At 48.9% G+C, this 1153433-nt stretch overlaps 8 protein-coding genes, 1 non-coding gene and 1 pseudogene across 13 annotated transcripts; 5 read left to right on the plus strand and 5 right to left on the minus strand.

The window, feature by feature from the left end:
• Nucleotides 1-36755: 36755 nt before the first annotated feature.
• LOC144158887 (neurocalcin homolog) lies at nucleotides 36756-135633 on the minus strand. 4 transcript variants are annotated; one of them, XM_077690066.1, is made up of 5 exons: nucleotides 135537-135633; nucleotides 115886-116006; nucleotides 60473-60609; nucleotides 54773-55045; nucleotides 52614-53041 (listed from the first exon to the last, which is right to left on the minus strand). In XM_077690066.1, exons 2-5 carry the CDS (start codon nucleotides 115938-115940, stop codon nucleotides 52844-52846), a joined length of 663 nt encoding a protein of 220 aa, XP_077546192.1. In that variant the 5' UTR covers nucleotides 115941-116006; nucleotides 135537-135633; the 3' UTR covers nucleotides 52614-52843. The 4 variants fall into 4 exon arrangements, with proteins under 4 accessions (XP_077546196.1, XP_077546192.1, XP_077546194.1 ...); XM_077690070.1 differs by lacking the exons at nucleotides 52614-53041; nucleotides 54773-55045; nucleotides 60473-60609 and adding exons at nucleotides 36756-43794; nucleotides 50233-50710 and having other exon boundaries at nucleotides 135537-135556; XM_077690068.1 differs by lacking the exons at nucleotides 115886-116006; nucleotides 135537-135633 and adding an exon at nucleotides 81308-81610.
• A 533-nt stretch (nucleotides 135634-136166) lies between these two features.
• Opa1 (Opa1 mitochondrial dynamin like GTPase) lies at nucleotides 136167-140382 on the plus strand. Its single transcript, XM_077690071.1, has 2 exons — nucleotides 136167-136924; nucleotides 137490-140382. The coding sequence occupies exons 1-2, from the start codon at nucleotides 136304-136306 to the stop codon at nucleotides 139704-139706; spliced, it is 2838 nt and encodes a 945-aa protein (XP_077546197.1). The 5' UTR covers nucleotides 136167-136303; the 3' UTR covers nucleotides 139707-140382.
• Nucleotides 140383-157212: 16830 nt separating this feature from the next.
• LOC144158894 (uncharacterized) lies at nucleotides 157213-227814 on the plus strand. Its single transcript, XM_077690077.1, has 24 exons — nucleotides 157213-157405; nucleotides 177706-177790; nucleotides 180381-180451; nucleotides 183652-183781; nucleotides 186851-186960; nucleotides 188288-188378; nucleotides 189535-189677; nucleotides 190914-191054; nucleotides 195249-195342; nucleotides 196118-196272; nucleotides 197229-197336; nucleotides 198407-198499; nucleotides 200433-200559; nucleotides 201982-202100; nucleotides 211334-211400; nucleotides 213639-213753; nucleotides 216125-216225; nucleotides 217418-217536; nucleotides 217982-218036; nucleotides 218207-218485; nucleotides 220169-220414; nucleotides 224503-224748; nucleotides 225365-225442; nucleotides 226416-227814. The coding sequence occupies exons 2-24, from the start codon at nucleotides 177715-177717 to the stop codon at nucleotides 226565-226567; spliced, it is 2916 nt and encodes a 971-aa protein (XP_077546203.1). The 5' UTR covers nucleotides 157213-157405; nucleotides 177706-177714; the 3' UTR covers nucleotides 226568-227814.
• Nucleotides 227665-234480, minus strand: LOC144158896 (kelch repeat and BTB domain-containing protein 2-like). The gene is made up of 3 exons (XM_077690078.1): nucleotides 233301-234480; nucleotides 231452-231682; nucleotides 227665-229022 (listed from the first exon to the last, which is right to left on the minus strand). Exons 1-3 carry the CDS (start codon nucleotides 234178-234180, stop codon nucleotides 228556-228558), a joined length of 1578 nt encoding a protein of 525 aa, XP_077546204.1. The 5' UTR covers nucleotides 234181-234480; the 3' UTR covers nucleotides 227665-228555.
• A 142-nt stretch (nucleotides 234481-234622) lies between these two features.
• On the plus strand, nucleotides 234623-237424 carry LOC144158895 (lysine-specific histone demethylase 1A pseudogene; annotated as a pseudogene).
• Nucleotides 237425-249396: 11972 nt separating this feature from the next.
• On the minus strand, nucleotides 249397-251541 carry LOC144158890 (uncharacterized). Its single transcript, XM_077690074.1, has one exon. It carries the CDS (start codon nucleotides 251314-251316, stop codon nucleotides 250027-250029), a length of 1290 nt encoding a protein of 429 aa, XP_077546200.1. The 5' UTR covers nucleotides 251317-251541; the 3' UTR covers nucleotides 249397-250026.
• Nucleotides 251542-251760: 219 nt separating this feature from the next.
• On the plus strand, nucleotides 251761-259547 carry LOC144158891 (calcium and integrin-binding family member 2-like). Its single transcript, XM_077690075.1, has 6 exons — nucleotides 251761-252134; nucleotides 252232-252266; nucleotides 252802-253049; nucleotides 254321-254436; nucleotides 254973-255061; nucleotides 257330-259547. Exons 1-6 carry the CDS (start codon nucleotides 252084-252086, stop codon nucleotides 257349-257351), a joined length of 561 nt encoding a protein of 186 aa, XP_077546201.1. The 5' UTR covers nucleotides 251761-252083; the 3' UTR covers nucleotides 257352-259547.
• An 852-nt stretch (nucleotides 259548-260399) lies between these two features.
• Nucleotides 260400-361256, minus strand: LOC144158889 (CDK5 and ABL1 enzyme substrate 2). 2 transcript variants are annotated; one of them, XM_077690072.1, is made up of 14 exons: nucleotides 360461-361256; nucleotides 313158-313205; nucleotides 307243-307469; nucleotides 305983-306127; nucleotides 291011-291097; nucleotides 284657-284789; nucleotides 282559-282672; nucleotides 281706-281781; nucleotides 278035-278174; nucleotides 276379-276485; nucleotides 273915-273951; nucleotides 271511-271573; nucleotides 270343-270447; nucleotides 260400-268318 (listed from the first exon to the last, which is right to left on the minus strand). In XM_077690072.1, exons 1-14 carry the CDS (start codon nucleotides 360856-360858, stop codon nucleotides 268178-268180), a joined length of 1821 nt encoding a protein of 606 aa, XP_077546198.1. In that variant the 5' UTR covers nucleotides 360859-361256; the 3' UTR covers nucleotides 260400-268177. The 2 variants fall into 2 exon arrangements, with proteins under 2 accessions (XP_077546198.1, XP_077546199.1); XM_077690073.1 differs by lacking the exon at nucleotides 313158-313205 and having other exon boundaries at nucleotides 360461-361255.
• A 35375-nt stretch (nucleotides 361257-396631) lies between these two features.
• Nucleotides 396632-958807, minus strand: Mib1 (E3 ubiquitin-protein ligase mind bomb 1). Its single transcript, XM_077690076.1, has 22 exons — nucleotides 958392-958807; nucleotides 954793-954964; nucleotides 949649-949883; nucleotides 948557-948623; nucleotides 946513-946643; nucleotides 940994-941070; nucleotides 936518-936719; nucleotides 933651-933798; nucleotides 930903-931036; nucleotides 929702-929809; nucleotides 927335-927532; nucleotides 925051-925202; nucleotides 433292-433424; nucleotides 430289-430375; nucleotides 426446-426664; nucleotides 423960-424141; nucleotides 417383-417644; nucleotides 411894-411972; nucleotides 408626-408712; nucleotides 406478-406591; nucleotides 400241-400359; nucleotides 396632-397477 (listed from the first exon to the last, which is right to left on the minus strand). Exons 1-22 carry the CDS (start codon nucleotides 958630-958632, stop codon nucleotides 397337-397339), a joined length of 3288 nt encoding a protein of 1095 aa, XP_077546202.1. The 5' UTR covers nucleotides 958633-958807; the 3' UTR covers nucleotides 396632-397336.
• On the plus strand, nucleotides 530403-530475 carry Trnat-cgu (transfer RNA threonine (anticodon CGU)). Its single transcript has one exon. It is a non-coding gene; the product is annotated as a tRNA-Thr (tRNA).
• Nucleotides 958808-1153433: the final 194626 nt, after the last annotated feature.

The raw sequence follows: 1153433 nt of genomic DNA on the forward strand, positions 1-1153433 counted from the left end.
AAAAACAGCAAGAACTCTGTGCAACTTTTGTATGTTTCCATCTGGACATACAATTCGCCTGAAGAACGTAACATAACTTGGCTCCGGCAAACGCATTGCACACTGATTCACAAGCAAATATTGACAGATACCTTGCCTGCAATCTTGCTCATTTCTCTCTAAATATCAGTTTCTTCGTCCCAGTACTCCCTAGCGTCCTGGTAATTTTCAAGTGGGATGCCCAGACTCCTGACCGGAGTTGTCGTTCAAGGAATGTTGTCGAAAAACGCTGGCTTACTTTGCCAGTCACCGTGCCAAACAAAATCATGTGCACTTGTTTCAGTTAACTGCCCTGGCAGACAACTCGCAAAATCGCTTGAGATCATTTACCACCTAACTCACACTTTTCTTATCCCTACAGAAGACTGCGATTGTCGCCAGCATATGACAGAATTCTTACTCATGGTGACTAACGGCAACGTTCGATTACAAGATGATTATTATATTCCGACTATAGCCCTGGTATTCTGAGTCCTTCTGCCACTCGAGACTCCAGTGGGGGACATCCTTTAAATTGATTTCCCCATGCATATGCATCGCGGAATCCTCCCCTCGGCCGAGTTGAGAGAGCAAATGGAGTGGAGGAGGGACTCAGAATACGGCCCCATAGGTGTAGTGAACGCACTCCACAACAGCGTTCAATGCGAGTAAGTTGTTGAATTGTACGTTTGAACTGCGCACTGTCTGGTCAGTTGACTAGTATGCGTCACGTTGTCAGTTCGCAATTGTTGTAAAGGCTGCCACAAAATTTTTGGTTCTGTCTCGTTTTCTTTCTGTCTCATTAAGGTAAACTACAGCCAACTACCCCAACTTTATATTCTAATTTATATTGCGGCTTTATCTTTGTGGCAGTTTTAATAGAATTTTTAATTTCATGTAGTGTCTGGCACTCCGTACAGCTGTAGAGATATGCGCACATGATTGCTTAGCTGTACATATCAAGTTTTTGTACAAGTACAAGCTGTACAAGTACAACAAGCTGTACAAGCTTTTGCGGAGAGCAAGAGGAAACCTTGAGCGCGAAATTCTTGAAGCTCATTTTATCGGACAGGCAGGGGATAACCGCGTTAGTACTCCGTCCATATCGCTGCCAGATAAAGAAGTGGCCTTTTTTAGAAATGTGATGCATTTTGACGTCACAGTGCTTTTAGTATTTTAGTTTTGTGTAATTAAGCAGCGTCTTTTTTCAATAAAATATAGTTGAAAGTTTGGCACTGTGTTGCGTGTTACGTGTTTCTTCTTCGTCCCTGTTTTAGCGCCAAGTAATTTTTTAGCATACTGTACATATCAGCTTTACATAATAAAGAAAAGATTGTACCAATGACCGGCGCCTCGCGACAGCGGCAGTTTAAACACAAGTTCATAAATACTGAGCCAACGCAGGCCAACTCTTCGTTGAGTTCGGGTTAAAGAGGAATAATGACGAAAACCCAACACTAGAGTCGGAACTCCACACAGATCATGAAAATGAAACTTTCCCAGCGAATAGATTTTAAAAAGCACCCAATGGAAATTACTTCCGCGGGAACTTAAGAGGAGCAAATTACGCCAAAACGAACTCACCGGGGAGTAATTTTAAGATGAACTGAAGCTTTAAACTTGAGAGGCAGCTTTAGAGTGCCAGCGCTCCGAAGTTTTTCTTTTTAGGGCACTTTAATCGAATCGACTGAACAACCTGTTGTGTGTTATCTTTTAAATTACAGCTTTATGAAGACGGGGCGAACGAAAACCTACCTCTGCTCCGTTCCCAAAGGAAACTCAGATTACGACCCCCTCTTGCATTGCAACGAAGCGAAGCACAGCCATTCTAGGCTTTTATCGTGTTCCCCTTCCGCTGCCTAAAGCACAAGTAGTTCTTTTAACAGTGCTCGCTTTTGTCGGTGGAGAAGAAAAGATTCTATTACGCTCTACCCCAGAAGAGTTTTTGGCCATTGGAAGTGCTTTTCCAAAGTTTCAGCGTTCTTCAATCACTTTCATGAAAAGTTTTGGGTCTTTACGGGATTAGATTTCCAATTAAAACTCTATGAGTCACATTTTTAAGACTGAAAAACTGGAGATGTCATTTATCAGGATCATTTGAAAAAACTATTATTTTGCGAATGATGGCCATTAAAGAATCCTTGAAGATAAAATATAACCCTTTCCCATATCAAATAACTAGCCTTAGTGAACTCACTAAGCTCCACCGTGCCAGCCACGAAAGACGTTTTCTCTACCCGGAAAAAAAAAAAACGAGAAATAGTATTAAACTTTTAAATTCCGCGCTACACAACATCAGCAGTGACGCAATAGAAGAAGAATAATTAACAAACACATTTAACCCGCCGCGGTGGCTCAGTGGCTAAGGCGTTCCGCTGCTGAGCACGAGGTCGCGGGTTCGATTCCCGGCCTCGGCGGCCGCTTTTCTGATGGAGGCGAAAAGCAAAAATGCCCGTGTGTACGAGGTTTCGGCGCACGTTAAAGATCCCCAGGTGGTCAAAATTAATCCGGAGCCCTCCACTACGGCGCGCCTCATCGCCTGCGTTGCGTCGGCGCGTTAAACCCTACAATCTAAGGAACACGTTTATTTGCGAGCACAGTTAGTTGACGATGGTGGCAGCCGTTTCGGCAGCGACCGCGGCCGCCCGGCCGACCAAGGAAGATTGAGCCTCCTGGTCTGGACAGCGCAACGCCTCCTCCCACTGCTCACACGAGATTATTTTTGGATAGGGATCTCTCGGGCATCCCCACATAAGGTGCTGAAGGGTGCCGAGGGACTGGCAAGCTGTGCAGTTATTAGGATAATGGTATACGGCTGGGTGAATTAGATATAATTGATCGGGATTGGGAAATGTGTTCTTTTGTAAAAGAAGCCATGTGTGTTCTTGATGGATGGTGAGTGGTGTGTGTACCGGGGGGTAGACACGGCGAGAGAGGCGGTAAGGGTGGTAATTTCATTGTGCGTGACCAACCGGTCTCTAGCGGATCGTAAGGGAACGAGCTGGGCCCGGCTAGGATGGTGAGTTCTCGAGCCATACTGTGGGCAACTTCATTCCCCTACAGGCCAGCGTTCACCGGAGCCCAGATGATTTCTAAGGGGGACGTTAGAGTTGCTATAGATGTTAACACTACAAACATAGCTATCATTGTCTCAACTGCACGTTAGCGTTCAAGTGATGCCATCTAACGCAACTAAAGACTCCACTACAATTGAACAGTCATGTTATTGGCGGTGCACGACTGGTCTACAGCCGCTAATCGCACAAACAAAATCTTATACGTGTAGCGAGTTCGCCAAAAATGGGCCGGGCAGTCGCTATTGCTTCATCTGTTTTTTTAATATCTGGATAAACTGTTGGAAATTTGAAATAAAATTACGGACTCGAGTATTGTTACCAAAATAGTACTATTGTACATTTCTCGGTGAGCCATCATGTTATGGCGCATCATTACACCATGCTACAATACATGGAATTGGCGTGTTATGATACGACACCGAAGAAAAAAAAGTAGTGTATCGACAAACAGTGAACTTCCCTTAAGACGATCTCGGTTAAGACGAATTCTCGCTTATGCCGACCTCCGCGGGAACTTTTGTTTGATTTTCCATAGACCCAATGCCAAAAAAAAAAATCCGCTTTAGACAAACAGCCTGCACGTACTCTTCGGTTAAGACGAACAACTGTCGGGGTGACCGCCACCGCTGGCGATCCTGGATAGCGAACATGGCAGTCTTGGCGGGGTGCGACGGGGCATTCACGCGACCACGGAAAAGAACAGTAAAAGATAACCACAGCACGGAGCGAATTCGCGCCACGGAAGAATGCAGGGAGCTAGGAAAGAAAAGACACGCGAATAAAGCAGCCACTTATCCCATCCTTCAAGCCGTGGAGCCAGCGGCAAAATAAAGAGAAAAAAAATTAGCAGTGGCTTTGCTCGGCTATGCTAGAATATACGTATCGTGAGCTAAGGTTCAGCAATCCAATCCAATCCAATCCAATCCGGTCCAGTCCTGTCACTGCTCCTCGCGCATGCGCAGCACGGCTCTCCAGGAGCCACGCGAAACGGCTATCAAGCGGCTCCGGCGCAGCGTCAGACTTGGCTACTGCGCAACGGAGGCGCACAGCTGGGCACGCGCCGGCGTCAGTCTGCCGCGGCTGTGACGTCGATCCTCTAGAATGCGCAGACCGGCGAATGTGCAGACCAAATTCTCTACACACCCGTACTCCAATTGGATTGGATTTCCAATCCAATCCGATACAATCTAATTTAATCGAATCGAATTTGTGGCCGTTCTGCTCTGGAGGGGAGAGGCGCCAAACTAGGAGGGAAAAAAGTTAAAAAAAATTGGGCCCATCCCCCCGCGAGGGGGACTCGAGTAAATGCGTCGCATAGGGGGTGGGTGTATTGCGTTAACGTTTAGTGTTTGGGGAGTTGGTGGTAGTGAATGCGTTGTATCAGCAGCTTCTTGACGTAGTTTGAATGAGTCAAGGATATAAGGCGCGTTCGTAGCCTCCCATTCTGTGTCGGCTTTGTGGCGCAGTGGGTCGAGCACCATGTACATTGCGTTCCGCCCGCAGGGTCGAGGGATCGAAACCAGGCGCCGGATAGTATTTTTTTTATATAGTGTAGGGGGAGGGGTGCGGACAACGACGGTGCGGACTACGACGGACGTCAACGCGGGTGACATCGTGAGTTACTGAAATGCTCTGCATTTTAAAAAGAATGCGCCGAAGGAGACAACCTGTTCGCTAACGCGGCAGCTCTCCTGACACTGCTGTTTCTTGAGGGAGCATGGGAGTTCGCGTCGGTTCGCGTGGCGACTCCCATCGCGTCACCGCCGACTAAGAAAGGAGTTCCCTCTCTGTCTCTGCTGCGTTGTCGCTTGGAGAGCGGGTGTACGCTCTCTGTCGCCGCTTCGACTGGACCAGGAAAAAGCACTTGAAGACAGTCTTCTATTAAGTTGCGCACTCAAATAAATTATTTTTGTCTTTTTCCTCCATTGTAAGTATTTTATTCACCGTCTTGAAGCAAGATTTTGCAATGCACCAGGGCGTGTTGCCGATTATTTTTCTTGGGAGGGCTTCTGATAGGACGAACAAATCATCATAGTTCCTTCGAGTTCTTCTTAATGGGAGTTCACTGTATTTTACTTCTTACATTCTCACCCGGACGTCTGAGACCTCACACGCACAGTCCGAAGGACAGTGTAGATAAGCGTCCATGCCGGAAATATTAAATGTGCTTTTTTTACATCTTATAAAGCACCAAACAACGTTGCACTAAATTCCTCTCCCTACCGAGAATCATAACACCAAAGATTAGACAAAGAATGCCTGAGTATCCAGGAAATAAAAACTAAGCTTCCAAGGTTCTGCCGGCCCTTCCAACAACGAGACTTTCCATGCCAAGATCTATCTCCGGTATTTATTTTGAGCACCCAGCGAAATCATTTGGTAGAGCGTGGTTCGTTGGATAATTATTACGTACATGGACAGCCTCTAGACATATTCTTTATTTTAATAAACAAAGACTAAGGGTGCGGGGACAAAAAGTACACATAAGTACCTGACTGGGTCCCTGCTCCCTTTGAGACATCAGCAGCAGCACAAAGTTACAAGACGAGAAAAAAATTCAGTACAACTGGTAACCGAGCCAAAAAAAAAAAGAACATTTTCAAGCACTCGCAACACTTCGCTTAACAGTGTGAGCATAACACAACATATCATCACGCAATAACATATATATAAACTTACAAAGAACGGAAATTCAAAGGAAATTATTTATACAAAAAAGAGAGGTACATATACAACACAGGATGCCAATAGCTAAATTTACTTATAAAATAAGTCAAAATAGAGATCTTGCAAAACAGTATTCTCGTAATATTCGTTTAAAGGATTTTGGAGGACATGTTTCGATAATCTCACCGATATCTGCATTATCATTTAGGAATTTAGGAATGAGATTGGCGGTGAGATGTTTGAGTGGCGCCCCCTGGATCTGACGTCAGCTTAGGGACCCGCTCCGCTGTCGTCTGCTACACTCGCCCCGCTGCTACACCCATGCCGCGGTCGTCCGGTTCTGACTGGCAGCAGTCCCTTTGCTAGAAATCGCCCGCTTTGATGCTTTGGTGCTTTAAAAAGCGTGTTTTCAATCAGATTCTGACGGCTCTGAATAATTTCAAGCTTTTTCCCGCACAATTTTACAACACACGAGGAGAGAGAGAACGACTTTCAGAGAGCATCGCTCAGACAATCGTGTGTAACCCGCCCTCGTCCTATCTAGCGTATTTGCGAGTTTCAGCGCTCAGAGCTCCTCGATAAGTATTCAAAATGCGTATGCTTTCCTTAACTATTTCTGAGATGCTCTTATGAAGACTCAACAGTCTAATGCTGCGCATCAAGCAGCGGGTCGCACAGCAGGAAATAAAACAGGTGTTTTCTCTTTCTTTCGTTGTTGTTAGATGAACGTTTTTTTTTTTTCTGTGCCCAACGCATTCATTTTTCTGCACCGTCCTAAACGTACTAGGAGGTTTGGGGATGTTTGCGAGGCTCACAAAGTTCGTCTCAATATTCAATGCAATAAGATCTGTGCTACGGCGCAGATAACGTTGTCCACAGTACTCGAAGGCGGCTTTTGTGCACCTAATTTCTATCGAACCATCGATATCGTAACGAACTCGATCTCAACCCGAAAAGTTATGACATGATTACGGTGTTGAAAACTTGATATACTTGCTAACTAACGCAATAGATAGTATACATGCCAATTTTCAGTATAACACAATTCGAAACCAATGAATATGTCCAGACAGCTCTTTATTGTTTTCCAACCCATTTAGTCGCAAAGAACAAATCCTGGCCTACTCGGGATGACGTTCGGTGAATTGAAGAATGAATCTTACTCTCTCGTCTTGGACTGAGGAGCCTGCCCACTAACCAGCTCGATTTTACTATTAAAGTTTTCTCCTCCTCCTGGTCCTCCCCCTCTTGAGTGCAGTTTTACTATAACGCCTATCTGAATATTGGGATGATATGGCTGTGGTAAATGTACCGAAATATCCCTCCAAATCTGAACAAACATAGCCTTACTGTATGTTTGCCTTACAGGTTACTCGTTTTGCTCAATAAGCCTGCATACTGGTTAGAAGCCTGGTATAAAACCAGCACGCGCCTATACACACAACAGGTTATTTGGAAATCAACCTACATTATTTGTGCCCCATAGTGCATGACGGCACACTTTCATGTCGTGACAACGTAAAGTGACTTGATACAATAGTTTCGAGTGTTAGGCAAGATTGCCAAATCTGTTTTACCTTACATACGATTAGCTGGAATCGTAATGCCTTCTGCCAAAGCCGACAGCCCCGAAGGCCTGGAATTTGTTTTGGTCTTCCATTTTCGCTGTTGTCGGTTGTCAGCCTGCGGCTGTTACCTTTGTTCGAAGACTGCTAAACACAGAGGCTGACGCCTAGCTCCGACTCTTCGCGCTCCGCACAGGACCAGCTTCGCAGCAATGCATGGGCGACGCCGGCAATGTTTTTTTCCGGAGCGGTATCAAAAACTATACTTAAAATCACGCCTTGAGCTAGTTTACGCTGTTTTAAATCTTTTGTTACGAAAAAAAAGTTGCGCATTCGCGAGATCTGCTGCGGACAAGCACAAAATCTCAACCGCGCGCAAAGAAACAGCATAGAGAGCGAGCCCGAGTGAAGCAGACGACAAATGCGAGAATCCCTAAGCCGACGTCACGGAGGCGCGCTCCGCAGCGCCGCCCGTGGTCGCGCTCACCGCCAATAGTGCATGGTCTTTAAGCCATAGTTTGTTCTAATACGGGGTAACCTGTAGTTTAATTTTTCTGAATTGAAAACTGTCATTCATTGATAGATATGTTTGGTGAAATTCATGACGATTTATGCGCATTTCTTTGTAGACATATAATGCTAAGTTGTACATATGTAGCCGTTGTATATTCAGTATTTCATGTGTTTCTCTGAACTGTCTGGTACTGTGTCGGGAACCTAGATTTTCTAGAGCCCGAAAAACTTTTTTTCTGCGTTATAGTTAGCTTTAAAATATTAGAACGATTTGTTAAGCCCCAGACTAAAAGGCAGTAATTTAATTGTGATTGGAACATTGCATAATACACAGTTAGTCTGAAACTCTTGGGAATTTTATCACGGAGTTTCCATAGTGCGACAGTAACCTTAGATAGCTTCAGTAATAGTTGATTAGTATTAGTTGATTAGTAGTTGATTAGTTGATTAGTATGATATTAAAACAGTTTAGGCCCTTATTCTAAAGCCTGTTCACGGCTCTACGAAAACATTAGCCAAGAAAGAAAGGCCACCAAATTGTTGCTATCCATAAGGAGGTCTTTTTTATGCTAGGGAATAAAACCGCATGTTCTATTTTTATCTCGTCCAGCATGAAGGATATGGCTTTTTGATAGACCCGTCCAGGCGGTCAGACCGCCATGGATATGCAAGTTCACAACTCTCATTCGAGGAGAGGATCTCCTAGATTGTGTTGTTAACGGAGTAACATTAGCGGACATGTTGAGGCAGTTCGAAGCTGAGGCCAGAATGAGGATGACTCCACAACCTTCAGCAACAGTGCGGGCTAGACTCTCCTTCGCCTTCGTCGGTCTTTGTGGATGGTTCGCATAACGCTACGTATCAGTGACCACTTCTGTGTCTCGTTGCAATATCGATACGTGCACAAGTTTCAAAAAAGATACGAGTCAATCTTCGGGCGGTACTTACCGAGATGCAAATACACGCCTGTATTAAAGGGACACTGAAGTGATATGTAAACATTGCGGGATTACTAGCGCAAATTGTAGTCCGGAGTCCCCAGGCCATGTTTCGACCACTCTAGGCGCGTTTACGCGATTTTATTTAGTAGAAAAACTAATTCGAAAACGCTGTCCTCCTCTCTTTACGCTCGCCCATTTTCTGTGGCGTTTTCGTGTGACGTCAGGAGGGGATGAGCTGGCAATTGGCTGCGCCACGGCTGCGCTACTGCACGGCTCCCCGGCCGACAGAGTCAGTCGGCCCAGCGTTTCGTCCGCCGGCCGCCGGCGGGTCGTCGCAATCAAGGAGGTTAAAAAAAAAATTGCTTGGTCGCAATTCGTTCGCTTAGTTGAAACGAAGCCAGGACACGTTTGTGAATGGAAGAATGTGCCTTTCTTTACTTGGTTTGTTTGTACACTGTATCTAGCTCCAAGTCAAGGTCGCTTCACACAAGCGCTGCACATGCGACGCTTCGCTGACTGGTACGCCAGTAGGAAAATATAAGGCCTCTTGAAGGCGGGAGAAGAGTCAGCGAAGTCAATATAGGTACTAAGCAAATAAAATCAACTGATATTTTTACCGTACAGCGTAAAACTAGGGCGCGGGAAGCACTTTTTTGCGCTGGGCGAACAAGCACAGCGGTCAGCAGCACGACTACGCATCTGCGAACGCTTTTCCGTCTACGAAATGCAATTGCTAGACGGGAGCTACTGTGGAAACTCGGGCGACGCTTACTGCACGATCGCAGTACAACAAATAGTCACCTAAGCGGCTTGAAATGCCAAAATTAAATAAAAATGTAAACCGGTTGTACAATATATACCCTATATTAGCAAGACATCCCCGTTTCGCTTCGTGGCCTAGCGGTCTGGGGCGCTGGGATTCTACCGCAAATGTTTTGCGAGTCACGGGTTCGAATCCCCGCGGGTTCGTGCTTTTTTTTTGTAAGTTAACTTTTTTGTTTTCCGCCGATGTTTTCTATATTGAGTTCACCTTTTTTTGGGCCGCAACGTTCATGGCTACACGAACTAGTTCACAAAACGCGCGCAGGCTGGCACTGGCGCGCTAGCGAGTTCTCGTTGGCGTGCTGTTGCCATAAGCACCGACTGCTTGCAGGCAGTGGGCACAGGCCAGAATGAACAGACCCTTGGCCTGGTGCGAACACGCTTTTTACGATACAGGCATGAGGGAGGCAAGCTCCAAATGTGGGGGAAAAGCGCATGACATTTGGGCGTCTGCGGGTACGCGGAGGGCGTTCATGCACTGCGTAGGTCTCGGCTAGTGAATGCTACGACTACAAGCCGTCCTGGGAGGCTTATCTTGTGCATTTTACAGCCGACAACATGGCAGAAGCGCGGTACGATGATTACTGAGATATTGAGAATGCCCATCCAACAAAGCCATTAGTTATGTTTTACAGAACCGAAACCGAAACCGAAACCGAAACTTGCGTGATTGCTAACCTTGGGCATCGTCCAATCACGGCGCCCCTCCTCTCAACGTCACAGCCTTAGTTGGTGCGGCCGCCGCAAACCGCGCATGGTAGTTTTTCTTCTTTCGCGCTTTGTAAAATAATTACCGATTTGTCAACCGGATAAACGATCAAAAGTGTGCTAATTTGAGCCAGTCTACGTAGTGCAAGCAAAAACGGGAGCTTGACAAATTCACTTCAGTGTCCCTTTAAGAGATCCTGTATGCAGATTCCATAACAAATTGGTTTAGTTGCGGAAAATTCCTCGGAGCGCAAAATGTTTTAACATGTGCTTTGGAAGAGAAAGCACTATGGCTTCCCCTGGCGATGCTTCTTAAAGCGAAGCTTTATCGTCGCCACTGATGCCGTTGTACGCCAACACGCCCTGCAGTAAAGCCAACTTTCTCTGACGACGATAATGAACGATCGGAAAACGCTTCCCGTGGCCAAAACTGAACCTGGGTCCCCCTTCGCGTTATGACGCCGGCGTTTATCCGATTGCTCCATTTCGACACGGTCGAAGCGGTTTGATGATCACAGACAACCAAAGAGTCCGTCACAAAAAGAGTGGCGTTGCTCTGAATGCCGTAAGGCTGTTAGCCACAAAATGTCAGGCCTAACTTCCTATTTTAAGGTTTGGGACGTTAGGCCTAACGTCGCATCTTGGGGTTTAACACCTCAAACCGGCACCCACTCAAAAAATTGCTCGCTGGACTCCAAGAAGCAGGTACTGATTCGCGCCTTACACGTACCCCAAACCCAAACGTTAGGCGGAGTGTACACCCTAGAGTTGCAGTGGGTATTCTGGAAAAGTGGTGCGTACCTTCACAGTAGCAAATACTCGCTGTGTGCGATTGGCCAAGCAAAGAATTCATCACGAGAAAGCTACGCGTTCATCCATCGTCATCGTTAGAAGGAGGGGTGCATGATTTTTCTTTTGTTACTGTTGCCAGCTCGCGAACCAGGCTATGCCGTTGAGAACTGTTGGCTACACAAGGAGTTTACACACGCACACATACACGCCCACAAACACAGACACACACACGCACGCACGCACGCAGACGCACATACATACACACAGACACACACACGCACGCACACATACACACACAGACACACATGCACGTACGCAGTAGTAGTAGTAGTGGTTTTGTTTGGAAAAGGAAAAGAAATGGACTGGGGATCATTTTGAGCCCATCTGGGGGCTCCCCTGCATACAACTCAGTCCGGGGGGTTGGGAATATAGAAGGGCGTGAATAGGATAGTGTAGACAAAAAAGTAGACAGGTAAAGATAGAAAAGAGATTTGCCACTGTCACTGGGGACACCGCGCACAAAACACATCACAAACTCAGGTCCTGGAGTCATGCTGCGTCCGGGTGAAGTTCTTGAAGGGGAGCGGTGAAGCGTAGAGGCCGGGCAGACTAAAAAACGCACGTACGCACACACACACACCGACGCACACACGCACGCACAAAGAGGTCAAGGTTTCACTCAAAAAATTAGATTGTGCAGTATCTATAGCGCATACAGAGACGTTTGGATCAATAAGTTACTCTTTTACACACTTCTGTTTTTTTTTTTTTTTTCGCGTAAATGTGAGTAGCTTGAGCTTCTTCCGAACTCCTCGAATGGTCACTTCGAATCGACCCGTCCTGTAGTTTTCTTTTTTTCGCAAGGACGCAACCTAAAACACGAATTTGTTTTCTCCGCACGTCGGCATTGGTAGTGCGGGAAGTAGTGTCCTCGCCTTTTACATTTACATTTCACTCTGAAGAACACGAACTAAGTGTACAACGAAGTTTAGGTCACGCTGCACACCGAATGTAAAAACAAAGCCATGCCAGTGACACAAAACTTAACTATAGCAGCTCTCGAGGGGAAACGCTCGTACCCTGACTCTGCATCATAACAAAAAGCCACGCAGTTTCCGGGCGTTGAGGACACAAAATTGCGAAATCATGTCTCGAAAGAAAAAAGGGCTTGAAGCTAACCAAAGAATGTAGTTCTGTAAGCGTATAATGTTTTGTTGTTGTTTTACGCCGTCGTACGTAGGCAGTGTATATGTTTACCCGCAAGCTCTGCCAGCGTTTGGCTGTGTCAGGACATTCCCTTTGCCATGGTCGTAGAATTGCCACAGAAATGCCTCCATCCGCCGCAGAAGGTCCTCCGGTCTACCAGAAGGGCATCTGGAAGAAGTTATTTCCGGAGGTTCAGTTGCTTTACGCCGAAATGACACAAGCCGTACAGAGTCCCAACCACGCACTGGTGAGATGGCGCCACGACGAGCTCACAGCCCGACGGGCCAGCGTAAAGCGCGAGGCACATGGACGACTGGTGCACGCGATTCGCATGCGACGGATCGTTACGACTGATCATTAGGACCGGTTTCGGCGCCGTTCGCTGGTCGGAGGAGGCTCACGGCGTGCGACTGGCAAGCCAGATGCAGTCGTGACATCATTGCGATCGTCGTACGGCCACAGACAATCACAGCCCGAAGGTTTCATTGCTGAGAAAGTTTCTTTCGAAGCCCCGAGGAGGCGACTGTGGCAATTCCCGGTATTTTGTGAGGAGCAGCTCTCCGCCGCTGCCGCCTCCGACCCGTGCGCTCTCCTCCTGGTAGACACATGTTGCCTGCGGTACCTACAGCATGGACGAGCGAAATCTTGGGTGTAAATGTTCCCACACCCCTGTACTGAACATATAAAAATGCAATGTATAACGTAATAGTACTATTTATTTTCACTTCAAGTTGATAAATGGTTTCTTTTCCTTCTCGGATTTCTGTAGGACATCTCTAAATCGGCCGGAATGCGCATAAACAGGGAAGCCACCATGGAGTGACGCATCACACGCGCACTTCGGAGCATGTGTCTCAAATCCACGCGTACGACTAGTCGCGGCGACCGTCGTAACGATCAGTCGCATGCGAATCGCATGCGCCAGTCGTCCATGTGTCTCGCGCTTAAGCCTGACGCCATGGTTAAACGCGACGACGATCCTTGTTGGGGTGTTCACGTTCACCAAGTTCACGTGGGTTGACGTCACGTGGGGTGTTCACGTGACGTCACCAAGCCCTCCATGCCCTATTATAGATGACCACACGCGATCCTGAACGAGAACCAGCTATGATAAAGTCGCCCGGAGTGCCCTGAACCCGTGTTGGCGGCAACCTCTTATTTTTTACAACACCATTTTTTATAAGGAGCCGGGAAAGGAGGAAAATACTCGCAAACCAGGTCTATCGGCGGCCCGCGCGTCTTCCGCTTCCGGCGGACCAGCGTTGCCTGTGCGCGCTCTACTGTTAACATTACTCGGCGCGGTGTGCTCCGCTGCACAGTACAAGAGTGTTTCTCCGCGTGTGCTTAGGCTTTGCTGAACTTTCAACTGTTTTAGTCAATAGTCAATGCTGGGATGCCGTTCAAGGCGCAAACGTCACTTGGACAGCACAGTGCTGTGATAGGTTTGGGAACAACCAGAGAAAGCGAGAAAAAGTCGCCGACAGCACACATCTGCACGACACTGCCTGGAGAAAATGCAGTGCCGTTGCAACGTGTTTTTGCTGCATCGTTTCCCAACGGACACCGAGTTGAGATATCGGTAAACGTCGCTGATAAACCGCAACGACTTCGTACCAACGACCAATTCTAGGGTTTGTTCGGTGCACTTCTTGGACGGCAAGCAGACGGAGCAAAATCAATTTATCACACCCAAAGCTGCGACAGGGGCGACAAAACGGAACCCCCTGAAATTTTATACGTTACTTTATCGTTTACAATACAACATTGATTAATTAACTGATTGATTATGGGGAATACAACATTGATTGATTAACTGATTGATTATGGGGTTTAACGCGCCGACGCTTCACAGGCGATGAGGCGCACTGTAGTGGAGGGCTCCTGATTAATGTTGACCAACGGGGGATCTTTCACGCGGATCGATACAATACAAGACTAAAATCTCTGCTGGTTCCTTGAATCCAATTTAAAATAACATATATTGTTTGCTCATTATAGCCGAGTGGCATTAAACAATCCCATTTTCAACCAATCTAACCTTTGAATCACGGCGTTTTGTTTATTTTTTTCAGGCCGGCACATTACACTGCCAAACTATATGAAAGGGTAACTTTCTGCATCGCTTGGAAAATAGCTCAGCCTGTTTCCAAAGCGGCCAAAGGGAAAGTTTCTCGCCCTTTTGCGTTGTCACGGAATCTAAAGTACTACAGTTACAAAACAACCACTGGTAATCGCGTAAAGCATTCGTGGTGGAAGCAGAGGGTCCATAAAGGTGGGCTCCGAGCGACAGGGCACATGCGCTGCGCAGAGTTAGGCCGATCGTGATCACAACCTTCGGTTAGTAATTTGACTGGTTGTGCGGTCGCGTTAGTTTTCCGCCCAAGTAATTTATTTTCGTCAGTAACTGTCATAACATAACCCTGGAAAATCCCAAACAGATATCGGCATCTCCCTTTACAGGCGCCTTGCATGGCCTAGACGAGAACCAGACACTTTATTGATGGCACTGCGAGACACGACAAGACCGACTAGTTGTTTCTGACTGGACAACCTTTGACTCGCTTGTTCAACGACCCCTGCTATACAACCACATGGTTCAGGTCGTGTTTGGATGTGGTCTTGGCCACAAAATGCTTGTCATTACAACACATAATCATCATCATAACCATCGTCATCATCATCATCATCGACCTATTTAGATACCCTTCAGGACGAAGGCCTCTCCCATTGACCACCAACCGCTTCAGCCCTGCGTGGTCAAAATCCATTCTTTGCCCCGGAATTTTCTTAATTCATCCATCGAGCTAAAGGGGCCCTGCAGCACTTCCCATCGCTTACTAGGAATGTATTTTGGAGTAAAGTCTATTGTCCCAGCAATCTCCTCCCCCAAGAATTATGAAAATCCGTTCCCTATCACCGAAACTAAGCGCGATGAGAAATCGTGCATAGTTGTTCCCTCTGAACTCAACCGCGGACAACGCAACGAAAGCTGCGCGCTCTTTCCCGGAGAGGGGGGCGGCTCGCGGCGTTCTCTTCCGCGGCCTTTGATATATCACAGGGCGGGGAGTTTTCTCCTTTTCTCCGCAACGTGGAGGAGTCTATTACTGGTCTGGTGCCACAAAAAAGCAGGCATGGCTGCCTGCTCGCTAGCGCGCGCTCGGGCTGATAGAGCGTTTTTGAAGCAGTAAACGTTTGTTGTCGAGTGGCCTGGTTGAAAGGGAAGTATTGAGCTCATCACTCAAACTCCGCGCACACTCAAATCACAAAAGAAAGGCAAAAACTTTGCGTACAGCCTAAGGCATAGAAGAGGTTGGTACACAGCGCCGACAACGGCCGGTCGTCACAGGAAATGCAAAAAAAAAGCCGCGAAGCTCACCAGCGACAGCGAATAGGCAGCCGTGGCCTCAATGACGTCCTTTAGGCCATGCCAGGGGTGCATAATGAGGAGAACTGAAGAGAGTGCGGTTGGTTTTTTCGTGTCTTTCACAGCGATTTGCGGGCTCACCACTTCACGTACACGTGTAATTTTTCGGCTCAAGTATCCCCGACAGTGTAAGCTAAACGTCACGCAGGTTTACTTGCACTGCTCAAATAGTGTTGCAGGGTCCCTTTAACCTCAATTCCCATACTTCTAGTGTCGTCTCTAGGTAACCACTTACACCTACCAGTCCAGAGGTTGTCGTTTCGTCTCACAGTATTACATTGCCAGCCCAAATTCTCAAGTTCAACTATGCTACATTACACCGTAGTTCGTACCCTGATCCAGGACGCCTGTTTCCTGTCCCTAAGAATTACTCCCAACGTGAGAGTGCTTTTCGATTCACCCCAGCACCAACCTATTTCGCGCCGGATTTCTTTGTTTTGGTCGGGATCAGCACTGACAGCCTATACAACTTAGTTATACTCGTCTGCTTGTCCTAGCATTTCGCTGAATATGGCACTCCTAAAACGTTTGTTTCGCATTACTTTAGATTTATGCCTATTTATGTTTAACCCTGCCGCCTGGTCAGTTTACTCTATAGAGTATTGCATGCCCCTCCAGGTGTTGCATTGGGCTTGCAACACTGAACATCCACTTTCAAGGTCAGTTTCTTTTCCTTTTTTTTTTTCTTCTTTTCAGCCTACGTGGCACCCCCGGGGAAACATAAGCTAGCTACCAAGTATATGCCTTAGCAGATACACGTCGAGAACAGGGCTTACAGCTTAACAATCGGGTTTTATCGATTGTGATTGTATTCTGGGAAATTATTGTATTCTGGGAAAATACCAGGCACTCACACCTAAGATTCGAGGCTAACGCTATTCATTCTCGTTTGCGCTCTAACCCCTCCTGTGTGCATGGCTGGTCATAAAGCCAGCTCCTCTTCTGCGCGCCCGCCCTAGGGCTGCGAGGCGGCAACAACAGCCGGTTTATTTTCTTGGACAGACATGAAGTGACCAATACGCACACCACGTTTCAACCGCTTCCGGTCATTCTGCGTCTAAACACCACCAATATTCGGTGAGCTGTCAAGGTCCTCTTAGAGTTGTTTGCGCTTTAAACGGCCACAGAGGACCTCCCGGCGATGGTCTAATTAGTGTCCCATCATGGCCGCCATAGGAGCAGGCATAATTGGTTTCACCCAACGGGACCAACCGCTTCCGCTCACTGGCTAGCCAGAGACACTGTTAATTATTGATAGTGACGCTCGCTAATCAGTGAGGGGAAGCGGTCTGTCCGGTTGGGTGAAATCAAGACAGACTGATCACTTGCCATCGCGAAACGACATCAGCGGGGATTGCCGTACTGGATTGGTGCAGTCTGTCTTGATTCTTACCCAACCGGCCAAGCCACTTCCACTCAATGACTAGCCAGCGTCACTATCAATAATTAACAGTGACTCTGGCTAGTCAGTGAGCGGAAGTGGTTCGACCGATTGCGTGAAATCAACTATAACTGCTCCCAAGGCCGCCATGATGCGACACTAATTGGACCATTACCGGGCCCTTTCTCCTCGTGAAAAACAGCGAAATAAAGACAAAAATGAAAAAAAAACGTGAAGCAGGAAAGAGCATTCCTAGCAAAAAATAATAATTTCCGGCTTCATTTCTGACTAGATTATTAGATTCTAGCTGGAATCGACGGCTAGAAAAATTCTTAGTCTAGCTAGAGACAATTATTTTTATCATGTGGGTTTATCTTCTAGCTGCACTGATGCTAGCTGGAAGTAAATCTCAATCCAGCTACAAATGAACTAGAAGCTGTATTTCTAGCTAGAAATTCTGCTATTTCTGGCTAGATTATTTCTAGTTAGAGGAAATTTCTTGTTCAATATTCCAGCTAGAAAAAAAAACATATATTTTCACATGGGAAAGTCCGCCGGGGAATGGAATTGTGTGGGTGGGGGTCATTAATCTCTCAACTGACTTTGAGGACAATCCAAACGGCGAAGCTCCAGAGACACTTTGCAAGGGAGATCCTTTCTTTCAATCTATTCTTGCCATGTATGTGTCGGTTTCTGGATTATTCTCAGCAGACTCTCCGTATAGCTCTCGGAAACTCCTGGCGCATTTTTTTTTGTTTCAGTTTTCACCAAGGAGTCCTAAACGACGTGAAGTTAGGCAAGCTAAGGGATAGACCTCATTTGTCATTTCGCCTTGCTCTTCTCTTTTGGCCAATAAAACTCAAGCTTGAAAATGTGGTCGCCTTTCGCGGTTTATAGACACAGATTCAGCTTTCTCGTTTGTAATTCACCCTGGCGATCAAAAATTAAAAAAAAAACGCCGCGTATTGACAACAGATTGACTAGGACAGATTCTGTAGAGCACGTTGGACAGAACACTAATTGGGGCTATATAGAAGATTCAAGCAAAAAGGACACTTAGCGGAAACGTACTGTCTGACTCGCCTAATCTATTATTCTGCAATTTTATCATTCATTCATTGTTCAGCCTATTTAAGTGCACTGCTGGCCGAAGACCTCTCCGGATATTGGAGGTTTCCGCCGAATAGTATAACACCAGGATGGCCAATTTCCCTTCAGGTGAGGGTGCTGTTTGTTTTTTGTTTTGTTCTGTTTTTTGTTTTTTTTCTAGAAGGTCTCTCTAGTTAGGGTGCACCTATAGTATATTCAAACATTTCATGGGGATATTTTTGCGAGTGATTAGCATGCTAAAATTGCTCATGAGGTTTCTAACCCGCATGTCTCTAACCCACATGTCTGTAACCCACAAGTCTCTAGCCCACGTTTGGCGGTCTGAGGTCCCAATGCATTCACTATTGGGCCATCCAGCCGTCATGACGTTGAGGATGCTTGCTTGTGTCGCATTCCGGAGGCCCTGCGACTAAGTCCCATTCAGACCAAACTACACCATTTGTTTTTCAACTCAACTACTTTACGGCACCCTCGGCAATTTGTATGCCATCTCTTGGTACCTACGCCGAATTTTTTCGCCATACGCAGTCAACTAACGATTTCGCGTTAAAAAATAACGGATTTTTCAGCGACCTACACAACTCTAGGGCACAGACGTAAATGCGTAGGCCAAGCCGAAATCCGAAAGTGCATCACGAACTGTGCGGTGTGTACAGTGTTGTTCTTCCCAAAAATCAAATAAATGAGCAACCAATATCTTTCCCCCTGTTATGGCCGCTGATATTTGGTGACCAGATATCCAGTGTGAAAGGTTTTCCATTAGCGGATATTAGTTCAGTGCGCCCGTTTTCTGTTTAACGTCTCCGGCTTCTGCGTACTACTCACGGGTTCGCCGCCACCTGGTGACCTAAACATGAATGACCGCAAGTTCGCGGACTGTACTGTTCCTAGATGACGCTCATCTAATGGAACACAGCGTCTCTTCCTTCCCGAACCCTGTCGTCTGCGTGACCACGGAAGGAGGGAAGGAATTTTGCAGTGCAGTCCAGTGAGCCTGCTTTATTGATCCGGCTTTGTCGAGCCTGTGTCCAAGTCCTACGAGCGTCGCCCTCTGGAGCCCAGCAGCTGCATTTGGGGTCCTTTCGCATCGTAGCCTCTCCGCCAGATGCCGCGACAATTTTTCCTTTCAATGTCCTTTGCGGCCTTATTTATTCCTTACGTGTCGTCTGCTAGGCGCCGGTAAGGTCATCGGTAAAGTATATTTGTGCCGTTAAGCCTTTAAGCTTGAGCGCAAGTTCAACGCGCTTCATAGATACCTCAACTGCGCAGTCTCTACTTTGGCGTTGGCATCATAAGCAAAATTGGTGTGTTTTTCCAATTGTATGCCAAATGACGTTTTCTTTATTATTTTTTGTGCGCATGGACTCGAGGCCGCTCGGTGTTATGGTGAAAAAAAATTGGCTAGCGATTACGATACTCCCTATTGCGATATTTGGGCGCATCAGCAGTGCGATGAGGTAGCACTCACTCGCGGGTTCTCTCGACGGCAGCGATGATGAGCCTCTGCCTCGGCGGCGCGAAGTGCGTGTCAGGAAGGAACCGCGACCCGCGTCTTAGGCAGAGAACGCACACCATTGTCACGCGCACGCCCCCTCACGTTTTTGCCAGCGTAACGCACAGCATACAGCGGGCACAGCATACTGCCCCCCCCCCTCCCTCCCTTACCGCACACTTTCGGAGAGCACTCGCACCTCCACGGCGAACCTCCCTCCCCTCACAATTTCGCGACACTCTCCTCCTTTGCTTTCTTTCACTATTCGGTCGTGCCATCGTTCACTTGGTTACGATGGGGACGCGGCTCAGCCCAGACACGGCCGCCAAAAGGCTGCGCCCTAAAAGGGAACGGAGCTAAACCACCCAAGTACGCGCGCAGATTGTGAGTCCTTCAGTTGCGCGATGTTCCCTAGAAAAGGAATATAGGATATAGTGTTTTGGTTAAAGTCACTGATATTTCAAGTTGGAGTAAAAGCATAGTACTACAACCACGTGCTTAGAAGACCACAATAAGGCTTGTGACGTGTTTCAAACATGTAAAATTGCGAATTTTGTCATTTTCCCTTTCAAAAGTCAAATTTGGCCCTAAGCCCAGAAAATAGTGGCATCCTGAGAACATGCTAAGGATCTCCTGTCTGAAAGCTGATGGATGTCCCAGGGACATTAAACCAGGTCCCGACAGAAATATCCTAAGTGGAACAAGAAAAACCGTGTGGGAGAGGTGCTTATAGGATGTTACTGGGTCGTCAAACATTCTAAATGGAGCAAGAAAGGCCACCTTGTAATGTCCCTCGAAGCCTTTTGGGGGGGGATTTTGAGGAATCATCGCACCGACTAGTACATCGACATTGCGGAGCTTTGAGACTAGGAACACTGCCAGAACAGCGTACGAAAAGTAAATAACTTGCGAATGCCCTCAAAATAATGTAGCTTATGCCGCTCAAAATAGCAGCGCACTGGCAATTACTATTCACTTTTGATACAAAAAATAACTAATGATTACTACACTGCCTGATGCGCAGTTTGTGCGCAGAGCGAACTGCAGTCTTCTCGGTCACGCCGTATATCTGCTGCGTCTCAGGATGTGATCACATGATCAGCGAACGCATGGCGGCGCGCGCTACTCAGCCGTTTGCTCTCGGCGTGTCGATGCCGCCGGCGAGCATGTTGTTGCAAATCGTGTTTGAACCTCCCGCGCAAATATCACGTGGTTCGGATGAGCCACAAGTGCAGCGCCTGGCGAAAGTGTGAGAGGAAGCAGTGAGAGATGACGCTATAGCAGCGCACTCCCCATCACACTTTCGTCACACTTTCCTCCGCCGTTTTCTTTCGGTCTCGCTCGCTCGGTAACAACGCCGTCGCCATCGCCGCCGCCAAGCCACGGTAGCGGCCACTAAATGGCTGAGCAGTAAAAGTACTTTACATTGTTGTGCACGATTTAAGCTGCCGCTCTGTCTGAATATACCTCGCCTCTTAAGAAAGTGCAGTTTTAACAGCAGGTTAAATATATTCTGACATATATTCACAGCCCTTTCCATGCGAACGATTTCTGTTCCCAGAAAAAAAAAAAAAAAATCCTCGGTGCAGTTTAGTCTGCTTGCGTTTTTTGAAGGTGAAAGCCTGGCGATACTTATAAACTTCTTTGCCGCTGCATATCACCTGCCTCTCTTTCTTCGCTGTCGTGTCTTTGACTTGTGGAGATCGAATGACATCGCGCCTGACAGAAGAACTTTGCCTGTCCTCTTGAAAAGAGCGCATTCGCTCGGGAGTAGCGAAGGTCCGCAATACAGTGTATTGAAAAGTAACTACTGTGATCTTGAACAATCACTTCGAACCGTACAGCTTCGTTATCAAGACGAAGACCCTAGGTGCCGCATCAAATGCGAAAAGTGACTGCAGTCATCGTCAACATTAATGGAACCGAAATGGCCTACTCTGTAAAGAGAAAAGAAATTAGAGAGTTTTAGAATAACGTACGCAGCCATACGCAAATAGTTAGCGAACGCTATTTCTTTGCGTCGTTCGCACTGCGCATGCGCCGTACGTTAAGCCGCTTCTACGTTTAGCGGACGGAAGACGAGCGAACGCTATTTCACCACAATAGCGTGCGTACGTGAGGCCTCTTGCGTTTCCAACATTGCGGCAAGTACCGCGACAACCATCCACGGTTCCGCTCATCTGTCGGCAGTAATTTGCTACCGATGGACCAAGGTCTTTGCTCCTGCATGCGTTTTTAAATACGTCGAGTGGTTAGTATTTCACCCTCGCGCAGCTCTGTATCGTCGTGACATCGCTGACTGTCCGAACGAAGCTACGCAGCCAAGCCAGCGACCGAAGCTGAAAATTTTGCTAGCGGCACTATCTCCACGCTAGCCTGCAAAATTCTGCTTCAAAATTCAGCCCTCCACCATCCTACGGAGCTCATCTCGTTAGCGGAACACACGGGACTAGTTGGCGCGCAGTGGGCTCATAAGGCGGCACGAGCAGTCGTCACCCGTGCGCCTGATGATACCACTTCCGTCAAGGAGTTTACTCCACCAGGGACTCCCTCACAACTTATACGCCTCGAGATTCGCGATCGCTACGCCGCCTGCCGCCGATTCTCCGCGGCGTTTGCGGGATTAGCGCTGCGTGGCTGATAGGTGGTCATACAGTGTTTTGGTTCTCTTTCGCTTCTCTTTGCCTTTCCGCGCACTAAACAACTTGTTATGGTGACATCTGTAAGCCAACTGCACGTTTAGGGCACTTCAAAAAAACAGGTGCGTCTTGGTAGAGCGCTCTAACGCCAACAAGAGCTACCCGGGGAGGCGGTTCTGCGCGTTTCTTGGCCGCTCTTGCGGGCGTCGGCGACGGCGGCAGCATATCACCGCTGTCACCTTGGAACACGTCAGCACAAGTGAATTCTGTTTATTGTCGCCTCGTTTAGACCTGATATTGGCACTGTAAGAGGTTGGTTCGTTTTGCAGCGCAGACAACAAATGCGGCTTTGCTTCGAATATGCACGTCGTAGAAAAATATGTTTCGGGGATGTGATAACCCAATAGCTGACAAAAACTTGTGCCTTTTATGGGAATATAAGCCACGCGAAAATGTTAAGCACACTCAAAGGCTGTGCATTGTCAGATATGTGCCCACTCATGCCTTATAGTAAGAACCAAGTTATATGTTAATGAAACCCCGGGAAAATGAATGGTCTGCAAGTCAGGAATAAATAGAATAGTCGTACGGGAATTAAAAAAAAAAACTGAGTGCAGCTTCTGCAATGCTAAAGACGTTTGGTTGAGCAAGGTAGTATTCACCAGACCAACTAGATGCGAAATGCACTGATATTTCGCTAGACATTGTGGGGGGGGGGGGGATGAGGAGGAGGACGCTCAACTATCGTTGTTTACAAATGCGGAGCGAAATCAACGAATGAACGTTTTAGTAATCACACACACAAGCTGTGTGTTCACTTTTAGTTTGTTTTTCGCCTTCAAAGAACGGCTGACAACTCGGCGGACGCATTTTTTGAAGAATACAGGGTAGGCAGTTCACAAGCTTTACGAGGTGTCGTTGGAAGAGTTGATTGATTTATTGCAGGGTTTAACGCACCGACGCAACGGAGACGATGAGGCACGCCGTAGTGGAGGGCTCCGGATTAATTTTGACCACCTGGAGATCCTTAACGTGCGCCGAAATCTCGTACACACGGGCTCGTTGGAAGAGTGTCCTATCTGATAAGGGTCTCTGATTTCGGTTTATGCTAGATTCTGCAGTCTACCTGTGCCATATGACGATGTTTCGAAGAAGTTTGGTCACGGACGCGGATTACTCTATAAGCCCATCTTTGCGCTTCTCGTGGAGGATAAATATAACAGATGAATCTTTGCGAGCGCTCACCTCGGGACAAGACGACCCAGCATTAAATTTGTCGTCGTGTGCTGACTACGGAGTGTAATTTTGCATTTATCCATCGTACTTCTTTGGTACAATGTTTGTGAAATTTATACCGCATTGGCTTGTTCATGGTACTGATCAATATCTCATATGTGATATTGGCAGGCGTAACTTGCGTGCTGTCTGGTATGAGTGCTCCGCTGGATTTTGTAAGTGCACAAAGTCGATTTACATCATAGTGTGTATGGCCGAAACATGACACTCGGAGGAAACACTGCTTACGGAGACACTACCACTAAATTTCAGGGCAGCGGAATTGCAATCAGCTGCATGCAAATGCTGGCTTCGGGACGCCAACCTGTGACACGCCCGGCGCTCATATAGATCTCACTAAGATCGCGTCATAAACATTTATACTCTCGTGAACACACCACGCTTGCAAACAGAGTGCCTGCTCTACGTTATTCGGTATTTCGAACGCGAAAAAACGGTAAATCGCTGTCTTAACGAGCCCCAAAAGCAACGGCGACAGGGGGGAGCGGGCCGGGGACTCCCGCGCCTGCTTTCGAAACGAGCCGCTAGGGGGATTTCAGTGGCGCCCCTACAGGCCGCGCTCGAGGCGTATAGGGAGGTTACTGACTACTACCCGCCTCTCCCGCAACACGCTGCCACCGGCTCACCCATCCCTAACCCGCTCGGAGGAACGGCTGTGGCGCCTCCTCCAAACGGAATCGCTCCCCAACCGAGCCCTCCTTCATCATATTTACCTATCCGCCTACTCCTCTCCGCTCTACCCACACTGTGGCGCTAAATCTACAGTGCAACACCACATGTGGGCCTGCCCCTCTGACCCCCACCCCACCATAACTTCCCCTGACCACTGGACGGAGGCCCTGGGCCGCTCGGACGGAGACTCCCAGCGCCCACTGGTCACCTGAGCACAAGCAGTGGTGGCGGCCGCTTAGCGCAGTGGTGTCAATAAAAGTTTATCTCTCTCTCTCTCTCTCTCTCTCTCTCTCTCTCTCTCTCTCTCTCTCTCTCTCTCTCTCTCTCTTCCTTTCGCCTGTCAATCGCAGCTCAGACTTGCAACGGATGTTGTGACGTTGTGTTCGTTCGAAACGCATCTCTGGATCGTTTTGAAGTTGAATACAATGTATGCGTCACACCCGGGCATTCGGTTCAGGGCGTTCTGTGTGGTTGCACGAAGGAAGTGCCACGGGGCTTCAACGCTTTCTTTATTGAACGTACTCAAGTAAGAGAATAGTCATGTGTCGTGTTGTGATCGTGTTGCATTGAATACTAACGGGAACGCGTTTGTTTGCACTTGTTTGGATAGTCATAAAACATCAAGGCACTCCGGCACTCCGCTGGACGATCAGCCGGAGATCCATTTACACAGACGTAATTATGAAGGTGATCATCATTATCATCACCAAAATGAACATCATCATTGTCATCATCATCACAAGTACTTGAGCGCTGCAACTGGGGGACGAACTGCTGGGCGGGGCAATATTTCTCCAGTGTATGTCCCGCGATATTCCGTCCCTAGATAGGTACAAGTCGGGCACTTCCGGTACGATGCAGAAGGTCGAATAAATGTGTTGGTGTGCCGCGCCCTGCCTCTCAACCGACCTAAGAGATACCAAACCACCTTTATTTACGAAAAGAGTGCATGACATCTAGCCAAGAGAAAATTTTACTGCAAAAAAAAAAAAAGGGGGTTGTGGCAACACGAGGCAATGGAAACGCCGAGCCACAGAACACCACATATATTAAGAACACCTCAACAGCTAACGGGCCAGCGGCGGCTATGCCTGGCCGAACGCCCGGAGTTCCTGGGAGCACTGACCGCTCGCGCCACGAGGCTCGCGCAGTGAGCCTCAGAGTGGTGCTTCGTCGCCTTCGTCTTCGTTGATGCTGCTACAGGGTCTTCCGAAAATGCGCGCCAAAACCCGCGATTCTACTCCTATGCCACTGAGGCCGAACAGCAATGTTCATTTAGCCCTTTATCAAAACAATAGGAGTGTCCCAAGCAAACCGGTAGGTGGCGCTCGGTGTGTACAGGAAGTTGCGGGCTCGTAGAACAGTATCTCGCATGTGTCCCATACACAGGCCTAGGTGCTGGCCGTGCAGGGCAGAACAGGTGCCTGCATCCTTACTTGTAAAAGGCATTGCCAATTTTTCGACGGCCATCTGCTGAGTCACGAGCGAGCCAGTTTTAAGCAGGAAAAGAACGAGTTGGTTTATTCAGAAGCAGTGTTTTATTCTGTGAAGGGAAACGACAAACAATAAGTGGAATGTTCGCAGAGCATGCGCGATGATAAGCTCAAACATCGCATGCGTCGTGATCTGTTTAGATCAGTCTGCCGATACACCTTCCTTTCTCCAGAGAAACTGAATAAAACGTAGTAGCAGCATGGTAATACGACAGTCGATTCGACAACCCGCGACATGTGTCCTGAACAAAGTTGTGGCCTTAGGTTAGCTGTTTCGGGGTTCTTCTGGCACGGGTCGACATCCTCAACACTTGGATGGAGGGGGCCGTACTACTTGGCGGTGGTCGACATTGAACTTCTGCCTCATTGTCAGATTCTTCCTCTGGCGAGCCGTCTTGAGTGCTGTTGCCGGATCCTCCGGTGGCGAGCAGTTGTTGGCAGCTGCGTCGTACAGCATTGCCCTTCTCTGTAATAACCAGATAAGATCTGGGCCTCATCCTGTCGACTACCTTTGCCTTCGCTGTCCGTGTGTTCCCTTTAATACGGACAATTTTTTCCGTTATGTGAGAGTGGTCCGGACGTGTTTTCTAGTCTGCAAAGACTGCTGGTGCTAGTTGACAAACGGTGTGTTCTTTCGTTGAAGTCTGGAATGGGCGCCCGCAATGGTCGACCTTGAAACAGCTCCCCTGGTGATTGGCCAAGGGGTGTTCGCCGTTGCCCTGTGCGAGAGTAATACAAGTTGGGTGCACTGCGGTGAAGCTTTGTGTGTGGCGGTAAAGACCTTCTTGGGCAGGTTTCAACCTGTCGGAGAAGCGTGCGCTCGAGTTCTTTGACTCATGCCAGCGGCGACCGTTGCGCGCATGGCTCATCTTTCCCGAACCTCTCTTCGGCGAAAAATGCTGCGGTGCCTGGGGACATCACCGTTGATTCTAGAGACATTCGAACACTGCACCTAGGGAAGATGCGCTTCGTATATTTGTGCTTTTCTTGCCATGAGCAGTGCGCTGGATGCCTCGTTGACCATTGGGACTTTTAATGGTGAATTCTCGCCCTTCGGCGAGCCGAGTAAGTACGTCGTCGGCATTGGAGCAAGACGTTACTCTGCCCGAGTCACGTTGTAAGCACGCCAGCGGACGGCCTTCTGTATCATCACTGCTCTCTTCTCGCCATGTATTAAACAAGTTAAGTTTTGCTCTCGGCTCTTCGTCGTTTGGAAGAGAGGCAGCTCTCCGTCTCGACGCTCGTTCACCCCTCTACCACTATACATGACGGAGGCGACTGAGGTCGGTTCTGGGACGCCTTCGCGCATGTAACAACCGCTAACCCTGTTATTGAGCAAATCGAGCCAAAAATTATTCTTTCCTTCTGTCGTTTTTTTTTTTTTCAATCTTTTTGGCAACTTGTAAACCTCTTTCAGCCAACCCGTTTGAGCGTTGAAATTTAGGGCTTGAAATAGTGTGTTTGAATCATGATTTTTTTGCGCAGATCACAAGTTATCGGCTGCTGAATTACGACTAGCGTGCTGCTATTGCAGCGAATCCCGAAATGATTTCTGCCTCCGCATAGCCGACAGGTGTGCCGGAATGCTTGGCAAGTCCGTGTTGCGCGCACTTGAACCTTGTGCCTGCCTCGGAGTTACTGGACGCCATCCTCGCGGAGTCGACATGTCTTTCTTGCATTTCGTCGTCGTCGCCGTGTGCCACGTGAGGTTCGGGAATCGGCGTCGTCTTCAGTGCGCCAACTTGACGTTCTCATTCCCGGAGCTATAGTTCTCGGCGGACGACAACTCGGCTGTCATGCATGTTCTGCTTTCGCCAGCGTAAGGTTGTTATGGCATCAAAACTTTTTCAGCCCTTTCCTGTGTTTCTTCCGAAAGCAATTCGGTCACGTATCATCGAGTCCATCAATGTGGCGAATTTGCATGAATTTGTGAGCTTCCTTAAATATCTGATGAATGGTTCTGCTGGCTTGCCTGCACTCGTTGGCGAAAGAGGCAGCGCTCGTGCACCTCGTTCAGCTGCAGTGCGCAGTACTCGCACAATTTTTTGATTGCGGTGTCCTAATCCCGACGGTGTTCGCCTGGATTGAAGGAAATACTGCTACACCCCACGCTTGGTAGCAGCGCTGACCCACCTTAGAAGCGCGGTCTTCGTGAGCTGTTGGACGCCGCCACCTCCTGCAGAGTGCACGTTGCCAACACCACCAGCCCCACTTTTGTCTGCCCTTGTCGTCGTCGTGGTACGGTCCAACAGTCATGCATGCATCGACGTAACCCTGGTGACGTAGCGGTCCGCCTTTTCCTCGGTGACCGCCGCCAGCACGTGGGGGTCTGACCACTGCCCCATAATGGTCACCCCGGGAACCACCGCAAGCGAGCCGACACCTGGGTTTATGCACTCACTATCTGGGTCGACTTCCGTAAGGAGATCACCAAATGCACTGAGGACCCGGAAGTCGACTTCCTCGCAACAGTCGTGCGGAGCGCCGACAAGGCAACAGTACGGAGAGAGGTACCTCTCTGCACGCCACTCCCGGACATGAGATGCTTCGGCTTCGGGCCCGCCGCAACCAGCTACAGGGGAAGGCCATGCGAAGCAAGCGCCCAGAGGACTGGACGGAGTACCGGCGGGCAGGGCAGCGTCGCAGGCAGGGCTAGGAGTCGCCATGCTCGTCCATGGACTCTCGCAGGTACCCGGGAAGAGCCTGGCGTATCTTTAAGGCCCTCCTGGGGCCTACCACCACCAACCGGCGTCCCCTGCCCGTGATCGCCATATCCGAGGGCATCACCGAGGCGCCCCTGGCGGAGTTGTTCGCCGACCAGTTTGCCTGGCCGCTCAAAATCCTCCTCCACTTCCTGCGGCCCCGCACGACCAGAGAGTGGTGTCCCTCTGTTCCACAGCGACATCACGCTCCGCGAGCTGCAGCCTGCAAGCCGCCTTGAATCGCTGCCTCAAGCGGCGGAGCGTTCGTCGTGTCGACGGGGTGACGTTTGAGACTTCGAGATGCAGCGGAACCTGGACATGACCCAGCTGGAGCCGCTTCTGCGACTGTTTAATCGGGTCCGGCAGACTGGTGTCCTCCCGTCACCCTGGCTTGTGGGGCTCATCTTGCCAATCCTCAAGGTAGACAAGCCACCAACGGAACCAGAGTCCAACCGGCCGGTGTCCCTGCTCTCTTGTAACGTCCACAATGCAAAAAACCTCTGCTTAATTTCTGATAATACAAACAAAATTTTACGGTCCCTTAATTCTTGTTCGTCTTAACGGGAGTCTACTGTAGTTCTGAATGAGACTGTTCTCCAAAGTGTGCCTTTACTGTCCGACATTAGGGGTGCCCTACGGGCAGTTACACATCTTTGATTGATAACAATCCTAATTAGATATGTCTGCAGCAGTATGCGCAGCTGATAAAACTAACCTTTTTGGCTTTCATTTCAAACATTACTGCCCTCCCCCTTTTCTATAAAAATCACCTGAAAAGGCATTTGACTTATCATCCGGTGTCCACTGCCGAAACCATGTTCTCACGCAGACAGGCTGTGTGTATCGTTCTTCTCATAGTATTTCCATAACAGTTCATCCTATAAAGAAGTAGTTTTTTAACCACTGCTATGTTGCGGCCGTGGCATCATTTCAAGCGAAACAGTAAATGGGCAGACTCGCAAGCACCTTAGGGAAGAACGGAACTTTATTGGCATGTAATCTACATAGCGCGATTCAAAAATGTACAGTTTGTTTGTTTGTTTTTGTTTCAAAGTACACATAAAGAGTGCAAGAGGAACTGTGAAGACGAGACAGAAATTAAATACATTTCAAGTGACGCCTCACGCTCATATAATTCGCAGCTGCGCACAGAGAAGATAAGAGATGAAACTCACTTCACACACATCATGTGCGAACAGGACGACGGAGCGAAATGACGCTGGGAAAGAAGTCGGCAGTGCCGAAAACTAAAGAGTTCTATTTGATTCAACTGTTTGAACTAAGCAGTATCCTCGTTTTGCACAAACACTTGCACCTGCCAGATAAATTAATACCAGAAGTATTATATGGCCGTTATTTGTTTATACTTGCTTTGGGTAGCAATTAAAAATGCAAGTCCACCAAAATATAACGTTGCAAGCAGTTGTTTTCGACGGCGGTGTCACTGTGCCATTGATCCAACATAATTAGGCTTAAGCATAGTTTTGCTTCCTGGAAAACTGATATTTCATTACATTGATTCGACACCCAAAAACTATCGACAAAACTGCTGAACACAGTGTTAGACTGGCACGACCACTCGAACAAACCCAGCACACTACTTTGCAGGTGATTGTGCTGGCAGAGCCAAGACGTGTACGCACTGCAAACACTTACCAAGCATTAGTTTTTACAGTACTGAATTGCCGCCACGAAGTCCCAAATTCATGTGACAACTCAGCAGTAGATGAGCTTGAAACCACTTGCTACGTTGAAAGTTTTCTCTCCATAACAGCCACTGTTGAGCTATGCTCCGAGAAGTAGATGACTGGCAAGTCCACCTATTCCACAAATGCTACGCATCCTTTACACCATTGCAACCTTCACTGCAGTGCACGGAAAGCGTGTTTATGCTCCCGAGGCTCACACACGCTAAGTCAGAATGACTGCACAGACAATTCAATTTTGCATATTGCAGTCAGTTCGCAGTGAGCCACAATACTAAACTTCGCAAAAAAACTATCTTAATGACCACCTCGAGATGTCGATGTTTCGCCTCCTCCAGTGTGGCAGAGAGAGAAAAATGCCCATTCCTCTGAAAATCCCATCTACATATGAAGAACCTGAGAGAATGATCCAGCAGCGTTTAAGCTACATGACTAGAAAGGCAAAACGTTAAGAAGTGCTAAGCCTAAGTGTTCATGTGGCCGCCAATAGGAGTGATGGGCAAGCACACACTGGCCCTTCTTGAAGGAGAAAAACAAAACAGAACCAAGTTTAATTTTTCTCACTTACTGCAGGGATGGAAATTGCCATTCTGTGCCTGAACAGTGTGGCCATGCAGACGGCCAAATACCGGGACTTTGCGTTAGCACGCCACAACAGGTCACACCAAGGATAGTGTACCTAATTCTGTAAGAGAGTTGAATGCTCCACAAACAGCAATTTTCCATACCCCCACTAGATGTCCAAGGATAGTGTAACTAATTCTGCAGAAAGTTGAATGCTCCACAAACAGCAAATTTCCATACCCCCACTAGATGTCCAAGGATACTGTAACTAATTCTGCAGAAAGTTGAATGCTCCACAAACAGCAATTTTCCATACCCCCACTAGATGTCCAAGGATAGTGTAACTAATTCTGCAGAGAGTTGAATGCTCCACAAACAGCAATTTTCCATACCCCACTAGATGTCCAAGGATAGTGTAACTAATTCTGCAGAGAGTTGAATGCTCCACAAACAGCAATTTTTCATACCCCCACCAGATGTTGCGGGTGGGTTTCCTCCACGATATACAAAGACGATTACTCTACGTTCTGACCTAAGTGACGGCAAAGTATTGTTTCGTGTGCCGAAATCACTTTTGACCTGCCTCATAGCTAGTTTTTGGCTATCTGGGCTACGATGTACAGGGTGGTACGACGATAATTGGAACCTTCAAACTTTTTTTCCTGAGCGAACTGCCGCTCTGTTCACGCTGAAACTTCACATGAAGGTCGCATTTTGTGGTCTATTTTGCTTGGCACCGGGAACGTACTTACCTGTTTATTCTGAAAATAAATAAAAACCATTATCGCCTATGGAAAAATGGCGGCCGATCTGAACTGGCAAGCCAGTGCAAGGGGATCTTAGAACGACGGCGCCACCTGGGGTATGCAGAGCGAAACGGACAATGGAGATTCACGCTCCTTCCACGGCAGCAAGGAACCAATTAGGGTGGCAGACGATGAGAAAATCAGAGTTAATTCGAAGAGCTCTGCAAAAAATGTGAAAGCAGGTGAGGAAACAAATTATTGGCTACGATGAACCATGGGAATATTTTATTGTGATTGGTATCAACTGTTATGCAACTATTTTTGATCAGCGTAAACTAGGGATGAGGACTTTTCTGATCGTTTGCTTCCTCATTTCGCTCCTTCCTACCGTGAATCCCCATAGTCCGTTTCGCTCTGTATACACCGGGTGGCGCCGTCGTTTCAAGATGAACTTGCACTGGCTCGCACGTTCAAATCGGCCGCCATTTTCCCATAGGCAAAAATGGTTTTTATTTAATTTCAAAATAAACAGGTAAGCATTGTCGCTGTTCCAAGTGCCAAACAAAATAGACCACATTGTCGCTGTTCCAAGTGCCAAACAAAATAGACCTTCATGAGAAGTTTGAGCAGAAAACAAGCAGAGATTCGCCCAGGAAATTTTTTTAAAGTGGTCCAATTATCGTCGCACCACCCAATTCAAATGGAGTGCATCACATCATTCCGAGCCACTTGGGGATTTTTAAGACCGCCGACAACACTTGCGTCGGCTTGCATATCACAAAGACGACTGATCAGTTCCATCCCTAAACTATCTGTTCACCACAGCAGAAACTAGGTACTCTTTCCAATTATCAGATAGAGTTACATGCTGCTAGATTGTTAACTGTAAACTGACTGAGTTTGGTTAGATGAACATCTTGCCGAAGAGCGTATTAAAAATGTCACACTACCCACAGCAGACGTCTAGAAGTTGAAGTCAAAGCTGCATTTCTGCAAAGAGAAGTGCACTAGTTGTCACTGCATATTTCACTACGCCGTTCCAGAACTCTCCGCATCTGGAAAGCTTTAATGAAATAGGTGCTAAGCCTAAAGCACCAATGTTTTCCCCAAGAGAGCCCAAAGTATGGATAAATCACAAAAGGTGAGCGTATGTGCTCTACACATTGAGCAAACCAAATGCCACCTGGTGACCTTCTGAGAAGTTAGAACACATTAGATTGCCCAAGTCTCTGGGCAAAAAGATGACATCGCAGATAAATCTTTCCTTTCAGCACAGCAGTGTGTTCAACACCAGTGCATTTTTTGCAAGTGCTGCACCATGCACATTTTAACGAGAAAAAAGCAGAAAAGATAGCAGAAGAAAAGCTGACACCCTATTTTAAAAAGAACTGCTATGTTAGCGGCGAGAAATGCTGGTGATTTAAAGATTTATCGGGAAAAAAATTCACAACTACATTTATCTGGTATACTTCTATGCATTGGCATATGCAGGAGAGGGGGGCATTCCGAAATTTCACATCTCGTGGCGGGAGACAAGGAACGAACGAAAGGTCTTTTATCAAATAATTATGGCCAATATATATTTTGCTGCTGCGAGCTACACCCCAAAGTATGAACTCTGACACCTGCCCTCACTGAGAACGTAATGGAAAAAATAGCAACCAGAAAGGTCATACACCTGTGAATAAAACAAAATAACAATTATACGGTGCTGTGGAGTTACACCCATGGCATTCCGAAGCTAGAATTTAAATTCAATTGATCCCTTGTTAAAGATTTTACAATTCCTCCATTTATCCTCTTCTCTATTTGTTTAATTGTTCTGCCCTCCCTTCACACTTCTTTCTCCTTAAAATACCCCCCCCCACCCACCTCCAGAATGAAATTCTGCATACAGCACTGCTTTTGTGATCTCAATAATGCAAAAAAAATGTTTTTGCCTGCACTAGGTGGACTTATTATCCTAACTCATTACGATAAAATTATCCTTTCACCCTCCTCCCCTCAAAGAGAGAGAAAGTTACAAACAATGCACAGGTGGCCATGGGATTTTTACACCAAGGCAAGCATAATTAACCCATCACTTTCATATTCAACTGCATACAGCAAAAGGTCTGCTCACATGAAAAAAAAAAAAAGGTGGAACTGGATGCAAACACACAAAAAAATACTCAGCCATGCATCAATGACAAATGTAGCAAGCTCAGCTTGGCCAAGCACAAGCATTGCATGTGTGCGCTGAATAAGTTGTGGGACAGGCAAACCACCTGTAAACTTAAAACTTGAATAACACAAGCTCCAGTCCACTAGGCAAATCATTGAAAGACAGTGCATTTGTCACAGACACAAGCGTCCCTTTATTCGGCGCAATGCCCACCACAAAGAACGAAATGCTTGAGTATCGGCTGAACACAAAGCTCATCCTAAAACGCAAAAAAAAAGGACAGAAACGTGATCTTCCATGGTGTAATTAATAAAACACACTGAACTCAGCTTTGGTAAAACGGTCTCCGGCAATGCCTTAATTAACGACAATGAAAACAAAAAGACAAGTCTCACAGATTGCAAAAACTCACACACCGTAGATCAAGTCCTTTTTTTCATTACGTCGTTTCCAGCACATTCACACATGACACATATCACTGTACAATACGGAAAAAAGAAATGTCACACGAAAGCAGGGCTATTAGACGTGCGCATTTGAAGAAAAGAATGCGCGTACGACACTGTATTAGTAGATGTCTGCTTATTTATTGATTAAACAACTTGTAGAAGCAAAATACACCCTGCAACAGCGCTTCCAAGACATCAGCTGGAAATTGTGGTGTGCGATGCACCTCTACGACACATAGACGCAAAGTTTTCAAAGGCGGGAAAAAAAATTTAAATTAGTCCAAAAGTAGTTTAGTGGGGCTGAATGCACGTCTTCGTGCACCGTTCATATATTATATATTTATATATATATATTGTTCTTTCTTTGCAGTGCAACACTAGACGCAAACTATGCGACGTTTCCAGAAGTGTAGAGTGCACTTGGGGGGGATGTTGCAAAATATCAAAACGTTCGGTTAATTTTTTTATTATACAATTATTTCACAATAAATGGTGTGCCAGCATACGACAGCTGTACATTTATTTTCTATGCAAGCGCAAGAAATAGTCATGCGTGAATTCGGGACGCCTCAGACACACGTGTGCAGAAAGACAAGTATGAGAAGTACATTGCAATCATAAGATTTCAGAAAAAAAGACCCGGGCAAAAGAAATGCACAAGACAAGAACGTCTCTGCCCAATTAGCGCATAGCAATAGGCTCTCACAACGCATGCCTTAGGGGGAAGTTGTGCATGAATAACGACGTGGCAAGCCAATTCACCGATTATCTACAGATCTATGAGCCCCCCATCAAGACCAAGCTGTCGGCTGCGAACACGAAAGACGCTGAGAATAAAGAGCTTTCACGGGAATCAAAGTATCTAGCCAGCGTGAGGACACAAGCAATAAGTGGGCGACATAGGCGTCTAAGTGTACCTGCAAGTTGAACTGCCACGCCGCATCTTGGCTCAACACCTCTCACTTCAAATTCTAAGCAGTTACAGACGTCGCACCTGTATTGCAAGCTTTGTTTCACTAACAGGTGCCAACCAGCAACGTTCTGCAAACATGACGACAGAGAAAGAAGAGCTATGCCGCTTGTTTGTGAAATCACAGAGAAAGAGAAACGAGCGCTCAACAAATTTTCGAACCTTAGAATGGGAAACTCCTGTACTGTGCACTCCTGTGGACCGAAACTCGGCTCTAAGAACTTTAAGAAGCTCGAGATAAATAGTTAGCAGACCACCCGCGTTGCTCACTTAAAACAAATGCTCTGTAATGTCTGAGGCCGAGCGCACAACAGGACAGTACTGAAACTCGCAAAGGTAAAGCACCCCACAAAGCAAGTGCCAGGTCTTTGTCACCAAAGTTTGTAGCAAACAAAAGAAGCGTTGAGATAATTCTGAAACTTCCAGTTTCTCTCCTACATAACGACGTGTTAGGCACGTTTGTTTTACTGCACGACTACAACTCAAAACAGGGCTTCCCTGCAACGTTCTATGCCCTAGAGCTTCGCTTGGGGCTATTTAGAGTACGTCATCAGCCAGATGTCGGCACAGACATAAAAGAGGCAGCCAAGAAGAAGACAAGGATTAAGAGCCCACACCACTGCAATAAATTCAATAGTGAATTCATTTTGAAACTGAATTCACGACAGAATGTGTATTTGCGTGGATCTTTAACACTGCCTTTTCCACATCATAAACAACCAACTCGCGCAAATGTTAGCTATTCCCCATTTGCGTGGACCTTGTACAAGCACCTCGTGAGAAAAGCGACTACTAAAGCAGTCAATGTGCAGGCATCGATAGAAATCACTCTTTCGGAATTACCCTTATGGAAGTTATTAAAACAGAAACACATCTGGCATTGCACATGCTGAAAGTATGAGTGGCCCTTACAAAAACAGCATGCACTCCGAAATGTTGACCTGCTTACGGAAAACCAAAGAAGCAGGGAGCAAAGGCAACACCATATTCCAATGTCAGACTGCTTACGGAAAACAAAAAAAGCAGGGAGCAAAGGCAACAACATATTCCAATGTTAGACTGCTTACAGAAAACTTATTTCAATGTTGGACTGCGTACGGAAAGCAAAAGAAGCGGGGAGAAAAAGGCGGCACCATATTCCAATGTCAGACTGCTTACGGAAAACAAAAAAAGCAGGGAGCAAAGGCAACAACATATTCCAATGTTAGACTGCTTACAGAAAACAAATGAAGCAGGGAGCAAAAGACTGCTTATGGAAAGCAAAAGCAGCAGCGAGCAAAGGCAACACCATATTCCAATGTTGGACTGCTTATGGAAATCAGACGCTGCGAGCAAAGGCAACACCATAAACGACGGGTGACCATAAAGCCAAGCCGCCTGTATAGACGACGTCTTGCTGTACGATGAATATACGGGGAACGTATTGCTTGAACATGCTGGCAAGGTGTGCTTTTTGCAAGAAGGGTTCGAGGGCAGTGAGCTCCAAACCAAGGGTGGGAGCAGGTTTTGTCAGAGAGACACTTGTGTACGCAACAGCGCCCAGCAACACACAGAAGCACAATTAAGTTAAGGATGACGTCGGTTGATCTTCGCCGAGTTACCTCGCGTTTGACGAAGCTCAACCAACAACCCTTTCCAAGTCCAAACCAATGCCTGTACAAGAAACAGACAGCAATGTAAGCACCCATGTCAAACAGAAAAAAGCAAAGCACCACTTCTTTAGACTGCGCACACCAACGTACCTACTGGCGCTACCTACGGTGTCAAAGACCGGAACTGCTTCAAAAGCGCGTTGCTATTGGTAAGAGGTAGACTTGATTACAGTGCCGTGTATATAAAGACAGTCAGCACAGTCCTTCTAAGGCCAGTAGACAGCCTGGACATTACAATCTCAAAAGCATGCTAGACTGTCAGCATACAACATGAAGTTCACATGGAGAATAGAACCCTACCGGTGACGAGAAACTATTAGCTTGATTTCAAGAGGTCATTTTTCTTACTCTACACCAGCAAGCAAAGAAAGCACACACAAATATCTGAAAATGTTTTACAGTAACTGATCTTACTATAACGCGTCAAAGTGTAGTCACCAAGCAAATTTTAAAAGACATGACGGCACATTTTAAACATATGCTCTTCTTTGTTTTCGAGTATTGAAGCGCTTTGAATGGACCATGAAGACAACGGGTAGCCCTTGTTTTATTTGATGGAATTAGCCCTCAATAGCCCCATCTTAATATCAAATAACACTATTTTTCCTTAAAAAAAGAGAGATTACAAATATTGACACTTTCAAATTTCCTGCCACACATCGGCAACGATATTAGGGGGTAGTTAAAACAGTGGTAACTAAGCGCCAGCACTCGAGCGGTGCAATCTAATGAAAACAGAAGCACTACTTCAATCCACCAATTACGCTTTTTGGAAGCAACTTTTGTCCGCAGCCACCAATTGCACAAATCTGTGACACTAGTGTGGCACCAGTGTTGCCCCAGTGTCACACCAGCGTGGCACGAGTGTCAGACGAGCACGGCTGGCTCCTTGCTACTTTTTCATTCGTCTATTTTATCATCTAGCATAACTTATTGCCGTTTGCATTCAAATTGTCTCGACTGTAACATCAAACACGGAATTTTGAATCAACCCAACTTGTTTTAGATCTTCATGGTCCCTCTATGCAACCCCAACTCGCAAACCCACCAGAAGAAATGAGAATACAATTAACACAAAGAAAGAGCTATTACCCACAATTTCTGAAACAAACTATGCAGCTGAAAAGTGAAGCTTAGGTCCGTGCCAGAGAGAATTAAAACAGTTTAACAGGGTGGCCCATTCAGCCGAGCTTTCAAGCGTTACACAGCTCATCGATAATTTTAAGTTTACAGAGCGTACTGTTAGAAGAAGTGTAATCTGGTATCATGCTAGCTTTTTTTTTCTTACCTAAACACCCAAAGATGCAAACAGAAAGAAATGTACGACAACAGGTTTCATTTAGAGTTGGCTTGCCAAGATGCAAAAGATACTGGTTCTGTATCGCGTGATTTTTTTGTTTCCGTGTTCGCTGTAGACTAAACACCCCACCACACCATTATAGAAAACGACCAATTTCCCACGGGGCAATGGTCTCTCTCAACAACTTTTGGCCGCGACCAAACGAGCAAATTGCTGCCACTTTCGCCAGTTGAAAAGAGAACGATCAAACCAGCACCCAATGCGTCCTGGCAGAACCACACCCTACACCACGCGCGAAGATGAACGCAAGAACTCAGCTATTGACTACCGATTACACTTCCGAAAGAATTTTTTTTTTTACGTCGTCGGCTGCCTTCCAACATGGAGCCCTTGGTACAAAGCCTTGGGCGACAGTGGGCAATCCATGGAACGACTGGCAGATCGTGGAAGCCGGACTTTTTCCCAGGAAGGGTGTTCACATGCCTCGCTTTCCGAGATGCTAGATGGACACGGCCACCACAATGGGTGCGGGTGTTATCACATGACTGTGGTGCGTGACAGTCGATCACATTTCTTCTCAGAGTCCCTGGATCACTCCGTGTGAATTATTAGTGAGTAAAAGAATAACTTATTACAAACATCGTGAAAAAATCAGTCTTAAAGTTGAAGTTTTCTTTACAGAGCGAGAGAGAGCTGTTTTTCTCCATCACCTTAGAGTCTCTCTCAAAAAAAAAAAAAAAAAACTTTTCTTCATTCCCAGGTCCATAATTCTTCACACTAAGCCATTACATGTTAAGCAATAACTGGCAATAATAAACACAACCTCTTTTTACAGCTATGTATTCAACATTTGTCGTTTCTCGCCCAGATTTTCATAAATATGCAAGCATGCACGTGCTCATGTACACTGGTATATTGGAGCTGAGATCAGTTTGCCATCAGCTGAAGTGATACGGGGCTGATCAGGTCACTTCCAAAAATCATTTGTTAATTCCATACGACAAAAACCTGCACTCGACATTCGTATAACCATGTGAATCGCTACAACCAGGCCTTTTAAAGGTTCTCATTTGACCTACAGTCCTTTTGTGCAAACCAACTGTCCCCCTTCTTCTCTCATTCAAGATATCGCCATATTCAGAGGACAGAAAGAAACCTAGCAGCGCAAGTGAACGTCACAGAGCAATAGAAGCAGGGAAGACGGCAGGAAATACTGTTTTCGGGTGTAAACCCGCAGAAAGATAAGCGTAAGAAGAAAGAAACGCTTTATAGCCCTCAATGCCGAACTCGGTGCTACAAATTCACTCGCGTTAATGTCAGTAAACTCTTTAACCTTTGCCGAGGTGCTACAGTTGCACATCGCTTGGTAATGAACTGCATTTCGACTTCAAGTACACACCAGCGGGTGTGTCGTAGCCAGACAACGTGCAATCCTTGGCATGGGCGTGCGACCCCTGATCACTTCCTAAGAGCTTTATTTTCAAAAACAGGAAAGGCAACCCTGTTGCTTCCACACAATTAGGTATACCCTTGTGACGTCGATAATTTACACTGCTTTCCAAAGCAGCCCTTTCAAAGGGACACAACCTCCTTGCAAATGCTCCAGAACAAAACTGGAGCCTGTTTGTGGTATGCATGCGGTGTTTGCGGTACACTAAAAACGAACACCAGCATCCCAATCACACATTCAGGTGCAACACTCCGATCGAGAAAAAGTTCATCGCTGCCCCCCAAAACACCTCCCAAAAATGAGGAATGTCAATACTGACACAACACACAATTCTGGCAACATCGGCACATCCCACTTCAAAGTGTACGGCACTACTGCATTCAACGAAGCGCTCATTAGAGATAGACGTGTGCTCGATATTAGTGAAACGGTTTTAAGGCCGTGGAGATGTTGAAAGCATGAAGGAGCCGCACTTGAAAGAAAAAGATTTCAATACAATTCTCAAATATCCATGCATGCAAGCATACGGGTTGACAAAGAATGTTCAGTTACAATCCCCGTGCCAATACCATAAATCCGTAGGGGTTTACGGAGAATCTTTTCCAGAAAAAAAAAACGGCACTGCAAATGGAGCGAACATCATCGACAGGCGTAAGCCCCATTACGATTGACAATAGAAGCCAAGCAGCAGGAACACCGAACACATCAGAAGGCTTTGCCAATCAAGTGCAGGTGCTTGGGTGCATATTGTAAAACAGTAACAAACATAGCTTCGAGTACGAGAACACACGCTGATACAGTAATCCTCAGAATGACAACACAGAGACAATTAGAGTTTATAACGTTGAAACCGCTTGAAAAGTGAAACAAAGAGAGCACCAGCATCCCGCAGGGGGTGAACCGTCTCTCCACATGCGACACAAAACTTGCTCGTGAGATTCGACAGACATCGTAAAAGGGGGAGCGATACGGACAAAGTCTGAGCAGTTCATTCGGCGGCAAACGGTCAGATGCAAATTGTGCCCCCACGTTTATTAAGGCAGCAGCAATTGGCTGCGTTGCGAGCACGACACTAAACAAGTTGACACGTCGACTGCGACAGCGAATAGCGTGTTGCTCTTATACGAAACCATCACGTGGCATGTCTGCGTCTTCCGACACCGTCGCAATGCTTGTGTGAAGTCCGAAAGGCAAGAATTGGAAAAAAAAATGGACATTTCATGTCACAAACTAATACCTGTTTGCATGTGTGTGTAACGCAGTGTTGCCACAGAACTCTTCCAAGACTAAAGTTTCTATCTGACAAAAAAAGAAACATCCAGCTCAGATTCTTGTTCGCGCAAAGCAATGACATTTCACATTCAAATGAGTTACCAGCTGACTTTTCACAGTTCAAGCCCAGCGCTTCCAGCTCCACGTTCGAAAGCACGCAATATCACTGCTGCCTCTCCTTATCCGACCCAACTCGCACAGCCTTGAGCAAGGCCTGAAGCCGTCTGTTTTCATGCACACCTTCCCTTTCCTCTTTGCCCGCCCCTGTTTAAAACACCAAGCAACGTCAGCGCAACGCCTCGACGCCAAACACCGAGTAGAGTCCTACCGTCGTCGTTTCCGTACAAAGTCTTACAAAAACAGTTGCGCGAAAGACTGCGCGTCACCGCGTCGAGCCAACGGGAAAGGCGCCATCAACGCAAGAACCAGTCTATGCCACTCTCCGATAGCCTTTCACCTCCGCCTAAATTGACGCACTCCAGATGGACTTCACAAAAGCACCTTTTGCAAATTCGCTGCCAGGCACTACGTCCGAGCAAAGACTTGGTGGGGGGACAAGAGGGTAGGGGCCGGAAAACACTGCCAAGTCAATGCACAAGACAAAAAACCCGATCCAGGAAACAATGACCAGCAAATTCCCATTGTCCAACGGAATTTCTGTCGTAAGCTGTAAAACTTTCGTCGTAGATTGGCAAACCTCTTTTATTTCGTACGGGTAAAATTTGGAGCAATTAAGGGCCCTCCGTAAGACTACTGCACCGAAGCGAACTATTCTCAGATCTCACTTGTGTGGCTACAAAACAAAAACAAAACCGCCCCGTCCTTTATATGTGGCCTAAGAACAGGCCATGACGTTTTGCCGTTGTCGCTCCAAAGTGGCCTGAAAATGTTGCGGTCGAAGTTCCCCATAGTCACAGCCTCTTCCTCACTATTCCCAACAAGCTTCCATTGCATTGCTCTGTTTATGACTGTAATGTCAAATGTGAACAAAAATATATTAACTGAATGTTGATTATGAATCCCCAAGATAAGAGTTTAATAAATTAAAAGGCCCCCAACTCGCAAGCCCTGCCAGCCTGGCTAAACCCTGCAAACAAACTGAAAGGCAGTCACAACTAACTGTTAAAAATTAAAATTTCCACATACCATATGCAGTCCCGATTATTGAAAATAAAACTGTCACGTACCACTCCTCTGAAAACTAAAACTGCACCAAAATTCTGGCCATCCAAATATCCTCCTGCCTGTAACTAACTCCCGACACTTACTCAGCCCTTGCATAAAATCTGCGCAAAGCAGACCACTGATTTCAATATTCTGAACAAGTTGAGCAAAACAGCAATAAATAGAAGTTAACACAGCAGGCAGGTATCTGCATTCCCGAACTGCAAAATAAAGTTAAAAGACAATGTTACCCGCACTTATTTGACTGTGAAGAAGCTAAAGCGTTTCAGGCGCATACAAGACAGCTCAGGGCTCTAACACAACAGCTTACGAAACAAACCCAAGCACTACCTTCAGTCCATCTGCCATCAGTCTCGACAGCATCAAATAATGTGTGTCCATCCAAACCACTGCTTACTGCTACAATTTCAATTTGCTCAATACAATTGTAGAAAATTTTTTTTGCCACTGCAAAAAAGCAACTGTCTTGTGCATGTTTATTGTGTGCAACAATTTAACTTGCAGCTGGCAACTTCCACAGGAAAGCCATGTAAGGCAGGGAGGTTCACGGATGTTGAAGCAGCTTTTGAGAACTACTCAATTCTTCACACAACCTGCCCAGCCTTCAGATTCACGCCATGACAAGACTGAATCAGGTTTGTCTTTTTAACTTTTTTTTTGGAATTTCAAAATCTCAGTCAGCTCCCTTGATCACACTTTAAATGCTGACAGAACTAGCACGCACACTTTTTCGTTAACTTTTCTGTACATGAATGAAGCTAAAACAAGGGTATTTTGAGAGTTAATCAGTGGCTCATTAGGACATTAGTGCAAGACGAAAGTAGGTTGGTCCAGTGACCAGTAAATATTCAAAGTCACAATCAGAAAAGTAATGCATTTCGAATTTTTTTCGTTTGTTGTTTTTACAGATCAAGGAACCCTGGCCAGACCAGCAGTGCTGAAAAAAAAAAAAAACTATAGTCTAAATGAATTGCAACAGCTGATCAACCACAACACCACCACTGTCAAAACCATGTTGATCACCACTCAACTGCGCTAATGTATTTTGCGGCAACACTATTCTGTGCCCAAGCGGTGCTGTCGGTGCGAGATACGCCCAAAACAGGTAACAAAAAACGAGGTGCCCTTAACTCGACTGCCACTCGGACTGATGCGCAAGCACACGCACTTGACCGGTTTTACCACTGAGAGCACAATTTCTGGACGCCAAGAAGTGTTTCGTGACTGCCACAACAGGTGACGCAAGCCCCTTCAACGTGCCCCCGCTTTCCACGCTAAGCACAGGGCACTGACAGGACTTGAACAAACCAGCTTTACACAATTTCCTCGGTCATCCCAGTCGGCAGACCCGGACACTCGTAACACTGAACATGCGCGAGGCAATGACGTCCGGCAACGCAATCCCCGAACAGCGCCGTCGAACGGCGACGGCGCACTGCGGAAGCAGCAACGAGCTTGAACTCAACGAACGAACTCTCTTGGGTCAACCAAACGCCGAACAGAAGGCGAGGCTGGAAGCTTGGTGCAGTCGGGGGGGGAGAAGAAGGAGGAGGAGGGGAGGCAGCGGCTGGCCGCCGGCACTGGGACGGCGGGGAGGGAGGGGTCAAAGGTCGCGAGAGGTCAGTGTGAGGACTGAGGGTCGCACTGGAGTAGCCGCACAATGGAGGGGTCGCTCTTGGCGCCCTCGATAAACTCCTCCAGGGAGAGTTTGCCGTCCATGTTCTTGTCCATCTGGCGAAAAATCTTGTCCGTGCGCTTCTCGGGCGTCGACTCGTCTTCGGGCATCTTCATCACCGACCCCACCATCTTGTAGATGGCCTGCCAGGGAGCAAAGAAAAAGGGAAATTATTAGGCAGTTTGGACGTGCTAATTATATCGTGCTTGTAAAGTGCAGTCCAACACCCCATCATGGGTACGCACTGCTCTATGGGTATGTATCACGTTACTATACTCAGGCACAACTTCAAAACAACAACGAAGTTGCTCCGGAGCCTCATTGTCACAGCCAGCTGTTCCTCTAGGTGGCACAAAAAGCGCATTACTGCAAGTGTTCTGAATGCGGCACGGGTTGTTTCCATGATTTTTCTGGCAATCTGCTTATAAAATACTGTAATGGCAACAAACTACACAAAAAAAAGCAGCTAATGTCATGCATTAAGCGCAATCGCCTTTCAAAATGCAAGCATGCATTGACATCTGGATCTGTTGTTTCAGCAGAGTGATAGAATACATGAGCTATTGTCAACTTCTACCACTGTCACGTATGCGTTCATTTAGGCCTAATGTTTGGCTTTGAGGTCTTGCAATGTGAACTCATGACAGAGAACAGGCACTTTTTAAAAACCAGCAGAAGTGGGGTAAATGTGCTTTCACACTAAAAGTCCACACGATGACTACATGTGCTGCAAGTTTCAGCAACAGCCAAGAGTGTTTTTTTTTTTTTTTTACTGAATCGCATTCCATTGGATGAGCTAAATTTCAGCTGTTACAGATGCAATCCAGAGCCATGATGGATAATACGAACGGACAAGTGCTTCTTTAGCAATGCTCTTGGAAACGCTCCAATTTGCGGTAGGATTCGTGTATTTCAAAACAAAGCATACCGCATTTTGTCACTAGGACAACTCTACAACGGTGCAGGATTCTGCTTAATTCCCTACCGCAGGTAATCAGCCATTACAGTTGCAAATATAATGCAATACCGCCACCACTTCCACAGCCATTCAGCAGCTGGAAAGGGGGCACAGAAAAAATGGCCGCAAAATAAGTTGTAATACTAATTCCCTAGAATGTATTACTGCATGTACATTTTCTATGATAAAGCGATATAACTTTAGCAAGTTTCATCACACTCACTAACACAGAAGTATGCAGAATCAAGGTTTGAAAAGGATATTATTTTAGTACAGTTGAACCTCGATATAACGAACCTCGATTTAACGAAATTCGCGATATAACAAATTTTTTCAAGTTTTCTAACAAAATTTTGCTAAATGCATGTATTTTTGTCTCGATTTTACGAAGTAATTTTGTGCGGCGCTTTCAATTTAACGAAGTCACGGCAAGAAAGGAAGAACGAAATTCCGGTCGAGGCACGTTTTATTTTGCCTCTCAGGCCCTACATTGAAAAAATTCAGTACTCAAATTGACTCTTGAAGGCTAAAATGAAAGAAACGCGGTGAAATCTACGGTTAACAACAATTAAAAGCGAAGAACGAAGCTGCACAAACCGCTAGCGGTCATTGACGGTTTAATAGTGCGGCCACTATTTTGACGTCTCCATCGTTGCCTACGCCAGCGCCCTCTATGCTTAGGCTACCGAAGCCTACTTCAAGCTTTTTTTTTTTTTTTCTACGCGTCATTCCTCACGGTGCTGCTGCCCTAGGTTGTGCTCGCTGATAACCAAATTAATATTTTGTTCGTGCATCGTTAGGTGAGTCTTGTAAGCAGCATGAGCACTCCAAGAGAAAGAAAAGTGTTCCGAACAAGAGCCTGAGGAAGTTCGGTGAAACTGACAGCCACCGAAGTGTGATGGATGCCGTCAATGTTCTGCGGAGGCACGCAGGTGCACACGAATGTTTATAAGACCTTGTTAGCGCTGTCAGCATACGAGCGTCACGTAAAGCCCGCCATGGTCAAGAAACGCCAAGCACTGCTTACGGACTTCTTCACTACGGCTTGAACATCGAGTGCTGGTGGCAATAAATTGCTCTCTTTGAACGTGGTCATCTTCGTTTCACCAGCGTTCATTAGACAGCTGCGGTGCGGAGAAATCAGTTTCGTAAGGGCTCAGTGGACATTAAAGTAATTGCTTAATCGAATTTGGCCGGAAGATTTTTAATGTAAGCTTTCCGCTTTCCGGAGCACGTAAGCGCTGCTCCACACAGTGAAGCGGTCCGCGTGTACTCCGCTCAACTCGCAATCATGGCTTTATCTCGAGTGTTGTGGTTGCATCACGCGCCCATACTACAGAGCCTTTGTACATTAAATAAGTCTTTCGAAAGTTTCACAGCAGCCTTCCGCTGTTGGCCTGCCGCGCCTAAGCCTACCACTGAATGGACGAAAAGAGGCGTAACTTCGAACGAGCACCTCGGCGGGGTGAAGTTCACGGGCCATGGACGCGGGTTCAGTTGACTAACAGCGGCATTTAGTAGTGACCGAAATGAAAAAAGAAAAAGTGGAAACCTAGTCTGCTATCATATTTAATAAGGCGTTGCGAAAAAAGCACCGGTTTTACGATGACACATGAACTACCGTCGGCTATCCGAATTCCATTGCCCAAGTGTTGAAACTCTTAATTCACACAATTTTCGCGGCCAGTTTTAGTACAAATTTCGCTTTAATTGGAGAGGTAACTACATAGCAGTTGTTGCCTGGCGAGGGCCAAAGTGTTAAAACCCCAATAACTGGTTAAATGAACTGTAAAATCAAAACCTCGATTTTACGAAATTCTCGATTTAACGAAATTTGCGGCCCCAAGTACGACTTCGTTATATCGAGGTTTAACTGTAATATATCCCTTTGGTCATCACTATAACAGCATCCCGTTAGTTTTAGTCTCGTTTTGTAGTGGTGGCTTAGCTCTTGCTGCCACTATCTAGGCAAAAAGTACGTAGCATGTGAATTTTATGAATCCTCAATAAAACAAATGCAGTTCCTATTCTAAATCGGGACAACGTAGCTAAAATTCTCTTTTAAGGCACAACTCTACTCTGTTTAGGGAATAACTCCAACCCACCGCAGCGTTATCTATTATTTCATCGCCTGCTGTGCACCCTAAGTGTTGAGCAGTGATAGTGGGTTTGCAACGAAGACAGCATACATGCGCACATTATAAACCAAAGTTGCATTTGGGGACTGGCACTGCCACATGCTAAAAAAAAATTTACCATAACTTCCTACAGAAAGCTGAGAGAAGTGCAAAAACCATCTAACATCAAAACAGCACCAAAAGTGCGTCAACACCTTCCCTATAAGCGTGTCGAACCTTCGCTGAGGGTGCGTCCAATCGACTCTCAATCGACTGCCAAATCGCAAAGAAAGAAAGAACCCATGCGATGACTTTCATGCATAAAGTAAACTTATCTACAAACGATCTAAATGTATATCGATCCGTGGTTTATGAGATAAAGGCATATTCCTTCTTCATGATCGATGCTTGTATTGTCTTAACCCCAACTGTTCCTTTCTCGCAATTTTCAAGTAACCCTTTTGACAGAACGGAAGAAGCCCGGTTTCATGCACACGCCGTGTGTCCCAAGATCTTATCAGAGCTTTTCGGTCAACCGACCCGTCTATGAGGAAATGAATTAGTTTTTCAACAGGACGCCACCGGTCACCCAAGAAAGCTTTTGCTTTAAAAACCTCTTATCGTCACACCCTTACTCAAATAGTAGTACTTTGAGGGCATGTCAAAAAACAAGAAAAATAAATGGGGGGGGGGGGGGGGGGGTTAAGGGGGGACACTGCTCTTAAAAGTATTTCTTAATTTTTAAGTAAACTCAGTGAAACTTGTCAGTCTTGCTGCTTTTCCCCCACTGATTTCAAATATGGCATTACTTTTTAGTTGGTCAATTAGTTCCCGAGATAATTAGAGGTAGTAATTAGCCATTTTTGGTCAAACAATAGACAAAACAGTGTTGTTCATAAAACTGTAATCTTCACATTTTCCAACACTATGAACCCTGGTGAGTGCAATAAGACAACCAGTTTTTTATGCATTGCTTGGAACTAATTTTACAACTCATTAAACTTTGGTGTTTGAAATGGGCACTCAAAATAGTTCCTTGCCACTGGTGCCTCCCAAGGTTTAATGAGCTGTAAAAGTAGTTCCAAGCGACACATAAAAAAACTGATTGTCTTATTGCACTCACCAGAGTTCATAGTGTTGGAAAATGTAAAGATTAGAGTTTTATGAACAACACTGTTTCGTCTATTGTTTGACCAAAAATGGGTAATTACCTCTAATTATCTCGGGAACTAATTGACCAACTAAAAAAAATAATGCCATATTTGAAATCAGTAGGGGAAAAGCAGCAAGACTGACAAGTTTCACAGAGCCTACTTAAAAACTAAAGAAGTTTTGAGCAGTGTCCTCCCTTAACACACAGGAGCGACACCCCCGATATGGGGTGTGCCATAGTGGAGAGCAGTGGATTAATTGTGGCCAATTGGGGTCTTCATCGTGCGCCAAAATCTTCACAAACAAACATTTTCACTTTTAGCCTCCACCTGAACGGCAGTCACCCACAGCCGAGATCGAACCCGCGTCCTTGGGCTTAGCAGCTTAACGCCTCAGCCACTGCGGCACCACGGCAGAAATGTCATTAAAAACAGCTGCAGTTTTGTGAGGAGTGCGTATTTCCCAGCCTCAAATTGCCACAGATCACCGCCATCTGATTTAGGATGCGAGTGCATTGTATGAGCACCTCATCTATACTTGGGGGCAACTTTCTGTGGCAATGGAGAGAAAGCTATGGGAAGGAGGGGGAGGGGAAGCTAACTGCTTGGTGTTACTGCGCCAAAGTAGTTCCCAATAAATTGGTTTCGCTATCAGTTTTGGCATGACAGATGTGCATTTGATACAGTTCATTTACTCTCAAAACTGGGCAGCACTACCGGAATGTGCAGCATACTTACATAGCGCGGGCACGATATACCGAAACAGCAGCATGTACACACACTTACGCACACGCTCGCTTATGCCGACAAACTGGCTAACCGAACGGATCGCGAAAATGACAGAGAGTCCCGGTTGCATCAGTTTCACTTGGGCGTACACTTAGCAAACCACTCGCTTAGTTTGTTTAGACAGCGAAGCTTTACAAATCATATGCAGAGAATGAAGTGGCAAGCTGCTGAAAGCCGTCAACAAGGATGCTATGTTTTCTTTTCTTTTTGTGGGGGGGAGGGAACCATTGCAATGCCAGCGGCGAAAGCCACAACCAAAAAAAAAAATCCGAAAATGTAAAAAAAAAAATGCGCCCTGCTTCACACATCTGACAAGCAACTTAGCGGCATTATCAACAAAGTCTAAAACATAACAGCTATATATTCTTGAATTGCTGAGGTTATCGCCAGCCAATTATTTTTGTTGAAATACTTCCAGGTGCGCAGCGAAAAGGCGCGGCTCAGCTCTGCAGCCTTGAATGCATTGCCACAGAAAGTTGTCCCCGAGTACAGACACGATAATCAAATGTCAGTGCTGATACTATGACAGGCTGGCTTAGCCTTGCAATGTGTACTTGCCCCCGTCATGATGATATCGGCCCTGTTTGGAGCGTAAATGTTGCAGCAAATTCTATTGCAGGGATAACATGACTGATTGCATTGATTGGCCAACAGCCACGTAGTGCTTTTTATGTGAATGTGAGCACCCCCAAAAGGTAAACACGGTGCAAGGCTCTGCATGGTTAAATGTGGGCACAGACAACTAGTGAATGACCCACACCAACTGAAGTACCAAGTCGGGCCAGTTTTTCCAGTATGTCCACACTAATACCTTAGAGCAAGAACAAAGGTAAAAAAGAAAAGAAAAAAAAAACAATAAAACCTGAATGTAGGCGTGTTGCCCATGGAGAAACAGCTGGCCAACAAGCGTTGCTTTGACCCTGAATGAAACTTTAAACAAGCACGAGCTGAAACCAAGCATGAGCTGGATGCGAAATTTCGTTTCCAAGTCAATGCAAGCAGGGCACTTCCCATGCGATGCCAAACTTCAATTAAATATCGTGATAGGCTTCTTCTCTTGGCACTGAAACCAACCTGAAAATTACTAAACCACCCTTATTCACAAAACTGCGCAGAACTGATCAAAGGCCACTTTTTCAATAAGAAAAAAATAAAATCACAGAAATAAATAAAAAGCAGAAGTGCTGGGACTCCAACTCTGTATGTAAGTGTTAGATGCTGCAACGCTATCTGCTAGGCCAGAGAGACCCAACAGCCAGCTTGTTTTAGCAGTTAATCAGGGCAGTTAGTCGACCAGATTTCAGGGAAATCCCGAAGGTGGGGTAAGTTGTAGTATGGCTGAATAAGCTGTAGCCATATGGCTGCATTCAGGTGGATGTCAAACTTTCCTTTGCGTAATCAGGGCAGTGTTCAAAGCTAACCACTAGACGGCGCCGAGCGAAACATCAAGCGCCCAGCCTGCGCTGACTAGGAAACGGAATGCCACGAGCGCAACCGCCCGCAGTGGAAGCGAATGAAGCGGCCAAGGAGAGACAGAAAGAGAGAGCGAGAGGCCGAGAGACTGACCGTGACTATCTCGAGCATCTCCTGTCGCGAGATGTAGCCGTTGCCGTCCAGGTCGTACATGCTGAAGGCCCACTTGAGCTTCTGCTCCAGGCGGCCGCGCGACGTCACACTGAGCGCACACAGGAACTCGCGGAAGTCGATGGTGCCGTCCCCGTTGGCGTCGAAGGTGCGGAACACGTGCTCGGCAAACTTGGACGCGTCCCCGTAAGGGAAGAAGTTGCCGTAGATCTTCTTGAACTCCTCGATGGACAGGTGCCCGCTGGGGCAGTCCTTGAGGAAGCCCTTGTACCACTCCTGGATCTCCGCATCCGAGAACTCCGTGTTCTGCCGCAGGTCCTCCAGGACCTCCGGCTTCAGCTTGCTGTTCTGCTTGCCCATGGCGTCCTCCGGGGGAGGAGGAGGAGGAGGGCCTGCTTCCCGCTGCTGCTTCTTCCTCTTCCGGGCACTGCTGGTGGTCAGAGCCTAGAGACGGCGGCCACTGCGCGATTCAAGGGAGAGAGTCGAGATCACTGCAGACAAAACCGGCACCACCCTACAACACGTCCCTACAAACAGGTTACAAGAAGAAAAGGATTCATTAGTTGACGCAGACTTCGTTGTGCTGCACTAGAACAGCAATACATCATGCTATCACACTGCCAAAGCGATAGACCACAATGTCACTACGTCCGCTTTCTAAACGGAGATTTCCTTTAGTGCACGACATCACTGCAATAGTTTACAAGCCGATTAAGCTTAAAAAATCACGGGAATTGCTTTCCCCTTTGAAATACTCGCACTAACGACACTTTGCTCCGTGCAGAAGAACGGCTGGCTTTGGTGATCGGGTGCAGGGGCAACGTCTGTTGTCGTTGAGCTGTACCCAAGTATAGTAGATTAGGCGATGAAAAATGCGAGTGAGGGTGCTGAAGTTTTTGTGACACCTTGTCTGACACACCTTACTAGAAACTTTGGAAATACAAAACGTTAGCACTGGCAAAATGTCAGAGCAAAGGAAGAGACTGGAGTTCCTTGGATTACATTTACATACCCTCGTGCAACTGGAGACCGATGACATAGCCAGATTTAGCGTTAATTTGGGCAGCCAAGCATCAAGTGTTTCATGGGCCTGCACTTCCAGCGACCGGCGTCCTACGCAGTCTTCTCTTTTACTGCAAGCAATCCAAGTGCACTGACTAGATGCTCGGCAACGATGAGACTAATCAGTAAGCTCTTTCCAGCTATTTTGACATTGACTGCACCAGGCGCAGTACATGTATGAAGTGGACACATCACCATCTGTGAATCTACTTTGGACTTGGAGAGCCAGAGAGAATGAATAAGAGCAAACTCAGTCCTCATTCCTGTGGTACTCCAGAAAAACTTCATCCTGATCTCACACTGTGGGGTTTTCCTTTTTTTTTTTTTTCTGTGCTAGCTGCATGCTTCAGTTCAGAGTTAACTACGTCCCACTGATAAGACTCACCGCGTAACTCCAGGACAAACTGCGGTACAAAAGACCTGAAAGAAGTTCTTTTGACATACGTACCAATAGTGAGGAATTTGCAGTGTCCACAGAAAAAAAACAAGAAAAACATGCCAGTCAAACTACGCGATTGCCATATGAGCTCGTGGGAGGGTGGAACTCTTTCCCCCGCACCGAAACCGATGACATGCAACTACAGTTGCTCAGATAACTGAAGCAATGATGAGCAGCGCTGTGCTATCAACATTTGAGAGAGCTAGCTCAATTTCATTGCAGCTGTAATCACACCAAGCCAACACCCTCTATTCCAGCAACACAGACACATAAACAAAGATTATGAAAATTTAAAAATCTGAATTTTTTCAACTTTCATTTCGCTTCCAATTAGAGACCACAAGTTATCTTCTTACTATCGCAAAGGTGTCACTTGATGGCACGCTCAAGATCTTCACATTAATCAGAGCTCGCGACAAATGTCCCTTGCCCTACCGCTGAAATTGGATTATGTTGGAGTGCAAATAAGGTAACGCCCCTCACTGCATTTCTTCTGCTGGAAAAGATTGTCATTCCTCAACTCTTTGCAACTCTGTTGAGAATTTTCAGGCTCAGAGGTGTTCCTTACTGTCCTTACCTAGGTATATACAATGCCATGCAGCACATTGCAAGAGAAAAATTTTGGTTGCTCACTTCTGCGATTTCTCTAACATGAACAGTATTGTGAACTCCAAAAAGCCTGCCAAGTTCTTGCCACAGTCTCCAGCCTGGATGCTTCCCCATGGGTCGCTTATGCAAATCAAACTTACGCATCTAATTACTTCATTACTTTTGACAGCAATGGCAAGACATAGTAGCCTTTGTGGTGGAGAAAAAACAAACATCTGCCTTTCTTTCCGAACAAAAGTAACGAAACGCAACATAGTGGGAGTAATGTACACCTTTTTATTTCAAAGACGACAAAGTAGCCTCGAGCTCATGTACAAAAAGGTATGCAGAAAACGCACGACACAAAAGCTTTTTAAATTACAACAAAAAGGCACTTTAAGAAGACGAAGGAAGGTCCAGATCTCGAGAAAACTGGCAGGCTAGTTGACGCGACAAAAGAAAACAAACATCCAAGAGAGCATCGCAAGCGGCACGGCTGGCCAGCTATCTCGTCTGCAGCGACGTGTTTGCCGTGAGCAGGCCCGCCAGCTTCCGGTCCTGCATGCAGCCATCGAGGAACTCCCGCAGCGTCAGCTTGCCGTCGCCATCGGTGTCCATCTTGGCGAAGACGGCGCCCGTGCGCTCTTCCGGCGTGTCCTCATCGGAGGTGGCGGCGCCGGGCCCCAGCATTTCATACAGGGCCTGCACAGGGGAGGGCACAGTTTGAGACCCCGAGGTACTCCCGATCAATTCCTGTAAACAGCACACAGGTAGCAAGGGTTCAGCACTAAAAAAATTCCCCAGGGCACTTAAGTCTCCTTTTGTGCATTGTAGGCATGGGGTAAGAAACAAAACAAGGATGGAAACTTCGCCTCCTGGGGTGGCTTGACAATGGCACAAGCTGTTGGCACAGATTAAGCTAGCGCCATCTGTTGTCGTGGAAGAAACTGTACCGACGCCGCAATCGGCATTCTGCTGCGCAGCCAAAACACGGTGGCATGGCCACTTTCACCGCATCCATCAGGTGCCGCGATCGCATCTTCTGCTCTCGCAACTGCAAAGCTTTCTAGATAGAGTTAGTTTGCACTGAGACATTATGCCGCTCGCCTGCATCAGCTGCAATGGGTGTTCCGTCTCCTGTATATTCTTGCTCCATGCTTGAAGGCAAAGCATTATGGCTTCCCCTTCCGTACTTATCAAGGTCTTCTTAACTGCAATGTTGTGTTAACGTCTCTCTTTCGGCGTCAATTACTTTGACAGGCAGACCGGCAACCCTTTACGGCAATGCTTCGGCCAAATCAGAGCATCTTCATGGCTGGGGTGCACTTGTTCTAATCACACGCCACTATGTTCACCTGTCGTGCGATATGACCTATGCATCGCATGCACTAAGCTAAGTCTTGTTCCGTTGCTGGCAACATGCTGAGGCAGCTTGGTGGTCGCAAGAGCGCACTATGCTCCTACTCTGGAGACCCAAGTTTTGCTCCTACACAAACTCAAATGTGTTTTTTTAAGATGGCTGCCATTATTTACTCAATACTCCCCTTTCAACCAGACCACTCAACAACAAACGTTTATTGCTTCAAAAACGCCCTACCAGCCTGAGTGCTTGCTTGCGTGCCTGCTTTTTTGTGGACCCAGACCGAAAATAGACCCCTACACGTTGCGAAGAAAATGAGAAAACTCCCTGGCCTGTGATATATCAAACGCCACCAAAAAAACGCTGCGAGCCGTCCCCCCTCTCCGGCAAAGAGCACATATTTCGTTGCATTGTCTGCAGTAGAGTTGAAAGGGAACAGTTATGCGAGATTTCCCATTGCACATAGTTTGTGATAGTGAGTGGATTTTCATATTTCTTGCAGGAGGGGATTGCTGGGACAATAGACTTTACCCAAAAATACATCCCGAGTAGTCGATGGTAAGTGCTGCAGGGTTCCTTTAAGCTAACGGCATGAGTCGCAGGAGGTGAAGGTGCACCGTCAATGTGATCGGCATAACACTGCGCCGAACTGGAATGAATTGTGGCCGCAAACATTTTGTCCGTCAGCTGCTGCTACCCTCTTCTTCGCTGTCACAGCTATGAACCTTTGTAGTCTGCGTTGGTTTTCACTGCGACATCACCTGGTCTCTCACCTGCGACCACTGCAATTGGCCATTTCACCTCCTATATACATATTCCTGCTTCGTGCCGCAGAGCTAACTTGTTCATAGTTGTGCGCGTAATCTCCCTGAACTCGAAAACCTCAAAGGGTAATCGAATCAAATAAGCGATTTCCCAACATTAAACAAACATGAGCACTTTGAAGAATAACCGTCCCCCGATATCGAATAGGCCATCAAAAACTACCCGCAAAGCGTAATGCTTTTGAATACTCGTGCCGCTCGTTTGTACACCCAGTTGGCGAAACACCCCAGTATGCCATCCCCACTTGCCTGGACGATCTTAACCATCTCTGCGCGGTCGATCTTGCCGTCGCCGTTGATGTCGTACATGCGGAAGGCCCACTTGAGGCGCTCCTCCGAGCTCTGGCTGCCCGTCACGCCGATGGCCAGCAGGAACTCCTTGAAGTCGATGTGGCCGTTGTTGTCCGCGTCAAACGTCCGGAACACGTGATCGCAGAACTTCTCCGGATTGCCCGTCGTGAAGAACATGCGGTAGATCTCCAGGAACTTGGAGCGCGACAGCTTGCCCGTCGGGCAGTCTTGCTGCGAAAGGAGTGGCACACGGTCAACAACGATGACGACGACAGTTGGATGGATATGTATGAAGGATGAGGATCTAAACACTAAAATCACTCAACAAGAACGAATGTAGAATCAGTAAAAGACAACGAGAATGACTGGTGTAGAAGGTCAGGTTGCAATTATGCGTGGTATGAAATAAGTATAAAACTTTTGCTTCTGCTAAATATTTGAAAACACTAGACAGAAAACATGGGATCGTCAGAGAGGAAAAGAGCAGGGTGTAACCAGATGTGTATTCAGTTGTGGGATGTGTTTCAGTCGTGTTGCATGAAGTGCTTTGCATTGAACGCGTATGTGAACTACGGATAGGGCCTCTCCACATCTGCTACACGGAGGTCTTGAAGACCCTGTGAGCAGATACGAGTGTTGCATGTGTATGCCCTATCCGTAGCCTAGCAAAGGCAACTTCTGTGTCTGTTGTGTGTGTCAGTGGTGTATGGTCCCAAGTGTGGTTTTATTACGTGTAAGTTGTCTGTCTGTCCACTCCAGTGTGTTTGCCACGTTTTTCGAAGTTTTTTTCTGATGTGTGGCTTCATGTCGGTGTATGATACTGTTATGTCAACTGTTGTACCAAGTGCAGCAGCAGCGGCCAATTTATCTGCAGTCTCATTGCCTGCAATCCCAGAGTGACCTGGCACCCAGCACACGATCACTTTGAGGTCTAACACACATAAAGACAATGGTGCTAATCAGAAGACTGACTACATAGTTTTTGGAAGTTTTTTGCGCTGACAATGTCCGCACAACACTTAAGGAATCAGTATAGACTATGGACTGTGGAATTCTAGTGGATATGGTGCAAGACAAGAAGTATACCGTGAGCCTCGGCCGTGAAGATAATACACATTCATGGTTTTACTAGTATTCTAGCTGGCTCCGTGCACAGCACAGGACACAGTGGTAGCAGTTTTTGAATTCTGCACACTTGTATTTGTGTTGAAGTGACAAGAAGTGTTGCAGGATCGCACTTCTTAACACTGTTTTTGTCGATATGTATAAAAGATAAGTCACATGGTATAGGACGAAGATGCCATGGGGTATAGATTTATAACAGTCGTTTTCATGGTATCTAAAGGAGACAGTTCTGATGCTTCCTCTCTAGCTCTGTATGAGAATGGAGAAGAAATAGATGGGCAGTTTAAAAGAAGCTGGGACATGGATGTATCATAAAAGACTGACTTAAAAGGATGGTTAGGCATTGACGAGATTTTAAAAGCATAAAGAAGGCCCCAAGTAGTTTCGCTGACGTTCTAGGCTCCACTTGTTACATTCTACATAGAGGCTTTCAACTGGGCTAGTACAGAAAGCCCCACATGCAAGACGGAGCCCAAGGTGCAGCATGGAGTCCAGCATTTTCAGGGATGTTTTAGTCGCTGACCCATAGGCAACACTGCCATAGCCCAGCCGGGATCCTATCAGAGCATTATACACACAATGAAGGAGTTCTTCATCGGCACCGTAGGATTGGCTTGAGAGTACTTCAAGAATGTTTATTGTTTTTAGGCATTTGTGTTTCAGCTGTTTCAAGTGAGGAATAAATGAGTTTACTATTGAATATTAGAGTTTTAGCAGTCCGTCCGTTCCGTCGCGTACGTAGCTAGCGTGTTGACCGGGACCCATCTGGGCACTTGGGCATTCGTCACGGTAGGGGTATTAGTTCCGCTGGCCTGCCTTCACCATGTCCGTGCCTCCTAGCCCTTCCTCTTCGCTCTTCCGCGTGCGCAGGCGCAGACCGGTCCCGGTCAACCTGGTAACAACGTAACGAACGGAACGGATGGACTGCTAAAACTCTCTATTATGCCTAAAAACTTCTGTTCAACTCTCACAGGAATTACAACGCCATTGACATCAGGGTCTGCATGAATCCCGCACTTCCGGGAGAACATAAGTATTTTTCCAGGGTTCAATTTAAAACCATTTGTGCCCGCCCAGCCTGCAAGTTTTTCACCCCAAGCTGGACTTCGCATTCACAAATGGAGAAGTTACAAGACTTAAAAGATATTTAAACGTCATCTACATATATAGAACAGGAAATGGTTGGTGGCAATGCCTTCGGAAGCGAGTTCATCTTAACAATAAATAGTGTACAGCTCAACACACTGCCTTGAGGGACGCCATTTTCCTGCACATATACATCAGAAAGTGCACTGCCAACCCTCACTCGAAAGGTTCTTTAAGACATGTAGCTAGCGAGGGCGTACAAGTTGCCGGAAACGCCAAATGACTTGAGGTCACTCGAGATGCCATACCGCCAGGCCGTGTCATAGGCCTTTTCCATATTGAAGAAGACTTGTGCAAAACAAGGCATCTTTTACATACGATTCCAACGCAACCAGTTGATTGTTGGTGGATCTTCCCACCCTGAAGCCAGCCTAACAGCTGGCTTCAGGGCGGTCCCTGATCAAACGTGACCAGGGACCGATCACGTTTGAAGAAAGGGGGGAGGGGGTGAAAATACCATACGCTATAGTATAAAGCAGGGTACTTTCTCAGCTTGAGTTACCCTGATACCGAAAGAGGTCCTGCCTGGTAGACAGGCAGGGAGCCCATTCGCCGAAGCTTGACCTGGGCTCCGACGGCCACCGTCGTGGTTTCTCACCCTCCACCCAATAAACACTGCCATAATTGACTAAACCTTATGTTTGGGGGCTTCGGGCCAGCGGTGTCACCAATACCGTCACCAAGATTACTCAAGGTACCCTGTGTAGGGCAGTCAACAACAATTCACTCGACGTTACCATCATTATATACTCAGCCTTTCTGCTGTGGACGAAAAGTGGGGCAAAATCAAAAGCCACTAGAAACTAGAATGATCACAGGTGGAGCTTGTGCGGATATGAATGAATGAATTTAATTTACACAGCACTGTCCGCACAAACACAGACGTGTTAGCAAAATTCATCGCACACACACACACGCACGCACACACGCACGCACGCACACACACACACAAAATCATTCACGCCACCTGTATTGAAGACAAAATTTGACAATACAAATAAAAAAACAAAATTCATCTATACTAATTCTGAATTCCTATTTAAAAATATGAAAAGCAGAATTGACAGCATGTTCACGCGAAAGCATATTCCTTTTTTTCCCAAGAAATGATAGGATCCATAAAATTCTACCACTCTAAATTAATTTTGCCTTTAGTACATTTTCGCCAAGCCTTGGCAGTTTTTAGAACTGTTATTGTTACTCTACGAAATTCAAAGTGTTTGGAATGCCACATTGTCTGTGCTGACATGAGTGACTGGTTTCTGTGTTTTTGGGATGTTACGTTCCATACTGTCATGCAAATAATTTTATACCCTTCTCAAGAAATGAATAAATTTGGCCTGTTGTCAACAGTGTTCAATAAATAGTGGGCTCGCTCCCAGATGCTTTAAGTGGCCATGATGTCTTTCCCGTAATGACATTTATTGCCATTAATGCCTCTATTTACAATTGTCATCTTGCCCCAAACCAGACTAAACTATATTTCACATTTCAACAAGGCAACATATAAATTGTTCTTCAACCCCACTGGCACATCCAAATTCAACTTGTCGAGACAAGGAATTGCCTCAGGTTGAGTGGGCAATCCTGCACTGTACAAATTCAAATATAAATCTTCCAGAAACAAGACTCCTAAAAAAATTTCCACGTGCAAAAAAAATTTTCCGTTCATAATGCGCCCTGGCCATGCTCCCTGAAATTGTGTACCATTTGGTGGCCTATTAATCAGTGTGCATAGCACGCATGTTATCTCCCTAGTTAGACGTATTCTTGCGGTTCAACCTGTATGACAGAATGCTTAATTATTAGCGGCAGTATGATGTTAACTGAAGAGCGTATGTTCATTGTCGCCGTGCATTATTATTTGCGGCAAATTAATTTCAGTGATATTCAAGTTAAGTTTCAAGTTTATTCACTTTCCAATTCTGGAAAGTGAAGCAATATTCAACTCTGTGGGTTATTGGCTGGCCAAAAACTACCGCTCAAATCATACTGTCACGCCGGAGACGCGTAACGGGAGATTGTAGCCACGCCAATTGAGAGTTTTAGCATAGCGGGTTCCATCCGCTAACGCTACGGCGGCGGGTAGTGGGGCGCGACTGGCAAGGTGAAAATTCGTTCCGGTGGGGGGATTAGTTCCGCTGGCCGGCCTTCGCCATGCCCGCGTATTCTCTCCACAGAGGGGCAACCTCCTCGCCCTCACCGCGCGCGCATGCGCGGTCGAGTCCCGCTAACCCGCCACCGTAGCGTGAGCCTCAGCTAGCCGCTATGCTAAAACTCTCTAATGTCTTGCGTTGTCCGCCTCGCGGTATTCGGTGTCCTGGTGGGCATCGCGCTTACAAGCGGAGCCTGCAGCCCGATCGTCGTCGGTGGTTCCCTTCCGCCGCTTTTGCGCCCCCCTCCCCCTTTCACCTATTTTATCCTTAACACGAGTAGGCTGAAAGGGGCAACTCACAATGCGGGAAAGACAACTTACAAAAACCAAGCGTGCACAAATTTCCTTAAAGTCGGCTTCACTTCTCAACCCACACGCATTGCTGGGAAGGCATTTTTTAAGGAGAATTTGCGCCGTGTTATATCCAAATATGAAGCGCCGGAGCCGAACAGGTGGCCGAAGTGAGGAGGAGGAGGGCGGCCTTTCTCAGCCTACGCACGCAAAAACGGCGGCATTTCAGGTCGGACTACAACAGCTCCGCTCTAAAATGCGCTATTCAGTAAAGAAAAACAAACAGGAAGTGGAAATTTAAAGATCCCCTTCTTGGGAAATGAGAACGCGAAAGGGTTTCCATTAACTCAGTTGGCCGAGTCTTCAGCGTAAACACTGTGATGCATGCCTACAATTTCAAAATTGGACCCATTGGAGAATCAGTATCCGTGCTGCTCGGTCACTGCCTACACCGAAGCTGAAGATAAACCGAGACTGCAGGCGATATGTCTGATGCACGCGATAGAGAACCCGTCGCAGCCAATGGGACTTGACCGCGCACCAAAGGTTAGGCGTTGATTTTGTGGACGCCAGGCGGGTGCGCGCATTTGCCAATTCCCTTGTAGGGCGCTCAAAAGCCAGGAACAGAATTCTTGTATCATATATCAGGTGGTTTCTTATACGCGGAGGCCTTCACTTTCAGATGTCGGGAGCGCAGCGCGCTATCAACTCATGTCGCGACATCAAAAGAGGTCACACAACCGGTACCGTGCTCTTCCGAATCCATAGGAGAGCATATTACAATACAACCGCTGTGTTCAACAGAAGAACGCGACAATGTACCGTCAACGCTTCCGCCTGCGTTTTTACGAACACAAGCGGTGCATTCATTAAGCGGGCCAATACAGTAAACACTTGCGACTCCGAGAAATGCGATTTCTTCTTTTTTTTCCACCACTCACCTTGAAGCCCATGTACCACTCGCGTATCGTGGCGTCATCGTAGTCGGTGTGCTTCTTGAGGAACTCGAGGTCCTCGTTGGTCAACTCCACAGCTTTTGTGTTCGAGCAGCCCATGGCGAGTAGCACATGAGAGGTCCCTGCAAGTCGCACCACACACTCCGTCAGCGACCAACACGACGACAGGCAAAGAAATTGGGACTCAACAATCTCAATCACTTTAAATTGGCGAGGAACACCGCCCGCTAATTGCTCAAGCTTTAGTGGAAGCACGTTAAGAATTCACGCTCTCCCTTGGTAGCTGGTTCTTGACAGCTGGGACAGGCAACCTATTAATGTCAAACAGCGTACTGAAAACAGGATGTAATATTCAGTAGGATATCAATATGAAATCACTATGAATCCCCCGTGAAAATGGAAAGAGCATTTCTAGCAAGAAATCATAATTTCCGGCTTCATTTCTGACTAGATTATTAGATTCTAGCTGGAATCGACAGCTTCTAACTAGAAAAATTCTTAGTGTAGCTAGAGACATTTCCAGCGTGTGTTTTTTTTTTTTCTTCTAGCCAAGGACTGACAAATGCTAGCTGGATGAAAATCTAAATCCAGCTAGAAATGAACTAGAAACTGAATTTCTAGCTAGAAATTCTGCTATTTCTAGCTTGAATATTTCTAGCCAGAGTAAATTTCTGGTTCAATAATCCAGCTAGAAAAAAATATATCTTCATATGGGAATAACACTCTTTTGCCCACGAGAAGCCAATGACGGCGGACAAACTTCAAGCATTACGGTACGCGCCAAATCGTCTACAAGTTCGAGAACGACTGCTTCTAAGCCGGCGCAAACTGAATAATACAAGTTTTCCTAACCTTCCACAGCGTTACAAGTCAAATCGAGGCGTGCTACGATGGGCCCCCCACATAAACGTGTTCGTCTTATCACTTACCACCAGGCCTCCTGGAACTACGCAACACGCGCTTTTTTCAACTAGACCTCTACGAACACCAGCACGTTGAGACTCGCGAGAAATCTCGCCCTTCGGCGCGCACGCACCCACAACGTGCTCACGCTACCGGCGACCCAACGACCAACTGCGCACGGGTGCACGTCGACAGATCATCGAAGCGCCGTGGAGCCCATCAACCGCGACAATGTAGGCGCAGCGCAAACAACACCTGGCATCACTAACCTCGCAGACAAAAGCGACCATCGCGCTTATACGCCCGCAGTGCGCGGGCAATGCCATTGTTCTGAAACAATGCATTCCTCCCGTGCCCACGAAGTAAGAATAGTGACGGCGGCGTAGACGTGTCGATCGCCGACAACGCGATCGCGAACGATTCACTCGCGCGCAGACGAGAAGCCAACAACACCGTCGCGCGTTCCGTACGGGTCACACGTAGCACCTGCTCGTTGTGCTAAAATTAGCTCGAATCAAGGACGACCGACCAGAGCGCGTCACGGGCCGATTACCGACGCGGAGCGTAGACTCACGAAGACGCATCCAATCGGTTACAACCTAATCGCTTTAAAGGGATCATGACGACAAAAGAAAGCTTTAATCCATCACAGCGTCGAAAGATGTCTTTTCTGACCCCCTCCCCCCCCCCCCAAAAAAAAAAAAAACGTGAGGTATTGAAAAACTCAAATTTCGCGCCACAGTTACGTAATAGGGGCCGGTAATAACCTTTATTAAACGCGTTTTAGCTGCACGTTAGTCTTGCAGTGATTGAAGCGATCAAACGGAACTACAAGCCCAATCGCCCAGTTATGTTTCTTCGCCGTGGATTGGCTACAGAGTATTCTAGTACACTGTAGTATGGCTAGTATGGCGGTGGCTTACGTTAAAGTCGCTTACGTCGGCGGCCGGCATTTGCACAAACGAGATCTTGTGACGTCATGGAGAAATGTCCGCGAAGTGGCCGCGGAGTCGCCTCTGCTCCATCTGTTTTAAGAATATATCTCGATTGTTCGTTTGGAGTTTGCGGTACAACTGCTATCATTGCTATCGGGACAACGCGGTCTTCTGAATGAAGCTAACTTGCATTTTGGCCCCTTCCTTTCCACGTTGGAAGTCGACAGAAAACGAAAAGGGAATTATGATGGTTGATTTTAATGGCGCAAGGCCAACTAGTGCAAAGAGCGCCAAAAACATACTTAGCTAGCAGAGATTAAAAGTGAATACTAAAATTGATTAGCAACAGGGCTAAAAACAAATGAAGACAATGGAGATTGCTGGTGTAGAGGGCCAGGTTGTGGCTATATAAACATATTCACGCCCTAAGGCGTTTTATTGACATTTTCTTGTGCAGCTAAAGACGACACGTCTAACGTTACAGACGGACAGACGGATTTCCCATTAAGTACACATGCAAGCGCTCACGCATTCAATCTAGCTATGCCCCGTCCTGCACGATATAATGATAGCTAGAGAATGAAAAGGGCACGTTTATTGCTTGACACACGTTTTTCCCAATGGGTCGCACGAGCACTCAACGTCTTCACGAACCTCCGGCACAGCAAATAAAGGTAACGCCTGCAGTGCTGAGTTGAGCGGAGATCGCGGTGTCATGTCAATATACGCACGAAAGAAACACAGTAGCGCACACAAACACTTGTACCTGGCAAGCTCGGCCCGCACCCCTATAGAGTACAAAGCGATGTTTTCCTTCAGTGTTCGCACGCAAATACGACGGTGTCGCCCTTTGCCCACACAAGAATCTCCGGTCGAAACCGAGCCTCCACGAGTCTTGCGGGTTGGGTCATCCGCAGGGGCGCGGTCGACACCCGAGTGCCGGACAGTCGTAAAGAAGACAAGAAGAAGCGGCTTTTTCTTTCAGAATGACGTCCACAGATGACAAGACCGCGACCGTACAGGTATGGCGACCGAGGAAGTCACGCAACGTCTTGCACAGCGCAGCCCGCAGTCGGTCATAGCGGACCCCTCGGTGGACGTAAGAACGTAGCAACGGAAAATAGGTGCTACGAACCCAATCACAACGGATATGAATAATAGAGCGCGAGTCTGACCTTGTTTGACTCCTTCAATTTAAAAAGGGATATTGAGACAGCGTACGTCGAGGGTTATAGAAACGACCACCGGTCACGGTGAAAGAAATTAGTGGGGCGTTTACTGCCGTATATATTCTGATGCACGACTTCGCCTAAAACTAAACTATATGTTTCGATCGCTGGAAGATAAAAGGTCTCTTCTAGTTGGCCCAAACTTTCTGGAACAGTTCACGATTAGTTCGGCGCAGGTTCCACCACTGCAGAAACGGTCCTGCACTTTTTTCGTTCTGCTTCTGCATCTGCTTTCTTTGGAGAACAGGGAAAGCCTTGAAGCCATCATGCACACTCTGCAACGTCGGGAAATCGAAGCGGAAAGTGCAGGCGCCGCGCGCTGCACTCGAAAATCGAGGAGGCGGGTGCTCGACCGCCTGAATGAGTTCAGTGAGTGCAGCCACATCGAAGGCACTTAAAAAGGCACTGTCAAAGAAGCGCCCTGGAATCTCGGACAATCGTAACAAATTTTCCTTTTTTTTTTTTTTGCGCATTTGCGATCAATCATTCGGTGCTGTATGGGGCTTCCTTACAATAGTGCGCGCGCGCGCGCGCGCGCGCGTGCGTGTGCGCGTGTGTGTGCGTGCGCGTCTTCGTTATTTTTAGTAACACTTGGCACAGTCGCTGCGCAAATTATTTTCCTCCAAAATATTTCAATTTCCGCACACGTAGCCTTATTCAACCGGCTTTCCTTTGAATAATTGCACTATACCTTCAGGCCACAGTTTTCCTATTCCACAACCTTCGCGAGCATGCGGCGCAAAACAATCGTTTTCTGTGATGTTCCGCCGACTACGCGGTATTGCTTACTATTTCCTTCGGCCTCGACAGCGTAAAATTCTGCCCGCTTTTTTGGGGGCGTGCGTGTTTGCCGCATACCTTATCTATGCCAGCGTGCATTAAGCCCCGCCATTCGTAAACAATTCGGCCACCCACGCCGTCAAGCGCTCCGCCCTATAATTATTACCAACGCGCAGCACCGACTCAGTTCAGCAAGGCAGCAGGCATTGAATTTTCCGTGCGTGCGCCACTAACGATCCACCGCGAGCATTTAAAGCCGATCAATTGCAGCCGACTTCCCAGCTGCACGGTCGATGTGCTTTAGAAAGAAAGGGAAGGGGACGAAACAAAAAAAGCCCACTGAGCACCCCACTACATGCACCCGCTAGTAGAACATCGGGAAAGTTTTCGGGAGTCCGGGCACGCGACAGGAAATGCCAGGCTTGGTGGTGGAAGTCTGTCGAGTCCCGAGATGGCGTGCCCGGGTCAGAGCCTATCAAAAATCACTTTGCGATGTCCCCCTGAATTATTTGGAAAGCGATCGATCGCTTAGTTACCGCCCGTATTTCGTTACAGCTAACATTTGAACGCTGTTTTCAACTTTAGGTTCTTTTTCGAGAAAAAATGACGCTTGTCACTCGCGTACTCAAATGTACTTTAAGTACAACTGAAATTCGAAGTCATTTACAGCGGCATTACCTCCGTCTTTTCTCGGTACAAGGCTGCATGCAACCATGGATGAAAAAATATATCTCATGAGGGGTCCTCCCCCATGCGCATTGCAAAATATGTCTTTTTTTTTGCCATGCAGCGCCTAAAAGAAAGTTTCATCATCATCACCACCACCAGCCTATCTGCGCCCACTGCCGGGGAAAGTCCTCTCCCATTATTCGCCAAGTATCCCGGTCCTGTGCTGCTGCGACCACTTTATCCCCACGAACTTCTTGATCTCACCTGCCCATCTAACTTTCTGCCGCCCCCTGACACGCTTGCCTTCTCTAGGGATCCACTCTGTTACCCTTAATGACCAACGGTTATCTTGCCTTCGCATTACATGTCCTCCCCACGTTCATTTCTCCTCAATTTCTACGAATATGTCCTTAGCCCACGTTTGTTCCCTGACCCCACTCCGCTCTCTTCTTGTCCCTTAATGTTACACCTATCATCTTCCGTTCCATTGCTCGCTGAGTCGTCCTCAAATAAAGTTGAACCCTCCTAGTGAGCCGTCAAGTTTCTGACCCGTAGGTGAGTACCGGCAAGATGCAGCAGTCATACACTTTCTTCTTCAGGGACAATGGTAGGCGGCCATTCATTATCTGAGAATGTTTGCCGTATGCACTCCACGCCATTCTTATCCGTCTAATTATCTCTGCCTCATGGTTGGGATCCGGGGTCACAACTTGGCCTAAGTAGATATATTCTTTTACCACTTCCACTACTTCGCCCCCTATCTCAAACCGCTGTGCTGTCCCGAGGTTAGTGATCATTACTTTAGTTTTCTGCATATTAATTTTCAGGCCCACGGTTCTACTGTTTGTCCAGTGCGTAAAGCATGCTTTGCAATTCGTCCCCCGAATTACTTAGCAAGGCAACGTCATTAGCAAATCTGAGGTTACTGAGGTATTCCCCGTTAACTCTTACTACCGCCTGTTCCCAACCCAATGTTCTACATACTTCTTGTAAAGATGTGAATAACATAGGGGAGATTGTGTCTCCTTGTCTGGCGCCCTTTCTTATAGGTATTTTACTGCTCTCCTTATGGAGGACGATGGTAGCTGTGGACCCATTGTAGATTTCCTCTAGTATTCTTACATAATGCTCGTCTACCCCCTGGTTCCGTAATGCCTGAATGACTGCTGAGGTTTCGACCGAGTCAAATGCTTTCTCGTAATCTATGAAGGCTATATATAGGGGTTCAGTATATTCAGCGTACTTCTCTATCACCTGATTGATCGTGTGATTAGTCCATTGTTGCATAGCCTTTACGAAACCCTGCTTGTTCTTTAGGTTGCCTGAAATCTAAGGTGGCAGAAATTGTTAGCGATTACCTTGGTAGACGACTGACAGCAAGGTGATCGGCCTGCAATTTTATGTCATTTTTCTTATGGATTAGGCTGATGTTCGCGTTCTTCCAAGATTCCGGTACATTCGCGGTCATTAGGCATGGAGTATACAGGTTTGCCAGTTTTACTAGTACAATTTGCCCACCACCCTTCAAGAGGTCTGCTGTTATCTGATCTGCAGCAGGTGATCTTCACCAGGTGCATAAAAAGAAAGTTTATGGGGAGTCAGTGCAGCTTCGTTCCCGACATATATCGCGACCTCCGCCGGTTCCTTCCTTCCGTGTTTGTGGGCCATACAAACTGCTAACCGGAAGTAGTACCGGAAGTGGGCTTCAGGGACATTTAGGCCTAATATGGCAGGGACATTTAGGCCTAATATGGCAGACCGACTTCACAAAACTGGCGCCTGGGCCTTTGCTGAGTATTCTTTCATTCAACCAAACAGGGGAATGCCGGGGCCAGAATGCAAGGCGTTCCTGTGCGCCTAACGTGCCACTAACACGGCGAAAGTGCAGCGATCCGGCGGAAACGTTACTAGGACTAAACTGGTGCGTGCAAGTATGTATACGACCACGGTATTCGTCGATTCCGACGCTTAAATGCAAACAAATAACATTTCTCTATCTGGCTGTGCAATTCCAGAGAGGGAAGTTCGTTGCTACAACAACCTGCAGGCGTACTTCGCCACCCAAATGCGAGAAAAGTTCACAGCCCAAGTTATCACAACTAGGCCCCATACGTAACCTCCCCCTCCTTACAAAAAAAAAAATGTGTTCACGCCTAGGCGGTAGATCCTTTTTTCTCTTCTTCGAAGCCTCTCTGGTTCGATAACGAGATCAGAGACTTTTCCTGCGTGGTCAGAGAGCGGATCCGAAACCGCGAAACAAAATGGCCGCCGCTTCTAGCATTGCCGAAGCATACTTCGAACCGCAGTATTTCAGACTGACATTGCCAAAAAAAAGGTGCGGCATGCCGTAGTCATACCTCCTGCCTCCGCAATCGCCTCCTGTCGGGGAGGGCACTAGGTTTGCGCATAAAAAACAAGTCCTGTCATTCCATCACCTACCCCTTCCTTCCTCAACTATAGTCCTCGATCGCTACCGCTTGGGAGACACTACTGTGTTTCAAAGTATCCAGAGTGCATATACGGTGGACTCCCGTTAAGAGGAACTCGAAGGGACCGTGAAAATTTGTTCGTATTATCAGAAATTAGTTTCCAAGAAGAGGTTCTTGCATTGTGGACGTTACAAGAGAGCAAAAGTGTTGTTTGTCTTAACCGGAGTCTACAGTATTTGTAAAGACCACCCCAGCAAACGACGGCTGTTGACGGAACGATAAAATACTAACGCAATGCTAAAAGTGCAAAATTTGGAGTGCAAAGGTCATAATTACGGCGCGAGGGGGGAGGGGGGGGGAGGCAAAGGAAAGAACAACCGATGCTTGCACCGTCGTCGTAATTTCACTCCCCTCCGCGCTGTGCAATTGCGCACTGAGCGGCCCAAATAGTCCCCCCGACGACAGCACGTGTTCTTCGCTCCCCGCTACAGTCGTGCACGACAGTGACGTTTCGCAACCGATGCGACGATGACCGAGCGGCCAGCAACGAACAGGGCGGTCCCAAACGCGGCCACTGATCATTGATCGCGCCTCGGCCCACGAGGCACGCAGACCTCCACGCTCCGCACGACAACAGGTCCGTGCGTGTGCACGCGCCTTCCCGGAGTGGCTGCAAAGCTCAGCGACCCCGGCGTCAGCGAAAGAAGTTGGTCCAATGTTCAGAGACACACATGAGCGACATTGCCTCGAACGGCGACTGAGCGAGAATTTGCCGACGCAATAAAACGAGAAAAGTTACGGGACCATAACGCCAAAACACAAGTTCTATGGTATATTAAAAACACCGCTTGGCCTAGATGACAGCGATACAAATTTAGTGAAAACATCAAATAATCCAGAAACAAAAAAAAAAAAACGTCCAAAGCAGCGCCGACTCCCCCGTCACTTCCCGGCTATTTCTCTATGACGTCAGAGAATCCAATTTGTGCGATTGCTGAGCACGAGGTCGCGGGTTCGATTCCCGGCCGCGGCGGCCGCTTTTCTGATGGAGGCGAAAAGCAAAAACGCCCGTGTGTTCGAGATTTCGGCGCACGTTAAAGATCCCCAGGTGGTCAAAATTAATCCGGAGCCCTCGACTACGGCGCGCCTCATCGCCTGCGTTGCGTCGGCGCGTTAAACCCCGCAATCAATCAATTTGTGCGATTGGCGGACGTCGGCCCAAGTTAGGCCAAGACACATGACTAAGCGATTGTGGTGGGGCTTCTGGTTCCGATTGGTCGTATCACTCGAATGCGAACGGGCACTTAACGTATACTGATAACTGTCTGTAGTGCTGGCCCTTATTACGTCACTCCTGCCTATGATACGGCGCTGCACAGCGAAATTTAAGTTTGCCAATATTTGATTGATTGATTGATTGATTGATTGATTGATTGATTGATTGATTTTTTGATTGATTGACTTACTGACTGGCTTACTGATTGATTGTAGGGTATAACGCGCCGACGCAACGCAGGCGATGAAGCGCGCCGTAGTGGAGGTCTCCGGATTAATTTTGACCCCCTGGGGATGTTTCATCATCACCACCAGCCTATCTACGCCCACTGCAGGGCAAAGGCCTCTCCCATTAATCTTTAACGTGCGCCGAAATCTCGAACACACGCGGGCGTTTTTGGTTCTCGCCTCCATCAGAAAAGCGGCCGTCGCGGCCGGGAATCGAACCCGCGTCCTTGGGCTCAGCAGCACAGCGCCTTGGCTACTGAGGTTTCAATATTTCAATGTTTCTTGCGTTCCTCCAGGTTAAAGGAGCCATGAAGAGAAAACACAAGTTTGGTTCATTCAAAAGATTGTTTCGTTAGAATCATACTGACACCACTTTTAACGTAAACTTCGCTCAAATAAGCTACATAATTAGGAAAAACGGGAATGGTCATGCGACCCACCAGCTCATTTCCCGCAACAGAACCTGTGATGTCACATGGGCTAAGCTCTGCGATTGGCGGAGGCTGGCAGAAGCAGACGCAAATTAGGTAGAGCTTACAAACTAGACGAACGAGAGATTTGCGCTTAAATTTAGGGCACATTCTTTACAAAGCAATAGGAATGATGGGACAAACAGTGGAAGTTACGAAAGCACATGTAAACATAGAAGTACTGATGCGTTCTGCTGTTCGTACTGCGCACAGCATGCTTTGGTTTAGCTGCACAACACTATGGGGCTTGGGGTTGTCTCAGACGACACTGGCCGATTGACGCAAGCAACGGTGTCTTACGTGACCCCATTTGTCGAGCGAGCACTGTTTCAGGGAACGAATATTTTCTCCCAGAACAAAAACAAGCCAGGTTTAAATGCGGGCAAAAACAAACCAAACGCTTGCCACGGTATGGTGGCGCCATCTAGGTTACGGAACGTAAAGAAACGTGGGAACAAACTAACACCGCTACAGGGTGGAGACAACCTTTGAACGGTCCCGTGCCGCCACAATTGGGCCAACGGGCTCAACGCGTTATTCTTTTCGTTTCCCACGAGACCTAGCAACGCGAAACAGACAATATGATTCAAACTTCTTCAGTAAACCGCGTTGCGGCGATAATTTTAGCGCGGTTTTGACACAATAGAGAGTTTTAGCATAGCGTGCTCCGTCCGCTGACGCTACGGCGGCGGGTAGCGGGGCGCGACTGGGGAGAGCAAATTCGTCACGGTGGGGTGGATTAGTTCCGCGCGGCCTGCCTTCGCCATGCCCGCTCTTTCCCTCCGCTGAGGGGCAACCTCCTCGCACTCCCCGCGCGCGCATGCGCAGTCCGCTCCCGCTACCCGCTAACCTTTGCGTAGCGTACGGGAGCCGCTATGCTAAAACTCTCTAATGACTTGCTTCGGCGGCGAGCGAGCAACTGAACATGGCGGCGCCAGCGTTACGTGTCTCTACCCTGTACGGCGGATGCGTGAATGAAGGTACCCTAGGCTGCAGAGCGGTCGGTTCCCGTGATGTCACTTGGGATCACGAAAACGCACGATTGAGCGGGAAAATCAAAATTTTAACCTAAATTGTTTAATTTCTCAATGAATAAAGCACCGTTTGTATCCGGACAAGCGCTGGGGGCACTATAAAACACGAAATCTTTCGAATAAAACCAACTTGCATTTTCTCTTCATGGCTCCTTTAAAGTTCTTCGTCGCTGGAATGGTAGCTCAGTGAGTTACCAAGGGTTAGTTCTTTTTATAATTGAACAAAGTTGTACTCTGTTTTCACGGACGTTTTCTTCGTTTAACACGAAAGTTCGTCTAACCGTGCACTTCGTCATAACCCAGTTTGTCTTCACGAGAGTGTGCACTACCTCGTTAGAGAAGCCCACCGGTATAGAACACTGATGTATACGTAACAATCTTCAGATCACAATCTCGATGACAGCAACAGCCGCAACAACAAACACCAGCAAAGGTTGACACATGTAAAGTAAACGTATTCAAAATAAGACGCTGCTTCAGGAGACGCAGGCTGCCAGTAGGGTGGGTGGGGGGGGGGGGGGGGGGGGGGGGCGTACAACAGAAAATTTCAAGGGCTTCATACGTTCGATGCCGTACACACCCTATGTGACGCATGATAGATCAACGGTCAATCGCTGTCAGAGCACGCCTCGCCCCAATCCACGTTCGGGACACAACATGGGAGACTTTTAGCTCAACAAGCACTGCTGCATCTACAATCAAGGCTGGGTGTTTTTCGGTTGGTAAGGCTTCACTATATGACATATGATTTAACGGCGACACACATTTGCGGATAAGGAAGCGTCTGCAAACGCATTTTCCGCAATTTACACACGCCACGAAGTCTACAGCCAGTACGTCAGACTGCTGACGTAGTGCGCGGCTGCTCAAGCTTGAGTGTTATAAATACCGCATGCCGCTGTCACAACCGTTTCTGAGGATGGTTTTTATGCATGGCATTCTCTACTCTGACCAAGTCCCCCCCCCCCCCCCCCTAAAAAAAGAAACTTGCGCCCATTTTTCTAACTCGTTAAAATACATAGTTTAGGATTTCCTAAAATCGTTATTCCGCCACTTCTGCTCAAGCTTATGAATACCGCATTCCGATGTTACGGACGTTTCTGAGGCTGATTTATATCACAGGCATGACATTCTCTACTCTGACCAAGTCCTTCCAAAAAAGAAAGTTGCTTTTCGAACTGGTTAAAATCCATAGTTTGGAATTCCTTAATAGTTATTCCGCCATTTAACATCTTGAAGGGCAGCGTAATGGACGGGCACACGAAACTTCTCTCGGGTTATCTTTTTCTCGCCTTTTTTAATAGTGTATTCGTCAACTACCCTTCAAGACGGTAAACCAATACCAACTTGCCCAAATGTCGATTCTTTTACAGTAGATTTTGTTCTGCCACAGACACACTAAGTGATCGTGCCCACACACACGCACGCACGCACACGCACGCACGCACACTATTACCCCGTCACAAGACTGATTGCGCGATACAGACGGGTGCCCTTTTCGGCCCATAAAACGGATTGCCCCGAAACAGGGAGGGCAGCCGAAATTCCGTTTATTATTGATAGCACGACGAGCAGCGCCGTTTCGCCAGTCAACCGCGACCAACGATACCGGCCGAAGTCGGCGACGCGTAAATGTTATACGCTGTTGCTGCGGCCGCGCACGACCGACGATTAAGAGGGCGGGGATATCGAAATGGCGCGGGGGCGGTTTGGCGGAGTTATACGTCGCGGTCACAACGCTGCACCCCGCAGTGTACACACAGTACGCCACCGCCAGGGCCCGCTTTTCAGCGACCGGTAAAGTGTTCGAATCTACCGCGCTGGTAGGCGGCGGTTCAAACGACACGAGACCCGAGCCGAGCGAGAGCGCAACAATTCCGCCAACTTTCACCGCAACAAAACACTGAATGCCCGCTCCCGCACTAAAATGGCCCACAACCAACTAAACGTTTATTTCTACTCCCGCGGGTGATTTCATGGTCAGTTTTTAAACCCCGCACGCCTTTATGGCTTCGCAGTGCTTATGGCTACACCCATATCTGTTTCTTCACATCTAACCTTCCGCATATTTGCTGAAGACAGCTTCCTATATGGCTCCGCAATACCGAAATGGAGATCCGCCGACACACTGTAAAAAAATTCTGTAAATTTACAGAGTTTTTACATACAATGTCTGTTGCCCTACAGAAGTTTTCTGTGATGGTTAGTAAACAGAAACCTGTTAACAGAAAAAACACACATTTTCTGTTATTTCCTCGTCTTGACCAATAACAGGCGTGAAATCGTGAAAATATTGTACTATTAATTTGCATAAAATAGAATAAAATATGAATAATTTTTTAAATGTTTAACAAGAATTTACTTAACCGTCGAACAGCGCCCGGCCGACGTCATTTTGTTGCGCTCCTGCAATTCTGAAATGCGGCCCTTTGCAAATGGCCGTCCTGTAGGTACCAGCACAACGATACAGCGGCGGGCTTCTTTCTTCAATTTTTCATCTTCCCAGGGTGAGTACTAAATTTGAACTATGTCGTGTGGAGGCTGCGCCTAGTTCCTGTTTATGCCTCTCTTTTTCGTGCCTGCACTGTTGTTTGTTGGCTTGTTGGATGGAAATAGATTGTTATGAAGTGCTCGCCCCGTAGCGTAACGATACGTCGCCTCGTGGGACAAGAGCGTTGTGCCGTGCCTATGTAGTGACGCTCGCCTTAATATGAGTTTTTTTTTTTCTTTTGATGATACGCACGACGCAGCCGCCGTCCTCTCCTTTTCAGATGCCGTTTTCCGTCGTGGAGTTTAGTGTAAAGGTTACGTCTTTGCTTACGGATGTTATAATTACGGGTTCGAGTCTCCCCAAGCTTTCCTCTTTCTTTTTTTTCTTTTTGTGGCCGTGGCTTGCCTTTTGTAACAGCTGTAGCTATACTTCACACCCCGTATGAACAGACCGCTACTACAAAAAGTTCCATTGGGCCTTTTTCCAGTGGCGACCTGCACATGCGCGGGCTGCCGGTCCACAATAATTGGCAGTTGCCTCGGGTGAAATAAACAAAAGCGCGCCCCCTCAGCTTGCTGCTTGGGGAGCGGCTATGCTTCTTAGGGCTGCACGTTTTTATTTTCTCTTTCCGGGAAGTTCGCAGTGAGTTCGTACATGCACACAAAAAAGGCTTTCAAAGAAAGGGCCAAAAATGTTTGACGCTGCGCGCTGTGAGCACTTGGCTACCTGTGAGGGAGCAAGGAAAATGGAAAAAAAGTAAAGAAAAGGGGGTGCTTCGGCCACTGCAGGTTAGTCATGCGAGCGTGCGCCTGCTACCGTGGCATTAATTTGAGAGGCACGGGTGACAGCTGGGTGCGGGAGGGAGTGCAGGACCAGGATATTTCGCGCACGGGTTCCCCGAAAGCCAAACATTTTTGGGGACGTGCCTTACAGCCAGTTTGATTAGCCGTGGCGGCCGCCTGGAGGGCCGGAACTGGACAAAGATCCATTCATTCCAAAGATCACTCCGCGAGGAAGGTCGGTCTTAATTTTTATTCAACCGGCTAAACCGCTGCCGCTTAGGCTGAAGCCAAGGCTGATGTAGCCATTGATAGAGCTACGTAGGATAATCTGCAAATATTAATAGTGATTAATAATTAACACTGACTGGCTACTCAGTGAGCGGGAGGAGTTTGGCCCTTTGGGAAAAAATCGAGGTTGACTGCTCCCGCTGCGTACTGTGAAGCGGGTAGTGAAGAAATGCAGTGAGCTGTATTTATTCACCCCCTTGCAAGCAATGTTGATAGTCTGCTATATATATTCAGGTGGTACGTCTGGATCGCCTCAGTAGCACAAGACAACGGAATGTAGTTATCAAACACCTGAGGCTAGCTTAACACTTGATTTCAAACAACTGGCAGCTATTATTACAGCATGATACCATACATAAAACCCCGCAAACGATGTTGTTTTGTTGGTGCACATGTATTTTATATGCGGAACGTATGCTATTGTTGTTGCAGGGTTATTGCAGCCATCAACCCTGACATGGAGCAAAGGTGGAGAAGTCAAAGCAAAAGCAGCATTTCCTGTTTCCAAATGTCGCATCCCTGGTCACTGTGGTGGAAGACCATGAAAATCTACTAGGCCCTCCACTCCAATTTCCCTGAGCAGCAAAGAAAATGTCTGTGATGGAAGCGCCTAGCACCAAATGTGCCGCATTCTTGGTTACTTTGCTATTGTATGAATCGACATTTATATGTTCTCTGCTTTTTTGTGATTTCATTAATGTGGAAAAGATGTTATGTTCCTAGCCTCACAAAACTTCTTCCCTCATTTTTCATTACCGTGGTATTTGCGTTATGTTGCATCTTTCTGCTTCCAGAAAGCAGGAAAAATGTAGGATGTGATTTTATTGATGGTCTTTTTTTTTTTTTGGAAGTAGAAAAAAATGTTTTCCTAGTCCTATCGGAGCTCTCACCGTAGTATTATTGTACTGTAGTAATATGAGATGTGAACATTTTGTAGCTTAATGTCACTGTAGAAAAAGTGTTCTTAGTTTAACGTCACTGATTACGTTCTGTAAATAGTTTGTTTTGCCTCAGTGGCGTGTTTGTGGGAATTTCTGAAAGTTGAAAAAAAGGTGATCTTCCTAGTCTAACAAAACCTCTGTCACTGAAAGTCTCCTTTTGTTCACTGTGCCACAATATCATGAATTGTGATTTTGTTTTCATACTCAGATCCTCATATTTGAGATTGTTGATACGTTGTTCGTAACTAAGTTAATTCTTGGTAGCAACAGTTTTAAGTTTGGCAGAAAAATAAATAATGTTAATGATACTTTCACCCTGCTTTCTTGTGTGCCTGAGTGGTCACTTTATGCTATGTACTGCACACCAGTAACTGTGTGGGCAGTTTCAAACAATATGATACAGGGTGATGTTTTATTTCCAAGGCATGATTATTGCCACCCATGAAGCATAAAGCCGCGAATTCAACTGCAGTACTTTCAAGATGTGAAAAGTAACAGGACATGTATTTTATGAAGCACCATAACCGAAATTGTGTCACGGCGCTGAATAATTTTGCTTTGACTTATTTTAGCAGAGATTGATGTCAAAATAAGTCAGAGCAAAACAATTTAACCTTACTTGTTAAGTGAGGAAAACAATTTAACCAGAAACGTGAAACAGTACATTATTATAATTTTGGTAAAAAAACGATGTTGCACAACACAAGTAGTCTATAAAAAGCTGCCAGTGAAAAACAGAAGGTTCACAGATTTTCTGGAGGAAAACACAACCTTAAAAAACAGAAAATTTTTATAAAAAAGCAGAAAACTAAGAACCGAAAACAGGGAATTGACATAAATTTTCTGTAGTGAAAAACAGAAAATGCTTGTAAAATAACAGAACCACGAGAAACCGAAAACAGGGAATTGACATAAATTCTCTGTAGTGAGAAACAGAAAATGGTGTAAAATAACAGAAACATGAAAAACAGAAAACATAACTTTACAGAAAATTTCTGGCAAGACAGCTGCCAGAAAATTTCTGTTTTTTCGAGCAAAAATTTTTTACAGTGCAGAGATCGTGCGTCCCCTTCCCCAATACGCGATACGACGGAATAAAACGCAGGGGAAACACGCCCTAGAAGAGGACTGCTCGCAAAGGCTACTCCAGTCAGATAGCTGGGCTAAACCGTGCAGCTAAACGGCGCTTGCCGAAGACGGACTTGTCATCTGAATGTAAATAAGTGTGCAGTTTTCGTCGTGGGCAGCCCGAGTCATTCACCTGGAGCCACTGGGGCTCGGAGAAGCCCCGGGTAACGAACCGAGAAGCCCAATTTGCGCATGCGCCCAACAGTTTTCACCGCCCCTGCGCCCGAACGATTGTTAGTTAATGAAAACACGCCGTTCTGAACCATAACAGTTTGCACTGCAGGTGGGGGCGGAAGACATCCAACGAAAAGGTTCATGTGAGACTGCTCTGCCGTGCCTAACTGCACACGTGGGTGCCGATTCGCTGCAATAGTGCCCGGAGGTACACCCACGATCATAAGTTTACGGACCACGAAATCAGCAATTTCGGGTTATTTCTCTGCCGCGCGGCACCCAGGGGGCCGGGCTATGTGCCATATTTTTCATTAGTTCAGTCACTATACGACATCTTACATGCACTCGGCAGTTGGTCGGTCTACTGCCGGAAGAGAAATAACCTAAAATTGTCATTTCCCTGGTCCGTAAACTTTTGATCGTGGCTGTACATTAGATATACACTGCAAGACGCGTTTCCTTACACGGTCAAGTCAAACTGACCCAACGCGCGCTCTTGCGTAGTAGCGACGAGTCCAGCCCGAAACATTTGCCTCATGCTCAGACGCATTTTTGACCAAGGCAATATGTATTCAAGACACGCATACAACTCCTAGCACACGTTGGATCCCAGGCATAAACATGCGGCACATTTCTGCGCACGACGGTTCTTGAACCGTCTCATCTCTGTTGCACGTTAGACAGGCTAAAAGAGGCAAAGTCCAATCGACCGGCGAGGCCGCCGTGACATACTGCGAGTCGGGGGACATTAAATAAATTACGTGGGTGGGTGGGCAAATGGATGGGAGGGTTAAAAAAGAAGAAGCGCGACGGCGGTGATAATCCCACAGGTAAAAAATTAAGCAAAAGTATATAAAAAAAAGCAATAAAATTACTAGCCAGGGCAAGTCGGTCTTCGGATGGGCGTCGCCCCGCTACGAGTCCGGCGGGACTACAGCGTCGACGAAACAGCGGCACGAGAAATATATACACGTATACGCCAGCAGCGTCACGCCAGCAACAACCTCGCCCACGCTCGAAGCGGCGTTTCGAAGTTCGCCACGCAAGAGACGCAAAGGGGGCGCGTTTCATTAACTCCTTAGCTGACAGCTGGTAACACAAAAGGCATTCAGGGATCCATTTGTTCGGCTCACGGCTATGTACGGGCGGAGGTTTCGAGCGATTAATTCGCAGCTGGGAGAACATTGCCACTCGTACTTAAAAGCGCCCTGAAGATAAAACAATTTCAACGAACTAGCCCTTCGCGATTCGCTCAGTTGCATTACAGCCACGAAAGGAGTTTTTTTTTAACAGAAAAATCGCGGGAAATATCGAAAGAGATGTCAAATTTCGTGCTTCATGCAGTGACGTTTTATGGGCAGACGTGACGTAACATGGGCCAGTATTTCCTCGCTAAAACTTGCCACTGAATGTAGAAGTTCAGTCCGACCGGCCGAACTGCGCCGACACTATTCGATGATCGATTCATCTGCGACCGTACATCAATCACTGTATACGGTACAGGAAATGATAGCGCCGCGCCTCGCGAGCGTGTTTCGGGCACGACGAAGTCGGCGAGACGCACGCACACACCGCTGCCTGCGGCGGGCGCACAGAAAGCACAGTTCCCAGATCGCGTGACACGAGCACTCACGCGAGACGCGCAGCGAAGGGCTGTCGGTCCGTGATTGTAGACGTGCCGTTGAAGCCAGCATTGTGTGCATAACGCGGACTGGACTGCCCGATCACCGCCGAGATGGAAAAGTATATTCACGCCCGTGCTCTTTTCAGGGAGAGGCGTTTGAGTAACTCGCGCGTAATGCAAAGTTTGGTTACACGAATCCAACTAAATGCCATCGCAGCAATACACTTTTTAAATCCTCATTATCTTAATTGCAGAACGCGGGAGGAATGAATATTTGAACCCTCACAGACGCTATTGGGGAGCTTTCTACGAGGGTCTTCCCTTCCCCTTGGCAGCTGATTTTAGGCTATGCTCTCATAATGCCCAAGGTCAATCACGGCTCCCACGAACGATGCGATTATAGCTCCCACCGCGTGCTTCCGTATTCAAAGACAAAGCATGTTACCATTTAAAAGCGAGCTGGCAACCCCCATCGCATATCTTCCGACGCCAGCGGCTACGTTGGAATTGCAAATTTTGTCTTGTTTTTTTCTCCACAACACGTTACGACATTGTTTAATAACTTCGCCCTCATATGCATCACCGCACCTGGATAACACGCGCAAACTCGGCGTCATCAGCAGTACTACTAAAACTTTTTTTCATTCATTCATTCATTCCGCGTGCATCCAACGAGAGATTGCTGAAATCAACGATATCAATTGTCCCGTACTGCAGAGCGTAGTGTTGCTTTAACAATTTGCTTTGTGCAAACTATTTTTTTACCTGTTATATGTATTTTCGTTTGCGTACTGCTCCAGAAATGCACATGCGTCCAGAAATTTGTATGTGAAGAAATGTGCACGGTTCTCTTTCTTGTACAGTGCCGAGTCAGCTTGGTCAGATTGAATACTTAAAAAATGGTCGCCACCCCGCCCTGCGAAAGTGGATGTACATCGAAGCTGTTGTAAACCACTGCACAGGGTATCAAATGTTCCTCGTTGTCCCGGCGGACTTGTCGCTTGCACTCGACTTCTCCGGCGGCAAATGCTAGGTCGTGGCTAGCCTGACTCATGCGCTCGGCGTCTTGGGCAAGAATTGCTCTATTTAGTGACACTTGTCCTGCCTATAGCCTTCAAACATAGGTAATCTGAAAATATAATCTTTACCAGGAACACATGGTGGGGGGCCCCATCGTTTACAGGCGCCTTATCATCCATAATGCGATTCATTGATTGATTGTAGGGTTTAACGCGCCGACTCAACGCAGGCGATGAGGCGCGCCGTAGTGGAGGGCTCCGGATTAATTTTGACCACCTGGGGATCTTTAACGTGCGCCGAAATCTCGTACACACGGGCGTTTTTGCTTTTCGCCTCCATCAGAAAAGCGACCGCCGCGACCGGGAATCGAACCCGCGACCTCGTGCTCAGCAGCGCAACGCCTTAGCCACTGAGCCACCGCGGCGGGTCATAATGCGATTCAGATGCTTGTTTTGCGTTTTTTTTTTATGAATACTGAGCCCTATGCTGTATGTCCGATTAGCCTACCGCATGCGCTCTGAGTCTCAGGCAAGAACTGCTGTGTCCTGTCTGGGTTTTGTTTGTTTGTTTGTGTTTGTTTACGACACTAAATTTTCCGACCAACGACAGTCTAACCGCTTCGCTGTAAAAAAATATTCCAAGCTGACTCGAGCACTTATAACCGACTGTTTGCGTGCTTTTTTCCCCTCGAACCCATTCTAGTCTATTATATTACCCTGAGTGTAACCACAAATAAATAATAAAAAAAAAACGTTTACTCTTTTTCGCCACCCAACCTCCAGCGGCCTTTGCTGTAGATTGTCCTGAAATGTTAAGCTGTCTCAGCGTTAACAAGGTCCTGTGCTTTATATAGAACGAAACAAACAATTGAGCACATTTTTCGGACTGTGATGGAGGGAAATAAATATTCGTCTTCACTAAGCCCTCTGGTTTCCAAGTGATACACAGAAAGCAAACAACGAAGTTGTGGAAGTTCCTGGAAGCAGATCAAAATGCTAGAGGAAGAAACGTAGATAAACGTATCTAGAACAGCTGTGACCTGCTATGAACAAAATTTAATTTCAACCTGCGCTGACATATCATCGCTAAATTTTAAAAGGTGGTATGACAGATGCATCAATTTATACGGTGAGCTTCTTCGGTAGCTTCTGTGGTGACACGCGATCACTCCGATAGAAAAAATGCAACTAAAACAACAAAAAAAAAGCTCTCCTTTCGGCTCGTATTTTCATCTCCGTTGTACTTTGTATGCATCGCTAGCGCTACGGATTTTTATACCGCGATCTTTGCAGTCAGCCGAACCCAAGCTTCGTGCACTCTGTAGCAATAGACAAGGGCACAGATTTGTAGGCGCTACACAAAACCCAACGCCTTTCGAAAATTGTCTAAACCCTTCCTAGATTGTCTAAACTGAGAGTTCATTAAATTTAGCTTCTTGTCTCCTCCAGGCGTACGCGAGTGCGAACAGGTGAATGGCTAATTTTCGTTTACGAAGCAACGAGTGCGCACAACTTGCAGAAACGGAAACTTGCGATCAACCGCACCGTTCCGACCCCGCCCCTTGATGCACGCTTTCAAGTTGATGCGTCAGGACGATGATGCCTGCACGATCCGCCGCTCAGATTTTCGCAAAGCTCAGCGACGGAGAACATTTAACCAAGCCTGGAGAAGAAAAACAAAAGCGCCAACAGACGAGCTCGAAATCATTAGCATCGTCAGTGCTCGTTCACGTCCAGTCGCATTTTGCACTGAGTTACCGCTTTCTCCTTTCTAGCCCCTCTCATTAGTCAAATGCGAGTCTCAAAGAAGCGATTTCCACATGTCTACGTCTTTCAGACAATAACAAAACGACATTCCACAGGTTTCAATCGGATGCTGTCTGGAGGCACACAGAGTTAAACACTTTCGCGCCCTGGCCTTCCACCTTGCATTACGGTGTCCAAGTACGTGGGCCCGTTGAGCTGTACAGACAAGGAAATTTAAACCACCGCGAATGATAACTGATAAGATAAGACGCCAACAGCACGCGAAGACAACCGCCGTCTTCCGTGCGTCCCGCTCCGAGTCAGATGACCAACTAGCCGGCACAACTCCGCACGTGTCATACCAATGGAAGACATTGGGAAAGACCACAAACACGCAAGACCTCCGTCTAACCGCTGACAATTTCCAAAGCTCTCTAGAGAGCAGGAAACGCCAACTGGGCCGCCGCGGCGTCAACCTCGACGAAGCTACGCTGGCCCCTCAAGGACGCGTGACGGCCCGCGTCGACGATAGGGAGGCCTGGCCGACAGCCGAATAGCACGCCAAACTGTCATCCAGAACCGCCCATCTGGGGAGCGCAGAGAGACCAAAGCTACACAACCGGACAGGAAGGCAGCAGTAGCAGCAACAATAAACGAACCAGATGAATGACTTACCGCCGGGTCTTCTAGCGAGGTTGCGGCAGTGGCCAGTGCGTCCCGCCCTCCCGAAGACGCACACAGACACACGCGACACGGATCACGACCGACGCACACGCAACGAGGTACTTTGACTGGGCGTGTACCCGCGTCGGCAGATAACGGCGACGTCACCAAAAAAGTGGAAGGAAGAGGGGCGCCCGCGAACTACGCGAACGTGTTGCGCAAGACGCTGGAAGCTCGGTCACACGGCAAGCATCGAGTGGTAGCAAGAGGAAGAGCCGCCACCACCACGCGTCCCGGTGAAAACAGGTTGGAGAAAACGCGCCGGTACGATAGCGCACCCCTGGGGAGGAAATGCGAACAAGAAGCGCCGCTGGCGACCTCTGCCCACAAGAAAAGGTACGCGGCGGAGCCGAAGAAACAGAAGTTGCCGCTGGCGCGCGCGCGCGCGGGGAAAAAGCCACGTGGGTAGCGAGGAGCATTTTTCTCGCGTTGCGGGCGTACACTTCGGTACTCCCACTTTTTCAAAGTGCGCATGCTGCTGAGACATCTGATATGCAGCTAGGCCTTGCGGTGAAGCATGTCAAAGGCGCAGAATAAACAAATGGCGCTTGCAACTCAAAAAAAAAAAAGGCGGGACGGTGAAAGAAGAAAGCGCGGGAATAATGCGCACCTACACCACGGACGGCATTTACCCGCGTAACATTGACCAATTAATCATCCGCAGGAGTATTCTGAAACTGCACAACATCACCCCGGTCATCTGAGATTAAACCGAAGCGGACCTAGTTTTGTTCTTGCTTTCTCGTCGCACAGGTGCCCACCGCGCCCTAACCCTTTATGTAAATAAAAGTTATCTCTCTCTCTCTCTCTCTCTCTCTCTCTCTCTCTCTCTCTCTCTCTCTCTCTCTCTCTCTCTCTCTCTCTCTCTCGCTCGCTCGCTCGCTCGCTCGCTCGCTCGCGCGCGCGCACTTCACTGTGGGGCAGGTGAAGTAATTCGACCTGAATAGAATTAGATTGGATTGTGATAACAAGCAGTACGACTCCGCTGGTGTAACTGGAATTTACGGTAGGCTGTCGAGGTTAGTCTTAACTGCACACGTTTTGCGTATTTAAAACTGCCTTTTTTTTTTCCTCCATAAGAGAACATGTATGACACGACGCCTTTATATAGATAAGGAACAGCGACGGGCGCTGGTAACCAACGAGTTCTTGTAAAAAAAAAAAAAAAAGGCCGTATCCCACTCCGTACTCGCTCCGGTAAGCCACACATATAGCTTCAATTCTGTTGTTGCTATTGGTGATGACGATTATGTTGATGATAACGAGAATAAAGGTTACGCTAACAGCTCCCGTCTACACCGATGTTTATATGACTACGCTCACCTTATTTTACTTCAAGCTGGATATATGCCTGCGTATACGCTTGCTGGGAACACGCCTATAGACTTCAGCCATGAACAGCAGTATACGCAACAGCAATAAGCAATACGAAAAGCTACAAACTCCAGATGACAGGTCAGAGCCTGTGTGTCCCATACTTTCTTCCCTCGTTGTTTTTGCGCTGTAAATTTAAGAATATGAAAAACCGACTTGCCCAAGCACCAACGCTGACACGGGTATACGGCTGGAAATTATCCACAAAACAGCCGGCTCCACCGCTCTAGTATATATCGCACTGCCAAACCACTCAGACCGACGCGAATTCGTCCGGGCAATTTTATCGCGGCGCCGCAGTCTCGAATCGGTCGCAAAAATCGTTCCTGTGGAAGCGACTGCACCAGGCAGCAAAAAGAAAGAGTAAAAACTTTCACTAGAGAGCGAAGTTTACTTCTAACGCTTACGCCTCGACGAGAAACAGGATGCCTCACCGACCATTGCTAATTTTACCAAGACTATGATTCGTCGGCGCGCCCACTCAATGAGAACATGCTCAGGTTTCAGATCGTCATACAGAGAGAGAGAGAGAGAGAGAGAGAGAGAGAGAGAGAGAGAGAGAGAGAGAGAGAGAGAGAGAGAGAGAGAGAGAGAGCTCTTAGAAGAAAACAGAGGTCTGCAGGCATGTATTCGCCTTCATGCTACTCTACGGGGATGGGGTGGAGGGAGTAAAGGCCCTAAAGGAATAGGGCGAAAGAGAGGGGAAAAAAGGAAGAGGTAAAAAAGAAGGCAACATGGAGTGTTCCGTGGGTCACGTAAAAGTCCAGACGGTCTCACAGGATGACCATGTAGAGTTCTACAGTGTCTCTGCGACGCCGATGTCGTGTAAATAATCAAACAGTGCATCTAACACTTTTCGCTGAGATGAGGGAGATGACCATGGTACAAGAAGAGCATTCAATGATAAAAAGTCCATTGTTGAGGCACTCGTGTGCATGCGTGTGTGTGTGTGTGTGCACGCATGTATCTTATTGATTGTGGGGTTTAACGCGCAGAAGCTACACTTGGGCTATGAAAGCGCACCGTGTGCAAGGCTTCGGATTAAATTTGACCACGGGGACGGCGCCGAAATCTCGACACACGGGCGTTTTCTTTTATCGCCTCCCTCGGAAGAGCTGCCGCCGCGGCAGGGATCGCACCCGCGTCCTCCCACGGCCACCATTAAAGACGATAGTCTTTCTTGGGCTACTTGAACGGGAAAATTTTGGACTGCCTGTCTGTCTGTCTGTCACTCGATTCAGCCGCTCGGCCAAAGTGAAACAGGATCGGCACAATAGGTTTATATACCCACCGCCAAATCCACACTTCTAAGCCCAGTGGCAATGTTAAAATTGTTGAACAAGAACAAAACATTCTGCAAATATGGGGTAACAAAACAATATTTTTTTTGTCAATAATCCACCAAAATCAATCAAAACTCAATGTATAGCGGATATTTGCAGCGTTCCTTTATAATAAATCCATGCATGCTTGATTTTTGCGATAGCAAATGAAATACTGCATCCACTGCATAAATAATTCACTCCGTCGCCTGCTGTCGTCCGCCCCACTATAGCTTCTAGCGGCATTTTAAAGGGGTCCTGAAATACCTTCCGCCGATGCATGGATGTACATGTAACCAAATAAAGCAATGTATTAGCAACCTCCTCCCGCAAGAATTTTGTTAAAGCGATGAGTATTAGCTGAGAAATCGTAAATCGAAAACCGGGCATTATCGTTGCGCCGCGTTTCCCCCTCCTTTCAACTTACTCTCCGCTGTTGACCGTGCGCAAGCCTTCCCTCCCATGATGCTGCGCTCTCAGCGGTGACGTACTTCCGCCATTGCGCTGCTCATACTGCCGTCTGCTACGGGCAAGCTTTGTTGACACCATGAATCCCGCACTCCGCTCAAGGCTGGAAAAGTGAACGAAAAATCTGGCCGCATTTGTGCGGCGGCCTGGCCTTGCCCGTTCGCGGTGTACGTTGCTGCAGTTGCAATCGACGGCGAACTCGCAGCCGCACGGGGAGGATCGTGCTCTCGTTCTCTTTGATGCACCGCGCACTATTTATCCAAAAAGCGCCGTATCAGATGTGACCCCGCTGGTGCCGGGTCTTATTTTGCGGCGGTGGTAATTCCTGTCGGCGGCATGTAAAAAAGACATTTTAAACAGATACAGGACCCGTGCACAAAACGCTTCAATCGTGTGACCAGTTCAGCTTGGGGCGACGCGTGGTGGAGAGCGGCAACGTTGGCAAAATATGCTCCGCCGCGGCTCTGAGCTTTCTAGCGCTGGAGCGAGCGCCATTTCTTTGACAATTTAAAACATCGGTTGCCTTGGCAACAAGGCACAAACCACTCCAGAAGTCAGTTACGGTTCCGTGATCCCGGTTCAGCTCAGGGCCCCACCTCGCGACATGCGGGCACTGCAGGCGTACCACTCACTCCCATTGGGAAGTGCGAGATGCGTTTGGCATTACAGGAGGCGATGGTGTGTGTGTTGTGGACGCCTTTGTTTCGCGATGAAATGCGACGTTGTGCTTCTGCGGGTGGATAGTGCTTCCCATGGTCTGGATTATCTTTCTCGAGTGACGTACGACTCAACTTCGCATGGGGTATGTGCAGTGTGCGTGGCTAAAAGCCATCTCGGCTTGTGCGCGAGAGTTAACTGACTTGCTGTTCGTCCCCGCAAACCGCGCGCGAGGTGAGTGCCGAATTTACGGCGGGCAGGAGGAGGCAACCCATCGTCTGTCAATCGCGGTTCAGACTTGCAACGCATGTTGCGACGTTGTAGTTGTTCGAAACGCATCTCTGGATTGTTTTGAAGTTGAATAAAATGTGTGCGTCAAACCCGGGCATTCGGTTCAGGCCGTTCTCTGCGATTGCACGAAAGAATTGTGCCACGGGGCTTCAACGCTTTCTTATGGAACGTACTCATGTAAGAGAATATCCATGTCGTGTTATGGCCGTGTTGCATTCAATACAAACGGTTAAGCGTTTCTTTACACTTGTTTCGTTTGTCGTTAAATGTCCAAGCACTCCGGCACTCCGCTGGCAGATCAGCCGGCGAGCCGCCGCTGAGCAGACGACTCATCTCGTTGCCGGAAGTGCGTGAAAAAGCCGCCCAATAGCAGGATGTCTAGCTCATGACGAACATCTGGGAATCGATGATGTAGACATGTGAAGATGGCGGCGTCCAAAAACACGAAGGGAAGGGTGAGAAAAAAGCGACAATCTTTGCAACAAAAGTGTGAGCTTTCCGCTGCGCGAAAAAGAGTAATACTTGGCACAGATGACGTTGACGACCCAATCTAACGATTGCGCTAGTTCATTTAGTGTGCAAAAAACGCCTTTCAGGGCCCCTTTAAGAAAGCAAACGGAAACAGTTACGAAAGGTAAAATGCACGTGGAGTAGGGTAACGCGCCTCGATTCACGCGCGTCTTCGCCATACGGCGGCGCTGGCATCGAGCACCCGGCTTGCAGCAGTGGAACGCGGTAAGTTCAAAATGACTTGAGCAAACCTCTCGCGTGTGTACCTTGGGAGGAGCGCGACGGGAGAGGAACAGCATGAGAGGTGAGAGGGAAAGAGAGAAAGCGAAGGGAGGCATTTACTTGACAAATGTTGACGATCGTCTTTCGTCGACATTTGCAACGAAAGGATCAGATACGCGGCCATTTTTAAAGCAAAGCTTTCTACCTCTACCAGCCAACGGTTCTCCAAAAGACGAATGGAGCAACCGGTTCTGATAAATAGCGATTATCAAGTTCCGTCAGCTTTCTCGCAATTCTCAAACTTACGAAACTATTTAGTTAAAATCGGTATAAATGGAAATCACTAAGCTCACACGCGGAATTGTTTCGGTGTCCGCGCTTGTGTCGCGCGGTGGTGTAGCGCCGAGCTAGCACATCAGGATGGCTAGGTTCCGCTGTCTCGCCCTTTGGGACACGCTCCTTTCCGTTTTCTTTCTTCCGGCGCACTGCCGGTCTACAGCGGCGGCGCCCGCCGCTCGAGCCCGGCCGTGGCCGACGCTGCTGGGTTCGGGACGGCGCCACCGCGAATCCCAGGTAACGGCTGGCAGAATCTCTCGTTTCACTCTTTGTAGAGCCACGTGTGTGAATTAAAGTGACGTCGTAAGTGGAATTGTTGTGGGGGTCGTTCACAGCTTTGCTTTGCAACAACCTTCGCAGCGTGAATTGGGGTCCAGTTTTTAGGTGCGGAGCACCTTAGGACCGCACAATGTCCGTCCGCGTCCGTGTGCATAGCATTTACAATCGCAAAAAATCACACAGGCACCGTCAGGATTCGAGCCTGTGTCTGGTAGACCAGACAGAGTTAGTGTCAGTGGTCTTACCCGTTGGGCTACGACAGTGAGTTAGTACCCGAGAGTCAAACGGCCTACTCCGTCGCCTGTAACTGTGCGGAGTACCTTAGGACCTCCCAATGTCCGTCCGCGTCCATCCGTGCGCACATCACCATCAAGCGAAAATCAAGCGAAATTAGATTTAAGCTGCGAGTTGCAGTTTCATTCAGGGAATAATCAAGGTGCAACTCACGGCCCAAATCGAATGACGGTCGGGGCGCAAATCGGATGTCACTCGGGGCGCAACTTGGATGTCATTTCGAGTCCCCGTACTTTTCCGCACCCTAGCCGTCATCCACGAGTGGAGATGCTGCCATTTTTTATATTTTCTCTTCACAGCAGCAGCCATTTTGGTACCCTTCGCGTCTGCGCCGCAAACGACGACAATAACGGTCACTTTTTCGCGTTTGATGAGATATCCAAGCCCCTCGTCTTAAGACAGCCGACACGACATGCACGGTGTCGAACCACGGTGCCCAGCCCCCGACCAAACTCCGCCCAGGGCGATAGGGAAAGAAGCTAGAACAATTAAATGGCCGTGTACGCTACGATACACGTGGATCGTACTATTTCCAGTCGCGCCATGTCCTTTTTAATGGCGTAATCGGTTGGGCGTTTACAAGCGCTCTGGAGTGTTCTGAAAAGCGGCCGCGCCTTCGGTTGGTAGAATTCGAGGACTCGAACTACCTTCGGTTGGTTCTTTCGGAGCGTCAGCCTCCGACCCGGAGCGCTCTTGACCGCTCTGACTTCGAAGCGAGAGCGTGGCGCGATCTGGCCGGGAGGATGGGTCACGTGACACAAAACGCCGGGGTTTGACCACTTAACTCATGGAGGAAAGAAAAGGTTAGGAGAGGCCCTGACGTCACATTTGTGAAGCCGAGTCCCGCCATGACTTGAGCCCACGGAGCCCAGCACTCTATCCCATCATCCTTTGCTGTCTCCGGTTTGATTTGACTAACATGGCGTCGCCCTGCCCTCCCGCTTCGAAGCGAAAACAGCTTCGTCGCTAATTCCTCGGTGCGATATCATGTTCTAAGCTGTTGATTTCGCCTTCAATTTGCCCATTCTAACCCTCACCCAAAGTTTCAATCGAAAAACGGCCTTGGTTTTTGAGATAGAAGGACGATTTTTCAGCTATTAAGCCTGGCAAAGTAGCGTTTGTCGTCGTCATAGCAACAGGCTGGCGGGATGGCGAACGCAGACGCCTCCGACGGCTGAGTTTTCAAACCGGCCTAATTTAAAAACGTTTGTCGTGGCGACTGCGCTGGTTTGCAAGCGTAGCGAGGCAGCCACATACCAAGCGCCTTAAAAATTTGTCCGTTCTATTCGCACAAATTTGACCGCCGCAGTTGTAAACAAGTAAACAACATTGTCTATGGGCTCAAGAAAATTCACGTGACTTCCTCCACACTTTTCGCAATGCATTGGGGTGCTAGGGGCCTCTCCTGAGTATTCTTTCCTCCATGACTTAACTGATCGGCGCCATTTGTCGATGCAGCGCAGGAATGTTAACCCGCGGCTTCCCGCGCTGGCTGCACGGTGGCGCTCTAGCTGCTCCGAGATCGCCGATGCATTCGGTTGGTAATCTGCCTCTCGCGCTGTGATTGCGAGCCGCCTTGGCATCTGGCGACTCCGAGACAGAGGACCGGAACGGCCAACCGAATACGCCATAAGTAAGTTACAGGCACATAATCGCGCGCAATGCTCCAAAGACGCTCGGAAAGCAAAAAAAAAAAAAGATAGCGAAACTTATTACAATATATATTTCCGCGCCAGTGACCTTAAACCAAATCAAGGACGAGGCTTTACCGCCGCTCTATAAAACTAAGCGGTCGCGGTACGGAGCCATCTCCGAACGAATAGCAAAACAAAACGGGACACACGGAAAAGACGCCAAAGCACTCCCGAGGGAGAACAACGCTGGACGAATAACGCAGCGGTAAAGGCGTCCATAAGCAAGAAAAAGTGGTCCGCGACTATACTGCAATACACGCGCTGCGCAAAGCGACGGTTTTTGCGTTGCTTGGTTATCGTGCCGTTGGGGACGTTAGTCGGCCTGCGGCAAGCGTTACGAAAGACGACCGCCGCAAGACGTCAACTTCGCCATTCGGTAAACAAAACAACTCGGGGATCTTAGCGGAGCATTTCCCCAATTCCTTTTCGGGCCATCCTCTCCAAGCTGGCATTTCCTTTATCGAGGACATTCGGGCAGGGGTTGCCAATAAAACGGCTCAAATCGCGCACAGAGACGTCCAAATTCGAGTATCGGTTCTGCAGGGAGCGGGCCCTAAAGCTATTCCGCCCGCTAAACTTCCGCGGATATGTTTGAAGCGGTTTAGATCACCGATGCACGGCAACTTAGAACCGCAATCGGCTTAACCTGCGCTGTATACCAGCCGAGTGCCAGACATCTGCCGGCGAAAATAGGCCGGAGAGACTATCGTAAGCTGCCGCTCTTATCGGTGCCCAACCGCTGTTTTGTTGTTAACAGCACCGAGGATCTGGTCGCCATGGTTGCGGACTTCAACTTGACAACTCCCTCTCTCTCACCGGCCTGATGTTTAAATCTCCTTTCCACCCCCCCCCCCCTCAGGACATCTAACCGGACATATTACGTAAACCCATTTCCCAGCACTAATTTCCCCTTCGCCGCCACAGTCGTGTCTAGCAGTGTGCCGTCACTTTGCATCGTGCACTGATGAAAGGCAAGTACACTTGCCGATACGTGAGTAAATATCGCTGTTATTGTTTTTTTTTAACGCCTTTCGACTTTTCCCTAATTCCACATTTCCCCGTTCAACTCTGACAGATAGTTCGGTTCCTTCACAATACAAACGTGAACAACGTTGCACAATGCGATCAAGAACAGCATGGGAAATTTCGAAATGGCCAGATAACAAACACTATAAAGAAAACAGTCGTAATTACCCCCCCCCCCCTCCCCCTGCTACAGACAGGCGCGGTTTTGTTGCCGATAACGGCGTCTAAACAGTGCAACTGCAAATAACGGAGTGCAACGCGGCAACGGTTTCAGTGTTTTACGCTCTCCGCGCGTCCACTTGGGTTTCCAACCGTTCGCTTTTGACCCCCGCTCCACTCATGGCCTCGTTTTCGGCCCGACGGCGCACATCACGCAGAGTGGCAAACAGTGTGCGCGCTTGAGCAACAACACGCACTGCAGGTATACGCAGGCGTGGGCGGCGGGGCGTTATGAATGAATGAGAACGCGTCAACACCGCCGCCGGGTCGGCAACTCTACAGGTAAACACGCGGTCACGGTATACACGTCGGAATGACGGGTGCTGCTGCGCACACGCGTCGCGGGGCCACGCGTCAACGGTATAAAAGTTTGGGCTACCGCTGCCGTGGATAATTTGCGATGTGCTGCGGCGGTAATTATATAGCCCGCGGGCTGCAAGTGAGCGCTAATGCAATTAAAGGTCCACGCCGGACGTTAGGTAGACGCTTGAATAATAAAATGATGAGCCGCACCACTCGGCGAAGGTGGATGACCAGCGAAGCTTTTATGCGCACGACCTGGGGGCGACAGGTGTCGGAAAATTTTATTTCCGTTGACGGGGGCCATCCCTAGAAAGGAACGTACACATATGCACGCGCTTTTATTTTGACTCTACTGATCTTGAAAATTGTGCCTATTGTTAACTATTATACTCAAAATGTATACAGGTGGTATTCATTGAAAAGTTTAGCTGTCAATTTTTTCGTTTGGCAACACTGAAATGGCCACGGATATGGCCGAAGCGCCACGGACATCGCGCGGCTTGTGCCACTGCGGCCGCACGCCCAAGAGAGAGAGAGAACAACTTTATTTTGTGCCCGGTGGGAAAAGGAAGAGGTTGGAGATAATATAACACCGGCGTGCGTCGTCTGATCCCGATTCTCAACGGTGGTGTCAACAGAGTTGTTATTAATCGCACTCACACTGGAGTCGTGGCGTTACTTTGCGTTCGGCGGGCTAGAGCTTGGAATGTCCAACCCGTATCATGCGCTTAGCAAGGACAAGTACCGCCATCCCGCGGAGCCCGACGTAACCAGTGACGGCGCACTCACATGGTTGCCTGCATGCGTACCTCGCTATTGAATACAGGCTATACGAGTGATGAGGCGTTATGCGCCCGGAAGTCTGAGTGATGTTTTAATCTTGCAAATGTTGTCTATTATTAACTAATTCATTCAAGATGCACATCTAAATGGTTACACGGATAAGGTTGAGGTCCAAATCATACTTTCAACGGCACGCGACTTTGCCGTGCCAATAGCCCACACACCAGGACGTGCGTTTTTCGACGATTCGCGCTATGGGGCGCCTCGCGCGCTTCCAAGAAAGTTTCGTTCGCAGACCTGAAAAATACATTCCTAACCATATAAGCTTCCGTTAAACGTTATCATCCCTTCCTAAAGAAAACTGAGAGAGGCGTGACAGCTTTCTAACATCAAACTGCGTCAAAACTGCGTCAAAGCCTTCGCTATAGAAGTGCGGGATCCAATCGATCGAAAAACCTTCGAAGACCCAAATCGCAAAAGAAGAACGAACCCATGCAATGATTTTTCGCGCACTAAGTAAACGCATCTACGAACGATTTAAATGTACACCGATACGTGGTTTATGAGATAAAGGTATATTATTGTACTCTTCCTTCATGATCGATGCGTGTATTCTCTTATCTGGAACCTTTCCTTGTTCTCGATATTCAAATAACCGTGTTGACACACTGGAAGCCCAGTTTCACGCATGCGCTGTGTGTCCAGAGATCTTATCCGAGATTTTCGGTCGACCAACCGGTCTACGGGGAAATGCATTAGTTTCCTGACAGGACGCCATTGGTCCCACTAAGAAAGCTTTCGCTTCAAAAGTTTCCGCTTTCCTCCACGATCAAAGCGGACATCCCCCCGACTGCCGTGAAATGACGATACGGCTACTCCGATTCAACACATAGGACTCCTATTCCACACGACGCCAACGACAAGCGGTTGAACCGCAGGCCGATGATGGCTCCCTCGGGAGGAAAACCGCCGCGCGCACCACACTCGTGTCCAAACTGTGACCGCGAGCCGCTGCCATATACAGACGCCGCCGCTGTCCCGGTGGAAAAAATAGAAAAAGAAAGATTCACATCGGTTCACACGCAGACGTGTAATGCCAACTGGAAGCCCAATGGCAACGACATGTATTGTGCCGCAGTCGTCGTGCCATGTGCGGGGCGCGACGGCGTTTGTAATTGCGCACACTGCCGTTCCTGCGCGATTTGAGGTGGCAGGTCGCCCTGCAGATTGTCCTGGTTTTGCAAGCGACAGGGCCCCCGAATCGACCTCACGATTAAGGTTGTGAACACGGGGTTTAACATACCGAAACGGGGCTGCATATAGACGCGGCACCCGAGAGGTGTGAAGAAACCCCGAACGCTATTTGGACGTAACGCTGCCTGCGCAGGCGTTTTTGTCTTATCTTTACAGTGAAGCTGTCTATGGCTAGGATCCAGCAGATCGTCTCCGGCTACAGACGAGCGCAGATTAACCATTTTCAGCGCATTAAGAACGCATAAATAAATTTAGAAAGCCCCTAGGGCCCAGAGTTACTGGATATAGACAGTTGCGAAACTCCCCATAGGCCCCATGTATCGAAAGCCGGTCTTCGGTTGCCCCCCTGCGCCGGGGCAAGCACGGGGCAAGTTGACTAGCCTGTCATCTGTCGGCAGGACGTTGAAGCAGTACTCAAGTGCTTGCGGCTGCTGCCGTAAGGCATAAAAAGAAAAGCCGCAAAAACACAAGTAAATTTTACGTAACTATTGTGTTTTAATTTAAAAATCAATCTTTATTTTACAGAAGAATTTTGAATAATAATAGTTTAGCGAAGTCCCGTTTTCATCTCCTAGGTGCCGCGCGCGTCGACTTGCCCCTCAGCTTCCACGGAGTGGGGGGGCTAGCGCCGCCCGGATTCTGAAGCGGAGTTTCGCAACTGTCTATATTGAGTAACTCTGCCTAGGGCCTACATAATTCGATATAAGACGGCTTCTATTGCCTACGGTACTCACCTAGGGGGCAGAAACTTGGAGGCTCACTAACAGGGTTTAACGTAAGTTGAGGACGACTCAGCGAGCAATGGAAGGGAAGATGATAGGTGTAACGTTAAGGGACAAGAAGGGAGCGGAGTGGGTCAGGGAAGAAACGCGGGTTAGGGACATATTAGTAGAAAGTAAGAAGAAGAAATGGGCGTGAGCAGGGGCGGTATTCGCGAGTTTTGTCCCTTTTGCGTCCCTTTCAAAAGTGTCCCTTTTGGAGAGCCCTGATTGGCTAAAAGCAAACAACCGGAAGTGACGTAACGCAAGCCCGGCAAACCTACTGCCAATTTTTTTCCATGCTGCCAACGTCCACTTCTTAAACGGAAGTACGTCACGATGAAAGGGACGCAAAAGGGACTTTTTTCCAAAGGGACAGTTACGAGAATACCGCCCCAGGGCATGTAATGCGAAGGCAAGGTAACCGTTGGTCATTAAGGGTAACAGAGTGGGTCCCCAGAGAAGGCAAGCGTGGCAGGGGGCGGCAGAAAGTTGGGTGGGCAGATGAGATCAAGAAGTTTGCGAGGATAAAGTGGTCGCAGCTAGCACAGAACCGGGATAATTGGAGGTCTGTGGGAGAGGCCTTTGCCCTGCAGTGGGCGTAGATAGGCCGATGATGAGGATTATGATATCGCCCTGAATGAACTTCTTCTCACCAGTGTATTTGCGTTTACAGGTAAAGCCGACTCTCAGAGTATCAGTGTAAGCTTGGCCTGTGTGAGCCGGCTTTCCCCCATCGTGTGTCGCACAGCGAAGTGCGGCCATCCTCGGAGGGAGTGCGGCTGCAGCCCCACTTCGTACTCTCCCCTCCACCTCTGCCGCGGCCGCCGCTTTCCCGAGTCGCGTGCCCTCCTCGCCACACGGCGTCTCTCTCCGCCCCGACATTGCGCAACGACGCGCGCTCTTCGGGCGGCCACCTGCGCGGCGCGCTGGAGACATCGTTGTCTCTACCCTGCATTAGTGTGCGGCCCCAGTCTGCATCGTAGAGATCGCAACTCTGTCCTTACCATTCAACATGGCAAATCCCCAATATTGCTAATCCCCAGCATGGCAAATCGTAGGCTTCCCGCCCCCGCCAGAAGAGACACCCAGCGCGGCCAGCCTTCGCGCATGCGCAGACGGGGCAGCAATTAGCTGCTAGCGCGGAAACGACAAGACACGCAATCGAACCCGTTACAACCACACCAGGAACACAGTGTCAATGGTATAGGAACCCACAAAGAAAGCGATATTCACTGCGGTGTGAGCGTCGACCTCGGCGTTTTCTTCGGGAGTTGCTTCCAAGGACACTGCGGATCGATGAGATTAGCGGCAGCGCATCGATTGCAAGCCCGAGTTCGCCTAGTAAATTAAGCACGTACCACCTCTCAGCCATAATTACAGTTATAATAGAGAGTTTCAGCAGCTCGTCTGTTCCGTCGTGTACGTAGTTATAGTGTTGACCGGGACCCGTCTGGGCACTTGTGCATTCGTCGCGGTAGGGGGATTAGTTCCGCGGGCCGGCCCTCGCCATGTCCACGCATTCGTCACGGTGGAGTGCGCCTCCTCGCCCTTCCGCGCGCGCAGTCGCAGTCGGGCCCCGGTGATCACGGTAACAACGCACAGGACGGAACAGACGGACTGCTAAAACTCCCTATTTTGCCGCGCCGCGTCGGAAGCCGGATCGCTGGGACGCACATATGCCTGCCGCTCACTGCGTGCGCGCTACAGCAGCAATCAGCGACCGAGCTGTAGAGCACTCCTCCGCGCCTCTTTACCGCCAAGCATAATACAAGAAGAACAGCGGTCACACAAAGAGGAAGGGGAAGAGGGGAGAGAGGGAAAGCGCGCCACGACGACGACGACACGGGGGTGTTCTGAAGGTCACCTATCCCCGAAACGGAAGGGAAAAGGCACAGGGGCGACGACGTCGATGCGTACAACAACGCGGGTTTCTCCTCACGTACATCCACGCCCTCAAAACAAAAAGGCAGGCAACAAATGGTGCACGCTTCGCCGCACGCCGCCACGCGTGTGCGAAGTGGACATAACGCAGGGACGGCTGCTGCAATGGATCGCGCAATCTCTCCGCGCGTCCTCTATACGCCGTCCACCGTGCAGAAGGGCAAGGAGCATCGGGGTTTTTAGGTGCGGAGCACCTTTAGGTGCGGAGCATAGCATTTACACTCGCAAAAAAATCACAGACACCGGCGGCAGGATTCGAGCCTGTGCCTGGTAAACCAGAGTTAGTGTCAGTCGTCTTACCCATTGGGCTACGACACGCGTGAGTTAGTACCCGAGAGTCAAACGGCTTACTCCCTCGCCTGGAACGGTGCGGAGTACCTTAGAACCTCCCAATGTCCGTCCATCCGTGCGCACACCACTATCAAGCGAAAATCAAGCGAAATTCGATTTGAGCCATGAGTTGCAGTTTCAGTCAGGGAATAATCAAGGTGCGACTCACGGCTCAAACCGAATGACGGTCGCGGCGCAGATCAGATGTCACGCGGGGCGCAACTTGGATGTCATTTCGAGTCCCCGTACTCCGCACCCTCGCCATCACCCAGAGTGGAGATGCTGCCATTTTTTTTAGATGGAATGAACCCTATGAGCTAATGCTCTGAGCATGTTTTAGCTCCATTCTGAATCGGGGATGCGTCTGATCACGTGTCTGTCTGTCTGTGTGTCTATGTGCGTGTGTCAACGTAATTTTCGCGCCAAAAAAGTAAAAATGACGGGCCAAACGCGCCAGTGTTGCACAACGGTGGCGAAAGTAGGAGGAAAGCTCCTCGCGCGTTGTTTGCTTAAGACGAGTTCGCGCTATCCAACACGCACGGAGATGTCGCATCCACTCGACAGCAATTTTATTTTGTCCAGATGTACTATACACACCCATCGCAGCCGACGCCAAACTTCCCAGAGAGTTCGCTCGACCATCACCGATTACACTATAAAAATTCGTGGTTGATCACTTCCTCACACTATCAACTCTCCTAGCCGATTTCTGGCGGGAAAAAAAATTTCTGTCTTTTACAGCCATTTGAAAACCGCGGCGGTGACGAAAACCTACGTTGCGAAAAAAACATCCTCAAAATAAAACATACGGAGCGCAGTGAAATAATTCCAGTTGATAGAAAAAGAAGCGTGCGTACTTGCTATAATAATACATTTACGGTTGCTTGTGTGTTTCAAAAAGGGCTTTGCGGGGAAGCAAAGTGGCGTTTCTGAGCAATTTTTACACTTTTTTTACAGCTATCAAAACTTTTGTAGAGACAATGCAGCTGCATACTTTGTTTATATTGTTGACGGTAAGTACGTAAGAAAAATACGGGACCCGGGAAGCGGGTATACTTTCAGCGCGATAAAGACATGAACTTCGAAAAATTTGCGAAACTGTCCATGTAAAAATACTGGCTTAAGCTCATTGGAAAGGGATGCACAAACAGTTTATTGCAGAAAGTTTAATCGGAGTACTTTTTGTTTTAAGCTAGAAAATAATTTTTACATTGAGCACCCACCACGGCCCGAGACGGCGGGCCGGCCGCAAGTCCGCTTCACTGCAACGACGCTTCCTGCGCGGCAACGGAGAGGCCCGGCGCGTTTTCAGTTTTCAGGAGGGCGGCTGGCTGGTACTCGGTTTCGGAAGGGCGTCATCGGCAGGTGATTAGTTGTTGGTGCCCTTAAATACCGAAACGCTGCGTTTTAAGAGTATGGTGCAGCAGCTGTTCGGCGTGTACCGGCAAAGATGCCCTGGTGACCATTTTGGAGAGCGCGCCAGATATGGACAAAGTTGGGGAATTCTCATATTTAAAACTAGATCGCAGGTGTTCGCTGCTTACTAGCGAAAATAGTTTTAAGTTATTACAAATTTTCGGAACAGTCTTTAGGCACTGTAGAAGATCTCAAGTTGCACTAGTTAATAAGATAACAGCAGGCAAAGTTCCTGCGAGATAGAAACCAGACGAAAAATGAAGGGAAGATTGTTGTTTTAGACCTCGCCGAGAATAACTACTTCCTTGAGCAAGACGCTCCGCAAACGTACCACTGGGTATATACGCAAGCCACGATACACCCATTAATGGCGTACCATCGTTCAGAATTCTCGGAACCTCTGTGTAAAATCGCTTGCCGTCATTTAGGACAATCTTGACCACACGACAGCGACAGTTGCTAGATTTCAAGCTCAAGCATTAAAACTTCGTAAACAAGAATACCTGCTGTCCGAAAAATTCACTTTTTGTTTCCCACATCACAATACAAGAACAATTTTAATTGCCTAAATTTGTGCTGCCATGAAAATGAGTCAAATTAGTGTCCGAGTGGAACTTTCTTGCAACGTCACATGGAAAGAGTGCTTCCGACGGGGTTGGCGGCACCGTTAAGCCATTGGCAGCCAGGGCTAGTCTTCAGATACCTTACCAGAAACAAATACGTAATTACACGCCATCAGGTTTTCTCCCGGGGAAAAGGAACACTGAAGGTATATCCCGGCTCTGGGTGCCAGAAGAAATGGTTGAGGAGAAAAAAAAACTCTCAAGAAGGTTTGAGTTGACAATTTCTTTGAAAGGTACGCGCACCTTTCACCCCCTTGTACCATACCCGCCAACAACTGTCAATGCTGAGCTTATTTCTTACTCCGCCACTGCGACTTTCCAAGTAGCAAAGAACCACGTCGACGGCCACGATGAAAACTGCATATACTCTTAAAAGCATCAACACCGGACCAGCAGCCGATCTCCTGCTACATCTGTATCGCGTCCATGAACGCAGCGTTTCGGTATTTAAGGGCACGAACAACTAATCATCTGCCGATGACGCCCTTCCGAAATCCAGTACCAGCCAGCCGCCCTCCTTTAGAGCAGCTAGCCGCGTGAAAGCTCAAAACGCGCCGAACCTCTCTGCTGCCGCGCACGAAGCGTCGTTGCAGTGAAGCGGACTTACCGCCGGCCCGCCGTCTCGGGCCGTGGTGGGTGCTCAATATAAAAATTATTTTTCTCGCTTAAAACAAAAAGTACTCCGATTAAACTTTCTGCGATAAATCCACTTTGTACACCCCTTTCCAATGAGCTTAAGCCAGTATTTTTACATGGACCGCCACACAGTGCGATGAGCGTCTGAACATAACCAATTTCGCAAATTTTTCAAAGTTCCTGTCTTTATCGCGGTGAAACTACCAGCTTCCCGGGTCCCGTATTTTCCTTCCGCACTTACCGTCAACAATATAAACAAAGTATGCAGCTGCATTGTCTCTACAGATGTTTCAATATCTGTAAAAAAAGTGTAAAAATTGCTCGGAAACGCTACTTTGCTACCCCGCAAAGCCAATTTTGAAACACACTAGCAACTGTAAATGCATTATAGCAAGGACGCGCGCTTCTTTTTCTATCAGCTGGAATTCTTTCACTGCGCTTTGTATGTTATTTTATTTTTGCGATTTTTTTTTCCCAGCACAGGTTTTCGTCACTGCCGCGGTATTCAAATGGCTGTAAAAGACAAAATTTTTTCCCGCCAAAAATGGGCTAGGAGAGTAAATAATGTGACGAAGTGATCAACCAAGAATTTTTATAGTGTAATCGGAGATGGTCGAGCGAACTCTCTGGGACGTTTGGCGTGGAATGACCCAGCCGCGAATCGTATCGTGCGAGCTCTAGCCTATAGGAGAAGCTCCACCACTCAGATCCTCCGCTGCGGAGAATCAAATGTCGGCGACGCAACCTCTCGCCACTTCTTCCCATTACGAGCGCTTTTTCCCACCCAACGGCTGCACCTTTATTTGCTGAAGGGAACACATTCCCAGAATCCGCGCTCATCGACGGCCACCAAACGTCTGGTTGCGTGATAGTGCTCGACACGCGCCTATACGCACGCACGCACGCACATACCCGGCATGTATCCCCGTCTCTCGCTGTTTCGCGTCGAACAGATCCCGCTCTCGCGTTCTGCTTCCTGTCTCGCCAACTCTCTCGCTAGGGGGACATACCCCAACATAGAGCGTGCCAAGGATGAGCGTCGTTGTCCGGACGAAGGGAACTCTTCTTGCCGAAGCGCTACCTTGCGCAAAGTGTTGTCGCGTACACGTACGTACACTAGAGCTCCCGGCGGCGAACAGATGGCGACTGCATAAATACCGCGTCATGGCGTGTCAATCGCCCCATGGACTGCAGCAACGCCGGTGTCACCCATTCTGTACTTCAACGCGAAGTGCTCGCTGGACACAGTATGAACGCTGCACTGGCAGTTTAGCGGGACTCCGTGACCACTGATCCGACCCTTATAAAAAAAACCGCGCCTTCTCCACTGGACCATAATAAGCGGGGCCCCAAAGCGTATTCATACACGAAACGCCCACAACAACACCCCGGTTCGCTCGAAAATCCTCACAAAGCCCGGAACATTCGGGGAGCAGCCGAGTTCTGTTGGTGACAGAAGGTCAAAGGTGGAAGTGCTTGTTGAATACAAAGCGCCGCTTCTCTCCGTCGGGTGACGACGAGACAATGGTCAGACAATGACTCACTTGTTGTTGGAAGCGAACGGTACTATCGTCACATTGAACTGTAAAGTGCTATTCATACAAGCGGCGTATGAATTACAGGTTAGTTGGGCAGCCTTGTCGAGTTGTATTGCGCCAAATTAACACAGTCGTCAGCAGCAATGCACGCGGGCTGGTTGGCAAAGGATTTCATGCGTGCTTACTTATACGCATGTCTAAAAAGAAGCGCGATCATGCACCCGCTTATAGCGGGCCCCATTATATCGTGCCGACGCCTTCGTCGACGGGGCCGGAGACGTAGTGAACACGACGTAGAGAACTCTCGGTAACAGCAACAAGGGTTTATTTCGACGTTTCGGTCAAGAGTGCGGCCTTCGTCAGTATACACCCACACAGATGTGTGTAGGTGTGCACGTGTGTTCCTCAGCTTGGACAAGCAGCGGAAGAGCAGGTTTCTCTCCAACCACTTTTTAGATGCAACGCATCTAATGCTCGCCCCTCTGTCCTTCCTGCGTCTGTCCGGCGTTGTCCGCACAGCTGCGCCTCTCCTCATCTCCTCTCCCCGATAGCGAACACTCTCTCCCAAACAGCTGCGGGTTGGCGCAGCGCGCTCTCACTCCGTTGCTAGGCGCCGGTGGGCGGCGCTGCGCTCGGCACTGCGCGCGCTGCGCATGTGCAGTACTCTCTCTCTCCGCGCTCTCCTCTCCTTCGGGCGCTGTGAATATAAAGCGGCATGCCGCGCTCCGACGTTCTCAGTCGACGGTCGTCAGCATTACGCTTGCACTCTCTCGCAGTACTCGACGATTGCTTTATGCAATCGTGGAGCCCCTAACTGTGCACTTTACGGACCACAAGGCACTCATTATCGTCTGCAATAAAGACCGTACCTGAGCATACGTGTACTGCATGTGCATTGCATGGTGAAAATGGAAAATTACGCCCACCTCCCCTTCGCGTGAGAATCTCTGCTATAAGCGTAATCAATACGATGGAAAACGCCAATGGAACCCCCCATGAGATGAGTTGCATCACACCAGAGTTACCGCGAGGGGAGGTGGGCGTAATTTTTCCGCAGAATGAAATGCGAAGAAAAAACCATTGATTGATTGATTGATTGATTGATTGATTGATTCATGTGCACACGAAGTGTGCCCGCTGCGCCATTTCCACAAGCTCATGCATCCATACAGCGGCCTCGTAGGAGGTGACGCGTTATGCGAATCCCGAAGGGACACGCACAATACCCAGAAGGTGCTAATAAAATCCGACTTCATGGTGCGTACCTTCCGTGTCTCTTCGTTCAGTGGTCCCGTCCTTGCCCCGCTCATTCTCGTTTCAAGGCGAGACAAGCATTCTTCCGGTAGGAAATGACTTCGACTGAGGAGGAAATCCGTCTCATAATGGCACTTTTAATAAAAGCCCCCGTAGTCAGACGTTGACAAGGTTTCGCTTTGGGTAAAACCCTCGCAAAAAAAAAAAAAGTGGACGAGCAGCAGCTGACTGTGGGTTATTGGTTGGCCACAAACTTCCACTCAAACCGCGCCGCCGCCCCGGGGAAGCGTTCAGCGGGATTGCCAGCTTCTTGCATTTTCCGCCTCAGTCACGGTATCCGAAGTGTCCACCGGACCCGCGCTTACGCGCGGCGAACGCGGCCCGCTATTCGTCGGTGGTCTCCCACGTCCGCGCCCATTGCTGCCTTCTTTTTTTTCCTTTTTGAGTAGGCTTTACTTTGCAGCCCAATATATGGGAAAGCCCACTTATAAAGACCAAGGTTAGACCGATCTCCTCGAAGTCGGCTTTATTTCTAGGTACGGATGCACTGCTGGAAAGACGTTCTTCCACGGGCAATATGTGTCACCTTATATCAAAATAAGAAGCACCGGAGGCGAACAGTTGGCTGAAGGAAGAGGGTACGGAGCGGCTTTTCTCGGTCTACGCACGCAAAAAAAAAAAAGTGTGTGTGTGTGTGTGTGGGGGGGGAGGGGGGGGGGGGGGTTAGCCTACGACAGCTCCGCTCTAAAAAGATGCCGCCGAACTCGTGCAGAAACCGTGACCTCGTGTCAAGCAGCACAACAGAGAGTTTTAGCACTTCGCATGCCCAGTCCGTTCCGTGCACACCGCGTGTTGACCGGGACCCGCACCTGAAAGGATGCCTCGGCCATCTCGCCACATAGGATCACATTGATCGGCCAAGTAAATCCTTCTCGCTCAAAAGAAGCTGGTACTCATGCGCGAAGTTTCTGAGACGAGACACGCCTTCTTCAAAATACAGAGACAAGCTTCACACGCAAAACACGCACACCAAAGCAACGTGACGAAACAGCGACCCCGCGACGATGGATGGCGCCGTCCAGCGCTCCTGCCGACAGCGAAATGAAAGCAAACCCGCGAAATAAGAGCTTCAGATGCTTCAAGGCTTAGCTATATAGAGCGATGAGTGTTTATCTTGCGCGCGATTTATCGATCTTTCTTCCACGTGTGACAGGGCAAGGGGACGATCTCTTAAGCGAGCAAACTATGGTAATGGACGAGGCGGGGACGCGGAGTGCCGCAAGGTTGCGTGCTGAGCGCGCTTATATTTACCACGCGCCCTCGACAATGATTAAGCAAACTCGCGACTGAGAAATTGTTTTTCAAACAAACTCGCGACTGATAAATTGTTTGAAGTTCTTAATCGAGCTATACGTCTAGCCAACGTGCATACATGCGCACCTCAATTAATGTAACCATCGAACGAACGGGAAAACAGACGAATCGTCGATGCGCGGAAACATCACCGTTATTTATTTTGCGAGAGGGAAGGAATGCGTGCGCATGCAGTAGTCGCCACAATACGTTTTTGCTTATTACGCAGGTTTAACGTAACGAAAATGGTAGCCGTTATTCCGTGACTTCAGTTTTCAACAGCGCTGACACCGATTGAAATACGACACTTGCCATTGTCGCTGTGTGGCAAATGCGCTGCGATATACTGAACACGAGGTCCAGGGTTCGATTCCCGGCCAAGCAGACGTCAATGTGATGGAGGGGGAAAACAATAACACCAGTGTGTCCAGGCACCACCGCACGGCAATTGACCCCCAAGAGGTCTAAATTAATCCGCAGCCATCCACTAAGGCAAGCCGCACAGCCAATGTGTCAGGACCCTACAAAAGCTGTCGGCGTGGAGCACGTTCCTAGCTCTCTCAGTGGTTGTATAGGCGCTATTTTCCTTTTCAATATAGCATTGCTACACTGTGTCCGGAATTCATATGCAACCAAATGCATATTATGCACGTGTTTAGAAACAAATTTAAACTTTGCGGTGCTGCCGCCCCCCCCCCCCCCTTCACCATTTACTCGTTTTTTTTTTTCTTCTGTCCTGCTTTTGCCTTGCTGTTTTGTTGCATACGCCACCAGGCCGTTCCACGTTACAGTTCGCCATACCCCGGCTTTCATATAAAGAAGAAAAAACAACCCCGCAGACGCCCATAAAAGTGGCCAAGAAAGGAATATTTCACCGACACACAAGGGCTCCCATTGCCCTCAGAACGGCAGTATAAGAAGGGACGATAAAAAAGAAGCGTATATAAGAACGTTAATCAGCAAGATAAGCTCAAGTGAACGTTCGCGTTTACGAAATAACGGCTCGGCAAAAGGAAAGGAAAAAAAAAAGGTGCAACAGCACGAAATAATGAGAGAGAGGGCGAAAGCGAGCGAAAGAAGGAAACAAGAATAGCGCGAGAGATCAATACAGTCTCGTCGCGTCCCGCTCGGCGGCTCCTGCGGAGCACAAGACGTTGACGACGACGACACGGCGGCAGCGGCGGCGGCGGCGGCAGCGACAACCACCACCACCAAGTTATATGTGTAAGGCCTGTAAGGGCGAAACAGATCTGCGAAGAACGACGCGTTTTCACGCGCGTTTTATTCCCTCTCCGGCTGCGGTCAGGTACACGCGTGCAGGACCGGCTTCGGAGAGGGGAAAAAAAAAAAAAAACGCGCGCGGAAACGCGTCGTTCTCCGCATATGGGGATGACCAATCTGGCCGCTATATAGAGGACGAACAAACTATACCATGCGACGCTGGCACATTGCTGGGGTAGGAAGAAGCAACGATGCGGACATGAAAGAACTGGGGGAAAACAAAATTCGACGGGATTAAGAAGACGACGAGGAGGAGCCAATAAGGCGGAAGTTCATTGGAGGAACGGCTGGGTTACACACAGTCCCCGGGGGTTTATATACGGAGGCCGAGCGATTTTTTTTTTTATTCTCCGCGCGCGCGATCCGCGAACGCCAGCAGCGTGTAACGGTTCCATCGCCAGCGACGTCCGCTAAACTGCGCCTAATACTGGGTCCCGGAGCGAACGAATTATAGGGGGAAGCGGCGAAAGACGCAGTATTCGGGCCGGGAAAAAAAAAAGGATGTCAACCAAGGGTGCGTGGGTGGCGGTGATGGCTTCTGCGTATACAGCGGAACAAAAGAAATAAGAAAAAAGGACACACGAAGCAAGGCAGCGGCTGCAGTGACTCAGGCCGTATACAGACGGGAGCTCAAATACTACGAGGGATACAAAGACGTGGGAGAAAAACGGGGGGAAGAAGGGGGGGGGAGAATCTGGATGAGTTGGCAACGGCCCATACGCGCTTTTTTTCTCAGAACCTTTGATTGGGTAATGCGCGTATACGCTCGGAGTGGTGGGATAAATTTCCTAGACGAATGGGACGCGAGAACGAAGTATGAACCTTGAACAAATACAAGTTTCGGTTGCTTTCGTTTAAGAGGACCCCGTCATTCGGCCGTACGTGCACGTTGCAACGACCAATCATACCACCGAGCGACATTTACGAATCGAAATCGCACAGGATCTGCATTCCGGTTATCAGTTCCGCATTTGCGTTTACGCCTGCGTCCTGCTTGCGTCAAAAAACACCAGCCGGACCTCAGAAGTACAAAAATGATGTCGTAGACTTCAATTTTTTTTACGCCCCAAAGCTACACCTTGGCTATCTCTCTCTCTCTCTCTCTCTCTCTCTCTCTCTCTCTCTCTCTCTCTCTCTCTCTCTCTCTCTCTCTCTCTCTCTCTCTCTCTCTCTCTCTGTTTGCACCTTCGGCAGAAAAAGGCCCAGCAGGGCCGCCACTCGAACCCGCATCCTTGCACTCAGCAGCTAAACGCCTTAGCCGCTGAGCCAACCCGCGGCGGCTTTCAAATATTTCAGGCGACACAACCTAACATACCGGTTTAGCGGCACCACCGCTTAGTACGTGGTAGTTTTAAGCGGTAGACACATATATGCGTCCGAGCAATCCGACTTCCAGCGCGGCGCGGCAAAATATCTAGCAGGCTGGACGCGCACGGGAGCTGCCGATCCGCGCGTCTTCCCGTAGCAAAACCGGCTCTTGGAGCGGGAAAACACGCGCGCAGACGCGTCTTTTTGCTCATGTGTTTCGTCTAATTTAATTTGCCGTCGCGTAAGGGTTCTCCCGCAAAAAATCCTAACTTTCGACACTCATTACTGAGAAGGGATTGAAGGGATATGTAACAAGAGTTATTTTATTACGCACATTTATATACCTACAAATTTGGATTGTGAATACTGTGCAGACTGCAGAAATGGATACAAAGTGTGTACGGTTAGCCTGGTGTTGTTCTACAGTCGTATATAGAATTGTATAAGCTTTGAATTACACAAGCCGACAAACTGTAACAAACTGTTTTTGTAAACGTTTGCAATAGTTTTGTAACAGTTTTGTAACAAACTGTTTTTGTAACACACTGTTGTTTGTGCGATTGTGCTGCCCGAGGCCAGGGGCCCACTCAGGCGACTTTGAACGTCGCCTTTTGCCAAAGCCCCAGGACAACCTCTTTTTGTTGCCGAAATAAACAATTCAATTACCTAAGCTTCAAGCTTAAAATTAAGGAATCGCTGAATCAGATCGTAAAACAGCGCACAAAGAGAAAAGGGGACGTGAGAACGAAGGCGACGGGAGACAAAACACAACAATGAAGTGTGTGAGCTACATGCACCCGTTCCACGTGCGCATCCCCCAAGGAGACCGAAAAACCGGGTCGTTAAAGTACCGTCACGTGTACAGCGAACCGCGAACTATTTAGGGGCCACCGAAGCACGCGGACGACACCGTGGGCGCCGGCGAAAAACACTCATCGACCGTACACGCCGCCGAACGACCACGCTACCTCCACAGAGGCGAGCGCGTTCAACACGCCGCCACGGACACCTCTGCGGTGGTAATGACGAAAATGGACACGAAGACAAAAACGAACTTTGATCAATCTGAACGAACTAGCACTGGGTGACCAGTGCCCAAAGTACTGAAAAATCTTGGAACTACGCACTGCGACGACTATGGGCAGGAAAGACGCAATGTAGGACAGCAGTAAAAAAAAAAGCGGTCACCCGTGTGTCAAGTACACGTTAGCATTAAAGTGATACGGTCAATGGAACTAGACGGCCCACTACAACTGCCTAGTCATGTTTGTGAGGCGGTGGCTCAAGTTGGTGGCCGTCAATCGCACAAACAAGAATCTGTGACGCCATAGAAAAATTGCCGGGGAGTCGCCACTGCTTTATGCTTTCCCTAATATCTAGATAATTTGTTTGAAATTTTCGATAAAATTGGTGTCAATATTACCGCGACAAAGCGGTCCTTTTAATGAACCAAGTCGCAACAGACCGACCAGACCAACACGTCGATAACGATCATTACCCCACTAGGCGCGCCACCAGCTCAAATCGCGCGCTGCCAGACCGTCGTTAACGACTCGAACCCCGTCGGTCTGCCCCAAAACTACACGAAGGGCGTGGAGGGGGGCGGCGCAGGCCGCATCGAGTTTCCGTGTAAACACTCGCGCGCGCGCACAGCACCAAGCGGAAACTCGACCCTTTTGATCGCGTCAGAAAGGGGGTCAATCAAAAAAGAAAAAAAAAAGAATAAAAAAGGGGACCAAAACAAGAGGCGTCTACAGCTCTGACGGCCAGGACCGGGATCGAACGAATTTCACGCGCGAGGGACCGAAAGAAGCGCGAAGACAAGCAGCGAAACGCACACACGAACTACTACTATCCGCCTCTTAGCGGTCGTTCAGCGCGTTCGGACAGTTAGTTGGAGAGGGAGGTCGGAGGAGAGGCGGGGGGACATATGCATAACGCATAACCCGAGCGCCCCTACTTGTTCATCAGCGCGGCTGGCCCGGTTATGAATTATGTAAACGCGCACCGCCGTCTTCTCTTCCGCCTAAACCTCTTTTCTTTTTGTTCGCTTCCGGCCACATCTCAGGCGGAGGGGGTAAAGTAAAACGAAGGTATCAGCAAAAAGAGAAAACTCGTCAGAAAAAGCGAGAGGCCACGCCGAGCTGTCATTACAGCGTAGTGCTTCCGCGCGAGCACCGGAAACACGCATAATTATATTACACCACACCACGGCGGCGGAAAGGGAGCTACTGCGCAGGCACGCACCACTGTAGTGTAGTGTAGTACGCCGCCGTTTCGACCACCACGCGCGCGCGCCGGCTTATTTATGAAACACGTGTCAAGTGCAGCGGCGGCCGCGAGCGACTTGACCGCCGTTCCCGTCAGCGGCGTTATCGTTGTTCAACACGCCGGCTTGCTGCTCCCGAAAAGGGGGGAAGGGAGGAATATGTAAAAGCTTCTTGAATAACTCAGTACGAGGCATCGTTTCTCTGAACGAAGAATTATACATCTGACCAGGGGACATACAAGACGGCGAATCCAGCCCTTCGCACCCCGAGGCGCCCAAACGTATACACCTCTCCCCGTTTCGGGGTATACCGCGAACGAACTGTTGTTACCTCCGCACAACATCCCAGTATCGAATAAACACTTCATATTCATCCCCGTCATCATCACATCTACAGAAGGACGAAGGCATCTGCTACAGACGCTAAGGCTAATCGAATTGTGTAGAATCCGATAATAGAGAGTTTTCGTGTACGTAGTTGCCGTGTTGAACGGGACCCGTCTGGGCACTTGTGCATTCGTCGCGGTAGGGGGTTGGTTCCGCGGGCCGGCCCTCGCCATGCCCGCGCATTCGCCATGGTGGGGTGCGCCTTCTCTCCCTTCCTCCTCGTCCTTCCACGCGCGCATGCGCAGTCGGGTCCCGGTAATCACGGCAACTACGTACACGACGGAACAGGCGGACTGCTAAAACTCTCTAACATCAATCTCACGGCAGGGAGTGCCGCCCGGGCGCACGTGATGCCGTTCTCGAAAACAGCGAAACCATAGTGGCACATACCGCTGATGGCAAAGCTTGATAAAACGGCAACTCGTACAAATGTAAACAGCAGCTGCCAGTTTTAATCAGTAACTGCAACTGAAGCTGAAATTCACTCCCCCCTGTGCATAGTGCAATCCCTTGTTTTTGTTTTTTGTTGTTGTTTTTTTTTGGGGGGGGGGGGGTTAAACATTTACCAAGTGCTTAAAAGAAGTTTGGGCTGTGGCGCTAAGCCTTGGCATGATACATGTGAAACGCACGCAACACTTGTGACTTACACCAACTGGTGCGTCCTAGTGATACCACTGTGCTTTCTTGTTGCCGAATTCTTCCCGCTCGTTTTTTACAGCGAGGCTCTACCCCCCAAACGGTTTCATCTCCGTGGGCAAAAACGCGCACTAAAAAACACACCGGGACATTCGTTTTCCAACGCCTCGCGCTAGAACGCTTCTAGCTTCAAGGACACGAGACTTTTACAGCAAAGCTGTATACCTGGTCAGAGAAGTCGAGCTTAGTGTCAGTAGATAAGGTATTAGAGTACCGCCACTGAAGCACGAAAGTCAGTAACGGCGGCCATTTTTGTCGTTCACCAGTGTTGCGAGATTGCCGCATCTACGCCCTCGCCGCTAACTTTGACCGCGTCGTCTTTGTTAAAACAACACTATAGCGAAGATGCAGCGAAACGGGATCTTTGGACACACTTCTGCAGCTGAAATGCGGTTACACGCGTATCTTTGATTCGCATTCGAAACGACGTCAGTCGCGCGCGCAGCCGCAGAGCAGGGAGGAGGACAAGCTAAGCCTACCAGAGCTGACCGACTAAATCGCAGAAACGACAAAATGGCGGCAACACTGAACCGTCGCAGTGTAAACAAATGTCGCGTAATGCGAACTGACCAGCAATCATGGCTTCTGCACCCGAAGTTCTGCACCCCTCAAGCCCGCCGAGACGACGAGAAACATTTCATACACTCCTCCATCACCATTTGTAGTGGTTACAACAGCCTTGATTGACATCAACTTTGGCAGGACGAGATGGCGACCAATTTTTTTTAACAGCGAAGCTGTTTAGCAAATCGTTATTTTTCGTGTCCGCAGTCAGAAATACCAAGAAATTGCCGAGCGCGCACACGTGAGTGCGGGCTTTGCGGCGCCCGCCCGGCATAAAACCAAGAAAACGCCTAACAAAACCAAGAAAACGCCCAGCGCACGCGTGCCTCGCGACGACCGCCCAGCGTCCCTTGGCAACGTTTGTCAAGCCAGGCATACCTCTTTAGAGAGATGGGCCAAGATTGGGGAAAAAAAAAAAAAACCAGCGTTCACCATAATCGTGGCAAAACTTGCTCGGAACAAGAAAGACTCCGACATTCGCCGTAATAAGGGCAGCACTTGCTCAGAACGAAAAAGACACGTCATAGCGGACGCCCCTCCAAGGCGACCTCCAATAATATTCACTTCAAAAAAAAAAAAAAGTGAAATAAGGCCACACTTATTGCACCAATGATGGATTAAAGGTCGTTGCGGCAGCGAAAAAGAAGCAAATCGACTGCAATCGTTGCGTACAGCTTCGCTACCTTCAAGGCTTACGCGTTAGTATGAGCTTCCTTCTTTTTTTTTTTCTTCTCATTCCCGCTGTCTCTAGGTGTTTCATTAGCAATAGCAGCCATTTTTTTTTTCTCTTCTTATTTTTCTTCACTTCTGCCACACCCAGGAATGAAGCACTGTACACATCCTTGGTGCCACAGAGGGACGTTGACTGCTTCCTTGACACAACGCATACATGCTCGCTTGGCGACCAACTCCAATCCAATCCAATCAATATAAACGCTCACCCCACAGCGTGCAGCGCAATTGATGATGGTGATGATGATTGCGTTTAATGGCGCAAGGGCTTCGAGGCCAAAGAGCGCCAAAAAAGTGTTGTGTCTCAGGTGCTATACGCTGCATGCTTTCGCTAAAAGGTGCTTATGTAAAATTCGTGTATAAGCCCTGATTGTCAGTAAAAAATGAATAAAACTACTTGAGAGCGTTGAAGAAGATTCGGGCTAAAAATCAGGGTGCCTCGGGGAGAGTTTTTGTCAAGCAAAAAAAGGATGAGGCCCCTGAGTGTGACGGAAAAGTACCTCAGCAGTGCCCTCATTACTGACGGACAACCTATGGTCATGCGCGATAGGAATTTTCCTTAAAAAATCAACCTCAGCCAGGTAGTCTAAAACTTTTTCGTGACTGATTATTCCTTCATCAGAGAGAAAGTGTGCCGGGTACAGTGGTATGTGTTGTATGTACAGATTAGCGAAATGGCTGTCTTTTGTGTTTCGAGTACCTACATTCAACTAGAATATGGAGTACAGAGAGAAATCCTCCACAATTATCACATCTTGGCCGTGGTGTTCCGTTCAAAAGGTATCCATGCGTGCCATGTGTGTGCCCTATTCTTAAACGACAAAGAGCAACTTCTACAGATCTGTGTAGCTTTTTTTTTCTTTTAGGTGCCCGCCTATTTGTGGTTCAATTGCATGAAGTTTATTTTCTGTCTGTGTGTCCCAGTGTTTCTGCCAGAGTTCCCGGAGTTTTCTTTTACTGAGCGATTTGAGATCGCAGTAAGGCACTGGCAGAATGTCCACATTGCTACGATGAGCAGCAGCAGCTGCCTACCTCTCAGCAGCCTCATTTCCCGCTATTCCACAATGGCCAGGAACCCAGCAGACTATGATTTCGAGCCCCATCGAGTATGCTGACATGATAGTTGTTAATGAGCGAGTTGAACACTGCATTCTTTCGGGACTTCGCTAACGATAGGGCTGTCACTACACCTAGTGAATCAATGCATATGACTGAGCAAACTATATTATTTTGTACTACGTGTTCTACATACACCTGCTAAAATGCTGGTGTCAGGGTTAGCGCAATTCAGCAACTACGGCGTCCACGGCAAGGCGCACGCATCACCTACGAACGACGATGTCTACAGCAGCGCCGCGCCCATTCAGTCGAAGAGCCGGACCACAAATGGCCGCCAATCGACCTTGCCCTCCCCCCATTTTGTCGATGATCGAGCACCGTCTGCAACACTCGCCTGAGACATCCTCCACGCTCCCCGAAAGCTACCAATACGAGGGCCCAACCGTCACAGCTACAGTGCTCCAAAAGCACTGTAGTCGCTGTAGTTGCAGCCCACTAGTCACGCATCCACTGCAGCTCCACTGCGATGACGTCACGGATAAATGACGTCCCTTCCGGTTGTCTTTTCACGACTTCCGCGGCCTCTTGTGCACCAACCACTACGGAGCCACGTGATATCGTCGCCTGCGGCCGCCGATTCCGCCGTCTAAAAGGTCAGCTCTGTCGCAGAAGCGCTTTTGCGCAACCTTCCGGCGAAGTGAACACCTTCCCGGGAAAAAGAACTCGGGTGGTGTCCGCGCGGGCCCGGGGCTTTTATTCCCAGGGTGCATAGCGTGTCAGCAGCGGCGGCGCGGCCACGTGACCAGAAACGAGGCCAAGAAGAGGCGTAACCGCACAGCGCCCTCCAGGCTCGTCTACGCCTCCTTCCCCGCACATGGGTGTGGTGCCCCTATATATGTTACCGCACGTTGCGGCTCCCGCTGCCGCCTCACGAGGGACCGGGTCACGTTCGACGACCCGCCGCGGTAAGTGGGGTAACGAGATCCCCGGTAAGCAAAAAGGCGGGGGAAAAAATGTCAGGACTTTTTTTTTGCATCATTGTTTCACTGCGGAGTACTGGACTCGGTATAGTGAATGAATGGCGTCCACCGGTGTGAGGGACAGTGACGGTACGCCACGCCGCACCCCATTAGAGAGATTTAGCATAGCGGCTAGCGTACGCTAACGATACGGCGGCGGGTAAGTGGGGTGCGCGCGCGCGCGGGGAGGTCGAGGAGGTCGCCCCTCTGCGGAACGAATGCGCGGGCTTAGCGACGCACTGGCGCCCGTCCCCGCGGAACGACGCACCTGCCGAGCCGGGCCTCGCTACCCGCCGCCGTAGCGTTAGCTCACGCTAGCCGCTATGCTTTTAGCCGCTAACGCTACGGCGGCGGGTAGCGAGGCCCGGCTCGGCAGGTGCACAGTCGTTCCAGTAGGGTGGATTAGTTCCGCGGGCCGGCCTCCTAAGCCATGCCCGCGCATTCGCTCTACTGAGGGGCAACGTCTTCGCACTCCTCGCGCGCGCCTGCGCAGTCGGGTCCCGGTAACCCGTGACCGCTGTTGCGAGAGCCTCCGGTAGCCGCTATTCTTGCAGGTTTACAGGTGTGCTGCTTGAGGGTCATTTACTACCACCCGCTGCACAATGAAACAGTTTACTACATTAAAATTAACTAGTTCAGTTCGCTGATGGAGAGTACTTTTTCATGCGATGTTATGCCACGGTGACGTCTTGTGTTCTTCTTCCGTTTTTGGTCCACATCTACAGAAGAATTGCATTGAACACTGGGCTGCAGATCGTCCACCAATATGTTTGTAATAAGCCAGCAACTCAGCTGCTTACATCATTACCCTCTATTTTTATGCCATTTTTTTTCCACACCAGAGAACCGCACATCTCGTGAGTTGTAACACTCGCACTGGATTAAGGATATCGTTTACACGAAACCAACAGCTCTGTTACAGCCACGCACTGTCTGCCATGTTCACACATCAAGGCCCCCTACACCTAGGCAGAACAAGTCCTATGCTAATCATGAATCGAAATGCACCCTCGGTGCTGTGCAGCCAAAGGTGCTATCTTGGACCCTTTCAAGAACAAGACCACACCCGGTGCGGTGGCCCAGTGGCTAAGGCGTTGTGCTGCTGAGCACAAGGACGCGGGTTAGATTTTTGGATGCAGTGGCCACTTTTCTGATTGCAGTGAAAAGCAAAAACGCCCAAGTGTACGAGATTTCGGCGCACAATAAAGATCCCCAGGTGGTCAAAATCAATTCGAAGCCCGCCACTACGGCGCGCCTCATCGCCCGCGCTGCGTCGGGGCGTTAAACCCTACAATCACTCAAGAAGAACAAGACCGCGACTCCATGCGAACAAACTAACCGGAGGCTCTGTCGCTCAATCATCTAACTAACGACCGTGCCTGCAAATCCTGAACAGCCTGTCAAGAACCAGCTAACGCGCAGACTTTCTGCCTCCTTGCAAAAGCACTTGCATGCAGAACAGGAGCTAAAAGAGCCAGCCACTTACCCACCGAAGCAGCTCCACAGGCAGGCTCCGAAGCGTCGTTCCCTGACAGCGGCGGCTTCGTTCAATTCGCGAGCGTATCCACAGGTGATGGCCACACAAGAACGGACGCAGACTCGGTGGCTTCGTCGCAGGTACGAGTTAGACACACTAGCTGGTCACCGTCCCACAAAAAGGGCCACAGCTAAGCCGTCCGGTGGCCAAAGCCACGTATGCTGTACTAAGCGCCCGGCTTCGACGACAAACTGTGCCGTCTCGAACCCATCACGAGGCAGGGACGACCGAGAGAAATAAGCGGGCAGGCAGGAGAAACAAAGGCAGCAGCACAGAGTGTGAGTTAAAGGAAAGAGAGAAGGGTCTGGTTGGAGAGCGTAAACGAGGGGATCAAAAAGCGGGGAAAGTACAGAACTGGCACCAGAAGTGTTGCACAGTCCAGCGGCCGACACGCAGTGCTCACAGAATAAACCGCGTCGCAGGACTGCATGCAAGCCTCGATGAGAAAAGGGGAAAGGTGAGAAAGCTAGAGAGGGGGTAAAACCGGGGAAGGGGCGGAGAGGAGACGCAACACGAAAAAGGAGTTGAGCAACTGCGAGAGGCGGTGCGTGCGTAAAATTAAGTCCCGCAGCGTACGGAAGCCTCTGCGTTATCGGGCGAGGCTTCGGGTTTAGCGGGCGACGGCGAGAAAACGTGGCTACACCCCTCCTGACATTTGCCCGGACGGCTCACTGCGGGCAGCCCGTTACAGTAATTAGCCCACACTTAAAACGAGCACAGGGAACCTTTTAAACGCACCGCCACTTGCGGCACAGCACCACCGTCGCTCCCCTCACTCCCAAACCAGACAATGGGGAGAAAAAAGAAAGAAACAGTCAGGGGACGACAAAGAGAACTGAAATTATGCAAACGAGGAGCATTTCTGGAGTAATGAAGAGGGTTCATTAGAGAAACACCTTCATCCCCACTGTGTACTCCCTTCCCTAACACGAAAGAGGGCTGGCTGACTGCAAAGAACAACAATGAAAGGAAAAGGGCAAAGCTGTGTGAAGGGTTGCAGAAAGAGGTTGCGGAAATATGGGGAAAGAGCAAAAGCCACTTTTAGGGAACATGCAGACAATTCGTCGCAGAACAGACGTGCCGGCGGTGACGGCGAAACAAGGGCAAAAGAAGCACTCCGTTGACAATGGGGCAACAGAAGAATAGGGAAATGGAGGGAAGCAGGAAGATGGTAAAAAACAATACAGGGAAGGAAAAGGGGTCAGTGGGAGTGCCCCTCCCCTGAACCGGGAAAATAAGGGGGGGAGGGGAAAGGTCATTCCGGCCCCGCAGACACAGAGAAGGATGGCCGCTTGAACGTGAGCCGTGGCTCGGTGCGGGACACACCCGCGAAACGGCCAATTTATACGGTCGCACCGTCCCCTCCATCCCTTCCCAGGCCACTGTGAAATGGGACAAGTCATGGCAAAAGGGTGGGGATTTGGCAGCAAAAAAAGGAAAAGAAAAAAAAGAAAGGGGACACTATTGCAAAAGGAGGTCCCGTTTCAAGTGGAAATGGCGGCAGTGCACTTCGTATGTCACTGTCGATGAACCGTGATGGAAAGGTTGTGTGTCATGCTCTTGAAGAGTCTGGTTTGTATATTTACTCTGCCTCAGTGCTTTTGATGCTACGTGCGTCATGTGTAGAGTGTCCCCACCCATTTCTATTCCTACCATAGCCACGTTTTTATTGAAGAGAGCTCAGTCACCGAACAACCCAGGCTGGTAGCTTAAAGATGTTGCGACTCAAAACTATCCAATACAAAGCTAGAGAGGAGGTAACTGCATCAGACATGTGGAACGCGCCTCTTGCGGTTCTTTTTGCACAAGTGATAAATAGGTGCTCTATCCTTTAAAACACATCTATTCTAATTTCTGAGATTGATGTCTCGATTGATGTGTTAAACCAATTCGATTTGATTTTTAAGACTGAGACTGGTTTGTCATGGAAATTAATTTTGCCCCCACCAAAGTATGCTTCATGCAAATACCTCCTGAAGAGACAGTAAATGCTGACTATTACTTTTTTTCAGCAAGAATGAAGAATTTTTATATAGGTCCTGGAGGATATAAAGTGGTCACTGTCGACCCATACAATGCAGTAGTATTTATAAACATGGCATACTGCTCTGCTGATGCTTGCTCTTAGCCCTTCGTGTTCTGTTGAGAACGCGCTCCTTTTGCACGCCATACTGTTTCATACAACAATACTTGGGGAGGAGTTGGGTGCTAGGCAACGTGAACTCCAATACTATGGCAACCACTTTATCATGGGAGCCACGGGCAGTGGTGGATTCATTTTGACAAGGCTCAAAGCATTTTTACGGTTGCAGAAATAACATTTGCAAGTAAAGCACTTATTATACAATTCGTTGTTTACAAAGTATACTGTACAAGAAAGCTTTTCAGTAGAAACAGGTCACGAGTGAAATCGAACAGTGCGGTTAGGCAAAAAGCAGATGTACGGAGTACATACACCTTTAGCTGCCAAATACAGTGGAAACGGGGGACTTTTCAAAACAACCCCATCGTTCAGAAAAAAAAAGAGCACACATTTCTGAACGCTCTTTCTTTCCAAAAGCGCCGCTTGCAACCAACATTGACAATGGCTGCCAACCAAAACCCTGACGATTGCAAAACTGGCCGAGCAATCCAATTGGCAGCCCTTTTTGTACGACACCAAGTGCCAGTCCGAATCCACCCTTGCCCATCTCCCCCACCACAGCGCCATATTCCTCTCTGGGTATTCATTGCATGAAAGCCTACGGTGCACTCTGTCAGCTGCTCAAGAGGTCGACAGCAATGGTTGGCTCACCTAAGGGTTCTTCCGTTTCCCTGTGCCACCTGGCGCCATGGGGGCGGGACTTCATTGGGGGGCGTCGTGGCGGGGCCCAACTCCCAGGGCCCGGGGCCTCCTGTGCGGCATGTGGCGCCACCTGGGTAGCGAGACGGCGAAACAAACGCAGAGGAAAGGAGTTAAAACGGCCAACAGCACCGAAAATTTCGACCTCTTGAAAACCCCATCTCCATATAGCGCTCCCAAAAAGACTGCAAGGTACAAAATATAACCGCTGAAACACGCACACGCAAGGCACAAACAACCGGCGAAAATAGGCAATTCACGAAACTGAGAAGAGTGTGGCGATTAGAGCTAGGCTGAAGCGACGTTGCAACCAGCGAATGAGCGGCTGGCCGGTCAGATCAAGCCTTCCAGCAACTACTTCACACATGCGCAAGACATAGAAGTGTGCCCAGCAGAGCGCCCAACCAGTTCTCCTGGCTGGTTTGCGAACGAAGCAGATGGCCGGCCCGAATGTCGCTTCCCCTTCACGGCTGTTTGCGCAATCCGCTGGCAGTACGGAGCTGTTTTAAACGCTTCGGCCGCCTAACTGACCTGTCGCGACGACACACGACTGGACGTCTGTAATGGAGCCTCTCGTTCCATTTGACCGCATCACTTGAATGCTAACGTGCAGTTAGCGCACTGAAAATTATGTTTTATTGTTGGCCCGTATGACGTCACTCTTGCTCATACCATGTCACTGTGGTGCAAAATTTGAAAGTTTTTAAATACTTCTTGCTTATTTTTTTGTTAAAAAGCATCTTTTGTGGCTGAAATGGAGCTGAGTGAGATACTGAATCCTAGTTCTTTCAAATTACACGAAGTTGTATTTTCTCTTCATGATTCCTTTAAAGTGCACGCAAGCTTTTGCACATCTTTGGCGCTGTGAACAGTAGCAAACAATTGCGGTGAAGAACGCTGAAGGCATGCCCTTTTTCCCAGCACTGTCACAGAAGAAATGACGTGCCACAGCATGCGTCATGCAATAAATTTTCACCACACAAATGGTGATGACAAATTGTGCGCTGCCCCACAGGGTGATGCTGCCCTTTTGCTGCTGACGAGTTTGGAATTCAGGCCCAAACGTCCTGCCAGATTACCACTTAACTGACGGCAATCACACTGAAAACATTTTCTTAAACTTGCAGTCAATATATACAACATCTACAACCGGTCAAGTGTCTGTACTCAATAAGCATTAACTAGCTGCATATAAAAAAAACAATGCACAAAGCTTTGTTCCGAAAAAACCATAACATGAGCCATCGAAAAATCTAGTGATTTTCCAATCCATTAAAAATCATGCCACTTGATTTTTCTTTCAGTGACAAGAAGTGTGTTGAAGAGCCTGAAAAAAGAAAAACTGCCCTGGCTCATCATCGTACCCTTGGCAGCTCCGCTGCCATGCAATATGGTGAAGGGATTAAAAGTTCAAACTGGCACTTTACTTATTTGCTGACGCCACGTCTGAGTTATGATGCTAGCTATAGAAAGAGAATAAACATAGTGGATGACTCAAGATCGACTTAAACCTTGCAAGATCCTTCGAAATGCCCCCAAACATCATCCACGTTTGTTGGTTCCTTTTCTTCCATTAGCAACAGAAATGCAGCCACCACAGTTGGGAATCAAACAAATGAACTTGGACCCAGCAGCAAAGATGACTCCGTCTTCTTCAGTTTTACATTATTAATAACAAATATTATAAAGTGTGCATGGATAGTTAAATTATTTATATTATGTAGTAATTTATAGAATTTATTTATACGCATAGTAATTTATAGAAAGGGGTCCCAGAGTTCGGCACTGTCGTGGGATACTTGCGATACAATGCATAAAAAATATGATGGCCAGAACAAAAAAAAAAAAAAACAAGATTTTAGGCAGTAACAAACAGAAGTCAATAAACATAAGAAAACTGCACACACAAAAGAAGGGCAGTCAGCGAAAAGTTTTTCGCAATGGTCAGGGGTGAAAATAGTTAACTACACACAAGTAAACAAGGATTTATAACGTATTAAAGCACAAAACACCGACAGCAAGGTACAACATTGTCGCTTCACGAGCTAGCTGCCCCATTTGAGCATTCAACAGTAATAAGGCACAGCTCAGGTTTCATTGCTGCCACCGCGAACATAAAATAAGCTGCCAGAATCTCGTATCTTTCTAATGTAATTATTCAATAACTCAAACATTTTCCCACTTGCAACCACCCACTCAATTGCTCCTCCTCCCCTGTTTTGGGCTTTCTGGCTTGGCCTTGTGAAGCCTCACAACATTTTTCTACAACGCATTGCAGCGAGAATGGGATCTTTTTTATTCCATACATCATTTGCATCGCTTCGCATGCTATAGTTTTCCACAGACCTCTTTTCCCTCGATTCACAACGTCCCCACTATACCGCCAATAAATGTGTTTATTCAAACACGCACGCATGCAACCAAATTGTTTTTTTAGCATCATTCGATGAATGGATGCCCATCTAAGCCCTGCTTGCAGGTTCCAACAACATTGATTCATATGATGCTGCCCTAAGTTGTGCCAAAAGAGAAAAAAAGCAGGAACCTCACGCAATAGCAACAGAAGAAAAGAGAACTTCCTCAAATCATCAGGACTGACAAACGGGTCACTTGCACCTCTCAGGAAGTGACTCGTAGGCCGCTTATTCACGCTGCCGACACCATCATCCCAAAAGGTTACAGCCGACACAAGCCATCACAGATGGCAGGCCGGCGAAGGTACGCGCGCGAAGAAATCAAAGAGAAACGAAAAGGGAGGATACGTCTGGAGGCCAATGAGAGTGGATCTATTTTGGTACCGCTCCCCCCTAACTGAACCATTGTTTGTTTTCACCGCCACGCCCCGAGGCAAGGATGCGGGAGTGCCAAGCGCCACGAGGGGAAAAAAAATAGCTTGAAAACGGCATCGGTAATGTGGAACAGCGATATCGATTCCACGTGGCCAACAAAAAGGGCCCCCAAGCACTGCAGTCGTTGCCGCTATGCCAGGATGGGCGTGGAGAGAAAAAAAAACAGGCAGACCGGAAGGGTGCACGCTTGAAAGAGCTTAGAGATGACCAGGTTTTCAAGGGCCCATAAAACAACGTACAACTTTGTTCCGTTTGAAAGAACTAGCTTTGGTAACTCACTCAGCTCCATTTCAGCCACGAAAGACGTTTCTGCAGCCAAAAAAAAAATGCACGGAATATTGAAATACTTTAAAATTTCTTGCTCCAGTGACACATTCTGGGCAGGAGTGGTGTAATATGGTTATCAGGTTATCAGTTTGTTAACTGCATTTGTTAATTGCAGGCAGCCAGGCAAGCCACCGCCAATCACACAAACAGAACTGTGTGGTGTCACACAGACATCGCCAGAAAGTAGCTGGAAAGTCGCCACTGCTTCATCTGTTCCCCTTGATACTTCCGTTATCTGTTTGATAAAAGTGGCGTCATTGTTATCAAGAGACAAAGCATTCTTTCTAATGAACCAAGCCTGCATCTTCTCTTCGTGAAATTACTTTAAAGCAGTGGGGCGTATGCTTCTGAATGAAGGTAGGAAAGCCCTAGTTCATTTCTGATTCTGCTGCGGAAACCCGCACGCCACAGACACAGTGCAATGGATCATTGTCGCATGCTGCACTTCGCCACTTCAAGTCAAGAAAGTGTAACAAAGTTTGTCTTGCAACAATGAAAAAGCCATTATCATCACCCCATTTACAAGGGTTTGACAAAATACCCCGTGAGGGTGGTCAAATTCTGTTTTGTGGTAAAGAAGCGCTGTTTGTGTCCCAGAAAGCATTCTTAGTTTGGTTGTGCCTACTCTTGTACAACCTCTTGAATTAACGTGATGGTTGGATGGTGTCTAAAAAAAGTCCTACGAGAAAATCCACAAAGCCCACACTTGTACTGGACGCGAGAAATCCCCCCCCCCCTTTTTTTTAAATACTAATCATAAATAATTACTAAGTGCCCTCTGTTCTTATTTCACTTTCATTTTTGTGGGTGTAATTCCCACCATATCTTCTTATGCATGTATGTTAGGGACATTAAGATCATTCTGCAAAAAGTATTTTTAAAAGCCTTTTGTTTGTGTGCAACAAATGACGACAAAGTTTAGTCAATGTGTTTAATGTTTTGCCTTCCAGATATGAAAACACAAATATTGTGCACGAAGACTGCTTGGTCCAGCACAGATACAAAAATGGGAGCCTAGTTCAGGAGCTACAAATGCGCGCTCTCAGGCAGAACAGCTATGTTGTTTAACAAAGCAAAGTTTGCTATTAATCGGAAGAAGACATCAACCAACAGGAATGCTGACTATACATACAAACACAGCAGACCAAGAAATTCAAACTCGCATAATTTTAATTTTCTTTGGCAAGTTCAAGCTGACGTCCAAATTTTGTTTCATCTGCTGTTTCTCCACCATGGTGGCTCAGTGGCTAATGCTAAATGATAAGCACAAGGACGCGCTTTGATCCCGGCTGCGACAGGTGTTTCTTCGACGAAGGGAAAAAATGAAAACATCCAGGTGTCAAAATTACGGTGCATGTTAAAGGTCCCCAAGTGGTTGGAAATTAGCCCATAGTATTCCACTACAGTGTGCATCATAGCCCAGGTACCTCATAGCCTAGGTACCATTGTGTGTGCCTCATAAACTAGGTACCTCATAGCCTAGCTATCATGGCATGCCTCGATCATAGCCTAGGTACCTCATAGCCTCGGCAGCCTCGGTATGGTGCCTCATAGCCTTCAGCAGATAAAATTCCTAAATCTGATTTTTTTTTTAAATGTCTGCTATCCTCTCAACAAGCTGTTCCAAAGCTACCGGTATCAAACTGCCTTCCCCATTGAGAAATGAGCGCTTGTGACACAAATGAGATATTCAAAGGAAAATCATGAGCCGTTCCACTCTGCAAACGTGGATGACCTGAGATGCTTGCTTCTTTTAACTAATCCGCTCAAGAAGCGTGTCCATAAGGTGAGACATCAGCTTCGTGTCTTGAATGGTGTGTGACTTTGGGACATTCATTTTCCAGTGCTATGTGCTGTAAAACACCCCGCACTTCAAATACGCGTACAGCCCCAAGCACATACATGTACACAGACATGAAAAATACACGAAGCCCTAGCCACATAACCTTTGCCTAATATGAAAGCAAAGCAAGCACTTTGAATAACGGTAACTGCAGCATGACTAGCAGTACAAACCATTTGTTGCAGGAGAAGTGGTAGTTCCTATGATACATCACACAGGTAGTGCAACAAAATGGATAGTTGGGCAAGTTTGTTGGTATTCATGGTGAAGTGTAGCATTGTGCATTCTTCTGCGTCCCTTGTCTTTTTTGTGCTGTTACACTTCAACGTGATCCCAGGTAGTGATAAACTAGAACCTGGAGTGTTGCGTGCAAAGATAAAGAAGCTAACAAGTATCAGGGTATACAGTCCTCACCGAAAGCACCTAGGCCATGAGAAAAGTTTCCAGGCCCCAAAGAAATCAGAGCAGAACCTTATACCTCTTGGCTGCACCTGAAATTTTCCTAGCGCAAAAACTGCTAAATGCAGTTCTCTTGTTACCAACATAACTACTGCATGCACTCAATTCTTCATGGCCTAGACAACTTTGGCATGGCCTAAGAACTACTGACAAAGACAACAGAATTAATTGGCAAATCTCGCTCCCTTCTTTGTTCAAAAGAGAGAGAGAACCAGAATAAAAAAGATAGTGAGCCTGGCACTCGAGTGCCTACAGCTAACCACCTTGAACGGTTTCCCTATCTATTTCTCGTGAAAAATAAACGGGAGGGGGAGGGGGGGGGGACACTACGGCCAATTCCCCCCTCCCCTCTGTATATACACATGGCATTATCTTGCGGGGCCACCACCGCAACCTACTCCAGCAGTGCTAAAAAATCCCCAATGGGGCCACAGCAAGAAAACGTGGGAAAAACAAAAACGCCTCCACCCTAATACGGCCACAGGCAGGCACCTAAATGTTGAAAGACGCAGCAACGACAGTTTTAGCTCTCGTGCAATGGTGCAATGCCATGCAATACCCTAATCGGAGTTTCCAGTGCGAGGAACAGGATGTATGCATCCGCTTCACAACAATTTACGTCAAACATTTACGACACCACCGTATGACGTGCGTTGCACCAACCCTTGCAACCCTAGCAGTGACATCAGGATGATGTCACTGCAAACAGCTGCAACACACGTCACCAGCATTTTAAAGTGAGCTGTTAAGTCACAGTGGGAGAGACTCAAAGCCGACAGTGGTCGCCGGTAAAAAGGAATGAACTAGAGCTGTTTACCCTATTTTCGGGTCTATAAGTCGCACTTTTGTATAAGTCGCACCCCTCTCAAAATGGCAGTTTTTGCGAACAAAAAACGTATAAGTCGCAGTATAAGTGTGTACAAAACGCACATGTTAATCAGGTAAACCCATAGAAGATCAGTTCATTAGAAAGTTCAGCGAAAAAACATGGTTGCGGCGGCCGCCGCCTCAACGCATACCCCAGTAATCAGTGCTAGACATGTGCATATACCGTTCAAAGTCTAGACAGAACTAACTTCTCAAAAATGGTTTATTGATACACACAGATGGCATGTACTTACAGACAGTGTTTACGCAAAACCATCGAAGCCTTCTTCCTCCGACTTGCTAGCAGATAATTCTTCATTTAGACAAAAGAGCTGTGTCTCTTAACGTGCGTTGACATCAAGCAGCGCACAGGCACCTTTTCGAGCGCGGACCACAAGCCGCCACCATGTACCAAATTAATTCGTTACATAAGTCGCACCAGTAGATAAGACGCACCAACGAAAATTTCAGAAAAAGAAAAACTGCGACTTATACACCGGAAAATACGGTAGTTGCCAAAGCCGGCCTTAGAAAATAAAAGATGTTCTGGTCCGTGTACCTTAATCCGGACAAAAACAATTTCGATTTAAGGTTGAGGTTTTATGTTGCACATGGAAGAATTCCTCGCAAGTTGTAAATGTAGTCTGACTACATTAACGGATAAATGCCCAGAACGCGTACACAATGCTTTCAAGCCGATTTACACGCATTTTTTAACGGGAAAAGTGGTTTATAAGGTGCAGTTTCCCTCACACCATCCTCCCCATTCACTTGCTAATGGCCGCACTGACGACAAACTGGCATGCGTACATGATTGGTGTAGCAGGTAGTAGAGCTATTACATACACATAAAATAAAGCAGCAGACATTATACGGAAGAACTGAGAAAAAATGGATTCATACAGTACAGGATAGGCCAATGAAATTATATAATGCTAGACAGAATAAATAAAATAGCATTTTATGCAATCCTGGATAACTTATACCTTTCTTTGGTAAAAATACTAAGTTATTACCTATTTTAATTTCCAGAGATAAACTATTCTACACTTAATTTTGCTCCGTAATATTAAAGTAGCCGTTGGCCCCCGGTATTTCACATAACAGGAAGGTTAAAAATGACGCTGCTAATATTTTTAGGATTGCAGGATACAAACAAATTTATTTAAAAGGTGAGTGTTGAAAATATTTTGTCAACCAAAATGGAAACCTTTATGTCACGAACAAGCATGAATCGGAGTTCTTGAAGTTCAAAGAATAATAGATGGCTGGGAAAGAATGCATAGGGAAATGTCATAAGAAGTAGTGCTCGTTTTTAAGATGAATGACAGGATCAAAACAAGGTTTAAATGTAAAGTGCCCGCATTCACAACAACATATCAAGTGACAATGAAAAGGTGACTTGCAAATAACACTTAGAAATGGGATATGAAAAGAGTGCAAAAGGACGACACAAGTTCGAAGGGCATTGTTTTTATGCATTTCCCAATACAGACTACGAACTAATGTACCCCCCCCCCCCACTGTGTTTAATTGCATCAACCTCTTCCACCAACAAGCAAATATGGAAGTTTATTTTCATCAGGTCACCATCAAAGCCCCTATGTAGGGAACAGAAAACAATTTACTTCATTTTTAAGCTATTGTGAATTTATAGCCTCTGATACAATTAGACAAGAGTGGCTCATACAGTCAGAACCCAATCTTACAAATTTGCCGATCGATCGAACAAATTCAAATTCACCCACACATGCATATATGACTCAACGCTTTTATTAACGCAAACTGACAAAATAGATTCAGCGCTATTCCCAATTTAACAAAGTATTTCGAGAAACAACCACACTTAAAAGGAGCAATTTCGAATGTGGTTCGTCAGAACGCCACTAATGTTATTGCGCTAAGTCAGAAAAAAAATTGGGTATGTAGTTTTGATTTTGCGGAGCTTTGCGAGATAAACTCGGCAGCCCCATGACTACAGACCCCGCCGTCCTGGCCAGCACGCTTTCCACAATTTTGAAGGGAAAGAGTGGGTGACGCCCGTCGTTGTATTAGATGAGAAGATAAGACGGGATTAGACGCTGTATTAGACTAGACGAGAAGATCGGCTTTCCACAATCTTGAAGGGAAAGGACACCATCATCCACACCACTTCGCCTGGTATTGCGTCAAAGAAAATGAACCGCAAGACCACCCCGCACGCAAAGATCGAAGAAGCCCTGTTTACGTGGTTTAAAGATACGAGAGCCAAGAACGTTCCGCTCAGCAGGGAAGTCGTACAACAAAAAGCGTCGTGTTTTGTTGCAGATATGCTGGGGTATGACTTCAGGACAAGCACCGGTTGGCTTATTAGATGCGAAGGCATCTCATTCACCCGCCTTGTCCCTGCATCCGGCGTCGGCGTTGTTGTTGTCGGCGTCCACCCCTCCCCCATTCTCCTCGCCACGTCAGCTTCGCTCTCCGCCGCTCACCCCTTCTCCTCTCCGATAGCGAACACTCTCTCGCGAGGGGCATTGGATTGGATTCGATTGGATTTTTTTAAGTGCAGAGCCCTTTAGGCTCTGCATTTTCGTCCTAGCTCGCTCGCTCGACCCAAGTATATAGAGCACCAAGGCAGCGTCCCGGGGTAACGCTGTTGTTTGCGGCGTACCCCAGAGGCTTCGAAAGCCAAGCGGTTTATATAGTCATAAGCGTTCAAAACTCGTGAAACACTGGCGCTTGTCGTACATCTTCCCGTTGTTTAGCGCAAAGAAAACTGTAGGTACATTTGAGGAAAAATAGACGTAATTAACCAGCAGCGCCCGCGTTCCTTTAGTTAAGCGAGTTGGTACATAGCTACGTGTCAAAGCGGAGCACTGTGTGTCTTCTGTGTTTTTGTCCCTCGTCTTGTGCTGCACTTTGACCTGTCGCACTACGTAAACCATTTGTATAACAGAATGTACCGTGCAGAAGTGGCAACAAAATTCCATAACTGCACTAAACACGAAGCAATCTGTCTGAAGTTCCAGCTTGCAATGCTAAAGAATAACAAGAAGTCTTCGAAGTGTTCCACCGTTTTGAGCAATTAACTCGCTGTTTACGACTTCAAGCAATGAAAATAACAGAGATGGAGACGAAGTACTGCACAGTGCCCCGTAGACAACGCGACATGAGCAGCCATGCTGTAATGGTCTGCCACAAGTTTGCTGGAAAACTGCCCACACGTGTACACTGCACTTAATTAACTCGCTGAAAAAAAAAAAAATAAAACTGCGAAGCAAAATCTTTGTTTACTAATTTGAGGGTCCTGCTGGGAGTGGAGAATTAGCTATAGATCACTTTGAAATATTCAATTCGGTTGCGTTCAACAAGCTGCTTGTTGCACAGCCCCTTATTATGGCGTCACAAACAGCCGTAAAATCAGAAAAGTCACATTTGAATCCACACAACCGTTACTGAAATTAGCCGTGTGACAAGTACTTCTCGCACAATGTCTCCCTTTGTCGCTCTCTGACTTCCAAAACGCGGAATAACAGCCGAACCTGCTTGTAGCAAACCTCTCTGCTTTCCTCAGCTTGCGTTTCCTGACGCAATTTCTGCTAATCTGACTCCGCATCTCTTGCTCACTAGCAATTTCTCCAACGATGAGCGCAACAGACGAATGTGACCACAAAAATGCTACCATCCAGACATTTTTTTTTCAAAGTGAGAGTTGACTTGAAGAAATAAAAAAAAAAGCAAGTTCGAGTAAAAAATGCAAGTAGTGAACGACACGCAACTATACAAAGTTCCGAAAAAGCCAGAGTTCCCGAAGTGATCAGGCTCACGAAGGAAACCACTCATTTCTCACATCCCGAAGTCGAGCCTCCCAGCAACCCCGCCGCCTACACCGCTTTAAGCAGGAAGCTGCAACGACGCGGGCATTGTGATTCAATTACGGTCATCAGCGCACCAAAAAGTCTAAACGAAACCAAAGACGCAAGGGTGTGCGTCAGTGCGGGTCGGAGGGAAAGGGGGGGGCCTTCAGGAACGTCCGCAACATACACCGTGGCGCTAGCTTCTTCGCGGTCATTCCAAACGTCCCACGCGGTCTCCTAATTTATCGTCCTTCCTTACGCCACACTGTATGCGTGTTTCTTTAATTTTTCCCCTTCTCAGCGCATCCGGTGACGCGGCAAACGCCCTTTACGTTACAATGCCTCAAGAAGGGGGTCTTATTGTTCGCGCGACTACTTAGCTGATTCGAGAGCGAAGTTTCGTGGTAGAAAAAAACTTGCCACGCCGCGTGCAAAATAAGCAACAAACAGCTACTCGGTGGGGATCGAGTAGGAATTTGTAGGCCTTTTCATCTCGCAGGCGTCGCTACAGCGCGTGATGACGCCGGGAGAGAGGGACGCACCCATCTTCGCAGACGACAATGGAGACCAAAAAAACAGCGCCGCTCGTCGCTTCCTCTTCGGAGATACGCAGACGATAAAAAAAAAAATGGCGCACACACCCGCTTCGCCACGTTCGACGCATGCATGTTCGACACAGACGGAGGCAAACGACAAAAAAAAAAAAAAAAAAAGGCAGTTCACGCGTCACTTCTATCTCGCGCCGCAAACGTTCCGAAATTTAAACACGCCCGTTCGTCCATTCGTTCGGCAAGAAAATTTTCCGTGGAGGTAGAACCACCAACGGTCTCGAATCAAAGCGCGATTCGCAACGCCTCCGGCCGTTTACACTGTACTTCCCGGGTGATGGCGAGAAGGAAAAATTAACGGCTCGATACCGGTTGCGAGGGAGAAGCATTCCTGTGGGCGTTCGATGGAACATTGCGTTTACGCCACAGCTTGCATTCATTCCGCACTATCCGTTTCCATGAACTTCACGGCGAACAACAACAAAAAAACGACGCTCACTTTTTTTTTTTTCGTGCTTTAAGGTTCGAGCCTCGGGCGGCGCAACAAACGCCGCCGTCACAACCCGACCGCTCGCTCTCAATATGCAACGCCGCACTCGATGAATGCCCGCTTGCATCGAGCGGCCGCTCCTAATGCATTGCCCCGATAGCGCCGGTCGTGATCGTTCGGGCGCCTACAGACGCATTCCTTTGAAGCTCACCACTACTTCTCACGGACACCAAAAGAGAAAAGTATTGGCGAACGAAATTGCCGCAACGCCACGTGAACGGTGGGGACTGGAACAAGGCAATGGTTAGAAAAACTTCACGTCGCACTGAACGTGAATTACCCACTCTTCCAAATTTCAGTAAATAATCGCGTTCTAGATTTTTAAAGTACTCCTCGCTCAATCCTTTCGTCAGAACTGCATGTCAAACCCTTGTACAAGCGACTGACCACCTGTCATTCCACTCAAGGTCATAGTCTTCAAGCTTACATTCCTTACAAATACCCCGCTTGTCATACCACGATGTCATACGCCTGCCAAACCACGCCCGCTGAATTCGTTTTCACACTCGTCGAACAACTCGCGTTCCTTGCTGTCTTCTATCACAGAGTATGGTGTGCGCCCGGTTACAAGTCGGAACATGTACGCGCAGCACGTCCCGACACACTGGCATCATCATCAGCACCATCATGGAGCTCGTCACAACCTAACTTGACAGCACTCACGACGCTACATCCGCTGCACCAGTGTACACCCAGAATACACTCAAAAGGCATCTCCTTTTTTTGTAAAGAAGAAAAAGTGTGATCCGCCTCTTCATAAAAAAACAGAGGCAAATCAGTGGGCTGGCAGAGTTTACCGACACACCACTGCCTGTCTTAACAGATCGGGATCCTAACTTCTTATCCCATGTTAAAAGACAGCGACATTCCACCCAGCAGAATCAGGCACGGATTCATCAAGTTCGTAGACAGGGGAGGCGTTTCGGTGTCAGAACACCCTTAAAATTTTCTGAGCTGCATTTCGGCCTTTTCTTCGTCTACGCGTTCATTGTTTCCTTTCTTTTTCTCTTCTTTTTTTTTTGCCGGAAGCATATTACACCCCCGGAAAAACATTACTGGCTACGCTAGTGGGAACCATGACCTATCTCAGGAGGAACCAAGGCATACCGTATGTTTAGAAAGTGGATGCACAGTTGTATGAATGCATCCATGTAGGACCTGTCGCCCTCTTCTGCATTCTTAGCAATTCTTTCAACAGAAAAATTTAACATGAATTTTGTAGCGCAAGTTACACTGGCCGAGGTTGAGCAGTTTCGCGTGGACCCTGAAAAGACATGCTGCGCAAGCGCGAGGAGCATTGGATTCGACCTGATTGGATTATATTGGATTGTATTGCAAATCTAATCCAATTGGAGTACGGGTGTGTAGATAATTGCGTCTGCACATTCGCCGGTCTGCACATTCCACAGGAGTGACGTCATAGCCGCGGCAGACGCACTGGCGCCGGCGCGTGCCCAGCTGTACGCCTCCGTTGCGCAGTAGCCAAGTCTGATGCTGCGCCGCAGCCGCTTGATAGCCGTCTCGCGTGGCTCCTGGAGAGCCGTGCTGCGCATGCGCGAGGAACAGTGACCATGGACTGGACTGGACTGGAGTGGAGTGGACTGGATTGGATTGGATTGGATTGCTGAACCTTAGCTCACGCTACGTATATTCTGGCATAGCCGAGCTAAGCCACTGCCAATTTTTTTTTTTTTTTTTTCAGTAGAGCTCATGGTTACAAGCCTGTTGCATAAACTTTTGTCACGCTACCCCCCCCCCCCCCCTTTGAAAGCCTTTCGTCAAAACATGTCAACCAGTGTTTTCTGAACCATAATTTGTACATACAGCATAAACACAACTAAATAACTCTTCGTTTTCACTGAAAGATCACACGTTTCATTGCTCTCTCTGCTTTTGATTGATGACCAACAATGGCTTGTTTGCTAGGAGATAAATAATTGTTAGCTGAGAAATAAATTATTACACTGCATTCTTCCCTGTTGCTTCCCTTCCATTTCTTCCCGATGTGTAAGACCGTGTAACACGGTGCACAAAGCGATCGAGCTATGGTCCTGTTTCTCAATTTCACTCAGTCGCAGCCACTTTCCTCAACTGTTCTCACTAGCTTTCACTTTTGCCCCAAAGATTGGAAGTCAGTCCGGAAGGGACAGTCTTTTCATGCCATCTTGATGTGGCAACATCGAGTCAAAGTTAGTCATCAAGCCCCGCTCCCTATAGGTGGAGTGTGATGAACCCGGCAATGCTTTCCAAGGAGGTGCTGCCACCTGGGAACAGGTACTGAAAATACATGCTCAACTGCTAAATGCAGCTGTCAGCAATCTCAAAGTTGACTGTGCTAATAATCTCTGATTTAGCTAAAGGCCGTTGCATATAGTACATAGGCTAAGGGCAGGTTGAAGTAGGTATGGTAGGCTATCACGTTCACCCACATGCATGCATCTATTGATTACACTTGTACTAGAAGCGAAACATTTCAGTCCCCTGAAATTAAAACTGAAGCAAAGCCTACCACCTGAGCTGAGAAATCCTATTTTATAATGTTTCCGAGCTGAGGTTTGTCTTTTTAAAAAACTCATGATGAGCAAAACTTCCTGAAATACATTTATTTTGCATTTTGATGTCCCTGCTGCCTCAGCGTTTGATTCAGAAAAATGCTTAGGCAAGCTCCGCCAACAAATCCCACACTTTACCACCCAAGATTCAAGATATCACAAAATGCAGTGCTCGAAAGTGAACGGAGCGGCGATACCTGTTATTACGTTCTTGACGTTTCCTGTTTCTCCGATTCACGACACTCTAATCTGCCGATACAGGCCAACACGCTTTTACACTTTTCCCCGGTTGACTCTTTAATTTATTAAACATTTTTAAGGCACTTGTCAATATCATTATAACTGATCATCAAATCAATGAGATGAAATGAAAAAACTGCAACTTCCTTGCGAAACAAAAAATGTGCAGACTGGCAGAGTGAACTCAAAGCAGTACCAACACACTTCAAATTATAAGCTGATATAAGTCACTCGGCAATGTTTACGACACATTTCAGCGTTCAGGTTCGGTTTCGGGTTCGATTCCCGGCCGCCGCGGCCGCTTTTCGGTGGAGGCGAAAAGCAAAAGCGCTTGTGTGTACAAGATTTGGGCACACGTTAAAGATCCCCAGGTGGTCAAAATTAACCCGAAACCCTCCACTACGGTGCGCCTCATCATCTGCGTTGCGTAGGCGCGTTGAGCCCTACAATCAATCAATCAATCAATCACATTCTACGTCCCTTTTAACGGGAAGAAGTGAGCTGAAAGCAACGGAGTAAACAGCCAATTTTGCAGCGCGACTATTTCTAGTACAAATGGCAGATGGCCCCGTCGCTCCCCCATTACCATTCTTTAACATTATTCGTGTCAGCGCTAATAGACAGGATTTTTATTTTTATACTTACACACACCACGGAAGAGGGAGTTTGCAAAGTATGGCCTCAAACCTGTCAAGAACTTCAAACCCGCACTACGAAGCGAGGAAAACTTCAGGTACAACGGCATAACGTTTCACAAGACAACTCTGTGCACGGGAAACTAAAAACCACTGGATTTCGTTCATTCCAAAGGGTGAACTAGAGAGCTTATTTAGTGGCTCTAGGGTGCACGTCAGACACGGGGAAACTTCATCCACGGCAACAACGTGCACTTGTTTTGAATTACAACATGGCCGGAACTTTATCAGATTCAAATATCACTGGCTAGAAAATGTCAGGCACGAAAGGGCTCAATTATCTTGGCCACCTAGTTCTACTTATTGCTACGAAATAAAAAGGTGCGTAATAAACTGGTAACGTAAATATGAACTCCGGCTCTACTGCCGACGCGAAATGATGTTGATGGTTAAGGGGCCAGGTTTCCCATTAACCACTTCCTGAACTATAGTTTGTGGCATTACTGAGCCAGTGGCCAGTCACATGCTAAGAGGGGCCAACCCTGATTAAAGCTAAAAAACTGATCAAAAAGTTAAAACTCAACAGGTTCAGCCCAAGCAAACGCCCAATGCTTCCTACATGATAACGGCCCAAGTCTGGCAGCATTCAACGAGCCCCCACAAGATTTGATTTGATTGTAGGGTTTAACCTGCCGACGCAACGCAGGCGATGAGGCGCGCCGTAGTGGAGGGCTCCGGATTAATTTCGACCACCTGGGGATCTTTAACGTGCGCCGAAATCTCGTACACACGGGCGTTTTATCTTTTCGCCTCCATCCAAAAAGCAGCCGCCATGACCGGGAATCGAACCTGTGACCTCGTGCTCAGCAGCGCAAAGCCTTAGCCACTGAGCCACCACGGCGGGTTAGCACCAACAAGAGAAATAAGTGTGCTAATAAATGGAGCCACTCATAGATGGCACAACACCCCCACCATCGGTTAAGATGCCTTTTAACGAAACCGTTATTGTGGTTCATCACTCAGATGAAATGAAAAGAATGTCATTTTGAATTTCAGCACTAACCAGTTAATTTTACAAAGAATTGACGAGACATTATTAAACTTTCGCAACTCCATTCTGGCTCCAAAAGAATGTGTCACTAAAAGAAAAAAATCACGGATTTTCCGCTATATGTAAGCAGTGATGTCAGTGGGGAAAGAGGTAATACACAAGTAATCGGTTTCTAGTACATACACCACCAACAAACCAATTACTCTGCTACACCAGCAATTAGCCAGTACTTGGACAGGACAATTAGTGTGCTAACTCCATGGCAGCGTTCAAACAGAGCAACCAGATGGAACCAGAGACCCAACTACAACTTTACAGTCACGCTTATTAGACATTACTTCTCTAGCTGGCTGCATAATACACAAACCAGCCACCGTGGCATCGTAGGGAAAGTGTGAGTACGCAGTTGGTGTGTCATCACTCTTTGATCTGTTTTCCTTATTGCTGCAAGTGTTCCCTTATATGAACTCTGCTACGCAAACGTTTTCCCTGCCAGGGTGTGTACGACTGCAGGAAGAATGGGGCCAGAAAAGAAGAGAAGGTTGATGTGTTGTACAACCGCTTTTGATGCCTAGTTTCTGAAGCGCTGAACTTCCCCACAAGTTGGCACCGCCTAAAGCTTGGTAAAGGACCCCGTAACATGCAAATGGAGCAAACTATGATGACCCCTACCAATTTTTTTTTTTCCACCCTGCTCACACTGCACACGTCAATGTGTCTGACCCAGCTTCATCATGAGAAGAAGCTTCGTACCACTATAACCACCTAACCATAGCTTACATTAGTGAACTTCACCCCGACAGCTGTCCTCTGTGATGACAATGCGCCTATTTTAAGTGTCTAAAATGTCTGACACGCAGGGTTGCATTTGTCGCAAAGAATGGGGCGGCTTGAGCCCCAGCTCAACTATTCTAGGAATCACTCTTGGTCCCCAGCCTTGGTCACTCCATGGCGACACAGAGCTTTAGACCCTGTGTCTGATTCTTTTTTACTCGGAATACTTTAATGCCGTGGAAATAATGGGAAAAAGGAAAGTTCAGGCTTGAGTACTGCAAAGCCTGAACTCAAATATTCCACTTTTCACTCTTCATACAACCACTGGACTGCCGCACACCTCTCAATGAACCCCGCATACCGTTTCTCCATTTTCAGTAGAAGTCTGTACACATTCACATTAGGGAGGAAACCAGCCTGACACCTAATTAGGCTTTTCCCCTCTTTCTCTCTCTCCCTGTGATACACATGATACAATATATGATTGAAGAATAATATTACAACAGAACCTGCTAAGTTGAACCTACAAAGGTTATCCGCTCAATACAAAGACCAATGAAAAATGTGACAAGAACAGCCCTGGCTACAACAGAGGGTGTGTGACGTTGCCGGGGGTCTGCCAAAGACGGAGTAGAAGCGAAAAACCAACAGGCAGGCCCACTATTGTTTGCTGTATATAGTAGTGTACCCCCCGCGGCCAATGGAACCACAATTCCGCTTTCAGACAGACAGTGGGAACATGTTTTCCATTACCCCTGGTTTTGTGTTACTCCACGAAATTTCAATCACCGACAACAGAAGAGGCGCGTCTCAGAGCCGGACAATCTGTCTCGGGATGCCATTCTGTCTGCCATCACAGAAATTCCCCCCCATCGTGCGTCCAATGCACACAATAGGGCACAGGTCCTTTCATCCGAGCCTCCAAAGAAAATAAAACGAATTGTGATAGCACGGAAAACGTAGAAGCACTTTTTTCTTCCTTTCTTTGTAGCTGCTAGAGTTTGGTGGATTCTTAAAGGTGCCAGGAAGACAAAACAACTTTCTTCAATTTGAAAGAACTAGACTTTGGCAACTCATCGGGATTCATTCCAGCCATGAAAGATGGTCTTAACTGGAGAACCAGAAGAGATGTTGACACACTTTCAAAATCCACGCTGCAGTGGTGTATTATGGGCAGGAGTAAAGTAATATCGAGCGTACTAAAACACAGTTGTCAGTGTGTTAACTGTATCGTAGCATTGAACTAATACGATCAAATGGATCTAGAGGACCACTACAATCACCTAGTCATGTTTTTGGCAGTGGCTTAAGTATGTGGCCATCAATCTGCACAAGCCTGCGTGACATCATAGAGAAATCACCATGGGGAGTTGCCACTACTTCATTTGTTTCCTCTAATATCTCGATTATTTGTCTGAAGTTTGCAATAAAATTAGTACTGCTATCGGGACAAAGCACTCTTTTTAATGAACTATACGTGTATTTTTTTCCCGGCCACCTTGAACAATGCTAGGACTCCTCAAGAAATGAAAAAAAAAAAAAAAGTATCTCAACTTCATCTACCTTGACAGGAGAAAAACGTATGTTTATGACCAACACGGACATTTTTCTAGGCCCAAGATGCATGCTACAAACCCTGGTGGGTAGCACGTACGCAGAGCTCACATGCTGGCGCCTCAAACTTCATGAATCACATCTACGTTTTCCCACACGAGAAATTCGGACGTGCTCGATATCTGGCAGCTTTATTAACCAACCAGCATCATATATTTTTATCGAAGGAGACGGCGGGAGGACGTCAAAATAAAGCACTAACCCTTTGCGTCTGTAATTCGAGGTTCAGGTCTATTTAAAGTACCGCGAATGCCACCCGAAACCGATTGCCACCTCGATTTCCTTCAAGCTTTCTTTTTTCTAATTTTATTACAAGGTCTACAGTAATCACAGTGGGCTCCTAAAAGGGGCCTAGGCCAAAAAAAGCGCGCGACGTTCCAGTCGGCATGGCATCCGCACCCATGCATACGACTCCGCACGCCAAAGCGCACGCCCGACAAGGTCGCGAAAGTACGATGCGCGACTGATGGCATGCTGAATATACAGCGGGCTTAATCGGCCGATTTATTTTGTACGACAAGCAATTACACAGCGCAATGAGCCGTTACGTCGCGGTCACGCCGCGTTGCGACGACGACTGTTTGACGACGAGACCCAAGACAAACGCCAGTGCAGACGATCTCGCGCTGTCCGCAGCGGAGCAGACGACGTACTACATGTCCCCCTCCCCACCCCCCTCCCGCCCGTCGCGTCTCTTTTCACTATTCTATTTTTCTTTTTTGCACTTCCGCGGTCGCGCTGACGTGAGAAGGATGCACAACGATTCTTCGCGCTTCGTCGCCGAGAAACGCTCCCAAAACGTTCTCGATCGCCGGGCCAGTACTGCAGTGCACGGGGTCGCCGCTTATTGATTCAACTCGCCGTGACAGTTACAAACCGGGCGACAGACACAGCTCGCGTCGTGACAGTGTGTCAAACGCGGTATGCTCATTGAGATAACGCGCCCACACGATCGTGTCGAGAAAGACAAGCACGCGCTTGCGCGACGAAACAACGAGTTTCCACCGGAACCAGTACCTAACGCTGCCGCTAAAATGCGGCGAACGAGAAAAGATGATCTTTTTTTTTTTTTTTTTCGCCGTCTTCCTCCGGTTCTCGCTCTCACTTCTCCAACGCGCTGTGAGCGCAGCGTCGTTAAACGCCACACGTTAGGCCAGAATATCGCCTCTACGTTGCTGTGGTGTTTCTTCGGGGAGCCAACAGCAGGGCGGAAAAACAAATCGCGGAACAAAAGAACGGATGCGAACGATACCAAAAAGGAGGCGACGACGATGCGACTTCTGCCGACCGTTAACCTAACGGAGAGGGAACGGATGAACGGTACGGATCGGACGCACGGCGCATCGCGGGTCGCTGGGAAACGCACCCGGTCTCGATCTGTACGAGAGGCTGGGCGAGGCGTACTAGAGAAGCGTCAAAAGCGTGCAGAAGAGAGGTACGAAAGGGTTTTGCACTTACATACGAAGTCCCTACATGAAGACTCTCACTAGCGTCCGCAGAACTGAACAGGCTGCGACTTGGGAAACCTTTCGCTCTGCCAATTCGCTTTGCTATGTTCGAGGGCGGCGCTAGTGACGAGTCGTAAAGTGCGGATCAACGTGATGTGAAACAAAAACAATATCTAAATAAGATTGCAAATAATTAATACAACTTTTTAGTATCACGTGATAGCGAATACATTCTTTAAATATTGCTTATATTTGTGTAAACAGTGGTGTGGTGTTTGATACCGGCTGCATGACAGGAGAAGTCGTCTGCATCATAGGTTGTTTCTCAATGGTCTGCATGGTGTGCATAACCAGCAGTGAAATCAAAGGAACATAGAAAAAGTATCCAACAAAACTGAGCTCTTAAAAATTATTTCATCGATAAGAGTTAATAAACGCAGCGTTGAGTGAAAAATGTACACCGTAAAAAAAGTATTTATCAAAGCCCGAGCTGAAGAAGTTTACTCATTTTACGAAATGATGGAATGTATTCAATCTAGAGTCGAGCAAAGTGTGTTTGCTCATGCAGTTGAAAAATTAGTTTTGTGGAGCCGCGACTCATTTTCGTCTGCAATGCTTCGCCCCCTATCGTACGACGACGCAGAAATTATTACTAGGCCTGGCACAAATTCAACATGGCCGCAGCGCTGGCAAAACATCGCCGGCTAGTAAGGTTGAAAGTGACCCTATAAACCACTTTTTGGCTTCCAGTGATACCGAAGCAAGCTCACCAAAAGCATGTCGCAGCATCGGGTGCTGTCACTTGCCCGCGGCGCTTTCGGCTTCAACTTTCAAAAATGGAGCACATCGCCTCGGCTCAAAGCCTGTCGATACCATACTCTCACCCCTCACTCGAAGCACCGTCTCAAACTTTACGCGACGACCACGAACCTACAGAGCGCCCGAAATGTCGTCCTCGTTGCCAGGATTCTGCGCGGCATGCTCAAGGTGCGGTACATAGTCCTAGGCTCCGCCGTCGCCGGCGGCGCGCACGTCTCCAAGAAGTACGAGGAGTTTAAGGACAACCTGCCGGACTTTGGCTGGATCAAGGACGTGCTACCGAGCCAGGACAGTTTGGACAGGTTCCGTGATTCGCTGGCCGAAATGAAGGAGAAGATGGGAATTCCGGAGAAAGGCCTCTGGAGGACCGGTGCTAACGCTGCCGCCAGCGGCTTCGCCAGCATCGGCGAGTGGCTGCGAGGTGTCAAGTTTGAGAGTTCGCCTAGCGTCGCGCCCAACGGCTTCGACGATTTCGCTACCGCCCTGGCCGTCGCGCCGTTCCTTACGTCGCAGCAAGACGAAACGCGCCGTGAAAACGAGCGTGAGCGCATGCAGAAGCTACAAGACGAACTCATTCAGGTGACTCACTTGATCAATGCATGAGTGAACGAATCGGCGTTCTTGTACGCGAACCGGTTGTCTGACTGTGCGTGAAATGATGCCGGGTTATTCTCGAAACTTCTCAAATTGAGGCACCGTTGGATCTGGAAATCATGGTTATAACAACATCTCTGGGTTCGAATGATCGCTAGATTCGACGTTTTATGTGATCAAAGACGTCAATGTAGGGAGAGCAGGTCATCCCCGCTTTTAACGAAATGTCGCTTGTAACGAAATCGTCATTCGGTACCCAGAGCTTCATTGTATTGAATGTTTAGAATACATGCCGACGATTTTGCAGCAACAATTTATAACATGTGGCCGCAGCAACGTACGTGCCAGCTTGGTGGCTGAGCTTGTGGCGCATACTTCACAAACATTGTGTTGGCAAATTGCTTGGTGAATAACACCAGTTGCGGATTTTGAGAGAATGCCTACTGCATGAAAGAAACTTCGCATGATCATGTAACCGTCGTGTACCTGGCATTTAAATAAAAAGGAACAGTAGTGTTGAAGTGACCTTGTTTCTGTTACTGCCACGCAGGTGCAAATGAAGTACCAGAAGGAGATCGAGCGTCTCGAGAAAGAGAACCGTGAGTTGCGACGCCAGGTGATGCTCAAGTCCGAGCAGGGCCTCAGCCGCCGCAAGATCAAGAAGTCGCTCATCGACCTCTACTCTGAGGTCCTCGATGAGCTCAGTGACTACGACTCGAGCTACAACGTTCAGGACCACCTGCCGCGAGTGGTCGTCGTCGGCGACCAGAGTGCTGGCAAAACGAGTGTTCTCGAGATGGTGGCACAAGCACGCATTTTCCCGCGCGGAGCGGGCGAGATGATGACCCGCGCGCCTGTCAAGGTCACGCTGAGCGAAGGGCCATACCACATCGCGAAGTTCAAGGACAGCTCGCGCGAGTTCGACCTGACCAAGGAGACCGAGCTGTCCGACCTCCGGAGGGAGGTTGAGGTGCGGATGAAAAACAGCGTCCGGGGTGGCAAGACCATCAGCACCGACGTCATTGCGATGACCGTGAAGGGCCCCGGGTTGCAGAGGATGGTCCTGGTAGACCTCCCGGGCATCATCAGCACAGCGACGACTGAGATGGCCGAAGGCACCAAGGACGCCATCCGAGAGATGACGAACCTTTACATGAGCAACCCCAATGCCATCATCCTTTGCATTCAGGACGGCTCTGTAGATGCAGAGCGAAGCATAGTCACAGACCTCGTCAGCCAAGTCGACCCGAACGGGCGGAGAACCATCTTTGTCCTCACGAAAGTGGACCTCGCCGAGCAGAATATGGCGAATCCAACCCGCATTCGGAAGATCCTCGACGGCAAGCTCTTCCCAATGAAGGCTCTCGGCTACTTTGCCGTCGTGACAGGTCGGGGCAGTGCTGAAGACAGCATCACGGCCATCAAGGCTTACGAGGAGTCCTTCTTCCGCAACTCCAAGCTCTGCCGGGACGGCATCCTCAACATGTCTCAGTGCACGACGCAGAGCCTTAGCTTTGCCGTCTCGGACTGCTTCTGGAAGATGGTTCGGGAGTCGGTGGAGCAGCAGGCCGATGCCTTCAAGGCGCAGCGGTTCAACCTGGAGACCGAGTGGAAGAACAGCTTCCCGCGGATGCGCGAGCTGGACCGCAACGAGCTGTTTGAGCGGTCGCGCGGTGAGCTGCTCGACGAGGTGGTGAACCTGAGCCAGCTGAGCCCCAAGCACTGGGAGGAGGTGCTGTCGCGCAACCTCTGGGAGAACATGTCGGGCTACGTGGTCGACAGCATCTTCTTGCCGGCCGCGCAGACGGGCAATGCCGGGAACTTCAACACGGCCGTCGACATCCGGCTCAAGCTCTGGGCCGAGCAGCTGCTACCGCAGCAGTCTGTCGAGGTGGGCTGGGAAACGCTCCGCGACGAGTTCAACGCCTTGCTGCACAGGCGGAAGACGGCAAAAGACCACGACCCGCTCTTTGACCGGCTCAAGGAGGCCGTAGTCAAGGAGGTCATTGACCGGCACGTCTGGGAAGACAAGGCCGTCGAGATGCTGCGTCTGATCCAGCTCAACGCTCTCGAAGACCGCGTGGTCCATGACAAGCACCAGTGGGACCAGGCAGTCCGCTTCCTGGAGACCACTCTCCAGCAGCGGCTCCAGATGGCTGAAGTCAGAGTCCGCGACATGGTCGGACCTGGGGTCAGGGAGCAGTGGTTCTCCTGGACATCTCCAACGGAAGAGCAGAGGCAGAGGGCCGTAGTAAGGACAGAGCTCGAGCGACTCCTCAACCATGAGTTCCTCCAGAAGCACGGTCCAGCACTGACGCAGGAGGAACTGACCGCCGTCCGGAAGAACCTCCAAGCCCAGGAGGTGGACGTCGACTACAAGTTCATCCGAGACACGTGGGAGCCGCTGTACCGGCTTCATTTCCTCCGCCGCTCCCTGTCCAAGGCAAACGAGTGCCGCAAGGGCTACTACTTGTACCACCAGGGTTTGGACTCGGACCTGGAGTGCCACGACGTGGTCCTGTTCTGGCGGGTACAGCGCATGATGCACACCACGGCCAACGTGCTCAGGCAGCAGGTGATGAACCGGGAGGCTCGTCGGCTGGAGAAGGGTGTCAAGGAAGTCCTGGATGACTTTTCCCAAGACAGCGAGAAGAAGGTCGAGCTGCTGACGGGTCGGAGGGTGGAGTTGGCGGAGGAGCTGAAGAAAGTGCGCCACATACAGGAGAAACTGGAAGAGTTTGTCAGCGCGCTGAATGCTGAGAAGTGAAGGGAGCGCTAGAAACTATTAGCACTTCTTTTGTTTTTTTCTGTTGTTGTTGTCTTTGAAAGCTCACACCTGTGAAGGCAGGGCAGTGAAACATCGCCCTTTTTTAACGCTGAGCAGAAAGTGCGATTGCCCGCGGCACTAGTCACTAGTAACGAATATGTGACACACACCATTAATGCAAAGATTGGGCTTATTCTTAGCAGCCCTGATTCTTGTTTTTCCTTGGTGGTTTTTGCCAACAGCAGTAGTAATGATTTTTATAATAATTTCTTTCCTAAAGTGGTGTCATTTCATCTTTTTTCAAGACATATGCACCGAAAAATGAAGCGCCTTGTGCTATGCCATTTGGCACAATATTGCTATGGCACCCAGTACGCTTTCCGTCTACGCAACTAGGTGAATTTAACTGCTATTCGACATTTTGTTGGGCCCCGCACAGGCATTGTCGTGCTTTTTAGGATTACGCGGTGCACTGTTAGGCACCAGCAGGAAATTATTGCACTGTGTGCCTCAATAAATTCCTCTGGCTCATCCTTAACAGGCAGCGTGTAGATAATATTGAATGAATTGTGTAAATATTAGTTGTATGTTCCGGCACTGGGCTTGCCTTTTCGACGCTTGTATTTGAATGCTTATGTGTACTATGCAAGCAATAAAATATGACGTCCTTGCAGAATTAGAAGTTAGCTTTGGTGATTCGGCTGCAGTGTTGAGTGCTAAACAACGCTGCATCGAATACCCATGTTCTAGCTTTTCAGATTCCAATGCAGGCGGTCGTTCTGTAGCACTTCAAGGTGCCACGAAGATGAAATGCAACTTTTTTAAATTCGAAAGAACTTGCTTTTTTTAACTCAATTCGCTTCATTTTCGCAATAAAAGATGTTTTGTTAGCTGAAAAACTCTAGAAATATTGAAAAATTTCGAATTTCTCACTATAGTGACTTAATATTGGCAGGGGTGATTTACTATGAACCAGCAATTGAAACATGGTTATCAGTGAGTTAGCTGCATGTTCAAGTGATAAGACCAAACTCAAGTTGAGGCCACACTACAACCACTCAGTCACGTTTCTTAGTGGTGGCTTAAGCTGAAGGTTGCAAATTCCACAAAGAAGATTCTGTGATGTAAAAAAAATTGCTGGCAGGCGGCTGGGTAGTCGCCACCGGTCTGCGCGTTTCCCTCCACACCTTCATGATTTCCTTGAAGTTTGTGGCAAAATTGGCATCATTGTTATCGGGACAAAGCCGTTTTTCGAATGAGCCAATTATTTCGTCTCCGTGGCCTCTTTTAATACCACAGAGAGGCACTGCTCAACCTGTTGTGTCATCCAGGAAAATTCGGCAATTTGCTTACAAGCCCTAGGAGGAGTCTTGTATACTAATATGAGAGGAAACAAAAATTTCTCGGAGTACTTAAGTCTGCTAGTATGCTTTCAAGGCGGAACCGTTATGGCTTCCCGTGTCGACATTTATCAAAGAGTTGTTTCTGCTACGTCGTGTTTGCGTCTTTTTTCGCTTTTGCGTCCGCTTTCAGCGCGAATTACTTCAACAGACAGGCTGGCAATGCATCACACTAGAGTTCTTCAATATACACCAGTTGTGAAACTCCACTTCAAAATTCAAGTGGTGCGAGCACCTCTTAGAGCTCTTGCTCCACTGAAGTTAAGGGAACCTAGAGTTCCTGTATACAGCTCCACGGCAGATCGTGGACAACTCTGCAACTCGGACAACTCTGCAAAGCATATTCAGGATCTCTAGGGGAATACTTGCGTGGCGGCTAGGTGACAAAAACTAAACTTTGCTAAACGCTTACTTCTTACACAGCTTGATAAAATAAGGCTTCCTTTTCATGAGGAAACTTTAAATTAGGTAATGTTTATTTATGTTGCCACTGTTTTTCTTTTATAATTTACGGCAGCAGCAGCAAGCACTCTGGTACTACTACAACTTTCTGCCAACAGATGACAAGGCTACTCAACTTGCCCCGCCCTCACGGTCAACCGCGGACCCGTTTTTGATAGATTGGCCCCATGGGGAGTTTCGCAACTGGTGTATACTGAGTGACTCTGCTACGTGCCACGGCTTCTTTAGAATCAGAGCGCTCTGAAAACGGCGTGCACGTGTTCTACTCACGTGCTGTCACTTTCACATGTTCTGTGATGCGATGTCTACGCTGCACACACTAGGCGCAAACTCTTGCTCCACTGTTGGCGCCAGAAATGCGGGTTTAATTGCCGGCCGAACACTAATGTGTTCCATACTCCTTACAGCCAGGGTTGTTTCTTGCACCGGACGACAGTGCGGGCTTCTCGTGAAGTGGGGCGTTTGGGGCCTTAACCCTGAAATTATGGCATGCTTGCTATACAAGACCTAATCGACCGGAAGAGTTAAGTGGTTCTGTGTTACGGTAAGTAAAACGAGCTTTTTAACCTTCTCTTCAGCTGCAAAATCTACAGCGTGCACACTTTCCGCTCCTTCGCATCGTAGTTGATGATGTCGGTGGTAGTGGATGTGTCACCACAGGAGGAAGTGATGTCGGCTTCAGTCGACGTTGGTGATGCCATCGGTTCTGGCTCTGATGTCACATTGGCCCTGGGGAAATTCTGCCGGCTCACCCCTGTTTGTAGCGGATAATCACCAAGGGGTCGACATTGCACTGACCTTGAGGCGATCTGGTCTCTCCTGGGGTGACCTCACTGACCTGAAGGTGATCAGTTATGGGCTGCGACGTGCAGGTTACGTAATCGTGTACATTATTGGTCCATGAAGACAAAATACACGTTCATTGAAAAGAATGTACTGCCCCACTGACTATGACAGCAATTTTACGCAACTTCCGAATGTGCTGGATATTAAAGAAAGCAGATGAAGCAATGGTAGCCACCTTCTTGCCCAGATCTTATGACGTCACGGGGTCTTCTTGCTGACCGAAGCCACCACCAAGAAACGACCGTAGTGGGACCTCTAGTTCCGTTTGATCTGCAGTTCACATGCTGACACGTTCTATGTTTTTAGTATTCTCCCTATTGAGTCGCTACAACTTTGCGGATGAGGAAAATTGAAATTTTTTAACGTCTATTCTTTCAGTTAAGAGAACACATTCCACTGCTGGAATGGAGTTGACTTACCAACTTCTTTCAAGTTAAACAAAAGTTTTATAATCACTTATTGCCACTTCAATGTTAGCCTGGTTTTTGTCCACATTACCATAAAGTTCCGAAAAAGCGCCCACCGATGAGTACAGAGATATCAAGTTAAAAACAATTGGGGGGTGCGGAAAACTAAAACAGTGGCCGCACCGCCAACCAAAACTGCGGAGAGATCAAGAAAAAATATCAGACGGGCAAAGGACAAATGAGTGACCGCATCACGACATGAATAGATGATCTTTGGGGCATTTTAGTAAATCGAATATTTCACCCATAAAGGGTGGCGGGCGATGTTTCGGGGGTGGGCGTTCGCTCGAAACTTTACAGTAATCTTATTATAGTCATCCTCTGGAAGGGGTATGTTCCATCAGAGTCCCTCGCAGGCATGCAGTTTCTGACACGTGACGCGGACACAAGCTAAAGAGCGACGTAACACAAAGACTCAATGCGCGTTCACTAAAAAGGCTTTCTGGGGGCTATTTAGCCTTTATTATTGCACCATGCAATACGCATGTCTCGGTAGGATCGGTATAAATGCATGACATGTATGTTGCAGCAGATATATCTTAAATACATGATCAGAGACATATTTGTGGCCAATTGTAGTATAGTTCATTTTAACGTCTGTAACAAAGGGCATATACTATAGCATTTTCCAGGAACACAACACTGCTGTATCAAAAACGTATAAACCTATCCATAAATTTTCATCTACAAGGTTGTAGAGTGTTTAAAGAAACGTAATGTCGCATATATCACGTACGTGACAATTTTGTTAGAGCGGAATATTTTATCACTTTGGGGAAGGCGTGAGCTGGTCGGTGAAGCATATATCCCAAACTCGCGCGGCTTAGCATGCTCCAACGATGTCTGCGTTTCCTTAGATTTCATTGGAGTTCCATAAATTTTCTGGAGGAATTTTCACGGCAACTTTGATATTTGGAATAGCTTTTTGACGCTCTATATACAAATCTTGTAAATGAATATTGGGTTAGATTTACGCATTAACGAGTGGAGAAAATATTTCTTCTAATTTACTAGATATAATTGTAAGCTAAAGTGTGGGCCCGTCGACACCATGCTGAATGCTTGTAGACCGCTCTTTTGCCGGCAAATTGAAAATGATTGTCAATTGGTGTAAGTTCAAGTTAACACTGTTTGAAGGCATTTTATGAAGAACACTATTAAATGAGATTGCACAAATTATACTACATAAGTTTGATTTCATTGTCTGAGTTCTCTAGCTTGAAGAGAGGCTTGTGTGCTCCACTGGACGTCATTTTCTTTGCATTTTTGTTTGCAATTTTTATTTTTTTTTTTGTTGCCACCGCCAATGCATTTAACTTTGTGGCGTATGCAGGTATTTTTATACGTATTTCTTGGGTAGATTTTCGCTGCAGCTCAGTTAGGCTTTGGACGTGGAATACTGCCGATGTTCAATTGAAAAACTGCACTGACGAAAGCAAATTGCACTGATACGCTGTGATCTCTTGCGTGTTTCGTTTTAATAGGTCAAAAAGAAAGCCTAATTTCAAACCGTTTGTTTATATGTAACAAAGTTGATGGACTTAATTTGCTTGAATGTCATTCGAGCCCCCGCCCCACAAACGATATAGTTCCGTTTCTTCATGTGCTCAATGCTTTCTTGCATCGCTTCAGCGTTGCGCCAGAAAGCCAATGTAAAGGCACGCGCGTGTGTAGCGACACGGTACGAAAATTGAGAAAAAACGTCAGATTGCGGAAGTGTACGTGCACAGTGCAGCGCCATTTTGAGGAAGATGGTAAGTATATACGTCAAGCGAAATTTCGAATAAAACAATAAGGTTTGGCGGGCCGAACAATTCATATAGTGGCGGTTTGTACGCAGCGAAGGTGTTTCGATCTCATTGGCTAGCATTACGAGACAAACCCCGATTTGCCGGGCCGCGCAATGCACGAAACAGTTGGTCGTTGCCGGCCGGCGGTGTAGACGTGATTGGCGGCTCGAGCGGATGTGTCGCGTTATTTGTATTAAAACTGCGACTGATATAGTTATCCATAATACGTCCCTGCTGAGCCGTAGCTTCCCGCAGTACAACGTCACAACCAACCTGCGCCGGCGTAGTTCCGATGAAACACGAGTTACAGCCGTTTTCTGTAACAAACACCCATCCCCCTCATACAAACTTACGTTCATACTGTTTGTACTGCAGACGGGAATTCCCAACTGCTCACAACTGTGCGGGGTACTAATTATGACAAGAATGAAACTCGGTGTAATCAATTAAAGTGTCGCTTTAACGATATGAAAATATATGTATTTTCTAGCTGGATTATTGAACCAGAAATTTCCCCTAGCTAGAAACAGTAGAATTTCTGGCTAGAAATTCAGTTTGTAGTTCATTTCTAGCTGGATTGAGATTTACTTCCAGCTGGCATTTGTCAGTCCAGACAGAAGAAAAAAAAAACCCGCAAGCTGGAAATAATTGTCTCTAGCTAGTCTAAGATTTTTTTCTAGTTAGGAGCTGCCGATTCCAGCTAGAATTTAATAATCTAGCCATAAATGAAGCCGGAAATTATGGTTTCTCGCTAGAAATGCTCTTTCCATTTTCACGGCAATGTAGTGTGATTTTTTTTACAATGTCTACATTCAATTGAGATGCTACAGAGCACGCTCGAGAAAGTTGACTTAGCCACAAGGCGCATTCTGTCTACATTTTGTCTACGAATTCCAGGCACGATTTAGCCGTTGGAAGTGGGGTCGAGCGTTTCGGCATATGGCGGATACCGGCACCAAGCTGGCATGCGCGCAAGGACACAGTGCAGTGGGCTGTTCGTCAATCCCCGGAACGCAGTTAGGTCCCGGTACCCGCCGCTGCTAGCATAGCGTATACGTACGTATACGCTGCCAGCTACGCTAAAACCCTCTCTTCCATCTGGGCGAGCAGTCGAGGGCCACTTTACATCTTTCTTCCGTAAATACTGCAGCAGCGGTCAGTGGAGAGCTTCACATGTGGGCGAAGATTAACATGCATATGTAACGGAGCTCGTTCTCACTAGCGGCCAACAGGGGTGCCCTGAACTCAATGGTTGTTAAAAAAAACTGTCATTGCTAATTGCGTTGCAACATGTTCGATGACTTTTAACGCCGGGAAAATAAACACAGCACTCGTATATCGATTATGTACGAAAGCCATTTCCTCGCAAATGAAGTGCTTGCGCTTTTTCCTTTGCGTTTTCTTAACCAATGAAGTGGAGCAGCAGCACAAACTCGGCAAGCTGTCTTTCCCAGCGTGATACTAGCTGTGCGGGAAAGTCAGCCTCCGGCATTTTGCGCCGGAGTGTGGTTGACGTGCACTGCACAAGATACCGCCACTCGCCGAGTGGCGTCGCTAAGGGGGGCCCTGGTCCGCGGGTACCAGCCCCTTGGTAAAGGGAGGGGGGTACCACTTGAGCCCCTCTAATGTGTAATGTGGACGTCGAAAACTGGAAGACGACTGTAACAAAACCACAGCTTTGGCCTGTTAAATTTACGGCCCCGCCAGCCTATTTAGATTCTAAGTAAAGAAATATTTCAAGCTGATGACTTAAATATTTTGCTTTGGTAGGTACATTTTTAACGTTAGAGCTCTAGTAAAAAAAAGGACAGGGCAACAAAATTAACTGGATAACAAAAACATAAACTTCTGGTATGTACCCCCTTTTCTATCGTTAGCCATTCGATCCGCTGAGTGTTACCCATCTCCGAAGATGGTCGAGAGAGAGAGAGAGAGAGAGAGAGAGAGAGAGAGAGAGAGAGAGAGAGAGAGAGAGAGAGAGAGAGAGAGAGAGAGAGAGAGAGAGAGATGAAACATTTATTGTGCTGCAAATGTAGCGGTAGATCCTTAGTTCAGGAAGCCATGTGTTGACCGTGGTGTCGTAGCCCGGGTTACAAGAAGTGCTTAGTCCTCCAGGCGACCGCTAGACAGCGGTATCTCCCACTGCTCAGGGGAACTGGCATTTGGAAGGGGTGGGAGGTCGGGGGTTTTCTTGCAGTCCACAATGAGATGGCGGAGCGTACCTAATTCATTACAGAATTTTCATTCGGCTGCGTACTGGGTTGCAACAATAGACGTATTCTTACGTAATGTACGAAAGTGTCTGGGGTCATACGATAATTGAGGTAGGCGAAAGGGGCAGTTTCTGTGCCAGGCGAAGCGTTCTGTTGAATGCTTTTTGGACCTTACTGGAAAGAAAATGTCAAAGACTGTGCGGCAAAGGACAGGACGCCGGTGTCGTATAGAAGATTTTTTGCGCTGAGTGCCTCTCCTCATGCATTGAGAAGAGGAAAAATCTACTGGAACGAGCCTGGCAGCGCAACAACGACGTCCGGCTGCAAAACCGTCGCCCAGTACTGTGAAACATCAGACCGCAGAAGAAACTTCGGTGAAACGTTCCGAAAGCGGGACCAACTGGAGAAAAAGACTGCTACTCGTACGTATTCAGTCGTACGTATTTAGAGAGCTGCAAAGAATATAAATCCTTCCCTCCGAACCCTCCCACTTGTGTACACGCGGGCACCGCGCTCCACAGCGAGGCGCTCTGTGAGTGACCGGCGCGCTACAACGTGACCCCAGTCACCCCTGAGGGGGGAACCGAGCTGGTTCCAAAAACGTCTGGTTCTTGGTTAGTACTTTTGGTTGGAGAGGGCGATTTTATTTCCTCAGCTACTGGGAAAAGGTTGATTCATCTAATATCCGTCTTGAGCTAGTCGACTGCACAATGACGTGAACGAAATCGTTGCCACCAACATATCGGGATGGCCGCGACCGAGCGGCTGTGAGCCAGCGGGCGGCGCCGATACACTCGGGCCCATGCGAATCTGATATTGCACTCACGAGTTCCTTCTTTATAGCTTCGTAACCTCCTTCAATTGGGATTTCCTCCATTGGCTAGTGACCGCTTCACTGGTAAGCCCGAACCTCACATTTTAAGTTCACTTCCCCAGAACCAAATTTCAATTAACTTAGTTGCAAATGTGCGATGGAATACTTGCTATAACTTGCGAAAGTAAACGACGACATCGTCACCGAAAAACATCCACGCGATCAGCCGTGCACTGGCCGTAGACGACTCATATGTACGGCCAGTCGTCTCTTTCCCCGTTTTTGAAGTGGCAGATGCTATATGGAGGATTTGTTGTGGGGTTTCGTCGGCAGGGATATTGAAAATGACGCCCGTCGCTGCATCTAATACAGAGACGGGCGTCACCCACTCCGCTCTCTTCTTGTCCCTTAACGTTACACCTATCATCTTCCGTTCTATTGCTCGCTGAGTCGCCTTCAATTTAGGTCCCTCAATTAGGTCCCTCAAGTCCCTCAATTTAGGTCGCCCTCAACCCTTTTTAGTGAGCCTCCAAATTTCTGCCCCGTAGGTGAGTACCGGCAAGATGCAGCTGTCATACACTTTCCTCTTCAGGGACAATGGTAGGCTGCCATTGATTATCTGAGAATGCCTGCCGTATGCACCCCACCCCATTCTTATCCTTCTAATTATCTCTGCCTCATGATTGGGATCCGGGGTCACAACTTGGACTAAGTAGATATATTCTCTTACTGCTTCCACTGCCTAGGTTATCACGCATTACTTTAGTTTTCTGCATATTATTTTCAGTCCCACGATTCTCCTCTGCATGCTTGTCCAGTGCGGTAATCATGCTTTGCAATTCGTCCCCCGAGTTACTTAGCAAGGCGACGTCATCAACAAATCTGAGGTTACGGAGGTATTCTGCACTAACCCTTACGCCCGCCCACCTGTTCCAATCCAATGTTCTGGACACCTCTTGTAAACATTCTGTAAATAACATCGCAGAGACTGTGTCTCCTTGTCTGACGCCCTTCCTTATCGGTATTTTACTGCTCTCATTATGTAGGATGATGGTAGCTGTGGGCCCGTTGCAAATATCCTCTAGTATTCTTACGTATACAAAGCTCGTCTACACCCTTGTTCCGCAATGCCCGAATGACTGCTGAGCATAGTGCAGCGTAAACTGAATGACTGCTGAGCGTAGCTTAGTGGTCATTGCATATAGTGTATACGTGTATTATTGGCGCCTATATGCGTTTTTGCCCACGGAGATTTGTTGTACAGATTTGCTGTAAAGATCTCTTGTCTTTGAAGCACGAAACGTTCCAGCGCGAGCCGTTGGAAAACGAGTGCCCGGTGTGTTCTTTTTACGCGTTTTTGTCCGCGGAGATGAAACGTTCTTGCGCGAGGCGAGTGTCCCCGTGTGTGTTCTTTTAGTACGCGTTACGTTCTAGCGCGAGGCGTTGGAAAACGAGTGTCCCGGTGTTTTAGTACCGTGACCCACATGAAGCGATGACGACGACAGGAGACGCCCTGAAAGTACTTCCACGTTTCGGATCTCCAAACAACACACAACCTCAACTGATTCTGAACACGCTTCAGTGAAGTTCAACGTTTGGTGAGACTACCCGTCCGAGTCAATTAGGGCTACGTTTCGCGCAGCTGCGCAACCCCTTCAGGGTGGCTTGTATTAATTACTTCTAGGCTAAAAGGTTTCCAAGGAGTTTTAATAGTGTCATGCAGACCGCCCTCCGATGGCCCTTTTCAATTCATGGCAAGCGCGAGCAGAGCTTAAGTCTGTTGTTTCGAAGGACTATTACATTTAGTACTATTACGAATAGTACTCCCAGGGGAGGAAGAGGGGGGGGGGGGGGGCTTCCTTCCCTCCCCCTTCCTTTCGCCCGTTTTTTTTTTTTTTGCCGATGGTATTTGCACACAGAATCGATTTACTGTAATGTAAAAACAAAAATACGAACGGTGTCCGTTTATTAAAGTCGAAAAAGGAACAAAATTTTGTTGGGGCGCTGCAGGATATTTCTGGCTACGCCACTGGCTACTACACTACTAATACTACTACTACTACTACTACTACTACTACCACCACCACCACCACCACTACTACTACTACTACTACTACTATCACCACCACCACCATCACTACTACTACTACTACTACTACTACTACTAGAGAGAGAGAGAGGACGCCTTTAATGAAAGCTGCAGAGGTCAGCCCCACTAACGGTAGGGCTTGCTACTCCAGATGGGGTGAATACAGTGAGGTCACAGGTGACAGCGAAAAATAGAGAGAAAAAGAAAAGGAAAGAAAGAAAGGGGAGTAAGAGGAGAAATGCACACATATACAAAATGTACATGCTCAGAGAGTTCACAGAACCTCTTCTAGCCCTGTTTCCGCAAGAAAAGTAAGCAGTGTTTTTGTACCCAGCACTGCAGCTTCCCCACGATTTCGCCAGGGTCCAAGGAAGTGTGAGAGTTTCAGAGGACATCCGCGTCGTAGTCGCACAAGCGCTTTCGACGCTGTTGCCCGCTGACTGGCATATCGCGAGCAGTGGCTTAAAATGCGCCAGATATGTTGTCGGTAGTAGAGCACACTGTACACAATGGCGACTCTACCCAGCCCAGCTTAAACAAGAAGCTTCGGGTGTATGCAACATTAAGTCGCAGCCGGTGTAACACGCCTTCAGTGCGCTTTGGCCGACCCCGTGGATACGGGAAATCGCACTCAGTGTCTATAGCATGAAGAGGCGCATAACTGCTCAGAGGATCCTGCCAAGCCGGCAGCTGGAGTTGCCATCCTAGGTCGATTGCAGCTGCTTTGCTATCGGTCGTTTGAAAACGGGATTACTACTACTACTACTACTACTACTACTACTACTACTACTACTACTACTACTACTACTACTACGACGACGACGACGACGACGATTACAAGGGTGTCGAGCATTGCGCTGCTGAGCACAAGATCACGGGTTCGATTCCCGGCCGCGGTGGACGCTTTTCTGATGGAGGCGAAAAGCAAAAACGCCAGTATGCACGAGATTTCGGCGCACGTTAAAGGAGCCATGAAGAGAAAATGCAAATTGGTTTTATTCGAAAGATTTCGTGTTTTATAGTGCCCCCAGCGCTTGTCCGGATACAAGCGATGCTGTATAGCTGTATACACTGAGAAATTAAACAATTTAGGTTAAAATTTTGATTTTCCTGCTAAATCGTTTGTTTTCGGGGTCTGCAATGACATCACAGGAACCGACCGCTCTGCAGCCTAGAATACCTTCATTCACGCATCCGCCGTACAGGGTAGAGACACGTATACGCTGGCGCCGCCATTTTGTGTCGCTCGCTCGCCCCTGAAGCAAGTCATTGTGTCAAAACCACGCTAAAATTATCGCCGCAACGCGGTTTACTGAAGAAGTTTGAATCATATTGTCTGTTTCGCGTTGCTAGGTCTCGTGGCAAACGAAAAGAACAACGCGTTGAGCACGTTGGCCCAATTGCGGCGGCACGGGACCGTTCAAAGGTTGTCTCCACCCTGTACAGCGGTGTTAGTTTGTTCCCGCGTTTCTTTACGTTACCCGAACCTAGATGGCGCCACCATACCGTGGCAAGCGTTTATTTTGTTTTTGCCCGTATTTAAACCTGGCTTGTTTTTGTTCTGGGGGAAAATATTCGTTCCCTGAAACAGTGCTCGCTCGACAAATGTGGTCACGTAAGACACCGTTGCTTGCGTCAATCGGCCAGTGTCGTTTGAGACAACCCCAAGCCCCGTAGTGCTGTGCAGCTAAACCAAGCATGCTGTGCGCAGAACGAACAGCAGAACGCATCAGTACTTCTATGTTTACATGTGCTTTCGTAACTTCCACTGTTTGTCCCATCATTCTTATTGCTTTGTAAAGAATGTGCCCTAAATTTAAGCGCAAATCGCTCGTTCGGCTAGTTTGTAAGCTCTACCTAATTTGCGTCTGCTTCTGCCGGCCTCCGCCAATCGCAGAGCTGGTTCGAATGACATCATAGGTTCTGTTGCGGGAAATGAGCTGGTGGGTCGCATGGCCATTCCCTTTTTTCCTAATTATGTAGCTTATTTGAGCGAAGTTTACGTTAAAAGTGGTGTCAGTATGATTCTAACGAGGCAATCTTTTGAATGAACCAAACTTGTGTTTTCTCTTCATGGCTCCTTTAAAGATCCCCAGGTGGTAATAATTAATCTGGAGCCCTCCACTACGGCGCGCCTCATCGCCTGCGTTGTGTCGGCGCGTTAAACCCTACAATCAAACAGGGTGTCGCACCGGAACCGGAACGGAACCGAAAACCGGAACCGAACACGAATTTTTGCTCGGAACCGGAACTGAGCCGGAACCGTATTTTTTGCTTCAAAACTGCAGTTTACAGTTTTCGATTATGGTGCCGCACCTTTCGTATGAATATATTTTTACCGCTTGCCCGACAGCACCACGAAATATTTTGCATATCGCCTGTAGTCCCACAATAACCCACCAGGTCCTCTTCTTATTATTACCCTCACTTAAATGTAAAGTTGACCGTATATCTTTACTTTGCGTTAGACACTGCCCATCTCCCCCAATTTTCTTTTGCATTTAGAATAATTTAAGTTAGAACGTATATTCCGAGGCACCATATCATGATCGAATTATTCTTAAAGGTTTCTATCTGCATGGTGTTTAATATTGTGTGAACTTTTCAATTTGTTGTTAATTTCAATGCATCCCTGCCCCCTCTTGCAGGCCTTTAGGGACACCATCAACGATAAATCTGTCTTCCACTTACTCTAGTTTGAATCGGCCGCGGGTTCGATTCCCGGCCGCGGCGGCCGCTTTTCTGATGGAGGCGAAAAGCAAAAACGCCCGTGTGTACGAGATTTCGGCGCACGTTAAAGATCCCCAGGTGGACAAAATTAATCCGGAGCCCTCCACTACGGCGCGCCTCATCGCCTGCGTTGCGTCGGCGCGTTAAACCCACAATCGATCAATCAAATAGTTTTAATGGGCGGTTCTGTACAAACAGAAGTGAGACACAAACACTCCCAGTTCTCTACATCATAGGCACTTTTTCTTGTACAGTGCCTCCTCTGTTCTAAGAAAGCACGAGAATAAAAAAATAATAATGGGGCCTTCTGATTCCCACTTTTAAAGTAGATGCGACAGAATTTCTGTATCACATTCAATCTTCTAAACATTAAAATTAAGCGGAGCGTGGAAAATTGTCGATTAATGCGGATTAATGCAGGTAGGCTGGGGTGGATAAGTGCCATGAGTTTATGAGCTAATGTGAATTAGTGGAATTGGTGTGTTGATTAATTTCGGTTAGCGAGTCGGTTAAGGTGGTTTAGAGGGCCGTTCCAACTACGATTTTTTTCGGGATCCTTCGTATTTGTAAATTTTGCGGCGCTCTCCCTCTCGACCAATCAGGAAAATTATTTTCGCAGGAAATACCCGGAAAGTTATGTGACGACCACCTGAATGCTACCAAATGTCTTTCTTTGTGCTCGCTTTGCCGGGCGATGTTGTTACTAGCGTAAGATTGACATCTCTAACGGAAGTTAATAAACAATTGCCTAATGCATATTTTATATTCATCGAAGTGTTTTAGCAACAAGTTTATATGTGAGGTAAGACTGTGTGAAGCAACTAAACTGAAAGAAAAAAATGAGGAGCGATCAATTGGTTTCATATGCGAAGAGAATCCGATAGAATTCTTCAAAACCTTCTCTTGCTTTGTGCTACAGTTCTGCAGCCTTGTGCAAAATCTCAATCTCTGGACATATCCCCCCCCACCCCGTCTACTTCCCACCCCCCACCCCAACCCGAGGAAGCGGCGATAGCCCGTGCGCTTAGCCAAAGCGGCGCCAAAGGTATCGTAACAGACTCCAGCAGGCACCGGTCGCAACTTTTCCAACGGTCGATAGCATGTTACAAACCGAATAATCAATCAGAGACCACCACCAGACCAGTCAGGATTGTATGGGCACCAGCTCATAGCGGCACACCCGGCAACGAGATCGCCAACCTCGTGGCTTGAGATTTGACCCGCCGAGCCAGCGCTGGTGAAGCCAAGCCCTAGCGCAGGCACGCTGTAGTCACATAACAGGAAACAACGCAGCACTGTAGGCTCTCCCGTAGAACGGATTCCTTTCCGCCCAAATCGCTACCGATTAACCAGGAAAGATTATTCCGTGCCCTGCAGGTAACACCTCCCCACACCCCACGGGGCTTCCCCTCTTTGAGCGGACACAATTCCCCCCCCCCCCTCCCCCCCTTTGCCGCTTCTGTGGAAAGCCTGCAGGACCCTGAGACACCGAGTGGGTGGCTGCGACAAATTAAATGCAGAGCATTTCAGTAACTCACGATGTCACCCGCGTTGACGTCCGTCGTAGTCCGCACCGTCGTTGTCCACACCCCTCCCCCTACACTATATACAAAAAAATACTATCCGGCGCCTGGTTTCGATCCCTCGACCCTGCGGGCGGAACGCAATGTACATGGTGCTCTACCCACTGCGCCACAAAGCCGACACAGAATGGGAGGCTACGAACGCGCCTTACATCTTTGACTCATTCAAACTACGTCAAGAAGCTGCTGATACAACGCATTCACTACCACCAACTCCCCAAACACTAAACGTTAACGCAATACACCCACCCCCTATGCGACGCAGTTACTCGAGTCCCCCTCGCGGGGAGATGGGCCCAGTTTCTACTCTAGACGCCCCTCTTCCCCTTTCCCTGACCTTCACCTTTCCACGGAGCTTTGGGAAAGAGCCTTGGCCAGCTCCGGCCTCGAAGATCAGCTGCGCCTGATCGAAAGGGCTGTCGACTGGACCCGAGCTCAATGCATCATGAACGAGGACGTCTGCCTGATACTTTTCCTCGATTTAATTAAAGTTCATTCGCTGTCTCTCTAAGGGCTACCATTCCCGCTGTTCGTGACTTCACTAAGCTTACACCTTTCCTAGAACCCAATCGCTGTCACCTACTTGTCGCTGAAGCGTCATTAGCAAGTTGTTATCGCCGGTGCTTCCCTATATTCAGTCGGTCCGTGAGCCTTTCCTTTCTTGAAAGGTGGGGAGAATGACATCCATTTAAACGCCACCTGCTAGGCTTGACAGTGGAGGCTGACGCCGACGCGGGACAGTTTTGGATTTCTAGTTCTGCTAATGATGTCGTGTTAAAGCTATAACACCGTCGAAACTATGGGTACATGAAAAGCGTAGCAGGCCAACCAATTTATTTGCAATGCGAATTTTTTTGCCTCATTACACGGCGTGCGTGCGTGCGTAGGCATTTGATGTGCGTGCGTGCGTAGGCATTTGATGGCGCCAAAAAATACGGCGGGTGCGCAGGCTCTCTGCTACCAGAGAAGTTGCCTGCCCCAAAAAGAGGCTGCCCGCTTGCCAGTAAACTACCTCAGCCAACCAAAAGATTCCAGCGAGGATGAGTGATTTGCAGGGGAAGGGCGGCCTGTCACGAACCGGCCAGTGGGTGGGGAGAAGGGGGGAGGGGGGCGATTGCAAAGCCGCTCCACGGTGACACTCGAGGGTACCAGAAAACAATGGTGGACGGACGGGTCGTCTGCTTAGTGGACGGAGGAGGCAATGGGCAACCTGCAGGGAGGCTGCCCATTGCCAGAAGATTCATGCGAGGATATAACGAGGGAGACAAGGGGGGGGGGGGGGAGGGTCGGAGGCATCGGGGCTCTGACGACTGGCCAGAAGACTGCACAGCCTGCATGCTTGCCTTCCAGAAGACTGAGGTGAGGACGCATTATTTGGAGACGAGGTGCGGTTTTTCCCAGGTCGGCGAGGGGGGTGGAGGACAAGACGGTACAGCGGCGGCTACGTAGAGCCATGTTTTAGGGCGCAGCTCTTAAGCGCCCACTTCTGTGGTTTCGCGTACTCCCTCAGCGTCGGCTTCGTTGTAACCGAGAGAACGAAGAGGCCACCGAAGATAGAGTGAACAGGAAAGCTGAGGATGGAAGTATGGTGAAAGTGTGAGGGGGAGGGCAGAATGCCAAGACCGCGCGAGACATGATCCCCGGCAGCCACACGCTACAACATAACGACGTAGTATAGCGCGTGCCGTCATGCGCTCGCTGATGACGCGATCACTTCCCGAGACGCGCAGCTATGCGCCGTCGCCGAGGAGACAGCAGTTCGCGTTGCACTCAAATTTCACATAAGCGAGTATCGTAATCGTCAGCGAATTTTTTTTTGTTTGTTTCCTCACGAAAGCAACCACAGGGTATGAAACTGTGGGTTTATGAGCCAAGAGTAAAATTAACTTAAAATATAAAAATGAACTAACCTAAAGTATTCAAAATAAAGTTCCGGCCATAAAGAGTTATACTTTCTCATTCACACACATTAAGTGTCCCTGCGAACCTTTTATTTCGCTTCAGTTAGCATTGTAACCGTTAACTTCCAACAGAAAACATTTTGCAGTGAATTGTGGTTAAAGGAACTCTGGAACACTACCCATAACCCGTTTCACTCCTTCCTTCTCGTCTGGAAGCCAGCACGGAGCGGGACTGCGTGATGTATTCGTCGCAGCGAATACGCCTTCGTTACTGCTTTGATTTCGTGACTTTCTTCTCGAAGTGGCTAGAGAAAGCCGGTAAATATCCGCTACACCACTGTAATGACGCAATTTCAGGGGTCGAAGAACGCCAAAACCGGGAATTCAGGAGAAAGAAACATTTTGAGCAAGTTTCGAAGTTATCTTGATGGGCGTAGAGCAGTAATTTTTGATTGAGGCACTTGACGACGACCCCCTAATATAAGTACTGGATGTGTTGGTTGACTACGTCCTGCGAGCATTTAAGAAAAAAAAAGTTGGAAAAAGTGTAGCAAGGTTCCTTTAAGCTGGCGAAGACAAAACATTTCCACAAAGAAAACTACATTGATTGTTTTTATAACGGCGTGGCAGAGAAACGAAAACCCAGCACAAAAAATAGCAGAAGAAAACACTCATGCTTTTTTTCCCGAACCCATTCGAACCCGTTTGAACTGGTTCGAATTGGTTCGAACTGGAACGTAATGGTGCTCCAGAACCGAACCCGAAAGGCTTAAACCCGAACCCGAACCGAAACCGAAAAAATACCGGTTTGACACCCTGACTACTTACTACAACTACTAGTAGTAGTAGTAGTAGTAGTAGTAGTAGTATTTATGCGCAGATTACGTAGAGGAGAAGGAGTTCATGTTGTCACGCAGAACAATACGTGCATAGTTCCGTCCGTCCTCGGAAAGCGCGACCACCGCCACCGCGCAGATACTTCCCTCCCCCGCTTCGGACAGCTGGCAGGGAAGTTGACACTACCCTCGACGACAGGTGAACTCTCGAGCTGATAATTACCTCCCACCGGCCAGGGAAGAGAGGCGTCTAAGCGAACAATGTTATCTACTGCCGCACGCGCGAGGATACGGCCGAAAGGGGGAGGCCGCGGCCTGTGTGGAGCAGGTTATCTCATACCGCGTCGACCGTAAAAGAAGTAAAGGAACGTGGAATCTCTCGTAGATACGCCGCCAGTGGCGAAACAATAGCGATTCTCGGGGGGCGTGATCGATTCCGTTACACCGGGCCGTGGAGAACACACGAGGAATCTCAACAGAGCGGTGGTGGTGCCCGCGTGGTGCGAGTCGGGAACTGTAACAGCCGGTCAACAAGCCGCTAGCGTCTCTCGTCACCTCGCGAATACAGGTGAGCGTTGAACGGGTAAATACAGGTAAATACGGGCGCGCGCGCGCATGTAGCTGTCGCTTTGAGGCTTGAGAACAGCATGTTCCATCGATGGGTGAGGTGGCAAGTAAGATAGCTTCGGCGTTTTAATGGGCCATGAAGACAAAATGCAAGTTTGGTTCATTAGAAAGACATCTGTGCCCCGGTAGCAGTGAGAGCACTTTTATGGCAAACTTCGAACAAATAATGGAGATATTCATGAGAACAGATGAAGCAGGGGCGACCCCCTCGCCACTTTCCGGAAACTTTTCCGGGACGTCACAGAATCTTGTTCGTGCGATTGGCGGTCGCCCACCGAACCTATAAGACACGTGACTGGACGATGGTAGGGGGGCCTCTGGTTCCATTTGATCGCATCACTACAATGCTAACTCACAACTAACCCACTAAAAAGTATGCTTTTAGTGCTAGCAAATATGACGTCACTCGTGCCCATAACACGCTACTGCAGCGGAAAATTTGAAAGTTTTTCAATACTTCTCGCCGTTTTTTTTTTTCTGTTTAAATACGTCTTTCGAGGCTGGAATGGAGCTGCGTGAGGTTCTAAAGCCTAGTTCTTTCAAATTAAACAAGGTTGTATTTTGTCTTCGTGGCCCCTTTAATAATTATGTAGGCCCTGTTTCAAACAGCCTCCTTTTCCTGACCAAAAGGCCAATTTTAATAGCGCGTTTAGGACGTAGCCCTTGTAAACGCTGCTCGCCAAGATATCGCCTCACAAGGAGGACAGAATCTGCGCGTGTGCGTGCGTGTGTGCGTGTGCGTCTATGTGGGTGTGCATGCGTGCGTGTGCGTGAGTGTGTATGTGCGTGTGCGTCTGTGTGTGTGTGCTTGCGTGATGATATATGACAGGAAAATAAAAAATGTCATTGTTTATGATGGCACAAGGGCGCCAGCAGTTCAACATAGCCGTTCAATTGTAATCAATCTATGATTGACGTCTTACGCGTCTAAGCTTGTAGTCAAGCTACTCCTGGGCTCTGAGGTGGTCCGTAGCGTCCCTCCTTGTTCTAGTTTTCTTTCCGCGCTTTCTTTCATGGTGAAGATAAACCACAAATTCAGTTCATTCGAAATGCATTGCCCGTCAAAATGCCATTCATGCCAATTTGAACGCAGACTGAAAATAATTAAGTAAACTAATGAGGAAAACACAGGAAAGAGTGGGGACACACCAGCATTCTTCTTGCACTGCCCTTGTGACGTCACAGGGAGGACTAATGCGAAATTTCGTGCTGGCCATTTCTGACACATTGAACATTCAGAGCACACTCGGGCCTTCAGGAAACGCAGACTTTCAGAAACCAGTGCGGAGTTCCGCAAGGCGTTGTTATCTCCCCGCTACTGTTTTTACCAATCTCGTCCATTTCATTCCCTGGATCCGAATAATGGCCAACACCGATGGCGTAACAGCCTGAACAGAGGCTAAGGGATGACTCAGCTGTTCAGCAGGCCGCCAGGAGGGGAAGAGGAAGAAACGTTTATTGAGTTGTAATGAAGACGGGTTCGTCGACCACTACCTATTGTCCTGTCGACGATGTTCAAGGCTTCGTCAGATTATCGGATCCTTGAGGTGCCGCTTCGTAGTCTCGGGACTGCCATATCAGTGTTAGCCCTTCTTTCATTCGGGACTTCCGAGATATGTTTCTGCCTGTGCGGAATGTTTGCGACGGAGGGGCCCGGGGTAGTGTATTATGCAGCGTGGGCGACAGCTGATCGCTGTAGCTTAAACTACACTGTAAACGTTTGGGTCACTCTTGTCGCGACGCTCTCCAAAATAGCCGTATGTGGTTACCCCTTCTAAACGGCACTTCGAGCGAAGAAGCAATGCACATCTGTGTCCGTCATACGTGAAACGACAGGTGCGCAAGGGGTATACCAGGTAGGCACATTCTTGAGGCGTGGCAGCTTTCGAGCGGAAGCAACGCGCGGTCACGCAGAAAACCTGCTACAAGGAAGAGTCATTTGCACACAATGAAGACAAGCGAACCGAAAAGTTCAGGGAATACGCGATTAGATAAGAGCGGGTACGGAATTATTGATGCGCACATGGGCGCCGTCTTTCTTTTCTTGCCGACGCTTTCGCGTTCGGCTAGGAATGTCGAAACACACTAGCAATCCAGACCCGCCATTGTTTTCCCATCGAAGGTTGTTCCTCCCACAACGAGATACGAGAGCATAATCGTATCGGAGTGGGTGGAAGGCGTCAGTGTGCTGCCGAGTGCAACCTCTATACCTGGGGAGACACAGCGGCCCACGCACCGTGTGCGTGCAAAGGTTAGGAAAGTAGCCGCTCAGTAAACAATTGGGGCGAAAATTTAATTTCCACAATTAAAGTACGTGCGAAGCTTGACATCCACCTGAATGCTACAACGGAAAGCTGTACAGCTTCCTCAGAAACTTCGCAGTTGAAGAAAAATTCGGCCTGGTCCAGGATTCGAACCGGGGACCACCGTGTAACCGGAGAAGTCACTCTACCAACTGAGCTAACCAGGAGGCTAGTCGTTCGTTGCGCGAGAGCGAATCGATCAACAACTCGAAGGAAAGGGCAGGTGTTAATCGACCAGATTTAGGTTAAATCCCCAAGGTGGAGTAAGTTTCTGCAAAGGAAAGTGGCATCCACCTGAATGCAGTCATACGGCTACAAAAGAAAGCTGTACAGTGTCCTGGTTAGCTCAGTTGGTAGAGCGACTGCTCCGGTTAAGCGATGGTCCCGGATTCGAATCCTGGACCAGGGCGAATTTTTCTTCAACTGCGAAGTTTCTGAGGAAGTTGTACAGCTTTCCTTTGTAGCCGTATGGCTGCATTCAAGTGGATGTCAAACTTTCATTTGCAGTAACTTACTCCACCTTGGGGATTTGCCCTAAATCTGGTCGATTAATTCAAGTACGTGTTGCACCCCATGCCACAGCACCCCTAAAAAGGAAATGAACAAACGAAGGAAATAAAGAAACTTCGTGGTACTGCGAATACCGTCACCGTTACTTTTATTTGCGCATATAAAAACATGTTCGTGTTGCAATTTGGCGTGATAGGGTACACAAACCTTGTCTACTGCATTTCAACAAACTTTCTTCTTCTTCTTCTTCTTCTTCTTAAAGTGAAATCCTTCAGGAATTGCACTATAGTGACTATTTGGGCGTATTGGTTCGACTTCATCAAAATAAAAGAGCGCATACATTTGTACACGGGCAAAAGGAAGATTTGACCCACGCGAGGACATTCCACGTAGCGTGCGCAGCAAGTAGCCGGCAACAAAACTTTGCCAAGCTTTCTTGAGTGTTCAAAGAAGAGACAGCGCAGGTTTCCACGCACTGACAAAAGAAAGACTTGACACACAAGAACACTGACTAGTGTGTCCAGTTTCCTTTTTGTCTGTGTCCTCCCACAAGGGACACTCGAGGAAGTTCGGCAACATTTTGTTGCCGCGGCCACTTTTTGCATCCTATACGATGAATGTCCTCGCGTCTGGCCAAACACATACAATTCACAACGGCATACTTTGTATGCAGAAAGTGAAAGAAGGGCCCCGGGGAAGGGTGAGATTTTTAGCGCGAGGAATACCACACTACATCCCCCCTGCGGTTCTGGTCACGCTTTTTTAGTGTGCCGCATATGGTCTCGCTCGTAGTGATCCGGCACTGAGTTCATTTCTTGAAGTCAAGGGTATGACGGAAGCCCGTCTGGTCGGGATGCATTTTGAAGAGAGACCAGGACGCCGACCACGAGTTCTTTCGAGTTTAAAAGGGATTAACGTTTCGGCTTCCACACAGAAGCCTTGGTCACAATAAAATCTTGAAGGGAAATGATCGCCTTAAGTATACGTTTCACAACGCTGCGCAGACAACTTGCGTAGATTGTTGGCAGATTTCCAGCGTTCCTATTCAGCGTGTGTTCCGTCGTCTGTATGTGAAGCGATTCCGGTAGCAGGCGTGAGGTAGCATTCCTTTCTTTTGCGAGGACGCGTGCAGCAGACCAGTTGATTGTGTGCGATGTGGTATCGCAGTGCTCGGCAAGGGCGCTTGTCGACACGTGGTTCTTGTTTACACCATTTCGATGTTGCTGCGGGCGCTTCACAGTTTCCAGACTCGCCAATATACACGTAATGGCACTCTGCACAAGGAATGACATAGACAACCCCTGGATACCTTTCTACACCATTTTTTTTTCATTTCTACACCATTTTTTACACACACAACTGGGATGTTTACACAATTCCGGTTGTGTTTATCAGTGCAGGGGGACGCACCAGCGGGGGTGCTCACAGAGCCGTATTCCGATGACGCCGTGGCACGATGAATGAATGAATGAATGAATGAATGAATGAATGACGTTAGTTTAACAAGGGAAGTATAAAAACCTTAGGGGGAAGGATCGTTTCCACTTAGTCTTGAATGGGTGGACAAACGCTGGAGACGGCATCCGCGTTGTGGACGGCATCATGGTGTACCGGCTGGACCCAAGGCGGACCTTGTCCAGGCCGGCCTGGAGTCACGCGTATACAGATACTGCAGCCAGCGAATTGGTGCGGCCCAGCGCTACACTGCTTCGCGAAGGTCGCGTATGATAGCGTATCTGCCGATTTCGCGCCGTAAGTTAGCGTTGGCACGGAACAGAGGATTGTGTTCGTATCGGTCTCATAAAAGGTGCGACAGGTCGGAGATCTCGGTTGCATCGCAATACGCGCACCTCATGGTTATGGCAGGCTGTTGGGGCTCGGTGAACCCCTTCTGTAGAATTCCAGGCGGGTATCCTGAATTCCCTACTGTATACCTGGTCGATGAGCGCTCATTTCGGACGAGGATGGGCTTATCTCGTAAAAGTATACTGCCGGTGTTGTAGTGGAAGGTGCTGCCATGCTTCATGCAGGACCATGCGGCATGTTAGTCCATTCTTTTTCTGTGAAGGGCGGACTGTTGTGGCGCTGGATCTGAGAAAAACGTTAAAGGTCCAGAGACCAGGAAAGATGCGCGGCGGGTAATCTCTACCAGGTGGCGTCATGCGCGTTCCGGTCACCTCCTTCCGTGTGTCCACGTGGTCTTACACCAGTTTTGCTCAAAGTCTTTCAGCAGCGAGAGTATGCTGCCTGTCATGATCGGTTTGTTGAGCTCTCTCCCGCTGTGTGAGAGCCCATAACAATAGAAAGTTTTAGCATAGCGGCCAGCGTCCGCTAACGCTATAGCGGCGGGTTACCGGGACACGACTGCGCATGCGCGCACGGTGGGGGTGAGGAGGTCATCCCTTAGTGGAACTTATGCGCGGACTTCGCGAGGCGGGCGACCATCCCAGCGGAATGAATGTGCACCATTCGGGTCCCGCCACCCGCCGCCGTATGCTAAAACTCTCTAATACAGAGCTTGCACAATCTTGGTGGTATCGGCCATGGGCCGTTGCAGGGCCGTTGTGCGGACGCTGTATGCGTTGTGATTATAGGAGCGCTCCGAGGATTCCAAAGATCTCAGCTGCTTCTATTAATTGTCGGCTACCGCCCAGATTCGGAAAGGCCGGAAAGACGCATGGTGCGCCTCTGTTCGGTTGCCTTTGACTGTCACGGCTGCGAAAATGGCTTCCGGATTCTTGTTTTTCTTTTCGCGAGGCTAATTACGTACAGACACTTGAATGGAACGTTTATTTATTTATTTATTTATTAAAACACCCTCAAGACCCATAGGCCGTTACAGAGGGAGTGGGTAACAGCATTTTATAGCACACACAGAGAGAGAGAGAGAGAGAGAGAGAGAGAGAGAGAGAGAGACTTTATTTAAGCCCAAACTGGTAGAAGGAAGGTCGTGACAGGGAGGAAGTCACCTGTCCTTCCCCGTTAGATGGCGGCGCTGAGCCCGTGGGCCCTAGTGGCAATATCTTCCGCCACCTGGACGAGTAGTTGTTGTGAGTCGGGATGAGAGCTGAGCAAGGTGGCCTCCCATTGATCTTGAGTTTTGATGTTTAATGCTCGTTTAGGTGAACGAGGTTTCTGTGGGCATGCCCATATGATGTGTTGTAGAATGGCTTTATCTGCACATCCCTTGCATCTGTCGGAATATGTGTCTGGGAAATATCGGTTGTAGAGAACGGGGTTGGGGAAGGTGTTTGACTGTAGTCTCCTCCACGCAACCAAGTGCCATCTGTTGAGGGAAGAGTGGGGCACAGGGTACTTGAGGCGGCTCAACCTGTAGTGGTGCGTAATCTCCCTGTACGTGACCAGCCTGTCCCTGCTCCCCGTCAACGTAGGCCCGATGTCTCCGTCGAGGTCAGCCTGGTTGCCAAAATCTCGGGCTGCCTCGTGAGCCAGTCCACTCCCCGTCTGGGACGAGTGTGCTAGTGTCCATACAAGTCGAACATGCCTGCATCTGTCGCCAATAGACGTCGACAGGATTTTGGCCGCTGGCAGGGATACCGCCAGGAAGTTTCTTATTGCCGTCTTGGAGTCAGGCAGAATAATTTTGGCTTCCGTGCTCGCTATTTTCTGGCAGCTGTGCGGGAATTCCCACATGTCCTCTACGTGGATGCTGCGGAATTATCACGACCGACCGGCTGCGGCCGTAGACCAGAAAGGAACGCAGTGACCTCGGGCACAATCCTGACGACGCACCCTGAGGTGGCTGAAGAAGCGGCTATTGAACGCAAAGGGGGAAAAATAAGAAAAAAATGTAAGAAGCAGAAAGAACACAAACAATAGAAATAAATTACAAAAAGAACGGATATGTAGAAAGCAAACAAAAGACAGCAACAGAAAACAAACACTTCAAATGGTTATGCAGACGTTCGTCCACTCCTTCTGGAAATCATCTATTCCTTCTGGAAATAGCTCCCAGGCGGCACAGAAAGTGTGCCCCAAGACCGGCCCGTCTATGGCCGCTTTCTGGCATGTCCGGCCAGCATCCAGGTTCTGGCAGCCACTGATCATGCGTTGAACGGCCAACATTCGGCAACCAGCGCTTCGGCATTTTTCCGTCCGCCCGTGTCCGGACGCACAATGGCAGCTAACCGGCTGCCAGATATTCAGTTCTCTTACGGCTGCCGATGTTGAGAAAGAGAACGGACGAAGTATACGGCCTTAGGGCATCCGTTTTTTCTTCGGGAAGCGGTAATCGGCCGAAGCACGGCAGGCGACCGGCCACAGAATATGCGTATTCTTGCGGCAGTTGGTGTTCGAAAGGAGACCGGCCGGAGCGCGGCTGCCATGCATTCGTTGTTTCAACGGTGAACCGCGCGTCCGGCGGACGTACGGCCCCAGAATATACGTTTTGCATTCGGTTAGCTGTCCTCGGCCGAATTACGGCAAGCGAATGGCAACAGAATATTTGGCAACCGGTGTTCAAGAGGAGACCGGCCTACGTAAGGTATCTGGTTATACGTCCTTTTTTCGGCAAACGGCATACAGCCGAACAACGGCTCGCGCCTGCGCGCCGAGAAATCATGCACAGACGTGTTTGGAAGGAGACCGACCGGTTTTTTCCTGGGGGGACAAAAAGCCGTTAGGGAGCCGAACGACGGGGACGCGTTTTTCATCCGCTCCGTGTTTCTACGTTTTAAATGAACGAACATCGTTTGTCAAACAGTAATGAGTGTTCTCGGTCAACGGGCAAGGTGCATGGACTCACTGGACATTAGCAGGGAACCTTTTAGGCCATCGAAATGTAATTTATTGCGACAAGAAGACTGTGCCACACCGACGGGTGAGCTAAGCCTCGCCAGTCATCGCCGCTACCACGCTTCTGCCGCCGGCTTCGTCGACGCATCATCTCGAGGCTATTCGCCCGCTCAAGAAATGGAGAGCATTGGAGACATCGATCCGCCAGAGGGAGATGGTTCACCAAAATAACTGGCCTTCAAGGGCGTCGAGCAAGCGGCAACCACGCAGGAGCTACACCACCACCATGTCAAGGACTCCCCACCAAAGAAAGGCAAGTGGGAGCAAAAGCGCAAGTTATTCTGCTTACAATTAAACTGCGACAAGCAATGTTGCACTATGTTGTTGGTGATAAACGTAGAAGAGACTCGCTCGTGCATTGGTAGGATCAACTTCATGCCCTGCACTATGTTACTTCATGGGATTTTACGACTGCCTATTTAGAAAAAAAATTACTTTAAATTTGCGATAACAACAGAGCCTTGTCACTGACGAAGCCTAGCTGTTAATTTAGTTCCGATGTTTGAAGGTGAGCTTAGCTACTCTTGGGATATGACTTATTTGGTTAAACATAATCGCCAGCATCCTAGCAAACACGGATTTTGTCAGGATTTTCTTGCTCAACGCAGATTGTTGAGTTCACGCACGATTTGGTTCTTGCAATAGATAAGCTTAAAGTGGTTGACTGTATATTCTTGGACTGCAGAAAAGCAAATGATGGTGTTGCATGTCACCTTCTGCGTAGTACATTTCATCCTATGAACTGAATGAATCGGTTTTTGCATTGTTATTACTATTGGTCCTATAGCTTTGTTCAAAAGTACTGTGTAGTTAACCGGACTATAGCGAATGAACGTGATTCCGTATACCTGCAGCTTTATTCGCACTTAATGACATCCTGGTGTGCTGATTCAGAAAAGTTTTTGGATGTTAAACAGTCTGTTAACGGCACCTTTACAAGAAAACCTTTATTCCAATTGGATACGTATACCGTACATTATGCTGCTGTGACAACGGCCGAGGAATATAAATACCTAGGAGTTTATTTAGGGAGTGGTTAGAGGTTAAATAGGCAGGTTCACACTGTAAAAGTTACGGCTGCATATGTTTCTGGCTTTCTGAGACGAAATTTCAGTGAACCTCCATCTAACTGAAAAGAACAACCGTATTTCACTCATGTGCGCTCAATCTTGGAGTACGCATGTGTTTTCGTGGATCCCTACACCAAAGAGCTGGTTGATACGCTCGAAAACATACAGAATATGTCAGTGCGATTCGTATTAGGTAATTGGCACGCTCAACTTAACATGAGAGAAAGTAAAAATAAACTGAAATGGCAGGACGTGAAAGATCACAGACGAAACCACAGGTTTAACTTTTTTCGTAATATCTATCATTCGAAAACTGTTGTAGAAGGGGAGAAGTATGTCCAAGCGCCATTCTACATATCGCAAAGTGGGACCGCTAGCTTAAAGTGAATTATTAACTTTCCTTTAAAGGTGACGCCTTGCGCGATTCATTTTATTTTACATCAATACTGCAGTGTAATTATCTTCGACGTATGATTGTATTAACTGTTTATATTGACGATTTTCAGCGTGCTTTGTAGAATTATTTTGTTATTTTGTCTCATATTTAATGCTTAGTGTATGTATCTCCCTTCTGTAATGCATGCAAAGGCAAGCAGGCATCAAATAAATAAATAAATAAATAAATAAATAAATAAATAAATAAATAAATAAATAAATAAATAAATAAATAAATAAATAAATAAATAAATAAATTGTAAGGATGCCCGTCGCCAGCGCAATTCACGAAGGAGCAACGCGAGTATAGGAAGCACTGTCCACTCGCCATGAGAGGGTACGTGCCGAAACAGAGCATCATCATCGCAGTCAAGTAACAACAATAGACGGCAGCCGCATCGCGAACGCTTGGAAGGAAGAAGAAGCTGCCTCTCGCTTTTGCTCTCGGCTAACACTGCAGAGCGGACTTCGTGCTCCTGACTCCTAGAGCTGACTTTGAGCTCACCAGTCCTTTGGCCTTGGAATAAATCCTCCTTACAATTTTGGTGGAGTGTGCGGGTTCCTCCCCGCCCTGGCCCCAGCTTCCCACCTCATCGGCCTTCGCACAATCGTCGAGAGGGCGTGACCCGCGTCGGCAGTCGTTTTCTTACCCTGGAGCTCCGCAATCGGACACTTCAAACTCCTACAATGCCTCGCGACGATAACCCGGCGCCTACGCCAACACCCATCGTCTGCTCTGGTGCGATCCGTGAGCGGGACCCTCCCAAGTACAACGGCACCGATGAGCAGGACGTCGACGACTGGCTTGCCGCGTTTGAACGGGTGAGCACTCGTAACAATTGGGACAACCGCCTCAAGCTCAATAACGTGGAATATTCTTTGACTGGGCTCGCGGAGAAATGGCTCCTGAACAATGCAGCCCGTCTTGAAACGTGGCCAGAATTTAAAGCCGACTTCCAAGCAGTATTTGGACGCCCCGCTGTACGAAAATTACGGTCGGAGCAGCGTTTGCGCGAGCGTGCACAGAAAAGTGGTGAAAACTTCATTTCGTACATCGAGGACGTCGTAGATCTGTGCAGGAGGATCGACAGCGCCATGCCCGAAACGGACAAGATCAAGCACATCCTGAAAGGGATCGAAGACGATGCCTTCCAAATGCTCCTCGCGAAAAACCCCCAAACTGTGGCAGAGGTCGTTACCATTTGCCAGAGTTTCGACGAGCTGCGTAGGCAGCGGGCTCTCACTCGGCGACCCGTCGTACAAGATCAGTTTATGTCCAGCTTGGCTGCTAACGACAGTGATGGTACATTATTTCAGCGAATCCAGCAGTTTGTGCGCGAGGAAGTGGCTCGTCAATTGTCCCTAATGCCAAACGTTCTGGAGCGTAAATCTTCCCTCAGCCCTGACCTCCGGACCATTGTCCAACAACAAGTTGCTCAGTCCCTTCCAACTGCACTGCAGTCAACTCCTGTTGTTGTCGCCCCCGTGCCCTATTCCGACGCTACGCCGACAGCCCCAGTCACCACAACGCTGGCTTATGCCGATTCTATACCTTCCATGCCGATGGCCGCTCCACCGACCTTTCTTGACTCTGTCCCACGGCGACCTTATGCTGAAGTCGCAGCCAGGTACATACATCAAAGCCCCGTCTTTCTGCAGCCCCGCGTACCTGTACGCCCCCCGGTATGCTCTGGTCCGCAACTCACTAACCCTTGGAGGACGCTGGACAATCGTCCAATTTGCTTTGCATGCAGGGCTCCTGGCCATGTGGCCCGCTATTGCCGCCGCAGTATGACAACTGGACGCAACCCTGCCACGGCTTATTCCTACGCCCCATCGCAACTCATTCAGGAGGGCGCCGCGTATTCGCCGGTGACATCTATGCCCTCCGAAAGCCGTGACTTCGCCGGCCGCCGATCTTCGTCTCCGCGACGACGCTCGCTGTCGCCCATGCGTCGTCGTCCTACCCCAACGCAAGCGGAAAACTAGGCGCCGCAGTTCCGGAGGCAAGAACTGCGTCGTCGTCGATCTGCCCAAGACCTCCTCCCTCTCCCGCAAACATCATTAGTATTGTCATAGATGGCGCCGAAATCTTAGCCCTTGTCGACACTGGAGCCGCCGTTTCGGTCATGGACGCCAAACTCTGCCGCCGCTTAAAGAAGGTCACGACGCCGCACCTCGGGTTCTTATTGCGGACTGCTACGGCTCATCCCATAGATCCACTCGGCGTGTGCACTGCCCGTGCCGTTATTCGAGACGTCCTATACGTTATCGAGTTCGTTGTCCTGCCTTCGTGCTCCCACGATGTAATACTGGGGTGGGAATTCCTTTCCCAACATGGAGCTGTAATCGACTGTGGCCGTGCCGAAGTAGAGCTCTTCCCGTCCATAGATCCTACCGCTGATGACCCGCCCGCTTGTTCGGCCGTAAAACTGCTCCTCGCGGAAGAAGTTAGCATTCCTCCTCATTCCGCAGTCCTTGCTTCTTTATCGTGCCCCTCTCTGTCCAATGCGACAGTACTCTTTACGCCTTCTACCCTGTTCTACCAGCGCCGAAATCTCCCGCTTCCTTTCTCCCTGCTTCCAATCCGCAACAGCGAAGCTATAGTATACACTTCTCCTTTCTAACTACGGCTCATGTCCCTGCACCTTGCAACGCGGAGAGTGCGTCGGCCACGTCGAGACCGTAGCTTCTGTTGTGGCTGTGGATTTTCCAGATGATTTAACAACCCTTGACGTCAGTGGACTCTGCGCTCCTGCAGCAGCGACACCCCAACCGTCTGCAGATATCTTTCTTCGCGCCGTTGATGACAAGCTTTCGTCGTCCGAACGAGACCAACTTCTTGCATTGCTGCACCGATTTCGGACGTCTTTTGATTCTGTCCAGACTGGCCTGGGGCGTACCACCACTGTTGAACACACCATCGACACTGGGAGTCACGCACCCTTACGACAACGTCCCTACCGTGTTTCTCCTACTGAACGCTGCGTAATTGACGAACAAGTCGAGGACATGCTCCAACGTGGTGTGATTCGACCATCCACGAGTCCATGGGCGTCACCGGTAGTGCTTGTCAAGAAGAAGGACGGTTCTATTCGGTTTTGCGTCGATTACCGACGGCTTAACAAGATAACCCGCAAAGACGTATATCCTTTGCCAAGAATCGATGACGCCCTCGATTGTCTTCAAGGCGCAGAGTTTTTTCTTCAATTGACTTACGCTCAGGATATTGGCAGGTCCCCATGGCGGAGGCTGATCGTGCAAAAACGGCCTTTGTTACTCCAGATGGCCTCTATGAGTTTAACGTCATGCCGTTTGGCCTCTGCAATGCGCCTGCAACCTTCGAGCGAATGATGGACAACATTCTCCGTGGACTCAAATGGCAGACATGCCTTTGTTACCTGGATGATATTGTGGTCTTTTCTCCAGATTTTTCAACACATCTCATCCGACTTGAGAAAATTTTGACGTGCTTAACAACCACAGGACTGCAGCTAAACCTCAAGAAGTGCCGTTTTGCTGCCCGACAGCTGACCATCCTCGGCCACGTTGTCTCTAAAGCGGGGGTGCTGCCGGATCCTGCCAAGTTGCGTGCTGTGGCAGAGTTCCCGAAGCCGACATCAGTGAAGGCCCTTCGCAGCTTCATTGGGCTGTGTTCGTATTTTCGCCGCTTCGTACGGAACTTTGCATCCCTCATCGCGCCACTGACACAGCTCCTCAGCAAGGAAGGCAGTATCTCTGAGTGGTCAACGGCTTGCGACGACGCTTTTGCTAAACTGCGTCATCTCCTCACATCTCCGCCAATCCTGCGCCATTTCGATCCCGACGCCCCTACCGAGATTCACACCGATGCGAGCGGAGTCGGTTTGGGGGCAGTTCTCGCACAACGGAAGGCAGGTTATGTCGAGTATGTGGTCTCCTACGCAAGTCGTACGCTAACAAAAGCCGAGACCAACTATTCTGTGACAGAGCGAGAATGCTTAGCTGTTGTTTGGGCGCTTGCAAAGTTCCGCCCGTATCTCTACGGCCGCCCTGTCGAGGTTGTTACGGACCACCACTCGCTTTGCTGGCTGTCCTCACTAAAAGATCCGTCCGGTCGCCTAGCACGCTGGGCTTTGCGACTCCAGGAATATGATATTCGCGTTACCTATAGGTCAGGCCGGAAGCACCATGACGCTGATGCCCTTTCTCGCTCCCCATTGCCGCATGAAAGTGAGCGACTCTCGACTACCGATTGTTACCTCTCACCACTGGAGATACAGTCCATGTCATCCGAGCAAAAGAAAGACGCCTGGATTTTCTCCATCTTCAAACTCCTGTCAGGCTCATCGGCGAAAGGCGCATCTCGAAATCTACGCCGGCAAGCGTCGCACTTTGCCATTCGTGACGGTCTGCTGTTTCGACGCAACTACCAACCCGAAGGTCGCAAGTGGCTCCTAGTAATTCCACGCCACCTACGTGCACAAATATGCGCATGTTTTCACGACGAGCCGCACTGCGCCCATGCTGGTGTACCCAAAACCTACCAACGTTTGCGCCTGCGGTACTACTGGCGCGGCATGTACCGTTTTGTTCGTCAGTTCGTTCGTTCCTGTGTTCACTGCCAACGCCGCAAATCTCCACCTCGCCAAGGAATTGGACCTCGACAACCTTTACCATGTCCAGAACGACCCTTCGACCGCGTCGGCATCGACATCTATGGGCCTCTCCCTTGCACGGCAGCTGGAAACAGGTGGGTTGTTGTGGCTGTTGACCACCTGACCCGATATGCAGAGACGGCAGCACTGCCGGCTGCAACTGCGCCTGAAGTTACCTCTTTCCTCCTTCGGCACTTCATTCTACGACATGGAGCGCCTAGAGAACTACTCAGTGACAGAGGAAGGGTTTTTCTGTCTGAAGTTATAGAAGCCCTCCTCACAGCCTGCCGAACCATCCATCGCACCACAACAGCGTACCACCCACAGACCAATGGTCTCACCGAACGTTTCAACCGGACGCTAGGGGATATGCTCGCAATGTACGTGGCATCTGATCATTCTAATTGGGACACCATCCTTCCATTTGTTACATATGCGTATAACACCGCCAAGCAAGCCACGACTGGCTTCTCTCCGTTTTTCCTTTTGTATGGACGCGAGCCCTCTTGTACGCTGGACACAATACTTCCTTATAGCCCTGATGACTCAGAGTGCACGCCCATCTCATACGTTGCGAAACACGCCGAAGAATGCCGCCAACTGGCACGTTCACTAACCAAGGAAGACCAACAACGACAGAAGACACAGCATGACGAAAAGACCTCTGCACCAAGCTTTCTTACCCGGATCACTTGTTTGGCTGTGGGTGCCAACGACTGCTCCTGGATTGAGCAGTAAGCTCATTTCGCGATACGATGGTCCCTACCGTGTCATCAAACGCACCTCCCCTGTCAATTACATTGTCGAGCCTGTTGCCCCATCACCCGACCACCGACGCCGCGGCCGTGATATAGTACATGTCCAGCGCCTCAAGCCTTACGTTGAGCCCCTCACCATTTCGACTCCCTGATCGCCAGGATGGCTCTTTTTCCCCCGGGGGCAATTGTAAGGATGCCCGTCGCCAGCGCAATTCACGAAGGAGCAACGCGAGTATTGGCGGTGAGCGCGAACACGGGCGGCGCTGCGGAGCACGCCTCCTTGACGTCAGCTTAGGGATTCTCGCATTTGTCGTCTGCTTCACTCAGGCTCGCTCTCCCTGCTGTTTCTTTGCGCTCGGTCAACGTCCGATGCTTGTCCGCACCAGAATTGGCGTGTGGGTAACATTTTATCATAATAATAGGCTTAAAGTGTGAGTTAAAGTATATTTTTAGATACCGCTACGGAAGAAACATTGCTGGCGTCGCCCCCTTCCCTGCGAAGCCGGTTCTGTGCGGAGCTCGACGAGTCGGAGCTAGGCGTCAGCTTCTGTATTGAGCATTTTTTCGAAAAGGGAACAGTCAGCTGCAATAATAACCGACAACAGCGAAAATGAAAAACCAAAACAAATTCTAGGCCTTCAGGGCTATCAGCTTTGGCAGAAGGCATTATGATTTCCGGTATCATATGTATGGTAAAACAGTTTTTGCGACTTTGCCGAACGCTCGAAAGTATTACATCACATTGTATCACATCACTTTACTTTGTCATGGCATGAAAGTTTGCCGACCTGCACTATAGGCTGCAAAAACTATAGGTTGAGTTCCAAATAACCCATTCTAACCAGTAGGAGGTTGATTGAGCAAAACGAGTCACGTCTACATTAAAGATACAAAACACTCTGTTCAGACCTGGAGAGATATTTCGGTACATTTTCCACAGCCATATCCTCCCGATATTCGGATATGCGTTATAGGAAAACTGCACTCAAAAGGAGGAGGAGTAAGAGGAGGAGGAGAAAACTTTATTTAACAATGAAATCGAGCTGGTTAGTGGACCGGGTCCTCAGTCCAGGACAAGAGAGTAAAACGAATTTTCTTTAATTCTTCGCACGCCATCCCGAGTAGAATAGGATTTGTTCTTTGCGCCTGGAATGGTTGGAAAACAATAATAAAAGACCTGCCTAGAAATATTCATCGGTTTCGATTCTTGTGTTATTTGCAGGTATACTATTTATTGCGTTAGTTACCGAGTATATAATACCTTCAACACCGTAATCATGTCATGATTGTTCGGGTTGAGAGTCAAACGTTCGTTATGATAACAAAGGTTACGATAGAAATTCGGGGCGCAAAAGCCGCCTTCGAGTAATATGGACAACGTTGTTTGGGGCGCGATCACGGTAGCGCAGCACGAACCTCCTCATTGTATTTCCATGTGAATAAACAAAGCACGCTGCAGATATGCACATTCTTGCACGCAGCCGTAGTAAAAGCCAATTTGTGAAAAAGGGAATGTATGCCATACAACCTAAGCAAAATGTATCTTTGTGAGACTCCCAAACATCCCCAAACCTCCTAATAAGACGTTTGGGATGGTGCAGAAAAAATAATGGCTCGGGTACAAAAAAAGAACAAGATACATTCATCTGCTACAAGACAACAACAACAAAAGAAATAGAAGACAGCCGTTTTATTTCCTGCTGTACGTGCGATGCGCGTGTAGGGGCCCGCGCTGCTTGGTACGCAGCATTAGACTGTTGGGTCTTCATGACAGCACCTCAAAAATTCTGCAAGGAAGCCTTAGCATTTTGAATACTTATCGAGGAGCTCTGAGCGCTGATCCTCGCGAATAAGCTAGAAAGGACGAGTTACACGCGATCTTCTGACCAATGCTCCGAAGAACGTTTTCCTCTATCTCCTGGTGTGTTGCAAACTTCTGGGGATACAGCTTCAAATTATTCAGATGCGTCAGAAGCTGGCAAAATAACTGAAGCACTAGAAATGCGCTTTTTAATGCACTACAACAACAAAGCGGGCGATTTCTAGCACAGACACTGCTGCCCCTCGCAAGCGGAGTGTAGCAGACGACAGCGGCGCGGGTCCCTAAGCTGACGACAGAGCCAGGGGGCGCCACTCAAACATCTCACCGCCAATAGGAAGCACTGTCCACTCGCCATGAGAGGGTACGTGCCGAAACAGAGCATCATCATCGCAGTCAAGTAACAACAATAGACGGCAGCCGCATCGCGAACGCTTGGAAGGAAGAAGAAGCTGCCTCTCGCTTTTGCTCTCGGCCAACACTGCAGAGCGGACTTCGTGCTCCTGACTCCTAGAGCTGACTTTGAGCTGACCAGTCCTTTGGCCTTGGAATAAATCCTCCTTACAAAATAAATAAATAAATAAATAAATAAATAAATAAAACAATGAATAAATAAATGAATAAAAATAAATAAATAAATAAATAAATAAATAAATAAAACAATGAATAAATAAATCAATAAAAATAAATAAATAAGTAAATAAATAAATAAATAAATAAATAAATAAAATTCCAGAGGGGCAAGTTTGCCTCCGACGGGTTGAGAACCCTACGCATTCAACCTTGACCAATAAAATATTTATTGCCCTATTCGTTGCAGTATGCAAGGTTTCCTGTATACATGCTACCATTGCTATGTTAGTGGTTTGAAACAAATTACGTAACTCTAATTTAACGCCTTTCCTTGCGTGAACACAAAAGGATACAACTGCAGCCACCTGAAGCAGGGCGTCATTCGCGACGCGTCTAGAATTTTTTGAACGTAGTATGACATTAGAAGAAAATTAAGCACTTTTGGACTGTTAAGTGGTGTGGGCGTATACTCATGAAAACAACATTAAAATAGATTGAAAATGAAAGTACCTGTTCGCTCCTTCTTAGAATCAGCCCTGCGCAAGATCATCAGAAAAGTTGATCGAGTAGAAAATGTCTTTGCAAGAAAAATGGGCAAAAACTGGACATACTTTTTTGTGAAGGAGTTATATTAAATGCTCCTGAGTGTTTTATTGAGAACCAAAACGCTTCGTAAAGGCATTCACGCCGGTTTTATATACATCAAAATTGGTCAAGCAACTGTTATAAAAATAGTTTATGTAGTCATAGCATGAAAGTGTTCCGGAATATTGCCCTAAAAGAAAGTGGCTAAAAGCGGCGCAATTTATCTCTCTGAAATTCAACCCACTAAAGTATGCGCCCTCCGCCCCCCCCCCCCCCCCTCCTCTTTCCCCGTTTATTACAGGTAAGCCGCCCCACAGAGGATATCAGGACCTGGACAATACATCTATTCAAGCTCTACAAAGAACTGAATATTTTCTGTGTTCGGCAGTAAATGAGGCACAGCAATTAAAGGAACGACAATTTGTGAGCACTGTTTAATAAACGAATTTTGCTGTCTACTGAGGCTGGTAATTAAGCAAGGCTGCGCTGAAAGCTTGACGGCTGGTGGTTGCGCGCGAGCTCACTTTGATGTGGCTGCATTGGACCCAAAATGCTGGGTTTGTGCTGCTTCTGCACTGCGCGAATGAGTCATCTGCTTGCGCGACATGCAGTGACCGGCCTCAGTACAGCTAACGTACTGTGGCTGAACTCCAATGCCCGTAGCACGGCCGTATTTCCGGTAGCTGTAGTCCGGCTGGAGTCCGACGACCGCGTCTCGGCTGTCCTCCGGCGGACGTACTTCGGCCGTACACGGGTGGCTTTGGAATGGCCGGAGCCCTACGGCTGGAATCTGGCCGTATGACCGTAAGCCGGTCAACTGGCCGACGGACACTGGCCGTTGGACAGCCATGGGAGTACGGCCGTATACGGCCAAAAGGCCCACATTTGGACATGGGCCGAACATGGCTGCCGGAAAACGGCCGGACAGAAAATCACCGGCCAAAGTACACCGGCCTGTTTTAGGCCGAACAGTCCTGTGCTGCCCGGGAGATGACCGTCTTATTGCGTCGATGCAATGCATTTCCCAAGGTGTCTTCGGCGATTGATTGATTGATTGATTGATTGATTGATTGATTGATTGATTGATTGGGACCTACCAAATGGCGAAGTATTTGACTTCGTTGTTCGGTAGGTCCCACGATCGCGAGGCCTAATGGCACTGCGGTGTAAGCGCGATCCTATATGGTTGTCGGCACGCCTCTTCAGTTATAAGATCCTTTGGCGGTAGCTAAATTAACGGCCTCATTCGGCTGGCGTTTTCGCGTTCCCAGCGTTTGTAAAGCAAATTTTATTAAGCGAAATCTGAATTCGGATTTTCATGAACCGTCCGTTTTCCTTTCCAACTTTTCACCAAAAAAATTATATAGTTTATTTTTGCTAAGCGAAATCTGAATTTGGATTTTCATGAACCGCCCGTTTTCCTTTCCATCTTTTCACCGAAAAATTGTATAGTTAATTTTTACTAAGCGAAATCTGAATTTGGATTTTTATGAACCACCAGTTTTTTTTTCCAACTTTTCACCAAAAAATTATATATTTATGCCCGCGGTGGCTCAGTAGCTAAGGCGTTGCGCTGCAGAGCCCAAGGACGCGGGTTCGATTCCCAGCCGCGGTGGCTGCTTTTCTCATGGAGACGAAAAGCGGAAACGCCCGTGTGTCAGGTTTTAGACGAGCGTTAAAGATTCCCCAGTGTCCAAAATGTATCCGGAGTCCTCCACTACGGCGCGCTCCATAGCCTAAGTGTAGTTTCGGCGCGTTAAGCCCCCGCAATCAACTACATATCATTTGTTTGATACGCCCCAATTTTTACAGGAACGAAATGGTAATGACTTTACTGCTTCCCAGTAATTGTAACTGCAGGCAGTTCTTTATTGAAACTTCGAACTCTAGTTATTTACGTGGTACCGGTATTTGCAGCCGTAACGCAGTTGGTTCTTGCCGGAAAGGTGCCCATGACTGGCTTCAGGGGCTTAACAAACAACGCCTGCTGTTTTGCGAAAAATTTCTGGTTGCAAAGCCCTTGAATCACTGCATCTGGCAGCCTAGACCAACCAGCTTCGCAATAGTCGAGTGAGTGAAAAACATTCATTGATTTGGAAGAACTGGTTTCCCGCCGGTTCAAGGTGGGGGAAGGAAAAACGAATTTTCATTGTTTCCAGAGTTCGCCCCTCATTGCACTACATGCGCTTAACATTCAGACACTCCCAATCACAGCTTGGAATGCAAACTGAGTGATTCATATCGAAAGCGAGAGCGAGAGAGAGAGATTTTAAGCAGAGGGAAAGAGGGAGGGGACGACGATGTCGGAGGGCTTCATGAAATCTGGGCGTCTCCGTCCAGGCTCTCACTGATGACCTTTTGGCTGACTGAGATGGGACATATTGCATTTCCCCAATTGCATACATCATTGCTTCTTCTGCCTTCTGGAAGTGCATGTTGTGGGATCGGATCGGTTGGGCGTGTTTCAATACGCTACCGCCCATGTGCTGAGAATGCGAGTTTTTATGTTGTGTTCTTATACCTCGCAGATGTGTTTCAATACGCTACCACCCATGTTCTGAGAATGCGAGCTTTTATGTTGTGTTCTTATACCTCGCAGATATGTTTTAATACGCTACCGCCCATGTGCTGAGAATGCCAGCTTTTATGTTGTGATCTTATACCTCGCAGATATGTTTTAATACCGCCCATGTGCTGAGAATGCGAGCTTTTATGTTGTGTTCTTATACCTCGCAGATAGCCAGAATGGGGCGGACCTGGACTGTGGCCGCGTTCCTCCTCGCATGTACCACCCTAACCTGCCTGGCCCAGCAGCAAATAAGTGAGTTGTGCACAGCCTTGCATTTCTGACGTCACGTGCGCGGGGGTTTCCGCGGGAACTTTGAAATGAAAATTTCAAGCCGCAGCAACACCCAGATTAATTCCGGTCACTTTTATGCGCGGAAACAGTATGAGCACGCAAGATAACACTAATATAGCTCCCAAAACAATCCCAATGCCACCATATGGTGTTGTGCGCTGTTAACGTTTTTAATAGCGGTCTAAAATGTAAGAAGCTGGTGCTATATGCAGGAAAGCATTTATAACCAGCTTTCCTCAGGCGGGACACCGAAAAGAGGAGTTGACAGAGAACAGGTGTTTGCGTAATAGTACGTATGCATGCACGCAGATCTAACTGTAAGGCTATCTGTAGCTAAAATTGGTGGAACACTTTTCGGAACTTCAGACACGCTGCTCTTGCAAAATCGTTTGTAGAACAACATTAGCAACCGGAAATTTGCCAGAGCGGTCTCGGATCAACGCCGCATAACCCAAGATAATCATATACACCTGTGCGCCATGTTGTCGAAACTTCGGCGCAAATTGGTACCCGGGGGCCGTTTATCTATTCACAATAATGTATTCGACACTGCATAGCACGACTACGCGTTCTGCAAGCAGGACGACAGACATTCAAAGCCATTGTTAGGATCTATTTCCGCACCAAAAGATTGAAATAAAAAAGTCAACCAGCCTGCGCCCCGCGTTGTAACAGATATCCACCTAGATATATACAGATACAGTGAACTAGAATTCTAGTTCACTGTATATACAGACACGGTTATGCGTTAAGCTCCAGCAAAAATTACTTCTAGATAGCGCTTGTCGACGGTCGCAAGTGGGGAACATGGGGTGTTGAGTTCCTTCGCAGACTCATACCTTCGCTTGAGATCCACACAATTACCAAACTGTAGCTGTATGGTGCTAACAATGCTAATCTATAATAGTCGTAATCCATGATCAGAGCGCGCGCGCGCCGTGGGAGAAAGGTCTCCGTTAGGCCTAAGTTAACGTCTTTGTCAGGCCTACATTAGCGGAAGCCAAAATAGGCCAAACACAATAAATTTTCGGGTTGACAAGCTAAATTTATTATAAGTTCTAAATGACCTAATGAAAACTTCAAAATTAGTAGAAGAGCTTGGTCGCAGAACCCTGTCATATATGTCACGTGAGTTTTACAGGAATGTTTTGAGAAAATCGTGCTCATCCGGAGTGTGAAAAAGAAAAAAAAATGACGGAAGCCTACACTAACGCGGAAGACTTGAAGCTGTACAACCTTCACGACCATCGCGACGGTTTATACGTCCACGATTGCAACCGATTTCTTCGTTGCCGCAACGGCATTTGCTCATTGTTTCTATGTGAGCTCTTTCATTTTCTTGGAAGTGATAAGCATTGGACATCACCTTGGAGGGGCGTACACTACGACGGGTCTTTCTCGTTCCGAGCAAGGGTTCCCACAATCAAGGTGAACGCTGGAGTCTTTCTCGTTCTGAGCAAGTGTTGCCACGATTACGGCGAACGCTGGAGTTTTTTTGGGGGGCCAGTCTTGGCCAATCTCTCTAAGTGGGTATGCCTGGCTTACAAATGTGTGCCAGGGACGCACGGCGGTCGCCGCAATTGAAGCACGCACACACGAGCGCTCGGCATTTTTTGTTTTGTTTCTTTAAGTAGCGAGCGGCCGCCGCAATCTTGGCCAATATCCCTAAGTTGGTATGCTTGGCTTGACAAACGTGCGCCGGGGACGCAGGGCGGTCGTCGCGAGGCACGCACATACGAGCAGTCGGTATTTTCTTGGTTTTGTTAACTGCCGAACGGTCTCTAGGCAATTTCTTTGTATTTTTAACTGCGGACACGAAAAATTACGATTTGCTAACAGCTTCGGTGTTAAAAAATGCGGGCGCCTGGCGAGTAGCGGCGTCATTCTGCGTTTTTTTTAAGAGAGAGAGAGAGAGAGAGAGAGAAGTAAACTTTGTTTGAAAATGTGGAGAAGGAAATGGGGAAACAGTTATGGGTAAAGTCCTATTTCCAAAACTCCAGTAGCAAAGGCTCCCAGCTTGGCTCTCTCTAGGAGCTCGCGCTGTGTCGCAAGGTCCGAGCAGTACAGTGCTAAATCCCGGGACTTGTAGAGGGGCTTGTAGCGCCCGCGTGGGCAGGTGGAAGGGCGTCTCCGAGTCTCCCGGTTGCGGAGAGGCATGGGAGAGCTGATGGGCCCACTCGTTGCCCGGGACGCCTGTGTGACCAGGAACCCAGTCCAGCGTATCATTAGTACCACTGTTTGGCCAGATGAGTGCGCAGTGCACGCAGAATATCAATGGGAAGCAACTGCTGCTGGAACAAGCGGAGAGCATCCTCACCGCCACATACACGCCACGATGACTCCCGGATCATGATTCTATTCCGTCAACTGGCTGTAGTTTGGGTACCGCCACAATTTGTTATAAATATGAAAGTTACATGAAATAAACGCTTACATCGGCTGGAGAATATGTTGCAACGTAAGCAATAAATGTGTGCATGAACATTAGCTTGTGCGCCAAGCTAATGAATTCCTTGGCGTAAATTCTAACGTACAACAATTTGTTTTTCAGGCTACCCAGACCTTTCGAGCCTGCTGTCCAAGTCCTACCGCGTCGATGTTGAGTTGACGCGTGCAGCCAATGTAAGTCAAATGTTCTTGTTTTGTGCTTCGAAATGACCTGATTTGCACTTGAGAAAATGGCATAAATTAAGTGCACAGAGGGCGTACTGGCCCCACCAAAAACTGAGGCTGCAAGCTCCGACGATCAGCCTGCATGGTGCCAAACATTGCGCGGGCAGCCAACTGGCAAATGTGGACCGGTAAAAAATTAAATGCTCCTTGTGCATCTTTGTTGTTGTTGTAATCCTTTATTTCAAAGGGAAGGCCATGCGGCCAAAGTACGGGAAGAGGGGGAAGAGGCAGGGAAGAGTAGCCGAGTAGCACAAATGGTGGATCCTTCAACGCCATAGAAGAGATCACTGCCGTCAGCACAGCCAGGCTAGTGTTAAGATCATATGAGTCAAGTGAATTATTACGACGGGGTAGGCCCCAGTTTACACTAATCTTGAGAGACCACTCTCTAGGCCGAACATCCCAAGGGGTGTGAGAAAATTAGGGTCTTCGAAGGGGGAGGGGGGTCGTCTTGAGAGGCGCCAGGTGGCAAAGCGTTGATGAGTATAGGGCCGTACAAAGAAAAGGCGGTGCAGTGCCAGATTAAGTGGCTGAGGCTGGAGAACAGAACACTGACGTTTGACAGCAGGAACAGTAAGGGGGTGGAGATCTTGCCGGGTGAATCCATGTTCTCATGATTTGGGGTGTGAGGGCTGCGTTATCAATAGTTTTGTTTATGAAGATTTCCGAAGAGCGAGGCATCGGAGGAGCCAGAGCCAAGTAGCCAGCGGGAGTAACGGACGCAAGGCGTACCTTCCGAGCATGGCGTGCGCGGTCAAGTTGAAGGCGAGGGTCAGGAGAGGGGCGCGACGCGTCGTCGTCCAGGGGAGGGGTACTAGTGAGACACTCCCGTGCTGCATCGTGTGCAGCCTGGTTGCCCCCATCCGAGCCTGTGTGACCCGGCACCCATGCCAAACGAGCAGTGGTCCCATTGCAAGCCAGAATGGCGATCAGGTGTTGTGTTTCGTGTACAGTTGGGTGAACACTGAAGGGCTTGCGGAGTTCTTGAAGTGCCTGATGGGAGTCCGTGAGGATCCGAAAACGTGGAGGGGGCGGCGTTGCAATAGGTCAGGTGATTTATTGCGCTGAGGATGCTCTGAAGTTCTGCTCCCAAGGGAGACGAGTGGTGTCCTGGCCGAATGACATAGCCATCCGGGTCCAGCCGAGCTGGGCAGCTACAGGCCAGACCCGTATGGGAAGGCGAAAGGCTGGCGTCCGTGTAAATGTCCACTTTATATGCCAATTTTGTCGCAAGAACGGGCTAAAGGGCTTTCTTCAAGCGCGTCCTTGCATCTTTCGGAGAAACTCTATTCGGCTGGCTCCATTGCCATCGCCACTAAAACAATATGGCAGCGCCCATTCCCAACTCTGCAGAATGTTCCTACGTTCCCCATAGTTCTCCAGCATAAGGTTTTGAGGTTCCCCGTAAACTGGGGAAGATTTGAGCTTCTATATCAAGTGATTTTCTACTTTAAAGGAGCCATGAAGAGAAAACACAAGTTTGGTTCATTCAAAAGATTGTCTCGTTAGAATCCTACTGACACCACTTTTAACTTAAACTTCGCTCAAATAAGCTACATAATTAGGAAAAACGGGAATGGTCATGCGACCCACCAGCTCATTTCCCGCAACAGAACCTATGATGTCACATGAGCTAAGCTCTGCGATTGGCGGAGGCTGGCAGAAGCAGACGCAAATTAGGTAGAGCTTACAGACTAGACGAACGAGCGATTTGCGCTTAAATTTAGGGCACATTCTTTACAAAGCAATAAGAATGATGGGACAAACAGTGGAAGTTACGAAAGCACATGTAAACATAGAAGTACTGATGCGTTCTGCTGTTCGTACTGCGCACAGCATGCTTGGTTTAGCTGCACTGCACTACGGGGCTTGGGGTTGTCTCAGACGACACTGGCCGATTGACGCAAGCAACGGTGTCTTACGTGACCCCATTTGTCGAGCGAGCACTGTTTCAGGGAACGAATATTTTCTCCCAGAACAAAAACAAGCCAGGTTTAAATGCGGGCAAAAACAAACCAAACGCTTGCCACGGTATGGTGGCGCCATCTAGGTTACGGAACGTAAAGAAACGCGGGAACAAACCAACATCGCTGTACAGGGTGGAGACAACCTTTGAACGGTCCCGTGCCGCCGCAATTGGGCCAACGGGCTCAACGCGTTATTCTTTTCGTTTCCCACGAGACCTAGCAACGCGAAACAGACAACATGATTCAAACTTCTTCAGTAAACCGCGTTGCGGCGATAATTTTAGCGCGGTTTTGACACAATGACTTGCTTCGGCGGCGAGCGAGCAACCGAAAATGGCGGCGCCAGCGTATACGTGTCTCTACCCTGTACGGCGGATGCGTGAATGAAGGTACTCTAGGCTGCAGAGCGGTCGGTTCAGTGATGTCACTTGGGACCACGAAAACGCACGATTGAGCGGGAAAATCAAAATTTTAACCGAAATTGTTTAATTTCTCAGTGAATAAAGCACCGTTTGTATCCGGACGAGCGCTGGGGGCACTATAAAACACGAAATCTTTCGAATAAAACCAACTTGCATTTTCTCTTCATGGCTCCTTTAACGAATGGAACAGGACTGTAGGATGTACGAGTTTTGTAGCGAAATAAAGAAGTATGCCGCGTCGAGCATTTATCGGAGAGTGATCTCGAAACGAAGTGGGAGTGGCGTGAACCTCGCCCATGTTTAAAAAAGTATTCCCGGATGTTTTGTAATTCATTTGCGCTAACCTAGTACGAATGGTCAATGGCTGAGCGGGGTTGACTTGATTTATTTTGTTGTTTCGTCAGTGAGTACGATGTGGCACTAATCCCGCGATTTCAACCGTTTCCGTCGCTTTATAGGAGAGCTTCGACTCAAATGCTGTTTAGGAGAGTTTCGACACTGCACATTGTGATTGTGATGTCGTTTAGGAGAGCTTCGACTCAAATGCTGTTTAGGAGAGTTTCGACTCTGTACAATGTCATTGTGATGTCGTTTATCCACTCAAATGCTGTTTAGGATAGTTTCAACTCTGCACATTGTCATTGTGATGTCGTTTAGGACAGCTTCGACTCTGCACATTAGATATCGGTGGAATTGTTGAGGGCCTGTTAACAAAATCTTAAAGCCTCGTTTTTGTGCGCGTGATTCCTTTCTCACCCAGAATGAGTCCGAGTTTATCAGGGAGTACCACGATCGAGATAGCAATACCGGCTACATGGAGGTGCTCTTCGGCGGGATGACGTCATACATGTACTACTTCCTGGAGACAAACGAAGAAGTGACCATCTTTGGCAAGTAGAATGAGTGCTTGATCGGGGCATATTTGACGTGAAGGAACCAAGGTTGCGAAGCCTGGCAGGCATCCATTCTGCCGGCGGAAGTTGACGTGCAAAAGAATTTGAAGCCAAAATATTTCCAGAAAAAAGAACCTGCCGCAACAGAAGCTCACACTGAAAATGTTTGTTTTTTTTGTTAGCTTTCACTGCCAAAATTTGCGTAGAATGCTCTACATAGCTCTGCACGCCAAACACCTTTCATTAAATGGGTAAAAATGCGTGGTGGGCACTGGAGTTCGGTCTGGCATCTTAAAAATAAAGCCTAAAAGAACGGCACGCGTTTCATCATGCCCAGAAATGCTATATATAGGTGTTGGGGCCTCAACAAAGTCATTAGTTTGAACATAAACATATTTAAGACACATTAATATTGCTTAAAACGCCTCCAAGTACTAAACAACAAGGCTGGAGCTTAGCATGCGTGATAAGGCCTTTCGTTGCGGGAGTTTCGAAATGCAGTTGATGCATTTCGAAACTACAGTGCCCTTATTTTAAACTCTCAGTCAAATAAAAGAAAGCGGTAAGGGTGGGCTGATCCCATGAAACATCGAATGATGATCGAATACTGTAAACTAAAAGTTTCTTTTCTTCATAATCCACATCTCAGCTATTTTTCGAATACCTACATTAGAAATGCTCCAAATACTCCAAATGTAGTGATTATATTCGAGAACACATTCCGAAGGACTTCTTGGCTAAGCATGTGTGAGTGCGTCCGGAAATAACAACCCCGCAGTGTCTGAAATTCTTTCGTGCTATCAGCGCATGCAGTCTAGCGTTTCAAGACCGGCGTTAGTTGAAGGCCAAAAAGAGACATTGTCAAGGCCCTTATGTGCGTGATAATTGGCATAGAGTTGTGCCTTGCTTACCACCCGCTGTAGACAACAAAAGAAAATGACTTCCACCTTCTTATTCCAGCAAACAGTGTTCTTAGGTCAGAACATAGGAAGCTCGGTTTCTAGAAACTATTTGCAACCCCAACGTTGTGGAAAACCAGAATACAAAGGGCCGCGACGTGCAGAGGGAACCATTAATTTTATTTACATAGTGATGATGGTAATGTTAGCATGCGCGGAAAACGGGGATGCTTCTTCTTTCACAACTACTTCTGGCATCGCACAGTTGTGTGTGTTCATGAACGTGGTGTAGATATCTACTGTTTGTGAATTCTTAAACATTTCTACGTGTACTCAATGTAGAAAATCTTCTGTCTGTCTGCAATTTTTTCATGTAAGATTGCCTATATGGCCTGTAATAAGACATCTTCTGAGCAATGCATGCGTGCATAGTAGTGGAGCTGACTATAAAACTTCTGGGTCATCAAACTTCAAAATTACTACTTATATTGCCCCTGGAAAACGTCTTCTTTGCAAAACATGTCTGCACAGCAGTGAGGCCGACTTTAAAAGGCCAACTGTGTAGCTTGTATAGGGATACATGGGGTCTTTGAAGACATTAATTAAAAGGCCCTGTGGCCCTCCTACCTTGCCACTGAAAAAAAAGTGGGTTCCCAGCAAAGCATTTCTGCATAGTAGTGAAGCCGCCTTTAAGTTGGTTCAGTGTTTTGCAGAGCAGCTTACGCATTTATTTGACAAAAATTCCCACTGCGGATCGAGTGCCTGCAACTTTTTTCATTTGTCCCTGTCATATTTACGACACCACCCTAGATTCAAATGGAGCAACTGTAGAGGTGAAGTCCTCATGAACCCCAGAAGGATTTTTTTTTTCAACAACCAAGAAAGATTCTGACCTGGAAAAAGATTTCTCTGGCCAGAGGTGAAGGGTGCAGAGAACCTTGGTACCACAACTAATTACGTGGCTGGAATGGCCCATCCTAGCCACCTTACCACAACTAAGGTTCGCGAAGGGGCTAATTATTGTTAAAGGCATTTTGTTCTTGAATTACTTCTTTAAAATTTTTTACGCACAATAAGTTTGTCCCCCCCCCCCACCCCTTTTTTTGGATGCCGCCGATGTGTCTTTTCCCTAATGGGAAAATTCCGCAGACGCCCTGCTCTCAGGGGTAAATTTTAGCTAGTACATTTGCGCCCCCTTTAATTTAAACTTACACCCTACCATAGTCTTGGCAAAAGGAAACATAAACAAAGCCAGCATTTTAGTGTTAATATGCTTCGTATCTCTACCAAAATAAAAAGGGCGCGTGTTTCCAGAGAGTTCCTGTTGTCGAATAGTGCAAAATGTCGGCGTCCAAAAATATCCCAGCGACTTTACCCGATAGCCTCTAACGCCATTTGTCACTGCAGAAAGCCGTGAGTACACAAAGTTCAGGTCATGTGTTTAAGAGCGAGTGAGTGAGTGAATAAACTTTATTTAGATGAGCTCCAGGCGCTGATGGTTGGGCGCCTGGCCGGAGGGGGACCTCCTCTAGTCCGGGAAGCCCTGGTCTGCACTGGCTGGCCCGGCCCTCCAAAAAATAAAAAAATTGGCACAGCTTGCACTAATGGTGCAAGGCTGGAGAAACAGCAGAGCTTGCCGCCCCTCTCCCTTCATCAGATACCAGGCTGTTGCACCTCACATGGATTTTCGAACTTGCCGCTGAAAGTTCTCCATGCCTGGCAGGCCCGGATCATCTCGTCCGCAGGCCTTCTCATCTCTCCCAAAGCGAACCACGTCAGCACGCGCTAAAACCGGCGGCAACCGGCTTCGCGAACTCGGTCTCTGTAGCGTGAGCTACTCTGTGCTTCCCATATTCAGGCATGAATGCACGTGAACTGGCAAGAACAGTACGCGAGAGATTACGCCACTAACGCTGGGCAATGTTCTCGAAGGTCGAGCGGTGCCAGCGCGCGCGATGAAGTCATAGCTAGGCGAGTTTTGGCTCCATCTACACGGCTGGGCGAAAGTTGTGCTGGGCGCCTGGCGACAGAGGAACTTTTTTGGGAGGCATTTTTTGGGGGGGAACGCCAACAAACCAAGCTCAAGCTTACACAGCTCTAGCTGTTAAAATTCTTTTGCACGTTTCTTACATTGATGGGAGTGCCTTTTCTCCCAAACAATTTCCAGACAACACGTGCACCGTACAAGAACTGTCCAAGACAAACGCCACCATAGATGGCAAAACAGTCTACTCCGGTCCTTCATCCGGCCTGCACGAACTTCCAGCCGGTGTCATGGTAAGCAGTAGTGTCATGGTAAGCAGTGTCCGACCAAGTCTGAGATTGCGTCGGTCTCAAGACCGACTGTGCAAGCGCACGGTCATGCATCAACCGTATTCCGGGCACCGCGGCATGTATAGTTCGCTGGTCTCCTGTAGCTCTTTCCAGTTTCATGCAATCTCGATGAACCATGCAGTTGTAGCTTTAATGAACTACAGAGGGGGAGCCAAGCTGCAATTAAAGTTGTTTCGAAGGGACCATTTGCAAATTTGAAGTTCGCATCGTACACGTCAGAGAAATGCCTGACACATCAGGCAGAGTGTTGTGACATGCGTAACTACTGCCTGTTTTTATATCGCCTAGGTCCTTCACGATGCACAAAGTATCCTTCATTGAACATCCAAAATCTTGTGGTTCCATAAGAAGCATGGCACTCGTGCTGTGGAGTCCCGCCTGTGGATTGGCAATGGGCAGTGAATAGGCTTAGGAAGTACGCCACATTTAGTTTTTTTCATAATTTTCCTAATGACGGAAACACTGCTGGTAGAGCAACTATAGACACCCAGTTTCGGCCAGGGCAGCTATGAGTTAGAAATTAACGTAATGAACTACAGGCATAATTCTAAATTTAGTATTGTCCTAAATAAGCATTTTTCTGCTGAAAGTACTTTATTAACACTTTGCTGTACTCTTCTGCTGAGTATCTATTGCATCACTGTATTGCCGAGAGAAAAGTGAAGGCCTGACCTCCCGCGTTCTTTGGCATCAAGGCATATTAGTATGGTTTAGTGTAACTATGTTCTCAGTTCAGGTTTTAGTTCTTTTTTCTATTTTTAAGCATTTTTCTGCTGAAAGTACTATTAACACTTCGCTGTACTATTCCGCCGAGTGTCTATTGCATCACTGTATTGCTGAGAAAAATGTGAAGGTCTGACCTCCCCCTTTTTGTGGCATAAAGACATTGTAGCATGGTTTAGCGTAAACAGTTCAGGTTTTAGTTCTTTTTTTCTACTTTGTAAGCATTTTCCTGCTGAAAGTACTATTAACACTTCGCTGTGCTATTCTATTGCTGAGAAAAATGTGACGGTCTGACCTCCCCCTTTTTGTGGCATAAAGACATTGTATTATGGTTTAGTGTAGATATATGTTCCCAGTTCAGGTTTTAGTTCGTTTTTCTATTTTTTAGCTATCAGCACATTCATTTGCATAACGACTGCTTTTGCCTCAGGCCATTGAGCGGCGACGGAAACTTTGCTGCATTAGCTTCCATCCAGTTCCCTTTGGCATTCAGTGCTACATTCAACGTACAGTGTGTTAACAGAACTAACGGGACCCCCATTTTCAGACGTATGTCAATGACACCATCATACGGGGTGTTACAACCAAGCATTTCCAAGGGGACTACAACAACAAGCATTACGATGTCTACATCCGTGGTGAGTTGGTGTCCATTGACCCTCATTCACCTAGACAACCAGCCACACGTACAATTGCAAGGCGGTAATGAGAATAGGTTAAGGCAGCTGAAAAGAGCACTCTAGGTACACCAGACATGCAGGCAAAATATACTGCATGCACTCTGTTTTAAGCACCCAAATCTTAAAACAAAGTCGTAGGAAGAAGTGCGTACCGATCCTCGCATGCTTCAAATTTCAGCAATCCTATTCACTGTGAGTGTAGTGCGTGTCAAAACTAAGGGTGTCAAAACGAAATTTCTACAGTAAAGTAAAAAATTAGCTGCACTCATTCCTAAGAATGCCTCAAACTTTTGAAGGGGAAGATGGGAATTAGAGGGGACAGGGAAGTCCCTTTCATTAAAGGAGGGGGAGGGGATGTATCCTCCTCTCTTCTGCAATTCTTCTCAACTATTTCAAGCAGAACAGCATTAATTAAATGTCCATCAGCTGGGTGCATCTCAAGAGTTCATCCTAGCTGGGAATTTAACCATAAACCAACTGGGACCAGCTTCCGTTTTCTCTTGGGATGTGGGGAAACTGTAGTTAAAAAGAATTTCCCCGAGAAATAGGACCACTTTTCTTTATCTCATACGACGACTCACAGGGTAAGATTCGACGAACATCTGACAAGAGGGTGAACATAGAGGGGGTGATTAGATAGGCTGTGACAGAATCTCGCTTTGCTTCAGTATTTTGCTACATAAATTTCCTCATTTAAGTCACAAGTACTCGGTTATTTGGGCACGACCTGGCCCCTATTCAGTTTAAAGAAAGTGCGGATATGGTTGCATACACATGCACAGACAGACTGAGGGCACTTTTGTTTTTCTTCCTTCTGTTCAGGTTTATCTGTCTGCCCGCATTACGCTTCTCTTGGTTTTTATTATGCAGTACACCTTTCAACATTTTTATCGAACTGCATACTGATTAACATAATTTTGAACACATTTTTTTAAACTGCAGTAGAAATGTATAATCAGACAGCCACGTCAAAAAGTATCCCGGGACTATGCAAAAAATCATGTGTGGCTACGAACGAAACGCCATAAAACTCCACCCTCATTTATTGCACAGACAAATGTTTTTGTAGTCGCTGCGAGCTGTCCACATTGTTGCCTTTGTTCTTCACATCCAGCTGACGACTGGCTGGAGAATGGTGTAAAGAAAACCTCCGTGCCTGTTCGGATGGAACTTTTTCCCATCGGCAAAGACACCAATCGCACCATCTACGACTACTACAACTTCGAGCCTTACAAGCCAAAGATTGGCGACATGAACGTAAGAGCCTGCTTTACTTCTGTCAGCGATATTTCTGCACGTGCAGTGTTGTTTTGCTTTGCACACACCATGTGACTTAAGGATGGGCTAAAGTGCACAACGGACGGTTGACCCTCAACGAAATGCTGAAAGGTTGTTCGTCCACGCACCCATTTGCTCATATTCTGCTTCAAAACACGCAAACGAGTCAGTGAGCGGGACACTTTGTTAAAACGAAAGGCCATGAGGCCCTGGGAGGAAGTAAGGACAGGGGCAAAATAAAGGTCACGGTTTGCGCAATGGGCACAGCGTCAGCCTTGGCGTCCTATTTACTAGGTGTGCATAGTTTAATCAGTCGGTGTCACCGAATATACACATAGGCAACCATTTATTCGTGCGGAGGTGAGCCAACAGATTCTATAGTAATCTCACCCATAGCTGAGTGATATGCTTCATCGCAGTTCTACCATTTCCATTACCATACCGTCTACACCTTTCACCAAAACACCCATTCCTTATTCCCCTAATTCTCTGACATCCTAAACCTTGCTTCGTACACGTTTTCCTGCATGAGAACACCCTCTGGGCACGGAGGGACGTATTTTCATGGAGCCAATAATAGGTGGGGAACGGGGCCATAAAAAATCATGAGTCAATATTCCACTCTGTGAAGGAGGATGACCAGTGAAGCTTTTTTAACGCATAACACTGCGGCAGAGGAAGCTTTATTTCTCTTGAGCGTTAGTTACAGTCATCCCTAAGAAAGATTCAGGCAGTCATGGACGCTTTCTGCTGGGCATTCGGAATAAAGTTAACTTTACTGCAATGCGTTTTTCCATACTCCAAACAAAAATGCACGGAGGCCTAACCTATCTCCATCTTACACTGGACCACTTCATCCTGTGTTCATGGTGTGTGCATCTCTCAAGCCCAAGTCCAAAGCTCCTTTTGTGATGAAGACAAACATCCAAGAGTGTTCTATAACTGCACGGTCACCATCAAAATCACATACTGTTTCAAACATGAGGGAACACTCCTTGGGATGTTTGTTTTCTAGCACCTAATATCTCATGCTACTGAATGCTTGTGCTATGGAATGCCTCATGCTGTGGAACACCCCGTGCTACAAAACGCCTCGCGCTACAAAGACATGTACAGCCCCACAAGTTTTCGTTGACGGTCGACAAAAATACCCAAACCATGGCCATAAGAGCGTCGCTTAAAATGCTTCTTTCCCCTTCTCTATTTTCAATGCAGCTCAAGACCGGTGTTGGCTGCCCGGGCAAGAAGAACCCCGCATCTAAGACGCTGCCTACAATCCCCAACCAGATATCCTTCCAATACGAGATTTACTACCAAGATGGCAGCATGCCCGAATATCACGTCACTGTCAACAAGGTGGGGGAGTTTTTCTTTGTAAAGGAGCAGCACAGCAAATAGGTGTTGGTGGTGCCCTCGTGGAAGGGGGTTCTAGTTGGTCACAAGACTTGCCACCGATACGCACGCGGTACTCAGTGGGTACCACGTACCAAACATCAAATCGAATATTTCTGAATATAAAAAGTGAAAGAAGACTGCAAATAAAATAGAATATTTATGATAATTGTCACGAAGCAAAAGCATGGTTCGCAGCATTACCCCCCCCCCCCCCCCTCTAAGAGGGAATCGACCCGATGCTAAAATAAAAGACAGTCCGAACAAACAACAAGAAAAGTCCGTCATCTTGCATAGTGAGGTTTCAAGCGAACCACGTGGTCGACTTTGGGCAGCGTGCATTGTCGTCATGTTCCGCAATCACCAACCGGGATCACCTCGTACGTAAGTTGGCCAACACGTTGTAGAATCCGATAGGGTTCGAAATACCGTCACAGAAGCTTCTCACTGAGTCTACGTCGTCGGATGGGAGTCAAAACCCACACACGATCCCCTGGGTGGCACTCGGCGTCGCCGCGTCGGAGGTTGTAGCGTCCGGCATCCACCAGCTGCTGGTCCATTGTGCGAACTCGAGCGACCTGGCGGGCCTCCTCCGCACGCTGAAGGTATCCTTGGACGTCGATGTTGAGGTCGTCGTATTCTACGTACGGAAGCATGGCGTCAAGCATCGTAGACGGCCGTATTCCGTAGTCAAGCTCGAGCGGTGACATCTGCGTAGTTTCCTGGATAGCCGTGTTCTACGCAAACTTGACATACAGAAGGACTTCATCCAAACTCTTATGTTCAACGTCGACATACATAGAAAGCATATCCGCGATCGTCTTGTTCAGATGTTCCGTTAATCCGTTCGTTTGGGGGTGGTACGCCGTCGTTCTTCGGTGATCCGTGTTGCTGTAGCGTAAGATCCCTTGCATAAGTTCCACAGTGAAGGCCGTTCCGCGGTCCGTGATTAGGACTTCAGGGGCTCCATGACGCAGCACAATTTGGTTTATGAAGAACTTGGCGACTTCTTGTGCAGTCCCCGTCGGAAGGGCGGCTGTCTCTGCCTAGCGCGTCATGTAGTCTGTTGCCACAACAATCCCCTTGTTCTCGGATCGTGATGTAGGGAACGGGCCCTGAAGGTCCATTCCAATCTGTTGGAAGGGCCTCGATGGGACGGCGATCAGCTGCAGAAGTCCGGGGGGTCTCGTCGGTGGCGTTTTTCATCGCTGGCAGTCACGGCAGCTCTGGACGTAGTGAGTGACGTCGGATGTAAGGCGGGGCCAGTAGTACTTCGTCTTGATTTTTTCCAATCGTGCGAGCTGTGCCGAGATGTCCGAAAGACAGGTTGTCATGGCATGCTTCCCAAATTTTGTCATGAAGGTCTGCGGGATTACAAGAAGATAATTCGTTCTCGTTCCCGGGTTGAAATTATTCTTATGAGGACGGAGTTTTTCAGGCTGAATGCTGGTAAGTTCCCGTTAAACGCCCTAGGCACGGCGACGTTACGTCCTTCGAGGTAGTCGATTATGACGCGTAGATCGGGGTCGGCACACTGCTGGGCAGCTAGATCGCTCTCCGTTACGACTCCGAAGAACGCGCTGTCTTCATCGGAGTCTTGTGGTGGTGGATCGACGGGGGCGCGGGACAGGCAGTCGGCGTCGGTGTGTTTCCTGCCAGATTTAAAGACGATTGTAACGGCGAACTCTTGCAGGCGCAAGCTCCACTGCCCAAGACGGCCAGAGGGGTCCTTCAAATTGGCGAGCCAATCTCACAACCTTGAATTGTCTGCCATACACGTATGGGCGAAGTATTGAAATGGCCCGTATAATTGCGAGGCACTCTTTCTCAGAAGCTGAGTAGTTTTAGGGGCGAATCTCCTAAAGCCATGGGTCTGTCCATCCCTTGTGTCTCGTGGTACGTGACCTCAGCATGCTTTCGGAGATGTCGCAAAGTGGGCCGCGTTGCACGCGCAAGAACCGGCTGCAACCGGCAGCGCAAACTAGGCACCGGGAGCGCGAGCTTGTCTGTGTTCACCAACGGAGGCGCGAGCGCACGTGCACTGCGAGGGGGAGATCACACAAGAGATCACGCCACGAACGCAGGCAGTCGTTCTCGGAGATCGAATGAGACGCAAGGACCTTTGCTCGTTTCCTCTCGTCTTGTTCGGGCACAAGTTCTTCTTTCTTTACCGTTGTGTCCCATCCTACGTGACAAATTGTGGTGGAAGTGCGGGGTAGTCTTCGATGGCGCGGGGTCTTTCACCAGGTCTGGGCCTGGGAGCATTGACTCCGAAAATAAAAGTTGATTTGTACAATGTACGCACACAGTCTTACGTCTTTCTTAATGATGTAATGGGCGAACTTTCACGGGAGAGTTACGGTTACCGATGATCTCCCCCTCTCGAGCTTCGCCCCACTTATCATCATTCATTCCGTGGATATGGCGTGATTTTTTATTTCTCCTCCTCCGACAGACCACGGCTGGCACAGGCGATTACTTTTTCGCAACCGCTTTACTTTTTGACGAGGACGGCCCCCAGGCCTATATTACTGGCGTCCGTGTGCATTTCCATTTATTTATTTATTTATTACAAGTACCTACATCGCCCATTGGGCATTGTTGTAGGGGGGTTACAATAGAAAATAGAATACAAACAGCAAAATTATATGTGAAATAAATCGTGCATTACATTATACATGAGAAATCTAAACACTTGCAGTACAGCATTATAACAAAAGTACAAAACACAGGATTATACAACGAAAGCAGTAATTATACATATAAAAAATCAACAATCAAGACAAATACAAAGCCAACGTTAATATATGGGTTATTTCAGCAACTCAAAATGCTGCTTCAATGGCTGTTAGGAAATTAGAATCAGAGAATATTGGTATTTTTAGCGCATTCCAGTCACTAATAGAGTTTGGAAAGTTCGGCATCTTCGTCGAAATGAGCGAGCACGGCCGGGTTGTTCATGCGTTGTTGTAGCTCGCAGAATGCTTCCTCTTGGGCGTTTTCCCAGCTGAAAGGGGTGCTATCTTTCGTCAAGCGTGTGAGTGGCTTTGCAATGCGTGCAAAGTTTGCGACGAAGCGCCGGTAGTATGTGCACAGTCCGAGAAATCTTCGCATGCCCTTCTTGCCTTTCTGTCTTGGGAAGTTCGCTACGGCTGAAGTTTTCGCCGGGACAGGCAGGACTTCCGTGGCATTGACACCATGGCCCAAAAACTTGAGTTCCTCGTATGCGAAGCAGCACTTTTCAGGCTTAAAAGTTAGCCCCGATGAGCGAATAGCCTCGAGTAGACTCCAGCCTTGCGAGGTGTTCGTCGAAACTTTGGGCGAATACCACAACGTTGTCGAGGTATACGAGACAGGTGTGCCACTTCAGGCCAGCTAGCACGGTGTCCATGACTCTTTGAAATGTTGCTGGTGCCGTGCACAGACTGAATGGCATCAACTGGAACGGCATCACCGCGAACCATGCTTTGGCTTCGTGACAATATGAATATCCCTTGTCTAGTGTGTATAGCGCTTGTAAAGCATAGCTACAAAAAGAATATAACTTAAACAGTGATGGCCGACACATAAGATTGTTGTGAAGAAAATTCCAGAAAAAATTACAAATAAAAGATTACGATAAGATGGCAAAGCAGTTGTCACTTGCGTGAAGAAATGCGAGTCCCTTAACAGAAAGAATCTTTGACTCGCCCTCTAGGCATTGAAAAGAAATTAAGTGTGCTACAGGCTGGTATAACCTCATTGCAAGGCAACAAGCAATAACTCCTGATTGCTTACTCAAGCCACTATATTGACAAGAAAAACGTTTCTTTCAGTTATAAATGTTTGCAAAGTAGAGTTTCACTTGTTTCGAGCAAAGCTTAGCGACACAGGCTTTTTGCGAAGCATTGTGTCATGCGAAAAAGCCAATCCTGAAGGGCAGGACGTGCAGTGAAGCTTGGAAGTTCGAAAATGCGGAATGTTCCAAACAATAAAACTGCGCTACAATCTTCTAAAATAGCAGGCGCTATTCGTGAAGCATTCAAATATTCATACACCTCTGGTTTCAATATTTAACCAGACTTAATTAACCAATGAGTGTAGTTCTGGCCACTATCCAGTGCAATGCTTTGATGTTCGAAACCACTGCACTCAGCCACGGTCGCTTGGTTCTTTCAGATCTGGCTGGACGCAACCAACAAGGTGGCAAGGGTGGAGCTATTTCCGGTTGACAGCAAGGACGAGACTGCAGAGATCCACGACTTCAACTCAGGTGAATGCCACCGTTGTGTTTGTAAATGCGAGTAACAGCTGCGCATCAAATGGAAAGGAGGAAAAAAATGATCATAATCCAAGCTGGCTATTAGGCATGAATGTTGCCATTTACCCTTTCTCAGTTTCGCTGTTTAAGCTCACGCAGACAACGAACTGTTCACCAGGAACACTCTCCTTCTCTCTCCATCTCTTTCTGCATGTTTCACGTTCAAACCTTACGTGCTGCACAACATACTGGACAAGAGTTGTTTACTCCCATTTTTATCAGTGTGCGAGAAATATATAGATGGGGCATGTTGGCGGGATTTTCGTGCCAAGTAAGAGAGAGAGCGAGAGAAAGCAGAGAACAACAGAGCAGTGGCAGCACGTGAAGAGAGCTGCCTACGAGAGAGTGAAGAGGACATCACAACGGATGTGCAGATGAACACCTCATATTGTAGAATTGAATGTGCAGCGAGTTTCGGGTGGCAAACGAGGATTAACTGGGAACGATTTCGACAAAACGCCAATACCGCTTGACACCAAAAGGAGCGACCGGCTCAAGTGAGTTCAAGTTTGTTCGAGTGAGCAAACGTGACCACTGAGACGGTTAGAGCACCAAGTTTGGGTGGAACGGTGTCGAAGAACGTGCGAGAAATGCCGCACTGCGGACTTTTGAAGCCAGAGCAAGGTGTGTGCATTGGGTCGAGCTTCAACGTGGCAAGGGAGAGGGACGAGGTGTTTGCGCACACTTAAAAATGGATCGTCCACTATTTTTTTTCTTTATACCGCAGGTGTCATGTACCGCTTCGACAAGGAGGGAAGCTGTGTGGTGGACCACCTGTCCAAGTCGATCTTCTCCAAAACCTTGGTAGACAGGGAGATCTTCACCATGAAGAGCCCCGCTGAAATGCTGGAGCTGGTCGGAAATTTCTACTACGCCGGACAGGTGTGGAAAACGCGCACACGTGCCCCTGTCTGCATGGAATGCGAGCTACTTAATGTTACACTACGGTAAAAGCAAGCCAAAGGAGTAGCTTAATTGCTCATGTGTATCACAACCTTGGCTCTGAAACTTGTGTACGTGGACTTACAACAGCTTCGGGAACACTACACTTAAAACTAGCCATTTCCTGGATTCTAATATATATGTGGAGAAAAAAAAAAGCGTGTTGGCAGCTAATAATGTACACTACGGCGGGTAATTTAATCAAATCTTATTTCCTCGGTTTTACCTTAACCTAAATTTCATGGTCAATTTTGTTGTGGGTGCTGTTAAAGGTGTCAAATTAAAAACCGTGTGGTAAACTAATTTTCTGGTGACTATGGTGACAAGGCTCGTGGTGTAGCGTTCAGCGTCAGTACCCATTTTTGAAAAGTATGTTTAAGTGAGATAGTAATCGGAGTTTGGAATGTGTCAAGCAAATAGCGGCGCCGTGATTCTTTTGTTGGGGCATTTTTGTTATTGCACATGGCTTGTGGGAGAGAAAAGAGATCAGTGCAGGATGCAATACGGCCAGCGACGGTAATGATCACGGTGTTGTTGCACGGTAATGATCACAGTGCACAGATCTTTAACTGCATTCCTCTGCACCACCAAAGCTGGTTAAACAGAAAAACAGACATTTTTTGTCGTCTCTTTATTTTATGAGCATACTGCTCACTTCGCGTGCTATGGTTTTTTTTTTGGGGGGTGAGAAACTGCTGCATGTTTGTTCACGACTCACGTTGTGTCATGTGTGAATCAGAAAAATCAGAGATTTCTAGAAATGTATTCGTGTGCGAGACAGGACATAATTAATGCGAACTTTTGTGCCCAAAATTGATAAATACCGTCTTTTTTACATCGTGTTTTTTTTCTCTTTTTCTCTTCTTTTCTTTTGTTTCTTCAAACTGTCGTGACAGGCCTTGGTCCGTGGCGTGGCCTGTGACATTTGGGAGTCAGTGAGAACTAACGTGACCGTTGAGTACGACACTTACACCCGCGTCGTCACCACGTTCTACTTCACATCGGTGAGTTGTCATTGCACTAGTGACCGTAATGCTTTTTAAACTGCGGACATTTGTTTCCAGCAAAATGGCCACCCGACTTTTGTCGAAAGATGCTATAAGCGTGTTACTGTAAATTTAGAAGACTGGCCGTATTCGTGTGAAACTAGGCCAGTTATAAAATTTTTATTCAAGTGCTCTTCCTTGCCCTTATATTCATCTTTCTCTATATTTTGAATGGTCCTGGGAAGATATCACGAGCTTTTTCATTTTCCTGTTTCCTTTTCTCGCTCACATTAGCATATGGCTCTACCATTAAGCAGCACAGCCATGCAAGAAGGCCCACCCTTCGGCAAAGAAAATCACTTTGTTGAGTAAGCACAGATGCCGTAAAGAGCCCCGAAGTGGTGAAAGCGAGTGTAGTTGATGACACAGGATAGTAGGTCGTACGGCTTAGCTGCTACCTGCGTAGAGTTTATACCCCCATGTTCAGAGGCAACACTGATTATTCTCCCCTCGTGATTGTTATTCTTTGCGGGACACAATTTTCTGCTCGATTGAGGACATCAGTATTATCGTTGTAAGATACGATACGTGCCTGTCTTCAAGCAAAAACTGTTCACGCATGCATACGTACGCATATACATACAACTTGATAGATCATTGTGACTCTCTTATCACCAACCCAAATGCGGCACAGTAGACTAGTGTTCCGTTTTTTGTTCTGACCCTCACATCACTATGCAATGCCCATCACCGATACTTAGGATACTGAAAAATAAAATAAACAGTGTGTATATTGTGCTTCTCGTCGTGTAGACAACCCTCCGCCCTGCCTTGTACAGTGACCGCTCACATAACGAAACATAAATGCATTGGCAAAATCTCATTCATTTGTTTATCAGATACGCTCTTCAGTGACCAGTGCCCTTTATGAAACCAGGAAACTGCTAATCTGCTGTTATGTCTGAGCAACTTGTTTTTAACTTATTCATGGTTCAGTCTGTACATGCTGTCTTAGGCTATGTGCCAATTCGGTATGCTGCCGAAAAGCCGAAGCATTAATGATGACATCGCCACCCCGTTTTTTTCAGCTCCAGTGGTTTTCTGCCGGACACAAGGTCGACAAGTATGTGCCGTTGCGCCGGGAAACTGCTGGCATGAAGGATGACTACGTGGGGTGGACGGTTGGTATCCCAACAACTCGTCGCGTCAGAGCTGTCCCTTTTGACACACATTTTGTCAACTAAAACGACCGCTTTGTCCCAACAACAACGATACAGATGTTAAAGCATCATCATCATCACCATCTTATCTGTGCCCACTGCAGAGCAAATGCCGCTCCCGTTAATCTCCAATCATCCCGGTCCTGTGCTAACTGCGACCAATTTATCCCCGCAAACTTCTTGATCTCATCTGCCCATCTAACTTTCTGCCGCCCCCTGACACGCTTGCCTTCTCTAGGGATCCACTTTGTTACCCTTAATGACCAACGGTTATCTTGCCTTCACATTACATGCCCCGCCCACTCCCATTTCTTCTTCTTAATTTCTACTAATATGTCCTTAACACGCGTTTGTTCCCTCACCCACTCTGCTCTCTTCTTGTCCCGTAATGTTAAAGCAAACTCAAACAAACAATGCAGATGCTAAGGGAAATGGATGGGGCAGTGGCAACTGACGAGCGGCTTCCTAGTCAGGTGTTTGCGGCATCGCGGTATCTTTTTACGATACCGCGACAAGAAACTAAAGCCGCCGACAAGAAACTTGACTGGGCGATTGTAGGTGGGCCTCTAGTTCCACTCGATCATATCGCATGAATGGCAGCAAGCATTTAAAACAGACTGATAAGTACGTTTTGCGTATTTCATCATTGCCACACTGCTGACGCAGTTTTTCAATATTATTTATTGTCTTTTCTTGATTAAATAAATGTCTTTTGGGGTTTGAATGCAGCTAACTGGGTAACAAAGGCTAGTTCTTTGTAACAAACAAGATTCATGACCCTTTTGAAGGTTCCAAAAAGGAGTGTACAAGAGTGCCACAAATCCCACCACCTGGTGAAGTTATTGGTGGATGAAATCAATTGGCTGAAATAATTTATTTGATTTGCCATTTTCCCAATCCTTTGCCAGTCCCCCTCCACGGATATGTACTGGGTGGAGGGGAAACCAGGCAGCAGTGCTGCGAATTTTAGAGTCAGGGGCAACTACTGTTGGCTGACTTTGACTGACTCCTTTTGTGGGTAGTACTACTCTGTGCATGTATATATGCGCATTTGGGCATACCGGACTAAGACATGATGCGTTGTTATGTTTTGTGAATATCAGCTGTGTCATACGTCACAAATGCATCTATCTCGGACTGAAGCACCACAAAGCTTTCAAACCCGTACCATCTCAGTTGGCACTCCAACAAAGCCATTGCCTTCATCACGTTGCAACTAAGAGCTGTCCAAATTTTTAGGTGAAACTCGAGAGCAACATCAATGGGCATTCTAGTAGTCCTGCCCAAACTTCTATTAATCTGCTCTTCGTACTTGCGTAACTAACAACAATAAGGGCGCTTTTAAAGGGTGCTTCCCGGCACGCACAGTTGTGATGCAGTGAAGCAAGCAAGAATGAGTTACCGTAATTTCGCGCGTATAACCCGCCCCTGCATATAAACAGCACCCCCACTTTCCGCCGACGAATAAAAAAATATATCCCTGCCGATTGCCCTCATATTTTATACATAAAAAGATGGACCAAAGCTATTACTTAAGCAACATTACGCATATGTTTACGCAAAAGAACTTACCTAGCTGACTACGTATCTAGATGAATTGCCGCATACATTTTTTCAGTTGGTATTGAGCTGCGTGCAAAATAAGCACTATCAATGGGATAACAGTGGCTTAGTCGCTATTACTGCTTTAGGAGCATCACGGCCCAATGCGCATTGCGGTGAAGCTGCACCAAAGGAAATTGCTCGTATATAATCTGCACCTCTACTTCGCCCCTGATATTTTCGCATTTTTGATGCGGGTTATACGCGTGAAAGTACGGTACCCATGGAAATTTGGGCCAATCCTGGAGCGAAAAAACTCGCAAGACTGACTGTTCCTCCCCACCGCGCACAGCCCGAGGTTCACGCCATCAACTACTTCGACTTTGTCGAGGAGGACAAGCTAGACGAGACGTTCCTGTGGAACCTGGACATTCGGACCTGCTTCCCTTCCAAGACGTACCTCGACCTCCTCTTCGTGGGTGCGTGTCGAGCCGCTTCCCCTTGGCCAATCCCACTGAGATGTATGGCTAAGACCTACTCGCGGGTCATTGTACAAAGGCCGCCCCGCGACTGTGGGAGTGGCCAAATTTGGTGGCAGAGTTCCCTACAACAGAGTTCCCTAAAACAACGTAAATTTTGAAGTGACGCGCAATCAGACTCGCATGTAACGCTTTACAAGCAATAGATTACTTGTAATCGATTACATTGTACTTTTATTTTGCAACGCTCCCTTTAAGGAGCAACGATCCTAGGAATTCATTAGCTTTTTTCGAATAATCGATTACAAGATTAGCCATTACAGTAGCACCTCATTACCAGAGACACTCAAGGGACCCATGAACAATGTCTCTTGCAACACAGGTCTCTTGTAACCAAGGCCTCTTGTAACAAGGAGTTACTATACAATATTTCAAGACACACATTTTTGCTAGTGGGGTTAGATGTGCTGCAACCAATAGGAAAAATGGTCAATTCTTTTTTTATCTCTTTCAAAACCACTAAGTGTAAAATCTAAAAAATTAGCACACTACAAAAAAAAACCGTGTACGGAAATTTGAGGCATGTACGTGCAGGTACGAATTTTTCGTACTGGATTTAGCAGCGGCCTCGCTATTTATGCCACGCTATATATGTGTGCATACTTGCTACCATGATAAAACAGAGGTATTCAAAGTAACTTGGGAAGTATTCAACTACTCTAGAGTAATTTCTCGGTTACTTTTTGTGGGATTTATAGCAATTGTAATCGTTTATTCTTTACAGTGATGTAATTATAATCAATTACATCTTTCAGGAATGTGTACAAGTCTGCACGGTATTGGCGTGCAAATGCATGTATTCCTCAGTTTGGGAGTTTTTGTGCAGGGGCGGAAAACTATAAATCACTCAGCGCACCCCATGATCTAGGTCCCGTGTAGGGCCTGCACTGTAACTAATACCCTCACCACACCCTAGCAAAAATGACAAGCAAACGGTTATTAAAAGGTGGTTATAATTGACAAAACACCCAGTAAAAGGGTGTTTCCTTGTGTTTTTCCTAGGGTGTACGGGTGTTAGTTTAACTAAACACCCTTGAGAGGGGTGTTTCCTTGTGTTTTTCCTAGGGTGAACGGGTGTTAGTTACACTAAAAACTCTTGAGAGGGGTGTTTCCTTGAGTTTTTGCTACAGTGTAAGGGTGTTAGTTGCACTAAACACTCTTGATAAAGGTGTTTTTGCTACAGCGTAAGGGTATTAGTTACACTAAACACCCTTGAGAAGGGTGTTTTCTTGTGTTTTTGCTACAGTGTAAGGGTGTTAGTGAAAATCCCCCTCAAGGGTGTAAACCGTGTAAGAGTAAACGTGGCGTCTTTTTATACCCCTTTTGTAATTTCCCTTTCGCAACGCACACTGCTTGGTGCAGCCGACAAGAACGTGAGCCACCGTGTGCTGCAGAACAACCACGACACTATCCTGGAGACCGTATGGGAGAAGCTGTACACACTGCCCCAGATCTCGCCCCTCCGCATACCCAAGCCACAGGTAAGGGGAGCCCTCCTGTAGTGGACTCTCAATGAGGGGGGGGGGGGAATTGGCATAGTAGCTGAAGAGATTGACCACATGACCACTTGCTTCCATGGGGAGTGCGGGAGAGGAGAGGGAGTTCTCCTGGAACTGCAATACACAACTCCACCCTCCTCTGAGAAAGCGGTTATTAAAACGATTACAGCAGCTGCACTCAACGCGAAAGCTGTCAAGTGCGGAGCAGCGATTCGACTGAGGGGCTGTAGCTCCCTCTCTTGACTATTTTCAGTATCAGCCTGGCGATGATACCGGAAATAGTCAAGAGAGGGTGCCAAAGCCCCTGAAAAGGCATACAAAGAGACGCTGAATTAAGTTTTCAATAATTTGGGGTAATTAATGCGTTAGTTCATGCTGTTTTCTTACTTTATAATACTGTGCACTTATTTCTGACCTAGCAACGGCAGTTTCCGTGGCAACGGCGTAGTGCTAAGATCACCCCCAACACTTTGCGTATGAGTAACAAGTGCCTGTGTGGCGCAATGGGATTGACATCGGCTTTTTAACATGAGGGACCCAGGTTTTGATCCCAACCAAGGGAAGCGGTGATCTTTTCGAAGCCTTTGCTTGGGTGCGCGACACCGCATGTCTGCAGTGGCTCCGTGACCCCGGACAAGCCTTGAGGACAAGCCGGGCCCCTAAAGTGGTCCACACTTAAAATTTTAAAGCCCTGCCACTACCGTGGAGACGGAAGACCAGCTAAGCTGTACAGTGGATAACTAAATTGAATTGTGTGTGGTGTGATCGAACTTCCTTGGAATAATATTCTAAATTAATTCTCATACAATTTGTTTCGGGATAGCTTTGGCGAAACAAGTTTCAGCCATTTTCTGTAACCCTCCATACACGGCCATGTGTCGACAGGAGACAGGAATCCCGCAACATTTGCAGCTTCACTGTGGAGTCGCCAATTAAGACTAGTAAATGAAATTTGGTGGAATAGTGGAGTTGTCCTAGCAGCCAATTTCCGTATGATTTTTTTACTCTAGCTCTGTAGCGAGCACGTATTATTCTTTGTCGACACGACTCGATAGACGCCCGCAATAGTGGTCAGAACCTATATACTCGGTGACAATTTAAGAACGGCACCAGAAGTTGCCGCTGTGCCTTATCACCGTAGCCGGATGTTTCTCCGCGCGGCGAAAGTACGGCGTTACTGGGAATATTTTGAACATGGCGTGAGCCGTTCCAGTGATTTTTTGGACTTAATATGCTTATAAACGACTCCAGTGACGACAAACAAACTGCGTGAGACAAGGCAGACGATATCACGCTTTCATAGCAAACCCCTTGCAAAACGCGCGCGCACTGACGTCACGGGTCCGGCGCTTTGACGGAGTGATACACTACAGGAGGTGGTGCCGTTTTTTAGTTGTGACCGAGTATAGCAACACAGGTACACCGTAAAAAGAAAAATTGGGTCGCAGAATTGGAGAAGCGTTCGCACACTTACAGACAAATGGACAGCGACCCTGAGTACGGATTGAAAAAGCAACACTTCTATCAGTACTATTGTTTACACAGCTACAATGCCTCCTGCAGTGCGTTGGGGGCTCCAAATTTCCGTAGTAAAAGTGAAGGATGCATTAAATTGCCCGAGTGGAAAAAAAATCCTAAGAAATACAGGTTTTATGAAACAGAAAACCCGTCATGTTTCGCAAGCACCTGTGATGCTGGCCCATGTAGTTAACGCCCTTATAAAGTAAAGCTATGGGTGCTTTTAATAGTAGTGATTATAAGCTCTGCTTTTTTCCAAGGAACGGCATATAGGGGGCCCCTGAACTCTTTAGCGGGTGGCCTGCCAACTACAAAAATGTAGTTCCTGTGATAGTGAAAAATGGTGCCGAAAAGCACAGTTTTTTTTACAGCAAAGCTGCCTATGGCTAGTTCCTAAAAATATTTGCGTCTGCGAACAGCCTCGCATTGACAGACTTTTGAATCTCTCGGCAAAGCCAACTTTCTGGTGAATGCTCTCAAGCTCTCATATCATTCCAGGTATATTGAAAAAAAAAAAGAAATCATACTCACTCCTCATTAATCGGCAACACAATTGCCGACTACTACGCCCGAGAGATGGCACGCCGGGCACAAGAGGAGGCGAGTGGAGGAGAAGACGACCCGACTCCCGTCACTAGCTTCAAAGCGATAACGGAGGTGTACAGGGAGGACAGGCGCACACTGCCGGCACCCCATTGTACACTTACACGGAAAGAACAGACAATATTAAGAAGAATTCAAGCGGAGTCGCTGGCCCACCCAAAATTACTACACACCATGTTCCCACAACAATATGAAGACACATGCCCCTTCTGTCGCCAAGAAAAAGGCACCTTGCGACACGTCATCGCAGAGTGTACGTCACTCAAAGCCCCCATCCCACAAATCCCATTCCCAACCACCACCCCCCTACCCCCTTCCCCCAAAGAGCGATGGGAGATCCTACGGTCCAGCCCCACCGCAACGACCCACGCGGCCCTAGTGGCCCGGGGCCTGGAGGTGTTGGCCGTTTATGGGCCCTGTGAATAAGGGACCACCCCGTCGGAGGCCGCCTCAACGGTGACCTCAAGGGCTCGAATAAAGTTCTATCTATCTATCTAAAAACCACTCCGATGACTCCATAATTACGCCGAGTTATTTACTTGTTTACTTATTTACTTTACCGAGTTACTTTACCAAGTTGTCTACTTGTATTTACTTTATTTACCGAAGTATTTACTAGTCATAATTAGTTAGGTTACAGTGAAGTTGTAAACATTACAGAATTCCCGGCAGCTGTCAGTACACCACCATCTATGGAGGGAGTATATGGTTACAGAAACTGGCTGCAGCTCCTGTTTTATCAAAACTATCCGAAAAACATGCGAGGATCAGTCGTTAAGATGACCATACCCATATTCCTTTCCCTGTTTGCAATGATAGCTTAGTGCGCAAAGAGTGTCCCTCGCAGTGTCTTAGATAGAAGGCTCCACTTGGGTCCAATATGTAGACCCTGTTCTTATCGGAGTTTCGCAACGCCACGTCAGTTCGTGTTCTTAGCGCTCTCTTTCGTTTCCTGCGGGGCGACCCTACGTTTTGCGTTGGGTAGCCCCCCCTGTGATTCTGGACGCTCTCCGCCACCTTGCTGCCCGTCTCCTTCGTCTCGCCGTCCAAGATGGCCTCTATGCAACCCGCTGCCGTGAAATACCGGCCACCAGTCCCCAAGGCGCAATGCTTCAAGCTTGATGCCCCCAAGGATGCTTCCGTCGACGACATCATTGATGCCATCGAAGACGTCGTGGGTCCCCACGGCCTCAAGGGCCTCCAGCACCAAGGAGGCATGAAGTTTTGTGCCGCGGTTTCGTCCGCTGCTGCAGCTAAGAGCCTCAACGAGCGTGGTGCCATCGTCGTGAATGGCACTTCGTGCCCCGTTACATGCATAGGTCCTCAGATCGTGTACGTCACCGTCTATCGTTTCCAATGGTACATGAACGACCAAGATCTGGGAGCAGCCCTCTCGCCCTACGGCAGGGTGCTCAGCGTGCACTACCCAAACTTCAATGGTCGGCCGCGCATTGAGAACGGCGTTCGTCTCGTTCGTATTGAGATGAAGTCACCCATTCCAAACTTCCTGTCTGTGCGAGGATACAAGGTACAGTGCGAGTACCGGGGCGTAAAGAGAGTGTGCTCTCGGTGTGAACGCGAGGGCCACAACCGCTCCGACTGCAAGACGCCGTGGTGTCCTCGGTGCGAGGCCTTCGGACACGAGTTCGACTCATGCTCGGCCGTGTGTCGCCGCTGCCGGGGAGACCACGCCACGGCGGACTGCCTGCGGCCGCGGTCTTACGCAGACGCAGCGAGTGAGTTTCCCGAGCTTCCTCGCGGCGCCAACGAGGCTTCGCAGGCGACTTCATCGCAGCGACAGACGCCACCCGAGGACATTCCTTGCAGTTCTGTGCCTTCGAGCGATGACGACGCCTCGAAAACCACGACAAGCGTTGAAGAAACGCCGATGGATGACGTTGAATCATTGCCCGCACTTGACAGGGACACGTCATCAACCAACGAGCTTGCTAGCCAACCCACTGCAGCGACAGCGGGCAGCTCATCCACCGATGATTCCTTCTCCCCGACCAGCTCTTCGGAAGTCGACACAGAAGAAGGAAGCTCAGCGGATCAGCGTAAGCAGCCATCGTTGTCCAAGCCTGTGGATCAAACACACGTTCCAGCGGCCAAGGCCCGAGGTGCCCGCAACCGAGGACTCCGCGTTCCCTTCAACGAGGACGACGCCAAGCCCGCCCGCCGAGAAGCATCCAAGCCCTACCACCGTGATGCGACGGCGGCAAGTCTTCCGGCTGGCCTCGCTCGACACCAGGACGACGCCTCGCTGCCTGCCGACCCACTTGTCTTGACCAAGCAAGCCCTCTCAACACAGAACAAGGACCCGCGCCTGATTAACCCGATTAGCCAGGTTGCGGACCTATTGGACAGCTCTCGTGTGGACAGCAAACGCGAACTTTCATCGGCAACCGACTCGGATCACACGGCAGACATAAGTAAGAAGCTGTGTCTGCCTATTTCTAACGCCAGTCCAGACTTGTAATTGAAGGGGCATCAATGGGTTTCGCAGCCTTTATTAACGTTCTTTTTCTACCGGCGCTCTTGCTATTCGTGCACAAGGGCGATGATTCTCGCTGGCGAGCAGGGGAACACAAATTGCGTATACAGGCTTCGCGAAATTTCATTGATGCCTCTTTCATAGCATCGTTCCTTATTTTGTTTTTTGTTGGCCCCAGCGGCTATCATTGGGTCCCTTCTGGTTGTTGCTCCGTTCCGGGGTCGCGCGACATCGTTCCACGTTGCACACGGCCCCTATCGAACCACCTATATAGTTGCTCCGTGCTCGCGTGCCGCTCATGTCACGTGTCATTTGTTTTGTTCTATTTTGCGCCTCACGAGGTGCGTTCGCTACGCCAGGCCCAAGGAGCTCGTGGTATGTTCGGCGTGCGAGTCGATCACTGAGCTCAGTGGAGAAAGAAAGGAGCATCAACGCTAAGTAGCGCCTTAACCTTTTATGCTAGTGCACTTTCTTTCCTTGAACGCCCAAGGCTTTCGAAACCAGGATAAGCAGAGGGAGGTTATGCACTTTGCTCGAGCGCGAAACGTTGATGTTCTTTTCTTGCAGGAGTGCAATTTTCGCACGCCTCGAGATGTTTCCCTGTTTAAAGAGCGCTTCTGTGTTGACGCTTTTTTTACATTGTCAAACTCGCCTGCCTCTGGAGTTGGCGTAATAATTTTGCGACCCAGTTTGCGCCAAAAAGCGCATGTCACCTTTGGGTTTGACGGCCGAACGATCGCGGTCGATTTTTACCTTTTTTCTCGCCGAGTACGTGCTGTAAACGTGTACGCGCCGGCACAGCGTCACCTTTCTACAAATTTCTTTGCATCGCTGGATGTTTACTTACTCGACAGTTACCCCACATTTTTAGTGGGTGATTTTAACTGCGTTTTAGACCCTGTTCGAGACCTTCGGGGGCCGGGTCAGGGACGACCGCGGCGCGGCGCGTGCGCTCTTGGTGACTTGGTAGATCAATTTAGACTGAGTGACGCTTGGGTGCAGACCCACGGCGGCACCTTCGCTGCAACTTGGGCGAGAGGAGCGTCCGCCAGCCGGCTGGACAAATTCTATCTGCCCCCAGAACTCAGTCGATGCCTCGAAAGCTGCGAGGTGCTGGTGTTTCCGTCTGGCACACCCCGTATTTCCGACCATTCTCCCGTCTCCGTAAAGTTGGTGCAACGCGGAACCATCTCAAGCCATGACATGTGGCGTATGGACATCTGCCTGCTAGCGGATCCTGATAGCGTTGCTTCTCTTAAGGACCAGCTGAAACCCGGGCCGCAGAGGAACGAGTGGGAAGACTTCAAGTCGAGTTGGCGCAAGATACTTATGGAGGCGGGACGCAAACGTAAAGCGCGCATCTCACGAGAACTGGATGAGGCTTTGAGGAGGTTGCGCATCATAAAGAGCGGGCAAATGACATTTGCCATGCGCGACTATGAGGGTCTGTTGAGGGCGCGCTACGAGAGGCTTTTGCGTCAGTCGTCTAGCGCAGCGGGTCGTGCATTCGTGCAAGGCAGGCCTTTGTCAGACCCGTCGGCACTAAGGTATATTAGGGCAGGTTCGGTAGATGACGTCGGCCGAGCGCACGTGCCCCACGTTGTGTTGCCGAACGGCGCCGCCAGTTCGCGTCCAGCCGACATAAGTGAAGTGTTCACTCACCACTTCAGGAAATTTTTTAAGGCGTCAGGAGAGCGCGAATCTTCCCCGGAATTTGAGGAGAATGTTCGAAACTTTTGCGGTGAACTTCCACAAGTTCCCAGTTCCTTAGCTGACACTTTGACCGCTCCTGTCTCTTACGAGGAGCTGTGGGATGCAGTCGGAAGCATGAACCAGTCCTCAGCCCCGGGGCCAGACGGCATCCCATTGAGCTTTTACAAAGCCTTCTTTTCGTGCCTGAAGGACCCGTTGTTAGAGATGGTGAACGCCTTTTTCACCCATGGTGTGCGACCACTTTCTTTTAAAGAGGGCAACATAGTCCTTATAACGAAACCTGGAGGGGAGCCGTCAGACCCGCGAGCATATAGGCCTATTACTTTGCTGAATACTGACTATAAGATCGTAGCCACCATAATTTCAAGGCGCCTCTCCAAAGTGTTGCCGCACGTAATGAGCCCTGCCCAGACATGTAGCGTGCCGGGGCGCTCGATTTTTTCGGCCCTGTCTCTCACCAGGGACTTGTTCGCATTCGCCACTCGAACAGGCATTCCAGGCTGCTTTGTATCTCTGGATCAAGCCAAAGCCTTTGATCGAGTGGAACATCGTTATTTGATGGCCGTTCTTCGCAGCTTCGGCTTTCCAATGGAACTTATTACGAGGTTAAACCTCTTGTACCGTGGCCTCACTTCCCGACTCCTCGTAAACGGACAACTTAGCGCCCCTTTCCAAGTTGAGCGAGGGATCAGGCAGGGGTGCCCACTCTCCCCCCTACTTTTTGTCCTGGCAATCGACCCTCTACTTAGACGCGTGGCGAACTCTCCTGGCATACGCGGCTTTCCCCTTCCCGGACAGGCCCAGGTAAAAGTGTCAGCGTACGCAGATGACGTGTCCCTGTTTTTGCGGGACGACAGCAGCTTCACCGCGTTCTCGCGCCTCTATTCCATCTACAGCGAGCTGTCTGGCGCGCAAATAAACAGGGGTAAGAGTAAGGCACTGCGATTCGGAGCATTCACGTCAGACCTTTGGGGAGAAGTGGAGTGGATCGCCGCCGTCAAAGTCCTTGGTGTAACGTACCACGCCTCGGGGGAGGTGGCGCGTGAGACATGGACGGGAATTGTGAAGAAGGCCAAAAAGCGCCTGTCGGTGGCTGGGCAATTTAAACTGTCCTTTGCGGAGCGCAGTTTCGTAATTAAAGCATGCGTTTCTTCCGCTCTTTATTACGTTGCGCGCATAGCTCGTCCACCCCGAAATGTAGTGCGGAAGCTGGAGAGCAAGTTCTTCTCTTTCTTTTGGGGAGGAAAGACGGAGAGGGTAGCTCGGGCTTTCATGCGGCTCCCAACCAGCATGGGGGGATACAGCCTTCCATGCATGTCGACAATGTGCAGCGTCCTCGCGTTGCGTAGGTTTGTAGATTTGACGCGAAACCCGGACTACATAGGAAGCAGCTTTCTAAACTACTTCCTGGGCACATCGCGAGGTGTGTTTTACAGTGACCCTTACATCGGCCCTTTGGCAGAGGAACCGCCGTCGTTCTACACCTATGTTACGAAAACCTTTCGAGAACTGATAGCACAGATCCCCGACTTGGAAATTTCGGACATTGCCCCAAGCGAACTTTGCGAGCAACTTGCTGTGGCGAAACTCACTGCGGAGCAGAAAGCGCGCTCTAAAAAGGCGCGCTGGAGGCAGCTGACTTCTTCGGTCCTCCCAGCGGACGTCAAAGATTTCGGGTGGGAGCGTGGTTGGGGCGTTCTGCCCACTAGAGACCGCTTGACAGCGTGGGGCGTAACTCCGTCAGCGCGGTGCCCTCAATGCGGACAAAATGAAACTTTGCGACACGCAATCTTTCAGTGTTCTGTTGCGAGGACGTTTTGGACGCTGATGTCTAGGATGTTTAAAGTACGCCTAGGGGAGCGCACAAAATCGCGCGATGCCCTCGTAACTTTTCTGTTATGTGTGGGGGCCCTGGTTGTGTGGAGGCGTCGTGGTGTCGCGGCACTCCGGTCCCGGCCTCACAAGGCTATGTTCCCCATGTTGCTGCGCATGCGCACGCGTCTGTTCGAACACCTGGAAGCGGAGCTCGCCACGCTGGGGGAAGAGGCGTTCCTCCTGCGTTGGTCGTGCCGCTTCATCAAGGTCAACAACGCACGTTTGGAAATAAGAATAGTTGAATATTAGCCCTGTAACTATACTAAAACAAGTTAGAATATTAGCCTTGTAATCAGACTAAATACGATACATAGTTATCTGCAGTGTTCACTTTACCATGTGTGTATCCGTAACTATGTAAGACTGTAGCACTTCTACCCACATTCATTGTGTTTCGACCCTGAAACTACTGTTCGCGTTTGCCAACAACTCGACTTTCTACTCTGTTTATGTTGTACCCTGCGTGGTACAAAATGTTGCAACTTGTGTGTAGGCCAGTGGCAGCCACTTCTGAATTGTTGTTTGTCTGTGTTTCCCTTTTGTAATGTATATTTGTTACCCGATGAGTAGTTCCATCGAGGCATGTTATGTATCTGCTTCGATGGACAAAATAAACCTCTTCATAGATGACCATACCCTTACAGCAAGTTTCATTTCCTCTTCATAATTACGTAGTTCACAGTGAAGCTAAATACTATTGCGGAATTTCCAGCTGCTCTCAGTACACGGGCTCCTATGGGAGGGGAACCAGCAGCCCCATGTTTGTCCGCTGCAATAAAACTACAGTGGAAGCGTGCTAGCCCAATCGCAAATTACAAACAAACGCGTTTTGTTTCGTGCACTCCTGGACTGCGCCCAGCTTTGCTGGTCCTTCCTTCTTCAAAGAGTGGAAAAGCCCTGATTTTTTTTTTTCGCGGTGCTCTTCTTTTTTTTTTTCCAAAGCATGTCTAGGCCGCATCGATTGTACCATCCTTGCATTTTAGTTCCTAAATTGCGCTTTGTCCATGTGCAGATTGGATTCCTTGAAGACGGCAGCATTCACATCGTGGCCCTGCTGCTGCCCCCACCCGGCCCCCTTGGTGAGGATACATTTGATATTGGAAGCCGGTTCTCACGCCAAGCTGACACCACCCATGTAAACTTTGGCTTCACAAATCTTCACAGCGCAGCCCCATTTTCCTGCATGCGTATGCCACGAAAAGCCGCTCCCCTCATTTCCACTTCCGCCACCTCTTCGCCTCTGGCGCTTCATACTTTGATATAAGATGGCGTATATTGCCCCGTTAAATTGTCTTCCCAGCAATGCCTTTGTGTTTGGGAGTGAAGCCGGCTTTAAAAATTAAAGCCGTTCCACTCAATGTGAAAGCTGTCGGAAGTGCAGAGCAGTGATTCGTCATAATGGGCTGCAGCGCCGTTATCCACTCACTGCTGCATTTCAAATTTCCCGCCTTCGCAGTGCTCATGCGCGCCCTGCCTGAAACCGCACCAGCGGGAGTTCTCTTCTTTTTGCGCTTGCTTTAATTTCGCCTGCTGGAGCTGTCTTGCATCATTTCGAATGCGTAATTTTTTTCTTGCGCGGCTGGTGCCTTTCTGCGTCATTTCAAGCGCGCCATTTTTTCCTTGCGCGGCTGGAACCTTTATGCGCATAATTTCCAATGCGCCATTTCTTTCTTGCGTGGCTGCTTTTTTCGCTTACTATCGAAAAACTAACCCTACGAGCGTTCCTAACTAAAGGAACGCGGGGGCTGCCGGTTATATGCACAGATCTTGCCTGAAATGTACCTGCAGTTTTCTTTGCGCTAAATAACGGGGAGATGTATGAGAAGCGCCAGCTGTTCACGAGGTTTGAACGGTTATGACTATTCGAACCGCGTGGTTTTCAAAGCCTGAGTGACTCCCTGAACCCAGTACAGAAGGCTCTATATTATCTCGCTGCGCCGGCTGATTCCGGCAGTCGCATGGACCGTTATCGAGCTAAGCCGACAATGCGAGCCCATTGGTCTTTGTAAGCTGGCTTTTTCACATTGCGGGTTGCGCAGTGAAGCCTACTCATAACGAAGAAGAAGATAGGCGGGGCAATGGGTGGGAACATGGCCGAAGCAGACCAGCGACGAGGATCGGGCCATGGGCGCCAAGTGTAGGCCAAATGCTTGTTGCGATCCTGAATAGCACGACGCTAAAAATGAAAAACGTCAGCATGACTACAATCCAACTGTTTGCTTTCCTGGTGCAATGTCGTGGTTCGAGTGGAAGTTTGTGGCCAACCAATAACCCACCAAGAGCTTCGCCGGTCATGCACCTCCACAGAGTGGAATGGCATTGAGTATTTAAAATCTGCCGGTGAAATTGACATAACTGCACATGCATGCTTTCTTGCAGTTATGCAATTGCTTAATTAGGCAACCAAGTTGGTATCTGTTCTTAAACCTTGAAAGACAAGACTTCAACGCCACCTCTGGGTTTTTGTTTGCCCCAGTTTCGATGCCTGTCAGCCACCTTTCGTCCACAGCTTTGGAAGCCCAAAGATGGTGCTAAGTTAGCTGCAGTGAGCACGGTGTGTAGCAGAAGTGATAGAAGAGAAATCAGTTTGTTTGTTTGTCTGTTTGTGTATTAGTCTGTCTGTTTGTCTGTCCCTGGCATTGCCAGTGACACCTCAGCCAAGTAAGTTTTCTCTCACTCATGCCATGTGATTTAAAACCTAGTTACTTTGCAACTGCCATCTTGCATAACTGTCACAAAGGAGAAGACACAGGACTTGAAATCACTTGGTGCTTAAAATCACCCTTTTATAATTTTCTCTACCCGAGAAATAAGTTGACAGCTTTGCAAATAATATTAAAAGCAGAGAGAGAGAGAGAGAGAGAGAGAGAGAGAGAATTTTAAACACAGTAGGATTTGTAGTTCGGGCAAAAAAATGTGCGTGCTAGCCACTGTGGCAGCTTCAGCACTTGCAAGCAATATGCAGACGTACAACAGCCCCCTTTTTTGCACACGCCAATGTATGATCGTTATGCACATGTCAGTCATTTGAACATCAAAAATCTCGAAAGGTTTTTTTTTATGACAAACCTATGGAATGCAGCAATATTGACAATACAAAACAATCACTTTTTTGCTATCTATAGCTCAGTTTAATAGAACATACATCAAGCACCATCACAGAGCATCTAAGCCCTCCTCTGTTTATTGCTGTGCTGTGTATTTAGTGTAGCAAGCCACACAAACCTCGAACAAGCGTCCTAGACTTACTGGCACTGCATCTGCACGCACCAACGCCAACTCTGTACCATCCCGCTCGTGCCTTCCCCATTCCGCAGCTAGTTTCACGGGCGGCAAAAACAAACGCACTCCCGGGGACAAGATGAAGCACCTCGTCAAGATGTCATCGCAGGAATCGTGCGCCCAGGAGTGCCTGAACGACGCCCAATGCCTGTAAGTTTTGCTTTGCCGAGAGCACTGCTCAGCCCCAAACAGAATGGAAAGCCCTGGGAGGCATGTTTAGGTCTACCCGAAGGCCTAACCTTGCTAACTCCTTTGCCCCAGCAAAGGATTAGCGGTCTGACACGCACCGTCAGTGCTAAGACTGCAGTTACTGTTGCTGAACTGAACTCTTGAAATGAACCAGGACTACAATAGCATTGTCAAGGAACAGTGTAAAGAAGGTGACGGCGGAAGTGCTAGAATACTTGCTACATTTCAGTTGTAATTACGCCCGTCGGTACAAAGCAACAGCCTCGGTACAATTACCTCGGTACAAAGCAACAGCCAACTCATGCAATCAGTGCTGTGAAAAACAGTGTTGGAACACAGCTGCGGTTTCGGCGATGGTTTTGGGCTTTTAGAGTTCGCATAGATTCAAGTCCTGCAACGCGCCAACACTGTATGTCCTGCAATACCTGGCAGAACTGCTCATCACAAAATGTGGACGCTGGCACAAATGCAGCAGCAATAGAACAACCAGTTTGCAGTGCGCAAAACAAAGCCCAAATGTGCAGGGATCAGTCAACAGCCTGCCATTAACAAAAGCAACTGAATTGAGCCCGCCCTTGAAGTGGGTTGTTCTGGTCCCAATACCGTGAACTTTAAGCAATGGCACCATTGTCTGTGACACCAAGGTTGAGATGCATGTAGGTGTGCTTGTTCAGGTAGAAACTGCATTTGATGTTAAGGGGGGACATGCTCTTGAAACAGCTCCTTTTCATTTTTAATTAAACTCTGTGAAACATGTGTCTTGCTGCTTTTCCCCCACCGATTTCAAATATGCCACTGTTTTTTGTAGAAAGTCAAGTTCCTGATATAATTAGAGATAGTTAGCCATTTTTGGAGCAAGAATAGACAAAACAGTGTTAGTGATAAAACTGTTATCTTTATATTTCTCAATACTATGAACCCTGGTGAATGCAAAAAGAGAAGTGCTTTCTTGGTGCTTTGCTTGGAACTAATTTCACAGCTTATTAAACTTTGGTGGCACCAGTGGCAAGGAACCATTTTGAATGCCCATTTCAAACACCAAATTTAATGAGCTGCAAAATTAGTTCCAAGAGGTGCATCCAAGCGGTTCAGTTTAGTTAAAAATTAAAGGGAGCTGCTTTAAGAGCAGTGTCCCCCCTTAAAGGAGCCATGAAGAGAAAACACAAGTTTGGTTCATTCAAAAGATTGTCTCGTTAGAATCATACTGACACCACTTTTAACGTAAACTTCGCTCAAATAAGCTACGTAATTAGGAAAAACGGGAATGGTCATGCGACCCACCAGCTCATTTCCCGCAACAGAACCTGTGATGTCACATGGGCTAAGCTCTGCGATTGGCGGAGGCTGGCAGAAGCAGACGCAAATTAGGTAGAGCCATAGAGTTGGTAGAGCTTACAAACTAGACGAACGAGCGATTTGCGCTTAAATTAAGGGCACATTCTTTACAAAGCAATAAGAATGATGGGACAAACAGTGGAAGTTACGAAAGCACATGTAAACATAGAAGTACTGATACGTTCTGCTGTTCGTACTGCGCACAGCATGCTTTGGTTTAGCTGCACAGCACTACGGGGCTTGGGGTTGTCTCAGACGACACTGGCCGATTGACGCAAGCAACGGTGTCTTACGTGACCCCATTTGTCGAGCGAGCACTGTTTCAGGGAACGAATATTTTCTCCCAGAACAAAAACAAGCCAGGTTTAAATGCGGGCAAAAACAAACCAAACGCTTGCCACGGTATGGTGGCGCCATCTAGGTTACGGAACGTAAAGAAACGCGGGAACAAACCAACACCGCTGTACAGGGTGGAGACAACCTTTGAACGGTCCCGTGCCGCCACAATTGGGCCAACGGGCTCAACGCGTTATTCTTTTCGTTTCCCACGAGACCTAGCAACGCGAAACAGACAATATGATTCAAACTTCTTCAGTAAACCGCGTTGCGGCGATAATTTTAGCGCGGTTTTGACACAATGACTTGCTTCGGCGGCGAGCGAGCAACCGAACATGGCGGCGCCAGCGTTACGTGTCTCTACCCTGTACGGCGGATGCGTGAATGAAGGTACTCTAGGCTGCAGAGCGGTCGGTTCCAGTGATGTCACTTGGGGCCACGAAAACGCACGATTGAGCGGGAAAATCAAAATTTTAACCTAAATTGTTTAATTTCTCAGTGAATAAAGCACCGTTTGTATCCGGACAAGCGCTGGGGTCACTATAAAACACGAAATCTTTCGAATAAAACCAACTTGCATTTTCTCTTCATGGCTCCTTTAAGGTTATGTTACATGCTAGTCTGTGTAACGTTAGGCCTGACCAGATCATGTTGTTCGCAGGACGTTTGTCTACTGTGACCACGAGTGCTTCTTTTCATCGAGCAAGAAACCACAGGACTGGGGTTTACCATTGTTCAAGTCAGACTGCCGTCAGTACTGGAGTAAGTGCTGTTTAGATCCTTGGCTGTGCCATAGATATCTGTTAGTGAAATCTGCAAAGCACTTTTACACATCCATCTTTCTTGGAATGCAAGAATGCATCATTGATGCAAATTAGGAAAAATAAAGGACCAAGTACTGCTCCTTGGGGAACACTGGCAAGAATGTTTGCTTTAAGTTGCTGCCTCAGAAGATCTCGGCCTCTGTGGAATAGTGTTTGTTAGTACCACACGGAAGTGGCAATATTAGGCAAGTGAATAACACACTACATTTGTACAAGGTGTTGCAACATTATCGTAGACACTAGAAAAAAATTATCGTTAACATTATCATAGACATTATCGTAGACAAAATTTAACATTATCGTAAACACTAGAAACTAGAAAAAAAAATTTTGGGGGGTGAACTACATCATTCGTTGCACTCACTGTTTGTGCAAAGGATGTGTTTTATACTCTCTTATTGTTTAACATTGAGATCGGTGATGGTGCTTGTGTAGTTATTCTTTGATCAGATAAAAAGCACTTTTCACCTGGGAAAGCAGCTTCCGAAATGGCTAGTTTACATACTTCACAGAACAGTTGGGGCCACCTAGCATTGAAAAGTAACATTCTGCCTCATGCAAGCATTTCTAAGAGTGCTCAATTGACAGAGAAATAAAAGTTGCGTAGCGACATACTTATAGAAACAGAAATGCTCTCGTGTAACATTGTAGCATGCGTAAACATAGCCAAACATTTCTTACCAGCTAAACTGCACATGCAGTAGGTGTTGCGGTTCAGTGTCACAAGCGTGTGCAGTAGAAGAATCTTAAATTTGTGACTGTCTTCAATTCTTGTTTGCATATTATAATCTTGGATTACATATCTATCCCATCCAATTGATGAAGTTCGTACAGAAATTGGCAGTATTGCAAGTAAATAAATAAAGAAATGTGTAACAGTAGTAATGTTCCTAATCATTTTATTGCTGAATTTTTTAACAACAGTGAATATTAAATTCTCAAATGGAGTAATGGCCAATTTGAATACGCTCCTGTTCAAAACATTAAAGATCCACACAGTGCTCAGATCAATTTTCTATCTAGAGCAATGAAATATTGACCATAACACAATGAAATATTGAATGAAATATTGAATGAAATATTGACCTCTGGAGTGAACTAATGCAGTACGACGGCATCAAACCTTTCAGAGTCTGATAGCGACATCAAGGTGACCTTTAAAACAAGCCCGGAGGTGGTGGGCGCGATCAAGGACGAAGTCGACAATGGCCGCCTTTTGCTCAAAATTGCCGATCAAGAGGAACTAAAGGTGAGATCGGGCAATCACATCATGTGATAATCACGTCACAATGTATAATCAATGAATCACATGGGGAATAACATCTTTGCATAAACACGAAGCACAGTAATTTAAAACAGCAGACGTTTTCCTAAAACAATGTCTTGTGCATAGCTGTCTGTCACCTCCGACACTAAGCGTGCAAAAATACACTATGTTACAGCTCACAACTGTTCAATTATTATCTGTGAAAGGAGGTGACCCTGTAAAACTACGCTTTCATGTGGCTACCATGGACATATTATTGTATGTCAACCCACACTGCAAATTTAGAGAAAGCAGTCTAATTGTGGTAATACTGCGATTAAACTAGTGCTAGCTCACTTTAGCTGTGGAAGTAGGCCTGTGCCATCGGTTTCTTGTTTCACTTACTAAGCATACCCCTACAACTTTTATTTCATTCTTTTTATTAAAGATTCCGGCGACCTTCACAGCCGTCAGGATCAAGACAGACGCCAGCCCATTCAACGGTAACTCAATGCACTACTACATTGTACTTATCGCGTATTGATCTATGTTTCGTGCTAGCCTGGATGTCTCCTTCAAATGCCACACATGCATGATATTTGCACGGTACACAACTTTGCCAAAAAATTTGCCTTTGAGCTTTCACGACGGCTCGACCTGGTCCCCACTGCAGAGAAACACGCAGCGGGCCTGTACGACGTGGCCTACTTAGAGAAGACGCTCTCTCTGAGCCAGGACACGACGATGCGGGCGACGACGCTCGACGGCAGCAACGAGATCACGTCGGTGCAGCAGTGCTACCGCAACTGCATCTCCGAGAGCGGCACCGACTGCACTGCCTTCTCCTACTGCCCGGCCACTAAGGACTGCCGCCTCACCTCCGTGTATGTGCTCGACGATGACGTGGCTGCTAAGAGCCTCGAGCTGGACACGCGCTGCAACGTCTACAGCCGTGAGTATTCATCCGGCCGAGTGCCGGCCGAAGAGAGGCCGAAGAGAGGCCGTAAGCCTCAGCTTGAGTAATGTACCACTAGTGGTGCAGGACGGGTTTTACCGTAGGATACAACGTATGTATGGCAATACACAAGAATTTTCCGTACGTATATACATACAATCTATGCACATGTATTGCATGCGCTACGTAGGTATTGCGAGCATTCGCAGCGTGGGACGAAGAGGGGTGAGTTTCTCTGTGACTGCATTTATTAGACTGCTCTGTTTGAATGTTTCGAGGAGAGGGTACACTGATTTTGGATGGTGAGTGAGCGGTAAGGCTTCGACCGGTCGGTTAAAAATCAAAAATCAAAACAGACTGCTCTCATTGAGATGTAACAGCAGTCTGTCTCAACTTATACCTGACCGACCTAAACATTGCCGCTTACCGAGTAGCCAAAATCACTGTAGCGGTGATAAGACGAAGTGCAAAAAACCTCACCTCGAGGAGAGAGAGAGGTGAATATACACAAATGATAATGAAAATGGGGTCACAAGTACAAAAGGTAGGGAAGCGTACCCCCCGGTGCTCATACTTGTTTTGGTAATGATGATATCGCTTGTACGAACTTGTATCCTGAAAGCACGCTGCAAATGCTCACAGTATATTCATACGGACAACATACAGGATGCATCAGTGGTGGGCATTGTATGTATAAAATTTCATAACTATCCCATAATTACTCTGCCGAAACTTGTCAAGAACATTTTCACACACGCTTTAAAGCCTGTGTCTTATATCTGGAGAGACCTGAGGCAGGGGCTTAGCAAAGAAGTTAAACCACTTTATGGAACAAACTTCAGTTTGGCAACATAGTGGGCTAGCTGCATATGTCTCCTAGTAAACACGGGCCCTAAAGCACTGAAGTCAGAAAGGTAAGGAACAAATTTCCATTATGCAGCAGTTACATACTTTCTTGAATTGCTATGAGGCCACCCGGCAGATTGTGGGCAGTTTCAGAGCATTTATATCTTACTGTGGTTGCAACATCCGCTATTATTGGCAGGATAACCGAAAAAAGTCTGAGAGCATTTAAGTACCGTACTTTCCGGTGTATAAGTCGCACTTTTTTTCTGAAATTTTCGTTGGTGCGTCTTATCCACCGCAACAATATACTTTTGCCGCACTTTCTAACGAACTGATCCTTGGTGAGTTTACCCGATTAACAAGCGCGTTTTGTTCACCGGTGCGTCTTATACACTAGTGCGACTTATATGCTTTTTTTCCCCGCAAAAATGTCGTTTTGAGGGGGGTGCGACTTATACAAAAGTGCGATTTATAGACCGGAAAATACGGTACTCCTTATGTGCTCCGAACGCAAAAGCATAAATGCCCAGTTAAGCGGCTGAACGCCTATGCGTTGCACCACTGCTAGTTCCTGCCACAGTGCGTTCTGCTTTCTTACTTAACCTGCGGTGTACTGGTGTGGACAGCCACATTTCACTACTGCCAAGTTTGAGCGTGCGCTACGGAATGCCTTGTGCTATGGAACACTTCCAAGGCACGTGGTATAGGAGCCGTTACATTGTTAGAGGCCGATGACAATGCGGATGCTGGCTTTTTTGTTCAATCATCTACTTAATGCTTTCGCATTAAAAGGGAAAAAAAGGCAACACGGTCCCTCTTCTGCAAAATGCGCAGGCTCGTACATCAACTTCTACGAAAAGTTCCCGGGCTCGGTGAGCCGCGTGGGTGGCGACCTGAGCCAGGAGAACGTGAAGGACGAGAACGCGTGCGCCAAGGAGTGCAAGCACAACAAGCTCATCCGGTGCCGTGGCTTCGAGTACTGCCCGGGCACCAAGCACTGCGTGCTGCACGAAAAGCACTTCCTCGACATCAGCCCCGAGGACATCGTCAACGGCACCGAGGCCTGCTCACACTACGCCCGTGAGTGTGTGGAACGGGGAATTGTTGTTAACAACTGCTAGATGCTGGTTGCGGGATGAGAGGAAAATGAAGGAAGCTCACACTAACGCGCGAGGCTTGGAAGGTTCGAGCGAAGCTCTGCGCAACCTTCGCGACCATCACGAAGATTTATTTAAGTCCACAATTGCAGCCGATTTGCTTCTTCTTCACTGCTGCAACGACTTTTACTCCACCGTTCTTGCTATAAGTGTGAGCTTAATTCATTTTTTTCGAAGTGGCAATCATTGGAGATCACCTTGGAGGGACGTACGCTATGACGTGTCTTTTTCGTTCCAAGAAAGTGTTGCCCTGATTACGACAAACGCTGGAGTATTTCTGGTTATGAGCAAGTGTTGCCACGATTACAACACCGTTTTTTTTTTTTTTTTTGCCGCTCTTCCTAAGTGGGTACGCTTGGCTTGACAAACATGTAGCAGGGACACTGGGTAGTCACCGCAAGGCATGCACACACGAGCGCTCGGCATTTGTTAACTGCCAGGCAGTCACCACAAGGCACCCGCTCACACGTGCATGCTGCTCGACATGAGAAGGCTTCCTCTGTACAGCGTAAGGCACGCCATATTACCATCCACACTTTGTCTTCTTACACATGGCTCTACCATGCAAACGGCATCACCACAGTTAGCCTGTAGGGGAGAGTCGGGAGGAATGGGACACTTTTCACAAATGCATTTTTAGTTTTGTTTATTTTGAACGCAAAAAGATGGTTGATGGATTATAGTACAAGTCGAAACAAGATGCGCAAATTCTGAGAAACACGGGCTACTGCCACTTCTAGCGCAACTGCAAAAAAATAATTTCTAACAGCTAAAATCTGTCCCATTCCACCCGTCCCTTCGGGTGGAGTGGGACATCCTTTGGGAGGAATGGGACGCCAGTAAAGTATCGGTCCCAACGTCTTCAGCGGACATTAAAAGCCGATAGTTCCACATCAAACTTGAAGCAAGCTTGCAGGCGCTTCGTTCCCCCAATAGTTTTTGGCCCTGGCAGCTTCATCACAATATCCGTCATTGGCACAGTCCCTATATCTTTCTGCGGAGGAAAGTAAAACTTTGAGCTCTCTTCTTTCTTTCGGAGGAACTGGACACTGACGTCAATATTGTCACTACTTTCGACTCTACCCGTGTAATAAACGTCAGATTTTTTCTTACCAAATCTGACGAGGACAAAATCGCCTTTTTTTCACTTGAAAAGTTTCGTTTGGGCAATCGGCCTCAGAAATGTCCCGCCTCTCATTATCGGAACCCGACATGTCACTGTCTGAATCATCAAATGCAATGGCAACAGTGTCGTCTTCACTTGAGGAACTGAACTCCTTCTGAAGTCGCCGTTTCTTTTTTGGGCGGGTAGTGGCGACAGTCTTAGCTGTGATAAGCGCTCTTTTTTTCAGACTCTGTCGTGCCAGCCTCTCTGCAGCTTCTTGTTCAATCGCATGCTTCTCGGGTGTATCCGTAAGGACTTTTGTCCTACCTTTCTTCCTTCCTTTTTGCCCTGTCTTACGCGGTGCAGCCTTAGGGTAGGGCCTTAGGTCACTTGGAACAATCCGGCTGGGAGATGCAGTTGACGTCGAGGCTGCGTTGCCGACAGTAGGTGGGAAGACATCTGTAGAGACGTTGCGAGCTCCATGGCCGTTTGTCTCAAAGTTCAAATCACTTTCCAGTCGGCTTGCGCTGTCCGTTTTCTCGGTGATGGTGGCCGTCTGTCGTGACACCTCTCCGCTTACGGACATTTCGGGTCTGTCAGTGACTGATGACATCATGTAGTCATCCGAAGTGAAGGGCTCGCTATTGAAAGGCCAAATTCCAGTTTTCTGAAAGCCCGAGATTATGTTCTTTTGTGTCACCGTTAATACGTAGGCGGATCCAACTAGTTGTGCAACATTGTGGATGGAGATGGTCTTCCCGGGGTTATTTATGAGCCAATCATTGCAAGCAGCGTTGTACCGAGATTTAAATGGTCCGTACACGGACACATCAAGTGGCTGCAGGCGGTGGCTACAGTGTGGGGGAAAGGTCAGCAGGATGACTCCGCTCTCTTTGGCCTTGTTGATGGTGTTGATGCTCACATGGCTTTCGTGATTGTCGAGAATTAAGAGAATTGGTTCCTCCTTCGAGCACTTCGTATGTCTCACAGTGTGCTCTAATGCCAACAAAAACAGTTCGCTGGACATCCATCCCGACTTGCTTGCCAAACCGAGGCTTCCTGCCGGGGCGCCTTTCAGAAAAAAATCTTTAAACCTCACGCGTGGAAAAATGAACACTGGTGGCAGGGCGTTTCCGATGGCATTAACAGTGCACAAAACAGTCACCAGTTCGCCGCGTTCTGCAGATGTGACCTGACCGATTTGCTTTTCTCCACGTGCTGCTACTACCATTGGTGGGTTGTGTGCAGTTGTGAAGCCCGTTTCATCACAATTGTAGATGCGGTCCGGAGTTAGCTTGTATCGGACGTAGACACTTTTCAGGTTTGAAAGGAAAGCATCGACGTTGTTCTTATTGAAGCTTGTTGCCCGACCCAGACTGGTCGCTTCTGGCGATCGAAGCGATAGCTCGGGATGGCGGTCCATAAAGCCCATAAACCAGTCTCTTCCAGCTACCTTGTTCTGTTCCCATGACGCCGGGCACTTCCGGTTTAAGGCTGTTGCAAACTCGTACGCCAGTGAACGAACTTGCATTCTCGTAAGCCCATAGTGCATTTTGCTTGCTTTCAGCAAATATTCTTTCAAGAGTACTTCATCTTCTGTTGTGAAGACCATTCCGCAGACCAAATTGGACTTGAACATGATGCCACCTGTGTCACCGCATTCTCTGTACTTCTTCACTGCTCGGCCAAGCGATGATTTTGATATTTCAAAAGATTCTGCTACGTCTCTTATACTTTTCTTTTCATCGCACACCAATCTCACAGCATCTAGGATCAAATTGTTCGATGTTTGAGCTCTGTCGGGATGCTTCCTCTTGTAAACCCGCGGCATCTTCCTGAAAATGAAAATGAATCAAAAATTGGCAAATGTAAATATTCACGCACACCAAGCACGCTTAACTTCCTTGCATGCACGTAACAGCACTCCTATTGCTTCCTACTATTCACGTGCGTATTCCGGGCTTCTCGCAAATGTGTTCAGTAATCACACCTTTTTAGTGGAGAAACATTGCATTTTATGATGCCCCGTTGGTTTAGCGCGTCTTAACGTCAACTGTCGCAGAAACAGCCTGTCTGTTATTTAACATCACGGCACGAAGCATTTGTACACTTTAAATAACAAATAAACAAATAACTGCTTTCGGAACTAAAGCGGCACAGCATTGGAGCTTATTCGCTAGACACAGCACCAGCCGTATGGTGGGGAGGAATGGGACACTGTCCCATTCCACCCGCGACTCAAATGTCCCATTCCTCCCCAGGTGGTGTGCCCAACAAAAAATACATTCAATGGCGAAAATTCTCTTGTTAGGGCTAAACTTGTTATTGCACGATGTACGACCCTAACGCCTGTTATCGAAGAAAAATTGGTATCAGCATAGGCAGGGCGGTTTAAAATTGAGAGAGGTGTAATTGAGTAAGCGGATACTTACTTTTGACACGTGAAAAACGAGAGTTGTAGTCAGAGAAAGCTCCATCCGCTGAAGACGGCCACCATTACAGCCAGGCTATCGGTATGCTAGCGCCATCTCGTGAGCAGCCGATGAACGTGTTTGAACTAAGTCCTGGATAGATAAACGAGCTGTCCCATTCCTCCAACCGTCCCAAACCTCCCGACTCTCCCCTACTCGTTTACGCCAGCTTGAGATGCGATTCAACATATGAACATAGTATAATAACTGAATTTGAATATAAGAATAGAAATAGCATAGTAATAAAGTTAATTAGTTAAAGTTGAAGACTCGCCGTCTGTCACCACCTTCTTACTTTGCACATAAGTAAGAAGCAAAGTGGTTAAATATGATAGCTGCAGTAGGCTTAGTTACTGGCATAAGCTATTGGATTTACTGGCACTTGTTTATTGAAGCACCTCTTTATTCCACCACTCCCCCTCCCCTTCACTGCAGAGCGCTTCTCAGCCGATTACTGGGAAGGTGCACGCAAGGAGCTCATCGACCCCAACGCGGTGACCGTGACGCTCATCAGCCTCGAAGACTGCGCCAAGCAGTGCACCATGGACCCCACCGGGCAGTGCAAGTCATTCAACTTCTGCCCCGATGACGGACCCGACCGCCGCTGCGTGCTCAACACCCTTACCGTCTACGACAAGTCGGCCCAGTACAAGGAGAGCAAGACCTGCCTGTTCTACTTCCGTAAGCATCGCAGCCCCCCCCCACCTATCCCGCTCTCAACTCCTTCTTTAACTCCTCAGTTTATAGCCGGTCACCAGCACTGCTGCAAGAAAGTCCCCCCGAGGTTTGCAGTACCCCTGAGAAGTCTTGAGACAGTGACCAGCACAATTTTGTTGCAAGTACTGTTTAGCGACTTGTAGGCCTGCTACACAGGCATTCAAATGACGTACAAGTCGCATGGCCATGGAAATTTTAAATGCACGACATTTGAAATTTTAAGGGCTATTTGACTCAAATGTTGTTTAAATGTTGGTTCAAGTGCTTGTGTAGCAGGGGTATAATGCGGGGGTAGTCAGTGGGACATTTAAATTACAGTTTATCATTTTGTTTTTGACAAAAATGTTGTAGGATTTCGTGACTCCCCAAGTTCTCAAAGGTGAACAGAGAGCAACATGCCTTCGGTAGACCATGACAGTTGGGAAAGCTTTACAAAAGGTGGTCCTTGCTGCATTCAAATTAAAAGTAACTACAAATCAGCTCGCTCGACAACAGAGTGAAGGAGTTTGCAGAGAAAGCACATGATGGAAGGTATGGAACCTTATGCGACATGACTGAATTTTTTTTTGCTTCTTTGCAGAGCAAGACCACATCAATGACCTTGTCCACTTTAACCTCAAGCGGTCAATGGCACCTCCAGCCAGTGGCTACACCTCAGGTCTGTGTTCCAGAATTCCCTCGAGATGCCAGGTGGCGTTAGGTAGCACATCGCGGGATAAAAATGCTTTAAAAGACTGCAATCCAAGACTTAAATTCTGGACTAGGAAGAGTGTTTCTTCAACTGTGAAGTTTTTTAAAAAGCTGTACAGCTTTTCCTCATAGCTGTAAAGCTGCAATTCACATGGATGTCAAATTTTGCCTTCGCAGAACTTCGCTCCACTGGGGGCTTTTCCTAAACTCGTCATCGAAGACAAAAATCCTTTGATCAGCCGAATAAATAACAGCACTAAAATTGGTTTATACGGGGTGTTCAGAGAGAGGAACGGGAGCGCTGGATGTTACAGTTCACAGAAATTCTACTTAGACAGGAATCGAGGTGAATTTCACAAATGATACTTTTAAAGGTACGTTGCGCTTGCTGTGAACACAAAGACTTGCACGGGAAAAAAACATAGACTTTCACGAGAAGACGGCGCCGTCTTTTCGTGAAAGTCTAAGTTTTTTTCCCCATGGAAGTCTTTGTGTTCACAGCAAGCGCAACGAACCTTCAAAGTCATGTTACACCAACTAGCCCGACATCAAGCTTTACTGATACTTTTAAATGAAAGAAGGGGAAGCAACTGCTTCAAAAATAGTATTTTTCTTTCCTCAAGTGAACTGATTAAAGAGCTTTGACATTCACAAAATTAAGCTCGGTAACTACGTTATTAGTGCTGGCATCTATTGAACCACTGCTGTCCATATTACATCACTTTAGCGCAAAATTTGAAAGTTTCTCGATATTTATCTTTTTTGTTTGTTTAAAAGACATCTTTTGTAGCTGTACTGTAGATGAGCGAGTTTCCAGCGACAATTTCCTTCAAACCGAACAGTTGTTTTGAAGTCGCCATCTCATTTTGTTTTGTTTTCGAAGACAGTGGACTGCGAGCATTGTGCGTCAAACCAAAACTTGTTCATCTCTTCTCTCACAGGTGCACTCGGAGGCTTGCTCTTCGGCATGCTCATCCTCGGACTCGTGCTCGGTCTCGTGGGCTACACCGCGTTCACCTACATTCGGGCGCGCCGTGCCGGCATGGACAACACCACCGTTCGCTTTATGCGCCATGAAGAAGAGAGCGGCTAGAACGCTTGCCGCGTGCTTCTTCTTCGCGTGTCGTGACGTGCCCAAAATGTCTTTTTTTTTTCCCCTTCTTTCCATGGTTCCAGTATGCCTTTGCAGAACCTAGGCCGGGGTTGAAGTGCTGAAACCCTAGCCTTAACAGGTGCTCATGAGTCGCACAGCTGATTTATAACCTGCCAAAAACAAACTCAGCTGTGACTTGGAACTTGTTGGAAGCTGCTCTGTGTGTGCCACAGCCTTAGGCTTGAACCTGCAATTGAAGAACTCCTTCAATATTATGGAGGTGCTTGCCTGCGGGAACTGGAAAAGATGAATAATGTTATAGTTAAGTGTTCGTGCGGTTAAAAAATTATGCCCCCGTCACACGGCAGATCTAATGACATTTAGAACAAATGTAATTCGCTTTAAATGTCATTAATTCGGCGCTACACGAGAATACCGAATGAAATTTGAGGTGAATGACACTTAGTGGATAACTGAGGGTCCCGGACCATATTCAGCAGCCGAATGAGTAGCCTGGACAGCAGTGGCACACTGCTAGGCAAGAAAATTCAGTAATAAACCAAAGAATACTGTTTCTAAAAACTGTCAGTAAACTTATATTTTCCTATTTGTGTTGTTGTTCAAATAAAGAAACACACAAATACTAACAAAAAAAAATCCCGTCCCCAGTGCACGCGCTACCCTAATCCGGATTTTTTTCGGACTTGTCTCGGCTTGTTATGTCTACTTGCGTCACTTCAACCGGTGATTTTCTTATTTTTATTTATTAAAAAATAATCCCTTGTCATGTTTTTAAAAAATATGTGCAAAAACATTCAACGTGCACTCGAAATATAATTTTGCGGTTTTGCGAGCTCATCAACCGCTATCGCAATCAAAAACATTTGTTTCGCCGCGTAGACCCGCATGGGCGAACTAAATGCCACTAACAGCTAATGCCATTCACTTTGAATGACATTAGATTTGCCGTGTGATGGGGGTATTACTGTAAGCTCTCAATGCCATGTAGTTATCCAAGCTGCGCAACCGTCTGTATTGAGCAAATCGACACACGCATGCAAGGTTTTTGCAAAAAGAGAAGCAGCTTATTTTGCCACGTGGGGTGTCTTGCGGCCATGCCACGATTAAAGAAACAGCGTCCATTTTCTTCCTTAGCTTGGTTATTTATTGGGAAAGGATGATGCTCACCAGGAACTTATGGTACTCCATCCAAACGCAGGAGAAATAAAGGTGTTCCCACGTGCTGACTCAAAGGTTTGCTTTCTTTGCTTTATCTAGGCAGCGCTACTTCTTCCCTTCAGTCATTGCAGGAATTTGCGATTTTGACTGTCGTTCGAACAGCACAGGGTTGTCATGGAATGAACGGCTGGCAGCATGGATTTGTTCGTTCACATCTCCACCGTGAACTGTCCAGAAACAAACGTTGCTTCGAAGATTGTAAGTGGAACGTAACAGTGAAAAAATACTTTGTAGTAAAAACTTTTTTTTTTGACTAGGTGGTTACCATTGCACTTTCCCGGTAATGGTTTCGACGTTTAGTGTCTGCTTTTGTACTCTTGTAAAGACACCGTTGGGCATATTTACTTTGTCCTACTCTATAATTTACTGGCTAGTGCAAAGTATTGATTGATTAATGGTTGCACGAAGATAGCTGGCGTATAGGGCCAGGATGATTATGCATTATATGAAAGACGCTGTAAAAACCTGACATCTGATAGTGCAAATACACAAGACTGGACCCGAGACTTGCGGCTGCCTTGCACGCGTTCCTTCGTGCTGGCTGTCGCGTGCTTATAAGATGTCACTGTAGCAGTCATGTGCAAAGGCTAGTTTCAGAGCCTGCCGAACGCTGTGACAATGCTCACGCTTGGAACAGCGGAGAAGATACTCTACAGGCCTATGCGTGCCCAAAACGTCTACTGGCACGAAACAACCAAACTCACCACGGTATCACAGGAGCACCAACAACACCCACCCGAGCAAACGATTTAGTCGTCCAGGTCAAACCAGGGCAGTCCGAAACAGCTCCTAACCGACAGATGGTAGCCCAAACCAATGTCTATCTCCTTCCCCTCATTCGTTTCAAAGTTGTACATGATGCCCGTGTTCGAGTCCTCCACAAAGAAGCCCACACCATCTCTCACGGCGTGGCCGCACACCAGACTCTGAAGAGGAAATGGCTGATTCGGGTAGTCCGTTAACGTTCCCGGCTCGTGAAACTGGTACCAGTTATCGGTACCCTTGCACACCACCACAGTACCGTCTGATGCGAGCGGAACGGCAACCGTTGGCGATTCAAGGTCCGTCAGCTCCGAGGCGGCGGTTTGCATGACACGTCTGGCGGTGTCGTTCACGCATATCACTGGGATGACACAAGCCCGGCTGTTGACGTTGACGATCGCGCTGGCGTCTGCGGCCGCCGCATCGGGAGGCATGTCTTCCCGATGCCAGGACCCTGCGCACAAGGGGGCGCAACTCCAATTAACAGCCAGCTTAGACTCGGTAGAAACCTAAACTAAGTTTTTGGGGCTGGCTCCGCTCTCAAAGACACTTGCATATGGTGTTACGTGCGCCCCGTGCGCGGTGCAAGAATATATAGGAGGGGAAACGCCCAATGTGGCAAGCGCGCGTGAGTGACCAGGTAATGTCTCAATGAAAACCAAGGCGGACTGCAAAGCTTTGTAGCTCCGATGGCATAGGAGAGGGTAGCGGCACCTTATGGATGAAATGAGAGCGGCCGCAATTCATCCCATGGCTGCGCAGTGAAATGCCGATTGCGGCAGCCAGACAGTTTCTTAACTTGCAGCAGATGCCGTTAGCTTAACTCTTTTGTTACGGCGGAAAAAAGTCAGATTTTGAGTGCTTCCAGAAAACGTTTTTTTTCTCTTGAGCTACTGGACAGACTTATCCTTGCTATGCATGAAATTGTAGCTCATAGATTGCTCTTCGAAACACAATGCAGAAGTTTTGTTAAAGGTACAATTACTTACAGTTTATTCGTCAAGTAATCAGAAAAAAGCCCCCAAGAAAAGTATACAAAAAACACAAATCGGCAATTTTACCGAGACTAAAAATTATTCCAGGAATTTTAAGATATACAAATTGTTCTTGCGTTCCTTGGTTATGATTCAATATATAAATCAACAGTGTACACCAAGTTTTGGATTTTTGAGGGCCCGTCAACCTAGCGGAACTGACGGTTGTGCCACACTGCAAAGGCACTGAAGGGTGAGCGAGTCTCCGTAAAATGTGCATCCAAGCATACTCTTTTGTGTTCTTGCACAAAATCTTTATCAGTTCGGTGGTAAAAAACAAGAAAAAAAATCCAGCACTCTCGAGAAGCGTCGCGCATCGCCCTGCAGCGCTAATCTGGCACGAGCGCCAGGTTATCTTGAAGGTGATAGCACGACAGGGCGCGGTGCATTTGGCAAAATATCCTGGCCGTACATTGTCGAGACCCTAAACACAAAAGTAAAACCGCAGTCGTCAGATAAGAAGCAAGTTTTGTTTATAAATACAGCATAGAAATTACCCGCCAGCGCTTGTTGAAGTGCGAGGCACTTGAAACGGAGCTTCGTCGTCCAAACTGAAATCTGAATGTCCCACATCGTTGCTTGACCCATCACTGCTGCTGGAATCAGAAAAATCGACAGCAGGAGCTGCCGAAGTGCTTGCTACAGCAGTCCGACTGTGCGGAGCGCGGCGCGACCTGACGCCATTTTCCTCCTAATCCCCTCTACCTTCGGTTCAAATTTCTCTTGCTACACCGCCACCTCACGCGACACATAAACAAACGAAACCAAAACTGTAAGAGAAGTTGCGAATGAACACACCAGATGGCAATAGTTCTGTGGAGCGCGGGTTTTAGATTTTGCGGAAGATTTGAAATCATCGGAAGCCGGCTTCCGATTGCCTATGGCGCCGGAGTGAAAGAGTTAAAGGAGTACTGACACGAAATTTCAAAGCTGAGATAACTATGTAAAGTGCTTCCTTTTTATCAGGAGATATCTCCCAGCAAGTTTCAACAGTAACCGTTCGGCATAACATACTTTAAATCCATTTTAATCTTTGCCCGCACGAGAAAGCCCAGAGTGGGCCGACATGACATCGTCTGCTACTTGCCCCAAACTGCCGACGTCGGGGCTCCCGTGACGAAGCCGACGCGCTGGCTGTGGTTGGCGCGCGCTGCTCCGGCGTGTGTACACGTCATGGTTTTGGGACTGATGTCATGCTGCCCCGGCGCGTGGGGACGGTGAAGACCTCGGCCGGTCTGGGCGCGCGCGTCCAGAGCGGCAGCGGTACGCCAAGAATGGTGACGTCACGTAATGCCTCCTGTCATGGCGGCCACTCGACGTTTGTTTTGTCGAAACCGAAACTGACCCGAATAAACGACGCCATAAATTAATGTTTACGCTGCGCTCGTCTAATGTGTCATTCTGTGATTAGTGGGCGGGTAGGCACGCATAGCATCGAAAAAAAAAAAAGTAACATGAAAATTTCGTGTCAGCACTCCTTTAACCTATGATAAGCGCTTGTGACATTACCTGGCCGCGCTAAGAAGCCTTGTTTCCCCTCCTGTCTTGTTTTTGCTCTGTGGCTCCGTGTTTACGCCATCTCATCCAAAACAGATTGACTGACTGAATGATGGTGGGCTTTTAAAGCGCCGAAGCTCCACCCAGGTTATGACACGCGCCGTAGTGCAGGGCTCCAGATTAATTTTGACCACCTGAGAATTTTTTAACGTGCGCTGAAATCTCAACACACGGGCATTTTCGCTTTTCGCCTCCATCGGAAAAGCGGCCACCACAGCCGGCATCGAACCCACATCCTTGGGTTCAGCATCACAACACCTCAGCCACTGTGGTGGATTCGAGGGACACTTACCTGTCACAGTGTCATAAATGTCGATGCTGTTCAGACGCACCCGAAATCGGCCGAACCCGCCGTACAGGTGAATGCAGTTGCCGATCACCACCATTTTGCAGTGTCTACGCGGTTCCGGCAGTGTGGAAACCTGCTCCCACCTCTCCAAGGCGTGGTGCCAGCGGAACACACCCTGATTCCAGCGTCCAGTTCCGACGCCGTATTCGCCACCGAGAAAGTAGGCATCCTTGCCTGGGATAATGACAGAGATGGAAAAGAAACAACAACTCTGTGTAACGACTCTGTGCAGTTGTGCCAAAATCGCATTCGCGACGGAGCCGAAAATTAACAGGCAAGGGCATTGGCCTTTGAAGAGGGATGCCTGAAACAATTGCGGCAAAGCAACGTGCATGAGCAAGATGCCGCTATCATTGTTTTCTTCCTTCTTCCCACTCAAAAAGTTAACACACCACAAAGTAACGCTACGGAGACACCCACCAGCAAGAAGACCTAGACAGACGCTGCACCCCTGACCATTTTAAGTCACGGATTTTTCTTGCCTGCCCCCAGCTCCATTTTTGCTTTGACCGTGGATCCTTTTAAACAAAATAAGAATAGCTGCTGGATCTTCAGGGACGACACTCAGTAGGTATAGTAAGTATTTGGTCCTTCTTTTTACTAAGTACCCCGCCAAACCTGAGTGCTCACTGGTTTGAGCTCCGCAGACAGCACATTTAAACATTTGAAAAGATGACAAAAGCGGACCAACCCTTTGTTTTCATTGGAAGATCGCACATTCCGCACCTCTCTCAGATTTTGTTCAGCAGACAACGATGCCTTGCTTGCTGTTGCTGTTCTATTTTTCTGCGCCGTCAAAGTACCCGCCACAAACTGCCCAGAGAGCGTTGGGGCTCAACTTTACTCCATTTTGGCCATCTTCCTGAAAGCGTGTTCTCGTTGGCTCCCGCTTTCGTCACATAAATTAAAAGCCAATCGGAAAATACCATCTAGATATAGCAGCAACCACGCAAAGTCGGCTGCCAAGCCCTGCCATGTATGCCTCCCTTATTAAAACTTTGCTGGGAGGTGCTGCCACCTGGCAGGAGGCGTAGAAAATACACGCACAGCGGACAGCCGCCGTAAGTGACGGTGAATATTAAGTGACAGCCGCCCTGTTTCGAGCAAATTTGGCTAATAAGCTTTGATATAGCCACTGGCTATAAGTAGGTATTGCATACTCTCAGGATCACCCGCATTCACCTTTTGACTGCACTTGGGAGGCAAGGCAAAACATTTCAATAAAATCGGAACTGAAATAAAGCCTAGTGGCTGGGCTTAGGAGTTTTTTTTATTATTATTATTAAAAAGCACATTCTCTGCAATGATTTCTGCCCGCATTTACTTTACGTTTACACGTCCCTGCCTCGGTATTTGTTTCAGAAAAACGCTTCAACAAGCTCCCCCGATTCTGTTTCACCATGCATTCGGAATTCGTGATGTCACAAATTGTAGTGCAGGAAAGTACAGGGCATCGACACCTGTCAGCAACTGACACCTGTTAGCGGCGTCGACAACCAATTGCAATTCACTGGTTGTATCAAATTTGCTCGCTCCATGTCGATTTTCGGGCTTCCTTGGCAGATTTACAGCCATTGCAGGACGTCCAGCGAAGTTATCCACAAATGTAACCTTGGGCATATCTTTTAGGTGAGGTATGCCCAAATTAAACTGTTACGACGTGTCGGTATTCCAAGGCTAAAAAGTTTAACCATGTACATAAAACCAAGAACCTATTGCATTTTTTTTTTCTCCCGCTAGGCACGCTTTTTTTTCTCGCCCGCAAACATGTTTCGGCATCCCGTGAACGTACCCACGGAGCAGACGACAAACGCCCGGAGCTCTCTTGGCCGGTTGTGCGCCGGCAGCAGCGAGTGCAGGGTGAAAGGCCCGTCGCCCTTCGTGGGCGCGTACACGGCCAAGCTCTTGAAATCGTCCGATTCCTGGGCAAGCCCGTACGCGACCACGGCTGGCCGCACAATATGCGACCGCGGTTCGCCCACGCTGTTCCGCAGAACGTCGTCCCACCTGTCAAACAAGCCACCGGTCGAATCCTCCCAGAACGACCGCCACGCCGAAAAGGCCCCTTCGTCAAGCAGCTGGTTCCTCACGCAAGAGCCAACCGCTACGATTTCTTGCTCGTTGCACGTCGACAAATTGGCCTTTAGCCACTTCCCCGCCGCTTTTGCAACGACCGCTTCGTTCGGGACATTCAGCGTGTCTTTCGCCAATACAGTACGGAGCAGCGCGAACGGACAGGCCTCGAATGAAGCGTGCTTTACGAACTTCTCGAACTCCCAGAGAAGCGTTACCAGGGCGGCTCGCCGCAGGGGTCGAAGGTTAAACGTGTCTCCAGTCTGCCAGGTTTCGACAGCGTTGTCCAGCTCTGTCGCTTTTACTAAGCGTTCCACGCAGTCTTTCTGCAGTCGCTCGAACTGGAACAGGCAAGTCGCTTTCAACAGGTCGTTGACGTTGTCGTCCGTTACGGCAACAAGGCATCCTTCGGACTCGTCGATGAGCAAGCGTAAAGTGTTCGGTTCGATGTCTCGGATCTCGATTTCATCGCAGGACGACTCCTTCATGCCCGACGCGAACATGGCCTCGAAGTAGCGCGAGCATTGACGGAGGGCACCGCGAGAGGCTGGGAACTTCTGGCCGCACGACACAATTGTCACACGCTCCGAAGCCATCATCGGCGCTTTCGCGTTGCGCTAACAGCCCAGTACGAACAGAGAATAAACAATGCTACGATGCCAGGTCACACCTTTTTCTACACACTTTTGTCAGTTACCCGTTCAGATGGCGGATTCAAAACAAAGTTGGTTGGTCGCGTTAAAACAAACCGGCACCGGTTGCACAGAAAAAATATGCTAGCTGCCATTCTAGAGGCCGCCACCAGCTGTTCATTAAACCGACGCCTAAGCAGAATTAAAATTTGTCTTCATAGCTTATTGGGCAGAAATAACGGCTTACGCACTACATTTTCTAATATTACGTGCACAAGCTTTTAATTTTTAAAGATGAGTTTGGAGCGTTAAGCAAATTAAGCACAAAATAGCTCGTTGTCTTTTGTGTGTGCGTGCATTTCGTGTATTTTGCCGTTAGGAGCTTTCGCCACTTTCGCAGTTTTCTTACGACTATCTCCGGCGTTTGCTGTGCTTTAACTACTTTTTATAAAATCTAACCATCCGAATCCTGCTGCTTTCAACGTTCGCTACGCTGACGATCGCATCGTGCCCATTTCGAACTTTTCTCTGGCCGGCCATGTGGGTCTTTTAAAAAGCCAAGCAAGCAAAAGCAACAACAAAGCCAAAACGCTCGCGGAGACCAACGGGTCGTTCAGTGGTGAGGTGTAGCGGCGCGCGCGTATCCGTTTTTCGTGCCTTTTTTTCGTGTTCGCGTGCGCGCGTGCTTTCGTCATAGGAGCCACGCGGCTTCTTCGTTCGCCGAGAAAGAAACAAATCGCTGTCGAAGGCGCGCCGTCATGAACCCGTCGTGGAACCGCACGTCCGAAGAGCGTCGCCAGACCGCCGCTGTCGCGCAAGCCATGGTCCAGGACGCTTCGGCGGCCGCGCCGCCAGCTGCTTCTGCCAGGGGTGGCGGCGACGTCGCCGCATCTGCGGCAAGGGGACTGTCCGCTGGCGTCGCCGAGGACCAGGCCCGCCGAAAGCCGCGCAAGAAGCGACGCAGGAACGACGCGCGGCCCGATGGCGACGGTACCGACGGCGCCTCCGAACTCATGGACGCCGACGAGCCGCCGATGCGCGCGGCCGGAGGACCCGAGAACGAGGTGGAGGAGGTCGAGAGCGACCAGGACGACCTGAGCGGACTAGAGGGTGCCGCGTTCCAGAGCCGGCTGCCCTTCGACAAGATGACGGCGCAGGAGGCGGCCTGCTTCCCGGACATCGTTCAGAGCGCGCTGCAGACGCAGAAGATTTTCCTGCACGTCCGCAACCGCCTGCTCCAGCTGTGGCTCGAGAACCCCAAGCAACAGCTGCTGTTCGAGAACGCTCTGCCCCAGATGGAGCCGCCGTACAACAGCGACGCTCCGCTGGTGCATCGCATCTTCTGCTACCTGGAGCGGCAGGGGCTCATCAACTTCGGCGTCTACGAGCGCCTCAGGGGCCCGCCGCTCAAGAAGCACGGCAAGGTCATCATCATCGGCGCCGGCATCTCGGGCCTGGCCGCAGCTCAGCAGCTCCAGCAGTTCGGCATGGAGGTCCTGGTCCTGGAAGCGCGAGACCGCGTGGGTGGTCGCATCGCCACCTTCCGCAAGGGCAGCTACGTCGCCGACCTGGGAGCCATGGTCGTCACGGGTCTCGGCGGGAACCCCATCACGATTCTCAGCAAGCAGGTCAAGATGGAGCTGCACAAGATCAAGCAGAAGTGCCCGCTCTTCGAGTCCAACGGCACCACGGTGCCCAAGGACAAGGACGAAATGGTGGAGCGCGAGTTCAACCGGCTCCTCGAGGCTACTTCCTACCTGTCTCACCAGCTGGACTTCAACTACGTCCAGAACAAGCCCGTGTCGTTGGGGCAAGCCCTCGAGTGGGTCATCAAGCTCCAGGAGAAGAGCGTCAAGGAGAAGCAGATCCAGCACTGGAAGTCCATACTGGAACTCCAAGAGAAGCTCAAGGAGAACCACACCAAGCTTATCGAGACCCGCGACCGCATTGAGGAGCTCAACCGCATCCACCGCGAGTCCACCGAGCTCAAGCAGCGTGACGTCACGCAGGAGTTTGTCCACCGGAGCCGAATCCACGATTTGACCCTGGTCTGCCGCGAGTGGGACCTCTTGCTGGAGCAGCAGCGAGAGATCGAGGACCGGCTCGAAGAACTGGAGTCGTCGCCACCAAGCGATGTCTACCTGTCCTCCCGCGACCGCCAGGTCCTGGACTGGCACTTTGCCAATCTGGAGTTTGCCAACGCCACCCCACTCAACAACCTCTCACTCAAGCACTGGGACCAGGACGACGACTTCGAGTTCACGGGCAGCCACCTGACGGTCCGGAACGGCTACTCGTGCGTGCCCGTGGCTCTGGCCGATGGTCTGGACATCCGTCTCAACACGGCGGTCAAGCAGGTCTACTTGTCCAGCACGGGCGTCGAGGTTACGACAACCAATACGCGCACGAACTCCGCCCTGGCGACATTCAAGGCGGACGCAGTCCTGTGCACCCTGCCACTCGGTGTTCTCAAGCAGTCAATAGTCAACAACCCGAACTTGCTCAACTCGGTGCAGTTCTCGCCACCACTGCCCGAGTGGAAGGCGGCGGCCATAGCGCGGTTGGGCTTCGGCAACCTGAACAAGGTGGTGCTGTGCTTCGAGCGCATCTTCTGGGATCCCACTTCGAACCTGTTCGGCCATGTGGGGAGCACCACAGGAAGCCGCGGCGAGCTGTTTCTGTTCTGGAACCTCTACAAGGCGCCTGTCCTCCTGGCATTGGTCGCGGGTGAGGCGGCGACCATCATGGAGAATGTCAGCGACGACGTCATTATCGGCCGTTGCATCGCCGTGCTCAAGGGGATCTTCGGCAACAGCGCCGTGTCACAGCCTAAAGAGACTGTCGTGACGAGGTGGCGTGCCGACCCCTGGTCCAGGGGTTCGTACTCTTTTGTGGCAACGGGATCATCAGGCAATGACTACGACATCTTGGCGGCACCGGTGACTCCGAGTACAAACCATGCCACTCCGACGCTGCCACGTCTGTTCTTTGCTGGGGAGCACACTATCCGCAACTACCCGGCGACTGTCCACGGTGCCCTGCTTAGTGGCCTTAGAGAGGCCGGACGCATCGCCGATCAGTTCCTTGGATGCCCGTACGCACCGAGTTGCAACTAACCTGGCCTTGTTTGATCTGTCACCCTTTTTCTACCACTACCTCATCGTATGAGCACTTAAGAATAAAACTTACATATTTCATGCTATTCTTAGAACCGGACTTAGTGCCTTTTGCTTTTTCATCGCAGAAGTATGCTGTGGCGGCCATTGTGGTTGCCATTAGGATACAGTTTATCGTTAGCTCCCTCGTTAATTCAAACTTGCATATCGAACTATCTGTTAAGTCGAAAAATTTTCTCATTGTGCTTTTATCTCCCATATGCTCTATATATTTGGTACCCTTTATCTCGATCTTTTTTTTTTCTGGGGACTACAGATATATCAAAATGTTGACAGAGAGGACATAAGGCAAAGTATGTTACAGGCAGCTGATAACGTTTCCATACAAACGCTTAGCTCCCGCTATGTGCCTAACACGGTCGTGAGTGGCAGATTTGAAATTCCTGCCGCTGCGGCGGTTTCCTATCCAACGTGTCAAGCAACTGTGGCGCCACTTATGTGTGGATGATCACGGGTTTTTAATCGGCAAGTCAGACCATGGCCGCACCCGGCCCTTGCAAGTGCACAAAGGAGGTTGTTCCGACTGCGATTTGTTTCCTTAGCACTTAGCCATATTTGCATGGTTATAACGTGCACTCTCTTTTGTTAGAATGAGCCTTCATATTTGTGTGCGTGTTACATTAGGGCTCAAAGCCGAAATCGGCCTCAGAGTGGCCAGCAGCATTGCCATGGACACCATTTCCTCCCAAAATCCAATTCTAAACCCACGTGGTAGAATCAGTGTGAAGTAATTCTTTTTCAAATTTTTTTACGTAAAATTACCTGTGCGTCACAATCGGTGTCATGTTAGAATTGTGCGAATACGGAATTTCAGTGACCTGGCCAGAAATTTCTGGCATTTTGCTTAATTCTAACTCGGAACTCTGTTTATCTCAAAATTTTAAACAGGTTTGACGACTTTTGAGTTAACGAGGCATTACTGTATCCACATTTTCATGCAAGTGGGATGTGTTGTGTCGGGTGTGTGGGCATGTATTTATGCTTGCATAATAACGGAATTCAAAAAAAAGAAGACTTGGCAGTCACCCTCCACTTGAAGAGTTGTAGATTTGTGTCTAACCTCTTGTCTGTTGCAAAAATTTACATTTTTTACAGTTACATTGCCAGCTGTCAGTGGTACCAGTGTGTAATGCAACACCTGCAAACCACTGTAAGAAAACTCATACTGCACACTGAAATAACACGCATTGTGACAACACATACACCCTTAATGGGTAGTAAATTGATGTACAGGCATTCAGTTGCTTAAGTAAGGGAGGGTGGAAACAAAATTGTAATGGCAATTGGTAGCGTAGGCTGTACATTGATTGATTGATTGTGGGGGTTTAACGCGCCGACGCAACGCAGGCGATGAGGCGCGCCGTAGTGGAGGGCTCCGGATTAATTTTGACCACCTGGGGATCTTTAACGTGCGCCGAAATCTCGTACACACGGGCGTTTTTGCTTTTCGCCTCCATCAGAAAAGCGGCCGCCGCGGCCGGGAATCGAACCCGCAGCGTAGGCTGTACAGCTGGCAACAGTAGCTTAGTACATTGCTGAGAGAGTTTTTACGCGCAAAACTGGCAGGTGCACTACGCAGCGTGAAAACGCCATCGATGCTCATTACAACCAGTTCCAGTGTACATGATTGACCTCACCCACGTCTCCGGTTCCGTGGTTTGCGAGTTCGGCAGAGAAAATAGTGTGCGGCGGACTGAAGAAAAAAAAAAAATGAAGGAAGCTCGCGCTAACACGCAAGATTTGAAGTTGGCGGAATTGTATTAAACCTTCATGCTCATGTCGAAGGTTTAAGGGGACACGCGGGTCGAAAAAACGCGATTTTTTCGAAACACACCGATTTTTTGTTTTCCCTTGCATTGCAGCCGATTTGCTTCTTCTTCGCTGCCACAACCTTTAGTTCATCATTGTTGCTATAAGTGTGAGCTTCCTTCATTTTTTTGAAAGTGATAATCATTGGACATCACCGTGGAGGGGCGTACGCTATGACGTGTCTTTCTTGTTCCGAGCAAGTGTTGCCACAATTACTACAAACGCTAAAGGTTTTTTTTTTTTTTTTTTTTTTTTTTTTGCAAAATTTTGGCTTGACAAGCGTGCGCAGGGGACGCTGGGCGCTCGTCGCGAGGCATGCACACGTGAACGGTAGTCATTGTCTTGGTGTTTTGTAATGGCCGGGAGGTCGCCGCGAGGCCTGCTCTCAGCAATTTCTTGGTATTTTAAATACGGACATGAAAAACTACAATTTGCTAAACAGCTTCGCTGTTCAAAAATTTTTTAAGACACCTAGGTAAGCACTTCTTGAGTTTTGCGCTGCATGCAATGTTTTCGAGTTGTGCTGACGAATATCTGCGGTGCACTGGCGCGGACGCACACTTTTCACTACTGCTAGGGTTGCGGCCGCTCGGTATGTACGCACCTATGACTCCATAGCAGTAGAGTAAGTAGTCAGGGTTATTCAATATACACTAGTAGCAATGCTCCCCAAAGGTCCCGTGTATCAAAAACACATTTACAGTTGGCCCCCTGTGCTGGGGGGAAAGCTGACTAGCCTGCCATCTCTCGACAGAAAGCTGTAGTACAGTTGAACCCCGTTATAACGAACACTGATACAGCGAATTATCGGCTCTAGAGAACTGAATGCGAACTTTGGTTGGTCACGCTTCATTTCGTTGTCACTCATTCTTTTATAATGAAACTTAGACCGCGCCAGCCGTGATCAATGTCGGATGTAAGGAAGAAATGTTTGACCAGTAGGTTGAGAAGCTACTTGGAAAAACTCTTGGCGTCCGAAACTGCAGAAGTAGAAAGCACCCTTTTGTGCTTTCTACTTCATCCTGCTCAGTGCTTTGAATAGCCACCTTACGAAGATCACATCCTTCCTCAAACTTCTTCGCGTTGTCATCGTAATCACCCGCCCATCAACCCAACCTCTGTAGTAAATCCAACAAATCACTCATAAAAACAATATAGGCTAAAGATTAAATATGATAAAAAGAATGTGTTGAAATTAAAAATTAAATGAAATGCCACCCTAAAAAAAATTTCGAAATGTTGGTGTGCATCTTCCTCCAAGTACAGGAGCTCTTAAAAACCTATTTATAAGAAACTGTTTTGCGTGGTTAAGGAGAACGGCGACCTAGCTGAAAGTACCAATTTCAAACAGGTAATTCAGACGAGTTAAATTGCTGGCACTTTTGGCACATAATATTGGCACCCAAAACTGACTTGCATCTTTTATTTATGGCCTGGCCCTTATATCAATCGACAAATTAAAACGATTAGTGCACTGTACATGCTGCCATCACTGCCTTTTATTCAGCAATTTGGACTTCCATGATTAAATTAAAGCAATATTAAACACAGCATCTTTGCCGTTACTGCTGTGGCCAACTCACAGCGATCGCAGTAAAAATATATAACAGCAGGTGTAGCCTTCGTCGCATTGTAGGCAGTATAAAACGGCCGACACTGCAACATCATCAGCCAAAGTCTCAGGCCGAGTGCAATCGGACAGGAGTTGCACTTGCAAGGGAGAGAGAGATTATTAAGCTCTATTTATAACAGCTTTTGTCAAGCTGTAATGATGTATTCAGAAGAGAAGGGTATTCCATGGAATGTTCTGTTACATGCAACAAATGCACTGTGCGGAATCCATCCACACAGTTATATCTATTCCCAGATATGTCAAAATTGGTTAGTCCACCACTATAAAACATTACCAGGTAGTTTTTTCTCAACTAACCGGTGAGTCAAGCAACTAGTACTCACAAAAACAATATAGGCCAAAGATTAAATATGATAGACAAAAAGAAGCTAGAAAACAAATACTTCTCGTCACTTTCTACACAATGTAGTTGCGAGCTGCATCAAGAGATTGAAATCAGGCTTGGACTGTAAGCAAGCAAGGTGTCAATGGGAAGAGGTCTTGTCACAGAATATCACATAGTATATGTGACCAGTTGCAGTGAAAGTATGTTTATCTTTACGAGGCCAACAAACATAACCTTGGGAAAAATAAGTGCAATGCCTGATGGAAACTCGAGATAAAGCAACAAGCAGAGAAAGATACCTCGCTTAATTGTTCTCTGATCTGGCCACCTATCATTTGAAGGCCAGGGAATTAATATTTCATTGCAGCGTGACAACACCGCACCACGCTATCGCTGAAACTTTCTAGGGCAGGGACGCTGTAACAAGTGCGTAGATCATTCAGCCATATCAACTCGGCTAATCAGGCACAGTGTTTTATCACTCCTGATAAGCGTCAGTCACAAAAACATGTTAATCAGACTGTTCTGCGAACACTTTTCTTCTTGGCTTTCGCGAGGAAAGAGCCAGCGGTCCTATTGTACAGAACTAGCACATCTGGAGGAGCACACAAACACTAGTAGGAGTCAAAGCTTATCTCTAAAAGACTCCAATCGCGGGTTCAGCGTGCCCGCTACCTTTGGTCGCTACCTTTATTTCCGACAGTACAACCAAGCGATAGGGTAGCAACAAGTTTATTTGTACAAAAATAAGCCGACAGGTCGAACGTGTCCGTTCTTCTTCTAACGTCCGGGAAGAACAACAGCCTTGTGCGAGACCTCAACAGCAAAGGGGAACCAAAGGGACAAAGGGGCGGAATGACGTAGATCGGGAGTGCACAACCAAAAGTACAGAGGCACAAATCACAGACGACCATGGAAGATTGAGCTTCTCTGCCACAAGTCGGAAAACGTAACGGCGACATTTTGATTCGGGAACTCGCTCCACTGAAAACCCAAGTGTATATATTCATGTGTTGAGCAAAGCCCGAGGCTTTGAGTTGTTGCGCGGTAACAGTCACGTAGACTCTCAAGTAAGCAGTCAACAGTTGTAGACAGTCGCAGAATATCGGCAGGTGGCAAAGCCGCCAACTGTTCAGGCACTGCACCCGTTTGTACAATGTGAAAGCAGTGATGTGTACATACAGTGTATAGGACAACGGTAGGTACATTTGGTATATGCACATTTCGTACGTTTTTCTATCTCAAACAGGAGGGTCAAATTAGGCTACGCAGGGTACAAATGACGTTATTGTGCCTATTTCTTAGGCGGTTAAAGGAGCCATGAATACAAAATACAAAGTTGGGTTTATTAGAAAGACTACTTAGTCCCGATAAAAATGATACCAATATCATCGCAATCTTCGAACAAATAACAGAGATATTAAAGAAAATGCGTGAAGCAGTCGCGACCCCCTAGCCAATTTCCCGCAACTTTTCTATGACGTCACGGAACCTTGTTTGTGCGATTGGTGGCCACCTAACTGACCTGTCGCGACGAGACATGACCGGACGTCTGTAATGGGGCCTCTAGTTCCATTTGACCGCATCACTTGAATGCTAACGTGCAGTCAACGCACTGAAAATTATGTTTTATTGTTGGCCCGTGTGACGTCATTCTTGCTCATAACACGTCACTGTGGCGCGAAATTTGAAAGTTTTTAATACTTCTTGCTTTTTTTTTCTTTAAAAAAAACATCTTTTGTGGCTCTAATGGAACTGAGTGAGATACTGAATCCTAGTTCTTTCAGATTAAACAAAGTTGTATTTTCTCTTCATGGCTCCTTTAAAGAGCAGTGTAATGCCTGATGTGTCAACGATCAGATACTAGTTTGATAACTTTACACAAAACCCGTTCAGGTAGTTCTCTGTAAAGTATTGGCAAAATAAACGATGCCATATCCAGTTTAAACTGTTCCAGTCAGTCCTAGTGAAAGTAGGTTTTCTAAACAGTAGGTCCCACTACAAACCTACGAGAATTGAAAAACGGGATGCTTTTGTCTTTAATATCGGCCCGGCAAGTTTTTGCAGCACTAAAAACACATTGATCACAGCACGTGACACTAACAGTCGTGATGAGCACGTAAGCCTTTTGAAATGATGCAAAAAAGCAGATAAGATGCATCAGCGCTACAGTACAGCTTGTTAGGCATCGGAACAAGTGACACCAAAATTATTTCGAGAAGTTACACATGCACATTTCCACATGAGCATGAAAATAAAATGCGAATATCAAACAAACATGTCTACCACAAACGTGCGTTGGTCACTGGCCGAAAAATCAGAGGTTCACACTGCCAGCAAGACTTTTTTTTTTTTTACATTTGTGTTTCAAGGATCTCTTGTGTAGACCTTAGCAGTAAGGCGTCTAGCCCAAAACAAAAAAGCCTTTTGTTCCACTTTGTTCCAAACACCTTTGGCCTATGGTGGCCGAAAACGTTTTGGAAAGAACCATCCTGGTTTAGAGGACTTTGCCCCGTCTTTTTTGCTCTAAACCGAATAACGGGCCTGCCGTCACCACAGCACGCGTCAACTCTGCTGTAATCCCATTTTTGCTGTATTTCGTTACATCTTGCAGCGCTTCTGTTTTAGCGTGAAATATTGGGGTGAAGGAGGAAACTGGTACAACACTGCCACTCTTAGAGAGCAGAAAGAATGCACACTCCAAAGTGCTTGAGAGGACTCCAGAAATTTTAACAAGATCGAAATGCAGGTACAACACAACGCACATTAAACGTAAACGTTATGGTGGAGTTTAATTTAACCTCTCCAGGCAAGTTACAACGACCTACAGTGATGGCTACTAGGCAGGGAATTTGTCTTGCCTGCAATGCTCTTCGCTCAATACTTATGTTACTTTTTCTCCTTCCAGTCAAGCGCAGAGGATGTGCAGTATTTGGCTACCATCTACGCCATAGCAAGTTGTTCTTATCGACAAAAGAACGCGTACCATCTGGTCACATCACCTCTATCACATCCAGCAATACAACGCAAGTCGCAAGGTCACCTGAGGACTTTTTTAGCTTATTTGCACGTTAAGTAGGCGCTCATTCATACATCAACGCAGACGAACTCTGCTATCAAAAATACGATGTTAAAAATCTTCCATCACGCAAAAACAGGCTGTTCCTGCCAAGGCAGGGAGGAGACGTGTATTGCGCAGCATAGCTGCATACTACATCAAGACACGGTCTTTATAAGGAGCGTTTGTTGTCTTCCAACAAAAGAAAGCAAGTCTTCCTCGGGTGGGAAAAGAGAAAGAATGAAGTCGGCTGATTTGCACAGAAAATCTTGTCACAAGCATGCGAAAGCTTTCTTTTTTCTCTACTACTGCTTCTCACAATCGTAAGAATTTTCTGAGCCTCCAGTTTTAGACAGTTTGTATCAGAGCTTCGACACTTAGTGTAATTTAGTTTGTATTTTGTCGGGCACATCAGTATGATTGTCCAGTACAGGCTAAACACATTTGCCGAGAACTATTAGCACCAAACTTTTCTCTTTCTTTCTTTCTCGGGCGAAAATGCTGAACCGAACCCGTTGCCGCGAAAAACCTAAACATCCCAAGTGGTTTTACAATTTCCGAATGTTCACTGGGTTAGATCTCGGTGGCTCGGCTTTGACTGCGCACTCAGAGCGATCGTTTGGCAGGGAACAAGTCAATAAGTTTGAGAATTCCCAAATCAAATCTGTGAATGCAAAACGCGCCGCGGATCACAAAGTTACTCAGCCACACAATAAGAGTATGTCGCAACAACCGTTTCTCAAAACGCCTCTTTCAACGGAAAAAAAAATAATAATAACAGTTCAAGATCACATTAAACGTCTCTACGCGCAACGACAACAGTTCCACACGAAGATAGGACACCGCACGAATTTCACGGCATTGTCACGGCAGTGCGAGACAACGAACAGGCCATCATGAACACCTGGCACCACTGTCAACAACATTCCCGTCTCAAAGAGCACACACACACACACATTCATCACTGCAAGCGTGACAGCCACAATACAGAAGAAAGAGAAGTCCATTGTCATTCCACATGAGCGACAAGCACATACGAATAAAAAGAATGCATGCACGGCTTAGCTCGAGACGAACGATAATGCTCGCTACTTTATCCGTTATTCTACCCCAAGTTTCACGTCTAGAATAGCACACATCGTCTAGCTGGGATTCCTTTGCGAAATCTTCACGAGCCGAGAAGTGCAGACGGGAAGGAGACAGCACAACTGCCGGTATGTTTGAATGGGGTGTAGGAGGACGTGATGACAAGAATACGATGCAGTGATCGAAATACAATGACGAAACTACCGGAGAATACCTTTAGAAACCTGTCCCACTTTGGCCCGATCAAACCACCACGTAATGCGAACTAAAATACGCATCCAGAATGTTTCTTTCATTGAACCGCGCTGAACTGACAACTCCCACTATGTGCTTCTTTCAAATGCGGCGACTGCTTTTGCTTCACACGACGACCACACCCAGTGTGCGTGTACATATTTCAGCCCATCCCTTACGTAGTGAATCGACAACTATTACACAAACAATTCTTGTTAATCAAACCCCTGAAAGCAATTGAAGAGCAGACAACAGTTAAGGTCAATTGTTAACGACAAATCAGCGTCACAGACTTGCAGAATCCTATGGCAAGCACACAAGCCATGTTAGTCGTAACAGCTGTGCATTTGCTAACAACAGATTTTCAGTACCGACCATACTTGCTCTTTCACACAGCCTGTGAAGATGTTATTGTGCTCTCCGTTCCAAAAACTTCAGACAGCACAAATACTTGCAGGTGACGTTAAGTATAGTAAAGCCAACAAACATCCTTGGTAGGAAAAACCCAGTAACAAACCACATAGCTGAACGAAACATTGGCTGAGCATTAGCACTCAACCTGAGCCAACAGAGGTACAATGCGTCTAAAAACCAGCAAAACTGAATGCAACTGAAATATCCGCCACAACTGTCTGCCCCATGGCAATGGGACACGAAAAGCAACACTGTGACCACGTTAAAAAGAAAGGGAGGAAAGCCCTCGCATCGAATGGGCTTCTAGACCATTCCCCTAACAAGTTATCAGGCCGACCAGCCATCAAAAGAAACAAAAACACTGCAAATTTTCCAAGCACGTGTGCACTAGTACTTCAGCAGCTATCCGAAACAGGCTAAGTCGAACAGCTTGGCAAATGATAACTTGTGCGCTGTGCAGCCAGCCTCCGCTGTCGCATCTCAAATGCGGAAACATAAGCCAAAGCAAGACTTCCCACAGGAATTCTCGTCGGATACGTGAACTATGGCTAGCTAAGCTGAGGTACCAGTGACAACCAATTTGCTGGGCCTCCTCCATAAGTCTGTAAATAGCCTGTGCATTACCAAGCGAGCTAAGACGGCATTGCCGCCAAATAGCAGGAGAGAGCAACGCACATCACAAGCCCGCCGCCTAAACTAAAAAGCTTCAAGCGCTCACACAAATGCAAGGCAGCACATTTGAATTCACGCTCTCAACGGGGTTTGATCGAGCACTGCTTCATTGTTTTTATGCCACCTGTATTCGGAAGGAACGCACAGCAAAGAGAGGTAATAAGGTCATAGCAGTACAGGCCGCAGCCCAGGTGAAAATGTATGTTTTTTTCTAGCTGGATTATTGAACCAGAGATTTCTTCTAGCTAGAAATATTCTAGCTAGAAAAGAAAAATTTCTAGCTAGAAATAGCAGATTTCTAGCTAGAAATAGCAGAATTTCTAGCTAGAAATTCAGTTTCTAGTTCATTTCTAGCTGGATTGAGATTTACTTCTAGCTAGCATTTTTCAATCCAGCTAGAAGGGAAAAAACCGCAAGCTGGAAATAATCGTTTCTAGCTAGACAAAGAATTTTTCTAGTTAGAAAGTTGTCGATTCCAGCTAGAATCTAATAATCTAGTCAGAAATAAAACTGGAAATTATGATTTCTTGCTAGAAATGCTCTTCCCATTTTCACGGGGGAGGCCTTTGCTTTTAGCAGCAAAATCTGCGAAACAAAAGGAGTGCGACGAAAATGAAAGGCGGCAGCTTTGTGGCCCTTCAAAAGAGGGAAAAAAAAAAAACAAAGCAAATGGTTCACACTGCATTAAGAAAAAGAAGCTGACAGTAACACACCATAGTTTAACTTAAAGGAAGGGGGGGGGGGGGGGGGGGTTAGCAAGCAACAATGCTTCAATAAACAGGAGTTGGCTACCACGCACCTCAAACTAACAATAAAAACGCTAGTGCAAATGTATTAACACAATTTCACCGGACAAAAAGAAGACACGTCTCAGTTCACGCGCAAACTACGAGCATTTTAATGCGTTTGTTCACTTAAGAAGATAGGCCTAATAACTTGTGCTAAGAAGGCAGTTTACTGTAACAAGAAGACCGTCACCTATGTACAAGCATGAATACGTGTGCACAAACGTTCTGAACGAAATGCCGCGAAACATGAGAGACGACAGATCAAGCGGGTTTCACAGTCTTTCGGAGTGAAACATGCCTCGCGGCAGTTGCAACGCTGCATTGCCCAAATAAGCAACTTGCCTAAAACATCAAGAACTCTAGGGAAACCTAGGAAACAAGAATACGCCGGTTCCCTCACCTTCACAAGAACTGCTGCTTAACGTATGCTGCAAGCACATCGTGCGGATATTTTGTCGCTTTGCAAGAACTACTGACGTCCACAGATTTCACGACTGCGCTCAAAAGGAAAAAAACGTAGATAAAAACACCGGTTGTTCTAAAAACAGTTAACGCACTTACAATCCCAGCATGTTGTAAAACACTGCGTCTTGCTGTACGAAACAAAGAACGTCCATATTTTCTGCCCTCTGAGCTCCTTGATCGTAAATGTTTACATGACCACTACTTCCGATCACCACTGTAGAAACTTGTCGAATTCACACTGCCTATCTGTAAACCTCGTGCAAGGTCTAACAGAAGGAATGTGTAAAAAACGTAAAAAATTATTTGAATGACTGCTAGTAGCAACAAGACACAAAAAAGCCTCACTATGCACATCAATAATTTTCTCCTAGAAATGAACAAAACTGCAGCGATGACACAAAGTGAGCACCCTTTCTCGTAACTGGGTCATGTCTTTAAATGGCAGCTCCGGAAATCACCACCAGAAACAGGCTGCAGGCCTTACTATATACCCTTCACCAACTATCACCAGCCCCCAACACTTTCATCCCTCGCACAAACTTTAACCCACACTAGAAAAACTGAGATTCGAACACAATCGACTTCTACTTCTTTCGAGCCTGCTACTAATGACGCCACAAGCAGCAAATGCCACTGCACACTACTTCTCGAAGCCAAGCATCTGAGACAAACCACGCGGCCGTAACTTCGGAATTAAAAATTGTGCGTAAACGATCACAGTTGTTTCGTGTGCACGGAACTCGCACGAAATGTTAGGCTAAGCATTCCCCCAAGATTTGGAGCTTAGCCACTGAAAATACGTCTTCACACTGAATCCAGGAACCACTTGTTATTTTACGTCGACCTGCAGACCTCGACAACGCTTTCTTGGAGTGGTGTCCGACAGGTCAACTCCTTCGCTCGCAATCACTTCTTTACCAGACAACGAATTCACTACTTTCGAGTGAAGGTGCAAAGTGCGTAAAAAAAAACATCAAACAAACAATTTCAACAGCGACGCTTAATAAAACAATGTGAAGTTGAGGCTCAACAACTCTGCAAGAAGCCCAGCACTGCTGTAGCAACAAAGTTGACATTGCGTTCTATTTGAGCTATTTAGGGAGCCACAAACTGAAGCCTTTCTGCGAGCTGAATAAGCAAGCTGAAACCACAGCTTGTGTAGTGCCAACATTTTTGCAGCTTTAAAGCTGGTATACTCCCAGCATGCCGTGAGGGTGCTAATACACTTCACTGAACCTCGTATACTCATACAAACACTGCCTAAGCTCTCTTAAAAAGACAACATGTAGAGCCAACCTAACAAAGTTCTACAGCTCCGTAAAGCCTGCAATTACGCAAGCCAGTCAGCATTACTTGAGGTGTGCAACCACGCTGCTAATGACAGCCATTCCTTACCGTGTGGTCAAATGCATCCCGTGGCATTTGCACTGGGACTTACTGACACATTAGCACTGTCAAAACTCTGCGACACAGAACCGCGTGTTTGAGACAGCTTTGTGTACCACTTAGTCGTAAAGTAGCGCCATCTGTCATTCAGTGAGCGAACGCTCACGTGCTGTCCGTGTACGTTATTAAGACCAGAGTTTTTCAATACATAGTGGTAGCGAAAGTTTGCCTTGTAACATAACGCCTGTATGCACACCCCCTCCTCCTGCTTTGATAATAATTTGATCACTTCCTATTGGAACAATGTCTACCAGTACAAAAATGAAACAGGCGGATAAAAAATTTTCCTCCACCGTTTTCGACCTGATACGTTTTTGCAAAAATCGTGATTATTTTACCATTTGCAAGAGCTTCGGTGAAGTTCTAATTATCGCGATGCCTCGTTCGCTAGTTCAACTTCCTGTCAACAGACGGCGGGCCAATTGGCATCTCCCCAAAGCGCGAGGGCAAATCAAGGGTACTTTGCGATGGGCAGTTTCACAACCCCACATATTGAAAAGCCCTGATTGAGGCCCCCCTTTTCTGGGCTCCTTACGTCGTAAGTGCAACTCAAATTCAAACAGTTCTGCGCACACCGCTCGTAAAGCCAACAGCCTCGACAGACATGCCAAAGCATAAACGCTGCCTCCTGCTGTACCCTCGGTTGCCATTCCCGTCTCACAACCATTACGGCACTGTGGCACACCAGTGCAGCCCTAACGCTGCCCTCAGTAGTAACGTGTCTGCTGACCCGGATAGCCCGGGTGTCTCTGCGCAGCAGCGGCCGCCGCTGCAATATGGTGCTGCTGCGCTGGCGTCAAATAAGACGACGGCTTTGGCTGCGGGCTCGCCAGGGCCAGGGCAGCCGACTGTGCCGCTGGCGATGCCAGAGTCCTCATCGGAAGCATAGACGGCTGCGAGACGTAGAACTTCTCCTCGTGGTGAAAGCGCGGCTTCTGCAGGCCGTGCGAAGGCTCCAGGGCTTGCGGAACCACGGGTCCCCCGGGGTATCCAGCAGCGGCGGCCGCTGCCGCCGCCGCTTGCTGCTGGTGGTGCTGCTGCTGTTGCTGAGCTGCCGCTACAGCGGCGGCCGCCTGCTGTTGCTGCTGTTGCGCGACCTGTTGTTGCTGCTGCGCAAGGTGGAAGTTGTGCGTGGCCACCATCTGCTGCTGTTTGGCGACGGCGGCAGCCGCAGCGGCCGCTGCCGCCGCCGATTCGGCGTGGTGGTGCGGGAACTGCGGCGTCGGGTACGCCGGGTAGGGCACGGGCGCGGCGGGCGCCATGGCGGGTACCGAACCCTGGCCCGGCACGTAGTAGATAGGGCCGTGACCCGGCGCGTACGCCGGGATCAACTTGGGCGCCCCGTATGCGGAGCTGGGGATCTGGGCCTTGTAGGCGTACGGCTGCTGAGGCGAAAAGCCCGACTGCGGCGGCGTCTGCTGCTGCGAGGACGATGAGGAGGCTTGGGCAGACTGCGGCGGAGGCGACGGAGTCAGCGGTCGCTTGAGCGGCGCCCGGTGGAGGACGCCCGGGTTTTGGGGTATGGGCTGCGCGAGTTTGTACATCGAGTGCGCCCGGTTCATTTCCTGGATGTAGAGGTGCTGCGGAGCATTGGCGGCGGCCGCCGCGGCGGCCGCTGCCGCGTGCTGCTGCATGGCGTTGTGGTGTTGCTGCTGCAGGTACGAGTGGTTCAGCGCGGCCATCTCGTTGGCCTCCTTGACGAGCGCCCGCTTCCGGGTGTCGTCCTCGTGGAGGACCTTCTTGAGCTGCATGAAGAGCTGGTGCTTCTCTTCCTTGAGCGTGACCAGCTTCTTCTCCGACTGCTGCACTTGATCGCGGATCTCTTCCAGTGTCATAGCGTCCTGGCGTCGCTTGAGCTCCTGCTCGCGCCGCACTCGTTCCGTGGCCGCGTCCGCCTCCTGTTCCTGCTTCTTCTTCTCGCGTTGCCGCATGATGTGCGTCTTCAGCGCGGCCCACATGGCCATGCTCATCTTGGGACGCTCGACCAGCGCTGGCATGGCCGCGCGTTCTCGTGGCAGCGGCGTCGGGGATCGGAAAAGAGGCCCGCACTTACGCCTCGACGCTTGCTACGGAGATTTGTGTGACCTTTCTTCGCGGTGCGGTCGACAACCCGAAGACGACGCGACAGACGACAAGGCTAGCAGCCCCAACACACTAAACCTCCTCGAGAGAAAGCGATGATGTCAGTGCCGCTGCGAGCTGCCAAGTTTCGTCGGGGAACAAAGGATACGACGCGGCGACCGCTTGTCACAAACGGCAGGAAAAAAAGTGGGCCGTTCTATGACACAGCTGTTACACTACGCGTTTTGATAATAAAACAATGAAAGAAACGCTAACGGCGAGACGTACCGCGATACGAAAGTCAAATACGATCGTTCAGTCAGCTGTCACGAAAAGATCAGCCGGCAACAAAACGAAAGCAGCACAACAAAAAGCGTGCGAAAAGCAAGCGCGGATAACCTCTGCGCCTGTTGCTGAATCACCGCCCTGCCACGCATGCCGTCCTAGCGCTTTGTATTGGTTTAGAGAGAATGACCAGAATTACAATGAGTTCTTTATGCGCAAACCTTTTCCGGACTCCGTGCGGCTAGCGATTTCCGGCCGCGACGCGTTTCGAAGCTCACCCTGCCCTGGTCGTTCGCCAAGAAGACGACACCTGACGACACTCGCTCTACGACACGGTACCGACGGAGCTCCCCACCTTTTTGTAGTTTTAAACAGAAACGGAATTTTTATTTGAGTGACCCGTGCGTTACCTCGCGCGATGGGACAACAGCACAGTGTTTTTACGGATGAAGAGCTCGACGATTATCAGGTAAGCCGGGAAAGAAGCGCTTTGTATTGTTGCTTTGTCTGTGTCAGGGCTGCGCCCTTTCGAACTCGCACTACTGTTATTTTCTTCTTCTCTGCAGGACCTGACCTTCTTCACAAAGAGCGAGATAATCTTGTAAGCGCCCCGAGACCGGCGAATGCCGGTGTTGTTTTTATTCATTGCTAGCGTTGCATTTATCGCCCTGAAACGCTTTGAGGGCCTGCGCGCGACAACGTGCGATCCAACTTTTCGTCTGGGTTCTCCATGTATATTCTGGAGCTTTTTGCGGCAGTATAATACCGTGCATTAAGGAAATGAGCAGTTGCAGGACAATTAGATACAGATTGGATTAGATCAAAACTTGTGGAAGTGCAGTTTACAGTGCAAGTCCACCTAATACTAATCAAGCTGTAACTGAAGTAACAGTAACAGGGCTATAAGGAAGTTCCTGGCTTACAGTAATCTCGGAAATAAAGTGCATTTTGCAGCATAAGTTCACGAAATATAGTTCTAACCTAGGTGCAACAAGTGCAAACAGCTTTGAGGCATTTAGTTGGGAAGCCTAATCGTCTTGTGCACATCTAAAAAAATATGTTACCGTTACAGCACAGTGCAATTTATATACCACGAAAGGTCGATCTAATTTTGACGTTTTGTATGCGCTTTTCAGGGCGTACGAGAGATTCAAGTCATTGGCTCCCGAGATCGTCTCAAAGGACAGAAATGCCAAACTGCCCATGGACAAAATCCTGGACATGCCAGAGCTGGGAGTGAATCCGTTTCGGGACAGGATTTGCAAGGTCTTCTCGTCGAGCAACGACGGCAACATGACTTTCGAGGACTTCTTGGACATGATGTCGGTTTTCAGCGACAAGGCACCGCGGAGCGTCAAGACGGAATACGCTTTTCAGATATTTGGTGAATACCTTTATAGTCTGCGATGCATTGTCTTATTCAGTGGCAAAATTCCGTTTCCCTGTGGGTACAAGCTTGCCATTTCCTGTATGCATTCACGATCTCTGCTGGTTCTCTTAGTACACTAGTATTTTTCTGAGAAACTGCGGAAGGAACCCCTGCCCGAGTAGCCTAATGGGTAGAACCACGGGTTTTGGCGGGAACGAGCAATATGAAAATTTTTGCAAGACCCGTGACTTTTCTTTTTCTTTTTTTTGCTGTAAAATGTTACCTGCATGATTGTAGCCATTATTTTCCTAAATAAGGTTGGTTTGGCATCCTTTAGGTGAATTGAGGGGCAGGGCATGGCATATCAGCACTTTTAATTAACCTTCTACAGTTGTACTTGAAGTGCCTGGCTTTACCTATCTCGGAGCGGGATATCACTATGCAACGACGTGATTGTGGTTGTGTTCTATTCGTGACATAATTGCAAGGTGTGCAAATCCTGTCCTATCTTGCACGCTTGTAAGCGTTGTTGTTTTTCCAGTTTTATCTTGAACAGTCCCTAGCTGTTGCAAAGGACGTTCATGCCAATTGTGATAAAGTGGACGATGAACGGAATGAAGTTGATTCTCTGGATTTCTCCAATCCTGAGGGTTAAATCATTCATCATCAATGCGTGTTACTTTTTGAAAGGTAGGGTGTCACGTCTAAAGGGTTGCTGCTTTAGATTTAATGCTTCCAGTTTGGGAGGGCCACATGCTGTTTGGTATGCCCATGTTAGCCTCGCAAGTCTAACTTGCGCAGCATTGATCGTCCCTCATCTTTTGCACATGGGGTCATCATGGTTTCTAGTAAACAGAAACGAGGTTATAGTGAGTGGAAGTACTAAAGACATAGATGAAAATGAGCATTTTTAAGGCCTTGTTCCTTCTCCACCTTCTTGAAATTTAGCACCCAAGACATAATCGGAAACAAACGTTTTGGTGGAGTTCACAGAACATTAAGCCCGAGATTAAGAAAATGTTTGATTGCATAGACAACCCCAGCCATCTTGCACGAAAGTTGCTAGTAGATTTTACTGATGTGTGAAGTAGGCTTCGGTTTGCGTAATGAAACTAAGTTGAGGTGATGGTACGGCACCTACAGAACTTCAGTTTTCTTGTCTGCTCGACAGATATTTTGAGCCGCTTTGCGAATGCTGTCATGATGGACGTTTGTAGCAGCGCATTACTAAAGGCTGTTGAATCGAGCTTCCTATGTAGACGTGAGTGTTGTGTTCTAAATTTCAGATTTCAACGAAGACGACATGATATCTACGGAGGACCTGAGGCAAGTGATTGGCCGACTGACTCAGAAGGGTGGCCAAGTCTTTGCGGATTACGAAGTCAAACAACTGGTTGAAAATGTGAGTGTGCTTGGTATCACGATTGTTGTAGTCAGCACGTTTAACATGTGTCGGCTATTCGTACCATTGGAAGCCTGCTGGCAAACAGTATGGTGCTTTTGGTGCAGAACGAAACAAACTGAAGTGTTTAGAGGAACAAGAGTTTAACATTTAGAGTTCTGTAGAAGAATTACTGTGTTTGCAGCCACAACGTGAACTGGTTACCGAATCATTAAACTGCATTTGCAGCAATACCTTTGATTGATTGACTGATTGATTGTAGGGTTTAACACGTCGAGGCAACGCAGGCGATGAGGCGTGCCATAGTGGAGGGCTCCGGATTAATTTTGATCACCTGGGGATCATTAACGTGCGCCGAAATCTGGTACACACGGGCGTTTTTGCTTTTTGCCTCCATCAGGAAACGGGCGCTGCGGCCAGGAGTCGAACCCGCGACCTCATGCTCAGCAGCAGAATGCCTTAGCCACTGAGCCACCGTGCGGGTGTAGCAATACCTTTGTCCAAAAAAGTAATTGGGTACTTTGCTCTCTTGACAGATTTTGAAGGAAGCAGATCTTGACGAAGACAGACTCCTGGCATTCGCGGAGTTTGAGCACGCCATTTCGAAAGCACCAGACTTCATGAAGTGAGTACTGCGTTTTCTTACGCTCACTGTCATAAAAGCAGGACACTATTGCGCAATGGCTTGTGCCAAACATTGCAGTCTGCAGTGCCGTAGCTTTGGCTTTGCTGCACTTTCTGGGAACAATTGTAAAAAAAGTCAGAAAACAGTGCAAAACCGCCGTGCTTCGTGCCTTACTTTTTCCTGTGTGCAGTCGAGCCCACTTATAACGATACCGTTTATAGCTATATAGCGGAAATAATGTTCAACTAACTGAGTTTTTGTGCAGAAGGGGACGTCGGGGCCGATGTTTTGGAAACGTCCGAGGCGATTGTTATGCAGATATATGCTGCGAACAGCGGTGACAGTGACGACTCTGATGACGCGGTTGCGCAGCCGACTCATATAGTGTCTTCACAGGAGGCCCAATGCATGATACAGTCCCTCAGGAACTTTGTTTCCGCCAAGGACCTTTACCTACCTCAGCTAGGTAAAGCACTTATAGATACTCTTCGAAAAGATGTGCAGCAAACAAAGCTGAATGACTATGGCTTCTTTTCTGCAAATAAGCAGTAGTACAACCTTGTTTGTATGCGAATAAAATGTTTTGAGCTCTGTTTAGTCTTTTTATCTCGCAATGCACTTATAACGAGTATTGGTTATAACGATGTAATTTCTTTGGCTCTTGAATATTACAAGTAGACTAGACTGCATTTGCACTGCTTGCACTGTCTTCAAGATTTTGTGGCACACTAACGTACCAAAGCTACCTCTAACCTACCGCTATGTCTACCATAGGCGATATTCTATTCTGAGATAGGTACAAGCCAATCACCTTTGGTGCGGTGCAGAAAGTTGATCTTGTTGATATGCTGTGCCATTCCTCTAAACCAACCTAAAAGATACCAAACCACCCTTATTTACGAAACAAATGCACTGAACTGAGCCAAAATAACAGTTTACAGTAAAAAAAAATCGCATGTATTGCAAAAATTCTGGCTCTGTTTGGCTGGCTCAAACACAGGTCGTTTGCGCTGAAACCCACATTTCTGCCCCTAGGCTACTACTGAGGCCAAACGGCGGGTTTCTCTTCGCAGTTGCTCAAAACAATTGAAGCACACCCGTAGATGTTTTAGGGGCTCAGGCTGTCGGCGTCTCATGTTGTCGGCGTAAATCGTCTCATGTAGTCATGGTACTAAACACCGGGACACTCGTTTACGCCTCACGCTGAAACGTAACACGTTCTAGGAAAACACCGGGACACTCGCTTACGCTTAACGCTAGAGAGCTTCGTGCTTCAAAGACAAGAAAGAGACTTTTACAGCAAAGCTGTATACCTGTACCCCCCCCCCACGGTTTCATCTCTGTTGGCAAAATGCCAAGGCGCGAAGAATACGATTATACACTGCATGCTTCGCCCCTCCCCAGGTTTCACATTAGTAAAGATGGCCCGAGATTTTTTATGAAGTATCTGGCCTGAGGATTCAAAAGAAACTTGTTCATGGCTTTTCTTCCCAACAGCCTACTTTTTTGTTCAATTTCTTCGTGTCCTGTTACAATCTCCTTACTGCGCATGCACGCTCAAAACTAAGATAAAGCAAAAGTGGATCGCTTCTAGCGAGAGGTAAGCAAAATTATCGGGCTTCGAATCTCGCAGGGTTTCAGAATTTAGTCGGAGGCGGGAATTAGAATACATGTAAAGTCGCCTGCTCCATCCCGCCTACATAGCATGATGTGATATGGGGAAATAGGACTATACCGGCACGTAGCGTGTCAGCAAAACTTTAGCTGCCGTCTAGAACTCTAGCAGTTATTTTTTTAAATAATGTCCACTTTGTGCAGGTTAACTGGTTACTTTTCATAGTTACGACGTTGATCGGCCGGTGTTGAAACCAGAGGGCCAGGAGATGAGAAAATTGCATCTCCACAGCCTCTTCTCATCGCCACTGCCTGTTTCCTTGCAAATTGCCGCTCCCGAAGCGATTGCAATTTTGCTTGCTGACTTTTTCGGGATTGTGATATCTCGGTTGCGAATGGCAGCCAGAGCTGCTAGAAACGGTACGGTTAAGGTGTAGCAAAACTCTGCTGACAGCACTGGTGAATATTTCCCGTTTGGTTTTACGGCACACTCGTTCAGTTCAAATACGCGCAATGCCTGATAGCCCCAATTGGGCCGTCAGGATAACCTAATCTTAGCATGTGCGGTGGCATGAGATTAGCACAACCGTCATACACTTTGCAGAACTGTCTACTTCCAGGTTCCTGATTGTTTGGCATCTTTGTTTCCAACAGCGCCTTCAGAATTAACCTGTAAAGTAGGAGGGACGCCGGCGGTGATACGACACCAACGGACTTTCGAGCAAGGGACACGCGGACTGTTCCGTCACGCTGCCAGAAAGAGCTTTTCAGAGATGGAGCGTGGAATTTCATCGTGGCATGTAGTCTTGCCTCCGCGATCCCCAAATGTTATTCTGTCGGGCATTCATTACTTTTCAAGTGGAGTGTGTCAGAGGCGACTTTTCAGAGTCGTTAAATGTAACGTTTGTATGCACACAAAGCACTCTTGCCAATAGCGGCGGAGATTTAATTTTCGAAACGGAAATAAGATTCTGTGTTGATTTTTGAAAGCTTTATCATCTGAGCATGTGCAAACACGACGTTTTTGAAAAGCAATACAAACCACGTTCTCGAGCTTAAAAAAGTCTTTGGAAGGTTTCAATACTTGCCGTCACAATAGGCCTGTCTCTCTTGAAAGATTCCAACAATGACATGGAGGTGGTTTAGCTTATAGCACTGTGAACACGGCCATGTGCACATGGCAGGTTTCAGCTCAATAATAGCAATAATGTGTTCCTATAAACCTGAATCAACACTGCTAACCACGACCCAACGTTTAAATTATCTTTTCAAGTTGGAGGAGTGTTAAACTGATGAGGAAAGTAAACATACAGATCTGGATTGTTTGCTGCCAAATACGTTTCCCTTCTAGTTCATGTTGCAACTCTAGAACACTTGGTTAAAATATGAGCTAAAAAACATATTTGAATGTATGAGCTACTAGAAAGCCTTTTGTAAGTGCTTAAATTCAGTTTAATTGCATGGGCCTGTCCACAAAAGCAGCATCATTTTATTTTTTTACAAAATGAGCACAGCAGCCCTTGCATTTGTGGGTCACAATGGGTGGGACCTTCTGCAAATGGTTGTGTAGGAAATTTGTGGAGACCGTCCGTTAAATGCGACATGTTACCGTTTATCTGTGGCGCTTCTTGACTTTTTCAATGAACGTGCAGTAAATAGCGGATCTGCTGTAGCTGATTGTGTGATAGTTTGTTTCTTCCAACTGGTTGGATTGTGCTTGGATCTGCATCATTTACTTTTGATCGCCATTTATTAAGTTGGTGTCAGTAGAATATTTTTGCTGTACCTTCATTTATCTGATAGAATTTATTTATCTCGTTGGATCTGCAAGCTGTGGTGTGATGTAGCTTTTTTTACTCGCTCCCGTGTGAAGTATTTTTCTGTTTGTCGTTCTAATTGTAAAAAAGAAATTTATATGGTTGCATAGTGTGACTGCAAAGGAGTATTTATTCATCTTTTATGAGTGCTGTGTTGCTTTTACTGTTTTTTTTTTTAATTGTGTGGTTTTTTCCTCTTCGAAAAAAAAAAGCTGTGATTCATGTTTCAAAGTGTATTTGATAATCGAGGCATTATTTAGAGCTTTGCCATTTTCAGTACAGTTGAAAATTGCTGTAGCCCAAATTGCTGTTACATACAAGGGCATTTTTAAATCGCAGTGCTTCCTTGCAACCAAACTGGCTTCCATTTGCTGAATATGATGCGAACGTTAGACTCGATAGTCGGGACGCTGAGGGCACAAATTCAAGCGCCGCTTTGTATTCCCTCCTTTTTTCTTTTTGTGCAGAAACAATCGAGGGCTTTGCTGCACCTCTCCGTTTTGTCTCAAACAGTACCCTATTTTTCAAGATCGATTAGATGCCCTGTCAATCATCTCGTTCCAAGTAGTGGAATTTTTCCAGTTCAGTGCCTTCTGATAATCACCTTGTTTGGTGACTGGTGTCAAGAGTAAGCTCAAAAAGCTCTTGCGTGCTGTAAAAGCAGTCAACAACCCATTTCAGCATTTGTGAAATATAGTGTTGTGAATCTCAAGACATGCTTTCCCAAGCCGCAGCGTTTGTAGGAATCTCAAGTTCCTGTTTTTAGATAGTATTTTTGACTGTATTGTTGCATTAGCGCTGCACGATTGGTGACACTTGTGATAGGAACAAATACTTCCTCAGTAGCGTCGTAAGCCTGCAAAAAGCACGAGAAACGGAGTGTTTGTGCAGGCATGTCACAAATGCTGTTTTTGTGATGTCCCGTCGTATGCACGGTACTTGTGTGAACAAGTGGAACACAACAGTGCGCGCTAGTGCAGTGTTACGATCCCAAAGTGATGCTCGGTAACTGCCATGTACGATCAACAATAAAAGTGCAGTGCTTTTACCCCTTCTCAAGCTCCTGCACAACTCCTTTCTGCCCTCTCCAGACCTTGTCAACTCCTGTTCTGCACTCCTGGCAGCTTTGACACTGAAAATGCTCTGAAGGCTTCGAAGGCTGAAAGCTTTGAAGGTTAGCCGTGCGGTCGGATAAATTGGTGCAACTTGTGTAACCTTCAGAAAGAGTTATATAACTGCTGCAAGATGGCATGCTGTGCGTTTGAGGCCCCCTGCTGCATAGAGTTGAGAAAGTGTGTGGCAAGGTGTTTGCAGATCATGAAGGTGTGGTAGGCACGAGAAAATCATTGGCCAATGATTTCTCCATCACAGCCTGCACATGAAAATCTGACAACTTAACGTATCAATGCATAAAGCTGCTTGTCGCCGTTCATTGTGTGCCATTTTAACTTATACAGATCCAGTCCAAATGAAACACCTTTTGATATGCAGTTTCCTCCTTTTTCTGTAGTGACAAGTAATAGTCAAAACTTTGAATCCAGACACGAGCACCAAGTTCTGGCTACCTCTTCACTGGCTCGACAGCACCCACGACAAAAGCAGCCATCAAGTGTACTAAAAACGACAGTTTGGTAATACAAAAATATCTGTCCTGAATCAATGAAATGCTTGAAGACGCATTCATCAAGAAACGTCCTACCCCTAGACAACCTACGGAGGTACCTCCCAGCCGAAGATACAAGTTGTATCTGTCAAAAGCTTAAAATGACGGGACTTCGTGCTAATATTCTGCACACCACTAGGCCGACAAGGTGAATCTCAAATCCGTGTGCGACGGCCGCGAACTGCAATGTTTTAATTAGGGTGCACGGTTTATAAGCATTGCTTAATTGACCACAAAACCAGCGTTCTTTCATAATACGATGTAATAGCCATGTTGTATAATTACAGGATAACAATTCTCGCCATCAGCTTTCACAAGTCACAGCCTGGAACATTCTCATCTATCTGCGTAACAAGCTAATTTCAACAACCTTAAAATGTACGGACTCTCTTTTTTTTTTTCAGCACTTCTTCAAACACACAAATGCAAACAAACTTGCACTGCATAATCCGCACACACCCCACACGCAAGTAAAAAAAACGACAAAACGAGAAACGGACGACACCAAACGCAGGTACTAGTTTAAATTTATAATGCTCGAGATGAAACGCCATCGAAACGCATCTGGTTCATTCACATCATGCGCTCATCTCTCCACCCATCAAACGCATTCACGAGAACACGAGAGTTACTTGTAAAGGCTTTTTCTAGTAGCACAAAGTGTATCTTGTAAGCTAAGAAACATTCACACGAAGCCAGTCCGGATGGCTTCAAACACTCCGCACCTTCAATCACTCCAGCGAGTACAGTTCCGGAGTCCCTTCGGAGTGAACTACTTAACCTGAGATTGGATGCCCCGTACAGCCAGAAAGCTGCTCAAAACATATCCTGCATATAGGGTTGCTGAGTATACAGTTTAACAGGCAAGCCCTTCAAATTCTTCAACTACACAAGCCTAGCACGCTACGAGTGTAGCCCAAAGCAGACATGCTTCTCAAGGAGCTCGAGTATGCAGTCATCGCCACTTCAGCAAAACTATTTTACCAACCTGTTGACGGTACATGCTGAATTAGTCGTAAGTACTGTAGTTAAAGCTAGGGATTAAGGCTTTTAAAAGGAGGGAATCGGGGTGTGCAACACGCTTGTCGTAGAGCGAAAAGATACGGACGCTCTAATACGACACTCGCACAAAATGAGCGAAGTATGAGAGCCTGTTGCCCAATCGTTTACGATTCTGTGTAATTAACAAAGTGAACAGTGATGCCGCATGCTCCCAGACTTGCAGATGTCGCAACACTTGTCACATTATTTATTGGGTGTGCAGTGCCGCAACATTCCGTACAGAGCGGGTATTACGGCACTTGGGAAAAGGCGGTGGAGCAAAGGGGTTTCTCGGCTTTTGCAAGTTTTACGGTTTGGGGTGATCAGTTAACGCCAGTACGTGCTGTGTAGCCTTTCGTCAGCTGCGGCAGCCATGATAAGCGAACAAAGTCACAATGATGCCATTAGCATGCTAGGCCTATGCAACTCTCAGCTGTAGATGTATGCCGGGTGAATGATGTGAACTGCGAGCGTTGGACGTTGTAACGGGCACGACGGTCAGTGAATCCTTTCCTGGTAGTTCAGTAGAATACACTGTTGGGCAACTTGGTGCATATTTGGTAAAACTTGGAGGGCGGATCAACGACGACAGAAAGACGACAAACACAAGCGGTTTGTCGTCTTGCTGTCGTCCTTGTTGATTCGCACTCGAAGTTTTGTCATTTCCTGGTAGGTTGACAGCGTGACAAGGTAGTCATCGTGTATTTAGTTACGTACTCGAAAGCCTAATAATTGTGGACAACAGGTAGAAATTCTGTTTAGTTTGCACGCAAAATGTTACGGTTGTCAACACTTGCACAAAGAGCCTTAGGAAAGGAGAAAAAAGGGATTGCCGTACTGAATTTAAATAAATAACCCACGTTACTTGTTTTTCCTGTAAATACAACATATACTTATGAACGCAGGTGTCCGACAAAGGCATTTCCAGTCAACCAAGTTCTTGGCAATCCCGCAGCAAACACACACTCATACAAAAACCAGCAAATTAAGGAAGCACCACCACAGGAACCCAGCTATGTACACGACAAATAAATATGCTGTAGGAAGTGCAAATTCTCGGAATACTAATAATCGAATACTTCAAGACGTTAAGTACACTGCTTAATAACTAGTAACCCCTAGTTACAGCAATACTTCAGGTTGTACTACCAATAGTATCGCCAAAGATAGACTCACTCATTCATCCCGATACTATGCTGCGTTCATTCACCTCTAAAGGTTACGGGGGGGGGGGGGGGATCGTTAATCTGTTTCAGTTTTATATTTCCAACAACACCGGATGTCGAGAGGAGTCGACTAAAATTGGGTTTCCCGACCCTGAAGTGTGTATAAGCCTGGCAACGGGGACTTGAAAACGGTGACAAACTTGGGTAATGCTGGCAGCAGTTATGTACTTTGGAAATAAACTGTAACAGCTTATTCGGAAACAAAGCTTGGAAATTTCACACATTTGTTATATGGAAATAATTTGGGGAGGAGGTTAAAGGGTTAACGCTGGCAAAATGTAATACATGCCTCACTATGCGAGATGGATTGGGCTATTTTCCTAAGGTTTTCCTAGCCTGTACTAAACTCAAAGCTCGCATGTTGACTTCTATCTGAAGGATGTATGGCTGACGAAAAAAAAAAAAAGAATGCTATCGCATAAAAGTTCTAGTGGCCTCTAGTTCACATCTGAAACAGCACTCCAGCCACAAAATCAAAGTTTTTGTCTCAGCTTGGCTTGTTCTGGCTAGCGTGCTTGAAAACTGAGGGTACAGTCTCGTCATGAAAAGACACTGTAACACAACATAAAAAGAAAACCAAAACAGTGTTGTAAAAGCTAACTTTTGTACAGGCAGCAGTCACTGTTGCATTCGTAACCTCCCAACCTCCAAAACATGTTTGACGAAAGCAAAACGAGAAAAGAATTGCAGTAAAAAAGTGAACCTAGTAAAGGTAAAAACCACTTTTGCATGCGATTAAGTTGCAACAACCCGAGCTCCAAAACATGTTCGACAGAAAACGGAGTGTAAAAGTAATGGCAGGTAGAGAAATAAGGGCAGCAGATACACGTCAATTTTCTCTCACTCTATCTCTCTCTCAAGAAAAAGCAATAGTTCAACAAAGTAGACCTTCATAACAAACAATCAATTAGTCAAGGTGTTAGCACATACCATATCGTACATAAACAGAACACCAATGCAGTTTCGGCAAGCTTAAAGGGATCATGAGAACAACATACAACTTCAATTGAAAGACTGCCTCATTGAAATAACACCCTGGCAGCTCTAATTCCAGGTTCAATAAACTAAGTCAGATATTGAGGAAAACAGAAGAAAGCATTATGACTCAACCCCTACTTGCTGCGGTGGTTCAGTGGCTAAGGAGTTGTGCTGCTGAGCCCAAGGGCGTGGGGTCAATTCCACCCACGGCTGCCGCTATTGAGATAGGGGTGAAAAACGAAAATGCCTGTGTGTGTTTCGGTGCACATTAAAGTTCCCCAGGTAGTCGAAATTAATCCGGAGCCTTCCACTACAGTGCGCTTTGGCACGTTAAACCACGGATATTTGAATGAATTATGACTCAACCGCAATGTTAACGCACTTGACCTGTGATGAAATATGCCTAGCTTGTGCGATTGAGTGGTGCCAAACAAATTAGCCAATTATTGAAACAGTTTTGTGGGCTAAAGCAGCTTGTACTCTTGCAAATAAAGAATAGCGGCACGCTCTGGTGACAACAAACAGCTATACCCTGAAATAAAGTAAGGGAAATCGACAAGAATCAAAGCCACATCGCATAGCGATTCAGTAATTGGGGAATTTGAAATCCGCACCTCAAAGCAGTAGTCCCAAAGTAAATGCAGCAATTTTTTCTCCTGTCGAACAAAATGCAAGTATGAACGGCCCAGTCTTTCAAACACAGCTAAGTTGTATGTCGTTTTCGCGATCCATTTAAAACTGCACAAAACAGCAATCCCCATCACAAACAAAACATTTACACTGCTTAAAAAAAAAGGTCTGACAAAAAAGAAATCAAAGTCACAGGTACTGAACTTTACCTCCCACAAAGAGCACTAGGCAAACATTATACCCAAGGTGCCAAATATCTGATGTACTATTGGCGTCAAATGAAACGCGAACGCGAAAATATGAAACAGAACACGCAAATAGCGCGATTTCTTTCCATACAAGTTAAAATGACGCGTGGCTTGGTTACAAAAACAAAGTCCGGAAATGTGGCTTTCTGAATATACCAATAGTGCGCCATTATTATACCAATAGTGCGCCAGTGCGCCATTATTTCGCGTGTTCCGATTCATATTTTCGTGTTGACGTTTCATTTGATGCCGATAGTACATGCGGGGATTACACCTGTACAATGCACTACTACCACGAATATCTATCATCGAACAGTAAAAATTGAAAAAAGAAAATTACATCATGTGTGAATGAAATCTGTCTCCCTAGCAACGGTTCCTTTTTTCCGGCTGTGGGGTAGGCAATGAAGAAGTCCCGCTGATTGCCAGTGTAACAGCAATTAATGATGAGTTTCTAGCATGTAATCAACTGCAGGCAATTATTTGCAACAGCACGTAGGAAAACCTGCAAAATTAATTAGGCAGCTTTTAGAATATTTACTCTTGAGCAATGCAGCCTTAGTACTGCTCTTTTAAAAATAAATTCTGCTTCTATGCTGAGGCCAGCATCACAATAACGCTGACCCAACTTTCCGATTGCATTTTTGCAGCATCGCGAAAATGTAAAAACAAGAACGAAGGTTTCTTTTGAAAGGCCAGTCATTTCTTGAATCCGTCATGTAGTGCACAGCATTGATCCGCTCACAGCTTAAACTGCAAGCCTTTGAGGGAAAAGTTCCCATAGCAACTTTTTGGGGGAAACCTTTTGCAGAGAAAAGCACTCCACTTTCCCTAGTTTTCAACTAGCTTCAGGGTTCTGTTCATATGTGCCAAGTACTTCACGCAACACTTCATTCTTCAGAGAGGACGGAACACTGCTTTAAAAATGGTTTGATGACATTTCGGAAAGCAAAGATAATTAAATTTAGATTTGAATTAGCCTTTTTTTTTTTAACTTCTCGAAACAGTATATCAAGGTATACAGTAACAGTTTACAGAAAACTGTGCACATCATAATGCTTCCCACCCCCCAAAACAGAATAAGTCTCCTGCCATAAGTGATCTCGCACATTAATTGGCATCCTGTTTTTTATAGAGTTTTACGATGATATAGTAAACTGATTCATTTGAAATAAATCGAAATCTACTGCTGCCTGCAGTTAAGCATTTCAATGTCTATCACAGCAACTACCACTGGATTTCTATCGGTGCAAGATTGAGAAAGATCTAAGCATACAGTAGAAAAACTTGGTTGTTAAAAAAATAGCCAACCACCGGAAATCTGTATGTGACGTTTAATAAGCCTGAGCAAGGAGGTAGTTAACAAGTGGTATTTATTGATAATCTTAACTATTAGATTGATATCGTTGCAATGTGCAATGTAGCTTCGACATAGATTGTATCAGTTCTCAACTAGATAGGCATTCGGAATTAAAGCACAGTAAATCCTTGCCACAACAAAGCGGAACAATTCTACGTAGGCGTTCAATATCAATATCAGCAATGACAGCCTAGTCACACAGTTGCATTTGAACCATGGGCAATTTTAAATACTGCGATAATTCGAATAACGAGATTTCTTTATAATAAGGGTTTACCGTACTTTGTTAAGAACAGGCTCCATATGAAGTATATGTATGCGTCTCCTTTCATCGCCTTGTTTCCATCTAAAAATGAACTAGAGCATACAGACATAAAAAATCCCAAAAGAAAAACAATCGGCAAAAAAAAAAAAAACCAACGGCTAAACAAGCACCAGTGATTCTGTAATAAATAAAAGTGTAGTAACAAGGTATAACAAGGGTAAAGGCATTAAAAAAAAAAAAGGTTGGGTACAGTTATTCGCTCCCAGCAGATCTCTTGAACGCACCACAGAAACATGACTAAGCCACAATCACAACCGTTCACACGGACAGCAAAGTTGGGTTATCAACCGCAACCTGGCCTACCTGAACCCTTGTTTGATTTCATCGGGCCTTTCGAATGCTCGCCCAGCTAGCATTCCAGAAATTCGCAGCTTGCTTCTACAGGGTGTCGCAACGTTAGTGCACGCACTCAAAATAGTTGTTCAGAAATCTGCTCACTCATAAGCACTCAAAATTTTACACGTAAGTCGCGATTTTATGGTCTGTTTTAACGCCAAGCTTGGCAACAGTAATCATTTATTTCAATATTTGACTGAACGAATTTTTAACCCAGGCAGGGTGCATTCACATCGACTATGTTTTGTATTTGGTGGGGCTGTGGCGCCACCTGTTGGCGGAAAAACGATATGTTCTGTATCCCGTGAAGTGGTGTCAAGAATTTTGTTTTGCCGCCAATAGATGGTATCACCATCCTATTCGTGCAAATGGTAGTTGCTCCATACAAGAAAACTGTTCTTATACAATTTAAATATAATCAGGGATGGAAGTTACATCCGACCATCAATGCTGGCCACGATGTATGCATTGAGCTAAACAAAATGACCTTCATGCAAAACTTGAGTGCGAACGAGCAAGTGGTTTGCTCAGAAATACTTTTTAGATGTTAATAAAAAAAAAGACAATAACGTCACCACACCCTCCATTTGGGTGAGACTCGGGAGACGTGGCTTTAAAATTTACAAGTCAACAAAACCTCTATTTGAATAAGGGCAAGTGTTTCTAAGTACAAGTTGAAGCCACTTAAAAGGTGCTCAATGTGAGTTTAAGTGACTGAAAATATTACACACAGCTCACCACATTACGTTAGCTCATTTACAGTGAAACTCAACTTTGTCCGCTAATTCCCTATCATCTGTTATACTAATGATCAGCTTTCAAAAGACACTCTAAGGCCCGACTAGTACAGGAACATACATAGTTTATTTGGAGAAATTATCACAAACACGCCCAGTCAACTATATCCTCTCTCGCAAAGTTTTTAATAAAAAATGGGCCACGATTACGCTTGGTCTTTAGTGGGAACATCGTGTCGCTCGTACACAAACAATCCTTCAATCGACACATCCTCACTCACAATGGAACAGCAAACTCAAAAAACACTTCACGAAAATCCAGGAAAGATTATTAAACAATCCACGGCACCTGGTTTAGTGCAAAAAAAAATTTAAGCTTAACGAAGAAAAGTATCTTTCGACCTGACCGAAGCAATCCAAGATTTTATCAGATCGGTTTAAGAAAAAAAAAAAAAAAAGAAAAAAAAAACGGAAGAGCTCAGCTGGTGATGCATCAGCTGACTTGTGTTGGCTACAGGTGCGGTTCTGTGAACGGCTTCGCAGCCGACTTTTCAGCCACGGACACCAGCCAACGATACAGTGTGCCTCGCAGTTTCTCACATCTGAACAAAGGGGGACCACAACGCTGAATTCCAGACGCTGACAGAGTTGAACGTGGCGTAGCAGACTACGTAGCAGACGACGCAGCAGACGACGCACCATCTGCACAGACGATGGCATCGACGACACAGCAAGAAAGTCGCTGACGTCACACAACTCCGACTGCACCTTGAACCTGACACACACACGTCAGGTTGGTCTGTCACATGGTCGCTGACACAACTTGACAAACTCCACATCTGCAGACGAAGGCAAACACGACATAACGCACCAATGTCTGGAGACAAAACTGGCTTAACCAGTAGCAATGGAAACCGGGCATTCTTTGTTCTTTTCCGGTGCACTCCGCAGTAACGTCGCATCAGGAAATGCGCCGGCGGCGGATCAGAAGACGGAAACGAATCCGGCACAAAGCCGATATGTCCGCGGCGTCTGGCGAGGGCAACGAGGCACTCCGCGTGTGGCTTTTCGGTGCAGGAGGGGCAGCGACGCACGACTCGTTCTTGTTCTTGATCTTGTTGGGCCCCTCCCTGAGTTCGTCTCAAGACTCGTAGAGGAGGCGCTGGTAGTGGGGGTAGATCTGCCAAGTGGGGAGGTGCAGCGAAAACTCCAGGGCCACCAAGACGCCAAACTCGAAGTCCAGCAGCTCTTTGCGGTTGAGCCGAAAACCGCACTCGAGCTTCTGCAATGGGAAAGAAAAGTTAGAGCCCTCCCACCACTACTGTGAAGATGGAAGACCAGCGAAGCTGTATTCGTGGATGACTGTTTCGAGTTATGCGCGATGTGACTTTATATCGATCGAACAAGGACACGTACAAATAACTTCCTTAGGATTGATTCCAATTCAGTTCACACTATTTGCTTTGAGATGGCTTCAATAAAAGAGTATACAGCGGTTTTCCGTAACAATACTCCCTTCATAGATGGCCAGGTACTGACAGCAGACCGGAATGCACTAACGTTCACAACTTCATCGTGAACTAATTATGACATCTCAATGAAACTCCGCGTGCTAATAGAGTTGTCTTAGCGGTTACCTAGTAATTTCAGCATAATTTTTTTTTCCGAATACCTATGTTAGATTGAGAGCCGCAGACCATTTTAAACTAGCTCTGGATTCTTTGTTGACACAACTTGATAGGCACACACCCTTTTGGTTAGAACCTGGCGCAAGACAGATCCACAGCAAAAACATTGAAGGCGGAAGCCAGAAACTGCTTTTTTTTTTTTTCAGAATTTCAGAGAGAAAGTTTTATCCTCACTCTAACAATTTCCAAAACACAATACGCCAGCACCTGAATGATGCCACTATACTTTCGTGCTTGTAACCCATCCTCGCAATAACCGGCGCGCCTTAAGTTGCGCCCAAAGAAAATTAAAAACAAAAAATATTCCCACTTATTACCCCACACCATTGACCACCTAATGCAATTTCTCAATCTGCATTAAAAAAAAAGGAGTACTGCACAATTAGGTAGTGTTTAGCAGATAAGAAGCGTAAAAGTGGCTATCAAACTTCTTTTTATCTGTCCATAACGAGTGATTTGCCAGGAGAAAAATGCAGCCCAAAATCCGCGTAATGCTGCACTGCAAGGCATATTTACTGAGGTGATTACATGTTGATAGCTGCTAGGGTTATCATGAGCTCCCCTCTCATTCAGGTCACCCCTCTTATGTCATCCTCTTTGACTCTGAAAGGTTGCCATTGGTTGCACTCGCAATAAAGATAGGGAGACACGAGTTCTATTTCCGCTTTTGACAATAAGCTGGCTAGAACTGAGGAACAGAAAGGTTGCCATTACGGCCGAGTGCAAAGCATTAATCATGACTTACGTTGTGTTGAAGCTGCATTTTAATACCGAGTTCGTGCATTTTCTGTGTGAAAATAAGGTACTGTCTAGCGGCGTGAAAGGGCCTTTGTTAGGGTCAGGCGTTACCCGGGCAGATTTACTAATGCGCTAATTTTTTTACCTCTTCGGAACAACCCAAGCGAGAAACTTATGCTGGCAATTTCTTACTGAGGGCGATTACATTAATGCACATTACAAGCATTCCTCCGTGCAGGCACAAGGTAATATTATTGAAATAACACATGTTTTGAAGCTTAATTCAAAGCACAATTATTTAATTAAGTAAACACAATTAATTAAGAGCACAAGTGTCCCTGTACAAAAAGTTAGTTGGAAGTGATCCTTCCCTGAGAGACACCAGGTAAATGTGCGGCAAATCATGTGCAGGTTAGTGGGATATTAGGGCTAAGTGTTCTGACCATTCGCATGTAGGTTACATTATACCTGAGCCCGCTTGCTCGAAGTCCAATAAGACAGACTTATTCGCAGTCTAATCTTATTGGCAGACTTATTTGGGGTCTTATGTCCCCTAGGCTATAAAACATTTTCCGGAAACTTATAAAACACCGAATGAGATGAGACCCACTTCCTGCACAGGGCCTCTTTCCTGTATGTATATAACGAACCTCTATTAAATAAAATGTGCTCTACCAAGAAATGAGAAGAATGCGCAATGAACGTGAACAATTATCACAGGAGGGGAATTATAACAATCCACCACGCTCCGCCGCAAATGCCCATATGCACAGCAGTAGTGCACAAGCAGCACTGCATCTGCCCATACCACAGCGAAACTAGCCTGGGCACACAAGTTGGACCCACTTTGTTGCACGGTATAATAGCTTGGTGCACCCACCTCGATGAGCGTCTGCATCTCGTTGCCCTTGACATCGTTCAGCTTGGCCGACAGCATCAGGCAGGCACCGGCACAGAGCTTGCGGTTTTGCTTGTGGATCAGCAGCTGCAGGGATGGAAAGAAGAGGGGGGCACCAGAGAGGGAGAGAGAGGGAACAAGAGTTACTATCGAGGCTTCACACACAAGATCCCACAAATCACTGACACTTGGTCAGCAGCTCCGGGCTTGTTTTTCTGTTTTGCCTCTACATAAGCACCAACATAAGAAGCGATGCCCACTACAGATGCAACAACAAAACGATTGCCTGGCATCGTTTTCATTTCAACAAAGTGTCTGTTTTGCTGCTGGTATGAGGGACTCTATGAAAAGAGCTCACGAAATGTCATTGGGTGAGGTGGTTCGAAGAGAAATTTCAGTGTACTGCACTTAAAACCTTGTCACCACTACACGGGCTATACCAAAGTGACAGATCTAAGAAATTAATTGTAACTTTAGGGACGAAGGCCCTAAGGGGCCGGGGCTGTTGGCGTCTCCTGTCGTCGTCGTAATCGTCGTCTGATGTAGTCACGGTACTAAAACATTGGGAAACGCATTTACACCTTATGCTAGAACGTAACGCGTGCTCAAAAAAACACCGGCACATTCGTTTAAGCACCAGAGAGCCACATGCTTCAAAGACAAGAGACTTCTACAGCAAAGCTGTATACCTCTACCCCCCTAACGGTTTTATCGCCGTTGGCAAAAATGCCAAGACGCCAAGAATACACTTATACACTGCATCTTTGCACCGCCCCAGGTTTTGTGTTAGTGGAGATGTCCCGGGAGTTTTTATTTTGCATTACCGGTAGGTTGTAATTGTCTCAACCAAGCAACGACTGAAACAAAGCAACTCCTGCTTTGTTGTCACCATACACTTTAACTATGCTTAACTGCATAACAATGAGATAATCGTTGGCATTTGTTGCAAAACAACCACACTAGTACACATGAAGCCCCCGTTTCAGTAAAAATAAAAATGAAAGATTCTCGCAATGTAAAAATGATAACTGCCCAAGTAGCACGCACTTTCATTATGCAGACACTTTCATTGTGAAGTCTTATTTAGGGTGTACGGATACTCTTTTTAGAAAATGTATACATAACAGCAACAGCGTCCAGCTTCACATACCTTGAGAATAAGTTTTTCGAAGAAGACATAGGCTTGCGCCACGGTTAACATGTCGATTCCACACTGAAAAAGAAAAACACGGTCGTCTCACCTTAATGTACGAGAGAGAGGGGGAAAACAAAGTGAAAAGCACATAGCATAATTAAATAGAGCTTCCTGCCTGAACAAAATACAAATCCTTCAATGTTTAAAGCGAGATTGATTCCAATTGGCGGTGAGATGTTTGAGTGGCGGCCCCTGGCTCCTGGTGGCAGCTTTCGTCTGCTATGCTCTGCTTGTGGAGGGTAGCACTGCCTGTGCTAGAAATCGCCCGCTTTGATGCTTCAGTGCATTAGACAGCGTATTTCCAGTAATTCAGTTATTTCACAAATTCTGACACCTCTGAATAATTTCAAGCTGTATCCCGTACAAGTTCGCAACTCAAGGAGAGAGAGAACAACTTTCTTAAGAACATCGATTAGAATATCGTGTGTAACTCGACCTTTCTAGCTTATTTGCGAGGTTCAGAGCTCACAGCTCCTCGATAAGTATTCAGAATGCGTAGGCTTCTCTAAAGTATTTTTGGGATGCTCTTGTGAAGACTCAACAGTCTCTAATGCTACAAACCAAGCAGCATGCCCGTACACACGCACCACACAGCAGGAAATAAAACGGCTGTCTTTAATTTGTTTTGTTGTTGTTGGTTTGTGTCAGATAAATGTTTTTTCTATACCCTACGCTTAAATTTTACCGCACCGTCCCAAACGACTAATTAGGAGGTTTAGGGATGTTTGGGAGGCTCACAGTGCGGCTATTTTCTTCAGGCTGTATGGCATACATTCCCTTCTTCACAAACTGTCTTTCATTATGGCTGCGTGCAAGAAGGTGCATATCCGCAGTGTGCATCATTTATTCACGTGCAAAATCAGTGAGAGTATTTGTGCTACACCAACGCGAAACGGCACAGACAGCGTTGTCCAGAGTACTGGGAGGCGGCTTTTGCGCCCCGAATTTCTATCATAACCATCGTTATCATAATGTACTGACTTCCAAACCAAACGGTAATGACACGATTACGGTGTTGAAGGCTTGATATACTCTCTACCGAACGCAATAAGAAGTATATGCGCCAGTTTCCAGTATAACAAGAATCGACACCGATGAATATTTCCAAATAGCTCTTTGTTGTTTTCCAACCCCTTCAGGCATAAAAAACAAATCCTGGCCTACCCGGGATGACATTCCACGAATTGAACAAAATTACTCTTGACCTCTTGAGTGCAGTTTTACTATAACGCATATCTGAATACGAAGAAGATATAGCTGTGGGAAATTTGCCGTAAATATCCCGCCAGGTCTGAACAAACATAGTGTTAGTGTATTTTTACCATATGAAATAATTGCTTTGTGGACGAAGCGGTAATGGCACCATGCCCTGTATAGGAGCAGAGACTCCCACCATCGACCACATCATTGGTCGCATGCTCAATTGGTAACGCTTTGCTCAATAAACCTCCATACTGGTTAGAAGCCTGGTATAAAACCAGCAGGCCCATATAAACACAGTGGGTTATTTGGAACTCAACCTACATCTCTTACAAGTCGGCATACTCTCATGCCATGACAACGTAAAGTGATGTGGTACAATACCTTCTAGCGTTCGGCAAGCTTGCAAAAACTGTTTTACCATCTCCTTGCATAAGATTACCGGAAATCGTAATGCCTTCTGCCTAAGCCAACAACCCCAAAGGCCTGGAATGTGTTTTGGTCTTGCATTTTCACTGTTCTCGGTTATTAGCAGCTGGCTGTTCCCTTAGTTCAAAAGATTGCTCGATACAGAAGCTGACAGCGAGCTCAGACTCTTCCCGCTCTGCACAGGACCAGCTTCGCAAAAAATGGGGAGACGCCAGCAATCTTTCTTGCGGAGTGATATCAAAAACTATACTTTAAATCACGCCTTGAGCTGGTGTATGCGATTTTAAGTCTTTTATTATGATAAAAAGTTACGCACACGCACAATCTGGTGTGGACGAGCATCAAACATCAACCAAGCACCAAAAGAAAAACAGCACACAGAGCGTGCTCGAGTGAAGCAGACGACAAATGTGAGAATCCCCAAGCCAACGCCACAGAGACGCGCTTACCAGCGCTGCCCGTGGTCGCGCTCACCACCAATAGCAATTCTTTTAGGTAGTGCCTATTTATAAGGAACAGCGTAAGAATTATAAGTGAATTATAAGTGTGGGCAAAGTCTGTTTTCCATGTACATACTTTCATGAATTGAGATTTTGGGGTGCGAGTAATCCACTACAACCGGGCAACAAAACGACATTGCATTTTTTTTTAAATCCAATTATTGATGTTTTCCTCAGGCAGCAAAGGCTACCGTGACAGCAAGTAGATGCGTAAAGCGTCGCTCACTCACCTCGCCGCAGGCAATTTTGCACATTTCGCGCTTCAGACTGTTGCGCAGTGCATGAAAAAGAAAAGAAAATAGGGGAAAAAAGTAAGCATCAAAAACGTTTGAAGATTAAAGCATTGCTAAGCAAACTTAGAATTTCAATATTGTGTCAGAGATGCACAAAGCTTGCAAGTTCGTTTGCTTTGCACCTTCGCTTCATTGCATTCACAAGATTTTTGTTACTTTGGCCAATGGTATAAAGGAGACATGTGGAGTAAAATACAGTCTGGTAAATTGACTCCCCTCCCTTGATTTCCCTACTAAATTTTATACATAAATATATTTAAACAACGAAGCAGTGTACATTAATTGTAGAACAGGCTTTGAGGGCATTTGTTTGTTTTAATGACCAAGGTTTCACTGAAACGATGTTTTACTAAAACTTTGCAATGCTCCTGGGCACGAATTTTTCTCGTATAACCCTGGGCCAAACAGAACATACATACAGAACTGCATTTTAGTTGTCCGAGCAGAAATAACTACCTTTTCACCAGGATTAGGTACAGTAGTAGTAGAAACACAACAGCATTAAAAAGGCTTCATTAACTTACTCTGGCAAGTTCAATACATAAAACTAAAAAGGGAAGAAACAAAAAGCTCCCGCACAAATGACATCAAGCATCAAAAGTTAATGACCTCCCCAAAATTTTTAGATTTAATCCCCCTTATGAAGGAACACACGCAATGTGGAGACACAAGGAGTATGGATATTGGATATAATCACCAATGAATATTTCTATTGCAAAAATGAATATTTCTATTGCTGCACTGTGTCTGTTACCTTCCTCGTCCTCGTCTTCCTTGCGCTGGCTATTTTCTATCACCATGAATATTTCTATACAGCAGAACCCGACTTTTTGATGGAATTACCAAGTGCGTTCTTTGTTCTGAAAAAGAACGTTATGTCTCCCGAACATGTGAAGTAGCTTCTGCTTTTGCACAAGAACTTCTGAAAAATCGAGGTCTGTAAAAAAAATTGATATTCAATATTCGATTCGATATTCGGCTTTTATAACGAATTCGATTCGATATTCGATTCAAAAGTTACTATTCGGCATTCGCACACTCCTACTGTGGACCGTTGGGACTTCTGGTTATAAATTCTCGCCCTTCGACGAGCCGAGTAAGTGCGCAACCCAGGCACATTTGGCTGTTGTGCTGTAAGCCCGCCAGGGTGCTTCTCTTGTATCATGGCTGTTCTTTTCTCGCCATGCATTAAACCAGTCAAGTCTTCGCTCAGCTCTGCATCGTTGAAACAGAGGCCACTCTTCTGCTTGTTGTTAGTTAAATCTGTTCTGGGATGCCTTCACCAATGCAACACCACCCAGTCTGATAAATTTGTCGACGAGTACACTTACAAACTCACGGAGCGCAATCTCGCTTGATTTTCACAAGAGGACAGCTTTTATTTATTTATTTTGTGCAAGTACCGCGGAATACTTTTGCCCCAAATCGGAAGCAGTGACGAAAGGCTCCTCCTTGTTCCACTTGCCGGTTCCACTTAGTGTTGAAAATTTAATGCTTAAAACTGACTAAATGCTCATTGCTCCGCCTGCAAGCTCTCCCTAACATGAACAACTCAGTGCTTGAAACTAACTGAAGGCGCACTATTCCGCCTCCCAGTTCCACTTCACGGGGAAGATTTAATGCTCAGAACTGTCCGAAGGCTCTTCCGCTTAACTGGGGAAAATTTAATGCTCGAAACTGGCCTAAGGTTCGGTGTTCTGACTGGCAGCTCCACTTAACGTGGCAAGTTTAACACTTGAAACTAACTTCAAAGAGACATTTCACAGTCATGTGTAAGACTCTTAGTATCCAAGGTTCCCAGTAAAGCCAACACTTTTTGACACTTGAATAGGGTTGCCACCTTCCCCCGAAAAAAAAAAACCCGGCCTTTCGGGGGAGGGGGGGCGTGGTATTTAGAAGGTTGAATTTGCGGTGAAAAAAAAAAATCCATGTTTTATGACATGCAATGGCATATGCATTGTAGCGTTTTCCTAGAGAGGAATCAACATAACGTTTGTACTGAAAGTTACTAAAATTTTGGTTATTGCTCTGAATGTTCTGCCCTGAAAAGAAACCGCACATACTTCGTCCATTAAAAGCTCTTTTTCGCATCTCGCGTGCGCGGTCGCCCACATATTTTCTCTGCTCGCGTGTCTTTGCGCAGCTTGCCGACACCTATTTATTGTTGCAATTGCTGAATTAACGCTTATAAAATGCCAAACAAATCAATAATCGCAGCACGATGGCCAAAAAACAGCCAATGACGGCCGGTTTTAAGTACGGACCGGCAACCGGCCCGCTGTCTAAAAAACCGGTCGGGCCGGTCAAAAACCGGGAAGGTGGTAACCCTACACTTGAACATTTGGCAACAAGAACGTTCCCACCACGTGGAACGCGAGCAATATACGCGACGCGTTCTCACCTTCTCAGCTTGCTCAAGGTGAGCTGAATGTGAGGAAACCTGCTGCGGAACTTGTCGTTGAGCTCCTTCTTCAGATCCGATGGCTTCACGTAGTCGATTATGGAAGCCTGCAAAGAGCGGCCGCCATTTCACTTCAAACGAACAACACCGGGCTCACGACGTACATCCCATGAGCTGCGAGACCCCCAAATTATAATCGGAAGTAGACCCCCTTCCTCTTCTCAGAGGGCCAGGAAACAGTGCCCAAGGACCCCGGTCGTCGGCCTTGTAAAAGAATTGCGTAGAAAAGGAATAAGAACAAACGCGACAAAACTTTTAACTGTAGTCTAGACTCCCCCTTGCTCCGAAAATTTTTAAAATGGACTCAGTCAAATTTGAGTGGCACCAAGCATCCGCTTGGTGCCGCTCAAATTGCGGTGCCACTGTCTCGCAAAGTTCGTCAACAGAAGAAGCTAGACTTCGCTTGCATGCTCAGACATACTTGGTGCCGAGGAAAAGGAAGAAAAACACGCAGAGACGGCGAACCTGTGGGACGGTTTTAGCGTTCGACACAATTGGGTTGTTCTTAGGCACGCACGACTAGCCATGAAGCACTGCTTGTAGTGTGAGCGCCGAGCTGTGAAGTTACTGCAAGGCAAGGCTCGCAAAGTAATACAACCAACTTTCGGAAATAAATGTTCAGTTTGCGGGCGATTTTCCTGTTGTTTACGTTTCCTTCCCGCAGCAACGGGAAGCAGGGTTCGACTACCAATACGTGGTTTACGAGATAGAAGTATACTTTTGTACTCCTTCTTCACGATCGACGTATGTGTTGCCTCATCATCCAGAACTTTCCTTTCTTGCGATTTTCAAGTAACTGTACAACGAAAGAAAGCCCCGTTATTTCACACACGCACCATGTGTCCAGAGATCTTATCAGAGCTTTTCATTCGACCAACCAGTCTACGGGGAAATGCATCAGCTTTTTGACAGGACGCCACCAGCCCCACTGAGAAAGCTTTCACTTTAAAAATTTGAAATGACTACGCACCGAACCTTTGTGGCCTAGGGGGGCTGTGCACTACAAAAATTAAAGCCGTTCCACTCAATGTGAAAGCTGTCGGAAGTGCAGAGCAGTGATTCGCCATAATGGGCTGTACTGCCGTTATCCGCTTACTGCTACCACCCCACGCAATTCAAATTTCCCGCCTTCGCAGTGCTCGCGCGCCCCCTGCCTGAAACTGCGCCAGCGGGAGTTCTGTTCTCTTTGTCCTTTTCTCCCCGCACGTGCCGGCGTTGCACTGCCACATTTTGCGTTTAAAGTAAAAACCAACCCAACGGGCATCCTTAACTAATGGAACGTGGGCGCTGCCAGGTAATTCCGTATATTTTTCCTCAAAGGTACTACCTATAGTTTTCTTTGCGCTAAACAACGGGAAGATGTATGGCAAGCGCCAGCGTTTCACGAGTTTCGAACGCTTATGACTGTATAAACCGCTTTGCTTTCGAAGCCTCTAGGGTACACTGCGAACAACAGCGTTACGCCAAGACGCCGCCTTGGTGCTCTATATACTTGGGTCGAGCGAGCGAGCTAGGGCGACAAGGCGAGCGCCTAAAGTGCTCTGCACTATAAAAACAGGGAGCTGGGCCCGTTTGGAGGGGCTCCAGCCGACTCACTATGTACGAAGGGAAGCTCAGCAGGGTGCTGTGCTTTCCCGCAATGAGCTCGGGGTTGTCCAGCAGGTCGGGGCTGTAAGGCACGGACAGGCTCCAGCACGGCAGCACCCCCGTCTCATCCTTGCCGCTCCACTCAAAGCCTGCACCGCCAGGGGGAGAAGGAAGGGCGGCAATCGACCCGTCAATTCCAATCGACCGACAAAATCTACCAGTATAAACGTCAGCTCTCACTTATAGCACCCTTGCATGGATGCACATGCCCCAGTTTTTTTTTAAAGACGATGGTCTTTTTTGGGCTACTTAAACCCAGAAATTTTGGTCTGTCTGTATGTGACTCGATTCAGCCACCCAGCCAAAGAGAAATGGATATTGCGCAATAGTCTTATATACTCACAGCCAAATGTAAACGTCTAAGCCTGGTTTATATGTTCATACTTGTCAACATTGTTGACCAAGAACAAGATATTATGCAAATATAAGACAGGAAATTAGCACACAAGGGATATTTACAGTGTTCCTTTATAACAAAATTCATGGATACTTGGTTTTTCTATAGCAAAATGATATTCTACATGTACTGCAGAAAACCGCCGCCTGTTGTTGCCCGCGCCACCTCCTGGCGGCATGTGAGAAATCACGCGGCAACAGCAACGAAAGGTTCCACTAGCTAGGTTCCACATTCTGCTTGGAACGCACGTGGAGCACGGCCGCGCAGTTCTATAAACCTTGAAGTCGGCCGCCTCGATTCACGCGCGTCTCCGCTGTACTGCAGCGCTGGCATTGAGGAACCTGGCCTGTAGCAGTGGAATGCAGTAAATTCAAATCGCCTTGTGCAAACCTTTAGTGTGTTTACGTTGGGATGAGCGCGACGAAACAGGAACAGCATGAGAGGTGAGCACGAAAGCAATAAGGGGCATTTCCTTGGCAAAAGTCAATAAAGACTATCGTCTTTTGACGACATTTGCAATGAAAGGAGCAGAGACGCGGCCAATTTTTTTCTTTCACTGTCCTGTGTACCTATAAAAATGTCTACGCGTGTACACTAATACAGCGTGATGTTTTCAGAACATGTTCATCCCAACAGTTCTTTTCTCCATCCCTGAATGATGGCTCGGTCTCCACAGGAACACATAGAAGGGGTTCAAGAGTAAGTGAAGCCCTCTTCCAAGCTGTAAAATTGATTTTCCTACATATCTCTACACAACCTTCCTTTTTATTCTAATGTTTCCATCATTATCGTATACACTGCGTAAATTGATGCAGTAGGCTGGTGTGTCTAAATGTGCTTTTCACCAGCAGCAGATCTAGGAGTGCTCGCATCATAAGAACTCAAAATGAATTCATTTTTTATCTTTTTTTGAGAGACACGACATTTGTGAAAAATCAAAGCTGTGAAAGTAGAGGGGCTTACAGTTGCTTAGGAGGCGCACAGCAATGACTACATAAATTAAAAAGAAAAAAAAAGGTCCCGAATTATCAGCCCTATCAACGCAGGCTTTCTGATAACCCTGTACGAACAGTGATTGTGAATGATAATAATAATAATTAATAGTAATAATAATAATAATTAAGAAAGGTGATAGCTTACTTTTCACTTTTTGGGGAAAGAAAATAAACTTAACTGTTTGGGGGCGAAACCACAACTTGGCATGTTTTCAAGGAGACCATTTAGTTAAAAATACGGTGACTGCAGTAAAACGAGCCACCACAGCATTTGCAAACAGAAACCCCGCTCACACCTGATTGCACGCAACATTAAAAAAGGTTGCCTCCAGGTTACAATGTATCGTTTGTGTTTTGCAAGCTCGTCACACTTCGTGCACAGACTGCGCCAGAGAATAAGCTGCAAAAAAAAAAAAAAAAAGTGCACCAAGAACCATGCCAAGCCCTTTGTTAAACATACAATAGGCACTGTTTACAGAATTAAACTGACATGTGGCGACATCTGTATTGTCCGCAGGCAGGCGCATTAATGACTGCCTTGAGAACATGCCTTTCGGTAGCGAACGAAACAGGGTCACCTGAGCATAGAAACAAAAATAAAACAAAAATATTAGGAAGAAGTAAGAACATCACTGCCTGCAGGATGTCAAAAGTGCTTTGTATTATAATATGTAAGGGATCAATCTTGAGTTGAAAGAAAAAAAAATTTGTTTTTCCTTCTCAAGAATACTTTTTTGATAGAAAGTAAGAAATATTTTCTGCAGATGGACATGAAGTTAGTAGGACAGCCACACTGAAATTAATTTTTCGCCCCCAGTTGAAAGCATGTACAAAAAAACCTCCCCGTGGGCCAGAATCCCACGCCACACGACTGTTTTTAAACTTAGTTTTTGCGTTGTAACATCCTACCACAAAATGACACACAGATGAAGAAAACAATAGCAAAAAGTATACAATGTACAAAATAGATAACGTGCGCAAAGACCCTGAAGCACCGAACGACTTGAGCCCAACCATCACAAAAAAGCGTGCAATTGTGCACGCTGCAGATACGGTGATCACTGCGCGGCTGCTGATGTTGCCTAAACCCATGCCAATCCTCTGCTCAACCTCTAATGATCCCTGTGATTCACCGAAAAGGGATACGTTTACCTTATCGTTTTGGCCAAACCCCCATAAAATATGTGCTATTGATGCAATGTGTTCTTGGGTAACACTGTTGGGTTTCCGCCAAGAAACCCATTCGGAGGTGACTCTCATGCTTCTCCAACGCAGTGCAATTACAATACTCAGTCTATCCCTCAGTCTACAATTTTTACTCCAGACAAAGCTGCCACTAAGTCTTAGTGCATGATAGCATACTCGCTTCAGGAACAAGACGTCCTCACAGACTTTTTCCCCTTAATATAACCTCGAACTGCAAGTGGGTACACTGTTATTGATCGTGGCAGTCATCGCAACGGTCTCATCGCTAGATTCAAACAATAAAACACGCCCCCTGATTCCACGTCGAAAAAAAAATCTCTCAGGGCACTTTAGTCTGCAAAAAGTGCTTTGAAGGCGAAAGTCTGGCGATACTTTCCAACAGCTCCTTCACTGCTACATCGTATTCATGTTTGCGTCTCTTTCTTCACTCTCATTTCTTGGCCTTTTGGCACGAATTACTTCCACCGGTTTCTTTTCAGCTACCCCATGTTTACGTCTGTTTCTTGGCTTTCATTTCTTCAACTAACTGCATAAATTATGTCGCCAAGCAGACAGGCAGGCACCACAGCATCCCTAGATTCCGGGTTCTGCGCGGCTGGTGTGCACGTGTTCCACTCACGTGGCACCAAGTTCAGGTGTCACGTGGCACGCACTATCCTGCAACTTTTACGCCTCCAATTCACCGTTTTGTGAATTTTGTGAAGCGGGCACACCAGCCCCTCAGTGCTCCCGATTTCTGGCCAATTCCTCGTGTGGGAATGTTCCATGAAGAAAGGAACGACGACGACGGCAACTTTTGGTCCGCAACTGGCTAACTGCAGAGATAGCGCAGTGGTAGCACGTCGGGTCGCTACTGAAGAGATTAATTTTCCAATCCCATCCGATCACATGTGCGTTGTTTGTTTACTCTTTACCACAATGGTCATTTTCTTGACTGGACGACTACACTAAAATAAGAATGGCGCTTTTTCACAGATAGGGGCACTTATGGCATTCGCCCTAAACGGGAGAATGAGACTCACTTTTATCTAAGCTGCTTGCACTCGGAGGCGTGGTCGCTGCCACGGCAACGTCGTGGGAAACGCCACGAGTCACGTGCTGCGTGAGCAGGGAGATGAAACGGCAATTAAAAAGACGCTTCATAGTTTGGTCTAAGCGCTCAATGCCCCATGCAAAGAATCTAAGGGCACAGCCTGAAACGGAACGTTTTCAGTAAGCATAGAACCAAATAAACTACAAATTGTGTAAAAAAAGATAGATAAAAAATAAAGAAGAGTTAAATGCCAGGAATGTAAGAATGAGGCAGGCGGGTTGGGTCCTCAACATCTTTACACAAATGCAAAAAGGCTGCAGAAATGAGGAAAAAAAATAAACTCCAGAAAATGAGCCTCATTCGTACTTTTGAGTCACAACAACAGGTGAGATGCTCCTACAGTTCATGTTTCTGCAGTAATATTTCAAGTTCATGCTCTTAAAGCAATGTCATAAGTTGCACTAGCATTCCGTGATTCACAATGCAAGCACAACATCTGCTGGAAAAAATAAAAGCTAAGGTGTGAACTGTGCCTGTTTATTAAAATTTCCCAACAAGCAGTGCATACGGCAACTTGACAAGCGCTGTTTACAAAATATGCCGTTGAAAATGTTTTAATTTTTTTATGCAGCTTCTATTTTTCTTTAGAATCAAACTCACGAAGCTGATCCAATGTTTGACTAGCTTGAAGCCCTTTTTAATGCAATTTATTCCATTTGAACCATTTCATCAGTAAAGCTAAATACCGTAGGCACTTATCTTGGCAGCGCTGCTCCATTCACGACTAGCTGTCACGTACAAAATACAAGCGAGTCGTAGTGCCCATAAAGCAGACTTCTCACCTGGCCGTGTGCATGACACGCAAGGTCTGGATCGTGCGACTTCGACCACCGCAGCTGAACTCCCGACATCGGATTGTGGCGAGACGACACCAGGTAGGTACCGAATGACAGGTACTGAGAAAAAAGCACACAGGACATGGTGGAACAATCAAAGACTCAGCGCACTAAGCGTGGCCCAGTAACAAAGCAATGCTTTCGCTTGCTTCCACACATTTCTTTCCACTCACACGCAGCTTCAAGAGGTTCCAGAGATCTCCAGTTAACTAAAAGAGTGAGTCCTCTGAAGCGTCCGCATTTGGTGATGGGTACACAGGTGGTGATAGCATGAACCAAAATGGAGTAATTATGGCCAATTTAATTCACCACCATCATTATCTTGCTGCTGCCACTGATGATGATGATGGCAGTGCATTGAGATCAAACTGCAGCATACAAGCCTTCACTGCCATAAAGTTTCTTACAATATGCACTAGAGAGGAATCTCGCGCTAGCGTCTTGCCGCTCACATCAAGGCCGTCTGCATCGTCATGGGCCGCCATTACATCATGCGCTCGCCTTAGTTTCATCATTGGCTTGGATTGAAACGTTTTAGTGGCCGCAAATCTAAACAAAGTGCCACAAAAACGCGAAGAATAGTGTGCAATTATGTAAGGGGAAAATAAAAACAGGCTGTTCTAAAACTAAGGAAAAAGGAAGTAAAGCGTATACTTTTGCCGGAACGGTTGTGCCTGCTATTCTGCAGCCAAGGTGGTAGTTATGAACAATGTTAATATTGTGGGGGAAACTCATTAGCGACACTTATTTTATTAATTTTACCATTATTTTAAATAAGTTGTCTGAAGAGTTCTGAAAGTTTTTTGAGCGTGCCTATGAAAATGTCGTCTTCGTGGTGAATGGGTGCACAGACCGTCAGCTAAGTTTTAACAAAACTTGTTGCTGAGCGAGTTGATCCATAATTGAAGAAAAAAGAAAACATGGCGTTGAACAGTCGCGGAAGAAAAGAAGATAGGACAGATACAGGCGCCGGTATCTGTTGTATCTTGTCTTCGTCGAAGTACGTTTTGTTTCTTTTTTTTTTTTTTTTTGTCAGCAACAACTCTCGCGGCGGCATATTGCCCGCTCAGTTATACGTCCTTCGACTACGGCATGGCCAACATCAGGTACGATTACGGACTGCCTGCCTTTTCACTGAACACGGCTACCACAGAACAGGGAGGATTTTGGCTTCCTCGTAGCCCGTAGATGTGTTAGTGCATAGTGAAGATATCAAATCCTAAAAACCACTTAAGAATCCAATTTTCCTGCCAAGCCCAAGCCGAAAGTGGGGGTCTTCCCATAAAGCCCCATGATGACATGGCCTACCAGGCGCAGTTTCCTCCCTAGTATACTTATTCAGAAACTCTATGTCCACCGCAGATGCCTAAGTGCCCTCATACTGTGTTGCCAAATCTGCCCTCAGAACATATTCGGCTTCCTGACACTTCGAAAGTACTTTATCTTGAGAAAGTAATAATAATGTTTCCTCAGCATGCACTTGTTTTATATGTGAAAAAAAAAATGGAAGTACGCGCTCTGGTGGCTAAAATGAAACTGGTCCGAAAAGATTTCTGGGCAAAGTAAGGGGGGAGGGGGTGGGAAGAACTGTGACCTTCGACCCCACATTGATTGACACAATCGACAGAAATCCCCAAAATGCACATGGCTATATTTGCACTACTCTCCTCGACTCTACGCTGCTTGAGAAAAGGATTTTTAAAATTTGGTTTGAAGCTGGATGTTTAGAGGCAGAAGGTCTCACATTCCCTCCAGATGCGGCGAAACACAAACGTTTGGAGCTTTTTGTTTTTCTCCATTAACATATCGGGGGGCTGTGTCACAAGAAGTGAAGGGTGGATAAATGAAGGTCAGCTGGAACGGCGCACATGTTTATAATTCATTTACGGGCGAAAAGATATGGGGTTTATGCTTCCACAATACTTCAAACTCCTTTGCTCCCTAACTTCAGATTCTAAGAAGAACGAAGCATGTCCTTCCTTCTCCCCCTCCCTTTTCCTTTCTCTCCACCTCCATGAACCGCACGTGCGTGATGTGACCGTACCTGCCCCTCTTCCGGCCGATGTATGCCGAGCAGAGACAGCATATCCATGGCGTCGCTCCCGTCATTGAGCGGCAGCAACTGACGGTTTCCGGACGTGTGACGACGCCGCGACGAGTCCGCCTTTGTCTCCGGCCTGCGGGGGTGCGACGTGGTGCGACCGCACCGGAGGAAAACAAGAGCGGGCTCAATTTCGCTCCCTGCGGAGCGCCACTCCCGTTTTCGCGTGAGGCGCCACCACGCGGGTGACGCAAGAAACGCGGGGACAAGCTCTAGCCGTCCCTTCCTTATTTCCCGCAACCCCATCCTTGGATAGAAAGACCGCACGAAAGCGTCATTGCATTTCGTATACGATACAGTAGACGCATTTAGTGTCATCTACTGGTTCGCTTAAATACTAGTGACGTCTTTTTTACCAGAACAGTATCCGACGTTCAATAGTCTTCGGTTTGGTCCCTATTGTAACGGCCTCGGTTCGAGCCCCGCAACCCCACGCGTTTTTTATACTTTTCAGCAAGTCGAGTCGAGTGATTTCTCAATACTTCTACCCAATACCTCGTCTTGCGATTAACTGTGGTTATGTTTTAGATTGCTTTAGGTGCAGTGTAAAGCATATAATCGTGTTTAATTGATGCTTTGCGCCATGCCGGAAGAACCGCTGCTGTACGGACGACGAAATGAAAAGTCGCCGCTGGGCGCGCGTCCTATGTTGTCATTCGCTTCCTTATCGCACGCGAGCAGTAAAACAAAGGAAGCGCCGACGAAGGAGAATACAACAACTGCCCGTCGGCCCCTTGTTGATGAATAGAAGAATGGTCGCCGTCCGTGCACGGGACGCATCTGTTGCTTCGATGCGAGCAGCGCGTCGCCTGCAACAAAGGCGTCGTCTGCGTAGCACGTGAGACGTCTGCGCGCTCTGTGGGGCGCCGGTCGTCTGCGATGAGCGCGAAGTGTTTTAAGCCACGTGCGCCGGTGCTGGGGGCATGGTTTGGGGAAGGGGGGGGGGGGGGGGGGGATGGAAGAGACCGCAGGAAATGTATTTGATAATAGCACGCATACAGAAAACGCGCTCGTTTTTTCGTCTTTTTTTTACGAATTATGCTTTCTGCGGCCTGCACACACGGCATAAGCCGACGCTGGTGTAATTAAAAGTAAATGACAAAAACCAAGCTGTGCTACTGGCTCTGTAAATCACGCTTTCCAGCAGTACGCAGGTGCGTGCGGTGAAGCCTGCCGCCGATGCAAGCGAAGGCGCCCGCCACAAAGCGAGCCAAAAAAAAGAAAACTACAAAGCTACAAATCAGCAGCGCAAAAGCAGTGCGTGTTGCAGAATGCTTTCTGTGGCTTCATCATCACACACCCTTCGTAACGGGTCACATACTTTGAAGGGATGCATGATTTGTTCGAGGTTTTGGATGGATCTACGAGCAGTGAATATTCTTAGGCATACACCCCAAACCGGTTTAGCGGAACCAAGTCATCCTCGAATTTTCTTGGTCGCGTGCGTTGCCATCCGGGACGCAGGGGCTAGGAAAAAAAAAAAAAAAAAAAGCTCTCCGCACTTCGCGCGATGCGTCATACAATGAACACATGCGAAAGCCCTTTGCAAGCTTATCAGTTTCTGTGGCTACGCGCGGGATAGGGCAAGCAACATCAAGACCAGCACCGACAGGCCAGCATGCCTACTATACGCATTTCCTTAACACTTGACGCACTTTACGCAAGCTAGTTACTGCGGATGACAACAGTCCACGGAGGCCCCACCGTACCGCGGCGGTCGGCACAGTCCTCGTCGATTTTAGGACATTTAAAACAAGCGCATTTTCGCTCTCGACGACTCTCAGTGAAAACTCGGTCGGATTTTCGCTCTCTTTTTTCTTTTTGTCGCAAGATTTGTATTCGATTGGGGCCCATCGCACTCAGCGGTTTCTAATATCCGCACGGCCGATACGCTACATGCATGAAAGCCGATATATCCGCGAACACACGCCCGAATATCGCTACCAAAGCCGCAGGATAGACCCACGTACCTATGGCAGAAGTCCGACGAGAAGCAGCACGGCTAAGAAGTAAGGACAGTACAGAAGCCCTTACTAGGACAATTTACAGCCTCATTCGGTAATTGAGGCACAATTTCTCCTCCCTTTCGTATTGCTGATACGTTTTCCCACTCTTCAATGGATCGCGTACACGGTTACAATGTACGTGCCCGAGTTCGCTCGATGACACACCAACAATTCCAATGCCCCTCTACTTGGGACTCCAACTTATTTGCCCGACTGTACACATTTCACACAGACGCAGCCAACCCGTTCGAACAGTTTCACTCTGTCACTTCTTTTGAGTTAAAGAAGACATCTCTCCCATTTCCACCCACACAAACTTAGTCTCTTCAGCAGTACGGAAAGCTGAGCTACTTGGACTGGATTTATAATTCGAAACACTAAAAGACGAAACACAAGTACCTTCCCACGCCTAGACCAGTGGTACCAGCAGTGGTGCCACTAGTAATGGTGCCAGTAGTGGACTATGCGGTATCCCTCCACTAAAACGACGGCGGTACCGCACAACGGCCGCATCGACGTCAGTGTGTCCCAAAATCCCCTCGCGCCCTGTAAATCAAGCTTTTCCGCGTTGCGCCCAAGCGCGGCGTCAAGCCGCGCCCCAGTGGCGCTCCGAAAGGGAATAAACCGTTGCGTCGAACTAAACATAGCAGGAGGGAACGGTCAACAAAGCAGCTTGGCTGCGCTTAATTAATCTCGACTTGTTTACCGGCCCTCGCGCCGTAATGGCATTTAATTGCCTCTCCGGCGACTTAAACAACTCGCTCGCTTCGTAATCTCGCATCGCGATCAATATCCTCCATTAGCGACCACCCGCATCGCGTCCTCGGCCGGGATATTAAATACCAGCTGGCTCCCAGCCGGTATTATCGCGGAGCCAACAGCCGGGGAGGAAAAAATGAAAGAAAGAATGCACTATGAAAACCGTATGCCTGCGTTCGAAGAGGGGTAAAAAAAAATCGCGGAAGCACTGAGCTGACAATAGCGGGACTAATTGGGAGTTTGTTGAACTATTGTTTACGTGTCCTTATCACTTTTTTTGATAAGGTGAAGGGGGAGGACAAGATAATGGTTTTCCTCGAAATTCTTATTATAGACGGTGTATGTTGACAGGGAGAAAAGTTTAATAGAAAGACGTAGTTACAGGAAAAGGGAAGAGGTTATGGACCGGGTTGTAGTCATTGTAACAACAACAATAATAATAATAATAATAATAATAATAATAATAATAATAATAATAATAATAATAATAATTGTGATTATAACAATAACGAAAATCAAAGTTGTAATCGTTATAGAGAAATTGAAGTGATAAAATAAATTACAAGCTAGTAAGATATCGCCGCGGAGTATTTGCTGCTGTTTCGTTCACGGCACCAGGCCACTCACGGCTGTCTACTCGCAACGGTTAAACTACTCTCTAAAATGTTTCATTTTGACAGCGAATTAAGGCTAACCTGTTTCGGAAGAGCTTATCACCCGGCTACAGGGTGCAAGCTTCTTGGGCCGTAACGCGTGTCCCCCCGTAATAACACCTATCACTATTTATTGTTGGCCGCGGGCCGCCAATAGCGACGCCTGCAGTCTGTTGCCAACCGCTGCACCGTTCGACAAACATAGCCCAGCGCAACGAATTCAATTGCGAACTGAACAAGCGCCGTACGAAACAATGAGCCGAGTTATCTCGTTTTCTTTACAGTTTTCGGGGAACCAATGCGCGATAGCAGTGCTCTACGAAGCCAAAGCCTGTGGAGTGTGCAAGGTTGAAGTGTTCGCACATTTGGACGTAAAGTACGACGTCTGTACAGGCATCCCAGCCCCTCGACCAGCCGTGTGACAGTGATAGCGACAGCGGTTGCTTAGCTCAGCACCCGCATCGTGGGCGCGACTGTTGGCGGTAAAAGCAAGGTACACGTATTTCCCTGGCTCTCCGTGTTAAAAAAGCGGACCTCAACGGAAGGCGTTCCGTACTCTCAAAGCCCGTTATACGGATGTACGTTATACGTTATACCAGCCACTTTTAAGCGAAGCCTATTACTCCAGGTCAACGCCAGAAAATGGCTCCTTCCTCGTAGCGTCTATATGACCTTCAAGCTCGGTCAAGCTCAAGCCAACGCCTCGTGCGGCTGCGCAGTAAAAGCGTCTACTCGCTCGTTCGTTCCAAGGAGAGGTTTGGTGGAACGCAGTACAACCACGGCGATTTTAACAGCGGAGTTGTAGTACAAACTGTAAGTCCGGTGTTGCAGGAAAAAATACCAAGAAAATGGGGAGCGCTCGTCAGCGCGTGCCTCGCGGCGACCGCCGAGGGTTCCCGGCACGCGCAGAGGCTTTAGCAAAAAAAAAAAAAAAAAAAAAAAAAGAGAGAGAGAAATTCCAGCGCTGTCGTCAAGCGGTACCGCTCATGTAATACTTGAGGAACACGACGATCACAATGACTACTACTATCACAATGACTAATGGCTATTGACTAATATCAATGACTAATATCACAATGACTACTACTAGCACAGTGCAACTTCAACTTCAACAACTTCAAGCTTGTACAAATGCGTGGGGACGTGTTCTTCAGTGTTCACGTATAAGGAAACCCTGCAGCTTCACCATGGTTCAAGCCTAGCCCGCTTCGCCAAGCCTAGCAAGCTTCGCCAGTTGAGCTGGTGGAAGCCTACAATGCTGAGAATTACTTTGCAAATCCACCACTTGCCGCGAAGAAGACGACGACCTCTTCGATGCATATGACGACGATTACTAGCACCGCAACTATGCAAACAAACAATGATACTGTCCGGAAATGCTCACCTACAACATCTTGGCCATTCGAGTCTTGCGCATGAGTGCAAGCTTCCCCGAATTTTTTTTTTTCTCTCTTCCCACTCTGCCCGCTTCAGAAAGGATTTACCAGAGAATATGGGAGGCTGTACTTTAACTCACATCACACCGGAAATAACGACAACAACAAAAAACACGACAGAAGTCACTGCTCTGTCTACGGTATGCGAAGAATTCTGCTATTCTGGGAAGCCATTAGTAACGGTATTCGCACGTCCCAGCTCCTCGTGAACGGCTTTAATGGTTTTCTGCGCACTGGTCCCCTCCCTCCAGCGGTCAAAGCAACAGAGTGATTAGAAAAAGAAATCGAGACATAGGTTGAGTTCTTCGCATTTAAAAAAAAACACTCTGTGAAGGCGGGTGAACAGCGAAGCTCTTCGTCAGCACACGACGCAGAGGTGGCGCAAAATTTTGAACAAAATTACGAACTCGTGTGAGAGAGAGAAAGAACAGTCTTTAATGATACTGATGAGGTTAGCCTGGCCAAGGCGCCTAGCTTGCTACACCAGATGTATGAACAAAAAAAAAAAAAAAGAAAAAAAATCGATGAAGTGATGATGATGATGACGATGATGCGCTCATTAATAGAGTCCTGTTTAAAGAGTAAAGCGTCTGGTCAAGTCCTGTGCTTTGCGGGAAAGACAATAGGGCTTTTGTCGCTCGAGATGCTCGTTTAGAGCTCGACCAAGGGCCTAGCACGTCACTTAGAGTTAGTCCTCTAGAAAGCGGAAGACCCAAGGACACTAAAAGAGACGTTCCAGCTGCTGTGTACCGCGTACACTCACATAATACGTGGTTCAAGTCCTCGCGCACGTCACAAAGAGTGCAGAAGGGGGAAGCGGTCTGTTTCATCTTGAATCGAAAATAACTTGTGTAAGCGACAGTTACCCGCACGCGGTGAAGAACCGCTTCGCCATGCTTGGAAAGTCCGTCAGGCGTCCTAAAGGTCCCGTGCGGGTCTATGGAGTGAAGCGGCGGATATTTTTGCGGCGCAACAGCCCACATAGATCGCTGAAATCTCCAGGCAGTCTTGGACGCAAGGGCAGAAGCATCTCGTCTGGAGAACGGTATCGGTATCAATGGCCCGTGCAGATCATGCGCTACCGATGCCGCAGTGTCCGCCTTGACGTTCCCAGTTATACCGCAGTGGGCAGGAATCCACTGAAGCTCTACATGTTTAATCTGAAGCAACTGATTGCGACAACTAAACGCAGCTCGGAGTAATTATACGGGCCCGTTAGCGGCCCATCGTCGTATCACCTCTGTGGAGAAAGTTTCGAATAAGAGCTACTGCCGTTTTCTGCTCAGCATTCGTGATAAAGTTGACTGTGCCGCAAGGCGTTTTTGCCCACGCACACGAAGCGTGCACGGAACCCTACACGCATAGAGCTTCGCTTTAAAAGGTAACAACGCAAACTCGTAGTCGAGCGCGCACAAAGGGTGAAAAAGCGCGAGCACCACGTACTTTGAGGCGCCCCGCAGGCTGCGTCGGTTGTAGGAGAGCGCCGAGAAGACGACCACGGGTGCCCGTTTGGCGGTGACCATGTACACCCTGCGGGGGGACAAAGAAACGCGACAAATTAACGTCGGCAGGCACGGCTTGGCTTGGCTCCGCAAGTGTGTGTACAGGCAGCAATTTACGTCACGCGTTACACACACATCCCAACATCTTGGCACCAGGCGTGACCTTTGCGGGAATAGAACGGTCCAAGGAGCAACCAGTCGTTGATGGACCACGAGACGGCTGTCGATGAGCACCGATCACGGGATCACAAGTGTCCACTCAAAGGACCCTCGCTACAAACGGCCATCAGACCTCCCGTAGCCATCTGGCTCCGAATTAAACTCAAGTTCCCAGCATGACATCAACACATTCTGTGCTTCGGGCCTTTGTCGGGCTGCTTAAGCTTGCTTCGATCGATCGATCAATCAATCAAGCAATCAATCAATGTGTGTCAGAAAGAGAGGGGAGAAAGAGAAAGCGTGCATGCGTTCGTTCGTGCGTGCTTGTGTGCGTGTAGGATTGCGTTTCCACCGGCGGATTTACGGCGCGGTGTTGCACAGGCCAGGCCACGTCATAGCATACGGAGGCGGATAAGCGGCTTTGACGGTTAGAACACACGCGACGTGTTTTTGAGCAGGCGCGCTTAAAATGCCAGAGGCCCGTCCGGTTATATTTTCCCCCTCACTCGTTGTGATGCACACGTGGTTCCCATACATAGAACACGCCTCGCAAGGAGAGGAATAAAAAAAAAAAAAAAAGGCAGCTGACGGGAACTGCTACATAAAGCAGGAAACACTGCGGAGGCGACCGTTCCGGAACCACGCCTTATAGACACGAAAGGTCGCAGATGGTGTCTTCGCAACGACGGGAGGTTTGTTTTTGCGTTGTCTTTTCGCTTTTCCGGAAAGCCCCCCGGGAATAACTTTTAAATTGGCACTCGACGTAAGAATGCGGATGTTTACAACCCTCTAGAGAGGAAAGTTTTGACGAGAAGGCGATACAGAGGCTTTGTCCTACCTAGGAGGCGTTGACCGGACGAAGTTGCTACATGCACGCGGAATCTTCCCCGGCCAGAGCGCATGCGCAGCGACGCTCACGCGAGCATACTCTCCGCAGGCCTGGTAAATAGTAGCGGGAAGAGAAAAAGACTAAGTAAAAAATGCCTAGGAAAGAACACAAACCTTGCCGAACACGCTACATGTTTCTGGTAAACATCTACCGAGGAAGGAGGTTGGGTAGCGGAGGGGCACGAGCTTTCAAGGCAAGTCAGCGGAACGTAGCGAGAACCGAATCAGCGCAAAAACCTTCCGCACCCGTCGCTCAACTTTACGTTTCAATTATTTTTATTTATATTTCATTTCGCTTGCCCGAGGATGCCTTCAACCGTGCCGTGCTGTCGAAAGTAGTTCTCTTCAAAGCGCACTTCTATCTCTCTGTGCGTCATTATTTTTTAGAAGGCGGCACCCACGACCATGAATGCGGTCGCATGGGGCACTATATATATATATATATATATATATATATATATATATATATATATATATATATATATATATATATATATATCTGATAAGGAGGCAGGCCATGTCCCACCGTCTCGCAGCGTTTGGTTCGTTCCATTTTACGTCATCAATCTGCCAGCGTCCATTATCGGCTCAAAAATTCGATACTCGGTCTGGCATCGTCCCTATTGCTCCCTTTCTTTCCTCCTATGCGCCCGACCTCCTCGCATCATTGCAACTCCTATAAGCACCCAATTTCGGGAAAAATGGACTCCGAAAACACGGAGCCCCAGTTAGGCGGCGCTCTCTCTACACGTTTCGCAAAATCGTCACGTGTAAGGTGCACAAGGTCTTCCAACATCTAAAGGCGGCTTCACGTGGCACGATGTCACGCGACGGGGCCTCCTTCGACGCCACGAGCCGCGCGCTCGAAGTGCAGCTTTCAACGTCAAACATGCACATCAAGGTCAACAGTGCGTGCATGGTGCGCGCGAACCTTGAATGCCAAGCATAGATCGAAACTAGCAGAGGATTGGATCTCGCGCCTTCAAGGTCCACCGGTTCAGAAAGAAGGAACAACGGCGCATTCAGTGTAATAGAGTTTTAGCTAACCGTTTACGACGTTCCGCTCCGGTATCGCCGGTAGGCTCAGCGCAACCTGATCCAATGCCGGTCGCGGCCAAACGCGCCACGCATGCGCAATGGCGCTCCCGCTTGCTATCGGAGCGGAGCGGACCGTGAGAAACGGTCAGCTAAGAGAGTTTTAGCTGACCGTGAAAAACTGTCAGCTAAAAGCGAGTTTTACCTTGTAGTCTTGCTGCTCGAGACACTTTGCTTTGCGACCCGCCTAAGCGCCTTCGAATGGCTTCGATCTGCCTCCTACGAGTTGCGCCGCTTCTCGCTCCCTCCGTTGCTGCACTGACTGGGAGGGCTGACGACGGTGGAGAATTTCGCCGCTTGTCTGTTCGCTCGTTAAGCTGCGTTCTTCGCTCTTTATCCGCGGTATACTGGCGTGGACCCGACATACGACCTCAAATGCGCGCTGTTTTCGCCAATTTTTTTTTCTATCCGTACTGCAAAAAAAGGGGGGAGGGGGGGGGGGGGACTGAACGGTTTCCGCAAAATGTCACTCCTGGAGCGAATTCGGCTTCTGTTCCGGATAACGTGGCTTCGGTTACTTGGGGCCCGTTTTTTCTCCACAGAGAGCTTGCGCGGGTGTTTTCTCGTCGTGCAGTCGCAGACGACCGCGTTATAAGTGCCGCCCTCGCACCCAAAGCATGACTTCCTCCTCGAAGGCGACAGCGCTTCGCTCCGTGACGGTTTCCTTGAACGTCAGGTCGGCACACACGCACAGCTTAAGGACGTAAGGGTCCCGCGCAATGAATCTTCGCGGCGAGGGGAAAGTGCTTGCGTGAAAGGTCACTACTATTGCGGGGGCGGCGAACAAGCGTCGCGCGTTGCGGGCGCCTTTAGTCCCTTATGGTCGTTGCGCGGAACTCGCAGTCGCCAATAGAAGTGATGCCGCCCACGCGTACGCAGTGTTCTAATTCGCGTTATCGCGTGCGAGCAAGCGTCGTCCGGCACTTTCGCAGAACGCCGCAAGACGCCCGTCATGCGTAGCTTCGACAATTTCCGCACAGACGCTTCGTCACTGCCCCTGACGGGAGGGAGGCTTTCAATGAACTCTGAAGAGCGAGTTTGTCCGGCTTTAACTCGTGGCTGCGCTCTCAAAATTATCTAACTCTGCGCAACGGAGTAAGAACAACACATTCTTGGTCTGTGCTCTGCGCTCACCTATAACAGCGGAAGACCTTTCTCATTTCTTAATAGTGCGGGATGCTCTGCTACACACATCGTTGCTAATCAACCACGCTTTACCACAGTGTACAATTTACACTGATTCGTCGGCAGCTGTTCGAGAGCTTCGTAAAACTCTCACGAACTTCCAACGAACTTCTGCTAGAAATCCAGGGGATAATGGACACTTATCCGTGTCGTGTGCGCGTGTCATGGCTCCAACGGAACAGCCACCCCGCAATGCAGGCTGCAGATGCCGGAACACACCCCGTGCGTGTGCACTATCCAGCTCCTCTTGCACCTTCGTCAAACGCTGTTCGTCTTGCCAGTGCAAAAGAACGTCTACGGCGCACCGCGCGCGCTCTCATACCCTCGCGCGGTACAGATCTCCCTGGCGGGTTGTCTCGCCAAGGTGAGGTCCTGCTCAGACGTCTTCGTCTGGGAGTCACCCTCACGCCAGCTGTGACGAGGTCCTGGCCACTTCAATTCCATGCCCCGTTCAACTCCACCTGCCCCTTTTGCCCCGCTCCAGTTGACCAGGCTACAGCAGAGCACCTGGTGTGGAGTTGCCCTGCTCTGCGAAGCCTACGCGCTGCGCACATCGCCACCTGCGGCCCGCGCCCCGGACGTCCGCCAGACTTCATGGCGTGGATACAAGGACCACATCATGGCCCCCTGCTCCGATTCCTTCGGGAATCCGGGGTGTATCTGTACATTTAATTTCCCCTTATGCTGAATAGCAAACTTCCGCAATAAAAAAAGAATTAAGCCTTGATAATATCTTGGGGTGCATTGCGCATGAGCAGTTGGATTATCCCGTTGGTTGCGTCAATTAAATCGGCGCTCGCTATGCCATTAGTAAAGCTCGAGCGAATGGAAACACCTAGCGCCTCTCGCGGCCACCTTCCGAACTAATGCAGTGACACAGCAACGGTTGGAAGCGAGGCTTTGGCGTTAACTCAGCCTTCGAACTATTTATGTTCCCTGACGTTAACATTTTGAATTTTTTACGGAAGGTTTCGAGAGGGTAAATGAGCTCGCAATTAATGCGCTCAATTCTGCCCTCCAGTCGTAACAGTGCCTGGTCTGTAGGAGGTCCCGTTAGCCTCTGACCTTGGGAACTCTTTCTGTATATAACACCCATGCATGATTCTAAGAAACTAATAAAATTGATCGATTGATTGATTGATTGATTGATTGATTGATTGATTGATTGATTGATTGATTGATTGATTGATTGATTGATTGATTGATAGCAGACGTCATTGAATAATCTGACGAGTGGGAAACGGCGATTCTGGACGCGCGTTCCCCGGTGAAAAAAAAAAAAAAGATAATAAATACAGGCGAATTCAATCATAACCTGACCTGCACGTTCTAGACTTAAGTTTGGCAAAGTGGCTGGACAATCTTTACAACTCTTCTCCGTGTCCTTTTAACCTGGACACGCCTATGAGAGCAACGATGCGATGTTCGCGCCATTTTTGGAAGAGCTTAAACTAAGGCTCGACAATCGGCCACTTCCGGCGACAAGGGACACAACGCGATCGAGTCTCCACAGTGCTTCGTTTTTCTAAGAAAGGGAAAGATGAAAGCGCGAGAATTCGGAAAACGGTTTTCTGCTGCGTATGCAATAAAATGTATACGAAACGTCAGCCAAGCCCAGTCTTCCTGATACACATTTGACGCTTGATAGGAAGGGTCAGTATATATGTGCGGCCTCAACGATGCGTATACTCGCGCGTTTACGGTATAGTACATCGGTCCTACGGGAACGACGCACAGTCGCTTACGAAGCTTGCCGCTGACGTCGTCTGTGAAAAGAAACTACTGCAGTAACTCACCTCACGCGCTGAGTAAGCGTCCCAGAAATGTTCATCTTTCTCTTTTTGACAGCGCATGCGCAAAGAGCTCTGCAGGCAGCAGATAGCGTCGCCCGGGGTCGTCGCGGCGGGCTGTTTCTAAAAAGTTACCGTCACAGGCGATGCACGTGGAACGCCGATTCGAAAAAAGAACGAAATAAACGTTGTTTTGAGCGTACAAGTCAATAAAATCCCCGAATACACAATAATTCATCCGACACTTCACATTCCTTTTTGAGTCACATCCTGCCCAAGAGCGCGGAGGCGCCAGAGAAAACACCTGCTGCGTTGGTTACTATTCTTAGAATCAGTTCCACGCGAATCAGATTGGCAAGGGAACAAAAACAAACACACAAAAAAAGGTTGGCTCGAAGTAGAGCGCGGGAGCGGATGAGTAGACAGGTAGAATTCATTCCCCGAAACACAACTTGTCTATCGCAGTCCCAGGGTCGGCGAGCGAGCCTTGGCAGCCGTAGCAGACGACCTATCTAAAGAGACAGTATACAGAGTGCGGACCACGGAGTTGTCGTCCGCGTGACTCACACAGCTGAGTTCTTCCGAGTTGTCTGTGCTCTCCCGGAAGCAAAACAAAGGGAGCGACCAAACAAAAGCGTCCGACACCTCGCGAGACGACGGAGCAGCTAGCCAACCGCATTCGCTATAAATACATTCGCCGTAAATGCATTTATGGCGGCGCCCCGACGATGCGAGGCGGTTATTAGTCATCGCAACTGTCGTCCCGTTATACGGAACGTTGGCACGCGATGGAACGCGACCGAGCGTCTCGCGCCAAACTGGGCGACGCTCCACTCTAGCCAAGTCTCGAACGGCGCAGAACTTATCGCACAAGGCCAAGCGACCCCTTCGGACATTTAGATTAACGTCCTGGGACTACGTTGTGTGACCAAAGCGGCGTAAAATTCTGTACCGAACTATTGAGAGACGATGGTTGAAGCACGATTTATACAGGGTGTTGCGACGATAATTGGAACACTTCAAAAAAATTTCCTGAGCGAACCGCCACTCTGTTCGCGCTCAAACTTCACACGAAGGTCGCATTTTGTGGCCTATTTTGTTGTTTGACACCGGGAACAACGACGGTACTTACCTGTGCATCCTGAAAATAAATAAAAACGATTTTCGCCTATGCATGGGAAATGGCGGCTGATTCGGACGTGCGAGCCCGAAAACCGGGCTTTTTGATCGTCTGCTAGCTCATTCCAAGGTGCATTTTCTGATCGTCCGCTGCACCATTTGGCTGTGAATCCCGAACGTGCGTTTCGCTTTGCATACCCCAGGTGGTTCCGTCGTTCCAACAATTTGCGCTGGCTCGTACGTCCAAATCAGCCGCCATTTTCCCATAGGCGAAAGTCGTTTTTATTTATTTTCAGAATAACCACGTAAGTACCATCGTTGTTCCCGGTATCAAACCCAATAGACCACAAAATGCGACCTTCGTGGCAAGTTTGAGCGCGAACAGAGCGGCGGTTCGCTCAGGAAAAAATTTTAAAGTGTTCCAATTATCGTCGCAACACCCTGTATAATCTGACACTCCGGAGAAGGAACGACCTAAGCGGTGATGATGAGTATGATGATAATGTCGATGTCATCGGAGCTACCACCGACGATATTGTGCTGATTATGAGGAAGTACCGGTAGCATAACCAAGAGCACAGGCAGCGCGGTCAAAGGGTACCACACTATTATTCGGACACCTCGGCACTCCGATAAGTGTACGGGTAGTGCGACGGGTGAAAGGGTTAGTGGAGAACAAAAAAAGAAGATATGTCACGCAGCCAAGGATGACGCAGGGTACCTTGAAGAATAATGTTTATTGGAGAAAACTTGTGTTTCACAATGAACTCACTGAAAGGACAAGCGTCAAAGAAGCAGTCAGCAAAGTGACGTGCACGGACGAACGTCGGCGAATCGAATGCCGCGGCGTTGCACGCATTTATCTATCCAGAGGGCTCTAGCTACTGGAAATTTCGATTTAGATCGGAAACAGCTTCGACTAAGCAAGAACACTCTAGGATAGTGACCGCGAAGCAACAACTTTGTCCTATCAAAACGAGATTACCGGTGCGGCATACGAAAGAATTCGCGCGCTTCGCTTAAAACATGCGCCAGTAACAAAATATGAGTAAACAAGTCAAAAGGCCCGGTTCGCGACAATATCATAGAACGCGCAAGGACACAGCAGATGCTTTCTTGTAAGCCTGCCTCTCTCTCTCTCTCTCTCTCTCTCTCTCTCTCTCTCTCTCTCTGAAACCGTGCGCAAGGAGTCTACATTGCGTCACCGCAAAACGTACGCATATAATAAGACCGGTGACAGGCGAGGCCTCGCGTAACGGCATACGAAACTGACACAGTATACGGGCTTGAAACACGACGCATGCACCTTCAACCTGAAGACACTGCGAGACAATGAAGAAAGAAAGAAAGAAAGAAAGGGGAGGCGGAATAGGGAACAAGCACCAAGTGCACGACGGCTATGAATTTTCAATGAGAAAGTAACACGGGAGACAGAACTTGTGCTCGTTCTTCCATCACTGTTCGCCGCTGCCGCATAGTTGAAAACGTTTCATATATGCAGGGCAGGGTATTCTTACTGCTGCGTGGAATCTCCGTGGTAAATGTAGAAAGTGACGTGACGCAACGAAAGGTGACGTATCGAAAAATTCACAGGGTTCGTATACGTTACCCCTAGAAGGCGAAAGTCTGCATGCGGCAGTGCGTTGAAGACAGACCACGCGGTTTACTTGTTTCACGTTCTTTTTCAACATTCGCGTCCGTCCACCGCCGACGTAACTTTCCCCACACTATTTCCCTCCCCCAACTGTCCTTCGTGCGGTGCTCTAGCCACCGTGCCGCACTCCATGTTGGCATGTCCTAATGATCCCTTCCCCTTCATAGCGTGTGACGAGCAGTGGGAGGGGGCGCTGGGTAGCTCGGATCCGGGGATCTAAATCTCCCTGGTGAACCGAGCCACCGCGGTCGCCGCCAGGTGCATGCCACCGGCCACCCCGCCCTCTTAACTGCATTGTACAATAAAGTTTCTCTCTCTCTCTCTCTCTCTATCTCTTCCTCTCCCGGTGTGACTATTTTAGCGACAACCCCTTTTTTTTTTTTTTGACGTCCCTACAAATATGCTTTGTCATCAATACTTTTACGCCTAAATTTTATCAGCTCAAATGGCTCCGCCGGTTGTATGTTCGCTTGCTTGGCTGCGTTTTCCCGACGCGTTGGACGCCCCTTTTCGCGCTATGGAATGCCTCGTGCTACGGAGCGCTTTTTGTTTTCTTTCGAATTAGCATTTTTCATACGATGGTAAGATCAAGGATGTTGAAGGGAGAGACATTAGAGGATTTCGCCTAAAAAAGGCATGTAGCGGAACCGCAAATATCCCATTTGACATTCGGATAAGGTATGGTAGTACGCAGACCTCACGGCAACGCACCTGCCGTAGGGCAAGTTTGTCGTACCGCTGTCAGGGAGCTGTGACACTCCTAGCACGAGCCGATGTATTTCGCCATTAGCGAGTCGCAGACGTCTTCGCACAGGCCACTATACGTCGTTCGAAGCTTCGCGAGGAGCATGTGGTCTCTTTTATAACGGTCAAACTATAGGGTGCCGTAGATTTTCCGTGTCCGTCAACAAATCTTGGATGGAAAAGCCAACGTTGTGGCAAATTCTCGGCGAAAAACGGCTGTAACTCTCGCTTTATCGAAACTTTTTTTTAACAAAAGAAATGTGCAAAACTTGGCCGCTGAGATGACTCTGCCATAACGCCGAGTTTCGGCTACTTGTCAAAATTAGGAGGATCACACTGAAATTGTAAGCGTTACAACGTTCCCGCCCGCCGCCACTACGGGGTGATTCACGGCAGCAAGAATGGTTACGGAAAACGGCGGTAACTCTTGTTTTATCGAAACTTTCCCAACGAAAACTGCCCGACCATTGGCCGCTAGGACGACCCTGTCATTACGCCGAGTCGAATCTACTTGTCATAATTAGTTCGTTCACTGTTAAGTTGTAGACGTTACCGAATTTTCGCCTGCTGCCGAAACAAATGTGCCACTGCGGGAGGGAATATATGTTTGTGTGGTAGAATAGAACTCCAGTCTCTCGAAGTTTTATTACGTAATCCCAATGCCATACTCACTATCATTACCGCATGATGATAAAAAACACGTGCATATTCTGTAACAATGTGTGCGATGTGCACAGCTTCGCTGGACATCCAGCTTCACAAGGTGGAACGGCTCCCAATTTTTCTCCACCCCAAAACAGTTCCGAGCAGTCCGGAGCAGTCCGGGAATGCCCTGGAGCAGTCCGGGACTGCCTTGGGCTGCCCTGGAGCAGTTCTGGCCAGTGCAAAATGACAAATCGAAGGGGCCTACGGTTTCGCGGAAAGCGCCATAGAGTTTCTTACTAATATACACTAGAGGGAAATCTGGCACCACTGTCTACGGGAGCCGCGCTTCGGCGAGCGTTCCGTCGTGTACCGGGCAGGCACATTCCACTTTTCCTAGCAATGGCTCATGAACAGGCTGAAAAGTTGGCTCTGGCTGCAAAAAAGCAACGATATTACGGTAGAAGGTTCATCAAACTTGTTTTACTATTATAAAATTCAAGCTTCATGCATGATGAACCAGAAAAAAAAGATGTTACCCTTATTTTATGGTCCCTAGAAATATTTTTAGGGACCATACTCATTTGTTGATTTTGTATTCAAGACAAAAGAAGCCATATGACTAGCTAAGCCAAGTATATATATAGCCGAGGAACGTCGCCCAAGTATTCTAGTTCACTATACCACGACTGCAGCGACAGACTTCCCTCTAGTATATATTATAAACTGTATGGAAAGCGCCCCTTTCAAGGCGCGTTCCGAGACCGACCGGCTTCCAGGTGGCTTGGAATCTGCGCTGACCGTGGTGACATTGTTTTTGACAGCGTGCGTCGACCCCGCCATTGTTGTTGTTGTTGTTGTTGTTCCTGGCGATATGGCTCGTACCCACGTGGGGGATTGGCCAGGAATCGGGCGTGAGAAGGGCTAATGCGCCCGCTTAAAACACCGGAAACTAATACACCTCTCTATTTATACGCAGAAAGAGAAAAAATGGAATTGGTTGAAAGTTATAGGTGGATTTTTTATTAGAACTGAGCTTTTTGGAGCGGAAAAAATACACGCCAGAATCAACGCTAACAGGGCAGGCGCCTGGACTCGGAAACGTATGCATGAATGGCTGCAGCCACCCCTCGGTGACAATATCCCAGTGATGTGGCCCCAAAAGATAGTAGAACGGGCATGGAAATAGGCAGGCCAATTCGTCGTAATGGCGTGGCAAGATGACGTTGCCTCATCATAGCAAAACCGCGGCAATGCAATAGAAAGTGCTCTAAAGTCTCCTGATCACCGCAGACAGCACATCGGGAGGAGGAGGCTAGACCAGCCCGGTGCATATAAAAGTTGAGTTGGGGGACTCGGCATCTGAAGGTAGTCATTGTGACTTCGCATTGTCGAGATTCACAAAACCGGGTATTCCAATTATGTTTTAAATGTACATAATCTTCAAAATTAGTGATGATTCCTTCCTGCGCTCCTGCTAGGCGTTGGTAGGTACGAAACCTTGCTCCTGCTACAATGAAGGGAATAGGGCATAGGTCAACTGGAGGGCCATCTAACGACGATCGCGCCAAGGAATCCGCCTGTTCATTAAGCTGTAACCCTTTGTGACCTGGAACCCAAATGAGGCAGATGTCGCGCAAATGGGAAGGCACAAGGGAGTTGAATGTACGAATAAGAGCGGAATTTTCGGATGAAGAAAGAGCTGAACAAACCGATAAAGAGTCAGTAATTATTGCTACGTTAAAGTACTGCGGAGGTACGTCTTTTAAGGCCAGAACTATCGCAAGGAATTCGGCTTGAAATATTGGTGTGTAGTCAGGCAAACGCAGCGAGACTGACCAGTTAAGGTGTGGACTAAAAATTCCCACACCTGCTCGCTCCTCACGCTGGGATGCATCTGTTGCAACTATTGCATAATCCTTAAAGCTTGCCAAATGGTCGTGGAGTATTCCTGTTAAAAATCGCGAAGTAAGCATTTTAGCGTTGCTGGGGAAAATATTATGGAAAGTTAAAAGCGCAGGAGGAACGTCACAGGGCATTGTCAGTACTGTGGGAATATTGATACTCAATGGTGAAAGTAACGTCTGGGCATAAACACACTGTGGTCGAATGTACCGAGGCCACCAAGAGCTGAAAAAGAGTGCTGGCTGAGCAACCATCAATGAAAAATATCTGCTCTGTGGAGATTCAAAAATCCTCATAACCGTCAGTGCTGTTAGTAGCCGGAACCGAGACTCCAGGCGTGGAATGCGGGCCTCCAAATACAGGATATTATTGGCCACGCACCTTGGGAGGCCGAGGCACAATCTCAGTGCACGATGCTCCAATATAATAAGCTTTCTAAGTTTGTAAGCTGGTGAACCAGAAAAGAGGGCGCAGCCAAACTCTAAAATGGGACGCATGTACCCCCTGTAAATAAAAAGTAAAGTGTCCCTTCTCATTCCAAAAGACCTATTGCTGAGTCTCCTCAACAGTCCAAGTGCCCGCTCCCCTTTGGTCGCAATATGGTTTATATGAGGGCGCCAGTCCATTGTCTGATCATATATTACACCCAAATACTTCAAAGACGCCACCTGAGGAATAGTCGCCTCCCGATACGTCAGGCAGAGGGTAACTGGAGCAGATACCGGAAAAACAATGACAGCGCACTTATTGACGTTAAGTTTCAAATTTATGTATGTTAACCACCTTTCGATGGAAACCAAATATGCCTGTAGCATCTCATAAAGAACATGAATGTCCTGGGCAGCAGAGAAAAAGGCTATGTCGTCAGCGTAAACATAAGTACAGACCTCCTGATTTATTGGAATTGAGCTCATTAGTACATTAAATAGGATGGGGGAAAGCACCGAACCTTGGGGGACGCCCCTTGTCTGATATAAAGTCGATGATTTAAAGCCATTTTTCGAACAAAAGAACTTGCGTCCAATTAAAAATTGTTGGATCCATGAAAGAATGTACTTGGGTACCCCACATTCCTTAAGTTTGGCTAGCAGTACGCTATATTCCACGCTGTCATACGCTTTAGCAACATCCAGAGTGACGAGTGCGCATACCTGTTTGTTTCTGCGCGCAAGCTGGATACGGCTCTCCAGGTCAACATGGGCGGACCAAATGGAGCATCCCGGACGGAAGCCAATTTGATGCGGACTCAGAATATTTTTTCTGGACAAAAACTGGGCTAATCGCCATAGCTGGCCGAGCGCGCACTCGTGTCGCTGCTCCGGCACGCTCGACGTGTTATCACGAGCAGGAAAAAAACGCGCGCCGCTCTTGCAGCCAACACCCCCTACGTCAGGGGAAGCACCAGCATCGCTTCTCCGGCCCCGTTCCTCCGTTAAATAAATTGCCTGTTCTGTCACAACTTACTGAAAATTTATCTCGCCTTAGAGATTAAGAATTCGGAGACGGCGTACATTGGCTAACCGACTATGGCGACTCAATGCGGAGTACTTCACCTTTGCCTAGGCAGTGTTGATTCTGAAGCAAGACGCGACGAAGCACGGCGTATGCGCCGGAAATAACGTAAATTACATAAAATGGCGCCGCACTTTTCTAATCAGGAATGCCAACGCAGTTCCAAGTGCACCAAGTTGCTATTTGATCCGACTGCTGCATTCTATCGTGTGACATGGCGCAACGACGCTAGTTACACCACATTTTCCTCGTATGTTCCAAGGGACAGCCTAGCGTCACTAAATAAAGGCTTTTAGAGTATCGGCACTCTTTTCTCTCATTGTTGTTTGCCGCCAGGATTTTCATTGGTCGGTCGGCAGGCGCCACGTGATATTTGTTTACATACGGGCGCAGCCATTTTTTTAGGTGAGGTATTTTTTATTTCAATTTATCGTTATTACATCGCAAGGCTGACGATAAAAGCTGCATAGAAGCAGCTTGACAAGCCCGTCAACCCAATTCAAACGTCCAGTAGCAGACGGCAAATATGCATGCTGTACAGCTGTTACAGTAATAAACACAAATCACACCAAAGTATCGCAATTCTATTGTGATAAGAAAAATATGCAAAGTAAAAAAAATATATGTACGCTTAAATACATGTACGCTTATATGCATATATGTAAAATATATGTACGTATATTTTGTTTCTGGGCTCCTCTCTCCTCTTTCTTTCTGACGCGCGGGCGCTAGAGCGTCCGGTCACTCTGCCCGTCAAAACCGGCGGCGGTTTTGTTGGGAGAGACGGCAACACTGCAAGCCAGAAACAAAATGGCCCCCAGACGCTTCCGGGTGCACGAAGTGGCGGTACTATTCAGCGTAGCTTATTTAATGACACTAGGACAGCCTGTTCACACGGGATGCACAGGCGGACGCAAACGCATGATGGCTCAAACTACGATTATTGGAGCGAAAGCTCCATCATTCCAGGTACAAACCCAGAAAACGCCTCGTTACGGGACTTCAATAACGTTTACGACTCCACCGCGAACTAATAATGTCAAGTAAATGAAACCAAGCGCAACGATAGAGTCGCCCTAGAGGCCTATTTCAGGGAATTTTTTTTTAAATATACCGACATTAGATGGAGAGCTACAGAGCATTCCACCAGAAAGTTGGCTTTGCCGCAATGTGTATGGCCGTATTCTGGGTCTGTCCTCTACTCCACGTGTTTCCTCGAGAAGGCTGAGTGGGGGATACGGAAATGCTTTTACACGAGAAAATCGCTTTCAAGGATCTCCTCACAACTGGAGGCTCGAGTGGAAGAACGCTACAGAATATCTAATTTTGTCGACGCGACTTCTTTCTACGCACCTTGTCGACGCACGCAGTTTTGGTCAGAACTTATAGCCTATAACAGCAAGCTCCGCTGTAAAGTTCCTTGCTTCCTCTCCTTCTTCCAAGGTGTTCAGGCGCCGACAAAAGTAACTAGAACACGGCCTCGTAAATATACGGGGACTTCTTCCGGAAACTGCCCGGCTGCATTGGTGTGCGTTTAAAGGAGTCCTCTTCAACAGAAAAAGCTTCCTGTAGGCCGGTAACAGCTGTCACGAAGCCAGTAAGACGACAAATATTTTGCGATATTCACAAATCCTTGTTCCAATTACTTGTGACGGCACCTGTACAGTGGTGAGCCTTCCTGAGGGCAGGGAGCTCTTGTACGACAACAGCCACCCGTACGGCCCCGTAAAAAAGCCAGTCGGTGAAATTTTTTGCCCTATTTCACAGCGATGGCAGCCGCCATTTTCAAGCTCTCACGTAACATCACATCACTTTCGCGAAGGCTGAAGTTGCCATTGTGTGAGGAACACCCCCCGCCAACTGTTTAAATTACGTCACGCCTTCTCAGCCAATCACAGAGAGGGCGTGTATTACTAGATGTATTTTTGCTGAATAGTAAGGACAGGCCTACATTGTCATGTCCGCTGCATTGCGTCTAGTTTTGCATTGCCGGCCAAGAATTGTGCGCTTTCAGTCAAGAGAAAGAAGGCAAACTTTAGAACTCGTGCCAGTAAACGTCAAAACGACGCCAGCACACGCAACCGACTCGTCAACCGGAAACAAAACTGAAGGCCAATCAGAAATGACTTCCGGCGAATTCACAGTTCACTGTGAATTTAGTACATCGAGAGTAGGGCCCCAGAAATGCGTTCCCCGTGCACATGTAGCGCGCATGCGTACCGTTCGTCCCTGACGGGCTGGTCCCGGCTGTTGCTCTTGGCGAACACCTTCTGCTCGAAGGAGGAGTGAGAGCTGTCCGAGAAGCTGCCCGAGGTCTGCCGGCTCCGGCTGCCCACTGGCGCCGAGGAGACGACGGCTCCGCCGCCTGCGACGAAAACACGCACGCCACGCACACGCGCCACAGTTACGCAACAACATACATGCGCACGCACAAAAAGCGGACCGGTTGCACAACACGCAGGTTACGAACGTCTTTCGATCGGTTTGTTCACAGTGACAGCGCTCATACGGCCGGCATTCAACTCAACTCAACTTTCGTTAATGCGATTGCGAATCCTGACAAACTTCGCGGCTGTCTTACCGACGCTTCGTTGACGAGCGTCGACTCTGCTGGTAGCAGTCCTGAACCTCTGAACTGCTAGCGAAACTTCCCATACAGAGCATGCGTGCATAGTGATCCGGTACCCCCCGACTCCCCCTTATGTTTCTGGAATTTCCGATTGAGGTGCCATCTGCCGGCAGGATGTTGACTACAGCTTATACGTCGGCAGCCAGCAATCAGACAAACGAGATCCCGTGACGTCATAGAGCAATCTTTGGAAAGTGGCACAAAAGTCACCACCGCTTCATGTTTTAAACATCTCAACTACTTCTTACAAGTTTGCCAGAAAATTGGTGTCCCTGTCATCCCTTTAAATGGGCCACGAAGACAAAATACAAGTTTGATTCATTAGAAAGGCTCCTTTGTCCCGATAAAAATGATGCCAATTAAATCCCAAACTTCGATCAAATAATGGAGATGTTACAGAAGGCTGTGGCGACTGCCTAGCCGCTCCCCGGCAACACTTTCTATGACGTCACAGAATCTTGTTTATGCGACTGGCGGCCGCCGAACTAAACCATCGCTAAGAGGCATAGCTGGACGATTGGGCCTCCATTTGATCGCGTCACTCGATTGAATGCAAACGTGCAGTTGACACACTGATATCAAACTACGCTTTTTAGTGCTGTCCCACGTGACGACACTCCTGCCCATACACGTCACAATAGCGCGAAATATGAATTTCTTGCGTCTTTTCGGTGAACAAACGTGTTTTGTGAATGAAATCGCGCTGAGCTAGGCACTCAAACCTGCTTGTTTCGATTTAAACAAAGTTGTGTTTCGTCTTCACGGCCCCTATAAGGGCTTCTCAGCAGGGCAGTGTCACCATCCGAGAAGCGAACTCGCGGAATTGGTACGCAAGAACTCCGGGAGCGTACCGAGGCTCTCGTTGCTTCCTTGTCGGGCCTGCGACGAGGACTGCTGTCCAGCCCTGTGGGCGGCCGAGGAGGAAGAATGCTGGCGGCAAGCGACGATGCCCCCGCCGCCACTGCTGCTGCTGCCGCTGCTGCTGCCCCCCGCCGGCTGAGGTCTGCGCCTGCCCCCCGCTGTGCCTCCGCTCAGGGAGGGAAGGCGGACGCGCGTGTCCGATGCGAAGCTGTGCACCCTGCGAGAGAGAGAGAGACGGGGCCGTCGTACGGTGATTAAAGCCGCCCTCCGTTGTGCGAAGAACGCAGTTTCACGCCACTTACACTCTTGCACACACTTCTCTCTATCTCTGCGATTCGCACCGTAAAGCGATTCCCATCTTTAACCCTTTAAGCCCTGATTTTTTTTTTTTTCATTTCAGGCAAAACAAAGTTTCCCGCCTGCTTTCTTAGATTTTACGGTCCAATAGGCCCACAAAAAAATAGAGCTGGCGCTGCAAGTGTTAACTGATTTATTAATGAGGCAATCAATTAGGACACCTGTCAATTTGAAAAAAATTACGCTGAGCAGAAACACCTTTTTGCATGTTTTACTAAATTTTATGACCGCAAGAGCCTGCCAACAAAAAGAAAAAAATTAGCTTAAACCCGCCGCGGTGGCTCAGTGGCTAAGGCGTTGTGCTGCTGAGCACGAGGTCGCAGGTTCGATTCCCGGCCGCGGCGGCCGCTTTTCTGATGGAGGCGAAAAGCAAAAACGCCCGCGTGTTCGAGATTTCGGCGCACGTTAAAGATCCCCAGGTGGTCAGAATTAATCCGGAGCCCTCCACTACGGCGCACGTCATCGTCTGCGTTGCGTCGGCGCGTTAAACCCTACAATCAATCAATCAAAACATGAGCTTCGTGGTGGGCATATTTTTAGGCTCACACGCTTCGCAATAAAACTGGGACCGACATTTTTTTAGCCTCAATGCCATAAGGCTGTCTTCACGGGAGCTGCTCCTTTGTCGGGTCCAGCTCTCACTAAAACGCAACAACGGTGATATCAATTCGCAACAGGCAAAGAACAATTCCCTAGAAAACTAGCAGTTTCGGTTTCGTTCTCTATGCGCCATGGGAACTTAAAAGTGGTGGCGTCAATCGACACCACCAGGGTCGAAAGGGTTAAGTGTGTAAATCACTGTATATAACCAACACCATTACAACCTAGCATGAAAAACTGAAGAATACACCCTCTAGGGCGTTTTGTCGTTTATAGCGCCCCTGCACCCTAGCAAAAACATAAAAATACACCCTTTGAACGGTGTTCTACCGTAATTGCGGCCTTTCGAAGGGTGTTTTTCTTCGTTTATTGATAGGGTGCGAGGGGGTTAGTTATACACAGAAAAGGTGAAAATCGCTTCACAGAGTGGAAGCAGAGCCAATACAACCTACCCACGTGACACGACACTGGACAACTTCCAGGCCGGAGCGCGACTCACTCTATCGTTTTTTAAGCAGGCTCGCAGTGATGTCAGTGACCCTGCGGCTGCAATAAGGCAATCAATCGGCGGCCACCAAAAGCAGCAAGGGCAGACGAGACCGATCAATCAACCACGTACACCTGCCGATGAATATGCAGAGTAGCCGCTTGGGCCCCCGCGTAACAGGCACCGTGTCGGCGCGAAAGTAACGACATTTATGAGTGCAGAAGTCGATGTGGTTCCTTAGTCTTTGGCGGTGCCTGCAGAGACCAGTCTGGGCGCCCACATCAGCGCTGGTAGTCAGGTGCACCCGCATCTCGTGAAGAAGAAAAGGGGGACGTTGGGGGTACGGATGATGATGATGATTACGTGATGATGATTATGATGATGATTTACCCGACTACAAGAGGCCACTGGTCACGCGAGTAAGGGAGAGTTTTGAGCGTGTCTTAGGCTTTCGAAACAGTAATCGGCTTTCCCAAAACAGCTACAGACACGTCAAAATGGCGCAGTGCCTTCCGGTGGTAGGGGACGTTTTAAGAGAGCCGGCTATCACGCCAAGCTGTCGCAACAGTCGCTACGACGTCCTCTACACCTCGAGTCGCCCAGTCATCGTTCTCTTACTTCCATCGCGTAAACGTCATTCGTTTCGACATCTGCGAGGTCCACGATTCGGTGACTAACGCGGACGAGGCAAATGCGCGCAATATGCTAACGAGCTTCGCCATATTCCGCGCTTTTTTTTCACCGTCGATCATCTTCCAAATAGGGGCGTATAGCTTTGATTGAAGGCCAAAAATAAACGGAGCGCTCCGAACGCACCCAGCAGCTAAACGCAATGCGACGATACGGCGGTTGAAGCACGAAGAGTTTCGCGCTGGTTTAGACAACTCTCTCTCTCTCTCTCTCTCTCTCTCTCTCTCTCTCTCTCTCTCTCTCTCTCTCTCTCTCTCTCTCTCTCTGTCTCTCTCTCTCTCTCTGGATGGATGGATGGATGGATGGATGGATGGATGGATGGATGGATGGATGGATGGACGGACAAGGATGGTTCACAACCAGATAAATGACGCGGTGGTTACAGTAATGACAGCACTCGTGCTATAGCGTGTACCGACCTCGCGGGGAAACAGACTGCACGGGATCAATAAAAGGAGACGGCGCGCACATCGGAAGGACGGGGTCCTATTATGTAGGCTATACGAAAGCGAACGCGCCTCTCAAGAGGCCAGGCAAGCAAACAGCACGCAAACTGAGCTCCGATGCAGCAACGCAGGGATTGCTTTGGAGCTTGAGCTTTCATACACGCCTGACATGTGATCGCAACTGGATGGGCGGCTACACGACCACCAGCACGCAACCCGCGATCGGCGCATGCGCCATGGGGCACAGCGCAACGGTCACACGCCGTTGAAGCGCAGTGCTTGTCGCTCAATGCACGACGAACCTCGTTCGGACGTGACCTTCGCGAGTACCCGCTCTCCTCCGGTCGACATCGAGAAATCGCATGCTCGCAACGTACGACGTGCCGCAGAGAAGCAGCTCAGGTATTTGAATTTCGCGCCAACAAGAGCACCTCCTCCCCCGCCTCAAACATAAGCATGCCTGCCGACGCCCGCCGACTTCCTGCGGTGGCCTAGGGTAGACGGCAAAAGCAGCAAAGAGTGGGCCGGCCTTGTTTCAATGCCAGTGGTGTGACGCTTGCGTCGGCGAGTGCGACAGGGGCGTGCGTGTGTGGTAGCTTCGCGAGGGCGTTGTAAATATAGTGCTATAGTTACTGTTGCCGCGTAAACAGCAGGTGCGCCATCGGGCACCCGACGCTGCGGAGAGCACTGTTGCGACAGAGCCTACCTGGTCGCAGTGGCGTGACTGCAGAGCTGCTACGGGCTAAACTTAAATCTCTCTACACAGGCCGAGAAGACAAAACGCAAGCATGGTTCATTATACTGCTTTGTCCCGACAACAATGACGCCAATCTTATCTTAGATGAAGCAGCGGCGACTCCCCAGCCACCTTCCGACAATTTTCTATGACGTCACGGAATCTTGTTGGCGCGATTTTCGGCCGCGCCGACCAAAGCCACCGCCAAGACGCATGACTGGCCGGTTGTAGTGGGGCGGCCGTTTGATCGTACCGCTTGCATGCCAAACCAAAGTTTGCACACTGCTAACTACGGCTTTAATAGTTTCCCGTAATACGCCACTGCTGCTCATATTGCGCCACCGTAGCGCGATAATTGAGTTTGTCGATGCCCCTTGCGTGTTATTTTCGGTTAAAAAAAGCTCAAACGCCCGCTCGCCTAACGACAAATTAAAACGCTCAGCTTTACAGCGAAGGATTCGTACGCTGTCGTTGGGTTTGTGGACTTTGATCATTGATGGGCTGGACTTTGTGTCGTTGGGATTTGGACTTTGGTCATTAACGGTTTGGACTTTAAAAACGTTGAGGCTCTGAGTTTGCTTTCGCCATTTGCTCCCGTCACTTGCCGAGAAAGCTTCGCGTTTCAACCGTCGCTGTCGTTAGACGAAGGGGATTTTGAACGTTTGCGTCAGGCCTTTTTATGTGCCTGCTTCCAAACTGCACAATCGGATAGAAGTCGGCTTCATAACGCGAGGGGCCCACGTTCGACTCTGACTTCGGGGAGCGTTTATTTCTTGGGGCGCTTGGTGTGCTCTCGCTTATCATCATCATCGTTTTGTGAAACATACAGTGCAAAGTTGGCTTTCCTGCAGTTCGTTTTCGTGACGGGTCGGCCGCCATCAGTGACACATATCTTCGCTTTAAAGCGTCTTTCGTGAATGGAATGGGGCTGAGTGAGTCACCAAAGCCTAGCTCTCTTAAACTGAACAAAGTTGTATCTAGTCTTTGTGGGCCCTTTAATTCTTAGATCTGATTCAGTTCAACCTTTAGGAGGCGTATTCTACACGGAAGGTGGTGCATTTCCGGCAATACGCTCTTACAGCTCTAGCTCATCTTGTCCGGACCGATATCACCACCGAGTGTTGCCTTTATAGCGTGCTTCACCGCAAGCACACCTGCGCTCCGGTGAAAGCAGCATAGAGGGGTTGTCACTGAGGGAAAGCGCCGAATGATAATTTACAAAGCGACCCAACGTTTAATAATCGCAGTATGTCCCGAAGGCTTGTAGAGTATTTAGACGCATGAACGCAGAGACCTACATTTTGCTAGCTTTTTTAAGGGGTAGGCCGGGGGGAGAGGGATATTCTCATTTTCTGTTCACCGCTCAAGCCGCGGATGAGAAGCCTGACAGACATAAGAAGCGCTTCACCCTGAGTTCTAATTTCCCGATCCGAATTCTCTCTCATCCAAGGTTTTGCAAGTCAAAGTGCGTCCAGAATGCGTTCTAGGAAGCGTGTGATTTTATGCTTCATTTTGATTGCAACAAACGTACAGCTTCGCCTAAAATTATTTCGAATGACTCGAAGGCAACCAGGCTGGATGTGCGACACAGGCGTCAGTACGAGTCGTATGCGCGAGGCAAGACAAATAGATTTGCACTTTCATTTCTGAAAGGACCACGAAGGCAAAGCACGTTTTGTTCGGTAAAAGAATCGCTTTGTCCCAATAACCTTCACCACGCCAATTTTACTCAATCTTCACAGAAGTAATCTAGACGCCAAGGAAAGCGGCTGAGGCAGTGGATACTCACCATCCGCGTTTCGCCCAGTACTTATGACGTCCCGTAATTTTTCCGTGTGACCCTTATGACGTCATAAGATGAGCGCTCATGATAAGCATCATTTCGCTATTGTAGCAGTGCCTCCAGTTCAGTTTGTCGTACCACTTGAATGCTAACGTGCACTGTATACACACTAACCCTGCTCTTGTTTTCAATACTATAAGCCCTATTACGTCACTCTTGTTGTAGCGCGAAATTTGACCATTTTTCTCACTTTCCTTCTTTTTGGCGAAAACAACGTCATTCGGGACTGGAACTGAGTGAGTTGCCAAACGACAGCTCCCTAAAACTACATAAGGCTGCCTTTTGTCTTCCTAGCCCTTTAAGGTACTCGTGGGAACCGGAAATAATTGTGCGAAAATATTCTAATAAGCTAATACGGTCTAAAGTGCATACCAGCGTATGTTCGGTTATAACGTCTCGGTTATGAGATATTTCGGCGGAGTGGAAAGGAAGAGGGGGCAGGGGCGGAAGTTAAAATCGCAGTCTCTACGTTCCCCTTTCGGGCGAAACACATGTACGGAAAACGGCGCGTTTGCGAACGCGTTTTTTTTCTTCTTCGGAAACCGGTCCGGCAGCGCTCTGCACGCGTGAAGGTTGCAGGACCGTCTTTGGAGAGGGAAAAAACGCGTGCGGAAGCGTGTCGTTCCCCGCACATGTGTTTCGCCCTTTTCTCAGGGGTGCGGCGTATACAGACTACGCTACTCGCACTACGCGTGCTGTTTCTACCACTACGCCACTTCCTATCGACTACGTCACCCCGTACTCACGTTTCTAGCGACACCGAGAAGCACACCGTGCGGGCAGCATCTCGAAGCCTGCGATAGGGAGCACCGGCAGGGAGTGGGCGGCATCGGGCGACAGCACGTGACGTCAGTGCACGCCGGAATTGGGACGAGGGGTTCGGAAGCGTGTGCAGGGAGGCGGCGCCGATGCCAACCAGCCAGATGGCAGACGCGGTGATGGTTTCCGAACGGTCGGTTTTCGCATCGGTAGTAAGGGATGACGGAAATGTGGAACGGGAGGAGTAGAGAGAGAGAGAGAGAGAGAAAGAGAGAGAGAGGGAGAGAAAAGAAAAGACGAAATCAATGTTCGTTCCGGGTCACTCTGCGGCCTACCGCAAGCAAGAGCGCGAAGCGAGCTGCACCCGAGGGGAAAAATCGTCTCCTATGGTGGTTTTTATACAGATTACGAGTTCACTGTTAGACGCTTCTTTTCTCTCATTTTTCGGCCATGCAAGCACCAACCTGTGCGCTCATTGCAAGGCCCACACTAAACGGAAAAAAAATGGGTATGTATAGAAATCTTGTATGAACTGTGGGATTTCTTTTCTCGTCTTTTTTAGCTGAAGTCAGTAGCCCTGTTTCGCCGTGAATTCTGGCAGAAAGAACGCCTTTTGGCAGTTGCTTCAGGATCCGCCGCCACGACGACACACTGGGTTTATAATAGCATCCTCGATAAACACGCACCGGGATTGCCCCCAAAATCGGCGCGGTGCACAGTGCCCCACCACGGTGCTCACTGGCACGGAGCCATGGTCGAGGACAAACTGACTAAGGCGTTGCGACGCGGGTTCGATTGCCGGCCGCGGCAGCCGCTTTTTTCATGGAGGCGAAAAAAAAAGTCGGCGGCTCGAAGTGTGTCTCAGGAAGGGACCGCGAACTACGTCTTAAGCGAACGCCAAGCTATAGCGAAAGTTCACTATAGCCAAGATGATGATGATGATGATGATGATGATGATTGCTACTGGTTTCCCCTTTGAAGCGGGGTGATGACATGTCATCTTATCAAAAAGGACTAATATAACCATGTTTTACACTCTTGGTTTAATACTAACGCTGCTTAGGGCAGGCACTAAAGCTTATTAGGCCCGAAATACTTTCTTTTCCCTGTTACAGGTGGTAACTGTCCTAGGCAATATTCCCCTCTCTGCTTTTCGTCCACCAGCCTTCTAATCTTCTTTTCGTCCCCTCGACAGCCTTGAAGTTAACTTCCTCTTTGATACCCCTAAATCCTAGGGCTTCTGGAAGCCCAATATTCCCTTCATGTAGATTTGGATGGATACCCTCACATTCTAACACTATGTGCCGCATAGTTTCTGTTTCTTTTCCGCAGACCACACATACCCCATCATTTTGTGAATACTTCCCCACACAACTCTTAGTTCGCAGGCAACCTGCTCTAGCCTCAAAAAGCGAAGCACTGCCCTGGGAATTATCGTAGAAATTTTCCTTTCTTATGTTCATTTTCTCAGCCCTGTACATCTCTCACGACGTTTTAGCTTCCATTTTTTCCCTCCATTTATTCGTTTCAATCTGCCTTGCCTCTTTTCGGCCATGCGTAGCGCCGTCGAGCGCCTCTTGCGGCCACAGGATACTGCCCCCTCCCCTCCCCCACCGCCCACTTTCGGAGAGCGCTGGCTCGCGCCGCCACGGCGAACCGCCCTCACCTCCCAATTTAGCGACACTCTCCTCCTTTGCATTCTTTCATCGTTCGCTTTTTCTTTCACTCGTTGGTCTTTCCATCATTCGCTCGGCTACGCCGACAACGCGGCTCAGCCCATAGGCGGCCGCCAAAGGCTGCGCCCTAAAACGCTTGTGTTCGAGATTTCGGCGCACGTTAAAGGTCCCCAGGTGGTTAAAATTAATCCGGAGCCCTCCACTACGACGCGCCTCATCGACTGCTTTGCGTCGGCGCGCTAAACTCTACAATCAATCAATCAATCAATCAATCAATCAATCAATCAATCAATCAATCAATCAATCAATCAATCAATCAATCAATCAATCAATCAATTCAACCGAGGACTCACTGAGCTACTCACAATCTGCTTCTCATCTTCGATCTCAGAGCCGTAACGCGAGTGCCTGTTACGTTCCGGCCTTCCGCTACAGCAAAGCATGTAGGTCTTCATGGTCTAGGCACTCTAGTAACTGTACGCGTGATTAAATCGGACGAAACGAATGCAAAGCTCCGACTGGCTGGCCATGCATGCAGCCTTCTTTGCAGTATACGAAGTTCGCGTCCTCATTTACAATCGCTGGCCGCTATTAGCTCCAGTTCTGAGCCCGTCGCATCGTTTTCCGACGAATCCGCAAGCAACTAATCCTTGTCAGCAACAACATACCGCCCGTTCCGCCTTCACCCCAGTGCGTCGACGCGCCGTCGCTGCAGCAGACGGCGGAGGAAGCCGCTTCTCCAGCGTCGTTCGCGTTGCACCTTGGGATTGCACCCCGGCGCACCGCCGACTTTCTCGGTGCGCGGCGGGACAACGCAAAATTGCCCCGCGACGGTGCGCCCCGGTTTATCGAAGACAGATGGTGCGCACCGGTGCGGTTTATAGAGGATGCTATAAGTTTTCCAATTTTGAGCTTCACACCGTTTCTTTGTTAAAAATTGGCTCCTCGGACGCCCGCCGACATTTCATACAATTTAACCGTGCTCATAATCGGTTAAACTGTTCAACACCACCCTAACCTTTAAAAATTGGCAGGAGGATAATGCCAAGGAAGCGGCACTTGCGAATTTAGTTTATCTCAATTCAGAAGTCTGAATGTGAATCGGTCGAACACATTCAGAACTACGCATTCTCGACTTCAACATAGCACGCAACGTCAATAACTGTTCCCACGATCCCTTTAAACGTGCCACCCACAGCTGAGTCCTTGAGTCCCTCCTCATTCATAAATGCAGCCACAGGTACAGGACATCCAGAGGACATCCAGAGGACATTTTCGGCCGTTTCCCTCCAAGAGACAAAAGAAAGCACGGCTCACATCTGCCTTTCGGTAAACCACAGTGGAAGAGTGGCAGTCCTGCGTTTTTGTACGTTTTTTAAGCTACGCTAACACCGCACCTTTTAAACGTTTTCTCCAGGTATGCGTTCAGTTCCAGGTATATCGCTTCGGCTGAGCTGTTGTCACTGCCCTGCCACTCCCATCATGTTTTTTTCAGCCTCAGATACGCCATCCAGACGATAAAAAGCAATTAATACGGCCCTTCCGCGATAAGCAGAGACAAAGAGCGCCCAGCCCCGATAACGTTCGCGTCACAGAGTGCAAGCGGGAAGAGATAAGGGACAGCTTTATGCTCAAAGGCGCGAAAGAGGACCACTCGAGTGCGGCGAGGCAGTGGAGTGCAGCCCTTCTCGGAGCACAAAAGAAACCCTTCAAGAAGATGGGAGCATAGCGAGGGGCACGTGGTGACGGGCAGGTTCGCCACTTTCGGGTCAGCGTTATGCGACAAGCGAGAGAGATAACGGCTTGCGCCGTCGTAAACCTCCTTCTGCCCGCTTATCAAGCGGCAGTTTTCGCCGACGCGCTCGCAAAAAGTCAGAGGCAGGAAGCAGATTGCACGGTCGAAGCGCTGACGACGGCTCTCGCCGCGGACGTGCGCGGTTGGCGCTGCCCCGCTCGACGCGCCAACGAGGCCAAACAATGCAGTTGGGAGTTGTATGTACACAGCACGGCGAAGAATGTGAGCAGTACAAACACTAAGCGAACACTGTTTCTGTGTTTTCTCCATCCTCGGAGAACCACGCGCCGTGTTACATCCCCCGCACGCCGCATACGCTCGCAACCTTGGGACTGCGTGCTGATGCACCGATGAAACATTGCGACGCCATTGGCCCATGGCAGTCAACTGCCGCGGCAACACGGAGTACACGGGCTTTGGTGTCATTTCTCCGTGACTCCGGCCTGAACGAAACCCTGTGAATGATTGTCTTAACTTTACTGCTGTGCGTGTGCTGTGTTCGCGATCCTGCGTCTGCCAGTTTGTGTGTGCTTATTTGTGTTTGTAGTGTCTGTATGAGTTTTTGTGTCTTCGCTTCCTTTCACTTTCGCACCTCTCACGTTCATGCGGAGTAGCAAGTCAAGCTCGCTGCCAGGCTGGCTTCTCCTCATCATTAAAGGCATTCCTCCTCCTTCTCCACCTGCGTTCTCCTCCCTCGTGCATAATTTATGGCGCCAAACCACGAGTGGAGAACTGACACACTTCGGCTTCTTCTTTACACGTGCGCGGAAGCAAGTCTAAGACGCGTGCAGTAGTAGCGGTCAAGGGCCAAAACCGCGCCTTTCGCCATTTACGGGTGTTACTGGCTCGACGCCAGACACAAATGTCTTTTTTTATTATTTATGAAAGAGCGGCCGATCTCGTTTACAGTCAACAAAGCAATACCGTTTCCCCGTCACGCACAACATCACCGTCCGTAGAAGCGTTCCTTATGCAGGCATCTCTACAAAATGCTTTTAATTGCTCCTTCAATGCACACCTTTACTCCAAATTTTTGAGTACCATACCACCTTTGGGTCAATATCCTTAACAATCGTGACGGCCGCAGAGCTTTGTTTACAAAACGGCGCCCATGCGCCTTTGTGTTAAAATTCTGTCGCAGAAGTTTTTATTTTTATTTCCTCCCCCATGAAGTTGGCTTTCCCTCATCATGAGAGTCTTCACAGTGAAGTACCCTTTGCAGGCAGTTTTCGAATCGTACGTTCGGCGTGCAAAACAGAGGTACTATTTCACGGTCGTCGTCGTCGCTCTAAACAACCGGATAAGTATTCTTGATGGGAGGAAAATGTGCGTACTCCCCGTTGCGTACCACACAATGCCGAGAGAAAACCGGACGCGCCGATGCCCCGTGAGAGCCGAAACGTCACTCCGTTCTCACAAAGGGGTTGTTCTGTTCACGCGCGCACCAACGAGATCACGCGAAGCTTCCTCCTCCGTTTCCCGTGCGTCCCACCAGTCGAAATCTCAGCTCGCTGGCGCGCACACCAGATTCCGCTCATCGAACGCCGTCGTCTACCCTCGATGTAATTGCGCGACCGTCAACAAGTGTTGTTGTTTGTACTTATGCGATTCGAGCATGACAATGAAGCAGGAAACCACAGCAAGCACCACCTGAAGAAGCCTACAGCATACGAGCCCTTCGACCTTTGCTGCGCGATAAAACCGAACTGGCGATGCTATAAATTAGGGGAAAGAAATATAAAAAACTGCAGTATTTCTTGCCTTTTGGCGCTCTTTCGTGGGCAAAGAGTGGAGGTACTTGCGGCTAAATTTTACCGAAATCCAGTTGAGCCATTTCCCGCAAGCGTGAAAAAGACGCGCACGGGAGTGCGGACGTTTGATATAAACAAGAAAGAAAAACTAATCATTGGGACATCCGGAACACCGTTATATGGAGCAGAATTAAAGAGGCGCAGTTTTAAACAGTGGCCGATTCCTCAGACAGAAAAAAGTCTACATCGTGCTTCCCAAGTGTTGCACTCTTCTTCACCAATTTACGGGTATGAATGTCTTCCGGGGGAAAGTGCGTTCGAAAGCACCTTTCCCTTTTTTCTCTTTTTCACACGCACGATTTCGTGCCGTCAGCCATGACGACGAAGTAAGTCTATGAGTATAGCAAGCACGTCAGCATCTGTGAGGACGCGCATCCCGTATTTCAACCCTGTGAAATCAGAAGGGTAGTCGTTAATCATAATAACAACCATAAAACGGGTGGCATCAGAGCGGAAAATATTGATTCAGATCGCGTGAAAAACTACCGTGGTGTCAGAGTGACGTACTTGCTGTAGTTCACAATTAATTAATTAGTAAATTAATTAATTATATCAGCTATGGAGTTTAATGCGCCGAGGCTACACCAGGGCTATGAGGCACACCGTAGTGAAGGTCTCCGGATTAATTTTGGCCCCTTGGGGATCATTATCGTGCCACGTTTTCGCTTTTCGCCTCGACCTGAAAACAGCCACCGAAGCCGGGATCGAACCCGCATCATTAGGCTCAGCTGTACAACGTCTTAGCCACTGAGCCACCGCTGCGGGTTTGCTGCAATCTCCACCGAGTATCGAAATGCGCAGTCTGCTTTATTTAACACAAACTTCAGCCACAAAAACAGCGACCGCTGTTCAATACATGTTCCTGTGAGAGATACGCACAATGCGGACAAACAATGGTTTCAGATGTACAAAAAATAAAAGTAAAATATTTTCAAGGCGTGAGAAAGCCACTTGCACCAATTGAGTGCGCGGGCGTGCGAACCGCGCGGAAGGCGATATGGTACCAGGCGCGCCAGAGCCGCAACCGCTCACACACGATCCCCTTCCTCTTCGAAACAATGGCATGCACTGCTAGACCCCGCCACGACGTATCCACACAAAACGCTCGTGTGAATTCGATCCCACGCAGCTGCGTCCTAGAGTGCGTACGCGCGTACGCTGGCATTCCACTCGTGTTTAGATTACACCCTGCGGACGGCTCACGTTGCTTGTGTTTTTGTGTTTGTGTTGCTTGTTTTGTGTTGCTTGTCTTTGTTTTGTGTTGCTTGTGTTTGTGTTGCCAGCCGCAATCACATGCACGGCGACTGCGTTTCTCCGTTGCCTGCTCTCACGGCCGCCGTCTTCTGTAGAAGGACAAATGATCCTGGCCACCGCGGCTACTCACCCCAGTTCACGTGCAAGTAAGCTCTGTAGGCATAGGAAAGCAACGCACTGAGATATAAATGCGAAAGCACTAAATGGTGCATTGCGCGGAAAAACCGGTCTCAGCGTCCGAGTCTGAGAAATAGCCTTTTGGGGAGTGTTGCATAGCCCGAGCCGCTTACACGTCCACGCCAGCACACCGCAGTACACTCCGATAGAGCAATGTTTCCTAGCGACGCTCTTGGTCACGCTGCATTTATTTTTTATTTTTTTTTCACTCGTAACCTTGACTGACAGGCTTCAAACACGCCAGACGCGATTTCACGAGGTGTTGCAGCTAGAGCTCGCGCACTCGAAGAAGCTGTAACACAAAATAATAACACACAAAAAAAGGAGAACACGAAAAGCTCGCCACCTCCCCTCTCACGGGTGATGAGTCAGACAAGGGAAGGAGGGTAAGAAATGGAAACAGCGAGCGCCGATAGCAGCAAAAGTAGCAGCAGCTGGTTCTAGACACACCGCGAGGCCCAGCCGCGGTTCATCCATCACTGAAAGCGCGACCTGCACAGGCCTTCCTCGCCGCTAGCGTCACCACCGAGATCCATATGCCTCGAGGCTACTAACCTCACCATTTTCGCGTGCCTGTACGCACCGTTAATCGTTACTCCGAACTGCGAGGACGGAGTTTAGTTTCGGTTATGGTCACAAAGCAACTTGTCTTCACACGGGCTCAGCCCGCTCCAGCGCGGCCTTCTCTCTTGGAGGTGGTGAAGTTGGACGTGGCTCCGCGCGGCTACAGTGCCGGCAGCGAGCTATTTGAGGAAACCTGCACCGCTGACGGGGAGGAGGCCAGGGGAGAGCCGGGAACCAAGGAGTGAGTAATAAGAACGACCAGACGCTGGTCCCACTGCCATGCTACGAACCTGAGAGAGTAGATAAAATTTTTGCATTTTCATCCATGCGACGCAATAAGCGGACGGACTGTGCTCTTAAGCGCATTGCCGCATAAACGTGCGAGGAGAAGGCCCAGTGACAGGACGTATACAAAGCTCGCACATGACGTCACCACAGCCCTCGGCTCATTGGGGTTTCCCTTCTACATACCACTACCGGATGCCCGTAATCGCCAGCAATTAGAGCGTCTTATCTTTACAACTCATCTCATGCATTTTCCCTGGCGCTCTCAGTACGCTCGTCGGGTTGTCTTTATCCTGGAAGGCGTAGATTCAGCGCGCGAAAGGAGCGTTCACTCGCTCACAAGAAAGCACAGGTTTCTATACTCCGGCCAGCGCCAGTAATAACGGTGGAGACGCAAAACAGCCCATGAATGAACACTTCAGTTTTCTCTCTTGGACGCGGCCTTTTGTCACAACAGAGAGAGAGAGAGAGAGAGAGAGAGAGAGAGAGAGAGAGAGAGATCGAGAGAGAGAGAGAGAGATGTACTTCTGGCGTGTCTTAGTATACACGCTGACATATCAGCCCGCCTCCCGAACAAAGCAGGCATCATCATCATCATAATCACCATCATCATCATCATCATCATCATCATCATGGCGAAGCACTTAATGCCACTTTTCTGGAATATTCCGTGTCCGCCGTCCCAAAAACAAAACAAAGAAAGAACTGCCGCCCAAGTCATTAGTGAAGAGCCTACATATCACCCCTCCAAAGAGGGAAACCCTCATGAAAATGGACGTTGAGTTTTAATAGACCCCCTATTGTGTTTCTATTGAGTCAATAAAAAGTCAATTAAAACTCATCGTTTATAGACTGTGCTCGTTAAAAAGTCAACAAACTTTGTATTGCAAAACCTCAACCAACATTTTATAGCCTTCAAGACATGGAGTTTTAATACACTTCATATTGCGTTTTTATAGAGTGAACCAAATCTCCCATCTTAAAAATGCGGCCAATATAAAATCAATGAACTTTTTATTGCAAAAATGCAACATGAATTTTATTGCCTTCACTATATTGAGTTTTAAGAAACTTTGTATTGCCTTTCTATAAAGTCGCTTGAACTCCGAATGTGTGGACTGTGGTCATTAGACAGGCAATAAACTTTGTATAACGAACACGCAGCAAGAATCTTATTACCTTCATTATGTTGAGTTTCAATAGACTCTGTATTGCGTTTCTATAGCCTACCCACGGAGGTCTGGTAGCTTATCGGTGCATATATGTGGGGTGCTATAGCGCCGCCTGCCCCGCCTCATCAATCGAGATCGCGCGATGGACGTCCCGTCACTTCGTCTTGGGAGCACTTGGGAGCGGTGGCGCCTGGGATGGCGGACATCACCACCGGAGAGTTCGAGCCCCTGCAAAGCTCCTCTGTTAAAACTTGCCAGAAAACCTGACTGACAGGCAGCAGGATATTATGACTATACTCAATAAGAATTTTATAGAAAGGTAATAGAGATAAATTTAATAAAAACTCATCAGATATTCTGTTCAGACCTAGCTCATACGCAACAGGTTGTGATGACTGAGCACAATAAGAATTTTGTAGAAATCTAACAGATAAATATAATAGAAACCCATCAGAAACTGTATTCAAAGCTTACTCAAACGCAACAGGTTGATACGACCATACTCAATAATAATTTTAAGAAAGCTAACCCAGGCAAATGTAATAAAAACTCATCAAAAATTCTATTCAAACTTTATTTACACGCAACAAGATGTTACGACTATACTCAATAGGAATTTTATAAAAAATTATTTGCCATACATTTAATAAAAATCCGTCAGAAACTGTATTCAAACCTGATTTCCACGCAACAGGCTGTTGATACTGTACTCAGTAAGGATTGCATAGAAAACCTATTGAATATATTTTATAAAAACCCCATAAGAAATTCATAAGAAACTACATTCAGAACCGATAAGGCCTACTGACTTGGCTCTATAGACTTTTAATTGAAACGCGGTGGCCAATTTGTAATGGAAAATCAATAGAAATATTCTATAGAATGTTGACAAAATGTTTATAGGATTCTTTTGAGCAATGTCTATAACAAGTTTACTAAATCTCGGTAAACATTTTCATGAGGGAAAGGGGGCCTTCATGTCGATCGAAGGGACAAAGTGAGGTCAGTAAGGAGCTAAACGACCCTTACCATGGCACACCGATTCGATTGTTGCGATTCTGCCATCGAATAGCGGCCAGCTTCGTCGGACCATCATGCGTTGAATGCAAAGAGCGTCAGCGTACCGGGAAAAAGGATAATGTCTTCTTTCCCCCACAAGCGCGTACACACACACACACCCCACGGGATGTTTCGTTGTATACGTACGCTTCCATTCATAAGCAACCATACACCAGCATTCCCGCCTTCTGACCAGCCCTTGCCTGTCCCGCCACGCCACCGCTGCTCACATGACAAGCCAGAAACAATGCGACACTGCGCCGTTCGGGCCACATGTAGAGCCCCGCTACCGGACACACGAGGAAGCCGACGTGCGGTCTGACTCCGGGTTCGGTTTTCACAGCATCGCGCGGAATTTCCCCCACGCGAACAGAGCGCCCGCGTGATCTCCATCCTCAGCGCGATCACGCGTGCGTAGTCCCGCTAGTCGTACCCGACACCGCCCCAACAAGCCGGAAGCAAGTGCACGACAAGCACCTCCAAGACACCCACTAGAAGGCCCACACGGCTTCACGCATCGCTTCATTTTTCTTTCCTTTTTTCTTTCTTTCTTTCCCTAGCTGGATGTTTACCACAGTGAAGAGACGGAGTTCTGCATCACTGTTTTCCAGGCGACGCCGCGAGAAGGCTTCCTCGCCTCTGAGGTGTCAAGCGTGGCGTTCACGGGTGAGCTCGTAACGGAAATACTACGTCACGCGGAGGCAGCATCCGTTCTGCTAGGCGCCGACCAGGATGCCCGGGAGTATTTGCGCATCCTTGGATTCGGCGGAAAAGTACCAGCCCCTTTTTCCTGGAGGCTTTTGTACTTGTGATTAAAGAACCCCCCCTCCCTTCTCTCTCTCCATCCCTCCTCTCTCTTTCTCTTCCTCAATCCCTCGCTCTCTCATTGTCTAATGCAACCTTACCATCGCATTTGCCAGGTTCTGCGCACAGACGGGGAATTACAGGAAGGTTAGAGGTGGACACACCTCCGAAGCACGCCGTTTGAGCGCCAATTTTTACGTGTGCGGTTGTGAGAACGAAAACCGACCAAAGCCGACTCGACGAAAAAAAGTGTATGGCGAATTGCTAGGTGATCGTGTTGCGTACGTCGAGCATTGTCCCTCAGACCATCTAGTATACGGTCAACTGGACGTTTACGCCTACGTCGCTAACAGGGTATACCTCAGCACTCGCCGCGTGCACGCATGCTAAAACCGTGTATACAGCAAAGCGACACTGCAGACCAGCAGTTTCTAGACAGTGGCGTTCTCCAAGAACCTTTTATTGCCAACTGAACCAACCGGCATCGCCTACTTCCGTATCCTACTCCAGCGTCCTTCTAGAACATCCCTACTTCTCCACCAGCCGCTCTCTCGTCATCTCCGCGTCCTGCTAACAACTCTTCTCCAACAATACCTTTTTTGGGGCTTCACGAAAACTTGGGATTCAACGCCAGCTGTGCACGCTCTTGCTACGTGCAAACACGCCACTGCCATCTCGCCGACGGAGCACATGCCCGCATCTCCAAATCTCGATTACGCAGCGTGACCGGACTAGTATATCGACAGACTCGAGACACGTCGGTGGGGACACAAGTGAAGATTCTGCCCCTTCCGCCAACAGATAGTGCGGCGAATGTCACAGCGCACTCGCATACATTTATAGTTTGTGATGGAGCGCACGTTCTGCTTCTGATAACGGTGCACCGCAAGCAAGAATCTTCCGCCGGCGGAGCGTTGGAACTCTTCCAGACGTGCGACAGGATACAGCATACAGGTGGCGGCGGGCCGGCACAACAGACCACTGCTGAAGCAGTTTTCCTTAGATTAGGCTTCCGTGTTCCAAAAACTGTGGTTGATTCTTCTGCCATAGGAATCGGTAAAACACGAAAGTGAAATGTACAGCGAAATCTGCAGCTGAGCATGATTTGCGGGTGGGCGGCTGTCTTGTGGGTGTGCTTGGCGAGTGACGTCCTGCTGGCGGGTCGCTTCGGCAAAAGTGTACTGGCGTCATTTTCGTAACGGATATGATGTGAGTGAAATCTTGGTCTATCCCGGCATAAAACACTTCCGTGTTAAAATATAAAAGCCGAAAACAAATAACCCTATGTATAACGTACTATTTAGTATTAAAGGTTGCTTCCCCGCAAGAAGACCCTGTGTGCAGGGGTGCACCCTTTACAGGCTGCTTGCTTCGTTGTACTGGCGTCACTTCCGTGACGGATATGACGTCAGCGAAATCCTTGTGATCCGGGAATAAAACACTTTCGGCTTAATAAAAAAAGACAAGGCATGCACCTTTTAGCCGACCTTTCAGTAATGTATACAGTCATTGAGTCGAACTGGGAAATATGCACTCGACGCGATGTAGGTGCGCGCGTGGGTGTTTCTACACAAGGAACTATATATTCTACACAAATAGGGTGATTCTGCTGTCTACCCTAACCAAAACACAGCCGCCAATCGAAATCGATGGGTAAGCCCATGTTGTAATCATCAGCGTGCGGCAAGCAACTCTCTCATACTGCTGCAAGCACGAAAAAAAAATCCATACCCTTTCAGGGATACAAAACGGAGACAGGTCGCTATAGCAACAGCTGGCGCGTAAAATAGCTATGCGGAGACCGTGCAAATCAACGTTCCACCTGTTTCCATTAGCGTGCCTGAAAGTGAGCCCCGGAGTGACGTCATCTGCGAGGTCCGCCGCTCGGGTACGCAGAGCCGGCGACTCATGGACGTATAAGGTTAGTCGGAGATTGTCGGCCACGGGTCCAGCTTGACCAGGCGCAGGGGTTTATCCCCGACATCACGCGATTACGAAAGAGCCGGTTACGTGGGCGTTGCCAGAAGCAGACGCGGGCTTTTTTTCTTTCTCGTGGGATAAACAACGTAGAATGGGAGTAAGAACACATCGCGTTCGTCAGTGCAGCGTCTTGCGACCGGGCAGCGTTCGAACCACAGGTCTCCCCTTGAAGTGTGCGCAATCCCATTGCGTAAGCCGCTGACCGCAGCTAAGAGACGGTGGCGAACCGCGAAAACGCGGGGTATTTAATTAACAGGGATCGCGGAACGAATCAATTTCTATCGCTGGACGACTTGGCTTCGCGAAGTTCATTTCGTTGCTTTTTTGCTCTTCATTCTTCCATAAGATTAGTATCAGGTCGGCCCGGAGGACAAAGTACGAATTTATGTCTGCGCCTAATGTTCTTGATTTGATGATTGATTGTAGGTTTTAACGCGCCGACGCAACGCAGGCGCGTTGCGTCGGCGTTGCGCAGGCGCATCTTTAACGTGCGCCGAAATCTCGTACACACAGGCGTTTTTGCTTTTCGCCTCCATCAGAAAAGCGACCGCCGCGGCCGGGAATCGAACCCGCGACCTCGTGCTAAGCGCGCCTAATGTTCTAATTGCCGCGACAGAGGTTTCTTCAGACTTCAATCAATCAATCAATCAATCAATCAATCAATCAATCAATCAACACGCATTATGCTTAAATTTCCTATGTGTACTAAATCATATGTGTATTATGTGTATTAAATTTCCAATGTGTATTATGTGTAATCAGGCATTCAATTAATGGGTCAAATATGAGACTGAATTCCGCCATTCCGTAACGCCACAAGTGAGTTGCACGCTTGTATTTGCTCTGTGTATTCGCATGGTGGGAAATTGTTTTTTTTTATAATTGAAACAGCGTACCTATATTAAAATCAATTTTGCGCTTGGGAACCACACTCTAAACAGGCGATTTAGAGCGCCCCTTTCCTGTCTGTTTTACTTCCTCCAGTTGTGCCTGGCGCTTAACCTGTTCCCATGATGAAGTACCAACTAGCTCGCATCGACACATTAATACAATAAACCGCAACCCTATAGAGTGACTAAACACCACCTAGAGGGCAATGTTTCGGAGAAAGCGGTCTCCACGAAGCAGTACTTGTCATGAAATTAACAGTAAGCCTGACGTAGAATATTGTAACGTATTATTTTGGTTCCATACTGCCGCTACTGTAGCATGAAGATCGGAAGAAAAAAGTCGAGGCGTCGAAGAAGTTTTAAAGGTTAACTTGTTTACTTTACTGATGACATTGATGACATTTAGCACATACAAACTTGAAACAATTACACTTATTACATAGATGAAAAAGACAGTCAATAGATTAAGAGTACTTAACGAAACATGGTTGGCGGGCGAAGGGCTCCCGGCGTCTGGCCCCGACGATCGGCAGCAAGCGGCTCTCCTGGTGTTGCTCGCTCTCTCCCCCCGCAATCGCCAGAGGGGCCGCGTTATATTTGCTTTGGGGGGACGCACTGGGGGAAAAAGCGCATCCTAGCGTGTGCGGACGATAGGGAACAAGGCTAAGGCACACCCGCAGCCAATCAGGAAGACGCTTCTCAGCTCCAATCAGACATGTCCCCGCCAAAGTGAAAAAGAACCAAAAACACAGACACAAGGTTTCGACTCGAAAACGCGCGCTTGGAGAATTTACGGGCGTAGAGCAAGTAGTTAGACAAAACGCACTAAAGTAAACAGGGGAAAAGGGAAGGTCGTCGGAAGTACACAGCGGCCCGCGTAGGCGCGCAACGGGGGGTCGGAGACGCCAGTGCGTGCGTGTAACACAAGATTCGCCGATGGTCCCTCTCGAGAGCCGCGTCTCCCGATTCGGCCGACGGGCAGACACACGCGCCGGAGCTGTTTCTTAGGAAAAATAGGGGGCCACCGCCCAGCCGCGTCCGAAGCGCTTTCGCACACAACATTTTGGAGGAAGAGCCCTGGCTGTGGGCAGAACTTAAAAAACAACCAGAAAACATCAAGACATCTCCGCTTCGCGACAATATTTCGCATTCGTTCGAAAACATTAAATGGGAAAACGTTGTATAGGCAACGCCCCCGTTAGATACGCACTTAGCTTTCAAATGTTACGTGAAGGTACCTACACGCCACAAGTAGACCCACCAAAGTGCGCACATAGTGACAGCAGCTTTGTTCGTAATAGCGACCAATCGTTGTGAACCGGTTTGACTGAAAAACTAGGAAGCGAGAAATAACAGGGGTGCACTGTAAGGCATTCCCCTCTCAGGACGAGACCCTCCATCTCTGCCCTCAGCACTGCTCTTCGAATCCCGTTATGCTAGGCCCCAAGTGAAGATCATCCGCAAATCCTTCCACCACGAGGTCTTCAGCCGCGCACCAAGGAAGTCGGAAAGCGAGACTGACAGGGTGCCCAGTCACAGATCGGCTGAAAACCGACCAACGCTCAACGACGTGACCACACAATATTGTAATCACAATCGCGGTCAAAATGCTGAACCGGGCAAAAAACGCGCTCCGGACCCCGGCTGCCGTACGTCTCTCGGCCGCTTCCCCTCCCATACGACGAGATTAGAGCCCCTGGGCCGATGTGAAGGACCGCACGGACGTTTCTATTCCGAGAGCAGCGCGCGCGCAAGCTGAAATCTTCGCTGGCAATTTTTATTCCCTCGCCCACGTTGGCTTATTTGCTTTTTCAGACTTCCAGCCACCGGCATGCCGGCGGGGGCAGCGTCCCAGTCTAGCGGGCCATGGCTGTATGGCGGCTTCCCCGTTCCGGCGGTGTCGTAACGCACGCCGCACCGTCGTTGCGTCGCCGTCGCCGAGCACAACCACGTCACACGAATGCCTCCACTGCACGCGAAGCACTCCCTCGCAAACGAGCAAACAGAAGAAACAAAAATGCCCGACGATTACGATACACCTTGATGCAGAATTTGTGCGCAGCGCGAACTGCTGCCGTCTCCCCGGTCACGGCGAGTAGCTGCTGCGTCTCAGGAAGTTGTCGCGTGATCAGCGAACGCACGGCGGCGCGCGCTACACTGCCCTTATCTCGTACCGCGTCGCCGACGACGACCATATTGTTTCAAAACATGTTTGCACCTCCCGCGCAAATGTCACGCGGTTCGTATGAGCCACGCAACGGGGAGGAGGTCGAAGGACCCGAAGGACCGATGAACGTGCAGCACACAGAACTTGAAACGCTTGCGCTCGTGGATGCCTGGTTTTGCGTTTCCTCTCTCGGGCGCCACTATCCGCGTAGGGAGGTTTTCACACACGTGTCCGGCGCGGGCTCGGCAACTGCCCTCCCCTTGACACCTTCGGAGGAGCGTCTCGAGCCGCTTCGACAAACGGCCGTCCCCCTCACAATTTCGCGACACTCTCCTCCGCCGTTTTCTTTCAGTCTCTTTCTCCCCATCGTGCGCTCGGTAACAACGTCGCCACGAAAACGAAACCACAGTACCGGCCGCTAAAATGCTTGCGAATCCAAAAAAAAAAAAAAAAATTGCAGTGGCTTAGCTCGGCTATGCCAGGATATACGTAGGGTGAGCTGAGGTTCAGCTGGTTATTCTTATATGGTTTTGTGGTTGTCTCAAATTAGCTGATTATCATGCTTACTGCTGCTTTAACGCTTTCCAATCCAATCCAATCCAATCCAATCCAATCCAGTCCAGTCACTGCTCCTCGCGCATGCGCAGCACGGCTCTCCAGGAGCCACGCGAAACGGCTGTCAAGCGGCTCCGGAGCACCGCTAGACTTGGCTACTGCGCAACGGAGGCGTACAGCTCGGCACGTGCCGGCGCCAGTGCGTCTGTCGCGGATATGACGTCATTCCTCTGGAATGCGCAGACCAGCGAATCTGGAGACCCAATTCTGTACACGCCCGTCCGTCAATTGGATTGGATTTCCAATCCAATCTAAATCCAATCCAAACCAATGCTCCTCGCGCTTGCGCAGCACGGCCCTTCAAGGTCCACGCGGAACTGCTCAACCTCGGCCAGTGTAGATTACGCTACAAAAATGGGCGTTATGCCTCCCCTTCATTCCCTCCCCAAACCATGATAAGTGGGAAGGCATGCTAGCCAGCCCGGACCCCGGCGATCAGCTACGGCGATCAGGGTCCGCCTGGCAGCGACCGCCCAGTGACTTCTGGACTGAGAAGACACCCCATTGTCATGGCGCCAGAACTAATATAAAAGTAAAGGTTATCCCCCCCCCCCCCTTCTCCTCCTCCTCAGTTCGCAGTAGTGATGCAAGGCTGGAGAAACCGCGGAGCTGCCCCCCACCCCCTCTCTTTTCGTCGGAGACCCGGCTGTTGCACCTCACACGGATTTCCGAACTTTCCGCTGAAAGTTTTCCACGACTGGCAGGTTCGGATCGTTTCGTCCCCACTGCAACCGGCTTCGCGAACTGGGCGTCTGTAGCGCAAACTCTGCGTGTGTGCCCCCCACTTCAGGCGCGAACGCACGTAAACTGGCAAGTAGAAGAGCCCGCGAGAGATCACGCCACGAACTGTTCTGGAAGGTTCAGCAGGCCGACACCGGACGCTCCTCCCGAGGCACACGCTCACGTTGCTATTTCTTCTTTGTATTTTTGCGAGCTCCTCGCGAGGCGCAAGCCCACGCGCAAACCTGGACGACGCCGGGCGCTCTTCGCCACGATCGCTCACGTGCGGTCGGCTAGCTGAGCTGAGTTTTCTGGTAAAGCTCGACGGCGAAACGAAAATGTTAAACAGCGCTGCTGTTGCACCTCACGCACAACACGCACGACAGATGCGCTGCTGCTAAAGCAAGTACGAAAACAGAGCGGGGTAGGACAACTGCGTAACGAACGCGCGGGGTTGGTGGTGCTTCTTCACCGATGACGGTTTGGCCGCGGGCACACGCCGAGGCTGCGGCGAAGAGTGCCGTTGTGGCCCCCAAGCGCGGCCAGACGGTAGTCGAAGGCCTCGGCCACGATACGGTCTCGGCCGCTGAGTCACCGAGCGAGGTATGGGAGCGATGTACGGCTCATTCGCGTTCAAGAACGAAGTCGACGCTAAGCCGGTACTGCTTAAAGGAGCCATGAAGAGAAAATACAACTTTGTTTAATTTGAAAGAACTAGGATTCAATATCTCACTCAGCTCCATTACAGCCACAAAAGATGTTTTTTAACGAAAAAAAGCAAGCAGTATTTAAAAACTCAAATTTTGCGCCACAGTGACGTGTTATGAGCAAGAATGACGTCATACGGGCCAACAATAAAACACAATTATCAGTGCGTTAAGTGCACGTCACCATTCAAGTGATGCGGTCAAATGGAACTAGAGGCCCCATTACAGACGTCCAGTAATGTGTCGTCGCGATAGGTCAGTTAGGCGGCCGCCAATCGCGCAAACAAGGTTCCGTGACGTCATAGAAAAGTTGCGGGAAATTGGCTAAGGGGTCGCGACTGCTTCACACGTTTTCTTTCATATCTCCGTTATTTGTTCGAAGATTGCGATGATATTGGTATCCTTGTTATCGGGACTAAGCAGTCTTTCTAATAAACCGAACTTGTATTTTGTCTTCATGGCTCCTTTAACGCGCTCCTCTTGATCTTCGGAGGCCCGCCGCGGTGGTTCAGTGGCTGCTAAGGCGTTGCGCTGCTGAGCACGAGGACGCGGGTTCGATTCCCGGCCGCGGCGGCCGCTTTTCTGGTGGAGGCGAAAAGCAAAAACAGCAGTGTGTTCGAGATTTCGGCGCACGTTAAAGGTCCCCAGGTGGTCGTAATTAATCGGGAGCGCTCCACTACGGCGCGCCTCATCACCTGCGTTGCGGCGGCGCGTTAAACCATGCAATCAATCAATAAAAAATTGATCTTCCGAGCACGGGGAACTGAAACCCTGGCACCTTAGTACTCATTCTCGTGTACACATATAATTTAGAACGACGATGTTGAGATGTAGCAACGAATTCTCCAGCCTACACATCCTTGCCGCATGCATGGCGAAGATGAACACCCCCTCGCAACAAAAGCGGTGTCTCCTGAGAATGAAGAGAAAATTTATCCACCCACGGATTTGACCACTGTTAATTGTACCCTGCTTTTTAACAGGAAAGTTTTTTATTCCCGGACACACGAAGATTTCCCATACGTCATATCCGTCACCGAAGTGACGCCAGTACAACCATGCACGCGGCCTGTAAAGGGTGCACCCCTGCACACAAGGTCTTCTTGCGGGGAAGCAACCTTTAGTACTAAAGAGTACGTTATACGTAGGGTTGTTCGTTTTCCAGTTCTATATTTTAATACGAAAGTGTTTTATGCCGGGATACACCAATATTTCACTGACGTCATATCCGTCACGGAATTAACGCCAGTACACCTTTGCCGAAGCGACCTGCCAGCAGGACGTCGCTCGCCAAGCACACCCACAAATCATGCTCAGCTGCATATTTCGCTGCACATTGCACTTTCGTGTTTCACCGATTCCTATGACAGAGGAGTCCACCACAGTTTTTTTTTTCTTCCTTCATCTTCGCAAGAAAGCGCAGGGAACGTGACTTTTTTTTTACTTACTGCGTTCAGCCACGAATACGTGGAGAAGTGAGCGATCTTGAAGGAATAAACAAAGGACAGCGCTTTTGAATCACCTTATAATATAAGCAAACGGTTGAGCGATGCGTCGGGCGAGGATTAATGAGCAGTAGTTGTAAGTACATTTTCTGCGCAGAATAACTGAAGTAAGAACGCCTTCTTCAGTATAAAATGATCAGATAAATGTTAAACACAATGCCACACCCTCGTCACACCGAGTACTGCCCAAATGTCTCTGCATCTAACGTGGTTCCGTTGGAATTCTCATTATTGAAAGAACAAGAAAACAAAGACCCACCGTCAACACGTGCCTCGCGCACAAAAACACGCCGTCAAGCGTTTTGCAGCTTGCTTCGAAGTTGCGCCTTTGCAACTAGAAGTTGTTCAGCTTAGATGGCATTTAAGCGCGCGATGTAGCGGGAGAATAGGGGGCGGGGGGTAGACCTAAAGTCTATACCGCAGACCGCAGCTGATCTATACCGCAGGTCTATACCGCAGTCTATACTAAAGCCTATACCGCAGGTAGACCGCAGCTGATTTACACGGCCGATCGTATGCCGGCGGAAACCCCACCTACACCGGTACATATATATAGTGAAGTACGATAATAAACGTCCGCCGACTACGCGCCAAGTTACAACGAACACGTGCCACATGCATGTCCCATTGTTATAACGGCTTGGCAGGATGATTGCAAGGTTTAACGCCCGACCCTATACCTGGACTACGAGACACGCCAGAGTGGAGGCCTCCGGATTAACTCAGACCACCTGGGCATCTTTAACGCGCCCCGAAATCTCGACACACGGGGGGCGTTTCCGCTTTCCGCCTCCATCTGAAAAACAGCCGCCGCAGACCTGATGGAAGCCGCGTCCTCGTGCTCAGCAGCACAACGCCATAGCCACTGAGCCATCGCGGCGGGTAACGATATGACTCGTGAAAACAGAGCGCGGAGGGCATGACGCTGTCGCGTTAAAAAAAAAATGGCCGCGCGTCTGCTCGCTTCGCGGTAAACAGTGTCGTCGAAAGACGACAGTCTTCTGCCGGTCCTGCCACGTGACACCTGCCCTCCACTCCCTCCCTCTCCCCCTTCCGCGATGAGTGCCATGGAGGTTTGCTAAATTCAATCTTCCCGCGTTCGCACTACCCTTGCGCCATCTGTCGGAACATTTTGTTTCTGTTGCGCTTGGAATTGCTCGAGCCGACAACTTTTGCTTTGGTGTTTGGTTTTTATCTTTTTTGTGTGTGTGTGTGTGCTTTTTTTTGTATTTTTGGTGTGTGCGTTTGGTTTTTTTTTTTTTTTTTCATTTGCGAGTGCATCCAACGCGTGTCCCTTATTAAACGATCGCTGGTACACTCGTTTCTGTACTTCAATTTCGCCTCAAAATAGCTCGACGACTGCGGGGCTTCCTCTGAACACTTCGTGTTTAAGCATCCCTCCCCAAGTTTTTGGCCTGGCGCTTGAATGTAAGACACAAAGACAGACAGGTCAAAATTTTCGCGTTTAGTATATATAGCCCAAGAAAGACTGCTCACAATTGGGTACCTCGTAAGGGTCGTCGCACACTGAATTCAATAATAACACAGAAGTTCAGAAGCAAAAAAAGACTGAACAAAGACACGAGGGCATGTGCTCCAGTATTCACTGACAGTGACCGTTCCGTGCGGCCAATGCCAGACATAAACTTAAGTCGAACGTGCCGACTCCATCGACGATAGAAACCAGCCTGTTGCATCGATCGCGTCCTACTACACGACCCTACGAAGTGGAAGGCCGTTTAGGACAAACACGTGCTCGCAAACGGCGCACGCGTGCCAATCGCGCAGCGTGGATCCGTTCCCGGCAAGTATGTACACGCTCGCATGCATAAGCGATGCCGATGTGCAGTCAATCACCACGATACGCCGCGCGCCCGTACGCACTCACGGCCGGCGATCGGATGCGAGGAATTCGTTACCGCGTGAACGCAACCATGTAGCAGCATTCGCTTTTACGGGAGGCGATCTCCTACATGTATACGCCTTGTGCAGATATGGGAATTACAATGATAAACACGCACGCGTCGTGTGTCACGCGAGAGCGAGATCGAAAGATTTGTGCAAGCAAATGGGCTTCGTAAGTGTACGTGACCGCGGGCACGTCGAACTGTACAGATCACCAAAGGCTGGAGAAAGTCAGTTTTGGTTGTGCTCTGTATTTTTCCCCACCCTTTCCTCCTAGCTGATTAGAAACGCTCAGCGTTGCCCTCCTTCCCTCTCCCCATTTATTCGACGCGTAGATGCGTGCTTTTATTTATAGTACATAGCCGCGCCTTAACTCGAGGTTCTGGGATCGCATAGTTCCTATCTAATTGTGACAAATTTGTCTCAGGTCAACGCATGGAACGCCAGTGATTTTGAATACAAACAACTACAGACATGCAAATCAAGTTTCCCGTCTGAAGATGCTTCGAAACGATGTCAGTCGCTGGGAATTTTCCGATTATTAGTCCTTAACACACTGCGGACAGTCCGCGGCGAGTACGGAACTGATAATCGAGAGGTCTTAACTGTTAGAGCGCGGAATGGGTATGTTACTGTCATCTCGTATCTAATGCCCGAACTGATTCTGTAAGTTACCATCGATCTGATCAAACAAAACAGAGTGGCGGACTTATACATTCAAACCCGCTGTCGCGTAGGAGGAGGCTGCTAATACAAGCGAAGAGACGGTATCGCATTCAGCAGTATGACATCTACATCACAAAACTTTGTCAGGTAGACATCGAAGGATCAAGTTGGCAAGTGTTGGTTTGTAACACGTTCCTAAAGTTGTCATGGCCAAATGTTACAGGGTACGACAAACCTGTCCAGCTTTTGATGGAAGTCAGTTCGTATCTGGGCCAGCCCGCCGCGGTGGCTCAGTGGCTAAGGCGTTGCGCTGCTGAGCACAAGGTCACGGGTTCGATTCCGGGCCGCGGCGGCCGCTTTTCTGATGGAGGCGAAAAGCAAAAACGCCCGTGTGTACGAGATTTCGGCTCTTCGGCGCACGATAAAGATCCCCAGGTGGTCAAAATTAATCCGGAGCCCTCCACTACGGCTCGCCTCATTGCCTGCGTTGCGTCGGCGCGTTAAACCCCACAATCAATCAATCAATCAATCAATCGTATCTGGGCCGTTTAGTGCATGCTGCAGGGCCGTCTTGCCAGAAAACTCCCAGTGCGGATAAAGCCAGAAGAAAGACGTTACAATTAGGCGGCATTAAAATACACCGACAGACTCAATGCAGCTGTAAGAAGCAAGTTCAAAAAATCATGCACCCCTCGATCCGTCTAACGACGACGGTGGTTTAACGCGAAGCTTTCTCGTGATATGGATTCTTCGGTTGGCCATTCCCGCACTGCGAGTATGTGCTACTCTCGAGGTAGGCCCCACTTTTCCCGAATACCCACAGCAACTCCAGGGTGTGCACCCCGGATGCATATGTAGGCCTAACGTTTGGGTTTGGGCACGGTGTAAGAATAGTTTTACACCGTGGGTTTGGCGGTGTACGGCGCGAACCCGGTACCTGCTGCTTGGCGTTCGCTTCGGATCAATCGGGTAGACGCCGGCTACATAACGCGAGGGACCAATGTCCGATTCCGGCCACGGGAAGCGGCGCTTTTGTAGCGTAAGCTACACTGGCCGAGGTTGAGCAGTTTCGGGTGTGCCGTGAAGGGCCGTTCTGCGCAAGCGCGAGGGACATTGGATTGGATTGGCTTGGTTTGGATTGGATTAAAGTGGATTATGTTGGATTGTGTTGCGTCATAGCCGCGGCAGACGCACTGGCGCCGGCGCGTGGCCACCAGGTGTGCGCCTCAATTGCGCAGTAGCCAAGTCTGACGCTGCACTGGAGCTGCTTGGTAGCCGTTTCGCGTGGCTCGTGAAGAGCCGTGCTGAGCATGCGCGAGAAGCAGCGACTGGACAGGACTGGACTGGACTGGATTAGGCTGAATTTAACTGGACTGGACTGGACTGGATTGCTGAACCTTAGCTCACGCTACGTATACCCTGGCATAGCAGAGCTAAGCCACTACTATTTTTTTTTTCTTCCGCTTCACCGAAGATCATTCACCATCATCGTGAGAGAAAGTTGGCGTACTCGCGTACAACGGCATCCGTGTCATGAGGACAGTACAGCTGCGCTTTGAAACTTCCTTGGACCACCGCCAGGCTATACGGTGTATGGTTTATATAAGCGCAGTAAAGCCCCTGCTTTACGGTGATTCAGTTCGGGATCCGTTGTGATTTGTAATTCGTTTTCACCGCCAAAAAGGTACCCGCACTGAGCACATTTTTCACTTACCGAACAACCTTCGTGTATGCATGTCCTGCCAAATCCGATGTGCGTGCCCTAAGTAATCGACGCCTGATCGTTTTCTAATAACGTTATTACTCGTTGCTCAGGCTCGAGCCCGCACGACTTTAATCATTTTGTCCCCGTAGCTTCCTGAAGCAGCGCTCCCCCATTCTTCCCCTTACTCCACAGTTTTCTTTTTTCTCTTTAGCCCCCAGCCGAACACCGACCCCGACTCAGATATTTTTCCCATTAGAGAGAGAAGCATCGAGCGTAAATGCTGACCGCCCCCTTCCCCGCTAAACTCCACAGCTGCGCTATGCTCTGACGGAATCGATACGGCAGCTCCGGATCGCTGGCTGACCCGGATGACCCAGTCAACCAATCAGCGGCACGCACCGGCAGCCGCGGCAACAGCGGAACGCACCGTGCCTCAGGAACAGCCATGGCTTCGAATCTGGCGTAATCTATGACGCGACAAAAATACCTGAGTACGAGAAATATAGCACGGTTATTTCTCCCGCCGACAAAGTGATATTAAAACGTGGAATTACAATGATGATGATGATGATTTGTTTTTCGCCCTGATAAGTGCGACTACGATAGCGAAGGCAGTCATGCGATTTCTCGGCTCAGACGATGTTTTTAGGCTTCCAAGTAATGCGTATTCGATAAAATTTGAAACGTGTGAAGTGCGTGCGTGTGCACGCACCGCGCAACTGCTGGCTATAACGAACCGCATGTCCTGCAGTCCCTACGTCATTTACACACCTCCGCTTCGAAGCTCTGCTCGCTCTACAAAGTACCACATCAACAAACAACGCCCCGATTACTGACACTTTGGGCAGCATACAAACGGCCAAAGTTAGGATACATGACTGAATCGATAAATAGTCCGTACATCAGGACTCCGTATACCGCATACTATACAGACACAGTAAATAGCTAGTGACAGAAGACGGGTTTTCGCAACAGCCGCTCAAGCAATGCCGTATGGCGTTCAGAGAAAGAAAGAGAGACGTTGACCGCATTCTAGGGCAACTACGAACCCCTATTGTATTGCTTCCGGGACCCAGTTCATTTTCGGGCGGGGCGAAATAGCATAAACAAACCAGTTGTGGCGTGTGTTGGGGGAGCGGAATATCGCACTTTCAAAACAAAACGATAACGGAAGAATGATCCGGCTGCGAAGAACGAAGCGGCCCAGCTCATGAGGCCGACAGCGACGACGACGTAAACACTTCCAAGGACAGGTCAGGGAACGGCCTTCCCTGCTTCCCATCACACGGGCGCCGCCCCTTCCCTGCACACTCTGATGGGCCGGTGCCCTTCCACGCTTTTTAGCCGGGGAAGGGGGCATAACGAGCGCTCGCTTAGCCTCGCTGTCAACGCCGAGACAGCGCAAGCAATACCGCATCTGGACGATTCTAACGCGCACCCTTTTTCGCTAAAAGTAGAGCCTGCAAATATGTGTGCGCGTTGCAATAGGACGCAAAACCGGCTTCAAAGCGTCCAGCGGCATCGCCATGGACACTAACCCCTCCCAAAATCCAACTCAATCCAATCCAAAGCAATCCGTCCACGTCACGCGAGTAAATTTTGGCGTAACCGTTCCTCGATGGGCCTACCTAGCTGTTTTGCATATTTATTTTTAAAATATCTTGTAAGTTTAATGTTTTTTTTTATACTTTCATGAGAAAACTTACCCGCGCGTAACAATCGGGGGTGCGCTACGAATCGCGCAAATACGGTATATCATATTCGCGCGCAGTGGCGAGTTCCTTGCCCCAGATTCAAAACAGCGCGCCCTTCACGCTTAGACTGGTGCAGCTTTACACTTTTGTTTCCTTTCCGTTTCAGCTTTCTTTCATTTATCGTTGTGTTTCCGGTCTGCCGTCTAGCCCCCCCCCCCCCCCCCCCCCCTCTCTTTTCCCCCTGTTTGTGATTTATAGCATGGTAGTCGAACGGTTCTTCTGCCCTGAGCGCAATCACTTACTGCAGCGCCGATGTTGTTCGTGAAAGCTTCTTTTCTACGCTAAGATTCCGACAGAAAGGCATCGTACGGTCGAAACTCGCCAAGCCAGTGACCACTCAGTTCGGCAGCAGCTCACACAAAAGTTTCGTTTTTTTTTTTTTTGCAGCGCAAGGTCTATTACTTTAGGTACTACAAACCGAGAGAACGGCTCGTTCCTCGTCCCTTCAAGCTCGGCAAAGGTCAAGCCAGAGAGAGAGAGAGAGAGAGAGAGAGAGAGAGAGAGAGAGAGAGAGAGTAAACATTTACCCTCGCGCGGTTGCGCAGTGAAGGTGTCTACTCACTCGTTCGTATTAAGGGGAGGGGTGTTATGGAAATGGGGTGGGGAAAGAGTAAGGGCGCATCAAACGATGCAATGAAGCCCTTCGCGCCTAGTACTGCGCCGAGCAGCGTCTGTGCCTCGTCTTGCGATGCAGTTGTGCGCTTGTTCACGTGCACTCTCGGAGCGATAACAGAGCCTTCACTCGAAAAATCTGGTTTAACCACATTCAACCACAGGCTAATTTTTTAAAGCCGAAAGACTTAAGTGCCCCATTTCGAGAAAAGCACTTGTACGGTCAAGAAAATGGCCCCCGCAATAAAGAGTAAATAAAAAAAACACGTATGAGCCGAAGGAATTCGAAACCAGGTTTCCACAGTGGCGGCCCAAAGCGCTACCTACTGTGCTACCTACTTCCGCACGCTCCGAGTGCTGGCACAATCTCCGAGTATGGAGCGACTGCCCCGCGTGGAAGCTGACTGGCCGTGCGAATGGCACTGCTCTTTCGGTTATTCTTGGATTAGCCCGCGCCGAACTCGTCGCTTTCATTCCAATGTCTTTCAAATCTCTCTCTCTCTCTCTCTCTCTCTCTCTCTCTCTCTCTCTCTCTCTCTCTCTCTCTCTCTCTCTCTCTCTCTCTCTCTCTCTCTCTCTCTCTCTCTCTCTCTCTCTCTCTCTCTCTCTCTCTCCCCCTCCGGACTTGCCCCAAAAATAATAGAGGGTGAAATGGGGATTAACTGTCACTTCCGTCCGGCGGGTCAACGCCATCCTTAAGAAAGAGCCTGAGAACTCAGCGCAGGGGACCTTGCCCCCGAGGTCCCTTGAAAGACGACGGCGCCGGTCAGCAGCTAGATACGATTCAAATAAATTGGCAATAAACTGGTCGCAGCGTGCACTGCGCAACAACAGTTGATGGCTCCGCCTGCAGCGATTGCCTGGGCGGTCGGCACGCGTCAGAGTGAACAGGCCGGTCATGGCGGCGCGACCACAAGTGTGTCAAGGAGCCCCCTGTATTTGCGCCTTTCATAAATGGCAACGAAGCACGCGACGCATTGCCAGCTATATACAGCGGCGGAATGACGAAGAAGAATGAACAAACACTGGCGCGCAGCGTGTTTATCTGCTGATCTTCACATTCATTCTGTTATAGCACCCGCCAACTGCGAACTGAAGATTTCCGATCTTGGCTTCTTTACTGGCAGCAACATTTTCCGGTCTGAGTACCGATGTGTGTGTGTGCTAAGAGAAACAGCGCGGAACGCGAAATGAAGCACTCGCCGACAAAGACGAGTACTATACACTGGATGCGGCAAGCTTTCGCGATTTTCAAGAAGATAAAATGACCGCGTATCTGCTCCTTCCGTTGCAAATGTCGACGAAAGACGATAGTCGACGGGCGCCCCTGGCAAGTAAATGATTTGATTGTGGGGGTTTAAGGCGCCGACGCAACGCAGGCGATGAGGCGCGCCGTAGTGGAGGGCTCCGGATTAATTTTGACCACCTGGGGATCTTTAACGTGCGCCGAAATCTCGTACACACGGGCGTTTTTGCTTTTCGCCTCCATCAGAAAAGCGGCCGCCGCGGCCGGGAATCGAACCCGCGACCTCGTGCTCAGCAGCGCAACGCCTTAGCCACTGAGCTGGCAAGTAAATGCTGCCTCCCTTATGTTTCCCGCTCACCTCTCATGCTGTACCCCCCCCCCCCCCCCGTCTCGCTCCCCCCAAGATTAACACGCTCGTGGTTTGCTCAAGTCAATTCAAACTTACCGCGTTCCACTGCTCCAGGCCGGGTGCCTCGATGCCACTGCTGCCGTACGGCGAAGACGCGCGTGAATCGAGGCACCCTACTATATAAACATATCGTATATAAAACTATGGTACATCTTCAGTTTCACTTTGGCTGGTTGGCTGATTAGAGTCACAGACACACAGACGGACAGACACAAAAATTTATGCGTTCAAGTAGCCCAAGAAAGACTATCGTATTTAGAACACAATTGCAACGAGGCCTTGAACAAAAAATTAGCAGCGGCTTAGCTCGGCTATGCCAGGATATATGTAGCGTTAGCTAAGGTTCAGCTGGTTATTCTCAGGTTTCGTGGTTGTCTAGGATTAGCTGATTATCATGCTTACTGCTGCTAAAACGATTTCCAATCCAATCCAGTCTTACCCAATTCAATCCAATTTAATCCAATCCTATCGCGGCGGCGGCGGCGGAGGCTCCGGCGCGCCAGCTGTGCGCCGTGAGACGTCACTGCTCCTCGCGCATGCGCAGCACGGCTCTGCAGGAGCCACGCGAAACTGCTCAACCTCGGCCAGTGTAGCTCACGCTACAAAAGCTTAGCTCAATTAATGGCGGCATCATTGCTTTCATCGGCACTAATTTCAGGCTGTGGAAACAGACGGACGCTGCGAAAGAGCTTTTATAATAGACATTTAAATACTTCAAGGGAAAAAATTTACAGATTAAAACACCGTACGTGTGGTACAGGCGATTGTGGTTGCGGACATGGTTTGTGACTCCGTCCGGCCAGTTTTTCTTTTGTCATTACTTTTCCTTCCTAGGGACGACGACATAGCTCATCATTTCCGGTGTGGGGGGAATTGTCATAACACTACAAGCAAGATCAAGCCCCCTCTCAGTGGGAATAACCCGCCGCGGTGGCCCAGTGGCTAAGACGTTGTGCTGCTGAAACCAAGGACGTGGGTTCGATCTCTGGCGCGGCGGCCGCTTTTCTGATGGAGGCGAAAAGCGAATACGGCCGTGCGTTCGGGATTCCGGCGCACGTTAAAGATCCCCGAGTGGTCAATATTAATCCGGAGCCCTCCACTACGGCGCGCCTCATCGCCTGCGTTGCATCGGTGCGTTAAACCTCATAATCAATCCACCTATATAAGTGAGAATACCCCCCCCCCCCCCCTTAGGTTGAACAGCAGAGGCACGCAGAGCCACTTAAATGCCTGCGATCGATACGGCCCTTCCACAATTCAGCCGACCCCGTGTCTCTCCCTCCCGACCAACCAAGCGCGCACGATAACACCGAAAGCCTCTAATCGATCCGCGCGCATCACACACGCGAGCGATCGGTGGAGCGGAGCGGATTTCCACCTCGTCGTCAGGCAGGCAGAGCCCGGAGCGGCGTCTTCACGCGTGGCAGCACTGCAGAGGGGTAAAGCGCTCGCTCTCCAGACCCTCCCGGCCACTTTTATCGTGCCTTCGTCTTTTCCGTCCCGCCGCGCTCCCTTTCCTTCTGAGTTGCTTCTTGCGTTTACCTCGCTCCGCCTAGTTCTACCCTTGAATTTCTCTTCCGCGCTGTTGCGACAGTGTGCCACTCCTGACGACGGACTCACCGCAGACGACTGCCAAGATTTCTAGAAGCAGCTTCCGCAACGCCTTCTCAAGGTCAACACATACAGGGACGCACGCTCGAGGAGTGTCCTGCTTAGTATTGCTGCGCTCGGCTACTCGTGAAGAATGCGCGATTCGCGCGCTTCCGCAAACACGCAAGCAAGGAAAGGGGACGTTCAATAATAATCTACACGGGGTAGTAGGAAGGGTACGACTAGAAACTCCCCTCTTCCATCCTCCCCGTCTACGCCTAATATTAGGCAACGAATTACTAGTTATACGAGTGGCCCCGTGAGTACCCAGTGACGTCGTGAAGAGAATGTCAGTAGTGTGCGTCGTTCAGGGCAAAACAGCCGCGTGCTGGTGGAAGCCCATTGTAGGCAGAAAGCAGAAGCCAGGCTCGAACAGTGCTCCCTAATGCACCCGACATCACATTTTCGAAGTTCGAAATGCGAGGCAGGTCATCCGGAGGACAGAAAAGGAGGAGGACGAGGAGAGGGAAAGCAAAAGCACTTTGCAGTCCGCTGGCGTCACTGAATAAGCTACGCTTAAGAGTACCGCCACTTCGTGCACCCGGAAGCGTCTGGGGGACATTTTGTTTCTGGCTTGCAGTGTTGCCATCTCTTCCAACGAAACCGCCGCCGAATGTAACGGGCAGAGGGTGATCGGACGCTCTAGCGCCCGCGCAGCAGAGAGAGAGAAGACAGAGAGGGGGGAGAGGCACCCAGAAACAAAATGGCTGCGCCCATATGTAAACAAATATCACGTGGTGCCGACCGACCAATGAAAATCCTGGCGGCATAGAACAATGAGAGAAAAGAGTGGCGATACCCTAAAAGACTTTATTTAGTGACGCTACAGTCGGCCAGACCGTGTTTGTGCTTTTCAGCAGCTGAAGTGTAAGCCAAGTGAGCTGCTTCCAGCTCGGCATTTACGGCAATGTAACGTAGGGAACCAGGGGCGAACGCCGGCGGGCAGTGCCCATCTCCGTAGCTCAATATTACTGTCTCCGGAAACCGATAGGAATTCTCACTCTACATCTCATCTAGCCAGTATCGTAGGGGAGATTTTCCTGGCAAGCCCTGAGAGGTGGCTTGAAGCTGAAACAAAATGAATCAAAGCGAAACTTTCTGTATGCCTCACTGATGGCGCCGTTTTTCCGAACACAACGCCCCGCAGAGAAGCCAACTTTACACAAAGGGTTTCACAAAACGACGATGATGACAAGCGAAGGCACATCAAGCACCTCGGAAGAAAAGAAAAAAAAAACGCTTCCCGCGGTGGGAATCGAACCAGGGCCCCTCGCGTTATGAAACTGACGTCTATCCGATTGCGCCATTACACCAGGGTCGCGACTTCGACTCATGTTGCGTAGGAGAAAGCTCCGCGCTTTAACACGCATCGTTCTCTTGAGAAAGGGACCTTGATTTTTTCTTTTTTTTTTACGCTTTATCGACCCGTACGGTATACACAAAACTATTAGGTCAGAAATTTGCAGAACAAAAAAAAATGCTGCTCAAAGGTGTCAGCCCGCGCTCTTCGAAGAAACTCCTGCCTAGGAACGAAAGCAAGAAGTATACATCAGCATCCAGCGGAGAAGACGACTCCGAAGCCCATTGCACTACCACAACCGATTGATTGATTCTAGGGTTTAACGCGCCGGCGCTACACAGGCGATGGGGCGCGCCGTAGTGGAGGGCTCCGGATTAATTTTGACCACCTGGGGATCTCTAACGTGCGCCGAAATGTCGTACATACGAGCATTTATTGCTTTTCACTTCCATCAGAAAAGCAGCCGCCGCGGCCGGGAATCGAGCCCGCGCCCTTGGGCGCATCAGCAGAATGCCTTAGCCCCTGCGCCCCCTCAAGCGCAGAAAATGATGATGGTGATGATGATGATGATGATGATGATGATGATAACTTTATTTTGCCCAAAACTGGATTAAAAGAGAAAGGTTGAAGTGGGAGCCTTCCTGAATTCCTCCCCCTCAGATATTGTGTGCACGAAAACAAACGCCAGCTGTCATGCCGAGCCGCCACGTACGAGCCGTCCCGAGGCCCCTATGTCCCGCTGATGTTTATCAAATTTACAACTCCCTCACGTGGTGCGCGAACTTAGTGCTAGAGCGTCGCCCTACGCCCGCGCACCGCTAAAGAACGTTTCCTCCGGCGAGCTCTCTCTAATCCTGAAATTGTCAACCAGTATACCCGAGTTTTCCCAGCAATTAAACCTAAATCTTCGCCAAAACGACGTGCAATCCCAGGTGAGCCACGACGACAACGAAGGCAATTTGACTGCCCCAAGAACCCATGCCGCAGAAGGACAGTGGGCAAGCACATACGTTTCAATTGTTTAAGGAAAAAAAATGTTCGTAACCAATGGCCCCGTCAGTGTGTGCGTTCCTCTCCCCTGCACGTTTATTTCAATTCTCCTAAGCAATAACAGAGCATCAGTTGGGACCAGTTGGTGCTGCATATCTGTAGTGGGAAGCGCTCAAACTTCGAACAGTAGAAAAAGGGAGCAGAAAGACGCGCTTCGTCCTGTGTTGTCTTTCTGCTCCATTTTGCTACTGTTCGAAATTAAAGCGCCTTCCACTACAGCTGCGTCCTAAACAACGACCTGCTTGCATCCCACGTACACCCCTGCAAAATCTCCCGGGACTGCCTTAGCCGGGCTTTACTAATGGCACATCCGTTGCCCTGCGCTATTGCTTTGTCGTTCGGGAAGCATAGCAACTAGCACGGAGAGGAGAAGCGGAGGGGGTAAACATGCAACCGGAGTAGCATTCTTCGCCACCCGTTTTGCCTGCATAACGAACGCAGCACTGTCAGAAACCCCATGACCTTGAATGCTTGCGCCGTTCCCAGCACTGCCACCACACCCCCCTCTATTTACCCATAATCCTCGACGTATACCGTCGCCCGACAGGCGTTCTTTGAAACGCCCCTCCCTTAGCTCATCTTGTCCGCCTCCTCTCGCGCAAGACCTCTCCGAAGCAAACCCGCAGTCAAGGTCAAGGCCAAGGCAGAAGCCAGACAGGCACGGATCGGTTGCAAAGCCAGCGCACTGCTTTGAGATGACGGCGAGAGAAGAAACGAGGCGGCGATGGAACACAAGATAAAAATCGTTAACTGCATAACGCAACATGGTCCCAGACCACGTGACGGCTCGTTTGTTGGCTTCTGGGTCGTCCTCTTCACTGGCTTCTCCGTCGTTATTCTTTTCTCCGCAGGGCTTCTCGACATCCGGCGCCGCTAAGCTGCGCATGGTGTGTGCAGAGAAGCGCGGCTGACAGATGCAGACAGAAACGACCGTAAGTTCATTCCGAGCTGAGGGCGGCGCCAAGCAAGTGGACCGAGTTCCCGCCAATCGTTTCTGGACTCGGCCAAGGGACCGTTCAGAAACAATGGCTGTTGCTTGGATTTCAACTGTAGTGTACCACCGTCCGTCCGCGCTTGGGTCACGCCTCGAGTGACGGTTTGAAAATGAAGTATCCCATTTGGGTTCTCTGCTCACGGTTTAGACACGTTTCCCTTAAACTTTTTGCGCGCGAGGAAAAAGACACTTTTTTTTTTTCTTTTTCACTTGGAATGCGCGAAAAACTAAGGTGACAACCTGTCAAAAGTACGTTGCAGCGATTCTACGTCTTGGCTGTGTGAGTTTTTTTTCTGACAGTTCATAACTTCGCACGCCGTTTAAAATTTTGAAAGTCTTTGTAACACTATACTGTTGCATAATATGCCTGCGTTGGGTAATTAATCTTTAGATGCCACCTGTAGATGGATACGTTTGTTACTACGCATACTGCAGCGGGTTATCTACAGTGCTAGGCGATAGCCCCCCCTCCCTTCCTCACCCACGTTGTACTTGCTGTTAGAGGAGGGCCTTCATAGGTTCCCTAGGCGAATGAATGGACAAATTAAAATAATTTGGCAAAGCACAACATTCAGCAATGATGCAGCAATGAGCCAGTCAGCTAGCTGCAGTAGTGCGACACTTCTCAGATTTATTTTCACGCGAAGGCGACTTCACGGCAGCCAAACAATGCAAGCTCCGTGAAGCAAAAACTACACAGCACAAAGACACTACATTCCGCCTAGAAACAGATTCGCGCAACTCTCGGTCCTCTGTTTCGCCTTCTCAATCAAACATATATCCTCTCTCTCCAAGAGCGTTGGAGGAGAATACCCGCTGCGCGAACGTTAACGAAAGCACAGCGCGCCCGAAACGGCCGCCGCATACACGCGTCTAGGGCCGCGCGCCCCTCGCCCCTGGGAACAGTGTTTGGGAAGACGATCCTAGCAACACGTTGAGAAACGAGCAAAGTCTAATTCCCTTTCAACCAATTACGCTCGTAACGGGTGGGACGGGTAACGTTTTCTAAGGCCGCTATTATTTTTATTCACGCCGAAAGAGAGCTGACGACGGAGCAGCCCCGCCATGACCAGCTGTCGTGTCGATGCAGCATCAGAATCACAGCGGCTGTTGCCAAGGCCGCTATAACCGCACGGCCGTACTGCGAGCCAGCCCTGCTGTGCAAAGCGAAACGAAGGAGACAGAGAGAGAGAGAGAGAGAGCCGAGGCAAAAGCGACGCGCGAAAGAGCAATCAAATCTCGAGAGAGAGAAAAAAAAAAAGGAAAACAGCGGCGTACCCAAGGGTCGGCTGCTAGGCCCCATCTTTTTTATTCTCCTCGGGAGGCTTTTCTGCCGAGCACTTGAGAAGGCCGAGTGTAGACGTAATACGGATCGATTAGCGCAAAAGAGGGGCGGCCGCATGGCCCGCTTGAGCCCGAACGAAACAAATTAAGTTGCACTCTCACATTCCCGCTCGCTCTTGCGAGTCGGACGCGAGGCGGTTCCCGCAGTGTATACGTCGCAATCGTGCAAGCAAGGAGACGGATGGGTGAGACAGGCGCGTTGAGGAACGCGGAAAGGCAGAAGCGACTAACATGTCTTGATTTTTGTTGTTGTTTCTTCTTTTTGTCATCTTACGACCTTTAGACTACACATCTGAACCTGTCTGACGACATGGCAAACTTGCACAGAGCCCAAGGGGCGTATACACTCTTGTCATCACTGAACACGAAATCAGCGCGACAAAGCAAAAAGGAAAAATCTTGAAGCAGAGATTTAAACACGGCATAGTCAGTGAAACTGACCTGCTGCAGGCGCTACGGGCAAAACAAAACAAGCAACACGTTTTCGTTTTTTATAGAATTTTCGCGTCGTAAAAGGGAAGAAACAATGGTCGCTGGCGTTCACTCGTGGTTTTCGCACAGTTAGCTGTGGCCTGCGCAACTCAGGGCCACGTCATCGAGCACGGCAGCGTCACATATCAATGAAGTTACCGCACGCACGACAAGGATAGAGTCCCCAAAAATAGAAGCGGTCGATTTCAGCCATAGAAGAGGATGGCTTTTTCTTCATTTTTTTAAATGCAGAGCATTTCTTTAACTCACATGTAGCTTCCGCCGTCCGTCCGCAACAGCTCAGCGCGCAGGCGCGCCCTCTCCCCCACTCCTCCTCTCCCGCATCACGCTACCCTCCTCGCTCTCAACAACAGGTCCGCACCCCTCCCCCTACACTATATAAAAAAATAATACTTATCGGCGCCTGGTTTCGATCCCACGACCCTGCGGGCGGAACGCAAGGTACAGGGTGCTTTACCCACTGCGCCACAAAGCCGACACAGAATGAAAGGCTACGAACGCGCCTTATATTTTAATGGCCGGTGCCATTCTGGCCGCTGTCATGCTGCGGTACTCGCTTTGTGTGCGAGTTAATCATTCGGAAAATTTAGCCTACATTCAGCGGTGCTTCAGAGTACCAGGGGAACATTTAAACACGTAGTAGCGGGCCATGGCGCGGTTACGCACGTTACGAATAGTCACGTCGCTTCTTTTAGTCATTCTTTCCCCTCAATCGCTGGCACTGGTCTTACGCAGCACTAGCGTTGCGTCGACACGTATTCACGTATTCTTTGAGAGTATAGATTTCATTCAGAGCTGTCAACATGCCCACTCTCCGCGAGGGTTGAGAATTTTATTCTCAGTTCGTCTATGTTTTGATTTATTGTGTTTGGGGGTACGCTTACATGACAGCATAACTGAGAGTCATCATCCTTAAGGACCATCCTTAATGTATTCTTTAACAGCTTCGCCTAATTTAATGTTGAAATGCAGTTACTTAAAGGAGCACTGACACCAATTTTCGGCGTTAATATTATTGCACAGTTCGCTTCCTTCACTCAACAGAATATCCTGGCTGAAATATGAGCGGCCTGCGACGCGAAGAACATAGTTTAATTTGATCTCATTTATCGTGCCGACGGAGCAGCGCGTGGAGCGGTACTCAGCGAATGGACATCAGCGTGACATAATCCAGTAAAAGCCAAAAGAAGTGACGCGGCAGCGCTCGTCAAAAACTCGTGACGTCACTTCATGCGCGCGGCCCCACGAGCGGCGAGCGGGCGCCGGTGACGTCCGCACAAAGCGGTGAGGTCAGTCAGGGATTCTGTCATATGCCCCGTTCGGGATGAAAGCGCGGGAATTTGAAACAAACGATTTTCAGGCCGTTCAATATAAATAACTATCGCGCGCTGAAGTATTTGAAGTGCTGTTTCAGGTTCGCCAGGCCATTAAGCATCGATAAAAGCAATAAAAGTGTAACATAAAATTTTCGTGTCAGTGCTCCTTTAACTTTTCTCTTCACTCGCAGTATTCAAACCGAAGCAAACGCCGCGAACGTTCTCCTCTATGCAGTTTGCTTTCCCTCGTTGCATGCATGCTTGCGGTGAATGAGTCTTAACAGGTAGTTTTCCAATAGGACTGCGGACGACACGAAGGCGTCCTAGCCTCTTGTACAGAATTGACCAAAGGCTTCTCAAAAATCCCTATTTATGATCCGGTGTGTATCCTGTATGGCTCATTTTAAAGCCACGAGCCAACGTGGCGTCCTTTGGGTTAAATTTCGATTGTGGAAGTTAAACGCGCCGAAGCTGCCCCTGGACTACGAAGCGCGTCTAAGCGGAGGGCTCCGGATTAAATAGGACCACCTGGGGATCTTTCTCACGCGCCGAAATCTCAGCATAGGACCGTTCTTGTTTTTTTTCATCTACATCGCGAAAGCGCCCCCTAGGTCGAGATCAAACCCGCGTCATTGGGCTTAAAGGAGCCATGAAGAGAAAATACAACTTCGTTTAATTTGAAAGAACTAGGATTCAGTATCTCACTCAGCTCCATTACATCCACAAAAGATGTTTTTTAACGAAAAAAAAAGCAAGAAGTATTTAAAAACTTTCAAATTTTGCGCCACAGTGACGGGTTATGAGCACGAATGACGTCATACGGGCCAACAATAAAACATAATTTTCAGTGCGTTAACTGCACGTTAGCATTCAAGTGATGCGGTCAAATGGAACTAGAGGCCCCATTACAGACGTCCACTCATGTGTCGTCGCGACAGGTCAGTTAGACGGCCGCCAATCGCACAAACAAATGGTTCCGTGACGTCATAGAAAAGTTGCGGGAAATTGGCTAGGGGGTCGCGACTGCTTCACACGTTTTCTTTCATATCTCCGTTATTTGTTCGAAGATTTCGATGATATTGGTATCATTGTTATCGGGGCTAAGCAGTCTTTGTAATAAACCCAACTTGTATTTTGTCTTCACGGCTCCTTTAACAGCACAACGCCTCAGCCGCTGAGCTACCGCGGCAGGTTCCTTCTAGTCTGACGTCACGCCACTTTAAACATTTCGTTCCCCCCAAATTCTTAAGCCAAGCTTAGCATGAAACGAACTTTACAAGTCAGGAAAATGCCGTTGCTCCTTCCTCGTTGTCCCGGACGGTTTACTTCAGTTTGCAAGAAATTGCGACGTCAGTTATTTCGTGTACGGGCTACCCGATCTACAGGTCTTGTATTTTGCGGCCACAGTTTCCCTTGAAGGGGCCATGGAGACGAAATGCAAGTTGGGTTCATAACAATGATACCAATTCTATAGCAATGTTTAAACAAATAATCGAGATATTACAGAAAACAAAGGCTTTCCGGCGATTTTCCGATGACATCCCATAATCTGGTTCGTGCGAGAGGCATCCGCCAACCTAAGCCGCCGCCAAAAACATGATTGGGCGACCGTATACACCCCTAGTTCATTTTGTTCCCATAACTTAATGCCAACGCGCAACACTGATAACCCTTTCAGCCCCAATCTCTTTTTTCAAACACAAAAAGGTTTTCTCTGTGTTCTGCTAGATCCCACGGCTCCCCAAAGCCCGCAAACAAAAAACGAAAAATAGAGCTGGTAGTGCAAGTAGTTACTGATTCATTAATGAGGTAAATAATTAAGACGTCTGGCTGTTAAAAATGTTAGTTTGAGCGGGAAAAAATTTTGTTCTCCGTTTTCCTAAATTTTATCACCACATGAGCCTACAAGCAAGCAATGGGACCCACTGTGCAAATATTTACAGATTTACAAGCCTGGGCATGCAACTAGGGCCTCTGGTTTTTCTAGCCTCGACGTCGTGATTTCGTGTTCACTGGAGCCTTTTCTTCTTTGTAGCGGATCCGTCTCTGCTAAAACGCTACAATTGGGATTTATATTAGAAAAGTCACCCTTCGAGGACAATTCCCCCAAAAAACTAGAAGTTTTGGTTTTGTTCTCTAGTGTGCTGCAGCGGCTAGAGCGATGCGATTCCATTTGGAATCACCGGAGGACGAAAAGGGATGTTTTTAGTGCCGGCCTCTATGGCGTCGTTCCTGCCCATGTTCCGTCACTCATGCAGCGCGAAATTTGAAAGTGTTTCGACATTTCTCGCACTTCTTCGGTTCAAAAGCGTCTTTCGCGGCTGAGTGAGTTACCTAAGTCTAGTTCTTTCAAATAGAGCAAAAGTCGTATTTTGTCTTCATGGCACCTTTAACGCTGGATTCGCGACAGACAAAACCGCGAACAAAGTCCGCACACGTGGAGACAAGGCGGGTACACACGACCCTTCAGAGGCGAGCGAGGGGTGTACGTTGCGGCGACGGTAAGCCGACACGCGTGTCCCATCCCCAAGGAATGTCGTCTTCGTCGCCGTCGTCGACGGTGCGCGCCGGTGGCAAAAACACGCGACACAGACGCACAAGGAACCTGCACAGCCAGACGACGGAGCAATTCCTCGCAGCGCGTCCTTTCCGGCCGCCGCGCATTCCAGATGGAGCGAGACAAATGTAATACGTCGCTTATGTATCACATTCCAGGTTGCAGCCGCTCTCGCAACCACCCTGACATAGTGCGCATCGGTTCCTCAGTACGCCTAAGACACCTAACGCTTCACAAGTAAACGAAGTTGCCACGAGATGTGGGGGTATACATAAAAGCACGTGTTTCTTTGCGCATAATTGGTGTTTATTCTTGTTTTTTTTACATTGAGCTAGTCGGCTCTGCGCTGACTTTACACCCCTTTTGTCTGTACCACCCCAAAGGCCCTTTCACACTTGCGACAGAGCGACACAAGCGGCGCGATTTCTGCCGCTCGTGTCGCGTCGCTCAAGTCGCTCTCGTCGCGGCGACAAAAACTGGTCGATACACAAACGACAAAAGCGACGTGAGCGATGCGACAAGCGCGATGCCGGGCGACTATAACGACCGAGATTGCGTCGCTTTTGTCGCTGCCATCGCAAGTGTGAGCGGGCCTTTGCCCCCTACCAAAAAACAAAGAAATGCACCCTTTGGAAGGGCGTAACTAACGGTAAAACACCCTTTTAAAAGGCTTTATGCTAGTGTTTTGCTAGGGTGTGTGGGCGTTATAAAAAACAAAACACAATTAAAAGTGCGTTTTACTTTGTTTTCTTGCTAGGGTGCAAGAGTGTTATAGATAGTGATGTACACCATTAAGGGTGTAAATAATTTCACATTTTCTTTTTCGCTAGGGTGTAAGGGTACTAGTTATAGACAATGATTTGCATCTTTACTGCGTATACTACGCCTGCCACCCTTTCGCGAGAAGCGATAGCACCATAAGTTTGCCACCGGAAGAGCGACAGTGGTCTTTAGAGCTGTAGTTCCACCGCGAAGAAGTCGGTTGGAGTGCGCGCATTGTTTGGAAATTGGTGACACCTCTCCAGACCCAGATGAAATTAAAAAAAAGAAAGAACGAATGACAAGACCGATACAGCGGAAGGAAATCGCCCCCGACGACTACGCGGCAATGGGCGTTACACTGGGCAATCTTTCCCGCTTACGTGGAGAGGTTGCAGTGTTCTAACCCCTACATCGTAAAATGATTTACCCCCTTTTTACCTATAATTACACCGTAAAATAATTAACATCATTGAGGGTGTGATTACTTTCTGCAAGTAACACCCTTACACACCCGCAAAAAGATAAAGAAATAACAAGGGTTTTTTCGTCAACACCCTTACATCATCGCAAAAACACAACAATACACCATTTTAAAGGGAGTTAAATTGGAAATTACACCCTGTCAAAGCGTGTTTTTCTCTGTTTTTTGATAGGGTGTAAGGCTGTTAGTTATAGACAAAACGGTGTAAATCACCTTACAGTGTAACACCCTTACAACTATCAAAAACAAAACACCATTTGAAAGGGTGCAATAAGCAATAAAATACCCTTTAGAAGTGCATTCTTGTGTTTTTGCTAGGGTGCAAAGGTGTTATAGACAGCGATCTACACTCTTAAGGGTGTAAATAGTTTTACAGTGTATTAGTTGTATTACTGTTGAATACGATGGCATTCGCACGCACGCAGTCGAACCCACACGCACCGTATGTATATAGCTGACCGGAGAAACGCCTAGCATCACTACCCTTGGACATAAAACAACAACAACAAAAAAAAACTCTCCGTGATTTCGTAACGAGCTTCATAAACGGACTCCCAAGAGACCCTTGAACCCCTGTCATTGTGGCGACGGCGAGACGGCGCTAGAAACGACAATCCCACTTCGACATTTTCTTACTGACGCAGTCAGTACTCGACAAGTTCCCCTGATATTTACATAAATGTTCGCGTGCGACGTTCAGATATCATCGCACTGATTCGAGATCTTGTGAAATAACGTGTCACGTCTGCGGCTGCATTGCTTTTTTTTTTTATGGCGCTCTTATCACGTGAAGCTGTACACGGCTATGGCTCAGAGGGATAACTCATACGACCGCCGCCTTGAGCTTCTTTCTCTCTCGCCTAATAGGTACATGTTTGGGACCCTCACCACGCTAATCTAATTAACGCACTTGAACTGGTACAAAATAACTGTGTTCGTTTTATACTATCTAATTATTCGCGGTGAGATGTTTGAGTGGCGCCCCCTGGCTATGACGTCGGCTTAGGGACTCGCGCCGCTGTCGTCTGCTACACTCCGCTGGTGAGGGGCAGTAGTGCGTGTGCTAGAAAAAGTGAGCGTTGGTGCTTTATTGCATTTAAAAGCGTATTTCTGGTAATTCAGTTATTTTTGCCAGCTTCAGATACATCTGAATAGTTTCAAGTTGTATACCCCATCAGTTTGCAACAGACTAGGAGAGAAAGAACAACTTTCTTCACAGCATCGGTAAGAAGATCGTGTCTAACTCGTCCTTTCTAGTTTATTCGCAAGGTTCAGCGCTAAGAGCTCCTCGATAAGTATGCAAAATGCGTAGGTTTCCCTACAGTATCCTTGAGATGCTCTTATGAAGACTCAACACTCTAACGCTACGTATACCAAGCGCCGGGCTCGTACACGCGCATCGCACAGGAAAGAAAGCGGCTTTCTTCTGTTTCTTTCGTTGTTGTTGACTTGTATCACATGAATGTTTTTTTTTTCTATGCCCATCGCATTACCTTTTCTACACCGTCACAAACGTCTTATAATAGGTTTGGGGATGTTTGGGAGGCTCACAAAGATCGTGTGGATTTTTTTTTTCAGGCTGTATGGCATACATTCCCTTTTTCACAAATTGGCTTTCGTTATGGCTGCGTGCAAGAAGGGGCACACCGGCAGCGTGCGTTGCTTGTTCACATGCAAATACAATGACAAGGTTTGTGCTATGCACCGCGATCGTGCCTTAGACAACGTTGTCCCGAGTACTGGCGGCTTTTGTGCTCCGAATTCTTATCGTAACTATCGTAATAATAACGAACTGACTCTCAACCCGAACAATTATGACATGATTACGGCGTTGAAGATTTGATAAATTCGCTAACTAATGCAATAAATAGTATATACGTGTATATATTACAAGAACCGAAGCCGATGAATTTTCCCAAGCGGCTCTTTAATGTTTTCCAACCCTTACAGGCGTAAAAAACAAATCCTGGTCTACTCGGGATTGTGGTTCTATGAATTTAAGAAAGTTCATCTTGCTCTCTTGTCCTGGACTGAGGACCTGGCATAATAATCAGCTCGATTTTACGGTTAATAAAAGTTTTCTCCACCTCCTCCTCCTCTTCTTGAGTGCAGTTTTCCTATAACGCTTATCTGAAATTAGGATATGGCTGACGTAGATGTACCGAAATATCCCTCAAGGTCTGAACAAAGGAAAGTGTTACTGTATATTTACCGTAGACGTGACTCGTTTTGCTCTATACACCTTCATACTGGTTCGAATCCCGGTATAAAACCAGCACGTGGTTATACACAGTGGGTTATTTGAAACTTAACCCACAGTTTTTGCAGCCCACAGTTCATGTCGGCATACTTTCATGCATGACAACGTAAAGTGATGTGACACAATACTTTCCAGCGTTCGGCAAGGTTTTAAAAACTGTTTTACCTTGCATGTGATTACCGGGAATCGTAATGCCTTCTGTCAAAGCCGAAAGCCCCGAGGGCCTGGAATTTGCTTTGGTCTTGTATTTTCGCTGTTGTCGGTTACTACCAGCTGGCTGTTCCCTTTGTTCGAAAGGCTGCTTCATACAGAAGCTGACGCCTAACTCCGGCCCTTCGCGCTCTGCACAGAACCGGCTTCGTCAGGAATGGGGCGACGCCGGCAATGTTTCTTCCGTAGCGGTATACAAAACTGTACTTTAACTCACTTTCAGAGCTAGTGTATGCGATTTTAAGTCTATTATTATGGTAAAAAGTTACGCACACGCAAAATCAGGTGCGGACGAGCGTCAGACGTCAACCAGGCGCATAGAAACAGCAGGGAGAGCGAGCCGGAGTGAAGCAGACGACAAATGCGAGAATCCCTAAGCTGACGTCACGGAGGCGCGCTTCGCAGCGCCGCCCGTGGTCGGGCTCACCGCCAATAACCGAGGTGCAAGTATAAGTGCCATGCAGTCAAACATTGGGCTTCCATCCTTATCATCTCGCCGAAAGATTTCTCGCTTAACTTTATTCCAAAAGCTTTATCATCATGTTGCTCTTCGCGATGAACTAATCCCCCGGCCTCTGTACCTTTCTTCTCGCATCGATCATCGTCACTAAGTGGGTTTTCAGCCAAGCAACACGAAAGCGTTTTATCAGACTTTTTTGCCGCACCTTCCCGAAGATATTGTTACAATTGCCGATAACCATTTGTTTCGCGCATGCGTAGCAAAGATTGTATAATTAGGAGCAACGTCATGTATCTTTCTTATTAACAATTACACTGATTGATTGATTGTAGGGTTTAACGCGCCGACGCAACGCAGGCGATGAGGCGCGCCGTAGTGGAGGGCTCCGGATTAATTTTGACCACCTCGGGATCTTTAAAGGGACACTGAAGTGATAAGTAAACATTGCGGGATTACTAGCGCAAATTGTAGTCCGGAGTCCCCAGGCCACGTTTCGACCACTCTAGGCGCGTTTACGCGATTTTATTTAGTAGAAAAACTAATTCGAAAATGCTGTCCTCCTCTCTTTACGCTCGCCCATTTTCTGTGGCGTTTTCGTGTGACGTCAGGAGGGGATGAGCTGGCAATTGGCTGCGCCACGGCTGCGCTACTGCACGGCTCCCCGGCCGCGCTACTGCACGGCTCCCCGGCCGACAGAGTCAGTCGGCCCAGCGTTTCGTCCGCCGGCCGCCGGCGGGTCGTCGCAATCAAGGAGGTTAAAAAAATTGCTTGGTCGCAATTCGTTCGCTTAGTTGAAACGAAGCCAGGACACGTTTGTGAATGGAAGAATGTGCCTTTCTTTACTTGGTTTGTTTGTACACTGTATCTAGCTCCAAGTCAAGGTCGCTTCACACAAGCGCGGCACAAGCGCACATGCGACGCTTCGCTGACTGGTACGCCAGTAGGAAAATATAAGGCCTCTTGAAGGCGGGAGAAGAGTCAGCGAAGTCAATATAGGTACTAAGGAAATAAAATCAACTGACATTTTTACCGTACAGCGTAGACTAGGGTGCGGGAAGCACTTTTTTGCGCTGGGCGAACAAGCACAGCGGTCAGCAGCACGACTACGCATCTGCGAACGCTTTTCCGTCTACGAAATGCAATTGCTAGACGTGAGCTACTGTGGAAACTCGGGCGACGCTTACTGCACGATCGCAGTACAACAAATAGTCACCTAAGCTGCTTGAAATGCCAAAACTAAATAAAAGTGTAAACCGGTTGTACAATATATACCCTATATTAACTACGCCTCCGCATCCCGCTCCGTGGCTCAGTTGTCTGGGGCGCTAGGTATGTCACCGCAAATGTTTTGCAAGTCATGAGTTCGAATCCCCGTGGGTACGTGCTTTTTTTTTTTTTTTTTGTAAGTTAACTTTTTTGTTTTCCGCCGATGTTTTCTGTATTGAGTTCACCTTTTTTTTGGCCGCAACGTTCATGGCTACACGAACTAGTTCACAAAACGCGCGCAGGCTGGCACTGGCGCGCTAGCGAGTTCTCGTTGGCGTGCTGTTGCCATAAGCACCGACTGCTTGCAGGCAGTGGGCACAGGCCAGAATGAACAGACCCTTGGCCTGGTGCGAACACGCTTTTTACGATACAGGCATGAGGGAGGCAAGCTCCAAATATGGGGGAAAAGCGCATGACATTTGGGCGTCTGCGGGTACGCGGAGGGCGTTCATGCACTGCGTAGGTCTCGGCTAGTGAATGCTACGACTACAAGCCGTCCTGGGAGGCTTATCTTGTGCATTTTACAGCCGACAACATGGCAGAAGCGCGGTACGATGATTACTGAGATATTGAGAATGCCCATCCAACAACGCCATTGGTTATGTTTTACAGAACCGAAACCGAAACTTGTGTGATTGCTAACCTTGGGCATCGTCCAATCACGGCGCCCCTCCTCCCAACGTCACAGCCTTAGTTGGTGCGGCCGCCGCAAACCGCGCATGGTAGTTTTTCTTCTTTCGCGCTTTGTAAAATAATTACCGATTTGTCAACCGGATAAACGATGAAAAGTGTGCTAATTTGAGCCAGTCTACGCAGTGCAAGCAAAAACGGGAGCTTGACAAATTCACTTCAGTGTCCCTTTAACGTGCGCCGAAATCTCGTACACACGGGCGTTTTTGCTTTTCGCCTCCATCAGAAAAGCGGCCGCCGCGGCCGGGAATCGAACCCGCGACCTCGTGCTCAGCAGCGCAACGCCCTAGCCACTGAGCCACCGCGGCGGGTAACAATTACACTGTGTTTGTATTCTGTATTTTGACTTGTAACCACTCCCCTCTGTAATGCCTCTCGCTCGGAAGGTAAAATAAATAAATAAAAATAAATAAATAATTCCTTCATTCCCCTCCCCCATTCGGTGTGTGTGTAAACATAGTAAACAAGAAATAAACAACTTTATTTCAAGTTTTTCGGACGGGCCCTGTCGTTCTTTCAAGTGTAACGGTGTACAAGCGCACATGCAATATCTACACGAACGGTGAATAGGTACGTCGAAGAGTAAATTATACCGTGTTCGGACGTGGGCCAAACGGATTGCATATCACTCACCCTGTAATGCGTTACTGCAACTCGCAACGCCGCCAAGCCTACCTTCAAGCGCTTGCACTCGAGTTCTGGAGAGTTTGCCAGGCGATCAGAATAGAAACGGACATAAACACGCGCAATTGCACTTTTATTGCGTGAGCAGATTGACGCGGCATGCCGGCGAAATTTCTGCGGCGCTCTGTTCGTTTTCGCGTCGCTCAACCAGCAGAGCGGTGGACGCGCAGACGACGACCGAGTGGAGAGACGACGACGTCGCCAGCCTTCGCAACGCTGGCGACGTTGCCGTGGAGACGACAAGCCGAGCGCGGATCACCGGCTGTGTCCGCCTCGACGGGTCTTGGGACTCCCGCCACCGCTTGTGCGAACGGTCACACATTATAAAGGTGCACTGGATGTTCAAGTAACTTCGTTGCACAAGATGCGCGGGGTCTTCGGAGCTGGGCGGCTGCTGCCCCGTATTACCGCCGTGCGGAGGGAAATGTCGCATCCCCGCTGACACTCTCTGTATTTCACAAGGATCAAGACATGTAAGTTACAGTCCCAGACGATGAGCAGGTTTCGCCGAGTCCGACCAATAGTGCAAAGAGATCTCACTCCCACATCGAACAGCACGACTGCAGGGGCGTTGTGCTTACAATCACACAATGTCCCTGCGCCAAATTATAATACAGGACCACTTTACCTTCGCAGCTATGCCATTACCAAGACCATATCTCCCAACCCGTATGCGTGTATAAGTGCAACACGGGTAGCCATTTTTTTTTTTTTTTTCAAGATAACTTTATCCGGTTATGCTCTAAAGAAGCCTGTGTAGCTGTCGTTGTAACCGTTGTTGCGTTTGCGGCCATCGTCGCCATCTTTCCTTGTTGTTTACTGTCAACGCGGTCGCTGTCTTTAGGCGGGCACCGCAGCAGCACCATATGCACACCAGCGCCCATACACTGCACCATGGATAACCCGCGCCAAAGCCGACCCGACGCATCGCGTCCAAAACGGCCTGAGGGATGATGTTTCCACCCGATTGCGCTAGCAAGCGAGACACGAAGGTCACCACGGAGTGGGGAAAAAAATTCGCGACAAAAAGAGTAACATAATGAGGTCACGTTGATAAGGGGTGGCGTCTCAGTACACAGCGTAGAGTCACCGCGAATGAGTCCGTGAGAACCCGAGTCCGTAGCAGGCGATAGCGTCCGGCTACTAGCATACCAAAACCAGAACCCGCGTGGTCCACGAGACGCGTTATAGCCCTACCCCGAGTGCGACAACGACATGATATTGAATAATTGAATGCACCTCACAGACGCACCGAAATGTCACGTCCAAAGCGCTATCTCAAGTGAGCGAAAATTTCGCACGGCTTTGAATTGAGCCGCATTAACTAGTGTAGCAAATTTCGGGGCAAATGTTTGTCGACCGAAAGAGACGAAAAAAGAACACATTTAACGCCCAATTAGGCGTGTACACGAAAACGTATTCACGCATGCAAGCGTGAACTTTTTAGGGTGTATTAAATTAACGCATGCAAGCGTTAACTCATCTGGGTGTAATCCAGACATGCAAACGTCAAGTTACCTGGGTGTCACTCACGCATGAGAACCTTCACATCTCAGGGTGTAATGCGCTTCAGTTCCCTACACAAAAATTAAAACAAAATTTAAGGAAAACGCCGCCATTCGCACACATATGCAATGCAGTTGGACCACTACTCGAGATTGGTAGCATTCGTGCCTACAAATACTTAACAAAATGTGACACCCAACGTTCGATATCACGACGTTCAATCCTACAAACAAACGGGCCGTAGAAGCGTTTTCTTACTAAATTACAGATGCTGAAACCGCATTAATCTGGTCGCAACCAGGCTGACGCAACGTGTACGTTACACACATTCCGCATCAAGCAGCTGCGATCTCTGCGATCTATTTTAGAAGACCTTGTTATTGCCCGCGCACCGCTTCAGCTCAGCGCCACAAACAGCAGCTAGCCTTCGATACCAAGGATATGGCACAAGAATGGTTTCCGCCTTCCTTTTTGTTTTCTTTTTCTTCCACCGTCCCGACCCGCTCAGCGAAACGCGCGGGCGCGCGAGTACGGCGGAGAGCTCGTTTCCGGAAGAACGTTGCCGCTCGACGATTCTGCGCCGGCGGCTGGCCCCGCACCAACGTAAACAAATCGGACTGGGCGCCCGCGAAATGAGGCTTCGCGCTCGCTACAAAACGCACCCGCCAGTCGGCCGCTCGATTCTTCGATCGAAACTCCGCAGCGGCACAAAACCACGCTCGCTCAAAGGCCAACAAACACGCGAGAAGGAAGGGAAAAAAAAAGTGAAAGGCACCCGTCGGCCGCTCACCTATCTCGTTCCTGGGGGCTGCTACCTCCGCAGTAGGCCAGTTTTTCCTCGCTGCTCGCCTTCCCGGCCGAGTCGCCGGCGCACTTCGCCAGAGGCGGCGAACGTGCGAGCTCGTCCTCGTCTTCCCGGGCGCCGACGACGGCGGCCTTAGCGGTGGTCGCCGGCTCGTACTCGGACGCCGCGAGGTCGCACGACTGCGAGGAGCGGTTGAATATGCCCAGCTTGGTGTCCCTGTGCGTGCCGTCGAGCGAGATGTTGGAGAGGAACGTCAGCGCTGCGAGCCGGCGTCGAGAACGCTGCCGCTTGAGCACGGCGGCCATAATAAGCGCTGCAGACGACCGCAGGAAAAGCAGACGACGCTCCTGCACACTCAGAGCGAACGACGGCGCAGGCGACATGTAGTCCGTAAGGTCGGCGTCGGCTTAGGAGTCATTGCGGCGCACGCGAACGGCTGATCGGCGCGGACCACGGCGGAGTACTGCGGTGTCGTGTTTACGGCGGGGCCTCTGCCGCCGGTGGTGGTGGAACGTGGTCGAGTCATGGTGGTAAGCGAGGCACTTCACTCAGCTGATGCACGCACAGGCTCGTCGAGGGGCGCACTGGCAGCGTTCTTCACCATGGGCCGAACTGCTCCCGCTGGCGCCGCTCACTGACTGGGCAGCAGCCGCGGTTGGGGAGGTGAAACAAACGGAAAGGGGCGAGCGCTATTCACTCGACGGCTGTCCCGATGAACGATCGACCGACCGAGATACAGCGCACGGCCATAGAGCCGCGAGCAAGAGATCATATCCATACGCGATTGTGAAACGGGAGCCCGCTTGCAGCGACATCGCGCGTCGGGCGAAAGAAAAAAAGACACCGCGTTTCTCTCAAAGCTCAGCAGACGGCGCCACTACTGCGACAGCCTCAACCAGTGCACGACCCGGGAATCTTGAAATGTGTCTGGAAAACGTGCCTATTTAAGTGCACTTCCATAGAGTGCACTCGGCTAAAATGTCATTCAGGCGCAGCTAAACGGCAAACCTGAATGACACTTGCCACCGAACGCACTTTAAGCCTAGTATGTTCCCGAAACACACTTTATCCGGGCCGGCTCGCCGAGTGAGTTGTCTCGGCCGCAGGGGTCAAAAATCGGGAAAAATGACATAAAACAGCGAGAGTTTAGATGATAATAAGTAATGTTAGAAGTTAATTGTAGACGTTGTTCAATTATTTTTACAAAAAGAAAAGCGGCGACGAAAAACAAGAAAATAACATCGCTCAATGATGATGATGATGAATAGGGGACGTCGGTTTTCAGCAACTGACTCGCCTGTGTTATTCTACTTATTTGGCTTTCCCATGATCCCATCATTAACTTAATGGGTTAGCCCCCCTCCCCTCCGGTTTTAAGCTCCCATCGCTCCCCCGCCCTTCTTGCCCTTACACACCTGTTTACCTCTCCCCCCCTCCTGTTCTAAATTCTAATTCGGTATATTACCCTTCCTACGTCCCACTCTCGTCCCTATTTTTCTTCCACCACCACTCCAGCCGCCTCTTCGTCTCCTCCTCACACCAAATCCTAAAGCTTCCGTCCACGTCGCTTCACCATCGTCCCGCCGTGGTCGTATCTCTGTGCAGTCTATGACAATATGCTATACGGCTTCGTCCTGTTGCCTGTATACAGTTACCCGTGTATGCCCGTGTTCTTATACACCCCGCCCGTGCTTCAAAAAGCAATGCACTGCCTCGCGTACTGCAATAGAAACCTTCCTTCCTGATTTCTAGTTTCTCTCAACTAGAGTTCCTCTATATAGCTCCCGCAGGGAGCTATATAGAGGAACTCTAGTTGATGATGATGATTAGCGGCTTACCCTTTGTAACGGGGTGGCGTTGCACAGCGCCCTTAGTCGTTAACGCCTCTGTACAATCAGCTCGCCAAAAAAAGGCTACCTTTATGAAATTTTTATGCTAGTCTGACTTCTTTGTTCGCATGTCTTCCCAGATTGTTCTCCGCTCTTTTCCCACCAACATTCTAACCTTCTTTTATTAACCTCTACTGCTGTCCATCCACGGCTACAGAACTTACGGTAGTAGCTGCCCCCAACACCAGCGTTCCATCGAACTACACGCCGGCGATGAGACCGCTCGTTCCGCTGTGGTGTGTGATGCAGCCCCGAGTGTGCCTAGATATCCCAGGAGTGACAAAAAAACGTGATCTTCCAATTCCGGCCCTGCAACAGCTCGCTTTGACGCACATGCACGAGACATACAGTGACCGAACCCATGTATACACTGATGGCTCGGTAACATCGTCGGGTTCAGCTGCCGGAGCTTTTGTTATACCACGACTGTCACTGTGCAGCAAATTCAAGATAGCCAATCTTACGATATTCACGGCTACAGAACTTACGGCCATCCGTAGCGCTCTTCACACCATCGAGCGAAGTTCGTGCCGCAGATGGGCTATCTTCTGTGATTCGAAGCCTGCAGCACTTCAGTCACTCCGGTCAGCGCTGTGCCGGGGACCTCACGAACAGCTCCTGACAGAAATAAGAATGGTGTACGACCGTGCTGCCCAGGCGGGTCATGATGTCACCCTACAGTGGCTTCCTAGCCACTGCGGCATTGTCGGCAACGAAAGTGCGGACGCTGCCGCCCGGCTGGTGCATCAAACAGCGACAACTGTACTCATCCCATTGTCTAGGACGGACGCAGCTAGGGTCCTCCGCATTCTTGCCCGGGAAACAGCTATCTTCCAATGGACTCCAGAAGATTTCACATGCGCACGCATTGGTGCTTTTGACCCGCACCTGCAACGTCCCCTTCCACTAGGCCTCCCACGGTCTGACGCAACTCTTCTTTGCCGTCTCTGGCTGGGGGTGGCATTCACAAATGCTTACTCGTACTTAATAGGAATGGCAGCAAGGGCGAAGTGCGAAACGTGCGGCACATCGGAAACGGTACGCCACGTTTTATGCGAGTGCCCACGCTACTCGCCTGCAAGGAAGAAGCTGTCGTCAGCGCTGAGGAACCTGGACTCTCGGCGGCCATTTTCGGAGGAGAAGATTCTGTGCCACTGGCCTTCTCAGTCATCCGCTCAGAAGGCGACGAAGGAACTATTACGTTTTCTACGGGCGACGAACTTGAACACTAGGCTATAGAGTGAGAGCCTCCAGTGTCAATCACTGTCAGTGCCTCAGTGCTGGGCATAGGTACGTGTCCGGTCCAACTTTCCCTCTTTTTTTCCTCTCTCTTTTTTGCCCATTTCCCCTTTCCCACGTGCAGGATAGCAAACTAGGCTCTAGCCAGGTTAACTTTCCTGCCTTTCTTCTACATTCTTCCTTCCTTCCTTCCTTCCTTCCTTCCTTCCTTCCTTAAAGCCAAGGGCTTCCGGAAGCTGGACGGCTCCGTCACTGAGGACTGGGCGGATACTTTTGCACTCCATTACAATGATTTCTGGCTCCCTGCCGCAGCCTGCGCACAGTTCTGCCTGTACCGGCTCGCGGGTAAGCGTTTTTGTCCGCAAGCAACCCGCCCGGGCTACAAAAAGCAATGCACTCCCTTTGGTATTATCGAAGAATTTCTCCCTTGTGATCTCCTGCTTCCCGATCTTGTAGATATCTAAGGACTCCTTAGCGTCCATCGTCTTTTTTCAGGTCGTTGTCTCTGATTCTTTCACTTCACTTTTTATTGCCTCAGTCGTTTCCCCTGCACTTCCAGGTTTCATAAACTTTGTCCTGAGCGTTCTGGTTCTTTTCCTCCACTGTGTGTCCACGCTTTTCATGTAAAGATACCGCAACGCTTTGGCCGCCCACCTCTGGTCATCAATATTTATAAGTCGTTCTTCAAAACATATTTTCCTCTGTGCTTCTCTCACTTCAAAGGAGGCCCCTCCCATGTCTCCCTGCACTGCCTCATTTGTTGTTTTACTGGGTGGTCCTAATGCCAATCGACCTACGGCCCTCTGATTTACTTCTAGCCCTGAGTAAATCTCTGATCTGACACACACTACTGCCTTTGAAAAGGTGAGTGCTGGTACCATTACTCCCTTCCCGATTCCTCTCACTACTTCATATCTGATATATCCCCACAGTGCTCTATGCTTCATGGTATAGGCGTTTTTTTTTTTTTGCCTTTCATTCTTAAATGTTCCTCATGAGTTTTTAGACACGCCATACCTTCGTTTATCCATATGCCCAGATGTTTGTATTCCGTTACCCACGGTATTGCTGCTTGTTGAACGAATACCGATTCGTTACGGGCGTCGTCATTAAAAACCAGAACTCCGATTTAGCTGTGCTAAACTCTAACCCCAGTTCAGTAGCTTCTTCCCCGCATATATCCCCGCATACTCTCAACGAGGTGCCAGCGCCGCGCCTGGTTGGGTTTTGCTCCCTGGCGGCCGTTCTCTGCGGCGTTTTCATAGGTGGTTTCTTGTTACCCTGTGGTTGTGTTCCAGTTTCAGCCTTCTCTGTTATATTCCACGCTTTCAGATAATTTCCTCCAATTCATGATGCTGCTGCGGTTCACTGCGCAGTGAATAACAGTGAAGCTATCAGCGCCGGTGTTCAGTTGCCGTCTCGACTCCGTTTTTCTTGAGGACTTGTGGAAGGCGCCGATTGCGATTTTCAACAATGCAAACCCAACGTAATGTTTACATTGTTGCTCACGTGATAAAGAGAGAAAATGTAAGGTCATTTTGCGTAATATTTACGCCTTCTATCGTCGCTGACATCATGGTCAAGGACACTTTGTATCGTCGTTTAGCAGCGCGCAGACAAAGTGTCATTCGGGAAGCCGGAGTGCACTTGGCGTAAGCGCACTTAAATAGGCACGTTTGACAGGGCTTTACTCAGGGGCAGATTATCTACAGTACACAGGGTTCAAATGAGCCGGGCCCCCCGGGCTTAGAAGGCACTCCCGAAGGCTGAAAAAAAAAAAAAATCGGGCAACTTTGCAATTAAAATGCGAATACTGGCAAAACAGCGGAGCTGGCGGTCTTGCTCAGCCAGAATCCAAAGCTAATGCCCTCGCTACGAACTCAAAGGAAACGTTGTGCCTGTGCGCGTCGAATGTGATGATAGCGCAATGAGGTAGACGCCGGTTTCATAACACAAGGACCCAGGCTCGATTCTGACCGCGGGAATCGTTTTAGGGGCGAAGCTCCTAAAGCCATGGGTCTGTCCATCCCTTGTGTCTCGTGGTACGTGACCGCCGCATGCTTTCCGAGATGTCGCAAAGTGGGCCGCGTTGCACGCGCAAGAACCGGCTGCAACCGGCAGCGCAAACTCGGCACCGGGAGCGCGAGCTTGTCTGTGTTCGCCAACGGAGGCGCGAGCGCACGTGCACTGCGAGGGGGAGATCACGCAAGAAATCACGCCACGAACGCAGGCAGTCGTTCTCGGAGATCGAACGAGACGCAAGGACCTCTGCTCGTTTCCTCTCGTCTTGTTCGGGCACAAGTTCGCCCTAAATAAAAGCTCTTTCTTTACCGTTGTGTCCCATCCTACGTGACAAATTGTGGTTGAGGTGCGGGGTAGTCCTCGATGGCGCGGGGTCTTTCACCAGGTCTGGGCCTGGGAGCATTGACTCCGAAAATAAAAGTTGATTTGTACAATGTACGCACACAGTCTTACTTTCACGGGAGAGTTACGGTTACCGATGATCTCCCCCTCTCGAGCTTAGCCCCACTAATCATCATTCATTCCGTGGATATGGCGTGATTTTTTTCTCTTTCCGATTGGCTGAACATGCTATTGGTCCCCACCACTGCTAACCCCGCTCCCCTGGGGCCTTTAGGGTGGCCGGTGTCACGGCGCGAAGGTCCTGGGTTCGGTACCCGGGACCTCCCTAACCACATTTCCTTCTTTTCAACAGCCTCGTTAACGGCTCCTTTACTCCTCGCCACTTCACCCAACACTCCTTGGCCTAGTATTTTCCCCCTCTCCACTTCGCACGGACTCAAGAAAGCTTGAACACTCTCCGCTCTTAAAATGGCAGACTTCGTGGTTTGGCTTGGAAAAGTTTAAGCCCCGATGGAAACAGCGACTATCTATTTCAACAATGAATGCTTTGAAAAGGCTGTTCGTTGCATAATATGCAGTATCCTGAAGTCAGCTGACAGTTCTCTAGTACGAGGTGAAAACGTTGCACTCGCCCAAAACCATGCATCCCATATAGAGCGACCGAGTTAATACAGCTGGGAGCAACCGGATTGAAATTTGTTGACGGGTCAATGTTTAATGTCTCATCAAGAAACTGACCCAGCAAAAGGCAGGGAGACGCTTGTAGAAACATGCAAACCTTTCTTTCTTTTCTTAAAAGGTGACTAAAACGGGAAAACATGGCAATACGTATACACGCCCCATTTCAAGGATGAATTTCTGCGAAACGCATGACCGGTTTTCTACAATGAGTTGAAGCAGAAATTTTTTGTAAAAATGTAAATTTATTACACACACAAATAGCAGAAAAGGCGTGTGTAATATGGATGTGTTTCCTGCTGTAAAAGGCGAAAAGCAAAAACGCCCGTGTGTACAAGATTTTGTTTCTGGGCTAGTTGGTGCAAAAACCAGCTGAACATAGAAACAAAGGACTAATTAGAACATAGGAACAGGGACTAATTAGGATCAGGGACTAAAGGACTAATTAGGACATAGAAACAGGGACCAGCATTGTCCCTGTCAGTTTTTGTTTACAATTAGTCCTTTGTTTCTATGTTCAGCTGGTACGAGATTTCGGCGCACGTTAAAGATCCCCAGGTGGTCAAAATTAATCCGGAGCCCTCTACTACGGCGCGCCTCATCGTCTGCGTTGCGTCGGCACGGTAAGCCATGCAATCAATCGATATTGCCTGAGAAAATGTAAATGCATTGGCTGTTTAAAATTGAACTATCTGTGTATAAATGAAAATATGTATGACTGTTTTTTCAACACTGTTACTAAAAACATTTTTGTGAAAGTTCGCTATCGATCTCGTTTTCTATAGGCGACACCTTTTCTGCATAAGATTTAGCTCACCGCATAATTAAAACGTTTGAATCACGACCGGCTTTTTATAAAGTCGGTCGTGGTTTGAATAATAGACCATCCAAATTGTTTGTTGTGCTCTGTCAGCATATACAATATACATAACGTCACTGTTTCTATGGAAACGCTGCCTTAGGAGAGCTTAAGTTTCGGTTGCTGAATGAAATCATTAAATATCCAGACGATTGGTAGCGTATTTACTGTAGGGATATGCGAACAGTGTCTGAAAAAGGTCCACCTGTCACACGCAGGCAACCAAAGTGTGCGCTGCCGAATTAGTGGAGTAGAAAGGCGAAGCCATTTTTCACGAATGCGCTTCCTGGTTTTCGAGGGAAGAGAGGGAGGCAAGTCTGGGGATGTTAGTCAAGCTAATATATTGATTGATTGATTGATTTTGGGGTTTAACGCGCCGACGCAACGCAGGCGATGAGGCGCGCCGTAGTGGAGGGCTCCGGATTAATTTTCACCACCTGCGGATCTTTAACGTGCGCCGAAATCTCGTACACACGGGCGTTTTTGCTTTTCGCTTCCACCAGAAAAGCGGACACCGCGGTCGGGAATCGAACCCGCGACCTCGTGCTCAGCTGCACAACGCCTCAGCCACTGAGCCAGCGCGGCGGGTATGCTAATATATGCCAACCTTACTATGCCAAATTAATGTGGTGACAGGGATAGAGATGATGGGAATGATGTTGGAGAAGCTGATGCGCTGGAATACGTTCAGTTATTTACAGAGCCTGGTCCTGACCTGTTTGCTGCAGGTATGCGATCAGAGCTTTTGTGGTCTGTGAGGAATGTTTGGGCCATGCCCACGGACCTAAGGCGACCTTCGGTTGAATGTCCACGGAAAGCGGCAGTCCCAAAGACACTGCGAGGGGCACTTTTTGCGCACTAAATAGAGCGCATTTACAGAGCAGATTCTGCAGGTTCTCTCGCACATCACAGTGTGGTCGAGAGAGAGAGAGAGAGAGAGAGAGAGAGAGAGAGAGAGAGAGAGAGAGAGAGAGAGAGAGAGAGAGAGAGAGAGAGAGAGAGAGAGAGAGAGAGAGAGAGAGAGAGAGAGAGAGAGAGAGAGAGAGAGAGAGAGAGAGAGAGAAAACACTTTATTGGCTGAGGAAGCGACCAAAGAGAATTGAAGTCCTTATGTTGGCGACGGGTAAGGGCTGAACGTCCACCCCACCAGGACGTCTTCTCCTTGAGTTAGGTGGGCGAGCTCGTGGTGACCGTAGGCCGATGCCTTTCGGCGACCTCTTCCGCCCTCTTGACCAGGCGTACCTGTAGGTCCGGGTCGGGGCTGCGAAGCGAGGCCTCCCACCTCTCCTCAGAAGGGATTTCGGGGAAAGGGTCCTGGGGGCATGCCCAGATGATGTGGGCAAGAAAATGTCCACTGAAACAATTAAGGCTAAACTGCACTAAGGGAAGAAACACGCAGTCCCGAATTCCCCTCAACTTAAATCGAAGTAGACTTGCCGCCGTCTAAGTCAGCGTCCCTCGATGGATCAACGCGCCTTCAAGCTGTACTTCGACCGTACTTCGACTGATCTCCGCCGGCTTAAATTCAAGCCTGCTTCGTAGCTAGCTTGAAGCCAACTTCGTCTATGAAACGTGAGCCCGTTCAAGCCGCCCGCTAAACCAGACTAAGCCAAGCTTTTGCTTTGTATATCCGAGGTTAGTTGAGCTAAGCTCTAGGGCCAGCCACAGGTAAGGTGGCTTCCACAGGTACACCCTCGGAACCAGCCGACAACGTCCAGCGTTGTTGCCAGCGCTGCTGGCAACAACGCAGCTGCTTGGCCGTGCGACCGCTCCGCCCACCATGACTGCGGCCTACAAAATATTCACCAATACTTTTCGCTGAGTGCAGCGGGTGCATATAAAAGGGGGGAGGGGGCGTATAAAAACTGCAGGTCGATAATGAGCTTTGTACAGGAAACCTGACTACACGCCTACTGTAGACTCGACCACTGTTATCGGTTTCCTGACTACCTGTGATATTTGACCCCCTTATCTCTGTTGCTTTCGTACTTTCTTCTCTCTCCCCATCTTTACACCTTCTGTCATTTGCCGCACGGCAAAAACACGAAGAAAAAAAAAGAAATCTCTCAAATTCGCTTAACCTGCGTGCAGTTGCCATCCAGACAAGAAGGAGTGCGGCTAGAATCCAATGAATCACAGAACATTTCCCCGCCAATGGTACAACGAGGGATATGTCTCATCCCGGGGTACACGCCGCTGGTGGAAAAGGTCCAGGCGTTCCATCGAGATGGCACACTAAAAAACGGCACTTACCCCCACTCATCAGCATATCACGCCAAAGTAGCACATCACTCTACCTTGTTGACAAAGTGCTCGGCGTGCGGCACTTCCTTGAGCATTGCAATGAAACGAGCAGCGCGCTCCCTGGTACCAGCTTCAAATGTCTTTCATATGGAGCCACCTAACCAGTTGTAACGGCGGCAACTGGCATTTTCAGGACAACAGCTGCGTATTCAAGGACAGCTGTTACCTGCTGCTGCCGGGCGCGTGATGCTCAGCCCGTTCTACATGGAACGAATTTCGCCTGCGAATCCGCTGGAACGAACATTCGCACTTGCGAAGTTCGCAATGCCTGGAATTGTCGTCTACATGGGGCCTGCGAACGCCGCGATTTTCGCATTTCAGATGCGCCTTGTTTGCAGACTGAATTAAGTTTGCCACCAGCAAAGGTTGTTGTGATTTTAACAAGGGTGGTTTTATTTTACTTTCTTGGCAAGTTGTTTCTGCCTGGTTTGCGGTAAATATAAGTTTATTTGCGGTTTTATATAAAAATCGCCAATTCTTTATCAATATACGCACACACAGCAGAGAACACAAACGTTTTGGTGTGCCCGCGCTTTTGTCGCGCTCATACAAGCAACGCCATCTGGTTTCCAAGCCTGCAAGTGGTGCCGAGCTGTGCTCCTATTGGACGCAGGTACGGCCCCTCTACGCCGCACACGCCGCACGAGCGGCGTTTGCTCGACCGCTTCAAATGTTTGGCACTTTGCCGCAGCAACGAAAAAAGGTGGTTTTGCCGCACGAGCGGCGCCGCATCAGCGAATTCGCTGGCGAAATCGCTCCATGTAGTACGGGCACGCTGCAATGAATGAATGAATGACCTTTATTTGGGAAGAGGCCTGAGGCCCTGGTGGGGGTTGGGGGGAAAAGGAAAAAGGAAGACCCGTATTACAAATAATGATCACATGACGTTGTAATCGTTTAGAGTTCCTCTTCCGTTTAGCTGCAGGCACGGTTTGAGTGTTCACATAGGCACTGGTCGTTGGTATGTGGAGCACTGTTCACACTGTTCACACGAGGTTCACACGAGTACAGTCACGTGCACGAACACTTGAAAAAAAGGGGTTGGAGTCAGTCAGCCACTATACAACTCTGTACAGACCACTGTGTACAGCAAAGTTTGCTACCCTTTCAAGGGTGCGTGGATCGCCTCTAATAAGCTGCAAGTGCTCAGATAGTGATTGTGGGGCAGCCTGGGACTCTAGGAGTTGCTCTCTGCCACTTGAGAATGCTGAACAAGACCAAATTAAATGAAAGAGGTTGGGGATAGTATGTGCCGCACAGAAGGTACATTTAGATGCCGAAACCTGATTTCTTGTCCATTTAGAAATGACGTCCGGTGTGTAAGCCGCATCCGCATACACCTTGTTGGCGAATACTTCTTCTCGTCTCAATAGCGTCTTTAAAGGTGTCAAAAAACCAGGTGGGGAAGCTTCAGCTAATCGTTGTCTGCTGAGTAGTTTGAATCGTCGGTACTCTTGTTGCCAGTTGGTAGTGGGTAAGTCTGTTTGGGCGGACGCAGCGCACTCAGTGACGACAGGGGGGACCAAGGGAGGATTTTGTACACACTCCTGGGCAGAATTATGTGCCAGTTGGTTGCCCTGCGCTCCTGGTGTATGTGCTGGGGTCCAAGCCATGCGGACTTTGATTCCTTCAAAACTGAGTTCTTGTACCGTTTTTAGTATGGAATTAGCTGTAAAATTTTGCGTGAAGGCTTTGTTAAGCTCCCTGAGTGCCACGTAAGAGTCTGTTACGACTCTGAATTTCCTTGTTTGTAGCTGTTCTGAATGATTCTGAATTCTTTGTAGAGCGCCTAATATTCCAAAGAGTTCCGCTTCGTCGGTCAGTCCACACGTGTTAGTAATAGTGCGAGACCCATCCAGCTGAGGAAGTTCTGGGCACGTCCATGCAATAGCTGCAGCAGTGTCAGTAACGGCAGCATCGGTAAAAAGATCAACTTCGCCTTCTTCTTTGTCGTTGGACAGTTTTTGCACATATCTTTCCCTGGCCTCCGGGTGACGCCGAGAAATGGGGCGCCGACGAATGATACCAATAAAGGGTCTTTCCCATGGTGGAAGCGTTTTCTGGACAGTTCTGGGGTCAAATTCACTTTTTAGAAGGTCCCACCTTTGTATGGCACGTCCCTGAGGAGTATGATCGAGATGGTTTTGAAATCGTAGTTGAGTTTCTTCGACCAAGTTAATAACAGGTGGTAGAGAGACAGATTGCTCAAGGATGTCCGTTCTTGTATGCCTTGGAAGTCCAGTAACCGTCCTGATTAGTGTCCGGTTCAGAATACTGAGTTCTTGGATTTGTCTTAACTTGAACTCATAGACGGGGAAACCATATGTCATCCTGCCGTGGGCTACAGCACGGGCTAACATGAGGCAAGAGTTTTGCTGAGAACCGCCATACTTGTTAGAAATTCTTGATATTAGATGCATAGTGGATCTCCATGAGGTACGTAGATGTCGTATCCACGCATTAGGGCTATTACAACTGCTCACTTGTAGGCCCAGGAGTCTAATGGTACCATTCTTGGAGTCGATACTTGCCTGGCCAATTTGGAGTCGGATGACTTGCGCTGGATTTGTGGAGCGTTTGCCATCAATGCTAAGAAACTCAGTCTTGTTTGGGGAAAGGTTAAAATTGAAGTTCAAAAGGGACGTTTCAAGGCTGAAGACTGCAGCTTGTAGTTCGGTTTGCATAGGGTCTTTGTTGTCATAATCCGCCGCTTCAGTCCATACGACGATATCGTCGGCATAGAATGCAAAGCGAGCGGCTGAGTCCTCTTCCAGTTTGCGGGCGACTCTACTCATAGCTAAGTTGAAGAGGAGTGGACCAAGAATAGACCCCTGCGGAACTCCTCTGTCAAGATAGTACATCGTGGGTGATTCATCTCGGGGATTAAAGTCTGATTGGCCGATGCTCAAGAAAATTGCGGATCCATACTTGAGCCTTCTTACTTGGGAAAGCCACGGCGAGTTCGTGTAGGATCCCCTCTTGGCTGACGTTATCAAATGCTTTCTGCATATCAAGCGCCAGAATGTAATCCGGGAGTTGTTTTCGAGATGTACGATTTACGACTCTTCGGAGCAACCAAAGGTAGTCGTGCGTACTAAGATTAGGTCTGAAGCCGGTTAGCGATGGATGAAACCAACCTGTGCGCTCGAGATGGAACTGAAGTCGGTTGTTAATTAATCGCTCGATGACCTTGCACATGATCGGAGTTAGTGCAATAGGTCACAGATTTTCGGGTCTTCGGGCGTCTTTACCAGGCTTCGGGATGGGATGAATGATGGTCGTCTTCAAGTGCTCGTGGACTTGTCCCGTTTCCCATGATTCGTTGACAACACTCAGAAGGGCTTCATGGCCGTGCGTTGGTAGATTGCGGAGATCTTGCCAAGTGATTTTATCATGGCCCCGGGCGGATCTAGATTTGCCTTGAGTGAGCGCAACGTGGAGTTCTGCCAGGGTAAAAGGAGTGTCAAGTTCGTCTAGAGGGTGTGGTATGTCGATGTCGGGAAGAGATTTTAGTGCCATTTTATCCTTCGTAGCATGTGGAAAGAGAGTCTTGATAATAGTTTCCTCTACGTCGTAATAGTCAGACTGCAGTCTCATTTCGTCAATGATAGGAAGCTTTGTCTTTCCTTTGCCACAAAGGCTGCGAAAGATGCCCCATAAGTGAGAAAGACCTCTCTTGCCCGAGCCGATGGCAAAGATTTTGCCAGTTTTCACTTTGCAATGTCTTTTGGTACTCGTTGATTTTCTTGTATATGCGTTTCAGTTTAATGAGTAGAGGCCGGACTTTTAGGCACTAAAAAAGCACGTTTTAGGCGCCAAAAATAGGCGGCAAAAACAACGTTTTAGGCACTAAAGAGAATAAAATAGGCGCAATAAATTTTTAGATAAATGCTGATAATTTCAAGTGAAGACGTGAGCGAACTGTAAGCACGACAGGAAATCCAAAAATGTCATTGCTATGAGGCCACAATGGCAGTAACAGTTCAATTCAATTCAATTCAATTCTTTATTTTTCTTTCATAACAAGTTCTATACATTGACCTTAGACGTGGAATTGCCCCGTAATACCTCTGGGCTAATCCGTTTCGGCATCTTCCGTTTCGGCGTCTTCCGTTTCGGCATGGCTGAAAAGGGCAGCGGAGAAAGCCAGACCATGCACGTTGAAAGACCGGACCAGAAGGGAAGGGTGCCTCCTATTGGTCGGGTCCAATCGCCCAGAGCCAATTTCTCCCCTGGTGGTGAACCTTTCAACTAGTAAATTACAAACGTGGCCTCCGCGATCGGCTACCGGCGGCGGCTACCAACGGCGCTACCAACGGCGCCGATCGGCTACCAACGTCACGCCGCCGGCAGCAAATCGCGGAGGCCACGTTACAAACAAGATAAGGGCGTGTACGTCACAGGGTTTTTAGATGCAACGCATCTCTTGCTCGGGGCTATGTCCCTCCTGCGTCTGTCCGGCGGCGGCGTCCGTCTCTCCTCCACTCTCATCTCCTCTCTCCGATAGCGAACGCTCTCGCTAACAGCGGCAGCGGCGGCAGCGGCGGCGGCGGCGTCGGCGGCGGCGTCGGCACAGGTGCGTCTTTCCTCCACTCTCCTCTCCGCTCTCCGATAGCGAACGCGGTCTCAGTCGACGGTCGTCCGTGCTCCGTTTGCACTCTCTCGCAGTAGTCGACGATTGCTTGATGCGACGGTTCCTTTAGAGAATCAACCCAATGGAAACACCAATGGAACCACCAAGATGCGTTGCATCATACCAGGGTTCCCGCGAGGGGAGGTGGGCGTAATTTTTCCCCATCACTTTCGTTGCCGCTGACGGTATCATAGTTCCCCTGGGGAGTAGAGTTGTGCGTCCACCGCCAAGTCCTGCGGGAAAGCCACCCGTAAAGCATTCAGATGCCGCCGCTCCAGTTGCACCGGCGCAAAGGGAGGGGGGGGGGGGGGAGTGTTAAAAAGAGGACCAGGTTCAAACCCATAGAATTCAGAACAGTAAATATTTCCAGGTAGAATGAATAATGGTATCAAATTGCACTCGAAAGCGAAACTTGACGGTATACATAGTGCTGATTTAGGCGCCAATTTGAGAAAAAAGGCATTTATAGGCATTTATCGGAGTTTAGGCACCAACACCCAAAATAGGCATTTATAGGCACTATAAAACCACCATAAAAGCCATCCTTCACCTCCAATTCGTGCTCATATATCGAAATGGGGCGATAGGAACGCAAGGAAAAAAATAGGCATTTGCCTAAAATCCGGTCTCTATTAATGAGGTCAGGGTGACGTTTGCCACGTTCTCGATACTTCCTGGTGAGACGTTGAGCCGTTCGGAGCAACCTATGCATATGGATATCTGGGTTGTCAACCTCAACAGTGCCGATGACTGATTCGGCAGCTGATGTCGGAGACGGCATGTAAGAACTCGGGGAGGTCCGGGCGGGCGTTGATTTGAAAGAAGGATCGAAAGAGATTCCAGTTTGTTACGGTATACGTATGTTTCGGGCGAAGCTTTTTACTGTTAAGATGAAGGAAGATGGGGAAATGGTCGCTACCCCAAGTGGAGTCTTGAGTGTGCCGTTTCTTGATTATACCAGGTGTAGTTATCGTGAGGTCCGGTGTGGTGTCCCGCTGAGAAGTGTGAAGCCCAACTCTGGTCGGTACAAATGGTTCATTTCTTAGCGCGAGGGAGCTGAGTTCGAGGGCTTATTATAAGAGTTTTCCTCGTAGATCGGAGTGAGAGTATCCCCATAGGCTACTTTTTGCATTAAAGTCTCCTCCAATAATTATTGGACCAGAAAAATTCAGCGAAAAGAGGTGAGTTATCCAGTCGTAGGTGTCTGTAGTTTTGGAATTGCATTGTGGCCTGTAGTAAACGGAGACGACAAGCATGGGTTTGCCTCCAGGAGGTTGGATTTGAACGACGATAACCTCCCTATTAGAGTTGCTAGCGGCATCCCACCTATGTTGAACGGCCTGGCAAGATTTATGAACCAGTACCGCAGCTTGTCCAATGGCGGTTTTTGGTTTTGCCGGATCTTTAGAAGCATGAGCAATTTTTGGGTCCATAAAGGTAGTGTAGTCAGGAATTTTATACGGTCCCCTAGTTTCTTGTAAAAGTAAAGCAAGGCCGCGTCGTAGATATCTGATACTTAAGCAGCGGTCCATTTTGGGTGATGCTGCGGCAATTCCATTGTGTAATCAACCGATTGGCAACGGGAAGCGACGAAAGTCATTTAGTGGGTCCGCTTCTTCTTGCATTAACAACCTCCGGGTCGACCATTTGGAGCAATTGGGGCATTTGTTCGGCTACCTGCTGCAAGTCATTTCTAAGGCAGTTAAACTGTCCCTGTAATTCGCTGATGCCATTAAAAGCTTTCTGCCATTCTTTTGAATTCTCGAATTTGATTTTGGCATCACGTTGGACGAGCATCTGTTCCGTTATGGGTTGTGAGCAGGCCCCTGAAGACTGCGATTGAGGAGCCTTGTTCTTTTTTGTGCGTGACCTGCTCCGTCTATGAGACTCCTGTTGAGAGGCTGGCGAGACTGACCGTTTCGTATCGTTGGATTTGCGGATGAAGTTCAGTTCCCTAGAAGCTCTGATCGAAGTTCCTGCAGTTCCTTTTTAAGCTGGGCATTTTCAAGCATAATAGGGTGGTTTTCCGGAATAGACTCGGTGGCGCCTACATTTTTATTCTCGAAAGCTTCCTTTTCATGCCTTCCAACAGCAGAGGCCCATGAGACACCACTTGTGGCTTGACGGCTCGCAGGCCGACTTCCATTGGCTTTGGTGCCCTCCTTCTGCAAATCCTTTTCATATTTTTAAATGCGAATGCATTTCTTAGTCGAGCCATGTCAGGCGCCGTGCGGCGTCCACGCGCCCGCAGGTGTTATCTCTCCGCTCTCACCCCCTCTCCCATAGCAACAGCTGCGAGCGCGCGCGCTCCTCCTCTCCCCTAGCAACCGGAGCAGGTGGTGCGGGCGGATCAGCGGCGAGTGAGTGGAGAGGAGGAGCGCGCTCGGGCGTGTGACGGCGAGCTCCCGCGTGTGTGGGAGAGTGTAGGCGAGGGTAGGCGCGGTGCTTCGGTGCTTCTCCTCTCGACGCTCGCCCCACTCTCCCACGCCCGCATGCTTCTCAAAGACCCTTTGACTGTGCACTTTACCGACCACAAGGCAGTGATCGTGGCCGTCAAGTACAACGACAACACAAACAGGTGTTAAATAAATGGTTACGCTACAAATCCCCGTCTCCTCATTAATTATAAATTCCGCGCACTCTCGCGCAAAAGAAATGCATTCGCATTTCCTCACGATTCCCTTCGGGGAGGTGGGGTGAATTTTTTTCGGCAGCCTGCTAGGACACACTTTGCTGACAGCAAGGTGTCCTGTTTTTTGGCAGGCGACGCAAAAGATCGTTGAGTCACATTCATCGCCCTCAGCGTGCGGCCTACCGCACTATATGCACACACTGGGCGAAGGACAAAATTTGGCCATGTGTCCCAGGTTATGACAGTTGAAACACACGATTCTCTTTGGTCTGTATTCAGTCACTCGTATCAGCTCCATGTAATATTTGACAACTTTCGGGAGCGTAGTTGAGTCGAATGTAAGGATTGCCCGGCCGGATTTGCCATTTTTTGTACTGAAAGTACGTCTGCCTGTTCGCATCTGATCAAGCTTAATATTGTCTCGTTGCTTTCGTTTGGGTCAACCTGGATAACACCTCTAATCGTGTTTTTGTTTGATCGCTTGAGTTCAACGACAACTTCAAGGGTTTCAAGCTTGCCATTTTGTCGGAAAGTGAGGTGGTCAATTTCAGTTAACTTGGCGGCGTGATTTTCATCATACAGTACGATATTTGCACTGTTTGCAGCATCATCAAAGGTTACCGCGGCCATTTCAGCCAATTCGGCGCTAGGGGCCGTGAGGCCAATAGCACTGGCGATTGCATGTCTGGGTATCTTTCGTATTTGAATCTTTGCTAGTGGTCTGAGTTGTAGCAAAAGACGTGACCGACTCACCCTGTCAGTTCTCGTGGGCCGCTTCTTTCTTGAAAGAGGGACACGTTGCCACCCCTCTGAACCGGCGACTTCGTCGTCTGGGTCGTCCATTTCATCGGTGTCCGTTTGTGTTCTCGATGGAGGAATCACTTCGCCGTTCGGTGGGCCTTGTTGTAGCGTCGACATATCCATGCTATCATGCCGTCCTTCTTCAAAGAGCGTACGCAATGGCGCCGATGTAGCGCCCTCCGTCGCACTCGCAGCAGTGGCAGCAGCCGCCGCACAAGCAGCCGCCGCCACGCCGGCAGCTGCGTTCGAAGTGGGACGGGGCTTGAAGGGCTTTTGGCGGGTTAGGCCTAACAGTCGTTCCGGAGGTTCCAAGGTCACCTTTCGGTGCTGCGATGTCCCAAGTGGCCTAATTTCGCATGGCAACTATAAGCTCAAGAGTGCCGACCACGGCACAAGTCTGGGAATGTGACATCAGAAACGGGGCCGGTGTGCGCCTCGTTGAAATGAAACTCTAACACCATTCATACCGCCAAGCCCCCTGGAGTGTTCATACCTGACATACTTTGCGGAATGGCCCTGTGTTACGATAATACAGGCGGAGCTCGGCGGTTCCCACGGGGTCTACGGGTCGAACGACAAACCAGCAGTAAAGCGTGTACACTGTAAGATGATTTGCACCCAGAAGGGGAATTTTAGTCGTTAACTAACACCATTACGCCGGAGCAAAAACACAACCAAAACACATGACCAAACACCCCATTAAAGGGTACACGGATGTAAGGGTGCAGATACATTATGCACCCTGACGATGTTTTCTTGTGTTGTCGCTAGGGCTTAAAAGTCAACTGCACTCAAATTTTTCTTGGCACGAATTTGATCCAAATAAGTTGTTTGCGCTCTAAACATTACAACGGTGAAGTTTTGCCGGGTACCCACATAGCACAACAATTGCAAGAGTTAGAAGTATTTGTAGCAGACGACGTTTGCAAGCACTTGGCGGAGAATCGCCGAAACAAGCTCCCGCGCTCATGGCCTCTGAGACTACCCCGTGCGCGTTTATCTCGGATTCCTTGCCGAGCGCCTGTGATGGAGAAGAGAAACCCGTCCCGTGGAGCTCGCGCTTCTCCGGTGACTGGCACGGCGCACTGCCGTGCGCAGGAATGCGTTCGCAGGGAGTTTCTCGGCTACACGGCTGCGCTGTACCGCCGTCAGCATCCCATGTTTTCAACCAAACCACATAGAACAATATCCGCAATTTTAGGGGCCAAGCCCCTTAGGTGCTCGGGCTGTCGGCGTCTCACGTCTTCGTCTCATGCCATCGTCGATGTAGTCACGGTACTAAAACACCGGGACACTCGTTGACGCCTCGCGCTATAGAATGTAACGCGTACGAAAAAAAAATGGCCGCGTATCTGCTCCTTTCGTTGCAAATGTCGACAAAAGACGATAGTCTTTATCGACTTTTGCCAAGTAAATGCCTTCCTTCGCTTTCCCGCTCACCTCTCATGTTGTTTCTCTTGCGTCGTGCTCCTCCCAAGGTAGACTCCAAAGGTTTGCGTAAATCATTTTAAATTTACCGCGTTCCACTGCTCCAGGCCGGGTGTCTCGATGCCAACGCTGCCGTACGCCGGAGACGCGCGTGAATTGAGGCGCCCTACTTCAGGGTTTATAGAACCGCGTTGCCCTACTCCACGTGCGTTCCAAGCAGAACGTGGAACCCATCTAGTGGAACCTTTCGTAACTGTTGCAGCTTCATTTCTTAAAACACCGCCAGAAGCTATAGTGGCGCGGGTGACAGCAGGCGACGGCGGAGTGAATTTTTTTTCTGCAGTGGATGTAGCATTTCATTTCGCAAAAATCAAGCATCTATGATTTTGTTATAAAAGAACACTGCAAATATTATTTCTTTATTAATTCGTTGTCTTATATTTGCGCAATTTCTTGTTTTTATTCAACAATGCTGACAAGTATAAACATTACACCGGACGTAGACGGGTAGATTTAGCTGTGACTATATAAGACTATTGCGCAGGCCTTGTATTACTTTGGCCGGGTGGCTGAATCGAGTCACAGACAGACAGACAGACAGACAGACAAACAGATATACAGACAGACCAAAATTTCTGGGTTTAAGTAGCCCAAGAAAGACTATCGTATTTAATAACACACCTGGACACTCGTTTTCCATCGCCTCGCGCTAGAACGCTTCGTGCTTCAAGCAAAGCTGTATGCCTCTACCCCCCACCGGTTTCATCTCCGTGGGTAAAAACACCAAGGCGCCAAGAATACACTGCATGCTTCGCCCCTCCCCAGGTTTCACGTCAGTGGAGATGGCCCGGGATTTTTGTTTCAATTCAATAAAAGCGATTAGAAGTCTACAAACTCTTACTGCACTGGCGATGGTTCTGGAGTTAGCAAAACTTTGTTCATCTGAAAATATTACTTTTACTCATAGAAATAACGCCAAACGCGCACCTGCCTGTAGACTTATCATTCACATTGAATCTGTCACTGAAAAAAAATCCTTTATAAATCCTTATAACCACTTGAACTTCCGCGTCCAATATATTTTCCGTGTTTAGGCTGGCCCATCCTCTCCCCTTAGACAGCTCCAAAAGTTTAATGACCTAACTTCAGTTGTTCTACGACCGATATAAACATCTGTGCTACGCTTTCATCACTCGCTAACTTATCCAAAACTAGCCTTGTTCGTGGTAACAAATACACCCGCACAAAGCTCGACCGTCATCTACGAGAAGTACGAAATCTAACGAAACTGTTCCTCTCCCAAAGGAGAAAGTATGCTATTTTTTTCAATGGCGACATAAAGTAATTACTTTTCTATAGCGTTCAGTTTAGTTTACCTGAGAGTAAAATGTTATTAGCTGTACGTGTCCCTGGTGAAGGTTGCAAACCGCGGTAGATAGGCAATTTTGCGTTTTAGGGCACCATCTATAGCTTTGGAAGCTAATATGTGGAACCCCGATAATACGGCTTTCAAGGGACCGCGAGAAAGCGTCGTATGACCGGGGTGTCGTATGAACGGGGTGCTGGTAAATGCAGCATTTTTATTGCATTGTTTCTATGGGGAGGTTGCCGGGACCACGGTAATCCGTCGTAAAAAGCGGGTAATCGTATGTTCGGGGGACGCATCAGCGGGGTTCGACTGTATGCCGTTTCCAACCGATTTTACAATTCGAACCTCTTCATGCAGCGAGGTGAATGCTATATACTGGGAAAATAGTCACAAAGCTGTTTGCACGTAAATACACAGCAAAAAGTAGTCTGTGGTTGGTCGCCGCACGTGCGCGGTTCTTTCAAATAAAAAAGTAAAATGTCGGCTAACCAAAGCCGATTTTTTATATCGTGTGCGAACAAATAGCAACACAGATTGAAGGCGGGCCAGTTGGTACATAACAAAACAGCGCTAGAAACAGGACTACAGAAAGGGCACACAGACAGGGCGCTGAACAGGACAGACAGGGACAACCCGTCTCGTGCGGGTTGTCTGCACGAAAAGCGTGAAAGGCCATAGCATGAAAGCATGAAAGGCGTGCGAAGGACCACATGTAGGCGGCTTAACTTTCAACTGGGGGCGCCATATCATAGGAAACGCGAGTGCCAGGCACCTGTACCGCCGCGAGCTGTACCCGCAGGAAGCCCACTTGTGGATCTATAATGTGACACTAAGTACGTGACGCTAAGCGGCTTCTTGGCTCGTCAAACACCTCGTCACTCCTCCACCCTCGTCGTCCCGGGCCGACCCAGTTACCTCTCGACCAATATCAATGTTTCGCGTTGTCCTTCTCCATCAAAAACATGTGCGATGACTGTTCAATCGACCAGGCGCACGGAAAGAGTGTCACATGCACGTACTGCGCCAGACTATACCCGAACAGATGCAATCAGCTGGCATAACGGAGGAGGTCGAATACGCGACTCCACCTTGATGATAGCTGAACTGGACAGTTGAGCCTTTGGCAATCAGACGCACCCTACTCGTTTTCGCCTCAATTCAGGTAAACAGGCTTTGAGAATTGTGCCAGTGCCCCAGCGTTACATACACGGACAGACACCCGAACCGATCGGCTGCATCCATCCTAGCACTACGATGAAGAATAGAGTCGTCAACTTTCTTCACCCCGGTCCATTCCTTCTACTCTAAACTGCAGGTCCGGCGGACAGCAGGGGCAACGAGAGGGCCACACCTTCGCAGTTCAGACACTCGGCATCCCCCCACACCCTTCCGTTCTATTCACAAGCACCTCACAAAAGCTCCTTCGAAAAATGTTATGCAAGCTCCTCTGACAAATGGCCACATCAGCCTATCTTCCAACCTGTTTAACGTTCCCCGCTCTAGCAACGAGCGTTAGCACTTTCCCCCCAACCACATGCAGCGATTTTGCGAGCGACTAGCGACGAACTACTTTTCGCCGCGCACCAAGTCGCTCATCGAATCGCTCGGTTCTGGGCCGCCAGAAACAGTCGCTCGTCTCCCGGAAGTGGCCTCAGCGACTACCCAATAGCAGAGCCCCTACGTAAGACGCAACCTCCGGTTTTGGAAGAGAACGGGGGGGAGATTTGGCGCGCGCGCAAAATCCGCGCAGACGGCTTTTGCGATGGAGCGTCAAAGAAAGCTTTGCATGTTAAAGCTTGTGTACATGCTGAGGCAGCAGCAAGAATGTTCCCGCACACACTGGGTGAGACCCGTGTGGCAAAACCGACGTCAAGAAAGCGAATTCTTCACAGTGGTGAGTTGCGTTAAGCTGAACTGCGCGAGAAAGCCCGCCGACTTTCTTGGAGTTTAACCTTTCAAACTCTGTTTACAGATGAGACTCATGAGAAACGGGGACCCTTCGCTGTTCTACAAGTTTTTCAGAATGTCACCTGCTACTTTCGACTTCCTCCACTCTCTTGTGGAGGAGGGACTCACGAAAGAGTGGCTGTGCCGCGAGCCTGTGTCGTCCGGCGAGCGCCTTGCCATAACTCTGCGGTGTGTATGTCACTCTTTCGCGAGCGCCGGATATATTTTGGGCCATTAGTGCACAATCCTACATAATTTTTCTCGGCCTAATGCCATCTCAATGGCTGCAATTGTTTATATATCCCCATACTCTTGTTTGCGCATTTTACTCGCAGGTACCTCTCTTCGGGCATGCGCATTCCCGACGTGGCCGTCGCGTTTCGTGTCGGCATCGAAACGGCGCGGCAGGCCATTCACTTGACCTGCAGAGTGCTCTGGGAAGTGCTGTCTCCTATCTACATGAAGGTACGTAGATGGCAGGTCCCACGTATGCTCCGTACTTTTTGCCAGTCCTTTCCTTTCGTTCCATTTCCTGGGCCTAGAGCGGTTCTTTTTATTTTCTCAATCCCTAGCAGAATATCACGTCAGTTTTTCAGCTGACATAACACTGCGTTTTAGTGAAGAGCCTTCTCTTCCCAGTATGCATTTGCCCCCCCCCCCCCCCCCCAAAAAAAAAAACCCATAAACATACAAGTAGCTCTACTAATACACCAGAACAATTAGCTCACTGATCACCTAACAGCGATACATGCTATAGTTCTTCACTCTTCCGTTTCTTGCGATACCATACTTGTTGAAATACGTACAAGGCTTGTTACCTTCTTTACACAGTAAATAAACCGTAGGTTGTTTCGTGCAGGTCCCAACAGAGCAAGAGTGGCGGGAAATTGCTGCTGGTTATTGGCAGCGTTGGCAATTTCCCAACTGCCTGGGAGCTGTTGACGGGAAGCACGTCAACATCAAGTGCCCCAAGAATTCAGGGAGCTTGTACTACAACTACAAGGTGAAGTAAACTAGTGCTTGCACAGATATTTGACAAGCTGGAGTAGACACAGTATTGCATAAATCCTTCTTACCTGCGAAATGCTTGCAGTTGCATGAAGGCCATAACTAGCTCCCTGTAGTGACAGCCATTAAATTAGTATTTTTGCTTTAAAAAAATGTGGGAACTGTTCATGCATGGCAGCATGATTTATACTGTACGGTCACTCAATTCCGAGATGGGTGACACATATTAGCAAAATGAACATGGATATACGAATTCTCATCTTTGTCTGCTTTTCTCTGCAGGGGACGTACTCCATCGTGTTGATGGCTGTAGTTGATAGTCAATATCTGTTCCGCCTTGTTGATGTGGGGGCTCCTGGCCGTCTCAGCGACGGCGGGGTTTTCAAGGAATCCCCCATTGGACAGCGACTGCAGCAGGGCAAGCTAAATTTGCCTAGGGCAGCACAGCTTCCTGGCTCGCAGCTGGTTTGCCCGCATGTGTTTGTGGGAGATGCGGCTTTCCAGTTGCGGCCAGACTTCATGCGACCGCTGCCAGGAAGCCGGGCTGACAACCTCCACGACATGATATACAATTATCGTGTCAGTCGAGCAAGGTGTGGTTCAATCCACTGTAATTTATATCCTTTTGGGACATGCTTAATGCTATCAGTCAGCGGTAAGCCTTTGTTCTGGGGTGTTATGAATACACCTGGGGAAAGACAGCTGGACTAGACGATTTGGTATGGCGTCGTTACTAATGTAGTGCATGCAGACAGAATGGGGCACTACATTTACAACTGAAGCTATTTGGCAGACATTTAAAATACAAGAATGCCAATCAGATGCAATGATCTATACCGCCTGAGTAAACCAAGAATGCTTAACTATATTTTGCCTTAGTTATGTTGCAAAGAAAACATTGCAGAAAACCAGGCATGCATGCCTAAAATAATTGGATATTTTTCACGCAAAAAGCAAGAGGCCCAAATTTGAAATGATAAAAGAAAAATTTCACCGACACTCATGGTGAAACGAACTGAAAAACCGTTTAAAGCTGTTCAGTTAGAAAAAGAACATTTTTGTTAACTGCCTGCTATAATCTTGACTTACAGGAGGTGCGTGGAAAATGCCTTCGGCATCCTGGCATCACGATGGGCCATATACCATACGACCATCAACTTGGAGCCCACCAACGCGGAGAATGCTGTGAAGGCCACCTGTGTCCTTCACAACTTCTTGTGCATCGAGACAAATGCGGCAGCCCACTACTGCCCAGCAGGCTTCGCAGATTTCTGCGACACATTCGGGAATGTGTGTGAAGGTGGTTGGTGGCAGGAACCTGCAGTGGGGGCTGCAATGTTTCCCCTGGAAGGGGCAAAAGCCCGCAAAAGCCCACAAACTGCAGCTGCTGTGCGCTCAAACTTTATCTATTTTTTTTCACATGAAGGACAGGTTCCGTGGCAGTGGAGGATGTTTGGAGCATGTAGGCCGCAATAATTCAAAAGCTGCAACATGTTCAAAAGCTGCATACCTTTTACAGCGTGAGCAGTAGCAGTGCCCTTTTTCAAAAATTTGTGCTATGAGGATTAATATCATTGCTATCAGGGCAAAGTAGTATTTTTAATGAACCAAACTTGTATTCAAGCTTTTCACCTCAGCAGCACAATGCTTTAGCTGCTGAGCCACTGTGGCAGGTGCAAAACACTTCTGCCAACCCATGTGTTACTTGCACTCTTTAAGCATCACATGCATCCAACAAGTCAGTGAAGCAGGAAAAAGATCTCGTGTAAAAAAATGAACAGAACAGTAGGAATGAACAAGGAACTTGATTATTTATTGATTGTAAAATATACCTGCAAAAGTTAAAAGCATGTAAAAAGGTCACATTTCAAAATCACATTTCATTGGATTCTTGAACAGTCTTTGTATTGCACTGTGTATAAAAATACATTGAATCGATAAAACTTACGGGAAATTCCCAAGGTGGTACAAGGAACTTGATTATTTATTGATTGTAAAATATACCTGCAAAAGTTAAAAGCATGTAAAAAGGTCACATTTCAAAATCACATTTCATTGGATTCTTGAACAGTCTTTGTATTGCACTGTGTATAAAAATACATTGAATCGATAAAACTTACGGGAAATTCCCAAGGTGGTACAAGGAACTTGATTATTTATTGATTGTAAAATATACCTGCAAAAGTTAAAAGCATGTAAAAAGGTCACATTTCAAAATCACATTTCATTGCATTCTTGAACAGTCTTGGTATTGCACTGTGTACAAAAATACATTGAATCGACAAAACTTCGGGGAAATTCCCAAGGTGGTGTAGGTTCCTGCATAGAAAAATTTGACATCCACCTGAAATGCAGCTGTATGGCTACAAAACAAAGCTATACAGTTTTCTCAAAAACCTCGCGGCTGAAGAGAAATTCATCCTGGTCCAGGATTCGAACCTGGGATTACTGCCGATCTATGGCAGTCGCGCTACCAACTGAGCTAACCAGGAGGCTGGTTGTTTGTAGCACGAGTGCAAATTAATCAAGAACTGATTGATGGATTGTAGGGTTTAATGCACTGATGCAACGCAGGCAATGAGGTGCACCGTAGTCGAGGGCTCCGGAATAATTTCGACCACCTGGGGTCTTAACGTACACCGAAATCTCGAACACGGCCGTTTTTGCTTTTCACCTCCATCAGAAAAGCAGTCGGCACGGCTGAGAATCGTACCCGCATCCTTGTGCTTAGCAGCAAATTGATCAAGAACTCAAAGTGAGGGAAAGTTAGACCAGATGTGGTCCCGAGTTTGAATCCTGGAATGACGAATTTTTGTCGCTACTGCAAGGTTTTCGAGAAAGCGATAGCTTTCCTTTGCAGCCATCTAAGGTGGACATGAAATTTTACTTCAGAAATATACCTTTAGAGCATTTCAGGTACGTGTAAATGATTAGCGCATACTATTGATATTGCACATGTACTATATCACATATAAATTTTGTACTATATCACATATAAATTGTAATATCACATTATATGAGTTCGTAGCATGGTACTAAAAGCATCCACACATAACAGTGTACAGTTGACTCCCGCTAATAAAAAGTCCTTGGGGACCAAAAAAAACTGAATTAACTGATTTTCCAATTAAGCAGAAAGCATAAGAACAGCACTGTTATTACTCCGCAACATGTCTACTTTCTTGATTTCGTTCAGAAGCTTGACTTTTGTCACCCAGTTGAGAATACAACATGGCTTGCCATATAGTTGAGACTTGTTCCTAAGATCGAAGCTTGAAACATCTGCTGCTTCATCAACTGTGTGCTGACTTAGCTGCGGTGGTGCTGACACCAGTACAGAACACAGCATCGTTTTTGCGCTGGAAAGTTTTGAATATTAAGAAATGATGATTGCCTCAGTGTTTTTTAATCTAAATAACTTCTAATTAATCGGTTTATTAGACTTTTGAGTTATCAATCAGTTTCTTTCATTAGATTGCATGTTATTGCAGAGACCAGCACATCAAGCAGCTTCTTTCATTAGATTGCGTGTAATTGCAAAGACCAGCACATCACTTTAATTAATTGAAAATTTAAATTAAGTGACTGGAAAATAGTGAGAGTTGACTGAATACTTGTATTGCACATGTAAATGAGATCAAATGTATGAACTAATACTTTCGTAAGCAATGAAACTGCACAGTGAAATGAAGCTTTAGTTACAAGGAGATGTAGTCATGCACAGAAAGGTATTTACACAAGAAATTTCAGCAGAGTACTAGTTCGGGAGAGTTGGTGGGAGAAAGTGGACCTATGAACGGTAGATAACCTCTTCTTCAAAGTTGGTTATGGTGGTCAGAATGAGCGCCTGCAGCTGACCTTGTAGACGCTCTGGGCATCGCCTTATTCATGACGCAACCACTAGACCGAAGTGTTCAGCCTCATCTGCTGGCTTGCTGATTATCTCAGTAAGGCTGGCAATTTCATTTTCATACCTTTTTCTTTTTTTTGTGCCCCCCGCCGTCCCACTAGTGTGTGCTGATGGAGCCGATGGTTTTGGCATGGGAGGGGTACACTGGGCTGTTGAGACATCCCCGTCACTGTCTTCATCGGCATACATTTTTGAAAATAGTGCCTGTGCACTCTCGTCTCCTCCTGTCGAACTGTTTGGCGCTTCCAAGGGCTCCAAGTTTCCTGATGTTCTGCAAGAAAGAAAATCTCCCCCTCTGTGACCGTATTGCTTACGATAATACGCTTGCTAGAGACACCTACAAGTAACTAAACGACTCTTCAGACAATCAAGTAACACGCAGGAAAATATTTTCACTTGTGGCCTGCATTTCATCTTGGCTGTGCCTTGGCAGATGGCAAGATAACCACGTGTAGGATTGCAATCTGCTGAGAGAAACTTCGTTTCATTTATTTTTGTGATTTCAAAATCAGTGGCATTCAGGGAAACCTTTATTTTTCGACCAACCTAATCATATTGTGCATCTTGAAGCATTTGTTTTGTATAATTACTCTGGTTCTCCTGTGATTGTATATCAATGCAGTGGGGTGCACAGTATTTTTTTTAATGTTCATTACCTGTGCAATGTATATGCCACTCATTGTATAGGTCTCAGCAAGTGTTGCCTGTTTTCTCATGTGTTTATTGATAAACATTCCCTGTGTTATCTTATTCCTTATATATTTACTGGTTGAATTTGTTAAGCATTAAAGGTTGTGGTGTATATACTTCTCACATTTGAACAAACAATGACGGCTCGTGGTGGTCAGTAAATCTGCTCAAAGGAAACCAAACTTGCCCTTTGGTGATAATGGTGGCCGCCAAAAAGTGGAGGCTGTCGTAGTGCACCCACTTGTCCTCGTTATCGGACTCGTCAGTTCGGGGCCCGTCCAGCTCCTCTGCTCCAGCCCCACTTTTCAGGAGCGGGAGCTTCGCCTTTAAAATGCGGCGGTAAGTGTCCTTCAAGTTCTTCCAGCGAGATTTGATGTCCGCAACTGCAAAAACAAAATGTGTCGGCGGCGCTAAGCTCGCGAAAATTCAGAATTCGCAATTCGTTCTCAGAGCATCGTAATACGCGCACACATGGTCTGAGCGGGTTTCCGTAGCTCGAAACGTACATTTTAATGCAAACATAACAGCACGTACGGATTGCATTCTGCTACAGCAATGCATGCAGTAGAGAATTTACTTTTGCGGGATGCAGGCAAGCCGTTGTTTACAATGAATTCTTGCTCACCAGTTGATCCCAGGTGTTCGGCGATACGACGCCACCGGCTCCTTGGCATGCGTCGCTTTGTACTTTTTGTCGCTTACATTCCACAGAAATTCATGCCTGCGAACTTCATCGATGAGCTTCGCGTTAAAGTTTTGTTTTTCCTCTGCGTTCATCGCGTTCATGTTGGAGCCGAGAGACGAGGCGCAGAAGGAAAAGCGCGCGCTATCGCAAACCCAAACCACTTTTAGGGATGCAATGAAGTGCGAAAAGCAAGATAGAAAGGCGTAGTACATTTTAGTGATGTTTTTTTTATGACAAATTAACAAATAAACTCTTGCTGTCGCACTTATATTTGGTATTACATATTTGTAAACAACCAGCGTACCAAGCGCGTTACTATGCGGAGTGCGGCAACGTTGAAATCGCCGTCCTCAGACGCTCGAGCCGTCGCTGTCATGTGGTTGCGTCGGCGAGCGACTTCGGTTCGGCGACTGCGGATCCTAGTCGCGTCGCTCGTCGCGTCGCTGGAAAAATCGCTCCATGTGGTTAGCGCTTTAGCACGAAAGCCTGCCCATGCGACGCATCTACCCATTACTCTCACCCAATCCGCAAGCCACGTACGAGCAGTGGGCGGTCAAGCTGTCCATCTCGGATTTCTCGACCCAGCGTGTGAGGGTGACCTCGCGAATTAGCGTGATTATTCCCTCTCTATCTCTATCTCTCGCCGAGGACATCTAGTTTGGGAATGGCTTCTCTATACAAATAGGGCTGTATAGCCGGTATTCAATGGCGCGGAATGCATGCAGGCAACCAAGTGTGCGCCGCCATATCTGTGGCCAAGCGTCTGTTGCTAGGCGATGTTGTGCGCAGGGCCCGCATATCAGGCACCCCTCTTCTCTTTCATGCAACCGTGTGAGTACGCCCAGGGCCGGGCTAGAGCAGCGGCGTGCGCGCGTTGGTGGCGGAACTTTACGTCGAGACGGGGCTGCATTGTTCTCGCTTTAGTTCTCGCCGCCGCCGCCGCCGCCGCCGCTGCGAAGGCCGTATCAACACTACAGTGAACTAGAATACTTATATCAACACAGCGCGCGCGCCGCCGCTCTAGCCCCGCCGTGGTGCGCCGTCACTCGTTACGTCGGGCTCCGCGGGATGGCGGTACTTGTCCATGCTAAGCACGACTGTGAAACACATGACTGTTTCACGTTACAAACTATACCTCACCGAACGCACAGTATTCCCTTGAGTTCAATGTGAGTGCGATTAATAACATCTCTATTGACGCCACCGTTTAGAATTGGATTGGAACGGAGCAGATAACGCACGCCGGTGTTTTTTTCTTCTTCAGCGTGCGGGCGCAGTGGCCCAAGCCGCGGTGTGTCCTTGGCCATCGCCTCCTGTAAAAATACAGGAGGCGATGCCTTGGCGCATCGGCGATGTCTGTGGCCGTTTCCAGTGTCGCCAGGCGAAGAAATTGACCGCTAAACTTTTCAACGAATAGCACCTATAGAGGATTAAGCCATGAAGATTTAGCCCTGAAACCCTCTGAAGATTGGGCTTTGCACTCAATGTGGCCAGCCGTATTCGCCACCACCGGTACAGTAATGGACAAATCATATATGAACCGCGCAACGCACCACCGAAGATACCGGGGCCGTCACCTGCCAGCGGCTTTGGAAAACACATGGACACGCGCAGTAGAGATGTTGGGAGCGAGGGTGCGTCGTTCTTTCATCGCTCGCATGCTTGCCTTGCCGCCATGCCGCAAGAGCGCTGCAAGCACCGGAAGTACTACCGCCACATCAGCTGAGACTGTTGGTCGTGCTGAGAGCAATGCATGCAGCCACAGAACAGGGAGGATGCAGCACGTATTTGCTGGCAGCTGCGGCCACTGCTTGCGCGGGTAACGCATGCACGCTCTCGGAAGGAGGCGTACTGTTGAGCTTATCGCACTTTCTTCAAGAAAACCAGCGCACAGAAATGGAGACAAAAATAAAATCATGTTGCAGTGTTTTGTGTTCATGGTGCAGCTGGCTTGGGAATCGAACAATGAGCTGCCCGCCAAGAACACGCCTTTGTTTGACACAGCCATGGCTCAGTCATTTTACGGATTCGATGCTTGTAGCAAACAATAAATATACCACATGTTCTCCAATTATATTAACTGCCAGCATTGTGTGGACTAAGATAATTACAGAATTCTAATATTCACAAAAATGAAGTAGTTAATTAATAAGCAGCTCCAAAGATTATCTTGTAAAACAAGTTTTGGTGGCCCGATTTTTTTTTTTTTTTGCAGGCTCCTCAGTGTTTGTAGAAATCTCCCTAGCGTATAGCGCTGAACATGGTTTCGGGCGTTTTGCACCACACGTACAAAGCTATGTCGGCAATGGGATGCCGGCACAGACAGCGAGCAGGCGCTCGTGCGCGCCGAGCACGCAGTGGCCGCCGTTAATATCCCGTGCCACATAGCTTAAAGTCGTTTTCAGCGCTTTTGCTTCATGGCGACAAGGCAAGCATGCGATCGAGGAGAGGGCAAGATATTGCAGTGGAGCATGCATGCTCGCTCTCGACATCTCTATTGCAGATGTCCATGTGTTTCACAGGGCCGTTGCCGTGTGACGGCACTGGTATCTTCGGCGGTGCGTACCGCGGTTCGTATTTGATTTGTCCATTACTGCAAATCCATCCATCACACAAATTGTCCATCACACATCCTGCGGCATTGCACAGACGCTCACATTCCGCACTCTGGGTCTGACACCTGTTCACAAGTGGCTTCATGCCCTTAGCGCACACGGAAGACAACTATATCTTAAAGCACTCTACATACGTCCCTTTGACCTCAACAGCAGACTTGCACCCGTCGCACTGGCTCAGTTGCTAAGGCGTTGCGCTGCTGAGCATGAGGACGTAGGTTTGATTCCCAGCCGCGGCGGCCACGGATCTGATGGAGGTCAAAAGCAATAAAAACGCCCGTGTGGACGATATTTCGCCGCATGTTAAAGATCCCCAGGTGGTCAAAATTAATCCGGAGCCTTCCACTACGGCACGCCTCATCGCTGGCGCTGTGTCGGCGCGTTAAACCCTACAATGAATCGACAGCAGGCTTGTGTCCAACAAATAACATTGCCATGTGAGGGATGGCTCTATCATTCTTATCCCGGAACTGATCACGGAGGTCTCATCCTTTACCCTTTATTTTTCGTACATTCCTGTGCCGCTCATGAGGTCCGCCTTCCTTACGGGGCAGCGAGAAGGGGGGGGGGCGAGACCTTTGTTCGCAATGTTTAGGAATTAAAACTTTGTATGTTTAGAATGGAAATTTTCATGTCACTCAGTATTTAACAGCGGAGCTGTTGTTGCTGGCCGTAATGTGTGTAACGTACGTAAAACGTTAAAAATACCAAGAAAATGCTGAGCACTCGTGAGTGCGTGCCCCACAGCAACCGTCAAGCATCCCCGGCACGCACAGCAAAAAAAAAAAGGGGGAATATTTTCAAGAGCGCACCTCGCGTTGCCTTGCAATACTTGCTCCACGAAACGTCAATGCGGCTGCAGGAACGCCACGCTTGCGTTGTGAACGTATGCGCCGCCGTTGCGCCCCAGCTGTTGTCAAGTGCTATCGCGCATGTAATGCTTGGCATGAGGAACACGGCAATATCGCTGCATATGACGACTACTACTAGCACAGTGCAAAGCAACGAAGGAATATGTAAATAAACAATTCCAAACTTGTACAAACAGTGATGTGTCCTTCAGTGCTCACGCAGAAAGAAACCCTGCAGTTACGCTACGATTCAAGCCTTTGAACAGCTCATTAAACTTTGGTGGCACCAGTGGCATGGAACCATTTTGAGTGTCATTTCAAATGCCAAAGTGTAATGAGCTGTAAAATTAGTTCCAAGCAATGCATAAAAAAACTGTTTCGATTGTTGCATTCGCCAGGGCTCAGAGTACGAAAATATAAAGATTACAGTTTTATGACTATGCAACACTGTTTTGTCTATTGCTTGACCAAAAATGGCTAATTATCTCTAATTATCTTGGGAACTAATTGACCAACAGAAAAAATAATGGCATATTTGAAATCAGTGGGGTCAAAACAGCAAGACTGACAAGTTTCCCAAAGTTTACTTCAATATTAAAAGAAGATGTTTCAAGACCAGTGTCCCCCCTTAAGCATGGGTTTCCATTTGTGTTTACGGCGATTTCACCATGATTCAAGACTACTGCGACTACAAAGCCAGACATCGAGGAGGCATACATGCCCACATGTCACTTTGATTGTCGTGTCTTTTATTGACCAAGGTTGGACCGGTTGAGTGGTTCTTAGTACACCACAAAATGCTTCATCTTTTCAAAGGAGAGTTCCAAGCAGAGTTTCAGAATGCAGGTTTTGAGGGTGCTTACCATCGCTAATAGCTTGACATAGTGTGAAAAGTGTTTCTTGCGGAATAAACGATATATAGCTCTCAACTAGGCATCCAAACTTACCAATCATTGCATGTATGAATTCTTTATCAAACTGTTGACAAGACCGTCGGCAGGTTTGAACCACTTTTTATTATGCACTCGATACAACACAATATAAATACGACAAATCAAAAAGTCTGCTGAAAGGCAGTGCAGTGACTTGGGTCTCCGAGCTGTGCAGGCAAAGCTCAAAGACACAATTTTGCACGATGAAAGTGCGGGGAAAATTTTGCCAACATTTGAGGCGCAGAAAAAGTCATCTAGTTGCTTACATAATTCTCGCATTGAAAGCACGCTGAACAATCAAAGCAGGAGTCAAAAACTAGCTAAATCAATGACCTTTAACTAATTAACTGGAACACGTTCTTAAAAAAATGTATGTTAGTTTCTGTTTCAGTAAGTAAACATCCCGTTTTTAGCATTCACGAGCCTGCAGCTAAAGGCACAATGCAGCTGCAAATCTCAAGGTTATCAATCAAACAAAAATGCATGCACACACAAAAAAAAGAAAAACACAGTTCTGAATGTCAAAGTGCATGTCCAAAGACTTTCCGCCAGGGCTGATGTTTGCGAGCGGCAACAGTTGGGATGGTGAACCGGCTCCAAACTTCTGCTTTTCAAAACAATCGAAATTCCAGTCATGGAGGTGTCAGGACATTTGGCGAAGGCTGTGGTGAGCAAATACCTAGGAGTGAAGAAGGCCTATATATGCCAGTACACTGCAAAAAGCACTGAAGTGTTCATAAACCTAACTCCTGTAGTCAAACAACACCACCACACTCACAATTCTTCACCATTTTTAACAGTGGGAGCCTTTGTAAGCTGTGAGCTAACAAGCAACTCATGCAGGGGTTTCTAAATTGCTACCTCAACTAGGAAAATTTGATGTACATTCCTAAATTCCATTCTACTTTTATAGATACTACAAACTGGTCTTGGACTATTGCATTTTCTGACAGAGCAGTGGAGAACAGTTCAGACAATCAGTGAGTGGCAGTTATCTACACGTCAGGTCCACAGATAGGTACTAGCTCTTTCAGAGGGGCTTCACCACATACAATACATACCAGTGACATCATGCATATAGACCATTCAACATTCCTTATTCTGAGAGGTTACAAAAAGCTCGTCATCACGTAAAATGACACTTCAATTGCAACAGGAACAGGTGCAGGCATGTTGCTTACGCGAGAAGGATTTGTCATGCACTAGCAATTGAATACGGCTCTCAGAATGACACTTCACAAACTTGCACACCACTGCGGTTCTGACACCATCTTCAGTTACCATTCATCTCACCAATAAATCACACGCCTAGAAATAAGAAGTAGTAAACGCTCTCCTCCTTCGAGATAAACACATCCAGAGCTCATAGCATTGCTGCCAGCATACAAATGAAACGGAAGGCGTGTTATACTGGCATTATGCCTGTTAATTTTGGCATTCAAGCAGTTGGTTAAGCACAAGCTCACATTCTGCTGATATATGAAGTTAAACACTCCAGTTTTGAACTCCGATATGATGGTATATGTTACGAAAAGTAATAATAACAAAAAAAAAAAAGAGTGCATCAAATACTGGGTTAAAGTTCACCCCCCTTCACTCCAAGCGGGCGGCGGCACCATGTGGAAGCACATTTTTCAAACACTGTGAACAACTGACACTAAACGCTTCCATGCAGTCTGCTGTTGTCTCAAACAGAGTTCACTACAAAGACACGGCGTTGTTCCATTCATTCGCACCTTTACAATATAAGCTGCTACCGCACCAGCTGCACACTTTAACCTGCCAGCTATACTCCTCAGTCAAGGCAAATCCTTCTAAAGTTCGCACAAAAAGTACCAAATTTAACTGAACTACATAGAATGAGGAATGGAACGCAGTTATAAGGCTATAGACAACAAGGCTAGCATGTTCTGATTTTGAAAGTAGAGATTTTCGTTTTTGCTTCTAGTAGGTGTAGGCCCGGTAGCGATAAGGTGAACTAAACAAGCTGCTTCTCTCGTGCAAACAGATCAAATAAAGGGATAACCACTGCTCGCATCTGCTAAAAGGAAGTTGCAGAGACGCTCTAGGCAGAGCAATGCTGCCAAATGCACCTTGGTTTTCTCACCAGCTTTATTTGGCCTTGCAAGACTTCCTGAAGGCACCACCCAAAACCAACCACCGCACTCCTCTCTAAGAAAAAAAATTGCCATAATAAGCCCCTGAATAGTAGTTTTTATAAGATACCCTTATCCGAGCAAATAAATTGATGGGGTGAAATATCGTCGGCAAGGCTACATGAAAAACTGTGGGCTGTAGATTAATGCTTCAAGCTTAGGTATGTCCTGTATCCTTCCAAGTACACCACGATCAGTTTTCCAAAAAGGCAGAAAATAACCAGTTAGACACGACTCAGTAAAAAAAGCGCCTGACTAGTCCAGTCTCTTTTTCATACTCTGAAGTCCGTTCCATGTATATGGTACCCAGCAGGCACTAATCGAAAAGCATCACAGTCACATTCTCCATAAAGCATCGAAGAAACGCAGTAAAAAACGGATAACGACAAGGCAGAAGACACTGCTGGTGCTACTGCTTTTCGTTTTACTAATCTTAAAAAGGAAAGTCCGAATTTAGAGATAATTCTAAACTTGGACTTATGTTTGAATTCAGAACTGAATTACACTTAAATCGAAGTAAATGCAAAGCCTGTTGTTATTTGAGCATGCAGCATCTTCATGTACTGTCCAATAAGCTTCACTGTTCGAGATGGTCAGCAGTGTTTTCACTCAACGCACGTCAATACTAAAATTTCCGCGTACCTTCTACTTTTTTGAGAGTGACGGAGATGGCGTGTTAACGAAGCAACGTGCTCTAAGACAAGCACGAACAAGGGCAACAAATTTACCAATTCTGTGCCCTAAACCAGTCCAAAAATTACAGTTTTGAACTGCTGGCTAACTTGGACGATTCATAGCCATCACTGACATTTTCATCAGAAAAACAAGGCAGACGTTATAATGGAAAACGATTTACACCCTAAAGGGGAATTTTCACTGTCTATATCGAACACTCTTACACCCTACGAGAAAACGCAGGCAGTCACCCTTAGTGTGTACAGTGTAGCATATACCCTTACACCAGGGCCGTACCCAGAGGGGGGGTTTGGGGGTTCGAACCCCTCCCGAAATCTTTTCCATGCAGCACGTAAACAATACTTACTGTTGGTTTCAGCAAAACTATCCCCTTCCCAAAATTCATAACCTCCCCCGAAAAACATTTCTGGGTACGGCCCTGCCTTACACCCTAGCAAAAAAAAAAAAAAAAAAAAAAAAAAAGAGCCCTAGGATTTAAAGGCAGCACAGAGGAAGTGAACTTCAAGGCTGTCGAGGGGACGAAAAGAAGATTAGAATGCTGGTGGACGAAAAGCAGAGAGGGGAATATTGCCTCGGACAGTTACCACCTGTAACTGTAATGTACTTTTGAGGAAATAAAATCTTGTTTGTTTGTAACAGAAAAAAAAAAGTATTTTGTGCCTAATAAGCGTTTTGTGCCTTCCCTAAGCAGCGCTAGTATTAAACCAAGAGTATAAAACATAGCTATATTAGTCTTTTCTTGGTAAGATGACATGTCATCACCCCGCTTCAAAGGGGAAACCAATAGCAATCATCATCATCATCATGTGTTTTTGGCAGATTGTGAGGGTGTCTGTTTTAGACAAAAATCGCCCTTGAGGATGTAAATCATTTCCCAGTGTAGCAAAACTAAATGCGATAGATGCAATAGTCCCCTCACTCCTGTTCCCCAAAAAGGTTTCTTCAAAGACAAAATGTTTCTTCAACACTCCAAGGCAGTCAACTGAACGACCCATAATTATAAACGTGTTAGTATACAAGCTTGGAAGAGTGAAAGAGAAAATAAATCACACACAGGCACATGCACGATAAGGCCTAGATAACAAGATCTAGGACCGTGACGATCAGGAGGACCGAGGCGACTGCACGCGGTCTGGCCGGAGAGAAGGTGGTGGTCACAGGCCGGCCGCGTTCAGTCAGTAGAGCAGGATGCGCTTCTCCACCGACTTGCGGCAGATGGGGCACTCGGACATGCGGTCCCCGCACATCTGGCACGTGCCGTGGCCGCACAGGAAGATCATGTTCTTCAGCCGGTCCAGGCACACCGGGCACATCGTCTGGGGGGGAGGAGGAAAAAGCGGCAGAGGAAAAAGCGGCAGCATTATAATTTTTCCACCTGCGGACCTGGCTTTAGCTTTTTACGAACGCCATGGATGACCCAGAGGATGATCAGCTATGGAAGCACGATGGTGAGGACCTCATCTGACAGCAATGAGTGTAACAATGAGCTGAGCTCATTAGACAGTGGTAAAGGTAAAGGCGGAGTTGAATAATTAAAGAAATTGTTTATAATCTATCTCCAGTTGTTGCCCTGTTATATATTCAGCAGTCACAATGGTACTACAGTGCATTAATGTGTAGATTTAGGCCTCACTCACGTATACGTCACACCTGAGTGACGTTTGGAAGAAAATGCCGGTTACACGCGAGCATAACGCCACAAGAAGCAGATGAAGTGTAAAGTGGCACATAGTGCTCTTACGAAGGAGTGTGCAGCCCGCAGCCTCCCTCGCGCTGTAATGACTGCTTTATAAATACATCGATACGTTGCTTCAATTTCATCCAAGGTTCTGCCATCGCAAAATGATACACAGTGTTGTTAAACTAAATGAACAACTGTGTGGTTGGCGACAAGCAAAAGCCTAAATTCAGTGAACTGTTTAGCAGGAACTGAGGATTAACTTTGGGATGAAAGCAGGTGATTTCAAACCTACGGTGCTTATACAGTCTACGCTCGTTACAGCGGATCCTGCAACAACGGACTTCCAGTTACAACAGACCATTCTTGTTGGTTTTTCTGGTCCCCGTGCATTTTAAATGGAGTCCACTCCGCTCATAACGGACCCGGCTAGAGCAGACTATCGGCTACGACAGACTAAATTTTAGGCAAAAATTGTTTCGACTGAATGTTTATAGTAGACTTCCGTGGGGCCGGCACCCGATATGCGTTTTCTTAGTTTTGTTTGGCAAGAAAACTGTTGTCTGGCAACATAGTTGGCTGCTGGGTCGTTGGCGCAGCCAAGCCAAGCCAGTGGCCTTGTTTTTGTGTGTGTGTGTGTGTGTGTGTGTGTGTGTGTGTGTGTGTGTGTGTGTGTGTGTGTGTGTGTGTGTGTGTGTGTGTGTGCGCGTGTGTGTGTGTGTGTGTGTGTGTGTGTGTGTGTGTGCGTGTGCGCGCGCGCGCGTGCTACCAGCGGCATGAGCGGCGGGGTAGCTGATTTCACTGACGGATAAATTAAGCGTAATAACGCTGTTGAACATGGGGCGGAACAGGCCGACATCGCCAGAAGTACAGGCCTGTCTACGCAGACGGTCCGCTCGACCGTCAAGAACCAGGCTGCTGCCGATGAAAGCGACTCCGGTGAGATTTAACAACAGCGCTATCGTATACGCAAAGTGGTGCACCCGAAGTCAAATCTGCCCTCGTCACAGTTTTTTTATGTAATAAGGAACTCGGGTTCAGTGAAGTTTGGTGGTTATTATTCCCACGCATGCATTGTTCCCATTCTGTTCGGTGAAAAAGGTAAGAAATGCCTCAAGTAGGGGGGGTTGTTTCCCATCCATTGTGTGCAGTCCAATTTGTCTAACTTTCGATTTCACAGCTGTCCTTCATCCGATTATTTCGTATCAGCTGTTCCAATGACCAGACTAAAATTATAAAGAAAATGTGGAAGCTGCCTTGGGGGAACGGCAGGTGGCGATCCAATTTGTTTCACAAACGGTTTCAGGTAAACCTGCCTCATCATGAAGGGATTTAAAACAGCCTAGCTAATTCTCATGGCCACAACTGGTTTTTATAGCTGGTTAATATTTGCTGCTAGTTATATTCCTGCTTTATTTGCTCAGCTATCATGCACCTTTAAACACTTGACCGCATCCACTAGGCCTTTTCTAAGTGCAAGTGCTAGGCTTTGGAAACGGTGTTTAGGCGATTCTTTGCCCTTGTGTGAACACTGTGCAGAGGTGCTGCAGGCATGTAGAAAGAACAAAGTGTCTGTATCATGTACCGCATTTTCTGGTGTATAAGTCGCGTTTTTTTTTGCGTTTTTTTTCTTTAATTTTCGTTGGTGCGTCTCATCCATCGGTGTGACGTATGTGTGGAATAAATTTTGTACGAGGTGGCCGCGCGTGGTTCGCGCTCGAAAAGGTGCCTGTGTGCTACGTGATGTCAGCGCACGTTAAGAGACACAGCTCTATTGTCTAAATGAATGTTAGAGAGTCGGAGGAAGATGGCTTCGATGGTTTTGCCTAAACGCTATCTGTAAGTGCATGCCATCTGTGTGTATCAATAAATCATTTTTGATAAATTAGTTCTGTCTAGACTTTGGGCGGTAGATGCACATGTCTAGCACTGCTTACCGGGGGATGCATTCAGAGTCGGCACCCGCCGCAACCATGTTACTTTCGCCGCACTCTCTAACAAACTGATCCTCTATGAGTTCACCTGATTAACAAGTGAGTTTTGTACACTGGTGCATCTTATACACCGGTGCGATTTATATACGTTTTTTTGGGGAAAAACTGCCATTTTGAGGGGGGTGTGACTTATACAAAAGTGCGACTTATAGACCGGAAAATACGGTATATGCAATATCGGTCAAAGTACCCACTTTTCTGCTCATACACACCTTGTCCCTCACCTTCCCCCAGTTGGATACCACGGATGTTTATTTCCGGGTTAAGAGGGTCTGTTGTAATGGGCGTAGACTGTAGCAGATGGCAGGAATGCCAGATCAAAAGTAACGAGTTTCCAGTTTCCAGTTGCACGAACAAATAAAAGGTGGGAGGCGGAACAAAACTGTCCTGCCGCTGCACAGTAGTACCTGCTCCTTGATATCTTGTAGCTGCTGCTGGAGCTTTTGATAGTCGTGGACCGTGTTGTCGTGGGCCCCGTTGTTCATCAGCGGACCGGGCACTCCGGAACGAATGGGTGCAGGAGGCGCTGCAAAGAGGGAAGGAACGGTTGGAATGAAGCGGAACTTGGGCTACACAACACTGAAGAAGACTGCCAAGCATTGCGTTAATACAGACTCCCAGCCTCTGTCCTTCTTTGTGTGATTGGGAGGGTATCAGACAAGCTGGCGGGTAAAGGGCCGCGACGGCAATACACCACTTTGCTCAATTGTCTTCGCTAACTCGCTTAGCTACATTCCAGCGGAAAAAGACATCTTCAACTGGGAAAGCGCAAGAAATGTTGAGAAAATTTCAAATTTTTGCGCTGCAGTGATGTATCATGAGCACGAGTGATGTCATATGGGCCAGCACTGAAAACAACACATTTATCGGTGCGTTAACTGCACGTTAGCGTTCTAGTGATACGACCGAACGGAACTATTGAGGCCCCACTAACGTTGCCCAGCCATGTTTATTGTTGGTGGCTTATGCCGGCAGTCACCAATTGCACAAACAAGATTCTGTGATGCCATGGAGAAATCCCTAAAAAGCGGCTGGGAAGTTGCCAGCGGTCCATGTGTTTTTCTTAAAGGGACCCAGCAACACTCTTTGAGCAGTGCAAGTAAGCCTGCGCGACGTTCAGATTACACTGCCAGGAATACCTCAGCCAAATATTACACGCGCACGTGAAGCGGTGAGCTCGCAAATCGCTGTGAAAAACGCGAAAAGACCAACTGTGCTCTCTTCAGTTTTCCTCATTATGCACCCCTGGCATGGCCCAAACGACGTCATTGGGGCCATGGCTGTCTTATTGACTGTCGCTGGTCAACTTCGCGGCTTATTTCTCGTATTTCCTGCGACAATCTGCCATCGTCGGCGCTGTGTACCAACCTCTTCTATGCCTGAACCTGTATGCACAGTTTTGGCGTTTCTTTTGTGTTTTGAGTGCGCACGGAGTTTGAGTGACGAACTCAATACTCCCCTTTTAACGAGACCACTCGACAACAAATGTTTATTGCTTCAAAAACGCTCTACCAGACTGAGCGCGCGCTTGCGAGCAGGCAGCCATGCCTGCTTTTTCGCGGCACCTGACTGGACATAGACCGCTCCACGGTGCAGAGAAAAGGAGATAATTCCCCGGCCTGTGGTGTATCGAAGCCTGCCGAAGAGAACGCCGCGAGCCGCCTCCCTCTCCGGGAGAAATCGCGCAGTTTTTGTCGTGTTGTCCGCGGTTGAGTTGAGACGGAACAATTAGGCGCGATTTCTCATCGCGCGTAGTTCCGGTGATAGTGAATGGATTTTCATAATTCATGCGGCAGGAGGTTCCTGGGACAATAGACTTTACCCCGAAATACATTCCGTGTAGTCGATGGTAAGTGCTGCAGGGCCCCTTTGATATCTCTGTTATTTGTCCAAAGTTTGTGATGAAACTGGCATCCTTGTAATCTGGACAAAGCAGGCTTTTTAATGAACTGAGCTTGCACTTTGTTTCCACGGCCCCTCTAGGACTGTGGAAATGTCCCCCCTTTTTTGTTTTTGTAGTTCTTCGAAAATTAAGGAAGGGTGACCTTGGTCTGTTCGTTTGCTTTAGCGAATGTTACCAGTGGCATACCGACGAGCCGATACCGGGCAGCACAACTACCTACTCCATGACCGCTCGGTGCCGAGGATTACCAAGTGTGCGGCTACCCGCATTCGTGCATTCGTTGTGAAACGGCATCTCTGTGATTGGGAATGCATGAGGGGTGTGCGAATATTCGAAACTTTAGCATATATCAAAGCACATAACATGACGTTCCATTTGGCTTTAAATCGAACAGCACTCGTAGAAAACTGAATAAATTTTAAGCAGTATTTCGAAGTTTGAAAACACAAAGGGCAAACAGTTGTTTTTAGTGTGCACGGATAAATGGAATGGTACCTAATTAATGATGACAAATACTTTGCTAAAACAAACGCAAAATATATTCTTTCCAGCGAATCAGAACTGGTACGGCAGTGCACTTCTGGCTCTCATGATCGACAGCCACAAACATGTACTGGCATTCTAAGATGCCGGTGACGGGCTTTTCCGCATGGCACCGGTGACGTGCGGCCAAACGGCATAAGGGGACTCACCTGCTAACATCCTTATGGGACTTAAAGGAGCCATGAAGAGAAAACACAAGTTTGGTTCATTCAAAAGATTGTCTCGTTAGAATCATACTGACACCACTTTTAACGTAAACTTCGCTCAAATAAGCTACATAATTAGGAAAAACGGGAATGGTCATGCGACCCACCAGCTCATTTCCCGCAACAGAACCTGTGATGTCACATGGGCTAAGCTCTGCGATTGGCGGAGGCTGGCAGAAGCAGACGCAAATTAGGTAGAGCTTACAAACTAGACGAACGAGCGATTTGCGCTTAAATTTAGGGCACATTCTTTACAAAGCAATAGGAATGATGGGACAAACAGTGGAAGTTACGAAAGCACATGTAAACATAGAAGTACTGATGCGTTCTGCTGTTCGTACTGCGCACAGCATGCTTTGGTTTAGCTGCACAGCACTACGGGGCTTGGGGTTGTCTCAGACGACACTGGCCGATTGACGCAAGCAACGGTGTCTTACGTGACCCCATTTGTCGAGCCAGCACTGTTTCAGGGAACAAATATTTTCTCCCAGAACAAAAACAAGCCCGGTTTAAATGCGGGCAAAAACAAACCAAACGCTTGCCACGGTATGGTGGCGCCATCTAGGTTACGGAACGTAAAGAAACGCGGGAACAAACCAACACCGCTACAGGGTGGAGACAACCTTTGAACGGTCCCGTGCCGCCGCAATTGGGCCAACGGGCTCAACGCGTTATTCTTTTCGTTTCCCACGAGACTAGCAACGCGAAACAGACAATATGATTCGAACTTCTTCAGTAAACCGCGTTGCGGCGATAATTTTAGCGCGGTTTTGACACAATGACTTGCTTCGGCGGCGAGCGAGCAACCAAACATGGCGGCGCCAGCGTTACGTGTCTCTACCCTGTACGGCGGATGCGTGAATGAAGGTACTCTAGGCTGCAGAGCGGTCGGTTCCCGTGATGTCACTTGGGACCACGATAACGCACGATTGAGCGGGAAAATCAAAATTTTAACCTAAATTGTTTAATTTCTCTGTGAATAAAGCACCGTTTTATCCGGACAAGCGCTGGGGGCACTATAAAACACGAAATCTTTCGAATAAAACCAACTTGCATTTTCTCTTCATGGCTCCTTTAACTACTTCATGACCCACAGGCTTAGAAACCATCACGCACCAATACGAAAAGTTTTGCAGATCCACGAAAATGCTCTAAATGGCCTAGATTGCTTATTTTTTGAATATCTCAACTCTGTAGTGAAATACAGAAATAAAACTCACGCTTGCTAGACAGCTAGTGCCATCTAGTGGGAACTAGATAAACCAAAATGCGTTCCTTGTTTACTGCTTATTTCCGTAAGGAAACGACCTATTTCCAAAAGAAGCCAGCTATGCCATCAGGAAGATTTTTATGCGTCTGTAAAAAATTTCGCAGTGCTACAGAATGCTTTTTCAGCTCATGGGTGATGAATTAGCAAGCTGCTCAGGAATGCAATCAGGTGTTCGTTTAGCGCAAAAAGCGCTAAACCATGTCTTCGTTTAGCGCAAAAAGCAGACAAACAGCGTGCTCTTAACTCTGAACGAAGCCACGGGTTCACGGACCCCAACTATCCCCTCTTGTCTCCTTGGCATAGATCCAACTCCGTCCTTGTGCTTCTTTTTTGCCATCCTGATAACGTGGGCGCCCTAAAGGTGCCCAGGATAACACGCTCTTGACAACAAACCCCAGTTTTCAAATCAAACGACGCCCAAGGACTACCTTGTCTAGCTTTACACTTCTAGGAACCACGAAAACGCCTTCTCACAAAAAGGTGCTGACACTGTGGACTGGTGAAGGTACTTTGTGGCCATGTAAGTTTATTATCCTACTTGTGTGTCAGTTTTGGTATAAACTCTTTTCATGGCTTTATTTCAGGCATGACATGCCCTTCACGGAAAAGATCCTTGTGCATGTGGCGATCAAGTGTGTTATGAAATTAAAATTCATGTATTAATCCCCATCATGCCATGACGGAATGCCTGAAAGGGTTGATAAATCAGGCTAGTTTTTCATGCATTGCGCTGTCCCATATGCCCAGTTTTTCTTCCTGGAGGTGACACAAAAGTTCGCAAAACTGCCATTTACATTTTTTTCTCAAAAGGGAATCGTGTTTATCAAATTGCGTGTGCCAGCTTGTAAGATTATAGTATATTTATAATATCATTACATCAATACACTGAAGCATGTGTGGTTGAGACCACTACATAAGATGAAAGTTGCCCCATATAAATTTATTACCATTATTAAAGCTAAAAGCAGCAGGATAGTTTCTGTACGTTTGTTTCAGTCAACAGAAAAATTCAGCAACGCCTCTGAAATGAGCCTTCCATTTTTCGATAGGCTACCCAGGTGAAAATATGTTTTTTCTAGCTGGATTATTGAACCAGAAATTTCCTCCAGCTATAAATAGCAGAAGTTCTCGCTAGAAATTCAGTTCCTGGTTTATTTCTAGCTGGATTGAGATTTACTTCCAGCTAGCATTTGTTAGTCCAGCCAGAAGAAAAAAAAAACCCCGCAAGCTGGAAATAATTGTTTCTAGCTAGACTAAGAATTTTTCTAGTTAGAAGCTGACGATTCCAGCTAGAATTTAAAAATCTAGTCAGAAATGAAGCCGGTAATTATGATTTCTTGATAGAAATGCTCTTTCCATTTTCACGGGGGTAGATACTGGAACGCGTTTGAGACACTGTAAATTTCAGTTTTCTCACTCAAAATCACCAAGTGTTCGCTTTGATTCGAAAATATTTGCTTCGACCGGAAACTAGTATTTGAAAAAAATTACTATTTCCTGAAAAAAATTACATTCGCACGTACCTAGGATGCATGAATAGCTTCGTTAGTCAGGTTCAGCTGCACTGGACCTCGCTGTAGTGGCATTTACAATACATAGGGAAGATAGGATTCTGGCCGGGGTGTTGTGGACACGCATCTCATAAAAACAAAGTGAATAAGACTACTGTCTTATTCATCTGTTTTTCATCTGTTATTCATCTTACTCAACTGTCTTAAAACTGTTTTTTTTTTAGTTTTCGCTTGTCCTCTTGTGCCACGTGACGAGTGTAGCAGCAACCAGTATCAGCTAGCACGTGAAATGCATCGATGTTGTCAAAATGAAAAACGAATGTGTACACAGCTGTTGTGAAGGCTACTACCTGCTTCGGTAATGTTGGTCTACACTCCTGCCTTCTGCAATTTTTTTTTTAAAGTTTACAGCGTGCTTGCACACTGAGTCAATGGTTCAGAAGACAAGATGTCTTTTTCATTAGAAACATTAGCTTAACGTGCATCGTCATTCAATCTACTGTGCCTTGAGCGCAACGCACAAGGGCAAAGAGTCAGATTCCGCTCTGCATTTCACTGCTAACCTTTACGCAAGTATAAGCAACAGGCAGTTAAAACGTATCATTGATTATGCTTGGAGGAAATGTATTAGTATTACAGGATCACCACTACGGTCTCACACAAAATGTGACCTGTGTGACCTGCAGCAGTTAGTACCAAGGGCCTGCACTGAGCCCAAACAACAAAGTGATACCAAGACGGACAGGTCAGCAACTCCCGCAAAAGCACAAACGCTACCCCCGCCCTTCCGAGCTCAGTGGTCCATTCTGTTGCTATGATGACTACACACAGCTGCTGCCAAAGAAGGAAGGATAAGAGTATAGTACAGGAAAGACAGGGAAATTAAACTCCAGAGAAGAGTCCGGTTGGATACCCTACACATGACAAGGGAAGTGGGAAAGGGGGATTAAAAGAGAAAGAAAGGGTATATAAAAAATGCGGAAGGGAGATTAAGGAGCAAGAAAAAAAATACAGAGAAGAGGCACGTACAAGGACAAAAGAAGGCCTCGAACTAAACAGGCAAACTGACCAGATGGGCAAATGAAAGACAGTGCACGCTCACCCGACTATTTTGTGTCACAGCTAGGCATTGCCCGTCGCAGTCCCAAAAGGCCACAAAAGCCTTGCCTGAACTACTGCTTCCAAGACAGCCAGGGCGAGACTCCACTCACAGTTTTCATTCTTGTCGGCGGGGAACTTGGAGATGTTGAGGGACATGTCGTTCTTGGGCAGGGCACCGCGCAAGTTCACCGCTTTCTTCTTCACCTCCAGGTCCTCGGTGTTGGCTGGACGGAGGGGGGCGAGAGAGGGAGAGGGTGCGTTGGCACAAGCATTTCACGGGCCCCAACAAGCCTGTGTTGTTTCATCATCATCATCATCACTATCACCAGACTATCTACGCCCACTGCAGGGCAAAGGCCTCTCCCATTAATCTCCAATTATCCCAGACCTGTGCTAACTGCGACAAATTTATCCCCGCAAACTTCTTGATCTCATCTGCCCACCTAACTTTCTGCCGCCCCCTGCCACACTTGCCTTCTCTAGGGATCCACTCTGTTACCCTTAATGACTAACTGTGTTCTGTTGTTTAGTTTGATGTGTTGTTTAGTTTGTGCTGATGCCAGACTGAGTGGCAGTACTGGTCAGTAAGGTAAGGGTGCACGACAATGGCCAACTACAGACTGGGGTGATCGACACACGTGACGTTGAGAACTGCCCCTCCTTGAATATAATCAGTGCATGGCTTCGATGATACGTTGCTGCACTCCGGTGAGAGCTACAAGAAGACTGTGCCATTGCATGTCGCTGAACAAACAACATGAGAGTTACATTAAGGGAGGGCATTGCTTTTAATACTATTTCTTTTAATTTTTAATTAAAATCTGTGAAAATTGACAGTGTTGCTGCTTTTCCCCCACTAATTTCAGATGTGCCGTTATTTTTTGAGCCGGTCAAGTAGTTCCCAATATAATTAGAGGTAGTAATTAGCCATTTTTGGAGGAATGATAGACAAAACAGTGCTGGCCATGAAACTGTAATGTTTATATTTCTCAATGCTATGAACCCTGGTGAGTGCAATAAGAGAAGCAATTTCTTTATGCTCCACTTGGAACTAATCTTACAGCTCATAAACTTTGGGGTTTGAAACAAGCATTCGATGGTTCCCACTGGTGCCACCAAAGTTTAATGAGCTGTAAGATTAGTTCCAAGCGGTGCATAAAGAAACCACTTCTCTTATTGCACTCACCACGACGGTTCATCGTATTGAGAAATATAAACATTACAGTTTCATGGCCAACAGTCTTCTGTCTATTGTTCCTCCAAAAATGGCTAATTACTACCTCTTATTATCTTGGGAACTGATTAACCGGCTCAAAAAAGAACAGCAGATTTGAAATTAGTGGGCAAAAAGCGGCAATGCTGACAAGTTTCACAGAGTTTAATTAAAAAATAAAAGAAATAGTTTTAACAGCGATGTCCCCCCTTGATGTTTTCTTTCCACGTGCACGTTTCTACCTCTTTCCCTATCCTGGCCATTGATGGCGTGTATTTTTTAAACAGCTTATGCGGCATTGTAGCCCAACTCTTTGTGCTACACTTTCACTTGAATAGCTTAATTTAACAGCTGAATAGTTCTACTGCAAGCTGCGCATTTTGTTGTGGCATTCTCAAAGGGGCCTTGAAGACAATACACACATTTTGTTGATTAAAAAAAAAAGCCTTTTCCCCGGCTACACGACACCAATTTTATCGCAATGTTCACAGAAATAGTGAGATACCAACCACTTTGTGACCATTTCTTTATGATGTCACAGAATCTTGTTTGTGTGTATGGCGGCTGCGGACCTCTGCCACCGGCCGCCATGCACACAACTGGGAGATTGTATGCTCTAATGTATGACTGGTAGATTGCACGCTGGGGCCTCTAGTCCTTTCTGATTGTATCACTTGAACGGTTTAGCACATTGATAAGCAATGTTTTTAGTGCCAGTCCATATGCCAGCACTCCTGCCCATATAACGTCACTGTAGTGAAAAATTTAAAAGTACTTTAATATTTCAGCATTTTTCAGATAAAAAGTGTTTTTGACAGCTGCAATAAAAGCTGAGTGAGTTACAAAAGGCTAGTTCTTTCAGATAGGACAAAGTTGCATCGTGTCTCCATGGCCTTGTTCTTGTTCTCAAAGCATTCCTTAACATAGATATGCCCCGATGTGCCTAAACATCCGACCCCCAGTGAGCAATGGAAAATTAAGAATTGAACAACAAAAACGTTTAACAGCTCTGTTGATTATTTCCACTGAATAAGAAAATTCTCACCTTTGCTTCCGCAGCAAACAGCAAACGGAACCATTTTGTCAATCTGTGCGCGGCACTGGACACACTTCTTCATCAGGGACGCGCAGCCTAAACAAAGAAGGGTTAGAAGATAGAAAGAGCAAATTGAAACGTTTTCTCGCAAATTGCCAAAACCAAGAAAATGCGACACAGGCACTGGAAGCAGAGTGTTATGCGCAATTTCCTCTGTGACTCCAAAGCTTGGCAGAAAACTAGTTGGGTTCTCCGGAAATTGGGTACTACTGGCCCTATAAATCAAAAAAGATTTGAAGTGTATAAAAGACGAGAAGCTGGGGCGTACGAAAATTTGAAACTTTGAACACCCCGCAAATAGTGTTTGCGATCCACTATGCTGCTTTTCCGTTTGAAGTGTTCCAAATTTCCCGACAGTTGCAATTTACGAATAATAAAAAAATAAAAGTTAGCTCTACCACATGATACGCAAACTTTCAAGCTTCACTGCATGCCATCGCATGACTTGGAAGCTAGGGGGGGAGGGGGAGGAGAAAGAAGGAAAAAAAAAACAAAAACAACATCAACGTTTGTAAGCCCTGCACAAAAAAAGTGTATGCTAACTTTGGCGTTTACATTAGCTGAAGCGGAATGCTACTTGCATAAAATTTGTAAGCCAAAAAGAAGTTTCCCATCAACATAGTAACAAGTGAATTACTACTTCCTGGCTTTTTGCACTGAGGTCATAGCAACCATACAGGTACTACAGCCTTGTAGTATTTCCTCTATTCACGGCATGTTGAGGAACCCCCACTTCTTAATAGGAATATGCACCAAAATTTATTCACGCTGCTTTGCCATCTTGCCTTAACCTCGTATTTTTAGATTTTTTTCTTTTTCATGCTATCTTTACCTTTTTTTTTTTGTGTGAATCACTAGCGCATGAGCACACAGGTCTGTGAAGCCCCGACAGCCTCAGTTGCCTTCTTTTCCATATAGTGTTTTAGCAAACCTCCACACACTAGAGCAAAAGGTACTCATATTCGTAAACATTCAATTAGATTCACAGTCAGTTTTTACTGTTGTTATTCAATTTACAGTCCAAAATTTCGCATTTGCACACCGCTAGTAAAGGCTAGTTATATTCTTGCTAAAACGCCATTCTATTCGTGATAACGATGACTTCGGTAACAACAAATGATTACAGAGAAGTAACATATTAGCTGGCTAGATGCCTGCATGCTATTCAGGAGGAAAAAAAAAAAAAAAAGGAAGCTCACTCTAACGGTAGCGAAGCTGTATGCAACCTTCACGACTATCACGACGGTTTAAGTCCACGATTGCAGCCGATTCGCTTCTTCGCTGCCACCGCAACAACCCTTACCCCATCATTGTTGCTTTAAGTGAGAGCTGCCTTCACTTTTTTTGGAAGTGATATTCATTGGACATCACATTGGAGAGGCGTATGCTATGACCTGTTTTTCTGGTTCCAAGCAAGTACAGTTGAACCTCGATATAACGAACCCCGATTTAACGAAATTCACCCGCCGCGGTGGCTCAGTGGCTAAGGCGTTGCGCTGCTGAACACGAGGTCGTGGGTTCGATTCCCGGCCGTGGCGGCCGCTTTTCTGATGGAGGCGAAAAGCAAAAACGCCCGTGTGTTCGAGATTTCGGCGCACGTTAAAGATCCCCAGGTGGTCAAAATTAATCCGGAGTCTTCCACTACGGCGCGCCTCATCACCGGCATTGCGTCGGCGCGTTAAACCCTACAATCAATCAATCAATCAATCAATCAATCGATTTAACGAAATTCGCGATATAAAGAATTTCTTCAAGTTTTCTATCAACATTTTGCTAAATGCACGTATTTTTATCTCGATTTTACAAAGTGATTTTGTGTGGTGCTTGCGATTTAACGAAGTCACGGCAAGAAAGCAAGAACAAAATTCCGGTCGAGGCACGTTTTATTTTGCCTCTCAGAGCCTACATTGAAAACATTCAGTAAAAAGGCTAAAATGAAAGAAAAATGGCAGAAGCTATGGTTGACAACAATTAAAAGTGATGAAACAAGCTGCTCGAACCGCTAGCGGTCATGGATGGCATAATAGTGCATTCACTATTTTAACGTCTTCATCGTTGCCTACGCCGCACCCTCTCTGCTTAGGCTGCCGAAGCCTACTTGAAGTTTTTTTTCTCCGCCTCCTTGCTCATGGTGCCGCTGCTCTAGGTTGTGCTCGCTGATAACCCCAATAATATTTTGTTCGTGCACCATTAGGTGAGTCTTGTAAGCGGCATGAGCACTCCAAGGGAAAGAAAAGTGTTCCGAACAAGAGCCTGAGGAAGTGTCGGTGAAACCGATGGCCATTGAAGTGATGGATGCCATCGACGTCCTGCGGAGGCATGCAGGCGCACGGGAACGTTTATAAGAGCAAGCCTTGTTAGCGTGGTCAGCTTACGAGCGTCACATAAACCCCACCCTGGTCAAGAAACGCCAAGCACTGCTTACGGACTTCTTCACTATGGTCTAAACATCGAGTGCTGGTGGCAATAAATTGCTCTCTTCAAACGTGGTCATCTTCGTTTCACCCGTGTTTCATTAGACAGCTGCAACGCGGAGAAATCGGTTTCTTTAAAGGCTCAGTGGGCATAAAAGTAATTGCTTCAAAGAATTTGGCCGGAAGATATTTATGTAAGCCTTCCGCTTAAAAGCGGGGGCATGTAAGCACTGCTCCACACAATGAAGCGGTCCGCGAACACTCCGCTCAACTCGCGATCATCTCCAGTGTCATGGTTGCATCACGTGCCCATACTGCAGAGCCTTTGTACATAAAAGCCTTTCGAAAGTTTCATAGCACCTGTGGAGTGCTATGGGAAAAAGGAGTGGGAAAAAGTTTCAGGTTTTCAGCCTAAAGGGGGGGGGGGGGGGGGTGCAGCAATTGCAAATTACCACTGTTACGACAGCATATATAAAATTGTGGAACATTGACCGATCCGCAAAAAACTTGATTTTGTTGTCTTTGAGAGCACTGCCCCCTCACATGTACCCCACATGTGCATACGTGCTAACGCTTTCATGTTCTCGCTGTCCACAACATTGACCCCTCCACATAGAGCATTGGTACGACAAATTGAGCAAAGGAATGGCGCAATAACAGATGTGCTGTGGCTCACAAATGGTGGCTTTAGGAGTGTCAGAATGAACTCTCCTTGAAAGAGCAGACCCCTAAATTGTCAGCATTTACGTTTCATATTGAACTTTCCTTCAGCATTTACGTACAAAGAGTACCATACTCCTCACCTTCGCAGGCGCACATGTGGCCACAGGGCTTGAAGAGAACGGATGCCTTCTTGTCCGAACAGACGACACATTCCTCCACCTGTTGAGCAAAGTTGTAATTGAAACGCGCAATTAAGAACTAGTTTCACATGAAGGGGCACACCATGCGACAGCGGCTACCTCACATGGAGTTACGTGTGTGTGTGTAAATGAAGCAAACTACTAAAGCTGCAGCGAACACAAATATATTTTTAACTCTTCATGTACTTCATGGACAGTGGTAATTCTTGAACGTAACGCTGTCCCGATACACTCTGAGTACCTAACCCTCGCCAACATTGTGCATCATAGGATATTTAAGCATTCATATCAGTTGAATTTACGTTTTCCCTCTTTCAACGTTACCTATCCACTTCACCGTGGGCGCTCCTTTCAACAACCAATTCAAACGCAAATATTGCACTAGAAATAAAACGAGATACAGTGTAGACCGCTTATAACGTATGTCGCGGGAGCCGCAAAAATCCGCACTATAAGCGGTACCGCACTATAACCAAAACATGCGTGAATTCAGCCACATCGCTACCTACCTCTCAAGCCATTCTAAATTTTTCATCACCCAAACGCACAGCACCTAAAAACGAAGGCACGGTCTGTATTTCGTATTATTTTTAACATCAGCCGCTGCTGCAGGGTCTTACACATTGCAAAAGCGCGGTATTACAAACGGCGAGCGCGGCTTAAACTTCCGTTGTGTTTGTGTTTTGAAAGACCATGGCTGCGTTTTTAGCGTCTATGAAGATGCCGCAGGAGATAAGAACGCCAGTGGGATTGCGCCTCCACCCCCCCACCCACTTTGTGTTCACGATGCCGAAGGCGGCTGCTTATCAGCGCAACGTACTGGTGGTGGAAATCTTCGGCTCCGCGCGGCTCGCTTGTTCGGAAAGGAAAAGGGCGGTGGCTTATCTACACAGCGTTTAAAGCGTGAACCCCATGGAGCGATTTCCCGCGAAAACATGCAGTGCATGCCGCAGGCGCGGCGACGCCGGCGCGGATACAACTGGCGTAGTGTGTGCGGCGCAGTAAGACGCGGCAACATGGCGTCGGCACTGGCCGTGAAGCGGTGCAGGCAGCTCCAGCGACCACTTCTACCCGCTCGCTGAAATTCCGCATAAGGCGCAAGTAAAGATGCTCAAGCAAGAAAAAAACTGATAATGTGGGCGCAAAGTGGAATATAAACTGCCATCCACGCTGCTTGTGAAAAAGCCCATCGGTGGTAAGCCTAACCACATCTCCGGCGCGGCTAGCCGGCTCGGAGCACTTCGAATCTCCCTCCATTGTCGTTCCATTGGTGCAAGTCGTCAGGCTCCTCCCAGTGCCACGCGAAGAAGCCACCGCGAGCGCGGAATCGTCGACACGAGCATGAAAAAAAAGCACTCACAACGCCGATGTGCACGACTCGTGTGCGAAAACGGGCCATGCGGTTCACGATTAACAGAAACAACTTGCCGCGCGCGGACGGGGAGGGGAGTCGATCGTTATCTTCCGAGGTGCATCAAGCAGGGACAGTTGTTGTTATCACGTACGCGCGAACTAAAGGGTGCCTATTTTTTTCTTCTGTGTCCAAGTTAGGAGAGCAAGGGGTGCGCGCTGCGTCAGATGGCCGATTTCATCATTTATTTTTTTCTCTTGCTACCCTAAAACGATGCCCCAGCTGCGCCGGTCGATCAGCAGACCCGCCGAAAAACCGCACTATAAACGGTATTGTGCTTCGGCCAACCGCATCTTAAGCGGTATGCTTATGCATCGAGTTCTATGGGAGGCAAACCGGTGGTCACAAAAACCCGCGTTATATCCGGTCCCGCACTATAAGCGGTTACGTTATAAATGGTCTACACTGTATAAATTTTTTGGCTCGCAGACATAACGTTACTCTGACATCGTGTAAATATTAGGAAGCGATTTTCTAAATATTAAAAGACATCACTGATCACGCAAGGATAAATCAGTGGTCAGGGGAAGGAAATGACCTATGACCGTATTCTGAGTCCTTCCTCCACACTCCCTCCTCCCTCAACTTGGCTGAGGGGAGGATTCCGCAATGCTTATGCATGGAAAAATCGGTTTCAAGGATCTCCTCCAATGGAGGCTTGAGTGGAGGAAGGACTCAGAATACCAGGGTTAGAATTGAGGCCTCTTTTGTGTGTTGGCACTTTGACTGTGAGCTTCCGAAAGCCAGGGCGCTTCTGTCCTTGTGCCGTTCACTCATGTCGCTGTAGTTGTGACTCAGGCCCCTGCATAAACCCTGCTCCGGGCAGCCGCCACCCAGGGAAAGAGCGGTCGTGGATGCAATGGAGGAGCTTTAGTTGTGACCAAGGTCGAAGATGGCAATTGGGTATGTGTTGCTGTCGCGACAGCAGTCTGCAGGGCTGGCGACCGTCATGCCTTCACGTTTAGGATTAAGTCTGGAACTCGCTCGGCGAGCCGCAGCGTGCCCTTTTTGCCGAATCGCTGTTCGCCAGTTTCCTAGATTAGTGAAAAATACCGCCGAACAAATCTGCCTAATTGCTTTCAGAAGGGGACACACAGTACGCGCAAGCTGAGACCATACAATTATCCCACGCCAACACCCTCCCGGGCTCCACAGAAACGTGAAAAAGAAAGAATGAAGGGGTGATGTGTGGGAGAGGGGCACACACTTTGCTGTGCGCCTCACTCACAAAGCCCCCCCCCCACACGACGTTCATTCAGCTAAAGCACACGTTTCGCCCAATACGCAGACCCATCCCTTTCTTCAGTTAACTTGCAGGAGTATTGACTGTCTACCACCGCCACTTGCACGTGCTTCTACTTACACATACAAAGATAATCTTTTCCCTTTCAAGACTTCATCGTACCAGCCTTCACCGATCAATCACTGCGGTCTCTCTTTTTTACACCGCCAGTTAGTGCGGACCACTCCTTGCTTCCCCGGCCATGCCGTGACGAGTCAATCTACTCTGCTGAGAACGACTCATCCGCCTGATTATTCTGTGTGGCGACATGCCACACACAAAGGGACACAACGCATGCCTTTGGTGTCCCGTGGGCTAAGCTTACCCGAGCGCACCATCGCTTTTGGAGCTGCACCCCTCCGCAATTATCCTGACCCAGGTGCTTCGTTTTGTGTAAGCACCAATGTGTTAGGACAGGCATTGAGTCGTGGCTGTTTTTAAAAGTGACACGTCCGAGAGATATGCGCCTTTGTTCACAGGCGATGTACCAGGCATAACAAGCAGCACGGCATCAGCCGGAAAAATTTCGGGTGGGGTGAAGGGGGGGACTGAAGCTCGATCAGCACCCCTCTGGCTACGCCACTGCTTCTGACCTCCCTTCTCACACACTCCTTGAGAACAGAGAATGAATGTGTGCGGAGTTTAGATCTAACCTACCCACAAATACCCCAGCCAGATATTACAGTGTGCATACAACGGGGGAACCAGAAATTTGTGTAGGAAAAACGGGCAAGGGGGGGGGGCTAACTATGCACAGTTATTGCGCAGGCATATGCAACTTGTCAGGAGGAAAAATCTAGGTTAACTTTTCCAACGAGCAGAAAAAATCAGGACACTTGTTTTGGCTGCAACACGATTTGTACGATATAGGTTACAATGTCTCGACAGTCACTGCTGCCGACGAAAATTCTGCAAATGTCACAAGCTCCTCCTCTTTCTTCCTCTACTGTGCACCTTGTATTACTACAGCAAAGTTCAATGACTGCTTCACTCCACCAATCACTTTTTAGCAGCGCTGCTTTGTTATGCTAAGCTTCTATAGCAGTATCTCCCCATGCTTCGAAATAGAAAAATGAACGGCTAGGCCAGAGCCTACTTTGGTAACGTCCCGTCCCTGATATTTCGGCTGCACTGTTTGCACCATCGGGCAAAGAACAAAGGGACATACAACTAAAAGCCACGACATTCCACATGCTCACATATTCGAAAATTCCTTGGCCGCTTTAAAGGCCAACTGCTCTCAAATTTCACCTTGGCCTAATTTATTTTGAACGTACAGTACGCACCACCAAACCCACTGGGACATGCATGGTAGCCCCATGACATTTGTTGTTAATTAGTTAGAAAAGTTTAGAATAGCTCAATTGCAGGCGATGCTGCACCGGCCGGCGGATCGCGCAAACAGCCGTGAAGCGGAAGTGACACGGCGACCAAAACTGCGTTTTTTCCTACGGCCAGCCAGGAGAACCGGTCGAGCTAGCTACACTGGCTGCACTTCCCCTAAAGCTGCTGCGAGGTCGAAGCGTTGCGAGCAGATATTTGCTCTGGCCGGCTGGCTGCGTGCGCCCGCTCGCTCTTGCCGGCTCGGTGGCTGCAACGTCACTTCAGCCTGGCCGCAATGGCTGCGCTCTTCTCAATTTCGGTTTCCAAATCTCCCATTTTTGATGGTCGTTTGTGCCGCAGATGCGCGTATTTTACCAGTCACATTTTGCACCTTGCAGTCTTTTTAGGCAGCCTATATGGAAATAACGTGTTCAGGAGGTTGAAAGTTTGAGTGCACTTGGCCTTGTTGAAGGCTAAAAGCCTAGTAATTATCAAAGTCTTGTTTACTGCTAAATAAAGTTTGTGTCCCTTTTCCCTTTTTTCCCGGCAGCAGTGGCCACTTTTCTGATGGAGGCGTAAAGCAAATACACCCATTTTTACGACATTTTGGTGCACGCTAAAGATCCCCAGGTGGAAAAAATGGATCCGGAGCCCTACACTGCTGCGCGCCTCGCCGCCTGCGCTACGTCGACGCGTTAAAGTTTACAATCAAATCAATCAATTTCCTTTTGTCTTCTGACGCAAATCACTTTGTCAGGCAGATTGCCAGAGCTTTCCTTCAAGTGCACCCATTGCACACATGTGCGGTCACTTGCAAACCTTCCACTGCGCATGCATCAAACTAATTCTTGTTCCACTCGGGCAGGACGCCGGGTAATTACAGAGGCTAGAGCACTTAGCGGCTTCTCTCGCGACCCCAGTTCAAATGCCGTGCCAACGCAATTTATTTTCTCATTGCAGCAATGGCCATTTTGGTATCCCTCGCGCTGACACAGCTGACTATGACTTATGGACACTTGTGGCCACAGAGTAAGCATATACGCATAGAGGCGAAACGGCCCATTGTGGCCAGCGCGAGTGAGCGACCAGATAATGTCACAATAAAAAGCAACGCAGGCTACAAAGCTTCATAAGTGTGACGGCGAAGAAGAGGACAGGTGCACCTGATGGACAACAAGATACTAGCGGCCACAATTCATTCCGGACCTGCTCAGTGAAACGCCGGTCTCGCCGCCCACGCAGTTTCTTTTCCTGTGACAGATGCTGTCATCTTGACCCAGGCCATGCGCTTGTGACATTATCCTTACTAGCCACGGGAAGAACGGAGGGCACGTAAAACTCGACAACCACGCAGACTGCAGTGGATGAAAGGTTGTCGTGGTTTTTCAATCAAGGCGTATCCTCCCCTCATACCTTGGATCGTGTGAGGACGGGCTCCTTGCAGAGCAGGCACTTGCGGACGCGCGAGGCGCACAGGGCACAGGTGGCGACGTGGCCGCAGGGCCCGAACAGGGTGTCCCGCTTCATGTCCGAGCACACGATGCAGTCCTCGGGAGAGTCCTCTTCTCCCCCTCTTCCACCACCGCCGCCACGCTCCTCCAAGCATCCTCCTCCTCCCCCTCCTCCCACCACACCGGGCTGTGGGCTGGTAGACGGCGTCAGCATCATCTGCGACCTGGGGCGCCGTGCACAAACACCGACTCACACGTGTGAAGGGACGCAGACACTGGTGGTTTCCAACAGCAAGAGTGCGTTCCCTCGCAAGTACAAGCCCAGCGTTTCCTATGAGCGCCCAGCGCTATCTACGGCTTTGCTTGGGACACTCCTTCTACCCTTTTATGCGAACACTAAAAGAGCCTCCGCTAATCAGCCTCAGGGTACAAAGATAAGTGGGTTTTGGGACAAACACAGCAGGTTCAAGCGCCAGCAATGTCAATTTGTTTTTCCAAGAACTGCAATTTTCTTTATTGCACAATGTCCTTTTGGCTCAATTCCACACACTACTTTAATAAATAAAAGTGGTTTGGTATCTTTTAGGCCGATGTAAAGGTTGGGCACTGCATATCGGCACTGAAATTACTGGCGCTGAAATTCCACACAGAAAAATTCAATTCCCTGAGTCATTTTAAACTGATTTTCAGTGTCTTGGTGAGCAGTGAAACCTTTTTATGTAAAAACTGCGGTTGATTTCTCTGTCGCAGGAGTCGGTAAGACACGAAAGTGAAATGTGCAGCGAAATCTGCAGCTGAGCATGATTTGCGGGTCAGCAGCTGTCTTGTGGGTGTGCTTGGCGAGCAACGTTCTGCTGGCGGGTCGCTTCGGCAAAGGTGTACTGGCGTCATTTCTGTGACGGATATGACACCAGTGAAATCTTGGTGTATCCCGGCATAAAACACTTTTTGTTAAAAAAAAAGAAAGCTAAAATTATAAATCAGAGGGGCTAATTCTGTTGGATGCAATGTCAACCCGTAGAACATGGACAGCTGTGCTTGTCCAGGCAACACACTCAGCAACCACCCACTCAATCAAGATGGAGTGCCTACACCTGTTTGTGCTACACAGCAAGGTACTTACCATCATACAACAGTGCATAAATTAGCATGAGCTTCAACCAACAGTTTGGAGAAACAATCAAGTTGTCATATATAACTTTCCCAACGTCGACTCTAAGTACATGAGAGGATAGGTGATAGTGGTTGAACATCACAAGCACAGAGAGCTTGGGCTCAGACAAATCTTACTCTAACTACCACGATAGTAGTAGAAATCTACCTAGCTATGCAGTGCACTAGCAGAATTCACCTTCGAATATAGCTCAAGATTTTTCCCTGAAAGCTTTGCAGAAAAGTCCCCCCTCAACTTTTTAGCAGTCATTCGCCACAAACGTTTTTTTTTTTACATGACATATAATTCAGTTTATATGGTAAATGCATTTGCTGCAAGACCAAATCTGGGTTAGGCTTTGAGTCAGCACTCCATAAAACTGCTTTCTGTACGAATTTCAACCAGGACTCCACATAACACAGCGAAGAAAGATTAGTGCTTTAGTCCTTCAGTGAGTAGACCAAAGTTTTACCACGATTTCAGCGAGAAGTTGCGCATTTTGACGGTATCCCATTAATAGTGGAACTAGTATAGAAGGCATAGAAGCCATAGGAGAAAGAGGCAGAGAGGGACAAAGTAAGATCATAGCCTCCTTTATACTTTCTGTGCCTGCGACGTCGCCGGGAGAACAATAGGAGGGCTCCGTCGCTCGAGTTGCGGAGAGCGGCCGCTTACTTTGGTGGGGGCGCCACTTACGTAGAGTGCCGGAGCTGCCGGAGCCGTCGGCGCGCCGATGGCGAGCGTGCAAAAGTGCCGGCGTGCACCCGTTAACGCACCGTTATAGAGCTCTTTTGCTTGCAGGTTGCGTGCTTTCTAACAAAATCTCTACTGGTGGAAATACAGGAAGAGGTACAGCCTTTATTCAAAGGGTTCAAGTGGGGCCAAACGTAAGAGTAATATTTAATGAACACTTGCGTACACATGAACACTTAATGAACACCAACATTATGCGTAGCAGCACGACGCCTTCACAGACTGCGGTGGGCACTGTGTGGAGTTGGGGCTTACGATTACCACGACCCAAAAACATACTATAAAAGAAGGAACATAAAATGCTTAAGTGCATATAAACGTGCTGTTACAAACAGCATCGCATTTTTTTGTTGGAGAAGCCCGTGATGGATGTCGTGACGCACGTCTTTTTTTTTTTTTTCTCGAGCGTGTGGCATGCTAAGTGAAACAAATGAAACAGGCAGGAAAGCATGTTAAGTTGAAATGGGGTGCAACCCAGTGGGCAGAAAATAAGACCAGGCAACTGATTGATTGATTGTAGGATTGAACGCGCCGACGCAACGCAGGCAATGAGACACGATGAGGCGCGCTGTAGTGGAGGGCTCCGGATTAATTTTGACTACCTGGGGATCTTTAACGTGCGCCGAAATCTCGTACACACGAGCGTTTTTTGCTTTTCACCTCCATCAGAAAAGCGGCCGGGAATCGAACCCGCGACATCGTGCTAAGCAGCGCGAAAGACCAGGCAATTAACTCATTCAGTGGAAACCAAAAAGCACTCAAACATTTTATTCTCAAGAACAAGAGACAACAAATAAAGGCTGCTTTTTAAAGCTTTACATACTTTCTGCAAAAAGGCTTTTTTGAAAATGATTTATACACGTCATTTTTGTCGGTGGCTGCACAGGTATAGTTCACAAGTAGTGGCCTGAAATTTCAGGCAGATCAGCTGTGCCAGCTCCTTGTGGTGCAGCTGTTCACTGTGGGGGCAGCTGAGGAGGCCATATTAATCAACAATGGCAAGTATAGCCGCTTCCTGAAGTGTCCTCAATGGCTTCTTCAGCTTCGGCTCCTCTTTCAGGGCAGTTTCTATGAAAAGGCGCAGGACATGTCCAAGACATAGACGAGCTTATCAGGAGGGTACAGCAGTCCGCCTCTGTCTTGGTTCCGTGTTAATTGCTGCTGGAGTGGTTGATCGGACAGTGGCTCCGTAGTCAGCAAACAGCAGCTGTCACACATCACATGTGCGACAGCTGCTGTTCGCTGACAGCTGCCTAACGAACATCTAACTGGTCATTGGAACGCAGTGATCTCCGCAAAGTGCCGAACAGAGATTCTATGGGATCACTACTGGACTTCCTGGTGATGACAGGACTTCTTCCACATCCCTCCGGCGTCCGAAACGAAAGAACCATGCACTAAAGGGTGCAGGTACTCAAAATTGCACGTGGAGGAGAAGCAACGTGCGATTCTTCAAGAACAGAACTCGTTGCGGGAGCAGCACGCCAGCCCGTTCGGAGCGGCTAGTGCGGGAACAGAGATCGGCGGCGGCAGCGGGGCAGCGGCGGCGCGGCGCCAGCCCTACGTGACTAGCGCCGCCACTCGGCGGCCGGTGGCAGTCGGCGAGCGAACCGCCGACGGTCGCTGGCGGCGCACGTCGCAGGCACAGAAAGTATAAAGGAGGCTATGGTAAGATGGAAATGCTGGAAGGTTAACCACGTGTAGAGCCCGGTTTTGCTACCCTGCAATGGGGGAGTGGGGTTCAGGGGACAAACCAGAGGGAAAACAAAGAGGAAGAAATAGATGCGGCAAGGAACGCACTCTAGTCCCATTTTAGGCACTACAGTCGTTTATGTACGTTTGTTTCGCTCAGGATACGTAGAAGGGCTTCCGTAGAAGGGCTTCCCTTCTGCAAAATTGATGGTAGAAACCAATAACCTGTGACCTGAAATAGCCTCTACGGTAAATGGTCGATTGTCCAATCGTCTGAGCGCAGTGGCAAGCACGCTCCTCTCCGACGAGTATTCGGGGCAGCGACACAGCACATGCTGTATAGTCTCTTCCGCTTCACAGGCGTCACAGTGGGCGCTGCTGGCCATCCCGATGAGCAAAGAGTAGGCCTTCGTGAAGGCCACTCCCAACCACAGTCAACAAAGCAAAGTCAACTGGGGTCAAGACAGCTCATACGGAAGAGGCACTGGAGAAGGGGGTCTTCGATATAGAGACAGGGATTCCAAAAGTCTGGTGTGTTGCGTTGCTTCATGGTAATCCTATGTGCAAAGGAGCGAAGCTTCCTCGCGGCATTGGTCCTTGAAAGTGGAAGCAGGATGGCGCGTTTGCTCTCATGGCCTGTACGGACAACTTCATCCGTTAATAAATTGCCAGTGACTCTGCAGTGACCTGGAAGCCACTGGAATATATTATGTCATGGCCACCTGCGATGGCTTGATAGAATTTCTCTCTAACCTCAATCACCAGTTAGTGGAGGGGGCCGTAGCGGAGGGCTGTGCGCAAGCTTTATAAAGCAGCATTGGAGTCAAAGAAGATAGCCCAGTTTAGAGGTGTAGCTTTGATAACGTGATCAAGAGCCCCACGAATGGCTGCAAGTTCTGTAGCTGTCGAGCTCGCGGCATGGGCAACACGGAATCGAGTTGCGGTAAAATCTGCTGGCACAACCACCGCACCTGCCGAGCTGGACGACATTACTAAACCATTTGTGTATATATATTTCCGGTCGTTGTAACGTTCATGCAGTAACAGCGTCGTAAGCTGTTCAAGGGCCAATGGTGGCAAGTCGGCGTTTTTTCCAATACCCCGAATGCAGAGACGAATCTCAGGTTGTGTCAGGCACCACAACAGGGAGGACGGTATAACCGCAGGGGCGCACCCCGACAATACTTCAGCCCTCTGCGTTGAGATAATGGCTGAAAATGTAGATCGTGGTCAGCCCTGAGGGAGCTGCACCAGCTGGTGAGATGGCAGCCTTGTGAGGAGCCAAATGTACAGGCGTAGTGTTTCAGTAGCCACGTACATTGCTATTGGGTGTTCCTGAGCGATGCAAATGGTGCCCACTGTTGATGCACAACGCGGCAAACCGAGACACATACGCAGAGCCTGCGCTTGGATTATCCAAGATTATTATCTTCGATTGGATTGGATTAGTCAAGTGGAGATTATCCAGGCTTGAGTAAGGGAACCCGACGGCTTATTTTCCACTCTGGAGGGACGATGCCATCCATCCACGTCTTGTTAAAGACGTCCAAAAGCTTTTGTATGGAGTAAGAGACCCCACCAGGATCCAGTGATGAGTTACACCTGCAGGATGTGAGAGCTGCCTCAAACTCTCCCATGGAAAAGAGCACATCCATGCGTTGGTCATGTGAAGCAGGAACTTCACGGATCCTTGCAGATTGAATGCTATCAGTTCTAGTGGCAACCGTCCCGTAGAAATCTTCTGCGACTCCCATCTCCGGACGGTTTTCATGTAGTGCCAAAGCCTTGAATGGGGGTAGCGCTGCTGGACAGGCTTCGCCAGGCCACGCTTTACCCTCCGCATAGGAGACAAAGGCTTTTGGGTGTCGAGGGACTCGCAGTATGATTTCCACCGTCGTGCCTGGATGGGAGCGATGCGTTGCCGTATTTTCGTCTGTGTGCTTCTGGCTACCCTTAGATCATGCACTGCTTTTGTGCGCCTGTATCGTCGCTCCGCACACTGTCGAATTTCCTGGAGGCATTCAAGTTCAATATCAACTTCTGTTACTTTAGGCAGCATTGTGACAGAACACGCGCAAGCCTGGGTTGCATTGCCAATCATGGTTTCTAGGCTTGTGGAAAAGCCCACACAGCAGGCGTGCTCCATAAAGGACTCAAATTTTGGCCAGTCAATATGTTTGGTCACATTGGGCGAAAAAAGGATATCAAATCCCTCAATTTTGATGTATGTTGGAATGTGATCAGTGCTGTGGGCGTCAATATCAGTAAACCATTGGAGATGTCCAGTGAATTGCCTTGAAGCCAAAGTCAGATCCAGGCAGACGGGAACCATATAAGGGAACCCCAGAGAGTGATCAAAATACCCTATGAGTAGCTGTGAAACGATGCAAGCCTTTATTTCACGTGCGCTACTACCCATCCCCTGCACAATCACACCAATGTGTAATTGCGAAAGTTGATTGCCATATGTGCAACAAATCCAGGAAACGTGTTCATTGTCCACCCCCGCGAAAATGGAAAGAGCATTTCTAGCAAGAAGTCATAATTTCTGGCTTTATTTCTGATCAGATGTTAGCTGGAATCGACAGCTTCTAATCGGAAAATATTAGTCTAGCTAGAGACGATTATGTATTTCCAGCTCGCGGGTTTTTTTTTTTCTAGCTGGACTGACAAATGCTAGCTGGAAGTAAATCTCAATCCAGCTAGAAATTAACTAGAAACTGAATTTCCAGCTAGAAATTCCGCTATTTCCTGCTAGAATATTTCTAAATAGAGGAAATTTCTGGTTTCAATATTCCAGCTAGAAAAAAACATATTTTCACCTGGGCAGTGAACTAAAAAGCTTGCTGATTGATCAAATGAATGAATAAATGAATGAAAGAATGAATGAATGGAATGAATGAATGAATGAATGAATGAATGAATTGGGAGGTGTGCTCACCCGGACTTGTCCTTGCGGCACTTGATGAGTGTGTTGCACAAGTTTGGGTCGGGGCACAGGTCCAGGGGCGCCTGGCCCTTCTTATTCTTGATGTAGAGCTCGGCCCCGTTGGACACCAGGAAGCAGGCAATGGAGGCGCTCGACTTCTTGTCCGCACCCTGGCTGCCCAGCCCCATCAGCAGCTGCACGGGGGGGCGACACCCGCAAGGTCGTTCTACTAGTCTGGCAACCTTCGTTGTCGTTCCTGCTCACATCCCAACCAAAACTCGATGAACGCCGAGGTTGTGTCAAACGCTCAGACATCTTGTAAGTAACAACTACAGTAAAACCGCGTTACAAGAGCCACTCAAGGGAGCCAAAAAACGTGTCCCTTGTAACTATGGTACAGTAAAACCTCGTTACAAGAGACACTGTTACAAGAGACACTTGGTTATAAGAGACATTTGAATGAAAGCAGTTTGGTTGGTTGTTCTATGTTCGCCATGTTCCAAACATTGCATACAAGAGACCTTGGTTAGAAGAGACCTGTTTTTTGGCTCCCTTGAGTGTCTCTTGTAACGAGGTTATACTGTATCTTGTATGCAATGTTGCTAACATAGCGAACATAGAAAAACTAGCCAAACCACTTTCATTCAAATGTCTCTTACAACCAAGTGTCTCTTGTAACAGTGTCTCTTGTAACGATGTTTTACTGTAGCACCATTCTGCCTGGCTACAAAACGGCGCATACGATAGCAGCTCTGTTAGTTTACCGTTGTAGCAGGTGTGGCCCAAGGTGCCTTGTAATGACGCCTGGTCTTAGGAGAGGTGGAAGACGTCTGAAGCAGAGAGCTGCCCCTCGCTACTAAATAGGGTACACCAAACCATAACTGGAACTGAACCATAACCCGATCCACACCGGTCATTTTTTTTTCTCACTAGATCCGAATCCACACTGAAATGGTTTCCGCCATCTTGTAGCAGTATTGGAACTGGAGTAAAGAGAAGGGGTTGTTCCAAACTGTTCCACCACAAAATTCCAACGCAGAACTGCCTGCAAGCAGTTTGCAAACTCCAAAACCAGCTTGGAAGGTCATTTGTGAGCTTAAGCTCACTTAGCGGGTTTAAATTCGTCTTAAGCAGAGGTTTTTTGCATTGTGGACGTTACAAGAAAGCGAAAATGTTGTTCGTCTTAACCACAGTGTTCGTCTTAAGGGCACAGGGTAAGCCCTATACTTCCCATGCATTTTTGGTCATTTTGAGGTACATTTTTCTCAGCATCTAATAAAGGTATCCACTTTAATGCAAATATCATTTTCTTTCAAATTTTTGTGCCCTTATAACTGTAGTGGAATTAGGAACATTCATCAAAAATTCAATTTTGTATGATTTCTTGTCCGTTAGTATTTAAATTATGGCATTTTTTTGGTATTAAAAGTTGTGTAACAAAAAAATGGTTGCATGCACATTTTCAATTCTAGTACAGTAGGCATGACAAGTTATGTAGATGACAGGGAAAGAAAATCAGCTCTTTACACCCTTTTTTTTTTTACACACTAATTGTCCTGGAACATATTGGAAATAATGGTATTGATGTAATAAACATTATTTTGAGATAATTGAGTTGATAAAAAGTAATTGATAAAATGAAGTAAATGATAAAAGTAATTGATAATAGATAAAAAGTAAAATAACAGGTGAAAAGCAATACTTTTTTTGCCAAAAGCACGACTGGAGCCATTTATTTAGAAAACACCAGCTTCGTAATCACCGTCGAAGTCACCGTCGAAGTCGCCGTCGAAGTCGCCGTCGAAGTCATATTTTGTGCACCACCGTACAGCTCTGTTCACAAAGTATTTAGCTCGTGGTAAACCCCTTTCAGCCACTTGGTGGTGGTGCTGCGCCCAGGTTTTGATCCGAATGATTTCAAAATGCTGGCTCGTGAGTTGCTATCATCACTGAATGAAAGAACAGCATCCAATGTTGCAATCTTGAGAGTGTAAAGCCCCAAAAAAGACGTTTTTTTCGTGCGCTGCTCCGAAGGACAAATGTGGAAAAAACGTGCAACGGCGTCTTTGGATTGCCCTCGCTGAAAAATCAGCTATTCAATGGTTGCTAAGCAATTTCTTAATACAGCTGGTTCCAGAAAAGCATTTTGATCTGGAACTGGAAGTTTCTTGATTGACAACTTGGAGAACGTTCTTAAAGAGTCACTAATTACTACTTGCTTACGGAAACACTGTTTTTGAACGAGAAAAACGACTGTCTAAGAAAAGCGTGAAAATGGAAAATGTGCACGAGGAACTGAACTTCCCTAATTGCGAAGGAAAAAAAAAAGTCCTTTTTTTTTAAATTTCGCCTTACCGAGCTCGTCTTAACGGGAGTCTTCTTCAAGTACTTTAGAAAGCTTGAAAAACCTCGAGATGGGTTGCAAAGTGCCTTTGGCTGATTAAAAAGCTTCAGTCGGGGGCCTGCAAAAGAGGCGACATGCTCTCTCGCCCCCTCACCTCCAGGTTTCCTGTGGCGGTGGCAGCAGCAGCGGTGGTGGAGGTGGCAGCTGCGGCGGCGGGGGTGCGGATGCCCGCCGCCTTGGCCGCTCCCCCTCCCTCCTGCATGTCCTGCAGGTGCCTCAGCTGGGACAGGGTGTGGTGTCGCAGGGCCTCGTGCAGCGGCGTGTCCCCGTCCTTGTCCGGCATGTTCAGGTTGCACCCCTCGCGCACCAGGTGCTGCACCAGTGCAGTGTAGGCAGGAGGTGTCAGTGCAGTGGGGGAGCAGGGAGGGAGGTGGTAATCCGGACACCAAACAGTAATGGTGGGCCCAGCAACAGCAGAGTTCTTGCACGCCCTTCCTCGAAAACTCATCGCTAAGATCATCACTAAGCTAGCTCACTGCTGACTTAGCACTAAGCTCATCGAGGTACATGAGCTTGTCCCGTCATACGTCTTCTGCAGTCGTTCTCTTTATCGCACTCTAATTTTTAGAACGGGTACACACCAACTTACCTGGCCGCTTCACCGAGTCGCAAATGACAAATGCGGTCAATCTGAGTGGTGATGGACTAGATTGTAGTGTGAAAACAGATCAGTTAGCCCAGTGATGTGGGCTTGCAGGCAACCAAGCCTGGGGAACCTAACTCAACTTCAGCACACATTAAGGGGCAACGACAGAAATTACAGTGCCTGACAGACAGTTAACGTGTAAGAAATTTGTATTTTGATATCCTAAATAGATCATTTTTGCAGCCTTTCTTTCCTTCTTGAGTTCACAAGTATATTGCTCTTTCTTTCTTGAGTTCACAAGTATGCCGCTGTGATAAACTGTAGTAGTAAGTGTGTAGCAATTAAAACAGGCTACTGAGTTAAAAAGAAAGTGCACTCCGTTATTGTGCCTGGCTTTATGGCAGTCATGGATTTAAAAAAAGGACCCTGCAACTCTGTGTGTTGTTGAGAGGGCCAATAAAAATACAGTATGTACAGAAAGTGTTAATTTTCTGTGTAAGTGTACCTCAAAAAGGGCATGAAAAAATAAAAAAAAGAAGACAATGATTTTTCTGGAGATGTTTGGAACATACTTCAAATAGAGTATGCGGCTGTTTTATGATTATGACAAAAAGTAGTAGTTGATGCTTTTAGTTAAGTCTGCTTCCGAACAAGTTGGGTGCCAAGGCACATGTGAAAATTGCTTGTGAAAGAAAGAATTGTGAGTGCTGAAGGCAGAAACTTCAGCCAAAACAGTGAGATATATGGCCAAGTCCGGGAAATTATTAATGCCTATGCAGGCCAATTATTAACTGTAACGGAAACCCACACAACCTAAGGCGTGCATCCAAGGTCAAAGAATGTAAGATGCTAGAAGAGTGGTAGAAACAGATTCCCCCCAAAAAGCTAAAAGCAGAAATGTTTGTCAAAACAACTCGTACAGCCATAATGTACAAACAACCCCGATTGCCTCTACGGAGCCTACTTTCTAAGCAGTGAGTTTGATAAGATTGCTCTGTCGATGCATTCAACCACAAATGTTCCGTTACCTAGCATAAAAACATTTGCGTCCTTGGTATGCTACTACTAACAGCATCAGGCTTATTTTCATGAAGACCGAGATGTTGTGATTTTAAAAAAACTAAGTAAAGCTTCCGAACCTGGCGCTACCGAAAACAGACTACAAAACGTGATGTACGTGAAAAGTGTGCAAGAAAACAAGGAAGTGATTTTGACGTGCTCAGTGGTTTCCGAGGGAGAGAGACAACGTGTTGTATATGGATATATTTTGCAGAGGTGAAGGGAATGCGGACAATACGCCACTCCAAGCCCACAGTACATTGGCACAGCTCTGTTTTCCCAACACACACAAAAAAAGAAAATTCCTGGGGGAAATACAGTATTGTTTACATGCTTTGAAGTCGAAAGCCTGGTAATACGTATTAACAGCTTTTTCACTGCATCATTGTATTTCCGTCTCTTTCTTCGCTTTCATTTTTTTTGTCTTTTGGCGTAAATTAATTTGACCAGCCCCTTTTCTGCTACACAATATTTGTGTTTCTTTGCTTTCGTTTGTTCCTGTTAGGGTGCGAGGCACGCACTAGTGCGCAACTTTTATGCTTCCATTTTAGAGCTTTGTGAATTTTGTCAAGTGGGCACATAAGCTCCTCTCACAGCTTCTGATTCCTCAAAAATAACAGCAACAACATTTGCTTTACCACTGCTAACAAGTGGTGACAGCTCTACGGTAAGGCATGAAGCTGTTGCTCAAAAAACCCAGGTTGAAATCCCATCGAATCATGCGTGTTTTTATTTTCTCATTTTTTTGACAGGACAACAAGAACAAGGATGACGGTTCTCGTAGAATGGGGCCCCTTAAAGAGGCCATGCAAACAAAATACAAGTTTGTTTTGTTCGAAAGATTTCGTGTTTTATAGTGCCCCCAGCACTTGTGCGGATGCAAACGATGTTTCATTCACTGACAAATTAATCTATTTAAGTTAAAATTTTGATTCTCCCGCCAAATCGTGTGTTTTCACGACATCTGCCACGAAGTCACAAAGGTGGGTATTCAAACGAACTTCCAGTGCGTCATTACGCTCTGCAGCCCTGCTTGCCTCAGTCAGTCCTCCCAGATGGTGCTACCATATTCCGCCACGAACTGTCGGCTACCGTTGCTTTGTGTTTGACCGTATTTACACCTGGCTGGTTTCTGTTTTGGCAGAAAGTAATCATTTTGTGAAACATGGGGTATGCTCGACAAACAGGGTCACGTAAGACAACATCGCTGACGCCAATCGGCCAGTGTTGTGTAAGACAACTCCAAAGCGGCGGACTACTGTGCAGCTAAAACATGCGTAGTGCACCCAGTACCACCAGCAGTGTGCATCGGTACTTATAGGTGTACGTGTATTTTCATAACTTTTGTTGTTTACCGCCCCACTCTTACTGCTGTAAAATGAATATGCATTACATTGAGGTGCAAATAGCTCATTCAGCAAGCTTGTAAGCCCTGCCTAATTTGCGTTTGTTTTTGCCGGCCTCAGCCAATCGCACAGCTGGGCACACATGTGGCATCATAGGTTCTGTCACAGGAAATGAGCTAGTGGGTCGCATGGCCATTTCCCTTTTACCTCATTATATAGCTTATTTGAGCGAAGTGTGTGTTAAAAGTGGTGTCAGTATGATTCTAACGAGGCAATCTTTCGAATGAACCAAACTTACATTTTGTCTGCATGGCCCCTAGGCTAACTGCACTCAACTTTCACCTCGGCCAAATTTACTTTGAACGTACAGCACGTACCACCAAACCAACTGGGACATGACTGGTAGCCCCGTGAAATTCGTTGTTAATTAGTTACTTATAAGTGGCCTTCAAAATAGCTCCGTCGCAGCTCAACACTGCACTTGCAGGCGGATCACGCAAACAGCCATGAAGCGGAAGTAACAGTGTGGCCAGCCCTGCGCTTTCCTACGGCCAGTCAGGAGACCAGGTTGAGCTCCGCTGGGCGTGCTTCTCCTAGGACTGCGGTGAGGGTGAAGCGCTGCGTGCAGGTTTGCCCTGGCCAGCCGGCCGTGTGCCGCTGCTTGTTCACCAACTCAGCTGGCTGGAACGTCACTTCAATCCAACCATGCCCGTGCTCTTCTCAATTTCACTTCCAAAATCTCCGATTTATGACGGCGTTTGCGCCGTGGATACGCGCATTTCAGCTGTCATATTTTGTATCTTGCAGTCTTTTTAGGCAGACTATATAGAAATAACGTGCTCAGGAGGCTGAAATTTTCAATGCAGTTGGCCTTTAAGGCTCTTGCCTTCAAATTCCAACCTATCTTTGCTGCCGATTGAAGACGGTGTGGACCAACAGAACTCACCCTGACTATTTGGGCGTGCTGCCTTTCAACGGCCAAGTGCAGTGGAGTCTGCAGGTTCACGTTCTGGAGATCCATGTTGGCATGGCCCTGCAACGGACACAAGTTCCATTCAATCACCACGAACTGCATGCGCAATCTGTTTTCTGTGGCACTGCAATGCAGAAGAGCATTTATAACCAGTGGCGTAAATCACGGGGGGGGAGGGGGGGGGGGGGTCAGGGGGGTCAATCCTGACTCCCCAATGCACAGAGTATTTCTTAAAACCTATATTTATAAAAACAAATTGACCACCATGGCAAGATGCGTGGCCCCCTTTATGATTTTTTCTGGATTTACGCCACTGGCACTAACAATACCTACAAGCAGTTACCTAGTTGATAAGTGACCGCATTTAAGGTAAATCCGCAAGCTATAGTAAGTTCCTATGAAGAAAAATTTCAAATCCAGCTCAAATGGGGATGTTAAAATTCCAGGTGGATGTCAACTTTTCTTTCGCAGAAGCGGTTACTTGGCAGGAAGCATTCTACAAACTTTTTTTTTAGCCAAAGCGCTTTTCTGTCAAGCTCTGAACAATTGTGCTATTGTAATTGCTTATTCAAGCTCCAACGGGTTCGATTGGGGAAAAAGCAAGAGATGCGTTTTTTTTTCTTTTTTCAATCTTGATGATTGCAAGACCTCAGTGCTGCTACCTTTCGTGTAGGTTTCAGAACTAGCCCTGTGCTGTTTACATTTTATAAATTGTAATGCACAGGGCTGAACTTAGAGTCTACATTAGCTCGAACTTGGATCGGTGGCCACTGAAGATACATTGGGTCGATTTTTCTACTTCCTCCACCGACAACCGGGTGTCAGAGGGACTGTGAGAACAATTAACGTACATTTACAAATATATAGCGCAGAAGACGAGAGACACAGACAAGTAGACACACACGGCGCTATGTTAACGTACACAATTAACGTACACCTTCATTCCATTTCAACTAGCCTTTGGTAACTAGCTCACCTCCATTCTGGCCCCAATGGAAATTGTTGATGCCACGAATGTCGACAAACTCTAAAATATCACACCGCACAATGTCAGAAGTGGCGCGATTTGAAGAAATTCCAAATGCAGAGTAATCAGTGCATTAGCTTAACATCAGCATTCAAGTAGTGAGATCAAATCTAGACGCACCGCTGCAACACACCTTTACACTCCTTGATGGTGGCTGTAAATCGCACAAATTAGTCCCTGCGATTTGGTAAAACTTAGAGCGCGAATCAACAAATACGACAGGAAGATGACAAACACGACGATAGAAAGACAACTTGTGTTTGTCGTCTTTCTGCCGTCCTTGTTGATTCGCGCTCTAAGTTTTACCACACCAACTTGCCCCCAACAGAGTGTTCTACTGTAGTCCCCATAACAATCGTAATGGCAGGTTCAAAAAGTGACTGCTGATTGTTTGATTGTAGGGTTTAATGCACCGACACAACGCAGGCGATGAGGCGCACTGTAGTGGAGGGCTGCGGATTAATTAAAAAAAGGCAGTGAATGCTGAGTACGCGTACTCACGTCAGAATTTTAATTTAGTCAACTGCATTTGCAAGAAATATGGCATCGATGGCCCATAAAATGGCCGACTGTTCAATGGGTACAGGTGTTAATGAATGCTTGAAGTGGATGATGATGATGATTGGCTGTTTATTGGAGGTCATAAGACCCTGAAGGGGATGGGGGAGAATGGGAAAAGGGAAAAAATTATGAAAATAAAAAGTCATCGAAAACACATTTGCACTTCTTGTCCCATTAGAAAGTCAGTTAATGAAAATGTAGTCCCCACTACAATCGCCCGGTCAGTTTCTTGGCGGTGGTTTAAGGTGGGCAGCTGCTAATCGCACAGACAAGATCCTGTGATGTCAGAGACTTCACCAGAAAGTGGCTGGGGTTGTGACAAAAGTGGTGCCACTGCTATCAAGGGAGAGCAGTCTTCTTAATGAACCAAGCTTGTATTTTGTCTTCGTGGCCCCTTCCAGGCACCAGAACTCCATTTCCCAGAAACATGGCAGAACAATCACACCTTCGGGACGTCGCGAAAAACTGACGCTGCCCCGCACACATAAAAATGCAGATCAACAACAAGGCTTTAAAGGGGCCATGCAGACAAAATACAAGTTTGTTTTATTCGAAAGATTTCGTGTTTTGTGGTGTCCCCAGCACTTGTCCGGGAGCAAATACTGCTTTATTCACCGAGAAATTAATCAATTTAAGTTAAAATTTTGATTCTCCCCTCCAAATCGTGTGTTTTTGGGACATCTGCAATGACGTCACAAGAGCAGGTCTTCAAGCTAAACCGAGTGTGCTGTGGAGCCTTGTTTACTGTTAGTCAACCTAGATGGCACCACCATACCGCGGTGGGGTGTTTTCTGCCTTTGATTTTTTTTTTTTTTTACCGTATTTGTACTTGGCTTGTTCTGTTAAGGTAGAAAATATTCGTTTCGTGAAACATGATGCTCGCTCGACAAATAAGGTCCTGTAAGATGCCGTCGCTTACGCCAATCGGTCAGTGCCGTCTGAGACAACCCCAAAGCACCGCAGTGCTGTGCAGCTAAAACAGGCATAGTGCGCACAGTACCAACAGCAGTACACATCGATAGTTCTATGTTTACGTGTGCTTTCGTAGCTTCCATTATTTACCCCACCATCCTTACTGCTATAAAAAGAATGTGCCCTAAATGTAAGCGCAAATAGCTCGTTCGGCAAGGCTATAAGCCGTGCCTAATTTGCGTTTGCTTTTGCCGGCCTCAGCCAATCGCAAAACTGGGAACACATGACATCATAGGTTCTGTTGTGGGAAATCAGCTAGGGGAAGGTTGCATGGCCGTGAGTGTTAAAAGTGGTGTCAGTATGATTCTAACGAGGCAATCCTTGGAATATTGGACCAAACTCGTGCTCTGTCTGCATGGCCCCCTTAATGGAGAACGCAAGGGCAAAGATGAGGGGGAGGGGGCAGGCAGACTCACGTGGTGGATGAGCAGCTCGGCCACCTCGACGTGGTTGTTGAGGGCGGCCAGGTGGAGGGCCGTGTAGCCGTCGTCCTTCTTCTCGTCCACGATCCAGGGCCTCGGCAGCTTGGCCAGCAGGGTCCGCATGGCACTGTGCGGGGAGATGAACAGGGGAGGAGAGAGATTGGGACACTGCGAACAACCACGGTGCCTTTGGCACCGACAAAGGTGGTTCACTAAAAACGCCCACAGAAGTGTGATCATGTCCACCTCTTCAGGTAATGCACGAACATTTCACTTGTCTTAAAACAAAATCGCAGTGAAGCAGGAATCGTTGGTCAAATGCGTAAGCCGCTCTGTTCTACACTGAGACCCTTAAAAGTTGGCTTTACGGCTATATGCCAATGCAATATTGGGACGGCATTTTACGAAGGCCTAAGGCCTTACGAAGGCCTAAGGCCTTACGAAGGCCTAAGGCACTTTCCATAAAAGCCTCCATAGAGGTACGCGCACACTACCGTCTAACTTGCCGTGCCGCCCGCCGTCGGCCGCCAGCGGCGTCGCCCGCACTGCGGGTGAAGGCTGCGGCCGTCGGCAGGGCAGCACGGCAAGTTTGTCACTAATGTGCCCGTATAGCTTAAGACCGCATGTGTCCCGACGAAGCGCAAGCCCCTTTAAAGTTGGCTTTACTAAGGCACACAGATACACTGCAGGGAAAATTCCAGTAGCAATATCATTATCAGACTTTTACTGTCTACTGCTGAACGAAGGTCAAAGATTTCCAGCATGTGCACATCTATCCTCGGTTTGCCGAGTCCATTCCTTGCCCCCCGTATCTTCTTAGTTCATCCCTCTACGGAGTCCTTAGTCTGCCCTGTTTTCCAAGATATTTTCCTAGGGGCTGGTTTTCTACGGAAACGCCGGCCCTAGTGCCTTTTACTAGTAGAATTTTAATACGTGAAACATCAAGCGTTACAGACGGGCAAACAAATTTCCACTTTTAGTCTACCGAAATGCAACGTGTCTCCCACTCACGACCAGCTATATTTTACAAAATATAGCCGGTCGTGCTCCCACTGCTCCCCACAGGAAACAACAATATGGTGGGTCCCCATCCTGTATACTCCCCTCAATTGCCACTAGGGTCTTTCCTGCTTTTGCTTAGCGTACACCGTGGGTTATATGTGGGGTTGTTCGTTTCGTGCTTTATATATATATTTTTTAAAATTGTGGGTATGAATTGGGTGGTATTTTTCAAATTGATAATCGGGGAGAGATGGATTTTTTTGTAAACCCATTCCGAAATTCAGGTTTTTTCAGGTAAATCTACAGCTGTACTAAGTATAACACACTCAGTTTATTTTATCAGCAGGTGCCACAAACTTTTTATATCTGACATGTTGAAATGTGTTTGTTACAATTGCTGGTCATCAGGAGGATATCAGTGTTTTCTAGCAAATTAATACTCCCCAAAATTTGGTGTTTGTTTGGAAATGGATCAGTTATGATAACAGCTAAATAGCATTGATAACGTCTAAGAAATGAAACATTTTAGCCACAAAGAGCTGGTCATCGATGTTTTACACATCCGTATTTACGTACATTACCATGTGCAGAATCTACTGATAGGCAGTGGTAGCACAGAGGGAGTTAACTTCAAGGCTGTCGAAGCGACTAAAGGAATGTTAGAGCTGCTGGACGAAAAGCTGAGAGGGGATTATTGCCTAGGACAGCTACCACCTAGAAAAAAAAAAGAATTTTGTGCCTGCCCTAAGAGCAGTGCTGCTATTAAACGAAGAGCATGAGGCATAGATGAATTAGTTTTTTGGTAAGGTGACACACAGGGGATACTACTAGCAATCAATCAATCAAAACGCGTGATGCCACATTGAATGCCAAGTGGGGTCTCTGGTTTGAAGCTGGAGTTAACGGAAGTTCAAGAGGGCTAACAAAGCCAATCATTTAATTAAAAAGAAATAAGAGCGAACAGACTCGTCACCCTGCCTGCAAGATAAACATTGAACAACCTACAAGCTAGATAAAAAGATTCACTTGTAGAAAAGGGGTCCGAATTAGATATCTCCTTCTTTTTATTGGCACTCATTTTAGGAATCAGCCACGGCATAAAACAGGGTTACAGCTATAAAAGCTTAATTAGAGTGACAAGCTTAGGAAGTGCACTTTCTGGACCAGGAAAAAAAGGGGCCGGGGTAGTGAACGCCCCCAAAAAACCAAGCTTATGACACTACAGACTCCTTAAAACAACAACATTAACGCTCTTACATGGCTCCCCACACCACATGTGGGCATTAAATTTTAAGATAAGGTACCGAGAATTGAGAGAAAAAACGACGAGGCTTTGGCTATCTCAACTGCCTCCGATTTTGAAGCCCGAATTAGCGCGGGCACGCGGACTTATGCGCTGATTAGCGGGGAAATGCAACGCCTTAATATTGCGCCATTAAAACGAAAAAAAAAAAAGCTAAACACTACGGCCGTTCGAGCTAGCGGTTATATATAACGGCTCCCACAAATTTCCCGCGAGACTCCGTGGGGCGGAAACGGCGAAAGCGAGACGACGGCCAATGCTGCTCTCGGTTTATTTCGAGGTATTTATTTATACGCGCGCTCGGTTCGCTTACGCAATGAAGACTAGTTTCAGCTGAATACGAGCTCCCCACTTCTTCTTTTTCGCCCTCCTCTCTCCCTCTCTCTTTCACTGGCTTAATTTACCTCCCCCTTCTTCCCTAGTTCGCCGCCCCTGCAGCGAGACTCTCGGGCCCATCATTTTCAATGCCTCGGACGACGAACGGGATTGCAGTATTCTCTCGAGGCATCGCATCGCAGTGCTTTCAAGCCCCGCAAAAAGCTTGCGGCTACATCTCGTAGCGAAGCTAGGCACGGAGGAGGAGGAGGAGAAAGCAAGTACGTGTTGCGGGCAATTTTTAGTGCATCTTTATAACATCGCCATGCATTATTCTGGAGCGCTCGCGCGACCCCACAGAGACCGCGATGCCCGGAGGAACTTTCCCTTTCACGTGGGTTACTTGTGCGAAGTGACTGGCTAAAGCCGACTCCCGGCGATGACGTTCTCCCAAGCTCGACCAATCGCAGTGGCGGAAAGAAGTCATACAACAAACACCCCTCAGGTGACAATGCCTTACACGACGTCAACACAGCGGAAACAAAGACCACGTTCGGAAAAAAAGGGGGCGGGATTGGAAGGTGTGAAGTTGTGTCACTTCTGATGAAAAGATAAAGAAAACGAAACCCGCCATAGGGAAAGGCTACACACTTCCACTGGGCTGTCTTATCGTACAGGTGTCGTCATCGACGGCCCGGGTCCGACGTTATCTCATAGGACGACGGCGAGCGCAGCCGAAATCCCCGCGGGGAAGGAGGTGGGATCGGAGGGAGGCGGTGGGGCGTGAGAGATATGTACGACGAGCTGCGCAGCTCGGTTTGATAAATCGCGCTTTATTATAAGGGGGAGAAAACGGGCACGCGACGCGGCAGCTCGGTCGATCGCTCGTTTGCTCGCTGCACGCTACACGATGTGCAAGACCGCATACCGTCTTCATGACGGAGATACGTCCGACGCCGCGACGTACAGCTGCGGAGTCTTTGCAACTCACTTTCTCACAACAAAGTGTCCTGCACAAAAGAATCCTGCAATTCAGACAAATCCACTAAGCAAGGGGGAGAGATAGAGGCGGTGAGTGAACCAGCTGGGTGACATGTGCCGTCCGAGAGTCCGTGACGTGAAGCTGACGCTTGTTTACGAAGGCGGCAATTACAGCGCCTGCTGAGCCCAAATTTGGTTGCGGGCGCCCAAGCAAGACAGCGAGAGACAAAGGGGTAGAAAACAAGGGTAGTGCCCTTGCCCGTTTCAATGCAACGTCCCAATTTCGGTAGCGCGCCCAGGCACACACACACACACACACACACACACACACACACACACACACACACACACACACACACACACACACACACACACACACACACACACAAAAAAAAAAAGGGAAGTGCGCAGCTATTGACGTGATCAAGGCGGCTGGCGGGAGAAATGCGACGCAAGGAGGTGAAAAATACGTTGCCTGTTTCGACTGCAAATGTCAGCTTGAGCGCGAAACCAGGGTCGGTAGAAAGGAAACACGCGTATCTTCGGTTTTTTATTCAAGCTGAAATCTGCGGTCGCTATGAAGCAACTCGTCCAATCCCAAGCAATGTCTGTTTCGGCTTTCTCAGTATTCAAAGCAGATTGCCGCATAAGAAAAAAAAAAAATCAGAGAGAGAGAGAGAGAGAGAGAGAGAGAGAGAGAGAGAGAGAGAGAGAGAGAGGCGCCCCACAAGTGGTAGCCGACAATGGTCCAGAAAGCAAAAAACGCCACCTCCTGAAGCAGCGAAACTAGGGTGACCATGTTGCTGCAGGTACAGAACGGAATACGGCACAGACCAGCGGGGCAGCCGGAACGGCGGGGGAGGGGTGCGTACAAAAAACAAAAAGTTCATATTGATGGAAGGGTTGGAATGAGGGGTATTTTGCCGGCAATTTAATTAATTAATCCGCGCTTTATGCCGCAAGACTCGCTCGTAAAATTATTCGCACTTGTACACAAACTTCAGCTGCACAGGTAACATTGCAAGCAATATTTCATATCCATGTCGAGTTCACAATGAAAAAATAATAATAAAAAGTACGCGCTCCACTTGAGCCGTGATTCCAGGAAAACACAGGGCCAGTTCCGCGACGCGAGAAATCTCAGAACAACGTACTATCTTGATTACAGTTAGGGTGAACACGGGAGCGCGTGTCATTCCGTGCGCGGGAGCCGCCTGTCGGCGTTCCGGGTAACTTCGCACGCATGCGCAGTTCGTTTGCAACGAGGCTATGTGATGCGCGTGCGAAGTTACCCGGAACGCCGACAGGCGGCTCCCGCGCACGGAATGACACGCGCTCCCGTGTTCACCCTAACTTTGAATCTGTGATCGAGATAGTACATCCCCTGTTGTCTTCTCTCTAAATACTTGCACCCGCCTCTCAGAGAACGAAATACCCGAGTTCTGATCTTCTAGTTGCTTTTCAATGCTTTCTTGACAACGGTCCGCTGGTGGAATAATGCCTCTTCAAAGACGCCTTCGCCAAGAAACTTCAAAGCGTTCTTCGGTAAGAATAGATCTATATTTTCCGTTCTTGTTATACATATTTTATTTTGAAGCACTCAAGGTCAGATTTCTAGAACATACTCGTAGCGGGTCGGTACACTTTTAGTTTAATCACTTTGCTTGCATGGCACCAATTTTTCAACTCCGCAGTCCTGCGAAAACGGGACACGAGTGTTAAATGGGACAAAAGGACAGAAGAGGACCTCAAAAACGGGACTCTTCCGGCCAAAACGGGACGTCTGGTCACCCTACTAGTCCTAACTCAATTGAGTGAAGAGTTCCATGCCTCATGCTCTGCAGTGGTAACACGTAAACAAAGTAGTATTAGCAGTAGTAGTAGAAAAATTTATAGTCAAGATTACGCAGCTCTCAGAGGGTTGCGCCCTCAGCCCAGGGCCCCAGTTGCTGCTGCAATCCGTCTCTTGAACACTGCAGACTCTCCAGTAGGACACTTCCTCCGACACACGCGCTACTCGATCACCCGTGAAAAAGCCGCTGCATAGCGCAAGCTCCAAACTAACACGTTCGACACCCAAACCTTTGCACTCCACATGGGAATTCCCCAAAGCCCGACCCTAACTCCCACACCCACACCCACCCCTCATCCCCTGAATTGGAGGCCGGGAGGACGACCAACGCGGACTGATCGACCGGGCAAGGCGGATTGCAGCAGCTAATAGGGCCCTGGGCTAAGCAAAGACCGAGCTGCTAGGGAACGCCTGAGCATGCGCAGAGCAACGCAAAGAGCGGAGCGCTGGCCTCACCCGGCGGCGCCACAGTCCCCGGCGAACCAAGCCTCTCTGTCCGGCAGTAGAATTATCGGCAGTATCGTCCAAACGATTACCGCGTACAGCCAGCGTACTAACGTAGACACTCTAGAAAATAGCCCGCACCAATCTGATCGCAGAAGTCGAAAATACAGCCCGCAGAAAAACCCGAAAAGCCTACCCGCAGCGCAAATCTGGAAGTGGAACTAAGCGGCTTTCTGATTTCAAACAATTTAAGTAGTGGATTAACGCGCCGAAGAAGGGCGGGCCGAAGTGCAGGGCGCCGGACTTATTTTGACCACCCATGTATATTTTATGTAGGCCGAAATCTCCACACATGGGCCTTGTCGTTTTTGTGTGCACAACTCAGAAACCGTGTTTAGGTGTCTGCAGAATTTTTTTTTTTTTTTTGCCTTCCTGGGTTAAAAAATGGACGTTTCCCGGATAAATCGAAAGGACTCATTTGGATTTCTGCGGTGATTTTTTTCCACCTTTCCCCCCCTCCAAATCAAAACACAAAGCTTTAGCCACAGGTTATTGCTCACTGTACCTGAGCGAAGATCCACAAATTCGTTAGCCACGCGTCGCGAACAGCCAATTCATCGGTTCGCATGAGCCAGCGGGCACCGCTCGACGCCGCGGCGACGCGCAATTCTGGCGTTCACGACCACGCTTTCGGCGCTCCATTCTCGACCGGCTTACAAAAGAAAAAGGACAAACAGTGTCATAGAAAAGGTCCCTGGAATTCCCCAGAAAGATATAACGGAGGAGAGGGTAGGGAAAGAGCGCCTGTAACTCGTTTAGGCCTAACTACCGCCTAACCTAATCAGCGTGCGCCGCATGTCAGTAAGCAGGCAGTGTTTGCGTTCGCGGCCGCCTGCGTGCGATCTGGATTTCCCCTGTCTCGGCCCTGCGCGCGCAGCTCGACGAAGTCTCGCTCCCGGCCACTGCTTGTCCTCTTATCAGTTTCGCTTCATTCGCACCAGCCTTTTATCGTCGGGGCGGGACGCATAACAGGCCGTAAGCGACAGCCAGTGTACACGAGCATCAGATAGTACGGAACTGTCGAAACAAATTAAATTCCACCGTCGCCTCCAATATAGCCAGTGCGAGAAAAAAGCAATGGCAGCTTTCCCACTCTGTCCAAGGACGCGTGCACCGAGGCTGTGGTGTGTTGTTTTACCTCAATCGACGGATCTATCCCCGAAACGAGCGCACGTTTGTATGTAATTTGAGATTCAGCATACTTACCAGGGGCGGCGGTATTCTCGTAACCGTCCCTTTTGAAAACGTCCCTTTCGAGTCCCTTTCATTGTGACGTACTTCCGGTTAAGCAGTGGACGTTGGCAGTAGGTTTGCCGCGCCTGCGTTACGTCACTTCCGGTTTTTGCTTTTAGCCAATCAGGGCTCGCCAAAAGGGACACTTTTGAAAGGGACGCGAAAGGGGCAAAACTCGAGAATACCGCCCCAGTTAATTAGCGCAACCGAACAGTGGCGAAGAAAAGGAAGCCGGAACGCACGTCCGTCCGAGCCACTGTCAGATAACAGATTCCCTGTTCCTGAAAACTGTGCGCCGGGATCCGGACTGAACCTGCTTCCCATCCCACTTGAACAGTAGCCGACTATTCGCGGGGCCACACTGCGCGACACATCCAATCGGTGAGAAAGCCTGTCGACCTCCTATCCAGATAAACTCTCACTGCTGCACTGGCGAGAGCTAGCTTAGGCACAGTCCTGAGCACCCACGGGAGAATATAGCGGACGTGCGGCCTGACGTCATAAGGCCCAGGCACGCACGGAACGCGAGGCAGAACTAGCAAAAAGAAAGAAAGGAAGAAAAAAAAAAACGATAATTACGACACGGGCTTGCACTTTTTTCTTCCCTCCAGCTAACTTACAATAACTTTTCTTGCACTAATGCCACGTGTTCGCGTAATACAGTCAAATCTCGGTACAACGAACACCACATTAACGAACTTTTCAGATTAACGAGCATTTAAGAAATCCCACGCCGACTGCTTATAGTTTTAATGTAAAATTATTTCACTACAACGTACTTCAGAATAGCGAACTTTTCAAAATAACGATCGTTTTATTTAGTTCCGTGCCATGTTAACAACACCTCAGTACTACGAACTCATATTTTTAAGGCCGGAGATTCTTAGATGTCCGTCAAACAATCGCGGCAACCAGGGCAGTGTGATAGTAGACGACACGGCAAAGCGCAGCGCAGAAGAGGACGTCTTGCAACTTGCTCCGCGGAATGCGCGAGCCGATGCAAGAGGGAGAAAAAAAGGTGAGGAGAAGAGAAAAAATGAAGCGTGGGTAGCCTTCTCCGTCCCGAAAGCCGCGGCCGCGCAATTCGCGCTCACCCCAACTTTTTCTACGTTCCACCGCTGCTCACGCGGCTTGCTGGATCTTCACGGACATCTGCGGAGCTGACAACAGAGGACATTGCCCAGACCGTGAGCGTTCAGGATGAAGAAGTGAAGATGGCAGCGAGGATGGCATGAACAACGATGCCTCTGAGGGTGCCGCAGCAGCACTCGAAGACTACGACGAGCACGCGACGACTGCGGATGTGGTGGGCAGCATACAAAAACTCCGCACATGTCCGGGGAAAAACCACACGGCCACTGATTCACTCCCCAGGAATGTGTAAGAGTTTGAGTCCTTCGTGCTAGGAAGCTTGTGCTATCCGCGCTAGATGAAAATCGCCAACCACTTTAAATAAACGTGCATTGTTTCATGATCACTAGTGCATTTTTTTTTGTGAAAAATGACTCCAAGGATGCACTGCTGTACACGTAGGTCGTTTTAGGCATTGAAATACTATTTGTTTTCTTAAATTTTGCGATTTTCACTATAACGACCTTTCAGAATAACGAGCAATTTTCCACGGTCCCCTGAAGTTCGTTATATCGAGATTTCACTGTATTGCGCTTCTGCTGCGGCTGCCGCAGTCAGTGGCGGCAGCGGCGGGAGCTCAAAGGGAAAAAGCGGCCGCGGCCGCCGCTATTCTGATGGAGAAGAAAAGCGAAAGTGCCCGTGTATTCGATATTTCGGCGCACGTTAAAGATCCCCAGGTGGTCAAAATTAATCCGGAGCCCTCCACTAAGTCGCACCTCATCGCCTGCGTTGCGTCGGCGCGTTAAACCTGATAATCAATCAAAGGAAAAAAGGCGAGAACAGTAAAAGAAAAGCTAAAGATGCAACCATGAGGAAAGCGATCGTCATCGGCGGTATCTTCTTACAGGCGCCCCGCGCGCGCGTGCTGAGTGGTTTTTCTTGAGTGCCGGTTGCCCCGATGATAAGGCTGATGGAAGTTGTATGCGGTCATGAAAGCATGCCCGCAAAAAAAAAAAAAAAAAAAAAAAGTGCCGCCGGGGCGTGTACACGCTTGGACAGAAACAAGGTCTTCAGTCATCATCATCATCACCATAATCGTTCTATTTATGTTCCTACAGGACGAAGGCCTCTCGCAAAATGGGAGGAATCAGCCGACTACCAGCGTTAGCCGGTACCGGGGCCTCTATAGTGCGGAAGTTGCTCAGCGCGCTAGCGGAAGTCGAGGGCACGATAACCGCGCTCCTCTATCACGCACTGCGAACCTTATCGTACCACCAGTCCAGAAAGTAGAACTGTAAACCAGTTACACTCGCTGAAGCACCAGAAACTGCGATGGCCAAGGCTTCCCACAGGAACACTGCATACCTGCACACCAAACATTTCGTCCCAAGCGTTTTACAGCGGAGCAATACACTATATACCGAGCTTTGTCCATCTGTCGCACCAAAAAACTCCTCAAAGATTTAGGGAAAGAGGCGAGCAGGCAAGGATCCGACGAGCAGGTGTTGGGAGTGCGCACCTCAATAAAGAAATGTGGTTAGGGAGGTCCGTGAGAAAGAACGAAAGAAAGAAAAAAAAAAAAAAAAGAAAGAAAGAAGAAGAAGAAGAAGAAGGGAAAACGCTTCCCGTGGTCAGAAACGCACCTTGTTTGTTCCCTCGTGTTGTCTATCCGACTGAGCTATCATCGCTTTCCGGGCGCACAGCATTTCCTTCGGGTTCGTAGCGCCGGCGCTGGCTTTAGACTTGGCCGCCGGTTCTAGCACGTGCTTACGCGGTTCACTTTGGGAGAGATGTGAAAGCCTGCGGAAGAAACGATCCGTGCCTGCCAGGCATGGAGAACTTTCAGCGGCAAGCTCGAAAAGCCATGCGAGGTGCAAAAGTCGGGTCTCCAGCCTTGCACCACTAGTGCAAGCCGCGCCATTTTTTTTTCTATTCGTTTTGTGTTAAGATTTGATACCAGCGATCGCCGCAGCCGCATCCTAATAAAATTCGGGACTACAAAAGAAATAAAAACCCGCCTGCTTGCAAACTCGCATTGCGGATATTCGGGACCTCCGTTATTTAACCGTTCGCCCACAGCGGCTAAAAACTTTACCGGCCCTTCCTAAAGAAAGTTGAGAGAAGCAAGAACGTGAAACGTGCGTTCAAAAGATCGTCAAACCATTAAAGATCCAATTCGCAAACAAAGAGCGAACACATGCGACGACTTTTTCGCGCGCTAAGCGCATCCACGAACAATCTAAATGTGCACACCGATATGTGGTTTATGAGATCAATGCGTGCATTGTCTTATCTAGAACGGCTCCTTTATCGCGATTTTCAAGTAACCGTTTTGACAAAACGGAATCCCGGTTTCAGGCGCGCGCCACGTGTCCAGAGATCTCATCAGAGCTTTTCGGTCGACCAATCGGTCTACGGGGAAATGCATTAGTTTTTTAGCAGACCGCCATCAGTCCCAATAAGAAAGGTTTCGCTTTAAAATGTGCTACATTAGACACAGACGTAAGACGCTCAAAGTAGCAGCGCGTTGAAAGAAAAAGCAGAATAATTTGGCTGCGTGCATGCTAGTTTTGCTGCAAACGTCGTTGAAATGTAATGATGATCTTCTTTGCGCTGCTGAGCACGAGGACACGGGTTCGGTTCCCGACCGCGGCGGCCGCTTTTCTTATGGAGGCGAAAAGCAAAAACGCCCGTGTGTACGAGATTTCGGCGCACGTTAAAGATCCCCAGGTGGTCAAAATGAATCCGGAGCCCTCCACTACGGCGCGCCTCACCGCCTGCGTTGCGTCGGCGCGTTAAACCCTACAATCAATCAATCAATCAATCAATCAATCAATCAATCAATGATAATCTTCTGGCAGCCCCAGACTGGTAACACCTCCCTTCTTTCATTTTCGAACGCATCAAGCTCTTCCCATCCACTTTTGTTCCTCCAACAAGGAATGACTAGAGGTTCGCACTGCCTGCGCGCCACCAACGTTTCGTTTCCTCTATATCGCGTCTCTCCTACACAGTTTTAAGCCCTTTTTAATGCGTAGCGCTAAGAGCCCCCCGTGTCGCAGAAATGCCGGCGTCGTCAGCGGTGTTGACCATAAGCGAAAAATAGGCGTGAAAAAAAAAAAAAAAAATCTCGCAGCGCCCCCAGTGACACCTCCGAAATCGTAAGGCGCCGCCCAAACAGACGGCATACCAGCAAAAATTTTCACCGCTCACGAGCGCCGCTAAGGGGATACCATGACGTCAACGCTATGATGCAATGCGCCGTAACGAATGATGATGCAATGATATCGGGGCTTCATCACGCTATCGTGCGCTTAAAGGCGAAGCTTACGCGTCCTCCTCTTTTTTTTAATTTCTTCTCGTAAAAACCGTACTTTAGATTAGGCGAACGCCACTACTTCCCGCTACGTATACCTGTTTTGCGAGGGGGCTGTCGACGCGGCCCCTGCTAAAGGTATCCTGGACTGAGGCAGCCACCCCGAAGACTCCAATGTGCAGTTTATTGTCTCTGGCTCTTGCCTGAAATATGTCTAATATTTTCTTTGCGCTGAACAACGTCGAAATGTACGGGGCATTCCACCAGTTTCACTGTTTTTAGTAGTTTGGAAATGTCTCGCATATACACAATTCGTGTCCAAGCAATCTCCTAGCTGTCTTGCGGCCGCGGGCGACACACATCGAGCGACCTACAAACCGGTCAAAACGTTAGCGTTTTGGCAGAACCGTCTTTAAAGAGTGCCGCATAGGAGAGTCGAGTGCTCCGAGGCGCAACGCTGAATCGTCTCCGTCAGCACACGCCACTCCTTTTGACCGCAGTATCTTTTCTTCTGGAATTCGTTTGCAGCGCTCAGCGGCGGCCTCTCTTTTCGTTCTGACAAGGAGACGCACTCCAAGCGTCCCAATAACAAGAAAAGACGACGACGGACCCCCGTTCGTTGTCGCCGGCGTTTCTCTCTCAGAGGTCCTCAACGCCGCAGTCGTCGGCACAGCACGAGATAGACGGGCGCTCAAGGGCGCCTCGGCAGCAGTTGGAGACGGCGGCAGGGGAAACGAAGCGACGCGCAGGACGCTTCGGCGACGGAAACCTCGCCAACAACAGACAGGGACAAGAGATTCGACAGGGCGTCCTTTTTTTTTTTTTTTCGCCATTAATGCATTCAGAGCAAAGTTCACTCGGCACTTTCCAATTTGCTCCACGAGGAACTCTTCCTTTAAAAGGGGCCCACGATGACGAAATACGAGTTTAATTAATCAAAAAGGCTGGTAACGATTATACAAATTTCATCGCACACCCCAAAGAAGTAATCGAGATTTTAAGGAAGATAGACGGAGCTGACGCCCCGGCCACTTTCCAGCGAAGTTTCTTTGCCGTGACAGAACCTTATTTGTGCGATTGGCGGTACACGGCCTAAGCCAGCGCGAGAAAGCATGACTTGGCGGTAGTAGAGGGGCCTCCAGTTCCGTTTGAGCGTGTCACTCGAATGCGAACGAGCAGTTAACACCGATAGCCATGTGTTCAGTGCTCGCCCATCACTCCTGTCCACATTACACTACTGTAGCGCGAAATTCGAATTTTCCAATATTTCCCGCGTTTTTTTTTTTTTTTTTTCACCCGGTAAAATACGCCTTTCGTGGCTTGAATAGAGCTGAGTTCATTACCAAATTGAACAATGTTGTCTTTTGCTTTCATGGCTCCCTCAAGGTCCATTTTCCGCTCTCTCCGTGGTGCAAAAACGGGCCTCAACGGATGGTGTTCCGTTCCCCCAAAACCGGTTCTCCAATCGTACGAAACCCCTTCCGTTTGGGTCCGTTTTTTAGTACGGAAACAAAAGAAAGGGCGAGTGCGTCCGTTATTCCGCGTAACCGGTTTTGGGGAATACGCAGCCTCTTTCGTTCGGGTCCGTTCTTGCACCACGTATAGAGAGCAGAAAACGGGTTTTAAAAAGAACAAACAGCTGCCGTTGCACCCACTCCGCCGAATTGGGGCAGCAAGTTTCGGATCGAAACCGGACCGAAACGGACCGAAACTTCGAATGACGAGCACTTGTTCCTTCGCCGCTTGCACGTCGTCAGCCCAGTGTGCTTGCAGAATACACGAACAAGCGAATTAAAGCAATAAAATGGCAGGTTGCGCAGCCCCCGACGTTTCTCGCTGCGCGCGCACAGCGACGTCGCGCGACGTCGTCGAACGCGCCAGGGCCGAAGCAACAAGTGGGCGAGAGAGACAGAGAGAAGACCTCGCTCAAGAGGATGGCGACGATTGGGATCCCCCTCGAACGGACGAGGGAAGTGGGGGGAGGGCGGTGACAGCTAGCGAGCTGCGCGGGCCCCATCACATCTCGCCTTTGAGCAGTGCGTGTGCGTGCGATTGTCCCACCACTTTCTTCAGAGCGACGAAGCCCTAAAGTGCGCGCGTACGCCCCACGGGTCACAGAGAGAACGCGAACGGATACTGCGAACCCTTCTAGTACACCAAGCCGGCCGTGAATACACGACGACGACGACGCGTCGTCCGGGAGCAACGGCGGATTTACGACCAGAGGTAAAGAACAGTTCGCGCAAGGATTTCGGGCGTGGAATCCCCCGGGGCCAGAGGCACGTCTGAACGTGAGATGCTGGGCACGAGTTAGGCAGCTGCCGTAAGACGCGAGCTAAGTGGTACTTTTGGTACGACCAACGTAATGAACGATATCAACAACAACAACAATGCCCGCTAACTAAGTTTGACGGCGCGATCGTAGATACGTCAGTACACACTCCAACAAGAATCGATAGACAGAGAGAGAGACACGCACGGACACACACGTCTCGTCTGTATTTGATGGGACACGACGTCTGTCCATTCGTGAGTCTTAGTGGGCCGCAAAGAGGCCAAGCGAGAAGCACAGCATGCCCAAGTGGCACGTCCTGTCGTAACACGAGTTTGTCGCCAAACACAGCTACCAGGCCCTGCCGTAGACGGCTGAATGACGACGCGGGATGCGAATGCGGCAGGCATATAGCTTAAACCTCACCGTCTGTATTTTTTCCCGAAACGATCATAAACCGGGCTAAGCTATGGTAAATAGCTGCCCGCCCTAAAACCAGGTATTTAGAACGAGCTCTGCATGGCACACGTTGCTTTGCCTCGTGTTCTCCGCCCTAGCTGTCCCACGCTCAACAATTTTTTTCAAGGACGTAAATTGGGCGGATAAAGGCGGTGCACCCCACAAAAAAAGCGCTGAATTAGTTTCACGTGCCGAAATAGTGAGCGTGTGTATAAAAAAAAAAAAAAAGCGGTCGCGTATGTGCTTGCTTCCCTACAAATGACGAAAGACGATAGACCCCTGCCGCCCCTGCCTCGCGACGTCCTTTCTTTTCCCGTTCCCCTCTCCTACCACCAAAACGAACACTGTGGAAGTTTGCTAAACTCGATAAAATTTTCGCGCCTTCGCACCGCTCGCGCGCCATGTCTTCTATTCTTTCCACTGTTCTTGGAAGAGCGTTTACCTTCATCTCGCTTGTTCTCGACGCCATTTTTACCGCGTTTGTATTAAAACCAATTCCGCGTAACGTCTTAATAAAAAGAACGCTGCTACTGCCCTTTATGTACTTTTGTTTTGCTTCAGGCATGCCTAATGTTTCTTTTATTTTTTTTTTGCCGAACGATGTATGATGAACGTCTCCTGCTTCAAAACTTGTTGCTGAGCTAGTTAGTACATACTTTAAGAAAGAAGAAAACGTGGCGCTAACTAGACGTGGACGAAGAAAACAAGGTAAGACATATACAGGCGCCTGTATACGTCTTATACCTTGTTTGCTTCGTCCACGTCTAGTTCGCGCCACGTTTTCTTCTTTCTCCTGCTTCAGCAGTTTTGAACGGTTTTGTCGGTATCTACATATACTTGTTTCCTCATTCTTTCAACTTTCGGCCCGGCGGCTGAACCCAGCCACAGACAGACAGACCTGGACTTTCGCGTTTAAGCAGCCAAAGAAATAAGGCTATCGTTTCTACAAACAAAATGAATACAATCCTTGATTGATTGATTGATTGATTGATTGATTGATTGATTGATTGATTGATTGATTGATTGATTGATTGATTGATTGATTGATTGTAGGGTTTAACGCGCCGACGCAACGCAGGCGATGAGGCGCGCCGTAGTGGAGGGCTCCGGATTAATTTTGACCACCTGGGGATCTTTATCGTGCGCCGAAATCTCGAACACACGGGCGTTTTTGCTTTTCGCCTCCATCAGAAAAGCGGCCGCCGCGATGAATACAATCCTACCCGGCCGGGTGCTCGAAGAGGAGGACTCCGAGGGAGTAACGTAAGGTACACGCCTTGCCCGCGTTATACGGTGATAAGCATAACGAGCCACGCCTCCAGGAAACCAGAGGTTATAACTACCATAGCAGCCAGGCCAGATATTTTTTTTTCTAATGCGCCTGCTTCTGTGGTAACGAAAGAAGAAGAAAAACAAACAAACAAAAAAACAAAGAAAAACAGGGGCACGAACGCAGAGAACGAGTGAATAGTAAAAAAACAAATGAATACTAAAAAACGCAATAAAACAAGAATATCGCCAATTAAAAGTTGCCTTTCGATCTCCGCCGATATTCGTGCTCGCAAACTTCACGGAAGTTGTACGTTCTGTACAATATCAGAAACAACACTGTCGTAAGCCATTGTACCGATAACGGGCAAAATCACAGATAGGCTGAAGTTGGCGTGACGATCTGCAGTGGTATTCGCGCTCTCTCGCACAGACACGAACGCACGCGCGCACCAAAAGGCGAATGTAACACTAGAATGAATGAATGAATGAAAGAAATCTTTATTAACAACAACAGGTGCAGTTGTTAGGGCACCCGCCTAGTGAAAATAAAAACAAACAGGTACGTGCAAGCAAAAAAGAAAAAGCGAACGCAAAAAGAAGTCCCCGGGTAGAATGTTCCCGCATGGCGATCTAATTACTGGAAATCCACGCGCAGACCAACTGGAAAGTACACGCGAACGAGAGAAAGTTGGGTTCACTACGGTGGACTGGACATTACAACGCTTCGGCGGAGTCATCACGGCGAACGTACAAGCTAATGGAAACCGGAGAAAGGGGGGGGGGGGGGGGGGGGGGGGGGGGGGGGTGTGAAAGGTATCAGTGCCGCACGAATTAGACAGGCGAGGTCAAGATTAGATGGTTGGGTGCGCAGTGGGTTCAATTAAAGTGGCTCCATGGGTTGGAAAAAGAGTAGAAAATAACGAAAAAAACGTTCTATAGTAATTCGACAGAGAGTATAAAACGAAACAATGAAAGGTGCGCGCTGGATACAAGATAGCTGCATGCGGGTCGGAACCAACCGAATTAGGCGGCAACGCATCACGAGGTGGAAATTGGGAAGCAGCAGAATTAAGGATATGAAAAAAAAAAAAAATAACGAGGAGAAAAAGTGTCAAAAAAGGAGGAAGTTGCTGGGGCGAGCTTCCGAATTAGAGAGGCACGCTCGAGGAAATTAAAATGCCGACGCTTCAGGATCCACTGACGTTTTATTTCTAGTTTTCGTTGTCTCCTTCTTCTCCTTCCCTCACCCGCACTGCTATTCGGAGAGCGCGCGGTTTCATCGTTGAGGCCGCGGGTTAATTTCGGCCGCCAAGGAGCCGATTACGCGCGCTTCGGCTGCGGTAAAATAGTCGGCAGTCATCGAGCCGTTGTTTCGAATATGCGCGCGCACAAGAGAGTCTCTACTCACGCCTGCAGGGTGCCAAAACAGTTGAAATTATACTCGTATCGCGAAACCCGGTATGGCGAAAGTTTTGGAGTGCCCGATCGAATCCCGTTTTTTCCGGAAAGTAACCTCTACACGTTTCGTTTTAAGGGGCCCTGCAACACCTAGCTTTTTACAGCTCCTTTTATTTTTTTTTCTTTCAAAATCTGAAATGCTTTAACAACGTACTAGCGCGTCCACTACTTAAATTAGGTGGCCTTAAAGTATTCAAGGCAGGCGTTGCAACTTTACGCCCACTTAGAAACTCGCACGACATATTTCCTTTCTTTTTCTCAGTGTGGGCATTGTTCGCGCTCTCGATCTGATGACGTCAGTCTAGCCACATCGCGACTATTGGCAGGCTCCCTTCCAGTTGCGAGAATAAACGTCCATATACGTCCACTGCATGACACTCCCGTGTTTATAGGTGCGTACGTGCTATGGGCATATTGTTGCTGTATGCAGGCGTATATATTGTACTAGCATACTCTTCATTCAGCGCACGTGGGATCTTCGGACGGTTGTCATTTCTAATGCGATTTGTATCACCGTGTGGTTTATTCAGACAGTCCCTATACCTTTGCATTACTCCAATGTTTCGAGCAGCCAGCCGTTTCGCTCGTATAGCCTCTACAATGAATCTATCTCTCTCTCTCTCTCTCTTCGTTTTGATGTTTATATTAAGGCCGTTCTCGTAAGTTTTGTGAGCTTTTTTTTATTCGCTTGTACTAAGATGCTTTCATTTTGCAGCGCTTTTCTTTTGACCGTTTCTAGCTTTTTAGCCTAGCTCTCTACTTTTGGGCAAATAAAGTTCTCTCTCTCTCTCTCTCTCTCTCTCTCTCTCTCTCTCTCTCTCTCTCTCTCTCTCTCTCTCTCTCTCTCTCTCTCTCTCTCTCTCTCTCTCTCGATAGCCACTTTAAAGAAGGCTGAAACGAAGCAAAACAAACTACAGACGTACAGGTGCCATCAAAAGTAACTGGAACACGGTCTCGTAGATTTACAGGAATTTCTTCTTCCGGAAACTGCCTGGTCGCATCGGTGTGCGTTTAAACGTATCCTCCTTAATAGAAAAAGCTTCCTGTGAACCGGTAATGGCTGTAACAAAGCCAATGCCAATAAGACAAACATTTTGTGATATTTGCAAATCTTTGTTGCAATTAGTTATGACGGTGCCTGTGCCTGGAGCCACGACCTATTCACGCAGCGACGCTATGTGCTGGCGATAACTACAGATATTCTAGTGTTCCCACGAATGAGGGAAGGGACCTGAAACGGTTTATCGGCGTTGTTGCGCGGGACTTTTGAAGCGGTCTTTCAGCGGTGAAGGGGCCCCAGGTGGCGAGCACATGCCTTCAACCTGCACCGCCACCAACGCAAAACGGAAACGCGATGACTGCCATTTTATTTACAGTACAGGCACCGATCATACAGAGCCACGTATACCTATTAGGCTCCTGTTTTCAATGCGATGAAAACCCATGAATTAATGTTAAGAATATATATCAATCTAAAGAACGACAAGGGGGAGGGGGGACAGGGGAATACGCCGACACGATTGCGGGACCGCAGGTGTACATTATACGTACTACACACGCACTCCCCCCCCTCCACACTTTTTACACTAAACAATTTTTACACTAAACACACTTTTTAAACTAAACACACACTAAACATACACTTTTTACACTAAAAGGGATCTGAGCACGTCATCGAGGCGCTCTGAACTATCCTCCTCGGGTGCGCTGTAAGCGCCTGATGCAGTTAGCCTGCGTGGAAGTTTCAAGCACACTGTTTACCGCCTTATTAATGATAGCATGAATTGCTAACTTGTTCCCACCGCTGATATGCGGATAGCATATTGTTACGGGGAAACAATATTATTGAACGTGCACGCAAGAAGTCGAAACGCAAACTACGGCCGCAGTGCCCGGCGAATGCGCGCGCAAGGCAAGTGTTGTTCTGGGCCTTAAACTGTTTCTTTTCCTCTTGGGCCAGTTCGAGAACGATCCTCGAGAGTGCTCAAACGAGTGCCCGGGGGTCATACAAGAAGGATAACGACCCGAAGGGATTAAAATACGACAAAACAACGCCGCATAAAGGCAATAAGCTCGCTTATGTTGATCAGCTCCGAGTCACGCCCGACGCGCGTGCATGCGCGCGCTGCGGAGAAGAGAACGAACAGGGGGCACATGCAAAAGCAGAGCGGACAGAGCGCGCTGCAAACGCCGAATACCATTACACGGGGAGCGTCGGACGAATACGAACAAAGCAAAGTGCAAGGATACGGAAAACAGAAACGGACTGCGCGTTGCGGGCGATTAAATAATCGAACGGCAACGGTTGCGCGCGTCCGACGCTTGTGGTGCGGGCGCCAATCCAATAAAATCCGTCCCGCGGGCATCAAGAATAAGAAGGGGAGGAAAGGGTGTATGTATATGTATATATATATATATATATATATATATATATATATATATATATATATATATATATATATATATATATATATATATATGCCCGTTCACGATGAACATATTCCGCGTTGCGTGAGAGAGAGGGGTAGCGGAAAGGAGGGAAGGGGGCTATCGCAAGCAAGTGGATTGCGAAAGCGTCCCTTTGTCGAGCGTTTTAGTTTCCCTGTTTGGATAGCACGCATGCGAGTTTCTTTCGCAGAAACAAATAAGAAAAAGGTTCTCTACAAAGACGGTGAAAAAAGCGAGTGCGTTGAAGCTATACAGAGCGGCGTGAAGTTGAGTTCGGGGAAATATGGCGGGTCCGAAATTAGGAGCTGCTCCTGATGTAGGGCGAGAGCAATTACGCCGCGAGTCCATTAGCCGAAGCAGGTCTCGGCAGGCGGATAGAAAGGAAAAAGTGGTGGATAAAGAGAAAAAAAGGCGAATTTAAAGCGCGTCCACTAAACGAAGGTTAGAGAGCTGGCACGCGGCGAATCAGAACGCCGTCGCTTTCAGGTTTTTTTTTTCCTTCTTTTTCCCTTTATCTTTTGATCACGAACTGCCTTTTTTTTTTGCTGATCATTTTATTTCGCTTGTACACATGAAAAACGAACTGGAAAATAACGCAGAACGCGAGACCGAAGCAGATTTGATAATGCCAATTGGGTTTAGCATACGAACGCTCTGAGTAGAATTACATCGACTCACGCAAAGCGCATTAAAAGCATTTTTCTTGCATTACTGAAAACGAAGTACGAAGTTGAAATTTATGGAAACTATAGAGGGCCGCCGAAAAGACAGGTGATGGCAGCTACTAGATGAACGTCACTAGCTCTTCTTGTTACCACAGAGTTAGGAAAGAAAAAATCCCGGGCCATCTCCATCTCCACTAACGGGGAAACCTGGGGAGGGGGCGAATCATGCTGTGTGTAAGTGTATTCTTGGCGACTTGGCGTTTTTGCCAACGGATATGAAACTGTTTGGGGGAAGGGGGGGTAGAGGTGTACAGCTTTGCTGTAAAAGTCTCTTGTCTCTGAAGCCCGAAGCTCTTTAGCGCGAGGCGTAAGCGAGTTTTCCGTTGTTTTAGTACCGTGACTGCATGAGACGACGATTGCGACGACCACGACGACGACGACGGATGACAGGAGACGCCGACAGCCCCAGCCCCTAAGGGACCTTGCCCCTAATATTAGACTCAAAATTTATGGTCACAACATACCATGGTCACCATAAAGAAGCTCAAGAACTTGGAGCATAAAATAAAAGCGCAACTAAAGTGCTCGAGAAAGCGAAAAAGAAAAGCACGTCAAATGCAACCTATGGACACAGGCACCGAGAGAAGCGTGGATATTTAAAATTAGTGGGGATGTAAAAACAGCGTTAATTGTTTTTAACAAAGCCCCCTTGTGTTTCCGCGACGGCGAACAAGGTTTTCCCACCTTACAGTGGAACAAAGTCCAATTTAGAGGGGCCATGGAGACCAAATAAAGATTTCAAACAAATGATATAAATAATGAGGAAAATACACCTCCCCAGACACTTTATGGTGACGTCTCTATGACGTCACGGAATCTTGCGTGTACGACTGGCGGCTGCCGAACAAGGCCACCGTCTGCAGGAAACACGACCGCGCGATTGTTGTGGGGAGCGCCTTAGTTCCTTCCGATCGTACGAGTTGAATGCTAACGTGTAGTTAGCGCGCTGGTGACTATGCTTTCAGTGTTGACGTCATATGACGTCACTCGTGCCCATATGGCATCACTTAGCTAAAAAAATTTGAAAGTTCCCGAACATTTTTGCGTTTTTAACACGAAAGTGTTTTATTCCGGGGTACACAAAGATTTCACTGACTTCATATCAGTCACGGAAATGACGCCAGTACAACGAAGCAAGCGGCCTGTAAAGGGTGCACCCCTGCACACAAGGTCTTCTTGCGGGGAAGCAGCCTTTAGTGCTAAAGAGTACGTTATACATAGGGTTGTTCGTTTTCGGGCATTATATTTTAATACGAAAGTGTTTTATGTCGGGATACACCACGGAAATGACGCCAGTACACCTTTGCCGAAGAGACCCGCCAGAAGGACGTTGCTCGGCAAGCAGCAGCCTTCCCGCAAATCATGCTCAGCTTCAGATTTCACTGCCCATTTCACTTTCGCGTCTTACCGATTCCTAGACAGAGGAATCACCCACATATATTTTTTGGGGGGATAAAGAAAGGTCTTTTGTGGCTGGAATGAAGTGAGTAACCATGGGATAGTTACTTCAGACTGAACGAAGTTTCTTCGTCACGGCCCCTTCAAAGTCGCGCAGGCGCACCACGAGGGCAAGCGAGTAAAACAGAAAGGATAATTGGGCGCCACATGACGATGGTAGCGAACCGTTTGCTCACGGAACCTCAAGAAGAAACTTCAGACGGTTCCCGAATCGTTTGACGCAGCGCATATACACCCCACCCCGAACATCTCTCTATAGTGTTCAACCCCCGGGGAAATGCACGAAGTTGGCACGGCTCCAGGCCACGCAGGTTTCGGCTTTTCCGCACAGCCCAACGCTCGACAGAAAAGCGTTGCGAGGAAAACGAACACACAGGCTAGACACGCACTGAAAGAAGTTCAAGCGCATCAAAAAAAAAAAAAAAAAAAAAAGAGCGAGAGCATGCGCAAGTGCCACCCCAGATTGCGATATGCGCTAGCGAAATGGGATTTATGGAAGGAGCGCGTCAAACACTTTTAAGCTTTTCTCGTACGAACACTTCGTCAAGTGTGTGTTTGATACACCCTTACTTTTTTCTCTGCCTCTCAACTTCTCTGAGACCACCGTGAATATAAGCTCATGTCGAATGCAATGTAATTAGTTGGAATTCAGCCCCCGTTCGATTGGCATTGTGTTCGTCCTCGCTGTTTTGCGTTACTCACCGAAGTATGGGAGCTGCACACCAACGAGTCCAGCAGGAAGTCCTACTATTAAATGAAAGCGTACGAGGTTTGAGATCGCGGTGAATTCGAGCGCGCATAGCGTGTTTCGTTGCACTAGAGGAACCCACACACCTCTTGGACCAAGCGCAGTTAGTACTAAGGGGAGAGACAATTTACCAAGACGATCCGTCTCCCCACGGACAACATTCAGTGATCGCCGCAAATCTGGTTTTTACAGCGTTATACCCTACTCCCGTCACCGCTCTGACCACGCAAGGATGGCAAGAAGCGTCACAAAAAGAAAAAAAAAAAATGGCGCAGCTTGCACTACTGGCGTAAGGCTGGAAAACAGCAGAGCTGGGGTCGACCCAGCTTCTACCCCCCCTGACAGCGGATCCCACCAGAGAGGGTGCAAGCGGACCCCACACCAGGGCAAAGCAGTTTTGGACGGAACTGTAAAGCAAAGACCATTAAAGGACAGTGTTTTATTCAGTAGCAATCGTCGTCATCTCTTTTGTCGCCGTCTTCCTCCGACGGCACGGCCGCGTGGGGCAAATCCTCTTGTAGAGCGTCCTCTCCGCTGTAGACCGCCACTCTTTGTCAGATGGTCCAGTGGCCGTCTCCACGCATGAATTGTTGGGGGATGATTTGACAGATTCGTTGTCATCGTCTTCGGCGCGGCGGACCCGTGGCGCGCCGGTCGCTACAAGACGACGACGACGAAAGCGGGAGCTCCTCATGGGGCGTAAGCCCACGCGCAAGCCTGGACGACGCCGGGTGGTGCGCTCGGAGTTTCCGGTCTACGCCGGACGGAGTTGTGTCGACCTAAACAGCTCTGCTGTTACAACAAAAACTCAAAACAAGCAACGTGCACGAGAGCTTCACCTCACGGCACGCGGACCACCCAAGGCAGCCCAACCTCGGTTAAAGGGGTCCCATTAAGGCAAAACGCAAGTGTGCTTCATTACAAAGACTGCTTTGTCCCGGTTGCAGTCACATTAATGCTAGCGGCAGCTTCGATCAAACACTGGGGATACTGAAGCAAGCAGACGAAGAGTGGCCACCCCCAGCCACTTCACGGCAACACTTTTCTATGACGTCACAGAATCGTGTTTGTGCGTTTGGCGGCCGCCGACCGAGTTCACTGCCAGAAACATGACCGGCCCACTGTAGTGGGGCCTCGAGTTTCGCTACATCGTATGTCACTTGAATTCTAACGCGCAGTTAGCCCGCCGATAAGTATGTTTTTAGTGCTGGTCCATAGTATGTCAGCACCTCTGCCCGTGTACGTCACTTAAGCACAAACTAATTTCCTGAGTTCTTTTGGCGGGCAAAGAAATGAAGGATGCTTACACTAACATGTCAAACTTAAGGTAGCAAAGCTGTACGCAACAGTAGCGTTTCCTCTTTTTTTGCCTCGCAGCGTTATTTAAGCCTCGCCGCTGTACGAGCGACCACAGCTGGATGTTAGTCTTCCTCCATCGCACACGGCTCTGCGCGCGCCGTACGTGGCCTCCTGGCCTTCCTTTGTGGCGCGTGCTTATCGCTGCGGCGGCGGCCTCCTCGCCTTCATCCGCCAGATCCCGCGCACGTCTCCGTTCCCTCCTCGCCTATCTGTCCCCTGCCGCCTATCTCTCCCCGCCATCGGGCCGCTGCTCCATTCCGGGCGCTTGCGGAAGGCGGCGTGGTTTGACCTCTAGCTCTCAAGGTCAAAACTGGTCACCCCGCGAAGACTGCCCGAGGTAGCTTGCGCTACAAAACGTCTCTAGTGGCTGGAATGGAGCTGAGTGAGTTACCAAAGGCCCGCTTTTTCAAACAGAACAAAGCTGCAGTTTAAAACTCTTCATGGCCCTTTTTTATTCGTCTGAGCCTCGCCGTGCTGCATATCGCGGGCCATCCGTGTATGGATGGCTCAGGGCGTCAAGTACTAGATGGACTGAATAAATAAAGTATACAGAATCTCAGCTGGCAATTGACGCGCCGAAGCTATCCACCAGTGCCATGAGGCGAGCCATACTAGAGGGATCAGATTAGACCACGCGGGTCCTCTAGGGAGCACCCGAGGGTGTTTTAAGCGCTACAGCTTCTACATGGGAATTCCGCCTGTCCGTAACGCCTATTGCGTCACACTGCCGCCGCACACGAAAATGGCATTATTTTAAAAGAGGTTCTACGAACTTCTTTCCGCAATGCATTCGCGTAAAGTACTAAAGCCAACTTTAAAGGGTGCAAGGGTATATCGCTCTTTAGGAATACGTGGCGTTTTACGGGTTATTCATTAAAAAGGCCCAGTACCTTCATATTTGTAGTGAGGCAGATTTGAAAGGGTCTTTCTATACACCGTTTTATGAATATAGAAGTGATAATAGAGACTTATAGCAGAGCGAAGAACCGGTCCTGGTACGGCACCCGGTAGGCGACCGGCGCTACTGCGCGCGCGCAGAGGAGGCAAAAACTGTTTGTGCGCATGCGCAGGTGTACCGGGTACCGTACCGGGACCGGTTCTCCGCTCTGCTGTAAGTCTCTAGTACCAGGGCGAGGCCCTAAAGGCACGCAGACCGTTTATATGGGGGATATAAAAATCTCTTCTCAGTGGTGCACGAATGCGTAGAAGTGAAGCCGGCTTTAGAGGGGATCAGTGTAAATCGCTTCTTAAGAATACACAGGGTTTTGAGGGGGTATTTAACACAAGGCCTTCTTCCCAGCACGTCACCTGGTTACAGTAGTGAAGCCGACTTTGAAGGGGATGGGTGTATGCGTCTCATAGGGATATATCGGGTATTATGGATGTATTTAATAAAAAGCCATAAGGCCGTCATATTCCCGTATCCCGCTGATTAATGGCGCATGAAAAAATGTTGGCTTCCAAGCAGCGCATGCGTGCAGTAGTAGTGAATACGACTTTAAAGGAGCCTGGTGTATTACTATACGCGTCTAGCTTCGCGATCGCTGCGCCGCCTGCCGCCGCTTCTCCGCGGCGTTTACGGAATGTGCGCTGCGTGGATGATAGGGGCTCGTGCAGCGTTTTGGTTCTGTTTCGCTTCTTTTCCCATTTCCGCGCCCTATAAAACGTGTTATGGTGACGCCTATAAGCAAAGAGTACGTTTAGGTCACTTAAAAGGCAGCTGCGTCTTCGTGGAGTACTCGGACGCCAACAGGAGCTACCCAAGGACGCGGTTCTGCGCGCTTCGTCGCCGCTCTTCCGGGGGTGGGCGACGGCAGCAACATATCACCATTGTCACCTCCAAATACGTCAGGCACAAGTGAATTCTACCGTCGCCTCGTTTAGACCTGACACTGGCCCAGTGAGAGGTCGGTTTCGTTTTGCTGCGCGGACAACGAATGCGTCTTCGTTTCGAATATATACGTCGCAGAAAAAATATGTTTCAGGGATGTGATTACCCAAATCCTGGACAATAAGCAATGCCTTTTATAAGAAAATCATGCGAAAATGTTAAGTATATTACAAGGCTGTGCTTCGTTAAACATGTGCCCACTCACGCCTTATAGCAAGAACTAAGGAAAGGTAATGAAACTACGGAAAAATAAACGCTGTGCAAGTCCGGAAGAAACATAATAGCTCTAACGGGGAATGAAAAAGTCCAGTGCAGCTTCTGATATACTTAAGACGTTCGTCGAAACTTGAGCCAGGACTCACCAGACCAACTAGACGCGAGATGCACTGATATTTCGCGAGACATGGGCGGGAGGAGGGGGGGGGGGGGGGGGGGGACGCTGCGTACAAATGCGGAGGGAAATCAAGCAATGAACGTTTTAGTAATGGCACACACAAATATAGCGTTCACTTTCCTTTTGTTTTTCGACTTCAGGAAACAGCTGATCGTCCGGCGGACGCATTTTTGGAAGTATACAGGGTAGGCAGTTCACAAGCGATGAAAGATGTCGTTGGAAGAGTGTGATATCTGATAAGGCCCTCTGATTTTTGTTTGCGCTTTATTCTGCAGGCTCCCCGTGCCATATGACGATGTTTCGAAGAAGCGTTTAGTCGCGGAAGCGGATTATATTCTAAGCCCGTCTCCACGCTGCTCGCGGAGGATACATATGTAGCGAATGAATGCGGGCTCTCACCTTACTACAAGACGACCCTCTGTCGTTTGGTGATCCCAGAGTATAATTATGCATTATCTATCGTACTTTCATTTATTATTTGCAAAATTAAGACACACTGGGTTGTACTGTAAATGGTGGGGATCAGTATATGAGGTATGATATTGGCAAACGTAACTGGTGGGCTGTCAGTTATGAGTGCTCCGCTAGATTATGTAAGCGCACAAAACCGATTTACATCGTAGTGTATAGCCGTAGCATGAACATCTGATGAAACGCTGGTTACGGAGACACTGTTCGTAAATTTCAGGCCAGTGTATAACTACAATAAGCTCCATGCATACGCCGGTTCCGCGACGCTGGCCTGTGAAACGCACCTGGCGCTTATGCAGGCCGAATGTACCACACTAAGACCGCGTCAGAAACATTTGCACTCTTGTAAGCCCACCCCATTTGCGAACAGAGCGACGGTTCCACATAGACATAAATTTCCAGCTCTCACAAACGGTAAATTTCAGTCGTGAACGTGCCGCAAAATCAGCGGCGACAGTAGGGTGCGGGACGGGGACTCCCGCGGCTGCTTTCGAAACGGGTAGCTAGGGGGATTTCAGTGGCGCCCCCACAGGCGGCGCTCGACGGCTAAATTATTTACGCGCGAATTCCCACTCGGGGGCTCGGGGGCTTTTAGGGGCGAAGCTCCTAAAGCCATGGGTCTGTCCATCACTTGTGTCTCGTGGTACGTGACCGCCGCATGCTTTCGGAGATGTCGCAAAGTGGGCCGCGTTGCACACGCAAGAACCGGCTGCAACCGGCAGCGCAAACTCGGCACCGGGAGCGCGAGCTTGTCTGTGTTCGCCAACGGAGGCGCGAGCGCACGTGCACTGCGAGGGGGAGATCACGCCACGAACGCAGGCAGTCGTTCTCGGAGATCGAACGAGACGCAAGGACCTTTGCTCGTTTCCTCTCGTCTTGTTCGGGCACAAGTTCGCCCTAAATAAAAGTTCTTTCTTTACCGTTGTGTCCCATCCTACGTGACAAATTGTGGTGGAGGTGCGGGGTAGTCCTCGATGGCGCGGGGCCTTTCACCAAGTCTGGGCCTGGGAGCATTGACTCAGAAAATAAAAGTTGATTTGTACAATGTACGCACACAGTCTTACGTCTTTCTTAATGATGTAATGGGCGAACTTTCACGGGAGAGTTACGGTTACCGATGATCTCCCCCTCTCGAGCTTCGCCCCACTTATCATCATTCATTCCGTGGATATGGCGTGATTTTTTTAACTTTTCTCCTTCATTACCGTCATGAACAGAGCTCCTGCGACTGGCAATCCGCCTCGCCGCCGTCCAGGGAATGAGTGGAGGTGGGGCGGCTTCGTTACGTACGCACGGACAGATTTTCGCCATAGAATACGACGGGCACACCCTCGCGCGTTCATACGTAAGTACGCTACCGCAACCTCGCCCTCACGGTGACACCCTCGTCCTCAGTGCCACCGCCATCGTCATTATCACCACAGTGAAGAGCCTGAATTAACAGCATGCTTCCTGCGTGCGTACGCGTGCACGTATGTACAGCCACGAGCAAAAGTTTACGGACCAGGAAAATGGCAATTTGAGGTTATTTCTCTTCCGGTAGCAGCGCGACAAACTGCCGTGTGCATGCGAGATGTCGCATAGTTACTGAAGTAATGATGTGTACCCGCCGCGGTGGCTCAGTGGCTAAGGCGTTGTGCTGCTAAACACGAGGACGCGGGTTCGTTTCCCGGCCGCGGCGGCAGCATCCTCAGGTGGTCGAAATTAATCCGCAGCCCTCCACTACGGCGCGCCCCCTCGCCTGCGTTGCGTCGGTGCGTGAAACCCTACAATCAATCAATCAATCAATCAATTACTGAAGTAATGAAAAATACCGCCGACATGGTACCCCAAGCTGCCGTGCGGCAGAGAAATAACCAAAAATTGCCGCTTTCGTGCTCCGTAAGCTTTTGCTCTGGGGTGTACGTACGTATGCATATACGCATAAATACACCCATGCATGCCTACAGTGCGGTAAACGAAAACGCCCCTGTGTCGAGATTTCGGCGCACGTCAACGATACCCAGCTAGTCCAAATTAATCACTATCCTCCCACTACGGCACGCCTCGTAGCCCACGTGTGGCTCCGGCGCGCACCCACTCCGCAACTTTTCTTACCGATCTCATTCTGCGATATCGGAACTTTTGCGATACGTAAATGGCCCGGGGAAGGGGAGGGGGGGAGAAGCACACGAGAAAGAAAATAGAAGGATAAAAAGAAAGAGCCCCCAAGCCGCACTAAGGGTTAAGCCGAACGTAAACGCCCAGCAAAAATAACGACCCGCACAAACAGAGAGGTGCGGGAGCGTGAAAAGAGGCCGTGTAAGAAGAAAGCAGAGAAGTTCTCCGGCCGCAGCGCGGCTGCCGCCGCAGAGCACGCGCTTTTTGGGAGCGCCGGCGGGCAGGCAGGGCCGGGTTCGGGCCCTCGCGCCCTATCGACGAGCCCGGCGGCGGCGTTTCCATATTGGGCCTATGAAAATAAAGCTGGCGTAAGAGGACGCCAGCGGGCGGCTGGGAGAGCCGGGGGACGCACGGAGCGGCCCGAGGGCAAGGGGTTGGGAAGTACGCGCCTCGCGCGTAAGGTTAGCCCTGACGTCAGGGGAGCAGCCTGGCGCCTATCAGGCCCGAAGAGAACGAGCGTACAGCGAACGGGCTGCGCGCTGTACACGGCGCTTCGCACGGGAGGGAGAAAGCCAAAATGGAGGGCAGCAGGGTGTGCGAACGAAGTTGCGCCCGCTGGTTTAATCTTTCAAAGGGGCCACGAAGACAAAACACAGTTTCGTGCAATTGGAACGAAATAGCCTCTGCAAACTCTGTCAGCTCAATTCCAGCCACGAAAGACGCTTTTAACCGAAGAAAGGCAAATAAATATTTGAAAACGTTCAAATTTCGCGCCACAGCGATGGAATATGGGAAGAAGTGACGTTATATGGCCCGGCGCTAAAGAAAAAAAGAGTATCGCTATCAGGGTGTTACCAGAACGCTAGCGTACGATCAAACGGAACTGCAGGCCACACTATACAATCTACCAGTCTCGCGTTTCTCGGCTGTGGCTGACGTTGGCGACCACCCTCGCGCAAAGAAAAATCAGCGACGTCACAGACAAATTGATAAAAAGCGGCCGGGGAGTGGCCACTGCTTCATACGTTTTCCTGATATCGCGACCGTTTGTTTGAAGTACGTTCGCGATGAAATTGGTGTCACTATTATCGAGACGAGGCAGTCTTTAACAAACCGAACCGATCGACCCAATAACCGATCGATTCCATGTCGACTGGACGAGAAAATCCGTCTGTCCGTTCGTGACGCTTGACGTGGCACACTTGCGCCCCATCACCAAATTGCAACCCACAAAAGCCGCTAGGGCCTCCGCACTTTGATATCCACCCTGATATCTACACCTACAAAGTACGGGTGGGCGATTGGTCGATTAACCTTCCGATTAATCGATTAATGCTTTAGTCGCGATTAATTTTTTTAATCGGTTAATCGGTTGAAGTGTCGCCACGGGAGAAAGACCTGCTGTCTTCAACCCCTCGTGCGACTCGGCGTCTTTTTTTTTTCTTGCGTTTTTACGTCTTACGTACCAGCCTTCTCCTTTCCATAAGCGGCCGCCACCCTCAGTTCCACAGGCGAAGGGGGAACGCCATGCTGTACACGCCGCGCAGCTCTGAGAAGAAAATGCTGTTTTGGGCGTTCGTTTAACCGAAACAACACGCTTCCGCATCGGGGAACCCTCGCAGCGGAAGTGATCAGCGGCGGCTGTTCGAAGAATTTACGCTCTCAAAGAGTAGATTGCACAGCACCATTGTACGCTGGCCCTGCGTCCCAAGATGTTTTCCCCAAAAGACCGCCTGCGACGATCTCCGTCTCACAGCTGGGCGATGCGCTTGCGGACAACAGCACTCGCTAGTGGGGACTCGCATGTGTCGAGACGTCGCTATGCGCTGTAGATTGGCGCCTTTGAACTTTTTCGTGTCACGTGCTTTTGCGCCTCGTCAATTATCCACGGACCTCCCGGGAACAGAACTGCCTTTGATGCCTTCCGCGCATGCGCTTTCCTGGCTGCGCTCAGCTGCTGGTGTCATTCTCCTTTCGGTGTAAAAATACTGCTGTGTGTTTCGGTAACTTCAACGCCATGCGAGCGTGTGTTCAGCACAGCAGGGATGCCTGTCAATATGCAAAGAAACTCTTTGTTGCCTGAAAATGTTAACAAGCTTCTCTGTCTCCGCAACTGGGTGAATTATCACTGATTGTCTAAAACGATTTGTACAAAACTAGCATCGGCAACGTGAAAATGAAAACAACCATAAAGAAAAACTGAACATTCTGTGTCTTTTAAAAGCCTTATTCACCTAAATGAACACATCCGATTAATCGATTAATTAACCGATTAAAGGAAGCCGGTTAATGGGATTAAAATTTTTTGATCGACGCCCAGCCCTACTACAAAGAGAAGCACCCAACTGACTGACTGAATGACAGACTGATTCATGAACGCCCAGCCAAAACTGCTACACCTGGAGACTTGCAATTGCGGGAGTACATTCGTGTCATGACGAAGGGGCTCTCTAAGGCGTGATTTTACGAAATTGTACTCCTAAGCAAGGAAAACGGGGAAATTGTGTTTTCGTAAATTCGTCATTATCAAGATCACCCGTTCACGTTCGAAGTGTTTTTTGCTGATATGTCTAGCCCTTACGAATATCTAAAAAGTAGTTTTGCGCTTTTCCCCTAACCAGCACTATAGGGCCGATTCTGCATTCCGGAACCAAATGTGCGCTGTGAAAGATTCTCAAATAAATGTTTCCCTGAATGATTTATCGAATTGGTTTCGGCTAATCGAATTGTTTTCGGCTAACAATCTTAAAAATTTCGCCGTGCGACGCCGGTAAAAGGGCGAAAAGAATTGTTTTAATTAATACGCAAGACGAGACGAAAAAGCCTAACAGATGATATCAAAGCCTAGCCAAACTGCTCATTAAAACGGCTCCAGATTTCATGAGCACATTATGATTATCGCGTGCGAGCTGAATATTGCTGAGATACTTAAAAATTACACCCGGCAGAGAGTGAAGAGCGCTGAAATATATTTTTTTTCTAGCAGGCCAGGTCAGATATTGAACTGGTTTTTGTTGATGCAGATAACATATACGGGTATTTAAACACTGTTTTAGAATATTTTTTCCATTACACCCACCTATAGGGACAATCAGGATTTTGAAAAAATTACGTGTTTTAACAAATTACTCAATAACTAAACATCCCCCTGGTATATCCAATTCGTTCTTACTTGCAAATACTGCCTATACAGCTGACCAAAAACCAATTTCAGGATTTTGTCCCAACACGCGTGTACAGACGCGCGCGTTATTTTCTAACTTACATCTGTGGACACGGAATTCAGTTCAATTTTCCCGCGTTCGCATACCTATCGCCATCTGTTGGGAGCTTCCGCAACCGTGCCCCTCCCCGTACCAGAGATAACACTTCCCATGGGCAAGTAGTCGTTTGAGCGCACCATCTGGGTAGCATTTGTTTCGGGAGAGTTCCAGTAAGACACGAGTTGCAGCCGTTTCCCAATACCCGACGACTCCGGTAGGAGCCCGCCTATTGACAGCAGGCGGGGGAGTTCCTAACTGCGCACACCTTTACGGTGAACAACCAAATTATACCAAGAAATGACATAACAGGCGTTATGACCACTGGAGTCATTATGCCAGAACCCCCACCCGGGCATCGCCGGGTGTCTTCATAGCAATGCATGCGTGTACAGCGGTGAAGCCAGCTGTAAAGGGGCTGCGTTTGTAGCGCTCTGTGGTTATGCATGGTGTCACACGCAAGTATTTATACTTTGATATGACTACGTATACTGCCCCAGGAAAGGGGCATATATTTCCAGCAATGCATTTGTGCGTAACTGTGAAGCCGATTTTACAGAGGCTGGGTGCACAACAGATCGGCTTAAGCGTTTATTGCGCAATTTCTACGGGAGCTTCCGAAATTTACTTCCCTCACGGTACGCTGGTGGGGTATAACAAAACTCAAAGCCAGGGCTAACGGTACGTCGCGAGGTAATTAATGCAATGATCCGCGTTTATGTTGGCGCGGAAAGCAGCGCTTTCGTTAAATGTCTCGTTATCAGCGAACAAATACCACTTCACGCACTTCTAGGTACTATACGTACATCAAATGATTGTGGGAACACCCGCCGCAGTGGCTGAGTGGCTAAAGCGTTGTGCTGCTGAGCACGAGGTCACGGGTTCGATTACCGGCCGCGGCGGCCGTCTTTCTGATGGAGGCGAGAAGCAAAAACGCCAGCGTGTGTGCGAGATTTCGGCGCACCTTAAAGATCCCCTGCAGGTGTCCAAAATTAATCCGGCGCCCTCCACTACGGCGCGCCTCATCGCCTGCGTTGCGTCGGCGCGTTAAACCCTACAATCAATCAATCTGTTGTGAGAACAAGTAATATGAAATAGTCATAACGGTGACCGTAATGAAAACCACAGATTGCGACGGCGCGAAATTCGAAAGCTACCTTAGCGACCTAGCCCATCCACACCTTCGCAGACGCGCGCGAACACGCGAAAATACGTTTCATCGGGTGCCACGTAACGCGTACAGGCCTCCTCCCATCACCCTGACAACCCGTTACTGTATATCTAAGCAAGCGCGGCAGCCCCTTTACGTCCTGTATCCTTCGAATCGAAACTGCCGCGCCGCGTGCAGCTGCGGTTCAGCGCCTTATCCGATGGTCCCGCACGCGGAAACGGAAAAAATGGTCCCGGAAAAAATGGTCCCGGAAAAAATGGTCCTGGAGAAAATGGTCCCGGAAAAAATGGTCCCGGAAAAAATGGTCCCAGTGACCATCTAGGAAAAAATGGTCCCATGGCCCAGCCAACGTGTTTCCCTTCAAGTTAGTCCGATCTGAACTTTGTTGCAGTTTGATATGGTCCCTTTGCGTTTGAGCTAAATGTTTGACAAATAGATGGAATGCTTTAATATTCCTATAAGGGGCCGAAACTAACGCCTTTGGAGGCTAAAATCTAACAAAGAAAATTGGGTAGACAGACAGACGGACGGACGGACGCTTTGATGGATGGATGGATGGATGGATGGATGGATGGATGGATGGATGGATGGATGGATGGATGGTAGGGATGAGCATGGATTAAACATTTTAATGCAAGTAATTGGATTAAAACCAAACAAGCAACTGCGAGGCCTGGAACCGTCGGTTTAGTAGCTTAGTCGAACACAGCCATCTCAATGTCCGGAAGGTCATAGAAGCTCTACAACGCTGCGAGGTTTCGTCAGTATCGGTGAAAATTGCACAAGAAGCCGTGGGAGCTCCATCAAAAAAGCTCACAGCGTCGTCCCTGGTCTAGGACATTTCGGTGCAAGGCATATCGGTGCAGGACGTTTCGGTGCAGATGTTTCGGTGTACGGATATTTCGGTGTACGTACATATCGATGTATGAATACCGTTTCGCTGCACGGATACCTCCGTGCGCAAACATTTCGGCGACCGAATTATCGTGTGATTGCTTGTTTGAAACAGCCGTTATATTTTTATTTTCGCTTAACATGGGTTGTAGACAACAATCTAGCACAGCGCTTGCATTTTTAGATTGGTGCCGTCTTCAATTTTTTCCAGGTATTTTTAGAAACTGAACATTTGTATATTTTTCTTTAATACCTCGTTCATTTTAGCAAGACAAACGTTCTTGGTTCGATTAACCGGCTTTACTCGAACACGACTTTTTCGTACCTTGGCTTCGGGACCAATTTTTCCGGGACCATTTTTTCCTACCTTGGATTTGGGACCATTTTTTCCGGGACCATTTCTTCCGGGACCATTTTTTCCAGGACCATTTTTTCCGGGACCATTTTTTCCGGGACCATTTTTTCCTACACCCTCCAGCACGACATGCCAGCATCGCACGTGGCGCACTGCGCGTGCCACGGCGAACGTATCCGCGCGCGGAAGACGCAAGCGCGCTGCGTAAACGCCCGCGACGCCGCGCGCGTGTTTCCGGGAACAGTTGCCCCGGCCGGCAGCCGCGGTTTACAATTTACGCATACATTCAGCTCGCTCGCATAAACAAACTCCACGGCTGGGGGCCAAAAATTGCAATGACGACGAGTGTTCGCAGCAGCGCCGCGGCGACGGCGACTAAACAAAACGCGCCGCCCAGACTACGCGGAAACGGGACGGGGCCAAGTGGGAACCGCGCTCTTTGCGAGTCGAATGCGCGACTAGCTAGCTGATCGTAGCTGGGAAATCGGCGCCGTCGCTTCGCAGGCGGCGCGGGGTCAATTTCAATTTAGAAAGATTGAAACGGCGATTTCGGTTAACGCCGGCCAAAAGAGCGGCTGGTTATTTCGACCTTCGGAAAGCTCCCCAAAGGACAATCATTTACACAGAGCACTGACGCGGGTTCACTTTATAACACTGAACCGTCGCTTATAAGTTGTCAAGCGATTTTTAATCTGCGTCGCAGATGATGAACATATTATCATCATCATCATCACCAGCCTACCTACACCCACTCCAGGGCAAAGGCCTCTCCCATTAATCTCAAATTGCCCCGGTCCTGTGCTGACTGCGACCAATTTATCCCCGCAAATTTGATCTCATCTACCCATCTAACTTTCTGCCGCCCCCTGCAGCGCTTGCCTTCTCCAGGGATCCACTCTGTTACCCTTGATGGCCGACAGTTATCTTACCTTCGCATTACATGCCCTGCCCACGTCCATTTCTTGTTCTTAATTTCTACTAATATGTCCTTAGAACGCGTTTGTTCCCTGACCCACTCCGCTCTCTTCTTGTCCCTTAATGTTACACCTATCATATTCCGTTCCATTGCGCGCTGAGTCGTCCTCAATTTAAGTTGAACTCTCGGAGTGAGCCTCCAGGTTTCTGCCTCGTAGGCGAGTACCGGTAAGATGCAGCTGTCATACACTTTCTTCTTCAGCGACAATGGTAGTCTGCTATTCATTATCTGAGAATGTCTGCCATATGCACCCCACCCCATTCTTATCCTTCTAATTATCTCTGCCTCATGGTTGGGATCCGGGGTCACCACTTGGCCTAAGTAGATATATTCGCTTACCACTTCCACTGCCTCACCACCTATCTCAAACCGCTGTGCTGTCCCGAGGTTATTGATCATTACTTTGGTTTTCTGCATATTAATTTTCAGGCCCACGGTTCTACTCTGTTTGTCCAGTGCGGAAAGCATGCTTTGCAATTCGTCCCCCGAGTTACTTAGCAAGGCAACGTCATCAGCAAATTTGAACATGTAAGCTGGTCGAAATATCAAAGTTTGTGCGGGCTCCAAGCCTCGTATTACGTTTGTGCAATTCGCGTTAGGTTGTCACGGCCTGATATCGAACCTGCGACCTCGGTACCCTTCGGACGAACGGCTTGAGCGTCACGTGACAGCACCACTGCTGAAGAGGGGGGGGGGGGCGAGGAGCGGCATCGGGGAACGCTGGAAATGTAGTAATGTGACTTGGTGGGCAACGGGACATTATGCGTTGTAAGTAGCGACACGTTGGATGTACTGGCCGAAATAGGATGCGATGACACAGCGTTGGACGAAGTTGCTCTATGGATGCAACTCGGAAACAGAAAAAATGGTCCCGGAAAAAATGGTTCCGGAGAAAATGGTCCCGGAAAAAATGGTCCCGGAAAAAATGGTCCCGGAAATAATGGTCCCAGTGACCATCGAGGAAAAAATGGTCCCATGGCCCAGCCAACGTGTTTCCCTTCAAGTTAGTCCGATCTGAACTTTGTTGCGGTTTGATTTTGTCCCTTTGCGTTTTAGCTAAAGGTGTGAGAAAGATGGAATGCTTTAATATTCCTATAAGGGGCCGAAATTAACGCCTTTGGAGGCTAAAGTCTAACAAAGAAAATTGGGTAGACAGACAGACGGACGCTTTGATAGATGGATGGGTGGATGGTAGGGCTGAGCATGGATTAAACATTTTAGTGCAAGTAATTGGATTAAAACCGCACAAGCAACTGCGAGGCCTGGAACCGTCGGTTTAGTAGCTTAGTCGAACACAGCCATCTCAGTGTCTGGAAGGTCATAGAAGCTCTACGCTGCGAGGTTTCGTCAGTATCGGTGAAAATTGCACAAGAAGCCGTGGGAGCTCCATCAAAGAAGCGCACAGCGTCGTCCCGGGTCTAGGAAATTTCGGTGCAAGGCATATCGGTGCAGGACGTTTCGGTGCAGACATTTTAGTGTACGGATATTTCGGTGTACGTACATATCGCTGTATGGATACCGTTTCGCTGCACGGACACCTCCGTGCGCAAACATTTCGGCGACCGAATTATCGTGTGCTTGCTTGTTTGAAACAGCCATTATATTTTTATTTTCGCTAACATGGGTTACAGACAACAATCTAGTGCAGCTCTTGCATTTATAGATTGGTGCCGTCTTCAATTTTTTTCGGGTATTTTTAGAAACTGAACATTTCTATATTTTTCTTTAATACCTCGTTCATTTTAGCAAGACAAACGTTCTTGGTTCGATTAACCTGCTTTACTCGAACAAAACTTTTTCGTGCCTTGGCTTCGGGACCAATTTTTCCGGGACCATTTTTTCCTACACCCCACGAAATTGGATGTTTCTGCTCGCTGCATGTAATGGCACGATGGGTGTGAAGCGACCGCCATCTGGTAGCGTAAGCTGCCCGTTCTTAGAGCGCCTGGGCAGCCGCGTCTTCCTTCGATTAGTGGAGGCAGCGCCCCTTCTTTCACCATCAGCACTGTACCAGCCCTCTGCGCACTGCAGGCTGGGCGCTCTGACGTCACAGATGGAGCGGCGCAGCACGTGGAGCGGGACGCGTTCCCGTACAAAAAGAAAGTTCGGCTCACAAAAGCACCGACCCCAGATTACAGAGATATCTGGAATAAAAAAAAAAAAAAAAGACCAGGGAGAGGAGATAAGGAAACGGGTGTTGAGTACACATACCGCCTGCGGCACAGCTCGCGCTGCTCGTGCAAAAAAAGAAGGGGCGATGACCCTCGCGGCCCCTGGCGGCAAAAAGGGCAAACCGACCGTGAAAGGAGCGGGTAAGCGGAAGGAGGAGAAGGAAGGGGAGGGGAGCGATCGAACGCTCGAGCTACAGGAGAAAAAAAAAAAAAAAAAAGTCGACTCCAAGATGCGGAGGCGACGGAGATCGTACGCATCACGCTCTTTTCCTTGCAGAATGCGCGCAATGACGAGTGTTGGCTGGTAGTTGGGCGGTCTTGTTAATTTTTGCGGAAAAAAAAAAAAAAAAGCTGCACAGGAAAACGAGAACAGCAACAAGAAAAAGTCAGTCACGGGAGAAGGAGGTCCAAAATGTAGGACTTGCTTCGAGCTCATCATTTCCTGTGAGCGTTTTAACGCGTAGCATTCTTTGCCGAGTAGTACCCCCCCGCTGGGACCGTGTATGATCATGCATTTCCACAAAAATGCAGATTTGGCGGATGTTCCGCCTTTAATCGTTATAATAGCCTAAATGCAGATTATGGGTACGACAGAATTTTGAAGAGCAAAAAATTAGGAAAATTAAAAAAAAATAAAAATTTAAGAGAAATGATGACAAAAATATATATATATATATATACATCTTATACATCTCCCCTCTAAAAAACGAAGAATCAACAAAAAGTCTGCAAAACAACCCTCAAAATACGGAATAAAAAACGGCTCCAATCCACACTGTGAAGGTGATTGGAGAGCAAAGCTTTAAAGTGCACCCACAACAATTGCCCATGCGACCTCACTTGAATTCACACACGTGGCTCTACAAAGAGTGAAACCAGAGATTCTGGCAGCCGTTACCTGGAATTCGCGGGGGCTGAGTCCCGAACGCAGCAGCGTCGGCCACGGCCGGGCTGGTGCGGCGGACGCCGCCGCTCTATCCCGACCGTGCGTCGGCAGAAAGAAAACTGAGAGGAGCGTCTTTCGAAGGGTAAGACAGCGGAACCTAGCCATCCTGATTTGCTAGCTCGGGGCTACACCACCACGCGACACAAGCGCGGACACCGAAATAATTCGGCATGGGAGCTTAGTGATTCCCATTTATGCCGATTAAAACTAGTTAGTTTAGATAGTTTTAGAATTGCGAGAAAGCCGAGGGAACTTTCATAATGGCTACTTATTAGAACCAGTTGCTCCTTTCGCCTTTCGTAATACCCCATAAAACGGGTGTAGGAAAAAATGGTCCCGGAAAAAAATCTGACTAACTTGAAGGGAAACACGTCGACTGGAGCATGGGACCATTTTTTAGATGGTCACTGGGACCATTTTAGATGCGATGCTGAGAGCGTCTCTTGTCGGCGGCCCTGTCCTTCCTGCGTGCGTCCGTCGTCGTCGTCGTCGGCGTCCGCACACTCTCTCGCGAGGGGCATTGGATTGGACTCGATTGGATTGGCTTGGCTTGGATTTGGATTGGATTAAAGTGGATTGTGGTGGATTGTGTTGCGTCATAGCCGCGGCAGACGCACTGGCGCCGGCGCGTGCCCAGGTGAGAGCGAACACTCTCTCTCAACATCTGCGGGTGTGCGGCCCAGCGCGCTCTCACTCCACCGGTGGGCGGCGCTGCGCGCGGTGCTGCGCATGTGCAGTACTCTCTCTCTCCGCGGTCTCCTCTCCTTCGGGCGCGCTGCGCATATAACCGGTGTGGCGCTCTCCGGCGGCCTTTCGGTCGACGGTTGCTCTCCGTTGCGCTTGAACCCCGCTCAGCGTCGCATCACACCAGGGTTCCCGCGAGGGGAGGTGGGCGTAATTTTTTTTCCGGGACCATTTTTTCCGTTTCCGCCTAAAACACAACCGCATTGGTATTCACCAATTTAGAAAACGGAGTCCCATACATAGCCAGCAGTGCGAAAAAGGTAGCGTTTCTCTAGCGGCCAGATGTCTTTATGTGGTCCCTACATTTCGTTTTCCCGCCCTGCAAACCAATCTTTAACGTATCTGTGCCGTACGAACACTCAATTCCGTCGGGCCCGGGTTACCCAGGAGGTGCTATCGATTGTGTCGAACAAGTTAACCAAGCCGCGCGAAGGAAGCGCACAATGGACGCGAAGCTGCGCCAGAACAGGACCAAAGCAACAGTTGCTAAAGCAGACGACAAAGCCGCACCGCCGACGCGCCCGCCGGCGAGCAGGTATCTCCGCTCAGGGATTGCTGGGCAACTTCGCCGCGGCATGGATCTACAGTGCGCTCCGTGAGTGGAATAAAGAAGTGTTTCGTAGTTGTAATGGAGCTGAGTGAGTACCAAGGGGCAGTTGTTTAAAACTTCATAAGGTTGTATTTCGTCTTTATGGTCCCTTGAAGAAGCTTCGTTCAGAAGCTTTCCTAAGAGATTTTGCCTCTGTTGGTCGCGTTTATTCGCGCTCGCTTTCTTGTCACGAAAAACTGGCCGCGTATCCGCTTGCGTCGCTGCAAATGTCGAAAGACCATAGTGTTCTGCCGGCTCTGCATCCTAACACCCTATTAAAAGCTCCGCCCCTCTCCCTCACACTGTTCTCTCCCCCTCTCCCCCGTAATAAATGCTCAATTCAATCCAGTTCGCCCGCACCGCGCGTCATCTGTTGGGAACTTTTCCCAAGTTTTTCTTGGAACTGCTGGAGCAGCGTTTTTTTCTTCTTTTTTTTTAACATTTATCTGGACGTCTTCGATACCGTTTTTTATTGCGTCTGTATTAAAAGTAATCCTACGACTACCTTTAATTAAAAGATAAAACCAATCTTACGCCTATCTTCAATTAAAAGAGCGCCGCTACTGTCCATTATGTAGTATTTACGTTTTGCTTCGAATATGCCCACTGCTCTCGGTTTGCTGAACAATAGTAATATGTATAACACACGCCACAAGCTTCCGTAGTTCGGAACGGTTTTGCCTTTGTACACTTGTTGTGCGCGCATTCTTAAAACTTTAGGCACGACGGCTGAATCGAGTGGCGAGGCACAGACAGACCAAAATTTTCGTATTTAAGTAGCCCAAGAAACACTATCGTCTCCGAAACAACTTTTGCGTAAGGATCGTTCTCCCCTTGTCTAATAAATATTGAAGATGAACTCTACAAAAAATTTGGCCGCCTTAGACAAATTAAGTGAAAGACAAACTCGGAGGCCCGGAAACGACAGAGCCGGCTCACCGCATCGTTTTAGGAACCGCTTAACATCTTGATGTCCGAGCCCAAGTAATAAGCTACCCTGCGGGGTTCGGAGATTGGCAGAGAAAGCATATTGATACGCACAAATGGGCTCAACGCGGACGGCGCGGCGAGGGTCTTGAAAATTAAATGAGGCTCTTAAAAGAGGGCGAATTTCGTTTTCCGAGCCGTCGCGTCTGTTCCCCCAATGCGTCCGTGGCCACCCCTTGCCTTCTGCTTTTCTAAGCCGATCTTAGCCTTTCTTCCCCTCCAAGCTTATAAAGGATAACGCAGGCGCCGTCGCGGGGGAGTGTTTATTTGACCGTAATGACCCGACTGACTCGCGACGGCGCTTTGTTTGCACTTTTCATTCACATTTTGCGGCTTCTTTTTTTCACTTATACTTACTGGTTTGCATTCCTCGCGAGGAATATCCGAGCACGCGAGCGACTTCATAATGCCTTCTTGTGTAGTCTGCAACCCCGCCGAATGTCATCACTCCGTTCTGAGCGCCTTTTCCTCCTAGGACAAGCAGTGCCTGATCATCGGATGCGGAAAAATTCCCCGGGTCTCTCATCTTAACCCTAACACGACTTGAAGGCGAACGCCTGATAGGCGATGCATGAAAGACAGACATATAATTTACGTTCTTTCACGTTCAATTTCCCCACATTCACGTTTACCGCCAACATAGCTTCCTTTCTCTGCTGGCGCGACTATTTTACCGGCAACCGTTGTATTGACGTCAGTACGAATTCGGTTTGTCACCCCCTTACCATTTTGAGTAGCTTAATGGCGTAATTGAAGTGGAAGTTAAGAAGCAAATTAAACGATTTAGCTTATTAGCTTCGCTGCATGCACGTTCGCCCGATCGGCTGATTTCTTTCTCTCTCTCTTCGTTTGCGATGTGCCCGCGTGGACGGCCACCTGTCGCTACTGTAGTAAGTTTGTGCTATGGAACGGCTGGCGCTATGGAACGCCTCGTGCGCTTTTTTTCTCCCAAAGGAGAACTGTGGTTCGCTAAATGACGTTGAACGTCGACTGCACGACGGGACATGCAAGGTTTTTGCCTCAATAAAAGCGTTACACGCTTACCGCTGACTCTCCTGCAGGGCGCATCATGACCGTGATGAGCAACCCGGAATGTGCGCATACATAAGGATTATCCCGTGGAGGTAGGTGTGTACGCATCTTTTTCCTGGGGTACCTCAACGCGAAAATTTGGTGTGTCCATCCGTCCGTCTGTCGCGAGCCCAACAGTAACAAATGGTCCCAACAGGTGGCGCGCGAACAGCGCGAACGCCGGAAAATTGAATTGAACAGAGCAAACCTGCATGGCGTTTACCATGGGAGAAGCGAGACAGTACGGGGAGAGCGTGAGAGATGGGCAGGAGAGAGAAGACAGGCATTAAAGGGAGATTCACATTTCCGCAGCCGGACTGTTGACGTCGCGTGACGTCAGCAGACGGTCCGGATAAAGTGAGCACACGACAGCGCAGACGGACAGAGCATACTCTCGACGCATGCGCCGTCTGCGGGCGGCGGAAAGCGCAACAGGTTCGAGTGGTTGAGGGTACTGGCAAAGATGGACGCCAACAGAAAGCGTCGTAGTATAAGTGCCTAGACTATTCTAGGCACTATAGTCGTAGCGCGGCGATGGCCGTGGCGTTGGCCACAAGAAGAGACGCGCAATATGAAGTATACGTGATGCGAGAGAAGGTATATATGGAGGAAGATGTAGCGCCCATGTTTTCTGGTTCTGCGTTTCTTGAACTCCTGCTTTCTTTGCTGTCGCTTCTCGCGCCCTACCTTTCTCGGCTTTCTGACGTCGTTGTTGCGGGCCTGCGCCGCTTCTCATTTCGGTATCTACGCTGGGCAGGCAGTTAAACGCTGCGATCAGTGTTTCGCCCACTGGTGTTTGTGTCTGACAAGTCAAATGCCCCTGGCGCCAAAGCCCTGTATAGCGGGGTGCTACCGTGCCGAAACAAGCACGCGTCCCACGGGAAAAGGGCCTCAGAGCATAAAAATTTCAACAAACGAAGACGTAGTGGCGTTCTGATTGTAGGGTTTTAACGCGCCGACGCAACGCAGGCGATGAGGCGCGCCGTAGGGGAGGGCTCCGGATTAATTTAGACCACCTGGGGATCTTTAACGTGCACCGAAATCTCGTACACACGGGCGTTTTTGATTTTCGCCTCCATAAGAAAAGCGGCCGCCGCGGCCGGGAATCGAGCCCGCGACCTCGAGCTTAGCAGCGCAACGCCTTAGCCACTGAGCCACCGCGGCGGGTCGTAGTGGCGATCTCGGCACGCCCGCTGCTCCCAGCAGAGAATCATGGTTGCTAGACTATCCAGCCTTGTGCGCGCCAAAGAGCAGTATTTTGCTGTATTCCCCCGCCAGAATCGCGAAAGGAAATGAAGCCTCGAAATGTCAGCCCACGTCGTCCACGGTCCGTTCACGAGGGTCACGAATCGCTGACGTTGTATCACGCGGTACGCCTTCGCGGTCCGAATCAGTGACTTCGTCCGTCGTGTGAATCGGCCTTTACGTGCCAGGAACGGCAGAGGACTACCGTCTTTCGACGACATTTGCCGCAAAGCGAGCAGATATACGCGGCCAATTTTTCGCTGATAGGTAACAGCCCACTCCACGGTAATAAAAAGAGAACGTTGACGCTGGTCAGCTTCGACAACGCGCTCAGAGCTCTTGCCTGCGCGTTTTTTTCGTATAAACCGCGTTTATATACACCCACTTTTGAAAAAAAAAAAAAAAAAAAACAGAAAACACGCCTGATGCATTTTTACGTTGTACTGGACACTAGCCTCAGTCATTGTTCGCCCTCCGGGATACCGGAGGAAACAGGCAGATACCGGAGACAGGAGTCCTCCGGGATACCGGAGGAGACAGGAGACGGGATACCGGACAGTGGAGCAACACTGGACAATGGGAGAAAATGGCGTCGACACCGGAGACGCTGTTCAACTCTGAGGAGTTTACCCTGCACCTTGTCGTAATTCATTTCGTTGCTCGCAGGATAACGCGTTAAACGCGGCATTGAAAGCCCGCTAAAGGCGAGATTAAAAGCGCACTGAAGGTCGGAGTAAAGGGGCACTAATGGCGGGAATAAAAAAGAAATCTGCAAAAAATCAAAGAATTGATTAATGTGTAGCATCGTTATGCCAGTTGTATAGAGTGCGAGTTCCTCACAGCCAAATTTTTTAGTTTTTTTTAATTCTGCCCGATTAATTATCTCTATTTCCGCTATTACGACGATTAAAGGCTTTCCTTCCGTCAAATCTGCATTTCCGTAGAAATGCTGGGCGTTACACGGTTCGCAATTCTGGCTGTTTCTTTTCTATTTTTTCGCATATTTTGGTTTTTCAAAAGTCTGTTCGACCAGTTATCTCAATTTACGCCAGTACAACGATTCGAGGCGTTCTTTCCGCCAAATATGCATTTTTGTGGAAATACAGGGCGTCACACGGTCCTGGCTGTGGGGGTACTCTGCAAAGAATGCTACGCATTAAAATCCGCTAAAGGCTAGAAGCACCGGGTACGGAGCTGGTGAATGATTTGTTGAACAGCGGGCTTTCATGCGTATACACTTCCCGGTGGGCACAGAGCTACGTTTCGAATACTAGGCTCGAGGCAGACTTAAACTAATACTACAGATTACGTTTAGATCAGGTCAGCGGTTGACTGGACAGACCTGACGCGAAAAGAGAACAGTGTTCACAAGTGGGAAGGCGGCTTCCTTACACTCTTCCGCGGTGTGACAGAGAAACCACGAACGAAAAGTGGGTGTAGGAAAAAATGGCCCCGGAAGAAATGGTCCCGAAAGAATTGGTCCCGAAAAAAAAAAAAAAATTGGGCCCATCTCCCCGCGAGGGGGACTCGAGTAAATGCGTCGCATAGGGGGTGGGTGTATTGCGTTAACGTTTAGTGTTTGGGGAGTTGGTGGTAGTGAATGCGTTGTATCAGCAGCTTCTTGACGTAGTTTGAATGAGTCAAGGATATAAGGCGCGTTCGTAGCCTCCCATTCTGTGTCGGCTTTGCGGCGCAGTGGGAAGAGCACCATGTACCTTGCGCTCCGCCCGCAGGGTCGAGGGATCGGAACCAGGCGCCGGATAGTATTTTTTTTATATAGTGTAGGGGGAGGGGTGCGGTCAACGACTACGGACGTCAACGCGGGTGACATTGTGAGTTACTGAAGTGCTCTGCATTTAAAAAAAGTATATGCGCGACGGCCAGTTTCACTGTGCGGCTGCTACTGCCTCATTGAAAGATGTGCTTTGCTTACGACACAAACTTGTGCATGTGCTCTGAGACTTCCCTTTGGGTTATTTGCTCTTAGTATGATATAGTTTAGAGATATGTATCTTAACAGCTGTGTGCTTTTGAGGAAAGCTTTTCAGACACGAGGCTTCACGAGACGTTCCTACTCCTAGCAAGAAAATGATGCTGAGATGTGTTTCCGCATTGAAGTGCTCATTTACATTGTGGTTTCACTAAGGTTCAATTCGCTCTCTTGGCAAATTCTCAGTGAGGGGTATGCATGCGTCTTGAATTGCGCCGCACGCACGCACGACGCACACGCCGAACAGTTTCACGTTGTGGAGGAGCCGGCCACAGTATCAGGACCAGTTGACGGAAACTTACGTAAGAGGTGACATCACGTTCCCTACGTATGTATTAAAAAAACGAGCCCATGCACTGCGTGCAGACGGTTATCCAGCAAGGCTGCAACGTGCAGCCGGCGTCTTTTCTCTCCCTCCGATGCGCCGCTACTGCTTACCCGTGTCGGTAGGTGCGGAAGTGTGGCTCTATAAACCCGGCCGGACTTTCTGCCCTTACTTCTAACATCTCTCAAAAAAAAAAAAAAAATGTTTCGCGCACGCGCACGGGGTTGGATTGCCACCGGAAGAGTTTTCGGCGTACACGGGACCAACCGATTTTCGTCTCGCCTTTCCATGTAAAGCTTCGCTTTAAAGAGGAAGGAGTGGAGGAAAATAATTTTTGTTCCTCTTGCTCCCTCATGGTAACTTCTTCTATGCGATTCCCGCTCGGTTTTTATATCAACAAGGCTCGATTGTCCGTCGCGGAGCGCAGGGCACCACTTTGATTTCGCTCACGGACAACGATTCTGCGAAGTTGCGCAGCGCTAGCGATACAGCACCACCTGTCCGGGATGTGCGCGGGTAAAGGAGGAAAAGAAGAACGGAGCAGCCGGGGACAACACGAGCGACAAGCAAGAAAGCAGAGATAAGGAGACAAGGCGACAGATAGAGACAAGAACAACAGCAACGACAAGCAAGAGGTGAACCACAGAAAGAGCTAGGAGGCAGAAAATGCTCACAGAGAAATTCAAGCTATCTGGTTATAAGTGACGGCTGACTATTCTTTGTTCCTTTCGCCGCAGGGGACAGTGAGAACACAGCGCGCGTGACGGACAGAGCTGCCAACGTGGCGACGACAAGCTAACCGGGCAGGGAGAGAGAGGGGGGGGGAGGAGAAAGAGGTGAATCGCGGCGGAAGCAGCAACAAGCCAAGCCGTCTGGCATGCCACAATGGGATGCCCGCAGTGCGTGCAAGGAAATTTGCCTCCCACAGGAGTTAGCTCAGCAGCGCTGCCAGCAAATAGCGTGGAGGAGGGGGAGGGAGAAGGATTCGCTGAGAAGACGTAACGGAACAAGAAAGAGGGAAGCCAAACTCAACCGGCAGGAACCCCGAGAAGCCACGTACGCGTAACTCGTCCCCAGCCCGCGGCCGGACCGTTAGTTCCGTTTTTAGAACGCCGCGGTTATTTCAAGCCCGGCTCCGGCCGGCCGTCTGCGTAGACACGAGGCGCGCAAGAAGACCCCTTTCGCGCTCGCCCTCTGCGCCTCCCCCCTTCCACCTCCTCTCGCGTCTAGCACGCCAATGCGTGTACGAAGGAGAGGGGAGATAGCTGCGAGAGCGTTTGCACCTCCTCGCCCTCTTACGAGCCCGGCGTCTCGACCCGGGGGCCTTATAAGGGCAGGGCTTAAAAAAACAGCACGCACGGAGGCCATGCGAGAGGCCCGGCGTATAGGTGCAGCACGCTGCACCGTCTCCCCCCTTCTCGCGAGCCGCCTTCAACTCGTGCTTGAGGGACCGCAGCCACGGTAGAAACACGCGGGCCCTCGTCACGGCAAGAGATCGGCCCGAGCTCTTCCGTCCTCCTTATGCTCCAGGGTCCCGCAGGAGGCTGACAGAGTCGTCGAAGCCCGCAGAAGCCGGCGGTTTTCCAACGTCCCGAGCTCCTGGACCGGACAGTACCACGGCGCCGCCCGAAAGCCACGACGGCAGCCGGGTGAGGGCGAAAACGGCGAGACAACGACAAGACGGCGCAGCAGTGAGCACGAGTTCGAGAAGGGGAAACAAAAAAAGAGAGGTACGCTAATATTCCCCCCCTTCCCCCGCCACCCACTCCTCTCCTCGACCCCTTGGGAAGCGAAGGTCACAGGACCGGACCAGGCTTCACCAGCGGCGGCCCCGTGTTCATGTCAGTGGGTTTTGTGGTAGCTGACACAGTGCCCCAGGGCATTTGGGACGTAGGAAAATGTTGCCCCGAACAGTGTTCAGACGGTATAGAGCGTCGTCAGCAGCGTCCATTCATTGTATGATAGCGGACCTAGGCGAATGTTCAATGGACTTTACGCGGAGCGCGAATCCTTCATAGTGGCTTGAATATAATCTACTTACGGGCATGCATCCAGATTACTGCGCTCAACACATGTCAGCGAAACTTTAATGGTGCTCGAATCAGCAGACATTGGGCGCCCAATTTTTCGACCCGCTAATATTGCCTTCCCAACTAGTCAGATCCCCGCAGTCGTAATTGCCATAGTTAGACACTATGCCACGGGTAGGACAGGAAAACGCACAGCCGTAGACGCCCACTCCGGGACATGCTGAGGCTCTGAATAACGGTACTCGTCGGCGGTAATGTTTACGATGCGCCTGACCTTAACAGCGGCCTAATTTACGCCTCCACATGCAAGCGATTACGAGGTCAATTTTATCTCGCGCCCACTGGCCGTTGAGTCACTACAGCGCGGAGATACCGCACAGGAAGCTATCACGAGGTCGCCGACCCGGAAACAATTTTCATAAATTTGACAGATTTGATAGTTTCCCCATTAGATCGTTACGTTAGCTTCTTCGGCCCTCTGCCCACCTAACAAACCGAAAAGCTAAACCGTTTAAGCTGGTTCGGTCGCAAAGAACATACGGGCCGCAGACGTCTTCCGACAGCCTCATAACGCGAATACAGAGACAAGCGATAAAATGATGCCAGTTCTTTCGAAATGCTTGGGCATCCCGATACAGCCACCGCCGAACTCGACGTAAACGGAAAACATTCCGGGATAAGGTCTTGCCAAGCAGGAATAAGCGACGCAATTCGGAGAGCCGCCACTGATTGGAACACAACGTGTCTCGAGAAAAGCGCCAGACAACTGTTCATATGCGCGATCCGGTTTTCGACGCGACGCGACAAAAAATTTGGATGCGCGCGGGAGCGGCCGACCCGACAATTAAACGAGATTTCGGAGACGCAGACGCGTCCGTCCTCTTCCGCTCATGTGTTTCGCCCTTAAAACTCGCTACCGCGGCGGCCCACTTGCCGTTGGACTGGATGAAACGAGATCGTGACATAACGCCCGGCGACGATTACTTGGTGGCGTATACTAGCTGGCGACTCGCGTCGCCTTTGCGGATCCGATTCAATGCCGAAGAAGGCGGGCGGTTGCTAAACGGAACGAAAGAGCGCGGGAAAAAGAAGCGACCCGCGCGCGGCCGACTCAGCGTCGTCTCGAGTTTCAGATTCCCGCGTCCTCTCCGCTCGCGTCTATGAAGGAGGCAGCGTTTTACAATCGCGGGACACTTTCTTGCGCTCTCCAAAAGCCCATACTGCTTTTTTTGTTGTTTCCGTTGAGAACCGTCCCGGACGCAGCCACCGTAGTTTCGAGGTGGGGTTCCGTCTGGGAGAATGGCGGGGGGCGGGGGGCGGGGGGAAAGCAATGGCGGCGGCGGCGACAGAAGGGAAATGCACGCTTCTCGGATCGTTCACGCTCCCAGACCGACGACCACGCTGCTTCCAATTAGAGGAGGCGTTCGGCTCCACGGTCGGGAAGGCAAATAAACGAAGCCGCCGCCGCCGCCCCGAAGAGTCGCCAGCAGCCGCAAAGGAGCGAGCTTTCAGTCAGAAGAAAGAGGGCGGGGGGATACCAAACCAGCCCCAGACAAAAAATACGTATAAATAAACAGGGACGAGTAGTAAAGTGAGAGCGAGTGAAAGAGGTCAGCAACGCAGGCTTCGTGTCTGGTGCATAGCGCGTGCAACGAACCAAACAATCGTGTTCCCGCCTCTCGGGAAAAGTCGTTGTTCAGGACGCTCTGGAAATATTTCATCGGTCTGTTTAGATGTTAGCGGAGCAATAGAACAACGGCTTCCTGTTTCGAAGGCATTTTTCTGTTTTGCGAAGAGCGGCGAGAACAAAAATATGGTTAAATTACATATAAGTTTTATATATACATCGCAAAATATGGTTAAATTACATATAAGTTTTATATATACATCGCATAGTATTCGGAGGAGTGCTGGCAGTAGCGAGCTACGCTTTTCTGCCACTTCTGTACACGGTTGCCCATATGGTTCAGTATAAAATAACTTCATATATTATTTGACGGAAAGCCCAGAAGTTGAGTCGTGTCCACAGGCCTAATTACTTTCGGCGCATTTCCGCCATGAGCGCGATTGCCAGCGATGAAACCCGGGTCGTGCAGCCTCCGCCGCCCCTTCACCTAACCCTTGCAAGAGCGACCGCGGTGCCAGTCGTCAGTAGCAGGCTACGCGTATGACCGCGATTAGAGCAGCTCGGACGACGATCAAGCGCCCCTAACAGCGTTTTCGTTAGCCTAAACGGATACTTTTCTCGCCCCTTCGAATGGCACTGAACGGTGTGCTGTCATTCGCTACGGAAACACGACGGTTATCAGCGCAATCACGAAGCCACCTTTATTGGTACGTTCGTGTTATCTACCGGACGACAACGCCTGGCGACTAGCTGTCGTTTAAAATTCCTAGCAGACTTCCCGTAAGAGACAGCGTGTTAGTCCTAACTACTACAGGACAGGCCTAAACGTTGGGACAGGCGGCAGATCACGCGCGCGGTGTACGTAGAAATAGCAGCCCCTTCAAGGGGTAGCGTTTAAACGGACACGCGGCAATTGGGCTCCCGTTACGAAGTGTTATACGAGTGCGAAAAAAACGTCCGAAAACTTGACAGATGGCGTTCGTCACCGCGTGATTCCCGCGTGGGGGGTGAGTGGGGCAAAAAACTAAAGAGCGCGGAGGTAGTCTTCTAAAGAAAGCTCCCAAATGCCGGCTCACGCGTCTTGAGCCCTTTTGCCGCTCTATTTTCTCGCCGAACCGCTGCCGTACAAATTCAGGAATAACCAAAGTGCCCGCTTCGCGGGGGCGTATACGGAGAAACAGCGGGCGAAGAAAGTGGGGGGAGGAAGAGGCTACAAATACGTCTCCGAAAGTCAACGGAATGCGTCAACGCAGGGTGGGGTAACGGGGTCTGAAGCAGGGGGAGAGAGGGGGGGGGAGGTGGGCATCCTCAAACTTTGCTTCTTGTTTCTATCAACGCCGTGGGAGGGGGGCCTGTTGCCCGGAGAGTAAGAGCGAAAATGACTGGGGAGGTGACCGCCATCTTTGCATCCCCCTCCCTCCTCGTCCTCCCCCGCCTCCGCACCCGTTCTTCCGACGCAGAAAAGCAGCCACGCAGAAGACGACGGCGAAAGATTCGCGCCGGGGGTCAGAGACGGCGGCAGGGCAGAAGAGACTAAACATGTGCGCACCAGACCAGACCCGCCGCTCCTCCGGCTAGAAGAAGCGCGTCCTACTAAGGCAAAAAAAAAAAAAAAAAGGGGGGGGGAGGGGTGGCCATGTTTGACTCAGAAAGAAGAAGCAGGGGGACGGACAGAGAGGAGGTAGAAGAAGGGTCCCAAAATTCCCAGATGTGGCGGTATCGCTCCAGTCTCCTCCGATTCGCCCTCGCCACACCCGCGAGTTGCAACGACGTCCTCCTCCTCATCCTCCGAGAGGATCCTCTTTCTTCTTGGCTGTCGTCTGCTGCGCTGTGCGGTGACGAAGGCAGCGGCACGACAGAAGGGGACCTCTAAGTCACTGGCCGCCATGTTTCTGCCTTGCTCGCATGGAAGCACGTTGGCGGGAACGGGCGAAGAAGGAGCCACGGACCTATAAACGGAGCGTCCCGTCGTCCAAGTCCCACAGCATCCCGGGCAGAGGACTATCAGCGGACATCAACCGAAAAGTGAGTGTGTATCTGCGTGTGGCGTATCGACGACAAGATGAGGGGGTGGGGGACCATTGAGCGGCTTTTCACCGAAGGCTTTGAGGCGCGAGTTGGCAGGAGTGCGTACTCAAACGTCGTCTGGGGAATCTTAAGATAACGGAAAAAAATCGCCCGGTACGATCGAAAAGTCTTTGATGACGCCCGAGACAGCGAGACAATCATTTTAAATATATATTTTTTTGCTTTGCCACTTCAAGCGGTTCAGGCGTACGGTTACTACTCCGCTGACGCCAGCGATAACCCCATAGATAACGTCCAAAGATCCGCCTCGACAGCACGAAAGCCCCCGACAGCAGATCCGACATGATTTCCCGCGTCGTCGCTTTGTTCGTGTATACGTGGTTGGCTGACAGCATGGTGCAACGGTGACAACGCGCGGGATTCCAAGTTTGAATGACTGTGGTTGGGTAAAATCCGCTGCCCACGATGTACTAACGGTCCTATGCGACGTTTGACAACCGAAGTGTTTAGTTTCACCGAGATTCAATTTCCCGGCCTAGCGAATGGCGTTCGTAGGACGGCTGGCTTACGAATACCGGGGGAGCGGGTTCCCGCGCTTCGGAAGTGACGGTCGCTGAACGCGCTTCCGCAACGGTCTTAGATTGATTAGGCCTAAATGGCGTTTAATAAATATTCCACGCTTCAAGCAGACACCAAGTCTTTGTACGAAGCTACATCGCTTCGCAAGATCTAAATTAATGAGTTAAGAAGTTCATTTTTAAAATACTGGCGAAAGAAGGATAACAGTAGAGTCCCAGATCAGCTTTTCGAAATGAAAAAAGAAGTTTTACGTGGCGCTGGCGCTGTTAAGACTCAGATTAGTACTCCACACTGAGAAGTACTAAAGTGCGGGCGGGTGTTTGTTCTATGCGGGCGCCATTACAAGTCGCGTCGGAAACTTCTGGTTCGAAAACAATGAACGCTACCGTGGCTTCCGCGTTTTGAATTTCTAGAGCACACTTAGCCATCGATCGCATCTAAATTAAGAACGCGAGGGTGATCCGCGTAGTAGCATGAGGTATTATCCCGCAAAAGACCTCGCCTGTGCACCGCCAACTTTTCACGATCGACCGAGGACTCGCGCGAGGCACAGTCTCACCCTACTCAAACAAGCGGGCTTTCACGTTGGAGAGACAAAAAATGCCTAGGCACTAGAGCACGGCGATTAACTAATTCAGAACTACTCTTTCGCTTACCGTTCAAACGGCCAAAAGTGCTCGCAGGCGTAAAAACGAGGAGACCCGCACAAGCTCGTCTCAGCCATGGCCTAACAGTTTTTTTTTTTTTTGACTCACATCAGGCACAGCTAGTAGGCCGATAGGAACCCACTGGGTCAACGCAGGAAGATAGTACTAAACATCTTCATTCTTTTTTACTCTCGACTACGTTACGTGTGTCAGCCGGAAAGGAAGCCACCACGCAGAAACCGTCGACTGACATGACTCAGCCGTACCCAACCCGGATCAATTTTCCTTCGCGGCTAGAAATAAACAAAGCGCACTACCGATGAACCGAAAAAAGGAGGGGAAGGAATATAACGTGTCCAACTCGAAACGGCGTCTACAACGGGCTCAACACAGAGCACACTTTCCCCTCCCCCTCCCCGACAGCGTCCCTTGCTCATGCAGACTAGCCGAACGCTGGCCAGTCTCCCCTCCTCATTGGGGCTAATCAGGACCACTTGGTGCCACGTTCGGTGCTTCCGGTCTGCGCTGTTCCGCGCAGGGGAGGGGCGCGGCGGGCAGGCCGAAACAAAAACGGCCGCCGCCGCATCTGCCACGAACGCAGCGGCGACCACGACGAACAGCCTTTTTCGGCGGCCCTCCCAAAACCCTGCCGAGCAGCGTGCGATGGCGGACAGTGCGGGTCACGGCGGCGCTGGATTACCCGAGTGCGTCTATCTTGTGTCATTCCCAGATCTGCTTATCGAGCAGTGAGAGGAGACGCGGTTCCCTTCGGACGGCTCCAGTGGCGCCTCGCTCAAACACTTCGGTGCTTCGTTTATTCAGTCGGATTACTTGACGTGCGAAGCGACGCCCGCATCCGTTGTCGGTAAGCCTTCGCCACCTTACAGCTCGAGATCACTTTGTTCCTGCGGGACCAGGTTTAGTTATTTGCTCCGTGAAATCGACCCCTTTTCTGTTCTGGCAGGACGACAGATGTCATGGTAACCTCAGCTCACTGAATGGTAATGCTAGCGCTTTTCGTCGAAATGTGGCGGCATATGGCTGCACGGAGGAAGGCTTATGGTGTCATCGTGTTAGATGGCCCTCCGCTCCCGCGCCGACTTAGACGCTTGAAGGTAGGGGAACGTTCGAGCGTGTGGTCGGGCGAGGCGTACCATGGAGCATGCAGGTGCACTTCGTAACAATGAATGCGGGCGTTTGCCCTCTGCCGCGCTCACGGATATTACTTAACTCATCCTAATCATCATCATCATCAGCAGCAGCCTGTATAGTACCCGCATTTAAATTTTCCAGTCAGTCATAGTAAGCCCGATGCTTCACAGCGCCAACGCCTGCAAGAGCGGAACACTGGCGACTCGTCCATTCGCAGGCGACAGGGCACAGCAGTGAATACGAGTAACATGTGGTTACGACTTCATCTCAATATGACATAGATAACCGACCGGAAACTCAGCATTACCGGTTAGCGCTAATCAGCCCCAGCGATCAACGTCGCGGATGGGGATCCAGCATACTGCGCTACTGCTTCGTCCCGGCTGCTGCTTGTTTTCTAATTCGGCGGTGTGCGGCCCCGTCCCTCTTGACCACAACACAGGCCACGAGGGAATTTAAATAAATAGCAGACGCAAACGACGGTCACCCGAAAGTTCCCAAAGCGTCACCTGTGTGCGCGGACACGCGCACTGCACTTCTCTCGCTTAACCGTGGCTCAGATCAATGCAGATCAACAACCCAGGAGGCCAGCTGAGAGAAGAAACGGCCGACTCAGTCCATTCGGATCACCGTGCTTCCTTACTTCCCATATGTGTCCTTGAAAGCGGTATGGAATGTAAAGAAGTATGGAGTTCCGCTGGACGACTTATCACCGAGCGCCTCCCAATGCCACGGCGTCCCGGAGGAGTTCTATGAGCAACCACCGGGTGTCTCCCTCAAGAATCACGCAGACACAATGTTTTGCCGACAGTTTTTAAATCGCCAGCTGCTTGCTAAACTTCCGTGATTATTTTTGTCAATGCTCTGCTGAACAGTGGTTCTCAAATTCCCGTCTGTCGCCACCCTTGATGCTACCAAAGCAAACTTCTCCACTTGATCTCCCTCAATTCGCCGCCTCCCTTTTTGTTGAGTTTTGGCACGCCGGGTGGCGACGCAAAAAGATAGCCACGTCGCTCAACAATTAGCTTTTTCCACTTCCAATTTCATGTACTTTGGTGTTTGCTTCTCCGCACAGCGCCGAAGCTTTGTAAAAGAGCTAACAAAAATTTAGACGTCTGCATCGGCCTAGGTGGTGTATTACTGTCTATGGTGAGGAACGAAGCGCCAACGCGATTAAAACATGTATTAAATGGACAAAAAATGGCAACTGTCGCTCCCTCCTCTTCCCCGTGAGGTCTACTTCCTTTGCAGCTCCCCACAAGAAGCTCCCGGCACACGCAACGCTGTGAACGGCTCCAGAGTCTTAAACATGCTTCGAACAGACGGTTACAGTTGCAACAGTTTGAAATCAAATGTGATTCCCTTATAACTTCTTTAAAATAACGAGAAGGCTTTATCTTTATTATGAGACTTAAGAGGAGGTTCCGAGTACAACAAGGTCGTAAGCGTAGCTTATTTAGTGGCTCTAGTCGTAACTAATACGGCAAAGTTCTTTTTTTTTTTTTTTTTAACGAGCCGAACGAGTGAATTGACTCTGCGCTCGGAGTCGCTGAACAAAGCGAAGAAGACGCCAACGATGCCCGAAGAACACTCGACGGACAGATTTGGTCAGAGCGCATGCGCAGAAACGCTCGCGCAGCCCTGCTGTCACGTGGTTCGGCTGCGGCCAATCCCCCCAATGTCGTGCACAGGGTCTGCGACTGAGCCTGTCCGGTCGGGAACGCACAACGAGAGCCGCCATCTACGAGAGGACATCCCGTCAAAATCCAGCACTGCTGATTACATGACTACAGTAAAGCGTGTGCTGCACCCCCCCCCCCCCCTTCCCCCCCTTTTTTTAAATACGCGAAAGTAAATAAATCGACGTTTAAACTACACAACTTGTCGTCTGGATTATTCACTGCTTCTGCTGGCGAGCTGCTGATCACAATACTGCGAGTACTAGTGAGCCGGTAGCGTTTTCCATTTGTCCAAACAAGAGCGCTTTAACGAATGAACTTTAGTAGGAAAGCTACTGCGTGGAGAAACCACAACCTGAATTCATCAACCAGCCCGAAACAAATTGTCCTAACGTTCGCGACATGCTTTGCTAGTGGCGAGGCAAAGACGTAACACTGTAGCGGCAACACTATGTTAGGATCGCGGTCATGAATGCGTCGAGAAGTAAATTTAAGTTGGAGAGAACAGGTATGTTTGTCTCCGAATTTAACATCTTTCTTCCCTGTCCACTGCTTAATACCGTAATCTCAAGCTGCATTTTGCTTGATTGAAGGCGTCTCCAGAAATCATTACATACGACCGTCTAAATAAAGCTAGTTAGGGATCGCTCAACTAGCTGCTGACTACTTCCACGTAACGCGACAGCAAAACGTTATCTCCACGCGGAAAAGAGCGTGGCTTCAGACGCTAAACAAAGAAGAAACCAATTTAAACACACTTTCGAGGAAGAATGACGCACTGATTGAAAGAAAAAAAAAAAAAAAAAAAAACGAAAGCCAATCTGAATTCCCGCTGGTCCCAGAGTGGACACGGGACCTTACAAAATTCGCTAAGTTTAACCGCAGGTACCTTGGTGAAACGTCACCTATTTAGGGGACAGTGGATGAAGTTTTAACCATTCTTTAAGTACCTTACTAGATTAAAGCCCAGAATGCGCACGCCATTTTACCCATTTTCCCGGCCGAGTTGCACCCATTCTTCAGCGATACAAGGTGAGTGCGTTCTTGGGGAGGTGACCACGCCAGAAAACGGGCTAAAGCGACGGTAAGTAAAGAAAACAAGATGTCCTTCGTCCTGTAGTAACGCTGCATGCCTACAACTGGTGACACTACGCCGTGAAAAACAAAAACAAAAAAAACCTGCTTGCCATCCGAGGTCATTCATCCCACGACTGTCAGGTATTGTTCAATAGTCCAAGAAAGTTGTTTTCGAATGGGGGTCCGTGAACACAACGGTGTCCGCGAATCCCCCTCTTATTTTTTTTTTCTCCTTTTTTGCCAAAGCTAGCCGGCAAGTAGAAAGGTGGCTTCACTGCATGACTCGCCCATTTAATTTCCACGGGTAGCAGGTGTTCTAAAGTTGGCTTTCTGCACAACACGCCACCTATGCGGAAAAGCCAGACACACAATCTCACTATACAAGTGTTCGGGTGACTTAGCTGAAACAGCAAATTATTTGACGATATGATACGCATCAGCATAAAAGTCACACACAAAAGGCGGGCATTCAACATGCGTATGGGCGACTTTGGCTGCAGGAGCAAATTGTTTTGACATTGCGACACGGATCAACACAGTCCACCTTATATAAGGTCCCACATCACTGATGCCAGCCTGAAAGAGGTTCCCGGCACACCCATGGTTAAGAACCACGGGTTTAAGATGACGGTCATTAAGACGTAGTCATGTTGAACGACGAAGCACAAGGAGGCGGCGAAGGCAAGAGAGATGTACCGTGGTTTTGCGATTCTAAGCACCCTCCGCTACTCTCGGGGGTGAAAATTTGTTTGTTTGATTGATTGATTGAAAAAAAGTTGGCATGCGAATCTAGGCACCCCCTTTTCTAAGCAACCATTGCAAGGTGGATTTAAGACGCGTAGAAGCGGGCCCGAGTTGACGTTGCGGCCAAGTCATTAATGAAGTTTCCAATTACAAGCCACAAGACGATCTCTGCTGGGGTGCTGAGCACGAGGTCACGGGTTCGATTCCCGGCCGCGGCGGCCGCTTTTCTGATGGAGGCGAAAAGAAAAACACGCCCGTGTGTTCGAGATTTCGGCGCACGTTAAAGATCCCCAGGCGGTCAAAATTAATCCGGAGCCCTCCACTATGGCGCGCCTCATCGCCTGCGCTGCGTCGGCGCGTTAAACCCCAATCAATCAATCAATCAATCAATCAATCAATCAATCAATCAATCAATCAATCAATCAATCAATCAATCAATCAATCAATCAATCAATCTCTGCTGGGGGATACTGAGAGCGGCGGCCCAAGCGGCGCAACGGACTCGAATGGTACAGTGACGGCAACTCGTAAGCGATGGGTTCACTGCACAGGTGGCGTCAAAAGTAATTGGGACACGCTCACGCAAATTTACAGGAATTTGTTCTTCCGGAAATTGCCTCGCTGCACTGGTGAGCGTTTAAAGGCATTTAAGTAGAAAAAAAAACTTCCTGTAAACTGGTAAAGGCTGTCATATAATCAGTGAGATAAATATTGTGTGATATCCCCAAGTCCTCGTTCCAATTGCTTATGAAGGCACTTGCACCTTCTTTTCTTGAATGTTTAACAAATAAAACATTATTCCTTGCGACAGTTTTTTCGGGATACGGCTGCGAAAAAAAACTGGTGGTCGTGGTGGTGGTGGTGGGGGGGGGGGGGGGGGTAATTTAGGTAGGTTTTTCAAATTTAAGCACCCCCCTAACTCTGGGCATCGCGATCGCGCAACAAAAGGGGGTGATTAGGATCGAGTAAATACGGTATGTCTCTGCGCCAAGTTAGTGAGCTCCTCCAAGTTTTGCTGGAACGGTCGCGCGCGTCGCCGATTCGGACCGTCCTGCGCATGCGTGGGAAGACTACCTTTCGCGTTAAAAGCGCTAAATACGTAGTCTTAGAAGGACGCTTCACTTACTAAAGCGAAGCTTTCTATGCCGCAGTGATGGCGACACTACGCAAAAACGCAGGGCAGGAAAGTAAACTTTCTCTGACGATGATTGTGATGATCGTGGGTGGAGTGAAAGGAGGTTGAAACGGGGAACTTTCTCTGGTCGAAAGCCAGAGTCGGGGAAGTCCGAAATCCAAATCGTTATGCCCAAAGCGCGCTGCAGAAAAGCGAACTCACACAGCGGGCTTACGCAAAGGAACATCGAGCGCAGGTGCATTGTCAACATTCTCCCTGGCCAATCTCCCCGAGAGGGTACGCGCGAAAACTTCAAGGGACTCCTCACCATCATCAAAGTCCAAAGTCCCAAAGTCAGACAACGAGCTAATGCCTAGCGAGATTGGACTTGGATACGATGGTCTAGCATCAACACTGCGTTGCCGTACAAAAAGAGTTTCCTTGCTTTTGCGTAGTTGTAGTTTTGAACTGTTCGTGTGAACTCTACGTTTGCAGAAGTGTGTTTTTTGTTGCTTCTTTCTTTTTTTTTGCTTTGTGGTTTTTGTGAATGTCGTTTGTGAATGTCGCGGTCAGTTTTCATTTCCCTTTCCTTTTCTGTTTCTTTTTTTTCGAAGGCCTGTAAATACAGCGCAATTCATTTTTTGTTGCTTCCTTTTTTTTCAGTTTGTCTTGTGCTGTGTGCCTCTTGAATTATTTCTGCATTATTCGAGGAGGAGGGAGCACCGCCAAGCTAACCAAATTAGCGTTTTTTCCCTCTCTTCCTACCTTCCACCCTACCTTCCTACCGACCCGTTTGTGGATGAAAAATAAAGGCACTATTATTATTATTACTTAACCAGGTTTGCGGCGGAAGAAAGGTTCGCGTTCCAACCACCTTTGTCGCCAGACAAAGGGGCTTCGATTTTTTTTTTTCTGGGGGGAGGGGCGTGCGAAGGAGTGGTGGTAAAACTGCAGCGGAGCAGTCAGAAGAAGCGCGCACTTAAACCCGGCCTCCCTCGAAGCACCCCGGCCTCCCGTGCACGCGCACACGTTTAAGCGATATGGCTATCTTGCTCGTACACTTACTCGCTCATTATCGGAAGAACTTTCGTGACGTCTATGCGATACCTCGTCGTGGTTGTGTCGGTGTTTTGTACGATGCGCGGCCGCAATCGGTAGCGCCGTACACTGCTCCCTGCTCCACCGCAAGATTCGTTTGACCTCGTCCACTCCACTGTTTTGCCAGGGATGGGCTGGGCAAATTTCGAAGATTACGTTTACTTGCAGCCTTACGTCCTCGCCACCGCGAAAACGAATATATACGGTAAAAACCTCACAATACACATCATATTAAGCTAGCACGACGTGCTTCCTAAAAACAACGGACTTGCACGAAAGACTGTAGCCGAAAAAGACTGTAGACCCTAAGATTACTCCCTGAACGCCAGGGATTTATACACACACCCCTAACACCCCCCCCCCCCCCCCCCCAAAAAAAAAAAAAAGAAAGATTCCACAATCACAAGCACCCTGCCTAGGGATTTATACAACCCCCCCCCCCCCAAACATCCCACCGACACCCCCTCAAAATCGAAATTCTGCATAAACCCCTGCTGAACGCCTACAGTGTCCGAACGCTGAGCGCACCTCTCTACGCTCCGTCCTTACCTTCCCCTTTCTTCCCCCCTTTTCCCGCGTGTAGGTTAGCAAAATAGGCCCCGGTTAACATTCCTACCCTTCTTTTATTCTTCCCCTACCTTCCTTCAATTTGTCCACGTGCGCCCTAATATTTCCGGCGGTCTTTCCTGCGTCAATTCTTTTCTCAGGTACAGAACAGAGAGCGAAAACACTTCCGTGTATTCAGGGCCAAGCAGCTCAAAATTACCGCAGCGCAGTCCTCTACACCCAACGAATCGCCGCACCATTGAGTCCCCCAAAGGCACGCAAGGGAAAGTTATTCCTTACCCCCCTCCCACAAGGCGAGAATGGCAAGAACAAGCTTAATTAAAAACGATACGTCTTTTCGCGGAAAAAAAAAAAAAAAAAAACGCGCATAATGTAGTGATCCGCATAAGTGTTAGTTCGCGCGTCGATTAACGAGCACACGTGCTCACGGATACAGCGCCAGGCTCGTGGATCGACGATCCATCATCACCACCTTTCCAACGAGCTCGTTAAAGCGCCGCAGTATTTCAACAAGGAAAGTAAAGATAACAGAGAAGAAGCGACGTCGACGCGTAGTGAGAGCGGCAGCCAACCGCGCGCCCTGGAGTGTGCAAATTCGCTCGCTCGACTGCGGAGGAATCGATCGAACGGCGGTCATCCATCGCGCGCCGTGTGGGGGAGTGATTGAACAGCGGTCTTCGTCGCTGAGGCGGGCTTCGCACGAGGCGTGCGCGATGAACAGCGGCTTGCGAAGCGGACGCGACACGGGCGGTGCACGACACGACGTTCCTTTCAGCCGCCGTCCGCACCCGCTGGTCGAATTACGGGTCGGTAGTCGTTCAACACCCATATTACGACAACCTTTCCAACGCCGGAGGTACTCGACTAGCTGTTGATTGCTCTGGCTTGTTTTTACTCCCGAAAGAGGAGCAGGAGGGTAGTATGAGGAGGGACGCTTATATTAAAGCGAACGCTTTCTCAGTAGGGCCGATGGCGTCCTGTCAAAACACTAATGCATTTCCCCGTAGACCGGTTGGTCGACCGAAAAGCTCTGATAAGATCTCTGGACACGCGGCGCCTGCGGGAAACCGGGCTTCCATTCTGTAAAAACAGTTACTTGGTAATCGCGGTAAAGGAACGGTTCTAGGTGAGACAATACACGCATAGATGACGAAGACGAAGGAGTACAATGATATATATACCTTTACCTTATAAACCACGCATCGGTATGCATTTGCGTCGTTCGTGGATGCGTTTATTTAAGCGCAAAAAGCGGCCGCAAGGATTCGTTCTTCGTTTAAGATTTGGGCCAGAGCTTTGAAGATCGATTGGACGCCCTTTCAGTGAACGTTGGGCGCACTTTCATTTTTCGCGCTTCTCTAAACTTTCTTTAGGAAAGGAAGGTAATTTTTTTTGTTTGAGGGCCACAGTTGGGTACACATATCTTTAACCCCAAGCCAAAATTTAGAAATATTTTTTTAAAAGCTGGGTACAGCTTCGGTCATTGTTTGCCTTCATTTTTGTAAATAAAACGAATTCAATCGCTGTAAGACCGCACAACCGAAAGGGCTATTCGCAAGGACATTGTGTGCACGGCTACGTCAGTGCGCGTTTGCGCCGTCATGTCCGCTTTGACACCTTTTTCTTGTTATAGGCGCTCTGCGCTTCCTGGGCTCCACTCGCTTTATTTTTTGTTCTTTTACTTACCTTTATTTCGAGTTTTTTCTTCTTGAATTTCATTGCGTGCCATTTTTTTTATTAAACTTTTGTTTTCTCTCTATTGTTGCTTTCCCGATCTCTCGCATTCACTTCACTGCACTGTAATCACCCCCATCTGGCGTAGCAAGCACTGCCGCTAGCAGAGCTAGAGAGTTCTCTCTCTCTCTCTCTCTCTCTCTCTCTCTCTCTTTCTCTCTCTCTCTCTCTCTCTTCCGCGGATGCCGCCGTTCTTTACAGGCAGTCTTAATGCGTTCACATTTAAATAACAGACGACGCTGACTACTTCAACCATCCCGGTATCTATAGATAAAACAAAATAGGACGTCTCAAGAGGTACGACACCCCCACCCCGGTGCAGCAACATCCAGAAGCGAGTTCACTGCACCCCCGGCGCCAGCTTTCAAAACCAAAACATGCAACCCAATCGCAAAGCCGTTAAACCCCGAGGATACCTTGGGCCCGTTGTGACCATTTCGAGGCGATGAGGAACCTCAAGGTCAGGGGTAGCGAAAAGGGTGATGGCAACTGCACGTATCGGGAAACATCCTTGCTCTAGGGCCTCCGAAAACGCCCTATGAACGCTGTCGTGCGTTCGGCAGTCTACCACGGCTTCCTCGTTGGGCGGGAGAGCCAACTTGACAGCGCGTACAATGTGGGGGACACATGGGAACAGTCGTGTAATTTGCGGAAAAAGCTAAATTCTCTTCGTCGCCGCCAGATTACGACCGCAAGTATTAGACAGCAGATAATAATACTCCAATCTGAGAAGGTGGTCGACATAACTCGACCACCGTCACTGAGAACGGGCCTGTAGTGTTTTGTCGGCGGGTTAGGGCCATAGGTTTTAGACGAACTATTGCACGTTTCGCGCGCACCCGAGAAGCCATAAGGGGGACTTGACACAAGGTAAGACGCTGCTCTTTGCTGCCTACTCGGCAAGCCCAGCGTTCTATGCGCGGCATTTCCGCGATGGTGACACGGCACCGTTACTCGTGCGCCCGAAAAGTGCCCGACAAAAACAGAGGAAGCGGTCTTCATTGTAAGGCGAATATGATGTCACAAGTGGCTTGAGATCCATCGAATGGCAAGAAAAACGGGCATCGCAATATTATCCGAAATCAAAATATGCTAACGAGTATCGTGATGTCGCTATCAGCGCTGTTTATCGAGTCTGAGTGAACGTTTTAGCGTACAGTCGGGGACGCATCCAGGCACTCGCGACAGGACCAACGCAAGGGCTTTTGTCCTCCCCTGCACCCTCCTCTCCCTCGTGGTTCCAGCATCCGTTTCGCGATAAGAAGGGGAAAAAAATGAGGGACAATATCTCGAGGGAGATCACGGCGAGGCGCGCTACCGTGAACGCCCGCGTATACGCAGTAAACAAAAACCGCGAACCCGTCCGTTCGTCCACCCATCTATCCACACGCCGAGGAAGCGAGCGTGGGAGGTACGAAAAAAAAATAAAAACTACCAAAAGGGGCCGACGAAGCTGCGAAAAGTCGCGCGACGAAGTGCGATACTGCCGGCGACGTAGCGCAGCCCGCTGTCGACGTCGGCAAAATCCCAGCAGTGGCGGCAAAGCGCGGGGTAGTGTGGGGGGTGTGGAATGCCGGGCGTCTTATCTCATTAAAACCTTCCGCGCCGCGAGTCGCATTAACGGCTTTTACCCAGGATCCGCTTTTTTTTTCCCTTTCTTTCTTTGCCTCTTCTTTCACCCGGTGCGCGAGTTTCGCGCCCCAGGGGTACGCGAAAAGCGCCGCTGTCGTTTTTAGCGCCGCGGCAGCAAGACGCAAGCCTCCCGACGGGAAAGTGTCGTGCGCGCGGAAAAACAGCAGCGGCGGGTGCCGGAACGCTGACGAACACGGCCTCCACTTATTATGACAGCGAGCGTAGAGACACTCAGCGTTGCAACCTCAACTGCAGTTTTGTAAATCCGTTTAATGTGGGCTGGCGAGCGGGCTTTGTTTGACAGTTACTCAAGAGAACAGCAGTATTCCAACGGTGGATGGCGCTGGGTACGCATAGGAAGTGCCGGGCTTGTACCTACCTGGGAGCGGAATGTCGCCACAGAAACCCCCCACGTTGCCATACAGTTTTGTAACTCCACTTAACACGACAGCGAGTACAGAGACATCCCGCGTTTGCCATCGATAGTATATGATGATGGTTGGATGTTAATAGCGAGTTTTAGCTGACCGTTTTTCACGGCACGCTCCGCTCCGATAGCAAGCGGGAGCGCCATTGCGCATGCGCGGCGCGCTTGGCCGCAAACGGCATTGGCTCCGGTTGTGCTGAGCGGGCCGCTGATACCGGAGCGGACCGTCGAAAACGGTCAGCTAAAACTCTCTAATGGCGCAAGGCCAACTGGGGCAAAGAGTGGTTATATATGAGAGGTGAGAACGTAAACACTAAAATCAGTCAGCAAGAACAAAAGTAAAATCCATAAAAGACAGCGAGGATGGCTGGTGTATAAAGGCCAGGTTGTGATCATGCGTGGTATGAAATTAAGTCTAAAAATTTAACTTCTGCTAAATATTTAAAAACGCGCTTGACAGAAAATGTAGGATTATTGGAAAGGAAAAACGCTGGATGTAACGGGATGTGTTGTCTGTAAAGTTGGGTGAAGTGTTTGTGTCGTGTTGTATTGAGTGCTTTACATTGGAGTAGTACGTGGATTACGGATAGGGCCTCTCCACACCCGCTACACAGGGGCCTTGGAGATACTGTGAGCAGGTGGGAGTGTGTTACATGGGTGTGGCCTATCCGTAACCTAGCAAGGGCAACTTCAGTGTGTCTGTTGTGTGTGTCAGTGGTGTATGGTCCCAAGAGTGGCTTTATTACGTGTAGTTTGTTGTCTGTCTGTTGATTCCAGAGTGCTTGCCATGTTTCGCGAAGGTGTTGCCTGATGCGTGGCTTGAGGTCAGTGTAGGGTGCTGTTGCTATGTCCGGTGTATTTGTAAGTGCAGCAGCAGCGGCCATCTGATCCGCGGTCTCATTTCCCGCGATCCCAGAGTGGCCTGGAACCCAACACATGATCACCTAGAGATTTAATTAATACGATGACATAATGGTTGTATACACTACATTAAGAACATGGTTTTTGTTGGACTTGTTGGATGATAATGCATGTAGAACACTCAGTGAGTCTGTGAAAATGATAGACTTCGGTATTTCATGTTGAACTATGTGATTTAAAACAAGCAAAACTCCATGGGCTTCCGCCGTAAAAATGCTGGTTTTCGAGTTCAGGGTCTTAAAGACCCTAAAATCGGATCCGTGCGCCGCACACCACACGGTAAGGGCAGTTTTTTGATGCGTCGCTATAAAATACTGCACACCTGTATTTCTCTCGAAGAAACAAGAACTGCTGCAGAATTGCAGTTGTTGGCACTCGTTTTCTATCCACAGCTACAAAAGACATGTCACAAAACACAGCGCGAAGCTTCCATGGTGGTAAAAGGTCGAAAAGAGATGATTTGCAGGTGTCTGAAAAGGTGACACCAAGATTAGACGCTTCATCTCTAGCACGGTGTGAGAACGGAGCAGGAATAGATGGACGTTTTAAAAGAAGTTGGGACGTAGTTGTATCAGAGATGACAGGTTTAAAAGGATGGTTTGCCAGCGATGAAACCTTAAACGCATACAAAAGATCTACGTATGTTCTCTGGTGATCCAACGACCATTTGTTGCATTCGACATAGAGGCTCTGTACGGGACTAGTGCGAAATGCATCTGACGCAAGGCGAAGCCCCAAGTGCAGCACTGGGTCCAGCATTTTCAGCGCTGTTTTTGTTGCCGACCCATAAATCACACTCCCATAATCCAAGCGAGACCCCACCAAGCTGGTAAAAACTCGTAGGAGTAGCTGCTTGTCCGAACCAATAGGACTGGTGCGACAGGACTTTCAGGATGTTCATTGTTTTTAAACATTTATGTTTCAGTTGCTTAATGTGAGGAATGAACGTGAGCTTTTCGTCCAGCACTACGCCTATAGAACTTTTGTTCCTTCTTTACAGGAATTGAGCCACCATTAAGTTTAACGTCAGGGTTTGGTTAGATCCCACGCCTCTTTGAAAATACGACTCAGGTACTTTTCGTGGGGTTAAGTTTAAAGCCATTTTGATCTGCCCAGCTAGCAAGCGTATTAACGCCAAGCTGCACTTGGCATTCACAGATGGACAGATTACAAGATTTGAAGGATATCTGCACATCATCCACATGCATAGAATAGAGATTGTTGCTGGCAGTGCCTTTCCCAGTAAGTTCATCTTTACAATAAACAATGTGCAGCTCAAAACTCCCCCCTGAGGCAGTAGCGGTCCCAGAGATTGGTTTTAGGGGGGGCGATTTTTTTTTTTTTTTTGGGGGGGGGGGCGATATTTTTTTTTTTTTTTTTGTGGGGCGAATAAGAACCGCTCCCCTCCTTGCGCCAGTTCTGCGGAGGAGGTGATAACCATGCCGGTATGTGCGTGTATGTTGTGTAACCCGCTTGCGCACAAATCACTTAGCGACACAGTGGTTTTTGACTCCCCGTAGGCGGTGCAACGGCTGACTCGAGCCCGCATTTCTGACGGTCGCAACACGTTTGCGACCTCACACAAGTGGGATTTAACCTCGCGCAAGTGGAATGCTTCGAAGAAAAAAAAAAAAAAAAAGAAGAAGCTGAGGACGTTCTGGGGGGGGGGGGGGGGGGCGATCGCCCCCTTCGCCCCCCCCCCCCCCCTTGGGACCGCCACTGCCCTGAGGCACACCATTTTCTTGTACGTGAACCCGCGAAAGCGCAGAGCCTTCTCTCACCCGAAATGTTCGGTCAGACAGGTAGCTTTCTAGAGTATTAAACATTTTACCTGATATTTCAAAGGACATCGATAGTATACAGTACAGTTTTGCAACTCCGCTTATTCTAACGAGTACAGATACCAATGGAGACTAACTCAAAGCGACGTAACCTGCGGAATGTCACTTCGTCAAGATGTTTAGGCCTAGCTGCCCACGTTCGACGCAGTGAAGCGAAACTAACACCCAGTTAGCTAAATCGAAACCCAGACCAGAGACCGAAGAACGCTCGCTAAAGAAGGGCCACTACTACTGTTGCTGGAAACGTGGAAGGTGACCTCTACCGGAAATAATCCGCGCACGTGCTGCATACGTATTTCGCCCATAAAATCATCCCATCTCGAACGATTCAGCGGTCGTAGACTCTATCACAGAAAGCTTCCGAAAATTAAGCTTCCGAAAGCCTTTTAAATTAGCGGTAAGAGGCCCCCCTCGGATACGCGCGAAGCGAAAAACCTTAAAATTTGTCCCAGTGCATGAAAGCAACTCAAGCGACAAGGCAATCGGTACATTCGTAATCGTTACCGACTTTGCATTTTAGTAACTGTCGCTCTCGAAGAAAAAAAGAAAAAAAAAAAAAAAAGAAGAAAACGATAGTCGCGAAAACTCTCTACCGCACCAAAAATTTGATGTAGGGACAGTGAACGAAAGAGAGAGAAAGAGATGTAGCACGCTCGGCGAACCCGGCTTATATGAATTCGCACTGCTCTCCGATTCACGCCCGAGCGACACCCGAAATTGCATACTTACAGCGAAAGACCTCTAGCGCACGCTCCCCGAAAAAAAAAAAAAAAAAAAGCAAATGATAATAAAAATAATAAAAGACGAGAATTCCCCCTTGCTGTTGACCCGTGCGGCGGGCGATGGCGAAGATGTTACACGGATTCACACAGGTGCCTAGATTTGCGGGCGGAACGCGCGCGCTTGAGGCTCCGTTGTGTCAACGAACGACATCAAATATGATGAAAACTGATACACTGGAGGTCATTTCTTTCGGGAGTTAAGAACTGATAGAGCGGAAAACAAAATGCATTCCTTCCAAACACATACTGCGCTATCGGTTTCTTTTCCACGACGCAGGGGCAAACCACCCGTGCGACTGAACGGACGTACGCGCTTACCGTCCCATACGCAGAAAATACTGGTTTCATTGTTGTCTCGAAGATTGATGACGAAATAAAACAGGACAGGCGGTAAGGTATAATCAACCCCCGTATCACTTCGTCGAGAAGTATTGGCGCTTCCCCAAGGAGTAAATGTATTTCGAGTCTAGTCGAGTACAGCCCTCAAAGTGCCCTGACATCTCAGTCTCATCGAATGTGCTCTCAATAGAAAGTAGCACATTTTCAAACATTCCGCGCTGCCGCCACGCATTGTCAGAAAGGAAAAAAAGCAAGGCCAACCTCAGGATCAACATTGATTTCATTTTTTTAGCTCTCCATCAAAGCATCGATATTTTTTTCACGAAACACACCCTGCGTTGTAACGAACAGAGCAAAAACACACCTGGCGGCATTGGAAAACCTTTCCGTACAACTGCGCAAATAGAAATGTCCTAATTAGCCTAGGTCTAGGCAGAGGGAAACAGCGCGCTGGAGACATAGCGATAATGTACTGACTGAAAGAAGACAGCACCGTTCCAATGCGAAGTGCAGAGAGGCGCAGATAAAGCAAACTCGTAATACAGCGCTGTAACAAAATCACATCATTCGAAACCAGGCCTTATACGAAGCGTTTCGGGGTCCCCACTGCACCACAGAGGGCAAATCAATCACCACCGCTTTTAACGAAGTACCGCTTATAAGAAAGCCACTTTCCTGTCCCGAAGAGTTCGTCATAACGGCGGCTTACTAAATATGGTCTACAAGATCAATGCGCGGGCAACCGTAACTCCGAGGCATAACTTAACCAAGGCACGCGCGCACGGACGTAAAAGTTGCAGAGCACCGTCTCCTAATAAGCGGGAGCGGGAGCGGTCTCGTGGCGCCCTCTGTCCTCGTGTCGCGGAAGTTGAAGCTGGGACGACGAAGCCGAACTAGGGAAGCGTAGAAGTCCGTTCTCCACGGACGCACACAATGACACTTAGAAGACGAGTGCTCCCGGAAATGAATCGTAAGAAAGAAGAAAAAAAACAATGCCACAAGAAGGTGTCCTACCTGGCTGGCTCTGCATCGCCGGAAGAGTAACTAGGCTGATGCAAGAGGCTACCAACCTATTGGGGTGCCCGCGCGAACTTCAATGAAAAGCTCTCTAGCGCTTTTTGGGAGCGGTGCTCACATTAAGCGGAACGTGAAGAGAAAATACAACTTTGTTCTATTGAAAAAACGCCTGTTTAAACACAAACACAAACAAAACAAACAAACCAGAATAAACGTTGAAAAACTTCTAAATTTCCCTCTGCAGTGACGTAATATGGGCAGGAGCGACCTTTCATGGGCAAGATCTAAAAACATGGTTATCAGTGCAACTGCAAGTCAGCATTCAAGTGATACAATCAGAAGGAGCTAGGGTCCCCACTTCAGTCGCCCAGTGTTAGCTTCTTGGCGGGGGCCTAAATCGGCGGCGGCCGCAAACTCGCACAAACAAGAGTCTGTGACGTTACAGAAATCGCCGGAAAGTGCCGGGGGGGGGGGGGGGGTCGCTACTGGTTCAGATGTTTTCTTTAATAACCTCTATTATTTGTTTCAAATTTTCGATAAAACTGGAATTACTGTTACCGGGACAAAACGGTCTTTTGAATGAAATAAACCTATATTTGCCTTCGTGGATTCTTTAACGCTATGTCCTCCAACCTCGAAAGAGTACGAGTGTACGTGTTGCCCCAATCCGGGCGCACTGTCTTTAATAACCTCTATTATTTGTTTCAAATTTTCGATAAAACTGGAATTACTGTTACCGGGACAAAACGGTCTTTTGAATGAAATAAACCTATATTTTGTCTTCGTGGATTCTTTAACGCTATGTCCTCCAACCTCGAAAGAGTACGAGTGTACGTGTTGCCCCAATCCGGGCGCACTGTGTGCTGTAAGCTTGTAACAGAGATGGCAAAATTACTTCTAAAAAGTAATGAAATTACATTACTCATTGCACTTTCCTAGCATTTTCTAAAATGTAATTAAATCACATTAAAAATTACAAGTGGACGAAAGTAATGACATTACATTACTATTACTTTTCAAAAGTAATGAAATTACTTTGAAATTACTTTGAAACGCATGAAAAGGGAACGAAGAGGCACGAGAAAGCAGGCAGAGCTCTCATCGAAGGGTTGTTTCCTTCGCGTTCGTAGAATTCCAATGCCCAGAGAATTTCTGGGCATTGGAACTCTACTTGGTCAACTTTTCTTGGTCAACTTTTTATGCCGAAAGAAAAGCGGACAGCCTATATCTTAGTCGGAAGTAATTGGGAAAGTAATGAGTAATTTCCCCGAAATTATTGCCCTGGAGTAATTGATTACATTACTAAATTACCAACACTCAAGAGTAATTCAATAAATTACTCATTACAGCAGAAAATAATTTAATTACCCTAATTTCATTACTGCCAAGTATGGCTTGTAAGAGCGCTCGAAGGTTGCTGCTGAAAGAACGCGTCCAGAAAACCAAGCAGACTTACCCTGCTACGGTTCGAAGCTATTCTCTCGGAAAGAAGCCCTAGTCGAAGCACGGCGGCCAGTTTGCACATACCAAGATTGAAGCCATGCTGAACCCTTCTGGGCATTCCACTGCTGGAACAGTTCAGGGAGGTAGCCAGAATGCACAATGGAGGAGCTTACCTGCGGAAAAAAAGAAGAAAAAAGAAGAATGCGCGGTAAGACAACTAATTTTTTTCACCACTAAACGTAACTAAACACCGTTGTAACAAAATCGATTCATTTATTTGTTTATGCATTTTAAGCTTTAGTTAAAAAAAAAAAGTCCCGAATCACGACTACCACGCACGCAGGAAGAAGCCTCCTCGTATTTAACAAAATACCGCTTATTACAAACGTTAATTCCCGGCTCTGATTACTTCGTTATAACAAGGGTTCCCTTATTGCTCAGATAGTAGGAACGTCCATCAGGAGGCAGCGTGAAGCAGGAACCAGACTTACGCTAAATAGCGAGCTACATCGGTTGAGTTTCGATGATGATGGTTGGATTTTTATGGCGCAAGGCCAACTACGGCAAAGAGCGCCAAATCAGTGGTTATGTATCAGCAGTGAAGATGTAAGCCCTAAAATCGCTCAATAAGGCCAAGAGTAAAAATAGTAGACGACAATGGTGGTAGCTGGTGTATAGGGCCAGTTTTGATTACACATGATAGGAAATGAGGTTTAAAAACTTTTTACCTGACAAATACTTTAATTAAAGACACATTTCACAGGGGCCATGGCATCGTCACACAAAATGAACGATGGGTGGAGTGGAATGTGTTGTCTGTAGAGTTGGGGAAAGTGTTTGTGTCGCGTTGTGTCAAGCGCCTTGCATTGAATTAGTATGTTGACTACGGATAGGGCCTCTCCGCACCTGCTGCACAGGGGTCTTGAAGATCCCGTGAGCAGATACGAGGGAGTTGCATGCGTGTGCCCTATCCGTAGCCGAGCCAAAACGACTTCTGTGTATCTGTTGCGTGTGTCGGTGGCGTACGGTCTCAAGATCGGTTGAGTTTCATCAAGCAGTCGGGAGATCAGATCTAGATGGGTTTAACGCACCGAGACTACGCCTTGGCTATGAGGCGCGCCGAAGGGGAAAACTGCGGATAAATTTTGCCCACCTGGGGATCTTTCATTTGCGCTGAAATCTCCATGTCCCGATGTTTTTTGCTCTTAGCCTGAATAAGGAAAGCGGCAACCGCGGCCGGGTTTGAACCCGCGCCCTTGGGCTCAGCAGCCCAACGCCTTAGCCACTCAGCCACCGCGGAGTGTCATCAAGCTGCCCGAAATGTGACTTCGACAAATTCATTTCAGTGTCCCTTTATGTATTCTGCGCTTCATCAAGCTTATTCGCGGAGCTTCGAGCCCGATTTCGAATCAAATGATGTTTTAATGAGTTTCACTCAGAGCCAACTGACAGACTGCAGACGAGTACAACGCCAGGCATAGTTTTAGTCCGGTGGCCAAGAAGCACCCAACTTTCAGGCTGATCAACCACTGAATGTCCTTGGCTGACACAGCATTGTAAACAAATATTAGAACCGAGGGCAGTTAGGCGCTCATGGGTTGTGGGGGATTACCAAACTAGACATGCGGCTCCTCACAGGTCACTGGCAACTGCTGCGCCGACGAGTGAGGCAGCAGTGGATGTGCGTGCGAAATACGCGCAAAACTAGCGCACCGGATCGCGCATACAGGAACTCATGGTTCAGGCGGCCGAGTAAGACAGCCAGAATCGCGTTCACTAAGGGCGGCCCGCACAGCACCTTGCAAGTGACGTCCACCCCGCCGAACCTGGCTGGCATGCAAGACCAGCGCTGAATATCTTTTAAGGCCTCTGTAAACCAAACTAGCCTCTTCTGTTCACCGTGCGGAGCTAACACGCCCGTTCTCCGCGCAGGAGAAACATGCTCAAATGTACCTTCCTTCTCGTAGTCATTCGTCCTTCGGGAATTCATTAATATCAGAGCCGTGTTCGGAGTGAAAGACGGCTTATTCACCCGTCAAGCTAACCGCTACGTTAAGCAGGTAAGCCAAGCCACGATGCCGAATTTTCAAACGCGTTTTTCAAGCGAAGTGGCTCGGAGCTTCTGCACTCAACGACACTGCACATCCCTTAAGGTAACGGCAAAAAGCCGAAGCGTGTGCCGCCTGTACCCACGGTAGAGCATAATCGCACCGATATTCATTTGCTGGCTTAAATAATGACATTCACGAACAAACACCCATCAGCATGAACAAGCAGCCATAGATTTAGTCACCTTCTTCGCCAATCCCGACGGAGAAGAAGAAAATAAAAATGGCACGGAGCGAATGCTTTACGGAAAAAAAAAAAAAAAAAAAGAAACGGCCGTACTTACACGTCACCGCACCATTTGGCCGCGCGCATGAAGACGTGCGCGATTTGGCGCTCAGCACAACACGAAATGGAAGGGGTCACGCTACAATGCGCATTGCGCACTTCAGAAAGAAAGAAAATAAAGAAAGACAGAAAGAAGCACTACCAGGCCGCTGCCGCGAAATCGCCACGTAATTTGGCATAATTCACTTAACGACTTCGCAAGAACCAATCACAGCGCGCGTGCGCGCAAACGGTAAGCACCAGCCATTGCGCACTTTCCCCTGCGCCCTCGTCGATGTTCCTCGGAAGTAATCGGCCCCGCGCCGTCGCCCACGAAAGCTGGGAACGGCTATATGATCTAATTTATATGATCTAACTTATGGTTACATGATCAAACGGTTATGATGTACTTTGGATTGAGTATGTTGCTGTTAGAATGGTGCAACAAGAACTGTGGGATATTGCGTAAATGTGTTAACTTAGAGGAGAAGGAGGAGAAAAGCAAAAGGAAAGGCCGAGAGGTTATCCAGTCTTAGAGCCCGGATTGCTACTCGGCACTGGGGAAGGGGTGTTCAGGGGATAAAAGAGATGGCAGGCGAAAAAGGGGGGATAGGAGCGGGGTCGCGCACACGCTTTAGTCCCTTCGTGGGCACTAGAGTCTCTCAGCTAAACCTGTGTCCTTCATAAAACGCAAAAGGGCTTTTGTTGCCTTCTGCGAAGTCGATTGTAGGGGTCTTTGTCCTAGGATAGTCTCTAGCTTGAACTGTTGATTGTCCAATCTTCTGAGCTCGGCTGCCAAAACGCGTCTTTCCGATAAATACTCGGGGCAACAACAAAGCACATGGTCGATTGTCTCTTCAACCTCGCAGGCGTCGCAGTGGGCACTACTGGCCATCCCGATGAGGAAGGAGTAGGCTTTCGTGAAGGCCACTCCGAACCACAGCCTACAAAGTAAAGTAGACTGTGATCGAGTCAGCCCACACGGAAGACGACGCTGGAGTAGAGGGTCCTGGTTGTGGAGGCGCGGGTGCACAAAGTCCGGTGTATTCCACTGAGTAATGGAGGTCCTCCGCTAACTGACGAAGCAGCCTAGCGGCATCAGTCCTTGCAAGCGGAAGCAAGATGGCCCTTTCACTGTCATGGCCTGTCCGGGCAGCTGCATCAGCCGAGACATTGCCGGTGATTCCACAGTGACTTGGTAGCCACTGAAATACAATAAATGTGCAACAGAGTTTGGGTGTACAATGTTACCACTCGTTTGAGTTCTGTAGTTCTGTTAAACCTGAAATTTTGTAACAGCATTGCAGTTTTTCCCCTTATGTCCTCTCTCATGATGTACGTTTTATGAGGTAAATAAAGATCCATGACATAAGCATCACATCTCACATGACATAAGCATCGCATATTACATGACATAAGCACCCGACTTGGGACTTGTGGGTGGCATTTGGATGGTTTACTGAAAGGACTAACCAGGACAGACGGCGTTCGGCACGGCGTTCGGTACAAAGCGTACATCAGAACTCGGAGAGGAGAAAAAAAAAAAAAAACCCAGGTCGAAAGACTACAATTTTCTCGTTCGCCCCCTCCCCCTTATTTCCCCTCTCCCATCATTCCCCCATGATAAATGAAAACAGAAGCTTCCTGACAGAAATTCAAATTTGCCGCCTTCGCACTGCTCGCGTGCTGTATGTTGTAACCCTTTGTTCCCACGGTTCTTATAAAAGCTCCAGAAGACATGTTTTTAGTGTCCATTTTTATCGTCTTAACGCATATTTTTAAATTTACCGCTTGAAAAACCCATCGCACTTTCATTCTTAACTAAAACAACGCTGCGACTGTTAGTTATGGACTTACGTGCTGCCTCAAATATGCGTAACGTTTTATTATTGCTCACCGATTTCGATGAGTAGAACGCATGCCACGAGTTTTAATAGTTAGGAAAAGTACTGCTTATATACACTATTTCAAGTTTCATGCGGTGGGCAGACTCGGACGACAGACAGACATATAGAAAGACCGAAATTTTCGCGTCTAGGTAGCCCAATAGAGAATTTAAAAATAGCGACCATAAAGACACAGGCGTGGGTGGGAATCGAACGCGGTCCAACGCAGTTATATCTCTCATTCTTCGAGTCACCACAAACGCCCCTTAACTTACACCGAAGCACGCTGGCGAGATCGGAGCTTGCGGTAAAAAAACCAGAAGGGAGGACTGAGCACAGAAGGGCCAGAAAGCGACACACAAGACGAACGGACAGACTCAAGGAAAAGGAAGCAGGGCCGAGTGCAAGTTAACCTGATTACGAACGAGCGCCGTGCGCTGCACAATGCCAGCTGCACGGCGGACGACAGACACGCGCGATCCAGAAGGCAATCGTCGAGAAGCGCGTCGGTCCAAGCGATATATATATATATATATATATATATATATATATATATATATATATATATATATATATATATATATATATATATATATATATATATATATATATATATATATATATATATATATATATATATATATATATATATATATATATACATATATAGTTGAGAAAATGGTAGACGCACGATTAAAAACAAAAACAGTGGTTTACTGACGTTTCGACTAGAGGACCAGTCTTCATCATTTTCTCAACTATTTCTTCTGGCTCATCGAGAAGTTCTTTTACTGCTTATATATATATATATTGTGATGGGAGACATACGAACATACAGTATGACAACCCGGAAGAAAAACGAAAAAGGGAGGGGGATGGTAAGAGACCTGTGGATACAGAAACAAGACAAGACGGACGACAAATGAGGAAGGTTGCGAGCATTCGGAAATGCCAAAATAAGCTCGACGAACCTGTTTAGCGCGCGCGCGACAGAAGTGGTGAGGACCGCCGCAGGGTGGGATGCTCGCCTTCGATTTTCCCGCTGAACGGTGGCTCCAGTACGCGCATACTTATCCTTACGCACGCGCCATCGCCAAGATTCTCACGGGGCTGCCACTCGTACAATACTCTATAAAGAATTGGCATCCTTGCCTCCTGGATGTGCTCGTTGTGAACTTAGCTCCGACCCCCCTTTTGCGCCCAGCCCTCGCTCTATTCGCAAATCCACGCATCAGAAATATTCCTCTGAAAGATAAACCGGAAGACGATGAAGGGCGAAACATATAAGCGGAGAAGGACGCGTCTGCGCACGCGTCTTTCGCTCCTGGAACCGGTTGGGCTGCCGGAAGGTGCATCCTACATCCAACCAGCTAGATATTTTGCCGCACCGCGTCGGAAACCGGGTAGCTCGGACGCAAATGTGTCTGCACACTTAATCAAGCGTCACCACGGAGAAAAGTACAGCGCGTTCGTCGCGCCCTGCATCGGGGGAAATGTTAAAGTATGGGGAGCCGGCCGGTGATCCATATATCTCAACCCGGCCTAACTCGACGGGGAGGAGGTTCATAAGAGGAGAGACTTATAAGACGCTCGAACGGAGTTTCATAGGAAACTTCACTGCTATTATTAGCCGTATTCAGGACGACGTAACCTTAACCCTCAAAGTAGGCATAAAGGGTCATGAAAGGGTTGTGCAAATGCTCCAGCTCGTCAAGCTACATAGTTGCGACACCAGCAAGATTAATGAGAGACGCCATTGCAGACTTGGCGATTCATTATTGTGTCCGAGTTGGTTTCTGGAGCAGGGAAATATATCAGAACAGTGCGGTGTATAGGGATGAGACTTGAGGAAGGGGACACACAGGACTAGTGGGGGCTTGGTCCAGAGCTATCCCGGCGCGTCACCCTCGTTATACAAAGCGGTGGAACAGTTTGATCTGCCGACAACCCTACGCCTGTCAAAGAAATGTCTTTTTTTTCCCCGCTCAAAGCTGCTCGCAGCGATAAACCACCAGTACGTGCGCCAGCGTATTATCGAGCACCCCGGTTTTTTTAGATAGCGACGAGTGTTAATGAAAACTCTTACGTGCACCGTGGGGCGACATACCATGCGTTGTGAGCAGAGCATGCTACGAAAACCAGCAGTGCGTGCTTGGAATAAAGAAAAAAAGAGCACTTCAAGATCAAGAAGGAACATAAGCACTATGAGAGAGAGAGAGAGAGAGAGAGAGAGAGAGAGAGAGAGAGAGAGAGAGAGAGAGAGAGAGAGAGAGAGAGAGAGAGAGAGAGAGAGAGAGAACTTTATTTGCCCAAAAGTGGAGAGCTTGGGGCTAAAAAGCTGGAAACCGTCAAAACAAAAGCGCTGCAAAATCGAAGCATCTTGAAAGGGCCGACGCATACGGAACACTCAGGCCATTACAAGCGAATAAAAAAAAGCTAAGAAAAATTACGAGAACGGCCTTAATAGGTAAACATTAAAACGAGGTTTGCTAAAAAGAAGCGAAAAGAAGTTTTCGAGTAAGGACAAGATTGCTCGGGCAGGATACCGGTCGTTACGAAATGAAGCGCAGTACAGCCAGCGAAAACTTCCGGCGAAAAAAAAAAGTTCGGTAAAATCTTGCTTCGCAACTTCGCCTGAAAAGGCAACGAGCTCGCCTTTGAGAAGGTGGTTGCAAAGACGGCACCCGCAGGCTTCCGGTTATAAGAAGGAGGGAACCGGAAGAATCGATGAGTCTTCCGCTTCCCTTTTTGTACATCTCGCCGAAGACGACGTACTCTGGCGGCGTTCTCTCTCTCGTAAACACCAAATAAACTAACTTAAAGCGGAAGAAATAAAACTACGGCTCTCAGTGAAATTCGGGAAACTTCCTAGCGCCAGCTGCCTCGCGCTATTCTGCAAATTTCATTGGCCAGGGGCTTAAAAGCTGTGACGGAAGCCTCGCTGGAGATTCAGCGGACGATACTAGCCCCCTGTACCCCGACGCGACGCTGAAGTGCTTGAAGGCTGAGCTTAACGCGAGCTTAAACACGGCGTTCAAATTTGGACAGACGCTGGCGCTGGTTGCTTCCGGAGTGGATTACGACAGCTTTAGCAGCACAGAGCGTGGACGCGCGGTCGCGCTTCAACGAAGCGGTGCGAACGTTCAATAGACGCGAATAAGGCCACGTTGAATCGTGCGCCCGCATAAAACCGTGCCTATCTCCAAACCAAAGGATCAGCTGCCCATTTTAGAGCGAAGCTCTATACGGCTGGGTGAAAGTAAAACCTGGCGTTCCCGGAAAGCTACTCTGGCGAAGCCCCATGCGCATGCGCGAAAAAAAAAAAAGAAGGTTGAAGGGGATATAAAAGTAAGGTGGGGGTTGGCTGGGGTTATTGCTGCGGAGCGCACGAGCAGAGAGCTACTGCGTGCAGCACGGATCAAACGAAAACGCGGGCAGGGGCGGTTGAGCGGGCGGAGCAGCGCCAACGTGGCAATGGCTAACACAGGCCAGGCCAACGTTTGTTTGCGCAGGGGAGTGTCTTGGGGCCCTTGTTGTTCCTGCTCTACACCAATGGTATTGTGAATGTGCTATGTTCATCTGTGGAATTCCGGGTGCTATACCCGACAATTGTGAGTTATACTGAAAAATTAGTTGCCCTGAATGCAGTTTGATGATAGTATTTACATGGTGCAATCGTTAGGGCATGGCTTTGAATTGAGATAAAACAGTATATATGCGTGTAACCCGTAAGAAAAACCCGCTCGGATATAGTTACGCACTAAATGCATTACCCGTGCACAAGGAGCAAAAATCTATAGGAGAGGAAACGCCGATCGCGGCAAGCGCGCGCGCGACCAGATAATGTCGCAATGAAAACCAAGGCGGACTGCAAAGCTTCGTATCTGCCACGGCGAAGGAGAGGGTAGCGGCACCTGGTGGACCAAATGAAAGCGGCTGCCATTCATTCCGTGGCTGCTCAGTGAATTTGCCGATCGCGGTGGCTGCGCAGTTTCTTCACCCGCGGCAGATGCCGCTAGCTTTATCTATGACGAGCGCTTGTGCAATTATCTGGACGCGCTTGGTAGCCTCGTTTCCCCTCCTGTTTTGTTCTTGCTCCGTGCCCGTACAGCAAGTCTCCCATTTCAAACGTTTAGGAGTAACGCTCACTAGTACTTTATCGTGGTACAAACACATTGAGAATATTTCCGCTTCAGCCTACCGTAAACTCTTCCTTACGACACAAATTAAAAAGGAACTTCTCCTTTAAGTGTTAAATTTTTGGTTTACCAGACAATGCATGCATAATATGGGACCCGTTCACCAAAATAACATTAAAGGGACCCTGCAACACTCTTTGAACAGTGCAAGTAAACCTGCGCGACGTTTAGATTACACTGCCAGGAATACCTGAGCCAAATATTACACGTGCACGTGAAGCGGTGAGCGCGCAAATCGATGTGAAAGACGCGGAAAAACAAACCGCTCTCTCTTCAGTTGTCCTCATTATGCATGGCCTAAGGGACGTCACATAGGCCACGGCTGCCCGATCGGCTGTCACTGGTCAACTTCGCGGCTAGATTCTCCCATTTCCGTCGTCGTCATCGCTGTGTACGAACCTCTTCTATGCCTGAACCTGTAGGCACAGTTTTGCCGTTTATTTTGTGTTTTGAGTGCGCGCGGAGTTTGAGTGATGAGCTCAATACTTCCCTTTCAACGGGACCACTCGACTACAAACGTTTATTGCTTCAAAAACGCCCTACCAGCCCGAGCGCGCACTTGCGAGCAGGCACCAATGCCTGCTTTCTTGTGGCACCAGACCGGAAATAGGCCCCTCCGCGTTGAGGAGAAAAGGAGAAAACTACCGGGCATGTGACATATCGAAGGCCACCGAAGAGAACACCGCGAGCCGCCCCCCTCTCCGGGAGAGAGCGCGCAGCTTTTGTCGCCTTGTCAGCGTTCGAGTTGAGAGGGAACGATTATGCGCGATTTCTCATCGCGCGTAGTTTCGTTAATTGTGAACGGATTTTCATAATTCTTGCGGGAGGAGATTTCTGGGACAATAGACTTTATCCAAAAATACAGTACTAGTAGTCGATGGCAAGTGTTGCAGGGTCCCTTTAATACACGTGAAAGAAAATATATATATATATATATATATATATATATATATATATATATATATATATATATATATATATATATATATATATATATATATATATATATACCGGTACTCACCTACGGGGCAGAAACTTGGAGGCTCACTAACAGGGTTCAACTTAAATTGAGAACGACTCAGTGGGCAATGGAGCGGAAAATGATAGGTGTAACATTAAGGGACAGGAAGAGAGCGGAGTGGGTCAGGGAGCAACCTGGTGTTAAAGACATATTAGTAGAAATTAAGAAGAAGAAATGGACGTGGGCAGGACATGTAATGCGAAGGCAAGATAACCGCTGGTCATTAAGGGTAACAGAATGGATCCCTAGAGAAGGCAAGTGTTGCAGGGGGCGGCAGAAAGTTAGATGGGCAGATGAGATAAAGAAGTTTTCGGGGATAAATAATTGGTCACAGTTGGCACAGGACCGAGGCAATTGGAGAATAATGGGAGAGGCCTTTGCCCTGCAGTGGGCGTAGATAGGCTGGTGATGATGATATATATATATATATATATATATATATATATATATATATATATATATATATATCAGGGTGTCGAACCGAAAAAAATACCGGTTCGGTTACGGTTCGGGTTCGGGTGAAATAATTTCGTTCCGGTTCAGTTCCGGTTCGACAAAATCACGTACCGAACCGGTTCGCGAACCGGTTCGGGAGCTTGAACCGGTTCGCGAACCGGTTCGATGAGTTGAATTGTCACTGAAATTAGAAAAAAAATATTTAGTAGTTTAAAGCGACAGTAAAATCAAAACACAAACAAAAACTCAAAATGCTGCTGTTCCCCAAGGGCGGAGGCGCAATTGCAAAGCAAACTTTAAACATTCACGAGATATTAGAAAAACAGATGAAGTGGTGACGATTTACCACGTACTTTCTCGTCCAGACTTTATGTTGTCCTAGCGACTATTCATATAGCAACCGCCAAGAGATATGGCTGTGGGATATATTTTCTGCCTTTTCATTTCTCGCAATCGTCGCTATGGAATCGCCCATCACGCTAACCTTGAAGCCTTAAATTTAGGTCTGCGTACTGGCGCGTTCAAATATCAGTGCTTAATAGTGTGCATTACAATCAGTATGTCATCGTACCGCCTGACCCCCGGCCATCGTTCCGTGTGCTACATTGCGGAATCTTATAACAGATTATGCTGTTACAAAATGAAAGGGAAATTTGACGCGCGGAGCATGAGATGAACATTTTTGGGTAGACGCTCTTTAATTCGTCCACAGCAGTACTCCCCTCCGACCCGCCGCGGTGGCTGAGTGGCTAAGGCGCTGCTGAGCGCGAGGTCGCGGGTTCGATTCCCGGCCTCGGCGGCCGCTTTTCTGATGGAGGCGAAAAGCAAAAACGCCCGTGTGTACGAAATTTCTGCGCATGTTAAAGATCCCCAGGCGGTCAAAATTATTCCGAAGCCCTCCACTACGGCGCGCCTCATCGCCTGCGCTGCGTCGGCGCGTTAAAGCCCACAATCAAATCAAATCAGTACTCCCCTCCGGAACAAGTAGCAGTAGAAGTAATGTAGCGAATTGGGCAGTCAGTACAAGTGCACCTTCGAAAAAAAAAAGCAGATCTGAAAGAGACAAAACTGCAGAACAAACAGAAAAGATGATCGCTGGGCGAATGGGACAGTGTGATGTACCGGCCTGCCTTTCTGCACGTGTCATCTGCTTTATTACTGTTTCTGCTTCCAAGACAAGGTCAAAGGCTGCAGTTTCTTGCCAAGGGATTGAGTGCGCACCTTAACAGTTTTCCCTGACATATCTGCAGTTATTTGTACTTGTAAAAAGCGGAACTTGTCCACTGTACTGTCCCCAAAAACGGTCGTGGGTAAGGGACGTCGAAGCCACTTGTGGTCAGCAGCAGGCGGTTTAGCCACTGAGCAGCTCCTGCGGTCACACTTGTCAAGTATTAACAATTTGCAGGTGTCGGACCTTTTAAACAAATTATGAAGAGGAGGAGAAGGAATAAACTTTATTTATGCGAGCCTTCGGTGCTGCTGTCTGGACACCCGCCTGGTGGGGGGAACAAATTATGAAATGCAAAACGTTTGCACACATCGGGTATGGGCTTTCGCTGCTGCGCACTGGAGCACTCCTGCAGCCTGATTGCTCCCCTAAAGTCGCAGCTAGAGAAGGGCAAAGTCGTTTTATATCCCCTGCAAGCTGCGGAGAATGACATTTCGTTTGGTAAGCTTGCACTACGCTCGCGCTTCCAGCAGCAACAGACCATTGCTACATTGGTGCTCATTCATTTCTCTTGCTGTTACATAGAGCGTGGTAGCTTTCAATTGTCTGGAGGGGAAAGTGCGCGAGCGGGTACGAAGTTGACGGTACGTGGAAGAAAAAAAGGCCTGAATTGCATTGACTGTGCAGTGTCAACAAAGGAGGGTCGAACCGTTTCGGCATGAACCGGTAACCGTTATTTTTTTTTTGGTTCAGTTCCGGTTCGGGTTCAGCGTGCTCAAAAAATAACGGTTCGGGTTCGGGTTCAGTTCCGGCAAAAATACCGGTTCAGTTCCGGTTTTCGGTTCGGTTCGGTTCCGGTTCGACACCCTGATATATATATATATATACGAAATTTCGTCCGACTGATTCCCCGTCCGTACTAATTAGATGTAATGGCATTGAACTGCTTGAGTCACGGCGGACATTCAGACTTGATTTCTTCCCCTCATTTTGCACAGCCAAAGACCACTAGACCAGACACAGTACCTGACATCTAAATAGACAAGACATACAAGACATCATCATCCAGGAACCCTAACACCATACTTCGCAAATACAGATACGTTTGAATTTTATTTTTCCCCGCGAGCAGTGTAGGAAGGCAATTGCCTAAAAGCATCTGTTGAAAGATTTATGATGTTTTCCTTTATAAGTGCACTGTTCTTGATGTGTGTTGATATGCTGAATTCACCAATATATTTTGTCTGACCTGAGTGGCTGAGCCTGTTCTTATTATTTGTATCGCGTCCACTTGCTTGGACCTGTGAAGGTCCGCAGTACGGAATAAATGAAATGATACGAAATCCAGCAGTGACAGAGAGTAGTTCGCCCATGTATGCTTGTTTTCATCCCCACTGTTATTGCAGATGTACTTCTCCCATTCCGCATGCATTAGTCCTGGCAACCGCGGCGTCCACAACAACGCACAGCGCTCAGGCGTCACCCACGGAAGACATCCCGCTACCATTACAAAGAGTACAGCGTGATCGCTGGACGCTCATGAGGTCAAGCCATGGCACTGGTAAGGTTCAAACCGGGTACGGGGAATAAAATATTTTAACACGAAAGTGTTTTATTCCCGGATACAGAAAGATTTCACTGACGCCATATCCGTCACGGAAGTGACGCCAATACAACGAAGTTAGCGGCCTGTAAAGAATGCACCCCTGCACTCACGGTCTTCTTGCGGGGAAGCAACCTTTAGTACTAAAGAGTACGTTATACGTAGGGTTGTTCGTTTTCGGGTTGTATATTTTTACACGAAAGTGTTTTATGCCGGGATATCCGAAGTGTTCACTGACGTCATATCCGTCCCGGAAATGACGCCAGTACACGTTTGCCGAAGCGACCCGCCAGCAGGACGTCGCTCGCCACGCACGCCCTCAACACAGCCACCGACCGGAAAATCATGCTCACCGGCAGATTTCACTGCACATTTCCCTTTCGTGCTTTACCGATTCCTATGACAGAGGAATCAACCACAGTTTTTTTGGCCACTCATGGAGGACGTCGTACGTGCTGACACGAAAGTGCAAGGGTAGTAGTCTAAGAACGATTCACTTTAAAAGGCGGCCCCAAGAAGAAAAAAAGAAAACATCACTGCGTTATGGCACGTAGTGTGTGGAGATGCCGTCATTTATCCAGAAACGAATTTATTTATTTTTTCTTCCCACGTCTCGCGCCTGACGTTCCAGTATAAAAACCGACAGCTGCGCCCTCGCAAAATCAGCGCGCTGTCACACACACACTCACACCCAGGCATTACGCAGACGTCACGTGATTTCGCAGAAAAAGCACAGCCCTGCGCTTTTACCCGCGCGCTTTCGAAGTGGAAAAAACATGCGTTCCGGCCTTGGGAACTGGGTGGTGCCCGTGTCATTCTCCGTGGTCGCGCAACTGCTCCGAGTGGCGTCACCACAACTTCTACCAACTTGAAAGTAGCACGCGTTTATATAATCCAACCTTCCAGCTGGTACACACAGGGTGGCTCGATCTGGAGTTGGCACACCAATCACGCAACCGTGGCACATGTAAAGCTAGCTGCTGCGGAGGCGACATCAGTGGGACAAGCGCCTACACGAAGAGGGCATAGCAAAGCACAAGAAAGAGCCGTGCAGCTAGCAGAGACACTAATGACTAGCGTAGCCGTCGTACATCATTGTAAGTTCCATTGATCCCCCAGTCTACCGCACGCATAGTTTATATCCTGTGCACGATTGCTGAGAATGATCGCCAGAAATAATTCATTGGTTGTGGGGTTTAACGCGGCGACGCTACACAGGCGATGAGGCGCGCCGTAGTGGAGGGCTCCGCATTAATTGTGACCACCCGGGGATCTTTGACGTGCGCCGAAATCTCGAACACACGGCCGTCCTTGCTTTTGGCCTCCAGCATAAAAGCGGCCGCCGCGGCCGCGGATTGCCAGAAATAGCGCTACCGCGTTAGACAGAGCATGGAATAGATACGACACAAAACAGACACCAAAAATATGTGTTTGAACGGAAAGTTCGGGAAGGGGGCGTCGAAGGTGTGCAGTCAAGAAGTCTCGAGCTAAACCTCGGAGGAGCAGCGCACAAAGAGCGGCAAAATCGGAACGAAACTTCGCAGTCCGGCGAGCGCTGCGAGAAACCACAAGGGTCAATCAGTAGTGCAATTTTTCTTCGCACTTCCGTCACCAACGCGCCTTGAAAAGGAAGAGAAAACGTTTCCGCTTTTCACAGTAAAAAAAAAAAAAACGCTAATGAAGCAAAATCTTTCCCACGCTACGTTCGTCGGATTGCCCTCTTGGTTCAACCACTTGGTCTCCTCCTGAGTGCGCTTTTTTTATCAGCGCGAAAGGAAAAAAACCAACATTACATTTTAAGAACGAAGAGAGAGAAAAAAAAAATTCTCGCGAACCCTCGACTACGCCCTCAACAACGCCTAAGTTTAAACCACCACCGATTCCCCCCCCCCCCCCCCTCCTCCTCCTCCTGCTCCTACAACACCTTCTCTCCCCTAAAGCATCGCCGTCCAGCGTTCCCGCTAGTCCCCCATCATTTCGCCCAGAGAGAACCGGGGGTGGAAGGCACAAAGAACACCATCGCAGTTCTTCCCGCTAACCGTAATTCGCGATTTGCGCCTTTTGTTCCCCCCAGCCCAACCTCTCCCTCCCTTTCCCTGCCTCTTAGAATCCCTTTGCTCCTCGGCCTCCGCTCCGGCATCCTTCCCAGCGCGCCGCCCTCGCTCCCCAAATGAGCCATTGCGAACAGCCGCGACCTGGTCGTCTTTGTGCGGTGTTCTTACGTCCCAACCTCGCCCGCTTTTATGTCTCCTTCCTCTTTTTCCCTGATGACCCGGGTCCCCGGGAGCACGGCGCACGACGACGATGCCGCCATTGACCCGAGACGCCAGCGATGCAGTTACTTCCGTTTTTATTTCTCCGGCTTATTCTGCCCGCTTCCCAACTGACCGTTATTTTTCGTTTGTTTCCGCGAAAACACTGACGCAATTTCTCTTCCGCGCGAAGAAGGCGGGGCCCGAGAGATACACAAAACGGCGAACACAAAGTTTGAACTCGATGAAGCGAACACTCGGAGAAACATAAAAAAAAAAAAAAAAAAACAAGAAGGATAGCTCGGGCAATCTTGAACGGTGCTGCCGAAATTAAACGTGCGCCGAATTTCGCACACATCGTTTCGTTAAACCTACAGCAAGCTCGCCGGCAAATTCATACACGTTTTCTGTGTTACTTTCGTTAGCCCGAAATGAGTTTTAGTTGGAGCAAAAGATATCTGAGTACCTGGGGCGTTGCGCCAGCAACAAGAATACATTAAAATGCAAATGCGTGGGCTCCCAACTAGAACGGTAGCAAACACAAATACAAGGTGCACGTACGAACAGTTTCAGCAGAATCGATGCATTCACGGTAAATATAGGAAAGGATGCGGAAGGGAGAAAAAATTCTTGAGGCTTCACTGTAGCGCATCTTTCGAGTTCAGGCAATCCACGCGAAAGTTTCTTCCGTAAGACGCCGCGGTTAGGGATAAGGCGAACGAAAGTTAAATTGGCCCTTTTCTTTTTGCTTCTTGTTTTCGCTTTGCGCAGTGCTTATAACTTCCCATGGTACGGTAATGCAGTAAGAGCTCGTTTCCTTTTAGTTATTCTTAAAATTTTTGGCAGTGATTCAAACAAGGGATGCCACCATTATTTCATTATTTCCGTACTTACGTTACACAAACGAATTGTTTGTTTCCTTTTTTATACAGTGCTTCGGCGCCCGTCTTGTAACGGCGCGTGAATATACGGAACCAGAAGTGTGAATGTGCTTTTCTTTTGTTTTTAATCACAGAACTAAATTTCAAATCGCACGCGCGAATCGTTCCAGCAGAGATGTATCTACAAGGATCACGCAAACAAGCATCCACTTTATCACAGTCACCCGCCGCGGTGGCTCAGTGGCTAAGGCGTTGCGCTGCTGAGCATGAGGTCGCGGGTTGGAATCCAGGCCGGGGCGGCCGCTTTTATGATGAAGGCGAAAAGCAAAAACGCCCGTGTGTACGAGATTTCGGCGCACGTTAAAGATCCCCAGGTGGTCAAAATTAATCCGGAGCCCTCCACTACGGCGCGCCTCATCGCCTGTGTTCCGTCGGCGCATTAAACCCTACAATCAATCAATCAATCAATCAATCAATCAATCAATCAATCAATCAATCAATCAATCAATCAATCAATCAATCAATCAATCAAATCAATCAATCAATCACAGTCAAATCGTGACCGAAAATATTCCCGCGATACGCGAACGACTGTTTTTGAGTCATAGACGGGGAGCACACACGCCCTTTTCTGGACCACCTTAACGCCATAGAACATTCAATTAATTTTACTGTTGAGGAAGTGACCAACGGCTGTCTTCCGTTCCTTGATACCATGGTAACCCGCGCTCCCACTGGCCTTGCTTTTCACGTCTACCCGAAATCTACGCGCTCTGGAAGATACCTGGATTATTTTAATTCAGTGCACCCGGTCAGTCACAAGCGCTCCGTGGTTGCTCATCTAATCAACCGCGCCAGAGAAGTATGCCACAAAGATAATGCTCTAAACAACGTGATGAACAGACTCGAAACTGACTTCCAAAAGAGAGAGAGAGAGAGAGAGAGAGAGAGAGAGAGAGAGAGAGAGAGAGAGAGAGAGAGAGAGAGAGAGAGAGAGAGAGAGAGAGAGAGAGAGAGAGAGAGAGAGAGAGAGAGAGAGAGAAAAACGGCTACCCAGTTTCGTTTATCCGGAATACGCAAGAAAGATTGGCTTCGACGAAGCAGCCTTCTACTGAGGAAAGCGAGAATACATAAAAAAAAAAAAAAAAAAAAAAAAAAAAAAAAAACTGGCGCAGCTTGCACTACTAATGCAAGGCTGGAGAAGCAGCAGAGCAGGCAGCCTCTTTCCCTTATTCGGAGACCAGGTTGTTGCACCACACATTTTTGTAGCGTGAGCAACACTGGCCGAGGCTGAGCAGTTTCGCGTGGCTCCTGGAGAGCCGTGCTGCGCATGGGCGAGGAGCGGTAACGTCTTACGGCGCACAGCTTGCACGCCGGAGCCGCCGCCGCGATTGGATTGGGTTGGATTAAATTTGATTGTATTGGATATCAAATCGTTTTAGCAGCAGTAAGCATGATAATCAGCTAATCCTAGACAATCAGGAAACCTAAGAACAACCAGCTGAACCTCAGCTAACGCTACGTATATCCTGGCATAGCCGAGCTAAGCCACTGCTAATTTATTTTTCTCAACTTACCGCTGAAAATTCTCTACGAGTGGCAGGCCCGGATCGTTCCGTCCGCGGGCTTTCGCGTCTCTGCCAAAGTGGACCGCGTTAGCACGCGCTAGAACCGGCGGCCAAGGCCAAAGCCGACGCAGGCTCTACGAACCAAGAGAAAATAGTGCGCGCCAGGAATGTGATGATAGCTCAGTCGGATAGACGACGGTCTCATAATGCGAGGGACCTAGGTTCGATTCTGACCACGGGAAGCGTCCTTTTGTAGAGGAAGGTACACTCCGAGGTTGAGCAGCTTCGCGTGTGCCCTCAAGGGCCGTGCTGCGCAAGCGCGAGGAGCATTGGATTGGATTGGAAATCCAATCCAATTGGAGTACGGGTGTGTGGACTATTGGGTCTGCACATTCGCCGGTCTGCGCATTCCAGAGGAGTGACATAGCCGCGGCAGACGCACTGGCACCGGCGCGGGCCCAGCTGTGCGCCTCCGTTGCGCAGTAGCCAAGTCTGACGCTTCGCCGGAGCCGCATGATAGTCGTTTCGCGGGGCTCCTGGAGAGCCGTGCTGCGCATGGGCCGGAGAGCCGGTGCGGAGAGCCAGAGAGCCGGACTGGGCTGGGCTGGACTGGATTGGATTGGATTGCTGAACCTTAGCTCACGCTACGTATATCCTGCAATAGCCGAGCTAAGCCACTGCTATTTTTTTCTTTCCAATTGGCTGCACATGTTATTTTTCTCCGCCGCTGCCAACCCCGTACACCTCGGGCCCCAGTGGTTAGGTTGTCGGTTTCATGGAGTAAAAGTCCCGGGTTCGATTCCCGGGACCTTTCTAACCACATTTTCTTCTTGAGGCATCGAGGTTTTTTGGTGCGACGGACAGACAAAGCTCGGCCTGGACAGCTCTGCCGTTGAAACGAAACCGAAGCGAGCTGCTGTCCCGTATTCGCCAGGAGTCAGCCAGGCGCTTGCGCGCCTTTTCCCAAACACGGCGTCAATATTGCGCATGCCCCAACGAGCAAGATACGGACTCGGCTTGTAAATGGAAAAGGCCAGTTTCCTGGTGATGAGTTTCCGGGTGCCAGTCATGAAATTTCGATTGATTGATTGATTGATTGATTTATTGATTGATTGATTGATTGATTGATTGATTGTAGGGTTTTAACGCGCCGACGCAGCGCAGGCGTTGAGGCGCGCCGTAGTGGAGGGTTCCGGATTAATTTTGACCCGCTGGGGAGCTTTAACGTGCGCCGAAATCTCGTACACACGGGCGTTTTTGCTTTTTGCCTCCACCAGAAAAGCGGCCGCCGCGGCCGGGAATCGAGCCCGCGACATCGTGCTCAGCAGCGCAACGCCTTAGCCACTGAGCCACCGCGGCGGGTCGCTTATGAAATTTCCTTCGCCTACTGTTCATCAATGTGCACAGGCGAAACGAAGGAATTCTCGGGACCCCTGAAAGAAAACCACAATGACGAACGGAAGGAAAAGGTATCACCAAACGCAATCGCCGAGCATGCGAAGAAAACCGGCCATAAGATTAGCTGGGACGAAGCAAGGATAAGGACAACGGAAAAGGATGTGTCAACCCGTCGAAAGTATGAGTCTGCTCATCATCCAGGCAACACCCACCACGCTAGGCAGGACTGATGGCGCGTTGAATCCCATCCATGCGAAATCACTAAAAACGCTGCCGAGCACTAAATAAATCGGAGACGTCAAGCTGGTTGCTTCAGTGTGAACAAAGGAGTCGTAGTGCCCCCCAAACATTATTTGTATGCTTTTGACATTGGTCAGTGACCAGTAAACAACTTCAGTCATATCTAAAGTGATCTCCGAGCATTGTTTACAATTTTACGCGCTGTTCAGCGGTGCGAGTTTTGCGTGCAGTTCCCTTACCGCATAACCACGCGTGAGAGAGAAAATTCCCACGCTTTCGGACTCGGTTATGGCGAAACAAAAAGTTGTTTAAGAGAAAATCGAGGATGCCACCCCGCTTGCACGCACGTTCCCGGAGAAAATATTTACAGTACCCTTTGTGCTCACTAATATCTTCGTAGCGCCACCCGTTATGGCTAGACTAGCGCCACTAAATACGGGTAGCTTATTTAGTGACGCTAGGCTAGACGAAGTGATCAGTGCCCGAAAGAACACGCATGTTAGTGACGTTCTTATATATGGACGAAAATTACGGTCGCTTTTAAAGTGTACTGGAAGATACGGGAGTGTAGTGCGCGGAGCGAAACGATGGAGAGCGCGGGTCCGTTTTGCGATGTAAAAGTTCTACGGAACTTAGGGGTTCCCCGGTGCACCCCCCATGATGCAGCTAGCGCCATCTACAATGTTTTAATTACCGGGTTTTAAACCCTAGAATCGTTTAGATGTCTGATAAAACTTTCTCACGTAAAACTGAGAAATATATCACAAACTTTATCCCGTAAAATTGAGACTATGCACCGGAATAAACGAAAACAGAGTGCAAAAGACAAAATTCGTGCATCCGACGGGTGAAACTGACCTGTTAAACCGACAAGGGAGCTGCTGCTCCAAGTAGGAGTTCATGAGAAGTTTTCATCGCAAAATGGACGACCCCTTTACTGGTACCGGACGACACACTTCTCTATTCTAGAACACTATCTTCGCCTTAACTCTAGCGATAAGCGCCCACTACCAGAAAAAAAAAAAAAAAAAAAAGCCAGCGGAGTTCTAAGCACATCACGAAATGAGATCGTTGCGGTCTCGGTAGCTGCGCTTGGGACAATGGGCTCGTTTCTCAGCTACCATGAGTTATCAATAAAATAGCAGCCCCAACTGAGAGAAACCCCCTCAGGTATGTAGACATTCTCACGTTAACACCGGTGAGCTTAATCCGTGAAACGAAGTGATCACACGCAGACTACACACACGGATCATAAACAAGGATTAAGCCCGATCGAGTAAGTGTGTACACTACGCAGGGAAAGCGACCTCAACTGCCGGCACTGCTCCACCGACGCTCGAGCTGCACAACCGGGCTTATTCTGCGACCCGTGTGCAGACAAGCGGCTGACCTGCAAAGACGAAGGTAGGGCTTCTCGCGAGGCTTCAGTGCTAACGGTGAAGCACGCTTTACAGAAGTCTTAAGAGAAGGATTAAAAGGCTGGTGAAGAGCTTTTCAAAAAAAATTTGTTGGGGGCATTACAGTATGGTTTTCCTCACGATGAATTCGAAAAACATGTTTATTTTATGTGTAAATACACCCAAACCATCTTTTTTCGTCCAAACAAACGACCCCTGCCCGCGGGCGCGGTGAGAGCCCTGGCTGCCTTTCGCGATTGGCTGGCGGCAGATGACGTCATATTCGGAAGTGCCGGTGCTGCGGGGACCGCTCGGCTTGAAGATCTCATTCTGTTCCCGTTCAGATACGGGCTAGAAGGTCCTCTGGTGAATGGAGGGCTCACACGATCTTCCCTTAGAATAGGAGAGCCTGAGGGAAGTATAAACACAACAACTTCGCTCGCGGCGAGCTTTAGAAAGGGGTTCACCCCCGACGACTCATAGCCGACTTGTTTCTCGGGTGCAGGGAAGTTGCGCAGATATTGGTTCACCGCTTTCACTACCTGCGCTAGCCACAATTCCTAGCACAATTTTTCAACCCGCCATCATCCCCATCCTCGAATGTGGAACTTTGTTTTTACGTTTGGACAGGCGGCAACAAGCTCTGTGCAGCGGCCTGCGATGCGCACAGGTAGCGCGGCCGCCGCCGGACACCGCGTCGCGCAGAGGTGCTGGTGCCGGGTCGCTGCTCGGCCGGTCAGCGGAACGTGGCATTGCTGCACATACGCATGTTTTAGAATAGGGGAGCCGAACGTTGGTCGCCCCTCAAAAGTTAGAGGAACCCAAGCGCAGCACGCTGGTCCCCGACGAGCTTTAGAACGCCTTCCCCAACAGCTCCAGCCGACTCAGGTTGCTCGGATCGCCGCTGATGTTGGGAACTTTAGGCTTAGCACCAAGGGAGCTAGTTGGTCGCCGCTATCTCTACAGTTGCGAATGACTATCCTTAACACAGTTTTTCACCACGCTATCACCCCCTTTCTCGCATGTGAAACCTTATTCCTACGTTGATAGTAATTCTAGCGATCGGTGCTGTGCTCATTCTTGCGCGCAGGTAAAGCCATCCATTGGCCTCTCGCCGCATCTCGTGCTCGGGCAGGTTCGCTTGCGGCCGTCGACGAGCCTCCGCGGCCTTCGCGACCGGTCGGCGCTCCGCATCGCGATACAAATTCGATCACCTCTTTCGAAATCATCTTGTATGACAATCCCTAGCACAATTTTTCACCACACTATCATCCTCTCTTGCACGCTTACCTTGCTTTTCGCGACGGCCTTGATTCTGGACGGCAGCGAAGGGCGGTCGCTGCCGCGGCATGTGTGGTGCGAGCCGTTTCGTGCGCCGTACGGGCATGCACGACCGGCGAGTGTGCGGAGCGCTTCCGCGCGCAGAAAACGCTTCATGCTTTCAGCTTGCTTGATTTCTTCTTAAAATCTAGCTATTCAGCTAAGCTGTCGTCACAGCCAACAACGTTGACCGGGAAAACGAAAGCCCAGAGCGCTGTGGCCCCACAAATTTTCTAATTCCCTTACAATAATGGATCAGGAACTTGGAGTGCCTCCGTATTTGTTTGAGCCCGTCGCTTCGCGTACGAAGCACAGAGCACCCGACGACACGGCCTGCTCCGCGACTACTCGTGAAGGCAACGTAGTAGCCACGGGCGCTCGGGTAGGAAATCTCTGGTATCTAGGAGTCACGCAGTAGCATTAAGGTTAAAAATTGACGCGGAAGCAACTCTAGACAATGACGATTAATAAAGTGCAGATTACACGCCTGCTTAATTCGGAACTTCGCCCAAAAAAACTGGGACACAGCGAAGCGGCGGCGTACGTCGCTGGCCGTCTTCCGAATATGACGCTACTTCCGGTCGCTGCCGCTCAGTTTCTCGCTCTTCCGGCGATGCGGCAGGGAGCGGTGGGCGGGGCGTAGGGTCAACTTTAACGACGAATACCGCTGTCCCCAAGCTAAAAATGACGAAAAAAACTTCACAGGCATAAACTGACCAATCTAATAATTGTAAAAAGTAGAGTTTTGCCCGGTTTTAAAAGCACTTCAGTAGCCCTTTAAGCTACGAACAAAAAATGGCTGACGATCACTGTACTCGCTAATGCGAAGTTTGTGCGCAGCGCGAACTGCAGCCTTCTCGGTCACGGCGCGTAGCCGCTGCGTCCCAGGAAGTGATAGCGCGATGAGTGAACGCACAGCGCCGCGCGCTGCTCTGCCGTTACCTCGCCGCGCATCGCCGCCGCCGAGCATGTTGGAAATCGTGTTTGAACCTCCCGCGCAAATGTCAGCGATGGTAAGACTCTGCATCGGAGACAGAAAGTGCGTCTCAGGAAGTGATTGCAGTATTCTTTTGGGGAAGAGACCGCGAACTGCGACTCAGAAAAAAAAAAAAATCGCGCCATTGTCGAGAGGCAAGCGCCTCTATGACGTCCCCGCGCAACGCGTCGTCACCGCCCAGCATTCATCACTGCCTCTCCCGCACACTTTCGCCATGCGTCGCCGCCGGAGTGTCGCGCACCGCCCCAGCATACCACCCTCCCGCTCACACTTTCGCCACACTTTCATCCTCCGTTTTCTTTCGGTCTTCGGTTATCCCTTCGTTCGCTCGGTAACGAGACCAACGCCACCGTCAAACTACAGTAGCGGGCGCCGAGGTGCTGAGCACCTAAAAGCCAAAGAAGACTAAAGAATTTCATAAGGATTCTGAATGCGAAAGAATTACAGCCCACTCGAACGCCTGCGTTGCTTTGCGTTCGCTCCGCGTTCTCGGAGCGTCGTCCTCTTGCCGCTTGAGACGATTTGTTTGGCGATCCGCTTGCGCTGCCCGTTCCTGCCGCAATGTATTATTGGGCCAGTTGACGAAGGTGGTGGATTTCGCCGCCTGTGCGTATGCTCGCTTGGCTGCGTTCTTCCGCTCCTTCACTTTATCTGCGGTACGCTGATACGAGGGACATCCTTACGCGACTGCCGAGGTAAAGCTTGTGCTACGGAACGCTTCAAAGACACGCAGACTAGGAGCCGTTTCAGTGTTAGAGACGCCAACTCCGGATTTCTCGCTCGAAAGGCTGTTGAATACTTTCGCGATAAACGTGCCATGTAAAAGGCGAGCCCCACCTGAAGATGGAAAGGGTGACGACGATTTCACGCATGCTGATAAAACCAGAGAGAAGTTCTTGGGGCCTAATCTTTGCTTGGAGCAATGTATTATAGTCATAGTTCTAAGTGCGGCCCAACGGGAAACGTCGAAGTCGAAGCAACAAGAGTCAGAGAAGAAGATCGATACACAGGGCTTTCAAACGAACGACTGAGGAAAAGACATCCATCCAAGCTTTAATCAGCGGCTGAAATTAATTGAAGCTATGAATAAATCCAGAAAACGTTCCATCTGTCACAAAACGAGAACAGCGACTGGAGCACTTTTTTCCTCATAGTTCTTGTGCTGCAGCTGTAAGAAGTTTCAAAATGTTCTCTACTGGGATCATAAACTTAATACATTAAACAGGCACACGCGGACGGCAGCGTATGCAAACTATTGCGCCGCTGCCGGAAACGCACTGGAATTTCGCCGCTGAACAAAACTCGAGTGCCGTTGAGCGAGGCTTCGGTTCGTGTTCTGTTTGATTCGGCGACGGCTCCGCCTCCTCCGGTGACACGAAGCACCAATTTATGCATGAAGAGCCGGAAACAGGCGGCGGCGGCGGCGGCGGCGGAACCGTTGCCCTGGCGATCCGAACAGGCCGTCGGGCTGCTCAATATTTGATGAAAGGCTGATTGCGCGATTGAACTAAGTGGCCCAGGGGAAGCGCCGTTTGCGACGAGGCTTACCCGGCGAGTCGCGTTGCTGCAAGTTAAGTGCTGGGGGGGGGGGGGGGGGAAGGCGAGGAATTTGCCGTGCTTTTCCTCAGAGGATACTTACGCCCCCTCCCCCCTCTCCTCCCTCCTTCCGAAACGGCGCGGGTCAGCTTTTTAAGTGTGGGTTTCTACATGTTAGATAAAACAACAGCTGAGCGATGGAAAAACTGCGGGTTAACTCCGGCATGCCGTGCATTTGGCGAACTGCACGAACTGTCACGCGTGAGTACGTACGTGTGTGTGACACACACACACACACACACACACACACACACACACACACACACACACACACACACACACACACACACACACACACACACACACACACACACACACACACACACACACACACACGCGCGAGCACGCACGCACGCATGCATGCACGCACGCACGCGACATTGCCCATGTCGATGCCATGCGTCTGCCAACACGACGACGACGACGGAAGAAGACGTCGAAAGGAACGTTGCGCGTAATTGCTGTTCTTGTACAGGTCAGACGAGAAAAAAATTTAGAGCCCCTCCGCTACTGTAAAGATGGAAGGCGTGCGAAGCTGTATTGGTGGATAAATATATATCGAGTTATGTACGATCACTGACCATACTGATCGAATAAAGACACATACATGTAACTTCCCTAGATAGAGATAATTCTACATTAGTTCTCATACAACTTGTTTTCAGACAGGTTCGATAAAACAAGAGTTAGAGCTTTTTTTTTCTTTTTTCTCTAACCGGACTCCCTCCGTAGGCGGCCATGCACTGAGAGCAGACGGGAATTCTGCAACGTTCACAACCTCACTTTGAACCAAGTAACCATGAGAAGCAAATGAAAATCTGTGTGATGGTAGGAGCCGTCTTGCCGGCTTATTTCAGTAGGACTTTTTCCCCCAAAATATTCCAATTAGACTGAGAGCTGCGAAGCCTTTTACACCAGCTCTGGAGAAAGCGCGTGCAATTCTTTGTACACGTGACCCGACAGACGCGCGCATTTTTGGTCAGAAGTTAACGCAAGGAAGATTGGCTATAAAATATGGGTGTTTTTCGCGTAGGACGAAATCGATCCAAGCTCCCGCCACGGAACGCGCTAACAGGAAAAGTTTGACGTACCGTATTTTGCCTACGCGGCAGAATCCCGGAAGAGACATTTTAACTACGTCAGCCATTCATCTAGCTCACCTCCCGCGCCAAGAAAAGAAAAGAAAGCGAAACAGCGCGCGAGATAAGATCAGCACAGGGTCGACACATCGGGCGGCCGATTGAGAAAGCTGTCCTTGTCACAACGCCTCAAAAAAATGACCTTTCAAGTCGGATTACCAGTAAGCGTCTCAAATGCCTCCTCCTCTGGTGCAAGGGGTTTGGCACCGCACTTTTATTTTTTGTTTGTCTACTCTCCTACTTTTATGCCTCTACACACTACCGCTTCGGGACGTCATTCTTTCAGGAGATCGCGCACGGAAAGAAAGTGTCATACTGGATGGAAGTTGACATGGAGCACAGGGCAACCAAATAACCAATAATAAGCAAAAAGAAAGCAGTATGTGGTAAAACACGCAAAAAAAAATCTTCCTCCCCCCTTTCTAAAGAAAATTGAGAGAACCGACAAAGCTTTATCGCGTAAAAATTGCGTCAAAAACTTCGCTGAAAGTGCGTTCAATCGATCGTCAAACCTTCAAAAACCCAAGTCTCAAACGAAGAGCGAACCCATGCGACGATTTTTCGCGCACGAAGTAAACGCTTCTACGAACGATCGAAATGTATATCGATACGTGGTTTATGTGATGGAGGCATGCCATCGTACTCATTCTTCATGATCGGTGCCTGTATTGTCTTCTCTAGAAGCGTTCCTTTCTGGCGATTTTGAAGTTACCGTTTTGACACAAGGGAAGCCCATTTTGACACAATGAAAGAGATCTTATCAGAGCTTTTCGGTCGACCAACCGGTCTACGGGGAAATGCATTCGTTTTTTTACAGGACGCCATCGGGCCCACTAAGAAAGCTTTCGCTTTAAAAAAAGGAATGGAAACGGGATTGAAAACACTGAGGCCGAAGAGTCAAAAGACAAACCGCCATATAGCAGAGAAAAAGGCAAGAAGGGCACCTCCCCCTTCCCCCTTAAAAATATAAATAAAATAAAAAAAAACGAAGATTATAAGACGAACCCTTTCCCTTCGGAAACCGGGTGGACGCGAAGCTCGACCTCAGTGAAAACGCGCAGGACCAAAATCGAAAGGCAATGACCGCAAAACGAACACACTTTTGCCAAAATGAAAACGCAATGACCGAAATTAAAACGCCAAACCACGGACTGACCAAAACGAAACCTTTTAATTTCGCAGCGCTTTACCCCAATGCGAACGTTTGGTATCCGTTATTGTAGATCGTTCTTCTGCGTTTCACAGAAGATTCACAGGGACGTTTACGTTCTTCAATGGCTGCCCGCTCTTCCACGGAGCGAACCACGCGCGGCTTACCCACGCCGCGCTAGAAGATGAACTGTTGTGGCGTGATACAGCGCTAGAAATGCCCACCCGGCGGGCATTTTGTCTCCACCTTTTTTCTGTTTTTCCAAACTATTTATCTATTTCACTGACCTACTCAATTCTTCCCTTTGCTTTCAGAAGTTTCTTGACTGCCAACCCCTATTTCTGTCTTATTTCAACGAGCCCCTCATTTCCCATTCTGATTCGCTACATGCAAAGCGAGGGCCTCTGTTCTGGCAGTCTTGGTGCCATAGGGAGCTTAAGAGTGTTCAACGCTGGTGGTCGACCACTCTCGACGTGTCGTAGACACTCGAGTCACGGCCCGTGGGTTAAAAAGAAGGTCCCCTTCACCCCGAGCAGTCGGAGTGGCGCTGCACATGGCTACCACCCCCAAGCACAGAAAAAAATTACCTTGACATAAATACCCAAGAAAGTGGAGGGGAAAATAGCCCCGCCGGTAGCGTAGGGGTCATTGCACCAGACGCGTAATCTGGAGGTCGTGGGTTCGGATCCCACCCGGCGGGCATTTTTTTCTCTACTTTTCTGTCTTTCCTAATTCCTTATCTATTTCACTGACCTACTACATTCTTCCCTTTGCTTTCCGAGGTTTTCTTGGCTGCCAACCCTTAATTCTCTCTCTCTCTCTCTCTCTCTCTCTCTCTCTCTCTCTCTATATATATATATATATATATATATATATATATATATATATATATATATATATATATATATATATATATATATATATATATATATATATATATATATATAGCGAGCGAAGCTGTGGCCGTTGCTTAGGGCAATCCGAAAAATAAAACAGGACATAAAAAAAAGGAAGCGCCCGACCGTTCCCCTTGGGAGCGGCACAGCCAGCTCGAGATGCGACGTGGACGGGCCAGAAGCTATTTTCCCTGATCTTCCTGATCGGAATTCTTCCGCTTCCCCCGTTTCTTCCGCCTCGGCTTCTTGCTGTACCGCCCGTCTCTCGAACGTCGACGTCGAGAATAAGACTCTTCTAATCTCTCGCAACCTTTCTGCCCGTTCTCTTTCCCGTAGTACACCTGGAATTAATAACACCAGCCGAGGCTGGGGTGGTTGGTTCAGATTAAAAAAAGGTAAAATTACGGCGGTGATGATGATGATGATGGTTTGTGTATAATGGCGCAAGGCCAACAAGGGCAAAGAGCGCCAGCGAAGAAGTTATTTAATGGTTGATGAGACCGTAGACACAAAAACATGTGCGCAAAAGTAAAAGTGATGCAAAACAAAAGACAACGGAGATGGCTGGTGTATAGGGCCAGGATGATTACATGTGATATGACAAGAGCTGCAGAAATTTTACCTCAGCTGAAAATATTAGAACACGTTGACTAGAAAACATTGGTTCGTCGGCTAAAAAGTATGATGGGTGCAGTGGAATGTGTGATCTGTATAATACAGGGAAATGTTTGTGTCGTGTTGTTTCAAGTGCCTTGCATGTGCTTAGTATGTGGACTACAGATAGGTCCCTTCTACACCTGCTACACCGGGGTCACGAAGATACAGTGAGCAGGTGGGAGTGCGTCACATGTGTGTGGCCTATCCGCAGCCTAGCCAGAGCGACTTCATTCACGCGGAAGAAACGTCATAGTGGCGAGAAAACAAAACAAGAAACGAAGGGGGGACGGGCGCTTTGAATATTCGTTCCTGTTTTTTTTTTACCCCTGTTCGTTTCTCCCAATTCGTTCCCTTCCTGCATGAGGAGTGAAAGAGGAATTAGGTGCAGCTTTAACCACAAGGAGCCAACCGGGAGCGATGCTGTTGGGGTAAAAAAAAAACAAAAAACCAAGTGAACAGTATTAGCGAAACCCAAGCAATGATCGCACACGCTTGCAGTATTACTGAGCTGGGAAACCCGGTGCTCTGAGAAGAAAAAGGTCAGGCACGTGGCGCAGCGGTTTTCTCACCGTTATACATGGGACAAGTGCCAACGCTGACAGGGCCAGGAGGGAACTCAGGCCTCGACGCGCGCACCCAAGCATAAGCCCTTGCTCCAACATCGCTGTGCTAGCTTATAGCGGGACATGGCTATGGAGGCGCTGTCGTCATAAGTAGCTGGAGGGAGGACCTGTTCACAGTTGCCTGATGATCATTTGCGCTGTTGCTGACTTGTGGCCACCGGATGGTGATCCTCCTCGCTGAAGTCAAGCTTAAAGAAAAGGTGCCGACAGTGCTCTATGATTTGGGTGTGGTGGCGTCATTTCAGAGCGCCAGAACTTTTGTGAACAAACTGCCTTCGAATCCGACGAGCAATTGCGAGGGCAAAGCGAGCTCTATCGGACATTGAGCTCGATCTATTCGTGCTTGCTCCGTCCTATTCGTCGCCTCAGGGCTTTAACACACATGCCGATTATGCGCGAGGAGGGATCGACGCCTTAGTTGAGCGCCATACTAGTAATTCCTTGAGGCCCTTTGATAATCTTCATCTGCACCGAAACGAAGCTTGAGGGTTCAGCTCCCACCGCCCCTTCCCCCACTCCGGCCAAGGGTCCCCATACCCATCCTCCTCACCAGAGCAAGATTGGCCACCCTCGTGCAGTAATGGTCCTAACCTCCCATGACTGCGCCAATTACCCCTTCGCATACACGCCCGAACTAAGCCATCCCTTGGCGGTCACACTTCTTTTCGCGTTTCCGCTACGTCCCTACACTTCCCTCCCTCCTGGCGTTCGACCCCACTGTCGCTGCTGCCTGTCTACAACTTGTCGCTGTTTTCCGTCTCATGTACACGTTAGTGTTTCCGTCCTTGCCTCCTCCGTGCGGCCCAATGTTCGAGGGTGAGGGAAAAAGACACCCTCACGGGCCACTGAAGTGTGTGTAATAGCATTGCAACCCTACCCTTCATAACTCTTGAAGAAGGCAGTTCCACTGTCGAAACCGTTGCGCGAAATAAAATCCCTGTTTTAGTGGTTTCCCAGTATTTGCGCACAAGTTTTTGTTACTGAAGTAGTCGAGGGCTCCTTTCCTGCGAGATATGCATATATATATGGTTTACGGATATGGGAGTTCTAGTCAAATTTCGGGTGTTCCTCCGCGTCGAAGTTCCACACGGGCTATAAGACGTTCCGTTGTGGACGCTCACGAATTAATCTGGGCCACCGAAACACCAGCGGAAAAACGTCCGCCACGGCCGGTATCGCACCCGCACCCCCGGGCTCAGCAGCTCAAGTCGGCGCTTCCCGTCGGCGGTGGTCGAAACGAGGGGGCTACTGTGACTGTGAGCATTTTATCAGCTGCGTCTCCACCCCGTGACGGATTGCGTGCCGAGCAACGCGCAACAGCACCTCCGCGCTCCCCCACAGAGCACGCGCATGCTGAAATCACGTGTCCTTTTCCTTCTCCGATGAACTATCGCTCGCTCTCCTAACCTCGGCACTTGCTTCACCAAGACATAACGGAACCGGCACAGAGATTTTTACGCCTCAAGCCTCTCGTGTTTCCCGCTGCACGCGGGTCGCAAAGGAAACCTGCTGCATCTGGTTCGCATCCTACTACTTTTTTTTTTTTTTCAGATCGATGCGATGCCCGCGCTTTGCAGGTGTCGGCGCCTCCGAAACTGCGTAATGGACGGGTGTGACGGAAAAAGACTGACGAAGACAGAGCACCGGTCGGTGTCGCCGCGAAGGCGGGATTGCACAACGTACGCAAAGACGACAAGGCCTTTGCAGTTTGTCAACTAAACGCGTGCGATCACCCAGGTGTACCGCCTCGATTCGCCGACGTAAAAGTGAGGCCAGAAACACGATCGGGTAGAACTCCCCTCGGCGACAAAGACAGCTAGCGGCACAAGAGGAGCGTCGCAAGGCATTGACGGCTGGGTGGTGTACCGACCCAGGCTGCAACATCCCGCTCCGAACTTGCTGGCATCCATCTAAAATACTGAAAAAAGGTGAAAAGGGATAGACGGACCTTCAAAAAGGAAGCACGGTGCTCAAACCGAGGACAAAGGCAGCGCGAAGACGCGCTAAGATACTCCCTGCTTGTGTCACTTAACGTATTCCGCCTCGCCCACGTTTTCCACCTTTTGAGTTGAAATTGAACGACACGCACCGTGAAAAAAAATAAAAGAAAAAAGAAACGACTGCAAAGGGAAGGTTAACCGGACAAAGCAGGCGTAGCTCCTGGCGGCATTTAAGGAAGTCGCGCGCACCAGCCTCCTCCCACTAGGCTCTGCAAAAAAGGCGAACCTACAGGATGCGTTCTGAGCTCGGACGGCGCACGCAGTTTTCCTTTGCTGTACATCTTCTTCTCGCTAACGCAAACAAGAACAACGGGAAAACACCTGGCTTCTCAACGCGCAGTCAGTGGAGCACAAGAAGAAAGAAGCTTAAGAGCAAGTGGTGTTTTTCTTTTTGAAATTTACGCAAGATTTTTTTTTTGTTTTTGATGATATACTGCGGCCGCGGGCCGATTAAGGACAAAAAAGAGGACGGCCTTCCGAAGACGCGGCGACAGGATGCAGGACGGGCGGCGGGAATGAACGGAGAAATGGTCGCATTATACGCGAGATCAACGCCGAGGCCACGAAGGGAGGAAGGTGGAGTACAGCGGAGTGACGAAGAAGAAGATGAACCCAAACCGATGCGAGAACTGGGCCAGTCAAAGTGTCGGAAGGCGAGGCTTAGAGGTAGGCGGGGGAGGAGCAAAAATCGCTTACCGGAAAACTTTGGCGCGCGGCGCTTCGCTAACGATGCACTTTTTATTCCTTACATAGTTTCGGTTCCCTGTTCGTCTTTTTCTTTTGATCGGCTGAAGCTGTAACATCGTCCAAGCTTTGCACTCGTAACTGGGGCGCGATGGCAAGCTTTTCTGCCCGCGAAGGCGCCTCCTTTCTCTAGTATTTTTTTCGTTACTTCGATTCCTCTTCGTTCTGGGCGAGTGACCAAGAGAAGCGCAGTGAATAACGAAGGACGGCGAATCGAGTGCCGAATAATGCCCGGGAAGCGCCGCGGTAAAGCGCTGCGTAAATGGGTTTTCTTCGCCGACCGGATGAAGACTGCGACACCGCATTCGATCGCTCTGAACGAGGAAAACATAAACAGGAAAAATGGAAGAAGGCGACAGATTTATAGCGAGACGTGAGCGACACCCCTTCCCTTATTCCTTGCTGCCGTTCCAACCATGCAAACGAGAGAAAGAATAAAAACGACGGAAATAACCTTCCAAGGCTGCGACAAAAAAAAAAAAAAAAAAAGATGGGGAAGGGGATGGAAGTAGCAACATTATGCCACCGTAGAATGAAAGGACTCCGCCGTACACACCACCAAAGGCTTACGTCGTCACAATGCCGTCCTCCGATTACCCCTCACAATACAGTTATGTAAAATAGTAAGGCGTAGCCCGTGGTGTATATCTGTGGGGTCAAACAGGAGCTCAACTATGAAGTCGAATATGCTTAAAGCTGCGGCAGCTAATAGGCTTAAAAGTGCCAGACACCGCCTGTGAGGTAGTCTTTGTCAAAATTTTCTAGGCCACTCAAAAGGTTCCCGCGCCACAAATAATTCGAAGCAAGAGCTTGATATTTAACGGTGAGCAAATTATTTTATGGCAGGAAAAAAGAAACGCGTCCTCTCCAGCTTTCCGGGGAAAAAAAAACCGTTTCAGCCTCACCTGTGCGTTCTAATTTTTGTGCGTTATACACTTGCCACGGCCTAGAAATTTTGACAAAGGCTGTACGTCATGGTTGAGTGCTGCGGATTAGTTTAGGCAACTCGAGATCAGCTTAGACAGCAAATACAGAACAAGGACGCTAGAATAAAGGTTAGGGCGAAGATAGACAAACGGGGAACAAATATACGTTTCATACGAAATGATATAATGAGAATTAACTCATCTGACATTCTCAAAAAAGTGCTTCTACCAAAAAAAATTATCAAAGTCCCTTTCTTGGGAGAAAGATAGTTAAAACGCGAGACGTTCTCCAATGTAACCTGAGCTAAATTCAGAAATTAAAACTGCTTCGACCGTATCAGAATGGCGGAATCCGACAGACGTCGGTCGGCCCAATAACGCAAGGGGGAGCTAGGTTCGATTACGACCATGGGTAGCTTTTTTTTTTTTTTTTCGTGAAGTACTCGACGTGCCTTCGCTTATCCTTATCCCCGTTTTGTGAAGCCCACTGTGTAAAGCTGGCTTTCCTGCAGTGCGTTACGGGGCGACATAGAACGTCATCAGCGAGGCGTACAAAGCTTCGCCTTAATTAAAGAAATGTCCTCTGACACTGTGGCATAGGGAGTCGCCGAGAGAACTGACACACCTACGAAGGAGCGAAAATCTGCGAGAACAGGTTACGACGTAGCGACCGCGTATTCGTACTCGCGCCGTTTCAGTCAGGACGAAAGAGGTAGTTTAACCACAACGGCGGGGACTCCACCGGCAACCAAACTCGTGCACATTCTTACCGTCTTCCTACGCCGACTTGCCATGCAGGCGTCTCCGACACTACTAATGGCGAGGTAACGCCCCACCCTCTTTAGATGCGGCCCGCTCCACCCACGGAGTGGCCAGCTACGTCTCAGCAAAACTACGATCGGTTATGGCAAGCTCGGGTAGATCTATAGACCAAACACACACCCCAACTTCGAGAAAAAAAAAAAGAAGAAAAGAAAAGAAGAAAAAACGAGCAGAAAAGAAGCCACCTCATTCCTTTCATTTCAACCCCTTCGCAGGGGCAGTGAGAAGAGCCTGGCTAAGCCGAATCCATTTTCCCCCTTCATCCCTCCCTCATTATCGCAAAAATTCCTATATAGGCTCTTCAAGGACGGAAGCCTTTCCCCGAAAGCAGCAACAGAAATGGGCTGGCGAAGAGCCCCTCGAATTGCCCAAAATGGCGTCACAGACCAGTTTTGCAACCGTCTTTCGCAATCAGGACTTCCCCAAACTCGCGAACCGACGTCCCAAGGTATTCCCCCAGACGTCCCATTCAGAGGAGCGATAAAATCAACGTCGCCAGTCACGAGGGAAGGTCCCCGCTGTTGTCGTTGCATCATCATCATAATCATCCCGTTTGTGTCCCTGAAGGACGAAGGCCTCTCCGAAAAATCTCGAGCCACGTCTGTCGTGCACTAGCCGAGTCCCCTCTTTGCCTCCGAACCTTGATAGTTCATCCCTCCATCAAGATTTCGGCTCTTCCCGCGTGCACATTCCCACTCTCTCCATATAAAACTCAATTATCGGGAAGTTCATGTACACACACACGGAAACGCAGAAACACACAAAGAAAAAGCCGACAGGGGGACATCCACGGTTTTGCGCTTTGGCAGCTGCCTCCCTTTTCTTTAACCATTCTCACTACCTTTTTCACTCCATAGCTCCCCTCCCCGCCACCCCTTCTCCCTACGACTTCCGCACAAGTCGTAAGCCGCACGACGCAAAGCCGGAACAGCTTCGAACGGATGTAGTAATGGCCAGAGAACTACCACGGACCGAACGCCCCATACGTGCCGTACACGGACGCTGCGAAGCCATCTCGCGATGTTTTTTTTTCGCCCTCATCCCTTGATGCGATTTGGCTCCCCGCGCGGTGAATATCCGGGCTCTGGGCAACGTTTGGCTGGGCCCGAAGCAAAGCTAAGGGAGCCGATGATGGAGCGGACTTTCAGCCGTTCCAAAGCCCGCGGTCATCTATTCTACCGCCGACGATGCGACGGGGCAGAATAAAACGAACGGACGCCTCCTCCATCCCGCCCTCCACCTTTCCGCTTCCCCAGTGTCCAGCGCAAGCTCGTTTCGCAAATGCTTGCCCCGTGAGCCCTCCCCATACTTCTTTCGTGTAGTTTCCCCCCAGCTTCGCCTCAATTCTGTTTTTTCTTTACTCGCTTTGCCTACCCTTCTCACATTTCCTTTCGTTTGATTCTCCAGACGTTCGTAGACGCCGATCCCGTGGTGCTTCGTCTACGCAGCTAGCTGTACACGCGGAAACTGGGAAAGGAAGCAAAATACAGGGTTGAAATGGGATAAAAAAGGTAGGCCTTTCTTAAAGCGCGGCAACAGCCTGGGTCAGTAGTGATCTGGGGATATAGGAAATAAAATGAAATTATCCCACATTCAGAAAAATTAAAGGAGGACTGCTAAGCCTGCCACACACGCAGGCGCGTTGCTAAGCGGCAGTTTGAACAAGTTTTCAAATCCGCAGTAACGCGTAGTAAGGCGCCCTGTAAAGGGTACTCTGCCGTCAGCACAGTGTGCGTGCGGAGAAGCTAGCTGAGGGAGGTGGTCGTTCACGAGTAAAGGCTGCGAGAGGGTCGGAACGAGCCCCGTTTGCGCAAAGCTTTGCTCTTTATAACCGCTATTAAAGACGATAGTCTTTCTCGGTGTACTTCAACGCAGAAACGTTGATCTGTCTGTATGTCTGTCTGCCTGTGACTCGATTCAGCCACCCGGCTAAAGTAAAACAGAGGCTGCGCAATAGTCTTATATACCCCCCACCAAATCTAAACGTGTAAGTCCAATGTCAGTGTTCATACTTGTCAACATTGTTGCTCTAGAACAGGACATTACGCAAACATAAGGCAGAAAATAAATACATAAGTGATTTTTGCAGTGCTCATCTATTAAAAAGTTCATGGATGCTTGGCTTTTGCGATAGCAAATGAAATACTACATCAACCGCAGAAAACCATCGCCTGCTGTTGCCCGCGCTCCTGGCGGCATTTAAGAAATTATACGGCAACAGCAACGAACGGTTGCACTAGATAGGTTCCACGTTCCGCTTGGAACGCTCGTGGAGTAGGCCAACGCGGTTCTATTAACGTTATAGTAGGCTGCGTCAATTCACGGGCGTCTCCGCCGTACGTACGGCAGCGCTGGCATCGAGGCACCCGACTTGGAGCCGTGGAATGCGGTAAATCTAAATTGACTTGAGCAAACCTCTAGTGTGTTTATGTTGGGAGGAGCGAAACGGAAAAGGAACAGCATAAGAGGTGAGCGGGAAAGGGAAGGGAGGCATTTAGTAGGCTGGAACGCCAGTCGAGTATCGTCTTTCGTCGACATCTGCAACGAAAGGAGCAGATGGGCGGCCATTTTTTTCTCGCTGACCCTAGGGTTTGCCATAAACGGACTATAGTGCGTCAGATAAATAAGTCGGGGCTCATTTCCTAAGCAAAGGGGTGTGTAATGGCATCTAATACGAAGACAGGAGGCTGGTGTGATGTGACTTGACACGTGCACGTAGACACGTGCATAGGTGCACGTACACACGCGCACGTAGGTCATCGCGCTGGTAGTGGGACGACTTACCCCGGCCCCCACTTGACTCCTCATTTCGAAACTACCTGCGCTAGCTACACTAGTGTAGCCAGTAAAGTGCCATAAGCATTCGGCCTACCACACCAGGAGAGCACTGAGCGTGGGCAGTGCAGGTAACAGGGTAGCCATAGTTAAGAGCGGAGCCAGGTCATGCTCTGGATAGTGAGGGTGGGGGTCATGATGATGATTACGATAGGGATGCCTCCTACAAATATGTACATGCAGTGTGCCACGTACATTGTATAGTATAATAAAAGGAAGAAATTAAAAAGATGAGTGCAAATTTAAAGCGCAAAAAATTTAGACAGAAGACGAACGACACAAGGACAAGTGTCGTTCGTCTTCTGTCTAAATTTTTTGCGCTTTAAATTTGCACTATGGATTACCAACTAGCTCGAACCTTCACGTCCAAAAATGATGCAGTCAATATGCAAGTTAATAAGTCGCAGGAAGCACGATTTTTTATTTCTCTTGTTTTCGGAGGGAGGTCATTATTGTTTACCCGCCACGGTGGCTCAGTGGCTAAGGCGTAGCGCTGCTGAGCCCGAGGAGATGGGTTAAATTCCCGGCCGCGGCGGCCGCTTTTCTGATGGAGGCGATAAGCAAAAACACGCCCGCGTGTTCGAGATTTCGGCGCCCGCTTAAGATCCCCAGGTGGTCAAATTTAATCCGAAGCCCTCCACTACGGCGCGCCTCATCGCCTGCGTTAAGTCGACGCGTTAACTCTGCGATCGATCAATCAGGTCATTAGTGTTTCAAACAAAGCCTAGTCTACCCCCGATCTTCGTTCTCCCTTCCTAACTCAAAATGTTTCCCCGGACAGGGTATACGTACCCTAATCACGCCGTCCTCAGTGCTCTCGCTTTCTAAACCTTTCCTGGGTGGAGGAAGTTTCTCTAGGGGGGGCACCGGCACGAGAGGTTCACTAAAACTTTCGAACCCGCTTATCCTCCAGAAGCTGGTCCCAAGTGTCCGGCCGCCCTGGTTGCGACGGACGCAAGTTATCTGCCTACTTCCACCATGGAATTGAACAAAGAGGAGACATTTGAAGACAACAACAAAACAGCGAGAAACGGTTGATGTTGGTAGGCGCGTCGTCCCTGTTCTACTTTCAGACTACGTAGAAAAACGAAAACGGTGTGCCATACCAGATATACCTCTGTTACAAATCTCAGTCACACATGACCCCAAAAACAGTACGACAACACAGGAAGGTGCGAGTGTTACGTCACGAAACCATCTAACGGTTCCAGCTCCGCGAGGTGTCCTCTCGGATAAAACGCGCGCACTTTTACTTTCACGAGGACTCTGCTTTCACTCATCGCAGCAATCGTCTTTTTTTATTATGCACGTCCGCGCAGTTGACGCCACCAGTGTCGGGAACCCATCTTGTCCGTCATTCGCAGGCAAAAAAACCTCCCCTCCCCCCCCCCCCCCCCCCCCCCCCTAAAAAACAAACAAACGCGTGAGCGGGAAATTTAAACGCAGAAAGCGACGTAAAAAAAAGAACAAAAAACTCCGCACCGTGAAGAAGAAAGGCAAGATGACCCAGACAGGAGGTGGCGGGTGCGGATTTTCGTAAAGCCGAAGCTAATGAAGTAGACGAGGACGGGCAAAGTACCGGAAAACGAAGCACACCGCCGTACGGTAGTTGAGCTCACGCAGGACAGCGGGAAAAGCAATGAACCAGCCATCGTTCCTTTTTTTTTTTCTAATCTCTCCTCGTCGTCGTCTCCCTGGCGAACACCGCGATCCTCAATTCTCCTCTCAAGTGACGGGCGGCGGCGGCGGCGGCGAGGGTGCTTGAAACGAAACGGCGCCAAAAGAGAGAGCACACGACGGCGGCGCGGGAAACCGAGTTCGGCAGCGCCGCAACGAACGCGCCCCTTTTATTCGAATGGGAAGATTAATGGGCAAGGCGACTTTCCCGGGCGGACAAACAAAGAGGTGGGGGAGGCATTTCGAAAAAAAAAAAAAAAAGTCGGAGAAAACGGGGAAAAGAGTAGAAAAAAAAAAAAAAAACCCTCCGACGAAGGAAACAGATTCGATAAGAAACGAAGAAGACTCATATATGTGAACGAGCATTCCAATCGTGCGGCGGGCTAGATCGCATCAGGGAGAGGGTGAAGGCTCTCGAGTCAGACGGGATGCCGAGGCCCGGTTCTCGCTAACCATTCGAGGCGGAGAAGAAAATAGCTAGAACAAGCGAAACGAAACGGAACCACTCTAAAAGAAGCAAACGTTTTCTCGACAAAAACACGACGGAGGAATGTATTGGCGAGGCTTTGGGGAGGGCGGAGAAACGGCAACATCGTCCAGGAAATTGAGAGCCGCCGGCTGTCGCAACGCGCGGGCCGCCGTAGTATGGCGGTAGAGCAGCGGCGTTCGCTCGGGAGAGCAGAAAGAGGGGGGCTCGGTGAGTGATACGATTGCCGCTATGCGCACTGCTATAAGCGAGCCGTGTGTCGTGCGGCCGTACATCAATCATGGCACGGCTGGAATTTGCGGGGGTGAAATAGATATTCGGGGCTTGTATATACCTACGCGGAAGGAGTCACTGGCACGCTAGAGGATAGAGATGTCATCGCTGGACAGCTCAGTCGGCGTTGTTTGGGGTCGATATCTACGTTCGCCCGCTTCGACTTCACGGCGGGCACTCTGGACTCGTAAATGTCAGTCGTGGAGTCAGACAAGCGGCAGAAGGGACGTATTTTGGTAACGAGGGCTTGTCCCTTAAAACTGCACTGCTCAAAAAAAAAAAGAGAGAGAGAGAGAGAAATGAACTGTACTAACCAAATAAATTGGTCCTTTGGGGTGGCGTGGTGAATTACTACACATTCGAGGTAATGTTAAGATTTCCTTCCTTCATTATTCTAACGGCTGCTAAAAGTGTATTATACTGTGATCACTTCGGTATACAGTAAATATTCGTTATAACGAAATCGCTTTATTCAATTTTTTGCTTCATTTGAAGTCTTTTTTCCGGTCCCCACTGCCATGTACAAAGGGCAAATCATCCCTGCTTTTAACGACGCATCGCATATAAAGAAGTTGGTTTCTTATCTCGACGAATTAGCTGTAACCATATAACGATAAGAGCACAAAAGAGGACACGCCAAAGAGAAGAGACCGACAGGACAGCGCTGTACTTCCTATTAATCTCTTTTCAAAGAAACGCTTACACTCACGCTTCCGTCCCCGGGCGTCGCAAAAAAGACATATCCCTCGAACGACAATGCAGTCGCAATCTATCTATATCAAAGACTTGGGTTTCCTTTCGACCCAGGGGTGACTGAAGTGCTAAAACAAGACGAGTATTTCTCAAAAAACAACGAATTAGTTGAGCGCGCGGCGGTGTCCTGTCGGAGCCTTGTCTTCTATCGCGCCTCATTAAAATGTGACGACTACGGGTGTCTCGTTAAAATATGACTATTCAGTAACTCGCCCACTCGGGGTCCTTTTGAACCATATTTGTACACAGCGTTATACGTAGCTACAAGAGCGCGCACGCACTCACGCACGCACACGGGCAGAGAAAGTCAGCTCAAAGAAATATTCTATTGTATGCTATAATTGTACCGTTAAGAATAGACTTGAGTAATAAAAAAAATCTTTGTTTCCTCTTATGAGGCCGGAAAGATTATAAATGTCGCGTTCCTCTAACTTCCGCAACAAAAGACGGTTTGAGCAAAAAGGCGAACGCTGGCTTTTTGTAAGGGGTGCTACAATAAGCGAGCCGCTTCTAAGGCAGAACAATTCGCCGCGTCTGGGATGAAAAGGAAAAGCGTCAAATCTGCAGAGAACACAATGCCGGATTTCTTACAATATCGAACAAAGACAAAATGTAACAGAGACATCAAAACGGAAGCTCAAAGAAAATAGAAGAAAATACACCCATGTTAGGAAAAAAAAAAAGAGCAACTTCAGTGCGAGGATTATCATTGTCTTTCAGTCAGAGTTTGTAAAGAAAGTGCTAGAAAACACCGGAAAAGAAAAAGCACAGCTAGTAAAAAAAAAAAAAATGTGGAGAACGCCATACAATTCTTGTTCTTTTTTTTTTCGGTCGCTTGCCTGACACAGCCAGCGGGGATTACAGGGACGGGACATAAGTGCTACGCCGCATAGAAGGTCCGTCTCGAGCACAATTGTAGATTACGACCGAGCACGTATCAAGAGGATAAAGGGAGGCGGAAATACAAAGAGAGCAGTGGAGGAGCCTGCAAATTAACTCGCCAGCCGAGCAAGACGCAACAGCATAAAAGATACCGAGCCTGTAAGAAACAGCAAAATGAGGAGGCTGAAACGCGACTTCGCTTCTCGAAGAACATTTATTTATCGCAGTACGCTTTTTTTTTCTTTTTCTCCAGCTTAGTTTTACGGCGGTGCAACTACAATAAGAGGATACAGCAACAAAGAATCTAATCTAAAAATGATTTTCTTTAAGAACAGCGATACCAGTGGCGGCGGGATTTTGGGAAGACGACCGCTCCAGGACTGGTTTGAAAATTTCACATTGGGCTTTCGCCTTGTCGTGCTCTCCCCCGGGAGGCGTTCGCGCACCAAAACTTCGGTTCGTCCGTTGTGATTACTTTATGCGCTCGCTCATTATTGCGCCAGCGTTATCGTTATTACTCTCGTTTCGGCGCGAGCTAGACCGCGCTGTGCAGGCGCGAGTTCCCGACAGAGGATTACTCGCGGGAGACACACGCGGGCTGCCCCGCCGAGCATCCCCCCCCCCCTTCCCCCTCCGGATAACAGGGAATTGTGGGAAGGCCCGAGAACAGTTTAATTAGCATTCAAGGCATCCCTCCCCCTCTCCTCGTCTCATCTCTTATCCGAAAGAGTGAGCGGGCGCGCAGCAGCTCAGCTGTAGTAAGTCGTGGCCCACCGTACAGACAGACAGACAGACATATATATATATATATATATATATATATATATATATATATATATATATATATATATATATATATATATATATATATATATATATATATATATATATATAGCGATGAATAAGTTCCGGGATTCGGTTTCAAAAATACACGAGAGGGTAGACACACGTATGAAAACGATGATCGAACTAACGTTTCGACCGGGGTCCGGTCTTCGTCAGAGTAAACTTCGGTAATTGAGCGCGCTGAATATATAGGCACGAAAAAAAATATATATATATATATATATATATATATATATATATATATATATATATATACACATATATATATATATATATATATATAGAGAGAGAGAGAGAGAGAGAGAGAGATATTATGAGATATCCCGAGGGAGCATATATAATTATTGGAGGGATAGTCCGCTCCTTTAAAGCTCTTTTCATCTAGCCGTCGCGAAACGGCTACAACTGCAAGCGGCGCGTTAGGTCTCTTCGGTTCATAGTCGTAAATCCGTAGTGGGAGATTAGTTATACACGGGTGGAAGGAAGATGGACTTAATGCGTCCGGTTAAACAGCAATCTCTCTCGCGCACACAGCATCGCTGCCCGCACCGGCGGTAAATTCAAACGAAGGCAGCAGGTGCGCCGCCCACATTTATCACCCAAGACTGGATATCACCCACTTGTGGTCGCCAAATCTCTCCGGCAAAACGGTTATTACATGCAAAGCGTTAGTAGGCTAGCGTTCCGTCACTTCGGCGCGACCGCCAGCCCTGACCGCGAGCCGTGTCCTCAATTGATCACACCGCTTTAAAGGAGTCATGAAGACGAAACAAAAGTTTGCTTCTTTAAAAAGACAGCTTGGTTCCGATAACAATATTACCTATTTTACCGCAAGCTTCAGGCAAAAATTAAAGCCGTTCCACTCAATGTGAAAGCTGTCGGAAGTGCAGAGCAGTGATTCGCCATAATGGGCTGTACCGCCGTTACCCGCTTACTGCATGGTACCACCTCATGCAATTCAAATTTCCCGCCTTCGCAGTGCTTGCGCGACCCCTACCTGAAACTGCGCCAGCGGGAGTTCTGTTCTCTTTGTGCTTTTCGCCCCGCACGTGCCGGCGTTGCAATGCCACATTTTGCGTTTACTTTCGTAAAAACAAACCCAACAGGCGTTCGCTGGCTAAAGGAACGCGAGCGCTGCCGCTTAATTACGTATATTTTCCCTCAAATGCACCTATAGTTTTCTTTGCGCTAAACAACGGGAAAATGTGTGACAAGCGCGAGCGTTTCACGAGTGTCGAACGCTTACGACTATATAAACCGCTTGTCTTTCGAAGCCTCTGGGCTACACCGCAAACAACAGCGTTACCCCGGGACGGCGCCCTGGTGCTCTATATACTTCGGTCGAGCGAGCGAGCTAGGACGACAAGGCGAGCGCCTAAAGTGCTCTGCACTTCAAAAATCGAGAGCTTAGAGAAAACAGGTGAGGCAGTGGCGACTCCCCTGCCACTTTCCGGCGATTTCGCTATGACGTCACAGAATCTTGTTCGTGCGATTGGCGGCCGCCGACAGGTCACCGCCAAAAAGGCGTGACTGGGCGATTGTGGTGCGGCCTCCAGTCCCGTTTGATCGCATCCATTCAATGCTAACGTGCACTTATGTCTTAGCGCTGTCCAATACGACGTCAAGTCTGCCAATATTACGCCACTGCAGGGAGAAATTCGAAAAGTCGTAATGTTTCTTTCATTTTTATTTTTTGTTTAAAAAGTCTTTCGAGGCTATAGAACGGAGCTCAGTGTGTTACCAGGAGCTAGTTCTTCGGAATTAAAGGAAGCCGTATTTTGTCTTCATGGTCTCTTTAAAGTGGGATCGACAGCAACAGCAACTGCCGGGTATTAGCCGGAGGTTGGGCTTAACGGAGCTGCCCGCGCAGCTTGACGAACGAGTTCGTGTCGAAACGGTGCGGAGCGCGCGAGGTGTCGGTGCGTCTCAAGAGGAGCGGTGATGAAGATTAGAACGCGATGCAGGCGTCGCCTCCGGTGACTGGAGCCTCGCAATCGGCCGGCGCGCTAAATGCGTATCCACGACAGAAACGACCGCGTGCTTACCTCGAGAGGGACTCGTTGCTGTAGTGCGCTTCGAATGGAAGCATCAAAGCCACGCTTCCCCACAAGTTTACCTGGCACGTCGTTAAACTTAAAGGGGCCCTGAAAGGCGTTTTTAGCACACTAAATGAAGTAGCGCAATCGTTAGATTGGGTCGTCAACGTCATCTGTGCCAAGTATTACTCTTTTACGCGCAGCGGAAAGCTCACACTTTTGTTGCAAAGTTTGTCGCTTTTTTCTCACCCTTACCTTCGTGTTTTTGTACGCCGCCATCTTCACATGCCTACATCATCGATTCCCATATGTTCGTCATGAGCTAGACATCCTGCTATTGGGCGGCTTTTTCACGCACTCCCGGCAAAGAGATGAGTCGTCTGCACAGCGTCGGCTCGCCGGCTGATCTGCCAGCGGAGTGGAGTGCCAGAGTGCTTGGACATTTTACGACAAACGAAACAAGTGTAAACAAACGCTTAACCGTTTGTATTGAATGCAACACGGCCATAACACGACATGGATATTCTCTTACCGGAGTACGTTCCATAAAGAAAGCGTCGAAGCCCCGTGGCACTTCTTTCGTGCAATCGCAGAGAACTCCCTGAGCCGAATGCCCGGGTTTGACGGATACATTTTATTAAACTCCAAAACAAACCAGAGACGCGTTTCGAACGAACACAACGTCACAACATGCGTTGCAAGTCTGAACCGCGATTGACCGACGATGGGTTGCCTGCTCCTGCCCGTCGTAAATTCGGCACTCACCTCGCGCGTGGTTTGAGGGGACGAACAGCAAGTCACTTAACTCTGGCACGCAAGCCGAGATGGCTTTTAGCCACGCACACTGCACATACCCCATGCGAGGTTGAGTCGTACGTCGCTCGAGAAAGATAATCCAGAACATGGGAAGCACTATCCACCCGCAGAAACACAACGTCGCATTTCATCGCAAAACAAAGGCGTACACAACACACACACCATCGCCTCCTGTAATGCCAAACGCATCTCACACTTCCCAATGGGAGTGAGTGGTACGCCTGCAGTGCCCACATGTCGCGAGATGGGGCCCCGAGCTGAACCGGGATCACGGAACCGTAACTGATTTCTAGAGCGGTTTGCGCCTTGTTGCCAAGGCAACCGATGTTTGAGATTGTCAAAGAAATGGCGCTCGCTCAGCGCTAGAAAGCTCAGAGCCGCGCCGGAGCACGTTTTGCCAACGTTGCCGCTCTCCACCGCGCGTCGCCCCAAGCTGAACTGGTCACATGATTGAAGCGTTTTGTGCACGGGTTATGTATCGGTTTAAAATGTCTCTTTCACATGCCGCCGGCAGGAATTACCACCACCGCAAAATAAGACAGCAACGTACACCGCGAAAGGGCAAGGCCAGGCCGCCGCACACATGCGGCCAGGTTTTTCGTTCGCTTTTCCAGCCTTGAGCGGAGTGCATGATTCAAGGTGTCAACAAAGCTTGCCCGTAGCAGACGGTAGTGTGAGCAGCGCAATAGCGGAAGTACGTCACCGCCGCGGAGCGCAGCATCACGGGAGGGAAGGCTTTCGCGCCGTCAACAGCGGAGAGTAAGTTGAAAGGAGGAGGAAACGCGGTGCGACGATAATGCGCGGTTTTTGATTTACGATTTCTCAGCTAATACTCATCGCTTTAACAAAATTCTTGTGGGAGGAGATAGCTAATACATTGCTTTATTTGGTTACATGCACATCCATGCATCGGCGGAAGGTATTTCAGGACCCCTTTAACGTTAGGGCTAATAAACGCTAAGACCTGACAAGGGGCGAACGGGAAAGGTTCTGAGTCATAGTAACGGACAAAAGGAAAAGACACGGATTTCCGATGACGGTGATTCATCTAGCGACACTAGGTGGAGCTATCTCAAAATGAGCCAAGCTCTTCCTATTGAAACCTGCGCAGAAATGAAGCACGCAGACTGCTGCCGTGATAATCAGAGCCCGGCCGAGAGCTGGAGGGCTTGCCTTCGGACTGGAACCTTCGCGATATAGTTTGGCGAAAACAAGTTGCGGTGGCAATTGCGTAGCACAATGGAGCCTGCGAGTTGACTTCGCGTCTTTCGTGAGAAAGTCTTGAAAGAGACCTGTGCATCCCGCCGCGGTGTTCCGTCACGAGCTGTCTCGAGTGACTGTTGCGGATACTTCAGGAGAGTGTCACACACTGGCACGTCGGCAAGCGGGTTAGACGTCGTTAAAGAAACTGTGCAACCTTGCCGATAAACGCTTTCGCTCTTCCCTTCGCGTCTCGAAGCGCTCCGAAGGCCATAGATATAACAACAGCACGGAGCGGCAAGGCATGATTTGCTCGTCGCAGCAGAACTATCCGCCTTCCGTTTCTGCTTAGCTTTTGTGGCATTCTTTTTCGAAAGCGGCTATCGAATGCGCCCATTACTGCAATTAACTAAAAGGAATCCGGCCAATAGCCGCCACACCGCTCTAATGCCTCAATTCCAGCGGTCGAAGAACGCCAATACCAGGACTGTGAAAACTCTTCTGATCAAGTTTCCAAGTTCTCTGATGGGCACGGAGGAGTAATTTTTATTTGAGGTACTTTGCGACCCCTCATTCCGAGTACTGCATGTGTTTGTGGAGCCCGTGCTGAAAGCATTTAGTTTTTGGAAGTTAAAAAAAGTGTTGCAATGTCCTTTTAAGGCGAAGGCCATCTATATTTATGCTTCATGGGACGCGTGCGGTACACGAAATCGTTGTGAGGTGCGCAGAATTGTAAAGAAAAAAAAAAATGTTGAGGTCGGGCGTGCCGGTGAGTGTGCGCCGCTGATCGCCGCCCACCACAGATAAACACAGGTCGGAGGAGGGCTCTGAGAAAGGCAGACGCCGCGCGCGCGCCGTGAAAATGCCATGGCTAGCAAGCGGAACGAGCTTTTGAGGGTGTTGTCCAGGGGTCTTGTCAAGTGGCGGCGGACGAGGCCGCGAAGTTCAACAAGAAAGTTCATCAGCAGATCAGCAGAAGGTCCAACTGGGCCTCCACCTTCCCATTCCTAGAAAATTTCAATCATCACCCCGCAATTTTCGCTTCAAGGTACAATGCACTAACTAGCCCTCAGCACCGCTTCTGCAACCCCTCATATTAGGAAGTTTTAGCATAGCGGATAGCGTACGCTACGCTACGGTCTGCGGTACCCTACTGGTCAGGTGCACATTCGTTCCGCGGGACGAGCGGCCCGCATTGCCGAGCCTGCGCAATCGGGTCCCGGTATACCCCCTGACCCTAGCGCAGCGAACGCTAGCCGCTGTGCTAAAACTCTCCATTTCCACCTGTGACCGCAAGATAGGGGTGTCCGCTCGCGTTGTACCGCTCTCCAAAAGTAGAGGGCAAGGCCCGCCGTCACTCGGTGATGGTCGCCGCCACCAAGACTCCTCCTGGCAAACAGACGTATACCCCTCGTACTCGAACCAGCACCAAAATGACAACGAGAGTACGGGTCTAAAAGATGCGCGAGAGAGCGAGCTCGAGAACAATGCTGTCCCTCGACAATTAGCGACACTACACGCGCTCAAAATTTCATTAGTCGAAATCGGCAAGGGCGCGCGGAAAAGATAATTGGATAACACGATTTGCTTCGTATACGATGTTCAATTTACACGAAACGGGATTCTACTATAACTCTAGCGTTTACGCAGCTTTAACCAATATTTTTTTCGCCGTTTTATAATCGAATTACGGGATGCGTGGGACAGCGATTCCTACTACACGCCGAAATAGATTCCCGTTACTATCAAAGAGTGAAATGGAAAGCGAAAGTGACGCGTGCAAACGACGGCGCGCGAACGCTTGACATGCGGCAAAGAAAAGCCGGTCAAATGACAACTGTGGCGACACTGCTTCGCGGGCTCTCGAAAAAGGCGCCAAACGTTACGCCAGCCTAGTGCTCTATCGTGTAGATGTGCTCTCACCTCGCCTTGTTGTCTTCCAGTGCTGCTAAGAGGTTTGGGCCTCGCTTTTGGTTCTTTCGATCGAGTAGATAAGGCACCAGGTTTGAAAGGAAACTTGAGTCTATGCGGAACATTGTCTAGTAGGGCAGTACACATCCTGAACTGTCGTAAGCCTACCCGGTGCCCCCGAACTGACGACTTAGCGTTATTAATGCATACCTGTCAATACTTCAGATCCCGAAAGGTCCCCGGGTGGTCCAAATTAATCCGGAGTCCTCCCCAACAGGTACTCGGCCCCGGTGAACAAGCGGGTAGCGTCGCGGCTTCTAACGCTACATCCTGGGTTACAGCACCACCAGTACCCTCCCTTTCGTAATTCCGGAATATTTTTTTTTTATACAGGAAAATGGTCCCTAGGATCCGTTCCGCGCTCTCTTTAACCAAGTAAAGGTGGTTTAGAACCTTTTGGGTCAGTGCATGTGCGGAGAGAATCCTGTCACCCCGTTTAAGTAAAGGGGTACTGACACAAATTTTTGGTGTTAATATTATTACGCACTTCGTTTACTTTACTCAACAGAATACCCTGGCTCAAATATGAGCGGCCTACGACGCGTGGAACAGCACGCGGAGCGGTGCGCAGCAACATCAGCGTGACACCACTCCATGAGAGGGAAAAGAAGTGACGTGGCCGTCTGCCTCCAACGCTCGTCAGAAACTCGTGACGTCACTTAACGCGGGCGGCCCGGCGAGCGGCGATTGGGCGCTGCCGCGTTCACGAAGTCATACACGTATAGCCAGAGCTACATGCATTGCCGCGGACCAGAAAGACACTGTTGCCAAAAATAAAGTTCCACGCGAGGGAAAGGAGCGATAATAAAGCCCAGAATCGCAAAAGAAGCCGCCATCAGGTCTTTTATTGAAAGCGGTCATCAAATTTCCGCCGCAATGCTAGGCCTAACGCCTTCAGGCAGCTCATTCGCTCAGCTCCTGCGGCGGGGCGGTCGAAACAACGCCTCCCACGGCCTTTGAGGTGTTTTGACGTCCGCACAAAACGGTGAGGTCATTCCGTTATTCTGCCACACGCACCCTCCGGGCTGGAAGCGCGGCAAACCAAAACGGACAGTTTTCCGGCCGTTCAATGTAATTAAATAATGGTGCTCAACTATTTATAGTGCTGTTTAGGGTTTGCTAGGCCGTTAAGCTTTGATAAAAATAAATAATTGATTGACTGATTGTAGAGTTTAACGCACCGACGCAACGCAGGCGGTGAGGCGCGCCGTAGTGGAGGGCTCCGGATTAATTTTGACCACCTGGGGATCTTTAACGTGCGCCGAAATCTCGTACACACGGGCGTTTTTGCTTTTCGCCTCCATCAGAAAAGCGGCCGCCGCGGCCGGGAATCGAACCCGCGACCTCGTGCGCAGCAGCGCAAGGCCTTAGCCACTGAGCCACCGCGGCGGGGTGATAAAAATCAATAAACAAGGAACGTAAAATTTCGGTGTCAGTAGTCGTTTCAATTCCTGCAGCTCACCGGAAGTGCCTCTCTGACTTGGAAACGAATGTATCAGGGTTCGGACAGACAGAAATACGCAAGATAGCAATACACACTAAACTAGGCAGAACGTAAAATCACCAAAAAGAGAGCGAAAAAAAAATCACACACAAAACGTTATTTCATCCGGTCCACAAAAGCACACACACACACCGCAGAGACAAAAGAGCATCTGCCAAGAGCACCTACCCTCAACGCACCTGACTCCGCACGCCGACAGAGAGTGATCCAGAACAACGAACGAAACAAGGCACTGCAAACAGACGGAGCCGACACACACGCAGCGTCCCCACGACGTCGCCCGCGTCAAGCAGCCCGTGAGTGAAGCGTTCCCGACTCCTCCTCCTCCTCGGGTGAAGGTCGCGACGACGAGGAAACGCACTCCCGTCCATCTCCTCCGGATCGGGGACGCGGAAGGAGCGGCGGAGCAGATCCGTAACAATTTGCGCGCCGGGGCTAAGTAGGAGACCCTGTTCCTGTCAGCCACGCCGGCTCCGGAACACGCCCGCCGCTGCATCTCATTCGGCCGCCGCCCTCCGTTTCCGTCCTCGCAGCATCTTCCATTGACTCCCGATTCCCCCATCCTCCTCGGCGATCGCGCATCAGTCGGTGCCTGAGGTGCACTCCGCGAGGCTTTGTCTCTTGCGCGGGCGTCGCGTATATCGTTGCCCCCGTCCTGGCACACGCGTGCCTTTCTCCCGCGGACGCGGGAAACCTGGCCTCAGAACAGAGGAAGCACCGAACACGGCCACAAGAAAGGCGTGTCTCTCCACTGGGAGAACTCCTGCCGCACTGCTTTACTATTCTTGCCGAGCGACAGAACCGAATGCGAGACGAGGAAGAAGAAGAAGAAGAAGAAGAAGAAGAAGAAGAAGAAGAAGAAGAAGAAGAAGAAGAAGAAGCAGAAGAAAAAAAAAGAAAACAGGAAGGAAGCTCACACTAACGCGCAAGGCTTGAAGGTAGTAGCTATAAGCAACCTTCGCGACCATCACGAAGGCCCAAGTCCACGATTGCAGCCGATTTGCTTCTTCTTCGCTGCCGCAACGACCTTTAATACATCGTTGTTGCTATATTAGTGTGAACTTCCCTTCATTTTTATTGGAAGCGATAATCACTGGACACCACCTCGGAGGGGCGTACGCTATGACGCGTCTTTCTCGTTCCGAGCAAAGGTTGCCACGATCACGGCGAACGTTGGAGTCTTTCTCGTTCAGAGCAAGTGTTTCCATGATTACGGCAAACACTGGAGTCATTATTATTATTATTATTATTATTATTATTATTATTATTATTATTATTATTATTATTATTATTATTATTATTATTATTATTATTATTTGCAAATCTTGGCCAATCTCCCTAAGTGGGTATGCTTGGCTTGACAAACATGCGCCGAGGACGCCGGGCAGTGCCCACGAGGCAGTGCCCACGAGGCACATGCACACGAGGCACGTGCACACGAGCGCTCGGCATTTTCTTGGTTTGTTAACTGCCAGGTGGTCGTCGCGAGGCCCGCGCTCCCGTGCGCGCGTTCGGGAATTTCTCAGTATTTTTAAACGCGGACACGAAAAATTACGATTTGCTAAACAGCTTCGATGTTAAAACGGACCCGACGCAGTGGCGCCGCGTGGCTAAGGCGGTGTGCTTGCTGCAGAGCCAAAGGACGCGGGTTCGATACTGGCGGCCGCGGTGGCTGCTATTTAGATAGATACGAAAACGCCCGTAGAGATTTCGGCACCCGTTAGAGATGACGCCAAGTGGTCGAAATGAGTCATCCATTACTGCGCGCCTTACAGCTTAGGCGTCGCTTGGACGCGTTAAACCCGCAAAATCTGAAGATTTAAAGATTTGACAAAGAGAAACCGGAATCTGATTATGTGATTCCTGGCGTTTCCTTCCACGAAGGCAAAAAAAGTGTCATTATTAAAAAAACGAGAGCAAAATCAAACGTAGAGTCTTCTAAGGCGAAGCATCGGGTCTCCTCCCCACTTTGCGAGATAAAAGTTGCAGGCACATGATAATGTTCTCGGAAGTGACGCGTTCGATGACGTCATACACTGCTACGCCACCATCTGTGATGTTTTAGTACAGCTCACCTAGGCAGCCGTGGCTGCTTCAACAACGCTACCATCACCGACGCTGTTGCACCAATCTTTTACTGTCCCCGACTCCTTTACCGTAGTAAAATTACAGCATTTCGCATGCTTCCCTGGCAAATTACACTAGCAAATATGCTAGAATTCGGGTGTCCGTGCCTTGTATTCGTACGTTCACGCCTATGTCGTCGTTTACGATTTCAGAGAAGCCTGCAATGGGAGTCAAAACGGAGGTACGTGTGCCCGCTCGCCTTCACACTACAGCCCTCCATCAAAATAATAAAAAAAAGTTGAGAAGAGCAAAATCTTTTTGACATGAAAACTGTGTCAAAGTGCGTCAAAACCTTCCCTAAAAGTGTGTCCGACCTTTGCTGAGAGCGTCCAGTCGGTCCTCAAACTTTCAAAGACCCAAATCCCAAACGAAGAACGCACCTATGCGACCATTTTTTTCCCGCATTAAGTAAACGCATCTACGAAGGATGTAAATGCATAGCGAGACGTTGTTTATGAGATAGTTGTTACTCCTTCACGATCGATGCGTCTATCGTCTTGTCTGCAACCGTACGCCCTTTTTCGCGATTTTCACGTAACCGCTTTGACACAATGGAAGCCCGGTTTCAGCCACGCGCCGTGTGTCCAGATATCTCACCCCAGCTTTCCGGTCGACCAACCGGTCTATTTGGAAATGCATCAGCTTCTTGACAGAAAGCCATCGGCACCACTACGAAAGCTTTCGCTTTAAAAAAACGAAAACTAGCGCCAATTGTGGTGAGCGCCGGTGGTCCGGGGCACAGCATTGCAGCGCTACCAGAGAACCGGTGGGACGACGTGAAAGCGGCATAGCACGAGGACCGTTCCGCCGCGGCGACCCTCACCTCTCCAGGGAGACAAATAGGCCGCAAACACACGCATCGGCGGCGAAGGGAAGAGGCGCCGTATAAGCAAGGCGGCCGAGCCAATCAGGGTAGAGTCAACGTCCATTTGCCGATTGGACGTGACCTCTTGACTGATCGCTTTGGGGACCCGAGACGCGGCCCGAATACGTCTCGCGATACACAGACGCGCTGCTTTGAGACCGCGGCGGTTTCCTCGGCTGCGAACGCACGCCCTTCACTATATACCCCCCCCCCGCCGCGTTGTAGCTAGCGCACGCTTTTATCCTCGCCATTTTGCTTCGTATGCTATACGAGCCACGTGGGCGTTTCGGATGCGCTGCTCCCTGGCGAAAGTGAATGCGACAAAGTGCAGTACTGGGCGAGTTGGTTATCCATCATTACTAAACAGCGCAAAAAAAAAAAAACACGGACTATAGCTGAGGTACACAGGACGAGCGCTGTCTTCCAACTGATCTTTTATTGAAAAAAAACACATATTTATACCCCACACACCTACACACACGTGCCATAAATGCACACAACAAAACAAGCAATTCATCACAGCGGTGCTATATATATGACGCGCCACACACGCTCTAAAAATTCCCATTAGAACACACGCACTTGAAATGATAAAAAGCCCTCTCAAGCCATGTTTCAAAACAAGCCATGCTTGTTTTGTTGTGTGCATTTATGGCACGTGTGTGTAGGTGTGTGGGGTATAAATATGTGTTTTTTTCAATAAAAGATCAGTTGGAAGTCAGCGCTCGTCCTGTGTACCTCAGCTATAGTCCGTGTTTTTGTTGCGCTGTTTAGTAATGATGAATGCGACAAGCTTACTCCTTTGCTTTCCTTGCCTTTTAAATGCAGAGCATTTCAGTAACTCACGATGTCACCCGCGTTGACGTCCATCGTAGTCCGCACCGTCGTTGTCCGCACCCCTCCCCCTACAAAAAAAATACTATCATACTATCCGGCGCCTGGTTTCGATCCCTCGACCCTGCGGGCGGAACGCAATGTACATGGTGCTCTACCCACTGCGCCACAAAGCCAACACAGAATGGGAGGCTACGAACGCGCCTTATATCCTTGACTCATTCAAACTACGTCAAGAAGCTGCTGATACAACGCATTCACTACCACCAACTCCCCAAACACTAAACGTTAACGCAATACACCCACCCCCTATGCGACGCATTTACTCGAGTCCCCCTCGCGGGGAGATGGGTCCGCCAAAAACAACGCGTTGTGGACTGCGCAGTAAGGTGCCGGCACGTGCGAGAACCCTCGCGCTGTTCGTTCCAGGCAGGGGGCGCGCGAGCACTGCGAAGGCGGGAAATTTGAACTGCTTTGGACAAACCTCCGTTCAATTCATCAAGAGAGAAGTGAGACAGGGAGGCGAAGAGCGTGATGGGTAGTAGCAGTAAGCGGATAACGGTGCCACAGGCCGTTATGGGGAATCACTGCTCTGCATTTACGACAGCTTTCACGTTGAGTGGAACGGCTTTAATATTTTTTGACTGCCTACCCTTACCTCTGTCTTCACTCAACGAGCCCCTCACTTCCCATTATCAGTCGCTACATGCATAGCGAGGGTCTCCGTTCTGGCAGTCTTGGTGCTATAGGTGCCTTAAGAGGGTTCAACGCTGGTCGATCGTTCCCGACATGTCGTAGACGCTGAGTCACGGCCTGGGAGTTAAAAAGAAGGTCCCCTTCGCTTTGGTAGTCGTAGTGGCGCTGGCTACCACCCCCAAGCGCAGGAAGTGGAGGGGAGCACAGCCCCACCGGTAGCGTAGTGGTTATCGCACCAGACGCGTGTTTTGGAGGTCGTGGGTTCGGATCTAACCCGGCGGGCATTTTTTCGCCGCTTAATTTCTGTCTTGCCAAGGTCTTTATCTGTTTCAATGACCTAACACATTCTCCAATTCCTTTCCGAGGTTTTCTTAACTGCCAACACCTATTTCTGTCTTAATTCAACGATCCCCTAATTTCCCATTCTAATTTTCCATCCTGAGGGAGGAAGGGAAGGAGGGAGGGAGGGAGGGAGAGCCATTAAACATAACATCACATATCAGAGCACTGATCAAAACGAAAAAAAAGAGGCAAACCATTTCAACGTTTTACTGTTACGAATGCCGCACAAGACATTTCCATACTCCATTTTCATGCGCGCCCGTTTCCTCCTTCTTTGCGCTACCGTTAGCTACAGCAAAAACGCTCAGCACACGACCTTTGAAAGACGCCCAAGCAGCGCTTTTTCTCGTGATCACGCGCCAGCCGCGGTCTGAAATATCGCCTCTGCTTCGTTCGCCCGGCGAGTGCTCAACGAGGGTGAAAATATTAGGCGCCCGTCGGGCGTGTAAGCGCTATGCAAATTCGGCGGCACCGCTCGGAGACAGGCCAAGAAATAGGTGCACAGACCGACGAGACCCGCAGCCAGAAACCCAGACACAGTGCCCAACGAAGGAGACAAGAAACGGAGCAGCAGAAACTGAGAGAGAGAGAGAGAGAGAGAGAGAGAGAGAGAGAGAGAGAGAGAGAGAGAGAGAGAGAGAGAGAGAGAGAGAGAGAGAGAGAGAGAGAGAGAGAGAGAGAGAGAGAGAGGACGGAGCCTCCATACATGACGAATCAGATTCGGAGCGTGGCATATAATAAGAATATGCGGGAGTTTTTACGTCCTCCAACTCAAGAGGCAAGCGGAAAAAAAATACAAACGAGTAACAAAACCCCGCAAATCTATTTTCGCCAAGGGAGCGAGAGAGAGAAAGGAAAGAGAGGGAGAGAGAGAGAGAAGCGAGCGCGACGTCGCCGTTGTCAGCAAACGAGGCAAAACAAGCAACATCGGAATCACAAAAGGCGCTAGGCGCCCGTCGGCCCGAGAAGACTGCGGCAGCCAGAGGTACCCCCCGAAATGCGATGAAACAGTAACAGGCGGAAGGGATTCTACCGCACGCTTTCTTCCTCCGTCATCTCATAAAGCCCGCCGCCACATCCTGTCGGAACGCGTTTCGAGCTCCCACAATGCGCGAGGATGCGGCGGCGGCGTTGCCGAAGAGAAGTACGCGAGCCTTCTTGCACAGTTCGCGACGAGGAGGGAGGAGGCAGAGGCGGCGGCGAAAGAGGAAATAAAGGCAGGCAGAGGCTCCGGTGATGGTCGTTATTGTTAAGAAGAAGCCGGGGCGAGTTTTCTGGGACCGCCAGCGCGCTTCAAGAGAGGGGGAGAGGTGGGGATACTATTACTCGGCCGCTTCAAGGTGCCGTCTACCGAAACTAAGCAAATGCAGGATGCAAATGAGTTGCAAGGCGAAAGATTCAAAATGCGGCGCGGAACTTTTCTAGTCTTTCCTTTCTTCTTTTCCGCATCCTCGTACCGGGGAGAACTGCAACAGAAGCCTCGCGAGCGCGGCGGCTGGAAGGCGTTGATAAACATTTCTGCGGCGTGCATATACGCACGTGGTTGAGCAAGAGCGCCGCCAAGCCTCTCGAGTTCGCGTGAAGATGGGTGGGAGCTGGAGCTGGTGCTGCTACGTGCCGAAGACGCCGCAAGGAGCAGGAGGCTACGAAGTAATTTAGAAGGCACGCGCTATTTAAACGTGTCCACTCCAATCTCTGAAGTGCGCGGACGTCATTTTGAACATGCCGAGCGTGTCGCGGGAGCCAGCTGCCAGCCGATACGCGTTAGGGAAGTTATAGGATGGTACGCGGTTCACAGCGCCCGTGTTCACGCCGCACGCAGAGTGGCGTACGGTAAACGATTTAATTCCAGCGAGGACCTATTTGTTTTATCTTTAAGGGCTTCCTAGAATTCACGAACTGTTCAAGTGAAGAAGCAAAAATGCAAAAGCACCTAGATTTCCGTATTGATTTGGCGCCATGAACGCCTGATTTCAAGCCCGCGTGCACACGCGCACGCAGTTGTAATCGTACTCCAGGATGTCCACCGGCGAACTCTCGAAGGCTCATTTAACCAGCTACTTGTTCGCTCACTGGCTTTCCGTGTCGTTGTGCAACGCTCAGTAGCGCTCTTAATGCACTCAACCATTGTCCGATGGTAAACACCGTCTGGTCTCATCTAATACCTGGGTATAACGTACGTCAGATGTGAGGAAGCGGAAATGACATAAATGTCGCGGCAGGCTCGCAGCAACACATCCTCCTCGTGTGTCCATAGCGTCAGATACGACGCTGTGAACCCACGGGCAGGTTCACGTCGTATAAATTTGCGTCACATCCGGTGCGGAGCGGTGGTAACAAGCTGAATGAACTCATTTATTAAGGGGCAACAAGTGGAAAGATCGAGCAATATTCATCAGCCCGCAAATTGTCGCTTGCGTCAGGTTGCGTACCTTTAGTTATTCTATTTTGCAAATGTCGCATGACGATGTACAGTCAAGAGAGAGAATGATGATGATGATGATGAATAAACTTTATTGGAGACCAGGTGCTGATGTTAGGGCACCCGCCCGGTGGGAGGCTTCTTTAGTCCGGGATGCCTTGGGCTATGCTGGCCATCCGTGCCCTCTCCACCAATCGTCGCTGGTGTGGAAGGTCGGAGCTGGTCAGCAGCTCCACCCACTGCTCATAGGTAGGGTTGGGGTTAGGGGTGAGGGAAAGGGATTGCTGGCACTCCCATACAATGTGGTACAGGGTGCCTGGGTGGGGGCAGGAGTTGCATGTGGCAGGGTATAGGGTGGGATACATGGCATGTAGCAGGGTGTTATGTGGGTAGGAGTTTGTCTGTAGGCGCCGGAAGGTAGTAGCTTCATCGCGAGAGAGGTTCGGGTGGGGGAATGGGTATTTGCGACGCTCGTTCCTGTAGTGGCCGAGTATTTCGGCGTATGTTTGCAGCGGGGTGGGCTTAACTGTTGCTTCCGATGGGGGTTCGTGGCCCTCGTGGGAAACGGCCCGGTGTGAGTGAGCGCGGGCAGCGGCGTGTGCCGCTTCGTTACCCCCGAGGGATTCGTGACCTGGAGTCCAAATTATTTGCAGTTCTGGGAGTAAGAGAGAAAAAAAAAAAAAAAAAAAGAAAATAACACGAACCGCGAAAGCAGCAATTCTGGGTTATTTCTCTGTCGGAGGACAGCCCCACGTAGTACGTGAGGAGGTTTACGATGATTTATTAATTACACGACATTTCACAAGCGTACAAGAGTTTTGTGGGCTGCTACCGAAGAAGAAATACCCTAAAATCAACATTTTATTGTGGTCCGTAAACTTTTGCTCATGACTAAGTTGCAGACAGATCAGAATTCAAGCCACCCGGTTCAAGGCCGCGCTGCGCGTTGGGGACACGTCTTTTGGGGAGGGCAATAGAGCAGCGTGCTTTAAAATGCAGTTTAACCTCGTTATAACGAACACTGATAGTATAGCGAATTATCGGCTATAGCGGACTAAATACAATATTTGGTTGGTCACGCTTCATTTCCTTGTCACTCATTCTTTTATAACGAAACTGAAACCATGAGAGCGGCGCGATATCGGATATAACGAGGAAATATTTGACCGGGAGTCTGAGATGCTGCATGAGAAAAACCCGTGTCGTCCAAAACTGCAGAAGTTAAAGGCCCTTTTGTTCGTGGACACCGTGGAAAACTTCATCCCGTTTAGTGCTGTGAGTATCTACCAGACGAAGATCGCATCCTTCATGAAACAAATAAGGACGACTCAGTCCTGTTTTGTCAAGTGAACTGTTCTGTTGTAATTTCACGTACTTACGTTCCGGTTGAGCTCGAAATGCGACAAGGAGAAAGGTAAGGGTTACCTTGTGTATAGTGGGTTCGAAGGCTCAAAAATTGCATTTTTGGGTTAATTATTTTTGCGCGAGCCAGATTGCAGATTTTTTACAGCCGATTTTTACTCCTCTACTGTTATAACGAGTATCGGTTATAACGAACTATATTGCTGTCCCAATACTACTTCGCTATTGCGAGGTTCGACTGTAGTCGTTTTTCACGACGAAAATCACCGCCAACGCAGGCGTTCTCCTGGTTCTTGTTCTGTTTTTTCGCTACCACTTAAGGGCACAGGGTAGGCCCTATACTTCCCATGTATTTTTGGCCATTTTGAGGTACATTTTGCTCGGCATCTAATAAAGGTATCTACATAACATATATATCATTTTCTTTCAAATTGTGTGCTCTTTTAACTGTACTAGAATTATGAACATCCTTAAAAAATTCAGTTTTGTGTAATTTTTTGTCCGTTAGTACCTAAATTTTGGCATTATTTTAGTATAAAAGTTGTGTAACAAAAAAACTGCTGCGTGCATATTTTCAATTCTAGTACAGCACGTGTGCCAAGTTATGTAGATGACTGGGGAAAAAAATCAGCTGGTTTCCGTGAAAAATGCAGGAAATAATGGTACCTTTGTAATAAAAAACACTGTTTTGAGATAATTGAGTTTAAAGTAAAAAAAGACGTGAAAAACAATACTTTTTTGCCAAAAACACCACTAGAGCCATTTATTTAGAAAGCACCAGCTTTGTAATCACCGTCGAAGTCATTTTTTTGCTTTTCAGCCGGTCGCCTGTCCTCCCTTGACTAATATTGTGCACCATCGTACAGATCTGTTCCCAAAGTATTTCGCTTGTGGTCAACCTCTTTCAGCCACTTTATGGTGATGTTGCGCCCTGGTTTTGGTCTGAATGATTTCAAAAGCTGGCTCATGCGTTGCTATCATCATTTAATAAAAGAACAGCATCCAATGTTGCAGTCATGAGTGCGTGAAGCCAGAAAAGATGTTTTTTCTTGCGCGGCTTCGAACGGCAAATGTGTAAAAAACGGGCAACAGGGTCTTTGGATTGCCCTCGCTGAAAAATCAGCTATGCAATGGTTGCTAAGCAATTTCTTAATACAGCTGGTTCCAGAAAAGCGTTTTGATCTGGAACTGGAAGTTTTTTTTATGAAAAAAATGACAATAAACACAGAACATTTCTAAAGAGGATGTGGGCACTTACTACTTGCTTACGGGAAAACTGTTTTTAGCGAGAAATATGACTTTTTAAGGCAAGTGTGAATATGGAAAATGTGCACAAGGAACTGAACTTTCCTAATTGCGAAGAAAAACAAAAAGGCATTTTTTCAAAATTTCGCCTTACCCTGTGCCCTTAAAAGAGGTAAAAAAAAAAAAAAAAAAAAAAAAAAAAACATCCAGCGTAACCGGGGACTCGAAACCCGAGTCCACGCTCAGCAGCCCAGAGATCTTCTGTCTCTGGAACAGCGTAGCGGGCGGCGAACACAGATGCCTACTTCCGGCACCTAACTTCTGCACTACGCATTGCGACCTTTCTGCCGGCGTAAAAGTGGCACTTCATTTACATACTACGCGACGAAGGGTAAAACAAAACCGAACGCGGTTATTCCCCGCTTCTAAACAGAGTCTCAAAAAGGCTTTTATTCGAGAATAAAAGCACTGAACTTTGACGTTTTCATTGTTATTGTTTCTTTCAACGGTAGATTCAAAGAATTGGGACCTGAGTTAAGCCAGCCCTAAAAACACGTAAAGGCGGCCGCCACAATGGCACGCTGCAAGCGAGATCACGGAAACTGATACCGAACAGAGAATAGAAGTAAAAAAAAAAAAGTTTCTTGCTCGCAGGGTCACAGCGAAACGAAGTGGAACTAAAATATGCCGGTGCACTTCGCACACACGGTTACCAATAGAGTGATACTAATATATACTAGAGGGAAATCTGCCGCGACTGTCTAGGGGAGCCGCACTTCGGCGAGCGTTCCGGCATGTACCCGGTAGGCACGTTCCACTTGTCCTTGGCACAGCTCGTGAACAGGCTGAAAAGTTGGCTCTGGCTACAAAAAAGCAGCAATATTACTGTAGAAGGTTCATAAAATTTGTTTTGTTGTTATAAAATCCAACCTCCAAAAAGATTAATTTGTCTGTGATTATGTAGAAGCCTGAGACACGATGAACAAGAAAAAAAAATGTTACCCTTTTTTGTTGATTTTGGCTTCGAGACAAAAAAAGAAGCCATATGGCTACCTAAGCCAAGTAGGCGAGGAACGTCGCTAGCGGCAATGGCGCCGCCCACGGCGGCCCGCGACTGCAGCGACAGATTTCCCTCTAGCATATATCAGTATGAAACTCTATGGGTTAACGGGCGAAGCTGGAACGTTCGGCCGCTGTTTCCACTTGTGTTGCCCCTTCAGTGGTTCATTAAAGTCCTCTTCATTATGCGTTGCGTGGTCGTGGTGTTTCCGTTCGTTCCCGCCCCTGCTCGCGGCGTCTCTGATCGTAAGCTGCCTGCTCCTCGGAAGCACGTATTGCGCGTTGCCTACCCATTTCGGAGTAACGTCTATACGGTGTTTGCAATTGCGACGTTGACGCTGGTTCATCCAGTGGTACAATCGCTGGATCTGGGCTTCACGCAGTAGCTCGATAAACCCAGCCACACTGTCTCCCCTTACTTCGAACTCCTCTCCAACCCGGTTTTTTCCCACATGCTTATCGAGTTCCGCCGGAAGAGTTTTCCGCGTACGCAGGACCGCCGGAGTTTCTTTTCCTCTCGGCTAATCAACCTTCGCTTTAAAAAGGTAAGCGAAACGAAAAAAAAAAAAGGCTGCGGCTTAGCTCAGCCAACCTTGTATATGCAAAGCAAAAGCTTTGTTTAGTCTGGTTGAGTCTTTCTTTCGCTTGGTTGACCTTTGGTTTAGCTGTATTGCCGACCACGGCTCAAAGCCGTTCGGTTCCGTGCAACGCTCACAGAAGGAGGCCGGGCGAACGCGGCGTTCATTCACGGCGAACGCACCGTTCCTCTTCGCCCGGCGCGAGACGAGTCACGTTGCCCGAAACAACCGCATGCATGGGAGGCTGCGGGGGTGGTCGGCTGCCTCGGCCGCAGCGGTGGCGGCGACCGCTGCTCGTTCTGCGCAGAACGACTGAAAACGTGGCCTTGTGCGCAGCGCCGACAGCGGGCCCGGCGAATCACGCGATGCGCTTCGAGGGGTGCGTCACCGGGGGTGTGTCTAAGGTCAAAAGGTCACCGTTGCGCATCCTCCACAAAATCGCTGGACGAAATTAGCAAGGCTTTGCTTTAACAAATAAAAATGATACACAGGGCCGCACATCGGCCCAACGACCGGACTTTTTCGATCTATAAACCATGGTTTCCTTTGCAGCAATAGCGCTACTCTGTGAACGCGAAATTCCAGCGCCCTCCCGTCGAGCGGTAACAAGAACTACAGCGTGACGCCCCAGTGTTACGAGTCCAGACGCTGTGTTTTTTACGGGCCCGTCTTGGGCGAGCCGAGGAAAACGGGGCATTACTTCATACCGTATTTGCACGATTATAACGCGAACCCCGATTGTACCACGCAGGAAAGTTTACTTAAAAAGATTTCGATTTTTTTTTTGTTTTGATCGGATTGAATTGTATTTCTTGAGGCACTCGTGTACATGGAAATGCTGCTGGCCGCTTTGAAGCCGATGTCGGCTTGGAGCCCGATTGTAACGCGCACACAAAGTTGAAGGTTACTTTTAGCAAGAAACGAAAGGTGCACGTTATGAATCGTGCAAATACGGCAGCTGCGCGACTTTGTGTGGCACGCCATACACCCCCTTTTCTCTCTCTTCTACTCACTAACTCTGCCTTTTGCAGAATCCACGTTTCAGTAGGATTGTGACAAATTTCCCCCCTTCCCTTTACGTCAACATTTCCTCGCACTTGTTTTGCATTTACGTTATGTCCTTCCTCCTCTCTTCATCTACCCGAATATTGATTGATTGATTGATTGTAGGGTTTAACGCGCCGACGCAACGCAGGCGATGAGGTGCGCCGTAGTGGAGGGTTCCGGGTTAAATTTGACCACCTGGGGATGTTTAACGTGCACCGAAATCTCGCACACACGGGCGTTTTTGCTTTTCGCCTCCACCAGAAAAGCGGCCGCCGCGGCCGGGAATCGAACCCGCGACCTCGTGCTCAGCAGCACAACGCCTTAGCCATTGAGCCACCGCGGCGGGTTCCCCGAAGAATGAATTTCGCAACACACACCGCCGGTCTTGCCTGCTGTGTTCCGCCAGGCACATTCTCGTCGCCAATTTCGCCGCGAACCAATTGGCTCACAGTTTCGCAATGCGGCGCGGCCCGTGATGCCTGCACCTACATCGCTGAAAAAAGCCGCTGACGGGATTCCACCGGAAGCAATAATGCGGCAGCAGATCGTGAAAGCTCCAGGGCAGACGACGATCAGAGAGTGGGATAAAAAAACAAACAAGAACACATACCGTACACACTAGGGTATTCGGCTTACTGCGAAAGCAACAGATGCCGTGGTATTGGCGATGAGATGTTTGAGTGGCGCCCCCTGGCTCTGCGTCGGCTTAGGGACTCGCGCCGCTGTCGTCTGCAACACCCGCGCCGTGCTACACTTGCGCCGTTGTCGTCCTCTTGTGAGGAGCAGCAGTGCCTGTGCTAGAACCCGCCCGCTTTGATGCTCTGGTGCATTAAAAGGCGTATTTACAGAAATTCAGGTATTTTGCCAGCTTCTGACACCTCTAAATAATTTCAAGCTGTATCCCGCACAACTTTGCAGCACACGAGGAGCGAGAGACCAAATTTCTTCAGAGCATCGGTCAGATGATCGTGTACAACTCTTCCTTTCTAGCTTGTTTGCAAGGTTCACTGCTCAGAGCTCCTCGATAAGTATTGGAAATGCGGAGGCTTCCCTACAGTATTTTTGAGGTGCTCTTATGAAGACTCAACAGTCTAATGCTACGCACCAAGCAGCGGGCCCCTACACGGACATCGCACAGCAGGGAATAAAACGGCTGTCTTCTATTTCTTTCATTGTAGTTGACTTGTATTGGATGAATGTTTTAAATGCAGAGCATTTGTATAACTCACGATGTCACCCGTGCGTCGGCGTCCGCAGCAGCCAGCCTCCCCCTACACTATAAAAAGAAATAACAGTTACCGGCGCCTGGTTTCGATCCCACGACCCTGCGGGCGGAACGCAAGGTACATGGTGCTCTACCCACTGCGCCACAAAGCCGACACAGAATGAAAGGCTACGAACGCGCCTTATATCCTTGACTCATTCAAACTACGTCAAGAAGCTGCTGATACAACGCATTCACTACCTGTGGGCGGAACGCGAGGTGCATGGTGCTCTTCCCACTGCGCCATAAAACCCACACAGAATCAAAGGCTACGAACGCGCCTTATGTCCTTGACTCATTCAAACTACGTCGTCAGCGGCGTGCGTTGGCGACTCAGCGGTTTGCTAGCGGCGTGATAGCTGCGTGGTGTACACGTGATAGCACCAACCCCCAAAACACTAAACGTTAACGCAATACACCCACCCCCTATGCGACGCATTTACTCGAGTCCCCCTCGCGGGGAGATGTGCCCATTTTTTTTTTCTGTTCCTAACGCATTGATTTTTTTGCAGCGTCACGAACGCCTTATTAGGAGGTTCGGGGATGTTTGGGAGGCTCACAAAGTTCGTGTGGATATTCTCGTCAGGCTGTAAGACACACAGTACTACTTTCTTCAAAATTGGCTTTCGTTATGGCTGCGTGCAAGAAGATGCATATCTCCAGTGTGTGTTGCTTATTCAGATGAAAATGCAATGAGGAGATTTGTGCCACACCCCTCGAAACAGCGCAGCACAGTACTCGAAGGCGGCTTTTGTGAGCCGAATTTCTATCGCAACCATCCTAGGGTGTTGAAGGCTTGATATACTCTCTAACGAACGCAATGAATAGTATACGTGCCGGTTTTTCAGTATAACAAGAGTGGAAATAGATGAATATGCCGAAGCAGCTCTTTATTGTTTTCCAACCCCTTCAGGCGTAAAGAACAAATCCTGGCCTACTCGGGATGACGTTCGACGAATTGAAGAAAATTATTCCTACTCTCTTGTGCTAGACAGAGGAGCCCGCCCAGTAAACAGATCGATTTTCCCGTGAAATAAAGTTTTTTGCTCCTCCCGCTCCTCCTCCTCTTGAGTGCAGTTTTATTATAACGCATATCTGAATATTGGGGAAAATATCGCTGTAAGGCATGTACAGAGATATCCCTCCAAGTCTAAACATAGTGCTACTGTATTTTTACCGTACATATTACTCGTTTTGCTCAATAAGCCCCCATACTGGTTAGAAGCCGACCAGCACGCGCCTATAGACACAGTAGGTTATTCGGAACTCAACCTACATTTTCGCGCCCCACTGGGCATGTAGGCATACTTTCATGCCACGACAACGCAAAGTGATGCGATACAATAGTTTAGAGCGTTCGGCAAGGTTGCAAAAACGGTTTTAGCTTACATACGGTTTCCGGGAATCGTAATGCCTTCAGCCAAAGCCGACAGTCCATAAAGCATGGAATTTGTTTTGGTCTTGCACTTTCACTGCCGTCGGTTATTAGACTGTTTCCGAATCTTACTTAGCACCTCTACGCCTTGCACGATACCCGGGCTATCGGTTAGATTGAAGTCAATTTCGTTTTTTGATGTACCGTCGAGACTCTCCCATGGCCATTTCCCCTCCCTTCGTTTGTAGAAGAATGCGTTCATCAACCTCTGGTTATTTCTCTTTGCAAATCCCCCCAGTGTATCTCCTCAACTGTTGCGATTGTCTATTCCGAAGTTTCCCACTGACATTCCTCCCATTTGCTTCGTGCCGACCTTTGCGTTAAAGCCTCCCATCACAATCGTGAAGTGCGTTACTGCCTTCTTCATTGCTGCTTAGACGTCTTCGTAAAGTTGTCTACGGCTTTATCATCATAGCTGGTTGTTGGCGCATAGGCCTGTACTGTCTTAATCCTCAATTGCCTTTTTAGCTTGATCGCAGCAGTCGCGACTTTCTCACTTACGCTGAAAACTTCCACGATTCCTGCTATTTCTCTGTGGATCAAAAATCCCACCCCGTGTTCTCTCTTCTGTTGGGGTCCACTGTAGCACAGAATATGCCCGCTAACGAGCTCCACGAAGCCTTCTCCTGTCTTTCTAACTTCACTTAACTCTACAATATCCCACTCAATGTCCGAGAGCTCCTCTAGCAGTACAGCTAAGCTTCCATCGCTAGACAGAGTGAATGCGTTGAACGTTGCCAAGGTTAAGCACTGGCGGCCTGTCCGGACCCCGAGATCGTTAGCACTTTCCGCTGTATGGCTGTTCCGACCGCCGCCGTGGACAGGTGCTCTACAGCTGCTAGGGTCTGAGGGGCGAGAGTTCAGTTGGTTAATCATGTGAGGTGGCGGCCAACTACTACACCAGGGTGGCCAGATCCTTCTCTGGTGAGGGAGTGCTGTTTATGTCCCTAAAAGCCTTCCTAGTGTAGCTCCTTAGGTATCCGGGATGATGGTTTCTGCCGGTGCAGGTAGCACTCTCTACCTGCATCATTCGCTGGACACCCAGGTTCAAATGCAATAGGAACTTAAAAGCGTTTTTATTTGCTCTTTACAGTGGCGGCCATTTTATGTCCCGGAAGGAAGTACGGTTTTTTGCACGATGAGCACTTGAGACTTTGGTCTTATAAAATGACCAAAGCCTCTTTCCGAATAGAAAGCTGGCTAAAACGCCAGGCTTCGTTTCATGCTACCCGGGTAGAAGTCACAGTCGAAAATCCAAACCGATCCAACCGTGACGGAGTGACGCCATCGGACAGACGTCGGCCTCAACACGAGGGACCCACGTTCGATTCTCACCCCGGAAAGCGTTTTTTTTTTCTCTTGAGGCGCTTGACGCGCCATCCCGTATCATCATCATCGTTTTGTGAAACCCAGGGTGTAAAGTTGGCATTCCCGCAGTGCGCTTTGGTGACGGGACGGTCGCCGTCAGTGAGGTATAGAAAGCTGCGCTTTAAAACTCCTTCACTGTGGTTCGAACCGGCATCCTGGTCCGCGGAGCAAATGTAGAGAACGAAGCAACGACGAAGGCCAAAGAAAAAAAAAACGCTTGCAAAAAAGCGACGGAAGAATAGGGAAAGAAGAGGGAAAAAAAAAGAAGAGAGGCAAAACTGCGGGAAGAAAAAAGAAACAAGGAGCGAACCATCTGGAAGAATGGCTCGAGCGGCGGAGGCGATCTCCGTCACAGAGGAACAAGTCCCGTAGTAGCTACCGAATGGAAAGGAACGGCTAACTGGCTGCGTAGGGAAGAGAATCGGAGAATCGCGGGGAAAAAGGGAAGCAAAGAGGGAGGGAAAGGAGGAGGTGAGAGGGGGTTACGCTGCCAGCGCAAGCTGGGAACAGCGGCAGCCGTCACACGGCCTCCGGGACGCCCAAGTGAGCGAGGCACCATTTGTCATCGATGCAGGAGGCGCGCGCAGGCGAATCACGTTGTTTTCCCCGGCGGATTTATATGCGCGCTCCCCGTCTTTTCCCTAACCTCCCCCCTCCTTCCCCAGCGCCACCCGCCACATCTTTCCCTTCACTTTCTAACGTCCGCTGATGCCTCGGAAAATGGTCGCCACACGAGGCTCCGAAGCAGGTCGAGGAAAAAAAAAGACGTTAGGAGCAAAGAAAAACCAACTCGCAAGTATCGAGAAAATGCAAAGAAAAACGGTTAGTGACCGTATTTTTAGATTTTTGTGGGGAAAAGGAAACAACTCCCAAGTATCAAGAAAATTCAGGAAAAAAAAACGGAATATCGCTATCTACTTTTTCGACTTTGTGTTTGTTTTGAAGCACCCGTGTATCAGACAAGCTATGAAGGGGGGGTGGAGGGGAGGGCAGATGTTGGAGATGTTGGAGGTTAGAGCAGCGCGCAGGCACGACGGTCTTTGACGTATATACAGGGTCGGTTCTCTTTAGCGTTCGGCAGCGGCCGGCTCGCGCGATGGTCGATTTACGGGTTGAGCGTATCGAAGATTGGATGTTTGCCCCGCTTCGAAAGCCTGGGAAATGAGGACAGACCAACAAAACAAAAAACATCAACAAAAAATAAACACGACTAATGTCACGCAGCAAGGATATATGAAGAGTACAGGTGAGGAAAGTCACAATAATGTAAAAAATTAAAGTAAGACACATACATACACACATACATACATACATACATTCAACTACACATACATAGGAGCAGCGTGTTTGAGATCAGCTGCACAATTTAGACATGAGTTAGTAGTGCTGGTAGAGAAGGACTTTTGAGCTGCTTGGAAAGTCGGCGGAATGACGACGAAGCAATGTACGACTAACAACCCGACACCATCAACTGCACAGAAGAAGAAAAATTAGTGCCGTTCCACTATGTGAAAACGGACGACCTGCGAAGCTGCATGCCCTCCAGGGCAACGTTTATAGAACCAAGGTCAGTTGTAAAACTTCGAAGTGTTTTCCGGCGCCGCCGCACCAAGCCGCATTGATGGCGCTGCAGTCGCACCCGGCTCCCGCGCGGAGCACCGGGTGGCTGAGGAGGCAGCTGAGGTCAGCACGTTCTGAGGGATAAGCTTTTCTTTCCTCCATGTGAGGGATACACCTGCCGTTGTGCGGCTAGCGTCTCCGTGCGTGCGTGCTTGCGTGCGCGTGCGTGCGTGCGCGCTCCAGCTGTAGATGGTTAGGCGAGCACCATGCCGGCGTGTTGTGTCCCCGGTTGCACGGGCGGTTACAGGGGAAACCAAACCCAAAGGCGCTTTTCTCGCACTTCAAGTTACTTCGGCCTCCGTGTAGATATATGGTACCGTGCCAATGCGTGTCTCGACCGAAACCTCTCAGCCAAATCGCGCGTGTGGCGTGAATTTTTACCCTGAGGACATAGCAGAAACTGAGTGAGGAAAGTGGAGCCTCGTCGAAGGAGCCGTCCCGAAAATATTTCCAAACCTGCTTCCTTACCTATCCAAGCCGCCGGTAAATAGAAAGAAATTTCCACGCCGAAACATGCAGATTGCTGCACAGACCTCGTCTGCACAGAAAGCCAAAACAAGCGCTAACGGTGCAGCCGAAGAAAGTGCTGCAAATTTAGACGTGCTGGCAGCGAGCAGTAAACCGTCGTTGAGAGACATGGAAAGAGTTCGTTTTCAATTGGCGAGCTGGCGAAAGAATGTTGGCAGATATTACAATAGAAGTTATGTTGGCTTTTGTTGTTGTTGTTCTTCAGAAAATAGAGGGATAGCTTCTTTTCGTTTAAAAGTGTTTCAATCGGGGAAGAAGTAACTATTTCGAGCAGCTGCTGTCTCCGCTGCAGTGCCTAGAAGCTCTGTCAATAGCGTAAATACAGTTACTATAATCTCATTTACCGGCACGAAGTAGACGAGATTATAATAGCGGTATTTGCAATATTTACAGAGCTACTAGGCACTGCAGTGAGACACAGAGATATGGTTTGTGCCGGGCGCACTGCGATCGTCGTCTTCGTCTTGATTCCCTTCTCGGCCCCATCACCACGCGAAGCTGATACTTGACAGCCTATTCTTTTCGCCAAGAGGTATATCCCGTGAATATATCTCCTACCTTGAAACTAAAAAAATATCCACTTTTTGGTTCTTTTATTCAACCGATAAAGCTTTTTTAACGAAATGATGACATTGTTTGCCAGCGTTCACTAATGTCTCTGCATAACGCACCAGCCACATTTCCTGCCTAGAGGGTTAGAATATGCAGCCGCCTCAACAAGAAACGTAAATTATGTAATGTGAAATGGCAGACGATGCTCTAAACGAACGCGGAAGTGCAGCCACAAAGCCGCGCGGCCTTTGAAATGCAAGCGGCTACTGCGCAATGGTTGTCGCCGATTGAGCGCCGTAGCTCCGGTGACATGTGGCTAGACTTACCACTTACAAGCGTAAATAAAAGGTTATAAACACGGTGATCGGCATATTTCGCGATTAAGCTCGCAACGGCAGTACAGATGCGGCCCGCGCTGCTTTCGCTCGTGCTTCCCCAGCGGCTGAAGGGAGCCGGTTGCGACGGCGACGCCACCTGGCGCTGTGGGTCGCTCGGGCGCCGTATTGCTGGTATGGCGGAGGCGGAGAGTTTTAAAACTGACCTTGGTTCTATAAACGTTGCTCCAGGGAACCTCCACGCCCTCCACGGAACCTCCACGGGCGTGCTCCCCCCCCCGCCCCCCTAACCCTCCACCACTCGCAACTTGTGCACGTACAAAACCGCAGCCGGTCATGAGTGGGTGCTTAGAAGTGAAAGACACTGTCGAACAATGTCGCTCTGAAAGCCCTTTAAGCTTAACAAGTGATAGTGGCCCACGTCGGCATTCCAAGCGGACCAGTTGCTGTTCATCCGGGAGGGATTCGCAGCTAGTCGACCAGCTGAAACTTGAGGCGACAACGGCGGCGGCTTTCCGTTGTTTTCGCGCCCACCCACGCTACTGTTCGGGCTGACGCTTCTTCAGTTTTCCGCTGTTCTTCCTTCAAGCGAACCACATGCGCCCGTCCAATAGCGAGTTTACACCTCGAAGGCCTCAACCTTTATTCTAGCGGACACACACGTGGGTGTCGCTTTCGCTGCCCAGTCGTCGTAGGCATTCAATTGTCAGTGCAACACACCAACCCAGACCCAAACCACTCGATTTCGGAAGACAGATGACAGGGCGCATTGAGCCATGAGAATCCTACATTTAAATCACCCACCATTACAGCGGGTATGTCATCGTTTACGGTAATAAGCTCTGCTGTGCATGCCTTCTCCACTTCCCCACCTGTGCATGCCTAAGGTGGCAACCGGGGATGGGCGCATAATTAGGCGTGAAAAACATTGGCGAAGGGAGAGAGGAAGGCTTAATATGCGGCCAGACTAAGGTCTAATATTATTCTTCCGCCAAAAGAACTATGACCAGCTTGTCAACAAGGACCGCCGACGCGACAATGCAGCTCGGAATGGCTTTCAAGCTAAAGAAGAATTATGTGCTCATGCGGGCGTTCAAACGGGGCAAGGTGCTTTCGACCGGCGGGGACCCGAAGCTAGTGGGCGAGGTGGAAGGCGACAACGGCCGCGGCTACATTCTCGGCGGCAGGCGGCGGCTTTCGGCCGTTTTTACCCCCATTCGCGCTGCTGTTGATTCTCAGCAATCATCGGATAACGGCGCTACCGGCGCTCGCACCCGACTGCGCTACTTGTGAAAGAGGCATCGGTGGTAGCGAGGAGAATAATCAGTGTGATTGATAACCGTCGTTAAAGATGGGGCGACGGTGCCGACGAGGAGCCCAGGAGCGGCGGCGAGTAAATCGGCTTCACCGGAATGAAAACTGGGGGGAGAGACATGCACTGCTTCGTAGCAAAATGCTTGATATATCGTAGCCATATATATCCGAAGAACATCTAACAAGTGAGGAACTACAACGCGCTCCTGGAATACGAAACTCTCCCTCGAAACAAATAAGTAACCACAGAAGACTACCGCTGAAGGCGCCAAGAGAGTGAACCAGTGAGGAGCTAGATAACCTAACTGCTTTGTTGTGAAGCACACAGAATTTGGGCCGGGCTCTTAGATGCACTTCAAACAACTCGCTTGTGTTGGTTCCGACAAGCAACGCTCGCCTTGACGAGAAAGGCGCGCATAAGGCCCACCAAAACAAAGCATAAGTTCATTCAGAAGCTACAAGGTTTCCGTTATACGTCACGACGCTTCGTGCGACATAAAAGCGACATAGAAAGTTAAAAATCAACGAGATGAATACACACACACACGCACACACACATACACACACACAAAAAAAGAACGACAAGTTTCAGATCCAGTCTCTTCTGGTGCCGAGGAAACTACCATCAACGATGACGTCCGTAGCAGAGAAAAAGGTTCAGAGAGAAAAAAAGAATACAAACACAGACCGTCGGCAGGAAGGCAGAAGACCAAGAGTTCAGCAGCGGCACGCCATAAAGCAGAAGGCAAAATCAATCGCAAACGACGCCCCTTCAACCCACGGACCGGCGAGCATAGCCGGGCCCCGCTCTTACACCCTATCCCTCATGTCTCCCCGTTTTTTCCTTACTTTCCCCGAAGATTTCTCCCGTTGGTAGGCGACCCCCGGCGAGTATATACCGCACTTCCTCCCCCACGCCCATCTCGCTGCAAAAGCTCCCGTGTTCCACCAGACGGGCCTTATTTTACGGGATGCGCGCTTCTTTCGCCTTACGTTTAACTTCGCCCGCGCTGCAAGTTTGCATCGCGCCGCAGCCCGTACAGAAAACCATCGCGGGCAGAGCTGCCTCGCCTCGCCGCTTCCTCGCTCGCTCTCGCTTTTCTTCCTCGATCTTTCATTTCTTCTTTTTGGCCCCGCCAAGACCGAGTTGCCGGGAGCAGACCAGCGAGCAGTCGATTTTCAAGATGAGCCTCCATACGCGAAAAAAAGGGTTGAGTTTTAGCGCCACCGTCAATCATCTACTGCCGACTCGCGCCTGCGCACCCCCACCTTTTTTTTTTCTTGTCTAGAGGAACGACGGGTGGAACTCGCTGCGCCCAACGCTATGATCTGACACGTGCATGGAACACGAAGAGAGAGAGAAAAAAAAAGGACGGCAATTTCCCTTTCGGCCGATTTCCAACCGCCGCAGATAATGCTTCTATTTTCCACGGCGCACGTGTTTTAAACGCAGAGTACGCCGTTCCATTTTTAAGGCACACGCCTTAAAGAGGCCATGCGGACAAAACACAACTTTGGTTCATTCGAAAGACTGCCTCGTTAGAATCACACTGACACCACTTTTAACATAAACTTCGCTCGAATACGCTACATAATTAGGAAAAAGGAAGCTCATTCCCATCACTATAACACATGACGTCATATGCACAACCGTACGATTGGTTGAGGCCGGCAAAAGAAAACGCAAGTTAGGCAGGGTTTATAAGCTTGAAGAACGAACTACTTTCGCTTAAGTGTAATGCTTATTCATTTTATAGCAGGGAGAATGGTAGGGCGGAACAATTGAAGTTACGACATTACACGGAAACATAGAAGTACCAGTGCGCACTGCTGCTGGTACTGCGACCGCTATGCTTGTTATAGCTTCACAGCAGTGCGGCGCTTTGGGGTTGTCTCAGACGACACTGGCCGATTGGCGTAAGCAATACTGTCTTACGTGACCCTATTTGTTGAACTACTACCTACCGCAACAACAACAAGCCAGGTGCAAATACGGTCAAAACCAAAGCGAAGACGAATAGCGGTGCCATTAGTATGGTGGCGTCATCTTGAACGACAGACGTTAAACAAGGCTCCGCAGATTCAACGCAGTGCACCTCCGCTCTAGCCCGGCCGTGCCGCAGTCCGTTGGAGGCCGAACAGCGCACTTGAAGTTCGTTTGAAGACCGATGCATGTGACGTTATGGCAGGCGTCACGAAACACACGTTTTGGCGGGAGAATCAAAATTTCAGATAACATTGATTAAGTTCTCAGTTAACAAAGCATCACTTGCTGCCGGAAAAGCGCTGGACGCAGTATCAAACGCCAATTCTTTTAAATAATACTAACTTGTATTTCGCATGAATGGCCCCTTTAAAAGTAACCCATCCTGCGAAAAATCGTCGACATAATCGTTGCTGGCCGCTCAAATAAAGGCCGAAGCTCAAAGAGTAAATAAAAAAAACGCATGTTGGATCTGATGGGATTTGAACCCCAGTCTCCCCAGCACCAGCTTAGTGCGTTACCACTGCGTAATATTCTTTTTTTTTTGTTTTCCGCTTGGTATTTATTACACTACAAGTCAATGTTTAAAACGATAGTTACAACACGCATTTACAACTATGTACACAAACAGATGAGTAGAATACAGGACGCAGAACAAAACTAAACATAATGAGCAATTATGTACATGTGGTTTAAAACGGGGGCAACGGTGAACAACTAATAAACAGTGGATACAGGCCAGGACGGGAATCATATCGACCGTAGAGATGTTTAAGATTAATGATAACATGCTCAGCGTGTCTATCCAGCATTCGCTTTTTTAATAAACTATGCAAAGCGATAAGGAATAAAGAATCGCATGGCACATCACCGTCCTCGGGTGATACAAAATGCCTTACAATATATTTATTGTAAGGCATTTAAAGTCCTCCTTAAGAGTTCTTTGGAGGACATTCCAAAATAGTATGACATTCTTACAACTTATGCATCAGTGCTGAATTTTTCCCGGTACACAGCACAGGCGACAGTTTAGAAAAGACAAAAAAAAAAAAAAAAAAAAAAAAACCTCGGCTGTGCAGTTACGCATTCACACACCGCCACTGGTGAAAGGAGAGTTGCTGGCACATACCTAATAGCTTCCTGCTCCGAGGACCGCGTTATAACGGCAGAGTTCTCTACGTACATTGCCAGCGAGGCAGAAAAGAGAATTTTCGCGCGTCAAGTTCTTTTGGTCGAGCCGCTCGAACCTGGAACATACAGTTGTCAGCGTCTTGCAAGCGCAGACCGCCTTCGGCTGGTTACACGTCCATCTCCCCCCCTTTTCCCCCGAGTTCTGACAACGGCTTACAGCATTCCTCCAGCGGCAACCCAGCTAAGGAGTGCTCTTCGTCGAACGCGACATGTTCGGCGGCAGGACACTGCGCTGTGGCCGCCCGGGGGGACAGACGGAGAACTTTGACGAGGCCCGGTTCCGGGCAGGGGCTACACACGCAGCGTACGGCAGTAAAGCTGTCAACTTCGCCCTGTCAACTTCGTATAGACGGGCAGGCTTGTTTGCGGAACGGCTCTGCGGCGACGACGACGCCAATTACCGCACGGCTGTGGCCGGTGTGGGCTGAACTAAGCGTAGCTTATTTAGTGACGCTAGGCTGAACCGCAGGCAACAAGCGGCTTCCAGGGGGACGTCAGACGCTTTCGTCGTCAGCTTCGTAATAATCTTATCTGCGAAACGTAGCGCCCTCGCCGGGATGGCTGCCGCGAGGTGGGTACGCACAATGTTTCGGACCATCATCTCGAGCTCGCGAGGCCTGAAGGAAGGCTGCACCGTTCATTCAGACAGACTTTCGAGAACAAAACAAATCACATTATGCCCAGTATTTTATCGCTAGTTGGGAATATGTGGGTGAGGATTGTCGCAGTGTGGTTCGCTCTTTTGAACCGGAGGAAAGGAGACGTAGTACGACTTGATTGCTGGCTAGCTGGTGCATGACGTACGAAGGAATAAGGTTGCGCAAAAGACAGGGACGAAGAGAAGGGACGGAAAGACGAGCGCATGTTTTTGAAGACGTCGATTCTTTATATATATATATATATATATATATATATATATATATATATATATCATTCCCGTAGAAGACTTGTCTCGAAGTCGAAACGTCGAAATAAACCCTGTTGCTGTTACCGAGGTTTCTTGCTTTGTATATATATATATATATATATATATATATATATATATATATATAAGAGAAGAAAAACTTCGAACAAGGTAAAAGCACGATTGTGGCCTACGTTTCAGCAAAGAGATTGGTTCTCTTTGCTGAAACGTAGGCCACAATCGTGCTTTTACCTTGTTCGAAGTTTTTCTTCTCTTGTGTTCTCTACCATCTTCAAAGTTCTACTACTCCCTATATATATATATATATATATATATATATATATATATATATTGGAGACGTATATTTTCGGGAGAAAACACTTCAAAGGAGCGAAAAAAAAAAGAAAGAACGCGGCACAAGAAGAAACAAGCACGGCAGACAGGACACCACCTCCAACTAAATTTTATCTTCGAAAATAATAAAAAACGTATGTTAACGTTCTGGAACCTTTTCCAGGAATTCAGTTTCTCTCTCTCTCTCTCTCTGAAAGGGAAATAGACGGTTCGCCAACGGACTTATCACACGCTTAAAAAAATGAAGCAGGCTTTGACAATTTCTCGTTCCAGCTTAAGTGGGTAGGTTTATTATGGTTAAGGAAGCAGCCCCTTAAAAAGCGAGTTTTACAGAACGCAACGCGCCCGGTCCACCTATTCATTGAGCGGGTTTTCCACCTGACAACACTTACGATCTTCTAGCAGTCTTGTACGGTATTAGTGCACAAGCAGCAGGTGACAAATACGGACGGATTACAATTACAATGAGCAGCCCACGGTTGGAGAGAAGAATACGTGGTTTTACCAAACTCACAGCATCGGGAATACGAGACGCGTGGGCGCATTACATCGCCTGCCTGACGGCGCAGGACGAGCTAGAAGACAATTTTTTTCTAAACTAAAGTGAAAGCCTGAGTAATGAACTTCCTTTAGGCAGGACTAGCTGAAAGGACAGTCACAGTTCAGATGCACTGTTTCTCCAGCCTTGCGCCACTATTGTAGCTTCGCCAATTTGTTTTTGCGTTTTAGTAGCCCGAAAAAGACTCTCTCACCTTTAAGATGGTATATAGTAAAGGGTGCGAACACGCATATGCCCCTTGTGCTAACACTCGATTGCATTACCCTACAAAGTAGATTCGTGGTAATTTTTAGGCAGTCAACTTTAGATTGGCCTCATCTTTTACCCCAGTTGTTTAGAAATCCATAATCGGACCCTTTCTTGTCAGCTAACACTCTTACTTGACAGTAATTAAATAGTCGAGGTACGTGACCACCGCATGCTTTCGGAGATGTCGCAAAGTGGGCCGCGTTGCACGCGCAAGAACCGGCTGCAACCGGCAGCGCAAACTCGGCACCGGGAGCGCGAGCTTGTCTGTGTTCGCCAACGGAGGCGCGAGCGCACGTGCACTGCGAGGGGGAGATCACGCAAGAGATCACGCCACGAATTAACCAAAAACAATACCAAGACAAAAAAAAAATCCGTGCCACTCTACTTTGCGAAGAAGGATGACCTGCGAAACTTGGAAGTCCAAGGAGTAGGCGATGCAAAACACGTTTGTTTGTAACACGAGATTAAGCATACCTCCTAGCCAATTAGCTGAATAAAACTTAAAAGGACTCGGGTTTTTGTTCTGGTGGACAAACATAACGGTGTCTTTTCTCTCCGTTAAAAGACGAAGCTACTCAGAGTAGACGACAATTGTACAATAACAACAAGTGCAATGTGAACAGCGCAACTACGAAAACTGAATAAACTCGGCCTAACGTTAGAGTTGTCTTAAGAAGCAGCTAATTGTCATAATTTATTTCGGCCCAGTTTCGACTAAACGAGAGATACAGCCGCTTTCTAAAACCCCAACTCCCTGAGTATGCGGCCATGCATTGACAGCAGACGGGAACCCCGCAACGTTCACAACTTCACTGTGAAGTGACTAATTACGACAAGTAAATGAAACTCGGCGTTATTATACAGTGGTCCCATCTGCGAATTTCAATGTCATTTTTTAAAGCTACCTTCATTAGATTAGAAGCTACCTCTGAGCATTCACCAGAACACTGGCATCGCCGCAGGATCAAAATTTCTGTAACGCAAGCCATGCTTCACTAGAAGTGGCTGGGTCTGGTGTCGAGGCCGTCAGCTTCCGACATACCACTTCCTCACGGGAGCAACCAAGCCGGAAGCAGGCAGCGTTGCGCGTTTTCACGGTGAACGAAGCAGCACTAGCCCACTCTTGAACGTGACACAGAAAAAAAAAAAAAAAAAAACCCAATGCGGAACAACAGAGAGGGCCGCCCAGAAAACAACACCACGGGCGCAAAACGAACGCGAACCCCATACATTCCGGCAGACCTAGAGACGGGCAGGCACGAACCGAGAGCATAAAAACTGCAGGGGTCGTCTTTAACCAATCAAGGCACGGTACCAAACTTCCACCCCACCTCGCTTTTCCTTTTTCATTATTTTCCCCCACCAACAACCGAGGCCATTGTGTTTGCGGGACACACGCCCTGTCTCCCCAATTCCCTCTATTTTTCGCCGCAATTCCCGCTTCATTAGACAAGCCTTTAGTTCTCGAGAGTCCGGAGGGGGGAAGGGAACAAGTAAGGGAAGTTCCGATGCGACAAAAGGTTTCCGTGAAACGCATTCGGGTCGGCGCTGGGGGGGGGGGGGGGGGGGGGGGGGGTGTCCTGCAAGGCGCCCACTAGTTTTCGAGCCCCGCCACTTTTCTTTCTGTTTGCCCCATTTTCCCCGTCGGCGGTCCGCCGCCCTTTGTCCCCCGTCTCGGCGGTCCGAACAGGTCGAACGTGAGGAGCATCGGTGCACTGTAGACTTACCGGAGCGGCAGTAACGGCCGTGGAGAGCGAAGGCTGCAGACGCCGGCTGCAAACGGCAGTTTAGTTTTTCGGGCTCTCCACTCTGCCGCAGCGCTTCCATTTCTTGCGCCCTTGTTTGAAAGCTCGCGACCGACTTGTAAGTTGACAAGACACACGACGATAAACATGTCGGCAGAGCAGTATCGCTGAACGTTCGCGCGCAACGTTGTTGCGAAAATTTCGCGGTGACGGCACAATGCGCGTTCAAATTTACTGACTCGGATGTTCTTTTGTGGGAACGGAAACCGTTTTCGCGAACAAGCGACATTTCTGCCGCGGTGGCACAGTTGCTAAATCGTCGGGACTGCCTGCCGGGCACAGTGACAGCGGTTGTATTTCCGCTCCACTGTAATGTTTTTCTTGCGGAGGAGGGAAAAACGAACTCCCCGTGTTTTACCAGATTTCCCCTCACGTTAAAAGGGCCATGAAAGCAAAATACAGGTCTGGTTCATTAAAAACCACTGCTCCGTTCCGATAACAACGATACCAATTTTATCGCTAACTTGTAGGAAACAATAGAGATATTAAAGAAACCGGACGAAGCAGTGGCCACTCCTCAGCCAATTTCTGGCGATTTCTCTATGATGTCACGAAATCTTGTTCGTCACTGTGAAATGCGATGTGTGAAACCAATGTGAAACGCGAGTGCTGCTACTCAACATGCCACATTTTAAAATTGTGAATCTTGTGACACAATCTGAAAAATAGTCCGTAAAGCACGTCAAACCACGCCAGCGCTTTTTTTTTCTTTCTGCCCACCTCTTTCTACGGCTTCTTTTCCCTACATCTCTGATCTCTAGCAGAGAAGCATGTAGGCGATAGCAAATGCCGGCAAAACTATCTAGATTTTCAATAAAGAACGTCTCTCTCTCTCTCTCTCTCTCTCTCTCTCTCTCTCTCTCTCTGCGCCAACATACCCCTCGCGAAGACGGGTGGACGCCCTCCTTCGTTATTAAAGAGGATCTCTAACAGTGCTACACTCAACGGCGCAAAATTTGAACAATAGTTTTTCCCCCCTATGGGCGGTGTTTTGCAGTGACATTCACCACTGGCACACGCAGCCCCGACCTCGCCTTGCGGTGCGCGTCGGAGATGCCTGTAGAGCGTGCTTCACAACATGCACGCGCGTAGTGAAAGAAAGGCCACTTTCGGAAGAAGCAAGTGATGACTTTCGACTTGCAAAAAAAAAAAATAAAATAAAATAAAATAAAGTTCAGTGAGGGCACTGCAATATAGAAAAGCACCCGTGACGTTGCTCGCAGACAGAGCGCCCAGAGACAGAGATCCACCGACCAATCTTTGCGCTATTTTGTGGGTGGCCGCGAATGTCGGGACGCGTTGGATGGGAACACCGCATGTGATGCAACCACAAGCACGTTCAGCACCGATGTGCGTTTCGGCAGCATTAAGAAAAGAGGAAAAATGCGTTGGAACCGATTGTAAACGTATAATGGAACAAATATTAGAGCTGCTGGGGGAGGCGTCCCAAACAAAGTCCTAATTTTTGCTAAATTACACGACGTTATAGCAAACTATACTTCCAATTTTCTCACGACGTCTGAAGCTAGCCTACCGAATGTTGAACTACAGTAGGCAAAGTGTTGTCGTCGCTCGAAGCTGCCAGTGGCCGTCACTACTGACTTTGGTAACCGCCAACAAGAACTCTACCCGGGCGATATCACGCCGCATTTTAAGATCCCAAAGCCACCACGGCTGATCTTTGCATTGTAGGAACACCAGCGCGGTACAAGACACCTGCTCATTATATCGAAGGTCCGTGCTAAGGCACGAACGCACCCACCACCCCCTCCTTCCGCCTCTTCCCTGGTAATTGAGAAAACAGGTATCGCCTCTTCTGAAAAACGAAGACGGAAGAAGTAGCTGTAATAGCCAAGGCAGTCATTGCTTTCTTGAACATCTTGAAGTAGCGCAAACGGGACACGGACACAAGAAGAAGAGAGCAGAGACCACACGCTGGCTTGCCACTGATTATTTAATTCGAACTGATGCAAACTTAATAAATACGGAAAAGGCTCGTAAATTCAAACTTCAATAATTCGAATTTATGGATAATTTCCGTAGAGGTTTATGTATTGAAAAGCCCGGTAATTCGAACGTGACGCCCCTTCTCCACGGATAATTCAAACTACGCGCCACTGAGCCGGCAGCTTCGAGCCTGGCGCACGGCCAGAGAAACGGCCCCACTACCTACCCAGGAGGCTGCGTCGATTACGGAAAGGAGAGAAACCAAAGAAAGAGAAGTTGTACCGGCAAAAGCAATTTAAAATATCCGCAGCGGACGTTTTGGAAGGAGCTTCTTTGTGGACTACGTCGATGTGGACACGTGTTCAGGGTGTGGGGCGTGCGGCAGTTTGAATCATTTCTGCGGTCAGAAGCATAGAAGCTGTCGCTGCCAGTGACCGGGAGGAGGGGGCGGATGCAGCACCAGTACGGCCATCGCTCGAAAGTAGTGACCGGATGGCGTGCTAACCGTCTCTTCTTCAGTTTTGGAGTACGCGAAAATTAGGCCTTCCGCTACATTCGCTCATTAAAGAAATAAGTTCTGTTTTACTCGCGATCTTTTTCAATCATTCAATTTATGACATGCTTTACTGCTTCACAATCGCATCGTACGGCTTTCGTGCTTCGCTTTGGTCAGTTGAAACTTTCATTAATTCGAACTGAGTTGGCGTCCCCTTGGAGTTCGAATTACGAGCGCTTAGTGAGCAACCCATGCTACCGCGCGTTATACAAACGTTACAAAAATTTGCGTTTTTTTTTACAGCGAAGCTGTTAGCCTCTCGTTGGTCGGAAAATTTCGTGGCGTAAACAACCCAGGCAGGACCCAGCAGTTCTCGCCCAAGACGCCGAGCGCATGCGTCAGGCTTATCAGGCGTGCAGCATACACCTCAGTACTAGTGTAAAGATAAAAAAAAACACAAAACAAGCTCCTAAGCGCATGATGGATGATAAGGCGCCGGTGGACAATGGTAACCCCTCACCCGCACGTGTTCTTGTAAAAATTAAAACATGCAACAAAGTTTGTGGAGTGCGCGACGGGTGTGGTTTACCGGATCCCTTTGGACTGCAAACGGTGCTACGTCGGTCAAACAGGCAGGTGCCTCAACGATAGGCTGAGGGAGCACCGCGCATATTTGAGTGCGCAGATGGGAGCTGGACACCTTGCTGGCCACTGCCGTAGGTGCGGGTGCACGCCCAAATTCATGCAGACGAGCGTCTTGTTTAGAACTCGTTCTCAAACTGATAGGGAAGTCTTCGAGGCTTTTGTGATTAACAGGGAGGGCGGGAACTCAGTCAGTGCCCCATCTTTGGCACTTTCAACAAATGAAATCCACTTTTTGGTAAGAGAGGGGGTGATCATGCGCAATCGGCGACTGGTGTGCACACGTGTCGGTAAAGTTCATGTCCTGTAATGTGACCAGGCGTTGTGTGTGCTTCAATGTAAAAGTGATAAGAGCGAGTGCAAACAATGTGCCGCTTCATTTCCGCGGAATCATGCGCTTGCTTATTTGTTTTTTTTTTTCGAATCATGTACATATATGCATGCTTTCCTGTTCCCTTTTGCGTAAACCAAGTTGAAGCCTAGCGAGTGTTTCGTCTTTTGTTTCTTCGTCCTGTGTTAAAGTTCGCTAGAAGTTTGAGTTCATTAGTAAAAATTACGTTTGCCGCTGCTCTCGAAAGAAGAGGGGGTTGACGTCATTCAAGGGCTAGCGCGCATGCGTCAGGGTAGGCAGGGCCCAGCTGTTCCCGCCCAAGACGCCCAGCGCATGCGTCAGGACCCAGCATTTGCCGCCAGAGAAGCCGAGTGAAAGCGACAAGCCCGCCGAGACAACGTGGAGCCTTTCATATCCTCCCCATGTGTAGTGGTTTACAACAGCAGCGCTGGAAATCCACTTTCGCAGGCCGGGATGGCGTCCATTTTTTAGGTGCGGAGCACCTTAGGACCGCACAATGTCCGTCCGCGTCCGTGTGCATAGCATTCATAATAGCAAAAAATCCCACAGGCACCGGCAGGATTCGAGCCTTTGTCTGGTAGACCAGACAGAGTTTGTGTCAGTCGTCTTACCCATTGGGCTACGAGCGTGAGTTAGTCAAACGGCTTACTCCCTCGCCTGTAACGGTGCGGAGTACCTTAGGACCTCCCAATGTCCGTCCGCGTCCATCTGTGCGCACACCACCATCAAGCGGAATTCGATTTGAGCCGTGAGTTACAAAACTGTAACTCACGGCTCAAATCGAATGACGATCAGGGCGCAAATGGGATGTCACTCGGAGCGCAACTTGGATTGCCATTTCGAGTCCCCGTACTCCGCACCCTCGCCATCAGCCACGGAGTGGAGATGCTGCCATTTTTTTCTCTCAATGACACATGCGAGGAACCTATCACATGTGCGGCTGAAGAAAGCGCTTTTTCTATGAAAGGGCGTTCTAAAAAAAAAAAAAAAACTCGCTCTGGTGCAAATTAAGCGAAGACACACAGCAGCAGTGGTGGCTACTTCTCCGCGTGTTGCACATTTAAACAATTTCGGAGGCGGGCACGTGGTTGGTTCTTGGCGCGTGTCATTGAAGAAGTATCTAAGTTTTTATCGGGCCAAGGAAAAATTTCACTGGTGAATCAGCACTGTCGTTAAATTCCTGCTCGTGTCCGTGTCAAGTTCACAAGCTCGCCCTACGTCAAGATCAAGACGTTCGGGAATCACCCCCACCAACTACCCCAATCAACGATCGTTCTCATTGCTTCGATGTTTGGCATTCGAGGAACGCTTGCATTATTAGCAAGCCGAAGAAACGAGAGCGAAAAAAAAATTCCCCCGCATTTCCCCGAGGGGGAGAATGTGAAAGTGCGAATGCACGGTTGTCGGCCCGCTTGCGGCGCTTGCGCTCGGCCCCCGCAGCCCACCGCCTCGCCGCCTTCTCTTCCATCTCTTCCATCGGGTTTGTAGTATCACGTGTACACCACGCAGTTATCAAGCCGCTATAACGCCGCTGAGTCGCCAACGCACGCCGCTGACGACGTAGTTTGAATGCGTTAAAGATATAAGGCGCGTCACTAACGCTAATATCAGCGTCGCGTCCGTGGCTTGGTCGGTAGAGCGTCGCGCTGCGGCCGCAAAGTCCTCGGATCGAAACCTGGCGCCGGATGCTGTTTCTTTTTTAAATATAGAGGAGCACTGCGGACGCCGCCGCCGCCGCCGCCGCCGGCGGTGGATGGTTTGGGGTCGCTTATAAAGTGCATTCGCACTTAAAACTGACCAAAGTCGCCCTCAGGCGTCGCTAAAAGAATCGCGTAAAAACATGACAGCTCCGTAAAATTAGGCGAGAATACGACCTCAACAGCAGAAGCGAGGACAATACAGCCGTTGCCGACCCCAACGCGTTGCCGAACGCACGCTTAAGCGATAACGCCGTCGTGTAACGAATAACCCTGCAGAAAACCATTCGCGACCCAAAAACAAAGGACTTATCTCCGCGAAGACGCACGTGAGGCCGACGGGGCGACCCACGCCCGAAGAACCAAATGATGGGGAGGGAAAGAGAAAAAAAAAAAATCGGGACCAGAAAGCCCCGAAGCAATCTTCCGAGAGGCACTGCCACGGAAGCAGCCCGTCACGCCTGCAAGCCCTTTTAAGAACTTCCTAATCACCGCGTCACAAAGATTCAAACTTCCCTGCCGCCACTCCCCGCAGGCGACAGCATCCATACATCGGCTGCCGGGCATCAAGGAGGAGACGCGATAACGGCCTTCTTCCTCGGGCTGGAGGCAACGTCGTACCATTAGCGACCCCTTCCTTTTTTTAACCGTTATGGTTAGTTTCTGAAAGAGAGATAGAGAGAGAAAAAAAAAAGCTGCGAACAAACAGCTTTTAAGGGAGGCACAAGAGGCGACAAAGACGGCACAAAGCCAACCGCTCCCGCGCGGTCGACCGGGAGTCAAAAGACCACAAAGGACTCATCGGCGGTGGAACCGGAGGCACGTCGGAAGGCAGCGAAGTAAACGGGCGAGTTAAAAAGGAGGAGGGAAGCTGCGGGAGGAGGGAGCGCGCGGTTGTAAGGAAGGATGTACGCGTCTTCCGTTCACGACGAGGCGGCGGCCGCCTTTATGCAAACAAGGGGCGCCGCTTCCCAGCAGCACGGCACTTTCTACCAGGCTCGTCGTCTTAATGCTCGCCCCGCCAGAGGCTGCTACCTAATTATGCCCCGGCACGACCTCGGGCGTCTCTTCCGCCGTCCCCCCCAACGTCCCCCCGGTATTTGTCGGTGAAGTTGAGCACAGCGCTGCGCCAGTCACGGTTCTCCTAGCAGCGACGGTAACGGAGACGACGCAAAGATCAGCGGAGAAACGGGGCTCTGATGCGTACATTGCAGAGGAGACAGTGCCGTTCCACTCCGCGAAGGTGGATGACCAGCGGAACTGTCTGTGGGTTGGCTTATTGGTTGGCCCCAAACTTGCGCTCAGACAACGCCGTCGCGCTGGGGAAGCGTTCGGCGGGATTGCGAAAAAAACAGAGCAGGAAAGGAAGGCAGGTTAAAGAGGAAAGCATCCCGTTGGCTACCGTACGAACATGGACGGGAAAAGAGGAATCGAAAGTTTGCGACGGCATGCAAGCAGCGAGTGACGAAGGGCTACCATTTGCGGCCGCTTTTCTAAAGGTGGGGATATATATATATATATATATATATATATATATATATATATATATATATATATAGAGAGAGAGAGAGAGAGAGAGAGAGAGAGAGAGAGAGATTTATTTGCCCTTCTATAAAGGCTGCTGCGTTGCTGGGGGAAGGGGCTGCTGTTACCAGTCGCCCCCAAGAACTGCTTCAATGTGTTGGAGAGAAACAAAAAAACGCCCACGTGCGCCGACATTTCGGTGCACGGTGAAGATCCCCAGGTGCTCGAGATTAATCCGGGTAGCCTCCACTACAGCGCGCCTCATAGCACTGGTGCAGCTTCGGCTGTTTATTACTCTATTTTTGCCTACGATTTGTATTTGATTCTTAGCCGCACGTTCCGACGACTCTACATGTGGCCAAAACGTGACGCTCATTTGTCCATAACCACTGCGTAACCAACGCTGGCTTCGCCGCAGTGCGTGCGGCACTGAGAAGAATATGGCCCTTCCGGGAAGGGGACTACTTTGCCGCTCGCAAGAATCCCTGCTTTACGGAACGCCACCGTTCGCGTTGGGCATGCACTTAACTAGAAGAGGGACTGTATGCAGCCAACGCATGCGGCTCCGACGTTAATCAGCGTAACGCCGGACAGGCAACCGACGCGGAAGGCAGAGGCACATTCCTTAAGACAACACATTTCCCTCTCCGCGCGACGACGCCCCGACTTGACGTGGGGAATTCCTGTGAGAAACGCGCTGAAACGCCCCCAGGGTCGCCGGGGAAGTAGTGGGGGAGCTACAGCCCGGGAAGAGGGGAGGAGACGGGGAGAACGCGCAAGGAACGCACCAAGGAGGGAAGGTTTGGGCAGGAGGAGACGGGAAGATGCGACGAACGCTGAAGCCGCCGCCAGCGTGGTCGTTAGAAAGTGGCCGCGCTTAACGACCTCCGAGCGTGTCGGCTGCCAGACGACGCCGAGGTCGGAAGAACTGCGCACAGATTTCCTCTCCTCGACATCTTCTGCCGTCGTACAGCCCAACAGCTGTGTGCAATATCCGTAGCTGACGCTCCCCCTCCCATTGGCGAGGGATAAACCGCGGCGTCGTAATGGACACCCTGAAGACGGAAATGTCATCGGGCCTGGTCTCGTAGAGGACGTCAACGAGGCGTGCGCTCGCATAGCACAAGACGGCGACTTTTCGGCCTACGTTTGTGCTTGAACTCGCTCGGGGTGTAGACGGGAGACGGCGGGCATAATAACGATGCGGCGTTAGGCACACTGCTGCGCGCTCACCTGCCAGGAGAGCGTCCGAAACGAAAGGGCGACAACAAATGCGGCGTGCGGAGGAGCAGAAGGCGGAGGAGGAAATACTTCTATGAATATTTCAGAACGGCCCTGAGGGCGGCCCAGGGGAGCGGTTCCTTCTACGCTAGAGCCCCTTTGCAGTACTCGCCGCCTTTGCTCTGTCCAGCAGCTGAAGCTGGGTAGGCAGAGAGGGGCTCGACAGCAACATCTCCCATTGCTCTACTAGGGTGGTTGGCGGGAAGGGCGTGCAGATGTGCGCGTACTGGAAACATTCGTTTTCCCTGGCGGGGCGGGGAAGAAGAGTTTGAGGAAGCTGGCCTGCCCGTTCTCTAAAGATCCGCCTGCGGCAGAGACCGTAAGCAAGCCAGTGAACGGCGTGTACCGTGTCGATACTACAATGGTGGTTTTAAAAAAAGGATGTGCGTGGCAAATGGAAGTAGCTTCACGGCTGTTCTAAGGCGAGTCACAACGCACTGAAGCTTGTACGTGATGGTGACTGGAGCCAACGCGCGTCTATTGTGTGCAGGGATGCGTTTCCTAACCCCTCCGTACAAGGGAAGGGTACTTTAGCCACACTCTCCGACTCTCCAAGCTCTTGTAACTTACAGGGCGCGGAAGGTTAGGAATGTGACATGAAGTGCAAAGGATCGAACGTAGCTAAACCGCGCGGGCAACAGAACGGCCACCTGGAAGAAAGGGTAAGGAGTACCGAGGTAGGGAGAGGGAGACTACTCAATGAAGGGAGAGGAAAACTTCGAGGGAAAAGATTTGGGTGACCCAGGATAGCGCGACGGCTAAACGTCCATTTGAGCGGCCGCCATCAGGCAGTGGAGGTAAGTAGTACGACGAGTATGATGATTATCTATTATTCCTGGGAAACAAGATTATCCTCTCGTCTGTGGACAGAAAGTTGAAGTAGTAATAAAATGCTTGCGTCTGCTTCGTCTAGCTATAGAGGAAATTCTATGGAAACATTCAGAAAGATTTCTTACATTAAAAGAGCGTTTTATTGAATAGACCGTGTAATTATAAGTAAACGTTGAGCTAAGTGTATTTCTCGTTCCCTAGATGCTGCGCCAATACCGTGGCCTTTCATTTAGTTACCACGAAAAGGGAGGCACACACCGAATCTGGATTCTGAATTGTAGTTTCGCACGTTCTATATATTGAGCAACTCTGAATATAATTAACTCTTACGTATAAAGCGGTTGCCCAGACAACCACTGACCGCAGGAGGAGGATTCGTAGAGCACGCAATAACTTTCTCCTGACCGACCAACACGACGCGCCATAAGTAACTCTCACACTGCCTGCAATACCCGCATTAGCCGCCATCAACTGCGGGACCAGGCTTTGTAAAGCACGCGATATCGTTCTTCGAGTGCGAGGGTAATACGATGTGGTGATACGCGGCGTATATGTTGCGGCACGCTTCCACCAGAAGCGATAGCAAACGCTTTCCGCCAGTTGTCCATTTATCGCGCATCATAAAACCCTCCTCTGGGAGTTCACGACGAGCGGATGAATGAATCGACCGTCGAAATATGTAAGGGCCGTTCCAGAGCGGGGCGCCCCTGATTTAAACTAAGCGGGTTTCTTCTCCGCCGCGCATAAATATCCCGGTACACAAAGGTTTCCGCACTTTCTCCCTTCCCAATGGGATGCGGACGCCACAGAGTTCAGAGTCCGACGAGGGCGCTCCTGCGCGGGCCGCATCAATACGCTTTACGCGCCAGGTCAACGCATATATTTGCTGGCTGCGCAACCGCAACCTGACGCATTGTTCGCAAGAGCGCGTTGCACGCCGCTGAACATCCGTTCCGGGCTCTTTCGTCAAAACGCGAGCGAACTTAAGGCGGCACGCGGGCGCCAGTCGAGTCGCAACATGCCGCCACGTTTTGTACCGACGACTCGCATTAGATAAAAGTACGGCGAGGTTACCACGCTTTACAAGGCATCCCGCTCTCTTCCTCCGCGCGTTCGTCGAGGGGCTCTCGAGAGGCTACCCGATCATCGCAATACAGGCAGCGGGGCGGCTGCATTACCGTCGGCGGTATCCAACATCCAACTTGGCGGGAAAAAAAGCTGTCAGACGCTCGCTCGGCGAGAACGCGGCGGCGGCGGCGCAGTCGGAAGAAACAAAGCGGCGCACGTTTCTTCATTCGTTCGTTGAGAGAGTAACAGAGAGAGAGGGAGGAGACGGCAGAGCTGACAAGCCGGCGAGGGGATGGGGAGCTGCGGGATCAGCGTAAATCTCCCGGGAAGCCTGCCATCCATCTCGCGCCCAGAGACAAAAGAAAATCGCGCGATTAAAACAAAGGGAGAGCGCTTGCTACGGGCGTAAAGATTGCGAGAAGGCACTGCGCGCTGAGCTGAAGAGACAGCTCGGCTTCACGCCTCACGGAAGGACGCGAGCCAGCAGCGATCGGCGGCAGCTCGCTCCCCTTCGAGGCGTCAATACGCGCGCTTCTCGCCCGCTCTCTCCCTATACGTCCATAATACAGCGCCGTCCCATCAGTAAACTCTCGCTCCCCTCACCCTCCTACTTTCGTTTTCCTTCAGGCAGGCGCTAATATGAAATCAATGGCGCCGAGGAAGCTCTTGATCGCCTTCCTTCTTTTTTTTCCCCCGAGAAAGATGGAAGAGCGTCTTCCAAGCTCGCACCCGGCTTTTAACTGTCCTCACCATCCTTTCTGAATCCCGCGCACTGTTCTTTTATACGGAGGGAATTGAAGGAAGCAGGGAGGTTTCGACGGGGTCAGCGGGTGTCACGACAGCAACTCGGCTTCTTTAGCAGCCAGGATGCACTTCTGAGAGGCGCGATGACGGGCTGTTGAGCTGCACACAGTACTGCTTAGCGGAAGAAACCCCTGGGCGCTAAGGAAATATTCAGGGAAACACAGCAGGGAGTTTCTTAGAGTTACCGATGGGAACGTAGTCTTTGTCAAAATTTTTTAGGCCACACCAAAGGTAATCTGGTGCACAAAGAACCCAAACCAAAAGCTTAACGAATCCAAACCAAAAACTTAACAAAGACCAAAATATTTTATGACCGTAAGAAAGAAAGGCGTTTTCTCCAGCTTTCTGACATAAAACGTTTCATCCTCGCTCGAGAGCAAAGCTTGAACTTCGAAGTTTTTTGTGGCCTATGCACTTTCGGCGTGACCTAGAAAATTTCGACAAAGACTGTACATGGTGGCGCTGAGAGCATAAATGCGTAGCCTACACCGCGCGGCGCTGACGTCACGGCGCGCGACAGCTGAAGGTGACGGGCACGTGAGTAGAACAGGCGCGCGCCAGCCACCGAGAACCCTGGTTCTCGGGATGCTAAGGCGTGCCGAACTGCCTGTATTGACGCGGAATCAACGGAGCAGGAGGGGATGGCCTGTGTCAACCTTCCTGTTGCTCACTGACTGCAGGCATTCCCCCTCCTCATACACTCTCCGCGTACGCTTACGCCCCACTCCGACGAGGAACGATGGGCGGATTCCGGTTTAATACACGTGCAATGGCTTGGACACAGAGGATATAGAGTAGAATTACGGCAAAGAAAGCAAGGTTTAGACAGGGATATAACCCTGAAGAGGAGCGCTGCGTTCTTGGCTAAAACAGCCCCAACGCAAAAAAAAAAAAAAAAACAATAACAAAAAAAACCTGCGTAATAAAACCTGCAGCCCCACTCCGAATCCCTGTTATGCCCCAACCCGTACACGTAGTATATAACAATATTTGATTCAGCTACTTGTGTGTGTTGATTTTTGTAGCGTAAGCTACACTGGTTGAGGTTGAGCAGTTTCGCGTGGTTCCTGGAGAGCCGTGCTGCGCATGCGCGAGGAGCAGTGACGTTACACGGCGCACAGAACGTTGCGCGCTGTCCGGCGTCTCTCACACACCCTACGCGCCCCAGCGTCTTCGCCGACCTCCGTTCTGCACGTGCACTCTTAGGCAAAAAGGACTAAAAGTTCGTCCTTTCGGGGACTAACGGTCTCTGCCACAATCATTAGTCCCTTTGGGGACTAACTGCGAGGGGACGAACGGTTAGTCCCCCACCTGGATGGTCCGTTCCGATACTCCCCAAGGACGAACTGCGTAGAGTGCAGAAAAAAGAAAAAAACGCCAGCACCGGCAGGGATCGAACCCCTGACGCCCGGAATTATACACAAGGAACCCGACGCGCTATCCGCTAGACCACGCCGCCGGATGATTCCTGCGGCTGATAATATCCAAGTGTACAGGGTGTAGTTCTGTGCATAACGCAACAGATCCATTGCAACTGGTGCCCGAATTTCTATCTGTGCAAGGGAACGTGACCGCGTTTTCCGCCTTGCGCTTAGCGCTTTGCTAGGTTTAGGGACTATTGCTCAGTTCGATTCGAAGTAGAGCCTCACAACCATAGTTTTTTCGTAAATAACAATCAACTCGTCGTCGCCTAGTTGAGATAGGTAGCTGGGCGATCGGACGACTCATTTGTTTCCGCACAAATTAGCGTAAGCTAAGTGCTTTCTTAGTGTTCGATACATATGTTAAGTGCTCTATGTAACGTATGTGAAAGGTGTCGTCTGTGTGAGTGTCAGAATAAGGAAACATGCCATATTTTCCTGGATCGGCGAAAGCGAATTTGGTGTTGCGTAGCCTGAATTCTTCAAATTCGCGTCGCTAGACGATTGCGACTGCGAAATGCAAGCGGGTTTTACAGCAGTTGCAGCATTGTCATAGCTTTGGTGCCCAAGGCAATTATGTACCGAGTGTAAAAGATAACTTCGAGACGCTTACCTGTAGCGAGCATTTTTGTTTTGCAGTTGTCATCAGCAACATGCGTTTTTTCTAGTCTGTTAAACATATACATATTCATTACGCTCAGAAATCCACTTTTGCTACTGTCACTAATTTTTGAGTTACTGTTAAGGCGCTTGAAAGCTTTCATTGGCCGTTATTATCTCGCACGAATCGAATGCAACACAGTGTATCAACATAACCTCGCCGAGAAGCGTATGACAATCGCGCTTCGCCGCTCCTTGCCAGTACCCGCCGCTCTACTAACCCTAGGCGATTTTCTTATAACTAACATCAATATTTTCTCCCGTGGCACCATCTAAAGCACCCAGTTACTGCAATGGCTTGTGTTTTGGAAATTCGCAGACATATGCGCGAAAGGGCAACGACGACGCCATTAGGGGATTAACGACGCAGCAAAGAGACTAACTGCATGCGTTTCGTCTTCCCGTTACTCCTTATAGATCGGCGGGGACGAACAGTTAGTCCGAATTTATGCACACGGCACGTACTCTGCCGCAGATACTCCCTTTGAAGATGAACGGTCGCCCGCGAAGACTAACGGCTGTATTTTAGTCCCTATTTTAGTCCTTTTTGCCTTAGAGTGTGGCGACCCGGTCCACTTGATGATCATGCGAGGGGTGGCCGGGTGTGCCACCGATGGCTCGTGCGTCGCAGCAACACCGGCGTGCGCCCGTGGAACCATATTAGCTCTGGGGCGATTGGTGACGCTGCGCCGGGGCCGCTTGATAAATATACATGCGTCACGTAATGCGTATACAGAGTGTGTGTCATTGATGCAGCAGTGAGCATGATAATCAAGCTAATACTGGACAACCAGATACGCTAAGAATAACGAGCTGAACCTCAGCTCACGCTACGTATATCCTGGCATAGCCGAGCTAAGCCACTGCTATTTGTTTTTAACTTCGGCGGTCTTATTTGCTATAACTTTATTAGTCACCTTGACCTGATCTGGGGTTTATTATGGGTCTGGTTAGAGTTTATACTCAGAAATTTTACAGTTCGCGTCTAAGTAATCGGGTGCGCGGCGTCCTAACGCTCTGAAAGAGGTTAAACCTTGAAATAAGGCATAACAAATAACCCCGTTACCACTAGTCTTGCTGAGGGCGACATTTTCTGACGTTACCCAAGGTTTCTACGCCTTTCTGGACATATGTGCACGTAATAATAGCTTCCTAAATTCGCGCAGTTACCCAGAAACCACCACGTGACCACTTAAGAGCCGAACCCGCCGTAAGTAGTACGCAAACTAATTTACGCACGCACCAACTGGTCGGTAGAATACCGTCAACAATATGCGAGCAAACGCCTTTAAATCACTCCACCTCCCCAACCACTACCGAAAAAAGAAAAGGAAAAAATAAAAACATCAGGTTTACTTCAACTATAGTGGAAAACGGGGCAGCTGATCAGTATTCACCCCTCGCTTGTTCGAAGCCTCGCGACAACAAGCGGTGGACATTAAACCACGGAAAGGCTGAAAAGAAAAACCAATCAACGCATGAAGGCGAACTAAATTAGGAACGGCGAAAGCATTCACGCCTTGATTCCAATGAACATCTCCCATAATCCGCACAAGACTACCGCCACTGTGAACGTTCAAAATTAAAGCAGACTCCCCCAGCCGGCGCGCATTGATTATTAAGGACGACGACTACGAACAGCCGCAAGAACACTGAAGAAAAAGAAACAAATACAAAAGCATAAAAAAGACAAGTCCCGGGAAACGACATTACTTACTTTCGCTTCGAGGAAACTATATTTACAGCTTACGACACTTCTTACTCCCGCCGACGTCTTCAGATTTCCCAAACCAGTCTCGCCTTTGTCCTTTTTCTTTTCTTCTTTAAACTCAAAACGCTGATTTACGACCGGAGAAAAGCAACAACAACAACAACGAACCGCTGCCATGCGAACAAGCCGCCCGCGCTGGGGTTTTAATCAGGAAAGTGCCGCCGCAAACGGACTCAGCGGAGGAAGAAAGCCGGCCTTCCAATCACAACTCCTACGCTTGCATTTTTATCTCGCTTTGAAGCTTATCTGTATACACGCTGGGCGTACTTTACGCTCGGCTGTTTGTCGGTCGCAGCACACGGCCGCGCTGCGGTAGCGCCCCCTATAGTTTATGCGGCCGTAGTCGTAAACATGGCGCACGCACGCCCCGTTTAGTCGGGCCCTCGCATAATGTATCGGCGGCGAATGATACGCCCTACGAGAACGTAAATTGTACACACTGTCGGCGAAACGCAGAGTCCTTTCTCGTCTGCCATTAACAGAGTCGTCGGTGAGACGAAACCCTTGGCAAGGCGTAACTTTCGATTCGCGCATTGAGGAGGCAGAAGTAAATACGCAGCCCCGTTTATACTACTGTAGGACGACGCGACTGTAGTGCTGTCGTCTACGAATAAGGGACGGCATATACGGTGGTCCGGCAGGGAGCTTACGCAACGATACCACCATTTAATTTGTCAGTGTATATACCGCGAGTTATCTTCGTGATGTTCTTTTCCCGGGGCTTCTCCTCCAAGCCGCAGTAGCGCTGAGGATCTGACCCCGGGTATCCTCAACCGACAAACTCAGCTTCCGATGCAAAAACTGTACATTTATTTACAGCCCGGCGAGCGACTAAAAAACAGTACTCGCGCGGAGCCCCAAGACGACGACCCGCGAGCTGCGGCGTCCCGATGTCGTCTCCCTCTGTTTCATCCTCCCTCCACCCTGCCGCTGGAGCCAGGGAAGAGGGAAAAGCGAGTCCTTCGTTGGGGTCCAACCCCATGTGGTGGCCATTAGCGCATCCGGTGTGAGCAGGCCCGGCGTTTGTCGGAATGCACGGCGTTCGAAAGCCCCGCGCAACACATGCTTTTTATTTCCGCGCTGCTCGCCCCAGGGCCCGCGCCAGTTCGTGCGTCGAAGCGCCCGACACCGCGGATTTAGAAACAAGACGCAATTAGGCTGAGATTGATGAAGACTCGTGGCAGTTTATGACAAACAGTGATTTCGCCGTGTATACACACCGTGTTGATCAGCCAAGGGAAAAAAAAAATAAAAATTGGAGAGCATTTCACACCCCAGGCACTACGACGAAGACAATACTTACATCGAACAATTTTGTTATTTTGAAATATTCCAAAAAACAAAAAAAAACCGCCAAAAACAAGGAAGTCCTTGCGAACGCGAAAACCTTATGACTTCTCGTGACGATAAGTAGACAGACATAGCTGCCCTTGTACATGCAAGGAACAGCAGCCGAATGGTGATTTGAGAGAAAAAAAACGCCAAGAGAGAGAGAGAGAGAGAGAGAGAGAGAGAGAGAGAGAGAGAGAGAGAGAGAGAGAGAGAGAGAGAGAGAGAGAGAGAGAGAGAGAGAGAGAGAGAGAGAGAGAGACGGTACGGTGGTGCAAGCGATATTATTCAGGACTGAGGTTGCGTCGAACGGCCCCTAAATAATAGCGTCGAACATCAAAAGCAGTCTAAAAAAGCAGCAGAATTAAATACACGACTTTCAGAACAACGGAAAAGCAAATGCTCTCGCTTCACTGCCCACGGAGCGCTTGTCAGACGTCTCAAACGAATGTCGTACGAGTTGAATAAATATAGGGCATACAAGACAGAACGATGTCATTCGCTGCTTTTGCCAGAATGGCAGCCAAGGCCACTGAATCGCATACATCGGCCAGAAACACGCCGAGCACAGGCAACAAGAAAAAGTAAATGATTACCGGCATGTCTGGGGTCATTTGTCAGCTGCCACTCGGCAGTGATTCGTAGATGAAACATGCTGCATGGTGTCGGGGTCAGAAAACATATATTCGAGCGACGAACACAAGTGGAGCTACGAAACCTCCCTGCGGAACGCCACGCACAAAAAAAAAAAAAAAGAGAATCACTACAGCTCAGCGCAAAATTTGTGGCCAGTCTCGTCCATACTCCGCGTCGGCGTCGGAACGTTCACTTTATATCTCTATGTTTCTTCTCCGTCTTGCTTTAGCATTCCGGGCCCTCCATTTCCTCGAACAAACCGAATCACCCGTTTTATTGCGGTCGATGTTCCCGCCAGTTTTTTGCTCCCTTCTTTTTCCTTCTTGGGCTTCGGACAGGACGGACTGTCGTCTCAATCTTGGGAGGCGGCGCGCAGCCATCTCGAAAGCGGGGGGAGGCGGCTGGCGCAAGGGTCGCTTGTTTATTCGACGAGACAATCTCCTTTGTCGCCGGACGAAATGAAAATGCTGATTTGAAGCTCCATATAAACCGGACGGCGAAGGAGGGAAACCCTGACGTCCGCAGACGGGATGTCCGCACGAATGGCGTGGAAGCGAGGTCCTCGGTGCACGTATAAGAAGAAAACCTTCGCGCGAAATCGCGAATCGACAAATTTTAGCGTACGGCGCGGAAAGTTGGACGTGGCGTCGGACTGTCGGTTTTCCGTTGAATACAAGACTGACACCAGGGAAGAATATGTGAAAATGTCTCGGCGAAGTAGATTTCGAGAATCAAAAAAGAAAATAAAGCAAACTCATACTAACGCGCAAGACTTGGCGGTAGCGAAGCTGTACGCAACCGTAACGACCATCACGAAGGTTTAAGTATACGATTGCAGCCAATTTGCTTCTTCGCTGCTGCCGCAACGACCATCATTGCTGCTATAAGTGTAAGCTTCCTTCATTTGTTTTGGAAGTGATAGTGAGTGGACATCACCTTGGAGGGGCGTACGCTATGACCTGTCTTACTCGTTGCGTGCAAATGTTGCCACGACAACGACGAACGCTGGAGTTTGTCTTTTTTTTTTTTTGTCTAGTCTTGGCCAATCTCCCAAGTGGGTATGCTGGGCTTGCAAACGTGTGCTGATGGCGCTGGCCGGTCGCTGCGAGGCACGCACACACAAGCGCTCGGCATTTTATTGGCTTTGTTAACTGCCGGGCGGTCGCCGCGAGGCCTACGCTCACATGTGCGCGCTCGGTAAATTATTGGTGTTTTTACCCAGGGCACGAAAAATTACGATTTTCTAAAGAGCTTCGCTCTTAAAACAGAAAAGATGAGAGCAAACGGAGTCTTTGCGGAGTGAGAAATGTAGCGCATCTCATTCGACTAAACTGACCTCACTTGAGTTTCAGCTCGTCACCTCCTCGCTGGACAGCCTGACAATTCAACCTTCGGTGAACCCGCCGCGGTGGCTCAGTGGCTAAGGCGTTGCGCTGCTGAGCACGAGGTCGCGGGTTCAACTCCTGGTTGCGGCGGCCGCTTTTCTGATGGAGGCGAAAAGCAAAAACGCTCGTGTGCACGAGATTTAGGCGCACGCTAAAGATCCCAAGGTGGCCAAATTAATCCGGAGCCCTCCACTATACGGCGCGCCTCATCACCTGCGTTGCGTCGGCGCGTTAAACCCTGCAATCAGTCAATCAACCTTCGGTGATCCCGAGTTTCGCCTCACCATGGATCTAACCCAAAGCGCCACTATGAAAGTCAGACACTTTATTCATTAAAAACGATACACATTGAATTCGAACGTTTGACAAAATGTTTTTCGTTTCTTTTTGCGGGTAAAAAGCGTCCTTCGCGGCTGGAACGGAGCTGATTGAGTTACCAATGGCTAGACCTTTCAAACTGAACAAAGTCGTATTTTGTTTTCGGGGGCCATGTAAGACAACAAGCCCGTACCATCAATCTGACGATATAGTCACGCTGACAGAACCAAGCTCTGACAGCATTATGCAGAGCCACGATATTGGAAAGAGGTAAACCAGTGAAGACATTCGTTCTAGCCATCAGAGCGTTGGCGTTTCTGGTGCGAAGCATTTTTTCACGCACTCACTCGGTGTTAGAATAACGTATAAAGACGGCGTTAAATTCCTCCCTGCTAAGCATTTGTGACGGCCTTAGCTGGGCTGAACGCGAAGATCATTCAATTGCCACCATTTCTCACACTTTGTCGTCACATGAGTAAAGAGCAATAAATTTCTGCAGGCAGTTCTGAAGCTCAAAAAAGAAGTGAAACCGAACAGCAGACAGGCTAACTGCTACTACACGCTTACGATTTATGAAGCAGGGGGCACTACCATCGCCGCCTTACAGTTCTTTCTCGTCTTACCCAGTGGGCGGCATGCCGTAGCTTTCGTAGTTCCTCCGTACCACCCAAGAATTCTATCCCCCGCTAGAACACGAGCCATTTGCCTAGGCCGCCACCGCACTGTAGCGCATTCTGCCTGCGAGACTGCGAGAGGGCGGCTATACACTGCCTTACGAAGCGAGCTTGGTTATACGCAGTCCGGGGGAAACGAGCAGCGAAAAAGCCCGGAGCTGTCAGCCCCCACAGCCTGTCGCGCCGTCGCACACGCGTAATCCCCGCGAAACGCACTCCCCGTGTCGTCAGTTCTCCACCATTCTTTTTTTTTTTTTTTCGCTTTCCGTCTGGGCCATAGCGCCGCGCACTGAGCCGCACATTCATTGGCTAAACCGAGCCGTGGGCCTAATGCCCCGAGCGCGAGAGGGCACGCACCCAAACTGCGGCTCCGGGAGCGAACAGCCGACGCCCCTCGGCGCGTCTTTCGAGGAGAAAATTTTCACGCGCGATCTAGCTCGAGGCTCTGCAGAGACGCTAAGCCCGCAACGGCGGCGGCAGTGTTTACACTTGCTTGCAGGCACTGCCACGTGCACGAGGGGAGGGAATAAGTAGAGAGAAAATTTGGAAGAAAGATGGGAAGCGGCGCAGAACTCCGAAAAGGAGTGACTACCATTCACTGAGGAGAGCAGCTACCAGTTAAAAGGGACGCCGTTTCCCGGAACCCTGGCGGGGAAGGAAGTTTGACAGAGCCGTCGTACGAGATTTGCTCCACTCGAAAAATTTTCTGCGCCTTCAAGGCGAACGCATCAAGGGGAAAGCACTCATTCGGGGAGAGAGAGAGAGAGAGAGAGAGAGAGAGAGAGAGAGAGAGAGAGAGAGAGAGAGAGAGAGAGAGAGAGAGAGAGAGAGAGAGAGAACTTTAGTTCTGGTCAGATTGAAGGAGCCATGAAGACAAAATGCAAGTTTGTGTTATTCGAAAGATTTCGTGTTTTATAGTGCCCCCAGCGCTTGACCGAATGTAAACGATGCTTTATTCACTGAGAAATTAATCAATTTAAGTAAAAATTTTGATTTTCCCGCTAAATCGTGTGTTTTCGTGGTCCCAAATGACATCACAGGAACCGACCGCTCTGCAGCCTAGGGTCCCTTGATTCACGCCTCCACCGTACTAAAATTACCGCCGCAACGGGGTTAACTGGCGAAGTTTTGAATCATCTTATCTGTTTCGCGTTGCTGGGTCTCGTGGGAAACGAAAAGAACGACGCGTTGTGCACGTTGACCCAACTGCAGCGGCACGGGACCGTTCAAAGGGTGTCTCCACCCTGTACGGCGGCACTGGCATTGAGATACTCGCACGTTTGTTTACGTTACTAAACCTAGATGGCGCCACCATACCGTAACGTGTCGTTTTCTGTCTTTTTTTCGTTCTGGGAGAAAATCGTTTCCTGAAACATAGTGCTCACTCGACAAATATGTTCACGTAAGACACCGTCACATTAATCAATTGGCCAGTGTCGTCTGAGACAACCCCGAAGCCCCGCAGTTCTGTGCAGCTAAACAAGCATAGTGCGCGCAGTACCAACAACAGCAGTACGCAGCGGTACTTTTAAGTTTACATGTGCTTTCGTAACTTACACTTACCACCATTCTTACGGCTTTAAAAAGAATGTGCCCTAAATTTAAGCGCAAATAGCTCGTTAGGCAAGCTTATAAGCTCTGCCTAATTTGTTTGCTTTTTCCGTCCTCAGCCAATCACACAGCTAAGCTCATATGACATCATATGTTCTGTTGCGGGAAATGAGCTAGTGGGTCGCATGGTCATTCCCTTTTTTCCTTATTATGTAGCTTATTTGAGCGAAGTTTACGTTAAAAGTGGTGTCAGTATGATTCTAACAAGGCAATCTTTTGAATGAACCGAACTTGCGTTTTCTCTTCATGGCTCCTTTAAGACCTATGCGTCGTACTCTTCCGCAAGAAGAATTCGGAGAAGGACGCGTTCCTGCACGCGTTCTTCTTTGCTCTTTCTTTACTCCGGCAGCCTTCACGGGGTTTCCTGGCGGCGGCGGCTCAACCAGAGAGAGAGAAAAAAAAAAAAAAAAACCGCGCGCATACGTTTGACCCTCCCCAGTTTTCCCTGGCTTGCACGTGTCGACACCCCCGCCATTGCTTGTGCACTGGTCGCAGCTTCCCGAGCGCTGCTCGAGGTAAGTTCGCCGCCTTTCGCCGTCCACGAGGTTCACCAAAATCACAGCTATCGTGACGTCAATGCAAGCTATGTACACTTACAAAACACTTCTTCGCTGCTGCAACGTGCTTGCCTCTTCTGATTGTGTGGTTTAACGCTCCGCCACTACACCCGGGTTAGGAGCGCGCCAATCGTGGAGTGCTCCGGATTAATTTCGACCTCCTGGGGACCTTTAAGGGATTCAAAAGCATCGTGTAGCAATACGAAAATTTTTACAAACCCATATAAGTGTTCCTAAGGGCCTAGTTTGTTTCGCTCTGAAATGCATCCCTTCTTTAATGAAATAAAAGACAAAAAAGAAACACATTTTCGTTTATCTAGCTTTCTTTATACGGCGCTAGCTGTCTAGGAAGCGAGGGTTTCACGCCTCTATTTCAGGGCAGAAGGGAAGTACAGTTAAACCTGGATGCAACAAACCTCAGTGTAACGAATTCCCGGATTTAACGAAGTTTTTCAATTCCCCATTGAAGCCCATGTGTTTGCGACCTGTATGTAACGAAGGCGTTGCGGCGGTTACCCTCGATGTAACGTATTCGCAAGCTGGTCAGTCAGCGTTTTTTGCACTGCTACCGAAAAATCGGCTAGCAAAACGCACTAACTTACCGAACACTAGCACTAGTTTAGGGAGCTGCAGCAGTTACAAAAACGTTTAGAGTCGCTGAAAACAAAATTTGTCATGATGATGATGATGATGAACGGACTGGCCAGCGCCATCCGATGGCTAACGTATACCACCTACATGATGTTTCGCTGGTGTAGTGTGATACCACGTCGCGAGTGTAGCTACGTTTCAGATTATTCGCCCGCACCGCAAACGACTGTGCGTTCCCACATCTGAGCGCGGCCTCGTTTCCACACAAGTTTTGAGGTGCTAGGCCTGCCTGTAGCGTGTAGTCGGGCGTCTCCACTTCTAGTTGGGATGCTAATTCGTCTGTGATGAGTTCTGCTGCCAGAAAGCGAAACCTTTTCTCTTTTCAAGACAAGCAAGTATAAATGCCATCGCCGCCCGGTACAGCGTCCCAACCAGCACCCTTTAAACAATTCCGAGTGCGGGAGCGAGCTTCAAGTTCACGAAAAGACGTCCTTTTCAGCTTAAGTTTGGGTCTTGAAACCCGATTTGAAACCAAAAAAGTTTCGGAAAGCAAAAGTTACATAGTTACGCTTGTGAATAGGGTTATAGGTGACCTTGCCTCTTTGAAGCGCCGTGTAGAGCCAAAGCTCGTGCGAAAGCGCAAGGCGAAAATCACGCAGTTCTCTACTGTGAAATGTCCTCGAAAGGGAAGTTCACCTTCACCGATGTCTAGCATTCTGGTTTCGTTTCTGCTTCATTTCCGCGAGCCTTATAACTTCAAACCTGCATGTAACGAAAACCTGGATGTAACGAAAAATTGCGAGGTTTTGTCTACTTGGTTATATCCAGGTTTAACAGTATTTGTAAACCAGGCCGTTTTGAACATATACATGTACTTGTAAAAGTTTTCGTATTGGTGCCCGATGGTTCTTAAGCCCGTGGTCCATGAAGTAGGTAGTCCCATAGGAATTTTTTCTCCTCCCTCATAAAAGCGGCCACCGCGGCGGGGGTCGAACCCGCGTCCTTGGGTTGAGCAGCACAGCACCTTGGCCACCGAGCCGCCACGGCGGGTGTGCTAGCGTCTCTCTCTCTCTCTCTCTCTCTCTCTCTCTCTCTCTCTCTCTCTCTCTCTCTCTCTCTCTCTCTCTCTCTCTCTCTCTCTCTCTCTCTCTCTCCCCGCTTTCGCTGCTACTCCGACAGACACACAGGCCCCACCTCACGCCAAGGCCTCCCAGAATCATGGTTTTCCGCGGCTGGGAAACCTGTTCTACTTGCATGCCGTCACGCTCGCCTTGCGCAATATCACTTCGGCGTCTCACGCACTAGCATAACTATGTCCCGCCGCTGGCCGAGGGAGCGCGGTGGTAAAGCACTCTGACTCACTTCGTATACTCTGGAGAGCCGGGTTTGGCTCCCATATAACCTGAATGTGTCCCCTACGCCTTACACTGACGGCCATTTACCGTAGCTGACAGCGAGAACGAGCCGTTTTTGTCGAACAACGGGCACTCGCAACTTTTGCCTTACAGTGACCACCGCTGGGAAGGGAAGAGCGAAGTGGAAAAACACGTTGGTGACAGCAGCTGGTCAAACGTGCAGAAGAAGTGGAAGCTGGAGTACGAGGCAGAAAAAAGTCTTTGCCGTCACTGGCGGCGCGAGCCTGAGGCTTCCTAAGGTCAGAGGGGCAGGGATGCATGACTATTGGATGTCTACACCACTCCGAAGTGCAGACACGGCGGAAAACTTAACAGTGATTTTAGGTGCGGAGTACCTTAGGACCGCACAATGTCCGTCCGCGTCCGTGCAAATAACATTTACAATCGCAAAAAAAAAAAATCACACAGGCACCGGCAGGATTCGAGCCAGTGTCTGGTGGACTAGACAGAGTTAGTGTCAGTCGTCTTACCCATTGGGCCACGACCGTGAGTTAGTACCCGACAGACAAACGGCTTACTCCCTCGCCTGTAACGGTGCGGAGTACCTTAGGACCTCCCAATGTCCGTCCGCGTCCATCCGTGCGCACACCACTATCGAGTGAAAATCAAGCGAAGTTCGATTTGAGCCGTGAGTTGCAGTTTCATTTATGGAATAATCAAGGTGCAACTCACGGCTCAAATCGAATGACGGTCGGGGCGCAAATCGGATGTCACTCGGGGCGTAAACTTGGATATCATTTCGAGCCACCGTACTTCGCACCCTCGCCATCATCCACGGAGTGGAGATGCTGCCATTTCGTAGCCAACAATGCCGATAGACACATCCATGTCGCGAGAAAAACAAGGAAAATATAAGGGCGCGAATATAAGTTTCATGATTAGGAACGCCCAAACTGAAGAGAAAAAAATAAACAAGATGACTTGTTAAAGCTAAAGACCAGTTTTCTGCAGGACAACTCGCAGAATACACCGGAGCGCAAGAAAAACAAACAATTAAAAAGAAACCCCAGTTAAAGCGACCGTGGAAGCGGGCGGGTCAAACTCTGAACAGCGGGTAGACCGTATCCGCACGCGAATACGGTAGACGGAAAACACGTAAAAAAAAAAAAAAGAAAGAAACCACCGAGAAAGTACATAGCCCCGCTTACCAAGGCAGGTAATCACGCTTAACACGCCCCTTCTCCGTTCGCAGCACACAAAAAAAGTGTAAACGAAACAAGCACGGTACCAAGGTGAGAATATGGGAGCAAAGGGAAGTGCGCAGAAGTAAAAAAAAAAAAAAAGCGGCATTGAAGCTACGCAAGCGGGACGGCGAGGGAAGAAGCAAGGGAGGACGAGACAAAAAAAAACAGTAGCTACACGGTACGGTCGTGTCGCCTGCACTCTCAGCGCTCCGCCGACTCAGGGATAAAAGGACACTAGCTGCGCAAGCCAGAAGCGTCTCTGCAGCGAGCGGAGACAAAAAAAAAAAAAAAAAAAAGCAAGTTTAAGCGGAAGCGGGGAAAGAAACAGGGAAAAGAGGAAGCAAGCAACACGGCAAGGGGAACAACGGGAGCTCCCAACAGCCTCGCGGGAGCCTCGCAGAGATTGCCGGAGAGAAACGAAGGCTTTCGCGACGCTCCTCTGGTCTGCAGGGAAAAGAAACGAAGGCGCGAACAATGCGGGCGTTACGCGGATAGGGAAAACAGGGAAGAAGAGGAAGAGGCGGCCGGGGCTACTGCGACATATTAGCGGGCCGTAAAGAACGCGCCACCAGAGTGTACACACTGGGAAAACACGGGCGACAGTTAAACGCGTCCACCGACTACCCCCGATGGGGAGAAACAAGAAGAGGCCGGGGATGGGGTGGGGGAAACAGGGTGGAACACGTAGCGGAAACATGTAACGAAGATTGTGTGCGTGGAAAAGAGGCGGGGGGGGGGGGGGGGGCATCCCGTACGCGTTGTAGCAGGACAAGCCCCGCGGGACGGACTAAGGACACCGTTTAGGGAAAAGCACGGCCGGTAACACGGCAGGTAGATAAAACAGGGGGAGCTTGGAGGGAAAGAATAAAAAAGATGCGGGAATGCAAGGCACTCACAGGGAAAGAGGCTGCATGCAAGGTAGAAAAAGGGCACAGGTAGGAACGCAGGAGACGCGCCGACATTGTGGGAGCGAGCCGGTCGTAGCTTACAGGCGTCGTGGGCGGGCGGTAGATCCCGTAGGCGCGAGGCTGTTAAGAGCCGACAACCGGATGGCGGGAAGATCAGAGAGAGAGAGAGAGAGAGAGAGAGAGAGAGAGAGAGAGAGAGAGAGAGAGAGAGAGAGAGAGAGAGAGAGAGAGAGAGAGAGAGAGAGAGAGAGAGAGAGAGAGAGAGAGAGAGAGAGAGAGAGAGAAAGAGAGAGACTATGACAAAGATGGTACGTTAGGACGACAGCGTTGACAGATCAGTACAATGAACGCCAGTTTGGGGAAATCGGGGATAGAGAATTGAATGAAGTAACATACCAATAAAACCAGAACCAGAAACTGGCCACACAGACCCCACGAGCGAAACTCGGTGCTTTAGTTACAAGCAGACCAAGTGGGAAGGCTACACGAAAAAAAAAAATATGGTGGAAAATTAAGGTACTCTAGCGGGACTTATACAAACAGTGCTTCAAAAAAAAAAAAAAAGAAACTTGGTTCATTTCAAGAGATCACCACGTCAGAATATGCTCTCGCCTTTTTCGAAGAAAGCTTCAACCAATTAGGTTACTCAATGAGGAAAGAAGACGAAACAAAGTCAACACACCAGCTACTTTCTGGCTCTCTCATTGTCGCGATGACGTCACAGGGAGAACGTTCTGTGATTAGCGGTCGTGAAGAAAAGCTACCCACGATAAACATGAGTGAAATTAAGGTTCGTGTGATCGCAGCGTGTAGTGCTAACGCAGAGTTGACCAGCTTGTGCCTGTGCAAGTGTTGCCCCCTCTCTCTCACTCCCACATTTTATATATATATATATATATATATATATATATATATATATATATATATATATATATATATACAATGTGGTGCGATTTATTATCGTTTAGGTAGGTTGTGGGTCGGATCCCACCCGCGGGCATTTTTTCTCCACTTTCTTTCTGTCTTTCAAAAATCTGCGTCTGTTTCAACCATAATAAATGACCTACCGCATTCTCCCCTTTGCTCTCCTTGGCATTCTTGACTGCCATCCCTTACGTTATTTCTGTATTAAACCAACTAGCCCCTCATTTCCCATTCTGATTCGCTACATGCATAGCGAGGGCCCCTGTTCTGGCAGTCTTGGTGCCATAGGTAGCTTAATAAGAGGGTTCAACGCCGGTCGACCACTATCGACATGTCGTAGACGCTGGAGTCACGGCCCGGGGGTTAAAAAGAAGGCCCCCTTCACCCCGAGTAGTCCGAATGGCGCTGGCTACCACCCCGAAGCGCAGGAAACAAAACACCTCAACACAAATACCCCAGAAAGTGGAGGGGAAACAGCCCCGCCGGCAGCGTAGTAATCATCGCACCAGACGCGTATTCCGGAGGTTGTGGGTGCGGATCCCACCGGGCGGGCATTTTTTCTCCACTTTCTTTCTGTCTAAGAAACCTGCGTCTGTTTCAACGATAATAAATGTCCTACCGCATTGTGCCCGTTCCTTTCCTTGACATATTATATATATATATATATATATATATATATATATATATATATATATATATATATATATATATATATATATATATATATATATATATATAAATAGTAAAATCTCGTTAATTCGACACCCGTTAATTCGGAAATTCGGATAATTCGGTCGGCTCTATTGGTCCCGGCCAAAGCGCATGTTAGTCTATGGGACCAAACCTTCGTTATTTCGTCAGAATTTGGTCCCGCAGCGCTTAATTCGGACAAATACTGACGGCTGCCGCTGCACAAAAGTGTGGTAAATTAGCAGCACTGGAACCACTGGAGTGAAACAGAAACCTGAGAGGCATCGCCATCGTCATCAACCACGATTATGATGAAGAGTCATGCGAGGAGGTGCAGCCGCGACCTCATCGCACCTGACGAGAAGTCTCGGAGGCGCTTTTAATATTGGAGGACGTTTGCCTGAGCAGTTCCGACAGTTTGTGTGCTGTTGGCCACTTGGAAGAGTTAAGAAAAAATGTAATGTCAGCCGGAATCTGCGCGAAAAAGCAGACGACTATTACAAAACACTTCAGCAAATAAAGGTATGTTTCTCCAACGTGATTTTAATGTTGTTTTTCCTATTCATTCATTAATTCGGCATTGGGATAACTCGGACAATTTTGCCGGTCCCGTGAATCCGAATTAACGCGCTGTTACTATATATATATATATATATATATATATATATATATATATATATATATATATATATATATATATATATATATTTGTCGCAACTCAAACTGACAAACAGCCGGTTGTAGTATCGATGGCCAAGAGCACAGAGAGCAACGGCGTAAATGAATGTCTTAGCGTGCCACCCAGAGATAGCGGCTTAAAAAAAGCATTGTTGTTAACATTACGATATTTAAGCTGCAGTTAGCACGGGGCCGGGATGATTGGAGATCCATGGGTGGGGCATTTGCCCTGCTATGGTGTACACTAGCCCTGCAGTGGGCTATAGATAGGCTGCTGCTGCTGATGATGGTGACGTCCTGCGTCGGTCTGACGGTCGTTTCTGTTGATGTAAAATTCTTGCAAATGCGTTTGTGTGCTTTTAAAGGTGTAAAATACCTCAGGGTTGCCAATACCGTTAATACTGCTAGCATTTAGTCTAGAATTTTTATACTTACGTAAGCCTCTTAGGTCTGAGTTCGTTATTCGCAACGCCCTTTCATACTCTCAAAATATGTTCTTTTCGTTTGTTATGGGGCAGCCATGTAAGAAGTTCGTTCGAGGGGACCTTAAGGTAAGCCTCTCCCAACCTTTCGTTCTGCGACAAACAGAGAAATCATCGTGACAACTGAAAGTGCGGGCACGTATAAGTGGGAAAACGAGCGAGCGTGTTGTGCAGCGCAGCGGACCGCGAGCGGCGAATAATTTACATGCCAATAGAGGATAGAAGTAACGCGACGAAGCGGGGGAAGCGGCAAGCGTCCTCGCGTGCGGTGAACGTCAATACCGCCTTGGCCTCTTCGCGGGCGCCGATTGAGTTATGCAAAGGGAAAATGTCCCGCCCACTTATCGTTCGCAAGCATTTACAGCAGTAGGGATGTCGGCGCGGCCGGGCCGAGAACGTGCGGTAAAAACATAGCACTCCGGCGGGGAAACGGCAAAACGACGCCCCTGGCAAACGGACGGAATTGATTGAGCGCCTCCGCGAACTGCATGCGTTTCTCCGCTTTATATTCTGACGCTTCAACACTGTGGCAAAAATGCTGCCAAGCGTTGCCAAGTCCTTAATATAGGATCCGCTTTGATTGAAGGTTCTAATTACGACCCAGGTTAGTTCGAACTGAACTTTCTCTTGCGGCCCTTTCGTACTTTTGCGGACGGCTGCCACACTAAACGTGTTTACACCCTAATCCTCTGCAAAACGTGTTGCGCAGACGTGATAAGGGTGGCGGGAGGTGCTCACAGTAACTTTAACGAGGTTTCAACACTCATTTGTAGTTCGGCACCCATTCTGTGTGGAACAAAAGGAGATGCCGGTGACCGAGTGAACACTATCGGTTTTTAACGTAGCGTGTTGAGAGCGTGTAAAAAGAAACTGTTCAGTTGTGTGCTAATCAAATTTTTAACATGCAGTGTCCAGGACCCCGTGTCGTGGCAAAGCCGGCGTCATCCTCGTCGTTGGCGGCGAGCGTAACATCCAGTAATCCTAAAATGCTCGCTTTACAGAACGAATCTACTTCCGGAAACATGTCTATACGACGTCTATAAAGTCTCCTAAATCCCTGACAACCCTTATTGCGCCACAAGGCAACCGAAGAGGTTGTACACAGATTGCCTCTTTATTTCTCCAAACTGAACCAAGGTCTTGGCGTCCCCTTTTTGCTCACGCTTTAGTCGCGCACCTCAGCCATGTTTATTTCATTTTTTCTTCCTTTCGAGCGCGAATTTTTCGCGACGTTCTTAACCCAAGACGTGTCTCAAACTCCATTTTCCGCCCCACTTTCTGATTTCCGTTTTCGCCCAGGGAGACACAATGTCTCGGGTTCTAGTTTCTGAGTCGCGCTGACGAAGGGACACACAGCACGGGCGGCGAAGAAGCAAGGCAGACGAGAAAAAGGAAGCGACTGGCGAGGTGTCAAGTTCGGGCCCAGGGCCGGGACCGCGTGGCGACGCTCCATGAGGGGGAAGGAAGACCGAGCAAGAGAGAGAGAGAGAGAGAGAGAGAGGGGGGGGAAGAGGCAAGAAAAGAGAAAAGATAAAATGAAATAGCAGGGAAGCGCGCAGAGGGGGGGGGGGGAGAGGGGTGAGGAGAAGGCGGGGGAGAGTGCAAGGGGGGTCCAGACAGCCGCTCGGCTGAGCAAACCAAAGATGGCCCTACGACGGCACAATGCGGATTTAGACGCGCTCTTAAAGGACAGCCAACCGCTTTTTGCGAAGTGCATGTCCTCTGGCTCACACGAAAGCCAGCGTTTTTCTATTCTAGTGTAGTAACCAAAAAGAATTTCTCAATAGATTGACGAAGGCAATTTTAATTCGGCATTACCCTTTCCGCAATCTGAAAGCTAGCGCCATGCGGTGTGTAAACGTGACACTACTGTTCGTATGCAAATAGCTCCGTTTCGGTGTCAAAGAGTGATTCTAAAACCGCACAAATGAATAGGAAAGACCGATTTATCATTATTTTGGCCGGGGACAAGTTTTTAAGTGCCTCTTTTCGTCTCACGTACGCTCAGAAGTACGCATGCCTTGTGGATCACTGTCCTGGTCGCCAGCATTCGTTTCGGCAGCATACGTCATGCTTGTACATCTAAACATTCCGGTTTGAAACGTTCTAAGGTCCTATCGGGGGAACCTTTCCGATTTGATGATTGATTGTATGGTTTAACGCGCCGACGCAACGCAGGCGATGATGCGCGCCGTAGTGGAGGGCTCCGGATTAATTTTGACCACCTGGGGATCTTTAACGTGCGCCGAAATCTCGTTTTTGCTTTTCGCCTCCATCGGAAAAGCGGCCGCAGCGGCCGGGAATCGACCCCGCGACCTCGTGCTCAGCAGCGCAACGCCTTAGCCACTGAGCCACCGCAGCGGGTGGGAACCTTTCCGGTTCAAGGTGTTTCAAGTGACGCCCTTTTATTTAGGAAAGAGATTACACACTCTAGAAAAATCGGTTGGGTGTCCCTTTAAAATCTGTTTTATGCTTGGAGGAGAGGAGAAGATGTGTTGGAGGAGGCTGAGGCCCATTGGGCAGAAGCGCAGTCGTATACCAAGCTACGGCGACGACAAAATTGTATCTCGAGTACACACGATCTTGAAAAGGGCCCACGCGACGGAAGTAAGGCGGCGTCGAATGTTTACGCAACGAAAATCGGCTTCGATATTTCACGGGTGACGAAAATGTTTTCGACCAATGTTGGACGGAGCCCACGTGATAACCCGCGGAAAGCATCGGGGAGATTTTTAAATGCGCGAAGCGTCACGCCGGAGGGTCGCGGAGTATTTTCAGAGGGCCGCTTGTATTGAGGCGAAAGGAAAAGGTGTAGGCTACGCGTAGTAGTTACAACAGAATGCGTCGGGGCCATCCGCAGAGGTGTTCGCAGATGTGTCGCAATGCTGCTGAGCGCTGTACTAGTTCACCCAGAGCAAAAAAAGTGCTTCCCGAACCTTGGTTTTATGCTGTCCGACAAAAATGACCGCTTATTTTAATTCCTCAGTACCTATATTAACTTCGCTGACTCTTCTCCCGCCTCCAATTGGCCTTAAATTTGCAGAGCACTTTATGGGCTCGCCTCGTCGTCGTAGCTCGCTCGCTGGACCCAAGTAGAGCCCCATGCCGTTCCGTCGTAGCGGCTGTACGTCGTCGCGGTGTAACCCAGAGGCTTCGAAAGCCCAGCGGTTTATGTAGTGATAAGCGCTCGAAACTCGTGAACTGCTGGCGCTTGTCATACATCTCCCCGTTGCTTAGCGCAAAGAAAACTGCAGGTACATTCGAGGCAAAACATACGTACTTTACCGGCACCGCCCACGTTCCTTTAGTTAGGAACGCTCATTGGGTTGGTTTTTACGAAGTAAGAGAAAAAAAGTGGCAGTGCAACGCCGGCGCGTACGGGAGGAAAAGCGGCACAGAGAGAACAGAGCTCCCGCAGGCGCTGTTTTCAGCAGGGGCGCGCGAGCACTGCGAAGGCGGGAGATATGAATTGCGTTGGGTGGTAGCAGTGAGCGGATAACGGCGGTACCGCCCATTACGGTGAATCGATTGATTGTAGGGTTTAACGCGCCGACGCAACGCAGGCGATGAGGCGCGCCGTAGTGGAGGGCTCCGGATCAATTTTGACCACCTGGGGATCTTTGACGTGCACCGAAATCTCGTACACACGGGCGTTTTTTTTTGCTTTTCGCCTCCATCAGAAAAGCGGCCGCCGCGGCCGGGAATCGAACCCGCGACCTCGTGCATTACGGTGAATCACTGCTCTGCACTCCCGACAGCTTTCACATCCAGTGGAACGGCTTTAATTTTATTTATACTAGAGTATCAGTCAGCGAAGCGTCGCATGTACACTTGTGTGGAGCGACTTGGAGCCTGATACAGTCGACAAACTAACCAACTAAAGGCACATTCTTCCAGGAACAAACATGTCTCGGCATAGTTTCAACTGGGCGAACAAACTGCGACCTGCCGGCGGCCGGCCGACTAAAAGCTGGGCCGGCTGATTATGGCGGAGGGTCTCTCTCTGTCTCGGCGAGCCGTGGCGGCTGTGCAGTCAAGCCAAGCCGTCTCGTTTTGACGTCCGACGAAATGTCACAGAAATCGGCAAGGAGGATGCAGACAGGAGGGCAGCATTTTTCGAATTGATTTTTCTACTGAATGAAGTCGCGTAAACGGAGCGAGAGCGGTAGAAACATGGCGTATAGAGACTCCAGACTACAATTTGCGCTAGTAATTCCGCAACGAATTACGGACGGAAAGTTGGGCGAGTTGGGTTGATGATATAGAAGAAAACCACAGGACAAACGCTGTTCTGTGGTTCTCCGTTCCCGCATCGCTTTCTGGGAGGACTGGCTAAAAACCGGTGCCTGGCGTGGATGTGCAGTCGACGCAAGAACTCCTGGCGGCCCAATACTTCGTTTCAGTGAGGAACTCTGGGCACTTTGCGGACCGGCCGTCTCTTGACGAATAGCGCGACGGCCCGGTTAGGGCTGTTTAGCCAATAAAGTTATCTCTCTCTCTCTCTCTCTCTCTCTCTCTCTCTCTCTCTCTCTCTCTCTCTCTCTCTCTCTCTCTCTCTCTCTCTCTCTCTCTTTGGGGTCCATCCTAGCGCTAGTAGAATGGACTACCAAGAATTCCGCAATATTTACAAATCCCTTCATGTCCCTGTAAACCTATTGACGATTTGAACTTTGGGGTTGTTGGCGCCGACGGTATACGGTGGGTTACACTGTCGCGGAGAGCTAGCGATGAACTAAGACGAAGAGATGGACTGAGATGAACCACTCATTACGCGTAAACGGGCCGCGTAATTTGGTACACATGGATTACTGCGTTTGTTCTTCCCCTATCGAGTTCAGCATAATGGCCACGGGCGATATTTACACCACAACCTCGTTTGTTCACGTGCAGAATGCTGCGAAGGTGGAAAAGACGGCAAAAGACAGTGCCACGAACTTCGACCGGATCAAGGCCCGCGGTAGCATCGTGCTGAAAGTTCGGCGTTTGATTATATATATGGGGGTGAACACAAAAGCAGCAGACACTCTAACAGTATGTCCGCATCGTTTCCGCCGCTGACCGTAGCAGGGCGACCCCCCGCACTGCCTTGTGTTATAGCCCTGCTACACTAACGTCCGCATGTTATTTGAACTTATATTTGAAAAACTTATGCAACTTATCCTTTCTCAACCATTGGCCCTACTCTCATCCTCCGTTTTTCTCCTGCTTCCTGTCCGCCGCTTTCCTCCTCGCCCTGTCTTCGCTATCACCGGCACTTATTCTCCAATACGCTCCGCGTTCGCCCTCTTTCGTACTTCCTTGTGGGGATAGGTCGCTCAGCTACTCCGTTTGGATGATCCATGGCTGCTGAACACTTAGCTGATTGTTGTGCGGTTTTTTTTTTTGTATCTGGTGAGCCCTTACCCGTGACCCATAAAGTTGAACACGGACACATCGGACACGGATATATCGAATTATTGTCTACCCATATCGATCAGTTTGAACATTTCCTTGGAAATCCCATGCAAAAGTGTAGCGCTGCTGTACGCGTGTATATATCGAACTCCCTATCACGGGCGCATTCGATATATCGAACACTGCGCCACATATATATATATATATATATATATATATATATATATATATATATATATATATATATATATATATATATATATATATATATATATATATATATATATATAAAGTTTGACTCAAATGTCATTTGAGTCAAACGCGAAGTTGTGCTGCTCCAGTGGGTTTTGAAATGCCATTTGGCTAAAATGACATTCGGGCCCAAATGAGCACCCAGAGAGACATTTGGGCTCTCAAATGCCATTTCCAGCACTCTCGCGCACAGCGTTCCAAGTCAGCATAAACAAATACATTACTGGCGTACTTAAAACGAGCAAAATATTCTCACTTGCGGGACTTTGTTTACTTCAAGTTCACTTAGATCGTGCCATCAAGATATAATAATTCCGTACTCTCAGCGCTCTTAGCACCAGTGCGAGCAAGCGGCAATTAAACCAGTGTGGCCAGACAGTACAAAAAACCTCGATTGCGATTCAGAATTAAGCAAAAGCTGTGTCAAGCTTACGTTAGTGATAATTTGACATCATTTTAATGCAAACGACTGCTGCTAAATATGATTGTTTCATTATTGTGTAAAAACGAAACTCAACAGCAGCAGCGCCATGCAGCAAGGCGAGCGATTGTTAAAGATTTCAAATGGCATCTAAATGGTAGTGGAGCACGGCGGATTCTGAATGGCATTTGAAGCAGCTCATTCGAGTCAAATGACATTTAGTTTATTTAAATGACATTCGGACCCAAGTGTAGCACGGGGTATTAGTCAAGACTCCGGCACTCCCCTCCAACGTCGTCTCCCGCGTGTTAATTAAAACCGTCTGAGCCGTCATCACCCCGTCTACCTGTCGGAAAGCAGGTAGCGCGGCCATACTAGGTGACACCTTGTAAAAATGCCGACGAAGAGACAGGAGCCAAGGTCGCTCGCGCGCCCCTCGGATGTGCGGCGAGACGGAGCGGAGGAGGCCGGGGGACGTTCGGCAAACGATAGAAGCAAAGAGGGGAGGGGATGAAGAGAAGACCAGGGGGGCCAAGGACGGCTAAATCGGGCACCCCTCTTGATCTAGCGGGCAGCCGCCGAGGATAGCAAGCTGACGGGCCCGTCGGGTGAAAAAAAAAAAAAAAATCGTCGCATTACGTCGCCCGAGCCCCTGAAAGGAAGAGAGCGAGCGCTGACAGCGAACGCCGCCAAACCGGGCGCTCGAAGCCGTCAAATGTTGAGGGTGTCGAATAGGGAGAGCTTCAGGTGCGTGGAGAATGTCAGTTCGGTACGAATTCACGGACCAGCTTTGAAACAGCGCCTCAGCCCGAAGCAGTGACGTAGTGCTGCTGCGTTTAATGACGCGGGTTTGATACCGGCCACGGCGCCATTTTTCCGATAGGGGCGAAAAGCGAAAACGCGACCGTGTCGAAATCAATCCGGAGCTTCCCGCTACGGCAGTTGTCTGACGGAGGGAACCCTGCCTCAACCAAGACGGTCGGTGAAACAAAGCCCCGAAGTTGTTTACTCAGCTCTTTCCCTTTCTCTTTTTGAAGGAGGGGGATTGCGACAGCCCCACTTATATTATTGGCCCAGTGCGGATCCCCAAATCTGTATCCCCGACGACAATCAGGCCACAAAACGTACACAGGGCCCAACGAGAACATAAAGCGCTATACAGTCGACCACGGATATATCGAACTCGAAGGGGATCGCGAAATAGTTCGCTATATCGATAATTCGAAATACAAAATATGCCTTTCTGGAGCTTATCTGAAAACTCCGTACATCACTGAGATCTCTTCAAAGTCGCGACAAGAGGCAGGTTACTGATTTGTTGCCGACAGCACGGAAAACTGGAACCACAGCGCAACGACCACTGCGCTGTATATTTAACATGAGCAAGGTCTGTGAGATTCACTCGCTTCTTCTGTTTCGTCATAAAGTTCGCCCGACTGTCTTCAAGCTTACTAGCGCCGTCTAAATGAGAAAACCTGGCGCTGCGCACTGTGCCACACTAAAGGGCTTTATGCCACACAACAGCAGCGAATATGAACATTGACACAAGCTTGGAAATAGTAGGCGGTTGGGAACCCGCCGCGGTGGCTCAGTGGCTAAGGCGTTGTGCTGCTGAGCACGAGGTCGCGGGTTCGAGTCCCAGCCGCGGCAGCCGCTTTTCTGATGGAGGCGAAAAGAAAAAAAAAAAAAACGCCCGTGTGTACGAGATTTCAGCGCACGTTAAAGATCCCCAGGTGGTCAAAATTAGTCCGGAGCCCTCCACTACGGCGCGCCTCATCGCCTGCGTTGCGTCGGCGCGTTAAACGCTACAATCAATCATCGAGTAGGCGGTTGGGAACTTCGGCATAGGTGATGCAGCACTTACGAAATCACGCGCCGTTATGTCATTCGGAATGGGAATGCTGAGAGCTGCCTAATTAACTCTCGAGCCGCTCAGCGCCGTCGTCTTCGGTATCCGAACACCTCCCGTCCGGAGCCGCGCAACAAAGCCGCTTCGCGCACGACACGCAGCGGAACGAACCGCGGGCCGTGGCCGCGATGCCTTCTTCGCGCCTTTACGTCAGGTTTGATGCGCAGTACCGCGCTCAAAAATGCCGCGAGAAATGCAGCCGACATCGTTTCACCCGCCTGTATCCATCGAATAATGTCCGCTTTCGTCGCTAAATCCAAATTCTTATGTTTTTCCGTGACCACGACTCTGGAACGCGTGCCGCGGACAAAAGAAATACGAACCACGCCAGTTCGGTCCCCAGCGTGATCCACCGCTGATAACCGCGCAAGCACGCAGAAAAAAAGTGTCAGAAACCGAGCGCTTCCGGTCGGTTTCCCCTTCTCTTTTGTTGCCTTTTTCGCCTAATCACACCCCGCGTTCTCGCGGCCATGTTGATGCCCCGATGCCAGCGTGCGAGCAAGTGTTGAAGGCCATCGAAACGACGAGGCGACGCCTCGGCCTCACCGAGCGCTGCAGCGCCCGCGACAAGTCATTATCCTAATCGCATCTACCCCCTCAGGAGTAGCGCAATTACAGGGGCACATGTGGCGCAGCGTTCGATATATCGAATGCGCCCGTGATAGGGAGTTCGATATATACACGCGTACAGCAGCGCTACACTTTTGCATGGGATTTCCAAGGAAATGTTCAAACTGATCGATATGGGTAGATAAATAATTCGATATATCCGTGTCCGATGTGTCCGTGTTCAACTTTATGGGTCACGGGTAAGGGCTCACCAGATACAAAAAAAAAAAAAACCGCACAACAATCAGCTAAGTGTTCAGCAGCCATGGATCATCCAAACGGAGTAACTGAGCGACCTATCCCCACAAGGAAGTACGAAAGAGGGCGAACGCGGAGCGTATTGGAGAATAAGTGCCGGTGATAGCGAAGACAGGGCGAGGAGGAAAGCGGCGGACAGGAAGCAGGAGAAAAACGGAGGATGAGAGTAGGGCCAATGGTTGAGAAAGGATAAGTTGCATAAGTTTTTTGTGCCTGCCCTAAGCAGCGCTAGTATTGAACCAAGATTGAGAAACATAGGTATGTTAGCCCTTTTTGGTAAGATGACACGTCATCACCCCGCTACAAAGAGCAAACCAATAGCAGTCATCATCATCATCAATCATCATCATGCAGCAAAGACGTGCTTCACAGCTGCGACCGGCTACGAGATGGCGCCAGGTCTGTCTCCTACGACTGCTGTGAAACGCGCCCGGGAAAACCTACGCGCTCGTTCCCGCGATCTCCCTGTTAACGATACGGTAACGCCGCGCCTCGCACTGTGCAGCGCAACACGTTTTCCGCACCAGCCACGCTACTTAGAGTTCTCCCACCCATAATACAAAACAGAGTTGTCTATAACTGTACATGCACGTACGTCTTTTTAAAACCGTTTGCCTTAATACATCGCAAAATCAAAACAGCTAAACAGGTATACGTTTACGTTTTGCTTTAGGGAGTATAGCAATCGTCGGTAATTATTTTTTTCCACACATAACTCTTCAGTTCTCCAATTTATTAATGTGCCAAGGTACAGCTCCCTAATTAGGCTCTTCTGTGAGATAGGAGGGCTACAAGCGACGCCGGCGATGGCGTGTTGCATCCATTCACGGTCGCTTTTTCATTGCGCGTCAACTTGTAAAAAGCTGCGCCAATTTAGCCATTGAACAAGGGTCAGTCTGGCAACACTGCACTACCAACAGCATCCCGTAAGCCACCGAACCGGAACAAAACCGAGCCGGTAGACGCCGGCGACAGCCTAGGGTCCCTAGGGAAAAGGTTGCGGAAGTAACCAAGGCCCGCCATCCAGCACATAGAACCGAACCTCGCGCACCTCGGCGCGGAGAAGCCGCGGTTGAAGAGCGTCGTCACTCGCTTTGATCCCCGCTGCTATTAAGTTACAGTTTTGCGTGGGGAGGAAAAAGGGGGTGCGGGACTAACTTGAGGAGCCTGTTTCCGCCCCTTCGCGTCTCTCACCCCCCAACCGTTCTCTCTTGTTGACTGACGCAGACTTCGCCCCAGCCTCTCGGTGATTAGACGTCGCAGGCGCTTGAAGAGGCGGCGGCGACTAGGTATAACAAGATTAACGGGACTTCAGCTGCCTCTGAAGACAGCCGGCCTCCAGATAATTGCCGCGCCAGCGGCTTACAGCGGAAATGATTAACGACGCTCAACAACGGCGCACGCTCAAGTCGACGGCGCAAACAAACAATTTCCCTTGCTTTTTACGCCGATAGCATTCCGGGTTGAAGAAAGGGAGAAAAAAAAAATCAAAACCACAAACACACACTAATATTACAAAAGAAGGAAACGGAAATGCTGACGGGCTGAAAAACCTGGAAGCAGGAACCGATGTTTGTGTGTTGCGGCTGTTCCAAGAACAAGCAAGCACCACGCACGGGAGAGCTAAACCACGCAAAGACTTTTGCAACATTCGCTCTCGTACGAACGCACGTACACACACGCACGCACGCACGCAAGACGCAAGTTAACGACAGCGGGACGCTACTAAAAACGAAAACACACTTGTTTGCACAGCAACCTCGTCCGCGTAAACAGCGAAATCACGCCCGATATATTCGCTTTTGCCGCATACCCAGACGCCGAGCTGGGAATGCCCAGCTTTCCGGACAAAAATTATTTGCGTCCTCCAGCCAGATAAAAAAACGCTTTTCTGAGCAAAATACGAGCACGTAAATAGGGGAGTGCGTCGGTGTCCCCGTCCGACCGCTGGAAAACGAGGTACGCGTTACGGCAAAGCCACCTTTACAGCGCTGAGTAAGAAACAGAAACTATGCGGCACATAGTGTTAGAAGGCGAGGGTATCCATCCAAATCTACATGAGGGAAACATGTGGCTTCCAGAAGCCCTAGGATATAAGGGTAGCACAGAAGAAGTTAACTTCAAGGCTGTCGAGGGGACGAAAAGAAGACTAGAATGCTGGTGGACGAAAAGCAGAGAGGGGAATATTGCCTAGGACGGTTACCACCTGTAACAAGAAAAGAGTATATTGTGCCTAATAAGCTTTTTGTGCCTGCCCTTAGCAGCGCTAGTATTAAACCAAGAGTGTAAAACATGGTTATATTAGTCCTTTTTGGTAAGATGACACGTCATCACCCCGCTACAAAGGGGAAACCAATAGCAATCATTATCATCATCGTAAGAAAATTTAGGGAATGCGATTGCATCCCTGCCACGGCCGTTGTTGTAAAACTTTATTTTCAGCCTGGTGACGTGGGAGTGGTCCCGCGTTCGTCCAGGAGACCATGGGACGACCGGGCTGTCTCAGTCCTGGACACCAAGAGTTGCTGGGCATCCAAGCTGGCGCTGGTAATCAGGTTCTCCCACAGCTATGCGGGAGATGTTAGTGTTTTCGAAACACTTGGGTTGAAGGTAGCGCAGAGAAAGTAAACTGGAAGGCTGTAGATGTAGTTACTGAAACGAGATTGCAGTGCTGGCGGAGGAAGAGCTTAAAGGAGTACTGACACGAAATTTTTATGTTACGTTTTTTTCGCTGCTATGCGTGCCCACCAGCCCACTAATCATAGAATGACAGATTAGACGGTCGAGCGCAGCGTAAACATTCATTTACGGCGTCGTTTATTCGTGCCAGTTTCGGTTTCGATTGAAAAACGCCGAGCGGCCGCCATGACCGCATGTATAACATGACGTCACCATTCTTGCCGTATCGCTGCCTCTCTGGAAGCGCGCGCGAGCGAGCGCACGCGCGCGCCCAGACCGGCCGGGGTTTTCGCCGTCCCATAGGCCCGGGCAGCATGACGTCAGTCCCAAAACCATGACGTGTACACACGCCCGAGCAGCGCGCGCCAACCACAGCCAGCGCGTCGGCTTCGTCACGGGAGCCCCGACGTCGGCAGTTTGGGGCACGTAGCAGATGATGTCACGTCGGCCCGCTCTGGGCTTTCTCGCGCGGGCGAAGATTAAAATGGATTTTAAATATGTTTCGCTGAACGGTTGCTGTTGAAACTTGCTGGGAGATATCTCCTGATAAAAAGGAAGCGTTTTACATAGTTATCTCAGCTCTGAAATTTCGTGTCAGTACTCCTTTAAAATTGGGTTGGGCCTGCCGCTAACAGCCAGCGTTAAAATTAAACCGACATGACACCGCAAGTGCAGTCGACCTTTTGGTGAGATACGTACGGTATGACCCCGCTACAAGGTGAATAACTAATTCATTTATTTAGGTTGAACGCACTGACGCTACACGGGCGATGAGGCGCGCCGTAGTGGAGGGCCCCGGACTAATTTTTGACCGTCTGGGGTTACAAAATGAATACAATCGATCGATCAATCAATCAATCAATCAATCAATCAATCAATCAATCAATCAATCAATCAATCAATCAATCAATCAATCAATCAATCAATCAATCGGTGTTATCCGTTCACGCGGACGGAGATGTAACGTAAAAGTTCCAGTGAGGGCATCTGGTAGCGACAGAGTTTCGCAAAAGGCGCATCACGGCAACCGCAAGGACAATTGAAGGTAACAACGTAGAAGTTTCAGTCGTGGGCGACGGGCGGCTACGGCATACATCGTCAACTGCAGGCACAAATACGAAACCACAAGTGACGTCGCTCCCTAAAGGAACGAGACCAGGAAGTGATTACGTCTATACTACAGTGAGGTCAACCCCAGCAACGTCAGAGCCCTGCAATGAAGCCCCCCCCCCCCCCCTCTATTCACTGGGGAAGGACGAATGAATTCCGTGGCCGAAGAGAGGCGAAAAGGAGCGCACGGAAGGCCCGCAAAACGCGCGGTGAACTGCAAGGCAACAGACCCAGAAGTGACGGTACAACGCCAAAAACCACAAGTGACGCGATAGTTCCCTGTAGTAAAACAACTTCCGGTTGTGTTGCAGCCTGACGCTATGACGTTGCGGAGGCCTCATAGGCTTCTTATTACATCTTTCGCTCTAACAATCGTCATGAAGTGCGGACGCCTCATAGGTTTCATATCTATCGCGCTAATAATGACTGTCGTGCTTGTGACTAATGTCATGCGACAACGACCCCATGTCGACGTAGACGTTGACGGCAATCATGACGGTTAACTGTTTTTTTGTTATTACTAGCACCGGAGACGACGACGACGACGACTCACAAGAAAAAAAAAAAAAAAAAAAACTGCCGTAGTTAAACGCGGTTGAACCAAGTTTGTCGAGCGATAGCTCAGTTTTTGTACCAAGAGCACGCACCTGTAAAGGGTGCACTCCTGCACACAGGGTCTTGTTGCGGGGAAGCAACCTTTAGTACTAAAGAGTACGTTATACTTGGGGTTGTTCGTTTTCGGGTTTTATATTTTAACACGAAAGTGTTTTAAGTGCGAATGCACTTTATAAGCGACCCCAAACCATCCACCGCCGGCGGCGGCGGCGGCGGCGGCGGCGTCCGCGGTGCTCCTCTATATTTAAAAAAGAAACAGCATCCGGCGCCAGGTTTCGATCCGAGGACTTTGCGGGCCGCAGCCCGACGCTCTACCGAATAAGCCACGGACGCGACGCTAATATCGGTGTCAGTAACGCGCCTTATATCTTTAACGCATTCAAACTACGTCGTCAGCGGCGTGCGTTGGCGACTCAGCGGCGTTATAGCGGCTTGATAACTGCGTGGTGTACACGTGATACTACAAACCCGATGGAAGAGATGGAAGAGAAGGCGGCGAGGCGGTGGGCTGCGGGGGCCGAGCGCAAGCGCCGCAAGCGGGCCGACAACCGTGCATTCGCACTTTCACATTCTCCCCCTCGGGGAAATGCGGGGGAATTTTTTTATGCTCGGATACACCAAGATTTCCCTGACGTCATATCCGTCACGGAAATGACGCCAGTACACCATTGCCGAGGCGACCCACCAGCAGGACGTCGCTCGCCAAGCACACCCACAAAACAGCCACCGATCCGTAAATGAAACTCAGCTGCAGATTTCGCTGCACGTTTCACTTTCATGTTGTACCGATTCCTTTGACAGAGGAATCAACGACAGTTTTTTTGGCTCGTTTTCGCTCGCAACGCGGGAAGCGAGACAACGGCACATTCACTACAACGTCACGTATGCTGCAACTATGGATTCAGTTAACGCCTAGCCCAACGGGTCCCGCACAGCACAGATACTCAAAGAAGTGCCACCAGTTGCCTGCTGACCAGGATTACGGTCGTGCCCAGCCACGGAAATAACCATGGCGTTGTTTTCTTCGACAACTATAAAGCGCCCAACCGTTGCCGCAATGGTGATCAAGTGTAAGGAAAGCGACAGCCCAGCAGAACACTGACATACACATTCCTAGATAACGAAAACAAGATTACAGCCTGGAACACACAAGCATGCACTGGCAGCAACAACGTCAACAGAAAGTACGGCCCGCCGAGTGAAGAAGGGGCAGAGGTGAGATTAGAACAGATCGGAAACGGGCGGGATTTCACAGAAAGCGACGTAGCGAAAGTTCCTGGCGAGATCCAGGCGCGGCGCAAATGAGCGCGGTACTACGCCTACGGCCACAGCAGGCGGGGCGATCAAACTCGGGCGCGCCGGTGGATCGGGCAGGGCGTTGGACAAAGGCGAGCTAGAGAATAGAGAAACTATCCGGCGCCGTTCCGAATCGCCGGAAGCTGAGCGCAGGCCTCGCCGTCAGTGCGCGGTCCGGCGTTGGTAAACGAAAGAAACAAAAACAAAACAAAAAAAAAACGCGGACGAAGAGGACAATGCGAAGGGGAAGACGAAGCCGGCTTAGTGCGCGCCGAAGCACGTCACTTCAGGGCCCGCTAGAGCCACGGATCAGCGCCTGATCTGGCCGGGTCCGGACCCACTCGAGCCGAAGGATTAGAACCCGGAGGCTACAAAAACCCGTCGCCTGCGTGCCGCGAGGACCCCCTCCCTCTCTCCGACAACTCCTTCCCGCCTTCACCCTTTTGCGCGTCCCTCATCCCGTCCTCCAAAGCACGTGGAATACGTTCCTCTCCTCCTTCCCCGTCAGGATTCTTTTTCCCGTGCGCCGGGGCCGAAGCAAAGCCCAACAGCGGGTCGACGTGGTGCGCGTGATAGTGGAGAAAGGCGATCCTTTCCCAGAGGCGATCGTCGAAGCCGCGCTCGCGATCAGTTTCGGCTCGCGTGCTTTGTCGTTCTTGTTTTGCCCTTAGGAGTGGTTACGACGACGGCCCGTATCGTCGTCCGCATTTAGCAGCAGCCGACGTGTAAGACCGGTGTAGTACGAACGGCGGCAGCGCAGCTATCGACCCATCAGAAACTCCCTGGCTTTGTTTATCTCTGTTCCCAGCTCACGCCGGCACGGCCGACATTTAAGGCCCGCCGTTCAGCGTTGTTGTGTTTGCCGCCGAATGGGGGTGGGGTACGCATTCTCTTCTTGCACACGACTGTTTAGTTATTGCCAAGATAAATAAACACGTACACGTACACGTTCTGGCTCCTCCAGGTTACCATTGTGAGGAGATGAACATCGGCAGCGACCAAAGAGGGGGGCGTAGGTTCTTCTCTCTCTCTCTCTCTCTCTCTCTCTCTCTCTCTCTCTCTCTCTCTCTCTCTCTATATATATATATATATATATATATATATATATATATATATATATATATATATATATATATATATACAGGAAGCGACGATGAAGAGAGAGGGGAGGTTAAGTTCGTGCTATCGACATTAAGTAATCCTTTTTCTGTTTCACTTTGGCCTTGGTTCGTCAAACACTCTCCCTGGCAGTCTTCGGAAACGTTCAAGCGGCTAAGTCCGCCGATCCCTTGCCCCTGCTCGTTTTTCTCCGCAGTCATTTCCGGAAAGAAAAAAAGGAAAGAAGAAGGGCAGGCGGTTTTTATCTCCCAATATACACTTCTCCACGTAAGCCTTCTCCAGTTTCTTTCCGTTTTCCATGATCTATATATTTTTGTGCCCCGGCCTGACTTCGGGCCTGACTTATAGGCCCGATTAGCTCTTCCCGAGCTTCTGTGCCCCCAGCCCCCGGAGCTGTGTTTTTGCGGGTCACGTCTGCTTGCAGAGGGGGCATGTGCGACCTTTACCGATGCAAACAAACAAACAAGCAAACAAAAACACCCCTCACCCACCCACTCAGCCCCCCCCCCCCCCCCCCCCCCCACACACGCACACATATATAGTAACGTGGCGGCAAAGCAAATGACTAGAACCATGGTTGAAGATGAAGCGATGTATTAAAAGGTAGAACGATCGATGTACATTATTTACATGGCGGCCATTATAGAGTCAGCGCAGGGTCCACCAGCACTTTCTTCGTCATCGTTGTCACTGGTCTTTTGTGACGGTGCTGTGGGGTATTGCCCACGTACATGTCCCGTTACAATATGTTATATATATATATATATATATATATATATATATATATATATATATATATATATATATATATATATATATATATATATATATATATATATATATGCTTCAGGAACTGGTCAGAAAGCCTTGCCGTGGGGCTACAAATTATTGGAATAAATCTCAACTAAAGGCACGTAGGCATTCTGAAAGCGATTTCGTCAGCATAATTAACGCAACGGTAGTACAAGTAAAAGAGTATAATACCCCTGCTACATGGGCACTTCAACGGCCGCTTAAGAAAACGGCACTCTGGCTTAGCGGCCGTTAGGCGTAGTCAGATGGCAGAGCGAGTGCCCTTGAAAACACAACGGCGATAGACACCAACGGAGCTCGCCGGTCTCCGTTTCGTCGTCAGATAGGGAAGATGGCTGCCCCCAGCAACAACGAGTCCCCGTTGCAGGCGAGCGCGCTACCGCAAATACGCTTCGTGTGGACACCGTCGCTGACGCATTTGTTAATTAACTTGTGGCAGGACAGTGCTGCTGCGGTTAGTACAAGCGATGGATCGTGAAACGGGAGGCTTCACAACGTTACGGCGAAACCACAACAAAAGTAACCATTTAGCAGTGCAATGGATGGGATTTTATCGGCTAAATGAGGCTGCCCAGTACTCTTACAAACAATTGTTGCGAAGAAAAAAAAATTGGCTCCAATCCGCGGTGTGAAGGTAGTTGGAAACAAAGAGTTTGTTACTAATATATACTATGGGAAATCTGGCGCTGCAATCGCGGGCCGCCGCAGGCCGCGCCATTGCAGCTAGCGACGTTCCTTGCCTACATGGCTTAGCTAGCCATATGGCTTTTTTTTGTCTCGAAGCCAGAAAGGTTACTTTTTTTCTGTTCTGCATCGTGAATAAAGCTTCTAAATAATTACTGACGAATAAATCTTTCTGGAAGTTCAATCTTACAATAACAAAACCAATTTGAACAATCATTTAGAATAATATTGTTGCTTTCTTGCAGCCAGAGCCAACTTTTCAGCCTGTTCATGAGCCATGCCAAGGACAAGTGGAACGTGCCTGGCCGGTACATGACGGAACGCTCGCTGAAGCGCGGTTCCCCTTGACAGTGGCGCCAGATTTCCCCGTAGTATATATTAGTATGAAACTCTATGGTTAAAAAGGAAAGCTGTAAACGACACCCACATCAATTGCCCATGCGACATCCCTTGAATACACACACGTGGCTCTACAAGGACTGAAACCAGAGATTCGCCGTTACCTCGGATTCGCGGGGGCGGCGTCCCGAACGCACCAGCGTCGGCCACGGCAGGGCTAGAGCGGCGGACGCCGCCGCTGTAGCCCGGCCGTGCGTCGGAAGAAAGAAAACGGAGAGGAGCGCCTTTCGAAGGGTAAGACAGCGGAACCTAGCGATCCTGATGTGCTAGCTCGGGGCTACATCACCGCGCTACACAAGCGCAGACATCGAAACAATTCGACATGGGAGTTTAGTGATTCCCATTTACAGCGATTTAAACTAGTTAGTTTCGTAAATTTGAGAATTGCGATAAAGCTGAGGGAACTTTTATAATCGCTCTTTATCAGAACCAGTTGCTCCTTTCAACTTTTGTAATACCTGTTAAAACAGAACCTAATTGGTATTCACATATTTAGACAACGGCGTCACGTTGCAAGCACAGCGCAAAAAGAGCGTTTCTCTAGCGGCCAGATGTCTGTATGTGGTTTGTACATTTTGTTTTTCAACCCTGCAAACCAATCCTTAACGTATCTTTTCAGTACGACCACTTAATTCCGTCCGGTGCGGGTTACCCAGGAGGTGCTGTCGAACAAGTTAATCAAGCCGTGTGATGGAAGCGCGCAATGGCCGCGAAAGTTGCGCCAAAACAGTCCCGAAACAACCGTCGCTGAAGCAGACGACAAAGCCAACGGAATGGCACCACCGACGGGCCCGCCGGAGTGAGCAGGCTCCGGCGCGCGGAGAACGCTGGGTAGTAGCACCCATTCGCCGCGCCATCTGCACTGTGCTCCGTGAGTTAAAACCGTCTTCCCCCTCCTTAGCCGAATTTGGAGTTTTGCCACGACGAAACAGTCGGCTGGTAGAGGTAGAAAAGAAATACACTGTGCATCATGCAGCGCAGAAAACAATTACATTGACTGACTGATTGATTGAATCTTTTATTGGAGCAAGGAGGACGTGTGCCGTGTGGTGGGGAGAGGGGTGGGAGGAAGGGGATTACCAATCAAGGATCGCATCGAAATAGGGGCTTCTCGTTGAGGGACCTGAAAGTCTGCACCGTGGTCGGCCCCAGTTAGACTGACTACTTGCCCGAGACCACTCAACTCCAAAAGCGGCAAGTGTTCGTAATAAAGATCCGACTAATCCACTGCGTCTTCCATGTTGTACGGTGTTAGGATTAACATTTGTTGGCTTTCTGGGCGATGCTCAGCAAAGTGTGGCTAGGAGGTGAAGATCTTATTTGGCGTCAGTGTTGCACGGGGGCATAGTGGGTGTGTGTTGGGGCATTTTTCCCATTTTAGGGTAATGTAAGGAGTGTAGGCTGCAGCTGCGCATAGCTTGTTGATGAAGACTTCTTCAAATCCGGCGCAGGAGACAACCTTGGCGAGCTAAAAGTTCGAGTCACGTGATAAATCATCCGAACGGAACTGTACACGGAAAGTGCCGCGTAAGCACAGACGCCACCATTCATTCCCCAAGGCCATTACGGCATTCAAGTGACGCTTGCGTTAAGGGGAGACGGACACTGGACGTAGGTGTCAGGAATATGTCCGCAGCTAACCTCACTGGTTTTTCAGCACTAAACGTGAAATTTGGAACGTAAGCTGTGTAATCGGCGAGAGACGATGTCGGAAGCCGCTGAGTTCGGAGAGGCAATAGAGCTCCGGAGGAGGAGGAAGACACCTAGAGGAGGACAGGAGGAGCGCGTGGTGGGACGCTGAAGGAGCCTGTGCCAATTGCTCAAGGTAAAAAAAAGAAAAACACGGGCCTCGGAAACAACACAACCACCCAGATCACTTTCACTAAGAGTCCACGTGAATCACCGAAGACTAGACCCAAGGTCACGCCATGAACACGCGCTCGACCAGCTGCACGCCAGCCACTGTTTTAGGTGCGGAGTATCTTAGGACCGCACAATGTCCGTCCGCGTCCATGCGCATAGCATTTACAATCGCAAAAAATCACACAGGCAACGGCAGACGATTCGAGCCAGTGCCTGGTGGACTCGACACAGTTAGTGTCAGTCGTCTTACCCACTGGGCTACGACCGTCTGTTAGCACCCGAGAGTCAAACGGCCTACTCCGTCACCTGTAACGGTGCGGAGTACCTTAGGCCCTCCCAATGTCCGCCCGCGTCCATCCGTGCGCACACCACCATCGAGTGAAAATCAAGCGAAATTCAATTTGAGCCCTGAGTTGCAGTTTCGTTTAGGGAATAATCAAGGTGCAACTCAAGGCTCAAATCAAATGACGGTCGGGGCGCAAATCGGATGTCACTCGGGGAACAACTTGGATGTCACTTCGAGTCCCCGTACTCCGCACAGTCACCATTATCAAGGAAGTAGAGATGCTTGCATTTTTTTACAGGGCTGTTCAGTAATCCTTATTATTCACTTACATTAAGTTCGAATGCAACATGACCGGTGACACCGCTCAGAAGGTTAAAAAGAACAACAAAATGCCGACGACCGCCACGTGGACAGAATACCCTACTTCCGGATCCCATTCTCCCTCTCTACTTCTTGCGCTGTCGGAGAAACACCTACCCTTAAAAAAAAAAAAAGAGTTTCATTAACGTGAGTTTGCTCATTAGTTTTCAAACGCTCTCCGGGCCGAAAGAAATTAAGGTGCTGCCTGAGCGGTATAACAAATGAGATACTTCGTAAGTTAAGACCAAACCAAGCGGCGAATTTGGCTTTTTAGACGGGGAACTAATTGCGCGGCAGCCGGCCGACAGGCGCAAAACAACTACGTGCGCGCACCAATCTTGGAAGACAACAGTAATGTACAATAACTAACTGCAGTCCTTTTTTTTTATTACGGGGGACGGCCTGAAGCGTAATAAAGCGGGGCAACCATAGCAGGCTGAAAAATTCGACAAGGTCGTGGAGAGAGGGTGCACCACCTCTAAGAAAAGTGAAGGGAAGGGTTCACTGCCGAGAGCCTTAAGGGGATACTTCTGCTTGGCGATTAAAATTACGGCCCCCTCGAAGATCGCCATACACTGCGCAAGCGAAGAGGAAAGACGGCCGCGATTTATGCATTCCACCCATCAGGCGGCGATTAACTTCCTCGAAATTAACAGCGGAAAAGATGCGCCGGCGATTAGTGAGAAAAGGGGTGGAAGCTCGGCTTCCCCTGGAAGAGCGGCCAGTGTGGCGCAGTGGGTGTGAGTGATGAGCCCGGCAGCGTGAAGTTGGGGAATACTTTAAAGCGGCGCCCCGCTCACGCACCGCCGCGATCAGGCCCTTGGAATCTGGGCGATCCCGGGGAACCGCACTGAATTTCCCGGGGCGTCGGTCACGTCGTTGAGTAATTAGCCGTATAAGTCAGGCATCGATCCTACAGCTGCGGCTCGAAGGAGAAGAAGCCCGGTGTTGATGGAGCGGTGTGGAAGTCGTACGTAATACGGAGTGAAACGAAGGTATGCCTCGACCTGATGGGACTCTCGGAGCGTGGACAGGGTAACCAGTAGGTATATAGCGGCCTCCCTTGGCGCGCCAAGGAGGACTGTCCTGAAGGTAACGTCCTCCTTGCAAACGATTCCGCGAGACGACTAGTCTTTGTCAGGGCAACAGTGGTAATACTTGGAACGCCTGATATAGGGACACTTCCGCAAAAAGTAAGTGAAAGAGACACTTGACAAGAAAGAATAATGATGACAGAAGAGTGTTTACTTCAGAGGAGCTCTGGTGAATGGAAATCCAAGTTTAGATCAGGTTCCTTCCAGATAAGGGTTGGGGGTGGGGGGAGGGTGACTATTTTTATACGAAACTGGAAGCTTTGGAGCGCGGAACTTGCCTCAGCTTTTTAGGATACTTCCTTCATTTGCAACAACCCCCCCCCCCCCCCACACACACACACACACACAAAAAAAACACAGCAACGTGTTTCTTTAACATAACGCTGCATATGTCGGTTTTGTGCTGATATCTCACCGCAAACGCGTCGGATGATTCTTGGGAGCTGCATACAGCGAACCTGTATGCCTATGCCACTGGATCCAGAAGCATGGAATGGTCTTGCCTATGTATCTATCGTCGAAGGATTGTTCCAACTTTTGGGCCGGGTCACATTATCGAGTGACACACAGACAAGCGCACATACACTAAAACGTACGCGCTGCGCAACCCAAGAAAGAATATAGCCTCTAAAATTGAGCATTCCTTGTGCAACCAGCCTAGCCGCATCTGCCGCACGAAAATGACAGGATGGCAAAGGGAGGGCTCGATAACCATCGTCTATACATAAACGGGCCCCGGAATACACCCAACAACTCCACATACAGCGAAAAGACGCCACCGCGATGTTGGCAGCGCTTTTTTCTGGCTCACAATTTACCGATACAGCGGCCCAGCCAACGTAAGGATACGTCATCGCCCCGACGATGGCCCGGGCGCGATTAAGAAGCCGCAGAGTCTTAGGCCCACGTAACACCGATAGTAATGACTCGAGAGATTCCGCCCTGCTGTTCAGGCTGGTGCCACAGCGAGTCGCCCCACCGAACGCCCAGGGCGACGAAGACCAAAGTGACCAACTGCTGTTTGGCGTTTGGATTATCTTTCTGGAGAGGGCTTAAGGTCGCCGCTGGCGGCGCCCTACGGCGTTGTCCCCGCTTTCGTCAGCCCTGCATCGCGACATTGTTAAGGTTGTTAGCTTCGTATACCCCCAGCACACCTCCCCCGCGCACACCTTCGTTTATATATATATATATATATATATATATATATATATATATATAGAGAGAGAGAGAGAGAGAGAGAGAGAGCTGAAGGCCTGTCTTCGTGACCCGCGGTTGGACGCCGCTTGAAATCCCGAGCGCGGTCAGATCCCAAAGCCAAACAACCAGTTTGTACACGAGGCGCGCCTCAGGAACGGCCCGTGTTGGCGCTGGCCCCTGTTTTGAGGATCTCGAAACAAAGAAGCGGGAGGAGGAGAAAAAGCGATTACAAAAATTTCATTCCGAAACGTCAATTTTGAAGGGATAAGGAAAGGAAAAAAAAAATAACTGTCCAACGTTGCAGCAAGCGCCGAAAATAATCCCGGGACTATGGTTTTTTTTTTTTTCTGGGAAATCGATCAACAGCACTACACCCGGAGGCAAAGTGGGGCTTACAGCCTAGAGGTAGGTGATATCGCCTGCTGAAACAAATGTAAACAACGGCGCACACAATCAGAAGCAAGCCGAGGAAGCTTAGAGGTCGGAATGTCTCTTTGATTAAACGAGAACACCAGACGCGATATATATATATATATATATATATATAAGGAAAGAAAACTTCGAACAAAGTAGCGACCACGATTGTTGCCAACGTTTCAGTAAAGAGACTTGCTTTCGGTAAAGAAGGAAGTCTTTGCTGAAACGTTGGCAACAATCGTGGTCGCTACCTTGTTCGAAGTTGTATTGCTCCCTATATATACATTGTTAGGCACAGGCCAGGAATCGTCGGGTACCGGTTTGTTAAGCGATGCGATTCTCGCAGAGAGCGACAGGCTAGCGAGCTCAGGTCGAGCGCAGAAATCCCAGAACACACCGATGATGATAGCGTGGACGACGATGTGCGCGGCGAGTGAGGGAGGCGGCACTGACCCATATATCCTTCTGAAAGTAGGTGGCACATAGCATTTAGCACACAGCCACTAAGGAAAATTTCCACACACGGCTGTCAATGTCTGCCTTAGTCAGTGCTTACAACACGTGCGCGTGCGTGCGTGCGTCTGTCTGTCTGTCTGTCTTTTCTGAGTGAATTCGGAAGCCGGATCTAGCTAGCACTAAATCGCCGGAGAAATTAAAGACAACACCAGCATGCAAGAACCCAGGCAGTTCTCCGTGTGCGGCCAGCTTATACTTGGCTTCCTCTAGCGAAGAGGCTCTCGCGGAGTATAAGCCTCTCAGTGGAGGCAAGCGGTGCCACACAACACAAGACAGCCGGATGTGCGTGCGGGGGAGGTGATTCGTAAGGATTTCAGACCCACGCGGTACAACTTGTGCGCTCGGCTGCGCACATTTCCCAAGCTCTGCTCTCACTACTTTACGCGGTAGAATTTATTTTTCTCTTCTAGATCGTCAATTCAGTACATGGTTTACTACACTCTTGGCAGCCAGATAAAGGTGAAGGAAAAGCAGGCAAGGCCTGATGTTGTTGCGCCAGACTCGTGACGTCACGACTGCTGCAAGGCCGAAGAGCGATCAGGCAGTTTGCGAAGAGGCACGGAGCGAGGGGCTCTGAAAGGGCCGGGCGATGGCTTTAACTTTCTTTCCCGAGAAATGCTCCTAGTCTTCATCGGTCCACTTTGTGATGCTCTCAATTTCAATACCCGAGCGTGCAGCATGCCGTGGTAACTCTTTTTAACCCGCCACGGAGGACCCGCACGCTATAAGAAGTGCTACTGAGTACGATGGAGGCGGCTGTGTTTTTAATCGAACTGTAAAACGTGTTGCCGCACATTTTAAGGTTGGCTAAAGGAATCCAGAAACTGTGGAACCCGTCGCACAGGTTTAGTTTCATTATTAGGCCAGGTTATGGAGAATCTCCATGGTGGGGTAAGTTTCGGCGAGGGAAACTTTGACGTCCACCTGAAATTCAGCCGGATATATACGGCTGTATTTCAGGTGAATGTCGAACTCGCTCGTCAACAAGTTCTGTTAAATACTTGCTAAAAATAGCTGCCATCTGAGCCGAGTTGCCAATCTAATATAGGAGGAAGTGCCTAGCACTGATGTCACTGCTGTGGCGTTGCAATACTGTTAGCATTTAGCCTGTTTTTGAAACCCATTCGTAAGGGGTCGGGACGAGAGAAGATTGGGTTATAGTCAAGACAGACGGCTTAAAATCAGAGCCATTCCATCTTGCACCATATAGTTGTTTTTAAATTAGTCGTGTGTAGTGGTGGCCGCAGGGTTTCATTTGGGGGGGGGGGGGGGGGGGGGATGAACATTGATGGAGGCAAAAAAAGGAAAAGGCAAGGGGAGGACGTTAAACAATGAATAGATTCAGATTAAGAAGAATATTTTGATGTGGTGAACATATTCTACGCAACTTTAACTTTGTTTTCATATTTGTTTTTCTTCAGGGTATTTCAAAATGGCTAATCGTCATGGGAAAAAGCGGGCAAGCTTCACAAACCTATTACGTAGCTTGCAACAGTAAATTATTTATCGATATTCTTTATGTGGTGGTAGAGTTAGTACACTCCCCCACCTTAAAAATTTTAGGAGCACCCCCTCCCCCTTTCCTCTTCTATGTGCCTAAACACCACCCACAAATGGAACATCCCGTCACCTGTGCTTTCTACGTGTAGGAGTCTCTGTCTGAAGTTGTGGGACGGTTGGACTGAATCGTGATCGGTGGTTTTTGTATTGCAGTAGCTTTTACTGGTGCAAAAACCACTACCACTATGTTAAATAATGACGGCTCTGAATGCTAAGTATATACAGGGAGAACCTTTCCCACTACTGTCAATGGTGCCAGAATTTCTTCATATCAACATCGCTCAGAGCACAGGTCCCCTTGGAAAAATGTTACGGCAAATCACATGTACATAAGCGAAAATTACAGCATTCTGTCAAGTTAAAACACACATCATGACTTATCTACAAACAGGTGCACTAAGAATAGCTCAATCTAACCTGAATAATTACACAGGTGTACGCAGGAACCCGGAGCGAAAAACTGGGATACATAACAGTGACAAACTTATTATCTTACATTAGTTAAACCATAATTTTCGATTATGGTCACAATAAAAAAAAAAAAAAACATTACGACCAAGTTTTGAATGTTGCCTATGGGATCCAATTATGAATTTTCTCGTTGTGTGATGGATTTCACTGACAATCCTAATGCACTGCACCTACTCTTGCCATCCGCCGCCCTGCTTGGTTTGAAGGTTGGATTGATTCTTGGCTTGAGGAAAACACACAGATACCAATGCAACAAGAAATGCGCGAAATATCCCGCAGTGTGAACTGCAGTAAAAGTAATATCTCAAAGGTCGGTGCAACATTATGGATGCCCAGTCCTGCCCAACAAAGAGAAATTGTCCACTCAAATATACAAAACAGCTGTGGAGATAAATTTGTACACAAAAAATGTTGCTTTGGTGACAAATGGCCATCCTGCCTGCTGAGTTTGTTAAAGGAGTTTGCTAGATCAATATTTCATTTCTAAAGGCCTGAACTGGGACAATTTTGCTGAACTTCAAGCTGCTGTTAAAGATAGCTTTCCATTTCAGACATCTGACTACATTTGGATGGATGGAAGTTTTAAGTATCTTGGCCTACCCGCAGTTATATTTTTATGCGTACCTATGCTCGAGGCTAGCTCATCACTTTGGGCGTTGCTCCTGAGCACTGCTGCTGCTGCTGCTGCTGCTGCTGCTGCTGCTGCTGCTGCTGATGATGATGATGATGGGTTGAGTTTACGGGGCATGCAAGGCCAACCAGGGCAAAGAGCGCCACAGACCAAGTTATTTGATGAGTGTTGTCTGAACAGTTCATGAAAATGTTTGCGTCGTGTGGTTGCTCCTGAGACATCTCGAAAAACAAACTGCGCGCAAATTAACGGGGACAAGAACACATGAAGACGGCACAAGCGCAGACTCGCAACTAGTTTATTATTGCACAATTCAAAGCTTTAAATGCCCAAACGCCCAATTGCGACGCCCCCAATGCGTCACAGTTCTCGGCGCACTCAGCCGAAAATACAAAAAACGGTAACAACAAAACCACAAAACGAACTTTGAGGCGCACGAATGGCGAAAAATCAGCAAAGATAACCGCATCATACATGGATTAAGACCCCCCTCCCACCCCCAACACGTATGCCCAGAAGAGACACCGAAATAGCGCTCAATGTGCATCTAAATAGGCGACTTTCTCGATTAAGCAGGGCGATATAGAGGGGTGACTGACGCATTGGGGGCGTGGCGATTGGGCGTTTGGGCATTTAAAGCTTTGAATTGTGCAATAATAAACTAGTTGCGAGTCTGCGCTTGTGTCGTCTTCATGTGTTCTTGTCCCCGTTAATTTGCGCGCAGTTTGTTTTTCGAGATGCATCATTACCAACTCGCCGAACTCTCAACCCTTTTGCTCCTGAGAATTGTTTTCACTCTTGTCCAACCCTGTAATTGCACTTCTTCACCATCCCACTGGTGGATCTAAATTTTAATGTACACAGGCTGTCGCTCTCTAGCCAACATTCTTGCTCAAGCCTCTAATTTGACGAAACGAACTTCCTGACTTCGCCCGATGGTGTAAAATTGGAATTCCCTGCTTGAACAAGTATATCAACGAATCTTCAGGTACTCTGAAAATAAAGGCAACGCGTCTTTTACTCGCGAAGCGTGAAGATAAGGAACGAGAAACCTATTCACCGAGTTCGATAGCTTTCCCGCAAAAAACAATGCTGTGACGTGTACTCTCCTGGATATGCACGTGCATGGCTGACTGTAGACGCGTTCAATTTTAAGTTGGTTGTTAAAATTCTGGGGCTATTAGCCATTATAAAAACAAGTCTGGAGTGCTGGGCTACAAATACAAATGGGCTTCTACGCAGCATTTTTCGGTGTCGTACGCTTTTCCTGGTAGTAGTCGAGCGGCTAAGGGATTCATGCCTGCCCAGAGGCCACAGGTTCTATTCTGATGGTCTCTCTCTCTCTCTCTTTTTTTTTTTCTTGAATGGCTTTGTGATGTTTGATATTGGAAAGGTAATGTTCTCTGAAGATAATTCGAAAAAGATCAGAAACAAACACGAGTAGGAAAACTGTGCAAACAGCCAGTAAGTAGGTCGAAATACGGTTGCCAGGCAGCTGAAGCGTCGCGTCACCGGCCAGATGGGTAGAAAACGTTTTGTGGCGACGAACATGACGTCGCCGCGCTAGTTGTGCTGCCAACTGACAGCATCGCATGGTCACTTGAGCTTTGCCTAAAAAAACGATAGTTTCAAAGGCGTCTCCCTGATTGCAGAAGCAATGAATTGTGAAAGCATTTTGTATTTATGTTCTAAAAAGGAGGCTCAAGCAGATAAAATTGGGCAAAAGCCCATTTTCTTAGAGGAGTGAAATATGGAGTACAAGCTACTCAACTGGTTCATTTCTTGGCAATCTTCTTACTAAAACCCTTTCCCGGGAAAGGCATTGCCGCCATGCGGTGCCTCCTAGAACAGTGCAGGTCAAGAGCACCATGGAATGGAGTCATGCTATGGTCTGAAGGGAGTCCCAGCAAAATGGTTTCCACCTAATTTGGTGAAAATGTTCTGCTTTAGATTTTTATGGCGAAGAGGAATGGCAGAAGCAAGGGACCACGTCGGAATCACCATGTCAGGATGCTTAAGGAGGCATGCGCCATTTGCGTATACATATACATTTTTATTGAGTTGATCTGGATTGTGTGAGCTTTGGTGTGTAACTCAATGTCTTTTTTTTTTCTTTTCAGCTGCCCACCTGTTCGGAGATAGTCACCATATTTGATATTTCACGATAATATATTCAAAGTTCAAAGCTCAAAGTTTGTTTCGTGTAATATTTTTAAGCACCCCAGCACACACCTCTAAACTCCCATAAAATAGATGCCCCATAAATTTTCAGATTGTGGCGGGATAGCAGAAAAATGATCACGACACGAATCGACGGAGCAAAACGAAAGTCACGCAAACTGACTTATTCGCTGCAAATCTTGTTCTACAAATTTGTTCGCAAGAAATGAAATCAGTTTTGATTTAGCATTGCGTAGCATCTTTGCTTTTCATGCAGTCATCATTTTCGTGCAATTTCTCGTACATTTGCCGCCATTCCATCACTTAACCTACCCGCATCGACGCTACATTATTAGCATGCCTTCAGCTACCGACATGCCGACGTCTACCAGCATGCCGACATCCATCACCTTGCCGTCGTGCCAGCATTAATGCCATCACCATAATCCACTATGCCGATGTTTAATGGCTTCCACCAACTCCACATTTTCAATCGGGTAGCTACAAATGAAAGTTGTGGAGCTTCCTCGGAAACTTCGCAGTTGAAGCAAAATTGGTCCTGGTCCCGGATGCAAAGCCAGGACCACCACACATCTAGGGCAGCCGCTCTACCAACTGAGCTAGCCGTTCGTAGCGCGAGAGCGAATGGCTCAACAATGCCAGGTGAGGGACAGGTGTTAAACGACCACATTTAGGGGAGATACCCTTGGTGGAGTACGCGAAGGGAATTTCGTCCCCCACCTGAAATATGCAGCCGTACGGCTACAAAGGACGCCTAGCTCGGAAGCGTGAAACACCGGTTCGATTGAGTTGTTTTCCTCCGTCCAAGGGGTCCGCAGTTTTCGCGGCGCCTGTGTTCATCTCATGGGAATTCCGCCTCCATCCGCCGTTTTGGACGTCGAACGCTACTAGGCTACTCGTCGACCCTTTCGCGCGGGAAATTCAAAACAGCGCGCGCGCGCAACCTTCAACGCCGATAAGCTGGCGGCGGCGTGAGCCCACGCTCATCTGGGACTGACTCCTCACAGCACTCGCGTAGTTTGATACGCGAAAATCCGAGATCACGCAACAAACGGTGGGCAGATGCTCGCAGCACTGTGAGCAGTGGAGCCCACCACACGCAAACAAAACGAAGAAATAAGAACAAAAACGCGGAAGTTTAAACAAGAAATGTATAGCGATTCGCAATTTGCGTACACGTTTTTCGTTTAAATTTCCCGCTCGGCCTTTCTTGATGTGCCAAGCAAGTTTTCCAAACATGTATCTACAAGCGAAGCTTCCAGAACACCTTCCCAACTCTGATCTTCGTGTTTCTCCTGGAAGAACCGGGAAGGGGAGGAAAAAAACAAAAAAAGGCACACACACACACACACAAAAAGAAAAAAACACAACGCTCGTTCCGCTTGACACGTGAGCTGTAGTAAGAACCAAACGAAGCTAAGATAAAACGAAAGGAAAGAGCGCATACAGCGTGAGGGCGTAAAATTTAAGCGCAATTTCCACGGAAAGGCTTCACTTGGAAGCTACCCCACGCCGCGGCGTTGCTGATAAAATTCGCCATTTAACTTCGCGCGTTCGCAACACGCAGAAAGCAAGAAGTACACGCGAAAACAGAAAGATGTCGCAAGCGTGTCAAGATAAAAATAACAAAAAAAAAAAAGGCGACAGGGGTCCCCGAGCGAAATGGAGGCGCAAAAAATTAACAAAACGAGATCAGAGACAAACAGGGAAGGAAGAGAAGGCCGGCTATAGAGTGTGCTGTAGCTCAGAGTAGACCCGTGAGTCTCGAATGGGATGAGAAAATAGAATAGAGCGCGAGAATTAGGGAGGTTCTCGGGCAATTAACCGCGAGAATGAGCCACCCTCTGAGAGCGCGGGTCTCCGGCCTACGGATGGGAGAGGACGAGTGTAGGACGGAGGAGTGAGCAATAATAGAATCTTAAGACGTCGCTTGGAGCGAAAAATAAAGCAGGGAAGACTGGCGATGCGTCTGGGGGGGACCAAATAAGCCTCAAAGAGCGCGGGGTTAGAAAAAAAAAGACAAACTACATCATCCAACACGAAAAAAAAAGTAAAAATGAAAAGGAACGACACTACGACCACCGCCGAGAACACAGCTGAAGCAGGCCGTCGCCTCGCACAAAGAAAGTCAATTTGTCGGGCAATTTTACTCCCGCTCTTGTCTCCAAGAGTTCAAGCTGTATTTCAAACTTCACGAACACGTTTTTTTTTTTTTTGTCCTTCCCACCACTGTGTTTCTTTCTTTTTTTTTTTTCTCTTTCGAAGCGCATTTTAGGGCGCTTTCCCGTCGCGCCAGGGTTAATGCCGTCAGGCCCAGTTTACATCGTCGTCCCTAATGGTGTTCGAGGCAAATTCTGATGAATGGCGCCAGAGTTCGCCGGCGGCGCAAAGTGTGTTCTTTCCGCTAGAGTGGAGCGCTCGCCTAATAAGACGTACTCCCCGGAGAAGTAGTTACATTCCCTATTTCATTTTTTTCCCCTGTAATTTTTATTTCGTTTCTTTCCGCTACGTGCTTCAGGGATGGTCTATACGGTAAAGGGGACAAAACGAAAGCGCCGTATTAGGCAGAAGGGTAAGTGCGGGATCAAGAACCTCGACTCGCGGCAACATTAAAGGAAAGTAACGGTCGCGAGTTTTACGCCACCGCGAAACCAAAGTAAAAGGCGAGCAACGCGTCGAACTCTGCCGTGTGCATACACTGCGACTGTTTGCCCATCAATGTCCCCTTTCATTGGCGAGTTCATTTTCTCTACAAAGAACCCCTTCCCGCCCTTACACAAACACACGAAAACAAAGGTGTCAATTTGTTTCTTAAAGGACATTACCTGGCCATAAAATATGCCACCGGGGATGTTTTTGTCCCGCTACTGTCTTCCGCCTTTTTCTTTTTCCATAACACGTACATCTTAGGGAAGCCTTTTTTGTTAGCTTCGTTCTTTCGCGTGTGCCTTGTTTACAGCTGCGGCCGTCCCGATATCGAGCCTTTCAAGGCGCTACAAAGGTGAGTTTGGAGACGGATTACGAGGCGTATTGTGAATGTCCGCTATAACAACTAGCTAGAATAATAAAAGGAAACAGAAAAGAACGGGAACACTGAAAAAAATAAAAAAAAAATACAAGAACTGCTGTGTAGCTCGAGGAGAAATTTAGCATTCATAACCAAGGAAAAGAAACGTTGTGAAACGTAACACACTGCGAAAACTGCCCTGCTCTGACATTCAAGGTCATTGTCTCTTGTGGCGACGAGTACTGCGCTGTAAAAACGCTTTTCCAGGGAGCAAAAAAACCCCCACAATGTTCAAGGTCACTTACGCCTGTTTTGTGAAGAAAAAAACAAAGGTACAGGGCAGTAGCTTTTTCGCGGGGAATTCACGGAGTTTACCCAAACACGCGAAATAGAAGTGTCATCAGGCAAGTTCACAAAAGGAGAACCTCCGCCGCGCCCCGCGTGCTTTACTTCCACCGCGTGGAATTGACCTCCCCAGAGGGCTTGCTCGCTGGGAGGAGGTCCTGCTGCGGAGGCTTCGAGTTGGGGTGGCCTTATCCCCAGCAGTTACCCACGCTTGTGCTGCCCGATATCACGCCCCGTTCGCGGACATTTGCCCCTTCTGTGTGACTCCTGCGTACGAGGCTGACGTTGAACACCCGCTGTGGACTTGCTCAGGTCTTACAAACGCCCGAATGCAACACCTCCGACGCACAGGGCTGCATCCTGGGAGACCCCACATCTTAAGCGTTGGATATGGGGACCCCAGCGCCGGTCTCTTCTTATTTTTGCGTGCAACTGGTCCAATGTTGTACCTTAGAAACTTGCTATTACGCCCAAGGGCAACTTGTCGCAATTAAAAAAAAAAAAAACTCCCTGACAGAACCGGCGGAAAAAATAGGGAAAAAACAAAAAAGAAATAGATAGACTGTACTGTTGCCACCCCATGACGCCGCCAGGCTAGAAAGTACACTAAACACAGTGTGTCAATCTGGCGTTTTAGGGGGACAGAATCGGGCACTGCGTTTTTGCGCCCAAACGGGCCGTGTGAGCACTGCACCGTTCACGAAAGGCGATACGTGCCTGGACTCGCTCGGTACAAGACGGCCTGACGCCCTCGGTCATGTCTGCGCAATCCGCACCGTGATATCCCCGCGACATCTCCCGGGCGATATCGCATGGAAGCGGACTTGAAGCAGTATTGCGACAGTCGAGCTGCGTGACGAAGGCAAATCCTACGTTCATTACGGTTCATTACGGCCCTCGAATCACCAGCGAAGCGTCCACCCTTAGAGGGCAGTAGAGGTGGTAAAAACGCGATGTGTTTGATTTTTGTTAGCTCGAATAACAACTGCACCGGCATGGTCAGCAATCTATGGCCGCGGCACATCAGTACTGCAAAGCCAAAGCCCCTCACCTTCACATTTTGATTTCGACGTTCAATTTAACAAAATTCGCCGTACATCAAATCTGTCTGCTCCTCAAGCACAGTTCTCGCGCGTACGGCAAATACACCGCGAAACTACAATTAGATGCGAGGAGCAATTGCACTACGGTATAAATTACTGAACTATTCAACCGACGCGCACTTCGGGCACTTGGAATATGGCCGTACCAGAGGCCACTAAATCGCGATTGTAAAAAGAAAAAACAAGCACACAGAAAATGCGTTTCTAGAGCATTCTGCACATCGTCGATATGGCGCACGAACACTGCTCATTAAGCAGAAAGGAACACATTGCAGCGATTAGGTGATGTTTCGAAAGTTGTACAACTGTTTCATGGCGCGCGGTTTCGAAACTGGGACGCGACAGTTTCTGCAACACTTAGCTTGGCGACATCGTAAGCGGCTACTGCAAGCCCCAGAGTGCTCAGATAAGCACTGGCCATCTACTGGACAGTTTTTTTAAAGCTCTTGCGAAAAAAGCTGCTCGACGGAATTAGGCAGGCCCGAAACAGTGCTTGCTGTTCTGGTCAATGATTAAATCAGGGGTGATCAAAGCGTTCGGAGAAAATGCCAAGCTATAAGAAGTCGGCACAGACGAAGAGGAGACGCGCGTGCTGTTCGCAGGCAAGCAGGGGATTTTAAATGAAGGCCGCAATGACTTGAATCACTCGCGCAGCCGACGTGCCGCACTAGGATGCCTTTTAAGGAGACTTGAAATGCTCGGAACTAACTACGGAGATAACCTTGATGAACCTTGAACCAAACCAGTGTCCCACTTGTGAGGAACAACCAAATAGGATAAGAGGCAGATAAATGAAAATGTCAACACCTGCACGACCATTGCGGTAAAAGAAAAATTGAAACGTCACGATGCATAGGGGTAGTTGCCACTGAGGCGCAGCGAAATATGCTCGCTGCGGCAGAATCCGTTACGTACCGTACTTAACCGGCAGTAAGCCACATGTGCACCGCTGTCTTCACACGTACCGTATTTTTGCTATTCTAAGTACCCCCCGATTTTAAGAACCCTCCCCTACTTTCGGGAACAAATAAAAAAAAATTTGCGTGCCAATCTCAACACCCCTTTATCTAATCACCATCGCAAGGTGGATTTCAGACGCGTGTAAGAGGGCCCAAGCTGACGTTGTGGCCAAGTAATTTACGAAGTTTTCAATTACAAACCACTTCAACGGAACAGAAGACGGCCTACTGGGGGATATTGAGAGCGGCGTCCGAAGGGGTACAACGGACTCGAATAGTAATGAGGTTGACTGAGTTTCATACGTAAACAGTCGGTTGACTGTCTGTACCTATTTTTCTTTTGAATGTTTACCAAATAAACATAAATCCTTGTACCCGTCTCGCCAAGAGACGGTAGCGAAAAAAAGTGGCGAGGAGGGAGGCTAATTTATGTTTTTTTTTTTCGAATCTCAGCACCCTCCTCACGTAGGGCACCGCGAGCGTGGAAAAAAAAAAGGGTGCTTAGAAGCGCCTAAATACGGTATATCATTAGATACACCTTGCACTAAAAACAGTAAGCGAAAACCCAGGTTTTGTAGCTTTTTTTGGTTTTTGCTGGCGAACAAGTCGACCGCACGGCGCAGCCGGTTTTTGCGTCCGCTTCCTCCTGCTGCGCCACAGTGCAAGACAGCCTAAGGTGAAGCACCCCTTACAGTGCACCGCTTTCATGGCGTCTGAATGAACGAACGAACGAACGAACGAACGAACGAACGAACGAATGAATGAATGAATGAATGAATGAATGAATGAATGAGAGAGAGAGAGAGAGAGAGAGAGAGAGAGAGAGAGAGAGAGAGAGAGAGAGAGAGAGAGAGAGAGAGAGAGAGAGAGAGAGAGAGAGAGAGAGAGAGAGCTTTCCCGTTAAGGAACGCGTCGTTTTATGGAGTACCTTTTGCAGGGACCAACACACAGCCGTGTCCAACGCGCACGTGCAAGCTGGCGGATCAGTCGCTCGACGCCCACCGATTTGCGATGGCGCCCATTGTAGCAGCCCTTAGGTACAAACGAAACTTGCGTGGGTGTCGGACGACCAGATAACCATTAAAGGAATCCGGTATGACTCGCCGTCACGTGCAGGGACTCAGCGCGTCTCGTGACGTAGGCTGACGGAGAGCGGAGTCAGCAGCCCTGTTTGCACCGCTAACGCAGACAAGAGAGGGCCCGAATCTCGAAAACAACACACATGCTCCACTCTCCGGCGTTAATTGCCGTGCAACGTCAAATACGGCGCTGCCAAGAAGCACTCGAACCTGAAACCAACAATCAAGGGCGCCCAGATCATTTCCCTTACCGTGCCTAAAGTTGTCATTCGCGCCGACGTCATTCTCCGTAAGCCGTTGCCCTAAAGAATCGCACGCCACCAAACCAGCCTGACGACGAGCCCACTCTGGATCCTCGAAGCGAAGAAAATCCGACCCAGTGTTTGAAGCGAACTCCACGGGCCAGCGCGAACAGTCACGCCTGAGGAACCGGAACATCTTACCTGGGAGAAAACGAGAGGAAACAGAGCGGATGATTAGGAGGCGAGCTCTTCGTCCCAAACCCAGTAAGTAGATTGACAGAAAAGCAATACGCACTAAACGGTGGGATACAGCTCTAGTTCCTTTAAATGTGCGAACTGAGAGCTGAAAAATGAGTAGCGCAGTATCAAACTCGTAGAGATTTATTCCCAGCAAAAACAAGGAAAAAGCAGCGAGCGCAAGTAAGAAAAAAGTACGCAAGTGGGATTAGTGCAGACGGCAAGGAACGGATGTTCTGCGATGATTAGGACCGGCATATCGATTTCACACTCCATTAGCAGACATAAGCTGCTTTATTTAAAACACCTTAAAAGGAGGGTGCTGTTTTTTTTTTTTTCGTTATCACGGTTTGAACATTCCTGTGAAAGGTTTTGGAAGCAAATGTTTGTGGACATTCTGCGCATAAAGCGAGTTTTGATCTGAACGTTTTCAAAGAGTTTCACCCCAAGAGTTACTTAGGGGAAGCAAATCTTACAGCTGGCTGCTCCGAGAGAAGGAAAAAAAAAGCCGTAGAACAGATTGCGATTATATGTACAGCGCTCCGCTAAACTATACGAACAGGCGACTGAAAACCTTGGATAAAATTCGGATAGAAAAAAAAAAAACTTTACAAAGTTACCGTTACAATTTGCGGTACTTGAACCATGGCAACCATACCACCGGGCTGCCGCCGGAAACCTATCCGCGCTTAATGGAAACTCTGGTGAGATCCGTTGAATTGTCGATGGAGCTGCCTCGTTTAGGTGGCCATTAAAGTTGAGCGTTGGGTTGACCAACGTAGCTCCTTAGTTGGCGCACTTTCGGGAAATCTTCCGAAAATTCTGGCCTGAAATTTCCTTCCGGAGCCCGGAAGCGGAACAAGCACCCGTAGGTATTTAGGTAAGCATTCCGCTTGTATTGACGGGTATTTCGCCGAAAAACTTGCTACGCCTAAATAAAGACTGACAAGGAGATCTACTTTAGACTTCGTAATGGGCACATAATCCCACAATCTGGTTCGGTTTTCGCTACAACCCGGGCATTTTTTCTTCACTTTCTTATTTTCCAAATTCTTTGTCTTGAGCTACTACATTATCCCCTTTGCTTTTCGAAGTCTTCTTGATTGCCAATTCTTATTTCTGCCTTATATATATATATATATACATATATATATATATATATATATATATATTGCCTTGCTTTATTGCCTTAATATATATATATATATATATATATATATATATATATATATATATATATATATATATATATTAAGGCAATAAAGCAACGGGTGAACCGGGACGTTTATTCGGCGATCCAGTGGGTTCCGAACACTGTACCGAAAGCGATGATGATGATGCACGAGGGAAGAAGATTGGGTAATGTTAATGAGAATGATAATCATCACTCTGAGCCGGCCTAATTAGAGAATGATAATGTTTCGGCGAGGCGGGAACGCAGGAGATTGCTCAGAGTGTATGGACAGCCCCCTGGGAGTGTCCAGGCTGTGCTGACGCGACATCCGCGCTCACAATATATATATACATACAGGTATTCTTGTGCGTATTCCTGCAGCAACTAAGGACTCTACTTTACGACTATATATATATATATATATATATATATATATATATATATATATATATATATATATATATATATATATATATATATATATATATATATACGCACGCACCCACACACGCGCGCACACACAGCTACGAAATCCTGATAAACAGGGGCTTAGTAAGATCGCTACTGCAACGTGACGGGGCAACATTTCTTTAATTTCCCGATTCAACTATTACTAGGACGGAAAATGATCGCGACCCCTCCAAAGTTTCTTTCCAGTTGGAAGGGGAAAAAAAGAAATAAGCACAGAAATCCTGCGCCAAGACGCCGCCTGCTACGTCAGAAATAACACGCGTAGCGCAGGAAAACAAGAAAACAAAACAAAACAAAACAAAAAAACCAGCCACAGCACGTTTTAGAGAGCGCGTTTTACGACGCACGAAGCCATAGAGACGGGGATAAGCAGAGCTCTTGAGAACGGGAAAAGTTCCGCCCGAGTTCGCCACGGAGGGGAAAAATCAAGAAGAAAAAAGCTACGCAAGGCTACAACGTGGATCTTATTTTTTTGTATTTTTTGCGGGTTCTGCCGCTCACACAACCTCAGCACACCTGAGCGCACCCTGGAGACATCCGGAGAACTTCATCCCTTCCAGCGGAGACGGCGGCACGACCTTCGCCTTACAGGACTTTGCACTCCCGCCCAGTGCAACCCGTACACGGCCACATTCGCGGTATTTTAAGCCTCGCCGGTGATGTCATCTCGGCTTCCTCTACTCGGCGCAGCTCCCGTGTTTAAGCGCTTTGCTTTGTTTCCGCTTGCTCTTCGGAGGGAGGGGGGGGGGGGGCAGTCACGCCAGCTTCATCCGAAAGCTGAAGAAACGGTGATCACTACCCATTTGTAGCCGCAGCAGTTGCTTTTTTCTTTTGACGTACACGTTACCACATGTATGCCTACACCTGCACAGCGAGTTAACAATATTTCACAGAGAGATAGACAGAGAGAGAGCGAGGGGGGGATTCTTTAATGAGACAGAATAGATGATGATGATGATAGTGTTTTTATAGCGCAAAGGGAAAGTTGTTTTATGAGGACGAGGTGATAGTAAATGTAAGACATTCAACTAAAAACATACGTGGAATGACATAAAAGACGATGCAGATGAGTGGTGTAAAGGTGCATCGTAAGTAGCGCTTGAAACGGGACGACAGAAGAGAAGACGCACACGACGGCGCTACTGTCGTCCCGTCCCGTCATCCCGTTTCAAGCGCTACTTACGATGCATCAACACCAACTAGCCGAACTGTCAATTTTACTGAGTGGTGTAAAGGGCCAGGGTGTCAGTATGCATGGTAAGTAACGAGGTGTAAAAACTGGACATCGCTAAGGAACTTAAAAGTACGCTTGTGGGTAATTGTGGGGTCGTCCCCTACGAAGTGCGATGGGTGTAGCGGAATGTGCTGCGAGTATAGTTATGCTAAGTGCCTGTGTCGTGTTGCTTAGACCGAATAGATCAGCCCTGTAACGATGCTGTACTATCTACTTCAGGTGGCTGGTGAATAAATATACGACGAGGGTTGAATGCTAAAAATTAGTAATAATAAAAAAGGAACAAAAGAAACATCGGGAAAAGACACACACATACATACACGAAAAAAAAAAAGAAGCGGGAGAGGCAGTAAGCAGTCCCTAAAGGCGGAAATCTTTCAGGAACCGCAGAAGAGCTTTAAAACGCCGCACCTCGGTGTCTTTGCTTTTCCAGGGTCCTAACATTTTTTTTTTCAGGCAGACATTTCTCGGTTCTTGTTATCCATCATAACGAACCGCCGTTAGACTACAGTCGTTGCGCTTGCTGTGCGCTGAATTTCGTTTCCCACCTTATACGTTGGACGGCTCACTCGATAGCACCTCGGATGTTGAAAAATCCCACTTTCGAAAAATCCGCATTCACAAGCGCACCGTAGCTGTTCAAGCGAAAAAGAAAATGGTTCGAGCAGCGCGAACCATTGACCGCCCTCCTCCTTTTCACTCGCGTGACGTATTACTATTATTACTGGTTACGCAATTGTTTCGACATTCCCGGGTAACGAACGGGGGGAGGGGGAGCGTAAAAGGTGAGAAAGACGAAAACGCAGTTGGAGGAGATACAGCGAAAGAAGCGAATAGCAGGCGCTTACGAAAGCTTTCGCGACGAACAGAGAACGAGATGAGTTTCCCTCAAGAAGCACATGCAACGCAAGAAAAACAATAGAAAATAAAAGAGAAAAAAAAAGACGCGAAAAGAATATCAGCGAAAAAACTACGGGTACACGGTAAAGGAGGCCGTGCGAACGTCGGGAAAGAGGGCCACTGTGAAAGGCCGTTAGCAAGCAGTAGTTGACATATGGGAGTGTAAAGGAAATGGGACGGACAACAGTCATATGGGAAACAACGTCAGAATGGAAAGGAACGCGAGAAATGTACTAAGAAGGAGAGAGAGAAAGAGAGAAGACCGAAAGAACAACACACTACAGCAGCCGCTTATATATAGAGCAGCGCCCCCGCCGAACCCGAAAAACGGCCGCAACGAGGAGAAGGAAGAGAAGAGACAGAGGGCGTCCACTGCGCCGCCAGCGCCGGGGCACGCGTTTGCCAAGCGTATAGCCGGCCAAAGTTGCAGTGCCCGCATGCCGGCACCCTTCCAGGCTCCATCCTCCGTCCCTCTCTGTTCCCCCTCGCTCGTGGCGTCGTACTATGTTGGGCCGGTGCGTCCCGCCCTCTGCCTTGGATGTTTTCTCGCGCGCGGACGGCCGCGTTCCCCTTTCAGTTTCTGTATTCAGAGCGCTCCCGAGACGGCCGCCGCTCGACGTCGACGAACCTTTATTTGGAGTCCGCCGCAAGGCTGAAACCCGGGCCGCCCCCCTCCTTGAGATAAGAAGAAGAGGAACAGAGAGAGAAAGAAGGACGAGGGGGGATTAGAGAGAGAGGTAACGGGACCAGGGTGGGGGAGACGAGAGGAGGCTGAGGTGGGACGCGTTTCAAGCACGGAAAGGGCGAAAAACGAACAACACGGACCTCGCGGAGGCTGGGCGCGAGCGGTCGCCGTTTGGTAATGAACGAGGTCGCGAGAATTTTCGCAACAACGTCGGACAGGTGGCGGTGCGGGTGAGAAGGGGGTGGAGATGGGCCGTCGCGCGCGGGAGACGGGAGATTAATTTGGATTAGCGAGCTAGCGATAACAGCGAACGCGCCGTCGGGGAGTGAGGGTAGGTTGCGCAACGTTTTCCTGGGCGACACAAACGGGTAACCACCGAGATAGTGAAACTCGCTCTAGGAAGAAGCGTGCGCTCGTCGGAGGTACAGGGGGGGGGTGCGACGATAATTGGAACACTTTAAAAGTTTTTCCTGAGCGAACTGCCGATCTGTTCACGCTCGAACATCACATGAAGGTCGCATTTTGTGGTCTATTTTGTTTGACACCGGAAACAACGACGCTACTTACCTGTTTATTTTGAAAGTAAATAAAAACGATTTCTGCCTATGGGAAAATGGCGGCTGATTTTGACGCGCGAGCCAGCGCAAGTTGATCTTGCAACGACTGTGCCACCTGGGGTATTCAGAGCGAAACGCACGTTTGGGATTCACGGTGGGAAGGAGCCAATGGGGTAGCAGACGATCAGAAAATGTGAAAGCGGGTTTTCTGATCGTCTGCTAGCTCATTTGGCTCCTTCCTTCCGTGAATCCCGAACGTGCGTTTCGCTCTGAATACCCCAGGTGGCACAGTCGTTGCAAGATCAACTTGCGCTGGCTCGCACGTCCAAATCAGCTGCCATTTTCCCATAGGCCACAAAATGCGACCTTGGTGTGAAGTTTGAGCGCGAATAGAGCGGCGGTTCGTTCAGTAAAAATTTTTAAATTGTTCCAATTATCGTCGCCCCACCCTGTATACGCTCGACGCTGGTAGCGTTACTGCGTTACCCGTCGAGGATCTCGACAGCGTGTGTAGGGCTCTATCCGCAAATGAGGAGGCGTGCCAGTATAGCGCTTCCGATTTCAACCTCCACGCTATTGGGTGTGTAGCAAAACGCAACTCACCTGGCCCAAAGTGACCGAATGCCCATTCAAACCGAAGGAGCGTGAAATACCGGCCGCCTCGCAATGCCATAACACTCGCTAATATGCAAGACGCCTGCGAGACCATCGTGTTATTCTAATTACAAAATTCATAGAAAGGGTTTGCTTTCTGAGCCCTCCCCCCCCTCCCCAAGTAAAATGCATACACTTGTGCATTTTTGTCCTTTTTCTACTGTGTGTACTGCATTTTGCCTCCTCGTGTGTTATTTTCTGCATCGTGGTCCTTTTTCCTATTTCTGCTTTTGCTGTTCATTCATTACCTCGGTTTGCGATTGTGTGCTCGCTCTTACTCTATACCCTACCACGGGCCTGCAAGGTATCGTGAATAAATAATAAATAAACCAGCACTGTCCTGATAGAGCATTGCAGGCCGACCCAGCAGGCTACGCCAGCGGCCGGCGGCATTAACAGCTGAAGAGACCACCCACTTTTTATTTTTATTCATTTACACGGCATTAAACGTTTTACCTACCTACCTGCCCACGGGAAGTTTTGATGTCCCGCAACGATGAATAAATGCGTCCTCTTCGTACCCAACCACGCGAGGCGGGTACCAAACGGTAACGGAAAAGAGGTCGCCCGTTTCTGGAACAGTACACGGGGATTGGAACAGCTGCACGACTAATACCCCTGTCACACGGCAGATCTAATGGCATTTACAGCAAATGTCAATCGCTCTAAATGTCATTAGTTGGGTGCTACACGAGAATACCGAATGACATTTGAGGCGAATGACATTTAGCGGCTAACTGAGGTCCCGGACCTAAGTTAGTCCATGCAGGTAGTGGCCAAATGAGTAGCCTCGACAGCGGTAGCGCGTCCCTAGATAGGAAAATTCAGTAACAAACCAAAGAATACTGTTTCTAGAAACTGTCAGTAAACTTATATTTTCTTCTTTGTATTGTTGTTCAAATAAAGAAAGACAATTTAAGCACTAACAAAAAAAGAAAATCTCGTCCCCAATGAGCGCGTTTCCCTAATCCGGATTTTTTGCATACTTGTCTCAGCTTGTGATGTCTACTGATGTCACCCAAATCGGTGGTTTTCTTGTCTTTATTTAAAAAAAAATATTTCTTCGTTACGTTAAAAAAAAAATAGTACGCGTGAAAACATTCTAGATGCGCTTGAAATGTAATTTTGCGGTTTTGCGAGCTCGCTAATCGTCACCGCTATCACAATCAAATGACACTTGTCCCGCCGCGTAGACCCGCACGGCCGAGCCGAATGTCATTTACAGCTAATGTCATTCAGTTTTATTGACATTAGATTTGCCGTGTGACAGGGGTATAAGCTGCCTACAAGTCACGCATAGCGAAACAAAGCCGCGAGTAAAGCGAACGCATAAAATACCGCGTATAAACGCGAGTGAAACAAGGATACCGCAAAGCCGAACGAAAACTGCGAAGGCTGTGAGACTGCGCATTTGGGACGCGCAGCTCTCGAATGCGATGATGATATTTGCACCTTGATTTTACACACCCGCCGCGGTGGCTCGGTGGCTAAGGCGTTGCGCTGCTGAGCACGAGGTCGCGGGTTCGATTCCCGGCCGCGGCGGCCGCTTTTCTGATGGAGGCGAAAAGCAAAAACGCCCGTGTATACGAGATTTCGGCGCACGTTAAAGATCCCCAGGTGGTCAAAATTAATCCGGAGCCCTCCACTACGGCGCGCCTCATCGCCTGCGTTGCGTCGGCGCGTTAAACCCTACAATCAATCAATCAATCAATCAATCAATCAATCAATCAATCAATCAATCAATCAATCAATTGATTTTACACGAAGGTTTACGACACCTCGTAATCGGTGGCTACCAATCAGACCTTCGTCGTTTGACACAAATTACGTTTACAGACTGGCCGCGATCGATGCGGCGGGAGCTGACGGGCCACCGCCTTCACCTGTCACGCTGCGTCCGCCAGGCCAAGAGGAGACGAAGCCCATTTCTAAAGCAAATTGAGAGAAGTGCGAAAGCTAAGAGTGCATCCAGCCTTCACTGAAACTGCGCCCAACGGATAATCAAAACTTCAAATACCGAAATCGAAAACCAAAAACGAAACCATATCCGACAATTTTTCGCGCACTGAGTAAGCATCTACGAACCATCTGAATGTACACCGATACGTGGTTTGCGAGATAAAGGCATACTATTGTACCCCTTCTTCATCATCGATGCGTGTATTATATACTGACTTATCTAAAACCGTTCTTCTTCGATATTTTCCAGTACTACCGCTTTGACACAATGGAAGCCCGGTTACATGCACGCGCAGTGTGTCCAGAGGTCTTGTCAGACCTTTTCGGTCGACCAACTGGTCTATGGGGAAATGCATTAGTCCACTAAGAAAACCTCGCTTTAACAGAGATGAGGCCTCCTGCTTTGTGGGCACCGCACAACTGCGCAACGCGGCCGACTTCTATACTTCTTCACACGATGTAGGTCAGAGTCAAGGACGGGGCCCGTCTGCATGCCGAAACTGATGAAGCGTCCCATGCAGCGCGAAGCATTGCAGCCAGCAGCCACAACGCGCACTCGATGCAGCCGCGGAGTTTGAGGAGACAAGGCGCCCAGTGCAGCCGGTTTTCGCGGTACAAGCAAACACCAAGAATGCTAGTATTACTCTTTCCTTAAGCGCCCACAACAAATACGGGATCCCGTGGGAATCGGACATAACTGAAAAGGCGTATTATTACGGACTTGAACACGCATACTTCGTGCTAAAAAAGGACTTGATACAAAAGGAGCATGAATAATTTGATTCATGAATGACATATTTACGAATGTTCCCTTTCGGTAAATATAAGTACGTCTTTTGCCTCTTCTTTTCTTTATTTTTGTATTTTTTTGCGAAAGCATACATTACGCTAGGGCGAAGTAAACTCTTTGTAACTACGTGAGCAGTCCTGTCACGCTTTCCAAGAGTTCCAGATCGCTTGTATTAGTGCACTGGATCCGCATCTTCAGCGTCCTGTTCCGTCCAGTCTCCCACGGGCTGATGCAACCATTCTTTGCCGTCTCTGGCTTCGAGTCGCATTCACAAATGCTTACTCCTATTTTTATGGAACGGCAGACACGTTTTTCCTCGGCAAGAAGGCAGCTCTCCTCATGCTTACGGAAGCTGGATTCTCCGCGCCCGTTCTCCAATGAGAAAATCCTAGGCCACTGGTTTTCTTCTCCATCTGCGCACAAGGCGACAAAAGCGCCCCTGTGCTTCCTAAAAACGACGGACCAGCCCAGAAGACTGTAGCACAAAAAACTACTCTCTGTGAAGTCACTGAACTCTATCGTGCATACTTCCCTAACGCTGGGGAGACGTCTTTGCGTTGTGTCCTTCTCATCCTCCTCATTCTATTGTTTTCATCTTTTTTCCCATTGTTCCCCCTTTCCCACGTGCAGGATAGCAAACTAGGACACAGCCTGGTTAACATTGCCGCCTTTCTTTTGCCTTTTTTCATTCCTTCCTTCCTTTTCCTTGTACCGTCCCAGCGCAGTTTGGTAACATTAAATCAAACATGGCGCATTGCATGAAACTAGGAGCTGGCTTAAATACAGTGACACGTGAGGGTGAAGGCGCAAAAAAAAAAAGAAAAAAAGAAAAAAAAAAAGGCGGTGTGGAGTACACAGGGTGCAGCTAGTGTGTTCCAGTGCTGGAAGCGTGACGAAAGTACCTCGTGGAACAACCTGTCTCAGGAAGATTGACCCCTTCCCACTCTCTCCACACATGCCAGGACGCAAACAACAACAACAACAACAACAAAAAGGTGCAGTAATAAGGTTCCGCGCAACTTCAAAACAGGAGCTGACAACGCAGCAATGAAGACGGCATAAAAAGGGAAGGACGAAACGGAAGCTGCCGAGAAAACCGCGCCCACAGGGCGAAGAAGTGGAGACGAAGGGAAGAAAAGGGAAACGAAACGAAACCAGGAGGAAACGAAGAGAGGGGGGCCCCCGCCGGCCGCTAAGGTGGAGATTGGCAAATACAGCCGCACGACCCACTCTCCGCCGGCTAGCGTGTGCAGAGCGAAGCGCGGCGGTGCGGCCCTTCTCTCGGGTCACAGCGTGGGGATATCTCAGCACCGACGTCCGCGCTTAGCCACGAAGGGCCAGAAGGGAAGAGGAAGAGGAGGAAAGTGGCAGCACCAACCAGACGACCACCGCGCCCAGGAACGAGCATCCAGCCCAACCACTTTGTCCAGCCAAAATATTGACTGCGACACACCCCGCTTCGGAGTGGCGCGTCATAGCGTCCATCCACTGCTATCGGGTGACGACGCAGTACTAGGTAGTGGGTGTAGTAAGCAGGACCGGGGCAGTGGCAGCGGCGCTCCCGCGAAGCTCGCTTCGAGGGAGAGATTTGTTCTCTTCGGGAGCACGCAGAGAGGAGTGTGCGCAGTTTGGCGAAAAGGTGGGGGCGGCGCGAGGATAGGACAGGTTGTGCGTTCGGGCTCTGCACGTTGCGTGCACGAAGATGGTGACCGCCGGGGCCGGAAGCCTCGATTGCGGGATGCGGGAGGCGCTGCTGAGCGCAAATATAGGCTCCGCGGACGCGACGGAAGCGGCAAAGCAAACAGGATAGCGAAAACAAACAGTAACGTGGAGGAGGATAGATGTACTGCAAGTGTTTACTGTGTATATATATAGGGAGCAATAAAACTTGGAAGATGGTAGAGAACCCAAGAAAATAAAACTTCGAACAAGGTAAAAACCACGATTGTTGCCATGGTTTCTACCTTGTTGAAAGAAGGGGAGAGAGGGAGAGAGGGAGAGAGGGGTAGAGATATGACTGGCAGACCCCGGCCAACCGCTCAGAACGAGCAGCGAGCATACGAACGAGATATGTATTATGGAGATGCGTCTACTTCGCAAGAGACGAATGAGCATGACCGCTAATCCGCTGCCGCGCTAATTTTGATGAAAGGTTACGACCAGTGGGGCTCGTCTTCTTAAAGCCCGGGTTCTTTAGCTGTACAGAAGGGATTGCGAACTTAACGTGCTAATCGCTATGTTCTTTTCCTTTTCGTTCCAGACAGCCGACAAGATAAAGACACGCCCACACACAAAGAAACAAGGGAAGCTGGATCTGCGAAAGATACAGAAGCGACTGTGTGCTTTTCTCTCACCTCTCTTGTACGACGTCTGATAAGAAGAAACGTGTGTTATCGACTCCTAAGAGTCCAAGCCGTATAGCCACGCGTATAGCACACGCGAACACGGGCCTGAACACAGGTAGAGGGCCACTAGAACGCGGGAGGCTAAAAAAATTCTGGTCGTGACACCATTATACAATAGTTGCGCGGCTGTTATCCATCCAGCTTCGTTCTTTCTTTCTTTCTTTGTCTCTGACTTTTTATTTATTTTTTAACTTTCTCTCTTTCTTTCCACTCTTCCTTTTCTTCCTTTTCATACTCCTCCTTTTTTTTCCTTTCATTATTTCGTTTTCCTTTTTTGTGCGACCGCTCCTGTCCCTGGTGCAACTAGCAAGATCGTGTCATGGTTTCCCTTTTATCGACCGCCATTGCAGCAAGCAGTTGCACCGACACAAATCACCGCACGTACTGAAGGGGCATAGGAGAAGCCGTGATTATAGCAAACTCTCACACCGAAACGGCCTTCGCCTCAGACCTGCGCCCGAGTAAGGCGTGCCCCGCGAAAGGGTGCACCCAAAATACCCGGATGTTCACGCAGAAAGGAGCGAAGCCTAAATACGCGGCACGCTTGCATCCCGAAGTGGTGCGCCGTGAACCACAGGCGCAACGCCAAACGCAGCAAGCGAAAAGAGCGGATGGCTTACAACCCTGTCACATGGCAAACCCAATGTTGTTCGATGATGATGATGATTAAAAACTTTATTATATTCGTCTCTGTTAAGACGGAGTCACTGCTTGGGAATGGCAGTGTCGTCGTCCCTTCAGACGGCGGTCAGGAACCCATGGGCCCTGGCGGCGTCTTCCGCCAGCTGGACGACTGCTGTTTGGACGTCGAAGCGAATGACATCAGCTATACATGACATTCAGTTTCGCCGTGCGGGTTTGCACGGCAAGGACTCGTCATTTGGTAATTATACATAGCATTGACTATTGGGAAGCTCACAGAACTGTAAAATAGAATCTTGCACCCTCCGCCTATCGACGACGATGATTGAACGCGAAGCTTTGTCGTGATAGGTTCTTTGGTGCACCTATCCCACACTGCGAGTATGTGCTACTATAGGAGGTACGCACCACTTTTCCAGAATACCCACAGAAACTTTCGCGTATGCACTGCGTAGGCCTAACGTTTGGGTTTGCGGTGTACGGCGCCAATCGGTACCTGCTGCTTGGCGTCCGCATCGACCATGTCGAAATGGAGCAATTGTATAGACGCCGGCGTCATGACGCGAAGGACCCAGGTTCGACTACGGCCACGGGAAGCGGAGTTTTTTTCTTTCGCTTCATCATCATCATCATAATCATCATCATCACCATCATAACCGACCTATCTACGCTCACTGCAGGGCAAAGGCCTCTCCCATTCATCTCCAATTACCCCAGTCCTGTGCTAACTGCGACCAATTGATCCCCGCAAGCTTCTCGATCTCATCTGCCCATCTAATTTTCTGCCGCCCCCTGCAACGCTTGCCTTCTCTAGGAATCTACTCTGTTACCCTCAACGACCAACGGTTATCTTGCATTCGCATTACATCTTTCGCTTCACCCACGATCATTCACCATCATCGTGAGAGAAAGTTGGCTTTCCTGCAAGACGTATTGGCGTACAACGGCATCGGTGATGGCACACTAAAGCTTTGCTTGAATAATGTAAATGTGCCCATAATGACTGCAACCTTTCCTCTTTTTCTAAATTAAAATAAATTTACTTTTCAAAAGAAAAAAAAATAACGTAGCTCTGTTTTCGGCGACATTTACAATGCAAGCTGAGACAATTAAGTATATCCGTATCGGGGTAGCAGCAAAGATGGCGGAGCTTCGCAAAGCCGTCGTTAAATGTTTTTGTATAAAACAACATGCGGGGGAAATATTTATTTACTGGTACGTTTTGCTCTACACCTTATTATTAAACTTTATGGGTTAGTGAGGGACCACTGCTGTCGAGGCTACTCATTCGGTTGGGAAGCTAATGAGAACGTGTTCCACAAATTCATTCAATTACCGAATGCCATTGGCGTAAAGGTCATTTCGCGTTCTCGTCCAGCGTGTAATGGAATCCACAGCTCATGTCATTCACTCGAAATGTCATTCGATTGGCCGCCCGACAGGGGCATTGGATGGCACTACGAGGGCCTTTCACAAGCATTTCAGGGACAATCTGTTCGCTATTAAGGTACAAGACGAATACTGCGGTCTTCCGCTCTTTGAGCGTCTACTCCACGAGTGAGGTCGGCGGCGACACCCGAGTCCCCTGTTCCGCCCATTCAAGTGTCGAAGCTGGACTCTTGAGCAGCGGATCCGGTCATTACGCGAACACTTCCGCCGAGTATTCCTCACCGTGGTATCCAACTCCGAGAACGCTTCAGGATGTACTGTCTGGAACGAAAGTATCGATCGCACGCAAGCAGTGGGGCCTTCTTAACTCTACATCTGGTTACTTGCACATGTCAGAGCTACACGTGTTTGAACTTTTCGGACAATAAATCAGCACTTCTCCACCCGCTTGTACCTAGTGTATCGCAACCAGGCCCCATCCGTCTCCATCCTTTCTGAGGCTCAGAAGACGTGAAGTCGAATGATGAGTGATTGACTGAAAGCCCTGAAGGCTTAATAAAGAAGTTTTAAAACTAACCACCCATTCCCACCTTGTCGCCTACAGAGCTTCTTGCCTCAACGTCATTAAAGGAGCCATGAAGAGAAAATACAACTTCGCTTAATTTGAAAGAACTAGGATTCAGTATCTCACTCAGCTCCATTACAGCCACAAAAGACGTTTTTTGTGGCTGTAATGGAACAAGAAGTAAAAAAAAAACAAGAAGTATTTCAAAACTTTCAAATTTTGCGCCACAGTGGCGTGTTATGAGCAAGAATGACGTCATACGGGCCGACAATAAAACATAATTTTCAGTGTGTTAACTGCACGTTAGCATTCAAGTGATGCGGTCAAATGGAACTAGAGGCCCCATTACAGACGTCCAGTCATGTGTCGTCGCGACAGGTCAGTTAGGCGGCCGCCAATCACACAAACAAGGTTCCGTGACGTCATAGAAAAGTTGCGGGAAATTGGCTAGGGGTCGCGACTGCTTCAAACGTTTTCTTCAATATCTCCTTTATTTGTTCGAAGATTGCGATGATATTGGTATCATTGTTATCGGGACTAAGCAGTCTTTCTGATAAACCCAACTTGTATTATCTCTTCATGGCTCCTTTAAAGCCTACCAATCATTCAGTTTCAACAGCAAAATAAACGGAAATGTACAACACACATTGATTGCAGTGAATAACCACCAAGTAACAACAAACTGTTCTCCCCAAAGAAAGTGCGACGAAGAACAAACTGTCATAAAAATGCCTTGCACCCTTTCCGCAGCACAGGAATGACAAGCGCAGTAATTTATTTAAAATGGAGAAGCATCGAACGCTGCAAAAAATAGAGAAAAAAAAACACCAATAAACGCGGTGTCGGCCGGGCCGTGAAAAGGCAAAACATTGAGCGGCCCGGCAACGTATCCCCCGGTGGGTAGGCTGTTCTACAATGGCGACCACGCCTCCCCACAAAGAAAAAAAAGGGGTGGTAGACCCAGGAACAAGCCATGGCAGAACCCGCTGGGCTCTACCGTCAAATCTCTTGTCCCCGACGACGTTTCCCTTGTTCTGAGAAAGACACAGAGTGCCCTAAAAAAAGAACAAAGGAGAGGAAAGAAAAAAAAAAAGGCCGCACTTCATTCTCTTCCGCCCAGTGTTCCCGCACCGCTCCTCTCCCGGTTTCCCGCCAATGGCCGCCTCTCCTTTTGTCGCTTCAATTCCGGCGCAGCCGCCTAATAGGCGTCCTCCTTCGAGCCCCTAATGACGACTTAATGAAGCGAGCCGAGAGAGCCGCACGCGCGGCGAAGAAAGGACCAAGCTGGGCCGCCTTTCTACCGCCTACACCAGAAAAATAAGGGGCCCAAACCCGCTCCCAAAGATCCGGGGAGCTAATTGTCCGACGCGTCTTGGTCGTGGAACCAAGCAGCAGACGACCCACTCGGCGAGAAAGAAGAGCGCAGACGAGCGCGCACTCCGCGTTTGGTTCCCGCCTTTTTTCTGTTGTTGTCTTCTCTCGGCTTCGACTTTGGCTTCGACCGGAGGCACGATCGAGAGCCCAATGAGGCCGTCCAACGCGTTTGAATAAGGCTGCGATAGTCCGCGAGTGCCGCGTTAACGGTCGAGGGAAGACGGCGAGCAGACGGTTTTCCGGAGCAGACGACGCGAGCATTTCTCGTTCGGTAAATAACGACGCAGACGACAGGAGCGAGCGGGGGTGGCAGACGAAACCGAGCACTGCGGGGACCCGCGGTTGGGTTGTCCCAAAAATGGCGGTTGCTTCTCGCGTTGTTTCTAGGACGGCGAGAGTCGGTCGCGGTTTCGGGAGACGGTTAATTCTGGTCGCGTTCGGAAAGAGGAGACAGGAAAAGGACAAAAAAAAAAAAAAAAAAGGAGTGCCGGTAAGAAGAAGAAAACTGTTCCGACAGGTCGACCCGCCCTGCTGTCGATGTTGCTGGGACGTTAAGATTGATGAGCGCCCACGAAGAGGCGCACAGCACTGCCAGGTAGTATATGCGTCTAGCCGAGCAAAGCACCGGAGGTGATGTTGCACCCACAGCAAAACTTATTTACCGAGGAGTTCGTGCCAAAACAGAACTGAATAATGACGGATGCACGTAACTTTCATTCTGACCACAATTCTTCAATACATGGAGCAGCGAACCTTTTCCCCACAAGGCTCGTGTATAAAACAGCGAGCACTAATTTGGAGCCCTGTGATGAGGGGAGTACTTACCGCGCTGCCATCTGTCGGCCGAAATGTGAAGTAGCACATGACGCACCGCAATGTTTGCATGCTAATCAGGGTGCATGATTATTTCCAAATACTCAAATTTGGCCCCTTTCCGTTGCAAGGGGAAAATTTACGGTCTTCAAAAATTCTACCAAAATATTATTCAGCTGTTCCTAAAGAATCTTTACCATGCCTTCCTAAGAAAGCTGACAGAAGCGCGAAAGCTTCCTCACGTCAAAACTGCGTCAAAAGTGCGTCAAAACTTTCGCCAAGTGTGTTCAACCGATCGCCAAACCTTCAAAGAACGAACCCATGCGACGATTTTTCGCGCACTGAGTGAACGCATCTACGAATAACCTAAATGCATAGCGGTACGTGTATTATGAGATCAAGAAATGCCGTTGTACTGCTTGTTCATGATCGATACCCGCCGCGGTGGCTCAGTGGCTAAGGCGTTGCGCTGCTAAGCACGAGGTCGCGGGTTCGATTCCCGGCCGCGGCGGCCGCTTTTCTGATGGAGGCGAAAAGCAAAAACGCCCGTGTGTGCGAGATTTCGGCGCACGTAAAGATGCCCAGGTGGTCAAAATTAATCCGGAGCCCTCCACTACGGCGCGCCTCATCGCCTGCGTTGCGTCGGCGCGTTAAAACCTACAATCAATCAATCAATCAATCAATCAATCAATCAATCAATCAATCAATCAATCAATCTTGTTCATGATCGATGTGCGTGTGTTGTCTCATTTGCAACCGTTCCTTTTTCGCGATTTTCAAGTAACCGTTTTGACATAACTGAAGCCCGGTTTCACGCACGCGCAGTGTGTCCGGAGATCGCATCAGAGCTTTTCGGTCGACCAACTGGTCTACGGGGAAATGCATTAGTTTTCCGACAGGGCGCCATCGGTCCCACTTAAGAAGCTTTCGCTTTAAAAACACACCTCGCGAAAACACACCGCATGTACAACGAAACGGGGCTATTGTTGTAGCGTCCGTCCTTGCGCTTTTCCTTTCGCTGTTCTCTTTCTTTAAAGGAGCTATGAAGACAAAATACAAGTTGGGTTTATTAGAAAGACTGCTTAGTTTCGATAACAATGATACCAATATCACTGCAATCGTCGAACAAATAACGGAGATACTAAAGAAAACGTGTGAAGCAGTAGCGACCCCCTAGCCAATTTCCTGCGACTTTTCTATGACGTCACGGAACCTTGTTTGTGCGATTGGCGGCCGCCTAACTGGCCTGTCGCGACGACACATGACTGGACGTCTGTAATGGGACCTCTAGTTCCATTTGACCGCATCACTTCAATGCTAACGTGCAGTTAACGCACTGAAAATTATGTTTCATTGTTGGCCCGTATGGCGTCATTCTTGCTCATAACACGTCACTGTGGCGCGAAATTTGAAAGTTTTTAAATACTTAGTTTTTAAATACTTCTTGCTTTTTTTTTCGTTAAAGAACATCTTTTGGGGCTGCAATGGAGCTGAGTGAGATACTGTATCCTAGTTCTTCCAAATTACACGAAGTTGTATTTTGATTGATTGATTGTGGGGTTTAACGCGCCGACGCAACGCAGGCGATGAGGCGCGCCGTAGTGGAGGGCTCCGGATTAATTTTGACCACCTGGGGATCTTTATCGTGCGCCGAAATCTCGTACACACGGGCGTTTTTGCTTTTCGCCTCCATCAGAAAAGCGGCCGCCGCGGCCGGGAATCGAACCCGCGACCTTGTGCTCAGCAGCGCAACACCTACGAAGTTGTATTTTCTCTTCATGGCTCCTTTAAGCATGTTTGACGAACTTGTCCACATCAAGCTCCCGCCATTCAGCAGTTGTACACTTCATTTATCGACGGCGGACTCGCGTCCACACAACAGCAACAACAAAAAATCACTGAATAGATTGCTTCCTTTCATAACCTCAAAAAAAAAAAAAAAACTTTATCTCACAATCTGATGCGCGCGTAAATCGGCCGCTCCTTGAGCAGAAACCATTAGCCTCGCACGATTGCTCCCTGGATATTTTGAACTAAACCCCTTACACCTTGATACCGACGTGCGCAATCCTTGTTACGGCAAGTATAAAACGCTCGTTGGAAACGACCTGTAAAGTCAGGGCAAAATATGCCGAATATGCCGGCAGTAGGAGACACGCCATTAATGGAGAAGAGTAGACAGTTAATGTGAATTCACGACGTCCCGCATCGTTGAGCCCTCCTTGCCGGGTAAAAAAAATCAGCCAATTATATGTATAAAATGAAGTCGGTCGTTTGCAAGGTGGACAAATAATCACAAAGTGAATAAAAAGAAACTGCTATTCTTATTACACTGTATTGCCTAATTACGGAACTACGACCTCCATCACTTCATTTCTTTAACTAGAAAAATTCTTCACCCTATTTATAGCGCTTTCCATTGGGCGAACAGGAGCACTTCTAACTGCACCCAAAGTGCTCTCGCGAGTTCTGGCGTCTTCCAGTGGTCGGGCAGGAGCAGGGGCGTTGTGTTTCATTGGTCGATGAGGAGCACTTTTTTGGCGCCGAGAGCAGCTGAGAGCAGTTCTCGGTGCTCCGTCGCCAGCGGCGGAGTAACAGGGAACGCCGAGGAAGTCACATGACCTTTTTTGCGTCACTTCTGGTTTTATCCCCGGGTGGCGGAGGAAAAATGGCGGAATCCAGCAGCTCCGGTAGTCGCTCAGTGCGTACGCTAGCAGCTAAGCGCAGCCGTCTGGACAAGGAATTGCTGCTACTTTTAGATGATGAAAGCCCCACAGATTCAAGCGCAAGCTCATCATCGGACAGCAGCAGCAGCGACGACGACGACGACGATTTGACATTGCATGAGTTTATGTTCGAGCACCTGTTCACCCCGCCGGAGCAGCGACCGAAGGTAGAGTCGTATCTGGAAAAGACGGTGGACGCTGTTATCGTTCGCAGCTAATTTTTGGGAGACACGATGGTGACCCCTTTATCATGAACGTGAACATCCGCTCGGCTTCTTCATTCGTCGCCATGCGGAAGGCAGACACAAAACCACCGGCACGTATCTGGCAAAACTGGCGAGGAATAACTGCGTGCGGACATCACGTGCGCGCGAAATTCTCCGGGAAGCGAGCGCGGGAAACGTTTGGTCACATGACTCTTGACATCACGCCCTCCCCCTCTTTTCACTGCTCCCGGAGCAGCGCGAATGTTTCATTCGCGGAACGAAAGCACACGTCCCCGTTACTCCCGTGTGCTGCTCTGGCTGCTCGCTCCACTTGCTCCTGTTCGCCCAATGGAATTCGCCATTAGATAGGAACGACTGGGAATTCTGGGGAAAAAAAAGAGAGTCATGTTCCGATTTGTAATGTATCGTCCGTACGTATCGCAAAATATGAGTAATCTGAAGGCTTCTGAAGTAATTTGAAGTAATGAATAGAGCCGTCGTGGTGAGGCTGGAAATATAACAGAAACAAAAACGCCCCTGTGTGCGCGAGGTTTGCGTGCCGAAAAGAAGGCGACCGAGACTGCTCTACCCGCTCCGTGTGCAACGCTTAAAAGCCGCGATAACCACCAAATGTGAAGAATTGTGGTATGTATCGTAATCGTATTTTTCAATCTTGGGCTAATTTAGCGACAAGGTGATTAGACAAAAATATCCCCTGTGACTAGCAGTAGTATAAGAAAATATTATTCCGACCTTCGCACCAAATTCCCACCCCGCTTATAGTTTCGCTACATGAGGTTACCAATTTTTATTTGCCCTCTGATTAGATTCAGAGGGCTAAGGGGGAAAAAAGCTGCACGACTACGAAACGAACTCAAGTGTATGAGGGGACGGAAATATTTCTTTTCCTGAAGAATCGGCGGACCGGTGGCAGCGGCAAGGCTCTTAAAGGGACTGCGCAACACTTCCGATAAACGATTTCACTCTTTCCTTCGCATCTGGAAGCACTGCAATAGCTATAGTTGCCACCAGCCAGGAGCGGCACAGCGTGATTTGCTCGTCGTAGCAGAAACGCACTCCTTTTCTGCGTTTCTTTTGAAGCGGCTATCCAATACGCTCATTGCTGCAACTGAAGGAAGGCTGGCCGACAGCCACTACACCGCTGTGATGACGTAATTACAGGGGTCGAAGAACGCCGAGACAGGAAAAAAGCAAAATCCTTTCAGCAAGTTTCTAAGTTATCTGATCGGCAGCCATTTTTGGCTGAGGTATAGATTGCTACCCAGTGACCAAAATACTGGATGAGTTGGTTGACTACGTTCTGCGAGCATGTAAGATTTAGAAAAAAAATCAAAAGAAAAGTATTGCAGGGCTCCTTTAAGAAAACCAACTTCTCGACAGTCCTCAAATGGTTTTTAGCATTATCTGGTACGCGTCCCTACAAAAAGGGTCAATAAGAAAGAAAAATTGCGCTGGAGTAGCTTTGTTGCGCACTCACGCGCAGGCACATATTTCCGTGGAGGTGGGCTTGCGCAAGATTTTGTGATGAAAACTGCGACTGAGGCAAAATAGAAATGAAAAACTGCTTCACCTTCTAAGGTTGTCAGTCTTCCGATCAAGTCAATGAAAACCATGTCGGGCGCTTCTTTAAAGCAGGCGTTCGGCTACGTGTACCTTTAGTAGAAAGCAGAGTATGTGCTTAAGTGTAATTTATATGTGACGGATGAGTTGAATGTCGTGTCTGAAGCAGCGGAAAAATTCAAAATACATTTGCCAACAGAGACTCAACCAATATAGCAAAGGCTGACTCCACAAAAATCATACGAACGCGAAAGTTCAGCGTCGCTTCCATCTTTACGCACCGATCGGTCCAACCGGCAGAAAAGGCCAATCCGTTACGCAGCGCTGATCATGTCATTTCTGATACATGTCACCACGGTTTATAACGCCCGCGACGAAAAAGTGCTCAAACGTCATTTCGAGCCAAAAGAGTTGATGGCTCCCAGCCGACCACGGCGAGAGGCGAGAACATCGCGTTATCTGCAAAAAGCGATGAAGCAAGAGCAACAGCGTACGCAACAACTGCACCCGAGCAAGGAGCGGGTAGTCGGTTTTTCCTGCCGAACGACCGAGCGCGAGGCAAAGCCGAACGCGCACGGTGCGCTTTTTTCGCCATCGGAGCAGATTCGCCGCACTCGCTCTACAACCGTGGCCCCTACCCCGAGCCGTCGGACCCGGTTGGACCGGTCCGCATCTTCCACCGCTATCCGCATCTCCTGTTCTTTCTTTCTTTCGCCACCACCACCACCGCCACCACCACCACCTTCGAAAAGCCGCGGGGAGCGCCGGGAAGACGGAGGATGGAGAGCAGGGATGAAAGACGAGGAAGAGGAGGGAGAGAAAATCAAAGAGAGAGAGGGTACACTGCGAATCTCCCGCGTTCTCGCCACCCCCACCGGCCCTTCCCTACACCGGCTTGTCCACCGGATACCGCGGCGGCAGCGTCTGCCCTCAGCATCTTCCGCGCCTTCGTCCATCCTCTCGCGATCCCGTGCTCTCCATCCTCCGTTTCCTTCTCTCCCGGTCGTTCGCTCAAACTTCCCCGGCTGGCGGCCCCTCTCCCAGCGCCTTCGAGTGGTAGCGCCCGCAGTGGTAGCGCCGCGCTCGCCCCGGTCTCCAGGCCGGCTCCCCCCGCTCTGTTCCGACGCTAGCGCCGGATGCCCCCCTCCGGTTCCGCCTTGGCGTCTTGCTTGGCCTCCGCCGCCACAGCGTCGGAACGTCAACAGCAGCAGCGCAGCTTTCTCCACGCGCTGGTGGTGGTGTTCTTTACCCCCATGTTCTGCCCGTTTTTACCTGCGGGAAACGAAGCCAGAATGCGGGGTCGGCCCGACGTCCGCGCCCAATCCGACGCTACAGGGAGCAACCAGTGTGAAATGAAGCGACGGCATCGCCGCAACGTGGGAGCACCGGGCACGGTGACGACGAGGACGACGGACGCTACTAACCGGTGATGATGGCTACGGCTGAGACAAACCTCGCCCCCGGAAATGATTCGAGGAACGAGGGGGCAGAGAAAGGGGAGCGATCGGGGGAGGGTTGTTCTTGAGGGAGTGCGATTTCAAAGAGGACGGTATCGGCGGCTGCCTATTAAGCTTTAATACAGTGATAGGCAAAAAGCTTCCGTACTACGCCAATGGCAGTATCTACAAGAAAAAAAAAGGGGGAGGGGGGAGCCTAAGAAGCGGAGAACGCTCTAGTAGTTAACACTGCACAGGTCCCTCGTAAACGTCACAAGCTAGCGAAATTTCCCCGGATGTCAGGCATCCCTGCTAGGCTCGCATCCAATTCATTTCTCTCCTGCCGAGAAAGCAAAACCAAAACAGAGCAACGTCAGGAGAGAGTTTAACATAACGACAGTTTCGTTAAATTATTTCAGCCCGTTGTGTTTTCTCTCCCATTGCCTCGCCTGTCACCAGCGATTTACACCTTGTCAGGATAGCTGTTTCTGCTTAGTATGTGCACTCAGTCTCCACTATTTTCAAAAAGTTCCCGCGTCCTCGCATACGCTAAGTCAACAGCTTTGAACTACAGTATTGCTCCCCCCCCCCCCTTTTTTTTTTTGAAGTTTCGACCAGCACAACGAGATTTCTAGTTTCACAAACTAAAAGTGAGGCAGCTATCGGGGACAGGTTCGAAAAACACATCCGCGTGCTGGGGTAGGAAGCAAGTCACGTCGCCGAATGTGCTTCTCGCGCGAGGAAGAAGACTGCTCTGAGAAGGATTGTACGCAACCTCAAGATACGATTGAGGCGCTTCCCCGTCTTCAAGGAGCGAGACAGAGCGCTGACAAAACAGGATAACACCTTCGCCGCCGGCCACGACGCCGCTGGAAACGGACAGGATGAAAGAACAACCAGCAGGTATGTTTCAAAGTAAAAACAAAAGCAATCGTACAAACACAGAAACGCAAATACGGGTGCGGGAGAAGCAAGGTCGCTGCTGTTGGGGGAGAGCCAAAGTTGCGTGCAGCCGCAGTAGACGTGCAGGCTCGCTGTCGGGGAAGACACACGGCGAACTGAAGTAGCGTGCAGCCGCTGGGAGAGACGCGGAGGGAAGTTGGCAGGAAGAGCGACGGTGCAAGACCCACTGTTCCCCGCGCACTCGCGTTTTTGGAACAGCGTCGCCCGCGCTGTTTCTGTCTCTTCCCGGGGCGTCTATTTTGGCCCGTGGCGCCCTTCCCCGCGGCGTGTTATTCGAGAACGCGTTCCATCTAGGGGAAATAAGCCACCGGGGTAGCGTCGGCCTAAAAGCAGGGCGTTTCAAAGCGAAGGCGACGCCGCATCTGCAGTGAGCAGCAACAGGCGGTTAACTGGAGGCGCACGCTGTTATCAGCCAGCGGCTCGTTGGAGAGCAACTATTGAACAATTAAAAAAAAAAAAAGAAAGAAAACGGACATTCCCACGCCGAGGGTACTAGACGATTCGGGGCAAACCAGAGCTTTAATTTGCGCGTACCGAAAATTTACAAAACTTTTCAGAATTCTGGCTCGGGACAAGAAATTAGGATGTCACAGCGAATAGTCAGGCTGTATGGACCCCGTGTTCAACACCAAAACATCGTCCACTAAGCCAGCGTTTCAAGGAGAGTGCAATAGCAAAGAAGCCAAGTAGCGGCCGAGCTATGCGCTATCACCGACATACTATCACACAATTTTTTTTTCATTGTACAAATCGTACTTTATTGAGTCGAGGACCGCAGAGGAAATGTGTTGACGTCCTAACAACAGCGTGCACTCTCGAGGAGGCGAAATGCAGAAGGACTCCACTAATACGCAGTCAAGAGAAATAAATTAGAAAAACCAAATGTGAAGGCAAAGAAAAGCTCCGCCGAGGCCACAGATGGCAGTACAAGGCTAAAAAAGAAGCTAAATAGATATCTCAGCCCGAAGATCACCCGCAGTGGCCAGACAGTCAATGCGTAGTGAAAAAGTACATACCAACATCGCCTAATTTGAGCTTTCAATTGACCGTTCCTGTGCCGAAGTTTTCACACAATAGGAAGCCGTTCGGATCACACAACCTCGAGGGAGCAGAGTATGATCAAAAAGGGCGAACGCACAATTTCGTTGATAGTGGGTAGGACTGTAAAAGCAGCGCTATTCGTACACGCGCACTACGATCGCATCACAAAACGGATACCAGATTTCCTCCTCGAAGCATTACCCCGCGGTAATGCTTCGAGGAGACGTCCAGGACACGAGTCAACTCAGCCCTCAGACAACGAGACGCCGAGATCGCTTTGACACATGCCCAGGCGGCAATATTTGGGAAACGGAGAGCTTCCAAACTAACAGCTACTATTAGGACGCCTTCAGAGTCGGTGCCAGCTAGAGAAGACGCAGCTATACACAGGCATCGCCAGTCCAGTTCGACCAGGCCTCGCGATTTAATAGTTTGAGGCAAATACTGCGGGGAAAAAAAGTAAACATTTATCTCAGCGTAGGAAATTCCGCGGTACGTAGAAAAGTTGAAGCCCCGGCGCCATGACAAGAACACGAATAACTTGCTCATTTTAACCGCCCGAGGTCATATTGAAGCGTATTGAGCTCTGCTTTCAGGAGCAGTGCGAATACACCGTTGTAGCCCGAAAACCGAAATACCTACTGACTAAACATTTCCCTTACCCAGTTAAATCCGACTTAAATTCGAGTTACGCTTCGGCACCGCCTGCGTGCATAAAGGTCGATACAGGATAGCGGGAATACTGGAGGATAAATTGGAAACGGCGCGTGATTCAAATCGCAATGGGAGCGTCATACGGCGCAGAACGCTATGCACGCGTAGCAGTTGCAGCAACGAAATAAGTTTAACATTCTTGCCTCCAGGCAGTGATGGTACAAGAAATGCGGAAAGCTCTACACGATCATCCGAAATACAAACAGTTTTCATCTGCCGCCGTGAGCGTCCTCAGAAATTTTCCCGAAAGGGCGAAAACTACACCCGGAATATAAAGGGATAGAAGGGGGGGATTGTTGTGTTTTCGAAAGAGAAGAAAAAAAAAAAAGGCTGACGAAAAGAAATTGTATAATTTTAAGTAAACCACATAAACAACCATTTAGCCGCGGCACGCATCTTACCAGTGAGAGTAAAGTGCTTTTACAGCCTGGACCTAGACATGCGGTGGCAACTGACGTCTCCAGTAGTGACGTCACCGGCGCAGCAGCAAGGCCTCTTTTGCAGGATTTATGCCGTGGGAAGCAGATAAGATGTGGCGGGTTGCTTACTGAGTACCGCGACACAGCAACGGCCGTGGCTTCTGTACAAACGTTTGAGGATGCGGTGAGCTCTACTCCGCTAGCAGGTCCTTATACTTAAACTTAGTTAATTTGCGCTAGAGCCAGAACTATCTTTTTCTCTTTCGTTTATCCCCATTCTTAATTTCTACGTTCGTTGTTTTTTTCCAATAATGCCGCGATTCAGTTAATCCACATTTCACCTCTGATCTGTTAGATGACAGCAGTCTCGCAGCGAAAAAAGCAAATAAGGAAAAGTGGAGCGCCAAGCAGTGCCAAGAGCGACACAAGCAAAGTTAGGTTGAACATATCGTTAAGAGAAGAAAAGCGCTTAGCAAAACCGCCCTAACCACCGTCACTATCATCATCAGCAGCACATTAGTCACACCATCACCTGAAACGTTCCCTCTCAGTGCCTATCCCCCAATGAGCGCACTACAAAGAAAAAAGAATAGCTTAGACAGCTACACGCCAGTTTTTAAGCAACTTTCGTGACTTTCCAGCAGTGGATGGCCATGTGCCATCCCGTGGAGTATAAATCCTAGAGCCACTGCGGCAGAGGCGAGCCACATAAATTCGAGTTAGGACCTCCGCAAACGAGTCAACTGGGAAACACAACTACAGCGTTAGCCTTCGCTTCCCATTTCCTACAGGCGCATAGTTTCGCTTTCCGAACGTCGCACTAATATTTCCGCTTCAAAACACCGCACACGCGACTCCCAAACGCATCGCAACTTGGAACCGACGCCAATCACGCAAGTTCGAGCTCTGTGAGCGCTCGGCGCCAACACCGTCTGCGCCAAAAATTGCGCCATGAGGCAAGTGTGCGCCAACACTCTTACCCGGGATACGGTGATGCGCGAAGCAATAGTTTGGACAGATGAGTTCCGGAAGCTCCCGTTTTCTCGCCAGACAAGCTAGGAAAAAGTCGAGGTCCGGGGCAAGAAGATCAACAACAACAAAAAAGAAAAAAACGTACAACGCCGCGACCTGTTCTAATAACCACGTACTCATCGTGTCTCGTTCACCGCCAAGTATACCGCATGAACCGTGGTCCCGACCGAAGGAGCCTCGGTACGAAAAGGTCAGAAGAAGAGGCAGAGGCCGCAGACTTTCCACGAAATTCGGCGCCGCGTCTACCGAAAAAATTCCTTTCGCGTCGCTCCGACAGCAGCGCCGCGCGAACGCTCTCGCGCACGGGGAAAACAAACAAACAAAAAAAAAAACGGGTAGCGGTGACAGGGTAAGGCCTCGGCGCGGCTACGGTACACGAGAATGGCGCCAACGCCGCCACCGCATCGCGGCGACAAAGGCCCGCAGTTTGTTTCGCTTCGTCTTTCACTGCCTCCGACGACAGCGCGCCGGAGACCTGAAAGGACGCTGGCGGAACGAACAAGGCTCGCGCCCATTGAACATACCGGGCTTCTTCTAAAGAGCTACCGAAAAGAGGCGAGAAAGAAATGGTTCAGAGCGAGGAGGGGGGGAACGAGCGCATTACGCTACATCGCGCGACGAACGTTCACGCTACAAAAGCGCTCGCTTACGACACGACGCATCGGGAGAAAAGGAAGAGGGGGAGGGAGAGGTAGGGCTAAACAAGCGCAGCTGGTGGAGGAAAAGCTGAAAGGACTCGGGAAGAATGCCGGAGGATGGTGCGGGGCGTCGCGAACTATCCAGCGCGCCAGGCTCCGGGAAGAAGGAGACGCCGTTGGTGCACAGCCGCCGCCGCCGACGACGACGAGGGGTTACCCGGGTAACCGTAGCCCAGGAACGCGCGGGTGCCGACGGCGCTATGCGGTGAAGCCGCCTCCCTGAGAGCAGGGGATGGAGGGGAACAAAAATCGGACGGCGCCCGTGGTATTAAGCACACCGTGTGGATCCCTGTGGTCCACCTTCATGACAGAGACTTGAGCTATTACACTCGTTGGCTCTATTTAGGACGAATGTTCTTCTAGTTCACCTTATCGTAACCAAAGCGCACGTTTCGTGCGTTCTTCACTTAACCTTGCGTGATGTTCGATGGCACGACGAATTCCTCAGCATCTTATCCTACCCTTATCTAAGGATATTAGTGACAAGACTGAACATTCCAACCAGCGGTTCGCTAGAAAAAGAGAAATAAAGTGGGTTACTTAGAACACAAAACATTCCGGCGAACATTATCAGATCGGTCGAAATCTGGGCCGACTAGTAAACAACGACTGGTTCGATAAAGATCCCCTGGTGGTCAAAATTAATCCGGAGCCCTCCACTACGGCGCGCCTCATCGCCTGCGTTGCGTCGGCGCGTTAAACCCCACAATCAATCAATCAAAACAACGACTGGTTCGGGCACCTCAACTCGGCTGTTGTTTTCAGAATAACTACTCAAACGATTCTGCCAAGTGATTTGGTTACAGTTGAACGAACCCTTGCGGGCAGAGAAAGTCTCCGGCTACAAATTACCGAGCGATTAGCACGGTGCGGAGAGAGGAACAAAATGTGCAGGAGGACAAGCCTTCAACGGCCTTCAGCCGCGTAGTTCGACGAAATTATAAATCCAACAAGAGTATTCGCGCGACATTTTCTCGAGGTGCCGTAAACCAATTTTCCCCGCACACTCATCGTTTGCCACCGGTTGCCCCTCGCTGATTAACGCAGAACCAGGTTCCCCAAAAGCGTCGACAAATAGAAACATGGGCGCTTGTCGAGTTTCTGTCGACAGATCTGCGCGCGAGGTCGTTGCCCGAGCCCGTAAACGTCGTTAGAACGCGCCGAACGGTTTGCCCGCTTAAGTTGACGGGCAGTACAATTGAAGCCTTCTCTTCTTCCATGCACACCCGACTACTTTACACACACACACTCTCTCTCTCTCTCTCTCTCTCTCTCTCTTTTGAGCTCGGGGAAGAGCGGAAAATTCACGGAAGTGCCCTTGTACATCACAGCGCACCAGTGCTACCCGCGACACCCCCAAACTCCGTTCTTACCCGCAGAGAGAGAAATTCCGACTACGTTCGGTTCGAAATGATTAGCTTTTGGTCAGTCAGTCAGCCACGAAAGATGCTCCTTTTTTTGGCACTGAAAAACGCCAGAAATACTAAACAACTTTCAAATTTCGCCATACAGTGAGGTAATACGGACATAAGTGACGTATTTCGGGGCAAGCACTAAGAACGTTGATGCGCGAGTAAACTGCTAGTTAGCATTCAGGTGATGCTACGAACAAACGGAACTCGAGGCCCCACCACAATCGCCCAGTGGTGTTTCCTGAGCGTGCCTCCGGTCGGTGGCCGCCAATCGCGCAAACGAGATTCTGTGACGTCATAGAAAAGCGTTGCCGGAAAGTGCCTGCGGAGACTCGGCTGCTTCATATGTACTCTCCTATATCTAGGTTATTTGCTTAAAGTTTGCTATAAAACCGGCATGGCTCTTACCGGGACAAAGCTGTCTCTTACCGGTCTCTTACCGGGACAAAGCGGTTTCAAAGGCCAAAATACAAGCATGCTTAACTTAAAGCATGCTTGTATTTTGGCCTCGTGGCCGCTTCAATGGTGCAGAGGAGTCAGTTTTCTCTGTACGGGAAAACGACGACAGCTGAAGATGAGTTACGATCCGTAATCACACAGGAACGCGCACAAACACCGACAGCCACACGAACATAATAACAACTCGCAACACATCTCCGAACGCTCCCGTTGTAAAGAGAGTCGAAACGTACTCTGCCCAGCCACGCAAATCCATGCGATTCAGCGGCCTTAGCCCACCGTTATGATTATCACGATCGTTCTCTCTTTTTCTCGCCTTCGCTGCCCCGCGCGAGGGGGAAAAAGATTATCGTCTCCTCTTCAGTGGATAAAAGAACGCCGACCGGCCTGCCGGTACGCAAGCAAACCCAAAAGGATTCATCTGCGACTCTTGGCGCCCCCCTTTGGCGAGGCGCGGGAAAGGAAGCTTTGTCAATTTGTTTGCATAAGCGGCTAGGCGATTACCGGCGCGCTCCGATGGGCGCCGCCGCTCTCAGACGCAGAAATTACAGTCCCCCGAGTTTTTATCCTTCACTCCTCTTGTTTCGGGCACCTCGCGACAACAAAGGTTCCGGACACCGCACTAGAACAAGAAAGAAAGAAAGAAAGAAAGAAAGAAAGAAAGAAAGAAAGAAAGAAAGAAAGAAAGAAAGAAAGAAAGAAAGAAAGAGTCGCAAGCAGAGATAAGACGAAAGGATACAAACAGATAGAAAAAAAAACGGCGAGGTTAAACGCCATGTCAAACATGCCTCCAGCATCCAGGAAGACGGAAAAGTAGCGATTGTTTCGCAAATTACTTTTTCGCTAAACAGTTGCATTCCGGAGGCTTTAACATTTCGTTACGGTACAAACTTTCCACGCACAAAGAAAGAGAAAAAGCTGCGGACGCAAAACCACGACTACGAGCCTGTTTTCCCGCTGAAAATAACTATCTGACGACACAGCCTTCGCCTGACTGACGTGAAACTGATGGACCCCCGGGGTTGGCATTAGCACACGAAAACAGAGCGAAAACCGATCCTAAAGGTTTGGCGAAGGAAGAGGAACAAGTCAGAAATGGCGCACTAGATGCAAGAAAAACGGACACACACACACACACACACACACACACACACACAAACGGCATCAGCGACACGATACTGCCGGGCCTCATCGACTCGGAGACTGGCGGAAAATTGAGCGTTGCGAGCAGCGGCCGGGTAAGGTCCACGGCTGACTTTTTGTAGCGTCCGGATCGTGTTTCACGCCATACAACACCCCACAGCTCTTGCTCGCCCAAAGAAAGAGCGCTCGCCATTTATTGCTCCCAGTCATTACCTATAGAGACGTCACCGACTTCTCCAGTCATCGGGCATTATTAAAGACAACGCGAAAAGCGACGGGGGGAGTGGGTGGGGGTATACCCCCGGAACCACCTTGAATGTCGTTCGGAAAAGAATTCAGAAACACGCAGACAGAAAAAAAGAAAAAAAAAAGACAGAGGGGAGAATGAAAAACGGTAGGAGAAAATCCGTGACGTAAACCTTTACAAACACTTCGGATCCTACGCCAGGCGAAATCTGAAACGGTCTGCCGCCCAAGAGGGAGCCCACATCTCGAAACTTCCACGCGAAGTGAGCGATTTGCCGACGAACAGTTTTCTGGGGCGATTGAAAGTGAAAGGGGGAAAAGAAGTGATCGGCCCGACGTCGGGAGGCGATGGAAACGAGAGTGCGAGCTTCGAAACTCGCCAAACTCGCGAACTATAGAGTTCCCGAAGTACAAGTTACGGTCGTCAAGCTCGCGGAAGACGCCGCCAGGGGCAATGGGCTCCTGGCTGCCGTCTCACGAAGCGCCCACCCAGAAGCCCCCTCTCCGGTGCACACGCTCAGCAAAACTGACAAATAAAGTTTTATCTCTCTCTCGCTCCTCTACGGTGGGCTTCTTCAATGGGCGGGCTGTTGGAAAGACTCGCTTGCGCGCACATGTGCGTTGACGTTAGCACGACGTCAATTCAAAGGGAAGCAATTTCGAAGTCAATTCAAAGGGAAGCAATTTTACTGGCATGACTAGATTGCTGCAATATTACGGAGGGACGCGCGTTGAATTTTAGGGCGACATCTTTTGTTGACCGGTTCCCGTCCGCGACCGCTCCATGCCTGTATTATTTCCGCTTAAAAAAGAACAAACTGAGAAAAAAAAGGACCCGCGAAATTTAAACAGTCTAACGGGCGGCAGTGGGTAAAGGGCGATTCGGGCAAAGTTTCTTAATTCCATCCGCAACCCCCCAAAATGGCAATCTGGACAACAGGCAACCCTCGTAAAAATCGTAAAACGTAGTACCGCAAACATTCGTTAAAACAAAGTACTCGAGACAAAGCAATCGGACACGTTATAAGCGGTACTTCGTTATAAGTGGGTACGACATATTTTCTACGCGCTGCAGAAGGGGGGGGGGAGGGAGGCGGGGACAGTGGAACACTTCGAATAAAGAGAGTTCGAATAAAGACGCCGAATGAATGAATGAATGAATGAATGAATGAATGAATGAAAAGAGGACGCGTCCCGACACGCCCGTCCACGCGAACATGAGGCGAGCAGACGCCGATGAAATCAGCGCAGTCCGTAAACCGCGGAGAGCCACATCTCCTCACGCGAACGGAAACTGACGTCACCTCGTCCGCCCCGCCGAGCGCTTATTTAGAGAACGCCGAGTTTAGACCCGCCTGAAGAGCCGGGGACGACGACGATGACGACGACGACGCTGGAAATGGAAATAAAATCAGCGAAGGTTCCATCCGACTTGTAGGCACGCAAGGCGGCGGCCGCTAATGTCCAATGGCTAGGACGAAGAAAAAAAAAAAAAAAGCTTTACCACCCTTCCTAAAGAATGTTGAGAGAAGCGCGAAAACTGTCTCACACCGAAAGTTCGCCAAAAGTGCGTTCAACATTCGCTGAATGTGCGCCCTATCGATCGTCAGTCAAACCTTCAGAACCCCAAATCGCAAACAGCGAAAGAAACCACGCGACCGTTTTTCGCGCCATAAGTGAACGCATCTACGAACGATCTAAACGTATACCGATACGCGTTTTATGAGGTAAAGGTATTATATTGGACTGCTTCGTCTTCACGATCGATGCTTGGTATTGCCTTGTCTAGAACCCCTCCTTCACCGTTTTGACGCAACGTAAGCCCCGTTGCACGCACGTGCCGTGGGACCAGAGATCTCATCAGAGCTTTTCGGTCGACCAATCGGTCTATGGGGAAATGCATTATAGTTTTTTTTCTGACAGGACGCCATCGTTCCCACAAAGAAAGCTTTCGCGCTATACAACTATCGGCGCCAATTGATACCTTGATCAAGAGGGCCGCGTAAGACCAGCCGAACACACGACGTTCACGTCGGCAGGACATTCGTAAGTCACCAACTAGAAAACAGTCCTCGACGTCTACAGACTCAGACAACGTGACGTCGCGGCCGTAAAACTGGAAAGTTGTCGTAAAAACGAGACAACATACTACCTATATATTCAGATTCATCGTTCTCCCTTACGTGCGCGGTCTATTTTAAACCTCATTTCACACACACTCCGTTCCTGTTCAGACTGAATGTTGAGCTAGTTGGTGTTCGCTTGAGAACATATTAGCAGCGAGAAAAGACAGGGGCCTGCTTTTTCTGGGTCCCTTGTCTTTTTTCGCTGGTAATATGCTTCCAAATCCACTTCCTGCGCTGAGCAGTTCTCCCCTCTCACACAAGACGACGATCGTCCCGCTCGCTGACAGAACCGAACCTAACTAAACTAGCGCAGAACTGGAGTAATAGACGAATACGAAAGGCAAAATAACGACGTGATCTTCGGCGCCCGCATAAAAGACGCGACGACGGGGCCGGCGGGCGAGCTTATGTCGAGGGCTTGTTTGATCTCAAGACAGTGAAATCCGGAGGGGGAGAGACGAGAGCACACAAATTACCAGCGATCGGGGCGGAAATTTCGGTCAGTCCACGTTCGGGCCAGCCCGTAACGAAGGCCGTCCGTCAAAGGAAAACGGTGCGGGAAAATTTGTTGAGGGAGGGGCAGCGCTGCGACGTTGGGGAAAGGGGAAGGGCGATGGAGGGTAACGCGATAAACGCGGTCCTCCGACGCCACTCGCCCAAGTTCGAAGGAGTCCAGCACTCGTCGGCTATATACGAACAAGAGGGAGACGAAAGGAGCAGGAAGAGGAGGGGAGCAAAAAAAAGGGAAAGATTTCCCCAGCTTCCTCCGAGACGGCGGCGGTGGCTGTATAAACAGCGGACGATTCGCGTAATCAGCACGGGCGGTGCCGTACTCCGGCGCTGGAATTCCGACGACGGAACGACAAGAAGGACAGAGAGGGAAAAAAAGGAGCAGCTGGGAAGAGAAGAGTGGGTACGCGCGGCGCGAATTAATCAAAGGTGGCAGGTTCGCTTGGAACGCTGACTGAGGGATCGGCCGGTCAGAGCTGGTTGCGCATAAAAAGGCGAAACAGAAAGGGCGACACTCAGGAGACGGGGGAAGCTGCATTTTCTTCTTTTCTCTGGTATTCTACACCGTAATCGCACAAACCGTCGCGATACCGAGACATTCCATTTCGTTAAAGGCAGATGAATAGTTGATGTGACGGTTACCGCGGGTACACGCGCAACGGCGACGGTTCGCCCTTGCAACTACAGGGCGTTGCGACCCGATGATGACAATGATGGCGTGCTTATTAGCGGTTTGGAGGGCTATTGGAGCATTTTGGGTAGTTGGAGTTCTTGCCACATGGTTCAGCACGTTCTCTCTTTTACTTAAGTACATTCCTAACTTAAGCCAAGTTAGGGTGTACCGTGAGAAATCAGAAACTGCCATTTTACCCACACACCTGCACGCGCGCGCACACACACACACACACACACGCCGAGACAAGGTAAAATACTGCGGATTTTTCCTCGTAACACCCGCCGCGGTGGCTCAGTGGCTAAGGCGTTGCGCTGCTGAGCACAAAGTCGCGGGTTCGATTCCCGGCCGCGGCGGCCGCTTTTCTGATGGAGGCGAAAAGCAAAAACGCCCGTGTGTACGAGATTTCGGCGCACGATAAAGATCCCCAGGTGGTCAAAATTAATCCGGAGCCCTCCACTACGGCGCGCCTCATCGCCTGCGTTGCGTCGGCGCGTTAAACCCCACAATCAATCAATCAATCAATCAACCCTCGTAACAAAGCAGCAAAAGCCACACCTTCGAAGCGAAATCCTCCAGTAATCTGGTTGCCGTCCCATTCTCTGCAAAACCCCAGCCTCGACGGGCAACGATTGCGTTCACGTAGAAAGAGAGAGGACGCGATTGAGCTCGAGGAGCCAAACGGTTGGTTCGGCGACCAGCGGCGTAATTGGACACGCTCTCCGGGCGGCCGGCTGGCGGCCCGCTCCAACCGAGCCCGGGTTCAAGACGCGTGACTCACGACGGAAGGAGGGGAGAGCCAAGTAGCGGGGCGGCCGCAGAGAACGTTCGGAGCGCGCGAAGGCGAACCGGCGGCCGTCACCCGATCGCGGCCACCTTGCCCCCCAGCTTCCCTTCCAAGGAGAAGAGCAGAAGACGCCTCGTCCTCCTGGAAGGCGCGGCCCACAGGCCACCGGTCGGGCTTTTCCGACCCGGCGCGGTTCGCTCCGGTGCTCGCGCCGCGAGGTCGGTCCAAAATAGCGCGGCCGCCCTCCCTCCCACCTCCGCCAACGCGTGCCAAACACAGAAGCGCTTGTTGCGCACGCGTCCGCCTGCCTGCCAGCCTTAGCCTTTAACCGCTCTGCCTCCTCTGACGGACTCGCCAGGTAGCTTTGAGCGTGGCGTCTCTCTCTGCCACTCATCTTCGCTCCCCGCCCCTGCAGTGCACCGCATACTGGATTCCTCCGGCCCGTGATTGGGATCGTCTTGGATTTTTCGACGTCAGCTCTCATCTCGTAGACAGGCTTCGGCGACGAAATTTACGGCTTGTAATATCGTTCTTTGGACGTTTGTATCAGCACCGCTGTGGTGGCATGCGACTAGCTTCATTTACTATCAGACCAGCCTGCTAGTCTGATAGTAAAGATTAGCTTCATTTACTAGAATCAGACTAGTTTCATTTACAGCTCTCTCGTGTCTTCCCCGTTACAGCAGTGCAGGTAAATCGCACCATACCAAGACTGTGCGCGCTGAAAACAAACCGAGCGAAAGCAAAATTCCTTGACCGATATAGTGCGCGATGGACACGCAATGTAAGTGGAATGTGAGTCCCTTTTACTGACAAAGCAAAGGTCAACAAGGTAGGAAGTATTTATACCGAGAAGGGGGCAAAACGTAAAAGCAAGCACAAGTTTTTCCCGGCGTCGGCGCCCTACACTTTAAGCGCAGTGCAGGCTCTGCAAAGTCGTGTTGGGTAATCTCCGTGGAAGTTGGGTTACTTTAGGAACGGGGGTCTTAGGTCATGACGGGTTTTAGGTAATAAATTAGGCTGCATTCAGCGGAAAACAACCGTCACGTGGACCAAACTGCAGTGCCGTCTCCGAAAAGGATCCAGCGACCCGACGACGCCCGCGAACAGTACCCCGGATGAACGACACGACGTCGCCAGCCGAGTTCGACGCGACGGGAGCCCGCCAACTATGAAATGACCAACTTTAGCCGGTTGAAGCCGGGCCAAATCGTTACAAAAGCCTGTACAAAACAAAAACGCAGGTCCCGATACATTTGGTCCCCTTCAACCAGCTGTGGTTGGCATGCCGTTGCATCGGTCGACCACCAAGCAGCAGCGCAAGAAGTTTCGAAGATGGCTGTGTTTTGTGCACGCTTCTGTGCGGAAATGTGTTGGTGCGTGTTCACGCGTGTGGCTTGGTGCGAGTGAATTTCTCCGTCGCCAGCGGGCAACGCCGACGATTTTGACCACACAAGGAGGACAGAAACGGATCCAATGCATGTGCTGTGACGAAGGCCTTCCTTGGCCGAAGAGTGCGTAGCCAGGCCAAAGCGGGGAAACCTTCGTACGTTTCTAGCCACTCCTTAAGGAAAGCTCACGGAAGAAAGGTAACTATCTCGGCGGTCAGCATCATTCCCTCTACTCACTGGAAATTTAACCGAAGGCCACAGTTGTTTCGCCGTAGAGCAAGCTAGCAGTATCCCTGACTCGGCGGGATTTCTTAATCGCTAGTTAACTCGAAGTTAAATTTTCTCAACCGCCAAGTTATTTCAAGCCCCTCAGTGGAACGTCGCTTTCAGCAAACACAGTAAAAATTCAGTCAACCACGAAATATTAGGTCAAGCTCTTTTGCCAACGTCATTACTGCCATGCGCTTTTCACGATACTTTACTTCTGGTGCAAGTCTCAACTAACCTGAAAGTACAAAACTTTTGTAAGACAACGGTCGCAGAGAAACCACAGCGGTTTTAAACCTTTACCATTGTACAGGAAGTACAGCTGGGCCTGAGATCCCACAGGGCGGAGTAAGAAATTTACGACAAGCGATGCGACTGAAAGATGAGATTAGACAACAAACAGGGGACTTCATCATGAGCAGGCTAAGACATACCGTATGAAGGTAATCGTATGAAAGGGGAAAGACGACTGGCGGCACACGCGAGATGTTCTATTCGAGTCAATCTGGGAGTTATGCGTTACACATGAAGTTTGAGCGAGCAGCCCCGCTTTGCAAGTAAGAAACTATCGCTCGAGACTTGAACGTAGATATGTATGCAGCTTATCACAGGGCGGAAGAAGGCGGGGCACCGAACAGCCTGACGCAGAAGACTGAAAATTGCGCAGGCCAATTTGTAAAACGCGGGAACGCGCTGCACGGTTAGGTGCCTAATAAAGAAACGTTTAAGCAGAATTGTCTCTTCTCCTGAGTTCGCTTGAGTTTAGCGGAACTACAAGAAAAAAGAACGCCCTTGGACTCTGCTTCAACCGGGACTCCAGAGCTACCAGTTCCACCTCCCGACGAAAAAAAATTAAATTACACCGTTTTTTAGCACTAATTTCAAATAACGAAGGCAAGTAACTACTGCCTTTGTGGGTGAGAGTTGTACCGCACTGTAATGATACAGACCTGTGTGACACAATACAGCGGCCCTTTGAGAAGAGTAATGTCAAAAACATGCCGTGGTCGAACGCGGCTAAGACAAGTTCATCTAGCGAAGGCTTGGTGTTCGCGCCGACAGCACTCGCAGTGATGAAACACAGACGCTGTTTGGCGCAGTCGCCGGTCTATGCCAGCACACGCAGTGAGTGGACTTGGATGCAACCATGCACATATCACTTTAAGTAAAAGCCGTGCGGCCATACTATTTTCCCCATCCCTCTGATTGGCACTAATCCCTTTGGAATACGCTTTAAAAGCGCGCAAACGCATTAGGCTCTGGCTTGACCTTGGCTCAGCTTGAAGGTCAGATGGACGCTATGCGCTTGGTGGGTTTGTACACGGAGTAATAGAACTTTTGCTCTAAAAACTGCAGGATCCGCGGCTGATCAGGCCCCAGGAGGACAATCTAGGCGAAGGAGGGGATCCTTCGAGTAGGGGCTCCTTCGAGTGACTGTTATCCGCTTCGTATCGAAGCGATGGCTTAATCGTGCCACCTTGCCGTTTATGCTGATTCAAAGCGAACGGTCGGGTAACATTACGAGAACCCCACAAAGAAATTCAGGGTTCGCAAGTCGAAATGTGGTTTTTCATAAGACTCAGGGTAATTAACCGAATAGCTGTGGTGGCGCCATTTTGGGTACTCCTTTCGTTCGTTTGTCATGTTTCGCTACGCGTAGAAAAATAGATCTTTACCGACACTAGTATGCGTTGCTACTGCTTTGGATTTTTGTAAAATCAGACGGTACGCGAACGACATAAATCAAAAACCGTCATGAAAGGGGACGTGAAGATCAAACACAAAACTCACTCCGTTCCATAACAGCCACGAAGAGCGTTCTTTAAAGAGATAAAACCTACGAAGTACTCAAAATCTTTCATATTTCGCGCTACAGTGACGTATTATGGGCAGGTGTGACGCAATATAGGCCAGCCCTAAAAACAGTTATCATTGCGTTAACTTCACATTAGCATCCTAGTGATGCGATCGAATGAAACTAGAGGCCACGCTACAATAGCCCTGACATGTTTCTAGGCGGTTCTGTGACGCCACACAGACATCGCCGGAAAGTGGTTAGGGAGTCACCACTGCGCGATATGTCGTCCTTAATATCTCAATTTATGTTTGAATGTGCGATAAAATTGCCGTCATCATTTAGCGACTAAGCCTTCCTGGTGATGAACCAGATTTGTATTTTGCCTTCATGGCTCCCTTAATGGACACTGAAGTGATTTGTACAATTTGCAATTTGCGCTAGTAATCACTAGCGCAAATTGTAGTTGGGAGTCCCTAGGCAATGTTTCGACCACTCTGGATGCGTTTACGCCAATTTATTTAGTAGACAAATCAATTTAAAAATGCTGTCCTCCTTTCTGCATCCTCAGAAGCACGGCCACACATCTGCGAACGCTTTTCCGTCTAAGAAATGCAACTGCCAGACGTAACATATTGTGGAAATTTGGGGGACGCTTACTGCACGAGCGCTATACAACAAATAGTCACCTAAGCTACTTGAAATGCCAAAACTAAATAAAAGTGTAATCTGGTTTTACATTATATACCTTATATTTCCGTTGCCGGCAGCGCTGGCCCGTGGCCGAGTGGTCTGGAGCGCTAGGTATGTTATTTTGCAAGCCGGAAGTTCGAATATCGGACGGTACATCCTTTTTATTTTGTACGTTGATTTCGCCGTTTTCGGCCGATGTTTTCTATACTGAATTTACCATTTTTGGGCCGTACCGTTCATTGCTCCACGAGCGAGTTCACAGAACGCGCGCAGACTAACACTGACGCGCTAGCGAGTTCTCGTTGGCGTGCTGTTGCCGCAAGCACCGACTGCTTGCGGGCAGTGGGCACAGCCCGGAATCAGCCGAGCCTTGGCCTAGTGCGAACACGCTTTTTACGATACAGGCATGAGTGAGGCAAGCTCCAAATATGGGGGAAAAGCGCACAGCATTTGAGCGTCTGCAGTGACGAGGAGGGCGTTCATCCACCGCGTAGGCCTCGGCTATAGGGACTGGTATACGATTCCAAGTCGTCCTGTGAGGCTTATCTTAAGCATTTTACAGCAGACAACGCGAGAGAAGCACGATGTGACGATTATTGAGATATCGAGAATGCCCATCCAACGATAACGTCGGATGCCAAGCATGTTGTTTCACAGAACCGAAACCGAAAATTGTTTGAATGCTAATCTTGCACATCGTCCACACACGTAGCACCTTTACCTGACGTCACTGCGGTTAGTTGGTGCCGCCGCCGCAAACTGCGCACGGTAGGTTTTCTTCTTTCAGACTTTATAAAATAAATACCACCTTATCGCCCGAATAAACGATGAAAACTGTGTTCATTTGAGCCAATCTACTCTCTTAGCCAAAAAGGACGAAAAAAGGAGTACCTACAGCCATTAGTCCTCACGAGCGACCGTTGCTCCTCAAGAGGAGTAACTGCGGTTGCGTGCGTGCCGTGTGCATAATTCGCGGAGTAAATGTTCGTCCCCGCCGATCTAGAGAGCAACGGGAGGACGAAAAGCCGAGCAGTTACTCCCCTGTGCAATGGTGTCGCTGCTATGCGATTTGCCGCATATGCCCGTTCACAGTTTCAGCATCTGCAAACAAACGCGGCTGCCAACGCAGAATCTTTCATACAGGGTCATAGGAACAAATCTTAGTTTTAAAAATAACAAGAAAGCGCCTTCTCTAAGTGATGAGGCGGCTCGTTGCACGAAGCGGCGATGTGCGATACGACGTATCACGCACCTATATCTCGTGACGCGGAGGACGCGAAACACATCCACCAGTTGACTCACTCGTTGTTCGGCACTCAACTCTTAAGTGCTGCAGTGCGCTGATGCAGCACCGATTCGTGGGTTCTCTCGATGACAGCGGCGGTAAGCCTCTGCGTCGGCAGCACGAACTGCGTCTAAGGAGGGGACAGCGAGCAGCGTCACAGGAAGTGAACGCGCGTCATCGTCGAGCGCACGACGGCACGCGCTGCTATAGCGTCATCTCGCAGCACGTCGCCCCCGCCCAGCATGTCTCACTGCCGCTCCACCCCCCAGACTCAGCGTACTGCGCTTCCCTCCCATTTTCGCCGTACTTTCCTCCGCCGTTCTCTTTCTGGCTTCGTTCGCTCGGTTACGATGCCGATGTGAAATCACAGTAGCGGCCCGCCAAAGTGCTGCGCTCTAAAATAAGCAGCTTATACGAAATATGTGTCAAATAAAACACTGCTTTGTCGACCGGATAAACGATGAAAAGTGTGCTTGTTTGAGCTAGGCTATGCAACGCAAACAAAAAAAAAAATTTCACAGATTCATTTCAGTGTCCGTCTAAATAAGTACCAACGCAATCTCTGACAAATAATGTACGACATGCGGAGCAAGGGTCTAGTTTTACAATACCTTTCACCATCATAAACAAAAATGGAACTAGGCACTGGTCTAGTAAATTTGTTTTTCGGATTGTTTTCAACCAAACAAGGTGGCCACCGCAATTTAGACCCCGTTACCAAACTTTAGACCCCTTTTTAGATCAAATTCAGACCGCTTTACCTCTTCGACACAACAGGTTGAGAAAACTTTCCGGTTGACCCCTATAATGCCTGAGCGAAAACACCACCTTATTTACGAATATTTAGGCCAAGGTGAAGACTTCCGTCCAGTTTGTCTACGGAGAGTTGCGCCACACGCATGTTTATGAATTAGGACTCACTAGCGGCTTCCCCTCTAAGTATTGAGATTTTAGACCCCAGTTGAAATTAGACAATGAGCTACAGCGCAGCGAAGCGCGTGGAATTTATGGTGAACGCTCAGAGCCTTTAAAGCCGAGACACACGCCGTTGGGAAGAGGCAGTTTCGGATCAAGCCGCTCCTAACGTTACACAGTCGCCATCCCCCGGAATCGAACTGGCTACATCATCAGTTCAACAGCAGCGCTCTTTGGCTACTAAGCAAGTCCGCGTGTCACCCTCATTGGTGATGGGGGATCGGGATAACGCGCAAGGTAAAAACTAATTTGCAGGATAAGGACTAGCCCGTAACGCCACGTTCCTTGCACGCGCCTCACGCACCGTGGCAGCCGCGCTTTGCGTTGCGACCAACCAAGTGTTCACGTTTGCTCGCATTAGCAGCGGTATTGGATGCCTGTTGTACCTTTCGTTAATGGGGCATTTTGTCACTGTCATTCCCATTCCATTCACTTTTCCTGCACTCGCTAAACACGCCATTTTACGTTCGTACATCGGACGACGGGCGCGTCAGCACTCGTGAAGCCGCCGCTTCCCGAACACACCCGGCAGCCGCGCGAACGCAGCGCCATCGCTTCCCGATTGGCGGCCCGACGTCACCTCTCCCCGAACGCGCCCTATCGCTCTGTCCTTGGTGCGACGGCACAAAATCCTCGGGACAGGGCCAATGAATTGCTCACGCAATAAGAATAAATGAGTTTAGGGCGCGGTACGTAAGCTTCCTGCGCACGGTGGCGACTTACGTGGTCCCCTCAACCAACAGACCGCGAATCACGTGCGTACAAATAAACCTCGAGAGCTATATTCCGCAATTTTCCGTCACTCCAGGCAAAAAGCTGCTTCCAACCTTTCTACACCGCTCTTTCACAGGAATCGAGAAGCCACAGCGGTAGCCGGTAGCGGCGAAACAAGCCCATAAGGTAGCCGGCAGCACACAGCTTCATACCAGATAAAAAAAAACAAGCAATATGAGCTGGACCGGACATGCTTTTCGCTGAACAGATCAGATTTGCAAGGAGAGAGCACAAGACAGAATAGATGAAGTGCACGGTTCAAGAACAATTCAGGCGGCGAAGACGCCTCATTAAAGACAACGGCTAGATAAAGTCCGCCACGCAGCGCACTACGTCAGATTTTCCTGGAGTAATGATGGATGGCGCCACTTCACAAATACACCCGAAACACAGGCTGCTACGCTGAGGAGGCAGTTGGATACAATGTTTTTTTTTTTTTTTTGCTTGTGACAATAGATGGCAGCTGTTTATCCTCACGGACCGCCGGCGTGTTTGAAAAACCTGGCCGCCTACACGTACCCCCACTAGCGTCATCTACTCGTTCGTCTGAAACACCCCACTCTTTAAAAAAAAAGCTAGCAAGAGCGCAGTAGCAGCTGCATTTACTAACTCCTAGCGAGCGTTACTATCCCCAGAACGGTACGTAGGCCCTGCCACTAAGTATGGACCCATACTGCTATTGTTACTAGTATAGACCGAGCACTTAATTTGTAACTGCTGCTTGTTTAACACTAACATTCATTGGTACTAACAAAACTCTATGACTTATTCAACATAATAACCCCAGCGCTTTTCCCACTCCAGCTCACGATTAAAAAGTTTCTGCGAATCCGCATGATGACTTGTATATGCTCACATTAAAATGCATAATTCCAAAATGATTGCTAAAATACTTCATTTGTGCAAAAGGCCCGCCGAATCTATCAAGAGGTCTTTCCGCTGCTGGCTGTTAACGCAAGAAGAGCAGATGTATTTCTAAGGTAACTAACTTATACTCGCTCTCTCCGTGCATACCGCTGGTTTTCTCGCTCAAGTTATTCGTGGTGTATACGTGCGTGTTAAATGCCTCTACGTTGTGCTGCGCGCTCAGGCGCTCCACATTGTCACGCGTAGCTGCGCTGCCCACATTCTTTAGGGTGTTCACAAGCACGGAAGTGACGCCAGTACAACGAAGCAAGCGGCCTGTAAAGGGTGCACCCCTGCACACAGGGTCTTCTTGCGGGGAAGCAACCTTTAGAACCAAAGAGTACGCTATACTTATGGTTGTTCGCTTTCAAGTTTTGTATTGTAACACGAAAGTGTTTATGTCGGGATACGCCACGATTTCACTGACGTAATACCCGTCACGGAAATGACGCCAGTACAGCTTTGCCGGATCGACCCGCCAGACGGACGTCGCTCCGGCAAAGGTGTACTGGCGTCATTTCTCCGGCGACGTCGCTCCGGACGTCGCCAGACGGACGCCAAACACACCCACAAGACAGCCGCCTACCCGCAAATCATGCTCAGCTGCTGATTTCGCTGCACATTGCCCTTTCGTGCTGTACTGATTCCTACGACAGAGGAATAAACCACAATTTTTCAGCTAAAACACCTCTTAAAGGTGTGGGCTATTGGACAAGATGTTTACACCCTTTCGGGCCAAAACGTTTCTAAAAAGTTCAGAGTGTACACACTAGGTTCATATTCGCTTTTTACTAGGTTACGCATGAACAGTTAGTGAAAGCGTACAGCTAAAGGGAGTGTTATTCCCTAGGGCATTCCTGCTGAAGGTAATGGCGCTTACTACCTGCTTCAGTCAGTAAATTTATCAGTGCTACATTTACTACCTCCAGCTACTAAGTACCTATAGTGGACGCTCTGATAAGTAACTGATTAGTGTTCTGCTAGTGAATGTAGCCACCTTTTTTTAAGAGCACCCTTTTATTATCTTGAGCAACTGAGAATACGGCTGCGTTGTTCTGCCCCAGTTGTGTAGAGGTAGGATTTTCACGCCAGCGGCCTGGGTTCGACCACCGGTGATTTATTGTTTTTTAAGAGCGAATGCTCTTTATAAGCGACCCCAAACCATCCACCGCCGGCGTCGGCGGCGGCGGCGGCGGCGTCCGCAGTGCTCTTTAAAGAAAAAACAGCATCCGGCGCCAGGTTTCGATCCGAGGACTTTGCGGGCCGCAGCGCGACGCGCTACCGACCAAGCCACGGACGCGACGGTGATATCAGTGTTAGACGCGCCTTATATCTTTAACGCATTCAAACTACGTCGTCAGCGGCGTGCGTTGGCGACTCAGCGGCGTTATAGCGGCTTGATAACTGCGTGGTGTACACGTGATACTACAAACCCGATGGAAGAGATGGAAGAGAAGGCGGCGAGGCGGTGGGCTGCGGGGGCCGAGCGCAAGCGCCGCAAGCGGGCCGACAACCGTGCATTCGCACTTTCACATTCTCCCCCTCGGGGAAATGCGGGGGAATTTTTTTCGCAAAGACCAGCATTTTTTTTTACTGCAACGTGTTCTCTTAGGCCAATTATACGAATTGTCACCCGAAAATAAAGATAGTTCTGTGCCCGCTAGGTCGGTTTAGCTTATCAACGTGTTTAATCAGTTGTCCGATTCTTCTAGTCTTCACGAGCGACGCAAGAAAGAGGCGCACCTACGGTGTGTCTAAGCGGCAAAGTTTGTCGCATACGCGCCCCGCCGCAAGCAACATCTGAACCCTTGGGGCAGTGCTAAGAGCAGCGAAAATCACGACGTAAACAATTATGACACTGTGACACATTTGCTAGGCGGGCTAATAAAGGCGCCAACAGCGGGCCCGGCGAATCACGCGACGCGCTCCGAGAGGTGTATCGCCGGGGGTGTGTCTCCGGTCAAAAGGTCATTTGCGCATCCCCCACAAAATCGCTGGATGAAAAGTAGTAAAGCTCTGCTTTAAAAAAGCGCTGACACAATTTTCGGCGTTAATAATGCACAGTTCGCTTCCTTCACTCAACAGAATGCCCTGGCTGAAATATGAGCGGCCTGCGACGCGAAGAACATAGTTCAAGTGGATCTCATTTATCGCACCAACGGAGCAGCGCGCGGAGCGGCACTCAGCAAATGGACATCAGCGGGACATCACCCCGTGAAGCCAAAAGAAGTGACGTGACAGCGCTCGTCAAAAACTCGTGACGTCACTTCACGGGGCGGCCCCACGAGCGGCGAGCTGGCGCAACACCGTCTCAAGCGGGCGCCGGAGACGTCCGCACAAAGCGGTGAGGTCATGCCGGGATTCTGCCATATGCGCCGTTCGGGATGAAAGCGCGGGAATTTGAAACAAACGATTTTCAGGCCGTTCAATGTAATCAACTATCGCGCGCTGAAGTATTTTGAGTGCTGTTTTAGGTTCGCCAGACCATTAAGCATCGATAAAAGCAATAAAAGTGTAACATAAAATTTTCGTGTCGTGCTCCTTTAAAATGTGGTCGATCCTTCTTTCATAGGAATCGGTAAAACACGACAGTGAAACGTACCTTCACACGAGCAGTTGGATGTTTATAGTGCATCGATATAAACTTGCACATCCCTATTTATACTTCGTCGGTATGGCACCGTTAAACGCATCAACACTGGACACTGGATCACACGCGCCGGAGATTTTAGTAAATCCGGCTGAAACCCCACGCGCTCGCAAACCGTGCGAACGAAACCTAACGGGTTGTCAGCGAATCGTTTGATGAAGTCACAGTACGCTACAGCCAAAGGAACATGATTTGCCGATCGGCAGCAGCCTTGCGGGTGTGCTTGGCGAGCGAAGTCCTGCTGGCGGGTCGCTTAGGCAAACGTGCGACTACATTGGTCCTGCTCCGTGGCGTGTACGCCAGACGGTTGCGTTGCAACGAGCTCAGCATGTGGAACGCGGCAGCGGCGTTTTCCACCTAGGCGGCGGACGGGTAAACACAGCAGCTTCCGCTGATAAGCGCTGCCCTATGGAGGCGCCAACTATCGGCACTCATTAGCGTCATGACGCCCTACTTCGCTTCTCCTCTCCTAGACGGCAGCACCATCTGAATGGACAAGTTAGAGGGAAGGACATAAGGCGCGTTCGTACACCTACCCGGGCATGACTTCATGGCTCAGTCGGTAGAGCGTATCACCCCTCCCGTTGCGGACGGAGTGATCATGCGCTCGAAACCTGGCGCCGCCGCGCCAATGGAGCTTTTTCTGGTGATTTCATTTCCATGATGGATATGACGTCGGTCAGGTATGTGTACCCCGGCATAAAACATTTTCGTGTTAAAACGGTACCACCATACTGCCAAATGATATCGGCGCTATATGATATTGGTACAAAAAGTGGCGAATGGAACTCAACACTAATAAAGGCGAAGCTTTGCTTACTTCGCGATTGGCTTGCCAGCGTAATAGCACTCCTCTTAAATCCATTTCATCACGTCGGTACTTAGGTTACTATATTCCTGACAATTTAGCCTGGCCATTGTACACACCGAGTTAACAATACTAATCGCACGCTCGGCTAGTTACACTGTAATTTTCGTTTTGCGCCGTTTCGGCCAGAAGCGACGCAAAACTTCAACGCAGTCAAAACTTAAATATGCAGCGATCTCCTGAGACATGCTCTGACTCTCAATAAGTCGCCCACACTGGTACAAAAAAGAAAATGCCACTCACTCAAATTTTCACAGCAAAACTTTTGCTACTCGTTGCACGTACAATCTCCTTTGTTTCACAAAATTTATCACCGCGATTCCTTTCTGCGTTCAAGGTTTCATCGCCCTCCCGCCCTGACCACATGCGCAAAGTAGTTGTGATTGCGTGCTTAAACAACACATGCTGGCAGTCGTCCATTCACCGCAAATCAAAAGAATGAAACAGTTTCCGTGGACTCATGGTTGGCATGCAACAAAACTAACTGTTACACAAAGCAATAATCAACAATGTGCTACTAGCTGACATTAAAACCTGTACTAAAGTTGCTGTCGAATAGTATTTTATTTAATTGTTGCATTCCCCTCCCTACAAATGCACTTGCTCCCTGTAGTAAAGCAAAGCCCGTGGACTTGAGAGTAAAGTAAAAAAAAAAATAACAAGAAAGCCCTTCTCGCTTAAATGTGGTATAGAGAAACAGAGAACCAAACAAAGCGATGCCATCAACACAGGTGGAGAAACAAGAAAACAATATTCATCCATAAGTATTGCGTCATTGTGACTCTACCCAAAAACTTCAAGGTGGACGACTCGGAAAAGCCAAATAAAGGATAACACAGGAGGAAATTTTGACAGCCTCAAGTAGTTGAAATGGCCAACGTTTGGAACTATGTTTCGAATCACGTGTGGCAGCTTCTTTTTTTTTGCCCCCATTTTCGACTTGCTACCAATGCGGACGTATGCCGTAAACGATGACCTTGCCACCAAAGGGCATTGGACACTGCCAGAGCATGACAGAAATATAAGGTTTTGATAAACGCAAACTTTCGAAGAATTCTTTTCCAGCTGGTACAGCGCAGTCGGTGGATAACAGTGACAGAAACAAATCGAAACCTATCCCTACGCAGTACCATATTTAACAAGTCCACGGTGATTTAGAGCGCCCGTTTCCCACATGTAATTAACGCTCTTACGTTCCAGCAGGCCCACAAATACATCTTTTTATTTACAGTTGGCGAATACGGACGACAAACTGCGGCGCAGGTAGGTCGCATGGTATCGTAAGAAAATGACGCAATTTCTGCAACCCGTCCACTGCGCGCGCGAGAAACCGTCCTAAAATTGACGCAGTATAAATACACTACAGCGTCCTCTCAGTACACATAGGGAGCATACAACGATCAGTGCGAACTGGCAATTTAGACTTTCTTCTCAAATTACTTCGTGATGATTAAAAAAATTCAGTCATAATTATCCGTATCATTCGTCTTAAATAGATGCTAAACACGTCTGGAACTGTAATGAAACTTCGCACTCAAGAAAGTAGGGCTCACAGGCTTTACGTCGGACAACTTCCAAGTTCTGCACAAGCGAGTCTGGATAACTTTCCCCTTACAGTTCAATCATCTCGCCAAACGAATCCAACACGACAAGTGCTACATAAATCCGGGGAATGCACAATCCAGGAAGGCGTACAGAGAGCACGGAGGCATCAGACTGCTGTAGTCCGCACCGTGCCTCAGCCCTATGCGAGAAAAAAAAAATATTTTGCTAACACGTAGAAGGCTTTCACAGAATTCCGGAGTATTCACGCATCTGTCCCACATAAAAAAGTATTGATTAGCTTGCGAGATCCCCTCCAACGCAGCGTTCCGATAAATTAAAATCTGGATTATGCGCAGGTTCAGAGTACTAGTTAAAAGGTTGATTGATTGATTTTAGGGTTTAACGCGCCGACGCAATGCAGGCGATGAGGCGCGCCATTGTGGAGGGCTCCGGATTAATTTTGACCACCTGGGGATCTTTAACGTGCGCCGGAATCTTGTGCACACGGGCGTTTTTGCTTTTCGCCTCCACCAGAAAAGCGGCCGCCGTGGTCGGGAATCGAAACTGCGACCTCGTGCTCAGCAGCACAACGCCTTAGCCACTGAACCACGGCGGCGGGTTATTAGTTAAAAGGGGAGCTAGTTGCTGAAATAATATGACCTACTGCCCCCCCCCCCCCTTCCCCATTGCGGTTTACCCTACACCAGAGACACAAGACAGCTGCTGCTAGCACCAAACCTCCATGATAGCTGAGAAACTTTGCCTAGTTTCGTCCCCCGGAATGCGAGTTGCGTCTGCCCGCATACAATTTAATTTAAAACAAACAAACAATCTCAAGCCCACAGAAATACTAAGCCGAACGGAACAGCCCTGAGGAGCGCCCGCAAAACTCGAAAGAACATTTACATGTTGAGCCACTGCGCGTCGTAACAGCTGAAAATATACTTCGACGCCCCCCTATTCGGACTGCCGCAAGAAATTCGCGCTGGAGCAATGCCGCTTATTTTTCCAAGTCGGTGCAACGCCAAAAAGCTAGCGCATCCTCAAAAAGAACGCCAAACTCAGCTCGTTGCGCATGAAAAGAGGACACCTCCCTCGTCCGCGGCGCATCTACGCGCATGCAATGCAAAGTAAGCAGGACGCCTGAAAGGGAGCTTCGCGTCAGCGCCCGCATTGCTGTCGTGCCCGGCGGCAGAGCATGCGTTTCAGGCGGCGACGTGTATGTAGCACACACTGCCACGAAAAAGAAGAGCGACACTGCGAAAAAAAAGGAACAACGCAGGAAGCAACGAAGGCGGTGACAGGATTTCGAATTCCGCCGATACACGTATGTTCCGCTTCGAATAAGCCGCCGCCTGCGCAAAAACGTATAAAGAAATAGGCAAGGAAGGGGGCGAAAAAGGGGGAGGGTTCCTCACTATTCCCCGCGGGTTGTTGTTTGTCGACCACCCTCGGATTCCCTTCGACCGCTCCGCCAAATTTCACGCCATTCCCGCGCCCGGACGCACCGGCACAGCCGCCCTGCATACGGGTCTGACACGTTACGAGAGTGCGTTCGAGAGAGGGCTCAAGTTTTGTCGACTCCGCTACAGCGTTTACGCTAAAAGCACCTCGGTCGCCGCCCTGCCCCCTCCTCTTGTCGCCGACGCCACCACCACGGACGTCTGACGACGAGAACGTAGCAGCTATAAGGGGAGGCTGCTTGCAACGACCCCCCCCCCGCACCCTGCCCTAACTCGGCGCGGATATCACGGCACTGTCGTCGCCTCCCGCGTCGTGCCAAAAAAGGCCCGAACGTGACTGGGAATGCGAAGTGCGTCGTTTTCGGCGCTCTAGCTGCGCACCACGGAAGACACGAGGCTTGCCCCGCGTGTGCCGTTGGAGGCGTGTATCCCTCCTTCCACGACAGAATGAAAAAAGCGCAAGCGGTAGAGGCTTCGCGAAGGAAGGCGGCATGGGGAAACACTCGCTGGGCCCTGTCGCCTCTTTCGGCCAGTTGTTTCTTCGTGCGGGGTAGCGTCCCCGCTTCTCTCTTCTTTGCTATGACACTGAGAGCGAAGGGAACATGTTTGCTGCCAGAAACAGCGGGAAGCAATGCGTAGAACGAATGTGACAGACACAGCCGCACTCCCTCCCCTTGCCTTCCCCTGCCCGCCACGACGTCTTCATCGCTGTATGTCGAGCTTCTCCACACGACACCCCAGCTAGCAAGAAAACGCAACTTTTGGGAATCGAAACAACAACAACAACAACAAAAAAAAAATACAAGTGAGAAATAAAAATGCCACGGTCAGGGAATAGGCAAAAATTTTTGCGGGGCAGCGATGCAGCACCCGTCACTTCCAGCTTCTTCGAAGGTGCTGTGTTCCATCTCCATGCGTCCCTTTTTTTGCGATTCGCTGCGGTGAAGCGCCGACGCCGAGCAACGGTGACGCTGTGGTTGTTTGCTTGGTAGCGGTGCCGCGTGTTACGCGAGCTCAAATTACCTTTTCGTGCCATTCGCACCTAATGCTGGACTGCAAAATCTCCCCAACCTCCACCGGTTTATCGATGTACTACTGCGCAATGTAGATATGCCCCTTCTTCTCAACGTATGTTGGACAAGGTGAAATTGCACGTGCCTACTGATGCACCACTGAACTATCTAATCTGTATCCGTTTGTTTCCACTGCATGATCCGGGCTCACATCCCTTGACAATTATGTACCATAGTTTCATCAAACTGCTCACCCATATATTGCTAAAGCAAATCAGACCGAAGCACCCACATAGTTCGGTGTTACTGCCGGGGAGTGTTACTGCCCGTCGGAGCAGAGATGATGCAAGTAACGCAGACCTCCTCCTCTCCGTCTGGCTGTCCCATCCTACACGCTACACAAGGCCCTATGAGACACGCCCACCTTCATCTCGATCCACGACTTCCCGACGGCTCCTTTACAGATATTACTTTAAAGCTTTCCCGCTCTGCATGGCTTTGCAAACACTGCCCTTTCCCCTCTCCTGCTAAATCTGCCCTTTGACACCGTCAGGATTGCTAGGCCACCTCCGACCCACATCGAGAGCCTGACCGCCCAAAGTCGCCGGACCACGCCATAGGCGCCGGCTGTTGACGACGTGGATCCAGCTCTGAGGGCTCCACCCAAGAATCGATTTGTACTCACTCTATCCAACGAATAAACGCTTGCACCAATACTTGTAACACCCTTGTGCGGACCTGTTTTTGTTTCCATTGATTGATTGATTCTAGGGTTTAAAGCGCCGACGCAACGCAGGCGATGAGGCGCGCCGTGGTGGAGGGCTCCGGATTAATTTTGAACGTGCGCCGAAATCTCGTGCATACGGACGTTTTTTGCTTTTCGCCTCCATCAGAAAAGCGGCCGCCGCGGCCGGCAATCGAACCCGCGTCCTCGTGCTCAGCAGCGCAACGTCATAGTATTCTTACTTCCAGCCTCAATGAACGTATGAATGAATTAACGAATCTTAGCTTGTTCCAGGAGGGCGACTTGGGTTGACTCATGCTCAAGTTATAATTCGTTTAAAAGAGTACTCACAAAATCTTTGTGTTCCGTTTTTCTTTTTCCCTGCTATTCGTACCTACTGGCTCCACATAAACCACAGAATTGCACACTAGGTAACCCATAGTAACGTAAAAAGTTACTGAAGATCTGTTGGTGGATCCTTAGTATTGCGTTAGCACCGCAACTCCCACAGCGATGTCTGCTTCGCGAACTTAAGGGGGACTCGCCTGTTCACATTCCCATGGCTGATTGATTGATTGATTGATTGATTGATTGATTGATTGTAGGGTTTAAAGCGCCGACGCAACGCAGGCGCTTTTCGCCTCCATCAGAGAAGCGGCCGCCGCGGCCGGGAATCAAACCCGTGACCTCGTGCTCAACAGCGCGACGCCTTAGCCGCTGAGCCACCGCGGCGGGTAACATTCCCATGGCACTTGCTACTTCATGATCTACGGCCTAAAAACCATCGTGCACCAATACGAAAAGCTTTACAAATGCATATCATTGTTCACAACGACCTAGTTTACTTATTTTAGAGATATGTCGCTTCCGTACTAAAAAAAAAAAATAAAAATAAAACTGCGGCTTGCTAGAGAGCTACGGCCATCTAGTGAGAACTGGATAAACCAAAATGCGTTCCTTGTTTATTTTTTATCTCGGTAAAGAAGTGACGTACAGCAATCCCCCGTTAACTCGGTGTCCTAAAATCCGCTGAAAATTTCGCGATAAGCGGTGTTTCGAGTTAAAGAGGGGCAAATACATAGCGTCTATGGGAGGCGCAGCGGAAAAAAGTTTCGACTTGAACTATATTGCGAGATATGTACGAGATTTCGGCGCACGATAAAGATCCCCAGGTGGTCAAAATTAATCCGGAGCCCTCCACTACGGCGCGCCTCATCGCCTGCGTTGCGTCGGCGCGTTAAACCCTACAATCAATGAATCAATTATATTGCGAGATATCCGAGTTCCAGTTAACGAGGCATTACTGTATATCTAAACGAAGAAAACAAGACCATTAAGAACATTTCTATGTATTTCTAAACATTTTCGTATTGGTAGACGATGCTTTTTAAGCCCGCGGGTCATTACTAAGTCCGATAGGAATGTGACCAGATGATTCCCCCTTAAGGACCCTCCCGGCGAAAATTTGTACCCAGGTCCGCAAAGGCAAGTCTTCTGTCGAAACGTTAGCATGACACCGGACTGCGGAAGCTACGCTTCCCTCCTGCTTATAATGTTGATAGTTATAGTAAACAACAAGTTAACCAGGAGAAAACAAAATTTCTATCTCAACGGTGCTGGGGCAACGGCCCCAAGCAGTATTCCGAGCCCACACCCGCGCAGATTTGTGGCCGCCGTAAATTTGCACCCGGTCGCCCGTCCGGCCGCAAAGATTCTTCCTGCAAGACCGCCGGCCGGCCAGTTCTCGTTCTCCGCTCCCGCACGCGCCTTCCCATCGGCGAGCGCCAAGAATCGGGAAAGCGCGAGTCCTCTCGCCGGCTCGTTCGAGAAGCAAATAGATGGATGAAGGGACGGACGGATGAATGCCGGCAGCCTACGAGACCGAGAGATAGAGGCGCCCGGGTTGCGCGGGTCCCGAGGCGACGGGAAAAACGAATCAGGGAGAGAAGAATACGCGAGGCGGCGGCTGATGGTACGATGACGTATAGGCGCAGCGAGCCACGTCCGGGGCGCATGGATTGATGAAGGTGGCCGAGGAAGCGAGCAGAGGGATTCAAGACGTGGGAAGGCGGCGCTAAGGAAGGGAAGGAATTCACGTCGCATCGGTTTATGGAGGCGTGGAAGAAAGCGGATGAGGGAGAGAGCGAAAAAAAAAGTGATGGCCGGAGGCAAGTGCGCGTAACAACTTGTCGGGGACTATGGATTAATGAGGGCGGAGTAGCTCTGCGTCTGGGCAAAGGAAATAGAAAGAAAACGGCCGCTGTAAAAGAGAACGGAAGAGGCACTGCGTATCACGGCTTCTCTCCAAATGGAGGCCGGAAAAAAGGAACGCGAGAGGAGGGGTCGTGAGGACTGATGAATGCAGAGAACGAAACGAAGCTCCGGCGCCGACGCACAACCACAAGAACGCGATAGTTACAAGAGGAAAGGGTTCAACAGAGGAGAGCGAAAGAACACACCTCTCCATTTCGGGCACAGCTGCAAACGTAAAAAAACAAAAAAAAACAGCACCGAAAGAGACGCCAAAAACCCGCAACGACAACTAAATAACCAGAGCAGAGTACGTAGATTGATGATTGCGGTTGGAATAAAAAAAAAAAGGCCGTTCACCGGTGGAGCCACATAGCACGGGAGAGAGAAAAGGAACCAAAGGGTGGCTTTCCTTTTCAATCATAGCAAGAGAGTGGGGAGGTTCGTCGGAAACGGAGTCAAAGTTTGTCTGGACTTTAGCGAACCTGAAAAGGTACAGGAACTCCCCCCAACCCTGGAAATCGATTCCCGTACCGTTTGAATGAGAGATCCTAGATGAACGCCCTACGGGCAACGTCCAAAGGGTTCCGGTCCCTTTTTCACAGCAGTTCCGCTGGAGCCCGGCCAAGGGAGTCTGGCTGATAGGAACTTAGGTACCGGTAGACGTTTCGCGTGCACAGGATGTTTTAACCGGAAGGTCGTGTATCATTCGCGAATAAACGCAAAAATACCACGACTATCAATAGCATCTCGGCTTCTGGATTCCGCGAGGATCCGGGCTACCGCTAGGTGCTTTGTCGAATCCGAAAGGGACTGGACAACTTGAGGTAGCGTGGGTCAAGTAGGCATCGGATGTCAAAGCTGGTCGTGTAATCACAACAGCGAGACAAACTAAAAAAATTAGCAGAGGCTTAGCTCGGCTATGCAAGGGTATACGTAGCGCGAACTAAGGTTCAGCTGGTTATCCTTGGGTTTCCTGGTTGTCTAGGATTAGCTGATTATGCTTACTGCTGCTAAAACGATTTCAAATTCAATCCAATCCAGTCCGGTCCAGTCCAGTCACTGCTCCTCGCGCATGCGCAGCACGGCTCTCCAGGAGCCACACGAAACGGCTATCAAGCGGCTTCGGCGCAGCGTCAGACTTGGCTACTGCGCAACCGAGGCGCACCGCTAGCCACGCACCGGCGCCAGTGCGTCTGCCGCGGCTATGACGTCACTCCTCTGGAATGTGCAGACCGACGAATGTGCAGACCGAATTCTCCACACCCGTACTCCAATTGGATTAGATTTCAATCTAACACAATCCAATTTAATCCAATACAGTCCAAGCCAATCCGATCCGACCATATCAAAACTAATTCAATGCTCCTCGGGCTTGCGCAGAACGGCCATTCACGGCCCACGCGAAACTACTCAACCTCGGCCAGTGTAGCTTACGCTACAAAACAAAATGGTGCAGGTTTAACACCTGTAAACCTAGTTATAATAGCGAGTGGCGGGCACGCACAGCCGGACCAGCCGGCGCCCCAAAATGGCGACTGAGCGACCAAGCGGCAGCGGAGCAGGCGTCAAAGTCACGTGGTAACGCAGCGGCGAGGTTCCACGCGCGTGCGGCTGCGACGCCTCTCCGTAGCGGATCAAGTGGCATGACGCCACAGCTGCCACACTTGAGCTCCGGCGGCTCAAGGTCGTTGTTACGCGATGAATGACCTTGGGAAACACAGGCGCAGTAAAGGTTTCCTTCTAGGAATTATCAGGAAAGTACACACGTGGTGAGACGTATTCGTCATCTTCCTCAATCTTCAGCAGTGTACCCAGCGCAGATGAACAGTGGAGGCCAAATACATTTTCAGGTTAGATTAAACGGCTCCCACTGCGGGTCGATCGAATCAATTCTTTGGATCATGATGTCGACGACGATAAAGACAGTATGACCCCTGAGATATTACATCAACGGAAGTTCCAACAAGAAGTACGAACGCTGCGTGGATACGGGATTCCACAGAAGCGCAAACATATTTAGAGAGGCAACGGCCCAGAGAAAAATTAACGAAGCATTCGCTAATGGATCGTCAGGAATACGTGAGCACGTATCAATCTCCTGCCCATGTATTCCACGAGACATGCCGACAGTGTCCTCACTACACTCCCCACTACAGAGACCAGGAGGTCGTGAAGAAGACGGTCGCGACTTTGGTAGGCGAGGGCACATTTTTCCTTGGCGCCAAATACGAATCGCGCAATCTACAACAAACTGATTGCACGGTGACGAATCCCATCAAACGCTGATGAGACATCCTTTCCAGGAAAGAACGCCACGGGCGACAAAAAAGAGGGAACGAGGGAAAAGGCGTAGCAGGAGATGCGCGGGAAACGGGGGAAACAAATAAAGTGCGGCGTCTCGGAACACGGCGGCGGCAGAGGCGTCCTGCAAGGACGTACGCTCGCCGCCATCGCATTCATCCATCACGCGCCAAGCGGACGGGGTAGCAGCAGCGGCCGCCCAATTGGCGAAGAACGCTTTCTTCCTTCGGCGGCGCAGCCTTCGTCGACTCGGATGCCTCGATTTGCCGTGGGGGCCGCGCCGGGGGTTAGTATAGGGATAGACACGCCGGCGCCACCTCGTCTTTGTCGCCACCCACGCGCTGATCTCGGGGATCACGGACCAGGGCGCGGCTGCTGGTATAAATAAAGTTGTTCCAGGGAGGGGGGAGTCAAATCACGAAGCCGACAAAAGGGGCAAAGAGGGAAGACTAGGCACGTCGCGAAAAAGGCGGCCTTTTCAGGGACGGGGCGAAATAGAAGAGCGAGACCAGGGTTATGATCGACGACGAGGATGAAAAAGCATGCACAGAAAAATATGAAGAAAGCGCGCAAAAAGCACCCAGGCCGACCGAACTGAAGCCCGGCCTTTAGATGGGGTTTTCTTCCAAGCTCTCCATTTTTTCTCTGATTTCAGTACTGTCAGTGTAAGAGAAACAGCGGATGTGCGCAGTTTGGACTCAGGTCGATATGTTCCTGAAACAGGAGCTCAGGTCTAAAAACTTTTTTCTGTCCCGCAAATAACAATAAAACGGAGTACTGACTTTCGTTAGTATTTCTGAAGCTTCCCAAAAATTTTTTACTCCCAACAGATTTTTTATTCAGTAATGACGACCCATCTCAGTAGAGGACCCGTAAACCCAAGCCAGTAGAGAGTTTTAGTTCGGCATTTTTACGCTCCGCTCAGAAGCTAAGCGGAGCGGGAGTGCGAATGCGCATGCGCATTCCGCTTAGCCGTAAACGGGCTAGCAGGCGGCCCTCTCCGATAGCGCGGCGGGGGGATGCGGGCGCCATCTCGCGTGCGTGCGTCGACTTTGCTGATTCTAAGATGGCTGCTCCGCAGACACCACGCCTGCGACGATCGCCGCGGCTTCAGGCTATTGTTTAACGCACCAACCGCGAAAGCGGTTCTGCATCGACTTGCAAGGGCGAAAAACTTGTAAATATGCTTTCAAACGATTCCTCAGGGAAAGTGAAACTATGTAAACACGGAGAACTACACAGGACGCCGCGTTGGGGCGTTGCCGTCAAAAAGGATTCGAATGGATCTGGAGCACAACTTTGTTAGCTATTGCGTGGCTACCATCAAGTGGAAAATGTATTTTTCATTAATTGTAATGACCAGTAACGCAAAACGATTCACGTGTCAACACTTCATAAACAAATAAGCTATACGTACTGGTTTTACTTCATTAAATTGGCGAAGTGGTTTTCGGCTCTGTCTCATCACGTCACACTTGGCCAGGTGGCGCTGCTAGTCCGAAAGGTCTAGAGTTCCTGTATATCGCGTAGCGCAAGAGTTACGCGTATAATTGTCACATACCGTGGGTTCCATCTCGACAGGAGAGCCCACTTTCAGTGCTGCGCACAAGACGCCATATACAGTCAGTTCTGCTCAACTGGGCATCGGCGGTTGTGGAAGCGGCGGCAGCGGCGGCGGCCGCTCAGCAGATAAGCAGCCGACTATCGTGCGCCAGTTTTAGTCCGCACCGCTCCTCGCCACTCCTCCACGCCGCTGCGCCGCTGCCGCTGGCGCGGCGGCCCGGCGTCAGCTCGTACATGCGAGACGGGTGGCTTTCCCGCACGACCTGGAACTCAACACGGCGGATAGACGCGCAACTCTGCTCCCCTAGGGGAGCTATATACAGGAACTCCAGAAATGTCCGGTCCGCGGCGCTTTACAGGTAACTAAAACGATCCGGAACTGCCAGTTTTCAAAATGGTATTTCTTTTTTACTTTTCAGTGACAGAGGTCTCAACCAGTGTTGCGGAATGGGCATCCCCATTCCATTCCAATTCCATTCCGGGGAATTAGAACTTGTCGTGATTCCATTCCTTTCAATTCCTCGGAATGACGAAATTTAGTCCATTCCCACTCCTGGAATGGATGGGCGGTCGAATTCCATTCCTTTAATTCCTCAACGTAAAAGCTGCCTCAGGTGCTCTGTCGAGTTATTGGGGAACACAACATGAATCGGACGTTATCATACGCTTGAAAACTGCAAAAATATGCAAAATGTGTTGCTTGCTGCCGATTTGGGAGGTGGTAGCAGGTTGGGTACGTATCTCCAGCAGAACCACTACCCTTCTCATGCAAACATTTACTACTCCTTCCTAAGTAAAGTAGAGCGAAGGGCAAAAGCTAGACGTACGTGCTACTTTCACCGAAAAAGCGTCCAACCGATCGTCAACCCTTCAAACACCCAAATTGTAAACAAAGAATGAACCAATGCGACGATTTTTTGCGCACTAAGTAAACGCATCTACGAATGGTATAAATGTATACGGTTACGTGGTTTATGAGTTAAAGATTTAGTATTGTACCCCGTCTCCATGATCGACGCATTTCTTTTCTCATTTAGAACAGTTATTTTTAAGGATTTTAAAGTAACCGTTTTGACACAATGGAAAGCCGGTTTCAGACAGTAACAGACAGACTATTTGCAGTCCCCGGTTTCGCGCACGCGCCGTGTGTCCAGAGATGTTATCAGAGGTTTTCGGTCGAGCAACCGGTCTATTGGGAACTATAATAATTTCTTCACAGAACGCCATCGGTCCCACTAATAAAGCTTTCGCTTTAAAAAGGGACAGTGTCACACTTTCCCTTTTTGCATAATAAGTAGCGGGATCCGGCTACTTAGCATGATATTTGCACGTTAACATGTTTTAACGGTTTGTTCTTGCGCGACGCGAGATGACGCAGCTATTACGTTGATGTCTGCTTTTTCCGTTTCGCGTCACAGTCTGTCACGTTCTTTCTTGCTACCTGCTTTTTGTACCATCATACCAGCGTAATTAGTATGCCGTAGATAACTCACCGCCATATCGCCCGGAGATTTCTCACATGTACACGCATTCTAAATACTTACTTGAATAATTTAAAGGCAATTTACAGCACTGAGCACTAATCTATTGTACCAACGCGAGAGACGGGAGGGCACCGTCACGGAACACGGTTAAGTTTTGCATTTACCGTAGGAAAGTCGCCACCGCTTCCACTTTGACTTCCATTTCGCTTGCTTATTGCCCTGGCCTACCTCAGCCCAATACGTTCAATACAGGACATTATTTATGACCCCCTCATTTGAAGTGACAGAACCATATCGTGACGGGGGCCCAGGCAAAATAAGGAAGTGTGGTCAGACAGTTTGTTTCCATGAATGCGCAACCAATATGCGCGAGGAGCTGATAAAAATTTTAAAACGAGGCCTTCCTACCTGAGTAGTGGCGATGCTTCAAATTTCAAACCTAAGACTGAGGCTTCAGTAATCATACCAGTTTGTACCCACCACAAAGGTCACGTGCACATAAACACAGCAACCAAACCACGAACCAGTTTGGCACAATTGGAGGAGAGTGCCGCACTTTCGGATCGAAGCAAAACACGGTGTCGCACTGCTGAGAGATGTCAAAGCACTCGCAAACAAGGGCGACATTTAGAAACAAACTCCCCTTGGAAGCTGTGTCTCCTGCATTGTCGTATTTAATATCTAATGTAATGGTATATCACAGCTGCCCACTACTGCAGCAGAGCGTGGAGGTAGAAATCCCAGTAACACACCCGAAGCTCGCTTCTTACGCCTATGGCAGGTTCTGGGCACACAAAGCCCTCACCCACAATTTTTTTTTTTTTTTTGCTGCCTTCGTTTTGATTTGGTGGAGCCCCGGGTCCCCGCTGCAACAGACGGACAGAGGGTCGACAGCTTGGCACTGTATTCGGTCGGCTTACAAGCTACAACGCTATTCATTGAGCGCTGGGCAGGGAGGATGAAAGGAGAACGCCAAGGACTCGTTTCATGTGTCATGCGCGAACGCTATCGTAGCACCAGCTTGTGCTGAGAAACACCGTGGCTTTGGATGCGCGCCGTTTGTATTCTCCAGCCCCTGCTTCTCGATGCTATACCCTGCGTCTGCTGGCCTGGGCACACAGCACCTGCAACTGACACGGCGGTCTGCCATCGGCGCCACGGACAGTTGTACGGAGAAAGCTACGCCTCAAAAAGCCTGCCAAAGAACGAAGAGCCGACTTAACGTTGCCACCGGCCCGACGGGCCAGACGCACTTGCACAGCTGGAAGTTCACTTTCACACGCGCTGCCACAGGCTGCGCGGATTCGGTTACTCGAGATGCCGGGTATGCGTTCTCGTTTTCGTCGCCGGTGCTCCTTTTAAGATATACCAACACGGTCGTCGCCACAGACTAATTAAGTAGCCGGAAAGCGCCAGTGGTGATGCCACCTTTATCTAAAAATCACCATTCCATTCCCATTCCATTCCGGGGAAAAGACACTTAATTCCATTCCCATTCCATTCCTCCAAGCGTTGTCATCATTCCATTCCCATTCCATTCCAGCACCTCGAAAAGGTGGAATGAATCCGGAGTGATTCCAATTCCGGAGTGGTAACTCCGCAACACTGGTCTCAACAAGCATCTGGGTGCGCCTACAACGTTTGCGCTGGGCACCTCTGATACCTGTCGTCTTCTATGGCTGTGAAACATGGAATAAATGAAACTAAATACTGTCTCTTGCCTTTGGTATGTTCCTTTTACATTTTTAAAACAAAATAGCGAAGGAACATGCAAATGATATGGAGGACAATGCACGAGCACTTGCACGTCATCGTCCCCTGGTCACTTATCTGGTATTTTTGCTGCAGTATAAACACCTGCCAGGTAGTCAACATTCACAACCATTTCAAGTTGCACCTCTCAAGCTGAAAAGTGGACCAATTCTGAGGAACATTTCAAATGTTCCTCAGAACATTGAACATGTTCTCAGAACATGTTCCTGAGGAACATTTCAAATATTGAGATGGAACGCTGCACGTTCACTTACAACATCAGTTTCTCAAAATTCTGCATATTTTAATTATGGCCTTCAGATCTGCTCTCGAAGCCTACAAGTTGGAAGAAATCTGTTGCTTTCTCTACATAGGTTACTACAAAGGGCTAGTGTCATAGCAATCAAGCATCTTGCAGTAACACAAACTTGTTTAGACTAGAGCCACTAACTAAGCCACGCTACCATCTATCGCCAATAAATTTCGAATGACCAGATCTGGAAACTGTCTCGAAGGGGCAATATCTCATCCTACGTTTTTTTTTTTCGTTTAGAAGTGGCACACTGTACAAGTAAAACTGCTATTGTGATTGCAGTTCTCCCCGTTACACGCACGCGCTTCTAGGAAATCTCGCAGCTCTGCACGGAATTTTTCTTTGAGTTTCTCATCGTTCTTGAAAGAAGCAAGAAACTTAAACGCGGATATAATTTAGTGCCGGATAAATGATGAAGAAAACGTCCTCCAAGTCTGATGAGAAAGACGCAAAAAAAAAACGTTGAAGTTTATAAGAACAAATGCACCAGCGTAGTACCAACTTGGGGCGGCAATAACATGGACACGGTCAAGCAGGCACGCTCCGCATTCGTAAAAAAAAAAAAAAAAGAGAAAAATATATCGTCAAGCAAGACAGCGTCAAAACTGAAATAATTACGAAAGGAAGCCTTAGTTCCAGCCGTTCCTTACGTCGTCTGCTGCTAGACGCCGGCAATCAGCTTCTTACAGGGAATTCCCTAGGCGGCGACACGCGAGGCTACAACAAGCCTGCTCGCTTCAACAACAAATTCCCTAAATGTCCCCAACTGACAGTGGTTTTAGGAGCCAATCAAAACGTGGAATATTTTTCCCGGCGCGTAACTCTGTTTTGTTACACGTTGGCGTGTTACAAAACATGTATCGAAACCTCGTACGCGTGGCTCAAGTGAAAAAATTTCTCCCACCTCCCCTCGCGGGAACCTCTGTGTAGATGCGACGCATAGGGGGTTCCGTTGTTGTTTCCGTTAGGTTGATTCTCCCATCGCGTGAAACGTGCCGTGAACACCCTGCCGCGGCTATGACGCAACGTGGCGCGGCTACGACGCAACACAATCCAACACAATCCACTTTAATACAATCCAATCCAAGCCAAGCCAATCCAATCGAATCCAATCCAATGCCCCTCGCGAGAGAGTGTTCGCTATCGGAGAGAAGAGGGGGTGAGCGGCGGAGAGCTCAGCTCGCGCGGCGAGGAGAATGGGGGAGGGGTGTGGACGGACAACAACAACGCCGTATGGAGGGACAAGGGGAGCGAATGAGATGCAGTCGCATCTAATATGACCGGGCGTGCGCATCTTTACAAATTCCGAAAGCTCTTTACCAGGATTACATTACGGTTGACCTTCCTACTGGCCCGCAGCTGAAACCGAAAACGAACTGACAATGGCCGAGGAGATTTCTACGGCTCACTTTTCTCGCAAAACTCGGTGCTGCTGCTGCTGCTGCTGACAAATACGACCGCCATGAGGAGGGTTCTTACCTTAGAGCGCGATGCGCGCTAAAGACGAATCCTGCGAACACGCATACGTCACGGCGCATCACCACAACCATCGTTACGGGCGACTTTTAAATACACACACGGCGAAATATTGAAGGGGCTCAAAGTGACACTCATGAGTGCCAAAACGCCCCTCACACGCGCGGAGAAGGCACGAGGACTGACAGACCATGCGCACTAGTGTATCATCTTACACTTAAATACAAAAATTCTGAGGACCCCGAAGCAGTTTTGAGGGTCCTGCCTGAATGTGGAAGCATTTATGTCTAGTTGGACTCTCGAGAACGCTTGCTCCGCCCTGCGCATAGTTTCACACTATTATATACCAGAGGGCAATGTGGCGCCACTGCAGGCGAGCAGTGCTTCAGCGAGCATTTCGTCAGGTACCGGGGAGGCACGTTCCACTTGTCCTTCGCATAGCTAATTAACCAGCCGGAAAGTTGCCTCTGGCTGCAAAAAATAGCAACAATAGTACTGTAGAAGGTAAACAAAATTTGCTTTGTTATAAAATTGGAGCTTCAAAAAGATTCATCGGTCAGGGATTATTTATGAAGCTTCACGTAAGATTAACAAGAAAAAGTCGTTGCCCATTTTTGTTGATTTTGGCTTGGAGACACAAAAGAAGCCTTGTGTCTAGCCAAGCCAAGAAGGCGAGGAACGACGCTAGCTGCAATGGTGGCACCCACAACGGCCCGCGGTTGCGCGGTTGCTGCGCCAGATTTCCTTCTTGTATATATTAGCATAAACGTCTATGGCCTCGCGCCGCCAGGGGGCCTTGAAAACCCGTTCTACATGGAGCGAATTTCGCCTGCGAATTCGCAGTTGCTGCGCCGCCCGTGCGGCAAAACGATTTATTTTCCTATTTTCACTGCTCCGACATATTGCCAAATGCTAAGCGGCGTTCACAAAAGAAGTTCGACTCTTCAAAACATATGGAAATTCGCCACGGCAACGAGAATAGATCGTTTTGGTGCACGAGCGGCGCCGCAGCTGCGAATTCGCAAACAAAATTCGCCCCGTCTAGAACGTGCTTAAGAGAGTACCGTAACCATCGGCCAAATTAATTTTTTTTGCGTCGCCGTCCCCACTCCCGACGCAGAATGCTCTCCGCGCCGCCAAAGAGCACACAGCGGCTCTTCCGTCGGTCGTTCACCCTCCCCGTTCCAATTACAAGAACATCGGAGCCCTTCCATCCGCTGCGCATACTCCCCGTTACGGCGCGTTCACCCGCCCCAACGCGGCGTGTGCCGCTCTTCCTCGGCACACATTCCGGCCGAGCCTCTTTCTTCCCTTCCGGCATACACTATTAAACGGTGCCGTTAATGCCAAGCCCGCACTTATCGCCGCCCGTACTGGAAGTGCAGGGCTGACAATCGCTTCCGTGCGGCGGGCCCGCAGTAGGCGTTAACGACCGCCGTAGCGCTTGTTGCCTCTCCGGCCCTATTCCCACGGTCGGATGGACCGCATCACGGAGAAGAGCTGCTAGCCGGGCCGCAACGGGTGCGCGCTCACTGCGGCGCCCCTTTACGACGCGCGGAAAAGGGCTGCAGCGAGGGGAAACTCCTTGGCTTCGCTGTTTCCTAAGACGGCGGCCTCGGGCTGCGCCACGCTGATAGTATATACCGCCGGCCACTTTGAGGGCCAGTATACTCTGGGTGCCGTCTCGGCGCCTCCCAGGCTAGCACCCCTGCTCGTTGCGTCGGCGGCTGTCAGCAACGAGCGATTCTTCTGCCACCAAGCCAACGGCGCAACCTCCGAAGGCGAAAGAGCAACGAAAACCGCCCTGCCTGTAAGCCTCGTCTGTGGACAACGTACGGCGTAGAACCTTCCGCGCTCAAATGTAGTTCTTCAAGCACGCCGAAGACCACAAATGGGACTTTTTAATATGAATTTCCCTACCTTTAAGGGAAATTCGAAATGTGTTTTCGTTTAATCGCCTCGATTTCCAAAAACTAAAACAAACTGGTTACCGCAGTTGTAAATAAGCCCCTCAGCTCTCGAGTTTCGTTTCAGATTTCGGTGTCTAATTTGGCCATTTATAAGCGTCCTGAACATAATCCCGCTCAGATGGAATCCCTCTATCGCGGAAACAGCCAGTCAGGTAAACACCATGGAAAAAGCGGGCGTCCGTGGGCGGGCAGCCGAAGCAAAGCCCGCGAAAGAAAATTGCGAGCACAGCTTCGAGGGGCCATGAAGAGAAAATAAAACTCTTCAGTTTAGAGAACTAGCCTTCGGTACTCACTCATCATCATTCCAGCCACGGAATACGGTTTTTTACCAGAAGAAAAAGAAAAAAAGAAAACGGAAGAGATATTAGAAAACTTCTGAATTCCCCGCTACAGTGACGTTAATTATCGCCCGCAGTGACGTAACAGGGGCCACCACTAGAAACATGGTTATCAGCGTGTCAACTGCACGCTCGCATTCATGTGATGCGATCAAACAAAACTAGAGGCCCCACACAATCGCCCGGTGGCGTATATGCGTTTCCTAGTCAGTACAGCCAGCCGTCCCCTGAGCTTGCTTATGGGGGTTATATCACAGCACAGACGTGCCTAAAGGATACAAAGCCACCAGAATTGAAATAAATAACCGCCAAAACGGACCTGCAATGATTGAAACCCACGGTGTAGAAAAATATTCAACAGAAAAAGCCGAAACCGACCTAAAAGGGGAAAACCCACAGAAACGTACAAAAAGCAGTAGCTGAAACTGACCAAAAGGCAACAAAAGTACCCGAAATCCCATTTATAATGCATAAAGATGACATAAATAGATTATATGCGTGATAACAAATGTTGATATTCAAATATGACAAACCCTTGAGAATGAAAAAAAAAAAAAGCGGTAACGGGATTTGAACGCAGGTTAGGAAGTTCGCTACGCAGGAGCGGAGCTACTACACTACGCGACCAAGCGGTTCTGTGCGATTAAATTGAGGGCCACATGCACGTCGACATAGCTTCAAACATGCGCCTAGATGGCGACATGCGTCGCGTGGTTGTGCTGACTAGGACGCCCGGTGGTGGTCTAGCTCGGCAAGCGCCAATTGCCCAAACAGGGTTCTTCGACGGCATGAACTATCTGCAAGGCGGCTGGGGAGGTTGGCCCTGCTTCGACTCTCTTCTTTAATGTCCACACTATCTGTCTGGGGTCCGCAATAAAGTTGGTATCATTGTTATCGGACAAAACAGTCTTTTTCGTGAACCTAACTTGTATTTTGTCTACAGCGCCCCCTTAGATGCAAAGCGGATTTTTATTATCTGGACAGAGTTCGCCTTTCACGGAAGCCTCTATTCTGCCTCGAATGTGTCAACTGTTGTTGTTTAGTGTGCTATAGTGGCACAAGGGTGTCCGTGGTCAAAGAGCGCCATGTGGCACGAAAGCGCCATGAAATGTGTCAATTTTTTTTTTTTTTTCAAAGACCATAGTCGTTCTTGGGCTACTTAAACGCAGAAATGTTGGTCTGTCTGTCTGCGACTCGATTCAGCCTCCCGGCGAAAGTGAAAGAAGATCTGCACAATCGTCTTACACATTCACTGCCAAAATATAAACGCCTAAGTCCGGTGGCCATGTTCATACTTGTCAACATTGTTGAGCAAGAACAAAACATTACGCAATAATGTGGTAAAAAATCAATACGTAAGTTTTATTCGCGTGTTCGTTAGTTAAAAATTCATGGATGTTCGGTTTTTGCGATAGCAAATGAATTACTACTAAAATATTCCCTGTGTCACCTGTTGTTGCCCGCGCTACTACAGCTCCTAGCGGCAGCTTAAGAAATCAAACAGCAACAGTCACAAAAGGTTCCTCGAGATAGGTTCCACGTTCTGTTTGGAACGCACGCGGAGTAGGGCAACGTGGTTTATAAACGTGTGAGTACGGTGCTTCGATTCACGCGCGTCTCCGCCGTGCGACAGCGTTGGCATAGGGGCACCCGGCCCAGAGCAGTGGAAGGCTGTAAATTTATATTGGCTTGAGCAAACCTCTAGCGTGTTATCTTGGGAGGAACGAGACGGGAGAAGAACAGCATGAGAGGTGAGCGGGAAAGGGAAGGGAGGCCTTTACTTGCCAGGGGCGCCAGTCGAGTATCGTCGTTCGCCGACATTTGCAACGAAAGGAGCAGATACGCGCCCATTTTTGGGGGCCTATATACCATAGACGTGTGCGAACCGTTTCGCGTATGCTAGTATTAAGCCGATAAGTACGCAGATCGCTCATCCATACCGCTTATGCTTACACAGTGTTGTTGCTGCGGCGACTTCCACCATTGTACGGTCCCCAAGTCGAAATCAGCTTGAATAGTAGGGGGGAACATCGGTATTTAAAAATTAAAAATAAAACATTGACAGCCGTGAACCTCCGGGAGTTAATCGAAACATGCTTGCCGAAACGTAGGAACGCACAATAAGGTAATTTTAAGCACCGTGCTACCTAAACTGCCTAAAGTTGGCTTTGCCGCTCGCACAGAGTGCTTGCTGTGGTGCACGCTTTACGGGAGGGGGTAGCTGTTAAATGGCATCCAAATGTAAGTAGAAGCCTATTTAAAACCCGGAAACAACCCACTCAGGTCAAGCAAGCCACTGAAACGGCACAAGTGAACACAACGTAGGATTGTAGTACAAACACAAATCCCTTAAAGCGGGCCATAAAGACAAATTGTCGAGTTTTGTTCACTAAAAGACCGCTGTGTCCCAATAACAACGATACGAATTTTATCGCAGATTTTAAACATGAGACCGATATACTGCAGAAAACATACGGAGCAGTGGCGACTCCGCGGTCACATTCCAGCAATCATCGAATCTTGTTTGTGTGCTTGGCCGCCGGCGACCAAACATTGCTGAGCCATTGATTGGTGTCTCCAGTTCCATTTGATCGCATCGCTTGAAAGATCACGCGCGGTCAGGACACCGATAACGACGTTTTTCGTGCTTGCCCAAATTACGCCACTCCTACCCCATATTACGCTAGCGCGGCGCGAACTTTGAAAGTGCTTCAATACTTCGGGCGCGTTTAAGCTTAAACAAACGTATTTCGTGGCTGGAACTGTGAGAGTTACAAAAGCTAGCTCTTTCAAACTGAACACAGCCGTACTTTTTCTGCTTGACCCCCTAAATGACGAGATGCAGCCGTGTTTGAACTCGCAAGCGGCAGCACACGTACGCTTCGTTCACGCTTACCGAGTGGCGTGTCCGCCGCTGTTTAACGCAGGAAATCAAAGGGGTCACGGAGCCAACGACAAGGTTGATCGCGCTGCCCGGCGACTGCGTGCGGGCAACGAAGCCCCCCTTCGTGGGGTCTCGTGGGATCGCTCAGACCAGAGGGCTCGAGCGGCGTCGGCCGAGTACGACTACGGGCGGGTTTTATTGGCTGACGGCGTGCTCGGCACAGGGCGAATGGTCAGCAGACTTCTTCCACCATTTCCCAACATCCAGACACTCGTTACACTCACTCGCAAGTTGGCAGACATCTGTGCTCGCGCAATCGTCGATTCCCTTGCGAGCTGTTCACATTCGCTGAACTTTACACTCTGCCGAGTAGCGCGCGCCTTTGACGCGGGAAGCGAACACGTTCTCCCGGCACGTTCGTTCTTCGCTCTTTTCTTTGGCTTTTCAAAACATGTTCATAAAATTAATGATAGCAGTAGAATAAAGCAATTGATTGATTGTATGGTTTAAAGGAGCCATGAAGGCAAAATACAAGTTGGGCTTATTAGAAAGACTGCTTATTCCCGATAACATTAAACAATGATACCAATATCATCGCAATCTTCGAACAAATAACGGAGATATTAAAGAAAACGTGTGACACAGTCGCGACCCCCTAGACAATTTCCCGCAACTTTTCTATGACGTCACGGAACCTTGTTTGTGCGATTGGCGGCCGCTTAACTGACCTGTCGCGAGGACACAGGACTGGACGTCGGTAATGGGGCCTCTAGTTCCATTTGACCGCATCATTTGAATGCTAACCTGCAGTTAACGCACTGAAAATTGTTTTATTGTTGACCCGTATGACGTCATTCTTGCTCATACACGTCACTGTGGCGCAAAATTTGAAAGTTTTTAAATACTTCTTGCTTTTTTTTTCGTTAAGAAAACATCTTTTGTGGCTGTAATGGAGCTGAGTGAGATACTGAATCCTAGTTCTTTCGAATTAAACCAAGTTGTATTTTCTCTTCATGGCTCCTTTAACGCGCCGACGCAACGCAGGCGATGATGTGCGACGTAGTGGAAGGGCTCGGATTAATTTTGACCACCTGGGGATGTTTAACGTGCTCCGGAATCTCGAACACACGGGCGTTTTTGCTTTTCGCCCACAGCAGAAAAGCGGCCGCCGTGGCCGGGAATCAAACCCGCGACTTCGTGCTCAGCAGCCCAACTGAATAAAGTAATGTCAGTATGCTTCTAGGCTTGTTCACAGACATTCCACCCCATCATTGTCTTGACGGTGATGTGACCCGGGGGCTTATCACCAGGTTCGCAATTCGTACTTTTTATTGAACCACGATCATCGGCACTCCCCGTAGTCGCAGGGGCACCGCTTAATTGTGGTTTACTTACGTCAGGGTCAGCGACGGCAACGCGGCGTGAGTGCCCACTCAGTTTTTTTTTTTAAATATCGTGCATACTTGTATTAGGAATAGGCATTTTCCCACTGCCGTGGCTATCACCTTACGGCGTTCATCAGCTCTGAGCATACTTGCGTCGTTTCTGCTGTGAAGTAAGGCGGGTGTTTTGAACACGAGTATGAGCCTCGACTCGAGTGCGCTGAATTTTAACATGGCACTCATGGTTCGTGTCGCTCACACGACATGAGCCGATTATCCGGTTAAAAGAATTACTCGCGACTAAAGCACTGATATATTAATTGGAAAGTTAATCGATTAAATCACCCACCCCTAGTTCTCAGTGGACGTTTCATTGGAACACGTTTGTTTCTTCATAGAACGCTTTCATTTCCTAAAATAACGTTCCGCGTTAGTCGCGACAAAACCGAAACGCCGAATTCTGACACCCTAAGGGTATTTCGTCTCGAAAGCACAGGTAGCAACGAATTCCAGCTGCATGCTACGACGGATATTACGAGACCAGAATCATCATAATCATCGGCAGCAGCCTCATCATCACATCCCCAACCTATTTACACCCACTTCAGGACGAAGGCCCATCCCATTTACTCCCAACCGCTCCTGCACTGCACTGGCTTACGCAGGGAGCGGGGGGGGGGGGGGGGGGGGGCAGAGTTTTCGGGACGGGCTGTTTCAAAACTGGATCAACCACGAGCCATTTCTTGTTTTTGGGTTTGTTTGTTTTCGTTTTTGTTATTATTTATTAACTGTGTTTCTTTGTTATTATTATTATTTACTAATTTTTGTTTGCTATAATTTTCTCCGTTTTTTATGCCCCCCCCCCTCCCCCCCTTCCGCCCTTATGCAAAATCCTGAGTACGCCGCTGGCGCGACTCCATCATTTGCCCCCGAATTTCTGCCTCATCCCTCCATGGAGTTAACGTTGTTTCCCTACTTCATCTCCGGTCTCTCGGTGGCCACTAGAGAGTTTTAGCATACCGTGCGTACCGTGTGTACCGTGCGTATCGGGACTCGACTGGCATGTGCGCATTCGTTTTGGTAGGGTGACTTAATTAGTTCCGCTGACGGGCGGCCCCCGCCTCGCCGTGCCTGCACACGCATGCGCAGTCGGGTTCCGGTACGCACGGTACACACGGTAAGCTAAAACTCTCTATCATGTTGTCCTGGTTCTCCGCCAATTTGTAATTTCAAGGCAAAAAAGGTAAAAGAAAAAGGAAATAGAGTCTGCGGAGTTCTCGACTTGGGGAACAAACGAAATGAAAAATACCAAGGGGTCTTCGTCGGGCAACGGGGTTTTCACGAGTAGAATTCGACAAGTTCCAGGTTGGTTACGCGAATAGGTATTGCCCTTACTTCATGGCTTCGAAACACGCTGAATAAAAAAAAAACACGAAAAAAAAAAGCGGGGAGCCTTCTTTGATACGATTCGCCGTTGCATATTTTAGAAGGTTCAGCGCACACGTCGACACACACGTCCGCTTACTCGTGAGGCTGATTCGGAAGAATCAGGTGCGAAGATATCCGAGAGAGAAAGAAAAACAAAACAGAAACAAATATCGCCGAAGAAGACAAACCTAGCAGCCAACCAGGAAATCCAGAGAGAGAGAGAGAGAGAGAGAGAGAGAGAGAGAGAGAGAGAGAGAGAGAGAGAGAGAGAGAGAGAGAGAGAGAGAGAGAGAGAGAGAGAGAGAGAGAGAGAGAGAGAGGACACAGCAGAGATATACGCGGACGAAACGGAAAACGAAACAGAAGTAGCAGCAGTGTGACGTCTATCCAGAATCTAAAAAAATAACATAAAACGGGGATAGATAAGACGTGCAAGCACAACCTTACAGGGACATGAGGGATGTGGGCAGAGTCGGCGCACGCGAAAACGTCGTCCATCTCAAAAGAAAAGGGGAGGGGGGCGAATAAAGCTGGCAAGTTGCACCGACGCGCACGGGGCGAGCCTCGAAGCAGCGGCGGCCCGAGACTTGGTGGCCGCGCATTATTCATATTAAAATGCCCCGAGGAAATCGAGGCGTCGGAGAAGCCCCCCTCTCTCTCTCCTCTTCCTCATCTTTTCATTTTTCGTCCGCTCTCTTCCCTCTCTAACAGCAGCACCGTCGAGTGCAACGCCAGTACCTAGAACAAACGAGTCGGGGGGGGGGGGGGGGGGGAGAGGTGTAGACAAATGTTCCCCAAAAAGGGAAAAATGGGGGAGGAGGAAAAACAAAAGGGAGGTGGCGGCAGAGCGCGAAATGGGAGCGCATCGGAGAGCCGTGTGACGAGAAGGCATAGGTGAGGAAGACACAGGCACACAATAGCGCAGCTTGGTGGAACGTGCAGTGGAGCGGTGGTGGCTTTGGCGTGGTTCCGCAGTTAGCGGTTACGACACTCTGCGGCGCGGAACATCTCCTTCGTCCTCTTTTCCCCTACTACAATTTCAGTGCACTCCTAGAGCTCGTGACTCGAGCGGCTGAAGTCGTCGCAACCCTCAGGGTTGCGCTCACCGCGCCCTAATCCACTATGTAAATAAAAGTTATTTCTCGCTCCCTCTCTCGCCTTCCCCATTTCCCCCGCCTCGTTGCACGTGCCGCGCGGGTATCAGCTAGGTGATGCGAAGCTGATACAATATTTACGAAGTATACGCTCGCCCACCCCGCCTCTAAAAACGGCGTTCAAGATGGCGAGGAGGCGAGCCCGCTGCTTCTTTGCTTCCGCAGCACTCGCGCGCGGGCGTGCGCAACGCGAGAAAATTATCGCACGGGTTTCGGCGGTGGGCCCCGGTGACGTATAGAACTCCCGCGGGCAAAAACGCGAGTGTTCTGACTTTCGCGCCGCATGGAAAAATGGGAACGCTCTTGTTTCTTTTTTTTTTTTTAGGTGGCCACGACGGCAAAATCCAACCTTGCTCGATTTGGAAGAACTGGCGTTTGGTGACTCACTCAGATCCATTCCAGCCACAAATGACGTTTTTTTTTTGTTCAGCTGAATAAACGAAAACAAACAAACGCAAAATAAAGACATTTGAAATATTTCACATTTCGCGCTACCGCCAGGTGTTACGGGGGCAGGGTTGACGCAATATGGGCCAGACCCTAAAAACGTATTCACCAGTTAATGGCAACCTGTCGCTCAGATCGGTACCCGGTCGTTCTCCATTCAGACTGCGTCGTTCCTATTCCGTCGCCTCCGGCCGCCTACTGGGCTCCGCACTCGGTTCGCCCTCCCTTTCACGAAACGCATCAACGCGCACAGGCGGCGAAGCGACGCGTCCAAACGTTGCAAAGGAAGTGGCACTGCACAGGCGGCCTTCTCACGCACCGTACATTCAAATCGCCCAAACCCCACCCCGATTCACAACAAACTGATGCGCAACTATTATATGAAATAGCGGTTTATTCATTCAATTAAAAACGGTCTGGCACGGGTTGTTTAAGCGGATCCTCCCCCGAACGAACTGGTGAACGTGCACCAACCCTATTGCGATGTCTCTCTCTCTCTCTCTCTCTCTCTCTCTCTCTCTCTCTCTCTCTCTCTCTCTCTCTCTCTCTCTCTCTCTCTCTCTCTCTCTCTCTCTCTCTCTTCAACGTCACCCCTTTTGCCGCTCGCAGATGATTGGCAGCCGCTTTGTAACGTCCCTCGACTCTGCAATAGATTTCCCTCCGCTCCACCCCTCCTCTCTTTCGCCACTCTCCTCTCTCCCTGTTAGTCAACAGGTCGACGGAGATCACTTTGCACCGATCTGGCGCCTCTATTGCTGACGCAATAAAAAAATCGGCAGCTTTCCTGCATGTAGGCAATAGTATGATTCTCCAACCATCTTAGAGGCGTATTCAGGCGGAGGCAATAGATGTAAGCAGGGGGGGGGGGGGGGGGGGGGAGGCTTTTGGGGCTTCAGTCTCTTTCACAACTGTGCAGGCCAAATTCTCACGCAGGGAGGTTTATGGAAAGCCCAAATTAGGGAAAGTTCTCTTGCGCCACTGCCAGCACCACTCTATATGCAGACCATACGTTTCACTCCCGCCATTTTTAAATGAGAAAAACACATTTCTGTCAATTTAATCAGTTAGAACATGTGACCGCTTGTTTCGAGTGTGTATAAAATAAAAAAAAAAGATGACACTTTTTGGAGAGGCTGTATATTTTGACAACACGCACGCACAATTACGCTTTTTAAGCATGTCCCATCACGATGATTGACGGTGATGATGACTGCTATTGGTTTGCTCTTTGTAGCGGGGTGATGACGTGTCATCTTACCGAAAAGGACTAAGATACAAATGTTTTATACTCTTCGTTTAATACTAGCGCTGCTTAGAGCAGGCACAAATAAGCTTATTAGGCACAAAATACTTTTTTTTTCTGTTACAGGTACTAACTGTCCGAGGCAATATTCCCCTCTCTGTTTTACGTCCACCAGCATTCTAATCTTCTTTTTGTCACCTCGACAGCTTTGAATTAACTTCCTCTGTGCTACCCTTAAATCGTAGGGCTTCCGGAAGCCGAATATTTCCCTCATGGATACCCTCGCATTCTAGCACTATGTGCCGCATAGTTTCTGTTTCTTTTCCGCAGACCACGCATACCCCATCATTTTGCGAATACTTCCCCACAAAGCTCTTAGCTCGCAAGCAACCTGCTCTAGCCTCAAAAAGCGAAGCACTGCCCTGGGAATTATCCTAGAAATTTTTCCTTTCCGATGTCCAATTCCTCAGCCCTGTACATCTCTAACGACGTTTTAGCTTCCGTTTTTTTCTCTCCATTTATCCGTTTCTATCTGCCTTGCCTCTTTTCTGGTTACCTTGGTTGTTTTGGATTTTCCACTGTTCTTTCCGTATTTCATCGTTAACCTTCTAGTCTTCCTTAACTAGTGTGTATCCACGCTTTTCATGTATAGGTACCTAAACACCTTAGCTGCCCAGCTACGTTGATCCATTGCTCTCAACAATCTCGCCCCCCCCCCCCCCCCCTTTCATCATACCTTCAACAGATTGTATTGGTCCTGCTGCTTTATATTATGCGCAAGGTCAATTCAATCCTGTGCTCCCAAACGAAATTTCTCGCGCCACACACTGAGGAGAGCCGGGGTTGACAAAGCAGCCGCGAAAATCAGATGAGAATTCGCTGGACCCGCACATACTGTATACGCCAAGCCACTACAACGCTCATGTGACCATAACTGGAATAAAACTTTTCAACTTTTCGTCTCTCTCTCTCTCTCTCTAAAATAATGAGTAAAAAAGAAGGAACGTACACACACACACACACAAGAATAGGCTACTATCACCCCTGTGACACACCCGTTGATCGTTTCCGAACACCAACATGATTGCGCACGAGATCAGAAAGTGAAGGCGTTTACGCGATATAGAGAATACTAAAAAAGAAAAAGAAAAGCAGTGAACCACGAAGACAGATTTTTAAAAATAACGATGAGGGACGAGGGAAGAAACACATCCCGCAAAATGCGCGCGAATACGCCGAACCCCGGGGCCAGAGAAGCGGGGGGCTATTTCGCAAAGGGCGAACCCGGGTAAAGGAATCGACGAAAAATACAGCAATTGAAGAGGGGACGGCGCACTTTACGAGGGGCACATCAGAAAAGCACGAGCGAGAGGAAAGTCAATGTGACGGAGGATAGCAGACGAGAGAGGGAGAGACGGAGGGAGGAGAGGTCCGGTCGTTCGGGCGGCCCCGCGCATCACGAAGAAGACGCATACATACGGCCTCCGCGTTGACAGCCGCATAAATAGACACGGAACCCTGGCGAGACCGCGGCTCTCCCTCGCTGCCATGTAAAAACCGGGCGGTAATATAACAATGACAAAGGAGTAAAAACAGGGGCGACCCACGGGCCCTTGTCTTCCTCGAGGGCTTCTGGGGCGGTGACGCCAATGCCATTGAGATGCCGCCGGCTTTGCCTATCGGTCTCGGTCTTCCCGTTTCGGGGGTGTGTTCGCCTTTGAGTGTCAGTCCGTATGGTCTGGCCATAATGCGCGCGCGCGTGCGTGCGTGCGTGCGCTTTTATTGCGAAAGCATTGCGCGCCTTTTGAGCCAGAAAATCCCGCAGTGTACATGACGAATACACCTAATGTCGAGGGTGTCCGACGTGGAATGTTACTTTTATATAGCAAGCCCTCGTTATAACAAAGCCCCCGGGGAAAAAAAAAAACAAAAAAAAAAACAAAAAACAAAAACAACAGTGACTTCGTTATAAGCAATACTTCGTCACAAGCGGAAATGATTTGCCGTCAATGCACTGCAGCGGGAACTGTGAAAAGCCACACTATGAGTAATACAACTTTGGCCCAATGATTATTGATTGTGTTTGGAAATATCGCTAACCACCTCTGCTTTTCACTGCTCTCAGTCAAGGTGGCAAACTTTTACTTATCCCACCCGAAACATCCGGGCGCTTTATTAGGGGGTCTCTGAGGACAACACTTCCCGCACGTCCCAGTTTATATCCTCCGACCCAACGTAAATTCGAAGTCGAAGGCTTGCCCAATGCTTGTCTGCTCGGGAGGATACATTGAAAAAGCTAAAAGGTACCATCGAGTGAAAAAAAAAACAAAAACAAAAATAAAACAGAAGTTTCGGCTCCCGCACGGGCGCCATCTTTACGAAACCATTGTGAACGAGGTTCTAGTGTGTGATTTTGCGAACAAGGTTATCGTACGGGAGCCGAAACGCGTCTTTTATCCTTTCCTTCATTCATTGGGCAAAGCCCTCCAGCTTCTTGTGACGCAATCTCGTAACGCAAGAGTCGCAGCTGGGCCGCAGCAGCCAAGCTTCCCGTACAGTAGAGTCAGCAGCATTATTCCACCAACGCCGTCGCCATTCCCTCGGTCCATCGCGAAAGCCCGTCGGGGACAGAGAGAGCTCTCTGCGACGAAGAGAACGACACGACACGCCCGCGGGGTCCCTTCCTCCCGTCCCGTCCCCTTCATTCCCTCGAAGGCAACAAGGGCTGGGATGGGGCCGGACGAAACATGGAGATGGGCCGGCGACAGAACGAGCGCGCTGGGACCCAGGGGCGGCGGGCAGGGCTCTTCGGCGCCGCGGGGCAGCGCGGCTCGACGAAGAGCGGCGAACGGGGGGCATTATAACGACCCGAGGGACGCGCCGGAGCGATGGACCGTTGTCGCACTGCCGGACGACGACGGGTCGACTGACGTGAAAACGCGCACGCGGGGAGACATCGACGCGTGCGCCTATGTGTAAAAGCTTTTGTGCAGTGCGACTCCTTTGTTTCTCTGTAGTTCGTGTTATTTTACGGGTAGCAATGGGGAACTTGCCACGTGGGGAAACGCAGTTGCCCGGGTGGGCGCTGATGAACAAGTGGTTCTGTGTGCCGGTCTCCCTCCCGGCTTTCGCGCGCCAGGACAGGCAGACGCCGTCTCTACCCGTGACGGCGTAGAGGAGAACGCCAACGTCAACAAGTGGCCTGTTTTTATACGATATTGTTACCAGGGCCGTACCCAGAAATTTTTTTCGGGGGGGGGTTATGAATTTTGGGAAGGGGGTAGTTTTGCTGAAAGCAACAGTAAGTATTGTTTACGTGCTGCCTGGAAAAGATTTCGGGAGGGGTTTGAACCCCCAAACCCCCCCTCTGGGTACGGCCCTGATTGTTACTGCCAACATAGTCCAGTGTTGGATGAGGTTGTGGGGAGTAGAAATGCACGGCGCGTGACGTTGCGACCTGCTTTCCCGACCTTTTTTTTTTTTTTTTTTTAGGTGCGGAGTACTTTAGGACCACACAATGTCCGTCCGCGTCCGTGCGCGTAGCATTTACAATCGCAAAAAATCACACAAGCGCCGGCAGGATTCAAGCCTGTGTCTGGTAGACCAGACAGAGTTAGTGCCAGTCGTCTTACCCATTGGGCTACGACCGTGAGTTAGTACCCGAGGGTCAAACGGCTTACTCCCTCGCCTGTAACGAGGCGGAGTACCTTAGGACCTGTAAATGTCCGCCCGCGTCCATCCGCGCGCAAACCACCATCAAGCGAAAATCAGGCGAAAATCGATTTGAGGCGTGAGTTGCAGTGTCATTTAGGGAATAATCAAGGTGCAACTCACGGCTCAAATAAAATGGTAGTCGGGGTGCAACTTGGATGTCATTTCGAGTCCCCGTACTCCGCACCCTCGCCATCATCTACGGAGTGGAGATGCTGACATTCTTTTTTTTTCTTTTTACGTTTTGAGAGGGGCTACGCACAGGTTTCAATCTGCTGCCCATCGCACGACAACAGGGCAGCCCCACGACGACTTGGCTCCGAACCTAGCCTGCCGAGATGGAGGAACCGGTGGCGTCTTACCTGAAACGACAAACACAAAAGAGACAACCGTTAGAGCTCGCCCGTGTCCATAACAGTGTGCTGCTCGAAGGAATCATTCCACCCCAGTTATTGAACTGCGTTTTTTTGGCCCATCACAACCGCCCATGGCGGGAGTTATTTTCCACCTTGTTTCGGTTAAAAAGAAGCAGCCTTTAGCAACTAGGGAAACTTATTCCGGTCCCCAAGAACGCTGTTTATGGCATAGAAAAAAAGAAACTAAAAAAAGTACCTTTCAAATTTCGCGTTCCACAGTGTATGCAGTGACAGAATAAAGGGAGTACCAAAACCGAGTCGTCCCGTTACGATTCAAGCCGATCGATGAAATGGAACTAGAGGCACCCGTACAATTACAGATTACAGAATCTTGTTTCTTGGTGTGGCTTCGGTCGGTGACCGGATATCATTGCGCAAGCATGTCCCTGAAACGTCATATCGGCCGGGGCAGAGAGAGGCTGACCAGCGGCCACTGCTTCATCGGTTTTCCTTACTATCGACACTGGCTGTTCAAGAACTGCAAGAAGGGAAGGGGAAGATCTCTGCATGACAAAGCCGTCTTCGCAATACACCAGACTTGCATTCTGCCCCCATCATGCTCTCTTCAAGGTAGGAGCGCCGAGACAGGTTCGTCGGCGCGACCGCTGGAGAAAGGTAATACAATAAAACCTCATTACAAGAGACACTTGGTTACAAGAGACCCTTGGTTGTAAGAGACATTTGAATGAAGACGGTTTGGTCGGTTTTCCTATGTTTCCCATGTTAGCAACATTGCTTACAAGAGATCTTAGTTACAAGAGACATGTTTCCTGGGTCTCTTGAGTGTATCTTGTAGCGAGGTTTTATTTTAACAGCCACAATTGCCGCCCAACGCAAAATCAGCGCAGTTCACGTCAGTCGCCGAATCAAAACCACATGCATCTCGTAACGGCTGACAGCTCTTCCTATCCTGTCCGGTGCAATCCACGCCATGCTTCGAACACGAAGCTTTCTTAGGTGTTTCCAACGGGTTTTGAGGGGCTACGGCTGCTGCGTTTCATCAGGTAACGCTAGCTGGCGCCCCAACAGAAAAATGCCACACGCAGTTCCTTTCAAACCAGGTATGACAGGATGAAAGCTGCGCGTAACGCCGACTCCAACGTATCCATCGGGACCTCAGTTTTCTTTTTCACAGTTTCCCACTTGACCGTCGCCTCTCCAGGCTTCGCACTCAATCGGCGTAGCACTCACTATCGCTACCAAATGCCTATTCTCGTTACCATTCATAGCACAGCTCATCCATTCTAATGATGATGATAATAACTTCATTTTGCCCAAAACTGGGTGAAAGGAGGAAGGGGAAGTGGTAGCCTTCCTGAATTCGTCCCCCTCAGATGGCGGCCTGCAGCCCCTGGGCGCTAGCTGCATCTTCGGCCAGCTGGACGAGCTTGACCTGTATTTGTCGGAGCTAAGTCGGAGCTTGTCGGAGCCTGTATTTGTCGGACCTGCTTGACCTGAGCTTGACCTGTCGGAGCTAAGCAAACAGGTCGTCCACTGCTAAGCACTGGTTATTCGTGAGGGTGCTCGTAGAGTTGGCGGCTGAACATCACAAGCCCAAATCATGTGAGTGAGTGAGTGGCTCGCTGGGTGCACCACTTGGATCGGTCTTTATAAAGGTCGGGACAAATGTGGCTCAATACTGCAGGATTGGGGAATGCACTAGCCTGCAGCTGACGCCAGGCCACAGACTGACGTCTTTTGAGCGTGAGAGGCGCTGCGGGATATTTCTAGCGCTCCATGCATTACGTTTCGTCTCGTCCTTGACCTTTTTTTATCCTAGTAGAGCTAGAACGTCCTCCACGAGGACGACTCGGGGGCTCATCCAGCTGCTTTCAGATTAGTAATCGAGGCTGATAGTTGTCGTCCGTTTTGCCGAAGTTTTTTCCGGGCTGATCTAGGCGTTCATCCAAGAGCCCTGGCAAGACCAAGATCATTTTCTACTGAAAAAGTACGAGGTAACAGGACACACCGCTTTCATTCTCCCAGTTCCATACTTTGAAGAAATAAATATGTGTGCAGGCAGGAGGTGTTAGCAGGAGCTGAGGAAGACGGGGATCAGTGGGACTCACGGCGCCGCTTGTGAAGGTGTGTTGTGATCGCCTTCCACTCCTTTGTTGCGGCGACAGGCCGGATGCCCTGCTAGACAGCTATACCTTTACTCGTGATTTTTGTTTCCCTGACAATCCTGTTACATCCAAAGATTTATTTTCTTCACTCAATCTTTTTATCTTACTTGACTCGTTTTTTCTCTCTAAAATGAACCAGCTCACAGACTAATCATTACAGGCAGATTCTTGGCCAATCCCCCGCGTGGGTATGCGCCATTATTTAAGGGTCCAACCAACCAACCAATCCAATCCAGTTTCGGGAGCCGGGCCCTGGTCTCTTCTTTGGTGGCATCACTCCACCCAAGTTATTCAACTCTGCGCTTTTTTTAGCCCATCACAACGGCCCATGGCGGGAGTTGAAACTAGGACCACTGAAGTTTACACTTGCACGACTTTAGGCTTGTACGAGGCTCTAAGAATTGAGACCATCTTGAGGTTTTTAACGCACCCCCGACATCACGTGCGTATGCAGCCTCGAGCAATCAGGGCCACGGAAGCATAAACCATATTTTACGTAAAGTACGTAATTCCGTAGCAAAAATATCCTCCCCCTCTTACTCTCTCTCTCCCCTCTTCTCTCTCACTCGCATCGGGACATACGGCAGATTTTGCAATCGCGCCGAGTTTACTCGTGAACTTCTCACAGAAGCCACTTATCCGACGGGTTTCCGATCGCCATTAACGCGTAAATTATCGACAGCGATCCACACGGCGATGGCTGGACATGTTTAACAAATTTCAGCATGTTCCACGCCAGTCCAATATCCTGACCTTCAAAGCAACACATTCGGGAAGAAGAGGGCGAAGTACGCGCGAAGCTGATCAATTAGCGCAAGCCTATCATCACCGCTGAATAGGAGGCAGGCAACCTAGCCTAGTCATGTTCCACACCACAGAAAAATATCTCCATTTCTAGCTGCAGAAATACCTCATCTTTAGCACTTTTTCTCTCGCGACTTTCTCGACAAACCTCTGTACATTTTACCTGCAAGCCATGGCGTTTCGCAGCTGATTAATCTTTTACGGGGTTTCCTGTTCGGTATTAGGCGCCACCTATGTCTACGCTATACGCAGCCCAGCTGATGCAGACGACGTTCCGATTTTTAGCTCGAACTAAATTCCACTACATCTGGCGCCCTCAGCAGCAGTCGACGAATTGTCACAGGTCAGCGACGCGATTGCATGCACATCCCATTCTGCGCCAAACCGCAAGCTTACCTTGCACGCTAAGTGCTCCAGTTGAATCTGCCCGCATGAAGAAAAGATCAAGATATTGTTTGCGGAACTGTGACATTTTATTCGTAACATTAATGAATAACACGCTCTGACAAAATGTCGTGTTATCAATGAATGATGCGAGGTCCGGTTTACTCACACATTCTTCCTTGTTGCTCCGCGACTCGCAAAATTCCCTGAATCTATCAGAGATCCCCTTTTTCCCTTTGGGAGAAAATTGCAGCCGAAAACTCTTTGAAAAAGGAGAAGTATCCTACAGGGAACATCACTGGGCTAGCTAGCTCCAAGGCTGTTCAAGGACGAGAGACCTTCCTTTGTAACCAACCCAGCCCGGTTCGCGACGAAAGAAAATGGTCAAAATTGCCCGGCACTTGGGGTTATTATTTGGGAAACTGTGTCGCAGCGTGTGCCTCCCGCGAAGGAGCGGCGGATAATGCTATCGAAGACCAAGCAAACAAAGCGAGAAAAGAAGAAAAATAAAGAGAAAGAGAGACACTCCTCGGGCCACGTATAGAACGCGCAGTTGTCGCGAGAGAGCCTATACATATCGTCCGGTTGGATACCTCGAAGCTCTTAAATTGGCGCCGGCCGCCGCTCGAGCTCTTCGACCGTCATTCAGTTTCCTTGCCCTCCCGAGGGAAATCGGGCAACGCGAGACACCGCGAGACAGACAATGGCGACCGATAAACAACTCCTCCTGCGCGCTAAAAAAGGCTCCCCTCAAAATGGGCTCCCCAAAAGGAAGGAACAATGAACAGAGAATAGGATGAGAGCCGGAGGAGGACCAGAGGAAAGTACGAGTCGTTTTCCTTGGAAATGTCCCGAAACGTGCTATACATCTCAGACAGACCCTCAGGCGACCATTCTTAACGGAATGTAAAGCCTCTCTCTCTCTCTCTCTCTCTCTCTCTCTCTCTCTCTCTCTCTCTCTCTCTCTCTCTCTCTCTCTCTCTCTCTCTCTCTCTCTCTCTCTCTCTCTCTCTCTCTCTCTCTCTCTCTCTCTCTCTCTCTCTCTCTCCACTCAGCGGCGGCGAGCCAATCGCTACACGGTACGCACCGAGTATGGCGCCCAAGCTAGGTACGCGCCACTATATAGACGGTATTCGTTGAAAAGTTTAGCGGTCAATTTATTGGCTTGGCAACACTGGAAACGGCCACAGACATGGCCGATGCACCACGGACATGGACAAGTACCGCCATCCCGCGGTGACCGACGTAACGAGTGACGGCGCACTCACACATTTGCATGGAGGAGAAGAGGGGTGCCTGATCTGGGGGCCGTGCGCACAACGTCGCCTAGCAGCAGACGCTTGGCCACAGATATGGCGGCGCACTCGCATGGTTGCCTGCATGCATTCCACGCCATTGAATACCGGCCATAGCGCCACTACGCTGTCCGAGCTGTGACCACGTCGGCGGGAATCGAAACTGGCGCGCCATTTTTCACAGGTGGCAGGCATTCTTGGGCATAGTTTCATACCGGAAGGAAATATGCCTCTGCAATCGCGAGCCGTCAGAGGGCCGCCATGGCACTTGGCAGCGTTCCTCTTCCGCTTGGCCTTGCTTGCCACACGGCCTCTTCTCGCTCTTGACACCGAAGTCAACCAGAAAGGCGGACGATAGCGCGCAAGTGGTACGATGACAAAGGGCTGGAGGCCCCGACAAAATCGCCCAGTCGTGCTTGTTGGCGGTGGCGCCCGGGCCAGCGGTCACCAGTCGCACAAACAAAACGTTGTGACGTCGTGGGGACCTCGCCGGAAATTGGCTGGTGAGTCACCACAGCTCCGCGTGTTTTCCTTAACACCTGATTCGTTTGAAGTTTACGACGAAATCGGTATCGCTGCTGCCGGGACAAGGCCGCCTTTTTAAATATGGCGTACCGCCTTCTTTTATTTCAAAATTATTTTCACACAATTTATTCAAGAGGGCGATAATTTCCCGCTTTGTCCTCCACTGATCTGTAAGAATATGGCCACTTGACGCTTGCACGCCGAGCGACTTTCTTTGGCGGCCTCACTGCCAAGATGTCGATAGCCGGGCCAGAATGCAACCGGGTCTGAGCGATGTGGGTGAATGGCTGAGCCCGGCACCCGCCGAAACCGAAGACGATTACACGGCGGCGCTGACACGGAACCCGAACGCAGTAAGTCACAAGGAATTTGCCGCCGCTGGCAGCGCGGCGAGTGATGTCGGTCCACGTGACAGGCCGGAACCACTCGTCCGTTCCGGTTAGCGTCCGAGGTATACGCCGACGAGCGGTACAAGCGCCGGTGAACACTGACCACGGAAGAAAGCGGAAGAAGGAGATGAAGAGCCAAGGAAGGCACTTCCGCGGCCTGCATCGAGCATCGGATAGCAGCCGCTATTTGACAGGGTTGCTCACGGACGCCGATTGGCGTCGAGGGAAAAGCCGCTGCTGGTCTTGGTTCTTTGCCCTTGCTCTGGTCTTTCTCTTCACAAAATAGGAAGCCAGCTGATGCTGTAGCACAAGCAATAACAAGAAAACCCCCATGCTACGGGATATAAGCGGAAGCGCGAATGAAGGCGCACAACACAGGCCAGCGCTTAGGGATAAGCGCGCACCGAAATTTCATCTGGGGTAAATTCATTTGGAACGTGCAGTATGTACCACCAAATCAACCGGGACACCACTGGTAGCCCCGTGAAATGCTTTGTTAAAGGGACAGCCAGCGGAATTTAACGGAGTATATGCTCTCTGTCCCAATAGAAATGTCACATCTAAAAATACGTTGTGCGGAAACGATTTTCCTGATAGAGCAAGGCGTTGTGCTGCTCAGCCCAAGCACGCGAGTTCCATTCCAGTAGCGGGGGATGCTTTTCAGATGGAAGAGAAAATGCCCTCGTGTCTACATTTAGGCGAACGTCAGATATCCTCAAATGGTCAAAAAAAAAAAAAAAAAAAAAACTCGGAGCCCTCCACTACGGCACGGCTCAGAACCGAGGTGTGGCTACGGCGTGTATTACCAAAATGTGATCCAGGTTTCCCGACGGGGGCGGCGACCGCTTTTCGATGGAGGCGAAAAGCAAAAACGCCCGTGTGTACAAGATTTCGGCGCACGTTAAAGAACCCCAGGTGGTCAAAATTAATCCGGAGCCCTCCACTACGGCGCGTCTCATCGCTTGCGTTGCGTCGGCGCGTTAAACCCTACAATCAATCAATCAATCAATCAATCAATCAATCAATCAATCAATCAATCAATCAATCAATCAATCAATCAATCAATCAATCAATCAATCAATCAATCGAAAGCAAAATTTGCTCCAAAACGAATGCTGCCAATTGTGGCAGCGAGCCACGCGGCGACATACAGCGCCGTGTTTGTGTGATCCTCCGATCGCCCTGTTGCTGCGCTGTTTGCAACTCAGACATATACTTTTAATTGTGCGTGAATGAAAACAGGCATTCAAGAACTTGTCCCCATCAAAAACAATACAAAAACGCTGCCTTTTCTATTCGTGAATGCGGTTTCTGAATCACGCACCGAAACGGAGATATCTGCGTACGAACGGTATAGGGTCAGGTTTAAAACTATACTGCGCCACCTTTGAAATTGATTAATTGTAGGGTTCAACTCAGGCAATGAGGAGCGCCGTAGTGGAGGGCTCCGGATTAATTTTGACCACCTGGAGATCCTTAACGTGCGCCTAAATCTCCAACACAAGGGCGCTTTTGCTTTTCGCCTCCATCAGAAAAGCGGCCGGGAATCGAACCTGCGTCCTCGTGCTCAGCAGCGCAACGACTTAGCTAAACTTTTGAAATTTCAGAGCGTTTAGTGCCGCATTGGGGGGACTCACCTGTTAACATTCCTATGAGACCCACACCTTCATGACACACGGACTTAAGAACCAACGCGCCCCAATACGAAAACCTTTACAAATACGTACATAAATGTGTCACTTCTGTGCTAAAATAAAAAAAATCAAAGCCTTGTTTGCTACACAGCTAGCGCCATCCAGTAAAAAAAGCTGCATCAGCCAAAATGTTTCTTGTTTATTTTTTATCTCAATATAAAGAAGTGTTATATTTCTAAAAGAAGCAACATCGGCCACCAGGAACATTTTCATGAACTTGTAAAACCTTTCGCATAGGTACACGATGCTTTTTTAAGCCCGTCAGTAATGAATTAGGAAGACCCGTTGAAATGTGATGAGATGAGTACCTTTTAAAACTACTTCCGCCAATTTTCTAAGAAATCCTCTGTGGTCAGCCCGCTACAAAAACGATGGATTTCATACGAGCCAGAATACATGCACTAAACAAAATGCGGTTGACTGTCCCCTTAATCAGTTCGAAGCATATAAAATTGCTCTGTAGCAGACAACGCTGTATCTGCCGGCGGGTCGTGCAACAGCCATGGAGCGGAAGTGACTTCACCGCCGGCCACGTGCTTGGTTTGCCGGTTAACGGGGCAGCTGCAGAACCGGTGGAGTTCCGCTGGGCGCGTTTCTCCCAGGGCTTCCCAGATCGCGCAAAGGGGTTGCGCTGACGCTTGCAGCTGAGCTAGAGGACGGCCGGCCGCTCGCCTGTCTGCTTTGCAAGGTCACCTCAGCCTCGTCGTAATGATCGCGATCTTTTCAATAACGGTTTTAAAAGCCCCAAGTTTTGCCGGTTGCTTGCGGCGTGCGTGCGCGTACTTCGGATGTGATAACTAAAGACCTTAGCAGCCTTTAAGCGCTGGACACATGTACGACTGGTACACGCGATTCGCATGCGACTGATCGTTACGATTGATCGTTAGGACCCGTTTTGGCGTCGATCGCTGGTCGGAGGAGGCTCACGACGTGCGTCTGGCAAGCCAGATGCAGTCGTGCCATCGTTGCAATCGTCGTGAGGCCACAGCCAATGAGAGCCCGCTGAGCCCCAACACCCCGCAACCGGCGTGCGTTGCTCTGGTCGGCTCGGGTGTTGGAAACTCTAGGCTTAGCATCCTGGCGGATATTTGATTACCGCTATCTGTGTAACTGCGAATGACAATCCGTAACACAACTTTTCACCACACTATCATCCCTTTTCTCGCATAAGCTACTTCTTTTTAGCGATCAGATTGATTCAGAAGAGCAGCGACAAGCGCGGTTGCTACCGTGGTCTGCGCCGGTTCGAGCCGCTGAGTGTGCCGAGCTGGCAGGCGCGACCGGCGTGTGCGCGGACTGTTTCCGAAGGCAGAAAACACTTCGCGATTGCCTGCTTTATCAATTTCTTGCCAACAAACGCGCGGAATCTACAAATTCAGCTCAGCGATCGTCGTAGTTGAACATCTCCGTAGCCTGTTTCGATGCTTCCGCGCAGGTATTGCCATCTCTCGACCGGTCGGCGCACCGCCCGCCGCGCGCCGCGGGGGCCGGTCAGCGTATACGCTTGCATCGCGGCAGATATCTGATCGCCGCTTTTAAAATAAGCCCTGATAACAATCCCAAGCACAATTTTTCACCACACTAACACCTACTTTCTCGCATGTGGAACTTCATTTTAACGATCAGATTGATTCAGAAGAGCAGCGACAAGCGGTTGCTACCGTGGTCTGCGCCGGTTCGAGCCGCTGAGTGTCCGAGCTGGCAGGCGCGGCCGGCGTGTGCGCGAACTGTTTCCGAAGGCAGGAAACGCTTCAAGATTGCCTGCTTTATCCATTTTTTGCGATTAAACGCGCGGAATCTACAAATTCAGCTCAGCGATAGTCGTAGTTGACCATGGAGCAAAAACGGTGGGCGGAGCGACGCCGACGACGCATCGCATGCACGCATCGGGTCATGTGTCTCAAATTCACGCTTACGACTAGTCGTGGTGACAGTCGTAACGATTAGTCGCATGCGAATCGCGTGTACAAATCGTACATGTGTCCAGCGCTTTAAGGCACACTGTGCGGAAAGTGGACACGCAGCTAAAGCGCGTTTTAGGACCATAGACTTGTCCCAAACGTGCTTTACGGGCTACCAAAGCTCTGATAGAGTACCTGCAACACACAGGTCTAGTAGACCAGTCGCTGTGAATAGCTCGCCGTCTCTGGGCGCATCAAGTTCTTGAACATCATCGCCATCATCTTCATCGCGTCATCTGAGGCATTTTAGCTCAGCTAACATCGGCAGACTTCATTAAAGATCGCCCTCTCTCTCTCTGACTGTGCGGAAATGGCGTTTTCTAGGGGTGGAAATTTTCGGTGCAGTTGGAATTTCACGCGTCTCTGTGTGTTCCTTTCGTGTTGAACTTTTCGGCCACGCCCATTGCCACTTGACTGTTTTTTGTTCCCCACAGCACGTTCCATGAAACGGAGATTTAAGGCGTTTTCCGCAGAAACGGAAATACTTATAAAGCGCTGCTAGGACGCAGTTCAACAACCTTTCCAAATTAAACCATCTCGCCCTTTTAAGAGCGCTTATCCACGCGGTGAGCTCATCAATTTTCTCGACAAAGAGAGGCCTTTAATAAGAGGTGCCGCGGCAATTCTTCTAGCGTTCACTCTTGGCGAGTCTAGTCGTCTCGGCTTTACATGGAAGAATTAGGAACCGGACACTTCCATTGAAGATCGGCCGCGCTCTCTGGCGATGAAGAGCAGGCGCGCAGTTTTCGGCATCGCTGAAACACAATTCGCGATTTATATAAAGCGTGCTGACACTCGCTCCTTCAAAGTACAGCAAGCGAAAGGAAGGAGAAGTCCCGCCAAATCGCTCCCACTTTTCCTAGGCATTTAGAAACGTTCTTTATACACGACGCTTTTCTTCGCCTTCTGTGAGACCGAGCGTGCGCTTCAAAGGAAAGAGATGAACGGAACAGAGACAGGAAGACCGTCACACAGAGAAGACAGAGAGACAAAGAATGACGAAAAGGAAATTGCGCTGTTACGAAATCACCTGCCAAGGACGTATCTCCACTTAGTTTGCTGCAATAAAACGCTGCTATAGACGGAGTTATGAAACTTCGTTTTAATCGCTTCATTGTTTTTGGAAAGGAAATCTGACGGTAACGCATAAAGCTCACAACGCTGGTGTATGCTGAATAACGGGTCTTCTTTTCACGGATGCTCACGTTGCAGTTGTAGGGGCAGAGTTCGCACGTACACGCTACGCGGCTAGCAATAGGGGACGGCTGCGGATTGCGTTACAGCCGGTTATACCAGATGTCCTTTAATAACGGCACCCGGAATCTTGGAAAGCTCGAGGTGCGGAAGCCAACATTGTTGCCTCGAAGAGGGATTATGTTAGGTGATTGGAAGGTGCCCAGATGAACGAAACTCAGTGTTTCCTCAGAGGATTTCAAGTAAATCGCGCAGCCTTGCTGATTGGGAAAGTGATTGCCGTTCGTCGAAACAAGGTGGAGCTCCCAGTCGGGGGTACGTTAAGTGAATAGCTTCAGGCATTGGAGGCCACTTTACCAGCTACGACAGACAGCTTAGGAGTGCGCGATTATGATCGCTGCGGCGACGGCAACGACATACTCCCACAGCCCAGGTCAACGGGCTTGAGTGAGGCGCACACGAGAATCTTGCTCTTGGTGGTTACCACAGACAAGTGATGGAAGGGGTAGGAGTAACAGGTGGCGTCCGTGTAGCAGACACTGGGGCATGGCTACGAGTGTGGCCCAGTTAGATGCATTTTTGGGGGGCCGGGGGCGCATACGGGTGGGTTGACGCCAAGGACGTGATCTGTGTCCTTCGTTTGACAATTTAAATTAGAAGGTCTTGTGATAGCGCCAGTATAGTTCACGTTCGAGGAAAGCGGCGACGTTGGATGGGAAGAGGCCCGTCGGTGAGTTCGGAGAGCGCGTTGTGGACGCCCGATTGCAGTACTGAATTCAAAGCAAAAGTGGTTGCGGCGAAGGAATTCTAGTTCCAGCTGTGGCCTTTGCAGAATGTTCTTGTTATCTGCATACTTGTCGGATCTTGAAACATGAGCGGAGACGGGCGCACCAAAGGATGAGGGCTACCGACTGCACGGCGTACTGGCCAAGTACTAGAGCAAAGAAAAAAAAAAAACCCACCTCCCCTCGCGGGAACCCCTGTGTAGATGCGACGCATAGCGTTGCAGCGTTGGACAGCGGAGGAACGGCGCTGGGACGATGAACGATGGAGCGGAGAGGCGCAGGCACCGCGTTTTATAGCGCGCATAACGGTGAGGGGACGCGCCGGCGCCACTGCGTCTGCCGCGGCTATGACGCAACACAATCCACTTTAATCCAATCCAAATCCAATCCAAGCCAATCCAATCCAATCGAATCCAATCCAATGCCCCTCGCGAGAGAGTGTTCGCTATCGGAGAGGAGAGGGGGTGAGCGGCGGAGAGCGCAGCTGGCGCGGCGAGGAGAATGGGGGAGGGGCGGACGCGGACGACGACGCCGGATGCAGGGACAAGGCGAGTGAATGAGATGCCTTCGCATCTAAAAGAAACACCTCGCGAACGCGTGCTTTCTTTAGACATCTCAGATGTTAGCTATGTTACTACGTCTACTGCAACCGCGCGAGTGTGGTCGACGAAGTTGAACAGTGTTTGCTCTGCGCAATTGGCAGGGAACGTCAAAAGGGGGCAACACATCACAAAACCGAGCCGACTTCTTCGAAGTCAAGAAGCTGCACGCTTAAGGGCGGGTTTTTCGACAGGAAAACGAACACATTTCGAACGAGCTTATCAACTTCACGCGGCACGAAGAAAACCGCTCTCCCTCATCAACCCAGCTTCGCGCACGGGCAAAACCGCGCAGGGCACGGCGTTCGCTTCCCACCCAAGCTGCAGTGTGTGCCGCGAAAACCGAACTCGGCAAAATAAAGATTCTGCAGAAGAGCCGATATAAGCGAGGGGAACTTGCTAAGTTCACGTTCCTCGAAACTCGTCGCCACGGAGCTACGCCTTTCCGCGACAACTGCAACTACGACCGCATTCTTGCGCCGCCGGAAGAGGGGGGGGGGGGAGAGGGGGGGGGCAACGCCAGTGGTGAGGGAAGACACAGCGCGCGAATGAAACGGCGACGACACAAAGGAATCTCCGAGTTGCATCTTTTTTTTTTTTTGTATATATACACATACAACCTTTCGTTCGGCTACGTTGCAGAGGCAGACACACGTAGAAGAACGACCGAGGCAGCGAATTTCACTTCCGATCCCCGCACACACACATACTCGAGGACACACGCACGCGGTTCGTTTCTTTCCGTTGAAAAGTTTTGGCGCGTTCGACTACTCGCCCCCTTCAATCTTCATTCCACCCCGTGGGCCTCTCGCACCCAATGACAGGGCCATAAACGTGAACTGCCTCGCCAGCCATTCAATGCGGGCGGCGAAGACGGCGGCGACGACGACGAGCAGGCTTCCAAACCGGCCGTGTCGCTGAGCGCTTCTCTATCGCACTTGCTTGCCGTCTCCGTGTACTGTATTATTTCTACGGTGCCGAAGCATCGTCGCAAACACTCGAGCCTTTCTTCTTCTTCTCTCTCTCTCTCTCCCTCTCTTTCAAGAAGGATGAATTAAAAAGGAAAGGGTCTGTAGTATTCTTGTGATCGCAACGAACCGGTAAAAAAGAGGTTTTTCAAAACAAGAAACTTGAAGGCCGCGCCGCCACGAAAATGTACATGCGAAGGGTCGTCCTTTCCTTCGCGTATTCGCATTCATTCTTCGCTGCAGCGAACCCGTGGGTATGCTGTCACGGTGAGCGGCAAGTTCGACTGGCCAATGTTCACTGGCGGGACGATTGCAATGCTGCGGCGCATCGAGGAGAGGAGGAGGAGGAGGAGGAGGTAGAAGAGCCTGGCGACTAGCTCATTCCTATTAGGCGACTTTTACTTAGTTTTCCTACTCTTCTCTCTGTTCTTTTTAGATGCAAAGCATCTCTTAGTCGACCCTTCGTCGCCCGTCGGCGTCCGGCGTCCGCACCTCTCCTCCCCGTCACCCTCTCCACGCCAGCGGTGATAACGCCGCTCTCCTCCTCGCCGCTCGGCTAGTCTGACACCGGCAACACTGTCGCTCCAGGAGCCCTAACCAGCTGTGATAACGCCGCTCTCCTCCGCGCCGCTCGGCTCGTCTCGTGCCGGCTCAGGAAGACACCGACAACACTGTCGCTCCAGGAGCCATCTCATAGTCGGGGCTATGTCCCTACCTTGTTGTTGCGCCGTCCACACCCCCACCCCCACTGCGCATGCGCGTCTCTCCTCCATTCTCCTCTCCTCCAGCTGTACAAAAGCAGGTGCGCGCGCTGCACGGCGTTCAGTCTGCTCCGAGACACCGCCTGCGCCGGTTCTGCTCCGGGTGTGGAACCCACACGTAACCCTCATGCTTTGCATCACCACATAGTTCCCTTCGGAGAGATGGTGTAATTTTTTCTCTCTCTCTCAAGAACGTAGACGAAATTCTTTCTTCTGCTCCATTATTTTGCCTCGCATGCTTAATTGCAATGGAAACCACTCTTCTTGGCCAATCCCCTTAAGTGGGTATGCGCCACTTTTCAGGCCACCACCACCGACCAGACTGACTCGGGCTCTTTTCTCATATCGCCCTCGTCAATTCAGAACTCCGTATCAGTCGCGTGAACATTAACTACCTACGCATAGTGAGCGCCCTTTCGTGTTTTGAAGACGATAGTCTTTTTTGGGCTACTTAAACCCAGAAATTTTGGCCTGTCTGTGACTCGATTCACCCACCCGGCCAAAGTAAAATGTATACTGCGCAATAGTCTTATATACTCACAGCCAAATGTGAGCGTCTAAGCCCGGTTTATATGTTCATACTTGTCAACTTTGTTGAACATGAACGAGATATCACGCAAATATAAGACCGAAAATTATTAACATTCATGGATGCATGGTTTTTTGATAGCAAATGATATCGTCCATCTACTGCAGAAAATTGCCGCCTGCTGTTGCCCCCGCCACCTCCTGACGGCATCTGAGAAATCGAGCGGCAACAGCAACGAAAGGTTCCACTAGCTAGGTTCCACGTTCTGCTTGGAACGCACGTGGAGCACGGCCACGCGTCCCTATAAACCTTCTAGTCGGCCGCCTCGATTCACGCGCGTCACGGCCCTACTGCAGCGCTGGCATCGAGGAACCCGGCCTGCAGCAGTGGAACGCGGTAAATTCAAATCGCCTGGAGCAACCCTTTAGTCTATTTACCCTGGGATGAGCGCGATGGAACAGGAACAGCATGAGAGGTGAGCGGGAAAGCGAAGGGGGGCATTTCCCTGGCAAATGTCTACAAAGACGATCGTCTTTTGACGACATTTGCAACGAAAGGAGCCGATACGCGGCCAGTTTTTTGGTTAGCTAAAACGACCTGCTATCCTTCGCTCTCTCTCGCCGTATTGATGCGCTGCCTGCAACAACGCCATTTCCTCCAAGTCAATCAGACGTTGGGAAAGAAGTTCTTACTAGGATTGGATACACTAACACCGGCAGGGTAGATGAAACCGTACACCTGCAGTGGACATAACGGGCCACGGTATACGGCGCAACGAGACTGTGCGCATCGATTAGAATCATCGTCATCCATGGCCCAGCATGACGAAGGTCTCTCCCGATGTATCATGCCATTACAATACGGTATGAGTTCTGCGCATTACCTTGATGTAAGTCTCTATCCCAAATGTAACCCAGAAAGCCAAATAAAGAAAGGAAACCAAGGAGCATTGCGCGGAAAAGCGAGGGCATATTTTCAGAGCAAACTTGGCGGCAGCCGACCAAAGCCACTGCTAAGAAACTGCTTGGCGATTGCGGTGGGGCCTCCGTGCAGTTCTCTTAAGTGCAAATCACTTTAGGCGCTCGCCTTGTCGTCCTAGATCACTCGCTCAACCCAAGTATATCATCAAGGCGGCGTCCCGGGGTAACTCTGTTGTTCGCGGCGTACCCCAGAGGCTTGGAAAGCCAAGCGGTTCAGATAGCCATAAGCGTTCGAAACTCGTGAAACGCTGGCGCTTGTCATACATGTACCTACCCGTTGTTTAGCGCAACAACAACAACAAAATTCCCCGCATTTCCCCGAGGGGAAGAATGTGAAAGTGCGAATGCACGAGTTGAATTTGCGCGGTTCGGTAATGTTCGCGAAAGAGAGATCACACACACACACACAACTACAAAGAAAGAAAGATGCATTTATTCACAGATACCTATTTGTGTTGTCGTTGTACTTGATTGCTAGAGCGGATCTGAGCTTTGAAATTTCGTGTCAGTACTCCTTTAAGCAGGTACATTAGCCCTTCTCACGCCCGATTCTTGGCCAATCCCCCACGTGGGTATGTGCCATGTCAGCGGCCAGGCAGCGCGCGCCCATCTCCCCCCTTTGCCAAGGAAGACGAGGAGATTCCTGGCCAATCCCCCACGTGGGTATTTGCCATGTCAGCGGCCAGGCAGCGCACGCCCATCTCCCCCCGTTGCCAAGGAAGACGAGGAGCGCGCGCACCCGCAGCTGTTGCTATGCGGACGGCGGCGGACGCTTCAGGCTCGCTTAAGAAGTGCATTCGCACTTAAAAAAGACTACAGGTACATTTGAGGAAAAATACACGTAATTAACCGGCAGCGCCCACGTTCCTTTAGTTAAGCACGCCCGTTGGGTTGGTTTTTGCGATAGTAGGTAAACGCAAAATGTGGCAGTGCAACGCCGGCACATGCGGGGGGAAAAAGCACAGAGAGAACAGAACTCCCGCTGGCGCAGTTTCAGGCAGGGGGCGCGCGAGCACTGCGAAGGCGGGAAATTTGAATTGCATGGGGTGGTAGCAGTGAGCGGATAACGGCGGTACAGCCCATTATGGCGAATCATTGTTCCGCACTTCCGACAGCTTTCACATTGAGTGGAACGGCTTTAATTTTTTTTATCGTATCACTCGAATGCTAACCTGCACTTACGCTTTCCGTGCTCGCTCATACTACGTCCCTACATCGCGAAATGCGAGTTTCTCAATATTTCCCGCTTCGTTTCGCTTTTAAAACGCGCCTTTTCTGACTAGAATGGGACTGAACGAGTCATCAGAGAGTAATTCTTCAGCACTGGACAAAGCTGTACGTTGTCTTCGCAGCGCCTGTAACGCGACCCACATCGCGCATAGCGTTAATCGATCGAACGCAGTTGGTTATATACGAGGGCGGCAGAATGGGGAAGGTTTCGACGCAGCGTCGACGCTGCACGAGGCTCCCAACGTTAGCGCTCGTCGCTTTGTACTTTATATCCGTCGCCTTCTCACCTTCGAGCGTGAAGATAGCACAAGCAAAGGAAGGCAAACCAAGAGGCACGCGCAGAAGACTAACGCGATTAGCCGGTTCCCCAAACTCGCCGTCAGGCCGCGATCGAACAACGCCACGGCAAAGCAAGCGGGGGCCGAGACAAAAGGGAGGGGGGGGGGGGGGGCAGTGCCTGTCCATCGACAGCTATGTGAGCAACGAAGGGGGGGGGGGGGGGGACAACTAATCAGCTGCTAGAGGTGGTGGACAAGAAAGCTGCCGCGGCACGCCACTCGAGGCGGGAAAAAAAAAAAAAATGTGGCAGAAAGCGCGGCGGGCAGTCAGGGGCATAAAAAGCAAGCAGATCGGTCGGGGAGCAACATATTCCAGCGCGCCGATGAGTCGCACCGCGGGAGCCGGGGTAACGAGCTCGGGAAAGATGCAGGGAGCTGGAGCCTCTCGGTCATTCCTTCATTTACCGCACATGGTGACGGTGTTAGGGCAGGAGCTGCCTGGTTTCGAGCCCGGATGCAGGGAACGGGAGCTCCCGACGACGGTGTCCTAGGCGAATCTACGGAACGCCCCTTCCGCACACGAGACAGGCAGTCGTTAAAGGAGCCATGAAGAGAAAATACAACTTCGTGTAATTTGAAAGAACTAGAATTCAGTATCTCACTCAGCTCCATTACAGCCCCAAAAGATGTTTTTTTAGCGAAAAAAAAAGCAAGAAGTATTTAGAAACTTTCAAATTTTGCGCCACAGTGACGTGTTATGAGCAAGAATGACGTCATACGGGACAACAATAAAACTTAATTTTCAGTGCGTTAACTGCACGTTAGCGTTCACTTGATGCGGTCAAATGGAACTAGAGGCCCCATTACAGACGTCCAGTCATGTGTCGTCGCGACAGGTCAGTTAGGCGGCCGCCAATCGCACAAACAAGGTTCCGTGACGTCATAGAAAAGTTGCGGGAAATTGGCTAGGGGGTCGCGACTGCTTCACACGTTTTCTTTAATATCTCCGTTGTTTGTTTGAAAATTGCGATGATATTGGTATCATTGTTATCGGGACTAACCAGTCTTTCTGATAAACCCAAATTGTATTTTGTCTTCATGGCTCCTTTAAAGCGCCCACGAGGACAAAATACAAGTTCGATTTATTAAGAGGACTGCTGTGTTCCGATAACAATCACACAAATTTTGTCGCGAACATGAGCAAATAATGGAGTTATTGGGGAGAATAGACGAAGCAGTGGTGACTCTCCGGTGGCTTTCTTGCAAAGACATTATGACGTCACAGAAACTCCCTTGTGCGACTGGCGGCGGCCGACTTAAGTTACAGTCCCGAGAAACATGAGCGGGCGATTGCAGTGAGACCCCTAGTCCAGTTTGTTCGCATCGCGCGAGTAACGCAGTGACAACTGCTTGAATGCTGGCGGCCCCTGTTGCGTCGTTGCTGCCCATACATTACGCAGGGAAGCTGCACAACCGCGCCATTCCACTTGCAGACAGGTACAAGCCGGGCACTTCCTGTGGGCACCCAGCGCCACCTACCCGTTCGCTTGGAACACTCCTCTTCCCTTGAACGACCGCTAAAATGAGCTCCGCTGTTCGGCATCCCGGAGGACAGGTACTCGCCGGACAAGACCACTTAATTCTGACTCAATTACCCGGAATGTCTGTCTCTATACGTCTGTGTGTGCGCGTGAGGGGGGGGGGGGAGGCAGGCACTAATACGTCTGTATAAATGCTTTGAAGCGAAAGCTTGCCTAGAATTATTAACGACTTTTAATGCGTAGCATTCTTTGTCGAGTATTCCCCCGCCCCCGCCAGGACCGTGTAACGCCCTGCATTTCCACAAAAATGCAGATATCGCGGAAGTTCCACCTGTAATCGTAAAATAGCGTAAATGGAGATCACTGGTTGAACGAAATCCTGAAAAACTAAAAAAATAAGAAAGATATAAAAAATTACGGAGGATAGCGAACCGTGCAACACGTCCTGCATTTTCACAATAATGCAGATTTCGCTAAAGATCCACCAGTAATCGTTATCATAGCGTAAATGGGAGATAGTTGGTCGGACAGGATTTAGAAAAACAAAAAACAAAAATTGGCTAAAGAACTCACACTCAAGACAAGCGGCAGGGGAATGCTACGCATTAGTAGACAATGCTCTGAATTTCTGCAGAATTTTTTCAACTGCTACATCGTATTTGCGCTTCTTTCTTTCCTTTACGTTTCTTTGTCTTTTCACGCGGCGCAATATTTTCACAAACGAACTTGTAACAGCCACCACATGTTCCCCACAATGAGAGTTTTGAGCAGCTGGGCTACTCCTGTTCTACTCCCGGGCCGTCACGTTCACGTGTCACGCGGCACACACTGCTATAAACGTTGTTCCACCGCTGCCAACGCGCGCAATTAGCGCGGTGGTATCAGACTCGGCTCCTACTACGGAGACTCTAGTTCCAGTAACGTACAAACTCAACGAGTTTCTTCATGTGCTATTTACGGCGCAGGCCTCCCTCCTCACACCCGACAACGAAAAGATTAAGCGACGCAGAGACCCGATATAACATAGAAATAAGGAAATTTCTGTGTTATTTTCAACGAGCCCCTAATTTCCCATTCTGATTGATTGATTGTAGGGTTTAACGCGCCGACGCAACGCAGGCGATGAGGCGCGCCGTAGTGGAGGGCTCCGGATTAATTTTGACCACCTGGGGATCTTTAACGTGCGCCGAAATCTCGTAAACACGGGCGTTTTTGCTTTTCGCCTCCATCAGAAAAGCGGCCGCCGCGGCCGGGAATCGAACCCGCGACCTCGTGCTCAGCAGCGCAACGCCTTAGCCATAATTTCCCATTCTGATTCGCTATATATATATATATATATATATATATATATACATATATATATATATATATACACGCAGAAAGAAATGCCGGCAGTCTACAACGCCAAAGAAGGCATAGGGGAGAATGGTTAGACTATTTTTTTACCGTTCGCGACGTTACATTATTTTTTTATTAATTACCTGAGAAAGAAATAAAAACACGCGCCCAGATTACGGCATTCAAGATCTAATCGAAAGGCGTGGGTTCGGTCCCCACTCTGGGCGCGTGTTTTCTTTCTTTCTCACGTAGTTAATAAAAAAAATAATGTAACGGTAAAAAAACGGTAAAAAAACAGTCTAACCATTCCCCTATGCCTTCTTTGGCGTTGTAGACTGCCGGCATTTCTTTCTGTATTTCCTAACGAGCCCCTCATTTCCAAACTGTGTATGTGTATATATATATATATATATATATATATATATATATATATATATATATATATATATATATATATATATATATATATATATATATATATATATATATATCTGAACACCCCACAGCAACAGCCGCGTGACACCCGCAAAAGGTCGGAAGGCGAAATCCGCTTACAGGGTCGCGCGTTCTGCTCATTCAAGATATGAACGGGTCTTCCAGAGTTTGCGTCGCGCAAACACGGCGAGAGGCTAAGCACCGAAAATACACCCACGCCATACACATATAGGAGTACGTGTCCGCATAAAGAAGAATAGGGGCGCCTGTAGCAATGGATGCAAGGTATTAAGTTGGACAACTGTGTACTCAGTCTATTTGATCTTCCGGGCAAACAAACCTCACAAAGCCAGTGGTGCTCTGCGACGTTACAGCGTCTGAGCTACTGATGCAAAGAAAATTTCCAGTCTTTAAATGATACAGCAGGAACGCCGGGTCCGCGAAATACTACGCTATCTCCCTGACTTTCTGGTAGTTGTTTTGTGAAGCTACGGATAAAACGCGGAACACTGTAGAGGACGCGTTCTAAATTGGTAAAACTGGGAGCGACGCTGCAGGCATTCATTCATGCAAGATAAGGGAAGGTCAACATCCGAGGCGCATTGAAGGATTCACGTAGGAGACAACGGCTCTTGCTTAGCCGCAAAAAAGAAAGAAAAAGAAAACACGGAAATTCTGACAACCACGCATGGTACGAAGAAACGATATTCACACTCAGAATTCGGTGATTGCGATGTGATTATAAATACGAACTCGTGAAAACCGCGCAATGATTACTTACCGACAAAATCTAAGGAGGATTGGAATGCGGAGGCGACCAGGGTTTACTGAACCAAAGGAACCACGTCAAAACTATTGCCGCGAAATTCGAAAATGACAAAATACAATTTCAAACGCTTGACACATCACAGGACCGGCGCAGCAGCCGTAGATGTGTCCGGGGACTAGCCGGTGGAATGGAAGAAGTATTATTGTCTCCCTAGCAGGGGTTTAAACGGACAATAATGAAGGGCACGCTTCTCCCAGAAATCTAACCGGCCAGTGCCTGCAGCCGCTATACTTGCGACACACAAGGAACATTTTCGAATGGGAGAATTTTAGTAACCCTCCAAACGGTTACATCGCGTAGAACTATCATTGGCATGCTACCAGACCGTATTTGAGTACTGTAAAACCGTTACAAGTCTCCGACACAGCCCTCAAGACAATACCTCGGTGCATTTATTTACCTTTGTCACAGTAATATGAACAGTGGAGACTCCGAAAAATTCTCAATGCCATGCGTTCCAGTAATGCGATACTCCAACGAAGACGGGAGAAAATTGCTTTAGTCGTAAAGGCAACCTAGAAGGCAAAAAAAAAAAAAAAAATTCGACACCTGCGTAGTGGACGTTTGTACTTCAAACATACCTGTCCCACTTCCTTTCGCGAAATTTTCTCCCGGGCCCTCTCTCCGGCTCTAATAAACCACAGGTGCGGCAAAACCTATATCACGCCAGCCGTCGCGGGCGCTTTGCCGCAGCGCTCGACTGCTCTGCGGCGCAGCGTCGAGAGGGAAACCGAGTCGGCTTCTCGGCACGGACGGTAACGAGGGCCGATTCAGCGCTCACTGTAACGTTTCCGACGATCCCTCCCCACCTTCCCTCGACAGGGCCGACATCGTTTGCCTGCACGAGGGACATTACGCCCCGCTTTCCTCTCCTCTCCTCGGAGAGGGAACGCGCTTACCTACGCAACGCCAGCGATACCCCGCGGGCCAAAACTCATTTCGTGATGGCCGTAAAGTAATCCGGGCCCGACGGCGGCTGCCGGTGAAGCCCGGAGACGGCGTCACCTGGCTTCGACCAACCGCGAAGCCATGAAACACGCCCGTCGGGCAGGCGAGCGAGCGGGGAGAACCGCGCGGGCGAACGCAACGTCCATCTGGCTCAGACGGCAACCGAGCCGCTGCCGCCCGCTGCGCCAGTCCGCCGCCCCCAAAACTTTGCCCGAACGTCGCGGAAACGTGCATGAGTGAGCGAGCCCCCGTCATGAGAATCGTCCACGAAGTGAAGCAAGACGTTGTGCGGGCTGAACTTTTTTTTTTTGCTTCATCTACACTCGATCCGCAGTCGCAGTTAGTGAAGCGACGCATGCGCTCACCTAACCATACCGAGCTAATTAAAGTGTATGCCACCACAAGACGGACGGACGGACGAACGAACGAACGAACGAACGAACGAACGAAAGAACAAATTTGTTCATACAGGTCAAGTCGAACGCCTCATGCTGGCGAAAAAAAAAGCGGAGGAGCGGAAAGATTGCCGGATATCAGGCATCGGTGGGAATCGACGTAAAGCGGAGCTTGATGCACGAAACGGATGCACGAAACGGAATGACGCCCTTTAGTGAGCCGTGCCCTCCTATATGTAGGCAGACGACGGAAGAGGCGAGGAGAGCTTCGGTGTCACGATGGTGACGCGGCAGTCACCCCGAACCGCATTTGCAGCGAAGGGAGGGACCGCTGTCAGTCAGGGTGCATTCAAGTAGGAAAGTTCGAATTCGTCAGGCTGGGTGGAAGGCCAGTTTGGCTTACCGCTGATAGGACGATTTGACTCCCACGTCGCCGAAATCACCGCGATAATGCCGCTGTGGTCTAACAAAAGTTTCCGACGCCCCGAAAAAGCACACTTATAACGTTTATTTAGACGCGAGCCTATCGCTTTAATGCTGACACTTTTGCGTTTAACTTCAGACGTCAAGCCGTCGTTTTTCTACGTTTTCTCATACCGATCGCAACATATATAGATCCCGAAACAAAACTTCTTTAACTAAGAATTTCTATACCCCTATGTTCCCGTAAACAAAGTGTGGAATATTTCACCTCCATTCGTTAAGGAGGTTTGGAGAAAAAAATGGGCCCATCTCCCCGCGAGGGGGACTCGAGGAAATGCGTCGCATAGGGGGTGGGTGTATTGCGTTAACGTTTAGTGTTTGGGGGGTTGGTGCTATCACGTGTACACCACGCAGCTATCACGCCGCTAGCACGCCGCTGAGTCGCCAACGCACGCCGCTGACGACGTAGTTTGAATGAGTCAAGGATATAAGGCGCGTTCGTAGCCTTTGATTCTGTGTCGCTTTTGTGGCGCAGTGGGTAGAGCACCATGTACCTTGCGTTCCGCCCGCAGGGTCGTGGGATCGAAACCAGGCGCCGGTAACTGTTATTTCTTTTTATAGTGTAGGGGGAGGCTGGCTGCTGCGGACGCCGACGCACGGATGACATCGTGAGTTATACAAATGCCCTGCATTTAAAACTTACGACCGTCATTTTCTCGTCGTGAGGTAAGCAAATGCATCCACAAGTTAACGCGAACTGAGAAATACTTTTCGCGCATTTTTAGTAGCGCCTGAAAAGCTGGAGAATTTTGATAGCTGTGCTTTAATAACCAATGCTCGAATGAATTATTCGCGGCCATGAATCGAAATTTCTGATTGGGGGAAGAAGAGTAAGGAAGCGAGATTAAGATAATGGAAAATGACGAATACTACCCACAGGTGGGAATCGACGTGAAGCGATGCTTCAAGTGCATGCCGTTCGGAATTATTCCCTAAGAAAGTTCTTTTCGAAGTATTTCTCTGCGCCCACAAATAAGACGCGCTGCTTCCGGAAGGCCACGCGAAACGCTGTTTTGATCGTCGCTTGTGGTAGTAGTGCTCCCCGCGCTGCTGATTTCCCATGGCGTCGCACTCGTGGCCACCGGGCTGTTTGCTCGTCAGTTCTACGCACTGCCTTCCATTCCGCCTCGGCCGAAGCGCAGACGGAGGCGCTTCCATCGGCGCCGCGAATTGGTTCGATAGGTGACCGCAGCGTGGTGCATGGCGCTTCCGTCGCGTCCGCGAAACTGCACGATGCGCTTGCTTGACCTTGGTTGATCTGGAAGGTCAGAAGGACGCTACGAGCGTTTTTTTTTAGATTTGTACCTCGAGTAATACGCTTCACTTAAGGCCACAGTTGTTTTCACGCAATATGACAGTTTCCTAACAAAATGACAGAAACACCACCACTTTCTAGCATTATCCCCAAACGATACCATTATTTTATTTATCTTTGGCGATTCCCGCGGAGCGACGTACAAATGAGCGCCGAGACACGCGCCCCCAATGTCCAGGAACTCGCGCATTTCATCGGCACAAGCCAAAAGTGAGAAACCAGAGCGTATTCATAAACGCCACCTCGTCATCGCGTCTCCAACTCGGCGTAGCAATAGACGCTACATTCGTTAAGGCGCTGACGAAAAATTGCCTACCCCGCTACACCCGACAGAAAGGCGAGCACCCGTTAGTGAGCCTAACGCATCGTTTGCGAAATCACTGCCCATTCACGCCGCGCTGCAGCGTTAACAACCACGCACGGCGCCGCAGTGGCAAACGCCATTCGTCTACGCACACAAGAAGACTGGGGTGGCGATGAACGCACAAATAGCCGCCGTCCATCCATTGGGCGGGACAACCAACAAAATTCCAGAAGAGGAAGCGGTAATGACCGCAGAGCAGAAGCGCAGCTCAGCGAGAAACGAATCCGGCGACCCCTTTCAGCTCGCGAAGGCCGCGCAGGACCCCGGGGGGCGAAGAACGGCGCGAGAAAGAAGCTCGTGCAGCAGCGCGACGTCGGTCGTTAGGCCATGCAGCGAGCGTTACACCACACACACACACAAACACGCAGAATCAGCCAGCTATATATATATATATATATATATATATATATATATATATATATATATATATATATATATATATATATACACACACACGAACAGCGTAGACACACGCACAACTGCGTGCAGGCTCCTCCAAGGCTGCAGCGCGCAATCAGGCACCGACGCTGTCACCCGCCAGCTTCTGGGAGAAACAAACAAAAAAAATTACGCAAACAATGGGAGGGAAGCAAATGAAGCAGGCCCGGCATTTCTAAATTGGAGGAAACCGTCTCCGCTTCTGCTCTCGCTCCTCATCCCCGGCTTCTTCCTTCCCCACAAGGCATCGCCGTGGACGTATATATACGGCTCGAACGCGTGTGAGGCAGAGAGATGGAGAGCGGGGCTTTCCTAGCTGCTCTCCAAACGCGTCCTCTCGCATCTTCCGTCCCTTCCTCTTCCTCATCTTCTTTTTGCGAGAGAGCATCCCATTACAGTCAGCCAACTGTGAGAACGCCTCCGCTCCGCCGGCGCAAAGACGCGATCGTCTTCAGAGCCACCGCCGCTACCGCCACCGTCATTCCTCTTCCGTTTCGCAGACTTTGCGAAGCGCGATCTGCGCCGCTTCGTTCCCTTCTTTTATCTAAGCTCATTCCCATTTTTTTGTTCTTATTGAAGAAAAAAAAGAAAGAAAAGGAAGCCGGAGGACTAAGCCGGAGGCTGTTTAAAATGAAGGCAGCACACGGCCCCAATGTACACCCAGTATACTTTGCTGGGACGACACTTGTAAGGAGTACACTTACTATTTCCCTTCTTTTTTTTTTTTTTTTTTGCATCTCACTCACTTTTTTTATGGCATGCGCTGAAGGCGACACTCCAGGTGACTTTTATCCATTGAGAAAAAAAAAAACGCCTAATTTACAAGTGTGCGATGAAAGGCTGCGGGAGCTTGCTGAGTAGCTAGGCAATTACGAAAACGCCAAGACAGCAGCCCACGCCGTAGCAGCACAATTTTACGCTCGCCGCTTTTGTGGCGTTCCATTCAAATATCCTGCACCTATGCTTGCTGGGAATGGTAAAAACAAAAAATCTCGCGAGATAACTGGCACATTGAATCGCACGAATTTGCTAAAGATGCGCGTTGCAACCTTTGGTATACGTTCTCAGATGTTTGTTCGAAAGAATGCCGTAGTAGCGATTTTCGCGCTGTGCGAAAAAAGAAAAAAGTAAAATAAACGAGACAAAATTATTCCTTTACTCGCTCATTTCCAAGCACGAAGAGAGGGTTTCGTTGTCGAAAACAGCCGAAAAATAAGGTATGACTGGCGCAATCTTCGCAATTAAAGCAAAACTGAGCATCCATGGTCCCGTCTAGTGCTACGATCTTCGGCGTTAGCGGACGCCGTGTCAGAAAACAATCACGATGCTCCGGCGAGACCTCCAAGAGAGAAAGAGTCTCCAGGGCACCGCACGTTGCCTAGCACACGGACGCATGGCGCCAATGCCATATTGGCCGCGAGGCCCACCACTGGAGAGGCCGGCGCTGCGATCGTTTTGACGTCACTTGTAGGATCACCGTTCCTATCTTGCTGCGTAGTTAGCTTGCAGCGCGTGACGCTTCGCTTAGGAAGCGCGTTCTAAAAGTATTTTCGTGTTAATTTCCTTCGTTTGAAGTTAATTCTCGGTGCGTCAAGCGCAGTTCGACCTAATGGTGACTGTATAACCGTAGCAACTGTGGTAGATTATCCGCAAACACCATCAGCGTGGTGGTGTATTACGCATGCGACCGAAGCGTAAGCAGCGCCTTGTTTCCCCGATCAACAATGCATGGACTACGACGATCGCCCAGTGAAGTTTCTAGATTTGCCTTGTTTGCAAGAAATGTATAAAACAGGAAATCGTGAAGCGTTAACTGCTCGCAGAAGCACACGCACCCGCCGTGCCTGCCCGCACAGCCGACGGTGCGGCTCGAACCGAGGTCGCGGCAGCAACAACTTGTCGCCGCTTTTTAAAATCACACAAGTCGTGGAAAAGAAGTCCCAGATTGGTTCAAGTGGATGTTAGTGTGATGAAAAATTCTGATAGGTAGTGTCATCAGCTGTGGTTTTCAAAGCGATGCTCAAATATCTGCCGCGATTTACGCCGACCGGCCGCGGAGGTCGGTCCCGGCAGCGCCGGCCCGTTCACGCACGGTGCGGCGAGCGGCCGAAGGATGGCTATGCATGCGCGCAAGAATCGACCGAGGCCGTGCAGGTATCTTGATCGTCGATCGCTTTAACGGAAATCACCGCGCTTACAGAGTTCCCAGCGCGGTGAAACGTTCTGTTAGGGACTGTCACTCGCAACTCTAACGGCGATGAAATATCTGCTGCGACGCCATCCTGAAGTTCCCAACATACGATTACGTGCATCCGAAGCCGGCTGTTGGCGAAGGCCCTCCCGTCGCGCACTCGCGTGTTGCGTTTGGGTTCCTCTAACTTCTTGGGGGCCCCAAACGCTCGGTTCTCCTATTCTAAATATCCCCATTACCCGAAATCATTAACGACGTGTTTCGCCTCGTGCGCAGCCTCGCCTTCTGTGAGAAGTCGTGAGTTTCGAAATTGATGCTTGAGAAATGCCGGCTTACTGTAAACATACAAAACACGCTGCAATTATAAATTACCACGCCGAACACCTAATGAAAACTAAATATAGCCTTGTCCGAACGCGCTCGAAGGTGTTAAAAACTCGCTTTCATACCGTTCATACATTGCGGACAATTCGCGAAAAGTAAGCATCAGCCGTGCAGAGTACAGGCTATGGCAGTGATCGTTAAACAAATACAGGCATGACTATAAAAACATCGTAGGGGAAATAGGCACTGATTAAGCCAAACTGCAGACCATAACAATACTTTTAAGCATGTGCGGCGAAGCAATCTGATCACCGTTCTCGCGTCACTCATTTACCAGGCAATACGAGCAGTTCGCGCGGGGCGTTTCCGTCGCTGTTACAAAGTGTTTCCTTGCACACACATGTCCCGTCACCAGTATTTCATAATGAATTGACAGCGTACTTTTCTCGGCATCAGTTGTATCGTCCTTGGCGTTAGCTGGCTGCGCATGTAAGAGCTGTGGGTCGCGATGGTAGTAACTACATAAACGCGGCGGTGTCGCCGGGAACAAGCGAGTCGCTGATTGCTTGCCCGAATTGTTTGGTTTACAGACAAATTTTTTGGTAATTTGCATCAAATCCACAAGGAGCGGGCGAGATGGTGGCCACAACAAAAAAACACGCTTCCGCATACGCACGGGAAATGTGTTGTAGCAGACGACAACACGATTCGGCGTCCTACAAGTGACGTCACTCGTAGGTGGCGCCACGGTATGTCCTCGAGGCCAATACCGATGCTGCTTGTTCCGTCGATTGGACGATTGTGAAACGCGTGGGGGGGCGCGCCTTGGACAATCTCGTGTCGATGACGACGACGACGAGTGATGATGATGACGGTTGAGCAATTACAGGGGGAGACGCGCACGCCGGAAACCACCCGCCACCTGAGGGCTCAAAACAAGCAAATTGTCGCAGCTCGCACTAGTGTGCAAGGGTGCACTTAAAAAAAAAAATGTCGGGGCATTCACTAATGGAATACTAACAAGTTACTTGTCCCAGTATACACTAGGCACTTAGTAACTGGAGGTAGTAAACGTAGCACTAGTCAGGGTTACTAACTCAAGCAGGCAGTAAGCATTACTACCTCCACTTGTAAAGTCCCGGCGATAGCACTCTTCTGAGCTACATGCGTTTACTAACTGGCCATGCACAACCTAGTCACAAGCACGACCTTAAGCTAGTGCGTACTACTTCCTACACTCAGTTAATTTACTAACCACGCAGTTGTTAGTGGCAGACCCTACGTACAAAACCACGGGGTAGTAAGGTTCGTAAGGAGTTAGTAAATACCGCCATTACTACCTTTTTACGACCTTTTTTATTAAGAGTGTGGAGAAACAGCAGAGCTGGCGACCCTTTTCGCTTCGTCGGAGACCCGGCTCTTGCGCCTCACATGAATGTCCGAACTTGCCGCTGACAGTTCTCCATTACTGGCAGGCCCGGATCGTTTCGTCCGCAGGCGGTCACATCTATCAGGACCGTGGTAGCACGTGCTAGAACCGGCGGCAACAGGCTCCATGAACTGGGCGTGTGTAGCGCCAGCTTTAGAGCTTCCCACATGGGGCACGCGAACGCACGCGAACTGGCCAGAACAGCACGCCAGAGATAACGCCACGAACGCTGGGAATAGGGTGCCTGGGTTCGCGCGCGTCCGGCGGCGCTGGCATCGGAGGCACCCCAGCTGGGCACAGCGTTCTGGAAGGTCGAGCTGGCCGATGCCCGGCGCTCCTCGCAAGTCACACGCTCACCTGCGCTCGGTATTTTTGTTCTTGATATCTGTTTTGCGAGCTCCTCACGTGGCGCAAGCCCGGCCGACGTCGGGAGCTCCCCACGAGACACACGCTCACGATCCCTTGGTATTTTTTTCTGGTTACGCTCAACGGCGTAACTAAAAGGTTAAAAAGCTCTGCTGTTAAAGAAAAGCGCCAGTTTGCCTTCAGCGGGCGCTTAATAAGAAATCAAGTACGGCATCCGTTCATGTTATACGTCACTCAAAGCAAAATGAGACAAAAATTTACCATCCCTCCCTAAATAAAGACGAGAAAAGCGCGAAATCTTTCCGTTATCAAAACTGCGTCAATACCCTCGCTAAAAGTGCGTCTAATCAAAAACCTTCACAGACATAAAAAATCGCGAACGAAGAACGTACCCATGCGACTATTTTCCGGGTGCAAGTAAACGCATCTACGAACAATCTGAAGGTATACCGATACTTGGTTTATGAGGTAAAGTTATGCTGTTTATTTATTTATTTATTCAGGATACCTTACAGGCCCATGGAAGGGCATATCGTAAGGGGGACCACATAATTTGTAAAGGAGAACTGACGACAGAGAAACAAAAAATGCCACAAGGCACGAAAATAAACACAAGTAACAAGTAAAACAGCAGAAAATACAATGTTTGAAGAAGAAAAAACACAAGTCAAGAAGATGAACTCAAGTTAACAAAACTGGTATTATAGCTACTGCAAGTAGGTATGTATACAATCAAAAGTATATGAATTCATGAAAGACACAGCCAACATGAGCACTTCGGAGATAATGAATATCGCGAAAAGCCAGAAACATGTTGTAGTCCTTCTTCGTGATCGATGCATGTATTGTCTTATCTGGAACCGTTCACTTTTCGCGATTTTCCAGTAATCGTTTCCTCAAACAGAAGCCCCGTATAGCGCCCGCGACGTACGCCCAGAGATACTATCAGAGCTTTTCAATCGGCCAACCTTTCGGTGAGGAGATGCATTAGCTTTTACAGCGTAGCTGTAACCTCTACCCCCCCAACGGTTTCATCTCCGTGGGCAAAAACGCCGAGGCCTAAGACGCCGAGCGCGTGCGTCAGGCTAAACAGGCTTACAGCATGGAGCTCAAAATTCGTTTAAAGAAACCACAAAACAAGCACCGAAACCGCATTACCGGTGAAAATGCGCCTGTGAACAATGGGACCCCCTCCTCCTCTTCCATCCCCCTTTCCCCCCAACAAGTGTTCCTGGTGAAGTTCTTGCCCAAGACGCCGAGCGTAGTGTCAGTGGATGAAGCATTAGAGTACCGCCACCGAGGAACGCAAGTCAGCAACGGCGGCCATTTTGGAATTTATCAGTGTTGCGAGACTGCCGCATCTGCAGCCTCGCCGTTAACTTCGTCCGGGTCGTTTGTTAGCAACACTACCGAAGATGCAGCAAAACGGCATCTTTGGACGCACTTCTGCTGCCGAAATGCTGTTACACGCGCCATCTTTGATTAGCATTTGGAACGACGTCAGGGAGGACAAGCTAAGCCTACCAGAGTTGACCGACTAAAACGCAGAAACAACAAAATGGCGGCGTCACTGGACCGTCGGAGTGTAAACAAATACGCAAATGCCACGCAATGCGAAGCGACCAATGATTATGGCGACGGCACGTAATAATAAAACAAAAGAGTTCCGATAGTCTACTCTGTACCCTTAGTAACCGACAAGCCGGCCGAGACGAAGAGAAACATTTTGTACACCCCTCCATCGCAATTTGTAGTGGTCTATAAAAGCTTGGCTGGACATCCACTTTCGCAGGGCGAAATGACGACCTTCCTTTTCTTTTTTTTTTGCAGGACGCCATCGGCTCTATACTCAGTTACATGATGATTTCTATTGGTTTCCCCTTTGTATCGGGGTGATGACATGTCATCTTACCAAAAAAGACTAATATACCTATGTTTTACACTTTTGGTTCAATACTAGCGCTGCTTAGGGCAGGCACAAAAAGCTTATTAGGCACAAAATACTTTTTTTTTTCTGTGACAAGTGGTAACTGTCCTAGGCAATATTCCCCTCTCTGCTTTTCGTCCACCAGCATTCTAATCTTCTTTTCGTCCCCTCGACAGCCTTGAAGTTAACTTCCTCTGTGATACCTTTAAATCCTAGGGCTCCTGACAGCCCAATATTCCCTTCATGTAGATTTGGATGGATACCCTCACATCCTAGCACGATATGCCGCATAGTTTCTGTTTCTTTTCCGCAGACCACGCATACCCCATCATTTTGTGAATACTTCCCCACAAAACTCTTAGTTCGCAGGCAACCTGCTCTAGTCTCAAAAAGCAAAGCACTGCCCTGGGAATTATCGTAGAAATTTTCCTTTCTGATGTTCATCTTCTCAGCCCTGTACATCTCTAATGACGTTTTGGCTTCCATTTTTTCCCTCCATTTATTCGTTTCAATCTGCCTTGCCCATTTTTTGGTTACCTTGGCTGTTTTGGATTCCCCACTGTTCTTTCCGTATTTCATCGTTAGCCTTCTAGTCTTTCTTAACCACTGCGTTTCCACGCTTTTCAAGTATAGGTACCTAAAAACCTTAGCTGCCCACCTTCGTTGATCCATTGCCCTCAACCTCATCTCAAAGCATATTTTACTCTGAGCTTCTCTAACTTCAAACGACGCCCAGCCCATATCTCCCTGAACTGCTTCGTTAGTTGTTTTTCCGTGCGCGCCTAAGGCCAGACGTCCTACCGTTCTCTGGTTTACTTCAAGGCGTGATAGAACGTCTGATTTTAAGCAGAGTACAGCATTCGCAAACGATAGACCCGGAACCATTACTCCTTTCCACATTCCTCTTACTACTTCATATTTGTTATACCCCCACAGAGCTCTATGCTTCATTATAGCTGCGTTTCGCTTTCCCTTAACCTTAAGTTGCTCCTCGTGAGTACTTAAGTAGCTATCCCCTTCGTTTATCCACACTCCCAAATATTTATATTCCTTAACTCTAGGTAATTCGCCTTGCTGGATAGACACTACGTCGGTGGTAGCGTCATTGAAAACCATTATTCCTGATTTTTCTGCACCGAAAGTTGCTAAACTTAGGCACAGCGGCTTAAGTTGCGTGGCAACTTAAGCCGCTGTGCCTCATCACCGCAGCCGGATGTTACTCCGCGCGCCGCGAGTAGTGCGTTACTGGGAATATTTTGAACATGGCACGAGACGTTTCCGTAACTATCTGCACTTAATATGCTTATAAAGTACTGCAGCGACGGCAGACAAACTACGCGAGGAAAGGCAGAGGATATCACGCATTTATAGCATCTCCGTTCAAAACGCGCGCACCCGTTGACATCCGGATCCGTCGCTTGGGCGGAGTGATATTGTATATGAGCTATTGCCGTTCTTAACTTGTTCCCGAGTATACTAAGAAAGGTTTCCCTTTCAAAGCGTTCGCTTCAAAAAGTTCCCGCGCATCTTTGACATTTGCAGCGCGTATCCGCTGGCGCCACTGCAAGTGTAAAAACAAATACTAATAAAGACAATTTCCTGTTTATCCTCCTCTGTAACACCTCCCACCCCCCTCCCCCCATTCTTATTCTCGTAGCCCTTTCGAGTCCGCCACTTCCAGTACACACCCGGCGCCCTCTAGTTGTACGCCTGGGTGATCATGGCTGAAAAATCCGTAAAAAAATCACGTGGTGTTCAATTTTTACAAAAGCTCGTTTCTCTCTGAAACCATTAGTACGTGGAGTAAGTCTAGAAATTCAATTGCTGGTGGTGACTCTGACACGCGTTTTCGCAACATTGTGGCAATCTCCTGGCAGTTTATTTGTGTCGACCCTGTGTATTTCCGCTACGTATTTTTAAACATTGCTCGCCCGGTATAATGCCTTCTTGGCTCAGCTTCAACTGTGAATGAATGAATGAATGAATGAATGAATGAATGAATGAATGAATGAATGAAACATTCTGCTTTAAAGGGGTCCTGAAATACCTTCCGACGATGCATGGATGTACATGTAACCAAATAAGACAATGTATTAGCAATCTCCTCCCGCAGAATTTTGTTAAAGCGATGAGTATTAGCTGAGAAATCGTAAATGAAAAACCGCGCATTATCGTCGCGCCGCGTTTCCTCCTCTTTTCAACTGTTGACGGCGCGCTAGCACTCCCTCCCATGATGCTGCGCTAGTCAGCGGTGACGTACTTCCGCATTACGCTCCTCCGACTGCCGTCTGCTACGGGCAAGTTTTGTTGACACCATGAATTCCGCACTCCGCTCAAGGATGGATAAGCGAACGAAAAATCTGGCCGCATGTGTGCGGTGGCCTGGCGTTGCCCTTTCGCGGTGTGCGTTGCTGCAGTGCAGCACGTGACTTTTAATCGGCAGCGAACTCGCAGCCGCTGGGGAGTATCTAGCGCTCCGACCCTTTCATGCACCGCGCACTGTTTATCCAAAAAGCGCCGTATCAGATGTGGCCCCGCTGGTGCGGGTCTTATTTTGCGGTGGTGGTAATTCCTGCCGGCGCCATGTGAAAAAGACATTTTAAACCGATACAGAACCCGTGCACAAAACGCTTCAATCATGTGACCAGTTCAGCTTGGGGCGACGCGTGGTGGAGAGCGGCAACGTTGGCAAAACATGCTCCCGCGCGGCTCTGAGCTTTCTAGCGCTGGAGCGAGCGCCATTTCTTTGACAATCTCAAACATCGGTTGCCTTGGCAACAAGGCACAAACCGCTCCAGAAGTCAGTTACGGTTGCGTGATCCCGGTTCAGCTTGGGGCCCCACCTCGCGACATGTGGGCACTGCAGACGTACCACTCACTCTCATTAGGAAGTGTGAGATGCGTTTGGCATTACAGGAGGCGATGGTGTGTGTGTTGTGGACGCCTTTGTTTCGCGATGAAATGCGACGTTGTGCTTCTACGGGTGGATAGTGCTTCCCATGGTCTGGATTATCTTTCTCGAGCGGCGTAAGACTCAACCTCGCATGGGGTATGTGCAGTGTGCGTGGCTAAAAGCCATCTCGGCTTGTGCGCCAGAGTTAAGTGACTTGATGTTCGTCCCCGCAAACCGCGCGCGAGGTGAGTGCCGAATTTACGAGGCGCAGGAGGCGGCAACCCATCGTCTGTCAATCGCGGTTCGGACTTGCAACGCATGTTGTGACGTTGTGTTCGTTTGAAACGCATCTCTGGATTGTTTGGAAGTTGAATAAAATGTATGCGTCAAACCCGGGCATTCGGCACAGGGCGTTCTCTGCGATTGCAAGAAAGAAGTGCCACGGGGCTTCAACGCTTTCTTTATGAAACGTACTCAAGTAAGAGAATATCCATGTCGTGTTATGGCCCTGTTGCATTCAATACGAACGGTTAAGCGTTTGTTTACACTTGTTTCGTTTGTCGTAAAATGTCCAAGCACTCCGGCACTACGCTGGCAGATCAGCCGGCGAGTCGACGCTGAGCAGACGACTCATCTCTTTGCCGGAAGTGCGTGAAAAAGCCGCCCAATAGCAGGATGTCTTGCTCATGACGAACATCTGGGAATCGATGATGTAGACATGTGAAGATGGCGGCGTCCAAAAACACGAAGGAAAGGGTGAGAAAAAAGCGACAAACTTTGCAACAAAAGTGTGAGCTTTCCGCTGCGCGTAAAAGAGTAATACTTGGCCCAGATGACCTTGACGACCCAATCTAACGGTTGCGCTACTTCATTTAGTGTGCTCAAAATGCCTTTCAGGGCCCCTTTAAGCGAGTTCTACTAAAGGGACGTTCACCGCATACTCGCCAACCGATGTGGTCCACCGATCGAGAGATTGCTGACTTCGACAGCCCTTCACATACTCGACGTACGTTGCCACTGACACCAAGCAAGCTTACATGCGACCCAGTTATACTACCAGCGCAGAAACAGTCCGCGGAAAAAAAAAAAAACGAAAATAAGGGAGCGGCTTACACGCAACCGGACGCAACAGAAACCAAGTTGAGGAAAACGTCACGGCCACTCGATGGAAATCGAGCGACCGTGAAAATGTACTAAACAAACAAACAAGGCACCAACACCTTTCTCAGGGCTTACTTTCAGAAATCACGAACAAAACTGCTGGAATAAGGCGCTTATGTTCCCAGGGCTGGGTGACAAGTGAAAAAAAGGGGAACAAAACAAAATCCACCAGCACAAAACAAGGCATCAGATTCGCACCGGGGAAAAACAAAATTAATAACGTCGCTACAGAAGTGAGAAAGCTCGGCCAAAAGTCTGGGACCAAAGATGAAGAAATCCAAAGCAGAATATAATAGAAGCACAAGTGAAGGGGCAGACGTCAGGTGTCCGGCACGAGGCCGAGAAAGAAAAATAAAGAAGCAAGGGCAGAGTACCGAGCCTTGCGGGCTCCTTCATTAAGGCGCGAGCAGTGGCTGCCCGGGAGAAAAGGAAGAAAGAAGGCTGCGCCGCCAGCGACAGAGGATTTGATTCGGGGCACGGATGCCGCGCGGGCGTTGCCTACGGCGGTGCGAAGCAAGAGAACCCCGCTAAGCGAGGAAGAAGAAGAAGAAACAACAACAAGAAACATTAAATCTAAACCAGCCCATGGATGGGCAAAACGCGGCACGGTGAGGAAACGAGCCCAGGATCAAGTTGCCGTCGACCGCCAGAAAAAGAAGTGGGATGCCAGTCCGGTTCTTATAACTTCGCCGCCACTTTCTGCCAGCCGTAGCAGTTTCCCTCATCGGCTCGCTCGAGTTTCCCTCGCTGACGTCCTTTCACAAAGCTTGGCCACGTACGCACGAGTCGGGAAGGCCACGGGGCCTCGTACGCGCGCGGGCAAGTGTGTGCGCGCCCGAATCCGGTCGTATAATATAGGGCTGGTGAGTACGCCACTGTTGTGCGCTGAATGGTTCGGCGAAAGAGCGATCGACGTATACAATTCGCAACGATATATAAACGGAAACTTTATAATTCGGGCTTCGCCCCCCCCGCCCCCCCCCCTCTTCCGCCCCCCATCTCTCTTACTGTTTATCGTACAAAAAAAAAGAAACACCGTGCGCTTCGTAAAACCCAAATATGGGAGAGGAGGGAGAAAATTTCATGAAAGTGAAAGGAATGGGCAAAAAAAAAAAAAAGGCCCTTTCGGAGAATAGGGAGTCTACGGTTACGCGGCTGAAATACGGTCTCCCCCAGGCGACTGCGGCAGAAAACGCCGGCTCCGTTGCCTTTCGAAACAGGGTCCTTCGGAGAGAACGAAGGATTCGCTTGAAACTTTCTACATAAGGAGCTTTCGAGGTAGTGATTAATTGAACCAGACTAACGCATTTGCCAGCGGTGTACACTGCGCTCTTGAATGCACACAAGAGGATTAAGCAGGGTATTTCCATTTTTGCCCTAATCTGTTTACCTGGGTAGGAGTAATGGATATTATTTAGAGGGAATTCCTCGCATGTCGGCTGCCCTATCAGAGAAAAAAAAAAAAAAAAACTATACGTGTTTACAGCATGCGAAATAGGGCAAGTGCTGGCTACTGTCACGTGGCTAAAGTTTATTACACAGCAGCTTCTTCAACAGCCTCATCATCGTGTACAGTTTCTGCTGCATGTCAATTTTTTTTTCTTGTCCTTGGCGCCAAGAAACCGTTCGAACTATCCCACTCAATTCCGGCCAAAAGGAGCTCTCCCTGAAACTTCAATGCCGCTCTGGTATTAGGCCTAGAAAAAATTCTCCAGCATTTCCCCGAGGGGAAGAATGCGAAAGTGCGAATGCACGAGTTGAATTTGCGCGGTTCGGTAATGTTCGCGAAAGAGAGATCACACACACACACACACACGACTACAAAGAAAGAAAGATGCATTTATTCACAGACACCTATTTGTGTTGTCGTTGTACTTGATTGCTAGAGCGGATCTCAGCTTTGAAATTTCGTGTCAGTACTCCTTTAAGCGGGTGCATTAGCCCTTCTCAAGCCCGATGCCCGATTCCTGGCCAATCCCCCACGTGGGTATGTGCCATGTCAGCGGCCAGGCAGCGCGCGCCCATCTCCCCCCGTTGCCAAGGAAGACGAGGAGATTCCTGGCCAATCCCCACGTGGGTATGTGCCATGTCAGCGGCCAGGCAGCGCGCGCCCATCTCCCCCCGTTGCCAAGGAAGACGAGGAGCGCGCGCACCCGCAGCTGTTGCTATGCGGACGGCGGCGGACGCTTCAGGCTCGCTTAAGAAGTGCATTCGCACTTAAAAGAACCTGGTTCGTCTAACAGTTTAAACATTAATTTGGCACCGTAGGCGCACAACCCCTTCCATTACAATATAGCTTGCCTATGAAAAAGCCATTCGGGCATCCCCCCCGCCGCGGTGGCTCAGTGGCTAAGGCGTTGCGCTGCTGAGCACGAGGTCGCGGGTTCGATTCCCAGCCGCGGCGGCCACTTTTCTGATGGAGGCGAAAAGCAAAAACGCCCGTGGGTACGAAATCTCGGCGCACGTTAAAGATCCCCAGGTGGTCAAAAATATTCCGGAGCCCTCCACTACGCCGCGCCTCATCGCCTGCGTTGCGTCGGCGCGTTAAACCCCACAATCAAATCATTCGGACATCCGCTGTTTAACCCGCCGAATACACATTTAGCAGTTCAGCTATGCCACACATCAATCACTCTGCAGTTCTTCCGAACCATGGCTGCCTTGTAACGACTCTGCATGCTACAGGTATGCACAAGTTCTTGTTTGATGCCGCACGTATTTATGACAACCCTGAATGCCGAAAATTAAAATTCGTTCAATGCAGTTCACATTTGTTTGCGTCAGCAGAGAGCGGAATTCGCTGAGGACTACTTCGCGTAGGAACGAAAATTGGAGTTCATCCTGAGATGGACTGTTTCTGGACTCAATGCCTTACACATACATACAACCGCTCTAATAAAAAAAGCCGTAGTAAGCTCAAGGCTGAAAGGCGGGATAGTTCATGCGCAATAAACTTCGACAGGATTACTAACACTAGTGCCGCCTGGTCTTGCACGAGGGGGGTGGGAGGGGTGGTGCTTACAAGTCGGTACTAGAGCACTGCACGGGCCCGAAGTCGATTATCGGCGGGCCCGGGCCGGGCGCGGGCTTGAATTCATAGGCACGGCCATTCATAGGTCCGACGTGGGGTGTAGAAGAGAGCATCAAAATGAATATTCTTGGTTTATTTTTGCCCGCTTCTTGCTGTTAGTTGTACGCACTGTTTTAAAAACGTGTTTTGCCAGGTCTGATGGTCACTATACTGCAATTTCAATGAAATTTCCTGTACTGCATCAATATTTTATATTTTGGTGTATAACATACCAAAGATACGATTACAAGGAATTAATTCAGACATCCGGAAGCTGTCCACCTACGTCTATGTAGGAACAGGTGTGTTTCAGATGTCGCACCAATCAAAATGCGGCTGCCGTAATCGGGAATAAAACTCGCGTGCCAGAGAAACACCACCGCTTAACAACCATGCACTGCAGGTGAAGTATTTCAACGCGCGTACATACTGGTTGATTCAAATGCGGATAAAAAATTTCAGCAATACCAACTTGTGGTCGAGACAAACACGTGAAGTTGCCAAGAGTCTGGTCATCAAAGGTGATGGTGTCTCTCGCATACGAGCTATTATCACGCCGATGTGGCGTGAACTGCAGGCGGTGAAAGCTGAACTACGTTCACTTTTAAACCCTTATTTTTTGCGTTTCAGTTCATGACGTGCTTGTACAGGCTAGATGCTCCGTGTAATTGCCCGGAATATAATAAATGAACTTTCTTTAGCGTCAAATACCGGGCCTGGTTACACGCGCGCGGGCCCTCCCTAGGGCAAAAAATAGATTACCGGGCCGGGCCTGGGCCGGGCTCAGGCCAGGCTCACTTATGAATGCCCGGGCCCGGACCGGGCTCGGGCTTCACGAAGCGGGCTCGGGCCTTAAAATCAGGCCCGTGCAGTGCTCTAGTCGGTACTATACTCATTACGTAAGCTAGTCAGAGTTAGTTTAATGCGAAACCGTATCTGGCATTCGCCCCCGTGCGTGCTCGTATGCTTGCAGGCGCAGTGGCCCCCTGCTTATGCTAAGCTGCGCCTGGGGTATCCTAAGCGCACCGTAGTGGAGGGCTCCGGATTAATTTTGACCACCTGGGGATCTTTATCGTCCGCCTAAATCTTGTACACACGGGTGTTTGTCGCTTTTCGCCTCGTTCAGAACAGCAGCCACCACGGCGGGGAATCAAATCTTCGTGCTCAGCAGCACAACGCCTTAGCCGCTGAGCCACCCCGACGGGTCGCTGCTAGGCATCGACAATCGGCTTTTCCAAGCGTCTGCAGAGACTATAAAGGCTGAGCGGCAGCTCAGCGAATCCTACGCCGGCGCATGCGATTGCCAACAGTGAAAAGAAGACGGAATGCACTGCATTATGCTCCGGCCATTCACCTAGGGCATCATCATCATCATGATCATCATCATCATCATATTTCGCCTAAGCAAAATGGCGGGCGCAGAGGAAGATCCGATAGAGGTGACCACGAGGCATCCGCGTCCACGGAAACAGTTCACGCGTACTGCCCAGGATCGACGTCGCCAGCTAGATGCCTGGGAAGATCGGCCACCTCGGAGCCCGTTCGAGGGCTCCTTAATCGACGCCGAAAATGAGGACTGGGTCGGTGAGTTTTTTCAAGCCTCCCGACTCTCGTAATACCTGGCGGAGGAGATATTGGACGAACAATGAAAGCAGGCGCAATTTCGCCGGAAGTGGCCTTCGCATAGGGCGGGAGATTTAAAAGGATGGCTCGATATATAAAGCGAACGCTAGAGGGGCGTGGTGCGATAAGAAGGCGCAAAGAAGAAAGAGGGATTCATTCCTACACGTGTACAGGCCTTGCCCTTAAGGAACACTGTTTTCGCCTTTTTTTCCCCCAAAAAATCTGGAACGCAGTCGAACAACGCACCCAGTACTTAGATTAGACGGACACGACGAACACGAGCCAGATATTACCGTTGTACGCCAATCCGATAGCTTAAAAACCTCCTCAAAAGATGTGCTCTCTTTTACTGCCTGGGCATTATTTGCTCGCTCGGATGACGTCAAGCGGTATCACGGCTATTGGCCGGCTTCGTTTTAGTTGCAGCAACGAACGCCGTCGATAGGCACTTTGAAGCAAAGCTGAAGCTGGAAGGCGCATCTGCTGCGGCGAACAAATGGCTCGCTGCCACAACAGACGCAGTGCTTCCAATCACGAAGAGAGGAGTGGACGCGTTTATAGGCAGCGCTCTAGGTACACTTCTAGCCTTTCATGCTGGGAGTCGCTACTTCCGAGCGAGATCTTTCCTCCTGATAAGCCATGGGAGCCATCCTGCAGGCGATCCCAGCGACAGTGTTGCGGTAAACAACCCGACACTACATGCCAACGCTAATAAAACACGGGGTGACTCGAAAGTCCGCCCACGATCCGAGCAGGCACGGTTGGTTTCGCTTTCCCGTCTCGCGCCCGTTGCAGGCCGCCCATGTAAACTCACGCGCACGAATGACGAACGACGCCAGCGGTGCAACGATATGTTCAGCTCGAGCGCTACCTTCGGTGGTGATAACCTCGGCACGATCTCTCGAGATCTCTCCGCCGCGGAGGCGTTCACAGGAGTCGCGAATGCTGTCCCGCATTCTGCGGGATTTCGCTGTCCGAGGGCCGCTTCAGATACTGCGATGCCCATGTCTCAGGCACGGACAAAGCCTCTGACGGCCGAGGACTGACGCAACGGTTCCAACGTGGCTCAGAAGAACGCCAATTTACATGCGCGCGAGGCATCCTGGGTACTCGAGCGCTAGATGCACATTTGAACCCCTCGTGTAATGATGACGATATGCAACCAACATGCAATAAATACTGATGCAGGGTAACGTATTTTAAAACGCCTACTTTGTTGCGGCGCTGGTCTTTTGAATCTTGCGCAACACCGAATTGCTACAGAGTGCGCGGGGGGGAGCAAGCGCAGGTTAACACCGTGTCACTGATGAAACTTTTCTAGCATGTAAAACGGACATGACAAAAGGCATAGGACTAAGCTTTGAGAGACACAAACGATGAAAGGTAGCCAAAAAAAAAAAAAAAGAAAAAACGAGCCTAACGGAGAACCTTGGACGACGAGCTTTGGGGCTGCATAATGAAGCAAGTGCAACAGCCGAGGCCCCGAGAGGGGCCGCCCAAGCGACGTAGCGCCGTCTGCGCCTCGTAAACATGTCGCGCAGCCCGCAACGACTCCGTAAGTTAGAATCGATAGCTCGGCACAACCCCTTATCTTTTCCGAAGCGCAGACCCGGAGGAACGATAAACAAGTGGAAGTCCCCTGAACTGGAAATACACAAAGACACGCACAAAATGGCGACCGAAAGAAGAAATGTGTTCGGCCAAGTGGGGCCGCGCATAGACAACGCAAGGGGAGGGGGAAAGATAATGTTTGTCTTCCCGAGCTGTCGATCGGTAAAATAGCAGCGCCTTTGAAAAGGTGAGGGCCCGAAATAGGAATCGATAAAGTGCCAATCGATGTAATCTCGCTGCTCAATACTTCTCCCAGGATGATCGAGAGGCGAGGAAAAGAAGACGAACACCCAAAGGATTGGAACTTTTAGTCTTCGAGATGTCTGTTCCACGCTGAAATTCTCTCGACTTCTGCTTATGGCATTCAAAGTTAAATCAACGCGATGTTATTGCTTTAAAGCGAAAGCTCCACTACGCATTGTCCCGCAAGGAGATTCATCGCGTCGAAATGACCTTGAGCCGCCCGAGCGCAAGTGCGGCAGGTGTGACGTCACGCCACGTGATCCACTACGGAGAGGCGTCGCGGCTGTGCTCGCGCGGAGCCTCGCCGCTGCGGTACCACGTGACCAGGCGAGGGTTTACAGGCCGCTTCGCCGGCGCTTGGTCTCTCAGTTTCGTCTGATGGAGCACCGGCGAGGCTGTCTAAGCGTGCGCTTCACCTTCAATTCCCTCACGATAACTAGGCTTACAAGTGTTAAATCTGATTCATTTCCCGATATAAGGGACAGACAGAGAGGGAGAGAGAGAAAGGAGAGAAGAGGAAAGAAAGAGAATGAGGGGAAAAGAGTTCATTGGAACTAGCTCGATAGTGGGTGTGGAACCCTACTGCGGGAGTAAACGCGTTGCAATGGACGCCTTCGAACCGGACGCTGCGCTCAGCAACACAATGCCTTAGCAACCGAGCCACTAGTGTGGGAGGAATTGTGCACCAACAACAACAAAAAAAAATCTTTGCGAGACCTGTGGGCCACATTTTATCGTTCCTTAATGCGCATTGTTCGGGCAGGAGCTGCCGGTCTCTACTTTACACTCGGCAGATATAATTTGTTAGGAAAACCCGAACAATCTAGCGTGTGTTTCGTCTTTCCTTTAGCTTTGTCCCGAAGTAAGATGATTTACCTAGGAAAACCCTGTAGCCGTAGCAAACGCTGCATCGGCGTTTTTGCAGCCGGAGCTGCTACGACGACCTTCACCTCTGTCAAAAGAGTAGCACACGATAACGGAGTCACTGTCACTGCCGTAGTCTACGTCAATACAGACAACTGAGGGCGAAGTTAAATATAAACAAACGCATTTGTAGGCATCGCCTTCGCGGACGTGGGGCCATCCATTTACGCTGCGCGACTGCCAGAGGCAAGAACTTCGAAAACTATAAATCCCTGCGCTGTAATTTCACACCCTGGAAATTAAAAAAAAAAAAAAACCTTTAAGCGCCCCCAAGCTGACTTCAAGTGCAAACGGCCAGGATCTAAAGCAAGTTCACACAAGGATTGCCTAATAATTGAACCGACATTCCCTATCTGTATCATTAAACTCCACGGTTCGCTGAAAAATATGAAAAATGGCGCATACGTTATCCGTGCACTGTTTTCGAGAAAACACGTAAAAAAAATTCACCCTGCACCTGCTGGCTTCAGTGCAAATGCCGTTATAGAAAGAATGAAAGTCTTCTGCAACGGCTGCCATGGACCACCCTCTGCACCGTCCCCCTTTCGCGTTCTTCCCCTCCCTCGTCGCTCCTCGTATAACGAACGCAACGCAAGTTTGTTCAGTTCAAATTACTTTTCGCGTGTTAGCTCTGCTCGCGCACAATCTGTTGGGCATATTTCTCTTCTCCTTGGAACGGACTGAGACTTGTCTTGTTCTAGTGTGCGTCTCTCATCTCGCTCCTCTTCATAACAGCATTTTCTTGAAATAAACGAACGCTGTTACACTCCGTAACGCAGATACACTCTGCATCAAATATCCCGAATATTTTATCTGTGCTGACCAATGTTGGCACGTATGAGGCGCGTCACCAGGTTCAGCGATTGGGAGCACTCTCGCCCAAGCATATTTCGTGTCCTTTCAGCTCTTTCTTGGCCGGGTCGGGATTAGTGTTTAGGCCGCCCAAGGACGACTACCGTCTTTGAAGCACCGCTCTTCTCATGTTGCCCCCATTTTCTCCATTGCAGCCACTGCACTATTTGAGAGGAGCAGCTGAATCTCTTCTCCGCAAACAAACATTCCTCGATCAACCCGGGCTGTTCACGTCATCCGAGGGCGAAAGCCAGCGGTTACAAAATGCTGCTCCACTGCTGCATCGTGTTTGCGCCTGTTCCTCTGCTTTTGTAGCGTAAGCTACACTGGCCGAGGTTGAGCAGTTTCACGTGGTCCTTGAAGGGCCGTGCCGCGCAAACGCAAGGAGCATTGGATTGGACCGGATTGGATTTGGATTGAATTGGATGGGATTAAATTGGATTGCATTGGATTTGATCGGAAATCCAATCCAATTGGAGTACGGGTGTGTAGAGAATTGGGTCTTCACATTCGCCGGGCTGCGCATTCCAGAGGAGTGACGTCATAACCGCAGCAGACGAACTGGCGCCGGCGCGTGCCCAGCTGTGCGCCTCCGTTGCGCAGTAGCCAAGTCTGACGCTGTGCCGGAGCCGCTTGATTGCCATTCCACGTGGATCCTGAAGAGCCGTGCTGCGCATGCGCGAGGAGCAGTGACTGGACTGGACTGGATTGGATTGGAAATCGTTTTAGCAGCAGTAGGCATGTTAATCAGCTAATCCTAGACAACCAGGAAACATAAGAATAACCGGCTGAACCTTAGCTCACGCTACGTATATCCTGGCATAGCCGAGCTAAGCCACTGCTAATTTTTTTCTTTCTCCGTCCTAAAACACGACTTACTCCGACAGCGTGCTCGCCGCGATTAGAATAGCAGCTCTTCCGAAGCCAGGGCTCCCCTCCACGTGCACCTGTTATACTCCCGTGCCGTCCCGTTCACCAGCGACGCAGCACGCGTCAGGCTTAGCCTCGTTCCATTCCGCCGGAATGCCGGGTTAGCGCTGTGGTTAGCGCCCTCGGCCGTTTCTCTGGCGATCCGGCCTCAAATCCCAGAGCGACTCAAACTGATTGATTCTAGGGTTTAACGCACCGACACAACGCAGGCGATGAGGCGCGCCGTAGTGGAGGGCTCCGGATTAATTTTGACCACCTAGGAATCTTTGACGTGCGCCGAAATCTCGAACACACGGGCGTTTTTGCTTTTCGCCTCCATCAGAAAAGCGGCCGCCGTGGCCGGGAATTGAACCCGCAACCTCGTGCTCAGCAGCGCAACGCCTTAGCCACTGAGCTACCGCGACGAACAAGGACTTAAATGTATTTTTATTACGGGCGAAGGCTCTTAGGGGCTCGGGCTGTCGGCGTCTCATGTTGTCGTCGTAACCGTCCTAAACCACCGGGACACTCGTGTACGCTTCGCGCTAGATCGCTTCGTGCTTCAAAAACACAAGACTTTTACAGCAAAGCTGTAATCCTCTACCCCTTAACGGTTTCATCTCCGTGGGCAAAAACTCCAAAGCGCCAATACACTTTTATACTGAATGCTTCGCCGCCCCTGATGTTTCACGTTAGTGAAGCTGCCCCGGGATTTTTGTTTTCTCTTTACACCAGCGGCCATTTCGGCACCATTCGTGGTGACGCCCGCGACGACTACGGTCACTTTCCGCATTTGGTGAGACACCTAAGGTATTAGCATTCGTAAATAAGTAAACGCAACCACGCCCCTCACAGAGCCAACGACCGCGCTCTAATCTGCCGGGTATGCGTCACCCCGCAGAGAAACGATGGAAACTAAGGGTCTAAGTGTCCGAAGTCACCACCAGGCGTGAAAAAGACACACACTAGAAGAGAGGTAGCGGAGATACTCTGCTGCACGCACCCAGTACCCGGGAGCGAAAAGAAGCGACCACTGTACGCAAGTGTTTCGGATTGCCGGGCGAGGCTGGATGTGACCGTACACACGCACATGCGGCTCTGCCATGAATAATGCATCGAGCGTCCTTAATAAAGACACAGCCCAGTAGCCAGTAAGACGGTCGCTCTTGCCGGAGAAGAAGAGTTCAGGCCGGGTCCGGAAGGAGGGGGGATTGAGAGGCGGCTCGCCATGAGCCCTTGGTGGCGATCTTCAGCGGCCAGTGCATATTCATAACCCGGGGCCTTCGGCAAGGCGGCGATGGCGAGACGGGGATACACACAACAGCCTCTTAGGACGACAGAACCAATAAGGGGGTAAATAGAAAGAGGACTTGAGAGGGTCGCTCGGCTTATGCCGGCGGTCGCCAGGCATGTCCCGTCACCGCTGCCCTCCTCCGCGGGCCTTCACGGGAAGCGGCGTCATCCGACGCCTTCCCCAGCCTTCCCACACGCCTCAAAGCGTGCGTAATCCCCTCCTCCTCCTTATATCCCTTCGAGATTCGCCTTTGCTGGCCCTCGAAGGAGGGAAAAATTGTTTCAGAGACAAGGATTAGCGTCAGCGGGGAGTATCCTGTTCCAAAGGCTAATTTCTCATTCTCTGCGCGAACGATTCCTGCCATTCAATACGCGTGCTTTACAGCGAAGTTGTTAGCCTCTATAGTTGGTTAAAAAATTTCGCGTAGTAAACAAAAAACGCAGGCAGGGCCCAGCAGTTCTCGCCTAAAGCGGGGGACACATGGACGGAGAGGGACGCGTCTGTGCACGCGATTTCCTGTTCCGTTAGCCGGAACGGTCCCCTCTGGCACCAAAAACCGGGTCTCCGCATGCGTCAAACCTGCTAGATATTTTCCGCCGCCGCCACGCGTCCAACGTGTGGGCAATTAACTGGCAGGGGGCGGCAGCCAATAACAGCACGAGGCGCGGAAGCGTCATTCATGACGTTTCGCGCGCGTTTGTTCGGTGTGTCGTCTGCTCCTGGATTTCGCGAGGTGGGTTTCTCCTGCGCCGCAGCCATGAGCAGCTCAAGGGCGGCCCGCATCGTCGAAAACGATCTGCTAATATCCCTGGTACGAGCAGAACCAAATGTATGGGACCAGAAGCGCCAACTACGGGGGGGCAGTGGGGCTCGTGCCCCCTCCGGACGGCTTTACGGGGGGGGCAAAGCCCCCTCCGGCCCCGGCTGAGGATATTTTTTAAGGGCTTGGCTCGGCTCTGCGCCCGTCGACATCGGACTGTTGGCCGTCCTGTCTGCCAACTATTGTTTACAATAGGGGTTGGGATCTTGAAAGACATTTCCGTCCCCCCGATGGGCAGGGGGAAACGCAGGGCCGTGTCGCTTTTCTGATTGTTGACAACAATGTAGCCGTGCGCTTGGCTATGGTGGCTAGAAGGGTGGCCCTTCTAGCCAGCATAGCTTGGTTTCAGCAGCACGCCAGCACAGCGACATTTAGTCGGGAGCATAGGTCAGCGCACTCACTCGTGAGTACACTCATTTGTACTCATTCGTACTCAAACTCACGAGTGAGTACGATGATGAGTGAGTACACACCCAGATTAAAAAAGTGAGTATGAAGACGATTGAGTACAGGGGTAAGTCCACTACTCGTGAGTACAGAACTCATGCTTGCACTCGTGAGTACAGCAGTGCAAACAAGTTCTATCACAAACTCAAGTTTGGACGCACGTGTACGAGTTTCAGACATTCAGCGGTGGCGCGCGCTGTTAACTCTCAAGGATGGTAAAATCAGGCAACGAAAACTGCACCTCCCTCCTTTCCCTGTCCTTGTTTGGTGCTGTTAGCGTTTTTCGGCGGTCGCTCGCTAAGGGGTCGCGGTGAAAAGGGAAAAACGAGGGGGTTAGGTCCCGGTTGGAAGCGCGGCCACAGTTGCTCTGTTTCTACGGCACCTGTTGATTGGAGCAGTTATTTTTGTTTACAAATGCGCGGCCTGGGACCGCGTAGCTGCTTCGTTCCGCTTGCTTCATTCAAATTGTTTTAGGGGAAGCGGTGGGGGCTGCTCACAATGCATGCACTACGCGCACCGAAGTCGCTCTTTTCCGGTCTTCAGCAGTTTCCATAGATGCATGTCATGCTCTGGAGTCGTTTCGTGAGCGGAACCGCTCATTTAAACAGTCGCTGTTAGTTTACGTGATTCGCGTCAAATTGACTGCATGGTTTGTGTCAACCACATGGTTTTATTAGGCTCCAGTTTTGAAACTTTTTGCTCAGGTTTGGTAGGACTATGTCCTCGTGGTGTCCATTTACAAGTGAGCATATAGCCCCACCATGCAGGTTGTGGGTTGTTAATCGGACATCATAATGCCCAGTCGAACGCGTGTGACGCCTTGTTTCGCTTCGCATATTTTGTCGAACAGCGCTGGCATCTTGCTGCTGGAGGAGTGTTTTGCTTTCGAATGGCAACCCGATGCGCTGCTTCTCATTTATGCCACCGTGTAATGATGAAGCTGACGACGACGGTGAATTTCGGTGGTTGTTCTTCCCCTACCTTCATCTGCTGTTTACTGGCGGGGCGACCACTCCTCGCTAGCAATTTGTGCCGAGTTTAAGGTCGCTCTGTGTAAAGCCTCGTGAAAGGGTCGTTTTATATGATGAACGCCAACGCCAGACGTTGGGTTTTTGCCTTTAGCTCGCGTCTTGGAACGTCTCGTAAAACATGCTTGCCCATAACGACGCCACCGCATTTTTTCATCAGCTTCATCAGCGCTTCTCGAACCAAGAGCTGCAGATTTCCACTGTGAAACCAACGTACCAACACGGGAATACAGTGACGTCAGTGCAAGCTATCACGCCTCCGAAAAGCCTGTCTGCAAACCTTGTTTTCGAGGTCACAAAGCACGCCAGAGCAGTTGGACAGGGCTGTAACGGCTGCCAAGCACCGGCAGCAACTGGGTGCACTGCGGCCGTCGACTGCGAGCGATACCCGCTCCAAGCCTCCAAAACACATACACATACACTGTTGGGACTGGGCCATCCCAGCTCAGTCACGACTGTTGCGACGTTGCCCTGCCCAGTCCGTTATCGACGTGGCGCAGACCATAGCGACGAAGTGGCCTAGCTGACGGTTATTTGAAGCAGCATTTATATACAATATATAGAAAGGTAGCAAGAGTGTTACATGGCTAAGACAAGCGCGATAGCACTTTTCAACTCAGGGCCTTCGATGAGATGCCGCCGCTCCACCGCTGCTTCCGGGCTGGTTTTATACCCCCAGGGTTCCGTTGCAGCCGCGTGCAGTTCCAATGCCTCCAGTCGGAGCTATCACTGGCCGCATTATGAATCTGGCGAATGGAGGCGAAGCGATTGCGTCAGCCGAGCCGCCACGACCGCGAAAGGGAAGGCGACTCTGCGGCGGCGTCTCCAGGCGCTACTTGCTGCGCATCTGCGGGGATTAGTTCGTCCCAGGCATGATTTGGTCCAGCCGTCGCGATGGGAAAGGAAAAGCAGACTCTGCGGCGCCTTTCCCGCCAAGTCGCGGCATGTCTGACGCGGGCGGTTTGACCTAGGCGCGAATCAACCCCGCCATCGGCACGTCGCCAGGTGCAGCGAATTTGTGTCGGGCGCTTTGGCACAACACACACACGGATACAAAAATGAGTGGTCAAAGTCGGACCTGTTTCGGGGGCTCTTAACGGAAATGAACATAGCAGCACGTAGCGCCCCTGTCGTGTCCCTTTCTCGTGTCCCTTTCTTTTTACCCCCGAACTCTCCATTAAAAGAAAAACAAATCGACTCGTTTTTTTTGTGCTGATGGTTCAGTCATGCAATATTTTTGAATAAATGTGACCAGTAAAACACGCATTCAAAGAAAGTTCTACTGGATGCGTCAAACCGCTGAAGTTCACGGTTCATAGATTTGCGGGACGTCTTATTTAGGGACACCTCGTAGTTTGCCGACACAATGTATCATGATGATGATGATGATTAGTGGTAGCCTCTTTGTATCGGGGTGATGACGTGTCATCTCACAGGGACCCCCCCCCCCACCGCTTCCTCCCCCCCTCCCTTCGCCGCTTCGAGGCGCACTCGAGGGCTGCCCCCCCCCGGAAAAATAAGAAGTCTACGCCACTGTATGGGACCAGAAAACAGCTGCGCATCGCTTTCGCTTGCCTTGTAACTGCAAAAGACCACGCTGCATAAAGTAAAATTAAGAGCAACATCTCTCGAGAAGTGTCGGCATTGCAGTGTTTTTTTTCTCCGTGTAGTCAGCGAAGGCTGCCTTTATCGTGGTTGATTTGGTGGTTTTATTAAAGTTCATGTGAAAAGAACAACCATCGAAACCATATTCTTGCCACATTGAATGAGAGAAGCATTTGCACAAATCCACATAATTGTCAATAATGCGTAGCATTCTTACGCCGCTAGTATTCATTGAGTTTTTTAGAGACAGATTTGGCTATGAGTAGCCTAATACGTTGGGATATTTTATTTTGATTTTTATTTTGTTTCTTTTCGCCAATGATCTAAATTACACCATTATAGTGATTAAGCACTTGACCAATAGTGTGTTTTTCCGCAGATGACAGGCGTAGTGCTGGTTTCGTCCGTTTGCGCGATTATTTATTCGTGTTCTCGTTCTTTCCCGGGCTTTTTTAGTTGAGTCTTCGTTTTACAGAGGACATGTATAAGAAGCATTTTTTAAATTTCGTCCTCATTTTTGCGAAATGGTTATATTGTGTATTTGGGGGGGGGGGGGGTATTGTGTTTTCCCATTTACCTTCATTACGCTATTACAACGATTAAATGCGTTACTTCCGCCAGTTATGCATTGTTGTGGAACTGCAGTGCGTTACATGACTGGCTCGTCTCCGCAATTTTTTTTTCGTAATTTCAACGTTCTTTTGTCGACTTTTTTAAGTTACGTCTTCGTTTTCGAGCAGATGTAAGACATATTTTTAGTAATTTCACTGTTGTGATTATTTATTTTTTCTATTTTTGTAGTACATTTTTTTCTCAAAACTCCGCTTGGCCAATTATATCCATTTACGCTATTAATGGATATAATTGGCCCCAATTACTTAAAGCAACAATCTCCTACGAGAGGAAATCACGAGCATCGCGGGGCACCCAGACGAACTCCGTCAAGCGTCAATGCGGCCCTGTGCGGGCTGCCAAAGGCTGCATGCACGCACGACGGAACGGGGCGGAGCTGAGCGACCCGACGCGTCGACGGCGCCCGCGCACCATGTGCGTCCAATTCCACCAAACGGCGGCGGGGAGCGGTTTCCGGAACGTTTACGGGAGCCGAAAACCGGCTGCAAAGACGGACATGTGTCTGGCCCTTAAGACGCGGAGAGCATGCGTCAGGCTAATAGGGCATACAGCATACAGCTCCGTATTCGTTTAAGGAAACCACAAAACAAGCATCGAAACCGCATTATGGATGATAAGGCGCCGCCTGTGAACAAAGGGACCCTCCCTTCTGGAAAAAGATTATGTTTGCAGATTATGTTTGAAGGCTAGGCAGGACTACTGACACTAAGTAGAGCAGCTCTTGCCCAAGACACCGAGCCCATGCATCAGGCTAAGCAGGGCCCAGCATTTTCCGCCCAAGAAGCCGAGCACAAGCGGCCAGCCCGCCCAGACGACGATAAACATTTCACACCCTCCTCCATCATGCATTTGTAGCGGTATACGACAGCTTCGCTGGACATCCACTTTCGAAGGGTGTAACATTCGCTGAGCTTGCCATGCTCTTTCGTCTGGCTGTCTGATAAACATGCCTGCTTTCCGCGATAGCGGCTCCTCTTTTTTTTTTTTTTCCACCCTCTGATTGGTTCGACAGCGCACAAAAAGCGCGTCGCTGAGTGAATAAACGGGATTGTCTTCCTGGCACTGCTTGCGTCGTCTGTTCGTCGGCACCCGTCAGTCGTCCAGCCGCCGAATACGTAACAAGGGCGGGATGGCGACCATTTTTCCATTGAATGGCTTATGCGAATGTCCTTTATGAGAGAACAGTTCAATCTCCGAAATGTGTGCCATATGTTCCGCATGCGATACCTGTGGGAGGGAGACTTATCAGTGCTGGGGTCGATCACCTTCCGCCAAACATTGTTCCACTCTCCTCGCTGTTATATAAAATTAACTAGGGCTGCTGGAAAACAAAGTTCCTTAACGAAATCCCTAGAAACTTCCGTCTTAAACAGCGGAAAACGCATGAAAAAACTTTTTTTCCCGAACGGTTCGCCGCAAACGGAAATTTATAATAACTACTCTCCGTTTAAACTAGACCTTTCCTATCTTAATACAAAAAATCCCGGGCCATCTCCGCTGACGTGAAACCAGGGGAGGGGCGAAGCATGCATGCAGTGTATAAGTGCATTAAAGATAGTAGCAACAATAGAATGGGTAACTTTACACACATTTTTTATTCACTTACAACATAGTAGAAAATGAACTGTTTCCTCGTCCAAACTACCAACAAGCTGCCCCACTTAAATGTACGACGTGGCTGACGCCGCCCTTTTCAGAAAGTCCAGCAAATAGTACTGCAAGCGCAATACAAAACAGCAGGAACTGAACTGTTCCGTTGTTTCGTCTAAACTAACAACAAGCTACACCACTGGAGACTTGCTAAATCTTCAGAACGGCCGTACAGAACGGCCGTGCTCGTGCGTAAATGAAAGCGGCGGCGGCGCTGCATTTCTATAAACAGTAAACTAACAATCGGACTAACAGGCTGACCGACTCCGCCTGGCCGACTACGTTTTTTAAGCACTTCACTGATAGTGATGCCAATTGGTATCGGGTTGGATTGTCAGGTATACCTCCGGCACATTTTGGCCAGACTGGGAAAAAGATTTGGCCAAAGACGGGTGCGTTTTCGGGAGATTTTTGTTTCGGTCAAAACCATGAAAATTCGGGAGCCTCCCGGCCGGAAAATTCGGGAAACCTGGCAGGTATGGAGATTTCGGTGCACCTTAAATCCGCTGCAGGTGGTCAAAATTAATCCGGAGCCTTCCACTACGGCGCGCCTCATCGCCTGCGTTGCGTCGGCGCGTTAAACCCTACAATCAATCAATCAACAAGTGTAACGTGCCAGCCCGGTGCATGACGGCACGCTCGCTCAAGCGCGGGCCCCTAGGCAGTGGCGCCAGATTTCCTTTCTAGTTATAGATTAGTATGAAACTCTATGGTCGCACCCCACCCGGCTGCTGTCTGCCAGCCCGCGTCCTGTAAAAGGTGCACCTCCGCACGTACGCCTTTAGTAAGGAAAAGCCCGACCCCCAGGAGCAAAACGATGCCTTAGAACGAGTCAGCTAACTTGTGGCACCCCCCCCCCCCCCCAAAAAAAAAAAAAGAGATAAGAAAATGCAACGCGACTGAATGAATGGTGGAATGAATTAAAGTGCCTACGTTTTGAGCGACCGGCTAAAATCCTAGTCGAGGTACTTCGGCTGGAGTCATAGGTGGGGCAGCTTTGGCAAGGTATTTCGGGGGCGAAGTGCGTCTGGCCACTGAAGTCGACCAACCGCAGATATCGGAAGGGAGGGAGACCGGTTCCAAACTTAGAGAGAGTGCGGGAGCATGCAGAGGGTAGGGATGCACTTCGTAGCGTGCTTTCGAGCTTGTAAGTGTGTCTAAACGAGCTTTTGAACAAGATGTGACGACATGGGTAGGTGTTTTGTCGGGATATAACGCATGGGTGTGTCAGATGCCAGAGTATGAGGGCGAGAAGCAAGAGAGAGTGAGGCAGTATGCAATTGTGCGTCTTAAAGTAGCTTCCCGGAATCCAGTGAGGAATAATGGCTTGTCGCCTGATAGTAAAACGATGACAGACAGGATGCCGAAGACGCGTATAGACGCCGAAAAACAAGAAGAAGACGCTTCGTACCAAGCTCCACAAAAATATAAGCCAATATGAGAAGGTAAGATTGGTTTAAATGAAGAACAGAACAGGGCCGACTCAAAGTGGGTGTAATAGCGTTACGTCAAGAATAATTACAATTCGAGAACAAAGGGCTTTTGATGTGTTTTGAATGCGAAAGAGCGAATGCCCGAGACGCCTTGTTTCGCCTCGCCTAGTCGAATGGCTTGGCAACCTTGCCGTTCGACAACAACCTCCGGCCACTGCGAAGTGCTGGTGTCGGGCATGGTATAACGCCTCGTGTAACGGAACGCCTCCCAAGGAACCGTTTTACTGTTACGGACGGCGATTTTTTTTCGCTGAAAGGCCTATTTAGCGCTTCCGCCATGAAATAGCACCGTAATACATGCCACTTTACGCTAGCGCCTGGCAGCCACTTACCGATCTAAGAACACCAGCTGCCCATACATAGGCAGGGTTCGCCTACCCAAAATGTGGCGATATCTATGGACGCAAAGTTGGCTAGAGTGTCATCAAAATGGCGGCGCGAAGCGTGATCCATAAGCAAATAAACAGCAACAATTGCAGCACGATGTCCACTATTTATGTACGCTCAGCGCTACGTTGTGCCCCAGTCCAAAATATGCATTGAGAAACCCATCCCAGAGATTTCGACAAACGCCACACCTTAAACAGTGTAATGCCCCAATTTCGGTCCCGCGTTTAGTATAAGCACTACCGTCGGATAAGCACGACCGGCACGACTACTGGTACCGGGTCTCGTCGCACAATCAACACTGAGGATAGCGCGCAAAAGCTGCCGACCGAGATCGTGAAAAGGCGAGCGACAGCAAAGGGCGAGGAGGGAACAGAAAGGCTTTACAGGAGAAGAGCTTCGGGAAATCGGGTACGCTCCCAATACCCCTTCCCCAACTTCCTCCATCCGGCGGTAATCTCGGGGCGCGCGAAGCGGCAGCGGCGGGCGCTGATGAACTCTAATGAGCGGCGAAACGAATTCGCCCCCTTTCGCCGCCTCCACTGGGCTATTTTTTTTTTCTACCGTCACGCTTATCCCGGAACCGCCAGGAACGCGTCGACAGCGATCGACGCGTCAGCAGTCGCCAACCGCCCGCCGCCGAAGCTGCCCGGCGAGGGCCGGACGTACCGGGGCTATAATTACGGGTGCCACGGCGGCTGGGTGCTTCGGAAGCCGCCCTTGCAGCATGCCTCTCCGGAGACAGAGGCTGAAGGGTAAAAAGGAGCGCACACTGTCCTCCGAAACGGTAAAAAAAAAAGGCCAGGCATGTCCGATTGAAGCCCCGCGCGCACACACATACACGCGAGTCTCGGAAAGCGCCGAGTCGCCGGCTGTAGCGAGAGAGAGAAAGAGAGAGAGAGAGCCCACAGGGTGAAGAAGAAATACGAGCGTGCGCTGGGCGCATGTGTCCCGTTCCCCTTCGTCAGCTATCTCCTCCGCGAGCGGCGGGGGCGCGCCGTCTGCTCCGAGGGGTCAGCGGTAATTAACGGCCGAAGGCGGCGCGTGGCAAGTTGCGGCACGGACGCAATGGGTGGCCGCTATCAATCGACTCGCCTCTGTTTCCCTTCTTCTCTCTGCCTCTCTATCCTCGCTCGAGCAATTAGCGCGAGTCGACTGAGCTCGCTTTTGCCCCGGCGGCTCCTCGCTGTTCGGGACCAGCGCTGGCAGGAGGCGCACGAGAGGCAGCAGCAGCAGCAGCCATAAATTACCCGCCACGGCTTCCCAAAGTTGGGGCCAGCGGAGCTCGAAAAGTTTGCCGCCTTATTTCGGTTGCGCGAAGAACGGCCGAAGAGTGAAAACAAACGCAACGGGCTCCCACGCGCAGTTCTGGCCCTAAAGTACGCAGTCTCTGTCGAAAGTCTCCAAGCCACGCCAAGGGGTAACACCGGGCGGGCGAAGAATTCAAAAACACGAGCGTATCCAACGGATCAGGTTCGAAGGTTTTACGCCGGGGCTTCTTTTTCTCACTGCAAAGGAATCAATCAGACTCACTTGAAATGAACTTGAGCGTCGGCTCCGAACCTTTAGTGGCGCACAAACGTACGGCGAGGCCTACAAAATGTGACGTCCGCCACGGAAGCCGTATATTTTGAACGGGCGAAACGCGCATATTTGCCTGCGAACCGGACACTTACAAAGTATAGTGAGAGGTGAGGTGACCCATGCCGCCACTCGGCAGATAAACGCCGCCTGTCAATATCCCCTGACGACAACACCATCCTGTACTTCCCCCCTCCGCTCCATCCGTTGGCTGCTTTAAGGAAAACCTGCTACATAAAGACGAACTCGGTTTGCGAAGTCATACCCCAGAGGCCATTCCGGTGCTGCAAGTACGCAAGCAACTGCGTAACGAGGCGAAAAAGTGACAATAAACCACCACGTCTCGTAGTAGATTTAGGACAGCCTTTCCCTCTTCTTCCGCATTTCTAAAATCCCGATTTCTCATCTAAAGCCTAGCGGGTAAGGAACGCCAGGAAAGAGGAGAACTACTGCGAAACACGCCTACAAAGTCCGAAAACACCCAAACACTCCGTGGGGGTTCTCAATTTTAAAGCATTTGTATCCAACTGGGTGCCTGCGATGCTTTGCTTCCTCTCCGCGTTCTCGAAGGCTTTCGTCCTCCTGCCGATTGAGACGATTCGCTTCCGCACTGCGCTTCCGACAGGCTTCGACCTGCCTCATTTCCGCCGCGATGCAACAATGGCGGCGGAAACGACGATAGTTGACTCGCCACCCGTCCGTTCGCTCGCCCGGCTGCACTTTTCCGCTCAATTGCTTCACCTGCGGTGCATTAGCCTTTTACTCGCGTGCTATGGAACGCCCCGCGCTATGGAGCGCTCCAAAGACGGAGCCGAGCAGCCGGGCAGCCGCTTCGCTGTTACAGACGGCGACGCCGCATCGTGCGTTGAATGGGTCATTTAACGGTCTCGGCTATCCCCTCTTCCAATTCGTTCTCCGTGTGAGCATCTGTTGACACCTTTCCCCGCCTTTCCCCATCAGCACGTCCCCTAATCAGCACAGCATTTCGCAGAAGGCGAAAGCGCCCTGCAGATTCCACAAACCGCGCAGCCCAAGGCGTCGCCGAGAGTTTCGATTTCGCGTAATGAGCCGGAACAATCGCTCGGCGGGCAGCGACATCCGCCGCCGGTCGTCGCAGCAGTCAAGCATTCGTAAGCGATTACGTCGCCGATCCATCACGTCCCCGACGCACGGCGGAGCATAGTGGCGTCCTCACGCGCAGCTGAAAGCCGACGAATCGCGAACGGGTGTTTCAACTATGATCGAAGACGACGACCCTTCCGACTGCCGCGTAGGCGTTCAACGCTGAGCGCTTCCTGTCATTACCGCGATATTTTTCAAGGGCCGACTTGCAGTTAACAACTTTAGTAAGGCAGGTAGCTAGTTTACGAGATTTTATGTACTTTAATATGTTTAAAATTCACGCGCACGCAAAATATGGAGCGGACAAGCATCAACGAGCGGACGAAAGAATTAGGTCACAGCCGCCACTGAACAAAGTGACGGAGGCGATGTCGGTACCACTAAATACTACGTTCTCAGTTTCGCGTAGCGAGATCTCCCACGGCGTTTCCTCCAGCGCAATGTACCAGAATGAGCACGACAAACTAATTCCGTCCACTGAATGACGTGGCCAAGCACGGGAAATCAATCAAAAACAAGAAAAAAACAGCAACCTCGTCAAAGCTGCGTTAAATGTGCACAGTCTAAATTTCCATGCCCCTGTGGCCGGCGCCATTTCACAGACTTAAATGTGTGCTACCGCTCACGCTGGCTACGCGCAGAGGCCGCACGTGTGTCACGCATTTTTCGTCCTCTAGCTTTTGCTGTAAACCTCTAATAGTCTATTCGATTCTTTTCCCTGCAACGGTTTTGTGCGCGCACGCTCTGTTCGTGGAGGGCGTGGACACGGTCGCTTTCGCGTTATTCGCATCGCTTGTCCATAACAAAGTAAAATGCTCGGAAAAATGCAGTGACGATTACTATACTCCCTAGAATTTGTGCGCAGCGCGAACTGTATTCTTCTCGTTTCCGACGCGTATCTGCTGCGTCTCAGTAAGTTACCGCGTGATTAGCGAACGCACCCCAGCGCGCGCTGTTATCTCGCAGCGCGTCGCCGCCGCAGTCCAGCGTGTTGTCGCAAATCGCGTTTTAACCTCCAGCGGAAATGTAACGTGGTTCTGATGAGCCACGCACGGAGGAGGAGCGTCTGGCGAAAGAGCGCGGAGGAGTGAGTGAGAGAGAGGACGCCACAACCCAACACCACCTAGACTTTCTAGGTGGTGTTGGGCATAGCTATGGGCTATGAGAGAGAGAGAGAGAGAGAGAGAGAGAGAGAGAGAGAGAGAGAGAGAGAGAGAGAGGCGCGCCCTGGTCCGGAAGCCCCCGCGTTGCCTTTGCCGCCTTCACCCGAGTCATCAGGAGAGTCTGGTCCTCCAATCGACAGCTTGTCAACAGTGCCTCCCACAGTTCAAGGAAGGAACGAGAGAGAGAGGGGTGGTACGGCTGGGTGGTGAGCACCCTCCGCAAGTATACTGTCACAGTGGTGTCATGAGCAGAAGATTGGGACGCCAGTACACAGCCCCACGCCTTATGGACATGTGCAGAGGCTCAGATAAAATGAAGAGGAAGAGGAGGTTCGTGCTATGGCCAACACGCGTGTGCTCTCTCTTGCATATATACGTGCGATAAATACGCCTCTATTTTGACGTAACAATACGTTGGAGTGTACCTGGCTGTGGGCATATTTGCACAGAGCAGTGTAATGTGCGGGATATCATAAATTCATTCGAACTGGGTGTACGTACGACCACCTCTTCCCACTCGCACTGCATTCGGGCGCCATCGTTCGCGGAACTGTTCGTCTCCACGATTGGTGTCTTCGCGCATTGTGGGAAACGAGAAAACGCTCAGGCGCACCTTTTTTTGTATCACTTGAACCGGATACACGGGGTCCTGACAGCCGCCGTGCATATTTTTATTCCGGCAAAGGTATTTTGCAGTGCGTGGCCCCTGACGACTCAACGTGATGGCGCGCGGTTAGGAAAGATGCAGACCAGCCACGGAGAACTACACTTCAGGGGAAGTTGAGATGTTAAAGGAGCCCTGCAACGATTTTCTCAACTTTTCTCTAGATCCTAACGGCTTTCAGGCTGTAGTGAACAAACACATCCAGTACTTAGAATAGGGGGTCCCCAAGTACCTCAGCCAAAAAATACTGCTCCTATGCCGATAAGATAATTTACACCTGTGCTACACGGCCATTTCAGATTCCTTCCCAAGGCTGTTGAACCAATTGTTTATTGAGTGTTCCATTGTAAATACATAGGGCGCACTTGTGGGCCAGAGTTCACTTGTCAATAGACCTTTTTTCAGTAGCGCTCTGCGCATGCGCTACTCTCGCTCCCAGCGACCGATCCACCATTACTGGGGAGCAAAATGTAGACGTCATATTGGATTAGTCAGTTGCGAGCTAAGTGCTGCTCTGTTTTCTAAGTACTTAAAGCAGCAGACCCTACGGCTGCCATCGAAAAATTTCTCAGTCCCCAAAACCATGCGCTGCGACTGAGACGGCTTTTTGAACTGCGCGGGGCAGGCGAAAAAAAGGGAGCGTGTTCTTCTATAATCCCCCAAGTGTGGTTCGGGCGGTCGTCGCAAGAGGGCTACGCTATTGGAAAAAAGGTCCATTTAAAGTGGTAGTGCAGCAAGTGGTCGTGCAACACACTTGCGCAAAAGGTGTTCCTTTCTTTCCAGGTATATTGGCGTTCTTCGAGAGCCTGAGATAAAGTCGTTAGAGCGATGTGGAGGCTACTGGCCGCGTTCCAGGAATAAACGCATTCGATAGCCATTTAAAAAAATAATCGCCACAAAAGCGAAGCAGAAACAGAAGGCGCATTTGAAGCGACGATCAACTCACCCAGCGCCGCTTTCATGGTGAACTCAATCTTTCGCAATTATTCCAGACCCGAACGAAAGAGTGAAAGCGTTTATCGGAATAGTTACAGAGTCCCTTATAAAGACTCATTAGTCTGCCTGCGGAAGTATTCACGCGAAAAGACGAGGAAACGACAGCGAAGAAAGGCACGCACACACGATGTAGGAGCGAGGAAACCTTTCATAAGTGCCGCCAGGGGGAGCCAATTAAACCTTCAAGGGACCATGAAGACGAAATACAACTTCGCTCAATTTGAAAAAACTAGCCTTTGATAACTCGCTCAACTCCGTTCTAACCACGAAAGACATTTTCTTGACAAAAAATTCCCCCGCATTTCCCCGAGGGGGAGAATGTGAAAGTGCGAATGCACGGTTGTCGGCCCGCTTGCGGCGCTTGCGCTCGGCCCCCGCAGCCCACCGCCTCGCCGCCTTCTCTTCCATCTCTTCCATCGGGTTTGTAGTATCACGTGTACACCACGCAGTTATCAAGCCGCTATAACGCCGCTGAGTCGCCAACGCACGCCGCTGACGACGTAGTTTGAATGCGTTAAAGATATAAGGCGCGTCACTAACACTGATATCAGCGTCGCGTCCGTGGCTTGGTCGGTAGAGCGTCGCGCTGCGGCCGCAAAGTCCTCGGATCGAAACCTGGCGCCGGATGCTGTTTCTTTTTTAAATATAGAGGAGCACTGCGGACGCCGCCGCCGCCGGCGGTGGATGGTTTGGGGTCGCTTATAAAGTGCATTCGCACTTAAAACAAAAACACCAGAAATATGGGGAAGGTTTCAAACTTCCCGCTTTAGTGAGGTAACATGGGTAGGAGTGACGTAATAAGGGCCGCACTGAACACACCGTACCATTGTGTTAGCGGCATTGTGTTAGCATACAAGTGGTGCTATCAAACGGAACTACAGCCACACTACAATCGCCCTGTCACGTTTTTTTGCTGCTGGCTTAGGTCGGCGGCGGCGAATCCCGCAAACATTGGGCCTCCTCGATTTACCAGTCCTGGACGGTACAGGGGCAGTCCGAGGACTGCCCCCGGACCGGAAGCCCCATAGGAATACATGGGAAAAACGAGCACCAGATCGCGTCTTGGGCAGTCCACGGACGATCCGGGACTGATAATCGAGGAGGCCCATTATGTTACGCCACAGAGAAATCGCCGGAAAATGGCAGGGGAGGCACCACTGCCTCACCTGTTTCCGTAATACAGTTAACACCGGATCTAACGAGGTAATCGAAAACCGATAAATACTTCGTTTAATGGAGAACTTCGTAAAACCGAGACCGTCAATTTACAAGCAGATTCCATAAATTTGATGTCTAAAGGGAAGCGCACCCCAGCTGCTACCACAATATCGTAATTGCCGCGACGCTCGCCTGGCGATGATTTGGCAATGCGTAAAAAAATTCGCGGTGAAAGTGATAACACTAAAACGCTAGGGGTTCTGGGGAAAACAAATTTGTCGTGGCAAAAAAGCCTGTGATTTTCGCCTGGGTGCGCTTCTGGTTGCACAGACGTTCGTAGCACGCAAGCGCGTTCAACGCGCTCTCAGTACCTTCGTGAGCCCCAGCAAAACGGCTGAGCAGGTTATAAACGGGAACAAGTTACGAACGGCAATAGCGAAAGCGACAAACCGGGTTGTCAACAGGCGCGCGCGTTTTGAAAGGAGATTACTATGAATGCGTGCTATTGTCCGCCCTTTCTCACGTAGTTTATTTGTCGTCGCCGCAGTAAGTTATAAGCATAATAAGTTCAAAAAATAACGGAAACGGCTCGTGCCTTGTTCCAAATATTCCCAGTAACGCACTACTTGCGCCGCGCGAAGTAGCATCCGGCTGCGGTGATGGGGCACAGCGACAACTTCCGTTGCCGTTCTTAAGTTGTAACCGAGTACAGTAGCGTCCATCACGTGACCCGGAGAAGGCACGGGAGCAGTTTCTGGGTCGTCAGCATCCTCAGACATGTCTTGTTCGCCGGAAACAAACTGTACGATTTCTTCGTCGCTCGAAACCCCCGTCGTGTCGGCGTCGGCGCTCGGATAGTCGAAGAAGCGGGGATCCGCTGCCATCTCGTTAAGCCGATGAAGCTGTCCCCAGGAACCAGGCGGGATTTATTCTTCCTGCTGGTGTTGAGGTCCTGCGAAACTCGATACAGCCTCCGCAGGGTATGGTACGAAGCCGGCGTGGTTGGTGGAGTTGACGATGACGGAGGGCCTGGTGTACTCTTCACGCTAGCGCCACTTCGTTAGATCGGGGAGGGCGCTGGTGTTCATAAGCATTAAGCCGTACAAGCACCTGCGGAGGAATCCGAATTTGTTCGACAGATAGGGAAATTCGTAAGATCGGGTTTCGTTAGATCGAGACTTGACTGTTATCTAAACCATTTGTTATTGCCATCGCTGCTGGCGGGACAAAGCAGTCTTTTCAATAAAACCAACTCGTATTTCGTCGCATTGAATACGGCGCCTCTAAAAACGCCTCTCCCTTTCGTTCCACGCAGCAATGGCGGCCTGCATCGCATACGCCCTGTTCGCCATCGCCGCGTGCATTGCCGTGACCGGAGGACCACTTGGCGACTACCAGCACGTTTCCAGAAACGCTGCCCTCGGCCTAACCCGAAACTCTCGGCAGGTGTACGACCGGCTTTCGGCGGCCGCGCAGGTAGAGGGCAACGACACCGAGCTCCCTGGACGTCTACCGCACGCGACGCACGCGTTGAGCCCTCCCAACAGCAGCAGCTCGAAAGCGAAGGTGACCCGCACAGCGACCCCGACTGCCGACGAAGTGACCCGCCAGGCGAAGGCTGCGCCGGAGCAGTGGAATTCGACGGCGGACGAGGGAAAGAGCGCGGAAGAACCGCTGATCATGAAATGAAATGCGATACGAAGTGGATCCTAAACATCTATCTTCCACTGTTCATGGAACAAAAGTGAACAAGCAAAACTTTACCCATTCGCACATTCGTTTGCGTGAACGCACCGTAAACAGTCGTTATAACGAAGTCCTCGAGACAGTGATACGTCCCAAAAGCGATACTCCATTAAAATCAAGAATGATTTGCTTTCTATTTAATGCACTTGGGACAATGAAACACTAATAATGAGGCAAGATTTAGAATCAAGGAATTTTGCTTTTTTATTCATGCAGAATTAGCTTTTTATTGACTGCAGTTGGGACTGACATGATTCGAATAAAGAAATATGTCGAGTAGAGCGATTTTATTACGACAGTTTTACTATTAAGTTATAACGAAGCCCGCGAGGCAGGAAACTGGTTTCGTTATAAGCGATATTTTGTTAAAATCGGAAATGATTTGCCCTCTATCGACTGCAGTGGGGACACCATGAAAAACGTCCAATAAAGCAAGATTCGTAATTAAGCGATTGTTATTGTAACGACCTCCTCGGGACACGACACTGGCTTCGTTGTAAGCGGTAGTTTGCTAAAAGCGGGAATAATTTGTCCTCTAGCGACTGCAGTGGGGACACCATGGAAAGTGTACAATAAAGCAAGATTTGTAATAAAGCGATTCCGTTGTAACGACCTCCTCGAGACACGACACTGGCTTCGTTATAAGCGGTAGTTTGATAAAAGAGGGAATGATTTGCTCTCTCTCTGCAGTGCAACGGGCGCCATGAAACACTTCAAATAAACCACCGTTAAGCGAGAAAAGAAAAGAGTGCCGATATTCTGAAAGCCTTTATTTAGTGACATTTAGCCGTACGGGAAAAGAACGGCGGAGTGAAGGAGAACAGCTTGACGGCTCCCTGAACTTTGTACCGCAAGCGCGAAGGAAGCTTTCGAGACTGTACATGACGGTCCTCGGTAACAGTTGTGCCGCGCCTCCGCCAGATGGCGCCACGGGTCCCGCGACCGAGAGAAGACGCAGTGAAACATCCCCCTCGCGAGGGGCGCGATCAAATGCAGAGCATTTCCGGGGGCGCACGACGTTAAGTAGTTTGCGTTACGTTAATGTTGTTGCACTTGTGGCAACTGCTGACGAGAGGGGGCTCGTCAGCAGTAATTTGATTGAGTCAACGATATAAGGCGCGTTCGTGGCGTCCCATTCTGTGTCAGCTTTGTGGCGTAGTGGGTAGAGCACCATGTACATTGCGCTCCGCCCGCAGGGTCGAGGGATCGAAACCGGGCGCCGGATAGTATTTTTAAATGCAGAGCATTTCAGTAACTCACGATGTCACCCGCGTTGGCGTCCGTAGTCCGCACGCTCACTGCGCATGCGCGTCGAGTCGAGGCGATACCGAACTCTCTCGCGAGGGGCATTGGATTGGATTCGAACACTCTCTCGCGAGGAGCATTGGATTGGATTGGATTGGCTTGGCTTGGCTTGGCTTGGGTTGGCTTGGATTGGATTTGGATTTGATTGGATTAAAGTGGATTCTGTTGGATTGTGTTGCGTCATAGCCGCGGCACGTTGCGTCATAGCCGCAGCAGACGCGCTGGGGCCGGCGCATGTGCTGTACTCTCTCTTCCGCGGTTTTCTCTCCTTCGGGCGCGCTGCGCATATAACCGGTGTGCCGTTCTCCGGCGAAGCAACATCCGCGCTTGGCTCAAACACCTAGAGTCCACGCCGCTTTACAAGTACGCCAAAGTCGTCGACTGGGGCCGGCTTACGCAGTCCCCTCAACGTATATAAGCGGTGGAGCGCGCGTTCGGAATTCAGTCAAGGGCGTCTTTGCTTGGCTTTCGCTTGATGTGACGCTTTGCTTGACTCGAGTAGATGCGACGCATTTACTCGAGTTCCCCCCGTGGGAAGATGCGGGCGATGTTTTTTATATAGTAGGGAGGGGTGCGGTGCGGACTACGGACGTCAACGCGGGTGACATCGTGAGTTACTGAAATGCTCTGCATTTAAAAAATTTCCCGACAAAGGACGTGACAGGCGCTACGGTTCCTTCGAATGAAATTCGTCAGTTGATAGCGCCGTTTTCGCCTCACTCCCTTTATAGTCTTCGTCCTTGCGCTGTTTACTGTTATTCGACTCTTCACTCGCGAGAAAAGCTCCCCGCTTTATTTCACAGCAAAGCTGTACGTGGCAAGGGTGCAGCATGCAGATCGTCTCCGCGGAGGTAGACCCACAATTTTCAGCGACGGACAAAAATCGGTTTATGTACAAAGTGCCTTAGCACAAGTGCCAAAACGGATGATGGATGACCCATTGCCATACTCCTGGCCCCCACCGACACCTCTTCCCCAAGTAGCGCAATCGTATGATAACGGAGCTGCCTTCGTTATCAGCGGTTCCACTTTTAACTCACTCTGAGACGGACGCGTGTCGTACGCTCGGAAGTCCAACAGCGGGAATTGACGGAGCGTCGGCGCGAAGAGAAGCGCTGATGGGAGCGAAAAAAAAAAAAAAAACGAAACGCCGCTGCCGCATAACGTGCAGCCGCCATCGTAGCCGCCTCAAGTCTCACCTCGTCAAGTAGCTGCGAATCTCTCCCAGGTGAAGTGCCGATGGAGAGCAACTTGCGCTCTCGGAACGCCGACGTGAGCCACTAATGATAATATATAAATACCCCATAGCGAAGCGCCGCCAAAGAAGAACTCATCATAGGTAGAGATTGGTTTTCAGCGAATCAATCTGTACCTATGCATGGAACGGGTCTGAATTTTTCTCGCGCGTGGTATCTTCAGCAAGCTGCCTCACACCCTGGACGGTGAACAGAAGCGAACCACCCTTTCATCGCAGTAACATCACGGCAACGCGAGAAAGTCCTCCAGACAACCCGGTGATCATGAAAACCGGCATTTCAAACGGACTCTCCTCACGTCCTCTGCATCCGTTGCCACGTCAAAAAGTGAAACGCATTCGAGCCAGCGTAGCCATCCCTTCCCCCTCCCCCCTGCTTTTTTTTCGCGATTTCAGTTTCCGTTGTTTCCTCTTTTATTTTTATTTTATTTTGTCACGGTTTCCGCTCAGGTCCTTTGAAAGCAGGCCACTAGGAAGACGACGGGGCGCTTCTTCGACTCCCAATAAACTTCGCCCGCCGATCTCCGACAAGTGCCCGCAACCTTTTATACGACCTCATGGTCCCGAGAAATAGAACGAGGCGATCGAAACGAGCTAAGCCGTGGCGCTATCAAAGCCGCCGTCCGCGAAAGCCTTACGACCACCGGGGCAATGCGGCCCTTTTTTCAGCGCCGCCCACGGAGGACGACAGAGGATCCCGGGCAGGGCGGCGGGGGAGAGGCGTACTACATCGTCGATCGAACGCCACCGCCGACACCGCCGGGTAGTGTACAGTGGGCCTAAGGTCCGTGGACGAAACAACGGAGACGACAACATCATCACCGACACTATCCCGGGAAAACCAAACAAACAAGCAGGCGAGCTCGAACGAGAAACCATCGCTCGGGGAGGAGGAAGTACACGCGAGAGCGAGTCAAGCCCGAATCCCAGCCAAGCCGAACAAGAGAGGAAACGAATGGATAAGGGAGGAAACGAGGGAGGAAGCGCAGCGAAGCTGCTTCCTTTACTTTTTATTGTGAATATTTTTTTTACGAGGAGCCCCGTGACGGCGGATAAGAGCCCAGGGGAAATACAACGCGCGCGCAGGCAAGCATAGGCTCGTCGCGAGAGCACGCGACTGATCCGGGCGCTGCGACGGAGTGCCGGATGCGCTCGTGTGTAACCCGCACTAGAGATGGAGCGCTAGGCTGTACGCTCTTCGTTGTTTGAACTCCTCGAGGTCCAAAACTCAAATATTGGGCATTCAACGCGCCGAAGCTCCACACGGGCTACGAGGCACACTGTGCTCGAAGGCTCCGGATTGTTTAGACCACCTAAGGAACTTCAACGCGCCTCGAAATTTCGCTGACCGGGCGTTCGCGCTTTTCGCGCCCTAGCTGAAAAGCGGCTGCTCCGGACGGCAATCGAACCCGCGTCCTATGGCTCCACAGCCCAATGCTTTATCCACGGAGCCACCGCGGCGGGTTACAGGCAGTTTCAACACTTAAAAAGAGCGCGTGGTACAGAAGTGCACTGCTTATGAATAACAACGGCTCTATCTTCCTCCTCAAAGTAGGCGCGAAGCTGGCCCTGTGTAACACCCGCTAGGTCACAATTTTGGAATTTTGGAACCGTTAAGCAGTGGCCCCGCGTCCACGGAGACGACGGCTACATTTATGTCGGTTTATGATGATGATGATGATGATGATTGGGTTGTTATGGCGCACGGCCGACTAAGGGCAAATAGCGCCAAGGGAAAGTTGTTTTATGAGAACGAAGTGACAGAAAACGCAAAACATTCAGCTAAAAATAGACATGAGATGACATAAAAGACAATGTCGATGACTGGTGTAAAGGGCCTGGGTGTCAACATGCATGGTAAGTGATGAGGTGTAAAAACTGGACAGCACTAAGAAACTTAAAAGCACACTTGTGGGTAATTACGACGTCGTCTCCTAAGAAGTACGACGGGTGTAGCGGAATGTGTTGCGAGTATATATAGTTGTGCGAAGTGTCTGTGTCGTGTTGTTTCTAGTGCCTTGCATCGTACGAGGATGTGGATCACGGATAGGGCCCCTCCGCACCTGCTGCACAGAGGTCTTGGAGAACCAGTGAAAAGGTGCGAGTGCGTTGCATGTGTGTGCCCTATCTGTAATCTAGCCAAGGCGACTTCTGTGTATCTATTGCGTGTGTCGGTGGTGTATGGTCCCAAGTGTGGTTTTATTCCGTGTAACTCGGTTTATGTTTACTTTCTCGCCCACCTGTGAGCGTCGAGAAAGTCTCCGTATTCAATGACGATGATTGTCTTGGCGATATCGTTCGACTTAAGCAGCTGCGAAAACGTTGACTCAGTGTGTCCATGGGGATATACGGTTTCCCCAGCACATTATACCTGCCAAGAGTAAAGCAGAAGCCAGCGGCTCCCACTAGGGCAATACCCATTAAGGAGCGGTAAATTGCGGCTCACAAGAGCCAGTAACGTTTCCTGTTGTTGTTGTCGGCGCACATTTTCGGTCCCAGCACAGGATCAGTTGCTAAGGCGTTGTGTTGCTGAGCGCTACTCAAGGCCTAAGACCGCTATGTAAACGCGTGAATTTGTGGACTAGAGTTCCGTGCCTTCCATTGAGCTCATCAAAATTTCCCTCTCCCCATCTTTCTCTAACCCTCGCCTGCACCACTGCTTTTCGCGTGGAAGCAATGAAAGGAAGATTACGAGGACCTCGTGAAGTAGTAAACGCGTAAACATTGTCGCCTTATTCCCGAACGTGTCGTCTCATTATCTTCAGAAAACGACAGTTTGCGGGAACACTCTTTGCTACTCGCCTAACTTCCACCACTGTAATTAGCATGATCAAATTACTGATGTGGGTCTCATTACATGCTTCTAATACACGTCCCAAGTCGAAGCCCACAGTGCAGTCACTAGGCCTACACGTAGTCAGCTAGAGTCATCGAACTTTCGGGGCGTAGGGTATACGGGTAGACCTCGCAAGGCCCTTGGTTCGATTACCACCCACCCCAAAATTTATCCAATTTTCTGTTCAACTCAGTTACTTTGCACTTATCCTATTGTTGCCATCGGAAATTCCGTCTGCCGTCTCTCGCGTGCGCCCCGCAATCGAGCTATATTGTAAGCGCCGGAGGGTGCTTACAACCCGGAAAGTACGGTACGTTCAAGCCCAACGGAAACGTTTGCTCTAACCGTGGAAATATGAACACAATCGTAATCTACTCACAGGTTCGAGCGCAAGCCCGTAATCGCCAATCGCGTACCTTGCTCGCACATTTCATACGAGAAGGCTAATCCGCATACGAACATCATCCAATTCGCAGGCTCGTGGGTTCAATACCGGCAAGAAAAATTCCGGCCGCGAACGTTCATTTTTTTTTTATTCAACCCAATTGCACAATATCGTGACAATTTCGTAACCCCCGCATAGTCAAAGCGCGTCGTCGTTGCCATCCGCTCCAGGATTCACGAGTATACAAACGATGAACGCAGAAAAGCGGAAGATTTAAAGCACACTCAGCGCTTACAGACCCCGCGGAAGCTTGTGCTTGGCGAAAAAAAAAAAAAAAAAAAAAAACAAGCTCGCCCACACACGTGGAGAATCACATGCCAGGGGACCATTCACGGAATCTTGACTGCTAATGCAGCGTGCTGCTCGGTACGAGAGGAAGATGCGCACGAGGAGGATGCGGAGAAAAAGGATGCGGAGGAAAAGGATGCAGTTAAACACCGTGCAGAAGAAGAGGGCATTCGCACGGAGGGCAGGGATTTCAACGTGCAGATGGACGGGACGCGGCCGCTACAAACGTCCGGCAGCGTGCGCAAATTGCGCCGCATCTCAGAGGGAGGAAAATAAATCAATAAAGGCCGCCCGGGAGCTAAGAGGCCCACGCGCCCTTCCTCGGTTTCGGAATGCTTTCCATGCCGGCTGTTTGTCCACGTCGCCGCAGCAGCAGCGCCGGAACGGCCAGCTAAAGGCCGCGTCCGGCTGCGACGACGTGCACGCCTCTTTGGTCTCGCAGCGAGAGCACTTAAATCCCTCTTTACGGGTCTGTAGCCATGCAGGCGGAGCGGAGGACGACACAAAGAGGGGCTCGCAAAACGGTCGCGCGCGGCGAAAATGTGATTACTCGTGGCATTCGCATTCCCCTTATTTTTACAGCCGCGACTCCCCTCCTTTTGCGACGCCATTGGCCCATGGCAGTCAACTGCCGCGGCAACACGAAGTACACGGGCCTTGGTGTCATTTCTCCGCGACTCCGGCCTGAACGAAATCCTGTGAACGTTTGCCTCAACTATATCACTGTGCGTGCGCTGTGTGCGCGATCCTGCGTCTGTCAGTTTCTGTCTGCTTATTTGTGTTTGTAGTGTTTGTATGAGTTTTTGTGTCTTCGCTTCCTTTCACTTTCGCACCTATCATGTTCATGTGGAGTAGCAAGGCAAGGAATACACTTATACACTGCATGCTTCGCCCCTCCCCAGGTTTCGCGTTATAGTGGAGATCACCCGACAGCCCGGCATTCCTTTTTTTTTTTTAGAGCTGGCCTCTGTTGCGCCACTCCTGCACATAGTGCGTCACTCAAGCGCTATAGAATATTTCTCGCGTTTTTTTTTCTTTTTTAATTTTGGCTAAGACAGCGCCTGTCACTGCTGGAATAGCTGGGTGGATTACCGCAGGCTTGTGCTTTCAAACTGAACGCCGCCGCCCCTGTCGTAGAGGGAGGAAACAGCAGACGAAGGCGCCACCGCGTATCACTCACAGCAATCTTGGCAGTCTCACGAAGACTCCCTAACATAGGGCCTACGCTATTTTCGCACAAATTAACCTTGATTAATAATTGCGTGCGGGGAAACAAGCCTCCGCTCGCCATACACCATGGACCCCCGCCCCGCGCGCCCTCGAGCGGCCTGTCTAGATAATAAAGCACGTCGGAGGGTTTATTTCGGACGGCTGTTGAATTGCGTCAAGTAAGTAGTCATTTTTACGTCAGTATCTACGACATCCCGGGATATAGGCTGGCTCAGAGAGAAACACGGAGGGAGAGAAAGATGAACGATCCTTAATGTGTCTTACGCCGAGCTAAAGTGTCAAGCTCGCAACGTCGCATGGATGTGGCGACGATGATGACGACGACTGTCTGCTACGCTTTGGCGACTCTGCGACCTTCACTGCAGTGTCTTAAGCCAGCGCGAGGGCTCAAATACAACCTTAGCTGAAGCGCCTCCAAGGCGCAGTAAGTTTGCAGCACGTTTCTAGGCCAAAAAAAATTTACTTCCGCTTGAAATACAGCCATGCGGATGTAATAGAGAGCAGCACAGCCATAGAGGAGGGAAAAAAATGCAGCGGTATGACCACACTGTATGCGCATGTAAAATTTTCGTTTCGCAGTGCATCTTCATCAATGATTATAAGTTCAACAGGCACCGATCCTTGAATGTAAACGCAGAAAATGGATGTCCCGAGAAAGGTTACGGCCATTCGTGGGTAAGATTACTCCTATTAGATTCTCGCGCAAGTCCGCGTAGAACGTTAACGTATATACTTCATTATAAGACTCTGCGCCACTTCGGCGCTGCAGGCTTCATGCGGCATCTCAAGCCAACTGCATCGACGAAAGGCTGAGCTAATTGTATAGAATACAATGCATTAGGATCACACAGATAGTATCGACTGCCAACCCGCCGCGGTGGCTCAGTGGCTAAGGCGTTGCGCTGCTGAGCACGAGGTCGCAGGCTCGATTCCCGGCCGCGGCGGCCGCTTTTCTGATGGAGGCGAAAAGCAAAAACGCCCGTGTGTACGAGATTTCGGCGCACGTTAAAGATCCCCAGGTGGTCAAAATTAATCCGGAGCCCTCCACTACGGCGCGCCTCATCGCCTGCGTTGCGTCGGCGCGTTAAACCCTACAATCAATCAATCAGTATCGACTGCCAACCAGGCTGTACGTTTGGCTGCTTTCGCAGGCCAGGCGCGACCGGACGCCCGTCGTCTGCACCCACGTCCCGTAGCGTTAGTCTGTTGCAGCGTACCAAACGATTACCCCATACTTCCCGCGTAGCCACTTCATATCTGAGTAGAACATTTCAGTGGGATATTGCTTGTATTCACTGGCGAGGCGCGCACGCAGGCAACCGTGTAAGCGCGCCGTCACTAGTTACGTCGGGCTCCGCAGGATGGCGGTACATGACAGTGTTGCGCGTTACAAACTCTACCTCACCGAACGCAAAGTAATGCCTCGACTCCAATGTGAGTGCGATTAATAACATCTGTGCTGACGCCACCGCTGAGAATCGGATTGAAACGGAGCAGACGACGCACGCCGGTGTATTTTTTTTTCTTCGGCAAACAGGCGCAGCGGCCCAAGCCACGCCATGCCCGTGGCGCATTGGCCATGTCTGTGGCCGTTTCCAGTGTTGCCAAGCGAAGAAATTGACAGCTAAACTTTTCAACGAATACCACCTATACGTGAATGTATGAAGCGCAACGGAAAACCCCGACGGCGATCACAAAGCAAACAGGAGGCGCGCGATAGCTGCTCGCCAACGGTACACGCAGCGACGTTTTCTCTGTCGCCTCGGATTGCGGACACGCTCGTGCCACCAAACAGCGCGGACACCTTTAAACGCATCCGGACAGTGGCCTCGTCGAGCGAATCATCCTTTCCCTCACACTCCAACACGGAGAGTGCAGTAGCTAACCGCACGCTGCGTGTCAGGTCTTCATCTGAGACAGGTCAGCCCTTACAGCGGCAGCTGAACTCCTAGTGCAGTGGTACGTACTCAACCATGAGTGCGCCGGGGACCCAAAACAATTTGCACACGCAGCTAAGGTCGCCCACAGGTATTCACAGCGAAGCTGTTTAGCAAATCGCAATTTTTCGTGTCCGCAGTTAAAAATGCCGAGAAATTGCCGAGCGCGCACACGCGAGCGCGGCCATCGCGGCGACCGCCCACGCCTCGCAACGACCGCCTAGCGTCCCCTGCGCACGGTTGTCAAGCCAAGCGTACCAAACAATGATGGAGTGAAGGTCGTTGCGGCAGCGAAGAAAAAGCAAATCGGCTGCAATCGTGGACTTAAACCTTCCTGACGGTCGTGAAGGTTGTGTACAGCTTCGCTTCCTTCAAGTGTTACGCGATAGTGGGAGCTTCCTTGATTTTTTTTTAATGTCCACTTCTCGAGGCTTTTATGCTGACGCATGCCATATTTTCAAACGATCTGCTCTTCCGGCTAAAAGTCGCTCAAATGCTGAAATGCCGCCTTTAGTGTGTGTGGCTCTTTTGCATCACCGGGGAGTTGTGCAAAGAGCCGACTCCAAAATACCTGGCGAAGAAAAAATCAACGTGCACCCGGGGTCAATAGCTTATAGGACACAATTTCGACTTCAAAGGGGAATTCCTGCGCCCTCTGGGGCTTAGCACTTAAACTGCATTTGTAAGCAAACCACCCCGCTTCAGGGTATCTTAACCGTACACATAGCAGGGGCCTAGCCCCCAGAGAGCAGAGCAAATAATGTTGAAAGTCGAAATCGTGCCCTGTAAACTTTTGATCTCGGGTGTACATGTCAAGCAGCAAGACCACAATTTTTATTGGCAGCAAGGTTTGAAAAACAAAAACAAAAAAAAAACAGAGAATTAATAAGGGGTGGGGTGAAGTTTAAGGGAAGACTTCACGGACCCTTAATACGCCCTCGCGGACCCCCGTTTGAGACTCACTGTGCTAGCGTACAAAAATGGCAATCACTGATTTCGAATATTTGCGCTTGTTTAAAGGGGCAGCCAACCGTTTTTTGTCGAGTTTTCTATCCATTAAAGCACCTTAACAAGAAACGGTTTTGTTGATAACGCCCTAGAACGTTTTAAATCGAAATTCTACATCTACGAGCCGTATGTGTCCTCCCAAAAATAATGCTGGCAACTATGACATACAGTAGCGCGGCAACATACTTTTGTGTGTATGCGAGATGAAAAGCGATATTTAGAAGCTTGTCCCCAGCGAAAAAAAAAGTGTGAATCACAGGCTTTCTTATCCTTTGTGTGTTCTTATTTAATTCACTAGTCTATTCTGCACGAAGGCGCCATCTGTTGGGATGGACGATAGGTAGAATCTGGCTTCATGTTGCGCAGGTCGGCAGTTCGATTCTCCCCAAACGCGCGTTGTTTTTCTTTTTCTTTTTTTTTTACGCTGCCATTCGTGCATTTGGAAACTGAAATCGAATATACCGGCAGAAGAACCGCCATTGACTCAGGATGAATCGTCAAAGTTCCTTCACTGGGTCTGTTTACTGAGAGCTGCCGTTGATTCTGGGCATGCAGGCTCAGTTAGCCACACTGAGAGCAACCCAGCGGCGGCGGGCGGCGTGTCTTAAAAATTTTCAAAATAAGGTTTAAAAATACATACATAATTTAAACTTATACAAATACTTGTGTTAAAAGGTTTTCTATAAGTGAATAAACATTTCAGCAGTTACAGTGGCTGCTAGGATGCAGGTCACGTGACCGGGACACATATATTGTAGTGTCAAGTTTCTACACTACGAACCGCCACCCTTCCGATTTCAGAAATGTTTGGTGCCAAGTTCAATTTGTTTATAAATTTCTTGTGGTTAGCGGGCTATATAAAGAACTGGCTCCAATCCACGCTGTGAAGGTGGGTGGAAAGCAATGCTTTCAACGACACCCACAACAATATCCATGCGACGTCACTTGAATTCACATGCGGCTCTACAAAGAGTGGACCCAGAGATTCTGCCAGCCGTTACCTGGAATTCACGGGGGCGGAGACCCGAACGCAGCAACAGCGTCGGCCACGGCCGGGCAAGAGCGGCGGACGCCGCCGCTGTAGCCCGGCCGTGAGTCGGGAGAGAGAAAACGGAGAGGAGCGTCTTTCGAAGGGTGAGATAGCGGAACCTAGCCATCCTGACGTGCTAGCTTGGGGCTACACCACCGCGCGACACAAGCGCGGACACCGCAACAATGCGGCATGTGAGCTTAGTGATTTCCATTTACACCGATTTAAACTAGTTAGTTTAGTAAGTTTGAGAATTGCGAGAAAGCTGAGGGAACTTTTACAATTCCTTTTTATCAGTAGAAGTTGCTAGTTTTACCCTTTGTAATACTTCTTAAAACACAAACGAATTATCAATCACCAATGTAGAAAACGCAGTCCCAACCGTGGCAAGCAGCGCGCAAAAGGGAGCGTTTCTCCAGCGGCCAGGTGTCTTTATGGGGTTTGTACATTTTGTTACCCCGCCCTGCAAACCAATCCTTGACGTATGATTGCTGTACGACCACTTAATTCCGTCGGGTGCGGGTTACCCTGGAGGTGCTGTCGAACAAGTTAATGAAGCCGTGCGAACGCACCACGCAATGGGCGCGAAGCTGCTCTAAAACAGGGCCAAAACAACCGCCACTGCAGCAGACGACAAAGTCGTACCGCCGACGCCGCCGCCGGCGAACACGCATTCAGTCCCACGCGGGTAACGCTGGGTAAATTCGCGGCGCCATCTCTAGTTTGCTCCGTGAGTGAAACCCTCCGCCCCCACCTTCCTCCCGCCGCCCCCGTGTCCGACGCGCTAAGAGTTTGTTGTCCCGCACGCCCCGAAAGAACCATTGGCTGGTAGAGCTAGAAAGCTTTGCTTTAAAACGCTGGTTTTTTTATGAGCTACAGAACATATACGCGACAAAAATCGGTGGTCCGTCCCTTTAAGCTGCACACATATGTGCGTCCTCCGAGCAACCCTGTTTCCGGTGCGGCGCGGCAAAATATATCGGAGGTTGAAGGCGCGCAGGAGCGGAACACGGGGGGATCTTCGGGAAGCCCAACGGGTTATTGGAGCGCAGACGCGTCCTTTCCCCCTCACGTGTTTCATCCCCGCACACGAGCCCTGCAATTTTTGAAATGACCTTGATTTGCGTCGACATCGTTCCGACTTCGCCTCCCAAACAGATTCATGCCGTACCTCGACTTGGCTACGCAATAATACCGGCCAGGGTTTCAATCCGCTGCTTTCTACCCACGCAGCAAAGTCAAAAGTTTTGCGTGCACATTTTGCGATTCTGGCGAACGTCGACAAGTCGAAAGAAAATGAGCGGTTTCAGTGCAGTGCCTTGGAAAGCGGGTCATAACGGCCGTCTGGGAAAAGTTACGCCGAATCAACTCAACCGAGAGGACCTAACCTAACGAGTAAGGATAGCCGGGACGGAGAGAGCGGAGGGAGCTTCCAGCGGGCGCAGTCGTCACGGGCCTTTTCGGTCGGCTTGCGCGCACATCTCCGAGAGTGCCGACGCGTTTCGCACCGGTGACAGGGGACAATCTGGGACCGAGGGATTTAATTGCGCCCCCGCCGCAGCCGGCATCCAGCCACCTTTACGGGGCCAGCGAAAATGGGCGGGCCTGATTAGGCGCGCTTGTGTGGGCGCCCGTCTCGCGCGGTGTTTGGGAGAGGAGGCTGGGGAGCGCGGCCGCTGAAAGCCGCTCGTTTCCGAGAATTCGCCCCGGGCGGACGCCTGTACAGATTTGCCAACTGCCGCCCGTCTCCGTTTAGCACATTTCTTGAAATATCCCGCTTTCACTGGCCTCGTGTTCGTCACCGTGTCTGACCGCTCCACGCTAGTGCCTAAGCTCGACCCAAGAATTCAGCACGTTTCCGCACGTGTAAGGGCGAAAACAAAGTGGGGTACAATAGCCGCTCTAGCAATGCTACGGCAGGTTTAAAGCCAATATAGAACAATAAATGAACGGGGCTAGAAGCCCACTTTATTTTTGTTTTGTTTTTTCTCGGAGGGTAGGGGGGCAACAGGGAATTTTTTAAAGGTTTAAAAGGTGTAAGGGAGAAACACATGTGCGGAACAGGGCGCGTATACGTACGCGTCTCCGGTCCCGAAAAGACTGTTTGGCCCTGCGCCGGCCGCTCCCGAACGCACGCAACGTGTTCGATATTTTGCCGCGCCACACGTCGGAAACCGGATCACCTCGGACGTACATGTTTCTGCCGCTGTAAGCGTTATTTTGTTCGAAATTCCGGATAACAGAAAAACTAACAAGATCAACACGTCCGAGCGGAGCAGGTATACGCGCCGGAAACGGCAGGCCTGTGCCCAAACGGGAACGGAATGTCGTGAGCAAGACTCTCGCCAAAAAATTAAAGCCGTTCTACCCAACGTGAAAGCTGTCGGAGGTGCAGAGCAGTGGTTCGCCATAATGGGCTGTGGCGCCGTTATCCGCTCACTGCTACCACCCATCACGCTCTTCGCCACCCTGTCTCACTCCTCTCTTGGTGACTAGAACGGAGGTTTGTCCAACGCATTTAAAATTTCCCGACTTCGCAGTGCTTGCTCGCCCCCTGCCTGAAACAGCGCCGGCCCGAGTTATCTCTTTTTGTGCTTGCTTTTATCTCGAACGTGCCAGCGGCTTACTGCACACTTTGAAACCCGCCTTTTTTGTTTTGCAGTGCCACTTTTTTTTTTTTTTTTTCGCTTACTATTCTACAAACCAACGCAACCAGCAGGGGCCGCCGGTTAATTACGTATATTTTGCCTCAAATGTGCCGGCAGTTTTCTCTGCTCTAAACAACGGGGAGGTGTATGACAAGCGCCAGCGGTTCACGAGTTTCTAGAGGTTATGACTATATAAACCGCTTATTTTTCGAAGCTTATGTGGGACCCCGTGACGACGGTACGCCGTGGGGAGAGATACGACAAGGCGAGCCCCTAAGGAGCTCTGCACTTAAAATGGTTTGAATACGTACTGCGCTCATGCTTCTCTGCTGACGGCGCGGCTGAACTTCCAACAAGGCTTGGCAGGGAATGCTCCGCACTGAATTAATCCGCCCACACAATATTCACACTCAGCTTTAGCACGTCCCCGACCGGGGTGTTGGGCAAAACGTAACGCCGATCGCGACACATCCAGCGATGTCTCATTTCGAACATTGGCAAATGCTAGTGCCGATAGCGCAGCGAAGGGGAGCTTTCTTAAAATGTTTATGCACGCTGAAAATACTGCCCGAGATGGGCGGCGGAAACGGAAACGACACGCACGTAAATGTGAAGCATCCCATACCTTGCTGCCGACTTCGTGCGATTAAGTGTGCGAAGAGAGCGCTTGGCTTACCTGCAAAAGAAGAAGAAAAGACAACAAATTTAAACATTCGGACTTTGGATAAGTACGAACAAAACCATAGCAAAGACGAACGCAAATGAACAGGCGGCAAGAAAACACGCAGCGATGTTCGTAAAGAAGACCGTGAAAAACCATGCGAAACGAAGGCCCTCAAGGACGGACGGACGGACGCACAAACAGAGCCGTTGGTTTTAGGGGCGAAGCACCCTATAGAGGCTCGGGCTGTCGGCATCTCATGTCATCGTAGTATCGTGTAGTCACGGTACTCAAACACCGGGACACTCGTTTTCCAAAGCCTCGTTCTAGAACGTTTTATCCCCATGGGCAAAGACGCGTACTCAAAGAACTGCGGCATCGATAGCGCATGATCTGCTCGGGCCAGTGATACCGATACCGTTCTCCAGAAAAGATGCTTCTGCCCTAGCGTCCAAGGCTGCCTGGAGATTTCAGCGATCTATGTGGGCTGTTGCGCCGCAACATTACGCGCCGCTTCACTCCATAGACCCGCACGGGACCTTTAGGATGCCTGACGGACTTTCCAAGCATGACGAAGCGGTTCTTCACCGCGTGCGGCTAAATGTCGCTTGCACCAATTATTTTCGATTCAAGATGAAACAGGCCGCTTCCCCCTTCTGCACTCTTTGTGACGTGCGCGAGGACTTGAACCACGTATTATGTGAGTGTACGCGGTATAGAGCAGCTAGAACGTCCCTTTTAGTGTCCTTGGGTCGACCGCTTTCTAGAGGACTAATAAGTGACGTGCTAGGCCTTGGTCGAACGCCAAACGAGCATCTCGGTCGACAAAAGCTCTATTGTCTTTCCTGCGAAGCACAGGACTTGATCAGACTCTTTAAACAGGACTCTCTTAATGAGCGCGTCATCTTCATCACAGTCATTATCATCATCTGTTCATTGATTTCATTTTTTCATACATTTGGTGTAGCAAGCTAGGCGCCCTGGCCAGGCTAACCTCACCAGTATCATTAAAGACTATTCTCTCTCTCTAAAAGAACACACCGGGACACTCATTTTCCAGCGCCTCGCGCCACTTGTTAACCTGAGAGGGCGCCACCGCCTTAGTAAGCGCCCGATTGATCCTCCCATCCATCGGCTCTTCCCCGGCGCCCAACCAGCGCGCGCCGGGTGGCGAGAGACTTACAATCTCTGAATGAACTTATACACTGCATGCTTCGCCCCTCTCCACGTTTCACGTTCCACGATGGTCCGGTATTTTTCATTGAGACTAATAGTTCAGTCAAACCCGGTTCCTGGAGAATCGGTGCCGAGGAAACTTCTGTTTCAGGGTTCCTGTGCACGCCGTCTTCCTGGCGCAAACACGCCAACCTACACTTTGAAGCTCTCGTGCGGCACCACTACCGGGTTCCGCGGCGTTCCTTTCTTACGGCGCGTGATGGGGCTCCAGGCTTGCTTCAGTCCGCTCGTGCACTACCGTGGCGACCTACCTCTGGTGTGCAACGTTTCAAATTCGCTCATTAAAAGTATAGAGCAATCGCCAACCTTTGTCGTACTTAAAATCAGCCAAGCATGTTAACAGCACAGTTTTGTGCTGGAGCTTGGCATCGCAAGAGCACTGTCGGTTATATCAAAGGCAGTGGCAACGTAGCAGCTGAACGCGTCACACCTGACCGGTTTCCTTTTGACGCACCTTTCTTTCTACTTCGCGATTTTGTCATGCGGCATATGAGAGAAGGTGTAAAAGATGAGAATGGAGACGGAAGTACGAAAGCAAGAGGAAGATAACAAAGCAGGAAAACGAGAGAGAAGTATAAAAAAATGTGGTTGATCATTCTTTCATAGGAATCGCTAAAACACGAAAGTGAAATGTTCCTTCACAGGAGCATTTGAATGTTTTTAATGTGCATCGATATGAACTGGCACATCGCTGTTTATATTTTTACGGTATGGCACCGTTAGACGCATCAGCATTAGACACTGCATTGGATTTGATTGATTGATCGTTGGGTTTACGTGCCGACGCAACGCAGGCGATGAGGCGCGCCGTAGTGGAGGGCTCCAGATTAATTTTGACCACCTGGGGATCTTTAACGTGCACCCAAATCTCGTGCACACGGGCGTTTTCGCTTTTCGCCTCCGTCAGAAAAGCGGCCGCTGCGGGCGGGAATCGAACCTGCGTCCTCCAGTTCAGCAGCACAACGCCTTAGTCACTGAGCCACCGCCGCGGGTAGGCACTGGATTACACGCGCCGGAGCATTGCGTGAACCCGATTGAAACCCCAGGCGCTCGCAAACCGTACGAACGAAACCGAGGGGGTTGTCAGCAAATCGTTTGGTGAAATCACAGTACGCTACAGCGTAAGGAGCATGATTTGCGGGCCGGCAGCAGTCTCGTGGATGTGCTTGGCGAGCGACGTCCTGCTGGCGGGTCGCTTAGGCAAAGGTGCGAGCACATTGGTCCTGCTCCGTGGCGAGTACGCCATGGAGCAGGACCAATGTGCGGCGGCGGCGTTCCACATAGGCGGCGGACGAGTAAACATAGCAGCTTCCGCTGCAGCTTCCGCTGCTACACGCAGCCCTGTCGAGGCGCCCTCTCTCGATGCTCATTATCTTCAGGGCACACTACTTCGCTTCTCCTCTCCTAGACGGCAGCACCATCTAAATGGAGAAGTCAGAGGGAAGGACATAAGGGGCGTTCGTACAGCTACCCAAGCATGACACGCCATCTGGCTGTGTCATATGGCGGTGCGCCACTCTGATGCTGACGCGAAGAGTGTCAGCAAGTACTTTGCTCAGAATGTCCGTATGCTGAACGAAGTAATTAATACGCAGTGCCCGGAGCTTGTGTGGTTACCCATTTTGGAGGAATTGCCTTCCTTCGATGTTTGATAGTTTTCGCCCACCAAAGTTCGGTAGGCGGGTTTAAAACCGACACTGATGTGACTGTTCAAAATGCAATGAAGAAAGAAAAAAAAAAGACTCTATGGCTCAGTCACTAGAGCGTTTCACAGCTCCCGTTGCGGCCAGAGTGATCGTGGGCTCGCAAGCTAGCGCCGCCGCGCCAATGGAACTTTTCCTGGTGATGTCATTTCCGTGACGAATATGACGTCGGTGAGGTCTGTAAACCCCGGCATAAAACACTTTCGTGTTAAAATCACAGGTAGTCGGGAAACCGATAACACTGGCTAAGTCTACAGGTAAGCATGCAGTCCGGTTTCGTGTACAAAGTTCATTATAACGACCCCTTGTAGCGGTCTTCCTTCTACTCGCGCGTTTTGCATGGGATAGATTCCCACTAGGACTGTGAGTTTTTCTGAGTGTGTTTCCGTGAACTTTGCTGACTGTTCTTTTGGACTGTTGTTGTTGTAGTTGTTGTTTTGTTGTTGTTGTATCCGTTTATTTTAGACAATTTAAAACTGCCTTGGATGGCATGGCAAAAGGCAAACAAAACTGCGTGACGGGGCCCTGCCACCCGTAACAATCAGAGGAGCAGCGGCTCTCCCCCTTACCAAGTCAACACTGGTACTACATCTGAAGTACCTAAAAGGTATAGAGTACAACTTGAGAACCTTTCCCTCTACGTCTTTCATTTTTTTAGAAAGGGTACCAAGAATATTTTTTTTGTTTGAAGCGAAGCTGTCATGTGCTACCTTCTGACTGAAACTGCGTGCGTCTACTCGGTCGCGTCGAGAAACAATCGCCCGTTGGCGCTCAATAGTTAGTGCAAAGCGCTCCGTAGCTCTCAGTCGAATGTAGAGGTCTTGGGAGAAATCACACTGAGATTGGCCGCTAAGCTGACTCTGCAATTACGGCGAGTTTCATTTACTGGTCACATAGTTCACGGCAATGTTGTAAACGCTATAGAATTCCCATCTACTGCCATTACATGGCAGGTTACTCAGGACAGTTTTGACCACTATTTACAGGACTGCCCCATAACAAACAAACACAGAGAACCACTTCTTAGTGTCCATAGAAATATATCTCGTAAGAAGGAAACCAGAGCTAATAAAACATACAAAAACATTAAAAATTTTAGAATAAATGACAATTCTAAATAATGCTAATATTCAACAATACTAACCCCTCAAATATTTTGTCCCAATCTCCCACACAGGCAGAAACAAAGTCAGCGGCAAATAACCCGATAATAACTTTTAGATCTTTTGTAGTTATCATTTTTCTGTAGCGAGTCATTTTCTGCGTAATTATCTTATTTAATTACCTTTTTATTTTTTTTATTTTAAATCCAAACATCCATTTTCAATGTATTTAATTTACCCGTTGTACCTCGGTGGAACGGGAAGGGTTTCAGTTCATGAGCCCGTTTAATAAAGTTAGCATGGTTACAAGAAGTAACTTTTGCTGTATCGAAACAATCCGAAAGCAAATTATTTTGCAACTTTTTTAGAATGAGTTCTCAGGAAGCTATGCGTATGTCTTTATTCGATGTGTATAAGGTTACCCATCAATAGAGCTTCGGTGGTATACGATCTTCAAAGAAGTAGAATTTTTTTTTTTTTTTGTAAAGCCGACAGCGAAATCATTATACCAGCAGTGCCGATATCATCATGTTCTTATCGGCCGCTAAGTTTCGTATGCGGCACTAGGATCTCTTGCACAGAACGCTATATACAAAAAAAAATCGATTCGAAACATATCAATTGGACCGACGGACTACTCCGCAAAAGGAAAAGACTTGCATTCGGTTTAATTCCACCGATAAACAACAACAAAACCACAGCAGAAATTAGTTGAAATTTCTGCTGCTCGTGCCAACCATTCGAACAAAATTTTTCTTCCGCTTCTGCGCAGAAATACGGAAAAAGGAGGCAAAGGGGGGCGAAGAAGACCAGGCAAGCTTGGCAGCTCGCGCCTCCAATCTTCCCGCGTGCCTCCCCCTTCCTCCGAACGGCATTCCCCCTCAAGTGCCGCGCAGGATCCCCAATTCCACCTTCATTCCCCCCCTCCCCCCCCTTGACTGTCACACACGCCGCTCTCAAAGCGGCTCCAAACTCATCGTTTCAGCTCGACTGAAAACGGGCCACGCGCCACCAGGAACGAAATAAAACACGCAAAACCCGACCTCACGATCTCAGAAGACACAAAAACCACCAGTAACATTTACACGGAGGCAGTGTTGGAAGGAATCAACCCGACATCAACAGCAACAGCGGCTGAAGCGGCAGCGGCGGCAGGCGAGCTCGGTCGCCTTTGCCGCATGGCTGAGCGCCCGCTTCTTGATTGCGTCGGAGTGGCAGCGAGAGGGGGGGAGACGACCCGCCACGGCCGGAGGATGCGGAGGAGGATGAGGAGCAAGATGCGCGCCTTTTTCCGGCGTGTTTGCTCTCCCCGAGAAGAGCGAGCCGCCACCTCTCCGCGCGCCCGGGCTATATTGGCTGGCCGCCCCCGCCAACAAGCGCCGCACGCTGCCTCGCTCCCCGGAGCAGACGGAGCAGCGGGAAGGAAGAGGCTGCGGATGAGACGTGAGCGGTGTGCGCGCGTCTCGCGCCGGTGTCCGGGTCCTCCGACGGGACGAACGGAGGGAGGGACAACCGCTCTGTGCCGACACTGGCGAACTCGTGAGCGCGCATGTTACGCACGACTGGTAGATATCACAAAGCTCTTGTGTTGCACACCGAAACGCTCCAAACCAGTGCAGAGAAGATGAAGATCTCTTTCCGGGCAGACTTCTAGGGGCGCACGGCATTACGGACGAAAAATCTGAACTAGTAACAACCCGGTCAACTAGCCCATGAGTGTGTGTATGTACGGGGGGCCTAACGCACCGAAGCTGCAACTGTGCTATAAGGCTCGCCGTAGTGGAGGGCTCCGGATTAATGTCGACTACCCGGGGATATCTTTATCGTGCGCCGATATCTCGACACGCGGCCGTTTAATTTCGCCCTTTGCCTCCATCTGAAAAGCGGCCGCCGGGCCGTATGCTTTAGTCTACCTAGGCCTCCAAACCAAATTCCATGTCCCCGTTTTCGCAATTTTCTTCAGAGATTAAACCCGCTACACAAAACGCCAGTAGCAACGAAGAGCGCGAGAAATCTCGACCTCTCGATTAAGAAACATATTCAGTGAACAAACGCACTTGGTGACGCCGAACCTTACATATGCACGTCACACACACTTCCCACCGAAAATGAGCGACACGAATAAGATTCCCTCGTTTTTCTGCGGTGGCTGCCGCTGATATGACGGAGTGGAATGAAATCCTTGGTTCAGCGCTTTAAGGGATTCCCCCGGACTGTGTAGAAAGGATTTTCTTACGAATATATCCCCGTCTCCCTAAATACAGCCTACTCTTTCCGGAAAGGGCGGAAGGGGGCACTTAAAAGGACCATGACCACAACATACAACATTGTTCAATTTGAAAGGACCAGTTTTTGATAACTCCTTCAACTACATTCCGGCAACGACAGATGTATTTGTTTTTTTTTTTCATAAAACGAAACACATATTGAAAAAAAAAAAACTTTTCAGTTTCGCGCCACACTGACGTCATATGGGCAGGAAAGACGCACTATGTGCCAGCACTGTGCGTTCCAAGCAGAAGGTGAAACCTAGCTAGTAGAACCTTTCGTTGCTGTTGCCGCATGATTTTTCATAATTCCGCCAGGAGGCGGCGGTTTTCTGCAGTAGATGTAGAATATCATTTGCTATCGAAAAACCAAGCATCCATGAATTTTTTAATAAAGGAACACTGTACATATCCGTTGTGTACTAATTTGCTGTCTTATATTTGCGTAACGTCTTGTTCTTGTTCAACAAAGTTGACAAGTATGCACATATAAAAAGGCTTAGACGCTCACATTTGGCTGTGAGTATATAAGACTATTGCGCAGTATGCATTTCACTTTGGCCGGGTGGCTGAATCGAGTCACAGACAGACAGACAGACAGACAGACAGACAGACAGACAGACAGACAGACAGACAGACAGACAGAGAGACATACATACATACAGACAGACCAAAATTTCTGGGTTTAAGTAGCCCAAGAAAGACTATCGTCTTTAAACAACCCCCTTTGCGAGGGGCACGATCAAATGCAGTGCATTTCCGGGGGCGCACGACGTTAAGTAGTTTGCGTTACGTTAATGTTGTTGCACTTGTGGCAACTGCTGACGAGAGAGCGCTCGTCAGCAATAATTTGAATGAGTCAACGATATAAGGCGCGTTCGTAGCGTCCCATTCTGTGTCGGCTTTGTGGCGCAGTGGGTAGAGCACCATGTACATTGCGTTCCGCCCCAGGGTCGAGGGATCGAAACCGGGCGCCGGATAGTATTTTTTTTATATAGTAGGGAGGGGTGCGGTGCGGACTACGGACGTCAACGCGGGTGACATCGTGAGTTACTGAAATGCTCTGCATTTAAAAGCTACTCCCGTTCCCCTAACGATGGCGGCCATTTTGTCTACCGTATCTCGGTTACAACGCTGGATTTCCGACCTACCGAATCCAGTAATGCTTTTGCATTAAAAATTATTTGGAGATGTATTGGTGGATCTTTAAGAATGCTTGCGCATGTCGCCCCTCTCCCTCTGGAACCTGAGGCTCCGCCCAAGCGCAGGCCTTGATCCGGCTTCAGATGTCCGCAACGCGGCGTTTCTCGAACATTTCTCGATGAGAGCCTCTCTCGGGCGTTTCTCGATGAGAGCCTTAATTAATGGTAATTAGCACACATATTGTTTTCAGGGTAGTTTCGATAAAACAGCAGCTACAGCCCTCGTCTGCAACCTTACTTACTCCATGGACGGTCATGCGTTGACAGCACAGGGGAATTCCGTAACGTTTACGACTTCAAATTGAAATAACTACGCCAAGTAAACGAAGCTGGCAATAATGATACAATCGCCTTAGATGACAATTTCAGTGAGAGTTGCTCATCGGTACCTACATTTGATAGAGCACAACTCGGTGTTTTACTCAAATTCTTTATCAACGCGACCCGATAGACGTACGCGATTTTTTGTCCTTACCTAGCGAAATACCGCTTCGTTGTAAAAATTAGTAGTGGCTTAGCTCTGCTATGCCAGGATATAAGTAGCGGGAGCTAAGGTTCAGCAATCCAGTCCAATCCAGTCCAGTCCAGTCCAGTCCAGTCCAGTCACTGCTCCTCGCGCATGCTCATCACGGCTCTTCACTATGAACTGAGTGAACTTGTTTGTCTATAGTGTCCCACCGCTAGGCTCACCACACTGCGCTATGTCTGTTCCTGTCGCCTTCTTTTTTTATTTCCCTCATTGTTCCCCTTTCCCCCGTTCAGGATAGCATACTAGGCCGTAGCCTGGTTAACATTCCTGCCTTTCCTTTACTTTTTTTCTGTCTCTCACGAGCCACGTGAAACGGCTATCAAGCGGCTCCAACGCAGCGTCAGACTTGGCTACTGCGCAACGGAGGCGCACACCTGGGCACGCGCCGGCGCCAGTGCGTCTGCCGCGGCTATGACGCAACACAATCCAACACAATCCACTTTAATCCAATCCAATCCAATCCAATCCAATGCCCCTCGCGCTTGCTCAGAACGCATACCCAGCTTTCTCGCTCAAAATTCTGACCTCTCAGGAACCTAGCAAAAGCACTTTAGGAAAGTGATATTTGGCACAAAGCCAGAAGTCAACGTGAACATCAAAACACTAAAAGAACTTTCCAGGATTTTTAATATCTTTTGTGTAATTTGCTGTCAAATCTTACTCACCATGCATTTCTAAGGGGTAGTTTCCATTGCTCAGGAACTTAGTCACGCAACGTGCGCGACGTGAAACTGTGCACAAAGCAATTTTTCACCCCCAAAATTAGCTGCGCAAAATAACTTCACATTTCGCTAATAAATTACAGCGTAATCACTGTTGAAAGGACTACCATGAGCGGGAAAGCTGCACATGGGCCCTTCACGGCACGCGCAAAACTGCTCATCCTCGGCCAGTGTAGCTTACGCTACAAAAGTCACTCAGCTTTTATTATCCGTTCGAAGGACACACTGACACGTGCGCAAATCAGTTAACGGCGCAATCAAAACGCGGCTAGCCCAGAAGACGGTCAAGCGAATCAAAACCGAGCGGAGAGGGAGGCGAAAGACCGCACGAGCGACTCGTCGAGGAATCGGTACACGCCCGCGCCAGTCTCAAGGAACGACCCCGATACGGAGGCGCACTTTTGCTGCGCGAGCAAGTCGCTCTCGGAACACTTCGGCAAAAGACGAAGAAAAAGAGGAAGCACTGCAGAAGACGAGAGAAAAGTGCTAGACGGGAGGTTCGAGACGACGAAACAGCAGGAGTGATCGTCCTCCCGGGACCCAAAGGTAATGACAAAACAACGGGAGAAGCGCGAGGAAAAAAAAAAAAAAAAAAAAACAAGCGCGAAGAAAAAAACACACGCGCCGTTCCGCTTCGTCAGCAACACGTTTAATTCGTTCCACTTTAATCTCATCGTTCCCGGCGTGGCCGTTGTTGAATCGAAGTACGTTTTACAAACACAGCCCCCCCATCCTCGTCTCCTTTCCTCGTTTTCCCCATCGCTGGGAAAAAAGCTTCGACCGAATCTTGGTTCCCTTTAAACGAGACTTTTCTCGTTGCGCCTCAGCCTTTTATTTGTTTAAATTTCCCGCGGGAAAACGGAGAGGAAGCTGGCAAGCTATTTAGCGGAGCGTGATTAACGATAACGAAGGCGGCCGCGCCGCGAACAAAAACACCGTGAACAAAACACCGAAAAAAAAAGCAGCGTTGGTCGTGCGAGATCAGGGTGGTAGAAGGCTGCCGCAGGTTGTACTGGAGAAGGAGCGTGCGAACAAAAGGTGAACCAAATGAACCACGAAAGGGAAATCAAAGAAGAATAAAAAAAGAACAGTTGATGTGGAGAGGGGTATGGAGGTTAGTAAAAACAGCGAACGCGAGCCCCGAATAAAAAAAAAGGAAGGAAGAAGCAGCAGCTAACAAGCTCTCTTCTGTTCTGAGTACAAATTCAAGTGACGTTTGAAGTAATTAACCACCACTGCTGTTTTCCAGGGTACGAAAAAAAGAAGCTGTGGTTGATTCCTCTGTCATAAGAATCAGTAAAACACGAAAGTGAAATGTGCACCGAAATCTGCAGCTGAGCATGATTGCGGGTCGGCGGTTGTCTTTGGCGAGCGACGTCCTGCTGGCGGGGCGCTTATGCAAAGATGTACTGGCGTGATTTCCGTGACGGATATGACGTCAGTAAAATCCTGGTGTGTCGCGGCATAAAACAGTGTGTTAAACTATAAAACCCGAAAACGAACCCTAAGTATAACGTACTCTTTAGTACTAAAGGTTGCTCCCCCGCAAGGAGACCCTGTGTGCTGGGGTGCACCCTTTACAGGCTGCTTGCGTCGTTGTACTGGCGTCACTTCCGTGACGCATATGATGTCCCTCAAATGTTTGTGTATCCCGGAATAAAACACTTTCGTGTTAAAAAAGCAGCAGAGGCGATCCAGCAGCGACAAGATAGGCGGCGTTCGTTGCTGTTTATCTTGAGCTAAGCCACGCATTCGACAGTGCTGCGGCAGCTCTGCTGTGATATCCGTCCGACGGTCACGTGGTCAGCTTTGTTTACACAAAATCTCGCGCTTCGCGGCACCCGCCGAAACCGAAACTGCAACTGGCCGCATTAAAAACGCCTGTAATTAAACAACCGTCGCACGCTGAAGCCAATGAGGTTCCCACACGTGATAAGTAGGTTATTAGCTACTTATCACAACAAAAAAAACCAAGATGCAAAATTTTTGCACCACGCCCCATTAAATACCAAAACTTGAGCACGTGAACATGCAATGTTGTGCTGGCACACAGCGCTGCTTGCTAACAAAGGCATTTTCACATAAGGGTCTATGGATACCGGTTGGCTTGCCTGGAATCGGTGGCCCTCCTGCCATCATTGTAGTACACAGGTTCGTAAAGCAGCTGGTCAGGAAGATCGGCAAATAAGTTTAGAGCAAGGGGCATAATTTCCTTGCTTCACTACTGGCGCCACCATGACCAGCAATACCATTGTACTCTACGAAGTATGCGGTCCTTCCGTAAATCACTTTTGCAAACAACTCGCTGAGACTGTTAGTCAGAGAAATAAGCCATAAGTTGTAGAACAAGGGGCATATTTTTCCTGCTTTAGCATCGGCACCATAATGGCCTTTTCTCGCGCTTTCTAAGAGCGTCAGGCGCGCCGTATTTCATTAGAATAAAGCATCCGGGGTACCTCCAGGAAGGTATTGAGTCGTGCAGTGCATGCTTGGTCAGCACTCTGCGCAGACGCCCAGCAACCGCCCAGGGCAACCGCAAAATCCAGGAGAGACGCTGGAGAGCTGCAAGAGTCGTTTGAGTGCTCGTTGTGACGTGCGACTTCCACTCGGCAGGCTATTTATACTGTGCAAAATGTGTACGCGTAGCCCACGGTGTAAGAATATTTAGGTGTTGACACTGCGCGCGGCGGCGCGGCCAGATCTTGTTCGCCGCTCCATGCGCTTCTCCGGAACGCCGCCAGAGTGCGCCCCGCCACGAGGGCCTGTCTGCTCGCCGAGCTACGGCAGCCGTAATGCAGGTGCTGTGGCATCATTCCGTGGCGCGGTGTGTACGTGAGGTTTTTTAATTGCAGATAGGCACAGACAGATTGAAAATGCTGTCGACACCAATTAATTTTGGGCTACTTTCATTTCTACTCACAGAAACTGCAGCAGTGCGCGAACAGCAGCGAGAACGCGGTCGTGCGACCCTTTCGAGCTCGTTGTCAAAACGCTTCCATGGCGAATAATTTTTTTTGCTCATCCGCACGACTCCCGCGAGCGTGGTTACTTTACCGCCTTTTAAAATGAAAGGTTGTGCTAAACGCACACGCTCGCCCTTTTGGGCCGAGGAGCCTACGCGTAGCATAAAATGTTGCTTGAACAGTGTAAATCACCCAAGGTGTGAGGTGGTAATGCCCGCCGTGTAGAGAATATGGAAAATTCGTCCAACCGTGGTTCTTTAACGTGTCCAGAGACGTCAGTGACGCTTTCGTATTTCGCCTGTATCAGAAATGCTACCTCCATAGCTGGGCACCCAACCCACGCTGTTTTGCTGTGTAGCGTGACGCCTGCGCCGTTGTATGCGTGAGGGCCCGGAACGAAGCTAAACCAAGACAACACATATGCGACATTTTAATGGCTAAGGCACTGCAGTGCTGCCCACTCAACGCGCAAATGGTCAGTGAAAATTTCCCAGGCGTTTCTCAATCAAGCTCGGCTTTCACGACGATACCGACGGTGCTGAGCGGTTGTCTATCTCACGGAAACACAGGCGTGCACGCATATATATAAAATACTGACGCGACTCCAAACTGGGATTGGCGGATGTGAGTTTGGAATAATTGCAGTCGGCGTGGTAAGGCGACGTCGTGGACCACAAAATTCTCCCCCGAACTTAGGGTCAGGGCACATTATACAGCTTCATAAACGTATTATTTAAAACCAAAATGTGCAGCGGGTAAAAACTAGGCCCGCGATGGCTGCATAAACTTAACCGCATCACTGCCATGGCATACGGCGTATGGTGTGCATGTGTAAAAGCTTCCTTGAAAACACATGGAAGATACCGGCATCGGTAGCCTAAATTATTTCTAATAAATTTGGAACTTGGGCTAACTGGTTCTTTCGCCCATTTTGACAAAAAAAAACTGCACGTAGACAAGGGCGAATAAAGGAAAATAGAAGAGCTCATATTTCTGTTTCCTTTCTTTGTCCTTATCTATGCATGGTTTTTTTTTTTTTTGTAAAAATTTGCGGAAGCCTCAATTATTTCGTCCGGGGACCTTGTGACCTCCAGACTTTTGATATTGGGAGATTTTACTGATCAGGGAGCTGAATCGAACAACATAAGTGTAACACTGACTGCGGCATCAGTGAAATAATGCAACTGGTGCCGGTGTTCTGTACGATTTGAATAATCCAATTTGGTTTTAATTTTAAGCCTTGGATTGCGGTGCCTATTATTTCCCACAGTGGCGTATCCAGTAATTATTTTCGGAGGTTTCTATACGCCACAGGTAAAAAAATTGAAAAAGAAATGGGTCCTGCGGCGAAACGATTTTCGTTTTTCTGCTTTAGTAATGTCTGTGTTATTTGTTTCGTCGACGTAATATCTGCACAGAAATATGGATACGTTTAAGAACCATACTTCTGAACAAACCAAAATTCTTGTTATCCTTGTTTTTACATTTTAATTTAACGATTCGCTGTGTTGATAGCATTGCTGTATACGAAACGTGTGAAACGTGTTTTTATGAAACCGAATTTTCTGCATACGAAGAATTGTACGAAGATGTCTGTAACCGACACAGAATACGGACATTTGGTCTTATTATACGAGATACACAGCTCTGTGCATATGTGGCATGTATTGAACTTCGCTTGCGATAAGTTGCTAATAAAATCATCGAATAAACCACATTTTCCGCCCACTAATTTTTCTGCCCCAAACAAAATTGTCACGCTTCAGGGCGTGCTGACTCGCACCTATTCAACTAAGAAAGATATCCAAACAAATGTTTTGTGCACGTGCTGACAGTCCAAGCAAATTAGCAACTATTAGCTGTCGAAAACAATATGTGCAGCAGCAACCCTATTTGAAAAGCAAAATGCAAACGCTGTTCACGCTTGCGGCACGCAGATAGTCGCGCTCGTTCAGCCCATACCAGACGATAAGCGGCACGGCGTTTCCTCCTCGCACATCAGCGAAAGCGTTGCCACAGCAGCATCAGTGATTTTTTTTTTTGTTTTTTTTTTGTTTTTTTTTGGTTTGACAGTTTGGCCTACCAAGCACCAGGGGCGGCCGGCGAGTGTCAACACCTAAATATTCTTACACCGTGGAGTAGCCTAAACACTTGGACACGTACTCCAAGTGCACTGCAGCCAAGACGCTTGACTTCTACTAAAGTGTCTCCAATAGCATTTATCAAATGTGTGTGGTGGGAACAGCTGCCTGTTTGAAGTGTTCTACTAAGGTATTTCAGTGGTCGCCTAAAGTATAATCAGTGTCCCTCACAAGATGTGTGCAGTGGGGCGCTCTTGGACAGCCTTTTTGCAAGGCTCAAGGAGGATGCAAATTCTGCGACCAAGGTTGCCAAAACGCACCTGAGGGTTGATCGAAAAGATGCGCGTTTCGCGCACGTCTTAGAGGCCAAGGATTCCATCCTAGCCCGATGGAGAACGCAAAGGCTCAATCGAAGACTACGCAAAAAAATTGCGGAGCTCAATAGCGAGACTGAGGCCCACTCTATTGAACTGTCGAAACAGTGTGGACCGCAGTAGAACGAAGTATGCGCTTCGGTTAACGGGCAGATGAGAGTGCGAGGCAAATGGAACCTCTTCAAACAAGTACCTGATGAGTCGCAGTCCAAGGGTAAGTAGCGATGGGCTATCGAAAGAATCGTTCACAGCCAAAACGCAAATGGGGTGTCCGAAAAGGCCCTCCTGCAGGGGTTAGCGGAGAGATATCTTCCGCTGGGCCCTTCCGGGGACGCGGACTATCCTCGTTACCGGGTAGAACGGTGGAGGAGCTGGGCGCACCTTTCACTGAACCCGAAATTTGGGACGTCCTACTCGAGCTCAACGGGCGCCCTGCGCCGGGCCCGGATGGAATCTCAAATAAGCTCTTACACGTGACTTGGACGGAAAATCAATTGCGAAGTTCACCGAGGAAGTCAACAAAATCTGGGGGGAGATCGGGCCCGTTCCAGATTCCTGGAAGGCGGCCTCGGCGGTGCTCGTCCCAAAGACAGGCAAACCTCTGACGCCGGAGAACACGCGGCCCGTTTCGCTTACGTCCTGTGTGGGCAAGGTGGCTGAACATACGATTCAGACTCGGGTTTCCCGATACATAGAAAGCCAGGAGCCATTTCCCCACAATATGGTAGGATTTCGACCTGCACTACCCAGACAGGACGCCATGCTCTTTATCATCAAGAAACAAATTATTCACAACTACACCACGGATACTAGAGGCATACTCGCGCTAGACCTGGCTAAAGCTCTTGATATCTCGCACAAATTTGTGCTTGAGGAGATCTCGAATATTGGCTTGGGACAACGCTTCCCCGCATATGTTAGCTCCATTCTCCGGGATCGCAAGGCTATTATCCAAGTCGGTCATATTAAATCTGAGGAATTCACCTTGGGAGCGAGAAGCACGCCACAGGGTGCTTCTTCACAGCAGCGGCGGCGAGGAGGCCGATACCGGAACTATGTGCACTGTGTAGCGATGTGCGCGCAATTGGTCAAAGTGCATTCGCGGCCTTCGCAGGCTCCGCGCCTTAAGTTTGGGATCTTTCGATGCTATGACGACCTTGGATATATCTACCGGACGAAGATACGCTGCCAAGAAGCAGAGGTACGCATTCGTTAACCACGTCTTCTTGTCTATTTAACGAAGCACAGTTGCTCTCTAACATAGGTCCGCGTAAGCGGTTAGGCCTAACGTTTTCGTGACTCATTTTGATTGATTCTGGGGTTTAACGCGCCGACGCAACGCAGGCGATGAGGCGCGCCGTAGTGGAGGGCTCCGGATTAATTTTGACCACCTGGGGATCTTTATCGTGCGCCGAAATCTCGTACACACGGGCGTTTTTGCTTTTCGCCTCCATCAGAAAAGCGGCCGCCGCGGCCGGGAATCGAACCCGCGACCTCGTGCTCAGCAGCGCAACGCCTTAGCCACTGAGCCACCGCGGCGGGTTCGTGACTCATTTTGGCCGTTGCGTAGATTCGAAGGGCGGCTCTTGTACCCGTGTGCAAACAGCATCAATTCTAGCACCATTTCAATTCCTTTGTTTCGTCAAGCGCTGGTATTTTAGCCGGATGTCTTTGCTAGCTGAATGTTTTCGCAGGTAAGAAGCACGGTTGCGCGAATAGTGGCAGCGCTACCCTGCACTCTTAGCTCGGCGGCTAGGTTTAGAGTGGCTGCCGTGCAGTGGCTGGCTACCTGCACGGCTCCAAAGAATTGTGTACAATAGGCTGAGTGATAGGAGCACGTGTAGCGCGTGGCAGTCACTAGAATTACAATAATTTTAGCAGCAGACAAATTCTGTCCAGACGCGTTTTTTGCGTTTTGATTGAGGGCACGATGGACGGAAACGGGACTTTTCGGGGCGTCTACGTCTACGGTGCGTCTATGTGCGTCTACGCGTCTACGGAGATGAGGTGCGTCTACGGAGATGAGCGATGCGTACGGAGATGAGGTGCGTCTACGGAGATGAGCGATGCGAGAAACCTCACTTAATGGGTACAGCAAACAGGTATTGTGGGCGGGACAGCCAAGCGAAAATTTTTTACACAGGCCGCCGACGGCGGCGACTGCGGCAGGCGACGGGCCGTCGCCGTCGCGAGCTTTTTTCCGGCGACAAGCAGCCCACAAGCCAGCGGCAGCGACGACGACGGAGGGCATTAGCGGCGATGCATTATTTTTTTTTTTCGCTTGTCGTTGTCGCCCACACTGTTTGTCGTACCCATTACGTTACGTTTTTCGCGTCGCTTGTCGCCGTCGCTCAATGTGCTTACCCCTTTATTGTTCGAGCGTTCTGATCGCTCAATAACGAGCATGTTGTATCTGCAGCGTGTATGCAACGAAGAGTAGCCGAGAATGAAGAAAACAGTAGCTATGTGACCTCTAGCAACTTTTACACGCTGAACTTGTGAACGTATAATGGGCCGTACGTTGCAGACGGCTGAGGACCACAAAATCCAATGCAAATTAATCAGGGAGTATAACCTAACGCAAAGAGTTATCTGTACTCAAATTTTCTGCAATGCTTTTATACCGGGAACCATAGCGGGGTAACCAATGGAAGCTACGGACACGTAAACACAAAAGAGAGAGTAGCAGCACCCTTCTGCAGTAGCCGGTAACGCCGCAGCCAATAGAGCTTATTCACGACTAAAGGGAGATGGCATTGCAATTCCCATGGTTCAAGTACTTCGCCTCGAAAGCAGCAAGTATAAATCCCACGAGGAGTATTTCGCCTCTCTTTTTGACGGCCACGCGCAACTCCTGGGAACAGTAGCCCAATGCTTGAAAAGGGAGTGAAATATGGGACAAAAGTTTCTACTCCTAGACAAAGTGCCCAGCGCTCCTCGACTTCTTAGAGTGTAGGCGCAGTGTTCTAGTCCTGACAAGTTCTCGGGTATTCCGAGGTATAGGCTCACACCAGACGTGGCATAGGAATGCACGAGCAAAATACTGAGGAGTCCGTCTATGAGTGTTCGCGGTTAGGCCAGCGCTGCTAATCAACGATTCCCCGCGTTTTTTTTTTAAGGACCGAGCAGAGCTGATGGCGGGATGTCCAGGAGGATATATACGAACACGCAGACCATCGAAAAATCCTTGCGTTACAGAGCTTAAACTAACCAAATGGTGACACTGTCTCTTCCTCATCCTCCCAATCCTTTTGGGGAACGACGGTAGGAAAGCACCGACGCAAGGAGCCCGGGACTGTTCCTTGCGAGGCCGGAAAGCAAGAGGGGAGCCGGCCTTCGTGGCCTGCAACTGTAGAACGAATCGGCAAGCTCCTGGGCTCTGACAAATACTAGGAAGAAGAAGAGAGGCCAACGCGAGAAAACGCCCACAACAGCTCCGAATGCCTTCCGAAACGGAAAGAGGTACTTTATCGCCACACAAAGGCGAAAAAAAAAGGAACCCTCAAAAGTTCAAACCGGAAAAGCCCTCAATGCCTAAAAGAAACGGTCCCAGTCATTGCCAGTTGCGTCTTATCAAAAATAAGTGCAAGAGGTGCACGACGAATCCAAAGGGTAACAAAAAAACGACCGCGGGAGAGCCACCGACGGTGGGTGGAAACGGTCGTCAGCCGAAAACCCTCACATCTCCCTCCCGTTGCTACGGCTGAGGGGACAATGGAAGGGACGAACATTTCCTTTCGATTCTGCTTCGATTTTGTTGCTTTTCTTCACGCCGGCTTTCTCCGCCATTCGTCCGGCGTTACAAGAAAGACCTCGGCGCTGGACTCCCAGAGGCGGCGGCAGCCGTCATCATTTCCGGAAGGGCGTCGTTTGAGGCCATTTGGGGAATTAGGGAACCCACTTCATTGGCTCCTTCCCTACTCCCGACTGCGCATATTGCCGCTCGCCCGAACGGGATAGCAAGGGGCCAACGGGAAGACATTGTGCTTGGGGAAAGAATACCCCCCACGCGAGCTTGACGAGCGCGGCTGTCGGGACAGGGAGAGCGCGCAGAAGCTGGGAAAGGGACCCCCGCGCATTAAAGGAAAGTAAAACCGAAGATAAACGAAATACTCCCGTCCAAGACAACGCATTGGGAAGATGAAATCATGCTGACAAGACGAAGGCGTTTGAAACCGCACGCAAAAAACGAAAAGAAAAACACACTGCTGTCGAACGGTGGTTTACCGTTGAAAATAACAGCGCAACCCCCCCCCCCTTCCCCGAAAAAAAAAAAGAAACTAATCCGGGTCCTTTTATGGCACCTCTTTTTATATAACACGCCTGCGATCGCGTTATAGTTGGGGCATTGAGACTATAGTTCATGCCACAAGCTGCATGCAGCACTGCGGAGGCTACATTGTTGTCAATAGATCGCCCACTAAGGGGCGCCTAATTCGCCGTGAAGTAGAGTTTTGAAAGGACCTCTCAGCCTCCCCTCTCGGTAGGTGGAACCGCAAGTCCCCGGCGCCTCTTTTCGCTTTCCTTCGCTCTCGTTGGCGGAGGCTACTGACAACAATGTAGCATCCGCAGTGCTGCATGCAGCTTGTGGTAAGATCTATAGATACAAGGCAGCCTTGCAGGTTTCGACATTCGCGCCCATATTCCGACCCAAGCTCGCATGTCCCGGTCCTTCGAAGACAAAATACAAGTCCAGTTCCTTAAAACATCCCTTTGTCCGGATAACAACGATACCGAATTGTTCGCGAACCTCAAACAATGTTCTGTTAAAACATACGAAGCAGCCGAGACTCCCCAGCCGCTTTTAGCCGAATTCTCCATGACGTCACAGAATATTGTATGCACTACTGACGGCCGCCGAATTAAGCCGCCGTCAAGCTACATGGCAGGGCGGTTGTAATGGGGCATCTAGTTCAGTTTCATCGTACTGGCCTCGGGGACACACCGTGGCGCCACCTATACGAGTGACGTCACTTATGGGACGCCGGGTTATGTTCTCGTCAGCTAGAACACGCTTCCTGTGCTTACGCGATCACGTGTTTTTTGTTGTTGCTGATGTAGTTGTTGTGGCCACCGTGTGCCTCCTCCTCGAGCTTTTGATGCAAATTACGCAAAAAAGGGATCTACAGGCCGAATAATCCCGGCAAGCAATCAGCGACTCGCCTGTTCCCGGCGCGCCTAGGTATAGTTGCTACCAGCGGCGACCCACAGCTCGCACGCAGCCGGCGCTAACGCCAAAGACAATGCACCTCATGTCGAGAAAAGTACGCTGTTCATTCATTATGAAATACTTGCGAGGTGACATGAACGAGACTGTGTGTGCAACGAAAATAGATCTTGCAACAGTGACGGAAACGTGCCGCTCAGTTGTGATCTCACCGCGCGTATACTGCGCGCATTGCCTGGTAGATTAATGACTACGCGAGAACGGTGATTAATGACTACGCGAGAACGATTGCTTTGCCACGCATGCTTAAAAGTGCTAATACGATCTGCAGTTTGGCTTAAGCAGTGCCTATTTCCCCTCCAATGTTTTTTTTCTATAGTTATGCCCTGATTTGATTAACGATCACTGCGGTACTCTGTACATCTGTACTCTGTACTCTGTACATCTCTGTACATCTCTTGTCGCGACAACTTGTCCGCAATGTATGAATAGTATGAACGAGAGTTTTCAACGCGGCCTTCGACCGGGTTTAGAGGTGGCTATGTTTACTTTTAATAAGGACCTCACTGTCGGAATTTATAATTACAGAGTGGGCTATTGTCTGAGCCTGCCTTTCTCAAGCATGAAGTTCAAGAATTCACGACTGCTCACAAAAGGCGAGGCTGTGTACGAGGCGAGACACGTCGCGGGGTAATACGGAGTTTTAGAATACGGGAAACAGGCGTCGGGGCCCCCACTAAGTTAGGGGAACCTAAAAGCAACACGCTCGCGCGCGACGAGTTTTAGAATTTCTTCCCCAAAAGCTCGGAGCCGGCTTCGTATGCTCGGAGTCTAATGTTCGGAACTTTAGGCTTGCAGTCGCGGTAGAGATTTCATCGCCGCTATCATTACAGTAGCGAATGACAGTGCCTAACACAACTTTTCACCACAGTGTCACCACCCTTTTCGTACGTGGAACTTTGTATCAGCGATTATTGCCATTTAAGCGATCTAGGATCCAGATACCTGCCACGGCCTCAGCCGAGTCTTGCGCGCAGGTACCGCCATCCTTCGGCCGCTCGCCACACCGCGCGTGAACGGGCTGGCGGGACCAAGACCGACCTCCGCGGCCGGTCGGCGTGGATCACGGCAGATATTTGAGCATCGCTTTTAAAATCGCAGCTGATGACGCTACGTACCACACTAACATCCCCTCTCACAAATGTGGAACTTCTTTTCCACGATTAGTGTCATTTTAAAAAGCGGCGATAAGGTGCTGCTGCCGCGACCTGCTTCGGTGCGAGCCGCTTCGTGGGCTGCGCGGGCAGGCACGGCGGACGTGTGTGCGGAGCGTTTGTGGGAGCAGTAAACGCTTCATGATTCTCTGCTTCATCCATTTCTTGCGAACGACAAGCGAAATCTACAAATGTAGCTCGGCGATCGTCGTAGCCTACAATACTGATCGGGGAAACGGGCCGCGGTTTACGCTTACACCGGGTTCAGTCGCCTATACGTCCGCATACACTACCATGCTCAATTTGCGGGCAGCCTACCACAGTTGATACGATTATAAAGACGCCATGAGGTCCCACTACGCTTCACGCACTGAGAATTAACTTCAAACGCAGAAAAATTAACACGAAAATACACCAAGAAAGCGCCTCCTAAACAAAGTGTCACGCGCTGCAAGCCAACTACGCAGCAAGCTAGGAACGGAAATCCTACAAGTGACGTCAGAACGAAGGCAGCGCCAGCCTCTCCAGTGGTGGCCCTCGCGGTCAATATTACCTGATTGTAAAAACAAGCACCTTTCTACTGCTGGCCCATATAATGTCACTTTTACCCTGAAGACGTCACTGTAGCGCCAACCTTGAACGTATTTTGACATTTTCCCCGGTGTTTTTTTTTTCGGTTAAAAAAAGTACTTCGAGGCTCGAATGTAGCTGGTCCATATTACGTCATTTCTTCCCATATCCCGTCACAGTAGCCAACATTTGAAAGGATTACAACATGTGTGCGTGCGTGCGTGCGAGCGTGTGTGTGCGTGTGTTAAAAAACGTCGACCGTCGCCTGAATTGCGCTGACTGAGTTACCAAAGGCTAGTTCTTTCAAATTAAACGAAGTAGCCTTTTGCCTTCAGATTCCCTTTAAAAGACACCGCTACAAATAAAAAAGACAGCGGGAAGAAAGAGATCACTGCAAGGTAGAGAAAAGCCCATTATTAAGGAGAGAAAAGTAGATAAGAAAATTCCACGGAATACACGATAAATGGCGAAATTCTGAACACTGTTCTAAGCGTCCAAAATACCAAGAAAAGAGAGGAATATGGTGTTGAGACGAATAGGCGGCTACAACCAAACGACAAAAAGGTGCAAACGCCCCAGGAAGCCACCACAGTCAAATGTCTACAACATTACAAACGACAGTAGATTGATGAATTCGGCGCTGCATAAAGTAAAAATACAAGCAGCCCAAAAAGAAACCGGACCGTACGGCGCCAACACGCTGGTAACGATCTCATAGCGTGTACACGCGAGAGCATGAAAGGGTTCGAGAATCCTCCGCAGTCAACTTTACACGCGGATTTCGACGGCCAAAGAAATGGGCTGCACAAATTCCGACACTTCGTAGGAGAAAGCGAAGGTGGAAGGACGTGGAGGGGAACATGAAATAGCGCTGCCTGGGCATTTCTGCCATTGCCTCCGGGCACGAGCCGCACTAATGACAAACGCTGATGACGACCCCGAGGGAGTCGGGCCCGCTGCTTTCGAAGACCGAACGAGGATAGCGCCAAGGATTAAAAGTAAGAGATATTATAAGCTTCCTTCGACGTGCGTCTAAATTGCTTGAAATGCGAGTGGCATTCCAAGTAATTGGCAACTATCGTGAACGCAGTGACTGAGCCTATACATGCACCTATGAGATGCGGCCCTAGATATGATTTCCAGCGACATCCACGGCGTTCCCCGACTCTGTAGATAACGTTACAAGCACTTGACTTTCCCCGCTTGCAGGGATCGACTCGACCAGATACCGCCGAGTAAGAAACAAGACAGGAGCGGAAACTTTGCTTCCTTGGGCGGCTAGATAACTTCACAAGCTTTTTGCGCGGGTTAAGCTAGTGGTGGCACCCTTTGCGGCAGAAGAAACTACACGGAAGTCGCGGTGGGCATTCCGCCACGAAAGCGAGACGTGGCGTGGCCTCGAAGTGAGTGTGGCCGCCACCATCTATCATCTAGCCCACGAGGTGCCGCTACAAACAACACCGTCTAGACTGAAAAGAATTCATAAAGGCAGCGCTGCTACAAACTGCATCGTCGTCACAGCTGCGAAGCTTCGTAGTCCATGTTAGTTTTCGAGCGAAATCTCTACTACCGCCTGTCTCGCAAGGTCATTCATCCCATCGCGATGACCTTGAGCCGCCGGAGCGAAAGTGTAGCAGAGGTGACGTCACGCCACGTGGTAAGGTGCGGAGATGCGTCCCAGCTCCGCTCGCTCGGAGCCTAGCCGCTGCGGTGCCACGTGACCAGGCGAGTGTTTACGGCTACTTCGCCGGCGCTTGGTCGCTCAGCCTTGCAATGGAGATAGCGCGCCTGCCTGGCCGTCTGTGCGCGCATTTCATCTTCCGCACATGACAACCGGGTTTACAAGTGTCAAAACTGAACAAGTGAAGCGCTAAGTTTGACGAGTTCGTTACTGATCGTTGCCGCTGGTGCATGGGTTGCACTCCAAATTTTCCCCAGACACGCATGGTGTACAGGTCTTCTGCACAAACAGACCGAGAGATTGTTGAGGCCTTCACGATAGGCAGAGAAGGGGAAAGGGGGCACCGTCCTTGGCGCTACCCGCAAAGGAAATCACTTTTTTCGAGAGGGGGAACTGGTTGCGCATGGGTGACTGGTGATTGTCGTAGACACGTGTCGGTTTAATTTACGCCTTGCGATATGAGCCGGCACTGTGGTGTGGTTTTGTGATACGAGCAAGTGCAACGCTTGCGGTGCTTTTTGGTTTGTTTTCGCTGTATTTTTATAATTACCCATTACACGTATCACGTACAGTCTTTGTCAATATTTTGTGGGCCAAGCCGGGGAACACGCAGGCTGCAAAAATTCAATGTACAAGCTTACGCCCCGAGCGAGGCTGAAACTTTTTTTTATGCAGGAAAGCTAGAGAAAACAGCTTTCTTTCTTACTGCCTTAAAAATATTTTTGCCATATTTAAAGGTAAACCCGATTGTTTGAATTCTTTGTGGTCGAGAAGGCTTAGGATTGGGCCACAAAATTTTGACAAATGGTGTACATATAGGTGTTTTGCGAGTTTCTGTGGCATAAACTGAGTTGAAGTTCTAGCGTGTGTTTCGTCTCCTGTATAGCTGTGTCCCTGAGTTAATGTTCACTAGTGCGATGAACTGCCTTGTTAAACCTGAGTCATTTTTCACTGCATAATTATCTGGCCCCTCGACCAGGCCGCGGCAATTGGTGTTTCGCCTGCGAATATATTCTTGGTTGCTCCGTGCCAGATAAGAGCCCCGCCGTCGAGAACTAACACCGGCTTTTTGACAGCTATACAATCTCGAAGCCACGACCGCCTCACCGCTTCCCTTTACTTCAGGAATCTCGTTTCAGCACCCTCTATTCACCGCTTTCAACACGTGAAACGTCCTCAGTTCTTCGGCCTGCCCGCAGTAGCTGCAACATGCGGACAGCGGCGAGATTCCGTTCCGAGATATATGTAGAAGCCAGGCACCCCCGGTGCTGTGCAGAACGTTAAGTTGACATGACGCGACCACCCCTAATCTCACCAAAAAGATACCAAACCACACTTATTTACGAAAAGGGTGCTTAAAATTTAGCTAAGGGAACACTTTACAGTAAAATTATCAGGTGTCTTAAAACTTTTATCTGTGCTGGGACTCGAACACAGGCCGACAATGCCAAAACCCGTGACTCTGCCTCTAGGACGCTGAGGCCGAACATGGGTGTTCCTTTAGAAGGGGTGTTTGAAGAGAGAGAACTAGCAGGTTGAGTGGGTGCGTGCAGGAAGTGCTGGGTTCGCCTCCACCACGTGCCACGCTCGATGGGGATGATAGCGCCACGCTCGATGGGGAGCGTGGCGCAATCACATTGGTCGGGTGGTAGGGGCGGGAGAACAGCACGCTCGGCTACATATAAAGCCTGCGAGCGACGAGAAACATGAGCAACACACAAACAGTACGGAGCGAAACACAGAACTACGAACAGCAACTTTCAGATCCACGAAAAGCCTCCGTCGCAACTGCTTGGATTTTCGCGTAGATAAATTTTCTCTCTTTCCACAATGTCGTGAGGGAAGGTGATGTCACCTCCAGTTAGATGTCGCTTCTGGCAACGTCACGGTTACATACGTCATGGTTGTGCACTGCAGGGAACACGTGCACAACCTTGCACACTGCTTGAGACTCTTCAGAGCGGATCTGACGGACGCCTTCAAAACGCGCAAAACAATGGCGACGAAGGCTGCGGTTCCGGTAGGCGACAAAAGGAGCGACAGACAGCCGATGCTGCGGTGCGCTCTGACCGCACCACTGGGGCGGTCAGAGCGCAAAGTACGGTTGGCGCCGTGTGCGAGGGGCGTGCGAGAAACGCCGCGTTGCGGACTTGCCAAGCTGGAAAGAGGCGCCCGCATCGGGCGGAGCCTCGAGTTTTTTATAGTGAGGGACGAGACGCGCTCACGCATGCGTAAAGCTGAACCCACAGAACTTCATATATTTCTCCCTTTTTAACACGAAAGTAATTTATTCCCGGATACACGAAGATTTCGCTGACGTCATATCTATCACGGAAGTGACGCCAGTACAACGAAGCAAGCGGCCTGCAAAGGGTGCATCCCTGCACACAGAGTCATCTTGCGGGGAAGCAACCTTCAAAACTAAAGAGTACGTATACTTAGGGTTGTTCGTTTTCGGGTTTTAGATTTTAACACGAAAGTGTTTTACGCCGCAATACCGCACGATTTCACTGACGTCATATCCGTTACGGAAATGACACCAGTGTACCTTTCCCGAAGCGACGTCGCTCGCCAAGCACACCCATAAGAGAACCACCGAACCGCAAATCATGCTCACCTGAAAATTTCGCTGCACATTTCGCTTTCGTGTTTTTATGATTCTTACGACAGAGGAATCAACCGCTGTTTTTTTCTTCCTTCCTTCCTTCCTTCCTTCCTTCCTTCCTTCCTTCCTTCCTTCCTTCCTTCCTTCCTTTCTTTCTTTCTTTCTTTCTTTCTTTCTTTCTTTCTTCCTTTCTTCCTTCCTTCTAGGCTAAGCGCGTATTAGCCAGTACTGGCTGTTTTTTTTTGGCCCCAATTTCTTGAAACCTTTTTCAGCTCCCGGGGAACGGTATACCGTTGAACAAAGCATTTCCGCCGTAACAACGGCCACGAACAGGGAATATATTGGCTAGAATTTCATAAACCAACAGCCGAGGTCACACAGCTTATACATATCAACGTCGCTGAGCACAAAGGAAGCCTCCCATTCGCCCTTCATCCTTAGCCCTATCATCCTCTATCCCTGCCCTATCTCGCCATTCCCCTTTTCACACACGGAAAAGCTGGCCAGAACTGATATCATCAGGCTGACGTCACTTCGTGCGTTTCTATTCAATAAATTTTCTGTCTCGGGCGCGTTGACGCAAAATACAAGCAATTATTCGCGAATAGCAGCGTTCTCCTTATTAAAAATACGTGTTCGACTGATTTCCGCAAAAAAAAAAAAAAAAAGTCATCGATCTGTAGCAGACCGGTTAAGTTGCGCGATGAGAGTTCCTCTGTGAGGGATTTTTGTACTCTCAGATACACCTTAGGAGCAACAGCGCCGCTTCGTTCCACGTGGCACGCTCTACTGCATCGCGCAGATTGGGCGGCACTCACTACGAGCGACGAACATCCCACTGCGCTGCCGAAAATTGAATCAGCTGACGTTACCTCTACGACGTTACGGGGTCTCGTTTGTGCAATTTGCGGCCGCCGAGAAACACGACTGGGCGATTGCAGTGGGCCTCTCGCTCCGTTTAATCGTATGACCACTTGAATGTTACCGTGCAGTTAGCGCAGTGACAACTTCGATTTATTGTAGGGTTTTAACGCGCCGACGCAGCGCAGGCGACGAGGCGCGCCGTAGTGGAGGGCTCCAGATTAATTTTGACCACCTGGGGATCTTTACCGAGCGCCGAAATCTCGTGCACACGGGCATTTTTGCTTTTCGCCTCCATCAGAAAAGCGGCCGCCGCGGCCGGGAATCGAACCCGCAACCTCGTGCTCAGCACCGCAACACCTTAGCCACTGAGCCACCGCGGCGGGTGCGCAGTGACTTCGTTTTTAGGGCTTATCTATATAACGACACGCCAGCGCGATATTTGAACCCGTTAAACGTCTCTTGCGTTTTCTTTTCGGCTAGATAAACGTCTTTCGCGGCTGTAATTGCGCTGAGTGAGTTACCGAAGGCTAGTTTTTTCAAACAGAACATTTTGCCTTCATGGTCCGCGTAAGAGCGACGTTTCGCCGAATTAACTGCAATAGGAAGCATCCGAGGGTAGTTCAAGCTGACCAAGTTTCGCCCGAACAAATTAATTTTTTTTTACACTACGCTCCCAAGCTTAAGCTAACTAACCTAACAACCGGCCCGCTCCGAATCCGGTGGTGCGCCCTCCAAGGGGACATCATTTCGGAGCTCGCTAGCTCGGCCAATGAAAACCACAGTGTGTAATAACGAAGGGCAAAGCGCGCCATAATTAGCAATTCAAAGAGCGTAAGGCTCGGCGAAGGGGAAAAAAGGGGGGTGGGGGGAGGGGGAAGTGAAAATAGATGGAGAGATACAGAGGGAGAAAAAAAGTATTCAAGCGAAACGCTAATCAAACACGTAATTGCAAAAACGCTCCGCTGCAAATGAGACAACCGAACGGGAGAAATACAAAAAAAAGAGCCCGTCAGAACGACCGCCCCAATCCTCCTGCGAAGGTAATTATACGGCCGAGGTGGAGTTATTCCCTTTACAGGCTGAGAGAAAGAACTCCAAATGACCTTTTGTGCGGCGCCGCATACATATCCATTTCATTCTCCCATTCTTCCTTCGCGTTTCTCTTCTTTTTTTCTTTTTTCAGGAACTCCCGACGCCGATAAAATTGGCCCATTTGCTCATTCAGCATTGCGGGGGTTTTCTTTCTCTCGTCCTCTCAGCGTTCGGCGGTGCTGCAACGGTCATCGCTGCGCGTGGAAGAAGGCCGCCTATCACGCACCGTATACGCGCGCCCAAACTCCGGCCGTCTCGAAATGAATACGATCCGTGGGCCGTTTCAGGGGCCTCGGCCGTCGATAACGCGCCCACCTGACTCTCCCGCCTCCCCGCTTTTCACTGGCATACCCTTTGTATTAACCCCCCTCGTTCCCCGCTTAATATGTGCATGGGCCGCTTCCGTTCCGGGAAATTGATACCGGCGCCATTCGTATGCCGAGCGCGGACTTCATCCATTCACGCCGCCTTCCTCCTCCCCCTTTCCATTTTGGTTTTCTTGCACCCGCTGTCTACTTTGTATGTGGTCTGCGTCAGCTTCGTTTCCGCATTCCCTGGAATTGATCACCGCTTTCCGCAGGAACCTAATAAGTTACAGCAAAAAGGCATTGCGCGATTCCGCAGCCACACCCCTCCCCCGATTTTTTTTTTCTTTCCGAAAAACGGCACGACGAAAATTGTGAAAATGCGTGAAAGCGGCGCTTCGGCACCTCGACTGTATCTCGAGACCCGTTGTAGTGAACTATCGAGCATGTACTATTATGAGAAATACGAAAGGGAACTCGCCGCGGTGGCTCAGTGGCTAAGGCGTTGCGCTGCTGAGCACGAGGTCGCGGGTTCGATTCCCGGCCGCGGCGGTAGCTTGTCTGATGGAGGCGAGAAGCAAAAACGCCCGTGTGTACGAGATTTCAGAGCACGTTAAAGATCCCCAGGTGGTCGAAATTAATCCGGGGCCCTCCACTACGGCGCGCCTCATCGCCTGCGTTGCGTCGGCGCGTTAAACCCTACAATCAATCAAATATGAAAGGGAACACAGGAACCCGTAGAAAACACCCTCAGACCCAGCTATGAGTGATACGCAGCGGCCGCTGCGTATCACTCAAACAAAGTAGAAAGAGAGACGCTGTTCTAACAACTGTCTCCATTCCCGCCGTGCGTCTTATCGGCTGTCGGACGATACCATATTATCGGCGAAACGACGTAAGCTGCTGCTTTGTAGAAATGGAAGCCAGCGTGGTGGGTGTGCCAACAGTTATGGGAAGAGCGCCCTCCTTTCCCTCTTTGTTTTTCAGAGCGCCATCCGCGTATCGCTCCGAGTCTGTTTCGAGGCTGTTTGCCAAGCGTTCCTGTGTTCCCTGTCATATTGCTCATAATAGTACTGCATACACGTTTTTAGCATACCGTATTCCGCTTTAGCATATCTTCTTCCCGTTTTAGCATATCGTCTCCGCTATCTCATAATCCTCCTACCTGTCACCATCCATCTACGCTCTCTTTCCCCTGGTCTCACACAGATCTGCTAGGGCTAATATTATCAGGCCGATCTATCTGTGTTTTCCTTGAATGCATTAAAATGACTCATCCGTTTTCCGTTAGTAATTTTCCGCGCCGTACAACTAATTTGGATTATATCGGCTTGGATTAGATCAGCCACGGGTGCGTGCGTACGAGTTGCGGATGGGTATAAGCTTGAATGAAGAAGGTCGTGTAGTCGTAGTTTCAAAAACGAAGCGAGCGTACGACAGCAAGGACGGGGCGGATATATTTTCTCCAGACTTCCGTTAAAGCCGAATACCTAACGTTTTCGCAAATCATTTCTTAGATATAACCCACACCTTTGACTTTACCCTCTGACGCTCTCACGGAAAAGTGACAGCGTAGTGGTCAGTTATACGATGGCGAGAACGACGCAGCAAGAACCACAGCTTGAAGCAGGCACGCGCGACCTTGGCCACTATTCTCGACTGCCCAAATTCCCAGGGAAACAGGGACTTTGCGGGAAGTTTTTTGGCTGATTGGCTTTTAATTTTGGTCACGTGCTTCCGGTTGACAAAGCGGTTGTGTGTGCTTTTGTCATGTTAACGTTTCATGACGTTTACGGGCACCAGCTGTAAAGTTTGCCATATTTCTCTTTACTAAAAGCGCATAATTCTTGGCCGGCAATGAACAACTAGACTAAATGCAAAGGACCTGACAACTTAAGCCTGTCTTTACTATTCAAACAATACTGCTTGTAATACACGCCCTCTCTGTGATTCGCTGAGAAGGCGTGACGTAATTTAAACAGTTGGCGGGAACGATCACGTCACACACTGGCAACTTCTTCCTGCGTAAAAGTGACGTACTGTTACGTAACAGTTTGAAAATAGCGGCTGGTTTTGCCGCGAAATAGGGCAAAAAATTTCCCCGACCTCCGGTGCCGCGAAATGTCCGTGAATTTGCAGCAGGCGCACTTTCGCATTACGCGCGGATTAAAGCATGGTTCCTACCGAAACAAATAATAGTTTCGAACTTTCGACTGCTACCAAGTCAGCGATCACGGAGCATACAAATAACGCGTAGTATTACAGCGCTGATTGAAGTCGAGCTTGACGAATGAGTGAATCGGCGACAACGGTGCGCTCCGCGGTTATCAGGCGTAGCGCTTCGCTGCTCTTATGTGTCATACAAGCGATGGTCGCGGCCGTCTTTTTCTGTGATCTCGCCATAAACCTGTAACATAGCAGCAGACGATGGAGTAGCGGCGTTGGCGGCCGGGAAGGTGATAACGCAACAAAGCTTGCATTGAAGCAGAGAGCCCAAACATGTTACTAAAAGCGATTGAAAGAAATAAATAGATACTGTCAAAAAATTGTGTGATGTTCTTTAGCTCGACATCCGCTTTCGCTCGCTTTTGGATCAACGTTACTCGATCGCCTTGTGGTGTTGACGCCAATTTTGTCCTGCACAAACGTGTTTCTCTTGCCAGCCTCAGCTACCGTCTTAATTTTTATAGTACACGCCAAGTGTTTTTATATCTTTAATGCGCAGTATTTGATACCTCGGTTGTGATCTTTATGAGTGAAGCGCCAAATTACAGTGCATGTCGTCATAGCTACAGGTGCATCACTTCACTGATTGTTTAAGTCGGGCTTACGCAAAAAAACATGGCAAATTCTCCGGGAATTTGTGCAGTCGAGAATAGGGCCCCTCGAGTAGGCGTACGAAGTCACGGCGTCAAGTTCGTAGGTTTCTCCACCCTTTGTGCCTCCCTCGGGCCAGAAATCCCCACACGATCGAGCCGGCAGATTCCGTTACCGGCGCGAACCGTGACAGCTCTAGCCTGCTGAAAGAGGCCCCGCTGAGAGGCCGCCTCGCCACATGCCCAGTGGCGAAAGAAGCAAACCTAATTAGAGGAAGGACGGCCGACAGACGGCCCCGCCGAATGCTTTTAGCCCTGGAAAGTGAGTAGGACCACCGCGCGCGCCGATGAAAAAGGGGCGCACGGGGCGAGACGAGGGGCAGAGCCTGCGAGGAGGGAGGCTAAGGGGGAGAGGAGGGAGGAGGCGATTGCGATACTCCGAAGGGTATCAGGAAAGAAGACACGCTGAGGAGAAACGCACGCCCAGTGGGAAAGGTGTACAACAACGACGGGCAGGAGGGGGAAGACGGTGAGGATGAGGAGGAGGGGGAGAGGGAGAGTACCACTGATAGTGCCACGAGGGGAACGTAGACAAGCTAAATGCAAAGCCGACTGGCTCAAATCAGTGGAGAGGGAGAGGAGGGTGTTTCGTTTCGGAAATAGGGAGAGAGTAAATGTAACAGGGACAAGCCGGGAATCACCACTCCCTAAGAGAGAGAGAGAGAGAGAGAGGCTAAAACAGAACCACCCGGAGAAGGGAGGACGGAAAACCAGCGAAGCGCAAAGCGCACGCACACAACGCGGGCTGCCCCGAAACGCGCAAGCCGTGTTCCAAGGGAAGGGAGCGTCGAGCGCGTATCGCGCGCCGAACGTTAATCACGCCGGACACCGCAACGTCACCGTGAACGCACTAAGCCTTTCCCGCGCGGATAGCAAGACGGAACGGGGGCAGGGACGCCAGCTTGCGGACGGACCATCGGCTTGGCCGCCGAACTAGCGTGCAGCGAAGCCGAGCGCCGTCGCACAACGGACGAGGATGCCGCGTCTACAGGCGCCCCTCCACCTCGGCCCAAGTGTCCCTATCTGGGAGGCTGGCTCACTCATTCGCGGAGGCGCGATTACATGCAGCCGGCTGCTGATTACGGGAGCACGAAATGCCGGGGCGCCTGAAGAACTCGATATCCGGTGTAAGCACCCTCCCCTCCGCGATTATTTCGGTGCAGAAGGCGCTTCTCCTTATTCCATCTGTTGATTGATTGATTGATTGATTGATTGATTGATTGATTGTAGGGTTGATTGTAGGGTTTAACGCGCCGACGCAGCGCAGGCGATGAGGCGCGCCGTAGTGGAGGGCTCCGGATTAATTTTGACCACCTGGGGATCTTTACCGTGCGCCAAAATCTCGTACACACGGGCGTTTTAGATTTGCAGCATCTCATGCTCGGGGCTGTGTCCCTACCTCTCTCGTTGTCGTTGTCCGCCGTCCGCACTCTACTGCGCATGCGCGTCTCTTCAGCCCGGTCAGCGTTTGGGCTGACGTAAGCGCAGTCCAGTATAAAAAGAAATGATTGATTTGATTGATTGATTGTAGGGTTTAACGCGCCGACGCAGCGCAGGCGATGAGGCGCGCCGCAGTGGAGGGCTCCGGATTAATTTTGACCACCTGGGGATCTTTACCGTGCGCCAAAATCTCGTACACACGGGCGTTTTAGATTAGCAGCATCTCATGCTCGGGGCTGTGTCCCTACCTCTCTCGTTGTCGTTGTCCGCCGTCCGCACTCTATTGCGCATGCGCGTCTCTTCAGCCCGGTCAGCGTTTGGGCTGACGTAAGCGCAGTCCAGTATAAAAAGAAATGATTGATTTGATTGATTGATTGTAGGGTTTAACGCGCCGACGCAGCGCAGGCGATGAGGCGCGCCGTAGTGGAGGGCTCCGGATTCATTTTGACCACCTGGGGATCTTTACCGTGCGCCAAAATCTCGTACACACGGGCGTTTTAGATTTGCAGCATCTCATGCTCGGGGCTGTGTCCCTACCTCTCTCGTTGTCGTTGTCCGCCGTCCGCACTCTACTGCGCATGCGCGTCTCTTCAGCCCGGTCAGCATTTGGGCTGACGTAAGCGCAGTCCAGTATAAAAAGAAATGATTGATTTGATTGATTGATTGTAGGGTTTAACGCGCCGACGCAGCGCAGGCGATGAGGCGCGCCGTAGTGGAGGGCTCCGGATTAATTTTGACCACCTGGGGATCTTTAACGTGCACCGAAATCTCGTACACACGGGCGTTTTTGCTTTTCGCCTCCATCAGAAAAGCAGAGAAATAGCAGAGATAAAAACAAATAGTTAGGCGGCGCCCGGTTTCGATCCCACGACCCTCTGGCCGCAAAGGGAGGTGCGTGGCGCTCTTCCCACTGCGCTAGAAACCGAGACGGGAGTATGTGCTACGAACGCGCCTTATGTCCTTTACTCATTCAAACTACGTCAAGAAGCTACTGATACAACGAAGGCACGCGACGCTGAACGTCACCGGAACCGATGAACTGAAAACTAACGGGAACTTCAGTCGACCCCATGGCTGCTTCGCATACTACTCAGGGTTCCCCTGCGGGAAGATGGTGTAATTATTGCTTTTCGCCTCCACCAGAAAAGCGATCGCCGCGGCCGGGAATCGAACCCACGACCTCATTCCGAGCATCGCAACGCCTTAGCCACTGAGCCACCGCGGCGGGGCGTCTGTTGACAACGGCCCCCTGAAGATAAAGCCGATGCCCTATACAACGATAGCAACTGCGGCCGTTGTTTGGTTCAAACATCCTAGAGAGGCGATGAGGACGAAACACTCTGTTCAGCTTCGAAGAACTAGTATGCCGTAGCTCACCCAGCTCCATTCCATCCACGCAAGACGCTTTCTTAACCGAAAAAAGAAAGCACTCGATAAATACCGAATAACTTTAAAATTGCACGCTAAAGTGACGTTTCATGCGTTGGCACTCATGTGATACGTTGAAACTGAATTAGAGCCCCCATCTCTCTCCCACTCCCTCACTTGCTCGCTCGCACGCACACAAATCGTGCAGTCAAGTTTTTCGGCGGCGGCTCTCGGGGTGCGGCCGAATATTGTCGAGCGATAGCTCGTTTCTCGCACCGAGAGCATGCAGTGGACGCGCGCATTTTCTGATGGCTCCCGCCCGTACATTATTCCCTATCCTCCTCTCCGCAACCCCCACCTCCCGGAGGGAACGAGTGATAGGGCGCTCACTTTTTCAACATCGACGCAACGGTGTACACGCATGGACGCAAAAAAAAAATGTGCCCAGTGTTACGACGCTGCCCGTTATAGGGGGCGACCAATCACTATGCGCAGACGGATCGACCGGGAAGAGCAGCGCATCATCTGACGCGGCACTGCAGCCAACTGTCGCGCACGTATCGGGAGCCCGGCGGCACAGGGCGCGAATACGCACGGGGAATAAAACGGGGTATACGCCGGAGGTAAGCGTCGTGGAACCGGCACCAGCCGCTGGGCCGGAAGGCGAAGGCTGGGGGGGCCGATGCGCGGCGAACACAGGGCGCGCGACAGCCGCACTTGGGCAACGCCTTGTGGGCCATTAAGCCCCGGACCCACACGCTCGCGCCTGTTCGCTTATCTACTAGTAGGCTTCGTCTACTCCTGTCACGTTTACTAACGCATTTGAAGAACAGTCGCCAACTCCCTCCCCCCACCCTCGCGCTGACGTAACGCCGAGGCCTTCTCCGTACCTAGAAGGCGCTGAATCTGCACGGTCAGCCGGGCTGCGGCCCGGCTCAATAATATCGAACTAGCCGCCGCACAGCGTACACACAGCCGGTGCGCAGCCAATTCTTACGGCCGGTGAAGTTTTCGGTCCCCGGCAAACGGACACAAAGCGAGCCGCGGCTCGCATCACGGATTCGAAGAGGGACGCGACAGGGTCGAAACTGCGCGAGCCGGCGGCTCCACAGAATCCGAGCAACGCGCCCGGCTTTGTCTGGCACGCCCGATAATTTTACGCCACCTCTCCCTTCTCTCTGCATCTCTCTCTCGGACCTCCGTGTGATGCGGACGCAGGGGCAGCGGCGAGGCTTAGCGCGCGCCCGGCAGGCATTTCGACGGCGGCCTTTCCCGATTCGCAGGCTCGTTCATTAAAGCTCGCTGTTGTCACTGAGTGGGAACGCCAAAAAACCGCGGCTAGAGATGCCGAAAATACGAACGGCTGCGCTCGGAGGCGCCCATCTCGCTATCGGGCAAACGCGACTGTTAGCGAACGCGTCAGACGCACGCAGAAACCTCCGCCAAAACGTTACTAGATCCGATTGGAACGGGCTTCGGTTTACGGATGTTGCCTGCTTGACTCAGTTTGACGATCATTTTGACCGTTACGTTTGCCTGTCTCCGCCGCCAAAAGTTATAACGATGCCGCCTGTATAATATTACCCGTCACATCAACCGTTCTCCAAAGGAAACAGTAGGAAAATAGTTCGGCCGGTCATAAGTAGTGCGGCGCGCACAAGCGGGCCTGCCACCTTACGTCACCGCTCAAGCATGAAACACTGTTTGACGGGCAGACCCTGATAAGACACGAACGCGTGGGAGCACCACCTCATAAAGGCTGGTCAAACCCTGCGTACTGACTGACTGACTGACTGACTGACTGATTGATTGACTGATTGATTGATTGATTGATTGATTGATTGATTGATTGATTGATTGGGAGCACCACCTCATAAAGGCTAGACAAACCCTGCGTACTGATTGATTGATTGATTGATTGATTGATTGATTGATTGATTGATTGATTGATTGATTGATTGATTGATTGATTGTGGCGTTTAAAATGCCAAAGCCACACCTTGGCTATAAGGTGTGTCCCAGTGGAGAGCTCCGGACTAATTTGGACCACCTAGGGATCTTTGACGCCCGCTGAGAACTTAGCCAACAAAACTGGGCTGAGTTCTGCAACCAACATCAAGGCACGCTCGGCACCCGCCGCACCTGGCACTTACTCCGATCTTTATTAGGCAGCAAGGAATCCAAATCCACCACCCAACACCATCTGAAGCGCCTGATACATAATTACCAGGGTACAGAATCCGATTTATTGCGAGAGCTTCAGCAACCGCTTCAAGCACCCATTACCGCTACTACTCTGACACTTCCGTCATACACGGGAAAACCCAATCCAGATATGGACGCACCTTTTACTATGGCGGAAATCGAAGCAGCCGTTCACCATCTAACCCGCAACACATCCCCAGGAAAAGACCGGATTCCTAACAAGCTCCTCCGCAACCTTGATTACATTGCCCTTGAAAAGCTTTTGGACTTTATCAACTCCCATTGGCAGGCTTAAACCCTCCCCCCACAGTGGAAGCACGCCGAAATCACCCTCATACCCAAGCCCAACAAATCACTCATTACAAAGAACCTCCGTCCCATCTCTCTCACTTCATGTGTCGGAAAACTGTTTGAGCACATGGTGCACAACAGACTATCACCCCACATCGAAGAGAACGGGTACTTCCCACATACAATGTCCGGCTTCCGCCCCCACTTATCGGCCCAGGACATCCTACTTCAAATTAAAGACGACGTTCTAGACACCCTGAACAATCAGAGCAAAAAATCAATCCTAGCCCTAGATATCAAAGGGGCATTTGATAACGTAACGCATCATGCTATCTTGCAAGGTCTTGCCTCTACCAACTGCGGCGAACGTACATTTTCCTACATCGCTTGCTTTCTGACCAACCGCACGGCGACGATAGGCATTGGGCATAACTTTTGCCCCCAGCCAGGCACCCTGTACCATCTGGTCTGGGAGTGCCAACAATCCCCATCCCTCACACCCAATCCCCGTCCCACGTACGAGCAGTGGGTGGACCGGCTGTCCAGCTCGGACCTCTCGACCCCGCGCATGCTGATAGAGAGGGCACGAGCAGCCAGCAAGGACCAGGGCATCCCGGACTAGCGGACGCCCCCCACCGGTGATGCTCTCACCATCCTACACCATTAAGCTCCAAATTAAAGATGTTTATCCTCTCTCTCTCTCTCTCTCCCAGATCATAAATGCAGCCACCGCGGCAGGATCAAACCCCCGACCTTCAGCAACCCCGTACACTGTTTCTTATAGTTCCCGCAAAGCGGTGCTGCCAGGCGGTGGAGACCCTCTTCCGCCTGAACTGAAGAATGTGCACAACACCACGCGTAGTGTCCCGGACACGAAGGACTGGATGGAGATGAAGCAGCGAACAGGGCAGGGCGTAAACTCACACACAGCACCGCAACGATTACGTTTACCACACCTCCTCCCGGAAGAAAAATATGGAGAAATAAAATGGATCATAGACAAAAGAGGAGCCCACTTCGAAGGATCTATTCACCGCCACACCCCCAGTTAAGTAAACGCCAAGGTTCCACGCTTCGACTGCTACAAACCAACACGTTCCCTCATCCGGTTCGACTTCATAAGTAATACCCTAACCAGCATTCACCGCATTGCAAGTTCTGCGGACAAACAGGCTCCCTGTATCACATAATTTGGGAATGCAGTCAAAACTCAGACTTGCCACCCCCTTTTTCTAGCCCAAACCTCGAGCAGTGGGAGACTGCGCTGTCCAGCGCACACCTCACCGACCAGGTCATGCTGACGGAGAGGGCTGAACGTGCGAAGACAGCGTTTGGACTTCTGGACTGAGAAGCCCCTCTCACGCATAAATACGCTTCTCTCTCTCTCTCTCTCTCTCTCTCTCTCTCTCTCTCTCTCTCTCTCTCTCTCTCTCTCTCTCTCTCTCTCTCTCTCTCTCTCTCTCTCTCTCTCTCTCTCTCTCTCTCTCTCTCTCTCTCTCTCTCTCTCTCTCTCTCTCTCCCCCCCCCCCCTACGCACACGGGTTTAAATGTCATAGAAGCCCAAATCCTGCGGCAAATACAGACAAACACAACCCGACCCGCACAGTTCGATACTTACAAAAAATGTTCCCCAGCATCTTTCAATTTAAAAGCTTTCTTTCGCACGTGTTTCTTAAGAACATGCGCAAGTTAACGATTCGTGATGCGAGTCGGGTAGTCTGATGTTCGCTTTTTGCTAGCGCGAGGACCGTACGGTCTCTGAGTCGTGCCTATTGGCCTGTATCCAGAGACCCAGAACCCGTACACTGGACACAGTGGGAATGGGTTGCATTCCCATCAGCGAATATCTTCCCAGCCCGTGTGCTCGGACTGCCCCTACTGGTGGGCTAGTACCGTTTCGATTTTTGCGATGAGCAGCTGAGGCCCCGGAACCCTACGTACGGTGCCCTGTTGTACGATATGTTCCGAATGCGCTTGTCACTGCCTAGGCCGACCCAACGCTTCACGCACAAAAAGAAAACAAACGCTCCAAAGCGATCGCTTAGACGCTAAAAATGGCTCGAGACCTCTTGTTCTTTCCACCATTCAAATATTCGCACCAGTAATTGGAGACAATCGGGTAGAGCAAAGGCGGAGGAACGGATAAATAAACGTTATTCGTAAAATTTCAGCACAGCTCGAACCCTGCGCCTTCGCAGATCCATACAGTCGAGTCCACTTATAACGATACCGTTTATAACAATATACCGGATATAACGATGAACAGCTGTGGCACCGCCAACTTTTGTATTCTTTCTATGGTAAAATAAACCGCTTATTACGATGGTCCAGTGCCACGATATCGGATATAACGATGGAATCCGGTTATATTGTGCACCAAAAGTGGTCACTTTAATTTAAAAAGTGGCGACTCCAATGACGCGGTGGCGCAGCCTACTCAGGTAGTGCCTTCGTAGGAGGCGCCATGCGTGACACAGTCCCTCGGCGATTTTGTTTCCGCCAAGGACATTTACCTCAGCTAGGTGAAGTACCTATATATGCTCTTGGAAAAGATTTGCGCTAGCTTCACACGCGGCAAGCACATGTGACCGACTCGATTGATGGTGGGGTTTAACGCGCCAACGCAACGCAGGCGATGAGGCGCGCCGTAGTGGAGGACTCCGGATTAATTTTGACCACCTGGGTATCTTTATCGTGCGCCGAAATCTCGTACACACGGGCGTTTTGCTTTTCGCCTCCATCAGAAAAGCGGCCGCCGCGGCCGGGAAACGAACCCGCGACCTCGTGCTCAGCAGCGCAACGCCTACATGTGACCGACTCTGGCTTCGTTTCCGCAAAATTGGTAGTAGTACGACCTTGCTGGCATGCGAATAAACTGTTTGAGCTCTGTTCCGTCTTTTTATTTCGCAACCCGCTTATAACAATTATCGGTTGTAACGATGGGATTTCCTTGGCACTTGGATATTGTTATAAGTGAACTAGACTGTACAATAATCCCTACCAGTAGAATATGCACAGTAGAAAAAAACAAATTGAGCAGGTCGCTTTCCGTAGCCACGCGAAAACCGGAAGCGAACAAGAGTGTATCAAGCCTGTCCACTCTGATTAAACACAACATGAACGTTCGCGATTCCACCGCCTTTTCGAAGTACGAAGCTTACCAAAGACGTCAATGGGGGAATTCACGCAAGGAAAAAGTGGCGCCTCCAGGGTAAGCGCAGTGGCTTTTTCCGGAAATTACTTGGCGAGCGGAAATTCGAAACTCGCTCTCGACAATCCACTGCAGCACGGCGCGGTCGTGGATGGAGCGTTATTTCGGGGATGGCATCGGAACCGCATCCAGCTAAGTCGGAGTCGGGAAAACAACGCCGCGAAATTTGTACCCTCCCAGCAGCAAAAAGGCGGCAGACATTCCCCCAAAGCACGCGTCGGTTGCCTAACATGCAAATGCCAGCTTAGGCGAGCGAGGGAACTAAGAAGCCGGAACTTCAGCCACCGCGCATTCGCACACGTTGAAGCTGCCATGCCACGGTAGCCGAAATTCAACGGCGTTGCGCTGCTTTCATACTTTCCAGTGCATCCACGCGGGTTTCTGACTTAGTCTATGTCGGGATGTGAGCTTTAACCACAGCCGCTGGCGACACCTCCGACGGAAGAACGTCAATCGTAGCGACCGTACGAGCCTGAGTGGAAGATAAAAAAATATTTAAAATAGAAATGCCTTCACGCCGATGGAAAGGAAGTTGATACGGATTGAAGATGTCCTCCCCACCTCCCGCCCCCAACCAATCCCCTCCGCACAGCCTAACTCTCTCTCTCTCTCTCTCTCTCTCTCTCTCTCTCTCTCTCTCTCTCTCTCTCTCTCTCTCTCTCTCTCTCTCTCTCTCTCTCTCTCTCTCTCTCTCTCTCTCTCTCTCTCGACCCTTCCATACCTCCGTTTAAGCACACCTTCCCAGGGTGTCCAACTGTTTAACTGGTTACGCCACCAATGCAGCTCCATACAAAAGGTCCGCTCCTAGATTAGAGAAGAAGAAAAACACAAAAAAAATTGGGCCCATCTCCCCGCGAGGGGGACTCGAGTAAATGCGTCGCATAGGGGGTGGGTGTATTGCGTTAACGTTTAGTGTTTGGGGAGTTGGTGGTAGTGAATGCGTTGTATCAGCAGCTTCTTGACGTAGTTTGAATGAATCAAGGATATAAGGCGCGTTCGTAGCCTCCCATTCTGTGTCGGCTTTGTGGCGCAGTGGGTAGAGCACCATGTACATTGCGTTCCGCCCGTAGGGTCGAGGGGTCGGAACCAGGCGCCGGATAGTATTTTTTTTATATATAGTGTAGGGGGAGGGGTGCGGACTATGACTACGGACGTCAACGCGGGTGACATCGTGAGTTACTGAAATGCTCTGCATTAAAAAAAAAAAAATCTCTGGCAGTAAATGCAGGAACGGAACAGAGATTTCGCTCCAAGTCTCAACTTCATGAAATGCGACGCGTTAAACAAAGACCCCCCCCCCCCTTAATTAGAGTTTCGGTAATTGCACTATCCCGCGAATACGTACACACCTTGCACCACACCAGCCCTTGCTCGCTTTTTGCACACAGGCCTGTGTGAAAGCGTGTTGCACCACAGGGTGCTGCGCTAGCCACGCTCCTTTTTTTTTCCCTTTAGTTTGAACAGCACTGCAATTACTTCCCCTTCAGTCCTTTCTTGGCCTTACTTTCTTTCTGTTTCGCTACTTCGCTTCTTTCTCTTCAGATGCCCCCGAAGGAAGAAAAAGAAATGTATTCCCCTTTATTTCCACCAAAAGCACTAAAATAGGACCGAACACCGGCAGGTGCGGAAAAGAGAATGACACAGCAATTTTGCCCCTGCTGATCAAGCGTGAACGGCCAAATGGGGCTCCTGCAATGGAAATCGCTGAATGTGGCCCCGGCCGAATGCTGTCCCGGCCGTAACGACTTCGACTACCAGTCACGTGAGAGCCGCCCACGTTGACCTTCCCTCTGAGTATGGTAACGGCTGTAAGCGCATGTGCACGGGTTAAAGGGCCCATGGCGGCAAAATACAAGTTTCTTCATTGGACAAACTGCTTTGGTCCGATAAGAACGACACCATTTTTATCGCAAACTTCGAAAGTATAACCGAGATATTTGGGAAAACGTATGAAGCAGTGGTGACTACCCAGCCACATTACGGCAGCACTTTTCTATGACGTCACAGAATCTTGTTCTTGTTCGATTGGCGGCCTCCCACCAGAGACACCGCCGAGAAACATGACGGCGACGGTAGTGGGGCCTCCAGTTCGGTTTGGTCCCATCAACTCAATGCTACCGTGCAGTTAATCCACTGGCAGCTATGTTTTTAGTGCAGGCCCATGATAGGTCATACCCCGTATTGCGTCACTGTAGCGCGAAATTTGATTCCTTCAAAACTTCTCTAGTTTTTTTTTTTTTTTTTTCTGGCAAGAAAAAAAACGTCTTTTGTGGCTGGAGTGGAGCTGATTGAGTGACCAATGGCCAGTTCTTTCAAACCGAACGATGTTTTACCTTCACAGCCTCTCTAACCCCCGAAACTCGAGCAGCAGCGACACGTTCAGCCGAGATGCGCCCCATATCCGCACCGGGAAGCTTGTTATCCCAACTGCCCCGTTTAGCCTGCTTGCTGTGAAAGCCCTTGCTAAAGTCCATCGCACGCAGGAGCGAACACTAAGTAATCAACAAATCACCGGGCACGCGCAGCAGGCCTAACCTGCAGGCCTCCGACCAGCCCCAAGAAACATCTAAACCGGCCACAAAGTGCGACCCAATACTCCCGCGTATCTTGGGTGCGCATTTCAATCACTCGTGCCGGCGCATTAATGCCACCGGGGCGGCACAATACCTTTCGGTGAGTGTTCACCACAGTCCCGGGCGTTCCCACAGCCGCTTAAAAACGGCTTCTTTGTCCCGATCCCACTCGACGCGCCTGCACCGCAGCGCACACGGCAGCGGAGGGGATGGCGAAGCGGGCGTTTGGCAGCGAACACTCATTTCGCAATACCAAGGGCCTCACACCGCGACGCACTGCGCATGCGCTGAACCTACCGGGTCCCCACCAGCAGCGAGGTGTACCGTTCTCCACACCTGCCATTTGCCGCGCTGAACGCCAAGAACACAATAGCGCCGCCCGGTGAGGCTGCGCATCCCTTCCCCTCTCCTGCAGAGAATCCGGCCGAGCGTGCTACACGACGCGGGCGTAGGTCGCGACTCGAAACTCGCGCCGTCCGCGCATACCCGTCGTGCGTGTAGATTGCGAAATATCCTAATCGCCAAGAGTGGAAGACTGGGATGAGAACCTTGCAAGTTGAGAGTGCGTACAATTAGGATTTTCCTCTAAGCGAAATGTTCGCGAGAAGCTGCGCCCGGTCGCCGAAGAAAGGCTCGCACTAAACAGCCGCCGCTATTCTGACGGGAGTCGCTACCGATTCCCTCGGCTAAATGCCTACACTCTTGCAGCAGCCGCTACTTCGACGGCATCCCTGTGACGTCGGGCTGTGAAGTAGGTGCACACTAGTCCTTGTAGCGAAGTCGCCTCATTCTGAAGGCCTTTCCCTGTCGCCGCTGGAGTGCATAGAGGACCAATCAATCGTACACGATTTTAACAAAATATCGCTTACAACGAAGCCAGTTTACTGTCCCGAGGAGTTCGCCGTAACGGAGGAGTACACTCTACGCAGCAATTATGAACACAGACTATTCCCTTGCATGATCCGGAATGAAGCGCTCTTTATATTGACAGGTGCTGTCCTTACGGAAGATGTTCTGACAAAGTGGCGAGCACACGCTGCATCCAAAAGAGCTCGTGGCGGCGACCCGCAGGCGGACATCACCGATCAGAACGGGGAGGGCGACCAGGCAGCCACTGCGACGTGCTGCACGTGCAATAACGGTGCCTCTCCAACGTTAAGGCACCTACTGTAGGACTGCCCCGGCCCTTCACCACTGAGGAACAGACACAAGGGCGCCGCGTTACCTCATTGGAGGAATGGACAACCCCGCCCTAACTTGGACGCAGCGAGCACGATCCTTTCCTTGTGGGAGTTCGTGCGAGCGGCAGACCTGACCGGACGACTCTGACGGCCATCCCCCTCCCTTTCCCTTCTTCGCTCTTCCCCAACTAGGCTACCGAGCCCCCCGAATCGTTAATTAAGTTTCATTCATATGATGGCGTACATTTGCGCGGGAAAATCGAAACAGATGCCGCCAAGGTCTGCCCCACGAATGCGGAACACACGCAGGCCCGATCGAGCCAAAATTACTCGCGGCGAGCGATACTCCGTTTGTCTCGTTTCCGTTAACGCGAGCCTTTTTGCCGTGACGACCGGCAGTTCATTAACCGCGTGCCTCATTCGACCAACACGATTTGAATTTCAACGGCCAGAGGAGAACGCCGGCTCCAATCTACGATTGATTTCTACCGCCCTAATGGAATTTTGCGCGCCTATCGACTACCTACCTCACGCAGCAAATCTGACCTAACTCGCTTCGCACGACGTTCGTTAAACCGCTAGTCCCGGTTCTTTCACAACCACATGCCTACCATTGTATCCGCTGTAGCGGAAAGGCGTCGACCTATAACGAGGTCCGCCTGAAAAGGACCTGCATTCTTAGCTAAAATGGGAGATTATAAAACTAACTGCAACATTTACGCCTCGCGAAGAACATTTACTCCCCTAAAGACCAAACGGAAGGGACCGAACGTTGGACCCCCGACGCAAATGGGACCAACGGAAAGGCTAACAGCACCCTTTGCTCCCGATGATGATAATGATGATGATGATGATGGTTAGAGGTCCCCCCTTTGTATCGGGACGTCGGTTGTCACCAACCGACTTGCCTGTGTTATTCTACTTATTTGCCCTACCCTTCACTAACCTAATGGGTTAGCCCCCCCTACCCCCTTCGGATATAAACTCCCGTCGCTCCCCCCCCCCCCTCCTGCCCTTGCAACCCCATTTGCTTCCACCCTTTTGTTCTAAATACCAATTCGGTATATTACTCATCCTACGTCCCACTCCCGATGACGATGATGATGATTCCTATTGGTTTCCCCTTTATAGCGGTGTGATGATGTGTCATCTTACCAAAAAGGACTAATATAACCATGTTTTACACTCTTGGTTTAATACTAGCGCTGCTAGGGCAGGCACAAAAAAGCTTATTAGGCACAAAATACCTTTTCTTTTCCTGTTACAGGTGGCAACTGTCCTAGGCAATATTCCCCTCTCTGCTTTTCGTCCACCAGCATTCTAATCTTCTTTTCGTCCCCTCGACAGCCTTGAAGTTAACTTCCTCTCTGATACCCTTAAATCCTAGGGCTTCTGGAAGCCCTTCATGTAGATTTGGATGGATACCCTCACATTCTAACACTATGTGCCGCATAGTTTCTGTTTCTTTTCCGCAGACCACGCATACCCCATCATTTCGTGAATACTTCCCCACAAAGCAGGTTCGCAAGCAACCTGCTCTAGCCTCAAAAAGCAAAGCACTGCCCTGGGAATTATCGTAGAAATTTTCCTTTCTGATGTCCAATTTCTCAGCCCTCTACATTAGAAAAAAATATTTTCTAATGTACAGAGCAAGTTTTTATTTATAATTTCTAATTACCATTTTCTAATTATTTTCAAATTAGAAAAAGAAATACTATGGCGCAGATGCAAAAGGCGTGAAAACACGTACGTGGCACAACACACATTATTTCACGCACGCAGATGTGGCAGCAAAACATTTCTTCTGCTTCATAAACTTGCTTCCAGCTCCAGCTGGCATGAAAACTAAAGCGGGAAACATTGAAAGCCAATTACGGTCTTGAGCGCGATTGTAATGCGCACTCCAATTTTAAGCCTGCTTCAAAAAAAAAAGAAGAAGAAGAAGAAGATGTGCGATAGAATTGTGCAAATACCGTATATCAGCGATCGCCGTTAGTAAGTGGTACACGGGTATTTTTTAAGCGTCAAACGACCGCCCGCAACTCTCATTTCAAAGCGCTGCTCGGATTTTCAATACGGAATGCCCTAAAAGGCTACAAATAGTGGGCAATAATCAGCACCGTTGTATGGAAACATATTCGCTTAAACGCGCTGAAACAGCGTTTACCTTGTGAGGGTAACAGAAATGGTGCGATACAGAATAAGTTCCGAAATCCGGCGTTCCCTCGCACGCGCCAAAGCGTTCACTTACATTTAAAACACACATCTGGCATACGCAATGCTCGCGAAGCTGAATGCTCGAACATGAAAAGACCGCGCGCTGAGAATCGTGCAGCCACCGAGCAGGCGAGCACCAGCACCCTGGATGCCTGGGCACATCCATACACCGGGTCTACCCGAAATCGGAGGGATCGCGTTCAATGCGCCTCTCGTTCATATTCCGTCGACAGGAGCCCGATACTTTTGCCTTTATACTCCCCGTCGTTCCCCGTATTCCCCTTCCCCAATTCCCAATGCCTCCCTATAGCCGGCAGAGCTAACCACAAGGCCGGAAGCTCATCGAGTCGGTTTCGAAACCCCTCGCCCCCAGCAGAGTTTCTCGCCACTGCCAAACGCGCTGCAACCCTAAATCCTCGTGGAAATCCTAGTCACCAGGAAAGCAGCGCCAGTAGACGAGCATCCCAGCACTCGCCTCCGAAATCACCTCCATCCACCCGTCAAGAACACCCCTCTGTTCGCCTCCCGTCCCTCCCATTTCTCTCCCCACCACCCGGTCTTCACTTTTACCTACGAAGTCCACCGACGGTTTGTCTTCTGCCGCAAAGAAAGACGCATCATTTTCCCTCGCCGCCAGCTTCCCTTTATTTCATTCCTTTCCTATCGTAAGCTGGGAAAACCAACAGCACTCGGCGACGCAGTGTAAGGGGCGTCATCTGCCCTTCTCTTAGAATTTCGGCACCGCACGAAAACACAAACGATCGTGCACAAGCGGGGAGTACGCGACAAAAGGAAATAGAAAACCGTATACCTTCACCATTTTTCTGTTCCTACCGTAACATTTCTTAGTCTGCGACTGCGTCCATTCGTGCCTGTTGTTCGTTTCGATACCAAGCTCCTTACCGAGCCGTTCTTTCTGTCTGTGTCCGTTCCTCAGCGGGAGATTTCTCAGCAACACACTAATGTTCGTCGGTGCGCCTCTGTACCAATATTTTCCCAACACCCGCCCCCTCCGCGATCACCGATACTCCGGAGAGGCGATCGAACCGAATCAAGACCAGCCAAATCCAAGCGGCGAGAGAGAGACAGATAAAAAAAAAAAAAACGGAGGAAGACCGAAAGGAGCTGTATAAAGCACGGCTTGCGCCACCCGCCATTTTTCACGTCTCGAACCCCCGTCCTCCCCATCTAGTAGTAATTCCTCTACAGTGACTCCCTTCTTGTTTTTTTTTTTTTTTTTCCTCCCGCATTTCGGTTGCCAGGCCCGTTCATCCGAGGACGAAGCCAAGCCGAAGCCAGAGAAAGCACCACCGCTATTCTTTCCCCGCAAGCGATCTTTCTCGAACCACACCCCTTCCCCTTCCACCTGGCCTCGCGTGCCGTCTCCTTTTACTTTTACCACTTCACTTTCTCGCTTCTTCGACTCGTTCAAGCTGCAATTCTTGTCTTTCAGTCTTTTTCGTCTCCCTTTCCGATTCCTCGCGCCCGACGTCCGACATAAGCCATATCGGGTCCGGCCCTCGCAGAGAGCCCAAGCCGAGCCAAGCCAAAGCCGCGGTAACATCAGCTTAGTTCCCGCGCCGGCCGTACCGGTTCTTTTCCGTTTGCTCTTCTCGCTTCGCCCACATTACGTCCGTTCCAGCTTTACTTCACATCTTCCTCTTCCCCGAGAGTCCCCGCACGTCTCCGATCGAGTTCCCGCCGTGTTGGAAATCGCACCAGGCTGATCCGTCGCAACTTGCAAGATCGAGCAATCAGGCGGCAGAATCGAATCCGAGGCATCTCAGCCGCCGTCGTCGTCAGACCTCCTCCTCCTCCTTTTCCATTGCCGCCTTTTTTTGGCGTTCTCTTCGTGGCACGTGCTTCCCGCTACTTGACTTTATTCTCTCTCTCACTCCTCCAATCATTCTTCACCTCCACAAAGATAGCGGATTTGTTCTTCAATCGTATTTTCAGGAGGAGAGAGAGAGAGAGATATATCTTAACCCACATTTTATTTCACCTCTTTCCTTCACCTGGTCCCCGATCGACACACACGACCTCGAATCGCACGCGCAGACGCTCACATCCACGGATCCCGACGTTTCACGAGCACGGGAACACCGAGAGCGTTGGAGTATACTCCTCAATCGCTGCATTCTGCTCGCTTTTCGTTTTCGCAATCATCGCTCGCCACGCGGTAGCCCCGTAGCGGGTGAAGGAGACAACGATCTGGAAAAAGAGGATGGGCGCAAAGAAGTCCTTAGATATCTGCAGAATCGCGAAGCCGGAGATCACGAGGGAAAAGTTCTTTGATAATACCAAAGGGAGTGCATTGCTTCGTGAGACATGGGCGGGCTGCTTGAGGACAAAAGCCCTTATACGCCAGCCGGTACAGGAAGAACTGTGCGCACGTTGCGGCAGGGAGCCAGAAACCATGCGACATATTTTAACGGAGGGCAAATGTGTCCGTCCAGTCCTCGGTGAGGGAGACATCCCGATTGCGGAAGCCCTTGGCTTTAAGGTTAACGGAAAAGTGAATCGGACAACAGTAGAGTTTAGTAAAAAGGAGGTTAGCATGTCGGTGGGAAAACGGCAGAGAAGAATCTGGGAAGACATACGAACAAACAAGTCAAAGTCAGACTAGCACAAAAATTCCATAAAGATATTTCCTTTTCTTTTTTTTTCTTCCTTTGTTGGCAAGATAATGGTACAGTGGCGTTACAGGGAAGTTAGCTGTGCAACGCCACCCCGCTACAAAGGGGAAGCCGCTAATCGTCGTCGTCGTCATCATCATCATCATCAGGAAGTATGCCAAACAGAACTGAAAGTAACCGTGTAAAAAGAGAAATGTCACACGTAAAGGATGAAATAACATACGAAAAAAAAAAAACAAAGCTCGAATACAGAAATAGGCAGTTAAAATAAAAACCTATAAGCTGATATTGAGCAAGAGAACGATGGCAGAAAATAAGCCTTGTTTATGCACCTTCATGCACTAGCCGAAACTATGTAGACAAGTACGGTTGCCCCTCACAAATTGATGTCATACGACACCGCCGGATGTGCATCCGAAACTGCTTTTTTTTTTTGTCTTCCAACTTGCTTGTATCCTCCTTGAAGAAAGATAAAACACTTAGAGGCGGTGGTCCTGATTTGTAACTCTGGACACAATCCTCTAACGAGATCAGTGCCATGAGTGCCTGCCTTTGTAAAACTGCTCATTGAATGTTCTTTTCTTGCATTTTGCTAACATTTCTTGAAATCGTTAACCAGGGGTGAGACAGCTGAATCAGATTTGGGAGCAGTTTTTGGAGCAGCGAAATCTCGATTTTGGAGCAGAAGAACCTCGATTTGGAGCAGAATGATGACATTTATTATGTCACCTTAGGAGCCTAAAAATCAAATTTTTGGCAACTTGGGGGAAGGGGGGGGGGGGAGTGCACTTTTTAATGGGTTTTGAAAGTACATAACACTGAAACAGCCTTTCAATAAAGTTTTTTTCTACTAAGGAGAGAACTGCACTACCTTTTTACAAGCCATTTATAAATTCTTATGCTCTATGCATACATAGCATGGAGTGCCGTTGAAAACATCGAATCGAAAAACTAGGCAATCGTAAGGCATTTTCATTGTCATGTGAATCCTGAAATTATTATACTTGTAATCCCAGACTCTGCTTTACACACAATTGTAGAGGCATGGCAAAAGTTGCGCAAAGCGAGATGACAATCTTCGCACCCCACCAGCCAATTTCAATCCCCAAGGTGCGTATTCACTTCGGTCGCAATTTGAATAACGCTGGTATAGTTTAGCCACCTCCCTCTTGGCATTAAATTTCACTTCAGATAGATAAACCATTATTATCGGCCACTATCGGCAGTGGCTATTATCGGCCACTGCTAGAACATTTTGCGGCGATGTAGCCTGCACCGCCACTTCTGCAGTGGCGATCGTCCCATTTCCGCCACTCGCAAGCTCGCTGTCAAAGGCAGCAATAACTCAGCGTTTTATTATAACACCACAACGAGTCCGAAATTTCACTTCAAGCACGCACCGCGCCTCTCACTCGAGGCCGAAACACGGCGAATTCGCGAGCCCCATGTTGTTTTTGATGAACGCGACCCCGTTCTTCGAGTCACGCAACTTCCCTCAACAGATCAAACGACTAAATGAAAACCTAGCCACCCACATAACCAAAACCATAGTAGAAATCGGCGAAGAGCACTCTGCCTGAACCACGAGCAACGGCTTCGCCCGACGGCCATGTTTTCCAATATTCACCACACCAAGATGGCGGCGCCCAGTAATGTCGTTCCGGAGATACGGCGCTCCGAAAATTGCCGTCTTTTCATCAAATTTCACCAGTAGTTTGTCGCCTGAGTACACATACGTATTTTTTTCTACAGGACCTTGCAGTTGTTTTTCATGGGAAAACTTAAAAAAACCCGACATGGTGACCTTCGAAAAAACTATCTTGGGGACTATTTTATGCGGGTTTTTTATTGAATGATCAATCAATTAAACCTTTACAAACAGGATCATCGTGGGGGTGCCGGAAAATTATGCCGTCAGTAAGCGTTTTCCCCCACTGAAACTGGCGGGAGCGTTAAAATCCTTGGCTCTCAGACTGTTTTGGAGCAGTTTGGCGCAATTTTTGCAATTTTCAAGCTTTTGGAGCAGCCTGGCGCAGGAAAGCAGATTTGTATCAAAAGTGCGCAATATGCGCAGCTGTCTCACCCCTGGTTAACGTTCCGCCCGATATTTACTATATGGGATAGCGTGTAAGCGTGCTTCTAGTGTTAACATCACCAAGCCTGTTTTCTTCTCTCTCCGTCAGCAGTACTGCGAAGCGCGCCCAAACGGAAGGCGTTGCGTAAAAAAAACTCCCACCTCCCCTCGCGGGAACCCCTGTGTAGATGCGACGCATGGGCGGAGCGGCGAAGGGACCGCGTTTTATACCGCGCATAACGTTGAGGGGACTGCGTAAGCCGGTCCCAGTCGATGACGACGTTGGCGTACTTGTAAAGCGGCGTGGACTCTAGGTGTTTGAGCCAAGCGTGGATGTTGCTTCGCCGGAGAACGGCACACCGGTTATATGCGCAGCGCGCCCGAAGGAGAGGAAACCGCGGAAGAGAGAGTACTGAACATGCGCCGGCCCCAGCGCGTCTGCCGCGGCTATGACGCAACGTGCCGCGGCTATGAGGCAACACAATCCAACACAATCCACTTTAATCCAATCCAATCCAATCCAATGCCCCTCGCGAGAGAGTGTTCGCTATCGGAGAGGAGAGGGGGTGAGCGGCGGAGAGCGCAGCTGGCGCGGCTAGGAGAATGGGGGAGGGGTGGACAACGCCGACGACGACGACGGCGACAACGACAACGACGACGACGCCGGAGGGACAAGGCGAGTGAATCAGATGCTCTGCATCTAAAAAGTCGCTCCTGGACCGAACTGGGCCCCACTTCGGTATGGCCTGCTTTCGGGAGTACGGAACCCCTTCCGCCGGGGCCCGTCTTTGCAGCACCCGGCAGCTACGACACTGTACGCGTACACGCAGGCGATTAGTTCAGTGACCTTCAAATGCAGTATCAGCGCTGGCTACGAGATGGCACTGTGATTACCGCGACACGAATGGACAACGGGGGGGGAAGGCAATCGAACCACGATCGTCGCTATTCATGCCACTACCAAGCATATACGCAGGCAAAGGTGTCGTGACAAAGCCTGAAGAGATTTGTTCAACGAGTGTGATGACGCTGCACTTTGGAGTACCGAAGCAAGTCGATCGGCGAGTTTAGCTAAGTGCTGCTTTCGACTGGTGCTTACAGACGAGATGGCAAGAACGTCGGAACGAGTGGCATTCACTGACGAACAGCCTGCCTGGAACTTGGGCCTCGGTCAGTGAGCTAACCGCACGTAGACTACCTTTTCAGGGAACATGCACTGAAAACTGTGAAATCACATCCTCGACCAGTATTGAAATTGGACGCTTGTATGGATGCCGTGACTTCATCACTAGCGGAAGCGACACCATGTAATTCCGCATGAGCGATACGATGTACACGTGCATGGCCACAAATACAGTAGAACCCCGCTATTACGTTCCTCACTGTTGCGTTTTCCTGGCTGTTACGTTGTTTGTCATCGGTCCCGGCATAGCTCCCATAGGATATAATGAATTGCGAACCCTGCTGTAACGTCGGAACTGTGGGCCCGTTGCCGTATGATGCGTCGCAATGACACCCCGAACCCGCTTGGGCACCGCCATTTTGGCTTTCGATGAGCCTTGGCCAGGCTTTGTTACTGAACTGGCAACAAGCCGAAAGCCAATTAGAGAGGCCGTCACTAGGTGACCATCCATCGAAAGTGCTATCACCATCATCACTGTGCTTACAACAGTCGCTTCGGAACGCCCGAAGGGCGTGTTGTTAACGCCGCCACACTGTTGTAATGGTGTCGTGCAGCGTTTTTAGATTAGGTCAGTTGGCAAAGAGCGCGGCCTTCCAGTACCGCAGCGCAGGCCGGTGCTGCCGCCGACCAGGCGGTAGCGCTGCGGTAGTGTTGAGGTCGGTCTCGGCGCGTCGTCTGCTGCTCCTCTGCCTACTATCGGCGCTTTCTACACCACCCATAGCGTCACTTGAGCAAGTTTTGTCGCACAAAGAAGAAGAAGAAGAAGTTGTGGTTTTTTGGCACAGCAACCTCTCGGTTATAATGCGCCAGACGCAGGGTAGAATAGTTATGCAACGGTTAAACGATGTTATTCAAGGTGTTGTGAAGATTAAAAACATTTTAAAAGGACTCAAAGATGCACATAGCTAAAACCGGTGTAGAAGGCCGGTGTCCTCAAAAAATTTGAAAACGTTACTAAAATCCACCAACGGTTCATCACTAAGTAAAAGCGCAGGGTGTAAAGGGATGCAAAAGGTGTATAATGCTTTGAAATGTCTAATGCGTGCTGCTTCAAGGTGTGGGCAGCTTATTAAAACATGGAGTACGGTAAGAGGATCTCCACAGTGGTCACACACGGGTTTCTGTTCTTTCTGGATCAGGAAGCCGTGTGTGAGCACAGTGTGACCTATTCGCAGTCGGCATAAAATAACCTCATAAAAAAGATTTCTGTGTCTGCAACTTTTCCATTCAGATAGGTATGGTTTCACTAGGTGTAACTTATTTTCAGTCTGTCTGTCCCATTCAGTTTGCCAGTACATTGTAATGGACTTTCTTATGGTGTTCCGAAGGTCCTGGTAAGGAACCTTGGACTTCGTTATTGCACAATGCTTAGTATCGTATGCTGCTCTATCGACAGTTTCATTTTCTGGAATGCCAATGTGGCTTGGTATCCAACAAAAGACGACACTAACCCCTGCCGATGTAAGGCGGCACAGTCGATTTTTTAGCATGCCTACAGCCGCATTTTTTGAAGGGACAAGGGAGGTCAAAGCACGTATGGCGCTTAAGGAATCTGTAAAAATCGCCACTTTTTGTAGTCCACTTGCTATTACGTCTTCAATAGCTGAGGTTATACCAAAAACCTCTGCAGTGAAGACACTGCCCTCATCAGCTATCCTCTCAGCTACAGTAACTGCCGACGAGTTTACAAAAGCATAACCAGTATGACCAGCAGTTTTTGAACCATCAGTAAAGTAGTGGCAATAGCTACTGTATTTATCCTTAAGTGCAAGAAATTCTTGGCGCAAAAACTGGTGTGGAAAAGCTTTCTTGTCGTATTTTAACAGCGACAGGTCACATTTGACAGCACTATAGTCCCAAGGGGCTAAAGCATCCGATAAACTCAGAAGAGTTGGCGGGCATATCTTGAAAGAGTACAGAGTCATGTACTCCTCCAAACGGAGGGCAAGAGGGCGGACCGCTCTTGGTTTGTTCTCATAGAGCTTCTTGTACTTATTTTCAAACAATTCTTCGGCACAAGGATGGTCATTTATGCATGCTATTTTGGCTGCATATACTCCACTTAGGTACGCTCGACGGTACTGCAGAGGCCACTCATTGCACTCAACGTAAAGACTATCAACAGGGGAGGTACGATATGCACCTGAGGCAAGTCTGAGGCCCAAGTTGTGCACTGGATCGAGTGAGGTGAGAACAGATTGGCGAGCTGACCCATAAACAATACAGCCGTAATCAAGACGAGACCGTACAAGTGAGCCATAAATTCTGAGCAAACATGCGCGGTCGGCCCCCCATGACTTGTGCGACAAAATTTTCAATATGTTAAGTGTCCTCATGCAGGTCATTTTGAGTGTCTTTATGTGAGCCCCAAACGTTAATTTGGAGTCATAAATGATGCCCAAGAATTTGTGCTCACTGTGTACTGGAACGAGCATATCCCTGATTTTTATTTCAGGCTTGGCATGAATACCTCGTTTCCGCGCGAAGCACACACATGCACACTTCTCAGGAGAAAAGCGAAAACCGTTTTCATCTGCCCATCGTTGCAACCGATTGACCGTGGTCTGGATTTGTCTTTCACAGACTGATTGGTTACATGATGAAAAGGCAATCTGCAGGTCATCGACGTAAAGGGAGTACATAACTGGTCGAGGAATAACCTCTGCCAAGGAATTTATTTTAATGGCGAAGAGTGTCACACTTAGCACACTGCCCTGAGGTACTCCATTTTCCTGGCTGAAAGAACGGGAGACTGCATTGCCCAGTCTCACAGTAAAGGTTCTTTCTTGAAGAAAATCTTGTACACATGAAAACATTCGCCCTCTGATTCCCATTGCTGCCATATCCTGCAGAATTCCATACCGCCAAGTGGTATCATAAGCCTTAGCCATATCAAAAAAGACAGCAAGGCAAAACTGGTTGTTAACGAAAGCATCTCGTATCATTGTTTCAAGCCGAACAAGGTGGTCAGTTGTAGACCGAAACTGCCGAAAACCACATTGAAACCTGTCTAAGTAACCTGAACGTTCGAGAACAAAGACCAATCTAAAATTGACTATCCGCTCAAATGTCTTGCACAGACAACTGGTCAACGTTATGGGTCGGTAGCTTGATGGACAGTCGGGTGGCTTGCCATCTTTCAGTAACGGAATTACGACAGCCTTTTTCCATGCTTTGGGCAGCCTACCCGTTTTCCAGATTTTATTAAAGAACTTCAGAAGCACTTCTAAGCAGCTATCATTTAGGTGTTGTAGAAAAGCGTAGTGAATGAGGTCAGGGCCAACAGAAGTAGCCTTGCACTGAGCTAGTGCTCTTTTAAGTTCGTACAATGTAAATTCTTGGTTGTAGTCTTCAGTGTTGTTGCTAGTATTTTTAATCCTGAGCTTTTCAGCACTAGCCTTATGTCTCATGAACTCTTGTGTGTAATTTGTATCGCTAGAAACATCCGAAAAGTGGGCACCTAAAACATCCGCTTGCGTTTGCAACAAATCGTTCCCACCGTCGGTAGAAAAAAGTGGTACCGTAAACCGTCTGTAGATGCCTCTGACTTTGCGTACGTGGTCCCAGACTTTTTTTGCGGGAGTGGTAGTGTTTATTGTGCTTACAAAGTTTTGCCACGAGTTTCTTTTTGCTTCTTTTCTGGTTTTTCTGGCAGCAGCTCGGGCAGCCTTAAAGCTCAGGCAGTTGTCCATGGTAGGGTACCGTCTGAACACACCCCAGGCCTTGTTTTGCTTTTTCCGGGCTTCGCGACAGGCATCATTCCACCACGGCTTTGGCTGCTTAGGGATTCGGCCAGATGATTGTGGGACGGCTACTTTAGCAGCTTTAACAAGTTCCTCGCAAATGTAGGCATTTGCTTCATCTATGGACATACTGCTCATGTCAACTCCCTCAAAACTGACCAGATCCTTAAATTTTCCCCAGTCTGCTCTCTCGAGCCTCCATCGGGGTGGACAGTTTTTGACGGCTGGAAGTGGCTGCACGTCTCGCAACAAGGCGGGAAAGTGGTCACTTCCGTGTGGATCGTTCACTACACTCCACTCAAAGTCCATCTCGAGCTCTGGCGACCCAACACAAAGGTCTATCGCAGAAAAGTTTCCCGTACCCGCAGAAAAATATGTCTTGTCTCCATTATTGAACACAAAAAGACTGTTATTCATCAACCACTGTTCGATTTGTTTTCCCCGACTGTCGATTTTGTCACCTCCCCATAGGCAGTGATGGGCATTAAAGTCCCCCATAATAACAAATGGTGCAGGCAGTTGCTCAATAAGATCATTAAGTTCCTGTAATGACACATTATCAGATGGTGGCAGATAAAGTGAGACAACAGTGACCAGTTTGTTGACATAAACTTGTGCTGCAACGGCCTCCAGTGTAGTGTCAAGTTGTATTGACTTTAGAATTGTGCCCTGTGCCACAACCAAAGCCACACCCCCTGAAGCGCGGGTGCTCTCTTCTCTGTCCTTTCTGAGGAGGTGATAACTGCGGAGAATTTTATCGTGTCTTTTTGTTAAATTTGTCTCCTGCAATGCCACCACTTGGGGCTCATATTCATCTAACAACTTGTGTATGTCGTCAATGTTGTGAATTAAACCTCTACAGTTCCAGTGGATGAAGGGAACCGGCATTTTAGTTTTTTGGATGAGGTACAATTACTTTTTTTTTTTTTTTACTTTTTGTCAGGTGGTTTCCTTGCAGGAGGTTCACTTCTTGCAGGGATCTTGGATGCGTTCTTTCCAGTACCTTTAGAAGGCACGGGTAGGAGAGATGTTGAGTGTCTTCCAGTGCCCCTTTGGGGCCCTGAAAGGGACGAAGTGGAGGGAACAACGTCCATGGCCTCCTCAGCCGGAGCAGAGAGGGCCGGTGGTTGCACAGCCTCAGGGGCCGGAGCGCGTGCAGTCGGCTGTGGCTGTGCTGGCTGCTGCACGGGGGGAGACTGGGCAAGGGCCAGGTCAGCAGAGCTAAACTGCGTCCCTACCGATGCCCGAGGCGGCCCGGCCCCCCGGCGCGCCACCTCGGCGAAAGTGCCTTTTTGCACAAACGAGAAGCGTCTTCGCGCTTCTTGTATCGACAGACCTTCTTTTACCTTGATAGACATTATTTCTTTTTCATTTTGGAATTTCTGGCATTTCCGTGAGTACGCAGGGTGTGGCCCTGCACAATTGACACACTTTACTTCCTGCGCGGCGCAGGAGTTCGCGTGATGATCAGTACTCGCGCACTTGGCGCACGTCTCTTTGCCCCGACAGCTCTGCAGTGTGTGACCAAACCTCTGGCACTTAAAGCACCGGCGTGGGTTTGGGATGTATGGACGGACTCGATGGACTACATAGCCAAGTTTCAGGGATTCAGGAAGCTTGGTGGAGTTGAAAGTCAAGACAAGGTGATTAGTGGGGATGTCAATGTCGTTACGTCGGATCATGATACGCCTGACAGCAGTAACATTTTCCTCTTGCAGGCCCTCTAAGATTTCATCCTCCGTGAGGTCTGCGAGGTCAGGATCTGAAATCACTCCTTGGCATGAGTTTAGGCTTCGGTGAGCCGATACTTTTATAGTTAGGTTTGCTAACCTTTGCATTGCAAACACTGCATCAGCCTGGGCTTTGTTTTCGCATTCAATGAGGATACCTCCAGAGGACATCTTTGTAGCTTTGCATTTACCGCCGAGGACAGCTTCCAGTTCTTTAGCGACTACGAATGGCGAGGCCTTTCGTAGGGGGCACTGGCTGTCGGTGGATTCGATAACAAGAAATCTTGGAAAGCTTTGTTCTTTTAGTTGGAATGGGACCCTTGATACAGGGTAGCTTACTGCGGTGCGAACTCGTTTCCGAGCCCGATCATGAGGAGGTTTTGTCGTAGCCATAAACTAGCAAATAAACATTCAGCAGCCATGCTGGCCACCCACCTCGGAGCCCAACACGGGAACGCAAACTTGCGTTAGCCATACGTGGCCACTATAACCCTGCATAAAGAAACCTAGGGTGGCCATTCACACAGGGTTAACCCTTGCCGCCTGGAAGAGGAGATCGGAAAGCAGAAAAAAATAGAGGACAGGAAAGATGGAGAAAGAAGACAGGAAAGCGAAAGAGTGGAGAGGGGGACAGGAAAGGGCGACTGGCTGATTCCCCCTCGGCCGGGTCAGTCCGGGGGTGCCGTCTACAAGAAGCGAGGGCCAAAGTGGCGTGTTGCCTCCACCAAGGGGCCCTAAGGTCCACAACAACCTCGGTGTCGGCTCAGCCACCAGGATCCCCTTTTCCCTGGACACGGCTAAGCCACGCACAGCCTAAAGCGTGGGTGGGTCCAACCCACATGGGCTCGGGGTCCGCGGTGTCGCCACTACCGTCACCTTGAACGTACAAGGTGCCCCTGCGGGGTGTCGCACAAAGGCCCATCATTCTGGCTGGACGCAAGACTCCCTTTGGGTAGTTTTCTGCATGACTTTGGCGTCTTTGTTGGGACAGGTACTCAGGTATGTTAGGGGAAATACGGGGCACCGCGCTCTCCCTCAGAATCTCCCTGCCACGCGGTATCCTTAGTTTGTTCCTTCACCATGTATTCGTAGCAGTTGAAGATGTCTGAAGGCTCACAATGAATGTCACAGCCGCATATTTATGACGTAACCTTGACGTTTTTCCGGAGAATCGCGCTTTCCCACGCCTTCAATCCGTCAGAATCCTACGCCAGTTAGACGCCGGCCCATTTTCGTGGCTCTCCTCACTCTTACGTTTTCCCGGCTGTTACGTTTTTTTTTTTTTTGCCCGTCTGGAGAAAAACGTATTAACGGGGTTTCACTGTACAACAATCCCCCCCCTTCATTACAGCTACATTACCTAATGTGCCTTCGTATACACTTGAATACGCTGCAGGCCCACATGTGGTTCCGCGAGCTTTTACTGTAACCCGCATTCACGCAACCACCAACAGCGTACTGCGAAATGAGGTCGCGCGACACCGCAACTTCAAGGCGAATCAACAGAGCACAGTTCTACGAGACAAAGAAAAAGGGGGGGCACCGGGGCGCAAACCTGGGTAGAGGATGGAAACCGAATAGCAAAAGAAAAGTTTCAGAGGGCTCCGTAATATGTGACCTGGAGCTTCGATTGCCCAACGGATGCCGCAAGATACCACGTCCCCGTTGTTGCCTCAAATGAAACCGGGGAAGGAAAAAACACGAGAGAGAGAGAGAGAGAGAGAGAGAGAGAGAGAGAGAGAGAGAGAGAGAGAGAGAGAGAGAGAGAGAGAGAGAGAGAGAGAGAGAGAGAGAGAGAGAGAGAGAGAGAGAGAGGATGTTGTACGTCGCAAGTTGCGCAGGTGCGGTTCTCGTTTCGAAACCCCAGGTGATCGAGTGGAAAGGAGGCGTCGGGCGGGGGAGCGAACGTGGTCGCGATAAAAACCACCGGATCGCCAGCTAGGAGCGGCACGGCTGCTAACACTGAGAGGGCGAAACAAAGAAGTAGGGGTCTTGCGACGGCGGCACGACCAGCGATAACGCGGCGCCGCACAACGGAACCCCCTAACAAAAAGTCGGCTTGGGCGGACGCGATTACCGGCCGCAGCGGAGAAACGAACGCGCCCGGATCGAAGTCGGATCGGCGGCGCCGGTGGGGCAACCGAACCGGACAGAAAGAGGTGGGAGAGCAGAAAGCGTTGAGGCTGTAGCCTGGGCGCCGCGAGAACGACGCCAGCACAAAAAGCGCCGACGAAGAGTAAAGGGCTTTGGGCAAGGGGTGCACAGAATGAAAACGTGTGCGTTGTGGGAAAGACGAAGGAACGAAGACACGAACAGAGCAGCAGAGATTGGCACAAGCTGCACAAGGATGCAATGAAAGAAGAAATTTGGCGGGAAGATGAAGAGGAGAAAAGAAAAGGAACCCAGACATCGGGCTTGCACGCACCACATATACACACGCACCCTCTGCAAGAATACGTTCGACCAGCGCTGCCAAATGGTGAAATTCGGCACCACATGTTGAAATCCTGGCGAAATCTGGGGGCTATCGGTGTTACGGTGCCGGTACGGCTACACCAGAAAATGTAGGGTGAAAAGTGGGGGAAAAAGCGTGTTACTGATTAGAACCCGGGTTTTCTTTCCCTGAATGGAAGCTTTCCCAGCTTCCACTCCGGGCACTCACTCAGGCGCGAGACTTGAATGGCAAAGCTGTTTTAGGTGATGATTGACGTACACAAGGCTGAGTTTCACTACCGTTTTGTAGTTGTGGTTGACGTCGGCGGCATGGTATTTCAATGACCTTATGTTGAGCAAGCCCACAGTAAGCTCTCCGTTTTGGTCAACGTTCCGTACTCCACTCGGCAAGCGCGACTTATCGTCTCTAGCGGATGCTTTGCGCGCCTAGTCTGTCGAAGCAGCGCGGCCTCTATACCCCTCGGCCGTGCGAACTAGCCGCGGCCGGGCTATGTGGAGTCGATGGTCACCGACAGCAGCTTCGAAATTCAAGTCGCGGCTCTTCTACGGTACAGAGCGCATGCGCGCGACAACACGAGGACGAAGGAATGAGGGGCGCGTACGCTATGACGTGTCTTTCTCGCTCCGAGCAAATGTTGCCACGACACGGCGAACGCAGGAGTTCTTTTGTGGCCACCGTTGGCCAATCTCCCTAGGTGGGTGTGCTTGGCTTGACGAACGTGCGCTCGAGGCGCGCGTGCTCGGCGTTTTCTTGGTAATTTTAACTGCGGACACCATACGCAAACGACTTCCTCAACAGCTGCGCTGTTAAAAAGTGTGTTACTGCTAGAATGGTCTTGTTTCCCTGAATAGAAGCATTTCCAGCCTCTATAAACACCCCGAGTAACTCACATTACTGAACTGCATGCGTGTTTTAGCGTGCTCGATAAGTGTCTCTGGTTTTCACCCCCCCCCCTTTTTTTTTTCAAAATAGTAGTGAAAACTCAAATGTGACATTCGAGCAAACAAACCACACCGAGTAACATCGTTCGAAATTCATGGAGGACGTCCCGCTACCGTTCCCCCGCCTACTTGTTTTGCGTGACATGTTGACTGTACAGCACCCAGTAAAAGGCGAGTGCTCACATAATAATTTCAGAGAAACATACCTTGCGCCAAGTCTTATGTTTGGAAATGAAGATTACCAAAAGGTACAGCCAACATTGCAATGCATGCGCGGTAACTTCCTGCGCTACTGTGCCGATGCAGGTGCAAGTCGCCCCTCTGCGACGGGGTGGACAAAAGAAACAAACACACAGCCTTACAGACTCTGCCTCGGCAAACTGCAAGCTAAGGGATGCAGGAGCCACGAATACGTAACAATGGCCGTATTCTAGTGCTGGGAGTGCATTCGGCAGGCATTCTCAGATAATAAATGGCAGCCTACCATTGTCCCTGAAGAAGAAAGTGTATGACAGCTGCATCTTACCGGTACTCACCTACGGGGCAGAAACTTGGGGGCCCACAAGAGGGTTCAACTTAAATTTAGGACGACTGAGCGAGCAATAGAACGGAAGATGATACGTGCAACATTAAGGGACAAGAAGAGAGCGGAGTGGGTCAGGGAACAAACGCGTGTTAAGGACATATTAGTAGAAATTAAGACGAAGAAATGGACGTGGGCAGGGCATGCACTGCGAAGGCAAGATAACCGTTGGTCATTGAGGGTGCCATGAAGACAAAATACAAGTGTTTTATTCGAAAGATTTCGTGTTATAGAGTGCCCCCAGCGCTTGTCCGGAAGCGAACGATGCTGTATTCACTGCGAAATTAATCAATTTAAGCTAAAATCTTAATTTTCGCGCCAAAACGTGCGTTTGAACGACGTTTGCAATGACATAAAAACAGGTCTTTCAGCTGAATTTGGTGTGGGGCGGAGACTTGCTTATTGTCAGTCAACCTAGATGGCGCCACCCCACCGCGGCAAGCCGTTTTCTGCCTTCGGTTTGTTTGTGACCGTATTTAAACCCGGCTTGTTTTTGTTCATGGAGAAAATACTCGTTTTGTCAAAGATGGTGCTCGCTCGACCAATATGGTCGCGTAAGACACCACCGTTTGCGTCAATCGGCCAGTGTCATCTGAGACAACCCCCAAAGCCCAGCAGTGCTGTGCATCTACACGAAGAATGGTGCGCGCAGTACCAACAGCAGTACGCATCGGTACTTCTACGTTTACGTGTGCTTTCGTAACTTCCACTGTTTGTCCCACCATTCTTAGTGATAAAAAGAATGTGTCCTAAATTTAATCGCAAATAGCTCATTTGGTAAGCTTATAAGTTCTGCCTAATTTGCGTTTGCTTTTTCCGCCCTCCGCCTATCGCAGAGCTGGCTGGTATGACATCACAGGTTCTGTTGCGGGAAATGCGCTAGTGGGTCGCATGGCCATTCCCTTTGTCAGCTAGGTCGTGGCTCGAGTGAAGATCGAATGGAAGAAACTAGGGTTTGAGAATTTAAAGGTTTAATAATAGAGAAAAACTGAGGTTAGAGTAGATCAGGACAGAGGAGCACGGAGAGAAAACGTCTGACGCGGTGCACAGGCGTGGGGCGACTCTCCGCGCACGAAGTTCAGTTTACCCTCGCAAGCGAGGGTCCGAAATCCGAAACACACGCACACAGCACGTATAAACGCGGGCGCCGCTCGGGGCCGCGTGATGGTACGTATAAACACTGGCGGCGACTCGGGGAGGCGTTGGCGGCGTAAGCTGTGGCGGTGTCGTATACGCTGCAGGGCCGTCTTCTCCGCTTTCCGTTCGTTCTTCTATTTTCTTTCGTTCGTCGGCCCCCAGCGAATTCTTCGTAGCCCCTGACACGACCTCCCTTTAGAAGGATCTGTCCCCAGGTCCTTCACCAAGTTGGCGCCCGATGGAGCTATCCGCGAGCTTTGTGGGTGTCCGCGTTGTTTGACGTCCGTTCGTATCCAGAGACGTAACTGTGCACGGACGTTTGCGCAGTTGCTCGATGCTGGCGTTTTTTTTTTTTTTTCGTTGCTCCGGATATACTTCGTTTAGTGGGCGTTAGTTTCGAAGCGGTCGGCGAATTTCAAACTGACTTGATTTCGCGTACCGTGGGATTCGTTTCGTCGGACGTGAACTTGGGAGCATTTACGGCGTTGCGTTGGTCACGTCGCTTCCGTCGGCGATTGAGTCTGTGTAGCTTCTTGCGGGTTTGATGCGCGTGGGAACGTTGGCGTGCGTTTCGTCTGGTGGCGAGATGCGTTCCGTGAAAGTCGCGGAGTTCGGTGCGTTGAGGGCGTTGTTTTGCTCGAGGTGTGTGTTTCGTTCGGTTCGGGAGCCGTTTGTCCTTTCGTTCAGCCTGCGGTGGCGTGGCGTTGTCGTGAAGTGGCGCGGCTGATCGGTCAAATTCGTTGCGACTCCTTGCTCGCCTTCGCCGTGGTTGCCCTCGGAAGCGAAGCTGTTGTGGGAAAATGGGCGTAATTTGCCTCGTCCATTCGGTCCCACAATCTTTGGCGTCGTAGGCGTGGCTTCCTCGGTAGGGCATTCGATGCCTTTGTCTGGGTCGGTCTCGTTCGTTGTCGTTCTCGCCGTGTCCGTGTCGTCGCTAAAGCTCTGGTCACTTGCCGGTTGTTTCGAAAGTGGTGCGGTAGGCATTCCTCTCGTGCAAGTAGGCTCGATGGCGTCTCGTTTGCCTGGTGCCCGTACGCTCACGGCTGCATCCTCCTGTACCATGGTGGTGTTTGTCGGATGAGTCTCGATCGGAGCAGCGGGCGCCGGGGAACTTGTACGTTCCGGCTCGAACGGGCCGCGTGCGCTGGGTGCGTAGTTGCTCGTAGACGGGTTCACCTGCGCGAGTGCGGTGTCGTTCGTTGGGTGAACTCGGGCTGGAGCAGCGGGTGCCGGAGAGCTCGTACGTTCCGGCTGAGTTGAACCACGTGCGCTTGGCGTTTCGTTTCTCGTCGCAAGGTTTGTTCCTGCGGTTGTTACGTTCGCTGGCCAAGTCCGGAAGGCAGCAGCGGGACCGGAGGGTGTCATGAATAGCGTTTCCTCCGTGCGTGCTGGCTTTGTCGCGTTCCGTGCGTCGGGCGGTTCGTTGGTCGTGGTCAGCGCCTCTGGTCTGGGTACGATGTCGTTCGTCGGCGGTACCTGGACTGGAACAGCGGGTGCGATGGTTGTCGTGCGTACCAGCTCGGGTGCGTTCCGTGTGCTGTTCGTTTCGGCTGTGGTGGTGAGCTCCACCAATCCAGACACGATGTCGTTTGTCACCTCGGATGCGTTTCGTGTAGTTTGCGTCTCGTTCGTCGGGGCCATGTCCACCAATCCGGGTGCGTTGTCGTTGGTTGCGTGGACTGGGGCCGGGACAGCATGTGCGGAAAATTTCGTATGCACTGGCTCGGTTGCGTTCGGTGCTCTGGGCGTTTGTTTCGTGAGCTCCACCAATTCGGGTACGGTACCGTTCGTGGGCGAGGTCTGGACCGGAGGAGCTAGTGCCAGGTACGTGCTGCGTTCTGGCTCGTGCGCGCTGCGTACGTGGCGCGTCTCGTTGCTCGTTGCCGGAAGACCTGTGCGGGGGTGATGTAGCTCGTCGGTTGGCTCGTTGTCAGAGCAGCGGTTGTTCGCGATCTCGCCAGGAATTCACTGACCTTCGTTTGCGTTTCCGTAATCGTGGCGATCACCTGGGAGAGGTCCAGTGAGCGGGCGGTGCACCGTTTTGCATGCGTCGTTTCGTTCGTGTGCGTGCTGTTGTGCGTTCTGCGCGTCTCCGGACCAAGGTGTGCGTCGTATCGTTGGAGGCTTGCCGCTGGCTCCGGCACGGTGGGAAGCTTGTGGCCGACTCTCGCCAGTTGTCTCCGAAGACGTTCTCGTTCTTCGCGCAGCCTCCTGTTCTCGAATAGCGCCGCTTGCAGGTTCGTCTGCCATTTGTCGTCGTAGGCAGCCTGAAGTATCGTTGGCACATTCGATCGTTTGGAGAGCTGGCGACGTTTTTCGTTGTCCTCTAGGAGACGCGAGACGATGTCGTCCTTACGGCCAGAGCAAGGGAGCCCTCGTGATCGTAGTTCGTTCACCAACTGCTGCTTCTTCGTTGAACACAGGACGTCGCGTTCCGTTGAAGTAAGGAGCCGGTCGATCACCGTTGACGTGGAGTTCGTCGTTGCCCCTCGTCCGCGTGCCGCACTCTCGTAGTCGTGGTGCAGTTCGTCCGCGTCGTTCGTCTCCTCGTCCGTTCCTTCCGTGGCCTCAAATCCTGATCCTGTCGGCTGCGCCATGTCAGCTAGGTCGTGGCTCGAGTGAAGATCGAATGGAAGAAACTAGGGTTTGAGAATTTAAAGGTTTAATAATAGAGAAAAACTGAGGTTAGAGTAGATCAGGACAGAGGAGCACGGAGAGAAAACGTCTGACGCGGTGCACAGGCGTGGCGCGACTCTCCGCGCACGAAGTTCAGTTTACCCTCGCAAGCGAGGGTCCGAAATCCGAAACACACGCACACAGCACGTATAAACGCGGGCGCCGCTCGGGGCCGCGTGATGGTACGTATAAACACTGGCGGCGACTCGGGGAGGCGTTGGCGGCGTAAGCTGTGGCGGTGTCGTATACGCTGCAGGGCCGTCTTCTCCGCTTTCCGTTCGTTCTTCTATTTTCTTTCGTTCGTCGGCCCCCAGCGAATTCTTCGTAGCCCCTGACACCTTCTTTCCAAATTATACAGCTTATTTGAGCAAAGTTTACATTAAAAGTGGTGTCAGCGTGATTATAACGAGCCGATCTTTTGAACGAACCAGACTTGCATTTTGTCTTCATGGTCCCTTTAAAGGTAACACAGTGGATCCCTAGAGAAGGCAAGCGTCGAACGGGGCGGCACAAAGTTAGGCGGGCAGATGAGATCAACAAGTTTGCGGGGATAAAATGGTCGCAGTTAGCACAGGACCGGGATAATTGGAGACCTATGGGAGAGGCCTTTGCCCCGCAGTGAGCGTATACAGGTTGTTGATGATGATGATTCTAGTGGTGGTGAAATGTGGTGAAATTTTGGTCAACGGCTGGTGTCGCCACCCCTCTGGCACCGCTGCCTTCGATTCCTTATTATGCGGGTGGTCTTTCGGCCCTAATGCGCGTCCCATGTAGCTGGCGACATTCCAACACCGCAAAGAGAACTGAAGGGCAAAAGCTGACGCGCACTGCTGCTGCCACGACATAAACCGCCCAGCAAAGATGTGCGGCGTTCGATGGGCACAATATGAACAACGTGAACGATTCGAGTGACAACTTCGGACGCGCATGCAACGCAAGGTCCAGTACTTCCGTCCGCACTGCTGCCTCCCTACATTGCGTGACGTCACGGCGACTACGTCACCATCCCCGACGTTACGCAGTAGCTGTGAGACCAGTATCGACGCCGCACAGGTGCTGAGTGGAGAGCGCACACAGTAGCTAGCTTCAGCTGTATCGATGCTACGAGGTTCGTCGGTCTACGCGCTCGGTCTACCCACGCATCCATCTCCTGGAAGCTTGCGTGTAACAACAGCTCCACCGTAGAACAAGCGAGAGAGAGAGAGAGAGAGAGAGAGAGAGAGAGAGAGAGAGAGAGAGAGAGAGAGAGAGAGAGAGAGAGAGAGAGAGAGACTTTAGGTTGTGTCCTGCATCACACTTTTTTCCCACCCAGCTACAACCCCTTGACTGGGGTTGCCAGTATTGTAACTAAATGTGTAAAACCAGAGACCCCCGACGGCGAGGGGCCGGATAAAATGGCGCCCGCAATAGCGCAGCACCGGCGGCGTAACGAAGGCCCCTTATCGGTCGGCCCTTCCGCGCCGCTCGCCAGCGGGAAGAGCCTCGTCGTCGATTAAATTAAGTGTCTCCGGGTGCCCGCGCTCCGTCCACTTTACGACCAGAGGACAACGCCCATCCTTTCGCCGCCTCCTTATCGGAAGCGCGCCCTCCAAGCGGAAGCAAACTTCCTCCTCCCCCGCAACCGAGGCTCTTTTCCAATCGCGGGCGTTGGAAAAATGGCGCCCACATCGGGCGGCGACGCAACGCTACCACGCGAACACTTTCCTCCCTCAACACCCCGCGGCACTGGGAGCTTTGCGTATGCGGGACCGTCAGTTTCGACCGTTCGTCCGCACTGAAATTAACGAACGAGTAGGGCTCGCACGAAACATGGTCGTAGAGGCGGAAGTTAAAATGGTTAACCTGGGGAGTGCGCGTCCTAATATAACAATGGAGGAGAGGTAGACGTGAGATGCCGTTCGATTGATTGATTGATTGATTGATTGATTGTAGGGTTTAACGCGCCGACGCCACGCAGGCGATGAGGCGCGCCGTAGTGGAGGGCTCCGGGTTAATTTTGACCACCTGGGGATCTTCAACGTGCGCCGAAATCTCGTACACACGGGCGTTTTTGCTTTTCGCCTCCATCAGAAAAGCGGCCGCCGCGGCAGGGAATCGAACACGCGACCTCGTGCTCAGCAGCGCAACGGAGATGCCGTTCGAGACGACGAGGTACGTACTAATCCGCACACCGACAAGTCCGTTGTTGGTTCGGTGCCGCAACACCACAAGGTAGCGAAAAGAAAATAGATACCGCACTTTTTCGCGACATCAAACTTACCGTAAGCGGCCACCGCAAGCGACCTTTGGTAAGCGAGGTCGTTGAAAAAAACGGGCCATCTCCACTAACGTGAAACCTGGAGAGGGGGCGAAGCATGCAGTGTACAAGTGTATTAAAGATTGTCTCGACGGCGCGCGCTGATTGGGCCCTGGAGAAGCACCGGTAGGAGGAGCAATCGCGCGTTTGCTGAGGCGGTGGCTCCCTCTCTTGCGTTGAGTCGTATTTAAGGAATTTGCATGCCCCATCTGCTCTAATTTGGGAAAGTGGCAGAGGTTAACGCGAGCGCTGTGCAATGTCCGCGTCTCGCCCTGGGGACTCGTCCTCGGTGATCAATGAGGCCACGCACCAGCCGATCAGGCCTAGCGTCGACAGCCGGTGGGCATCTGAGTGTAACACAAATTATAACCCGTCTACAAACACCTTCTGCTTGTGCTTGACAATTGCTGAAGCCCCCCAACTTTTAAATCATGTTAGTTTATTCTGAGCCGGTTTTATCCATGATACACTCTTCTTTCAGTACGCGTTACGTTCTGCGCGAGGCGCTGGAAAAGGAGTGTCCCGGTGTTTTAGTACCGTGACTACAGGAGACGACGACGACAGGAGACGCCGACAGCCCGAGCCCCTAAGGTGATTCGCCCCATAAAAAAAAAGCAGCTGTCAACCAGCGCCGAACATTGCGCGTGGTAGGCTTTCCCGCACTTTCAGTCACACTGCGGGGAAGCCAGCTTGGCAAGCGTTACCCCAAAGTGGGCCGTTGTGGGACAATAGAACGAATGCAATCCGAACTCCGCCGAGACACAGGGTATGCTAGCGCGAAGATTATATCGATGCATAAACAACCAGAGGTACTCAGTAATTCCCTTCTGAATTCCGGGGGTATTACTGGAATGCTCACTAAACTGGCGCGGTTTGCCTATGGGCCTCGTGCGCTTGTATGGTGGCGCCACTGATGTGCTGTGTTCAGCGCCATCTTGCGGGCAACGGAGGCATAATTTCTGAAGTCCGTGAGCAAACGACGTCCGGAGGATAGCATTGCGCGCAGTACGATTATTAGAAGAGAAAGAACAAATTACCGCTATTCTGTTTCCGTGCGATACGAACAGCCAAACGGTACTTTATTAAATAGAATATGGTTCGCGAAGGCGACAGGAAAGCGATGCATCACACAAAAAAACATCCCCCTCGCGAGGGGCACGATCAAATGCACAGCATTTCCGAGGGGGTGCGCCGGCAAGTCGTATGGATTACGTATTGGTTGTTGGTTTTCTTGTTACACGCTGCACGTCATCAAATTTGCGGTGGGCTACAGCGGGGCGTCCCGGCAGCACGAGACGCGACCAGCGCTGCTGGTCTCTCGATCATAGTCTCGATCGCGGGACCTGTGTCGCCATCTTGCGGAGGCGCGTGACAACTTATGGCGGGTCTCTCGATCATAGTCTCGATCGCGGAACCTGTGTCGCCATCTTGCGGAGGCGCGTGACAACTTATGGCGCTTTCGAAACAAACCATAAATGAGTGAAGGATATAAGGCGCTATCGGTGCATCGAAATCCGTGTTGGTTGCGTGGCTCAATCGGTAGTGCGCCCGGCACTTGCCGTTCCGCCCGCGCCGTCATGGGTTCGAATCCGGGCGCCGGAAACTGTTGTTTCTTTTATAGTGTAGTGGCCTGGCTGCGGACTAGGCCGAACGCCGCGTGACATTGTGAGTTACTAAAATGCTATGCATTTAAAATTGAGTGCGTGCGTGCACACACTTACCTCCATTGTGTCCCATAGATGAAGTACCGTACCGACAATGTACGTACGAGGTATCGATGTGCACAAAATTAAATCAAAAGTTCTACCGGACGCATAAAATTTGGTGTACATCGCTTGAATGCCAATTTTCCAAATCTCTCGAATACACATAAATGTGGGTCGCAGCAACAAACAGAGGTCACCGAACGAGCTCCAGTAATTCGGCTTCGCCGGACGGACTAACTCGCCAAGTCGTCACCTAATGGGAACAAAAAAAATAACGCGACGGGGCATATACGCCGACGCCGGCTTTCAATGGCGAGTTTAGAGGGCTCAAGATTAATCGAGAGGACGCGCCGAGACCGAGAGAGAGAGAAAATAAAATAAGCGCCGAGCTCCGAGGAGACCGGACGAAGAATAGACGGCGGGGAGGGCGAGAGAGTTGACAAATAGATTAAGACGACGCCGAGAGGGGTTATCACTTTAACGGCTGTCTTCATCGCGACTCTGACGGGCTGCTGGCCGGAATCGCCGTCGACGCGTTCCCCCATCTCCCTCTCCTTCCCCTCTAACCCGTCTTTCGATTCCGAGAGGCGATCTTCAGAAGCGCAACTTGGAAGCGCAGCTTTGGGCGCCGAAGCTCCGGAGCGGGAGGCAATAACGAGCCGGTCATATTTCAAGAGAACACGCGACGCGGTTAGGAGAAGCGCGGCGGACATCTTAAGTCCGCGGAACAAAGGCTGCACGAAGTACGACTCCGCTCGCGAAGTGACGCCGTGAAAGGGCGAGGAAAGGGCCCGGGCTCCGAAGACAGTTTCCCGCGCGAAGACTGCGCGCGGCGGGCTTTCCCGCAATTCGAGTCCAGCTGCAGGGAAGCCAGCTTGGCAGGCGCGAGCCCAAAGAGCGTTGCGGGGCACAGCGGACGTTATTCGAACAGGCGTGCACGAATGTTTCAATAAGCCGAGTGACAGCCCACGCGTGCGTGAAACCAGGGCGCAGTTTTTTTTTCGTATGCTGAAATTTCCAGCGCGTGCGCGCACCTCTAAGCGACAGAACAAGCTGTGGCGGCGCCAAAGATACTTCTAAGCGCCTTCCTTACGATGTCACAGCTACTGCACTCAGCTAACCGCTAACTAGCCCAAGCATGCGCCCATTCACGCCTAAGTCAAAGGCGGAGAGCCACTGTTCCCTGCCTTCTTATAAGGCAGAACTTCAGGTATCTTTTATGTTTCATGGAAAGCGTGAAATTCAAGCATAAAAACCTTTATGAGGACACAGAATCTTAAAAAAATTAGAGAACGATGCGCGACGCACGAGCTTGGGATCACGCTCTAAGAAACCAGCGGTGTCGTAGAGAAGGGGGACGCCGCGGCGCCGCAGGAGGGTAGGCCGCTGCCGCACGTGCAGAGCGAGCAGCCCTGAGAGCTGAATGTAGCGACGGGAGAGAACAGGTCCCTCGTTGAGGTGGCGAGCGAGCGTAACGAGCTTCAGATGGCGCTGCTGTCCAGGTGGCTGGTCAAGTGGCGACAAGCGCGGCCGCAATGTTCCGCTCAGATGTCCAACTAGACTTTCGCCTACACATTCTCACAATGTTCCAAGCATTGCCGTTAATATTTTTCCGCGTGCCATATATCCCTGCGTTTGGTATGCATCCTCTGATAGCCAGCTGGGGTACTTAATGCCCAGTGCGCGAGATGCCAATGCTAACCACCGATGCTGAAGAACAGCTGATTACAAAACGGATCGCGGAAAAAAAGGCGCCAAAACTTACACCTCTCGAGGTGTAACTGATGCAGAAGAGGCTACGGGATCAACTTGAGCTTTTTATTTTTTTTTACGGGCGAAGCCCCTTAGGGGCTGGGGCTGTCGGCGTCTCATGTCGTTGTCGTAGGCGTCGTCTCATGTAGGCACGGTACTAAAACACCGGGACATTCGTTTACGCCTCGCGCTATAACGGAAGGCATAATAAAAGAACACACCGGGACACTCGTTTACGCCACGCGCTGCAGCGCTTTGTAACGCGTACTCAAAGAACACACCGGTACACTCATTTTCCAACGCCTCGCGCTAGATAGCTGCGTGCTTCAAAGACACGAGCCTTTTACAGCAAAGCTGTATACCTCTACACCCCAACGGTTTCGTCTCCACCGCCAATAACGCCAAGGCACCAAGAATACGCTTATAAATTGCACGATTCACCCCTCCCCAGGTTTGTTAGTAGAAACGGCCCGGGATTTTTTTTCTTTTTTTTTTTTTTTTTTTTTTTGTGAGTGACCTGTGGCTGGCTGCACGTAAAAGCTCATCGTATGCGCACGCCACGGCCCGCTTCCCACCGTAACATGGAGTGCGGACGGACGAACACCACCCCGCTCACCCTGGTGGTGGTGGCTCATCCCGTTCCTAGCAAACGTGGGGGAGAAAACAACGTTTCGTATTCGAAGACAATCGTCAGACACGAATACCGCCTAAATCGTAACCGAAATTAGTTTACGCTCGATTTTACTAATTTCCCCTGCAGTATGACTTCTCGTTTTTACGACGTTCCCGATTCAGCGAAACGGTTCGCGGGGCTCGGCGAGACTTCGTCAGATCGAAGATGAACGCAACTACGGTGTTGTGAGCCAGCCGAACGAGTGGTCCTGCTCGAATTGAGGAATATTTGTGCATCCTGCGAGAAAGTTATCGAGGACACAGCGAGACGTTATTTCCGAGGCACTCGTCCAATACGTAGCAGCAAAAAAAAAAAAGCGGGGGGGGGGGGATGAGAATAACAGGGGGCGATCGGCAGCTTGTGAAACTTGGCGCGTTCAGGAATAAAACCATCGTGAATAACTGTTTCACAAACCAAGAGGGGCAACGATGCAGAAGCGATCCCAATATACTGGGGAATAACGACCAGGGCACCCATCACCCATGTCGAGCAAAACGCCTTCGAAACGAGGAAAATGCGGAGACATACAGCCGACACGCACGTGAAATTCTCCGTCACGCGCCTGTTCCCCCTTCCCCTCCCTCACGCGCCTTCTTCCAAACCCCCTTAGTTACGAACAAGGGCCTGCTCACATAGTCATGGCGCGAAGGAGAATCAGTCGTTTCGGTTCACCCAGTTGAATCCACCATCCCTTCCCCAAAGAAAGTTGCGACGAGCGCAAAAGCGCCGATTTTTCACGCACCAGGTAACCTCTTTCACGAACGAACTAAATAAATGTTCACCTATACTTGGTTTATGAGATAAAGGTACATTTCTGTACGTCTTCTTCAAGATCGACGCGTGCATTGCCTTATCCAGAAGAGCCGTTCCTTTTTTGTGATCTTCAACTGACCGTATTAACACAGTAGAAGCCCGGTTTCACCCATGTAGGGTCCTCTTACGGGTAATTGTCACAAAATATGTTTCGCGGTACTTTCGATAACGCAAGAGTTAGAACCGTTTTTTGCAATCGCACTCACGCCGTAGGTGTCCATGCTTCCCTGCACAACAGGCGATGTGGGAAAGGCAGCTTACAAAGACAGAAATAACACCGATATCGTGAAAGTCGGCTTCACCTTTGCACACGGATGAATTGCTGGTATAAAACATTTTTCAAGAGCAACATAAGCCGTCCTATATGAAAATGGAGAGTTTTAGCTGACCGTTTTTCACGGTCCGCTCCGCTCCGATAGCAAGCGGGAGCTCCATTGCGCATGCGTGGCGCGCTTGGCCGCGAACGGCATTGGCTCCGGTAGCGCTGACCGTGCCGCCGATACGGGAGCGGACCATCGAAAACGGTCAGCTAAAACTCTCTATTATGAAAGCTCGAGGGCATTTTTTTTAATTTTTTATAAGAGATTTTCCGGTCGACCAACTAGCCTACAGGGAAAAGCGTTAGTTTCTAACAACGCCATAGGACCCACTAATACCCTAGTTACGTGGCGGAAGTGACTGCAATTACGTTTAACCGTGGTCACTATACTTTAACCCGCGGGTACCGCGAACCACGGTTATGGCTGTTACACGTGAAATTCCAAGTGTGTCGACAGCAGCCGCTTGTTTGTTAGCGTAACAAGCATATATTAACAGCCTTTAAGGCCCTGTTCACACCTGCGACGATTGGATTGGGAAAACTTCTTTGGGGCGTGCGAATGAAGTCCTATTGCTAGGTCTTCATGACTTGGCCAGAGTCGTCACCGCAGATGTAGCCAACCCGGCTAGGGGTCCTCCGCTCCCCGTCACCGGGTAGCCGGGGTCCTCCTGCCTGGCCAGCGCCACGATGACTCGCTGGACAGCCTGGAGTTGAAGATTTTGGTCTTCAGTCCGCACCGCCTCCTCGGAGGCAGGTGGCATCGTTCTTGTGTTTGATTCGTCCGGGTACGCGAGGCAATCCCAGACGATGTGCTCGAGCCTTGCTGGAGCTTTGCGGCACACCCGACAGGTTGCATCAGGGTATGTCTCCGGGTACATCTTGTGCTTTAGGTAGGGGCTCGGGACCGTCTTTGTTTGGAGTTGCCTATAGATGACCGCCTGCTCCCTGCTCAATCCTTTGCAAGGCGGCGGGAGCTTGCGTCTGGCAAGTCGATAGGCCTGAGTAATTTCTTTGTAGGTAGTCATTCGGTCTCGTGTGCTGTGCCACAAAGGCTCTCCGCCACTTTGCCCGGCGCGGTTAGTGAGTTCGCGCGCACGAGCGTGTGCGGTTTCATTCTGCGACGAAAGCGACGGAAATTCCGTCGCTTTGTCGCGCGACGAAGCGACAAAGGGACAGAATTCCCGTCGCTTTCCGCGCTTACCCTCACGATAAGAAAACAAAACATAAGCAGTGGAAACGAAAGGAAATATCGCAAAGACAGTCGCTTCAGACCCAAATGCAACGCACTCGCACTCGCCGAGTTTTAGGAGAGGTGCTTCCCCACCAGCTCGCAACCGGCTTGCGTTTCTCGGGTCGGCTCGGTGTTGGGAACTTTAGGCTTAGCATGGCGATGGATATTCGACCGCCGCTATCTCTGCAACTGCGAATTACAATCCGTAGCACAATTTTTCACTCCACTAGCATCCACTTTCTCGCATGCGGAAGTTATTTTCCGCGGTCAGATTGATCTCGAAGAGCGGCGACAAAGCTGTTGCTGCCGTGGTCCGGGCAGGTTCGAGCCGCTTCCAATGCCGGCGTGTTTGCAGGCACGGCCGACGTGCGCGCAGATCGTTTCCAAGTGCTTCCTGACTGCCTGCTTCATCTATTTTTTTAAAGACTGTAGTCATTCTTGGGCTTGGAACGAGCGTCCCAAGCGGAAAGTGAAACCTATCAGCTTCGTTGGATCGCATCTCATAAGGCGAGTGTGCTCAAGCTCTACAGGGTAACTTAGCATACCGGGTTTTATGAGTTCCAGACGAGCGATGCATCTCAAGATTTCTGCGGTGAACCAGATATATGCGAAGCACGAAGTCTGCTATTATGAGGCCGACATAACAAAGCGGTTCACGAGCGGCAAATAAAACATTACCCGGTAGAAACAGCATCAGCTTTCCGACAAACCTGCCTCAAACCGACGGACCCGACAAAACAGACCTTGGCCGAGCCGGCCTCGACCCGTTCGACCCGTGTCGTGTTCCCTAAAAAGACTCGGCAAGAAGAACGCACAGGCGGTGACATCCGACGTACATTTCCCAGATTAGCGCCGAGACCACTGGCAGCGGTAACAGCTTATCAGCAGTAGCGGAGTGGGGCTCGCGAAAGCCCAAAAGAGTCATTCTTCATTACGGCGAAGACAATTGCTTCCCATTCTCTCTACGTTCCATCTCGCAACAGAAAAAAAAAAAAAAAAAACTATGCACAATACAGAAGCGCAACGAGTGAACGGGGCGCTCCCACACCCCGTCCCCACTTCCACGGCGCGCTCCTATCACAAGCTCGCGGTTCTGCCGACCGAAACAATACACGGAAAAAGAAACCAGGGTGACGACGGAGGGCGCAGATACGAGACTCCGCTATGACACGCCAGCGCGCGCTCGCAAAACCACGAGCGCATCTCTCTCTCGCTTGCGCAGGCGTGTACACAATGACTGCGGCGCACACAGAGTCGCGTAAGGATGAGAAAGACGCCGACAGAACGAGAAAGAAAAGAAGAAAACGGCCCGCAGTGTCACCGCCTGCCGCCTATGCTAATGCGCGCCGTCGTAGATGTGTCACCACTGCCGCGCTATATACGGCGGGCCCCGCTTCTGCGCCGCCCTTCCGCTGCCGCCGTTGTTCCGCGAGTGCAAGACCCGAAGCTTGCCCCTCCCAGCCTCGCTCTCCTCTCCGGACGAGACGCAGCAATGACCTCACCAGGCGCCAGCATTCTTCGCCGCCAGACCTGTCACTCTTCCTTTTTTACTGCCCCGACAGCTGCACCGACGCTTTGGCTTCCTATACTACCACGAGCCGGCATATCTTAACGCCAGTCTCCCCCGCTCCCTTCACTCCAAAGCGCAGTCCTTGAGCCCTCAAAGAGAAGTGAACGCATACGTGGCGATAGAGAAACCAGCCACAAAAACAGCCCGCCCTGACCAAATGAACATGCACCGCGAAATCCCGTAGATAGCGAATTTAAACGACTTAAAATTTGGACGTTTACCGCGTGCACCCAAGCTCCAGGGACGCTGGGCGGTCGCCACGAGGCACGCACACGGGAGCGCTCGGCATTTCCTGGGTTTTTTTGAACTGCCGGGCGGTTGCCGCAATCTTGCCCAATCTCCCCATATAGGCATGCTTGGCTTGACAAACGTGCCCAGGGGACGCTGGGCGATCGTCACGAAGCACGCACACCCGAGCGCTAGGCGTTTTCTTGGTTTTGTTAGCTGCCGGGCGGTTGCCTAGAGGCCCGCGCACAGGTGCGCGCGCTCGGCAATTTCTTGGTATTTTTAACCGCGGACGCGAAAAATTACGATTTCCTGAACAGCTTCGCTGTTTAAAAAAAACAAACAAAATGAACATAAGCTGCACTGGCTGCAGGGGTGAATCCAGTGCAAGTAAATAAAAAATAGTTCCAATATATATGGCATTCAATAAGAGAGGGAACGGCACGGAACTGCCGTTCTTCCTCTTCGGATAAACATTCATGTGCTGGTGGATAGGACACACGTTCTTAACCAGAATGCTGTTTAATCTCACGGTTTGTGGTCAAGGGGATCGGCCTATCCTGCTCGCTTCCGGAGGCCCGGCGGGGTAACTTTCGGGCCAACAGGTGGGCGGTTTCGTCTGCCCATATGACCACGTTGGATTTGTCTGGCGGGCCTGCAGAGATTATTCGGAGAGCTCTACGGTTCACGAGAAGTTACGGCATGCTTGCTGCGAATCTGTAACGATGCGGCTGCAGTTAGCGTTATGGCGGCAGCGACGGCCGCTTCCTCCGTGTTATGTCGGGGTAGGCTGCCCAGATAATACGCCCCTCTTCAAGAGAGCAGAAGCTTAAAAGCCTAGGCGCGCAACGTTGATCCCACCCCTCCACCCCCCTACCCTACCTGCCACGCAAGGAAGGACCTGTCTTCACCTGAAGTGGGGAAAGAACGCATTGCGGATCGAATGATACCAATTATCCGATACTTCGCAAGTAATCAACCCGGAGCAGAACTCTAAGTGGTTGACTTCTTACCACCGGAATAACTAAAATATCACCAGCAGTGCTATACTGTCGGTGACACACGGTCGCGCATGACTGTGACGTCATCGGCCGGCTCATCCGGAAGGGGGGGGGGGGGGGCAAGGGGTAAATTTTAGTTTTTTTTTTTTTTTTTTTTTTTACAGCGATGCTGTTTACGGCTAGTTTCTGACATTTTTTGTGCACACGGACAAGCTCGCGTCCACAAAGAACTTTGAATCTTGCAGCAAAGCCAACTCAATCTAGTTCAGGCATCTTCACAAAAATGCAGCGCCCTTCCCCTCTGTGAAGAAGGATGCCCAGCGAAGCTGGGCAAAGCTTAAGGAGTAGACGAAACCAAGCACCTTCCTTTGTAATTTCCAGCACACTAATTTCCAGCGTAATAAGTAGCATACTTCGTGGCTAGTTACGTAAATTAAACTTGCAAGTAGTAGAGTTTCACCCTAAGCGGACAAACACAGGGCTGTTCGTTTCTTTCCCGTATAGTGTCATTGTATTCATAGCAGACGGCCATTTCACAATATAGAGCTTCGCTGTGAACTACGACATAAGAAAAACTAAATGTTAGAGTTGTACTAGGGGGCCAATTGTCACACAGTGTTTCGGGATAGTTTTAATTTAACGAAAGTTGCAGCCGCTTTCTGTAACCACACGCTTTCTGTAGACGGCCATGACTGCAGTTCTGCAACGTTATAACGTTCTGTAATCTCAACGTGAGCTAACTATGACAAGCAAATAAAACTCGGCGTAACAATAGAGTCATCCCAGCGGCCCATTTCAGAATTTTGTATTTCAAGATACCTGCACTACATTCAGAGCAACGGAGCATACACCGGAAAGTTGGCTCTGCCGCAAGATCGAAAAATCGTTGACGCGGCCTGGCCGGTGGACGAAACAATTTTCTGAAGCTACTACTAGCCGAAGCAATTAATGGAGAGACGAGCTAGTTGGTGAACATCCATGAGTGAAACTCAAGCGCAAACTTACACAGGAACGAGGAAGGGAAACGACACCAGCGCTTACTACCAACTGAAAGATTTATTAAAATCGAAAGCACATATATACCATGCCAAGACCCAACAATCAGGAACGTGTGACCGTCGCACATGCGTAAGGCCGTACACGAGGACAACCGCCCCCTTTCCTTTTTCTCTTCTTTTTTCTTCTTTTCATCTTCTACCCCCTCTCCTTAAGAAGCAGCACTTATTTATCTAGAATACCATTCCCGAGACAGTGTTTCTTTTCCAACACGTGGTTGCTTGATTAAACACAGACTCCAGTTTGTTTGGTGTATGACCAATGTTGTGTGCTGCATTCCTATGTCCTGTGGCCGGGTGTACATCGGCCAGACCGGCGCGGCTGCCTCAACGTGCGCTTAAGGGACCATCATTCCTCCTCCTACACACACCTGGCGCCGCACTGTTCAGACTGCGGCTGTAAGCCATGCTTCACCGACACACAAGTGTTTTTTAAACACAGAGACCGTGCTACCAGAGAAACTGCTGAAGCCTTCCATACCCGGATTAGAGGAGCGGATTGTATAAGTCACCCGTCAATGAGCATTCTAGATAAAGAAGTGCTACTTTTTAATAAGGAGAGGGGTTAGAAGAAGAAAGAAAGAAAAAAGAGAAGACGGAAAGGGGGCGGTTGTCCTTATGTACGGCCGTACGCGTGTGCGACGGTCACACGTGCCTGATTGTTGGGTCTTGACATGGTATATATGTGCTTTCGATTTTAATAAAGATTTCAGTTGATAGTAAGCGCTGGTGTTGTTTCCCGTTCTCGTGCCTGTGTAAGTTTGCTCTTAAGTTTCTCTCGTGGATACTACTATCCGTACGTAGCTTCGCCGCAAAAATAAAAATAGTCCAACCCAATTCCATCCAACGGAGGACGAGCCGCCATGTACCACGAAAGTGCTGGGTGGTAATACAACATGAACCGTTTAAGATATACGCGAGGTTGAAAATCAGCTGTGAACACGGCCAGATTTCGCGGAATGGGGTTCAGTTTGAAGTTGGCAGGCACTAAAACCTCCCCGGCAACAGTGTGACATGCCGCGATTACGGCTGGTTACAAGAAGGAACCATCCGCCAATGAAGTTGTCACCGGCGTCTTAACGTGGTCTGCGTATCCGGCAGGTGGGAGACGGTCGAGCTTCTGAAGCAAGAAGCAGCTCTATGCCCAGAAATGACAACGCCAGCTTGTATATAAACTATCCGTGCAACAAACCAAAGCCTGACACGCAAGCGCCCGAGCGCGCACAACCCCAAGAGCCCGGTAAACCTGTCGATCGCGCGGCCAGCGGTGCGCACAAAAAGCAAAAAAACCCTCACGTGCGTCGAAAACCAAACCAAGCGCCGACAAAACATAACGAAAAACCCGCCGAGACGGATCACGAGGAACACAGCGAGAAAGGCCATTAGTTTCCATTAGAGCAGCGCGCGGGGCGCGTGGAAGAAGGTACAGTGGCGGTGGTGGTGACGGAGGCCTGTATAATCAAAATGGATGCCGGCAGCGCCGTTCCTTACTCTGCTCCCGCATCTTCCTCATCACTTTTGTTTCAATTTCCTCCTCCTCCCCATCGACATCGCCGACGGGGGGCGAGAGAGCGCCCGAGGTCCAACTTTATCCGGGCCTTACTTATGCGAGGCGCACGGCTATACACTCGCGCGTATGAGGGCCCTGCGAATGGAGTGCGGTTCCACAGCGTCCGGCGGTGCACTCAAAATGAAAGAAAAAAAAAGAAGAGAGTTCCGAGCCGGAGCGTCGTTAATATTAATAGTGCGGAAACGTGCCGATTCGCAGAGCCGGGCTATAAACGCGTCGGCACTTATTAGCCGCCCCTTGTTTCCGCCCGTGCCGTTCTTGCGCCCCTCATTCCATGGAAATGGGGAAATGATAACGGCGGGACTGACGGAACACGCAGAAAAATAGCTTCAAACCGCGGCCTCAGACCCGAGAGCCGGCTGTCCAGCAACGAGACCGGACGAACAGTAGGAACCATGCATCAACCACACGGTCGTCTGTGCAGCGTGCATGCACACTGAATACGTACGCATCTAAAAGGTCAAACTGAAAACGTACGCAGAATAGAGGTTAATCAATAACTCGACCAATCAATAAATATGGAACTAGCATCACCTACGCACTCGTTGAACCATAGCCGTAACGGTTTTATCTCTAGGTTGTACGCTGTATAAGTACTCGCTTATGTTTTCGAATAAAAGGTTAAACAAGCAGTCGATAAATCAACCCCCCGTACCGATTGAACCAGAACCGTGATGGGGTTATCTGCTGGGCTGCACACAGTAAATTACTGTACATATACGGTGTGCCGATCCGGTAAACGGTAATCAATCAATCAATCAATCAATCAATCAATCTGGACTACCCCTTACCTACACGGCCGTTCCATCGCAGCATAGCCGTAATGGTGTTATCAGTAGGGTTGTACACCGTATATGTACCGTTTCTGTTTCCCCAAAAAAAGTCAGTCAGTCAATCAGCCAATCAAATATCACGTAAGGGTAGCAGTTATTAACCAGAGATGAACATTCAGGAAATCGTGAGTATTCTTTACACTAATATTCCGTCGGCGACACGCTATACGAGGCGTAGTGATCCGTAGTTTGAAGCGTGACATTGGCGACCAAAGGTTGATTTAAAAAGGTAAAGAAAGACGTTTCGGCTTCCGCACGGAAGTATTGCTCACTGGTCAGTGAACAAGGCCTCCGTAGGGAAGCCGAAGTTCTTCACATTTTTAAAAACCACGCACCCCTCCGTCTAACGACGACGATGGATGAACGCGAAGTTTTCTCGTGGGGGATTCTTTGTTTGGCCAATCGCACACTGCGAGTATGCGCTACTGTGGATGTACGCACCGCTTTTCTAGAACACCCACAGCAACTCTCGGGTGTGCACTCCGTAGGCCTAACGTTTGGGCTTTGGGGTGTACGGCGCGAATCGGTGCCTGCTGCTTGGCGTTCGCTTCGACCGTGTCGAAATGGCACAATGGGATAGATGCCACCTTCATAACGCGAGGGGGACCCAGGTTCGAATCCGGCCACGGGGAGCGTTTTTTTTTAAGACGATAGTCTTTCTTGGGCTACTTAAACCCAGAAATTTTGGTCTGTCTGTCTGTCTGTCTGTGACTCGATTCAGCCACCCGGCCAAAGTAAAACAACGCCTGCGCAATCGTCTTATATAGTCACAGCTAAATCTACCCGTCTATGTCCGGTGTAATGTTCATACTTGTCAACATTGTTGAAGAAGAACAAGACATTACGCAAATATGAGACAACAAATCAATGCAGAAGTGATATTTGCAGTGTTCCTTTATAAAAAAAAATCATACATGCTTGATTTTTGCGAAATTAAATACTTCACCAACTGCAGAAAAAAAATTCACTCCGCCGTCGGCTGCTGTCGCCCGCGCCACTATAGCTTCTGGCGTCATTTTAAGAAATCAACCGGCAACAGTTACGAAAGGTTCCACTAGATAGGTTCCACGTTCTGCTTGCAACGCACGTGGAGTAGGGAAACGCGGTTCTATAAACGTTGAAGTAGGTCGCCTCGATTCACGCGCATCTTCGCCGTACAGCAGCGTTGGCATCGAGACACCCGGCCTGGAGCAGTGGAACGCGGGAAATTTAAAATGGTTTAAGCAAACCTTTGGCGCCTTTACCTTGGGAGGAGCGCGACGCAAGAAGAACAAAATGAGAGGTGATTGGGAAGGCGAAAGGAGGCATTTACTTGGCAAAAGTCGATAAAGACTATCGTCTTTTGTCGACATTTGCAACGAAAGGAGCAGATACGCGGCCAATTTTTTTTTTTTTTTTTTACTTTACCCACCATCTTTCACCATCATCGTCAGAGAAAAATGGCTTTACTGCAGGGCGTATTGGCGTGCACCGGCACCACAGAGGGCACTATAAAGCTCCGCTTTGAAAATAAACCTTTGCTCGGAGATCTCAGGAATATATTTTACGCGACCAGACGAGATTTCCTCAAACCTTAGATTTCACCACCGGCCGTGATTGAGGGCGAAATCAGCCTAACTACGTCAGTCGCCCAAGTCCTCCCAATTCTCCTCTCACGATTTCCCAACAAGCGCACGCAATCCTGGAACACGGCCGAATCGCGAAGCACGTTTCTTCTAAAGCCCAAGATAAGGAACTTCCAGAACTTCTGCGTTCGCACCCAATCAGACACGCGATGAAAGAAAAAAAAAAGAACACGGTAGCGCACGGACAACTTCCCGCCCAACTATCGCCAAAACCGCGCGCGTTTACATCGCGCTTCGGAAAAATAAAAACGAGCGTGAAGCGCTCTGGAACGTGAGGCGGCGCGGCGGACTTTTAAGACTGCAATATAGGTCAAGATAGGAGGAAGCCGGCGGAGATGATTAATGACTGAGCGACGTGCTAAGGAGGAGGCATGTTCCGAGAACTTGCGCCGCGATCGCTTCGAAATCGATTCCGCCCGGGTACACGACGCCGGGTCGAGGCAATATTCCCCGCTTCGCTACACGCACGCCGCTGCCAAGAGATTGTCTTTGTAAAGGCACTACTGTGTCGAGAGAAGCCGCCGGCAGCCAGCGATCGACGCGACACCAGCGATGGGAAAGCGCGCTACCGATGTAAAAGTTAGACGACGACGCCAACGGCGGAATCGGGGAACTAATAAAGAACCATCGTGCCTGCCCCTTACCGCCCTATTTTCCCTTTAGCGATGGCGACTTGATATCGTTAAAGGGTCCTGGATCACAAAATACAAGTTTGGTTCTATAAAAAGACTTCTTTGTCCCGTAACAACGGTACCGATTGTACCACGTACTTCAACAAGATAATCGATACGAAAAAGAAAACTGACAAAGCAGAGCTACCTCCCCAGACGCTTTCGACCTACGTCTTGATGACGCCACGGAATCTCGTTTGCGTGATTGGCGGACGACATCCTAAGCCAACACCAAAAACATGACTGGGAAATTGTAGTGGGGCCTCCATGCAGTTCCGTTTGATTGTATCACTTGAATGTAGCTAACGTGCAGCTAGCACACTGCTAACTCTGTTTTTACTGCTGGCCCATATTACCTCCCTCCTACCCATATGCGTCACTGGCGCGAAATTTGAATTCATTTCTATACTTCTCGCGTTTTCCCCACGTAACAGCTCCGGAGCGTCTTTCATTGTTGTAATAGAGCTGACTGAGGCTAGCTTTATTAAATTGAACAAAGTCGCACTTTTTTCTTCATGGCCCCTTCGACGCCGGGCGTCTATATACAGTCGAGTCCACTTATAACGATACAGTTTATAACAATATATCGGATATAACGAATAACAGCTATGGCACCGTCCGCTTTTGTATGCTTTCCATGGGAAAATAAACCGCTTATTACAATGTTCCAGTGCCGCGATATCGGATATAACGATTGCATACGGTTACAGCAAGCACCGAAAATGCGTGCTGCCGCCGGCTCTCCTCGCCAACTACGCCGACACCATGCGCCGCGATGCGCCCCGCATCCGTCCACCCCTCAGAAAACGAGTCAACTACGCCGCTTACGAGGAAGCGAGAGGGGGAGGGGAACAGTTCTCCTTCCAAACACCTTTCCCGATGCCGCCACTTTGGCCCCGTCCCCGTGTCTGCTGCTTTAAATTTGACTGGGTGCCTCCTCAACTACCTCCCTTCTTCCTCGGATCAGTCATCAGGGCCGATGTTTTCGAAACGTCTGAGTGCCTCATTGAAGAGGCCATCGTTGCGCGGATACGCGCTGCGCGGACAGCGGTAACAGTGACAACTCCGACGACGCGGTTGCACAGCCTACTCGGGTAGCATCTTCGCAGGAGGCCCAACGCATGATAGTCTCTACGGGAATTCGTTTCCACCAAGAACCCTTCGCTCAGCTAGGTGAAGCACCTATAGGTGCTCTCGAAAAAGATTCGCGCCAGCTTCATGTGCAGCAAACAAAGCTGTCCGGGTAGAGCTTTTTTCTACAAAGAGGTAACGGTACAACCTTGCTTGCCTGCAAATAAAATGTTGTGAGCTCTTCTCCGTCTTTTAATTTAGCAACCCGCATATAACAATGATCGGTTATAACGATGGGATTTCCTTGCCACCTGGATATTGCTATAAGTGGACTAGACTGTATGACGCACACTAAGCAGCGCCGACCCTGCACCGATACGGATCGGGACAAGCATAACCGTAAGGAAACCTCGAACCGCTCCGCCTAAGCCTCCTTTCGCTGCCTCCCCGTTCCCTCCTAATAATGTGCGTAGGCACGGCCCAGAAACGCGGACCTCGGCGGCGACCCCGCGACGACCTAAGACGTGCCACACCACCGGCCACCATCTTTCATCTCTCCCGCTCCCCATCGCGCGTCCCCAGTTCGGACCATAGCAGGTTAGAGGTCCGCCGCCGTTCCAGCCGACACCTACATCCTTCAGCGTGCCCTCGCCCCTCCACTACAGAGAAACGGCGTGCGCGAGTGCAACGTCGACGTCGGGGCTGTAATTCGAATGCGCGCTCCATTCCATTTACGCCGAGCCGCTCCAGTTCCCCCCTTCCACCCTCGCACACCAACCATTCCCATCTTTGGTTTCATATTCCAAACATCTCCTCTCTCTCTCTCTCCCTCACACGGGCCTGCCAGTGAGTACCGAGATGAGAAAACGGTTCTGTCTGCCGACCGCGCCGTTTCCACCAGTCGCGGGCCACGCGCGGCGCGATGTCGCGGTCTGTTTTTTGTTTCGGGACTGCCAGCCAGCGAATGCCCCCGTTGCGCGCAATTCAAATGAGACGAACCACTCGCGCGTTAGCCCGCAGCGCGCTCGGGGCACGAACAAAGAGGGCGCGGCGGAGTCGACATGCGTTATCTTTGCTCCTCCCGAATTGCCCCTTTGTATCGCGCCAGCTCCCAACGGCACGAATGCTTCTCTCCCCTTTTCCCCGCCACATTCGCCTCTCCTTTTGTCCGAGCGTGTTGTGTCAGCTCTCAAATTGACCTCCTCCGGGCTCGCGTTTACGCCATCAAACGCGTGTGTGGCGCAATGTGACCGTCGTACGTCGTGATGACAAAATTGCGACAGAGGGCGCGAGCGCCAGTAAACGCGTTTGCATGCATGTATGTGTGTATGTATGCGTGCATGCATCTGTGTATGTATGTGCGCATGTATGCATGCATGTAGTTATGTATGTATATGTATGTATGTGCGTATGTATGTATGCGGGACTGTTTTCCCCTCCCCTTTCTCGGGTATTTGTGTTAAGGGATCTGTTTCCTGTGCTTTCTTTGTTTGTCTCCTGACCACTACGCCCCGCCGGTAGCGTAGTGGTCATCGCACCAGACGCGTATTCTGGAGGTCGTGGGTTCGGATCCCACCCGCATTTTTTCTCCACTTTCTTTTTGTCTAAAAAATCTGCACCTGTTTCAACTATAATAAATGACCTACCGCATTCTCACCTATGCTTTCCTTGGCATTCTGGACTGCCAACCCTGATTTCTGTTTTAGTTCAATGAGCCCCCCATTTCCCATTCTGATTCGCTACATGCATAGCGAGGGTCTCTGTTCTGGCAGTCTTGGTGCCATCGGTAGTTTATAAGAGGGTTCAACGCTGGTCGACCACTCTTGACATGTTGTATACGCTCGAGTCAACGGCCGGGGGTTAATAAATGATTGATTGATTGATTGATTGTAGGGTTTAACGCGCCGACGCAACGCAGGCGATGAGGCGCGCCGTAGTGGAGGGCTCCGGATTAATTTTGACCACCTGGGGATCTTTAACGTGCGCCGAAATCTCGTACACACGGGCGTTTTTGCTTTTCGCCTCCATCAGAAAAGCGGCCGCCGCGGCTGGGAATCGAACCCGCGACCTCGTGCTCAGCAGCGCAACGCCTTAGCCACTGAGCCACCGCGGGGGATTAATAAAGTTCCCCTTCACCCCGAGTAGTCCGAGTGGCGCTGGCTACCACCCCTAAGCACAGGAAACAAATCCCTTAAGATAAATACCCGAGAAAGTGGAGGGGAAAATAGCCCCGCCGGTAGCGTAGTGGTCATCGCACCAGACACGCATTCTGAAGGTCGTGGGTTCGGATCCCACCCACCGGGCATTTTTTTCCACTTTTTGTCTAAAAAAATCTGCATCTGTTTTAACGATAATAAATGACCTACCGCATTCTCCCCTTTGCTTTCCTGGGCATTCTTGAATCCAAACCTTTATTTCTTTCAACGCGCCCCTCATTTCCCATTCTGATACGCTATGTATATGTATATGTATATATATATATATATATATATATATATATATATATATATATATATCTTATTCTATTAGGGAGTTTTAGAATGGGGGCCCCAACACTCTGGGGTCCCCATGCGCCTTGGGGCACCGTACTGCCCATGCGCAGAACTCAAGCCGTCCAATGGGGTTTGCGTTTAGCGCGTACGCTATTTTGCCGAAAACGCGGGCGCCCCAAAGCTGGATCTTGCGTCACTCTCGCACCCAGCGAGACTGCGCGTGACCATGGCTGAAGCGAAACCTGCGGCTCGTTTCTCACTCCAACCAATCAACTACGACGATCGTTGAGCTGAATTTGTAGATTCCGCGCGTCGTTCGCAAGAAATGGATAAAGCAGGCAATCGTGAAGCGTTTTCTGCCTTCGGAAACATTCCGCACACACGCCGGCCGTTCCTGCCAGCTCGGCACACTCAGCGGCTCGAACCGGCGCAGACCATGGTAGCAACCGCTTGTCGCTGCTCTTCCGAATCAATCTGATCGCTAAAAAGAAGTTCCATATGCGAGAAAGTAGGTGTTAGTGTGGTGAAAAATTGTGCTAGGGATTGTTATCAGGGCTTATTTTAAAAGTGGCGTATCTGCCGCAATGCTAAGCCTATGCTGACCGGCCGCGGAGGTTCGGCTGTCCGACCGGTCGCCGCGCGTGGCTTCCGTGATGCGGCCGAAAGATGGCGCTACCTGTGCGGAAGCATCGAAACAGGCTACGCAGATGTCTTGGTCACCGATCGCTCAAACAGAAATTAAAGCTCAAATAAAGTTCCACATGCGAGAAAGGGTATGATAGCGTGGTGAAAAGTTGTGTTACAGATTGTCATTCGCAGTTGTACAGATAGCGGCGATCAAATATCCGCCACGGTGCTGAGCCTAAAGTTCCCATCACCCGAGCCGATCCGAGCAACGCAAGCCGGTTGCGGGCTGTTGGGGGCACGACCCACAAAATATAGCCGGTCGTGGTTGGGGGCGCCTCTCTTCTAAAACTCGCCGCGCGCGAGCGCCTTGCGTTTGGGTTCCCCTGACTTCTTGGGGGCCCCCAACGCCGGCTTCCCCTATGCTCTCGTCGCCAAAACCGGCGTTTGTACACTGTGTAGCTCGCGCGTAGGGACGTGCCAGCAGTTGAAAGCGGGTGTCAGTTGGGAGATCATCATCATCATCATCACCAGCCTATCTACGCCCACTGCAGGGCAAAGGCCTCTCCCATTATTCTCCAATTACCTCGGTCCTGTGCCAACTGTGACCAATTTATCCCCGCAAACTTCTTGATCTCATCTGCCCATCTAACTTTCTGCCGCCCCCTGCAACGCTTGCCTTCTCTAGGGATCCACTCTGTTACCCTTAATGACCAGCGGTTATCTTGCCTTCGCATTACATGCCCTGCCCACGTCCATTTCTTCTTCTTAATTTCTACTAATATGTCTTTAACACCAGTTTGCTCCCTGACCCACTCCGCTCTATTCTTGTCCCTTAATGTTACACCTATCATTTTCCGCTCCATTGCCCGCTGAGTCGTTCTCAATTTAAGTTGAACCCTCTTAGTGAGCCTCCAAGTTGGGAGATAGAGGTAGCCAACGTCCCTCAGTTTCCACGACTTGGCGACATTTTTGAAGAATTCCCTGAAAATTCCACGACTTTTCCAGGCGTGCCCAAATTCCCGGACAATTCCCGGTTGGTAGACACCCTGGCGTTATACCTAGCGCGCCACTCGCGGGCTCCGAAAACAAAAGGCGCCGGATTTCACCTTTCGAGCACTTAAGCGTGCGTAATGACGTCAGCAGGCAGTATCGCACCGTATCAGTACGTCAGTACAGACTTCGGTTCGCGCCGAGTACAAGAACGCGCCTCGTACCACGTCCTTCTCCGCCACACCTCAAACGAGGGTCACTAATCAGTATACACACCTTGGGATAGGCTTCCCGCGGCTGCCGCATGTTTCAACACGCAAAACCATTCGGAGAAGAAAGAAAGAAACGGGCGGTTCACCGTAGAAGGCATCCACAATGCGCACACACGGGCACTCACCGCTGCAGCAGAGTGGTGATGGAATAAGTGTAGCGTAAAACCGCAAGGTTTCTGTATGAAAACGACAACGTCATTGCTGTTCCGAATTTCCAGATAATTCGCATACTATTCAGGGGTGGCTTAAGTTTGGCAACACTACAGAACGGGCGCTATTTTGGGAAGGTTTTCGAGTAACAATACGATAAGTCTGGTGCAGAAAGCGATCAACGTTAAAACGCCTACAGCATAAACCTCGGTTACGTCGCCTCAAGTAAGAGCGCAACGTTAGGATGGGGATTGCAACAGGCAAAATGATGCCCCAGGCTCGAGCATTGGCGTTGTTTCCTTACTCTACAACGAGCGAGACCTACAGTTCAACACAATCCAAGATCCCGCTAGGGTTTCACTTCCGCTGTACAGCAACCTCCCGGCCTCCAAAATCAACAAGTGACCCGAACCAGCGAGAAGCACCGACAGGCCCGAAACGACCTCCGCGTCCACCAACAACTGCGCCCGCGCCTCCTCGAAGCCGGGACAGATTGTGTGCGCTCACAAAGGAGGCCGGAGGGAGGACGCGGAGAGGAAGACGCTCGTCCCGGAAGTGGCGCTGCACGGCAGAGGAAGTGGAAAAGAGACGCGATACGGGGACGAGGCGAAGGCCGTCAGTGCAATGACAGCGACGGCGAGGTGAATGAATTGCCCGCTCCGGAAGACGCGCCGGCGGGGGAGGGGACGGAGGAAATTGAAGTGGGAGGTCAGACAACGGCAACAACGACACTGCTTCCGAGATAAGGTGAGAGAGAGGAGGAAATGGGACGGCTGGCAGATGGCCACAGAGGGGAAGGCCAATCGGCGTCCAGTGGCGACAACCGTACAGAGAGGGGGGAGACCGTTGTGACCATACAAGTGTCCCGAGAAGGAGGAACACTGACTGCAGGTGACGACAAGAACCGCAACCTCAGGACGCACACAAAACTCCGTAAAGAGAGAGAACGGGAAACAGAGGGACCGGGAACGGGGGAAGGCAACTGAGCACGTCCCCCAGCCGACGCGGCTTTCCCCTACATGTCCGACGAACTTGCGGCGCCAAACAAGGGCGCGTAAACTGGACCCCACGCCACCTCCCTTCCCTTTCCTCGCGTGGTATTCCCTCTCTTTCCAAATGATACTCTTGTTCCCCCGTAAAACAACCACCTGACATATAAAACTGCCGAAAGAAAAGTACGAACCGTCCAAACGACGCCCATTTCTCTTGCCCTTTACCCCAGGGCAACAGCTACTACTACAAGCCGGAAGACTTTCTCATCGCTACACGCCGTTCTGTCATAACGACCCGGTTAGAGACTCCAACTGGACAAATAACGAGGGCGAAAAAAAAAAAAACGCTCAAAAGCACGCGATGAAGGGAAACAAACGTCGAGAGAAAGGGGGGTCCCGTCGATTCAGGGTCGCGTGTCAGACCGCCCGCCCCCTCCCCTCCTCTCGTGTGCTTCCGGGTTCCACGACTTCCGGAACGATGTTCCGGCCCAAGGACAATCTCCGAGGCCGGAAGCCATTGCCTGTCTGGACAGCAGCCACGCCCTCTCCGACAAACAAACGAGCCGCGAAGGGACGCCGGGACGCGCGCGTGCGTGCTACGCCGGAGTGCACGGAGCTGCGAGCAAGCCACGAAGCTGTCAGCGGCCAGATCAACTGCCGCCGACGGGCACAGCGCTCGCAAAGCGTTGTAGTGCGCGCTACGCAATCGTACAGGCCAAAAAAGACTCAGCGCATTTTTTAAAGCGAAGGTTTTCTTAATGGGACTCGCGATGACGTCCTGCCAGAAAGCTAATGCATTTTCCCACAGACCGGTTGGCCGACCTAAAAGCTCTGATGACGTCCCTGGACACGTGACGCGTGTCCCCTCTGATTCCCATTGCTGCCATATCCTGCAGAATTCCATACCGCCAAGTGGTATCATAAGCCTCAGCCACATCAAAAAAGACGGCAAGGCAAAACTGATTGTTAACGAAAGCATCCCGCATCATTGTTTAAGACGAACGAGGTGGCCAATTGTAGACCGAAACTGCCGAAAACCACATTGAAACCTATCTAGGTAACCCGAACGCTCGAGAATGAAGACCTATCCGCTCAAATGTCTTGCAGAGACAACTGGTCAACGTTACGGGTCGGTAGCTTGATGGACAGTCGGGTGGTTTGCAATCTTTCAGTAACGGAATTACGACTGCCTTTTTCCATGCCTTGGGCAGCCTACCTGGTTTTCAGATTTTATTAAAGAACTTCAGACACACTTCTAAGCCGCTATCATTTAGGTGCTGCAGAAAAGCGTAGTCAATAAGGTCAGGGCCGACAGATGTAGTCTTGCACTGAGCTAGCGCTCTTTTAAGTCCGTACAATGTAAATTCTTGGTTATAGTGCTCGGTGTTGTTGCTAGTATATTTAATCCTGAGCTTTTCAGCACTAGCCGTATGTCTCACAACCTCTTGTGTGTAATTTGTATCGCTAGAAAAATCTGCAAAGTGGGCCCCTAAAATATCCGCTTGCGTTTGCAATAAATCGTTCCCACCGTCAGTAGAAAAAAATTGCACCCACCTCCCCGCGAGGGGAACCCTGTGTAGATGCGACGCATCGTGGGGTTCACTTGGTGTTTCCGTTGGATTGATTCTGAAATCGCGTGAAACGTGTCGGGAACGCGTATGATTATTATGTTTTATGATTATTATTATGCTTTATTGGGCAATCTTGGTCAATCTCTCTAAGTGGTATGCTTGGGGCTTCGCTGTCGCAACGACCTTTACTCCATCATTGTTGCTGTAAGTGGGACCTTCTTTTCTTTTATTGCAAGTGTTAATCATTGCCCCATCATGCGTTGTATGAGTAGCTTCTTGACGTAGTTTGAATGAGTCAAGGATATAAGGCGCGTTCGTAGCATTTGATTCTGTCTCGGTTTTGTGGCGCAGTGGGAAGAGCACCGTGTACCTGGCGTTCCGCCCACAGGGTCATGGGATCGAAACCGGGCGCCGCTAACTATTAATTTTTTTATATAGTGTAGGGGGAGGGGTGTGGACGGACAACAACGCCGTATGGAGGGACAAGGCGAGTGAATGAGCTACAGTCGCATCTAAAAAAGTGGTCCAGTAAAGCGTCTGCAGCTGCCTTTGACTTTGCGCACATGGTCACAGCCTTTTTTTTTGCGGGAGTGGTAGGTAGTGTTTATTGTGCTTAAAGTTTTGCCAGGAGTTTCTTTTTGCTCCTTTTCTGGTTTTCCTGGAAGCAGCTCGAGTAGCCTTAAAGCTCAGGCAGTTATCCATGGTAGGGTATACCATCTGAACACACCCCAGGCTTTGTTTTGCTTTTTCCGGGCATCGGGACATGCAGCACGGCTTTGGCTGCTTAGGGATTCGGCCAGATGTTTGTGGGACGGCCACTTTCGCGGCTTTAACGAGTTCCTCGCAGGTGTAGGAATTTGCTTCGTCTATGGACATACTGCCCGTGTCAACTCCTTCAAAACTGACCAGATCCTTAAATTTTCCCATCTACTCTCTCGAGCCTCCATCGCGGTGGACAGCTTTTGAGGGCAGGAAGAGGCTGCACTTCTCGCAACAAAACGGGAAAATGGTCACTTGCGTGTGGATCGCTCGCTACACTCCATTCAAAGTTCATCTGGAGCTCTGGCGACCCAACACAAATGTCTAGTGCGGAAAAGTTTCCCGTATCCGCAGAAAAATGTGCCTTGTTTCATTATTGAAAACAAAAAGACTGTTATTCATTGCCCGACTGTGGATTTTGTCACCTGCCTACCTGCAGTGATGGGCATTAGAGTCCCCCATAATAACAAATGGTGCAGGCAGTTGCTCAACAAGGTATTTAAGTTCCTGTATTGACACATTATCAGATGGTGGCAGATAAAGCGAGAAAAGAGTGACCAGCTTGTTGACATAAACTTGTGCTGCAACTGCCTCCAGTGTAGTGTTGAGTTGTATCGGCTTTAGAATTGGGCCCTGTACCACAACCAAGGCCACACTCAATGAAGCGCGGGTGCTGTCTTCTCTGTCCTTCCCGAGGAGGTGATAATTGCAGAGAATTTTATCATGTCTTAATGTTAAGCTTGCATCCTGCAACCCTACTACTTGGGGTTCATATTCATCTATTAACTTGTGATTATCCGTTCCGGACAGCTCGGACAGCCCGAGGACAGTCCTTTGACTGCCCGCGGACTGTCCAGAACTGGCTAGTCGAGGACGCCCATTGTAGCGGGACATGGGCGTCGCTTGATTTCATCCCGTGATCGGCACGGAGGGTCAACACGAGCGTGCGTTTGGCAAGCACCAAGAACAGTGCTGGTGGATGACACTGCACGCTTCGGAGTTTCCCCAGGGCTTCGCAAACGCTTTTGGAAGCGAACAAAATAAATTTCTCAACGGAAACACTTGCGGTACATTTGGCTCTTCATTTACAGCCGTTGATGCGGGCACGATAGCCCATCCGACTAAATCTAGAACCATGCCACAGTGACAACTGAGTGGCATTTGCGCGGTTTGCATGTCACTCAATATTACCGGTTCGAAGGACAGCACTTCCAAACACGAAGAAACCCTATTTCACCGACTGCAGAGCATTGCCTTCCCTCACCCAGTCCTCCTCCATCGTATGTTCGCTACGCACTCTCCTTTTGAATGCCACTTCAGTTCACAGCCCGGAACTCTACCTCATCGACATGGTAACAACCGCCCTAGACGAGGACACAAGAAGAGACAGTTACACGGGACGAGCGCTCGACATCAACTGAGGCTTTATTGAAGAGAAAGGCAACATAGATATAAATGCGCAGAAACGCTAAAAGAAGATGCGGAAGGCGCAACTTTCACAGAGAATTGGATTGAAATTGTAGGTACGCTTTTTTTTTTCTTCTGCGTGCGAAGCCAAAGAGGGTGTGCATACAGAACGCCTAGCATATCTGGTTGCACTTGTGTCTTACAGCTGCGTAGGACGCGTGTTCCCTGAAAGTCAGGCGTTCAAGAGCACCGCCGGCAGTGATCTGCCAAATGTCCTACCCTCCCCCCGCCAATGAATTTACGGCTGCGCGACGCTCTCTCAATCGTTCATTAATGCCGCGTCCGGTCTGCCCGACGTAGCATCTTCCACAATCTATTGGAATCGTGCACACCCCAATGACTTTACATTCCACAGAGCGTGTGCTGTGTTTTTTGTTGTGCAGCCAGCCTTCCCAGCTTCTTAGTTCACAGTTTTGCCCATACGTGCAGGCGTCGAAGTCAAATTTCTGCGAAGTCAAATTCGTCGAAGTCAAACAAGCGCAAATTTCTGCGTTGAATACTTTACCTCATATTATACTACAGGGTGAGCGCAATCCAAAATTTCCGCCTCTCCGAACACCTCTTCCCATCCCTGATCTGTGGGAGAAGCTGGTGGCCAGCGGTTATCTGGATGTCCAGACACGTTTGGCTCCAGATAACCACTCCCACTTCACCAGCTCAATAAAACATCTCTCTCTCTCTCTCTCTCTCTCTCTCTCTCTCTCTCTCTCTCTCTCTCTCTCTCTCTCTCTCTCTCTCTCTCTCTCTCTCTCTCTCTCTCTCTCTCTCTCACACACACGCCAGAAAGAACGAACAGCAAGCTACCCTGCTTATTATGCTTATTACACCACCGCTCTGACACCGCGGGTTTTTGCGCAAAGCTCCCTCAGGTCACGGCGGGGCATTCGACCATCTTGTCACTTAGAACATGCTCGGTGAACGAGAAGACGCATCTAAGTCCCTTGTCATTCTCTCTACAAACCTGGACTCGACCCTGAAATGGGGCGCCGCTTTAAAGGCCACGCGCTGCGTGCAATCACTCGCTAACGCGCAAAAGAAAGAGGGAAACGGGTTGCGGGGACAAAACATTTTGAGACAACGAACATTGGAACAAAAGCAGCGAGATGGAACCGCGTCAAGCCAATGGAAAAAAGACGGCGTGGCGTTCTAGCCTAGATCGGCCTCCCGTAGTCCCGTCCCACACAGAAATTCAAATACATACCAAATAACTCGAAAAAGTATCGACAACAAAATACCACGTCATAAGACGCGGCCAGCCGCAATGTGGTTAAAAGCCTCCCCGACAAAAGGCACGACAAACAAACAGGCGGCGAAGAAACGAGAAGGGGGCCGCACGAATTCCGCCAGCACGTCCACGGGCAGCGGAACAGCGAACGGACAAGACAAACAACAAACAAGCCGGCAGGCGCAAGCACCCGACACAGCCGGCTGCCAGCGCATGCAAACTGGCGGCGCGCACGGGCAAACAACACGACGGACGTGAAGGCTGAGAGAACAGACAGCGAGGCGGCGCGCGCACACGCGGACGTGCTGCCGAGAAGGGAAAAGAGCGCACGTTGGCGCGTTCAACGCCGGATGCGGGGAAAGCGCGCCACGGCGCAGCTCCGAATAACGACCGCTGCATGCGGCCGCTGCGCCGCAATGCACTGGTGCCGCGCGGGAAAGCCACAAGCGCGTGATACGGCTCGAGAAACTGGCGCGGAGAGCGGAGCTTGAGCGAAGGCAGGAAAGACAAGGCTGTAACACACTGGAAGCGACGCCACGACAGCGACGCGAACTGGCGTCAACGTAGTCAGTTGTCGATGTCACTAGGGAACCGTAGCAGCGCCAACGAGCGCCGCCTTATCGCGTCTCGGGAACCTGAAAAATGTACATGTAACGAAGAAAACTAGCGGACCATATGCATTTGTGAGAATCGACGCAAGGCGAAGCGGTCAATGGTGTTTGCACCGTCGTAAATATCAGTGTTCTGAACTGCACACTGGAGTTAAAGTAGCAGTACCGTTTGAAACCCGCTCCTGCTTTGCGTGACACATCTTTCCGGTCTGGATGTCGCGGACGCTGCGGGCACATTTTCGAGCAAGTTTGCTGGCGCGTGTTTACGCGCTCTTCGGGCGCATCAATGATGGCGGCACGAATGAATGAATGAATGAATGAATGAATGAATGAATGAATGAATGAATGAATGAATGAATGAATGAATGAGCGGTAGATGGATGGACGGAAAAACGTTTATTGCATAGAGAGTAAAAGCAAACGGGGTAATGGGCAAGGGCGGCAAAAAGAAAACAGAGTTCACGAGTGAGCCCCGATGTCCCCGATTCCTGATGCAACGTCTCCTGCCTACGCCCTCTCGATCAGTGAGGGCTGAGCATAAACGGACGAGTTGGCCATGGCTGCCCCCCATGTCTCTGTGTAGTCGTGTGTGTGGCGTTCGTGTCTCCCGGCTTGTTTCCGAGGCCAAGACTAGCTTGCGTAAAATAAAGTGGATACTTCTCCGCACTGCTGACAATTTTAATTCATGGTTGGCCGATTTTTTTCCCCCCATATAATTTCCAATCGCGACTTGCGGAGACCAACCCGCCCTCTGGTAACAACAGCAGCAGCAGCAGCAGCAGCAGCAGCAGCAGCAGCAGCAGCAGCAGCAACCCATCGAAAGGCTGCGAGGGAGGCAACTGAAGCTTTGCTTGAAAGGACCAAGACAGCGGTAAATTTTGCCCACGTGACACGGCGGGATAACTTACCCGCAGCCGATCCTTTCTTACGAAGTGGTGTCTGAAAAATATGTGATTCACAACGGAGTCCCAACCTGGCCTCAACTTCCTAAATTACGAAGCATTCCGCCTTCACAGAGGCCGACAAAGCAAAGCACTGTTCAATGGCATGCCAATGTAAAAAAAAAAAAAAAAAAACTGCGGCTGATTCCTCTGTCATAGGAATCGGTAAAACACTAAAGTGAAATGTCCAACGAAATCTGCGGCTGAACATGATTTGCGGGTCAGCGGCTCACTTGTGGGTGTGTGCTCGGTGAGCGACATCCTGCTGGCGGGTCACTTCGGCAAAGGTGTACTGGCGTCATTTACGTGACGGATATCAGTGAAATCTTGGTGTATCCCGACATAAAACACTTCGAGTTAAAATATAAAAGCCGGAAACAAACAACCCCAAGTATAAGTACTCTTTAGTACTAAAGGTTGCTTCCCCGCAAGAAGCCCCTCTGTGCAGTGGTGCACCCTTTACAGGCCGCTTGCTTCGTTGAACTGGCGTCACTTCCGTGATGTATATGCCGTCATTGAAATCTTTGTGTATACGGGAATAAAACACTTTCGAGTTAAAAACAAAAAAACACTCGGTCTGCAGGAACACGCTGAGAATGGCCGGGAGGAACAAAATGTTTTGATCGACGTTATTCACTGTGGTCATTGTTAACATGTGTGGTGTACTCAGTCGTAGAGGAGTGGGCCAACTTGCTCGGACACCAAGTGCGTCGCTTCTTCGCGGCGCGAGAGCGTCTTTTTGCGAAGCGGTTGGAGAGGGGGGGTTCAAATCTGTGGGTCATTCATTGAAGGGGAGGGGCACTGATTGGTGGACCTGAAATGCTCAGCATCTTATTCCTCGCTCTCGGGAGCTCAGCCCGAAGCACAAGCCTCGCTCAGGTTTTAGAAGCCCGCCACACGGCGTTTCTTGCACGCCCATCGCACACTTACGTCAAGTGTGCTTTGCGTGCCAACCATCTCAGTGGTCACGTTCGCTCGCTTCAGCGGCGGAGCTGTCGCTCCTTTCTTTGTCCACCAGTATCGGCCTTTCGCCCCCACCAATCCCAATCCATCCCCTTTTGCCAACTACTCAGCCCTGCGCTCGCGGTGCGCTCCATCTCACGCTGAGACGCCCGGCGACAGGGCGCCGCCACTTCAAGAGCCCGGTCGGCAGCTGCGCGAAGGCAGCGCCACCACCGCTGTCGGCTCAGCGTGACGTCACCTCTCTCCGCCTGCACCCCGTAGCTCGCTGTTCTTCTCTCGCTGCTTTTCCACGGATCGACGGCGCGGTTTTCTGCCTGCAGCTACACTGAGCGTAACCGGCCCGTCGCACGATTCGGCAGCCCGGGTCCCTACGAGCGACGCCGGTCCAGGCACGAATGAGCCGTGCTCTGGTGCGCGTGAAAATCGACAGCGCTCGCAAGCTACGTGGGGAATTCGCGCGCTCGCGCCAGCAAACACGCGGAAACGGACGAGCACGGACGGCACCACGTGTACGGATGCAAATGCGAGTGCACGCCCCAGCAGGCGCGTCCACGCACGTTCGCCTTACTCGGCCGCGCGCTTCGATCCCTCCGGACGACGGACAGCGGTAGTGAAATGGAGCGTGTTTGGCCGCGGAATACACCCTGGTCGGGGACAAATCGGAGACGCCGCTCCGGCTCACACCAGTACTGTACGTGCGGCGGCACATGCGCCAGCAAATGGAGCGTCAAAAATACCGGTAAAGAAAAAGACGCGAAGGGAACCTATTCATCCATTTCGTATGGGCTGCGAGCGGAGATGCAGACTGATTTGGGGCTCCTGTCAGGCGAAAGGGGCATCCCACTCCCCTTCCAGGATTTCGGAGGCCGGCTAGCTGACGCTTTTTTAATGCGCTTTCCCGAAAGACTAGCTCGATCAAACGACTGTGTACGACCAATGCTGCTCACGCCGATCCCCCCCCCCCCTAGGTAAACCAAACAGCAATTTTCTCGACAGCATCACGAGAGGGAGAAACTTTATTGACTGGGAAAATGGGTCAAAGGGGAGCTAAGGCCCGAATGGCGGCAGCGGGGAAGGAACTGAAAGCCCGTCTTTTCCTAGACATTTTTTTTCCTAGTCCCGTGGTAGCCGTCAGCCGGGGCCTACCGCCATTTCTTCCGCCCTCTTGAGTAGGCGGAACTGTAGGTCCGGGTCGAGGCTGCGAAGCGACGCCTCCCACCTCTCCCCTGAAGGAATTTCGGAGCACGGATTTAGGAGCATGAATATGGATCATGGTGGCCGGATCGGGGAAAGGTCCCGTGTGGTGCTGGCGCCAAACGTGAGATCGTTTTAAGCTAAGGTCCGTCTCCAAGGTCCGACAGTCCTCGCTGTGAAGGGAGTCCCCTCGGCAGTAGACGTGCGGGGTGAACGGGTTTCACTGCCTTGAAAGCGCGTCTCATGAAGATATCGATTTTGCCGGTTTGTAACGCGGCCAGTTTGGGATAGGGGGCGGAGTGGGCTTTCTGCTCACGAGGGAAACTCGGAGAAGGTGGTGGACCCTGCGCTGCTCAGCCAGGCCAGCGAGTTCGCTGGTGGCTGTCTTTAGCGGACCTGTAGTTTAGTCTGCGTGCTGTTCTTTGGTCTGGATATAGTCGTTCTCGAGTCTGGTGGACGGCATCTGGAGCCCCAGGATTCACTGACACCTGGGGGCTCTCCCTCAAAGGCGAAGTTTGACGCTGGTCGTATCGGGTTATTACTAAGAGAGCCCTGACCCAGAGCAGGACCTACGTGTTTTTAACTGCGAAGCACTATATGTATACCCTCACACCCCTCTTTCTCAACTATTTTTCTCCTCGCCTCCACCGATGCCTCTTCGACGAGTTGCGCAATCGGCTGATAACGGCGGTAGTGCCGTTATCAGATGGTTGGGATGGGAAACAGACAGCCACATGTTTGTACGCGAGAATGGAGCTCAAGTGATTCCAGGTTTTTAAGTCATTCCGGGACGGACGCATGTCTTTCGCTCGGAGGAAGAACACCGGGAATTGAAGAAGCGTCCACCCAAAGAGAAGCGCGAATGGGCGCAAAAAAAAAACGGAAAGCTGCTGCGGCCGCCACTGCAGCCCCAAGTTCCAGCTCGTCGAGTAGCGGCGAATCCCTCCCAGATGAACAGCAACCTGCCCGCTTGGAACGCCGGCGTGAGCCAACATCACTTCTTCCGAGGAACATTTTCGACCGCGTCTGTCACTTCTAAGCACGCGCACAAGACCAGTTGCCCGTTTATGCGTGCACAGGTTTGTAGTGGAGAATAGTGGGAAGGGGGAGGACCGCTTTTCTGATGGAGGCGAAAAGCAAAAAAAAACGCCCGTGTGTACGAGATTTCGGTGCACGTCAAAGATCCCCAGGTGGTCAAAATTGATCCGGAGCCCTCCACTACGGCGCGCCTCATCGCCTGCGTTGCGTCGGCGCGTTAAACCCTACAATCAATCAATGGGGAGGGGGGAGTGGGGCGCACACGCGCAGCTATAGGTTTCATGCCCTTACTGAAGAATGATATGTCCGTTGTGCTGGCGCGAGATTCAAACGCGGACGTCAAACGGCCCAATGGGACCTGTCCGGTGTTTTTAGTGGTTCAGATGATTGGATTGGCGCGTTACACAAACAGTAAGATGCTTACGACGCGGCAGGGACACAGGCAGCTCCATGTTTGTCCGCAAGAACAAAGCTTGGGTGCTTCGAAGGTTCATTCAGTTAACTGGCTAGGAAGTATGCTCCATCACAAATGACAAACAAGCGTATTTTGTATCGTGCACTCCGCGGACTGCGTCCAGTTTCGCAGGTCATCCTTCTTCCCACAGTGGAAGGGCACTAACTTTTAACATTCAACTTAAATACGCCCAAAAGGCAAAAGTAACGAAGCCACTACCCAACACTGCGGTCACCAGTCAGCGGAAACGTAATTCCAGTGCATCTGCATGCGTGTCAAACCCGCGGCACACCAGCATCTCAACTCGCCTACTCTAAAGCCACCTCTCTGTAGATTCACGTGTTGTCTATATCCGTAGTGTTTCTCTGTAATGCCAATTTCCTCAACATTTAACTCCTGTGTTTCTTTTGTGTTTTATATTTATTCTTGCCAACTTGCCGAGCGTGTTATATAGATGATGTCAACCTTCTCCCCTATCATCCTATTCCTACGTATTCTTTTCTACCTATCCCCCCCCTACACCAGCAGGCGTTCCGGTGTCCGCCCCCTAGGCGAGACAATTTACGCCTGTTGGTGGGTCTTCCCTTTCCAATGGACAATACATACATACATACATACATACATACATACATACATACATACATACATACATACATACATACATACATACATAGATACATACATACATACATACATACATACATCACCGGCCTCAAAGTGGAGCGCTCGCGATAGACGAAAACGCGAAAAGAATTGGCGCAGTTTGCAATAGAGGCGCACGGGTGGAGAAACGGTGGAGCTGGGGGTCGACCTAGCTTCTTTCGGTTTTGCGAGGTTTTGCTAGGCTTTGCTAAGTGTTGCTAGATTTTGCGATGTTCTCCCAAAGATAGGCTGAGTGTTGAGAGGTGAGGCGGAGTTTAGCCGGATTTTACAAGGCCATTCCGGTCGGTACCCCACACTGACAGCGGACCCCGCGGGAGTGGGGTAGGTAGGTCGACCCCAAGCTCCGCTGTTTCTTCCGTCTTGCACCACTGTGCAATCTGTGTCAGTTTCTTTGCGCTTTAGTAGCTCAAGAAAGACTATCACCTTAAAAATTGTATAGTAAGAGGAAGGGGGGGGGGGGGGAAGCGACGTCTACGCATATGCCCCTTGTGCTCACACCCGAGCAGGCGCGACAGCCGGCTTCACTGTTACAATACCGCATTTGCGGTGGTGCACCCTTTACAGGGGCGCAGTTTTTAGTGTTATTTTTTTGCTAGCGCCACCGGAACAAGCTCAAGCTCCAACAGCCCCGCTGTTGAGAAGCAGCAACACAGCAGTAACTGCAAGAGCGTCGTCCCAAACGAGAATCTTTCCCAACTCGGTTGCAGTCCGCGCGGGTGTGGTGAAGCTGGTCGCCAGACAGGCCGGGCTCTCATTTCCTTCGAAGCCAGGCGCGGCGACAGCCGTTACCCCAAGGCGGGCTCCGTGCACGGTACATAGTATATACGCCGGGAACAGACGCATACCACAGAGCGGGTCGTTTCCGAGACGCCCCCATCGGCAACCTTTGAAGACCCCCCTTTTTTTTTTTTTTTGTCCTGCCGCCATTCCTTTGTCGGCTGTATCCGTTTCTTCGCTGCGTAAGCATACACAAACCAAGCACACGCGCGCTCACGGTATCGAACAAGAGCAGCAGAGCGGAGCCGATAGCTGCTGGCGTTCGCAAATGGAAAAATCGATGCACCTATAAATCTACCCCTCCCTCTCCTCTCCCCTCCCATAGATTTTTGTTCTTTCCGTCTCCCAGCCAAGAGAGCGTATGCAAGGTCCATTCTTTCCTACTCGTCTTATTACACCCTCTGCACCCCCTCTCCCCCCCTCCGATCCTTTCTCGCGATCAGGCCAGTTCCTTTTCTGCTGTTCCACATCATCCGGGGGAAAGGAGGCAGGAAAAGTGCAAGAAAAAACTGTTTTCTTTTCCCACGATTATTGCGGAGAAAGGGCGGAGGGGTGCCGGCAACCACCACACTGCCTTGTTCCGTTTTCGTTTTTCCGTACGTGACGTCTCCCCTTGCGCGTGCTTCCTTTTTTTCCCGCTTCCGAACTCAATTTGTTTTGGAGAGTAAAAGCTGGCGGGCAGTTCGGCAATCTTTGTTCTCCATATAGCAGCGCCGGGAGGTGTCCACTCTCTTGTTTTCTAAGGAGTTCTTCTTCGGTATCTGTTTTTGGCTCAGGCTGTTCCGTTGGTAGAAATCAACCAGGCCGCCGCTCGCCGGAGCTTTTCGGAGCGTTCCCGTTACAGCTTACGCGCCCAACTACGTCCATCCACGTCGATTTTTCCAGTCTCTACGCGGTACATTTTTCACGCGTAGGCGAAGAGGCGTCACACAGGATGTGGCAGCTGGTCGGAGAGAGAGAAAAGAAAGAAGAACACGGCAGCGCGTGTGCTTGCCCCGCTGCAAAGGTCGTCAAAAGACGGTAATCTTCAGCCGCCTCACCCCTCTCGCTTCTTGCGCGACGACAAAGTCAGTGGAGATTCATTAAATTCAATTCAATTTTCCCGCGTTCGCACTGCACGCACGCCAGCCGTTAAGACAGTGATTCTCAGACAACTGCCCCTGGGACGCCTTTTGGGCTTGCGAAAGTGATGGGGGACCCCGCGAACGAGCATATGTTGGTGGGTAAAATAAAGTCAAACAACTTGTACTTGAATCTATAAGTGTTCTAAACACCTATACGCCTCGAGATTCGCGATCGCTGCGCCGCCTGCCGCCGCTTCTCCGCGGCGTTTGCGGGATTAGCGCTGCGTGGCTGATAGGTGGTCATGCAGTGTTTTGGTTCTCTTTCGCTTCTCTTTGCCTTTCCGCGCACTAAACAACTTGTTATGGTGACGTCTGTAAGTTGACTGCACGTTTAGGGCACTTAAAAAAAACAGCCGCGTCTTGGTAGAGCGCTCTAACGCCAACAAAAGCTACCCGGGGAGGCGGTTCTGCGCGTTTCTTGGCCGCTCTTGCGGGCGTCGGCGACGGCAGCAGCATATCACCGCTGTCACCTTCGAACACGTCAGCACAAGTGATTTCTATTTATTGTCGCCTCGTTTACACCTGATATTGGCACTGTAAGAGGTTGGTTCGTTTTGCAGCGCAGACAACAAATGCGGCTTTGCTTCGAATATGTACGTCGTAGAAAAATGTTTCGGGGATGTGATAACCCGATACCTGACAAAAACTTGTGCCTTTTATGGGAATATAAGACACGCGAAAATGTTAAGTACACTCAAAGGCTGTGCATCGCCAGATATGTGCCCACTCATGCCTTATAGTAAGAACCGAGGTATATGCTAATGAAACCACGGAAAATGAATGGTCTGCAAGTCAGGAATAAATAGAATAGTCGTACGGGAATTAAAAAAAAACCGAGTGCAGCTTCTGAAATGCTAAAGACGTTTGTTTGAGCAAGGTAGTATTCACTAGACCAACTAGATGCGAAATGCACTGATATTTCGCTAGACATGGGGGGGGGGTGAGGAGGAGGACGCTCGACTATCGTTGTTTACAAATGCGGAGCGAAATCAACGAATGAACGTTTTAGTAATCACACACACAAGCTGCGTGTTCCCTTTTCGTTTGTTTTTCGCCTTCAACGAACGGCTGAGCACGCGCGGCGGACGCATTTTTTGAAGAATACAGGATAGGCAGTTCACAAGCGATACGAGGTGTCATTGGAAGAGTTGATTGATTGATTGCAGGGTTTAACGCGCCGACGCAACAGAGACGATGAGGCACGCCGTAGTGGAGGGCTCCGGATTAATTTTGACCACCTGGAGATCCTTAACGTGCGCCGAAATCTCGTACACACGGGCTCGTTGGAAGAGTGTCCTATCTGATAAGGGTCTCTGATTTCGGTTTATGCTAGATTCTGTAGTCCTGTGTCATATGACGATGTTTCGAAGAAGAGTTTGGTGACGGACGCGGATTACTCTATAACCCCATCTTCGCGCTTCTCGTGGAGGATAAATGTAACAGATGAATCTTTGCGAGCGCTCACCTCGGGACAAGACGACCAAGCATTAAATTTGTCGTCGTGTGCTGACTCCGGAGTGTAATTTTGCATTAGCCATCGTACTTCTTTGGTACAATGTTTGTGAAATTTATGCCGTATTGGCTTGTTCATGGTACTGATCAATATCTGATATGTGATATTGGCAGGCGTAACTTGCGTGCTGTCAGGTATGAGTGCTCCGCTGGATTTTGTAAGTGCACAAAGTCGATTTACATCATAGTGTGTATGGCCGCAACATGACCATCGGAGGAAACACTGCTTACGGAGACACTGCCACTAAATTTCAGGGCAGCGGAATTGCAATCAGCTGCATGCAAATGCTGGCTTCGGGACGCCGGCATGTGACACACGCCCGGCGCTCATATAGATCTCATTAAGATTGCGTCATAAACGTTTATACTCTCGTGAACACAGCACGCTTGCAAACAGAGTGCCTGCTCCACGTTATTCGGTATTTCGAACGCGGACGAACGGTAAATCGCTGACTTGAACGAGCCCCAAAAGCAACGGCGACAGGGGGGAGCGGGCCGGGGACTCCCGCGCCTGCTTTTGCAACGGGCCGCTAGGGGGATTTCAGTGGCGCCCCTACAGGCCGCGCTCGAGGCGTATATGCTGCCTTTTGTGGGTCTGCTTCTTTTTCTTCTCATAGCTGGCGTGTTGTGCAAAAAGCAGATGTTAAACTACGGGCTACGCGGGGAAACAAAACGCACATGTAATGCGGCGAAGCCACCTTTTTGCATTGCAAACAAGTGCTGGCAAAATCGAGAAAAGGCTGACGGGGAAAATATTTGAGAAAGGCTTCGAGGACCCCTGAAATGCTCTCGCGGACCCCCTGGGGGCCGCGGACTCCCATTTCAGAACCACTTTGTTAAGACACTGCGCATCTCTGTATCTCCTTTCGTTCTACCTGGAATTTCACGCGCCCAAATATTTTCTTTGGCTTCTCAGCGTAATTTTGTCGCGTCTCCTTCGACGTTTCTTTTTTTTTTTTTTTTTTACGGGTAGGTTTTTATCGACTATTGTGGAACCAAACCAATGTGTATACTTAAACATCATAACGCTCATAAACTGGGTTATGTACTTAGAAATTACCCCACACATGTCCATCACGAGCACTGAGCAATGGGAGAGCGTTTTGGTCGGAGACCAAGAACCCCTACAAGGGCAAGTCATCAAGCTGGCAAAAGACGCTGCCAGAATGCACGGACTGCCGATTGACGGGAAGGGGTTATTGACCCCCCTCTCCCAGGAAGCAACCCTTTTTAGTCAGCAGCTTACCATGAGCCTGGTGACCTGTTGCAGCGGTGCTTTCGTGTCAAAATAAAGATGCCCAGACAATAAAAAAAAAGAGAAAACCCACCCAAACTCCTGTTTTAATTTCGCGTTCCTCCCTAAAAACAACCAAATAGGTGGGGAACAAAACCCGCTCCAGCCAAGCTATATGACAAATTAAGCGGCGATAAAAGAACAATAAAAATTGGCCAACGGCCAAAAGTATTTTTCAGTGAGAAACCAAATTGTAGATGAAAGAAAAGCTGCAGACACTAAAAACAAAACCAACAACTCTCCGCCCCCATCTACACAGCGGGCAAGTGCAACTCAAATCGTATAAGTACAGATGCAAAGAGCAACGGTATGGCATCCTTGAAAAGTGCAAAGAAGGAAGGAAAATGAGTCGCATCCTACACGCATACTATAGTGGCTCCGTAAAATGAAGAGAAAAAAATGGCCCAAGAACAACACAGTCGTCACAATTCACTCCTGTTCTCTCGATTGAACCGTGTTTCGAGTGTCTGGGCTTTGATTAACGACCCCTCAGGGCACCGCAAAAGACCCCGGGCGCGCTTGGTCCGCGCGGGCAGATCCAGGCTCTTTCGCGGCCAGCTCCAAAACCAAGGGGGTCAGGCCAACTAAAATTGCACTGAAACGTTTGCCAGGGCCTCTACTTTACTGTCAACTGAACTATTGGCGCCTTCAACCAACGTTCGATCCGGTTTCACAAAAACCTCCACCGAGCCTCAGAGGGATGCAATACCGGGATATTCCTATCACGACCCCGACCGCTATACAGCCCACTCAGCGTTCTCTTGCCTCCCCGGCCGCTGCGTGCCTGTCACATGATGCCGGAGCCGGAAACCCGGAGGTGCAGACAACGGGACAGGTTCCGACCGAATTTCGCCGACGTGCACGACAACGCGCCGTATAGTACAGACAACAATGCGACGCGCCAACAAACACAGACACAACCGCCGAACTTCGCACACTGACCGCTCGGATCGAACCGGGCCGTTTTCTGCCCTCCCTTCCCATCACTCCTCATTTTTGTTCTCCTTTTTTATTTTTGATAATACCTTCACCAGGACAAAACCGCCGGTGTGTATATATAAATGAGGGGCTCGTTGAAAATAAGACAGAAATAAGAATTGGCAGTCAAGAAAACCTCGGAAAGCAAAGGGGAGGATGTAATTGGTCAAGATAAAGAATTTGGAAAATACAAAAGTGGAGAAAAAATGCCCGCCAGGTGGGATCCGAACCCACGACCTCCAGAATACCGGTCTGGTTCGGATCCCACCTGGCGGGCATTTTTTCTCCACTTTTGTATTTTCCAAATTCTTTATCTTGACCAACTACATCCTCCCCTTTGTTTCCGAGGTTTTCTTGACTGCCAATTCTTATTTCTAACTTAAATATATATATATATATATATATATATATATATATATACATATATATATATATATATATATATATATATATATATATATATATATATATATATATATATATATATATATATATATCAGGGTGTCGAACCGAAAAAAATACCGGTTCGGTTACGGTTCGGGTTCGGGTGAAATAATTTCGTTCCGGTTCAGTTCCGGTTCGACAAAATCACGTACCGAACCGGTTCGCGAACCGGTTCGGGAGCTTGAACCGGTTCGCGAACCGGTTCGATGAGTTGAATTATCACTGAAATTAGAAAAAATCACTTCGTAGTTTAAAACGACAGTCAAATCAAAACACAAACAAAAATTCAAAATGCTGCTGTTCCCCAAAGGCAGTGGCGCAATTGCAAAGCAAACTTTAAACAATCACGATATATTAGAAAAAATAATTGGCCGCGTATCTGCTTCTTTCGTTGCAAATGTCATCAAAAGACGATAGTCTTTATCGAATTTTGCCAAGTAAATGCCTCCCTTCGCTTTCCCGCTCACCTCTCATGTTGTTCCTCTTGCGTCGCGCTCCTCCCAAGGTAAAGACGCCAAAGGTTTGCTTAAATCATTTTAAATTTGCCGCGTTCCACTGCTCCAAACCGGGTGTCTCGATGCCAACGCTGCCGTACGGCGAAGACGCGCGTGAATCGAGGCGCCCTACTTCAACGTTTATAGAACCGCGTTTCCCTACTCCACGTGCGTTGCAAGCAGAACGTGGAACCTATCTAGTCGAACCTTTCGTAACTGTTGCCAGTTGATTCCTTAAAATGCCGCAAGAAGCTATAGTGGCGTGGGCGACAGCAGGCGACAGCGAAGTGAATTTTTTTTCTGGAGTTGATGAAGTATTTAATTTCGCCAAAGTCAAGCATGTATGATTTTTTATAAAGGAACACTGCAGACATCACTTCTGTATTAATTTGTTGCTTATATTTGCGTAATGTCTTGTTCTTCTTCACCAATGTTGACAGGTATGAACATTACACCGGACTTAGACGGGTAGATTTAGCTGTGACTATATAAGACTATTGGGCAGGCATTGTTTTACTTCGGCCGGGTGGCTGAATCGAGTCACAGACCGACAGACAGACATACAGGCAGACCAAAATTTCTGGGTTTAAGTAGCCCAAGAAAGACTATCGTCTTTAAAGGATGAAGCGGCGACGATTCACCCCCTACTTTCTCGCTCAGACTTTATGTTGTCCTAGCGACTATTCATAAGGCCACCGCCAAGAGATATGACGGTGGGATATATTTTCTGCCCTTTCCTTTTTTGTTGAAATCGCAATCGTCACTGTGAAACCGCCCATCACGCTAACCTTGAAGCCTTAAATTTAGGCCTGCGTACTGGTTCGTTCAAATGCCAGTGCGTGCTTAATACCAATGACGCACATTTTTTATATTTCTAACAAAACAGAAAAATCCTACAATAGGCACATAAATACTACGAATGAATTAGATTATTTAGTCACCCTGAATAATTTGTTAGCTGTCACCTTATCGAATGTGTTAGCCACACTTTTGTTAAAAGTAAGCTTTAGTTAACGCTCAGTCACTGCATTATTGTTCTGACCACTGCTAACGCTCAGTCACTGCATTATTGCTCTGACCACTGCAATTCTTTTTGCGATAGCTATACCGGATGCGCGCATTACAATCTGTACGTCATCGTACCGCCTGACCCCGGCCATCGTTCCGTGTGCTACATTGCGGAATCTTATAACAGATTATGCTGCTACAAAATGAAAGGGAAATTTGACGCGCGGACTATGAGATGGAACTTTTTTGGTTAGGTGCTCTTTAATTCGCGCACAGCAGTACTCCCCTCCGGAACGAGTAGCAGTAGAAGTAATGTAGCGAGTTGGGCAGTCAGTACAAGTGCACCTTCGAAAAAAGCAGATCTGAAAGAGACAAAACTGCAGAACAAGCAGAAAAGATGATCGCTGGGCGAATGGGACAGTGTGAGGTACCGGCCTGCCTTTCTGCACGTGTCATCTGCTTTGTTACTGTTTCTGCTTCCAAGACAAGGTCGAGGGCTGCAGTTTCTTGCCTAGGGATTAAGTGCGCACCTTAACAGTTTTCCCTGACATATCTGTTTTTATTTGTATCTGTAAAAAACGGAACTTGTCCACTGTACTGTCCCCAAAAACTGACCACGGAACTCACTTCCTTCGCATTGATGACACGTTTGGTTGTGAAAGGCAGGGCAAAGAAAAGTATAGAGCAATATCCACGTTTTGGAGGTTTTTTTTTTTACATATTCGGTTTTACTTACTTTTTGCTTAATATTTTAAAACAACGTGATTCGCCTTTTCCTTTTTGTTGTTTTCCGTGTAAACACATTAAAAAAAAACTGGCGCATTTGATGCCCCGTGCTACATCTCTGCTTCGAGGCGCAGCTTATGTTGCAGGCCAGCAGACTTATTTTAACCAGCTGGTGATATTAAACGTGGATCAAAATCTCGATACACCGACGTTCTCGATTTCCATCTACTTCAGAAAAACGGTCGTGGGGAAGGGAGATCGAGGCCACTTGTGGTCAGCAGCAAACGGCCTAGCCACTGAGCAGCTCCTGCGGTCACACTTGTCAAGTATTAACAATTTGCAGGTGTCGGACCTTTTAAACAAATTATGAAATGCAAAAGGTTTGCACACATCGGGTGTGTGCTTTCGCTGTTGCGCAGTGGAGCACTCCTGCAGCCTGAGTGGTCCGATAAAGTCGCAGCTAGGGAAGGGCAAAGTCGTTTTATATCCCCTGCAAGCTGCCGAGAATGAAATTTCGTTTGGTCAGCTTGCACTATGCTCGCGGTTTTGGCAGCAACAGACCATTGCTACATTGTTTCATAGAGCGTGATAGTGTTCAACTGTCTGGCGTGGAATGTGCGCGAGCGTTTACGAAGTTGATGGTACGTGAAAGAAAAAAGACTTGAATTGCATTGACTGTGCAATATCAAGAACGGAGGGTCGAACCGTTTCGGCATGAACCGGTAACCGTTATTTCTTTTTTCGGTTCAGTTCCGGTTCGGGTTCAGTGTGCTAAAAAAATAACGGTTCGGGTTCGGGTTCAGTTCCGGCAAAAATACCGGTTCAGTTCCGGTTTTCGGTTCGGTTCGGTTCCGGTTCGACACCCTGATATATATATATATATATATATATATATCTTCACAAAACCTAACCGTGCGCCCACCGCCGCGTGAGGACGTTGGTGAAGACAAAACGTAGAGCCAGAAAACACTGTCCGCAAGTCGGCGTTGCGGGAGAACCGACACGTGAAAAGCAAATCACAATTCATGACGGCTGCGAAACTGCGGTTCGCCATTGCCGCGGTTTCTGCGCGACATTTTTTTTTTTTTTTTTTTTGCGTGTGTGTGCACGTTTCTTTACGCTTTGATTCCAGAACAAAAAAGGAACCCGTTTGGCATAATGAGGTCGCCGCGCTGGGACGCACGTATACGCCCCGAACGCATTCTTTTTTTTTTTTCGCCTTCTCGAATGGGAGACCGGACAGGGCAAAATTCTAATGTCTGCGAGTATAAAAGACGCACAAAAACTTGCGGCGCACACGGCGAGTGCTTGCTTACTCTAAGGAGAAGACATCACAGGCGAATACGGCGCACGATGCGGGCACGAGAAACGGAAGCACGCGCCGGTGAAAAATGCCGGCACGGAGCATATTTTTTTTTTTTCATTCTACTTGTGTGCGGAGCGCACATCAAACGCGTTAACGAACCTCCTCTAAAGGCAAAATCTTAGCGATGATCAACGACTTCCTCGCCGCTACATCGTGTTTGCGTCTTCCGCACTTTACGCGGCAGCTACTCCACAGTAGGCGCTGTCCTCCGCGTGCACCTAGAGTTCCTTTATATAGCTCCCTGCGGGAGCTATATAAAGGAACTCTATAGCTCTATAGAACTCTATAGCTCTATAGAACTCTACAGCTATATAGCTATAAAGCTATATAGAGGAACTCTACGTGCACCTGGTCTGCTCCCGCGCCGCCACGTGCACGCGTCAGGGCGCACGCATCAGGCCAATTCTTGTGCCATCTAGGCGGAGTGCCGGGCTAGCGCAGCTATGGCGACTCGGGTTCAAATCCCACACAAACCCAATCTATTTTACCTTTAGAGCGGCGGCCACTTTGGTGACGGCTGACCACTACGGTCACCTTTCACGTTTGGTGCGACACCCACGACTTTCCCGCTTGAAAGCAAACAAACAAAAAATACCCGGGCCAAAACTGCCGACGTCGAGCGCGCGAAAGACGAGAAAAAAAGCAAATCAAACACGAAAGCTCCCTGGACCATTGACATTACGATTGGTACTTGGACCATGGCCCTCTCCCTCCGCTCAGCGCAAAATCTTGTCCGCGCTATTCGAATTCCTCCAGGACATTGGTGTGTCCACGAAATTGTAGTCGTTCCTCCATCTCAAGAACCTTTGAACTCGATACCCTGAAGGAGGATCATATTTTTTTTTTCTCCACTACTACTCTCCTTTTCTTCACTACACCTACTACCTTTTTCCCTCTCCTCCTTTCCCTGCAGAGTAGCATGCCGGCGAACTGATGTCGGCAAACCTCTCTGCATTTTCCCCTTTAATAAAGAGTCTCTCTCTCTCTCTCTCTCTCTCTCTCTCTCTCTCTCTCTCTCTCTCTCTCTCTCTCTCTCTCTCTCTCTCTCTCTCTCTCTCTCTCTCTCTCTCTCTCTCTCTCTCTCTCTCTCTCTCTCTCGGGACAGGAAAATTTCAGCGAGGGAGAAAAAGACAACACCACAAATACCGAAACCACCGTGAGTCCGCGGGGCAGTATCTGCTACAGACTAGGTAACTGGCGAATAAGAGACGGCAGAGCCAACGCTTAGAACAGCGAACATTACAAGGGCAAAAAAGAAAAAAAAACGCAATCAACAAAGAAAAGCGGAAGTACCCTGAGAACGCCACAATGAAGAAGAAGTTAAAACAGCCGACGGGGCCGATGAGAGGCGCTGCCGCCGCGCGCACGCACGTTTCGTTCGGATATCACCGAAGAGGACGGCTAGAGAAAGATTCAAAAGATAACGAGCGACAGAGATAACGAGCAAAAAGACAAAAAGATACGAAAGGAAGTAAACCGTGACGCGTGCAACAAGAGCTCCGGGGGCTACGCGAACGCGTAACGCACGAGATGGCGCGAAATTCGATTACGCTCGCCAAGTTGATGCCGCGACACCGCCTCCCAGAAGAAGAACCCTTCCCCCTCCCGCGGCTGCCTCCTCAGCTCCCCGGCTTCCTCGACGGCCCGTTCTTTCGTATCCCTTGTTTCCTGTTACTTCCTACTCATCCCCGGCGCGTGTAACCGCAATGTCTTCTTTGTACGTGCTTTCGCGTAATGAGCGCGCCTGCGGGTTTATGAGCTCTCCTGTCCGCGTTATACGGTGCTCGTTAGAACTGCGGCGAGAGGATGCACGGTGGCGGACAGAGGAAGAGATAGAGAGATAATAAAAAGACTTCTTCAAAATCACAAAAAAAAGCAAGGAGGGAAACATAGGGGACTGCAAAAGAAAATGAGAAAGAAATGCAAGCCAAAGGTTACTTCGTCAAACAAAAGTGCAGCTTTAAGTGATTTATAAGGGAAACGTAGAGGGTGATCAAGAAGAAGATGAAAAGGGAGAGGAGGTTGAAAGGACGGGGAGGAAGAACGACAAAAATCGCAGCGGATGAGGCTGAGGGCGCACGAACGATATTCATCGGTGGGCGCACGGCCCACTTTGCAAGAAACTGCTGGAATTCATTTCCCAAACTGAACTCTATAGTTTGCTGTAATGCACTTGCCTCACATTGTGTGTCTTTCTTTTTCTTTTTTTTTGGTTTCGCTCTGTGTCCATTGTTTTACTGTTACCTTTTTTTGGCTCGCAGACATAAAGTTACCCCGACATCGCGTAAATATTAGGAAGCGATTTTTTTAAATATTAGAAGACATCACTGATCACGCAAGGCTAAATCAGTGGTCAGGGGAAGAAAATGACTCAGAATTGAGGCCTCGTTGGTGTGTTCGCACTTCGAGTGTAAGCTTCCCAAAGCCAGGGCGCTTCTGTCCTTGCGCCGTTCTGTCATGTCGCCGTTGTTGTGACTCAGGCCCCTGAATAAACCCTGCTCTGGGCAGCTGTGATCGAGGTCGAAGATGGCTATAGGGTATTTGTTACTGTCGCCACCGCCGTCTGACTATGGCAGGGCTGGTGACCGTCATGCCTTCACGTTTAGGATAAAGTCTGGAACTCGCTCGGCGAGCCGCAGCGTGCCCTTTTTGTTAAATCGCTGTTCACCAGTTTCCTAGATCAGCGAAAAATACCGCGGAAAGAATATGCCTAATCGCGGAGGAGAAAATGACTGTCTGCAACACCACTTACAGAAGGGGACACGCGGTGCGCGCCAGCTGAGCCCATACGCCAACACCCTCCCGGGCTCCACAGAAATATGAAAAAGAAGGAAGGGGTGACGCGCGGAAGAGGGGCATACTTTGCTGTGCGCCTCACCCACAAAGGCCCTCTGCCCACCCACGACATTCATCCAGCTAAAGCACACGTTTCGCCCAATACGCATACCCATCGCTTTCTTCAGTTGGACAGTCTTCCACCGCCGCTTGCACGTGTTTCTACTTACCCATCGTCTTTTCCCTTTCGGCTCTTCATCGTACCCGTCTACACCCATTAATGGCCGGCGGTCTCTCTTTTGCTACGCAGCCAGTTATACGTACCACTCCTTGCATCCCCGGCCATACCGTGACGAGTATATCTCCTCTGCTGAAAACGACTCAGCCGGCAAATTATTCTCTGTGTGGCGACATGCCACACGCGAAGGGACACAACGCACGCCTTTGGCGTCCCGCGCGCTGAGGAGCGTACCCGAGGGCGCCATCGCTTTTGGAGCTGCACCCCTCCGACGCAATTATCCTGACCTGGGCGCTTCGTTTTCTGTAAGCATTTAATAAGTTAGGACAGCCATTGAGTCGTGAATGTTTTTGTTTTTAACAGTGGCACGTCCGAAGGATATGCGCATTTGTTCACTAGCGATGTACAGATATGGCAGGCAGCACGGCGCCAGCCGGAACATTTTCGGGGGGGGGGGGGGGGGGTAAAGCCCGGTGAGCCTCCCCCCCCCCCCCACTTCCGCTGGCTACGCCACTGGTCTGTATGTCTGTCTGTGACTCGATTCAGCCACCCGGTCAAAGTGAAACAGAAGCTGCACAATAGTCTTTTAGAGCTTGTCCCGCCCACGCCTCGTACTGTTTTTACTGCGCTCGTTTTCTGCGTGTCAACGTGCGGCACATCGGAGACGATACGCCACGTTTTATGCGAGCGCCCACGCTACTCGGCTGAAAGAAAAAAGCTGTCGTCAGCGCTGAGGAACCTGGACTCTCGGCGGCCATTTTCGGAGGGAAAGATTCTGTGCCACTGGCCTTCTCAGTCATCCGCTCAGAAGGCGACTAAGGAACTATTACGTTTTCTACGGGTGACGAACTTGAACACTAGGCTGTCAGTGCCTCAGTGCTGGGCATACGTGTCTGGTCCAACTTGTCCTCTTTTTTTCCTCTCTCTTTTTTGCCCATTTCCCCTTTCCCACGTGCAGGATAGCAAACTAGGCTCTAGCAGGTTAACTTTCCTGCCTTTCTTCTACATTCTTCCTTCCTTCCTTAGATACCCACAGCCAAATATAAACGTCTAAGTCTGCTGTCAGTGTTCATACTTGTCAACACTGTTGAACAAGAACAAGACATTGCGCAAATGTAAGACAGAAAATCAATACATTAGTGATATTTGCAGTGTTCCTTTATTTAAAAAAATATACATGCTTTGTTTTTGTGATAGTAAATGAAATACTACATCAACTGCAGAAAACCGTCTCCTGCTGTTGCCCGCGCTACTACAGCTCCTGGTGGCATTTAAGAAATCAAACGGCAACAGCAACACAAGGTTCCACTAGATAGGATTGACGTTCCGCTTGAAACGCTCGTGGAGAAGGGCAACGCTGTGGTTGAGTGCCTCGATTCACGCGCGTCTCCGCCGTACGGCAGCGCTGGCATCGAGGCACCCGACTTGGAGCAGTGGAACGCGGTAAATTTAACTTCACTTGAGCAAACCTCTAGCGTGTTATCTGGGGAGGAACGATCAAGACGGGAGAGGAACAGCATGAGAGCTGAGCGGGAAAGAGAAGGGAGGCGTTTGCCTGGCAGGGGCGCCAGTCTACGGTAGTCTTTCGTCGACATTTGCAACGAAAAGAGCAGATACGCGGCCATTTTTTTATATTCTTTTTTGGGCGGTTGGGCGGCACTCTACCGGGGCCTTGTTCCACGTGCTATAGAGCCACTATATGCGGTTTCTGGTTAAGCGTAGCTTATTTAGTGGCCCTACCCCGGAGTGGTACCCTTGGCCAAGGACTGACCGTACCACGTGAATGCTAACGTGCGGTTACCACACTAATAATCATCTTTCTTGAGCTGCCACTCCTGACAATATCGCGCGAAATTCAGAAGTTATTCAACATTTCCTCGCCTTATTTTTTTTTTTTTTTGCCTGTCAAGAAAACCTTCTGTCGTGGCTGCAATGGCGCCGAGTCTGGTTCCGGCCTCCAAACTGAACATGGTTGTATTTCGCCTCAACGGTCCCCTTTAACGGATCCACGCGTACCGCTTTATGAAGGCTATAACACTGTCTAGACGGTGGCGGCTGCATAGGCGCGTGGTAAGGAAGAGAGCCCTCATAATAAACGCAACTCGAAAGTTCCTCCCACTCGCTAGCGCCACCAGTCTAGACGAGTTACGACAAGCTCGACGATGTCCGAAGGAGGCTCCGGCACGCGCGGGCCTCCTCGAAGAAAACCAGGAGCCTCCGAAAGACGGGAACCTTACTCGGGCAGACTGCGTCAAGGCCCGGTCGCACCGCCGTCAATCGTGGCGGCAGTAAGCCGGACTCTCTAAAGCGAATGCGCGGGAACAGGCGCTCGCCTGGCGCTTTAAGGGCCCGTGAAAACAAAATACAGATCGTTAGGTTTGAAGGAACTAGCTTGCCGTAACTCAATCAGCCGCGTACCCGTCTTTTTTTTTTTTTTACCATACAAAAAAAAAAAAAAAACCCCGCTAGAGACGTAAGCAAACTTTCAAATTTCGCGCTACAGTGGCGTAGTACTGGCAGGAGCGACGCAATTTGCGCCAGCAGTAAAAGCGTTAACTGCCCGTTATCATTCGAATAATACGCTATAAAACTTGACTATAGCCCCCGCTACGTTCGCCCAGTCGAGTTTTTTGGCGGCGACTCAAGCGACCGCAAATCGGCCAAAAATATTCTGCAGCGTCATGCAGGAATCGCCCGAAAGCGGCTGGGGAGCCGCCAGTGCTTCATCTGTTTTCGGTTTTTTTCTTCTTTGAAGCTTCAAATAAAATTGGTAAAATGGTTATCCGAGCAAAAGTGTCTCTTTTTAATGCCGTGTATCCTGCCTCCACAGCCTCTTTGAAGCGAGCGAAATGGATGCGGGGACAAGAAATAACCAGACCATCTAGCAAGCTCAGAGCTATATATATATATATATATATATATATATATATATATATATATATATATATATATATATATATATATATATATATATATAGAAATAAGGGTTGACAGTCGAGAAAACCTCGGAAAGCAAAGGGGAGGATGTGGTAGGGTATTGAAACAGAAAGAATTTGGAAAGAAAAAAAGAAAGAAAGTGGACAAAAAATGCCCGCCAGGTGGGATCCGAACCCACGACCTCCAGAATACCGGTCTGGTGCGATAACCACTACGCTACCGGCGGGGCGATATTTTCCTCCACTTTCTGGGGTATTTATGTTACGGTATTTTTGTTTCCTGTGCTTGGGGGTGGTTGCCGGCACCACTCGGACTACTCGGGGTGACGGGGACCTTCTTTTTAACCCCCGGGCTGTGACTCGAGTGTCTACGACATGTCAAGAGTGGTCGACCAGAACACAGGACCTCGCTATGCATGTAGCGAATCAGAATGGGAAATGAGGGGCTCGTTGAAAATAAGACAGAAATAAGGGAAATAAGACAGAATATATATATATATATATATATATATATATATATATATATATATATATATATATATATATATATATATATATATATATATATATATATATATATACATATACTCCAATCGAGGGAAATAAGTCAACGAACAGAAGCAAACACGCCCACCGAAGAGAGTTCCGCGAGTCAGGGGAAATTAAGAACGGCCCCCAAAAGGTGACGCCAGCCACTGCTGTAACGGAACGGGCAGGACGCGTTGTCAGTCGCGAAACCTTACACAGGGCCCGAACCCGGCCGTCTTTCAAGGTAGACAGGGAAATCTCGCAGGTTCCCTATTCTTGGCAGTGTGAACAAACGGGCCACCAATGGCTGTGGGGCCTTCACGGCTTGCATCAAGTAACACAACCGCTGACAAAGGGCCGCTCGCTTCGGTCTGCACCTCCTCGAGAAACGTCCCATAAACGACTAGCCACTCGCTCCAACATGATCGGTGGCGCTGGCGTGACCTCTGCTGAGCTTGAAGGCCAGAAGGGAGGGGGGGCAGGGCGAGGCTACCAGGTGTTTTCTGGGTTTGAATCACGGACTAATGGGCGTCGCTAAGGTGCGAAGTGACCGCGAAGACGTGCCAAAGGCCTAACTCAGGCCCGCTTCGCTACAAGAATGCAAACACGCGTCACGCCGCGCGCATACCATGACTGTTCCGCGCCGGCTGCAGGAGCGAGCGCTCAAGGCTGCGTGGCGTCACGGGTCACGTGAGCTGTGCCCCTGAGCCACTCACGCGCGCCTCTTTCAAAAGTTGCTATTTCTGGGGCAAGGTGGAGGGATGGACCAGCCGGCCCGCCTTTGAATCATCCGCATAGGCAGGCATTGCTGGCTTCGCCATAAAGTTGGGTTTACTGCAGAGCGTTTTCTCGCTCAACGACATAGCAGACGCCGAAAACGCCACAACATCGCATATACCGAAGCTGCGTTTGAAAGGACTGCAAAAAATTGGCCAGCACTTGTTGACCAATTTATCGCAAGCGTACGCACAGACGGCCCAGCCTGCGCGCCACGCATGCGCAGACTGAGCGACGAAGCGCCCGCGAAGCAGCCCTCAAACCCTCGCCTATAGACACAAACTACCGCAGCGGCGATGCTCCGAGCGAGTGCGGCTTCGACGCCTTTCCACAGCAGGTCACGTGCCGTGACGTCATGCCTGTCCCACTACTAGCGCTCCAGCATCTCAAGGTCATTGCGACGCGATGAATGTCCTTGCGAGACATGGCCCCTTAGTACACCTGTCGCTCTAATAATTGCTAAAGAAATGACTGTTATTCGGTTATCCTAGGAATATCGCTTATGCCACTCGTACGCGAGTTATTGAAGAGGATTTATTAGACTATGCTGTAAGCACTCCTCAAAGAAAAACTATCCGCCTAAAGTCATATGACGTCACCATCGCCATCATGATTTCTTCCTCACCAAAAAACGAGCCCCCTGCCACACGCGAAGGCTTGAAATAACGAGCGGGGTATCGCCCATATACGAGGCGCCTCATCCGTCCCCTCACAAACCTGTTAAACAAACAGGACGCAGAATAGCCTCTCGTCGTAGAGATGAGTAGATAGTGGGGAGTAGATAATGCGGAGATGAGTAGCTTAGATGGAGAAGAACGACACGCCATGTATCCATCTTGAAGATCGGGACGGGGTTGGGGGTAAAAACGTCACACAACACAGCCCCAGAAACCGGAGCGGCACTCGAACGGACCAGATCTTAAACAATAAGAAAAAGAGCAACGATTCCGAAATCATCGACAGCGTGGCAGAAACAAAAAAAGAAAGAAATGGAGTAGTTCGGAAGATTCCACACAGCCATACATATCGGCGGAGGCGCGAAGAAAAAATCGTAGATTGTAAGGGATCTAAAGGAGCGAGGAGCGTGATTGATGAACGAAGCCGCGCCTACACAGCCACGGGATCGGCAGCCAGGGGCGCATCAGTACGTGGGCGCTGACCAGGGCGGGCGTCGGCGGCAGCAGCAGCACGCTGGCTGCCATTGGGAGCTCCGGCTGCGGTCGGTCCAGCCGCTGCAACAAAGACGCTGATGGCCCCGGGAGAAGGATGCCGCCGCCGGGTCCCGTTCGATAAGGCTCGATCGGGCGCCGCCGCCGTCGAAGAATGGAGGCGGCTGCTGCAGCGGCGCCTCATGATGACCCGGCGCGATTACAGAGATGACCGACGACGAGCACACAGCGGCCACCAAGATGGCGCTGATCCTGACGGGCGAAGACGCAATGGCCGGCCCGCCTTGCCCGGGTCGCTGACGACGACTACGGTAAACGCTCGATGTAACGAAGTACTCGTGACACGAAGCTGGCTTCGTTATGAGCGATACTTTGTGACAGGCGGAGATTACTCGCTCTCTGCGCACTGCAATGGGCACCATGAAGCTTTTCTCCAAATGAAGCGGGATTTCGAATGAAGATATTTCATTACAACCAGGATTCACTATACTGAATCTTTACAGGAGTACTGACACGAAATTTGAAAGCTGAGATAACTATGTAAAATACTTCCTTTTTATCAGGAGATATCTCCCAGCGAGTTTCAACAGCAACCGTTCGGCGTAACATATTTTAAATCCATTTTAATCTTCGCCCGCACGATAAATCCCAGAGCGGGCCGACGTGACATCATCTGCTACTTGCCCCAAACTGCCGACGTCGGGGCTCCCGTGACGGAGCCGACACGCTGGCTGCGGTTGGCGCGCGCTGCTTCGGCGTGTGTACCGGCAGCGGTACGGCAAGAATGGTGACGTCACGTGATACCTCCTATCATGGCGGCCGCTCGGCGTTCGTTTGGTCGAAACCGAAACTGACACGAATACAGTCGAACACGGATATATCGAACTCCAAGGGGATCGCGAAATAGTTCGATATATGAAAAAATCGATATAAAAAATATAGGCTATGAGACCTCACCTGTGGTGGACGATCATTTACCGATCTGCGCATTGCAGAATGACAACTAATTCCACACTCACGACGCAACAGGATGCTTTATTTGCGTGAACAAAAATCGCTGATCTTGGCCAGCTTCTTCGTCCTGGAAATGAAGTTCAAGACGCTGGTCTCGATCTTCTCAAGATGATCCAGGTGCCACAGCCCAGTTCCTTCTATGTCGTCGTAAACAACGGCAAATCAAGCTGAATGCAGCCGCCACTTCACCGGCGGAGTAAGATCGCGCAGCCGCCTCCTCTTTCGGACGATCTACGCCACTCGAGCTTATCAGCCTGGGTTACTGTGGCCGCAGCTACGATATTCTTGTCACCGAGGCTCGAAACAGCCTAAACATTGCTGTCAATTGCTGTCAGCGTTCACGAAGTCGTCGGCAGACACTCCGTCGACTTTTTCCCTCCCGCCTCGACCCGCTGAATTGCTTTCAGCTTTGTCGCAAAGTCCAAGTTCTTGCGCTTCTCTACGCTGGCTGCAGTTGTAGCGGCCGTTGCTTCCGCGCCGGCTCACCCTCACCCAGTCACACGTGTCGTGAGACACGTACACGACGCCTGCACAACTCGAAAATTCCAGCCGTTCGCTGCGCCTTCCCACACCATGCACAAATAACACGCACGCAAAAGAAGAACGCGCACGCAACACAAGAACTTTGATGGTAACGATTCCAAGGCTCTCTGAACATTCTCCAAAAAGCGCTCGCGATGCTCACCTCCGAGACAAACAGCAATCTGCGAAAGGTGCGGGAATACTCTTGAAAGAGCAACAACAGCAAAATGCAAAAGAAGGAGAAGGCCGCCAGCGCCTTCGTTCCTTCTCTTCCCTTTTGCGATGAGACATCGGGGGAAGACAGACCCAGAGAGAGAGAAAAAAATATTTTTGGCAAGCCTGGGAACGTAGCTAGCCGAAAAAAAGGGCCCATCTCCCCGCGAGGGGGACTCGAGTAAATGCGTCGCATAGGGGGTGGGTGTATTGCGTTAACGTTTAGCGTTTGGGGAGTTGGTGGTAGTGAATGCGTTGTATCAGCAGCTTCTTGACGTAGTTTGAATGAGTCAAGGATATAAGGCGCGTTCGTAGCCTTCCATTCTGTGTCGGCTTTGTGGCGCAGTGGGAAGAGCACCATGTACCTCGCGTTCCGCCCACAGGGTCTTGGGATCGAAACCAGGCGCCGGTAAGTATTATTTTTTATATAGTGTAGGGGGAGGGGTGCGGACCTGTTGTTGAGAGCGAGGAGGGTAGCGTGATGCGGGAGAGGAGGAGTGGGGGAGAGGGCGCACCTGGAACGGCTGTTGCGGACGCCGAGGCACGCCAACGCCGGGTGACATCGTGAGTTAAAGAAATGCTCTGCATTTAAAAGAGCTGTTCCTCATTTTGGAGAGCGTGTGCAGTCGGAGCGCAGTCGGGGCGTCCCTACCTCGCACTGTGACATTTTCCTGGCGTTTCGGCCTTCTGTCCCTGTCGGGTTCGGACGAAGGCGCGATGTCGCCCGCTAAGCGACTGCCAAAGACCACCTTCCAGCTCACGTTGCGTTCGATATAGCCAATGTCGGGAAAAATACCGTTCGATATAAACGTACTAATTTCTATTCTTTTACACATAATTTTCGAGGGGATAATTTATGTGTTCGATATAAACAATAATTCGATATACCCGTGTTCGATATACCCGTGTTCGACTGTAAATGACACCGTAAATGAATGTTTACGCTGCGCTAGACCGGGACCACTAGATTTTCCTTTCGGCAAGCCGTATACGGCTTCGTTTTAATACAACGCACTGCGAGAAAACGAAGGCGGGAAGACTGTTGCAAGACGGGCATGCCAACAATGAAAACGGGGAAACGCCATTTGGCTAGCCGCAGCCCCTAATTGGTCCCGTTTCGCGCGCGCCCTAAGAAACCACGCGTGCCGGCTGTGTATACCCGTAAACACCGCGAACAGAAAACACGGGCTGCGGCGTTTTCCTTAATGGTAGCACAGGGCGCAGGACAAAAGCATCGCCCCGCCACTTAATTAGGAAAGCCGCACCGTAGGAGCCGTTATGGCGCCGTACGGACGCAATAAGGAAAGGAAGTGCAGGTGCAAGCACGTACCGCATTACAATGCGCGGATTGCGCGGGAGATGGCACGGCGCGGTTTCGATTTCGGAGAACAGCGCGGCGACCCGCGAGAGAAAACGAGGCGCGTGCGCGTGGCGCCATCTACCTGCGAGATGCGGGAGTAGACCAGAAGTTGCGAAAAGTGCGCAAAGCTCATTAACGCAACGGAGTGGAACGCGCTAGGAAGCTCGCCGATTTAGCTTGGAACTGCATGCTTTCTAAAATTCGCCGCCCATCTGCCCGCTTCGCTGCAAATGTCGTCAAAAGATGTCAGCCTTCTGCTGTCGCGGATATAACGCCCTCTACTCTCTCTCCCTTCCACCCCTCACACTACCCTCACGATGAGTGCAGAGAAGGTTTATTCAATGTGAGTCGGTCTTCCCGCCTTCGGCCTGTAGGGACTTTTAAAGAGAAGCTTTAGTGTTCGCACTGACGGCGTCTGTAACACGAAAACGCCGGGTGAAGTCAAGAAAGAAAAAAAAAACGCTTCCCGTGGCCGGAATCGCACCTGGATTCCCCGCGTTACGAAGCCGGCGTCCATCCGATTACTTCAATTTTTTTTCTTTGTCATAGATTGCTTCATTTGGACATGATCAAAACTCAGTCCGAACTCCGACGACAACCAAAGAATCCGTCACAAGAACGCTTCGCGTGCGATCATCGTCGTCGTTAGACGGAGGGGTGCACGATTTTTTGTTTCTGTTGTGCTTTGAGCAGCTCAACCACACCCGTTTCGTTTTAGCGCTTGCTTTTATTTCACCTCTTTTAGATGCGAAGCATGTCATGGTCGAGGATATATGTCCCTCCCTTGTTGCTGTTGCGCCGTCCACACCCCCACTGCGCATGCTCGGCTTGCTGAACGCCCGGTGGCGCCTTACCCTTTAATGGCCCCTGGAGTAGAGTGTACTATAGTTCATACCACAAATTGCATGCAGCACTGTGGCGGCTACACTGTTGTCAATTAATTCACCATGAAGGGGGGTTTGAAAGAACCTTTCAGTCTCCCCTTTCAGCAGGTGGAACCGCAAGGCCCCGGCGCCTATTCTCGCTTTCCTTCGCGGTGAGTTGGACGCCCTGAGCGGGTAAGCTTTTTTTTCCTCCATGATTGACAACGACGTAGCCTCCACAGTGCTGCATGCAGCTTGTGGTGTGAACTACAGAAGTTTTAGAGTGGCCCGTGCGGCGGTCTCTCACATTGTTCCGCCGGGTCGACTTTCGCGCAGAAAATAAAACCGGTATAGCGGCGGCGCTGCTGTCGTCGACCACTGAACAGCCGCCGCTCCCCGGCACCAGCTCCCAGCCTGTGCGCGGCAAGATTTGCGTCGCTCGCTGCGGTGTTTATCGCTTGCGCAGCTGATTTATTTTGGATTATGAGGTTTAGCGCGCCGGCGCTGCACTGGCGATGAGGCAAGCAGTAGTGGAAAGCTCCGGATTAATTTTGACCACCTGGGGATCTTTAACGTGCGCCGAAACCTCGAAGACACGGGCGTTTTTTCGCTTTTACCCTCCATCACAAAAGCGGCCGCCGCGGCTGAAAATCGAACCCGCGCCTTTGGTCAGCTGATTTAGAAAGTAGACGCAGAACGTTATGACACAGCAGTATTCTTAGCGCCTTGGCATTTTTGCAAACGCAGATGACACCGTTTGAGGGTACACGTATAATGCTTTGCTGCAAAAAGCTTCTGTCTTTGAAGCCCGAAGCTATCGAGCACGAGGCGTAAATGAGACTCCCGGTGTTTTTTTTTTTAGTACGCGTAACGAAGCGCTCCATCGAGAGGTGTAAACGAGTGTCCCGGTGTTTTTTAGTACCGTGACTAGATGATATGGCGATTACGATGACGACATTAGACGCCAACAGCCCCCGCCCCTAAGGGGCATGGCCCCTAAAAGCTGCCCTGCTCTGATTATAAGTGAAGCTGTAATATCCAGCCGTGCTTTGTTCTTGTTGTTGTTGTTCCTTTAAATATGGCAGATACCCAATCAGAGGATCGACCAATCATCAGTGGATGGTGAAAAGTTTCTTATTTAATTGTGGGGCGCTGTGAAAAGATAATTTAAAGCGGCTGGAAAGCATTTTGGATCTGCAGACTAGAAAAAAGAAAACTGAAACCTTCAAGGCGAGAGTAACCAATATGCGCTTTGTCGTCTTGCGCATCGTAAACATTAGAGCCATGTTAGAGCCATCGAGTAGGCACACTGATTTTCTATGGCTCGTTGAGAAAAAAAAACAGTGCTTCTGTGCAATGGAGAGGTGTGAACCACAAATCCCGAAATTATCATCGTCATCATCATCAGCCTGTTTATGTCTACCACAGACTTTCACTCACTCATTACCTGCGATGTCCAAACTTTACCCTGTTTTAAGGACGGTCGCAGGTGTACGCCGCAAGCAAGAGGCAGACCCAGAAGCTCCGCGTCAGCACCAGTTTATTCCAAGATAATTTCTAGCAAACTCCTCGCGCTTTCCTTTCACGCACCTTGCCCGCGACGCCGCTGCGGATGCCACACGACCTTGGAGGTTGACCATACAACATCTCCCTCCGAAATAAACGAGTGAGGGAGCCGCGATGCAGCTGCGGATGCCACGCGACCTCGGAGATTGACCATACATACACTTCTTTGGATGTCCCAATTTCATCCCTCCGTTAAGCTGGAGATGATGTGAAGACAAAGAAAATGAAGCAACGCGCAAGACTTGAAGGTAGCAAAGCTGTACGCAACCTTCACAATTATCACAGCGGTTTAAGGCTACGATTGCTGCTGATTTGCTTCTTCGCTGCCGCAATGACCTTTACACCATGACTGTCGCTATAAGTGTGAGCTTTCATTTTTCTGGAAGTGATAATCACTGGACATCACCCTGGAGGGGCGTACGCTATGACGTGTCTTTCTTGTCCCGAGCAAGTGTTTACACAATTATGGCGAATGCTGGAGCTTCTTTTTCGCCAATATTGGCCAATCTCCCTAAGTGGGCTTGCTTGGGTTGACAAATGTGCGCCGGGGACGCTGGGCGGTCATTGCAAAGCACGCGCACACGAGCGCTAGGCATTTTGTTGGTTTTCTTAACTGTCGGGCGGTCACCGCAATCTTGGCCAATCCCCCTAAGTGGGTATGCTTGGCTTGCCGAACGTTCGCAGGGGACGCTGGGCGGTCGTTGTAGGGCACGCACACACAAACACTCGGCATATTCTTGGTTTTTCTAACTGCCGGGCGGTCGCCGCAAGGCCCACGGTCATGCGTGCGCGCTTGGCAATTTCTTGGTACTTTTAACGGCGGAGACGAAAAATTACGAATTGCTCAACAGCTTCGCTGCTAATACGACTTTGTTCAATTTGAAAGAACAAGCCTTTCGTAGCTCACTCACCTCCACTCCAGCCACGAAAGGTGCTTTTCAATTGAAACAAAATTGCAAGAAACATTCAAAAACTCTCAACTTTCGCGCCACCGTATAACGCAATATGGGCACAAGTGGCGTATTATGGGCCAGCACTGAAAACAGTTACCCACGTGCTAGCTGTATCTCCACATTCAAGTGATACGACCGAACACAACTGGAGGCTGGTCATGTTTCTTGGCAGTGGCTTAGGTGACCAGGCACCAATCGCACAAACAAGATTCTGTGCAATCACACAGAAATTATCGGAATGTGGCTTGGGAGACACCACTACTGCATCGGTTCTCTTTAACTCTTTCGCTCTTTCGTTTCGGCAGAAAAACGGCCGATTTTGAGTGCTTCCACGAAACTATTTTTTTTTCTCTCGAGCTAGTTGACACATTTAGCCTTGCTATGCATGAAATTGTAGCTTATAGATTGCTCATCTAAAGACATAACAGCAGTTTTGTGAAAGGTACATTTATTTACAGTTAGTTGGTGAAATAATCAGAAAAAAATACACAAAAAAGTAGGTATACCCACAATGTATGTAGGCGATTGTAGTGAGCCGAAAAATTAGTTTAGAAATTTTAAGATATACAAATTGTTCCTACATTCCTTGGCTATGATTCCATATATAAATCAACGCTGTACACCAAGGTTTGGATCTTTGCGCACCCGTCAACCTAGCGGAACTGACAGCTGTGTCACTCCTCGAAGCCGCTCGAGGGTAGGTCGGTCTCTAAAATATGCATCCAAGCCTACTTTTTTGTGTTCTCACACAAAATCATTATCACATCAATGGAAAAAGTGAAGAAAAAAAATCCAGTGCACTTGAAAATCATCGTGCATCGCTCCGTGGCGCTAATCTGACGCAATCGCCAGGCTATCGTGAAGGTGATAGCGCAATACGGCGTGGTGCATTTGGCAAAATATCCCCATTGTACCTTGTCCAGACCCTACACATTAAAAGTAAAACCGCAGTCGTCAGATAGGAAGCACATTTTGTTTACAAGAATATAGCGTAAAATCAAAAACGAACCTACCCGGCAGCACCTGCTGAAGTCTGAGGCATTTGAATGGGAGCGTCTTCATCAGAACTAAAATCTAACGAATCCACATCATCCACTGCTTCTGGGGTAACAAAAATCAGCAGCACTAGCTGCTAAGTCTCTGCCACAGCTGTCCGCTTTTGCAGAGCGCGCAGTGAAGTGGATGCCATTTTCATACAACTCGCCGCCGCTATTCAGTCTTGCCACCATCTCCGCACGCGAAATGTCAACAAAACTTAAGAAAATCGAAAAACGAGTTGTCAGTAAATATGCCAGATGGCATTAGTTTGCCGCAAGGCGCCGTTTTTAGCTTTCGAGGCACGTTTGAAACCATCGGAGCTTCGTGTCTGATGGCCTATCAGGAAAGAGTTAAAGGCCAACAGCCCTAAAATTTCGCCTTGGCCAAATTTACTTTGGATGTACAATACGTACCCCAAAGCCAATGACTGGTAACCCCATGAAATGCATTGTCCATCAATTGGAAACGTTTAAAATAGCTCTGTCGCAGGCAACGCTGCACCAGTCAGCAGATTGCGCTAACTGCCATGAAGCGAAAGTGACATGCCGGCTGGCAGGGTGCTTGGTCCTCCGGCCAGCCAGGAGAACCAGCCAAGCACTGCTGAGTGCGTTTCTCTCACTTCTCTAAGGGCTGTCGCATGCACAAACCTATCGCGCACAGGTTTGCTCCAGCTGGCCGGCCATTCGTCGGCTATAATGTCACTTCGCCGTGGCTGTAATGGCCGCGATCTTCTCAATTTTGGTCTGGAAATATCACCCACTTTTGCTGGTTGTTTGAACCGTACCTGCGGGTACTTTAGCTGTTATATTTTGTATCTTGCCGTGTTTTTAGGCAAACTACAGTTGACTTTCGATAAACGGAACTTCAAGGGACCGAATAAATTAGTTCTGTTCAACAGGAGTCCCGTTTTTTGAGATAGATGTGCGAAAGTGCAAATTTATGTGCGTACACACTCTTAATACAATTTCAGGGAACTCCAATCACTAGAAGGAGAATGTAGCTGATAGTTTTTCAGAAAGAAAAAACTACAGAGATGTTTAGGCACACCATTCACCAAGTTGATTTGGCAACAATGAGTCGCTGGGCACTACAAAATGCATAAATTATTTTTGTTTGAATCCTTGCAAGTGTATCTTCATGGAAGCTAGAGGCCTCAACTTCACGACTGCTTACAGACTACCGAATTTAGAAGACGGCAAGGCGGTAACAAAGCGTGAAGGTTTGCAAAGCGAACGAGGAAAAAAAACATGGAAGAAGAAGAAGAAACAAAAAAACGAAACAGCTAGAACCGTAAAAACCTGACTCTCATCCCACTGGGTTTCACAAGAAGTTCCATTTTTGGTTCGGTTCACACGGTGATGCGGAAATTTTAGTTCCGATTACTGAGAGTTTTGTTACGTTAACTGAATACAAAGCCAACCAACTTACAGGCTACTGTTCCATTGAAGCAGCAATTCCGTTTAAGCGATTTCCAATTATTGAGATTCTACTCTATACGGAAATAGGGTTTTCAAGAGGTCAAAATTTTCAGTGCAGTTGGCCTTTAATTTCTCGGTCATTTGTTTGAAGTTCCCAATAGGTTTGGTGCTATTGTTACTGGTGCAAATCCCTTTTTTAAATAAACCAAAGAAGTATTTTGTCTTCATTGCCCCTTTGGTTAGCCCCGCCCCCTGCCTTCGTCTATCGGCTGTCAGTCCCCCGCCGTACACGCCAAAAGGTACTTCTTTATCTTAATTCAAGCTCCCTTGTCACCAAAAATGTCACGTTAGTTAGCCAGGCAGATAGGACACCGAAAAGCCAGACATTCAGAGCACGGGGACGTGTTGTGTACACAATACGACACAACACGCTGTGCTAGAAGGTTCTTACGGTGCACGTGCGTCTCGTATCATTTTCTCGCAGCGTCTCGCGTGCATCTCGCGTGCGTCTCATATCATTTGCTGGCTGAGGCAAAAGCTGCCGCGGGCGCGGAATCGTCGACGCGGCTGTGAAAAAAACGCACGTGCAACGCCGACACACACGAATCGCGAGCTGCGGCCGCTATGTTCACGCCATCTTCGCCGCCCTCGTGCGCGCCGAAGTAGCAGTGCAGCACGTCCACCGCATCTAGTGCCTCCGACGCCGTCCTTAGCGCTTCTTTTCACGCCATGTGCAACAGCGCTGACGATGCACTCTCAGTTGCTCACGATGGTAGACAGCGTACTCGTCCACACGTCAAAGTCTCTTGCCACCTTACCACGAAGTGCACCTTACCTTCCTTCGCGCCCGATGCGATGGCTTTTATCATAGCCGTCTTCTGTTCAAGCATGATAGTCTTTCGCTTTCACTTCCCACCTGTCGCACTCGTGTTGTTGGAATCACGCGGGCAATACGATAAAAGATAAGGCTGAAGACTGCCAAAACCCACGCACACACAACTACGCAGCGGCGTCGGCGATACGAACAGGGGAGGAGGGAGGAAGGCGACGCAACCGCACACGCCGAGTGCATTGAGGTTCTTTTCGGACTCACCGCGGATAGTCCACAGATTCCCCGAAGCCATAGGGATGCGTGGGAAAATCGAAAGTTGGACTGCTTCTCGGGGAGCCTGCGGTGAGTCCGAAACTGCAAATTGAAGGGCCCCATTGTTTGCATGCCATGCACAGCGAGAGGAGGGTAGGGGCTTCGCGGGCGCAGCGTCCGCATGGCGCGCCATCCAGCTTCGCACGCGTGGCGGGAGTTTTGAACTGCTAATACAATTGCCGCGTTGCACACTGTCTCAAATCCGCATTGCACACTGTTGTAAAATTAGCTCGAAATTTGATTTCTCAACGAAATTTGTTCATTATATCCTGTAATGGGGGAATTTTACCTCGTTAAAACGAGGTTTTAAATACATTAATTTCTATGGGGACTTTCAAGGGGAATTACGATTTGCTCGTTATATGCATTATTTCGTTATAGCCCGTGTCGTTATAACGAGGTTTAACTGTAGAAATATTTTTCGTGGTCGCGCGAGATTTGTATAAGAGATTCTACCGTATACACTTGCCAGGCCTCTTCGGGGTGGCCAAGGTCAAAACGGGAATGTTCGCGTGCCCTACTGACAGGAAAACTGCAGCAAAACTGTCATTCCAACCGCTCTTCAAGAAGAGGAACACACCTGTGAGCATTCTATCAGCCGGGAGCAGGCATCTGAAAACCACCGCCGATTGACGACTGCCCATGCACGACCGGTATGGTGCCTTCATGTCGCAAGGTTTCTCACGGTCATGGGCAGTGGTTCTCAAATGAGAGTCCACGGATCCCGGGGGGTCCGCGAGAGCATTTGAGGAGTCCGCAAAGCCTCCTTCAAAACTTTTCCCCCGCCATTCTTACCTCGATTTTGCCAGCACTTGTTTGCAACGCAAAAAGGTGGCTCCGCCGCATTACATGTACGTTTAGTTTCTCCACGTTACACATATTTCAACATGCGCTTTTTGCACCACACTCCCGCTACGAGAAGGAAAAAAAAAAAAAGCACAGACGCAGAAAAGGCAGCACATCGGTGTTTAAAAACTTTCGATTCGAGAGCAAATTGTTCAACATTATGACGCGCATTGTCATTAACGTCAAGCAGAAAAGGCGAGCGTCAGGTAAGTCCGTGGGCGACGCAAGCTTCAAGTGCAAATCGTTCGACATTATGACAATGATCAACTTATGCTCCATCAAAGGTTCCCCCATTACTTTCGGAAGCCCAAAACGGGTTCCCGGGGCAGTCATGGCTGAAAACCACTGGTCATGGAACATTCTTGGGACGTTTCACACCCTCAAGTTTCCGGCCGACTTTCAGCCCAAACTTTTTCACGGGCATGCAGGGGCAGCTCCCTGCATGAGGCCTACAAGGCTTTCATCTTACAACGTGCTCAGATCCACATCATTCCGTGCCATGCCGGGTCTTGCAGCAGGGTTGGCCGACCACTTCAACGCGGCATGGCGAGACAAACATTTAAAGGGACCCCGTGGCACGTACCACTGACGACTACTCGGAATGCATTTTGGGGTAAAGTCTCCTGTCCCAGCAACCTCCTCCCACAATAATTACAAAAATCCGTCAGGTATCCCTGTGCCCATGCAAGATGAAAAATCTCGCATAATTGTTCTTTCTCAATTCAGCTGTGGACTACATGACGAAGGCCGTGCGCTCTCTCTCCCGTGGAGGAGGGCGGGCGGCGCGAAATGTTCTCTTTGGCAGCCTTCGATATATCACAGGTCAGTGAGTTTTCGCTTTTTCTCGGCAACGTGGAGTTGTCTATTTCCAGTGTGGCGCCACAAAAAAAAAAAAAAGCAGGCCTTGGTGCCTTCTCGCAAACACTCACTCAGGCTGGTAGGGTGTTTTTTTAAGCAATAAACACTCGTCGTCGAATGGAGTGGTCGAAAGTGAGTTGTTGAGTTCGCCATTCAAAGTTCATGTGCACTTGAAACAAAAGACACTGGAACTGTACGCACAGGTTCAGGCGGCGAAGAGGTTGTTGCACATCCCCGACAATGGTGGACCGTCACCACAACTGCGAGAACTAAATCGTGACATTGACCAGCCGCAGCCAATAGAACAGCCACCAATGTAACGACGGTGCATAGTGAAGGAAATTGCAGAGTGTAGTTGGTTTGTCCGCGTCTTTCACAGCGACTTGCGCGCTCACCGCTTCACGTGCACGTGCAATATTTGGCTCAGGTGTTCCTGGCAGTCGAACGTATATGCCGCGCAGGTTTATATGCACTGCTTACCAAGCTCGTACGCCCGAGCAGCTGACACTGTCGGGGGGGGGGGGTGGAAAAGGGAGTTGTGGGAGCAAGCGCACAGACCTTGGGTTGCCTCGGAGCGCGGCATGGTGGAGGGCGTTGAAGCCGTTGTTGTTGGTGAGCGTGATGTCCGCGTTGTGGTCCAGCAGCAGGGTCAGCATGTCGTCCCTCTTTTTGCTGATGGCGTCGTGCAGCGGTGTGTCCCCCTCACAGTCCTGGTTGGCGCCAATGGGAAGGAGAAAGGGAATACCAAACGGGCAAGTGTGAAGGGGCGTTCGCAAGCTCTAAGTTCACACTTCCTCGCTCTACATTGCTAGTTACAATCTTTCCACCGACAGTTGGTCCCAGTGACGAACCGAGCATTTTTGGGCGAGATTGCAGCTGAACAACAACAGGTTTTCTTGCTCAATTTAATCCCATTGCCACGCAAGTCCTTCTCCCCTTCCTTTCTTCACTGTCTTCCCCTCTCCTCTCTCACACCTCTCGTGATGAATTTAACGAAGGTTTATGCAATGCCATTTAATTTTTCCACTCTTGCACTGCTTGTGCGCGCTCTGTTAAGACAGCACACATCTTTTTCAGTATCGTTCGTTCCTTCTTTTCAACAAAACAGCACGAGTTCGCACTCTGTTCTTCTCGTCTTTCATTTTATCTCGGCTTCATGCGCCACTCTTAACTTATTGTTTTTTTCTTTATTTTTTTTTTTTTTTCATTTGAACCATAAGAACTAACCCAACCGTACTTTTAAAAGAACACAGGTACTTTCGGTTAAGCACTTACATTTTGCATCAAATGTGCCTCAGCTTCCTTTGCGCTGAATAATGTGGTTGTGTATAACCGATGCCAGAAGATTTATTAGTAGTTTGAAACAATCCTGTCTATTTACATTACGCAGTCAAGTATTCGTTCGCTTTGCCCTATTGGCTGGATCGAGGAACGGACAGGCAGGCAGAAAGAGGCAGATGGACACAGACAGGCAGAGAGACCAAAATTTTTGCCTTTAGGTAGCCCAAGAAAGATAGGATCGATAGGATATTATCGATATTATCGAAAGATCGATAGGATATTATCGATGAATACAAATTCAAATTTTGGCGCCCTCCGAGCGCTTCTGGACAGCTAACGCTACCAAATCGAAACTGATCTATCAGTTCCGATTTCAAGTTTCTTTTCTCCACCGCGGGGGGGGGATTTTTAAATGTCCTTCGCCGGCGAGGAGACGAGCTCACAAGGTTTCGGTTATAGCGTGGACGCCGTTCGCCGATGCTTCACGCGAAAGGTGAATTTCGATGGATTCCGATGAATATGAGCTAGAATCTGTGGATAATGCTAGCAGCGCAGACACAGAAGGCGACTTCAATTCGTCAGACTTTTAGTACGGATAGCGAAAGTGTGTCAAACCACCCCAGAACATCAACAGGTATGCGCTGGTAAGTTTCCCTTCCTCCTCCGGCCGTTTTATCGCGGGCGCACGTTGATGTAAACAGATCCGGCCAGTTCTAAAGGTCCCAGCTCTTATCTGCGTGGTGTCAACTTCACTCGGGCGAAACCCCTTGGTGCCGGCTGCACAAAGAGTCAAGTTCTTTCCGCAAACATGGCGAGGAGTTGACCTTGGCATGGCGCTCCGGAGTAGCGCGCGCCAAGTTCCGGAGCTGTCGAGCAGCTTGCACTCTGATCAGTTCGCTTTCAGGCTTGAGCTCATTGAACAGCGGCTGGGCCGGGATGAGCAACATCTCACGGGCCCCACCGTCCCTCCAGTTGGGTCCCCTAAAACTGCACCTCAGGATCCCCAGCACCAACCACAAAAATTGAAAAATACTGGAACTGCAAACTGTGCTACGAAGAAAGGGAAGGCTGAGCAGAAAACAAATGTCTGCGAAACATGCGCAGCCAATCTCTGTTTCACCGCGTCGAGAAACTGCTTCGCGTGGTAGCACGATAAGCACTAGTGTTTATACTTTCGTATGTACGTAAATAACTTTTGTAGTTACACAGCTCATATTTGCAGTATTATTCTATAAGGGCCTTATGTTCAAATTGTGTACTTCAAATTTTTTTTATGTGTACCCTGTGCAAAGTAGCATTTATGTTTTCATCTTTTTTTTGTTACTTTTTTTGTTCTGGAAGTTTCTGGTTAAATTTGTAACAAATCTGTTGTTTGAAATTATTACTGCTGGAAAGCCCTATCCCTCCTCTATCATTTCATACCTTACACTTAAGCATCAATTGTTTTCTGCGCCAAGAAAAAAAAAACATTTCCTGGGCTACCCAAAAGCAGCCGATTTTTCCACGGTCCCAAAAGTGTTCAAAAGCGTAGGAGGGTGGGAGGGAGGGACGGGGTGGTCACCTGCAGGCTCGGGTGGCAGCCCAGGTCGAGCAGGGTCTTGACGACGCCCATGTGGCCCTTGTTGACGGCGATGTGCAGCGGCGTCTGGCGCCGCTTGTTGCGGGCATTCAGGTCGGCCCCCGCACGAGCCAGCAGCTCCATCACGCCGGCCTCATCGCCAAAGGCCGTGTGGTGCACAGCCCGGTCGCCATCCTTGTCCTGACACCGACAGGGGGTGGCACGTCAGCGCACACGGTCTAGCCCAGAGTTACTCAATACCCACGCACCGTATTTTCGCGTGTATAGCCCACCCCTGCATATACCGTATTTTCGCGCGTATAACCCGCACCAAAAATGCGAAAATTTCAGTGGCAAAGTAGGGGTGCAGATAATACATGTTTTTTTTTTTTTTCCTTTAGTGCAGCTTAGTGTAGTTTTGTGTAGCTTAGTGACAAGAAGCTGCACTGTACGTTGTGCTGTGAAGATAACCTTGTGTCAATGTGTTCTACTTACTAAATATATGCTTTCTCTGTTTACATAGTATGTGATGTGTTCTTTGAGCAGTAGCTTTGGTGCGGCCTTTCCTGTATCAAATGTGCAGGCAATACGCGAGGATTTTTTCTTTTCCGGTGGGCTGAAAGTGGGGGTGCGGTTATATGCAGGGGCGGGTTATACGCGCGAAAATACGGTAATACGCACTCCCACTTTCAGCCCGTCAGAAAGGGAAAAAAAAATTCCTTGCGTATCGCCTACATATTCGATACAGGAAAGGCTGCACCAAAGCTACTGCTCAAGCAACACATCACCCACTATGCAGACAGAAAAAGCGTATATTTAGCAAGTAGAACACACTGACTGCAGGCAAAAGTCCCAATTCACTTAGTGTCACTGATCTTGTTAAGAGCTATGGAAGGCTTAGTCAGTGTTACTGCATAGGAGCTTAACGGCGCAATGTGCATTGCCGTAAAGCTACACAAAAGGAAAAACCCTGCGTATTATCCCCACCCCTACTTTGCCACTGAAATGACGCATTTTTGGTGCGGGTTATACGCGCGAAAATACGGCATCTAAAACCAGTCTACAGTGGGCCTTTCTGCACTGCAGGCAAACAGGGACGAGCATGGGGCAAGCTGAGTGGCCTGCTTTCTGTCAGCACAAAGTTGTAGTATATTCAGATCATAGGATTCAACACGCCGAAGCCACACTTCGAAGCCACACTTGCGCTACAAAGCATGCCGTGGCAGAGGGCCCTGGATTAATTTTTAACCCCCTTGGGATCTTTAACGTCGACCGAAGTCTCAAAGCATGGGTGTTTCGCATTTCGCCTCCATTTAGAAAGCAGCCGCAGTGGCTTGTCAAAGTTCTCAGCTTGAGAGACAAAGGATGAACACTGTGGAACGCTGCACCCCCACTTTCTTTCGACACTTATTTCCACTTGTCTCAGTTCCTGCACCCGGTGCACACGGTGAAACAATTTTTATTACACCCTGGTTCCTCTGGCAGGTTTACAATGCACCACTGTTAACGCAAGTTGTCACCAGTAGGCGAGCTGAAGTAAAAGTGCGGGAAAACCCGCCGCGGTGGCTCAGTGGCTAAGGCGTTGCGCTGCTGAGCACGAAGTTGCGGGTTCGGTTCCCGGACGCGGCAACCGCTTTTCTGATGGGGGCGAAAAGCAAAAACGCCCGTGTGTACGAGATTTCGGCGCACGTTAAAGATTCCCGGGTGGTCGAAACTAATCCGGAGCCCTCCACTACAGCGCGCCTCATCGCCTGCGTTGTGTCGGCGTGTTAAAGCCTACAATCAATCAGTCAATCAATCAATCAATCAATCAATCAATCAATCAATCAATCAAAAGTGCAGAAAAAATTTAACATCTCTTCATAAAGAAAGTTGAGATAAGTGTGAAAGCTAAAAGTACGTCCAAACTTTGCTGAAATGCATCCAATCGATCGTCAAACCTTCAAACACCCAAATCGGAGATGAAGAACAAACCCATGCGATGATTTTTCGCGCTTTTTTCACAATTTTTCGCAATTTTTCGCATATACGAACAATCTAAATAGTACTATCTAAAATAAATACTATCTAAATACTACCTATAAAGTATACTATTGTACTCCTTTTTCATGGTCAATGCGTGTACTGTCTCATCCGGAACCATTCATTTTTCGTAATTTTCAACTAGCCGTTTCGACGCAATGCAAGTCTGGTTTCATGTACGTGCCGTGTGGCCCCAAATCTCATAAAAGTCTTTCAGTCGACCAATGAGTCTACGGGGAAATGCATGGGGAAACGATGGCACACAGCGTCATCAGTCCCACAAAGACAGCTTTCGCTTTATAGCAAGACAGAATGAAATGTGCAAGCAAAACAGGAGCGCTCACTCACCTCAATCTCGACGTCCGCATTGTGGCGAAGAAGGATCTTCACCACCTCGACGTGACCGTTCTGACTGGCAGCTTGGAGGGCCGTGTGGCTCGCAAACACGCCATTCACCTGGGCGTTCCGGTTAGGTCAGGTATCCAGTCAACGGGGGTGTCAAATAAAGAAACACGCCACTACTGCCACCTTGCACACCGTAAGCCATAAAAACCATAAAGAAGTGAGCATTTGTTGCAACCAGACCTCTTCGACTCGCAGTTTGGCACCGATTCCCACATGGCGCTCTGGAGAAGCATTTAGGAGGAGGAGATTTAACACCACCAGAAACCAGTGCACCTATTTATGGTCGAATGCTTATCTAAGCGTGTTCTCAGCAATGTAAAAGAAAAAAAAATTCCCACGATAGTCACATAACACAACGCAATTATTCTGCATTGGCATTGCCTTGCGGGTTCACCCTTCTGCATCATAAATTACCATAAATTATTTTTATAATTGTCACACATCACAATGTAACAATGAACACTGTCTGTAAATCCCTCCCCAGGGACCTCGTGCCTCATTTCCATTTGTTCATAAAGTTATCACAACTGCAGTGTTAACTCCGCTGCGCTAGCTTCCCTGTGGCACAAGCCTGCTTGCTGTGAAGCACCCTTTAAAGGCACGCCTCTCATGATTGCGGCAACATCCTCCTTCTAAGCGCCAACGTTTTAAAGGTCAGCACTGACCTCATGAAGGCACATAATTCTCAGTTGCCCGCACAACACAAGAATTGAACCAAAAAATATGATTAAAACAAAGTCACAAAATTAGTGCACCAGCAAAAGGAGCACGCCACTATGACCATTTGTCCCGTGTCAAGCAACATCCCTCTTCTTTTTGCCTTACAAGGCCCTTCCAACGGTTCACAAGTAAGCTACATGGCATCTGTCGTTGATAATCATAGGTACCAAGCATGTTTTCCAATGCACAGTTCCCCAGGCCATACAAAACTATCACGTAGAACACATCTGCCAACACGCACGACACACGACCGGGTCACTGATCCCAGGAAAATGCAGTTACAGCAGCCAAATCGCGTTCTCTGCACTTGAGCCACCGCAACATTTTCAGTGAAGCCAGCTGAGAGCAGCAGCAATTTCCGCCACCGACAGCATTCAAAAGTAACTAAGGCTGCCCCATTTGTGATGATTCACACAGGACTCACATTTGCTTCGGGGTGCTTGAGAATTTCTTCGCACTTCTGGGCATCCCCGTTGGCGGCTGCCTTGACCAGTTCCTCATTGACGTCTCCAGAGACGTGGTTTTCGAAGAGCTTCTTCAGCAGGGCACTCAGGCGCTCTGCAAGGCACAAAATTTCACCCTACTCAGCCGCTGTTCAAAGCATCGAGCCCAAAGTTTTTGCCAGCACACCTGCGTGCGAATTTCTTGCGCACTGCTCAATCGTGCCATTAGAGAGCTGTACATTTACGCCGAGTCATCGTTGTGTGTGAAAATGGAACTGTAGGGCTCAAAACCAAGCAGTCACAGAGACAGTGCAAAGAGGAAGCAAGTGAGCAGCCGCCCGGTACGGTGGACAACATGAGAAGCAGTGGCGATAGAAGCTGAAGTGAATGGAACAATGTCAGATGATGGCCATTGTCCCAGCCAACGGAATTCCCGCACCAGAGAGCTGCACACTTTGGCCACTGTTTGCAAGCGCGTCATGGAGAAATGGCCGGCACACCTACACCGTGCCTCCGATGTGATCTCGAAAGCCAGCAAACAAAAAGAAAGAATTAACGTTTGGAGCGATTCACGTTCCGGCCACGCAAGGTGGAAACAGCGGCCTCGTCGAGTTCCGCTCGATTTCGGCACCGGAGCATTATTTTGAGGCCATCCAGTCCTCGTAAATATCTTTTTTTCTTTGGCGCCGGACGTGTGAATTAGGCACCAATAATAACAGAGAGGGCAATCTTTTAGAGACGATACTGAACTTACTCGCACAATTCGTGCCCTCGCGTAATTTGCACACCCATAAGTTTCACCCTGGTGTACAGAAAAAAAAAATATTTTCACTCACATAATTTGCACTCCACCTTGCCCGAGGAGACAACCCATCGGAGTGCACGCACAAACACGCACACTTTGAACAGCTGCGCAGCACCATGGCGCATGGGAGAGCAGTGATTGGCGACACAGTGTTTGTTCACAGTGTTTGTTAATTATTTGTTCTTTGTTGTTCACGCCACTATGTATCGGCAGCTAAAAGCCAACATCATGTTCAAATTACAGAGTATTGTGTGCGTAATTTGGATGGCACCACGGTAAACCCGGTAAAAATGTCCCCACCGCACGCAAGTGCGAGGTAGCAGACGAGCACGAAGCAACAGGCACCTGGAGCGGGCGGAGCCTCGCAGCGCGGGGCGGCTCGAAGAAAAAAGAAAAAAGAACTGCGCTTTGGAGCAGACGACACGCTCGCTCGCTTCGATACGGCGATCATCTGCTTCATACGAACTGTAATCAGATTATGTTAGCCCTGTCATAGGTGAGTGTGACACCTTCATTACAAGGTGATGACTTGCGGTACATGACAGCGACAAACTTGTCATTGCGAGGATAAAGACAAGTCCGCACAGATATCTCGGAGCTCACCCGCCGTCGCAGAAAACATCACGACGCTTCGAATTACGAGCTCCTACCAAGGCCCGACAACACGGCCTGCCGGCGGCGAAACGTTGACGAGGCCCCAGTCACACCTCGAAATGTACCGGCACCATAACATCGCAACGTAACCAGCAGCCGCAATGCAGGGAGCAGTGGGTGGCCGCGGTTGCTTGCGTTTGGCTCGAAGGGAAGTCACCTCGGCAGCTCCAGCGCTGATCGATTTGGTAAAACGGTACCGCAACAGGAATTGGCCCTCGCTGAAGTGCTTGAGGGGATTCAGCCCGTACCTCATGCCACGACATGGCAAATTCACGGCACGTAGATACCCTAAACCTTCATTAAATGCCTCGTCGATGTGAAAATACATGCTCCGCGAACTACGCAAAAGAGGCGAGCGAGCAGAGCCGGCTCGATCCGAGAGGACCATAGGATGCCATTTTGAAAGTAGTACTGGAGGGCTGCTTCAAGGTAGCACAGAAGGTACCTTGGAGTGGCTCCTCCGAGTGCCGAGTGGCTCCTCCGTTGGAGTAGACACTCGAGTGGAGGTTAGTTTAGGGAACCGAAACTCGCTTTTGAAGGTTTGCTCAACTGCAGGCTCGAGTGAAGGAGGAACTGAGAATACGGGGGTGAGTCAAACTTCTTGACCAGCGATTCAGACTAGACCCCAACCGGACTGGACTGATCAAACGTAGGAGCTGTCTACATAAACAAGTATCGCTCGCTTGGGCTAACATAAGCGACTGTCTCTTCAATGCTTATTCCGTGTCAGGACCGTTTACGTTATTTTAAACTTTTTCGAGAAATCTATGGGTAAATTTGCGCACCAAATTCTTGAAGCCCTAAATTCGCAAAAAAAAAGTGCGCAAATTACGCGAGTAAATGCGGTAGTCTTTCTTGGGCTTCAAGGTGAAAATTTCGCCCTGCACGTCTGCCTGTCTGTCCCACAATTCAGTCGCTTAGCCAAAAGTTGAAAGAACTCTTCAACAAGACCACTAAATAGACAAAACAGTTTGTAAACTACTGAATCTGGTAAAACACCTCATAGTGTCGCCCTCGTTCAGCAAAAACAAAACATTAGGTATAAGTGAGGCGAAGCAATAATAACTGATAACGGGTCCCAACAGATGACACGTCACTGCTGCAAACGCCGGAAAGTCGAGTGGAATTCAGCAAACCTCCACCACGAGCACAGATAATCTTTCGACGACACTTGCACCGAAGCGAGCAGGCGCAAGGCCAATTTGTTGCCGAGGGGACTTCTCTCTTTCGCAAGCCGACGGCGTCCCCAAAGAGGGCAACGTCCACTCACCCCCGCTGGACACGCCGGCCACGGCGCCGTCCGTCGACGCCATCTTGGTGACGGCAATGGGGTTGTACGTCCACGACGTCCCACACACTTCCACCTTCAGGTCATTGTCGTGGTAGATCTGCTGCACGCGGCCAATCTTGCCAAGGGTCTGCGAACAAAGGCGGGGGCAGGAAAGGACGCCGTGATGGTGGCAACTTCGATCTACAGTGGCATCTAAGGTTTCCGTCTTTCCCTATGTACACACAAGTTACCCCAGACTAATACAACAGGCACCTAGGTTAGAGTAATGCAGATGAGCGGTTTACTTCTAGAAGCCCCACTGCGAGCAGGAGGTACAACTTCTCGCTTTAATAAAAATATGCAATACAATAAAACCTCATTACAAGAGACACTGTTGCAAGAGACATGTGGTTATAAGAGACATTTGAATGAAGGTGGCTTGGTTGATTTTCCTATGTTTGCCATGTTAGCAACATTGGGTACAAGAGACCTTGGTTACAAGAGTCATGTTTCTTGGGTCCCTTGAGTGCCTCTCGTAATGGGGTTCTAATGTAATACAGCAGACTCCCGTTAAAATGAACTCGAAGGGACTGTAAAAATTTGTTCGCATTACCAGAAATTCGTCTTAGGCGGAGGTTTTTTTGCACTGTGGACGTTACAAGAGAGCAAACATGTTGTTCATCTTACCCATAGCATTCGTCTTAACCGAGTTCGTCTTAACAGGGGTCCACTGTAATATTAATATAATGGCTTGTTTCTATGATGTTTGTTTTCTTTTATCATTCCTTATAAAGTCACCACGAGAAAAGAATTTGAAGAGTTACCGCACAGAGGGACTTACTTTATCATCACCAGGAGTGATCACTGATTAAATAAAATCATTCCTTCATTCACTCATTAAAAAGATATAACGGTTACTAATTCTGCCACTAGTTCTGTTTGACTGCAGCGTCACTCGAATGCTAGCGGGCAGCTAACCCGCTGATAACAATATTTTCAGAGCTGGCCCATGTTACATCATCACCCCTTCCCACATAACGTCAATGTGGCGCGAAACTTGAAAGTTTTCGGGGGCACCCGGGTCTTTGGGGCCAAAAAACTGCTCAAAAAAGCATTTTTTTAGGCATCACTTTTCTCTTGATTTGCACAGTTTTTCCTCGGAAAATTCCGTACGTGGAACAGTACCAGGTACTTATAAAAGCCATAGATGCCCGATTTCAACAAAGAAATAAAAATTCACTTGTTCGCCACGTGTGGTATGGCAGTGATGCGAAATTTCTCGAGAGGTACATCCCAGCATGTAGTGCAGCTAGGAAGATCATTTCTTCTGCACTGCGAAGCTAAATGTTTAAACCATGCGATACGGGAAGCAGATTTTGCATTTTGCGTTTCAGTAGTTGTTTAATTAGCATTGTTTTTAATTGGTTAGCAGGAGTAGCTCAAACCTAGAAGTTAGAATTGATGTAAACATGTATGTGATTGCAAAACAAAAAAACTGCTTCCCACATTTCATTCTCCACAACTTCTGGTATCTATTCATGTCTCCGTGGTAATTAATCTTTTGTTGAATAGTTTTTTTCCTATTGTTCTCAAAAACAATCAAGGAAATTTTTCAACTCAGAAACTAGTCATCTCACATCAAAACTAATTAGACATTTGAAGTTTCGTCAAAATTGGTTGGAAAGCAAAAAAAAAAAAGTTTCTAAGACCAGTGTGTGCCCCCTTAGCAAAAAGGTCCTTGGTGGCTGAAATGAAGTCAAGTCAGTTTCCAAGGGCTAGTCCTTTGAACCCGCACAAAGTTTAATCTTGTCTTCATGGCCACTTTAAAGGGACAGACAACCCATTTTTGTAGAGCATACGCTGTCTATCCCAAATGAAAGGGCATCACTTCAAACAGCTCAAACCAAAGCAGCTTCCCTGATGGTGCCCTGGAAAGTTTTAAAGCAGTACCTTTAGGTTACAAGCCTTAAAAGTAGGCTGCCAGAAGGAATGCTGGCAAGCATGGCAGTGAGCCATGCAGGAACGTACTTTTAACAATACGTGTAATCATAACCAGCTAAAACAATAAAATGCAGTCTTCCCTACTCCTTTATGCAGTTTCTCAATTACGCATCAAAATCGAGATGGAGCTGTGCGCATACAAACAGCAAAGTCACGTTCAAACACAGCATGGTGCCACCCACCTGATTTCAGATAGTTTAGTGGAAAGTTAAAACCATTTCCGCAAATTTATTCAGAGATTCCTTGTGTTTAACCCCCAATACAAAACGCCGGCTTTCATACGAGATAGAGGACACGGACTCCACAAAAAATTATAGCCGTTCCACTCAACGTGAAAGCTGTCAGTGCACTGATTCGCCATAAAGGGCTGTACTAGCTCCGTTATCCGCTCACTGCTACCACCCAACGCATTTCACAATTTCCCGCCTTCACAGTGCTTGCGCACCCCCTGCCCGAAACTGCGACAGTTTTTTTTTGTGCTCGCTTTTCCTCCCGCACATGCCGGCGTTGCACTGCCACTTTTTTTCACTTACCATCGTAAAAACCAACCCAACGAGCGTTGCTAACTGAATGAAAGCAGGCGCTGCCAGTTAATCCGGAATATTTTGCCTCAAATGTACCTGCCGTTTTCCGTGCACTAATAAACGGGGAGATGTATGACAAGCGCCAGCGGTTCACGAGTTTTGAATGGTTATGACTATATAAACCGCTTGGCTATCGAAGCTTCTGTGGGCCGCCACAACGACAGCCGCTACAACGGAACACCCTGTAGCTCTACTTGGGTCCAGCGAGGGAGCTACAACGACAAGGCGCGGCCCTAAAGTGCTCTGCACTTAAAATCGGTTGTCTCTCGCTTTGCAACTCACGGGGGCCATAGCCTCTGCCCACTCTCCGTGGCCCCTCTGGAGGATCTTGATGCGCTCCAGGTCACTGCAGATCTGGACCAGGTCGCCCACGGAAAACTGTTGCGCAGCAGCCGGGTCGCCAGCCGCGCTTGCGCCGGCCGACGAGGTCGAGGCCGTTGGCGCGGTGCTGACGCGCGTCAGCACGGCAGGGTTGAAGGTCCACCTGAAAAATACAGCAACCACGAAGATCACACGCAGGTTTACACAAAGAGATCGATGCTTGCAGCACCACCAGAGGCACCGGACAGCCTCAAGCTTGCGCAACGACAAAAATCTTTCATCCCAGGTACTCCCCGTATGCTAAGGCCAACTGCAGTGGAAATTCAACCTCTTGAAAACCCAATCACCGTATAGTCAGCCAAACAAGACTGCAACATAGAAAATATGACAGCTGAAGCACACACTTGCATGGTGCAAGCGACCAGCAAAAATCAGCAATTTTGAAACCGAAATTGTGAAGACTGCGGCCATCACGGCCAAGATAAAGTGGCATTGCAGCCGGCACGCAACCAGCATGCGTGCAACTTCTTTGCAGTATCCATAACAGAGGCTCCACCGAGCCTTGGTGCTCTGGCTCCACAGCCCGTTTAGTGCTTAGTCCACCAGCCATCCAGGCGCTGGTGGACTAAGATGGCCAGTGCACTAAGCACCAAACCGGCTGGATTATCAATTCCACTTCAAGTTTGTGCACTACGCTGGCAAGGGCAGCATCTTGTGCTATGGAGCTATTTTTAATAATTCCAAACCATTAACAGGGCTACCACCCATATCCCAACTGATTTGGTGGCATGTGTGGCACATCTAAAATAAACTTGGCTAAGGTGACATTTCAGTGCAGTTGGCCTTTCACACACACGAGATAGCCCTTCGGGATTCGGCGCTGGTAAGGATTGGATCCACACCTAAAACAATCCCATTACACAGTCCAGATATGACCTTTGCAACGGCCCACATTTCACCCTTTCCAAAGAAGCCCATTCCGATCAAAGCCTACGACTTCAGGCCACAGCATCATTCAAAAGAACAAGTCTTTCTGTTCTAAATAACGGCACAGCAAGGGGCTATGCTCTTTGTTTCTGCGGCTTTTTTTTTTCTTTCTATTATCAACCGGTGTTGCCCACAGGACTTCAGCAAGTAAAGATAGCACAACTGCACAGGTGAGACATTCACATCGTCCCTGACATCGATCCCAATTACAACCCACCACTGTTTTGATAAATTCCTTTGTTTCCAGCTGCAACAGGTGACACAGAGGATTCTATGGTGTCAATAGAATCTGCACGCATGCAAGTGCTGTATTATTCCTTTTGTTCTTTTCTTGTTCATTACTCTTTTCGTTCTCGTATTCGTTTTATTCTCTTTTATTCTGTTCTTTTATTAAAAGTGTTCGTTCATTTTGTTCACTCAGTTTGTAGTTTCTTGCAAATTCGTCGCATGAAACACTATTTATGGGCATAATTGCTGCTGTTCGGATTTTACGATGCCTGCATTGTACGACGCTTCCTCACGGTCCTCAGAAGGTCATCTAATCGGGATTCTACTGTATTACGCTGTTTCATTTCCGCCCTTCTTTTGTTCCTGACTTGTGAAACACGTCTGCTATTAAGCAGTGCTCACAAACAATCAACCGCTGCACCATGCGCGCCGTCTGCAGAATGGCCGGATCAAGCCTAGTGTTGTAAATGCCATTTATTGCATAGACTTTGATCATTTGCTGCGTAAAGTAACGTGGAACAAAGCGAGATGGGTACTGCCTGTTGCAAATGTGTAGCCTTTTGCTCAGTCAGCGCTGATAAGCAACTTTTCAGACAACGTGACACATGTCACAACTTTCACTGGCCGACAAGCAAGAGAAGCGTTCAGAAAAATTCCTGCACAACGAAGCACCTGTTGTGTTTCATGACCCCCCCAAACATTTCATGCGGGAGATTCCTCCATAATGAGGACGCTGCTAGTTCTGTGTGTTTTTCCATCACAAGTGCATTCCCCGGCTTTCAAGACCTCTTACAACATAACAATTTGAAGTCATGCGTACATGATTGCCGCCAAACGTTGGCACCACTCTGACTGCAGCATTTGCAAAGGCAACGGCTAAGCTACAATCATCCAGGATACCCTAGACCCAGTTTAAAGGTTTCATTGGTAGTAATTTATTTATTTATTCAGGCATACTTCCAATCATTGCAATACTGCCAGGCACGACACAGAGCGCCACACGACACAGAGCGCCAACCTTGGTATTCTGTGTTATGTCGTCTCGCTTCAGTCCCCGTGTCTTTTTTTTTTTTTTGCGCAAGTGAAGTACAGCATGGATTACCAACTCGCCCAAATCTACAGCATTTCAGGGAGCTTTGCAGGAAAGGCGTGAACATAAAGTTGCAAATAAATATACAATACAATTGTATACAATAAGCATACAATTTCAACGTCAAGCACTGCTTGCTTTACTCATGGCCACAAAATGAGTCCAACTTTTACAATTATAGACAATTTTTGGGCCCATTTAATAAACCATGCAGTCAAAAAAATGTGATAGCAATCAAAATCTACTGATCAACCAAGTGGCACGCTGCTTACTATACAACAGATTCACATACAGTGGAATCTCGATGATACGATTCTGGGCGATACGAATTTCGGGATGATATGAATTTCCGAGAAGTCCCGGCGATATTGCATTGTTTGCAATGGGAAAAATTTTGGCTGTTACGAACAGACCTGTGCAGCTTGGTGGATGATACGAACAAGCCAGCGAGTCGCCCGACTGCCGAGGTAACAAGCGACGGCGACATACGGGCTCTCTGTCTCCTCTTTGTCACTCTTTCTGCAGGGACAGCCGGGCTGTTTTCTGCTTGGGAAAACGCACCGCACCCACCCACAGGAGCACAGACGGCGCCGCAGAACCGCCCGCATGCGGCGCACAGCGCGGCCAGCGGCGGCAACATTGCGGTGGCTTCGGCCGCAAAGTGCTGCGGGGCGCTCGAGCGACCGCTTCTAACCGCTCTCTAAAATGCCGCTCAAGGTACACAAGAAGTCGCTTGTGCAGTAAAGGAGCTGATAATGTGGGCGAAAACTGTACTATAAAACATCATCCGTGCCGCTGGTGAAATCGCCCATGAAATATCTGCCGGGGTGGCAAGCCTAAACATCTCCGGTTGAGCCAGGCGGCTGTCTTGAGCGCTTCCAAACTGCCGCGCACGTCGCGCGTCATTTTTCTGACCGAGGCAGAAGCTGCAGCGGACATGGAATTGTCAACGCGGGCGTGAAAAGATCGCACATGCAACGGTGATGCGCACAATATGCGTGCAAAAATGCGCCATGCAGTTCACGCCTTGACTGTTGCGGCATGTAGTGAGCTTGCGCACCACGAGTGAGGAGACGAGGGCGAAGTTTTTCGCGTTTTAGAAAGGACTGCTCAGCGACATGGAGGTTAAAAAAATGCAGAAAGATATCATGGATTTCTTCACGCAAAAGTAAGGAAATAAAAAAATTACACCATCTTCCCGTGGGGAACCATGAGGAGGATGCAAAGCATCATGGGGGTTCCGTGTGGTTCCACTGTGTTGCCGTTATGTTGTTTCATTTATCGGAGCACGAATGGGAACATAGTGTGAACCCCCATGTAGAGACAGAGAAATGCAGAGACAGCGAAGAGACCGACACCCGCGTTACCTGGTCGAACACCTCCTGGTTCTCTTCTTTCTTCATTGCATGCTCACGCTCCTACCCCGCTGCCCGCCCTCTTCGTCCTCTTCTCTGGTTGAGCTGCAAGGCGCGTGGCGCTTCCTGCCACAGCTTTCCCACGGGAAATTCAACATCCTCAGGAGAGTATTAGTTTGGGTGAGTTGGTAGATCTGGTGTATTGAAGCGCAGCAAAAACGAGGACAGGAACACAGACGACGACACACAGAACATCCTCCTTTAAAGTTTTCAGTTCGTCGTTTCTGTTGATGTTCAGCTTCCCGTGCCTTCGTTGTAGTATCAGTAGCTTCTTGACGTAGTTTGAATGAGTGAAGGACATAAGGCGCGTTCGTAGCACATGCTCCCGTCTTGGTTTGTAGCACAGTGGGAAGAGTGCCACGTACCTCCTGTTGCGGCCGGAGAGTCGTGGGATTGATACGGCGCCGCCTGACTATTTCTTTTATTTATAGTGGACTGCGCTGACGTCAGGCCAAACGCTGACGGGGCTGAAGAGACGCGCATGTGCAGTAGAGTGCGGACAGTGGACAACAACGAGGGAGGAAGGGACACAGCCCTGAGCATGAGATGCTTCGCATCTAATAAACGAAAACTTTTTTTAGTGCTCACTTTTTTGGTCTGTGTTGGTTCATACGAATTTCGGATGATACAAATATTTGTCACGGTCCCGCAAGATTCGTATCATCGAGATTGCACTGTATTGTATGTCTCACACCAAGCAGAATACTGCCTGCATACCTGTTCGCACTTGGATACGACACCACGATGTCGTGGTCTTCATCCACTCCGATCACAGTGCCTGTTGTGCCAAGGCACTGCAAGAAATGGGGATGGGAGCGAAGAATATCAACCCCACTTATGTTAGAGAAACAACGTGCACAGAGCATACAACCCAATTTCTTCATCTAAATCAAACCACACTGCTAAAAGTACGCTTTCAGGCAATTGCCACCTGTTTTTGGAACCTTTTTCAAGGTGCAGTATGGGCCACTGAATATTACCTTGGCCACAGACTTTACTTCCGACTTTTGATAACCATTCTTGCGTTCCAGATTCCGCGTCTTGGTCAGAGTGATACTGCTGATTATGAACAGAAGACATTCCAAGGTAATCGACATCCAGATATAAAAGACCCTTCACTCGTTGCAGCTGGTCCACATACCTTTTTACAAACAACAAATCAGTTGTAACACACTACAGGGTGCAACGTACTCCAATTCAGGTGAAAATACCTTAAAGGAGTACTGACACGAAATTTCAAAGCTGAGATAACTATGTAAAACGCTTCCTTTTTATCAGGAGATATCTCCCAACAAGTTTCAACAGCAACCGTTCAGCGAAACATATTTAAAATCCATTTTAATCTTCGCCCGCACGAGAAAGCCCAGAGCGGGCCGACGTGACATCATCTGCTACGTGCCCCAAACTGCCGACGTCGGGGCTCCCGTGACGAAACCGACGCGCTGGCTGTGGTTGGCACGCGCTGCTCGGGAGTGTGTACAAGTCATGATTTTGGGACTGACGTCATGCTGCCCGGGCCTGTGGGGACGGCGCAAACCTCGGCCGGTCTGGGCGCGCGCGTGCGCTCACTCGCGCGCGCTTCCAGAGAGGCAGCGATACGGCAAGAATGGTGACGCCATGTGATACATGCTGTCATGGCGGCCGCTCGGCGTTTTTTTGTCGAAACCGAAACTGGCACGAATAAACGACGCCGTAAATGAATGTTTACGCTGCGCTCGACCGTCTAATCTGTCATTCTATGATTAGTGGGCTGGTAGGCTTGCATAGCAGCGAAAAAAACGTAACATAAAAATTTCGTGTCAGTACTCCTTTAAGGCAACGCTTATGCAATCAATTCTGGTGTTAATGATTCATGACTAAATGGTCTTCCAGCTGAGCAAAAACACTTTGATCAACTTTGAAGCTCACAAACATGGACACCTCAGATAACCCTGGCACAGGCTAGAAGCCCTCCATCCGCTTGTTTCGCTTGCTGTGCATAAGATCACGCCTGTTCACTGGTTCGAGTGTTGGTACATCAGGATGCAAATTAAACTGCTTCCTTTCATCGCTAAATAATGAGTGCTAAGAAACAATTTGTGATTTTTCCAGTTCCAACAACTGTGGTATTGGAAGCAAGGAGATTAGAGACAAGGACACTCTGATGACTGCAAACTGCCCTTCAGACGCAGCAAAAGTCGATGCTTCAGACTCACACGAAACTTTCTCTTTGTACGCACTCCCTAAAAAATTGACGCAATGAAGGTGTACTGCGACGAAATGACTGCTTTCCTGAGTACCCACACGTGCAGACACACAGTGAAAAGTTTCTGTAATCAGCTAGGGCTTGTCATTGAGCTCCTTCTGAAGGAATAACAAGCCAATGGAGAAACACTGCGCAGCAAAAACCTAGGCCTTTTTACAGCGACGCTGTCTTGCGCTAGGTTCTGATCAAAATTGATACGTCTATTGTGTTGCGCTGACATAGAATCGCACGCGCTCGCTCCACAGCTAGCGAAAAATTATCTGTCACAGCTTTCAATCTAACATCTGTATTTAGGAAAAAGTTGTACTGAAATTGGCCGTGAAGACAACTATCATTACTCTGAGTTTTATTTATTTGTCATTTGCCATAACTCACAACCTGTCCTGGTCCAATCATAATAACTACATCACTGCAAAAGCTCTTAAAAAAACTTGGTTACCTCAGGCATACATTATCTGGGGCCCCCAGTGGCACCAAACTTGTTGTGTACAAAAGACACCAAGCCGCCCCGAGCTCAAATACTCATCACCTGTATGGAACCCCTAAAGCAGTGCGAAACCAACCAACTAGAGTTGATACAGCGATTCATCGTCCAGCAACACGACTCTGCTTTTTCATCTACACCAACTCATCAACTCCTTTATCGCAGCGGAGCAATCAATCACTAAAGCTCTTTTACTCTCATCATCAACTCGTCTTGCAAGCTGTCAGCAGATGTTCACTTAACGTGTTCCTGACCTTCTTTGAAACGCCATTATCATGCTCCTAGTATGACACCATTCTACACCTGTAGTAACACGTTCAAATTCAGCTTTTTTTCCAGCATGGTTGAACTTTGGGATAACTTACCCAATCACGTACGTTCTTTACCCTCAAATGAATCCTGGGCACTCATGAATACCTTCTGACTGTTCTAGGGGCGAAGCCCCTTTAGGGCTGGGGCTGTTGGCGTCTCCTGTCGTCATTGTAACTGTCATCGTAATCGTCATCTCATGTAGTCATGGTACTCAAACAATGAGAAGCTCATTTATGCCTTGCACTAGAAAACACTGCGAAACTCGTTCACGCCTCGCCCTAGAGAGCTTTGTGCTTCAAGGACAAGAGACTCTCACAGCAAAGCTGTATACCTCTAACACCCAACGGTTTCATCTCCGTTGGCAAAAACACCAAGGCGCCAAGAATACACTTATACACTGCATGCTTCGCCGCTCCCCAGGTTTCACGTTAGTGGAGATGGCCCGGGATTTTTTCCTCGTTTTTCTTTTTTTTGTCGCAAGTTCTGGGTTCTGATCTTTGCCATTATTTCTTTAGTTTTATTCACTGTATAATCCAGTGAGCTGATACTTTACATCCCTACCTATTACCTCGTGTGTTTTCTGTACTGGCCTCTTTTGCCCACTCCTGCCAAAACCCTGACTACGGGCTGCAGTATGTACAAACAAACTAATTAATTAATTAATTAACTAGTTAGTTCCCACTGAAGTTGACACAAAATTCCCACCTGCAGTCAATGTATGGCCGTACAGGGAGGGAATGTGTTGTAGAAAACGGCTGAAACCCTTTGTTTCATTGAAACTATCCCGATACAAATTGTATGAGAATTAATTTAGAATTTTTTCTACGGAAGTGATGTGTGCGGTCTTTTATTTTGTCAATAGAGTAAGCCATCATACATAACTCAACATAGGTACCCACCAATACAGCCTCACTGGTCTTTCATCTTCACAGTAAAGGAAGGGCTCTAAATTTTTCATTTTAATTCTCCTTCCATACTTAAAATATATCACATTTTTGTTGTTGTTTTTGTTGTTGCCCAATCTCAGGTCCCTGTTTAATGACATTCGCATGCGTACCAGTCCATAAGCTCTGCCTTCATAAGCCCGAGCACATAAAAATCGCCGAGCACAAAATTCTCCTGGCCAGATGAGATTGCTGAACCTCTGGCTGCAAGAATTTTGTTTTTTGTTTTTTTTGGAGCCAGAGAATGTAATGGCACTGGTTCAGTCATTGCATAATTCCAGTTTGTACAGATGACAAACAGGACAAACACATGGTTGCTGCCGACTGAAGTTAAGACTACCTAATACCCGTGCTACACGAGCGTTTCGAAGGCCTTTGAGTCGAATGTCATTTGACTCAAATGCCACCCTTGAGCTGCTACACGACGTTTTTCAAAGGCCTTTGGTTGAAATGCGATTTGAGTCAAAGGAGCACCACCAACCACCTTTGAGGTTCTCAAAGGCCTTTGAAACGCGAACTGTCGTACTCTCGAGAGCAGTTTCTGCATGCTATAATTACAAAAACAACTATTTATGAGTGAAAATTGGTGTTTAAAGTAAGCAATCGTCATAACTTCCCACTTGTTCTTGTTTTCTATCACTCGCTCTACGATCACAAGGTAACTTGGTAATCTCAACACCGACACTGCGGAAAAAAAAAAAAAAAAAGACTGGCTGTCAGCACGTTTTGTGCGCACATGTAGATTGTTATCAATTTGATCGCTACCGTATTTACTCGCGTAATCCTCGCACTCGCGTAATCCTCGCACCCCTAATGTGAGCCAACAAAACTTGTATTTTTCAGTTCCTCGCATAATCCTCGCACCTCCAACTTTGCAGCAGCGAAAGTTGCCTGCTCGCGAAACCCGCATGGTGCACGCGTTCTCCAACGCCGCGCCCTCCCCCGCCGCCTCTCCGTTCGGCCGAGAGCGCTGTGTATCCAAGGCCATCCAGGCGCCCTAACAACCTGCATGGCTACTCATGGCTACTCCCTAACAGGCGCCACTACTCACACTGTCCTTGAACCGGTTTCGTGTGCGTGCAACTAGGCGGTGTTCGCGCAGCCCGCTGTCGTGTCGTCGTGTCGCCGTCGTGGTCCCGTCGTTGAGCAGCAGCAGTCAGTGAGTCACTCGCGTCAGTGGTGGATAGCTCGCTGCCATTTCGAGAACTTTTTGATCTCTTTGTTTTGTGCTTGGTGCCGCTCGGCATGGGGAAGAACGTCAGCTACACTGCCGCTTTCAAATTGAAAGCGATAGAGTACGCGATCGAACACGGCAACCGCGCCGCAGGCAGGCACTTCGGCGTCACCGACTTCAACGTGCGTTACCAGAGTAGGGCACGCACATGACGACGACGAGATAGGGCGCGCGCCAGAAAGCAAAGGCAACAATTTCATGATCGCTGATCGACGGGAGACTTTTTACGTTGTAAATAATAAAATAAAAAGAAATAGCTGCTGTTGGCAACACTGAGCTTACATATACAAAAAACGACCGCTACATTTAGCGGGATTGGCAGAAGGCAAATTGGCAACACTGTGCACCGGATTTTTTTTTTTTTTCCCGCATAATTCTCGCACCCCTAACTTCGCATTGACTTTTCCGAAAAAAAAGTGCGAGGATTATGCGAGTAAATACGGTAATAACTTTTTTTGCTTATTTTAACTCTAAAATTAAATTTTTGACAATATCGAAAAAGGGCAGCAGTGGCGACACCAAAACATGGTGGGTGAATGCGGAAACAACTGCCTTTGAGAATTGCCGTGTAGATCGGCGAAATTCCTTCCAGCTCGAATGGCCTTTGAAATTTCGAAGGTCATTCGACTGAAATGTCCTTTCAAACGCTCGTGTAGCACAGGTATAAATAACCCACTTTGCTAGCTAGCCACCTGAGCCACAGATATGACCTATATTCTATAAGCTAGGTCGAATCCTACATAGCAGCGAACTCTTATAACACCCCTCACCATCCAAAATGAAAGATTAGTGAGGAAAAAATTGGGGGTCCTTAGTGAAGGCAACATTAGGAATCAAGGAAGATCTACAGTCCCATTGGCGAAAATTGTCCGCCCAACTGGAAATTCCTTCAAAGCCTACATCAGCTCAGGAGTTGCGAATAGTTTATCTACCCAGCATGTTCCCTCAGGTGAAGCCAGTTCTAAATTCTGTTGTCGCGAAAGGAAGCCAACGAGCGCAACGCAAAAGGGAACGCACCTCATACATCCCATCCGTCCATCCTCCGTGTCCGTGCTGAAGCGACTGCACAATCTCCAAATCCAGGTCGACGTTGACTTGGTCGCCGACTTGGAAGCCGACACCGGCCGATCGCCCGGGGCCCTGCTCGCCTGCGCGTGTAGGGAGCGGGAGGTTGATGTGGGCGCGCACAAGTTTCAACAGAGCAGGAGTTCAATGCCAGTGCAAACCACTTTTAACGCAACTAACGACACATCATAAAAAGCTGAGAAAAGGTACGAGCAGAGCAGACAGGGCGGATTCCCCTTTTCAAGGAAGTGAATCAAGTGTAGAATGTGGCGACGGGTGGTGACAAATGCATCCCTACTCCTTACGAGCAGAACGGCACTGCTCTCTCATGGTAGACAAACGTACTTTGTTCCACCCTATACTCTACGTATTTGCCACAGTTTCTTATGGAGTGACCCAGCGTGAGGAGAAGATTATGATAATGACAAGGATGCAAGGTCACGAATTTCATTCTACGTATAAGGCAATCTTTGTTTGAAGCCACAGGGTGTGACATCATATCTTATGGTCAGGTTCACCTGTTGGCATCTTGGTGCCATTGTTTGAAGTGAGACAAAGGTGAGAAGGGCTTCAACTTGGCGAAGAGATGCCCACTAGTATACAAGCGGACGGACTTGTAATTAACTAAGGGGCACACAAACTTGCACCCCATTTGCATGTGTAAAACGAATTCTCAGCACATCGTAAGAATCGCACGACTTTCTTGGAACCGCGTGAAAACGTCGTACGATCGCAGTGTGGGTTAATACCACCTCAGCACACGGTCTCACACAACAACAGCTGGGGTGCAGAGCTATGCAAGCGAACAAAACTACCTCAGGAGTTGCGTCCTCCCATAAAAAAAAAATTTCCACATAATTTGTGCAGTCCCTTGCTGTTTCTGGCACTTTGAGAAGTGTGGCTCACATCAGTTGCGGGTGAGAACCGAAACGGTTTCACGCGTTTTTTTCCCCGCCTCTCCGAACGTTTTGACCTCATCCCTAAGCCTCAGAAACGTTTGTTCACGTGACACTGAGTGCAAAAATCACAACAAACTTCAAGCGCTGTTCTCCATTCACAACTAACAGAGAAAACACGCGCAGGAAGGCACAGGTGGAAGGGTCGCAAGCTTTCCTGTAAACTGCGATCGGCACTTCCAGTTTCGCACGAGCCACGGTACAAAAAGAATTGCGTGTACTGCTCCATTTTGTAATAACGCTGCAAACAGCATCATTTCTGTAAGAAGCTCATCTGGATCGCCGTAATTTACTGCAAGAAGCGGGCAACCGCGGAACAGAGAGATGCGCGATCGGGGTCCCACTGTACAATAAGGTCACGCGACCGACAATTTTCTAGGAATGTCAATGTGAACGCCTAGTTGGACCTACTGTTGATCTGCAGTCGAACTTCCTTCCATGTGTCTGTCACTGGGCTGATGCCATAGCTTCATCCACAGTTGCTTCCACCTAGCGGTGGTTACGAGCAGCATTTCAAGCTGCTCTCGCCTCTTCCACCATGCTGTACTTTCTCAATCATTCCACCCGCAACTACGGGCCTGACGCATCGCCACCCACAGCGCCGTGAGATGAAGCTCAGAGCCCACGCACAGATGTATACGAGTCACACCCAGAGCGTTCTACAGTTCCTCGCCCTTTCTCAGACCCGTCCCATCCTAGCATGCAATTTCTGGCTCGCGCTTCAATTTCCCGAACGGTTTTCTGTACCTCCCGCATCCCATAAAACATAAAGATCTAAGGATTTTGCCCCCCTTCCCGCCCCCCAAAAAAAACTTTATGAAAAAAGAGAGAGATAGAAATTGCTCAAACTTGCGGCACAGCCATAAATGTTGAAGAGGATGTCACTCAATATCAGCAAAAATGTGAAGGGCAGAAGCTAGCTGTGAAGACAGCTTCAAAAGGCCAGTTTGTGGCCATTGGGAAGCAATAAAAGTCCCAAGACAACAGAGCAAAGCATAGAAAGAAGCAAACTACCCCAGCAAGACGCCGCTGTCTCTCACCTAGGAGGGGCAGATGATCCCTGTAAACGGTGCCACCTTTTGCATCGTTGACAACTTTCAGGTCGGCCTGGAAATAAAATGCAGTGTGGTCACCGGACAAGTACTCATTTCTGAGCAGCGCACTGCTTACCTCTGCATATGATTACCATAAAAAAAAAGAATCAACCATCCCTCCATCAAACGAAGCCTTCCCAAATCAAGTCCAACCCCAAACGAACCAACCCAGAAGCGAGCGGACTCACATAACACCACGTTAGCCTACACATAAGGCATTTTTTATTGGGATGGTTCAATGCGCCGCGACTGTGTTTTACTGATACAAGAATTCCATTGCTTTCCCTACCATTCAACCATCGCTGTATTTTCTGTCTGAGTACGGGTCCATGCAACCCTCTCCATAACAAAACTGCTTCGACCGCGCCAGAATGACGCAATCGGATAGGCGTCGGCTTCATAATGCGATGGACCCAAGTTCAGTTCTCAGCCCAGAAAGCGTTTAAATTTTTCTTCATTTCACCCATGGTCATCATCATCCTCCTCAGAGAAAGTTGACTTTCCCACAGTGCGTTTTGGGTGGACCACAGATGACATCAGCGAGAGGCTGAAGAAAGCTTCGCTTGGAAAATTCCTCGGGGCAGTTAAGGGGGGACACGCTCTTAAAAAAAACTTTTTTTATTTTTAAGTAAACTCTGTGAAACTTGTCAGTCATGCTGCTTATTCCCTATTGATTTCAAATACGACATTATTTTTCGAGCAAGTCAATTAGTTCCCGACATAATTAGAGGTAATTAACTATTTTTGGAGAAACAATAGACAAAACAGTGTTGATCATAGAACTGTAATCTTTACATTTTCCAACACTATGAACCCTGGTGAGTGCAATAAGAGAATTGCTTTTTTGATGCATCGCTTGGAACTAATGTCACAGCTCATTAAACCTTGGTGGCACCACTGGCAAGGAACCATTTTGAGTGCCCATTTCAAACACCAAAGTTTTCAAAAGGGCAAATTACAAGAATACCGCCCCAGGTGTAGCTTCGGAGAGTTAAACCACCGAAAACTGGAATCTCGGGGAGCGGAACGGCCACCCACCATGCCCTCGAAGCCCACGCGGTAGAGGTTCTTGGCTCCGTTGTCCCACACCACGTAGGCGGCGCTGCGGGGGCTGGCCGCACTCCAGTCCTGGATCTCGGTGACTTTGCCCCTCCGGCCGTTGCCGCCATCTTGGTCCTCCCACTGCCAGTCGACGCCCCGCACCACCCGGGCGCCCGGGAACATGCCCCGGACGCCCATCTTCTTGCTCTTGCGACGCGGCTCCATCAGCGCCCTGAAACCCACACACACACACACACAGGTGAAGCCACTCGGCCACACAGGCTGCCTCTCCGGATGGCTGAGTGGCTCAACTCCGGTCTCGCTAATGCGTGGCACAGTGCACAGTTTCCAAGTCATTCGCACCCGTGAAAATGGGGGACGAAATCCCAGCTATAAATATAGAACTCAAGCTCGATTTCAAGCTGGACTGACAAATTTTAGATAGAAATGACAGTTTCTAACTAGAAGAAGTCTAGATCCAGCAGGTAAGAATAATTTCCACCTAGAAACATCTATGTTTTTCTGGCTGGATTGGCAAAATCCAGTCAGAAATGAGAACTCTAAGCTTGGATAGTATCTCAATCTAACGGGAAATAACAGACTGAGATGGAAATGCCGTTTTTAGTTAGAAACAGTGGCTCTAGAGACGAATAACTAGTCGGAACGCATCGTTTTCGGAGTTTCCTGCTGCGAAAGTACTAACTACTCGCAGTGCAAGCTGGAAATGAGGTGCCAAGGGCTAATATCACCGATTCGGTTCCTTCCCAAAGTGCATCGCATAAATGGCAAGTCTAAAACAATGGTTCCATTCGAAGGCATCTTATTCCCGCAATACCGTATTTGGCATCAAGTGTATGCTGGCGAAAATCTCAGAAGTAATGTTGCTGTTGCACTGACGTAAACTTTGTCAAAAGTTCATTGGCTGCGTGGTTCAAAAAGAATATCACACATCTGAGCCGGCGCTCATAGTGGTTGAGGACTATCCCGTTGCAGCTAGACGTTCTTAATGTGCAGGTTATTAAATAGTAATTTCGCGAGTAGCTGTACCGAAAATATTTTTCGCCTCCATACAATTTCCCCTGAGCACATGCCAGGAGCACAGGCGGCCATAACAATGTTTTTTTTTCCTGGTGATTGTTATGGTTAGTGTCATATTTGAATTATTTACAACAACAGAAGCTGTCCAGAAAAAAAATATTGAGAACATTAAGCCGAGATATAAACTGCGTGCTGCAATTTTAACCTAGAGTACATAGTAAGTTAGAACTTTGGTTACCGCTTCTGACAAGGTGATCAATTCTCGGCGGCAGTTACGACAACGGAAGCAAAATGGCGCCGAGGAGAACGTGCGCGGCCTTCCGATCGCTGCTTTGATATCGCGCAGAGATTGTATTTCGTTTATTTGCAATACTGCAAATTGTGTTGATTACTAGTGTATCATCTGCGGAGAGCATACAGACTTTTTGGTGGTGCATCTCCAAGGGCTTTGTGCAAGGCAAAGTGACCAACCAAACAAGTGGGCACCTTTCTTCTTACATGGAGCTGTAAAGACATATCATTGTTCCTGGAGCCTTTTTGACATGTGATTTTAAAAAGAACAAGCTCAGTGGCCTGTGCCCTCATCAGTGCAAGCAATGTGCAAACGGAGTTCAAGTACAAGTAGTTCATGTTAATGCATGCAAGAGCTGTTGATTTCGGGTTCTTTATTACATTTCTATTTAATGCTCGAGGGTAAAATGTATTATCACTATTCCAGGGCTCATACTTCTCAACTCAAGGAATTCGCCGGAAGCCCGACAGCCTCACGGGACATTTTTGTTGTGTGCAAAAAAACCATACAGCCAGCATTTATTCCTTTGTAGTTTGTTAACGTCTACACGGTTTGGAACGTTGCTAGGCCTACTGCCTACATCCCAGAAATTACAGAATTCGGGCTAGAAATCGTGGCGATTCTAGCAAGGAATGACAAGATTACAACTAGGAAAAGTGGGGTAATTCGTGGGGTAATTTGAATTCTAGCAAGAAAAATGATTTGCAACTGGGAATGAAGCATGGAGTGGAGGATTTCCGGCTGGTAGTGATGCTTATTCCTTACGCTGCTTATGGTAGAAAATGACTATTATGGAAGAAAATGACTATTAGGAAAATTATGATGCTTATGGAAGAAAATGACCATTCCTAGCTAGAAAGTCAGCTGGAGCTTTCAGCATTCTAACCTGAATTGGGGAAGTTTTCCAGCTGGAAAAGCAGCTGCTGCTCCAGCAAGAAAATTTCTAGAAAGGTTTCCTAGACGGAAATTTTTCTAGCTGGACAGAATTTCTGGTTCAATAATCCAGCTAGAAGTAAAAAAACATTTTCACCTGGGATGCTCGGGCAAGCCAAGCAGCTGGCCCAATGAGGGATCATTCACACAGCTGTCTTCGCTCAGTCCCGTCACCATCGCGTCACCATCTTCTACCATAGGTGACCGTTTTTCAGGCGATCTCTCCTCAAAACAACGCAATTTCGAGGGGGGACTTGAGCTACATGTTTCCAATCTAGCAACGCAACGGAATCATGCCCCGCGAAAAACCAGGCAATCAGAAAATTGGAATGTTTCCCTACATTCAGCGAAAAGTGCAAACAGACTTGGCGACGAGAAAATCCACGCACCCTTCAGACAACCTTTCCTTTTTGGGCAGAGACTTGCGTTTTCTGAATAGGCACATCCATAGAGTTTCTCAAAGCTAGTGAGGAACTCTATGCGTACATCAACAGGCGTATACTCGGAGAAACGAAAGACATACCTCGTTGCTGTGAATTGCCGTGGCACCTGCCACCCATAGTAGACTGTTTGTAGAAGACAGCCCGCGTATTCAGCACTTATTGTGCATCGGTTGCCACCCATCAGATTAGAGCTGAGCAAACTTAGACGCAGCCACTCGCAAATTACAGCAAGTTCTCTCTGTTTTCAGCGAAATTTTCAATGATTTTTTACTACAGTAATGTTCTGGCCATGCATTAGATATATATCAAGACATTTTTCTTAGCTTCCAGATAAAGCAGGCTCAATTATAAGCAAAGCTGATCCCCAGGCCAACGACATTGCACTGAGGCGGGGAGCTCCCAACGTTTTTTCTGTCATTTTCTGTTTAAACACTCCTCCATTCTACCTTTGTCGTGGTTTTCTGACGTGGCGGTGCCATGGTTGCAATGGCTGTGTGAATGACTCCTTACACAAGCGGTTTGGGAGAAGCCCCAAAGTTTTGGAGAAGGAAAAATTTGACCTCTACCGCAAATGCAGCCACACGGTTACAAAGGAGAGCTATACAGCTTGCTTACAAACTTCGCAGCTGAAGAAAAATCTGTCCTCATCCATGATGCTGGAACACGACAAATTTTCCTTCCCACATTGTCAAGGTGGAAGGAGTGTCACAGAGCAGTAACACGTTTATAGCAAAGCTGTCTTGTGCTAGGTTCTGACCAAAGTACCGTATTTTTGCGCGTATAACCCGCGCCAAAAATGCGAAAATTTCAGTGGCAAAGTAGGGGTGCGGATAATACGCTGGGTTTTTCCTTCAGTGCATCTTCACGGCAATGCGCGTTGTGCCATGAAGGTGACCTTGTGTACAGCAGTGAAGACTGCGGCTCAAGTGAAAGCTCCAGCGAGAGCAATGAGACTGAGTGAATTGTGACTTCCGCCTTGCAGTCAGTGCATTCTATTTGCAAAAAATACGCTTTTTCTGTCTACATAGTATGTGATGTGTTGCTTGAGCAGGTGCTTTGGTGCAGCCTTTCCTGTGTCGAATGTGCGGGCAATGCGCAAGTAATTTTTTTTTTCTTTTTTGGCGGGCTGAAAGTGGGGGTGCGGATTATATGCAGGGGCGGGTTATACGCGCTAAAATACGGTAGCATGCGTCTATATATCGGGGCGCGTCGACAGAGAATTGCATGCGCTTTCCGCAGAGTTGGTGTGAAATGCTCCCTATTTCTCAACTTAGTGTAGGGATCCTCAAAGAAACCATACTGAAGTTTAAGTTGACCGCACTCTCACTATGCTGAGTGTCATTTACTTGTCACATATAGTTAATTCCCAGTGAAGTAGTAAACATTGCAGAATTTCTATCTGCTGTCAATACACAGCCACGTACAGGGTTAGCGAACATAGTTGTTTTACAGAAACTACCCCAAAACAAATTATAAAAGAATTAATTTATAACGAATGCTACCGACAGTATGAGTATTTCTCTATTTGATCTGTATATACGGATAGATTATCATACTACAACAAACCTCGTTACAAGGGACCACTGGTTATAAGAGACATTTGAATCAAAACGTTTTTGGGTGGATTTCCTATTTTCGCCATACTAGCAACACTGCATACAAAAGACCTTGGTTACAAGAGACGTTTCCTGGGTCCCTTGAGTGCCTCTCGTAACGAGCTTTTAGTGCAACTCAATATAGTTATCCACCAATAGAGCTCAATAGAGCTACCCTTTTCTTCACCCTTCGCACAGGTCGAATGGCTTAAATCTCTTTTTAAGCGACAGCTTTCTTCACGCCTGGGACGGAAACATTTTTATCAGCATCACGTAGCAACAGCCAGAAGAAGCATTCCTGAAAGGTGTACTGTCACCAAATTTTTCACATTCTCTTTTTATTGCTCTTATCAATGCTTAAACGCCAGCCATACCTAAACAGCCCTTTAAGCACTTCGAGCACACAATACTTTAACTACAACGGACCGCCCTGAAAAATATCAGTTCCGACTGCTTCGAGCCCGGACAGGGTGTACGACAGAATCATGCCGTTACCTCACTGTTTTGATCAGACATCAACACAACACGGAGGCCAAGGGAGCCATTCCTTTGACCACTGCGCTGCCAAGGCTGAGAGGCTGAGCCGCCTGAAGGCGTTTAACCCTACTCTTACGATGGATACTTGACGACAGCTTCCAAGAAAAGCGCAAGTGGCGACTTCTATTGCGATTCTAAGCTAAATTACCAGCTCCTCTCCCGTATGTGAAACGTTGGATTAGGCAAGAGCGCAGTTTTGGCGAGTGGCGCCACCTGCTGTTCTGGCTGTGCGCATCATCCATTCGTGAACGCCGCCAGCGGCTCGGCCCACCGCGGCGGAGCCCCCTGCGGTCCCCCACTCACCGCTCGCTACCCGGGGTGGCAATGCGGAAGAAGCGATGCCTGAGCTGGTGCTTGTCCCCGTGGTAGCACATGGAGCAGAGGTCGTAGTTGGGGCACTCGGCACACTTCCAGCGAATGCCGAAGATGGGCTGCTGCCGGCATGTGTCGCACATGCTGCCCTCGTGCTTGATGCCTGCACAGGGGGGAGAGCACAAATCATAGCCGTGTCGACGCAAGGCACACTCTGAGGCCTCTACAACAAACTTCTTAGAGTGAAAGGTCTACGACATTACTACTTTCCAGGTTATTGGTTGCATTGCGAGGGACTCTAAGCCACCAGCACACGTGCTACACCCCCCTTTATCATCGCTTCCCTCTCACTCGGACCAGCGTGACTAGGCGAGGGTGAAACGGCTGCTTGGTCCCTCAGTCTCGCCACCAAGGCTGTGCCCTTCAGAGCAAGCGAAAGCATGAATCCAATCATCCCGTAGATGTAGCTAGACGGCAGCTGCAAAATCTCAAGCGAAGGCAAACTTTCACGAAAAACTGTGCGCATACTCTTTGCCATCACTCATGATAACTATGTTTACAAGCATCTAACCTGTGCCTTTTTTGTTTGTTTGTTTTGGTTCGACAGTGCAATTTAGGCGAGGACAAGCGCAGAAGACGTCATGAGCGTTGTCCTCATCTTTATAACAAGTCCTGCTTCAAATTACCGTAGAACCAAAAACAAATTCGTACCGACTCACCCAACTTGCCCTCGCCCTGATCTACAGCTAATGTCTTTAATGCGAAATATGACCCGAAACACACATAAAATAATAAACCTTGACAAACTTTCCACTCAAACCTCTACAATGAAGGTTGGCACGCACAGACATATAACAAAAATGCTCCAGTGCCCCCCCCCCCTCTTCCCCAGCACACTGACTGCTACCACAGTGAGAGTGCGCTGCCTTAGCCCCACTAAACCCTCATTCCACGAACACCTGCCATGGTACCAGCAATCCCCCAAGGGGGTGGGTGGCCAGTAATGGCCACAGCGTGATATGGTATTTCCTTGAAAGAAGGACCCCTCAACAAACCACATTTCCCACCCTGCCGACTCCAGGCACCAGTACCACCAAGCTTAAGCCATAAAAACGTACACGTGGTGTCATGTCATGTGACAGTAGAGTGCTTGGTCGATTAACGCCTAACAGACTCCGGTGGCAGTGCATAGAACTAAGAAACCCGGGTAAAACCATTACCTTTTCAGTCAGTGAAGTTGTTCTGGTCAGCGATCACTACAAGGCAGCCTGTACAAATGAATATTGTCGTGATTTTCTATGTTCCACTGTACAGGTGTACGAGTGTATATGAAGGAGGTGCGACAACAACAGTGCAAAATGAGATTGGCTTGGCTTTAGTACAATACCCTTGTGTGACATGCTGCGGCAGGGCAACCTATGGTTCAGTTCCCGCCTAAGTCCTCTTTCTTTCATTAGCTATACAGGGCTACAATGGAGGTTGGCCCTGCGCCTCATCGCCGCAGCCCGCTGTTTCTCCAGGTGGCACAAACAATGCATAACTGCGAGTAGTTCCAATGGGGCACCAGATGTCCCCGTGATATTATGCACTCGATCTGCTTATAAATTACTACAGCGACGACAAACAAACCATGTGGAAAAAAGCAGACGATGTCACTCATTAAACGCAATGTCCTTTCAAAACACGCGCAAGTTGACATCCGGGTTTGTCGCTTTGGCAGAGTGGTACGTACTTTGCATAATCTATTGCCATTCTTAACTTGTACCCGAGTATACTTCAGTTCCTACCTGGCTCCTCTTTTTTTCGTTAACCAGTGCAACACTGCTGCTCGCAATAGGTGGGTGACAGTGGCTACTCGGAACAAGGCCTGTTGTTCTTACACGTGAAGCATCATAGACGATCATGTTGCCCTCCGTCCTGTAAGCCCCTTCATCCCAAAGCACCTTGCGTGGCTTTTTTTTTTGTTTGTTTGAAAAGGTAAAGTGGAATTTTTAATCACTGCCACTGTTGTTGAAACCTCGTCGACAAGGAAGGACAAGAAGGTCTATTACAATCTACTTTCCACAGATATAGAAGTTTCTTATTATAGAAAGGGGCCAAATCCCGCTAGGAACGTCGAAACCCATTCCCAAACTTTCACCCTCTGTAGGTATCCAAACACATTGACATCTGGCCTGCTTTAGCCTTAAGATGTTGCCAATACGGTTGAATGTGCTCTTTATGGAGCATCAAGCTTACTAGAATTAGATGCTAACTTTGTCAATCTAGGTTCATTCACAAAAAAAATGAAACTAAACGCAATTAAAGAAACTGGAAGCCTCCAAATATTTTCTTGACAACTCGAAAAGGAATAATACGCGATTTGTTACACGGCACGTGCTTTGAGTTGATTGAATGAGATAGAGGTTATGTTCCTCTCCAATGCCCACAATACTTTCAGTGGCAAATAAAAAACAAGCCTGCATTACGAAAAACAAACACTGTGAGTAGCACGTACCCTTGCTTATGCTGTGCACGTATTCCAACCAAGGCGTTCCTACACAGAATTTACACAGGCATTTTAATATCGCGCTGTAGTTGTGGCCTTGTAACTTATACTCCTTTTATAGTTTTATTGTGGTTTGAAGTTGATGTAGTCACTGGCGAAATTAAACAGGAAGGAACAGGCTTAGAAAGCAACTAAAAAGAGAACAAAATTCTGTTTCCCCATGGAGCTGCCCTGCACTCACGCTTGGATAAGTGCGAAATGAGATGAATGCACATTCACGCTGCCAAAGAATACATTTCTATTCTCTTTTCGGCTACGCAATACAATTCAGCGACGGCCCTCCCCGCGGGCGATGAGTCGTTCCCAGACGATGAGCCGTTCACGCGGGAGCCGATGGTTTGAGATTGCCTACACTTTTTTTTTTTGGGCAGATTACTTACAACATTGAATTTTAAAAGCAGTCCAACAAGGAAAGTGAACAGCAAACAACACACACACACAATTTCAAGACTTCGATTTCAAACTGGCAGAAGTTTACGATGCGAACAGACGTACGCTACCGGGGCGGCGATGAATGAATGACGGTCGTCTGCTTCGACTATTAGATTAGCGGGTTTGCAAGGGACGGGCTAGTACTCATGAAACATGCAACAAAATTCGTTTCGGTATTTACCGCTCACACTCCGAGTGCGTACAAACGTTACCCGATTTTTCCGGGCAGTCTACTGAATGAACGTTGCTCAAAAAGTTGTTCGGAAGTGTGTTAATAGAATGTCAACCTCACAGCTGAGGTCCCTACGCTCCGCTGGGCTCTCATTGCCCGATACGTTCAGTAAAAACACCAATGAAGCGCGTCTGTCCCAAAGTTACAGACAATAGAAAACGCGCTCGACTTCCACATACAAAGTGACTGCCAAAAGTTCAGTCAGAAGTTGAGGTAGCACCCCGTCCGTGCGATGCCAATGCGAAAACGTTAGTGCACGTGGTTGGCAAGTTCGCCTTCTTAGATACAATAAAGGCGACAAGCTCGAAAGCAGAACAGACATCAAGCGTGAGCGAAGCGAGCGATAACGGAAAAGTTCCCTTCTCTGCGAAAACCCACCTGTGGGAGCGCTGTCGATGATGCGGAGGTCGTAAGTGCCGGAGCAGCGATAGTTGGCCGCTGTACCATTATCCCAGACGACCACCACTTCTTCAGACGACTCGAAGTTGCGCACCGTGCCCAGGTGTCCGTCTCCGCCGTCTTGTTTGCCCCACTTCCAGTCGGGACCCCGCATCACGCGCGATCCGACGCCTTCCATTACGTTCGTCCGGTTTGTCCGCGATGGCCCGCACTGATCCATGGTTTAAATATAGTACGGTATGCCGTCCCGAATCGAGCTACGGGCCGAGAGCGGGATTCGAGACCCCTGTTTGGCCTGTCGGGTCTAAAACAGTTTCCTTGCTGCCGCTGCAGCCGACAGACGCCGACCACACACAAGGCTTTCTTTTGGCCGGCTGACGGTGTACGGCGAAATAGGCAGAGGAGCGGAGAGCGCTAATATTGACGTCTGCTAATAAGTCACGTTCGGCATTGATCACACAAAACTATCAATTAAAAACTCTACGCCTGGTGCGGGACGAGCTGTTGTAATTGCGTTCTCTTTGATCTACAAACGATGCAAGACTTGAAGGCCAACTGCTCTCAAATTTTTCTTTGACCAAATTTGAGCCAAATAAGCAGTCTAAGCTCTTGGCAAAATCCTAAGCTTCGTAAGCACACAGCATTCTAGGTACCGTCATTCTAAGCATAGAGTTTCATGCAATAATGTTATTGTATGAAACTCTATAATTCAAAAAGACGAGGGTCTTCCTATTCACACGTCACGTGGGAACAATTTTTATTTTTAGTTCGCACGCCGCGTGCCAATAGTTCGCACTGAAAGCGAGAGGAGGAAGGTCCAGCCAGCCAGGAGGCGATGAGCCAGCATGCGGCTGAAAGGAGAAAAAAAATTCCCGCGCCTTCCTGCGAGGGGAACACGAGTAAATGCAGAGCCTGCAGAGCATTGGGGCCTCAGTACTGGTTGAAGGCAGTGTTGCTTCCATCGCTTCTTCCGTGATGCTGGAGTAGCAGTCACGTGTAAACGTGGGAGCGCGCGTCAACCAAGGAAGGAAGGAGCAACGCAGTGACAAGCACGAGGGACCGCTAGCCGCTTTATATTTGCAGCGCACGCAGTAGAGGGAGAGCAGTACGGGGGGGGGGGGCGGGGAGAACGCGCATGCGCAAGCAGCGCGCGCCCTTCCACGCCCCACCGCGCTGCTATCACGCACCTGTTACGCCGAGACGTGGCCTCCGCGATCGGCTACCGGCGGCGCGCAGTTGCAGCAAATCGCGGAGGCCACGGCCGAGACCGCGACGGAGCGAACGGGCTGACTAAGACGCATGCGCGACCCGCCGCGGTGGCTCAGTGGCTAAGGAGTTGCGCTGCTGAGCACGAGGTCGCGGGTTCGATTCCCGGCCGCGGCGGCCGCTTTTCTGATGGAGGCGAAAAGCAAAAACGCCCGTGTGTACGAGATTTCGGCGCACGTTAAAGATCCCCAGGTGGTCAAAATTAATCCGGAGCCCTCCACTACGGCGCGCCTCATCGCCTGCGTTGCGTCGGCGCGTTGAACCCTACAATCAATCATCAAATCAAGACGCATGCGCGCGTCAGCTGCTGTTGAGGAGAGGAGGGAAGGAGGAGAGGCGCACCTGCTGCGGACGCGGAGCTGTGGACGCCGTCCGACGCAGGAAGAGGCGAGGCTAAGAAATGCTCTGCATTTAAAACATTCCACATTTTGATTGGCTCCTAAAACCACTGTCATTTGGGGACAAGAGTTGGGGTTGCAGCGAGCATGCTTGTTATGGCTTTGCGCGTCGCCTCCTAGGGAATTCCCTGCAAGAAGTTGAGTGCTGGCGTCTAGCAGCAGACGACGCAAGAAACGGCTGGAACTGAAGCTTCCTTTCGTAACTATTTCAGTTTTGATGAGTGTCTTGCTGACGATACTTATTTTTTTTTATGAATGCGGAGCGTGCCAGCCTGACCGTGTCCATGGTATCACCCCGTGTTTGTCCTGCGCTGGTTCCTTAATTCTTATAAACTTCAACATTTTTTTCCCTTCGTGTGGCCCTAATATTACTGCTGTCGCACCAACCAATCATCAGAATTGGAGGACGTCTTCTTAATTATTTCTCCGACACTGAATTACCTCTGCGTTTAAGTTTCTTGCTTCTTTCATGAACGATGATAATAAAAAAAAAATCCGTGCAGAGCTGCGAGATTTCCCAGAAGCGCCCACGTGTACCGGGAAGAACAGTAATCACAATACCAGTTTTACTTGTGCAGTGTGCCACTTTTTTAACTAACTAAAAAAAAAAAAAGTAGGATAAGATACTGCCCCCTCAATACAGTTTCCAGATCTGGTCATTCCAAAATGAACATTTATTGGCGATAGATGGTAGCTTATTTAGTGGTTCTAATCAAGTTTGTGTTATTGCAGGATTGGTGGAGTGTGCTGGGTATCCAACCCATGTACATCGGTGCCGAAGACCCGGCTACCTCAAGCCCCAGCGCAGTGGACACAACACCAGTTCACAAGGCGAGCCGACGCCTGCAAGGCTTGGAACCGGAGTTTGGGCGTCTCGCCACACCTGTCAGGTCAGCCATGAGGTCAGCCATGACTTCTACCGCGAGCCAAACTAGCCAGATGGCAGGAATGGCTCAACCGCTTGTCCTGCATACGCCTCGCACCCCGAAAGCATTTCACGGGGATAGCTTTGAGGACGTCGACGCTTGAGAGCTTTGAACGGGTGGCCTCATTCAATGAGGCCACCCGTCGAAAACTCAGGATGGTTTATTCCTCTCTGGAGAATTCCGCTCAGACTTGGTTTGAAAACCATGATGCCACCAAGGACACTTGGCAAGAATTTCGGCGACAGCTCGAGCTTGGCCACATACCGCAGCGGCGAACGAAAGGAGCTGGCTGAGATCGCCCTCCAGTCACGTTTCCAGGGTCCAAATGAGACTGTGGCCATGTTTGTAGAAGACATGTGCCGACTGTTTAGACGGGTCGACCCCGACATGCCCGAGGAGAAAAAGGTGCGGCATTTAATGAGAGGAGTAAAGGAGCAGCTGTTCACAGGCCTTGTGCGGAACCCACCGGGTAGCGTTGCTGACTTCCTTAAAGAAGCAGCAGCAATGGAACGCGCGCTGCAGCAACGTGGGATGCAGTACGGCCGTCAATCTCATCCCCAGACATCAAGCTGTCATGCTCTAGCGACGGGGGACACGGATGACTTTTCTCTGCGACAGCTTATAAGAGCCATTGTTCGCGAGGAACTTGAGCTCCAGAAAGCCAACCTCGTTGGTCGTCAGCCAAGCGTGGCCTCCCTTTCCCACGTAGTCCGCGAGGAGATACGGCAGGCATTGCAGCCCACACCACCACCGCAGAGCACCTATGCTACAACTTACGACGTGCCTGCACCCCATGTCATGGCGTACGCAGACGCTCTGCGCAGACATTCTCCCTATGGGCCTCAACATTATCAGCCTCCAACTGCGCCCAGGCAGCAGCGGTTCACCAGTAGCGCTGAGGGAAATGATCCGGACCAGCCTGCTAGAAAAGCGGTGATATGGCGCACTCCGGACAACATACCCCTCTGTTATCATTGCGGGGAAGCGGGCCACATTCGGCGCTACTGCCCCTACCGCAGGATGGGCATGCGAGGGTTTTCGCCTGATGCCCCTCGACCCCGCTACGGCGAACGACCTCGTGAAATTCAGGAGTACCTGGCCTCCCACCTGCTCCCTCCGCCGCAGCAGCAACGCCAGTCCAGATCGCCTTCGCCGCAACGATTCATGTCCCCTCGACGCCCACTCGCGACTACGACGACCGCCGAGGCTGGTGGAAGGTCCCGTAGCCCCCGCCGGGGAAACTGAGGACGGCGTCCTCCGGGGGTAGGGCTGCCGCCGCTCACACTTCGCAACATCCTCCACCGGCTCGACGACGCGAAGCAAAACCCGACGCCCCGGCCTCACCATTGCGACGACTCGACCCCGAACCCACTTTCGCAGGACTCGAACAGACGACTTGACGCCTAGCCCAAAAACGCACCATGAAAACGCTGGCGTAGTATCCGCCGAAATTCTGATTTCAGCCGACGACTACCCTTTGACGGCTCTAGTGGACACAGGAGCGGACTTTTCTGTAATGAGCAGCCAGCTTGCTGGCCGGTTAAGAAAGGTGGTAACACCATGGAGCGGCCCCGCTATTCGCTCGGCTGGCGGCCACCTCCTTACACCGCTTGGAGTTTGCACGGCCAGAATTAAGATACAAGACGCGTATTTCTCGGCCTGCTTCCTCGTCCTGCGAGAGTGTTCAAAGCCACTCATCGTCGGACTAGACTTTCTTTATGAGTATGGGGCCATCATCGACCTGCGGGAGCTCCTGGTCACGTTCTCTACCAACCGAGCTGTCAAAACCGCAGCCGAGCCGCGTTGTATGGCATTACGCCTTTGCGATGGTCACGTGACGCTGCCCCCCCCCCCCCCCCGAGCAAGTGTGTTTGTTTCCGTCAACTGCGACAGTGACTTTACGTGCGGAATAGCCGAAGCTAACGTGCCCCTTCTGTTGGAACGATAGATCAGCGTGGCTCGGGGAGTGGTTGAAATCCGGAACTATCGCACGGACATTCTCCTAACGAATTTCAGTGCCGCACCCCAGCATCTTAACCAGGACACAGCTGTGGCCTATCTCGCAGAAATAGCGGGCATCGATGAAATAGCTACTGTACAGAATACATTGGCTCAAGATCGACAAGAAGCCATGAACATTTCTACAGTCACAGCGACTGCTGAGCCTACCAGTCTTGTTGAAATTAGCCCCAGTCTAACCCAAGAGCAAAAGCACCTACTCCAGGCTCTCATCAGCTCGTTCAGTGACTGCTTTGCTTCCTCGACCAAGGTAAAGCGCACTGGCCTAGTTAAACACCGCATTATAACTGGAGACGGAGAGAGACCTGTTCGGCAACAACCGTACAGGGTTTCGTCAAAAGAACGGGAGGCCATTCAACGCCAGGTCAAGGAGATAATGCGGGATGACGTGATACAGCCGTCTAAAAGTCCGTGGGCATCACCTGTCGTTCTCGTTGCTAAGTAAGACGGTACCCTCCGCTTCTGCGTCGACTACCGAAGACTTAACAAAATTACGAAAAAGGATGTATATCCCTTGCCACGTATCGATGACTCCCTCGATCGACTCCGCTATGCCAGATATTTTTCTTCCATAGACCTGCGTAGCGGATGCTGGCAGATTGAAATTGATGAACGAGACCGTGAGAAGACTGCCTTCATTACCCCTGACGGATTGTTCGAGTTTAAAGTGCTGCCATTCGGACTTTGCTCTGCACCTGCCACATTCCAGCGAATGATGGACAGCGTTCTCTCGGATCTCAAATGGCAACCCAACCCTCCCACTACCTGGCTGGAGGTGACCGGGAGCTCCTCGCCCGAGCTACAGCTCCTGACCACCACTAGGGCTCAGGATTACCTGGCGCGCCTCCCTCACCTGAGGGACACTCGCTAGGACTGAGCCTCGTCAGAAATAAAGTTATCTCTCTCTCTCTCTCTCTCTCTCTCTCTCTCTCTCTCTCTCTCTCTCTCTCTCTCTCTCTCTCTCAAATGGCACTCTTGTCTCGTTTACTTGGATGATGTAGTCATCTTTTCGGCGACGTTTGATGATCATCTCGAACGCCTCCGCGCTCGAGTATTTCATGCGATTTGTGCAGCCGGTCTCTCCCTCAAGCCAGAAAAGTGCCTTCGAAACACTTAAGTTTCTTGGACATGTGGTGAGCTCTGAGGGCGTGAGCCCAGACCCCGAGAAGACGTCTGAGGTAAGCTCGTTCCCAACGCCAACTGACAAACGTGCCATTTGCCGATTCCTGGGTCTTTGTGCTTATTATCGACGATTTGCGGCCGACTTTTCAAAAACGGCGGAGCCCCTAACCCGCTTGACAAAGGACGACGTACCTTTCGTTTGGGGAGAAGAACAGTGCATAGCTTTCGAGGAGCTCAAGAGGCGCTTGCAAACGACCCCTATACTTGGTCATTTTGACGAAGACGCCAAGACTGAGCTGCACACAGATGCAAGCAACATTGGTCTTGGCGCCGTTTTAGTACAGTGGCAACAGGGAGTTGAGCGAGTGATTGCCTACGCAAGAAAGGAGTGCTTGGCGGTAATATGGGCGATTACAAAATTCAGACCCTACTTGTACGGCCTGCCATTTCGCGTCGTTAGTGACCATCACTGCTTGTGCTGGCTGGCAAGTCTCAAGGACCCGTCGGGACGCCTTGCGTGGTGGAGCCTCAAGCTTCAGGAGTTCGATGTCACCATCGTGTATAAATCCGGGAAGCGGCACACCGACGCCGACTACTTCTCGCGAGCTCCCCTTGAGCGTAATCCTGGCGACTCGGAAGAGGACAATGCGTTCCTCGGAGCCTTGGAAGCTATAGTTCATACCACAAGCTAGCTGCAGCACTGTGCAGGCTGCATTGTTGTAAACAGTGCAGCCCACTGAGGGCGCCTAACTCGCCGTGAAGGGGATCCTGAAAGGACACTCCCTCCTCCCCTCTCGGCAAGTGGCACCGCAAGGCCCCGGCGCCTTTTGTCGCTTCCTTCGCGGTGAGTTAGGTGCCCTGAGGGGGACAAAAATGTAGCCTCCACAGTGCTGCAGCTAGCTTATGGTATGAACTATACATATCTTGCCCAGCAACCGAGAGACGACTCGGAGCTCCAGCCACTCGTTCAGTACATCGAGGGACGTAGCGCGCTTATTCCACGACTTTTTAGGCGCTCACTTTCATCTTTCGTTCTCCGGGACGGCGTGCTCTTTAAAAAAGGGTTTCAGCCTACAGGATCCGAATACCTTTTGGTTGTACCGACATGCCTGCGAGGCGACGTCCTACACGCTTGCCACGACGAGCCCTCGTCGGGGCACTTAGGCTTCGCTAGCACAATGGCGCGCATCCGTCAGAGGTACTACTGGCCAAAGTTAGCCGCGACAATCAAACGCTACGTCACAACGTGCCGGGATCGCCAGCGCCGCAAATCTCTATCCACTCGGCCAGCCGGCTTCTTACAGTCTATTGATCCCCCGAACCTGCCATTTCAACAGATTGGCATGGATTGACTAGGCCCATTTCCTTTGTCGTCAGCTGGGAACAAGTGGATTGTGGTAGCTACCGACTATCTTACACGGTACTGTGAAGCAAAGGCAATACCACGAGGAACATCAGCGGAAATTGCTATATTTTCCCTCCACAGTATCGTGCTGCACCATGGTGCCCCAGCAATCGTCATTACCGACCGAGGAACTGCCTTTACATCAGCGCTTACTGAAGAATTAATGAAACTTACGTACACCGACCATCGCCGCACAAGTGCATACCATCCGCAAACCAACGGTCTGACCGAGCGGCTCAATAAGACCATCGCTGATATGATTTCCATGTATGTTAACGATGACCACAAGAACTGGGATGAGGTACTACCCTACGTTGTATTCGCGTACAACACGGCTCCACAGGAAACAACCGGCTTTAGTCCTTTTCGTCTCGTTCATGGTCGGGAGGTCACCACAATGCTTCATTCGATGCTTCTGCCCAGTGGAACTGAAGCAGCCACTTCAGGCGCCGAAGAATTCATTAGGTGCGCCGAAGCAGTTCGCAACCTCGCGCGATATAGAATACGGAACCAACAAAACATCGACGCCCGCCGATATAACAACAGGCACAGAGAGGTGGTTTACCAGTCTGGAGACCAGGTTTTGGTGTGGAGCCCTGTCCGCCTTCGAGGGGGATCCGAAAAACTGTTGCGCCGTTATTTCGGCCCCTACAAAGTGTTGCGTCAACTCAGTGAGGTTACGTACCAGGTAGTTCCCGAAGGAACTGTTCGATCTCGACGGAGGGCTTTTCCAGAAGTTGTTCTTGTGGCCAGGATGAAGCTGTACCACTCACGGTGAGTGCCGATGCCCGTCCAATGGACTTGATGGACTTCCGGCTGCTGAATTTACAATCTCACTCCTGGAGGAGTGCCAAAGACGCCTCCAAGACTGTGAAGGACTGTCAGAACTATAGTAGCAATTGTGTTGTGTTTAGACCCTTCCTTTTCATTGTTTCCACTTTTCTTTCGCATCGAGGGATACTACCCCGGATCTTTCATTTCTTTTGGGCTCCCTAGACGTCTCCTGGTTTCTCCCGCAGGAAAACCTTGGATCTGATCACGAGCTTATACTAATAACAATTAAAAACCACATGTACAATGCTCAGCTGGGGGTGGCACGCCTTACCAACTGGGACGCCTTCAGAAAAGCAAATTCTTCCAAACCTATTGACCACAGTCAGCCCCTATCAGCATGGATTGATGATTTACTTCAAACTGTTCACTCAACAACCAAAACCGTGGCTATCACCTACCACACCCCTGATGTCGACCCGAAACTCTTGAGGCTTTGGGAGGCACGACGGAGCCTCACCAAGCGCTGGAAGCGACAGCGGCACAACCGCAAACTGCGTCTCCGAATCGCTCTTCTAAATCAACAAGCATCAGAGTACGCCAACCACCTTTCCAAAGAAAATTGGTTACAGCTGTGTGACAGCCTCCAAGGTACTCTGACAACCAAAAGAACTTGGCACCTGCTCCGGCATCTCATCGACCCCCAAACCAATAGGAGCGCTGCTCATCGAGCATTGACCCAAACTCTTCATTCTTTCAATGGCTCTTCTGAAGCACTCATGCGTTCCTTGGAAAATAAATACCTCCACACAGCCAGAAATTTCACTCCCCCTCCCTACACAGGCCGGCCAAATCCGGACCTTGATCGAGATTTTCAATTTTACGAACTCCGAACATCTCTTTCCGAATGCAACAAAAACAGCACCCCGGGCCCGGATCATGTTACCTATCGTCTTTTAGCCAACTTGGATGACGCCTCAATGGAACAACTTCTGCAGCATATTAACGCCCATTGGAAATCTGGAAAACTTCCCCCACAATGGAAAACAGCAGAGATCCGCTTTATCCCGAAGCCTAACAAGTCCCCCCATCTGGACAACCTTCGTCCTATTTCTTTAACATCTTGTGTGGGTAAATTAGTGGAGCGCATGTTACTCCGACGTCTACAACCCTACCTAGAAGCCAAGGATCTCATCCCAAATACAATGTATGGTTTTCGAAAACATCTGTGCACTCAAGACATCCTTCTTCGCATAAAGGAAGAAATTCTTATACCAGCCTCCCGAAATTCACCTCGTGCAATTCTTGCATTGGACTTAAAGGGAGCCTTCGATAACGTCTCTCATTCTGCCATCCTCTTCCGTCTCAACGAAACAGGCTGCGGCTTGCGTACCTACTCCTACATTGCCGATTTTCTCACCCCCCGACAGGCGATCCTCAAAGCAGGCGATGTGAAATCTGATCCCATCACTCTAGGAGATCGAGGCACTCCTCAAGGTTCTGTTCTTTCACCTTTGCTTTTTAATATCGCTCTCCTAGACCTCACTCGTCAGCTTAAAGCCATCTCCCGTGTTCATCACGCACTGTATGCGGATGATATTACCATTTGGACTGACACGGGTTCTTTAGGTGAAATTCAAGATACCCTTCAAAAAGCCACTGACACTGTAAACCAATATGCCTCATCAATTGGCCTTCGGTGTTCCCCTCAAAAATCTGACCTCATCATTGTACGGAAAAGTCCACCTGCATCCAACAAAGAATCAGTTCAAATTACCCTCGATGGTCAGCTTATACGTCCCAGACCTTCACTCAAGATACTTGGTGTTACAATCCAGGCCAATACACGGAACGATCAGACATTATTCAAGCTCAACACAGTATTCACTCAAATTACCCACATGCTTCGTCGCATCTCCAATCGTCATCGCGGCATGAAGGAGGAAGACCTTCTCCGCCTTATCCGCGCCTTCCTCATATCACGGGTCATCTACATCGCCCCCTACCTCACTCTCAGCAAAAGTGACACGGAAGCCATTGATCGCCTCATCCGCAAAGCTATAAAGAAAGCTCTTAACCTTCCTATGTCCACCGCGACAACTAAACTGCTCCAATTAGGCATTCACAACTCGGTCACGGAACTCATCGAAGGTCATCTTTCCAGTCAACGTCTCCGTCTAACTCAAACACCAACAGGACTGGCACTTTTACAGGAGCTCAAAATGTCAATTCCTCAAACCACGGACAGAAAACCTCTTCCCCATAATTGGCGTCAATCCATTCGTGTCCGCCCTCTTCCCAAAAATATGCATCCCACTTTGCACTCCGGTCGTCGACACGCCCGTAGCCAAGCCCAAGAACGAATCTACGGAAAAAATCCTAACGTTTTGTACACAGATGCCAGCCCTTACTCCAATCCGTCCCATTACTTAGCCGTAGCAACCACTAAAGGCAAGATCATCACCTGCGCCTCAATCAAGACCACATCTACCTGGGCCGCGGAAGAATTTGCTGTGGCCCTCGCCATCACTCAAACACCCGCCACAATTCTAATTACGGACTGTCAAGCCGTCTGTCGCAGCTTTTTATCGGGTTACGTGGCCTCAACTACGTGGAACCTCGTGGCTCAACACGCCCCCAACAGGAAGATCCACATTGTGTGGACCCCGGGACACTCCTCACTAACGGGCAATAATTTTGCCCATAGACAAGCCTGCGAACTCTCCTCCCAGGCCTCTGAGGAACCACCAAGTCTCGTTCCCCTGCTCACATTTCAAGACATCACCCAACATTACCGCACATCAAGACAACATTTTCCCCCTCCTCACCCGCATCTTACTAAAACAGAAGAAGTAATACTCCGGAGGCTTCAAACAAACACCTTTCCTCACCCAACTTGGCTACATCGGATGTACCCCGCCCAATACTCTGCCACATGTAAATTCTGCCCTAATCCATGTAGCCTCATACACATGATCTTGGGGTGCGCACACAACCCAGCCCTCCCTCCTTTACCCACTTCCCTTCCCCTTCCTGAGCTGTGGGAGAACCTGACGACCAGCGCCAGCTTGGATGCACAGCAACTCCTGGTGTCCAGGGCTGAGACAGCAAGGTCGTCCCATGGTCTCCTGGACTGAGGAGCCACTCCCACATCACCTGGCTCACAATAAAGTTTTTCCTCCTCCTCCTCCTCCTCGAGTCGATGCTTTTTGAAGGGGAGGAATAGTGCCACAGACACTATGAAGGGTAATTATCCCCGCAAGGGTATGCGCCGACTACTCGGAAACCGCCATGACCACTAGGCGGAGCCAGTGACTTGGCTAGAGGAAGAAGACGCTTTGCCTGCTTGCTCGCTACCTTCTGTGGGCTCGATTCTAATTAAAACTAGTCTCCTGTTTGGCAACCATCTGGACCTCTCGATATGATTTCCATGTACGTTAACGATGACCACAAGAACTGGAATGAGGTACTACCCTACGTTGTATTCGCGTACAACACGGCTCCACAGGATCCGCCTACTCGATAATTAGTCGGGAACTCTCTGACAGGCTCAGAAAGGTCAAGACCCCATGGGATAGACCTCAGATTAGGACTGCCGGGGGTCACCTAATGACGCCTGTCGGAAAATGTACCGCGAGGGTACGCATTGGTGACTCGGACTTCGTCGGTACGTTCGTCGTCCTTCCGGAGTGTTGCAGACAGCTTATTATAGAAATGGACTTCTTGCGCGATCATGATGCGGTAATCGACGTCGGCGAAGGCTTTTTGAGTTTTTCTACGAAAAATAACACACCAGAACGTACCGGCAACCGTCCCATACACTTGCGAATTGTCGGTGACGAAGTTAGCCTACCACCAAGTTTCCGTTTCCGTTAGGCTTGTTTCCGTTAGGCGTGATGACCTATTAAGCGGCCCTGGTATTGCCGTGGTCTTGAGTCCCCTTCTTCTGGAAAGTGGGATCGCCATTGCTGGGGGCCTGTTGACGCTAGCATGCGGCGAAGCGGAGGTCCTGCGGACAAACTTTACCAATGAACGTCGGCGAGTCGCCAAAGGAACGGCGGTTGCCGTCTTCGAAGACATCGACAACGCAACGGACTGCTTTGTTCTGCAAAGTAAAGCGTCAGCCATGGTGCCAAATAAGCTCGTTATCGACGTTAACCGCAACCTCCCGCCGACAGAGCAACGCCAGCTTTCTGAGCTCTTAAACAGTTTCCGGGACTGCTTTTCGTCGACGTCGGGCGTCCGCCAAACCCAGTTGGTCAAACACCGAATAATTACTGCCGCAAATGAAAGACCGGTTCGGCAGAACCCATACCGAGTGGCCGCAAAAGAACGCAATGCGATAAGGCAGCAGGTGGACCAGATGCTAGACGACGACGTCATTCGGCCATCGACAAGCCCCTGGGCGTCACCCGTCGTCATGGTCAAAAAGAAAGATGGCAGCTTGAGATTCTGCGTCGATTATCGCAAACTGAACAAAGTCACCAAAAAAGACGTATATCCTCTGCCGAGAATAGACGACTCACTCGATCGATTACGACATGCCCGCTACTTTTCATCAATGGACCTAAAGAGCGGATATTGGCAAATCGAAGTCGATGAGCGTGACCGTGAAAAGACCGCATTTGTTACTACTCCCGACGGGCTTTATGAGTTCAAAGTTCTTCCTTTTGGTTTGTGCTCAGCGCCTGCAACATTTCAAAGAATGATTGACACGGTTCTGTCTGGATTGAAGTGGCAAACGTGTTTGGTATACCTAGACGACGTCGTCGTGTTTTCCAGGACCTTTTAAGAGCACTTGGAGCGATTGACGTACGTTCTTCAGGCTATCCGATCTGCCGCACTGACACTAAAACCAGAAAAATGCCACTTCGGGTATGAAGAACTACTTTTTCTCGGTCACGTTGTCAGTCGAGCTGGCGTACGCCCGGGTCCTGATAGACTTGTAGCCGTGTCGAAGTTCTGCACCCCTGCCGACAAAAAGAGCATTCGGCGTTTTCTGGGGCTGTGCTCTTATTATCGGAGATTCATAGCGAACTTCTCCCACATCGCGGCCCCGCTCACTCGCCTCACATGTGACGACGTAGCTTTCATCTGGAGTGATGAACAGCAAGAGGCTTTTGACGAGCTCCGGCGTCGCTTACAGACACCACCTGTGCTGGCTCATTTCGACGAGGATGCCGCAACTATGGTTCACACGGATGGCAGCAATGTGGGGCTCGGCGCTGTTCTCGTCCAGTGGCAAGACGGCGCCGAAAAAGTCATCGCTTACGCGGGCCAAAATTTTATTACCATCGACCAAACTCAAGAGATTGAAATTAAGTTTGGTCGATGGTGATAAAATTTCTCATAGGGTGTGTTCGCACCCTTTTTGTGGCGTGGTATGCGTGTGCTGTACAGACGCCATTGAATTTCGGATGACTCTGGCTGTGGCTCGTTTAGACGGGTCTTATAGGTCATGTAGCCAGGAAGCTTGGTGAGGCCGTTCGTTTCTGTGATCGCGATGAAATCTGGTGGGGAATCGAGACTGTTTATATATTGTTGTAAAAGGCCTGATTTGCTCTTGAAGCCTGGACAGTTCCACTGCAGGAGTATAGTGGCGTGCTTGTTAAGCTTGTGGGGAGCGCCTTGGCACGACACCTTCTGGTCTAGGGGGTGTCGCCCGGAGCCCCTCGCCATGGGCTCCCTTCCCTCGCCCTCCTCGCCTTCCGTGCGGCCACCGGGCCGCGAGACTTGGGGACGTCGGGACCCGAGGGATGGCGCTGGCGGACACGGGGCAGCGGGCAGAGAGGTGAAGGAGCGGGCGGTGGTGAAAAAGAACCGCGCGCTGCGACTCGGGACTCGGGACGCTGGGAGTGTTTGTGGTGTGTGCGTGTGTATGCCAGGACGAGGATGTAAGTAAAGAGTTCTTTCACGCAACCGCAGTGTGCCTCATTCCTTGGCATGCCTTAGAGAGCAGGTCCACAAGCTGTGTCGTGGTCATCAAGAGATGAGTGGGAGGGTTTGGTTTCGGCGAATCTGGCATAAGGGGCGGTTCGGCGGTTGGACCGAGAGCCCGTACTTTCAGGTCAATTTTGACGGATGGGGCTGGCATCAGGTCGGATCTCTAGATGGCCGTACAAAACATGAGGTCGGGCCTCCAAATGGCTGGACAGGACAGAGAGAGACATTGCATTTAAATGGAAGTTTAGGGGCTTGGTTCGTAGCGCGTTAATTATTTGCTTAAGGAGGTTGTTTTGCCTGAGGTTTTAAATTTCTTGATTTAAGTTACCAAGTTGGGCATCAAGGTTTTTAATATAGACTGGAACCACGAGAGCTTGTCGGATGGGGGTTCGGCCTCTTCAGTCTGGGTTTCTTGTTGCGTAGGAGGGGCCGCGGAAGCCAAGTATGGGGGCTGTGGTTTGGGTTTCTTGCATTTCTGGGTCACGGTACCCTTATTAGTGAATTCTAATGCGTCAAGACGTGATTGAAGAGATGATATACTGATTTTCGTTGTTCAAGAAGCTGTAGGGCTTCTGGGCAACCGTGAAATTGTGTGGCAGACTTAGAATTTCAGTTGGCAGGAGGGGTTGAGGTCAGAGCTGTGGGAGACACCTGTTGTGCCCAGCTTACTTTTTTGTGTCCACGACTGAGACAGTTTTCCCAGTCTTCTCGGGTCGAGGACCTCTGTTGCTGGATTTGCTACGCAGTCGCGAACTCGGCGTGGCATACCGCTTCCGGCGTCGCCCTCGTGTTAAAGAGGCGCCTCGCACTGGCTCGCGGCTTTCCACTCTGGCTTGTGGAAGGCGTCGTTGACACAGTTGACGCCGACGCAACCTGCGTCATTGGCGCAGGTTGTGCGTAGCGCTTGGTGCAGCCAGGGGAGTCGGAGAGATGAAGGCCACCGCAGTGGTCACAGGTGGGAGAGCACGGATTATCTTGAACAGGGTACCAAAGAATGCACTGAAATAAAACTTGAACTGTCGGTTGAGGGTAGGCTGTGGAACGGTGACCAATCGCACGACATGTAGCCAACACGGGAATTGTCTTTTTGTATATGGATCAAGGTTATTTGGATCCAAAGTGTCGTACACGATAAGGTAACTTTGGTCCCAATAAAGTAAGAATTTCCGTTGTAGTTTGGCCTAATCTGCGCACTGCGTAGATCCCGTCATAGGTTTGGTCCGGGTTGTTCTGGATTTCCTGCTCTTTGAAACGAAGGGGTACCCCACGGATAATGCCCTTGATTGACCAGTCTGGTGCTAAGCAGTAGTGGGAGACTTTGTGAATGGCAGCCCCGATTATACCTAGTTTAACTTGGCTTAGAGCACGAGCGGCCTCCGCAGAAGGTGTGCTTACTGTTGCCGGACTCTGGGTTGTGTCTATACGTAGCTTCACGTTCGCCTGTCGCCAAGTAGTCCGGATGCATTGAGTAAAGCGATGAAGATTTCTGCGTATTGAAGATGCCCGAGACAAAGGCCTCCTTGAGGTCGTGAGACAAGCTTGAAGACGTCACGGGGTAGCGGTTGAGGACGCATGGATGTCTTGATGATGGTTGGGTTTTTATGGCGCAAGGCCGACTAAGGGCAATGAGCGCCAGAGAAAAGGTTATTTAATGAAGTGAAGTGGTTACCACAAAAAGGTAGGTAAAAAAACGTGTCAACCGAACATAGTAAAATCAGTTAAAGATAATGGTAATGGCTGGTGTATAGGGCCAGATTTGATTTGATTGATTGTGGGGTTTAACGCGCCGACGCAGCGCAGGCGATGAGGAGCGCCGTAGTGGAGGGCTCCGGATTAATTTCGACCAACTGGGGATCTTTATCGTGCGCCGAAATCTCGTACACACGGGCATTTTCGCTTTTCGCCTCCATCAGAAAAGCGGCCGCCGCGGCCGGGAATCGAACCCGCGACCTCGTGCTCAGCAGCGCAACGCCTTAGCCACTGAGCCACCGCGGCGGGTTATAGGGCCAGATTTGATTATGCGTGATAGGAAATGAGGTTTAAAAAACTTAACGTCTGACAAATACTTAAACACGCGTTTCACGGAAACCATGGCATGGTCACCTAGAAACAGCGATGGATGTAGTGGGATATGTTGTCTGTAGAGTTCTCTGAAGTGTTTGTGCCGTGTTGTGTCAAGTGCCTTGCATTGTATCAGTATGTGGACAACGGATAGGCCCCCTCCACCCCTGCTACACAGGGGTCTTGGAGATCCCGTGAGCAGGTGGGAATGTGTTGCATGCGTGTGGCCTATCCGTAATCGAGCCAGGGTAACTTCATTGTGCCTGTTGTGTGTGTCAGTGGTGTATGCTCCCAAGATTGTCTTTACAACGTGTAGTTTGTTGTCAGTCTGTTGATTCCAGTGTGCCTGCCATATTGTGAGAAGGTGTTGTCTGATGTGTGATTTGAGGTCGGTGTAGGGTATTGTTGTTATGTCAACTGTAGTTGTAAGGGAAGCAGCGGCCGCCGTTCGATCTGCGGTCTCATTACCAGAAATTCCAGAGTGCCCTGGCACCCGGCACACGGTCACTTCAAGGTTTAACGCATACACAGACATAATAGTGTGAATGAGAGCATTGACCACATGGTTTTTAGACTTCTGTGAGGATAATGTACGCACAACACTTAAAGAATCAGTATAAATTACAGATTTCGGAATTCGATTTAGAACAATATGTTTAACTACAAGAAGTATGCCATAGGCCTCTGCCGTAAAGATACTTGTATTTCTATTCATAGTTCTACAGACATTAAAGGTGCCACCATGCGCAGCACAGGAAACAGTTGTGGCAGTTTTTGAAGCATCCGTGTAAAATTCAGCACACTTGTATTTGTGCTGCAGGGGCAAGAAATGTTGCATGATCGCGCTTCTAGGCACTCTGTTTTTCTCGACACTTGTAAAAGATACATAACATTATATCGGGCGAAGCTGCCACGGCACTAGAAGTTCAGTAGCGGAGGTTTTGATGGTGTCTGAGAACATGACATCAAGTTGTGACGCTTCTTCTCTTACTCTGAAAGCGAAGGGAGCAGAGACTGATGGACGATTAGTAAGAAGTTGAGATTTGGATGTATCATAAAAAACTGATCTAAAAGGATGGTGGGGCATTGATGAGATTTTAAAAGCATAAAGGAGGTCTGTGTAAGCTCGCTGACGTTCTAGGCTCCATTTGTTGCACTCTACATACAGTCTTTCGACTGGACTAGTCCGAAAGGCACCACACGACAAGCGGAGCCCTAGATGAAACACAGGGTCCAGCATTCTGAGGGATGTTTTAGTGGCTGACCCATAGACAACGCTACCATAGTCCAATCGTGAACCTATCAAGCTGGTAAAAACACGTAAAAGAAGTTGTTTGTCAGCACCAAAAGAAATGTGCGGCAGAACCTTCAGGATATTCATTGTTTTTAAGCATTTATGCTTTAGTTGTTTTATGTGTGGGATGAATGTCAGCTTTTCGTCAAAAATTATGCCTAAAAACTTGTGTTCCTTTTTGACAGGAATCGAGACACCATTGAGTGGAATGTCCGGATCCGGCCGGATGCCACGCCTCTTGGAAAACAAAACACAAGTGCACTTCCCTAGATTAAATTTAAAACCGTTGCTATCTGGCCCATACAGTTCCAGGGAGTCGCTGCCACTCCCTTGGGGTTTTGCATCCCCGGGTGGGACCTGGCACCCACCCACCGCTGCCGTTGGCAACTGACCAAAGCTAGGCAGCCGAAACCGCCTTCGCCCAGCCAGCTGGCAGGGGGGACCACGAGCACGTGGCAGTCGGATTTGCCCCCCCCCCCCCCGCCCGCCTACAGATTGTGAGATGGAGAAGGGACTCCAGACCTGCACCACAAAAGTATCGCAGGTACAGTCATCATTCCACCACGGCCTCCTTTGCTTGCGCGTACCGCTGGAGGCGTGGGGTATGGACTTTTCGGCAGCGTCGAGGATGTGCGCCGTGATGAGTTGGGCGGCTTCCTCCACGTGTAGGTGTTTTATGGATGTGTGGTGTAGTTGAGATGTTTGTGTGAATGTGCTCCAGTTTGCTTTTGATTCATTAAACCTTTTATGGGAAGATGGACTGCTCGGGCCTATACCTATATACGTTAATGAAGTGGGGAAATGGTCACTACCATATGGGTCTGTGCCCACACCCCACTCAAGACATGCAAAGAAAACTGCGGAACCAATAGCCACGTCAAGATGCGAGTATATATTGTGTCGTAAGTTATGGTATAAAGGCTGTTTTTTGTTGAAAAGGCATGCTCCGGAGGATGCAAGAAACTTCTCTATCAGGCGACCTCGGGCATCCGTTCTGGAGGAGCCCCAAAGAGAGTTGTGCACATTAAGGTCGCCTGTTAGGATGTATGGTTCGGGCAGCTGGTCGACCAGCGCCTCGAAATCAGAGCTCAAAAGTGCATGATCAGGAGGAATGTAAATGGAGAATACCGTTATCAACCTATTAAATATTATTGTACGGATTGCTACAGCCTCAAGGACAGTGTTCAGAGTGACAGGGTGGCAGGCTAAGGATTTCCGGGCGACAATTGCCACACCTCCTGAAGAGTGTGTGCAGCCAACCCTGTCCTTCCTTAATACTATGTACCTATTTAAGAAATTTGTTTGTTTAGAATTGAGGTGGGTTTCCTGGAGACACATGATACTTGGCTGACTGGCATGCAGAATCTCATACACATCGTCAAGATTTTTAACGAGGCCTCTGCAGTTCCATTGGATGATGTTTTCTGTTCCCATTATTTAAAATTAAGAATAACTGGAGTGTGTGTGTGTTTGTTCATGTGTCGTCTTTCGGGGCTGTTATTCTAGGATTTTTAGGCTTTTCGGTCGGCTTGGACACCGGAGGCCGCTCCTTGCGCTGCGTTGCAGGCAGGAACGGCGTGACATCCATCTCCTCGTCGGATGCCAGAAGGGTGCCCGGGGGACCAGGCCCCCCGGACTTTGCCCCCTTTCGGGAGCCCTTCGTTTGAGCCGCCACCGCCGAGGGCGTCCGGGACACCAGAGGTGGCACGGGAGGTGCGGTGGTGGTGGGAGCCGATGCGGGGCCCCCGGTGTCCATCCGGTCGGCACCCTCCAACGCACTGGAGGACGGTGAGGCAGAGGCGGGAGCGGCACCGGTCCCTACAGAAGAGGTTGTCACCACAACCGCTGCTGCCTCAGCAAGCGGCGTGGCAACGGATTGGGATGCCTGAGGCACCCCAGGGGGGGGGGGGGGGGGGGCGTGGGAGGGACCAGGTCAGACTCGCTGAACTGGGTCCCTGTGGACACCAGACGCCGCTCCGCCCCCCGGCGAGCCGCGTCGGTGTACCTCCCCAGGGGGAAAGAGGAGAACCTCTTCCGCGCCTCTGGGAAGGTGATGTTCTCAGTTACCTATATGTTGATTATCTTTTTTTCCAGTTGGAATTTTTTACACTTGCGGGAGTACGCTGCATGCGGCCCGCCGCAGTTCACACAACAGAGGGTGTCGGATGGACAGTTGTCAGTCGGATGATCGTGCGCCGCGCATTTTGCACACGTCGTTCGGCCACGGCAAGAGTTTGTACCATGCCCGAACCGCTGGCACTTAAAACAGCGCCGCGGATTCGGGATGTACGGACGGATGGAGCAACAGATAAAACCTGCATGTATGTGTTGTGGAAGAACTGCGCGGTCAAAAGTCAAGATAATGTGCTTGGTGGGAATCTCCTTGTCGTCTCTGCGGATAGTGATGCGTCTCACGGCAGTGACGCCCTGATCCTTCAAGCCGGCAAGGAGATCCGCATCCGTTTCGTTCAGGAGATCTGTTTCGGATATCACACCCTGCGAGCTGTTGAGGCTCCGATGGGGTGTGACCCTGATGTCGAGATCAGCCAGTCTAGTCTGAGCTAAAAGCTTTGCAGACTGCTGCTTGTCATTTATTTCAATTAGGAGTTCACCAGACCTTTCTTTTAAGTGTGAATGCACTTCTTAAGCGAGCCTGAATCGTCCGCCGCCGTAGTCCGCATAGCAACAGCTGCGGGTGCGCGCGCTCCTCGTCTTCCCTAGCAACGGGGGGAGATGGGCGCGCGCTGCCTGGCCGCTGACATGGCACATACCCACGTGGGGGATTGGCCAGGAATCGGGCGTGAGAAGGGCTAATGCACCCGCTTAAAGGAGTACTGACACGAAATTTCAAAGCTGAGATCCGCTCTAGCAATCAAGTACAACGACAACACAAATAGGTGTCTGTGAATAAATGCATCTTTCTTTCTTTGTAGTTGTGTGTGTGTGTGTGATCTCTCTTTCGCGAACATTACCGAACCGCGCAAATTCAACTCGTGCATTCGCACTTTCACATTCTTCCCCTCGGGGAAATGCGGGGAATTTTTTTGCAGTTATACGATTTTCCTATTATGGCTTCAAGATACTTGGCGATCAAGAAGACTGACTGAGATGCTAGGGGGTGGGTTGGATTGAGGGACTCCATGACAAGAAATCGAGAGTAATGATCTGGTTCAGGAAATGTCAAAGATGGCAATGGAGGAAACGATACTTCGGTGCGGCCCCTTTTAGGGGGCCGATCCCGGTTGGGGGGGGGGGGGGGTTTAGAAAATACCATACGGCATAGTATAAAAGCAGGGAGACGGGGGTACTTTCTTCTTTGACCTTACCCTGGTAGTCAAAGAGGTCTCGGAGCTCCCTGCCTGGTAGACAGGCAGGGAGCCCATCGGCCGGAGCTTGACCAAGGCTCCGTCGGCCACCGTTAGAGGTTTCTACCCTTCACTTTAAAAACACATCACCACGGTAGGTCACAGCTTATGTTGGGGGGCTCGGGGTCCGCGGTATCGCCAGTACCGTCACCAAGATTACTCAAGGTGCCCCGTGCAGGGCGGATGGATCTCTTAGGTGTTGACGTAGAGGCTTTAGTGGCACTTGCTTGAGGTAGGGCTGGCGGCGCCCTTCTTTTTGTAGCTAAGCCACGCTGGAGTCGGCGTTGCGCTTCAGACGCGACCTTGGTGATGTCATGGCCATTCTCTGCGTTCTACTCCTTGTGACCATCTTCCGTTACTTCTGGGTCCATTTCGGTATCCAGGGGAAGACTGCAGTTAGCTACTGAGACAGGCACAGTGACGTCTCTGACGCTCGATGTGCATTGCATGACAGACGCAGGCAACGCGCCCGGCTCTCCGGGGTGAAGGGTTAGGCCTGGCATGGCCATGACGCGGCCATCAAGAATAACAGCCCTAAATAAGGTAACATTCCATTCACAGGGTCAATCGTGGTGTCCAAATGATGAGGACACGCTCACGATAGCTAGTGTAATTGTCTGCCCGAAAAGCCGAAGTCTGGTTAATACCTACAAAGAATTGAATAGGTCTGATGTTCGCAAAGGTATGTTGGGAGAATTGTTTGGCAAACCCGTGGGCTTCCAGGTCGGCCCAAGGCAAAAGTACGATTCGCGGGCCCAGTCGGTCACCAAATACTACTTACGTACAAACAAGATGCTTTGTTTCTCTGCTCGACCGTTGATGCCCCAATGTTCAAAGGCCGCAATGTGGGCAACGTACTCAAGGAAATTGGAGATTGAGCGATTAATTGTAGGGTTTATTGCGACGACGTAACGCGGGCGATCGGGCGCGCTGTAGTGGAGGGCTCCGGAATAATTTTTACCACCTGGGGATCTTTAACGTGCGCCGAAATCTCGTACACACGGGCATATTTTCTTTTTGCTCCCATCAGAAAAACGGCCGCCGTGGCACGGAATCAAACCCGCGTCCTCGTGCTCAGTAGCACAACGCTTTAGCCACTGAGCCACCGCAGCGGGTGAATATGAAGAACATGCCTTGCATTTAATTATTTCCAAAGACTGCAATTCCATTGACTGCATCCTGAAGGAATGCCGACGCTTCGAGAAGACCGAATGTCGTCGCAGTGACCCCCACTTTGCTCGAATGTCTCACAACGTACCAATGTCTTCGTGCCAAGGTGTGACTCTGCCACCCCGAACATCTCTGGGGCCTGACATAGACGCTAAGACTGAGAATCTGACAAAAAGCAGCCATCGTTAGTTTGAGGCTGCTGTGCCATTCTGTTTCTCTATGCGAGCATGACCGGAAAACCCCCCCTAAGATTTCACTTATTGAAACCATTGTCAGACACACCGCGATTCTGTGCGTTTACTTAGTTTGTGCCTGCGACACCACGATCTCCAGAAAAGCTTCCCTGCTACTTTCTGCCGTTGTGATGTCCCACCGCATTACCATGTTCCACCGAGCTCGTTACTGACGGCACACCCCTGGGGAGTAGAGAACAGCCGATGGCCGGCCCATCTGTCTCAGCTGCTCTCGGGTTGATCGCGCCTCCCACTACTGCCGGAGCGGTAGAACGTGATCTGCCCCTCAATGGGTCTCCATCAACAGCTTTTCCAACGATCGGCTTAGACAATTTAATCGTAGTTTTCACAAGTACTTTTTTCGGAGAATGCTCAACACAACCGATCTGGCCAGTCCCTGTCCCCTCAACGTCGCTAACCGCGTTCGCTGCAACCCTGATGGCCGGTTTCTCAAGCTTTATCTCGTAACTCTAGCTAGTGCAGCTGTCGGGTTTGATGCTGTATTTACGATCAGTCCTGAAAGTTTTCGGTTGGCTACGATTTGGTGACCTACTTTGATGCACGTCCACGTTCCGTGATGCCGTAGAGTATCAGTCTCAAACGGAGGTGCGACCACAGTATCCCGAACGTGTGCCACCCTCGTTGAAAAGGGCCGGAAATTAATTTTCTCTCTTGATCTCAGTCCTTGACACACACCGGGACAAGACTTTCTAGAATTTTCTAGACTTTCCAATAATAATTCCGCCTTAATTGACTTAGCCGCCAGGGTTCTACGCCGAGATCTGAACGACTCCCTTTGATGACATCAAACCCAATTACCGGCTTTGCTGCACAGAGCGCCCTCGATGGCCTCCCAAGGTCATAACCTACGTGCCTTTATTGTAATATACACCTGTCTCACAAGGTGACCACATTGTTTCTTATGACACGACGTACTCATCGAACGTAGCGTGGCATTTCGCGATACAGCTGTGACGGCCGCGAAGAACAAAATAGGCCGCCCATTTCTGAACTTCACTTTTTCAACCGAAGTTCTTTGTAAGGTATGCCACTTGCCACACTCACATGTTTTGCCGAGAGCAGCGACAGTTTAGTTGTGACCACTGACGCCGCCGAATCTTCCACAGGTGGTCAACGGCACATTTAACTGAATACCACTGATTTTATGCTGCTGATAGCGTCCAACTTCCCCAGCCTGTGAGGTACATTGCCTGCAAGCGTTTTATCAGGATATTTAGGACGTGGAAAGCCGTCCTTTCGGCCACACACTCACTGGCCCATCGCATGAGCACTGGCGTGCAAATCTTATCCACCGACGTGCATACCATGTTTCCCACCCTACACCTACCGTAATCCCGCAGGAAGTAAAAATGTTGACCTGCGATGTCATTGAGCCTTCTAATTCGCGGGCGCGACCAGTCGTTTCAATAAAAAAGAAAGATGGCTTATGGTGACTCCCAGGCAGTACAAGACTGTTCGGCCTAACTCAAGCCGGTGGTCTTTGGCCTGTGATTATCTGTCCGGCCTTTTTCCGGCAGACGTGTTCGGCCCGTGTCCAAATGTGGGCCTTTTGGTTGTATACGGCCTTACTCTTATGGATATCCAACGGCCAGTCGACCGGCTTACGTTCATACGGCCAGATTCCAGCCGTAGGGCTCCAGCCATTCCAAAGCCACCCGTGTGCGGCCGAAGTACGGCCACCGGAGAACAGCCGAGATGCGGTCGCCAGACTCCTGCCAGACTAAAGCTGCCGGAGGTTCGGCCATGCTACAGGCATTGTAGTTCAGCCACAGTACGTTAACCGTATCGACGACCACTGCATGCCGCGCAAGCAGATGACTCATGCGCGCTGTGCAGCAGCACCAACCCACCATTTTGTGTCCCCTGCACCCACATCAAAGTGAGCCCGCTCGCCACCACCAGCCGTCCAGCATTCAGCGCAGCCTTGCTTAATTATGAGCGTCAGTTGACAGCGAAATTCATTTATTAAAGAGTGTTCACAAATGGTCGGTCTTTTAATTGCTGTGCCTCTTTTACTGTCGAATGCAGAAAATTTTCATTTCTTTGCTGATCTGGATTAGTAGTATTGTTCAGGTCCTCATATCTTCTGCGGGGCGGCTTACCTGCAATAAGAGGGGAAGGATGAGGGTGGGTGGAAGGCGCATACTTTAGTGGGTTGAATTTCACAAAGATGAAAGGGCCGCTTTTAACCAATTTCTTTTAGGACAATCTTTCTGAATACTTCCATGCACTGACTAAATCAACTATTTTTACAACAGTTGCTTGACCAGTTTAGTTTTATATAAAACCGGTGCCAATGCCTTTACGAAGCGTTTTGGTACTCCACAAAACACTTAGGAGCATTCAATAAACTTTCCTTCACACAAAAAGTATGTCTACCTTTTTACCATTTTTCTTCCAACGAAATTTCCTATTCCATCAACATTTCTGATGATCTTTCACAGGGCTGATCCTAGGAGAGATCGAACAAGTACTTTCATTTTCAATCTATTTTGCGTGTTTTTTTTATTAGTTACGTGCACACCACTTAATAGTCCAAAAGAACTTAATTTTCATCTAATGTCGTACTTCGTTAAAAAATGCGTGTTTTTTATTATTTACATGCACACCACTTAATAGTCCAAAAGAACTTAATTTTGATCTAATGTCGTACTTCGTTAAAAAATTGTAAACCCGTTGCGAATGACGCCCTGCTTCTGGTGGCTGCAGTTGTATCCCTCATTTTTCACGCAAAGAAAGGCGTAAGACTCATATATTCATATGAGTTTCATATTTTGTGTCAAACCAATAATATAGCAATGATATTATGCATACAGCAAACCTTGCATACTGCAATAAATAAAACAAAAAATATTTCATTGGTCGAGTTTGAATGCGTAAGGCTCCCAACCAGTCGGAGGCAAATTTGCGGTTCCGCAAGTTTATTTATTTATTTATTTATTATAATATTTTATTATTTATTTATTTATTTATTTTTCTATTTATTTATTTTATACCGACGTCGCCATTGCAGGCATTACACCAAGCATCAAATTTGAGACCAAATAAAAAAATAAATTTTCAAAGTACGGTGAAAGCCATCATTATAAACTGGATACAATCATACGTGGAAGATAATTACACTCTCGTATTGATCTAAGATAAAATGAATCGCTCAAGGCGTCACGTTTAAAGGAAAGTTAATAATTTGTGGTCCCACTTTGCGATCTGTAGAAGGGCGCTTGGATATACTTCTCCGCTGCGATTCCAGCTTTCGAATGATAGATATTACGAAAAAATTTCAACCTTAGGTTTTGTCTGTGATCTTCCACGTCTTACCATTTAGGTTAACTTTTATTTTACCTCATGCTGAGTTGACAGTGCCAATTACCTAATACGAATTGCACTGCCCTATTCTGTATGTTTTCGAGCGTATCAGCAAGCTCTTTGGTGTAGGGATCCCAGCAAACACTTGCGTACTCCAACATTGAGCGCAAATGAGTGAAATATGGTTGTTCTTTTAAGTTAGATGGAGGTTCGCTGAAATTTTGTCTCCGAAAGCAAAAAACACGTGCAGCCGTAACTTTTATGTTGTGAATGTGCCTATTTTATTTCTAACCACTCGTTAAAGGGACACTGAAGTGAATTTGTCAAGCTCCCGTTTTTGCTTGCACTGCGTAGACTGGCTCAAATTAGCACACTTTTCATCGTTTATCCGGTTGACAAATCGGTAATTATTTTACAAAGCGCGAAAGAAGAAAAACTACCATGCGCGGTTTGCGGCGGCCGCACCAACTAAGGCTGTGACGTTGGGAGGAGGGGCGCCGTGATTGGACGATGCCCAAGGTTAGCAATCACACAAGTTTCGGTTTCGGTTCTGTAAAACATAACCAATGGCGTTGTTGGATGGGCATTCTCAATATCTCAGTAATCATCGTACCGCGCTTCTGCCATGTTGTCGGCTGTAAAATGCACAAGATAAGCCTCCCAGGACGGCTTGTAGTCGTAGTTTTCACTAGCCGAGACCTACGCAGTGCATGAACGCCCTCCGCGTACCCGCAGACGCCCAAATGTCATGCGCTTTTCCCCCATATTTGGAGCTTGCCTCCCTCATGCCTGTATCGTAAAAAGCGTGTTCGCACCAGGCCAAGGGTCTGTTCATTCTGGCCTGTGCCCACTGCCTGCAAGAGTCGGTGCTTATGGCAACAGCACGCCAACGAGAACTCGCTAGCGCGCCATTGCCAGCCTGCGCGCGTTTTGTGAACTAGTTCGTGTAGCCATGAACGTTGCGGCCCAAAAAAAGGTGAACTCAATATAGAAAACATGGGGGGAAAACAAAAAAGTTAACTTACAAAAAAAAAAAGCAGTACCCACGGAGATTCGAACTCGTGACTTGCAAAACATTTACGGTGACATACCTAGCGCCCCAGACAACTGAGCTTTTTTTTTTTTTTTTTTTTTTTTTTATTGCCAGGTTTGCACTTTACAACATAATACATGCAGGGTTCAACACATGAATGACACTAAACTGAAAAAAAAGAAGAAAAAAAAAACCGCCACCAACCCGACCAGGGCTGGCGTTGTCATTTAAAAGGGTTTTAACGTTGCCAGTGGCTCGACACTTGAAAGCCATTCCGGCACACATTCATGCAATTTCTGTTCTTCTATATACCTTGAAATATATTCCCCGAAATACACCCGCGCCGACCGAGCGTCTACATCGCTGTAGACATAAGCCGAGCGTGCTCGCCAAATACTCTGGAGGCCCAACAACATTATCATGTCCAATGGCATACCATCATCGTCATCCACTGCCAGGTAACGGATTCCGTGTGGGCTCAGGGGGAGCTCCTTGCGCATAGTCCTCTGAAGAACGTCCCAGAAGAAAACACCTTCCCAACAGTGTAAGAACACGTGATCTACTGTTTCTGGCTTTTTACACAGTGTACAGTGCGTACCCCACGGAACAAACAGGCCCCTTTCTTCCATCCATGTCTTTGTGGTTAATGTGTTGGTGTGAAGTTTAAAAAAGAAAGACTTCACCCCTGACGGTACTAACATTTTCTTCACGCGCTTAAGAACGTTTTGCCCAGGGCCTCCAGCGTATAAGGCTCGGTACATAGGAACAGGAAGGATAACGCTACATACATCATTATACAATTTCCTCCGTGTAACAGTACTCAAATACTCTTTTGAAAAACGCACGCTCAGAAACATCACCGCGTCGACTACTTCCTTTAAATAGCCATGGAGACCACCACTCATGCGGCCGCTCGTCACAACAAAATTGGGCAGAACTCGCCCGAGCCGCAACTGACAGACAGTCCTCAAAAAAGGATCGCGTACATCGCGAAAAAATAAAAACCTGTTAACAAGCTGTCGCACGAACAAGTGGGTCAGCCCTAGCCCACCTTCCTGAACTCGCCTGAAAAGATTTGTTCGGCTACTTCTCTCCCAACTTGAGGCCCAAACAAACACCGCGAACACGCGGTGAAGTTTCTGCACATTCACTCGCGAACAATGTAGAACTTGCATCACGTACCACAATTTGCTGGCAAGAAATACGTTGCATACGTTTGCCCTTGCGAACATGGATAAACCAGAGCCCCTCCAATTGTCAGCCTTCTCGCGCAGCTCTTGAGCTTGCGCACGCCAATATGGCTCACTGTCTCTATAATACTCCAGTGGAGTGCCCAAGTACTTGACGGGATGAGTAACCCAATTGATGTTGGCAAAAAACTCTGGGGTTGTTGGCCAATCGCCGTGCCAGAACCCGACACACTTTCCCCAGTTCACCAGGCTTCCTGTGACAACGCCGAACCTTTTCACGATTTTGACTACGTGAACGACACTTTCCTTGTTGTGACAAAACACCGCGACATCGTCCGCATAGGCAAGAAGTTTCACTTCACGCGTATGTAAACGGAAACCTCGGATCTGATCGTTCTTTATAATAGTTAAACACAACATTTCAATGTATATATGCAAAAAAGCAATGGGCTGAGTGGGCAGCCCTGGCGTACCGAACGTTGCACGTTAATGGGCGCTCCCAGTGACTTGTTTATAATTAACCGCGTCGTACACTTGTGGTACGCCAGGGTCACTCCGTCTCTAATGACGGCTCCCACTTTGATGTGGTCCAAAATAGAGAGCAGAATATCGTGTGAGACGCAATCAAATGCCTTTTGAAGGTCTAGTTGAAGAAGTGCAACGGCATCTCCAGTGGCGTCACAACACTCGAGTACACACCGCGCGGTGTGTATGTTTGTTGTGATTGTGCGTCCTTTGATGCCGCACGTCTGGTGCGGTCCAACGAGGGTTGTGATAACTGTTTGCAGCCTTTGCGCGAGCACCCTCATAAAAACCTTGTAGTCTACGTTGGTCAACGCTATTGGTCGGTATGAAGTGACAGACTTTAATTTTTCAGTTTCCTCTGTTTTAGGTATCAAAACTGTGTGCGATGATGCATACGATGGTGGAAGGGTTTTCATTCGGAATGCCTCATTAAACATTGCCGTTAAAATAGGTGAAACCTCGGCTTTGAAATGCTTATAGAAGGCCGCGCTTAGCCCGTCTGGGCCGGGCGACTTTCCAGGGTTTAAATTATCTATAGCTGCCTTCACTTCTTCAACAGATATGGGTTGTTCCAAACTGTCTTTTGTTTCGTCCTCAAGAATTGGCATGCAGCTGAGATACTCCCTTCGAAAGGTTTCTAGATTACAGGGCCGATACGCGAATAACTGTTGGTAATATGCAAAGAAAAACTGGTGGATGTCCTCTTTTTTGCTTGACGCGCGTCCTTCCCATTCGATTTTATCTATCGTGTTTTGTCGAACACGTGCTTTTTCAATTCAAAGCGCCCGTTTGGTGGGCGTTTCCCCCATCGCTAATCGTTCAGCTCTCGCACGAACGAGCGCTCCGCGATAGCGTTCTTCGTCCATTAACTCAAGTTGATGTTTCAGTTTGCCTATGTCATCTTTAAACACACCTGGTGTTTTCCCTTCCTCTATAGTTAATCTTTGTAGAGTGTGACGTAGCATCCCTTCTTTCATTTTTTCCTCGTATCTTATGCAGCTTGATCTTTCGATGGCTTTAACTTTAGTTGCTTCTTTGAATAATTCCCATTGTTCTCCGATTTTAATATCCTCATTTTTAAATTCTTCAATTTTTTCCTTAACTGTGTCGGTGAAGATTTCGTCCTTTAAAAGTTTAGCGTTTAATTTCCAGAGGTCCCACCAAAGGTCGTTTTTTGTTTTCTGGGCCCGACGCTACATTTAACAAGGCAGTGATCAGAAAATGATACTGGATGTACACTATATGATTGGCATTCGGGGATTAATTCAAGCGACACATAAAATCTGTCAAGCCGCGCGTGACTGGTTCCCTGAAAGTGGGTGAAGCGCACGTCTCGACCGTTCTCAAGGCATTTTGCCACATCTACCAGCCCAAACTCGTCGATAAGTTCGGCCAGCAAGTCCGTACTTGCGTCCTTGTAAGGACTGCTGCTTGTCTTGTCTTGCGGGGATAACACACAGTTGAAATCTCCCATCATTATAATTTGCCTCTCGTTAGTGAGGTATTGACCCAGACAACTGAGCTACGAAGCGGGACGCGGAGGCCTAGTTAATATAGGGTATATATTGTACAACCAGTTTACAATTTTATTTAGTTTTGGCATTTCAAGCAGCTTAGGTGACTATTTGTTGTACTGCGATCGTGCAGTAAACGTCGCCCGAGTTTCCACAGTAGCTCACGTCTAGCAATTGCATTTCGTAGACGGAAAAGCGTTCGCAGATGCGTAGTCGTGCTGCTGACCGCTGTGCTTGTTCGCCCAGCTCAAAAAAGTGCTTCCCGCGCCCTAGTTTTACGCTGTACGGTAAAAATATCAGTTGATTTTATTTCCTTAGTACCTATGTTGACTTCGCTGACTCTTCTCCCGCCTTCAAGAGGCCTTATATTTTCCTACTGGCGTACCAGTCAGCGAAGCGTCGCATGTGCGCTTGTGCAGCGCTTGTGTGAAGCGACCTTGACTTGGAGCTAGATACAGTGTACAAACAAACCAAGTAAAGAAAGGCACATTCTTCCATTCACAAACGTGTCCTGGCTTTGTTTCAACTAAGCGAACGAATTGCGACCAAGCAATTTTTTTTTAACCTCCTTGATTGCGACGACCCGCCGGCGGCCGGCGGACGAAACGCTGGGCCGACTGACTCTGTCGGCCGGGGAGCCGTGCAGTAGCGCAGCCATGGCGCAGCCAATTGCCAGCTCATCCCCTCCTGACGTCACACGAAAACGCCACAGAAAATGGGCGAGCGTAAAGAGAGGAGGACAGCATTTTCGAATTAGTTTTTCTACTAAATAAAATCGCGTAAACGCGCCTAGAGTGGTCGAAACATGGCCTGGGGACTCCGGACTACAATTTGCGCTAGTAATCCCGCAATGTTTACATATCACTTCAGTGTCCCTTTAAATACACTCCTAGTAATTTATATTCCCCGCCCGTTCTTAAAGCAGCGTAATGTACGGTATACGTATTTAATTGGAATGAAGGTTTTTTTTGTAAAGGTGACGTTATCACACTTTTAACATTCAACGAGTTTTCTGAATCAGCACATCAGGATGATATTAAATTCGAATCATGCTGCAGGTATTCGGAATCACGTTCATTCGCTATAGTCCTGTAAACTACCATCATTAGCGAACATTTTAAACAAAGATATCAGGCCAATAGTAATATCATTTATATATTACAGAAACATAAGAGGGCCCTTAATTGAGCATTGGGGAATTCCTGAGTTCACGGGAACATATCCGCACGAACAACCATTGAGAGCGACCGACTGCTGTGTTAGAGAGTTTGTGGTGATCTGGCAATAGTGGCGGGGGACAATCCCACGGGATGGACATGTGCCGGCTGAGGATGAGGAGGTGGCGCGAGAGGAGCGAGGATAGGGCATGGCGGACTCGGCTGGGCGACGTGTGTGCAGCCGGATCGGCTGAGCGGTGTACCTTGGCGTAGCGGGACTCCAAGTAAAGGTGTGATCGAGGGGGCTCAGTGTCCTTCTGGGGAACCGCGGCCGGGTGCAAGAACCCCGGTACCACATTTGGCGCCCTGAACGTGGGTCCGGCCGTGGTTCCTGGGAAGGGCATTGTGGTCTTCTTCCTCGTTTTGGTGTTCCGCGGCAAATGTGATCGACAGCTCGCTGAAGATGCGGTCAGACACGATCGACCTGGCGGACCAGTCTCTGGTGGTGGACATCTCGGATGCCCTCAGCGAGAGGGACAAGGTCAAGTTCACTGTCCACACCAAGACGACGCTGTCGGACTTCCAGAAGCCGGAGTTCTCTGTGCTTCGGCAGCACGAGGAGTTCATCTGGCTCCATGACGCCCTGGAGGAGAGCGAGGACTACGCCGGGATGATCATTCCCCCGGCCCCTCCGCGGCCGGACTTCGACGCCTCGCGGGAGAAGCTCCAGAAGCTCGGCGAGGGCGAGGGCTCCATGACCAAGGAGGAGTTCGCCAAGATGAAGCAGGAGCTCGAGGCGGACAGCTGCTGACGACTGCGCCGGACACCACCCCCGCGGAGCAAGGCCCGCGGACAGGACCTTGCCACGTTTGGACCTTCTGCAAGGACCCCCGGGTCTTAGGAGGCCACCTGTGGCACCGGTCTACTGCCATCCGGGCTGAGCCGTGGGAGTCCCTCGAGAGTGCCGACGCGACCCGCGGAGCAAGGCCCGCGGACAGGACCTTGCCACGTTTGGACCTTCTGCAAGGACCCCCGGGTCTTAGGAGGCCACCTGTGGCACCGGTCTACTGCCATCCGGGCTGAGCCGTGGGAGTCCCTCGAGAGTGCCGACGACTGCAGCCGAGGGCAGCTAGCGTCGGCCTTTCCTTCGGAGGGGGGGAGAGTGTAGTAATCTGGCAATAGTGGCGGGGGACAATCCCACGGGATGGACATGTGCCGGCTGAGGATGAGGAGGTGGCGCGAGAGGAGCGAGGAAAGGACATGGCGGACTCGGCTGGGCGACGTGTGTGCAGCCGGATCGGCTGAGCGGTGTACCTTGGCGTAGCGGGACTCCAAGTAAAGGTGTGATCGAGGGGGCTCAGTGTCCTTCTGGGGAACCGCGGCCGGGTGCAAGAACCCCGGTACCACAAGTTATACTGGGCTATCTATGCAAAGTTTTATTTTTATTTATTTATTTAATACTGTAAGCCTTTCTCAGGCTCATACAGGGTGGGCGTGCAAATATACACACGCGCGTACAAATCAAGCGATATCGGACATACAGAAAGAAACAGGCTCCCAAGATGCTGGAGAAAAAAAAAAAAAACTGAACGCGGAAAGCTATTTCACAAAATCATGGCCAGGTCACAAAACATCATCGTGGCATCCGAGGGCGGTACATTGATCAGTGTGTTCAGAAGCGCTCACGAACAAATAAAATAACTCCTACTTTTTATAAAACAGCCTTGCTACATTTCGAACAAATGCATCTGCAGAGGAACGGTTAACTCATTAACGTGGCAGTTTATTCAACTCTTCCGCTGCTGACAGGAAGAATGAATATTTAAAACTGTCACAGCGTGACATGAATGGTCTGATGCACTTATTATGGTTGGTACGAATGGAGTGGTGGTGAGACGGCTTTGTATAGTTGCATTTATCTATTGGCGTATTCGGTTGGGCGTTTACGAGCGCTATGGAGTGCTCTGAAAAGCGGCCGCGCCTTCCGTTGGTAGAATTCGAGCGCTCGAACTACCTTCGGTTGGCTCTTTCGGAGGAGGAGGAGGAGGAGAAAACTTTATTCCAGCAAGTGGTCAGAGAAGCGCGGTGGCCACCGGCCTAAGGCTGGTAGCGACTTCGGTGGCTCTTTTGAGCAGGACTTCTTGTGTAGCCCGGTCGGAGCTACCCAACGACTCCCCCCACTGCTCGCTGCTGGTGATTAGAGGGAAGGGGTCTTGGGGGCACTGCCATATGGAATGACTTAGTGAGACGTGCTCCCCACACAGGGGGCATGCTGACGAAGGGAATTCTGTCGGATGGATGTGGTGGAGGCGAGCTCTGCTTGGGAAGGTGTCCGTTTGCAAGAGCCGCCAAGAACGCGCCTGGCTTATCGTAAGGGATGGATGAGGCGGGGCAAATTGTCGACGCGAGAGGTGGTAGTGCTCTGTTATATCATTAAATGTGATCAGTCGGTCTCTGGCGGAGCGCGCCCCGTGGTGAGGAACGATACTCACGCCGGCTCGGTGTGTGAGTTCGCGAGCCATAGCGTGTGCAGTTTCATTCCCCTCCATGCCAGTGTGGGCTGGGGTCCATATGAGCTCCACTGAGTCCTCTGGTGGATTTTGCTTGAGAATTTTGAGCGCCGTGGGAGAGATATGTCCCCGGGCAAAATTTTGAACGGCCATTTTCGAATCTGTGATTATAATTACCGGATGTGGCCTATGTGTGAGGGCTAAGGCAACTGCCGCCTCTTCCGCCACAGTAGGGGAGGTGGTTATGACTGTGAGGGCGTTGAGTGGAGCAGTGCTTTTTTGACCGGTGATCGCTATAGCGTATGCCCCGTGATGCCTGTACTCCGCTGCGTCAGAGTATACGCCTCGAGCTTCGCGATCGCTGCGCCGCCTGCCGCCGCTTCTCCGCGGCGTTGACGGGATTTGCGCTGCGTGGCTGACAGGGGCTCTTGCAGTGTTTTGGTTCTATTTCGCTTCTTTTCGCCTTTCCGCGCCCTAAAAAAACTTGTTATGGTGACGACTATAGGCAAAGAGTACGTTTAGGTCACTTAAAAAGCAGCTGCGTCTTCGTAGAGTACGCGATCGCCTGGGGGACGCGGTTCTGCGCGCTTCGTCGCCGCTCTTCCGGGCGTCGGCGACGGCAGCAACATATCACCCACGTCACACCCAAAACATCAGGCACAAATGAATTATACTGACGCCTCGTTCAGACCTGATACTGGCACAATGAGAGGTTGGCTTCATTGTGCAGCGTGGACAACGAACGCGGCTTCGTTTCGCATATATACGCCGCAGAAAAACATGTTTCGGGGATGTGATTACCCAATCCCGGACAATAACTTATGCCTTTTATAAGTATATAAACCATGCGAAAATGGAAAGTATATTCCAAGCCTGTGCGTCGTTAAATATGTGCCCACACACGCCATATAGCAAGAACCAAGGAAATGAAACCACGGAAAAATAACGGAATTTAGAAACATAATAGCTCTAACGGAAATGAAAAAAAAAAAAAAAAAAACCAGTGCAGCTTCTGGCATGCTAAAGACGTTCGTCCAAACTTAAGCCTGGTAGGTGTTTCACTAGACCAACTATACGAGAAATGCACTGCTATTTCGCGAGACATTGGGGGGGGGGGGGGGGGGGTAGAGGGACGCCGTGTACAATGCAGAGCGGAGTCAAGCAATGAACATTTTAGTAATCCCACACATAAATCTCGTGTTCACTTTCCTTTTGTTTTTCTACTTCAACGAAGAGCTGATCGTACGGCGGACGCATTTTTGGAAGTATACAGGACGTAGGCTGTTCAACAAGCGATGAAAGGTGATCGTTGGAAGAGTGTGGTATGTGATAAGGCCCTCTGATTTCAGTTTCTGGTTTATTCTGCAGGCTCCCTGTGCCATATGACGATATTTCGAAGAAGCATTTAGTCGCGGACGCGGATTATATTGTAAGCCCGTCTCCGCGCTGCTCGCTAGGATATATGTAGCAGATGAAGGTCTGCGGGCGCGCACTTCACGACAAGACGACTCTGTTGTGTGCTGATCCCCGAGTATAATTATGCATTGTCCATCGTACTTTTGTTGAATATTCCCGAAATTAACACAGACTACTAGCTGGCTTGTAAATGGTGGTGATCAATATCTGAGGTATAATATTGGAAAACGTAACTGGTGTGCTGTCAGGTATGAGTGCTCCGCTGATTATGTAAGCGCACAAAACCGATTTAAATCGTAGTGTATAGCCGTAGCATGAACATCTGAAGAACCGGTGGTTACGGAGACACGGCTAGTAAATTCAGGTCAGTGTAACTACAATCGGCTCCATCATACGCCGATTCCGCGACGCTGGCCTGTGACACACACCTGGCGCTTATATATAAAACCGAAAATACCACACTAAGATCGCGCCGGAAACATGTACACTCTCGTAAACACACCCCATTTGCGAACAGAGGGACTGCTCCACACAAACATGGATTTCAAACGCCCACAAACGGTAAATCTCAGTCGTGAACATGCCGCAAAAGCAGCCGCGGCACTGGGGAGCGGGGTGCGGACTCCCGCGCCTGCTTTCGAAACGGGCCGCTAGAGGGATTTCAGTGGCGCCCCTACAGGTCGCGCTCGAGGCGTATACTACTTCCGAGATATTTCTGAGCTGCCTGGCGAGAGACCGGGCTCTTGCTTTGCATCGTGCCGAATTATGAATAGGATGCATGTGCTTAGGTAGAGGCTTTACGATTATTTGCTGAATTATATCAGCAGGGATAGGTAATGACTCCTGAGTCTGCTGCGAGACCGCAGTGTTTTGCCGCGAGAGAATCTGTTGTCCCGGTCGAGTGAGCTCTAAGCGTGTTCTCTGAGAGCACAGGTGAGCTTCAATGAGCTCTTCAGCGGTATTATACACTCCGAGTTTGTTAAGCTTGTCGGTGGACGCGTTAGGGGGAAGTTGAAGGGCAGCCCTGTATGCTTTCCTAATGAGGCCATTAATTTTATCCAGTTCACTTTTACTGGCTCTAATGTAAGGTAAAGTGTAGAGAAGTCGGCTAATAAAGAAGGCTTGGATAAGCCGAAGTCGGTCACTTTCGTCCATCCCACGATTTCGATTTGTGATCCTTTTGAGGAGAGCAATGAGCTGGTCCACGTGGGAGCTCAGCTGCTTAATCAGCTCCGAGTTAGACCTGTTCTGCTGCGCGGAGCGTCAGCCTCCGACTCGGAGCGCTCCCGACCACTCTGACTTCGAAGTGAGAGCGTGGCGCGATCTGGCCGGGACACGAGACCTTTTCTTTCCTCCATGGGCCGGGAGGACGGGTCACGTGACACAAAACGCCGCGGTTTACCTGGCGGCTTCCCGCGCTGGCTGCACGGTGGCGCTACAGGCGCGCTCCTGCTAAGGTGGCTATAGGGGCCTTAGCTGCTGCGAGATTGCCGATTCATTCGGTTGGTAGGCTGCATCTCACGCTCTGATTGCGAGCCGCCTTGGCATCTCGCGACTCCGAGCCAGAGGATCGGAGCGGCCAACTGAATACACCATATGTTAAAACCATCGTAATATAAAAGAAAACGAAACTTTAAGGAACAGACAGGACGACGGGGTGCAATAGCCGGTAAGCACGCCCGCCGGCGCAGCTCAGTGACACTGTCTTGCCTCGATTACTTCGAATAGATAAAGCAAAGGGTCTTGTGTTGTACTTTTTCCAACCTGCTGCAAATATTAGATTTCTAATGTGTTGCAACCGATTCATTCAGTTTATAGCCGCAATGTACCAACAAGAAGGTCATATAAAACACGGTCAAATGCTTTTTTGCAGTCCAAGAAAATACTATCAGCTACTTAAAGCTTATCTATTTCTAGAGCCAAATCGTGCGTGAACTCCTCCACAAGCAGCGTTGAGAAAGAAAAACCTGACAAAATCCTTGTTTGCTAGGATGCTGGCGATTACGTTTCACCAAATGGGTCATATCCGAAGTGTACCTAAGCTCATCTTCAAACACCGCAACTAAATAAACATCCATGCTACATCATTGGCAAGGCTCTGTTGATATCACAAATTTAAAATAACACTTGCTTCTAAATAGGCAGTCAGAAAATCCGACGAAGCAACATAGTGCAGGCCACGAAGTTCAGCCTACAAAAGCACGAGCTTCTCCTCTTCTACGTTTATCACCAACAAAAAAGTGCAACATTTGTTTTTCGCAGTATTATTGTAAGAAGGATACCCGAAAACTTGCGCTTTTGCACGCCGTTGCCTTTCTTTGGTGGAGAGTCCGTGACATGGTGCCGGTTGAGCTTCTGGGTGGTGGCCGCTTGCTCGACGCCCTTTAAGGCCAGTTATTTTCGTTGAACCTCCGCCATCTTGGGTCGGTCTCCCTGCCGGGTCGATGACTCCAATGTTCTTCATTTGTTTGGGGGGCGAATAGCCTCGAGCTGATGCTTCGACGAAGCCGGCGGGAGAGGCGTGGTCGCGGCTGTGACTGGCGAGGCTTAGCTCACCCGCCGTAGGTGTGGCACAGTGTTCTTGTGGCACTACATGGCATTCCGATGGCCTAAAATGTTACCTGGCAATGTCCAGTGAGTCCTTGCACCTTGCCCGTTCACATAGAATCACTCCTTACTGCTTGACAAACAAAGTTCGTTCATTTAAAACGTAGAAGCACCGAACGGATGAAAAACGCGTCTGCGTCGTTCGCCTCGCTAACGGCTTTTTCCTCACCGAAGGAACAACCCGACGTACACCGGCGGGTCTCTTTCCAAACACGTCTGTGCATGAATTCTTGGCTCCCAGACGCGTGCTGTTTTTCGGCTGTACACTGCTTACCAAAAAAATAACGGCTATCCTGAGACCTTACGTTGGCTGGTCTCCTCCTGAACACCGGTTGCCAAATATTCTGCGGCCGTTTGCTTGCCGTATTTCGGTCGAGGACCGCTAACCGAATGAAAAACGTACATTCTGGGGCCGTACGTCGGCCGGTATCCTTTATAATACCGGTTGCCCGAAGAAAACAAATATTCTGCCGCCGGACCGCTGAAAGAGCGAATGCACGCAAGCCGTGTACCGGCCGGTCTCTTTTCGAACGCCAATTGCCACAAGAATACAAATATTCTGTGGCCGGTCGCTTACCGCGTCCCGAAGGAAAAACGGATGCCCTAAGGCCGTATTTCGGCTGTTCTCTTTCTGAAAATCGGCAGCCGAAAGTGAACTGAACATCTGGCAGTCAGATACTTGCCGCTGTGTGTATAAACACGGGCAGCCGGAAAAATACCGAAGCGCTGGTTGCCGAATGTTGGCTGTTAAACGTATGATCAGTGGCTGCCAGAACCTGGATGCTGGCCGGACGTGCCAGAAAGCGGCCATAGACGGGCCGGTCTTGTGACACTCTCTGTGCCACCTGAGCTTCGTGTCGACTCACATTTGCGCAAAATAAGCAAAAATATTTCCCCACTTCCTCACCTTGACAGCGTCCTTCATTGCGTCCTGGGGCGTCCTATTTCTCGGACATTGATTTTAGATCCGGATACTAATAAATCGCAGTTGACGCCTACTACCCACAAATGACCCCATTTGCAGCATCAGACAGATTGTACTAACTTGAAGTCATGCCGGTTGGTCTTTGAAATGCGCCAGCTACGTTGTAAAGGATGATAGACCCACTTTTGCACGGATATAAGTGTACAACACGCTTCTGCAATCTGGACGTCATAGTATTTTCTGCCATTGTGATATAAACTCGCCTCTCTGATGTTCTCGTAGTTTTTGCCAGTGCTTGGCTCGAGCTTAGTTTGTAAAGAAGCCATTCAGACTGCCGTCAAATAAACATGCATGAGCGCCTCGTCAACGCTACAGGAGTTCGACCTAATCTAGAAGAAAATGGGTGCCGTATATGGTATTTAATGCTCCATAGAGCTCTGTTTTGCTTTCAACGCTTCGTCGCGAACATCGCTGAAATTTCCGCCCCGCACACATATCTGTTGAAACAAGATACCTTTTATTTGTGTCCTCCTGAGAAAGCTTCTATTTTTCCAACCAACGCGACCGCTTCATAAATCCATATATTCACGCGCGCCTTGACGATTTCGCTCCGACCGAAAACCACAGAGACGCGAGTGACCAAGGTGTAGGTGCTCTACTGGTTCGGAAGCACGCCGGCAACAAATAAGTGATAGCGTACGCCAGTCGCGTTTCATCACCTTTCGAGCGTAACTATTTGATCACGAAGCAGGAATGTCTGGGTGCTGAATGGGCCCTGAAAACGTTCTCCCATTGTCTTAGATAAGGTTATTTTGCATGATCTTTTAAACGAACCACCAGGTCGTCATGGTCACTTGGCCTAATTAAGCCAGAAGAAATAAGCCTGGTAAACGTCACAACGGCGCTGACTGCCTGGCGCATCACCCACTCGACCAACCTGACACAGCTGACCATCACATCGATCCTAGAATCTATAAACAACCTTAACCATCTCAGAATCTCGAACACTATGACCACAAGCCACCATAGCGGTCGAGCAATTTACGTTCTACCACCAGACTATGACTTCAAAGAATTGTTCCGCTTAGATGGCGTGCTGTTCCGCCGCCGAAAGTTTCTCTCAGATGGCCCCCATGAACTTCACGGTGCTCATTAGCATCTCCTATCAGACATCCTCTATCAGCTACTCGACGTAAGAATGGCTTGCCACGTTGGCGTTGCAAGAACTTACGACCGTGTACGTAATGGCTCCTTCCGGTGTGAAATTTGCCAGTCAAACCGCCGGTACGTCACGGCTTGTGACATATCCCAGTGCTCGAAAACCCCTTCCGTTTGCCCAGCCGGACGGCTTCTACCAATAGAAACTCCTACCGAAACTTTATTTTCCGTTGGTTCGTACCTACTGAGCCTTTTTTCCTCTCCCGTTTAGGATATCACTGAATCGCTGGGGCGACTGTTTGTGCGACCCGCTACGCTATTGCGCATGCTCTCCCACACACTTTTCGATGAACTTTGCTGATTTCGGACTTCACAACGTCACCCTACAACATGGTGTTCCCGGTTATCTCCTTACCGACTGTGCAGGATGTTCCTGTCTTGGGGTGCTGACAGCCTCCTCCGCCGTTTCCATACGGAACTCCAGATAACCCCCCCCATGCCGTCCTCAAATTATGGCTTGACTAACAGATGAATATGACCATCCCGGCCTTCTCGCGAGGTACGTTTTAGTGGACTATCTTCATTTAGAGGCCCACCTGACTTATGTTACGTTTGCATATAATCTATCGCGTAATGACACCGCTGGCTATTCTCCATATGTTCTGCTTTACGGCCATGGAGCCACACTGGCATTAGGTAACCTACTTCTTGGTGTGGGACCGGCCGCTACAGATTATGCTAGCCGTGCTTTCGCCCACACTGCTGTGGCCCACCAGTAAGCTCATGCCAAACTCTCCGATTCAGTCTTTCCAAAACCACCACTTCCTGCAGCACTTTTAACACTATCGTGTTCGTCTTTATTACAATTTTTACTCTATTACCACGCTTCTTGTGAAGGCGCGTTGACTAGGCCGACACGACGATGACACGACGGTGACGCCGACTTCCGAGTTGGCCGGCCGCCTTGTCACACGGGGGTGTCACGAACACATCGGCCGATTGAAAGTCCCCGTGGTGTGACTGCCTCGCAGACCGGAGACGCCTACATTACCGATCAGCCGACATTACCGACATTACCGATTACCACTGTTGTCAATTAATCGAAAAGCTAAAAATGCGCCCCGACAACATTATTGTCGTAATGAATGCGGCTGTGCTCTGTTAGTTTGTAGAGAGAGTGCAATAAACATCGTAAGGTCCATCCAAAAGTTTACAAAACTCAACGCCAGCGCTAATGTGATCCGTATTTTGGCTTACGCAGCTTCGACCGTTCGCTTTGGCGAAAATTCGTTTTCCGAAGTTGAAAACTGGATATTCATGTTCAAGCAGCCACGCTGCTGAAAATATAAGCTCAGTTTAGAGCACAAGGCGAGATACGGAATGTTTTGTAGGCAATGAGGAATCAATACCGACCAATGTTTTAAAAAAAGCGCAAAGCGTAAAACAAAAGGACGGCGAGTACAATGCCCGCAGGCGGAGATCGCAGCTGCATAAATTTCAGTTGCTGGAGATCAGGTATGGTTAAGGCTTCATGAAACCTTAGTGCGGAACTGCTATTCAAGAAATGTACATTTAACCAGCCAGAAATCTATTAAATCAGGTAGAACACCTTGGTTTGACACAAAGGGTGGGTTTCAATGCAGTATACAGGTTATTTCCTCGCAACGTCGAGTTTTTTGTGGCGCAGTGGAAGAATGCCTCGCGCCTGCCAAATTAATGCCCTGAGTTCAAACGCCGGCAGGGTGTGTTTTTTTCTTTTTTTCTGCCTTCTAAATGCCAAGGTTAGCGGCACTTTGATCATTTTTACGTTACACTAAACTTACTTGGATAACGCGTTACTGTACACAGCAAGAAGGCAGTAGAGTACATAGAAATCCTTGAAAAAAAAAGCATTCGATCAGAACGTGCGCCATGTTGGTTGGAACGATCTGATGTAACCTGATCCCTCATAAATGTATGACGTAATAGTTAAAAAACTACAGACATTATATAAAACTTCGAGAAAACAAGTGAAAGTTAAATAAAGCATACCGGAAATTAAGTGGATCGACGGTGAGATCATAGCACTGTGTCAACTTAAAGAACAAGCCTGGAAAAATGTAAAGCAGAAACTAGGGGACAAGGCGCCAAAAATGGAACGTCTTGTACTCAGAAGTAAAGTTACAGCGAAGCTCCAACTAGCACAGAGATGGTACTACTCTAAAGAATTAATTACGGCCAAAGGAAACATGAAGAAAACATGGCTGCGGCTTTACGAGCTTATGGGCAGGAACATTTATCGGCAAACGGACTCGACAATCCGTAAGGGCTTCGGGGGTTCCTGCCAGACTACCTCATTGTGTGAGGCATTTAATTTGTTGCTTATTTGTAGCGCTGTACTTGTTAATGAATAAATAAGTGTTCCTGAATCAAAAATTACCAATGTATCTAGCATCGTTGAGTGAGTTTTTCTCCCAGGGGACCTCCACAGTACTGTGGATGCTATTTCAATTACGACACCAGCGGGATACGATCAGATCGGGCTGCGAGATATAAAAGTTCCCATAAACAGAACAGGCTTGTCAATTTTCTCGATACTTAACGCCATCTTACCGACCGGTAGTATTCTACGACAAAATGAAGATTTTTGTAGTACGCCCGATACATAAGAACGGTGCTAAAGGCGATCTTGCGAACTATACGTTCTTGAAAACAATATTTCTACAGTTGTGATAAATTTTTGCTGCAAGCAATCCTTTCCATCTGAAACGCAATATGGTTTTCGAGACCGCAAGAGCACTAGATTACTTTTGGAAGACATAATTAAATATATCTGTGAAGCGTTAGATAGCAATAAAATTGTGTTAGCTTTATTTCTGGATACGTGTAGGCTTTTGATACTGTTGATCATGAAATACTGTTACAGAAATTAACACAAAAGGGATTCAGAGGAAAATATAGCCAATTATTCAGGAACCATTTTACAGGAAGCTACCAATCTGTTCGTGTAGGAAGTGCAATAAGCGGAAAATTACTAACTAAAAACGGGGTTACACACGGCTCCAGAATTGGCCCTTTACTTTTTAATATTTACACGAACGCTATTAACAATTTACCTCTTTCGTCCAGACTATATCAGTGTGCTGATGATCCAGTGTTGGTTTCTGAACATTCGCGGTACGAACTCGCGCTGAACATCTTTTGGTTCAGCGTGACCTCTTGTTTTGCAACGCGAGACAGCCCGTGGTGCAGTTTTGAGGCATACCCCCATCGAATGCTTCCAAAAACCAAACTGTCATTTGGCGGCACCGTCATGGCCTTCTCGAATCCTTGCCATCTGTTTTGGAAGCAGTCGAGTGCTCAGACGATTCCAAATGGGACGCCGCAAACTTGTCCATGACCCCGGAATTCATCAGGAAACTCCAATTTTATAAGGGCATGTGGCGCTGGCAGTCGCAAAAGAGGCGCGGTGAGAATGGATTACGGTGAGGCATTTCCATCTTTTCCTGTTCCACCGGCTGCTTGCCTGATTTCGTAGGCAGATTGTTGATGCGGTAAAGCTGGGCCGGCAACTTAGGAAAGTCGCTTGGAACGCGTATACATGGGTCTGGAGATTAGGTTAGGAATAAAAAATTCCAAGGGTGCCGGCAAGGGGCTGTGAAGGCGAAGACGAAGTTGCGCCCAATGCCTCCATCAATGTATTTGTTCATTACATTGCTTGTCGGGCTTTCCCTTTTTAATTTACAGCGCAGGCCTGCAGAAATATCACACCATCGCGAACGTGGTTCTTTGAAATAACTGGAGTTGACAGGACCGCTCAACCGGCAATGGGTCTCTTAAAGGCTACCAACTTCCCGCACGGTGAAGTTAACCCCCAGGATACCAGGTGCAGGTCTTGGTCCAGGTAGAAGATGCGCCAGCAAAATCTCTCTCCTGCTACCTAGCCACGACCGCTTGGATACCGCGGGAGTTAGAAGGCTGCCGGTCTTTTTCCCGTAAGCTGTCCGGAAGTACGAGCAATGGCGCCAGTAGAGTGTACGAACTGCTGTACAGTGTACGAACTGCTGTCGTCGCATTAGGTATACCCTAGAGAAGCCGAATACACATACAGTCATTGAAACGATGATGATGATGATGGTTGGTGTTTTATGGCGCAAGGCCAACGAGGGCAAAGAGCGCCAGAAAAGAAGTTATATAATGAAGCGAAGAGATTATCACAAAAAGGTAGGTATAAAACATGTAAATGGGACATAGTAAAATCAATTAAAGGTAATGGTGATGGCTGGTGTATAGGGCCAGATTTGATTATGCGTGATATGAGATAAGGTTTAAAAACTTAACATCTGACAAATAATCAAACACACGTTTTATAGAAAAACTGGCAGCGTCACCTAGAAACAGAGATGGATGTAGTGGGATATGTTGTCTGTAGAGTTCTCTGAAGTGTTCGTGTCGTGTTGTGTGAAGTTATTATTAAGCATGTTATTAGTATGTGGACTACGGATAGGCCCTCCCCGCACCTGCTACACAGGGGTCTGGGAGATCCCGTGAGCAGGTGGGAATGTGTTGCATGCGTGTGGCCTATCCGTAATCGAGCCAGGGTAACTTCGTTGTGTCTGTTGTGAGTATCAGTGGTGTATGCTCCCAAGAGTGGCTTTATAATGTGTAGTTTGTTGTCAGTCTGTTGATTCCAGTGCGCTTGCCATGTTGTGCGAAGGTGTTGTCTGATGTGTGATTTGAGGTCGGTGTAGGGTATTGTTGTTATGTCAACGGTAGTTGTAAGGGCAGCAGCGGCCGCCATTCCGTCTGCGGTCTCATTACCTGGAATTCCAGAGTGCCCTGGCACCCAGCACACGGTCACCTCAAGGTTTAACGCATGCACAGACATAAGAGTACTAATGAGAGCATTGACCACATGGTTTTTAGACTTCTGTGAGGATAATGTACGCACAACACCTAAAGAATCAGTATAAATTAAACATTTCGGAATTCGACATAGAACAATATGTTGAACTACAAGAAGTATGCCATAGGCCTCTGCCGTAAAGATACTTGTATTTCTATTCATAGTTCTACAGACATTAAAGGTGCCACCATGCGCAGCACAGGAAACAGTTGTGGCAGTTTTTGAAGCATCGGTGTAAAATTCAGCACACTTATATTTGTGCTGCAAGGACAAGAAATGTTGCACGATCGCGCTTCTAGGCACTCTGTTTTTCTCGACACTTATAAAAGATACATCACATGATATCGGGCTAAGCTGCCACGGTACTAGAAGTTCAGTAGCGGAGGTTTTGATGGTGTCTGAGAACATGACATCAAGTTGCGACGCTTCTTCTCTTACTCTGAAAGCGAAGGGAGCAGAGACTGATGGACGATTAGTAAGAAGTTGAGATATGGATGTATCATAAAAAACTGATGTAAAAGGATGGTGAGGCATTCATGAGATTTTAAAAGCATAAAGCATGTCTGTGTAGGCTCGCTGACGTTCTAGGCTCCGTTTGTTGCACTCTACATACAGACTTTCGACTGGACTAGTCCGAAAGGCACCACATGACAAGCGGAGCCCTAGATGAAGCAGTGTCCAGCATTCTGAGGGATGTTTTAGTGGCTGACCCATAGACAACGCTATCATAGTCCAGTCATGAGCCTATCAAGCTGGTAAAAACACGTAAAAGAAGTTGTTTGTCAGCACCAAAAGAAATGTGCGACAGAACCTTCAGGATAGTCATTGTTTTTAAGCATTTATGTTTTAGTTGTTTTATGTGTGGGATAAATGTGAGCTTTTCGTCAAAGATTATACCTAAAAACTTGTGTTCTTTCTTGACAGGAATCGAGACACCATTGAGATGAATGTCTGGATCCGGCCGGATGCCACGCCTCTTGGAAAACAAGACACAAGTGCACTTCCCTGGATTAAATTTAAAACCGTTGCTGTCTGCCCAACCAGCTAGCTTGTTAACACCAAGCTGGACTTGGCGCTCGCAGACAGACAGGTTACAAGACTTAAAGGATAATTGAACGTCGTCTACATAAATGGAGCAGGAAATCGATGGTGGTAGCGCCTTCCGAAGAGAATTCATTTTTACAATAAACAAAGTGCAACTCAAAACTCCACCTTGCGGCATGCCGTTTTCCTGCACATGAACCCTAGAAAGTGCGGTTCCAACTCGCACGCGAAACGTTCTTTCAGACAGGTAACTGGCAAGCGTGTTCATCATGTTACCCGACATGCCAAAGGACTTAAAGTCGCTAAGGATGCCGTACCGCCAAGCAGTATCGTACGCCTTTTCAAGATCAAAGAAGACTTGCATACAGTACTGCTTGTGGAGGAAAGCATCTTTGATATAAGACTCTAACGCAACGAGTTGATCGTTGGTAGATCGCCCCGCCCTGAAGCCCGCCTGGCAGCTCTCGAGAAGACCATTGTACTCTAAGAAGTACACAAGTCTCCTGTTTATCATCTTCTCGAAGAGCTTACACAGGCAGCTTGTCAGGGCAATGGGGCGATAACTGGCAGGAGAGGAAGGGTCCTTCGCTTCCTCTAGGACAGCCACTACTACGGCCTCCCTCCAAGAGCGTGGGATGTGCCCCGAAAGCCATATTTTATTGTATAGGTGTAAGAGTGTTTCAAGAGTGTCTGGGTGTAGGTGCTGTATCATGGTGTATGTAATCTTATCTGCGCATGGAGCTGAAGGTTTGCACGTGTCCAGGGCAGCCCTCAACTCATAGAGAGTGAATTCAGAGTTGTAAGAAGTTTTTGATTTGTCTTTGTCGTGTAAGGGCTTTTTTTCTGCAGATGTTTTGTGTTTCATGAAAGTGTTTGTGTAGTGTGCTGAACTAGACACGTGTTCGAAGTGTTGTGCAAGTGTGTTAGCCTGGTCTTCCAGTGTGTCCCCTGTTGTGCTAACCAGGGGCAGGCTGTGTGTCTGTTGTCCTTTGAGCTTGCGTATACGTGTCCAGACTTTGTGTGTGTCTGTGTATGAATTAATGGATGTCAAGAAGGTGTGCCAACTCTCTCGTTTTGCCTCACGGCACACACGTTTTCCAAACGCCTTGGCCCGTTTGAACAAAATAAGGTTACCCGACGTGGGGTACCCACGAAGGATACCCCACGCCTTGTTCTGGGCCTCTCGCGCCCGCCTGCAGTCCTCATTCCACCACGGCCTCCTCTGGTTGCGCGGGGCTCCAGAGGCGTGGGGAATGGACTTTTCGGCGGCGTCGAGGATGTGCGCCGTGAGGAGTTGGGTGGCTTCTACAACGTGTAGGTGTCCTATGGATGTGTGGTGTAGTTTCGATGTCTCTGTAAATGTGTTCCAGTTAGCTCGTGCTTCATTGAACCTGTTATAGGAAGATGAACTGCTTGGGCCTTTACCTATATATGTTAGTGAAGTGGGGAAGTGGTCACTGCCATATGGGTCCGTTCCCACACCCCACTCAAGACATGGAAAGAGAACTGCGGATCCAATAGCCAAGTTAAGATGCGAGTATGTATTGTGTCCTAAGTTATGGTATGTAGGCTGTTTTTTGTTGAAAAGGCATGCTCCAGAAGATGTAAGGAATTTCTCTATCAGGCGACCTCGGGCATCCGTTCTGGAGGAGCCCCAAAGAGGGTTGTGTGCATTAAGGGCGCCTGTTAGAATGTACGGTTCGGGCAGCTGGTCGACCAGCGCCTCGAAGACAGAGCTCGAAAGTGCATAATGAGGAGGAATGTAAATGGAGCATACTGTTATCAACCTATTGCAAATTATTGTGCGGACAGCTACATCCTCAAAGACGGTGTTCAAGGTGACAGGGTGGCATGCTAAGGATTTGCGGGCGATTATGGCCACACCGCCAGAAGAGTGTGTGCAGCCATCCCTGTCTTTCCTGTATACCAGGTAACTATTCAAAAAATTTGTGTGTTTGGAATTCAGATGTGTTTCCTGGACGGACATTAAACTTGGCTGGTTGGTATGCAGAATCTCATGCACGTCGTCAAGATTATTCAGGAGGCCTCTGCAGTTCCATTCAACTAGGTTTTCTCTTCCCATTATGATGTGTTAGAGCTACTGGAGTGTGATTATTTATGTAGGGTCTTTCGGGGCTTGGACTCTTGGGAGGGGCTTTCTGGCCTTCTCTACTGACCTGGACGTCGCAGCCCGGTCCTTCCGCTGCGATGAAAGCCGGAAGGGCTCGACGTCCATGTCATCATCTGAAGGCAAGGGGGTGCCCAGCTGACTGGGCCCCCTTGACGTGGTACCCTTTTGGGTGTTCTTTGCCTGCGCTGCCAGTGCCGAAGGCGTGGGGAGCACCACAGGTGGCACAGGCAGTGAGGCGGGGGAGGGGGTCGCTGCGACTGCCTCCGTTTCCATCTTGTCCGGGCCCTCGCGTGTGCTTCGGGCCGGTGGAGAGGGGGAAACGGTGGGTGCAGCAGCATCCCCACCGGACGTGGATGCCACCAGAGCCGCTGCTGGCTCAGCGAGCGGTGCGGAGGCGGGTTGGGCTGCAAGAGGCAACCCAGGGGGGGGGGGGGGGGCGGACCAAGTCCGACTCTCGGTACTGGGTCCCCACCGAAACAAGACGCCGCTCCGCCCCCCCGGCGAGCTGCGTCGGCGTACCTGCCCAGGGGGAAAGAGGCGAACCTCTTTCGCGCCTCTGGGAAGGTGATGTTTTCGGTTATCTTAAGGTTAATGGTTTTTTTTCTCAAGATGAAACTTTTCACACGCGCGAGAGTATGCTGCGTGTGGACCCTGGCAATTCGGGCAGGTGAAGTTGGTTGCAGTGCAGTTGTCGGAGAGATGATCGTGCTGGGCGCATTTGGCACATGTTGTTCTGCCTCGACAGGAGTTGGTACCATGCCCGAACCTCTGGAACTTGAAACAGCGCCGCGGGGTCGGGATGTACGGCCGGACAGAACAACGGATGAAACCTGCGTTGACATGCTCGGGCAGTGTGCAGCGGTCGAAAGTCAGGATCAGATGTTTGGGGGCTATTTCTTTGTTCTCTCTCCTAATGACGATGCGCCTTACTGCTGTCACGCCTTGGTCTTTTAGGCCTTCGAGCAGATCAGTCTCTGTCTCGGTTAGGAGATCTGCCTCAGAGATCACACCTTGACAACTGTTGAGGCTGCGGTGGGGTGTGACCCTGATCTCCAGATCTGCCATGCAGGTTTGTTTCAGGAGGATTGTGGATTGCTGCTGAGTTTTAACTTCAACTAGCACTTCACCAGTTCTGAGCTTTTTGGCGTCATATGTTTTGCCGATGATACCTTCAAGGTATTTAGAAACAAGAAATAGAGATTGAGAGGAAACTGGCTTCGATTTGTCCACAGATTCAACGATCAAAAAACGAGGGTAGTTATCTGGCTTTGGGAGCGAGATAGAAGGCAAAGAAGGAAAAGATACTTCGGTGCGGCCCGTTTTAGGGGGCCGATCACGGTTGGGGGGGAGGGGGTTGAAAATACCATATGGCATAGTATAAAAGCAGGGAGACGGGGGTACTTTCTCCTTTGACCTTACCCTGGTAGTCAAAGAGGTCCCGGAGCTCCCTGCCTGGTCGACAGGCAGGGATCCCATCGGCCGGAGCTTGACCAAGGCTCCAACGGCCACCGTTCGTGGTTTCTAACCCTCCACCTATAAACACATCGCCACTGTTGGATCCAGCTTATGTTTGGGGGCTCGGGGTCCGTGGTATCGCCAGTACCGTCACCAAGATTGCTCAAGGTGCCCCGTGCGGGGTACAGTCATTGAAACACCACGGAATCTTTTAACGGCAATGTTAATACCAAGTGTGCTAGACAAGCATGATTACATTACTCAACGACGGAAGAGAACGCAGCCCGCTGACTGAAGGCGGCGCCTGCGGTGTTCCCCGCGCTCGTCGAGGTGCAATTCCTTTCTTTATTCTTTATCAGAGATTACCCCGAATTGCCCCAAGGCACTACAGCAGGGGGCTCACATCTTGGACATAAACAAATCGCCATTTTTACAGCACACTTGCACTTTAGACAACCTCTTCCAATCTTTAATGGTTTTTACAAAAAATGACTAAGCGTGTAGATCCGTCCTGGTACGCCACTCCCTTATTTTGAAAACATGGTCAATTCTGTGTGAACGGTAATGAGGTTTTTTGAAGTATTTTGCTTTGTTAATTCCTGTTTTATTGTGAAATATTTGAAAAAAGAACTTTAACCGCAATTTTCGTCGTCGCGAAGAAAGCAGCTCCCACCCCTTTTCATCTGAAAGCAACTATCTTCCCTCTTGTACCGTGCCAAGGCGAACCTAGCCGCTCGGTTTTGAATTTTCTCCAGTCCGTCAGTGTGACTTGGAAGGGATCCCATACGCACAGGCATAATCTAGTATAGGTCTTACACATGTCAAGTAGGCCATCTTCTTTAGGTTTTGCTCCGAAATTTTTAAGTTGCGTTGCATGAAATTCAGTGCCGTTGATGCTTTCCCCACTACGTCGCTTACATGTGCATCCCATGAGCAGTCTGAAGAAAACATTACACCTAGATATTTATTTGTCGCAGCTTTTTTGAGAGGCTCATTGTTTAAAAGCTACCCAGTCTCAATTGGCTTCCGTTTCCTTGTAAAAGAAATGTGAATACACTTTCTATTATTTAAATTCACTTTTCACGTAGAGCAGCAACAATCCTGAACATGTTCCAAGTCAATTTGCACTTGGGTAGAGTCATTCTCACTTCTGATTTGTTTGTACACGACGCAATCGTCTGCAAACAGTCTGACACTTGAATGAATACCTACCTAAATATCATTAATGTAAACTAAAACAAAAGTGCCCCAATACAGAGCCCTGCGGGACTCCAGACGTCACATCAACGTACTCAGAGCTTTTGCTGTTTAAAATGACACATTGTCGACGCTGACACAAATAATTTTCTATCAACTTAAGCACAACGGCATCTGTGTTTAGTAATTTATGTTTGTTACAACGAAACGAATGCGTTACCATATCGAATGCTTTACGAAAATCTAAGAAAATACAGTCGGTTTGTCCCCCTGAATCAAGGTCACATGCCAGATCAGGGTAAAATTCAATAAGTTGCATGGTGCATGAGAACCCCTTGCGGAACCCATGTTGGTAGTTTGTTAGGATGTTGTTTTAAATCAAGTGTTTCATTATTCCGGAATAGAATATATGTTCCATTACTTTGCACACTATTGAGGATAAAAAAATTGGTCCGTAATTTTCAACATCCTTTTTCAATCCCCCTTATGGACTGGAACGCCATAAGAAATTTTCCAGTCATCAGGTAAAACACCTGTGAACAAAGATTGTTCATAAATTATGTGCAAATGCAACGAGATCGGTTCAGCACAGGGTCTCAAAATACGCGGAGATATTCCATCGGGGCCAATTGCTTTTGTTTCATCTATTTGCTTTAGTAGCTTTTGAATGCCACTTACGCTAATCTCAATCGGGTTCATTAGAGATACGTTACTTGTGTAGGATGAAGAAGTGAAATTCTGTATTGGTGAAAAGATAGATTTGAAATATATGTTTAAGCAGTTCACCTTGTCTGTGTCATCAACAATAGTTTTGTTAATATATACGATATCGTTTATACCCAGACAGTCAGGCCCGCACCCTTTATTATATTGCCAGAAACGTTTAGGGTTGGCTCTCAATCTATCATTTAGTTTTTTAAAATAGACATCTCTGGCCTCTTTTATACCTTTTTTATATTCTTGCGTAATCTGGCCCAATTTTTGGTGATGACAAGCCTGTTTAGTTCGTTTGTATTTAGCAAATAGGCGCTTTCTTCTTTTGATTAGCTGCAATAGGCGAGATGTCAACCAAGGCTTTCTCAGTTTTTTTAGTTTGCAAGAATATACATTTGGTACATGTTCGTCTATGAGCTCAAATAACTTATTTTTGAAAAGCCTCCAAAGTTCGGGCCCATCCGCCGGGCACTCGAAAACAGGTAAGTAACTATAAAGTCTTCCACATGTACTGGAATAATCACCTCGATGAAAAAAGAACACTCTTCTATTTCCGTGGCACTTCAGGCGAGGAATTTTTGTTTTTATAGTTGCGACTACAGCCTGATGGTCACTTATACCCGGGATGATAGTGACCGAATTTACAAAGTTTGGCGAGCTGCAAAACAACAAGTCTACAATACTGTTTTCACGGTTTGGCTCGTTAACATACTGTAGTAGCCCATAAGTATCTACAATGCTCTCCATTTTCATATTAGCGTGGTTACACGTTTTCACAGCGCACATGTTATCGCTCCAGTCAAGGTCGGGTAAATTGAATTCACCGGCAAGCAACATAACTTGATCTGAAGCTTCCGCGATAACTTCGCTCAATGCTTGCAGTGTCGCTTTATCAGAATTTGGTGGTCGATAAACTGCTCCGACGGTGAAGGAAAAATTTTCAGGTAAAGTAACCTTACACCACACTGCTTCCACCGCACCATGACTGATATCAAAAGGGTGGGAGCTCAAACAAGACCTCACAAGCACGAAAACGCCCCCACCAAGATTCTGCCTGTTTTTCGATACGCAATGAATTGCTCTGGAAAAACTTCACTATCGCTGATTGACGGGTTCAGCCAAGACTCTGTGCTGAATATAATATCCACATTTACAGATTATATCAAGGCTGCAAGTTTATCCGCTTTATTACTCACGCTTCGGCCATTCCCAACTAACGAAACGAGGTCGAGACAAGGTCGTGTCTTCTTTTGGGCACTGCGTCAAGGTTTTGTGACAAAGACCACTTCTTCCTTTTCTTTGTCCCACCTAAACACCTTATCGTTTATAATATGCTTGTCAAAATTGAGCTTTACATTGCTATTTTTGTCTTCCCTTTTAGCTTTGGCATATTCTCAGAGGTGTTTGCGTACGATACAAGAATCAGGCGAATGATCCTGAGTAACACTTTAATTGGTCCCTTTAAATTTCTTGGCATTTACTAGAACGCATTGTTTTTGTTTGTAGGAAGAAAAATTTACAACAAGTGGCCGTTTATTCTTTCCAGTGAATTGACCAATGCGGTGTGCCCTTTGCACTGACGTGAGCTGAATTCCTAAGTTATGCTTGCATATCTTTTGAGTTAATTGTTTCGACTGGTCCCACTTTTCGAGCTGGTCGGTGCCATCTACACCATTCAAAACAAGATTTTGCCTCCGGCTTCTGTCTCCTATATGTACAGACTTCTCCTGCAGCTCATTAATTTGTTGCGAAAGACTCCTGATGACATTTTCTTACTCCGATACCAGTTTACTGACGTCCTGAATGCGGCCTTGCGTGACACGAAGGTTTTCATGCATGTCTGCTATCATGGCTTCATGTTTTGCGAACCTCGTTTCGATAGTGTCCAACTTCCGCATTATCGCCGCCTGACAACTTTGCAAGCCCCTCAGAAAATTTAGTTGGGTAGCATCATCGTGACTCGGCAAATTCACTTGAGCAATACCATCGGGACCGGGGTTCAGTTCCAAATCCCCAGCGAGTAGCAACAGTAGAAGTAAATATAGCACTCGACTTGAAAACAGGCGAAATCGTTTTTTAGATAATTTCAAATGGACTCGCTTGCGATACGCAGCACCAGTACACAGCAATTCTCGTGCTCTTTTTTGAATATCCCTCCGCCAGGGTCACGCAGCACGAGCAGGGTGGCGTTAACACCACGAGAAGCAGCTGCCTCACCGGATGCTGGCCACCTATACTGTCCGCTCTGCCCCGCCGATGCAAACTCTCTGGCAACATTGAACTCCGCCTGATCACTGGGAAGGAAATAAATCATTCTATTGAATCAACATTAGGACCAAGCTTTAGTCTTCCTGCCCCGAACGCTGCATCTCTGTACTACATAAAAATATGATGGGCAAGGGCAGGGGGGATAGAGGTTTGTCAATTCGAACAGAAAGCTTCGCCAACTCACCCGCTCTGACTGTGTGCGTTCCATTCCTTCGCGACAACGGAGCGTCTGGGTTGTGTCTTCCGTTCTGGACCAGCCACCATCTACATTGAACTGTAGAGTAGTTGTCATCAGCGACATTGACATATATTGCCATGGCGGACGTCGCAACAGAATGCATTTCAGTGGAGCCGAGCTTACTGTGCTTAGAAATTCCGTAGCGGCGCACTTCAGCGAAGTGGTTTTTCTTACAAAAATTGCGAAAAATGTTTCGTGTCACGCAGTTCGAACGTGAATGCGGCACACTGCCGCAGATTCCCGTTTGGACGGCTCGCGGGAGTGTTCTACCAGCTGGGTCGAAGGGGCTTAACAAAGGGAACGCGCGAGTGCCGAAATTCTTTTCTCCTGTAGCGTCGAGGCCAACCCCCAGCCGGTCGCGCTAGAGGCTTTACTTCCCCCTCACCTGATGCAGCCCTTCAAAATTTTACCCAATCCAGTACGTTTGAGTACGTGTCACCACTTTCGTCCGGCCGATGACATGCCTGTGGGGGTGCTATAACTTGTGAAGCTCATTGGCCAGGTGCACGAAGTGGTCGGTGAAGGAGATGACAACCTGATTTCAATGAGGCGACAGTCCGGGCATCGAGGGATAACGTTTTCAATATAGGGCGGGTGTTTGGCCTCATGCAGGTTAAAGCGGGAGTACCTGCATGTTTGGGGAGGTCCTGGTCAGGCCAGAAACGACCTCGCAGTCTTCGTAAGTGCTGAGCTATGCCCCCAAGGTTACCGGTTTCACAGATGTCGAATACATCCGGTGATTAAGTGGTTGCAAACACTGTCGGTGGTGCGCCGCTCAAGAGGGACCCTGTCGTGCGTTCGTGGAGGCTTGAAGAGGGAGGCTAGCGGCGTTAAAAGTTCACTTCCGCAGCCATGTCGCGTGGCTGTTGCGCCGGAAGCATCAGCAGCACGACCCTGCAGAGAAAAACAGTGCACGCCCACTCTTGACGAGCCGAAATTCTGTCCCCAAGGGGTGGACACTGTCCTCAACTACCTAGCACCACGCGGTCTCACCTGTCACCACTCAAAATCGGCCCTTCTCGTCCTTCGTGCACGTACCCGTGGAAGACCCCCCGAACCGGCACCGGACCCTCAGGTCATGATTCACCAGAAACCAGTCCCGCAAGTGAAGACACTACGAATCCTGGGTGTAAACTTCCACGCCGATGAATCTGGAAGAGCACTACTACCCCAACTACACTCCACAATATCGCAACTCGCCCACCTCATCCGTCCTATATGCATGCACAAACACGGTCTTAAAGAACAAGACACGTGTCAACTTGTGCAAGCATTACTGCTCAGCAGGCTTACATATGGCACTCCCTATGTCCAACTCCGACCCCAAGAACACTCCAAATTGGATGCTCTCATCCGTCGAGCCTACAAGATCGTCCTGGGACTACTGGCTTTCACTTCCACCAACAAGCTCCTTCAACTTGGCATACATAATTCGCTCTCGGAACTTATAAAAGCCCAAAGAACCATCCAACTCTCTCGCCTTACGCTCACCCCTAAAGCCCGCACAGTCCTCCAGAATTTAGGCCGTCCTACACCAGAACCCCACGAAGCACTACAGCCGATACCACCTCATATTCGCGCCACCATCAAAGTCACCCCATTCTACGACATATGCATCCCGAGTATAACAAAGGACGTCGCAACGCTCGTGTTCACTACCTACATAACAAGTACTCATCGGACAACGACACCCGCTACACGGGCATCGCTCACTCAACTTCCCACTCAACCCTAGCGGTCACCGACACCAACTGCACCTTATGCACTGCGGCCACATGCCGCCACCTCTCCCCATCTGCAGCGGAAGCTAATGCAATAGCCCTAGCAATGCATACAGCAACGTGCGACAACCTCACAATTATCACGGACTCGCAGTAAGCCTGTCGAAGATACCTCCTTGGAAGAATTCCTCTACCTGCCCTCAAGCTTCTACAAGCCGTAGTATCACCTCCTAACGTGACCATCGTTTGGACCCCAGGTCAGGCCTCCCTGCCCGGGAACGAAGCAGCCCATGCTGCGGCCCACTAACTTCCCTTCCGGGCACTCCCGACGAGGCCGGGCGACTTGGACACCCTGACTGACACACTACACCTACTACCAGCCACCTACTCCGACATCTTAGCGCACTATCGCCACACCCGCCGAGAATACCCTCCCCCACACCCTGCACTCACCAACGAAGAATCCCGCATCTGGCGACGTCTCCAAACAAATACATTCTACAAGGGCACCATCCTCTCCCATATCCTCCTCCTTTATTGGCCCGGATTTACGGCTTCGTAAAATTTCTGTTTTTTTTATGTGGCTCGATTTTATCTTAGATTGATGTACTCGAAAATTCACTTTGTGGTTGCTGCCTAGGCCCATGGTGGAGAAATCTCCAACCCGTGCTCTGTTTAATTTGGGGGGGGGCACCTGTACGTAAACAAGCAAGTGGTGCAACATACTGGTGACCACCTAACAAAGGGGCTTCGATTCAACGAAAATTTTATTTCCACAGTTGCAGCCCCATTGAAACCCAGTTTGTGACCTCTATGTGACGAATGCATTGCGACAGTAAACCTTGACTTTGCAACGCCGATGAGGCATTCTTTACGCTTTCTAAAAAATCGGCTGCAGAAATGCACGAATTTAGCGAAGTTCGCCCGCACCGGAAACTACCGCACGTCTCCAGTGTCAATGCGGTTTCAGGTGCTAGGACTGCCTGTCCGCGTGTATTCGCGAGTCTGCGAAGTTGGACAATGTGATTAAAGGCTATTAAATGGGCACAGGAGACGTTTTGCTGCTCAGATGGCTGAACAATTTCGCCTTCGCCATTTTCAGGTTTTTGCCCGGTTTCTACAAGCTGTGACTGCAGCGTACGACCTTGAGACAAGCCCTGGCTCGCCTGTCATGTTGAACCCGGTCGAAAGCAACAGCCATTCCATCCATGACCACTTCGACAGCACCGACCCTTGCCCTTCCCAATGGCCCGTGACGATGACTGCCACCTTACCGCTATCAGCACAATCGACGAGGGATATAAACAGCTACATCGGCCAGTTCCCTTTCAGTGGCCACGGAAGTGGTGTAGCTGCTCAGGTGGCTGAATGATTTCACCTTCGCCATTTCCAGGTTGGTAACTTCGCTCTATGCCAAGCGCAGTAGCAATCGCTGTCTAGTGTGGTACCCGTGTCCATCTGCTTTGTGTTCAATTTATGACGAGTGTGTAAATACTGTGCGAATGCTGATGTTCTGTGGTGATGTCGAACGCAACCCTGGCCCTCCCAAAATGTCCCCGAAGGCGCAAAACAGCCTTTGGCGAGTGAAAGCAGTCCCCAAACCAAACTTCTGCAGTACTTGAAAACCAAAATTCTGCAGTACTTGGAAGAAAACGACAATCATGTGAGACAACAAAAAGATAAGCCGAACTCGCACAAGGTCAAGCCAACTTCCTGCAGGCGGTAAACGACGTAACCACGGCACAGGCATCTTTCGAGATCAAACTGTTGGATTTAAGTGAATCTTGAACAAAATTGAAGGCGGTCGGGCGGTATTAAACGCATTGAGTCCGGGGTGCAAAGTCTGCAACAAGCCATTAATGACGTGTCTTGTATTTTTCAAGATCGCCTCGACGATCTTGAGGACATGGGCCGTCGAAATAATTTACACGGTGTACAGGACGCTAAGGAAACCTGGCCCGAAATAGAAAAGAACATTTTGGATATAATTGCCCACCATCTCGCCTTAGAGCTAGCACCTAATTCAATCGAGCGGGCTCACCACTTGGGAGGACCTTGCAGAGCGCAGAAATGCAGAGAAATTATAGCACAGTTTGGCAGCTAAAAAGATAAAGAAAAGATACTATCCCAACTGTCCAAACCAAAAGAATGCGACGTATAACTGGCTGAAGATTTTTAACTGACGTCAAAGAGCTGCCAGGTTCCCCTCAATTCAACATTTGTTACAACAGGCTGCCTGTAAATGGTGCGACATACTCTCACGACCGGAAAAGCGACAGACCGCGGTAAATTCGTCTGATATTGCAAATAGTGCTCCGAATGCCGGCGGTACCAACGCCCTAGGATAAACCTCAAGCATTTGTGCGCTCAGCAGCCCGACAGTTGTTTCTAATCGAGCAGCCGCTTCTTACGATGCGCACAGGTACTCTTAGCAATTAACATGTGCTAACCGCGCAGGCGCTAGGAAATTATCTGCTCAAGTTGTATTTGCCAATCTCAGACGCGTTTGAACAAACGGGTTCAACTCTGCTGTATGGTCAGCTTGTGCAACGCTGCAGTGGAAAAATATTACATGACACCAAGGGTTACGAGTTTTATCACTGCGACAGGGAGGAACGGCACGGTGGTGGCACAATCATTGCTATAGCTCATGGCATCCCGTCTTTTCCCATAAAGGTTCAAACGAAATCGGAAACAGTTTTGGCCTGCGCTACTTTCTATAACAGAAAAGTTATAATTAGTGCTTGCTACCGCCCTCCGAACGCGTCAGAAGGTTTTGTTGAGCGACTATACAATCTTCTCAATATTCTCGCCTGTTTGTTCCCTTCTTCGCCGTTACCTCTATTGGGCGATTTCAATTTCCCAAATACAATCTGGTCTAGCCCGTCTCCAATTCTGAAACCTTTTTCTACGCAATCAAAGAATTTTTTTATTATTCTTTGTTGATGTTTTCAACTAACTCAACTGGTCACAGAACCGACAAGTTGCTTCCGGGATTCTTCTAGCACACTTGATATAATTTTGCCGACTCACCCAAATATGTTGTCAAAAATAACCTTCCAAACCTGACTCACCGATCACTGCCTATAGCACATTGCCTTTATAGTCTAGGATTTATTGTGCGCTAAGATTTATTTTGCGCCAAAGTGAATGAACTTATATCTGTAGAGCTACCAAAGATACGAAATAAATATAATACCGGCGCGCAGTGGTATATTAAATCCCTATTTCATATTGCAAACCTTCACAACAGAAGTGATCCACGGGAATTATATCGTAAGGTAGACGCAGTACATTGCGCAGCAATCCGCGATTCAAGGGAACGTTATTTTCGTAGTACTTTGCCAAGTATGTTAGCCACCGATCCGAAGAAATCCTGAAATAGCGAAATAAAAAAGACCACAAGAGTATTATCACTCCAACTGATTTTTGTCGTGAAAACACGGCGCCTTCCGAATGCCCTTTGGTGTTTAATGATGTTTTTTTTCGCTGATGTTCAATTGTACCGCCATCGTACCCCCTTACACTGATGTACAGCGATGCAGATTCCCCCCAATGTTCCCGGAAATTTTCTAGCCATCACGAATCATGAAACGCTTTGTTTCCTTGAATTTATCATCCTCCTGCGGTACCGAACAAAAAAACTCAAAGTTTCTTCAACAAGCCAAAACGTACTCAATATTCTTGGCTAAAATTTTCGAGCAGTCTTTAGATCATGGGTTTTTGCCATTGGAACGTACAATCGGTAAGGTTGTTCTCCTTCACAAATGTGGCAGTACACACAGTCCTAACGGCCGCCCGATATCTCTGACAAGCATACCATGTAAGATGATAGATCATGTTCTGCACAGCAACATCTTTTCATTTGTACAATCCAATTCTTTTTTCACGGCATCCCAACACGGCTTCCGACGCTCATGTTCCTGTGAAAACTAGCTGCTCATATTCACTCATTCATTACCGTGTATTTTATACAAATCTTCTGAGGGCCGACTGTATTTTTTGAGTTCTCAAAATCTGTTGATAAGGTGAACCACAAACTATTAATGCTCAAATGCTCAAACTGTCTTTCCTACATTCGAATTCCAGGGTAGTGACATGGGTTATTTGTTTTCTAACTCGGCAATTCCAATATATTACTGTAAATGGTCATGATTTCCCTTAACAGACGTCATTTCAGGTGTCCCGTTAGGATGTGTTCTCGCACTCTTGTTATTCGTTATCTTTATCAACGATTTACCGGCTTGCGTTTCCTCCAGCATTCATTTATACGCAGATGACTGTGTTGTATACCGTGAGATTACCGATCGACAAGACGAACAAATACTTCAGTCCAATCTCGACTTCATTTGAAAGTGTTGTGCAAAATGGGGGATGGTATTGTACGAGTCCAAATGCAAGTGAATATGCGTTTCGCGACGGGAATCAATCCCACCAATTTATACGCTCAATGCCTCTATTATGAAACTTTGTCAACAGTTACAAATACCTAGGTGTAATTATAACCCCAGCATAATTCTGGCAAAAGCAATTCTACACAATTACTAATAAAGCCAATACGATGCTGGGCTTTCTGCGCCGTAATTTTAGCAAGGCGCTATTGTCACTAAAATTATTGCTCTATAAATCGCTTGTCGGCGCCCAACTCGAGTATCCTGTTGCTATTTGGGACCCTTGTTGAGCAGAACACTGACTTTTGAGCAGAACACTGATCTCGTGGAAAATAACGCTGCCCGCTTTGTACTGTCCAATTATAACCGTACCACCAGTGCTACAACAATTTGTGCCTTCCGCTGTTGTCCTTACGCCGGAAGCTGTTTCGTCTATGCTTTTTTTATCAAGTGTATTATCACCCTTCTTTGAGGGAGCAACTAATCACATTGTCCACTTATCGTTTTTTGCGTGTGAACCATCCTAACGAAGTTGGATATACATTTTGTCGGACGAATGCGTTTTATTCATTCATACCTAATACCTCTACTGAATGGAAAAACCTTCCATCAGAGATTGCATTCATTCCAAATCATTCTCTTTTTCGCCAGACATTGTCTGCGTTTATGCAATGCAATAATCCGGTGTGATTATGTGAAGTGCGGTTACCATTTTCTCTAACATGTCTACTTCGCTCTTTTGTAGTCAGTACCTTTATGATTACAGTGCATTTTGTCGGAGTTGCGTAAAATACGTTGTTATTTTGATGGCTTGCTCAGTTTATGTATTTCAGGGCCAGAAATTGCTGGTTTACTTTGCCGTTACATTTCAACTATGTGTTGTTTTTCCGATTCTTCTATACAATGCCTTGGCGCTTGAGGGTAGCTGAAATAAATACATAAAAATAGAGTTAATTGTTTCACTGACGTGAAAGTTTTGCCCATGCGCAGCCCAAGACATACCATAGCACTCTTGGACCCATCACTGTAAAACTGAGCACACCGGTACTTATCCTGGAGAAACAAGAAAGGCTGCAAAATCATGTTTCGTGACTGGCTCTTGTCAAGCTGCCTGATGGACAGGCCCCACGATATAGGGTGAAGAAGCCACGGTGGAAAAATATCAATGATGGCTGTCTTGTGGCTTTCTGAAAATGGTGTCGCTAGATCTGAAGCCGGACTAGGGAGGCCTTCCACGGGGCAAAGCCCACACATCAGCGCTTACTGGATAAATAAAAATATTTTATTCCATCTCTGTCTCTTCTCTTACTCTGAAGAGAAACGGCATAAAGATAGACGATTTGAAACGAGCTGTTGTGGGGATGTGTAAATAACGGTCGAAGTAAAAGAATGATTTGTCATGGACATGATGAGGCATACAACATATCCCTATACTCTTTGGTGATGTCGGGACCATTTATCGCTTTCTACATAGATAATTTAAACAGGGCTAGTACGAAGGTGCCACAGCCAAGGCGTAGCCACAGATGCAGCACCGTGTCGATAATATTTAACGCCCTTTTTTTGCACACCCACAAGCCACACTGCCATAGTGCAAGCGAAATCCGACCAGCGCGCTTAAACAAGCCGGAGGAGTTGCTTGTCCACACTCTAAGACTGACTGGTGGGAGAGAACTTTTAGAATGTTCATAGTTTTTCGGGATTTTGCTTCATGTGTTTTAAGTATGGAACAAATGTTCTTTTTTATCGAATGTTGTGCCTAACAACTCGGATCCCGTGCTTCCTGGAGAACACAAAGCAAGAACACTTTTCTGGATTGAGTTTAAAACGGTTCTTGTCTGCCAAGCAGGCAAGTTTTTTGACACCAAGCTGGACCTGACGTTCACAGATTGATATATTACATAATTTAAAATATTTCTGGTAGTGCACCTGAACCATTGACAGTGCACTACTAGCCATTACGCGAAACGTTCTTTCAGATGTAACTAGCAAGGGTGCTAAGATATGCCCCGAAACACCGAATCACTTCAGGTTACTGAGGATCCCGTACCGTTACCCGACTTGGGGTACCGACAAAGAATACCCGACGCCTTGGTCTGAGCCTCTCGCGCCCGCCGACAGTCATCATTCCACCACGGCCTCTTCTGTGCGCGGCACCAGAGGCGTGGGGAATGTACTTTTCGGCGGCGTCGAGAATGTGCGCCGGGAGGATATGGGTTACATTTTAAACGTGTAGGTGTTTTATGGTCGTCTACGGTACTCTAGATATCTCTAAATATAGTTCAGCTTCCTTTTTCTCTACTGAAATTGTAAAAAGATGAGTGCTTCGGAGCTTACGCATATATTTCCGCGAAGCCAAAGATGACGCAGTTGTCTTGAAGGAAAAACAGGATTATTGGAGCAAATTTCTGCTCCACTAACAACTAAAAATGCACAGGCGGCGAAGCAGGAATCAACAGTGATGTGCGCAGGCGATTGTCGGCGAATACAACATTGTTGCACTGTCATTTGAGCTTTCGGATGTAGATCAAAGATATAGGAAAGTGTAGATGATGGTGTAGGTGATGGTGTAGCGATGGTGTAGATCAAAATTATAGGATAATGAGCAATAAATTACACATCCCACTTATCGTTCTAAATAACCCACCCAATACATCGTCCGTAGCATTTATCCAACCAAAAGAATGTGCATCGACCGATGCTATCCCTATCAAATGAGATAACACGTGCGGCCTAAAAAACGAATGGAATACGCGCTTCACTGGGCCCACAGATAACACAGCCTGGCGCAGCCGTGCGGCAAAAACAAAACGTAAGTAAACCAAACCCAACACATGGTCCCCGACATTTATCCACCGCAAAAATTGTGGAAAAAAAATCAAGAGTCCAAAAAACTGCGTCATATTGCGCAGTAAGGCTTTAGGCGAAAAACGTGACGACTTCGGGCCGCGTGCGTCGTCGTGATGTTCCGGAATCACCATCGGGTGTCACCTAAGTTGCTCAACACGTTGTAGACTACGGCAGAGTCCAAAATACAGTCACAGAAGCTCCTCACTGAGTCCGCGTCGTCGGATGGGAGTCCAAACCCAGACACGATCCCCTGGGTAGTAATCGACGTCTCGGCGCCGGAGGTTGTAGCGTCCGGCATCCACCAGCTGCTTGTCCGTTCAACGTGCGGGCCTCGACCGCACGCTGAAGGTATCATTTGACGTCGGAGTTGAGGTTGTATTCTTTTACATGCGGAAGCATGGTGTCAAGCATTGTAGTCGGCCGTCTTCTGTAGACAAAATCGAAACCCGCGAGGTGGCTCAGTGGCTATGCTGTTGTGCTGATTAAAACAAGGACAGGGGTTCGATTCCCGGCCGCGCTGGCGGCTTTTCTGATGGAGGCAAAAGCAAACACGCCCGCGTGTACGAGATTTCGGCGCACGATAAAAATCCAAAGGTGGTCAAACTTAATCCGGACTCTTCCACTACGGCACGCCTCATCGCCTGCGTTGCGTCGGCGCGTTAAACCCTACAATCAATCAGGCAAGCTCCAGCGATGTCACCCGCGTAGTTTCCTGCATAGACGTGTTGTACGCAAAGGAGACATACGGGAGCACTTCGTCCCAAGTCTTCTGTTCAACGTCCCCGTACATACAGCATATCCGCGATTTTCCTATTCACACGTTCCGTTAATCCGTTCGTTTGTGGGTGCTACGCCGTCCTTCGTAGGTGATCGGTGTTGCTGTAGCATAAGATTTCCTGCATAAGCTTCGCAGTGAAGGCGGTTCCGCGGTCCGTGATTACGACTTCGGGGTACCATGCCGCAGCACAACTTGGTTTATGGAGAACTGCGCGACCTTTTGTGCAGTCCCTCTTGGAAGAGCGGCGAACCCTGCCTAGAGCGCCATGTAGTCTGCCGGTACGACAATCCACTTGTTCTCGGAACGTTACTTAGAGAACGGGTCCAGAGGGTTCATTCGAATCTGTTGGAAGAGGCTTGATGGGATAGTGACCGAGGGCAGAAGTCTGCCGCGTAGTGGGACACATCGGTGGTTAGGAGGGGCCAGCACTTCGCCTTGAGTTTGCCAATATAGCGAGCTGTACCGAGATGGCCGAAAGACGTGTCGTCGTGGCAGGCTTCCAAAACTTCGTCACGAAGGCCTGCACGGACGACAAGATAATTCATTCTAGTTCTGGGACTGAAATGTTTCTTAACGAGAACGTAGTTTTTGACGGACGGAGTTTTTGACACTGAATGCTGATAAGTTGCCTTTGAGTGCCTTAGGAACGGCGGCGTTCCGTCCTTCGAGGCAGTCGATCATAAGGCGTAACTGGGGGTCGGCACGGTGCTGGATGACTAGATCGCTCTCCGCCATGACTCCGAAGAACGCGCGGTCTTCGGCGGGGTTTTCTAGTGCTGGGTCGACGGGGGCACCAGAGAGGCTCTCGGCGACGGACTGTTTCCTGCCTCATTTATAGACGATTGTAACGCCGAATTCTTGCAGACCCAAGCTTCAGCGCCAAAGACGCCCAGAGGGTTTCTTCAAATCGGCCAGCCAACACAGCGCATGGTGATCGGTCAAAATCTTTAACGGTCTACCATATACGTATGGCCGTAATTTTGCAATATCCCATATAATAGAAAGGCACCCTTTCTATAAGGCTGAGTATTTTTTCTATTCCTTCGACAGACCACGGCTGGTTTAGGCGATTACTTTTTCGCAACCGCTTTGCTTTTGGACGAGGTCGGCACCAAAGCCTGTATAACTGGCATCCGTGCGAATTTCCGTATCCGCGTTTTCGTCGAAATGAGCGAGCACGGTCGGGCTTTTAAATCGTTGCAGCTCGAAGAATGCTTCCTGTTTTGTGTTTTTCCAGCTGAAAATGGTGCTATCTTCGGTCAAACGCGTGAATGGCTCTCCAATGAGCGTGAAGTTTGCGACGAAGCGTCGGTAGTACACACACAGTAAGAAATCTTTGCATGCCCTTCTCGTGTTTCGGTCTTTGGAAGTTCCCTACGGATGAAGTTTTCGCCGGGTCAGGCAGGACCAGCGGCCTTTCAGGCCTCAGCGTTAACCATGACGTCCGAACGGCCTAAAGTGCAGACTCCAACCTTGCAAGGTGATTGTCGAACGTCAGGGCGAATTCCACAACGTCGTCGAGGTATACGAGGCAGGTGGGTCACTTCAGGCCAGCTAGAATAGTGTCTATGACTCTTGGAAACGTTGCTTGCACCGTGCACGGCCCAAACGGCATCAGCTTGAATTCGTATAGGCCGGCCGGCGTTATAAAAGCAGTGTTCTCTCGGTCTCTCTCGTCCACTTCAAATGCATCGATGAGAAATACTTCGCGTGGTAGAGGTGGTCGACGGAGTCGTCGATTCGTGGCAGGGTTCCACGTCCCTATTTGTGATTTTGTTCAGTCGTCGGTAGTCAATGCAGATACTCAATATGCCGTTTTTTTTCTTCCCCAGTAAGACGGGCGCAGACCAGGGGCTTTTCGATGGCCGTATAATGTCGTCGCAGAGCACGTCTTCGACTTTTGTACGGATGGCTTCCCGCTCGTGTAAAGACAGGCGGTACAGTGGCCTTCGGGTAGGCCCGGTGTCATCTTCGGTTGTTATTTGGTGCTTCGCTAGTGGTGTCTGACGTAATTTTAGAGTTCGACGAAAAACGGTGAAGCGACGCAGCAAAGCCAATAATTTGTTTCATGTTTCTTGAGGTAGCGCCGGGTTTACGTCAAAGGATGTGGAAGCTTGATGGTATCTTGAAGTGCGCCTCTAAAGCCAGCGACCTTGGTCACGTTACTTGATTCGTGTGTTCTTTCTAAGAACACAATTGCAGCCCTTATTTAAATGGTGGTACTCATCGGTAAAATTAGTCAACAAAACATGGGATTTGCATTTCTTAAAGTGCAGAATGCTTATTCGGACGGAGACACCGCGGTTGAGAAGCAAACTTTGGTCACACTCAACGATTGTATCGACGGGAGAGACAGCATCTTCACAGTAGACCGTGATCATCAAGGTTGCGTGGGGTTGCAGGTTGTCATGGCAATCGGCGATCGTTACAGCAGCATGGTTTTCGGGCTTCGGTTCCGGCGTCATCGAGTGATCGGATAAAAAAGTTATCGACTTTATCGACTTGTTCTGCAGAGCCATTTCGAGAGTCCATTTCCACACCCATTTTCGAGACCCATTTCGAGACCCATTTTCGAGACCCATTACGAGAGTCCAAAAAGTCCATTTCGAGAATTACGTCGCGGGAGCCCTTAGGCAAGGTGAACGCAGCAGGGTACGTCGTGCCGTCTATGGTAACGCGTGATACGTACGTTCAACTTGGAATTTCAAGATGGCCACTTGCTGTGCGTATGTGCGGACCGTCCCATCTGGTCGTAGCGTTCTTCAGCTTAGGCGCGAATGATCCGCTCATTACTGTGTACTCGCCTCCCCGAATCTATGAGAGCGACTACATAAAAGCCAATGATTGACAACCGGACGTTGCACTCAGCCTTCCTTGAGTGCCGGGTTTGTCGGGGTGTCGTTTCTCGGCTTCTCCAAGTTGACAGTCGGGAACTATCGTCGCTGCCATCGCATTTTACAAAGCAGGCTCCGTCATGCCGTCTACGCGTCGCACCATGTGGCTGCCGTCGTGTTCGATGGTCACGTCAGGGGTAGATCAGGTCGTCTGGCTAAGGGTATGTCGTGATTCACGGTGTTCGATGCATCTTTGCGCCATTGGATGGTTTTCGTTTTTCCGCCATTCTGCAACTTCACCTCCAGAAGTTGCTGCTTTGTTCCCCTGCGTGGGCTGGGGGAGCTTCCACATGCGAAGTCAGCATTTCTATGGCGGTTCGATGACTGGTATGGGTAGGGCGATGGCAAACTGTTAAAACGGGCTGGGCCACCGTTGGTTTGAGATACATACTCGTCGATCTCACGAGGTCGTTGGCCAGGGAGAGGGTGAAGTGCGTCCAAGAAGAAACCACGCAGTCCGACTCTCTTGTATGGGCAGCGACAATAGATGTGGTCGTTCTCTCCGAAGTGATAGCACAGAGAACGATAATCGGGGGATCTCCATACGCCCGTCTTCCTCAGCGCCTGCTTTTGGACTACACGGGGTCACGCGGGGGCCAGTGGGTGGCGGTACGGCGGGGCAGGGTTGCAGCTGGGCGGGGTCCTCAAACAGCTTCGGCGTAGGCCATAGCTTGTGGCTCACGGGTGTGCTTCCGACGCGTGTCGCGCTTGCCGGATCACGTCGGTAAGAGAGGCAACTTGTGGGGGCGGCGTTGTTGGGAAATGTTTCCTCAGTTTTACATCGCGAAACCTGAGGCGTTGATGTGGTTTGCCAAAGACACGTTGAGTCGTAGATCGTACTGCCCCGAACGCATTTTCAGGGTACTCTCGATCATCGATTATGAAAACCACGGTCAAGAACTCAGCAACGGTTTCTAGGGGTTTCAAATACTTCCATCGAACAGGTCTTGTTGAACGCCCCGCATCAGAAAGCGTAGCTTGTTCTCTTCTGTATTTTGGCATCAACTCATTGAAACAGCATCTTCATCTGCTTAACAAACACTGCATCACCTTACTTGGGGTGTTCTATTCGAGTCTGCATCAATAGCTCCGCTCGTTCTTTGCGCACGACAGTTGTGAACGTTTTCAAAAATTCAGTTTTGAAGATGCTCCACGAGCTCTCGTAATTTTCAAATCAAACTCGAGTCGAGTCTTCGAGGTAGAAAAACACTTGTCTCAAGGTTTCTTCATCATCCAATCGGTTGCAATGCCGAACACGCTCCAGCTTCTCCAGCCCCTCTTCCGGATTTTCACCAGGGGATCCACGGAATAATGGGGGCCGCTGAGATTTTCAGAACGATGCAGGATTGGCTTGGTTGACCATGGTGCTGGTCGCTACGTCTGCCTCCTTCAGTGTATGCGGTAGTAGACCGAGCTCGGGTAGGAGGCCTTGCTGTCAGCGGCAGGTATGAATGGGGCTTGCTTGGTGACTTAGATAGGATAGTTTAGGTTGCATGTACCCTTCTCCTCCGCCAGATGTCACGAAGCAGAGATAACGTAGTTTTCATAAAGGAAAAAATTAGCGCCAATCCACCCTGTGAATGTGGTTGGAAAGCAAAGCTGTAAACGGCACGCACAATGATTACCCTTGTGACGTCAAATAAATTCACTCACGTCGCTTTACAAATAGCGAAACGAGAGAGAAGTGAAATGCACGTAACCTAACAATCTTTTACTTCAAAGAGACGTTTTTGGTAAGGTTAAAATAACGCATGATGAATGAACGGCGGTTGGTTGAGATGTATTGGTGTGGCCCATTATTGGAAACGCTTTTTTTTATAAAATTAAAGCCCGACCCCGGTGCTAGACGATCTCACTTCTCCGTCTCTGCCGTTGCGGACGGAGGCGATGAGATCGGCGGCAGAGACGGAGGAGGTGCAGAAGGAGGAAGAAGAAAAAATACTTCTATTCAGATATATGAAAGGCCCAGAGTGCGGCCCAGGCGAGTGGTTCCGTCTTCACTGTAGCCCATAGTCAGTCCGCGCTGCCTCTGCTCTGTCTGCCAGCTGAAGCTGGGTAGGCAGAGAGGGTGCTCGTGTTCGGTAGTTGACGGAAAGAGAGGAGGGTGCTCAGGGCTAAAGTTGCACAACCCGATTATGTGGCAGAGTGTTCCTACTTCTGAGCTCAATTTACATTCAGCGTCGTAGCAATTCGGGAGCATCAAGTTAAGACGCGTAGGGTGTCAAAAGGACGCGGATTGTATGAGCCGTATGGTAGTTTGTTGTTCTATGGAAAGGTCAGGAAAGAACGAGCCAAGCGGGTGACTGCCCTCGTTCAGCTCCATAGAATGGGGGGTAAAATTGCAGACTTGGTAGGCGTACTCGTTGCCCTCCATGGATGCGTGAGCGGGTGTACAGATGAGCTGAATTAAACCATTTGTGGAGTGGTTTTTTTAGCACACGCAGTTTAGGTCGGGACACCAGACCGGACTGGTAATTCCGGAAGGCTTGTTGGGAATCGGTGACTACATTACAAACCCCTCGTTGAGGGAGCCAAAGCGATCGCTGCCTCTTCTGCTGCCGTCATGCCTTCGGCGTTGAGTGAGGCACAAACAAGGAAGTTGGTTCTGGAGGTAGCCACGTTGATGGCGTACTGCTGTCCTCGACGTTAGGAGGTGTCTCTGTAGATAACTGCATGATCCCCCGAGGGTGGTATTGAGCGCTTGTGACCGTGCTTGTCAGCGACCCTCGTCGTGTGAGGGGTCATATTTCTAAGCCGAGGCATCATCTTTAGTTTTTGTCGTGAAATCTCCAGGAGTACATCAAGCGGAGTTTCATTCTGTGCTGCTCAGCCAATCTGGTGAAGGAAGCAGCGACCTGTCGCAGTTCTGCTCACCAACGTGTTGTAGAGCCCCGTGCTAAGCAGCCTCTGTGGACGCACTCATTGGAAGATCAATGGCTTGCTCAACCGCCTTTCTAATAATTATATAAAGCATCTTTATGTCCTCTTTGCCGAGAAGAAGACAGGGGGTTGACGTAAGTGATTCTCGGGAGGACAAAAGCTTGAACTAATGGAAAGGTATCACATTCCTTGACGCCTCGCTTCTTGGTGGCAACTCGCCTGATGACGTGTATGATTTTATTGATGCTGTGTTTGATACGCTACAAGGATACGTCACTCTTGGTGTTGGCCTGAAAATGTACGTCAAGGGACTTGATGCTGGGGCTTAAAGTGATGGCCTGGCCATCAAGGAGTATTTGAATTTGTTCCTTGGAGCTGAGATCTTTTACATGAGAACTGGAAGCCACAGGCTTCAGCATATTGGCGTACTTGAAGTGACGTGCCATGGATTGGTGTGAGCTGCTTTTAATCGCTATTGCACGGAATTCAGCGAGATGGAGGGGTTAAATTCGTAGATGTGTTTGGTGAGTCCACCACTTGTCTTCCCCGTCTCAGCGTGGGCTCGTAGCTAAAACGGTAAGACTGTGGGCCTTGGCTTTGTTTCTCAATTAGTTCCGGGCTCGGTTCCTGGCGGTGCCAGTAAACTCTTATTTGTTCGCGGGAGTTTTCTGTTGAAACCAGCGGTCGCGAAAGAACCCTTGGGGGGTAGAGGTCAAAAGAGTTGCTTTAAAACGTTTATTGGAGCTAACTTGTGCTCCCGCAACAACTCAAAAAAGCGCACATGCGGTGAAGCGCCATTTAACAAAGTGACGTGTGCAGGCGAGTGTCGGCGGATAGAATACCGCGGCGCCTTCTCTGCGGGTCCCACTCAAGAACAGGAAAGAGAACTGCAGAACCAATAGCTAAGTCAAGATATGAGCATGGTTTGTGCCTAACTTATGGTATCCAGGTTGTTTTTTGTTGAACAGGCGTGACCCCGAGGGGGTTAGAAACTTTCCTGTCAGGCGACCTCTGTAATTCGTGCGGGAAGAGCCATTAAGAGACGGGCATTCAGGTAGCCTATGAGAATGAAAGGGTCGGGCAGCAAATCTACCAGGACCTCGAAATTTGAGCTCGAGAGCTGGAAATCAGGAGGCATGTACAGAGCATCTGTAGTGGGATATTGTGACACGCCAACAATTTTCAGGAAATGATGGCCACGCCACCTGAGGATGTGCCGCCACCATCCCTGTCGTTCCTAAATACGACACAACTATTCAAGAAGTTTGTGTGTTTTGTGGAAACACGTGTCTCTTGGAAAAATGTTTTTAAAGAGACCTCTGCAATTACAGTGTATGCTACTTTCTCTCCCCATTATAGGCAGTTAAGAGCAACTGGAGTGTGTGTGTATTCACATCTTCTCTTTCGGGGCTTCCACTCTCGGAGGGCGCTTTTGGGCATTTCTTTTGGCCTGGACCCTGGAGGAGGTTCCTTGCGCTGCGTTGCAGGCAGGAACGGCCGACTTCCATCTCATCAGATGTCCTGGGGTTGTTCGGCGGACCGGGCCCCCTGGAATTGGCCCCCGTTCGCGTGCCCTTTGTTTGAGCCGCTACTGCCGAAGTGTCGGGAACGCCACAAGTGGCACGGGCGGTGCGGGAGGAGTAGGAACCGACGCGGGACACCTCGTGTAGATAACCTAAACAGCTCCAGTGGAAACGGGGAAGCTGAGGAGGCAGGGGCCGGAGCAGCGTCGGTCCGACGGTAACTTGCCACCACAGCCAATGCTGGCTCAGCAGTGTGGCGACGGTTTGGGTTGCCTGAGGACACACAAAGGGAAGGGGGGACAAAGTCCGACTCCCGGTATTGAGTCCTTGAGGAAACCCGATGCCGCTCCGCTCCCCGGCGAGCTGCGTCTCTTGGAAGGACATGTTTTCAGTGGCTGACATTTATTTTTTTTCTGTTTGGCGTTGTCACATTTCCTAGAGTAGGATTCGTGTGGGCCTCAGAATCCGCAGGTCAAAGTTGCAGAGTTGCAGTTGTCTCTGGGATGGTCCTTTGCGGCGCATCTGGCGCCGGTAAAGCCGGATAAAGCCTGCATTTATATATTGTGAAAGTGCCGAGGAATCAAAGTTCGGGATGATGTGTTGGGTGGGAATTTCCTTGTCTCTGCGCATGATAATGCGGATCGCGGCCGTGACGCCTTGATCGGTGAAGCCCTCAAGGTGATCGGCATCCATTTCGTTCAGCACATCTGCCTCAAAGATCACACCCTGCAAGCTCTTGAGGCTTCGGTGGGTACCCTGATGTCCCGATCAGCCATTCCAGTTTGAGCTAGAAGCGTTGTAGTCTGCTCTTGACAAGGGCTTCATCAGTCTTTGCTTGATCAACAAGACTGACTGCGATGTAAAGGCGTTGGCTGCAGCGAGGGACTCCATGACAAGAAATGGAAGAATAATTATCCACTTCAGGAAAACCTCAGGTGCAAAAGAGGAAACGATACATAGGTGCGCTGCCTTTTCAGGGATGGTCACGTTTGGAGGGGAGTTCAGAAAATACCATATACTATAGTATAAAGCAGGGAACAGAGGCACTTTCTTCTGCAGCTTTACCCTGATAGCTGCAGAGGTCCTGGAGCTCCCTGCCGGGTTAACGCACAGGCAGCCCATCGGCCGGTGCTTCACCACGACTCCGACCACCACCATTCAAGGCTTCTTACCTTCCTCCTACAAACACATCGTCGTAGTAGGTTACAAGTTATGTTTGAAGGCTCGGGGTCCACTATGTCGCCAACACCATCACCAAGATTCCTGAAGGTGCCGCATGCGAGCTCAGAATCTTTGTCACCTTCGTTATATTTAGGTTTAACTCTATCGCTACATAAAAGATGCTCTCTCGTAACTTTGACGGCTAATTTTGTAGAAAAATAAAGCTTAGTTTACAAATATTCGGAGATTGATTTCGTTGCTATTGCAGTAATTATGCTCTTCGCAGGACACAACAAGTGTTTCTTCGAAAGCCTCTCATTGTATACACAAGCCAGCCTAAGGGATTGCTACAAATTGCCAAGGATTGCCATGACAAGTTGATGCTTCTAGAACACTTTCCGGTGAGCAGCTGCGGTAACTGTCTCGACACTAGCGAGATCCGGGAGACACCAACAAGACACCGCAAATTGCCGCACACACTTTTATTAAGAAAAAAGACGAGAAAGGCATCAGAGGATAAAGTCAGTCGCGTTCCTTGTCATGCACGATTGGAGAAAATAAAAAAACTCCATGTTCAGTATACAAATTTTTGGAGTTCTCCAGTGCCGGTATTGGTGTTTCTGAAAGGTAAAAACGTCACGTTATTTAGAATAGCCAACATTATAGGAAGGGCACAACTGTTTAGAGCTGGATTAGGTGAAACATGGCCCTGGGCTAACCTTAGTAGGCTTGCCGTTCACCTCGTCTTCGTCCATCTCATGGTGCCGATCATCGACACTGCTATGCAGTCACACTAATAACAACTGCTATAATTACGTGCGCGTATGCGAAAACATAAATGAAGTGTGCTACATTCTACAGGCGGTGACGGCTGCTTGCTTTCACGCTAGTGCCCCCGACACTTTTTGCAGGCTGTCCAGATGGCTTATGTGTCCCAAGGAGAGTTCTGTAGCAAGGACAATGCCCTCGATGGTTGCCATATCGTTGACGCCATGACATTACTTATAAGCTGCGGGGAACGAATGTCTCTCCGTAATGGTTCAATGACGAGGTCGACTTATGGTCAGTCATAGCTTTCGCTTAAGTAGCGTCATCAATAAACGAACCGTTGATGCGGGGTGTGTCGTTAGTAATTTTAGCCTCACAAGCCTGGTGCCAGGCTGGGGGTATTCCTTTCTGGTCACCAGGAACGTCACTATGTTATTCCACTACTGCTGGAGAAGCCGATGGACCCACAAAGCGATCTTTTTTGAAGCACTTCGAGATTGTTGATCGGCTGATATCCGTACATGATGATGATGACGGTTGGTGTTTCATGGCGCAAGGCCAACGAGGGCGCAAAGAGCGCCAGAAAAGAAGTTATATAATGAAGCGAAGTGATTACCACAAAAAGGTAGGTATAAAAACATGTAAATGGGACATAGTAAAATCAATTAAAGGTAATGGTGATGGCTGGTGAAGAGGGCCAGATTTGATTATGCGTGATATGAGAGGTTTAAAAACTTAACATCTGACAAATAATCAAACACACGTTTCATAGAAACACTGGCATCGTCACCTAGAAACAGCGATGGATGTAGTGGGATATGTTGTCTGTAGAGTTCTCTGAAGTGTTTGTGTCATGTTGTGTGAAGTGCCTTGCTTGTTATTAGCATGTGGACTACGGATAGGCCCTCCCCGCACCTACTACACAGGGGTCTTGGAGATCCCGTGAGCACGTGGGAATGTGTTCCATGCGTGTGGCCTATCTGTAATCGAGCCAGGGTAACTTCGTTGTGTCTGTTGTGAGTTTGTTGTAGTTTGTTGTCAGTCTGTTGATTCCAGTGTGCTTGCCATGTTGTGCGAAGGTGTTGTCTGATGTGTGATTTGAGGTCGGTGTAGGGTATTGTTATGTCAACGGTAGTTGTAAGGGCAGCAGCGGCCGCCATTCGGTCTGCGGTCTCATTACCTGGAATTCCAGAGTGCCCTGGCACCCAGCACACGGTCACCTCAAGGTTTAACGCATGCACAGACATGAGAGTACTAATGACAGCATTGACCACATGGTTTTTAGACTTCTGTGAGGATAATGTACGCACAACACCTAAAGAATCAGTATGAATTACAGATTTCGGAATTCGACTTAGAACACTATGTTGAACTACAAGAAGTATGCCATAGGCCTCTGCCGTAAAGATACTTGTATTTCTATTCATAGTTCTACAGACATTAAAGGTGCCACCATGCGCAGCACAGGAAACAGTTGTGGCAGTTTTTGAAGCATCGGTGTAAAATTCAGCACACTTATATTTGTGCTGCAAGGACAAGAAATGTTGCACGATCGCGCTTCTAGGCACCCTGTTTTTCTCGACACTTATAAAAGATACATCACATGATATTGGGCGAAGCTGCCACGGTACTAGAAGTTCAGTAGCGGAGGTTTTGATGGTGTCTGAGAACATGACATCAAGTTGCGACGCTTCTTCTCTTACTCTGAAAGCGAAGGGAGCAGAGACTGATGGACGATTAGTAAGAAGTTGAGATATGGATGTATCATAAAAAACTGATGTAAAAGGATGGTGATGCATTGATGAGATTTTAAAAGCATAAAGCAGGTCTGTGTAGGCTCGCTGACGTTCAAGGCTCCATTTGTTGCACTCTACATACAGACTTTCGACTGGACTAGTCCGAAAGGCACCACATGACAAGCGGAGCCCTAGATGAAGCACAGGGTCCAGCATTCTGAGGGATGTTTTAGTGGCTGACCCATAGACAACGCTACCATAGTCCAGTCATGAGCCTATCAAGCTGGTAAAAACACGTAAAAGAAGTTGTTTGTCAGCACCAAAAGAAATGTGCGACAGAACCTTCAGGATAGTCATTGTTTTTAAGCATTTATGTTTTATTTGTTTTATGTGTGGGATAAATGTGAGCTTTTCGTCAAAGATTATACCTAAAAACTTGTGTTCTTTCTTGACAGGAATCGAGACACCATTGAGATGAATGTCTGGATCCGGCCGGATGCCACGCCTCTTGGAAAAAGAGACACAAGTGCACTTCCCTGGATTAAATTTAAAACCGTTGCTGTCTGCCCAACCAGCTAGCTTGTTAACACCAAGCTGGACTTGGCGCTCGCAGACAGACAGGTTACAAGACTTAAAGGATAATTTAACGTCGTCTACATAAATGAAGCAGGAAATCGATGGTGGTAGCGCCTTCCGAAGAGAATTCATTTTTACAATAAACAAAGTGCAACTCAAAACTCTACCTTGCGGCACGCCGTTTTCCTGCACATGAACCCTAGAATGTGCAGTTCCAACTCGCACGCGAAACGTTCTTTCAGACAGGTAACTGGCAAGCGTGTTCATCATGTTACCCGACATGCCAAAGGACTTCAAGTCGCTAAGGATGCCGTACCGCCAAGCAGTATCGTACGCATTTTCAAGATCAACGAAGACTGTCATACAGAACTGCTTTTTGAGGAAAGCATCTTTGATATAAGACTCTAACGCAACGAGTTGATCGTTGGTAGATCGCCCCGCCCTGAAGCCCGCCTGGCAGCTCTCGAGAAGACCATTGTACTCTAAGAAGTACACAAGTCTCCTGTTTATCATCTTCTCGAAGAGCTTACACAGGCAGCTTGTCAGGGCAATGGGGCGATAACTGGCAGGAGAGGAAGGGTCCTTCCCTTCCTTTAGGACAGCCACTACTATGGCCTCCCTCCAAGAGCGTGGAATGTGCACCGAAAGCCATATTTTATTGTATAGGTGTAAGAGTGTTTCAAGAATGTCTGGGTGTAGGTGCTGTATCATGGTGTATGTAATCTTATCTGCGTCTGGAGCTGAAGATTTGCACGTGCTCGGCAGCCCTCAACAAATAGAGAGTGAATTCAGAGTTGTAAGAAGTTTTTGATTTGTCTTTGTCGTGTAAGAGCTTTTTTTCTGCAGATGTTTTGTGTTTCATGAAAGTGCTTGTGTAGTGTGCTGAACTAGACAGGTGTTCGAAGTGTTGTGCAAGTGTGTTAGCCTGGTCTTCCAGTGTGTCCCCTGTTGTGCTAACCAGGGGCAGGCTGTGTGTCTGTTGTCCTTTGAGCTTACGTATACGTGTCCATACCCTGTGTGTGTCCGCGTATGAGTTTATGGATGTTATGAATGAGCGCCAACTATCTCTTTTTACCTCACGGCGCACACGTTTTCCGAACGCCTTGGCCGGTTTGAACAAAATAAGGTCACGCGACGTGGGGTGCCGACGAAGAATACCCCACGCCTTGTTCTGAGCCTCTCGCGCCCGCCTGCAGTCCTCATTCCACCACGGCCTCCTCTGGTTGCGCGGGGAACCAGAGGCGTGGGGAATGGACTTTTCGGCGGCGTCGAGGATGTGCGCCGTGAGGAGTTGGGTGGCTTCTTCAACGTGTAGGTGTCATATTGATGTGTGGTGTAGTTGCGATGTCTCTGTAAATGTGTTCCAGTTAGCTCGTGCTTCATTGAACCTATTATGGGAAGGTGAACTGCTTGGGCCTTTACCTATATATGTTAGTGAAGTGGGGAAGTGGTCACTGCCATATGGGTCAGTGGCCACTCCCCACTCAAGACATGGAAAGAATTGCCGAACCAATAGCCAAGTCAAGATTTGAGTATGTATTGTGTCCTATGTTATGGTATGTAGGCTGTTTCTTGTTGAAAAGGCATGCTCCAGAGGATGTTAAAAACTTCTCTATCAGTCGACCTCGGGCATCCGTGCGAGAAGAGCCCCAAAGGGAATTGTGTGCATTGAAGTCGCCTGCTAAGATGTACGGTTCAGGAAGCTGGTCGACCAGCGCCTCAAAGTCAGAGCTCAGAAGTGCAAGATCAGGAGAGATGTAGATGGAGCATACCGTTATCAACCTATTAAAAATTATTGTGCGGACGGCTACAGCCTCAAGGACGGTGTTCAAGGTGACAGGGTGGCATGCTGAGGATTTGCGGGCGATTATGTCCACACCGCCAGAAGAGTGTGTGCAGCCATCCCTGCCTTTCCTGTATACCAGGTAACTATTCAGAAAATTTGTGTGTTTGGAATTCAGATGTGTTTCCTGGACACACATTAAACTTGGCTGGTTGGCATGCAGAATGTGATGCACGTCGTCAAGATTATTCAGAAGGCCTCTGCAGTTCCATTGAACTATGTTTTCTCTTCCCATTATGATGTGTTAGAGCTACTGGAGAGTGATTATTTATGTAGGGTATTTCGGGGCGTGGACTCTTGGAAGGGGTTTTCTGGCTTTCTCTACTGACCTGGACGTCGCAGCCTGTTCCTTCCGCTGCGATGAAAGCCGGAAGGGCTCGACGTCCATGTCGTCATCTGATGGCAAGGGGGTGCCCAGCGGACTGGGCCCCCTTGACGTGGTACCCTTTCGGGCGTTCTTTGCCTGCGCTGCCAGTGCCGAAGGCGTGGGGAGCACGACAGATGGCACAGGCAGTGAGGTGGGGGAGGGTGTCGCTGCGACTGCCTCCATCTTTTCCGTGCCCTTGCGTGTGCTTTGGGCCGGTGGAGAGGAAGCAGTGGATGCACCGGCATCCCCAACAGACGTTGCCACTACAGCCGCTGCTGGCTGAGCGAGCGGTGCAGAGGCTGGTTGGGCTGCCTGAGGCAACCCTGGGGGGCGGGGGCGGGACCAAGTCCGACTCGCGGTACTGGGTCTCCGCCGAATCCAGACGCCGCTCCGCCCCCCGGCGAGCTGCGTCGGCGTACCTCCCCAGGGGGAAAGAGGCGAACCTCTTCCGCGCCTCTGGGAAGGTGATGTTTTCTGTCACTTTTAGATGAATTATTTTCTTTTCCACTTGGAATTTCTCACACTTCCTGGAGTAAGCCGCATGAGGGCCCCTGCAGTTTGCACATGTGAGGTTGTCAGAATTGCAATTGTCAGTGGGGTGGTCCTGCTCTGCACATTTCGCACAGGTTGTTTTGCCGGGGCAAGAGGTTGTGCTGTGCCCGAACCGCTGGCACTTAAAGCAGCGGCGCGGGTTCGGTATGTACGGGCGAATAGAGCATCGGATGTAGCCTGCATTTATATATTGCGGAAGTGTCGAACGGTCGAAGGTCAGGATAATGTGGTGGGGATTATCTTATCGTCCCTGCGCATCGTGATGCGGCGCACAGCTGTGACGCCGTGGTCCTTTAACCCTTCAAGAAGGTCGGAATCTGTTTCTGTAAGGAGATCCGACTCAAATAACTCCCTGGGAGCTGTTCAGGCTCCGGTGGGGCGTGATCTTGATGTCCAGATCATGGATGCAAGTTTGGGCAAGAAGTGTGCGGGATTGTTTTTCCTTGTTGAGTTCGACAAGGATTTCTCCTGTCCTAATGTGCTTTGCAGAAATTTCGAGACAAGGAATACCGACAGTGAAGCGACGGGTCCCGTTGGGTCAGCTGACCCGATCACAAGAAAACGAGAATAGTTATTCATGTTTGTTGAAAGGACAGTTGTTGGCAGAGGTGGGAATGAAACTTCGGTGCGGCCCCTTTTCGGGGGCCGATCACGTCTTGGGGGCGGGGGGGGGGTTTAGAAAATGCCATATATCATAGTATAAAAGCAGGGGACGGGGGTACTTTCTTCTTTGTCTTTACCCTGATGGTCAAAGAGGTCCCGGAGCTCCCTGCCTGGTGAACAGACAGGGAGCCCATCCGCCGGAGCTTGACCTGGGCTCCGACGGCCACTGTTCGTGGTTTCTAACCCTCCACCTATAAACACATCGCCACGGTTGGTTCCAGCTTATGTTTGGGGGCTCGGGGTCCGCGGTATTGCCAGTACCGTCACCAAGATTGCTCAAGGTGCTCCGTGCGGGGTGATATCCGTACACCCTCCCAACAAATGTCCGACCATTCGTAGGCCATTCTTGCGGGATAGAGCAGGACGTTTCTCTTTTTCCTGCAATTTCGTTGTAAAACACCCTTCAGCCATTCAACAAAACACCGCTATGTAATCGGCACTTTCTTGTGACTAGTGAACAAGAGGAACCTTGTGGAAAACACAATGACTTGTTCAATTCGCCTATAACGAACGAAATCTGCCTATCCCTTCCGTTTATACTGCAACACAGCAACACCATCACCCGCACTTTGTTTTTTCGACCGCTAAGCTTCTTAAATTTTAGCTTCTGTGTTCGGACAGGCAACATATAAAACGCCGGATGTTGACATTGTAAACGTTGTGGTTGAAGAGCTAAACAACGCCATACTTATGTCCTCGGCACCTGTTTGTCCAGACGTTGCATGGTTGGAATTCGAGTGGCTCTCTTTAAATTAAAATGATCCACACCTGGCTTCGGAGTCGGGGTAGTAAGTTACCCGCCGCGGTGGCTCAGTGGCTAAGGCGTTGCGCTGCTGAGCACGAGGTCGCGGGTTCGATTCCCGGCCGCGGCGGCCGTTTTTCTGATGGAGGCGAAAAGCAAAAACGCACCCGTGTGTACGAGATTTCGGCGCACGTTAAAGATCCCCAGATCGTCAAAATTAATCCGGAGCCCTCCACTACGGCGCGCCTCATCGCCTGCGTTGCGTCGGCGCGTTAAACCCTACAATCAATCAATCGGGGTAGTAAGTTATGCTTGGTCGAAGAATGGGACCGGTAATAGCAATGTTCACGTGCCTCCGGTTCCCCGACATATGCACCCGGAGCATAATCAAGAACGCCGACTCGCCAGGGCGAAGGCGCTTACCGCTACACACGCTGCAGACACCGGCGCTTACTACGTTGACGCCGCGAAGTATCCCAACCGACGTAATACCTACGCCGCGGTAGTGACAGCAGCCGCGTCAGGAGAGACGTACACTGCAGGAAGTTTCACAGCCGGAGACGCCCACCACGCAGAAGAGCTAGCCATCGCGCTAGCCATCACGAACCCAAAGTGCACTACAGTGCTTAGTGACTGAAGACCCGCAATACTGAGCTATGCCACGAACCATGTGTCCCCCGGTGCAGTGAGGGTGTGCGGTGCCCTACCCCCCCGGACGATGCCAATAACTCTACGGTGGTTCCCAGCGCATGTGGGCCCCCTGGGTCTCCGCGAAGGGCATGACAACAGGAACGAGGAAGCCGACCGGGCAGCGCACGCGCTCACCTGCCGCGGCGCGCTTGATAGTCCGGCCTCCTCCCCTAAGTCGACCCAGTCTGTGGAGACGGAGCCACTCATCACATACGGGGACATCCTCGAGTGGTACCGCATTAATCGCCGGACTCTCCCGCCACCTCACCCAAAATTGACAAGAGAAGAATCAGTGACATTTAGACAGCTACAAACGAACTCGCTATTAACCCCGGTGTTAGCCAAGCACATGTGCCCTGAAGTGTATGCAAGTGATAACTGTGTATTGTGTAAGAAGGAGAGAGCCACTGCGGCTCATATCCTATGGAACTGCGAAGTGAATCCAAGCAAGGCCATCGCAGCCACAGTGATCCCGCCGCAATTTATGGACGCGGCGAGAAGCAAGGACTACAACATCCAATTTCTGGCCGTCCAGCAGGTGTTGGCTGCCCTCGAACGCCAGCGACCCGAAAGTGCTACATCCTTCGGAGGTTCAGCATGAAGAGGTAGCAGGCGACGTGCGGCAGACCGACGCGACGTTTAGGCCACGTCTCATCTGCAGGTCTCAATAAAGTTGTTTCCTCCTCCTCCTCTTTGGCATCCAGAAACGGCACTGTAGAAAATATCAGAAACGAAGAAGACGTGGCCAGTAGTAGCTGCCTCCAATTAGTGCTATCACCATCATTGTGCTGTTCCATCCCCCATAAAAGAATCACCCACGTCCCGTGGTCCTCGCCTCGGTTCTTTAACAAAATGGTGCCGTGACCAGGATGGGAGGATCCCCACAGTTGAAGACCAGAGTGTGCGGACCGCCATCAAAGATGACGTGAGTGACACGACTGCGATGGCACTGGACTCCTGCTCATCACCATTGACCGCAAGCGTCCGCGAAGAAAACCCAAGGGATTGAGGACTCACCAAACGTGTATAGCAAACCATGCCCTCAATGACTTTTACCGATTCTTGGCGGACTACTAGCGGAAATCAGCGAGTCAACGACAACGGCTTCGACCTTCTACCGACCGCGATCCTTCTCAACGACAACGTAGTCATTAACGATGTCGAGAATGGACCTGGAATCTATTTGCCACAGATGAAGCCTCATCCGCAATAACATAACCACACTGATGGAAGACATCAGAACTTAGATGAGCGCCGATTCATCATGAATCTCTAAGCTTGTTTTCTTGAAGACAAGGCTACTCGAAGCACATGATATTCTAAAGAAGCTTGACAGCGATATTGAATAACTTGTTGATTTGGATCATTTACCCGAAGAATATGAATCCGCATACGAATTCGAAGATTCTATCCTGTTAACCAAATTTAGAATGAACAGATTGCTTCCAGAGTTGCAAACCTATTCCAACAATCACGTTGTAACAGTAGCACCTGAAAAACAGAGAGGTATCTCAAACAACAATGACGCGGCAGTGGAGAGCAATGACTCTCCCAGCAGGCAGAGCGATTTGGTGAGCCTTTTTAATGATCGTGAAGAGCCACAGGCCACTCAACGATGTGCTTCCTCTAAACGAGGACTGAATGCAATAAAAAAACTGGAGACAACTGCTGCTGTTGTTCTGTGCCCAGATAACGGATTGGAAACAGCTTTCCCTACAGTACGTGCTCTGAACGATGAACTAGCTCTAGTAACTTCAATAAGGATGACGAGGAGTCAGAACTACGACAACGTGGCGGAGTCACTTGAAGAGTCATCGGATTTGCATGGTTTTCATGGCACGAAAACACGTTCAGTGCTGAATGATCACCCTCATGAAGGCCAGCAAGCACCACCGAACGCGAACGAAGCACCCCTTCCGAAGAATCGACAGATGGTCCGAACCTCATGCCCGGAGCCTTAGGTACATGTTGCTATCACGGAACGTCGAGTTTGGAGGTGATTTTGTTGGTCAATGCAAAATGTGTCAATTTGAAAATCCCAAAATCGAAACGAAGACCGAGAGAACGGCGAATACAGGCAGCCCTGCGATCAGCAGGTGCAAGCACCCTAACCAAGCCTCCACCGAAACGCAAGATCATTACAGACAAGAAAAGGTGTCGCCGATCCGTGACTTCTTTTACGATACAATCGATCCGCCGCACCTGCCACATAAAGCTTGTGCGACCACTGCCAGGACACTTGATGGTCCAGATTTTTTGCGTAAGCTGGTCTGACTCCTCAGAGCGAATTCGGCAAAGACGCTTCAAGTTGATGGAAGCAGAAGACTTCATAGACTACCATGATGTGGCGAACACGGACAGGACACGAACTGTTACCACATTGAACTGATTACGTGACCTCGGATGAAAGTGTTAAAATACGAGTGGTTGATGACCGCTGAAAACTGCTGTAGTTCACGTCATGCTGAGTATCCTCCTATATTTACCACGTGGCCGGGAGGATGTAGAAAATACAGAAACGAAGAAGACGTGGCTAGTACCATCTGTCTCCAATTAGTGCTATCACCATCATTGCGCAGTTCCATCCCCCATAAAAGAATCACTCACGTCCCGCGGTCCTTGGCTTTCGTTTCTTCAACAGGCACCAACATAAAATCTTACATCGCCTGAAAAATGTTTTCGCTTTTTATTGCCATTATGGTACGCTGATTCTATTATGTTAACTTCCTTCACAATGGTTAAAACTGTGGATGTCAACATTCTGTACTCCTTGGAGACTTTGTGCCGCCCGAATGATGTCCGTCTTTATGTTGGCATTTATCGCTTTATTTCCTAGCTGTTTTGTCCATTTTTACAGTCATTATGTGCCGCTGGTGCTTGCAAGGCAAAAACTCTACTAACACACGAAAAAGAACAAGCAAACGCCAAAGCGCCGCCGCACAGGGCGCCACCAGAAAAGGCAGTGATATGACCTATACTATCTGGCTGTCTTGGCAAGCCCTCGCCTGAGGTTACCAGGACGGAAAAGATTGTAGCAAGACGGCAACAAACATACAACAAGGGCCTCCGACTCGGGATGCCTTTTACACCTATGTCTGCTTTCTTTTCTGTGCGGTTTTCCCATAACGATGGCTTTTAGCACTGTGTGAAAGTAAGCAGCAACTGAAAGCCGTTTCATCAGGAACAAAGTCTTGTCGTTCGACGGTATATTTAATGTTTCATTTCAACTGCATCGCCTTAAAAGAACAACTACCGCTGCTCGGTTGAAAAAATACCCGTGTTAGAACATTCTAAAAACATTACCCCACCTTCCCGCGAGGGGAACCCTGTGGAGATGCGACGCATCTTGGGGGTTCACTTGGTGTTTCCGTTGGGTTGATTCTCTAATTGCGGGAAACGTCTGAGGAACGCGTATGATGTATTCTTTATTTAACACTCGGCGTAACGTTAACAATGACGGCCTTGTGGTCGCTGAAGTGTACGGGTAGTGGATGGGGAAGTAACGGGACCACCGTGCAATTTTCAGCGAAGATCAAGTCTACGCACGTGCACGAAATCGGAACGCCGTTGCTGGAACGACCGTGGCTATGACGCAACGTGGTGCGGCTATGACGCAACACAATTCAACACAATCCACTTTAATCCAATCCAATCTAAATCCAATCCAATCCAAGCCAAGCCAAGCCAACCCAATCGAATCCAATCCAATGCCCCTCGCGAGAGAGTGTTCGCTATCGGAGAGGAGAGGGGGTGAGCGGCGGAGAGCGCAGCTCGCGCGGCGAGGAGAATGGGGGAGGGGTGTGGACGGACAACAACGCCGTATGGAGGGACAAGGCGAGTGAATGAGATGCAGTCGCATCTAAAAAGGGTAATCCGTCTAAACGAAGTTACATTATGCGGATTGCGTCATCTCGTTCTGGTTTCTGTTGATTCATATGAGTCACTCGAAAATTTTGTGACTGTACTTCCATACACTGCCACACATTGGACTAGGCTGCAGCCTGCTTACCTTTACTCTTAATCATGCGATGCAGCTGTTTTAACTGGCATATAGGATGTTCTTTTTAATTACCTATGCTTAAGCTACAACTCTTTGGTGCCCCGTCTTATGTGACAAAGTTGATGAAAGATTGAGCGGCGTCACCCAAACAATATGAACCGCCGCGGTGGCTCAGTGGCTAAGGCGTTATGCTGCTGACCTTAACAACGCGGGTTCGATTCCTGGCCATGGAGGCCGCCTTTCTTATGTAGGTGAAAACCAAAAGTGCGCGTGTGCTCGAGATTTCTCCACATTAAAGATCTCCGGGTGGTTGAAATTATTCCAGAGTCCACTACGGCGCGCCTGATCACGTGTGTAGTGTCGGCACGTTAAACCTCATCATCGATTCACCGAAACAATATGAATTGTGTCCCTATGAACAGTCCATGCACTTCCTACATTACTGCAATAGCCTCAGTTCGTGCTACCTGGATCACTTGTGATGATTTTGAACACTGACAAATTTGTCGGAGTTATATTTATGTTGCTGTATTTTGGGGTAAAAAAGCGGCTCCGTCTCTGCTTGTTCCCTGAAATCGACGAAATTCGATAGTCTCCTGCTGCCCCTGACCCGTAAAGCGTTTTTCTTTACCCTCACGCCTGACTGCTCTTACCCTCATTCTATGATAGCGAAAAAACTATGTCGGGAACCTGGGGGTCGCAGCTCAGCGCGAGAGAGTACCAGAGTGGCAGGCTTTCGGAATCAACTGCCCGTGCCGTGCTGGCGCACCAAGCACGCGCAGATCGTTTCTGTATTCTCCTCGTCTTTCATAGCCGGTGCCAAGGCGCTGGCTAAGAGCGGGGGCCACTCGGAGTCGATTCTCTGCTGGATAACAGCGCCGAATGCAACGCTGGAAGCATCCACCATGATACGCGTGGGCATGTCGGTTCTCGGGTGGATGAGAAGCACCGAATCGGCGACGGCTTGTTTAGCAGCGTTGAAAGCGGTTTGAGCTTCGAGAGACCAGGAAATCGCGGATGAGAGCTCTTGGTTGTGCGAAGAAGCTCTGTCAGTGGATGCAGAAACTCGGCGCAGTGGGGTATAAACCGTCGCGGGAAATTCACCAGGCCCAGGAACTTAAAAAGCTGGTGGAGGCTGGTAGTATCTGCAAAGTCCTACGCGGTTTGAACGTGAGAGGCTAAAGGGCGAATTTTCTGCGCCGAGATATGGCTCAGAAACTCGAGCTCGCAAGACCCGAAGACGCATTTCTGGGCGTTGACAACCAGGCCAAACTGTTGAAGGCGTTGAAAGAGTTCTCGGAGGTGACTCTCGTGAATACAGACTGAAGCCCGCGCGTCACCTCGGCAATGAACCTTTGAAATGTTTGAGCTGCGTGGCGTAGCCCAAAGGGCATGCGCACATACTCAAGCCGAAGGGTGTAGTGATGACCGTCTTCGGGATATCTGTAGGCTCGACGGGGATTTCGTGATACGCTTTGACAAGTTTTACTTTGCTAAATGTTTTGCACCCTTCTTGGATGTGGGGTAGGGGATAGCTGTCGCGGACAGTCTGAGCGTTGTGCGCCCGGTAACCGCCGCACGGACGCCAGTCTCCACTTTTCTTGGGAACCATATGCAGTGGAGACGCCTGGTTGCTGGACGATGAGCGGATAATTCCGAGTTCCAGCATGTGCTCTAATTCACGTTTAGCAGTCGCCAGACGCTCACCAAAGAGGCGGCGCGGCCGAGCTGCAACTGGTGGACCACGCGTGACGATGTTGTGGGTAACGCTATGCTAGGGCAGCTCCTTTTAAGTTGCAGGGTCTCGTAACCTCAGGGAAGTTTTCGAGGATTGTTGCGTACGGGCATGAGGGAATCAGCAAGCGGATGCCAGCTGAAGTGACAGTATAAAGTACGCCCAGGTTGGAAAGGCGTGTTTTGCTGTCAATCAGGCGATTGTAACGCATGATGACGTCTATGTCAAAATGGGTCAGGACGTTGGAGCCGAGGATGGGCTGATTGACGGCGGCTACTATGAAGACCCATGGGAATGTGCGCCGCAAACCACAGTCGAGAGTTAGGGCCCGCAGACCATACGTGGCTATAGAGGTAGAGTTCGCTGCACGCAGCGTAGGTCCAAGTGACTTAGAAGTACACTCATACTTGGTGGCTGGTAATACACTGACCTTAGCACGTGTGTACAAGGAAGCTCAAACCAGAAATGCGATCCGTGACCAGGGAAAGGCGGCCAGGTTGTAAGGCGAGGTCACATACCACCATCAGTGATTTTGCGTCGCGTTTCCCGACATGGAGAAGTGCAGTGACGGGCGCGGTGCTGGAAAGTGCGATGGTACCAGCAGATAGACGAGCTTCGAGGGCTGCGCGAGCACGAACCGCCCGGGGAATACGAACGGTGGCTAGGACATGGGCAGGAGCCGCATTGGCGATCAGAGGACGCCCGAAGCGCTTCAATAGAAGCGGCGAGCTGATCGATCCGAGTCTCTAAGCGGGACACGGTCGATGACTCTGTTGACGAAGCCAGGGTGGCGACTGGGGAAGAAGTCGCGTCGTGAAGTCTATCAGCAAGCTCGGCGGCGCAGTCGAGGGTCAAGTCCCCTGCAGCAGCTAAAACGATGCGAGTGGACTGTGGCAAGCGCTGCAGAAAGAGCTCCTTTAAAAGCGCACCGTTCGAGTTCACGTTGCTCCCGCACACGAGCTGTCGCATGGTGTTGAGCAGCTGGGACGGGCGGCGATCTCCAAGCTCTTCGTGGGTGAGCAGGTGCCGGAGGCGCATGCTTTCGGACGCCGTGGTTCGGTGCAGAATACTCTGCGTGAGCCGCTGGTACGGAGCATCGTCCAAAGGTGCACCGATGACGTCTGCCACTTCATCAGTCACCTCAGGAGGCAGGTTGCAAAGCAAGTGGCGAAACCGAGTAGCCTCTAAGATGACGCGGTGAAGATCGAAGACGGCTTCGACCTTGGCGAACCAAACCGGCGGGTTCTTGCGCCGGAAGGTAGGAAAACGGAGCTGTATGACTGCGACGTCCGGTGGCCGCGAGGAAGCGTCAGGCAAAAGCGGGCCTGAGGACGCAAGGTAGCTGGGGTCGGTCATGTCTTAGTCTGGAGTCACCATTGTCGGCAACCGTGGGTTCGCAGCTAAGCGCAAGAGAGAGTACCAGCGTGGCAGGCTTTCTGAATCGAACTTCCCATGCCATGCTGACTCACCAAGCACGCGTAGCTCGTTTGTTATTATCCTCGTCTTTCATACCCGGCGCCAAGGTGCCGGCTAAGAGTTCCGACCAAAGGGCGCTACAAGTACTGCGTCCACACTCACCCCATCGCTTCTTAAAGCTGAGAGCCCTCGATCACATGACCTACATAGCTCGTGCACCCCGTTCACCGCGCCGACCTCACTGCCGCCATCAGCCAATTCAATAGGGATCTGATCACGCTGCTTTTTAAGTGCGAATGCACTTTATAAGCGACCCTGAATTCCGGTGACCGCCGTCCGTCCACATAGCAACAGCTGCGGGTGCGCGCGCTCCTCGTCTTCCTTGGCAACGGGGGGAGATGGGCGCGCGCTGCCTGGCCGCTGACATGGCACATACCCACGTGGGGGATTGGCCAGGAATCTCCTCGTCTTCCTTGGCAACGGGGGGAGATGGGCGCGCGCTGCCTGGCCGCTGACATGTCACATACCCACGTGGGGGATTGGCCAGGAATTGGGCGTGAGAAGGGCTAATGCGCCCGCTTAAAGGAGTACTGACACGAAATTTCAAAGCTGAGATTCGTTCTAGCAATCAAGTACAACGACCACAAATAGGTGCCTGTGCATGGCACATACCCACGTGGGGGATTGGCCAGGAATCGGGCGTGAGAAGGGCTAATGCACCCGCTTAAAGGAGTACTGACACGAAATTTCAAAGCTGAGATCCGCTCTAGCAATCAAGTACAACGACAACACAAATATGTGTCTGTGAATAAATGCATCTTTCTTTCTTTGTAGTTGTGTGTGTGTGTGTGTGATCTCTCTTTCGCGAACATTACCGAACCGCGCAAATTCAACTCTTGCATTCGCACTTTCACATTCTTCCCCTCGGGGAAATGCGGGGAAATTTTTTATCACCTTCAAGCCGTGGGAAACCTACTGGGCCGAACGTAACGCAGGTCGGCATCCGGGGCGGGGACCCCGTTTTGTATAAGATAAGAAAGTAAAAGCAAGCGCCATAAACTAAATAATTCAGGTTGTGCACCGCTCATAATACACCTTTACATTACTCTACTTCAATAAAAACATGCAGGACAGTAGAGAATCGAACCAATGCCTTTTTTTTCAATACGAACCAAAAACTAATCCTGGTAACCTCTAATGTAAATTTTAAACGTAGTAACAGATAGTATAAAGGTTTCAATGGAGCCATTTTATCTTTCCTTTATCTCAGTCCATTTTAAAGGTTACAGATAGGTTCCTTCATATGCTCATGGGCCACCGACAATATCTGACATTTAATCATGAGGTCGTAACATGAAACACCCGGTAACCTATACATGGTATTCACATACACGTTTAGCGGGTGATTGTTTCTCCTGGCGATTCTGAAAACAGCAATGACAGTGCCCACCGTGTCTCTGCATGCGTCCCCATTTCGCAGAAAACAAAAACAGGCCCGGTGTCCATGCTCTAGACCACCAGATTCTCGGCTGTTAAGAGATGAATCAATTATGGCAGGGACATGGAAATGGAACCGCGACTGGGAAAGGAGGCGGCACGGCGCCCGAAATGCCTACGCTCAGCGCAGTTCCCTGAGAACACGGATATGAAGACGTGCGCAGCACTTGCCCACGGAAGAGTCCTCGAGTACGAACGCCATATAATGCTTAAGAAGAAATCGTGAATTTTCACGAATATACCGATTGAGATACGCGGCAGCATAGCAGTAGGAGAATTGTTAGCTCGGAGACTAACCACATCTACCGGCACCCGGCCCAAAGGGAAGGCGCTGCCCGACAGATGAACCATCTGCATCCGATAACAAAACATGGCAGCTGGCAATCAGATGATCTGTGCCGAGCGTCGAGGTAATGCTTTTGAGCTCGGTAAGACGGCCTCATGCGTGTGCCGCAATGCAGGAGCATGCACGTCCCGTTGCTCAGGCGACACACATGGTGGCCGGCATGCGCACAACGCAATTTAATAGCGAGTATATGAGAACGCCTGGGATACCTATTTTACGGAATGGAACTCGTCCAGGCTTCGGACAGACTCCGAGTGGCGTGTGATTTCTCCGTTACATTAAGGGATATAGACAAACAGCGGCGTTGCAGGCCCGGAGCTGGCGTTTTTGCGCCAGTTCAGTTTTTTCAACACTGTGGGAGACTGCGGTGAGCCCGTTTGTGAATGGAACGGCGCTTTCTTCTACTACCGTCACATCCGCAAGTTGGACCAATGCCTTAGTGCCTGTAGAAGCCAATTCTATAAGTGCATTCCCATGACGAGTTATGTGTTTGTTTGTGCTATATATCTTTCTTTGGGTGTTCCAAACATTATGTTTCAAATTAGAACACACGAGGCAATTTGGCGTTACCGACATAATGTTTCAAATTAGAACACACGAGTCAATTTTGCGTTACCAGAGGTACCGTTTCGCTTTCTTTCCGTTTTCTTTCCACGCAGGCTGATGACATCATGGGCTTGCGTTCGTTCCGTCATATAGGAGCGGACATTCGGTCAAGCTGGTACGATGTAACAAATAGCCGCGCTCGTGTCCTGTTTTTAGCGCTTTTATTTCTAGAGCATCAGGTTAACTTGTGCGCTTTTTTCGTACGTGTTGGCATCCGAAAACATTACTTCCGCAGAAAATGAGGTTTGCGGACGACAGTCTTGCTGAGAAAGACGGCACAACATGTAAAATATGCTTGAGGTACTGCAATCAAAGCACGGCCGTGAGACTAAAAATAAATGTGACTGAACCAGAAGTAATGGTGAATAACCATTCCAAGAACGTCTTCTTCAGCTATGAAACGAAACGCTAAATGCAGTAACATAATAAAATTACCTCGCACAGACGGTAAGTGCTGACCCCAACGCAAGATAGAACTCCGGCTATCTCTTACTCAAAAGAAAAATCTACGAGTGTATACCGCCGGTTATGACATACGGAGCTGAAACTTGGCGCCTTACTAAAGAACTAGAAAGCAAACTTTGGTCCGCTCAACGGGCCATGGGACGAATAATGTTAGGAATAACACTCAGGAACAGCAGACGAGTGACCTGGATCAGAGATTAAAATACACGTGACGACAACATACTTAAAATAAAACAAACGGACTTGGGCCAGCCATGTAGTCAGACCAACCGACAACCGGTGGACAATTAGGGTAACAGAGCGGATACCAAGAGATGGGTGTAGAAGAGGAAGCCCAATAACACGATGGAGGGATGCTTCAGGGCAGGAGCGGCTGGAGGGGAGTGGGAGAGGCCTCTGCTCTGAAGTGGGCATGGCCAGGCTGATGATGATGATGATCGGTTGGCATAATTTAACATCACGGAATACCTCGCTGCATATCCTCGAAATAAGGTAGTTTTGTGCTCGAGCGCATGCCTAATTTTTTTCAACCTTTTCTTTTGCGCTTGTGAATTTGTTGTTGGTTTGTTTGAGACGGTGGATCATTTTCACCATTGTGTATTCATTATTTTGGTTTACACAAAACGCTGGCTGACTCATTCGCGTGTTTCGCATGTCCATAGCCTGTCACGCGACGACAATAGTTAGTAGTGACGCTCCTTTAGTGGATGGCCGTATGTATGAGGTAGCATGCAGGCCGCTGGGTTTTTTTCTGATTATGTAAAACTTGCGACAAAACTACGATACGAAAATACAACTTATCTACCCAAAATACTGTGAAAACATGACAACTAGGCCTCTACACACGAACATTAGCCTCAAATATATTTTACATTTCCTACCCTTTTGTCTCCACAGCATAAAGCTACCGTACCTATCGATTTAATATATTACTTTGCTGGGCCAGCACAAAATACAAATATGACTTTCTTAACCTCCAGGTGTTACTCAGTGCTCATGTTATGTTCTTCTATTAGTCCAATCAAGTCGGTGCAGAACGTATACCAACTGGCCCAGCTCAAACCTTTCGCATTTTAATTAAAATAACCCTTCACGCCATTACAGTTACAGAGAGTATTTGTTGCCTTCCTGCGAATGACAGTTAAGGTCGGCGCAAACTGTACATGGATCCACTCCCACAACACAGCTGGATGAAAAAACTGCAATTTGGCGGTCCGCGTAACTTATGGAAGATAGCGAAAACACCAACGAAAACAACTTGCTTAAATAATAGTTTTCGGCTTCCACATGGGAGCCTTGTGGGACGCGTAATTACGTCCAAATTTTGAGGCAGATAGCGCCATCATAGTGGAAGCAGTTTTCTTTGGCTCGGTGCGACATTTGCTGGGTTTTCTGTAGTATCAATGAGTTCCCATGAAAGCGCGGCGGAGGTTTTTCTTCTTTTTTGCAAGTGCATGTCCACAGTTTCTGCCTGCCCTCGTTTGGCATGCAGAAACTTTGGCCAACTAGATAAACTGGGGCACAGTACGCATAGAGTGTGAGAGGGTTGGCAGGGGAGGCAGGTCTAGAATTACTTGATTACCCTATGTCTGCTGTGGCCTTTCTTTCTCACCTGTATATTTATTTACACGCAATAAATTCATAGTGCTTCAAATGACTGGTTTTGTGCGCAGGGCTTACGGTTGCGCAGGGTCTTTTCCGGAAATGTGTGGAGATGACAATGCAAGCTGGGAAAATTCAAGTGACGGCCCCTCACTTATGCACCTCCATGTATGGAAGCTGGCAACACGCTATTCAACTCACCTCTGCAAATTTTCAGCGTTCCACAATTTCGCGCGTACTTCTGTACTACATAAAATGCCAAACTTTCTGGGTGACACATATATAGAGGGTGACCGAAGTTCGACACAAATTTTTAAAATTAGACGCTTAGATGTACGTCAAGCCCACCGCTACAGTGAGGTTATGCGCCAAGGGGGCACACAATGAGGTAGTAACTATTGATGTCGGTGGCTTAATTAACTAAATTGACTTAATTAACTTTTCAGCGGCTGCAGCAAGCATGCATGTTTGTATTGCATCCATACTCCGAAATATCGAACTGCTAAAATTATCGTTCGAGTGATTACGCATGCAATATAATGAAGACCGGCGCAAAGCTCCTCCCTTTTGTGACGCGCCTGCTCTGTACGTTGTTTAGTTCTACAAAAGCGTGGAGGCATAGCAACAACTGATAACTGGCACCCTTTCAATCTTGGCTGGTGTTTTCGCAACCTGCAGTACTTGGAACCGCTATCGAAACAACAAAGGGAGGAGCTTTGCGCCGGTACACGCTGTCTAGCATGCGTAATTATGCGAACGGCCATTAAACTTTTCGGTTAACTGCATGAAAACATGATTGCTAACTTCGGAATACAAACTTGCCGGCTTACTGCAGCCACTATCAATTTTCGTTATTTAAGCCACCGACATCAATAATTAGCACCTCCGGTTCCCCCCTGGGCGCCTAACCTCACTATAGAGGTGGTCTTCACGTAGAATTAAACGCCTAATTAAAAAAAAACCTGTCGACTTAACGTTGATCACCTTGTATATTGTTACAGTGTTAGGTACACAACGATCACTAGGAACGAATCGAGGGGGTATGCTTGAACGTAGAAGAAGGCGAACAAACGTTTCCCATAGCTGGTTGCTCACGAGCCTCTATTGTACTACGTCTTGCCTGTGGTTCCGCACTGCTTGTAAATAAAGCCTACATCCATCTGTTACGTCCGTAGCATCTGGTGAGTGGCAGGTTATCAGCACATTTTCCTTAACTCCGTTTGTGGCCTCTGCCTCAACTAGAAATTCGCAGCTCCCTCGACGAAATGTTTTGGATTTTACGGAGACAAAACAGCCGTCATGGGAGGTAGCACGACGTCATCAGTGAACTACAGTGTCATTGCACCCTTCTTCAACATAAGAGTTTCGAAAACTGTCTCCAACAAGCAAAACCGTCGCTAAACAGATTCTAACTGGAAACAAACGCTCGCCTCCGACTCCACGAAACTGAATTTTTCGGTCACAGGAAAACAACTTTTGGTCCAAGACGGGTTTTAAAAGCGACACTCATCACTGAAACCACAGCTCCAGTGTCTATCAAAGCTTTGTTCACAACATTTATGGAACGTCACTTTGTTCATTGACATAACGAGGGGCAGGGGATTGGCGAACATGACCGGCCCTGCGACCTTAGCCCCGTCGGCCGCACCAACTAGTTTCCCGACAGTGGTGGCCTCACGTGGTGGCGTGCGTTGATATCGCGGCCGTAAAGTGGTCGGAGGAGTGAACGAGCGCGTTGGTCTGGTTATCTATGAATAGTTGTCGAGGTAGCGGTTCCTATTGCTGGAGAGGCCGGCGGCAAGTGCCCACTGATACCACAGTTATAGCAAGTGCGCTGTTCACGAAATGCGGCAGGTTGACCTAAGAAACTGCGTGGTCGGGAGTAGCGGACAGGTGCGTGATTGGGTAGACTACTAAAAGTAATTTTTATACTCCCGAGGTGGGGGACTGAAATTTTTACGCCTGGTATGGTCTTTATTGTAAGTGGTACGCTCATTCCTATTCGCCGCTAGAACACAAGGCGTCCATACTCGGGGAGATGCGTCGTATCTTCATGGTTTCAAAAGCGCGGCATTGGCGAATTACGTCCCGAGCTGACGCCCAGTCTTAGTTATGAGGCACTTATAGACGTCCTCAGCAATATCTTTAAGCAGGTGGCCCACTTTTCCTCGTCTGGCATCGAACGATTAACGAGGCATCACCGTTTGAGGACTTCAATGTATGTGTTAAAAGTACTGCTGGGTACTTGAGCTTTCTGCGCGAGAGTCTGCTCTGCCTTCTTTCGGGAAACCGTGTCGCCAAAGCCTGTCCGAAATTTGTTGACGAAACTGTACCGCGTATCGAATGTGTGCTCATGGTTCCCAAACCACAGTAATGCAGTAACGTCCAAGAAGACCATATTCGTGAGCTCCGTGGGCGCGTCCCACCTGTTATACTTGCTGACTCGCTGGTAGTGCTTGAGCCAGTCCTCTGCATCTTCTCGGCAGTTCCTTTAAACATGCGCGGTTCTGTTTGATGAGGCCAGACCCTGACCATTTCAGAAGAGTTGGCATCCGTGGGCCCCGTTGGCATTGTCGCTTTTCGCGGAGGTAGACCGCAACACGCCTGCTGCATCGAAAATGGGGTGGTTCCGCCTCGTCCAAAACGACGATTACCCCCCACCTCACCAGACGGTACAGACGTAACAGATGGACGTAGGATTTATTTACAAGTCGTGCAGAACCACTGGAGATACACTGGCACAATGAAGGCCGGTGAGCAACGAGCTGGGGGAAACTCTTGTAAGAGACTGTGAAGTCGTATTCTTGCAAGCGTAACGCCCATCGAGCTAAGCGACCGGAAGGGTCGCGCAGTCCGACAAGCCAGCATAACGAATGGTGGACCATGACCAAAGTGAAGTGTCGTCTATACAGACAGCAGCGAAACTTTTGAACAGCAAACTGTACGGCAATATAGGGACCGGTCACTGTTCAGAGGGCGCGACGAATAAGTACACCCAGCGCCGCCCCGCGGAAGCTTGAGCAAACTCTGGGTCGCTGAGAGCCAGACGACCGCCGAGTGTTCATATGTTCGACACTCCTGTTGCTTGTTTTCCAGTTCCAATATGGTCTACACTCTTAGGCAAAAAGGACTAACTAACAGTTCGTCTTTTGGAGGACTAACAGCCTCTGCCACAATCATTAGTCCCTTTGGGGACTACCTGCGAGGGGACGAACGGTTAGTCCTTAACCCGGATGGTCCGTTCCGATGCTCCCCAAGGACGAACTGCTGAGTCGCAGAAAAAAAGAAAAAACGTTAGCACCACCAGGGATCGAACCATCGACACTCGGAAATAGACGCAATGAACTCGACGCGCTACCGCTGGACCATGCCGCCTCTTTTTTATATGCATATATTTTTTATATTTTTTATATGTTTTTTAATTTTTTTTGTACTGGGCCACACCGCCGGGTGGAAGTTGCTGTAGATAATATTCAGGTGTGCAGCGTTTAGTTCTGTGCATAACGCGGCAGACCCATAGCAACTCTAGTCCGAATTTCTATCCGTGCAAGCGAACATGACAGCGATTTGCGCTTAGCGCTTAGCGCTTTGCTAACTTTAGGTACTATTGCTCAGTTTGATTGTAAGTACAGCCTCACAACCATAGTTTTTTCTCGTAAATAACCATGAACTCGTCGTCCCCTAGTTGAGGTAGGAGCTGGGCGATCGGACGACTCATTTGTTTCCGCAGAAATAGCGCAAACTAGGTGTATGCTTAGTGTTCGATACATATCATAAGTGCTCTATGTAATGTGTGTGAAAGGTGTTGTCTGAGTGTTAGAGTAGCGAAGCACACCATATTTTCCCGCATCGGCGAAACCGAATTCGGTGTTTCTATAGCCTGAATTCTTCAAGTTCGCGTCGCTAGACGATTGCGACTGGTAAATGCAAGCGGGTTTTACAGCAGTTGCAGCATTGTCATAGCTTTGGTGCACAAGGCAATTATGTACAGAGCGCAACAGATAACTTCGAGACGGGTACCTGTAGCGAGCATTTTTATTTTGTAGTTGTCATCAGCAACTATTGCGTTTTTTCTCGTCTGTTAAACATTTACATATTCATTACGCTTAGGAATTCACTTTTGCTATTGTCACTGATTTTTGTGTTACTGTTAACGCGCTTGAAAGCTTTCATTGAACGTTATTACCGCGCACGAATCCTATGCCACGGCCGCTGGATGAGAGCGCACGCAAGGTGCGGCCTGCCGCGTCGCCCGGATTTCAACGGGCGAGGGCGTGAGTGGCGGTGTTTACGTTTGCCGCCGCTCGACTCCCTCGCGGCGCTAGCGTTCGGGGACTGGTTTCGGGACGGAGCGGGGCGGTCCCCGTAGGCGAGCGCTTGCGGCGACTGAGAGACACAGCCAGCGCCCGGGTTTTAAAGCTGTTGTCCTTCCTGAGCCTTTCAACCGCGAAAACTGTCTGTCCGTATGTATGTATGTACGTACTGCCAGTCTGTCGCTCGATCCAGCCGCCCGGCCGTGACTGAAGCAGCAAGAAGTTAAAATAATTCTTGAATGAATGAGATTAGGCAATACATTTTCCATATAAATCTAAAAAGATGCTCCATATTCGACAACATATTGTTAAAAAAGATAATATTCGACAAAAAGATAATAAACCACCGGTTAGCTTTGTCTGAAAACGTCTCACACACAGCACGTAAACCGCGTTGCACAGTTTAAAGCCGCAAGTTGATTAGTTACAGTTCAAGCGGCAGGTATTTGGTGGGACTTTATACGTGCTAAATTTCAAAAATGTCACCTTTTCTCGGGAAACGCGGCGTCGACACATGGGAGAGCGATGAATATTTGCCGGCGACGGATTAAAGATTGCTTTAAAGACACTTCTTTGCAAAAAACATGTTGGCCGACCTCATAAAACGAGGACACGCGATAGGATGGTTGAAAAAGGATTTGAAAAGACTAGAAATTTTGCTATGCGTGTCTTTTGATACTCTATACTGGCTCGATCATGTCTTGCCGCGCATAGAGATTTGGGTTGTTTCATTTTCGAAGGCGCGACAATGCCTTTAAACGCGCTACTCAAAACTTGATTACAGAGGTTGTATAGAAAGAAAAATAAATGCACCGTGCTGTGTTCAAGAGACAGTGCGTACGGTCCACTCTCCTAGCTGCTAACCATTTTTCAAACTTTGCGATGAGAACTACCGCTAGGTACATTTCCTCCGTTATTTCATCGCCGATTTAAACCCATATGCATTTATCCCTGAAGCTAACGGCCGGGCTCCTAGAGCAGCACCAGTATGTGCTCAAATTAGCGCGCTCTAAAGACGTTGCGGTAGTTTTTTCTGTGGACATACTGTGCTTCAATTCGAATTAATTTTCGTAGCGTAGGAAAATTTTCACATACGTTATTATTACGTCAGCTTTCTTTTTTGAGTACCCAAGCATAATCTCTACGTAATGCAAGAAGTGTATGCCTTGCATCTGCACAAATAATGCGTAATTATTAGAAAAATTAATAATTATGATATTCAAGATGTAGATTGTTGGTTTAAAATAGCAAAGAAAAGAAGAAAATGTGAAATGGAAAAGCGGTGTTTGAATGCTTACGCATTATTGGGAAATTTTTGGAATTACTGTACAATTTCGCTTTTCTATTTTGTGTCCGGGCAAAAATTTAGCTTGCCGAGCTCGCCAAATATTTTTTTAAAATTTTTTGTCGACCCGGACCCGGACATCCCTTCTGCTCTCCTTAATTTTTTTCGAGGGTACAGCTAGGGAACAAGTAAAAATATCAGGTAGAAACAGGAAGCGCTTTTCATTCAACTGTGTATATATATATATATATATATATATATATATATATATATATATATATATATATATATATATATATATATATATATATATATATATATATATATATATATATATATATATATATATATATATATATATATATATATAAATATATATATATATATATATATATATATATATATATATATATATATATATATATATATATATATAAATATATATATATATATATATATATATATATATATATATATATATATATATTGTCAAAGTAAAAAAAGGGCCGACATAGCTATGATAGTAGTATTACTTCATAACTAAACAACGTGTAATCAAGTCATATGTGCCGTGAGATTAATACGAATTGTGGTGTTGTTTCAGCGCACGACGGAAAACCTACATAAAAGTTGGTTATGTCTCAAACATTGAGAAGTGTTGGCACTCATAAATAACAAGCGCCGTCACAAAAACATTGTTTCTGTTTGTCCGGAATTTTAATATATTCTCTGCAGTCGCAGCTTGCAGACAAAACGTAAATCTCTGTCGGGCGTGAGGTCACAAAGAGCATGCCGGGCGATGTAAGACACAACGACACAACAATGCGAGACGGAAGGCACACTATCATAGTATCAACGCGTAATGCTGGTGCTGCGAAGGAATTTAACTTCCATCTTGACCAAATTAAGCTCGGTCGCCGCTAATCGTGTTTGTCAAAATTTTAACAGGCCTAACATTAGTGCTGGTAAATGCCTTATGTGGAGCGCGGAACGCCGATGATAAGCCCACACTTCGAAATAAGCGGCCCGAAAGCCGGCGTCCCGCGGGCCGCGCTCACCGCAACCAGTCCCGGAACGGTGGCGCCGCGGTTGCAGTATTTGTCTCTAGGCGCACTCACGCCGCTTTGGAGGCACGCGGCAGGCCGCACCGCACGTCAGTGCGCCTTTCATCCAGCGGCCGTGCCTATGCAACACAGCGTATCAACACAACCTAAGCGAGAAGCGTCTGGTCATCGCGCTTCGCCGCTCGTTGCCATTACCCGGCGGTCTATTAACCCTAGGCAATTTTCTTAAAATTAACATCGATATGTTCTCATGTGGCACCATCTAAAGGACCTGCTGACTGCAATGACGTGTGTTTTGGAAATCTAAACTGTTCACAGACATATGCGCGAAAGGGCAACGACGACGCCATGAGGGGATTAACGACGCAGCAAAGAGACTAACTGCATGCGTTTCGTCTTCCTGTTACTCCTTAGCGATCGGCGGGGACGAAGAGTTAGTCCGCATTTGTGCACACGGCACATACTCTGCCGCAGATACTCCCCTTGAAGATGAACGGTTACCCCTGAAGACTAACGGCTGTATTTTAGTCCCTATTTTAGTCCTTTTTGCCAAAGAGTGTAGTCGAGACCCGCTCTGGACAGGGTGCCGCTCACATTAGCAACGACGTGCTCTGCCCCTTCGTGTAACTGGACGAGGACAGCTCCAACGCCCACGCTAGCGCATCACAGTGGAGCTCGGTAGGTGCTGTGGGATCACAGAGGCGCAAAATTGGGCCAGAAGTAGAAAATTTAAGCTGCTGAAAGGACGACTCCCATTCCGACGTTGGCAGTCAATGCCAAAGAAAGCAAAGGGAAGAATGCGTAGGTCATTAATTAACGCTGAAACAGATGCACATTCTTGAAATATACGAAGAAAGTGGAGAAAAACGCCCGCCGGGTGAGATTCGAGCCCAAGACCTCCATAATACGCATCTGCCGCGATGACCATTATGCTAACGGCGGGGCTGTACTCCCCTGACTATTTGTTTCCTGCGCATGGGGTGGTAGCCTGTGCCACTCAGACTACTCGTCGTGAAGGGTACCTTTTTAACCACCGGGCCTTGACGAGTGTCTACATGTAGAGAGTGGTCCACCAGCGTTGAACCCAGAACAGAGACCCTCGATATGCATGTAGCGAATAAGGGGGCACGTTGAGTTAGAATACGGTAGGTCAGTTATTATCGCTGAAACATGCAAATTTTTGAAATACGAAGTGGAGAAAAAGTACCCACAGGGTGAGACCCGAACCTACGACCTCCAGAATACACGCCTGGAGCGATGACCACTACGCTACCGGTGGGGTCCCCTCCCCTTTCTCGGGTATTAATGTTTGTTCATGCGCTTTCGGGTGGTAGCCAGCACCACTCAGACTACTCGGGGTGAAGGGGACCTTTTTAACTTCCCGGGCCTTCACTCGAGCAGCGAACTAAAATGGGAAATGAGGGGCTCGTTGAGAAAAGACCGAATCACGGTTGGTAGTCAATGCCAAGGAAAACAAAAGGGAGAATGCGGTAGGTTGTGCGTGTGTGTGTGTGTGTCTGTGTCTGTGTGTGTGTGCGTGTGCATGTGTGTGCAACCATTAAACAAGCTGTAAATACATCGACCTGCTGTCTCATCGTTCATGTCTGTCGTGCTGCCACGTAACATCTTTGGTGCGAGCCAGGGTTAGGAAAATGAACGATCTATTTACACACGATCTAAGTACAAGGTGGCCATGGGTTATATTAACCCAGGCGACAGGCGCCCACGTCGCAGATGCTCGTGCGTGACGCTACACGCCGCTGCGACCTTCCTTGTCTTCATTATAACACTGATTTTACAATGTTCTCACTGCTTCCGTAATCCCTGCATCCAAACCATCCGAAATGTATTTGATATACTTTGCATACATGCGGGCGACTATCGAGGTAAAAAAATCTATAATTGGCCACGTTTGTGAAGCAGACCACTCCTCAGACTACTACCTCAAATTGTACGGCAATATAGGGACCAATCACTGCTCAGAGGGCGCGACGAATAAGTACACCCAGCGCCACCCCGCGGAAGCTTAAGCAAACTCTGGGTCGGTGAGAGCCAGACGACCGCCGCGCGTTCATATGTTCGACACTCCTGTTGCTTGTTTTTGCGATTCTGCAATTGTTTTTAAAAGGTGTCTCGTGCTCTAAAACGGTTCCGGCGGCGAATAGTTACCCCGTGTCTCAAGTGCTTCTGTGCGGTTTCCGGACAATTACGGAGCTGTACTACTCGTTTCGGCCTCGCGTGCGCGAGAAGTAACAGAAATTGTACGTTGCTGGGCACGCGTACGCCGTGAAAAAAATTGAAGGACAGACATCGTTGTGAAGTGCCAATCTCAGCAAGGGAAGCGTATCCAAAGCACTTCTCTCCAGGTCAGTACCAATTTTTGCGTGTACCACGGCCTAATAAAGTGACTTCAGCGTATACAGCGCTCCACGACAGGGGCGTGTTTGTGTTGTTTTCTCTGTTCGTGCAAGCACACTACCGTTACTTTTCTGTGGCCCTTCTGTTCGGTTGGTGTTGTCACTGATTAACAACGCATTCTAAACGTTATTAGCTGATGACAAAGTAACCAAAACCCAGTTCCACCCAGTGTGAAATCTGATGATAGCGGATCGACCTGCGGGTTCTTTACGAAGATTACGTTTAGTTTCGGCTTCTTTCTTGTGAGTAATGTTAGAGTAGTCTTACGGGCTAATTCTGTTACAATTTGTTCAGGCCGTTCAGAATTCTACATAAAAGTATTTCCTCCTCCTTCCCTTCCTCTGGTTAAAAAATTATAACCTCAACGTTCAGAGGAAGCAAAACGCATTAAACGAGTCAAATAACGAGTATGAATGCCACCTTGTCTTTGATACCTTGCCACGCTCTCGCTTAGAATGCGTGGCCGAACTCTGTACACTTCGGGGAACAAAGTAGGGCTGTTGGCAGGATGCGTCTTGACATTGCTTTTGGCACACCCGCAAAGTGCTGTGAGCATATTCTTGTGCCACCTTTTGGTTTCAATTTGGTGCCGTGAATGTCGCCGAAAAAAGTTACTGCTGATAAACAATAGTGGCGGAACCCTTACAACCTTGTGTTATGCGAAAAATACGGCATGCGATTCACAAATATCGCCGTCTGCGATGTGTATGAAACACTGAAAGCAAACGCTTTAGTTTTACGGCACTTCGCGTGTGCGCTGCGCATAAATGGTATTCGTACTAAATGTAACTCCTTCCACTGAGAAAAAATTGTCACGGATTTCTTACTTCACTATTGGTACTACAGAAAACAATTTCTTGCGACGCTCCTTCTCCCGCGGCTGCCCGGGAAACCTGTACAGAACGATTACAGGCTGCCCTTCGCAATTGTAGCAGTCCCTCACGCATCAGTAGCGGCGCTACCAAAATTTTTTCGTGCAGTATTTTGATCATTTCGCACCCTAACTTGCCATTAAAGCTATGTTTCTTAAAAAAAACTTGCGCACCACAGCGTGGAACCGTACGCAGCGCGCGTGTTTTCACGTGCGCTTAAGTCGCGACATCCACCGACCCAAAGTTACTGAGCGGCGGTGAGAGGGGGCGCTGCAGTCACGGGAAAAATTCAGTGTCCGGTGCCTATAGCAAACGCCCAACACTCATAGGGCACAAGAATAAAATTGGGGTAGTTTCGCAGATTTGTTGAACCCTTGGGTGCCCTAAAATGCGAGTTCTATGTATGTTCTAAACAACTACTGCCAAATTTCTAAAATTGTGCTCTTGTTACATATGCACACATAACTCTATGCATTTCATGGCCTGTTGGCTAATTATAACCCAAGTTGTCACAAAAGCATCTTTGACTCAAGACTTTTATTGCAGCTTTGAAATCTTGGTGTACCCGGGCATAAAACCAGGTCGCACGAATGAATGACCTGACTGAAATCTTGGGGATATGAGTCACGTGCTTTCAGTCACGGAAGTGACGTCGCCAGAAAAAACGCCATTGACACTGCGGCGCCCGGATTCGAGCCCATGATCCTCGAGCCCTCTCCCCTCAACAGGAGGCATGTGGCACTCTACCGACTGCGCTATATGAGCAGAGGCGTGAGCAGCTCTACAAACGCGCCTTATGTGCTTCGCTATGACTCATTTAGATGGTACTGCCGTGTAGGAGAGGCGAAGCGAAGTTGCGCATCATGACGCCAATAAGCGCCGACAGTTGACGTCTCGACGCCAGCGCCTTCTTGTACGGGGGACGTGCGTGATTTGAGGCACCCTCCGCGCTGGCGTTGTTCCATTAACCGTTGTGTTGCAAGCTGGTGTTTCTGTGCATGTCATTTTTGGTTTTGTTGTCCCTTAATATACCGGTTAGTTTATTTGGTTTCGTGTCGGCGTTACTTCGTCTGGCGGGGTAAGGCTCGCGAACCGTTCGCACGTGAAGGAGCTCCTTTAAGATTCATGTGCTCCTGTGAAGGCACCTTTTGAAATGAGGTTTGCCTAAATTTTAAATCATTGTTAACATTGTCCACAATTTAGGCACGGGTGTTCATAGGCTTTAAGTGTTGCCAATATTTACTGAGATTTTTGAGTGACAACATGGGTAACGATTATCCAACAGGTCATGCAATGCATATACACAAAGAACACAAAGTAGCTTGAATGGGAGTTTTTTTGCTGAAATACGTCTACACTCCTCACGGTAGGAGGCGCACACCCGCGTTCGGTGGTATGATGGCGGAAAAACGACCAGTTTATTCCGGTGGCAAGAGCCGTCATAAGTAGGCGCATTTACCACGATTGTACCTCCCCTTAAAACGCGGTATCTGGCTTTGAATACTACGTTTGTCCTAATGGCAGTTTGAAAACCTCCCACGCCTCTTTCCCCTCCTCCTTCCCCCTCCCTCCTCAATGCCTCCTTGCAAAATCGCCGTCTGTAGTCGTCGAAATTTGTGTCGATGGGAACTTGCGGCCGCACGAATGGATGCTAGGTGGTTCCCGCCAACCAGCCCTCGTTGTGAAATTGCGGTATCAGCCTAGAGTAACCTGCGACATACTGCAACGTATGCTCCGAGTGAACGAACTTCGAGCAGACGGAGAGCGCCAGAGAACTAATGCGAGGCCTAAATCCAGTGGCCGCAAACGGACAGTGGTTCGCCGTTAAAAACAATGTTGCACCGCGGCTGCGAGCCGGTTCAAGGTAAGCATTGCACGTCTTTTATTGTAACCAAAATTTTGGCTGACCTGTGGCCCCTGTAGTGTCAAATTAATCTGTTTCCCGCGCCACTGTACCGGCGATTCTCCGCCTGTCGAGGCAAACGTAGTGCGTGAGACCTCGAGGGCTCCATGCCCGGAGCGTCACTGGCGAGGCCGACCGGTGTGAAAACAATGCGGATTTCACCAGTCTCGGCTTTTTTGTGTGTGCGGGTCGCGAGCGAATTAAAAGATTCCGCACTGTGAAAAGCGATGGAAAGTAAACTAGCAAGACTGAGTGTTTTTGTTACGCTGTACCCGTTGCTCATCATTTGCAGTAGAAGCTGAATTTTGCCGAGCGAGCATCGCGGGGCCATTTTCTTGAGAAGTACGAGCGGGGCCCGCCGAGCGTCGGACGTGGCGGATGACCTCCGCATGCACCTACCAGCTGCTTTGGTTTCACTGGGGAGAATGAGGGTCGCGGCGCCATGGGGGAGGTCGACAAAAGGAGCTCTACGTAATCTGGGCAGGTGCAAATTGAACCAGCACGTGCCATTCGCAGAAGCATTCTCTGGGGTCGGTGGAAGTCTGATTTGTTCGGCAGCGCTGTGAGCATGTTGATTTAGCGCACGCGTCCCAATGACGGGAATGGCAACTTTAGGGGGAGAGAGGGAGAAGCCCGAGGGGGGGGGGGGTATAAATCACTAACCCAACACTACACAAAGGGGAAAGAGGGCGATAGAAAAGCATTTTGAGAAGTTAGTCGCTGCAAGGGTTGCATTTTCGTCTTGACCACCGTGTTCCGCGTCATTCCAACGTCATCGCTTTTTCCTTTTTTTTAGATAGGCTCTACAACACGCGCCTGTAAGTGTTAAAGAAGATTTAGAGTTCTCTGCTATCCCTGTAATGCCGGTGCCTCTGTGGCTTCGTGGGAAACATGCCAAGAGGCGGCGGCAAAGTCAGTGTTTGTGGAGCAAGTGCAAACGAGCAGCACAACTATGAATGCCTGGTGGACTTCAGTGCTTGCTAATGGGTGACTTTTTTTCGTTATAGTTAAAGTTATCAGCATACCTAGTATTCTTAGCAAGATATCTCGTGGTACATGTTTTATTCATTGAGCGTTTGAATATTGTGTGGGTATGTATGTTTGGAGAAGCATGTTTTTATGTATGCCATGAGTGGGCAATAAATTGTCTTGCGCAGAAAACAGACCTTCCACGTTTTGCTATTGAAGTGTAAGGAAAAACGAGTAATTGGTAGTAACTAGTAATTAATATTAACAATTAGTAATGACAGGTAACAAGTAATTGTGCCGAAAGCGGTTACTCAACACCTGAAATAACAAATACGAGGTATGGGCCTCATAACAGCTCCCAAAGAGTCACAAATTCCCCAAGAGTGCCTCTATAAAACACGTAAAAACAGCAAATATACTCCGCAACAGCTGAAAAGCACCCCCAACACGCCTCCAGAGTATACCGGTTAGTTTTTTTTTCTTCCATGCCGGCGTCACTTCGTCTGGCGGCGTAAGGCTGGGAGTAGGGTGATATTCCCATTGGAAGAAGTATTGGATACTCCGATTTGAGAATAAGTTATGCAACAAGCCATTTACTCCCATTTCGGCTAATTCGTTGTGTACATATGCATGCGTTCTATTATGAGAACATTTTCAAGCTTTCCAGCAGCACAACTTTAAAACTAAGTTCTATTTTAGTAGCCTTATACAAAGGTATACGCAGTGAAAGCTGCAGATTCATATCCACTTGTATACGTATATAAATGTTACTGAACAGTAGGTTACTTTTTGTACATTATAAACGATGGGATAAAAATTTAAGAACTAACACTTCTATTAAGGGTTACCGAGCTTATCCTCCAAGCCGCAAAGTTCGAACTTTGGGCCGCTTCTAAAAGCTGGGCTTGGCAATCAAGCTGCTCGCAATGCAGCGTGGCGGAGCCTTCCATCTACTCCATTCTTGATTGCCCCCATCTTGCACCCGGCTTAGGTGCACATCTGCGTCTCCGACCGGATCGTGCTAAGCCCTCCCGTAGAAAGCGGCTTGCCGAAAATACTCCGCATGGTTACCTGTTTTGGTGCCCCCAACCTGTCGGTAATGCTTCCCTTACAACCTCCTTGCCTTACACCCGCCACACTGCAGAAATGGTTCCACTGGGACTCTTCAGTCTTACTGTACAGTCACCTTCACCACCAAATTGTTTTCCGAGACTTCGTAGACATATATTATACCGTATTGACCATCGCCATCAGTTATACATTCACCACTGCAACACTGCCTTATTTCTTTCCTCTTTCATTCCCATAACTTCTGACGAATAGAATAGCCTCGCCCCTGCAAAAGCTAGTTATCGATGTGCCTTCATTTCAGACCGCCATTCAAAAATTTTTTGTTCCGCGTGATTGCGTTTATGACTTCAACTCTGTTGTGTACAGTATTCGCATGTTTTCCCCACTATTGTTTTTCTTGTTGCTGTTCCCAATGATTCTAGTGTTTTTTCCACCCTAGTGTTTTTTCTGATGTTAATGCCAATAAACACTGCCTTCTGTAACACCCTCTGGGCATTGAAGGTATTGAAATTAATTTTCGCACTGTGCACAGCTCCGTACGTGCCCTCGTAACGCCTCCTCACGTCCATCTTGCAAATACCCTAATTTCCTACACGCTGTAGATTAACTTAGAAAGTGACCTGGCAAATGTAGTGCGACAGGGTCTACAGTCGCCATCTAGAGATATTGTCACATAGCCAAAGACGACGCCGCTGTCTTGAAAAAAAAAAACAAGTTTATTGGAGCGAACTTGTGCTCCCCTAATCACTCAAAGAATACCCAGGCGGCGAAACAGCAGTCACCAAAGTGACATGCGTAGACTGGTGTCGGCGATTGGAATGCCGAGGCATCTGCTCAGCGGGAATTTATCACTCGGCGCCAGGGTTTCTGAAATATTCGAATTTTATCCAGAAAACTGTAGATCAATGAAGAAAATTCTAGGCTGTTCACGTTATTTCGGAACGCTCGCCCTATCAGAAGAGATAACACATGCGGAACAGAAAGAAATAACGGAACACGCGCCTCCCTTGGCACACACAACACCGATAACACAGACTGGCGCAGCCGGGCGGCAAAAGCAAAACACAAATAAACAAACCCAATGCATGGTTCGCGGCAATATCATGCATCAACTCCAATGAGCCCAAATTATGACTGATCGCCACCTCTTCCCTCTTTCAACTTCCTGAACTACGGCCGTGTGGTTTCGAGTTGTTCATTCTGCGAAGCTGTGCACGTCTTATCCCCAAGGTTCTCGCGGTGGTGTGAGCGCTTCACGCAGCGCCGTGTGTTCACCGCATCGAAGCATTTATGAACAAAAGTCTGAGGTCCTCAATATTTTTATGTCTTAAATTTTACTTAAAAATGTCTTGAAAGCAACGCAAATGCGTGTAGAGTTGACAGCGACTCTAGAGAGATCGCTGTAAGCTTGAAGATCGGCCGTTGATGGTCCTCTCTACCACTTCCGCCTTTTTCCGGAGTCGTAACATGCCCGCCTAATGCATAGTCTTTCTCATGTGCCTTTGCCCGCAGACCCTCCCCCATGGGTGGCCACTTGTGCGGCGCACTAGAGCCAATGTTCCGGTTGGTGTAGCTGCCCTCCTGGTAGCCCTGTTGGCTACCAGGAGGGGACCCCGAGTGGCTGGAGGAGCGAGGTTTCCTGGTGTCACTCCGCTGGTGTCGCCGGCATGGTGCCCGCTTTATGGTTGTTTTTGTCCGGTGTGGGGAGGGATAACTTCGCCACCCGCATCCGTCGCCAGTGTCACACAGGGAAACTGCGCGTCTTCTTCCCCTTTCCCCTGGAGGCCTATTGCCACCAGGAAGCCCAGCCCTTAGCTCATGACGGCAGCCAAATCTGCGTCCGGCTGCACCTCCTGATCTTCGGCCACTGGAAGCTCCTCAAGGCCCATGGACTCGATCCTTTCCTTGACCGCCTTCGTACCATCCACTTCCCGCACTGCAAAGCATTCTTCACGTCACGTATTGCGACCATGTCACGAAGAAGTGGCTCCATGCTACTGAATGCGCAGGGGCAAGAGCCAAGGACCACTGATTTCATTGTTTACAAGTCGGTGTCGTGTGCCACGGAAGAATTCGTCTAGTCCTGTGCCCCTCCGCTTGCCAAGGAGATCTCGGCCGTTCTTTAGTGGTGTCTCGAGGCCCTGTTCGCGTTCTGAGCCGACTCCAAGGCACGTATCCGCGCAAAATTCTCGCCTTCCTACTGCGAGTACAGCATCCCCCACGAGTTGGAGGCACGTTCAGGGCGCTTGGGGATGCTTAGCCACCTCATACGTTGGTGGTGTTGCATAGGACGACCGCGCCTGTCGGTTGCCACAAGCTGGAAATTAGGAGGAATGTAAAGGGAGCATATCATATTAACCAATTAAATGTCATTGTACAAATAGCAACAGCCTCAAGGACGGTGCGTAATTGTATATTGTGAACCGCCAAGAAGTTTTGGGAAATAATTGCCACACCATCCCAATAAAATAATTTATGGTCTTGGAGTTTAAATGAGCTTCTCGGAGACATCACACTTGTCTGATTGGAATGCAATAACTCATATACAAGAAGATTTTTAAGAAAGCATCTGCAGTTGCATTGCATGACCTTTTTCTCTTCCCACTATTTAAGTTTTGAGACACTGCAATATCTGCGCGGTTATGTACAGTCTTGCGGGGCTTCAACTCTTGCAGGTGGTTTTGCACCTGGACCTGGACGCCACAGCCGGTTCCTTTCGCTGCGACACAAGCAGGAACGGCTCGACGCTCATGTCGTCATCCGAAGACACGGGGGTGTTCAGCGAACCGGGCCCCTTGGACTTCGCACCCTTTTGGGTGCGCTTTGCCTGCTGTGCTACCAGTGTTGAGGGCATGGGCAGCACCACACGTTGCAAAGGAAGTCCGGTGGAAGAGGGTCGCCGTGGCTCCCTTCACGTCCCTCCAGGGCTCAGCGCCAGAAGGTGTCTTGGGCCGGAAAGGCAGAGCTGGGAAGAGCTGCTTTATCCCCGTCGGTGCTCGCTGCTATTGCAACTGCTGCCTCTTTTTCAGATGGTGCATTAACAGGTTGGGCTGCCAGTGGCAACCCGGCGGGAGGCGAGAGCGGCATTTGGCCAGACTCGCTGACTGGGTTGCCGCGGAAACCAGACGCAGCTCCACTCCCCGGCGAGCCACGTCGGCGTACTCGCGTACATTCCCAGGTAGAAAGATGCAGAGCTCTTTCGGGCCTCTGGGAAGATCATTTTTTTTGCTGAATTTCCCGGAGCATGCCGCGTGCGGTCCCCGGCAGTTAGGACAAGTGAGGGTGGTGGTGTTGCAGTTGTCGCATCGGAGGTCCTGTGCGATGCAGTTAGGCCGGGTTGTTTTGCCGCAGCAGAAGTTTGTACCGTGCCCGAAATAATGGCACTTGAAGCAGCGGTGCGCGAGTTAGGTATATAGGTACGGATTCCACCCCTAATGAAACAGGCATTGATATGTTCAGGAAGCTTTGATCAGCTGAAAGTCAAGATTATGTGTTTCGTTGATATTTCTACATTGTCCCAGTGACTGGCGATTCTCCTGACGCCTGTAACACATTTATCCTTAAAGCCTTCCAGAGGGTCGGCCTCTTTAGTTTAGTAGACTGTCGCAGCTATCACGCCAAGTGAAATTGGTGTCCAGATCTGCCATGCGGGTTTTGGTCAGGAGACTTGTTGCTTGCTGCTGGGTGTTTACTTGGACTAATTTCACTGCCTGTGAGTTGTTTTAGCTTGGAAAGATTTGCCAAGGGTTCTTCAGAGAACTTGGAGAGGAGGAATACTGACTGGAATGCAACAAAGACGTTTGATTTACTTAGTGATTCAAAACAAAAAGAGGAATAGTTATCAGATTTTGGGAGAGTGATGTTCGGAATGGAACATTCGTGCGGCCCCTTTTCATAGAGAGATCATGTTGGGAGGGGTGTTCAAAATACTGTAAGGCATAAAAAGAAAGTCGGGGACGGGGTACTTTCTTCGCTAGGTTTACTGTGATGCCGAGAGAGGTCCAGGATCACCCTGCCTCGCAAACAGACAAGGCCAACAGCCGGACTATGACCACGGCTCAAATAACCACCATTTGTTGTTTCTAGCCTTCACCTTAAAACTCCTAGCCACGGTAGAATACCGCGCGAGACTGCGGGCTGGGGTTCTGCGGTGTCACCAATACCGTCACCTTGAATACACAAATTGCCCCGTGCAGGGTGTCGTGGATCCACTCGAGACCCTCGAACTCCCAAATGAGGTGATGCACTTTAGGAGTAGCTTCACTGCCACACCCTGAGCACTTTATTGGCGGTGGTGATGGCGGGCCGTCGGGGTAGCTTTGTTTTCGTCTCAACTGCCACAATGCGATAGCGTTATCTGCTTTGGCGTGGGCAGACTGGGCTTTATTGACGAAAACTATCCGAGTCTTCCCGATGCAGTGCTTTTGGTTAACGGGTCGTCAATTGTGGGGATGGGAGCTAAAAGGTTGAATCGGCGATGCTGTTTCATTTCCCGCCTTTCGTCATCTGCGCTCTCGAACACTCATGGTTGAATCCCTTGACCAAGTTGTGCCCAGCTCGCCAACCCGTGGGCCTGCTGCTTACCAAAGTTGCGTGCCTGACCTGAGACGCACTTGATGACGGCAGAAATGCCGGTAACTTGGAGCGCTTCCCGCATACCGTTTCGATTCATGTGCCGTGTCCTGGCGTTGGGCAAGTTCATTGAGACCTGGAATTGCCATGTTGCTATGAAATAAAGGGTTTCCTTGGGATTCGCCAAGCTCGATGCCAATTGCCTTTCAGGGAAGCTGAGTACCTTCCAGCGTGGCATGAAGCTCTGTTTTTGGTGGCACTTTCCGTAGTTTAAACAAAAAGGTGCAGTGTGCACCTGTATTTTCAAAATAAGCAGCGATTCCCGCGGTCAAATTGTCGGAGGGCAATCGGGCGTCCACAAATATATGGAGCGCTTTATTTTCGCCACTTGGGTCCACCTCAGTCTGTGCAACAGTGCGTCGCTAGTGCGCGTGCTTTAGTCGGTTCGTCTTATTAGTTAGGGGACTTGCTTCCGTCCCCACTTCATTCTCCCAAGGTGGTGTGGTCCGTGTGATGGTGCGGACCTCGAGAGGTGCAATAAGAGCGTGTTTCTATGTTGGATTGCTTCCCAGCATGAGGCGCTCGAGATACCACGCCACACCCAATTTGGGAATGCTCCTTCTTACCCCAGCTGCGTTTACCGAACCCTCTCATCATGGAGCTGGAGGTGACCGGGAGCTCCACGCTGGAGCTCCTGACCACCACTGGGGCTTAACATAGCCTGGCGTGCCTTCCGCGACAATCGCGAGTACTCAGCCTCGCCACAAAAAGTTACTCTCCCTTCTAAGAGCAGGTAATGTCCTGCTCGGGTAAGGCCATGGAGCTCCTCCGCACCCTCCACACGGCTGTTGATGTTCGCATCGAGTGTTGGCAGGCCAGCGTACCGGTACAGCTCTTCTTTCGTGTGACCCAGGAGACCAGTGACTATGCAAAGTGCACCCCTGGACATCGCTTTAAGTTGGGCTGTTTACTTTTTTGTGAGAATAAACCACATTGCACCGTATGGAGTCCGCAGCACAAGTATGGCCTACACTAGGTCGCAGGCAATCTGTATGTGGCGCCTCCGAATTTTATTTTTTATTGGTCACAAGGGGGTATTTCAGCCACAATGCTTTTAGCTGTCTGAGCCATTCCTCCAAACGCCCCTTCTCGCTCACTCGAACCCCCAAGATGGGGATCTATCCGTCTTACAATTGCATGAGCTGTTGACCACCCCTGCAGAGTCGTACCTTCCCGCTCTCCGTGGGTGCCCCTTTATAAATGGTGTAGTTGGTTTCGTCCATGGACACTTGCATGCCCGTGGTCGATAGTTGCTGCTCCAACGTCGTCGGCGCCGTCTAAAGCCAACAGGTGGCGCGGTCGGTACAGCAGTGCTCTCTCCGCTTCAGCCAAAAGTGTGATGTCGGTGAAGGCCGTTAAGGGAACTCAACCGACTTGGACTAGGTGCCCAGCTAGTCGGGTCATGACCACGTTAAACAGGAAGAGTGAAATAAAGTATTTCGTGGTAATCCCTTTCGGTTGCGGAACATGGCGTCCCGACGGCTGGAAATAATCTCGAAGGTGCGGTCGCCCAGAAAGCTAGTTTAAGTCCTCCCTGGGTACGCTTATTAAAGGCATCATCTTGGTGTACCAAAGATCGAGCATCCGTCGCAGCAAGTACAGGATATCGTTTGCCGCAAGGTTAGGGCGAAATACCCTAAGGCGTGGGTGGAAGAAAATTGTCTTCTAGGCAGTGGATGAGAGGGGTGGCCGCCTTTCTTTAGAGCAATTTACACAGCGTCGGCGTGAGCAAGATTTGTCTAAGGTTGGCAGTACTGGTGGGGTCCTTGGGGGATATGGAGTTCGCGATGTCCGTTGCCGCCAGTTCTATCATGTGCTGACGCCTTCCACCATTGGAGAAATATAAACGTCCGCGGAAAAAACGATTTGCGCGGCCAGTCATGCACAAGGAACGCGAGGATATAGATGATCTAACGATAGGTACTACTACCACCGCAAAAATTGACGACAGCATACCTAAACAAACAATGTCAAACCTAATGCAATGCGCCGTGGTGTGTCCTTTAGTGCTTACATAGAAATCCTCCAGCTATTTTTCAAACCTCGCGCGACTTACTGGAACCTTGGCCGATATTTTTGCACAATCTCATTACAGTTTGTCAAAGGAGGCTTTAAGTACCTTTCACTTACCAGTTCTTTCAATGACTTTTGATTTTCGGCGGCAAACGTTTTTCCCTTCTTTGTTGTGAAGACACTGTCGTCTGTTGTGTTGGAGCAGTACCACTGCAACAAAACCAGTGCAGTATATATTATATTTGAAAATAGGATCAAGGCACTTTACTTCACAGTGCAGGCACACATGCCACATAGAGACTAAATTTTAGTCGAAATTTAGTCGATTACAAATACAAAAGCATTTCAAATGTGCAACACATCACATCCCCCTTAATACAAAAAAGGCGGCTGTTTTTCTTGTTGCAATTTTTTAAATTTTCATATGCACGCGTTACAAAATGAACACTTATAAAGCTTTTTCTGCGCAATGTGCTAGCTCACGGTGAGGTAGAAACACGGGTGAACTTTCCCAACACATACACTGGCAGGAGAGACGTTAGGGTGCTTGAGAACATCACCAACCTGTGTTGTGCTATATCTGCCTAAAAGCAAAACATGCACTATGCTGCTTATTACCTTCATGACTCCCAAGCATTTGTGAAATTAACCACACTGACTACGTAAAACCCGGTAGATATACATGATCAGCAGCAAGAAAGAGCGACCATCTATTGGGGTGAGAAATCATTGAAATGTTAACGCAAAATACTAGTGACGACATCAAGAGGAAACAGAAGCTGGCGTTCAGTCCTGGCTACCCTCCACCAGTGCACACCCATCGTGAGTGCAGAAAGTGTCCGCTTCTTGTATGCCTTTTCTTCGGAATCGTTACTTATTCAGAAATGCTTAATGACAGACATGTTTACATTGAAACAATCTTCAGGATTGTATTAAAATTCCCAGGTTCACGTTATTTACGCTGCACACTTATACAATATAGTCTGGCTTCTGTAGGAACCCCCCTCCTAACATGGGAGTGCATAAAGAACACTTTTCACCAAAAAATATTACATTTTTCACTTTACAAGAGTGACGCTGACCGGGCATGATACTACAATGGTATGCGTGGTCCGCAACAAATGCAATTGACTGATTACAGTACCATTTTGTCGGATATGCTTCAGGCCAGACAGACCTTTGCAAAAATGTACGGCCTAAAAAACTTTAGTCGTGCGAAAAATGGTATATGCATTCTCCACTGTGCATCGTGCCGAATGCCTTCTGCACACCACATTTCCATTAGAGCGAAGCTTTCTATGCTTAACTAATGGTGTGTGGCGCACGGCCAAACGAAATGAACTGCAGGAAAGCCGACATTACACAATAGGTTGCAGTAGACGATAAGCGAACGCGCATCAAACACCTCAGGAAAATGCCGCATGTATCCCACTGCGCCATTTCGACACTTCCGAAGCAGTTTAAATAAATCGCAAACACCCATCTACTTTATTTCGGCATTAGGAAGCTTCACAGTTCGACCATTTTTTCTAACAAATGAAAGGTGCTTTGAATTGCCTAACACCCATGCCATAAAAACAAAAACAAGCATAAGAAGGCTCAGCGGAAAAGATATTTGTTGCCAGCAAGCTAAAAGTGGCACTTCACCCTGGTGCAATAGAACACGTGCACAGAATCGGATCCTTTTCCGAAAACCAAACACGACCTGCCATTGTTAAACTCGCCCACATTAAAACCGATCAACAGATCCTCGATTGCAGACGTATTAAGACAAAGGCGTTGCTATAAGCAGGATCTAAATCGTGCTTATTCAATGAGTCATCAGGTAGTAGTAGTAGTAGTAGTAGTAAGTAGTAGTAGGAAAACTATTTTGCCCAGAATGGTGTCACAGGAGGACATGTGAAGAGATCCTCTTAGGGCTATTTACCCCTTTAGTTGGCGGCCAGGAGACCGTGGACCATGGGGTCGACTTCAGTCATCCGGGCAAGTTGGACTTGCACATACGGGACAGAACTGAGCAGCGTGGTCGGTCACTGCTCCGTGGTTCTCATTTCTCATACATAGTAATCTATCTCCCTTCACTCCTATTTTTATTCGGGCACGACCAAACTGTTTTGTGACCCGCCCTACCTTCATTAATTTTGAATTCGGCTGTGTACAGTACTCCGTAGCAACGGCTGCAGGCCACGAGGTTAGAGAAAGCGTTAGCCTGGAGCAGCCGCCACGCAGTGAGATCCACTTGGTAATGTTTCTGTGTGCTAGTCGCTCTAGTCGTCGGGGCAGAGGTGTTCCCATAGCATTCAAAAACCATATTACCTTCCCTTCATATTCATGACGACACATTAAACAAACCAGGTTGCGAGACTCCAACTTTGCCCTCTGTTGCCGTCCGCTGACTACGACCTTTTCTTTTGCAACCTCCTCTAGAATTTTATTTACCAAGATTAGGGCGACCTTGTGAGAAGCCAGTATTTTTTTCAGCGATTTTCATTTCGTCCAAATAAACTGGCGTTTACTCTCAAGTCTGCAGTACATCCCTATTTAACGAATCCAAGCATTTTTTTATCTGGCAAGTTTTTTAACCCATACCAAGCTATAAAATTCCCTGCGAGAGACAATGACACTAGCATCAAGCCACGATGAGACGTACTCGAGTTCAGAGATATTTATTTGATCCACACTTCCATAAGGTCGCCAGACAAATGTTCATAGTGACCATATCGAACATGCAGCGCAAAAAGGGATGGGAGAAACGTATTAACGACGACACAGCGCTGAACTCGCAACTAAACTTTATTAGAAAATACACATATATACTCAAATCTGAAAATCCACTTAGCTTCCTATCATGTTACCCGCGATTGCACCAAAAGTACAGCGTTGTGAAACTACACCTTCCAAATGCCACACAATACGCACTGCATTAAGACAGTAAAACAAAATTCACTCCATCACCTTGGCAAACGCGATAACATCACTGACAAAATGCACGTGCCAAGGACCACCCTACTGCGCACCGCGATCATACAAGAACAAATATTCACTCTGGGCTAACGACATTGACGAAATACTGAGGTACGTTTCTCCATTCTTTCTAATGTGATACGCTTCTATAATTTCCCGTACAGGTTGGTCCTTATGTTTAGCAATTACGACAGTGTCTTGAAAAACAGGGACACACCCACACGTGGCACAATGCTGAGCAGCATGGGAATGCTTGTCGCCTTGCAACGTGTGCTTGTGCTCCAAGAGTCTCAGATTCAGGCAGAGCCCCGTTTTCCCGATATACACTTTCTGGTAGCACAAAAACGGGATCATGTACACCACTGTTAAGCTGCAACGAACACATGGCGACACGTGTTTGACTTCGCAGCGTGTGTGCTTGGCGGCTCCTGATATCTTCTTGTCAACTGTGTTGCACAATCTACTTAATTTGTTTGGCTCAGTGAACAGTCCCTTTACTCCGCACCTTCCAGCTACATTTTTTAATCCATGTAATAATCTGTGTACGTAGGCCATGACAAAGAATTTTTTCTTTTTCGATTCAAGCTCACGATTTTCTCGCGCCAGAGACCCACATTTCGCATTGACATTTCACATTCACATTCACATTGACATTTCACCTATTTTTGAACTTTTCCTTTCGCGAGACGCATAACTTGCCTATCATAACCAGCCTTATTCAACCTTTCCATTTGCGCAGTAAAACTGCTATGATACTAATGCGCACAAGACTTTGCAAATACGTTGTGGAGATAGGATAGGCATAGCTGTCTCGTATGTCGGCCACGTATTTGCAAAGTCTTGTGCGCATAAGTATCATAGCAGTCTTTGTGCGCAAATGGAAACGTTGAGTAAGGCTGGTTATGATGCGGTGGGAAAAGTTCAAAAATGGGTGAAATGTGGGTATCTGACGCGAGAAAATCGTGAGCTTGAATAAAAAAAAAATATTTGTCATGCCCTACGTACACAGGTTATCACATGGATTAAAAAATGTAGCTGGAAGGTAGGGAGTAAACGTTTTGTTCTCTGCGCCAAACAAATTAAGTATGTTGTGCAACACAGTTGACAAAAAGATACCAGGAGCCGCCAAGCATACACGCTGCGAAGTCAAACACGTGTCGCCATGCCTAACTTGCAGCGTGGCAGTGTTGTACATGACCCCTTTTTCCTGCTACCAGAAAGTGTATATCGGGCAAACTGGGCGCTGCCTTAACCTGAGACTATTGGAGCACCAGCGCACGTTGCAAGGCGACAAGCATTCCCATGCTGCTCAGCATTGTGCCACGTGTGGGTGTGTCCCTATTTTGGGTGTGTCCCTGTTTTTCAAGACACTCGTAATTGCTAAACATAAGGACCAACGTGAATTGGAAATTATCAAAGCGTATCACATTAGAAAAAGTGCGTCAGCATTCCGTCAATTTCGCTAGCTGAGAGTGAATATGTGTTCTTGAATGGTCGCGGTGCGCACTAGGGTGGTCCTTGGCACGTGCATTTTGTCAGTGATGTTATCACGTTTGCCAAGGTGATGGAGTGAATTTCGTTTTACTGACTGGTGCAGTGGGGATTGTGTGGTATTTGGAAGGTGTAGTTTCACAACGCTGTACTTTTGCTGCAATCGCGGGTGACATGATAGGAAGCCACGCGGATTTTCAGATTTGAGTATATATATATGTGTTTTTTCTAATAAAATTTAGTTGCGAGTTCAGCGCTCTGTCGTCGTTAATTCTTTTGTCCCGCCCTTTTTGCGCTGTATGTTCGATATGGTCACTATGAACCAACTAGCCCAACTTGCCATCTAAATATTCATGATTCTTACAAGAAATGTCGAAGCTAGTAAGGGAAAACTTGGTTCATTTTTTGACAGTTTTCCCGTAAAACTCGCAAAGTAAACGATAAGTGACAAGATGAAAACCAATCGTGAGCTCAGATTAATGCTACAATCTCCTTACTCAATAAAAAACGCTTTTACTGAACCACCGATCACAGAAATTACCAAGCAGCGCGGCAAAATTATAATTTGGGTGTCACGCGGTGCATGAAACTACAAAATTCTAACGGAAATATTTTTCGTACAACCTTCGCTCCGCTCAAACACGACGAAATAAGGCCATGGTATCAATGACGACTGGATAAGTCCACAAAAAGGATGGTCGGGACGGCGGCTGAAGGCTAGCACTGATATCCTCCCCGAGATTCAGAGTAAAGCGAATCGCAGCATTATTTTCATTGAATGAAAATTATCAGAAAGCGTGGAAAATACCACAACGATATCTTTTTTTTTAAAAATAAAGCAACATACCTATACCTTTTCCATATTTTCAGACCCCTGCTGACGAGACTACTCATTCGACGAGCCGGGCAGTGAAGTGTGTATTGGGAACACGTTTCACTGGAAAACGTCACAAGCTCTTGCCTTTTCACTGCTCCCGCATCATATTTGTAACAGAACGGCATGCTAAGTAACACGATTCGCAGCATTATTTTCATTAAATGAAACTCATCACAAAGCGTGGAAAATAACAAAGCTCTATTTTTTTGTAAAAATAAAGCAGCATATCTATAACTGTTCCAATTTTTCGCCCCCCTGCTGACGAGACTACTCTTTCGATGAGCAGGGTCGTAAAGTGTGTATTGGGAACACGCTTCACTGGAAAGCGTCACAAGCTCTTGCCTTTTCACTGCTCCCGCATCATATTATTAACAGAACGGCAGGCTATGTAAAGCGAATGGCAGCATTATTTTCTTCGAATAAAAACGATCACAAGGCTAACAAAACGCTCTTTTTTTGTAAAAATAAAATACCACGTCTATAACTTTTCAATTTTTCGCACCACTGCTGACGAGACTACTCTTTCGATGAGCAGGGCCGTAAAATGTGTATTTTGAACAAGCTTCACTGGAAAGCGTCACAAGGGCTTGCCTTTTCGCTCCTCCACACATCATATTGGTACGCAGCAGAGAACGGCAGGCTATTTGCAAGTTGTGCGCTCAAGACAACAATTGAGAATTTACAAGCAGTGGCTGTAGCAGGGAATCGCAGCTCAGAGGTCTAGGTGGATCCCGCGGTCCCAACCCGCATCGACGCTTTTCTTTCAACGGTTTGCTGATATGCTAGTGGGGAATTCCCCTCACAGATACGGCGCGTGCTCCTTCAGGGGAATTGTCCTCTTCGCATTAAGGCCTTTTCCCCTGATGTCCTGTGATGTCCTTTCTGAAAAATTACACTATCTTCCCCTGGAGAACCATGAGGAGGATGCGAAGCATCATAGGGGTTCCGTGTATGTTCCAGTGTGTTGCTGTTATGTTGTTTCATTTATCGGAGTACGAATGGGAACGTAGTGTGGACCCCCATGTAGACACAGAGAAATGTAGAGAAATGTAGAGACAGCGAAGAGACCTAAACCGGCGTTATGTGATCGAATACCTCCTGGTTTTCGTCTTTATTGCGTGCTCACGCTCCTACCCTGCTGCCCGCCCTCTTCGTCCTCTTCTCTGGATGAGTTGCAAGGCGCGTGGTGCTTCCCGCCACAGCTTTCCCACGGGAAATTCAACATCCTCCTCTAAAGTTTTCAGTTGAAAGTTGAAAGTTGAAAGTTGAACGTTTATTGCGACAACATGTACAAGACTGGCTATACAGTTGTCGAGGGGGACGGTCAAAAAAGCTACAGGAAAAAAAAAAAAAAAAAAAGCCTGACAAGGTGACGTCCCCCTCCCCTTCCCCCCACGTGTTGGCACGACTCTGCGGGAAATGGCACGTACTTTGTGACAATAAAAATTAACAAAATAATGCACACAACTAACACATAGAAAATCAGCTTTCAGTTTACAGAAAGACAATAATTACAATGACAATTCCACTAGGAAAAAAACATACACATCAGCTCTCGGATTTCAGGAAACAATGAGTAGAATTCAAGAATTCACAGCAAGAAAGAACAAAAAAAGACAGTTCTCAGTTTTCATAAACAAACAATAATACAGTAAAAAGATTTCATACAGCGGAAAAAAAAATACCTGAAAGTTTCTAAAAGAAACAAAAGTTGAAATACACGTTTTTTACTGCAATTCCAAAAGGTACATGTCTAATTTCCTCTTAAATCCTTGTTCAGATTTAGCATCTTGTGCCATGGTTAAAATTGCGGGGTGACTGTTTAAAATGTTAGGAATCTGGTAGCTCAATTTCTGGTGCCCGTAGTTTGTGCGAGTTTTTGGCTTTGTATATATTACCTGCCTAAACCCATATTCATGTGTTCGTGACGTGTATTTTCTGTAAAAGTCATTAGAGTCTGTCTTTATCTGGTGATAAATAGTTAAAGAGAGTTTTTTATTTAGAATGTTCATAATTGTCAATACCCGATGTTTCTTAAATAATGGAGAACTGTGGCTGAAGTAGGGTGCATTTTCAATTATGCGTAAGACTTTTTTTTGGAGCCGGTATAGGTTTTCTATGTTTGTTTTCCCTGTTGAACCCCACACTAGAAGGCAGTAGTTAAGGCGAGAATGTACTAGACTGTAGTACAGTTGCCTTTTTAACCAAGCTGGTAGTAAATATTTCATCTTATAAATAATACCAATGCACCGGGATATATCCGTTCTAAGTTTGTCAATATGTGGAGACCAACTCAAATTTTCATTGAACACAATGCCAAGAAATTTGTGTGAAGTAACTTGTTCAATACATTCGGCTCTGAAATTGAGGAGAACCTGTTGCCCTAAACGTTTGTTGTAAGCTCGAAAAATCATATATTTTGTTTTTCTTGTGTTTAAATTCAGTTTATTTGTATTCAGCCAAATTGACAAATTTTCAAGCCATAAATTTGTTTGTCTTTCTAGCAGAGCCAGGTCTCTGCCAGAAAAAAAGACGTTTGTATCATCTGCATACAGTATTATATCCGGGGTGAAAGGCAAGTTAACAATGTCATTTATATATAATAAAAATAATAGCGGGCCGAGAATAGATCCTTGTGGAACACCGTACTTAATTTGTCCAAAGTTGGACCTGGCGTGACTAATTTCTGTGTATTGAAGGCGATTATGTAAGTAACTCTTGATTAGACTGAGACAGGTTCCCCTGATTCCGTATGTCTCAAGTTTCTGAAACAAAATATCGTGTTTAATAGAATCGAAAGCCTTTTTAAAATCTAGAAACACTCCTATAGTAAATAATTTTTGTTCAATGTTATCAATAATTTTATCTTTTATATTTAGTATTGCCATTTCAGTTGATTTTTGTTTTTGGAAGCCATACTGTTGTTCGGCGATGATATGGTTAGTTTTACAGAAGCTTAAGATTCGAGTATTGATTACCTGTTCTATTACTTTTGAAAAAATGGGTAGAACTGAAATCGGTCGGTAATTGTTCATATCATTTGGATCCCCACTTTTGAAAATTACGGAAACTTTGGCAATTTTCAAAACATCAGGAAAATCACCAGAATTGAGTATCAGGTTGCATATATGTGAAAGTGGCTGACATATATATTGCGCGACTGCTTTTATCGGCTGTATTTTAAATTCATCAATCCCACATGCCCGGCTGTTGTTTAGTTTTTTAATTAAGCTCAGAATTTCTGATTCCGTAACGGGAAACAAAAATATTGAACCTGCAGTACTAGATGGAATACAATGTTTTTTACTAGGACTAGCTGTGTGTGTGACCGTAGCAGCACCCGATTGTAAAAAATGATTGTTAAACTTATCTGCTAGCAAACTTCCCGTGCATTGCTCTCCGTCAATAATAATCTCGGAAATAACTCGTCTCTCGCCTTTCGCCATGAGGTTATTAATACTGTTCCAGATTTTCCTGGGTTCGTTATAAATGGCTGCAAATTTATTTTCAAAGTATGCATTACGCGCGTTTTTAATATCTGAATTTAATTTGTTCCGCACTTTTTTAAACTGAGTAAAAACATCATGATTTCTAGTTTTTATAAACGAAGCAAACAGTTTATTTTTTTCTTTGATTCTCTTAAGGATACTGCGGTCAATCCATGGTTTCCTTATTTTTTTGTTTCTCTTTAACTCTACATTTGGAAATGCTAAGTTATAATTGTAACGAATTTTGTCTGCGAACATGTTGTAAGCATCTTCAGGATTGGTTGCAAGCAAGACTGGGTCCCATTCGGTCACGGCCATTAATCTCTGAAATATCGTAATATTATTATCATTTATTAATCTTTGCATAGTGGGTGTATTTGTTGCAGTTTGTTTGTATCGACTTGAAAATGGTGTGAAAAAAAGGAAGATTGGCATATGATCACTAACATCTGAAATTATTACACCTGCTTGCAAACTGCTCGTTTCGTAGTTCGTGAAACATAAATCAATCAATGTCTGAGATACCGCTGTCACTCGCGTCGCGATATCAATGACGTTTTCATACCCACAGGGAAGAAAGATGTCCAGCAGATTTTGTGAAGAAGAGTCTCGGGATAATAAATCGACATTAAAATCCCCAGTTACGATTACCGGCGTACGGAGAGATTCGCAGTATTGCAAAACATTTTCTAAGAATTCCAAAAACACAGTCAATGTACCAGAAGGGGGTCTGTACACAACCAAAAATATAGTGTTCAAACATTTGATCATGATAGATTCGTAGTGAGGATTAACAGTAGAAAATTCTCTGACAATAGTAAAATGTACATTTTCTTTGACGTAAATGGCTACGCCCCCTCCCCTCATATTGCTCCGACACATTGATGCACATCTGTACCCGGTAAAGTGCACAGTATCCCAATCATCTAAAAACCAAGTCTCAGTAAAAGCTAACAGATCGAAATTATGATTAAGCTCTTGAAGGAGCATATCAACAGAATCCTTTTTATTTTTTAGGCTTTGAGCATTCAAGTGAAACAAGGAAGACTGCTGTTTGTGACGTATCGCGTAACAGCGATTGAAAGAATCAGGATCAAGATAACTGTTTCATTTCCGTTGACGTTTAGCTTCGCGTGCCTTCGTTGTATCGGTAGCTTCTTGATGTAGTTTCAATGAGTCAAGGACATCAGGCGCGTTCGTAGCAATTGCTGCTGTCTCGATTTTCTAGCGCAGTGAGAAGAGCGCCACGTACCTCCCGTTGCGGCCGGAGAGTCGTGGGATCGAAACCGGGTGCCGCTAATTATTTCTTTTTTTACATAGTGTAGGGGGAGAGGTGCGGATGGACGGACGACGGACGACAGAGCCGAGAGCAAGAGATGCTTCTCATCTGAAAGCTGTGGCTTGTGGCATAACCCTCCCCCGCCAGGGGAGTAGCAACCCGCTTTTGTTCTTGGCTATGGTATCTGGGCAGAACTAGGTGGGCTGTGTGTTTTTGGCAAGTGACGTGTACGAGTTTAGTACTAGCGGTTGAGGAAGAGGTTGACGGGTTGACGGGACGAGGACGAGGTTGACGTCGGTGATTTCACGAAGCGCCTTATAAAGCCAGGCTTAGCGAGTCATCACTTTCTCCCCACTTGACGTGCCGGATACCGCTGCAAGAGAAGGGAACCGCGTGGTGGTGTTCATCGCATCCTGTCTTCGGATCGACTTGTGAAGCTGCGAGATGGGAATGGGCGGGGTATCGCGGAGATTCGGGGTGCATGGGTGTGTGTCAGGAGGCAGAAGAGTACCAAGCAGCATGATCGCTTACCTTCCGCAAAGAAGGTAACAGAGTGAAAAGCCTGAAACGATGAATTATATGCGAAGGTAAAGATTCCAGTACATGGTCATTCGCACTTGCAATGCAAGCTTAATATTCTAAACAAGTTTTAACCGCCTAAATAGCTGTTTTTCACCTGCGTCGTCTACCTATAAAACCCCTAATCAATACAACTACTTAACCATCGCACCCCACCTGTATCACAAATATTTCGCCTTGAAGGAATCGCTAAACTAAGAAATGCTCTTAAAATACCTGCATGCCCGGATGTGACAGAATATTTCCCAAACATTTAGTATAGACAGTTACTGTGGTTAGTAAGATATTTTGCCTCATCTTGCCGAACCTCATTGATACAGGCCAGATTCCAGACGTCTAAGAGGTAGCCCGGATAGTTGCAATTTTCATAACAGGAGAAGCCAATTCAGCCAATTCTTATGCAATTTCGCTGAGTACATTACTTCTAAAGTAATAAAACATTACATCTGATGTCGCGACTAATTGTGAATCAGTGAATTTTTTCACAAATATCGTAACAGCTTCCGAAAGCACTCTAGATGCGTGGTCCAACATTGAAAATCCACCCACAACCTATAATATAAAGCTAGAGTGCTAACATTCATATAAATCGATAACATATCGAACGTCAATCGATACCTTATCCAGCCTCCGTGCGTCGCATTATGAACCCCACTATCGGTTATTTTGTAAACATCGTTCGCAGGGTGTTGCACTCAATATTGCCTCTAATTCCCCTTAATGTAATATCAGGTACTGAGCCACCCGTCTCTGTTTGTGCCACACCTGTGGCCAATGTACATGTCCTGACGTTGAAATTTAGGATAATTTATGCGCGCCTAAAGCTAGAATACGCGCCGTCCAACGAATCGATTGAATTCGCATCACCCATCTAGAATCCATTCCAGGCCTATCTCGCTACCAATAAGAATCAGTGTCAAACCGTGCACCTCGCTTTGTACCTACCTCCTGCACAGTTTGCTTTCCGCCCACAATCCTCACCGACACCGCTTCGGTAGACCGGACATCATTCCGCGAAAAGCTGAAATCTCACGTCAATCCCATTAAAAACCAATGACTATAGAGATATTTTTACACATGACTGCCAACTACTTTCGTTAAATTGTTTCTGTTCCTAAAATTCTTATTTTGAATCCGTCTATTTTTCTTTTGCTCTTTACCAAATTACCATACGCATTGTAGTTATTGTATAGTGTGCATTGTTTGTTTACAGCAAATGGTACACTGGCAGGGAGTATTTGTAGCCTTCCCTTAGACCTGGCCAATACGTGCAAAACATTGTTTAATACGCAAGGCACCTGCGCGACCTTTAAGGATGTGGAGGATGGATATAAAGCTGACTGGAAAGCTTATGTGAAAAACATCTGGCTTGATTTTTTTGTAATGCATTCACTGCAGTCGCATACATACGAGTTTACGCCCAAGTGAACGGTTCAGGATTAATTCATTTTAACCAATAAGGAGCTTTATTATGCACTAACAGCAACAGGGGGGTGTTCTCGTTTCTCGTCATTATCGGAAAAATGGCCGTCGCGGCTAGGTTCGAACGTGCGGGCTAGGCGTTAGCAGCCCAACGCTTAGCCACTGATCCACTGTGGCGAGCCCGCTGAAAATGAAATTGGCAGGTGGGCTCCCAGCCATGGCTTAGGTTTTTTTACTGAGGCAAAGCAAATAACTCAAGTTTTGCCATAATAAAGGGTTTCCAACAAGTATAAATAAATCCGCAGCAAACTTATCAGCAGCTCTCTACTACAGCATGCCTCATAGCCCATAAATCAGAGCTCACCCTTTAACGGAACTTCGCGCTGTAGAGCCCCAAATGCACAATTCCTAGCAAATTGCTCACAATTATACGAGTTTTATACTGACGTGCTGAACCTCATTGTGAAGGAGCGTTTGCAGGATGCAATTTTTTTTCTTCTCTGTCCTTAGTAAAAACATTCTTTTGCCTTCTTTTGAACTGTTCATCATGCAGATCGCTAAATACATGGTGTAAGTGATGCCGGTGAATCCTTCCACACTAACCAACATGATGTCCTGGTTCTGTGTGTTGGGCACCCCATTACAGTTGTGATGATTACAGCCTACACCCCATTATAATCTGAACGATTTGCTGTACTGTTTGTAGTATAAGAGGACTCTTTACACTGTCCGGTCTGAGTCACATTCAGATACAGTATTACACTTTTGCAAGTACACGGAAGTGTGTATCCATTCTTGCGCACTTGACCAAGGGCGGTCAAGACAGGACAACGAAGAAAGGAGGCCCTGAGCGGTTCGCATAAGGGTAGCACTCCCTGGGCCCTCCTGGTACCTAAACTCTGCATCGCTAGCTTCATCCAGTGCTGAAAAAGACGAAGACGTGCTGTCACCAATGAGCAGATTTCAAGGCTTGTACATCTGCTTCCTCGTGGTGAAAACGCCTCTTTCGCAGTTCATGTCTACCCCTCACCACTCACAGTATTTACGCCTCCCTGTCATTGTACTCATTGTACAACGCAACGCGCTCCTCGAAGGCGCCCACCGGTGGGACACACCGGAGCCTCGGCTGTGATTGGCGTAGCCATGCTATAATAAAACGTCATTGTATCTACTGAACAATCATTTGTCCTTACTCTGTGGAGTACAGATGTGGCCCCTTATAGCAAAGCCAGAACATAGTAAATCCACCAACACTGCCAGCTTCACTGGACTTCCCCCTCTTCGAGAGGATGGAAAGGGCTCTGAATCTTCGCTCTTCAGCGTTTCTAGAAAACTGATGACGTAAAGCCAAAAAATAAAAGTGTGCCAAGAAGAGTAAATGAGAGTGGTTTAACCGTCAATACTAAGACATATCAGCCGCAGTAAATGTGAAATGATTTAAACTGCAACGAAGATACCTAGGGGGCCAGGTGGTTGTGATCATGGATGACATGGAATTAGTAGATGTCAAAAACTGAAAAATAAGATTTACACGAAACATGAGAACGTCTCCTAGGGCGTATGATGGCTATACATAAATATGCTGTCGGCAAAAGTTTCTGAAGTGCTTGCACCGTGTTGTGTCGATTACACTGTATTGAGAATTTTGATTACGGATGGGCCCTCTACACACCTGTTTTATAGGGGTCTTATGGACCCAGTCAGCAGGTGAGTGCTATGTGAGTGTGGCCTATTCATAACCTTGCTAAGCAACTTCCGTGTGCCGGTAGTGCGAATTCCGTTCTTTGTCATTCCAAAAATGGTTTCATTGCGTGTAGTTTGTTGTCTGTAGGGTCACTCCAGTGTTCCCGAAAAGTTTTGCGAAGTGGTTTATAATTCTAGCATACTGGTACGTCTACTGTGTTCCTGAGTATAGCCTCAGGGGTACTTTTATATGCCATCTCAATCTCGGCGATCCCACAGTGACCTGGAGCCCAACAAAGAATCACAGACTTCAGGAATATGCAGGCACTAGGGTTCTATTAACAAGATTCCAGATGTATTTTGAACACTCTGGATAATAACGCGTCCACTATTTTGAGTGAATCTATGTAAATGATAGATATTCAACACTGTTGCTTGCAAGAACAAACAAGGTGTATGCCTCCGCTGTGTACATGTTATTTACTTTCATGGCACTAGAAACATTCTCTTTACGAAGGCATTTCTCCTGCAGAAAAAGGAAATGCAGCAATCAAAATTTTGGATAGCCTGTTTAAATATACGGGCAAAAGACATGTACTACGCAGGACGAAGGTGTTATGATCCGATATAATAAATGAAAGACGATTTGAAGGTCTCTAACAGTGATGTCAAGAAAAGCCTCCTCCTATCTCACACTCTGAAGAGGTAACAGTATTGGATGGGCAATTTAAAAATAGCTGGGACGTGGATGCACCATCAGGAACATAATTAAAGGGATAGTTACCCATTGATGAGATTACGGATGTGTACAACTAATGAACACAAGTTTGCTGGTGCGCTAGGCACCATTTGTTGCATTCAGCATACAGGCTTTGGACTGGGCTGGTAGGGAAAGCGCCATTAAAAAGGCAAAGCCCCAAATGCTGCCCTGCGTCGAGCATCTTAAGTGCTGTTTTTATTGCTGCCCAATACACTGCACTCCCGTAGTTCAATCGAGACCCCACCGAGCTGGTAAATACCTGTAATAGAGTTGTTCGTTCACAATACAAAACTGAGGGAGAGAATTTTGAGAATTTGTTTCTGGAGGCGAAAAGCAAAAACGCCCGTGTGCACGAGATTTCGGCGCCCGTTAAAGATCTCCAGGTGGTCAAAATTAATCCGGAGCCCCCCACTACGGCGCGCCTCATCGCCTGCATTGCGTCGGCGCATTAAACCACACAATCAATCAATCAAAATGCAAGTTTTTCATTTAACTACCCCTAGGCACTTGTGCTCCCATTTTACAGTAATTCACCTTTCAAGTTTGCAGAACCGCTGAATGTAGACACGAGAGGGAATAAAAGTACTAAGTGTCATGTAATGGTATGGTAAAAGCCACCGGTGACCTAGCAGTGGGCAGCACAAAGCCCTGCTTAATTGCTATGGCCGTCTGTACATGCATCGCACCTCTTTCAATGCATATTTTCACCATCAGTATTGGTTCGGTCGTCAGCCCTGCCGCGACGCGGCGTAACACCTTTAATGCAGTGTGAGGGAAAATTCCCACCACAGTAGCACACTCTTTAAGGGCGTAGCACCCCCGGGGCTCTGGCTGCCGGGGACTCCTGTCGTCTCGTAGTCACGGTAGGAAACACCAGGACATTTGTTTTCGAAAGCCTCGCGCTAAAACGTAACGCGTACTAAAAGACCACTTCAGGATACTCGTATTCAAAAGCAAAGCGCTGCAACTTTTTATCTTCATGGACAAAAGCGCGTACCAAAAAACACTGGGAAACGCGTTCCAAATACCTCGTACTAGAATGCATGCTGCGGCGTGTGACACGAGGCAACTTATAGCCAGCCTGTCTCATTTAATTGCCTAAACTCAGTTCATCGCAACAGAGCGCGCCACTACCTCAGGAAGCGTGCGATTGCGTCTCCTACCAGCACTTCCCCGGCGCCCAATCTGCGTGCGCCATGTTGACAGACAATCTTGAGATGCACTTATACTCTGTATGCTTCGCCACACCCCAGGTTTTCTGCTAGTGGAGATGGGCCGGGATTTTTTTGGACGACGCGCAGCCTTCTGGGAGGGCAGGCCGTGTCGTGCAGCCCAGCATTGCCGCGACCACATCTCGACGCCGTCCCTTCCCCATGTCCTATACCCCTGAATATATCATCAAGCTTAGCTGTGACCAGAGAATACGAGACGTGATAAACAAGATACCTTGTCCCCAGCACTTTCATGCGATGGTTCCAGCTACTTTCGACGTCTGGCCACTTCAGTGACGATGTTACTGTCGCGGGACAAGCCATCCCGGACAACCTACTATCATCTGGGGCGGCCGGCTTTCATACATTGTTCGTGGTAATCCCCTAGCCTTATCTCTTCGCACCCCCGCCTCTGTTGCAACTTCCGCCGGGCGGTCGCTTTCTACCGTGTGGCTATGTAACGTGATTGACAAAAAGCCCTAAGTGTCGCGCAGCACTGTGGTGACCCAAGACTGAATGATGACGGAGTCGGCAGCACGCAACTTGAATAAAACTGGGACAGCCAGCAGCCTGGCTGAAACTGGTACGACCATTTAAATACAGGTGAAATCTATAACTAGATCAATTCATCATAAACCATTGAATGTGTCACCCGTCCTGCCGCCACATATAATTTGTGTCGAATTGTCTACTAATTGTCTACTAAACTAAGGTTTAGTAGAAGTAGGTTTGTGTTTATTAGCACAAGTGTATCTACGACTAAAGAATGTTAAGACTTATTAGGCCGGCGTTCAATGTAAGGTTTGTGCTTGAAATGTGAATGAGATGAGGGTGGTGCTGCCTAAAAATTTGTGTATATGGGTGTAGAGGGTCCGTATAATAAAACATGATGATGCTCGTAATGGCAGATGAAGGGGGCTGTGGTTGACACGTGAGAGCACCTGGAGCCTCAGTGTCTTGTGCTACTGGAGCTCCCTGTGGGCACAAAAGAATCAGAAACTTCCTCAAGGACCAGGGGGCCTGAGGTCACGCACTGTATGATATGAGTTTTAAGCTGATATCTGCAAGATACGTGAAGACATTTGTAAGTGAACATTGGTTCATCTCCCAAGAATAGTGAAGGGTCCAGTGGAATGTTGTAAGTGCAGATTTTAGGGAAGTGTTTTCTGGCAGCATTGCGGGATGTGCATTCAACTAGCAGATGGAGCACGGAAAGCCGTTCTCCACACTTGTCACAAACTAGTGGGAATGTGCCATTCAAAAGGTATGCGTGCGTGGCGGAGGGTGGCCTATTCGTAATCTGCAAATAGATATTCTCAATGAGGTACTTACCTATGTGTGGTTTTATCGTATGTAGTTTATGTGATTATTTGCTCCATTTCTGCTGCCACAGTTCACGGAGTCTCCGTCGTATAGCAGGTTTAATATTGCCGCGAACCATGCATTGGGTTTGTTTGTGTTTTGCTTTTACCGCCCGGCTGCACTGGTCTGTGTTATCTCTGTGCCAAGGGAAGCGCGTGGTCCATTCTTTCTTTCTGTGCCCCATATGTTATCTGTTCTGATAGGGAGAGCATTCCGATCTAACGTGAACAGCCCGGAATAATCTTCTTGGATCTACAATGTTCTCGATGCGAATCGACGGTTCTAGAACCACGCGTGCCGAAAGATAAAAAGCCGGCAGAGCAGACGCCAGGGTATTCGATTCTACGACGTTCGCCGACGCACGTCACTTTGTTGACCGCTGTTTCGCCGCCTGTGTATTCTTTTGAGTTCATAGGGGAGCACAAGTTCGCTCCAATAAACTTGTTTCTTTTCCAAAACAACTGCGCCGTCCCTGGCTTCGTGACATCGGGTAGAGGTGTTGGGTAGCAGCCTTCATGCCCACTACTACCTCTGAAAGCCGCCAAGCCAGTCTAACAAGAGCCAGCCTCCGCCGGTAAGATTTACCACCCGAGTTCGGTCTGCTACTGGAGAAAGCAAAGAAGAAAAACGTCGCAACCAGCACCATGGTCAACCAAGCCAATCGTCCCGTCGTTCTGCAGCAGCCACGGGATCCGCCATCATTCCGAGGAGCACCCGCAGAAGACCCAGAAGAATGGTTGGAGAAACTGGAGCGCGACAGGAAATTCAATATTGGGGAAGACGCAGAAACGTTTCGGCATGTTTTCTTTTACTTGGAAGATTCGGCTCGCACTTGGTTTGAGAACCACAAGAGCTCCTTGACAAACTGGGCTCAGTTCAAAAGCGAGTTCCTGAAGACTTTCGTGGTCAGAAAAGAACGCGCAGTGCTTTTGCTGAAAACTCGAACGCAGCACCCCAACGAAGGGTCATTATTTTCGTCGAGGAGATGATGCGACTTTTTCGCCGTGCGGACCCAGAAATGACGGAAGGAAAACTACGGTTTCTGATGCGAGGTGTGAAGCGAGAGCTCTTCGCGTGCCTTGTTCGCAACCCTCCCAAGACCGTGTCCGAATTCGCGTCTGAGGCCGCCGCGATGGAGAAGACGCTCGAAATCCGAACGAGGCAGTACGACCGCCCAATCAATTCGCTGGTTTCGGAGACTATTGGTGCCGGCGCGATTAACTCCAACTCACTACGCAACACCATCCGTGCAGTGGTGAGGGAGGAGCTGCGGAAACGTTTCCCGATGACGACGCCACACCCTCAAGTCGCTTCCCTGACTGACGTAATCCGGGAAGAAGTACAGCAGGCTTTGGGAACTTCTATGCCGTTCGAAGCACCCCGCGAGCCAGAGGCTATGACCTACTCCGCGGCTGTTCGTCGAGACCGCCCTGTTCCAACACGTCGTCAAGAGGCCCCGCCCTACCGCCGCCCACTGTTGCCCGCCCGACCCCCTGTAGTACGAAACCAGACGCCGAGGAAGACTGACGTATGGAGAACACCGGATAATCGGCCTCTGTGCTACCACTGCGGAGAGGCCGACCACGTCTACCATCGCTGCCCATACAAGAGACTCGGACTTCGTGATTTCTCCATCGACGCACCACGCCCCCAACCCGGCCAGCGCCCATCTGACATTGAAGAATACCTGTCAAACACCAGCCGTGGACCAGCCCGTTTCAACCGTTCGCCGTCGCCCTACCCGTACCAGTCGCCGGACCGCCGCAGCAGTGCTGACTTCGCACGTGGAAGGTACCCCAGCCCACGCGAGGGAAACTAAAGGCGGCAACTTCTGGAGGTGAAGTTGCACAACGGCAGAAAACCGAAAACCCTCCAACGACGCAACGATTCGCCGAAGACTGACTTACGACATGCCCTCATCCCGACGACCCGACCTAACCCTGACGTGACTCCTGAACACGACGACAACCCTACGGCGCGACGCGTACTTGACATGACAAAACCTGCCGTTGAGACGACGACAACGACGACGCACAGTACCCGACCGTCAACACGCACAAGCCAAGATGCGACGTCCCGACACACCCGGAACTCGAGGTTGGCAGCGTCCGACGTCCAGTTGTCCATCGACGGCTTTGACGTAGTCGCCCTCATCGACATGGGAGCCGACTACTCGGTGAAGAGCGGGTCATTCGCTTCTAAGCTGAAGAAAGTTACGACAAGATGGGACGGTCCGCATATACGCACAGCAGGAGGCGATCTCGTAACGCCAAGTGGAACGTGCACATCCCGCGTCTCCATAGATGGCATCACGTACCCTGCTGCGTTCGCAATTTTACCTAACTGCTCCCGCGACGTAATACTCGGAATGGACGTTTTGATGGAAAACGGCGCAATAATTGAACTACAGACCAAGTCAATAACATTTGCGTCCGATCACTCCACGACGCCGCAGCCGAACCCCGAACACCGTGCTGTTGTTAGGATCGCCGACGATCACGTCACCCTGCCACCCCACGCAAGCTTGATGATCGCAGTCTACTGTGAGGATGCTGCTCCTAACATCAACGCTATTGTAGAGGGTGACCAAAGGTTGGTTCTCAACCGCGGTGTCTCCGTCGCAAGAGGCATTGCGCGCTTTAGGCAATGCAAATCCCATGTTTTGGTCACCAATTTCACCCAGGAGTACCAGCATCTAAACAAGGGCGCTGCAATTGCGTTCCTCGAAGAAACGCAAGAAGCAAGTCAAGTGATCGCGGTCGCTTACTTTGAATGCGAACGCGCAGATGCTTCCAAGCCGCCGCAACCTTTCGACGTGAACCCGGCGCTACCGCAAGAAAATCGGGACAGATTACTGGATTTGTTCTGTCGCTACAGCGAGTGGTTTTCGGCAAACTCAAAATTACGACAGACACCCCTAGCGAAGCACCGAATTATAACCGAAGATGGAGCCCGACCTACCCGACAGTCACCGTACCGCGTCTCTTCACACGAGCGGAAAGCCATCCGGACTCAAGTCGACGACATGCTCAGCGACGACATAATACAGCCATCGAAAAGTCCGTGGGCTGCGCCGGTCGTACTCGTGAAGGTAAAAGACGGCACATTAAGGTTCTGCGTTGACTACCGGCGACTGAACAAAATCACCAAAAAGGACGTGTACTCCCTGCCACGAATCGACGACGCCCTCGACCACCTCTGCCATGCGAAGTACTTCTCATCGATGGATCTGAAGACCGGCTACTGGAAAATTGAAGTGGACGAGATAGACTGAGAGAAGACGGCATTTATAACCCAGGATGGCCTATACGAGTTAAAGGTGATGGCTTTCGGGCTGTACACGGCGCCAGCAACGTTTCAACGAGTCATGGACACGGTGCTAGCTGGCCTGAAGTGGCACACCTGCCTCGTATACCTCGACGACGTTGTCGTATTCGCCCGGACTTTCGACGAACACCTCGCAAGGTTGGAGTCTGTAGTCGAGGCCATTCGTACGTCGGGGCTAACGCTGAAGCCTGAAAAGTGCCGTTTCGCGTACGAGGAACTCAAGTTCTTGGGCCACGGCGTCAACGCCGCGGAAAGTCCTACCTGACCCAGCAAAAACTTCAGCCGTTGCAAACTTCCCAATGCCGAAAGACAAGAAGGGCGTGCGAAGATTTCTCGGAGTGTGCGCATACTACCGGCGCTTCGTCGCAAACTTCGCACGCATTGCAGAGCCGCTCACGCGCTTGACGAAAGATAGCACCCCTTTCAGCTGGGACAACGACCAAGAAGAAGCATTCGGCGAGCTGAAAAAACGCCTGCAAAGCCCGCCCGTGCTCCCTCATTTTAACGAAAACGCCGAAACTGAAATACACACGGACGCCAGTGATATAGGCTTGGGTGCCGTCCTCGTCCAAAAACAATGCGGGTGCGAAAAGGTAATCGCCTATGCCAGCCATGGTCTGTCGAAGGCTGAGAAAAACTACTCCGCCTCTGAGAAAGGGTGCCTGGCAATTATATGGACGATTTCAATATTTCGCCCATACGTGTATGAAAGACAATTCAAGGTTGTGACAGACCACCACGCGCTGTGTTGGCTCGGCAATTTGAAGGACCCCTCTGGCCGTCTTGGGCGGTAGAACTTGCGCCTGCAGGAGTTCGACGTTACAGTCGTTTATAAATCCGGCAGGAAACACTCCTACGCCGACTGCCTGTCCCGCGCCCCCGTCGACCCACCAGCACAAGACTCTGATGAAGACAGCGCGTTCTTCGGAATCGTGACGGAGATCGACCTAGACGCCCAGCAGCATGTCGACCCTGACTTACGTGTTATAATCGACTACCTCGAGGGATGCAACTTCACCGCACCTAGAACATTCAAACGCAGCTTACCAGCATTCAGCCTGAGAAACTCCGTCCTCGTGAAGAAGAATTTCAGCCCCGGAAGTAGAACAAATAAGCTTCTTGTCATCCCCGCAGACCTTCGTGACGAAATTTTGGAAGCGTGCCACGACGACCCGTCTTCCGGACATCTCGGCACAGCCCGCAAAATTGGGAAAATCAAGGCAAAGTACTACTGGCCCCGCCTTACATCCGACGTCACCCACTACGTCCGGAGCTGCCGTGACTGTCAGCGACGAAAAACGCCACCGACGAGACCCGCCGGACTTCTGCAGCCGATCGCCGTCCGATCAAGGCTCTTCCAACAGATTTAAATGGACCTTCTGGGCCCGTTCCCTACGTCACGATCCGAGAAGAAGTGGATTGTCGTAGCAACAGACTACATGACGCGCTACGCGGAGAACGCCGCTCTTCCGAGGGGGACTGCTCAAGAAGTCGCCACGTTTTTCAAAAAGACAAGTTGTGCTGCGACATCGAGCCCCTGAAGTCCTCATCACGGACCGCGGAACGGCCTTTACTGCGGAGCTCATGCAAGGAATCTTACGCTACAGCAACACGGATCACCGAAGAACGACGGCGTACCACCGCCAAACGAATGAACTAACGGAACGTTTGAACAACACGATTGTGGATATGCTGTCCATGTACGTCGACGTTGAACATAAGACTTGCGACGAAGTGCTCCCGTATGTCACGTTTGCGTACAACACGGCTATCCAAGAAACCACGCAGATGACACGGTTCGAGCTCGTCTACGGAAGACTGCCGACTACAATGCTTGACGCCATGCTGCCTCACGTAGAAGACGACGACCTGAACGCCGACGTCCGAGGATGCCTTCAGCGTGCGGAGGAGGCCCGCTAACTCGCTCGAGTTCGTATAACGGACCAGCAGCTGGTGGATGCCGGCCGCTACAACCTCCGACGCCGAGCCGCCGAGTACCACCCAGGGGATCCTCTGTGGGTTTGGACTCCCATCCGACGACGCGGACTGAGTCAGAAACTTCTGCGACGATATTTCGGACCCTACAAGGTTCTATGACGTGTTGGCCAACATACCTACGAAGTGATCCCCGATGGTGACTCCGGCACATCACGACGACACACGCGGCCCGAAGTCGTCCACGTGGTTCGCTTAAAACCTTTCTACAGACGATGAGGAACTTTTATTTTTATTTGTTCGGACTGTCGCTTATGTTAGCATCGGGTCGATGTACTCTTAGAGGGGGGGGGGGGGGGTAATGCCGCGAAGCATGCATTGGGTTTGTTTATTTTTATTTTGCTTTTACCGCCCGGCTGCGCCGGTCTGTGTTACCTCTGTGTCAAGGGAAGCGCGTGGTCCATTTCTTTCTGTGCCGCATGTGGTATCTGTTCTGATAGGGAGAGCATTCCGATCTAACGTGAACAGCCCGGAATAATCTTCTTGGATCTACAATGTTCTCGATGCGAATCGACGGTTCGAGAACCACGCGCGCCGAAAGATAAAAAGCCGGCAGAGCAGAAGCCAGGGTATTCGATTCTGTGACGTTCGCCGACGCACGTCACTTTGTTGACCGCTGTTTCGCCGCCTGTGTATTGTTTTGAGTTGTTAGGGGAGCACAAGTTCGGTCCGAAAAATTTGTTTCTTTTCCAAAACAGCTGTGTCGTCCCTGGCTTCGTGACAATATCTAGGAACGGCACCAGAGCTTTACCCACGCCACCGCGAAGAGCTGCCGCAGCAACATGTGAATCCACTGCCATCGGCTGGTTCTATCAACTCGTGGAATCCCGTTCTAGCATTCTAAACGTGACAGCAAGTGAATGAAATAAATAATAGCATTCTAAACGTGACAGCAAGTGAATGAAATAAATAATATTTCGAATCACGCGATTTTCAATTTAAGGAGCCTTAGTAATGACGTTATGGAGAGGCTTTGGAGCAGGTTTGCATCACCAAAAGGAAAACTTCGAAGCAGTGAAACTTTTAAACCTTATTTCCGGAACCATACATTATTTATTTGTAGTATCTTATTCCCGGTAAACACAAAAAATTCAAATCGATTCAATTCAACATTCAGTACTGAACCATCCGCACCTATAAATTGCACAAACTTGTTTCCGTTATTAAACCGTACAGCGAAAAGAGCAAAAACGAGAGATCAGTGACGTTTCTAGCTACACAAGGGTACACTTCAGAAAAATAAAAAAATTACACCATCTTCCCGAGGGAAACCCTGAGGTGAAGCGAAGCATCGGGGAGTTCCCTTTACTTTCACTTGCGTGGGTTACCCACATGGAGTGAACGTTGTTAAAAACTCCGGGATGCTTCGCATCACCTCAGGGTTCCCCTCTGACAAACGGCTCTGTTAACTGGTTGGCTGATGCTGGCAGAACTTGTGTCAGCCAATCCGCTAGCAGGACTGTCGGTACTCATCAGACGCCGGAGCGAGACTCATTCGACGAAGAAACTGAGGCAGCGGCGCGTGCACGCGGTTATATATAGCGCTGGCGTGAAAAGGAGGACGCAGTGAGAGGCGCGCATGCGATCTATCGCGCAGCTGGCCTGGTGATGAGGACGGAGGGAGCAGCGCGTTATGGCACAGCTGGCGTCGAGAGGAGGACGGAGGAAGTAGCGCACTATCGCACAGCTGGTGTGGAGAGGGGGATGAGAAGGAGGTGCGGACGCCAACGGACAACGGACATGGCCCCGAGCGAAAGATGCTTTGCATTTAAATAAATATTCATAATATTACAACTCTGCCCCTGAAAGGAGCAACAAAATAAACATAAGCACAATGCTCATTTTCAAAAAAATACTTAACCAGTTCAAAACGTTTTGTACTTATAACGACATCGCAGCTTAACTTGACAGCTGTCGAATAACACGAACTGCGCACTTTCAATTCAACATTCAGTACTGACCATCCGCCCCTAGAAATTGCGCAAAGTTGTTTCCGTTATTAAACCGGACAGCTGAGAGATCAGTGGGGTTTCGAACTACACACGCATACACTTCAGAAAAATAAAAATAAATCCTCCTAATATTACAACTTTCCCTCAAAAGAGCAACATTAAAAACATTTTCACTAACTGTGCACAGGCCACGCACAGGCCCATCATACTACAGAGATTTGACACTTTGCAGACTAAGGGGCATACCCGCGAGAACACGATCGAGTAATAAAATAGCACCGCCTTTTAACGGATATAACCAACACCACCATGTTGTGCAAAGGGAAATATGGTAGTGTATTTCCCACCCACCCTTCACCACATAATCCGGGCATCTATTTCCGAAAACTCCTGTGAACTACGTAGTGTTTACCTAGGGGGCAAATCTTGCAGCATATCTTTAATTGCATATAAACAGCCTACTTGCTGGTAGGAAGGGTGTGTGGTGTAGAAAAAAGTATTGCTATATGGCAGCCGCATTTCCCCAGTTGATTACTCGCAGATATTTTCTGGGTTGTCAGAAGCTCCCATCTCCCTGGTGGCAGGAGCGGCGCCTGTAATCACCGTTCATGGATCACGGCGGCATCTCACCGTGCAGAAGCGAGCGCACTCGGGACAAAGATATTGTCACGGGACGGGAAAATACCTGCGCCGGCATGGCCCACCACTAATAAAGACAAGGAAGAAGATTGGTGTGGGGCGCAGCGAGCCCGAGCTCGGAATGGCTGCCTGTAAATAGTCGTGTAAATACATCGCTTCATCGCATCATGGTTCGTGTCATCTGCCGCCACGTTCATTTGGTGGAGTGTGCGGGTTCGTCATCCCCATCCTGGTCCCAGCACCGCTTCGCATCGACGTGGACGCAGTCGCCAAGGACAACGAAGCCACACCGGGCCGCCCCAGCCCAGTCGAGACCAAAACAAGACGATGTCCTACGGGGCGTGTCCCTACCCCGAAAGATCCCGAACGAAGACCAGCCGAGACCAGCCCACCCAGACACGCCGACGATGTGTTCTCCACCCCTACCGTCCGACGTGGCTCGAGGACCTATGGTGCTTCATCACGGGTGACGCCATTGCTGTTGCTTGGCCATGCATCATCAACTCGTTATCCTCATCCGTGGCGGCAAGTTATTCGTCACTGCATTCTTCATCTCATCCGCATTCAATCGCCAATTTCCCTCGTCGTCGACCGGGACGGTACTCATCGACCGGCGAGGGGATGTCACGGGACAAGACAATACCCGCGCCGGCATGGCCCACCACTAATGATGACAAGGAAGAAGATGGGTGCGGGCGCAGCGAGCCTGGGCTCGGAATGGCTGCCTGTAAATAGTCGTGTAAATGCATCGCTTCATCGCCTCATGGTTCGTGTCGCCTGCCGCGGCGTTACAATATCGCCACGAACGATGTTTTGGGTATATGTTTTGTTTTTCCGACAGGCTGCGCCGGGCTATGTTGTCTGTGTTATCCGTGGGCCAAGTGAAGCTCATGTTCTATTCCTTATGCCGCACGTGTTATCTCCTGTGATAGAGAGAACATTGTTCTCGATGCAATTCGACTGTTCGAGAATCCCTCGCACCAAGAGATAAACGGCCGCAGAGCAGACGCTTCGGCATTCGATTCGCCGACACCAGTCTACACACGTCACTTAGTTGACTGCTGTTTCGCAACCTGTCCATTCTTTGAGTTGTTAGGTGAGAAGTGCTGGAAAGCAGCTTCAGCGAAATAATACGTTTAAAGCTGGATGGCGCAGGAAAAGTGCACTGGCGAAACGCGAGATAAGTGACAGAACTCTTCCCAAGGACAGCAGATCACGTACGTCCTGCGTAAATGGCCGTGCCAGCAGGATTTACACCCCTCTGAACTTTAATTATCACGCTAGTAGCGATGGCGTTTGGTGCGTCGCGTTTTGTTGGATACCTGTTCGCTTCTTGACCTTTCAAAGCTGACACAGACATCACCAGAAGCATTGCTCGTGGCAGTGTATATTGCTGCGGTCACAGGTAGTGCCACGGGTGCTGGCCACTCTCTAGCATTGGTTAGTTCCTGCAAGACATGTGAAAAACAGCAATTAGTTCCCAACGAATGTGCATGTATTTTTTCTGTGTAAGAAAAGCAGCATTTTAGAGAAGTGACTTTCCATAAAGAACGATTGGTAGTTGTAGAATGGTAGCTGTATTGCATACACAAAGCACCACACTCAGCAGCGGAGGCATTTTGGGCAGAGCCGTCTACCTGCAGTAAACAGGAGAGCCTTTAAGTTTGCTTGCCTTGGTTAAAAACAAAGACGCTCAAGCTTAACAAGAATTGTCACATGGTAGATTTATTGCATACACAAAACACCGCTCAGCATTGTAGGTGTTTTGGGCAGAGCGGTTTATCTGCAGTACACAGGCGAGCTTTTCAGTATGCTGGCCTTGCTTATAAAAGATCAAGCTGAAAACAAAGATGGGGGAATATCTGCTTATCGCGGCGCATCAAGTCTTCCACTGCCTGTCTTTTGGTTTCATTGGTAATGCAAATGAGTGTTCTAGTTTAAATGAAAATAACACGCTCAGGCGAACATGTTTATTTTGATTGTTAAAGCATTGATATGAAAACAGTTGATGCCAAAGATTCAGGAAAACAAGAGCTTCTGAGGGTCTGAAATTCCTAACAGAAAGCACCTTAAGGAGACATTTTTTTAAAAGAAGCATTGGCTGATTATTACTGGAAATCATTACCACATTTCAATTTTATGACAACAGAACGCTACACTGTCACCACGTCTAGGAAGTAAAACTTACAAATCTTTAAGCAGGGGCAAGCTTCCCTCTACAAAGTACTCGCCGACTTACGTGAATTTTATTCTTCTTCGAATACGGGAAGAGTTGGCACGTTTGTCCACCATGGTCTTCGAGTTTTATGAGCAAGACTGTGAATCTAGAAAGTGCACCAGCAGTATATAGTTGACCACAAGAGTATACCTTTTAAAGTACGAGCACCACAATGCCGATTGCAACAATAATTAAAAGAATACTTCTGCACCTTCATTCTGATAATTAGTGGTGTTTTAATGATATTAAAAGGTGCAACCAGAAAAAACCTTTTAATGTCATCTCTGAGGATGAGGATAAGAGGAGAGCATGGGACCTGACATAGACCCCATGACAGCAGATTATGCCCGGTGTAAACAAAGCTGTAAGAATTAATTATTCTTGAAAACGTTGAAAAAGAAACTAGACACCATGACACCAGATTTTGCCCGGTGCAAACAAAGCTGTACGAATTCCTAATGTGGAAAACATTTAAAAAGATACTGAAGGGAGTCTTAGAACACTGTTTCAATTACCTTGCCAGAATAAAGTCTTTACCCGCCGCAGTGGCTCAGTGGCTAAGGCTTCGCGCTGCTGAGCGCGAGGTCGCGGGTTCGATTCCCGGCCGTGGTGGCCGCATTTCTGATAGAGCCAAATAGCAAAAACGCCGGTGTGTACGAGATTTTGACGCACATTAAAGATCCCCAGGTGGTCAAAATTAATCCGGAGTCCACTATCGCGCACCTCATCGCCTGAGTTGCGTCGGCTTGTTAAGCTCTACAATCAATCAGAATAAAGTCTTTAAGGCATAGGGCATGCTTTTGAGCTATGTACAGACGATTGCCGTGCATTTCCAGCAAGAAAAGTATGTTTAAATGTGCCCCTTACAGTGAAAAGCCCTCGCCGGGTTCCCAGTGTTTGGTTATGTTGACATTGCCACGCTGCCGTTCTAAAGTAAGTATTCCTACCCTTTTCAGCCTGCACAACATGCTTGTGAACCCACAAAAACCCTACTATAAACATGCGAGGGGCAAATATTTAAAATCTCAGCGCAAATCAGTGTGATCTCACTGCCATAGCTGATGCCACGGCTCCGCACGGCGTATAGACAAATTCAGTTTAAAGAAGCTAAAATGCAACATCCCCGAAAAAGAAAACTTCAAAGACATTTTGGGTTCCTTTCAAAATTGATACAAGCCCAAGTCAGTTCGGTAGTAAAGTAAACCCCGTGATTGTGACTGCCACGGATCAATTACGCGTTACTGACAAATACTGTTGCTGTGGTAATGAGGCAAGAGCGTCCTACGAAAAAGTAGGAGAAAGTGTGCGGCGATAGTGTAGAACTTTCTGCAATTGCACTCACATTGACAACACAGAAAAGGTGCAGGAATATCGTGGTGCAGAAAAGGGAGTCAAGGGCACAATCAAACACAATAACACAATAACGTTAGGTTATTTTTGCGTAGCGACCACCTAGTACACCTCGAAAAATTTAGGCAACAGCATGCATGTATCAGTTAATCACTGCAATGCGCTAATGTGAAGGCCGACTCGTACCAGACTTTTGGAGCAACAAATTGCAAATTTGTTACGTTGTTTACGATATCTTTACGTCGTTTACAACAGCATTCCGTGTTGTAAATGAAACATATTGCATGGCGACTACGGAATTCAAAACGTAAGTAGTAACAATCCACCTAATTCACAAATGCAAATCTATGCTATCTTGCGGATTGTAAAATTATCCTACATCAAAAATATAGCATGTTCAGTGAAATACTCGTTCAGTGAATTGATCCTCGTAGAAAAAGAATTCTAGCTGTAACATGCTTGTGGGAAAAGAATACTACCAAGACAAGCTGCCTGTAGCAAACCCGAATCGCCATAGCTGGCAGTAAGCCTACACCTTATTCTCTTAAAAATTAATCCCTAGTCATTTCAGAAACCTGGTGACCCTGCTCTGATTATAGTAGTGGAAGGTAATTTCGGAAAGATGCTTTGTTTTGAGTGACACAAAGTATATTTTTCTGCATGCATCTCCTCCTGCCCCTTAAGAAATACCCACACTTATGGGGGCGCATTCATTATGCGATATCCACCCCCTTCGTTTTTGACAATGAATCTGTATGGCAGGATATTTTTTGTCGTGCGTGTGAACAAAAACTATGGAATACACCATGCTTCATCATCACCCAAAAACACACACCCGATTATACAGCATACCCTTGTCAGGTGGGCCCAAAATTAACATAGTCTGACGCACCCTGCTGGGAATACTGATTTATTTTAGTCCAAGATCTTCCAACATGAAGGAGATGAGTAGTTTGTCTGCTTTGAAGGGCTCGGTGCGGCTATTTCCAAAAGCGATCGAACATCCATGTGCATGCGAACTTTTATTTTTCACCATATTTTTATGAGTAGCGAACAAACAGGGCAATAGCTTTAGAAGAGAACGTACTTCACAAGAAAAAAAATTGCTGGGTTGGCGCAAGGGACCCGCGGTTCTTGGCAGCCGCAGTTTTGTGTTTCTTATTTCGGACTTTGCTAAGGGCGAGCTGCTAAACTACAGCCTAAAGTTTGAAATCAAAAAATACAAAATGATAACCACTTGAAAGGAACCAGCGCTTAGCCATGAACAAAAAATTGCAGTATCTCCACTCCGTGGATGATAGCGAGGGTGCGGAGTAAGGGGCTCAAAATGGCATACAACCTGCGCCCCGAGTGACATCCGATCACTCCATTTGAGCCATGAGTTGCACCTTGATTATTCCTTAAATTAAACTGCATCACGGCTGAAATCGAGTTTCGCTTGATTTTCACTTCATGGTGGTGTGCACGGATGGACGCGGACGGACATTGGGGAGGGGCTAAGGTACTCCACCCCGTTACTGGCGAGGGAGTATTGTCGGGTACTTACTCCCGTTCGTAGCCCAACAGGTAAGACGACTGACACTAACTCTGTCTGGTCTACCATACACAGGCTCGAATACTGCCGGTGTCTGTACAATTTTTGGCGAAAGTAAATGCTATCCGCACAGACGCGGACGGACATTGTGCGGTCCTAAGGTACTCCGCAACTAAAATTGCAACGAAATTGGCAATCGCACCTCAATTGCTAAGAAAGAAAACGTAACGCGAAGTACCCTGGTCAGTCTCAATGTTCCTGGCTCTATGAAACGCGAATGTTCCAAAAAAGGAACATCCGCGAAAAACTCTGGAAACACAAAGCTAGAGTCTTCTTAGAATTCTTTATATTACTCGCAGAGTAATCGCTAACTATCTGTCGATAGTTTGGTTCTGCTTTGCACACTGCAAAATAACATTTTCCAGCAAAACGTCACAACAATTATGTGGTGGTGAAGAAACACAAAATATGCCTTTTTGTAAACCTTTATTCATAGCCTCTCAATGGGCCGTTAACAAAAATTAAAATTCAGATGTTTTTCATAAACATCAGTAACTATCCGAAAACAAAAATACGTTCATTCGGTGTATTGGGAAGGAAATACAAAATCAGGTTGTGTGTTCCAATTTTGGAACCGTGGCAAGTAAAAGGTTAATGAATATACCCGAGCGCAGATAGAGGGGGGAAGTCACGCGCAGAAGGTACACCTGGGGAATGAGGCGCGGCGTAGTGGCCGGACCCGGATTAATTTCGACCACCTGGGGATCTTTACACTTGGGCAATTTCGCTTTGAGCTCCATCTGAAAACAGTCACCACGACCGGGATCGAACACGCGACCTTGGGCTTATATTCCAAATACCTTGTTGACACCCTGCTAAATACTGTTATTACGACAACTTTGTAAAACTGAAGAACTAGGGCATTAATTGTGGATAAACATGGACTTCAATGACTATACCAGAGCGTAGATGGAGGGGCGAAGTCACGCCCACAAGGTACACCTAGGGAATGAGGCGCACCGTAGTGACCGTATTCGGATCACATTCGCCCACCTGCGGATCTTTGACGAAATCTTTTACTCCCGCGGCATTCTCGCTTTCAGCTCCATCCAAAAACAGCCACCGCGACGGGATCGAACACGTGACCTTGGGCTGACATGCAAAACGCCTTGTTGTAAACCTGTTAGATTTACTGTTGTTTCGACAACTTTGTAAAGCCCAAGAACTGGTGCATTGATTGTGGATAAACATGGACTTCAATGAATACACCCGAGAATAGATGGAGGGGGAAGTCACGCGCACAATGTACGCTTAAGGAATAGGGCGCGCTGTAGTGGCCGGTTCCGTATTAATTTCAGTCATCCCGGGATCTTCAACAAAGTCTCTTACTCACGGGCATTTTAGCTCCATATGAAGAAAGCCACTACGGCCGCGATCGAACACGAGACCTTCGGCTCACATGCAAAACGCCTTGTTGAGACCCTGTTAAGGTATACTGTTATTTCAACAACTTGGTGAAGCTGAAGAACTTGGACATTGATTTTGGATAAATATGGTCTCCAACGCATTGAATGTACCCGACACTAGATGGAGGGGACAAATCACGCGCACAAGGTACACCTCGGGAGCGAGGCGTGCCGTAGTGGCCGGATCCGGATTAATTTCAGTCACCTGGGAATCTTCCAACAAATCTCTTACTTCCGGGCATTTTCGCTATTAGCTCCTTCTGAAAACAGCCACTGCGGCAAGGATCGAACACGCGACCTTGAGCTCACTTGCAAAACGCCTTGTTGAGAACCTGTTAAGATATACTGTTATTTCAACATTTTGTAAAGATAAAGCACTTTGGCATTGATTGTGGATAAACATGGACTTCAATGAATATACCCGACATTAGATGGAGGGGGCAAGCCCCGCGCACAAGTTACACCTGGGGAATGAGTTGTGCCGTAGTGGCCTGATGCGGATTAATTTCGGCCACCTGGGGATCTTTACCCGAGGGCATTTACGCTCATAGCTCCATCTGAAAACAGCTACTGCAGCCGGTATCGAACACGCGACCTTGAGGTCGCATGCAAAACGCCTTGTTGAGACCGTATAACGATATACTGTTATTTACACAACTTTGTAAAGGTGAAGAACTTGGGCATTGATTGTTGATAAACATGGACTTCAATGAATACGCCCGACCATAAATGGAGGGGGCAAGTCACGCGCACAAGGTACACCTGGGGATTGAGGCGTACCGTAGTGGCAGCATCCGGGTTTGATCTTTAAAGCAATATCTTACCCACGGGTATTTTTGCTTTTAAATTCATCTGAAAACAGGCACCGCGGCCTGTATCGAACACGCGACCTTGAGCTCGCATGCAAAACGCCTTGCTGAGACCGTGTAAAAATATACTGTTATTTACACAACTTTGTAAAGCTGAAGAACTTGGCATTGATTGTGGATAAAAATAGACTTCAATGAATATACCCTACCGTAGATGGAGGGGGAAAGTCACGCGCACAAGGTACAGTTTAGGAATAAGGCACGCCGTAGTGGCCTGATCCGGATTAATTTCGGCCACCTGAGGATCTTTACCCACTGGCATTTTCGCTTTTAGCTCCTTCTGAAAACCGTCACTGCGGCCGGGATCGAACATGCGACGTTGACTCCCATGCAAAACGCCCTGTTGAGACCACGGAAAGATATACTGTTATTTCTAAAACTTTGTAAAGCTGAAGAACTTGGTCGCTTGTTGTAGATAAACACCGACTTTAATAATATACACGAGCATAGATGGAGGGGGGAAGTCACGCGCACAAGGTACTCCTGAGAAATGAGGCGCGCCGCAGTGGCTTGATCCGGAATAATTTCGGCCACCTGAGGATCTTTCACGACATCTCTTACCCACGGGAATTTTCACTTTGAGCTCCATCTACAAACAGCCACCGCGGCCGGGATCCAACACGCGATCTTGACCTCACATGCAAAACGCCGTGTTGAGATCCTGTAAAGATATACTGTTATTTCGACAACTTTGTAAAGCTGAAGAACTTGGGCATTGATTGTGGATAAACATGGACTTCAATGAATATAACCGTCAATTGATGGAGGGGGAAAGTCACGCGCACAAGGTTCACCTGGGGATTGAGGCACGCCGTAGTGGCCGGAACCGGATTAATTTCAGTCACCTGGGGATCTGAAAAAAAACCTCTTACTCACGGGCAATTTCGCTTTTGGCTCCATCTGAAAACAGCCACCGCGGCCGGGATCCACCACGCGACCTTGAGCTCACATGCAGAACGCCTTGTTGAGACCGTGTTAAGATACACTGGTATTTCAACAACTTTGTAAAGCTGAAGAACTTAACCATCGATTGTGGATAAACATGGACTTCAATGAATATACCCGACCGTAGTTGGAGAGGGCAAGACACGCGCACATGGTACACCTGGGGAATGAGGCGCGCCGTAGTGGCCTGATCCGGATTAATTTCGGCCACCTGGGGATCTTTACCAATGGGAATTTTCACTTTTAGCTCCATGTGAAAACATCCACCGCAGCCGGGATCGAACACGCGACCATGAACTCACATGCAAAACGGCTTGTTGAGACCCTGTTGAGAGATACTGTTATTTCAACAACTTTGTAACGCTGAAGAACTTGACCATTGATTGTGGATAAACATTGACTTCAATGAATATACCCGACCGTAGATGGAGGGAGCAAGTCACGCGCACAAGGTACACCTGGGGAATGAGGCACGCCGTAGTGGTCACATGCGGTACAATTTCGGCCACCTGAGGTTATTTAACGAAATCCCCTACCCACGGGCATTTTCCCTTTCAGCTCAATCTAAAAACTGCCACCGCAGCCGGGATCGAACACGCGACCTTGAGCTCACGTGCAAAAGGGCTTCTTGAGATCCTGTTAAGATATACTGTTATTTCAACAGCTTTGTAGAGCTGAAGAACTTGGGCATAATTGTGGATAAAATAAACCCGACCCTAGATGGAGGGGGCAAGTCACGCGAACAAGGTGCACCTTGAGAATGAGGCGTGCCGTTGCGGCCGGATCAAGATTAATTTCAGTCACCGGGGGATCTTACACAAAATCTCTTACTCACTGGAATGTTCGCTTTTAGCTCCATCTGAAAACAGCCACCGCGGCCGGGATCGAACACGCGACCTTGAGCTCACATGCAAAACGCCTTGTTGAGACCCTGTAAAGATATACTGTTATTTGAACAACTTTGTAAGACTGAATAACTTTGCCATTGATTGTGGATAAACATGGACTTCAATTAATATACCCGACCGTAGATGGAGGGGGCAAGTCACGCGCACAAGGTACACCTGAGGAATAAGGCGTGATGTAGTGACCGGATCCGAATTGATTTACGTCACCTGGGGATCTTCTACAAATCTCTCACTCAAGGGCATTTTCGCTTTTAGCTCCACGTGAAAACATCCACTGCAGCCGGGATCGAACACGCGACCTTTGGCTCACATGCAAAACGACTTGTTGGGACACTGTTAAGATATACTGTTATTTTTACGACTTTGTAAAGCTGAGGAACTTGGGCATTGATTGTGGATAACATCGACTTCAATAAATATACCCGACCCTAGATGGAGGGGGCAAGTCACGCGCACAAGGTTCACCCGGGGAATGAGGCTTGCCGTAGGGGCCGGATCCGGATTAATTTCAGTCACCTCGGGATCTTCAACAAAATCTCTTACTCACGGGCATTTTCGCTTTTAGCTCCATCTGAAAACAGCCACCGCGGCACTGATCGAACACGCGACCTTGAGCTTGCATGCAAAACGCCCTGTTAAGGCCCTCTTAAGATATACTGTTATTTCGGCAACATTGGAAAGCTGAACAACTTGGGTATTGATTGCGGATAAACATGGACCTAAATGAATATCCCTGAGCGTAGATGGAGGGGGGAAGTCAAGCGCACAAGGTACACCTGGGGAATGAGGCGCGCCGTAGTGGCCGAATCCGGATTATTGTTTGCCACCCGGATATCTTTAACAAAATCTCTTACCCACGGGCATTTTTGCTTTTAGCTCCATCTAAAAACCGCCACGGCGGCAGGGATCGAACACGAGACCTTGGGCTGACATGCAAAACGGCTTCTTCACTGAGCCACCGCGGTGGGTTGGATACCAGATGGATCTTCCGGAATTCGTTGAGGGTATCTATCCACCATCACATCAGCGGCACTCGGCCAGAGGCCATCGTATACTCCCCACTACGACGCGTTCTCCTGAGTGAGCGTGAAGAAATGGCTTCGTTCGACATTGACCGACGACCATTTCTCTCGACTGTGTACGCTTTCGTTGGATCGTTAAAAATTGATATAACCACTTCGCGAGATAGCGACTTCGCAACAGCCGCATTTGCAGACGCATGCTCTCACTTACGATGCGTAATTTTTATAATGGGGTTTCAGAAAGCAAATACACATTTTTTGGCAAACTCCTCTGGAAACATTAATTAACCTTGCATGGTTATTTGGTTGGCGCAAGGCAGTTTCAAAAGCGAGCGCCTTCGATATTTCTGCGTAAAAATAAAGTTTGTGGCACACTGGAGAACGGGTACCAGAACGGTGCCAGTATGGTTGGCGCACTGGCGCATGTGCACAACCAGGTCTGCCCTTTTCCGCACCTGCAATTGTACCGGGTACCATAACGGGACTAGTTCTTTGCTCTGCTACAACTATATATTGTGTTGCCGTTAACTGACGGAGTAATTTTCTAGCTATTGTGACGTATATGCTTTAAAACTTCCAACCTTTGAAAATAGAACAGAGTATGGTAACGTGGTCGCATTAGTTTTCCGGCTACCTCTCACGCACGTTATCTGGCTCCAATTTTTAAAGCAAGCACCGCAACTGGAACGTTAAACAAGGCAGAAGAAACGGCTAGTCTGCCTTTTGTGTTGTATTCCTTCGCTTCCTTCTCAAACACGCCTTCTCTGGTTCACACACAGAGGGCATAAACGATTTATTTCTCTTTAGCAAAGTACGTTAAAGCTCTGGGCTGAAAATATAGAAGGAGCTACATTTTGGGAGAGCTTGGTTTATTGATTTATTGTGGGGTTTAACGCGCCGACACTTCGCAGGCGATGAGGCACACCCTATTGGGGGCTCCGGAATAATTTTGACCACCTGGCGATCTTGAACCTGCGCCTAAATCTCGAACCCACGGGGGTTTTTGCTTTTCGCCTCAATCAGAAAATCGGCCGCCGCGACAGCTCGGATTAAATGGCGGAGCATTCACACCAGTGTTACGTTTCCCTGTGTGAATTTGCACTATTCGTTGAAGCCGAGCTTCAATAAACTTAGGAATAAAAATTTGGAGCACGCAATTAGCCCTTCACTATGCATCACACTACGCTGCATAGAAAGGTTGTGCACGCGTGCACAACCTTTTTTCTTGGATTGAACAAAGCAAAAAGCCTCTTACTTTGGCGATACACTTCCTATCATCGACAGAAGTTCTCTGGTATTCTTTATCTTGTCTTCATTCAGGTTGAGGCCGAGACTGATTCCCGAGTCTTCCCCAGTCGTGTCGGATTTGAAAACATCGACAAAGGCCTTCAAGACAGAAAAGTTCGGTACAAATTACCTTTGCATGTGCTTGTTTGCAGAATAAAAGCAGTACATACTTATATGCTGGATTCATACCTCTAACCAATTATCTTAAGGCATGAGGTAAAAGAAGGCGGTAATACAAACTCAATAAAACTCAATCGGATGGGGAAAACAAAACAGGCATGATATAACGCTGGAAATCCCTACGGCTCGCACACAAGAAAGCATAACCCTCACATGCAACTGCTTACCTGAAGCGTGGCTACCGAGTATATATGTGTGCTGTTCAACCAGCCCAGACTATATCTTCTCTTTCTGTTGTCAAATCGGTCTTTCAAGACTCTGAGATCTCTTCCTTCATGGATTTCCTCCCACAAGTACATGAAATAAATGTGGTCGTTGGGGAATGCGAGCCGCCAGTACATTTGATTGTTCACGTCTAACAAAGATATAAACATAAGTGTTTTCAGATGGTGTTTATTAATATATCTCATACCACACCGTATAGAAGAATAGGAATTAATTGCTGCCTCGAGGACAGCATGCTTACCTACAAGTTCTCCAGTCGGAAGCACATTCATACGTACATGTATGTCCTTGCAGATATTAGCTCCACTCCAGTCAAACATATTGTCCGCAATATTTGAGATATCATAAAAGCAGGCAATTTCCGCTGAAAAGAAAAACACTCCTTATCAACACTTCTTTGCAATTGAGGGCTTGCACTCTGAGAGTTTCCCGAATCTTTACACTTGAAAAACGTGCCTAATCCTAATATGTTGTGCAGTGCTATGATCTCTAAAACTCGGCGCATTCTGTTTTCAAAAAACACTTCCATAGAATGTATTACGCTTTGAGCATTAAAATATGCTGCGTACCACCCTCTCACATGTGTAGGCACCCACATTGCCAATCTGCTCTTGGACTCGTGCGTGCGTATCCACGAGATTAGAAGCAACGTGACCGGCGTATCAAGATCGCGCACGCCAGGAAGGCGTCGCGCGATTACTATTGGGCAGAACTATGCGAGGTGGCCCAGGACATTCCTTAGAACGGGCGCACTCGTCTGCCCGGGGTCTTTTTCTGTCCAGATACAGCGGCCGCCGACTGCACCAGACACCAAACCCACGGAGAACAAGTCACGGAAGGAACCCTGTCACGTTGGGCCTTCTGCTAGGACCCGCAGATCTTAAGAGGTCATCTGTGGCACCGGCCCACCGCCGCACGGGAGGAGCCGTGGTAGCCCCTGTGGATAGCACCCGTCTTCACGTACTCTGTCACTCATACTGTCCTCCTGTCTACATACAACTTGCCGATTCCTTACGACGTTTCGGGTGACGCTCATTTATATAGCTTGGCTTGACTGTGCTATAGTCAAACCTGATTTTAATGAACCCGGATAGAGCGATTTATACTATATATTGAACGAAAGCCAATCCGTTACGAAAATGCTTGCGAAGCATGTTCCTATAACGAAGTTCAAATCGGATATATCGAACGCCGCGCGCCTACAAATGCCACCCAAACGCATGGTCTCGGAGCGGAGATTGAGATGCTGATTGGCCACGATTGAGATGTTGAGCCTCGCATGGAGCGACGTGACACCTGACACTTTTCGTAACAGTTTCTGACACACTAGATTCGTAACAGAGCACATCCAGTCAGTGAGTCCGGACCAAGACGACATCATCGAGGAACTGCGCGAAGAGCTCCCCAACATTCCAGATGCTGTGCCAAAAGGAGTGTCATTTGAGGCTTTCTTGAGTAAACGGCTTTGCCGTCACTGTGAGCCCCTGAGGCACAGAAAACGTCACTGATGTCATGGCAGCTGGTGCTGCTGAAAGCACCGAAGAGATTGAAAATGTCACAAGGGGCATCCTCAGTCTCTTTGGTACTTAAATGAAGGTTAATGAAATGCTTTCACCAGTCGAAGTGCTCTGCCAATATTACTAAGATATTGAAGGACACGGACTTGAACTGGCGCAAACGATGCCTACGCTAAAATGAAAGTGAAAAGAAACATCACCGCTCTTTTGTGAAATAGGCAGTTAATCAGGAAAGTAGCTGTATTGAATGCAACAAATGGATTGTTTTGTGTAAGGTAGCGGCATAATTTATGCGTTTGTTTCTCTACGACGTGATAATGGCATGAGGGGTCTCGCGTATTGCAAACTCGTAACAAAAAATTTGTTATAGACGGGTTCGGCTATATCGAACTACCCGCAGTGCATATTACAGTTCGCTACAACCGGGTTTGTATAATTCAAGGCTTGCCGACCCACCAGCATAGTCAATCGGCCGGCCAGCGGCGCATTGTCGCAATTCGTCACTCAGTTGAAAAAAGGCAACTACACGATATGTGCCTGGAAGAACGTTTCATTAGTTTGTTACTTTGTATACTGTCCCAAGCTTAGTTATGACCTTAGACTAGCTCCACACAAACGTACATGTGACGCGTCGCTGACGATAGTAGAAAATCTAAGGCCAACTTAACAGTCAGTGAAGTTATTATAGGTATAATGTAACAAACCCCGAACTTCAGTAGTAAAGCGTAAAACCGAAGTGTGGGATGCAGTTTGTGCACTAGGTAAACCCGCACAGTGGTCACCAGCACGCCCACATATTTACGATGGCTTTTCTGCCAAAAGAATGCAGTCGCTAGAGGTAAGATATTTTTTTTTAATTTCGGGGACTCTTACTGCAGAAGCGTAATTCAAGAAATATTCATCTAAGCTGCAAGGGATGCTGAAACTAAAGAGAATAAACACGCTATGGAAGATATAGTTTGTATTTCCTTCCCCCGAGAGCACTGTGGTTATCGCCGAGTGGTATGAAGCATTGGGTGCATTGTTTCGCAGTTCGCGAGTTCGAATTCCCGATGGCTTATGTGCTTTTTTTATGGAGTTATGTTTAAATACTTGGGTAATGTTTTCTATACTTATTTTGACATTTTCCAGTGCAACCTCCAGTGCTCCATGAGCGAGTTTGGAGACTGCGTGCAGACTGCACTGACACGCTGGCGAGCTCTCGTTCACGTCATGTTGACATAAGCACCGAAAGCTTGCAGGAACCTTTCCGAGTAGGCCGACTGTCGGAGTGGTTCGAACATGCCTTTTAGCACACAGGGACGAGTCATGCAATCTCTAAAGGTGAGGGGAAGAACCAAACACTTGAGCGTCCACGATGGCGTGGAGGGCGTTCAGCCACTGCCTGCGCCTCGGACAATGAACGTAACAATTTCAAGCGGTGCTGGCACGGTAATCTGACTTATTGCATAGCTGACAGCGTGGTGGAAACAGTATGAAAATTACTGAGGTATCTAGAATGCCCACGCAATGACAATTGAAACCACGCATGATGTACGGAACCCCAACCCCAACTGTTTATACCTTCAGTCCTGGACATCGTCCAATCACATCGCACCTCAAAACCTCGTCAGTATTTGTAGGGGCGATGCCCCTTACAGCCTCGGCTGACGGCGTCTCCTGTTGTGGTCGTCAGCATCTCATGACAAAGTAGCAATACAACACCGGGACACCCGTTTTCCAACGCCTCGCGCTACAACGCAACGCGTACTAAAAGGAAAGTGTACCAGTGGGCTGGGCTGGGCTACTGTACTTGTACTAAAACCAGCATTCCCTGCGCCCATTTATTATGGACTGCTGGTTCGGTTGGTTTTTACGATGAAAAGCCGGTTGAAAATGATTTACAGATTAGCGGTATGCTCCTTCTCCGCTTCAGCAATCGCCGAGCCCAAGCAGAAGCATTTTGTAGACGGGTTATAATTTGTGTTACACTCAAGTACCCACCAGATCTTGATGCTAGCCTTGATCCATACGGGTGGTCGGTCGGGGCCTCGATCACCAAAGACAAGCCCCAAGGCGAGGTGCTGGCATCGCACTGCACTCGCATTAACAACTGCTACTACCTCAAACTGGGGCAGATTGGGCGGGAAAATTGCTTTAATCTGATTTAGCGCAAGAGGGCGCCACCACCTCAGCAAGCACTTATCTCACCGGCGCTTCCTCGGCGCCCAATCAGCGCGCGCCGTGTTGCGAGAGACAGACTTAAAATCTTTGAAAATAATTATACACTGCAGGCTTCGCTCTTACTCAGGTTTCATGTTAGGGGGGAGGGTCCGGGATTATTTTGAGTCTTTTAGGCTTGATAAAATAATATTGCTTTATTGACTCGTTGAGCGGTGAAAAGGGCGTATATTTAGGCTGTCCAATGCAATGCAAACAAAATCAGCAGTTCGGCAAATTCAATTAACTTTACCTATGGAAAAAAGTGATTTTTTTATGCACTGCACCACCAACACAAATTGTGTTTTAATTTGAAAAAATAAACACTTTCATAGCTGGAGCCATGTTGTTACTTGAAGGCACCGCCGCATTGTCAGCTCATCGAATAGATAACGAAGACAAATATGCACAGTCACTGCTCCCGCACTAATGCCACGTTTGGCAGCATCCTGCAGGACATCATTCTCCGCAGTCTGCTGTATGAACCCTTCGCAGAGATCAAATAACGGTGCTGCTGGCTACAACAAATAATGCAGAGCGAACTAGCCTCTCCCACTATATGCAAATTTTAACTTGGCCAGGTTTTAACATGCCTTTGGTTTCCCAAAGTGGCTCCAGTGTTGGCGCTTTCCGCAGACAAAGGAATGCTGAAGGCGTACTTGACAGTAAAATTCGAACTATACTCCCTTATTGTTGTCCCCGGGATAGATGCCAGAATGCACAGCACACAAATTCTACAGTGCCAGTGGCGTAAATTGGGAGCAATTTCCTTACGCGGGCCAGCGGGTGGAAGCGTCGTAGTCAGTGTGGTGGTGGCAGTGGTGGTGGTGGTGGTGGTGGTGGTGGTGGTGGTAACTGGTGGCGTGGGATAATTTGTTTCGCTTAGGTCCGTTGTGATGGCGCTTGTCGGCTGTTGTCCTTAAAAATGAGGAGAAAGGAAGGAGTAACAAAATTAACAGCCACATTCTCCACACAAGAACGAGTCAAGGAAACCGATCGTGAAAAAAGATTATTACCAGAAATGTGTTCTATGCTACTTTTCAACACGTCACAAGTTGATTCCAGTCATGCAGCAAAGAATGTTACTTTCTACAGTTTCATGAAGGCCAAAGTTGCTTACATGCTCAGTAAATACAGACAACGGAGGTGGGAGTCGCCGCCAAGTTCGAACAGGCAGTGCACGTAATTTCATTACTAAGTGACATTCGTGACATCCCACATTTTAGCATCGATACCATGGGCTAAAGTGAGCGCGCTGCTCCACCATAGGCCGCAAATGGGTCCTATGACAGGCGAGGTGCACCACAGCTGTCTACGAGATAGTCGTTCGGCAAGGCGAACGATGCAATCCAGCACGCTGGGTTTGGCCATATTGACAGTTACATGTTTTTTCCTGCAGAGCACTTTAGCGGCCCCGCTTGTCGTCGTAGGTGGTCCGTTGTCACGGTATCTAGTCGCAGTCAGTGACGCGGCGCAACGCACTCACGCAGAGTTTTCAAAAATATCCCAGCTTCTCCCTTCACTCAGTGTTCTGGCCAGAAGTTAAAAGAACACTTGAAAAATAGTTTTATATGGGCAGAACCCTTAAAACTCCTGGAACTGCTGGCACTGGTGCTACATATCTCCATTATATAACACAAAGAAAAATGGAGGTACATTTCAGGCAAAATACAATAGGTGACCAATTTTTCAGATCTGGAGGGAGGCGAAAAATAGTCCGAATAAAAGAGCAGTTCGAAACACTTGTGTCACTACTGTTATGGAACAACTGTCGGATCATCGGGAAAGTTCGAAATATCCAGCAAGTCCCAATTCTAGGAGCCCGAAAAAACGGTCGGCTACTGTATATGTACTTAAACCAGCATTCCCCGCGCCCATTTATTAAGGAATTCTCGTTAGGTTGGTTTTCACGATAGAAAAAAAAACGTGCCTGTGGCAGGTGTTGCCGGAGATATTTGCCCTGCGCCGTCACCATAGAGGCTGGTGTTGTCGTGAGTACACAATAAAAATAAAATAAGGAAAAATCACAAATTAAGGAATAATTTACCCACAATAATTCAAACTTAAACCAGTGCTCCTCTGTAGGCCTTTTCAGGAGCCCTGGGGCCCCCTATTAGCTACTTTAGGTAACGACACCAGCTTTACGCTGAGACAAGTCAAGAGAGGGCCACACAACCCCTCAGGAAAATCATTGATTCGCACTTGACAGCTTTCACGTTGAGTGGAACTTCTTTAACTACTGTTACCTCTAATGAGCGAAAGGGCATGAGACTTAATTCTCAAGAGCGAGCACGTTATCAATGCATTCGCGCAATGCAGCGTCGCACAGAACTGCCCATTGAAAGGTCACTGGATCAGTCAGAAATCTACACTTGGTAAACAAGGACTCGGATGCCGTTGCAATGGAGCTTTTCAGCCATTTTCTGTAAATATGAGTCCACCTAACATAAAGAACTAAGCAAAGCGTTAACTGATGCTGGTTTGTTGCTGAATCCGCTGCACCTAATTTAACACATGCTTGTTTCAAAAAGAGGAATCAGCAAGTTGGTTTCAATCGAAAGCCTTACCTTCTCATAGCCATTTTAGCATTGATTCGGTACCTAAAGATGCCTCAATTGCTGAGAAATCAGCATCTGCAGCCGCTGTTTGCGTCCCGATAAACCGGAAGCCCGTGACCAGTATTAAAGCGTTGAGAAAAGCATCGTGCGGTAGTGCCGCAAATCTTTGTGTTCGAATAACCGTTTCTGCGTAGCTCGCACATTTCCTCTAAAAGCGGTACCACCGCCCCGACTATGGACGAGTACGCCATGGAGCTGCTGCCAGCAAAAACGTTCCGCAAGCCAGATGTTTTAACCACTGCCAGTGCAAGTTGCGCGGTATAGCCAGTGGCGGTGGCACCTGTCTTCACGTTTCAGCCAAGCTTCTTGTCCTGCTTATTTAGATTACATAGAGGAGCATTATCAGTACTAATGTATATAGAAGAAAGGTGACTATTTGCACCGATGGGGACAGATTTTTTTAGCTGTATATCACCAGAGACGATAGAGGGTTGTGCAAGGTTCGGAGGAATACTAGTTTTGCGACGTGCTACAGAGGCCATCGCACGAACATTTTACTAAGACCCTTATGGTGTACGTTTCCTTCCCATTGACAGTGAAGATGTAGTGTTTTACAATTTAGTCATTGCCCAGACTCCACAGTACCTATATGGCGCTCACGCATAGCAAAGCTGTACGATGATGTTGACGCACGTTGTACGATGCAGAATTTCAAAGAAAGCATTTGCCGATTCGTACTTGCGCTCGTTGGCGCAAACAGAGCAAATGACCACTATCAGGGCATTTTAATCAGGAACGTCCGCCCTTGGTGGCTGGCAGCCTCACCTTTCGTATGTGCTCGTATGTACACAGAAAACATGTGTGACGCATATTGTCAAAACCAGGCAATAAATAAAAAATGCCGACTGCTAGAGGCATTGAATGTATACATGTAGAGCGTCGCAATTCGCAGTACCGAATCCCAATTTGACGTGGTTTTTAAATTGATTTGTTCTAATTTGGGTAATGTTTTCTATATTGCATTCAAGATCTTGTCCTGCAACCTTCATTGCTCCGCATATGAGTTGGAAGACTTCGGGCACACTGATACTTACACGCTGGCTATTTCTTGTTGGCGTGGTGTTGACATAAGCACCGACAGCATGCGGCAACAGTGCCGAATAAGCCAACTGTCGGCCTGGGGAGAACACCCCTTTAACGGCACAGGGGTGCGCCAGACAAGCCCCAAAGTTGGAGGCAGAGAGCCTCCTAGGTGAGCGTCTCTGATGTCACGGATGGCGTTAACAAATGCCTACTCCTCGGCTAGTGATCTTTACAATTCTAGGAAATCCTGGCAAGCTTATCTGAATAATTCTACATCTGACAACGCAGCAGAAGCGCGGTATGCTGATTCCTAAGGTATCGAGAATGCCTAAGCTACAGTAACGTCATATGAAAAACATGCTGCGCGGAACCAAAACCAAAAAAGGTTTCAACTCTGATTTTGGACGTCGTCTTGTCCCATCGCAACACGAATACGAGTAACTGCTGTTGTTCCGGCTGCCGCAAATATCGCATGGTATGTTCCGTATTTTCAGGCTTCATAAATTAAATACTGCTTTATCGACGGAATCAATGCTGAAAAGTAGCAAAAAGAGAAGCTTGACGACATCACTTCAATAACCCTTTAGTGGAGTGTTCTGGGCCCTTTTGTAATTTTTATTTATATTAAATATCGTAGATAAAGTTTCTACACTGGTAAAGATCAAACTCTTTGACATCCGGAAAATGGGTTCACTTGTGATTAAAAGAGCTGACGCGATGGAGTACACATGCATCCCTGTTGTTTTAACCATCAACCTAAGCTGGAATGAACACATTTCTATTGTTTGCGCGTGTATGGTCCGCGTTAGAATATTTATCAAATAAATAGTGAGATGCTTGAAATGATTCAATGGAAAAAAGTTTGATTTACTTCTTCCAAAGATCCAAATCACCGATTAACTTACCAAGACACTACTTTCCCACACTTTGGCTACAGCATAAAATTCACAGGCTCAATGTTTTTTCAATAACAACCGGCGTCAATAAGCTGTGAGTGGTAAGTATACGAAAAAACAAGCACGGCATCGGCAGACTAATTCCTTAAAACCGTATTTCGCCAGTACTATCGTTTTCGAATATTCATACTTTCCTCGCACAATAAACCACTGGAATTGCCTACGGCAGTCATTACCGTCAAAGTAGAATACTTTGACCAAAATAATCATGACCCATCTTTTGCTCTTATGTATGTTTTATTAATTGTTCTTGTTGCTGTACTCTTAAATGTAAGGCTTAAGGCGCACCCCGCCTGCTGGAACTCATAAATGGGCCTGCAGCTTTTCTTAAAAGTAATATCTACAGAAAATGCTCATTGCCGTTGCCTGGAATGGCTCACAAGATTCAGACACGTACATAATTACCCAATAAAACGACAAATACAGGAATCAGACTCATTTTATAACCAAAGCCACTATCATCAGCCATTGCAGCTGTTTTGCGGCAGGTAGTTTAAAAATCGTAAGTATTATTGGAGAGCTTCAGATTGTTTACCACAAACGACTTGGACACTTCTTATTCGCATGTAATTTTCACTGGCAACCATTCGGCGTTATCGCCATTCGTTTAAAGGGACAGACAACCGATTTTTGTCGGGTATATATTCTCTATCCCAAATGAAAGGGCATCACTTAAAGCACCTTGACGAGAAACGGTTTTGCTGATAACGCTCTAGAACTTTTTAAATCGAATTTTCTGATCTACGAGCCGTATGTGTCCCTCCCAAAACTAATGCTGGCAACCATGATATAGAGTAGCTCGGCAACATACTTTTGTCTGTATGCGAAATAAAAAAACGATATCTAAAAACTTGTTCCCAGCTAAAAAAGTCTGAATCGCAGGCTTTCCTGTTCCTTTATGTGTTTTTTTAAATGCAAGGGTCTATTTTGCACGAATGCGCCATCTGTTAGGGTAGACGATAGGTAAAATCTGGCTTCACGTTGTGGAGGCGGGAAGTTCCATTCTCCCCGGGCGCGACTTTTTTTTTTAAGCTGCCGTTGGCGTATTTGGAGACTAAAATCAAATATTTTGGCAGAACAAACGCCCCTGACTCAGACCGAATCGTCAAAGCTCCTTCGCTGGGTCTGTTTACTGAACGCTGCCGTTGATTCTGGCCATGGTGGCTCAGTTAGCCACACTGAGAGCAACCCAGCGGTGGCGGGCGGCGTGTCTTCAGAATTTTCAAAGTAATGTTTAGAAATACATATACTATTTAAGCTTGTACAAATACTTGTATAAAAAGGTTTTCAATACGTAAATAAACGTTTCAGCAGTTACAGTAGCTGCTAGGTTTGCAGGTCACGTGACAGGGACACATATTCGACACTACGAACCGCCACCCTTCTGATTTGAGGAAGTTTGCTGCCAAATTAAAATTATTTCCGCCAGTTTGTTTAAAAATTGTTTGTTTTTACCGGGCTATATAAAACGCTGGCTTTCATATGAGCTAGAGAACATATACGCGACAAAAATCGGTTGTCTGTCCCTTTAAGAAGCAAGATACACTGGTCTTTTACACAAAGACAAAGAAAATTTAAATACGTACGACCTTCATTCGACGCACACTGCATATCCCTCGCACTAATAATAGAGCATTGCTAGAGGAGAAGTACCGCATTTGCACAGTTCTGAACGCAACCCGTCCTTCACACGTCGAGAAGTCACCATTTCTGCGTAACTGCTACAGCGCTCTCTGCTCGACCTCATTCCGAGTAAGTAGTTCGAGAAGCGCACATTTGATGGCGCCATTGCCCTGTTGCAACATAGTCGTCAATTAAGATCCATATCAATTCCAGTTAACGAAGACAACTCCCACAGGGGGAAAATATTCAAATCGTTCTAAACTGAAACCCTTGTTCTTATTATGTCCCCCAAAGTTTTATGCAACCATTGTACTAACCGTATTTACTCCTTCATACAGGCAAACATTCAACATGTACTTGTGCAGGTGCAAACATGCCATTTAGTTTTGTGTCAAATTTTAGGAAAGATTTTCAGTCCCAGTAATTTGTTTTACTAGCAGCAAAGTAGTTCAGTTTTCCGGAGCTGACTTCCCTGGCAACAGAGCGTCGAAAGTGTACCTTAAAGGGACAGTGGCGTGATTTGTAGATTACTTGTGCAATTACAATTCGGAGTTGGGGCACTGTTTCAACCACTCTGGTTACGGTTCTTTCTGCATCCTCCTTGCTGATTTCCTATGACACTACGCATGACGCACTCTTTCGGATTGTCTTGACTGTGCTGACTGCACGGCTCGCTAAATGCAGAACCAACAAAATCGGTCGGCCAGCCTCCGGCTAGCTGGAACAGCCTCCGGATAGTGCCAGCCTCCGGCACTTTTATCGATAAGTAAACAGTAAGACTTAACGAGACTTGTGGCCAGAAAGTGTGGCGTTATTTTATTAGTGCAGAAACGGTATTAACCTTAGTACAGTGAACGTAACACTATTATGTGTATTGCCTTACACCGCTCCGCTTACTTTCCATCCCGGGGGCTGAAGAAACAGTAACGCATTCACTGACCAAGTGAAAAGAAAGTATAAAGACGTTTTAGACGTTGCTGTTTCTTCATAGATTGCCTGACTAGACGAACTTCCGTCGAACCCTTGACTACTACCTTCCCGGGTTATATACGCCGCACATCCCTGTACTTCTGGCAAGCCTCCAGCAAACCAATGGTAAATTAGAAGCCGGAGAAGAATCACCCAACTTAAGTTATGTAACATTCAACTGAAGCAGTAATGCAAACCGTACAACCAATGCACGTTCATAACTTGATAGCACAGTTTGTTTTGAAAATGTCAATATGGGAGATACTACGGTCGAAGCACATTTTCAAACTTTTGACACCCATAACATATTTGCGGAGAGAGAGATTTATTTTCACCGCGCAATTCGTAGAAAAGCATGACTTTTGAATGTCTTTTATCTGCGTGTGTTACTCGTTTCAGCAAATACGCAAAGTTGCTCCTGGACAGGACCAATGCAGCAAGATTACTTTAAATTGCTTTTGCGCTCACAAGGTGGCCTCAAAGCATACAAATGCAGAAACGACCGAAATTTTTTTGGCTATGTTCAATACGATCAACCTCACACGGCCCAAGGCTACTTCATGGTACGCTTAGATGCCGTGCAAAATTAATCACCACACCGCTCTCAGCTGCTGACCACGCTCTACGCAATCCGAAACAATTTGAGATCGCTGATACTATCCATGACACCACACCGTATGGACTATCATCTATAGCTCATCCAAGGGACTCATCCGGGGAGTGCTCCTTTTTTTGTCGAGGCCGAGATACTAGCCAACCTTGACCAAAGGCAGGACAAAATATTATCCTGCCACAAGCTTGGCCAATCCAAGCTGATGGTACTTCCCTTTGCTGGACTCAAGGTTATGTACCTTGTGACATTACGTTATTCGGCACCGAGTACCCCTGTTCGCTGTACAAAAACAGTTCCCGTGACCCTATGCCAGAAGCCGGACATCGATTCACAGCGTGTCCATAGCCAAACCCCAACACATGCCAACAGTGCGGCCTCCGACAGCCTAATCAGGGCCTCATGTGTGAACGACTGTGCACCCTCTGTGGCGGCTCCCGCATGAAGGCGGCTCAGGCTACCTCAAACGCTTCATCAAGGCCTACATCTTTCGCTGGAGAGAGCAAGCGAGTTGCTGAACGGAGGAGCAAGCCACGAGTAGGGACTCCACTCTGCAACGCGCAGACCAAGGACCGCTCTTGTAGCGCTGCCAGGACGCGCCGCAGCAGCACGGGCTCCAGGTCCAAGTCGACCTCCATTAATGGTGCCCACAAGCAAGACATGACCATTAACAAGTAGGTTATCTGTGCAGAAGCTGTGTCTCCTAACGCCCCCAGTAACCCGAACCACCCCCAACCACGCTAACCACCCCTTAGACCATGTCAAGACTGCATACAACTCAAAGCACAAATAGCCGAACTCCAAGCCAGACTTGAAAGAATAGAGAACCCCCAAACGGGAAACGGGAAACGTTCCAGACAAAACGCAACCAGCCTAACCACCCTGACTGAGAAGGATCATTGCAAATGGACGCGGCTCCCTAACCACCACTACCAACGAAAAATCCACAAATTATGACACTCGAGGGTCCCTCAGGGAATGAACTCCATGCGACAGAGGCTTTGCAAGTCGTGCAACACCGGCGTTTTCAGACAGCCATAACAACCTTACTGGTGACATTCAATAAAAGCATACACACGTACAAAGATTACACCAAGATGTACAAGTATTGAAGCCAAATGTACAGGCCTTTATGCAGGAGAGCGTCACTGTTTTCAATGACCGCATCGAAACCGCGAACCCAGGCGAGAGTCGCAGCCTCTGCCTATACGTACAGCCTCCCAAACTTCCAGTAATATAGAGGCAGCGACGATGAATAGGCATGTCAGCGCCTTATCACTGTTAAGGTCGCCTGTTAGGATGTATGGTTCGGGCAACTCGTCGACCAGCGCCTCGAAGTAAAAGCTCGAAAGTGCAAGATCAGGAGGAATGTATATGAAGCGTACCGTTATCAACCTACTGAATATGCGAATTGCTACAGCCTTAAGGACAGTGTTAAAAGTGACAGAGTGGCATGCTTAAGATTTCCGGGCGATTAAGGCCACACCCCCAGAAGAGTGTGTGCAGCCATCTCTGTCCTTTCTGTACACCAGGTAATTATTCAAGAAATTTGCGTGTTTAGAATTCAAATGTGTTTCCTGAACACATATTACATTTGGCTAATTAGCATGCAGTATTTTGAATACATGAAGATTTTTAAGAAGGCCTCTGTAGTTTCGTTGTATTATGTTGTCTCTTCCCATTATGAAATGTTCGGAGCTACTGGAGTGTGACTATGTACGTAAGGTCTTTCGGGGCTTGCACTCTTGGGAGAGGTTTTTAACCTTCTCTGGAGGTTTCGATGGAAGGGCCCACTCCTTCTGCGAAGCAGACAGAAAAGGTCTCGCATCCATCTCATCATCAGATTTTGAAGGGGTACCTGGCGAACCGGACCCCCCGCACTTGGCACCCTTTCCGGTGCTCTTCGTTCGAGCCGCGACCGCCGAGGGCGTCAGAAGCGTCCAGGGTGGCACAGGCGGTGCGGCTGGGGTGCCTCCGCCGGGGGTGCCTCTGCGGGCGCCAGCCGCCGATGCCTCCGTCTCGATCTCCTCCGGGCCCTCGCATGTGCTTTGGGCCGGTGGAGAGGAAGCGGTGGATGCCGCGGCATCCCCAATCGACGTGGTTGCCACCACAGCCGCTGCTGGCTCAGCGCGCGGTGCGGAGGCGGGTTGGGCTATCCGAGGCAACCCATTGGGTGGAAGACCAATTCCGACTCGCGGTACTGGGTCACCGCCGAAACCAGACGCCACTCCACCCTTCGGCGAGCTGCATCGGAATACCTCCCCAGGGGGAAAGAGGCGAACCACTTCCGCGCCTCTGGGAAGGTGATTTTCTCGGTGATTTTCACACGGATTATCTGCTTCTCCTGCTTGAACTTTTCACATTTTCGCGAGTACGCTGCATGGGGTCTCTGGCAGTTGGCACAGATGAAGGTTTCGAATTCACAGTTGTCTGAAGGATAGTCACGCTGGCCACACTTAGCACGGGTAAGCCAGCCACGGCAAGAGTTTGTGCCATGCCGTAACCGTTGGCACTAGAAGCAGCGCCGTGGGATTGCGATGTATGGGCATAGAGAACAATGTATGTAACCGGCATTTATTCATTCTAGAAGCGTGGATCGATCGAAGGTTAAGATAATGTGTTTAGTTGCTACCTTTTTGTCATCGCGGCGTATTGATATGCGCTTTACAGCCGTGACGCCCTGATCCCTTGCACCTTCTAAAAGGCCGGCATCGGTTTTGGAAATGACATTCGCTTCAGAGATCACACCCTGAGAACTGTTGAGGCTGTGGGGGGGGTGTGTCCCTGATCTCCAGATCTGCCATGCGTGTTTGTTTCAGGGGGATTGTGAATTGCTGCCGAGTTTTTACTTCAACTCGCACTTCACCAGTTCTGAGCTTTTTGGCGTCGATTGTTTTGCCGATGACACCTTCAAGGAATTTCGAAACAAGAAAAAATTACACCATCTCCCCGAAGGGAACTATGTGGTGATGCAAAGCAGAATTGTGCGTCCATTCAGCTCATCGGACGGTGCAGCGTGTCTCAACCGAAGCAGCAACTAAGGAAGCGGCATGCGGACCAGGTTTATTATATAGAGCAGATGTAGTGGAGAGGGGGAGATGAGAGAGGAGACGTGCATGCGCGCTTATTGCGCAGCTGCCGTGTTGCCGTTATGTTGAGTGATCTGGTGTTTAGTAACGCCAGAGGGAATTCGACGTCCGGGTCCACACCGGTGGCAAAGGCACGCAAGTACTGTTGTATTACTGTGAGTAGGTGGTGGTGCTCGAGGCTCCGAATCTCGTCCATCATGTTCTTGTCGATTTTGTAGTCTCTGTGGTAGAATCGGTAGTCTCCTTCAGCGTTGGTGAGGTAAAGCTTGTTGACGTTGGTGCACCGGCTGAGAGCAACGTACACGCCCTCGTCTTCGCAGCTTTGTCTTCTTGTTTGGCGGTTCCCCTACGGGATGACGACGGCGGTGGTTGAACGCAAAGCTATCTCGTGATGGATTCTTTGGTTGGCCAGGCCCTATGGGGCATCCTGCCACAATCATCATCAGAGGCGCTGCGGACGGGGCACGGACGCGGGACATCCCCCCGAGCAAGAGACGCTAACATCCTCCTCTAAAGGTTTTAGTTCGTCGTTTCTATTGACGTTCAGCTTCGCGTGTTTTCGTTGTATCAGTAGCTTCTTGACGTCGTTTGAATGAGTCAAAGACATAAGGCGCGAACGTAGCACTTGCTCCTGTTTCGGGTTTGTAGAGCAGTGGGAAGAGCGCCGCGTACCTCTTGTTGCGGCCAGAGAGTCGTGGGATCGAAACCGAGCGCAGCTATTTCTTTTTTTATATTGTAGGGGGAGAGGTGCGGACAACGGACGGACGCCGGACATAGCCCCGAGCAAGGAATGCTTTGCAACTGAAATACAGATTGAGAGAAAACCGGCTTCGATTTGTCCATAGATTCAATGTTCAAAAACGAGGGTAGTTATCTGGCTTTGAGGGCGAGATAGAAGGCAAAGCAGGTGAAGAAACTTCGGTGCGGCCCATTTTCAGCGACCGATCACGTTTGAGGGGGGTTGAAAATACCATAAAGCTTAGCATAAAAGCAGGGAGACGGGGGTACTTTATTCGTCAGCCTTACCCTGATAGCTGAAGAGGTCCTCGAGCTCTCTGCCTGGTAGAAAGACAGGGAGCCCATCCGCCAGAGCTTGACCTGGGCTCCGACGGCTGCGGTTTGAGGTTTCTACCATTCACCTTACAAACGCATCCCCATGGTTGGATCCAGCTTATGAAGGGGGCTCGTGGACCGTGGGGTCGCCAACACCGTCACCAAGATTGCTCAAGGTGCCCCGTGCGAGGTCCTCTAAACCTTGCAGCCGAAGAATAGGCGTGATAATATCTACGTATTGCCTATTTTCAGAGAAAAACAGAAGTTTCTAAGCCGCAAGCTGCAAAATTACAGAGGCCCGAAATTTAAATTAGTGCCGCTTCATTTGATACAAACTGCAGATATCGATTAATGTCGGGTGGTGAGCACCGTAACACAGCTTAGCTATCACCTCAAACCATTCATTTGGGAATGTTCTTTTCTGAAGTAGCGATAGATCAGTGAGCGCAATGCACCAGTACAGCTCTAAGTTGTCCGAAGGTCAGCAGTACCGGCCGAAGAAATTGCATTACCCTAATAGTACTGTCACTCTAAGTAAGCTCACCGCGCGCTGCAAGCTCAAGTGGGAGTCGCTTCTCAAGCGCCAATGAACGGTTATGTCCTTGCGAATATTGCATGTTTCTCGGCTTCATGAGAAAACTGCATTCATAAAATTTCTGACAGCCCTTCGTTGTTATTTGGCGAGCGCTGCTAAGTGCACGCAGATTGTGATTCATATGTCTGCCACTTGTTTGCGCGGCACTAAGGAAAAGAAGCACGGGAGGACATAGACGTGCGACGAAAAATTGGGTGTTTGTACACAGTAGTTAGGACACGTAAATCGAGCTTTAGCAAAATTATTACATTCACACAGATCCAACATACATTGTGCACAACTGCAAACAAATATAAATTGACCCCCTGTCCTTGCCACATACAGGCGCTCATGCATAGGTACAGTAGTGGTGGGACCATGTTTTCCTACTTTAAAGTGGAGACCGTTTCTTCCAGATCTGTTTGTTCCGGGGCCATTTGTTCAGGAACCATTTATTCCGTAACCGCCCTCGTCTGCCAGGACACATTCCTCATGTCGATCCGACAGAAAGATCTACAGCCATTCTTGTCAAAAGTTGCGTTGCGGTGACTCAAAACCTTACGCCACAGAAAGACTGCAGGCACACGCTCCCCGAATTCTACCCCAGTCAACTAAAAAGAAATCCAGCCTCTTTATACTCAAAATGTATTTCTCGCCATCGCGCACGCAACGTTGTGGGCATTACGGAGGTCCGCCATTTTTCCTATGTCTTTCGGCTCGACGCAAAGGCGAAAGGGGGAAGGTCCCTCTCTATCCCTGCGACCATGCGTTTACCTCCTATGAGAGGAAGACTTGGGGCGCTGCCGACTCCCCGCCGGGAACGGTTTTGCCCGGAAGCTCCGGGCGTGCTGGTCCGAGGCCCACGACGGAGAAAGGCGGTATTTGGATACCAACCATCATCGCCAGTGGCCGTAGGTACATGTTGCTCCTTTTGGCGTTCCTCTGTCCGCCCTCGCGCCTGTTTCTCCCGTCCGGACCAAGGTTGTCTTGGCGGTGGTAGAACGACGCGCCCGACGTCCCTGATAGCAGTGCAATAAACGTCGGGGTTGGCGATGGGCGTGTCGTGTGGTATTGCTGTTCGCTGCCGCTAAGACAAGTTAGCGGTCCGTGGCGGCGTTCAGTGGAGCTAGCTTTGCGGCCGAAACTCGAGGGTCGACCATGGTCGCCGTAAATACCCTTGTCCCCACAACGTAGAATGAGGGAAGTTACCCAGGAAGGCTTATTTTTAAAGACCTCACTCCTGATTATAGAGATTTAACCTTCTACACCAGTTCTGGAGGTACACAATTTCAAAAAGTGGGAAAATATAGTACAATGTATCAAGAAAGGTCTAACGCTGCTCAACGACCCAGACACACCTAATCTAACGGGCACTGTTGGAAATATTACGTGCGAAGAAGAGGTGGCTCTTAGCAGCTGCTCCTAATATCACCATCATAATATCGGAGTACCTTCCACCATAAAGAATCGCTCACATCCCGCGATCACCACATCTTTTTCTACAACAAAATGTTGCCGTGATCAGGATACTGCGGTTGAACTGATTGCGCCGCCCCACAACGACGACGCTAACAGTGACCAATGACCGCAGGCGGCGGTGAAGAAGCAAGAAAAAATTGTGGATGCGCAGAAGGGTTCCCGAATCCCACGTCGTCACCAACGTTACCGATTCTTTGCGGACACTATGCGGGAGCCAACGGGAAAAAACGGCTTTGATTCCACCTACATGACCGTTCTCGACGGCCCACTGATATTAACAACGTCGAGAATGGGCACGGAGGTCATATATTAACGAGGAATCCTCATCCGGAACCCAACCACCGAAAAAAAAATCGAAGGCATCCAATCAGAGATTAATGCCTAAACGCCATCCAGTGGTAAGCTGAGTTTCCTTAAAAAGAGTGTAATAGAACATTTCGAATAAGATGAAAGCTTGACGAACAGATTTAAGAGCTTATAGACTTCGGTTATTTAACGCATGGCTTTGAAATCGGCGAACAATTCGAATCCTCAATGCTGCTGACCGGAATTGCAGAGGCATTCGCATTGCAAAAATATCCGAGAAATAACGTAGAAAAACACATCATCGCAAACAACAATGACTCAGCATGGCAGAGCAGCCAGCCTTAAAACAGGAACAGTTCTTTGTGGGGACCTCTCAAAGCAGCTCGTCAGGTGCCGCACGTCACCTAACAGACTGATTTCTTCGGAGAAGAAACGGATGCATTATTTGCATAGAGGAGGTAGTTGTTTCTACCGCTAGAACGGACGACTTTTCAACCTAGTTCAATTCACCTCGACTTCATCCAATAAATGTGACGAGTGTTCAGCGCCACCACCATGCCGTGGAGTTACCTGAGGCATCGGATTCACCTGGTTTTCATGGTACGAAAGCACGTTTGCTGCTCAAGGAACATCATTAAGACCAACAAGCACCATCACAGACGAACAAAGTGCCCCTTCAGGACCATCGACCGACCGGCCGAACCTCACACTCACGTACGGATTCTTCAGGTACAGGTCATCGGGGTACCTCGGGTTTGAAGTTCATTGGTTTGGAAAATGCAAAACGTAAAAAAAATCTGAAAACTCCTTCGCCCAAAATGCTACACCTAAAAACCTATGCAAATGCCGACTGATCAGTAAAACGACAAAGAAAAGGATAACTTCATTATAAAGATTATCATTATATGCATAGAAAGATTCAGCCGGCCCGAGCATTTCTCCAAGATACTTCTAGCGAGCCAACGCACATGTCACGTGAAGCTTGCGAGATCACTGCCATGTTATCATCCAGGATGTGCGATGCCCAGACGATGGTACATGGCATGGTCAATACGAGCCATGTACCCTGATATTATTCCACAAAGTTCATGTTCCACAGAATCTGCAAACATCGATGGAAGCAGGAAAATGGAACATCATGGACGGCGAACACAGAACTTTTGGCACAAAATTGAAGGTTTTAGGCATCCATAATAGCCATTGAAAAGGGCCACCCAGACACATATAGAGGCGGCAAATAGTCTTGTTTAGGCATATTTAGGCTCAAATTGTATTTACTCAGCTGCATATTCTAGGACAATTTTTTACTACTAGTGAGAACACTGGACAACTCATGTGCTGTGGGAAAGTAATTTTACTTTCTTCCTGAAAAAAATCCACTACACAGTTCATTTACGTGAAATGCAGGGTATATCGACATCAAAACAAAGCCTTGAAAGCCATGACAAACCACACCAGCTGCTGCAAGATGTACCTCCTTTTAATCGATAATCCTGTGGGAAAAACAACGCCAAACGTCCACTGAGGTTGAGGTAGCATTCTCCTTTGGGACACTATAACCTAATTCCATCTGAAATGTCACCAGGTTTGCTGCTCAGAATCTTCGGCAGTTCTTTTAGCACAGAGATTACAGGAATTTCATGTCACACAAATTTTGGCAAACGGCTATTCCGAGATGGTGGCCGATCGGTCCTGGGTATCCGAATTGAGATCAGCATTGTTATAGTGGCGCGAAAGCTATGAGTTGCTGCAGTGCTTTCTGCTAAGAATGTGAAATAAGCCCAAGAATGTGCATTGCCACGAACTGTAGCGTGGTGTAAATATTTCGGACTGGGACGCTTCTTTCGACTGCAACGCTGGTAATACTACGTGAGTATTTTTATTGTTGTTAGACTACAGCTTACAACAACAAGCTATGGTGCATGAATGCCTTTGAAGACACAACTGGACTTCGAAGAACCATCTTAACTGCCACGTATTCGTTGACAGAACCGAACAACCTTCTCAGCTCTTGACATGGATGAATCCTCTGGATAGCACAGTGAAGTGCAATAATTTTGCTACACATTATTGAGCTATTCAGTCCTGCAGAAGCAGATGATTTGTGAAGCTGCGGGAATAACACTATCCAGTAGCTCGTGAGGATAGGGGGGACGTCGGTGAGCTTGGCTGCAATGTCGCTACGCACGGGCCTCTGGCCGCTCGGTGGCAAGGTCGAGGTGCCACCTGCTTCAGCCCGACCTGCGCTCCTCCGCGTGTTTGGCACGGTGTGCGAATTTTCCCCGCAAATGGCGAGCGACAAACGCCGAGAAGCGGGCTTATAAAGCGAGAAAACCCTTACAGAACATAGCATATATAACACAAAACAGACATTTTTAGGCACTAGAAAGCCCATATAGCTAAAAAGGCACTAAAAAGCCCATATAGTGAAAACAGGTAGGTTTAGGCACAATAAACTATAATTAAAATGCTCCCCATTCGTTAGATCATGTTTATATGCTAAATAGGCATAACACAAACTTAAACAAAAATAGGCATTTTGCCTAAATTTCTGGTCTCACCTCAAGATCTTGAACAAAAGTGCTGGTGCTGTTGATTACATCGCACAAGAGGCGCTGCATAAGTGCGGAAAAGTGAACTCCTCTCCTTACGTTCAGCATCTCCCTCCATTTCTCGCGTGGCCAGGAGGACGTTGAAAGTATAACCGACAATGAAGAGGTGGCTGCTAGCAGCTGCTCCGAATATCATCATCATTGTATCGTAGTTCAATCAGCCATTAAAATCGCTCACATCCCGTGATCAACAGGCATCGAGTACCCAGACATACCAGTCCTGACGTTACTTTCTCAGCTGGAACTCTAGATATTACCTGGCCTAATACGCAGGAAAACCTCTGACCTGTGTAAGATATATTCCACCTGTTTTCAAAGACAAATTACAAACCCTGTAATGGATCAGCCCGCATCACGAACTAGGCGGTATGCGACAGGTTATGCTACCACGGAACGTCGATTGCGGACCATCCTATAAAGAACTGAAGCAACCGGCTCTAGGAGATGCCCAAGCACACTCGTATAGCTATCTCCTACAGGATACCGAATACCTGAATTCAACCCAAAACGTCACACCTGGCAAGCACGAAGCAACCTCACAAGACGGTGGAAACTCATACACAAAAAGCCCTGGAAGCCTATACCCCAGACCACATTACAAATTACCTTATTGCCATCCTTGACTACCCCACCATGCCAATCCTGCTCCGCTATTTGAACTCCTACTGGATGGAAAAGAACTCCTCTATCAATGAAAGTTGGCTAAAGTTCGCTTCGTCCCAAAACCCGTCAAATCGCCACACATCAAAAACCTGCTCCCGATATAACTATCCTGTATTGGAAAAATACTGCAGAGAATCATACTGAAACCATTCAAAACCACCTTGACGCAATGAAACAAACGCCAGACAATGTTGGCTCCAGGAAACATCTCGGGACACCGGACTGTTATTACACTGAATTTATTACACTGACTGTTATTACACCGGACTGTTATTACACAGGGCCATGCTCGCTCTAGATTTGAAGGGATTCTTCAACAACATGCACACGAGGCAATTCTTTGTAACTTAGCCAACACAGGATGCAGAGCGAAAACCTGCATCTGCACTGTTGATTTCCTTTCCAACCGCAGAGCCATACTCAAGATCTGGGACGGCCCAACTAACCTCATAACTTCCAGAAGCAAAAGGCTCAGACCTTTCCTAATACTCTTCAACATCTCGTTCCTGGATCTCCAAGAGCGGAATAAATAAACACCGAACTTAAGCCATCCCTCATATGCGGACGAAGTGACCCTATGTATGGTGCCCGGGCTCCATAGGAGGGTTGCAGGACACGCTCCAACTCGTCACGGACAGTGCGAATAAGTACGCAGACGATGCGGAATGTCATGGTCGCTGCAGAAGTCAGAGCTTCTCGTGGTGTGATGGCGATCCACCAAGAAGGACGTCTACAACATCCAAATCACCTTAAATGTGCACGACATCAAGTTAGGCGAATTCTTAATTCTGAACCTGTTCATTACGTGCCGACCGCAAGAACAACGCATCGGTAGAACAACTCACCAAGACCACCGAGCAAGTCACGCAGGTCGCGAACCGACACCGAGCATGAAAGAGGGCAATATGGTCAGGCTTAATCAAGCGTGCATCCGCTCACGCATAACCTACGCGGCTTCCTACGTCCTTATGAGCAGTGCGGAACCGGACACGATCGACATGCTGATATGTAAGTCTCTAACACAAGCCCTTGGATTGCCCATGAGCGGTTCCACAGACAAGTGATTGAGGGACACTTGTCAAATAACAGGGCGCGCCCGCTCGTAGGCGAACGGGATGCAATATACTGGCCAAGTTAAGTGCAGATTCCGGTGGGACGTTCCGTTGTTGTCACCGGTGCCGCTGTCCGTACCATTCAACGCGCAACGTAGTCTTTCGCGGGGACCAGCCCAAGCAGACCTTGAAGCACCCGCAACGCTGGTGAAGGCGTCACGTACGCGCCAGGAGCGGAAAATTGGTCGGACCTCCTTTGCTCCCCATCGTGCCATCCCTTCTCACTCCGCAACCCGCGGAGGCTATAGGGACCGGGTGGCCGTTGTGTGGCACCACCGTCCCTTCAGCCAACAGCGCCACCCGTGGCGAACCGCTCGTCAGTGGAATGCCGGTCGCGGTCAGCGCAGCGTAGTTGTACACGGCTTTCTGTCGTTCTTCTGTGACGCCGCTTGCAAAGCGCAGATAACCGCAAATACTATTTTCAGATCGGTAAATCTTAAGCGTGGAGGCGACGTTTAGGAGGCATGCCTTGTGTGTGATTTACGCCCATACTCAGTAGTTACAAATATCAGACGACGCTCAATGCACCAAGCTGGAAGTAAACCTGGAAGTAAAAGTCCGTTCCTTCGTGCAACTATTTTATGCTTGCATGCAGTTTGACGTATCGACGGATATATTGAAGCTGAATGCTCCTACAAAGCATGTGTGTCGAGCCAATCCAATCATGCTGCGGCGCTGATCTTCGGCCTTTGATGATGAAACGGGGTCGTGCACAAGCGAAAGACAAAGTTGGGGGGTTCTTACTAAGAATTACCTCCAAATAGAAATTGTGATGGACGACGCTTCCGTAACATCATTAACTACGGAAGAAACGTGTTTAATTTCACATAAATACGCTACCTACAGCCATCGGAAATCGTTTACAGAAGAAATACCCCGTGATAATATAACGTCATTGCCTGTCATGAAACAGCATTGCTTTACAAGAATTGCAATTCTTGCTGGCTAGTTGGTTAATAGTCTTTCAAAAAACAATTCCTGCGTGGCTGAAGGACGAGAGACCAGAGGGCGTAGAAAACCTGCACTCAGTTTTACAATTGAATATTGCGGTCGTTTTACGAGATGCCACCTACGCCTGAAAAATGAAGCACTCCTCCATCTAACGACGATGGTTTATCGCAAAGTTTTCTCGTGTGGGCTTCCTTGGTTGCCTTTCTGGATTTCAACATTGAATAGTTAAGCTTTGAATTTGCCAGCACGCAGTTTGGTCTTTTGATCGCTGCGTCTTTGTCTTTGACCCTTCCTCATTCTATATCATACGAAGAAACCTTCGCGTTCAACCATAGTCGTCGTTAAATGAAGGGCTGCATGATTTTGCTGTTTAATGTTGCACTTTCATGCGCCCCTCTCGAAATCCAGACTGCTTCCAGAGCGTTACAAATGCATCTGTGCTGGAGGACTCGGGCTGATGCACCCCCGTCTGAGGCAACTAGTACCGCATTTTTTGGTTTCATCGCTTCCAGAGCGTTGCAAATGCGTCTGTGCTGGAGGGCTCCGGCTGATGCACCCCCGTTTGAGGCAACTAGCCGCGCATTTTTTGGTTTCATCACCAGGCAATACACACATTCTTCTTGGTACCCGGTAGAGAATACTTAAGCATTAAAAACTAAGGCTGAAGTTAACACTGCCACATTTTCAACTAGTGGTACCAGCCTTTATTCCGCTCAGGCTCCCATGCTGTAACAGAGTTTCTCACCAAAACAAAGCTCACGGTTACAAAAAGAGAGTGTTAACTGCCACGACGTTTCTACGGCCACACGGTAATCGATCTCGTACGTATGTGCCTTTCTCTTCAAAGCATACGTATCGAGGTATCCCAGCGTTAAGGCTGGCGTGGAAACAGAAGTCATTGAAACCAGTGAAGATTTTTTAAAGTGGTAGAAATAATTACTAATATTAATAGTTTTATTCCCACTCAGATCACGCGAAGCCAGGCGCAGAGCGCTGCAAAAAGCGCTCACGGGAAAGCAGCCCAATGCCCAAAACAGGTTACGTAGCCATTAGTCCATTTAAAGGAGCCATGAAGAGAAAACACAAGTTTGGTTCATTCAAAAGATTGTCTCGTTAGAATCGTACTGACACCACTTTTAACGTAAACTTCGCTCAAATAAGCTACATAATTAGGAAAAACGGGAATGGTCATGCGACCCACCAGCTCATTTCCCGCAACAGAACCTGTGATGTCACATGGGCTAAGCTCTGCGATTGGCGGAGGCTGGCAGAAGCAGACGCAAATTAGGTAGAGCTTACAAACTAGACGAACGAGCGATTTGCGCTTAAATTTAGGGCACATTCTTTACAAAGCAATAAGAATGATGGGACAAACAGTGGAAGTTACGAAAGCACATGTAAACATAGAAGTACTGATGCGTTCTGCTGTTCGTACTGCGCACAGCATGCTTTGGTTTAGCTGCACAGCACTACGGGGCTTGGGGTTGTCTCAGACGACACTGGCCGATTGACGCAAGCAACGGTGTCTTACGTGACCCCATGTGTCGAGCGAGCACTGTTTCAGGGAACGAATATTTTCTCCCAGAACAAAAACAAGCCAGGTTTAAATGCGGGCAAAAACAAACCAAACGCTTGCCACGGTATGATTGCGCCATCTAGGTTACGGAACGTAAAGAAACGCGGGAACAAACCAACACCGCTGTACAGGGTGGAGACAACCTTTGAACGGTCCCGTGCCGCCGCAATTGGGCCAACGGGCTCAACGCGTTATTCTTTTCGTTTCCCACGAGACCTAGCAACGCGAAACAGACAATATGATTCAAACTTCTTCAGTAAACCGCGTTGCGGCGATAATTTTAGCGCGGTTTTGACACAATGACTTGCTTCGGCGGCGAGCGAGCAACCGAACATGGCGGCGCCAGCGTTACGTGTCTCTACCCTGTACGGCGGATGCGTGAATGAAGGTACTCTAGGCTGCAGAGCGGTCGGTTCCCGTGATGCCACTTGGGACCACGAAAACGCACGATTAATAATAATAATAATGACTTTATTTGGCATCAAGGATACATGATGCAGGAGACCTGCAGAAAAAGCTGGCGTGCTGCCAGCTTGACAAGGCCGCAGGCCCCCTCCCTCTCCCCGAACACATTGATTGAGCGGGAAAATCAAAATTTTAACCTAAATTGTTTAATTTCTCAGTGAATAAAGCACCGTTTGTATCCGGACAAGCGCTGGGGCCACTATAAAACACGAAATCTTTCGAATAAAACCAACTTGCATTTTCTCTTCATGGCTCCTTTAAGAAATGAATACTAATAATAGCAGTTTTATTCGTACTGAGACGTGTGCAGCCAAGGGTAGACCACTGCAAATGCAAAAGGCGCTCATGTTATTGTAGTCCATACCCAAGTTTACAAGCGTCCAACAAGTATCCGTATCCGTTATTGCATCTAAGAACTCAACACATCTGTTTGGACTTCGTTTCACCGCACATATCCGCTCACAACACCACAACATTCAAAGCACCAAAACAAACACGGCCAAAACAACGGGAGGCTGCGTTGTCCAATGCTCGTTCTACTAACTGGCTCATTCCACTAACGAAGGGAGCACCGAGTGGTGACGCCACCCGCCGAGCTGCCCGGACTCTATAAGAAGGCGTCGAGACAAGCCCTCGGGGTCCCCTTCTCCACCCGACGCCAAGCGATTCCGCCGGAAGAAGCCACCGTAGGAAAATCAGACAGCGCGCTCCTTGCATTCCGTGCCCGAGAACGAGACGTAGAAAAACGCCACTTCCTGCACCTCCCACCAACAAGGACCAGAGGGTCCCCAGCTGCACTCCGAGATCACCTCCACAGCCCAGCGGAGTACGCGTCCCTCAGCTCGAGAGCTCGAGCACCCGGTCCAGCAGCGAACATGCGCTTCCCGTGCCCCTCGGCGCGAGAGCGGAGGACTTCGGCTACATGGTCCGGAGCCAGCCATCCGCCTCACATGCTTTTACCTACCCCGCTACACCGTACTCGAGACCGGTGAGGGAGAGCCAGCACCCTGTAAAACTCCTTATGAATTAAACTTACCTGTCATCTGTTTTCACCCGTTCGTGTCTGTCTCAACTCTGCGTGGACCCACCCAAATGGGAAACAGTTACCCAGCCACTTAAGGGCTCGTCATAAGCTGTGACAGCGGTGGGATGCACTTAACTAAAATCGCACAGTATAGGCGTAGGAATTCACGACATGCCTCAGAGGAAGTGATTGACTATATCCGAGACTACCATGAAACAAGCAAATGTGCTAGGCGCGAGCATCATGGCACTGGGGGGAAGGGTTCCGGCATTTACTGGGGACGGAAACAACATAACCATCCAGGACTTCCTACGTATACTCGAGCATGTGAGGGTCTTGGTGGCTGGACCGAGCACAGATGATGGGGATCACACGCTGCAAAGTGGTTGGTGCGGCCTATGACTTTGCATGACATGAGGAGGCTGTCACTGCAGCAAAGACTCACTCGAGTTCCACACTTTAGCGACGAAGAGGTCCGATACGGAGCCAGAGTGTGTAAAACTACACAGGTTTTTGACCGCCAAGAAAAACGACGGGGAAGACGTGCAGTCGTTTGCGAGCAGGCTCCGCGCGCTGGGAAATGCAGCTGTAGGGACGCAGAACGGCACCGACACGGTGGATAAGCGCAAGCTGCGCAAAACAATTTTGGCCGAGCAGCTTTGTACCCAGTTCATGAACGGGATGCAAGACCCGGTCCGCATATTCACGCTTTCTCGTTACCCCAAGAATATCGCAGAGGCTGTTAAAGCGGCTGTGAGGGAAGAGAAAAATGAGCGAGCAGTTAATCACGGTCATATGCCAGTCCGAAGCGTGCAGGAGGGCGATAAGGAAACTGACCAGCTACGTGAGCGCCTCAAAAGGGTAGAACGCCTGTTGGAATCCAGCATCGCAATGCAACATAAACACATTCAACAAAACGGCCGGCGTCGCAGCAACAGGAGGAGATTGCTGAGATGTCATGCATGGGGCGAGCTAAGGCACATTTCTAGGTACTGCAGGCAGCACGACCACCCTCCAGGCCGACCGCGAGAGGAGGATAAAGGAAGCGTAGATAATGCGGTAGTTACTTCCGCCTCCAGGTCGAACGAAGGAAACTAGTCGAGCCCCATTCAGGCGGCACTCTCACGCAGGAGGGAAGTGAAGGGGGCACTCTAGAGATCACAGTTAACATATGTGAAGAGACAAGCCCGATAATTGAAAGCGAAATATGGGGAGCAGCTATGAAATGCCTGATTGACACGAGCTCAAAAGTAAGCCTCCTTAGAGAAAACCCTCTACACGACGTTTTGCCCGACTGGCAAACGACCCATCGGCCAGTAGAGTAGACAACATGCCTCCTTGGCATCACGGGCGAACTCTTGGAAAGTACAACGTGCCGTGAAGTCCCTTTTACTTTAGGGGAACACTGGTACGGCAACATTCTTTGTCTTCCCAGAGAGGGCTAGGTGGCCGGTAGCTGATCTAATCGCGCAACATCCTTTCCTAAGAAAAGGTAGACTCACTACTAAGCACAGGCGCCATGAGCATAAGGGGCGTATAGATCCCGATTCTAAACTGGGCAGGTGAAGAAGCGGAGAGCAGAAGACGCAATGACTGGCCTTCTTGTGAAGGCGCACCCGTACGCCTCGCAAAGGAAATCGTGCTGCTCCATTGAGCGAGTACATGCTGATGGATGAGGTAACTTCCGAGCTGGCTAGGGGACAGTTGGGTGTAGCGGAAAGGAATCTCCTTGAGGCGTCGGGTATCACCGGCGCTTATGGGTTAGTTAGAAGTTCCCATACTGGCGAGGTTCGCATGCGCGTAGTTAATACCACACTTCACGAGATCAAGATACCCCGCAGCAACCTCATCGGTGCCCACATACCAGCTGTGGTAGCCGAGAGGTCGGCAGAAGAGTGTTTGCCGGCGTGTAGATGGAGCCGACCTCTGCAGCCAGTTTGACCTCTCGCATGTGGCCGAACAAGATAAATCTCGGCTTCGAGAGGTAAACACGTAGTTCGCTCCTGTTTTGTCCACCAGCGGCACGGATATCGGCCACTGCGAAGTGATCAAACACCGAGTTTCGAATGGCCATTCGACCCAGGGCTACCACCATGCATGCTGAATCCCTACTCCAAAACGGAAGACATGGAACGAGAGGTTAACGAGCTACTCAACGCAGACATAATCGAGCATTCTACTTCTCCATGGGGTACACTGGTGCTGCTGGTCGAGAATTAAGGTGGGCGTTACCGTTTGGTCGTCGATTACCGAGACTTGATCCGCGTGACTCGCGTGGACTGTTACTCTCTCCCGAACATTGCGGGGACACTGTTGGAACTCGGTTCTGCGAAGTTTTTCAGTGTGGTGTACACGGCCTCCGGATGCTGGCATATAGAAATGCATGAGCACGACAAAGAAAAGACGGCGTTCAATACGCCTTCAGGACACTACCAATGGCGTCGCATGCTGTGGGCCTAGTAAAAAGCGCAGTGGTATAGCAACGAACAGCAGACGTCATCCTCGCTGGCCTTTTGGGCAAAGTGTGTCATGTATATCTGGATGACAGTTGTGAACAGCAGCACATTTTAGAGCCACCTTACTGACCTGCGTAACGCTTTTCAAAGGGTACATAGAGCCGGTCTTAAACTCAAACCATCCAAATGCCAATTTCTGCACCCTGAAGTAAAATACCGAGGACACATCGTATCGGTGGAGAGAGTTCAGCCAGACCCGTACAAAATATAATGTGTCCAGGAATTTCTGGAGCCCAAAACAAAAACCTAAGTCAGGCAATTCTTAGGCCTCCTCTCCTATTACCAGCGATACAATCCCCAGTTTGCCAAAAGGCACGCCCTCTAACTGAACTGACAACGAAGAAACCATTCAGCTTGGACGAGGAGGAGCAAGCAGCTTTCTCGAGTATGAAACGCACGCTGACGGAGGTTCCCTTGCTGACGTTCTCCGACTTCGGCAGGCAATTCTCACTCGCGACAGACGCTCCAAGGTGGCGACAGGGGAGGTGTTATCGCAGAACCTTGACGGAAAAGAACACACTGTGGTGTACGCGAGTAGCCAGCGGAACTCCACGGAACAGAAGTACGGCGCCGCCGAGCAGGATTGCCTTGCCTTAATTTGGCCGGTGTGCACTTTCGGTGTTTCCCATATGGGCGGCACTAAGACCGTCGCAGACTGCCAGCCGTTCAAATGGTTCCTGAGCCATTAATGCTCGCGACCCCAGCTCTACGCTGGCCACGTGGAACCTCCTTTTGCAGGAGTGCGACTTTGAAGGCGTTCACAGGGCAGAAAAATGAATCGGAACACTGACACCTTAAGCAGGGCGCCTCTACGAGTATGACAGCTGCATCTTACCGGTACTCACCTACGGGGCAGAAACTTGGAGGCTCACTAAGAGGGTTCAACTTTAATTGAGAATGACTCAGCGGGCAATGGAGCGGAAGATGATAGGTGTAACATTAAGGGACAAGAAGAAAGCAGAGTGGGTCAGGAAACCAACGCGGGTTAAGGACTTGAACGACTCAGCGGGCAATGGAACGGAAGATTATAGGTGTAACATTAAGGGACAAGAATAGAGCGGAAAGGGTCAGGGAGCAAACGCGGATCAAGGACACGTTAGTAGAAATTAAGAACGAGAAATGGACGTGGGCAGGGCATGTAATGCGAAGGCAAGATAATCGTTGGTCATTAAGGGTAACCGAGTGGATCCCTAGAGAAGGCAAGCGGGTCAGAGGGTGAAAGAAAGTTATGATGGGCATATGAGATAAAGAAGTTTGGCGGGATAAAGTGATCGCAGTTAGCACAGGACCAGGGTAATTGGATATCAATGGGAGAGGCCTTTGCCCTGCAGTGGGTGTAGATAGGATGCTGCTGCTTATGATGATGGTGGAATAAACTCGACTGTTATCTGTTGTTACCCTTTTGTGACTATCTTTTATTCTGAACTCTGCGTGGACCGACCTAAATTAGAAACAGTGACAAAGCTCCTTAATCTCTTTTCCTCTGAACTCTGCGTGGACCCACCTAAATTGGAAACAGTGAGAAAGCTCCTTTAAAGGAACACTGAAGTGAATTTGTCAAGCTCCCGTTTTTGGTTGCAGTGCGTAGACTGGCTAAAATTAACACTAACTAACGTTTGGGATTGGTCTAGTTGGTTCATAGTTAAATTGTGAAACAACTCTTTTAACGAGGACAGTAAGAGAAGACACAGACGCGAGCGCTGTCTATTAATAAGTGTGGAACTATGAACGAAAAATGCATTGACGTTACACCCGTGGCGTGAAAAAGAAAAAGAAACAAGCAAAAGTACAAACTGCAGGCGCATCTGCTGTGCCATGGTAATTCAAATCACATGTTCAAGTACACAAATTCTTTCTGATACAAGGCTACAGAAATAGTTGTCACGCAATCTTCGCCACGTTGGGCTATCTCCCACGCCTCGTAGATTTCGCGTGCGCGTGTGTACCTTAGTGTCTTCCAAACGCGGGGAGCACTTGCAGGCCTTGCAGTGCGTTGCCAAGTTGCTGTACCTGCAAAAGACCGGGGTCTCCATGGGCTCCTCCTTGGCACCGGTCCTCAGTGATCTGCTCCTCGCCGCATTTCACAGGACACTTCAGGTATCTCAAGTGGCTTGGGTGTGCTGCATGTCTTCCGGTACGTGGATGATTTTCTTGTCCTCTTTGAGGCTACGCCGGAAACTACGTGCAAACGCGTGGATGGACTTTTTAGTGTGTTTGTGTCCGCCCTCAAGCCCCTGGAGCTCACCAAGGAGGTTCCCGAAGAAGGCTTTATGCGTTATCTTGACCTACTGTTGTCGTGCCAAGTTCGTCACATATGCTGGAGGTACGCCCCTAGAAGCAAAAAAGGGATGCTGCCATATTCCTCGCCCCATTCTAAGCTTACGAAGCGGGGAATCGCCAACTCCGCACAGTTGAACTCTGTGGTTTGGTCGTGTCCTCACGGAATGGAGTGTAGCCTGGATATGCAAGTGGAGCGTTTGCGGTCGGCAGGCTACCAACAGGCCTTGATCCTTGGAATTGGTCAGGCACTCCTGAAGAAAGTCCGTTCGACCCACGAGACCCAAGAAGACAAGCGGAAAAAGCCCCTTAGCGTCATACCATATATACATCCACAAGGTATCCCATCCGATCAAAAAGGTGGCTGAAAAAGATTTGCGGACAGTGTTCACGGCCACAAACAAACTTGGAAGTTTGTGTGCAAAGGTGGACTCGCTTGGGCGCTCAAAGGTGCGATGCATAGCAAGGCACGCAAAACGCTTCGTGACTTGCCGGGACCATCTCGTGTACGAGGTGCCCCTCACATGTGGTCGCGTGTATGTGGGGTAGAGCGGGCGTTGCCTGAACGAGTGCCTAAAGGAGCATGCGTACTCCCTTAAAACCGGCACAGGAAACAACTTGGCAACGCACTGCAAGGCCTTTAAGTGCCCCCCTGGTTTTGAAGACACTAAGGTGCTCAAGAGGTTTCGTGACACACGCGCACGCGAAATCTACGAGGCGTGGGAGATAGCCCAGCGTGGCGAAGATTGCGTGAGCTCCCTAAGCCTTGCATCAGAAACAACTTCTGTACTTGAACACGTGATTTGAGCTATCATCGCATAGCACATGTGCCTGCAGTCTATACTTTTGTTTCTGCCTTTCTTTTTCACGTACGGGTTGGACGTCATTGTATTTTTACTTTATATTTCCACAAGCAATAAATATTGCTCAGTTGATAGTGAGCAGCTGAGAAAATCGCAGGTGAGGTTTTACTAGAAGTGACAATTATATATTGAGCATGTCAAAAAAAGAAAACCTTTACAATGTAGATCGCTTTTCGCCCAAGACGAGTATACCAATTTTGCTGAAATCAGTTGATGGGAAAATTATGAAACGCTCTGTATACAGATGGCACTTGCAGAAAAAACTGAACAAAAGGAAACCGAGAACGTTGCATCAATTGGCAGCGCGCAGTCACTTTTTGACGACCAAGGTTGACTGCTTCATTCGTTGCAATAAAATCGGCTCCAGGGCAATTCGCATCACGCGACATGAGTTGCAACAAAGGGGCCCGTAACGGAAGGCGCCTCACCTGCTCTGTGACGTGCATGCGCTTGGCTAGGTGGGAAAACCACGTTTTCGATTTAACCTACTCGTAGTTCACGTTACCACTGCCCGTTGTGCCCAGTGCGAACAAGTCATTCTCAAATCGTTCATCTGTATGGGACCCGCCGCGGTGGCTCAGTGGCTAAGGCGTTGCGCTGCTGAGCACGAGGTCGCGGGCTCGATTCCCGGCTGCGGCGGCCGCTTTTCTGATGGAGGCGAAAAGCAAAAACGCCCGTGTGTACGAGATTTCGGCGCACGATAAAGATCCCCAGGTGGTCAAAATTAATCCGGAGCCCTCCACTACGGCGCGCCTCATCGCCTGCGTTGCGTCGGCGCGTTAAACCCCACAATCAATCAATCAATCATCTGAATGGTAACCTGCCGACGAAGACGCGGGCGCCGGAATATGGACCGACCGGCCACGACACCGTTGATAACGGAATTAATGCAGTTCCCTTTAGTAGCCGGCAAGCGGTACCCTCCACATTTTGATGTTTTTCTTTCTTATAAAGTTTCTTACAATATACACTACAGAGGAATATGGCGCTAGCGTGTAGGCGGCTCACATTAAAGAGGTCCTGAAATACCTTCCGCCGATGCATGGATGTACATGTACCCAAATAAAGCAATGTATTTGCAATCTCCTCCCGCAAGAATTCGGTTAAAGCGATGAGTATTAGCTGAGAAATCGTAAATCAAAAACCGCGCATTATCGTCGCTCCGCGTTTCCTCCTCCTTTCGACTTACTCTCCGCTGTTGACGGCGCGCAAGCCTTGCCTCCCATGATGCTGCGCTCCGCAGCGGTGACGTACTTCCGCTATTGTGCTGCTCAAACTATCGTCTGCTACGGGCAAGCTTTGTTGACACCATGTATCGCGCACTCCGCTCAAGGCTGGAAAAGCGAACGAAAAATTCCCCCGCATTTCCCTGAAGGGGAGTATGAGGAAGTGCGAAGCACGGGGTGATGCTATGAGGGGGAGTTTGTTGAAGTTTGGTGGCATTTTGCCCGTTAGTTACATTAACACCCCCTCGTGATCACGTTCGGCTTAACACGCCTCGTTTGTCCCTCTGCGGAAATCTTGGTGAATTAACGTGTATGTTCGAGAGGAGGAGCGCACCGCATCGCAGCGCACCGCAGCTGCGAAGCGCCGACCGGAGTGAAGGGAGAGGAGGCGCAGTCACGTGAGAGAATGCACAACTAGCGGGTTTGTAGTATCACGTGTACACCACGCAGTTATCAAGCCGCTATAACGCCGCTGAGTCGCCAACGCACGCCGCTGACGACGTAGTTTGAATGCGTTAAAGATATAAGGCGCGTTACTAACACTGATATCAGCGTAAAAAAAAAAAAAGTCGCGTCCGTGGCTTAGTCGGTAGAGCGTCGCGCTGCGGCCGCCAAGTCCTCGGATCGAAACCTGGCGCCGGATGCTGTTTTTTTTATATATAGTGTAGTGGCCTGGCTGGCGCGCCGAGAGAGGGTGTTGCGAGCTGGAGAGTAGCAAAGGGGCTTTAGGAGAGTAGGCGAGGGGGGAGAGGAGGCGCTATGCGAGCGCCCTCACGCGTCGGAAATCCGGCGCCGTTGCTAGGCACGGTAGCTCGCTCCGTTGCTAGGCTGCGGACGGAGGACGGCGGTGGAAGCAGGAGTAGGCCCGACTAAGAAGTGCTTCGCACTTAAAATCTGGCCGCATGTATGCGGCGGCCTGGCCTTGCCCTTTCGCGGTGTACGTTGCTGGCGGCACATGACTTTTTATCGGCGGCGAACTCGCAGCCGCACGGGGAGGGTCGTGCGCTCTGTCCCTTTCATCCACCGCGCACTTTTTATCCAAAAAGCTCCGTATCAGATGTGACCCCGCTGGTGCCGGATCTTATTTTGCGGCGGTGGTAATTCCTGCCGGCGGCATGTGAAAAAATCATATTAAACCGATACAGAACCCGTGCACAAAACGCTTCAATCATGTGACCAGTTCAGTTTGGGGCGACGCGTGGTGGAGAGCGGCAACGTTGGCAAAACATATCTACGTCGCGGCTCTGAGCTTTCTAGCGCTGGAGCGAGCGCCATTTCTTTGACAATCTCAAACATGGGTTGCCTTGGCAACAAGGCACAAGCCGCTCCAGAAGTCAGTTACGGTTGCGTGATCCCGGTTCAGCTTGGGGCCCCACTTCGCGACATGTGGGCACTGCAGACGTACCACTCACTCCCATTGGGAAGTGCGAGATGCGTTTGGCATTACAGGAGGCGATGGTGTGTGTGTTGTGGACGCCTTTGTTTCGCGATGAAATGCGACGTTGTGCTTCTGCGGGTGGATAGTGCTTCCCGTGGTCTGGATTATCTTTCTCGACCGACGTACGACTCAACCTAGCATGGGGTATGTGCAGTGTGCGTGGCTAAAAGCCATCGGCTTGTGCGCCAGAGTAAAGTGACTTGCTGTTCGTCCCCGCAAACCGCGCGCGAGGAGAGTACCGAATTTACGACGGGCAGGAGGCAACCCATCGTCTGTCAATCGTGGTTCAGACTTTCAACACATGTTGTGACGTTGTGTTCGTTAGAAACGCATCTCTGGATTGTTTTGAAGTTGAATAAAATGTATGTGTCAAACCCGGGCATTCGGATGAGGGCGTTCTCTGCGATTACACGAAAGAAGTGCCACGGGGCTTCAACGCTTTCTTTATGGAACGTACTCAGGTAACAGAATATCCATGTCGTGTTATGGCCGTGTTGCATTCAATACAAACGGTTAAGCGCTTGTTTTACACTTGTTTCGTTTGTCGTAAAATGCCCAATCACTCCGGCACTCCGCTGGCAGATCAGCCGGCGAGCCGACGCTGAGCAGACGACTCATCTCTTTGCCGGAAGTGCGTGAAAAAGCCGCCCAATAGCAGTATGTCTAGCTCATGACGAACATCTGGGAATCGATGATGTAGATATGTGAAGATGGCGGCGTCCAAAAACACGAAGGGAAGGGTGAGAAAAAAACGACAAACTTTGCAACAAAAGTGTGAGCTTTCCGCTGCGCGTAAAAGAGTAATACTTGGCACAGAGGACGTTGACGACGCAATCTAACGGTTGCGCTAGTTCATTTTGTGTGCTCAAAATGCCTTTCAGGGCCCCTTTAAGGCCGTCTGTGTCGTCATGGGCCGCCATTACATCATGCGCTCGCCTAAGTTCCATCATTGGCTTGGATTGAAACGTTTTAGTGACCGCACATTTGAGCAAAGTGCCACAAAAACGCGAAGAATAGTTTGCAATTATGTAAGCGGAAAATAAAATAGCCTGCTTTAAACTTAAAAAAGTAAGAAAAAAGCGTATTCCTGCCGGTGCGCTTGTGCGTGCTATTTTGGAGGCCAATCTGGTAGTCACGAACAATGTTAATATACTGGGGGGGGGGGGGGGCGGAGGGGAACTGGTTAGAGACTGTTATAATTTTACCTATATTTCACATATTAAGTTGTCTGAAGAGTTTAGAAAGTTTTCTGAGCGTGCCAATGAAAACGTCGCCTTCGTGGTGAACCTGCGCACCAACCGTCAGCTTTTAACAACCAAAAAGAAAACGTGCCCTAAACAGTCGTGGACGATGACAAGATAGGAAGGATTCAGCCGCCCGTATCTGTCGCATGTTTTCATCGTTGAAGTACGTTTTGTTTCTTTTTTTCTGTCGGCTCCAAATTTCGCGGCGGCATATTACCCACTCAGCCATACGTCCTTCGACTGCGGCATGACTAACGCCAGGTACGATGACGCACTGCCTGCTGTTTCACCGAACACGGCAACCACAGAACAGGGATGATTTAGGCTTCGTCCTAGCTCGTAGACGTGTAATGCATACTGAAGAAAACAAATCCCAAAAACCGCTTCAGAATCCAATTGTCATGCCAAGCCGAAGCCAAAAGTGGGGGGGTCTTCCCATAAAACCCCACGGCGACAGGAATTACCCGGCGCAGTTTTCTCTCTAGTATACGTACTAAGAAACTGTGTTCTTTCATTTGCTGCTGATCTAAAGGACGCAGCTTAGTGCGTCCTCAGGTGTAATCATATCGCTTACGCTATCGTCGCGGCAGCCCGCAGGTGCGCTACGCCTGGCTTCGTCTTGGCGCCGTGCTCGCGATAAGTCGCTGGCAGACGCGCAGGAAAGCGTATTCCAGGCTCTTTTAAAACTGCTCGTTTTTCTTTTCGCTTATAGACAGACGTCGCAATCATGTGGAGTAAGAACCGAGTTGACCAATCCGTATAAAGCGTTCAGACTGCCGGGACAGTCACAGTATAGCATGCCGTATGCGGTATCTAAAAATGCAGTATTTCGAGTGCCGGCCCACGGCACTCCAGCTAGCGCTGCAGCCGTGGCAAAACCGCCGCCCGCCGACATTGGAACATGTATTATTAAGGCTGGTAAGAGATAGGGCTTCTCCCGTTGTGGAGTTGAGGGTCCGTGTAAGGATGCTGAAATAAATAGTGGTTGGATTCCAGCTATTGTCTTGTTTAGTTTTTTTTTACCTTCAGTGGTAGGTTTTCTTGTCCTGGGTTCATGCGCCAAGGTTCGTAGCAGCCAAGCTTTGTTGACGTGTCATTAGTAGCTGCTTGAGTGGTGACATCAGAGAGTTTTAGCATTCCCTACGTTCCATATGTACCGTAGGTACAGGGAACCGATTGCGCACCCCAGCGGAATGAATGCAGTCGTGCGGCTAGGCGGGGGCGGCCCGTCAGCGAAACTAAGCCACCATACAGGAACCACAGCTCAAGTGCCCAGTTTGGCCCCGATACATACGTACACATGGAACGTGTGGAACATACGGATATTAAGAGCCAGTGGCTAAGGGTCAAGACAAATGCAATTATGAGAAGACAGAAGGAAAATATCCTCACCCTTTTCCAGCTCCGTTGTATCTAAAAAAAGAGAAACATTTTGTCAGTTCAGTTGATTTACCAACAGTTCTAAAAGGGATGACGCAGTCAAGTCGCATTTATTGGCAGGAAGACCATTTTAGTTTGAATATTTTGGTTGATGAACACACGGCACATGCGTGATGAAGATAACATTGAGAAACGGCTGCTGATAACACAATGTACATTCTATATATTCCAACTGATATTCCCGCAGATATCCAGGGTGGGATTTAAGAGTATGCGTTATCTATAGACACTTTGAAAAACGTCCCGAGCGTTAGCGGAGGAGCGTTAAGCTATGCCGGCAACACTTTGCGCCGCCATCATGAAGGAAGCGAAAACAGCAAAATGCAGCAAACGCAGGGCGGCTAACGTCCGCCGCAACCTAATACTGGCATATCCTTCTCGTAAAGTTGTTTTTCCCATAACTAGGTGAAAAAATACCGTTGGCGCTATTTTTTTAAATTAGAGCAGCATATCCTTCACTTTTATTCGACAAGGTAGCCGACTCGCAGACCCTACAAAACCCTACAATTTCAGTGTGGAATAAAGTTGTCTGGGTTGACGATCAGCAGAAAACAAATGCAGGATTTCTTACTAAGAACCAATACCCTTACCGCTGCCTACTCGTTTAGTCCTCGAGTTTTAATTGTGTTCATTCGATGCGCGCTTGCTTCATCTCAGTGGTGGCTGGCCTCTAAGAGCGGACTACGAGGCGCCGGTTCTTTGCTGAGCGCTCACGCCGCGACAGTTCAAACTTTCTGAACCGCGCGTATATAGGAAAAAAGCTACATAAGGCACTGCTTTTGCTTCCACGAAATGTTCTGCACAAACCTTCGTTGCTTTACAGACAGCAAAATATTGTCCCGCATCTTTCTTGATTGCTGCGATCCATCTTTTTTGTCTGTATGTTAGTCGGAAACACTTGATAGGACACATGCAACCAAGTTATAAAGTTATAAACATTTGGTGTATCTTCTACTTGTATCACACAGATTGTCAGGTTTAACGCGCCGACACATCGCAGGCGATAAGGCGCGCAGTAGTGGAGGGCTCCGGAATAACTTTGACCACCTGAGGATTTTAACGTTCGCCGATATATCGTACATACGGGTGTTTTTGTATCACCTGTATCACATATATGCAGTACAATTCGTGCATTGCATCAGGGGGCCGTACTTCCCTCGATATTTATAGAAAAGCCGGATTCTCATTCAGTTCGAGTACAGCGTGGTCGCTGCGCGGTATGCGCCGTTAACTCCGCGAGAGAACAGAATTCGCATAATTTAAAGACAAAAAAACTCCTAGACCGCATTGCCGCCCCACTGCCATTGAAATGTCAAAATAAGCAGAGCAGAAACACCTGCCGGCTCGAATTTTTGGCTGTATACCGACAGAACCCTCCTGCCTGAATGTTCGCGTTAAAACATCGGCAGTCACGATTCGCCCATGAAACATACCGCAAAACAGGTCTCCAAAAAAAAAGAAAACGAGTGCGTTTGGAGTTCACTATGCCAAAACATCCACATGTGCTCGGGGAGAGCAAAGCACGAATGCATGCTCAAATTCGCCTGCACAGAAACAACTTTGTTGTGTAAATTTCCGGCGCTAACAACGGTGGCTGTCGTGGCCAGCACGTGAAACAAAGCTCTCAATATCGTGTATAAAAAGGCGCACTCTCCTGGAGATTGCCAAGTTAAAACTGGAGACGCGAAACGTTCGCGTCTTGCGCACTTTTTGCTTAGCACCACTACAAGTAAACATACCGCTTGCAAAGACGTACGCAGCAGTGCGTGGGCATCCTGCCATATAATGCTACAAGAGCACTAGCAGCGTATACAAAACAACCGAACAAATCTATGAGGCTGCAGAATGGTGAAGCGATAGGCCAAAACGCATAACGGCAACGATGTTCCTGAGCGACGCTTCCTTTATAATGGCGTCGTCGCGTTAGCCACCTGTGTTGCCACCGCTGAATTTTCAGCGTGGTCTGCCATTTTGCAATGGGTCTATAGACCCTTTGCAAAAAGGTGGTCAACACTGAGAATTCAGCGGTGGTAACACTGGTGGTGAACGCGACGACGCCATTAGAAAGGAAGCAGGTCGTAGCAACGCCGTTGCGGTGCCACGTTTTCGCCCACGGCTTCACGAGTCTGTTTCCCCACGACGCGAATGCAATTACGTGGACGGTGGACGGTAGCTACTCCATAGAAACTCTGTGCTCGCAGCCTTTTCGCTTCCTTTCTAATGGCGGCGCAGCGGGTGCACAGTGTTGCCAGAGTGGCTTGCTTCTTTTCCGCCAACGATTTGGCCATTTTGCAAAGGGTCTATAGGGTTCATGGCAGTAGCATAACAGAAGTGGCCGCGCTTCAAAAATAACTAAAGGTTCAAAACTGAATCTCCCGAAACAGACTCTATAGACATTTCGACAGTCAAGTGCTGACAAGAACCTTACGTCTAAAACTTTAAAGCTGTGAGGCAATTTTTTTCTTTTCTAGTTTTTTGACACGCCAGAATTGATCACCTGCAAGGTAGCATAAAAACTTTCCGAAATACAACAAAAAGCAACAAAAAAATTACAACGTCTTCCCGTGAGGAACACTGATGACGATGCGAAGCATCGTGGCGGTTCCGTGTGGTTCCATTCTCTTTCTTCTTCAAAGGTTCCCCTACGGGAAGATGACGACGGTGGTTGAACACGAACCTATCTCGTGATGGATTCTTTGGTTGGCCAATCCCTAGGGGCATCCTGCCACAATAAGCATCAGAGGCGCTGCGAACGGGGCTGGTTGAGCTGCAAGGCGCGTGGCGCTTCCCGCCACAGTTTTCCCACGGGAAATTCATCCTCCTCCTCTAAAGTTTCAGTTCGTCGTTTCCGTTGACGTTCAGATTCGCGTTCCCTCGTTCTATCAGTAGCTTCTTGAGGTAGTTTGAATGAGTCAAGGACATAAGGCGCTTTCGTAGCAATTGCTCCTGTCCCGGATTTGTAGCGTAGTGGGAAGAGCACCGCGTACCTCCCGTTGCGAACAGAGAAACGTGGGATAGAAACCGCGCGCCGCTAACTATTTTTTTATAGTGTAGTATCGCGCAGCTGTGGGTGTAAGGAGGGGAGTTGCGCATGCGCAGTGTGAGTGCGAACGCCGACGCGGGACATGCCGAGACCATAAGATGCTTTCGCATCTAAAACTTCGTTCATAAAGTTGCTTGCTGTCTTAAAACCTCACGTCCCAAATACACCAGTGCAACCTAGTAAAAAAGCTCATGGTGTTAAGGCCATGAAGAGAGAAAAGTTCCAACAGAGACACTTTCACGTGTGCGGTCGTCATTCACTGCATTGTTTGGTTCGCTCTGCCCAGCTATGCAGTCAACCAGGTAGGAACAAGTGCGAACATTGTCTCTCCAAGCGAGGCCCTATCATTCTAGACTGTATTTTCAGAGCTACTCACGGGACTTCTGTGGACAGAATACCATTAATTTTCAGCCAAGACCATGGGCACACCGATGGGCACATGGGTCAATGTGTCTTCATTTTTCGGAGGAAGAGTCCAGAGAACCCCGCACATATCTTCTTCGAGACTGGCTGATTTGCATATATAAATCATGGAAACTACCTTTGTGCCCTTTATTTCGGTATAAAATTACGAATATCCACGATGTGGGCGCATTCTTCGCATTTACATGTCTCTTGTGCGTCAGAAGACGCAGCAGCAACCGAGCCATGTTGTTGGCCGGCCGCATCAACAACGCAGCTCATGCGCGCAGCATGAACAAGCGTACGTTGTTTAAATGAACATAAGCACTGCGCAGTTTTATGCTCTCGGTTCCCCACCACTAGCACTTGGTCATAGATTGCGTAGGCTTTGGAGCTTGCGTACAGCACAATTGTAAAGCGAGCGTGTTTTTTTTTAATTTACAATATGAATACAACACCTGTCACATGCACACCGACAAAAACTCAAGTGTCTGCTTTGCGTTTCATTGCTTTTCCTGCGGAAGCACCTCTACATCGAAGCTTGAGAATTGCCAACGGCCACTCAGATGTCGATTTATCTGCGCCAACCGCCACAGCAAGCATTGATATCACTTCTACGCCTGTCGTGTTTTGTTATTTATTTAACGAATTATCGGCCTTTTTCGTTAAGGTCGCAAAACATTTTCTTGATACATCGTTAGTGGCTTCTCGTGAACTCAGTCAAAACTGCTACAATTTTTGGAAAAAGTTTACACGTCCTTCGTTCATACAGTGAGTGATCCCTTCACAGCAGTATTACATGATGTGATTCAAGTTGCCTCGCTGTTTGAGGATTTTGGGAAGAGTCACATAGGGCTGCGTAACCTCTGTGTATACCAGCGCATACTGTGTATACCGTGTATACCAGCGCATGCGTATGCTTCACCATGTAGGACGCGCACAAATATTTTAGTGGGTGCGCATTCACGCCAGCTGGCTGACTTTGAGTACGGCTACAGTATCGACTAAACCACTCGAAAACAACAGTTGTCTTCCTTGTGGTACAAGCGTTTTCTAGTAGCCGACCTCGTGTAGCGTGGAGGGTATTCACTTCGAGATAATCGATGATAGGTTAAGCTGTACGAGTTCTCCAGGCACAGAGTACATGCCTGAGTAGGGTGAGAAAGGTATTACAAAAAAGAAGCCTATTTAAAGTCACCAATGACCCACACAGCTGTTATCCGTGCTAGACATGTCACAGCGTGGCATAAAGGAATAGCGTAAAGCAGTCTTTTCAGAAACTGGAAATAAAACTATTTGGTAACCATTCCGTGGGAAAGAGGGATTAAGAGATGTAAATTAAGGCTTAAATTTGCCCTACAGGTCTTGGTGACATAATTGTGCGACGGAACCTGCTCACATTAGATGCACGTTTGCAGTAAGGGTCCTCGATAGCCTTGGTCCCCGTACCTTTTAGATTTGCCTTAACTGTAAAATATTTTCGCAATATTCAGTGTTTTGTTGTCTATAACTCACACGCTAACCCCCTGGCAAAAAACAAAAAAAACTCCCTTTATTGTCTATAACTCACACGCTAACACCCTAGCAAAAAACAAAAGAAAGCTCCCTCTAAAGGGACGGACAACCGATTTTTGTGCCGTATGTGTTCTCTAGCGCATGTGAAAGCCAGCGTTTTACATAGCCCGGGAACCACAAACATTTTTTAAACAAATTGGAGGAAATAATTTGAATTTGGCAACAAACTTTCTGAAATTGGAAGGGTGGTGGTCGGTAGTGTCTTAACTTGAAACTACAATATGTGTCCCGGGCCCGTGACCTCAAGTCTAGCTGCTATTGTAACTGCTGAAACGTTTTTTCACTTATGGAAGACCTTTTAACACGAGTATTTGTATAATTTTAAATTGTGTATGTATTTTTAAACATTATTTTGAAAATTACTGGAATCAACGGCAGAGTTCAGTAAACAGACCCAGTAAAGGAGCTTTGAAGATTCTACCTGAGTCAGGGGAGTTTGTTCTGCCATATGATACCATTTCAGTTCTCAGGTACGGCAACGCCAGCTAAAAAAAGGACGCGCCGGGGAGAATCGAACTTCCGAACTCCTCAACGTGAAGTCAGGTTCTACCTATCGTCCATTCCAACAGATGCCACCTTCGTGCAAAATAGACTGGTGAATTAAAAAAAACACGTGAAAGAAAAAGAAAGCCTTCGATTCACACTCTTTTTAGCTGGGGACAGTTTTTAGATATCGCTTTTCATCTCGGATACAGAAAAAAGTATGTGGCCGAGCTGCTTTGTGTCATGGTTGCCAGCATTATTTCTGGGAGGACACATAGGGCTCGTAGATCTAAAAATTTTGATTTAAGAATTTTTAGGGCGTTATGTGCAATACCGTTTCTTGTTAAGGTGTTTTAGGTGATGCCCTTTCAGTTGCGAAAGAAAACATATACTCAACAAAAATTGGTTCTCTGTCCCTTTAAGGCATGTTATGTTCTTGATAACACCTTCACTTCTGATCAAAAACACATACAAACCCTTTGAACAATCATTTTATCGTTAGTTACGCCTAACTTGTTTGCAGAGAAAGTCATTTTTCAGTGTTGAGAACAGTCGGAATTGACTGACTTACCTTTCCCCAGGACGACCACCAAAGTGAGCGCAAGGACGAGCACAAATGCGAGCACCAGCATCAAGAAGAGGATCACGGCCATCCCAAAAATGGTCGTGATGCGCCGCTCGGCCTTAGCAATCCTACAAAACATAATTGGACCAATTAAGACGAGAAAGAAGACGCATGAAACGGAAGCACCAGATTATAAGTTTCTGGACTTCACATGAAGCCGGGCACTTTGAGGGCTCCATTGATATTTCAGATTCCTGCCGAAACGTCTACCGTGGTTTGAGGTGCCTCCATTAAAGTCTGCAGTAATTGAAGAATTGTCCACTAGTTCGTAGCCTTCTTCATTTGCCGCTTGTCGAAAGAGTTCTTTACAGCCAAGTTTTCTAGTATTTAAAAATTCAACCCTACCAATTATATCCAATTACGGTATTATAACGGTAACAGGTGTTACTTTCCCCAGATCTAAATTTTTGTGTAAATGAAGCGCGTTTGTCATTTTTGCTATTTTTGCTATGTTTTATTGTTTTGATTATTTAAAACTCTGTACAACCATCTACCTTCGTTTACACTATTTAGAGGATTAGAGGTGTTACTTGCGCCAAATCAGCAGTTTGTGGAAATAGAGGCTGTTTTACTGCTCGCCATTCTCGCTATTTGTTTTTCAATTTTAACAGTGAAGCTTTTGTTGCTGGCCGTGATAAGTGCAGTGTACGGCGTGATCAAAATATTGATTCATAGTTACTCCCGGCGTTTACCGCGCTCGTGAGCATGCATTCCTAAAGGACTGCCTGGCGTCGTCCAGCATATCGTGCGGCGCAACCATAAAAATACCAAGAGAACTCTTAATGAGCGTTTGTGCCTCTAGGGTAGAGCACAAGATAGCTCGCATTACAGACGCACAGTTAATGAAGTCGTTGCCGCCGGCTCTAGCGCATGCTGACGCGTTCCTTTTTAGGAGAAATATACAAGCCTGTGGGAAAACGATCCGGGTATGCCAGACATGTCCAAGGAAGACGACGATATACATGGCTATGATGATAGCTACAACCACAAGGATGAGAGGCGGAAAGTGTAACTTTACAATTCCAAACTTAAGGCAATGCGTGGTGTTGTGTCCTTAGTGCTTATATAAAACGAACTCCTCCAGTTTCGCAATGGTTCAAGCCTTGCACGACATGGTGCAAACTTTGGCAATTCTTTTCTTTTCCTGTATTTTCTCCCAATTTTTTCCGACCAACTATCTCCAACTATGCTATTAGAGCTATTACATGTGTTACTTTTATAAAATCTTCATTGGGCAATACTCGGTTCGCCATTTTCACTATCTTTCTCTATTTTTCCTAAAGCTTCATTAGGCTCTACGCAATATCTCCATTCGCTATTATAACCAATAAAGGCGTTACTTCCACCAAATATGCATTTTGGTGGAAAGGCAGGACGTTACCGGTATTCCATTTTGTCAATATTTTTTATTTTTTTCTTATTCTTTGGTTTTTGAAAATTCACTGAGACCAATTACCTCTAATCATGGTATTATAGCGATTATAAGTGTTGGCCAAATCTTCATTTTTGAGGAAGGGCAGGTCGTTACACGATTCACCATTTTCACTATTTTTCTAGTTTTCTTAGTAGAGCGAAGCTTTAGTGTCGTTACAGATGGTGTCTAACGCGAAAACGCCCGGCAGGAAATCCAAATTTCTCTGACGATGATGACGAAAGATTGTCGCTGACGTAAAAAGAAATGAAAGATTCAGTGGCCAGAATTAAACCTGGTTCCCTCGGTTTATGAAGCTGACGTCTATCTGATTGCTGTATAGTGGTCGCTGTATTGCTGTACATGGTCGAAACTCTGTCCAAACAGACAGACGACAAACAAAGAATCCGTCAAAAGAAGGCTTCACGTTCAACTATCGTTACACGGAGGAGTGGATAACCTTTTTCCGAAATTTGCTCCCACCAATTACCTGCATTCGCGGTATTATAACGATTACAGGTGTTGCGTCTGCCAAATCTGCATTTTGTGAAAATGGAGGGATTTACACGGTTCAACATTATCAGTATGTTTAATTTATTTTTTGCTTTTTCAAAATTATTTTTGACCAATCATCTAAATTCACGCTAGTATAACGTTTAAAGGTGTTACTCCACCAGGCCCGCGTTTTTGTGGAAATGCAGTGTTACACGGTTCGCCATTTTGACAACTTTTTTCTATTTTTCACTTTTTGTTTATACAGTCTCTTTTTACTTTATACAATTTTTGTTTATGGTATCCTAAATATAGAAACGATTACGTTTTAAAACCCTTCTGTGAAAAGAAAAAGCTAAAACCGGTGTAGAAAGTCAGTGTCTCTAAAAAATGCAAAAACTTAGTCAAAGGTACCGTTGGTTCATCACTAATAAAAGCATTGGGTGTAAAGGTATAGAAAAGGTGTATAAAGCTCTAAAATGTCTTCACCGGGCCGTTGCAAGGCATGGACAACTTATTATGATCTGTAGTACAGTAAGAGATTCTCCGCAGTGCTCGCAAATGGGTTCCTGTTCCTTTTCATCAGGAAAGCATGTGTCATCACACTGTGACCTATACGCAGCTGGCACAAAACAACCTCGAAGAAACGACCTCGGTGTCTACAACTTTTCCATTCAGGTACATAAGGTTTGAGTAGATGCAATTTATTCTCGCTTGTTTATCCCATTCAGACTGCCAGTGCTACTTCAATTATTTCCGTGTGGTGTTTGGAAGGTCCTGGTAGAAAAGCTTTACCTCTTACCTAAAGATGCTTGATCTCATTAGCTGCTTTATCAGCAGTTTTATTTTTTGGGATGCCAACATGGCTTAGTACCCAACAAAGGACAACACTGACCCCTGTAATATAAGACAGCACAGTCGGTTT

Source organism: Haemaphysalis longicornis, unplaced genomic scaffold, assembly GCF_048455015.1.
Source record: "Haemaphysalis longicornis isolate Haplotype H1 unplaced genomic scaffold, Haemaphysalis longicornis Haplotype H1 scaffold_10, whole genome shotgun sequence".
Taxonomy (NCBI): domain Eukaryota; kingdom Metazoa; phylum Arthropoda; class Arachnida; order Ixodida; family Ixodidae; genus Haemaphysalis; species Haemaphysalis longicornis.

What these genes read in the sequence shown, in the direction of transcription:
- LOC144158887 (XM_077690066.1), bottom strand. Translation starts at nt 115,940, where the DNA reads ATGAAGTCCCGCCCCCATGGCGCCAGGTGGCACAGGGAAACGGAAGAA. An exon ending in GGAAACGGAAGAACCCTTAG is followed by an intron (nt 60,610 to 115,885) that starts GTGAGCCAACCA and finishes TGCGACTTGCAG; the next exon opens with GGACCTCTCATGTGCTACTC. An exon ending in AGTGGTACATGGGCTTCAAG is followed by an intron (nt 55,046 to 60,472) that starts GTGAGTGGTGGA and finishes CTCCTTTCGCAG; the next exon opens with CAAGACTGCCCGACGGGCAA.
- Opa1 (XM_077690071.1), top strand. Translation starts at nt 136,304, where the DNA reads ATGTCGCAGCATCGGGTGCTGTCACTTGCCCGCGGCGCTTTCGGCTTC. An exon ending in TACAAGACGAACTCATTCAG is followed by an intron (nt 136,925 to 137,489) that starts GTGACTCACTTG and finishes ACTGCCACGCAG; the next exon opens with GTGCAAATGAAGTACCAGAA.
- LOC144158894 (XM_077690077.1), top strand. Translation starts at nt 177,715, where the DNA reads ATGGGGCGGACCTGGACTGTGGCCGCGTTCCTCCTCGCATGTACCACC. An exon ending in AGTTGACGCGTGCAGCCAAT is followed by an intron (nt 180,452 to 183,651) that starts GTAAGTCAAATG and finishes TTTCTCACCCAG; the next exon opens with AATGAGTCCGAGTTTATCAG. An exon ending in CCTCGACCTCCTCTTCGTGG is followed by an intron (nt 200,560 to 201,981) that starts GTGCGTGTCGAG and finishes TGCTTGGTGCAG; the next exon opens with CCGACAAGAACGTGAGCCAC.
- LOC144158896 (XM_077690078.1), bottom strand. Translation starts at nt 234,180, where the DNA reads ATGATGGCTTCGGAGCGTGTGACAATTGTGTCGTGCGGCCAGAAGTTC. An exon ending in GTTTGTCGTCTGCTCCGTGG is followed by an intron (nt 231,683 to 233,300) that starts GTACGTTCACGG and finishes TCATTATCCCAG; the next exon opens with GCAAGGATGCCTACTTTCTC. An exon ending in CATTTATGACACTGTGACAG is followed by an intron (nt 229,023 to 231,451) that starts GTAAGTGTCCCT and finishes CCTTGTGCGCAG; the next exon opens with GGTCCTGGCATCGGGAAGAC.
- LOC144158890 (XM_077690074.1), bottom strand. Translation starts at nt 251,316, where the DNA reads ATGCCAGCGCTGGTCGAGCGTCCCAAGATGAGCATGGCCATGTGGGCC.
- LOC144158891 (XM_077690075.1), top strand. Translation starts at nt 252,084, where the DNA reads ATGGGACAACAGCACAGTGTTTTTACGGATGAAGAGCTCGACGATTAT. An exon ending in TCAAACAACTGGTTGAAAAT is followed by an intron (nt 254,437 to 254,972) that starts GTGAGTGTGCTT and finishes CTCTCTTGACAG; the next exon opens with ATTTTGAAGGAAGCAGATCT. An exon ending in AAAGCACCAGACTTCATGAA is followed by an intron (nt 255,062 to 257,329) that starts GTGAGTACTGCG and finishes TGTTTCCAACAG; the next exon opens with CGCCTTCAGAATTAACCTGT.
- LOC144158889 (XM_077690072.1), bottom strand. Translation starts at nt 360,858, where the DNA reads ATGTCGCCTGCGCCGTCGTTCGCTCTGAGTGTGCAGGAGCGTCGTCTG. An exon ending in CGTGTCATGCACACGGCCAG is followed by an intron (nt 281,782 to 282,558) that starts GTGAGAAGTCTG and finishes CTGCTCACGCAG; the next exon opens with CACGTGACTCGTGGCGTTTC. An exon ending in AGATGCAGACGCTCATCGAG is followed by an intron (nt 268,319 to 270,342) that starts GTGGGTGCACCA and finishes TTCCCATTGCAG; the next exon opens with AAGCTCGAGTGCGGTTTTCG.
- Mib1 (XM_077690076.1), bottom strand. Translation starts at nt 958,632, where the DNA reads ATGGATCAGTGCGGGCCATCGCGGACAAACCGGACGAACGTAATGGAA. An exon ending in GGGCAGAGGCTATGGCCCCC is followed by an intron (nt 933,799 to 936,517) that starts GTGAGTTGCAAA and finishes CTTTGTTCGCAG; the next exon opens with ACCCTTGGCAAGATTGGCCG. An exon ending in TACAAGATATCAAGGAGCAG is followed by an intron (nt 397,478 to 400,240) that starts GTACTACTGTGC and finishes CCTCCCCCCCAG; the next exon opens with ACGATGTGCCCGGTGTGCCT.